The sequence below is a fragment of the Lemur catta genome, chromosome 4 (genome assembly GCF_020740605.2).
Source record: "Lemur catta isolate mLemCat1 chromosome 4, mLemCat1.pri, whole genome shotgun sequence".
NCBI classification, from domain to species: domain Eukaryota; kingdom Metazoa; phylum Chordata; class Mammalia; order Primates; family Lemuridae; genus Lemur; species Lemur catta.
Genome location: NC_059131.1, coordinates 55,679,332 through 56,832,764, shown reverse-complemented (window position 1 = coordinate 56,832,764; position 1,153,433 = coordinate 55,679,332). Strand labels below are relative to the sequence as shown.

At 41.9% G+C, this 1,153,433-nt stretch overlaps 12 protein-coding genes, 2 long non-coding RNA genes, 3 other non-coding genes and 1 pseudogene across 23 annotated transcripts; 11 read left to right on the top strand and 7 right to left on the bottom strand.

The window, feature by feature from the left end:
- The first annotated feature begins 60,268 nt into the window (after positions 1-60,268).
- On the top strand, positions 60,269-63,036 carry EGR4 (early growth response 4). Of its 2 annotated transcripts, none has more exons than XM_045549865.1 (2): positions 60,269-60,786; positions 61,185-63,036. In XM_045549865.1, the coding sequence occupies exons 1-2, from the start codon at positions 60,342-60,344 to the stop codon at positions 62,504-62,506; spliced, it is 1,767 nt and encodes a 588-aa protein (XP_045405821.1). In that variant the 5' UTR covers positions 60,269-60,341; the 3' UTR covers positions 62,507-63,036. The 2 variants fall into 2 exon arrangements, with proteins under 2 accessions (XP_045405821.1, XP_045405822.1); XM_045549866.1 differs by having other exon boundaries at positions 60,573-60,786; positions 61,188-63,036.
- Positions 63,037-69,249: 6,213 nt separating this feature from the next.
- FBXO41 (F-box protein 41) lies at positions 69,250-96,329 on the top strand. The gene is made up of 13 exons (XM_045549864.1): positions 69,250-69,585; positions 82,497-83,538; positions 84,865-85,090; positions 85,608-85,681; positions 85,943-86,301; positions 87,359-87,600; positions 87,822-87,937; positions 88,060-88,212; positions 88,378-88,473; positions 89,988-90,106; positions 90,281-90,439; positions 91,736-91,851; positions 91,988-96,329. Exons 2-13 carry the CDS (start codon positions 82,634-82,636, stop codon positions 92,048-92,050), a joined length of 2,628 nt encoding a protein of 875 aa, XP_045405820.1. The 5' UTR covers positions 69,250-69,585; positions 82,497-82,633; the 3' UTR covers positions 92,051-96,329.
- A 1,426-nt stretch (positions 96,330-97,755) lies between these two features.
- CCT7 (chaperonin containing TCP1 subunit 7) lies at positions 97,756-114,509 on the bottom strand. Its single transcript, XM_045549861.1, has 12 exons — positions 114,354-114,509; positions 109,560-109,713; positions 108,816-108,922; positions 107,160-107,285; positions 106,260-106,312; positions 105,728-105,899; positions 101,973-102,137; positions 100,986-101,174; positions 100,209-100,306; positions 99,690-99,822; positions 99,017-99,223; positions 97,756-98,123 (listed from the first exon to the last, which is right to left on the bottom strand). The coding sequence occupies exons 1-12, from the start codon at positions 114,357-114,359 to the stop codon at positions 97,902-97,904; spliced, it is 1,632 nt and encodes a 543-aa protein (XP_045405817.1). The 5' UTR covers positions 114,360-114,509; the 3' UTR covers positions 97,756-97,901.
- A 925-nt stretch (positions 114,510-115,434) lies between these two features.
- Positions 115,435-119,488, top strand: PRADC1 (protease associated domain containing 1). The gene is made up of 5 exons (XM_045549863.1): positions 115,435-115,610; positions 117,545-117,645; positions 118,167-118,276; positions 118,531-118,698; positions 118,922-119,488. The coding sequence occupies exons 1-5, from the start codon at positions 115,544-115,546 to the stop codon at positions 119,040-119,042; spliced, it is 567 nt and encodes a 188-aa protein (XP_045405819.1). The 5' UTR covers positions 115,435-115,543; the 3' UTR covers positions 119,043-119,488.
- A 474-nt stretch (positions 119,489-119,962) lies between these two features.
- On the bottom strand, positions 119,963-132,774 carry SMYD5 (SMYD family member 5). Its single transcript, XM_045549862.1, is given in 14 exon segments — positions 119,963-121,433; positions 121,530-121,564; positions 121,566-121,601; positions 122,765-122,859; positions 123,744-123,800; positions 124,220-124,326; positions 124,672-124,742; positions 124,965-125,027; positions 125,813-125,917; positions 126,494-126,563; positions 126,951-127,072; positions 127,563-127,702; positions 128,499-128,607; positions 132,640-132,774. Coding segments are annotated over 14 exon segments (1,254 nt in total). The 5' UTR covers positions 132,736-132,774; the 3' UTR covers positions 119,963-121,285.
- Positions 132,775-135,878: 3,104 nt separating this feature from the next.
- Positions 135,879-143,109, bottom strand: NOTO (notochord homeobox). Its single transcript, XM_045549859.1, has 3 exons — positions 142,698-143,109; positions 138,290-138,504; positions 135,879-136,120 (listed from the first exon to the last, which is right to left on the bottom strand). Exons 1-3 carry the CDS (start codon positions 143,107-143,109, stop codon positions 135,977-135,979), a joined length of 771 nt encoding a protein of 256 aa, XP_045405815.1. The 3' UTR covers positions 135,879-135,976.
- Positions 143,110-182,872: 39,763 nt separating this feature from the next.
- LOC123637570 lies at positions 182,873-182,979 on the top strand. The gene has a single exon (XR_006734938.1). It is a non-coding gene; the product is annotated as a U6 spliceosomal RNA (small nuclear RNA).
- An 11,885-nt stretch (positions 182,980-194,864) lies between these two features.
- On the top strand, positions 194,865-194,968 carry LOC123637571. The gene has a single exon (XR_006734939.1). It is a non-coding gene; the product is annotated as a U6 spliceosomal RNA (small nuclear RNA).
- A 15,875-nt stretch (positions 194,969-210,843) lies between these two features.
- RAB11FIP5 (RAB11 family interacting protein 5) lies at positions 210,844-247,748 on the top strand. Of its 2 annotated transcripts, none has more exons than XM_045549857.1 (6): positions 210,844-211,476; positions 232,358-232,794; positions 232,900-233,599; positions 239,722-241,722; positions 244,929-245,118; positions 245,376-247,748. In XM_045549857.1, exons 1-6 carry the CDS (start codon positions 211,046-211,048, stop codon positions 245,577-245,579), a joined length of 3,963 nt encoding a protein of 1,320 aa, XP_045405813.1. In that variant the 5' UTR covers positions 210,844-211,045; the 3' UTR covers positions 245,580-247,748. The 2 variants fall into 2 exon arrangements, with proteins under 2 accessions (XP_045405813.1, XP_045405814.1); XM_045549858.1 differs by having other exon boundaries at positions 210,867-211,476; positions 240,034-241,722; positions 245,376-247,304.
- A 1,615-nt stretch (positions 247,749-249,363) lies between these two features.
- Positions 249,364-375,892, top strand: SFXN5 (sideroflexin 5). Of its 3 annotated transcripts, XM_045549853.1 has the most exons (15): positions 249,364-249,560; positions 259,715-259,783; positions 271,184-271,261; positions 286,828-286,854; positions 287,416-287,470; positions 289,499-289,524; positions 307,114-307,167; positions 308,175-308,231; positions 309,553-309,618; positions 320,911-321,001; positions 336,669-336,784; positions 338,703-338,788; positions 345,494-345,611; positions 360,593-360,666; positions 375,845-375,892. In XM_045549853.1, the coding sequence occupies exons 1-15, from the start codon at positions 249,456-249,458 to the stop codon at positions 375,849-375,851; spliced, it is 1,029 nt and encodes a 342-aa protein (XP_045405809.1). In that variant the 5' UTR covers positions 249,364-249,455; the 3' UTR covers positions 375,852-375,892. The 3 variants fall into 3 exon arrangements, with proteins under 3 accessions (XP_045405809.1, XP_045405810.1, XP_045405811.1); XM_045549854.1 differs by lacking the exons at positions 336,669-336,784; positions 345,494-345,611; positions 375,845-375,892 and having other exon boundaries at positions 360,593-362,081; XM_045549855.1 differs by lacking the exons at positions 249,364-249,560; positions 259,715-259,783; positions 271,184-271,261; ... (3 more) ...; positions 307,114-307,167; positions 375,845-375,892 and having other exon boundaries at positions 308,172-308,231; positions 320,911-320,982; positions 336,673-336,784; positions 360,593-362,081.
- EMX1 (empty spiracles homeobox 1) lies at positions 371,712-389,460 on the bottom strand. Its single transcript, XM_045549856.1, has 3 exons — positions 387,494-389,460; positions 381,455-381,639; positions 371,712-372,275 (listed from the first exon to the last, which is right to left on the bottom strand). The coding sequence occupies exons 1-3, from the start codon at positions 388,005-388,007 to the stop codon at positions 372,108-372,110; spliced, it is 867 nt and encodes a 288-aa protein (XP_045405812.1). The 5' UTR covers positions 388,008-389,460; the 3' UTR covers positions 371,712-372,107.
- A 358-nt stretch (positions 389,461-389,818) lies between these two features.
- Positions 389,819-395,397, top strand: LOC123636455. The gene is made up of 3 exons (XR_006734540.1): positions 389,819-390,474; positions 390,677-390,794; positions 394,987-395,397. It is a non-coding gene; the product is annotated as an uncharacterized LOC123636455 (long non-coding RNA).
- Positions 395,398-414,219: 18,822 nt separating this feature from the next.
- Positions 414,220-418,402, bottom strand: SPR (sepiapterin reductase). Its single transcript, XM_045549851.1, has 3 exons — positions 418,065-418,402; positions 417,213-417,503; positions 414,220-414,999 (listed from the first exon to the last, which is right to left on the bottom strand). The coding sequence occupies exons 1-3, from the start codon at positions 418,366-418,368 to the stop codon at positions 414,809-414,811; spliced, it is 786 nt and encodes a 261-aa protein (XP_045405807.1). The 5' UTR covers positions 418,369-418,402; the 3' UTR covers positions 414,220-414,808.
- An 89-nt stretch (positions 418,403-418,491) lies between these two features.
- Positions 418,492-439,048, top strand: LOC123637040. Of its 2 annotated transcripts, none has more exons than XR_006734739.1 (3): positions 418,492-418,558; positions 420,392-420,479; positions 438,674-439,048. It is a non-coding gene; the product is annotated as an uncharacterized LOC123637040 (long non-coding RNA). The 2 variants fall into 2 exon arrangements; XR_006734738.1 differs by lacking the exon at positions 438,674-439,048 and adding an exon at positions 428,289-428,321.
- A 34,432-nt stretch (positions 439,049-473,480) lies between these two features.
- Positions 473,481-1,017,897, top strand: EXOC6B (exocyst complex component 6B). Its single transcript, XM_045549850.1, has 22 exons — positions 473,481-473,724; positions 556,981-557,146; positions 563,726-563,773; positions 565,434-565,524; positions 565,634-565,679; positions 579,015-579,219; positions 710,654-710,830; positions 726,371-726,439; positions 766,135-766,218; positions 767,112-767,158; positions 768,482-768,602; positions 776,163-776,234; positions 776,931-777,028; positions 778,613-778,718; positions 779,578-779,687; positions 783,940-784,051; positions 793,490-793,624; positions 803,287-803,466; positions 849,497-849,638; positions 888,956-889,029; positions 1,010,135-1,010,247; positions 1,014,491-1,017,897. Exons 1-22 carry the CDS (start codon positions 473,612-473,614, stop codon positions 1,014,615-1,014,617), a joined length of 2,436 nt encoding a protein of 811 aa, XP_045405806.1. The 5' UTR covers positions 473,481-473,611; the 3' UTR covers positions 1,014,618-1,017,897.
- On the bottom strand, positions 524,434-525,309 carry LOC123637038 (annotated as a pseudogene). Its single transcript, XR_006734737.1, has one exon. The product of XR_006734737.1 is annotated as a 60S ribosomal protein L5-like (transcript).
- LOC123637507 lies at positions 575,444-575,633 on the bottom strand. The gene has a single exon (XR_006734889.1). It is a non-coding gene; the product is annotated as a U2 spliceosomal RNA (small nuclear RNA).
- A 34,877-nt stretch (positions 1,017,898-1,052,774) lies between the features above and the next one.
- On the top strand, positions 1,052,775-1,071,158 carry LOC123637036 (cytochrome P450 26B1). The gene is made up of 6 exons (XM_045549849.1): positions 1,052,775-1,053,028; positions 1,056,452-1,056,676; positions 1,065,035-1,065,310; positions 1,065,441-1,065,596; positions 1,066,974-1,067,258; positions 1,067,682-1,071,158. Exons 1-6 carry the CDS (start codon positions 1,052,825-1,052,827, stop codon positions 1,068,072-1,068,074), a joined length of 1,539 nt encoding a protein of 512 aa, XP_045405805.1. The 5' UTR covers positions 1,052,775-1,052,824; the 3' UTR covers positions 1,068,075-1,071,158.
- The last annotated feature ends 82,275 nt before the right edge of the window (positions 1,071,159-1,153,433 follow it).

The window sequence follows — 1,153,433 nt, the reverse complement described above, 5'->3', positions numbered from 1 at the left end:
ATCGGATGGCACCCGCCCACATTGAGGGTAAATCTTCCCCACCCAGTCCACTCGGACTCACACCCTATTCTCCTCTGGAAACACCCTCATGGACACACCCCAAAATAATGCCTTACCTGGTTTCTATACATTCCTCAATCTAGTCAAGTTGACACCCAGGTGGGAATAGAATCTTGATTAGAGAGGTGAGTCAGATGTCACATTCTCCCTACACTATACAGATAAGTAACAAAGAAGGCCAAATGGTGATCGAAGGGACAGGAGGGAAGAGAAGACCAAGGTGTTTTGACTGCTAAACACAATGATGGGTATTTTAAAATCATTGCCTCCTCTAATCTTCGTAATTCTGCAACACATTTTATAGATGAGGAAACCAGTGCTCAGATAAATTAAATAATTTGCCCAATATAATCCAGCTAGTAAGAGTGGGTGCAATGGGGATTCAAGCCCAGTCTGACTGCAAAGTCTATGCTCCTTCCCATTGAACCATACCATGTAGAAGCTTCCAGTGGGGAAATGGGAGCAGACATAGCCCAAGTCCTGGTCTTGTTGTATTGTTCTAGTAAGTAGAGCACAGGAACCTGTCGATGCCCCCTGCAGAGGCTGTGAGGACAGCCATGTCCTCACGAATACGACAGGTGTCAGTTAAGGATGGGATGAGGTGAGAGACTATAGAGGCATGGAAGTTTGTTTACAACTGGAGAAGAAGTTTGTTTACAACTGGAGAAGAAGGAGGTCAGCAGTGGAAGATGAGACAAAGAGGAAGATTTGCAGAAATAGGGAGATGAAAGCCCTGCAGCGACAGGAAATGGGAGGCGCTCTCATTTTTGAATTGTGGCTGAGGATGAAGAACCTTGGATGCATGGAACTGGTTTTCATCATAGACCATTCTCTACAGGGGAGCAAGAGTGATCAAGTTAAATGATTAATCAGAGCATTTCATGTTTCTATTTAAGACCCTGCAAAACCCTTTCAACCACAATCAGAATAAAATCCGAGGTCCTAACCAGGGACTACAAGAGCCTACATGATCTAGCTTCCACTTGGATGCTTCCAGATCTAAACTCCTGTGCATGTCCCTTGGTAGCCCATTCCAACCATGCTGGCCTCCTTACTGTTCCTCAACCTGTAAAGCACACTCCCACCTCATGGCCTTTGCACCTGCTGTTCTTGCTACCTGGAACATACTTCTGCTCTATCAGAGAGGCCTTCTTTAATAATCCAATATACCCACACCCTAACTCATGCTTTATTTTTCTTCTCAGCACTTATCACCAACCAAAATTTATTTATTTGGTTATTGTCTGTCTCCCTCACCATCGTAAGAATGCAAGCTCCAGGAAAGAAAGATTTTGTCTGTTTTACATACTACTGCATGTCTTGTCCCTAAAACAGTCTTTGGCCTATAAGGTGGTACTCAGTTACCATTGTCAAATGAAATGGAGATTGAATTGAATTAGCTGGTCAAAAGATTCTGAATAGAGCAGTAGAATAAATTTGGTTTCACTGGAGCTGATATAGACATCTGTCTACTGGAAAACTTTTAATTTCCTCTTCCAGCTGGCTCCTGGGGGCATTAGGTGGGCAGAAAGTGAAGTGCATCTCCAGGTGCTACAGTGGGTGGAGTGGAAGCTGATTATAACCTGCAGCTGACTCCTGGTGGCAAATTCTCCCTTAAGATGAGTCATTTCTACTGATGGCTAAGTTGATCTATTAATAGCTTTATTTTATAATGCTATTATAATCAGAAAAAATTATAAAAGTTAAAATATGACATGTAGGGAGAGATTTTGTTTTATATATGTATATGTATGTGTATATTTGTTTGTGTATAGATAGGTAGGCAGATAGACAGATATAATAAATATAGTATATACTAAACTAGTGATTCCACAGCATGGTATATACAATAAGTACCTGTTCCTGTGAGTTCAAAATTACTGTCTCACTCATGTTGTAAGGGGATCCCATGTTCTCAACTCACTGATCCCCTTGAGGGTTGCCACCACAGCACTTGTTCACAGCTGGATGCTGTTGTCAGCAACTGAGTACATAACAGAGGTGGTAGCCAGATCAAATTCAGTGAAAGAAAGTCCATATTTTTTAGTTCATATATAATATCCATTCCTGCCACCAGGACCACTTTGTTAAGGTGCCCATTTGAGCATGTTCTGGAGTGTATCCTAGGCACCTATTCCTCCGTTCTCTACAACTTTGCTGTTTTTCCGCTGGGCTTCATGAGCTATTAGTTTCCTCTCTCCAGTTATAAATTGGATACTCACTGCCTCTTGCTTTATCTTGGCCTGATGATCAGTTCCAAATACCCCATATGTCTTTGAGGGTCTTTCACTTGGAGTACACTTTCAGGTACCAGTTTCTGTTCCAATTAGTGTTCTTTGGTTATAAGCAATGACTCCTCTGGTCAACTTAATTAAAAAAAGAAATTTATTGGAAAGACGTAGTCTAGCTCACATACTACATAAATCAGAACTATCTAGTCAACAGAAAGCTAATAAATTATTGTTTTAGGACATTAAATTTTGAGGTGGCTTGTTACACAGCATCAGATAACCAAAACATCTCCCTTATATAAAACAGTAGAAGAAAGATACAAGGATAATTACAATGTATAACTCAAAATAGATATTTAATTACATATATGTAGCTATATATGCATATGAAAAATGTGAGGAACAATAAGATGAACCCTAGAGTCCTCATTTCTGCAATTGGGCACAAGTTATAGAACATTACTGTAATACTGTAATGTCTACTTCATGTTCCCTTTCTCTCAGCGTACACCATAAGGCTTCTGTAGTCTTCCATTAGATTTTATTACTGTATATGCCATTCTTTAAAAAGCACTCCAAAGGATCATCTGTGTTCCAGAAATATTCTTCCCTCACTCAATGTTGTAGCAGTATTCCTATTTCCATTTGATAATCAGGATCTATTACCCCAGCCAAATAGTAACCTCCCTTTTGGCCTGTTAATCCTCGTGCATGAGGAATTCAAAATGATCAGGTGACAGTTTCAGCTTCCAGTTCAGTGGACCCTTTGTTTTGTCCAATGGTAGAAACATTAATTCTTTGGGTACAGAGACCTCTAACTCAACAGACCCAAAAGTTAAAGGTACAGGAAGCTAACATTTTGCAAGTGGGTTGTTTCAGTACATTTTCTGCTTCTATAACAGAATACAACAGACTGGGTAATTTATAAAGAGGAGAAGGTTATTTGGCTCATGGTTTTGGAAGCTGGGAAGTCCAAGATCATGGCACTGGCATCTGAAAAAGGTCATCCCATGGCAGAAGGTATCACATGGTGAGAAGGTAAGCATGCAAGAGACACAGAGGGTTGGAGGCTGAACTTCATCCTTTTATCAGGGGCCCACTCCCATGATAATTAACCCATTCCATCAATAATGGCATTAATCTATTCACGAGTGTGGTTCTGTCATGGCCTAATCACCTCTTAAAGGCCCTACCTCTCAATACTGTTACGATAACAATTACATTTAGAACTCATGAACTTTTGGGAGACACATTCAAACCATAGCCTGGGTCATTAGATGTAATATTGAAAAGTAACACTACCATTTCTACCTCTTTGGTTGCCAGATTCATGAATTCTGACGTTGGAGAAACACCATCATATATTAGTTACTAGTTCAGAGCTTGTACAACACCCACCCCCCATCCCTGACTTCCCCAGTTGTCTCTCAGCTGGCTCAGTAACTCAGTCTGAACAAGCCATTTAGCCATTCTGTACACTCAGCTATTTCTGAGTGATGAGGCACATGAGACCAGCAATTTTTGTGTGTACCGGCCAACTGTCTTGCTTCTTGCTTAGCCAGAAGCAATGTTGCACAGACTATCGTGACCAGGAATAAGATATCTAGTAATTTTAAGAATGATGTTTTTAACAGAAGCATGACAGGTAAGCAAAACAAATCCATATTTAGAACAAATGTCTATTCTAGTATGGGCAATACACTGGCAGGGATTCAATAAAATCAGTCTTCCCCCAGGTGGATGGCTGGTCTGCTTAGATTATGGTGCTATATTAGGTGCTCACCGTCGGTTTGTGCTGCTGGAAGATGAGGCACTCTGTAGTGGTGGAAGCTAGGGTGGCCCTCATGATCAGAGTCCACAGAATCACGCCCATGCATAGCCTCCATTTCTGCAGTCATGGCCACTTAGCTCATGAGCCCATTGTGCAAGCTGGGCAAAGATGCTGACTGAAATCCAGAGTAGATTATCTTGTTTGCTCAGTTATTGAGTCTCATCCCCTGTGGAGGTTTTCTGGTGAGTGTTCTTATGGTACATGAATATCCTCACATTCTGAGACTACACCTGTTTCCCAGACCTAATTGTCCCCATCCCTCTAGTCCTGTATCTCTCAAGTCTTTTGTCTGTCTGGCCAGACAATTAACCACTGCTTATTAATTTATGTACATTCATACCTCTCTTTTTAGGCAAAAAGGAAATAGAATGTATATAAGAATATAAGTTCTGGCCGGGCGCAGTGGCTCATGCCTGTAATCCTAGCACTCTGGGAGGCCGAGCCGGGAGGATCGCTTGAGGTCAGGAGTTCAAGACCAGCCTGAGCAAGAGCAAGACCCTATCTCTACTAAAAATAGAAGGAAATTATCTGGCCAACTAAAAAAATACATTTAGAAAAAATTAGCTGGGCATGGTGGTGCGTACCTGTAGTCCCAGCTACTCGGGAGGCTGAGGCAGTAGGATCGCTCAAGCCCACGAGTTTGAGGTTGCTGTGAGCTAGGTTGATGCCACGGCACTCTAGCCAGGGTGACAGAGTGAGACTCTGTCTCAAAAAAAAAAAAAAAGAAAGAAAGAAAAAGAATATAAGATCTGGCCGGGTACAGGGGACCACGCCTGTAATCCTAGCAATTTGGGAGGCTGAGGCATGAGGATGGCCAGGAGTTTGAGACCAGTCTGGGCAATAGCAAGACCCTGTCTCCACAAAAAATAAGAACAATTAGCCAGCAGTCGTGGTGGTGTGCACCTGTAGGCCCAACTGCTTGGGAGGCTGAGGCAAGAGGATCGCGTGAGCCTCGGAGTTCAAGGTTGCAGAAGACAGAGACCCTGTCACACAGGCACAAAAAACACTGTAAGTTCTGCTCACTGGGAAGATTTCTCTTGACCACTATCTTTAAGGGCCACCCTGAGCAGGGCTATAATGCTGCTGACTTCATTCCTAGATGCTGACAGTATATTGGCTGGTGCCAGCTGTAACCTAGGCTAAGGGTTTTCCTTTTTAGTCAGCTGGCTGCAAGGAACAACCCAAGAGCCCAAAGGTTTTGGGTTGAGGGATAGTTGGACGCGCAATGGAAGTAAAGAACTAGGTGAATTACTTTGAAATGCATCCAAAAAGCAAGATGAATCTGTGGATACATAGAGGAATGGACAGATAATGTGCAACAAGGCAAATATAGCAAAATGTTAATGTTAGAATCGAGGTATATGGATGCTCACTGTACAAGTCTTTTGATTTTTCTGTATGTTTAAAATCTTTTGTAAAATGTCAAACAAAATGGCTGCACTAGAAATATTGAATGACCCCTGTTCCTTCAACTAAACTGTGAACTATGCCTTTTAGAGCCATTCAAGCCCAATTTTGTACATACGTCTTCTGCTGGATGAGGAAGTGCTGCTAGGTGTACCCTACTTCAGGGCATGGTAGATCAGCTAATACCAAGTTTATGATGATAATTCAGTTCTCATTGTCATTTGGTGTACTATATTCAGATGCTTAGTCTCTGTCAGCTTCTAGCAAACCAGTCTCAGAAGCGGGATGGTGATTTGCCCAAAAGGATTTTGTTTTTCTCCAAAATCCTACAGTGCTATGCTGTGATTCTTCCACAAGCTCTATGCAGCATCCCAATCTGCCACAGATACTTTGGGAACCATTGCATACTTTAGTTCATAAGAGCTGGATGCCTAGTAGCTTTGACAAGCCAAGTTTCTCTTATTCTGGACTTCATTCAAATCTGTCCCTCTTACAGATTACTTAGTCAATGGGTTGGAGTACAGTTTGCTCCATAAATACATTATGTGTTGCCTCAAAAATCCAGAATGATCTGCCATGTATTATACCTTTTTCTTAAAGGTACTGATGCGGGGTGTTTTTCATTTTGCAACTTATTTTTCATTTTGAAGGTGAATCCCAGGTCACCAGATTCTCAAACGTTTCCTTCAGCCCATAGGAAACTTTGATAGTGGGCAACATAGTGGAATTTTTGTGGTATTTCCCAACCACTTTCTAGTATGCATGTATCTTATCAGGGAATTGAGGATACCTGCTAATTCCTGCTCTCTAGTTCTATCAGAATGAGTGTCATCAATATATTGGATCAAAGCAATATCCAGTAGAATGTGAGATACTCATATCCATAAAGACCAAATTATAACCTAATGCTGAACTGAAATAGTGCCAAGCCAAGAGAAGAGATTTCTACAACTGATCCTTCAAGGTGAAAGCAATTGCCTCTAGTATTATCTGCATATTAGGAGATAGAAAAAAAAAGGCAATTTCAAGATCAATAGCGACCTTCCAGGTACCACTGGCCAGGTTGATTTTTCTCCAGTAAAGAGTATCAGCAACTATAATTGAAGTTATCACCTGATTAATCTTATGGTAAACCAATACAATTCTCCAAGACACACACAAAATAGGTGAGTGAAATGGGGATGTGATAAGAATCACTAATAAATATTTCAAGTCTTTGATGGTGCCTAATGACCACAGTTCCACCACAGGACATGATATTCTCTTTAGTTTATAATTTTGGTGGGGAGGGGAATCCCCAAGTATTTCCATTTGACCCTTTGTACCATAACAGACATGATTCCATGGGTCAGAGAACAATGTATATTTTTCTGTGTGTAGCTGAATATCTCTACTTCAACTATAAACTCAAGATCTGGGTAAATAAACACAGGATAGATTTGAAAACCCATTGGGCCACTGTGAGAAGAATTCTAGCCAAAACTTCATTAACTAGCTCTCATAAGTAGGGGCACCCTGACTGGGGGGCTGCAGTGGAATTCAGGTTCCTCAGGGATTACCTTTGATCGAGAGCCAAATAATAATTCCTGAGAGGTTTGGGTATTTCTCGTTCCTGGGGCTCAGTTACCATGGTAAATTGGCATGAGTCCCTTTAGGAATAACTAGGAATATGAGTTAATATATGTATCTAAGTTATCACAGCATCCTTCCTCAGAGTTCCTGGCCTCTCCTTCATTCAAGGAGTCCTGGAACATTGAACTGACTCAGAAATGGAATGGGAAAAGCATGAGAGGACATGCCTCTTCATTGTGATAGCTTAAGTTAAGATGTTTTTCATATGCCCAAAGTGTTTTTTTTTTCTAGTTTTAGAGTTTAAGTAGAGCCTTAATGGGCTGTCTATCTATTTTGGCCCCGTGTACCTCATGTTAGCTACTACCAAAGTTTCCTATGGGTCAAACTATTCTGAGTATCACTCTATCCCTGATGCTTATTAAGTAGCCATGCCCACCTTTGCTCCAGTGGTTAAGTGCCACCCTATGGCCTCTGCCGCTGTGGGATATGATCATCTCCATTGAATTCAAGGAATGCATTTCTTTTTTTTTTCCTTTTTAATTTTTTTTTAAGGCTAGTCACATGAAGCAGTGGGAGTGGAGAAGGAACAAAGGAAATCTATGACTGATTGTGATCAATTAGTTGTAAGCACCACTACACTCAGACCAGCCAAGGAATGCATTTCAATAGCAGAAGCCCTCATCCATTTTTCTGTTTTCCATGTCTGTTTTTCTCAATTTGTACTTTTCCAAGCCATAATGGAAGAAATATTATCTGAGCCTTCTTGGGTAATTTAATTAAGAAGGGAGTGAGGGTGCCATAAATCCACATTTGATAAATTTACTCCAAAATTCCAAAATACTTAAGTCTTTGGATTTCTCTGTATCATACTTTGGTATGTTTCATGTAAGTTTCTGGTATTGCAACTTCATGTCAAGTGGCCCCATCAAGTTTCAATCAAACCAACCAAGCAGTTAGACTCTCTAAAATTAAATAAATTCAGGCCAATGTAAAAGTATGTCCCTAATCTCTTGGCTTCCGTGTCCATATATATTATCTGTGTCTTGTTGAAATAAATTAGCAAAATCTTGCAATTCTTTTGCTAAGGTTTTACTTTTTAATTGGTCCCCTGGGGTATGGAACAATATGACTCTACTTATATGTTTCAATGTAGTGAAAGGAGATAGGTGGGGTGTGAGGAGAATTGGCATTCCCTTGCAAGGTAACAGTCTCAGGTGAGGTGATCAGCAGGGCTTGCAAGCAGGACAGGAACAGGCAAATCGGGTTGGTAGGGTAGGGGCGAGAGGGTTTCTGCTAACAATTAGAGAGCCTCAATGGGGTTTGAGGTACTTGGTATCCATCAGATCCTCCCAAATTTCCCCATTCCAATTCTCAAGGGACCACCCTCTCCTAACTGATGCCCTAACTTTTACCTGAAAGATCAGGCAATGGGTTCGACCTTTTAATCCAGCAACACAGTTAACCTCAGCCATGTGCGACTACATGAAGAGATTCTTTTGGGACAGTCGCAGGAACTCCCTGATTCTCTAACCACACCTTGCAGAGAGAATTTAAAACCCTAAGACTTTCATTTGTTTCTTTCAGGACAATTAAAATGCACCAGCCTGTGCCACAACCTTTATGCTGCTTATGTTCCTCACATGGTCTGTCACACAGCAGCCACTTTGATCACCAAGGCATGATATTCAATATGTGCTTCACACCAGGTAACCACAGATAGCAGTTAACGTTATTGTTCACCACTGTGTACTGTACACTGCCAGCAGCCCTTCCTCTGATGTTAAACAGATTGTCACAGCTTTTAGCTGCAACCAGGGCAGATAACCAATCCCACCTCCCCATTTCAGTGAGGTACTATTGCCTGCAATCACAGTTGGTATTTGTCAAGCATATTAGTTTTAGCCAACAGAATCTACTCTAGCATGTTTTAACGAAGAGACTTATTCTAGAATATTATCTTAAGAATTTCCAGGCGATTTTGGATGATGATGTACATAGGAGAAACACCCAACCCTACCGTGCAGTGTCCCAGTGGAAACCCCATTGCTTCCGCTACCATTTATAGACATGGGTAAGCCTTGGGACAAGACAATAGGAAAAAACTCTCTTCCCCAAAAGAGAGTCAAATGCTTTGCCTAGAGGATATGTACAGCCACTTCTCACGTAGTTCTCTTCTAGCATCTAAGTCCTGCACAGCTGCATTTACTTTGCTGAACTAATCGCACTCTGAGATTTGGCTTTTTTGACTTTCTACCCTTTCTCCTACAAGAAAGCATGCTAGAAGCAGTGTGTGATGGTTGTTAAATTCCTGCAACAATCAGAAACACCGTTTGCCCAGTAAATATACTCCTAAGAGTCTATCCCATAGAAGAAAAAGCACTCATATGTAAGAATCTAGGTAGGGATGCCCATTACAGATGCTTTTGTAGTAGCAAAAATCTGTAAACAAAGTGAAGGCCAACACTAAGAATATGGCTGAATTAATTGCAGACCATACACATCTCTGAACACTATTACTGAAAAGAATAAAATAGAGTTCTATGAGGTGACTTGAAGGGATTTTGTCAGGATGTTGTTTGAGAAAAGCAAGATGGAAGGCCTGAGTGCAGTGGCTTAGGCCTATAATCTCAGCACTTTGGGAGGCAGAGGCAGGAGACTCACTTGAGGCCAGGAGTTCGAGACCAGCCTGAACAAGAACGAGACCCCATCTCTACAAAAAATAGAAAAAAAAAAAATTAGCCGGGTGTAGTGGCACACACCCGTAGTCTCAGCTACTCGGGAGGCTGAGGCAGGAAGATTGCTTGAGCCCAGGAATTGGAGGTTGCAGTGAACTATGTGAAGATGCCAGTGCACTCCAGCCCTGGCAACAGAGTGAGACCCTATCTCAAAAGAAGAAGGAGAAGGAGAGGAAGAAGAGGAAGAAAGAGTACATATGATGTGATCTTCTTTTTGTTAAAAAAAAATGAAAAACCATATATAATGCTTATATGTGTATGTGGTTATATGAATTAAGAAAAACTATAGAAAAATTTACCGTAGGCCAAAAACATGGGTTATCAGGGGAGATACAGGGTGTTATATGTGTAAGGGAAGGGAGGAGTGCACCAAGCAGGGAAAAGAAAGAGGACTATATTTGAAAATTATGTGATGGATTCTGGGAAAGTACTAATGGCAGCAGTAGCATAGTTTTGCAGTTTCTATAAATCTTCACATAAAAATAGCAGAGCAACTAGATAGCAAAACCATAGCACATGAAAAATATTTACAACTAGAATTGCCAGATTTAGTGAATAAAAATTCATTATGCCCGGTTAAATGTGAATTTCAGATAAACAGTAAATAATTATTTTTAGTATAAGTATGTCCCAAATGTTACATGGAAATAGAAAGGCTAGACCTAAATGGGGAGAACAGAGCCAGAAAATCCCAGAAAGCAAACCACCATATTTTTGAACACTACACGAAAGCAACAGAAGAGGGAGCTCTGTGAAATTGGAAGAGCTTTCCTGAACTCCTTATTTTTTTAAAGTCCAGGAACACCAATTTCACACAAAAAATAAGAAACGCAATAGTATGAAGATCAAATCACACACAAAATTATTATGAGAAAAAAGAATGAAGAGCAGAATAACATCCCCAAAGACAACAAAACTGTGCCAAAAAGATCTGCCCATCAAAGAGATAAAAATTGTAACATCCTATTTCAAGATGAGCTAAAAGACATTAAGAAAAAACAACATAATTCATAATTAGTAAAACTCAGAAATGAGGTGACAGAATTTGAGAAAGAATAAGAAAAAGAAAATATCATTTTATAAATGAGAACTAAAACTGGAAAGAATACAAGAGCAAGTAAATGCAACAAATACCTATAAAGAAATTTCTAGTAAGTGAAAAAATAAATGGAGAGAGATAAAAAGGAAGAGAGAAAAGTAAAGGAAATCAAACATGCAGTAATAGGCATCCCTATAAGAGAAAACCAAAGCAAGGGCATAGGACAAACGCTAAACTCTGTAACTTTACAAACAAACAAACATTTTCCCAAAAATAAAAAAGATTCGAAATTGCACATTGAAAGAGAACACCAGGCCGGGCAGGGGGCTCACAGTCCAAGCACCCTTCAGTCCGCTGCAGGACATCTAGAGGAAAGGTCTGAGCCTTACTCTCTGTGGAAGCCTCCATGTGTTAGCTCAATTGTCTTCCTTGGAAGCCACAGGTAGGGCAGGTGAAGGGGAGAAAAAGAGTCTGGAAAAGTTTGAGCCTCTCTCTCAATGTATTCCCCTGTGTGGCGGATGCACCAACAGAGAGGAAAAGCAGCTCCTGCAAGCCCTGGCTCCATCCTCTCTAAATAGCCAAGGGCAGGGAAGGGGAAGGGGAGGAAAAGAGTCTCAGTGGGAGAAAGCTAGCACTCTGGTCGTCTCTGTTCCTCCTCTCCAGAAGGCAGCCCACCCAGAATGTCCAGGCTCTGGGGTCACACAGACACCCAGGGACCCACAGGCCCCTGTGGCTACCGCAGTCTGGGCCAGAGTTGGGAAATGTTTGTGTGGGAATGAGTGAGATGAAAACTGAGGGGCTGAAGCCCCCTGGGGAGGACAAAGGTGCACAGTGGGTGGAGAAGCAACATGGTGCCTGCCATCTCTGCTGGGGTCTGCGGAGACGGGAAGTGAGGAAGTGACGTGCAAGTGCTGGTGGTAGCCTGGTGCTTTGTCCTCAAGAAGCTCCCAGTTCACTGGGTGCTGTTGGGTTTGTGAGGGTAGAAGGCTCTCCAGCAACTTGGGAGCCCACTGACTGCCAGAGATGTGGGGGAGGTAGAAATTCCATTCCACCTGCCCTTCTTGCTGGACTCCAAGGCTCTCACGGATTGATCTCTGCCGATATCCTGCTCCTTCATGATCTGCTCTTCAGTGAAGATCTGGATTCAGTTTGCAGGATACTAGGACCTCAGACAGAAGCAAGCAATAACTCCTAGAACATTTTCTTTACCCCAAAAGAAATCCCACACTCCTTAACCATCAGCCCCCAAATCCTTAACCTTCACAACCCAGACCTAGGCAACCACTCCTCTACTTTCTGTCTCTACAGATTTTGCCTACTGTGGCTATTTATGCAAATGAAATCATGCATTACATGGGGGGTTGTGTGACTGGCTGCTTTCACTTAGCATAATGTTCCCAAGGTTCATCCATATTGTAGCATGTATCAGCATTTTACTTCATTTTCATGGCCGAATAATATTCTGTAATATAGGTATACTATGTTTTGTTTTCCACTGGTGTGCATTTGGGTTTTTTCTACCTTTTGGCTATTGTGAATAATTCTGCTATAAATGTTTGTGTACAAGTTTTTTGTGTAGGCATATGGTTTCATTTCTCTTGAGTAGATACCTAGGAGTGGAATTGTTGGGTTGTATGGTAATTCTATGTTTAACTTTTTGAGAAACTGCCAGACTATTTTTCAAATCAGCTGCACCATTTTATGTTCCCACCACCACTGTATGAAGGTTCAAATTTCTCCACATCTTTTTTATTGTAGCCATTCCAGTAGGTGTGAAGTGGTATCTCATTGTGGTTTTCATTTACATTTCTCTGATGGTTAATGATGTTGAACATTTTTTCATATGCTTATTGTCCTTTGTACATTTTCTTTTGAGAAATGTCTATTCAGATCTTTTACCATTTTTAAATTGGATATTTGTGTTTTTAATGTTGCATTGTAATAGTAATCCATGTTTTCTTGATACAAGTCCACATATGACTTCCAAATATTTTATCCCATTCTGTGAGTTATCTTTTTGCTTTGTTGATGGATGGTATTCTTTGAAGCACAAAAGTTTTACACACCCAGTATATTTATTTTTTTCTTTTGTTGCTTATGCCCTTAATGTCATATCTAAGAATCTGTTGCCTAATCCAAGGTCACAAAGATTTGTGCCTATGTTTTCTTTTAAGAGTTTAATTGTTTTAGCACCTACATTTTCATCTTTGATCCATGCTGAGTTAATTTTTATCTGTGGTGTGAGGTAGGGGTCCAACTTCATTCTTTAGCATGTGGGTATCCAGTTGTCCTGGTAGTACAATTGTTTTTAAATGGTGAGGGAGAACAGAGAAAATATATGCAAATTTTAAAATGTTTTAAAAAATCATGTTTGTTGTAGTATTAGTATTATTATTCTAACACTCGTGTGTGTGTGTGTGTGTGTGTGTGTGTGTGTGTGTATAATGCGGGATAAAACAAATGAGTAACTACGGTGGATTCTGATTCTGTCATCCCCTACAGCCTCAAGAACAAGGATTTTCAAAATAAAAGAAAAAAAGACATATTCATAATAGAGAAAAGGTTAAATAAAAGCTCTAGTCTAAAGTCTTGAATTGGAATTGTAAATGTTAATGTAAACTCATGAATTATTTAGCTCTGTCCACTAAAATAGCCTAACAACAATGACTAACTATGCAGCAGTGAACATCCCTTAGCACCCACATTGGGGTCTTGAAATATCATTTCTCACTAAAATGATACTAAAAGAAACCAAGACTTCTGAAGAAATGATTAATCCCAGGTTTAAGGCAGGAAAGGTACAAGACAAACCTAGAGCATCTTGTAATACCTGATTGATTGTAGGAAGCTATCAAAGACTACTAGGGTTGTATCAAAAGGACTCAAGAGCCAACTTGAGGAGGTTCCCATTGTTCATAGGTCTATTTGAGTTTCAATAATTATAATAATTGTCATTGTTTGAAACTTATCAAATATATCTAAATCTAAGAGTTCATAATGATACTTTTAAAAACAGGAATTAGTCACCTTCAACAGATGATAGGGAACCAATTTATTATCTTGAAAAGTTGTAAATAAAAGAACAAATATAACATTTATCCCATTGGCCTAGTCCATTTGGGCTGCTATAACAAAATACCATAAATTGGGTGGCTAATAAACAACAAATTTATTCCTCACAGTCTGGAGACTGGGAAGTCCAAGATCAGGGTACCATCATGGTCAAGTTCTGGTGAGGGTCCACTTCTGACTTCCTAATTCATGGAACAGTACCTTCTAGGTGTATCCTCACATGGTGGAAGGGATGAGGGACCCTCATGACCTAATCACTTCCCAAAGGCCACACCTAATACCATCACCCTAGGGGTTAGAATATCAACATATGAATTGGAGGGGGACATCAATATTCAGACCCTAGTACCTGCCTTTTCTACATAAACTTTACTGCTGGATAACAAAACAGTAAATGAGGGAAACGGTGTTTTTATGAAAAGTATTTCAACTAATAAATGAAACAAATGATATTATCAGAATATCAATATTTGGCAACCCTGCAATGAAATATATATAGGCACTATGCATTATTAAGATCAGAAAAAATGACAAGTGGACAATGTGTGCCTCCTATAGTCTTGCCATACAATGTAAATAGTTTTTTTGTTTTTTGTGAGACAGAATCTCACTCTGTTGCCCGGGCTAGAGTGCCCGTGGCATCAGCCTAGCTCACAGCAACCTCAAACTCCTGGGCTCAAGCAATGCTAGTGCCTCAGCCTCCCGAGTAGCTGGGACTACAGGCATGTGCCACTATGCCCGGCTAATTGTTTATATATGTATTTTTAGTTGTCCAGCTAATTTCTTTCTAATTTTTTAGTAGAGACAGGGTCTTGCTCTTGCTCAGGCTGGTCTTGAACTCCTGCGTTCAAACAATTTGCCCACCTCGGCCTCCCAAAGTGATAGGATTACAGGTGTGAGCCACCGAGCCAGGCCTAATGTCAATGGTTTTGCCAAGGGACTGAACCTGTGTCTAATTCATCCCCTGGATCAACTGTCTACTTGCAGGATGCACCGAGTCCTGAGAAATGCACTGTACTGCACAAAGAGTGTTCAAGTAACAAAATCCATCTTGTCGGAGACTCTACAGGTCACAAGGCTTGTAAGCAAAAGAAAGGATGGATTTGGAACCTACAGATTAGAAGACACTTAAAAGACACACACATTTTAATGGGCAAGATCAAACTATATTATCTATGGATACACATTTAGATAGTAAAACTATAATAAGAAAAATGCCAGGAAGTGATCACTATACAAGTCAGGATGGTGGTTACATAGGGGAGGTGGGAGATGGGGATCAGGATGGGTCGTGTCAGGGGCTTCCAGAGTGGCTGGCAAAGTTCTATTTTTTTGATCTGAGTGATGTTTACCTTAAAACAATTCATTAAACTATGCATTTGATTTGTGTGATGTTTTGTTATGGTGTTTTACTTTATAATAAAAATATTTTTAAATATTTTAATATTAAAATATTAAATCAAGTTCTATGGAGGTGGGACCCAGAAATAAGTATTCTTTAAATCTCCTTGGTGATTCCAAAGTGTAGCCAAGTTTGAGATCCAGTATGTAAGAGGAATGGCACGTCACTGTGCTCAGTATCAAGGGCCTGCATTCTGGTTGTCACAAAGCCACCAATCCAGCTATGTGTCCTGGAACAAGGATCTTAACCTCTCTGGTCCATAGTGCCCCAGCAGTTACAAGATGAAAACAATGTATCCACCCAAAGTTGGAAGTGGACAGGTTGAGTTTTGAAGTCTCCCTCAGTTTCAGAACCTGGTAATCTAAGTAAAAACAAACAGAATTACATTAGAATAATTTAATTGTATAAAGCTTTCTAACAACTGCATATAATCACGCATATATAACACATCCATATGAAAGGTTGTGTGTGTGCATGTGTGTCATGCAGGGTCCTGGAACGAAGGAGAATTCACCATATATGTTTCAGTGAAGAGATTTAACGAAGGAGCTGTACACAGAGGTGTGGGCATGATTATTATATTCACAGACTTGAACAGTGAGAAGCTGTTACCACCCCTAAGCTTAAAGAGGGAGAGAAAGAAATGTGTCACAGGAGCCCAGCGAGAGCTAATGCTGTGAAGGGACACAGCCTCTCACACTGGGTCCCTTTATTTGTGTGGCTGCATAGAGGACTATACCACAATGCATTAATCTATTCTACTGTTGATGGGCATTTGGGTTATTTTCAGATTTTTGTTTTTAAAAATAGTGTTGTCAAGAATATTCTTGTACATGCCTGTTGGTGTACATATGCACACATTTCTGTTGGGTATATACATAGGAGTAGAATTTCTGGGTCATAGCATATATGAATCTTCACCATGTACTGCCAAACTGTTTTTCAAAGTGTGTGTACCAATTTACATTCTCACTAACAATATATAAGAATTCCTCTTCCTCCTTAGTCTTATCAACACTTGCTGAAGAAGAAAAACAAGGTGGGCGGACATACACATTCAGATGTCAACATTCATTATAAAACTCTAGTAATTGAGACAGTGTGGTCTGGGTGAAAGGACAGATAAATAAGCAAACAGGGAAGAATAGAAAGTCCAGAAACAGCCCACACATATATATGGACACTCAGTGACAAAGGTCACATTGTGGAGCAGTAGAAAACAGACATTCTCTTCAGTAAATGGTATTGGATCAACTGAATACATCTATCCAAAAGTGAAACCTAACCCTACTTCACACATACCCACAAATCAATTCTAGGTGGATTGCAGATCTAAACGTGAAAGGTGAAACAATAGATTTAGAGGAAAACACCAGAAAACATCTTCATAATCTTGAGGTAGGCAAAACTTCCTTAAAGAGGACACAAAAAGTGCTTAGTTAGAAAGGAAAAGATTAATACACTGGATTTCATTAAGATTAGGGATTGTCATTCACCAAAGGACACCATAAAGAGTGCAATAGTATAAGTCACACCCTGGCCAAGTATTTGATAAAAGATATAACTGACAAAGGACTCGTATTTAGATTATAGAAAGAACTCCTAGAATGAAAAAGATAGCAACCCAGTGGAAAAAGGAACAAGAGACCTGAATGGGCACTTCACAAAAGAGAATATCCAAATAGTCAATGCACTTATTAAAATGTGCTCAACCCCATGCAAAATAAAACAATGAGATATTGCTCCACAGCCACCCGCATGGCTAAAATGAAAATGACTGACAATATAGTGTTGGAGAGAATAAGGAGCAATGCTGGTGGGAATTTAAATTGATACAACCCCTTTGGAAGTGAAAATGAAATGAAAGTGGAAAATATACTATGATTCAGCAATTCTACTCCTCCTCCCATACTCCAGCAATATGTACGTATGTGCTCCAAAAGACATGTAGATGAATGTTCATGAACATTAACAGCAAAAACTGGAAACAACTCAAATGTCCATAAACAATAAAATGAATAAATAAATTATGATATACTTGTGCCATGGAATAGTATACAGCAATGAAGATGAACAAACCAATGCTACAGTATCATGGATCAATCTCACACACTTACAATGCTAAGCAAAAGAAACCATATACAAAATAATACATGTTATAGTAATCCATGCATTTAAAGTACAAAAACAGCCAATAATAATCTGCAGTGAGAGAAATCAGAATAGTGATTAAGACTGAGAAAGAGAGAAGGGGTAGTGATTGGGAGGGACACAAAGGGGGGTTCCAAGATGCTGATATTGTTCTGTTTCTTGAGTCTGGAAGTGTTGCCTGAGTATATATTTTTAAGAGATCGAGGTCTCGCTATGTTGCCTAGGCTTTTCTTGAACTCCCAGGCTTAAGCGATCCTCCCACCTCAGCCTCCTGAGTTGTTGGAGTTATAGGCATGAGCCACTGCACCTGCCTCTTATTTTTTTTTGATGGTTTATCAGACTATGTACTTATGATTTATGCATTTTTGTATATGTCTTATATCTCAATTAAAATCTTATTAATGAAAAGTTTGTACCTACAAGAGTGTTCTTCATTGCATTGTACATAATGTCATTGGATTATCAGTTATGGTATTAGTTAAATAAATTGGGGTACACTCATGAAATGAAATATTTTGTTGTCATATAAAGTAACGTCTATGGAAAACTTTCACAATATTTTGCTAAGTGGAAAAATCAGGTTACAAAACAGTATATTTAGTACAAGTCTATTGGTTTTAAAAAAGATGTATGTGGTATGTGTTTCTGGTGTGTGTGTGTGTATGCTCACTCTTAACTGCAAGGATTCACTCCAAAATATTAATAATGTTTGTCTCTCAGTAGTGTGATCACAGGGTTGTTGGAGATTTTTGTGGGTTTTTTTTTCTCTTCTGAATTCCTTAATTTTTTATAGTAAATATATTCTACTTATGTAAAAATATTTTTAAAAAATCTATTCAGAGCTTTGTTGCCACTCCATTAAATACTCTTTTATATATTCTCTGATTCTATCAAGTTAATCTTTTATTCTCCCCATGGTATTCAAATCAGGCAGAATGGCATAATTGATCCACTGTGTAAAGCATTAAGCTAAAAATCTAAATGGCTTCAGTTCCCAGCTCTCTGGTTGCATGATCTTGTTTCTCCCATCTGATCTCCCTGTACCTAAGATTCTCTTCCCAGTGTCTTGCTGGAACTTGGGTTTAAAATTGTTCTGTTTCTCTGCATATTTTTCTCACAATTTGGATTTCTTTTTTTCTTTCTATAAGAGACACAGCCTCAAAATCTCTAGACATAAACTGGGGTAGGTGACTTATAAAAAAAAAAATAATGATCATACTAGCTCCCATGTGTATGAAAAGCCTACTGTTTGTCAGACATGGTGTTAAAGTCTTAACATTAGTTGATCCTCACAAACTTAAGAAATAGATATTTTTGTATCTATTTTACAGATGAAGAAACTAAAGCACAGATTGGTTAAGCAACTTGGCCAAGGTCACCTGGTTAGTAAGTGGCAAAGCCAAGATTCAAGAGCAGAGAAGAACTCTGGAGGAGAGAGTACCTGTAAGATTGCCTGGGAGAGAGATTCATGTAATAAACACCTTGGCTCTAAAAGTCTTTGACACTTCCCTTCCTAAAGAAATGTAATGTCAGGACAATGAAGGTGAAAATGTCAGGAACAAGCCATCAGGAGAATCTGGCAATCTTGAGGTATCTCTGATTGTCTTAGACACTGGAGGTCCCACTCCAAATCAAAGGCCTCTTTTTTGGTAAGTGCTCACCTCTTGGCTGGACAGATGAAACCCTGGGAGCTCCATCTTGAACTACCAACTCCTACTTCCTCAGTTGGTCCAGAGAAAGCGCTTTAGCAGGTAGTGAGGAATGTTTGGAGTATATGACTACTGAAATATCAGTTTTGGTGAATGCATCAGGCTATCATCCAGATGGATCAGGAACATTTAAGATGCTGACCATTAAGTGCCAGGAAATGTCCAAGGTTGAGCCTAAACTATGTAGCACTGTGGCAAGAACAAAATGGCCAAAGTCATCTAGCAAGTCATCTTCCAATCACTGCTTTCCCAGCCACTAGTTGGAAGTACTTCCAGAGATATAACCACATAAATGAAAACATTTTCATTGGGAGTGGAGAGCTAGAAGTTAAAAACCTATGGTAGTGGTTCTCAAATTTGAACTTGCATCAGAAGCATCTGGAAAGCCTGTTAAAACAGTTTGCTGGACCCCATCCTCAGAGTTTCTGATTCAATAGATCTGGAGTGGGGTCCAATAATTTGCATTTTAACAAGTTCCTGCATGATGCTGAGGTAGCTAGTTCAGGACCACACTTTGAGAACCACTGGCCTAAGAAATTGGTACAAGTGACCACAGCTGGGTTTTTTAGATTGTAAAGGTAGCCCTCCTTGTGGCCAGGTTGAGAAAGAAGATTTTAGGGCTGCTAAACTGGTTCAAACAGAGGGGGAGGAAAACCAGAACAGTGCAGTATCACAGAGACCAAGAAATAAGAGAATTTCAAGGAGTAATAAAGTGAGAAGTCACATAAGAGAAGGAAAGACAATGATCCATTGGGTCTGTCATCCTGCAGGTTACTGGTGATCTCAGGGAGAAGAGTTTTGCTGGAGCAGAGGGGACAAAAGCGTGGCTGCAGTGGTTTTAGAGAAATATTAATAACTGGTGACAGGACTTATGTGTGGATGACTTTTTCAAATAGGCTGGCTGTGAACTAACGGAGAATTAGATGGCAGTGATGAGAGAGGATTTGGCTTGAGCGAGTGCTGAAGGAAGTGCACAACGGGTGAAAAGAGACTGAAGACACAGAGGAGAGAGGAGCTGGTAGTGAGCAGTTTCCTGAGAAGGTGAGAGGGATTCCCAGCCTGGTGGAGGGAGAAATCCCTTTCACACAGGCAGGAGGGAAAGATAAGGGGTGGGTCAAGAGAGAGGGTTTGGTTTGTAGGTGGTTGGGAAAGAAGTTGAGAGAGTTCTTGCCTGATGGCTTTAATTTTCCCAGTGGAATTGGCAAGCCCTTAGCTGAGAGAGAGATAGCAGGGGGAGGGGATGTGAGGAAAGAACAAAGAGGTTAGATCAGCTGCTGGAGAGATGGGAAACGGCATGGTTTCTGCCTTACGGAAGGATTAATGAGCAGATATGAGGGCTCAGATAAAGCTGGAGACTATTGGAAATCATTCTTGCATGAATTTCCTCACCGGCTCTCAGCTGAGCAACGGAATGCTAAGATTAACCGAGGCTTGGGGTCCTATAGGTCAAGTGCACTGGAAGGACAAGGAGCACAGGGGTCTACGGAAATGGCTTTGCAGGAGGGAGTGAATTTCAAAGCCAGCAGTTGGGGCATACATTTCATGAGGTCAAATTTACCTTTGGAAATGCCTTAAACTATCCTTAAATGTAGTTTGCACTGACACCCCGATGTACTGTTCTACAGTTAGAACTACGTAGCCAGCATTAGCCTGGAACTCTGTCTTTGCTGAGCAGCACATAAAGTAGTTGGCATGTGTTTAGAGGCCATGTTGACAAAAAGAGGGAGTGCTCTTTAAACCACGGTGAGGGCCGCGAGATGCTCCCACGACAGGAGGTACACAGGAGTTGAGGTCAACCTAGGAAACGGCAGATTCATGGCCCCCACCTCACCCTCAGTCCCGCATATACCCTTGAGAGGAAAGTCAGTGAGACAACTGTGCTATTTAAATTGTTCTTCCTTTCCCGTTCTCATTTTTTCCCCAGACTGTAGAACCGAATTTAAATTAGTTAAAACATGAATGATGTGATTCCACTATTTTAGGAATAAGAGAATGAGTGAGCTTAAATAATCGGAGGCTGTGTTTGGTGTGAATCATGACAGTTTAAGATTTCAAAGGTTCAGATGGCTGATAAGGCCAAAAGACAAGTATCCAAATAGCTGTCATTATTGATCAATGTGCTGCCTCCAAAAATCTCAAGTTCAAGCATCTCTTCCTCTGACCACCAGCTATCCTTCCAGTTTGCTAATTCTAGTACCCCAACTCTAGGCAATTTTTTGACCTATTGAGACCTCCAATCCAGCCACCCTGCCCCCCTCTCCCATTCTCCCCCTTGTCTTGCTCACTAACCTCTATACCCAGACTCCTTCCAATGGTCCTTCACTACACAGACCCATTTGCAAATAACTTTAATTTTTTGACCTTCACTTCTTCCGCTGCACTTGCCTGGTCAAGCTCAACTATCTGCCTGTTTGTGCACCTGAGGAGGTGAAAATTATTGTTTAACCTGTTTCTCCCCAGGGTTTCCTGTCTTATTATTTGGATCAATTTCACTTCCAATGTAGGAGTGCAAATCTAAAGTGGGATTGCAAGTCTGTACTGCCCAACAGTCCTACATCTCTCTATGAGATAGGGGCACTTCTCCTAGAGAAGTCTGTTTTAAAGCTTCTCCTACGTCCTCAAACTTCCAACACCCTTGCCACCCCCTTTTCTCAGCTGATGACCTCATGCCATATGTTACTAATCACTATGACAGTCAGACAGGAACATTCTCACCTTTCCACCACCAGATCCGCTGCCTCCTAACTATATATACACACTGACTTCCTTCCTCTCACAGCGGATGGATGTCTAACCCTATCGAAGTTCAACTCTTCCATTGAGCTTTGAATCCCATCCCCTTTTGCCTTAAGATCTTGCTCCTGCAACTATTCCCTTGTTCTCTTCTATCAATTTCTCCTACTCTACTAAACGTTTTCACCAGCTTGCGAGCATACCCAAGGATCTCCCATCTTTGAAAACACCACCCTTGTCCCTACATTTTCCTCCAGCATCATTCCATTTCTCTGTCTCTGTCTCAGCCCCTCACTTCCTATCCCATCCTCATCCCTCTCACATCTGGCTGTTATTTCATTCCTCCATTCCACTGAAACTGATTTTTTCAAGGTCATGAGTGACTCTTGTGTGGCCAAATGCAAGGGCCATTTCTCTATCCAAATCCTATTGAGTCTCTTGGCCACGTTCCACACAGACAACCATTCCTTCTCTCTTGGCTGTCAGGGCACTTGGTCTGCCTTCAACTTCTCTGGCTACTTTTTCTCTCTTCTTTGATTATTCCTCGTCTGATCAACTGCTAAATGTTGGTGTGCCCTACCACTCAGTCAGGGCCCTCTTCCTTTTCTCTCTCCACTTTCTCTCTAGAGGGCTCATCCAGTTTCATGACTTTAAATGTTATCCTCTGATGACTCCCAAAATTATATTCCAGTTCTGTCTCTCCCTTAAGCTGCAGGGTTACATATCTAATTGCCTGCTTGACATCTCACTCAGATACCTGATAGGAAGCTAAAATTTAACATGGCTAAAACAAAACTTTTGAGTCCATACAATGTCTCCATCCTGTTTCTCCCATGTTTTCTATCTCAAAAGATGGAGATAGAAAATTACATTATTATATATCATAATATTATACCACCATACAGGATATAATAGTTATCTATTGCTACATAACAAATTACCACAAACTTAGTGTCTTACAACAACACACAATTATTACCATGCAGTTTCTGTAGCTCAGATGTCCCGGCATGACTTAGCTGGGTTCTCCGTCTCAGGGCCTCACAGGCTATAATCCAGGTGCTGGCTAAGGCTGCAATTTCATTAGCTGGTAAACCGCCATGCTCCCAAGGATTGTTAGAAGAGTTCATGTCCTTGCAGCTGCAGGACTGAGGGCTTCAGTTCCTTGCTGGAGGCTTCCCTCAGCGCCCGAGAGGCTGCCCAGGGTTCCTCGCCACATGGACTTCCCCACCACAGCCACTTATTTCATGGCAGCTTGCTTCTTCAAAGCCAGGAAGGGTGTGTCTCTCTGGTGCAAGTTGGCTAGCATGATGGAATTTGATATAACATAGTGTAACCACAAATGTGATATCTCATCATCTCTGCATATTCTATTGGTTAGAAACAAGTCACAGGTCCCGTCTACACTCGAGGGAGGGATTAAAAAAGTGTGGACACCAGGATGCAGGAATCATGGGAGCCACCTTGGGGTCTGACTGTCACCATATGGGATGAGCTGTTGCTATTCTTCTCTGTCTTCTGATGTCCAACAGATAACTATGGATCAAACACACACTCATTCACACACAATCACATGTATTTCCAAAGAATGAGTACTAATTTATTGGAGACAGCACAGTCTAAATTAATACCGTATTGCGGAGGAAAGAGTTTTCCTTAGCACCACATAAACGTAATGACAGCCCCTAGCCAACTGGGAGAGAGCACCTGACACTATGTAGAACAGTATGAGTTCTTCTCAGTCATCTTACTCCCTCAACCTGTCTCCACCTCCGTCGAGCCATGAGTGTTCTGGACCCAAAATTCGGGCCCATTATGAAAGCACCTACCTCTTAATCACCACTGCTCAGCTACACAGAGAACTGCCTTTGGCATTGCCTTTCCCTTTACCTTGGCCAAATTAAATGATTAGCCAAGGCCTGCCCTCCCTCCACTCCCTGACATTGAAAGACAGGCTGAGAAAGGGTGTTTCCTCTTCCAATTACATAACCAATTCCCTTTTGATTGACATTTTAAATAATTTTTACTTCCTTTTCTAAATCTGTACTGTTCTAAGTGTTTTGCTATTTCAATCCATCTCAAACTGGTTTTAGAAGTAGGTGAACTGAAAAGAGTCAACTAAAAATAAATAAACATCTAGATTCTCAAATTCCCTGAGTCTTACCCAGCTCGGGCTGCGTAAGAACTGACGTGAGATCATGAAGCAGTTGATCAATAGTGAAAATCAATGGACTGAGATCTCAGGGTGGTTAAAGGATTGCTGGAATGGGCTACTAGAGCAAGCGCACTGGAAGAATAAGAGGTGGTGGTCAAATGGAGGGATGCATGAAATCAAGATACTGAAGGAATGCAGAAATCAGTGCAACAGATGTTTAGAAGCTTGTCCTTGAACCCATCCTTGGTTACTGACTCATCATTCTCGCAGCAAAGGGAGTTCGATTATCTTCGTACTGTTTTAGATAGTCTGGTGATCAAGGCAAACTTTCTCTGGGAGGGATACTTCAAAGGAAAGTGCTTTCACTTTCCTCTGGGGAAAGGTTTATGAGAAAGGTTCTATGGATCTTCCCAGCTAAACTTTCTGAGATTTTAGAATTTGGATGCAAGCCTTAAGGTCATGCAGTTGCTTTTCTCTGATAGCACCATGCAACTTCCCACTTCCCACACATCAGCTCTGTAGTGTGCTGGCAGTGAAAAGGTTTAGAACCATTATCATGGTTGTATACCACCTCTCATTGGGTCCCTTTGACAATTCAGAAAAAAGTTCCTGGAGGAAAATTAGAGCTCTAATTATGGATTGGCCTGCTGAGATAATGTTTGCAGGCATACTTTTCCATGAATAAATCAGAGCACACCATGGAAAGGAGATATTTCTGTTCTTGCCTCTTTGAAAGTGGCTTTTCTGTCAGTAAATTATCTGTCCCAACAGATCCTCTTTGAGTTCAGTAAAACTGCATCATGATTTTATTTATTTGAAAACTACCCAGCTTAGGAGAACATAAAAATGAAGTTATTTTACTAATTGTAATCATGCTAATGAGGTTTGCATTTCTTCAGCAAACATAGGCACAGTGGATAATAGTGACTGGAAACACAAGATTTTTCTTTCCAAAATCTCCTCCTCTTGCCACTGAAAAACTACTCCTCTTCTTTTAAATTCTGAGACCTCCACCATCTGAATTCACTTACCCCATTACTTCTTTGAAAGCAATGACTTATTTTCATAAAAATGAGTTCATATTCCTTATTGTAATATCTAAATGATATATAAAAGCAAAAAATCACCCCACATGACATGCATTTGGTGAACATCATTTTAGATACATTTCTATGCCTATGTGTAATTTTTTAACAACAATTTTATCAAGATATAATTCACAGGCCGTACAATTCATTCAAATGTACTAGGGAGGCTGAGGCAGGAGGATTGCTTGAGCCCAGGAGTTTGAGGTTGCAGTGAGATCTGATGATGACACTGCACTCTAACCAGGCAACAGAGTAAGACCTCGTCGAAAAAAAGAAAGAGAGAGAGGGAGAAAAAAGATAGTCTTTTATTTTTACACAGCTATTTATCATTTCTTTGGCTTTCTATTTCTGAAGAGCCAAATTTCTCTCTCGTAAGATTCCTTTCAACCTAAATAACTTCCATTAGTATTTATTGTAGAGTAGGTGACAAATTTGCTTAGTTTTTCTTCATCTGAAAAAAAAAGTCTTTGTCACACCTTTATTCCTGAAGATTATGTGCTGAATGTAAAATTCTGGGTTGACAATTTCATTATGTTGATGTCTCCATAGCTTTTTATGAAAAAAACTGTAAATATTCAAATCATTGTTCCACTGTGTGTAAAGTGCTGTTTTCTGTAGCTGTTTTCAAATATTTTCCTTAATTTTTGGTTTTGAGGACTTTTATTATGAAGTTTCTAAGTATGATTTTCTCTACGTTTATCTTAGGGTTTGCAAAGCTTCTTGAATTTGTAAATTTGTGTCTTTCACCAAATTTGGGATATTTTGGGCCATTATTTCTTCAAGTAACTTTTACTGCACCAGTCTCTTTTTCTTCTCCTTTTGGGACTTCAATCACACATATATTATACCTTTTGATTTTTTTTTTTAACAGATCACTAAGGCTCTGTTTGTTTCATTTTTCAATCTATGTTTTGCTTACTTCTTCTGATTATATAATTTCTATTGATTTACCTTTAATTTCACTTATTCTCTCCTCTGTCTTCTCCATTCTACTATTGAGTCTATCCAGTGATTTTGTTTGTTTCAATGATTGTATTTCACAGCTCTGAAATTTTCATTTGGTTCTTTTTTATGAGTTTCTATTTCTTTCCTGAGAGTTTCTTGTGCTGTTCCATCTCCGGACACAAGAGGGTGAACTCTCAGCAGGCGTCTCTTGCTTGCACTAGGCCTCATTTGCCCCATCATTAACATGGGAAGAATAGTCCTACTCCTGGTGCCTGACAAAATTACTCTTTTTTGAGATCATATATGGAAGAAATCTGCATAAAGGATTACCACTTATTAGACTATGTATAGATCTAGCCCCAACCAAAGTTCCTGACTTAATTCCCAAAAGTTCCCAGCAAACTTGGAAAACCTATGAAGGATCCTTACCTCCCTGCCTTTGTTCATGCCTTTCCACGTATCTGAAAGGCCTCCTCATCTTCATCTACCATAATCCTACCTATCCAAAAGGCCTAGTTCATAGGCTTCCACCTAGACGGTGTTTTTGGACAGCTGTCCTTGAACTGATCCATTTCTCCTACCTAATCTTTGGTTGTAAGCACTTAAGACAAGCATCACTCCTAGCCTTACCATATAATTACTGATGTATAGGACATCTCCTCTGTGGAGGACATGTGTTGGTTTTTGCTTGGCTAATATCTTCCCCTGCCTTTAGTAACAGCAACTTGATTTTCCTCTGGTGAACAACCTTCCCTCACTTTTAATCCATATGATTTGCATGGGGTCAATTGCACTTCCAAATCCAGAGGTAGGCATGTGATGCAGGCCTATTCAGAGTTACTATAGTGGGTTCAGGGAAGCACAATTGACTCAATTAAAAGCATTGAGAATCACTCCTAGGACTTTTGCCAGGACCATTGACATAAAAAAGCTCCATTTTTGCTACGATTTGTTGTAAACATGGAGCTGTGAGGGGCTTTCACACACACAAAAAAAATCCTGAGGATGAAGCCACCCATGAGCAGGTTATAGAAAGAGACCTAATCTGGAGGATAACATTGTTGGAGACCCTTGGATCTTAGATTCAGCTATTCCTGAAACTATTAATAGAAGTAACCTGCCTAGGACAAATAAATTCTGCCCCTTGCCCACATTCTTTTTTTCCTTTTAAGATAGTTTGTGTTGGGTTTCTGTAATGTAGAATTGAAAGATAGAAACACATCCTCAATTCGTTTATGAACTTTAAGGGTCCAAACGCATGATCTTTTTAGTTTTACATCTCTTAGGATGGTACCTGGTAAGACAGAGGGTCCTCGAGGTGTGATGATTGATTCATTCAATCTCACTTTCCCTGAGCAGCTACAATGAACTGAGCTAAGCACTGGAACCACAAGGAATAATTAGGCATAGTCCTTGCCCTCGAGGAGTTCTGAATTTAGTATAAGGAGGAGGTATGAAAATGAACACTTTATAATATAACTTGGGCTATAATAGAAATCTGAGCAAATTTTTGTGGGATTCCAGAGGTTTGGAGGTTTGGGGAAGTGGGATGTGGGAAGGCTCCTCAGAGGAGGTGATATCTGAGTCAAGTGCTTTTTTTTTTTTTTTTGAGGCAGAGTCTTGTTCTGTTGCCCAGGCTAGAGTGAGTGCCGTGGCGTCAGCCTAGCTCACAGCAACCTCAAACTCCTGGGCTTAAGCGATCCTACTGCCTCAGCCTCCTGAGTAGCTGGGACTATAGGCATGCGTCACCATGCCCGGCTAATTTTTTCTATATATATTTTTAGTTGGCCAGATAATTTCTTTCTACTTTTTTAGTAGAGACGGGGGTCTCACTCTTGCTCAGGCTGGTCTCGAACTCCTGACCTCGAGCGATCCACCCGGCTTGGCCTCCTAGAGGGCTAGGATTACAGGCGTGAGCCACTGCGCCCGGCCCTGAGTCAAGTTCTTAAAGAACGAATAGAAGTTCCTAGGCAGAGAAGTGGGCATGGCGAAAAGGTGTCCCAGGGATGAGGTATTCCAGGTAGGGAGAACAAGATTATATATTAGCAATTATAAAATTAATAATAATATCACCATCTCCTGTTCTTCCTGTGGCCTCTTCACAAGCTCCTTCCTCTTTCTTTTCCTCTGCCTCATCTATCAGTGGAAATATCATAGTGGTTAAGAGCACAGGCTCTGAGCTCTGAAAGATTTTGGTTCTGCCAGATGGAGTGCCTCATGCCTATAGTCCCAGTGACTCAGGAGGCTAAAGCAGGAGGATCACTTGAGCCCAGGAGTTTAAGACCAGCCTGAGCAACATGGTGAGACCCCATCTCTACAAAAATAGAAAACTTAGCTGGGCGTGGTGGTGCACACCTGTTCCCAGATACTCGGGAGGCTGAGGCAGGAGAATCACTCAAGCCCAGGAGTTGGAGGATACAATGAGCTCTGATGACACCACTGCATTCTAGCCTGGGCAACAGAGTGAGATTTTGTCTCAAACAAACAAAACAAAAAAAATATTTGGTTGTGCAACTTACTATACACATGACCTTGAGCAAAATCACTTACATGTTACAAATAAGGACAATAGTGTATTTGCCTTATAAGATTGTCAAGAACATTAAACAAAATTACAAAGAACGTGCCTGGCACAAGGTAATTCTCAAGAAAATGTTGGCTGCTATTATTTTTATTGTCATAATCATGAACCTTTAAACATTAAGGAATAAAAAACCAAACTCGAACTGGCATAAACAGTAAGGAGATTCTTCATTGCACATAATGGGGAGTCTCGAAGTGCAGCAGGCTCCAGGCATGGAACAATCAGGACTCTGACTCCTTTTCTCCGCAGTGCTCCCAACTCTGCCCTCTTCTTTGTATTGGCTGTCTCCAGGCTTCCCTCATTGTCCAGAGATGGCTGTGTCGCCAAGTCCTGTGGAATTGTGACAACATTCTTCCTTGTTCACATCCATTATGTACAGAGGAAAAACCTGCTCCCCCAAAGAGAAATATAAATGTGCTTAGGCCAGCTTAGCTTATGTGCCTACTCCTGGACCAATGACAGTGACCAGGGCAATTCCCTGTATTGATTAGCTTAAACCTGGCTTCCTGAACCGGTCACTGGTGAGTGAAGTTGGGTGGCCCCTATTGGCTTAGACTAATTGGGATCCACCCCTATGGTTAAGGCTGGGTTCCAGCTTTCTCCTGATCACATGGCTGCATTATGGCAAGGGAAGAAGGGTTCTGTTAGAGAGAAGGAAGAAATAACTGGAGGGATGGACAACCAACAGCATAGCATCTTCCACAATGATTACTATTTCTTTTTTTGCATGCTAGTTCACATGGGTCTCTTGAGGCCTTGGCTCAAATGGTTCCTTATCAGTGAGGTTTTCCTTGACTACACAAGTCAGTCAGTAAGTCAGTGAGTCAGTCTGTCTCTCTCCACTTGCGGAGACAGACCTGTTTTGTTTTATAATAAAAAGCTACTCATGTGAAACTGCACTAAAAAAATAAATAAAAAGAAAGAAATGAGTATAAGTAATTGAAAACACTCTAACCGATGTGTAATATCCTGGACTCAAATGCAGAGTTAATCATTCCCATCAGTTCATGGCCATTATCATGCTTGTTTTGGGCAAGGTGCTTTGCTAATTTGTTATTTTTTTATCCTCACTCCTTAAAGCCTATTTACCCACTACCCTACCCATACACACACAGACAATAATTCTAGTGAGTTTAATTTTTTTTAATTTAATTTTTTTTTGAAGGTGTGGGGGTTTGTGAGGAGGGATACTCCGTTGCCTTGTTTGTTCTTGTTGAGACAGAGTCTCACTCGCTGCCCTAGATAGAGTGCAGTAGAGCCACTGTCGCTGCAACGTCTGACTCCTGGGCTCTAAGTGATCCTCCTGCCTCAGCCTTCCCGGTAGCTGGGACTACAGGCACGTGCCGCAGTGCCCCTGGATGGGTTATTTTTTTCTTGTCTTTTTGGTAGAGACGGGGTCTCATCCTTGCTCAGGTTAGTCTCCCATTCCTGAGCTCAAGTGATCCTCCCGCCTCAGCCTCCCAGAATGCTAGGAGTATAGGCATGAGCCACCTCGCCAGGCTGTAATTATAATGAGTTTAAAATGTATCCTTTGATTCATATGTCTCACAAAACATAAGTTTTGTGTATGTTTTTTAAATTATTGCTATTATGCTTTAAATCTCATTCTCTTCCTCGTGTGTTTGACTCCACACTCTGATATTAATATATTATCATATATTCACGTTTCTTGGGCATATCTAGTCTGTTGCTTCTACATGCTACATAGTCTTCTCTGGGCTTTATCCAGCACATATTATTTATCTAATTCCCTAATGATTAACACTCAAATTGCCCCCAAATCCTTGTGAAGAGCATTGAAATCTCCAGATATGCCCCTTTATGGGTCTGCTTGAGAATTTCTTTGTGATATATATGCAGAACGAGATTACTATACTACAAATCATGCTATGCTTATTTTGCTTAAGTTCTGCCAAATTGCTCTCTAGAATGTCTATATTAGTCTGTACCAGAATTTCAGAAAATTACAGTCCATGATTCAAGTCTGTCCAGCCACCTGTTTTCGAAAATGAAGTTACTGGAACACAGCCACACCTATTCATTTATGTATTGTCTATAACTGCTTTTGTGCTACAACTGCAGAGTTTAGTGGTTAAGATAGACACCATCTGGCGTACAAAGCCAAAAATATTTACTATCTGGTCCTTTACAGAAAATAGTCTGTATTGATTCTGTGGAATTAATCAAAGCTTCCTTTGTTGTCTGGTACATGGTAAATTTTTGTAAATATTACATGTGTACTAAAAAAAGAATATATTATCTCTTTAGTGTAGAATTCAATATATATTTGGCATTATTAATGGTATTATTCACATTTTCTATATCTCTGCTTATTTTTATTTGATCTATCAACCTGTAGTTAAAATTTCTGATATAATTTATAATCTATTTCTCTCAGAGTTTCTCAGTTGTTATTTTGTATGTTTTGAAGCTATGTTCTTACTGCATATATGTTCATGATGGCTATATGTACTCGTTCTGTGGTTCCTTTTCTTAGTATATAACAATCCTCTTTGTCCCTTATTATGATTTTTTGCCTAGGAATCTATTTCATAGGTTCAAAGATTGCTATCCAACTTTTTTTGTTGTTCATGTTTTTCTATTCTTTGATTTTCAACCTAACATTTCACTTTGCTTTCAGTATATCTCACATAGACATTGTTGAATCTTGTATTTGTTTTTTGTTACATCTTATTTGAAGATTTCTGGATTTTAATTGATGAATTTTACTCATTTATATTTATTGACATTTCTGGACTTATTTTATATTTTCTATGTGCTGTACTTTATTACTTTTTTCCCTTTCCTGCTTTGCTCTGGATAGATAAAATTGAACACTTTTTCTTTTTGTTGTATGATTGCCCTTAAATTCCATATTTATATTTATTTACCATTATTAATTTATTTGATATTTATTTGATTAATTTATCAACACATTACCCTTCAAACAAAACAATAACTTTAACATACATTTATGTCCATTATAACCATGATCATTTTGATATTGTCTAGAAATCAGTTCCAGATTGTTATAGATATATTTTTTCTCTTTTTTTTCCTTTGGTCATTAAGTTTTTATACAATGATATCATTTGCTAAATCATTTAATCACCCTTACATCTCCCAAATATCTTACAGCATCCTCTTGGTTTCTCTTCTTATTTGAACACTTTCTTTAAAGCATTTGCAAAGTGTGTGTGTATGTGTGTGTGTGTGTGTGTGTGTGTGGTAACCCTGTAAGGCCTTTTGTGCTTGAAAACATCTTTATTATTGTCTCACATTTAGACTATAACTTTGTATGCATAAAAAATTCTGGACTTGAAATTATTTTTCTGTAATACCCTAAAATTATTACTCTATTGACTTCTTGGATCAACTTTTTCTGTGGGAAAACCAATGTGAATGTGGTTCTTATTCCCTTGGTAGGTGATCTGCTCTGTAGGCTCTTTGTCTTTGATGTTTTCTAGAAGATTTTAGAATTCTCTCTTTATCTTTGATGTCCTTAAATTTTACTATAAAATGTCCAAATGCAATTTTGTTCTTACCTGTCCAGCTTGACATGTAATGAGATTTTTCAATTCTAGGAATTTTATCATCATTATTACTTCAAATACTACTTTCCCATAATTTTCTTCTTCTCTTATTCTGGGATTCCTGCTATCTGGATGTTAACATTTCAAATTCTATTCTTCACATCTCTTAGCTTATATTTTATATGTTACATTTTCTGCTACCTTCTGGGAGAATTTCTTAATCTGATCTCTGATTCACTAATCTGTTCTTTGGGAAAATCCATCCTGCTGTTTATCCAATATATCATTTCAACTCTTGTGTTTTCTATACCTAATATATTCATTTTGTTTTTGTTATGACTCTTTTTTCTTTATTCATATTATTAAATAACCTCTCATATTTTTCTCAGTCTGTTTTTCCTCATCTCTTCTCCCTCTGTCTGTGAGAATAGTAACTTTATTGTCATTAAGAATAATGATTTCACAGCAACTTTTTAAATGTTGTAAGACAGTGAAAAAAGAATAACAAAAGCCTCAAGGAAAATAAATATGATCTTTTATTCCAGGTCAAGCTGTCATTCAAGTACAGAGGCAACAGATAACAGCTTTGAACATAAAGAATTCTGAGAATTCCAATGAGTTTGAATGGAGGAATCTATTAGAGGATAGACTTAGGCCTACCAAGAGACGACTGGAAAAACTGCAACAAAAGAACTGACAGAGAGCGTTAGATTTACATCACTAAAGACCAAGACAAAACACATGCAATTAACTATGATGGAAGAACAGATTGTAAATGATCTAAAAATGTTACAACTGACAAAAATTCAGATGGGAAGGGAGAACAAAAGTAAAGCATAAACATGTTGTGAAGCTAGGCATGGTGACTCAGACCTGGAATCCTAGCACTCTGGGAGGCTGAAGTGGGAGGATCGCTTGAAGTCAGGAGTTCAAGACCAGTCCGAGCAACATAGTAAGACCCTGTCTCTACAAAAAAAAATTTTTTTAAATTAACCAGGTGTGGTGGTACGTGCCTATAGTCCCAGCTACTCAGGAGGCTGAGGCAGGAGGATCACTAAGGAGTTTGAGGCTGCAATGAGCTATGATGACACCACTGTACTCTCACCTGGGCAACAGAGAGAGACACTGTCTCAGAAAAGAAAAGAAAAGATGTTGTGGTGTAAATATGTTCCTTCATCTTTAATAGCTTGGGCTACAAAGCTGCCAAGTCAAATGGGAGGACATATATTTAACAATACAATGTTTAACTCTAATAAAATAAGATTTTCAATTAATATTAGGTGAGGGGCAAAGGGGACTAGAGAAAACAAGGAAGTAGAAATATTCTAATTTGACCATTGCTCATAGTGGGGAATTAATTGACTCTATCTAAAGAATTAGAGAACTAAGATAGTTACATAAAATTACAAAACTAAAAACTAGAATAAAAATAGGAATCTTTTAGGCCAGGTGTGGTGGCTCACGCCTGTAATCCTAGCACTCTGGGAGGCCGAGGCAGGAGGATTGCTTGAGGTCAGGAATCTGAGACCAGCCTGAGCAAGAGCGAGACCCCGTCTCTACTAAAAATAGAAAGAAATGATCTGGCCAACTAAAAATGTATATAGAAAAAATTAGCTGGGCATGGTGGTGCATGCCTGTAGTCCCAGCTACTCGGGAGGCTGAGGCAGTAGGATTGCTTAAGCCCAGGAGTTTGAGGTTGCTGTGAGCTAGGCTGACGCCACGGCACTCTAGCCTGGGCAACAGAGTGAGACTCTGTCTCAAAAAAAAAAAAAAAAAAAAAAAATAGGAATCTTTTGTCATCTCATCCTATTTAGAATGGCTGTTATCAAAAAGAAAAAATAACAAATACAGGTGAAGTAACCCTTATGCACTTTTGGTGAGAATGTAAATTAGTACAGTCATCATGGAAAGAGTATGGAGGTTCCTCAAAAAACTCACAATAGAACTACCATATAATCGAGCAATTCCACTTTCAATTCCTTTCCAAAAGAAAGGAAATCAGTATATCAAAGAGATATCTGCACTCCTATATTTACTGCAGCATTATTCATAAAAGCCAAGATATGGAATCACCCTAAATGTACAATAATAGATGCATGAATGAAGAAAACATGGTATATGGGCACAATGGAATACTATTCAGCCATAAAAGGGAATGAAATCCTGTCATTCACAGCACTAAGAATGATCCTGGAGGACATTATGTTAAGTGAAGTAAGTCAGGCACAGAAAGATAAATAGCACATGTTCTCACTCATATGTGAAAGCTAAAAAGTTGTTCTCATAGAAATAGAAAGTAGAATAGTGGTTACTAGAGGCTGGGAAGGATTTAGGAGAGGGGGAATAGGGAAAGGTGAGTTGATGAATGAAAAATTACAGCTAGATAGAAGAAATAAATTCTAGTGTTCTATAACACTATAGTAAACAGCAATTTATTGTATTTTTTTAAAATAGTATTGTATTGTATTGTATATTAAATAGTATTATATTTTTTTAAATACAGTATTGTATTTTTTAAAACAGTAATTTATTGTATTTTTTTAAATAGTATTGTATTGTATTGTATATTAAATAGTATCGTATTTTTTTTAAATAGCTAGAAGAGAGGATTTTGAATGTTATGAACACAAAGAAATGATAAAGGTTTGAGGTGAAGGTTATGCTAATTACCCTGATTTGATCATTACACATGGTATACATGTACTGAAATAGCACACTGTATCCCATAAATATGGACAATTATATGTCATCTAAAAAATAGATATCTTCCAAATTACTAGAAGAAACACACCCTTAAAACAAAGTAAAAACTGGGGAAATCTAAGATTGACAATTGTATTAATGACAATATTCTGACTATAATATGGTATAATAGTTTTGAAAAACATTACCATCAGGGGAAACTGGGTAAAGGGTACACATGATTTCTGTAACATTTCTCACAAGTGCATGTGAATCTATAATTATCTCAATAAAAATGTCAATGAAAAAGAAAAGAAACAGAGCAAAAGATTTTTAAAGCTAAAAGAGAGACAATATAAAACAATCTATTACAGAAACAGTCAAACAAGTCATGTTAATTAACATAAACGAGCAAAATTTAGGTGTTAAGACAAACAGATCTTCAGATTGGCTCACAAACCAAAACCCAAACAACTGTATGCTATATTATAGAAACATACCTAAAATAAATTAGCACTCTTACACTTCTCCCCATCTCCTGACTTTTAGTACCTGTTTTATTTTTCATTGTCAAGGTTTTTAACACATACATTTCATTGTATAACCTTTGTTTCTTAAGTATTTATTTCTAGCTCTATGTTTAAATTGGCATTGCAAGTAATACTCCCAAACATCGTTTCTGGTTTTTATTTTGATTCTCTTCTTTATTCTATTTCTATCATTAGCATATTTTTCCAAGAAAGGGTTATATAACAATAGCAACAACAACAATAATGATAACAGTACAAAACATTTTAACATTAGTTCAGCTCTTGCTATGTGTGAAGAACCATGCCCAGACACTTTAAATTGTCTCATTTTGCTCTCAAAACAATCCTATATCTTGAATTATTATTATCCCTATTTTATAGTTTCTTATTCCTTAAACACAGTCATTTTGCTTTCTTCTAGCTTCTACATCTAAAATTGTATATCCCCTTCCCACCCCAGCATTAAATTCTATCATCAAGAATCTATATAGTTATTAAACTTAAGACAATGACTTTATTTGAACTTAGCAAACAAGACTCCACCACCCTTAGAGGGAAATGGAGGGTTAAAAATAATAGTAGCATTTTGTTCTACTCTACATTTGGAAGTGCCACAGAATGATCCCTGAAAATTTGACTTCAGGAACCTTTATTTACTGAACAGTGAAAAGAGAGGTTGAGGAGGAAGCTTAGGGCTGGGACCAAGGTGTTTTCTTACATGGATATGATGTAAGCATAGCCAAAGGAAGAATCATACCATGAGTTTAAAGTCCTCAAGCCATGTGAGAAATGAACAAGAAGGATTGCTTTATCTGAAATTATAATTCTGAAGGAAAATGCTGAATAAATATTGTTTTTAAGATTATTGGTTGTTGGAATGATCTCCAAATCCTGGAGGTTATGTATTTCCCCAATTGTGGTAGTGGTGAAGAAAAAAGGACAAAATTCATATGTGTGGATTACCATATTCATAATCAATTGCATATTTCTGTACTGATTCTAGAGGATTTGAAGATTGAATAATTACTTTTCCTTTTTTCTTTCCTTTAAAATACTAGTTATGGTAAATTTCTTCCTCTTGTTCCCACCTCTCACTATTGTAAGTGGGTACGTAGGTGGTACTTAAATTTATCATTCACTCCATAGGTTGAAGAGTACTGGAATTATGAAAAACTAGAGGTGGAATGGGCATTAGCTGGATATTGCAGTCTCCAGGATCAACTAATGGCTCTGAAAATGAAAGCAGTAGAGTATGATGATTAAGAACAACTGACTCGTGAGACACATGGCTTGGGTTCAGATCCTGACTCTGACATATTTCCTGGGTGCCCTTGTGAGGCTTAAATGAGGTAATGCATATAAAGTACTTAGAAAATGCCTGACACACAATATGTGCCCAAGAAAAAAATGTAATGATCCCATGCTTTCATCTCAAGATGCTGAACATGACTTGGTATTGGCTCCCAGGAAGCTGTTCATGTTATCCCCCGAATAGAGCAAGTATTTGGAGCAGACATTTAAATGTGCTATGATTTTGCCTCCAATAACCAACAGTGTCCTTGAAACATTAGTTTTCTTAATGACAAGGCACAAGATAAAGCAACTTGCCTTTCATTTTGGATGGAATAGCCCAAAATACTACCGATCTGTGCATACCTTATCCATCCAAGACCTTCCCTCAAGTGGAAAACTCCTGCATTTTCTCAGGATTTATCCCTTTTCTTTGTTCCCTTTACACAGGCTTTAACAAAACACCCAGTGTACTTACGGCTTTGAGTTCCCCAGAACCTTTAGCCTGATGCCATCATTCTTGCAAAGAAGCATGCTGTGCTTTGGGATGAAGATGGAGTCAGGGCTGCTGCAGAGTTCCAGAGCCCCCGGTGGCTGTGAGGTCTCCCAGGCTCTGCTCCTGACTCATCAGTCCCCTGGCTCATCAGCCTCTGGTTTAGATTTTCTGTTTGTGAAATGGAGCAAGGTTGGTATGTGGAAAGGAGGACAAGAAAAAGGATAGGGAAAGTCCTGGAATGCGTAGGGAGTCATAACCAAATGGGATAGCCAGTGGTGGCAAAGAATGACAAACACCTTGGATGTCAGCTGCAGCACAAATAGGGTCTATGCTGTACTTAAAAACTGGCGTTCTCAGCAGATTGAGTCTGTTTTCATTCTGTTTTAAAAAGTGGCAGTGGGGGTGGGGGCGGCAAGGAAGAACCAAATAGATGAAAAAAGAAACCATTTTATTCCCTTTTTTGTGCAGCTTCTGGAACCCACTCAAGTGGCAAGACGTCCTATTTGAAGGAAGAGAAATGCATTTCATTACTTGGTAATAAGCTGGATTGGCTACTTATTAGCATCTATTTCAACATCCCAGGCATCTCCTGTAATGACAGGAGAGGTTGATCAACATTTACGGAGAAACGTTTAAGAACTTCCATAAATTTGTGTTTCCTATGCGGAGCACTGACAAGCCGGAGATGTAATGACGATAATGAAATCTGGGTTTAGGAATTCCTTTGAAATCGGTCCAGGCTTGTCAGTGCCTTTGAAAAGCATATGGCCAAAGGCAGCAGTGATAATAAAAGCCCAAGGAAGCACAGCTCAATCACTCAGTTGCTTTTTCTCCCCTCGCTGCCTTTGTTATCCGGCCATTATATGCTCTCCGGGCCATTGGCAGGAAGTCTGTAAATGCCAACGTGAGGAGTTTCTGGTGCATTATTAGAGCAGGCAACATTATTGGTTTTTTCTCCTTTAAAAAAGATTTTGGCAAGATACCTGAGACTCTGGAATGGGCCGCCAGCTCTCAGTAGGATTCCAGATGGCTGCGATTCCGGCTCCTGATGCCCTGATATCTCCCTCCCTCCTCTCTTAGATATTTTCATTTGTGTTCTCCTCAAAGATAAATATTTTAATGTCAACCAGCCTCAACAGAGGTCATTGTTTAATGCTTCTGGGTTAACCTTGAGGTGAACGAGCTCACTCATATATACCTGTGAACCTCAGCCTGCACGTCACCCCTCTCCACACCCCCCTGCCCCTTTCAGCATCCTCCTCCCCTCCGTCTCCCACTGAGGTGTCCTGTGTAGACCTGACCTACTAATGCTCCCTCTTTCTTCCCCCCATTTAATGGGCTGCTCTCTAATAGGCACTCAAGCATTCACAGAGTGATGTGTGAGCTGGCTGTGATCCCCTGACCTCTGCGATCTGGGTAACTGCCCTTCCCTGAGCTCCTGTGGCATCCCGCCTTGTCCTCTATCATAGGAACACAAGGTAGTGGTTACAAACGGAGACTTCAGATAGAACTCTTGGTGCAACCCCCGGCTCTGCCTCTTGCAAGCTGTGTGACCTAGAATAAGCTACTTAACCTCTCTGAGCCTCAGTTCCCTCATCTGAAAAATCACGTAAAGCCACGTAAAGCCCACGTGGCAGACACTGTCAGTCGGATAACCCCAGTCTGTTTCTGCTTTGCCTTCCGCACCGTGGAGGTGAGAAGCCTGGACTCACTTTCCCAGCCTTCTTTGTAGCCAAAAGTGACTAAATAACTTAATTCTGACCAAAGAGACTTGAGGAAAGTCTCCTGGGGGTGGGTGAAGGTGAGAAAGCTGCTGCTTTTCTGATAAAAAGGTTACGGGTGAAAGAAAGATGTGCTGGTACCACCCTTTCCCCCTTCTTCCTGCCTTGACTGAGGAAGTAATGTCTGGGATTGTGGCAGCCACTTTTTTTTTTCTTTTCTTTCTTTCTTTTTTTTTTTTTTTCTGAGACTGAGTCTCGCTGTGTTTCCCCGGGCTAGAGTGCCGTGGTCTCAGCCTAGCTCACAGCAACCTCAAACTCCTGGGTTCAAGCGATCCTCCTGCCTCAGTCTCCCGAGTAACTGGGACTACAGGAGCACACCACCACGACCAGCTAATTTTTTTTTGTTTTTAGTAGAGACAGGGTCTTGCTCTTGCTCAGACTGGTCTTGAACTCCTGATCTCAAGCAATCCTCCCGCCTCGGCCTCCCAGAGTGCTAGGATTACAGGCATGGGCCACCGCGCCCGGCCTGTGGTGGCCACTTTGTAATAATAAGTATGAGGGAAAACAGCCAACACAATAATGCTGAGGATCTGCAAGGGCTCAGGAAATAGCACCTTATTCCTTGTTCAGGTCTGAAAAAATTGAGAAATAAAACAGCACAGTCAGGAAACAGTATCAAAATATCACCTTTATTACTGATAAAAATAGTGTTTAGGACACAGTTTAACACAGAAGCCTGTTAACTCTCCACCCTAAAATGGCAGTCTGGCCCCTGCTCCCAGCTTCGCATGCTACCCCGACCCTGCAACACTAGCCATGGCTCTTTCGAGAATCCTGCAGGACCATGTTGGAGGCAGTGCAGATTCTGCCACCAGAAATCCCTGCAATGAATCAGAACAGAGTGTTCATTAATTCCACTTCCAGGCCACTGTCTTCAAGGCTGAGAGCTCATTCTCTCTTTTATTGCCTATCCCAAATAATTCCTAGCTGTGTGTAACATAGCTTATCAGAGGTCCTGCAATCAGACTACATGAGAATATTGCGGTTCTCCAGTAATAAAATGCTGACTAGTAGTTGCCCCAAATATAAAACATCAACTGGTCCACCATCAAATTCCCAGGGAAATCAGATCCCTTCTTTGCAGGTTACAGTTCAAAAGAATTTAAAGTACAAAATCAAATTCTCTCGTCCTTGTGTGTTGAAGTTCAAAGGAATTCAAGTTCACACCGCATGGTCCTGATCCTTCATTCAGCTCAGCTGCAGCGCCAGGTTGGCGTTGTCCTTCAGTGAGCGCAGCCTGGGCTGCCTCCCCTGGACTCAGTGGAGGCCGCTCCTCCAGGACCCCAGGGGTGAATTATTTCAAAACGAAGTCTCTGGTGCACCGTACTTTTTGAAGAGCCCCAAGATTTTTAAAGGACACACAAGATTATCACAGCATTGACCCGACAATTACCGATTCCCCTAGAGAGCAGGTCTCTTGGTTCCCTGAACTAAGTCCTGAGTGTTTTCAAACACCCCAGCAGCCACTCAGAAGTAACTGACCAGAAGAGAGAGATGGGGAAAGTTTCCTGGTTTTTGGCCTCACCAGGATGCCAGATTATGCCAGCTGCCCATTAACCCTTAAGTCCATAAACCTTTGGACTTACAATCAGCCAGAAGACATTTAACAAAAGGTAATTTGGGGACTTTATACTTACCATTTCTGTGAGGAGAACCAACCTACATATAACCCTTTCATTTTCACTTCTCTTTTAGCCTTTTTAGCCCTTTCTCAGCACAGACTCCCCAGAGAAAGAAGCAGAGGTGCAGCCTGCACACCGGTCCACTGGGGAGAGGGCCAAGCCCCAGGGCAGTGAGAGGGGGAAGAGAGAGGCAGGGAAGGAGGGCAGCAAACCCAGGCTGGTGTACAACAAGCTGGGCACAGCTTCACACGCAGACAGTGCCTGATACTCAGCCATGCGGGACATCTTCAGGTGGGCCACGGGGACCTGCCTCAGTATAGTCCCTTAGGGGGAAAGAGAAGAAAGAGGGGAGGACCTAGAACTCTGTGTTTTAACCAGACCTTCCTGCGATTCCACTCATGTTCAAGTTTGAAAACCACTGCTTTATATGCTCACTCACCTATGGACAAAACCTCTATAAGCTACAGTCACCTTAAGAGCTAAATACCATGTAGGCAGCTGAAAGTCTGTCACCTGGGTCACAGAATTAAAAGCCAACTGCAGAAAAATTCCTTCTCCTTAACAAACCACCACAACTAGAGTATAAGGCTCGAAGCCACAAAGGCTAGAAGCCACCACGCCTGGCTGGAAATGTAAATTTGGTTCCCAAATCCGAGATACCAAGCAACGGGAGAGTGTGTGTGCAGGAAGGTATAGCTAGAAATATGAGCAAAGAAATTTAAAGAAAAGTAAAAACCAATCCTGTTGCACCCACTAAAAATACAGAATTCCCTTTCTTGTCTATAGAGCAGTAAAATAAATACAAGAAAGATTCAGAGAAATTTAAAGATGATTAGAAACACAACAAATTAATAAAGGATGCTCAAAATCTGGTGAGCTGTATCAGTTAAGATTTTTTTGGTTGCAAATAACAGAAGCCAACGTGCACTAGTTTAAAGAGAAAAGGGAACCTGTTGCAAGGACACTGCATACCTCACTGAATCCGAGCCTCCAAAAGGCCTGGACCCAGGCAGCTGTGAAGACCTCAGCAGGGGAGGACCACACAGTTGCCTCTAGAATGTCACCACTCATGTGACTCCCGCTCTAGGGACTCCCAGCTCCTATGTCTCCTGGTTCCATAGTCCAGATCCTCCCAGAAGATAGGATTTGGTTGGCCCAATCTGAACCAGGTTTCCTCCCCTGAACCAAATACCTGCCTTGGGAAAGATTTAAAGAGCACAGACCTGGGTGCTGGGCCTCACTGCTGTAATTTGGGGGCAGTTCTCACTCCAGGAGCAGTTGTGAGCTGAGAACCACGCAGACAGCTCCCTACCAGGGGACCCACCATAAGCCATGTCCCTTGGCACATCAACCCAGGAGAGCTCTGGCCCGCAGGAGGCCAACCCCTGTGACCTCCCTCATGTTACCTTGTTCCTACGCCTTGCAACGTCATGACCAGAAAAAAAATAATCTTTTCAGTGGTCAGCCATGATGACACCCAGAGCTCAGATAATGATGTAGCACATGTCCTTACTTTTCGGTTAATAGAGCCCTTCAGATCCAGTCGGCCTTGGCTGGGAAACCCCAAGTCCCTTCTTCCCTTGGCTTCCTGCTCTTCTCTTTTCTACTCCTCTCCCCCTCTCTGCCTCACCCCACCCCCTTCAATCCACCCCCTGGCTCCAGATTCTGGGGTCCATTCTGACAGAGCCCCTGTGGACACTGTCTTAGAGACTGAATTGTCTCAGTGGCAGACAGAACCTTCTTATAGTGCTTTAAGTCTAGATAACTTTAGGCCTTGCAGATTCTTCAGAGAAAAACATCTGTAGGATAAACAGGCCTTTATCCTGCTAATTCAAACCACCTCCCCGAATTCATTTTTGTTCTAAGAGACCCTGTCCCCAGGGAGGGTGAAAATGATCTAAGGGGGCCCATAACACGTATCATTATTTTCATTCCCTCTTCAAGGCTGGGTGTGAGTCTTGTGACTCCTATTCACTGTCTGAAATTGCTCTGAAACGCACACGCAAACTCAGTGCTGTGAGGAGTGACTAATGGCAGCATGTGTCACTCCACCCAGCAGCCTCCTAAATTACGGGACTAGAAGGAAAATCTCACTCAGGAGCCATTACGCCCCACGGCAGAGCTGAGGGGAAAACACTAATCAGTAATGGAGAGGAGGTGGGCAGGGCTTTGGGGTGGAGGGATCTCTTAGTCAGCTGCCGTGGGGTCCTATCCTAGAAGAAGGAACTTCTGGAATGCGACAAAGGAAATTCTGCAAAGCAGTGGGTGATGGCTTCAAGATGAATAATATCTCAGCTATATTTGAGCTCCTCTTAAACATAGAAAATCATGCTATAAGAAGCAGTATTTAATCTGAGCTTTATTCTCTGCCAAGTGAGGTCATTTAAGGATTTTTTTTAAAACGTTAAGCCTGTCAAAGCAGATCTGCCCTGTTGGTGACAAGGGGGATAGATGAGAAAGTGATATAACAGGACAGGCCCCTGACGCCAAACCTGACTTGAATATAGCATGGAAAGTCACCTTGGGAGAGGGAAGGTGAAGGGATGGGATGGGGACTGTACAGTTAGATGTGGGTTATTGCCAAGAGCCTAGTTTTAAGTGGTGAGTTTGTGGGTTCTTACTGCATTATTCATATTAACTGAATAAAAGTAAGTTATAAGGGAGGATGGGAGTGAGGCAGGAGAATCAGTAAGTCCTTAACAATTTCATGTACCTATCTTTTAAATAAGATTTGTTTAAATGTTTAGAAAATACTAGATTTATAAAAAAGTAAATATCTGTGTAATCTTATCATATTTTGGATGCGGAACTTAGGAGTTTCTCCCACTACCCCTCCCAATCCCAGAGGCAACCTCAGTAAGTTTGGGGTGGGCCCTTCCTAAATTATGAAATGGCAATATAACAGGGAGCTCTTTAGCTTCTTCAACTCCCCACCTGGATCCACTTTGGTAAAAATATCCCTTTAAATGTCCTCAAAAGAGTTTACACTAATACAGTTGCCATGGTGTGAGGCTAAGTGATAACTGATGCAAGGTGAATGGACCCAGATCCTGGAACTCCCAGAGCTTGCAATTTAGGAATGATTTGGATTGATTGAGAACATGAGTTATTAAATAAATATACAAATGTAAAGAAGGTTGCTTTCACCCCAAATAACCAAAGCAATCTTGAGCAAGAAGAACAAAGCTGAAGGCATGATACTTCTTGATTTCAAAATGTGTTACAAAGCTACAGTAATCAAAACAGTACGATACTGGCATAAAAACAGATATATAAACCAGGGGAACAGAATGGGGAGCCCAAAAATAAATCCATGCATCTACAGTCAAGTGATCTTTGACAAGGGTGCCAAAAACAATACAGGAAAAAGATAGTCTCTTCAGTAAATGGTGCTGGGAAATCTGGATATCCACACACAGAAAATTAAATTGGACATTTGGCATGAGCCAAGTATATCATATTTTGTATACCATATACAAAAATAAACTCAAAATAGATTAAAAACTTAAATGTATTAGTAAGACCTGAAACCATAAACCTACTAGAAGAAAACATAGGAAAAAAGCTTCTTGACTTTAGTCTGAGCCATGATTTTCTGGATATGACTCATAAAGCACAGGCAACAGAAGCAAAAATAGACAATCAGGACTGCATCAAAGTAAAAAGCTTCTGTACAGCAAAGGAAATAATCAACAGAGTGAAAAGGCAACCTCCAGAATGGGAGAAAACATTTGCAGATCACATATTTGAAAAGGGTTAGTATCCAAAATGTATAAGGAACTCATATAACTCAATTGCAAATAAACCTAAATAGCCCAATTTAAAAATGGGCAAAGGACCTGAACAGACATTTTGCATAAGAAGACATGCAAATGACCAACAGTACAGTGCAGGAAAAGATGCTCAACATCACTAGTCATCATGGAAATACAAATCAAAACCACAATGAGATACCATCTCATACCTGATAGGACGGCTATTCTTGAAAAGACAAGAGATAACAAGTATTGGTGAGGTTGTGGAGAAAAGGGAACCCTTGTACACTGCTGGTGGGAATGTAAATTGGTACAGTCATTATGGAAAACAGTATGGAAATTCCTCAAAAAATTAAAAATAGAATGACTTTATGATCCAGCAATCCCACATCTGGGCATATATTCAAAAGAAATGAAATCAATATCTCAAAGAGATATCTGCACTCCCATGTTCATTGCAACGTCATTCTCAATAACCAAGATATGGAAACAACTAAATGTTGACAGATGAATGGGTAAAGAAAATGTGATATATAGATATAAGTCTATCTATAATGTGGGGTGCACACACACACACACACACACACACTCACAAACACACATATAATTCAGCCTTAAAAAAGAAGGAAATCCTGCCATTTGCAACAACATGGATGAACCTGGAGGACAATATGCTAAGTGAAATAAGCCAGGCACAGAAAGACAAATACTGCCTGATCTTACTTATATGCGGAATCTAAAATAATCAAACTCATAGACACAGAGAATAGAATGGCGGTTTCCAGGGGCTGGGGTGGAGGAGAAATTGGGGGACATTGGTCAAAGGGTATGAGAGTTCAGTTATGCAGGATGAATAAGTTCTAGAGATCTAATGTACAACATAGTGTCTATAGTTAATACTATTGTATTGTATACTTGAAATTTGTTAAAAGGAGATCTTAAGTGTTCTCACCATGAAAAAAAAAAGAAAAAAGAAAAGAAAATGTTAACATGTGAAGTGCTGGATATGTTAATTAGATTGATTGTGGTGATTATTTCACAGTGTATATGTATATCAAAACATCAAGTTGTACACCTTAAATATATATAATTTTTATTTGTCAGTTATACGTCAATAAAGCTGAAAAAGGAATTTTGAGCATATTTCCTCAATTTAGTATTTGTTTTATGTACAAATTAGATATCAACATTAGTTTTCTAATATATGTGTTACAAAACATACATAAATTTTTAAAGAATGAGATTTTAAATAATTACTATGTGATGATATCTTAGTAGGAGCAAAGTGATAAAATAAGTTTTATTATTTTTGAAAATTTTAGATACTTACCAGGGGCCAGGTGTGGTGGCTCACACCTGTAATCCTAGCACTCTGGGAGGCTGAGGAGGGAGGATCACTTGAGGTCAGGAGCTCAAGACCCACCTGAGCAAAAGCGAGATTCCTTCTCTACAAAAAATAGAAAAAAAATAGCCAGGTGGGATGGCATGTGCCTACAGTCCCAGCTGCTTGGGAGGCTGAGGCAGGAGGATCCCTTGAGCCTGGGAGTTTGAGGTTGCAGTGAACTGGGATGATTCCACTGCACTCTACCCAGGGCGACAGAGTAACAGCCTGTCTCAAAAAAAACAAAAAAACAAAAAAGTTTTGAAACGCATGCTTGTAAATAATCAAAGAAAATGTTCAATTTGCAGGATTGTAAATAATTAAAATTTTTGTTGTGAAACATATCATATATAAGAGTATATAAAAATAAACAGTTTAACAGAAAAAAAGGTTGCTTTCCTTTGCTTCAAGCAAAAAAAAAAAAAAAAAAAGGTGGAGGGCATTTAATGGGTGGTGAGTAACTGTGGGGCCAGGAATAATCTGAATTCCTCTGGCAAGTCATCCGTACAGATGTGCTTTGCATCTAGCGTGTGCCAAGCCCCCGGCTGGGTGCAGAAAGGGTGCAGAGATGAGTAAGAGCTGGTGCCTGTCCTCAAGAAGTTCAGAGTCTAGTAGGGGAGATAATGTCTATACAAATGCTGTTTTACACAAAAATATAGACTTTAACTAAGGCTTACCAACAATGACAAAAAAGGTGATGAGAGCACAGTGAGAAGGGGAAGAAATTGTCTGTTTGAGAATGTGAGTCACCTTGAGCTGGGATCCAAAAGAAAGGCCAGGAAGAGGCTCGTTGGAGAAGGCAGTGAACAGGGGCTTGGAGAAAAGAGACTTAAAGGTTTAGGAAGGGTGGCTGAGAAGAAGCGAGGACAAGGGGCATGAGGAAGCGTCTAATCCGCATCATGCTCCTGGACTCTCCAGAAGGCCCAAGAGTCCCTAAGGAAGAGGCTGATGTGGCGGAACTGCTGGGAGGGCCAGGCACAGATGCTGGGTCGCGTGCTCTTGAGGGACCTATGGAGGGCTGTGACAGCCCTGGACCCGCCACCTGGGGAGCTCGTCTCTGGAGGCTGGGTCTACTGTGGGCTAGGAGGCTCCCTGCCTGGACAGCCAAAGCAGGGGCTGGGCAGGCAGGCTGATAAGACGGCAGTGAGGAAGGTACAGGCAGTGGAGTGAAGTGGTTAGGGTCATGGGTCTAGACCCAATATCTTGAGTTTACATCCCAGATCTCCCACTTTCTAGCTCCTTAATCCTGGATCAAAACTTAGACTCTCTGTTCCTCAGATTCCTCATCTGTAAAATGTGGACAATAAAATCACCTACCTCGTACAGCTGCGGTGAGCAGGAAACGAGTTGACAAATATAAAGTGCTAGCACAGAGTTATCGCTCATTAACATTAGCTAGGATTATTCTCTAGGCATTTTACCTGGGCACCTCCATCTCTCTATCCCCACAAATTTTTTCAAAAACTGGCTCGATTTTCATCCAGGGCCAATACATTCAGTTGATCAAAACGTGCACTATGGAGGCCCGTGGGTTGGGGCTCAGTCTCTCTATGGATCCATTAATGCATCTTGGTTCTGCATCAGAGACAGAGCGTGGCTCCAGCCCCAACCCCACCCTGGGGCACCAGCCATCGAGAAGCAGCTGCCCTTGGTCAGGAGGGCACCTGTAGGAAAGCAGGGGTGCTCCAGGGACTCCATCCCCCCATCGATCAATCAGTTTGGACCCCACCACTCCCATCATTCTTTAATTTTCTAAAATAAGGAGAGAGACGAAATATTTTCAATCACAGGCACCAATCCCTTTTCTTCCCACCCCCACTTCCCATCTCCTCCAATCCCTCCCACAAAGCTAACATCCCAAAGAAGAGTCTTGTCACTCCTGATGTTCTGGAGAAAGTCTCAGCCTCTGAAAACCAAGAGACAAGGTTCCTGAAGGCAGCAGGATGGCCGGGTAGCCCAGGAGCTCCGAGGCATAGGAGCCATCAGCGGATAGCCTATATATGGAGCTGCCAGGAAAGCGACTGTTTCCAGGGTGAGCCCGCACAGCCTTTCAGGAAACTCGGAACCTAGCAACTCAGAACCTAGCAACATAATTGAAGCCTGCCTCGCTCACCTCTCACCCTCCACCACCCGCCCAGCTCCTGCTCTGCAGCGCAGAGCTGCTTTGGAGGGTTTGCTGCTCGTGCCCAGCAGCTGGTGAACTCTGCTCACACGTGTTTCCCAAAGAGCCCTGGAGGAAATCTGGGTCTTCCACAGTGGTGGGGGTTTTGACCTCAACAACAAGTCCCGGGTGGTGGAAATAATAGCAACCCAGAGAAAAGAGAGGGATAAAAGGGCTAAAGGAGACAGCACAAAAGCACAGTCCAGGAAAGTGAATCAGCCCAGACTCTCCCACTTGGAAACAGACAGCGTGTGCTTGGCGTGATGACTGATTCTCCTCTTACTAGCTGTCATGAAAACAAAGCAACCATAGGGGCCATGGCAGATTGGACAAGAGGAACTAAGGAATCCAAGTACTGGCAGGATGCATCTGTGAAGATACACTGGGTCCTCATGATGACCTGTCCACACCAATTCCCAGACCACCTCCTACCTCCACCTGCAGGGTGGCAAAATGGCCTACACAAGAATTAGCTTAACAGGGCTCTGTTCCCTCCTCGCCAACACCAGGATGAAGATGCAGCTGTGATGGCCACAGGACCAGGAAACACTGTGGACATAGGCAGCAAGGTCCAGGGAGATTTGCTTAGACAGAAATCTGTAGAAGTCTGAAACTAGCATGGAGAAGAAATGGTTAGGGAAAAAGAAAGAGGGAGTGGGGGGCGGGGCGCGCATCCCAGAGACCAAAGCCAAGTGTGGCAGGGTTACCAGCAGCAGCCCTGAAGGCAATCCTGTCACACAGGGCCTTTGAAGAGGGACCCCTCCTGTCTAGGGCCAGAACTGGTTTCTAACTGGCCTCTGGTCACTTTTTTCCTTATTTTAACAAAGATGTATTTGATTTAATAGGCTTCTGTCTTAGTGCTATTTGAATATATTTTATTGTCCTTTTTTTTTTTTTTTTTTTGAGACAGAGTCTTGCTCTGCTGCCTGGGCTAGAGTGCAATGGCATCAGCCTAGCTCACAGCAACCTCAAACTCCTGGACTCAAGTGATCCTCCTGTCTCAGCCTCCCTAGTACCTGGAACTACAGGCATGCGCCACCATGCTCGGCTATTTTTTTCTATATATTTTTAGTTGTCCGGCTAATTTCTTTCTATTTTTCAGTAGAGACGCGGTCTTGCTCTTGATCAGGTTGGTCTCGAACTCCTGACCTTGAGCGATCCTCCCGCCTCGGCCTCCCAGAGTGCTAGGATTACAGGCGTGAGCCACTGCGCCCAGCCTTTATTGTCTTAATAAAGGCAGTGTTGACCATTCTTCCATATCCTTATTTCATTGCTTCTCTTTTTAATTTTCAGGCTTCCAGTTCTACCTTCTTTCTATTACTTTCTCTTACCTTCCGATCCTGTGTATTAAACTTTATTTTTTAAAAAACTATTTGCCTCTATATTTCAGCCTTTTTATTTAAAAAAATTTAACCTTTTAAAATTCTGCCTTTGCTTTTTTTATATATTCATTTAAAATGTTGCTTATTTAGATATTTACAGATCAAATACTTTCTATTGTATTTAGTTTTAGTTCAACTTTTTATTCGTAAATTTTTGGTTCTTAAAAAATCCTTGTTATTAACTACACCAGTCATGATTCAGAGTAGGCATGTGGCAGATTATACTTCCTAAAAATGGCCAGAATATTTCCATCCCACACGCTCTTCCAGAACTTTTCCACTGCCCCATCAAGAGGTGGAGTCCAAGTCCCCCCACCTTGAACAACCTGGATGGGTCTTTACAACAGATTTGACTAATAGAGTATGGCAGAAGTGATGCTATGGGACTTTTGAAGCTAAGTAATAAAGGTGCTTCATTCTCTCTTCTCTTCTCTCTCTCTCTCTCTCTCTCTCTCTCTCTCTCTCTCTCTCTCTCTCTCTCTCTCTCAAAGCTAGCCCTTGGAACCCAGTCACTATGCTATGAGGAATCCAGGCCGCATGGAAAGGCCCACATGGATAGGAACCAGGGAACGCAGCTGACAGCCAGCAGTAGTCGGCCCGCTGCGTGAGTGAGCCCTTTTGTAAGCAGATCCTCTAGTCTTCGGCAGAGCTCCTCCAACTTATGTGGGGTAGAACAAAGTCGAGGCTTCCCTGCCAAGCCCTGCCCAAAATAAATGATAGTTACTGTTTTAAGCCACTAAGTTCTGGGTGGTTTGTTATGGCAGCAATAAGATAACTGAAACTGGGAAATAGAAACTACTTTATGTATTTTAAAGAGGAAAAGGTTCATTAGAGAATAGTAAATACTTACAAAATCTTTGGAAGGGCTGGAATGAATCTCAGAATGTAAAAGTACTGAGTTCAAAAACACACCATAGTAGATGGAATACGGGGATAGGAAGTCTGCTGGCCAACACAGCCACCTTTCAACACCTAAGAAGCCAGGGAGTGGAGCCCTGCTTTGGGAAAACCCTGACATGGCTTGATGGCAGAAAAACCACCAAAGGAGACAGGAAGATGACTGTGCCCCACACTCACTTTCCAAATCTCACACAAGGCGTCTGCTTGATATTACCTAATCTGCATTCAGAAATCTAGCGATAAAGCAGTCTGAGAACGATAGCTTAACGCTGTCCAGCCTCTGCAGTAGCGGGAGGCCCTTAGAAGCAAGGAGAGATGGAGATGAAGCAAATGGGTCAAAAGTATCCACATCTGTCTTCTGCCCAGTTGATGACATCAACTTCCATCTTTTCAAACTGTTTCTGTTTTATTTTCATCTCCTCTTCTTGAGGGAAAAGAAAGAGGCTCCCCACCGGACAAAGTTAACACTTAAGGGTTAATAGAAAAGCAATGGCTTAAAATAAACACAGAAAATACCGAGGAAAACCCTCAAGGCCCAGAGGACAACCTATAAAGTCCTCTAAACAGATTGAGACTGCTTGTAACCACTTCTGCCCTCTTATAATACCCTGTAGCTCATTTTATTATTAACTTTCCCCTGCAGAGAGGAAAGTTATAATATCACTAACAACATGGTCGCATAAAGACACATGGTGGATATATTGCACATACGTAATATGTTTAGCCTGTGTACATACACTGACTTCAGGAAAGACTCTAAATCATTCACCGAAAAGAAATTTAAGGCGCCACAGTAGGCAAGCAGCCCATTTTACTCCCCAGAGAAGTCCTGTGCCACCCAGGAGTGAGCGGCCTGTGTAAGTAACCTCTAATAAACTCATTTGACTCACCAAGCTGGATTTAGTTCAGAGGGAGGTTTTTCTATACCGTCCCGAGATTTTCCCGAAACTCTTCTCCATTTTTATTATTAATACCTTGTTTTTCATGATTTGATTTTGTACTGGCTAGCAGAATTAGTGGATACAATAACTGTAGCACCTAGGAGCCTGCACATTACAAGGAGGGGAGTCTAAAACCTTCTGTTGGCCCAGCACGGGGGCTCACACCTGTAGCCCTAGCACTTTGGGAGGCCCAGGAGGGAGGATTGCTTGAGGCCAGGAGTTTGAGACCAGCCTGAGCAACACAGCGAGACCTCATCTTTACAAAAAATAGAAAACTTAGCTGAGCGGGGTGGTGCGCACCTGTGGTGTAAATAAATGGGTACCCCACTGTCAAAACCAGAACCTGAAAGTCAACTCTGATTCCTTCCTCTTCCTTCTGCCACACGTGTGGCTCTTCACCCACATGCATCCATTGCAGAATAGCTCCTAAATCGCTGTTGACTCTGACAGAGTCTCTCTTCCCAGGGCCACCACGCGGTTCGGGCTTCAGGGCCTCTTTCACCTGAATTGCTGCAGCAGCCTCCTAACTGATCTCCTCTCCAGGCTACCTTCCCTGATGTAGTCAGACTGGTCTTTCTAAGACAAGAATCACCTCTCCTACACGGCTTCAACCTCTTCAATGGCGTCTTATTGCCCTAGGGACAAAGTTCAAATGCCTAAACCTGCTAAAAAGGTCCTCCATGACCCTGAGCTTGCCTGTCTCTCCAGCCTGACTCTACTTCCCCTTTCCAGCCTCTTTCACTGCTTCAGCTCCAGCCCTCACAGACTTTCTGAATCCTTTACTCCTCCCTTGTCCTTTTTCTCTCACCTTCTGGCCTTTGCACATACTGTCCCCTTTGCCTAAAACATTCTCCCCACTCAACCTTTCCCCTTTTCTTGGCTAAATTTTACTCAACCTTCCGGTCTCGGTTTGAATGTCACCTCCTTGGGCAAGCCTTCCCTGAATATCTTGACTAGGTAACTACCTCCTGCCTCATCCTATGATCTCAAACCACCCTGTCCTTCCCCTACTCTCACATGCATCACACCTTTCTGTAAGAAGTTGTAGAACTTGCTGATCCATTAAGTCCTCAATAAATATTTAGACGAATGAATAAATGAGTGAATGAAAGCAAGGATTGGAAGAAAACAGCTAGTCATGAAACTCAGGTCATAGTGACCAATTTCACCCTCGTATGAGGACATGCCCAGAAAGCAAAGGGCACACATTTAGGGTGAGGCGAGTTATTCACTATTTCTTAACTGGATATATTGCTTCTCACCTCACCTTTCCTTGCTGTAGCAAGTACTTGTGCTTCAACCACATACTTTATTAATTCTGACTCTCAATCCTGAGGCTATAGGTAAAGCAGATAATATACCCCCATTTCACAGATGAGAAAATGCAAGCACAGAAAGGATTAGTAATTTGTTCAAGGCCACAGAACAAGCTAATGACAGAGCTGGGTTGGAATCGGTTCCCCTGACTCCCAGGCATGAGGTCTTTACCCCACTGATGGATTCTCTATGTCTCCTACAGGCCATGTGTCCCCAACAAATGTAGGGGTCACTGGTTAGGCCCTTGTTGGAACAAGTGTTTAGAAATTCTGTTGAAGTTCCTTCCGTTCCCTACCTATCTTGTACCAGAAACCCGCTGCACATCAGTAATAAAACCAGTTCTGTTCTGGGCCCCCATTTGCTGCTCCCTGGGGAGGTGACCTCCGGGGCCCTCCCCCTTGTGCTCTGACTGAATAAAGCTCCCTTCTGGAGCCTTCACATGACACACCGCATGAACGTGTGGGACCTACTGGTTGCCAAGCCAAATGTGGCTCCAGATTATTCTAGGAAACAAATAAATTGTTTTGCTCTGGATTGAAGGAATTGCTAATTAGGGATTTTTATTTTGAGCAATGTTCCTTGGAGCTGGCAGACAGACGGAGTAGGCGACTTGCTCCAGGAGCATTGTTAAGCAGAGGGAACTATCCATCTCTGCCCCGAGTTATAAGAACCTGTGAGGGTTCATTGCTGCCTAGGTCCTGTCCTCAGGGACAGAGGCGAGGCTCTGTGGGAGGCTCCCTGGCTCGCAGTGATTTCCTCTTCTCTGGGAATGGTCCTCCAAACACAAGCACAAGCCCCTACTGGGATTGTCAACTGTATAGCACCCTGCCAGATAGCCAGATAATTGTCCTAGGGAGAAAAGCAGAGGCCTTTCCTGGGATTCCCTACCTGGAACTGAGAATAAGAATCCATTTATCACAGCAGCTGATGCATAGAACACAGAATCTGCTAATGGCCAGGTCTTCAGTCACCAGTGGGAGGAAAGAGGAGAAGCTGAGAGCATTCTGAAAACTCTTATTCTGGTTCTACCAGGTCCTCATAGACACTCAGTTGTGTCCCTGACCCCCTGGTAGGTTTGTTGTTTGACACTCCCTTGGGTTCACGGGCTGATAAATTTTTTTGTGGGGGGCCCGCAGCTAATTCAGGTTATGTTTCTGTCACTTGCCACCTGCAACCAGAAGCTCAGCCTGATAGTGATGGACAGGATTCAGGGACACACAGAGGACCCAGGCTATGGCTCAGTGGACCTACCTGTGGATTAATTGCCTGGGTATTTTGGAGTCATGTTGTCAGATCTCAGTACAATGACCAATCTTCTTCAAAGAGGTTTAAAGAAAACTATAGCAAGATAGGGGAGGAAGGAAGGTGAAAAGACAGTGAGATGATCTCAGATGAGAGGAAGCAGGAGGAGCCCAGGGGCAAAGACATGCCAGGTAGGTTTAGCAGGCTTGTTTCTGATTCCAGTTCTGTTCTAGAGCTACAGGCCTCTCAGCCTCCTTTTCATCTTCTCAGCACATGAATTGAAAATCAATGCTCTGAACACCATCATCTAATCAAATCAAGACACTTATCAAGGTCTAAGTCCATTATTGCCCATGAAGGGAGAACCAGGCACAGACCCAAAGGGGTGGTGCGAGGCTGATTCCAAATCACAGAGTGGGAGCAGCATGAAGTCACTCTGTCCCTCCCCCTGCCTCTGATCCTCCTAGGACCCATCCACATCACACCTGTTGTGTGGTCATCTACCTCACAGCTCTGCCCAACGTTGACTCTGCCCAAGGAAGGATGTAGAATGAAAGACAAGAGAAAGAATAACGTCCTGCTCTCCTATGGGAGAAGAGCTTGGATACTACCTTGGAACAATCTAAGAAGCTTTTCCTAGTGCCTGTCTTGTAGCCACTTTGTTCTCCTCTCCTCTACCATCCCCCATGATCTAAAATAGAAAGGACAACAGTAAGGAGGGTACAGAAGCCCCCACACCCAAATCCCCATCTAGCCCTCCTCCCAGGCCATGCCAGAGAGGCCCCACCTTCAGTGCACATGCAGGGGTGTGAGGAGCATGAGGAAGGCTCCCACTCAAATGTCTTCAGGTGAAGCATTAGGCCTCTATCTCATGGAAAAGGAAATACTAAGGCCCTGTGAAAAGATTCTCATCTTTATGGATAATTTTTACCATGCAAATTAAAATATCACTGGGATACCTCTCTGCGTATCATTTGGCTCTCCTATGCTGCTGGTTGGCCCAGAAACTGGAACAAACTTTTTAGAGGAAGGTTTGACTATGTATATATATATATATGTGTGTTTGTATCTTTGACCTAGAAATTTTGGTTTTGGGAATCTAGCCTATGGCTACACTATAGACTCAAATCCTGGCACCATCACTTACTAACCTTGTAAGCTTGGGCAAATTTCTTAATATTCTGTACCTCAGTTTCCCTATCTGTTAAACAAAGACTGTAATAATAGTCACCGGATTGTTGTGAGGACTAAATGATGAGCATATGTAAAGCTCTCAATACCTGGCAAGTAGTGCTCATAGCAAGTGCTACATAAGTATTAGCTAGCAAACAGTAATATTATTATCCCTTTAATAGACACCAAGTATACATAAAAGGCCATATGTATCCAGATTTTTTATCATAGTGAAAAACAGGAAACTGTCAAGTTAAAACACTATAGATCAGCCCATATCATTACAGAGAAAATAAAAACCACTCAAGGTAGAGTGTTAAGTTAGTTACAAGAGTGCGTACAGTATGATACCACTGGTGTAAATAATAATGATGATGACAATGTGACTGTTGAATAAATGAATGTTGAATGAATATACATGAAAAACAATCTGTAGGAATCAACCTGAAAATATTTAAATGTATATATCTGGATATAGCATTTTGAAAGGCATTTTTGTTTTTAATTTTTTTTTAATTTTTGGGGGGAGATGGTGGTCTCATTATGTTGCCCAGGTTGGTCTCTAACTCCTGACCTCAAGTGATCCTCCTGCCTTAGCCTCCCAATTTGCTGGGGCTATAGGCACAAGCTACTATGCCTGGCAGTATTCTCATTTTTTGCATTATTATTTTTAACATTCTTGTCTTTTTCCCAATGAGCCTGTTACTTTTGTGGGCATTCAAAACAATAATCTCGCTGGGTGTGGTGGCTCACACCTGTAATCCTAGCACTCTGGGAGGCCGAAACAGGAGGATCCCTTGAGCTCAGGAGTTCAAGACCAGCCTGAGCAAGAGTGAGGTCCCATCTCCACTAAAAATAGAAAACAAAAAAGTAGCTGGGCATGATGGCATGCTCCTGTAGTCCCAGCTCCTCAGAAGGCTGAGGCAGGAGGATCACTTGAGCCCAGGAAGTTGAGGTTGCAGTGAGCTATGATGACACCACAGCACTCTAGCCAGGGCCACAGAGTGAGACTCTGTCTCAAAACAAAACAAAACAAAAACAGCAACAAGTAATAATCATACTCATAATAACGACCCAAGCCATAAACCAATGACTGGCCATGAGCAGAGAAGAGGGAAGAAACAGAAGGACCCTGACAGTGGGTCTCTTGCCCCGGGGGCAGATGATCAGACTCCTTCTGCCCCACTGGTTATGGAAGCCTGGGGACACTGCAGGGGTCTGCGGAAGGGGGCTGGACACTGCAGAGGCTGCAGCTGGATGCAGACTTCATCTCTGCTGCCTCCTGTTGGCCTTGTTCCTTGTTAGTTTGATGCCCCAACCCTGCCTTTGCCACTGCTTGTGAATATATCATTTAGGAAGAGAGGAAAAAAAAGAGGGAGTGGATGGGGAGGGTAGGAGAGAAGAAAAGAAGAGAGGAAGAGGGGAGAAGGGAGAGGCAGAAAAGAAAGAAAAGGGTGAGAGATGCAGTGTCCCTGCATCTCCATGGCCCCAGGAAGTGGGACATGGAACAGCTCCTCAGCTCTCTCTGTTGAGAGTCGCCATGGAGACCGAGCGCTGGCCTCTTCATGATTAATACTCCCAGGCAGCTGTCTTCTTGGAGTCTTTTAAAATATATACACTATTATTTGAACACAATGATATTTAGAGCAGAAAGATCAAGGTAGGGTGTGGAGGAGGGAGCAGTAGCATTAGCAGAACTATGACAGGGGCTGGGCCCTCCCCAGAAGAGAGAGCAGGGATGTTGCCTTCATCCTCCCTCTCCTCCTGCCCGCACCCCTTTCGGGATCCAGCACTTCAGTCTCATGAGCTGCAGCATCAGCATCTGAAGGGCCGGCCCAGAGCCTGGCACAGGGCTGTGTTCAATGAACATTTGATGAATGAATTCATTCATTCATTAATTCATTCAGCAAATGTTTGTTGAGTGCTTGTCTAGAAAGTAAATTCTCCTTCCCACAGCTTTTCTCATGGAAACAAAAAATGCCCTTTCACTCTCCCCAAGGCCAAACACACACACACACACACACACACACACACACACACCCCAACAATTTCGATAACAGATTCTAAGAACTCTGTATGTGCACCTACTCAGCACAAGTCTGATGTGACCCACTATATTCCTATCCAGGGCCATCACTCCAGGGAATTCTTGCTGAGTTTGCACATCACAACCTATTTGAAAAGCTACAGGATCCTAACTTTGAAAAGCTAGAAGATCCTCCATCTAAAGCCATCTTAGAGTGAATCCTTTTGTAAAATGAATTATCTTTCCCTAAATTATGGAGTAGGCTAGCCTGGGCTCTGCTCTCAGTCCCATCACTGAATAAAAGTGTGGCTTTGGGTGAGTCATTTAAAGTTTTTGAGTCTGTTTCCTCATCTGTGAAATGGGTCTCCAATTCCTTACTCCATAGAACTTTTGTGATAATTAAATTATGTTTGTAAAGTGCTGAATGTATGTGACTTCCCTTTTTCCCTTGTGTAAATTCGTGTCTTTGTATTTGAAGTGTGATTAAAGTAGAGCTCATAGATCTAAGCTCCTTCCTCTTCCATCCTCTCTCGAAGACCTTTATTCTTTCTGGGCCCAGAATCTCTTTATAAGCTGTTAAAATAGGGTGGCAGGGCTAAGCTGGGAAGGGCTACAAAATGTTCAGCTGCCATTTTATTCCCTCCTGGTCCTGGATGCAAATTGCCCTCCAGAGGTAGCTGTCCTTTATTTGTGTATCTGTCCACCGCAGGTGAATGGCACAAAAATGGGGATGTGGGTCAGCCTACACTCCAAGCACAAGCTGTCTTCCCTATCCCCTCTTCCAATCACTCCTGCTGCTCCCTAGCCGTGCCCCCAGACCTAGCCTCTAACAAGAGAAAGTTAAGCATGTTGTCCCTAAAATCTAAAAAATAAAAAATTTTTAAAAAGAAAGTTAGGATAACGTGGACCCTTATCCTAACACAGACCTAGCCCAAAGGCCCTTGGCAGACAGCAGCAATGACCTGGCAACTCACCAGAGGAGTAGGGGAATTATCTGTGACTAAGAAGGAGGAGGAATGCTGTGGCAGAGGGAAGAACAGCAGAAGGGATGGACAACCTGGGGCTGACCAATCTGGCCCGACGGGGCGACCTGGGGAGCCCTGGACACCAGCCCAGCCAAACTGCTCCCCTCCCCCTCCCTCCTAGGCAGCAAGATGCCAGAGTGGATTTGAGACATGTGTGCCCTGTGTGTCTGGTGGGGGCTCACCTGGCCTTGGCGATGCATTTGGATTACAATCAAACCCTGGGTCTGAAATAGAGTATAAGGCAAATAGTGTTCAGTGTGTCTAATCTTTATAGACATGTGCTGTGTTTCTGCATTTCCTACATGCACACATATGTGCTGCCAACATAGAACCATATCTGTGGTCATGCTGCAAGCACATGACCCTGTGAAAACCTTTGTATGATTCATGGATTTGAGGAGAAGATGCATACAAGTGTGTCAGCATGTTTTGCAGGTGATTGTAAGAAGGGACATATTCTGTGAACACAATTGAAAGGTCATCGTGGGGTGACGGGTGGGCAACTAGGGATGGAGATGGGGTTCAGGGTCCCAGCAGAAGAGAAACTAAAATCTACCTTCTGGTCCATAATAGGCACATAGGAATGAACATTGAATGAATGAACATTGAGAAATCAAATGAATGGATGTTTGGATGATGGACTTATGGTGAAAGGACTGAGAATGTGTTGGGGTTTGGGCATTCTTGAGCACTCTCTCTTGAAAAGGAGAGTACGGGATGGAAGGGAGGCTGGGAGATACACTGTTGTAGTCCCCACCCCAAGGGGCTTTATTTCTATTTCAAGGAAAGTGGAGAATGAAGGGGGATCCCAGACCTGTCCTCCTCACCTTCCAGCACCCAGAGACCCAGGAACTGATGCTCTTTATAAAGAAAAATGTGCTTTTATTTTCCATGTATTTATGTAATCCTCCCATGTATTTATTTAATTAGATTCCAGAAAGGAGTTAAGTGAGCTATAACATGAAATAAAATGAACTTTTTAAAAAGAGGATAAGAAAATGAGATGGAGGTAAAAACCACAGCACAAGAGAAATAAAACCCAGAGAGTAGGTCGGCTTCTTTGCTGCACTTGGGTCTGATGCTTCTGTAACCAAGATTCGCAGCCTGCTTCAGGTTAGGGATTTTTTTTTTTTTTTAAATCTCAGAAGAAGCCCAATTATTCCAAGTACTGCTTCCAGGGAAATATTTCCTGTAGATTCTCTGTGCGTTGCTAGGTACAACATCCTTAGAGTAAACGTCACTTATATGAAGGCAGGAAAAAAGGTCTACAGAAGCATCTCATACCCTGTGGGTGAGGAAGGAAGGAGCAGGAATTGGCCCTCTGTCTCTGGAGGAGAATTTGCCAGTTGTCTATCAAAATTTTACATATCCTTTGGCACAGAATTAAACTCATTCGAATTTTCCCCACAGATATGTTCACATTTACATAGTCAGGGATGTTGACTCCAATAACGTTGGTAAAAGCAAAGGGTTGGAAACTACCTATATGATCATGGACAGGGGACAAATTCACTAACTCATGGTTAGTCCTTACAATGGAGTACTATACAGCCTTAGAAAAGAATTACCAGGTCGTTATGCTTGGACATGGCACAATCTCTCAGCTATTTTAAGTGAAAAAAATATATATATTGCAGAACAGTGTGTATGCTTGCATATGCATAACAATTTTTGAAAGAATACCCAAAAAACTTAAATCAGGCTACCTCCAGAGATAGGAATGAAGGTGGGTGGGGAAAAGAGGAACTTTCACTTTTCCACTTAGAATTATTAATAATTAGTACAATTTTATACTAATTAACTCCCCCCCCAGTATTACCAAGTATTACGGTCCTTTTTAATTTAAATATGTTATTTTTCCTAGCACAAACTTAAAAAACAAAAAAACTTAAGAAAATGGAAAAACAGGCGTGAGGAAAAGAAATGAATGAATGGCAATAATCTCTATGGTTTATTGAGTGTGCCTGGACGTTGACATGCTCTAACTCAGTTTCTCTCCATAGCAAATTCACAGGAGAGGAAACTGACCTTAGGGGGCATTAAATGACACGCTAGTTAGTAGCAGAGGGCGGATTCGAACCCCAAACTGTGGAATTCCAAAGCCCACACGGTCCCACGCCGCAGCCTCTCGGCCTCTGCCTCCAGGCGCGAAGCGCACCTACTGGGCGCCCGGCCCCACGCGGCGCGGAGCCCAGACCAGCTCACCCGCGACCCCGGCGCGCACAGGGCTCCACGCTCGGGGAGCGCGCGCGCACGTAGCGGCGCGGGGCCGGCGGCGGCGGCGGCAGCGACGTCACAGTTCGAGCTTTCCTTTTCGGGAGTCCCCGGCACACATCCTGTGTCCATGTTTGGGCATTTACGTCACGGCGGCAGGGCCGGGGCCTCCCGAAATGGCAGTGGCCCGGGGAGTCGGAAGCCCGGAGCCAGCGCCGCCGCAGCTATATAAGTGGGGGGGCTGTGGGTTGGGGGAGCCTGGCTGCGCTTTGGAGAGGCGACGAGCCGCCGCCCGAGGCCGGTGCGGGCGAGCGAGGGTGCCGCGGCCTCCCAACTCCCTTCCCAGTGGTGAGCCCCCGGAGCCAGGAGCCCGAGCGCCTGGGTCTGCGCGCCGTGGGGCGCCCCGACCGCCGGCCTCCCTGCCACCCGCGCGCCCCCAAGCCCAGCGGGCGAGGCCCCGGGCGCCCCACAATCGCCGCCGAGCCATGCTCCACCTTAGCGAGTTTTCCGGCCCCGACGCGCTCTTCGTCAAGTCCACCGAGGGCTGTTGCGCCGAACCTGACGCTGAACTGCCCCGGCTGCCCTCCAGGGACGCTTCCGCGGCTGCTGGCTACCCCGGAGGTAAGGAGCGCGACCAGAGGTGCTCAGACGGCGGCACAGCGCGGGGGCGCAGGATGCCTGAGAACTGGCAGGGACTGGGACGCTGAAGCTATGGGAATAGGGGCGATGGGAGGCGCGGGGTCCTGGGGTGCGCACCTCCATTCCCACCCCCACCGGGCCGCCAGCGCCTCCGCAGGAACCTGTGCGTGTATAGGGGCGTCCTTTTGCCTGTGCACGTGTGTTCTGCGTGTGCATATTTGTGTGTGCTTCTTGGGACGTATGCCGGCCCCTGCTGGATCAGAATGTGCAAAAGGCACTTTGTATGTGTCCGTGCGCACCAAGGGCTTCGTGGGTAGGGGTGCGGACTCAGAAGCACACGCTTTAATGTGCTGAGAGCTGATTCCTGCTTCCCTCCGCAGCAGGCGACTTCTTGAGCTGGGCTTTGAGCAGCTGCGGCGCCGGGGGAGACTTAGCCGACTCCTGCTTCCTGGAGGGTCCTGCACCCACACCCCCTCCCAGCCTCAGCTATAGCGGTAGTTTCTTCATTCAGGCGGTGCCCGAACACCCGCACGACCCGGAGGCACTCTTCAACCTCATGTCGGGCATCTTAGGCTTGGCACCCTTCCCTGGCCCTGAGGCGGCAGCATCCCGGTCCCCACTGGATGCTCCTTTTCCCACGGGCCCCGACGCCTTGCTGCCAGGCCCCCCGGACCTTTACTCCCCGGATCTGGGCGCTGCCGCCTTCCCAGAGGCGTTCTGGGAAGCCTCACCTTCCACAGGCGCCCCCTCCCAGTGCCTGTATGAGCCTCAGCTCTCCCCACCCGACGTCAAGCCGGGTCTCCGGGCGCCTCCGGCCTCTCCAGCGCTGGACGCTGCCTCGGCCTTCAAGGGTCCCTACGCGCCCTGGGAGCTGCTTTCCGTTGGGGCCCCAGGGAACTGTGGGTCACAGGGAGGCTACCAGGCGGCCCCCGAGGCTCGTTTCTCCTCAATAGGGACCAAGATTGAGGACCTACTGTCCATCAGCTGCCCTGCGGAGCTGCCAGCCGCCTCAGCCAACAGACTCTATCCCACCGGAGCCTACGATGCTTTCCCGCTGGCCCCTGGTGACTTAGGGGAGGTGGCCGAGGGCCTCCCAGGGCTCCTGACCCCTCCTAGTGGGGAGGGAGTGAGCAGCGGCGACGGCGGAGAGTTTCTGGCCGGTACGCAGCCTCAGCTTTCCCCGCTGGGCCTTCGCAGTGCCGCCGCGGCGGACTTCCCGAAACCTCTAGTGGCGGACATCCCTGGAAGCAATGGCGTGGCTGCGCCACCCGTGCCCCCGCCGCCCGCCCCGTTCCCCCCAGCCAAGGCGCGGCGCAAGGGGCGCCGGGGTGGCAAGTGTAGCGCGCGCTGCTTCTGCCCGCGGCCGCACGCCAAGGCCTTTGCTTGTCCTGTGGAGAGCTGTGTGCGGAGCTTTGCGCGCTCCGACGAGCTCAACCGCCACCTGCGCATCCACACGGGCCACAAGCCTTTCCAGTGCCGCATTTGCCTCCGCAACTTCAGCCGCAGCGACCACCTCACCACGCACGTGCGCACCCACACCGGCGAGAAGCCGTTTGCCTGCGACGTGTGCGGCCGCCGCTTCGCGCGCAGCGATGAGAAGAAACGGCACAGCAAGGTGCACCTCAAGCAGAAGGCGCGCGCCGAGGAGCGGCTCAAGGGCCTGGGCTTTTACTCGCTGGGCCTCTCCTTCGCCGCTGTGTGAGCAGGAGATGGGTCTGTGGGTTGGGGCGCCGCCGCTCGGCGCGCACAAGAAGATCCGGCCTGTTCCCCTCCTCGCTTTTCTTCCGACTGTCCCTCGCACGCCCGGGGGCCGGCCTCCGTCCCGCTTCCAGTTCCCCTGCAGTGCCCGCCGCACTCGCCCTGTTCAGCACCAGCTCCGCGGACAGCTCCCGCCGTCCGGGCGCTGTCTCCCTAGTTCGCAGCGCTTTGGGGGGGAAGTTCCCTCAGGCCATCCACTGAGTAGGCACTTCCTTGAGACTCCAGACAGTCTGTTGTACCTGGCGCACGCCCCACGCCCTCCTCTACACCCCCCAGAGACAGGCTGGGGCAGCGCCGAGCCGGTCTCGCGCGGGACTTTGTACAGCAGTGTCGTTTCCAGCAGCCATTGGATCTAACGTTTTGCTTTGGGTTCTTTTTGTTTGTTTGTTTGTTGTTAATTTTTGTAAAGCAGACGCTACTCTCAAGTAGTTGACAAAACTGTTTATTTTTGCAATTAAAATTATTGTGCTAAAAGCTTACCGAATCTGCCATGTAAGCTCCTGACCCTTCCCCCAACCGCTCCCCTGCAACCATATTTGCCAGAAAATAAAGGAGATCCCCATGCTCATGGAGTACAGGCCCTGAACACATTACACACCTACTGTCAGGCACACCTGCCGGGCACTGCGGTACATAGTAGGCATTTGATAAATGTCTTGAATTAATGAATGAATTTAATCACAGCTGACCTAAGGACTAGAGTGTTTCTGGAACTTGAAAGTGGTTGAAAGGCATCGGTGTTAAACATTGTGCATGCATATGTTATTTTCCTTAATCCTCACAATCCCAGGTGAAGCAGGCATATACTCTATTTCAAAAGTAAGGAGGTAACTTGCTGGTAACCCAGCTAGGGACAGACAGGGTCAAATAGAGCCGTCTGACTCCAAAGCCAGTGCTCATTTTTCAACGCCAGAATGGAGGCACCTGAGCTTAACAGCACCATTTGGAAAGGCTTCCTAGCAGAAAGTGAGAAACAGGTTTGGCAACTAGAGGGAGCCCCAGGCAGCAGCGACAGCAGCAAAAGGCTTGCAGGATTTCAGTGCTGTTTGTGAATACCCAGAGTATGGGTGTCACAGAGGCTCCAGCCAGTGTCTGTGCACCTGTTAAAGAGTCACATGCTGTCAGGCCCAAAAGGTTCTCGGCATTTAGCTAGACCACACCTGAGTCTAGCAAGGAGCAGGCGTTTGCCAGAGGCTCACAGTCACTGTGGTTGCTCTTCCCACAAAGGATCTTCTCCAGGAGGCAGCAGCCCACTTACACTTCAGCCATGCACCTGCCAAAGCCACTTTCCCCAAACTCTCCTTCCAGGTGAACCCTTCATGGCTTTGGGATTGGGGGGAGGATATGATGGTGGTGAGGAAAGCATGATCCTGTTATGGGGAAGGTGCCTCCTCCCCCTCGTCTTTGGCCCAAAGCTTTTACACTCTTTCTGGCCATCTTGGGCAGACCTTGGAGCATAAAAAGCCTGCCATGCCTTCCACCTCTCCACCCCAGTGACCCCTCTCTACTAAGGAAGGGAGAAGGCCTGTGTCTGGGTGGGGACTGCATTCTTTTCTGTGCTGAGCTGTTCCTGAATTAGGAGAGCCAACAGCCCTATGATGCTAGATAAACCAGCTTCTGACCCTCTGGTTTCTTCACCCCTTCAGTCTCAGATATGCTCACCCTCCACCATGCAGTCCAGCTGACCAGAGACAAAATTATCAAGTCAGAGAATTCCAGCCTTTTCTCTCCACAGGTGTTAAGTGTTTTCACGTGGCTGAGTATATTGTATCTAATAAACTAATTGTGGTAAAGGATTTGACATTACCTCTTCTAGGGGAATTAACATTTTAAAAGAGTAGCCTGCAGGGGGCAATGTTTAACTCTATGGAGAGGCTCAAATGATGGGCTACCAGACACTGTGATTAGGTAAGTGCTAGATTCATGGCCACATAAAATAATGGTGACCCTCATTATCTTACTATTTAAGTGACCACCTGACTTTGCTTTCCATGCAGAGCAGGGTATGGAAGAACGTAAAGGTCCATATCTCAAGCAACTGGTCCAAAACCATCCAACCTGAACAGAGGAGGAAGTGCAAACAGGCTATGGGTGGGTGGCCTTTGACCACCCCACCTTTGCCCCCTCCAGCAGCATTCCATCAAGGCTATCAGCTATACTGTGCCCCAACTTGTCTTCACACCACCTAGGCCTAATACCACTGATGAGAGAAAATGGAATTCCAAAGAAGTGACTTACTAGTAGCCCTGGTGCTAAAGCCCAGCCTGGTTCTACAACTCCCAGCTGAGAAGTCCCTCCTGTGTCCCAAGGGACACTGCCCCCATTTACTGGAGCTTCCCTTAGGGATTTTGAGGGAAGAGAATCTTAGGCCAGAGACGGAAGGAAATAATTATAACCAGTCTGAAAATCTACCCAAACCCAGGACCCAACCAGAATCGGACTGTCAGAGAGCTCATTTTCCTTCCTTGCTCCTCTATTTCATCTGATCCTCAAAATGTGGGCATTTTCCCAGACTCAGTTCTTAGCCTTCTTTCCTACTTCAACACACTTAGCATATTCATTGCCAGGTCTTTAGCCATCACGCCTTCAAACATGGCTTCTAAGTCAGCCAGCCCCATGGTTCTGACTAATGAACGTCTCCATATGGGTGTCCCACCACCATTTCAAATACGATCTGTCTAGAGTCAAACCACTCTTCCATATACCCAATTTCTTCTAAGAGTGACCATTATTTGCTTGTTGTCCTAGACTCACCTAAGTAACTACAGCTCTGTGGGATTCACCTTGGTGTCTTCCCTCCCCCACATATCCAAGCTGTCCCTTAGACCTGTTGGATCTTATTGAAATTCTTCAGAGTCTTATCTTCTCTCATTCATGGTACATTGTTTCCTTTTACATATTGTAATTTTTAGCTTGTGAGCTCATCTTCAGTGAGGACTTACCTGGGCACCAGTACTTTGTGTCCTAGGTTGAGGGTATGTTTCTCCTGAGCAGTTTTGTGTTTGCTTATTCCAGGCACTCCAAGAGTATCACTTGATGGAGACCAATGTTTTGTTAATTTCTTGGGTTGGGGGTTCCTGTCTTATACAGGTGTTGTGAGTTCAAACTCCAACTCAAGTAGTTACAAATTTTCAGAGGCAGCTCCCCTTCCTCTAGCCAGGGCCCAGATCAGGACAGACAAGCAATATGCCTCCCTCCTCATGCCTTCTGGGGCTAGTCACAGCACATCTCAAGCTTGTATTTCTTGATCTCAGTTCCCTCATTTTGGTCCATGTAGATTTTCTTTCCTTTCTTGCAAACTCAGCTAAGCATTCTAGGGGATGTCTTTTATATTTTGTGAAGCAGCCCATGTATTTTGTAACAGGAGAGTCTTTAGGTTATCTAGTAGTCAACAATATTGTTGAAAACTGAAACCAAAAGAAATTGATTCTTCTACTAAAATATTTCCCACATTTATTCTCTCTGTGCCTATTGCCAACACTCTAGCCCATGTCACCCTCTCCACATACCCAAATACCTTGGCTATGACAATCACATAGAATCACATAACATTGTAGTTGGAAGGAGCATATAAGAACATCTTGTCCAATCCCATTCTGTATAGAAGAGAAAACTGAGGCCCAAGAGGTTTGGGCATTTTCTTAAGGGCACATAGATGGTAAGAGACTGAAATGGGCCTTGAACCTGGGCCTCCCAGTTCCAAGACCAGTGCATATCCATATACCACTCATTCCACAAATATTGAGTGCTACCACAAGCTGGACCAGTGGTCCCCAACTTTTTTACTTTCCAGTGCTCCTGAGGAATTCAACACACACATCAGTAACAGAGACTCACTCAAGTCCTGATTCTCACACTGGAGAGATGGGAAAGAGTAATAGGAATCTTGATGAGGTGGGATATGGGGGAGGGTTTGACAAAGAAACCCAGAATGCCTGCTGTCTCCTACCCTTTCCTCCCACCCCTGTACCCTGTTTGAGACAAGCCTGCATTGTACCAAACTGCTTCCTGTGCCTCCATTATCCCTCCTTTCACTCCACATTGCCCAGCACTAGTGAGGAAAAATTCCCTAAAAAACCATTCACGACATATTAGTGCTTTATCCCAAACTGACCAAGGCTTCCACCCTCCTACAAAAAAATATGTATTTTTCATCCTTGCAGTCAAAGCCCTCCGCCTCTGATCCAAATTTACCTTCCAGCCTTCTCCTTTGCTCTTTGCTCTGCCTTCTCCCCTTCCCTGACCTAATATCCAAATGCTCCCACCCTTGAGCTCCTTCAAGGGCAGAAGATCCACATTTGTGGCCCCCATATCGCTAAGCCTACCACCCAGCACACTGAAGTACTTAATTACTGTGTTGATTAGTTGACCAAAAAAGCCCAAAAAGGAGAAGGAGGGAAAGAGAAAGGGGAAGAAAGAGGGAAGGGAGGCGGCTGGAAAGGATGAAGCTGGGAAAGAGAAGAGGGAAGAGGAAGGATCAGGAGGGAGAGGTGGCAAGAAGCAGGACTGAGGCCCTGACACCAGCCATGGGGTCCTCTGAGTGTGACCACACCTCTGGCTAGTCTGAGGCCTGTCCAGTTCTTGCTAGCCCACAATGTTCTGCCTCAGCTCTGGGACTATAGATGTGTCTCTGTCATTGAGCTCTCTCTCTCTCTCTTTTGGTTTCTCTGGTTTACATGGAGTAGGATTCAATTTAACATTTTTAGAACTGTGGTTCCCATAACAACCAAGCAGGAACTGTTGTTTGTGAAATGTACATGGGCACACATGCGCACATGCACACATGCAACACTCGTACACACGGGCACACACATGGTGTCTGCAAATACACATGCATGCACTCACATACATATCCACATACAACATACATGCACATCCACATGCACGGATGTACTCACAAACACATGCATCTATGTACACTTGCATTTGCACAGGTATACACCTGCATACACATGCACATGCACACATACACACACATACACAAAAGCACACCATACATACACCAGCATGCCGGAAATTGTCTTCACACATTCACAGAAAGCACAGAGTAAGGAGAAAAAAACAATCATAACAACAAAGGTGGAGCCAAGACAATATATGAATATTTTTGGCTATTTACAAAAGCAGATAGATTTAGGGAGTCTGCATTTTGACAGGTGAAGGTTAAGAGGACTGTATTATAGCTAAGAGATGGTAGGAGGGCACTGTGATTGAGCATAGACTTTGGAGTTTGGCAACTTGAGTTCAAATCCTGGCTCTGCCATATGTTAGATCTGAGCTTGAGCTTCTCTTGCAAAGTGGGGATAATAATAATACCTACTTGACAGGCTTACTAAGAAGATTAATGATATACATAAAAATGATTAGCATGATGCTTGGCACTTGGACAATAGGATCTGTTGTCATTTAGGTGTTAGGAGAAGTGATTTTTCATTTGCTTAATCTAAGAAGACTTCCTGGAGGAGGAAAGAAATTCAGAACTACAAGAAGGAAGAGAAGATAGGGAGAGAGGGAGTTTGCCCTGAATGGCCACTGTACAGCCTCAGTCCTTATTAAATTTGCCTTTTCCCCAAAAGCCATCTGACAACAGTTCTACAAATTATCCTTCCTGATACTGAATGTCCCAATGCCTCTGCCTTCGCAGGAGTGCAAGTGGGGTCAAGGAAAGTCCCCACTGGTCTCGGATTTTCTGGAGAATCCTGGGGCTAAGTTGGATTTCTGTTCTGCTGCAGCCAGACTGCCTCTCAAGACCCTGTCGCAGCCTTGCCCAAGCACTACCCTCAGCCTGAAATGCCATCTCCCCCTTTCGTCATCCAAGGTTCAGCTCAGCCCTGGTCTCGGTAGCCCCCAAGGCCTGATTTCTCAGGCCCCACTGCAGCCCAGCGGTCCTCCTCCACGCCTAGGACGCCCGGATTGTTCCTGCCTCACCAGCAGGATAGGCCTTCCGCCAAGGGCGGGGCCCTCTAGGTGCTCCAGCCCCAAGAAGCCTGGCTGCTATGCTAGCCAAGTGGTGGGTGCGGGCAGGAGGAAACCAGGGCCCTGGAGGCCGCTGGCCCTTTCCTCCTCCTCTAGGTCCAGGACGGGATTTGTGACGGGGACACGTGCTCCTAGGTGGCACTTGAAGGGCAGGACTGGGTCCCCGGACAGGGCCTGGCTGCAGCCACCCCCAGCTTTGCTGGTTCCCTAGGAACGTCCGGAGGAGATCGTCCTAGGCAGTCTTCGCGGAGACCAAGCGTCCGACCCGAGGTCACCGAGTGCACGACCCAGGCGCGCAGCCCACGAGGCCACTTAGGGACCGTGGCGCATATTATAGGAATAGCGCCGCGCCCGCCCCCTTCCGGATTCACGGAACCGCCCACCCCAGGATTTAGCCCCGAGTGGGAGCAGGCCCAGGCCAGAGTGTAGGGTTAGGGCGGAGAGGCCCTGATTAAAGGTGGGCAGCAGAGGCCACAGCTGGAGGTGCCCGGGGCGGGGAGCGCACCGTGTGGTGCCGAGGGCTAGGAAGACTGAGACCCGGGAGGAGCGTGGCGCCGTCCCAGCACCCCCAGGGCGGCGCCGAGGACCCCTCCCCCATAGAAGCCACCTTGAGCGGAAAACGTGGGGTCCCGGCGCAGCCGCTTCTGGCCGCATCTGCCGCTCCCCAGCTCGCCGGAGAGCCCGCCCCGGAGGAGGGGCCGGCTCCGCCCCACCTCTTCGCTGCCTCCCTCCCCCTTCCCGTGCTGTTCTCGGGCCGCGCGCCCCCGCCTCCCCCTCCTCCCCTCCTCCCCTCCTCCTCCTCCGTCTCCTCCATCCTTACCCCCACCCGGTTTGTGCGCCCCTCCTGCTGCGACTAGCTGGGAGGCTCGGCCGCCCCCGCCCCGAGAGGGAGGCGGGGGCGCTAGCCGCGGCGGCCACCCGAGGCTGCGGAGGGGACCGAGATCCGAGGCCCCGAGGCGGCCCTGCGTCTGGACCAGGCACGCGGGGGCTGCTTCTGCACCCCTAGCCCTGGGCCGCCGGGCCTGGCCTCGCCGCGGGGCGGAGGAGGTAAGGGCGGGTCGCGGGCACGCTGCGGGACTGCTCCTGAAGAGGGAAGGAGGGAGGACCCCAGCCGCTGTCTCCTCTTCCCCTTCCTTCTCCCCCACAGCCCTCCGGAGGCCCGCGAGGCCGCCCAACCGGGAGGGATTCTGGGCAGGCCAGGCCAGAGGCAGGGAAGGGGTTAATTTAAGGAATTAAAATCAGAACGATTTGAGACCAGGCTTCCCCTCCCCCCTCTCGTCTGTGGCTCCCCTAGCCAGGTTGGGGGGCGGGAGCGGACTCCAGAACCCCTGTGGGACTTCGGACCTTGGAGAGCAGGGGCCAGCGGGGGGGAGGAGGGGGAGCGCCCTCAAACCCCAGCCCACCCCACCTGCTTCTGAGGGGAATGGGGGAGGGGCTTGGTGCTGAGGCCGGGCTGGGAACCTGTGCGGTGTCTGTGCGTGCCGGTGTGCACGTGTGATAGTCTGGGGGTGTGCATGTGTGTGCACGCATGTTTCCGTCTCCTCACATCCCAGTGCCTGCGCTGGTGACAGTGCTCACGGTGTCTCTGGATGTGTGTGCCCCACTGCATTGCTTTGCATGTGAGTGTGTGTGACACGGTGCCTGTGTGTGCTGCCCACAGTCTGCCTGTGAGTACAGAGTGCGGCCTGCTCGCTCCTTAGGTCGAGTCAGCCAGGGGCCCAGATGGTTTTCTGGGTGTGGGATCCAGGTGCTGGAGCCTGTGTGTGTGACCTTGGGAGGCGTGTGCCTGTTTGCAGAAGCAGGAGAGAACAGAACAGAAAAGGCAGTGTCAGGGCTGCCAGGGAGCAGAGGACTGGATGCATTGACCCCTGTGGGTCTTCACCAGGCTGGAGTGACTATTCTGGGAGGTGCACATGTTGGGGCCACAGCCACAGGTGTGGGGAGCCAGAGCCCCAGTCTTCTTGGGGAAGTCAGAGGGATTTAGGGAGGTGGAGGACATTCCTTTATTCCCTACCCTCAGGGGTCTAATGGGGGGATAATGGGGACACCTCCAGTAGCCTCTCCCATTCTTAGATTACCACCACCTGCTGGCAGATGCCTCCTGAAGGCGCCAAGCTTAGAGCTTCATTGCTTTGGCTTGTAAACCCATCTGTTAACATTCAAACCTTCCACCCCCATTTCTGTAATTTCCACCTTCTCTGCTCCTTTCCTGCACGTGGATTTTACGTGGAAAGAGGGGGAAAGAGCTGTTAGGCCCTGAAGGCCAAGTGGAAGAAAGAAGAGATGCCATGGGTTTGATGGGAGTTGGGGGCAGGGAAGGGGAGACCATCAAAAAACAAACTCTGCTAACTTCTCAAATTTTGCCTGATCTGAATTGAAGCCAGAGAAAGAGAGAGAGACAGAGAGGGAGTTTGGTGATATCCCCACAATTGTTTCTAGATTTAAAGATGCCTAGCTTGTTTTGTTTTTGTATTGGAATATTTGTAATGAGAAGGGGGTGACGGTTATTGAAAGGTAATTGCCATCCTGCCTTTAAATTCCTTAGTGTTCCTACCTCTGTAGTAACCATTGTACCCTTTATTCATTCATTCAACAAATATTTATTGTTATTGTGGGCCAACGTGTGAATGTTACTGTGTCGGTGTGACATGCCACTGCCAACCAGAAAGAACATAGTGTCGAGACTAAAAACTTGGGTATTGAAGGTGGTCAGGTAGTACTGGATTCAAATCCTAGTTTGTCACAGTTTTAGTTATTCATTGGTATATAACAAACCACCCCAGGATTTCAGGATTTAAAACAACAGTGATTTGTTATTTCTCATGATCCGTGGGTTGGCCGTGACTGTGGAATCTCTCGCTCAGCTGCATTCAGTTGAGGGACTGGCAGGAGAGGAACATCAAAATGGCCTCTCATCCTCCAGAGTCTCTGTGCGCACGGCATCTAATCATTCGGTCACCTAGCCCAAGTTTCTCACATGGCAGCTGGAGCCCAAGAGGTGATATTCCAGGAGGAAAAGTCCTAAAGTACAACTGCATATCAAGCCTCTGCATCGGGCTTGCTCATGTCCCATTGGCCAAAGCGAGTCACACAGCCAAGCCCTGAGTCAATGTGAGGGGAGATCACACAAAGGCAGGAATACCAGGAGGCATGTCTCACTGGAGGTCTCCAAAGCAACAGTCTTTACTGGCCTTGGGCAAGTGATTAGGCCACTGGGAGGCATCAGTTTCTTCATCCTAATATGGAGACAATGCCAACCACTTGTCAGCATTGTGTGAGGACTAAATGAGTAGCACAGTATCTGACCAGAATAATTAGTGACAAGTGTTCACTGTTTTGATGATTGGACTACAAGTACCCTAAGGGCACAGCTGTCATTTACTTTTACATACCCAGTGCCTGGCATGGGCTTTGTGCTTGACCTCTCTTGCTGGGTACATAAAATGGAATGAAGCAGACAAGCCCCAAGCCTTGGAGCTCAACTAGAGTGAGCAAACCGTGTAGGGAAGACTCAGCGAGTAGTTCTTACCTCCCAGTAGGTGACTGGCAGAGCCAGGAAAACACCTGTTACTCGTTCGAGGTGATGCTTGGATTAATTTAATTATAACCAATTCACTCAGTTCTAGAATGATAAGTTTGAAAATTGCTTTGGTTACATGAAATCAATCAATTCATCCATTATTCAGTGTGATTCCTCTAACAACGTACTGATGTCTACTATGTGTGAGGAAAGTGTGAGGATGAATCAGTTGTGTTGTCCCTGCCTCCAGTGTATGTGTAGGAGGGATCTGATGTGCATACGGGTCCATGACCTGGATGTGACGCCTGTTACCATCCTTGAAGAGCTAAGGTAAGTAATGATTTGTGCTGTGATGTGATTTGAGCTGAGGGGGGCGCTTGAGGTCAGGGAAGGCTTCATGGAAAAGGAGGCATTTGAGCTGGGCCTGCAGAATTCACCAGTTGGAGAAGGTGGTCCCAGGAAGACGGACCAGCATAATTCTAGACTTGGAGCTATGACAGCACATGGCTGTCCCAGTGGAGCAAAGCCCCATAGGATGCCTGTGGAGGGAAGCAGAGACAAAGTTAGAGCTGGCAATGCTCAGGATGGTCAGATTCTAGCCAGTCTTAAGGACAGGAAGGCAGGGTGGAGTTTACCTCTCAGAAGACGGCTGGCCTTCAGACATGTTTTTAGAATAAAAGTGACATGAATGGATCAATATTTGTAGAAAACTTTGGAAGCCATAAGAATCCAAAGCGGGAGGAGTTGGAGACTCTGGTTAGACAGTATCAGTAGTCCATATATTAATAGAGGAGGATATAGGTCTGAACTGGGACAGTGGCTGTAGGGAAAGTAAGAAGTAGACAGTCAAATATTTAGAAGACAATGGTGACAAGAATCGGTGATTGATGAAATCTGAGGGGGACTTTGAGAAGTCAGAGATGGCTTCGGGGGTTGCTATCCAGGGTGCTGAGTCAATAATGAGGCTATGGGTCCAGATGGGAAACATGAGAAAGAAGCCATTTGAAGGTGGGTATCGTGGCATTGTGAGTTCAGGAAAGTTCAGCCACATTAAGCCTTGAGCCGTCAACATTGAAAGAGGGTCCTTTTCCTTCTTTCCTTCTCGACTGGCTGCTTATAGGAGGCATTTGAAAAAAAAAAAAGAATTGCTATAAATTTCAGGTCTAAGGCATTGAGTTATTCATGCCTTAGGCCAGCAGAAGTGATGCTACAGAGTAGAATTGGCTCATCTCTAAGAAGCATTTAAATACGTTCGGGTCTCTCTCATCTTAAAAGCTTCTTCTGAATTCTCCCATGCTGCCTCCACCTCTTTGCAGCTGAGCTTCTTGTGTCCACTCACTGTCTCACCTCACTCCTCTGCCCCCATCATCCAGGCTCATCAAAGCAACTCTCTTGAAAGTTCCCCATGTACCCTTTCCACTTCTACTCTTACTTGAATTGCCAATATTATTTGCACTGTTGCCCACTCCTTTCCTCCTTGACATCCTCTCTTCCCAAAGAAATCCCATTTCTGCTGCTGGTTCTTAGAAACTTCTTGGTTCTTCTCCCTCCCCTGCCTCTCTGAAGGTCCCACTTTCCCCCTTGCTCTATTTTCTCTACACGCTCTCCCTGGGCATGCTTATCCACTTGCATTTTGATGCTTAAGTTGCCAAAGCTGTATTTTTGGATCTTTATTGCAAATCATGTACCAAATATCTCTGCTTCCAAAGCCCACTGGAACCTCAAACTCATGAAATCGACAACCAAACTCATCATCTCTCCCCAACACCTGCCTTCCTCCATTTTCCCTCCTTACTGAGTTGCATCCTCTACCCAGTTGCTCAAAACCCAAACTTGAGCCTCGTTTCTTTCTCCCTTTATTACCTGCCACAGTCATCCTGTCACCAGGCCTTCTCAACTCTCCTTCCCTGATTGTTTCTGTATCCATCCTTCTCCCCATTTGTACTTCTGCTACCTTGGTTAATAATTTCCACTTCCAGTGTCCCAACAGCCTTCTTCCTGACCTTGTCCCTCTGTGTTCATTCTCTAAACTATAAATCCATTCAAGTCCTTGCCATTCATTTATTCCATAAACACTTACTGAGCACCTAAGCCATGCCAGGCACCATTAGAAGTGTTGGGGAAATAGCAATAATTGAGACATACACTGTCTCTACCCGCATGGAACTTACATTTTAGTTCCCTAAAGAAGGCGTGCTTTTTCTCACTTCCTTGCCCTTGTACATGCTGTTCCATCTGATTGGAATGCTTTTCTTCTCTGCTGACCTCATAATGGCTCTTCTTTACCTGGCAATTCTACTTTGTTCTTCAAGAGTCAACTTAGATGCTGTCACCTCTGGGAGTTTCCCAGTCCCCCAATTCCTCAAGCAAGGTTAAGTGTAGATCCTGTGCCATCTCTTGCATAACATTTATCTAATGACCATATCATCTAATACCTCAGTCTGCCCCAGAAGATCACAAGCTGCTTGAAGGCCAGGACTGGATCTTGTTTGTCTTTGTGTCCTCAACGTACATAGCATAGTACCTGGTATATTTCATGGCACAGAGTAGGTACTAAGTAAATGCACATAGAATGAATTCATGTTTGAATAGAGCTTATAGATAGCTCTATAGATCAATAGAGAAATATAGGTTTGGGAGTGTATTAATTTGGACTCTTGATTGCAAGTGACAGAAATCCAACTCAAACTACTTTAAGCAAAAAAGGATATACTATATTTACTAATTCACATAGCTGGAAAGAAGGGAGATGAGTGGGTCTTGGGCACCCAGGTTCTCAAAAATGCAGTGAGGACTTTCTCTCTAGCCCTTGGCTCAGCTTCACTCTGAATGTTGCCACATTTTTCTCCACCATGCATGGGCTTTCTTCATGGAGGTTGACAGCTTCATCATCCTAACATGTGATTCCAGAGGGACAAGAGGACTCCTCTATCATATAAACTCCAGTAAAGGACTGCGTTGGCTCAGCTTGAGGAAAGTGCTCATTCCTGTGTCAGTCATTGTGGCCAAGGAGATAGAGATACTGTGATTGGCCACGCCTGGTTCATGGGTCTATTTACTAGGATTGGCAGCCCTGCCAGAACCACATGGAGTAGGGAGGGCAACTCCCCAAAGAAAGGATGAGATTTTGCTATTAACAGAAGGTGAAGAAGACTTGCTGAGCAGATGAAAACAATAATATCTACTGCAGGAATTATCACCGACCACATAATACTGGAAGCCATAGAAATACAAGATCATTTGCATTTCTGCAGAGTCAACATGTGAGAATGTGACAGTAGACAGGACCTAGAGAAGACAAACATCTTGAGATGGTTAGTCTTGTTTGAAGAGATGAGACTGAAATCCTTAAAAATAAAGGCTAGTTCAGCCTGTAGAATCCTTCCATCCAAAGAAAGCCTCAAGGGGGACTTGAAAGAAAGTAGACTTAAGATAGGCATATCAGATGGGAAAAGGAGCATGATAGGTCTGGGGATGGCAAGGAGGCAGATCCTAGGGCTGCAGACATTGCCAGTTGGGAAAATCTCCAACTATTCTATCATGGTGCTCACAGTGCAGGACTGTGATGAAAGTTGAACCAACAACCCTTCTATTTTTCTTTTTTCTCCTCTCCTTCATCCCCCTGCCTCCTTTACCTTCTTAGCTACATTTGGGCAAAGCTTCATGCCTATGCTAAGTAGATGTGTAAATCTAGGTAAAAACATTCCTAAGAAGATTCATAGTCATTCCTCAGCTCTAGCAGATGGAAGGAAACTGTGGGGTGGGCTGGCCTGGGGTAAAGAGGCACCTGGACCCCGGAATCCCCTCCCCTCCTCTCCCTTGCACACCCAGACTTTCCCCTTCCCCTGCTTTCTCAGAGCCTGGCTAGCAGGATGCTGCTTTGGAGGTGCTCTGTGGGAGGGGCAGGGAGGGAGAAGACTGGCTGCAACTGAGGCCCTGAAAGGTGACCCCCACAGAGAGTCCACCACTTAGTTGGGAAGGGCAGGCACACACAGATTCCCTGACACCAGGCTGACCATGTGTTACAGAATAACCTTGTTCTTGTTCTTGTGTATGTATGTGAATTAAACTCTATAATATCTCTGGTCACTTTGCCAACTTCTTCAGTTTTGTTTATTAGTCTGTTCAGGTTTTCTATTTCTTCCTGAGTCAATTTTGATAATTTATATTTTCCTAGAAAAACATTCAGTTCATCCAGATTTTCAAAACTTTGGGCCAAAAGTTATACCTGGTAGCATTTTAGTAACTTAAGAAAATTCTTCTCTGTACCAGTGGTTATATCTCTTTTTTCATTCATAGTGTTATGTATATGTATTCTTTCTTTTTCTCTCTTTGAATAGATTTGCCAGAAGGCTATCTATTTTGTTGGTCTTTTGAGAGATTTTTTTTTTTTACTTTTTTAATATACCTAAAGAATGGTGATGTTGGAACAATTACTAAATACTTATTTTTTAAAAAAGAAAGTTAAGTCCTGTCTCATGCATAATAAGGTACTTAGGGATGAGATAATATGATATTTAGGATTTGCTCACAATTATCCAATGGTGGGGGCAGGGCAAGTGTGAAGCCTGGGAGCAGTGTGCAGATGAAACAAAACTGGCTATGAGTTGAGAACTGTTGAAGCTGGATGGTGAGTTACATAGGAGTTCGTCATAATATTCTCTCTGTTTTTTAATATGTATAAAAGTATCCATAATGGAAAGTTGGTGTTTTAATCCGTGCCTTACCATGCCCACCAAAAATTTCTAGATGGATTAAAAATCCAAATGTAGGCTGGGCATGGTGGCTCATGCCTATATTCCCAGCACTTTTAGAGGCCAAGCTGGAAGGATCACTTGAGGCCAGGAGTTCAAGACCAGCCTGGGCAACATAGTGAGACCCCCATCTCTGAAAAAAAAAAACAAAAAAAGCCAGCATGGTGGTGTGCGCCTTGGGAGGCTGAGGTGGGAGAATTGGTTGAGTCCAGGAGTTTGAGGTTACAGTGAGCTATGATCGTGCCATTGCACTCCAACCTGGGCAACAGAGTGAGACCCTATGTCTCTTATTTTTTATTTTATTTATTTTTTTAGAGACAGAGTCTCACTCTGTTGCATGGGCTACAGTGCTGTGGCATCAGCCTAGCTCACAGCAACCTCAAACTCCTGGGCTCAAGCGATCCTCCTGCCTCAGCCTCCCGAGTAGCTGGGACTACAGGCATGCACCACCATGCCCGGCTAATTTTTTATATATATTTTTAGTTGTCCAGATAATTTGTTTCGATTTTTTAGTAGAGATGGGGTCTCGCTCTTGCTCAGGCTGGTCTCGAACTCCTGAGCACAAGCAATCTTCCAGTCTTGGCCTCCCAGAGTGCTAAGATTACAGGCGTGAGCCACCACGCCTGGCCGAGACCCTATGTCTCTTAAAAAACAAATGTATACGAGAAAATCATATACCAAGTAATTGTCAGTTTATAACATGGTTGTTTAAAGCCCTTAATTTTAAAAAAAATTCTGGAATTTTTAAAAAAGGAAACCACAAGTGCTAAAAGAAAACATATGTAACTCAGCCGGGCATGGTGGCTCATGCCTGTAATCCTAGCACTCCCGGAGGCTGAGGTGGGAGGATTGCTTGAGCTCAGGAGTTGGAGACCAGCCTGAGCAAGAGTGAGACCCCATCTCTACCAAAAAGAAAAAAAAAAAACAAATCAGCCGGGCATTGTGGCGTGTGCCTGTATTCCCAGTTACTGGGGAGGCTGAGGCAGGAGGATCACTTGAGCCCAGGAGTTGGAGGTTGCAGTGAGCTACAATGCCAATGCAGTCTACTCAGGGCAACAGAGTGAGACTGTCTCAACAACAAAAAAAAAAAATAAGGAAGCTGAAAACATATGTAACTGTTTATATAATCTTTGAGTAGGGACAGACTTCCTAAGCATGACAGCAAAATCAGATTTTACTGAAGCATACTTTAAAACTTTCGTATATCAATAAAGACCATAAATAAAAGTAAAAGCCAATCAACATACTTGAGAAAAATATTTGCAGTACATAAATGACAAAGGATCAATATTTCAAAAAGCCCTTGCAAATCGATATGAAAATATGAATGTTCAGTATAAACATGAGCAAAGTAGTACATAGGCAAGTTACCAGAGATAGAAATGACTGGTAAATGTGTGAAAAAACGTCCAACCATCATAAAGAAATGCAAGTGAAGCAGCTGGGCCATTTTCCACTTTCAAGTTGGCAAGAGTTCAGCGAGGCCAGATCGGGAAGCCGAGGAGTTTGGCTGCAGTTGGTAGACGATGGCGAGCCCTTGAAGGAGTCTGAGCTGGAGTCATCTAGAGAAGGGGGAATCTGGTGCCTTCTGCATGGTGGCATAGAGCTGTGGGACTGAAGGCGGGGCCAGAAGTCTAGGTGTGAGGAGGCTGTGGCCCAGAAGGGCACAAAGCACGAGAAGAGCAGAAGAACAGTGGGGTTGCAAGCATTCCGAAGGAGTAATCAGCAGGTCTTGACGGTTAGCAGAGAGAGAAAAATGGAGATAGCCGGTGGCATGGCTGGGGGGACAATGGCACGGAGGAAGGAAACAGGGATGCTGGGGACTGAGTGAGGGGAAGTCCAGGATTTGTTTTTGACACTTTGGGTCATTGTGTTAGTCTGGAATCTCATGGTTAGAGACTGGCAACCGACTCAAATGATTAAAGCTACAAAAACATTTGCTGCCCCACTCAGTTGAGACATCCTGGGTTAAAGCTTCAGTCACCACTGGATGTGGATGTTCAAGTCATATCATTAGGAGTCTTTTTCTTTTTTTCTCCCAAAGAGAGGACAGAAACGGCTACAAGCAGCTCCAGGCTCACATCCTACCGGCTGAACACAGGTCCTGGGGTGCCCATGTTGGCCTGGATTGAGAAACGTGTCCATCACTGACCCAATAACTGTGACTCTAATGGAACAGCCTGAGGTCATATGTGTTCCCCTGGAGCCTGGGGTTGGGGGGTGGTCAACCCTACCCAAACCCATTCAAAACGGGGTGGGGTGGGGTGGGGAAATGGTTCACTAAGGGAAAATTGGCAGTCAGTCCACAACAAAGGGTTTCTAGAGCTAAGCAGCAAAAACAATAAATGGCCACCTCAATCCACTTCTTGGCATCCAAGATCTATGTAGACCCCCCTCCTTTCCTGTATAATTTAAAAAATAGTTCCCTGTTTACCGTAATGCAACTGTCCCCCATAAAACTTAAAGCATAGTCATCCCATTTCTGGAAGGAGATATTCCAAGTTCTTACCCTGTTTTCACATCCAGCTCCAGTTCAACATCTTGGCAATGGGCTGTTTGGTCAGGTGCTACGCTCATGGTCTTTCAGTTTATGGTCAGACCACCACAATGGGGGAGAAATTGGATAACTGCAGAACAAAAACCCTCTGAGTCCAAGAGAGGAGGTCAGGAACAAAAGCTGGTCTGTGGTCCACACGATTGACTGAATGGCTAGGAAAAGGTTCCCTGGCCGCCAATCTGCTGCTCTGATTTTGTTGTCTCCGTGAGAGTGGCCCTGAGAGGTGCAGGTTTGGGGATCGGGGGTAACCTTACAGGCTGAGTAATCCTGGTCTTTGTTTTCCAGGTTTGGGGGGAGGGGTTGGGTTCTGGCAATATAATTTCCCTTACCCATTAGGAGGCTTTTCAGTCAATTTGCATTTGGTCATCCCCAGAGCTATTAACCAAAGCTAGAGACCTCATTGAAAGTTATAATTCTTGGATGAAGTCCCTGGTGGTAGTGTTGAGGAGGGGAGGAGTTGTCTCCTAGCAACAGGCCCCAGGGCTCCGCTCATCCCAGGAGCCCTTGGTTCTGTGGCCTCTAGCTGGGCCTCTGCCACAGGGCAATGCAACCCCCCAGTTTGGGAGGCAGAGCTCATTTACCCTTTCCTACTGAAGCTGTGTCCTAACGGAAGGCTGCTTCTAATGGAAGCTTCTGTGAAGCTGGGAGGGCACAGCAGGAGAGGTTCAGCAGGGCCTGAGGAGTCAAGAGCCTGTCAGGCCCTAGGCTTATCTCCCTCCGAGTTTCCAGCCTCCTTCTCTTTGCTTGAGCTGACTTTAGCTTGAAGCAGAGAACTGGCTCTTAATTACCTGACTCTCAGCCATATTGGATTACTGGCCTTAGGCGGAAAGGGCCTCTCTGAGCCAGCTGCATTTTCATCCTTTCTGCTTTCAGATGGATCCCTTTCAGCCAGAGTGTATCTCTTTCTTGCTAGACCTGAGGCCATGGGAAAGACACACCCAACATCCTGACATTTTGCTACAAGTCCCCTAACAAAGTTCTAGCCTTGGTAGGTGTACATGGTCTCAGCCTCAGATGCAGTGGGAGACAGTTTAAATCAGCCATTTTGCTGCTCTGTGACAGGCTCACCAACTTTCGAGCAGGGAACAGGGGAAGCAGTGCTACCTTATACTCCTCCCCTTAGTTCAGCTAATTCCTTCTTAGAGTCTATTAAAAATTTCCATCTCTGATTCTAATTTCCTGGCTAGGACATTTTCCTGGTGCAAATAACATAGACCCAACTGTAACTAGCTTAGGCAAAAAAGGTAATTGATTGGCTTATGTAACTGAACAGACCAGCATCTCAAACAGTGTCTGTGAGAAATCTCTTTCTCCATCTCAGGTCTGCTTTTTTGGGTTGGCTTCATTCCCAGGTGTTTCCTCCCAAAAGGAGACAAAGATGGCCCTAGAAGCTCTGGCCCTCTCCACCAACTTAGAAACCTGAGCCCAAAAAGGATGCTTTCCCTCAATAGTTCCAGAATAGCCCCGGGGCTCGTTGGCTCAACTTGGGTGCTCTGTGCCCGTCCCAGGACGCTGGCCAGGCCTATATCCCATTCCCCAGACCATGTGGACTGAGAAAGTGGAAACGGAACAATGGTTTTCCAAAGTCAAATCAGGGTGCTGCTACCAGGAGGAGGACTGGGTGCTGGGCTGGCACAGGGAACAGGCAGCCACCCATACATCCATGTGAAAATGGCAGGTGGCACACAGAACTCGGGAGCAGGTCAGGATGGAGAGGTCAATCTGAGAGTCTTGAAGATGAGAATGACTCTGTGGGAGGGAACCAGGCTGCCTGTGGGGAGGATAGAGGCAGAGGTGAGTGCAAAGGCAGACCTCAGAGAAAGGCCATCAGAGTTTCTCTGAGACATGAAGTTTAGGAAGGCAGCAGGATCAGGAATTCACAGAACTGAGAGGAAAATCCAAACAAGGCAGCATCATGGCAGTCTCTGAAGATGCAGGGGTCAACAATATCAGCCAAGGTCCCAAGTGGTCGAAGATCCTTGATGACAACTGGATTGTCTGATTAGCAGGTGGTCTATGACCCCGAGGAGCACAGTGACAGCAGAGGGTGGTGGGAGCACGATTGCAGGCAGTTAGTGAGGGGATGGCAGTGAGGAGTGGGATGGAGACCCATAGGCAGGGGAGAGGTGACAGGAAGCCAGAGATGGGGGGTTGGCAGCAGGAGTTGAGGTGGGGAAGGAGTGAGATGCCAGAATGGGGCGGGGGAGGGCTTGTGCCAGAAAGGTGTGGGAAAGACAGATATAGGACCCTTGGCGTGAAGGGTGGGGCAGGAACACTTACTGGAGGTCTCCCTATCCTTTTCTAGGTCTGAGAAAAGGACCCAGGTGTCTGGAGTAGCAGGGATGGGAGGGTGTGGTGCAGAACAAACAGTGACACTCACAGGTATCATTCAGTGGAGTGATGTCTTGGTCCTGCAACAGGGTACCAATAGTCCAGCCTGCGTGATGGGTGTGGTTTGCATGAGATGGAAATAAGCATCTTCTTTTTAAGGATTTTTAAAGATGTAAATACATAAAGTAATATAATGCACCAATCTTAAGTGTGCAGCTTGATGGTTGTTTACATATGTATGCACCTGTATACATCCCCTCAAAGCAAGATACAGAACATTTTCGGCATCACATAAGGTTCCCTCTTGCCCCTTCCCAGTCCATGCAGCTCCCAGGGGTAACCTCTATTCTGGACTTTTTCATCAATGGTCTCTGTTCTTGAACTCCATCTCTGGAATCCTACAGTACACACTCTCTGGTTTGGCTTCTTTTGTGCAACACAATGTTGAATGGATTCACCCATGTCATTGTGTGGTACCAATAGTCCTCTTCTTATTACTGGGTAGTATTCCATTATGAATATGACACAATTTATCCATTCTACTGTTGATGGGCACTTGGGTTGTTTCCAAGTTGGAATCATTATAAATAAAACGAAGTCCTTTGACAAAAAAGAAAAATCTCATTCTAAAACCTCATTCCCTCTCACTCTCGCATATGTGCAGGCCGTCGCACAGGTACCAGACCAGGGCAGGCCCTCTAACCTCTTCCCGGGTGGGTGATACGGGCGCGGGGGCCGGGAGGGGCGGGTGGGAGCAGCGATGCCATCCTCCTAAGACTAACTCCCTCTCTTCTAGCCTCCTCGCCCCTGGCCGCGGGCGCCCTGAGCCTTCCTGACCCCGCAGGGGGGCTCGCCCGCGGCCCCCCATGAGCGCGCCTGGCTGACCGTGGGGTGGCCGCGGTGGAGCCAGCGCGCTGCGGGGGCGGCGGGGCCATGGCCTCGCTGGACCTGCCCTACCGCTGCCCCCGCTGCGGGGAGCACAAGCGCTTCCGGAGCCTGTCGTCGCTGCGCGCGCACCTGGAGTACAGCCACACGTACGAGACGCTCTACATCCTCTCCAAGACCAACAGCATCTGCGACGGCGCCGCCGCGGCCGCCGCCGCCGCTGCCGCCGCCTCTGGCTTCCCGCTAGCGCCGGAGCCCGCCGCCCTGCTGGCCGTGCCCGGCGCCCGGCGCGAGGTCTTCGAGAGCACGTCCTTCCAGGGCAAGGAGCAGGCGACAGGGCCGTCGCCCGCGGCGCCACACCTGCTGCACCACCACCACCACCACGCGCCCCTCGCCCACTTCCCCAGCGACCTGGTGCCCGCCGGCCTGCCCTGCGAGGAGCTGGCTGAGCCGGGCCTCGTGCCCGCCGCCGCCGCGCGCTATGCGCTGCGCGAGATCGAGATCCCGCTGGGGGAGCTCTTTGCCCGCAAGTCAGTGGCTTCCTCGGCTTGTTCGACGCCGCCGCCCGGGCCCGGCCCCGGCCCTTGCTCTGGGCCCGCCTCCGCCTCGCCCGCGTCCCCCTCGCCCGCCGATGTGGCCTACGAGGAGGGCCTGGCGCGCCTCAAGATCCGCGCGCTGGAGAAGCTGGAGGTGGACCGGCGGCTGGAGCGGCTAAGCGAGGAGGTGGAGCAGAAGATCGCAGGCCAGGTGGGGCGGCTGCAGGCCGAGCTGGAGCGCAAGGCGGCGGAGCTGGAGACGGCGCGGCAGGAGAGCGCGCGGCTCGGGCGCGAGAAGGAGGAATTGGAGGAGCGAGCATCGGAGCTGTCGCGCCAGGTGGACGTGAGCGTGGAGCTGCTGGCCTCGCTCAAGCAGGATCTGGTGCACAAGGAACAGGAGCTGAGCCGCAAGCAACAGTGAGTAGACCCTTGGGCCCCTGTGGGTGGGTGTGCCCCTGTGAGTCACTGTGCTGCCACCACTACCACCACCACCACCGTGAGCGAGCCTGAGTATGTGGCCATGGCTTTGTAATATGGAATATGTGGCTATGAGCATGCAATGGGGATTGGGGCCGGGGCCAGATGGGGGTGGGAGCAAGAATGTCATGATGATGTGTGTTTGGCACCGTGAGTACATGGCAGTATGACCATGTGACTGTTTTTGAAGACTCTATCTTTCTACTCCTCCTCTGTCCTAGCCAAGGCCAACTCCTGCATTTTGGCACCAGATCCTCCTCCCTTTCACCTACTCAGAGACATGGCCGGATTCTCCCTTCTCCCTTTTATACCATTAGATTTACTCTATCTGCATATCATTTCTAAAAGCATGTGGACGTGATGTCATTTCTCCCATCTGCCACAACCCCACCTCTCCGTAAGCTACTGCCCCTTTTCTGTCCTCCTTACAGAAGAACAACTCCTTGTCTCCAATTTCTTTCCTCACTTTATGTCGTGGACCTGATCTGATCAGGTTTCCAGCAGTGACTCCAACCCATGTCAGCGGGGACCTTCACGTGGCTAAGGCCAAGCCATCGTCATACTTGATCCATCAGCACATTTGACATAGCTGGTCCTTGAAACACTTTCTTGGCGTCCAGTACACTCTTCTCTCAGGATTTCCTTCTATCTTTTTGTCTACCCCTTTTGAATCTTTACTGGCTTCTTCTCATTTCTCTGGTCTTTAAATGTAAGATTATGAACTACAGAGGGTCCCCAACTTACAAAGGCTCAACTTACTGATTTTTGGATCTTATAGTGGTGGGAAAGCTATACACAATCCATAGGAACTGTACTTCGAGTACCCATACAACCATTCTGTTTTTCTTTTTCCGTACAGTGTTCAGTAAATTACGTGAAATATTCGAGTTATTGGGCTATGTGTGGGGATATGTGACGTGGCTGTGTGCTCTAAGTGTGTCCCCGGGAGTGCGTGGGGAGGCTGTGTATTGAGGCCACGTGTAACAGAGCATGTCTGTGTGAGGCGGATGTGACTGGTTATGGTGTATGGATTGTGCGTTTGGGGCTGGGTGGGTGTGGTGTGTGTGACTCAGTGCGTGTCTACGCTTCTGTGTGTGCCACTGTGTGGGGCGTGTGCTGGGCCTGTGCCGCATGTGCCCATGTGACCATGGGCAGACACTGCAGGCAGCTGTGCCCTGTGTCTCCCTGCACCGGCCAGGCTCTCCTCCAGAGGGTGGGTGAGCAGCCAGGCCGAGGCCCTGGGGTAAGAGACTGCTCCCGGCCCAGGGAGGTGGTGCAAATCGACCAGTTCCTGAAGGAGACGGCGGCACGGGAGGCCAGCGCCAAGCTGCGGCTGCAGCAGTTCATCGAGGAGCTCCTTGAGCGGGCTGACCGTGCCGAACGGCAGCTGCAGGTCATCAGCAGCAGCTGCGGCAGCACTCCCAGCGCCAGCCTGGGTCGTGGGGGTGGGGGCAGCGGCGCGGGCCCCAATGCCCGGGGCCCAGGCAGAATGGTGAGTGCCCACCTGTCTTGCCTCTTCCACCTGCACACCTGGGCCCCCCACGACCTCCCCATACACAAGGCCTGACATCCCCTATAAGACCCCATGCTTTCCTTCTCTGGCTCTTCTCCCAGGAGCAGACTCTAGGCCTGGAGTAGGGGTCCAGGAACAGGAAGCCCCTCTGATGGGGCAGGAGTGCCAGCCCCTGAGGCTGTAGTGAGGTGTGACTCAGTGGCCCTGGCCCTTACAGGCCTATCTCTACCCATCCCTGTAAATGAGAGCCCAGGAGTCACAAGCTGGGGTCTGGGGTGGTGGGTGAGTGGGGGGGGGGGGTGAGTGGGGGGAGGGGCTGGTGAGCCTGCCTCTCTGGGCTATCTGTCTGTCCATTTGTCCATCTTTCCCAACCTTTTTCTGTCTCTTTCTTCTCCCTCCTCTTCTCTCTATCTTGTGCCCTGTTTCTCCCGCTGTTGCCTCTCATCCTCTTGCCTCCCCTGCCCATTTCCTTCCCTTCCTGCTCTGGGGCCCACAGCGAGACCACCACGCGGGCCCGGCTGTGCCTAGCACATATGCGGTGTCCCGGCATGGCTCCTCTCCAAGCACAGGGTAAGCCTTGGGCCCGGCCCGCCCCACGCAGCCCACCCTCACCCTGCAAAGATCCACTGGCCTGTCAGGAGCTTGTCTCCTCCTCCTTCCCCTGTCCTCCTTGGGCCATCTGTGGCTCCTTGTCCATACCCAGAGGGAGCTTTTGGAAAGCAGGGCGGGTGCGTTGCCCTTGGCCGGTGGTAGGGGTGGGTAGGGAGTTCGGGCAGGCCTGGTGCTCCCTGGTGCTCCTCACCCCTTACTGTCTGGTCCACCCCGCCCCAGGGCCTCCAGCCGTGTGCCAGCTGCATCTCAGAGCTCAGGCTGCTATGACAGTGACAGTCTGGAGCTGCCTCGGCCAGAGGAGGGGGCCCCTGAGGACAGTGGCCCTGGGGGCTTGGGCCTGCGGGCACAGGGTGCCAACGGGGGCTCAGAGAGGTCCCAGCCCCCTCGCAGCTCAGGCCTGCGGCGCCAGGCCATCCAGAACTGGCAGCGCCGACCCCGCCGACACAGCACTGAAGGAGAGGAGGGGGACGTCTCAGACGTGGGCTCCCGAACAACCGAGTCAGAGGCTGAGGGGCCATCAGATACCTCCCGTGCTGGGCCTGTTATAGCTGGGCCATTGAGCAGCTGCCGGCTCTCAGGTAAGTCCCGGGAGGCTGGGCAGAGAGGCCAGCCTTTCCCATGGTGCTAGGCCCTCTCAGGGGACGCAGGGCTGAGGCAGTGAATCTCCTGGACTCCTGCACCTCCCTTCCCCTCTCCCCGGACTTGGTGCCCTTTAAGCCTGGGGCAGGAACTTGAGTGACAGGGCAGGGCTGCTGGCACAAGGCTCGTTAACTTTTATAGGGAGTCGTTGAGTGTCGACTGCGGGCTCTCTGAAGCCCCAGCACAGTGGGGGAGAGGCACGTGCCACATTCACAGGAGGCCATGCACACGTGCGGGTGGGTTAGGAGGTTAGAGGGTTAGTTTCAGGAGTGCAGCTGCACCCCCTTTGACTGTTCTAGGCAGCCCCTCACCTGCCTTCGGGTTCCACACACCCAGTTTATGCTCTGGCTCCCCCAACCTCTTTCCTTCTCCAAATCTGACACAGCCACCTCACGTAGGGGTTGAGTCTGGACTGTTGGGTGATATACAGCCTTAAAAAGAAAGTTTAGGTCGGGCACGGTGGCTCACACCTGTAATCCTAGCACTCTGGGAGGCCAAGGCAGGAGGGAGGATTGCTTGAGTTCAGGAGTTTGAGACCAGCCTGAGCAAGAGGGAGACCCTGTCTCTACCAAAAAGAAAGAAAGAAAGAAAAAAAACCTAGCTGGGCATTGCGGCACGCACTTGTAGTCCCAGCTACTTGGAAGGCTGAGGCAGGATTGCTTAGAGCCCAGGAGTTGGAGGTGGCACTGAGCTACAGTGACGCCACTGCACTCTACCCAGGGCGACAGAGCTCTGAGACTCTGTCTCAACAGCAACAAAAAAGAAAGTTTACATGAGGAAGGGACACCTTTTTCTAATTTGTAAGATTAGGGCTGGGGTACTGCAGAGGAGGGGGAAGCAGAGGCCCTCCTCCTTCCTCCCAAGGCGCCGGGCCCCCAGCACGGTCTTGTGTGCCCATTCCTCCTGCAGTGTCGACCCCACCCCAGCTCCCCACTCACATCCCCATGCTGGCCCTTGACCCTCCATGCTCACTTTTGACTCCCTGGTGTTCTGCAGCCCGCCAGGAGGGAGGCAGTGGACGGAGTCGGCGAGTGGAGAGGGGCAGCCCCTCGCGCTCCAACGAGGTCATCAGCCCGGAGATCCTCAAGATGAGAGCCGCCCTCTTCTGCATCTTCACCTACCTGGACACGCGCACGCTGCTGCACGCCGCCGAGGTCTGCCGGGACTGGCGCTTCGTGGCCCGCCACCCCGCAGTCTGGACGAGGGTGCTGCTCGAGAATGCACGCGTCTGCTCCAAGGTACCTGCCCCTGCCTGCCACCCTCACCCTGCTGTGAGCTTGCCTTTCCCCCTCGTAGAATCTGGCCCCTCGCGATCTGGTCCTTGCGACCCTTACAGCACTGCAGCTCCAGCCTGGCTCCCTGAAATGCTCCCATGGGGGCTCCCATCCTGGGGCTGGCCCACCTCCAGCCAGCCAAGCTCAGACTTCCTCATCTCCAAATACCTTTCTCCTCCCCACAGTTCCTGGCAATGCTGGCTCAGTGGTGCACCCAGGCCCACTCGCTGACACTGCAAAACTTGAAGCCCCGGCAGCGGGGAAAGAAGGAGAGCAAGGAGGAGTATGCCCGGAGCACCCGGTGAGGCGTACAGTGGGTGGGTGGGTGGGTGCTTCTGGACCACAGACCTGGAATTGAGTGAGGATGCTGCCCAGAGGAGGAGGTGGCCATAAGCAGCTCTCTGACCTCCTGGTCATCCCCAGGGGCTGCCTGGAAGCGGGGCTGGAGTCCCTGCTGAAGGCAGCCGGGGGGAACCTGCTGATCCTGCGCATCTCCCACTGTCCCAACATCCTCACCGACCGTTCGCTCTGGCTGGCCAGCTGCTACTGCCGTGCCCTGCAGGCTGTCACCTACAGGTGGGTGCACCCTGCCCAGGTCCCAAGGGACCCCTAGGCGCTGCATAGCTTTCCCCCAGGGTTCTCAGGCAAAGAGTCCCAAGAGCTCTGTGGCTCAAGGGACAGAAGCCTTGGCAAGAGCAGAGGCCACCAGGGTGGAGAACTCCAGCCTTGTCTTTCCAACAGGAGTGCCACAGACCCCGTGGGCCATGAAGTCATTTGGGCCCTGGGCGCAGGCTGCAGAGAGATTGTCTCCCTCCAGGTGGCACCACTTCACCCCTGGTGAGCCCTGGCAGGGGGAAGGGGGCGGGGACAGGGTTGGGCCTGGTCTGGGGCTGGGGACTGAGCAGATCTGAGCCCATTCCATAAGCTGTTGGGGAGACAGATTCACACACATTGATTCACACATATTAATTCACACATAATGCATTGAGGTGTTAGGAGCAGAGCTTTAGAATCAGACCTGGGATCCTGGCCCAGCTCACTGGCAGTGTCACTTTGGGCAACCCAGTTGCGTCTTAGTTTCTCAAACTGCAAAGTGAAGGTGATGTTAGGATTCTGCTGACCTTATCAGGGCTATTGCTGGCCCCAGTGAGATCATGTACACAAAACCTGCAGGGTCCACAGTAAGTGCTTGGTAAACACTAGATAAAATGAGCCAGGTTTGTTTTGCATATGAAAGGCAGTTCAGGGAGGTCAGTGTATAAAGTTCAAAAGAGCTGGTTGTTGGAGAACCCAGGGTGTGAAATCACTCCTCTTCTACTCAAGCACCCCAGGCTCCCTCTCTCCCTGGCCAGCTGCTATTGCTGTTCCCTGCAGGCCGTCACAAGTGGGTCCACCTTACCAGAAACAGGGCCTATGCTGATCCCTGCCCCCTTCCTAAGTCCTCTCTTCACCGGACAGCTCCAGCCAGGTCTTCCAGTGTGCCTTCACCAACGGCCTGGCTACAGTGTCACTGCTCCCCTGCTTCAATTCCCACTGCACCGTGTCCTGAGCCCTGCCGACATCCATCCTGCAATAATGTCTCTATGTTTTGATCTCCTCTAGACTGGTGGTTCTCAGGGCAGAGTGTGGGAATGTCCATGTCCGTATCCCTGGTACCAAGTGCATAGCAGATGCCAGGGAGATGTCTGTTGCCTGGGCAAATGCTGAGGGATGAAATGTTCAGGGAAACAGCAAGTTTGGTGGAGTGGAGTGGACAGGGCCAAGCAACAAGTATGGAAAGGAAGGTCGGAGCAAGGTCAAGAAGGGCCTTGCTAAGGAGCTTAGGTTTTTGCTCCTAGTACTTTTATCTAGAAAGTACTAGGAAGCTACTGGAGGGTTTTAAAGAAAAGGATTAAGATCAGACTGGTAATATTCTGTGTCCTTGCCCCCACAATGGATTTCCACTCCTTGAGGGCAGGGACCATGTCTGTATTGTCACCACTGTATCCCCAGGGCCTGGCTCAGTTGTTCTTTTCTGTCTAGACACATGGTAACTATTGGCTGAAAGGCGGAGTGAATGGATGTAGGAACGGCTTACAGCACGGAGGGTGAATTGGAGGGAGGCTAGTTATAATACAGAACGTTGATGCTCTGAACTGTGGGTTCAAGAGCTACTTAGGCATCAGACTCTGCAGGGCTTGGCAGGAGATGAGGGGAGATGAGTCAGGGGTGATCCCAGTTTTCTGACTTGACCATTTGGGTTCTTGGTGGGACACTTGCCTGAGACAGGGAAAGGTCCCAAAGGAGGAGCACACTCAGGGGGTCGGGCATCCAGGGGCTTCCCTGACAGCTCCCCACTCCCTGTTCTCCAGCCAGCAGCCCACGCGCTTCAGTAACCGCTGCCTGCAGATGATTGGTCGCTGTTGGCCCCACCTCCGGGCCCTGGGGGTTGGGGGCGCCGGCTGTGGGGTGCAGGGCCTGGCATCACTCGGTAAGTCTTTCCTTGGGACTGGGGTGGGGACGGGTGAGAAGCACGTGTGGGTACAGTGCTACCCTGAGAAATCCCACAGGGGCTCGGGCTGCAGCCTGGGTGGTGGCAGGGGCCTCAGTGCTGGCATGACCTGTGGAGTTTATCAACAGGGCCTTCCCTTGTTGCTCTTCTTAGCAAGAAACTGCATGCGGCTGCAGGTCCTGGAGCTTGACCATGTGTCGGAAATCACCCAGGAGGTGGCGGCCGAGGTCTGCCGGGAAGGCCTGAAGGGACTGGAGATGCTGGTGCTCACGGCCACCCCCGTCACCCCTAAGGCCCTGCTGCACTTCAACAGTGAGCAATGGGGGAATGCGGGGCAGGGGATGACCACCACCTGTCACCGTGCCCTGTCAGCAGGTAGCATAACCAATTCCCTGTTGCTCCTCATCAGCACCCGGGCAGACTGACCAGGGTTCTAGCCCTGGCTTTGCCACCAGTGCCTTCTGAGGATAGTGTGAGTGTGACATTCAAGGCCCTCCAGCATCTGGTCCACATGGTTCAGTTCAACAGATATTTGTTGCCATACAGAGACAACGTGCTCTACCCATGTTGGAGGCATAAGCTGTCGGCCCCCATGTGAGCCTCTAGCCCAGGGCAGAGGTGGGGGAGGACAGGTTAGGAGCACAGGTTCTGGGCTGGACTGACCTCGGTCCCCGTTCTGGCTCTGCTGCTCATTAGCTGTGTGACTTCGCGCAAGTTTCCATACTTCCGTGAGTTCTGTATCTCTGTCTGCTAAGCTGACTTTCCAGAAGGGGTAGGAGGATTCAGTGAGGTGATGTGTATAAGCACCTCCAGGATAAGTCTCAGGGTGAAGACTCCCCTGTCCCTGGATTCCCAATCATGCCTCCTGTGGGTGACCCCCTTTCTCAGACCACCCACTCCGCTCGCAGTCACTCCTCTACCTTCACTGAGTAGGAAGGTGCCCAGCTTGGGCTGCTCCTGCCCAAATGAGACCACCATCTGGGACCCTTTGGCCCCTGGGAGGACCCCATGTCCTGACTGCTTAAACGTCCCTTGACCTTCTTGCCAGGACCCTCTTCTTCCCTCCCCTTCGGACACATGGTCACTTCCTGGACCTCACCATCAGAACTAACTATTCAGCCTCCAAAATCATGACCTCCAGGCCCTCCTCAGCCTCCCTGACTTCATGTGCTATCTGGTCCCTTAAGCCCTCTGCTCCCAACTGTTTCCCCTGGCTCTGCTGCTTCAACTTCCAGCCTAGACCCGTCAGCCTCACCTCAGCCATTCTGTTCCTTGCAGTTCATTTCCAAATGCCCAGGCCATAGTACAACTGTCCCCTCTACCAGGGAAGTTCCTAGAGTCCTTGAACAATTGGCTCTTTCCCACTCACCCTCCCAGAGTCCACTGCAGCCTCTCCCCTTCCCCAACCCCATCGCCACCTTCTCCCCATGTCCAGCTGTGAGCCCCTGGATGGCGTGGGCCGGCTCCCCTCGTTTATGCTCCCAGTGCCTGGCACACGGTTGCCTCTCAGTGGGTGTCTGGTTTCATTAGTGAGAGGGCAAAGGAGACATCACTCATGGCCCATTGCCCAGGCCAAACATGGGTCCCCCCTTACCCCCCTCTTCTCAGGCATTTGCCGGAACCTCAAGTCCATTGTGGTCCAGATTGGGATTGCTGATTATTTCAAAGAGCCCAGCAGCCCTGAGGCCCAGAAGCTGTTTGATGACATGGTGACAAAACTCCAGGTGAGGGGTGGGCTCTGAGGCCACCTAAGACCCCAAGTGGCATCCTTCGACTAGGGCTGGCAGCCTGGGTGACTGTGCTGGGGGGCCCCCACCTGCCTGGCTCTGAGAGAGAACTAACCCAGGGTTTGGTCCGCAGGCCCTGCGACGGAGGCCCGGTTTCTCTAAGATTCTGCACATCAAGGTGGAAGGTGGCTGCTAACCCGGGTAGGGGGCGGCAGGGCCCCTGCCAGCCCCACACCAGGGCACTCTCTTTGGACCTCCAGAGGGACCCTGGTTTGGACTAGACCTTCGGAGGCCTACTGTTATCCCTGGCTTCCAGGGAGGGGCGACAGTTTCCTGTCCTTCTCCTGGAACTGCAGAGCAACAGGCCTGACCCAGGGTACTGCCTCTCTAGGACAGGGGCTCGGACAAAAGCTGCCCTCCGACCCCCACCCTACCCCCAGCTGGAGCAGCCTTCTGGCACAGCCAGCGAGGAGCTGTCCCCACCAGCACCTGGTGTCATCACCTGGAGGATCTGCAATAACCACCCAGTGGCTCCTCAGCTGCTCAGGCGGGCCTTTCCTCCCTGCACCCAGCCTCCCCATCAGGGGCCTCTGCCAGGCTCCCGGCCAGAGGAGGTCCCAGAGGCAGCTCCGATTTGGCAAGGAGGGCTCTTCTGCCCCTACCCTGTCCCAGCCTTCTGTGGGGCATCCCCTTTAGACAGCCTAGGTTCTGAGTCCACATTCTCCAGGGCTAACACAGGCAGGCCTAGGGGCCTGGGCACATGGTCAGCCAAAAGCTGGGGCATGGCAGTGGGGATGGGTTTGGAAAGGAAAACACTCACCACGAACTTCTCCCCAGGATGAGACCACCCCTCCAAGGTGGGGAATTGCCAGGTGGAGAAAACTTATTTGCTGCTGTAAGAAGACAAGACCTCTCCTCCCGACCCAACCACCACACACCCCACCACATTCCAGAGCTAAATTCAGAGCTGAAGGTGCATGTTTCTATACCTACTATTCATTCCTGAGGGACCTTCTGGAGGGTCAAGGTCCCAGCCCTGGGAAGCCCTGTCAGCAGTGAGAAGTAGTTACCATCTTCAAGGAATTTCCCTCTAATCAGGTGCTTGGGCAGGAATCGGATGGCCTTTGGGTTCCCAGGGCCATCTGGGAGGGAGGCACTGGGCTGCCCTCTGTGCTGGGGCCTGGAGCAAGTTCAGAGGAGGGCGGTTTGCTCTGCTTCCTTGTCCAGTGAACTTGCTTAAGGATATAGCCGTGGCAGGGAGCCAGACCCGTGGGGCCAAGGAAAAGGAAGAACATTCTCAACAGACTTGCGCCCCCTTCCTCAGTCTTCACTGGCCCCATGGCTAGGGGCTGTGTTGGGGGTCTTCTGCCTAGGGGCAGTGCTGGGGCCTGGGCTGGAGCCACTTGGCTCAGAAGCCACAGAACGCCAGTGGAGGTTTTCACTGGCCCTTGCACAATCCCCAAAGGACCAAGGCTCCAAAGAGTGAAGTCTCCCCAGTTCTTCCTCTTAGAACTCCCACGGGTTCAGAGGCTGCGGGTCCTTCCAACCTTCATTTGGAAAGTTCTTTTAAACATCTAAACTAGATCCATCTTAGGGTTTCCTTCTCTCCTGTATAGGATTGGCTCCCAGCCCTAGCCATTAGGCTGCTGGTCCTGGCTGGCGCTGGGGTCATCTCGTTTCCCAGTCCTTCCCAGGGACCCAATTTTCAGCCACAACCTAGGACATCGAGACCCAGCCCCAGGTTACCTTGTAACGAGTCCTCCAGAGCTGAGACCCCACGGGCACAGCAGCCTACCCCAGGTCCCTTGGCTTCACTCCCTAGCACTGTCCCAGGTCTTTATTATTATTGCTGACTTTTTCTCCTGTGGCTTGTTCTGTCCCTACTCTTTGAAGACCTGAAACACCAAGGGTGTCATGTTGGCAATTTCCTATCCAGTCCTGCATGAAGCCTTGGCGTGTGTGACACCCCTGCGCCCCTACCCCAGTGCAGGTGGCTCCATCGGCTCCCACCTCCCCAGCCTTGTCCTCAGGAGTCACAGGAAGGAGCAGCACAGCTTTCCTCTCCTCCAGAGGCCTGGAAGGGAGGTGGAGGCCCACTCAGGGCCTGGCTGCCCTGGGTTTGCCTGGCCTGCCTTGCCAGCCACACCCCTGTAGCTCCTGTTCCCATGACCCCAGGACCAGAGGTGCTGTCCTCCCTGTCTCCTGGGCAAAGCACAAAAGGATGCCCTGCTTGGCCTGAGCCTGCCTGACTGAGGAACCTTCTCTGCCCCAGGGAACCCTGTATTCCTGAACATAAGGCTTTGGGCAATTTTGCCCTGGATGGTACCCTCTGGAATGCCTGGCACCAGCCCTAGGACAGGAGGTTGGGGAGCACGGGCAGTGAGCTAGGGTGGGAGAAAAGTGGTGCTGAAAGGACGGATGCTAGTCGTATGTTCATTCACTCATTCATTCATTCGTGCAACAGCACTGAGCACCACCAGCGCTAGAGGCAGAAGGATGAACAAGACCCCCTTTTGCCTGGCGGGAAGTCCACCCCAGGGGGTTGGCTCTTTCCAGGAAACCCCTTAAGTTCTCCATCCTGTGTTTTCTGGCTGTGTGTGTAAAGGATGTGTCATGTTGCACGGGTCTGAGCCCTTGCCAACAGGAATGACAAGTCACAGTGTGTCCTATTGCACTTGCACCCCTCTGGCTGACTTGTGCACCCTAGCCTTCACGCATGCCTTGAGCCTGGCAGCTTTGCGACCCCCTGCCCCCACCAGCAACTTGATGCTCTTCTTTTGTTCTCTGCTCAGGGGGATGAGCCCTGCTGCTGAGTGGGGAGCTTTTGCTTGCTGGGATGCGCCACATTTACTCACTTCTTTGGCAACCATGCAACCAGGGCTGAGGATGGGGAACAGGGACAGAGGGCCTGGCCATCCCTAGAGGCACCTCATCCCATCTGTACCCACCCAAAGGGGAGCCGTCATTCCCATCATACCTAGTAAGATGCAAAAAAGGAATATCAGAGAGCAAACCAAGGCAGGCCCTGCTCCAGGGGTCCCAGTTATGTGTACAGGTCCTATGGGTGGTGGCCACTTGGTGTCCCTACCACACAGCCCGGCCCTGGCACCTGGGAGGCTGGCATGCTTGGCTTGAGTACTTCATGCTTTTTTCAGGCTGCTTCCACACAGCACTGGCAAGAAATGAAGATGCATATATATGCATCCCTGCAGGGAAAAAGTGGGCTGCCCAGAACCACAGCTTTTCACTGGCCAGGAGAGACCACCTAAGGAGCAAGGCAACTCGTGTTTCCTCAGTCTTGTGATAGTGGAGTCTGAGCCAGCCCCTCAGGAATTGCTTCAAAAAGAAACAAAACAAAAAAAACAGCCTCTTCCCAAGGCCTGCTCCTCCAAGGTTTGGCTCTGTTCTTTGCCTTTGGGTCCTGCCTGACCCCTGGTCCTGGTCCCTAGTCCTCTGGGCCACAGGTGGGGAGCTCCCCGGGCCCCAATGCAAGGTGTTAAGTCAAAGGAGACCTTCCCAGAGTGACTATTGGTGCCAAAGTCCCAGTTCCTGGTGGACTTGGGGTGAACACAGGAGACGGTGAGTGGGTGTATGGCCCAAGTGCCCAGAGATGTTAACTTGAACCTATGAGATCTTTCCCAGCTTCAGTCCCTGATGAGTGTGACTTCCCTCCCCTGGGGGTCTGCTTCTCTTTTTACCCCTAGTGGACATGCTTTCTCACCCAGCCTTGTTCCAGGCCTGCATTTCTGTATATATTGCTATGTATCGTGTGTATGTATTTATTCCCGGACAAGTGTGTTCATCTGCAGCCCTTGCCTGAGGATAAGGTTTAGGATTGGGTGAAGATCAGACTACCAGGGTCAACTACACAACTACTCCCTCCCCAACCCCTTGGGACCTCAGCCGGTCCCCAAGCAGCCCTGACAATCAGGCAGGCTCCCCAGCATGAGGCCAAGCCTCCTCTGCCACTGCCGGCGTGGCCCTGGGGGAGGCTTGGCCTCAGGCTCCCCAGTCTTCGCTCTGCCCCGGCAGGGGTCTTGTATCCAGGGGCAGAGGCCTGAGGTGACCCAGGCTTGCCTTGTGGCTGATGCCAGCAGACTTGGTTCTAGTGGGCACCTCTAGTGGGGACCTCCACAACTGGCCCCTAGGCCCTGCCTTCCCACACAGCCAGGCTGCCATGGGCCTGAGCCGTGAGAGGGCAGCTGCCCCACCTCAAGCACATCAGGCAGAGGGGTGGAGAGCAATTTTTGGTTTTACTTTTGTTTCTAAAGTGGTGCCTGTACCTCCAGCCCCCAGGGGGCCTTCCCTGGCCCCACTTGTCTGCCCCACCCAGGCATCGCCATCCCAGCACTTTGCTCCACGTCACCTGTAGATGCCCTTTGCTGAATGTACCTGAGTGTATGTATTTAAAAGGACTCTCATGGGCATCAGAGAATTTATGGCTCTGTATCCAATAAAAGATGGTGAAACCGGTCTATCTGCCCCAGGCAAATGGTATGTGGCCATATTTGTCAGTCTGTGTCACCACAGCCTTTCTGCAGCTCAAGCACAGAGGCAGGAAGGACGCAGCCTGCCCAGTCGGCATCAGTGGGGTGAATGGAGTATTAGGAAGACTTGCCTCAGGACTGCAGAGATCACTGGAGGTGACTGCCACCAAGGTTACTGCCCCTGCCATAGCTCAACCCTGCTTTTGGTGTCTGCATCCTGACACAAAGCTGTGGCACATGTCATTTCTGGCTCTCAGCTGGGAGAGGCCACCTTCGAGGGCAAACCCAGCACAAGTACAGCAGGAGCAGGCACTGCCCAGCCCCTCCCCGGCTTGGCCACGTCCTCAAGAAGCTCTGACTAGCCAACTAGGATTTGCCCAGGGAAGACCAAGTTGCCAACATGGCCTGGCCTTGACGTCCTCATTTTACAAAATGGCCTTGACCCACTGGTTTGATTATTAGTATACTGAAATATTTAAATTCAGAAAAGGAACAGGTGTTTAGGCTTAAAATATGGCAAGCAGAATGAGCACTTAAGCCTCACAACTCTTTGAACCGGCTATTCTTATCACACAGGTGGAATAGTTGAGGCTCAGAAAATTTAGTCTATCTAAAGACTATCAAGTTCAGACTCCAAAGCCTGAACTTGGCCATAGCCCCATCTGCTTTGGAGTCCATCTAGCCAGCAGTGGCTGGGCTCAGAGATTTTTATTATTATTTTCACCACTTCCAAGGTTCAGGCAGTGAAAACTTCAGTGGCTCAAGGTGACATAATCATTAACCTCCAGCTTCAAGAATTACTAATGACAGCTAGCTGCAGGCCAGCCATCAGGACCAGTATAAATGTGCAGGCTGCTGGACCCTGCTGGAATTCCAGGTTACCCACCGGCCATTCCAAACTTCCATTGGTCACAAGAAAGCAGAAGGGAGCCCTAAGATCACTGGTGGCTGGACTGAAGCAACCAGATGGGGGCCCTTTCAGTCATCTTACTAGACTTCCAAGAGGTCACCAGAGTTTAGAGAGAATGAGGCCTCTCCAAAACTTCCACCTCAGAGTCCTCAACTCCGATATCAGCAGTAACAGGGAATGAGAGAATGAGCCAAAAGAACATGGAGGCAGAAGGGGCAGACAGGGTAGACAAGGTAATGCAATCTATTCACTCAAACCAGAAAAACCCTGGGAGTGGTGCCTAGCTAGGCCAGGGCTAAATAAGATCATGTCAGAATAAAAGGAAGCAACTCCCTATCTCTTAGCCATTTCTGGGACAAAGAATGCAACCACAGTGACACCCCCAGACAAGGGCCACTCCAGTGGAGCCCACCTACTGGGCAAGTGCACACAAAACTAAAGTTCTGAGCTGCAGTCAAACATTTGTAAGTAAAACTACCAGGCCAAAATAATTGACAAAGTTAATTCTAAGTGTTAAGTTTTATTTAAATAACCTCCAGTGAGAATAGAATGGGCCAATTACTACCCTTTCCTTGTAACATCAATTAACCAAGCCAGGGAGACTAAGTGCACCCTGCAGCCAGTCAGTCCTGTGATGGGTGGGATGCCTCTCAAAGTGGACGGCCACGGCCCCGGCCCCGGCCCGCTGCTGGGGGGGCATCCACAGTCGAGCGGGGGTTCTTGATGGTTTCATCTACAGACACGATAAGGCACGCCGCCTCTGAGGCTGCCGTCAGGGCATTGATCCGCACCATAGCTGGCTCCCACACGAAGGCCTCAAAGTTGTCAGCAATGTCCTCGTTGTTGATGTCCACCCCATACCATGTGCCCCCCTAAAAGAGCAGGAAAAGAAGGGAGATAATATGGAACTGCTCTCAAATTTCTTCTTGTATACTGGTACTCCAGAACACTTGGACTGTTAGAAATCTTTGGGCTCTCTGAACTTGACAGCATTTCCTCCAGGAAGACAGCATCTTCCTATGGCATCCTTTCAGGAACCTGGAAGCACCCCTACTCCTGCCAACCACTCCCTTCCAAGCCTGGACAAACTGATCACCCAAGAGCTCCAGGCCCTCCATCAGGCAAGCCCCATCCTCAGGTTTTCTGAGGATTATGTGTATCAAACTATGAGTTCTCAAGAGAAACAAGAATGGATTCTTTCCCACTCCCTCATCTCATTGCTTAAATTAAGCCCCATTTTATAGATGAGGAAACTGAGACAAAGAGAGGTAAAGTGACTTGCTTAACGTCCTAACACAAGCCAGAAGCAAGGTCATTCACTAAGTGTTGCTATCACAGTGCTGACCAGTTAAACATATCTGCTTAACAAATGGGGAAATTAAATTCTTAGAGGCTGAAGTAACTAGCCCAGGATCACACCTGGAGGTGGTAAAGCCACAGCAGGGCCACAGCGCAGCAGGGCTCTGGAGTGCTTCACCACCACGCTAAGAAACGCTCTGCACGAGTCCTCTAGGCAGGAGGCTGCTGGGCTCCTCTCAAAGCACTGTAAGGAGCGATCATACTCTTGGTAGAAGCACTGAAGAAACCCTGGACCTCCAGTCCTGGCACCATGGCTTCCCCTCTGACTTCAGAGACAACAGTTAGTTGGTACTGGATGGAGCTGCAGCCTATCACCTGGGCACAGCTTGTGTAAGCACAGCATGCACTCAGAATCTAGCCCCAGGCACCCACCAATCCCTGAACCCAGAGGAAACAAAGGACCCACCTGGGCATGCCGAGCCCGCAGTTTGTTGAGGATGTTTGTGGCATCAAAGCCAGCATTATCACACAGCTGGCGTGGGATAATCTCCAGGGCCTTGGCATATGCCCCAATCAACAGCTGCTGCTTTCCAGGAATAGTCCTTGAGTAATCCCGCAGGTACTTGGACAGCTCCATCTCAATGGCTCCGCCACCAGCCACCACTGAATCGTTCTGCAGAAATGAGACCATCTCTCAATTTAAGCGATCCCTGGTCCAAGCTCCAAGCTGGGCCACTCACCAGGTCCTCCAGCCCAGAGAGTGGTTCCTCATTCCTTCCCTCACCCAAAGCCCCAGAAGCTCAGACATGGCCCCTATCTAGCACATGTCAACTTCAACCCAGTGAGCCTTATGGTTTCTGACTCTTCAAGGTCATCTGTAGCTCGAGGTACTGGCACAATCACTGGGATGGCTGACTACAGCAGCTCCACAGTTTGCTAACAACAAATCTTAGCAGCATAACCTATTTTTGAGAGACTGAGGCTCAGTTTCTCTTAGATGTGTGGGGTAAAGCAGGGCCCGCCACACCGCCCCAGGAAGGCAGGTTACATAGGGAAGGAGTCACCACACACACATACAGGTCTGATCGGCTAAGGCACAGCAGGCTGTGCAGGAGGAGGCCATCAGCCCAGTACCTTACCTTGATGGCCCTCCTGACGATCATGATGGCATCATGCAGGGACCGTTCTGTTTCCTCCATAAACTGCTCAGCACCGCCGCGGAGGATGAAGGTGCATGTCTTGGCCTTGGGGCAGCCAGTGAAAAAATTGTACCTATGCCGAGAATCAAATCATACACACGTGAACTCCTTTCTGCCACCATCTTGCTGTCCTATCCTCACTGCCAAGCTCTCCTAGGACTCAGTAGCTACTCTTATGTTCTTCATTCAGGCTGCCCAATCCCAACTTAAAGACATTTTCTTGGAAAGCTCTGGGGCTGCACCACTAGGGCATAAAAAGTTGTGGAGTCAGACTTTAGACCCAAGTAGGCCTTTTTCTCTCCTGTAACACTGAATATATCTGAGCTCTTCATGCCCAAAAGGTGAAACCCTGAAGAAAGAGCAGTACAAACTGTATACTACACCCAAAACAAGGCAAAGGGCTAGGCCCAGGTAGATATTGTGACCTCAGCCTATAGACAGCCGAGGCCTATGGCTCACCTTTCGCCGCCAATCTGGGTCTCTTCAAACACCTGGCAGCAACCCAGCACATCTTCTGACAGAGCATTCACACTGGTCTGGATTGAGCCTCCACAGGCCTAAGGCACAGGGAAGAGTTCACAGGGAAGAGATCTAGCAGTGAAGGTTCACAATGAGCCCAGTTTCCTGCCACTTAGTCTGAAAGCCAGTTCCCAGGCTGGATTCTGCCACGGTGCTCCAGCACCCTCTGCACCGATAAACTCCCCTTTCCCCTGAGCTCCAAGAGACCCTTCCCCCTCTCTGAGAGTAGAAAACAAAATAGAACTAAAACACATTAAGAGCAAGTTAAAGGCCTAGTTAAAAGGAGATGGGGGTCCCTTCAATTTGGCTTACACTTTCTTCCCCAAACTAGGGTGCTTTGGACCCAGCATTTGAACTCAGGAACCGTACTTTAAACCTAAAAGTGTCTTTTGTGAGATGCTCAAGAAAGGGAAGAAATCTAGCTGGGCCCATCAATACCTGAGTCTGTTCAGCTAATCACAGCATTACTGCTAGGTTCTCTCACAAACTAGATTTATTTCCTGACTTTTCTGGTTAGAGTAACTTTAAAGCAGTTTCTGTCACTGAGTGCACACACACACTGGGAATGAATGCAGTGCTTCCTAGCAAAAAGAAAGAGTTATAAGACAGGGCTGGATTCCCATGCCAACCTGACAGTGCACTCTATTACAACAGTGGTGAATGAAAACCCCTTCAGGGCCATGAAGGCCAAGCAGCAGACTGTGAAAATTTACATACCATCATTGTCCTCTTCAGATCCTCCTCAGGTACTCGGCCAGCACAGAACATGTCCCTGTCAGCAAAATATTGGGTGGCCACATCTCCAATGGGGAGTTTGGACAAGACGACTTTGGCTCCAGAATGATGGATCCTCTCTAACTTGTCGTAGAGAATGTTCCACTCAGCATCAACAATTGCCTGGTAATCCTGTAGAGGCCCAGAAAAGGATGACAATGCTTTGGGGTGGAGGTTGTCATATATGGTAGGGTAACATATACTCCCCAAAATAAAACATACTAATTTATCTGGTAATTAACAGGGGTAAACAAAATAGCTGCTCCTCAGTCCAAGTAAAAAAAGGACCCTATAAGATAACTTAGAACTTCCAAACACAAAAGCAGAAGATAACCCCAGGGCTGGGAGCTATGCCAAAGCTGGCACTGACATGATATGAGAAGTAGTTTAGTCTGGCTGAGTTCTACTCTCTTCTGAAGTGCTGCACCCATGGAGTTCCCAATAAGATCCCTCCTCCAAAGGCCATTCTGTGCTAGGAACATATTTCCCAAGAGCTGCTCACAGCTGGGTGACACTGATACCTTCAGAGGCAGCCTTGGCAATATCAGTGAAAGGAGCACACGTCCCTGCAGCATGAGCCCCAGTCTAGCAGGGGAGGAGCCCATACCAGCACAAACAAGGGGAATCAAAATACTGGGTAGGCTGGGTACCTGGAGAGCCCCTGCCAACCTCTTCCTCAAGGCCAGAGCATAACATCTCAATAGGTCTTCCCTATTCCAATTTCCTTAGGTCAAGGTCACTCAGGGAGAGTACAGAGTGAGAAAAGAAGTGGGCCTGGTATTTAGACATCAATATTCGGGGAAGCAGGAGGAGAAAGGGGCCCACAAAGAGCCTGAGAAGCAGAGATGGGCTCAAGACAGCCATGAAGACCCAAGGCTCTGGCCCAGAAAGCTGCCCATTTCCACACCACTGCCAGCTAGTGAGGCCTACCTCAACTGTGTGAACTCTTATCTCAGCATTGTCTTTCTCAGCTTTCAACTCGAGCTCAACATTTAAAAGGGCAATCATGGGATTATCGTACTTTTTGGGTTGCATTTCAAACCCAGCATAAGAGAAAGTCTTCTTGAATGCAACACCAGCTACCAGCTGAGAATCCTGTTAAAAAAAACAAAACAGTCCAGCAGTTTAGTACGTGCACGAAATACAATCAAGCTAGTGCTTTGGTGGGATCATGCTTGTCCACTCCTGTGAATCTGAAAGGGTTAATCAGGTCTTTTTTTCACTGCTATAACAAAGCCTTTCCATTATCGTAAAATCTGGGACAAATCAACTTTTCAAAAAAAAGTAACACAAAACATATTTTAGTTATCCGTTTAATATAAGGAAAATCATTCAGTTCAGTGACAAAGCATGGTAAAGGCCTGTCTAGGCTGTCCCCTAAGACTGACCTCTGAAGCACTTGTCAGTGGATACATGCGGTGCACTAGAAAAGGAGCCAGGTGTTTATGAATAAGGCAGAAGCTATGCAAAGCTCCCCACTTCTATGCCCTTACTCCCAAACCTCAAGTCATCTACACATACACCTTCACACACCCCCACCTGCAGTGCACAAACACACAACCACCATGGGATGTGCTGTAGCCTAGATGCTTCTTCTCTCCAGAAGATGAAGCCAAAAGATCATAAGAATTAGAAATCTCCTGAGTTCCTAACCTATCATCATGGCTCCTTCCAACTCAATCCCTCAAAACATAAGATTCTACCGCTTGTTCCGTAAGAGTTTCCTGTGGGCTGGATTTAACAGCAGAGCATGATAGAAAGCACACTGCACTCAGGACTCAGCACTACCATGAGACTTAGGTTCACATCTCAAGACATTTTTCTAATTTATTTTATTTTATTTTTTTTAAAGAAGAGACAGGGTCTCACTATTGCTCAGGCTGGTCTTGTACTCCTGTGCTCAAGCAACCCTCCCACCTCCACCTCCCAAAGTGCTAGGATTATAGGCATGAGCCACCACGTCCAGCCCCAGATCTTTTTTTCTTACTAAATGACCAAGGCATTTCTCACACCATAAAAAAGGATATTCAGTTCAATGACCTTTAGGTTCTCTGTCAGTGCTTATCCACAATTCTAATCTGTACTACTGTAGCCTGTTAGCGAACAGTATCTGTTCCCAATCCCTGCATTCATTCAAATCCACAGCCTCCTGAAGACAGCGATGCCTGAGGTGAATCATGATGGATCAGCAGAAATGAGTTGTCAAACAGAACAAAGGGATGTTCCCAACAGATGGGAGGCAGTGCTGTAGAATCAAAGAATGAAAAGCCATTTGAAGTTGCTAGAATGTAAAAGACTGGGACCAGCCAATGAGGAAGAGGGGAGTGGGCAGAGGCCAATTTACAAGGCTAGTATAGGCTATGCTAAGGCCTGGCTTTTATCTTGGAGGCAATGTAGACCCCAGAAGGCTTCACGCAGAGGAGTAAAGTGAGGAACTCCACCTTGCAACAGTAGTAAATAGAATGGATTTAGGGGATGGAAGACTGGAGGAAGGACAACCATGGTCCCAGGAAAAAGAGACAGATTCAAAAAAAAATTAGTGAATTAGCAGGTAAAAATGAGACAATGGCGATTGACAGGTTGTGAGGAGTCAGAAAGGTTTTCGAGGATGACACTAGATGGCTGGTTTGAGTGATTGAATACATGGTGGTGATACCAACTACGACAAGAAAGAAAATGCTACAGGTTTGGAGGACAAGAGTTCAGCAGCAGTTGGATACAGAAGCAGGAGGCCCAGGGGAGAGGCTGAGGACTAAAGATAAAGATCAGGAAGTTCTCAGTTAATCCCAATAATAAATAAATAATCACTACCACCATTTATTGAATTCTGCGTCAGATTTTATGCTAATAGTTTTACATGAAATGTGGGACATTCTGGAGAAAACACAAGTGTGGCTTAGAGAGCCTTGGCTTTCTTGCCAGATAAGATTATTGGTTCTGATCACTAGTTTAGTGGATGTCAACCTAATTTCAAGGGTTTATGGAGTAGGAAGGCACAGGAGATGAAAAATTGCTACTAAAGCAGTGGATATGCTGGGCATGGTTCCTCACACCTGTAATCCCAGTGCTTTGAGAGGCTGAGGTGGGAGGATCACTTGATGCCAGCAGTTCGAGACCAGCCTGGGCAACCGCAACCGAGGGAGACTCTCTCCATCTATGCATACATATGTAAATAAAGAGAACCTCAGCCCACTGGTCTGACATATGCCACAACAGAAGGGAGAATGACAAATTGTGAATACAATCTGGGAGGGTAAAAGTCAAAGAAAAGAGATAGGCTATATTTCAAGTAGGTCTTCCCCTGTCCAAATCACTTCAGTTGAGATCACTGAGGAATAGAGTAAGAAGTATTAGCCAGAGACTGAAAAGGTCAAAAGTAGCACGGAGATATCAAAGAACATTTCAGGATACTTGCTATGTAAATTTAAATAAATTAAATCTAAAATTCAGTTCCTTAGTTGCATTAGATGCATTTTAGTTCTACATTATTAGTTCTCATTCCTAGCTTAGTGGATGCCAATCTAATCTCACTAAGGGTTTATGGAAGTAGGAAGGCCCAGGAGATAAAAATAATTGCTCAGTAGCCACATGTAAATAGGGCTACCACATGTAAACAGGACGGTGTAGATATGTTAACAGTTCCACCACCACAGAAAGTTCTATTGGACAGCACTGAGTGAAGAGCCACACAAACTGATACAAATCAATTTCTAAAGTAGGTTGTTAAAGGGACATAAGCAAGTCATAGAACACTATATATTGAAAGCAGTCTTTTGTGTTTAAAAAAACTATTTACATACATACTCATATATGCACAAAGTAATTCTGGAAGGATACACATATACAAACCGATAATAGTGGCTGCATATGGACCAGGGTGATATATGGAACACTTACTGTTTACTTTAGGCCCTTTTATACAGTTTGAACTATGTATCATCTATTCAAGATAGATGAATATGCTGGGCATGGTGGCTCACACCTGTAATCCTAGCACTCTGGGAGGCTGAGGCAGAAGGATCGCCTGAGGTCAGGAGTTCAAGATCAGCCTGAGCAAGAGTGAGACCCCAACTCTACTAAAACTAGAAAGAAATTAGCCAGACAACCAAAAATAGAAAAAATGAGCCAGGTGTGGTGGTGTGTGCCCATAGTCCCAGCTACTTGGGAGGCTGAGGCAGGAAGATTGCTTGAGCCCAGGAATTTGAGGTTGCTAGGCTTGATGCCACAGCACTCTAGCCCAGGCAACAGAGCGAGACTCTGTCTCAAAAAAAAAAAAAAAAAAAAAAAAAGATGAATAAAAGGGAGAGCTTAACAATATCACTTGCGATTAAAGAGTGTACTAGAAAGTACCTCTCAGATTTATTAATTGGGAGGGTCATATATAATTTATCTCAGCTAGCCCTACTACCCACCCACCCCGACATTCATACAGAGAATCTGAGATTCTGAAAATCAACCAGTCCAATTTTCTATTCTGTTGACAAGCAAATAAAGATCCATAGAGTATCTTTATCCAAAAGTATCTACAGTTACAGCCTGTAGTGGCAATGTGGGAAGTACCATCCCAGTCTGACTTCCTGTCCAACATGCATTTTCTGTACACCTGTCGTGTGTGCCCTTCTCCCATATGAGGCTGTCTGAAGGGTCAATGTGAAAGCAGGAGCTGTCTAGGGAAGCAAGCTTACCTCTAGGGCGCCACCCTGTACCTTCTTAATTCCAATCATTTTAAGCTGCAGCAAATCATCGAGCATCATCACCGCATCAACCACCATCTTAGCAAAGAAGGCTTTCTGCTGGGAGATAAGCTTGGAACTCAAAGCAGTCATGGCACACTTTTCCAGCAGCTTCCTCTGCTCCCTGGGACACAAGAGCAGAACCTGCATCAAGTCTTGAAAAGCAAACCCCTCTTATCTGATTCCATTGCAATGTGGAGGCGGTTCCCTTCTAGCCTCTAAAGTCGGCCCTCTCCAACTTCGCCTTCTGTATCTTTAGGGCAGATTATCAGTCAGTGACAGATGGTGACTGCAGTCAAACATCTCATATGTGACAGCTTTTAAACTATAGTCTATAGCCTCTTCTGTGCTGTGTGGGCTGGGGCACAGCCAAAGGTCTCACAAGAGCCAAACAATCCCAGGCCCATATAGAGACTGCAACATGCTTCTACATCCCCTTTGGCCACAGAAGTCAAGGTTCTGACAAAGTCCAAAGGAAACTTACACTTTATCTGCCTTCTTCACAGTCACAGCAATCTCTCTGATCTTGTTAACTGCCTGCCAAGAACAGAAATTGAATGAGTCTCTTATGCTAAAGACATACTGCTAAAGTGGATCCCAATCTCTCATTAGTTCCTAGTCTATTTACTTCCAAATCTTAAACATTTCTACTCTACAGTTGAAACAACGTTCTGGGTCTTTTAACTGCTCAGAAAAATGTAAATCTCTACAGTTTAGAAAACTCCAAAAGTTAGAAATGTAGAGTAGGTATATAGTTCTGAAGAATCAACAGGGGGCTTCCAAGATTTAGCTCTGGATCTGTAGGTAACACACTGAAACAAATAAGCAGAAAGAAGTTATGACACCAAATTAGGCCAAACCTTCTGGCTTACTGAAAGCACCTATGACAACTTCTACTACTTTATATATTCGTTACATATACAATATACAAATATATATAGTAAACTTTTAATCTTTTTCAAAATGCTCCTCATCTATGATCTCATTTTAATGTCCCCACTCGAAACAGAGACGGCAACGGGAGAAAGGCCTAGAGAGATTAAGTACCTCGCCTAAATCACAAAATGAAGACTAAAGAGTGAATAATAACTAGGTCTCAAGATATGACATGAGGAACTTGATAAAAACAAAAATAGCCCTTACTTACTAAGAGCCTATAGCTACAGCATAGTCTACTAGGCTGTTTAACCTGAAGCTTAAAAAGATTAATATATCACATCAAATAGCTACTGAAAAATACAACTGAGAATCTTAGGAAGAAGTCAGAAAATGCCCAAAGAACCTTATTCGCCAATCCTACCGCACACCAGGAAAAGTATTCCCCTTACTAAGAAGAACATGAAGGTGCCCGGGCACAAGGTCAAGTTAACCAGTACTCTCATACCAACTGGGTGGCTGTGCGGAAAGCTCGAATGATGATCTGGGGATGTAAACCTTCCTCCACGTATGGTTTCACCTGCTTCAGAAACTCCGCAGCCAGCAAGGTCACTGAGGTGGTGCCATCACCGACCTGGAAGAAGAAGATAGGAAATAAACATTTTCTGATACTTAGGAAATTAAGCCCTGAAACTCCATTTTTAGGCACTCTACCCATTTAAACTAGACAACTGTTTAAATAGGTGTCAAGTTTTTTTCTGGAAGCATAGGTTTTTGCAACAAGTAGAAAGAAGGTGACAGTATGCATCCATCTTGTCAAATAGTCCCGAATTAATTCCCCAGAGCCATTCTCCAAAAAGGACTGACTTAGGCAATCAAATTTTCTCAGGATATGAAATCACAAAATCACACATGTGAATTAACTGAGAACTTATTTATTATGTACAAGGCATCGTGATAATAAGACAGCTCTTGTCATGCTTATAATACAATGCTTACATGTCACAATAACCATGGTACCAAGAAGCATGAGAAAAATAATCTTTAAGGAGCAAAAAGTATTGTAGGAGTTTACAAAAACATAATTTTCAGCCAAATCCTACTAAAACAAACCTCCCAGGACCTGCTGCAGTTTTTGTATTTCAAAAACTATTAGGAATAGGCCGGGCGCGGTGACTCACGCCTGTAATCCTAGCACTCTGGGAGGCCGAGGCGGGTGGATCGCTCGAGGTCAGGAGTTCGAGACCAGCCTGAGCAAGAGTGAGACCCCGTCTTTACTAAAAATAGGAAGAAATTATCTGGCCAACTAAAAATATATATAGAAAAAATTAGCCAGGCATGGTGGTGCATGCCTATAGTCCCAGCTACTTGGGAGGCTGAGGCAGTAGGATCACTTAAGCCCAGGAGTTTGAGGTTGCTGTGAGCTAGGCTGACGCCACGGCACTCACTCCAACCCGGGCAACAGAGTGAGACTCTGTCTCAAAAAAAAAAAAAAAAAACCCATTAGGAATAAACAGATTACTAGTTTGCTAATCTTTCTTAGATGGTGCTTTTCTGTAATGGGATCTCTATCCAATTTTTGATGAGGGAGAAAAAGAACAAGACAGCTTTTTAAGAAAACTGAGAAAGAGGCTGAGGCAGGAGGAGGACACCTTGAGCCCAGGAGTTTGAGGTTGCTGTGAGCTAGGATGACGCCATGGCGCTCTAGCCCAGGTGACAAAGCAAGATTCTGTCTCAAAAAAAAAAAAAAAAAGAAAAGAAAAGAAAAAGAAAACTGAGAAATGTCCAGGCATGGTGCCTCACGCCTGTAATCTCAGCACTTTGGAAGGCCAAGCCAGGAGGATCCCTTGAGGCCAGGAGTTTGAGACCAGTCTGAGCATCACAGCAAAATCCCATCTCTACAAAAAAATACAAAAATGAGCTGAGTGTGGTGTAGTAATCCTAGCTACTTGGGAAGCTGAGGCAGAAGGATCACTTGAGCCCAGGAGTTTGAGGCTGCAGTGAGCTTATGATGACATCACCGCACTCCAGCCCAGACAACAGAGCGAGACCCCGTCTCAAACAAAACAAAACAAACAACAAAAAAACTTTTAAGAGAGGAGAGTGAAGGAGCAAGCAAGCATGTTTTTCAAGCTCCATTTAAACATATAATTGATTTTCCTACCTCAGCATCTTGGGATTTGGCAATGTCCACTAAAGTCTTTGCTGCAGGATGGACAACATCAAGGAGTTTCAGAATTGTGGCCCCGTCATTAGAAATTGTTGCTTTGCCTTAAAAGAAACAAATAAAAGTTTAAAGCCTCTTTTTTTAAATTCTGTCTTCTAGTTGGACCTGGAGTCCAAATACACTTTATTGGGATGGGGCAGAGGGGATCATGGCAAGATTGAAGGGGACAGATACTGATCTGATTTTATATAGTTAGCTCCGTGCACAAAGGGCCCCCTAAAATCACAAGCTTTCAAAGACCACAGGCTTCTGATATTCTTTGAACAGCAATTAGTACAGCTTGATTGGATGTAGAAAATATTAAAATAAGAGCAACCACTTAGATATTCTAAACAAGCGGACACCCTCACCCATCAATTAATACACTAAAATGTAAGGGGGAATTTTCTCCTTGTCTTGACAATGATACAATGGGAGTGACCACAGGCAACTCCAGATGATGTGATTTCACATTTCTAGGCCCTATCTTCAGGCAATGGGGTCCTGAGCCCAGGTTCTCAAATATAATACCACAAGGGCTCAGCATTCAGGACAAGGTATGAAATGGAACTGCTTCAGAGTGAGCAATCCCTTAGAGATCTTAAAAGCAGTGGGATTTCCAATGCCAACCTGTGCTAGTCCAAAACACTCCCTAGGAGCATCCTCTCATGCATACAGGCCTGAGAAACCCTGTAGACTTACCTCGGCCATCCACAATAAGCTTATCCATGCCACGGGGACCCAGGGTAGTTCTTACAGCCTCAGCAATCACCTGGCAGGCACTGATGTTACTCACGAGCTGGGGAATGCCTTGGGAGCTATCAGTCCCCTCTTTTAACAGAATAACTGGTGTGGGCTAGAGAAGAAAGAACAATATACTGCTTTTAATAATCATCTATTACGATGAGATTCAAAGGGGGAGGGGAGAGGAAAAATGCTCCCACCTCCCCTGGAACAGAATTACCTGGAAGCCTTCTTAAACTATATTCCCCCACTGTCCACCACATCCATTCCCCATTAGCCTCTACCACTGGAGTACTGCTAAGATTATAGCATACCCTGCAGGTGTGCTACACAGGAAAATGGTTTGAGAAGCACTGATGTGACAGAATAAATCATGTGTTCACCAGTGCCCAGCTGAATGAGCATAAACTTTTCAACTTCTGCCCTTATTCCCTGTGCTGAGGAATTAGGTCACAACACAGGAGGAAGCAGGCCCTGCTCAGTGTTCAGCCCCCAGCAAAACATCCACTTGTCTATTATTACAGCTCAATCTTACAGAAGCAGATGGGGCACTGATGCAAAATGCAAGAAGCCAACAGCTCGAGGTGTTGTCCTGGAGATGCGTAGGCAGGAAGCTTTGTCAGGGATGTTCAGCTGGAGTGGAAGAAAACAGGCAGAGAAACAAAGAACACCTTTGTCCTGCCTCGCAAAATGACAAGTCTAATTCATACAGTAGTGTGTCTCTCTCTCATGCTGGCTCAATAAAGCTTCTGTGTGACTATTTCCAATCAGCTACCCCAAAGAAGTTTTTCTCTATTTTGTACTGGCTTCCAGAATAGTCACTATCCCTATAAGGGCCTTATTTGCAGACTTGCTTTAGAAACTTTGGGAAGGCAGGGATACTTGCTTGCTTGTTACATTTATTTATTTTTTAAATACCCAGAGTCACTAATGCACACTTGCTTGTTTTAAAGGGCCTGCTCAGGTATCTTTGCTCTAATGACCATTAGCACAGACAGTAATTTCTCAACTTAGCAAACCAGGGTTCTTTCTCTCTGCATCTAAGCCTTAGCCTTCAGAAATGAGCTCATGAACCAGATCCAGTCTTCCCAAGTGTTTCTGACTAATTTTTTGTGTGAAACAATATATAGTGAAGGTAAATACTATTTCAAAACTTTTATTGTGTTACTTAAATGTGTATTACTAGGCTATGGCTTAAAATTTATTTCTTTAGTATGGAATGCAATAAAAAGTTTAAAAGCCACTGCACTAGTCTACCCCTGGGGTATTTGAGGGATCCAAGCAGGAAAGGTACAGGAAAACACGGGGCTGTCCTGGGCTAACAGTAAGGAGTGAGGAATTCACGTACCAAAAACAGAGTCTAGCAACCCATGAGACTGACTCTGTACTAACTAAGCAATTCCTTAAAAAGTCCAACTCCTCTGGCCAGGGTAGCTATAGAGTAAAGAACAAGAGGAAGACTGGAATAAAGTTAAAGAGGCAGGCAGGAACTAGATCACATATCCACTTGTAGACAATGTATGGTAAAGAGTTTATATTTCATTCCTGCAAAGAAAGACGGCCCTGGAAAAACTTTCAGCAGAGGAATGGCACACTGTAATTTACATTAAAACAAAAATCACTGTAGAAAATGGGTAAGAGGTAAGTCATAATATGTGGATATATAAAAATGGGCTGGAAAGATGCCCAGCAAACTCTAAGGAATAAGAGAGTAGAGGTAATTTAATATATTACTCAGTAAATTTTTTAAATGATGTCAAATAATCACTTATTACTCATTAATTTTTTTTTTTTTTTTAAAGAATGCTTGTCATATAACCCCCTACATCTGGGGTCAGGCATGGGCTAGAGAGGAAATTCCTTCCTGTTTCTGGAGTGTCCCAGGTCTGGTGATAAGAAATGACTTCTCTATCCTTCCAGCATTCTTTCAGGCCCTTCAGTTGGCCCAGTCCCTGGTGCCTTCTGTAAGGGAAAGCTGTGTCTCCTGAAAGGTTTCACCATCACCCAGTCCTGTGAAACCATTCCTTATGGCAGTCTCAAGTCTTCTCTGGTCCACCCTGCCCTCAATGGAGTCTTATAATTTAAATAAAAAACCAACTTGAGTCTCAATCCCTTCCTATCACCTTTAACAGGTTCTTCCATCTCTTCAACAGGCTAACTTATCCAATGCTTCTGTATACTTTTTCTTACCTCCACCTGCAAATTATAACCCCATCTACAAGAGCCACCACACCATTTCTACCAAAACCACTTTTTTACCACCAGGCCAGCAATTCCTCAGAATCCCAATTCTTCCGAGAAGTTTTCTCTACTGCAGTAAACAGGGGTATCCTGAACAGGGGATCCCATGACTTTCTCTTTGCTGTCCCTTGCTCACAACCTTTGTATCACCATCATCTTTAAGTATGAGTTTCCCAAAGGCAAGGACCACAGTAACCTTGATTTGTAGAGTGCCAAGCTTTGGGCACACATGAAGCCATGTTCAGCAGCTTTTGGTGCTGAAAAATTCAACTGTTACTTCAAAGTGCTTGATATAAACCATGAAAAAAGATAGCACTGGCTTCTTGACTGTTTTGGAAAAGCACTGGCAGTAGAGTGACACTAAATTTACTGAGAATTCTTAAGTACGAAGCAAGAAGGGCTTGGAAGCAGCTGACCCCATAGTCCCCATGCCTATGCTTTGTAGCTCTGTAGAAATGGCAGGCTGGGCCCTCCTCTAACAGTTCCTCAGCAGCAGACGCTGATATAGAAAGCCCAGCTTCTGTCCCTCAGTTACTGTCAATCTCACTCATTTTTATTCCTCAAGTAAAGAACATAGCAGAATCCAATAATCTGCCAGGGGTATCATGGAAGGCTTTGGAATTTCAGCTTCATGATCTTCCTCTTCATCCTAATTTAAAACGTTTACCCAGCATTATTAAGCTTGATGTTCTACAAAACAAGATCAGATGTGTATATACCAAGGCACATAATGTTCAACAAAGGCAAGGATACACACTCTGTACGAGCTGTAACAAAGTCACAGGATTGAAGTTTTGGGGGACCTTTTAACCTCTCTTTCAAGCACAGAAGGCTTCTAGAATATCAGAGACCAATCTGATGACAGGAGGACTCTTGGTGATAGTAGTTTCACACTGCAAAATGGGGAAGAGATACAAAGAGCTGATACAATAGAGAAACAGTCAATCTGACAGAGCAGGGGTCAGTTTAGGGAAAATCCAAGTGTTGTGGTCTGGAGCCCCTTGGTGAAGGGTTTTATCACCACACAGAAGAATCTTGGTTATGATTCAGTTCCTTGGAATGCCAACCAAAGCTCTTATGGAAGCCTTGGGAGCAGGCTGGACTGTAGGTGTGAAAGGAAGCAAGCAACCACTTAGCAGAATAAGAGCTAACATTTGCTGAGAGCTTACTACATGCTAGGCACATTCCATGTTACAAATCTAGGCACTCAGTGTGGCTTCACAGCCCTTACTCTCAATTGCTATACCATGCTGTTTCTGCACAGAAGATGAGGAAGACTTCAACTGAATACGTAATGCTGAATATGGACTGAAAAAGGGCAGTGCTGGAGGAATAAAGGGGAGAGGGAGTACAGATAAATGCCAAGTTCATTCTACTTTGGGTACAAATAGAATTCACAGGACATTTGGTAGGAGGGGGAACACCTCACAGATGTCAGTCTGACATCTATCAAGACAAGGAGAAGCTGCAAGACACGGGAAAAGAACAGAGGACTGAGTTGTTTTGATAAGGCAACATGGATAAAGTGAACTGCCAAGTACGCAATATATCGGTCAGGGTTTTGCCATCAAACAACTCTTTAGAGTTGGTCCTACTCAATAGCATCCCAGGAGATACCACTGAGGCTTGGGACCCACGGAAGGTATCTGCAGCTCTGAGAGGGAGAAGACGGGCTGGGGGGGGGGAGTGGAGAGCAGAGCTTACAGAAGCCCTTTAGTCGCCTCCAAGATTCACAGCAACCCCCCACCCCCACCCCATCAGCCCCAATTTTAAGAAAACGACACCCAGAGTTAAGTAGTCCACTAGGAAACCTTGTCTAATGTCAAGGGAGTCAGAGCCCGGGTCTTTCCACCTCTGTTCAAGTGTCCCCCATCTGTCCTGCCCATTCTCCTGGCTGAGACTGCACCCCCAGCAACCAGTAGGGCCTAGTACGTTCAACAGGCACTCACTATGCGTTTATTTAACGACTGAGCCAGTCAGTGAATACTAGCGGAAGTGTCTGTTTCCCCGCATGCATCGGCAGGCGGGCTTGGGGACAGCGAGCAACTAGAGTCCCCGGACACAGCACATGCCGCCTCCGCCCATTCTCAGAAGCACATGTTTTCAGAGTCCGCATTTCCCAGGACAGCCTGGGCTTCCAAGTCTGGCCGCCGACCTCGTAAGCACGCTCGACCCGCACTGGTTTCACCCAGGTCCCGACTGGAGGGGGAGTGCTCGAAAAAGAGGTCCCCGACATGGGTTCTCGGCCCTGAAGAACCCTGGGACTTATAGTACCCAACCGGCCCGACCACAGCTCCCCCTCAAGCCCCAAACAGCCCTCGCCAACGGCTCCTGCCCGATGCTCGGGCCGAGCCGGGCCGCGGCGAGCCGGGGTCGCCCACAGGCTGGGGGTCGGGGCGAGAACGGAGGCGATAGACGGAAAAAGGTCCCACGGGGCGGACGCCAGCCGGGCGGCGCCGGCCACCAGCCAAATGGCTGCGGATGGCGGCGGATGCGCGAGACGCCACTCACCATCATTTTGGAAGCTATTCAGGGCCCCGCAACTCTTCCTCTACTCTCTCTGTCTGGGCCGCCCAGGAACCCACAATGCCCCGCGCTACAGAAATCCCCAGAAGCTTCGCCGAGCCGTTGGACCGAGAGAGGAAGGGGACGGGCCACTTCCGCCACTCTATGGTTCGCTACCACAGAGTCCGTGGGGCTAGAAGAGCCAGAGGCTGGGCTTTAGAGGACGCTCTAGCGAGAGGCGCTAGTTATCGCGGGGTAGTTGCGTGTCGATCGCGCTTTTGTCTTTGAGCCTGTTGGGGGTCCTTGCTCCCTCGGTCCTGTCACCTGTGAACCTTGACTCCGTTTCCTCTACGCACGGACGTCAGACCAAGGAATGCAATAAAGCCAAACGTTTATTAAATGCCAACTGTGAGACAGACTTATGCTAAGTAGGCACTTTTCGTGAGTCATCTCATTTAATCCTCACAAGCCTATTCTGTTGGTACTATCATCATGCCCATTTTACTGATGAGGGAACCGAGACGGAGAGGTTAGGAAAGGCGTCCAAGTCCAAGTTACACAGTAAGTGCTAGCGAAGCGGGCGTGGGAAGCTGGCCTCAATGCCGGTTTTCTGGCTCTGTACTGGCCAGAGCCTGCCCGCGGATGGCGTGCATCAGACCGCGGCCAGCGCCGCTGGAACTGGGCGGAGGACCGCCGGACTAGGCGGATGCTTTCCAGAGGAGGGGGTGGGAGGAGGCAAATCGTCAGGCGAAACGGCCTCGGGGGGATCCGGCGAGTCCACAAGAGCTGACGGCCAGGACTTTCGATGGCCGAAGCCAGTCCTCCGGGGCGCCTACGGCCACCTCCTCCTCCTCCCCGGCCCGCCCACAGCCGGCGAGGTCCCGGAAAGTCAAACCCAAACTGAGAAATGCTGGGGCGGGGCTGAGGTGAGGGCCAGCGGTAGCCAGAGTTTGGGCCAATCAGCCCTCGGCCCCACTTGTCTCGACCAATAGGAAGTGGGCTAAGGCGCAGAGGCGGAAAGTGTGGGTACATGAGCAGGCGTCAGAGCCAATCAGCCGTGGGCCTCGTTCCCGTTGTCCAACCAGCGGCGAGAGCGGGTATGTGGGCGGGAGGCCGGAGCAGCTGTCAGGCTAAAGTCCGGCGAGCGACGCGCGGGGACGGCGGGAGGAGACGCGGCGCCGGGCCGGGCCCTGGAGATGGTCCCCGGCGCCGCGGGCTGGTGTTGTCTCGTGTTCTGGCTCCCCGTGTGCGTCGCAGCCCACGGTGAGCGGCAACGGGCGGGGCTGCGCTGCGGGGCGGGGCTGGCCTCCAGCTTGCGCGTGTCTCGGGCTGGGGGCCATGGGTCACCTTGGGGATCCCGCAAGTTCAGAGCAGGACAGGTTTGGGGACGGGCGGCTGGAGTGAGTGGGTGCTGGTCCCCAGGGACATGAGCTGGGCGCAGCCTGAGGCTCAGCTCTGAATCCTCAGCTTCCCACGTCCAAGCAGATCTCGGAACCTCCCCCGCCTCCCCACCCACTAGCACCTACCCAGGTAGGTGACTTAGGGTAAGACCAGGAGGAGGCACAAGGGACAACTAAAGATGCTACAAGCTGGAGATATGTATGTGAGCATTCGCATATATATACAGGAGCACACATTCCTACACGTGGGCTCACACGCACAAAACGTAAGTACCCACAACCGGTTGCACCTACACGGGCAGATATACCCACAATTTATACAGATAAGCACATGCAAAGGCAAGCAAGGATGTGTGGGGGGAGAAGGGGAAGTTTACCACTAATCCAGGAAGGCTTCCCGGGGGTGTATCTGATGGGGAGCCCCACTTCCAGGGCAAAAGTCTATATAGCTAAGTAGTACTAAGTCAGTGGAGCTCTACTTGGTGGCTGTGATTTGGGCAGTAAGCAAGGACAGCTAAAGCCACAACCATTCCCAACCCTAGCACATAGTAGTGGCTCAGTAGTTTGTTGATTGACTAATGGACCTATGACAGCAGCTTTTATCCTTCAACATTCCTCAATCTCTCTGGGTTAAGGAAACCAGAACTCAAGTCCAGGTAAAACATTAAACTCTGGTCCTGAAGAGAAGTTTCCATACCCCCAGAGAAATCTAGTTCTTCTGGCAACTCTCTTCCTCAGTGCAGTGAAGCTGGACACAGTTGCTATTTATTCATTCAACCTTTATTGAGCACCCACTCTATTGTAGCCACTATGCTAGGCTCTGGGGATTCAGTATTGAATGAAGCTACAAACTTAAGATCCTTGCCCTAGTGGAAGAGACAGACATTAAACAATTATGAAACCTGTATAATTATTACGTTGAAATATCAATTGAAATAAATAGTACATTTGAATGGGTTTAGGGGAGGGCAATCATGAGGCAGAAGCTTTCTCTGAGAAAGTGACATTTAAGCTATGATCCGAAGGATGACTAGGAGTGAGCCAGGTAAAGTGGTGGCAGGAGAGTGGGAGTAGGGAGCCATCCAGGTAGAAGGAACAGCTTGCAGGAAGACCCTGAGAAATGAAGGAACTGAAAGGTGGCCAGTGCAGCTTGAACATAGGAAGGAGATGAGACTGTAGTAGTGGCCAGGGGCCAGATCAAGCAGGGCCTTGTAGGCCACCGTTAAAAGTTTAGATTTTAAGTGCAAAGGGAAGTCGTTGAAGGGTATTGATGTCCTGAGCATGGTGATATAATTGCTAGGATGTTTTAAGATCTCAAGTTGTTGTTTGGGGAATAGACCTTAGGGAGCAAAAATGGAGGCAGGTAGACCAGTTAAGAAGCTGAACAGTCAGGAAGAGATGGTAGTGACTGGACTAGAGGTATGGCAGTGGGACTAGAAAGTCAGCTTTTAAGTTTTTGGGAGAACTGTTTTGTACTCAGGCCACTACATCTCTAACCTGAAACTCCCAGGTCTTCAGAGCAAAAATGGGTTAACCCTAGAGCTCTGTCTTCCTGGCTCGCCTGTGTATGCAGCAGCAGATGCTCTAAACCTCTGGGGTTACTAACTCTGTCTGCATCAATTCTATCCTCCCCAGGGCAAAGACCATCGATCCCACCTACCTGGGGGATCCAACCAGCTGAAGTTGGGACCCTGGACCCAGATTATAGCCAACCCAGTTGAAAACACAGGTCTGTGACCTGAACATGAACCAGCTTGTTCCCAGGAGGCTTCTCACCTGTACTCTTTTATCTTTCAGGCTTCCGCATCCATGATTATTTATACTTTCAAGTGCTGAGTCCTGGGGACATTCGATACATCTTCACAGCCACACCTGCCAAGGACTTCGGTGGTATCTTTGTAAGTTCAGAGAGGCCCCTGATCTCTCTGATCCTCAGCCTCCCCTTTCCACTCTCATCCCACCTGGGTGCCGAGAAAGGCAAGGGAGCAGAATCCAGCTGTCCTCCAGGAGCTGCACTGCAGAAAGGAAGCACTTCCAGCTACTCCCCTGGGTATAATATATACCTGGGCACAGTGGAGGGACAAGCTGTCTCCTTGGGGGACACAAAAAAATGAAATACCAAGAGCAACAGTTTCCTCTGCCAGCTTTAGCTCTGAACTATGTGACTTAAGGCAAGTCACTTCCCCTTTCTGGGTCTATAACCAATTCCCCTATCTCATGGAAAGGCAGAGTAGGGTAAAACAACCAGATAGGCCTTTGTGAGAATTAAGTAAAAATGCTCAAGTGCTTAGCAACACAGAAACCACTCCACATTTCCTTCACACTTTATGAAGTGCCAATAAGATGGGATTGTCAGCCCAGTCTTAAAGCCGATGTGTCTCCTTACACTCTCACCTCCAAATGTCTAAACGTTTTTCAGCACACAAGGTATGAGCAGATTCACCTTGTCCCCGCTGAACCTCCAGAGGCCTGCGGGGAACTCAGCAACGGCTTCTTCATCCAGGACCAGATCGCTCTGGTGGAGAGGGGGTAAAGAGTGGGCAGGCATGGGCAGATTCTGAGATTATTGGTGGTGGTGGTGCTTTGAAATTGCTGTTTTTAAATGATTCATATTTTTAAGGGTCTTTAAGAAATGTCTTAAGATTATCCATACTTTTGGCTATTTACTTACAAGCCTTTATAACAAGTTCTTCATAGTCCTCCTTCCATACTCCCAGGGTGATGGTCTGGGGGAGAGTAGCTGGGACCTGCCTTTCCTTTGGTCTCATCACCACCTCTTCCAGGGGCTGTTCCTTCCTCTCCAAGACCCGGGTGGTACAGGAGCACGGTGCGCGGGCAGTGATCATCTCAGACAACGCAGTTGACAATGACAGCTTCTACGTGGAGATGATCCAGGACAGTACCCAGCGCACAGCTGACATCCCTGCCCTCTTCCTGCTCGGCCGAGATGGGTGAGGGCTCCTTGTCTCTGGCTGTGTCAGCTCCAGGCTGGGTACCATGACTTGGGGGGGGTCAAGGTCAAGGGTAATCACCAGTCCCTTCCAATGGGCTTGGAGTGCCGCAGATGAAGGGCAAAAGTTCCTGGGCTTTGGAATTCCCAGAGTGGTGGGGACAGTGGGGCATGATGGGATGCTGAGAAAGTGACCATCGCCACCTCTCTTCATGCCCTCCCAGCTATATGATCCGCCGCTCACTGGAACAGCATGGGCTGCCATGGGCCATCATTTCCATCCCAGTCAATGTCACCAGCATCCCCACCTTTGAGCTGCTGCAACCACCCTGGACCTTCTGGTAGAAGAGTTGGTCCCATATTCCAGCCATAAGTGACTCTGGGCTGAGAAGGAGGAACCCAGGAATTTTGCTATTTGAAATTTGGGGATAGCATTTAGGGACAAGTGAAGCCAGGTAGAATAAAAGGGTTTGGGGCTTGGCTAGGCTGAGGGAAGCCACACCACTGGCCTTCCCTTCCCCAGGGCCCCCAAGGGCACCTCATGCTACAATAAGAGGCAAGAGCCAGGTCCCAGAGCTTCTGGCTAGAATCTGGAACAAAAGGAGCTAAAGGCAGACAGCCTGAGAGCCATCTGTGACCTGCCACGTCCCACCTGGTTCCAGCATCCCCTACCCAGGGTCTCTTCACAGTGACCTTCACAGCAGTTGTTGGAGTGGTTTAAGGAACTGGTGTTTGGGGACTCAATAAATCCTCACTGACTTTAGCTATAAAACTTCTCATCAGGGTTGCAACTGTGTCCTAGAATAAGAGCACACTGGTGGGAAGGGCCTTCAAACTCACTTATCTGGTCCTATACCGTCGTTTTGAGGGAAGGAAATTGAGGCCCAGAGAAGATAATGACTTGCCCAAGGTCCTTTAGGACCCATGTTCAGAACGTTAGTCTTGGATCCCAACACAGCTTCCCACTCAAGAGCTGAGGAAGACACAGGAAGCCCCAGTTCAGCCCCCTGGGGACAAGACATCTTGTAGCCTAGAATTGGGGCTCCAAACTGGAGCTCAGAGGACACTTGCTCTTGGGCTTTAGAACACCTACACAGCACAGTGCAGATAAGAGCAGAGATGAGCCCAAGCTGGGGAGCCTGGAGCTTCCATTTCCTGCCATTGCCTGGTCTAACCTGTGCCCCTTTGCACCTTCCTACCTGACTGCTGTGTGCCCTGGGCAGCCTGTCCAGCCACTTTCCACAAAGTATTCCTGCAGAGGCCTGTCACCACTCACATTTTATTGAGAAAAGTGGGCAGGCGGTGGTGGGAAGGGGTACTGGCTGCCGTGGAGTAAAAACCGAGGGGGCCAGATAGGCAGGTTCCACCTGGCTCTATTGTCCAGACAAGGGCCTGTGGGTTGGGCACCTGCCCTGCCCGGGATCCCTCAGCAAGACGTGGTAGGCCCCTCCAGGAAAGGAAGGCACCAAGAGTGATGGGTTGTAGTTCCCACAACATCCAAACTAAGAGTGAGGCGGGTGGTGGTGCTAATCCAGGGGAAGGAGGGGACACAGTCAGGGCTAATCTCTAGCCCAGCTCCTCTAGGTATCTGGAAGACTTCAATGTTCCTCTGTGGAGACCATAGAGATGGAAACCGAGGCCAGGACAGCCCCTTACTGACCCATTTTAACTAGCCCCAGCGAAGACTAGAGCATCCTCAATTAAGGAGCACAGGCCTGTCAACCCCCAAGTCTCAGCCATGCTGCTAGAGTGCTCAGTGGGAAGAAGGTGTGAGAAAGGGTGATGAGCCCCCACATTCCCCTCCTGAGCAAGGCAGAGGCTTCTTCCTACCCCACAGGGCCAGCCACTGTGCCAGGGCCTGAGGGGCAAGGCACAGGCAACAGAGATTCTGGAGTCTGGGGAAGGGGTTAATCTCCACGTCCCCAGATGTCCAAATGGTGGGAGTGGAGGGGGAAAGGGGGAAGTAATCCCCCTGATCCAGTGTTCCCCACTAGACAGCCTTAGGGAAGGGGCTCAGGAGGCCAGATCCTTCTGCCTGCCTCTCCTTGCCGGGCTTGTGGTCAAGCAGTAGCCTTATAAGCTACAACTGTGGCAGGTGGGAGGTACGGAAGTAGGTGAGGACACCTTACTACCGCCCCTTTCTGCTTCAATAAAATTGTTCTGTCTTCGATTTGCCATATTGTTACCCCCCTCAAAATGAATCAATAGCAAGTTGAGAGGGGAGAAGCCTCACATGGATGGGTGAACGTGGGCCGTAGGGCCAAGGGGAGGAAACACTGTTAGGCCCTGACCCGGGTTCCAACCCCTCCAACCCTAGAGTGGAGTGAGCTCAGGAGGAGGCTGGTTCTGAAAGGCTCAGTGACAGTGCAGAGCATAAGCCACCTCAGCAGCAGTGTATAGGGCATGAGGTCTCATGGGGGTTGGGGGCCTGGGGTCCAGCCTCTATCCTACCCTCTGGCAGGGAGAGCTGGAACAGGGGAAAGCAGGCAATGGGAGTGAGGAGTTCCTTCCTTCCTTCCTCTTCTCTGGGGGAAGGGCCCCCTTTTCCAGCAGCGTCTGGGGCAGAGCTCCTTCTGGGTAGGGCAACATCACACATCAGTCATCTCATCCCCTAGCTCTGCATCTTCTGGCTCTCCTTCCTCCTCCTCTTCTTCCTCTTCCTCCTCTGAGGTCACATTGGGTTCATCAGCCTCTGCCAGGCATTTGGGACAGGAACAGATAAACAGATAGTTCTCCCTGCAGAAGTGGGACGAGGGGGAGGGTGAAAAGTCAGGCATGCATTGGGATGGAGGACCCAGAACCCAGCTGCCCAACCATGTTCCCAACTGGCACCTGAGGATCTTGTGGCGGCTGTGGCGGCTGCGCTCACCGCTGACAGCAGTCTAAGTAGCTGATACAAATTTCCTGTAGGGCAGAGAAGTGGGGTCTGATGGTCTGTGCTCTGTATTAGATGGGATAAAGGCCTCCCCCAACACCTGGCCTCTCTCCAACCACTGCCCCGTCTTCAGGAGTCAGGCCTGAGCTGCCCTTCAGCGAAGGGGTGGGCTGCCCTGATCCAGTCCCCTGTGCCTTCAGCAGGCAGGCCACTATAAGGCTCCTGTGTCCTAATCTATGTCTGAGACAGAGAGGAGACTGTGGTTAGCCTCAGGACATGGTGAAAGCCGCCAATGGCCAATGTCTGTGGCTAGGATCAGAGGTTATCTTGGTGTAATGCTACTTGCTCTGGAAGGAGATTCAGCCAGGCTTCGTGCACTGTACCAACAGCCAAGATCTCAAACCAACACCAGCCTGCCAAGGCCCAAGTCACAAAGAGCTATCTCCTGCTTTCTTAGAAACTGCAGAATTGTTGACCAAAATGTAGCTGGGGTCAAGAACCTAGACACACAGCTGTCCTTCAAACACTGCTCTGAGGCATTCTGGAGTTGTATTTTGAAGAAGGAGAGTAGGGTTATAATGTAGCCATGGGCTAAAACAGTGGTCCCCAACATTTTTGGCACCAGGGACTGATTTCATAGAAGACAATTTTTCCACAGATGTGAGGGGACAGTCAGGATGATTCAAGCGCGTTACATTTCTTGTGCAGTCAAACCTCTCTGCTAATGATAATCTGTATTTGCTGCCACTCCCCAGTGCTAGCATCACCACCTCAGATCATCAGGCATTAGATTCTCATAAGGAGCACACAACCTAGATCCCTCACATACACAGTTTATGATAGGGTTCCTGCTCCTATGAGAATCTAATGCTACCACTGATCTGACAGGAGGTGGAGCTTATTCACTGATTCAAGTGATGGGGAGTGGTTGTAAATACAGATGAAGCTTCACTCTATCGCCCCTCCTCCTGTGCAGCCCGATTCCTAACAGGCCACGAACCTAATGGGTACCAGTCCACAGCCTGGGGGCTAGGGACTGCAGGGCTAAAAGACTTAGGCCCTGGGCCATGTGGGAATCCAACCCAACAGCCTGAACTTTAAGAGGCTCTAGCCAGTGCTGCCCCTAATCCCTGGGGATAACTTCCAAGGCCCACTGCCCACCCAACCCCTCATAGCTCCTGGCCCCCCTCACCTCTCCTGGCTTAATATCCTCCAGGGCGGTGACATGCAAAAGGAAGTTGTTTTCTGGGAAGGAGGTCTCTGCATTGGGAACACAGCTGTGGTTGCCTGGGTCACAAGAGGCAGATAATGAGGATTATTGACTAAAAAAAATAATGGCCTCAACTTTGCAGAGCTATGGGTTCCATCCTTTCTTGGTCTCTTATCCCTGCCAGAGCTGAACAGATACTAGAACCCAAGTTTCCTGACTCCCCATCCAGTGCTCTTTCTTGAAGGCCACAGAGCCCAGGCACAAATGCACTCCCACATCACTCCCCATTCCAGCCTCTCACGACTGGCCAACTTCATTCTCAGTTGTGTTCCCATTGTCTCTGGAGGGATGCCTACACCAGACACTGAACTCAGTTCTGTCTGCTACTGGACATCTGGTAATGGCTGACTCAGGCCCCCTGAGAACCCAGTTTGGTAGGGGTACAGTGGCATTGGGGCCTGGGAGGAGTTTGCAGGGAAGAAACCAGAAGGTGGGAGGCTGAGATCTGGAAAAGATAGTTGTCTGAGTGACTCTGCCCCTCTCCATCAGGTGCTTCGTGAGACCCGCCTTCTGGTCTGAACTCCCTCTTCCCAAGATCCTGAGGGCCTCTCAGGCTCTCCCAATACTCCCTATCAAATCTCACAGGGCAGTGATGGTGCAAAGGCCATGCTTCCCTTTACAGAATCAGAGCTCTGTGCCTGCCTTCACACAGGGCCTGGCCCACAGTCAGGTTTTATATATAAGCATATATTAAAGCACAAGCAGTTGGATGAATGAATGAAACAATAATGGAACAAAAAGGCCCAAGGGAATTCCCTAGGAAACTCAGACCTAACCCTGTTCCCAGACTCAACCCTACTAGCCTACAAAGGGCCAACTGAGAAAGATGAACTGTGGCTGTGAGGCCACCTGGCAAAGGCAGAAACACCTGGGACCATCCCTCCTCAATGCCGTAACTCACAGCAGCTCTGAAGCACAAAGAGGCCAGATCCTTCACAGTTAAGAAACTCGCCGGTTGCTGTAAGACAGTAATATGCAGACATTATTCTACCCATTTTACAGGTGAGAAAAGGAAACTAGGCTCAGAAGGACAGGCACTGGCTCTACTGTCCTGCCACCCCACCACACTAATGCACCCAGTCCCTACCACTTTATCTAAACTTGCTTCTCTGAGACACAAACCTTGCTTTTCTGTCTATGACATCACCCTATGTTCCAGCACTCCCCCTCCTCCCAGCATCAAGCTTCTGGATGGATCATGGGGCCATTTCTCACTGTGCGTCCTATGGACAGATCTGAAGCTCCACACAGGCACATAGGGATTACCTTCCCCCCAGCCCCCCATTAACTCAAAATACCCTGGGGACAGACTGGGTGTCCCCCATCTGCCTGGGGGTTCTCTAAGGTTGCGTGAGGCCAAGGCCCCATCTCACCAACCTGCCTCGATGTCCTTATACAGTTGGTCAATGAAAGCATCCAGCTGCTCGCGGTCCTGAGGCTTCAGCTCCAGAGCGTCACAGGCATGGACCCATTGGCTCAGGGAGCTGAGGGTCCCAGGCAGCCCATGGTTGGAGAGGAGGAACCCCAGGTCACAGGGCTCTCCACCTCCAGGCAGGTTAAGCCCAGGAAGAAGGGTCTCCCACCCCTGCCCGATTTTTTCTCCAGGGTAGGGGCCCCATCTTCCCTAAAAGTCCAAGGCTCCCAAGTGCAGACTCCACGGCCTCATTCTTTCTGACTCCCCACCACTGTATCCAGTTCAGCCCTCTAGCCACAGAGTCACACTCTACCCCACCCCAGTCTTGAGCAGCACTGTGGCTACCTTCCTCAATCAATCTCCCACCCAATCCCTGAGAGATAAGTCCAATAGCTCTGGAATATTCTCTCCTAACCTAGTCCCAATTCCTTGGCCATTGGTCCCAACGAGAGCAAAGAGAGATCGGAATCCATCTGGAGTGAACCACTGTGGGGGAGAAAGAGAGGAGATGAGTGCTCAGGTTACAGCCACTTGCTTTTCTTCCTAACATGACTCTGTTCAGGAAGTCTTCTGTGAGTCAGGCCCATCCCAACTCTAGAAGACCAAGCTGATTTTGGCTTAGCTGCCCCAGGAGGAGACGCTGACTCAGCTGCTCCTGGAGAACTAGAGTGACAAGGCTGCCATTTTTCCTGCCCTCCCCACACTCACCTGGCTGAGTGCTTCCTCATAAAGGGCCTCTGTGAAGAGTCTCCGCAGAAGGTCCAGTTGGCCCTGGTTTAGGGGAAGCAGGGAGAGACTTGCATCCCTGGGATTTCCCATAGCACCCAGGCAGGGCCCAGAAGACCAGGAGAGGGAAGAAAAAAGGGCCAGCTCTACAGACTGAGCTTCCCCTGGGGGCAAAGGAAGACCACAGAGTCCTATTGCCAAAGAGTTTTGGCAGTCCACTGGCCTGCTCCCAGCCAAAATTTCTCCTCATTTTCCAGCACTTGTACCAGCAAGTCTGAGGCAGCCTGGCTTAGAACGTTTGTCCTCATCACCATCCTCAAAGCTCTCCTGCCCCAACTCCAGACTAGTAGGCTCTCCCCTTCCTTTCCACTGAATTCAACACAGGAGGGCCTACCCTAGATGCATCCTGCCTCCACCCTCAGGCAGCTCCTGTGTGGAAGTCTGCTGTCCTCAGTGAGAATCAGTACGCTGACTGGGAATGGGCGCTCAGTACATTGGCAGTTTCACACTACTCTCTGACTCTGTGGACCCCTCTATCCTGTGACGGGAGTTCTGCCTTCCTACAACAGGTACAGAGTGCTTTCAGGGCAGAGGGTTCTTCCTCTGTCACCACTCTACTTTCCCACTTTCCAACTGTAGGGCCACATTAGGTCATGAAGTTAAATAGTGGCCAGAATGTCTCTGAATCAATTTTTGAGCCCAGGTTCTAAGCCATTCCTATAGCTGGGAAGGGATCAAATGTGGAACTCTCTACAGGTAGCCACATACATCCTAGGCTATTTGGGGAAGGCAGGGCGGCGGGGGGAGATGGGTCATCAGAAAAGACTAACCTTGAATTTGTCCCCCAGGAGTTTGTGGACAATTTCCTCCTCCTCATTGGCAGTTTTGTTACAGAATTGAGAGAAGAGCCTGATCCAACGGTCCTTATCCTTAGCCTGCAGTGAACAAATATACTTAAGGGTCATGGACACCCACCTTAGCACTGGCACTCCGACCCATGTGGGAGGGGCAGCTGTTTCAAAAGCCCCTGCCATCAGGGAGATCCTACCACACCTGAGCTTCCAGGAGCCCTTCTTCTGCCCGAGGCTTACTCCCCAAGCTGTCTACCCCCCACCAATTCCCCAGATGGAGGGGAGCTAACCAGTTCAACAACACTTGGAAAAACAGGAGAATGACGCTGATTAACAATATTAACAGAAGGTGGTTGGAGTGCCTTCTCTCACTTTAGGTAAGATACAATCCTGAAAAAGTGCTTATAAATTGAATGCATACGTTGCTGCACCCAAGACATCTTCTTGTACATCAAAGACCAAATAAGCCCCGGCTCCCTGACTCCCCATGCCTGATTTATGTCGAGCATATTCCTAAGGTTTTACATAGCAAGCAACTCTCTTTTGTGAAGGCCAGGAAGAATTCTGCATCTAAGCTAGGGCCTTGAGATGAGAAACAGACCAAGACTAAGGGTTGAACAGGGCCAAAGTCAGCTCCCCAGGAGGGTCAGGTGGGCTCACCTGCTTCACTGTGGCCACCATCCGGGCCATCAGCATGATGCTTGCTGTCTCAGGGGGATAATGAACACTCCTGGGAAGGAGAAAAAAAGTTTTGCCTAGAAATTCCTTCCCCAGTAGTTGAGCCCAGGGAAACCCAGTCTGACTGGTAGAGAGAAACCTTCCCACCAATTTCATCTATTACAAAGAGAGAAAGTCACAGGCAGGGACTCAGGCAGGACTTGGCATGCCCCTGGGCTTAATGGGGCTCTTTCGGGGAGTGTGTAAAATGCTGAGGATAGCAGGACTGGCAGCCCAGAATAAAGGCAGGAGGTTGGGAGATGTGACCTCTATTTAACCCTAAGAATGGAGAGAAAATCTGGGGGATGGTAACTTAAGAAAGATGGCAACATCTGCTGAGTCCATGGAAGGCAAGCAGGGAGGGGAGAATAAAGGAAAGAAGAGAGGAAAAAAGACCTACCTCCATGCCTCCTGTAGCTTATTGAGAGGATGCAGGGGGTCATCCTGGGAGGGGCCGGGGCACAGGACCTGGTGGTATTGCTCAGCAGCCGCCAGCCGACACTCTGCACTGCAGTACATCACCTGTTAGGTGGGGTGAGGTCAGCACCCCAGGATCTGGCCATGGGGTAGCAGGGGGCAAGGCAGAGACTTCCCATATAGTACTCACCTCTTCTAACTGCATTTCTTCCACAAAGAACCCCTGAGCCATAGCTCAGAGGTATTATGAGATGAGAAAACATTAGGGTGCCCTGGGACCATGTGCAAAGTGCACCTAACCTAGGCTTGTAAAACCACAGAAAGGCAAGAGAACTTTTCAGGTAGAGGGGAGAGCCCTGGCCAGGCCCTCAGGAAGAAGGCAAGCTCCCCAGCAAGCCCGTTTTCTAGACAATGGAACTGGGACAGGAAAGATGAAACTGTAACAATATCCAAGCCTTTTCAATATCTTGCCCCTACATTGTAGCTTTCAAGGGCCATGACCAGGTCTGTCTTTGCTCCTGTCTCTCCAATGAGGACTTCAGCTAAGGCCTCCCTCGCCCACTCCCTTACAGGTAAATTCCCCGGACATGCTCACCTGGCAGTGGGGACAGTTCTGGTGGAGGTCCTTGCGCACAGTGCACAGCTCTGGGTGAGGCAGAACCTGGCCTGGTTTCCCAGTCAGCCTCTGGGCGTTCTCCTCAGCCTTCTCCAGTGCCCGAAGGCAGTGGTCACAGGCTGAGGGTGAGAGCCAGACATGACAATGTAAGTGTCACGACAGCAGGGGACACATCTGTCCTTTTCACAGACACATTCAAGTATCTCCGGGCTAGAATGGTGCCCAGCACACAGCGAGTGCTCCATAAAAGTTTGGGAAGTGAATGAATGACTACATTAATGAATAGAATGAATGAATGAATTTTTACATGCATCCAAAGGTGGATGATCCTCCTCCCTCTCAAAGACCCCCCCTAGTCCCTACTGTCTGACTCTCCCTCCTTCCCAATCAGACCCACTCTGTGGGGCTGCCCCCAACTACCCCCACACTGGGCTTTCCTCATCCTCTGGAGCCAACTGACCCTCTTTTCATGGTGTGTCTCCAAGCTTAAGAAAAGTGTGAAAAAAGCATGTGGCCAGCAAAGCTAAGGGCATCCTACTTGCTTTGGACTCCTCACTCAGCCTTCTCTGAACAAGGGCCATGTGGCCTCCTCTTGCTGAAGGGCTCCACTTTGGCACAGAGCCCTTCACCATGACGTCCAGTCCCTCGTACTATGGGGCCAGACTCTGAGTCCTGCCTGAGTGACATCCTCCCACAGGAAGCATGTCAGAAGAGCTTCCTACTGCAGGCTCACAGCCCCAAACAATTGAAGTCAGACAGAGGCATGGTTTTCAGGCAGAGTTCTCCAAAGGGAGACAGCATTTCCTCCCAACACCTGGAGTCTCGGAGACATCAACCAGTAGGGACATATACTCTCTTCTGTGCACAAAGGCAACTGGGCCCAGCAGCCATGAGGAGTAGGCAAGATGTGCTCACCTCGGTATTGATAAAGTGCATTCCAGAGAAATTGCGCAGCCACCAGGGGCTGTTCTACGAAGATGGTCTCCCCCTTCCGGATCAGCTGTGTGGCAAACAGCCCCTTTCCCTTAAAGGGTAGAGAGGGAAGAGGATGGCCATAAGAAGGGACAGAGGACATAGCTCCAGGAGCTCCGAAGAGGCTGTCCTGCCTCACCCTGACATGCCTCCCTCTTAGCAGAGGCCTCCACCTCTGAGGGCTCATGGAGAGTGGTCAACACCCTCCATAACTGCCTCCTCTAGAAATGCAGCTCTGACTTACTTCCGGTTGCACCTCTCTCAGCATATTCAGAGCAGAAGGCCTGGGACAGGGCGGGAACCACCATGGCAGCCAACTCAGACTACTCACAGGAGGAGAATTTTTAGGATGGCCAGAGCAGGGCCAAGGCTCATAGCATGCTGGAGCCTCCTGTACCAGAGGCTGGTAATAGCAGAGCAGCCTTCCCTGAGTCACCCATGTGCCCTTCCAGGATCCTGGCAGTACTGCTGCTCCTCAGGGTTGCAGAGAAATCCTACACCATGGAAGAGGGAGGCCGAGTTTGGGGAAAAATGTGCCCTCTTCCTTGGTCAGCTGGGTACCCACGGCACCTAGCACAGTGCCTAGCACTGCTCAGGGGTTACACTGAAAGAAATGAGCTAATCCTAGCACGAGTTCTATTGTTAACTTGCTGTGAACATTTGAGCCAGTTGCTTCACTTCTTTGCATCTGTTTCCCATATGAAAAGTGAGTATTATAACAACACTTACCAGGTAGTTTCCAGGATGCAATAATATAGCACAGATGAATGAACCTCATGAGCTAGCTCTACTTCCTTACTACTCAGTGTGAGGTGCATGGACTGGCAGCATAGACATCACCTGGGACACTGTTAGAAACACAGAATCTTGGGCCCCACCCAAGAGCTGCTGAATCAGAATCCGCATTTTAACAAGATTCCCACGTGATTCATATGCATGTTGAAGTTTGAGAAGCACTGGTCTAAAATAGCATACACATCATGTAAATGATGAAGGATGAGAAAACAACCTCTGAATTGCCATCTCTCAAATGTGCAAAGGAACTCAGGAGATGGCTTCAGAACCCAGGCAGCTATTGGTCTTGCTGAACACTTACTCCCCCTACTCACATAGAGAATTAGAGAAGAGGATTGGTGCTCTGCCTACACTGAGCTGCCACAACCAAGGGAAAGGAAAAAAATGCTTGACACAGCAGTGAAATGTCCTGTCACTGTAGCCTCCCAGGTAGCTCCCTGCTTCCTTCTAGCACTGCTGCTCTGGCCTGACAGGGGTGCCTCCAAAACTCAAAGCGGCAGGGATGTGCGGACCAGGACAGGCCCTGAACAGCCCATGCGCCACAAATCTCAACCCTATGAACAACTGTGGGAGCTCTTCTTAACAGTAGAATGGAACAGGTGAAACAAAACCATGGGGCAAAGCCTCAGACACACCCTTGACTGTCTTCCTGGAAGCCCCTCTCCTATGCCTTGTAGCCCTGGGACCCAATCTAGCAAAATGAAAACTTGGCCTTCCTCTATGGGATAAAATGATATGAACAGGGACCCACTTAATCTCTGACAATCTCAAACTTCAATCTCCCTCTCCCTCTTTCTGGAGGACCAAATACAGAAAATATTTAGTAATCAAATATTGTTGTTCCTTTATAAAGCCACTCATTTCCAAAACAAATGGAAGTGTTTGAAGAAAAACAGCTCTCACTCATAACATCAAGAAGCACTGAAACTTAATGGAAAGGGGACAAACCATACAAACATTATTTCCAATCTGAAAAAGAAAGTTTAAGAAAAGATCATGAAAAATTCTAAGACTATGCAGTAATTTTTTTTTTTTTTTTTTTGAGACAGGGTCTCTCTGTCACCTGAGCTAGAGTGCAACGGTGTGCTTATAGCTCACTGCAATCTCAAACTCCTGGGCTCATGTGATCCTCCTGCCCCAGCCTCCAGAGTAGCTAGGACTACAGGCGCACACCACCATGTATGGCTAATTTTTTCTATTTTCAGTATAGACGGGTCTCACTCTTGCTCAGGCTGGTTTCCAACTCCTGACCTCAAGCAATCCTCCCCAGCGTCCCAAAGTGCCAATATTACAGGCATGAGCCATCTCACCCTGCCTTGCTGTAAATTTTAAAATCTTGATTAAATGGTTTATTTTCTAGAAAAATACAAATGACCAAAACTGAATTCAAAAGGAAGAAAGCCCACAATAAACCATGTTGATATCTGGCTAGTGTGCACCAGTATAGCAGTCCAGCCGGCATCCACTGGACCTGGTCTGGTTTCTGTTCTGATTGGTCATGTCCCTGGCATAATAGTTGGTAAATTTTTAAAAAGTCATTCCTGCCAATATCCACAGAAGCATTAAAAAGTGGTCAAAAAGTACTACCACATGAGGCCCCAGTTTATATGAATTGGTTTCATGAGCCAATTCTCTCCTTCAAAGAATAAAAAATTCTCATGCTATTTAAACTATTTAATGACAGAAAAAAAAAATGGACAGCTTCTCCATTTTACCAAAAAATAAGCATACACACAAAGAAAAAAAAATCGCAAACCAATCTAACTTGATGAATACAGATACAAAAGACCCAGGATAATCCATCTTGTGACCAAGTCCAGGTAGGTATGTGATTTTCTCCAGCAGCAGGCAGGGAGAGGACTCTCAGCTGGAACCTTAACAGAAGACTGGGACAGGGCATATGTGCAAGGAGAGTGGTTGAGGTGATAAAGAGGGAAGGAGTGAAGAAAGGAGAAGACTGAGAGATTGGGGGCTAATGAAGATAAAGATGAATATCACTGCAAACTAGGAGTGATAGAACTGAGAACCCTTCAAACTGCGGGCCACCCAGGAGCACTAGAGGTTCTGGGTAGAAACGGAGGTAAGAGCAGCTAAGGAGAACAAGGATGTAGGGGAGCTGATTTACTGGGAAAGACAGGAGTGCTCCAGATGCCTCTGGAACAGAAAGAAGGCAAGGGAAGGTTGGGTTGAGAAACTGGATCAATATGATAATGCTGACAGCAAGAGACAGATGACTAGAGGGCTAACATCTTGGGCAAGGACCAAGGATACACACAGCCACTACAAATAATAAATTATTCATTCTCACTAGTAACCAAAGAAGCGTAAATGAGAACAAAGCAATACCATTTTGCACACATCAATTTGCAAAGATAACTAGGAAAGAAAACAATGCAGGAGAGAACAAAAGGATGTCTGCACAGAAAATGAACTCCAAGACCTTTGACTCCAGTGATGAAAAATAAGTAACAACAATAAAGGGCCCATTAATAAGGGATTAGTTGAGTGAACTGTGGTCCTCCACGGAAGAGACTATTCTATTCAGTTCTTAAAAATTAACACGTAGAAATAGGTTTATTACCATTGATTCACTGCTGCATCAAAATGCAGATCCTAAAAATGTAATTTTTATATATACATATTTGCATAAGTATAGAATTATGAGTGATTTTTATCTTTTTTTTCCTTACATGCATTTTCTATTTTTTTCCACAGTGAACTTTTAAGACACGGTAATAAAATGACAAAATCATTTCACTTTCCTACTAAAAACCCTTCAAATGCTCTCATGGCCTTGGGGTTCTGGTCCAAATTCCTTAGCACTCCAAGGTCCTTCGTGAAGGGTCCTGGCCTCTCTCCTCAGCCCCACACCCAAATCTCACTCAGAAAGTTCCCAGAGGACCCACGCTTTTTGATACCTCAGTTCTCTCTCCCTAGCACGTCTCTATCCACGGTTCCAGGGGCCCAACAGCAAAGCCCCCACCCTTGGCCAGGAGGCCTCGGACCCCCTAGCCCCGCCCCAAGCAGGCACAGCAAGGCCACTGCTTGGCGGGTCGGGTTGCGTCGGGAGGGGAAGCGCAAGGAGACTGTGGAAGCCCAAGTCCACCGCGTGACCGCGCCAGGAGCCTGAGCGTGGGGACAGACACGGAGCCCCCAGGCCGCGAGCAGGGGCCGAGCCGCAGCGTCCAAGCGGCACAGGAGCCACTAGGCTCCAGCCTTGGGGTCCCGCGGGGCTATCTCCAAGGCCGAACGGGGTTGGGGCTCCCGGCCAGATCCGCCTCGGCCTCACCTTGGCGCTGCTCACGAAACGGACTTCCACTGAGACCCGGGCCCTGCCCGCCACGCCCACGCAGAAGGAGAACACGTCGCACATGGAGGCCGCCATCTTGGGCGCGCCTCCGCCTTCTGACCCTTGACCCCGCCTCGACCTGGGAGGTCCCGCCCCTTTTCAGCCCCGCCCCCGGCGTGAGTGTCTGTGAGGCTGCGAGGGTTTGCGCTCTAGTGAGTCTGAATTTAGGTCCCTTGGTTCATTGACTGGGTGTAGCTGGGCCTTTCTTTGTGCTTTTACATCTGTGTATTTTTTGTCTGTGTCTTTGTGACCACTATGTACCTCTGTATCAGAGTCCATGTATGCGTATGTACTTCTGATGTGTGTCTGTGTCCAAGTGCATGTTTGTATGTCTGTTGTCTGTGTCCACACAGTGGCCTGTCTTAATTGAGTAAAGCACTCTTTGGACCTAGCCCTGGACCAAGGGTTGGGAAAGCAGAAGGCACTTACTCCTATTCTGACCCTCAACCTTAAGGGAAGGACTAGATTTGTTTATACCCTCGGATTCACCCCACCTACAAAGTCCACCACAAGATTTCGTTTCTCCATAAACCCTCTGACAGCGGGGCAGACAATCCTACGGAAAGGGCAAGGTGGACATGTGCCTCTCCGATTCTTCAGGGGCTTGGGGACCTTGCAGCCTGTGGGTAGTGAAGGGGTCCATGGTAAACCTCAGATCTGAGGACCCCTGAAATCGAATGCAGAAGTGAGTGTGCATATGCACATTATCTGAGAAGAGAGAGGAGTCTGTTCTCCCATTCAGGACCCCAAAAAGCTGCAAACCACTGACCCACAGCTAGGCTCGACCATCATGCCTTATTTTGTTTCCTTATCCCCAGTTGATTCTGTGTTCCTTGAAAAGAGATCTGTGTCTGCATCTGCTATAGTCTTATGGTGACATTTGGGGACTGAGTAGAGCCCAGTAACTGCTGTATAGGTAACTGACATGATTTAAAAAAAAAAATACGCTTTGGGGGCCTTGCCACTCTCAGAAAACTCCACCTTGAGGGCAGCTGGGGACCATGCCCTCACTCCCTACCAGCTGGCAGGACGGACCTCCCTCTACCCCTCACCTGAGCCCCCAGGAGTTAGTCTGGAATCTGAATGGTCTGTACTACAGAAATGGCCTCTGAAAATGCTGGTGGCAGGCTTTCCAGGAGGGTAGGCTGTCAGGCTTAGTCAGGGTCAAGAAGGGAAATAATAACTGTTTTGTGAAAACCCAGCAGAGTTTGACAAAGTGCCAGCCTTGGCATAGACAGAATAAACTGTTCTATAAAAAGATGGGAGGGGGTTGTGGTGGGTAGCTGGAGGGGAAGAGACGGTGGTCAAGGTAGCATACTGCTCCAAGAAGGCAGCTGGGCCTGAGTTCCTGAGAATGGCAACAATTCAGACAAAACAAGAAAACTTTCAGAATCTCTTGTGAGGTGAAGTGGGCTAAACAGTCTACCTTCCCCTCGTCTTTGCTCTCAACTCCACCATCTCTGGTGGGGAAGTCTTCTATGCCCAGACACTGATTCAAGGAGTCCCCTTCTCCCACCCTTCCCTACCCCCTGCCCAGCCAGGCCAGGAAAAGATTAATCCCTGGGAAGCTAAAGCTGCTACAGGTACCACTCCCCCAGGTGAGGGGGGCTGTGATATTGTGAAATATATATTTGGTCTTGGAATCTCCTAAGTGATATCTTATTGTATGCTAATTGAGTTGATGGCTGATAGCCCTAGCTAGCTTCATGATGGGGGCTGCTCACCAGAAAGACCAAGGATTAGAGGGTTAGGATTTTCAGCCTACCTCCCAACCTCCCAGGAGGGGAGAGGGACTGAAAAAAAATTTTTTTTTTTTTACAGCCAGGGTCTCTCTCTTTTGCAGGAGCTAGAATACAGTGGCATGCTCAAAGCTCACAGCAACCTCAAACTCCTGGCCTCAAGCAATCCTACCGCCTCAGCCTCCCAAAGTGCTAGGATTACAGGCATGAGCCACATTGCTCAGCCTGAAGGTTAAATCGATCAACAGTGGTCAATGATTTAATCAATTGTGCCTATATAAGTAAAGCTCCACAAAAACAGATAGGGTTTGGAGAGCTTATAGAAAGCTGAACATGTGACAGTTCCTGGAGAGTGGCACACCCAGGGAGGGCATGGAAGCTCCATACCCCTCCCCCATACCTCATCCTATGTATCTCTTCATCTGTATCCTTTGTAATATCTTTTATAATAAACTGGTAAGCATAAGTGTTTCCTTAAGTTCTATGAGCCACTCTAGCAAATTTATAAAACCCAAGGAAGGATTCATGGGAACCCCAATTTATAAATGGTCCATCAGGCTAGGCGCGGTGGCTCATGCCTATAATCCTAGCGCTCTGGGAGGCCGAGGTGGGAGGATCACTCGAGGTCAGGAGTTTGAGACCAGCCTGAGCAAGAGCGAGACCCCATCTCTACTAAAAACAATAGAAAGAAATTAGCTGGACAACTAAAAATATATAGAAAAAATTAGCCGGGCATTGTGGCACATGCCTGTAGTTCCAGCTATTCTGGAGGCTGAGGCAGAAGGATTGCTTAAGCCCAGGAGTTTGAGGTTGCTGTGAGCTAGGCTGATGCCATGCCACTCTAGCCCAGGCAACAGAGTGAGACTCTGTCTCCAAATAAATAAATAAATAAATAATGGTCCATCAGAAGCACAGGTAAAACCTGGGGCTTCTAATTGGCGTGGAAAGTAGGGGGCAGTCTTGTAGGATTGAGCCCTCAAGCTGTGGGATCTGAGGCTACCTGCAGGTAGACAGTGTCAGAATTGAACTGAATTAGAGGACACCCAGCTGGTGTTGGCTGTTTGGTGTGTGGGGAAAAAACCCATATGTTTGGTCACAGAAATCTTCTGGTGTTGACTCTATGGGTGAGAGCAGAGGAAAAACAGTTTGTTTTTTCTAAGGGGGCCTAACCTTAACAGTTTCTGCATGCTTCGCACTGGGCCTGGCACACTGTAAGTGCTCTACACATATTATCTCACCCATGAACGGTCTAAGTTATCAAGACACCCATTATACAGATGAAGAAAAAAGCGTCAGAAGTTCAGGAACTTGACCAAAGGCATAGCTGAAGGCCAAAGTTTGTGCCTCTGACCATTACATTATTCCAGTTACCAGGGCTCAGTATATAAAAGAAGTTCCCTGCTTTGACAGTTCAGATTCCTCTGGTTAAAAACGCTCTGTTGAGATGTGGGGCAGAGAGGTCCAGTGGGTACCCAGAACAGGAGCTAACCCAGGCCACCTGGGTAAGGCCCCTGTCCCAGTCCTCAGCCGTCCACTCCCTACTCAGAGTTTTCATTCTGGATGCTGGCGTTCGAGCTGCTGGAGGGCTCATCCAGGGAGGCAGCCTTGGCAGACTCAGGCGGCAGTCTCAGCTTTTGCTCTTTCTGATACTTGACCCTGCGATTTTGGAACCAGATCCTCACCTATAATTGGGGAGAGTGGGCAGAGATCAGAATGTGACCAGCAGGTTCCAGTGCTCCCCCGTTCTTGGAGTGACCACCCCTCCTCTGTCCAGCCAAAATTTGCTCTTCCTTCTAAAGGAAGCACCTCCTCTGAAACATCCTTTTCTATAATTCCAGACGCCATCCATTCATCCAATGAGTCTTTATTGAGCTCTTAGTATGTGTTAGACACCATCCTAGGTGATGATGATACAGCGGTTAGCAATAGAGGCATGGTCCCTGCCCTCCTGCAGTTCACGGTCTATTAGAGGGACATTGGTAACAAACATGTAAACAAAGAAATATATAAAAACAAATGGGGTACAAACAGGGGTTTGGGTAGGGGGAGTGTCCATGAGGAACCAGCACTAAAGCTGAGGCTTAAAAGAAGAGAGGCCAGCCCAGCGGGGACTGAGAAGAACAGGCCAGTGGGGCAGGGGACAGCCTGTAGGAAGGCTCTGAGGTAGAACCAAGCTTGGAGTGTTTGAGGACCAGAAGAGAAAACGTGGCTGAGAGTGAGAGGGGAAGCCAAAGGAGGGAAATGAGAGAGGTCAGCAGGAGCCAGATCACCCAGGACCTGGAAGGCCACAGGCAAGGAGTGTCACCTGTGAGATTTTTAAGTGGGATGTGACATAGTTCTATTTACATTTTTTTTTTTTTAAGGACAAGGTCTTGCTCAGTTGCCTGGTCTAGAGTGCAGTGGCATTGTAGTTCACTGCAACTGTAAACTCCTAGGCTCAAGTGATCCTCCTGCCTCAGCCTCCCAAGTAGTTGGGACTACATACAGGTATGTACCACCATGTCTGGCTAATTTAAAATAAATTTTTGTTGTAGGAATGGGGTCTTGGTATGTTTCCCAAGCTGCTCTCAAACTCCTGGCCCCAAATGATCCTCCTGCCTCAGCCTCCCAAAGTGCTGGGATTACAGGCATAAGCCACCATACCCAGCCTATTTATGTCTTAAGAGCACTGAACACTTGGCTGCTGTATGAAGGAGGGATAACAGAAGCATGGAGATGGGGGTTGGGGAGTACTGCAGTGGTCCAGCAAGAGCTGGGGGCATATGCTAGGGACAATGGGGGGAGATGAAGCCATTCCAGCCGCATTTTGGAGGTAGAGGTGACAAAGCTTGCTGATGGTTGGAAGTCAGAAAGAAGGAGGAATCTAGGATAGCTAGGTTTTTTTAACAATTGGGTGGATGGTGCATGGTATGAGAAAGAAACAGATTTGGGGAGGAAAGCAGTCAGGAATTGAGATTTAGACTTGTTAGGTGTGAAATGCCTGAGACATCTAAGTGGAGACATCAATAAGGTAGTGAGATGTATTACATAAATCATAAGAGAGAAGGTTGGGCTGAGGATACAAATTTGGGAGTCATCAGCTTATGGATGGTACTTTAAGCAACAGGAACAGATAAGACCAGCTGGGGAGAGACTTTGAGGTTCTAAATGGAAGAGTAACCTGCCAAGGAGATGGAAGTGGCCAGAGAGCTAGGAGTAAAACCAAGAGAGCGTGGTGTGTGGAAGCCCAGAGAAAAGTGTGTTTCAGTATGGGAAGGAGTGGCTGACCCAAGAGCTGCTGAGAGGTGGAGTAAGTTGAGGAAAGGAAAGCATCTGTTGGCTTTGGCCACATGGAGGCTATTGGAGACCTTGCTGAGAAGTTTGGATGGAATGGTAGGGAAAAAAGTCTTGTTGGAATGAGTTAGGGAGTGAATGGGAGGTGAGGACACAGAAAGAATGAACATAGCAAGTCCTTGAGAAGTCTGTCTGCGAAAGGGACAGAAAAATAGTACAATAGCTGGAGGGGAATATGGGAGTCAAGGGAATATTGATTATTTTTTAAAACATTGAGTCTCTTGAATATCTACTTAATTTCACTAATAGCTCCTTATTTAGCATGGAAGTACTTTATTATAAGTTTCTAGACTAATAATCTAAATTAACATCATATGTTGATCCTATAGTGTGACTTCAAATGGAACTCTTTTTCTCATTATATAGGGGATGTGCAAAAAAGTTAGGGCCTGACTCCCCAACAGCCTGGTACAGAGAGAGAGGGCCCCTGTCTTCCTCCCACCCCCAACTTGGGGCCTTCCAGAGGTAGTGTCTGTCCCCAGGTGCAGCCCAGCCCCCACAGGAGTCCCTGCTCTCACCTGGTTCTCTGTAAGGTTGAGCTGGGCTGCCAGCTGGGCTCTCTTCTTCCCCACCAGATTGTGCTGTTTTGCAAACACTTTCTCCAGCTCTTTCAGCTGCTCCAGTTTAAACATGGTTCGGACCCTCTTTTGGTGTCTGTCGGTGTCCTGAAGGTCCTTGGTTGGGACCCAGTCTTGGGGGCTCCAGAGGTCTGGGCAGGGAGCCAGCTCCAAACCTGAAGAGCAACAAGCAGCAGGGGGGGTTAGTCAGCAGCCGCCTGCCCACCCGTATTGGAGGGGAGAGAACACACCCACAAGTCCACTACCCTGCCTTCCCCTTGGCCAGGTAACATGGCAGGAAGGCAGAATGCAAAAAGACTGTACAGAAATAACAGGAAACAAATGAGAAAGAAAGGGCAATGCTATGAGACTCCTTGCCTTCACTACTCTCTGGCCAATGGCTTAACTTCTGGGCCTTGATAGGAGTTGCCAAACCTCCTCTTCTCCTTGCTCTCCTCTCCTCGCCTTGACTGCTTTGGGGAACCCCATGGGATGGGCAGAGGAGGCATCCCCAGGGATTCACCCTCTTCATTCATTCAACAAATACTTTTTGAATGTCTACTATGTGTCAAGTATGGTTTCAAGATAAAACAGAAAATCTCTATCTTCATGGAGCTTACAGCTTAGAAGTGGGGGAAACAGTAAACAAGGTAAAAATATATTTAGTATGTCAGATAGCAATAAGTGCTCAGGAGGGGGGGAAAAGCAGGGAGAGGGGACAGGGTGAGTGTGTATGTGTGTTGGTAGGGGGTAGTTTACATCTTCAGAAAGGGTGTTGGTGACATTTAAACAGGTCCACTATGTCTAGCCACTCTGTACATATGTGCCCTGCACATAGATATCCAGCTGGTAGGGTGAGTGGGGTCTAAAATTCTGCCTACTCTCTGTAGGCCCATTTTTGCCCCCTGACAAGGTGCTATGTCTGCCTGGAAGAAAGGATACCTTTTAAAGGGTCACAAAAGCACTATTCAGCTCGCCAAGTTGTGGACCAGTGGAGATGCATCAATCAGGGGGAAGTACCTGAGTCAGGGCTCAGTGGGGATGAGGGAGTGGGCCACTGGGCTATCTAGGAGGAAAGTGTTCTGGGCAGAGGAAGGGCAAGTGTGATGTTAAGTCCACTCAGCCACCACCAGCCTTGGGGAGGCCTCAGGGCTGGCAGACAGACTGCTCCAATGAAGGGAACAGGGCTGGGGTCCTGGCTGCCTGGGACTCCAATCACTGGGCCCACCAGGCTTACCATGTGCCTGACCAAGGTAGGACTAAAAGACCAGGAAAATCCTAGCAGGCATACAACCTGGTATAGTCTGTAGTACCTAGTCTCTCCTGCCTTGTTTCAGAATCATAAGTAATTATGACCCTGGGAGAAGAAATTAGGCTGTATTGTATGTTCCTTAAGAGCTCTGGTTGGAATCCTAGCTCTGCCACCAGTTACCAGCCACAAGACCTTGGGCAAGTCAATATACTTCAGTGAGCCTTGATTTCCTCTTACTTTCAGAGATGTCACAAGGATTGATTTTAAAATATGGTACTTGTGAAGTGCTTATTACTGTGCCAGCTACAGAGCAAGAAGAAAGTCAATGGTTGTTATAAAAAGTATAACACAAGAGATAATGCAACAGGGAAGAGATTGATTATTTTCAAATGGATTAGTTCCAGAGCTGGGAAAAATTAAGCTGGATCCATACCTAATACCATGCACCAAGAAAAATTCCAAATGGAGCAAATATTTAAGTGTAAAAAGGCAACCCCACAAAAATCTAGAAGAAACCAGGGGAGAATTATTTTATTACCTCGGAGTGGGGAAGGTCTTTCCAAATATGATACAAGACATAGAACTCATTTATAAAAAGATATATTCAAACACAAAAATATTTTAAAATTTTGATTTGTAGGTAGGGGGAGAAAAAAATAAAATATTTTTCTACATGACCAAAAAAATACCATAATCAAAGTCAAAAGGCCAGTAAACTGGAAGGGGGGGTACTTGTAATTCATTACAGTCAAAGAGCTAATTTCCCAATATAAAAGAGCTTCTACAAATGGATTGATTTAAATGACCAACCAGAAAAATGGGCAAAGTACATGAACAGATAGTTTACAGAAAGGGAAATACAAATGGCTCTTAACATGAAAAGATGCTTAATCTCATTTATATTAGAGAAATGCACATTGAACCAACACAGAGATAACATTTTCTTTTTATCAGATTGGCTTAATTTCTAAAGTTGGATAACACACTGTGTTGGCAAAATTGTGGGGAAGGGGAACACTCTTAGACACAGCTGGTGAAGGGTAACGGGGGTACCAGCTGTGTGGAGGGCAATCTGGCAAAACTGCATGAGCATATACCTTTTAACCCAGCAATCCCAGCTACACTAGAGAATCCTATGTGCAGGGTTACTCATTGCAGCACTATGTATAATGCATGATGAGAAACAATCAGTGGGGCCTGATTAAATAAATTGTGATATATTCTTACAATGGTCTACTCTGTAGTTGTAAAAGCTCTTTATAGATTGGAAAAATCTCCAAAATATATGGTCCAATGAAAAGAGTAAGGTGCAGAGTAGTGTGTATGGTATGTAACAGGGAAATGAAGGAAAGAATATATATGTATGTGTGTGTATCTATATCCAGGTATTAAATATGCATAAAATATCTCAGGAAGTAGGTGGCTAGGGGTCAGGAGCTGGAGAAGACACTCTTCTTCATACATCTTAGTACACATTTTGACATTTGGACTGTGTGGCTATAACACCCATGCAAAAACTAACTTGAAAATAAGACAACTGTAATATAAAGTAGTAAACTGGTGAGGTGTGGTGACTCATGCCTGTAATCCCAGCACTATGGGGTGCCAAGGTGGGAGGACTGCTTGAGACCAGGAGTTCAAGACCAGCCAGGGCAATGGCAAGACCCTGTCTCTAGAGAAAAATCCAAAAATTAGCCAGTCATGGTGGTGCACATCTATAGTCCCAGCTACTTGGGAGGCTGAGGCAGGAGGATGGCTTGAGCCCAGGAGTTTGAAGTTGCAGTGATCTGTGATGACACCACTGCACTCTAGCCTGGGCAACAGAGTGAGACCCTGTCTCAAAAACAAACAAACAAAAGTAGTAAACTGCAATTCAGACTTCATGTGTGTAGAGAGCTCAGACAAAGCTGACTTAGAGGCCAGGCGTGGTGGCTCATGCCTGTAATCCTAGCACTCTGGGAGGCTGAGGTGGGAGGATCACTTGATGTCAGGCATTCAAGACCAGCCTGAGCAAGAGCGAGATCCCATCTCTACTAATAAATAGAAAAAAAAATTAGCCAGGCAACTAAAAATAGAAAAAAATTAGCCAAGCCTGGTGGCAGGTGCCTGTAGTCCCACCTACTCAGGAGGCTGAGGCAGAAGAATAGCTTGAACCTAGGAGTTTGAGGTTGCTGTGAGCTAGGCTGACACCATGGCACTCTAGTCGGGGCAACAGAGTGAGACTGTCTCAAAAAAAAAATGGGGGCTGACTTTGCACAGCTCCCCGTTACAGTGGTGTGAATCTGGATGGGGTTGCGAGTCCAGGGGAAATGGAGGATTGCGGGGTACCCTGGGAGTAGGAACCAGGGAAGACTGTGTTACAAAGATCCTGGTATGGGTTGATAAGACTCGAAATAACTTTGCTCCCGTTTTCCTCATGGGGATATGGGGAAGCACAAACCAGTCAACGAAAAATGGCAAAAGCCCGTATAGATGGATGTTAATACTAGAGGGAAAAGTTACCTCAACAGTTAAAGTCTCACGGGATTTAAGTGCCCAGTGCTCAAGTACCATCCTAAGAGCTCTGTAAGCACACAGGCTCAGAGCAGTTAAGTGTGGAACCCAAGTTCTCATAGACGTGGGCAGTGGAGGCGGTAATGGGGTCTCCTCCTAACAGTTCCTTCCTAAACAGCCCCACCTGTAGCGTCCACTTCTTCCAGAAAAGGCAGGACCATGGGTTCGGGGAAGCCGCTTTGGGGAAGTGTGTGCACCACCAAACGTCACCCCAAGCGGGTGTGGGAGGGAGCCTAGGGACGCGGATCCCGGGAGCCCGGCTGGGTCCCCTAGCGGCCCCAGCGCTGGCCTTGGCAGCCTCCCGAGCGCGTCCCTGGCCCGCCCGCACACGCGCTGTCTCCGCCCTCAGCGGCGTGCTGGGAAGCCTCGCGCTGGGGTCTTTCTCAGCGAGGCTCTATCTCGGTCCTCGCTTTCGACTGCAAAGTCAACCGTCGTAGACCTCCTTCCGCCTCCAACCGTGTGTGGTTCTCAAACAGCGACTTTTCCACTCGGGTGCCAACTCCCACAGCCTCCACTCTCCAACCCCCGCCCACTACCCCGCACGCGGGCGCCGGGCTGCCTTACCTGTGACGCTGAGGCCCTGGAGGCCGAAGTGAGCCACGCGCAGCCCCTGCATAGGCTGCTGAAGGCATAGCGGGTAGAGACTCACGCTCAGGTAAGCGGGCAGCCACGTCGCCGGGCACACCCAGGGCAGAACCGGGACAGGATACTGGGAGGGAGCGGTCCAGAGAGCCGGGAAGACGCACGCGGAGCCTGACAGCTGGGAGACAGCCGGCACGCGGGGGTCCGGCTTCGCCAGGATGGCCTCGACCGAGAAGGACTCGAGGCGTCCTGGAGCGCGGGGCGCGCGGGGGCCCGCGGGGCCGTGCAGGAGCTCGGGGGACCGGGGCGCCGGAGAGCTGCCCGAGCGCGGGGGCTGGGCCCCGGCTCCCGAGGGAAGGGGCGGCCGGTTGCCTCGCGGCCCCGGGCTGTGCATGGCGTGGCCTTCGTCAGGGCCGGCGCAGGGAGAGGAACCGGGGGCCTCTGGGGCTGTGTGGGGAGCTGGAGAGGCGAGTGAGAAGACCCTGCAAAAGGCAGCAAGTAAGACTTGTTGCTCAGGACCCGCCCGGCGCTCAGTGAGGGCTCTTAAATTTGGCGGGGCGGGGCGTGGGCCGACCTTTTCTTCCCGCGGCCCAGGCGGGGCCTCCGAAGCCGTGCACGCCCGGCAGCCCCGGCCCACGCCCAGCCCGGGCTGAGGCCAGGTGGGCACATCGCCAAGGACTGTGCTCCCTCCCTTCCTCTGCTTTTAAAATGCCCACCCTGGGGCGGTCGGGGGAAGGACTCTGAGCTAGCGGGTGATCCTGGGCTAACCACCCAGGGAGCCGCTGGGAGCCGTCTTTGCCTCTCTGGTCACCGAGCAGCGATGCCCCCCTCCTCCCCGCCCTGCTGGGGCGGAGCTGCCATCTGAAGAGAGGTAGCGCCTCTGTCCAGGCCTGAGCTGATCCGCGCCGCCTTTGAAGCTGAAGCCCCAGCCAGATTCACCCAAGACCAAGCAGACGTTTTTGTTTTTGTTTAATTTAAATATCTATAAGCACAGTGAAAAGTAATTTTCCTCTCCTGTCTCCCGCTGTCCACTTTCCCCTGCCTGGAGACACCAGTGTGTCTTTTGAATCTTTCCAGGAACTTTTTGTTCCCACATCGCCTAGGGCACCACTGGAAAGACCTTTTCTATACCCCCAAAGGTGGAAAGGGAAAAAACTAACATGAAGGGTTAATATACAGAGTTGTTAAGTATTGTAACGGTTCCATATTAAGAAATACTAATTCATTGCCAATGCCTAGGAGTTGACGGCCTATAAAAATCCTTGCGTTGCGCGGGTGCAGGGCAGGCATTTGTGTCCAGTTTTACAGATGGATAATCAGCCCTGTACTTACCAGCTGTTGTCCTTGGGCAAGTTACAAGTTACTGTTTGTCTTTCCTCACCTATAAAATGGACAATAATAGTTGCCACCTCATGGGGTAGTGAGGATAAAAGGAGTCAATGCATGAGGTGCCCTTAGAACTGGCCTGGCACACGGTGATAACCATGCAGTGATTGTGGCTCCCATCGCGTTCTGCCTTCCCAAATTGATGCCTAACTCCAAAAGTATTCAGGATGAGGGTGATTCCGTGTCATTTTCGATAGGCGTCCGCTGTTTGGGAACAAGCACACCTCCTTTTGATCCGACAGCTAGGAGTGGGTGGACGCTGCAGGCTCTGCCTCCTCCCTCTTCAGCAAATACAGGCTCTGCCCTCTGGGCAGCTTTTCAAGCTGCCTGAAACGTGAGATTGTCTCAGGGGCGACAAGAGGGTCTCAGGCCTATGCTTATTGTGTTCCCGCCAAGGCGTGCTGGGTCAAAGATGAAAGAAGACAAATCTGGGAAGGGGCGTGGCTGGGATGCCAACTCGGAAGAGGGAGCAAGGTCAAATTCACTGAGAGTTGGGGGGTCCGGTGAAAGTCTCAAATCCTACACACAGCAGTCCGCCTCTCAACGGGTTCCTTTTTGAGGTGCTGTTCCTCGAGAGGGGGAGGCAGTGCGACCCTCAGGATCAACTGAGACCCAGAGGGCAGTGCCAAGATGCCAACAGCATGCCTTGTGAGGAGGGACTCTTGGGGACCCACATTTTCAGGCCCACAAAGATGACATCTGCTGTTGGGGGACAGTGAGGAATGTGACTGAAAATGTGGGTTCTGGAATTGGACAAACTTAGCTTCAGCCCAGCCTCATCGAACATTTCTGTGACCTGGGACAAGTGGCTTATTCACTCGTAAGCCTCAATTTCCTGTAAAATGCAAATGATCTCTTAGGTGAAAAAGCAGTACTTACTTGGTGGGATTGTTACAAGAATTAAGTGAGATTATGTTTTTAGCTAAGTGTTTTAAGCTCAGTGATACTTATTATGGGAAGAGAGGCTGTTGGCAATGGCAGATGAGCTGGACTAAGCTTCAAAAAGGGTGCAGTGAAAGATAATATGAGGCCAGATATTTAGGAGCAAATTAAAGTGTCTGATCTATGTCCCTCTGTGAACTGAGACTCTCAATGGGTTAATTTGGCTGCAGCATACACCCTGGAAAGGGGGAAGGTGACAAGGAACAAGACAAAACTTGTAACATGGAAAATTTGCGAATATTTTGGTACATCTATTTATGCTGCTTTGGGGGTAAAAAAAATATGGTCACTGGATTTTCATTATGTAATTCACTGCTTGAGTACATAATTATCTGTTTTTTTTTTTGTTGTTTCACTTATTCCATCTCAGACTAAATTCTTGAGCATAAGCATTAATATCCCCAATTTATATGTAAGTAAATAGAGCAAGAGACACTAACAAAATTGCCATGATTCAAATCCCCTAGGTATATGGTTTTAATTTGCATTTATTTCCCTGAAGGCTGTTCACTATGACCATCTTTTTATATGCTTATCAGCCACTTGAATATCTTCTTTTGTATGAAGTGCCTGTTCAACTGGTCTGCTTATTTTTGTGTTGGGCCAATATCTTTTTATTTTATGAATTTTATTTATAGAGAAGTATAGATAATTTGGAATGAAGTCCTTTGTTGCAATATATATATAAGGAAATACCTTCTTCCACTCTGTGATCTGCCTTTTCATCCTTTTTTTTCTGATGCACCAAGAAATCCTGATTTTAATAAAGTTTAATGATCTACTTTGATGTCCTTTAAATGAAATCTTTGCCTAACCCAAGTCATGAAGATAATCTCCTGTTGTTATTTTTTTGATTGTTTGTTATTTTACCGTTTACATTTAGGTCTGGAATTGATTTTGTGTAGGTGTTAGGGAAGGGACTTTTTAAGGATAAGTCAAAATCTGAAGCTAGAAAGGAAAATGTTGATTGAGTCTAAGACACAAAAATTTAAAAATTAAGTGTGCCCAAAATAAAACAAATCTGATAACAGACTTAAAAAAGACTGATAGGACTGTACGTGAACTTGGCACTTTATAAAAGGGAATATCCAAATAGCTTAAAAGCATATGAAAGGCACTCAGGGAAATGCAAATTCAAATTGCAACGTGATCCACTACACACCCACCAGAAGATGGACAATACCAAGTGTTGATGAGAATATGAAGTATCTAGAGCTCTTATCCACTGAATGCAGGAATGTAAATTGGTACTAACATTCTAGAAAATGGATTTGGGATTATTTACTAAAGCTAAACATAGGAATACCCTATGACCCAGCAATTCCACTCCTAGGTACAATATATACCCAACAAAAATATGCATATATGTTTAACAAGAGAATTGTTCAAGATTGTTCATAGCAGCATTATTTGTAGTAGCCCCAAATTAGAAACTACCGAAATGTCTGCCAACAGTAGAATAATGTGTGATATATTCATAATGGATTATCACATAGCAATGAGAATGACTGAACTACAACTATAAGCAATAACATGGATGAATCTCATGAACATAATGTAGAAAGAAAGGAGCCAGACACAAAAAGAATACGTATTGTGTGATTCCATTTATACAAAGTTTATAAACAGGCTGTTAAAAAAAAACTTTAGGTAAATTAAACTTAACAGAGTTTAACTGAGCAAAGAACAATTCACGAATTGAGTAGAACCAGAACAGGTTCATAGAAACTGGGGCTGCTGCATGATTGGATAACATTTATGGACAGAAAAAAGAGAGTAACATAGAGAAAATGGAAGTGAGGTACAGAAACAGCTAGATTGGTTACAGCTCAGCCTTTGCTTTATTTGAACATGGTTTGAACAGTTGGCCGTGTGTGATTTACTGAAGCATGGCTGCTGTGAGTGGCTGAGACTCAGGTTTTCGGTTTATTTACTTAGTTAGTTAGGTTGCAGTTTGTAAGGTAGGGACTCAAGTATGTGAGTACAGAGGTCTTCTCAGGCCAAATTTAGTTTTATTTAACAAGGCAAAACTAATCTATTTTGTTGGAAGTCCGGATAATGGTTGGGGTGGTTATTGAGTGGCAGGGGGCATGAAGAGAACTTCTGGGGTGCTAGTGATGTTCTATTTGTTAATCTGGGTGCTGGCTACACAGATCTATACACTTTGCGAAAATTCAGTGAGCACTTTTCTGCATGTATGCCACTTTAATAGAAATTTTAATAGAAAGTTTTCTTAAAAAGATGTCAGAGAGTAAAACCGTTTGGTACACTTTCCCACTCCCTTTAAATTACAGAGCAATACTAGATGAAATATTACAAGAGAAATCCAAAATGACAAGGTCAGGCTCAGAAGCAAGCTAAACATTTCTGTGACCCAAAAGTGGAACAGCAGCTGAAGGCAGCCTGGGAACTGCTGGGCTCTGGGTCTGGAATCAGACAGAATCAGCTGTGAGTCTGGTTGACCCTGGGGTTGATGGACTAAAAAGTTACCTTGGAAGCCTGGCTGGTATTCATCACGTGAAGCTAGGATACAACTTTACCTTCGTTCCTGGTCTGGGCCATTAGCTGGCCTTCCTAATGGTATTTAGTTGTAGTAGTTTTGCTATTGATTTTATTCAAACGACATGGAAGTACCAAGATGTTCCCCATTCTCCTCTTGATAGTCAGGATCAATCACACCAGGCTATCCAATAATCTTCTACATTGCTTGTTGGTTCACTGGCAAGAGAAGCCCAGAATAGCTAGGGGCAGTCTAAACTTCCAGATCAATGGAACCACTGCTATCTCCCCTGTGGAAATAGTTCTCTTTGGGGGACTAATACCTCTAGATCAGCAGAGCCCAAAGTTAGTTACAGAGATATGAAGCCAAAATTTCGCTAGAGAAATACTATGTACTATACTGAGGGATCTGTTCTCATTTCTACCCTGTGCTTCCTACCCACAAATCCTGGTTTCAGAATCCTCTTTGCACTGTACGTCAGTATAACTAAGGCTTCAAAAGGCCATTTTACTGTTCTTTTAAGCCGGCTGCTTCAGGATAGTGGGGAACCTGGGAAGACCAGTGAATTCCACGAGCCTGAGCCCATTGCTGCACTTCATTTGCTGTGAAATTAATTCTTTGGCCAGAAGCATTGATGTATGGATCACCATGATAATAAATAAAGCATTTTATAAGTTCACAGACGGTGATTTGGGGAGAAGCATTGTGGGCAGAGAAAGCAAATCTGCTAGCACTCTGGGAGGCTGAGATGGGAGTATCGCTCAAGGTCAGGAGTTGGAGACCAGCCTGAGCAAGAGTGAGACCCTGTCTCTACTAAAAATAGAAAGAAATTATCCAGCAACTAAAAATATATAGAAAAAAATTAGCCGGGCATGGTGGCACATGCCTGTAGTCCCAGCTACTCGGGAGGCTGAGGCAGTAGGATCACTTGAGCCCAGAAGTTTGAGGTTGCTGTGAGCTAGGCTGATGCCATGGCACTCTAGCCCCAGCAACAGAGTGAGACTCTGTCTCAAAAAAAAAAAGAAGAAGAAGAAGAAAGAAAGAACAAAAGAAAGAAAGCAAATCAGTGTCACAGTAAATGGATATTCCAGTGAGAACAAAGCAATCACCTTTCTACATGACCAACCTGACACCAGATGGCTGGTTGATTTCCATATTGAAGGCTCAGTGTTGGTCTCTGCTGTTGGCAGGTTGGGCACTCAGCAGTAGCTATAGCCAATTGCCCTTGGTGAACGGGAATCCATGTACTAAGCCCATGCCTGATCCCTATCCCTCCCTCCATGGCCACATTTTTCATGAGCCCATTATGGTAACCATACCTACTTTGTCTTTGGTGATCAATTATCATTACTTGCCATGGTAACTGGGAATCCCATCATCCCAGTTGAATTTTGGAGCCAGCCCAATGGTGTAAGTTCCCTCTACCATTTCTGGCCTTCAGAGAATAGCCATCATAGAGTTCTTCAAGGATATCAGGGCTTTCCTCATGAATGTGTTTCTCATAGGCTTGGTGAGGGAATTGTCCTCTGGACCTTCCTGGGCACATATTAAGGGGAAGGTAAACAGGTCTCATATGATAGGTCTACCCTAGCATTCCAATCTTCCTTAGCCATTGGATACCTTCTTCTACAGTATACCAAAGAAGTTTTGGCATGTCTTTTTTTGTTTGTTTGTTTTTTTGGAGACAGAGTCTTACACTGTTGCTTGGGCTAGTGTGCCGTGGTGTCAGCCTAGCTCACAGAAACCTCAAACTCTCGGGCTCAAGCAATCTTTCAGCCTCAGCCTCCCAAGTAGCTGGGACTACATGCATGCACCACCATGCCCGGCTAATTTTTTCTATATATTTTTAGTTGTCCAGCTAATTTCTTTCTATTTTTAGTAGAGACGAGGTCTCGCTCTTGCTCAGGCTGGTCTCAAACTCCTGAGCTGAAACAGTCCTTCTGCCTCGGCCTCCCAGAGTGCTAGTATTACAGGCGTGAGCCACCACGCCCGACCAGTTTTGGCATTTCAAATTCTAGATTTCAATCAACCAACTGAACAATCTGTTAGAGTCGCTCCAGGTAACACATTGATTTAGCACTCTCCACTTAGTAAGCCCTTATAAATAAATTCAGCCTAATATGACTTTATATTGCTTCTACTAGGATCTCACACCTTTGGGATCCATGTCCATACATTTCCCCTGGTTTCTGTCTACATAAATTGACAACATCCTGCAGTTGTTTTGGTGTATGTAGTTGTTTTGGTGTGTATCATATCTTCTCATGGGTCATGCTTTGTACTTCACTCTCTGGAGCCTGTTTGGACTTGAGTCTACAAGTAATGAGAGGTGGTGGAGGTAGACCCTGAGGGCCATCACTTCAGGGAAGGCCATTACAGGTCCTTCAAGGAAGGAGAGACTAACTTCTTCAGACAGGAGTGGAAAGCTGCTTCTACTGGGAAAGGCAGTTCAGCAGAATTTAGTGTCTCAAGGTCCCCAGACTCGGAACCTCCATCGCTATTTTCAGGGTCTCACTTCTTCCCAGTCAATGACTTAATTTTTAACAGAAGAGATCTGCAAGGTTGGGAACATAATTTGCACCATAGGATAGCCATGAAACTTTCAGATCCTTTCAATGGACCTTGAGATGGGAATTTAAAGATTGACTCATTATATTTTTTCCCCAAGTTATTCAGGGCACTTAGAAACAACCCATTATAATTGTTATAGCCAAGAAAATACTTGGTCAATCAAAGCTTTGACTTCTATAGGCACCTGATTACAGTTGTCTACAGGTGATCATTTAAATAATGATTTTTTTCCTCCATTACACACCATGGAGTACCAATGATCTCCTTACCCCTGGGAACCTCTGATAAGGGTCATTTGTGCCCTTAAATTTACTTAGACCACAGAATCAATCCTAGATGACTCAGACTGAATTTAGAAAACCCATTACTCACTCAGGTTCTGTTCCTCTTGGAACCATGTCCACTAGCAGATTCTGTATTAGTCATGATCCAATCAGAGAAGCAGAGCCACTAGAAATGAACTAGAATAAAAAATTTGTTGGGGAAATTTGACCTTACACGGTTGTGGGAGCTGGTTAGATAGTCTATGTGAGGGTGCTACTCTGGGACTATGATCTGCCGTCAGGTAGTTGGGAGGGAAACTTGGGTGTGAAGTGGGGGAGCCAGGACAAACCAGGACCCAGGGCAGAAGCAAGGATGAGCTGCAGCCCCCCTTGGTCTCATGCCACCTGCAAACCTCTCACTTAGTTAATGCAGGTGACCTGCAAGAAAGTCTGGTGTCCTTTCTGGAACTAGGCATATCTTTACCCCAGGAGCTGGGAGAACTGAAGAGGGTCTGGTGGGAGCTGAAGGAGCTATGTGCCCAGCTGCTTCACTTCTGCCTCCCAGGCACCATGCAGATTTCGCCTGTGGCCAGCCCTAGCCCAGAACCATGCAGGGAAGGAAACCCTGAAAAATGTAGTTCCAGCTTAGCTAAGTTGACACAATACAAAGCCACCACCATGCATAATATAAATATGTAGTAAAAGTCTCAAGGTATTCTTGGGCATGATAAATATGACAATCAAAACAGAGATGAGCTCTTTTCATCTCTCTTTCCTTCTTTCTATCTTTCTGAAAGGAGGCTTTTTCATGCAGAAGAAAGGAGAAGGGAATAGGATTAGCGAAGGGCGTGTGGGTTATCAACTTTCTGTATTGTTTTATTTCTTAACAGAAAACAACTGTAGTAAAAATGTTTGATAAAACTGAGTGGTTTACCTGGTTGACCCTGCCAATAGCAAAACAAAACAATACAAAAAACTAGGTGGTGGTGGGTATATGGAAATTTTTTAAATTTTTATTTTAAGAGATGGGGTCTCACTGTGTTGCCCATGCTGGAGTACAGAGGCTATTCACAGTTGTGATCATAGCTTACTGCAACCTCAAACTCCTGGCCTCAAGTGATCCACCCACCCACCTCAGCCTCCCAAGTAGGTAGGAATACAGGCGTGCACCACTGCACCCTGGAGATTCTTTTTATTATTCTCTGTACTTGTCTATGGGATTGAAATGTTTCTTATTTTTTCTTAAAAAGACAAAATACAATTTGAGAAAATGTTACAAAACAAAAGCCAGTTGATAGATAAATTTCCCTAATATAAAAATGTTCTTACATATCAGTAAGGAAAAAGCAGATAGCCCAAAAGAAAAATGGGCAACACAATTCATAGAAGAAGAAATACAAATAGATCATAAGACTATTAAAAGATGCTCAATTATAGTAATGGATATAAATATGATAAATGATAGTTTTGACTATTCCATTCCCAAGATTAAAAAGATGATAATATCCAGTGTTGGTGAAAATGTAGGGAAATAGTCGTTCTCATATATTACAGGTCTCATGTAAATTAGTTCCATTTTGGGGGAGAATAATTTTTAATAACTACTAAAATGTTAAAATATTCCTTTTCAAGGTTTCCTGCCTAAAGATATACATTGTAGCATCTTCTATAGTATCTTAAGTGTTCCCTAGATCCCCAAATCCCCAATGCCTAGAAGCAACCCAGACTTTTCTGATGAAATTAATTTTTGGCACACACCTTGGAGAAGTTTTCTTTTTCTCACTTAATTGTGGAAATCTCTCCAAGCCACGTGGCTTGGATCTAACTCATTTTTTTAATGTCTGCACAATGTTCCACAGCGTGGGTAGACCACAATGTATTCAACTGTTCTGTTGCAGGGTATGCAGGTTGCTTTCAGCTTCTGCCCCTGCAAACAGAACTGATAATAAACATTATTTTAAATATATATTGTACACTGGTGCTTTATTTCTATACAAAAAGATCCATGAATAAGATTCATGGACAAAAACTTATATAAGTTTATATTTTAAAATTGTAATAGATATTACCATATTGATTTCCAAATAACTCTGTAATAATTCATATGGCCCTTGTTATCTGCTATATCCTGAGGACCCAGCACAATGCCAGGGACTCAGTTGGCCAAACTAACATATATATATGTGTGTGTGTGTGTGTGTGTGTGTGTACATATATATATATATATATATATTTTTTTTTTTTAAGAATGGATAAACTCGTCCAGGAGCTCTCCAGCTGTCCTCCACCCAAATTCTTTCTCCCTTCCCAACCCTGTCTCCCCACTAAGGAACTCTCTTTCCTTCTTTGTCTGAACCCTTTAATATGCAGGTGAACTGGATAGAAAGGAGAAGGAGGGAAAAACAGTAACAATAATCATCAGTAATATTTACAGATCACTTAAGCTTTGCACTTGGGTCATCTCAATGAGTTTCCTTCTCTGGACTGAGGGAAGAGGCATACTGTAGACACCAACGTTTTGAGCCTTAGTTGAGATCTCAGAGCCACTGGGGAAAAGGGGTTGGGAGGCTCCTTTGTGCCCATTCTCCTAACATTGTGAACCCTTGTCCCTTTTCTCCTTTTTCACTCTCCCTTTTGCAGGATAGCTTTTCATCTCTCTCTCTCTCTCTCTTTCTGTCCTTCTTTCTCATCTTTCTGAGAGGAGGCTTTTTCATCCAGAAGAAAGGTGCTAAGTGGTGGCCATACAGTTTTTTGGAGCTAGTTGGAGTACCCAGATGAATCAGGCTCAAGTCAAGCCCAGCCTGCAGGGTGAGAGGGCAGAGAGCTGCCTTGGGGAAGCCCCACACCTCCTCCTCCTGCCTGGGCTGTCTCAGCTCCAGCCAACACCTGCTCCTCTCCTCCTCTTCCCCTCCTGTGTTTCCTGCACCTGACAGGCCAAGAGCAAACAAGGTTGTTTGTTTGTTCCTCCCTCCCCGGAATGCACAGTGACACCAAGGAGGTGCTATATATGCTAACACACATTGCACTTTGCGGTTACCTAGTGTTTCCTAATTTTTTCATATGTATGCTGCTTTTAAGACTTTTTCTGAAATCCTGTGCTCTTCAATTAGACTGAAGTCAACAAACATTTACTTGTTTGAGGCCTATTCTATGTGTTGGGTTTTATTAGGGATACAAAGAGCAATGAAAAATACAGTTTCTGCCCAATAGGAACTCAAAGCCTCATGGTGGGAGTGGGGGGAAGGGACAGAGACTCATCTAGGAGTGCAACTGCCAAACTAAAGGGACAGATTCTATACGAGTATGAAGGATAGAGAGATTAGTGATAACTTCATAGGTCCAGGAGGGCTCCTTGGAGGTGACTTTCCTCTGCAGATATTTTACCTCCAAAGAGAGGGAAGCCTACCAAGGCACAGGACTGGGTGAGCTCACGCAGAGAGAAAATGCTGTAGTAGAAGAGAGAAGAGCTAGTATGGACCCCTTAGGGACTGCCACCTTTAAGGATGGGCAAAGACAGAGGAAGAAGGATTGGTCAGAGAGGAAGGATGAGGAACAGGCAAACGACCCTCATGCAGTGAGACAAGTATGTTTTCTGTCCATTTGGAGCACTTTAGAGCTGGTTGGAACTTTAGCAGCAAACTAGTCAAAGCCCTTTCTTGTAAATGAAAAGACATTGAGGATCCACTGGGTGTGGAATGATTTGCCCAAAAGGCAAAACTTGGTCCAGGACTCTGAACTTCCAGCTCATTCTACCCTAGATCGCTGTGACAACCCAAGATTCATGTCAGTACCTTATTCATCTCTTTATCCCAGGTGCTTAGCACATAGTAGGTACACACAGGTGTGTTCGTTGCATTCTCTTTCTCTCCTATTGCTCCAGTTTCTGAAGAAAGGGACAAGAAAGAAGGTTGGCCCTCCACTGACCCCCTGTCATCTCACAGGCACTGTGCAAGGTGTACACTTATGCTATCTTGTTGATCCCCAATCATATTGTTATTCCCATTTTACAGATGAGGAAACTGGATCTGGGACAGCAATGTGACTTGTTTTACAGGTAGTAAACTTCCAGAATTCAAACCCAGGGCTGTCTGATTCTAAATCCCACAAGTAAAGTGTCCATTTAATGGCTGACATTGAATCAAAATGAATTGAATTGATTTTTCCTCTGTGTCCACAGCCCTTAGAGGGGAAAGAGGTATTTTTTCCTTTGGGGCTGAGTGGAAGATGGAGTTGTAGTAGAAGAGTGTGTGTGACAGTAAATCCTTTTAAGGGCTAATTATTTTTTTTTAATTTCAAAACATTACAGAGGTGCAAACGTTGAGGTTGCATATATTGCCTTTGCACTGCCTGAGTCAGAGGTACAAGCATGCCCATCCCCAGACAGTGCACACCACACCCAGGACTAACTATTTTTAACTACTCATAACTGACTGAACTTCCAACTTCTGGTATAAGAGGTGAACAAAGATATGAGCTCTTTTTAAAAAAAATCATAACCTATCTTAGGCCTTAGCTCCTCTCTCAGCATCCTCACCATGCCAACCTGGTCTGAGGGGCCTTGTCGAGATGGGCAGACACAGAGAGAACTGGGTGATGATGTGTGTGTCTGCAAGTGCCTTGTAAGCAGATGGAGTCAGAGAGAGGAGAAGATGAGAGAACCACCTAGAAAGGAGTTTCTGGGCTCAGAAAAGATAGAGATGCTGGTGGTGTGTGTGTATTTATATGTGTGTGTGTGTGTGTATTTGTGTGTGTGTGTGTGTGTGTGTGTCTTGCAGGTAATTGTCAGGTAGTGTTTGGCAGGGGGAAGAGGACAGTCTTGTCACAGGCCCTGCATACCAGCCCAGACCTCCTTCCTCCCTTGGTAACCTTTGCCACCTGGTCCTAAGGTGATGGAGGTTGAGTCCAAGAGGAGGGCAGGTTGGGCGAGGACTGGTGGGGGAAGGGCACTGAAAGTCCTGGGAAAAGCCATTATTAGTCCAGGTACAGAGGCTGGGCCTTGCCACCCACCAGAGGTCTAAGACTGCGATGGGGACTCTGACTGCCTGTTTGTTCAGCACTGAACTAAGGTTCCTGTTAGGAAGTTGGTATCCAGACTGATTTGTTTGCTGTTCACACTTGTATGGGGGGCTCCCCCTCGGAGTCCTGGCTTTAAACACAGGGGTGGCAGTGGGAAGGGGGAGTATGGGCTGAACTCTCAGTCCCCAGAATCCAGAGAGTAATCTGGGAAAGTCAACATCTGCGGGCTCCTGGAAAGGAGAGGGGAGGGTTGGACCCCACCAGAAGCTGCTCAGCCCTGACTCCCCCCTATCCTGAGATGAGCCACATGGGGGCTGGTCCAATGAGGAGTCCTGGTCAGAAAGGGTTTATAGTTTGGCTTCCTCATTCATCAGGGAAATTCCCTAGTGATGAACAAATTATGCTAATGCTGGCATCTGCCTCTGATATTCTGACTTAGTTGGTCCGAGGTATGGCTGGGGTGTCAGGAGCAGAAAAGGCTTCCTAGGTGATTCCACTGTGCAGCCAAGGCCAAGAACCACTGCTCTAGAGGCTACCAACTCCTCAAACCTTAATGTCTACACAAAGCATCAGGGGATCTAGTTCAATCACAGCTCCCAACTCAGTAGATCTGGGTTGGGGCTGTAGATTCTGCATTCTAACATGCTCCCAGAGGATGCTGCTGGTCCAGGGACCATATGTTGAGTAGCAAAGCTCTGCATTGGACTTCTCATTCCAGTTATCCTCACTGCTCAGAGGCAAGGGGACAGAACCAAGTCTCCAAGCTTCCTGCACCTGTTTACCTAGCCCACCCTCTTCCTGCTACCTTACTTCATAATGTGATCAACTGACCTCACAGGCTCTCTGGCCAAGGCCAGTCCTTTAGGACTTCTCAGGGTCTAAGTGGACAAACAGATCCTTTACCCTACCTAAAACAAACCACTTCAACTAGCTCAGGTTGTGGAGTATAGCAGAGTAGGGGAACAGGGCAGGAGCAAAAGTAACAGGCACTAGGCTAGACATGGTAGCCCTGGTCTGTAGTCCCAATGCTTTGGGAGGCCAAGGCAGGAGGATCGTTTGTGGCCAGGAGGCTCAAGGCCATACAGCACTATGATCACACCTGTGAATAGCCACTGCACTCCAGCCTGGGCAACATAGTGAGAACTTGTCTCAAAAAAATAAATAAAAGTAAACAAAGTAGCAGGTACATCCTTTTCTTGTCCTTTTGGGAACTTAGGCCTCTTGGACAGATAGAACATAAACATTGTGTGGCCGAGTGTGTTTCCAAAGATGGCTGCAATAATACTTTCCTTCCCGTGTGCTCTGTTGCAAAGCAGCCTTGCCATTTCCCCATTCCCTCTTCTTGGATCTGGGCTAGCCCTGTGACTTGTTTTGGTCAATAGAATGTGAAGAAAGTGATGTTGCATAACTTCTGAGGCTGGCCGTCATGAGCTGAGCTTTCCTTCACTGTTGAGATATTCGCTCTTGGGCTCTAGCTGCCATGAGAAGAAGCCCAGGCTAGTCATGTGGAGAGAGAGAGAGGACCCAGCCTCCCAGCCAGCTCTACCAAGGCCCTAGATTTATGAATGAAGCTATCCTGGATATTCTAGCCCCGGCCACCCTCTGATTGCAACCAAGACAAGTTACATAATTTGTGGAGCTCATTGCAAAATGAAAATGTGTTCTGGTCTGAAGAGAGGAGCCAAAAAGAAAAAAAAATGAAAATGCGGAAGCCATTGTTCAAAAATTATTTAGAATTTTGAGATGGCAACAGCACATCATTAAACTAACTGCAGGGTTCCTTTGGTGTAGGGCTCTGTGCAACTGCACAGGTTGCATGCCCATGAAGCTGGCCCTGACTGCAACCTTATAAGATATCCTAGCTGATACCACATGAAGCAGTAGAACGTGCCAGAAGAGTTCTGCCCAAATTACTGACCCCTAGAACTGTGAACAAATAAAATAGCTGTTGTTTTAAGCCACAAAGTTTTGGAGAGGTTTGTTACAGAACAGTAGATAGCCAAAACATATCGCATGGTCTGACTCTTTCATAGAATGAGAGATCCCTGAGAGGAGGCCCTGCAGGTCAAGGACTTGGAAATCTTGTGTTGTAAGACTGATGCCAGGCTCTTAGTAAATGACAATGTTTGTTCACTGAATCTCTAGATCTGTGAAGCTGAAGACAGTTCATGCAACAGAGTCAAGAACTAACTAACTACAATTCAGTGCTTGAACATGTAAATTCCCCAGAATATGCTGGCCTGGTTGAAGGCAGGAATGCAGGGGTCCATCATCACTCTTGCTTTGCCTCTTCCCCAGGGTAGAAAGCCTGGAGAAGCCAAGGAATAAAGGTCTTTGGAGTTAGGCAGACCCAGGATTATATCAGGCTGGTGCACATTCACATCCTGGGAGCGACATCCTCTTCATCCGTCCCCATCCTGCTCCCTGGACAGCCTTTCCCACCCCAGCAAATGGCATCTTCACCCTGCCAGCTGCTCAGGCCAAAAAACTCAGCATCATCTTTGGATCCACTCTTCCTTTCACTCTCACATCCAATTCATCAGTGTCATCCTCTAACTTCAAGATGCATCCAGAATTTGACCTCATCCAACCACCTCCACTGATACCACCATGGGCCCAGCCTCCTATCTCTCGCTGGCATCACTGCAGTAGCTGCCTATCTGCTCCCTTGCTTCCTCCTTGCCCCTCAGCATCCTTCAATGCAGCAGCCAGAATGGTTCCAGAAAAAAGGGTCAGATCATGTCATTTCTCTGCTCACTACCCTCCAGTGACTCCCCAAGTCACCCCAGGTAAGGGCTGACAAGGCCCTACACTCCTCTTTCTAACCTCACCCACTGTTATCCCCCTCTGACTCTGCTCCAGCCACACTGGCCTTCTGGCATTCCCTTGACCAAGCACACTCCTACCTCAGGACCTTTGCACTTGCTGTTCCTGCTGCCTGGAATGCTTGTCTTTCAGATATCTTCATGACTCATTCCCTCACCTTCTCTGGGTCCTTGCTGAAATGTCACTTTTTTTTTTAAATGGTTGTCAGTGTGTAGATGTCACCTTTTTAATGAGGCCTTCCCTGACTTGACCTTCTCTATCTTAGCCTACATTCCTTATTTCCCCGTACTGCTTAGTTTTTCTCCTATCACCATCCAACAAACATCTATCTTATTTATTCTTATTATCTCTCTCAATAAGAATGTAAGCTCCCTAAGGGCAGACATTTTTTCCCCTTCCCACCAATCCCCAGAATTTTTTTCTTTAAATAGAGACAGGGTATCCCCTATGTTGCCTAGGCTGGACTAAACTTCTGGGGCTTGAGGGATCCTCCTGCCTCAGCCTTCTGAGTAGCTGGGACTACAGGTGCACTACACCATGCCTGGCTTGGGCACCTCGTGAATATTTGTTAAATGAATAAACCAGTGAATGAATGTAACTGATATTAGCTTCATGGACACAGCCCACTTGACTGGATTTAGTGCAGTCGGAAGGAGGTTATAAAGATACAGCTCCTGGCAAAGAACTGCACACACATGTGGGTATGGGGGGGGCAGCAGGAAGCAGCTCATTAGTTCAGTGTCTGCCCCTTTGGTCAGGTGTTTCTCTCAAAGATCCAGGTAAGCTGCCACCAGCCTAGGTGTCTGGTCCAGGGTTAACAGGGCTTGAGCCTTCATCTAGGGGATTCTGGGTTGGGACTGATTTGGGCCAAATACATCACTGTATTGCTTGAAACTTGTAGCTTTTCTAAGCAAAAATAAATATCTGAACTCCTGCAAGCTCCCCTACCCACCTCCTTCCAAATCTTATAGTTTATCATTTAATTCAGTTACTCTCAATCTTTTTTCTGCATTTAGGAAGACTTTTATTTTTTATTTTCTTTTCTTCTTTTGGATCTCTGGAGCAGAGGACTGAGGTAATGTCTCCAGCTCGTTCATGGCTGTTGCCATCAGAGGCCCATACCAAACCCCGCAATTCTTTTTATTTTCCCTCTTTATCCCCATTCCCTTGAAATTTCCTCCTCCTCTACTAAGCCCCTCTCTTGTGTATTAGCTATTGATTATTTATGGATCTATGTAAAATATGTAGGGCTGTTCTATATATGTTTTTAATTTACCTAAATGGTATTGTGTATAAATCTCCACTTTCTTTTTCTTTCTTTTTTCCTTCCTTCCTTCCTTCCTTCCTTCCTTCCTTCCTTCCTTCCTTCCTTCCTTCCTTCTTTCCTTCCTTCCTTCCTTTCTTTTCTTCTTTCTTTCTTTCTTTCTTTCTCAAAACTATTTTAAAAGTCTTTCTTTGGTGCTGTATAGATAGAAGTTTCGTTGCTTCTCATAGCTGTTTTCTAGTATTTCATGTTGCGGATGAAAAGTCTGCCGTCAGGTTGATTTTTTATTTCTAGAAACCTATTCTGTCGTTAAAAAGCTTGGAAGGTTTATTTCTTTATCATCAGCATTCAAAAGTTTCAGGAAGATGCTTGGCTCTGTATCTTCTCTCAACATGCCTTTCCAGCTGTGGGCAAGAGGCAGCTGGAGGGGGCAGACATCAGTCGCGTTTGGGATGTACTGAGTATGAGGTGTCTGAGAAACATCCCAGTGGAGATATCTGACAAGAAATTGGATAAGAGAAAATGTCTGGACTGGATATAGATTCGGGAGTTGTCTTCATGTGGGTTCTAGTTTGGAAAGAAAAACACGAGTGGGTAAGATCAAAGAAAGAGGAGAAATAGTCAAGCAGGGAGATGTGTGAGTGGAGCTGCAGGAAGCAGACGGCCATCAGAGGGTCTATTAGGTGAGCAATGGTTTTCCTCCCCTTCCTTCTTTTTTCGAAACTATAATAAAATATTTTAAACACTAAGAAAGTTACAGGTGAAAAATGATACTCAAAACCCACCATCCAACTTTCTTGACATAGCCTTTGCCATTTTTATCTCATTTTTTTTTTAAGTAAAAGCACATCACAGACATATATGGGGCCCCTTTGTACCTCTCCTCCTCCTAATTACTGAACTCCAAGTTTAATTTGGTGTTATCATTCCACACATGCAGTCATACAATTATTCCATATTTGTTGATCCATAAGTAGCTTATAGAAGTATTTTGAATGCTTTTAAACTTTATGTATATAGTATCATGCCATACTTATTCTTCTGTTTGCCTCTTGGTCTCAGCACTATGTTTGCAAATTTTATACATATAGCCCTAGCTTATTAATTTTCATTGCTGTAGAGTATTCCAAAGATGGATATACTACAATTTATTTATCCTATAATACTGTTAATGGACATTTGGGTTGTGTCCAGTTTTGGGTTATTTGAACAGTGTTGCAAAGGACAGCACCTGCTACTCTTGGCTAATGGCCACACTCAGGCCATTCTGGGACCGGAGATCCTTAGAGGATCTAAGGACTTCAGGGACCACCATTTATGAAGCATCTGCTATGTGCTGGATATGGCAAAATCATAGCAGTGACTCCAAACCACAATCTATGAAAAATCGACAGTCTTTTCAAATAAGGCACACAAGGTTCAGAAAAGGGAGGTAACACAACTTGTTGTCCAGGTCACATGGCTAGTAAGTGGCAGGAGGGAAGGGGTACCCTCTCCCCTCTTCAGGCTCCTCTGGCCCTGGCCTTTGCATTGTCCCTCCTTCAGGGAGCTCACAGCTGCAGCCCTGGGGGAAGAGGTGCTTCTGGAGCTTCCCTGGGCTGGTGCTCATCTGTCGGCCAGGGACACTCCTGGACTTGGTGCTGGGAAGGACCTTGTCATGCTCACTGCCTGGGTATGCTCCACCCGGGGACAGAACAGGCGGACTCACAGCGCTGTCCAGCGCAGAATCAGGCCTGTGCCTGCTTGGTGATCCAGGTCCCTGGGAGACAGTATCTTGTTTTCTCAGTCTCCACAGAGCTCCTCCCATAGTGGCCTGGAGAATTTAAGCTCTACCTTAGTGGTTTGTAGAAGTCTGGACTTGCTGTCAGGAAACCCGGGCTCTAGTCCTGCTGCGTGATGCAGGAATGTCAGGCCCCCTGAGAAGTGGGATGATAGCGTCAGATGGTGCTGAGCCCATTAATGGACATATCATTTTGTGTTTTAAGTGCGCTGTCTCGGCGACGATGCGAGGATGCAGGGATGCACGGGGAGAGGCGGGGCGGGGGTGCGGGCGCCTGGAACCCACGGACTGAAGAGCCAGGCCGAGCGAGGGTGTCATTTTTCGAAGCGGGCAGCAGGGGGCGCGCGCAGACCGTACGATGCCGGCGCCCGCCCTCCGCGACCGCTGGCGGGGACCCGACCCTGCGAGCTCGCGGGAAAGGGTTGTGCCGGGAGGGAGAGGCCTCTTTCCCAGGAGCCTAGGAGTTTCACCTTGGCCTACAGACCCCTTCCAAGCTACGGGAAATGAAGCTGGCGTGGGGAGGAGAGAAGGGCGCTGCAGGGGAAGCGGGGACGCCTTGTCGAGCGATGACGACCGCTGCTCTGGCGCTGGGGGAGTCCCTGCTTCCTGAGTGTGGGGGAAATAAGCATTCCCCGCCCCCATCCCAGCAGAAAGACCCGGTCACTTCAGGAAGTGTCCCAGCAGCTCACTAAGCATTTTAGGGGAGGGCGAGGAGGAGAGGGCAAGGGGACGTGAGGGAGGGAAGGGCTCGGCCGGTTCAGAAGTACCCACAGCGGGAGAAAGGGCTGCACAGCCGCCCCAAGAAGAGGGCTGATTACAGAGTGGCTTTGTCTCCCCGCGGGCGGGAGAGGGGGTCTTCGGAGCCAGTCATAGCGAGGCAGGAGCGGGGAGTCCCTGCAACACTCCAGAGAGAGAGGGGCGCGCCTGGGCACGGGTGCCCCAGGGACCAGCCTGCTGCCCTTTCAAGCCCCAGCATCCGACTGGGGGTGAGGAGGATCGGACTCCCAGCCAAACCTCCCAGCCGACACAGAACATACAGCCTGTCTTTCGAGGAAATGGGAGGAGGCTAAGGACCCCACAGAGGGACCTTGAGATGGAATCAGCTGCTAAATTTGTTCACGAACCTTTTGAGCTGGAGAAGAACTGGAGGGCTTCCTAGAGGAAGAGGCTGGGAGCTAGCCTTGATAGGGGGCAGGATTTGGAGAAGCCTGAGTAAAGGCAGGCTTGTAGGGATGATCAGTTTGCCTGGGGGTCCGGAAGGAGCACGGATGGGGGGGCAGCGCAGGACGAGCTCTAGCTGGGATGTGGCAGAGGGCGGTGTGGGGGTAAATCCTACAGCGCCGGGAGAGGAGTTTGTCTGGAGTCCTAGACTGTCCTTCCGACCTGGGGGGCTCTGAGAGGTCTGGCCTAACTCTCGGACGCGTGCCCTGGGGCTGCTGGAAGCCTGTGCGAGGCTCACTTCCCCGCGCGGCGAGAACTCAGACCTGGGCCGGCGATCGGCGAGGTTCCCTGGACACCTGGGGTGACGTCCCCAGCCGCCCGCCCCGGGGCCGCCGGCACTGAGCCCCTGCTGCTGGCCCGCGAGTGCCCGCCCAGGCGAGGGCCCGCCACTCTCCAGCTCCACAACTACACCTTTGGACCGTTTTCCTTCCCCATCCCCAACCGGTTACTCCTTCCCAGGTCCCGCCTGGCAGCTGGGGAACGGGGGGTGCGGGGAGAGGGGAGGGTGAGAGCCAGGCCTGGGGGACTGGGAGTCACGGAGTGTCTGAGGATGGGACGAAAGGGGACGGGGCCCCGGTGGCCTCCTCTGGAAGGAAAACCCCCATCGCTCCCCCTCCCGGTGCCTGCCTCGTCCGAGCCTTCCGGGCCAGCGTGCGGGGGGCCTCCCCTGGGACCGGCGCGCAGAGCCCCCGGGCGCGGTAAAGGCCGGGGCCTCCCCTCCCCCCAACCGAGCCGAGTCGCGGCTGGGCCGGCGTGGCCGCGGGCGGAATCGAGGACAGGGGATTGAGGCGGCCACCGCGTGTTTGCCCAGCGCTCGCCCCAGCCGCCGCGGGCCCTAATCTCCGATACACTTGCGAGTTGGCTTCCTGCCCCGAGGCCCTGGCTCCGCGAACAAACAGGCCGAGCGCGGCGCTGCATCCGAAATGTGGCATTTGAGCAGCGCGGCGGAGGAAAGCCGGGGCGCTGCCAATCGGCGGTAATTGCCCTTCTCCGCCCCTAATCCCCCCGCCGAGCCCCTCCCGCCGGCTGCGGCTCATTGATTAGCGTGGGAGCTGCAGGCTCAGCCCAGCTCCCCAGGGGCCGCCCCAACCCTCACCCCCAGCCTGGGGCTGGTCAGGGCCCCCGAGAGGTCCTTCTGGACTCGGAGCGGGAGAATGTCCCAGAAAAGGGCATTGAGATTGCCAGGGGAAAGATGGGGTGGGGGAGGAGCGGAACATCTGCAAACTTGCAAAGGGAACCCAGGCCGGGCACACCTGCGGCTGAGGGAGGCTGGACCCCAGACCACACGATTCTTAGCGTGGTGAGGGAGAGAGGACTGGTGGGTGCTGCTGGGCTTTGCACTCTGAGAGCTCACTGCGAAGCCCGGGGTTGGGAGATCCCCAACCACTCAAACCCAAACCACCCCAAGGCCCCAGTGCTTCTGCAGTGGAGGGCCTGCTGCTGCTTGTCTGCCCAGAGGGTCGTTCGTGGGCCTCACAGCGCGTTCATTCAGCCCAAATTCAGCCTTTCATTCACTAAACCCGGTGGGAGGTGTAGGTTGATGCACTTTCCAAGCCTGGAAATAGACATGGCCTATTCCACAAGTAATGACAGAGATCAGCGCAGGGAAGGTGAAATAGGGTTACAAAGGAGACTTCAGTGGTGGGAGGGGGAAAAGCCACTGATAACTGTGTGATACTTTCATAGGGACAAGACCCCTTTGCCATCTGGGTGAGTTTTGTTTCTTCCCTTCCACCTTTCAGCTTCCCGTCCAGGCCCAAGCCTACACCCTTTCCTCCTCCCAAAATAGCCACCCCAGGCCAGGAAAATGGAGCCTTTTCCTTCTGAATTGACTTACCTGAGTCTAGGCCCACAGGTCAAAGCATGGCTTCTCTGTGCCGGGGCAAGGCTTGGTGCTGTGACCTTCAGGGGTCCAGGGAGCAGGGGCTCAGACACCTTGAGATGGGGAAAGAAAAGCTGGGGCTGGGGACAGAGGCTGGGCCAGGATGAGAACACAACAGCAGAGATGTAGGAGGGAAACCAGTCTTCTGGCTGGGAGGACTCCACACTAGAGCCTCATGCCTTGGGGCCTCCCCTTAATACCCTTGAGCAGGGCTGGACTAGGGGAGGCAAGTGAAGCTGCACTGAGGCACACGTTTTAAGGAGGCACTCCCTCTCAAGGTCACGTAAGTGCAGGGTTAGCTGAGAGGGGGTGCCTCCTTGCCTCACCCTAGTCTCAGACCTGCCCCCATTTCGCCTAGGAGAGCTCTCCCCTGGCCAAAGGTAGCTCCAGTCATTGCCCATAACCTGTTGACTTGCCTCAGGCCTCACACCACCTCAACATCATCCTCATCATCCTCTGATTACTTGGTTGGTGCTGACTGTCTCCCAGGTGGGACAGCAGCAGGCAGGGACCTTAATAAGTACCCTGATCTCCCACCCTCCTTTCCTCTGAGTTCTTCCCTCTAGACATGAGTGGCTGCAGCGGCCACCCCAGGCTGGCTGGCTTCACCTCAAGCCCCTTTTAATCCCCAGGCCCTGTGCCTGAGCATGACTTTGCATACTCAGTGTGTGTTTGCTCTCACAGCCTCTGATGCTAAGCCCTGCTTCTCTCTCCAGCCAGATGCTGACCTCCCTGAGGGCAGGGACCAAGCCTATCCCTAGAACTTCTTAACCTGCTCTGCAGCACCCAGCCCGAGTGGGCCTCAATATATGCTGTACGATGAACCCGATTGCCCTCGCCCCCATCTGAAGACCTTAGTTGGACACGTCCTCCTAACTCCTTATTTCTGGTTGAGGAGAGGGTGATCCTGGGCTGAAGCCAGGGTCCTGGTCCCAGAAGCCTCTGTTGGTACATGGGCTGTGAGGTCACCTCCTCATACTCAGTAACTGTATCAGGCGATTATAAAGATCCCAATATTCTCTGCTTCATGTATGCAGATGTGGGCTAGCAGAGGTTTCTCAGCTCTTCTCATGGCCACCAATTCCAATGAATGTGACAGTATACATGTGAGCAGGCAGGAATGTGTATGATACCTATTAGGGTGTGTGCATGTGCATGTGTGTGTGGTATCAGCTGTGTATGAATGTGTGTGTACCTGGGGAGCGATGTGTGTACGTGTGGTGTCAGCTGAGGGTGTGTGTATGGACGCTGTTGGATATGAGGGTAGGTATGGGGGGGGAGCCAACACTGAGTATATATTAATACATCTGCTGAGCGTGGGTATGTGTGTAGTATCTCCTGACTTGTGTCTGTGTTTCATAGTGTTTGCTAAGGGTGAGGGTAAACGGTGTCTGTGGGGTGTGTCTGGAGTGTGTGTGGTGCTGAGTGGGATGTACGTGTGCAATGTCTGCTTTGTGTGCATGTGAGGGGCTGGGGTGCCTGCAGGCTGCGCAGTAATGCTGCAAATGCCTGGTGACACCCCCCACTAGGCCAGAGACTGCTGCCCCTCTGAGGCAAGCAGGGGGGTCTGGGAAGTCCACTGGCTCAGGATATCAGAAAACTGAAGGACCACAGTAACTGCTATGCCCAGGGGCTTGGAGACCCAGGCAGGGACAGGTGCTGGCTACAATAGGTAGACAAAGGCCAGTGCCTGGAGGCCTTAAATCCTATTGAATACAAATGGCAAGGCTTCATGCACCACACAGATCCCAGGCAGGGGAGGAGGATGGACATGACATTCAAGTCTGATTTCAATCCAGACAACATATTTGGGCTCAGGACAATTCAGAAGGAGACCGGGAAAAGAATGAGCTCAGATGGTTGGGGCAGGGGAGGGAGAGAAGTGAGCCAGCTCTGGAGGGCCACACTAATCCATACGGCACATTTGTTGGCAGAGGCAGCTCCGTGCCAGGGTATAGGAGTCAGTGAAGGGAGTTGGAGCTGGATCTCAGTCCCACTGCCCCCATAGCTGGGTGCCATTTTGCAGTATACAACCTGCCCAACTGTACACAGTGACCCTGGATATTGGCCTGGGAACCTGTGATCTTCTACTTCCTCTGGGGCTGGCAGAGGACTGGGGGCCTGAGTAGAAGAGGACATCTTCTCATGCTTTGCAGGAGAGAGACAGCCTGGCCAGAATGGACTAGCTGTGCAACAGGATAGCTGGAGGCCTGCTGGCTGGGTCCTGGAGTGGTCTTGACAGTGAAGGCTGGTCAGAGGGCACCAGTAACCCAGAACCTTCCTGCTCCACAGAGTGTCGGAATGGCCACTCATCAGATACGGGAGATGACAACTGAGAAGAGAAGACAAAACAGCAGAGGAAGGGTTGACCAGAAAGGAGTTCAGAAAAACCTCCCGAACAATTAACAGCAATCACCAGGATAAACCACTAACTAGATTTGTAATCTTCAATTATTAGCTTCTTTCAGGTGTGCCATCTGATTAAGAGGGTTGGAATAAAATGAATTTAAAGCTCTTTTCCCTTTGACTCCAGCCACAGATAGAACTAGCCAGGCCTCGGACTGACCCAGGTTGGCCTTTCACTGGCTTCTGGCCTCATTCCCCAAGGAAGCTGGGTGGGGAGTGGAGAGTGTGGATGGTTCAGTGCTGCTCAGCCCCAGACTGAAAGCCCAGCTCAGGGTCCACACCTTGCTGTCTGGAACACCACACTCAGTGAACAAAGACGTGTGGCTCCTGTGAACTTACAGTTCCAAGGAGGGCTGTGTGTCTTCTTAATGCAAGAATCAAATTTGGAGCCTACATCTCCAGACTTCCGGGGCTGAGATTGCGGGAAACTCCAGCTGAACGCCAGAGCTGATTTAAGTAGCCTGAGACCATTTTCTTTGGTCAGTGGGGCTTGGAGGACAGAGAAGGGCAAGAGGCAGAGAACTCCAGGCCTTTGGAGGTCACTGAGAAAGTGGAGGAGAAGGAGGGAGCGGCTGCCTCTGCACAGAGGAGGGAGGGGGAAGTGTGAGCAAGGTTTCTCACCCCTTCAGTAAAACAAAACAAAAAAAAAATCATTTCTTCTATTTTCTTCTCTGAGATTAATGATAAACTGTCTATCCCCTAAAAGAAAATGATAAAGACTCTAATTTTACTTGGAGGCTTAGAAATGCCATTTCTACGCAAAACAGGGAGCCCATAATCAGACTTGAGCTGGGCAGAGCTTTGATAGAAAATGTTTTCCTCTCTCCCTCTATTTCTTCCCCTCCTTTCCCTTGCAAACCAAGATGCCCGACAGCTAAGAACAATGCTCAATAAAGTGAAATAATATTTTAGTCAAAATAGGCCGAGACTGCTCCCAGCCAACTGTAAATTAGCATTTTGAGGGCAAATATGCAGACAATTTGAGATAATGAAGCCTGATTATTCAATCCAATGAATGTTAACTAGGGAGCAGAGGCTCCACTGCCTTATCTCACTCCCTTCGATTTATTTTTTTAATCGTTTCACATTTGAACTCTTTATTTGTTTCTGTTTTATGCGCCCCCTCCCTCCCTCTGTCACACGCACACATACAGAGTCTCCCTCCCTCCCTTCTCCCGTCCATTCCTGCCCAGGCTGCAGGAGAGGACCATTAGGGGCTGTCAATCTTTCTGCTGGCCTGGCCTTCAGGCTAGGGGTCAGTAAGCCCCTCAGAGCCCTTACTGTGTGCATGGTCCTTTGTGGGGTTGGGGGTCGATATGCACTAAACAGATAGACAACACAGGCCCTGCTTCTCAGGGCTGAGTCCCCAGGAGTCATAGAAAACTTTCTTAAATTACCCTTTGTTCCAGGCAGGACTGACTGCATCATTTGTGGGGCCCAGTTCAAAATGAAAGTGCAGGTCAAGTTGTTCAAAAATTATGGAGAATTTCAAGACAGTCATGGCAGAATATTATGACACCAAGCAAGGGGACCTTCTGAGCCCAGGGCCAAGGCAACTGCACAGGCCATGCACCCATGCAGCTGGCCCTGGCTCCAGCAGCTAAGGGCAGCATCAAAGCCCAGTGGAGGTAATCTAAGAAGGCTCTCTGAAGGAGAAATGAAGCCATTCTCAAGTGAGTAGTGCTGTTTCTGAGACCCTGAAGAAGGTCCCAGCTGACCAAGGCTAGCCCTGGGGTTGGAAGGTAATAGGCAGGAACCCCAGCTCCTGAACAGCTGTTAGCATGGCGGTTTCCCCTGGGAGGTGCCCATCCTCCAGCCCAGAAGTGATGCTTACTTGGTGGTAGAGAGAACAGCTCCCGCCTGGGCAAGGCCCCCCCCCCCCATGCTGCAATGCTCACCTGGCCTCAGCCTCCTCCTTAGGTCCTGGCTTGTGCCTTCCCTCACTGATGCCAGCCTCCCAGTTCCCACCCTGCCCCCAAGGCCAGCCCCACAGCTACTCCTTCGTCATTGCTTCTTGCTGCCTTCATGGTGTGTGCCACAGGAAGTCTTCTCCTGAGCATGGCCTTCTCTGCCCTTCTCAGCATGTCCACTGCCCACCAGACCTCCTGCCCACTGAGCGCCCTCATCCTCCCAGCACCTCTGCTCATGCAGGGCCCTCACCTGAGGGTCTTCCCTCACCCCACTGCTGCCTCCCATTGCCTCTCTTTCAACCCATCCCTTCACACCAGCCACAGAGCACAGCTCTGCCCTTTACTGGGGTGTGCTCTTAGAAAGGTCATTTCACCTGTCTGAGCTTTGGTGAGAGTCAATGGAGTTGTAGTGGGACTTGTCTCTTGAGGTGAGAAGACGGAATGAGCTGATGCCAGTAAAACCCGACATGGGGGCTGGTCTGCATGAATGTTAGCATGCCACTCTGGGAAGCCTCCTCATGCCTCGGCCCTTGGGGCCAGCTGCCCTCTCAGAACTTCCGTAGCCTTTGGAGTTCCTGTCGCACAGTGTAGCCTGCAGTCTTACACTGTTTCCTCCACCTGATGTGTTTACCGAGAATGGTATGAGCACTGAGGCTGGGCTCCCTCAAACTCCCAGGCCACTCCTCCTTTTGTCTGGAGAGGTTGGAAAATTAAGAACTGCATTTCCCAGACAGACTCCCTTGCAGCTAGGGCTCTAGAAGTGAATTGGGTTGTACTGACCAGTTAGACTCATGAAACTCGGAAGGGGGATGTGAGGCTGAGGCTGTTTCCTGCCCGGGGTTTCTAATGGGTGGCAAGATTGTAGAAACAGAATTTATTTTTTCTGTAGCAGATTCTCATTATCCAGTCTGTAGCTTCTGGGTGTCAAGAGGTGAAGGTAAAGGTGACAGTGTTAGCAATGGCTTGATTCTGGCTTCTTTATATTGCAGCTATAGTGGTTTCAAACCTGTAGTTCAAGGGGTGCTCTCAGAGGTTGTAGAACCACTGGGGGTCAATGCAGAATTCTCCTGGAAGTCACTCCTGGATCTTCAGGTTAGAACCAACTATTCTGGCCCTTCCAACAATTTTTGAAAGTATCTAATTCTCTATTAAATCTCTCCTTGGTTAAAATGGCCTGAGGGGTTTTCTACACTGAATTCTGACAGCACAGGTGCAAACCAGGCTATCTCTTTCTCCTGCACACCCACAGCACAGCACCTAGCATAGGTCTCCCTCTCCCTAAGCCTCGTCCTTCACACCGGCTGACGCAACACTATGCCCGACCTCTGAGCTGCCTGTGCCTGTGCTGGTCATTTGCCTGTTTGCATTTCCTGCCCTCCCCCTGCTCTGTCTTGTATGCAGAGAGCTGACCCCTGCAAATTTCATTTCCCTTGTCCACTGTGCACAGTGTCTTATCCACTGTTTTTTTTTTTGTTGTTGTTGGTTTCAACTAATGCAAGGCACTGGTGGGAGATTAGAGGGTGGGAGGAGGAGAAAGACCAGAGTATGTCTTGTCCTCTTTCTCTCTCTCTCTGCTTCCAATGGCATCTATTATGTGGAGCCAGCTTCTGCCAGGCAGCCCCCCCCCCAATGGCTGCAGTTCCCAGCTGTTGGCCCCTCTGCAGTTACAGCTCTGACCTGGCACCCCCAGCTCCTGAGCTCTGGTGAACACTATCTCTTCCCCCTGACTCTCTAAGGGTAGTAGCAGCTTCCTGCAATTGTTAATCTTTGAGTTGCCTCACCTTCCCCTGTTTTCAGCTCTTCCAATAGTCCTGCAACTGGGTACTCAAATTAAGTCACCTCTACAGTGAGCTACTTGGTGTGAGTGGGTTTTCCTGAGAAAGGTGAGGCTGAGGCCCTTGAACCACATCTTCCCTCCTCGTGGACACAGTCTGTCTCCTCTGTGGCCTGCCTGGCCAGCCTGTCCTGACCTAGCCTGTAGGCACATCTGGGCAAAATCCTTCAGGGTCCCCTTCCCCAGCTGGGGAGTGGGGGGCGGGGGAGGAGCCAGGGTGAATGGCAGCTTTCACCCACACCTCACTCTTCTCTTCTCAGACATGTTTACTCACAGGCTGTCTGGGAAGTGAGAATCCTTCCTAATGGATGTTTCCCCGAGTTAAATAATTAACTCAGAGTGTTGCTAAGCATCCTCGGCTAATATCTTCTAGTCCTGGAGGCTCCCTCATGCCAGGCCATGGCTGCTGCCAGCCAGGGCCTGGCCAATGCTGAGACAAGAGAGGCTGGTGGGAAGAGCCGGGAGGGCAGGAGGGTGCCTGATGATTCTGCAGCAGGATGAGGGAGATGAATGAATGCATTGGAGGGGGCAGGTAAGATAGAGTTGTTTAGAGGAGGGAGGCTGAGAGGAGGCTCATGGGAGGGGGTAGCACAACCTTCTGGAGTCTTTCTATTTAGTCCTTCAAGATTTACCTCTCCCCCATTCTTCCTGTACTCCACTGCAGAGTCCTGATTCCCTCAGGGTAGAGGAAAGGAAGAGAAGGAGGCATCTTCTTAATGTGTGGTCTCAAGTTATGGGGAGGGAGCTGAGCTGCTCTCCTAACCTGATGATCAAGTAAGGAAACTACAGGGGAGAGGCTAGTTATGGTTCTTTCACACTGTGGAATATCACTCAGCCCTCAAAAAGAATGAGACACATTTACCTGCATAGACAGGAAAAGATCTCTAAGATATTATAAAGTAAAAAAAAAAAAAATGCAGACACCAATACATATGGTTCAATTTAATATAAGTAAAGATAACGTGCACATGGACGCATACACTTGTCCATCTATGTATGGAGGGAGGCCTGGAACTAGGCTCACCGAACTATTCCTAGGGGCAGCCTCTGTGCCTGAGAATAGAGTGGGGAGAAGGCTAGTATTCTCATTTTATTCTTCACACCCCTAAAATGCCTGATTCTTACAACCAGAATGTGTTCTTATATCACTGCTGTAATTAAAACAACAATACAGTGAGGAACACTGAAGGGGAAAAGAGAAACAACTATGTTAAAAAGGCACAGAGAAGGATATGGGAGTTAAGATAAATTGAGGAAAATAGATTCTTAACCCTAGGAAGTTTAGATTCTTAAATCAGTACTTTTCAAACATTTGGGCCTCAACCCACAGTGAGAAATAGATTTTCATCAGATCCCAGTATACACATGTATACTGTATTCAAGTATTTGAAACAGACTTTCCACAAAACATTGTTTGCTTTTAGCACATAACATGCATCCTGGTATTTTCTATTCTTTTCTAATTTTACCTTTAAAAATACTGGCTGTGACCCTCCAGATAGATTTCATGAGCATTAATGAGTTCCAGGCAGCAGTTTGGAAAACTCTGCCTACACTGATGGGGCGCCAGGCCTTCTTGGGAAAGGTCTGGCCATTAAGCTCCCAGGAACCCAGGTCTTGGCAGTTTCAAGTTCCCGAAGGAACAAGGCGAGATGTTCTTCAGGACACGACCACTGGGTGGCAGCGCTGGCTGTATTTGACACCAGTTCAGGCAGTCAGCCCGAGGTTTTTCTTTTAAACGACTTAGAAACCAAAATTGAACCATTGCCTACCTCCCAGCCTCACCTCCAGGGGGCTCCTGAGCCGAAAGACGTTACAGGTGACCCCCAAATAGTAAGCAAAGAACCCCAAGCACTCCAGATGAGGGGCCCAGACTTCCCCCCGCTAGAATAGCCCAGTCTTAAAAATGGAAGCGTGAGCAGAGGATTTGAGGCTGCAGTGAGCTCCGATCACCCCACTGTACTCCAGCCTGTGGGACAGAGCGAGACCCTGTCTCAAAAAAGAAAAGAAAACAAAAAAGAAAAGAGAAGAACGGAAGCAAATCCCATTCAGGTTCAAAACCCATTCCTCACTCCTAGCTGTGTGGCCTTGGGCAAGTTCCTTAACCTCTCTGTACACGTTTCCTCATCTGTAAAATGGGCATAGATAATAATAAGTCCTCAAGGGGTTGTAAGGTAAAACGAGTTAATACATACCGAGCCCCAAGAACAGTGCCGGCAGTCAGTAATAATAAGCTATTATTGTACTGCTTTCCCTCCTGACTTCTCCCACTTTGGAGGTGGGGCGGGAGGTGGGAAGTGCAATGGGGAGGTCAATTAACTGCAATAAAACCCCAGAGAGCTCATTTCCACCCTCTTCCCCTAGGCGGGGCAGTGGGCCGAAGCGGTGGGGGCGAGGGGAGGTGCAGTGTGGCCCTCGCGATAGGGCTGATAAGCCACGACTCCAGACTCGGCTTCCGGTGACTGGTGACCGAGCTCCGAGCCCCGCGGCCTGGCCGCTGCCCCCTGACTTGTCCCCCAATCCCCGCTCGCCCCGCCAGAGCCAGGCCTATCTCTGCCATCAGCGGCCCTGGAGCCAGATCTACCCTCCCTCTGACCCCGTGGGGCGGGGCGGGAGACTCACTTCACCCCGTAGACCCCAGGACGGCTCCTTCCACCCTTTCTGAGCCAACCTAATAACCTCTCCCAGGGGAGCGGGCGCCGCTCCGCCACTTCCCTCCCCTGCACCTCCACCAGGCGCGTGGCTCCTGGCCAAGGCCACCCCCTCCTCAGGACTCTGCATCCTGGCTCAGCCTGTCTCCTCTCTGGTCCGGTTGAAAAGCATCCTCAACGCCCCCATTCCCTAAAGCCATTCCCCTAACTCAGGTCCCTCTTTACACACACCCACAGCCAGGCCTCTGTTTGCCATCACTGGGCCCCAGGCCAGTGCCTCAACTTCCTCGTCTTCTAAATATTAGGGACTGATGTTATCGATTTAGAAATATGTAAATAGCTTCCAAATATATTAAAAATACACCTTCAAAAGGGCCACATTTCTTCTTTTGGAATTGCCTAAACTGACACAAACAAGGCAAGGGTGGGAAACAAGGATGAGAGAAGTAGCCCCAGCATTTAAGCTGAATAGAGTAAAACTCACTCTTTTTGGCATACAGTTTTATGAGTTTTGACAAATGCAGAGAGCCCTGTAACCACCACTGAAATCAAGATATAAAACAGTTTCCCCAAATTTCCTTCTCATTTCAGTCAACCTGTCCTCCACCCCTTATCCCTGGCAACCACTCATCTGTTCTCCTTCTCTGTGGTTTTACCTCTTCCAAAAATGTCATCTCGGCTGGGCACAGTGGCTCAAGCCTATAATCCTAGCACTCTGGGAGGCTGAGGCAGGTGGATCGCTAGAGGTCAGGAGTTCGATGCCAGCCTGAGCAAGAGCGAGACCCCGTCTCTACTAAAAATAGAAAGAAATTAGTGGGACAACTAAAAATATGTAGAAAAAATTGGCTGGGCATGGTGGCGCATGCATGTAGTCCCAGCTACTCAGGAGGCTGAGGCAGAAGGATCACTTGAGCCCAGGAGTTTGAGGTTGCTGTGAGCTAGGCTGATGCCACTGCACTCTAGCCCAGGTAACAGAGTGAGCCTCTGTTTCAAAAAAAAAAGAATGTAGCGTATATGGTGGTGGGGTGGTGGGCAGAGACCAGTGCATCAAAGGCACTGCAATTTCCTCCTTGCTTTGCTCTCGTGTGGATCACTGGTTCTGGGGAATCTAGTTGCCATCTCACAAGGATGTTCGAGAAACCTGCACAGCAAGAAACTGAGGCCTCCTGCCAACAGCTCTGTGAGTGACCCATCTTGGAGAATAATGATCTATGCATAGCAAAGGCTCTGAAAGCAAGAATATCAGTACAGCTGACTTTGGGTGGATGGAATTATGGTTGTTTTTTAAGTGCTTTTGATGGTATTTTCTGATTTTTACTGAAATGAGTATGTATTTGTGACAGGAAAAAATAAGAAAATATCAAAAAAGAAAATATTTAAAATTATATTGTTAGACATCGTGTTTGTTCCAGTTAGTTATCTGTTGTTGGATAATTATTTTGCAATAAATCTCATATTGTTAGATATTTATTTGACCTAACCAATCCCTAGTGGACATTTAAGTAATTCCATCCCATCTTAAACCAGATTACTTTCGGCCAGATTGTTTTGGGCCACATGTTATATTACCTACTCAATCACCCTTCTCTTGTCCTTTATCTTCAACCTGCTCTCACTGGTTCTTTCCCATCAGCAGTTAAAGTCCCTCAGGTCTCTCCCATTAAAACAACACCACCTCTCTTTCCCCAATAATGCCCCCTCCTTACTCCTAAACTCTCAGTCCACATTTCCTAAACACTGAAGTCCACCTTTTGCTTACATCCATTTGGCAAAGGTGTTCTCCCCAATCTTCTTGTGGCTAAGTCTAATAGACACTTCTCAGGTCCCTGTTACTCAAGGACTTCACGCTGTTGCCCTTTCCTCCTTCCTGAAGGTCTCCTTCTGTGCTTCCAGGTCCCCACACTTTCTGCCTACCTCTGGGATGGGTCCAACACTCTAATGGAGTGTGTGTGGTGTGGCCACGTATTCCAGCGGCAGCAGTCAGTACAGAGAATAGATCCGGAAGAGGGCAAGCCCGAGTGGGGAGGCCAGTGAGGTAGACACCTGTCTGACTGCGCCCCTGTGGACTCCTTTGCAGGCTCTTCTTCCCCCATGCGTGCTTCATAGTGGGGGATCTCCTCAGTCCCCTTCTCTCCTCACTCTGCACCCCCTCTCTGTCCAGCTGACTTGTCCCCATGGCTTCAGTTACTGCCTGTCTGTCAGTTGAGGGCTCCCAACAGGTCCCATCAGCGCCCTGCTGTCCCTCCTGATCCGTAACCTGTGGCCCCAGGCGCAGCACACTGGGCTGGCCCCAGGCAGGAACCATCCTCTCCCGTCCCGGCCTTCTCAGTCTGCTCTCCCCCTTTCCCGTGTCAGTTCCTCATCCTAGAAACTTGGAAGAAACTACTCCGTCTTCTTCGGACTCCACAGAATGCCTGACACTCAGGAGCACTCAATAAATATTTATTTAACGCCTTTAACCAACCACCAAGTCCAGTTGATTTTATCTTCTGACAGACACTAAAACCTGTTGACCTCCCTCCACCACCTTCAGGCCCGTTGTCTTTTCCATTAGACTGTGGGTCCCATCTCCGAGGTGGCAGAGCGGTGAACTTGGGAAGCCTTAATGAGATGTGACGGGAGAATGAGATCCAGCCTGCTTCCTGGGCGTCAAGCTGCGGGACCTGGCGCAGGGCTGTCCCCCACCGTTCTCCCTTCCGTCCAGGAGGAAGGGCGCCTTTTAAGCTGCAGGTCCTCGGGGCTGCATCAGAAAGGGCACGTCTTTCTAAACACGCAGAGGCGAGGTGAGAGCTGTCCACGCCCAGAGTCGAGTCAGGCAGGCTGCCCGCACCCTCGCGCTGGCTCCGCAGGCTGAGCCCGGGAAGCGGTTCTGCCTCCGCAGGTCCCACCCCGCTGTGAGCTGGGACGAGGGACGAGCCACGAGGGGAGGGACGTGCGCCTCGAGGAGCGTGGGGCAGTGAAGATGACAGGGGCTGGGAAAGGAGGGATGACCGATTTCCTCACTGCTCGGAGCTTCCTTGTTGGGGCAAAGTGACCTTATTCCGTGGAGACCCGAGTCCAGGCGCTGTTCTGGATGGCAACTCCGGGAGCGGAACGGCTCCAGGAAATTGTAGTTCTGTAAACCAGCAGCAGAGGGCGCCCTCAGTTCATCGCTGCTCCCTGCGGATGGGTGTGTGGAGTGTGTGGTTTTAGGGGGTGGGGGGTGGCGCGGCACGTGTTGCAGTGGAACAGTACAGAGGGTAGAGCCAGAAGAGGGCAAGCCCAAGCTGGGAGGCCAGTCAGGAGGCTGGAGCAAGAGACCTGGTAAGAGGCTGTGTTGCACAAAGGCAGTGACAGTGGGGAGGGACTCAAGAGATAAGATGTGATAGCAAGGTTCTGATAAGAGATTGAATGTGGGGAGCAAGTGTGAGGGCCAGGTGAGCCAACTTCCAACCTGTCGCCTGGATGACATCCAAACCTCAGATAGGAACACAGAAGAGGGACAGTGTGGTGGTAGTCAGGGAAAGTGAGTAGGGTTTTGAACCTGTGGAATGTGAGATGCTGAGGGACATCCTGTGGGAGATGCTACTGGGCAGTTTATATACAGTTCTGGAGCTCTGGGGAAAAGTTAGGGTTAAACATGCAGATTTGGGATCATCATCGTGTATGCAACGGTGCAAGACTTCAAGTGGCTGAGATTGCCCAGGTTTGGTGTGAGAAAGGCAGGCCAGACACAGGGGCCTGGAGAGCATCAGTAGTTGAAACTGGGTGTGTACATACCAGAGCCACGGTGGAATGACCAAGGCAGGGTGTGGTGGATGCAAGGGATGAGAGGGTTTACAGGTGGATGGGGGTGCCCATTGCCAGCCCTCTAGAGAAACTTTGCCAGCCCGGTCTCAAGGATCTTTTATGATGTATGGTCCCAAGAATGGAAAAAGAGAAACAAAACCAAGAGGCTGGAGGGAAGGTGGGGCCTCAGCTGGGGAAACTAAGTTCATCTATATAGTACAAACAGTCAAGGGTGGGGTAGGGGAGTATATTAGAGAGAAAAAATTCTTGAGAGGGAGTCACTGTGCTGGGCCTTAAGAAGGGCTTTGAAGTTTATAAGAGTTACTCAGAATAACTCCAGGGTGAAAGAGACCTGGGAGAAGGAGAGAAAAAGAAGGTCTTCGGAAGTCTATCCTTCTAGGAGAGTATAAGTTGAAATTTCTTGATTTCTCTTTGGAGGCCAGATTATACATCTTTGAACGGGACTCCACATAGGATCTCATTAAACTTTATTTAGCAAGCTAGGATTAGGAAAAAGTCTTCCTTAAAATGACAAATGGAAAGTACCAGACATCAATAGTATACTTAACAGCAAAATATTGAAAGCATTCCCATAAAATTTAAGACCAATACATAAATGTCCACTATTGCTGCTATTATTCAACATTATGTTGAGACTACTAAGACAAGAAGACAAAGACAAAGTATGAGTTTTAAAAGGGAAGCAACCAGAATATCATTATTTGCAGCTGTTGTTACTGTATTGTGTACCTAGAAAACAGAGTTAACTAAAAAATTATTATAACTAACAAGAGAATTAAGTGGCTACATACAAGATCAATATATAAAAAATAGTTCTATATATCAGTAATAAGTGGTTAAAAACATGATCAAAAGATTTCATAATTACTTAATATAAGCAACATTTGTTTATCTTCATGTTTACCAATTTCTTCACGATCCCTTCTTGAATCTCTGACTTTCCTTCTAGGATCATTTTCCTTCTTCCTGAAGAACATTCTTTAGCAGTTCTTTAGTACAGGTTCATTGGTGCTGAACTAACTCAATTTCTGTTTATCTAGATATGTCCTTAATTCACCTTATTCTTCAAAGATGGTTTTGCTGAATGTATGGTACTAGCATGACAGTTATTTTCTCTTAGTCCTTAGATTGTATTTTCTGTTATCTATTCTGTTGAAAAATCTTTCAGTAGTTGTTTCTTTGTAGGTGATTTCTCTTTTTTTTCTGATTGCCTTTTTTAAAAAAAAACTTTTTACTATGGGCAAATTCAAATTACCTCAAAGTAGAGGGAAGAGTATAATGAACTTCTACATTTCAAACACTCAGCTTCAAGTTAACAGTATTTTGCCAGTAGTGTTTCTCTATCCTGCCTCCCCTCCCCACGGGCATTTTTTGTTTTGCTGGAGCATTTAAAGAAAATTCCAGATATGTACACGGATCAGATCGTATCTCGGATAGATAAGGATCCTTTTTCTAACTTTTATGTTAATTTCTTATTTAATCTAATTTCTCATGCATGTTCAAATTCCTCTGATTGTTGTAAAAAGGCCTTTTTATTTTTGGTTTGTCTGACTCGGCATCCAAAGTCCACGTTGTGCATTTGGTCTTTTTTTTTTTTTTTCAAGACACAGAGTTTCACTCTCAGCTCACTCCAAGCTGGAGTACAGTGGTGCCACCATAGCCCACTGTAAGCCTCGAACTCCTGGACTCACGTGATCTTCCCACCTCAGCCTCCTGAGTAACTAGGACTACAGGTATGCACCGCCACACTGGGCTAATTTTTAAATTGTCTGTGGAGATGGGTTCTCTCTATGTTGCCCAGGTTGGTCTCCTGGCCTCAGGTGATCCTCCAGCCTTGGCCTCCCAAAGTACTGGGATTGCAGGCATGAGCCACTGCGCCCAGCCTGTCCTTTTAAATAGTCTCTTCTTTCTTGCTTATTTTTGTGATTCCATCTCTTATGTCCTTAAACATTTCAGACATAGGAGTTTTATGACATAGCTGATAATTCCACTCTTGGAAATCTACATCTGTTGTGTAGTGTCTCTGCTGACTCTTACTCATCATGATTTGGTTCTCTTTGACTGAGAGCATGTATTTAGGTGAACAAGGATACTTTCTAGGAAGAACCTACTTTTGCTCCCATCCACAGGGGAAACCGTGGATATTAAGGGCCTGGAACCATCTTTGTTCCTTTTCAGTGTCCTTTTAACATGACTCTAGTAGTTGTTGACATTTTCCTTACTTTATGGCTCAGTGAGATTTTCCAGGTTCTTCTTGTACATTTCCTGCCTAGAAGTGGCATCAACCATTTCTCTAGGAAGCCCTAGTTCCTTTTAGTGAAAAATGGTATTTAGAGAGCAAAATTGGTCACTGAGGGTGCTTATTCCTACTGGGTTGTCATTTCTTCAGAGGACAGAGCTGGAAAATACACATTATTAAAAAATTAGGGCCTGGTGTGGTGGCTCACGCCTGTAATCCTAGCACTCTGGGAGGCCAAGACAGGAGAATTGCTTGAGTTCAGGAGTTCAGGACCAGCCTGAGCAAGAGCAAGACCCCTTCTCTAGTAAAAATAGAAAAATTAGCTGGACATCATGGCCTGTAGTCCCAGCTACGCAGGAGGCTAAGGCAGGAGGATCGCTTGAGCCCAGGAGTTTGAGGTTGCTGTGAGCTACGATGATGCCACTGCACTCTGGCCCTGGGCACCAGAGTGATACTCTGTCTCAAAAAAAAAAAAAAAAAAAAAGAAGAAGAAGAAGCATGAGTCCATATTGATATTTCCAATTCAGTTTTAAGATTACAAAGCTTTTTTTTTTAGACAAGGTCTCACTCTGTTGCCCAACCTGGAGTAGGATCACACATTATAGCTCACTGCAATTTCAAATTCCTGGGCTCAAGCAATCCTCCTGGCTCAGTTTCCTGAGTAGCTGGGACTACAGGCACGTGCCACCATGCCTGGCTAATTTTTTTTTTTGGTAGAGACAGGATCTTGCTATTGCCCAGGCTGATCCTTCCTCCCGCCTCTCAAAGTACTAGGATTACAGTTCTGAGCCACCACGCTGAGACAAGATTACAAAGTCTTTAACTGAACTTCTTTTATTTTTAATCTCTAGCTGCTTTTACAACTCTCTCTTTGTTTTTAAAATTCTTCAGTTTCCTTACAAGAATCTATGGGTGGATTCCTTTTTATTTATCATGTTTGATATTATACTGTATATTCTGTATACATGGATTCATATATTTCATCAGTTGTGGAATACTATTCCTCAATCTCTTCATATATTATTGCTTTTCCTACATTCTTTCCATAATACCCTTTTGAGATTTCAATGAGACAAATGATAGCCCTTTTCATTCTATATACCATAGCTTTTAAATCCTCTTTCATATTTTCTATCTCCTAATCTCTCTTTGCTGCATTTTAAGTAATTTATTCTGCTCTTTCTCCACTATTTCTCTTTTCAGCTGTGTCTAATCCAAATAAAATGCTTTTTTTCATGGTGTTATTGTTTATTGATGAAAAACTGGAAGAAAATTAAATTCCATCATTAGGTGAATGCTTAAGTAAATTATTATCTGTACATAAAATGAAAATATTATGATATAACTTACATGGCATTTTACAAAGTTTTTAAAATACTGTCAAAATTATCTTAAATAATTTTAAGTGTAAAAGTCAAGATATCAATTACATATGTTTTAATCTCAATTATATATAAAGTATGCACAGAAATAAAACTATGATGCACTGAAAATAGAATAGATAAGAAAAGTAAGACTGTGGTTCATGTGACATGATAGAGCAGTGAAGAATAAATACAATATAGTCACACACATCGACATAAATGAATCTTATGACTATGCAAAAGCAAACAGCAGGAAAAATATATGCAGCATGACTTATACGAAAGTCAAAATTAAACAAAACAATATATTGTTTAGGAATGGGTACCAGCTTGAACCATATGAAATTGCCTACTATTATGTGGTAGAACTATGAAGAAAAGTAACGATGTGAAAACACAAAATTCAAAATACGTTAATGTCATTGGGGATGAAGGGGGCTGAAATAGGTGGGGTGGCAGGAATTTCAAAAGTTCTAGTTTACTAACTAGGTGAATCCACTCATGTTTGCTTTGTTTTTGTTTAAGACCATATGTTTAAAGGGTGGAAGAAAATATATTACTGATATTTATTGATGCATTTGGGCATTTTGATTAAGAATGATTTTTCTCCTCTTCTATATTTTTATGTCATAAAAATTTTGTACAGTGAGTATGTACTATTTTTATAGTCAGAAAAAATCTACCTAAGTTGGAAAGTTGGCAGCAAAAAGATTAATGTTTTCAGAGATGAGCCTTGTATTGGAACGTTGAAACAACAAGGAAACTTAGGTGAAATGTTTTAATAGTCTTCATGTATAAGACAGCAACAACATGCATTTTGTTTTTGCAAGATGGCAGTAATATCTACTTCACAAGGTTATTGCAAGGATCTCAAAGTAATTACACTTTGAGAATCTTACATAGTATTCTACAAGTATTAATTGTTACTATGAGAAATAGGAAAGACTAAGAATAAAATTGTTCAGAAAAGATTTATAAAGCATTCTCTAAAGGCAAGGCTGGGGAGATTTTGAAAATGTTAACAAGATATAGTATAATATCTTTCTATAGAAATTTAAAAATAATTTATTATGGACAATTTCAAATATACCCTAAAAGTATGGAGCACAGTTTAATGAATTCCCATACCTATTACTTAGACTCACCAAGTATCCAAATTTTGTCAAGCTGGCTTCATCTATTCCTCATGTGTGCATGTGTATGTGTGTGTGTGTGTGTGTGTGTATGAGTGTGTGTGTGTGTGTGTATTGTATTTGCTGTTGCTAAAGTATTTTGAAACAAATTCTAGATATTTTACATTCTAAAATATGTGAACAGCCAGGCACCATGGCTCACAACTGTAATCTTAGCACTTTGGTAGACTGAGGCAGGAGGCTGAGGCGGGAGGATCACTTGAGCCCAGGAGTTCGAGGTTGCAGTGAGCTATGATGCTGCTGCTGTACTTTAGCCTAGGTGACAGAGCAAGACTCTGTCTCCAAAACAAACAAACAAACAAAAAATGAACATTTTATTATGTAGATATAATGCCATAATCACATTTAACAACATTAACAATTCCTTTATATTCTTTAATACTAGGCCATATTCAAATTTCCTCAATTGTCTCAAAGATATCTTTTTATAATTGGTCTGTTTCCCTTAGACCTAGATATTACATTGAGTAATTATGTCTCTTAAATTTCTCTTAATCTAGAGCAATCTGTCCCTTTTTTTGCTTGTGACAGTGACATGTTAAAGAAACTGGATCAGTTGTCCTGTGGAATGTCCCAATTTCTGGTTATGTCTCCTATCTTCCTCATGTTTTTCTCTTCCCTGTGTTGCTGTAAACCAGAACTCAAGGCTTGATTAGACAAGCATTCTTGTTTGGCAACCCCACTGTGTACACTGGGCTGTGTAGTTTATATGGAGTCCCATCGAGACACATATAGTGTCCAATTATTCCATGTCCTCTAAGTTTTCTTACTTTAACAATTCCATTTTTCTTTGATAGAAGCTCTATTTTTCTCCAATTTTATTTTGTCCTTTTAGATAGTCTCTTCTCACTTTTGTGATTCCATCTCTTATTTCCGTAGACATTTCAGACATAGGAGTTTATAGTATGTAGCTGATAATCCCACTCCTGGGAATCTACCTCTGTTGCTCAGTGTCTCTGCTGCCCCTCACCCACCGTAGTTTGTTTGGTTCTCTTTGGCTGAGGGCATGTGTTTAGGTGAATCGGGATACCTTCCAGAGAGAACCTGCCTTTCCTCCCAGGGGAAACCATAGACACTAAGGGATTGGAATCATCTTTGTTCCCTTCTAGAGTTCCCACCTGTGCTCTCTTTGGCAGCATGTGTACTAAAATTGAAACGATGCAGAAAAGATTAGCCTGGCCCCTGCACAAGGATGATACGCAAATTCGGGAAGCATTCCATATTAACTAAAATTTTTAAAAAATAGAGCTCCCACCTTGACACAGGAGACCCACCTGGTGTGTGAGTCTCACAGATTGATTGAAGGACTCTTGTTGACATTTGCTTCAGGGCAACCCTGAGTAGTAAGTTCCTGTCATTTACCATTCTATTTTCAGCTCAATGTTTTTTGCTTATTTGTATTTGTTTTTCTTTTCTCTTTCAAGATTTTTCTTGTTTCCAGTGAGCCCAGCAAGAAGGCCATGCCTTATGTAGGCTCTAGTTAATTTGTAGTAGGAGGGCCCTTTGTGTACAAGGTACAAGAGTATGTTGTAGGCCGTGTTCTTGGAAATAGGAGCCTGCAGCAAAATTTGTAGAATTAAAATGCAGAAACCACTTGAATGTTCATCACTAGGGTGAGAGTTTAATGAATTACGGAGCATCAGTACAATGGAACACTATGGAATAGTTTAAGTCAAGAAGAGATGAATCTATGTGTGATGACGCGGAAAAGCTCTAATACATGTTGTTAAATGAAAAAGCAAGCAGGACTCTATGTGGCATGATCTAACTTAAGTATTAGACAAAGTCCAAGTTGACATATATGAAAATAAATAAATAGAAAAAAGCTTTGAGGAGTGCACAGCAATCTGTTAATGATAGCTATCTTTGGAGCAGGAAGACACTGAAGTGTGTGCTGGGGGGCTAAGGCTGAGTTTTACTCTTTACTTACATATAATGGTATGGTTTGATTTCTTCTTTCTTTTAGTATCACAAGAATACACTTACATATTACTTGTGTAAATTTCCTTTTAAAAAGGAAGTTGTCTACAATATCAATTGCTTCAGAGAGGCCAAGAAAGGACTGCAAGAATCCACTGCATTTGGCAACTTGTAGGATACTGATGCCTTCAGGAAGAGCTGCTGGTGAGGTGGACACCAGACTGCAGGGGTCAGGAGAGAGCCGGAGGGGGTGTGAAGGCGGAAAGGTCACCTGTGAAAGGAGGGAGAAGGGTGGGAAGACACCGGATAGGAGCATAAATCAGGGTAAATAAGGGTTCCAGTACGAGGGAGACTGGGGGTGGCACAGATGGCAGCTGGGGCCAGGTTTGAGGGACAAGCTGTGGTTCTAGACAGGGAAACAAGACACCAGAAGTGGGAAGTCTAAGGATCAGGAACAGGTTGGGAAGCATAGATGAGTTAGGATGATTTATTTTAGGAAGAAGGCTGTGAATATTATTTAAAGACATTAGTGGCTTATTTCTCTGAGTGTGTTTGCTTGTGTGTGATGTCTGGGGTAGGGCCTGGGGTGTTGGTGCCAGATTAAAGGAGTCTTGCAGAACAGGATCATTGAAGTTGGGTAGTGGACCCTTGTTTGGGGCAGGTGCAGGAGAAAGTTGAGGGCCAGGGTAAGAGTGCTGTGACAGGTGGCCAAAGGGATGCCCCAGGAGTCCAGTTGGATAAGGAAGAGAGTGAGGAAGGAAAGTACCCAGTACGTTATCTGGCACATGGTAGGTGCTTAATACATGCTTGTTGACTATTGTTAAGGCAAGTGTTATGAGACTAAGAGTGTAAAAGTTGGAGAGTTAAGAGGGTGGTGTCAGAAAGCAGAATATTGAGAGGTTAAGGTTTCAACAGTGGGATGATTTTGGTTCAGCCATGGGTTGATGGAGTAGGGCGGAGGATAGAAGAGTGAGGATTTTAGAGTGCTGGAGATTTTAAGAATTAGGGTACCCAACTCCAGATAGTCTCAGCCTTTCTAGTCTTTGGTTTCTGGCCTCCCTACTCATTGGTCTTTGATTACACATACTCTTCTGCCTGTGCCTTCACTAGCCCTTTTGTTAACTTTCTGGATGAGCCGAAGCCTGCCTGAGCTCCTGGGTGTGCCTTGGACAATTACAGCACCCTGGTGGAGCTCCCCCATCCGCGTCAGGATTTGTTTTCATGTGACTCATAGATGTTCAGCCTACGCAGGGGTTTGTCCTCAAGGCCTTGTCCAGCCTGTGATGACATATCTATTTACCTATTCAGAGAGAAAGGGACCATTACAATTAGAAGGATTAGTATTTTACAGTTGTTCAGAGTCTGCCAACTTTTTGAAACTTTTCCATAATCACCATTTTATCTCTTCACAGTATCCCAGGGATTTAAAATGACATAGGACGTATGAGCAGATGGAGTCTGGGGGTAGGGGCAGGGGATGGCGCATGATTATGGAGACCAGGGTCTGTGCCTTAGATTTGCTGAACCAGACACTTGAATTTTGGGGAGTCCCCAAAGTAAGCAGTCTCACCAGGACCAATTCACATTAGCCAGCTTAATAAGAGAGTAATGTGCAGACCAGATCTAATTTTTTTTTTGTAGTAAAGAGTATATTGTTCAAAAGGTGCCTCCTATATCCACAATTCTTACTCAAGAGATCTCCTCCAGGTTCATGGCTTTAAAAACCCCTGCCCCTTTGACTCCTGGTGTATCTCCAGCCCCAGTCTCTCTCTTATTTATTTGTCTCACTGCCTAGTCTGCTTCTCCTTTAGGTTGACTAATAGGCATCTCTTCACTGCCCCAGCTCCTGCCAAGATGGGAGTTTGCTTTGGCTGTTGGCTCCCTCCCCACGTTAACCACAGGAGGCACTATAGAGGGAAACATGAAATCCAGGAGATAACAACAGAGAAGAAACTACTGAGGGGGCTGATGGGCCTTTAGAACAGGAGTGTGTGTTTGGGCGTGTGTGCATGTGTGGGAGGTGCGGGGTGGTTGCAGCCTGGGGCACAAGTGACTATAATCTTAAGGGTAAAGGAAGAGAAAAGTGATTGCCTTTCTACTCTTGCCACCGTGCATCTTTGCATTGGGCAGCCATTGCTTGCAGAATTGTAGATGCAGCGGCTCAGGCTACTGTCAGGATGGCCATGGGGATGAACTCAGGGCAGTGTAAGAGCTCTGCTGGGGTGAGGAGTTGAATTGGAGAACAACTGTTTTTGAGCAAGCCCTCACTCCTCCACTCTTTCCCCTTGAAATCTCCAGGCTGGCCCATCCCATCAGTGGAGACAGCTTCCTTCTAGCCACAGGGTGGGAAGTGAAACCAAGACTCCTAAAGAGTTTTTGGACCAGATGAAAACAAACAGGAGGGGGAGGCTGGGATGCTCCACCCAAGATCTGAGTCCTCGTCCTCTTCTTGAACTTAAAGTCTGGTAGACACTAAGGGGTGGCCTTCTGCCCTTCCCCAAAGGGGACTACAGGGCACTAATGAAACACTCAAAGGGTAAAACAAAACCAAAGAAAAATAAAATGCATCACATATAACACCAGAAGCAGCATGACAGAAGCCGGAAAGTTAGTACACATGGACCAAGAATAGCAAATTAGCTCTATAAATATACAAGAGATATGAGCAATAGGATATTAACAGTGTAAAACAAGAACAAGAAAAAATTTAAAAGAACCAAATGAAAATACTAATTATGAAAAATGTAATAGTTGAAATACTGAACACAATAAATGAGATAAGTAGCAGATGAAAAATAAGACTATCATATTGAGAAACACGGCAAGGATATAATGAATAATTGAGAGATGAAAAACAAAAGTTAAGAAATAAAGAGAATAGAAACAGAATGCTCACATCCATAGAATGGGAATTCAGAAGGAAAAAGATAAAAATGAATAGAAGACTATATTTGGAGAAACAACAGGTATACATTTTTCAGATTTAAAAAGGATGAATGACTTCAAATTGAAAGGGCCCATAGGGTGAAAAATAAAAGAGAGAAGGAAAACCCACACGTGATACAGGATGATGAAATTTAAAAATACCAAAGAAAAAATTCTAAAAGAATTAGATTGACATCAGACCTCTCAATAGCAACACTCAATGTAAGAAGATAATGAAGTAATATTTCTTAAGTATAAAAGGAAAATAACTTTGAACTTACAATTTTACATCTAGCTAAGTTGTCATTTGGATTTGAAAAGCTGAAAATGAAATGTTTTATTGCCAAAAAAACCCCAAATTTGAAAAGATAAAAATCAAAATATTATCAGGCAGCAAGGCTTTAAAATACTTCCCATAGAAAGAACCGCATTGAAAACCATCTCTGGAGTGTCAGAAAGCAAGGACACATTCAAAGATTAAGGGAGTAGTTTCAAATGGTTTAACCTAGTATATAAAGCAAATTGTTTTTAAAATGTTAACAATTGTTATATCTAGGTGGAGGGATATATTGCTGTTTTAGTGTACTATCTTTTCTACTTTTATAAAACTTTGAAAATTTTACAATAAAAAAGTACTCAAGAAGAGAAACAAACCCAGGAGACTTTGCAAGAAATACTTAAAGCAAGGGTATTAAATATCTTGGTAACATATTCTGTTGTCTAAACAACAACAGACTTAAGACCAAAGAAAAAGAGAAAGTATATCATAACAATCCCAAATTAAAATTCTAGACAACATTAAATTGATAGTGGGTTGAGAGTAGGCAGAATTTAGAAAACCCACACATATTTGGAAATTAAACAATACATTTCTACATAATCCATAGATCAAAAAAGAGATCGCAAGGAGAATTATTAAATCTTTTGAACTAAATGAAAAAGAAAATACAACATGTCAAAATTTATGGGCTGTAGCAAAAGCAGTCTTTACAGGGAAATGTATATACCTGTTTAAAGGCCTATATTAGAAAAAGGAGAATGGCCAGATGCAGTGGCTCATGCCTGTAATCCTAGCACTCTGGGAGGCCAAGATAGGAGGACTGCTTGAGCTCAGGAGGTTGAGACCAGCCTGAGCAAGTGACCCCATCTCTATCAAAAATAGGAAAAATTAACTGGGTGTGGTCACACTAACCTGTAGTCCTAGCTGCTTGGGAAGGCTGAGGCAGGAATATCACTTGAGCCCAGGAGTTTGAGGTTGTGGTGGACTACAATGATGCCACCACACTCTAGCCAGTGACAGAGTGAGACCCTGTCTCAAAAAAAAAAAAAAAGAAAAAAAAGAAAGAAAGAAGAAGAAGAATGATCTCATATCATATCAGTAATCTAAGCTTCTACTTTAAGAAACTGGAAAAAGAAGAGCCAGTTAAATCTAAAGCAAGCAGAAGAAAGGAAACAATGAAGATTACAGTGAAAATAAATGAAATAGAAACCAGAAAACAATAGAGAAAAATCAATAAAACAAAAAGTCAGTTTTTTAAAAGGTTAAGAAAATTGACAAATTTTTACCTAGACTGACCAAGAAAAAAATGAGAAACATAAATTATAATATCACTATTTACTCTATGGAAAGAAAAAGAATTATAAGGATATATTACAAATTCAACAACTTGGATGAAATGGACAAATTCCCAGAAAGATACAGATTACCGAAGCTGACTCAAGAAGAAATAGAAAATCTGAATAGACTTATAGCAGGTAAGGAAATGGAATTAGTACTTAAAATCTTCTTAGGAAGAAAAGTCTAGTCCCAGAGTACTTTATTAGTGAATTCTATCAAATATTCAAAGAAGACATAATACCAATCTTTCACAAGTTCTTTCAGAAAAGAGAAGAGGAGGGCATACTTTCCAACTCATTCTATGAAGCCAGTATTACCCCGATTCAAGCCAAAGATATTGCATGAAAAGAAAACTATAGACCGATATCCTTTTTGAACATAGATGCAAAAATCTTTGGCACAATATTAGCAAATAAAATCCACCAATATATAAATAGAATTATACACCATGACCAAGTGGGTTTTATCCCAGGAATGTAAGGTTGGTTTGACATCTGAAAACCAAGCAAGGTAAATCACCATAGTAATAAGATAAAGGACAAAACCATATGTCATCTCAGTAGGTGCAGAAAAAACATTTGACAAAACCCAACACCCATTGATCATAAAAACTCTTAAACTAGGAATAAAAAGGAACTTTCTCAGTTTGATAAAGTGTATCTACCTGAAACCTAAGTCAACATTACATATGATGATGAAAGACTGAATGTTTTCCCTTAGGATCAAGAATAAGAAAAAAAAAAATCCACATTGGAAAAGAAGTAAAACTGTCTTTTTTCACAGATGACATGATCCTATATACAGACAAATTCTAAGAAATTCACAAAAAACTACTATTGTTAAGATAGTAACATTGCCCACATTGATCTACAAATTTAATGCCATCTTATGGCATAATAATAAATCTATATTTGGTCTCTGACCCTGTTTCCTAGCACAGAGCTCCTAAAACTCTTGTAATTTTCCTGAGTGATGGGGGTGGGGGGAGAAACATCTTTTGTTATTCATAATAAGTCCCTTTCAACTATATCTGAGTTTATGCTAATGAAGTGACTCTTGGAGGATAGGGGCTGGTTGCCAGAGGAATCAACCAGGTGATTAGAGAGTTGGAACTTTCAGCCCCACTTCTCCAGCCTCTGTTGGGGAGAGGTGGAAAGGGGCTGGAGACTGAGTTCAGGCATAATCAATCATGCCTGTGTTATGGAAGCTCCATTTTACCCTAAATGATGGGTTTTGGAGAGCCCCTCCGGGTTGTTGAACACATCAAGGAGCTGGGAGGTGGCACCTCTGGAGAGGGCATGGGAGCTCCCTGCTCCTCCCTCCTCATACCTTGTCTTATGCGTCCCTTCCATTTGGCTCTTCCTGAGTTGTATCCTTTGTAATGAACTGGTAAACAGAAGTGTTTCCCTGAGTTCTGTGAGCAAAGTATCAAAGCCGACGAAGGGTTGTGGGAACCCCTAATTTGTAGCCAAAAGTTACACAGAAGTGTGGGTAACCTAGGGACCCACTGCATTTGAAGTGGGGGGCAGTCTTGTGGGACTGAGCCCTTAACCTGCCAGGTCTGTCGTTAACTTCAGATAGCTACTGTCAGAATCGAATTGAATCATGAGACACTCAGTTGGTGTTTGCCGAGATTTGGAAAATTGCTTGATGTGAGGAAAAAAAACCCAGACATTTGGTGTCAGAAGTGTTTTTGAGGATAGAAAGCCAGTTTGTTATTCCCTTTAAATCCCTATCAAAATCTTGGCTGCCTTTTTTTGCAGAAATTGACAAGCTTATTCTAAAATTAATACGGAAATGCAAAGGATCCAGAATAGCCAAAACTATCTTGGAAAAGAACAAAACTGGAGGACTCACTCTTTCTTTTTTTTTTTTTCTTGTGTCAATATTTTATTTTGGTGTAAAAAATGGGAAGCTGGAAAATACACTGTATTTAAAATTTTCTTGGTTCCCCCTCACATGTGGAAACCTCCTCCCCCCAAGACTCACATTGTCTGATTTCCAAACTTAGTGCAAAGCTACAATAATCAAAACAATGTGGTAGTGGCACAAGGATAGACATACAGACCAATGGCATAGGATTGTGAGTTCAGAAATAACCCTCCACATGTAAGGTCAATTTATTTTTGTCAGGGCCCAAGGTGCCAAGGTAATTCAATGGGAAAAAGATATTTAATACAGTGTTGGGAAGGATGTGGAGAAAGCAGATCCCTCATACATTTCTGATGAGAATGTAAAATGGTATTTACACTTTGGAGAACAGTTTGGCAGTTTCTCAAAAAGTTCAAAATAAGCTTACCAGTTACCAATTCCATTCCTAAGTATCTACCCAAGAGAAATGAAAACATACGTCTACACAAAGACTTGTACATGAATATTCACAGCAACATTATTCATAATAGCCCCAAAGAAGAAACAATCCAATGTCCATAATCAGGTTAATGGATAAACAAAATGTGGTATATTCACACAATGGAACACTACTCAGCAAAAAAAAAAAAAAAAAATAGGAGCAACTACTAATATACACTATGATACAGATAAACCTCAGAAACATTATGCTAAGTGAAAGCCAGACACAAAAGACTATGTATTGTATGATCCCATTTATATTAGGTGTGCAGAAAAGGCAAATCTATACAGAGAAAGTCGATTGGTGGCTGTTGGCTGGATCTGGCAGTGGAGATCAATTGCAAATGAGCACAAGGGAACTTTTTGGGGTGATGCAAATGTTCTAAATCCGGATTGTTGTAATAGTTACATATCTCTATAAATTTACTAAAAATAATTTAATTGTGTACTTACAATGGCTAAATTTTATGATATAGATAGTTAACGTCAATAAAGCTGTTGGGAAAAATAAAAAGTATCATAGGGTCATGGCCTAGAGTATTGGGATATTTTGGGGCTATTTTATTATTCCAGCTGGGGGAAAATCTGTCGTGCTGTTCCTGCCCCTAACAGGGTCTCAATAGCAGAGATGGTATTTTCTGTCTTTGACATGTTCTGACTGTCCCTGCTTCTGTCGGGAGGGCATACAGGCCCCTGTCATCACATCATTGCCCAGGTTCATGACATAGGTTCAAACCTGAGGGCTATGTCCAACTGTATGCTTGTGGTAGGCTGAACAATAGCCCCCAAAGGTATTCAGACCCTAATCCCTGGAACCTGTGTATATATTCTTATATGGCAAAAGGGAGTTTGCAGGAGTGACTAAATTAAAGATTTTGAGTTGGGGAGATTGGGATATCCAGGTGGGTAGGCCCTAAATATAATCATAAGTGCCTTTATAAGAGGGAGGCAGAGAGATGTTTGACTATAAGAGATGTGGCACATGAAGGAATTGAGCAAAGGAAATAAAACTGAAAACACCAAAAGAGAAAAAAAAAACAAAAACAAAAGAAAAATAAAGAACGAAAAAAAAAAAACCCGAAGAAAATAAAAGTAAGAGATGTGAAGATGGAATCAAGAGGCAGGAGGCAGGGCCACAAGCCGAGGAATGCAGGTGGCCTCCAGAAGCCGGGAAAGGCAGGGAAGCGGATTCTCCCCAGAGCCTCCAGTGGGAGCAGAGCCCTGTGGACACCTTGACTTTAGTCCAGGGAAACTGATTTCGGACTTCTGGGCTTTCAGACTGGTAAGAGAATACATCTGTGCTGTTTTAAGCCAACAAGTTTGTGGTAATTTGTTATAGTGGCAACAGGAAGCTAATATAATGTCCAACCTCAAACATATTTGATTTATGTTTTATAATTTTTGAATTAGTTGCAAATATAAAAATTCTAAAAATTCTTCTTTTGAGAGGTTCAAAGTGGGGACAGAGGGGTTACTTCTGAAGCTGTCTCATTATTTCATCCTGTGTCACCTACACATCTTCTGGCTGAAAAGCCCCTGTTTATGTTATCGCGGGGACTTGTTCTCTCTGTCAAGCTTCTGGCCTTTCTAGAATATTTGGGAGGGGGGTGAGGGAGTCTGTCATGTCCATGTCTTGCTTGTGTTTTCCACCTCCATGTACTGATGCTTTACCTCCTGGAGTTCTGGGACCACCACCCTCTCTGGAAAGATGTTGTTAGCATCTCGGTGGCCTCAGCAGTGCAGGAGAGGGGACACTGGGAAAGCTGCTCTGTGTCTGGGACAGGAACACAGACCTGTTTAATCATTTGCGTCAGCACAGGTGAAAGAGTAACAGACTTATCTTAAGTCTTGGGGTGATTTACAACGTACAGGAAGAAATCTTAGAAGTATCAGAATGCTCCAGCACTCAAAGGCCAAACCCCTCCACGTAAGTCCCCTGGGCACTCCTCTCCTGTCCTTCCAGAAATGATATCTACAGCAACACCTCCTGGTCTCCTGCAGGCCTTATCTCAGGTCAGGATTCTAAGGTTGGTCTTTTCACACTTTGACCTGTCCCCTTCCAGAAAGACTGACAAGTTTACAAAAACTTGCCCACTGGCTGCACCCCGGTCCCCACCCAAGAACACCACGATCCTCATAGGTGCACCTTCCAACGTCTGGACTCATCAGCCTGGATTGGCAGCCTATGCTTTGGCACTGCCAGCGGGGGCCCCTCAGAGGCCTCCATTCCAAAGAGGAGATTCGCCTTGAGTCCCTGCTGCCTTCCTGGCCCTCTTCCCAATTTCCTCTGGGTAACTCTTTACCCCAGGATATACCCACACCCTTGCCCAAAACACAGCTGCAGAGACTGCCTGGTCTGAATCATATTTTGGAAAAAGAAACATTTTTCTAATCTTTACATGTTTTTTTTTGTTTTGTTTTGTTTGTTCATTTGCCCTTAGTAGAAAATCCCAAATCCTTGAAGCGGCCCACAAGGCCCTGAAGGGGTGGCTCTTGCCTTTCCTCCTGCCATCCCCCTCTCTGCTCAGGCCACACCGGCCTTTCCTAAATGTCATAAATGTTCCCAGCTCTTCCCTCTCCTGCCTTTGAACAAGACATTGCCTCTGTGCAGACTGTTTCAGGATTGATTGCTTTCAGCTTCTCATCTTTCTCTGGTCTTGCCTAATGTAATTTCCTCAGGGAAAACTTCCCAGACCTCCCAACCGAAATAAAGTCCCTTAGAACACAGGCTCCCATAGCCCTGTGATCTCCCTTCACTGAAGCCTGCAGTTCCCTCCTCCGTGGCCATGTATGTAATATCTGTCTCCCCAGGAGAGTTCCCTCAAGGGGGAGCTGCCTGAGTGGCTATGTCTGTAAATGAATGAAAGGGAACCATTTACAAAGACGCTTCTCTCCCTCAACAATTTAAACTATGTAGAGCTGCTTCTTGTTGGATGTATCTTCACCATTCGCCTAACCACAAGGCTCAAGGCTTACGTGTTTTTCTCAAAATAAATGAGAAGTCAATTCCCAAAGATGAAGTCTGGCAACATAAAGAAATCCTGCTGTTTGGAGGCCATAGCTTGTCCTGATGGGACTGTAGGTCAGAGTGACCTGGCCCCAATGGGCCAGCAGTCTGCACGGAGGAGTTTTCCTGAGCACAGGACCCAGGGTGGGGAGCCCAGCTGTGACACTGGAAAGCTGAAGCTACAGCTGGCTCCCTGTTCCTAAGACACCTTCAGGGCTTATGGCCTTTTCTCTGATGTGCCATTTCTTCTTTACCTCTCTTCATGGATCTTTAGGCTTTACTCCAAGTGTTTTGTTGTTTTAAGTCTTGAAGAGGCCACGCGAGGTGGCTCACATCTGTAATCCTAGCACTCTGGGAAGCCAACGCGGCATGATCCCTTGAGGTCAGGAGTTTGAGACCAGCTCCAGCAAGAGAGAGACCTGTCTCTACTAAGATAGAAAAATTAGCTGGGTGTGGTGGCAAGTGTCTGTATTCCCAGCTACCCAGGAGCCTGAGGCAGGGGGATAGCTTGAGGCCAGGAGTTTGAGGTTGCTGTGAGCTAGGCTGACACCATGGCACTCTAGCCAGGGCGACGGAGCGAGACTGTCTCGAAAAAAAAAAATGTTGAAGAAATCCATATCCTTATATTAATACAAAGTCCTTTGAACATTTATGTGAGGACTTCCACAGGGTAAATTCCTAGAAACGGAATTGCCAGATTGAAGAGACCACTCATTTAAAATTGTTGGTAGATATTGCTGAACTGATTTCCAAAAAAGTTATGCCAGTTTGTGCTCACACCAAGGGTATCCTCCCTACCCATCGCTGCTGTGTTAATTTGCAATTTTAAACTAGTAGTCAAGTTAAGCACTTTTTCATATGTTTAATTTCCCTTTGTATTTCACCTGTGAAATGTTTATTCAAATTCTTTGAGAAGTTAAGGTAGAATCCCAAATATAAAAAATAAACTCCTGTATTTTATTCTATCACTTTAGAGGGTTTTTAATGTTTAGATTTTTATTCTATCAACATCATGAGTTGGGACTTAACTTTATATTTAATATTCATTACTATTAGTTTTTTTAAACCATATCTGAAAGTACTTTCTTTTAATTGGTTAGTCCTTTCCATTCAATTATTGCTATATGGATAGATTTAGTTTTGTCATCTTTTGTAATTTCACATTGGTTTTTAATGCTCCCTTATTGTTTTCCTTGTTTTTTATCATTTGCTTTCTGACCTATGTTTTCTTTGTCATTTGTCCCCCCTTCTAATAATTTGAAAAATTTATAATCAAACATTTAATCTTCAGTATTCGCTTCGGCAGCACATATACTAAAATTGGAACGATACAGAGATTAGCATGGTCACTGCGCAAGGATGACACACGAATTCGTGAAGTGTTCCATATTTAAAAAAAAATAAAAAGAAGAAAAATAAATAACAACAAAATAAAAAAATTACTTCATATTCTTACTTTTAAATAAATATGCTTAAGCCTATGTAACTCCAAGGTCACTCCTCTTAGAAACCAAGAAAGCAGGCCGGGCACGGTGGCTCACTCCTGTAATCCTAGCACTCTGGGAGGCCGAGGTGGGTGGATCGTTTGAGCCCAGGAGTTCAAGACCAGCCTGAGCAAGAGTGAGACCCCGTCTCTACTAAAAAAATAGAAAGAAATTACATGGACAACTAAAAATATATATAGAAAAAATTAGCCGGGCATGGTGGCACATGCCTGTAGATCCAGCTACTCGGGAGGCTGAGGCAGGAGGATCGCTTGAGCCCAGGAGTTTGAGGTTGCTGTGAGATAGGCTGACGCCACGGCACTCTAGCCTGGGCAACAGAGTGAAACTCTGTCTCAAAAAAAAAAAAAGAAAAAAGAAAAGAAACCAAGAAAGCAAAACTACACACACACACACACACACACACACAAATAGGAATACTAAAGATCTAAACAATACAATTAATAAATTTGATCTATTAGATATAATAAAACTCTGCACCCAACAGAGAATTCACATTCTTTTTAAGCACCAGAGGAACATTTAAATTGGCCTTAAAGCAGCTATAATAAATTTCACAGAATCAATAGCATGTAGACCTGCCAGGCACAGTGACTCACACCTGTAATCCTAGCTGAGGCGGGAGGATCGCTCGAGGTCAGGGGTTCGAGACCAGCCTAAGCAAGAGCGAGACTCTGTCTCTACTAAAAATAGAAAGAAATTATATGGACAGCTAAAAATATATGTATAGAAAAATTAGTCGGGCCTGGTGGTGCATGCCTGTAGTCCCAGCTACTTGGGAGGCTGAGGCAGGAGGATCACTTGAGCCCAGGAGTTTGAAGTTGCTGTGAGCTAGGCTGACGCCACAGCACTCTAGCCCTGGCAACAGAGCGAGACTCTGTGTCAAAAAAAAAAAAAGAAAAAAAATAGCATATAGACCACGTCATCTGACCATAATGCACTAAAATTAGAAATTAATAATAAAAGTAAGGCTGAAAAGCACATGCCTCTTATAATTTTGCTGGCTCTGCTGTTCCCTCTGATCTCTCCTCCCTGCCTCTCCCTCCTGAATTGCTGGATGGCTCTAGGAAACTTGAAATTCTCACTCCACACAACAGTTAAGGTTCTCTAGCCTGTTCTCTCAAACTCAGCTCCCAGACCAACTCTTCTCGTTCAGAAGCCACCCAGGTGCCCAGCAGAGACAAAAGAGTCATCTTATGAATTACCAGGATCCACCTCCTAAGAAGATTTTAATGGCAACTCACACATGAGCAGTATCTATTGACCTTCCACCTCCACCTTTATGAAAAGTGAATAAATAAGCTAAAAACACTATGGTAATTCCTCCTCTCTCCCTTCCCTCTCTACCTTTTAGGCATGCTTTATGGTTTTTGTTCCATTCTTTTTTTTTTCCTTTGGAAAAAATTATATTACATTCCTTTTTAAAATGGGGAAAAACTGTACAAGTAAGCATGATGAAACCCGTGTTAGAGCTGGTTAATACTGATCTTTTATTATTGCCTTGCAGTCTCTCTAGCAGTGTTCAAGAAATTATGTTTAAGATCCATGTGAAGGAAAATGTCACTGGAGATGCAAGAAGGAGCTGCGGTAAAAGCTTTATAGGGTTTGTAGGGAGATGGAACTTGCTGTTTAAAAAATTATGTTGAGCTCTGCAGCATCTGCATGTCTTAACATACCATCCAATCCCATCACTGGGATAGTTTTACCCATGTTTTAAAGGCTTATATTAGATGTAGTTTTGGGGCTGTTATCAATTCAGAAAGTAAAGGAATATCAAGAGTAGACAGTATTGAAAGCTTAGAGTAGGGCTACTAGAGACTCAATACACTAAATAAGTCCCCAAACAAAAATATCCAGCCCCAAATCAACAAATAGTTGTTGACCGCCTGCTGTGTGCTTGGTACCATAGCAGAAGCTGAAGATACAGAGGTTAAACGGACAGGGTTTCTGCTCTCATGGAGCTTATGGTATAACATAGAGAGAGACGTAACCCAAATAAGTGTAACATTGCCCCTGTGGGCAACAGTGACAACATGTGGTGAGGAGCTTCTAGTGTTAAAGAAAAAATTATTCAATGACACTTATGAAGGCATGATAAGGAACACTTTATTTAGGACCACTGCAATAGGTATAGGGACTACTGCAATGGCATTGTGCAGAGGGGGAAGGGATTGGGCTCAATTCTGAATACAGCATGGACAAGTGGGAATTTATAGCCAAGGAGTAGGGGGAGGGGGTCAGTGGATGGAAAATTACTGAGGAGAAGCTTCAGGGGTAAGGGGAGATTCTGGCTAAACCGACCTCACTGGATTCTTGCTGAAGACAGGCTAGGGTGACCAGACATCACCTGGGGGATGGTGGAGGATCAGAAACCTGATAAGGTATCAAGGGTGATGAGATATTGAAGGGGTGTGGTTCTTGCTGAACTAACTTAGCAGAGTTCTTTGCTAAAACTGGATTTTACAAGGAAGTGAAAACAGATGGGTCTAGGAGAAGGTTCAGGAGCCTGACTAAAGTTTGGTCAAGTAAAGAATCTTTGTCATTACCCAGCCAGGGAGTCCAGGGAAGGCTGGACTGTTAGATGCTGGAATGACATTAGTTGAGGAGTAGGAGTTACCATGGCAAAGAGGAGGGAAGAGTGCACTAGGCAGAGGTAACAGCAGGTGCAAAGGCCCTGTGGCAGGAGGGAGTGAGATAAATATGACAGACTGAAAGGAAGCAAGCTTAACTAGGTCATTGTGAGGCAGGGAGAGGCTGCATAAGTAGGCCAGCACCAGGGCCTCACTGGCCACGCTGACAGCAGTGGCCCTTATTCTAAGAGCAATGAGAAGCCATTACAATTATTTTGTTTATGTTTTTATTTGTTATTGTTAACTATAACACACATTTAGAAAATCATATAAAGCAAATGTACCATTTAATGAATTACTATAAAGTAAACATCACAGATGGGAGGAAATAAGGAGGCATGATGACTAAATGCAATGTGGGATCCTGGATTGGATCTTGGAACAGAAAAAAAAATTAATGGAAAAACTGGTGAAATCTGAATAAAGTCTGTCGTCTAGTTAATTGTATTGTACCAAATGTTGGTTTCTTAGTTTGGACCAAAAAAAAAAAGTAGTGAAAAAGTATTATGTACCAGTAAAATGTTAACACGAAGGGAAGCTGAGTGAAGAATATACAGGAACTTTCTGTACTATCTTTGTAACTTTCTGTAAATCTAAAATTATTCCAAAATTAAAAAGAGTTTAAGCTAACAAATACCAAACATATCCTCAAATCCAGAAAATAAAGTAATTAAAAAAATTAACTGCCTCACATATTTCTATAATACTTTTCCCCTATTTTTTTGGGTTTCATTCAATCATGTCTTCATATAACAATGATTTTATAATATTTTGTAAAGACAGAATAAAAAGTAATTCAGTTTTTCTTAAAACAACTGACTGGATGTGGTGGCTCACACCTATGGTCCTAGCACTTTGAGAGACTGAGAAGTAGGAGGACTGCTTGAGGCCAGGAGTTTGAGATCAGCCTGAGCAACAGAGTGAGACCTCATCTCTACAAAAAATAGAAAAATTCTCTGGGTGTGGTGGTGTGCACCTGTAGTCTCAGTTATTGGGGAGGCTGAGGCAGGAGGATCGCTTGAGCCCAGGAGTTTGAGGTTGCAGTGAGCTGTGATGATGCCACTGTTTTCCAGCCCAGGCAACAGAGTGTCAAAAACAAAAGCAAAAGCAAAAAAACAACAGGTAAAACTAAAAGAGAGCATTTAAGGGAGCTCAGGTCCTCTCAAGGACGAACATATTTCCTTAGTTTCCTCCTGTCTGTGATGGTTTCTCAGTCTTTCCTTGTGTATCATGACCTTGACTTTTTTTTTTTTTTTTGAGACTGAGTCTCACTTTGTTGCCTGAGCTAGAGTGCCGTGGCATCAGCCTAGCTCACGGCAACCTCAGACTCCTGGGCTAAAGCAATCCTATTTCAGCCTCCCGAGTAGCTGGGACTACAGGTATGCACCACCATGCCTGGCTAAGTTTTATTTTCTACATATTTTTAGTTGTCCAGCTAATTTCTTTCTATTTTTAGTAGAGACGGGGTCTCGCTCTTGCTCATGCTGGTCTTGAACTCCTGACCTCGAGCAATCCTCCCTCTTCGGCCTCCCAGAGTGCTAGGATTACAGGCGTGAGCCACTGTGCCTGGCCCATGACCTTGACACTTTTGAAGGATACTGGTTGAATATCTTGAAGGATGGCCCTCATTTTGAATTTGTCTTACATTTCTCTCTTGATTAGAAAGCAGTTATGGGCCAGGTGTGGTGCGGCACACCTGTAGTCCCAGCTACTTGGGAGGCTGAGGCAGGAGGATCCCTTGAGCCCAGGAGTTTGAGGTTGCTGTGAGCTAGGCTGATACCAGGGCACTTTAGCCTGGGCAACAGAGCGAGACTCTGTTTCAAAAAAAAGAAAGCAGTTATAGGTTTCCGGAAAGGCACAGAGGTGAAGTGCTCTTCTCATTGCGTTGTGTTAGGGGCACTTGCTATCAATATGACTTATCACTGCCGATGGTAATCTGGGCCACTTAATCAAGGTGGTGTCAGCTAGGTTTTGCCATTATAAAATTACCATTTTTCATCCTCTGTCCTTTGAAGGTGAGCTTATGAATCCAGCCCACACTCAAAGAGTGAGGGATTAAATTCCACCTCTTGGAGGGGGCAGTATCTACATATATTTAGAATTCTGTAAGGCAGATTTTTCTCTTCTCCTTCATTTATCTTATTTATTTATTTATTCAATCATTTATGGATATCACTTAGACTCACAGTTATTTTATTTTATGGTTATAATCCCGTACTATTGTGATTTATTTTGTGGCTCATATTGTTCCAGCTCTGGCCACTGGGAGCTTGTTTCCAGTTGGCTCCTGTGTTCTTTGGACACACTGCACTCCCTGCTCCACCCTTCTTTTTTTTCCTAAGGACTTCCTTGCTTTTTGGCATTACAAAATGATCCAGGCTGGTCTTGTGTTTTCCCTGCCTCAGTCCTAGAATCAGCTCCAGAACCAAGGAGCTAGGTTCTTCTTATTGGAGAATCATATTTAGAAACCATGATCTTGGTGCTGGATGTGTTCATTGCTACTGCTAGCTTTTTTTCTCTTGTAATTTATTTGTTGAAAAACTGGATTGTTTGTCCTACAGTCTCCCATAGTCTGGATTTTGCTGGTTGCATCCCCAAGTTGTTGATTTAACATTTTTTCTCTGTTCCATATATTTCCTGTGTATTTATAGTTGGACCTATTTAAAAAAATTTTTGGCCGGGCACGGTGGCTCACGCCTGTAATCCTAGCCCTCTGGGAGGCCAAGGCGAGTGGATCGTTCGAGGTCAGAAGTTCCAGACCAGCCTGAGCGAGACCCCGTCTCTACTAAAAATAGAAATAAAAATTATCTGGACAACTAAAAAATATATATATATAGAAAAAATTAGCCGGGCATGGTGGTGCATGCCTGTAGTCCCAGCTACTCGGGAGGCTGAGACAGTAGGATCGCTTAAGCCCAGGAGTTTGAGGTTGCTGTGAGCTAGGCTGACACCACGGCACTCTAGCCTGGGCAACTAAGTGAGACTCTGTCTAAAAAAAAAAAAAATTTTTTTTAGTTCATATATTTTTAAAATTTCTTTCGATGGATTTAGGGGATACAAGTGGTTTTGTTACATGGATGAATCGTATAGTGGTAAGGGCTTTCAGTATACCTGTCACCCGAATAGTGTACCTTGTATCTGAAGGTAACTTTTGATTCCTCCTACCTCTCCTACCCTTCCCCCTTCTTAGTTTCCAATGTCCATTATACCACTTTTTGCTTTTTTTTTTTCTTTTTAGAGACAGGGTCTCTTTCTGTCACCCAGTTTGGAGTACAGTGTCGTGATCATAGCTCACTGCAGTCTACAACTCCTGGGCTCAGGTGATCCTCCTGCCTCAGCCTCCTGGGTGGCTAGGACTACAGGCATGCACCACCATGCCTGGCTAACTTTTTAAAAAATTGTTTGTAGAGATGCAGTCTCACTGTGTTGGCCAGGTTGGTCTCGAACTCCTGGCCTCAAGTGATCCTCCCACTTCGGCCTCCTAAAGCACTAGGATTACAGGTGTGAGCCACCATTATACCATTTTGAAGTTTTTTTTTTTTTTTTTGAGACAGAGTCTCACTCTGTTGCCGGGGCTAGAGTGCCGTGGCGTCAGCCTAGCTCACAGCGACCTCAAACTCCTAGGCTCAAGCGATCCTCCTGCCTCAGCCTCCCGAGTAGCTGGGACTACAGGCATGCATGCACCACCATGCCTGGCTAATTTTTTCTATATATATTTTTAGTTGTCCAGCTAATTTCTTTCTATTTTTAGTAGAGACGGGGTCTCGCTCTTGATCAGGCTGGCCATTATAGCATTTTGTATGACCATATATACCCACGGCTTAGTGCCCACTTATAAGTGAGAACATGAATTATTTGTTGGATCTAAAAGCTTGATCAGATTCTGGTTAGATTTTTTGGGTGCAAGACTACGTCATAGATAATGGTGTATTCTACCAGAAGGCACACAATTCCTGGTTATCTCTTTTTGTGCGATGTCAACAGCCATTGACAATCACTGCTCAGATCCATTAATTCATTATGGGCTGTGAAATGATGGTATTCCAATTCAGTCATTCCTTCTTCATTCATTTGCTGGAACACTTCTATAAAGAGCATCTTCTCCTTATCTACTATTTTGTTACCTAGTGTTATGGTTCATATAGAAAGGGCAGGATTCTTTCCATTTATTTAGCAGTTTTCAAAATAAAGTGTTGGTTCCTTAGCATCTTCTAACGATGACATTTTTTTTTTTTTTTTGAGACACAGTCTTGCTCTGTTGCCCAGGCTAAAGTGCCATGGTGTCACCTTAGCTCACAGTAACCTCAAACTCCTGGGCTTAAGCAATCCTCCTGCCTCAGCCTCCCAGAGTGCTGGGATTACAGGCCTGAGCCACCACCCCCAGCCATGATGACAGATTTTTAAAGATCACTATGAAATCACGGATTTAATAATATTCAATGTGTTTCAATCCATTGATTTGTTATTCTTATCGATAGTCAATTTGTTGTGCCTTTGGCCTGTGGGAGCATCTCGAGTTGGCTCCTAAGTCCTTTTGACACAATCCTAGTGGTCTTTAATGGCTTTCTTCCACTATGGCATCTGGGAATCAGGCAAGAGGCAAAGTCCTCTGCAGAGTAGGGGTAAGCACTTCTGCCCAATACCACCCTTGAAGAGGGCAACACTGCACCTTCTAAGTTTCTGTTTAGGGCCTTCAAGTTTTCACCAAGAAAGGGAATAAAGGAGAGGGAGCTGGTTGGGGTGGGGAAGATGATGAGTTCAACTTATAACTTTGTTATGGGGTGAATTGTGTACCTTCAAAATTCATATGTTGAAGTACTAACCCTAGTACCTCAGCATGTTACTGTATTTAGAGATTAGGGCTTTTAAAGAGGTGATTAGAGTAAAATGAGGTCAAATGAATGGGGCTTAATCCAATATGACGGTGTCCTTATAACAAGAGGAGATTAGGACACGGACAATACCTGGACTGAGGGACAACTGTGTGAGGACACAGTAAGAAGCTGCCCATCTGCCAGCCAAGAAAAGAGGCCTCAGAAGAAACCAAATCTGCCAACACCTTGATTTTGAACTTCTAGTCTACAGAACTGTGAGAAAATACATTTCTGTTGTTTAAGCCACCCAGTCTGTGGTTTTATGTTATGGCAGCCTTAGCAAACTGGTAAAACTTGTTGAGTTTGAAAGTATGTGTGGGTATACATGATAAATGCATACAATTTTATACGTCCAATATAAATAAATAAACAAATAAGTTTTTTAAAGGCATATGTGGGATGTTTCATGGCATTTTAAACATGGATCTGGGATTCAGGAAAGAGGACTGGGCTGAAAGCAGGATATGGGAGCTGGGGACATATACAGCATGGATAAAGCCCATGTGTGTACTGTTAAAGTAAAGCTCCAGGGAAAGTCTAAGGAATAGAAAGAGAAGAGGGCTAAGAAATAAACCAAAGCTAAGAAATTGGGGAAGGAAAAGAGGCCCCTGAAGGAGACCCAGAAGGTCTGAGGGAGAGGCAGGAGCAAAAGCATGAGACCGTGGAGTCCCAGAGGCAGAGATGAGGTTTGAAGGAGTTTGAGGAAGGTAGTGGTTAACTACCGAATGAGAAGAGGTTAAGTAAGATAAGGACTGAAGGAGGCCCTGGGATTTTGTAACTATGACTGGAAGATGACTAGGGTGGGAGGTTGGAGAGACAGGCTGCTGTGGTATGAGGGTAAATCATCTTCAGGAAATCTGACAGAAAGAAGGACATGGTATAGGCTGATATCAAAAGGGTGGCTTTTTGTTTTTTATTTTTTTTTTGGAAACAGGGTCTCACTCTGTTGTCCAGGATAGACAGCAATGGAATCATCATAGCTCACTGAAACCTCAGCTCCTGGGCTCAAGCAATCCTCCTGCCTCAGCCTCCCCAGTAGCTGGGACTACAGGCAAGCTAGTTTTCTGTTTTTATTGGGAATGACTTGAGCATATTTATCTGACGAGAGGAAGGAGACAGTGGATGAGAGATACAGAAATAGCTCTGACTTGGGGGGATGGGCGGTACATGGGCAATATATATAACCTGAGCTTTTGTACCCCCATAATAAGCTGAAATAAAAAAAAAAAAAGAAATGAAGGAGGGGATGGAACCCTGGACTGCCTCAAGGCAGAGGAAGGAAAATTAAGCATGCAGGAACAACTCTTCCTCTGAGATGACAGAAATGTAGGTGGTGATTGGTTTGTAGGTTTGGGGTAGGAATCTGGGGATGAATTTTCATGCCCAACTTTTTGTGTGGTCACACGTTTTCATTTCACGTGGGTCTATATCTAGGAGTGTGAAATTGCTGGGTCATATGGTAATTCCATGTTTAACAATTTGAGGACCCGTGAAACTATTTTGCGAAGTGGCTGCACTGTTTTACATTCCTACCAGCAGTGTAGGAAGTTTCCAGTGTCTCCATACTCTGACAACACTTGTTATTATTTGTCACTTAATATATCCATTATAGTTGGTGTGAAGTGGTAACTGTGATTTTGATTTACATTTCCCTAATGGCTAGTGTTTTTGGTGTGTTTTCATGTGCATGTTGGCCATTTGTATGTCTTCTTTAGAGAAATATGTATTCAAATCATGTATCCATTTTTAATTGGGTGATTTATTTTTTATTATTGAATTATGAGAGTTATTTATATATTCTAGATGCTAGTTCCTTATCAGATATATGATATGCAAATATTTCCGTCCTGTGTGGTGTCTTTTTACTTTTTTTGATGTTCCTTGAAGCATAAAAGTTTTAAATTTTGAAGTATGGTGTATCTATTTTTTTTTCAGTTGCTTGTACTTTTGTTATATCTAAGTAGGTTTTGCCTGATCCAAGGTCAGGGAGATGGAAACTTTTCTAGGAGTTTCATAGTTTTAGCTCTTATATGTAGATCTGTAATGCATTTTGAGTTAATTTTTGTGTGTGGTCTAAGATAGGGGTCCAACTTAACTCTTCTGCATGTGTATATCCGGCTATCCCAGACCATTCATTGAAAAGACTATACTTTCCCCATTGAATGGTCTAGGCATCTTTGTTGAAAATCAATTAGCCATAAATATAAGGGTTTATTTTACTCTCAATTTTATTCCACTGATCTATACATCTATCCTTATGCCAATATCACACTATCTTGATTCATAGTAAGTTTTGAAATTGGGAAGTGTGAGTACCCCAACTTTGTTCTTCTTTTGCAAGATTAATTTGGTTCTTCTGGGTCCCTTCCATTTCCATATCCTTTTGAAGGATCAGTTTGTCAATTTTTTTGCAAAAACAGCAGTTGGAATTTTGATAGGAAATGTGTTGAATCTGTAGACCAACTTGGGGAATATTGCCATCTTAACAATAGTAAGTCTTCCCCATCCAAGAACCTGGGATGTCTTTCCATTTATTTGGGTTACTGATTTCTTTTAACAATATTTAATAGTTTTTAGGGTATGAATCTTATACTTCTTTTATTAAATTCATTTCTAAGTATTTTATTTTTTGATGCTACTATAAATGGAATGGTTTTCTTAATTTTATTTTCAATTGTTCATTACTAGTGTGTAGAAATACAATTGATTTTAGTGAATTGGTCTTGTACTCTGTAATATTGCTGAATTTATTTGTTTATTTATTTTAAAGGCTGGTCAAGTGAAGCAGTGGGAGTGGAGTGAACTAATTTATTAGTTCTAATAGTTTTCAGTGACTTCCTTAGGAATTTCTATTTATAAGATCATATAATCTACAAATAGTTTTGTAGTCTACAAATTAGTTTTATAATCTACAAATTAGTTTTACTTTTCCAATCTAGATGGCTTTTATTTCTTTTTCTTGCTTAATTTCTCTAGCTAGAAGCTCAAGCACGTGTTGTTGAATAGAAGTGGGGATAGGACATCCTTGTCTTATTCCCTTACCTTAGGGAGTATACCATGATTTTTAATGGCATGACTATTGTTTGTACGTCAATTTTTGTCACAACAATTTGTCTTACAATTCTAAATAGAATTGGAGCTCATGTGTATAAACACACAGATGAGAGTAGCTATAAAATCTTTGAGGAGGCCGGGCGCGGTGGCTCATGCCTGTAATCCTAGCACTCTGGGAGGCCGAGGTGGGCAGATCGCTCGAGGTCAGGAGTTCGAGACCAGCCTGAGCAAGAGCGAGACCCCGTCTCTACTAAAAATAGAAACAAATTATCTGGCCAACTAAAAATATATATAGAAAAAAAATTAGCCGGGCCTGGTGGCACATGCCTGTAGTCCCAGCTACTCAGGAGGTTGAGGCAGGAGGATCACTTAAGCCCAGGAGTTTGAGGTTGCTGTGAGCTAGGCTGATGCCACGGCACTCACTCTAGTCCGGGCAACAGAGGGAAACTCTCTCTCAAAAAAAAAAAAAAATCTTTGAGGAAAAAAATTAGCTCTGTCAGTGATGAGCCAGGTTGAAAAAAAAAAGATTGAAGATTTGCTCTTACATTGTAACAAAATGTTTAAAAGGCAACAATAATTTTAAAGGAATGATATTAATATAAATCTCAGTGGAATAGAGTACAGAGTTCAGACTGTCTACAGTGTATATAAGAATTTATGTGGCTGGGCGTGGTGGCTCACGCCTGTAATCTTAATACTCTGGGAGGCTGAGGTGGGAGGATTGCTTGAGCTCAGGAGTTTGAGACCAGCCTGAGCAACAGAATGAGACCTCTATAAAAAATTTTAAAAATCAGCTCAGTGCGGTGGTACATATCTGTAGTCTCAGCTACTGGGGAGGCTGAGGCAGGAGGATCACTTGAACCCAGGAGTTTAAGGTTGCAGTGAGCTATGATCATGCCACTGCACTCTAGCCCTGGCAACAGAGTGATACCCTGTCTCAAAACAAAAACAAAAACATATTTGCAATAAATATGAAAGACAAAGTGTTACTATTAACACAGAAAGGGTTAATATAAATTAATAAGAAATTAAGGCTTCAAAGACAAATGGGCACAGAAAAAAGACAATTTAGAAAATAGACAATTCATTAAAGGAGGAAATACAAATGACTAACTGAAAAGAATGTTCAATCTCACTGGCAATCAAATAAATGCAAATGAAACAAGGAGGTAAAAGCTTTTGCTTTGAGCAAAGATTTCTAAGATAATTAATACTTGTTACTGCTTAGGGTTTGTTGAGATAGCTCTCATATTAACCCTATGAGGTAATTTCCTATTATTAGGTCCATTTTATGGATGTGGAAACTGAGACTCAGCAGGGTTCAACCCAAGATTACACAATTAGTAAGTAGTGGCACCAGGATTTGGACCTAGGCTGTGTGACTCTATTATAGAGGGGGCGTAGGAAACAGTTGTAGGAAGGAGAGATGAAGAACAGGGGGAAATGTAGCTTGAAGGGCCGGATAAATGTATTTGAAGTGCCTATGTGGCAGAGCGAATGGGTTAAGTGGTATTGCAGAGGGGAGCAAACCAGTGGAAATTACATAAGGGACAACGCTATTCAAGTAAGAATTGTTTGTAAGGGACTAGAGAGGCTCAGGAAGGCAGTGAGGAAACCCAGCCCTGGGGAGGTAGAGGAAGCTGACCCTTTGGGGTCTTCTCATCTAACCCTCACACAGACAGCAGGGGGTGGGGGTGGTCCCATCGTCTAGCGGAAGAAACACCGCTAGGTGGCTAAGACCTCAGTGTCTTTGGGGTTTCTCTTAGTTTCTCAACCATAGATGATTAGCAGACCTGCCCTTTCCTTCTGGGGCCAAGTGACCCGCGGGGGAGCCCTGACTGGCTTCACTGCCCTCCTACAGCCAGCCTCAGTCCTGAGCCAGCAGGAAGTTTGAGCTTGCCAGACTGCCAGGGCCTGGGCAGGAGGAAGGAGAGCAGGAGCCAAGCAGAGTGGCCCCCTGGGTTCTCTATGCGCTGTCCCAGAGCTTTGCTATCCTGTAGGGGAGGGGGAATGAGGGATGTGGGAGCAGTCCTGTTGGGGAGCAGGCAACTAGATGAAGCAGAACCATTAAAGGCGTGACAAATTTATGTTAGTTGAAGATTGGTAAATATATCTTCGTTTGTAAAGCCCTTGGGAAATCCAAAGTGGGGACTTCATTCTGACTCTTATAACCGTGGGTAAGTCTGTTAACATTTTGGTGCCTCAATTTCCTCATCTGTAAAATGGGTATTAGAATACTTCCTGCTTTATTGACTTTAAATAGATGTAGTGCTTAGATGATCAACAAGCCGGTGTGAGAGCAAAGTACCACAGGCAGTAGAGTCACTGAGACCTGAGTTCAAGTCCAGTTTGCAATTTTCCAGCTGGAGACTTGGGGAAAATTACCCAAGCTCTTTCTGCTTCAGTTTCTTCATCAGTGAAACCAAGGGTAGGAATAGCAAGCACTTGCCTTAAATGGTTGTTTTCAGGGGTAAATGAAATAATGTATATAAAGTATTAATACATGGTAAACCAGGACCCCAAAGCCCACAGGTTCAATCATTAGACTCTAGTTGCTTTAAAAACATAATGTACATAAAACAACATATAGTGTAGAATCAAGACTGGAAAGAAATACAACAAATTATTGCTTGAGCCCAGGAGTTTGAGGTTGCTGTGAGCTAGGCTGATGCCACGGCACTCTAGCCTGGCAACAGAGTGAGAGCCTGTCTCCAAAAAAAAAGAAAGAAAGAAAAGAAAGTTGTTTTGATATGGAAATTTACAATAGACAAAAAAAAAAAAGAAATACAACAAATTGTTAACAGCGTTTATTTCTGGGTAGTCAGATTATGATTTATTTTCTTTATTTTTTTCTTTTCTTTTCTTTTTTTTTTTTTTTGAGACAGAGTCTCACTTTGTCACCCGGGCTACTGCAGGTATCATAGCTCACTGCAACCTCAAAACTCCTGGGCTCAAGAATCCTCCTGCCCCAGTCTCCTGAGTAGCTGGGACTACAGGCACTTACCACACACCCGACTAATTTTTCTATTTTTTTTGAGACAGAGTCTTGCTCTGTTGTTTGGGCTAGAGTGTAGTGGCACCATCATAGCTCACTACAATCTCAAACTCCTGGGCTCAAGCAATCGTCTTCCTCAGCCTCCTGAGTAGCTGGGACTACAGGTGTGCACCACCACACCAGGCTAATTTTTGTATTTTTTGTAAAGATGGAGTCTCGCTCTTGCTTAGGGTGGTCTTGAACTCCTGATCTCAAGCGATCCTCCTGCCTCGGCCTCCCAGAGTGCTAGGATTACAGGTGTGAGCCACCGTGGTCGGCCTATTTTCTTTATATTTTTCTGTATTTTCCAAGTTACTTTTGTAGTCAGAAAAAAGCAGTATATGATGATCAGGTGCCTTGGGATCATTTGTGATGATCTCTACTTCATTAAAACCTTTGACAGTATTTTCTCCTGTAATCTTGTCAGCAACTGTTTGAGGTTAAGAATCATTATCCCCATTTTCCAGATGAAGCAATGAGGTTGAGAGAGGTGGGAGAGCTACATTAAATTTCAGGTCTTATAGCTACTAAGTGGCAGAGAGCCAAGATCCACAGGCAGATCTGGCTGTCTCCAAAGCTGGGGGCTATCTGTAGGATGCTGGGTGGTGCAGTTCAGTGCCTAGAGCTCTCCCACCCTAGTCTTCTTATAGAACTGGGCTTGTGGTGGGTGTGCTCCAGTGGGTTTTCTCTGCCTGGTGTACTGGTTTCCTACATCTGTATTCCTGGTGGAGGACGTGGCCTGGAGAGTGAAAGTCAAAGGGTGCTGTGGACAGTCTCCCTAAGAAGAAATAAAGGTTTTCACCATAAAGGTATCCAATATAGGAACTAAAAATAGCAGCATAGCTGCACAAGATTGAGGGAAGGAAGTGGGTGTGAGTGAGCTCAATCATTATCTATTATAACAGGAAGGCAATAGATAATGGCCAGTCCTGATAAATCCAGATATCGCTATGTAAGCTTTGTGCATACTGACGTGGAGGTAACCACCAGGCCTGAAAACACAGATGGCTTTAAGTGGTATAGGGATTGAGGGGTGGCAAGGGAGTTTTTTGTTTTCATCATAAGCCCTTCTGTCCTATTTGATGTTTTAGCTATGTGTATCACACTTTTATCTAAAAATTATTATTTTAAAAGTACAGGCTCTGAAAGTTAAACAAACAAAAAGTACAAGCGTTGTACTTCTGGGCATTTGTGTGGATTCAAATCCCACCTCTGCGAGTTACGGATCTTGGGCAGATTCACCAAAGCTGCAATTTTATCTTCTGGAAACAGGGCTCAAAACCACACTCACAGAGTTGCTCTGAGGATAACATGAGGTAAGGCATATAAAGCACATGGGCCAGTGTTGGCCTAAAGCATCTGTAATTATTAACCATTGTTATTAGTAATAAGCCAAGCATACAGGTAATAGGCAGGGCTGGGCACATAGTAGGCACTTACAATGGGTGGAAGTAATTATTTAAAACCCCACCAGAGCCTGTAATTTCCTCCAACCCGCGACGCAGGAGCCCCAGTGCTGAGTGAACACTTAAATATTGATGTGGTTGCTCATTTATTCATCACTCGGCTCTCCGCTGCAGTGTCCGCAGAGGGTGAGCCCCGCTCTCTGGCCCCCCGCGCCGGGAGGTTGGAGGCGGCGCGGGATCACTCGCCTCCAGGTCGCTGATGCGGGGCCGTCACGCGGCGGGGCGAGAATCGCTCTGGTTTCCCGCGGGCATTTTCCGGGGCAGGGGCGGGCGGCAGAACGGGGCGCGCTGCCTGAGACGAGGGGGCAGCCCGGGTCCGCTTCCCTCCCCCAAGTCGGCGCCGAGGGGCATGGCCATCCCGGGAGGGGCGGGCGGCGCCGTTTTAGGGCGAGGGCTTTCCGGAGCAGGGACATCTTGAAGGAAGATTTGGGATTGGCCGGGAGGCGCAGAGCGGGCATTTCATACCCGGCCAAGGGTGTCGCGCTCCTCGAGAGAGGCAGGGTCGCGCCCGGCGCCCCCAGCCCGGGGCGGGGCCACCGCGCGAGCCCCGCCCACCCCTCTGCAGAGGCCGCGCGCCGCGCCCCGCCCCCGCCCGCCCCCTCCCGCTCGGGGCGGGGCTGCGGCGGCCAGGCGGGAGCGGCGCCCGCCGCACTGCCGCACCGCCACGCGGGACGGGGCCGCGGGGCGGGGCGGGCGCTGACGTCGCGGCGCGGCCGGCGGCCGGGCAGGCGGGGAGGCGGCGGCCGGCGCGGCCCGGCCCAGCCCGCAGCTCCTGCGGCCGGGTGTGCCGGCGGCGGCGGCGGCGCTCTGAGCCGGCTCCCGACCGCCCTCCGCCGCTGCCAACTTTGTCGCTTGCTCTCGGTGTCTGTGCCCGGTCCGGCCAGCCCTCGCCCGCCGCCGCTTCCCCCGCCATGGCCCTGGTGCGGGACGCCGAGCCGGCGGCGGGGCCCTCCCGCTGGCTGCCCACGCACGTCCAGGTGACGGTGCTGCGGGCCCGCGGGCTGCGGGGCAAGAGCTCGGGCGCGGGCAGTACCAGCGATGCGTACACGGTGATCCAGGTGGGCCGCGAGAAGTACAGCACCTCGGTGGTGGAGAAGACGCCGGGCTGCCCGGAGTGGCGCGAGGAGTGCTCCTTCGAGCTGCCGCCCGGCGCCCTGGACGGCCTGCTGCGGGCGCAGGAGGCAGATGCGGGCCCGGCGCCCTGGGCCGCGGGCTCCGCCGCCGCCTGCGAGCTGGTGCTCACCACCATGCACCGCTCGCTCATCGGCGTGGATAAGTTCCTGGGCCAGGCCACCGTGGCGCTGGACGAGGTCTTCCGCGCAGGCCGCGCCCAGCACACGCAGTGAGTAGGGGGCGCGGGGGCGCAGAAACGGTTAAAGGCCTAACTGGGCGGGGCTGCTGGGGGATCAGGACTCGGCTGGGGCGGCAAGCCCCTTGCCTCGCGCTCAAGGGAGTAAACTGACAGCAAGTTGGTTCTTCTTATTTCGGGGTCCCCTCTGGCCTCCAAACGTGCCCTGTGTTGGGCTTGGCGGCTGATGAGTCCCTGAGGCTTGGGGGAGGTGTAGGGGGCAGCCAAGCGTTAGGAGTAGATTGTCAAGTAGAGTTAGGAATGAGATCCAGAGGCTTTGGGGTTTTGGAAACCACGAGAAGGAAAATCTTGGGGCCATTCTCAGGGCCTCCAGGCCTGCCTCTCTTTCCCCAAAGGGGAGGTGAACTTCAGGCAACTGCCCCAGGCCAGGCCTGCAGGAAAGTGGAGAGGCAGCCTTACCCTGTGGTGGAAGAAAGGCCAGGTGTCGTCCTCTAGGAGAGCCTCCACCAAACCTGGAAGTTGGCTGCAGGCCCATCTACCTCTCTCTGGTTCTTGGATGCCCTCCACCATCTAGAGATGCCCCCCCACCCATGTCCTGTGTCCCTGGTCTGAGTACAGGAGGACCTCTTAAATAAAGGAAGGAAACACTTGAGTCAGCTTTCAAGCAGCCTGCCTGTCCTGCCCGAGGTAGAGGCAGTGGCATGGTTAATGCATGGCAGGAGATCGTCTCCTAGTCACTTCCACCTAGATGGGCCAGTGGGTTTTTTAATCATTTATCTTGGCAGCATTTAACCTTGCCTGTGTTAAGATCAAGGCTTCAGACTTGAAGCCCCGTTTCCTGTTTTGGGCTTGGGCAGGATCTGGAAACCATTCCCCCAGGGCTAACAACCTGCTGTGGATTACTCAAGTGGTTAACTTGGAAATGACCAGGTAGCCAGGGTAAGGGGGGGTGCCGTAGGTGGGGAGAGGTGCAGGAAAGGTTTGCCTGGGTGGAATGGCATCCACCCTGAGTAAATCTAAGGAGGCTTGCTGGAGGAGAGGGATGAGCTTTGAGCAGGGTGCAAAGCCAAATGAAAGCAGGATTTGGGTGGAAAATTATCTGACCTTGAACATTTTCCAAAACGTGGATAGGGAATGGCCTTCCTGGCTGTGGCCTGGGGTGGAAAGGCGGTTAGCTCAGGGCAGATTCCAGGCAGGGCTGTGACCTGACTCCATCTCCCCCTCCCCGGGCCTGTTCCCTTCCTTCCTTCATGACTTGCTGTTTGGTTGCTGGATGTGGGATCATGTGGTATAGCTTGGCCCTTGTTTTGTTTTTTTCCTCCCTCTTTCTGTCCTCTCCCTCCTTCCTGGCTCAGGGAGCCCAAGGGGTGGGGGTGGGGCAGAAAGCTTTCCCCTGGATCTCTTAGCCCAGTCTTTTTCAGAAGAGGTGCTTGTCCCCAAATCAAGGGGACAAAATCACTCCACCTCTTGCCCCAGTGCTTCACCCTCTAGCGCTCAGCTTCTCAGACCAGACTGATAGTTGACACATGTGGGTGGAGGGTAGGAGTGGACAGACAAAAAAAAAAAAAAAAAAGACTCTAGGCTTACAGGGAGGGGCTTCTTTGATTTTTTTTTTTTTTTTTCCAGTTCCCAGCCTTGCTTTCCTCTTGGCCTCTGGATCTTACTTAGCTGAGCTAACCAAGCCTGTAGGTCCAGGTGGACCTATTTTCAGCTAAGGACAGTATGTTTTGGAGAATTTGACTTGCCACCCCTTAATCTGAATGGGAGCCTTAATTTACTTTATAGAAGTCATCTTTTCCACCAGGATCTTTCCACGCCCACCTGGCTGTCTTTCCTCTGATACATTGAGACCTGGGTTATTTATAGAACCTGGAGGGGGCTGGAATGGGGAGGGACACATAGAGTGGGCAGAGGAAAAGTCTGTGGAATTGGCCTGATCCTCCAGTTCGCTGGACCTAGCGCCATGCCCACTGACAGAGAGTGAGGGCTGCCACCCCTGCTTCTGTCCCTCCCTTCCACCTCTGGCTTTAATGGCCACTCCTGGTGACATTTCCTGGAGCACCCTGGCATGGGCTGCTGAGACAGTGAGTCTGAACATTGCTTGATAGGGAGAGGGCAAGGCAGAAAAGAATAGGGTGTACCCTCCTAAGCTTTGAATAATGGTGGAAAAAAACAGTATCCATTCTTTAACTCCAGGAGTTGGCTATCGTGGTTTCAGCGGGGCAGATGATGGCCCTATGCCAAGGGAGAACCTGAGTGGGGAAGGGTACCCTCATTGTTAAGAGAAGGGGCTGTGGAGTTGCATTGAACGGCTCCCAGTCCCAAACCTGCCACCTATGGCAAGTCATGTAAACTTTTGGTGCCTCAGTTTTCTCATCTGTAAAATGGAGCTCATTTACGCTTTTACAGGGTTGATGTGAAAGATGAAATGAGAATACAACTGAAGCACCAAGTGCAGTCCCTGGGCATGGTAGGTGGTCAGTGCACAGCAGTGATGGTGGAGGGAGGTTTTGGTAACAACATCTGGTAGCCCTAGTCTGCAAGAGTTCCCCTGCCCTGAACGAGCTGCTCATGTGATGGGGGAGACAGTCCAGAACTTAGAACCTGGGAAAGCCTCAGTGCCGTGGGTGGCAGGGTACACACAGGAGTATGAGAGTTGCCAATGAAAGGAGCTGGCCCTTTGCAGCCCTGTGCATTCTCCTGCTGCTGGAGGTTGAGAACTAGGGCTGGGCTTGAGAGGCTTCTGCAGCCCCAAAGCCAGGCCCAGATCAGCCTGCAGCTCTGCAGCTTTCCTCCCTGGCAGCCTTGCCTGAGCTGCCTCTGCCTTGGGGAAGGCAGGACAGCACAGGGTTTAAACACCTGAAGACTGGGCTTTCACTCCCAGCTGTGTGAATGAACTACCACTAGGTAGTTACTACCAGGCAGATTATTTAATGCATTCCCTCCTTTCTAAAAAGGTCATGATGATTATAATCATAGGGTTGTACAGCTTAAATGAGACACCATCTGTAAAAGCCTTAGTGTAGTTCTGGACACATAGAAGCCTTCAGAATATTCGTATTGGGGTTATTCTGGGGCCCTGCTTTGTGTGATGGTGGCACTGGGGTTCTAGGTGTCTCCGTAGCCTCTAAAGGCCCTTTGTCAGTGGGGCACTCTTTGAGGTGTGGAATTTTACTGGAGGCTTTTAAATAATTAAAGAGGAAATTCTCAAAACAAAATTTAGCATAGTATACAAGGAAACTGATTATCACCCTCTCCCCTCAGTAAAACTGTCATAGTTCCTATGGGTCTGAGAATCCTAGGAGATGCTTCTCTGCTACTTCATTTCTGGTTTTTCCCTCCAGCATCCTTCCCACTACTCGCAGTGGGTGCCCTGTGTTTGCCTCCCTGACTCTTGAGACAGAGATGTGGTGGTGGTGGTCAGTTAGTTCTCTTCGTTCCCCGTGGGGTCAGATGGGTCATTTGGGCCTTTCTGGCCTTTATGCCATTGGTGTGGGTTATACCCCCAGGGAATGTCCCTGAATGTGTCAGAAGATGGAGGGAAGGAAGCAGCAGCAAAGGTTTTGGAGTGAGAAGATAGGGGATCTGCCATGAGGCCATTTTGGTTGTGGAGACCTGATCTTTGCCCTCTGGAATGCTGATCTGTGTGCATTTGGGGGAGGAGAGGGCACAACCCTGCTGTGTGGAGCCCTCATCCACCTTCTCCCTGGTCTTGATATGCAGCGAAATGGTACCCACTGTAAGACCTGGAGTGTGGAGGACAGAACCATCGTCCTGGGCCTCTTGGATCAGTGGTTGGAGATTGGCCTCTTGGGAAAGCCAAAGCTGTGGGTTCCATTTGGTTTAGGACCAGTTTATCTTTTTTTTGTCACAAAGACTAAAACTGTTGTGACTGCTAGTTGTGGCTGCCCAGAGGCTCTGTCAGCCCCTGCTCAGACTGCGCTGTTGGTTTTGGCAGGGGAGCTCAGGGGGCCTGTGGCTATGGAGGACATAGATCTGAGACCAGAGCCTTCTGCCTGGCTGGTCGTGGTGTTCTGAGACTTCCTTGAGGAGGGTGGGTTTGGGAGCACTTGGAGGCACTTGGGAGGAAGTGCAGCCTGTCGGCCTAAGGTTGGGATGGTCTCCGAGGGTTTCCATCTAGCCCTGAGCCCCCAGACAGCCTGCCTGTAACTGCTTTGGGCAGACGGTGCATGCCTCCCGGCCTTCTCTGCCCTGGTTTCTGGGTGTCACCCTGCTCTTCGGGAAGCAGCCAAGGCAACTCGGGTCCCTGGCTTTGGCTCCTGTTCCAACCCCAGAGCTGGAGTTGGAGGCCTGCGGAGCTGCCTGGGAAGTGTGCTGTGGCTGCTGGGGAAGGGTGTGGCTGTCCTCAGAAGCCAGTTAGCAGGACGCAGAGGCTCCTTCTTCCTTAGTTATGGGGCAGTTTTTATTTGGGGTTGCTGGAGCAGCAGCGTCTGGGGGAGCAGAGCTGGGCGGGTAGGAAATGTGACTGCTCCGTCAGACTGGGCGGCTCCTCTTCTCGCCACAGCAGCTTTCCCTTCCCTCCCTATCTGCCCCTGGCCCTGGGCAGGACTGGGAGGGTAGAGTGGGCCTGCGGTCAGCCCCATCTCGGCCCTGCCTGCCCCTCCGTGCAGGCGGCTGGCGATGAGGCACGCCTCAGCAGAGCCACAATCCCGGGCGACCTTGAGGACTGTCCTTTTCCTCTGATGGGAGCTGCCCGCCCCACTTGTCATTGCTGACAGCCTGATGCTGTTCTTGTTGCTGCTAAGCCACTGGTCTGGCTTTGTCCAGATGTTTCCCCTGCCCTTCCCACCCTGCGCAGGGACAGGTGATTAACACAATGACAAGAGCTGTCATTGCTCTGTGGGAATCAGTCCTCCTCTTTTTTTTTTTCCTCTGAGAAATGGTATAGCCATGAAGCAGCTTTGCCCTTCCCCACGGCCAAGTAATAAAAATGAGTCCACAGTGTAGGTGCTCTGTGCACCTGGCAGTCCTGTCGGGGGAGAGTCTGATCACTTTGCTGTTAGTGAGCCGTAGGTCATTTCTTCCCTCAGGAGTGACCGCGTAGCAGGTCACATGAGGCCTCTGTGTGGGGCTAGGCCCGGGCCTCTCATCAGTGAGTGGTAAGCAGGGGCTCCCAAGGTGGGGGCTCCCAGGGGCAGCGCTTGAGAGAAGCTACAAGGGGTGGGGTGGGCTTTGTCACCTTGACCTTCAGTTCACCCTGGCAGTGGGGAAGGGAAGTACAGCTCTTAATCATGGAACTCCAGTTGGAGCGAGAAGAGAGCTTAGACATGTGGAAACTGAGGCTCGGGGATTGAGAACAGCCTCCTCTCAGCTACTCAGCAGTTAGTGGGGGGTGTGGCTCCGTGTGGTTCCTATTAAACCCTGGCAGCCCTCAGAGCTAGAGGATTTGGGGTGAAAAAGAGATGGCATTTGGGCCCTGTGTGCCCCCCAAGGTTTCTGTAGAAGTGCCAGTGGGGTTTTAGTGAGATGGGGATGTCGGGGCTTCTCTGCAGACCTGGAAGGGCAGTCCAGTCCAAATGAGGGGAGGATGTGGACATCCCCCTAGGTTTAGAGGGAGCCTATAGCTAAGTGCTGTATTTTGGGGCCTAGGCAGGGAGCCCTGGAAATGTTCAGAGCAGACAGAGCCACTGGGGTTGGCTGTGGTCAAGGCAGGCCTCCTTGGGGAGGAGACATACACGAGAGATCTGCTGGCTGGATCTGAGAGCCTGTTTACCGTCCCAGTCTTCTCTGAATCCCCGTACCCGTAGCACATAGCACTGTTTTGGTGGGTTATTATCATTGCCTTGTTGGTCTAGTGTTTGGTCTACGTATGTTTCTAGGTGCTGGTACCGTCCTAAGGACTTGACTTCTGTTTGTTCACAGCGAGCCCTTGAGGTGTAGGTGCTGTCACTGTGTTTAACAGCTGAGGAAACCTTGGCACAGAGAGTTGAAGTAACTTTTCTCTTTTTTTTCTTTTTAGAGACAGGGGCTTTTTTTCCCCCTTAATTCTTTTTAGTGATAGGGTTTCACTCTGTCACCCGGCTCTGGAGTGCAGTGGCACAATCATAGCTCACGAATTGCATCTTCAAACTCCTGGGCTCAAACTGTCCTCCCGCCTCGGCCTCCCAAAGTGCTAGGATTATAGGTGTGCACCATCACGCCTGGCTAATTTTTTAATTTTTTTGTAGAGACTGGGTTTCGCTATGTTGCCCAGGCTGGTTTCTAACTCCTAGGCTCAAGTAATCCTTTGCCTGAGCCTCCCCAAATGCTGGGATTACAGGCGTGAGCCACCTCACCCACGTGAAGTGACTTTTGTACAGGCACTAAGTGCATGGCAGAGTCAGGATGTGAACCTAGGCAGTCTGGCTTCAGAGTCTGTGCTCTTGCCCACTACACCATACTGACCATCTCAGTCTCCCCATGTCTGCCACGATCTGCCCTGCACAGGGCCTGGCGCTCAGCAGCTGCCCTGCCAAGGCTTTCTTGCTCCTCCTCCACCTAGATCTTGGGGGTTAGGCTTGGGGCTCTGCAAGTGTGGCCTGCTTCTCTCTGGGAGCCCTTGGTTTATTGGGGTAAGCATGTCTGGTCTGTGGCTCCAGCCTGGTCTTGTCTGGGGAAGGAGGTATTGTCTGGTACTTTGGGAAGGAGAGCATCACTGCCACCAGGTGTCTCTCAGGAATGGGGTGAGGCTTGGGAAGCTCTGCCTGGGCACTCCCCACCCCTGGGGAGATTTGCCCGCTTCGGGCTTGTGTAGTTGAGTGGGGCGTGGGGGGTCGGGGGGACGGTGTTAGCACATACAAGATTCCCTGACCATTCCCAAGACATCACATGCTTGTTTTACTATGACAGAACACTCCAAACCATCCTGTTCCTTCTCCTGCAGTGATACAATCATTGCCTATTTTTTTTCCTTTTTTTCAACATCTAGGAAGCAACAATTACTGGGCAACCATTATAACTACTGTGTCTAGGTCAGTGGAGGAAACAAGAGAAATAAAATGGATAGACCTTTCTCTATGAAGGCAAAAAGATGTTTGAGAGCAGACTTGCACAGGAAGAACCATTACTCTACAAAGCCGCATGTCAAAGGTGTGAGAGAAGCAGGGGGTCAGGAGAAGGAGAGTTCACCAGGCTGGAACAATCAGGGTGGGCTTCCTGGGGGAGGTAGGGCCTTGAATGACAGGTGAGGCCCGTTGGGGATAAGGTGAGTTGGAGGCAGGAAAACTGCCCCTCCAGAAGGGGAGGTGCATATGGTGGGGCTGGGCCCGGAAAGGGAGTGAGCCAAGTTTAATTTCCTACATGCCTCTCAGCAAAACAGCCCGACTTTCTTTACTTCTTTTTTTTTTTTGAGTAGTTCATCTGGCTCAAAATTCTAAAAGTACAGAAAGGTACGCAATGAAAAAAAATCTCCCTTGCCCTGACCTTGAGTCATCCAGCCCCTCTCTTCAGAGACAACTAACATTACCAGTTCTCCTATAACCTTCCAAAGTTATTTCATGTGTTTACAAACAAATACATTGTATGTTTTCTCACCCGTCCCTTTTTGTTTGCCCAAAGGCAACATTCTCAACATACATTTCTGGACCTGTGATGAGCCTGACTTTCCTACACAGGGGTACTTATTGTCTCCACCTGTTTTGGAGTCTGAACTGAGACCCTGGCAGAGGGGACCGTCACCACTTAGTTTTGTCCTCCATGACCCAAGTTTGGGGCAAATGGGTTAGGAGCACACTGGGGGAGGGATGGGTTAAGTAGAATGTGTTCCTTATTCCCCCATCTGCTGAAGGTCCCCTGACAGAGGTTGTCTTGCTCTCCTACCTCTTGGGCAGGATCAGTGCTTTTTGGTCCTGGGCCACCTCATTCCTTTGGGGCTAATGACAACCTGTAAAAGGCCTTTGATAGACAATAAACCCAAATCTTAATGTGTGCTTTGGCCTACTTTTCAGAATGTGTTCCCAGCGTCACCTCATTTCGTTCTTCCCTGAGGGCAGGCAGGATGACCCCCATTTATATGAATGTGGGGACAGGGGTCTCAGGGGGTGGAGCAGCCTGTCCAAGGTGACACGGCTCATTAGTGGCAGCCAGATTTCTGATGTCTAAGCCAGTGCTTTTTCTCCCACCTCGTGCTCTCAGCCCTACATACTTTCTGTTGCTGCCTTTGGTGATTAGACTTGTCTCCAGGTATTTTTATAGCTTTTCCTCGTGCCTGGCTCGTCCGAGGTGAGCTGAGTGAGTCGTGCCCACGGAGGTGGGGGTGACTAGTGAATGACCGTCTAGGCTCCCTTTGAGGGTTGCTGGTGCCAGGCACGGGGCCAGAGGTGATAACAATCATCTTGTAGCCTGATAAGAGGCCATGTCCTGTCCTGCGATTGTGTTTGGCTGGGAGTTTCATTGTAGTTACCAAATCAAAGGATGGGTTAGGTGGTAGGTGCTGGGAGACAGAAGGGTTGGCCTGAGGCCCACACTCCTCCCGTCTGCCAGCGTGTGAGACAGACTGCTCGGGTGGGGCACCTGGAGAGGAGAGAGGCTTCAGGGTGGAGGCGGCGCTGGGGAAAAGGGTTTTCCAGTTGTCGCTTGAAACTCTGAGTATAACAGTTCTAGTTGGCACCTCGCCCTGTCTGGCTTATTTTGTCACCCCCGTTTTATGGAGGTGGAATGGCTGTTTAAAGCCACTTCGTAAGTCAGAGTCAGGACTGGAACCCAGGTCTCCTGTCTTCCAGTCCACTGGAGTTTGCCCACAATGCCCTTACAATAATTTTTTAAAACTTATATCTGAGACTAAAGCCGAGCCCTGCCAATTCTGTGTCATTTGTCCAGCAGGTGTTAGAAGGTGTTCTATAGCTCAGGCCTTGTCCCTGGTTATGAGGAATAGAAGGTGAGTGACAGTCTCTGCTGTCAATAGTAGTGAGGGTCCAGTGTGGGTGGCTCTGCCACGTGCTCCTGCAAGGCCGGAAAGGGGCACTCCCAGGGGCCCTCCTGGCCCTCCCACCTTCCCCATTGCTCCTGTCCTAGTTTAGGCATTTTTTTTTTTTTCCACTTCTGCTCTGTACTGTTACCTTAGCTGCTGCTGCCTTTTTATAAGCTAGGGTGCCAATTTGTTAATTTGTGTTGGGAAATCACTGCTAAGACATAAGGAGTTGCTCTGGTCAGCCCGGCCATGGGACCTGCCTGGGCTGTGTTGGCTTCGTGCTGGTCCCCCTGCCTAGCCTCCGCCATCCCTTTCCCTGCTGTCCCTCCCTCTTCCCACAGCACAGTTAGGTCCTGTCCTGTGTTGTACCCTGCAGGGCATATCAGGGCCCAGAACCCAGAATGAAGTTATAGCTCCTTAGCGAGATGTTGGAGGCCATCTCCTACCTGCCTGTCTTCACTTGTCCAGCCCTGGCCTCTGTGCATTGTGTCCCTTGCACCTGGGGGTTCCCCACCCTCTCCTTGCCTCTTTCCCACTCATTATTCCAGGCCCAGCATAAATGCCATGTTCCGCACACCCCCCCACAGTCATTTTACACTCCCTTTTAGCCTTCCTGTGTACTTCAGTTATGTATTTTTATGGTATTTGTCACCCTCTTCCTCTGTATACATGGCTGTCTTAGTTCCCTACCAAGGTATAAGCTCCTCATGGACACCCCCATTGTTGTTCCTGGCAAACACTTGGGGAACATTTGAGTGGAGGCCCGGCCTCTGGTCCAGTGAGATTTCTCTGGCACGTTCCCTGTTCCTCTCAGAGGGACGGTGCTGGTACTGTGGGGGCCTGGCCCTGTGCCATGTTGATGCATTCACAGTTTAGCACAAGGCTCAGGGACTGAGGGACGGGATCAGGAGTTGGGGCTCAGTCATAGGACAAGGAGAAAAAGCCTGTTTCCTGGCCCCAGGCTGACCCCTGACCTCCGCAGGGGTCTAATGGGACCGAGTGGGACCAGGAGGAGAGTGTGAGTGAGTCAGTGTACGCTAAATGCTTCAGTATTCCTCTCCAGCCATCTCCAGCAGATTGGGGCACCTTTAAAAAAACAACCATAATGCCATTTCTAACACAAAATTAACAGTTCCTTCATAATCATCTAAGGTCCAGTCCATATTCAAACTTCCCTGATACCAAAAATATCTCTTCATAGGTGGTTTGTTGAGTCAGGATCCAAATGAGTCCCTGGCTGCCATGTCCTCTGATGATACATCCCCAGTTTAACATGCCCCCCACTTGTTTCACACCATTACCTGGTGGAGGGAACGGGCCGCTTGTCCTTGAGAATATGACACACTGGCCCTGGCTGATTAGTTCCTCATGATGCCCTTCACCCTAGTTCTCCACCCCTTGGACACCAGAGTTCCTGGCAGGAGTCCTTCCTGGGCGGGCTGGCCGACTCGCTGCACCACCCCGGGAGGCCCACCCTGTCTGCAGCTTCCCTTCAGTGAGGCCCAGGTTAAGCAGGGGGTCTGGGCTGTCAGCCCAAGGCCGCCATTGGGAAGTTCCCCATCAACTTTTCTCCCAGGGACTTTAGTGACCATTAACGTTTGTCATCTGGATCTCCAGTGCTGTCTTTTGTTCTCCATCTGTCTTCCCTGTGCAGAAATCCTGGCATATGAAGAGCTTTCCCTCTCAACTGTGTGGTTACTTTACGGTGGCAGCAGTGGCAGGCTGGCTCAGCTCACCCAGGACTGGCAGGAATGACAATTATTTGCCATTATTTTTCAGTTTGGTGATGACTTTCCAATTAAAAACCCACCCTGCTCCACGGTACTGTCTGTGACACCAGTCATTGAAGGCTGAAGGCCTTTTGAGGGCAGACGATTTCATCTATGCAGTGTTGCTTGAAATAGCCCATCACTGACTCGGAGTAGAAATCTGGGGCAGGTGATGTTATGGGCAGGTATTTTGATGTTTTCCCCAACATCTGCTTTTTGAGTCACATGTCTTCTCCACCGTGGAACCCTGCAGTCTCCTGTTTATACTAACTCTGCAGGGAAGCTAGGTGGGGAAAGGGGAACTGGATCAGTATTTCTTCCTCCCCTTTATGTTGGTGCCTTACTTTCCCTTCTAGAAGATTCTCCTAGCCAGTATTTTTCGGCCAGCAATTGTCTTTCTTTCTTTTTTTTTTTTCCCTTTTTCTTTTTTTTTTATTTCAGCTCTTCATGGGGGTACAAAACCTCAGGTTATATACATTGTCCATGTCCCGCCCATCCCCCTGAGTCAGAGCCTCAAGCGTGTCCATTCTCCAGACAGTGCGCCTGGCACTCACCATGTAGTCATACCTCCATCCCCTCCCCCCACCCCCCACCTCCCCGAGTTCTTTACTAAGTGCACCTTGACTTCGTTTGCCACAGGGGATGGGATTTGATTCCTACAAACTATCAGCTTTGCAGGCCCCTCATCCCCAGCATGCTAGCAGCTGTTCACTGGCTGAGTTAAGGCTTATTTTTGAAGAGGTCCAGGCAGTGGCTCTAGCCAGGAAAAGGAAGCTGCAGACCTGGTGGGTTGCAGCCGCAGCAGGTGAGGCTCAGGTGAGGACCAACCTGGGGAAGTTGGAGACGGGTGTTGGAGGCATGATCAAAACAAGCTCCAGGAGCAGCCTGCTCCCAGTTAGCAGGTACACTCGGCTGTTTTTGTTTCTCTGGAGTCACCTTCATCGGCATACAAGTGTTTGGGGGTCAGCTTGAGCACTGTGGCATGACTCTGAGGAGTTGGAGGGCCTTTGGCCAACTTCTTGCCCTTCACCAGGCCATCTGTGGCCCTGGGTTTGGAAATGGTAGCAACACCCATCTTCTGCTTTGAGCTCCCAGCCCGGTGCCGTGGGTGGGCAGGGAGGGCAGGACCCAGCCTTCTGCTGGGTTTACTCCCTCCCCACACTAGAGCAGGTGTTCTCAGCCCTTTTTGTGCTATGGAGCCCTTCTCAGAATGAGGTGTTTAAACATGCAGCATTACAAAGTACACCAATGATACTGAAGTATGTTTATCAGTGCATCAAAACATTTGCTGAAGAAATATGCCTATTATTGTATTAGATCATGTGATCTAGTGGTGGTCTAATGACTTAACAGTTCAAAGTAGTGATAAGTATAAATGTTTTGTGACAAACCTAACAGCTACAATGCAATATGAAAATGTCTGGTTTCTCTTGGTGACAAACTTACAGGTATTGCTACTATACGTCTACTATTGCAAGGATTCATAGTTGGAAGACATGCTAAATTTCAGTTACAGATTAGGGGAAATAAAGATGTGATTTTTCTCCCATCTGCCACCACCTGCTGTAGAGAAATAGGGGGTGACTTTGGATTCCTGGACTGGGCAGGGACATGGGGGTGTCTGGGCCTGGAGGTGGGTGTGTGTTGTCCTTGAGAGGGAGGCAGTGGAGTGCGGTGATCAAGGCCCAAGGCTCTGGAGGCAGGAGCCTGAGTTCAGATTCTGGCCCTCCTACTCCCTGAATAAGCATATGACTTAACCCAGGGAACTTCTCTGCACCTCAGTGGCCACAGCTGTTAGATATAAGAGCTGAAAGAGTGGCATTTTCCACATGCCAGGCCCTGTTCTGAGTGCCCACGCTGAATCCCTCGAATCCTCACACAGGTTGAGTATCGCTTTATCCAAAGTACTTGGGACTAGAAGTGTTTCTGATTTTGAATTTTTTCAAATTTTGGAATATTTGAATTATACTCACTGGTTGAGCATCCTGAATCTGAGAATCTGAAATCTGAAACACTCAAGTGAGCACTTGCTTTGAGCATCATGTCAGCGCTCAGAGTGTTTTGGATTTTGGAGCATTTCAGATATTCAGACTCAGGACATTCAACTTGTGATCCTATGAGGAGAGTAGACGGCTGCTACCCCCATTTTATAGGTAGGTGAGGAAGCTGAGGCACAGGGATCAGGGAACCTGCCCAAGGTCACACAGCCTGGCTGCACAGCCCCTGCGTTTAGCCACTCTCAGGGGCTGCCCCCCATGCCGACCTCCCAGGGTTGTTAGAGGATTAATTTAAGTAAGATGGTATGTTGAGTGCTGGTAAAGTGCCCAGCACACAATGAGTGCAAAGTGAGTGGCTATAGTTGGTAACAGAGATAAGATTATTGGCCTTTGGGGGCCAGGAGATGGGCTGGAGAGGGGTCAACACTGACTCCTCCATTCCCAAGGCTGGCGCTTCCCACCTCTGGCTGGGCTTCTCTCCAGGGAGTTAGTGAAATTCTTGGCTCAGAGGTAGGGGCTGAGGAGGACTCTCCCAGTTAAAGAAGGTTCCATTTTGGAACTCCCCCCTGTAAACCTGGCACATCTGACTCCTGCCTTCTGGAGGCTCCTGTTTTGGGGGGTTGGTGGGCAAAGGAGGACCCTCTGCTTTTTGGGAGCACTAGCTCTCCTGGGTAAAACCCATGGGTTTATAATGATAGAGAAACCATGGAGCAATTGTGAACAGGGACAAACAAGTACCTAACTTAGAATCATAGATTAGTTTGTTGGCTCATTGAACAAATATTTGAGTGTCCACTGTTAAGTGCTATTAACGGGATGCAGAGCTGAGCTGAATAAAGCTCTTGGCTGCAGAGCAAGGGAAGAGACACTCAAGCCTTGTACCTGTGCAGCATTTCACTGTGTGGAGGTACGTAGGGGACAGCCGGTTCGTATGATTCATGTACACATGTACGTACAGTGCTGGGTTCTGGTAAATACAGTGAAGGAACGAAACAGGCGAAGGGTGGTTGCAGCTGGGGTGCCCAGGGAAGACGGCGGAGGCTCGGATGAACAGAGCCCTGGCTAGAGTGAGTGAGTCAACCGTGGCAGGAACGTCTGGCTGTGTCTCAGGCAGAGGGAACAGCACATGCAGTGGGCCTTGAGATAGGTACACACCCAGCGGGTTCAGGGACAGCAGGAAGGCCCATGTGGCCCTCGTGTAATGAGAGATGCAGAGAGTCATAGGAGCCAAGACCCAAAAGATGCTGAGAAGGCGGGTGTGACATGCTCCGTTTTCACATGTTTGCTGGGCGGAATGTGGATGGCAGGGAGGCAGGTAGGCAGGGAGTGAGAATGGCTAGCAGAGAGGTGGTGGTGGACTGGATCATAGGTTGACAGTGGTGAGAGGGGGTGCATTCTGGAAATAATTTGCAGATAGAACTCAGAGTTCAAAGTTTAGATGTGGGGCATGAGGGGGCAAAAAGAGACAAAGGTGGTTCCTGGGTTTGGGGTCTGGAATAAATCATGGGTGTGGGGCGGAAAGGGGCACAGTTATTCGGGTCTGAATTTGGGGCTGATAAGAATTTGGAGGGGAATCAGGTGTGCCTGGGGCCTGTGGCTGCAGCTCCCCCCAGCCCCCACCACTCCAACGTTTGACAGGCACTTGCATGGGTATGTTTGACAACTGCCCAGGTTGGCTGTCCCCGAGTATTGGGACTCCCCAGGTATGTTGCATGGCATCAGCCCAGCTGCGTTTCCTGAGAATTGGGTGGGGAGCTGGGTGTGAGGGCCAGAGAACCCACCAGCAGGAATAACTAGGGCTGTAAGCTTGGTGACAGGTGAGCACCCTTCTTCCCCTCCACCCCTCACATTCCACTTTTGTTGTCTGCTCCTGGAGTGGGTAGAAGGAGCCTGAAGGCCGAGTCCCAAGTCCACTCCGGGTCTGCTGAACTTTGTCACATAGACAGAGCTTGGGGGAGGAATTCTCAGGTGAACAGGGCCCCTTTAAGAGCTTTCCCCTGGTCCTGCTCTCCCAGGAATTCTGGACCCTGATGGCTGCTGGGGGAGGCTGTGCTGCTCTCAGACAAGGCTTTGAGGGGCTGGGAACAGGACAAAACCCTGAGGTTCCTTCACTTGCCTCTCAGGGTTCTGTGCTCCTGGGATTGTGCCAGCCTTTTGAAGGGAAGTCTGGTCTTCATACGCCACCTCCGTGCCTCTTCAGCGCCTGCAATGTGTATCCAGGCCTGTTCCAGGTTCTGCCCTCTCAGGGTGCTCAGGGCAGGACTGTTTGCATTCAGCTCTCTGAGAGATGCTAACCCTCAAGGTTAAGGGCTTGGGGTCAGGCCTCTTGATGTTCAATTTCCAGCTCCATCACTTACTAGCCGTGTGACCCTGGGTAAGTTATAAACCTTCTCCACAACTTGGTTTGCTCATCTGCAAAATGGGAATCCCATCTCCTGGGCTGTGTGGGTAGTAAGAGAGGGACAGAGCCGGGCACCCAGTAAGGTTAGCTCTCGCTGGTCTTCAGCCCCATCATGTATATCCCTCCGCTCAGGTGTGGGCCCTGGGCCAGTTGCAGCCTCGGCATCCCCTGGGAGCTGGGCAGAAATGGAGCCTCTCAGGCCCGTCTGCACTTGGGCATCAGAATCTGCATTTTAACAAGACCCAGTGATTTTTCTCACTTTGTGGTTCGAGAAGCACTGATGTGTGTCAGCGTCTGTATCTGCGCATGCCTCATCTGGTGCAGGAGTTTTCTCTTACTCCTCCTTTCCTGTTGGTGCCCATCATGTCTTGGCTGCTGAGGCACCTGGGACAAGTCCCAGATAATCATCTTTGTCAAAACCCTTGTATTTTGAACACGTGCTGCCTGGGCCTTGGGGAGTTTGGGTGCCCCAGATGGCACACCTGATGGAGAGACGGGGTGGCAAGGGAAGTGCGATGCAGGTGGAACAGTTTAGTACCTGCAGTGGAGGAAGTGCAGGTTGGTAATTTGCATGCTGTAGGGGTGAGGGAGCTCAGCTCTGAGAATCAGGTGGGTGTCAGGGGATTGCACTAGGGCAGAATCACTGTCCTTCCTCCTGTTTTGGTGAGAGTGTCATTTTAGCAGTGGTTTCATGGAAAGAAGGCCTAGTTAATTTATGGAAAGTGCTTAATGATCCTCCCCATCCCTGCCCCTGTGTGGGTGAACATGTCTAGGGTCAGTCCTCTCAGAATTACATTCTTGGGATTTGGGAAGGCAAGACTTAGCTGGGCAGGGGAGATTCATAGATTTCTCCTGGGTACCACTTGAGTGTCTTTGAGGATGAGCCCAAGGGGAAGGAAAGTTGGCTTCTGACTCAGAAGTGCTATAGAGCGGGCAGGGACCAGCCCACTGTGGTTCCCACAGGGGGTTGAGGGTTGGGTGAATTGAGCCACCTACAGAGCCCCCCACCACACTTAAAAATATAGATTCCCATGCCTGGACCTTGTAGTTCAGTAAGTTTGGGTTGTGTCTTGGCATCAGTGTATATATACAAAATACCCCACACTGACTCGGGGCAGGTTTGGGTGCCATGGCTATAGTGCTCTGAAGACGAGAGCTGTCTTGTGAGCCACTGTGTGGATGCACGTTGGGGCCTTGGTCAAGTCCTGATTTTGGATGGGAGCGAAGGGGTCAGGACTCAGCTTGGGCCTCAGTGTTCCTAGTGCTGCAGCAGCCCACTGGGCAGGCTGGGCAAAGGGCAATGAGAGGGAGAGAAGGCCTGGGTGAGGGTAGCGGGGGGGAGCAGAAACTCCAAAAGTGGAGGCCAGGGCTTGCGTCCCCACAGCCAGTCCTGGGGGGCTGAGGTTGGATATTTGTTAGAGGAGCCGTATGTTCCTTTGAAGGCCAGGCAGTGCTCAGTGTTAGGGATTCAAGAGCAGGAATCCTGGGAGCTCCTGGTCGTGGGAGGGAATGACAGGACTAAAGGGGACGCGGTGGCTGCTTGCTGACCAGGCTTGGTGTGTCTCATCCTCTCAGCAGCCCTGAGAGGGTGGCTGTCCCCACCTGACGGCCAAGGAAACAAGCTGGGGGAGGTAACCTGGTCAGTGGGGGAGCTCAGCACTTAACCACTGTGCCCGGCTGCCACACGCATCCAGGTGAGCACACAAGAGGGGTTGCAACTTGCAACAGTTCCAGACTTCATGATATGCATGATTTCTTTACTTTGGAGCTGTGTGCCCAGGGGGTCACCAGTAAACATCCTCAGGGAACACGGTATAGCTGGGGAGACCCCAGGTGCCTGGGAAATGACAACACCAGGTGGTCCTGGAGCAAAATGCTGCCAGATCTGGTTGTAGGATGAGTTTGGTTCAGAGTGCATATGCCTGGTCTGAAGGAGGAAGGAATGGACCAGGCCAGGAGGGTGGCAGCTGAGAGAGCTTCCTAGGAGACATGGGATCGTACTAGGTCACAGGACCCTGCTGTCACATTCCCCATGGGAGCCTCAGTCTGTAGGGACGAGGTGCCCAGAGCGTGCTTGCTCTGCTGCATATGGGGCTGTGTAAGAGAAAGTCTCCATCTGTTTTCGTTGAGGGCTCATCAGCCCACGTCAGTGATGTTCATAGCTTCCTAGCCACCATGGGCTGTAGTGCCTGGCAGGTCTGGGGGACTGTTTGGGGGCTGTCTGGTCCAGGCAGGAGGAAGCAGGAGCTTTGGGAAGCGGGGAAGGGATGTGGCATGTGGCCTTGCCATCCCAGCCTGGGTGGGTTACACCTCCGGGAGAGGGCCTGCTCTGGTTGAGTCCTCAGGGCATCCGAGTTTCTTGGCAGTGTTCTGTTCAGTCCTGCCCTGGACTGGGGGGCAGAGGGAGGTGGGGCAAATTGGACCTGGGGTGAAGGGTGGAGGAAGAGGGAGGGGGGGTCTGGTAGGGAGATGATGGTTGACGGCAGCTGGGGGTCCTGAGGCAGATCGCAGCCGTTCTCAGCCTCACTCTGCTCTGGGTGGGAGAGTCTCAGAAGTATTGAGGGAAGCCTTTTCTTTTCCTTCCTGGCCTCCTTGAAAAGCAGGTCCAAAGAGAAACCCAAATTCCTTGGGGAAGAGGAACAGGGGATGTGACCTTATAGGGGAGGGGGGAACAAAAGATCCTTGGGCAGAGACCTGAGCCCCCCACCTGGGCTAGTGATGCCTCCTCCCTTCATCTGCGGGGTGGGAGGGAGAGGAGAGCGAGTATTCTGTGGCTCAAAAAGCTGAGGAGGTAAAATAAGAGCGAGTGTTTTCTTTTGTTTCTTTTTCCTACTATGACAGTAATGTATGCTCCTTATAAAAAATTCAAATAGGACAAAAATAGACCAAGTAGGAAGTGATAGTTCCTGCAGCCTCACACCCCAGAGATAAGCCCTGTTACCGCTGTGGGGTGGGGAATGTGACCAGCTGGGCCCAGGGGCCCTGGCCTTTCTGCCCCAGCAAGGGATGTCTGCGCTTGTGGGTTCTGGCTACTCAGCTAGGGCTTCGTTGTTTGGGGCTGGAGTCCACACACTTCTCTTTTGCTCTACCTCCCAGGATCTTCCTGTGCCAAACAGGACCTAGTCTAGGTTTAGGGAAAGTGACTAGGGCCTGGCTGTTAAAGGGGCAGGCCCAGGTGGGCATTGAGCTGAGAAAGTAGGGGCATGAGGATGTTGGGGCTGGCTGGTCTTTCTGCCAGACTTCCCTCCTGCCCCATAGCTAGCCGTACGCACATCCCTTCAGCCTGCCTCTCTCACTCGGCTCTCCCCTCCCTTCCCTGCCCTCCCTGACCCTGTCTTATGAGAGAGGCGCACACACCCTCTGAGCATGGCCCTCCACCCTCCTGCTTGTGCCACCATCTGCCCTGACCCGACATTCCTAGGGGTTGATCTCTCAGGTTTGGGGAGGGAAAACCAACAGCCCAGGCTCATTCTGCTCAGGCTGTCGAGTGGGTCTCTGAGGAGGGGACAGACAGTAGCCCATGATGAGCACATGGTGGACTCTCCTAAAGGGGTGCAATTGGAGGGGCCCCTGGGAAAGCCCCCCCTTTTAAACTTCAACATTAAAAGATGAAAAAACACCACCACGACCAAGCCTTTTGCAGTGACTTAATTCTGGATATTTGGATGTAGGGGGACTTCCTCTAAAAGGGTTTCCCGACTCCCGACCCCGCTCCCACCAGAGGCTCAGGGAGCTGCGCTGTGGGGTAGGCACATCTCGGGTAGGGGATGACCACCGTACCGCTGACTGAGGCATGTGTGGGTGAAGTGTGTGTCTGTGTGCATGACGTGTCGGTGTATGGCGTGGTGTGTATGCGTCGAGGGACTCTGAGCCCTTTGGGACCAATCTAACCACTGATCATGCTTGACTGGCTGAGTCTGGAATTCTAGGCTGGTGGAAGGCTTTTCCTTCAGGAATTTGAAGGCATTTCTCCGTATGGTATCCAGTGTTGCTAATGAGGACTCCGATGCTGGGAGGGTAGGAACCTGTTTCCCCTCTGTGGAAGCCTTTGGGATCTCCTTGTATGCCGGGTGCGCTGGGCCCCACAGCGACACCTGCTGGCGTGGGTCCGTCTGTATTCACTGCCGCGTACCTGTGGGCCTTCCATGCCAGCGCTGTGTCCTTCGTTTCAGGAAAAATTTCTTGTGTTATTTCTTTCATAGTTTCTTCTTTTTGTGTTCTCTGCTCTCTTTTTTTTTCCTTTTTTTTTTAATTAATAGAGTTTATTTCTTAGAGCAGTTTTAGGTTTATAGAAAAATGAATGGAAGGTACAGAGAGTTCTCATGTACCCTCTCACCCCACTCTCCGGTTTCCTGTGTTATCAACACCTTGCATCAGTGTGACATGTTTGTCACAATTGAGAGCCAATGTCAAACAGTATTATTAACTAGAGTCTGTAGTTGCCATTAGGGTTCCTCTTTATGTTGTACCGTCTGTGGATTCTGACAAATGTATAATGACATGTATCCACTGTCACAGGAGCTTACAGGATAGTTTCACGGCCCTGAAGAGATCCCCTATGTTCTACCTGTTCATCTCTCTCTCCTCCCTTCACTCCCCCGGCAACCACTGCTCTTCTTCATGCTCCATAGTTTTGCCTTTTCCAGGATGTCATGTAGTGGGGGTCACACCAAGTATGCAGCCGTTTTAGATTATCTTCTTTCACTTATGCATTCAGATCCTTTCCTGTGTTTTCATAGCTTGATAGCTGATTTCTTTTTATCACTGCAGAGTATTCCATTGTCTGGATGTTTATCCATTCACCTACTGAATGGCATCTTGACAGCTTCCAAGTTTTGGCAATTATGAATAGAGCTGCTGTAAACCTTTGTGTGTAGGTTTTTCTTTGAATCTGAGTTTTCGTCTCAATAGGGTAAATACCAAGACGTACAATTGCTCCTTGTATGGTAAGAGTTTGTTTGGTTTTCCAAGCAACTGCGAACTCATGTACAAGTACATCCCTCCCCAGTAGGACCCCCCCAGTGCAGTGGTCGCGTGTGTTGCGGGTCCTCCTTTGTGTCTCTCTGGGAAGTGTGCAGTGGGAACACCATGAACTTTGGAGCGATGAAACCCGGCTCTGGGTCTCCCCTCTTGTTTACTGATGGCCAGTTCTTAGATGAGTTACTTTACCTGTGAACCTCAACCCCCTGATCTGTAGAACGGGGGTAGTGTCTCTGGCCTCAGCAGTGTCCTGTGAGGTGTAAATGGGAGCACCGATCATAACACACAGTAGATGCTCAACAGATGCGAGTGTTCTTTCCCTTCCCAGGTCTCTTGCTTTAAGGTCTGTTTCTGCCTTATCTGTTCCTCCATCTTGCAGAGGTATTCCTGGCACAACCCCGGGGTGAGTCAGTAGGGGGTGTGTGTGCCCTAGTGTTCCTGGCCCTGCGCCTGTGGGTGAGCTGTGCTTTTCTGGCCTTCCTGGTGGCTCAGAGTAGAGCGTCAGCTGGGACTGGCCAGAGGAGATGATCTAAATGGAAAATGTGGGTAGGCCTGTCTGTCCCAGGGGCCTGGAGGTGTGGGGGTCCCTCCCAGGCCCAGCCTCACCCCTCTGGGCCTTAGGGTTTCAGATGTCGGGGGGATAGGCAAAGGGCAAGTCTCTGAGCTCCAGGGGAAGGTGTGGGGTGGGAGGGGGACACGGAGTGGTAGCTGCTGCCCTGCCCAGTGGCACTCGAGGCCCTTCCTCCACTCAGGATGTGATTTTCTCCCCATGGAAACGTTTTGGGTAGTTTCTCAGCTAGGTCTGGGTGTGTCAGAGCAGGAGCCCGTGACCAAGCTCTGCCTCTCCCCTCTCGCACAGGTGGTATAAGCTGCACTCCAAGGCAGGCAGGAAGGAGAAGGAACGCGGAGAGATCCAGGTCACCATCCAGTTCACGCGCAACAACTTGAGTGCCAGCATGTTCGACCTGTCCATGAAGGACAAGCCACGGTCGCCCTTCAGCAAGATCAAGGACAAGATGAAAGGCAAGAAGAAGTTTGAGCTGGAATCCGCCTCTGCCATCCTCCCGAGCAGCGCCCTAGAGGATCCTGAGCTGGGCAGCCTGGGCAAGATGGGCAAAGCCAAAGGCTTCTTCCTCCGAAACAAGCTACGCAAGTCGTCCCTGACGCAGTCCAACACCTCGCTGGGCTCCGACAGCACCCTGTCCTCGGCCAGCGGGAGCCTGGCCTACCAGGGGCCCGGCGCCGAGCTCCTCACGCGCTCGCCGAGCCGCAGCAGCTGGCTGTCCACCGAAGGGGGTGAGCGGGCACGGGGCTGCACTGCCTGGGGAGGGGAGGGCAGGGCTGGGGCCAGGGAATGAGGCGCCTCTTCCTGCGACTAAATCCACTGTGCTTCCTCTTCAGGCAGGGATTCTGCCCAGTCCCCCAAGTTGCTCTCCCACAAGAGGACCTACAGCGACGAGGCCAGCCAGGTGCGAGCGGCTCCTCCCCGGGCCCTCCTCGACCTTCAGGGCCACCTCGATGCTGCCTCCCGCTCTTCACTCTGTGTCAACGGGAGCCACATTTACAATGAGGAGCCCCAGGGCCTGGTGCGGCACCGCAGCTCCATCTCGGGTCCATTTCCACCCTCTAGCTCCCTGCACAGCGGCTCTTCCCGGCCCTCCGAGGAGGGGCCTCGCTCCACAGATGACTCCTGGGGCAGAAGCAGCCACAGCAACAGCAGCTCAGAGGTGGGGCTTGGACAGGAGGAGCTGGGTGCTCAGGGCAAAGTGCTGGCCATTGGGGCCAGCCGCCCTGGAGAGGCGGAGGGGGCCCAGCTTCTGGAGGGCAAGCCAGTCCAGGTCGCCACACCCATGGTGGCCTCCTCTGAGGCAGTGTCGGAGAAGGAGGGAGCCCGGAAGGAGGAGCGGAAGCCCCGGATAGGCCTCTTCCACCATCACACCCAGGGGCTGAGTCGGAGTGAATTGGGGCGCCGAAGCTCTCTGGGGGAGAAGGGAGCACCCACCCTGGGGGCCTCCCCCCACCACTCGTCCAGCGGGGAGGAAAAGGCCAAGAGTAGCTGGTTTGGCTTGAGAGAATCCAAAGAGCCAACTCAGAAACCCAGGTATGTCCTTGGCAAGACCAGCTTTGCTCCTTGGGGAAGGTGCTGGGGTGTTTGCAGCCTGGACCCTGGGGCAGGGAGGACAGCACCAGATGTGGCCCTTGGGCAGGCTGCTGGGCCTCTGGCTTTGCATGGTTAAGTGGGGGTACCCCGTCTCCCTAAGCCAAGGCTCGTTCTGTGCACACGGACACAGGTGAGTGGCAAGGGCACTGCTCTGAGGGTCCTGTGGATTGAGGCGTCAGCTCCCCAGTCCTGGGCTTTGCTGCATGAGTTGGCAGGCCCACCCTAAGGGAGGGGAAGAATAGAAAGGGAGCTGGGAGAGGCCATTTGTATGAATTCTTTGCTTCCTGGCCTCCACTTCCTGCCCCCTGGTCTCAAGGTAAGGAAGCCTTGGCAGGTAGAGAGATGGGGGCTGGGAGCCGTACCCTCAAACTTCCCTCACCATCTCTGGAGCTAGAGGGCTTCCCCCAGCTAGCTCTGTGATCTCTTGCCTCTGAGAGGGGGAGTCAAATAATTGATGCCTCTGCCCCTCCGCTCATACATGCACCCCAGGTTGCTTCCCAGCTGGCAAGAAGCTATGGACAGCTGCCCTGAAATCTGTAACCTGCCGCCTATCCTTGGAGACCCTGGGGGCTCTGGCCCTCTCTGGCGTCTCTCGGCCTGGGGGAGTGGCACTGTGAGAGTACAGATGGCAGCTGCTCTGTTTTGAATGTGCTGAGTCCCCAGCTCAGGCCCTGGGCAGAGCCCCTGACCCCCAGCCTGGCCCCTGTGCTTCCCTCTGGCTATAAGCCAGGGGAGGCTGCAGCACGGTGTGGCAGGGGCCAGGAAGGGGCCCCAGGCACATGTCACAGAAGCGTGTGTCTCCCCTTCCCTGGTCGGGTGGCATCTGTGGCAGCCCCAGCCAGCATGGACAGGGTGCTGATTCTGTGCTGTGAGCAAGCCTGCCCTCCTCGCTTGAGGGCTGTGTGGACAGGAGTGGGAGGAGAGGCCAGGCACAGTGGGGAAGGGCCCAGAGATAGAGCAGAGGGAGGACCCTAAACCTGCTCCCTAGCAGAGGGGAGAGGAGTCCTGTAGTCTGGTTTTTCACCGTCCCTGCGACATTCTCAGTCTGCTGAGAGGAGAGGGGAGAGAAACGCAGGACTTTCTGGGTTCGGGCCCTGGCCAGCTGCCAGCCCTTGTTACAGCCTCATAGACAGGAGGTGTGTGGGGTGGATCAGTTTCCCCTGCTTGGTGCAGCAGCTCCTGTCCCTGCTGCCCAGCCACCACTCATCGGAGCCCAGGGACGCTGCTGGCCATATGCAGCCTCAGGGAAGACTGGGGAGAAGGGATGGGTCTGGTGGCCCCATGATGGCCAGAGGTGTTCGGAGGTGGTGGGATGGAGGGGGGCAGCAGGAGACCTGGGCAGGGCACTTGCTGGGAGGAGCTGGTGCCTGGGTCGGAAGGGGCACAGACTGGGCTCAGTGTGCTTGTCTGTAGAGTTTCTCTGGGCCTTTTTCTGGGCAGGGCGGATGCTGGGGACATCTCTCTGTGAGGCCGTTTGTGGGTAGGTGCCCAGGCTTTGGGCTTGGACTCTTGTGGGCTATGGGTGCTGTGGTCTGTCACTGCCCTGGGGTACTTAGAGTCCCCAGCTTCCTTCTCCTGCTTCTCCATGTCTCCTAATAACCTCTCGGGGTCCAGAGAATTTGGGCCATAAGAAGCTGAGGTTTCTGTCCTGCTTCCACTTGAATTCTTAGCTTGTCCTCAGCAGGTTGGCGAGCACTCAGGCATCCCTGTCCTCCCTGGGCTTATTTGCAGGTGGTGGTTGCAGGGCAGGCTCTGTACTGTGCCTCCAGGTAGCGCAGGAGGGGCTGTTCTCGGGTGACGTGGCCTGGCCTGGGGGGATGTGAAACCTAGACTCTGAGCTCTGCCAGTAGAACGCTGGCCCCGTGTGCCTTGCAGGGAGGGGAAGGCTGGCCTGGAAGAAAGGACTGTTGGTGCTTACCTGGAGGGCTTGCTTAGGCCTTTTGAGGAGAGAATGAGAGGCAGGCTAGCTCAGGCAGGAAGCTGTAGGTTAGACCCAGAACTAGAAGGACTGAATGTAGCTGCAGGATCTCCAGCTGGGGCCTGGGGAGCCTGTCCACCACAGGTCCAGAGATTTGGGGGGCCTCTGCCCTGGGGCTCCCACTGCAGATTGCTGGATGTGCCGCACTAGCAAGCGCAGCAGCGCCCTCTGGTGCTCCCACGTGGCACTGATGCCCCACGGAGAGGCCTGAGGCAGAGCGTATTGAGCGCAGTATCCAAAAAAAGGCTGGGCTGCTGCTGTCGCACAGTGCAGTGGCTGGAAGGAAGGGACGAGGGTGTAAAGGGCTGAGAAGATGGTCCTCCTGCTCTCTGACGTTGCACTCATCTGCTGGGTCCCCAGGCAGTTACACTAGGCCCTGACCAGTGTGTGGCGGAGTAGGGAGTGGGTAGTTGAGACGAAGCCCCGTCTGGGCCACGGGACTCATCCTGCTGCCCTGCCCTGCTGTGAGCCTTCCACACTGAGCTGCAGCACGGCTTTGCAGTGTGTTGGAGGACAGGCAAGACTGCGTGTGTCAAACCTGCCAGGGCCAAAGCGCATTGTCTTTGTGTCTAACCTGGGTCATCCTTGCACTCCCCTGTCCCTCCTCCTCACTGTCCATGGACTTTGTGTGCAGAAGGAGATCAAATGTTGAATACAAAAATGTTTTAAATTGAGGATAAGTGGTGCAACATAGTGGCAGGTATATTATTATGGTGGCCTTTAGCCACCTCTGCATCCCCCCGGCCCCTCACCAGGTATGGTGAACAAGGTCTCAGTGAGGCCGGAATGTGCCGTGGCAGCTGAGGGAGCTCAGAGTCTCAGGCTGCATTCTTGGTGGTGTAAATGAGTAACTATAATGCGCGCCTTGTGACTTAGTGTGGCCTTATTTCCTGTTGTGCCTGTTTTCTTGGTATAGTTACTATGTTAACAGTGTTCTGGTTTGGAAAATAGTTATATGGTCTCCCTGCTTGTAACTTACAGGGCCCCTCTCTGTCACTTCATCACGCCCAGATGATGGCAGAGGATGTGTCCACCTCCTGGATACGTTTCCTGGGCATTAGGCACATGTCAGGAGGTTATGCCTCAGGAGGGATGGCCGCAGATGTTGCCGGGGGTGGGCATGCCCTCGTCTTTCGGGGAACTGCCTGGTGGAGGGCCCGTGCAGATCCACTTGCCATCTCTGGGACCAGTGCGTGGAAATAACAGGGATACAGAGCTCATCGCAGCCTAAGGAAGAGCTGTCTACTAGTGACACCTGGCCTCCAGCTGCAGAGGTGGCCCCGTGGTGTGGTGTTTAAGAAGTTGGGGGGTGGAGGGGTCTGTCGGGGTGAACAGGTGATTCCTGCATTCAGTGCCAGGTTCAGACACCTGTTCCAAGGTTCCTGCAGGCCTTATAGTTTTACTCCCTCAGGTTGAAGGGGCAGAGATATTTGGACTTCTGATTTCTTTCCCCAATATTTGGTTGTAAAAGAAGACAAATCAGACTATGTCACTGCCCCCACTACTTGCGAGTGGGGAGACTGTGCCAGGCTGGCACCGTGGGTTTTAGGACACAGGGGTGTTTCTGTTCTCAGAGCACAACCTGCAAAGATAACCATGCAAAGGGAATGTGTCTCTGACCTGGGCCAGGTGGAGTGGCAGGGAGGGGACATTTTGAAATGAGACCCTTCAGAATGTGCACTTGGTGTGGAGCAAGGGAGAGGAAGGCATGAAGGAGGGGCGTGTTGCTGGGTAGGCGGGTAGAGCGACTGCTCTCAGAGGTACCACCGGCTCTGGGAACCTGCCATCCTGGCGCCTGGAGTCCCTTCCTCCAGGGAGAGCTTGTTGCCGATTCCATACCAACGGGTTCGTGTGTGCCCCTGGGGAGCCCGTGGGGAGAGGGAGCTTGCTGAGCCTAGCCTGGCATGCCCAGTCGACTCCCCTGCTGCTCTGTTCCTGCAGTCTGACTGCCAGTCAGGTTGCTGCAATGGTGAGTGCGGGCCCAGGCTGGGACTGAGGCGAGTAGAGCTAAGCTGAGCTCTTTAGTGGAGATGGGGCTGTCTTCCCTCAGACCACCGTGGCTCTGCCATAAAGGGGCCTGTGGGGAGAGGTAGCTCAAAGTACCCCAGCCCTCTTCCTAGGCCCTGCGTCTTACTGGCAGCGTTGGGCTGTGATGGGCTGCTGTGAGCCTTCTACATGGAGCTGCAGCACTGGCTACGCAGTGTGTTTGAGGACAGGCAAGGCTGCGCATGTTAAACCTGCCAGTGCCAAAGCGCAGAGCTCTGATGGCATGTGGGCTGAGGTCAGGGCCTTGACCCTCGCGGTGGTGGTACACCCTTCGTCACTCTCCTTGGCACGGGGCCTGCCTGGGATGAAGGGAGAAGGGATATCTGCTGGGGTTGGGACTCTGAGCCCCGGATTCTCCCTCTTTCAGTATGTTCACAATGTCCTTAGAAGCAGGGTGGTGCTGGGAAGCCAGGTGGGGTACAGGTGGATGGGATTTTTTACCTCTCCCCCCAATCTCTGGGTGGTGGGGACGAGACTGAGAACCCACTCTTGGATGGGGAGTTATTGTGGGGGAAAGTAGGGTCAGGAAAATCTCTGGAGGCTGGATTCTTATGAGAAATCCATGGGTTGGGGAACTAGCTGTGTCCTACCTATGAGGCTGACCTCCCTGTCCCCCCAGCCGTTTTGGGGGGGCCACCTTTGCTTCTGGTTGAACCCGACTCCTTCCTGTCATCTGTCCCTGGTGTTTGCTGACGAGCTGACCCTGCTTTGGCCCAGCTCTGTGTGTGGACCTGCCCTGTGGGGGCCCTGGGCTTCCAGAAGAATCCCGGGAAGCTCCAGACAACTCGGCTTCTTTCCACAGGGCCCCTCCTAGCCCAGTGTGCACTCCTCTGGGCGGGGGACTGGTGGCATTTCCTGTGGAAGAAGCTGGTTGGATAGAGAAGATGTATATGTAGGGGTTTCTCCAGAATGTTTCCACCTGGGTGGGCAGGGCTCAAGGAATGGGAGTCTTGGGAGCTTAGAGCAGGGGCTTGGAGGCTGGCAGTGAGGAGAGAGAGAGCAGAGGTCTGGCTCTGACGGGGCTCAGCTGCAAGGCAGGCGCAGAGCACTGTTTTTCCCGGCCTTCTGTCTGTGTCCTGGGGAAATGGAAAGCTGTGGTTTCAGAGCGTGCCCCTGCCCACCTCTCTGAAGTTGGCTGTGCTCTGTGGACATGCTGCCAGTGCAGGGGGTGCTCCTCCTGGAAAGGACCCTGGAGAGGACCCTTGAAGGTCAGCAGGCATTCTCTGGTGTCTTTGGGAGTGTAGGTTTATTGTCGTGGGATGGGTTTTCCCAGAGTTGCTGCTGCTGTTACCACATTTCCAGCATTTGCCAGGCGAGGCTGGCCTGTGAGGGAGGTGAGGTGAGGGGTCTCCATCTGCGGGTGCTGGGCTGTGTGCACACGTGGCAGTAGACACCCTCAGCAAGTGTCTTGTTGTCCTCCTTGGCCAGTTAGGCTGCCCCTGAAAGAAACGAGACACCTTGCCAGGCCTGATGACAGCCCACCATTACCTCCTGCTTCTGCATGGGATCAGCAGGACCTCGTCTGTCCCAGAAGCCAGAATTCCAGGTACCCTGCAGGGTCCTGTCAGTGCTGGCTTTGCCAGTCGGGTGCCTAGGCCTGGCCTTTCTCTGGTCTTTTGTTCCCCTCATGCCAGCCGGTGTTTTCTTGCTCTCCCTCAGCCCTCAAAGGGGTGTGAGGTGCTTTTGGATCGGTGTTTCAGGTGTTTAGTCTGTTGCTGAGTAGAATCTTCAGTGTGGGACAGTAGAAAGAAACACTTGGTTGAGGTTTGGATCCTGCCTGTAAAATGGGACTGTTGCTCTCTGGGGTTGGTGTGAGGATGAAAATAGCTCTGCCCAGCATCTTTCTCCTTGGGTGGCACCTGATAATGTTACGCTTTGGCGTCTTCCCTCTGTCCCTGGCCCAAGTGGCCGAGCCCAGTCTGTGTGCGTGTTGCGGCCCCTCATCCGAGGCGGGTTGGGGTGGGGGCGTGGTATTCAGCAGGGGCCTTTCCAGTCTTGGCATTAACCAGGAGGCTCACGGTTTTGTCTCCCTCCACAGCCTGGACGTGTCTCCTCAGGTAGAATCTGACCCAGCTGCTCTTCCTCACCACCTCCCCTGCTCCCCCTGGGCTCCGGCCCCCCCCACTCCTGCTCCCACCGCTGCTCCCATGCTAAGCACTAACCTTTTTGCAGCCGCCTCCCCCGCTGCTGCCACTGCTGCCACCGCCACCGCCGCCCCTGAAGCCACCCCATCTGGATTCTTGGGTCTCACCAACCCATTCCTCACCTCCTTGCAGAGCAACCCCTTCTTCGAGGAGCTCGTAGCCGACATAGCACTAAACTCTCCTTCACCTGCTCCCTCTCTCCCCAGTGCCTCGAGGGCCAGCCCCACCCCCCTGGCCTCCCCTGGGAAAGCCCTGCCTGAGTGGGACAACACCTTCAACGTCTTTGCTGCCAGCAGGCTGTGTCCACAGGCCAGGAGCGAGATCCTGGCCCCTGCAGGAGTGGGGCTGGAGGCGGCTGGGCTGCAAGACCCAGGAGCCGGGGCCATGACAGTGAAGGCAACTGAGCCCGAGGAAGCCCCTGGGGGAGGAGGAGGAAGAGGTGGGAGCAGCATGTGGCTGGAGCCCAGGGTTCCTCTGGACTTGGGACTGGACCACCAGAGCACAAGCATGGCTGACCTGGGACCACTCGGGTCGGTAGGGGCTGGCCTGCCCTCCACATCAGCCCAACTGCACCCGAGAGCCTCGGCCTCAGAACCAGACAGGGAGCCGCCAGCCGCAGAAGGGGAAGCAGGGCAGAGTCCAGCAGATGATGGGACGTCTCTGTTTAGCTCCCCAGAAGTGATCAGTGTGTGGGAGAGGCTGCCTGGCCCAGATGGCATCCCTGAAGGCCAGGACGAGGAGGCCTCCCGAGGTGAAAGGCAGCTCTTCCATGAGCTCAATACGGTCGACGATTCCTGGCCCTGGGATGTGGTCACCATTTCTCCAGCAGCTGAGATGGCCTCACCAGTCCTGCGGGGAGAGTCTGATGAGCTGCCCCCTCCCAAGGTGCAGCCAGAATCACCGGAAACTGTGAGCCCCAGGGGCAGTGAGGGGCCTGTCCCACTGGAGCCAGAGCCAGAGCCTAAGCCCGAGTGGGCATCTGACAAAGGGCTGCAGCCCAGCACACCACCTCCCAAGCCACCACGTCTCTTCACACCCTCAAGTTCCCAGGAAGAGGAGGAAGAGAAAGATGAGAAGGCCGCAGGGGGGCTGAGTAACAGGGGAGAGGGGACAGGAGAAGATGCCTCCCCAAGTGCACTGGTGGTTGGTCCCCAGGAGACAAAGGAGGAGGGAGAGAAGCCCGATTCGGAGGAGTCTGACAGCCGTTCTTCTGTGACCCTGCTGGGTGAGCCAGGCCTGGACGATCTAGTGGAGGATGCCAGCCTCCCTGAGCCTGGGCCTGCCCTGTCTGTGCCCACCAGCTGCCCTGAGGGTCCTGCTCCCACACCCGGTTACTCAGAGAGCTTGGCTCTTCAGAGTCAGCAGATGTGGGGGGCTCCAGAGAAAGGAGAAGGCCCTGAGGCTCCTGAGGCCCAGAGCCAGGGACCAGTAGGAGAGAGGCTTGGGCCCCTGTCAGCCACCTCCCAGCAGGCTGACGTGTGGGCTTCCAGGGAGGATGCCTCGAGCCCCTTCTTGTCTCAGGAGAGCCGAGATCCCCCTAGCCTCCCATCCACATCCCCACCAGGCTCCAGGGAATCTTCCATCCACTCTGAGCTAGAAGAGCTGCCCACACCTCCAGAGCCTGCCTTTCCACCACCCCCTCTCCCACCCTGGGCCAGCCACCACCATGGGGGGCCTAGCCCTCCGTGCTCTCCCCTGCCTAGAGCCTGGCCCCTGACCTCTTCCTCCCTACCTCTGGGGGAGCCAGCCTTGCCCCCTGGGCCCTTTGAGCCCTCCCCACCTGGGGGCTCCCCTGCCCCACTGAGGGAGGACCGTGCCGCAGCCACCCCAGCCTCCCCGCTTGTGCTTCTGCCCTTGGAGACACGACCAGCTGAGGAGCCACAGCCCAGTGCCAGGTGAGAGACAACCCCCAGAACACTTCCCAGGAGGAAGAGGGTGGAGGAACCCCCAGAACACTTCCCAGGTGGAAGAGGGTGGAGGGGAGAGAACAGCCCAAGGGGCTGAGGTGTTCACATTCCTGGCTTATCCTTTCCTAGGGCAGGTGAGGGTCTCCTTCACCCCAGGGGAAGGATGGCGCAGGCTCTGAAGACATGAGCCTTGTGTGGTACCAGCTCTGAAGCTGCCTCCTTGGGACTTTGGACCCTCAGGGTGCCCCCACAAGCTAGGGGTTTGGGAAACGACACTGATGAGGTGCAGGGGGTAAGGGATGAGGTCGGGGAGAACAGATGTGGGCTGACAGGGGAAAGGGGATGAGAGCCATGCCTTGGGCCCTTCCAGAGCTCATGCATTCAGCTGCAGGGGGGCTGTGGGCTGGGGACAGTGGAGCTTGTCAGTTGGGTCAGTTCAGGGGCAGGCCTGGGAGAACAGGCTGGCAGTGGGGCCTTGAGCACTTTCCTGTCCAGATGGGGTGAAGGGAGTAGGCTGGGGAAGGCCTGGAGCCGGAGGAGGGATCAGGACTTAAGTCAGAAAGAAAGCTGGAGATACCTTCAGAGGGAAAAAAGAAAATCTAAAATGTTTTCCACATGTGACCATTAGAAGACAGGCTCTCCAGCCTTAGCAGGTGTTTCATTGGTTTGCATTTTGTGCCTTTCCGGGGGTGGTGGTGGGGTTCCAATGCATTTAGGACTGCTGAGTGGACAGCAGATGCCATGTGACTGTGGTCACTGTGGCATTGGTTTGTTTAGAAGAAATATGAGGTTGCGACCTCACCAGATGGCTGGTGAGGGATGATGAGAGCGGAGGTCTGGGGACCTGGGAGGTGATGGGTGTGACTTGGCTGGGCATTAGCACTCTAGGAGGCCTGCCTGAAGGAGGGGCCCTCGGGGCAGGGTGTGGGCTTGGGGAGCAGGGCCGGCTGCAGCAGTGGCCTCCGCGAGGCCTCCTGCCTGCTCGGGACTCTGGCTCACACATCTGGTCATCTACATTCACTGGGCAGGGATGAAGGACACTGTCCCCACTCCATTCCCAAGGAATTCCCAGCCCAGTGGGGCAGACAGGGGACCCAAGAAAGGAAGCCCTGGGGGCCAGCGCTGATCCATGAGCAGGTGGGAGGGCATCCAGGCCGCCCCCAGCTTTCTTCCCCAGCGGTAGGTGGTGCTGCTGCTCCCCTGAGGGGAGCGGGGTGCTCTGGTGGCTACAGTGTCCTCAGCTGGCCCTGCTGTCTTCCAGAATGGCCTCTAACTATACGCGCCACGTTTTGTAAGTTTATTCTTCTCAGGGTTGGCTTAATGGCTATACCACCACAGAGCGGATGGGCCAGTAGAGCTGCCCCCATTCCTCAGATGAGGAAATGGAATCCATGAGCGCTGCAGGGTCCAGGGTCCCTCAGATGTAGGGGGCAAACAGACGGAGAGCCTGGGCCTCCTGGCCCGTCGTTCAGGGTGCCTTTGTGCTGCACTGGTCATCCTCCCCTTCCCCAGCACAGCCTGTAGGTGGCATCAGAGCTGCTTTTACACCCCATCGTAGTGCAGACTCCTAGGTGGCAAGAAAGGACTCTGACGGGTTCTTTTTCTCTATGCCTGGGTGCTCTGCCCCTCTTCTGGAGTTGTGAGCCTGAGTGTCTCTGGGTCTGAGTTTAGCAAGCACTGGCTTGGAGAGAAGGGGATGGTTTGAGAGAAGCTAGGAAGGGGGCAGGGCTGGATTGTTAAGGCTGAGGCTGAAGGGGATGAGTCAGAGGGACTCCCTGGTTCCTGCCTTTCTGACCTGAGTCATGGCAGGCCAACAGTGCTGCTCACTGCTGGGGCAGCACAGAGGAAGGGGCAGGTGTGGAAGGAGAGTGTGACACACCTGAAAGGGACCCTGCAGGCAGCAAGCCATCCTGCAACTGTCTCGTGGGTTTAGAGCCCAGTGGGGGCATCTGGGCTGGAGAATGGACATTAGCAGGTGGTGGGAGCCAAGGACGAGGAGAGGTGGGAACCCAAGGGCAGACTAACAGTTAAAACTGAGAAAGGAGGCCTGGCACGGTGGCTCACACCTATAATCCTAGCACTCTGGGAGGCCAAGGCGGGAGGATTGCTTGAGCTTAGGAGTTTGAGACCAGCCTGAGCAAGAGCAAGACCCCATCTCTACCAAAAATAGAAAAAATTAGCCAGGTGTGGTGGTGCACGCCTGTAGTCCCAGCTACTTGGGAGGCTGAGGCAGGAGGATCACTTGAGTCCAGGAGTTTGAGGTTGCTGTGAGCTAGGATGATGCCACAGCACTCTAGCCCAGGTGACAGAGCAAGACTCTGTCTTAAAAAAAAAGACTTGAGAAGGGGCTATCAGAGGCCAGAAAACTAGATGGAGGTCTCGAGGGAAAAATGGGAAAGGAGAGCATCCCCAAGGAAGGAGCAGTGCAAGTGTCCGCCGTACAGAGAGATCGGTGTGGTGAGAACCAGCAGGGCTTGGCGACCTCATCAGGTACACTCGTGGTGGGCCGTGGGGGCTGATGTGCTACTGTAATGGGTTGAAGAGTCAATGAAAGGTAAGAAATTAGAGACAACTGTAGTCTATGTACTCTGGAGAGGTTCGGGGTGACTAAGGGTGACAGCTAGAGCAAATCAAGGTCAAGGGAGAGTTTTGCAGGCCTGTCTAAATGTAGATGTGAAGCAACCAATAGGGAGAGGTGTGTGGCCAAACATCCCAGTTTGCCCAGGTCTTTCCTGGTTTTAGCACTAAAAGTCTCACATCCTAGGAATCCTCACAGCCCTGAGAAAGTTTGGAAACTGAAAAGGTTGGTCACCCTCCCAGAGCAATGCTACAATATAGAAGAGGAAGGAAGGAAGATGTATTGAGGGGGCAGCCCTGGCAAAGACTGGGTGCAGGTGCAGAGAAGTTTGTAGGATGGCCTCTGTCATCCCTGTGAAGGGGCAGGTCATCAAGTCAACCAGGGAGGGAAATGGGGAGGAAGCGGGTGGTGGGGCGAGGACTGAGGAGAGCTGGGAGGATTGCCGAGGAGTGCTGGGTGCAGCTGTCCTAGGAGACCTTGCGTGTGGAGGAGCAGCTACCACCAAGTGGTGGGCTTTCTGTCCAGCACACCTGGGGGCTGTACAGAGAAGGCGGCCCCACCTTTGACCTGCGCTACCCTTGGCTCCCCATAACCCATCTCCTGTCTGTCTTCACAGTCCCCACCCCGTGAAGCCCCTCAGTGCAGCCCCTGTGGAGTACAGTGCTGACAGGAAGCAGACCCGCTCCAGCCTGAGCACAGCCCTGAGCAGTGGGCTGGAGAAGCTCAAAACAGTCACATCCGGCAGCGTTCAGCCTGTGGCTCTGGCCCCCCAGGTTGGCCAGACCGTGGACACCAAGAGGCTGAAGGTGAGGCGCAGCAGGGAACATCTGGCAGAGCCTGTGGTGCTGTCTCCTTGAGAGAGGCCAGGAGTCTTGAGGCAGGGTGCTGGGGAGGGTGGAGCAGGCAGCAGGCTGGGACCCCTCACCAGAGTCTTGAAGCCAGCTGGGCCATCTCTGGCATTGGAGACAGAGGCAGCCCCAGGCCCGGTGGAGGTGAAACCAGGGTGTCGGTGGGCAGGGAAGCTTGGGGCTGCCCTGCTCACTCGCCTTCTGTTTGGCCTCAGAACTCGGCTGTGCTGGACCAGTCGGCCAAGTACTACCACTTGACCCACGACGAGCTCATCGGCCTGCTCCTGCAGCGCGAGCGGGAGCTGAGCCAGCGGGACGAGCATGTGCAGGAGCTGGAAAGCTACATCGACCGGCTGCTGGTGCGGATCATGGAGACCTCGCCCACACTGCTGCAGATCCCCCCCACCTCCCCCAAATAGCCCTCCTCACCCCCACCCCCAGGAGGGTTGGCATGGACCTGCCACCTGCCCGCCTGCCCTCCCGCTGAACTCACTGTCACCTGGGCAGGGTGCAGTCTGCCCTCCTTGTCACTCCCTGTTCCTCTCTCCCTCTTGCCTCTACTGGGGCTGCTGGAAGGGGGCCCTTTGGATTCCCTTTGGAGGCGTCAGGTTCCATGTGCAACTTGTATCTTTGGGAGCCCTGGGTCTTTCCCACCTGCCTGTTTTCATACCCCTTAGCTTTGGGGAGGGGGCTGTGCAGGGAAATGAAACAAGGCATCTAGCCCTCCAGATGGAGCCAGGGGTGAGATGCAGTTTGATGTGGCATCTGGGTAAGACTGGTTGCTAGCACATACTTTATAATCCCCCAAGGATGGTCAGCCATTTCTTCCCACGGCCCAACCCTCATCCTGTTCATTTCCCTCCAGCCCCTGGAGGGGCTTCTAGTATTACTGGGACAGGGACCAAGCTGCCCGTTTGTCTGTGAGTTATGGGCAGCCAGGGCGCCTACTCTTCAGCCTCATGTGCATTCCCCTGAGAGAAAGTCTCCTGTGTGATCTGGTCTCAGCCATGTCCCAAGTCTGTTTCCGTCTCAAGCTGTTTGTGGAGCGGGACCAGTGTGGACAGAGGTGGACGATGTGTGTTCTCCAGGCTGCTCCCTGCCCCCCTGTTTGACCTTTCCCTTGAGTGTCACGTGTGAATGTGTGGAGGGTGGGGGCGGGTGGGGGGATGGCTCCTCCATGCTCTTCACCTCCGACGTGTAGGCCCCTCTAGGTCGGGGCTTTGGGCTGCATATGTGTTTGGGGTCAAGCCTCCATGTCTGCTCTTGTTGCCTGTCCAGATGCCAAAACTCTGTTGCCACAGGGTTTGAACTTTGGAAACCAATTAAAATGTGCCTTTTGTGGGTGGGGTCAAGAGCCTCTGGTTGTTGACCTCTCCCCCTGTGTGGCGACCCCCTCCCATCTGTTGAGCACATAGGGGTGGCTCTGTCAGGGCCCTGGGAATGGGGGGTATGGGGGCAGCCCTGCTGTGTGCTCTTCCCCTCCCCTAGAGTCCATCTTAGTTAAGGGTCTGGCCAAGCTGCTGCTGTTCCTTCAACCTTCCTGCTATCTTCCCCTCCTCCCTTAACCCCAATAGGAGGATCCTAGGATAAAACCTACTGTTGGGCAGGTGGGCAGGGAGGCCTGGGGCTGCCCTGCTCACTCTCATTCCGTCTAGCCTTAGGACTCAGCTGTGTAGGCCAGTCAGCTGGTCTGGAAGTGAAAGGTCCCACTATGCCTTTGGGAGACACCTGTACTTAGGAAAAAGCCTTTGTTGCCTTCCCATCCATCCACTAAGCTGCTGTCCCAGCCTGTCCCTTCCGCCCCATAGCCTTGCCTGGCTTGGCTGCAGTGCACTTTGAAATGAAGTTGTCTGTCCTTTGGCCCAGCTCCTAGTTTGCTTGTCGAAAACACAGCAGGCTTCCCCAAGGCATCTGCAGGGAACCTTTGGTGGTGTGGATTCGCAAAAGTTGGGGGAGTGAGGAGGTGCTGAAGGAGAATACTTTTGGCTTAGTGAGGAGGCAGGAGCTCCTCTGGGACCAACTCTTCCTTGTAAGAGGGCCTGTGGGCTCACTTGGAAGGCCTCAGGAGATGTGCTCTATGGGTGATGTCTGTCTTCTGCCAGGAGGGAACAGAGGAGCCCCACACATGGAGTAAAGCCTCTATAAAGTTACCTACCTTCAGGTCCACTCACCAAGGTGGAGAAAAGTATCCACAAAGACCCAGGACTTCAGTCATGGTTTTTAGGGGTCACTGGATGTTTCTCTTCTGCAGTATCTCTTCTGAGAGGGAATCACTTCCCTACTAGTTATTCCTCTGGGCCTTATTCAGTCCCAGCCCTGGCCCTGATCAGGTTCATCTTTGATTATGGGTGCCCCAAGTACCCAGGGCAGGGATGTCTTCGGGAGAGTTTTTGAATTGAAGCCCAACATTCTTGTTTGATGTTTCCACTCCTGGCCACAACTTGGAGGAAGGCTGCAGGTGGGGTGAGGCAGGGAGCAGGCACAGTTCTGCTTTGCTGTTTGTCCTCCTAGTTGTAACTCCTGTTTATAAAGAGCTTATTCTTCATGTTCTGAGCACTTTATGAAGAATAAAAAGTCCACGTGCTGCAGGTGGCTCTGTTGTGTTCCTGTTTTGAAATGAGCGGGTGAAGGCGGTTGGGTTGTGGGAGAAGGCAGCCTTGAATCAAGGTGATGGGGTTCTTGGATGATACTGCCGCTGCCCTGACATCAGGGGGCAGCAGCACAGTGCTGCCCTGTGGCCTGGACTCAGTCTTTTCTCACTCCCAGAATACTCACATTTATTGGGTACTGTGGGGGAATATAGAGGGTAAAAAACTGATTCTTATTCTCAAGCTGCTCAGTTTAGCAGGGAAGATAAGATACAAACCCAGGATACAAATTGTTCTTTATGGTTAGGCTAGAATCTCCAGCTTTAGGAAAAGTCTGTTTCTTTTGGTTCAACTATTAGTGGATGGGGAACTCTGACTGCTACTGCTCATGCAGTGTCTAGAAAGACACAGGCAGATATGAGCCAACCCTGCACCTCACCATGACATGAATGAGGCCCAAAGTGTGTTCCCTAGAGTCAAGACCAAGTATTTCTACTGTTCCCTTGGGTGAAACAGGCAGCTTTCTGCCCCACCCCACACCCCCAGTCTGGCTCACTGATCCGGTACTTCAGCTGGGAATCTTCAGCTACTCCACGCTGCGGCAGTGTGCATGATCCATGCTGGAGCTTGCTCTACACTGCAGTACTCCACCTTGCCTAAAGTACTTGTGGCTGCTGCTTGATAAATGCTACTGAACCCCATTCCCCACCTCACCTTCCAGTTCTGCTCAGTAATGAGGCATCAGGAGGGATCTTTCTTGGTTGGTTAAAGGAGGAAGAGGCTGCCAGGGCTCTTAAGCCCCTACTGGTTAACTCAGAACCAACACATACTTGAGTCCCTACTGTGAGCCCTGAAGACTCAGCCTGGTACTGAAGACTTAGCAGTGAATCAAAAAGTCACAGCCTCTGTCAGAATCTGTTTGAAGGGAGGAAAAAAATGTCATAGCCTCTGCCCTGTGGACCTTACCGTAGGAAAGACAGATATCCAAAACCATAAAAAATTAAGGGCTGCAAAAGAGAAGCGCTGGGTGCTATAGGAGCATGTCTGGGATTCTGTGGAAGCAGGGTGATAGACGGGAAAATGCAATATTTAGCTGAGGCCAGAAAGAGAGCCAGCATCAGGCGAAGTTAAAGTTTGTCTTCTGGGTACACAATGTTCAAGGGTGCATGGTCCAGGATCTGAGTGTCAGGGCGGCTGGAGAGCACCGGGCGAATGGGCAGGGTGGCGACGGAAAAAACTGCATGAAGTTTCCGCAGTGCAACTCCTTGCAGAAAGCTTTCCGAGATTAACCCTACTCTGCCTGGAGTCCTTGCCCATCTGCTCCTGGGTTAGGCCCGCTTGAGTGGGGCCCTTCTCCTGGACTGCCATTCCGGGAACGACGCCTATCGCAGCAACTCAGACTTCTGGAGGCAGGTAAGCAGCGAGGGCTCTCGTGGCCCCCGTCGGAACCTCAGGGTTTTGCATACACACCCTTCCCCGACTGCGGACCCCTGCGAGGCTGGCTGCGGGACCGAGACCCGGTCTGTGTTGGTGCAACTCTCTGCAGTCTGGGGTTGTCAAGCGCCGCGACGAGAAAAACTACACTCCCCACAACCCCTTGCGCCTCCCGCTCGCTGCGGTTGCTTAGAGCCAATCGGGAGAGGCAGCTGTGGCGGGGGCCGAGGAGGGACATTTTAAAAGGGCCGGAGATTGCGGGCGTCAGTGGCCATGGCGGATACGGCGACTACAGCATCGGCGGCGGCGGCGGCCAGTGCCGCTAGCGCCTCGACCGATGCACCTCCTTTCCAGCTGGGCAAACCCCGCTTCCAGCAGGTGAGGACCGGGCTGTGGCCTGCGGGTCGGCGTCTGGCACAGGGAGGGCCAGCAAACTCCCCTCCAAAGTCCCCTTCAGCCCGGGGGTCCCCGACCCGCGGCCACCGAAGCCTGCAGCTAGTGCCTTGGGGACCTCGGCCACAGTCACCCCTTTCCCATTGGTCAGTGGAGCGGGCGAGGACTCCCACTTTGGCTCCCTATTGGCCGCTGGCGCCGTCACTCCCCTGCTGCCCGCGCCCTCCAGCCTTGCCCGCCCGAGGCGCTCTCTGATTGGCCGCCGCCGGCCGCGGCCGGGGATCCCGGGCGCCCGGGTCCGAGCGGCTCCCGCAGGGTCGCTCCCGGCTGCGCAGCTGTCGGCTCCCGGCGCAAAGTTCGAGTCCGGCCCCGGATGAGAAGTTGGCATGGCCGGGATGGCTTCTAACTTTTTCCCCGGGTGGGGGCTGACATTCCTTTCGAGCTGCTGGCGTAGCTGCCGGGCAGCGTCCGCGCCGCGGTCACGTTCCCAGCCCTCGACCCCGAGCCGAGTCCACGAAGCGCGCCAGGGTAGGGCCACGTGCCGAGGGGTGCGGCGGCCCGGCGACCCCCGTGCCCCCCACCCCCGACCCCGCTGAGGATTCGCCGACGCAGCGAGTCGGCCAGCTGGTGCCCTGAGGGGAAGGAGCTAGGACGTGTGGGTACAGCCGGGGGTGCGGGGGAAACGCTGTGTCATCCCCTGGGGCCGTCGCCCCTCGGAGGGGCCGCGTCCCCGAGAGCCCGCGCCAGCCCCTCCCTCGCTGCGTCCTCCGCAGAGGGTCTCCCGCACCCGGGCCCCGGCACCACAGAACGCTGGACTGTGCAGACCCGCTCGGGCTCTTAGGGGCACGGTGGCAGTTGTCCTTTTCCTCCGGGACCCCCGCCCAGGGCATCGCTAACTCGGCCCTCGGCCACAGAGACGGGAATAGAACCGGCAGCCCAGACGTGCTGGCTGGGCCCGGGAGCCAGGACGCTGGGAGGGGCTGTGCCCACGCCGCAGATCTGCGGGCCCCTGCCTCCTGCGCTGAGGAAATGGACTTTATTTGTTAGGAAGAGGACAGAGATGCGGCTGAAGTGAACCCGGGCTCACCGGGGGGTGGGTAGCAGCGGAGGCGATCAGAAAGAACTTTGCAGGAAGAAAGGAAATAGTACAAAGGTCGGTGCGGTGTTTTGTTTTTGTTTTGTTTTTTTAAATGGTGGTGGAGGGAGAGGAACTGGTTCCAGCAAAGGAGTGCCCGAGCTTCGCTGATCATTAAGGAGCTGTGCTCCTGAGCCTTCTGAAAAAAATGTCCCCAATGTTTTTAAGCAGGACTTTAATTCCTTTAAAAAATAGACCGTCTCAGCATGTAGGTATCTGGCGTGAGACTGGTGTCTTCCTGCTAGTGTAGGATGCCGCCTAGAGTGAGATTGTCAGGGGTGTCCCTGCCTGGACTTGAGTGACCCTTGGTTGCCTGTCCTCTCCTCACCTCCTCCCCCCCCCCACACACACACTGCTCGTCTTTTAAGGTTCAGTGAGAGAAACTCTTGCTCTCTTCTTTTCTGGTACCATCAAACGGCGAACTTCCTCCTGCAGGCCTCTTTGGCTACCCGATGTGGGATCCTCTTACCTCAACCTTTCCTTACAGTCTGCCCTGTGGTCCTCTAAATGATTGCTTTGTGGTTGCTTGCTTTCCTCAGACCTTCCTAGGCCTTTGGAGAGAAGGGGCTGAGCTTGTCCTTCCCTGTCTGTATCTTGCCCTGAGGCGGGTTAGGCGTATAGTAATGTGCTGAGTAAAGATGTAAAGGTGTGTGTGTGTGTGCACCTGTGTGTGTGTTTCCCCTGGTGCCTGTTATCTGTGTGTGACACTCAGGACATTCAGTTAAGCAATAAACATTTATCAAGTACCTCTTAGTAGCTTAAATGACTATAATGCTGTAATCACCGCTGGAGCCATATACACTTGCGGCTACTCCATTCTTGTAGCCATTGCTGGTACCTGTTTGGGGCACTGCTCTTGAAGGCAGCATAAGTGTTTGTTGTATTTGCTGTTGAAGCTTCCCTCTTCCAGCACAGTGACCTGCATAAAGTACACTGCATGTGATTCATCCATGTTAAGGAACTTTTCTTTCCTCCAAACCTGCTCCTTCTGCGAGGCTTCCTGGCTCTTCAAGTGGCCCAACTTGCTATCCAATCTCTGGAGTCAGAAATCTGGGAATCACTTGTATACCTCTCTTCTCCCTCACTCGCTAAATACAACCATAGGCCCAGTGATCTCACCTCTTAAATAGTGCTCAAGTTTGCCCATCTCCACTGCCAGAATTCTAGATCAAGGCCCGGTCATCTATTTCCTAGGTCACAGCAGAAGCCTCCCAATAGGTCTCCCTGCTTCCACTTTGGCCCTCCTTCTGCACTGCAGAGTCCCAACAATGTAGGTCTGATCAGGTGACTTCCCCCCTCCCTTCATGTTTAAATGCCCTCCAGTGGCTTCCCCTGCTTCTGAGATAAAGACCTCATTTCTGAAGGGGCCCCAAAGGCCTGCATGGCCCACCCCTGCTGACTTCTTCCTTGAATCGCACCACCCACCCACCCACTCCTCTTACTCTTTTTCCCACCGTACTGCCTGCTTTTTGGCCTTTAAACCCACTGTGTTCCCTCCCACCACTGGGCCATCTGCTAGAACATCACCTCTTCCTCTGCCCCCAACTCTTGTTCACTCTTCTTCATCCCTGATGTGTCCATGAAGCATCACTTCCTTGGGGAAGCCTCCTCCCACCCCCAGTGAGTTTTTGACTGCGCTCGCCTACTGTAGAGTACCTGTATCACTGTATACATTCATCTGGGGTGGTTATTTTATTGCTGTCTCTCTTTTTTGACTATAGGCTCTGTGGAAGCAGGGAGTGTACCTGCCTTCACTCCCCATCGTTGACTCTCCAGGGCTCAGCACAGTGCCTGGCACTTAAGAGGTGCTTAATAAAGATTTGTTGAATAAATGAATATGCTACAGTGCTACAGACACTTCAGCAGGTCTTTGTAGACTTGAATTAAGTTGATTTTACAAGGTTGTAATTGGCGAGGTGAGCCACATTTTCTCCAAGTCATCTTTTAGGGATCTTGTAAAATTGCAATCAAGTGGGGGCATGTTTGACATTGTAAGATTCATCAGCCCTGAGACACCCCAGAGTGGGGGTCTCTAAGGAGGTCAATCTAAAGACACAAAGGTCAGCCATGTATATACTGAGTTGATGAGTTCCTTCAGGGTCCAGCCCACATCTCTATCTGGGTCCTGTCCTCACTGTTTGGCATGTAGTAGGTGTCTAATATATACCCATAGTGCCCTGTGCTGGCCTGACAGAAGCCTGGTTCAGGGTGGTTCATAATCCAAGGTCCATTCCTAGCACCCAGGGCAGGGACACCACTCTTATTTCCCAGCTGATCTCACCCAGTTTCTACAGGACTTGGCGCCAAGATCTTTCCTTACTCCCTGGAGTCACTCCAGAACTCCTCTTCCTTTCCTCCCTCAAGGGTCTCACTGTACAGCAGAGCAGGGAGGAAGGGCAGTGAGTCAGAGGGTGGAGAAAGGGTGATGGGCATTGGTCTGTGACCATTTTCTCCCCATAAGATGATGGCAGCGGCCAAGCATTGTTCCACCCTTTTTGTGTATTGACATTTCATTTTCATAACAACCCTGTGAGACAGGTACAATGATCTTCAATTTATGAGTGAGAAAACTGCAGCACACAAACAGATTAAGTAACTTCCAAGGCAGTCTGGCTCCAAAGCCCATGTTTGTTTATTTGTTTATTGCCAACTTTTTTATTATGGAGGTTGACAAACATAGCTTCAACAATTACCAACTTAAGGCCAGCCTTGTTTCATCTATATACTGCCCACCCCCAACCAGTGAATTGCTTTGAAGTAAAGCCCAAACATCTCATCATTTCATTGAACCTACTAGTAGATATCTGTAGAAAACAATAAGGTTTCTTTGGTTAGTTTTTTTCTAATAAACGTTTAAAAATTTTGGAATAATTTTAGATTTACAGAAGTTAAAAGACAGAATTCCTGCATAACCCTCACTCAGTGTTCCCTAATATTATTATCTCACAGTATCCCAGTACATTTGTCAAAACTAAGAAACCAACATTGGGACATTACTATTAACTACATTGCAGACTTAATTGGATTTCACTATTTTTTACACTAGTGTCCCTTTTCTTTTCCAGGATCCCTTCAGGGAACACACCTCATTTAGTCATCATGTCTTCTTAGTCTTCTCTGGTCTGTGACAGTCACAGTACCTGTAACGGTTTCTCAGACTTTCTTTCTTTTTGATGACCTTGACAGTTTTGGAAGTACTGGTACGATATTTTGTGGAATGCCCCTCAGTCTGGGTTTGCCTAATGTCTTTCTCGTGGATAGACTGGGGTTATGGGTTTGGGAGAATAATATCACAGGGATGAAGTGCCTCTCTTCATTATGTCATATATCAGAGGATTTTTGATTACTTTTAACATAACTACAATCCTTTAACACACTATTTTGTAATATAGTCATTATTTTGTAATATCACCAAATAACTAGTCACTCAATATTCACATTTCCCTGATTGTCAAATAATTTTTTTTTATAGTTGGTTATTTTGAATCAGGATCCTATAAGTCCCACACATTACATTTGGCTGTCTCTCTTTTGTATCTTCTAACTTAACTGGTTCTCTCCCCATCCCTTTTTGTCCCCTCATATTTGCTAAAGAAACTAGATTGTTTGTCTTATAGAATTCCTTCCCTGAATGTGGCTGATGGCATCTCTGTGGTGGTGTTTAATATGTTCCTCCATCCCCTATTTCTCCTGTAAACTTGAAGTCCATGCCGTTTTTTTTTTTTTTTTTTTTTTTTGAGACAGGATCTCACTCTGTCTTGCAGGCTGGAGTGCAGGGCTCTCATCATAGCTCACTGCCACCTCAAACTCCAGGGCTCAAGCAGTTCTCCTGCTTCAGCTTCCCAAGTAGCTGAGACTACAGACATGTGCTACCATGACCCAATAATTTTTCTATTTTTTTGTAGAGATGGGGTCTCACTCTTGCTCAGGCTGGTCTTAAACTTCTGGCCTCAAGTAATTCCCCCACATTGGCCTCCCAAAGTGCTAGGATTACAGGTGTGAGCCACTACACCTGGCCAAGTCCATGCTTTTAACTGCCCCCACCCCCCTCCTTGCCTAGTAAAGGGGAGCAGAGGACAGCATAGCACCCAGGGAACCTCTGAGAGTTGACTTTGCTGGAGAGGGGTCAATACCTCCTAGAGTTACTTGGTCAGGTTTTTAAACAGATACTGAACCCACCCCAGACCAACAGAATCAGAATTCCTGGGTATGTGGCCTGGTTCCTGAAGCACCCACAAGATTCAATGTGCAGCCTGAGGATGACTGCACTAGTCCAGGCTTTTTGCCTTTGGGCTATAGGTTCAGTGAGTGTTTTATTCCTAATCCCCAAGAGCAGTAATTTAGCGGTCTGGAGGGGAGGGGATGCCTGTCAGTTTCTTCTTGGACCTCCATCCTCAGCCGCTGCTCCCAAGGCCTGCTCTCCCCCAGGGGCCTGCAGGTGGGAGAGAAGTAGAGGTGGGAAGGCAGCCTGCTGCTGCAGGCCCAGGGCTCCTGCTGAGAAATAGCTGACTCACCTTTCTTGTGCAGGGAAAGGGAAGGAATCACTTGGCTGACTCATTTTTCTGGTACAGAAAAAGGGAAGGAAAAACATCCACTGACTATGTGATTGGGTAAAGATGGGGGCTGAATTTTAGAAGGGGAGAGAAGGCTATACATTTTAAACTATTGAGAAAATAAAAATGAACTCAGACTGAGAAAGTAAACACCTTCCCTGCCATTCAAGGGGCAGGGAGGACAGACACACATAAAGCCAGCTGCAAAGAAACGATGTTTCTCACAAGGACCCACTGGAGCTACAAAGTTTCAGAACAACTCTGTTCATTGAAATGTCTCATACTCATTGAGAAATCCCACCCTTTAAGGTCATAGATTGCTAGAAACTTTGCTGTTTAAATTGTATCAGTAGGAATGAACCAGCCACCTCTTGACTGGCAGATCTAAGCCACTTTGCCTCAGAGAATCAACCCGTGCGCTTAGCTTCAAATAAGGGGTTTTTGGTCCCAGCATTCCACATGAATCAAATCCATTACAGTTTCCAAAGAAACAAGACCCATAGTCCACTTGTCAGTCCAGACCTATGTTGACTCCTTCCTACCCTCTCTTGGTTTGCTCTGAGCATATTGAATCTCTGCTTCATTTACATTTTACTCCACCTTTACCCAAAATTCTATACTAACTCAATCTTTCCCTTTGTTTGGTGAGGACCCCGGAGTTCCTCTGCTGAGTGCCTTCTTCCTTGCCATGAGTCAGTAAACCTGGCTTTGTCAGACTATAGGTTTGTCCCTGGGGGTCTTAGGTTGATTGGGCTAGGACATTATTATCTGCATTTCCAACTCAGGACCCCTTTCTTCAGTCTCAGGCCTATGAATCCAGGTGTTTACTGAAGAGTTACATCTGGAAGGCCCTTTAAGCATCTCAGACTTACGTGACCAATACAGAATTTTTACCTTCTTCCCCATTCAATCAGTATGCTTCTTGCTGTCCTTATCCTGGTTAACAAGCATTCGTGTCTAACTAGAAATCTAGGTATCATCTGTGAGTCTTCTTCCTTCCTTGTTCCCCCACAGTCATTCAGCCTTGCAATACCCCCAGGACCTAGCACAGTGCTGGGCACACGTGGGTCCTCACTAGGTAGCTGAGTGGTAGAGTCAGGTGCAGCTTCTGATCCCAGGCTTCATGCCTTCATACTCTTGCTTACACCTTCTCTGCTTGGTAAATTCATTCACCTCCCAGTCCGCTCTGCCGGGCCGCCTCCTTGACTCACACTAGAAAGAAATCTGTGTGTCCCCAATGTTCTCTGTGATGCCTCATTTAAGCACTGATCACAGTGTTATTTGTTTATTTGTTTGTAGTTATTTGTCTCTTGCTGAGCTCTCGGCTCCTTGAGGGCTTGTTCATTTTGGCGTCCCCTGAGCCTAGCTCAATAGGAGTTTATAGATGTCTGTGGGGCAAATTGCTCTATCTGGGACTCTCCCCCAGTAACTATGGTGGAAAGTGACACGAGAGGGCTGGCAGGGCTGGGACAGGATCAAGACAGTGCAGTGCTGGACCATCTTCAAGAAATTGCTTCACTTGGGCCATTCTTCTGGTGATCCTCTTCCTGCCTTGGGCCACTAGCTGCCATGCTGTTACCCTTTTCTAATCCTGCCCTCCCTTCAAAGCCCAGCCCGGCTCCGCCCCCTCCAGGAAGCCTTGAGGCCATTGGCTGCTCTTCAGCCCACACATCCATTCCCCAGGAGGGTTCCTGGAGGCCTTTCTAGATGTGTAAGGAGACTCCAGGCCAAGGAGGATAAGGAAAGAGCATCTGACAGCCCGCGTCCTTCAGGAGCTTATAATCAAGTATAATACTTAAAATACCAGCTTGTATTTTACTTTATATTTTTAAAAAATAGAATATTCTATGTGCTATGCATAATATTGATTTATTTTTCATTTTAAAAGCAATTTAAAAGATGTAGAAATATAAATCACCCATAATCCTATTACCCAGAGGCAATCTTTGTTAACATTTTAATGTATTTTCATCTGGCTTTTTGAAAAATATAATTTTTACTTTTTATTTTGAAATACTTTCAGTCTTACAGAAAAGTTGCAAGAGTAAGGAAAATTTTCATGTACGCTTTGCCTAGACCCACCAGTTTTTAACATCTTGTCACATTTCGTTTATTATTCTCTTTGTCTACAGGTGATCCATAAAGTCTAGAACCACAGCAAATATACATGATAGCACCAGGACATCTTCAATCTGTAAATACATAATAGCTATAGCACCTATGTGGCCAGATTTCATGGCTGCCCTGTATATTATATTTACATGTTAGTTTTCTTCAACCATTTGAAAGTAGGTTATATTCATTCATCCCTTAATACTTCAGTATCTGTCTTTTAAGAATGAGGACATTTTCTTACATAACCACAGTGCAGTTATTATATTCAGGAAATGTAACATGGATACAACACTTTTATTAATCTGTGGTCCATATTCCAATTTTGTCACTTGTCTCAGTAATGCCCTTGAGAGCATTTTCCCCCTCTAGTCCAGGGTCCAATCCCAAATCATGTGATGCACTTAGTTGTCTCTTTAGTTTCCTTTAATGTGGAACAGTTTTTGTCTTTGTCTTTATGACACTGGTGCATTTGATAAACAAGATCCGTTAATTTATGGAATCCTCCTCAATCTGGGTTTGTCTGATATTTCCTCATGATGTAGATTCAGTCCCTCCAGAATACAGTGGAAGTGATGCTGGGGACTTCTCAGGGTGTCATGGCCAGAGGGACACAATGTCCACCTGCCCTTCATCGTTCCTTTTAATATGTCCCCATCATTTTTGGGGGTGGCACTTCATTACTTTCTGGCACAACAAAACGTACCAGTTTCATCTTGTATCTTCCCTGTCTCAGCCCTGGAATGAGCCACTTCCCTGAGGAACTCTGATTCCTTTTAGTGGGCCAGGATCTGGATGTCATTTGGTCTTTTTGCTCCTCATTTAGTATCCATCTAGTTCTATTTATCTCCTTGTTTATTGAGTTGGAATTACACTGCTTATATGCATTTTATAAAATCATAAGCACTTTTCCATGTCATAGATGTTGTCTGAGAATATGATTGTAAAGGCTGCATCGTTGTATTCAATCATATGAATGGGCCATCATTTATTTAACCACCTACCTGTGTAAATAATGCAGCAGTGAACATCCTTGGCGTGCTCCCCAATCACATCTCTGAATATCTTGGATTGTTTCCTTAGGCTAAATTCTTAGAGGTGAAATTTTGCCAGGACAACAGTGTGAGCCTTGAGCATGTATGTTTTAAGTGGGAAAATGGTTTAGGCCATTTGAGTTTCAAGAGGTTGGAGAGCAACTGTTTTATTAGGAGTGGTGCTAAAGCTAGATCTGGTCTGTGAGAGGCAGCACCCGGGTGGTGGGTGACAATGGGGATGAGACAATTCTCTGTGCAGGGCATGCCACGGTGGGCAGAGAAATGGAGGAGGTATGAGGCCTGTTGTGCATGGGGCTTTTGAGGTGACCTGGGGCCTATTGCAGGGTCTTATTGGGAAGGGAAAGGAGCAAGGGTTGACTGCAGGGTCTGGTGTTCTAGTAAGCAAGGGGAGGGAATGTGGAGGCTTCTGTTTCCTCCCCTGTGCAGAGGATGGTGCATGGAGAGCTGTGGGGCTTCAGGGAGAAATTTGGGGCAGAGCCTGGAGTGAAGTAAGGCATGAACCCCAGTGTTTCCCCTTCATCCTGACCTTAGCACCCTCTCTCCTCTCCGCGAGCTCAGCTTTCCCCAGCTGGCTTAGTCCCCAGGGCAGAAGGCCCAGCAGCTGTGTTGCTTGGTTTCCTTTCATTGTGTTCTATCGCCTGTGGCCTGCTTAGCACAACGCCCTTCTTTTCCAGGGTCCCTGCTCTGGGGCAAAGGGCTGGGGGAGTGGGACCCTCACCCTGTGCCTCACAGCAGTTCCAGGGTTATGGGTGAAAGAGGGCCCAAGGGCTGTGAGCTTGGCACTGTCATGCTTGAGCTGTGCCTGTGGGGATCTTCCCCCACCCAGGGTCAGAGCTGGACCTTGGGAAGGGACCCTGTGAGGGGCAGGGAGGGTCCTCTCTCACTCAAGCTGTCCTAAGTAAGGCAGGGAGGCCAGAAGAGGGCTGCAGACCAGGCCTCACCTCCAGCCCACATGCCTAGTGATGCTTGGGAGCTTCTGAAAGGCTCAGAACAGATCTCAGGGCATTGGAAGAGAGGGAGAAAAATGGGAGGCATCTGGAAGGGAAGTTGGGATTGTCACTCAGAATCTTAATGGTCTCTGAGTTGACTTTAGGAAACTCTCAGCCCCAAGAAAGCTGTCCTCAGGTCCCTGAGCAGTGAGGCTTCTCTGGTAGTCACACACATGGGGAGTCCTGGGGCCTAGGGAACCCTGATCCTAAGGGCAAGCTGTGGGGTGGGGCTTCCCAGTGTCTGGAGGATGGTGTGTGGAACTCACCTACTCTTCTCTCCTATCCTCTTCTCCAGACGTCCTTCTATGGCCGCTTCAGGCACTTCTTGGATATCATTGACCCTCGCACGCTCTTTGTCACCGAGGTAAGTCATGGCTGTCACTCAGTGGCCCCAGGCCTTAGTGCCTTGCCACTTCAAAATGTGTGCAATCTTCTGAAGGGCCAGGGAGGGTGGGGATGGGGCACTGAAGACACCAGGGGAGGCAGGAGGTGAGAGGAAGGTAACAGATATTCTGCCTCTATCTCTATATCTACCTGTATCTATCGTCCATCCATCTGTCTGTCTATCTGTCTCATACACTGTGCTGTGCTTTTCACATTATTACATCTGGATCTCTCACAACACCCTTCAAGGCAGATATCATCATCATTATTATTATTTAAAACTTTATTGAAATTATTATTCAAGTACATAAAATATATGCTCATTAGAAAAGTTCAAACAGTATATTTGTTAAAAGATACAAAAGAGTATCCTTTAACCATCCTTCCTACCCAGTTCCCTCCTTTCATAGATAACTACTGTTAATGGCTTTTAATGTCAGGTTTATTAAGGTATAATTTACCTTTCTTAGGTGTACAGTTCTATGGGTTTGGAAAAACGTATTCAGTCATGTTTCCACCACCACAGTCAAGATATAAAACATTTTCATCATCCTAACATGTTCCCTCATGCCTCTTTATAATCAATTCCCCTCTTCCCCAACCCCTGGCAACCAGTCATCTCTTTCTAATGTTTTGCAGTTTTCAGAATGTTATATAAATGGAATCCTAGAGTATGTAGCCTTTCGTGTCTGGCTTGTTTCACTTAACATAATGCTTTTGTGATCGCTTTGTGTTGTTGCCTGTATCAGTACTTCATCACCTCTTATTGCTGAGCAATGTTCTATTGAAAGGATGTTTCAGAATTTGTTTATCCATTTACTTGTTGTTGAACACCTGGGTGGGTTCTTTCCAGTTTTTTTCTGTTATGAATAAAAGTGCTGTGAACATTCTTTGTGTGGACATATGCTTTCATTTCTGTTGAGTAAATAACTAGGAATGAGATTGCTGGCTCATATGGTAAGTGTGATAAATATATGTTTAACTTTATTAGAAACTGTCAAACTATTGTTCAAAGGGGCTGTACATTTTACATTCCCATGAGCAATGCATGAGAGTTCCAGTTGCTCCACTTCCTCACCAACACTTGCTATTGTCAAATTTTTTTAAATTTTATTTTAGCCATTTTAAGAAGTATGTATTTATGGGCTTTTTATATGTATTTATAAATGTGTATAGTAACGTGTATGTATGTAAAATATCAAACATTTATTAAACACTTACTGTGTGCAAGGCAATTTGTAAGCATTTTACATGCATTAGCTCATCATATTAACTCAAAGCAACCCTAAGAGAATGTTATTATAAGTTCAGTTTACAGAGGAAGAAATAGACAGAGGTTAAGTCCCATACACATGGTGCTGGCTGATGGAGCCAGGGTGTGAACTGAGGTATAATTATTCTCAGCCAGTTTTCATCCCTGTTCAGGTAACTTGAGTTTAGGGAATGAACTTTCTCAAGATTACTCAGCTGGCAGAAGACCTCAGCTCTGGCCCTGGGACCCCGCATACCCTGAGGCAAGTCATTGAGCCTCTGAGTCAGCTTTCCAAGAGGACAGCACTTCACTGCATGTTTTTTATATGTTGAGCATTGATTGGCACACTCAGGTTCTGGAGTTGACTAGCTCAAGGAAAGAAAAGCCATGATGGAAGGAAACACAAGGGCTGCTGGGCTCTTGGGCCTGGAACTATCCCCACTGTGCTGGGAACAGCCTGGTAATATGAAATGTGGGCATTACGCTCATATATGGTCTCCTACTGCAGCTCAGCAAGGACAAAAGGCTCAGGTATCACAGGCTGTCCTAGGCTCTCCTAAGGAGTAATCAATACGAGTACATAAAAATTTGGAAGACCACCAAAGCAAAGAGACTACTTGCCCAGCATAGGTAATGTGTCATTCTAGAAAGTTCCAGAACTGTGCAAAACTAGATACAACTGCAGTCCTAAAATCCCAATATAAATGCCATCTGCTTGATGGAGGAATCAGTAGAGGCCAGTGCTTAACTCAAAGGATGGAGGTGCTAATGGTGGACTTCGGAGTATGTTGAGAAATGGAGGAAGTCTTGGGAGGTAGGGAGGTATTTCAGTTCTCCTGAGATTACCATGAGCAGGCAGGGGTTTTGGGGGTGGATGAGCAGCTGCTGGGTGGCACGCTCCCTGTGCCAGGGGCTCAGACTGCCCTCCTCCCCCTCTTCCCATACTCAGACTGTTTCATTTTACTACTCCTTTCCTTGTACCACATCTTTCTTTTTCAATCCTTGCATTTTGAAAGACCCCAACACTCTTGTACATTGCTAAACCATTTTTGGCCTGTTTCTCTAACCAGTAAATCAGAAAATCTCATATTTATATATTTTTTACTATTAATCAAAATGTCAAAGCAACTTAAATATTTACCAACTAGAAAATAACCAAGGCAACAGCAATTTCAGAATTTTTTCAAATTTCATTTGTTCCTTCCCCTCATCAGACATTCTGATAGGCTTCCCAGAAAGATCTATACCTCTCCTCCCCACCGAACCCCAGTTGGGGATTGTTTCCAGGGCTACCTGCTGGCCTTTTGGAAAGCTTCTGCCCACAGAAGATCTTCTAGGCCCTAAAAACTCTGGAATGGCCGTCAGTGGGACCTCCAGGCCAGCAAGGTAATGGCCTTAACCCTCACTAGTTCCAGCCTAGGCAGGTTGGTTAGCAAGGTCATCTCCATCAATGCCATGAGAATTTAGAGGCACCTGAGGGTGGCCAGGTGGGGAACGCTGGGGTTCATGCCTCACTACACTCTGGGCTTTGCCCTCTCCTCCCTGGAGCCCCACAGCTCTCCAAGCACCATCTCTGCACAGTGGAGAAACAGAAGCCTCCACCTTCCCTTCCCTTGCTTACTAGGACACCAGACCCTGCAGACAACTCTTGTTCCTTTCCCGTCCTAATAAGACCCTGCAATAGACTCTGAGTCACCTCAAAGTCCCTATAGCTCCCCAGTGAGCTGTGGGGCGCCAGGAGGGCCAGGCTCCCCTGCACTGCTGGGCTCAGTCCACAGACCATGGCTCCTGTCTACAAAACATTGTTTCCCTCCCGGCCTTTGGCTGGTGACCTGGCAGGGAGCATGGGGTGCTGGCTGCGCAGTTGGAGGAAATGTGGACGGGCCGTTTGTCTATGAGGGTGGGAGGATAGTGGAAGACATGAAGAGGTGGCTCTGGGAGATGGAAGATCCAGAAGTAAAAGATCCTGGGCAGCTTGAGCCACCTGGTGACCCGGTTCTGAGGCACATTAGCTGAGTCCATGGAGAAACTCCTCTTGAGAGAGTTTCGCAGCTACTTGTTTGCAGTTTGTAACTGACCAAGCTTTAAAAACATGCCAGCCCTTGTGTGTGTAATGAGGTGGAGGAAATTTTATTCACTGTAATTTCTCTTAGGAGAAGGCTGTCTTTGTTCTAAGAATGCCTCAGACAAAGCTTCAGGGGAGCAGGAGGTTGCTCTGCTTGACAGAGGGGGAAGAATTGTGCTTTCTGATCCTAAAAGGAGGAAGGAGAGAGAAGGAAGAGGAGGACAGAACAGCGGGAAAGAGAGCGAGAAATCAGGAGGAGCTGAAAGACCAGTAAAAGAGATGTCACAGTGGGGACATGGCTGGGGGCTCTTTTGAGATTAGTGACACCTACTGTGCCTGTGAAAGTTGTTGTGAATTTGCACCATTATGTCCTTCACCGTCATTCCTGGGAAGTTGCCAGCAAATTCTGCCTCATTCATGAAATCTCTGCAAGAGATTATTTTGGGGGGTCTTGAGTCTCCTGTCTAGGGACACTGTGTGGAATCATACCATATGAAGGAGCTTGCAGAAGTCCAAGGGGGAAAGCTTTGGCCTTCCATGTAGACCAGGGAATTAGATCTAGATTTCTAGGGCCATTATTCCTAATTATGGACTAAAGATAAAAGAAATTTACTATTCTAAATTCAGTAATTACTTAAGGGAATGGATGGTTGACAGATTATCATCCTGGAGAGCATAGAAAACTAACCGAAATAGTATTCATAATACCAACTCCATACTAATATTGGTGTAGTAATCTGAAATTATTTTGGATGTATTGTAGGGTAGAATAAATAAGTAATTATACTGATGTTGAGTACCAGAGTTCTCACTGTGGGAGTTGAGAGATACAAATATGGAATAGGGGGAAAGACAAAAAGAACTACTCATATATCATATTGTGTTTGGATTGGTGGTATCAATGTGAACTCATGATACACACATGCACACGTCTTCATTACATCTCCTAATTTCCTGGCTCTGCTCACTGACTGCACTTTGCACACTGATCTTGGTTTCTAAAAACCACTGCCCACAACAAGGAACCAGGGCTCCTTGGAGCGATGGCGGAAGGCAGGTCTGAGGCAGTGAGAGTTGCTACAGAAAGTGAGGAAGTGCTCAAAGAATGATAAAGACACAGGAACAGGCTTGAAAGGAAACCCACTGGCCCTGTTTGGGACGATTTGAGCATTAAAAAGAAAAACAGCAATGGATTCTAACACCTTGAATAAACAAAAATAATCTGTGATTCCATATGCTGTGGTGTGAATGTGTCCGCTTCAAAATCCAGGTGTTGAAACTTAATGGCGAATATGATAGTACTGAGAGGTGATTAGGCCATGAGGGCTCCTCCCTGGTGAATGGAATTAGGACCCTATACAAGAAGAAGCTTTTCCTGCCTTCTTCAGCCCTCTTGCCTTCCACCCTGTGAGGACGGGGTGCTCCTCCCCTCTGAAGGATGCAGACCCCACCAGACATCAAATGCTGGTGCCTTGATCTTGGACTTCCGGCTTCCAAAATTGTGAGAAATAAATTTCTGTTCTTTATAAATTACCCAATCTGTGATATTCTGTTACAGTAGCACAAATGGTCTAAGGCACTATAATAATGCTAAAATGTGGATGGGGGAAGCTCTTCTTACCTCGTGTAACTCTCAGTGAAGTAACTGATTCAACCGGGATCATTAATGGATAACTATTTCCATAGATTAAAGTGTTGTTGGGAAACAGAATTTTCATTTCCTCTCAAAGTACCACCCTGCAGATTATTTATTTAACAGTTACAAATGGGAAAAGGTGCCTTTATGATGGAGAGCCTTAAAAAGTCTTTCATTCAGAAATCTCACTTCTAGAAACTTATCCAAAGAAATTAAGAGAAGTACAGTGAGATTTATGTATAAAGATATTTATTGCAATATTATTTATAGTGGCAGACATCCTTTAACAGGTGACCAAACTTAGCATCACTAACAATGAAAAAAACTGACATTGTGTGCCTGCTGATGTGATGTGATTCTGGGAGTAATCCCCAATGCTGGAAGATTCATAAAAGTCTAAAGAAGAAGATAAAAAGTGCTCACAATCTCACCTGCTAGAAAGAATCAACATTAACATTTTGGTGTATGTGTATGCACAAAATTGGGATGATTTATGTAATATGTATATATATTAATATATCTCTATGGAGAGAATCATATATGATAGGCATGTATGTATGATATGCATGTATATATGATGCATCGACATCATATGATTCTATATATATTTACATAGCAGTAGATATCCATGTCTACTTTGTTCCATATCATGAGCATTTCGTGAGCATTTTTCTTATTAAATGTTTTGAAATGCATTTAATAACTGCATAGTAATTCATCACAGGGTTATTTTATAACTTATTTAATCATTTTCTTTGTTATTGACTATTTAGGTAGTTTCAAGTATTTTGCCTTTACAAATAATATTGCAATAAACTTCCTAATACATAAATCTCACTGTACTTTTCTTAATTCCTTTGAATACATTTCTAGAAGTGGAATTTCTGGATGAAAAGCTTTTTAAGGGTTTTGACAAATATTGCCAAATTGCCCTGCAAATTGTACCAACCTGTACCAAGATTTTATCAGTTTACACTCCCAATAGCAGCGAGTGAGGGTGTCCATTTAAATGCATTCTAGACAGCACCAGATGTTCTAACTTTGAAGTCTTTAATGGAGTTTTTAATTTAAAAAATCACCAATTGTCAGTACCCTTATATACTTCAAGTTCTTGTCCATCTGTGTACATTTTTGTTATGCTTACAACATTGAACATATACTTTTTACTTGCCTTTTCATTCATTTCCAAGTCTTTATAATTTCTTAAAATCAAGTTTTGTGGCATAAATAACCATCCCCTTTTAGACTTTTAGGTCTAACAGATAGGTTGTTTCCTCTCTTTTGCTTTCCTGCAAAAAAATAGTCTCAGGCATTATCACTTTTCATTTCTGCTAAATTTAGTATAAGTTCCCAGGAGCAGGGTAGCCAGGCTGGAGGCCATGACAGTTTTTAAAGTTCTTGGGGTATCTGGATAGATTTATTTCCTGAAGGGATGCACCATTGTCATGCGGCAAAAACCCCACTTGGCCTCCAAAGGTGACCAGAGGTCAGCACAGGGAAGGCTACATGTACCTGATTCCCCCTTCCCTTGGGCCTCTCAAGGTGTGGCTCATGGCTTTGGGAGCCAAGGACTCATCCCAGCGCAGGCAGGTATCACCCTGCAGGTTCCCAGACTGCTGGGAGGGAACAAGGAGTTTGGGGTGGTTGAGGGAAGACAAGAGAAGGGCTTGGGACTTTGCCTGCACATAGCAGGCAAAGCTTTGGTCCCCAGTTCCACCGCCTGGAGGCCACGCTAGTAGCAGTCAAGCGTGGTGAGGATGCACAGCCCTGCCCTCAGCAAATGCGAGACTGGCCTCGTGAGAACGACTAGCCACCAAGGCATGATGTAACCTAGCCCACTGGCCTCCCTGCCTTCCTGCGCACCCCACTGCCAATTCATCCTCCCCACCCCCGACATTATCTGCTTTTTCTTTTTTGGTTTTTAAGCTTTGGGACTCCCAAAATCTCCACTTTGTCTGAACTGGTCCACAGTTCAATTGTACCTGTTTCCTCTAAACATGCTTTCCATTTTTTTCCGTGTTAGGCTGTGCCCAGCTTTGAATAAGAGTACAAAAGGCCTTTGTTTTTCCTACCCGGGGTGCTCCCAGCTTTGGGGGGATTCAGGCATTTCTGCGGTTTCTTTGGGAGACAGTTGCTGTCATGAGTACAGGAGGTTCTTCCGTGCTGAGGTCTGGTGGAAATGGCTCAGAACTGGGGTTGAGGGTTCTTGGGGTTTCTAAGTGACACCCCCCACTCTGTGACCTTGGGCAAGAAGTACTCCTCCCTCTTGGCCCCGGTTTTCTCAGAGAGAAGGTGGTCTAGCTGGTTCTAAGAAGTTACCTGCGGAGGACTGTTCTTATCTACATCCTGTGGGAACAGGGCAATCTCCCCAAGAAAAGATTAGTTTTGCTTCTGATGCCTCTTTCCTCAGCCTTCCTTTTTGTGCCTTTTTCTTCCTGTCCCTCCACCCTCATTCCCCTCCATCACAGTATGCTGCCCTCTCTGGCCACCACCCCAACCTCCGAGCCTGCCCCTTTTCTTCCTAGGCTTTTCCCTCAGGGCTTTGGAGCAGGACCGAGGGGACAGGATTCTCCTCTGTTGGAATCCTCTGCTGCTGGAGCTCCCAGGTGCATGCCTTTCCAGAGGGACCTTCTGCAGACCATGCCCCGTCAAATGCAAGAAGAGACTCTCACGGTGACACTTTCTGGCAAGCTGGCTGGTGAGGGAGATGGAGGTTGGGAAGCGGCAGCTTGGGCCGTCCTTCCCCCCAGCCCGGGGCTCCCAGCTGGGCCCTTCACAGACTTTGCATTCAGGGGCTGGCTCCCTGTTTGTTCCTGGCTGAAAACAGTTCCTGCAGGGTTTGCCCTGCCACCGACCTCCCGGCTTTCCCCACCCCTTGAGTGCTCAAGCCCTCTGCCAAGCCTCACAATCCCGCAGCAGCGTGAGAGGAGGGCTTAAAGCAGGGGGACCCTCCTCCTATTCCCTGAGTCTCCACCAAATGGCCCCGTTCTCTGCAGTGGGGACACCAGCCCCCAGAACATCCAGGCCTTGGGGACCTTTCAAGACAGGTGACCTGAGGCCTTGCCTGTCCCACAGGGCCAAGAGAGGCTTAGTGAGGCCGAGGCCAGCCTGTAGCACCCAGAGGCAGAAAAGCACATTCCAGCTTCCTTCAGTCCTGGGTCCTTAGACTTGTCTCTGGGAACTTTGGATTTAGTTTCCCCTCAACCCATGCCCTCTGCCAAAATCAGGGCTCTTTGGAACTTATTCTTTCGGCAAGAGGGCTCCCTTTGATGCCCGTGTCAAATGAGATGGAATCTGGCCAGGTTGTTATAGGAACTCAGGAGAATCCCTGGAGTGGGAAAAATAATGAGAACACGGGGCCATTCACCATTCAGCGCTGGAAAGTGGAGCAAGCATTGTCCCGGCTGTAGCGGCCGGGGCAGCGGGAGGAAGCAGGCGGAAGGAGGGGCTTGCTCAGCACCAGGAGGCTCTGGTGGCATTGGGGGGTGTGCGGTGTGGTGTGCAGAGCAAGAGGCTGAATAAACTCTGGGTTCAAATACTAAATCGACCACTTACTATTTGTGTGACCTTCAGTTAAAACAATCAACATGATTCAATTTTGTTGAAAAACAACTGTATTAAGTCTAGAAGAAAAATCATCCTTTCTTTGGCAGTGGTTATCTCAGTAGTATGTTTACAGGTGATTTAAAATTGCTTTTTGTGCTTTTCTATTTTTTTCTGACATTTTCTTTAAACAGTATGGATTACTTGTATAATTGGGGAAAAAACAAACAAAAAACAACCACAAAGCCACGTCTTCACTTTGGAAATGAACAGATTCCAGGAATGGGCTGTTGGGAATCTAGGAATTGATACTCAGACACTTGAAAGGGAAAGGACAGTGCCTTTCAGCCTTCAGGCCAGTCCAAGCAAGAAGAGTTTCCTTGGTCCCTGTCTACGAGTTCCACTGTGGGCCGGGAGCCAGGCCGGGCAAGCCCAGCACTGGAGACGGGTACTTCGCACAGGCCTGGGGGCGAGGGCGGTCTGGCTGGTCTGTCTGGGTGGGCAGTTATTCCTGCTGCTGATCTTCTGTGTGGCGGTGGCTGATCATAGCCCACCCTGTCAGCCAGCTCTGCAGACTCTCAGTCTGCCCCGCCGGGTGCCCTTCGTGGGCTCATGTTGAGGTCTCTCCCTAGCCAGCCTTATCCCTTAGTCCCCACCCTGGGGAACAGGGTGGCTTAATGGGGTTTCCTCCCCCACACTGGGCATACCTCATGTCCCGGTCCCTCATCTGGACCTTGACGTGAGCTGCCTTCTATCACTGTTGTCTGTTTATTGTTAATTTTTTGAGGTATAACATATAGTAAAATGCACAACTCCTAACTATATGGCTTAGTGAATTTTTACGTATGTTTATGCCCATACAACTGCTGCTCAGATTGAGACATTGAACATGCCCGTTACCCTAGAGGGTTCCCTCGTGTTTTTTCCCCTGTCAGTACCCACCTTCAGGTGGGACACGATAAGGCCCTCTACTGCCATATGTCAGTTTTGCCTGTTTTAAACTTTATTATATGTATTCTTTGTGTCTTCTTTTGCTTATCGTTGTGTGTATTAGCCTGCTATTTCTATGTAACAAAGCACCCCAAAATTTAGTGGCTTAAAACAACAGTCAGCTATTTTGCTTACTGGTTTTCAATTTGGGGTAGGGCTTACAGGGAATGGTTCCTCTCTGCTCCATGTGGCATTGCCCAGGGTGGCTTGATGGGGGCCTGGAAGATTCCATTGCAAGATGGTTCACTTGCATGGGGAGTAAGCTGGTGACAAGGCCTCAGCTCCTACACACATGGGTCTTTCCTAAGCCACTTGGGCTTCCCTACAGAGTGGTGACTGGGTTCCAAAAGAGTGACCATCCTGAGGGCAAAGTGGAAGTGCGAGACATTTTTATGATCTAGCTCTAAGATGAGGTTACATCACCTTACCTCTGTCATTCTCTATTTGTTGAGGCAGTCACAAAGTCCTGACCAGAATCAAGGGGAGGGGACATAGACTTTACCTCTAGATGAGGATGTAGGAATGTTCTAGAAGAACATGGGAGACAGGAATATTGGGGTGGCCATCTTTGGAAAATACATTCTGCCATATTATGTCTGTGAGATTCATCTACTTTGTAACATGTATTTGTAGTTTACTTTTTTTTTTGAGACAGAGTCTCACTCTTTTGCCCTGGCTAGAGTGCCACGGCGTCAGCCTAGCTCACAGCAACCTCAGACTCCTGGGCTTAAGCAATCCTTCTGCCTCTGCCTCCCGAGTAGCTGGGACTACAGGCATGCGCCACCATGCCTGGCTAATTTTTTTTCTATATATATTTTTAGCTGTCCAAATCATTTCTTTCTATTCTTAGTAGAAACGGGGTCTTGCTCTTGCTCAGGCTGGTCTCGACCTGCTGACCTCGAGCGATCCTCCCACCTCGGCCTCCCAGAGTGCTAGGATTACAGGCGTGAGCCACCGTGCCCGGCCTGTAGTTTACTTTTTAATTGCTGTATAATATTTCATTGTGGGCACATACTATAATTTACCTATCCATTCTACTGTTGAATTATTTGCAGTTTGGGGCTATATGAATAGTGCTGCTGTAAACATTCTTTTTTCTTTTTTTTTTAATTAATTTTTTTTTCTGTCCTCTATAGGCCAGGATGAACTTTCTTATATAAGTCTTTTGGTAGACAAAGTCTACCTCCTATCACTTGGTATCTCTTTAGATTCTAAAAATCATACAGTTCTATCCTTTTCTCTCTCTCTCCTCATCAGTTACTGTAGCCCTATGTACTTTTAGTAGGTAAATCTTTGCCAGTGTTTTTAAAATGTCAAAAATAAATTATTTAAGTATTATATAAATATGTTCTTTAAAAAGCTTTCAATATTACAATTAAGATTAAAGTTCCTTCTGACACCCTTTGCCAAGTGTGGGCCCTTTCCTTCTACCCCAAGGTAATCCCTGTAACCAGTTTGTTAGGTCTCCTTCTAGGATTTTTTGATGCATTTAGACACATAAATATTCTCATGGAAAATATCGTTTTATGTGTGTGTGTTATTTGGTACAACAAACAGCATCAAACTACTTGGCAATTTGTTTTCTTACTCAAGAAAATATCTTGGCGATATGGCCATGGAGTCACATGTAGCTCTACTTCACTTTTTAAACTGCTGAATACTGTTCCATAGTATTATTATACCACCATCGTTGAGCCATTTCCCAATGGAAGGACATTTAGGTGGTATCCTTCTTTACTATTTTTTGTGTGTCCTATGAACTGAGGATAGGCCCGAGGCCTTGCACATTACAAACACTTTCAGTACTTGATTGACATTGATGTAATCCTAAAAGGGAAAAATTCCCAGGAGCCATGGATCTGTGCCCCTCAATATCTCTTTCTTTCCTCTGCAGAGACGTCTCAGAGAGGCTGTGCAGCTACTGGAGGACTATAAGAATGGCACCCTGCGCCCGGGGGTCACCAATGAGCAGGTAACTCTGTTGGAGCTGGGAGTATGGCAGGTGGAGGGGGGAAGGAAGGTGGTTAATTCACAACCCCTTCCCTGCAGCCAGAACCACTATACTTTTCCTTGGGCATCTACTTCTACTGTTGCTATGTACCTCTGGGGACTTCCTGCTCTTTTGGGGAGATACTCAGATCTCCCCCATATCCTAGGTCTGTTGGGAAGCATAGAGGTTGATAAGGCTAGAGAGACCCAAAGACAGTGGTTTGGTGAAGCCGGCTTGCACTGGCTTGCAAGAGCTGATTGGAAGCATTTCTTCCCAATTTCACATTCAGTGACATCACAGTGGTAGCCTAAATTAGCCGTGAATGGAAGTATTTACACCATGGAAATTGGCAAATGCCACAAATCAGACTTTTTCTCCAGAGAACCAGTTATTAAACATTTACCATCATACCACTGCCAAAAATTCAGGTTGAGGTGGGAAGGATGGGGAGAATGGTGAGGATTAGGCTAGGATACTATAATTTCATTTTTTTAAATATATAGGGACTTTAATTAGAGCTAACTGAAATGTTGAGGGTTATATTTGGTTTTGGGGAGAAGGTAGAATGTAATGTAGAACAACTTTAATGATTATTAAGACTTATGGTTAATGTCTCAAAGTCTTTCTTTTTGTTTGTTAACTTAATTTCAAAAACTTTTTCAAAATTCATATTTTTTCAAAGTAATATGTATGTATAATTGAAAAAGTCAAATGTTACTAAAGCACTTGTAAGGAAAAATAGTATGCTACCCATCCCTCCCAAATTCCCATTCCTGGGGAGCAACTACTTTTAGCTGTTCTTCAGACAGAAATCTGTATTTCAAACTAATGTGCTTATCTACACTGCTATTTCTCAATTAGTTCTTTCGCACTATCTATTTTGGTAGTTGAGGATTCAGCTCTCTTATTATCCATCCCTATAAACAAACATCTTTGCCCTCAAAATAGTTATTATGATTTTGGAGTTATTCAGTATTCATGTTATCACAATTATATAAATAACATTTACTGAACAGTCAAATTAGTTGTATCATGATTATGTTTCTTTTTTTTCCAACTTTATGTTTTATCTGGAGTTGATAATGGCCTCATTTTTTTCATTGGCATAGTTTCCTTTGTACCATCTTTAACTCTTACTGTACCCTCCAGCAGCATTTCAGTGTGGTCATGCACTGCGTAACGTTTTGGTCAATGACCGACTCCATATATGAAGGTGGTCCCATGAGATGATAATGGAGCTGAAAAATTCCTCTCCCCTAGTAACATCTTGATGATCTGGACCCTGTGTAGGCCTAGGCTAATGTCTGTGTTTGTGTCTTAGTTTCTAGCTAGTACTAAAAGAGTTTAAAAAGTAAAACAGAAAACAAAAACCAAAAAAAACTTTTAAAGTAGAAAAAAGCTTATAGGATAAGGATATAAAGACAGAAAATATTTTTGTACACCTGTGCAAAGTGTTTGTGTTTTAAGCTAAGTATTGTTACAAAAGAGTCAAAAAGTTAAAAAAAATTTAAAAGTTCATAAAGTAAAAAATTTACAATAAGCTAAGTTTAATTTATTATTGAAGAAAGAAAACTACTGTTTTAGTAAATTTAGTGTAGCCTAAGTGTACAGTGTTTATAAAGTCTGTGGTAGCGTCCAGTAATGTCCTAGGCCTTCACGTTCACCCAACACTCACCACTTACCCAGAGCAACTTCCAGTCCTACGAGCTCTATTCATGGTAAGTGCCACATACAGTTGTACCCTTTTAAAAATCTTTTACACTGTATTTTTATGTACATTTTCTATGTTTAAATATGTCTAGATCCACAAATACTTACCACTGTGTTCCAATTGCCTACAATATTGAGTGCAGTAACATGCTGTACAGGTTTGTAGCCTAGGAGCGCTAGGCTAGACCAAATAGCCCATGTGCACAGTAGGCTGTACCTTCTAGGTTTGTGTAAGTACACTCTGTGATGTTTATGCAAGAAAGTTGCCTAATGATGCATTTCTCAGAATGTATCCCTGTCGTTAAGTGACACATGACTATATTTTCAGTGCCTTCTTTTAATTTGAAGACTCCTATTTTTCAGTTTCATCTTCCTTTCTTTCTTTCTTTCTTTTTTTTTTTTTTGAGAGACAGGGTCTTGCTCTATAGCCCGGGCTGGAATGCAGTGACTCACTGTAACCTTGAACTCCTGGGCCCAAGTGATCCTCTCACCTCAGCCTCCTGAGCAGTTCGGACTCTAGGTACAACCACTGTGCCCAGCTAGTTTTTTTTTTTTTTTAATTTTTTGTAGATCTGGGGTTTCAATATGTTGCCTAGGAGGTCTCAAACTCCTGACCTCAAGCAATCCTCTCACCTCAGTCTCCTAAAGTGCTGGGATTATAGCCAGGAACCACCATGTCCAGCCTCAGTTCCATTTTTTTTTCCATGAAATTTTCCTTTCTGGGGTCCACCTCCTGCCAGCTCCAAGTCTTCCTTTTCCTTGGTATATGCTGTAGCTTTGGTGGAACACCTCTTCTAGCAGCTTCTTGAGAAAGGGTAAACGGGAAGAAAGTTTTGAGTCTTTTTGTGTCTAAAAAAAATTGTAATCCTGCACTCAGCCTTAATTGACAGTTTGGCTGAGGAGAAAATTCTAGGTTGACAATCATTTTTCTTCAGATTTTTGAAGACCATTGTGCTATTTTCTTCTGGGTTCCAATATAGCTGTTGAAAAACCTGATGCCATTTTATTCCTGATTCTTTGCAAGTGGTCTGTTTTCTTTCTTTGGAAATATTTAGGATCATCTCTTTATCTGTGAAATTTCACAACACTATCTCTTTTAAAATTCATTATTTTGGATTCTTGGTGACCTCTTTCAGTCTGAAAGAGAACTGAAGACACCTTTCAATTCTAGCAAATTTTTAAACAATGTTTTTTTGATAATTTCTTCTCATTCTGGAACCTTATTTGTCAAGTATTTGGACCTCTTATGCTGACACTCAGATTTTCTTACCTTTTTTCTTTTCTATGCCATCACTATATACATGGGGCTAGGGCCTGGGGGGATAGAACGAGGAAGAAGCTGGGCCAGGTTCTTGCCTCTTGGACCCCCTCACCCCTGAACGCAGGCAGTGACGGTGAGAACACCGGATACCGTGGGAGAGCCGCAGAAGGAGTAACCCACCCGGACTCCCCTGGATTTGAGGGGTGGGAAGAGGGCCTGTGCGGAGGGGGCTGCGGGTAGGAGTGGTCCAGAAGCAGGTTGTGCTGGAGGTGGGGAGGGCACCTGCGGTGGGAGTGACCGAAGTGAAGGTGCTAGACCGCCACAGGGTGACGTGAAGGGAGGGCAAACGCGTGAGTGGATGCAGTGCCTTGGCCGGCTGCCCTCGTGCGGGGCCCTAGGGGAGTGAAGAGACCCGGCGCAGTGCCTGCTGATGCAGGGCCCATCTGAAGGCCTCTGTACTGTGTGCTGAGTCACTGACAGCCGCCAGCAGGGAGGGCAGGCTGTGACCTTTCATTCCCAAGCAGCGGTACTTCCCTCTGGCCATGGGCACTAGAGAGCCTGGATGGCATGCCCTGATACTCCACCCTTCGCTAGGCAAAGTAGTCCTCCGACCCTCACGTGTTCTTCTCAGACCTGTCAAGGTGGGTCCAGCCTCCAAGCCCTTCCCGACCCTGTGTCTACTCCTGGCCCAAGCTCCCCTCTGCTCCGTTCTTGCTCAAGTTGTCTTCCTGGGACCCCGTCCAGCTCTCAGAGTCTGGGGAATGAGGCCCATTTCCTCCTCTTTGCTCCCTTCAGTAGCTTAAAGCTGCCTGCCCTGTTTCCTGGGCCTCCTTTGTGTTCTGCCCGAAAGCCCCCCTGTGCCTCCAGAGAGCTGGGGAGGTGGCCTGGCACTAGCGGTGCTTCCCAATTCTGGCTCATGTTGGTGGTGCCTGCAGTGTCCATCTGGTGGCTGGGTAGCACAGTGCTCTAGGTGTGAGCCTGCCGCCATGGCCCCCTAGAGGCAAAGCCTCTCTGTTCCTCCCTTCCCCCATCCTCCTGGCTCCCCAGCGAACGGGGGAGGTTGGACTTTGCATCAGCTCTTGCAGTGCTTCCCTCCCTGGGCCTCAGTTTGCAAAGCCAGACCTTCCTCTGGCCTCCACAGACACTGGAGGAGAGGGCACAGGTAATGACATGCCAGCTCAGGGCTTGGGAAGCCTCAAGGACAGGCCCTGGCCCTGGCCCAGGCTGGCCCTGCTCAAGGGTCATGCATGTGCCATCTGAAGAGGCCCAGGTGGTTCTTGGTCTCAGTCTGGAGACCTTGCCTGCATCCAGGCTCTGTGCCCTGCTCTGATGTCCTTTTGCAGGTGTGGGGTCAGAAGCCTGTGGCTGGGTCTGTGGTGTCATGGGCAGTGCTGGGTCACTTGTGATGCTCTGTTTTTCTACCCAGTTTGTCATCTAATCTGCCCTCCAGCTACAGCACCTCACCAGAGTATGTGCAAATGTATTGGTCTTTTTTTCACCCTGGATACCATGTTTTTGTCTTCTGTTAACGGGGGACTGATGGCTCTTCCACAGACTGTTCTTATTAAAAGGTTGCTATGCCAATTAGTCCTGAGGATAAAACAAAAATAAATATAATTTACCTTTTAGGCTTAGGAGGTAGGAATTTGATGTGCTATGGACCCCAATAAGGACGGCAGCTTACAGTTAAACAACAAAGCCGTAGTTGACCAAAAATATAAGCATAGGCACAACCAATTAAGTTTCTGAATGTTGGGTCTGATTTGTGCACTTGTGTCTGCTAGGGCTTTGCCAGAATGGCTTGGTGTGGATGGAAATGGGTGGGATTAGATGTGAAAGACCCCTCCCCATGGTGAACTACCACTCACTGCTTGCTTACCAAGGGCCAGGCGCTGTACTAAGTACTAGCACTGTGCCTGTATTATCTCAATTAATCTTCAGAGACCTGTCAGTTGGTACCTGTGTCAACTCCATTTTATAAGCCTGAAAACTGAGGCTCAGAGAAGTTGTACTTCTTGCCTAAAGTCCCATAGCTAGTCTGTGGTGGGACAGGCATCTGACACTGGGTCCCCTTAGACCGGTGGGAGGGATGTGTTCTGTAAGTCACAGGCAAAAGCTGAGAAGTAGAATGGAGAGGAGAAACATATATGTAGGCGGACGGGGAGAGGGAATAGGGGAGAGGAACAGACAGAGAAAGAGGCAGAGAAATGAGATGAGGTAGAGAAAGTTGGAAAGGAAGTTGGGGAGTTAAAGGCCAGATTATGAAAGTCTTTGAAAACTAGGCAGAGATGCTGGAGGTGTCATGTTGGGTAAGGGGAAGCTACTGAAAGCTCTTGAGCAAGGGAGTAGCATGACAGTGGCACTGTGGCGGGATCAGTTGGCGGCAGTGCCAGGTGGACTGGGGATGAGTAAGTGCTGTTATAAAAACCAGGTTGGAAGCTACTGGAGTCATTGGGAGTGTGGTGAGCAGATCACTGGGAACCACTGCAGGGTCCTGAGCGGTTGTTCTTGTCCATCATCCCCATTCCCCAGAGGCTGGGAGCCAGCCAACCTCTATTATGTGCCTGCTCTGCACCTGGCGCAACATACCGGCTGCTCAGAGCCCCCATGCAGTTCATATTTCTGCCCTCGACCTGCCAAGGAGAAACGGCTGCTGGGATGCAAGAGATACTGCAGGTCTCCTCTGGCAGGGAGGAAATGGGGTCAGCCGTGTTCGGGCTTTGCTGAAAATAGCAGAGTAAACACCAGAGGCTTAAAATACTTGTACCCCAAATCTTCTGTGAGTGTCAGCAGGTTTGTCAGGAGCTGGCTGAAGGGAAGGGGCTGACCCACCAGCCTTACCCCGACTCATAGCCTCAGGCTCCGGGAATCCGGATGGGCACCCTGCCCCTCTGGGCCAGCCCCAGCTTGGCCCTTGTCATGAGCACAGAACAGGCAAGTAAGTGACCAGTATGAGCTGAGGCATTTGTGTGAGGGCAAAGTGTCATACTGGGTGCTGGGTCACTGCAGTGCCCTCCCGATGGTCTCCCCATTGCACCTGGGCCCTCCATCCATTCCCGGCACAGCAGTCAAAGTGGTCTCTGGAAACATACCTGACATTGTTTGTTCCTCTGCTACAGGCTTTCTTAGACTCAGCGCTGTTGGCATTTGGGGCCAGATGATTCTGCTGTGGGGGCCGTCCTGTGCACTGAGAATGTTTAGCAGTGCCCTTGGCTTTGACCCAACAGATGTACCTAGGTCCCCCTCCCCAGTCATGACAACCACAAATGTCTCCAGATGATCCCAAATGTCCTCTGGCTACAAAAGTCCACTGCACACCCCCGTTGAGAACTATGGCTCCAGCAGAAACGCTATAATTTTTCAGTTAGAATAAGAACCATAGTCCTTAACTTGGCCTGCAAAGCCCTCATTCCTCTCTGACCTTGTCTCCTATGACTCTCCCCCTATTCAGTCCACTCCAGTCACACTGGCCTCCTTGCTGTCCCTCAAACATGCCAGATAGGTCCACTTCTGCCTCAGGGCCTTTGCATTGCCTTTTCTGTCTGCCAGAACACTCGCCTACTAGATATCTGTGTGGCTCACTCGCCTCTTCAAGTGTTCCTCTGGTGTCACCTCAATGAGACCCGCTCCAGCTATCTGACTTACTGCTATAACTTCCATCTCCACTGCCAGCACACACTCCTTGTCCCCTACCCTGTTCCACTTTCCCTTGTATCCTTCTAACATGTCAGAGAGTTTGCTTATTTATTGTTTTCATTGCTTATCGTCTATCTGGCCACACTAGCCTGCCTGTAGGCTCCACAGAAGCAGAGATTTTTGTCTGGTTTTTTTCACTCATGTATCTACCCTTAGTGCCTAGAGCAGTGTTCAACACTTAGTAGATGCTCAGTAAGTATTTGTTAAATAAATGAATTTGTTAAATAAACAAATTATTAATTTTCACAACCTTGAAAGTATTCATATCCTCATATTACAAATGAGGAAATAGAGGCTCAGACAGATTAAGTAAGTGGCCCTAAATCTCATGGGAGATCTGGAATTCAAACCCGGGTCTTGATGGAGCCAAGCCACACGTGTAGGGGAATCGCGATGCTGCCATGTGCTGTGCTGCAGAACGAGGCGGAGAGTCTCTCTCTCTTGCATCTGTAGAATTGGGGGTACCTTTGCCCTACATAGATTTGCAACAGGTACCTATTACCTGGGAGTAACCATGGCAACAAAATTAATGGTGAGGTATAATGCGACTGGCCCAACTGATAAATTAGGAAGTTTTTTTTTGTTTGTTTTATGGAGGCATTCTTTGCCTTACAGAAGGATCCCCTTCAGGCTCTGTTTAATTACCTTCTGGAGGTTGTTTTAAATAGGCTCTGTCTTTGCTGCCTTGGGAAGTTTGGAGAAGCAGCTTGGAAGGAGGCAGAGGGGAAGAGGAGCGCGCCAGGCTGGGGGTGGGGCTGGGCAGTTACTCCTCCCTGCGGGTGTCGGGGGTATGTCCTGCTCTGCCTGCGAAGGCAGGGCTCGTGAGTAGGCCATGCCCTCGAAGTATGTTTGAGATGCACCCTCTGCCCCTCCCTTGGTTTCTACACTGACTTTCAGATTGGTCCAGACGGCAGCTCAGCTGAGGTGCTGGCTGTTTTTGAAATCAGCAAACTTCTGCAATGCTCCAGCCACCTCTCAGCCACGCTGCTTCCCCACACCTCCTCTGTGTCCTCATTCACCAAGTTGAGAAATCAAGCAGGGTTCAAAGTCTCATCTCGACCCTGGTTTATCACTGGAGCCAGTAAGTCCTAGGGGATCAGGGCCACATATTTTTATGTTTAGCCAGAGGCACAGAGGAGATGGGCTGAACCCAAACGAGGTCAGGTCACAAGTAGGAGTTGTAGTTTAAAGTGGAGATGCTTCCTCCATGGGCTGATGAGAAGATGCTCGGGGCTCCCTTCTCTAGATTCCCAGTGTGGACGGCACACCCACTGCCTTTCATCTGGCCCCCTGTCCAATGCTTCACATCCCAGGATGACCCTTCCCTGTAACCTGTTTGCAGGACTGGCTGGTGAAACTTGGAACTGGCAGCCAGCGCTTGGCTTGTGGGCGGTACCTGCTGCTGTTTCTGCATCTACCATTTAACCCCATGGGCCCAGGGAAAAGCCTAGATCCAAGGAGTCAGACCTGAGTCCTTGTCCTGGCCTCCACGCAAGCTGGGCCTGGCATCATAGGCTGTTGGACAGCAAGGGGCCCTAGAGAGGCTTGCTTCCACCTGCTGCCCCTTCCTCTACCTGATTAATTTTAAAAACAGTGCAAGTCTAAGGTGTGAGGTGACTTGCACAGGAAGACCATGCAAGTTAGTGACCAAGCCAAGGCCAATATCCATGAAAGTGACTGTTGTCACTACAGCCTGGAGATAGGAGGAGCCCAAACAAGTTCAAACCATGACTAGAAATTTTCATTGAAAATGAAGATGTCCCTCCTATCTCACCCCAAAACCTCTGAGGCTGGTGCATTGCCAGATGCCACCACAAGAGCCTTAAGCACCATCTTAGCTTCTATTCCTTCCTTTCTTCCCTGGAAAGCCTTCTCTGATGTCACGGGAGGTGGTTTCCTATAACCCCAAATAGGTGATATTAGAGTGACACTAGCTGCTGTAACAAAAGATCCCCAGGTGCACTAGCTTAAATAAGACAATTTGTTTCTCTGCCGTGCAACAGTGCACGTTCCAGGTGGGCAAGTGGCTCTGCTCCACAAGATCATTCAGGGACCTAGGATGTTTCTCCACCACCTCCTTGGGTGTCATCCTGCCTGCATGGCCAGGGCTGGGCTGCAGCCACATCCTTGCTCTGGCTCACAGGAAGGGGACAGAAGGTAGGGAGAGGGAGACACTGGCCTGGAGAAGGCACATTACTTCCCCTCAGATGCCACTGGGGGGCTCAGGCACATGGAGAAACCCCACTGCAAAGGAGCGTGGGAAATGTAGTGCAGCCAGCCAGCCATCTGCCAGCTACTGTTCTGTGACGGGATGAAGGGGACATAGATTTTGTTGGACAGTTCATGGTCTGTGCCATATGGGTTGACAAAGGGCTTGGAAGTTGTGTACCTTTTTTCTATATTTTTAGTGGTTACCTTTAATTTTTTTAATAATTATTTTTGAGTAGGTAATACATGAGCAAAATACAAAATTCTAATGGTATAAAAAAAGTAGAGAATAAAAAAATAGTCTCTTTTGCTCTGTCCCCCAATTGCCCACTTCCCCTCCCTACAGCAATCATCGATTTCTTCCGTATCATGCCAGAGATATCTGCACAAATACTCATGATATAATAACATCTCCAGTGAAATTCACTGGAGCATCGTTTGTAATGGCAAAAAGATAAGACAGTCACAAAAGAACAAATGTTGTATGATTCTACTCATATGAGATACCTAGTGCAGTCAAATTCATAGAGACAGAAAGTAGAACGGTGGTTTCCAGGAGCTGGGGGAGGAATGGGGAGTTTAATGAGTACAGAGTTTCAGTCGGGGAAGATGAACAAGTTCTGGAGGTGGATGGTGGTGATGGCTGCACACAATGTGAATGCACTTTAACTGCACACTTAAAAATACTTAAGATGGTCAATTGTATGTTATGCACATTTTACTATAATAAAATAAAAGCTGGGAAATAGCCTGAAAGTCCACCAACAGGGGACAGTTTATAGTATATTCATTCAAGGTTTCTATTAGGAAGCATAAGGCTGCTTTCTGTGTATGGCTATGGAAAGATCTCCGAAATATACTACTGCGTGCCTGAGGGGCAGAACAGTGTGCAGAGTGTGCTCGCATCTGACGATGGGTGCATGTGGTGGTTAAGAGTAGAGTCTCTCAAGCCACTGCTTGGATTCAAATCCCAGCAATGCTGTGGGACTTTGGGCAAGTCACTTAAGCTCTTGGAACCTCAGTTTCTACATCTATAAAATGGAGATATACTGGTGCCTACCTCCTAGGGCTGTTGAGGGGATTAAATAAGCTAATAGATACGAAGCCCCTAGAAAACACATAACCCTTAGTCTGACATGTAGTATGTGTGCACTAAGTGGGAATGAATGCATGAGTGAATGAATGAATCTGAGTCAGATGTCATGAGCTGTAGTTCTGGCTCCATCTCTAAGAACTTGGGCATGGCTCTAAGCTTTGATCTTTTCATCTATTCTATGGGAGCAGGTTTCTGAGTATGAGAATCAGATAGTTAATGGGAGGAAAAGTGCTCGGCAAAACATAAAAGCATGGAATTATCATGCGAGACTTTACCATTGGCTTTTATCTGTGGCACTAGCCTGCTGGGCCACGTGTGTGGTGGTGTCGTTTGTCGGGGGGGCATATTTCTGTAGATTCTGCGCTCTTGGCCTTCCAGAGTACCCTCCCTGCAGCATCTACCTGACTCTCCATCGCTGCTCCTAGGTGGGGGTGGAGGAGTCAGTCCTTGAATCTGAGGGACGCAGATGCAGTCATTGCTTACAAGTGTGGTGCTGTTTACTGGGACTTTGGCAGGAGGGGAGAGTCTGCTGCCAACCGCAAGGGGGAGGCACTGGGACTTCAGGATGGTGTTAGCCACACTCTTTCTCTCGTGCCTCAGGCCGGGCTGTCACCCTGGCCAAGAGCAGGGAAGACCCAGGCCTGGAGGACAGGAGGCCCGAGTGGCTGTCTGCATCCTGCCACCAGGCCCCTGGGACCCTGGCTTAGTCACTGAGTCTCTCTGAGATGAGCATCTACCTACCTCACAGGCATGATGGAGGAATGACACAATAGAGATGAAGTCACTTTGAAAGATGAGTAAATCGTTTAAAAAAGTATTGCTCACTGGAATTGCGTCCCCTCTATTTTAGGCAACTATATTGAGCACGTTCTATGAGTCACATATTTTATATATGCATGTCTCATTCAAGATTCTGTATTAGTCAGATTAAACCCCCAGATTTCAGGGGCTTACCACAGTAATATCTACTTCTCAGTCATGTCCGAATCCAGTGCAACCCCGGGACTTGGCAGATGCCCACTTAAGGGACTGGCTTTATCATCTGCTAGGTCCTCACTGTCTTCCACTGGGTCCTCCGTGGGAGGCTGTGGGGCCAGGCCCAGAAGTAGAGAATGTCATTTCCGTCCACAGTCCACTAGCCAGCACCCAGTCCCAGGAGGCCACATGACTGCAGGGGGCCTGGTAAGTATAAGCTTAGCCGTGTGCCAGAAGGGAAACAGAGTCTGCCAAGGGGCACCAAGAACTCTCTGCCCTACCCTTACAACAACCCATTTTACTGGTGGAGAAACTGAGGCACAGAGGCAAAATCATTTGCCCAGGGCCACCCATTCAGTATGTGGTAGAACCAGGATTTGTCCCCTGCCCCTTTTTTCATTGCATCCTTTTCTTCCTTCATGTCTTACTGCTTTGAAGATACTATAGCATTTTAAAAGGTTTCTTTAGTTCCTGCATTGTCTCGTTTCCTCAGAATTCCTTTTTCCTTTCACCTCCAGAATTCCTTTTCTATCTGTGCATGTGTAGCTCACTGAGCAGTGATCCTTTTCACTGGGGTACTCTAAATAACAGTATTTATAGGCAGAGCTGACTACATCATTGGTGAGGCTCAATGCAAAATGAAAATGCAAGACCTTTGTCAAAAATCAGAAAAAAGCTTTTCCCTCTTTTCTGTGTTCTCTCTCTCTACTTTCCCCTGGCCCCAAACATGGCAGGGTGGGTTTTTTTTGTTTGCTATTATTTAACGTCTTTCTCCCTCAGCCATGGGGGCACTCACGGTGCCAGTGCAGACCCTCACAGGCTCCCAGAGCCCTGCTCCACAACTTGGTGTGTGGGACCTGCATGGCCTACCTGGCCCTCCCTGCCCCTAGCCCTCCGCCAGGAGTGGAGGGTGACAGCAGTCACCGAGTGGGTGCCGAGAACCCATCCCAGGGAGGTGGCTGGGGGCAGTGTGAGGCAGGACCGCATGTGAGCCGAGGCTCCAGGCCACCAGCACATGCTCCATTGTCCCATCCGTCTTCACTTACAAACCACACATTTGAAGATAAAGACATAGTCACGCATTGCTTAATGACCGGGACACATTTTGAAAAATGCATCATTAGGTGTTTCATCATTGTGCGAACGGCAGGCAGTGCACTTACACAAACCTAGATGGCACAGCCTCCTCAGCCTAGGCTGTGTGGGGCGGCCCGTTGCTCCTGGGCCACAAACCTGTGCAGCATGTGACTGCCCGGAATGCTGCAGGCAGCTGCATGCCTCACAGTGGCATTTGTGTATCTGAGCATAGAAGAGGTACAATAAAAATACAGTATAAGAGATTTTAAAAAAGCGTACACCTGTATGAGGCACTTACCATGAATGGAGCTTGCAGGACTGGGAGTTGCTGTGGTAAGCGGTGAGTGAGAGGTGAGTGAATGTGAAGGCCTAGGACATTGCCGTACACTACTGTAGACTCCATACACACCGTACACCTAGGCTACACTCAATTTATAAAAAATTAGTTTCCTTTCTTCAATAATAATTTAAACTTAGCTTACTGTAGCTTTTTTACTTTATAAACCAATTTTTTTAACTTTTTGACTCTATTGTAATAATACTTAGCTTAAGACACAAACTCACTATACAATGGTACAAAAATATTTTCTTTCTTTATATCCTTATTCTATAAGGCTTTTTGTATTTTAAATTTTTTAATCAAATTTTAAACATTTTTGTTAAAAACTAAGACAAACATGCACATTAGCCTAGGGCCTACACAGGGTCAGGATCGTCAATATCACTGTCTTCCACCTCCACATCTTGTCCCACTGGAAGGTCTTCAGGGACAATAACATGCATGGAGCTGTCATCTCCTATGATAACAATGCCTCCTATGATAACGGGCCTGCCTGAGGCTGTTTTACAGTTAACTTTATATATATATATGGCGCGCACTCTAGATAATGATAAAAAGTATAGTGTCATAAAAACATACACCAGTAAGTCATTAATTATCATTAGCAAGTATTATGTACTGTACATAATTGTATGTGTGAGGCTTTTTTACAACTGTGGCGGCACAGTAGGTTTGTTTATAGCATCAACACAAACATGTGGGTAATACGTTGCTCTATGATCTTACAATGGCTACAAGGTCACCAGGCAATAGAAATTTTTCAGCTTCATTATAATCTTTCGGGACCACTGTCTTATATGTGGCTTTCATTGACCGTAATATTGTTGTGTGGCCCATGACTGTATTAAGAAAGCCAAGACAGCAACCACACAGCATCAGACCCCTAGCACGAGGCCTGCTCAGCACTCCAGCGATGGCGTGTCCTCCAAGCTGGCCTCTCAGTGGGCTGTTTCTCTGAGAGCCTTTCTGTTTCCCTAGAGGAGGTGTCTCCATCCTCCCGCAGGCTGTGTTCTGGGAGCTGGACGCAGACGGGCTCCTGGGGAGACCCGTGTTCAGTACCCAGACCTTTCCCTCATCCCCTCTATGCCTGTGACCCTGTCTGGGCTGCTCTGATATGGCTTCTCTGGAGAATAAGCCTCCATCACCTGGGCAGGAGCTTTGGGCCTCTGTCCCCCACACGGGGACATTTTCAACCTCTCTCCCTGCTCTCTGGCCCTGCCACCCCGCACCTCCATTGAGCGGCCCACGGGGTGCACTGCCACCCTCTGCAGCTGTGCTGGCCACTCATCCCTTCATCAGCCCTCCACCCGTCAGAGATGTGTGGCCTCTTCCGCGTGCTGTTGTGCACCTACTATGTGCTGGCAGTGCTCCAAGAACTTTCCATATACCTCTTCTCCCCTTCCTCCCTGATGGGGTTTTCAGCTGGTTTATCCTTTTGCTCTTCGTTTATTGAGGATTTGGGAAGAAAAGAGATAAATCTGTGCATTTGCTTCACCATGCTTAGCCATAGATCAGTTACACCTTGGGCATACCAAGCATATATTGAACACCTATTGTTTGCCAGGCCCTGTGGGGGGTGCCAGGCGACAGTGCTGAAAAGCAGCTTCCTGTCTCTGAGAGGCTGGGCTGTGCCTCTGGAGGTGAGAGGCCCAGGAGGTCATTATCACAGTGGAGCGCCTGGGATGGCAGGAGTCTGTGCACAGGGCCTGGGGGTGCACCTGGGATGGAGCCTGGACTTGGGGGTGTACTTCAGGAAGGCGCTTTCTGAGCAGAGAGGAGAGAACCAACCTTCTGCCATGTTTTAAAACCTCTTTGCTATTAGGCTCTCACTTACCTTTGTGCTAGCCATGATTCTGCATTTAGTTTTTCTCATCAGTCCCCTCTGTTCTCCAATTATTATTTTTTAAAAATCTACTGCTTCTAATCTGCCTGGGTCTGGAATGGCAGACAATCAAGTGTGTTGGAAATGTATCTAAAATAAGAGTTAATTAGGCTGTGAATTAAGGTTTGAGGGACTCAGCTGTGACTAAAATGCATAAACTTTAATGTATCAATTTTATAACTTCTATTTTTACTACCCAGTAGCCTTCTTAACTTCTGTAGCTTAATTTATATTCCAGATGACCAGCATTGCTATATGAGGCATAGCAACTATTCTCTTATAAAACTTCAAACATCAGCTGTTGCCTGCGTCTTCCTTCTAGCCCTGTATCCTTCTTGCTTCATGAAAAATGCACTGGCCTTTGGCTTCCCCAGCATGTACATTTTTATTGACTATGATTCCTTGATTTGAAGAGGCCTACTCTATCACACTGTAGCATCTCTACAGTGGGATGCGTTTTTTAATTGGGGTCTTGGCATTACATCAGAGTGTTCTTTCTTTTGTTGTCCATACTAATGTATCTTAGGATCAATGATATCTTAGATTCAATGAAATACAGTAGTTAGGTCATTTGAAGGGATTGACAATTGTTCTGTCTCTCCAGCCTGTCCCCCATGCTGTGCTGGAAAGAAACAACCGCATCACTCATTTGAGAAGCAAGTTTTTTCTCCCTGCAACCTTCTTATAACAACAACAGCAACAATAGGGGTAATAATATCAACAACAGTAAGCACGTATAAAACACCTACTATGTGCTGACTCTGCCCTAAGAACTGTCTATACACCTCTTCAACAATTCTACCTTAGAAGCATGGCTATTATCCCCACTTCGCAGATGAGGGAGCTGCGGCTCAGGGGTTGAAGTGGCAAAGCCAAGAATCCAGGCAGTCTGTCTCTGAAAAAAATCACGCTGTGCTGCCCCTAGTCATTCTAGGAGACAACTGAAGTGTCTTCATTTAAATCAGGATTCTTATGTGGTCGTGACTTAGAATCAAATAGGGGGCTTTGGAAAAATGCTGAAAGAATTCTCCAAGGAATCGTAAAGCACAGCCAGAGTCAAGAGCTCCTGGTTTAAATGATCTGTGTGCGATGGCCTAGCTCTGCCTTTCTGGGATCTGTAGCCTTTTTACCCTCTGTTGCCGCGCCCCAGGGTGGGGTGAGGACGACAGCCTGAGCCTCCTGTGCTTTTGGAGCTGGATCCCTCGGTTAGAAAATATGGCTTTAAGAGCTTAAACTGATACGTGCATTTAATTTTTGTCCTTTATTTCCTTTTCCTTTCTCTTTCTCTCTTTCTTTCTTCCAGCTCTGGAGTGCACAGAAAATCAAACAGGTAACCCAATTTTGGCTTCTTTTTCTTTCCTTCTCCGTACCCTCCTGGGCCCCACCCTCCCCTGTCCTGGGATCTAGTGGAAGCCCCTCGTCCCATGGCTGTTTTGGGACTTCAGTTTGCCCCTGGACCCTCACCCTTCCTTCTGCCCCTGCACCTGAGGGCCAGTGTTCCTGAAGGCTGGCCTTGCCCTGGGCTCTCTGAGCTCCAGCAAGGGACTGGGCTATAATGATTTGGTATCATTACATGCCTACTGTGTGCCGGGCATGGGGGTAGGAGGCCTGCAAAGAAGACACCGTCCTGGTCCCCAGAGCTTTTGGTCTCCCCTACACTTGCCTTTGAGGATCAGTCAGGAGAGGGGGTGCTGTTTATGGCCATGTTTTCTTGCCCTAAAGGGTGGAAAGACCTATCAGGCCAGAAGGCAACACACAGCCACTGGCGTCTGAGTCTTCCTGGGGGAGCTGTCCTTTTCCCCTTCTGCCCCGAGCACCTCTGCTTGTCCCCTTCTCCCTCCCTCTCGCCTTCCTCACTATCACCCTGTGCTCTGTTCCCGGCTCTTGCCAGGCTATTCTACACCCGGACACCAATGAGAAGATCTTCATGCCCTTTAGAATGTCAGGTAAGCTCCTGGGACCCTGCTGCTTCTGCCCAGCCCAGCGCACTTACTATGGTCCCAGCTCCAGGAGCGTCCAGATGTGCAGACTGAGGAGGGAATGGAGCGTGTCACACAGGCAGCCACACTTGCACCCACATGTTCTCCTTGGCTTGACCGTGTAAGACGCTGGCCAGGCCTCTGAATCCCCCATGGAGCTTGGCTGCCTTTTCCTCCTGAGCAGTTGGGGTGGAGCCGTGACCTCCCCGGGGTGAATGTGGTGCTCTCACCCCCAGGCTGTGCACCACTCTAGGGGCAGCCTCAGTGACGCCGCCACAGGCAAGCCCTGGCTTCTACAAGCCACCCCTCCTCTCATGTCTGCGCGCCACCCGCTCTTTCCTTCCACGTCCTGCTCCCCGGTCCCCTCTCAGGCAGTCGGTCTCCAGATTGACGCCCTGCTCTCCAATCCCGCTGTCAGCCCTCCCTTCAGGATGCGTGTGTTGTATTTGCACTGCCATGCACATGGAGAAGGCGATTCCTGTCCTGTAGAGACCAGTGGGCAGAGGGGGATACGAGATGGCTGCCCCTGGGAAGTCCCAGTGGTCACTAGAGGGACAGCTCGGTAGGTCTGGGTCCAGGGCTTAGAAAGCACATGCATATGCACTAGCTGGGGCTGGCATGCTTATCCTGCCGACGGTTCTGCGAGCTTTCAGGCCTTGCCCAGGGGCACACTGCAGAGAGTCACACCCACACCAGTGTGTGGACGCCTCCTTCTTGCCATTTCTCCATGCAACGCGTGTACCCACCCTGAGTCATGAGGGTGGGATGGGAGGGCTTCTGCTGCTGCCTGGGGAAGGCCTCGGAGCCCTCTCAGTCGGGTGGGTCAGTCAGGACCCCCCCCACCGCCGGCAGAACCTGACCTCATGGGGGCAAGGAAATAAACAACCAGGGAGGGGATGGACACGGGAAGCCATTGTGTAAACTGAGGCAGCTAGTGCCCTGTGCCCCCTCACTTTGCCATGGCAGACTCCAAGGCAGCAGAGGCTCTGAGCATCTTATGGTTGTGGCTTCAGACGCGCTGCAGTCCCCACGCTGGGCAGACCAGGCTCTCACCCCCCGGAGCCTAGCTTCTCTTGTCATTTCTGACCTTTTTTCTTTTTTTGAGACAGAGTCTTGCTTTGTCACCCTGCATAGAGTATAGTGGTGTCATCATAGCTTACTGCAACCTCAAACTCCTGGGCCCAAGTGATCCTCCTTCCTGAGCCACCCAAGTAGCTGGGACTACAGGTGCATGCCACCACACCTGGCTAATTTTTTCTGTTTTTGGTACAGACAGGGTCTTAATTCTTGCTCAGTCTGGTCTCAAACTCCTGAGCCCAAGCAATCCTCCCACCTTGGCCTCCCAGAGTGCTGGGATTACAGGCATGAGTCACCGCGCCTGGCCAATTTCTGACCTTTTTGAGTCATGAATTCCTCTGAGGGGATGATCAAACTCTGGACCTCTCCCCAGAGGGAAGTGGGGAGGAGAGAGAGGGCTAGTGTGCATGCACAATTTTGCGTGCTCAGGATGCTAACCTGTGCTTTAGATGCAGCTCAGATAAGCATGCTCCCTGTTGTCTGGCTGCCAGCTGACTGGCTGCCACAATTAGAGGTTGGGGACAGCAGGCTGCCCACTGACAGCGTTTGGGGCTGTAGAGGGAGCCTCCCTGGAGACCACGAGCAGTGAGGAGCCAGCCCCAGGGCCTGGTTGTGCTTCACCCAGGCTCTCTACTGCCCCACTGAGGACGTCTAGCCAGGATGCCAGAGAGTTAAGAAGCTCTGGCGCTTAAAGGTACACAGCTGAGGTGGGTAGGGAATTCCCTGTCCTGAAATGATCACCATGCCAGGGAAGTCAGAACCTATGCTAGAAAGACACGCCGAGGGAAGAAGGAAGACATTCTGGGGTCCTTGGAGGATGTCTGGTCTTGTGTAGTGAGTGTGGGAAGGGGGTGTCTCACCTCACAGGGGAAATCATGTGGATCATAAGAGCTGACTCTTCTTTCTTCCTGCTCATAGGTTACATTCCTTTTGGGACGCCAATTGTAAGTGTTACTGTCAATGGATTTTCTTTGCTAAATTTTTGTTTTAATGTATAACTTTACATTATTGTTCATAAATATTTGACTGAGTTGTTGATTTAGGGTAAATAAATTCCTGGAGGGGAATTACCAGATAAAATGATTTACATTTCTTATTATTTCTCTTGATGCTGATTGTCAAACTTCTTTTCATAAGAAGTGTGCTGACTTACACCCAACATGGAGCCAGGCAGTGCCTTCATCTCTGCAGACTTCCATCCCCAGTATCGTCATTAGGACCTGTTGGTTACAGGGAAGTTTTCCCAAAGAGCTTGGGAAGGAGGAATATAAGCCCGCCTTCTGAAAATTAAAGTGTGAAATTGATTCAGAAAGGGTTTTCAGTATTCTTTTTGCTCAGTGTTGGAATCAGGGTTAGGTTTACTCTTCATTTTATCTTCATTGGAATAAAACAAACATACAGAAAGGTGCATTTATCATAAATGTGCAATTTGATAAATTTTCACAAAGTGAGCATAACCAAGTAAATGTCATTTAGATAAAGATTCGGAGCATCATCAGCATCTCAGAAACCTCTCGTGTGTCCCTCCCAGGCACCACCCCGACAGGGAGCCACTTTTCTGACTTCCTTCCCTCTACCCTAGTTTTGCCTGTTATTGAACTTTTTATCAACAGAATCATTCATATGTCCTTTTTTGTGTGTCTGGCTTCTTTTGCTTCACATTGTTTGTGAGATTTGTTTATAATTTTTTAATATCTATACCACAGAGTACTCTGTTTATATTGTTATAGGTAGTATTTGTTCTTTTTGTTGTATAATATTTCATTGCTATAAATATATCATTTCTTTGTGCATCCTACTGTTAGTGAACATTTGAGTTGTTGCCAGTTTGGGATTTACAACAAATAGTGCTGTTTTGAACATGCTTCTACAAGTCTTTTAGCAGATACATGCCCTCATTTCTCTTGGGTATATACCTAGGAGGACAAATAGATAACAGCTAAATGCAGTGTGTGATCCTAGAATGGGTCCTAGATTGGAGCAAGAGGTGTGTAAAATGTATTGCAGTTTTTTATAAAGTTAAACATACACTTATGATATGACCAAGCAACCCTACTTTTAGGTATTTAACCAAGAGAAATGAATTTCTCATGTCTATACAGAGATCTGTACTTGAATGTTTATGGTAGCTTTTTTCACATTAGCCTAGAACTAGAAACAGACAAGAATGACCAACAGATGTTAAAACCATTTGGTGAAAAACTGATTGAGAACAGAATATTTACCTAGTCTCAGAGTTTCCTATAAATACCATAGATATCATTCCTTCTATGTTTATTAGTTGGCACTTTCTTGTAAATAAATGTTTTCCCTTCTACCTCATACTTTAATATTTTTTTAAAACCATCAGTATGGTCTTTGTATTTTTTAATTCAGTAGGTACAAACTTACTCCTGCCATTATTTATTTTGATATGCAAATTATGCCACTTTTGACCAATAGGAGCCCCTTGAAGTCAGCTCTTTATTTGATATGGTCCCCTTATTCTTTGAGAGCTTCAGTACTCTCTGGCACAACAGGATATTCTAGATTCACTGCGTACAGTCCTTTCTCTGCCTCAGTCCTAGGATGATCTGTTTCTCCACAGAGCCCTAGTCCCTTTCAGAGGGAAATGGTATTTAGAAACCAAGATCTGGAAGCTAGGTGTGCTCCTTGTTCTTGGGATGTCATTGCTTCAGGCACTTGTAGAGGACAAAGCTAGGACATACAACTTTTTAAATTTATGACTTTATACTGATACTTCTAATCCAACATCTCAGTGTTCTTTCATTTCTTCTCCTGTTGTGTATTTGTATCTCCCTTCTCCCTGAATGAGGATCCAACAATAATATATTTACTCCGTATTATACATACAAATAAGAGTTCCAGAACTGCTACATCAATACCACTCTAAAAAAATGTATTAAGTAAAGCCCAAGATTTCTTTGACGTTCTTTTTGTCCTTAGAATATATCCTACTGAGAGTATACTGTCAGAGAAGCATGTTCAAAAGTTACTTGAATTAATTTTTTTCTTCTGTGTTTATGTTATCTATTTAATATACAGTTAGGCTTACTAGTTTGCATTGGCATTCAATTTCAGTTGTTTCCCCATTCTTTTTGATTTTTTTTGATATTTAGAAGATTAGAATAGTTAAAAGTCAAAGCCATTTAAAAAGATATCCTCATAACAGTTCCATTTCCCTCCTTATCTCTTCTACCTCCTTCTCACCCCTCTTCTGTAGGTAAACAAATTTATCCTTCCTATTTCTTTTCTTAAGAATAAGCAAATACAAATATATTTCCCCTTTTATTCTTATATAAAAGGTAACATACTATACACAGATGGTCCCTGACTTATGATGGTTCAACTTACAATTTTTCAACTTTATGATGGTGCAAAAGCAATATGTATTCAATGAAAACTATACTTCCAATTTTGAATTTTGATCTTTTCCCAAGCTAGCGATAGGCAGTATGATACTCTCTCGTGATGCTGGGTGGTGGCAGTGAGCCCAGCTCCCAGGCAGCCCCACGATCACCAGGGTAAACAGCTGATACTCTACAGTGTGCTGGGTTACCAGCGTCTTTTAGGATATTGTGTTTTGTGTTTTTCCATCCCATCATATTTACAAAATGCACATTTTCAACTTACAATATTTTCGACTTAGATGGGTTTATTGGGAGTAACCCCATCATAAGTCAAGGCGCATCTGTGTATGATTTTACATAATGTTTTTTTCACTTAATGATATATCCTAGAAATTACTGTATATAGTTTATAGAGATCTCTCTTATGGTTTTTATAGCTGCATAGTATTCTACTAGTGGAAGTACCATAATTTATTTAACTACTTTCCTACATTAGGTTATTTCTAATATTTTACCATTATGAATAATGCCATAATGGTAATACTGTACATATGTTTTTTGATATTGTTGGAATATATCTTGAGGGTAAATTCCTAGGTTTTATGGAAGGACTAGTTAAATAGACATTTCTGGCAACAGTGATTAAGATAAAAGAGAGAAGATGCAAATAAACAGTATTAGGAATAAAAAGTACAATATCTATAGGTACAGTAGATGTTTAACACATTAACTGCCATGTAAGTTGTATTTAACTCACGCTAGTTTTGAGCCTGGGGCCTCGTGACCTGTGTATGACTCATATATCTCTTCACCTTGGGAGCTGTGTGAACTATTTTTCAAGTTGCATATAACTCATGCACAGAAAACAATAAAAAAACCAAAATTTTCATTAAATTAGAAAGGATCATTTTGTTTTTGAAGTTTTTACTCTGTTTTCATGATAACACACTGTGGCCCCAAGGAAAAATCTTTTTTTCTAGTGTGGCAGTCAATGTGTTAAAAGATCAGAATGCATTGAACAACTCAGGGCAATAAATATGAAGACTTAGAAGAAATGGAAACATTTCTGGGAAAGTATAGCTTACCAAAACTGCCTAGCAAGGTGAAATATAGAATCTGAATAGACCAATAACTAGAAAGAAATTAAATCAGTAGTTCAAAATATTTGTACCAAAGAACAAACAAACCAAAAGTTACCACTGGGCTCTGATGATTTTGCAGGTGACTACACTCAAAGGACTAGCCAAACTTGATCTTTGTAAAACTCCTAAAAGAGAAAAAAAGGAAATATTCCCAATTCATTTATGAGACACCTTGAGACTAATACCAAAGAAGTAAGTATAAGAAAGAAAAATTATAGGTCAATATCACTTATGAAATTACATGTAAAAATTATAAATAAAATAAGAACAAACTAAATCCAGCAAGGTATCAAGATACATCATAACCAAATACTTTTCAGTAAGAATGATAATATTAGAGAATGTATTAATGTAGTTCATCACACTAAGAAATTGAAGGAAAAACATGATTTTCCCAATAGAAAAAGCATTTGATAAAATAAAACATAACTGCATTTACAATAATAACTATAATAAAATAGAACAGATTAGGTCTAGAAGGAACTTCTTTAACTTAATAGAGTATCCACAAAAAACAATTTAAAGACAACCAACCCTATAGCAAGCACCATTCTTAAAGATAAAACATACAAGAGTAAATTCTTTATGTCTGGGACAGGGTAAAAATGCCTGATAATCCTACTTCTACCCAACATTTTCCTGGAAGATTAGCAAGTACAGTAAGACATGAAAAAATAAACAACTAGTATTAGAGTTGGAAAGGAAGAAACAAAAAACATTCATGAGAATAAACAAACTATTGGAACTATTATTTTTAAAGATTTCTAGATGCAAGACAAGCATACCAAAAATTGTTTTATGCCTATAAGCCTAAACTAAAGATCTATAATATGAATTTTTTTAAAAAAAGATATCATTTACAATAGCAGTTAAAAATATAAGGCACCTAAAGATAAATTTAAGAAATGATGTGCAAGACCTTTATAGAGAAACTTATAGGACTCTACTGAAGGACATTGGAAATCTAAATAAATGGAGAGATATATCATCTTCTTTTCTTTTCTTTACATTAAAATTTGTATTCAATGTAATTCCAATCAAAATCTCAGCAGGATTTTTCATGGAGCTTGACAAGTTGATACTAAAAATTATGTGAACAAGCTAAGGAACAAGAAGAGCCAAGACAATTTTCTTTCTTTTTTTTCTTTCTTTCTTTTTTAACAGCACCATATATTGGAAGCCAAGGCAATTTTTAAGAATAAGGTGGTGGAAGAGGACTCACTCTACCAAATAATATAAGACAGTTTGGTTTTGGTACAGGGATAAGCAGACAGATCAATGGAACAGAATAGAAAACCTGGAAATGTGCCCATGCCCATATGGAAACTTGATATTTGACAAAGATGGCATTAAAACTCAGTGGGGAAAAGGATGGACCATCTATTATATAGTGCTGAGACAGCTGACTACCTATATGGAAAAGAAACAAAGTTTAGATCTTGACCTGACCTGGTACACAGAACCACATTTAAATATGAAAAGAAAGTATTTGCAACACTGTTTATGATAGCAAAAAATTGGAAACTACTGAAATTCCCTTAACAAGAAAATGGCTAAGTCCTGGTTTAGTCATGCAGTGGAATACTTAACACAGGAAAGAAAATAATGAACAAGGGCTACATTTATGAATATGGATAAATCTCAAAAAGAATGTTGAATGAAAAAATAGTAGCAGAGTAGTAATGCTCTCTGATGTCATTTATATAATGTTCAAAAATATGCAAAGCGATATTATATATAGTTATGGGTACATTTTTCATGTATCTATAAAAACACTCATGGGAACAATAAGTAACAGATTCATGATACTGATTACCTCTGTGGAAAGAGAAAGCAAGGAAATCTAGCACATCAAGGGGTTCTTCATTTGTATTTATAGAGTTTCATCTTTTTAAAAAGCTAAAATTTTTACAAAAATTTGACAAAATGATAAGATTTGACATATATAGATACTCGTTATGTTATCCTCTGGACTTTTCTGTATCCTTGAAATATTCCATTTTATACATATATTTTTAAATATATATAAATATATAGAGAGGTATTATTCACATCTCTATTTTTATGTTGTTGCCTCGAAACTACTGTATTGTTCTGAAATATTCTGAGAAAGGATTATAAACTTTCCACTGTAATTACGTGTGTCTATGTTTAATTTCTTTGCATTTCTTCAGTTGTTGTATTAATATATATTTCAGTGCAGTGGTGTTTGGTGTGTTCATGATAGTTTTGTCTTCTTGATGTTATCATCTCTCTTTTTCTTACACACACACACACACACACGCACACACACTCTATCTCTGTTTTATTGAATATCTTGCCTTGAATTCTATTTATCTCATATTAATATTTCTATTCCTGTTTTGTTTAATTTATTTGCCTTCTATATCACTTGCCTATACTTTTATATCAGAGTCATTTAATTTTTGTGTCATTTTGTATTACATGTCTCTTTAAGACAAAAATCTAGCTGAATTTTACTTTTTTAACTCAGTTTGAGAAATACTGTCTTTAACTTTAATAATAAATGGAACCCATTCATATCATTTTGCCACTGATTATTGTACCCACTTATCCCAACCATCAAGTGGGTTTTGTTTTTTTTTTCTGGCTTGTTTATTAAGCTTTGTTATTGTTTGTACTTCTTTTCCTGATCTGTATGGAGTGATAGTTTTCATCGGTCCTTTTGGTTTCTTAAGTAGTTTGGAAGAGGAAAATCCTAATTCTCTCTAATTACCATTCATCTGTAATATTTTATAGTATACAAAGGTTATATTATAGGTGTTTTATAAATATCAAGAATCAAATAATAAGTATGACTTTCCCAAACCTACCCACACAGGAAGAGCCTTTAAGCATACCATTTTACTCTAATCTCTACTTGAACATTTTACCTCTATACATCTGCTAAATTTTAAGAAATAATTTGGAATTTCATCAGATATAAATCATCAGATAAAGCCTTTCTTAACACCTGTATCAAACTTCACAATTATTTAAGCTTTGTGTGTGTGTGTGTGTGTGTGTGTGTGTGCGCACTTTATATTTGGCTAGAATATTTTTTGAATAATTTTCAGACTTATGTGGGCAGTACACTTTCTGAATCCTTGCATATCTGGAAATGTCTTTTTTTTTCCCCTTTCATACATGAACAATAGTTGGCCTGATTCTCTTTTCTTTTCTAGGTAAACTTCCCCCCTTCCCCTGGAATCATTTGGTATTTTTTCTCTTTATCTTTGGAGTTTGGAAATATCTCCAGGATTTAGGGAAAAAAAAGCTTCTCTGTATATTTTATAAAATTATACAAGTAATACATGAATATGTTCTTTGGGATTCAAAAATACCACCACCAAGAATTTTTTATAAAGAATATTTTTAAAGTTATACAAGTAATACATGAATGTTCTCTCAGCTCAGAATTTAAACAACACAAGCAAAAGTAACAGTCCTTATGGATGACCCCCCACCCCAAATGTGTGCCCAGAAGTAACCTCTGTGAGAGGTTTGGTGTGAGCTTCTAGGCGTTTTGTAAGCATTCGCATACATATAAATCATCATTAAAATTTTTTTTGTTTTGTGGGTTTTTGCATTAAAAATGTAACAATATACTTATCTATGGTTACCTTATTGCACTTAGCAGTTTGCCTACATAAAGATCAGCTTCATTTATTTTTTCATTTGTTCATTTTTTCTGCTGAGTAGTAGTCTCTCTCCCCCAGTGATGGGCGAGGTTGTTTCTGATTATTTGCTATTAGAAACGACACTGCTATGGAAAGCCCTCGTAAAGCTCTTTTAGTACAAGTATGAAGATTTCCCCAGGGCATATTCCAGAAAGTGAATTTACTGCATAAAAGGCTATGTACATTTATATTTTTAATCAATACTACTAAATTTCCTATTGAAAAGGCTGTATTTCCCCACACATTTGTAACACTGGTATTCATTGTTTAACGTTTTTGCCCATCTAAGGGGGGAAGAGGTGGCTTCTCATTATGGTTTTCAATTTTATTTCCCTGAACGCTAGAAACATTGCCCTTCTTTTCATCTGTTTATTGACCATTTGTATCTCCTCCTCCATGAAGTACCTGTTCACACCCTTTCCATTCTTCCATGGGCCGTATTTTTCTAATTGACTTATAAGAGTTCCTTATATATTTTGGATATTAATCCTTTGAATTGAGAATCTTTTCTTTGGCTATTTTTTTTCTTAGTCTCTGGTGTCTTCATGATAGAAAAGTTTTAAATGTGGGTTTTTAAAAAATATAATGATCTTTCCTTTGACTGATTTTGGGTCTTGTCTCACTCCTCACCTTTATTCCCTTTATTAAAAGAACTGAATTTGTGAGAGTTGTGTCTAGGAATTAGCTCTTGGATGAATTTATCAGTTCTTCTGTTTTATCTTCTAATTATTCCTTTCTGCTTTTGTTTTTATAATATCCTTTTTTCTCTCTTTGGTTTGTTTGTGGTTGGTTTTCTTACTTTTTGCCTTGAATGCTTAGTTTATTTATTCTCTTTCTTTCCTTCTAATAAAAGTGTTTGGGGCTGAGAATTTGCCTCTGAATATATCTAAAAATGGCTATATCTAATATGCTTTTATATATAGTGATCCTATGTTATTGTTTTCTAAATAAGTTTGAAATTACGGTTTCAAATCCTCTTCAGTCTATTAGTCAGAAGAAAGCAGTTTTAAATTATAAGTGACTGGGTTTTAAAAAACGTGTTATTTTGTTATCTTCCAGCTTATCTTTATTGTAGAGTGACCTCTACAATTCTGCCATTTGGGATTTGTTGTGGTTTCTTTGTAGTATAGTACCTGATTATATAAGTTAGGATTAGAATCATCTACATATAATAGAAAGTCCAAAATAACAGTGGCTTAAACAAAATAGTTTACTTCTATCTCATGTCAAAGGAGTTTAGAGGTAGGCAGAACTTCATAATGTCATCAGGAACCCAGACTTCCATTATGCTGTACTATCACTTTCGGTACTGGCTTCTATTGTTAAAGCTACCTCATAGCCCAAGATGGCTGCTAGAGTTCCAGCCATCACATTCACATTCTGGGGAGGAGGAAGAAAAGAGGGGTAAAAGGATGTATCTCCCAGCTGAGATAGCTCTCTTTGAGGAGTGTCTTGGAAGTTCCACATAACAGTTCTGCTTACATTTCATGTAGAATTTAACTGGGTATATATTGTTATCTCCAATTATATAGGGATTCTGTTAGTAAGAAAGAAGAGAAAAATGGTTAATAGGCAGGCAAACAAGAATGCCATAATAATTTTTACAAATGTTTGATCTACACTTTAAAAAATAGATAGATCATTTGGCAGTATCACCTCTTTGCCAAACCAGAGAACTGGGTGTTTGAAATGGCAAAAGTCAAATATGGGGCTCATTTTTCCCTAAGAGGCCAAGTGGACCCTTACACAGTGACTGGTTGCTGTTAACTGGGACGAGCTGGCTAACCAAGAGAGGCTGGCACTGTCTACAGCTCGCAAGGTGTTACTGAGGCTCACTCTGTACTTTTTCATTCTCTCCTTGTCCTACCCAAGACCAGCAGGTTATAGCAGGGTCACTATGGCCTGTAGGCAGCCTGGGGACTTGGATGCTGATCTGCTCCCCTGCTGTTTAGGGATCACTGCTGAAGCAGATGCTGTCAGTATCCTATCAGGACCACTCCCCTCCCAGCCTGAGCAAACAGCCCTTTGTGAGTAGATGCATGTGGTGTGAGCACAGCGTGCCCTGGCCCCTGGCGTCCTGTATGAACACTTACATGATGGAGACGAAACGGGCAGCATGACCTGGGCCACCTCCAGGCAGGCCTCCATGGCAGCCAGGGCCAAAATGACAGTGTTCACCTAGCCCTAAATACCCATATCCCAAGGTTCAGAACAGCTGGTCCAGAGGCCAGGTCCCCAGCGGAGCCTTTGCGTTTGGAGAACCTGTGGCCTTCCGTGTTGGCACCTTGATGTGGACAAGCAGCATGAGGACTCATTGGTCCCTGCCCCTCCCCACTCGGGCCTCGCCTTGCGTGGAAGGGGCGTGGTGGCCACTCCAGCACTTCCACCCAAGGCCCGGCTCCCGCCAGCTCCATCAGCTCCTCCAGGGCCCTGCTGTCGTCACCTGGTAGCACTGAACATTTCAGCAAACGCCTGGTCTGAAGGGGAGTGAAGGTTCCAGTCCACACCTTAGGAAAGCCCCTGGTCTGATGGAGTGGGTAAGAAATACACGCATGCAGAAGCCACTAGAAATGCTTACCAAAATAGAAACGAGGGTGCCAGCGAATGTGCTAGGAACTGGGTCCCTGAGTGATGAAGGGAAGGGGCGAGTAAGGCTGGCAGGTGCCTCGACTAGAAGCTTCTGGAAACCGCAGTCGAGCTGCCTTCTGCCCAGGTGAACATCCCCATCTTGACCCCCGACGTTGTTCCCACTCTGCCTGCGAGTCCCCCCGCCCCCACCCCGCTCACCCCTCAGAGCTCAGGAGAAACGAGCTGGTTTTCTCCCAGAGGCTGGTGCCAGTTTAGTCAGCAGATTTCACAGATCCACTGGCACCCATGTAGTGTCTTATTTTAAGCTTAACATTTGAAGATGGGAACTTTTCCCCCTTCGGTGTGCGGCAAAGAGATCCCAATTTATACATAAGCACAGCGGCTGAGCCGGTGCACTGAGGCTGTTTCTGAGGCTACCGTGGTTCATTGCTCCCTTTCTTCGGGTATCTTCTCAGAAGAGCCCTGCCAATGCGGTCACCTCTTATAAATGGCTTCTCCATCCCCAGGTTTCCTCTGAGAGGTGTGTAGCACTGTCCTTTCCACAAAGGTGGCTGGGGAGAAGCAGGCCAGGCTTGGCCCCAGTGGTCTGGCCTGGTCCTGCCCTCCCCGTCCCCCCAGCCGTGCCCTGCACCCTTGGCCGCTGGAGCGCCTCAGATGCCAGCAGCTGGGTTTCCCTCCTGGGCCTGAGGCTGTCCCAGGGAGCATCTGTGCCTCCCTCCTCAGCCCTGAGCTCCCCACAGCACTGCTGCCCTCCTCAACCCTCCCCTCTTCTTTCTGGAACTCTCAAAACTCAGGGGCCAAATGCGTCAGATCCAGCCGGGGGCTGAGGAAGGCAGGGAACGCCTAGTCAGTGAGCCTGGTGGCTTTGGTTAAGGATCAGTCATAGTTCTGTCTTGGGACACTAAGAGCTTGGACTCTGAACCCTCTCATTTTAATACTGCAGATAATCACGTGGACTTAGAAACCCCAAGTATCAGAAGGTGCTCGTGTAGGAGACTTCATCTCCAGGGGTGCGGGGCAGTGGGGGTGGACCACAAAGGGCTCACTTTTGGCAGGACTTGGCCTTGCCCCAGGGCCTTTCTGACATCTCCCAACCCCCCTCATCCCCGACTCTGCCTTTTCACGTATTTAAATCCCACTCCCAAATTTCCCCGGGCTGCCTCCAGTATTACCGGACACCGCCACGTTGGCCTGGCTCATCCCACACCGGAGCTGTCGCTCGAGGTAGGCTGGAGCTGACCAGTCAGGGGCGAGCCTTCATCTGACAGGCACGGTGTCTCTAACGGGCTGGCATCCTTTAAATAGCAGCACCCTAATGCACTGAAGTGTTACTTTTCAGATCATTAGCCACATAAATCAGAAGATGGAGACAAAGTAGAAGGAAAAAACAGGCAAACTGTTGAGTACTGGGGCCCACGGCGGGTCCATCAAATATGAAGAGGAACGTTTTGGAGTTGAGTGAGTCAGGGTGGAGGGAAAGACACGATGTCGAAGGCTGTCGCTTTACCAGTGAGGACTCCCAGGTGCGTGAGGAGTGAGCGTCGTGTGGTCTCACTCTCTGAAGCTTGAGGAAGCTCCCGAGAAAGACAGACTTTAAACAGATGCTTACTACTGAGGTGATTTCTGCAAAGAAGGCCTGCAGGGTGCTGAGGGGCATGTGACAGGGACCTCACCTCATCTTGAAGGTCAGGGGAGGCTTCCTGGAGGAAGTGACAACTAAGCTGAAACCTGAAGAAGGCAGAATGAGGAGGGAGGATTAGCTAAGTCGAGACGGGGCGGGGTGGTGGTGAGCGGGACTGTTATTTCTGCCATTCACTGGGCAAGCAAGGTCGTTCTGCACCCCATAGTCTTCCCGGGCTTAAGTTTTACCACCCAGTTGTTTGAACACATGCCCTGTTTCCTCTCCAGATTTCCCACACTTTAAAAATCTTTCTCCTATCACGTGAGTTGGTCTTGTATGGGAGGTGGCCAGGGGGGCAGGCGCTCTCAGTTCCCTCTCTGAGTCCAGACATCATGGCAGACAGGACTGTGCCCAGTGGCCTTGCTCCCCTGTCTTTGTCTTCACTTGTTCCTGTCCCACCCCTGGCCAAGCAGACTGGAATATCTGGGGATGCCTCTCTCCCGGACTGAGACCTCACCTCTGCGCTGTGGTTAGAATATGCTGAAGGAGGAGGCCTGAAGTGCAGATGTGTTTTTTCTTGCAGCTGGTTGCTGTGTAGGTGCCATTGGCCCCTTCCTTACTCTGTCCTGAGACTAAGCTCAAACACAAACTGCTCCTCTTCCCGGACCTGCCAGGGTAACCCCCAAGTTGGGCTGGTGGCCCTGGGTGGGGTGAGGTGATAAGCAAAGCCCCAGGGACCAGCATCCCTGCTGAAGACCTAGTTCAAGGTGTATTCGTGGCGGTATAGATTGGACCGGGAGGGACAGCACAGGCAGCATTCGCACGTGGTAATCCCTGTACCAGTTAGCTGTTGCCACCATGTGCTGTGTGGCAAACGTCCACAGCACTGCGGTGGCGTTCATAGCATTTGTTCTCAGCGTTGTGCAGTAGGATCTGCGGTTGACCGGGGTTTACCTGGTCCAGAGCGGGCTTGAATGAGGCAGTTGTGCATCTCATGCGGGTCTGCGGATCACCTGAGGGTCAGCTGACCTGGGCCGGACTCTGCTCCTCTGGTCTGTCACCCTCCTCAGCCAGAAGACTAGTCAGGGATGTCACCTCTGGTGATGTTAGACCCACAGGAGGGCAAGCAGGAACACGAGGCCTCTGAGGCTTGGCTCAGAACGGGCACACTGCCACTTCCTCCCACATGCCATTGGCCAAAGCCAGTCCTACGGCCAAGCAGAGCCAAGGAGCAGGGGAGATACACTCCTAGGGTGAGGTCAGGAGAGGGTATGGATGCAGGGACGTGGGAAGAATCGGGACCAAAAATTCATTCCACGCCCGCCCCGAAGGCCAACATACCCTCATGCAATTAATTAGGACGTTAATAAAAGGAGTCAGGAGGGGATGGGCGATGGTGGTCATTGTCACAGTCCAGCAGGGATCTTTCTCTGGCCAAGGGTTGTTTAACGTTCTTAACCATGAATTTGCAATGTTGCTCCAGCCTGGAGTGTGGGCTTGGTTTGGGCTGAATGCTTCGGGGGTCATCAGGAAGAAGAGAGAAGAGCCTTGGTTACCTTTGGGAGCTCTGTTCTTTGAGGGGTAAGACTTGTGTTCAGAAACGAGATGCAAGTGAGCTGATGCCCAGGGGTGTGATGTGGACTGTGGGGTTCAGAGCAAGGCGAGACCAGCACAGGCTACAGAAGGACTTGACGGGAGGGGAGGAGTGACTCAACCTCCCGTGCGCACATGCTGCGTGCCAGACGCTGAGCCAGATTCTCCCCCTGCCTTGTGTCCTCTTGTGACCGTCCTGAGGGGCAGCAGGATTAGCCTCCACTTAGCAGATGAGGAGAGGGAGGTGCAAAGGGTCAAGTAACTGGCCTGTGGTCACCCAGCTGGTACACACTGGCACCAGCATCTGGCAGCCAGGGCCTGGGCATTAATCACTGGGTCTGTGACTGGACGCCCGAGGGGAAGGGAACAGCAAAGGTGCAGACAGATGTGTGGGGAGGACAGCTGCCAGGCTGCCAGAGCTGCAGAGGGGACTTCAGCCATGTTATGAACTATAAATGGGAGCAAAGATAGGATGTGCGATTTGGCCAAGGTCCTGCAGCAAAATAGGGTGGAGGCTGGGCTAGAAATCCGAGCTGCTGGCTCCTGTTTCCCTCTCCTTCCACTTTCCTTGGTACCAGCCACATTCTGGGCTCTCTCCACCCATCTGCGTGGCCACGCCTGAATCTCTTCCCTCTTGGAAGAGGTGCAATCCACTGGCATTGAAGCTGGGTGGACTGGCTCCCTCTCTCTATCCATCTCTTTCTTCCTTTCCCCTGCCATGTTCTGGAAAGGGCAGCGGGAGGGAATGTGGGCAGGTTGCACCAGAGATATACATCTGAGAGCTGAAGGGAACATTTATTTTTAATTTAGACTTAAAAAGAAAAAAGGAAGTTATAAAATATCTGCTCTTGCTCCTGGGATTGTGCAGATGGTGCTGCGTTTTGCCTAATAGGGAATGGGGCTGGCATCCGCGAGCTGCTGGCCCCCGCCTGACTGTAAGGACCTGGAGGGCAGGATACCTGTCCCCCCGCCTCAGCTGCGCATGACTCCCGAGGGCCCCGTTTGGCCAGCGCAGCTCGGTGTTCCCTGTCTTCTAACCTCAGCCTCCCCACACTGGCTCTGCCAGTCTCTCGGCCGTCCCGGCTGTCTCTGCTCCCGTGTATGCGCGCGCGCGCGCGCGCGCACGCGCGCACACACACACACACACACACACACACACACACACACACCCCTGAGATCAGTCCTACCCCCTCTTCCGGCAGATAGCCAGGGCACACTGATCTTTCCCTTCCTGAACTCCTGCTTGGCTGATAGAATTTATCGACCTTACACACACCCAAATGCCTCATTAAACTATCTTATCATTTTCATGCCTGGGTGTCGTAAATGATGTTCTCATGCATCTCATTTGGTCTTTGTGTTTATTGTGGTTAAGGAATAATCTCTGGTGTTCTCCACTGGGAGTAGGGTGGAACTTGGTACATAGGAGGTGCTCCATAAATAGCATGGAGTGTTGACCGAATTCCTCTTCCTTTGTGCTCAGGGGGATGAGCTGGAGAAGGAGCATCCTAGAACTGTGGTCCCCAACTCCTAGGCCATGGACCAGTACCAGTCCGTGGCGTGTTAGGAACCGGGATGCAGAGCAGGGGCTGAGCGTGGGTTAGTGAGGAAAGCTGCATCTGTATTTACAGCCACTCCCCATCACTCTCACTATCGCATAAGCTCTGCCTCCTGTCAGACGGTGGTGGCATTAGATTCTCATAGGAGCGTAAACTGCACATGGAGGGATCTAGGTTGTGCTTCTTATGAGGATCTAATGCCTGATGATCTGTGGTGGAGCTGAGGCGGTGATGCTAGCACTGCGGAGCGGCTGCAAATACAGATTATCTTTAGCAGAGAGGTTTGACTGCACAATAAATGTAATGCCCCTGAATCATCCCAAAGCCATCCCCGCCCCCACCCCCGGCTCCTGTCCATGGAAGAATTATCTTCCATGAAACCAGTCCCTGCTGCCAAAAAGGCTGGGGACCACTGCCCTAGAATCAGAGAGTCAGGGCCCCAGAACCAGGAATCAGGAGACTGAATCATTCTCTAGCTTGCTGCGAAGCCATGGGCAGATCACTGAATTTCTCTAAGCCTCAGCTTCCCTATTTGGAAAATATGGAAAGTAATCTCTATTTCCTCTGATCCCCAGAGTTATTGTGAGGATTATGGTAAGTGACATATGGGGAAATGCTTGGCAAAATCAATCAATCAATCAATCAATCTCTTTAAGAAAGCATGAGCAGACTTGTGCTAAACAGTCAGAGGTGCCGGCGTGGATACCAGGCCCGTGTTAGGGCAGGAGGTCTGGACAGGAGGTGGGGGTTGTCCAGCCATGGGCAGTGTGTGTGTACATAGGCTGGGTACTAGTTTAGTTTAGGGCTCTGGTTTGTTCTAGAAAAGACTTGAAATCTCTTTAAAAATGCATGGTGCTGAAGATAAAACAAATGAAGATGAAAATGAGACAAAGGATGGTTAGGGAAGGAGAGAGAAGATGAAGCCAGGAGTGAGGTTTGGGCGCAGAATACGCGCAGTGTGGGTCTGTGCACTTGCCAGTGTGGCCAGGGAGAGGTGGCCTGAGCTTCCTGATGGTCAGGCCAGAGAGACACAGTTCAGTGGCCCAGTGTCTGTAAGGCACACGCAAACCGTTTGCTCAGAAGTGCAGTTTCTGACCCTGAGACCAGAAAAGATTTGCCCCAAGAGGATTTATAAAGAGGATCCTGTAATGTCCTGAGCACTGTGCTGGACAGCAGCTGTCCGGCACATACGCTAAGTGCCCTGCGGCTGTATCTTATGATGTGCCCGTGGCCCCGGCACAGCTCTGGGCACGGCGGGGATTCAGGGAAAAGACAGTGTAGTCCAGAGGACGCCATGTTAAGTAAACTACAGATTAGGGGGTGATAAACTGAGCTCCAAACAGCGAACAGCTTTAATTTCCTCAGGCTGTGGGAGGCAGTCAGACATGTACACGTGTACACATACATGTGCATGCCCTCTCCCCATGCCCGCCCCCTCTAGGCTCAGCTTCGTCTCTGTTGTCTGGCTCCTGACTGGGGGCCCCAACTAGGAGGAGGTCCTGCGTCCCCCGGGATGCTCCTTAGCATGTGGGACCCCATCACAGACAATGGGCTCTCTCTGTTGAATCCACACCTACTGCCTAGAACCTGAGACTAGAATTTTAAACTGAGATAGAACCTCTTAGGCCAACCCCTTCCCTTTATAGGTAAGAAAGTTAGAGCCCAGAGGGGGTCATCCTCTTCCAGAGATCATGCAGGGACGGAGCAGAGGCTGAGGCTTGGGGTCTCCTGGTTCTCAGTCCAGTTCCCTAAGCTGCCACTGCGAAGAAAAATCAAATTGGGATCTCGTTCTGGAAGGAAAATCTCGTAAGATAATTCCTCATTGGAGCTATGGAATAGCTTTAGATTATATAATTTTATTCAAACTGAGATGGGCCAATAAATATAAATGTGTGTGCGTGTTCGCTGTTTTAAAACATTTTAATGTTTAAAACATGATTTACTAATGCTGCTGAGGATGTCTAGAATTTGATTTACTGCATAGTATTGAATGTTTATACTTGTTCCTTACAGAAATTCTTGCCAAAGAGCCATTTTATCTACAAGAATAATAAATAAGTCAATATGCGGCTGATTGTGCACATTTTTCCCATATGCAATGGTGCTTGGTAGATGTATTTTGCATGCAAACACCACAAAGGTAAATGGGAGACACACGTGGATCCCTGAAGTCCAGGTCTTGGCCAGTGTCAAAATCAGACAGTGAATCTTGACCTAAACCAAAAAAACAGTGAGTCTAAGCCTTAGGTGAGTGATATTTGGGCTTTGGGAATAAGGGATCCACACTTATGTAACCGTACTTAGCCATATGTGTGTATTTATTCATTCCTTCATTCCTTCATTCATTCAGCAAATATTTATCAGACATCTATGTTTCATTCAGTAGCTTAAATGTAGGATAGGTTTTTGCTTCATGGAAATTCAAAGATAACAGATACAAATTCCCCCAGCTTTGTATTTGCAAAGCACTAGAAGGCCTTTTTATGGAATCCTCGCAAGAATCCTATGGATGACGAGGGCCAGAAGGAGTCAGGTTACCTGAGTGGCAGTGACGGTATTCCTTTTGTTTGCTAGTTTATTTTTATCACCCTCCCCCCCATTATGGAAATAATGCATGTCCATTGTTAGGAAGAATACAGAAATATTTAAAAAGAATGTGAGAAAGCAGCCTGTACCCCCACCTCAACCACAGTTAACAGCACATGCCGTGCTACAGAGTTTTCATGCTTAGAGACATGTGTGTATACATGTGTGTCTATATGGTTATAGATAAGATTATTTTTTTCTTTACATACATGGGATTATACTGCAATATAATTCTGTAACTTGATTTTTCTCTGCTGCACACCCTGTCCCCGTGGGCCTCCGTTTGGATGAACGTGTCGTGTGACATCCATTTGTGCAGATCCAGTTTGCTCTTGTTTGTGGCAGTGTTGTTTTTCTTTGTGAGAGTGTAGGATGTTTCTTTTGCCTTTTTCAGCCTTCTCTCTCGCCCATAGGTAGTCGGTCTTCTCTTGCCCAACCAGACACTGGCGTCCACCGTCTTCTGGCAGGTAACAGTCTCCTGGGACACACAGGTGCCCTTAAGAACTCCCTGCCCTGATGCCCTGCCCCGTCCAGGCCCCGGGGTAGAGTTAGTCCCCCAACCCCTCCGCCAGCCCGGAAGCCACTGGAGGAAAACCAGCACGTTGGCCCCACTGAGCAGGTCCCCAGCTGCTGGCGTGTCTCAGGCCATTACGTATCACTGTAACCTTTAGACAGAGGTCATGGGATCTGGGTGCCCTCACCTGGATCATGATGGCTTGCTGGTGGCCACTTGTCTTATAGTTGGTGACCTCGAGGCCCACAGCCTCATTTTGATGTCAGCCCCACCCAAATCTGTAGGGGAAGGTAAACCCACCGCTACCCCCGAGGTAGTGAAGTGCATCACAGACCCTGCTCTCTGTTCTTGGAGACAGTCCAGGTCGTGGCTCTGTGAAAACAGTTGAGGATGTCCCTGTGTATGTCTGTGCAGGGAATGAGGGGCAGGAAGAAAAACCCGTCTTCTGGGAGAAAATGCCAGAGGGTCTTCCCCAAATACAACTCCTGACAGCATATGTGTCTGGTGCTAGAGGTGGTGGAGCGTGCTGGGCTGGGAGATTCTTGAAAGAAGTGCAGGGTTGTCAGTCATTCCAGGGGCCTTGCTGGCCCCCTTCTGCCCAGCGAGTGATATACTAGGGATGACGTGGCGAAGGCAGTGGGCCTGCTGGGGCAGTGAATGCCATAATTCCAGGAGGGGTGACGGCTTCTGGATCGGGGGATGGGGGACTGTTGGGGTGGGCAGCACCACATCCTGGTTTGCCAGGAACTGTGAGGTTTCCCGAGACTTTCAGTGCCAGCACCAGCATAGTCCCGGGCAAACCGGGACAGTTGATCATGCTTCCTAGTGGGAGAACCATCTGTGAGCTGCAGACAGCGTGCCATGTCTTTCTGGGGGTGTGTGGTGCCCCCCAGGGCCCAACGCCTGGCTTCTGGGGAGGTGACCATTCCTTCCCTGACGTCTCTCTCTGTTGCCTTTCAGTGGCTGAACCAGAGCCACAATGCCTGTGTCAACTATGCAAACCGCAATGCTACCAAGGTGAGTGTCAGGCCTTCTCTGGGCTGGGGTTCAGGTGGGGTGACCTAGTTGTCCTCCCTACAGTGTGACATGCCACCATTGGTGGCTGCCTCGTATCAGTTAAGCATTACCCTCCTCTAGGTGCCTTATTTAAGCTGCCAACTCTTCAGGTGGGGCGGCAGACTCACACCTCACCTGGCTGAGCTCAGCAGGAGCGTCCAGGCTGGCTTGGCCTGGGAGGGGCTGTTTACGCAAAGTGGAGCAGATCCGTTAAGTGGGGTGCAGGGGGCAGTGTAAGGGGTGGATTCCGCTGGCTTCAGAATTCTCCTTGAGCAGCTCCCACACCCAGATCTTGGATCAGGACAGTGTCAGCCACGGGGGGGCCAGTTCCCCTAAAGCTTCCTCCAAACTTGCTGGAAGCTGCCTTAGTGCCCCCAGCTCCCAACTGCTGGCCACAAAGCTGCAGGGCTCCTGAGGGCTGAGAGTCGGAGAGGACTGGCTCCTCCTCCCCTGAGTTCCCTGCGTGCCTGGGACAGCTCATGGTGGAGGCCCAGTCACCGGCTGTTGTCCAGGAAGGCTGCTGGGCCCCTGCTTTGCTGGCAAGACCACCTGTCCCTCTATTCGATTCTCCCTTACTTTAGTCCAAGGACAAAGGGAGGGGAGGAGGCATCACGGTCCCCTTCAGGAGGCTGTCAGTTTGGGGAAGGGGAGAGTCTTGGCATTTTCTAACCTGGGGGGAGGGAGGGGGACTCAAGAGCTGGCCTGAGCCGTAGGAACTTGAAGAGCCTGATGTTCTGAGGATCCCCCGACCTAAACCTCCACCCAGGTCTCCCCGGGGCTTCACACACGTGCAGCTCTGCGTGGATGGGTCCTGTTCACCTTACCCAGACATCTCCAACCTGCAGTTGCAGTGGACAAGTTCCTCAGCTGTTTCTTCATGTTCTGTGTTGGAAGTTGGGCTATATTCCTCTGCAGAACTATCATCTTTGACACAGAAACCTAGCTGCTACGAGGGCTGCCAGGCCTGTGAGAGCCAGCCTGGACACAGGCGCGCCCACCTGGAAGCACTGCACGGGCCGCACAGCCTGCTTGCAATATGCAGCCTTCCTAAACCGGACACCGCCGGCCCTTGCTGTTCTCCACCCCCAGCCCGCACTGCCTGCCAGTGACCTTTCTAGAGCAGGGCAGAAGTCGAGCGTGTTTCCACGTTTGGCCTCTTCCTTCTCACCCAGCCGTCCAGGCTGGTGGGCGGGAGGCTTCTTGCTGGCTGGGGCAGTTTGCAAGGGTGGAGTGCGGGAGCCTCGGGCACCCAGCAGGCCTGAAATTCTGCCCTGTCTTCCAGCCTTCACCTGCATCCAAGTTCATCCAGGGCTACCTGGGCGCTGTCATCAGTGCTGTCTCCATTGCTGTGAGTACCTCCTCCCCACCTCCTTCCTCTTGGCCCCGCTGCTGTCCCGCCCCATCAGCTTTGCAGGGGGACCTTGTCTGAGGGCCGGGGCCGGCAGCGGTGCGGTGGGCAGCTTCCATGGGTGGGCCGCCAGGGCAGGCTTTCTAGCCAGAGAGGAGACTCTGACAGGGAGAGAGCACAAACTGGCACTCCATGCCTTGGAGGGCAGGCGGGGCGGTGGGGCGGTGCCCGTGGGGGCCGTGGGCAGCACGTCTGACCGAGAGGGGCCGTGGTTACCTAGCATCTTCTCAGAGGAGCTGATCTTCATGCTCAGGGACGCAGCTGAGGGGAAGGGCACGGGATTGACCCTGGAAGGTTGGCCCCTGTGCCGGCTCCCCTTCGCTCAGCTGCCGGGTTATTCCCTCTCTGTGACCTTGGTCACACAGTCACATGTCCAGTCCTTCCCGAGGACCTGTAAGACAGGTCCCCTGTAAGACAGGGACATTAGGCTCCTTTTGAGTCTCCACAGGACTTTGAGACAAGAGCAGCCACTCAGTAGGGGAGACTTGTAGACTGTGAGTGTAGGATGGATGGTGGGTCCTTGTTTCCCAGATGAGGGCAGAGGGCAGGTGACATAGTGAAGGCCTGGGCCAGAGCCACAGTGATGCTCAAGCCACCAGGACCTTGTCCCACCCTTGAACCCACTTCGTGCCTCTGTCTGGCACTCTCTAGATCCCCACTGGGAAGGCCTCCTACGGCTGACTCCAGAGGGCGAAGGGTCCCTTCATAGCTTCGTCATTTCATTCATTACATAATTAACACATGCAATTGGTAAGAAAAAAATAATTTGAAAATGCAAATCAAAAAACATTCACATAGCTGGGCATGGTAGCCCGTGTCCATAGTCCCAGCTGCTCGGGAGGCTGAGGCAGGAGGATCACTGGAACCCAGGAGTTCGAGGCTGTAGTGAGCTATGATTGTGCCTGTGAATAGCTACTGCGCTCCAGCCTGGGCAACATTGCAAGACCCTGTCTACAGAAAAAAAAAAAAAAAAAAGAATTCACATATAATGAAAGAATTCACATATAATAATCTTTTGGTAAAACCTACTTTCTGCATCTTTCCAGTGTCATTAAATGAATACTGTATGATAATTGTTCACAACTGTGTAATAACCCATGATGCCATGCATCATAGTTTATTTTGCTATTCTTCTAATGTAGGGATTTGGGGTTGTCCTGAAATGGCCTCATTTATTTTACTCCCACGTAGACCAAGTCATCTCCAAATAGCTGTGAAGTGGGACATCCCATCTCATGCCCAAGATCTCTTTCCTTTCCTAAATCCTCATGTCTTAACGGAAGCGAGAAGCCAGACCTTGCGAATCTACTTCGACGGCTCGCCGGGAGACAGCTCACCCCACCCTGGTGGTCCTGCAGCCAGCATGAGGCTGCATTTGGGAGTCGTACAGACTGGGGGTCCCTGATTCTGGGGACTTGCTGGGCTATGGCCAGGCACCCTCCTGAGCGGGGAAAGGGCTCACTCACCTCCTCCGTGTTCCTTATGACGAAAGGAGTTGGTGGTCGGCCTGGTGAGAAGCGTGAAAACCCCCTTTCCTCCTCTGAGAACTAAGGGTGACGTGGGGAGGAGCTGGGAGGAAGAGGCCACGTAGCGAAGGATGTTGAGTGGCCCTGAATGGAAAGGGCTTGGGAGAAGGGGATCGTCGTCCTGGTGGGACTCGCTTCTCCTGCAGGCCTGGGGCTCCAGGAACAGGAACTCAGCTTCTTTCCAGAGCTCAGGGCTCCGTGTCCCCAGTCCTCACTGTCCCACCCAGGGGCCCATCAGCCATCCCATCCCAACCACTTCCCTGGGCAAGCCTAGCCCAGACTTGCGGGGTAGGGGTTCCAAAGACAGGCCCAGCAGAGTTACTGGGGGACTTGGGGCCCTCCAGGGTTCCCAGAGTTGGGGGCTTGCCCGGCAGGGATGAAGCCTCATGCTGGAATGTGCTGGGGACGCCCTCCTCCCTCCTCCCTGCCTAGCTCCAGCACCCCCCTGAGGAGCCCTCCCTGACCACTCCAGCCCATACTGCTTCCCCCACCCAGGTCCTAGAAACTTCCATCCTCCCCACTCGCACTTGCACCGGGTCCCGTCCTCCCCACGTCCCGAGTTCTGAGCCCCTTCCCAGCTGGATTACAAGTTAGCCAGGGACAGGCACTGTGTCTTCTCCCCCGCAGAGGGGAGCACGGAGCGCTGCTCCACAAATACTTATTAATTAGGTTGCTGAGTGATTGCTGGCCTCAGGAGGCCCCTCTCCTCTCCCAACCACGAGCGTAGCGGTGGCGGCGTCCCTCCGCCTGACGTCTTCACACAGTGAGGGTCTAACTCCGGCAGATGGAGTGGAGTTTCTGACTTGGAAAATCTGCAGCTTGCTTGCTTTTCTTTTGTGTGTGTAAATCACAAAACCTCCGGAGAAAGGGCCTTTATTTTATTTCCCTTTCCCTTGTTCTCTGGAACCCCAGGTCCCACAGCCTCATTAACTGATCTCTGCTTCAATTAGTGACAAATCCCCTCCCAGGGCGAGCCTGTTAGGAGGAGATGACCTGCAAACAAGTGTCACGGCCCCAGTGGTTGGCCCAGCTCTGGCATTAATTAAAACGAGTCCCTACAAGCAGGTGGCGGGGATGGGGGCTGACAGGCCAAGAGCAGGTCCCAGGGACTGAGGGTGAGCTGAGTGGAGGCCAGTCTCCTCTGTGGTCCCTGGAGAGCCCTCTCCCCCTCTCCAGAGAGCCCTGACCCTGGCCAGCAACTTCCAGAACCAGGGACCCCTGTTTGCATGTCCCCAAATGCAGTCTTATGCTGGTTGCAGGACCACCAGGGTGGGATCAGCAGCCTCTTGGTGAACCTTCTAAATAGATTTGGCAATGTCTGGCTTCTTGCTTGAGAATAAAAAAGAAATTCCGTCTTAAGTTATTTTTGAAATCTAACAGTTTGCTGTCTTTTAACAAAGGAAGCCTCTCTCAATCCTCACTGTTCTTTCGTTCCGGAGTTGGTGCGGAGCACTTCTGTGGGCAGCCCTCATGGGCCGTGGCCGCACGAGGGTGACAGGAGGCAAGACCCATCGCTCCCGTCGGGTCTGTGGCGTGCCAGGCACTTTACAGGAACTGGGAGCCACAGAGACTGGCGTGTCCTCCGAGATGCTGAGGAGGGAAGCTGAGAACACTCTGGTATAGTCAGAATTATGACGCAGGTGACCCTAGCATGTCATGGGACTGGGGAAAGGGCCCCTAATACACACAGGGCTGACTCACCAGACAGACCAGCGAGAGCCAGGGGAAGGCAGGGCAGAGTGTTCCAGAGAGAGGGCCCAGCACACGCAGGCACGCAGGAGGACAGCATGACAAATTTGGGACACTCAGAAAATGAGTGTGGTGCCAGGTGGGGCGTGCTGGAGACGAGGCGATGATGATGAGTGAGGAGCAGGACTGGCCGTGAAGTGCCACGAGTGCCTTGCTCAGGAGGCCGAGCCCGGAATCCGACATGTGTTCAGAGACCTGGGAACGCAGAGGGTGTGGGCAGAAGTGGGCTGGAGGAGGAGTGGGGGGGCTTGGCAGGCCCAGCACACCGACCACCGTCACTGGGGCAGGATCCTGGCTGAGAGGGAGCCTGGGCTGGAGAGGAAGACTCACGGCTGAAGTCCTGCATGACTGGGCAGGAGCTGGTTGGTGGAGCCAGGTGATGAGAGACGTTTTGTGCCCATGCCTCAAACTCTTGCCCTTCAGCTGGGTCTTGGCTGGCTGAGGCCTTTCCCCGTTGGGACAATGCTGACCTCCTTTCCCAGAGGCTCTGGGCCCTAGGGGGTCCTTTCTGTATGAGATGAAGTGGTCGTCTGTTAACCTTCACTCCCAGACCCTGGAGTACAAGAAGCGGTCCCAGGGGATCCCTGGGCTGAAGCCTCCCGCTGGTTCCCCTTGCCTGCTGGCAACTGCACGTTCCCTTGATAGTCAGACTGGCAAACAATCATAATAATAGTCACAACGGCTAACACTAGCAGAGCGCCCACAGCGCTCCAGGCACTGCTTAGGCGCTCATCCCCATTTCATAGATGCCACCGAGGTGAAGTCAGTGACAGCTTACCCGGCTTAATCACACACTGTTCTGCTCCCCCTGTGGCATGAGGAGGCATAAGTCATGTTCCCCGTTTTCCAGGTTGCAGGAACTATTACCATGCTGCTTGGTGTCAAGGCCCTCCCTAGGTACCGCTAGAGCAGTGGGCACTGGGAGAAATTTTTTGAGAGCTGCTTTAGGTGTAACAAAGTTAGACCCTCTGCTCACCTTCATACTTGGGCCCTAGACCTGTGTTTTCTGGCCAAAGCAGCACATATTTGTCCCTGGTCCAGAGTATGCCCTGTGTCCTGCAGGACAGGGCCTGGCTGGCTCTATGGTGGAGGGTGTACTTCTTGGGGCCTGATGGAGGTAGGGTGGCGGTACCTGAGAGTCCTGGACCACACTGTTGTCTTCCTGCTTTCAGTGAGCGGCTTCTGGGTTGGAGGGCCCATTGCACGGACCCTGTAGCAGCATCTGAAGTGTTCGGAAGCCTGCAGATGGTGATGCTGGCAGTGGCGAGTCAGACACGAAAAGCAGCCCAGCATCTATTCTGGGGAGGACAAGTTGTTGTCCCCTCCTATGTGGAAGGAGTCTGGTGTAATTGGTTTCCCAGCAGCCGACCCCCTGGTCCCTGAGGGGCATGGTTCAGGGGCATGGTTGGTCACTGTTGCCAGCTAATAAGCCACTCAGCTGCAGCTGGAGCTAACTGACACTTTAGGCCATCAATAACTCTGTTACAGCCACTTGGCCACTGTGACAGAGTTACAGGCTGCCCCTACTGCCAAGCAACAGGCTGACTGGGGTCAGAGGACAGTTGACCTCTATGGAGGGTCATGGGCCCATTTGGTTACCAAGTTTGTTCTACGAGGCACGCCCTCTGGTGGACATTTTTGGTACTTCGGCGATTCCTTGACCTTCCCCAGCCCACCCCTAGCACCCCTATCCCGCACCCATGCAAACCCTTGACCATTGGTTACATTATTATCCACCACCCAAGAGTGCATCTAACTTTTGATCACATGCCATCCCTCCTTGTAGGCAGGCCCCCTTCTCCATTGTTCTCCAGGCCCCTTGATCCCCAGAGGGCAGGTGCCAGTAGAGTCTGCAGAGCCAGCTGTAGACTGTCCTCTGAGTGCCCTGCAGACTACCTGCTATTTTATGCCTCTGAACCTCTGCCAGGCCCTTCCCACTCCCTACCTGGCTGCCTATTGCTCACCTTTCAGGGCTCAGTCAGGTATCCCCTTCTTCAGAAGCCTTCGTGCCCTTGGGGCCCACCCCCTCTAGGCCCCTTGTCCTAACAGAGTGGATGACGTGATCTACCCAGGTGTACTCTTGGGCCCGTGCATGCAGGATCTAGCACACAGTAGCGCTCAGTGTTTGCTAAGGTGGACAGCAGCGGCTGACAGGGCAAGTCTCTTTTGTGGCTCCTTTTTTTTTCCTTCCGGCTTCAGAAATCATTCACTTCATTTATTCTAGGAATGTTTACTAAGCACATACTCGTTTCACCAGGCACCAGGAATTCAGTGAGGAGTTAGAGAGAAACAGGCCGTGTGTCCTAGCACTTAGAGTCTACTGGGGGAGGTGGATACTTAGTAGAGTCCACCGGTAAAAATATTTCTGTGCTGTTCAGTATTTTAATCAGATACATGTATTACTTTGATTTGTGCATTTTTAAGAAGGTAAATAAATATATGCTTAGAGACTGTGATAGTTGCATGGAAGAAAGTTCCAGGTTCTTTGAGATACTGTAAAAGAGGAGCCCTGAGTGAAGAGGGAGCTTCACGCTGAGGCTGAAAAGCAAGGAGAACTGGGGGCCAGTGCTTGAAGGCCCTGGGGAGGATTGGCTCCTGGGAGGAACGGGAAGGTGGCTAGGTGGCCGGAGCCTTCCAAGCAGGCGAGGCTAAGAGGTCTTGCAGGGCTGTGCGGCTCTTTGGGTGCTGTGAGCAGCCACTGAACACCTTTAAGCAGGTCGCTATGCTCTTTTTTTTTTTTTTTTTTTTTTGGAGAGTGTTGCTCTGTTACCCAGGCTGGAGCACAGTGGCATCATCATAGCTCACTGTAACCTCGAACTCCTGGGCTCAAGAGATCCTCCTGCCTCAACCTTGTAAGTAGGTGGGACTACAGGCATGCACCACCACATCTGGCTAATTTTTTTAATTTTTTGGTAGAAATGCGGGTCAGGGGAATCTCATTATATTTCCCAGGCTGATCTTAAACTCCTGGCCTCAAGCAGTCCTTCCATCTCAGCCTCCCAAAGTGGCCATGCATTTTCAGAAGTTCACTTTGGCTGCTGTAGAGAGTAGGTCAGTGGGTGTAAGAGTGGAAGCAGGGGCCCAGTTAGGAGTGGGCTGTCACCCAGAGAGAGGTGACATGTGCTAAGTGGTGGGAGCAGAGGGTGAGAAGAGCCGCATTCAAAATATCCAGGAGCTAGAACCAGGAGCGATGGTTAGATGTGGGCTGGGAGAGGCCCCTGTCCAGGAAGGCTCTGAGGTCTCTGGCATGAGGAGCTGAGCTGGGAATGGGTGAGGAGGAAGGGTGTGGGTGAGGAGGAGTGCAACAACCTTCATTTTGGATGTGTGAAGGTGGAGTGCCAGGAGCCCGTGGAAACAGAGGCATCCGCTGGGTGGGACATGCAGGCTGGAGTGAGCAGGGGCAGTCCAGGTGGGAGAGGGATGCAGGCATTGCTCCAGCCCCAGCCAGTGGCTCCTTGCTGGCCTTGGAGAAATTAGGCTGCTTGTGGCCTGGAGAGCCCTTGGTATTTAAGGATGCAGCCACCAGTCACATAGCTCATGACACTAAAGGTTTTGTGTCATGGAGCTCCCACTGCAGGCACAGTTCTTGGTGCTGGTCAGCCCTTTTCCTGTCTCGGGGGACTGTCAGGAAGCTGGCCTTCCCTCCTCTTCCTGTGGCCTCCTGTCAGCTGCCCACGGTAAATTCACTAGCCTGGTAGCCAGAGCCTGGGGAGGAGTGGTCAGAGAAGGCCCGTGGCCTCCCTCAGGCCGATGCTGATGCCCACAGGGCCCGGGGTCATGCCTCTCCCGGGACCCCCGCGGCTGGCCATGCAAGAAATTCTTGTGCAAAATCCACACCCTGTTTATTTTCCCCCTCTGCCAAAATGGAGCTCCTGTTTGGTTAATTTCTATTTTGTAGCTTATTTGGAGGCTGTTAAAACAGACCCTGGGGGACCCTCAGCAGCAATTGTTCCATATCTCATTATCTTTCCCAAACCCGATTATTAGCTCCGAGTTTTCTGATCGCTAGCTGCTGTTCGTGATGAGTTGTGTGCCATTAATGCCAGCTGGTTCCCTTAAACAGGACCCACCATGCCAGGGAAAACGAGCTGGCATTCAGAGCCACCAGCCACTTGGCTTTTTAATTTTAATGGGCTCCACCAAATGTTCCAGGCCAAAGGGCCCCTGAGGAACTAGAACAGACGGGCTCCCAACCCCCGGTCTGCAGCCCACCCTGGGTTCCTTCCAGGCTGTGGCTGTCCTAGGCACTGGGGCAATAAGGCCTGGGCTGGGGGCTCAACGAGGGGCGAGGGTAGGTGGCCACTTGCCTGCTCTGTGTTCGTGCCCTCTCTGCCATGGGCCCATGGCTGGTGTGTGTGCAGGGTGACCTCACACTCCTCATGAGCTCACAGCTACACACGCGCCCAGGTTTTCTCCCCACTTCGCTGGTTCCTGGCCCCTTCCCTGGGCTCACGTATATTGGCCATGCTCTCAGAAGCATACGTTTTTCTCGTTAAATGTTATCCCATCCAGACTGGGGAGACCCTAGTAGGCTTCAGGGAAGAGGAAGCCAGAGAGACCTGGGACCAGAACACTGTTTTTTCTCTTCTTTCTTCCTCCCTACCCTGGGCTCCTGCCTGCAGTTGGGGAGATGGGATGGGTGACTCACTCTGGACTGTGCCAGTCCTAGCCCGTGGGAAGAATGGCTGGCCAGGCAGGAGAGGGCCTTGCAGGGGCTGGGGAACAAGCCTGAATGTTTGCTACAACTGATGGCCACCACTTATCCTTGCCCTGCCACTGTACTCCAGCCCTGCCCACCCCCAAGAGGCTGCCACAGGGAGGGGTCCCAGCCTCCCTGCTCTCTTCCTCGAATGGCCCCTGCTCCGCCTCCTCCAGCACTTCCTGCATCTTCCCAAATGAGCATGTGGGGTTTTGAACCCAGAGCTCCTGACTTCCAGCTGCGGGGGTCAGAGATGGCTCAAGGGTCAGGAGCCGCCTTCTCTGTTCCACTCCTCTGGAAGCCCCCAAGCTGGCCTTTGCCAGGGAGGCTCTTGCTATGCAGACGTGCTGTTGAATGGCATGCAGACGTGAAAGCATCGCTCCTTGAGATGGAAGACATTGGAAAGTGAGTAGCACAGCGGTTAAGGGCAAAGCTTTGGAACTGTCAGGCCCTGAGTTCAAATCCCAGCTTTACCTGCCTCAAAGCAGCTGTCTGGTCTTGGGCAAAGTTACTTAGCCTCTCTGAACCTGTCTCTTATCTGTAAAAAGGGCCACTCCAAAACCCTTGTAGTAGGGATTTCATTAAGATTGTCATGTGAGCATGTGCTGAGTGGCCGGCTCGGAGGAGGTGCTCACTGGCTTCTCCTGAGCCCCCTCCTCTTCATAACTAAAGCCGTCTGCCTCCTCCCATGCTTTCCCTCACCGCACTTCTTTTGGGGTTGGGGTGGGGGCCATTTCTGAGTCATCACTGCTGAGAGCTGGGGAGACCTGGGCTTGACGAGTTCTACCCGTGTAGCAGGGGCATTAGGGCCCAGTGTGGGCTGGCAGCTCCCCCTCCCTGCCCCACTGTACCACTGTGGCGAGTCCAAGCTGCTGCTAGTCTCCCTGCCTCCCAGCCTTCCCTCGAGCGAGCAGGGAGGACAAGGATTGGACTCTGAGTATCAGCCTGGGACTTGAAGTGGAGGCCGGGCACCGAGGGCCCAGGCTGCGTTTACCAGGCAGCACTCTGGCTCTGCAGGGCGCTGGGCTGCCCGAGGGCTGGCGGGCTGGCACTGCCTGTCTTCCTGGGTCTCACAGTTGCAGCCTGGGCCGGGCCCTTCCTGCCGTGCAGCGACTGCTGTATCCGCTGCAGACACCCAGCAGCCCTGGAGGCCATCCCAAGGCTCTGCATCTTCCCCAGCCACCCGGAAGGCTGAGGCCAGAACCAGGCCTGAGGATGCAGAGTGGCCTGCTAAGCCACTGGGTGTGCCAGAACTGAGAGCAGGCTACCCCTGGCCACCTCTGCTTCCCAGGAAAGATCCACAGGGCAGGGACCGGCTCTGGCCTCAGTCTGGGAGTGCAGAGGCCTCTGCACCCCCGACCCCTGGTCCGGCCGCATGCATCTTGTCTTTACTCTCTCCATGCCTGTGCCCATGCTGTTTCCCCACCAGAAACCGTTGCCTCTGCCTCGCCTAACCTCCCAGAACGCCATCTCCCCACCTTCGCTGATCTCGCCACGCAGGCGTTTGTTGGTTCCTGTGTTTCTGCCTCAGTCACCAGGTTATTGAGCATGTGCTATGTGCCGGTGTGTACAGCCCTAGTAGTGGACATACAACGATGAAAAAGGCACGATTCCTCCATCCCAGCCAGTGACATCGTATTATATTGCTTCATTCACTGAGGCCTTTTATGTGCCAAGCTCATGCCCAACACTTCGCATACAGTTCTTATAATAGCTCTGGGATATTATAGATACTACTCTCCCTTTTTACAGACAAGGAAACTGAGGCCGAGAAAGGTTAAATGACTTGCCTGCCCAAGTCCCACTGCTAGTCGTTGACGCTGGAGGCAGAACTGGAAGAACAGGTGTGGGCCAAGGGGAGGAGGGAGGCACCCCAGGCCTGGGGACCAGTGCTGCAAAGGCCCCACGGCTGGCAGCCTCGTGTAGCATCTGATGACCAGCAAACTGGACTCGTGGGGTCAAATGTGGGGTATCAGGGGAGTGGGGAGGTGAGGTTGTGATGGCCGGACAGCTGCGGGAGGGAGATGGCATCTTCTCACGCAGCTCGTGAGAGGAGCCGCTGGTAGTGGGCATGGGCAGACCTGCGCTCTAGAAAGACGGAGGACAGCATGGGCGGTGGATGGATGGAGTGAGGAGGCCCAGGCAGGGGCTGGGGTGGGGCGCCTGGTGTCCTGGGCTGGGCGAGAGCGAAGGCAGGCACAGTGAATCTGGGGTGTCCATGGCACCCGCTGTCCTGCTCTGAGCTACTCTGCTTGTCCCGGCAGCCTGGGGGCAGGTGTGCGGGTCTCCTTCTCCTGAGCCCTCATGGTCTCAGAAAGGCCATGTGCTGAGAGGCCGGGGTGGGAATGAGGGGTTCCTACACTTATTTATGTGCAGAGTATGTGTCCTAGCCCCACCCCTGCACCGTTCCATTCCTTCCCCCTTCTGCTGAGTGAGTGTGTGCATGTGTGCATGTGTGAGTGTGTATGTATATGTGTGTGAATGTGTGTGTATATGTGTGTATGTGTGAGTATATGTGTATATGTGTATGAGTCTGCATGTGTGTGAATGTGTGTGTATATGTGTGTGAATGTGAGTGTGTGCATATGTGTGTGAATGTGTAATAGCGTATGTGTGAGTGTATATGTGTGTATGTGTATGAGTGTGTATATATGTGTGTGTGTATATGTGTATGAGTTTATTATGTGAATGTGTGTGTATGTATGAGTGTATATGTGTGTGAGCATGAATCAGTGTGTATGTGTGTGTATAATATATATGTGGGAGTGTGAATGTGTGTGAGCGTGAATGTATATATGTGTGAGCGTGAATATGTGAGTGTGTGTGGATGTGTGGATGTGTGAGCGTGAATGTGTGTCTATGGATGTGTACATGTGTCAGTGTGAATGTGTGAGTGTGGACGTGTGTGTGAGCATGAACGTGTGTCTGTGGATGTGTATATGTGTGAGCGTGAACGTGTCTGTGGATGTGTACATGTGTGAGTGTGAACGTGTATGAGTGTGTGTGTGTCCGATGCTTTACCTCCCTCCCTCTTTCTTGTGGGCTGGTGACCTGGGAGGACGGGGCAGTGGCACTGTAGCCACACAGGACCCTGCGCTATTGAGTGTTGCTGGGGACTAGGGCTCTGAGGTGCCACGGCAGGGGAAAGGCGATGCCCGTCTCTCTCTGCCCTCCCTCCAGTTCTGCCCCCTTCCTCCCACAAGTCACTACAGCACCGTGCACATTTTCTGTTTTTGTTTTTTTCTTTTTCTTTCCAAGGTGGGCCTTAATGTCCTGGTTCAGAAAGCCAACAAGTTCACTCCAGCCACTCGCCTTCTCGTCCAGAGATTTGTGCCATTCCCTGCTGTAGGTAAGACCTGCACAGTGCATAGACACGCATGTGCTGTGCACGGGTGTGGGGGACTGCAGGGCTCCCAGGAGGCTGGGTGGCCCTTCCACATCTCTCGTGATGCCCAGGGGACGCCCGGCCAGGGGAACTGGAGCAAAATGCGTAGCTAGAGGACAGGATCATGGGGCCTCACTGACAGTTCCGTGCCTGAGATTCTGTTTCAGCACAGGGATTCTTAACCTGGGGTCCCAGGCCCCCAAGGGTCAGTAAACAGAATGCAGTGGACTCCGTGAACTTGGTCATGGAAAATGTTTACACTAACCTCTAACTGCAGTTTAACATTTCTTTCCATTATGAATATAGGCAACAAACCACAGTAAGAAGCAAGACCTGTGACTTTGTCACCAATAGAAATCAAAGATATTTTTGTGTCACATTACAGTTGTTACAAAGATCTTAAAATATCCTTTACATTCAACACTAAGTCATATTTAATATGTCAACTAGATCTTGCTTTTTGATTTATTAGTTTAAAAGCTAGTGTATTACTATATTAGAATTTTAAAAATATTTTGATAACTTATATCAATATAATTCCTTTGTGATCCTAAGTATTTTGTTTTATATATTTAGAAACATTATTGTGAGAGGGGTGCATAGGCCTTACCACACTGCCAGAGGGGTTCCTGGCACAAAAGAAGGCTGGAAGCTTCTGCTAGTTTAGGTTTCAAGCCTCTGGGTCTTGTGGCCCTCTGGATTTTAGAGGCCTCTCTTGTAAGCAGGTGATTGTGGGTACACAAGTGTATGTAGAAAGGATGTCTCCTGCCTTCAGCTGAGCCTTTGCTGGACTTACGGCTCACAACAGATGCCCTGGGCCTGGGTTATGGGGATGCCAGAAAGCCCAGTTTGGCTCTTATTTTATTTTATTTTATTTTATTTTTTGAGACAGGGTCTCACCCTGTTGTGCAAGCTAGAGAACAGTGGCATCATCATAGCTCACTGCAACCTCAAACCCCTGGGCTCAAGCGATCCTCCTGCCTCAGCCTCCTGAATAGCTGGAACTACCAGTGTGCACCATGCCCAGCATAATTTTTAAAAAATTAAAAAGAGAAAGCAACATTGAGAGCAGCACAAGGCAGTGGATAGTTAGTTGTCAAAAGAGAAGGATAAGCAAGTACTTAAACCATAACACCAGTTTTCCCTCTGTGCCAGAGGACAAAGATGGGGGCGGTCCCAGCACAGGGCACGAGGTTCTGTGACTGCCTTGGTGCCAAGGTTCAGTCTGAAGAGCTAGAGTCAGACCCAGGCTCCTGGTCCTGGTCCTGTTCTTCTCCTCCAGGCTCAGCTTCCCTGTCTGTAAAATGCAGGTGCCAGTACCCACCTCCCTACAGCCCAGGCCTCTGGGAGGACTAACGAGGCCGCAGACCAGATTCCATTGATAGGAAAGGCCCCCATGAGAAGGCAGGAGATCTTTACTGGGCACCCCACCTCCTGGATGGCCCAGAGGCTAATGAACTCCCAGAACCAGCTACCCTGCCAAGCTGCAGCCGACCCAGATAATTGCTATAGCAACTCCACACTTTTAATGAACTCTCAGCTATTTCTGTCCTGGGCCATTAATGGAATAACTCTTTAGATCTGACTTTGTTAAGGGGCCTAATTGAGCAAACAGGCCGCCCAACTGGTATTCCTCACCTTTGGCCTGCAGGGTCAGAAGCAGCCCGACAAGGGGGCAGCGCCCAGCTGCCCTGGACTGGATCTAGCTGGGATGTAATCTGCCCTCGGCCAAGCTTCAGATAAGAGCCTCACAGCCCTGCTCTGCCAGCTGTGTGACCTTGGAGTGGTCTTAATCTCCCTGGGACTCCTTCAGGAGGAGGGCCCCTGCCCTCGGTCTGAGATTTTCTGGCTTGTCCCTCTTTAGGCTCCAGCCTGATTCCCCTCCCACCTTCTCCTTGCCCCCACACACAGGTCCAGCCACTGCCAGGGGTCCTGAGATCCCGTGTATCCCTAGCCCATTGCACAGGTTGCACACAGCATGGTCCGCAGCCCTGGCAGTCCTACCTCGCCAGGATCCTGAGAGAAGCAGGCCTTTCCTGGCTTCTTCCTCAGGCCCAGCTGCCCAAGTCCTGGCTGTGTGGAGTCCTGCCTGCCTTCCACCGCCAGCCCCAATCTCTGCTCCCCACGGGCCGGTTCTGTCTCTCTGGCTCTGGTGTCCATCCCAGTCCCACCTGCAAATGGGCACTTGCCGGGTCCCCTAGTCAGTACTGACACAGTCGTGAGATGAGTAGGTAATGCCTCACCCACCAGGGGCTCAAAAACCCCGTGGTCCTCCCAGGCCACCACGCAGTCCCTGCACTTGGCCTTCCTCCATCTTATCCCCAGGAACCCCTGGCCAGGAAAGAGCATCTCTGAGCCCCCTGGGTTCCGACAGGGCCTAAGTCCTGCCAGTGCTCACTCCTGCTTTCCAAGGCAGGCTAGGCCGGACCAGGCTGGGCCACCCTTAAAGGCTGAGAAGCTGGCTCAGGCCACACTTTACCTGGTAGAGGCTCCTTTGCCCCTCTGGGCTGCTGGCATGATGGGGAGACAGGACTCACTAAGCTGCGAGTGCACGTGGGAAGTGGTTGAGGCAAGTGGAGTGATCATATTAAACCCTGCTTGTTGGGATGTGTCTGCAGAGTGGAGCAGAAGGGGCTCTTCAGGGTGAGGAGGGTCCCGAAGAGGCCTGTGTGCCCAGTGGTTGGGGCCACATCTTCACTCCCACCCTCCTAGGCAGGCCGGGAACTCAAGCTCAGGGGAACAAGGAGGCTCCCAGGAGTCAGTCGCTTCTTCCTACTGCTCTGCCCTGCTCCTCCTGGGCCTCCAGCCTGAAGTCTGGGAGGCTGGGGGAGACTTCTCCTCTCTGGGCCCCACACGCTGCCTGAGAGAAGCCTGAGACACACACGTGTAGGACACTTGGGCTGGCACCTAAGTCCCCTGCTGCCACCCTGCACTGCCCTCTGTCTCCGCATCGGAAAATGAGGCCTCTGACCAGACCCCCTTCAGCCCCTTCCTGCTGGGACCTCCTTGACATGACCGTACGCCTCCCCCAGTTAGCAGAGCCCAGCACTCCCAGGGGTCTGCACAGCTGTGCTCGTGCCCCCAGCAGGCCTCTCTTCTCCCCGCATTCTCATTCTGTGCTAGGAGGTCTGAAGGCGGAGTGTGCCGTTCCCATTTTATAGACTCACTTAAAGTTACACTGAGCTGGCCAAAGCCCAGGCCTTCCGGGCCCAGCCTGGGGCTATTTCCAGCCTGATTGGAGGACCCCTTGCCAGCTGTAGCTGAGAAACTGAGGCCCGGAGGTGGCGGGGGCTACTCAGGGCCTCCACGTTCTCGCCTGGGTTTTCAGCCAGGGTTGTGTGTGTGTGTGCACTGATGCGTGTGCGCATGTGTGTGTACGTGGGAAGCCCCGAGATGCTTACTGCAGCCAAGGTGGTTTCAGGGCCGTGCTGTGCCCCTGGTCTAGAACAGCAGTCATGTGGGAAATCTGTTTCTATTTATACAAGGAGATATTGGGAAAGACGGTGAGCTCAGGAGCATGTGTGCTGGCATCGGAATCGATTGGGGACTGGTAATTAATTTGCTTAGACCTTAATTAATTCTCTAGTTCTTTCTTATTTGTGGACTGTCACGCCTAATTGTGCTCAGGAGCTCGAGCTCAGAGCAGGCCCTCTGTTAATTGACGCATGGTCGCTGTGAGGTGGAAGTTAATGGTTTGGGAAGCTGGGCAAACAGTGTAATTAAAGGTCAATAGAGGAGGCATCGGGAAATACACACCCCCAGGTCCAGCCACCACACTCCCTGCGTGGAGTCGGTTCCACGGGCTGCAGGCCCCACGGACTTCTTGAGAGGCCTTGGGAGAGGGGGCGCTGGGAGGAGTTACCAACAGGAGGGAGGGCCGGGGCCAGGTCCCAGAGCGGACACCGGCCAGAGGAATAGGCACACCTTGTCACAGCGATGGGTGGGGCAGGGGCTTTAGTGAGGTGGAGACCCCAGGTGTCACCTCTGCAAGCACATCTATGTGGCTGGCACCACAGACACTGTGTAGGTGTGTGTAGGTGGAGGGATGGAAGCCCTGAAGGTCACCCCCGGCGGCCTGACTGCATCCACATGGAGCAGGGGACAGCCATGAGTGTCGTGTGTCATGTGCTAGTGAAGACCCCCATCTGGGCCCTAAGCATCCGCCAGCTGACGCCTTCCATGGAGAATAGCCTTCCTGCCTGCAGCGGAAATGCGGCCCCAGCAGCCCTTTGCTAGGAAGTGACTTCTTCCTGTGCTGTCCCCGCAGTCCCTTATGGTAAATGTCACCATGTATTTCATTGCCATGGAAAGATCCCTGAGCTCACCAGTGAGTGCATTGCTCAGGGTGTCTGGGCAGTCTTTGGGAGGCCTTGTGCCCACTCGCACCCAACATGCCGTACACCTGCTCCCCCACGCCCAGGCCCCCTCACCCCCAGGACACACTGTCTTCATGTCATCCATCCCTCCCGTGCTGCGCTGCTCCCTCGTGCTCAGTCCACCCTGCTTCCCTCGTCCAGGAGTGGGCCGTGGCAGTGCTGCCTGAGTGCTGAGAGCCTGCCCCCAGGTCAGAGCCTCGTGCCCTGTGAGTGGGAGGCAGCAGGGTGTGCCTGCAGCAGCTGGGCCCTGGGCCCTGGCACATGTGCTCCCTCTATCTGGGGCAGTGGTGCTCCACACGGCATTCATGGCCCCTCAGACGCCTCTGGATGCCATGAGTCCCTGCCTGCACCTGCTCCTGCTCGTGCCCTGCTGTACCCTACTGCAGCTGTAGTGAACCTTGCGACCATCCTCTCCTGCCTCTAGCTGGGCCCAGGCCTTTGCACGGGGCCCTGCTGCCTGGATGCCTGCTCCTCCCACCACCTCGGCCTCTTTCCTGGCCGCTAGGGCTTTGTGATTTGGCTTAGAAACCATCTCCTTTTGGAAGCCCTCGCTGGAGTCCCAGTCAGGGTTAGATTGCAGCTACCTCTACAGCTCTCTGCGTGTGGCCGTGTCTATTTGGGGACTGCCCATTTTGTTTCCAAGTGCGCCTCTCCCATCAGACTGGGAGTGCCCCAAGACCGGACTGGTCTCATTCATCACCAGCCCCAGGACCCCACTGTGCCGGGCACACGGTCGGTGCTCAGTGTGGGTTTGTTCAGTGATCAAATAAGTGCTTTTTTACAAAAGGTTTGAGATCAGGCTCTTGCAGTGGAGCCTCACACTAATGACAAAGGTGACCAGATTCTGTGGCTACCTGGACATTTATTCAGATATTTTTCATTTTTAAAAATCATTTTTGGGTGTTCTGTTTTCTTGTATAAGTTTTTACCCTCACTGGGTCCACTCTTCCAGCCAGCAGGCCTAGGGTAGAGGGGCCCACCCCTTTCCGGGCCTTCCTGGCACGTTCTCCCACCTTCCCTGGCCATGGTGCCCCATCTGTAAAATGGGGATACTGGTGTCACTAATCGGAGTTTTCATGGAGATTAAACATGACAATCTCCCAGCATATCATAAGCACCTAGTGAATGTTAGTCCTCTTCTAGCTCCACTACTCTCCACCTGCCCCAATCAGGGATGGGAAGAACCAGAGAAGACACGTTCCTGCCATTAGAGAACTTACTATTTGGGGCTAATAGGCATTCAAATGCCCAAAATAGCACAAAAAGCAAAAGTTCCACTGACAAGTGCAATAAAGTTTTATAGAGGATGAAATTCGTTAGAATTTCGTTATCTCTAAATCACCTTCTAACACCTCTAAGATTTTAGGAATCTAATATGAACTACATTATTTAGGGAGAGGGCATTTGTTTTTAAAAAGAGAGATCATGAGACCATGTTATCAAAGGAACATGTGAGCACCGTGGTGTGGATTTCGAGGAGCCGTGGAAGGAAGGCTGGGCTGGGCGGAGTGCCAGCGCTGGCGGCAGCCTCAGAACTGGCATGGGCCCCTGGTGTGCGTCAGGCCCCAAGAGGACGTGGGCAGTGGGTCCGCGTCAGCCAGAGGGAAGCATGTAGTGGTGTGTCCCAGGGCTCTGTCTTCAGTCTCATCCCCTCCAGTTATTCCATGACTGCCTGGGACGGAGGAGGCCTGTGGCTCACGTTCAAGAAGCAGGGACACTGGCCTGGCAGGGATTGTGAATTCATGGGCAAGAGTACCAGGATCTAAAAAGATCCGTCGAGGTGGGCCGATGAGGTCTCACGAGGTTTGAGGTAAGCGTTGCTGTTCAGAATGCAGCTGTGCAAGCGTAAAGGTGCCAGGACCTGGCTCGGCCGAGGTACTCAGGACAGAGACCTGGGGATTTTGTGGGCTGTGTGCTCAGAATGGGTCCACAGCGTGGCGTGTGCCTCTGATGACGTTCACTCATATTTCAACTGCATTACTAAAGATAGCATACCCAGAACAAAGGAGTCTGTTTAATTCTGGCTCCACACGTCAAGAGGAGCTCTGATAAGCGGGAGCCCAACAAGAGTGGCAGGATCTTCTGAAAGACAGGAAAAAAAAAAAAAAATGAGTCTGTTATTGGAACGAGCTGCCTGACTCTTGTGTTTCCGGGAAGTGTCTGATTAGTGGATGGGCCCAAAAAGCTATAGGGTCACTCACGCGTGACCAAGTCACCTGTTTCTGAGCAGCTTGCTCAGGACCTGGCAATAGTAGGTGCTCAGTAAATGCTGTTGAGGTTTTATAATTCCTAAAATCTAGAAGGCAGAGAAAGTGGGGAAGTGTAAGGCAGTGGGGAGGGGGTTATGAGAGCAGGAAGGAGCAGGGGCCTGCTTGGGGAGGGCATGCTGGGGCATTGAGGATTCGCTTACCGTTTGAGCTTTATCTTATGGCTAATGGGGAACCACTGAAGAAGCTCAAACTAGGGAGCAGCTGTGATAAAAGGGAGCTTTTTCGAAGACGGATGTGTTAGCAGGAATCTTATATTAACAGATTCCAAACTTCAGAGTCAACCTACACCTAGATTTTCAAGCTGATTTTTCAATCCAGAAATTCCCAGTCCTGAGTTGGTAACACTTCAGTATGGGTTGTGAAACTCTCCCCAAGTTCTCAAGCTATTTAAAAGAAAATCTGTGCCATTTAGCACCGCCCCTCAGGTGGAATAATGGTGATTATTGTGAAATCAAGCAAATGTTAGGGTATGCATCCTTCTTTGATAATCATCACTCCTTTAAAGGCAGAGGGGTTGTATTCTGCTGTGATTTGAGTGTGTGAGTGTGTATGTGTGTGTGTGAGAGAGAGAGTGTGTGTGTATGTGTGTAACGGTGGTGAGGTACATACATGTACACTTTTAATGCATGGACCATCTCTGGCAGGGACCTGAGAACATGGCTACAGAGGTTGCCTCTGGAATTTATTTTTGTGTGTGGTATGAAATAGGGATCTCTTTGTTCTCTGTACTATTTGGAAACCCAGATGCCCAATGTAGTTAAGAAAAAGTTCTCAACCATACTGGGCATTGGAAAAATGCAAAGTAAAATGAGAAATGAACCATGTCAGATGAAGAAAAATTTTAAAAGATTGTTAATACCAAATATTGAAGAGGTGTTGAAGAGGAAACAAAAATTCCTACCCTGCAGGTAGGGTAAAAGCCTGTGTGCCCACTTGGCAATATCTAGTCAAGCTACAAATGTGCATACAGATGGGGAGGGGGTGAAACTAAGGATCAGAATCAGGAAGGAGACTTAATTTTTATGATTTACCCTTTTACATCATTTGAATCATTTACCATGTTGCCAACAAAATAGTGGCAGGAAGGGAGGCAGGAGAGAAGAGAGAAGGGGAGGGGAGGCCGGCCTTACCTTCCCCTCCTTGCAGTTGAGAAAGTGGAGTCTGGAAGTGCTTTGTCCATCACCAATCTGGAGCCAGATTGGCAACTAGAGTCTTATTGTGCTCTGTTTGTTTGTTTGTTTGTTTGTTTTAATGAAAATGGCTCTATTTTTTTCTGATAATACATAACTTTTGTATAAAGCTAACTATCCTACTTCTCTCTCCAGAGACAAGTTTAGTATATATCCCTCCAAATTCAAGTTAACATGTAAAAGTGTGTGAATCTCTGCCTATTTATTATATTGATATATAGTGTCAATATGCCTCTATAAATACAAGTTAATACAAATGGGTTCATGTAGTATACTAATCTGTAAACTGCTTTTTAACCTCACAATAAATTTTGGATGTCTTTTCATGGTGGTCATAAGATTCTAACTTATCCTTTTTAATAGCCACAACAGTTGGTTTGGCGGCTTTTTTCTAAATTATGAAATTTAATTTTTCAATTAATACAGACAATTGAAATAGAGCAATAAAATATTAGATACATTCAAAGCCCTTCATGCCTTCTACCTTTTTTATTCTGGTTTCTTTCTCTCCCCAGGGCAGGCTGCTGATCTACAGTCTATATGGTTTATGTACCATAAACCATCAATTGTATTATTTATATATTTTTTAAATTTGTATTAACTGTATCATATTGTAATTTGCTTTTGAAACTTGCTTTTCATTGTGGTTTTGAGATTTATCCGTGTTAATATATATACATTCATTTCAGCTATTATAGGCATTCTACTATATGACTACCCATAGTTGATTAATTGGGGACATTTAAGTTGTTTCCAGTTTCTCATTATTAAACCACAGTCTGGCTCTAAACAACCTTGTGCACATGTCCACGTGCACATGAGTAAGAGTTTCATCTGGGCAGGGTTTCCAAACGTTGATCTGTATTACAGTCACCTGGGGAGCTTAAAACAAAACCAGATTTGGTGGGAAGATGAATATCTAGTACTTAAAAAAAATTAGATCTGGGCCCTCAGATCTGATTTCAGTTGTGCAGCCGGTGTTGAGAATTACCAATCTAGGACATGTACCTAGGAACCGGATGGGCATGTTAGAGGGTATGCACATTTGCAGCTTTTCCAGATATTGCCAAGTGGGCACACAGGCTTTTACCCTACGCAGGGTTTGAATTTTTGTTTCCCTATGTCCTCTTCAACACCTCTTCAATATTTGGTGTTAATCTTTTTAAATTTTTGTTCACCTGAAAGGGTTCATTTCTCATTTTACTTTGCATTTTTCCAATGCCCAGTGTGGCTGAGAACCTTTTCTTAACCATATTGGGGATTTGGGTTTCCAAATAGTAAAGAGAAGAAGGAGGTCCCTATCTCATACCATGCACATAATAAATTCCAGGTAGATTAAAGACCTAAATGTGAAAAGTAACAGTTTCAAACTTTTAGAAGAAAATGTAGATGAACATTGGAGTAGGGGTAGAGTTTCTTAATGACATGAGAAGTATATACCAGAAAGGAAAGTATTGTTTATTTGACTACATCTTAAACTATATGATAGAAGACACCAGCAACGAAGTGAGGAAAAATGAGCCACAGACTGGGAATAGCTATTTGGAAACCATTTAACCAATTAGGATTAGTCTCCAAGACATATAAAGAACAGCTGCAAATTGATTTTTTTCTGAGACTCAGAAATCTGACATTGACTGTTAGTAAGATTGAATTCATGTTTATTAGGATTTTATATTTTATGAATTGCCTGCTCATATATCTTCCTATGATTTTGATCATTGTATCTTTTTCTTAATAATTTTTTAAAATTTTTATATATTTTACACATGTTTTTGGCTGAACTTAGCAGAAACTCTCAACTCAAACTGGCTTAAATAATAAAGGAATTTATTACTTTGCAAAGGGATAAGTCTTAGGGGAGGCATCCAGGGCCCTCCTCCCAACTCTCTGCTCTGTCGGCTTCCCGGTAGGCTTCATCTTCAGGCTAGCTCCTGTCATGTTCAAGAGAGGGCAGCAGCAATTTCAAGCATCACATCAAGACCCGACAATGTCCAGAGGACAAGAAGCTGTCTGCCTCCCACCCCTTAGATGGGAGGAGACCTTACCCAGAAGTCCCCAGTAGATATCCCTCATTGGCTAGAATTGTGTCACATGTCCCTTCCTAGACCAATCACTGACCAGGGAGGATTATTACTATTAGTTTGGACTAATCTTTTGGGGGTAGAATAGCTACTAAGAGTCAGTCACCATGACCCTCCATTGATGAATATTAGTAGCCCTTTGTTTATCATATATGATAAATATATTTTCCCAGTTTCCCATTTCCTTTTTTTTTTTTTTTTGGAGACAGGATGTTGCTCTGCTGCCTAGACTAGACTGCAGTACCATCATCATAGCTCACTGCAACCTCAAACTCCTGGGCTCAAGCAATCCTCCTGCCTCAGCCTCCCAAGTAGCTGGGACTAAAGGCATGTACCACCATACCTGGCTAATTTTTCTATTTTTTTGTAGAGATGGGGTCTTGCTATGTCACCCAGGTTGGTGTCCAACTCCTGGCCTCAAGCAATCCTCCCACCCCAGCCTCCCAAAGTGCTGGGATTACAAACATGAGCCACCATGCCTGGCCTCCCATTTCTTATAATATGGTTTCTAACTAGACATTGAATGCCATGTTTCTAAGATGCCTCAGTTATAAGAGGTATTAATATAATAGCCTTTCAGAAAAGGAGAGAACTATAATTAACATTCATTGGAAGGAATAAGCAAGCATTCATTTCCACATTCAATACAAGTCACTTTCTTCAGGGCCAGAGTTGGAGTCTGAGCTTTCTTCACATTTTCTAATTATCTTTTGGACATTTGTTACTAAACACGGGGTCATGGCCACCATTGCATTTTGTAATCTCTGTCTCTAATCTCAACTCCTTTAGCCCCTTTGAGATTGACAGTAATAATTTCAAAGCATACAAAAGAATATTGGGAATTTTTTGTCAGCATTTCTGATTTGATTGCTCTTGCAGTTTCATTTTTTTTTTCTTTACTTGAAGGAAAAAATATTTCTAAAGTTACTCAGCTTCTTTAGGAAGTTTCTGACATATAAATCCCTAAGTGTGGGATCCGTGAATAGGTCACACCAATCCCTGCTGGCTTTAAAATTTCCATGATCTCCTTCAAGAAGTTTGGCAATTTCCTTCAATTTTTAAATTAGGGAAGCACGATTATATTCTCATTGTAAAAATTCAAATAATATAGAAAAAATTGGCATAAAAGAAAGTGGAAGTCTTTCAACAACCCCTAATTCTCCAATTGAGTTCTCTTCTCCAAGGGGACCACTCTGTGAGGTATGAACCTTCCAGAATGTAACCTGTGGATTTATGCACACATATGTGTGTATACCAATTACAGGGTTTTACATATAGTAAATCATCATGTACATACTTAGTGGCTTTTTTCACATAACAGTTTGTTTTGGAGATCTTCCCATGTGAGTTCCCTAATGGTGGACATTTAGGTTGTTTCTAATTATTTGCTCTTACAAACAGTGCTATAATTAACATCCTTGTAAATGTCTCTTTGTACATATGGGCAAGCATTTCTTTAGGGTAGCTATCTATGGTTTGGCAATTTCTACTGTCTTTAATTGCATTGCCTGGTATCTGGCAGACGATCTTCTGCATGTACAATAACTTTTCATGTCCGTGCTCCATTATAGCGTAAGTTTTAGAAAGATGTTTTAGGCAACAATTAGGAATCTAAGTTTAAGTTCAAATTCTGTATGGATTGCTGTGGTCAGCTGAGGTGACACTTGAATGAACAGATACCTCTACGCATGGCTAAGTTCACATACATACAGGCAGTTGTTTGGGGTAACAGATAAGGTTCCCCCCTCCCCACTGACATTCATTGTAAGGCACATCATGATTTTTAAAATATAGGAAAATGTATCTTAGAATTGAGGAGTTATAATATTTTGTTCTCCCCAAATCAATAGCCCATTGCTCCACCTCCATGTTCAAATGGTCCTTTCCGTGGTAGTTGACACAACTGCTTTACCACCAGTTCATGTCCCCGACAGGTGGGTGTGTTGCCGGGCAAGGATGCTGCATGATCTGCTGTCTATTCCTGCATTAGTTCAGGAGGAAGGCTCCCCTGTGGTCTTCTTTTGGAGAACTTCCTGGTACATTTGTCTTTCTGTCTACTGCTCTTTCTTCTTCCCCACACTATCCCTTCTACACTGGCTGCTTCCTTAGCTGTTCGCAATCTGCATGATTTTGCATTGCAGTGGGGCGGATGTGAGAACATCTGCAGCAGTCAAGAGCGTATTTTCCTCAGGACTTGACACTGAGCTTGCCATCAGCAAGAAGCAAAATCTCTCTCTCTCTCTCTACCCCTCCCCCATCTCATTCCATGATATCTCCCAGGATTGCTGCTCCAACATCAGTTATGCCTGAGTCTTGAATGGTGACAATCTGAGTTGAAAATATGCCAGCTTTCTTAACATTATCACTAACAGACTGCTTAATTAACCTGCTGATACCATCAATAATAGATTTTGCCCATGTGTTAGAGAGAAGACCCATGGCCTATGGTTGCGCTTTCTTTATCTCTCTTCCCCCCACCATTTGCTTAGGCTCTAAGTGTCCCTGTCACGGGAGGTAGACTTGTCAGGAGTGGGATGGGAGGGACCAGGGAAGGTTTGAAAGTGACCTGACGGAATCAAAAGTTGTGGATGAGATCATGGAAATGAAATCAGTGTAACAGACTGACATTCTCAATGCTCAAAGGAGGGGATGGCTAGTAGCCTGTGCATACAGCAGGGGCTCAATAAATGGACAACTAGTGTACATAGTCAATAGAAGAGATTATAAGGCATGTGCCATCTGACTAGGCAGTAAGAACTGGCTGTTCAAGGGAGAAAGCCGGGGGTTGCCATCGTTCTGAGGTGACTTTTAGGATTTTCTCTTTTTTCCATCCAGGCAGTTTAGATGAAAGGGGGCATTGTCACCCCCAAAAATGTCCCGAAGGGGCTGTCTGAGGGGAAGAAGGCTGGGCCTTCACTTCCTTTCATGCTGCATCTTTTGTCTCCAGTGGGTTTGTGTTTGAACCAAAGTCCCGTTCTGTCCTGCTAGCCCTGCACTTCACATTTGGGGATTGCAGAGAGTAAGCAAGATGCCACCATGAGCCTGGGGCTGGCCTGCCACCCCCTCCAGATCCACGCTGTCTCCTCTTTGTCTCCCTGCCACACACAGACACACACACACACACACAAATGGGGCCTAGAGATGTTTCAGGTGATCCCAGCGTCCCCTCATCTGGCGTGGGCACAGGTGTGGGGGTTGACATTCTGTGTGAGCTCAGCCAGCACCCAGGAATCCCAGGGAGACCCTACAGGCTGCTCCTTTCACACTCAGGGAAGCTGAGCAGGCGTTGAGGTGGCAGTGGCTCAAGTTCTTGGCGTAAGCTGGCAGCCCCCTGACCTTGAGGATGCTCATCCCCTGGACCATGTTCCTGTAACCTTGCCTTTCCTGGAATGGCGGCGGTGGTGGTGTGGAGGAGGGGTACTCCGAGGGCAGGGATTGATGCCTTTCAGGGCAGAACATCCCACTATCCAGTGGTTTCCTTGGGTCTCCTGGGAACTGAGGCCCTGGCAGCCCCAGGGGTGTGGGGGATGCAGAGCATCCCTACCACCACTAGAGGGCATGTCCCCAGCACAAAGAGGCTGGGTGCCAGCTTCTTGAGGCCACCCTGGGGGGCCCTTCTGGACCCTGAGCCCTGGGGGGCCCTGGGACTGGCACAAGCTCACCTCTAGGGGTGAGTAGGGAGAGTTACAGAGCCAGGATTGAAACCCAAGCCCAGATGTCCCCAAACCCAGGCTCCCAATTCTTCCTCCACCTGTTTCCTGCTGATCAAATCTCCCTTACCTCAGATTCACCCTCCTAATTCTGTCGTCTCTGGCTGGGCTTAAAACAAAGGTTTCTCGGTGTCAGTGCTGTTGACATTTGGGGCCCAGTAATTCTTTGCTGTAGGAGCTGTCTTGTGTGTTGTGGGGTGTTTAGCGGTATCCCTGGGCTCTGCCCGCTAGATGCCGGCAGCAGCCCGCATCCCCACCCCCAGATTGTGGTCATCAAGAATGTCTCCAGCCGTGGTCAAATGTATCAAAAAATCACCCCTGGTCAAGACCACGTTGAAGACAGGTGAGCATGCCCACCGTGGGGCAGGAGGGGTGCAGGGCAACTCCCAGCCACAGAGGGTCTGTCTGTGGGTTCCATTGCGCTGAGCGCCACGCGGACACAGTAGAGAGGCTCAAAGATGGCGTCTGTGCTCTAAATACATTTCAGAACTGTATTTGGCCTTCTGCTTCTCTTCTCCAAAGACTGCAGAGCCTCTCGGTCTTCCCCTCTGTTTTTTCCACCTCCCCACTTACTGAAACAGGAGACTGAGGCCCAGAGACCCCCGGGTCTCAAGCCACGCCTCACCTGCAGAACCCCGTCCCCCAGCTGTGGGCACCCTGGACGGCTCGGCTCCCAGCCCTTGGCTTGGGCACTGGGAGCATCTGTGGTCTCCCTCCCAGTCCGCCTGCCCACTAGGCCCCGCCACCCTCCAGCTCCCCAAACCCTGGTGCCCCCCCACTGGCGGGAGGGGGGAAGCAGCAGGTGTTGATGCTAATCAGCGTTCACAGCCCAGAACTGCAGTCGCTCCCAGGCTCACACACTCCCCAAAATTAAACACTCATTATACAAAATTAATTGACATTAATTAGCAAAAATTAAAACTTTAAACACAGCAAGGCGCTTTGGGGGGAGGAGTGAGGCAGGCGGGCTCTGCATTTGTCACCCCCCACTCCCCACCTGCCCACCACTCCCAAGTCCCCCCACTTCCATCCTGAAGCAGGGCTGGAGGAGTTCAGGCGAGGGCGGCCCCGCACTGGGCCACGGGCCCGGGCCCAGCCACGCGAGTCCCAGGCGAGGGGAGCAGAAATAGGCTTCCCGCACTAGTCACCAGCTCACGGGTGGCCCCCCGATGTCAGCATCCAGTGCTTCAGTAAGGAGCAAGGAACCCACCCCTCAGCCCAGGCCCCCAAGATCTCAGCTGAGGCCAGGGGAGGGGACACACCTAAGGAAGGGGCTCAACCTCGGGAATCAAGAATATAGAAGGTCTGCCTTGAACTCTGTGTCCCCCAACCTCGCATCCCCAGGTGTCCAAAGGCTTAGGCACTGTAGCCTTTCTGCTCTGTCCCAATTTGCTGTGTGACCTCAGATAAGTCAGTCCCCCTTTCTGAGCCTCAGTTTTCCATCCATATGATGAGGGGGTGGTGCTGGGTGAGTGCTGAGGTTCCTGCCTGTTCTGGCACCTGCTGTCAGGGAAGCAAATCTCTGGGAACTCGATTCACTCTGAGGCTGCAGGATGGATGTGGAGACTGGCATTTAAAAAGAAAGGGGCAGCCCAGGGGCCTGAGTTGCTGATGGTGAAACATCAGGCCCCAGGGGGGATGTGTCTTCAGGCCGGAGAGCCCTCCCAGATGGGCACCACTTTGCCTGTCTGCAGGGCCCGGCCCAGAGGAGAGGAGGGCGGGACTTTGATAGGTGGCCGCTCTCTGAGCCCTGAACAGCCCTCCTCCCTAACACTGGCTCTTTCCAGCTGTGCTCGCCAGACCCCTCCAAGGCCCCCACATCCTTTGCCAGGCTGATAGGCAGGTGGACAACAGAACCTCGCCTTCCCCAACCTCTGCCCACTGCCCACTGCGGCTCAGGGTAGGGAGGATTGGGAGATGGAGGAGCCCAGTGGCGTTCCCCCCACCCCGGGGAACGACATCCTCCCCTCAACCCTGCTCCCTGCACCCCTCTCTCTCCAGCCAGCGCCAATATCTGCAACGTGGTCCTGATGCGGTACGGGGAGCTGGAGGAAGGGATTGATGTCCTGGATGGTGATGGCAACCTCGTGGGCTCCTCCAAGATCGCAGCCAGACACGTGGGTCAAGGGGCCGGTGGGGAGGCCAGCAACAGGGAGGGGATTGGTTTTCCCCTGCCGTGTTCATTCCTGGGGGCTTCTCTCCAGGGTACCTTGGCTTTGTCCTTTTGATGTCTCCGCCTCACTCCACCCCTGCCTTCCATCTGCATGAGCCCCAGGCCTCAAGGTCTGGCCCCAGCCAAGCCTGCCCCACCCCCAGTCCCTCACAGCTGTGAAACATCCCATCTCTGGTCAGCCCCTCACCCAGCTTCTCAGATCACCTCACCCAGACAAGGTGTTAATTGGTGAGGGCAGAGGGGACTCCCCCAGAACTTTCTTACCCTCCCCAGGGCCTCCCCTAGAACTTTCTTCCCCTCCCCAGGCCCCAGGGGCCCTGCCTCCCTGGGCCTTCAAGTCCTCTTGGGTAAGAAGGGGAGGCCTGGGAGTGCATGGTTTGTGGTTCTGGGTTGGCAGGCACTGCTGCAGGGAGTGAGTGCACTGAGGTTGAGGGATTTCAGGCTTGCCAATGTTTGGAGAGGAATATTTTGTCACAAGAAGACGCTCTTTCATCTCTAGTTTCACTGGTCTCGCCCTCTCTAGCAATCCTAATTTAAAAAAACTCAGTCCATGTGCACATTTCCTTGTGCTTTTCCAGCTTCGTCCTGACAGTAGTTAGCAGCTTCGTCCCTCTGCCCTGAGCTCTGGCCTCTGAGTGCTGGGAATGGGGCCGGGGTAGAGGGGGTGGGGCTGCCAGCTGTGAGGTGGCCGAGCACCCACCCCTGTCATGAGGCCCTGGATCTGGGAAGAGCCCTATCCAAGTCAGTGCCCCTCCAAGGCCTGTGAGGGGTGAGGGCCTGGGGGTGCCATGCCCACGTTGCTTCTCTGCTCCCTGCACTGGCACTAGACCCTCCCGTCCTCCCCACTCCTGTTCGGGACACTGGAGGGACCCTCTCCCAGGCCTGCCTGAGGCTGACTGTAAAGGCCCAGGTTCCTGAGGGAAATTTTCAGCCCTGAGCCCATCATCAGAGGGGGTTTATCCTTAATTTCCTCCCCGACGCTAGTCTCCTACCCCAACCCTACTCTTTCCCCAGCCCCTGTGAGGGAGGCAACATGACAACTCCTCCTTGTGGTGCCAAACTGCAAGGAAACCCTAGGCCTCTTTCGCCCAGCTCCTGGCTGTCTGGGGAAAGACTTCGGGCATCTGTGGGCTGTGAGCAGCTCCTGGAGCCTCCTCTGAGGTCGGGGAGCCTGGCGGTTTAAAGGAACTCACTGGAATAGCTGTCACAGCGCAGAACTGGCCCTGAGCTATGCCAGTCCTGGACTGTGACACCCCCTCCCCGCCCAGGAATCCCATGGGAGCCCCCAGAGCAAGGGCCCAGGCAGACCCCTGATGGAAACCCTGCAGGTGCTCAGCAGGGGCACGTGCCCCTTACCAGGCCAGCCTCTTGTCACCGAGAAAGACTGATCCCGAGCCAGGAGATGCAAGATTAGATCCTCTGAATCTTTGTCTTTAAGGGATGTCAACTAAATAAGCCCCAGAAACTGTATCCTCCGTCAGCACCATGAGCACCATGGCTCACTATCGTGCTGGTCCTTCCGGCCTGCTTGTTTTCAGAGCTCCCCAGCCCTGCATGTCGGGGTGGGCGGCTGCACCCGCCATCTCCCTGGCACGGCCCCTTCCTGGGGCGGCTTCTGTGTTGCCACCCCTCCCCCACATGTGGCAGGTGAGGGGAATCTGCTCTTTCAAATGTGTGTGGCAAGAAGACGGGGGTGGCTTTTTCTATTGTTGGGGATACAGCTTCGTGAGCAATTCCATGAATAATGCCATTCAGCCAGATGTGCTCCGCAGTGGCACACACAGCCAGGGGCTCGGGGCGGGGCTTGCCATCCTGCCGCCGGCCACCCCCGCCCGCTCACCACAGCCTCTGCCCGCCCCCAGGCCCTGCTGGAGACGGCGCTGACCCGGGTGGTCCTGCCCATGCCCATCCTGGTGCTACCCCCGATCGTCATGTCCATGCTGGAGAAGTGAGTTGGGGCAGCCAGAACCGAGGGGCCGCCGTCGGGAGGAGGGCCGGAGGGAAGGGGACCAGGCTGGCCCAGGGCAAGGGCCTGGGGAGCAGCCGGCAGCCCCCTTGTTGTCAGAGGGTGGCAAGTGTCCTTCTCCGTGCTCAGACCCTCCCAGGTAGGTGCTACTGGAATCGTTCTGTGAGATTTCGTGGGCTTTCACCACGCAGGGCCCTGGGCTGAGTGCCGTGAGGGCCGTCGGGGTGGACCAGGCTGGCCCTGCCCTGAGGAGCTGGTGGTTCCGGGGCGTGTGCGTGTTTGCGTGTGCGTGTGTGTGCTCTCACGCGCTCAGGGAACAGGGCAGGGCCGTGTGTGACAGCAGAGTCCAAGGATTCTGGCAGGAAGACCCCAGGCCTGGGGCCAGCAGCACCCTTCGCAGGCACCTACTGTGAGGCAAATCACCACCTCAGATCTCTGCTTATAAAATACAAACAGTGGTAACCCCCCCCCTCCCTCAGAGGGACATTCTAAGAACTCATATTTGTCATGACTGTAAAGAAATAAGGGGACATGGTAACAACAGTAGAGTGATTCTATTAATGAATGGGTGTGAAGTTGAATCGGGAAGCCGGAAGGCTGCTGGGAGGAGCGGCTGAGCGGTGGGGGCAGGCCCTGGGGGTTAGGGCAGACCTGGGAGGGGTCCTGGGTGGAGGGTGCCTGCAGGTGCAGACCCCTGGCTTGTGCAGGTGACAGTGGGAACTCCCTCCCTCCCATCCTCCTGGGGGCTCTGCCCAGTGGGGACACCTCAAGGCCTCAGTTGAAACTGGGGGCGTGTAGGATAAGGACAGGGTTGGGGCACTCCATCTGGGGTTCTGGGGCAAGAGATTCTCCCCAGTTTGGGGACCTTCTCATTCCCCAGTACTAATTATAATAGAAACTGACATTTATTAAGCACTACATCCCAGTCCTCTCTTAGTCTGGTCTCTGCCCGAATGCCACCTCCTCAAAAAGGCCGTCCCTGGCCACCCCATCAGGGCAGCCACCATTACTCACTACCTCCTCTCGCCTCACACCCCCTTATTTTTCTTCACAGCACTTATCAATATCTGCGATTATTTATCTAGTTATATATTATCCATCTGCTCCACTAGAATGTAATTTCCATGGAGGCAAGTGAATCCTTTTGTTTACTGCTCCGCACAGCATCTAGCACAGTTCCTGGCACATAGTAGATGCTCAATAACTGTTTGTGGAATGAATGAATGAGTGAGTGACTCAATGCTCCCATTTAACCCTCACAACAGTGCAGTGAGGTAAGTATATGATATCCCTGTTTTACAGATGAGGAGAGGAAGGTAAAGAGAGGTTATATCATCTGCGTAGGGTCACACACTAGGAAATAGCAGTTCCAGGGGTGGCTCAGGACTCTGGCTGCAAAGCCTGGGCTCTTCATACTGCTGCCTCTTGGGTCTTCACGTCACATCATGTAATCAGCATGTGTCTGGGCCCTGCCCTGTGTGGAGGCAGGGGAGGGGCGGACTTGGGGCCTGACCCCAGGAAGCCTGTATTTTTATAAGGGAGATGGGCAGGACCCACACACAGGTCAGCTGCGGGTGAGAGCGGGCAGTTTGTGAATGAGGCCAAGGTGTCCTTGAGAGGAAGACTATTCCCCAGAGAGCGGCTGCAGCTGACCCTGAGGGCAGGAAGGGAAGGCTTTCTGGGCAGAGTGTAGGCCTGTTGTGTGGACATGGAAGAGTCCAGCCTGGCTGAAGCAAATGTGCTTGGGGCCAGACGATGAGAGGCCCTGTGTGCCCCGCCAAAGGAATGGTCCCTCTCGTCCTAGAAGAGGGCGGAGCCTCTGGGGTTACCTGAGCAATGGCACAGTGCATTGAGTACTGGGATTTAAGAAAATTAGGTGGGGCATGGTGGCTCACGCCTGTAATCCTAGCACTTTGGAAGGCCAAGGCGGGAGGATCACTCGAGCCCAGGAGTTCAAGACCAGCCTGAACAACATAACGAGACCCCATCTCTAGTAAAAATACAAAAATTAGCTGGGTACAGTAGCATGTGCCTGTAGTCCCAGCCACTTGGGAGGCTGAGGCAGAAGGATCACTTGGGCCCAGGAGTTTGAGGTTGCAGTGAGCTATGATGATGCCACTGCACTCTAGCCTAGCAACAGAGACCCTCCCTGTCTCCAAAAAGAAAAAAGAAAAAAAATGGATCTGATATGGAAATTTGCAACAGACAAAAATAAACAGATCCTGGGAGAACAATCACTTCTGTGCCCCTGACCTTTATATATGTACCCCCCCCACACACCCCGGTGAACTGAGGTTGTCCCCAAATACCAGTGACTACGAGTACATGCAAGGAGACAAGGGGGCAAATGAGGAAGGCAGGGCTTCTCTCTTTGAGACTGCTGAATCCTGAACCCTGGGATTGGGAAGCAGGTTCAGCGGGCACCGCTTACTCTGTCACCTGCACCAGGAATCCGGTGAGACAGGACACTCACACAGCAAGTCAAGCAAAGCACAGATAGGCTTCGAGGGGCAAGAGAAGCCTAGGATTCACGACCAGCTGGTCCACCAAGGCTCAGGAAAGCTGCCAAGAGAGGATGGAGTCTCATCCGCCCATCACACTACAACTGAGGGACCCCAAAAGCACTGCACCCTGGGTCACATACCCTGGGGGAAATGGGATTTCTGGGCTAAAGTGTTGCAGGACATCCTGTTCTAGAAGGAGTGGGAACAGAGCCCAGGCTGTTCCAGATAGTCCCTTTTTGTCTCAGGATGTTGCATTCCCAGCACATTCTACAGTTATCCTAAGAACTACAAGAAGGCATGGGGATCTGGTTCAGCCAAGGTCATCCAGGGACCTGTCTTTCTGCAGGAATTTGCTGGGGAAAAACATGGTCTGTGACACCTTCCCAGTTGGCCTCTGGGTTGAGTTTGCAGAAAGTGGAGTGATGGTTAGTGTAGCATTGGCTTGGGGGCTTAAACTTGGCGTTGGGAGTTATGGGAAGTGGGGTGATTCTAGTTCTGAACCTCCCCCGTCCGGGATCTGCCTAGTGTCTGGGGTGCCACATAGTCTGACTCAGCTCAGGGTCCAAAGAAGCCCCTCTGGTAGGGTAGTGAGACGTAGGGAGTCTGTCCTCTGGGAGCCTTGTATTTCATTGGTCCTCCCCTGGAGCTCTTCGGAGGGTCTCTGGGGAGAAGAAAAGTGTCCAGCCCAGGTTCTCCCAGGAACAGCAAGATAAATAAGACCAAAATTTTGCCCTCAAAGACTGGCTGGTGTCACATAAACCCTGGAATTGCAGGACTGAGGGGTAGTCCAGGCAGGACTATGTAACAGAGCGGGCTGGGACTTCTGGTGGGAACACGAAATCCAGTTCTGGCTCCTCCTCTTCCTCCCAGGCTGGTGTGGTTATGGAGACCCCCTCAGTCTCAGTCTCCCATGGGAACATGAGGACATTGCCCCTGCATCACCTCGTTCATTGGGGCTTTGCATTTTCACATCCAGCAGCTCTTTGGCTCTTTGCAGGGGCTGGGCCCACACCCCACAGCCTCGTGGTGCAGGGACACTAGAACAGGGCCTCTGCTGAGGACGCTGGTGGGGGAGGCAGCTCCACACTTGGGGAGCCCTGGTTGAGCAAGGGAGTCAGGACAGCCAGGGAAAAAAACAAAAGAACACTTACGAAGCAGCCTACTTGCAAATTAATGGAGTGCAAACTAAAGCTGAACTCCAAGTGCTGAAGGAATGCGCAGCAATGGGGGAGACAAGCTGTTGTGTGGCTGTGGCTGGGACCCACCGAGCTTCATTCGCTTCTGGCCTCCCCATCATCCTGTCTGGGAGGAGCAGGCAGGGCCCCGGTCCCTGGTTTCCTGCTGGGATAACAGAGGTGGGAGCTCAGCGTGCTCAGGTGTCCTAGACTCTGAGACTGAGAGGAAGAGACTGAAGTCGGAAGCAGAGGAGCCTCCCCCCACCAGCCCAGAGCACTGGGTCACCTCCGAGGGTGGCATCCCCTCACTCTCACTCTCCACTGCACCCTCCCTGCAGGCTGCAGGGTTCACACTCCGCACCCTGCCTGCAGCTCCAACCGTGCTGAGGAGGAAGCCAGTTTCAGACCCAGGGCTGGGATCAGCCCCCAGCTGAGAGGCAGCTGCCAGCGCTGGATCAGGAGGGCTGGAGCTTGCTCACCCCCAGCCAAGCTTCCCTGGCCCTGGGATGGAGGGGGCCGGGCAGAGGCACCAGGCTGGGTCTAAGCTGGGTTGGGGTCCAGGCCACACCCCCCATGGTGGGTCCCCGAGTCCACTCCCCCAGCTTCCTTCCCTCCGTGGGCTCCGGGTCTTTTCTTTCTCCCAGGCATTCGCACATCTCTCCATCTGCATATTTTAACTCCCCCAGCTGCCTTTCCCATCCCTCCCTGCCATTTCCCTCTCCTCCCCTCCCCCTGTCCTGCTGTGTTCACTCTCTGGCTTGCTCTGGGCTGGAGCCTGCTCTGGGCTGGGACTCCGGAGGCTCCTGTTTGGCTGCAGCCTTGGGCCTGCCTCCTTCTTGAGTTGGGAGCACAGGGCTGGGGCTTCCTGGACCCCTTTGCCAGTGGGAACTTCAGCCAGCCACCACTGAGAGACCAGCTGAGGTTATAGCCCCGTGTAGAAGGGGGTCTGTCCAGTGTCCCCACCAGGAGGTCCCCAGGACTGAGCCCATGGCCTGCTCCTCACCTGCCAGGGAGGGAGCTTCACTCTTTCTCCTGATCACCCTTCCCTGCCTTCCGTGGCCCTCGGGGCTGTGCCTCCAGACACTTCACACCCTCTTGTCACTGCCCCTGGAACAGAAGGGCAGGCCCCAGTGAGCAGGGCTCCAGGCCTCCTGCACAAGTTTGAGGGGGGCTGGCGAGCCTTGTGTCCAACACTCCTTGTCCTGCTTAAGACGTTGATCTCAGACCCCATCTCGGCCTTACTCCCGGCCCCTCCACGACTCCCAAGGAAGCCCAGGAGGCCTTGGAGTCCAGGGAAGGGTGTGGGGCTGGCACGGAGGAGAGGGAGAGGATGGGGGTGCCGATGGGGGTGGGACTGAGGGATCGGAGGGGTTTGAGCTTGATTTTAGCACCTTTGTCCTGCTTTTAATCCTGTGGAAACCTCCCTCTCCAAAAGCTCAATTTAGGCTAAATTCAATAGCTCGACAGATATTGGGGTCTGGGCCAGTAGAAGGGCTGGAGGACAGCACAGCCACCAGGACCCTACCTCCTTCCCCCAGGTGAAATGGGTACTAATCACACAATACTGATGCACAATTACTGAGCACTTACTGTGTGCCAGGCTGAGGCTCTTTTAATTGCTTAGAATTTACAGGTAACTAGATCTTTGTTAAAACCTGAGCAGGAACACCCTGGGGCAGGGGTTCTCATGAGTGTGGCCTGGGATCCCACTGTAGACTCAGGGAGGGGTGTTTAAAATGGAAATCCCCAGGTTTAATACCTGGGAGTTACCCTGAACCAGGACTTCACGGTTGTAAGGGGCTCTTGGGAGTCTGCACTTTTGACCAGCTGCCCACACTGTTCCCATGTACTTTGAAGTTTGAGAACTGCCGCTCCCAATTTTGCTGTCTGCTGAGGGCCAAGTGCTCTTGGGATTCTTGTCCCAGGAGGTGAGGGTGGCATGGGGTTTGCTTGCACCCTACACTTGGCCCTGCCCCCGAGGGCTGCCTGTGGCCATGGCCAGCCCTGCTGCAGGGAGGGAGGGGCAAGAGCCCGATTGTATCCCCTTCACGCCAGGAGCAGGTCTCGTGGAGGCTGACACGGTTACTGAGGTCAGATTTATTTGCCAGGGGATACTGGCAAATGTTCTAGTCATCCATCCTGCTGGCACCCCAAGGCCTCCCCAGTGGAGTGCCATGGTCCCCGCTACATTATGCAAAATGGAAAGCTCTGATGAGCATGGCAAAGGCATATCTGCCAGCTGGTATGGCCCTCACGCTGTCTGGGAGCTGGAGGACCCAGGGCCCTGGAGGGAGGTTTATCTTACCCCTCCCCTGCCCTCTGAAGCTGGCCATGGGGAGTGGGTGCCAGCTGGTGATGACACTGCAAAGGCGCCTGTAGGTAGGAGCTGGGAGCAGCTGGGGTGACAGCACTCTGCCTGTCTCCGGCATACGTAGCCTTGGACAAGTCACTGCCCCCCTGTGGTTCTTGGATTGAAGTTGGTGAGGTGGCCAGTGGGGTGTCTTCTGTTCTCAGGCACAGAAGAGGATCACCTCCTCCCGGCTGTGTGTGTGTGTGTGTGTGTACACGCATGCATGTGTGTGTGCTTTGTCTTCTCCCCTGAACTCCGCGCCTAGTCTGGTTTGTTTGCTGTTTAATTATGTGCTGCCTTTGAGAGCAGTCTTACTTTCCTGTGTGTCTCCTGGGAGCAGGGGCTGACATCTTCTTCCAGTGTCTCCCACGTACGGCCTTCTTGGCGCAGGGCTGGACACACGGTGGGTGGGTGCCCCACAAGTGCTCAGTTATGGTTTGAGTCGCTGAGAGTTCTACCAGCAATGTCCTTCAAGGCGGGGCCTGGGGAGAGGAGTGCCGGTTGGGAAAGGCCCCGAAGACAGAATCTGCTGCATCTCTTTAGCTGCAGGCTGGCACTGACCCCAAGAACCATGCCACCTGGGCCCTGAGACTCTGAGTGAGACCCAGCGCGGTGGCTAGTGGCCAGCCCACCTCATCTTCGGGTCTCTCCCCCACAGGACGGCTCTCCTGCAGGCGCGCCCCCGGCTGCTCCTCCCTGTGCAAAGCCTCGTGTGCCTGGCAGCCTTCGGCCTGGCCCTGCCGCTGGCGATCAGCCTTTTCCCGCAGATGTCAGAGGTCAGTGGGGAGTGGGGGCGGGGGTCATGGGCAAGGCGGGGCGGGGTGGGGGGGTGCGGGCAGAGAGCCAGCCGTTGCTCATTTATTAACAAATATGCAGCACTGACTCCTTAGCACTGTGCTAGGCAGTGGGGCTAGAACCCTGAACAAGACTGGCCCAGGTCTGACTTCTCAGAGTTGGGGGTTGAGTAGCCAACACAGCAATTAAACAGAGAAGGGTAAATGTAGTTCAAGGAGTGTTTGGGTGGGAGAAGGTCAGCTGGACGTGGGAGGAGACCAAACCGAGCCTGGAGGGAAGTGGCATTTCACTGGGGCCTGGAGCGTGGGCTGGAGCGGGTCAGGTGAAGAAGGGCTGGGGCGACCCGAGGGTTGGGGATCAGCCGGCATGATGGTGCTGTGGTGAGGTGGTACCCGGCGTTGCCAACAGCTGACCGAAGTCTGCAGCGGAACAGAGTGGAGGGAGACGAGGGGCCAGGTGAGGGGCTGGGGCTGGGGGTGTTGGGAACTCGGAAGCTGAAGCACAGAGGGTACGTGTCGTCCTAGGGGCTGTGCAGGGCAGGACACAGATTTCTGCTTTTGGACGGTCCCTGTGGCTGCATCGCAAAGCTGGGTTGGAGCTCGGGAGGAGAAGGAACCAGCAGGAGGCTGTGGCGGGCGTCCAGTGAGAGATGGTGGCGGCTTGGACCAGGCTGCTGGCAGTGGGCATGGAGAGAAGTGGGTCCTTAAGAAGAGAGTCAGGAGGCAGCTTCTTCGGGATCTGATGAAGAGCTGCGCGTGGTGGGAGGACGTGCACCCAGCTTTCTGGTCTTGAACGGCCAGGCAGGTGTAGGTACCACCTCACAAGATGGCGCCACGAGTAGGCACGGTGTGAGGAGAGCAGCGAGTGAGGTGGATGGGCACACGAGGGCACATGGAGGACAGAGGCCCTGGCGGGGGGCCAAGGACAAGTGGCCAGGGAGGACAGGGCAGAGCCAGGCCCAGAGGGGTGAGGGTATGGACGGGCCGTCCACAGGGTCAGCCCTTCTGAGAGGTGGAACTCCGTGTGTTTAAAGAGCATCCAGTGAAGTCTCAGGTGATAAAGGCAAACCCTGTCGCTGAGGGGCAGGGCCCCGGTGACAAGTGAGGCTTGGTGTTGAGGGGAAAAAGAGAAACAGGCCCACAGCTGGAACAAGATGCGGGATTGAGAGAGGCTTTTATTTATTTATCTTTCCTTTTTTTAAACAGGAGAGAATGCAGCTTGTATAAACATACAAGGGAAGGCACCAGGAGGGGAGTTGCACACGCTCAGAGGAGGGTGTTGGGGGACTAAAGCCCAGGGAGAGGGGTGGACCAGAGCTCGGCAGGGGGAGCGCCCCTCCCTGCAGTAGTAGGCAGAAGGGGGGCAGATGTGGCTGGGGTGGGGTTCAGGGCTGGGGAGGTTGAGGGAGTTGTTCTGATGGCTTCTCTGTTCTTGTGACAGAGCAGAGAGGAAAGTGGGCGTGGGTCAGGGGTCTGAGGACTACAGAGGAGCTTTGAGACACCCAGAGGGGAGGGTGAGAGACAGCTGACCCAGGAAGTCAGGGGAGCCTGGCGGGTGGTGTGAGGGGCCACCCAGGAGTGCGTGGCAGGGAGGGCCACGGGGTCCTCTCTGCTGGGGTTTCACGGGGAGGGGGGCATTCGGGACATGGGTGGCTGAGCGAGGGTGTTTGGGGTATCTGAGCTCATGAGGAGGTGGGGGCTGGGCCAGAGGCACTTCTGAGTCTGTGGCCTCAGCACTCACCCTGCTGCGGGTAGGGCCCCGAGGGAGGCAGTGCGAGGGGTGAGCGCTCCTGGAGGGGACCTAGGGGAGGTGAAAATAAGGGCTTGGTGTGTTGGGGCCGTGAGGGCTGGAGTCCCGGGGTCTTAGAGTAGGAGGGGGTGACCTGCCTCAGGCCTCAGGGTCCCTGGAGGGTGAGAACTGGGGTCGCTTCCCTCCAGAGCTCCAGAGTTCAAGGAGGAGACTCCGGCAGGGCTGGGGCTCCTGTCTTGGGGGACACCACCCGAGGCACACCAGGACAGGAGCCCGGTGTGTGCTATGTGTCAGCAGGACCCTCATCCCCTGGCCCCAGGGCTCAGCCGTGTCATGGAGACTAGGGTGCTCCCCCTGCTCCGCCCCCCGGGAAAGCTGCAGCCTGGGAACTCCACATGGAGCCGAGGGCTGCAGGTTGCCCACAAGTCCTGATGATGGGCGGGAGGGTATTTCTCAGTGGTCTCTGGCACCCTCATCCCCAGAGAGCGGGGCCTGGCACTCCCTGAAGCCGTGGATTGCATCTCTGTGCAGTCAGCCTGAGCCTGAGGTTCTAGGCCAGCATCACAGCCACTGTGTGATTGTAGACTCCACTGTGCTCAGAGCTTCAGGGAGGGACCCAGGGCAGAGAAAATCCTTGACCATCCAGGTTGGAAAGACTTTCAAGGTCATCTAGTTTCCCATGCTCCGGCTCTGTGGGGGAAACGGATACCCAGAGCAGCCATGGGACCAGCCCAAGGTCACAGAAACCGGTGCTGATGGGAAAGGAAACCCCAGAGGTCCCACACTCCAAGTCCAGAGCCCCTGGGAAATGCTGCATCTGATTGTGTTCTATGCCTGATTTTCTCTCCTCACTCAGCCAGCTTGCCTACCGTGGGCAGCCATGGGGCAGCCAGGAGAGGAAGGAGATGAGGGCTGCGATGTGGGGGAGGGAGGGTCTAGGAGTGCTGTGGGTCTTCGGCAGGTGTTGCTCTGGGGCAAAAACACAGCCATAGCTGTTCACCCACCCTGCCTCCAGCCCTGGCTGCGGAGAGGTGGTCGAAAGTGAGCTGCCTTGCTTGGCCTCGCAGAGGCTGCATGTCAAAGTCCAGGCTCGGCTCTGCCCCGATGCCTGCCTCAAATAGGCATGAAGTTAGCTCTCCTGAGTACCTAACCAAAGCCCCTCTTATCGCAACCCAAGCATCTGTCTCCAGATTGGGTGGAGTATAATCATTACATAATAGGTCTTTGTCCTCCAGGAAGGGAGGGTGGAAGCACGATTTTCAGAGCTCCTGCCCCAGCTGCATGGACCCCAACAGGATGCAGGCTGGCCCGGGCATTTTGGGGTGTTTTAGGCCTATCTGTGACCCCTGGCACCAAGGCTGTCGGCCAATTGGTTGAGAGGACCTCCTTCTCCCCATTCACCCTCCCAATTAATTCTCTCTAATGAGGAGCTTCCTTTGCCATAGGGGGATCATGTCTCATCCCAGAAGCCAGTGGGATTTGCCACAATAAGTCTGGACTTGCTTGGGCTGACCCACTTGCCAAAAGCCACCGAGGTTGTCAACAGAAGTAATTGCTAGAACGCTAATTAATTAATTAGGGGACTTGGAGATAGAGTTTAGGAACTAGTTTCTAGAATGGCTGGCCTGCAGTGATTGGTATGAGGTTTCCAATTCACTAACCACAGAGGGTGAGGAAAGGACTTCAGTCCCGCCTTCAACTCCTTGGAGAGAGTTTTGTCTGCTCTTCTCAGATTAGTAGTTCTGCCTATTAAAATGGTACTGAGGATCAAATAGTAATAATGGCTACCATTTACTGAGCATCTACTAGACGGGGCAGCACTCTGGGGGCCTTATTGTGTTAGGTCCTGCTAATGCCCTTCAAGTCCAAAGTGTTCTTGAATATTAAGGGACATATCCTAGACAGTCAGATGTATGATTCTAGGCTCTGGGAAGAGATTCTGGCTGGAGCTATGGAACCAGTGGTACATATGCGGGAATTAAAGCTGAGAAAGTGGGTGAGGTCATAGTGAGGGTGAGAAAAACCATCACGAAAGGGACAGATCAGTCAAGGGCAGGGAGAACAAGGATGGAGAGGCTTCATGGAAGCCGAGGATGAGGGTATTGCAAGGAGGAGGGGGCTCTCTGCCCCGTGAGCTACTGCAGAGGGGATGAGAAGTTGTCGATGAGACTTGGCAACTGGGTGATGTAGCAGATATGGCAGTGTAGGGGCAAAGCGTAGCTAATTTTCTCTCTTTGTCCCGAGAAGTGAGCTCAGGGATAAGAAACAGTGGGAGAACAGCAAAGAGCCTGTGAGATGGAGTCGGGAGTTTGGAGAGAGGGCGGTGATGGGGAAGGAATGCCCACAGCCCAAGGCGGGAAGCCATGGCCTCTGTGGAGTCCCTGGGTCCAGTGCGTAGAGGAGCCTGGTTGGCTGTGGTGGGGAAATGGGGGCTCAGAACACAACAATCCTCCAAGGTAGGTACCAATATGCCTTGTTTACAAATGAGGAAACCAAGGCACATTAAGGTTAAGTACCTTGCCCAAAGTCCAAAGTGGTAATGATGGAGCCGGCTTTGGACCCAGGCAGAAGGACTCTGTTACCCTCCCTGGCCCCCCTCACTATCAAAAGAGCAGGCCCAAGTCTGAGCCCCAGACTGCTTGAGGCTCATTCATCGGGAGAACACTCCAGTGCCCTCCTGCCCTTCACAGGGAATCGTGTGCATGTTCACAGGGACCTTTTGGAGTAAGTGCATCTGTGTTTTCTAACCAAGAGCTGAGAAAGGGGCAGAGGGAGCCTAGAAGGCCAAGAGGTAGGACCAGGAAGCTCCTTATGGGTGTGAGAACTGGGGAACAGGATCTGGGCTCCCTTCTGGGCCCTGTCCTTTTGCCCATGCAAGGAGGTGGTGGACCCTGTGACCTGGAGGTTAGTGCCACAGTGGGTATCGGCCAAGGCCCACTCAGCCAGCCTGTGCCCAGGCACAGATGGGCCCATGAATCTGCACCCAGAATCTGCCCCTTACCCCATAGAGCTTAAGAGGTTTCCCCCTCCGCTTGTAACCAGCATGGCCATGTCATAGCCCCGTGGTCTCAGGGAGCCTCCATTCTGATGGTGGAGGTAAAAAGTCATTGAACAGCCATGCCAGGCTGCAGTGTGGGCTGTGCTCCATACAGCTCGCCATGGGGTCGGTGGTAGAGGCCTCCCTGTGGCACCATGGGGCCGGATTTGTGGTGGCCTTTCTGGCCCTGCCCTCTCTGGAGACTGGGGCTCTGGGTTCCAGGTAAATGTGGTCACCTCTGTCCTTCCTGCCACACACACACATACACTGGTGCCCCAGGTCCCTCAAGGGAGATGTCCAGGGTCCAGTCTCTGGGCACTCCAGCTTGGCTGCCACAGGAGGCTGGACCGGGTGATGGCGAATGTCCCTCTGACTCTGGCAGCCGGTGTTCCCCACCTGGGAGGCTTTCCATCCATTTAATGAACCTCACGTCTCCCCGGAGCAGGAAGCAGTACCTTGGCCGAGGCTCCCTTCCCACATCCCTGCCTCTGTTCCTGTCTCTTCCTCCTTTGTGCCTCTTCCTCCCTTCCTTGACTCCTCTCGGGCTCTCCCCCACCCCGTCCCCTCGCTTCTCCCCACTATTCCCCCGGGAGCTCGGGGGCTGGGGAGCGGGGCTGCACATACAAGCCGGAGCCATTGTTCAACAATCTGTTTTTGGCTTCATCTTGTTGGCAGGCGGCAGGAGAGGAGCAAAAGGTTAATGAGGCACTGTGCAGCGGGCTTACTGCGTGAACGGGCGGGCGGCGGGCGGGCGAGCCAGCCGTGGTGACAGGGAACTAATTAGGAGCAGTTTAACAGGAGGAAAAAGTGAAATCTCCTCTTCACCAACTGTCAATAATTAGCTGATTTGGTGAGGTTGAAATGTGTCCACAGAAGAAGGCAGGGCTTGTCTGTGGAAGGGGAAGGCGTGGGGAGTGGCGGCGGCCGGGGGCTCGGCCCTGTCCCTAGGTGGTGCTGGGGCTGGGGGGCCATCCTCTGTCCCCCAGGCCTGCCTCTGCCCCTCTGGCTGGCATCCCTCAGCCTCAACTCTCTGTACAACCTTGAGTCTTAACCTCAAAGACCTCAGTTTCCCCAGCCGTAAAATGAGATGTTGGAACTAAGTGTCTTCCTGGCTCTGCCCGGTGAGATTCTGGAAGTGAAAACTGGAGCCGGGGCCTGGGTACTGGAGTCGGGAGAGCTGACACTGGGCTGAGTGACTTTGAGCCAGGTGCTGACCCTCAGCACCTCCTCTCTGCAGCATGACTGTGCCCGCTGTGGCCACTCTCTGGGGACAGGCGTGGCTTGTGAATGGTGTCAAGTGGTGAGTGGGCAGGGCCTTGGCCTTCCTTGGAACACATCTCACAGCCCCTGGGCCCTCCCCAGCTCCTCCTCCGTCCTCCCAGCAGCTGTGGGGCCGAGGGGGAGAGGAAAGATGGGCGGTGCCTCTGGGCTGGGCTGCAGGCTGGGAGAGGGCCTGGCTGCTGCTGTAGGGGCTGGAGGCCCAGAGTGTGTGTCTCTCTTCCCTGCCCCAGCTGGTGCAGGGGTCCCTGGGGGCAACGAGGGGTGTTTCCTGTTTGCTCTGTTGCTTGTGTATTGGTTTGCTGGCCCCTGCCCTCTGGCCTTTCCTGACACCTCAGCAGAGGATCCTCTCCCCACTGCTCCTGGCCCCTCCAGCTTTCGCCAAACATCTTGACTGGAAGAAAAGACATCATCATGGCGGTCAGCCCTGCCAGCTCCCTACCCTCCCTTTCAGCCGAGCCCCTCCTCACCTCAGCTCTAGAGGGTGCTGGGGATTAGAAGGCATGTCATGTCCTGAGGAGGGCTAAAGCCCTGCCCATGTCTGTGTCCACCCTAGCTCAGAAGGGGGCTCTCAGAGGCCACACCCATGCTGCAGCTGAGGTGCGGGGCTCAGCTCAGCCACCCCCTTCTCACTCCCCACCTACTCCTTCCTGCTTCTCCCCTTAGGGCTCTCACAGTCGAGAGGCGAGCCCTCCCTGCATGGGCAAAAATGTGCATACCCCCAGCAGGTGCCAGAACCTCTACTCTCTCCCCAAACTCTCACCAGCCCTGGGGAAAATGGTGGTTTTGAACCAGCTTGGCTAGACAGCTGAGACCCACCAAAAGCAAGTGTCTCCCCCAGCTTATCTCCCTTTCTCTGAGAAAGCATTTGAACTCCCAACCAAGAATAAGAAGGGGCTGGGAATAAGCTCAGGTCCACATTCAAGCTGTTTTAGAAATGACCCATCCTCCAGGAAGCCCTCCCTGATACGCCCTGCTAGGGTCTGTCTCACCTCACCCATATATACTCTGCTGGTGTGTTTCCAATGTCCCATCTCCCTCCTTGGGACAACAGCCCTTTCTCCCTCCCTCAACACATAGGGTATTCCTGAGGCTGAGAACTGGCACTCTTTATCGATGCCTAATAAAGAGCACGGCCTGTCTGAGTTCACCCTGACTTTGTTGGTTCCTGCTTCGCCCACTCTTCCAGGGCTGATGTGAGGCCAGAGACATGTCTAGGGGGCATCATGTCCCTCCTGAGTCCACAGCAGCGTTCACCGTCTCCCATAGCAGGGGCCTCCTCCTCTCCAGTCTCAAATCCATCTCCTACTTCGCTTAGAGATGTTTGTTTGGGGTTTTTCTCGTTTACTGGTTTAATCAGTCCCTACTGAACTCCAAAGTGGGCTATTTTTGCCGTCAGAAATCTGCTGCCTCCCCGCCCGCTGCTTTCTTGGAGTTTGCCCACAGGACCCCCCAGGAGGGACGGATGGGAATGGCAAAGCCGCTCAGAGCCCAGGAACGCCAACGCCACCTGTCATGTTGCCTGTTCCCCACACCCCCACCCCAAACCTGCGCGTGCACACGGGCCCACACACACACACGTGCACGTATGAACATGCACACATGCCCAGAAGACAGGCCTCAGCGGGGCTGCCTGCAGCCTGTCCCTCCTGGGTCTCCTTTTCAGGACCTTCTGGAACACCTAGCTGAATTCAGGGCAAGGAGGGAGGAGGCTTGGTTGTGCAGAGCGTCCACTGAGAAGATTAAAGGCATCAATATGTGCAAAGTCTTTGGAACGTGCCTGGCCCACAGCAAGAGCTCAGCCCCGGGTGCTGGCGTAACCGTGGGCCCTGCCCTCTTTATGCAGTGCCGTGGGGGGTTCCCAAGGCTCCAGAGTGCTCTCCCATCCCTTTCCTGATTTATCCTCATGCGAGCCACAGGAGGTAGAAAATCTTCCCACTGCACATGTATGTGGGGAAACTGAGGCCTCAAAGCTGAGGAGATAGAGGACAGAGAATGATGCTGACGTCGGTCCACCAGAGGGCACCCAGGAATAGTGCAAAGCTCCAAAATGGACAGGGGGCCTGCGCATTCGCTGGGTACGCACAGCGCAGCGGAGCTGGAAAAGTATTAAGGCAGGATTCTTGCACTGGCCGCAGACCGTTCACTTTAATTCAACAGTTCCTGAGGCATGGGGACACTGAGCTGCCTTGAGTGGCTCACAGTGGGGTGGGGCGGGGGCCTCTGTATTCACACTCTGCTAGAGGACAAGTCAGCCTGTGGCTGGGGATGTGAGGGAGGTGAGAACAACTGCAGGGGGTGCCCAGAGGCAGCAGCAATGGGTCTGGTCTGAGAAGATTAAGGGAGGCTTCCTGGAGGAGGCAGCCTTAGAGGATTAAAATATAGCCTGGACTGTGGCCTCAAAGCCTGTACCTACATTGTACAGAAAACAGAGGGCAGCTGGTGGGTGAGAGAGCTGGAGTATGTTCCAGAAGGCCTTGAGTGTCCAGCTGAGGAGTCCAACCTTCTCCAGCGCCAAGGCCTGACCCGGGGTCCAGGCTTAGGCTTCGGCTGCTCCCCAGGCCAACCTGACACCCCTGCCATCCAAGGGCGCTCAGGACAGCTCCTCGAAAGCTGGCCCGGATGTGTGTGTGTGTCTGGGCAGGACGTGAGGCCTGCCCCGCCCTGGTGAGGAAGGGTGGACTGTGGCTGCCCGGTGGGCAAGGTGGTCCCACACCTGGCCGAGACCTCAGGCAGACGGGGTCAGCCAGGTGCCAGCCTGGGCTTGGGACCCTGTGTCAATGTCGCCACCACCTGTGGACCCTCAGAGGCTCAGACCCCTGGCCAGGAGCAGGGGGTGGCTTTGAGCTATGTCACAGGGTCACGCTGAACACCCCACCCCCAGCCGTGTGCCTTTGAAAAGGAGGCAGCAAAGCCACCAGAAGAAAGGCAAGGAGGAGGAAGTTCTTTGTAGTAGGTAAAAGCCCCTGAGAATGGGGCACAGGCCGGGGATCCAGTTTCCTGTTTATGTCTCAGCACCTTAGCTCCGGGTTCAAATATGTAAACTATCCACTGGCGCTGGCTGGCTGCAGGTGTGTGTGTGCTCCCAGGCTGTAGAGGCAGAGGTGGCCCCAAATGCATTCTTGACTCTACGCCCCCACCCGCAATGAGCCAGGACCCAGGTAAATAGCTAAAGGTTAACCCTTCCCACACCATAAAAGAAGGGCGCCGGGCTGTTCTAGGGGCTCTGGAGCCAGCTGTGCCTCGGGGTGCTCAGGGGAGGCTGGGGACATGCTGGACATGTTGCTCTGAATCTGGGGACATCTCCTGGGAGGGGCAGCAGGGTCTGAGTGGGGTCTGGAGAGGGGGTTGGCGCTCTGATATGGGGAGGGGGCATCCCTGTGAGGCTGTCTGGGAGCCAGGGTGCAGATTCTGCCCAGGAGCCGAGGGTGCTAACAGGGTGACATTGCTTATTTCTGGGCAGGGTGGGCATGTTCCCAAGACCTTGCTTCTGGGACTGAAGGAGACCACCAGCCAGCGCTCCCCATCCCAGACACCCTCTCTCCAGCTGGCTGGCTCTCAGGGTCCTGCCTGCCCTGAGCTGGCAGCCCGGGGCTGGGTTGCCCCGTCCCCTGTGGCTGTTCCTTTCTCCCCATCCCCTTCTCCCCAGAGAAGGCTCCTCAGAGCCAGTTTGTGGTCCCAACCAAGTCCCTGCCCTCTCCACCCACTACCCTGGGGCTCCAGCCTTCAGCACTCCTCTCACTGAGCCTTGGCACCTCCCACCCTCTCTCTACAACCCCACTGGGGAGCCACCGTGGCCACCACGCCATTTGTGTGGCTGCCGGCAAGGCACAGAAAGTCAACTTGGAGGTCAGCCCCTCCAAGCATCAGGGGGACCCTTTGTTCCTACCGTGGGGCCTAGAGCTGGGTAGGGCGGCAAGAGGTGGCAGCAGGCACTCTTGCTCATAACCAGTACCTGAGTCACATTCATTTACCAGCAGGTCCAATGGCACTGCCAGGCCTGCATGTGATTCCCTTGAAGGAGACTTGGCTCACACACGCCTCAGAGAGGTGGTCTTCAAGGGAGACACTTGATTCTTGGTGGAGAGGGGAGGAAACAGCCAGCTGCGGCCAGAGAGCTGGAGGCGTCCTGACAAATGGCCGGTTGTGTTGGCCCAGGATCGGCACTGAGGGGGAGCTGGCAACACGGACCCCAGGAGGTCACCAAAGTCTAGTTGCCCATAGCAAAGCTGCTCAGCCCTCATCAGAACCATTCTCAGAAAACCGGTTTCTTGGTGTCCATGGCTGCGTGGTGTCTGTGGCACCCTCTGTCACTGCTTGCGCTCCTTGGGCTGGTCCTCCAAGGCCGCCATCATGGACTTGTTCCCTTCACCCACCCTCAGATGGGCCTGTTCCCCAGGCCTTGGCACCCTCCCCTCCATCTGCTCTCCTGGGCAAGCTCCTCCACTCTGGAGGCTCTGGCTGTGTTCACACATCCCAGGCTCTCTCTCCTGCCCAGAGCTCCAGAACCCTGGACCCATCTGCCTCCCAGGCCTCTCCACCGGGGAACCCACAGGCACCCCAGACTCGACATGGCCACCCTGAGCCTGCCACCCCGCACCCTGACCCATCCCCATCCCGTATTCCCTGCCTCTGAGAGTGGCGTCACCAGCCACCCCAGCTCCTAAGCTAGAATTAGGAGTCATCCAATGCACAGTCATCCTCAACACCTCCCTCTCACCCCCACATGGAATTGGTCATCAACTCCTGTGGGTCGCATCTTCAGAAAGGATCCTCCTGTCTGCCCGCACGGGTAGCATCAGAGGGCAGGACCTGGCACCTCTCTCGTTCGCATAGCTGCTCCCCAAGAGGCTTCCCTGCCCCCCTCACTTACCCCAGTCCATCCTCTACAGCCTCCATCACCAGAGACCTTTCTAATATAGCCTGGCATTTGGCCCACTCGTGCCCTGCTCAAAGTCCTTCTGTGGCTCTCACTGCCCTCAGATAAAATACTGGCACCTTCATGTAGCTTCCAAGGTCCTGCCTGTCCCAGCCCCACCTCCATTTCCTGCCACATTTCCAACATGTCCAGCAACACCTCCACCCCAGAACAGGCCATGCTGGCCAGCTAATGCTTTTCCCTTCTCCCAGCAAGCTTTGCCTGCCCTCGCCTATCAAAATCCTCTATTTTCTTCCTGGCCCATCTCCTCTGAGAGGTCTTCCTTCCTTGTTCCTTCAATAAATTGGAACCCCCAGCCCCTCCCGAGTTGCCATGGCACTTTGCTTGTCTCTCTGGAATCCATCTGCTTTCACTGACTCCTCCCTAGACTTCGAGCTTCTCAAGGGCATGGGCTGGTCTAGGCTTTCTCTGTGTTCCCCGCCCGGGTATATGGAGTTGGTGGCCGTAAACATCTGCTCACTTGAGGGCAGACTGAATTGAAATGAGAGAGAAAGCCTGGAATGCCAGCTCTGTCCCCAAGCCCCTGCTCCCGCTCCCTCAGCCGCCTCCCCCAGGAGCCCTCCCACTGCCTGCGTCTCCCCCTGCTCCTACCTGCTGCCCCCAGCACGGCAGGAAGCCCAGGGGAGCCTGGGGGTGCCAGGAGGGGAGGCCTCAGTCTCCCTGGGGCCAGCACGCACTAGGGAGTGGGCACAGTGGCCCGTGGCCCTGGGCCGTGGTCCTCCGCGGTGGTGGTGAGCAGCCTCTCTGGTTTTAATGTGGGCCTCAGTGCTTCAGTGAAAGCCGGCATGGGAAGTTGCTAATAATGGCACTAAAATAAAATATGCTACATCTGTTATGGGTAGCAGAACAAAATTAGCTGCTCACACCTCTGACATCCAAGATGTCTTAACTTAAAATACTCCTTGGCTTACTTTACATCATTTACTGATTATATTTAAAAGAAATACAATTTTGCAATTACTGTTCTTTCCAGCGTGATATCTATGCATCATTTTCCTTTTATGTTTATATATTTCTCCTTCATTAGTGCAGTCTGAAGGGTGATTAGGATTCTTCAAACATTTTACAGAGGTTAAACGTTGATTAAGATTTAATTATTACTGTAAATAGCTTGGAATGACATATGGTGCAAAAGCCTGACATATGTGCATTTGAATAAATGAAGTGCTATTTCCCAGGATGCCTCAGTAGCTGTTTAACAGCTTTCCCGAAGGGTTATGTTACACCTCATGGTAAGATTGCTGGGATGTTATATTTTGTTGGTTTTTGCAGCTGAAAGCTAAGAACAGTTTTCCAGTTTTTTAAAAACATTGAATATTTTAAATACCTAAATTGTTTTGCACAAATTTTTGCTAATTTGTCTAACTAGGTTAAACATTTTCAAAAGCATTTAGATTTTTAAGCGTGGGCGCTGTGCATTGTGTCAGTGGCAGCGTGGGGACGAGGGGAGCCGGCAGGGTGGAGGGGACTCGGGGGTGGTAGGGGTGCGGAGGGAGAAGGTGGTTTGAGGAGAGGGGGTGGGGAGGAGGCCTGGGCTCTGAGCCTAGCTCTCCTCTGCTCGGCCCTCTCAAGTGGCCAAAACCTGGGTACTGGAGTCCCAGGGACTACAGGGGAAGGGTCCCCTCTTCTTGAGGAGCCCCACCATGCCCACCAGCTCCAGCCCTCACCAAACTGCCTCTTGTCTGGCCCCTGCTGTACACAGCCTGGGCCTCGCTGAGCTCTCTGAAGGCCAGGCCAGTCTGTGCCGCCTTCTGCCTGCATCCCGGGGTTGTCGTGTCTGGACAGACAGCAGGTGCCTATGACCAAGTTCAGCCAAGCTAAGTTACAAAGGCCTGGTGCCTGGTGACTCTGTCAGGCTGGGGCCTCCTCCGTGAGGGAGCGCCTCCCCCTCCGGCCCCCTCAGGGTGGGGGCTCAGGCAGGCCCCTGGGCTCAGTCCCTGGAGAGGAAGCCCAGCATCTGGGCTGCTGTGGGGTCTCCAGGGGACCCTGTCCTCCCAGTGCCTCTTTGCTTTCCACCCAAGTGCTTATTCAACACTTAGGAAGCACCTACTGTGTACCAGCACTGTGCTGGGCTTTGAGGAATCAGGGTAACAAGATGGCACGTTCGCTGCCTCAGGGAGCTTGGGACCCCGTGGAGGGGTTGGGGGCGTAACTGGGATAAAGTACAGGGAGCCACGCCCAACCTGGGCCAGGGCCTAAAGCTGAGACAGGAAAGACAGCTGCAGACAGGGAGGAGCACGGGGTGGAGGGAGGAGCCTAGGGGAGGGGGCAGGACCGGAATCGGGAAAGTGCATCCCTGGCAGAGGGGACAGCTCAGGCAAAGACTTGGGGAGAGACCAGTGTGTCTGAGGAACCAAAATCAGTGTGTGTGCCTGAGTTTCCAGTACTAGAGCAAGGTGGCTCAGGAGTCTGACTTGGTCCGGGGAGTGGTGGGGCATGGAGCCATTTGATGTGAGGAGAGGCGTGACCAGACTTGTGGTTTAGAGGCCGGCCCTGGCCATGGGGGATTAACTGAGTGGACGAGACCTTGGGGGAGGGAAGGGGAGATAGAGTGGCTCCAGGGTCTCTGGCCAGAGCGCCATGGGGTGGTGGTGTCCTTCCCAAGATGGGGAGCTGGGTTGGGGCCAGGGAAGATGGTGGATTCAGTTCCATTTCAGGCGGGTTGAGGGCAAGGCCGATGAGACATTGTAGGAAGGTTCCAGTAGGCAGGCAGGTGGCTGTGGGCCTGAAGATCAGGGGAGAAAGTGGTGTGGGAGTTGCCCAGGGGCACGTGCAGAGAAGGGGGCCTCACCAGGCCGAACCCCAGGGATCCTGAGAAGCATCCACTCGATGTCGGGAAACAGGGGGTGGCAGTGACCTTGGAGAGAAAGATTTTTGTGGAGTGTGTTGAGAACAGAAGCCAGATTTGCTGTGGGTTGAAAAGTCAGTAGGAGGTGAGGAGGTGGACACAGCCAGTGTAGACAGTTCTTTAAAGAAATGTGGTTGTTGGGGAAGATAGAGACCAGGCAGTAGCTGGAGTGTGACTCGGGGTGAAGGGGAGGTGTCATCAGAGGGGAGACTCTGCAAAGTGGAGAGAGAGGGAGGACAAAGCAGGAGGGCTCCGGGGTGGGCAGGGGAGGTGGAGCCACGCGGATATCTGCTTTGGGAGGGGAGGGGAGGGCCGGCTGCCGTGGGGTAGCAGGAGGGCAGGTGTAGGGCCACTTGTGGACACAGGTAGGCGGTGGGTCTGATGACAGGAAGCTGAGGACCCCCTCTGTGGTGCCTGCAGTGTCTTCCCCTGAGGAAGAAGGCTCATCTGCTCAGGATGAGCGGGGACCGAGCGGGGTGGCTGAGGACGGCAGAGACGGGTGAAGGTGGCCTCTACGGAGCATGGGCAATAGAGTTGACCAGGTAGTGAGGCAGGGGCAGAGGGGCTGCAGCTGCTGTGAGGGTCCAGCCAAAGTCAGGGATGGTGAATTTTGAGTGGTCCCCATTAGGTGGTCAGGTTCAAGTGTAGAGAGGGTGGATGCATGGTTGGGCTTCTGCCAGTCAGGGACTGGGCTAGGGAGTAGCTGGAGTGATGGTCCCAGGTGTCGGGTTGGGGGAAGATGTGATGACTGACAGGTAGGAGTCTGGGGCCTGAGGTCTCAGTGGTCTAAAAATAGGAGGAAGAGTGGGGTGCTGGGAAGACAGGGGACTGACGGGTCCAATAGGGTCCGGTTTGGACTTAAGGCATCTGGTGGAGCAGCCCTGGGCGGTGTCAGGTCCAGGGTGTGGCTGGAAGGGATGCTGTGAGCCTGTGGTGGGAGGGTGGTAGAGAAGGAAGATGTGCCACCAGGCAGGCATGGGGCCCTGGCTGGGGCAGGGTGGGGGTGCGGAGGGGCAGAACTGCGGGCACCAGGGGTCCCAGCTGCTGCTCCCTGCCTCCCCGCTGGCCCCTTCCCATTGCCCCACCTTCTCTCCCTGTTCTCTCTCCCCAGATTGAAACGTCCCAGCTGGAGCCTGAGATTGCCCGGGCCACAAGCAGCCGGACTGTGGTGTACAACAAGGGGCTGTGAGTGGTGGCCGGCCGGCCTGGGGACAGATCACTGTTCAGGCCGGGGAGTTAGGGGCAGGGAAGGAGACTCGTGGGCTGCATCTGCAGGGAGGGGTGAGCTGACCCCAGCAGTCCTGGGACACCTGGGGAGCACTGAGCCTGCAGTGGTAGGGAGACTAATCCATTTACATGTTAACATAGGGACAAGGAATTCTAACACATTTCCTACAGAAAATAATCAAGTGCATTTCTGGGCCTTACATGGGGTTGTCAAAACTCCACTCAGCACAATTAAGTGTGAAGCTGAAAAGTTGTAGAGTGCCCATGGGGTAGAAATAGGATCCTTTTATACTTTGGTTTCTTTTTTATTTTTATTTTTTATCTGAATCAAGTCTGATCCTTGGTCACAGCTAACCAGAAGTGGCAGTAGACAGGTGGTGGGGGCCAGAGTAGGCCTGCGAGCTGGGAAGGTTTGGTAGCCAGGCTGGTAGATTTAGGATATTACAGTGGCCAGGCCAGATGGCTCCCAGGGCTGGAGAGGGCAGGGACGGGGAGGTGGTTTGCACACCACAGGATGAAATAGCCATGACGAAGTTCCTCAGGAAGTGGCCCAGGGAATCCGGAAGCACTGGAGACCTCTGGAAGATTCTACGGGCAGCTGGCTCTGAGTGTGGCCAGCCATCATCCATGCCATAGCTGCAAAACCAGTCCCTCTGAGTGAAGCACAGTGATACTGGGGCTGGGGTCACCCTTTGCAGAGTTCTGACTGATTCAAGGCCCCTGCAATGACCCCAGCTCCAGGCAGGAGTCCCCAGAAGAAATGATGCTTGGCAGGAACCACGGGCCTGCACTTGATCTCTGAGAGACACTCCTCCTTTCAGGACCCAGGCTGGAGGCTGAGCACTAGGGCTGAGGGTGGGGCTGGAGCTGGGCCAACTGCTGTCTGGGGAGCCTCTCCAGCCACCAAGGCTGCCTGCCCCATCCCCTCCTCCTTGAGTAGGGGGCATCTCATGCCAGAGAGCGCCAATGCCAGGTCAAACAGGCAGCATCAACCCAGGAATGGCAGGCCCTAGCTCTGGGACTCATGGGCTGTGTGACCTTGGACAAGTTAATTCCCTTCTCTGAGCCTCCAGAACCAGAGGATTGGATCGAGGGTTTCCACTGACTCTTCTGGCTAGACCTCGCCTTTGCCTGCCCTGCTCAGATGCTGGTCATCCCACTCACATCCCCAGCGTGGACGCTGGACTGGGAAAGGGGCAGATCCCCTTGGGAATGGCCAGTGGTTGGCCTCTGAACCTGGACCTTGCCCTTCTATGCGCCCATATCCTAGGAGCACTTGACCTTTGCCTTTACAGACCTTTACAGTTCTGGAAAAGGAGGTGGTGTGGATGTCTGGGCCTGAGTGTGGGGCCACACCGCATGCCACCTGTCCCCCCTGCTGTCTGGGGAGCCTCTCCAGCCACCAAGGCTGCCTGCCCCATCCCCTCCTCCTTGAGTAGGGGGCATCTCATGCCAGAGAGCGCCAATGCCAGGTCAAACAGGCAGCATCAACCCAGGAATGGCAGGCCCTAGCTCTGGGACTCATGGGCTGTGTGACCTTGGACAAGTTAATTCCCTTCTCTGAGCCTCCAGAACCAGAGGACTGGCTCCCATCGCTCTCCCATTTGTGTGCCAGGAAGGAGAGAGCCCTTAAGAGGGCAGCAGGGTCTAAGGTTGGGGTGAGTGGAGTGACCCCCTTCTGAGAGGCCCAAACAAAGGGGAATCACTGGCTTCACTGTGCCCCTCGCCTCACCCCAACTGGAATGGCAGCCCTTGGCACGCAGCCCCTGGACCCACTCCCCAGTGACTCCACCTTGGGAGAGATCCAGGTGATCACATGTAAGAAAAGGCCAGTTCAGGGCAGCAGGGACATGGCTACAGGTGGCCTCCCAGCATCTTAGGGCAGGGGTAGTGTGTGAGGTGGGCTTCCATGGGCACTGACACCCTGTGCCCACCCGAAGCCCTGGTGCCACCTGCTGGCTCTGCAAGACACCACCCCGAGGGGACTACCACACCCCCAAGGAGCAGCCCAGCCGAGCCCTGTCAGGAGCGGGAGAGGGCATAGGTGGCACGGAGGACAAAGCAGCAGGGGAGAGGGGCACTACCCGCGTTGGAGGGGCAGGTATTTCTGAGCCAATCCCCCCATAATGTGAATGTGCCAGTGACCGCTGGGCTGTGCTGGTCCCTAAGCCTGGGCATGTCTCGGTCCTCTTGAAAAGCTCACTTCAAACTCCCCCTGCCCCCACCTGTCATAGGGTCTTATTCTAGTGCACTTTATCTTGGGACCAAAACTGCCCACCCCACCCCACGCCCTCCAGAAGCCAGGCAGAGACAGGCCTTTCCAGCCCTGCCCAGCCCCGACCCACCCCACCCCTGTGGCCTCAGCATTTCATAACCTATTTGCTTTGTCTCCGGATGATTTCCATCATGCTCCCAAATGCAAGTTCAGGTGAGCCGAGGAGGCTGCTCCTGTCGGTGTGCAGTGCAAAGGATCCTTATAGCTCAGAGTGATGGTGACAGAGGGACAGCGGGCCATGCTGCTAAGGCCTGGTCTGGCTTTGGAAAGCCCCTCGGAGGAAATGTTTGGCCAACACCCATGTCCCACTCTGCCGAGGCCAGAGGACAGGAGGTCTGATGGGCAGACTGCTTCATGACTGGGGCAGAGCCGAGCCTGGACCCGCAGTCAGGGTGGGGCTGGCCCAGCTGTGCCGGATACAGGGCACACCTGCAGTGCTTCTCCAGCCTGGTGTCCCTGCCCGACCCTCCTCTGGGCACTTCAAACATTCCCTCAGGCTCGGGATGCCCCTCTCCCATTTCCGGACAGCAGTCTGGGGGTACAGGGACCAGAAACCCGAGATATCCAGCTGGCTACCGAGTCAAGCTGGCCGCCAGAGCCCTGTCCACGTCCTGACTGTGAGCCGGTTGTGTCCCCTCTGGGCCTCTGCGGGTCCTGAGGAGGAGAAAGGCCAGTGGTCAGATCTGAAGTGGTCTTCCAGCCCTGGGCCGGCCTAAGGCCCCAGCACACATGCCTCGGCCACTCGGCCACTCGCAGGGGACTTTGCAGTATCTTTTTAACCTTCTCAGAAAATTTCTCAATCTATGTGATTTACATAATACTAATGAGCTGCCGACAATAAATGATGGATTTAAAGCATCGGGCGTGGCTTTGCGAGTTGTTGGGGGAGCGGTGGGCACAGAAACACAGCGGGGGAGGGAAGGGCTGCCTGAGGATTTTGTGGGACACTCTGAGGAAGGTACAGACCCAGGTCCCAGGCCAGGCCAGGCGAGCTGGGAGGCCCAGGGGTGGGGAGAGGAAGGGATGATGACATGTGAGGGCAGAGGGGGTGAAACTCTGCAGAAAGACCCCCGTGCAGAGCCCTTACTGAATGCTCACTCAGGTACCCACCCGGAGGAACTTGAGAAAGAGGGAATTTGGGTAGATTCCCATAGCGTTTATGTCCATGGGGCTGGGATGAGGGAGGGGACATTCTTGGACTGCCTGGGGCCAGGAGAAGCTTCCTAGGAAGGGAAGCTTTGAGCTGAGTGGAAAGGTGTCTGCTGTCTGCAGCATGCATGGTACCAGCCCTGGGACCTCTGCCCCTTCCTAACCCCTCCGCTGTCCCTTGGGGCCAGGACTGCAGAGAGGAGTGGGGGCAGAGGGTGGGAAGCCACCATGGTTGGGGTCCAGCAGACCCTGGTTCCAGCCCGAGCTCGGCCCAGCACAACTGTGTGACTCCTAGCCAGTCACTTCCTTCCTTCCTCCATTCATTCAGCCGGTCAGATGTTCGCTGAGCACCTTCTCTGCGTGCACTTCTCTAACTGAGCCTCGCTGTCCTTATCTGTAAAATGCCAAGAACAGCATCCCTCACTGGACTGCTGTAAGGATGGAGAGACCAGGTGAGGAATGCACCCAGACTCCCCTCTCACTCCGCCCAGGTCAGGGGGGCTGCCTCCCCTCCTGGACATTGGGCCTCCCTAGGAAGGTGGGAGAAGAGAAAGGGAGGGGGGAGGGGAGGGTCTGCTCTCAAAGTGATAGCTCTGGGTCAGGGGGCTTCTGGTCTCTGGGGAATTTCTTTGCTAAGAGCCCCACAGGCCACAGCCCCCATCCGGGCGGAAATCCTTGACTCTCAGGACAGACACAGATCCCTCCTGGGAGCTGTTTGTTGTTTTTAGCTGGTTTGGGGGCTCAGCTTCTGTCCAGCCCAGAGATCATTAACACTCCAGGAATGTGGCCTCCCCTGCCCCCATCCCCACCTGCCTGGCCCATAGGGCCTCCCTCCTCCCACTCAGGCAATGGTTAGAAGGAGAGGCAGAATGCTGGGGGATGAGGACAGTGATGAGTGAGTGACTCTTTCCCCATGCCCTGGGGACCTGGCCTCATTTTCCGAATGGAGCCTCCCTTAGTCCTCTAGAGCTGCCGCTGCTCCTGCCATCTCACCCACCCCCTGCCTCTGATTACCTCCCAAAACAAGGATGCCTCAGCCACTTCCCCCAAGACCTAATCCCCACATGCCCACCCTCCCTGCAGTACCAGGTGGCTCTCAGGGCAGTGGCCGAAGAGTGTTCATTCTCCATCCCGCCCAGTCAAGGCTGCTGCTGGCAGCTCGTCTAAGGCCAGAGCCTGTCCCCTTCCCAACAGGGACACCTCTGCCACAGCGAGAATCTGAGGCCCCACCCCACTCCAGTTCCCTGGGCCTTATGGAAGGTAGAAAGAGGGAAAGAGGAGAATAAAAAAGGGCAAGAGAAGGTGGACAAACAGACAGGTAGACAGGCACCAGACCCCCTCCTTGAAGACCCCATGCAAATCCTGAGGAAGAGAGGGAAGGAGGCTGCCCCAGGCCACCTGTTGTTGAGTCTTCACTTCATACGTAAGCATGGCAGACGGAGGACAGTGCGGTGAGGGCCCTGACTCACTCTAGGGGTGAACGACAAGAAGCTCAGTGTTGTCGGAGAGTAGACAGCAAGACAGAGGAGAGGCAGTGTGGCTCACTGCCACAGGGCCAAGGCCAGCTGGGAGCCACTGGAGGCTATAGGTAGGGGAGTGGGTTCCTCTGGCTATATCTGGAGGGCAGAGTAGGCCCCGGCGAGACTGTGGGGAGACCAGGTAAGGGGCCGGTGCAACAGTCAGGGAAGACGGGTCCTGGGACGGCGTGGAGAGGATGGGGACAGAGAAGTGAAGAGATTCTAGACCGCTCAGCTCTGAGATTCAATCTGGGAAGGGTGGAAGAGAGGAGTCCAAGATGACCCCAGATTCCGGGCTTGGGCAGCTGAGGAGATGGTGGTGCCATTTTTCTGGGCTGAGGAGCAGAGAAGGAAGAGCCAACCGGCAGGGAGAGCCGAGGCGCGCTGCTGTACAAGTCGTTAGAGGTTCCTGCGAGATGTGAGGAGACAATTAGGTGCATTCCTCTGGAGCTCAGGAGGCAGGAAGGGATTGGAAATATAGATTTGATGCTATCCATTTATAGAGAGCACCTGCAGCTGAAGAAACAGGATGTCGCCAGGCGGAGTAGGTGGGGTGAAAAGAGGAAGACCTAGGACGGAGCCCTGAGGAGCCCCCGCCTCTGAGGCCTGGGCGGAGACAGGAGGCTCCAAGGAAGCTCAGCCACAGAGGGAGGTGTTAGGGGCTGAACGTGTCCTCCCAAAATTCGTATGTTGCAGTCCCAATGCTCGGGACTGCCGAACGTGTCTGTACATGGAGATAGGTCTTCAAAGAAGCAATTAAGTTAAAATGAGGTCGTTAGGGTAGGTTCCAATCCGATATGACTGGTGTCCTTATAAGAAGAGGAGATTTGGACACAGACATGCTAGAGGGAGAAGGCCACCAGAACGTGAAGTCGCTGTCCCCAAGCCAAGGAGAGAGGCCTCAGAAGAAACCCCTGACCTCAGACTAGTAGCCTCCAGAAGTGTGAGAAGATAAACACTCTGGGTGTCGAAGCCACCCAGTCGGGGTGCTTTGCTACGGCAGCCCTAGCACACTGATCCGAGAGGTGAGAGGAAGATGAGCAGAGCGTAGTATCCCCGAGGACAAGAGATGAGAGTGCTTCATGTAGAAGGAGTTGCCCGTTACTTAGCTGGTGCTGAGAGTTGAAGAAAGACAAAGACCAAGGCGGGTCCCTTGAGGGACGTGGAGAGAATGGCCTCAGTGGAGTGTGATCAGGGCAACAGCCAGATGTCCACGGGCTGAGGAGACAGTAGGACGCCCACTGGCTGCCGGCAGAGGTAATTCCTCAATGAAGTTTGGCTGCGAGTTGGTCAGGGAAACACAGCAACGGCACGACATGACTTGGAGCTGAGGGAGGGCTGAGAAGGGAGCCTCTTGAGCAAGGGTCAGAAGAGACCCTGACGGAAGGAAAGGGAAAGAACAACCCAGAACTGAGCCCCTGGTAGGATCTGGAGCCCAGTTTGGTGTGGGAGGGGGTCCTCCTGGGCAAGAAGGAGAGAAAGGGGCAGGTGGTGGCAGGAGGCAGGAGGAGGGGAAGGGCTAGAGGCAGGCAGTGTGGGATTGAGGGTGGAAGTCAAGGCTGATGCTAGCTCCCTTCCCGCCAGCCCCCATCCGCTCCGCACCCTTCTCCACCTGCTCTCTGTCCCTGGAGGCTGACTCACGTGCACTTGCTCTCAGGCTTCCACCGCTGGGAGTCACGTGCAGGACAATGGAGGACTGGAGGAGAGGATTTATCCATCCCGGTCCCTCCTGCCTTCGGTGGGCCTCTCTCTACTGAAGGCCGCAGCTCCTGTCGGGGCCCTCTCTGGCCAGCTGTCTTCTCCAGGCTCTGGTGCCTGCTCCTGACTCTTGCCTCTTCAGGCCTCAGGGCCATACAGGCTCCCTCCCCATTGTTTGTTTTTTTTTTTTTTTTTTTGAGACAGAGTCTCACTCTGTTGCCCAGGCTAGAGTGCCATGGCGTCAGCCTAGCTTACAGCAACCTCAAACTCCTGGGGTCAAGTAATATTACTGCCTCAGCCTCCCGAGTAGATGGGACTACAGGCATGTGCCACCGTGTCTGCTAATTTTTTTCTATATATTTTCAGCTGTTCAGCTAATTTCTTTCTATTTTTTAGTAGAGACGGGGTCTCGCTCTTGCTCAGGCTGGTCTCGAACTCCTGAGCTCAAACAATCTGCCCGCCTCAGCCTCCCAGAGTGCTAGGATTACAGGCGTGAGCCACCGCGCCAGGCCTCTCCCCATTGTTACTGGCCCTGGAGTACTGCAGCACCCCTTGTGGGTTTCCCAAAACGTGTTCATTGTTCCTGTGTTGAACTCTTCTCAAAGTGCCCTGTCTGAAGGTTCCATCTGACTGTTGCAAAGGTGTCCACTGGGGCGAGGTCTCAGCCGAGGCCGGGACCCCACATGTTGAGGAGCGCCATCCCGAACGCTCGCCTGATGCCCTCATGGACTCAGCTGCAAGGGCAGGTGGCGCAGTGGGCCAAGCAGGCTTGTGATTTTGCCCGGCAGCTGAAACCAAGGACGAGCGGAACAGGGCATGTTGGAGAGAGAGCAGAGGGGCCGTGGTCAGAAGGGCCCCAGAAGGTCCCGCGCTGATGTAGAGGGAAAGGTGAGCAAGCGAGTGGGAAGAACTTGGGGTCTGAGAGCCAAGGACATCTGATGTGCGACTGGGAGAAGGCCCACTTCTGGGCTCTGATAAGCCTGAGAGATGGTAGTGAGGAGAGGAGGGGAAGAGAGACTGGGGTGCTGGGTGAGTTGTCCATTAGACCCCAAGGTCTAGGGGGGGCAGGAAGATCGCAAGCTGGTAGTCACAGTCTGACAAATGAGGGGGTGTGTCTGGGACGTGCAGTCCCCCGCCGTACACACGCACAACCACACACATGCACAGCCGTACGCCCACACGCACCCACACAGTCACACTCGCGCGCACGCCCACAGCCCTCCCAGACACTCCAAACACCCTCACATGCACTCACCCTCACACCCCCCAGACAGCAGATGGGGCGCTCGGGTAATTGGTTAAACCTGTTCCGATGTCTGGCTCCGCCTTGGCAGCGCCCGTCTGACAGGAAAGCTGGCTGGGCCTGCACCGCTCAGCCTGCTGGCCACCCCTCCCCTCCCCTCCCCCTGCACGGCTGCCCTGGAGCAGGGGCTTCGGGAGAGCCCCGTGGGCCCTGCCGGCTCCCTCCCGGGCACAGCCCAGTCCACCTGGTGACAGCTCCCCGAGGCCCCATGGGAAGCAATCGCCGCACCTGTGAGCTGTGTTGGCGCAAGCCAAGTGCGGAGATGCTACGAGCTCAGGCCATGCCGCTGAGAAGGCCACAGGGACTGGCCCTGGAAAGTTCCATGGACAAGACGTGTGTAAAGATGGGTCCCTGAAGGTGAGGCATGCGGATTAGGCCGTGACAGTTAAGAACTCCCCTGCGTTCCCTCTACTTGGGCAGCGAGCGAGTTGGCGTCCCACAGGTGTTCAGAATACCTCTGCCCAGGCGATGCTGCAGGCCCAGGAGGCCAGCCCAGCGCGGGGAATGGCAGGCAGGAGCTCTCAGGGAAGGCCTGGCCGAGCAGCCCCCACGTGCTGAGGACACTGGCAGGCCAGTGCCCACCGTCTTCACCCCAGCAGGGCCCTGCTCTCCAGGTGGGAGGAGCACAGGGGGAGGGAAGGGAGCAGCAGTCCTTGTCTTCTTCCCTTCTCGGCTGCATCTGTGTCTCTTCGAGAGAGACTTTGGTTTGTTCCCTGGAGAGGGCCCAAAAACTCCCAAATTAGCAAACCTGGCAAGCCCACAGCTCAGAAAATAGTTCATCCTGATTCCATGTTTTTCAGGCTCACAGAAGCCTTTATTAATGAAGTCACAACACCAATATTTACCGTCTGCGGGGAGAGGCACAACATGGGGGATGGATGGGACTGCGGCAGGGACTCCCCGCCCCCCCCTCGCAGGCCTGGCCTAGGAAGATTGGCAGGTTTCCTTGGGTCCTTTCCAGCCCTTTATTTGGATGACAGGGGGTGCTCGGCTGTGATCTTCCTGGATCCCCACCCCCCACCAAATGAGACAGGATCTTGAGAGGAAAAGCTCTCAGCCCTCTGCCCCCCACTGGGGCCTACAGGATGACTCTTCCTCTCACCCTCACCCCACCTGCAGTTTAACCTGGACTTAAGCAGGTCGGGGCTTTCAAGATGGGAGAGATGCATTCCCAGTTGGCGGAGGAGGAAGGGGCACTGGGATGGGAAAAAGCCCTTTGGTTTCTAGCATTGACTGGATACAAGTGAGGTGGGCAGAGAGTAGGGAGAGATGCGGAGAGTCCCCACAGGACCTGGGTCTATGTTCCCAGCAGAAGGACCTTGTGTGCTTGGATCCCTGCATGTGGCCCAGGCAATAAGGCTGGACCTTTGACATCTTTCCGATGAGTTCAGCACGCTCAGCCACCTGCGGCGTGCTCCCCGGCATTCTATGTGGGAAGAACAGCATCAGCAAAGGCACAGCACAGGGAAAACCGGTGGCTCACTCAGGGACAGAGATGGGTGGGACAGAAGCAGAGGGCACCAGGAGCAAGGTGGGAGAGGACAAGGGCGGGAAAGAAGAGGGTACAGAGTGAGGGGCTCGGGAAGGGGTAACTCCGTCCTATTTATGGAGGGCCTCATCCTTGACATTTGCAGAAGCCTCCTTATGTCCCCACTCCCCACAAAGGAGCAGACCCGGGCTGAGCTGGTGGCAGGGAGAGCCAGGGTGCTGCACTGGGGAGGTGTGTTGGGAAGCTGGTCTAGACTCAACAGACTAGATGGGAATGGATGGGACTGGGGAGGAGGAAGGAAGCTTGAGGAAGCTTCCCGGGTTTCCTCTACCTTGGGAAAGAGTATACGTGGCTAATGCTGTGTGCCAACGTGGGCAGTCCTGGAGAAGAACAGGTGGGGGGCTGAGTCCAGCTGTGCACCTGTTGGGTGTGAGGTGCTGAGGGGCCTGGGTGCAGCAGGCGCTGGCTTGGTGGGTCTGCAGTGCAGGGAAGGTTGGCTAAAGACATAGACCAAAGGGAGCCAAAGAGTGGATGTGAACCCCCGGGACAGAGGGCACGATGAGGATGAAGGAGGAGCAAGGACTGACCCTGGAGTGGACAGAGGTGATTAGGCATAGATAAAACTGAGACGAACTCAGAGGGGCCAGGAGAGACACATCAGAGGTACCAAAGTGAAGGCCGAGCGGGCAGGGGAGTCAGGGAGGGCGTGGCCGCAGGTCAGGGAGCAGGTGAACGCAGATGCAGACAGGAGAAGGCTGAGTTCAACCACAAGCGGGTGGCCAGTGACTGGTTGGTGACTGTCATTAGCATCAGCAGAGTGGTGAAGAGGCCAAAGAGCAGAGGGTTGGGGAGCACGTGGGAGGGAAGAAGCTGAGACAGGTCCAGAACGTCATAAGGGAAAGACTGTTAGGAAGGCAGGAGGCAGGAAACCTTAATACATGACAAGAAAGACAAATGGACAAACTGAAGGGCAGGTGAGCTAAAGAGCTCAGTGGGCCCTGTTTTGTAGCTCTTTCTCTGGCTGGGGAGGCCCTGAGTCCCCGGGGACTGGTTGCAGGCTCAGCCTCAAGCCCTGTCTCTGAAACTTCAAGCTGCCCAGGGGTTCTCCGAGGACAGATAAGCATTCTGGGGGGGCCAGAACTTAGGGCTGGATTGCCAGCCTTTGTGAATGTCCCCTCGACCCAGCCCCAGTACTCCCCTTTCCTCTGGTTTCTCCACAACTGGGGGAGACCCAGAGTCCCTAAGCATAGGGAAGCTCTCCCCTGCATCTCCCATTGAACTACCTGGGCCTGATTCCCACCCCTCAATACGTTTGGAAAGACCTGGGCTTAGCCTCCCTCAAGACACAGGCCGTCCTTCCCTAAGTCTGACCTTAGTTTCTCCTGCCGTGGAGCTGGAGCTAGAGACCAGGGACCCCCAACAAGGAAGAGGAGTAAATAAATTGCCCTTGCCCTACCCGGTGCCCCACCCCAGGCTCCCAGGCTCTGAACACGCTTGCTGTCCCAGCCCCGACTGGCTGCTAGAGCAGGAATCCACTACCCCAGGCTCTGGGGCTGGAGCTGGCTGCCCATGTCATTAAGAGAGAGATTTTTATTATTCCCATAGGGAAGGGAGACACAAGGGGTCACTAAGAGCTACAGTGGGTGCCTGGAAAATAAATTAAAACAGGAACGCATCAAAACAAAAAGGAGATAAGAGAAATGGAGAGTGGCTGGGAGGCTGCAGTGACGGGCGGCCCCACCCAGGCAGGCAGGCTCTCCAAGGAGAAGGCCGAGTGGTCCCAGGCCTCAGCCAGCCCATTTCTTGTCCTTCTGTCAGTGGCGGCCCCAGGCTCCAAGCCCTGTGGGGCGGTGACTCCAGGCCTCCCCGAAGCCTGGCCAGGGAGTGGCCAGAGTCCAGCTTGGGCCCACACAGGGGCCTGGCCAGCAGCAAGCAGCACTCTGCCCTCATGGGTTGTGGTTGCCCACCCTAGTCATTGGAGGTGACATCGATGTCCTCCCCGTTGGCCTGCTTCGTGGCAATGCGCCACCGGTTGATGTGGTGGGAGCCCTTCTTCTTCTGCTCGGACTCGGGCCCTTCCTCCTCCAACTTCTGCCGTTTGTACTTTGTCCTCCGGTTCTGGAACCACACCTTCACCTGGGCCAGGGAGGGAGGGGCACAGATGAGAAACACTCAGGAGGCCCCCAAGCAGCCACTGGGGACTCAGTATTCAGGCTGAGTTGGAGCCAGATGGGGAAACTGAGGCTACACAGGGTCAGGGCTCCCAGGCCAGGGTCCTCTCCTCTGGCCAGCTGCCACCTGATGGGTCTGGAGGACTGCTGTTCCACATGCAAATGAGGTGGGGCAGGAAGAGGACACGGGGCCAGAGAGAAGGGTGCCTCTCCTGTCCCTCTCAAACAAAGGGTCCTAGAGCTGCTGGACATCCTGGTTCCCGGGGACATAGCACAGCAAAGGTGAGATGCTCAAGCTCTGGAGCCAGCAGACCCGGGTCTCCACTGCTTTCTAGAGAAGAGATAAGAATCACTCCTTCACAGGGCTGACGTGAGCAGTCAATGAGAGAACATGTGACCCATTGCATAAGTTCTGATGAGCTCCCAGAGGACCTAAAGGGGACACCAACTCCTGAACTGCCCCCATGCTCTTTGCCATACAAAGAGTCAGGGTGGACATGGCTTCATAACCAGGAGGTGGTGTCTGCCCGAGAGCAGGGCCTGGGACGGCCAGGCCACGCCCAGGTTCATGGAACCCACTGCTGGAGGCTCTGACCTCACACGCTATGTGCCAGTGTCCTTTATCAGGGGACCCTTTCTTAGCAACCTCATGTGAAATTCCCCTCTCCCGCCTCAGCGGTGGAGCTGTGCAGGCTGGAGCTGGGCAGGTGGGGAGCTCCGTCCCTCGTCCCTCGGGTGCCAGCTCCGCAGGATAGTCTGAAATCCACCAAGAGGCCTCATTCTCCTTGGACAGTCAAGGACGGGGAGGAGCAGGTCTGAGGCCCCACCCCAGGACAGTGTTCTGACCTTCAGGGACAGTTCTGGACCTTCTGTTCTCACAGCACTGGCTCCATTCAGATGTGGGAACGGGTCATACAAGGAACAGTCTGGAGAAATCCCAGGGGACAGAGCAAGCTCCTCTTTGAACACAGTTGAACACAGTGACACCCCCCCCACATACACACAAACACACACGTCTGCGTCTGGCAGTGAGAGCCCTGACAAGATGAGGGGTGGCGTTCAAACAGAGACAGGACAATCGTCTTCGGGGAGGAAGGAGGAGGAGGGGCAGGTCCACAATTCTAAGCCTGTCTCCTCCAGGAAGCCTCCCCAGACTTAGTCCCTTTTCTAAGCATCCCTCTCTTCTCCTGCCACCTCCAGCATTTGCTCAGTATCCAAGACACAGCTCTTAACATCCTCCCATCCATGATCTGGGAGGCTCATCCTGGCTCCCTAACAGGCCTTAGTGCTTCTGAACTGTCCGTCACCTCCACCTGACTACGTGGCTCTTTACTTGGCCTTGCAGAGTCGGGCCAGACCCAAACCACCTTCAGAGCTGGCAGGAGGAGCCTGGGTACCGATCCTGGGCTAAGTCTCTCATTCATAGGATAAATGTTTCTTGGGACCCTTGCAGTTTCTTGGGCTCTTGCTCCAGAGGGCCCCTGGAGGAGGTGAGGCAGACAGAGCAGGGTTACAAGGCATGGGTGGTTTCCTGGAAATGACAGCACATTTAAAAGCAAGTAGGCGCTGCCAACTGCAGCTGTGCGATGGCGCGTGGCAAGGCTGCGGCTGTGGACTAGTAGGGAGCACCTCGGTCTTGGCAGTGGCAGTGGCGATGAGAGGAGATCCTTGACCCCGGGCAGGGCTGACAGCAGTCCTCGGAGACCACCCAGTCCAGCCCCTACTCCCGGAGATGAGGGAAAGCACAGGGCTTTGCCACAAAGCCAGGCGGTGGCAGCCAGAAGCAGGCCTGGCATCTGGACCCTATGGGTGGTTTTATGCCAGGATGTGCCACCCTCACACGCCCTTTCCAGATACTCCTCTCTGTCCCCTCCATGGGGCCCACCCACCCCAGGGCTCCTCTTCATGGTCCTCCCTTCCTGGGGCTTTTGCTTTGCCATCTGCCCTGCCCCTTGATTTTAGAGCACTAGGGTGGGGAGGTGGGCAGCCCGTGCTCAGTGCTCACAGAGCAGCCAGCAGGGCACAGGAAAACTGGCCCAGAAAGAGAGGGGGTCCCAGGACTCGATGGGCAGAGTAAGAGTGAGGAGCTTCTCCCCTCATTTCCCGGGCAGGGTTCAAGCCCGTAGCCTGAGTCTCACCTCAGGCGGCAAATGCTCTGGACACGGGGCTCTGGATTCCATCCCCACCTATCTTTTGGCACAGGGCTGCCTGGGCCCTGGGTGGTTCTCAGCACAACCATTTGGCAGCCAGCCTAGCCCCTGCCCCCAACCCTGGAGCGTGCTGTGACTATGCCAGCCAGTGGGTGGGTGAGCTCACCCTGCCTCCTGTGCATGACTCAGGGCTGGGGCGTTATTCCTGAGGAGCCCAAGCGGGCTGGCCGAGGACGATCACCAAGTGATGGTGGCAGCACTAGAGACAGAGCTCCCCTTCCTACTCCTTTCTCCCTCCCACATATACTCCCAAATCTCCGAAAGAGACTGACAGTCTCCTTGGCCTCTAGTAGGATGGACCTAGCATGCTGCCCCCGTCCAACAACACTGGCCCAAAGAAGGAAAGTTGTGATGGTGGACTTCAAGGATGGGATATGTTTTAAGGCCAGGGGCAGCTTCCTGGCACACCCAAGTGAAAGGTGATTCTGAATATTTTCTCCGTGAAAAACACTGAGGTCAAGGAGGCAGCTCTCTAGAAACAGGGACATAAACCCTCTCCCTAGGCAGCCTGGCTATCTTCCGGAGAACAGCCTTGGGCTGAGTGTCCAGATGCTGTTTACAAAGACTGTAATAACGGGGATGCTTATGACTTCATAATATTAGTGAAAAAGCCAGGACGCACAGTGTTGGCACAGTGTGATCACAACCACAGAAAAACAAAATCCATGCATGGGGGAAAAAAGACTAGAAGGAAATGTACCCAAAGTATCGATAACTTTTCTTTAATATATTACTGATAATGATAGTTTTTTTTTAACTTGGAAAGAGAAAAGGAACTGGACTCTGAGTGTAGGAGGAGGTAAGAGTGACACTCCATGACCTCCCTAACCCAGCCAGGCAACTCTGGGGGCATCCCAGAGCCCCTTCCCTAGACGGCAGAGGACCTAGAAAGGAACCCGGTCACGTGGTGTGACTTGGGAGCCAGCTGTAGGAGGCTGTACCGATTCTGCACATGCCTCCCCACCCCTAACACACTACTCACCACTCCCTAAGCCCCAAAGGCACAGTTGAGATGATGGCTGGAGGACCCCCTCACCCAACTCTGACCCTCTGGGTGTGGGGAGAGGTCCCTTATGTTCTCCCAAGTCCTCACATCACTGAATGTCTCTCCGTTTCCCAGAGAAGCCAGATCCTTCCAAGGCTCTCCACTCTCCCGAGTCACCCAACCTGGAATAATCTTCTTAGCTTTCAAGACCCTGCTCCGATGGCCCTAGATGGGGCCTGCCCCATTGCCTATCCGTACTTTCTTAGTACTTTCCCCTGGTCTCAGTACAGTGACCCCAGATGTGCACTGACTTATTGTTCACATCTGCCTCCTCACCAGACTGTGATACTCTGGAGAACCAAAGTGGTGTGTTAGTCGGCTTTGGAGTCCCAGCGCACAGCCCAGAGGACATGTTCCACGTATGGTCATCCAGCCGGGCAGAGGTGGTACACTTGTGAATAAAGGCATGCATGTATTAATGAAAGAATGAATGTATAAATGAACTAACAAACAAGCAAATTACAGCTCCAGCCAATATTTCAGAGCTAATCATACTGTGCTTTTGAATAATCTCTTATTTTGAATGAATAAGGTCTGGATTCCTTCTTTTTCACCAGTCCCCAGCTGCAGTCCAGTGCAAACAGAAAGGTCTGGCTCCAGTGCCCTGCATACTTTCAAATACCTCAAAGAGTTCAAATATCCCTATCAAAATCTGGTAACTCTGACATAGGAAGTTCCTCCTTATGTCATACTGTTATCTCTTCTGCTTTAAGTGTATCCTCCTATTCTGTCATTCCCCTGACATAGAGAAATTCCTTAGAATAGATAGCAGCTTGGAGACATCAGTCAAGTCACCCCTCAGCCTACTGTCCACCCTGCCCTCACCCCTGGGGATCCATTCCTATCATTTCATCATGTGAGCTGTTCCCACTCCCAGGGTCAAGACCAATGCCATGCTCAGCTCAACCCTCACCCCAGCAAGCTAAGGTCACCTCCAGCTCCCCACCAACCATGGCCCTAACTCTTCCTAAGCCTTCTTGTCTCCTCTTTCAGCCCATCCTGGACCCTCACCCTCACTCTCAGGCAGATATCACAAAATTCACCTGCCCCCCACCCCAGGACCACATCCCTGACCCAGCTCCTCACAGAACCACTCCAATCCCCCTCATCTCCTCCTCAACCTGCCAGACAGGACTCCTGGAACATCAGAGATGCAGAAGTTCTTGGAGCAAAACTAAAAGTTAGAGAAGGGATGTGTGCATCCCAGAACACACCGTGAGTGAGTAACAAAGATCCCTTGATTTTGCCCTAAAATTCAAGTCACTTGGATCTCCTCTCATCCATCCCTCTAAGGGCAGAACATTCCAGAGCAAGAAGAGACCCCAGAAGCCTCCTTTCCGTGCCTCTGGGGGTGACCATACACTCTTGCCTCTCAAGACCTCCCTCCCTGCTCTGAGGCTGCAAACTGGTGGCTGGACTTGACAGTTGCTGCTCTGTCTTAATCTGCCTACTGCAAACCCTCCCCTCCTTCCCTCCAACCTAGAATCCTAGGCATCCCTCCAAGCCTTCCAGGTCTGAGGTCTCCTGGGAGCCTTCTGCCCAAGCAGATCTCCCTTCACCCACTTCAGCCCACAGCAGTGACCTCAAGGGGACTCCAGACACTTATTCTGTGCATGTCCTGCAAGTGTGCAAGCTTTGCATTTAGCCTTCACCATTAAATGAGGAATCTTCAAAGCCAAGGACCACATTTCTGCGCCCTTTTCCCTTACAGCTCAGCTAACCTCAAAGCCAGGCAAGGTCAAGAAACACCTGCTGATCTGTTCTGAGCAGGAGGGGCAGCTGGAAACACTGACCAACTGATCAGCCTGAATCAAACATATGATTTCTCTCAGCCCCCCAAACTAATGTTCCCCCCCACACACACATGAGCACACACTCAAAGAAGCATGCAAGCTGCACTCTGTCCATGTCATGTGACTGCCTAATGGCATCTAATATGTACCTATAACACCTGACCTTTGGGCATCAATCATACTAAGCCCATATGTGTCCCACATTGTGGGCACACACATGTTACACATACCCATTATACATATTCATTGCACTTGGGGCTAGGATCTGAGCCAGGCCCAGGTCTGCCCAACCAGCCACCTGGTTGGACTGAGGCTTAGACAGATGTCTTCCTGGTCATACTGGAAGGCTGCACCATAGCAGTGAGGAACAAGCAATTAGAACCAGAAGGGAGAACCCAGGTCCCCTCTCTCTACCTTCTAGAGTGACCCACTGGCCATCCCAACACAAATATCCCATTCCCTACTAAACACAGTGCCCTAGGCCAACACAGTAACTCAGGTTGCCCATCTCCCAGCACCTCATGCTGAAGCTTAGGGAGTACAGAGACCCCTGTGTTCTGGATTAAGAGCTCATGCATGCACTGATCTGCTTGACCTTTCCCAAAGTTTTATCCATAAATTGGTATTTGTATCATCTGAATCAATAATCAGCTATGAAAGTGCAAGGGAAAGATAGAAGGAGAGGGACAAGGAGAGAGCGGTGAAAGCAGAGAGCAAGGGGGATAACTGATAACATTAACATTTGTATGGGTGGAATCAAGAGAAATTTGCCCATTCATTCAATACATGTTTACTGAGCATCTACTTCATGCTGGGCACTGAGGTGGGCCCTGGGAGAAATAGACAGGCATGGCCTCTGCCTCCCAGAGCTGAGATGCTCAGGCCTGTTATTCATCAGAATCACCCAGAGAGCTGTTCTTCAAAACTTTTTCCTGGGACCCATCTTGCACCTCCTAAGAGAATCTCCTGGGGAAGCCCAGGAATCTGTATTTGAAGATCTCCCTGAGAAGTGGATGCAGCTGGTCTATAGACTGATGTTTGGACATGGCAGATGATTAAACAAGTAATAACAGCAAAGTTCGATGCATCTTGTGATAGGCAGGGGATATACTGTGAGCTCAGAGAGCATGAAGATGGATTATACAGAAACACAGAGAAGTAGAATATAGATGAGCCACAGAAACTCAGGGCTAGAAAGAACCCTGGAATTCATGTCATTCGATCTCACAGATACAACAACTGAGCCCCAGAGAGAAAACAAAGCCATAGCCAATAAGATAACAGATAACCATTAGCAGACATATGAATATGCTATCTGTCACTTGCTAAATAGCTCTATAGAGGTGGAAGTTTGTGATGAATGATGGACACACTGAAGATAAAACAAATAGATAATAAAGAGATAATCAACAGATGGGTAAATAGGAGTTATTGTTAAGAAGAAGAACATATAATTAATAGAAAACAGGAACTACAAATTAACCAGTTTGGGGGAGATAGTTTAATGAGAGCAGACAGAAGTAGAGCTAGATATAAAACAGCTATCTGTGAGGGACAGATTAGAGAGCTCTGAGAGATAAATGTAGATACTGACAGTAGAAATATTAATACATGCTATGGGGCTGATGGGAGGAACTGATGCTTGACAAATAGCTGACAGCTGGAAATGACAGGTAAGCTTGCCTGGCAAATACCGAGAGGTGGATACTTAGTTAATTATATGGGTCCAAGCAATAAGTTATGAGGGCAACAGAAAGACAAATGTGATGATGGAAACTGGGTGTGGCAGGACGAACCTTGGACTAAGAGGACACCCAGGTTGGGATCTTATTATACCACTAACTTAATGTATTGCTTTCAACAAAGGGAACAAAGGGACTGGGGATGGGAATTAATATTATTTGAGTTCATATTAGGCACCTTCTAATTCATAAACAACCTATTTTCTGGATGAGGAAACCAGAGCTCAGAAAGGTTGAGTAACTTGCCCCGGGGCACACAGTCAGCAGAGAGGCAGGTATTTGCAATCACATTTGCCTGACTGAGAAGCTCTGAGTCCATCTCTCTCCCCGCCTGGAAAGACAGTCGCCACAGGAGGTTCCTCAGGCTCAAACCTCCCTTAGTTCTTTTTGCCGCTGTTGTTCCATATGCAAAAAGCAGCTCATTTATAGATGGAACAAGATTAGCTCTGAGTTTTCATAGTTAATGAAACTGGATACATTACATTATTCTATGTGGTTTTGTTTTAAATATATGTTTGAAACATCTCGTAATAAAAATGAAGGAAACAATCAGTCCGTTTACCAACTGGCGTTGTTAGGAGCAAATATTGATAGGCAGCTACATTCAGTTAGAAAGAAAGTTAATTAAAAATGCTCTCACTGAGCTAAAAAAATGAAAGTTTAAAAACAATGACATTATTTCAACAAGTGTTAATCTGTGGGTGGTGGGATTATAAACCATTTTTGTTTTCTTACACTTCTGAAACTGAAATTTAATAAATACTACTTTTTAAATGAAGTTAATTATAAACACCATTCTTAAATTGACACCTTGTTTTAAACAATAATTTTAAAACAGTTTGCCAGGAGGGAAAAGGGGTGTTATTTTACTAATTTATTTTTTAACGTATCTTTCTTTAAAACGTTTTTAAAATTAACTCCGTTGTTTTGTAAGCTTTTTCTCTGCAGTTAGAACAGCCCAGCTAGCAAATCTGAAGACGCAGGGGTCCTGCCGCACAGCCAGGAGCATTGCGTTGATTGTTAAGTGGAGCATCTGACAGATATGACTGCAACAGATGACAAAATAAGACAGGAGGAGAGAGCGAGGTGGGCCACAGGGAGCTGGGGATGCAGTTGGGGTCTGGCCCCCACCTGGCCCCCTTCCTACCCTCGCTGGTAGGGGGAGGCCCAGGCCGCCCCCCAAGCTGGGCGCCTTCTCACTGTCTGGGACTGGTGAGGGGATGGTGGTATAGCAGGGGCGAGACTAGGAGGGAAGGGGAGCGGAAGGTGAAATGTCAGCCGGCGGGAGCTGCTGGGCGGCGGGGGCCAATCTCTTGCATTGGTAAATCCGGGAGCTGGCGGGACGCAAGGCCCATCCTGACGTTGAAATCCGCCTCCAGGGCAGCAGCTGGGCGGAGGGTCGCTCAGCCACTCCAACACCGGGGCTGGCCCGGGTGGACCAAGAGCTTAGGCAGCGCTTCCGGGCAGCATTTATTTAAGGCAAAGTCTCTACTTACAATGAACCCATATCTGCCTCCCCATAACTTTCATCTAAATCCTTAAAATTTGTTTTTCTTAAATTAATTATCAATTACAAAAATACTACATGGTAATTATAATTTCACCCAGTTCAAACCCCGACACCATTGTAATGTATTGCATCCCCACTCGACAGCCCTTCCAGTGACTGAGAGCAGCCCCTGGTGCCCAGAGCCCCCTTTCCCACCATGCCCAGGCCCCTCAGGTGCTCCGGGCACACATGCCATGGTTCCCCGAGCCCTCACCGTCGGCAGGCGCCAGGATGGGCGCCACCCTCAGACCCCAAGCAGGGGCTGGCCCTTGGGCTTTCTCCCCGCATGACACAGGCTGGCACAGGCTGGAGGGCAGCCGAGGCCTCTGCCCGCTTTGCCCAGGAACAGCTGCGATGACAGTGCGGGGAAGGCCAGGTCACCCGACGAACTGGGAGCGCCCCAGCACAGCGGCGGGAGGAGGGCTGCGGGAATCCAGGGCTGAGACCCGCTCCAGCGGACACGGTGCTGCCCCGCACTGTCCGCTGTCCGCTGCCGAGGAGGCCAGCTGCCTCCAGGTAAGCTGGTTCCCTCCTGAGGGTATTTGGGAGCCAGATTCGGGATAGAGTTTGTATTTACTCTGCCTCCCGCTGGGTCCTTAGTGGCTGGACAAAAGTCCTGCGGCCTCAGCAGGCTAAACACCACGGGAGGGAAGGAGCTCTGACGACGGGCTTTGCGGAGCCGGCGGGGAGTTGGGAACTTCTGGAACCTGGCGGGAGACAACTCGGGGCTGGGCTGGGGGCAGGCTCAGGGCCGCTCCTGCACCCGCCCGCCCTCTCCTCCAAGCGGACTCGAGGCGATTGTTACCTGCGTCTCGGAGAGGCTGAGGCTGCCAGCCAGCTGCTTCCGCTCGGCGCCCACCACGTAGTGGTTCTTCTCGAAGGCGCGCTCCAGCCGCAGCAGCTGCGAGGGCGAGAAGGCCGTGCGGATCCGCTTGGGCTTGCGCGCGAAGGGGCCGTGCAGAAGCAGCCCGTCCTGGGGCACGTCGCTCGCTGCGGCCCCGCAGCCGATGGCAACACACGCAGGTACAGACAGAGAGAAGGGGCGCCGTGAGCTGCAGCCCGGCCGAGGCCGACCGCCTGCCCCACTCCTGCACGCCCTGCACTCCGCCACCCTCTCCATTCCTTGACACCCCCCCCACTTCTCCCCTTTCCCTTTGGCCACCCCTTCCCTAAGTCCACCATCCTCCCCAGCACCTCCCCACACTCTGAGAGCTACCCCTGCCGCGAATCACAGCGCCAGCGCCTTAGATCACTCTGTCGGACCCAGAGGTGGGCCCAGGCCTGGCGAGGAGCCAACCCGCCGGAAATCAACACTGCCAGAAGTCTCTGAAGAGGCCAAGGGGTGGCAAAAGTCCCTGGGCTCCCTTAATCCCCCTAACCCAGCGGCAATGCCCCCACCACAGGCCCCAGTGATTTGCTTTTAAGTAACAGGTTGGAAGCATCTCCCTCAAGGAGGACCAAAAGTAGAGGCAGAGCTGGGTGTCAGAAAGGTGATAAGGGGAGCAGCGAGGCTGCAAGGCACAGCCTTACCAAACACAGGTTCAGGAACTGGAAGGTTCCCCAGGAGCAATCCCTTCACACCTGCTTAAACAAGTCTTGCATCTAAATGCTTAGGGTAATAATTCATTGAAAACTCCTGTCAACAGGCCCAGCTCTACCTTGCAAGAGGTAAAAATAGACCAGTAGCTAGGTCAATAGTCCAGGTAGTAGCTGGAGATCTAAAGTCAGGCTACATCTTTCCCCTTCCCCACCTCTTTCTCCCCAGGCCTTGGCTATCTGGAGGCTCACCTGCTAGGGTACCACCACCACCACCTGCAGGTGACTCCTACTGCTCTCTCTAGTGGGAAAGGCCCTGCTTCATCCCTGAATAGTCCCGTGCTAAAGAAATATGTGTATAAATATCCAGACGTCATCTTTCTCTCTAATATATATAGATATACCGGTTTCTGCATGGACATGTGTAAATATATGTTCCAGCCTCCCTACTGTCTTTTCTTCCCATCTACTGTACAGGATTTTCAGAGTGTGACTGTCCCTTAGTAAATGATAGCCATGATGGGGACTCAGCTACCATATGCAGGAGGAAGTGCTAACAGTAGACTGAATGAGGCTGGGGTTGGAGGGGGGCAGGTAAGGAACTACAAAATCCAAAACAAGCTTCTACCCACAACCCTAGTCTCAACGAACCTCCCACTAGGCCCTCACACAATGTCTGGCTTAGTTGCACATGCTAAAACTCGAAACAGGCCCTGACAACATCACCCATGGATTCTGATGCACATAACAGTCCCCCTGACCCACCAACAACACAGAGCCCTAGATGAAATGTTTTGACAGAATTAACTGTTGAGATTGACTGATCCAATTAATTCTTTCAGAGATGGCCACTGGTTTGACTCAATTTATGACCTGTTGTTTTGCTCTTAAGACAATCATCTGGATAAAGCAGTTGAGATCTCCCATCTCTGAAAACATTTATTAAATGGAGCAAAAGCACACAGTTGAAATGCTGTTGCTTAAGCTCTAAGATATTTAAGCTCTGTTCTTGTCCCTCTACTTGTGGAAACTGCTTGCGTGTACTTTCTCCAAGTCTCTGGGCTTTGAATATCTACACGGGCCAACTTTATTGCTGGAGTTTTCTGAGGAACAGGGTTGCCTAGGATTGAGAGGCTAATGCCTGGGTTGAGACGAAGTCACTAACCTCCAGTCACCTATTCCATTTCAAGTGGCTGGATCTGTGCTGCCAAAAAAGGGATCACATCACAGGGAGTTGGAGGAGGGACAGCCAGCCCACTTGGTCATTCAAGGTGGAGGAAGGCCCAGGTCCCTCAGGCTTGACTGAAGGAAAAGAAGTTTAACTTGGGATGGTGGAAGGGATAGATGTTCAGGAGAGGTGGTCTGGCACGGAGGGGTAAATGGCAGAGAAATGAGGAGCCTGCTCCAAGGGGGAACAGGAGGAATGAAGTCTCTGGGGTGGGGGCCAGTGTGGTAGGCCAGGAAAAGGTGGGTGGGAAGCAAATGCTTCTTGTTGGCATTAAAATAAATTGCTTCAAAAACAACATCATCATTTGTAGCCTGGGTGAAGTCCCAACAGTGGTTTCCTCTGGACAAATGAACTGGAGGGAGAGAGAAAGCTAGTCCATCCTAGCATTCCCAGGGTTTGGCCTCAGCTGCCCACTCATCTGGCCCAGCCTGGTCAAAACTTTGGCTGCAGTGTGAAAAGGCCCCATAGGTGTCTGTGAATGGGATGCAGAGAGGTGAAGGCAGTGTGTAGCTGAGAAAGTAGAATTGCAGTCTGCCCCAGTGTGTGAGACTTAGTGGTTGTTTTGTGATTCTATGGTATGTGTCAGTCACCTGTGTGGTGGAATGCAGTTTGTCTTTATAAACCCAGAGTAGAGGATGAAAGCAACAAGCTTCTCTCCCGACATACGTACTTCTTTGCCTCAAGTCTGGCTATTTCAGGAGAATGCTAGGTTGCTTGGGGTCTACCCCACTGAGAAATTGGCTCCAGTTCATTTATAATGTCCTGTTATGGTGGACAGCACATATCCCACATTTTGTGTTCACACGCATGTGCAAAAACATAGGGGTCTTCTAACCCCAAGCTCAAAGAAATGAGGGTGGAAAATTATTCAAGATGCTGATAAGTTACTTGATTCCAAAAGAATCAGGACTTTTCCCTGTAAGAAAGAGGATGTTTAGTACAAAACCAACCATCCCGAGAAATAGAACAATTGCTACTTGTCTCTGTAGGGACAAGAGTGGTGCCTTAGGTGCCTATGTACCTGGACCCCTCTCACCGGTGGGGAGGGGGCCTGAACCACCCCTGCTAGGGCTTCAGTTTCCCTTGACTGGACCACACGGGCAGAACAAACTTGGGGCTGGGGTGCCGCCTGTTTGGACACAGTAATTCCGGGCTGCGAGAACAGGCTGTCACTTTCTGACTAGGACAGGTGGAAACGTGGAAAGGGACTGGCATAGCCTTCTCTGGAGCTAGGAACTGAACATTCCCCCCTCCCCTTGGCCTTCCCACCCCTACAATGTTTCTACAGCCTCTCTCAGCAGGCCCCTTCAAAGCAGTGTCTGGGAAATAGCATTAGAGACTACCAGGAATGAGGCGGCTGGAGGTGGGGGCTGGGGATCCGAAGCACCCTGGGATCGAGCTGCAGTCCCCGCTGGAGAGGCCGAGACCGGCCAGGGGATTGGCAGGATGGCGGGGCAGAGGGGCCCGGGGCTAGGACGGGGAGAAGTGGGCCAGGCTGCAGAGATAACCTCAATCCCGCTTCTCCTGCCAGGAACAAAGGCGCCCTTTGAAGCACCTGCCCGTTATCATCGCGAGTCCGGGAGGGCTAGGTCTCCACAGCCCGCTCCAGGCACTGCTCTCAGGCCCAGAAAGTTCCGGATCTCCAGAGAATAGCACCGAATGGGGTCGACTCTCGGTCTTCGCCGGCTCCTCCTCTTCGGGCCTCCAGAGCGTCGGGAGCTTCGAGGTCCCGACCATTCCGCGTTCGCTTTTCCTCTGCTGCAGCCTCGCTTGAGCGGAGAAGCTGCTTCCCCGCGCGCCGGAACCGCGCCGCCCAAGAGCGATGCGCACAGAGCGCAGACATGTTTCTTTTCGTTCGTGTAGGGTTTCGTTTCTTGCATTAAAACGGGGCTGAAATGAGCATCGCAGAGACCGGGTTCTCTAGAAAACGCGGCGCCGGAGGGCCCGGGACGGCTCGGCTCCTAGCCCCGAGCCTCGGCTGGGAGCGGAGGGTTCAGAGCCGCTTGGGCGCGCATCGGTCTTCCGCGGCGATGATGGGCCCCAAAGCCACAGCGTCTCAGGGTTCAGAAAAGTCCTTCAGTACCCAGTGGATTTCCGGGATCGAAAATGCGGCCACACTTGGCTCCATCTGTGGGTCCAGACTCGGTTCTTGAGAGAAAAATCCAACCGTTTGTGCAACTCGACAACGTACACGCGGGGACTGATGGCTCGGAGAGCGGCGGCAATTTCTGAGAGGGTTTTGCGGAGGATTTATCCGGCCTCGCCTGGTTGGGGACGCTCAGAGTCGGAGCTGGATGACTCTAGAGGCTCCTGCGGCCCTCAGCGCCCAAAGGCGTGAACCACGGCGCGGAGGGCTTGGGGTATTGGATCCCAACCCTAGGGCACGGCTCGGGAGGCCAACTTCGGACCATCTGAGCAACTAGAGGCTAAAGGACTTAGAATCCTTCTCCTCTGAGGCCTGTCCTCCACCAGCCTCCAACCCGCCGGCCCCTCCGCAGCCCGGGCCCACGGGCTCACAAACCACCACAACTCCAACTTGGCCCGTGGGCGCCAGGTTGTGAGAGCCAGCCTGAGGATTGAGCCCACAGACGACCGGGGTAGTTTGCTCAATTTAAAAGAAAACCTCATTTTATCAGTAAACATTGATTTTAAATGAGTGGAACTCTTGCCAAAGCGACTGACATCGTAGGCATTTTTTTTCCCCGGAATTGGATTTGGGCAAATCTTTGAAATCCCTAGAGAAGACAAGTCTACCTACACAAATTCTTGTTCAAGTAATTACATTCTCTGGTTTTGTGGGATCTGCCAGGTCAGTATCCATATTGGCCAGGTGGGACTGAGAAAATGGTATGACAAATCGGGATCCGGGAAAGTGGCATTTTGTGACAGCCAAGCAACTCTAGCCAAAGCCTCAAGAGATCATTTTTTAAGTTATGTAAATAATTGTACCAAACAGCTAATTGACTGTGCGGACGTAGCTTACTGTCACATTACTTCCAGGAGCTGAAGCTCCAGCCGTGTCCTTTTCATTTTTCTCTAAAAGCCGGGTTACCTAGCACTGAGCCGTGGAAGCTCACAAGGTTGAGGGCCGGTCTACACCAACAAAATAAAACTATAAACTAAAGCAATTACAGTACAAATCAAGGCCACTCTTCAAAATGAATAGAAGAAAGACAAACTCCAACAAATTTCAAGGAAGAAAACGAACTCCAACAAATGTAACTCTCTTTTCTTCGGGGAAAGTCAGATAATTGATATGGTGTGTGTGTGTGTGTGCGTGTGTGTGGCCAGTGGGGGAATCTTCATTAGCAAACTGGTTGCAAACTGGGGAGCTAGGACTGGCTACCTACGACCTTAAAAGCCCTCTGCCCCCGCCCCCGCCCGAGAAGACTGTGTCGTCGGTCCCCCCAGTAGCCGGCTGGGCTCCGGGCGGCGAGCAACGGAGGAAGCCAGTTTGCTTATTGCAAACCTTCCCCATCTTGGGTCGGAGAGACACGTGTGACTCGGAGAAGTCGGGCCAAGGCTGCAGAGAAACATCCCAAGACAGCGGAGCACTCCACACTGAACATTAATTCTGTTCACCCTCCCTGCTGCCCCTGCTTCTCACAGAGCCAAGGCACGCGGATGGACTTTCCCCTGCCCGGATGCGCCAGTGAGGGCTGATCCCTGGGAGACGGTGGTGGACGTGCGAGCGAAGTATGGTGTCGGGTCAAGCCGAGGCGAAGGGAGAGCGGCGGGAGCTGCACTCTCTGAGCGGAGACGAGCTCAGCCGGGAGAGAGAATAAGGCAGGCCGTGGGGAGGGCTAAGGAGAGGCTCCAAGGATGCGCCTGGGCTTGGCGTCCGGACAGGCATCGTTTCTACGAAAGCCTGCAGGTCCCAACCTGGCTGCCCGGAAGGGAGACCTACGCGGCGGCCACACGGGTGGACCCCGCACGGCTCTTCCCGGCTTAGGAATCGACCCAAAGCCTTCTCAGCAACAACTTCTGAACAGCCCTGCGCGCCCCCGAGCCTCCCCGACATCGCCACAGCGCGGGCGCCGGCCGGCCGCCCGCCTCGGCGGGCACAACGTGGGCACTCACCCTGGAAGCGGTGGCCGAAGAAGCGGTTCCGCAGGACCCAGGGGTAGAAGTGGAGAGGGTCTCGGTGCTGGGCGCCGAAGAAGGAGTGCGGGGGCTGCAGCGGTGAGGCGCCCAGCTGGTGCGCCGGGTGCATGGTCAGCGCGGGGTGGTTCATGGCCTCAGGGAACACGAGCTCTGGCCCACCGTACAACGAGCGGCCGGCGCCCGCGGCGGCTGCGGCAGGGAAGCCACTCACGAAGGCCGCCTCTGCCGCGCTGGGGTGAGGGTAGTTGAGCGCTGTGGGCCGGAGCGGTTCCTCGGAGGCGGCCGCCGCCAGGGGATGGGAGCCCGCGCCCCCGCCGCCAGTGCCCCCGCCGGTGCCACCGTCCTTGGCTACCAAGGACTCTATGGTAAAGCCGCGCTTGGCCGCGGGCTGGAACATGGTCGCAGGAGCTGTCTGAGGCAGCCGCGCTCTGGGGAGCGCTCCGCGTCCTGGCGCCGCCGCCGTGCGGGGTGTGCACCCAGCCAGGCACATGCACACACACCCGCACCCCTCACCTCCCCCGCCCGCCCGCTCGCTCTCGGCCCCCGCGGGCGAGCTAGTCGCCGAGCGGCGAGGGGTGTGTGAGCGAGCGAGCGCGGAGTCGGGCCACCGCGCACAGCCAGGCGCGTTGGCTGCTGCGGCGGAGCAGGCAGCTCCCGGCGCCGGCACAGGCGAGGGCTCCGTGCGATGCTGTGTGCTGCCTCTACGGCCGGAGGGCTGAGCCCAGCTTCCTCCTTTCCGAGTCCCGCCGGGACCGACCCCAGCCCCGGGTATTCCCAGCACTGCCCTGCAGGGCCTCGGCAGCCGAGCGCTGAGAGGCGCGAGTTAGCGGGCACCTGCCCCGCGCTCGCCCATTGGCCGCCGCTCACCTGCCCCAAGGTGGGGGGCGGGGCGGGGCGGGGCGAGGGACGGCGGGTGGGGATGGAGCCCACAGTCGGAGGCAAAAGCAGGACTGGAACCTTTTCGGGGCGATCTAGGCCTCTTTCCCCTCCGCCACTGGCTTCTCCTCGCAACTCTGCCCTTTAGCTGAGTCTGGTGGCCGCCGCAGCCGTCTTAATCCACGCGGGAGCTGAAGAAGACGTCCGAAGGGCCTGGGGCTTGGGGAGAAACTCCAACCTCCTCCCCGGTGTGTAACTCAGTTGAACTCTCTCCCATTTGTCCCAGGATATCGTTTCCGTTCTTAGAGAACTTGGATCCGAGCAGAGGGTGGGTATTTGGGGTCCAATAAATAGGTTCTACCGAAAACCAACTCCCTACTCGCCTGGCCTCTGGGACCCTCCCACTCACCCACCATCGATCGGTCTCCCGAGCCGCGGTCTGATGCTGCGGCCCTGTTGCTGAGCTTTCGCGTTTTCTGGATGTCATGGGGACAGCTCCAGAAAGGGGACACTTTTTTTTCACAAGGGAACAGGCGGGACGCAGCGCGGGAGAAGCCTCCGGAGCGGCCACCCCGAACCTCTCAAGCCGCAGTTCTTGGGGCTCGAAAGCAGCTCCTTTGCCCAGCCACAGAGCGGCGACCGGCTCGGATTAGAACGGCGGGCCTCCGCGCAGAGCTGTCTACCTTCCTCGCCTTCTCTGGTCTTAGGGCTCAAGTGTCCGCAGGCCGGGTCTGGCCAGGGCCTCGAAGACACTGTGTCTTAAATTGCAGCTGGCCGAGCAGCCCAAGCTCGTCCCCGAGCGGACACTCCGCCAGCCGTCCTGGAAACGCAGCGGCAGCCTGACCTCCCTCGACCTTCGCCTGCCACCCGCGAAGCAGCGGCCGACTTGGCTCCAGCCAGTTTCCATTTCGAGCACCAGTCCCCGGGGGTGAGAGGGCGGGTGGCAATGAGAACCAGCACTCTGCAAACTTTCCACACGGACCTTCCAGGCCGCAGGGAACACCTCGCGGAGGCTCAGGAGGGCGCTGGGCGGCGGTGGGGAGGCCGCGACCTGGCCCTTGCCAGCGCACCGTGGGGAGGAGACCGCAGAGAGTTCCGCTTCCTCGCCGCTGCCGGGGTCAATCCTAGTGGCTGGAGCACGACCCAGGCGCGCAGATCCGGCTGGGCCTCCGGAGCCCCGAGCTCAAGAGGTCTGCGCGCCGCGCAACTCTGCGGGGACTCCAGGCCAGGTCTTGGCGGTGGCACGCCTGAGCGCCGGGGGCCGTGGTCCGGGAGAGCGCTCCGGGAGCCCTTGCCGCCACAAAGCGGGTTAAAGTCTATTTTCCACTCCACTGCTCTGAAAAGCCCCCTCGCGCCGAAGCCGTTCCGGCCCCCTTGGGCGAGGTGGGGTGGGGGTGGCGAGAGGAGGGGAGGGGAGGCGACCGCACCCAGCAGCCCTTCGCGTCCTGGGAAACCCAGGGCCTGGCACTGCGGAGGCGTCCCAGAAACACCCTCGGAAGAAATTGTTATGGAATCCGTGACGAGCTCCCGTGTCTCTTGCGCTGGCTCTCCGGATCTTTCCCGCTGTCCGTGATGATCTCGTCCTCTCTCCGGTTTCTGTCTCAGGCTCTCTGTTTTCCCCCTCTCCTGCCTCCCTGCTCTCCTCCCGACTTTTCCTCCCCTTCTTCCTTCCCTCTCCTTTTCCCCACCCTGTCTTGGAAAGGGGAAGCGCTGCCGAGTTGGGGACAAGGACCCGACCAGGCCACATCACTAAGGGGGCGGGGGGTGCGAAGCTGGGCAGAGGCACCGAACGAGGAGATTTTCGTTCCTTATTGAAGGAAATAACAGGGGATTTTGTTGGAGAAAGTTCCCCGCAAGGACGCGGGTTCACTTGGATAAACATTGCCTGGGCCTGCGCTCTGCGGCGACAGAGCAAACGCTGGAGGCTACGAAGAAGATGGGAACCAAGAGCAAATTGAACTCAGTCCCAGGGCCTTGTACCCATAGCCGGGAAATGAATCGCACCCGTCCAGCCGCAGACCTCCTCCTCCTACACCCACCGCGAAGCTGGGCAGTGAACGCGAACTGGTTCCGCTGGGCAGGTAGAGGAGCCTGGAATCTACCCTACCATTCCTAGACTTGCCTCTGCACCGGCCCCATCCCCTTTCATGCCTGTGGCTGTGGGTATACATGCTCATATCTAAATCAATAGACCTTTATATTTATTAATAGTAACACCTACCTTCCCTTGTGCTTTTGAAATACTCTGATACCCAGCCCTCTGTCATTAACTTCATTTTACAGATGAAGAAACAGACTACAGAGGATCAATAACTTGAGTTTGGTGACTGTCTGGGTTGCGCTGGGACAGCCCAGTAGTCCTGGCCTGGCCCTGGTTCCACTTTCATCTCGCCTCCACCAGGTATGCAGCAGCCGGCTTCCCTGTGGGGGGAAGTCTACAGGGATGGGGATGGGGCGCTCGACTCCAGTGGGGAACCTGAGGCCCCACATGTGGTTCTGGATCCTGAGTGTGGCCCCTCCACTGAATCCAAATTTTACAGAACAAATCCTTTTAATAAAGGGATTTGTTCTGTGAAGTTTGGATGCAGCCCCTAAAGGGATTTGTTCTGTGAAGTTTGGATTAGGTTGAGGGGCCGCACTTGGGGATCTGGAGGGCTACGTGTAGCCTTGAGGCTGCAGGTCCCCACCCCTGCTAGGTGATAGGAGTTCTGCTTTCATCCTCCCCCCCGTCTTTCCCTCTCCCAACACCCCTGTCTCTCGATTTCCTCTCCTGTAATTTCCTAATTTTCTTCCTTCCCTCCCCTGCTCTGCATTTATTTATGCCTTGCCTGGTTTCCTCTTATTTCCGCTCCCCTCAGGGCCTCTTTTCTCTTGTCACTTCCCCTGCTGCAGGCTAAGAGAATTTGTCACCCTCATGGGGTCTCTAAGCATGTCACTGTGTTCTGTATTCAGCATCAGTGCCTCCACCTACACCCCAGTCTCTTCCTGTGCCATCTCCCCTGCCCTCCCAAACTCTCATTTGTCTCCGTCTATCACCATCCCCTATAGCTGATCTTATACACAAATACCTCCTCTCTTCACCATCAGCTGCCCACTGTAACCCAAGCCCGTTGGCCCCCCCACCTATGTTCCCTACCCTTTCTCTCCTCCTACCCAAACTGCTGAGCCCTTCCAGAGACAGGAGACTGATCATGCCTCCCTCACACTGGAGTACCCTACATTCCACACATCTGTGGGCTGCTTACCTTTCACTCCACACCTGTTTAACTCCCTCCTTCCCACTCCTCTGCCAGGTTCTCAGAGTTCCCATCTCCTGCAATCAGAATCTTCCCTCCTGCAGAAGAGCTGCATATCTACTAGGCTGATACCTTCTGGCCCATCCAATCTGGCTGTGACCCCACATCAATGTTTTCTCTCTCCCCCGCCATCTCTGAAATAACCTGGGCTCAAATCCTAACTCTTGCATTTATTAGTGGTGAGACCTGGGGCCAATTATCCCGCCTCAGCTTGCACATCTGTGCAATGGCAAGCATTATATGGAACCTCTGTGAGGATTAAATGAGGTAACATATGCGGTGCACAGGACCAATGCCTGACTCCAAAGAAGTACTTGGCAAAAGTCTCTGCCTTTGCTTATCTGGGAAACTTGGGAATCATCCTCAGATCCTTACTCTCTCCCATCCTCTGCATCCAAGCACTCACTCAGTCTTGTAGTTAAGTACTTCTCTTCTTTTGACTTCCCTGCTGGCTAGCTTCATTCCTTACAACTCAGTTCATTTTCCTGGGAAGCCCTGCTATCACCACTCTGTCATAGCATTCACCTGCATGATGGGTTGCATGTGTCCCCATCAGTCTCTCTCACTGGGCCCCTCCCTTCAGCTGGGAAGGTGTGGTGTGTCTCACACCCCTGGCACAGGCCAGCAGTGTTCTGCAGCATAGCCCCCACTCCTGCGGAGAGCTTGGGCCAGCAACTCCCCAGCCACCTCTCTTTCATCTCTCATCTCCCTCTTTCCTCTTTAGCCTGCCTTCATCTTCATGGCTCCCTCTCTACAAAAAGTCTTCTGTCCTCATGTTTCCCTTGGTCTGTTAATTTTTCTTCTTCAACACCAAACTTCTTGAATGATTTTTAGTCTCTCTCTGACACTCTCACTTCCCCTCCACCCAAGCCTTTGCAACCAAACTTCAACCAACACCCATCACATTAGGAAAATGGCTTGCAAAAGCTCCAAAACTTTAATTATGGTGTTATAACAAGAACAACATGTGCTATGGATATAACAGAAAGTGCAACCTCATGGAGTTGTTGTGTGATTGAATGAGTTATGAGCCCCATCCGATGAACTTAGAGCAGTGCCTGATGCATGAGAAGCCTTAGCTATTATATCATAGAGCTGTGGTGTCCAGTTTGGAAGCCAGGAGCCACATGTGATGTGGGCACTTGAAATGTGGATGGCCCGAACTGAGATGTTTTTAAAATGTAAATACACACCACATTTAGTGTTAGGCTTAGTGTTTTTTAAAAATGTAAAAAAATCATTAATATTGATTACACAAAGTAATGGATATATTGGGTTCAATAAAATGTATTATTAAAATTATTTTTACCTGTTTATTTTTACTTTTTAAATGTAGCTACTAGAACATTTAAAATTACATATTGTCTCACATTATATTTCTATTGGACAGTGTTGTCATAGAAAATACAGATAATCCAAAAGGTGTGGGGGAAAGGAAAACAGAGATGTTATAACTATCAAATCCTACCCAGAAATAACTATCATGAAATTCTTGCAGTATATCCTTCCAATCCTTTCTGTATGTGCCTCCCTTTTAAAACAATGAAATCATATAGTGCATAGTTTTGTAACCTTTTTCTTTACAACCAAAGCATCTTTGCCTCTCATTAAATATTTTTTATTTATGTTAAATATTTTTTATATGCTTTTATAAATTTTCACTGTTTTGAATAAAATTTTGACAAGCAGCCCCATAACAGTATCTTACTGCATGTTCCTATTTTTCTATATAAATTTCCAGAAGTGTAATTTCCAAATATGCAATATTTTAATTCTTTTGAATTATGTCACCTGTTTGGCCTCTAGAAATGGATCCATTCATTCTCCCACAGGCAGAGTTTTAGAATTTCTCTTCATCCTCTGAAATGTTCATCAGGACTCCTTGTTTCCAAATTTAAGTCTTTTTTAGTCATAATTTTCCACGGGCTCTTCAGCATTGGAATACCTTCAACTCCCTTTTCTTTTGGAAACTCTCATCTCTTCATTTTCTGAACAAGAACCTTGCCTGGATCTGCCCCCTGTGGGAGTTACTCTTTCATGGCCTCTGCTATCTACTCCTAACTGTGGGCATCCACTAAAGCGCCCTTGTCCTTAGCCCTCCCCTCCTTCCAGTTATGTCATCTATCCATCTATCTATCCTCTATCTATCATCTCCTCCCATAGCTTCAACAAGTACTTTCATGCACACCCATTACAGATTTGTAATGCCAGATTTGTAATGTTCCCCCAGATGGAGTCACTAATTTTTGAGAAGTCAAGGGAGGGAGAAAAAAAATTTTTCAAAGTCACTAATTTTCAAATGCTTGTGAAATGCCTTCTTGGAGGTCCTATAGGCCCTGTAGACATTCACCACACCCGCAAACTGAGCTCAACATCTTCTCCATCAGATCTGTGCCTCTCCCTGGCTTCTCTCTTCTAATGATGGCTGTACCTTTCTGCAGGACACCCAGGCTGTGCAGCTAAGAGGCATCTATGATATCACCTTTCCTCAGTCACCGCCCTGCACATCCAGTCAGTCTTTACATCCTTTCTTTTCTTTCCATTCTCCTGCCACTAATTTGGGCTCCTGCTACCTTTCCCTGGTAATCCTCTTATGGTAACCACTTGTGGTCTCTCCTGTGTACAATTGATCTTACACACTGCTGCCAGATGTCTACAATACAACTCTACCCTGTTAAAATTTTTTCACACAACTCTGGAACCCAGGGCAGTTTCTTTACCTTTCTGTAACTCAATTTTTCACCAGCATTCTGGAGATAATAGTAATACCTACTCTGGAGAGTGGGTAAGAGAATTAGAATGAGATAATTCATATGTAGCTCTTAGCACATAGTAAGCACTCAGTAAGCATTAACTATTGTGTTGCTGATTCCAATAAAGTTCAAACTCCTTAGCTCACCATTCCAGGCCCTCTGTGAGCAAGTGGTACCTTTCTAGCCTCATATTCTCTGTTCACCTATGGGTAGCTTGTACTGTGGCAATACTGCCACCAGCCAGGGCACTCACCAGGAACTCCTTACTGTCTGTCCCTCTCTGTGCATGTCCTATAAATTTCCTCTCCAAGCTTTGCTCCAGAGTATGTAGCTGTCCAACTTCTGAGAGGTGGAAAATTGTCAACCATGCATGCAGTCAATTATTTGGAATGCCAGCTTCACAAGAACATTTATTTTGTTCACTGCTATGCTTCCAACACTTAGCACAGTTGCTGGGCATATAATAAATGCTCATTAAAGATTTGTTGACTGAAACATATAAATTTAAGAAACATAATTCAAGGTTCTGTTTGTTTTGAGACAGTGTAAAAATGCAAGTTTTCATCACAATAGAACATGGAGAAGAGTCAGCTCATGCCCCATGAGGTTTGAAAAAAAGGTTTGAAAAAACTCTCTCACAGGAGAATTAGAATTCTTGCCTCTCAGGGTGGGCTTCCCATGCTGGGCCTTATCTTGGAAGAAGATTCCTCCTGCAGAGACACTGACTGCCAGGAAAGGAAACCCAGATGCTTTGAACTTGGAGCCTGCCCCATAATGGGCTAAACTCTTGGGTGGGAAGGACTATAAATTGAAAGTTTCCAGTGTGACTCTGTATTACAATATGTGTAAACTTGGAGCAAATATCTCTTTCTTCTGGGAAGACCACTTCAATGGGTGTCTTATAAATGCAAAGATAAACCACTTCAGTGGATGCTTCATTTTTTTGCAAAGATAAACCGACAACTTAATTCTTAAATGGAATCGATTAGAGATCCCACAGCTTGAGTATTCTGCATAACATATAAATGTCTTGTCTATAACAGGATGTTATCTTTGCAGATTAATTTAACTTAGGGAAATGTTTCTTTTCAGCATATGGGTCTAGTTTGCCCTGTCCCTGAAAATTAGGGTTCCTTTTTGGGAGTATGTATGCATTCTGATTCAAATAGTTCTCAAAAAAAAAAAAAAACTGGAAAATAAAGGGCAGGGGGACCTATATTTTCATCTCCCTCACTGGTAGAGGGCATCTTGACCTGAATTGCTGAAGCCCACCCTGTGCTATTCTGCTGAATGCCCACTCATACTTTCAGTTCAGAAGGAATTCCTAGACTTTGGGAATGTACTCACATCAGATGATTATGTAGTGGTAGATCGGCCCAGTGGGGTTCCAGGCAAGACCAGTCCCTGAGAGTTCCGGAATGGACACACATGCCATGAGGCAGCAGAAGGGGCTGGAATGGGAGGACTCAGAGAGCAGGTGAGATAAGGGCTGAAGCTGGGTGACAATCTCCCCTCCTTAAAAGTAGAGGGCTGGACCTATAAGAGGGTAAGTAAGATCTTGCAATTACACAAATGGGCCTATCAACCAGCAGACATCTGAGTGATACAATGAAAACATGGTTCTTTGGCGTAGGTCAATGTCAAGACACTTCAGTAGGACCATTCCTACCTAACTTGGTGCTCTGCTGACCTGCTGATCTTCCCTCCTCCCCAACTGCCCACTCACACTAATTGGTTCATATCTGGATCCGAACAGCTTTGCATTACTCTGGACACACATTTCTTATCTTTTCATCAGTTGCTGAAATAATTTGGCCAGGGTCATTTATACATTCTTTCTTTATGAATGTCATCATCTGAATATGATGTCAAATTTCTTTCTAATAATGTGGTCTACTAGATGTCCAGAGAGCCTCCTCAGTACAGAACATCTAAGAATGCATTTTATTTTGACTTTTTATTATAAAAATTTCCAAACACACATAAAAGTAGACAAATAGTATAATGAACACCCACATATGCCTAGATTTTTCAATTATTAACATGTTTCCATTTTACTTCATCCTTTTTCCTTTGACTATTTTAAAGTAAATTACAGCCATCATGATGCTTTGCCCCTAAATATCTCAGTATGAATCTCTGTCTGGAATTCCTTTTTTAAAAAAGCAAACATTTATTATGTGAAATTTTGAACATACTTTGTAGACAGAAAGGTAAACAAACCTCTATATATTTACCACTCAACTTTAGTTATCAACCTTTTGCCAGTCTTAGAAACATCTTTTAGAATAATGATTGAGTTGGCATAAAAGTAAGGAAAAATTCCCAGTTGCCCAGAGATTATAGAAAGCTTGAATTGAGACAAGAAAGTAAGTTTTGAAGCTGGAGTTTGTGTTGGAACAAATCCTGATTCCCTGGTGGCCCAGGGCTTGGGGTTTTAAGGGCCACAAATAAGAGGAATGGGGACAAAACTTGGGATTCATCCAAGGCAGGAAATCAGATCAGAGATCCCTGAAAGGTGACATCTTTACTGAGTGAAAAAGAAAAAATTCCACCCAACAAAGGGAGGTGGTAGGTCTGCCGGCGCCTGGCGCAGCTTTGGCTCCATGTAGGAGGGGGGAAAAAGAAAACATGTTTTCCTAAGAGGTCCTAACTACAGTCCCACTCTCGTTTGAATTTGGGACCAAACATTTCAGGAGGCCCTAAAAGACTCCAGGCTAAAAGTTTGGCATCCCCTGGCAGAAGAAAACAGAAAACAAATGTATTTATTCCTTCTCTGTAGAAGAAAACATTTGAAAGCCAAACTTCAAGTCATTCCCCGAGATAAAGTTCCAAGAAAGATAAACTCACAATAAAAAAATCACAGAATACACAGGAAAACCAACTACCACGAGAATTAACAGAAACCACAAACTGCAGAATCAGACCAGCAAAAAGACCACATATTAATATGAATTATCATATTAATATAGACTATATTGTAATATACTATTATGTTATATATTAGAATATAAAATAATTGTGCTTAATTTGTTAAAAATAAAAGAGGTATTAAAAAGATACTTAAAAATACCTAGCATATGAATGTAAAATGGTACACCTCTGGAAAATTATTTTGCAGTTTTAAATAATGTTAAACATATACCAAGTCAGCCATTCTATTCCTAGGCTGACTATTCTCTACACAAGAGAAAAGAGTACGTATGTCCACAGAAAGACTTTATTCTTAATCACCAAAAACTTGAAACAATATGTATGCCCATAAATAGTGGGATGAATAAATTGTTAGATTCATACAACAAAATGCAGTAAAAAAAAATCAGCTATTGACACACACAACAACATGGATAAACCTCAGATGCATTATTGGGTAAAAGAAGCCAGATGGGAAAAAGTACATGCTGTAAGGTTCCATTTATATGGTACTACAGAATAGGCAAAAGGAATTTATGTTAATAGGAGTCAGAATAGTTGTTGAGGGATTATTGATGGGAAAAGTGGCACAGTGGAACTTTCTGAAGTCCTGGAAATATTTTATGTTTTTTTTTTATTTCAGCATATTACATATATTGCCTTTGCCCTGCCTAAGTCAGAGCTTCAAGCATGTCCATCCCCCAGACAGTGGGCACCACATCCATTAGGTGTAAATATACCCATCCCCTCCTCCCCACTCCCACCTGCCTGACACCCGATGAATGTTATTACTATATGTGCACATAGGTGTTGATCAGTTAATACCAATTTGATGGTGAGTATATGTGGTGCTGGTTTTCCATTCTTGTGATACTTCACTTAGCATAATGGGCTCCAGAGGTATCCAGGACAATACAAGAGGTGCTAGATCACCATTGTTTTTTGTGGCTGAGTAGTACTTCATGGTGTGTATATATATACATATATATATATATACACATACCACATTTTATTAATCCACTCATGTATTGATGGGCACTTGGGTTGTTTCAACATCTTTGCAATTGTTTTAACCTTGTGTTTACGGGGATGTACACATAGGGGAAAATGCATCAAGATATACACTTAAGAGTTATGCATTTTACAGCATATAAATCATATCTCAGTGTAAACAAAAAGGACCTAGCTGATTTGGAAAAGTAAACACTATAATCACTGAAATTAGAAATTCAATTAATAAGAAATTAGAAGATTAGACATAGCAGAAAAGAGAGTTCATGAACTAGAAATTGGAAGAACTGAAGAAATGCAGCACAGAGAGAGGCAAAGCTGTAAGGTAGATCAAGAGGTTATGAGAGGCCAGATGCAGTGGCTCATGCCTGTAATCCTAGCACTCTGGGAGGCCGAGGCAGGAGGATCGCTTGAGGTCAGGAATTTGAGACCAGCTTGAGCAAGAGCAGCACCCTGTCTCTATGAAAAATAGAAAAATTAGCCGGGCATCCAAGGCGCAGGCTTGTAGTCCCAGCTACTCAGGAGGCTGAGGCAGGAGGATCCCTTGAGCCCAGGAGTTTGAGGTTGCTGTGAGCTATGGTGACGCCACTGCACCCTACCCTGGGTGACAGAGCAAGATTCTGTCTCAAAAAAAAAAAAAAAAAAAAAAAAAGAGGTTATGAGAGAGGGAGGGTTGTATGTGAAGGGTTATCCTGTATCTAACCCAGGCTCTGGAAGTAGAGAATAAAGGGAATAAGGGGAATGGGGAAGAGTCTTCATTCAAAGAGATAATGGCTAAAAATTTTTCAAAATTGATAAACCAATCGCTATGGTTTGAATGTTTGTTCTTCCAAAATTCATGCTGAAACTTAATTTCCAATGTGGCAGTATTGAGAGGTGAGGCCTTTAAGAAGTGAGTAGGTTGTGAGGGCTCTGCTCTCATGAATGGATTAATGGGTTGATGGGCTATCAAGGGAGTGGGACTCATGGCTTTATAAAAAGAGGAAGAGAGACCTGAGCTAGTGTCTCAGTCCCCTTGCCACGTGATGCCCTCCGCTACCACAAGACTCTGCAGAGAGTCCTCACCAGAAAGAAGGCTCTAATCAGATGTGGTCCATTGACCTTGGACTTCTCAGACTCCATAACCATAAGAAATACATTTCTTTATAAATTACCCAGTTTCAGGTATTCTGTTACAAGCAACAGAAAACAGACTAAGATACCAATTCTTGGAATGAGAAAGCCCACTGAATTCCCACAAGATAAATAAATCTACATATAGGCATGTAATTGCAAAACACATAAGGAAATGAGATCTTAAAAGTAGCCAGAGGCCGGATGCAGTGGCTCACGCCTGTAATCCTAGCACTCTGGGAGGCAGAGGCGGGAGGATCGCTCGAGGTCATGAGTTCGAGACTAGCCTGAGAAAGAGAGAGACCCTGTCTCTACTAAAAATAGAAAGAAATGATTTGGACAACTAAAAAAATATATATAAAAAATTAGCTGGGCATGGTGGTGCATGCCTGTAGTCCCAGCGACTCGGGAGGCTGAGGCAGAAGGATTGCTTAAGCTCAGGAGTTTGAGGTTGCTGTGAGGTAGGCTGAAGCCATGGCACTCTAGCCCGGGCAACAGAGCAAGACTCTGTCTCAAAAAAAAAAAAAAAGTAGCCAGAGAGAAAAGATGGATTGTTAGAAAGTGATGACAAGTGGATTGACAACTAACTCTCAACAGTGGGTGCCGGGAGACAGTGGGATAGATCTTCAAAGCTCTGAGAGAGCATAACTTACAACCTAGAGCAGTATTTCTAGCAAAAACTGTCTTTCAAGAATAAAAGTGAAATAAAGATGTTTTAAGACAAATAAAAAATGCAGATTTCTACCAACTGACCCTCACTAAAGGAAGAAAAATTATTGTAGAAGAAAAGTCTGAGATCAAAGGATGAATGGCCAGTAAAGTTAAGACAATATAAATAAATATTGACTATATAAAACTGTAATGTCCTTGTATAATTTGTAGGACTAAAAAACTAGAACTAAATATTGAATAACAATAGCACATAAGCTGGGTTAGGGTGGTGATCAAAGTTAAAGCACATTGGGATCATATATTTTTCTGAAGGAGAGTAAAGATATGATTGACTTTAGATTTTGGGAAGTTAAATGTGCCTGATAGAACATCCAGAGCAACCATCAAAGAAACAGAAATGCAGTATTACTTCCAAACTAATAAAAAAATAGAACTTAAAAAAGTAGGATGAAAGATAATTAAATAACAAAAAAGCTTTCTTAATAAAAATGATAGTATTTAGAAAAACCTTAAATCCATGGTTTCCAGGCTGTAGTAGGAGTATGCCACTAGGCTGAAAGAGCCCTGCTTTGGGACATTAATCTGGTTAGAAAATAACTGAGAAAACATGGAAAGTGTCTTAACAAGAAGTGTTAGAGAATCTGTCATTGGCATTCTCTTCTTGTAGATGGAACACAATCACTGAGCAATTCTAAATAAATACTTAAATCACAGGGATCTAAAAAATGATGTCAAAACAAAAGTTTGAGTCTCTATTTTTCACAAAAATTTCCAAGAGTTTATCATCAAATTATGATGCCAACAGCAGTAGGGAGGAGTAATCAAATATTTTATTATCAAGAATAAATCAGGGTTGACATGAGAGTGGGTATAGGGAGTAACACATTTCAAGCCAAAATTCTGCACATCATCTGAAATTTGGAAGTAAGTAACAGGACTTACCACCCCAAAACTACCTTTAAAGTACAAAAAATTCAAGGCAAATGAAAGCATCTAAAAAATATCTTAGTAATTAGATTTTTAATATATGGAACAAAGCATTATAAAGGATGTACAATTCTGTTACTCAGTCTAGTTGTTCTGCTAAAACAATTCAGAAATGAAAGAGCAATTGAAACTTAGAATAAGTCCTAGAAATTTTCAGAACACTGGAAAAAATATGAAATGCATTTATAATTGGTGTAGTTTTGTAGTAAAAAATATAATTTTTCGTGACATTGTCTTTTTTTAAACTATTATCTGATTAATGGAAACCTAATGAGGAAAGTAGGATGTACTTGAAGTTGAAAATATTTTATTTCTGGGAAAACTTTGTCTGTCATGGCCGTACGGGATCTAATTTGTGAACAAAGGCAAGTGTTTTGAATTCCAAATAAAAAAGAAATATAAAGAGAACTTATAACTAATTTAAGGTAGTTTCTACAAATTATGCAAACTTGTTATGAAACTTGGACAATTACTTAACCTCTTAGTGCTAGTTTCCTTATCTGAAAAATGGAAATAAATTATAGAACCTACCTTACAGTTTTTTGGGAGGATTCAATGAATGTATACATGTAAAGCACTAAAAATAGTACCTGGTACATAGTGAGCATTTAGACTTATTCATGAAATAATAAAGATGGACATTTTTTCCATAAATTACTCATAAGATACAATGAGATAACTGAAGGTGTAAGGCTGCCCAGCTCTCAACCTGTGCAAGGTCCCTGCAGAAAATGTCCAAGGTCATCTAAATTAAGCAGCCATTCATGGGTGCTATGGATGTAGATAAAATCACTGGGAGGCTCTTACACCCGATTATTATGGAAGCTGATTTTAATAAAATGCAGGGCTCTGTCTACACTGGAGCTGCTGACACAAGTGGAAGATGTAATGTGTTGCTACAACGTTTATGGAGGATGAGCCAAGAGCTTTGTACACACATTGTCATATACGTCTTGGGGATTTAATGGTGTTGAGGTTTGTCGGGATATGAAAGAACTCTGAAGGGATCTCAGTACTGTCAATTCTTTGTATGACACTATTCATACATCTCTGAAAAGCTGGCAAATTTTCAAAACATTTGTAAGCTGAGTGAAGGCATAACACACAGGAAGCTCTGGGGTTGTTGAAAACATGTTGGATTAGTGGTTGTGGTGGAGGGACTTCTGCAGATTACTCAAATGCGGCGAGTTGTATCAAGCTATTCTTGAAATGCACAGGTGGCTGGTGCAGTGAGGTCTTGGCTGACTTTGGTTTCCAAATTCATATTCACCTTTTGTTTACAAATTTTAACAAAATTTAACAATGGGCATTGCAGGCATTTTTTTTTTCTAAAGAGCTTCTAGTTGAAACTGTAGACATTTTTCTCTTTTCTATCAAAGGTTGAAGCTCCATTTCATGGTTTGTCACCTGAGAGAAGCAATAAATATTTCAAACCCATTTGAGACAGAACAGAGAAATTATGCCAATAAGTAATCCCCAAAGGTTTCAAGATGGAAAAAAAAATTTTAAGGAAAAAAATGTTCATGGTGATTCAGATAGTATGTTTTCCGGTAGTACTACACCAGAAAAACAATTTAATATAGATGTTTATTTCCAATAAATAGTGGCCATATTACTAACTTATGTTTTTCAAAAACCAATAACAGCAAAATGGAAGAAATTTCTGAAACACTTTTTCATGGGACAGTATGTTAAAGGAAGAAATAGCTAGACACATGCAAAAATTTTCAATGTGCCTGTCTGCTATGCCCACACCCCACTCACCCCCTGCTAGTCCTGGGTCTCCCTGGCCCTTGTTCTTGTCACAGCCAATTGCATCAGGGTGGTTCCCTTGGACTTATAGGGTGAACTTGATTTTGGGCCAGGCTCAAACGATGAGGTTCTCTCTCAGGCATTTGAACTAAGTGACCCAGAGGGAAGTGGCATTTGGTAAAGGGCAGAGGGGCAGGGAGTGAGTGTGCAACCTGGGAGGAGGGACAGCACCCCAGTAGAGAGGCCAACCTGGCTTTAGTCCTCGTCCCTCAGTCCTTGTCCCTCACCCTAAAGGCCTGAGGTACCCAAGGCCAGAAGCACACGCTTCATCATGGAACTGCTCTACACTGTCTGTCTCCCTGAGCAGCTCTTAAGAATTCTAGAGTAGTCTTTAGCAGCTCTTAAGACTTCTAGAGTAGTCTTTAGTCTTGTCATCTCACTTCCCCTACGGTAGATGTCCTCCAGGCACACTAGTACAGGGACTAACTGGGATAAGAGGACATTAGGAAATCCACCTGGTGAAGGGTGTGATGAGTGTGGGAGGCACCACAGGAGAGCACTCCTGACCCTTGACTGGATCCCCCCCCAGATGGTGGCCACCAGTGGCAGGGGAGAGGCCTGGAGGAAGATGGTGAGAAGAATCAGGAGCCTGGTGTGGAGGACAGGGGCCTGACAACGTACAGTGGCTCCATGTAAATGCTCATGCTTCAAAGACTTCTGTCCCCTGGCCTCACCCACTTCTCTCTCACAGACTGTGGGCCCCAGGCTCGTGGTCTGCCTGTCCCACGCCATGCCCACTCTCCACTCAGTGCTTCTGCTCACGAGGTTTTTGCCAGCTAGCGTGGCTTCTTCCTCCCCTCCAGCGCCAACCCTGCTCAGCCCCCAGCACCTGTTCAAGTCACACTTCTTCCAGGCAGCCCTCCCTCCCCTAAGCAATACCCTTGGCTGTCATCAGACCACCACGTACACTTGTATAGCTTAGGAAAGGCATGTGGAAGGACACCCAGCAATGCAGCATGAAAAGAACAATGCAGATACTGCCCTTGGTTCCCACACCAAAAATCAAGGCTCTCCTCACTCCCTTTTTGCCTCACTCCATGGCCCACCCCACAAAATGAAGGAGAAGCATTAGAAGTTCCTTTCTCCCACATCTGTGTCTGTGTTTCCGGTACCTCCTTCTCCAAGCCCAATGAGTCTCTGGTTTCAGCTATTCTTTCTCCTTCTGCCTCCACAAAGGCACAGGGATGCTCCTCCCAGGCTGCAGCCCACCACACACCCCTACCCACTCCTGGGGACAGCCCCGTCTCTGCCCATCCTGCAACATCAGCCAGGCCCCCACCCTGTAGTGAGTGCATTGGTGCTCAGGAGTCGCAGCACCGGGGAAGTGAGCCCCTTGTTATCCTAATGAGCCAGCTGGTAACTCTCCTGGAGACCCTCCTCCTTTTCCAGGGATTGATCACAGATTTTTGTCCCCTCATCTGCACCTCTGGGTTTGCCCTTCCTTTCCCACCCTGCTGCCACCTGCAGCTCAGGCCTCAATCTTGCTGTCCCTCCTGCTGTTGTCTGGGAGCCTGACTCTCTGCCCTGACGTGCCATGGTATCCTCAGTCCTGACGCTGGGGTTGGCGTAATTTCCGGCTACTCAGACAGACAGGAACCACAGAAAAGGCCAGGAGGTGTCAAGCCATACTTACTCTTGCTGCAATGGAAGCCTCATCTCTCTTCCTTCAGATCATTTGCTCTTCCTTCAGGAAGTCTTCCCTGACTGCTCTACATCTAATTCACATGGATTATCCAGTTCTCACCAGAGAAGTCTGAAGCTCACCACTGACTCCATAATATGTGTTCCCCTTTTGCATCTCTGTAAGACCCTTACAAATAAATAGAATAGTGTGATTATGTGATGCACGTTTCCAACATTTAACAGATGTATACCAAGCACCCACTATGGGCTGAGCATTGTGTGTTGTGCTGAGGACAGAACAGTGAGGATGACAGAACATGGTCACCCCTTTCATGGAGCTTAGCATGTAATGTGTTGTCTGGAATAGAACAAGCACCTGGGCATTGATGATACAGTGTGAGTGGTGTTGAGTGGGTGGCAGGAGGTATCTTGGGAGCACATGGCAGAAGCACAATATCAAGATGCCAACCATTTCTTGTCCCAGCCAGACCCCCATCTGAGGAAACTCTGGCCCAAACAGTCATGTTCTGTCCCATGTGAAGGTGACATCTACCACACTGTCTCACCACAGTTGAGCAGACCAAGGATGGACACATGATCCATGGGAGCCAACCCATGGCCTGGCCAGTGAGTATAAAGGAGCCCAAAAAGAGGCCCTGGGCCAATTAGAGTCTCACTTTCAGAAATCTAAACTAAGAGACATGAAGAGACGTTGAAGCTAAATGTGGGCTGGGCCTCGTGAACAGGGCTACACGCACACTGGCGTCACGGGGAGCAGAGGTGAAGTGGCGCAGAGGCAGTGTGCTGGGACAGGGAGAAGGGAGCCGACCGGCAGAGCACCACGGTGGGCCCCCAGGGAGAGGCCTGGGCTCCACTCGCTGCTCACCAGGCATCCAGACAGTAAACTGCACCCCAGAAGGAAAGAAGCCCCCAAGAACAGGCCCGCAGGCAGGCGTGAGCAGGGAGGGAGTAGGCCAAGTAAGGTGCTGAGGATGTGAAGGATGGGGGAAGATTTAGCCAACCAGGAGAGGAGAGGGAAGGGGCGTCCTGGAGGTTCGAATGTTCCTTGCGGTATGAGTAAGACCTCCAGGGACACAGGCCACCTGATTGTAATAGCCACGACTATCACAACCATGAGTAAAATGGTGGAAATTTAATAGAAGTTTAAAACAGCAGAACTACATTTGCTTTCAGCAGAATAAATACATCTGCCTTCCTTCCTTCTTTCCTTCCTTCCTTTGTTTCTTCTTCCTTCCTCCCTCACTCCTTCCTTTTCTCTCTCTCCCAAATTACACTTTTTATTACCAAGGTAATGCATGTTCACTATGGAAAAATTTCAAGATACAGAAAAGCAAAAAGAGCTAGATAAAAATTCCTCAGAATCCTACCACGCAGATACCACTATTTTAAAATCTTACTGTTATTAGTATTAATAGTAGATAACAATTGTTGGGCTCTTTCTAGATATAAGACACTGTTCTAGGACTTTCTGTGCATTATTTTATTTAATCTTCATAACGCTATGAGATGCACATCCTTTCTAACTCAACCTAGCAGATGAGGACACTGTTTAAGTAGGTGGCAGAACTGTGACTTGAATCCAGTCAGGCTGACTCAAGTGATAACCAGTGTTAAAATTTTGATGTATGTATTTGTGGTCTTTTAAAAAAGATCATAAACTAACATGGGCTCCTTTTCTGTTTCTTTTTACAAAATATATTTTGAAATAAATTCAAATGATACTTTATATTGTTCAAGTAATATATTTGTGCTAGAAAAAGTAAAAAATACAGATGATTTCAGAGAGGAAAACAAAAATCATTTGGAACCTTACCACCCAAAAGGTCACACTGCTCGCATTTGGGCATCTATCCTCCTTTCCTGGAATGAGGGTAGGATTAGGAGCACAGGTGCAGCTCCTGAACCCAGCAACGTCTCCCAGGGAGTCTCAACGAGCTGGGATCACATGAGCATTCAGCAGTTAGCTGCACACTGAAGGATGCGAACGTTTGAAACCAGACTGTTAATGCTGAGTGTTGCACAAAGTCTTTATGAGCCACCCCGGTTGCAGCAGAAAGAGACACGGGCCGGGAGGTCAGCAAAGCTAGACAGTCCTCCTGAGAGGCTCCAGCTGGGGAAAGTCAATTCCTGCATGGGCCTCAGTTTCCTCATCTGTGCAATGAGCTGCTGCAATTCTAGGAGGGAGTGATTGACAGCAGAGCTTCATTTCTGGGTAATCTGCTGCATTTTGGGTGATTCCTGACACAGTTCCCACCCAGCTCTGGCACAAGAAACAAGAGGGACGGTATTATGAAAGGGCTGGGGTCAGGGAACACCAAAGGCTTAAGGACTCCCAAACGAGGGTGTGAGCTCTATTTTCCTGGAGGGCTGGGCCAGCCAAGCCGATTAGGGGCCCAGAGCAGCTGCGGGCCGAGGGAGGCCGCTGGGAGTGAGGGGATTCAAACGGCTCTTTCCCACCCTCTCCCCCACCAGCCTGCTCTGTGTAAAAATTCCAAACTCCCAATCAAACCCCCTTCTCTTTTCTCCTTTCATTCACCTGCCCATCTTCCTCTCCTCTTCTCTCCTTTTCTATCCAAACTCATAATTAATCGCTCAAGGCAAAAGTAATGAATGTTAATTGGCCATCTGTAGGAAGACTAATTAAAATCTACCACGCTGGGGTTTCAAACATACCTATAGCAACGGAGTGAATCGGGAATGAGGCGAGGAGGGACTGAGGTAGCAGCTGAAAGCCTGCAAAACACCATTGGGCTTAGGTGTGAGGGAACGACGCCAGAGAGGGGCCGAGATGCCGGGGAGAGGGAGAGATGAGAGAGAGAAAAAAACTTCCTCGACTTGCTGCTGCCACTGCAGGGCCTGGCATTTTGTTGCTGTTCTATTTTGTGTTCAACAAAAACATTTACACAGTTCCTTCTCACTGGACATGGCTTAAGGGGTGGCTGAAGTTTGTCAACACACAATTGTCCCCTAGTCACAGGCCTGAACACACCCATTTATCCAGGGACACCTGCCCCATGTCAAAATCACACACACACACACACACACACACACACACACACACACATGCTGGTTAAATCTCATGCACAGCTTTGCATGGGTTCCTGCTTGCAAGGTAACACCCTCTCACATGTGCACACATGCACACCCAATTATGAACTGAAAGTAACCCCGGGATACAACATGTGGTTATTCACAATCACTCATAATCACATACATGCACATTGTGGATGCATGTGTGGTTTAAACACACAAACTCACTGCTATTCAAATACAAATGCTGATGTGCACTCACAGCAGTTTTCAAAGTTATATTCACATTCACACAATAGGCTGATAGGTCTGTGCATATAGTTACATACCCAAACCCACCTTTGCACGAACAAACTGTTATCTGGAAAGTTTTACATCAAAACACTTATACACAGGCACCCACACAAATACACCCCTTCATATGCAAGCAAAGCTAAATAGTCAAGCACCCATATACTAAGCACCTTAATACCAAGGTGGCAGTTACACACACACACACACACACACACACATACACACACCTGCATGCACACGTGGCTGGGGCCCAGGGCAGGCCCATGTGTGGTTCATATTCACCCATAATGTGTGCACACAGAGACCCCTGGTGATAGCCTCTGCCTTCCTGAAAGGACAGGACTGGAGCACATACAAAGCCTTTGGCCACATCTCCTGTCTCAGAACACCCTGCTGTGAGTGCCGAGTCCAGAACCTGCTTAGAATGTTCCATCCGAACTTTGGGCAGAAAGAATGGTGGTTCTGAGGAGAGCAGGAGCGATGGCCTGGGGGTTACAATGAGCTCTGATGGGGTGAGGGTGCCAGCCTGTGGGGTGGCTGGCAGGGCCTTTGTACCCATGTCCTGAAAGGGTCAGTTCTGTGAGTCAGGGGAGGCTTAAACTGGGTGGGCACGACATTGTGGGAAGAACACCGACACAGGGGCCGGGGCCCTTTGCCCAGGGCCTGTCTTTCCTCTTAAAGTGTAAAGGCTGCCCTCCTTACTGAATAGTTTCTGGGGCCTCTTCCTTATTGCTGTAAGATCTCTCTAACATAAGCTTAGATTAAAGCAGGAGGGAGTACAAACACAAAAAAGAAATTCCTGCCATTTGGTGGCAGGGAGGGCATTGAAAGCCTGGAAATGGGTCACCAGAGAGAAGGGTATAGGGTTCTACCCAAGGATCCTCACAAGAAAAGGCTAAGCATTCTCATGGCCCCAGGCCTTTCTGCCAACCCTCTCTGGTCCTGGGGGCTTGAGGGTTTGAGGTTCTCAGACCCTCTGCAGCCCGAGTCAGTCCCCAAGGCCCATCCTCAGGTCTAGCAAGGAAAGCAGCTAGGAGAAGAGAGGCCAGAGGAGGGCAGTCTCCTCGGTGCCCCAGAGGGACCTGGATGCTGGGTGTGTGCCCAGAAGTGGGAGTCAGACACAGGAAGGACTTCCCAGCTATAAGCTGGATGAGAAAAATCCCTGATGTACCAGGAGCGGCCGACACACATCAGGCCAGGTGCTCGCCACCACCCTCTGGCTCCCCGACATCCCCACCTGACAGGTGAGGAGACCCAGCTGCTCTGCCAGAAGTGACTGCCCAGGGCCACATGGCTGTAAGTGGCCAAGCCAGACCACAGAAGCTGGGTCCAGAGGGCTATCTCCTAAAGCCGGGCCGGCCCTTGGCCTCTCCCCATGCAGGAAGGGCAGGCACGAGCCAGCTTCCCAGGCTTGGACTTGGGGGAGAGCCTCTGGGCCCTCGGGGATCTCCCTCTGCCGACTAAGGCCTCAGAATTCTCTGGGAAGAACAGGCACGCACACACACACACTCTCACGCTCGCGCGCATACACACCCCTATGACAGCTTCTACATTTGGAGCTGACAGATGTGCAAGGTAACAGCTCGGCACCGCCTGTGCAGCTGAGGCCCCGGTGTTGCGAACGGGATTATTTCCAGCAAGGCTCGGGGCGGCTGCGTGAGCGCACACCCGGGTGTGTGTGAGCGTGTGTGTATGTGAGAGGGAGAGAGAATGAGTGTGTGCGAGTGTGTGAGGGTGTGTGGCTTCTCCTGCAATCTCTCTCCCTCCATCTAAATCTGCCTTACTAGATTTTCGAATCTTTCCCTGTTCCTGTCCCTTTCTCCATCTTCCCCCTCACTGTCCTGCTCACCCTGTCTCAGTCTTTGACTCTCGCTGTGCGTCCTCTGCCTGTGGCTGCAGAGCAGAGGGGGGACTTGCCTCCGCTCAACTCCCCCATTTTGCCTTGGTCCCTTTCCTGTCTCACCTAGGCAGGCCACAAGGCTGGACTCTTAGTGAAAGCCCTTTTTGTTCCAGAAAATGACACAGCTGTCCTTGCCCTTTGCGCAGGGCTCCTGCCCAGGGGGGCGGGGTGGGGAGATCTGGCGCTATCCTGGGGCCATGAGAGCAGCCCTCAGCCTTGGTCACTGTCTTCAGGCCTCGCCTTCTTCTCCCAGTGGGCCAGCTTGCCCTGGCATCCATCACTATGGGCAAATGAGCATTTTAAAAGCAGGCCTCTGTGCCCCCAAGTTTTCTGTCTCCATCTCGACATTCCCAGGCCTACAACAGACTGAGCCTAACCATGGCCCTGTGCTGATCCCAAATCTGGCCTCACAGTGACCTTGGCCCTGCCCATACATTGATTGTTAATTCTGACCTTAGACTGACCCCAATCCCTAACCGTGACTCTGTCCCCCTAACCCTAACTCCCCCTTCTCAGAGGGGCTGCATCCTTTGATTTCTGCCAATACCGCTTGGGTGCCCAGGGCTCACAGCTCACTTCTCAATGCTCTGCTGCAGGTGGGAAGGCACCTAGATCCACTGAATTAGAATCTGGGGTGAAGGAGGAGCAATGGGAGAGTGATTTTTTTAAAAAACTCACCCGGTGATTCTGACACATCCAGCCCTGCCTGCTTCCAGGATAAACACAGCAGGCTTCCTTGCAGGGATTCCCCACTTGGGGACGCCCAGGCTGGGTGGGGGCCCACACCGTGGGGCTGCCTGCAGAGACCTGGCTCCCAGGCACCAGTCACCACCAGCCATGTCAAATGCTTCACTGTGCACGTGCAGTGGGCCACAGCAGCGTTCACTCTCGCACTTGCCCACTCCCTCATTCGTTACTCATCACCCAACAGTGCCGCCGATGCGCTGGGTCCGGTACAGGCTGTGGGGTACACCCAGCCACTTGAGACTGAAGCCTTGGAGCCCTGGAATCAAGTTTGGGCTTGGAAAAGGTAGGATCCATCCACCATTGCAGGGCTGGGCGGGAAAGGCCTCAGCAGCCGCTGAACCAAGACCTGAACCGGAGCATGGGCCAGACTCCCACGGCTCCTAGAGGAGGTGCCAGGTCTGGGAGGGAGTGGGAGCCGGGTCCCTCTCTTCCCTTGCCCTGGGGTCAGAGAGCAGGAATTGGGCCTGCAGACTGGGAGACCACTAGACAGCACTCAGATTACTCAGCTGAGGAATCGCTCAGAGCTGCTGGGGTCAGCTGGAGGAGGGGCTGAGAGGTGGACCCCCCAAAGCAACAAAGGAATTTTCTCCCTTCCTTCCTCTTTTCCCCCAACTCCTCACTAAAACTAGAAGTCCAGGGCTCTCCCAGCTTCCACAAAAGGTTGTTAGGGCTGAGGGTGCCATTTTCTATGGTGAAATGAGAGACACAGGGTGTGGTAGGGGAGTCTTGCTGGGGAGTGACAGTAATTCCCGCTGGGAGTGGGAGGTGGGCTTTCCTTGAAAAGCTGGAGAACATCCAGCGCTGCTCCTGCCTTCCAGCACTGCCACTGGGAGGCCTCCTGCAAGTTAGTGTGAGGCCTCAGCTAATTTCCCAGTGAGCGTCTAGTGGCTCCTAGTCCACTGCCCTCCTGCCCTGCACCCTAGATCACTGAGAGGTGCCAGGGGCTGGGGAAGTGGCACCCCATAAGGTTTCCACTCAGGCAACCGGAAGTGCTCATCACCCACCTCCCTGTCACCACACAGGAGCGCACGGGGAGAAGCACAGCTGGGGCTCTGGGGTGCGTTCACACAGGGGTGTGCCCGTTTGCTAAGTGAGTCAGAATGACGGCAGGCACCTGAGCACAGGAGGCTATGAGGAAGGATGTGGGTGAAGGAGGCCAGAAGGCAGCATCCCAGAGCCCAGCTCCCCGGGGTGAGACACAGGGGGTGCTAGGGGCATGTCCTGAGGGTGTGGTCCTGAGCGGGGAGGTAGGAGCAGCTGGCGCCTCCAGGCTTCGCTGACAATGGACACAGCATGCGCCTGGGCAAGGGGCCTGTATGTGTATTCATGGGACAGAGGACAGGAACTGGGGCGGGGGAAGGTCCCCATCAGCCTAGTCCCAGCTGGTCACGCTCATGTTCCCTGGGGTGGGCCTGGAATATTCCCCTCACTCCCATGCTCCTCACAGGACAGCTGCTGGCCCCCAGCGCAGGGGCATTAAACACTAAACCAAAAAACTGCCCAGCTCTCTCATACCAAGACAAAGAAAAACCTTATTTGTCTTTTGGCTAATCTGTGGCCCTGCTCGCTCCTGCAGCTGGGCTCTGGGCATGTGCAGGCATGTGTTTGTGTGCGCTTGCATGTGCTCATGTGTGTGGTAGCCAAGGCCCGGCCATGCGCTCTGGGAACACAGATGGTCAGCCCCTGGAGGGTGGTTGCCCATGGCCGAAGGCTGCATGAAAGCTTCCCTGCCCCAGCCCGGAGGCTGAGTCCAGGGCTGGGAGCAAGGCCTGGGAAATTGCTGTGGGCAGAGGCCATGGGTCACTGATGAGGTCTCAGGACCTGCCAGGGAGAGTGATCCTGTCCCTTTCTCGCCTCCCAGCTCTCTGGGGGCCCCTGAGATTCCCGGACTACAGGGAGAGACAGGCCTAGGGAGCACTTCCAAGGCTCTAAATCCTCTGGGTTCAGAGAAGACAAATGTCAGGCGTGGGAAGGCCTCGCCACCTCGTGGGGACATGTGGTACTCCTCACTAAGCCCCTGTCAACCAGCCTAGAGGGGATAACCCTGATCCACAGCTCCACAGGGGTTGAGCTGGCGCTGACTACTCTCACACTCCCACGGGAGCCAGGGTGAGGAAATCCACCCACCGCGGCATGAGGGGCAGCCCAAGCTAGCCCATTCCCTCCTGCAGAGGCTGAACCTGATGCCACATGATGTAGCCCGATCATGTTTGAAATACCTTAGATGAAGGTTTACAGGAAGGAATCTTGGCGTTCATCTGCTCTAAGGAACTGCAGCCCAGAGAGGGACTGGGCTCTGCCCAACACCCCACAGCATCTCCGTCACAGAGAGGGAGGTGGGACTGAGGGTTCCTAACTCCAAAGCTCATGTGAGTCCAAGCCAAGTTGTCCAGACTGAACCCCAGACTCCACTGTCCCTGCCTGGAATAGGGACAGTGCAGTGAGAGTTCTTGCCACAGGCCAGCAAGGGGAGGGGGTCTGGGCAGCTACGAGACGAAGCTGCAAGGGGTGGGGGGCTACAGGATGATCTGGATCTTGATATTAAAAAGAAATAAACAATATTAGCATCTATGGAGCACTTAGCGCAACTCTAGCACTGTGCTGATCATTTACAAACATTTACAAACATCACTTAATACTCATAATGACCCTTTGGGGTAGGTGCCTTTATAATCCACATTTTTCAGATTAGGAAACCTAAGCACAGAGAAAAGCAACTTGCCCCGGGTTACCAGCTGGTAAGTGGCAGACCAGGAATCTGAGCCCAGTGGTTTTGACGCCAGTGAGGGCGTGAGGGCAAAGGCTCTGGTGAACAAAGTAAAAGCACATTCCTAGGGGACCCTGCCGTCCCAGGCACTGCCAGCTCCAGCCCAGTGCCTGCCCTCCAGCCAGAGCTGCAGCAATTCTCCAGGAGGCACGGCCTCAGTGCGCCCTCTGCTGACCACAAGGAGTACCAAAGCGTTCTCTTTCATGAGTTCAGAGGCAGGGCTGAGCCCTGGAGTCAAGTGGCAGGAGACCACACTCCCTCCTCCCAATTATGGACCAGGAGCCAGGGGGCTGGCTGCAGACCACCACCACTGTGGCGCTCCCCAGCTCAGCCAAAGTCTACCAACCTACAGAAGGACTGGCTTGGCTGCAGCCCTGATTCCTCAGGGCTTCCCTCTCTTGGAATCTTGCCCATGTCTCCCAAAAGCATGAGGTTCTAAGCCCACCTCATGGAAGACCAGGACCACAGGCCTGATGGACAATGCCAAGAGGGCCAACAAGAGGTGGGATTCATTCAGAGTATTGCCACATGGACAAGGGTAGAGTTGGGACTCCAAAGGAGAGTCAGGGAAAGGACTCATCCCTGAGGGCCATGGGGAGGGCAGGCTGTGAGTTGGGTCCTGAAGGATGGATACTCTTTAAACAGCCCAAGGGTGAGGAAAGAGCAGTAAAGACTGGGGTCAGTGTGGGCAAAAGCATGAAGAAGGAACAAGCATCTGGCCATGCCCATCTTGGACAACTTTGTTCAGGGCTTGCCACTGAGTGGGGCTTGGTGAGAGGAAGACAGCCCCGGGACAGGGAACAAAGGAAAACTTCGGGGGCTGCCCTGGCCTAGTGAACCAGGGAGTTAGTTATGGGCCCTGTATCAGAGGAGAAAGCAGGCATTAATCAAGGATGATAATCCACATTTTATTTGCTGTGTACAGACTCTCAGGTGCCCACTCCCCCAGCCTGGGGAAGAAGAGGTGGGCTCTGGAGGAAGGTGGCATCAGAGTGAGGACACGTAGTTCAACAGAAGGTCCTGCTACCCTGAGCAAGGGGCATCGTGTGGGCTGGAACTTGTCCTGTCTGCATTCCCTCCCCTCTACATGGGTCCTCCTATTTGACACCAGCTCACTCCTTCTTCTGGACTGGCCATGGGCAGGAGACCCAACCTCCTCTCTTCAGTGTTTCAGCTTCTCTTCCTGCTCTATTCCTGGAGAGAGAGAACGCTAACACCCACAACTTCCCTCCAAAACTTCCTACAGAAGCCTCCTCACAACCCGGGGTGCACAACAGAGACTCCTGACAATTGCTAACACCAGCAATCCCAAGGCCCCCACAGCTGCTGCATCTGCCGGCGGGACAGTAGGCACAAGTGTTTATCTGTGTAAGGCAGGGTTGGCGGTGCCACTGTGGCAGGATGTGGGGAAACATAGGACTCTGGGGTGTGCCTGAAAGTGGAGGCAGAAAGGCCCAGGAAGCCAAGGACATGGGCTTATTTATCATAGAAGTCCACGTGGGCTCCAGACTTGAACATGTCCTTCTGCAGCAAGCTCAGCAGTTTCTGAGCTGACACCCCGCAATCCACCAGTTCCCCCTTTGTCTTCAGCTCCTGAAGTCTTTTTCGCAAGTCTGGGTCTACAGAGGTCTCCCGGGCCAACTGCTGCATGTCTGTGTCCAGAGGACCTAGGGGATAAAAAGCAGAAGATGAGGGGATATGGCCAAGGTAGGGACAAAAGGTCACAGTCCTCCCTGTATGTGGAGGGTGGGGCTGAGTCAGGTCTGGCCAGAGACAACACTTCATCTTGGCTGAAATGTGTGGTTAGAGTCACCAAAGGCTTCATTTTGTCACTATTGAGTTCCAGACTCAAATTCCAAAGCTCACTGAACATGAACCATCCAGACCACTGTCTAAAACCAAGCTTCTCATCTCCTGTCCTACCAGCACCTCCTTCTGACTTTCCCGTTTCTATCAATGAAGTACTCTTCTCCCAGATTCAAACCCTCCAGCACCTTCTCTTTCCCTCCCCCTCTGCTCCTACAGTCAACTGGGCACCAGGTAGGACCCTTCCGCATCTACATATCCCGACAATCTGGCCCTTTTTACAACCTTGGTTCTCACCCTGCTTCAACTCCTTCCGTAGCTCTCTGCTCAATTCATCTTGCTAAAACATCACTAAGATCACATCATTTCTCCACTCAAAACTCCTCAATGGCTTCCCAATAGCCTGGCTTAGTACTTAAGGCCCCTTTAACTGCTGCCATCTGGTACTCCTAGCCCGCAGGCAAATGAGAAGACCTGTTACTCAAATAATGAGCTTTCCCACCTTTCCTACATTTATCTGGAGTACTTCCACCTGCTCACATCCAAACAGCTCTCAAGGTCAATGGCCAGTTCAGCCGCGTCCAATAATGCCACCCCTAGTCACCCCACCCAAAGGGAATCGTTTCCTTCTAAATTCTAAGCACTCTCTATTCTTTATACAGGAATTACAGCACCCCAGAAGTTTGAATTAATTGTTCTCAGAGGCAGAAAATCACAGAATCCCAGGGGTGGAAGGAGAATCACCCTCCTGATCCTGGACCATCTTCCAACCACTTGTGCATTCCTGATAAGGACTTACTACCTTTCCAAACAACACATTCTACCTTCGGACACTTGTTAGAACACTGTTTCAGAGACTGAAATGAAAACCAGGCTGGCCTCTGCCTTTGTTCAGGCCCTGGAGACCTCCCCCAAATCTTGGCTTCCTCATAACGCCCAGGGCAGCTCCTGAGATCTAACCTAGACACGTGGCATTCTGGAGTGTGCTTTGCTCCTGGCTGTCTTTTACATTTGGTCACTATAGCGTGAGCAAGAGCTAGGCTGAGTTCAGAGTAGGTGATGAACAGAATGTTGGCTGCAAGAATGATTGTGTGCGTTGGGGTGGGGCTGAGTCCTGGAGAACATAAGGAAGACTTGGAAGCAAGGTGGGATCCTGGACCTGCCTCGTCTGGGCTTTGGGCAGGCCATTCTAACTCTCTGCCCCAGGGTCCTGATCCTATTCCCCAGGGGGACAGGTTACTGGAGCTCTACCTAAGTTGCTCATACACTCTACTGAAGTTCTTTCACCACCTTTTAATTGCAGCATCCTCAAGCCTAGAATAGAAGCCTCACTATTAAGAAAGGGGCATTGTGGCATGGTAGGATGGTCAGAAACCAGACCAAGTGTCACAAGACTTCCTTTGACTTTCATGGGGACAAGGGCTCTAATCTTATTTATCCCAGCATGCCCCCCTCCCCATGATCCAGCACAGGTCGGCCTGGGATGGTCAGCACTCAGCAAGGTCTGTCTGCTCCTCATTCAACTAAGATGTACTGCAGACTGCCTTAGTGCAGTGCTTTGCTAGGTGCTGAGAACGTAAGATGAACAGTGCACAGTCCCTGCCTTCAAGGCTTTCCTGTCAAGGGAGGGAAGGAGACAAGAAAATATGTGAAGACAACACAGTGTGATAAGTCCTATTTAACAATTAGATAGCACTTCACAGGTAGGGAATCATGTTCACACACATTATCTCATTTAGTCCTCCAAAGTACCCTGTAGACAGGTGGCATTTCACATGAGGAAATGGAGTACAGGCCAGGAATTCCAACCCTAGTTTTCTCTCAAACTCCATCTAATACCTCAGACTTTCCTGTCTCACCCTCCAGCCCAGGAAACTTCCCGCTTCCTGCCCTATCCCTGGCCCCTGCCAGTTCTAACTTCCTTGGAGTCTGTATTTCCCCTGAGGGCTAATCACGATTCAGGGACAATATACTCTGTGGGTCCTTTCCTAGAGGCAGATTAGGCACTTTGCCCAGCTCCCAGGGGAGAAACAACCGGTTCTGGCAGACAGAGGTGGCAGTACTTCCCACCTACCTGGGGCATAGCTCAGCACCCGCACACCAGGTTGCTCTGCAGCCAGGACTTGGAACATCATGTTACGAGCAGCCTTTCCTGCACAGTACAGTGCCCAGCCCTTGAAGGGCTGCAGGGCACAGAGGGATGAGATGTTAACCACAGTCCTAATGAAGCCAGGACGTTCTGGGAAGGCCTTCAGGATGCTGGAGGTCAGGCAGAGCGTTGACGTCAAGTTCAGAGCCCAGTACTTGTTCACTTCAGTTGGGTCACCCAGGTCCACGAAGCCTTTGGACACATCCCCAAGAGTGCCTGAAAACCAGACCTTAGGAATAAACCAGTGCAGGTGGGGCTTTCTCCTTCCCCAGCCCTTCCCAAATATCTCCAGATATCCCTTCCCATCCAGACCTAGAGGAGGAATCTGCCCAGCACTTCTGAAGACGCCTCCCTCTTCCCCAGTTCTGCGGACAGACACCCCTGGGGAACCCCCTCTCTCCCACGCTGCAGGCTGAGAAGGCACCTGCCTTTCCCTGGGAGTGCTTTGGGGGTCTTTGGAGAAACAGGGGAATTTGTTTGGAGACCCCATTCTGTGACTCAGGACTCCGCCAGAGGGCGCAGAGCAAGGAGATCGGGAAATTTCTACAGGCGCTTTAGAAAACCTGGCCAGCCAAACCGTGGCGGAGCAAGGTGGACAAAGGTTGCGCCGACGGTTCCAGGTCCTCCTGTTCGCCCCGCCTACGCTAGCTACGCAAGCAGGAAAACGAGGCCTTTGGACTTTCCGGGGTCTTATCCTACTCCCTAGGTAAATTACCCAACGGTGGGGGAAGTGAACGCTCAAATGGGGAGTCCGCTCCCAGCCCCCGGGGTTCTTACCCGCGTTGTTGATGAGCAGCAGTCGCTGCAGCCCCTCGGGCTTGGGGAGCTCGCGGAGGGCGCCCAGCAGCTGCTGCAAGCCGGCCTCGGCGCCTAGGTCGGCCGGCACCCGCACCACGCGCAGACCAGGCCGCCCCGCGCTCAGCTCGGTCTCCAGCTGTCGCAGCGCCTCGTCGCTGCGGGCGCTTACGACCAGCACGGAGCCAGGGGACAGCAGCGCGGCCAGGAGCGGGGCCAGCGCCCGGCCGAAGCCGCGGGAGGCCCCGGTCAGCACGCACACGGCGCGCCCCAGGCCGCCCTCCATGCCGCCCTCCTCCGCCAGGGGCCGCCGCGGGGGGCGGAGCCGCGAACGTGTGGGCGGAGCCTAGGGCGTGTGGGCGGAGACCCCGCCTGGCGGGGGCGGGGCGGGAACTTGCGGCTTCGGGCTGGGAGCGCCCGGACCTGGTTTCCTTGGCCTGGTGGCGGAAGTGAAGACGTTGGCACAACCCGACAGGGTGAGAATGGGCTAAACAGAAAGGGCCGCGGGGCGCAGCCCACGGGAGAAATCCTAGCCAGCTCCCAGCGCTGCCTTAGCTCGTCTCTCCCGCACGGTCAACCCCCAGCTGGGACGCATCCCATGCTGGAATTTCCTCCATGGAATTTCCTCCCAGTACCAGACCCAACTTCTTGCACAAGTGACCTCCTCCAGGGCAGGCCACCTGCTCGGTGCTTGCATCCCTGGACCTTGCCAATGAAAGCCCTGAATGAAGTCCATGCTGTTTAGGGCTTGTGGTCCCTGCTGTACTTGGGAGCTCCCCCTGGGAGAACGACAGTTGCTCCTTCAACTGATGTTAAAACTCTTCTCCCTTTTACTAGGCCCAAGCAACTTAGTGCTCCCGCCGGTTCCCCCTGCCTCTCTGAGATTTCTGACTCCTACTGTCCCTAAAGTCTGTGTTCCCCTGATTCTGCACCCTCTCACTCTACAGTCTCTCTGGCAGGCAATCCCATCCACTCACCAATTCCATCCAGATCACCTAAGTGTGTACCCCCGGACCTGTGCTTCAGAAAATCCACATTTCCGATTTTTTTCAAGGAGATTGGGAAGGTGAAACAAGTTGGCATGCATCTACAAATCTTAAAAAAGGAGTCTCTTCATGATTTCATTTTTTTATGGCCAAGTAGTAAATAGTATTCTATTGTGTGTATAAATATGAGGGTTGTCCAGAAAGTATCCAGCCATGTAGGAATCTCTTCTGAGTTTAGCACAGGCAGTAAGTGACCTCCAGTAACTCAGCCCAACTCCCCCCAGGGCTGTTCCTTCCTCTGCAGCTAGACAGGAAGAAACAATTTTGGGGGGGGTAGCTTTTCCACACAGGTGTCTCTATCACTTAGCACACACTTTTTGTAAAATGTACAGTTCCAACTGTACATACACTGTGGGACATGGTGTAAGAACAAGTGAAACTGCAGAAAAACTTAAACTTCATTTAGTAGACTTATTGTTAATATGGGTATTATTTTGAAACTATTTTATGTAAAGTAGGACAAAGAAAATAAGTAATCGTGCTAATGTTAGGAGCCAAGATTTTCAGTATTAGAGGAAAGAGATCAAGTATAAATTCAAGTAAGTTAAAGGGAAAGTCTGTAAAGTTAAATTTGAATTGGAAGCCAGAACGTTTTACAATTTTCTGGGCATGGTGGCTCATGCCTGTAGTCCTAGTACTTTGGGAGGCCAAGGTGGGAGAATCACTTGAGGTCAGGAGTTCGAGAACAGGCTGAGCAACATAGCCAGACCCCATCTCTACAAAATATAGAAAAATTAACCAGGCATGGTGGCACATGCCTGTAGTCCCAGCTACTTGGGAGGCTGAGGCAGGAGGATCATTTGAGCCCAGGAGTTTGAGGTTGCAGTGAGCTATGCTGACACCACTGCACTATAATCTGGGTGACAGAGTGAGACTGTCTTAAAAAAAAAACAAAAAAACTCCTCCTGCCTCATCCTCCCAAGCAGCTGGGACTATGGCTGCATGCCACCATGCCTGGCTAATTTTTCTATTTTTGTAGAGACAGGGTCTCACTATGTTACTCAGGCTGGTCTCAAACTCCTGGCCTCAAGCAATTACCTCTGCTTTGGCCTCCCAACTGTGCTAGGATTACAGGCATGAGCCACTGTGCCTGGCTTACTAGGCCAGGAGTTTGAGGTTGTAGGGAGCTATGATGATGCCACTGCACTCTAACCCCTAAAGTGAGACCCTGTTGGAAGAAAAGAAGGAAAAATTGTACGATTTATTGCAATTAGTTTTACTTTTATACAATAATGCCAAAAGCATGCACTTTTTCTCTTTCAGGTGTATTGGTTCTCCAGTACCCATGACTAGCCTTTGTTTTTAAGGATTCTCCCTACAACAATAACAAAGTGATGAATGTGGTGCCCAGGTAAAGTCTACAGTTGTGTTTTGTTTGACTTGAGTAGGACTTTTTTTCTTTTTAAATTTGAAGTAACATTTCCAGATTGTGATATTTTTTACATAGCAGAATCTCCAACTTCTTTGGAATAATGGCAAGGTCAGTAAGAACTGGCTGAGGTGAGCAGCAGTGCCACTTTGGGAGGGGACCGAGTGCTCCAGTTGCTAGGACCCTCACTACTCACAGCCGTAGGCATTTGAGTTCCCTTCTCTGGATGCATAGTGGAATTCTTAGCCAGTGGTGATGATCAAAGCATTTAACAGCCAGGGTGATGCCAAACACAGGTCTCACTGCCTGCCACCCCCCAACCAAACAGGAGAGGCAAGTGTTGGTGAAGGAAAGGTGGTTTATTCAAGTGCCTGCAGCCTGAGGAGATGGCAGACTATAGTCTTAAAGACCATCTCATCTCCTCTGCTTACTGTGCAACTTATAAAGGGAAGGACTAAAGGGAGTTGGTAGCAGAAAGCAAGCTTTGTGCAAGTCATCATGACTTGCTCTAGGGTATCGGTGGATCCTGTTAGGCGCAGTCTGCGGTTGGCCTACTCTGGACTCAATCTGTTTTTCCTCAAGGTCATATTCTAATCATGTGCCCAGCAGCTGTGTAAGCAAGCAGCAAGTTAATTCTAAACTTTAAAGACAGAACAAGCTGAAAGCATACTGGAAGCAAAATGCCTTCCCGTTACCCAGCCTATCGTTATAGTCTGAGTGGCCCTTGGGTGCGCTTACAAAGGCACCAACCAATCAGAACAGACCCAGGCCACTGTGTTGGATTGTGGAGAGGTGGGCCTGGGAAGCGTGAGGCTTTGATATTTTAACCCGGATAGGATTCTGTATATGTGTATACCATTTTTAATTTATACTGGAAACTTTAAAAGTCTCCCTGATGTGTCTATGTGCAGGTCTCATTTTTATCATTTATTAATTTATCATACAAAGATTTATTGAGCATCTACCGTGTTTTCTTGGTGATTTAATGGGCCCATTTGTTAAGAAGACTCAAGTCTTTGGTCAGTTAGGAGACATCTTTCTGTGATTTGTCTCATTTTAGTCTCTCCCAGGGGAATTGCCCCAGTTAGTTCATTGGCTCTCCTGGATATATTTCTAAGTCTTCTATATTTTCACTTACCATCATATTAATTTCTTTATCATATGAATTCTGTAATATTTCTTGAGCCAATCTTTTAAATCACTGTAGTATCAATGTGTAAGTCATTTCCTGTATAGATTTGTCTTATTCAATATAGGGCTCCAAATGGCTGTAAGTGTGGGGATGGAGCTCTGTGTACCAGTCGAGTTCAGTGGTTTGCAGCTGCCCCATGTATGCGCAGGTTCTGAATTATCTAAGAATTAGATGAGGAGTGTGTGTGTGTGTGTGTGTGTGTGTGTGTGTGTGTCTAGGAGGTAGGCTCTAAGTGTCTCTTTTCATTGGCCATGGAGGAAGGATATTGATTGCTTGCAAAGGCGTCTGGTCCAAACACGCCAGAAACCTTTGGCTTAATGGCAAACACAAAACACACATACAAAGAAGCAGTCTAGACCTTTAAACAAAGATAGTGGATTAAACACACACATTTAATTTTGTTCCCTTTTGAAACACCATTAAACTATAGTAAAAGGTTTGTTGTTTTATTTTGTTTTTAGAGCTACAAACACACTTAGATGGGAGATGGGAGAGGGGACAAAAAACTTTAGAGGCTAGAAATAACATGGATGACATAGGAGATCCAAGGAATCCAAATCCTTTGAAGCAATGGGGAGAGCTGAGAGCCACTTAACCTATTGGCAGAATCTAAAAAGGATCAGGAATAGGCAATGCCAGCTCCCTCTGGAATGGAGCCAATGAGGCAGGCTGCAGTAAGAAGTGGGCAAAGCTATTTAAAAACCAGTGAAATCCTGAATCTCCTCTCTCACACCTAGCCTATGGCTAACTCTCCCTCCCTTGCCCCAGATGAAAACTAAAGGTTTATTTTCTGGAAATGGAGAAACATGAGATCTCTGGGCTAGGGAATACTAGGTACAGCTGAGGGCATGAATACTCTACTAAACAGAGGTGGGCAGAGAAGAGGAGGCAGGCTTAAGTGAACAGGTGACACCGAATGCTGGAGCCACCAGCCTTTTTTCCCCACTGAGCTCTGAGAATGATGGCAGCCAGGCGTTTACCTTTCAGAGTGGAGACTGGGGAGTCTGACCACCCCAAGAGGAAAGTTCTAAATATACTGGTATCAGGAGTTCACCAATTTTGCCCAGCCAGGTCCCTTTACATTGAAGTTCAAAGTCAACAAGCTGTTCAGTCCTCTTACCTCAAATAATATATTCTATGAATGGAACAAGGACAGGATTATGAAAAATGAATATCCATAGAACAAAAAAGACTTGTTGAAAATTAAAAATATGACAGCAGAATTGTTTAAAAATTAACAGATGGGTTGGAGGATAAATTTGAGAACATTTTTCAGATAGAAGATCAAAACTATAAAATAAGACAAAAGGAGAACAAAAATGTTAGTGAGCCAGTCCCCAAAATGCAAAATCTGAATAATAAGAGTGAGGGAGATCACAAGAGAAGGCAGAGGAAGGAGGAGGAGGAGGAAGGAAGAGAGAAGAGGAGGAGGGGCAGGAAGAGGGAGGGAGGAAAAGAAAAGAAAAAGAGGGAAGGAAATCATCAGATAAATAATTTAAGAAAAATGTCCAGAATTGCAGGGCAAGATTTTCAGATAGAAAAGGACCACTGAGTACCCAGCACAAGGGATGAAAATGGACCCACAGCAAAGCTTATCTTTGTAAAATTTCAGAACAATAGAGATAAAGGAAAGATCCTCCAAGCTTTCAGAAAGAGAGGTAAAAACAAAAACAAACATGTCTTATGTAAACAAAGGATTATAGTCAGAATGTCTTTGGACTTCTGGATAGCCACATCAGAAATTCTGAAAGAAAATGACTTGTAACCTTGAATGCTATACCCACACAGACCATTAATCACGTACAAGGGTGGACTAAGTATCTTGCCAGATATACAGGTCTCAAAATGTTTCTCTCGTATGTACTCTTTGCTGGAAAGTTCCTTGAGGATGTGCTCCATGAAAATTAGATCAACCAAAAAAGAGAAAGACACGGGCTATAGAAAAGAAGAGATAAACCACAGCAGAGAGGAAAGTGCACTCCGCACAGTAATGGTTGAATTTCTTGAGGGCAAATTAAACTCCTATAACATAAAGACCTTAACATATAGTGGCTCATAAAGTGGATGTGTATTTCTTCCTGTCAGAGTAGGTGGCTCTCTTTCTTGAGATTGTCCAGAGGCCCAGATCCTTCTATCCTGTTGCTCAGTCATCTCCTAGGAAGTCCTCATTGTGTGGTCCCCTCTGGCTCACCAGCACCCCATCTACATTCCATCCCTCAGGGGGAAGAAGGCAAGCAGCCCCCACTCATGTCCTGTTAGCCAGAGTTGATCCCATGTCCATCCTTCACCACAAGGGAGGCCAGGAAGTATAGTCTCTGCCCTGGCAGCCATATGCCTGCTAAACTGGGGGGAGGGAGTTGCTTCTAAAAGGGAGAAAGAAGAGAAGTATGGATCCTAGAAGACAGTGCACCCCAGCAGATCCCGGGGAGGCAGCTGTGCACAGGCAGAGCAAGTGAACAGGCCATGTTGGAGTAATCATGAGCTTTCTTCTGAGAGGGACTTCCTGAAGAGGGTGACATTGAAAGACTACTTGATTAAATGAAATTCATTTAAACGAATATGTACTGAATGTACAGTATATGCCAGATGCTATTTAAAATGTGTGTCATACATTAGTGATGTGCATAACTTATTGAGAAGAGGTTTAGAAAAATTTGGTGGAGTTTGGGGTTGAATTAGTGATAAATACACAGGAAACTGAACATCCAACGAAACCTACAAACAGGACAACTCTTAACTCCAGGGAAAACAAGTTATGCAGAAACATAGTTAATATATGGCTTCATTCTGAATAGTATCTAAAAAGTCATAATAATATAAATGCTACATGTTGATCCAACCAAAACTAAAACTTAACTGTATTGTATTGGAAAGAAAAGGGGATAGGAAGTGTATATTGTGTGTGGCAGGAGAAAGGGAAGGAAAGATATCTGATTCCTCACCTTCCATAGTGGATATCAATAGATAATACTAAAAGTAAAAGATGTAGACAAAGCAACAGAAGCATGTAATCTAGAGATATAGTGACAAATACCAAAAAAAAAAAAATCAGTGAGAGGAGTTGAAAGTGGTTGCTTCTGAGAAAGAAAAAATGGGAGGAAAGAGGATTGAAGACAGCTGTTTGCTTTTAACAAATCTTTTAAAGCCAATGGACTCTTTAGTTGTGTGCATGTAAATTGCTGATTTAAAAATCATGATAGGCCGGGCGCTGTGGCTCACGCCTGTAATCCTAGCACTCTGGGAGGCTGAGGCGGGTGGATTGCTCGAGGTCAGGAGTTCGAGACCAGCAAGAGCGAGACCCCGTCTCTACTAAAAATAGAAAAAAAATATCTGGCCAACTAAAAAAATATATATATAGAAAAAATTAGCCGGGCATGGTGGCGCATGTCTGTAATCCCAGCTACTCGGGAGGCTGAGGCAGTAGGATCACTTAAGCTCAGGAGTTTGAGGTTACTGTGAGCTAGGCTGATGCCACGGCACTCACTCTAGTCTGGGCAACAAAGCGAGACTCTGTCTCAAAAAAAAAAAAAAAAATCATGATAAAGGACTAATGTCTTCTGCTGTAGCTTGTGAGGAGCTCGGAAGCCATCTCTCCCATCCACACAATAACAACAAAAAAAGCTGAATAAACTGAAAATCAACAACGCAACTGAGATCATAGGCAAACTGTTGCCCCCCACATTGAAGAGACAGGTGGAAAGAGAGAATCACAACTTATTACAGCAGAAGCCCAGAAGAAGAAAACCTCAGGAATCAGTACTGGGGGAGGAAAGCCTAATCTGTAGTTGTTGGATTAATGGAGGCCAAGTGTGGACAAGTTTGAGAGTTCAAAATTCCAAGGGGTTGCCAGGCATGGAGACTCATGCTCGTAATCCAAGTACTTTGGGAGGCCAAGGTGGGAGAATTGCTTGAGGCCAGGAGTTCAAGACCAGCCTGAGCAACATGGTGAGACCACATCTGTACAAAATTTTTTTAAAAAACTTAGCCAGCATGATGGTGTGCACCTGTAGCCCCAGCTGCTTGAGGAGCTGAGGCAGGAGGATCACTTGAGCCCCGGAGTTTGAGGTTGCAGTGAGCTACGATGATGCCACTGCACTCTAGCCTGGGCAACAGAGAGAGACTCTGTCCAAATAAATAAATAAACTTGAGGGGGCCCAGTCTTAGAGGGGCTCCGACACTTTCACATGTTTTACCTTCAGGAACCCTGAGGTTCCTGTAGTGAAGATAGGAGAAAAAGTTCCTCGTGTTTCTGCCAGGTGAAAGGGGAAAGTAGCCTTTTTTTTTTTTTTTTTTTTTTTTTTTTTTTTTTTTTTTTGGAGACAGAGTCTTGCTCTGTTGCCGGGCTAGGGTGCCGTGGTGTCAGTCTAGCTCACAGCAACCTCAAACTCCTGGGCTCAGGTAATCCTTCTGCCTCAGCCTCCCGAGTAGCTGGGACTACAGGCATGCGCCACCATGCCTGGCTAATTTTTTTCTATACATATTTTTAGCTGTCCAGATAATTTCTTTCTATTTTCAGTAGAGACGGGGTGTCACTCTTGCTCAGGCTGTTCTCCAACTTCTGACCTCGAGCGATCCTGCTGCCTTGGCCTCCCAGAATGCTAGGATCACAGGCATGAGCCACCATGCCTGGCCAAAAGTAGCCATTTTGAAAAACTCCCAGAATAATCTGTTCTTCTTAGCATGGCCTGCTCTCAAGAGAAAGTATTTCACCAGAGCCTAACCTATTTGGGTTTTACTAGAACATAACCAACCCAAAGAAAAGTAAATACCCAGCTCCAGCCTGCTCTAGCCTTCCACATGGGAGAAGGGAAATGCCCAACTCCAGTACTCTCTAGCCTTCATGTCTTTCCTAAGGGGAAAGAATAAAACACGATAAAGGAAAGATTTCAGGCACCCCACTGGTGATGTGCTGTGGGCTCTGAGGGATGGCTCCAAAAGTGTAGACGAGCTACCTGAAGACAGGCTCATGTTCTCGCTAAGTTCCCACCTGAGCAATGGTAGAAGGTGGTGGCCTGTACGCAGGTTAGAAGGACAGCATGTGCACTAGTGTCCTAAGGCTGTGGTAACAAATGACTACAAATTTTGTTGCTTAAAACAACACAAATTCATTCTCAGTTCTGGAGGCCAGAAGTTGGAAATCAAGGTATCAGCAGGGCTATCCTCCCTCTAGAGTCGCCAGGGGAGAATTATTCCTTGCCTCTTCCAGCTTCTGGTGGCTCTAGGCATTGCTGCCAGCAATCCTTGATGTTCCTTGGTTTGTAGCTGTATAACTCCAAATTCTGCCTCTGTCTCCACATGGCTTTCTTCTCTATGTCTCTTTGTCTTTCTGTCCTCCCCTCTTCTTATAAGGACACCTGTGCTTTGAATTTGGGACCTGTCCTGAATCCAGGATGATTTCAAGAACCTCAACTTAACTGTAGCTGCAAATAAGATCATTTTTTGCTAAATAAGATCATATTCCAGGTAGACATGTCTTGCGGGGGAGGGGATTACAACTCAGCCCACTACGGTGTGTGATAGAGAAAGAGGGTTTTCTCTTTGAGAAGTTTACTAGACTATTGAGCTCCAAATCTTGGCTCTTCGTTGAATTTAAAAAGCTTAGATTTCTGAGAGATACACACAAAGGAAGCACCAAACACATTCCAATGGATAATTTATGAATATACATTTCTGTCATCTTAATCATCACTTTCATGACATGGGAGTTACTGGAGTAAGTAAAGCTTACGAATGCGACAAGTAAGGTTTCATGCAGCTAATGGGTTTTCTGGGCACCTTTGAGTAAAGGGAAAAGGATCAGGAAGGAAAAGCACACAAAGAACAAAGGCATATTTGGTAGGAAGGTGATCAAATGCTCCTAGGCTGGATATGGAAAGAGGGCTTTCCTCCCTGCCACAGCACTCCAACTTCAGGAGGTTGTTGCTGGACAGCTCCCACCCTTCATTATTGGCTTAAGAGAAAGAGAAAGAAATCAGCCACCGTTCCTTTGCCCTTCTCTCAGCCGACACCAGGCTTTTCATTACTCCTCAAAACTCATCTTTCTTTATTGCCCTGTTTGATCTGGGATTCCTTAATAGTTTGTCACCTGGTGACAGCTGCTTTATGTATATTTTTTGTTTCATCTGTTAATTTATTTATGCACTCATTTAATAACTATTTATTGAGTACCTACCAAGTACCAGGTTTTGAAGACACCACATTCACACCACATATAGGTGCTGAAGATACATCAGTTTACAAAATAGGCAAAAATTCCTGTCATCCTGAAGCTTGCATTTTTGGAGGGAGAAACAATCAATCAATCAATAAAAAACTTATAGTATGTTGGACGTTGGATGGTGCTATGACTTGAATGTGGCTCCCAAAGTTCATGCATTAGAAACTAATCCCCAATGCCACAGTGTTGAGAGGTGGGGGCTAATAAGAGGTGATTAGGCCATCAGGGCTGTGATCTCATGAATGGATTAATGTCTTTATTGTGGGAGTGGGTTCATTATCATAGGATTGGATTCATTATTGCTTGTCATAAAAGCAAGTTTGACCCACTCTTGCTCTACTGCTCTCTCATGGGCTCTCTTGCCCTTCATCTTCTGCCCTAGAATGATAGAGCATGAAGACCCTCACCAGATTCCAGTGCCATGTTCTTGGACTTCTCAGCCTCCAGAACTGTGCGTCAAATAAACTATGGTTTATAAAGTACCCAGTCCCAGGTATTCTATTATAGCAGCACAAAAGGACTAAGATAGATAGTGATAAGCTTCAAAGGAAAATAAAACAAGGGTGGTAAATATGGAGTGCTGGGGTGGAGGGTGCTTGCAATTTAATATAGGGTGATCAGAGAATGCCACATTGAAAGCATAATATTTGAGAAGAGAACTGTAGGAGGTGAGAATGTGACCCATGCAGTTATCCAGGGGAAGACTATTTTAGGCACAGAAAACTGCAAGCGCAAAGGCTCCTAAGTGGGAGGGTGCCTGGCTTGTCTGAAGAACAGGAAAAGGGCAGGGCTGTTTTAGTAGTGTTAGTAAGACAGAAAAAAAATTAAGAGAGATCAGAGAAGTCATGGAAGGCCAGATTTGCATAGGGCCTTATAGGCTGCTATAAGACTTTTCCTTGTATTATGAGAGATGGGAAAGCACTGGAGGGACCTGAGCATAAAGGACATGCTTGGACTCAGAATCATTATTGTTCCAGCTTTGAGAATAAATTGTAGACTTTTGGGAAAAGCAGGGAGATTATTTAGGAGGTTATTTCTATAATACAGATGAGAGGTTCTTGAGGTTTGAAGGGATAGCAGAAAAAGTGATGAGATGTGATTCATTTGGGGATACATTTGAAGAGAAGGGCAAAAGAGTTTGCTGAGGATGTGGATATGGAGTATACAAAAAAGGGAATAATCAATGGTGACTCCAAGGTTTTGGGCCTTAGTAACCGGGAGGATAAAAATGGCCACTTTCTGAGATGAGGAAGACTGTAGAAGGAGCAGGATTCTTTGGAGGAGATCAAAGCTCAGTTTTGGATATGTTAAGTTGAGATGCCTAGTAGAAACCAAAGAGGAGATGTTAAGTAGACAGATATATAAGTTGAGAGTAAAGAGGAAAGGTTTGGATTATTGGTACAAATTTGAGTATCTTCAGCAGATAGTTTTTAAAGCTTCAAGATAGTATGAGACCATTTAGGGAGTGAGTATAGACGAAGAAGAGAAGAAGTTGGGGAGAGAAGGAGGAACCCACAAAAGGAGATAGATATAGGGTTCCCAAATAAAAGATACCCAGTTAAATTTTAATTTCAGATAAAGAATGAATAATTTTTAATATAAAATTACCTCATGCAATATTTTGCACATTCTTATACAAAAAGTTACTTGTTTACCTGAAATTCAGGTTTAACTGTATTTTTGTTTGCTAAGTCTGACATACCTAGCCTGCGAAGCTGTGGCCATGGAGGTAGGAGAGAAATCAGGAAAATGTGATGTCTTGGAAGTATATCTTAAAAAGTGTTTCAGGAAGAAACATGTTCTCCCATCCAGGTCCCGAAAGGGCCCGACCCTGCTTAGCTTCCCAGATCAGACGAGATCGGGCACCTTCAGGACGGTGCGGCCTCAGACAGAAACATGTTCTCAACATGTCACAAGCTCCCAATCAAGTGGGGAGAGAATTGATTTAATAACATGCAAGTCATTGGTGGCCTTCATATGAGAAGTTTCAGTGGAATGGTGGGTGCAAAAGTTTGACTGAAGTAGATTCAAGAGAGAACGAAGGAGGCCAGGCACAGTATCTCATGCCTATAATCCCAGCATTTTGGGAGACTGAGGTGGGAGGATGGCTTGAGGCCAGGAGTTTAAGCCCAGCCTAGGCAACATAGTGAGACCCCATCTCTACACACAAAAAGAGAGAAAGAAAATGTAGGAGAAGAATAGAAAAATGCCAAGGATAGGATGTATAGTATACATTATCTAAGACCTACTTACTATCCACTTCTGTTATTGTTGAATCTTCATTGCAGATCTACAGGTGAAATGCAGAATCATATCTGTATCTTCCAGGATCATTCCATGTTCCGTGTTTGTAACAGGCTTTTTCCTGCATGGATCTGCTTGTCTGTAGAGTTCATTGTCCTCCTCCCACTGCCTGATTCTCTGAATCTATATAGTCTCCTGTCTCTACTTACAATACTCTCTGCTGGGGCCCCACTCTCCAGAGGAGAAGATGCCAGTGTTAGCCTCCCTCAAAATTACACATTACCACCAATATAATGTGTTTAACAATGCCAATATTACAAATGAGGCATGTCATTACAAATTATTGCTGACATCTGAATATTCAAGTACAAATAATCATGCTACATTTACCGTAAAGTGAAAATACCATTCATTATGCACTTTATATGTTCACATTTTTTTCCCTTTAAGTATTATTACAAGGGTAAAATTCTGACATAATTAATGATGCCCATAAAAGCTGTTTATTTTAAATATTTAAAAATTGTTGAGAGATTGCAAGTAAATAGGAGGAATAGGCTACATTAATACAAACATTATGAAAGCGTGGGAGATAGATAATTTAGGAATAAATTTTTACCCTTTTTGATCCTGTGTTTATGAAAAATGTAAATAATAATACAGGCAAAATAAAATTACAACTGAAAACTTCTACAAACAATAAGAAAGTTTTGTAAGGCCATTAGTATAAAATAAATATTCAGAAATCAGTAGTTTCATACTTAAATGACAACCAGTTAGAAGACGTAATGCAAGACCATATATAATAGGGGTAAAAAAGAGAGAATAAGTAGGTATACATTTGAACAAGAAATGTGTAAACCTACATAAGGAAAACTAGGCCGGGCGTGGTGGCTCACGCCTGTAATCCCAGCACTTTGGGAGGCCGAGGCAGGAGGATTGCTTGAGGCCAGGAGTTTGAAACCAGCGTGGGCAACATAGTGAGACTCCTGTCTCTACAAAAAATTTTAAAAGAATGAGCAGGCATGGTGGCATGTGCCCGCAGTCCCAGCTAATTGGGAGGCTGAGGTTGGGAGAATTGCTTGAGCTCAGGAGTTCAAGGTTGCAGTGAACTATTATTGTGCAACTGCACTCCAGCCCAGGTGACAGAATGACACTCTGTCTCACAATAAAATAAAATGAAATAAAATAAAATAAGATAAAGGAAAACTAAAACTTTGTCAAAGAACAAAAAAGTAGACCAGAATAGAAAGATAAAATGTTCTTGAACAGGAAGACTCAGTATTACATTACAAAGATATTAGTTCTTCCTAAATTAATTCAATAAATAGAACCTCAATGAAAATATCAACAAGTTCTTTTTTTTTCCTAGAATGAAACAAGCAAGAATAGTTAGGAATTAAATGTAATGCCTGGCACTAGATTGGATCCTGTGCTGGAAGTGGGAGAAATGCTATAAAGGGTATTATTGGGTCAAATGGCAAAACTGAAATATGAATGGTAGATTAGATACAAGTATTGTATTGATGTAAATTTATGAAGTTGATAATTGTACTGTGGTTATGTAATAGAATATCCCTATTTTTAAGGAAATGCATATTTGTAGTACTTAGGAGTAAAGGGCCATGATGTATGAAATTTACCCTCAAATGGTTTGGCAAAAAAGTTATGTGTGAGGAAGAAAGACAAGATGAAATAACAAAAGAAATATTAGCAATTGTGAACCTGGGTAAAGGATCTATGGCTGTTCTATGTACTACTTTTATGTCTGCAATTATATTTGTAAATTTGAAGTTATTTCCAAATAGAGTAAAAATAAAAAGAATAGATAGGAAAAGTCTGAAAAGAAGAGCAATTGAAGGAGACTAGTCCTACCATAAATATACTATTGAAATGGTAGAGTTTTGGCACACAAGTAGACACACAAAGAAACAGAAAGAAAAATCTAGAAAGAGATGAAGAACACAGGGAAATTTAGCTTATGATAAACGAGGCATCTCAATGCAAATAAACCATGTTACAACTGAATATCTATCTGGAAAAGATAAAGTTGGATCCATACCCACCCTATACATCAAGATAAACTCCAAATAGAGCAAAGATTTTATAGAAAAAAATAAAACCATAAAAATAGTAGAAGAAAATATGGACAAATTTCTTTGTAACATTGGAGTGAGGAAGGCCTTTCTATGATTCAAAATCCAGATGCCAAATAAGAAGAGATTGATAAACTGTGAGTTCTGGAAGGAAAAAACAGAAAAGAATAGTAAAAAGAAAAAAGAAGAGATTGATACATTTTACTACAATAAAAAAGATTCTTAAGGCAAAAAAAGGAGACAAAGTTATAAGATAGAGAAAAATAAAAAAATCTTGCAATCCATAAGACTGACAAAGTGCTAACCTCTTCAATATATAAAGAGTTCATTGAAATCAAGACAAAAAGGACAACCCAATATAAAAATAGGCAAAGGACATGAACAGATAGTTCTCAGAAAAGAAAATGCAAATGACTTTAAACCTATAAAAGATGCTCCATTTCACTCAAACTATGAGAACTGCAAATTAAAACAAAATTGACGCGCCATTTCTCAACCATGAGCTTGTCAAAAAAAATCTAAACATTTGATGACACAATTTTAGCAAGGAACTCTTATGCATTGCTAATTGAGGCCCAAAAGATTACAATCCCATGGAAGGCAATTTGGAAATATCTTTCAAAATTACAAGTGCTTCTACCCTCTGACCAGTAATCCCACTTCTGGAAATTTACCTCAAATATATTTCACATATTTGAAATAACTTATGTTCAAGTTTATGCATGGCAGCATTGCTTATAACAACACAATATTGGAAAAGATCTAAATGTTATAAACAGGGACCTGGTTAAATATACCGTGGTATATCCTAAATAATGGAATAATATGCATCTGTGAAAATAAACAAAAACTTCTCTTTATAGTGAAATGAAAGAATCTCTAGTCTGTATTGAATGAAGAAGGCAAAGTGAAGAAGAGAAAAAAGTATATATTATGCTACCTTTTGTGCAATAAAGGAGGAATAACATATTTAGATTTTCTAACATCCACGTATTAAATACTGGACAGATCCCCAATATATTATAAAACTAGTTAATTATAGAGGAGGGAGAGGGGAATTGGAGTGAAAGTGAGAATACTCAGAGTATACCCTTATATGTTATTTTGGTTTTGTAAACCATGTAGATGTATTCCTTATTAAAACAATAAACAGCTTCTTAAACAAAAACATAAATGTACTAGAAAAAAAGAATAAACACAAATTATATCAGAATTTTAATCTTTGTAGACTTGCTTTGCATTTTAGCATTCATAACATTAAACAAAATAATCTTTAAGAACTATGCTTAATTTTTAGTTATTTTTTAATTAATTTAGCTTTGAATCTTTTAAGAAGAAATCCTATCTGGGAATTTTTTACATCTTGTGAGGATGACTTATAAGGAGAATATCAACACTGCCACCCCAGTAGTTTCTGAGGAGGAAATCTCTAAAATCATGTAGAACAATATCCATGCGGAAACAACTCTGACTCAGATATAACAAGAAATACAGATTATGAATAAAAGAAGAAACTTTCAGAGAAAAATGAGGTATCTCAAGCCCATTATGTTCTTACTGATCAAACTTCAAAACAAGACTTAATAAAGATGTTTCAAGAAGATATTTTTTTTTACTTTTGAGTCTATGCAAAAATTTAAACAGAAAGCTTGACAAAAATATTGCTATAGACTGCCAGCTATTTATAGTGGTAGAAGATGAAGGATTTTTGACATTTGATGAAGATATAAAGTTCCTTCTATAAAATGTGTTACTAAAAACAGTTTCCCTAGAATTAAAGCCTGCTGTGTATAAAAAGGTTAATGATATTATTAAATGTGCTACTTCTGTACCCTCTACATCAGGCACTCAGACATGCAGAAACAACCAGAAGCCTTTTTAAAAAATAAGATAGCACCATGGATTACTGGCAATAAACAGAATGAGAGTAGACCTTTTCCACATTCTTCTTCGGCCAAAACAAACTATGTGATATACGAGATACTTTGGAACTGCCTTGTCATGTTCTTACTCACAATGTTCAAACAATATAAAATAGCAGTTATTGTACATTAAAAAGGCTGCTTGACTAAAAAAAAGCCTTGATATTTTACCTTGCAGAAGCAATAGCGACATAGCAGGACTTTCTAACAACCCATTGTGGTTTGTAGAGAAAGGAGTTTACTTGCTGGAACCTGCTGTAAAAGTAACCAACTCAGTTGTTTTGCGAGGGCAATATTCCTTTCACTGAAACCTGCTGGAAAGATTCTCCTATCAGTCTACTCTAGTGACAGTTTCAAAACTGATGTGCATGTATGTAATCAAACCTGAGAAGCAGATGTAAATTCAGAATTTAAATCATACTGTTCCATTGTGTCCTATTTCAAGATTCAAGGCTTAAAGACAAGTGTTTTTTCAACTGATTGTGTGATGCAGCAAAGTGCATGAAAAAATTATTATAAATAAAAGTTATACATGAGCGTGATCATCTTAAATCTGATTTTGAAAGTATTCAGGGAGCATTTTCTTTCAGCAGTGCACAAAGCTTGTTTGTAAAACTGCCATAATGAAAATGTTCGGTCACCATCAACTGAATCTTTAATCAAACATCTGAAAGAATATGTCTTTACCTTGGTAAGGTACCATTAAAGAGAAAGAAACGTTCAATAACATGGTGGTAACATCACCATCAGCAGGTCAGAATGGCAGAGCAAGACAAAAACTATTTTGCCTTTTTCCCCACCTCGGTAGAAAACGAGCATCTATTTAGTATTACAAATATTCAGTATAGTGACCACAAGAGCAAACAGACAGTGTCGAGGAATTATTTCTTTACTGCAATGGCAAATTGTTAAAATATGACCATTAACATTGTAATAACAAAATTCAAACAATGTAATATTTATATTCAAATGTGATGTATATGCAAATGTTCATGGCAGCATTATTCACATAGCCCCAAACTGGAAACTATGAATTTCCATCAGCTGGTAAGTGGATAAATAAAATGTGGTATATCCATACAATAAACAATAAAAAGGAATAAAGTCCTGATACATGCTACAACATAGGTGAATCTCATGAAAGAAGTCAGACACATATAACTATATATTGTATGATTCTACTTATATGAAATTTCTAGAAAGGGAAAACTATAGAGACAGCAAGCAAATCAATGGTTATTTCAGACTTAGAGTAGAAGCAAGAATTAGCTGCAAACAAGCCTGAGGGAACTTTTTGGAGTGGTAGAAGGGTTCCACACTGGATTACAACTGTAAGACACACGGTTTTAGCTCTTAAATTTAGGTTTTTGATCCATTCTGAGTTAAATTTTTGTTTTATCTAAACTAGCATTCATTTTCTCACAGTTCTGGAGACTAGAAGTCCAAGATCAAAGTGCCATTGGGGTTGGTGTCTCGTGAGGGTTCTCTTCCCGGCAGGCAGATGGCCACCTTCTTGTGGTGTCCTCACATGGCCTTGCCTCTGTGTGCACGCACGGGGAGAGAGTGCTCTCTGGTGTCTCCTCCTTTTCTTTATAACACACCAGTCCTATTGGATTAGGGCCCCATTCCTTTTCTTCCTATTTTCTTTATTATGTTAAAATACACATAAAATTGACCACCTTGAACATTTGTAAGTTCAGTTGTATTGAATACATTCATGATGTGAAAGCATCACCATCATCCATCTTCACAACTTCTTCACCTTGTTAAACTAACACTCTATACCTATTAAACAGTAACTCCCTGTTCTCCTCCCCTCAGCTCCTGACAAACACCATTCTACTTTCTATCTCTATGATTTTGACTACTCTCTGCCAAAAATAAGTGGAGTCATACAGTATTTGTCTTTTTGTGACTGGCTTATTTCACTTAGCATAATGTCCTCCTTCATCCATGTTGTAGCACATGTCAGAATTTCCTTCCTTTTTAAGGCTGAACGATATTCCATTGTGTATATATCCCACAATTTGTTTATGTATTCATCTTTCAGTGGACATGTGGGTTGCTTCCATGCTTTAGCTATTGTGAATGATGCTGCTGTGAACAAGGCTGTGCAAATATCTCTTTAAGACCTTGCTTTCAATTATTTGGGGTATATATCCAGAAGTGGGATTGCTGGATCATATGGTAATTCTATTTTTAATACTTTGAGGAACTGCAATACGGTTTTCCACAGTGGCTGTGCCATTTTACATTTCCACTAACAGTGCACAAGAGATCCAATTTCTTCACATCCTCACAACACTTGTTTTCTGTTTTTTCCTTTTTTTAAACCTAATGGATGTGAGGGGATATCTCATTGTAGTTTCAATTTGGATTTCCCTAATGATTATGATATTGAGCATCTTTTCATGTGCCTATTGGGCATTTGTGTTTCTTCTTTGGAGAAATGTCTATTCAAGTCCATTGCCCATTTTTCAATCAAGTTATTTTTGTTGTTGTTTTAGGAGATCTCTATATGTTCTAGATATTTACCCCTTATCTGATATATGATTTTCAAATATTTTCTCTCATTCTATGGGTTGCTTTTTTACTCTGTTGATAGTGCCTTTTGATGCCCTCAATTTTTTTCATTAAGTCTAATTTGTCTATTTTTTAATCTAGAAATGTTTAGTGCATCTTAATTGATAGTCTCACCAATCATTCTCCAATGGGGAAATGTTAGTTCCCCAAGAAAAATTAGGATAGTGTTATCAGCAGAAGGGGCAATGGATGTGGGGCAGCAAAGGCAACAAATTGTCCTTAGAACAGCAGCCCCCAGCCTTTTTGGCACCAGGGACCAGTTTCATGGAAGACAATTTTTCCATGGATTCGGGGTGGGGATGGTTTCGGGATGATTCAAGCACATTACATTTATTGTGCAGTCAAACCTCTATGCTAATGATAATCTGTATTTGCAGCTGCTCCCCAGTGCTAGCATCACCGCCTCAGCTCCACCTCAGATCATCAGGCATTAGATTTTCATAAGGAGCACCCAACCTAGATCCCTCACATGTGCAGTTTATAGTAGGGTTTGAGCTCCTATGAGAATCTAATGCCACCGCTGATCTGACAGGAGGCGGAGCTTATGTGGTGATGTGAGTGATGGGGAACTACTGTAAATACAGGTGAAGCTTGGCTTGCTCACCTGCAGCTCACCTCTTGCTGTGGGGCCAGGCTCCTAACAGGCCACAGACCATTACCGGTGGGGTTGAGGACCACAGTTTTAGAAGCTAGATTTTTGCAAGGATGTTCATTACTTCATTTATTTATAGTACCAAAAAGTTATGAGTGTTCAATATTAACTAAATGGTTAAATAAAATTTAGCACATTTAAGATGGTCTATAATGCACCCATTAGAATCATATTTTGAATTAATATTTAAGGATGAAAAAACTCATTATGGAAAAATAGAATAAAACCTGAATAGAGTCTATGAATCAAATTTAGTTTAAAAGTTATTGCCTGGCACCATGGCGCATGCCTGTAATCCTGGCACTTTGGGAGGCCAAGGCAGGACGATCACTTGAGGCCAGGAGTTAAAGACCAGACTGAGCAAAAGCGTGAGACCTCATTTCTATGAAAAATAGAAAAATTAGCTGGGCATGGTGGTGTGCACCCATAGTCCCAGCTGTCGGGGAGGCTGAGGCAGGAAGATCGCTTGAGCCCAGGAGTTTGAGGTTACCATAAGCTATGATGATGCCACTGCACTCTATCCCAGGTTATAGAGTGAGACCTTGTCTCAAAAAAACAAAAATTATTTAGTTTGAATTTTTATTTTTACATATGACCAACACCTGAAAGAAATGCACCAAAATGTGAATAGTAGAATAATAAAATGTGTGCAAATATATATATATACATACACACATATACTGCAGTGAGTTGAAAGATGGCCCCTAAAAAAATATATCCATGTTCTAATACCTGAGTTCCTGAATTTGATCTTATCTGGGACAAGTATTTTTGTATATGTAGTTAAGTTAATGATCTCAAGATCATCCTAGATTATCAGGATGGGTCCTAAATTTAATGATCCTTATAGGAGACAGAAGAGAAGACATGCACACAGAGAAGGCCATGGCTAAAGTAGGGATAAGGTAAAAAGGGAAGGTGGAGAGAGACTAAGTGCAGCCATTTTGATGGATTCCAGACCCTAACCTCCCTGAACAAGGATGCGCCAGCAAGTCTCTGGCCAGGGACCAGCAGAGGATGGATGAATTACTAAGCCAGATGCCTTACAAACTGTTTGCACTTGCCTTTCTGTGACAACAGTTTATGAATAACTTTTATGGCCTTACCGCAAGACAACACTGGTCACCAATGGGTGTTGCCTAATGTGGATTTTTGGACACATCAAAACATTACCATTGTCCCTAAGGTGTCCCCCTCCTGCTTGGGAAAGGACCCCTAGTCTATGGAGTAGGATCTGTTATGTGTCTCTCAATAAACTTTCTGTCACTAGTTGGCTCGCTCTCGAATTCATTGCCGAACGAAGCCACGAACCCACTTGGCAGTTCAAGGGGCCTTCCTCCCTTCACTGGGACAGTCCCGGCGTCAGGGGCATGTGAAGATGGAGGCAGAGATGGGAGTGATGCAGCCACAAGCCAAGGAACCCCTGGAGTCACCAGAAGCTGGAAGAAGTGAGAAACAATTCTCCGGTGGAGCAAGAACAGCCCCTGCTGACACTTTTGCCCTCCCTTGCTGCCAGAGGATAAATTTGCATTAAGTCACCCAGTTTGTGGTAATTTTGTTATAGCATCCCTAGGAAACTAATGTGAACACAAACAGTCTTTCTGTGTAGTTTATCCAATATGCATTTCCCCAAATTTTCCATATTTTTTCCGCAATAAAGATATTGTTTTAAAAGTTGGGTATAAAGAAGGCTAGCAAATTTAATATCAGACAAAAGCAAAGTTCAGCAAAAAATTTAAGCGGCCTGACTTCCCATAGGGCCACGCCCCGGGAGAAGCCAGCCGCTGTGACTGCTGCCTTGGGCTCGTCGTCCCTCACTTTGCGACTGCGTTCCCGTTGCTCTCTTCTTGCCGGCTCCCGGCTTCGCCCGGCTTGGCGCGGGGTCGGCGGGGAGCTGGGTGGCGGTTCGGGCTCGCTGCTTCTGCGGCCGCCGTGGCTCCCGCCCTGCCGACCCCAGCAGCCCGCACCCCGATTCCCACGTGTCTGGGACGGGGAATCGCGCATTTACAGAGGGGCGATGGCCGCCTTTTCCAGAGCCGAGAGCCCATTCGGAAGGAGAAGGAGGGAAACCCGACGGTAACGCGCCTGACCCCCTCGTGGATCCCCGTCTAGCGGAAGGCGGTGACTGTCCTCTATCTCCAAGGGCTAAGGATTAAAGCGACTACTTTTTGTTGGTGGGGTGGGGGTGGTGGAAAGGCCCAGCAGGGAAAACAGAGGCCACCTTATTTGTGGAAACTTGGAAATGGAAAGTGGACCCCCGTGTCCTCGGTATTCTCGTTGCCCAGTCTCCCAGGTCCGCCAACAAAGCAGGCGCCGTCCAACCCGGCGGGCGCTGGACAGGCCGTGGCTCCCCAGGGAGACCCCGCCAGGCAGAGGCCCCCTCCCAACTCTCCTTCCGCGTCGCCAGCGGCTTTGCGCCAGAGCCGCCAGGCCACCACCAGGTGGCGCCGAAGCGCAGCCGAGACCCGGTGGATTCGGAGGACGCAGCCTCGGACTAGAGATGTTGGTAGGACGCGAGAGTCAGATGCGAAGGGGGCTGGCCCTTTGTCCACCCCACCCCTTCCTGGGGGTTGAAACTGCTCTGAAGGGGGTATAAATACTTCAAGTCAGGGACTTGAGGTTCAAAAGTGGACATTTCCCGGGGAGAACAGGGAAACAGGAAACCTTGCAGAAGTCAGCCCACAGCAGCCTGGTGGGGATTAAGGTTGTACAAGGACGAGAAGCGCTGGGACAGCCCTGCGTTTCGTCAGATCCCAGAATTGCTCACAGAGTATGCAAAGGTTTCCCTTTGCCCAAAAGGGGCACAAAGGTGGCTGGGAGAAGTGGAGGTGGCCTTGAGGTCCAGTCCGGAAGTGTATTTGTGCAAAACTAGGAAACCTGGGAAACAGGCCACTAAGTTAATGTCTGCAAAGTCTGTGACAGGTGACAAAGGCCTGGAAGGGAAAGATGACACATCTCAGTGGATGTCAAAGTGAAAAGGTGATGACGTCAGAACATTCGGATGACCTTCCCTTAATGTTACAAAAGTGCCCCATGACTAGATGCGACCTCCAGAGAGAAGGTGGGAAGGGGGAAACACTAATTGGGAAAATCCTGGAAAAAAAAGTGACCGAATTTACCTGGAAGGGACCAATATTATTAAATCTGTGTGTGTGGTTGGTGTTTGTTTTGTTTTGTTAAATGGGTTAAAATAGATGAAAAGTATGTAATAGAAAATAAATTATATTTTCTCACCAAACCTGAATCTATGGCCTGTGAAATGAATATCATATGCAAATATTCATAAAAATTTATTGCATATAAATATAAGAAACCTCACCCAATAAATTCCAAAAAGCAGGCCGGGCACGGTGGCTCACACCTGTAATCCTAGCACTCTGGGAGGCTGAGGCGGGAAGATCACTCGAGGTCAGGAGTTCGAGACCAGCCTGAGCAAGAGCGAGACCCTGTCTCTACTAAAAATAGAAAGAAATTAGCTGGACAACTAAAAATATATAGAAAAAATTAGCCGGGCATGGTGGCGCATGCCTGTAGTCCCACCTACTCAGGAGGCTGAGGCAGGAGGATTGCTTGAGCCCAGGAGTTTGAGGTTGCTGTGAGTGAGGCTGACTCCACAGCACTCTAACCTGGGCAACAGAGTGAGACTCTGTCTGAAAAAAATAAAATAAAATAAAAATAAATAAATTCCAAAAAGCAGAAATCATATAGAGCAGCAGTCTTCAACTTTTTTGGCACCAGGGACCAGTTTCATGGAAGACAATTTTTCCATGGGGATGCGGGGGTGGTGGTGGGAGGTGGAGCTCTGCAGCCCTGTTCCTAACAGGCTGAAAAGGGTATTGGTCCATGGCCCCAGGGGTTGGGGACTGCAGATATAGACCACATTCTCTAGCCACATTGTAACCAGTGAATATGTCAAAACAAAATAAGAAAACCTAGCCACTTGAAAATAAAAAAGAGAGAAAATTATCTAATAGCACTAGCACCATAGAGAAATTAAGATTATCATATCAGATTCTTTAGAGAAAGAGTGAATAAAAACATAACATATCAGGTCTGAGATACATGGACAAAACTATGTTTTCAGATATAATCTCACAGCTTTAAATGTTTTTGTAAGGTGAGAAAGAGAAGCAACAAACTGAATATTCCACTTAGAATTTTAGAAAAACAATAAAGTCATAAGAAAGGAGTAAAGACATAACTATGGAAATAAATAGAAAAAAGGGCCGGGCACTGTGGCTCACACCTGTAATCCTAGCACTCTGGGAGGCCAAGGCGGGAAGATCACTTGAGTTCAGGGAACCAGCCTGAACAAGAGCCGGGGTGTGGTGGCGAGAGGCTGAGGCAGGAGGGTGGCTTGAGCCCAGGAGTTTGAGGTTGCTGTGAGCCATGATGACGCCACTGCACTCTACCTGGGACAACCGAGTGAGACTGTGTCTCAATAAACAAATAAAGAAACAAACAACCAAACCAAAACAACAGCAAAAAGTTGTTTTTTAAAAACTAAAAGACGAATTTCAGGCCAGGTGCAGTGGCTCACACCTGTAATCCTAGCACCTTGGGTGGCTGAGGTGGGAGGATGCTTGAGGGCATGAATTCGAGGCCAGTCTGAGCAAGAGCAAGACCCCGTCTCCACTAAAACTAGAAAAATTAGCTGGGTGTCAGGGTGTGCCTGTAGTCTCAGATGCTCAGGAGGCTAAGGCAGGAGAATTGCTTGAGCCCAGGAGTTTGAGGTTGTAGTCAGCTATAATGATGCCACTGCACTCTAGCCCTGGGCAACAGTGTGAGAGACTTTGTCTCAAACATAGACACATACATAAATAACAAATTTCACTAGGAGAAAATGCAAAATACAAACCTCTTACTTACCTTGTCCTCCAGAAAGCACTTAGCCATCTGTCTCAGCATAGGGCCTTTCCTCCCTCCACTTTGCCCAGTGTACCCCTTTATGGAGAGTCACAGTACACTCTTCCTCATAGGGTAGAGCTTGCTCCCACTAGACTTAAAGGTAGCCATTAAAATCCTGCAGATTCCACACCCGCATAACCTAGATAAGATAGGGAACAGTCCTCCTTGAAGATGACAGCATGACAAACTTGGCACAAGGATAAAGTGAGTTCCTATAACCAGGTGAAAGGTGCTTACATCTTTTGTGTGAGTGCATGTGTGTGTATATGTATGTGTGTGCACAAGTGGGTGTGTTGTGTTCTTTCAATCTTGGAATGACACTAAATTGTTGAATTCAGAGTCATCCAACCCCAATACAGAAGCACATTTTTATGTGTTTAACAACCAGTGATGAACGTGCATTATAAACCAAGGATTTTTATTAATTCCAACTGTGTACCTGACATTAAAAAAAAGAAAAGAAAGGAACTAACCTAATTTCCTTGTGTACTTGTATGAATCATTTGTAATTAACTGAGCACCATATGCCAGGAACTCAGTGCCAAACAATCATTCTCCCATTTGACCTCTTATCATGAGGGAGGTACTAGTATTATTGCCACTTAATACATAGGGCTTATTGAGGGGTTAAAGTGACTTTCCCAGCATCACACAGGTAGCCCAATGCTGAGTCAGGAGTATAAATGAAGTTTGCATAGCTCCAAAGATGCTGGTATTCTCATTATGCTATAACTTCCAATGCTTTAAAAATTATTTTTTCTCTATTCTTGTATGCATACTAAAAATGATACTAAAAATAATATGCATGCCTCCCTTGGTCTTTTTTCGGCCCTAGGTATGACCTGAATAAAGCAGGAGGCCCAGCATAGCCCCAGAGCATGGGACACCATTTTGTGGTATGACTGCCACAAGGTGGCAGCAGACTCTGAAAGTTTTTCGTTGGCAGTCTTCCCACCCTTTCTTGCCTTTCCTGAATCTGCACAGGCAGGGGAGGTCTCCTTGTTCTCCAAGTCCTTTGGCCTCTGGTCTGCTTTCCATCATTCCGCTCCACTGCCTCCCACAAAACGAGCAACATAACACTGACTTGCATTAAAACACCGCTGCTGCTAATGCACAGTGAATCTCCTGTACTTGAGTCCTACTCAAAATATAAACTATAGAAAGCCACTGCTCTGGATAATGAATGTATAGAAATTTAGTTATTTTGTTTCTCCAAGTGTTTATTTTGATTTATGAATAATATAAAGGTTTCCTGAGTTGCCACTTCATCACTTTACCCCAAATTTTGGCATCTAGTTTTAAGCAAAATCTAGCAAAACCCCCAGACCCCTTAGAACTAACTAAATCTGAGGCCTGGGAAGCCATCCCAAAGATGAGAAGACTAAAATTCCTAAAACTGTCTTGCCATTGCTGAGTAGACCTGGCTCTATCTGCCTACAATTATCATCAGTTCCTCTGAGATTTGGCATGAATTTGCCATGGTTTGTGCCTTTTGTTTTTATGTTTTCCTGGTACTTTATAGGGAAGTTAAAAGAGGCTGCATTAAGGACTGTAGGCAGAACACTCTTTCAAAACACAGCTGGGCTGAACGTTTGGCAGTCCTGTGAAACAGCCGGATATTGAATTTGAAGGTTCCTGGAGTTGGCACCAGGGCAGTGGCATCTTCCCCTCTCCTCCCCTCTCCTCCCCATCATGCTGACTTCTCACTGTCTTCAGGAAGGCCAGGGAGGTCTGCCTAGATGTACGTGTCTGTGGTGCTGGAAGAGACTCTCAGGCCTATAGCCCCAGAAGGGAAAAAGAAGGGTTACCCAGACTAGTTCAAAAACAATTCTGCCGGGTGCCTGTTGTCCCAGCAACTCCAGAGGCTCAGGTGGGAGGATCACTTGAGCCCAGGAGTTCAAGGCTGCAGTGAGCTATGATAGCACCACTATACTCAAACAAGATTGAGACTCCGTCTAAAAAAAAAATTCTACCTTCTTTCTGAATGTTCAGTCACAACGGAGGGTAAACCCACCTGCATGATTCTCCTGCGGCCCTTTCTCTTCCATGAGGCTCTTACTGACCAGAGCCCCTTCAGGTCAAGGCTCGTGACCACGACGCTCTTCTGCAGTGGGCGAGGCCCTCACCCTGAGGGGTCCCGGTTGTCACTGCAGCCTCCCTCTTATGAGGTCTCAGACAAACATCTGGGAACTTCTGTTCTTGCAGTGTGGGCTGGGCAGTGAAGGAGTGATCTGCCTTAGCACCTGGAGACCCAGCTCTGAAGGCTGGGGACTACCATTGTGGCCGCTTCTCTCACCTCCATCCTCTCCCCAGAGCCAGTTGTTCTAGCTCCTGACAGGCCTCCAGGGTTTTTCCCCCTCCTCTGTACTTGGCAGTTGACCTCAAAATGTTACATTTATTTAATAGCCCACAGGAGCTCGGAGTATCTCAGCCCACTCAGGATCCCTTGCAGGAGGGAGCCGAGCTCAGTTACACGCCCCCTCAGGGATAACAGTCACCCCCTTGGGCAAGAAAGCTAGCCATGAGCATGCAGAAGTATGAGCAAAGTCAGGAGTGAGCAGAAAACCCCAGGGAGGAGAGGGGACAGCCGTGGAAAAATCTAGATATTGCAATTGGATATTCAATAGTTCAAAACGTTTTTAATTTGGATTTTCAAGGGTGGATTAATTAATAAGGAGAAGAGAAAAGTACGGCTGGGTAGGTGAAATCCACTCTGGGGGTGGGGCCAGCAATCTTGGTTTTAACATGCCCTCCTGGTGCTTCTGATGCACGTGCAAGCTTGAGAACCACTGGTTTGGGGCCCACCTGTCACCTGAGTTTAACCACTGCATGCATTTCTTCTGGGGGGTTTTGTCACCTGTAGAGAAAAATGGAAATACCTTGGGAAAACATTTTTCTTCATTCTTCTCATAGTTGTTTAAAGGTGGGGGGCTGCTATGTGTTCTAGGCTGGTCTAGAACTCCTGCCCTCAAGTGATCCTCCCACCTCAGCCTCCCGAGTAGCTGGGACCATGGGCACGAGTCACAGTGCCTAGCTTCTTTGTGTTTTGATGGAGCATGTTCTCAGTAGATTCCTCAAAAAATATGCCTGGGAAGTACATTTATGAGATCTGAATGTATCTTTATTTTATATTTATCCTTGATTTCTTCAGAGTTTTAAAGGAAAACCTTCCTTTCTTGCCTTGTACTCACAACTGAGAAATCTGATGCCATTCTAATTCCTGGACTTTTATAGGTGACTTGTATGTTCTTCTCTGGAACTTTTAGAATCTTTTCTTTATCTCCGGTATTTTGAAACTTTGCTAGGGTAGATCTTGGTGTGGGTTTTTTTTTTTCTATTAATTGTGCTGGGTACTTGATGGGCTCCTTAAATCCAGGGACGAGTGTGTGATGGTTATTTTTAGGTGTCAGCTTGACTGGATTGCGGGATACCTAGACAGGTGGTAAAGCGTTATTCCTGGGTATGTCTGTGAGAATGTTTCTGGAAGAGATTGGCACAAGTCAGAGAACTGAATAAGGAAGATCCCGCCTCACCTAATGTGGGTGGGCACCATCCACTCGGCTAAGGACCCAGGTAGAACAATATGGCAGAGCAAAGGCAAATTTGCTCTCTCTCTGCTAGAGCTGTGACATCCCTCTTCTTCCACTCTTGGATGTAAGAACTCCAGGTTGTTTGGCTTTTAGACTCCGGGACTTGCACCAGTGGTCCCCCCACCTCCAGGCTCTCAGCCCTTGGCTTCAAACTGAGAGTTACCCTGTTTCTGAGGCCTTCAGGCTTGGACTGAGCCAGGATACTGGTTTTCCTGGTTCTCCAGCTTGCAGATGGCCTATTGTTGGACTTCTCAGCCTCCATAATTACATGATCCAATTCCCCTAATAAATCTCTCATTTATCTATCTATGTATAATACCTATGTATCTACCTGTCTCCTACTGGTTCTGTCTCTCTGAAGAACGCTGATCTAATAATATACCATGTCTTTTAGTTTTGTTAAGTTTTCTTTTCTTCTGTTCTTTAACAAACAATTTCCTCCTCCTCATTTTCTCTATTCTCTTCCTGGCATTCTTATTATTTGGATATTGGACTTTCTGAACTAATATTCTGAGTCTCTTTTATTTTCTCTTATTTTCTGTCTTCTTGGTCTGCTTTCTGGAACATTTCCTCAATTTTGTCACTCAATTCTTATATGAAATTTTACGATTACTTATCATATTTTAAACCAGAAGTCCTTTTTTTGTTGTTGTTGTTACAAACATTTATTTTCCTCCAAATTTATCATATTGATGTGAAAAGTCTTCACTTTCCTTTTCCCAAGTGTTGAGGTTCAAAAAGTCAGGTCTTAACCATAGACTAATCTTCATCTCTTCAATGTCTTGTATGTTGATTTAGTTTCCTATGTAAGTATTTATATTAGTTTTCCTTAGGGATTTAAACATATATATATATATATATATATATATATATATATATATATATATATATATATATATATTTCTACACACACACACACACACACATATGTATATATATATATATACAAGCTTTTTATCCTCATCTTACCACTCCACAATACAACTTTAAGTGTGTTTTACACAGCTGTTCCTTGGTCAGGGTCATGTGCAAGAGCAAGTCGGTTTCCGAAGAAATCTTGTTTGGCGGGTGAAGGATCCACTGAGCGATTCTCATTAGTCTTTTCCCTGTATTCTGACCCACTGGACCTGGAAATGGAAAAGCTTTGACGTCACCACCAGCCCCAAGTTACCACAGAAATCTTCAGCAGTTGCGTTCCCATTTTTCTTTTTAAAGAGCTCGTGGAAGGAGCTGTGAAAGCCCGTTTCTGGTCTTGCCTGGGATTTTGATCGCTGAAAGACGTTTGTTCACTTTCTCTTTCTTCCTTTGGACAGAATCTGGTGGTGTCTTCTAAATGCATCTCCTCCAAATAGGTCTGTTTTCGCTTTGGGACCTGTTGGGGGAAGAAGGTCGGGCCCAGCGCGGAGGCTGGCGGGGGCGGGGCGTTGGGGGGCGTGGCGGCTGGTGGCGGAGCTGTGCGGCAGCCCAGGAGATTTCTCATGCCCAGGCTTTTCCATTTAAAACCAAATGGCTCACGCCTGTAATCCTAGCACTTTGGGAGTCCGGACGCAGGAGGATCTCTTGGGGCTAGGAATTCAAGGCCAGCCTGAGCAAGAGCAAGACCCCGTCTTCATAAAAAAATTCAAAAATTAGCCAGGTGTGGTGGCGCACACCTGTAGTCCCAACTACTTGGGAGGCTGAGTCAGGAGGGTCTCTTGAATCCAGGAGTTTGAGATTGCAGTGAGCTATGATGACGCCACGGCACTCTAGCCCAAGTAATAGAGTGAGACTCTGCCTCAAACAAACAACAAAAACCCAAATTCTCATAGAAATTGACAAGCAGGTCCTAAAATTCATATAGAAACTTAAGAGACCTAGAATAGCCCAAACAACCTTGAAAACAGAAATAAAGTTGAAGATTTGCCTTTTCCAGTTTCAAAACTTACTACAAAGCAACAATAATCAAGATAGTGTGGTACTAGAATAAGATAGGCATATAGATCAATGGAATAGAATTCGGAGTCCAGAAAAAACCCACGCTTCAGTGGTCATTTGATCTCAACAAGGATGTTAATGGGGGAAAGAACAGTCTTTTCAACAGATGGTGCTGGGACAACTGGATAGTCATGTGCAAAAGAATGAATTTGGACCCTTACTTTACATGATACACACAAAATGAATCGAAGAGCTAAATGTAAGAGCCCAAACTATAAAACTCTTAAAGAAAACATAGTGGTAAATCTTTGTGGCCTTGGATTTACCAATGGATTCTTAGATATGACACCAAAACCACAAGCAACAAAAGAAAAAAAATAGATAAATTGGACTTTATCAAATTAAAAAACTTGTGCTTTGAAGGACACTATCAAGAAAGTGAAAAGAAAAAGAATAAAAAAGAAAGTGAAAAGACAACTCACAGAATGGGAGAAAATATTTGCAAGTCATATATCTGATAAAAGACTTGTATCTAGAATATGTCAATAACTCCTATAACTCAATAATAAAAAGACAACCCAATGTAAAAATGGGCAAAAGATCTGAATGGACATTTCTCCAAAGAAAATTTAAAATGGCCAATAAGCACATGAAAATATGCTCAATATCATTAGTCATCAGGGAAATACAAATCAAAACTATAATGAGATGCCACTTCACCCCACTAGGATGAAATGTAAGTCAGGTAATAACAAGTGTTGGTGACAATGTGAAAAAATTGGAATCCTCATACATTGCTGGAGGGAATGTAAATGGGAAACAGCCTGGAAATTCCTCAAAATGTTAAACATAAAATTACCATTTGACCCAACAATTCTACTCCTAGGTATATATCCAAGATAAATGAAAACATATGTCAATGCAAAAACTTATACATAAATGTTCATAGCAATGTTATTCATAATACCAAAAGGTGGAAACAACCCAAATGCCTATCAATGAATGAATGAATGAATAAAGTGTGGTATAGCCATACAAAGGATTATTATTCAGCCATAAAAAGGAGTGAAGTACTGATACATTTTACAACATGGTGAAGCTTACAAACATTGTTATGTGGCAAAAAAAAGACACAAAATATCACATATTATATGATCCTATTTATCTGAAATATCCAGAATAGGGAAATCTATAGAGATAGAAAGTAGATTAGTAGTTGCTTAGAGCTGGAGAGGGATGGGGAGATTGGAGAGTAATAGCTAAAGGGTACGGGTTTCTTTTTGAGGTGATGAAAATGTTCTAAAATTAATTGTACTGATGGTTATACAGCTTTACAAATATGCTAAAAAATCATTGAATTGTACACTTTAAATGTGTGAATTGTATGGCATGTGAATTTTATCTCAATAAAGCTGTTATAGAAATAAAAATGAATTCTCATCTTGTAGCATGAATATGTTCTCCTTTACTTATCTCCATGAGTATGTTATTATTAGTAGTGCTTTTTTTTTGGTGTTTTTTTGTTTGTTTCAGTTTTCTTCTACTCCTTGTATCTGTTTCCATCGAGTTGCCTTTTTTCCTGTTTATTTTGGTCTTTGTTTTTCATGTTGGAAGCTTTCCTCAAATGTCTGGAGATGCTTGGCTGACCACATTTAAGAAGGAGCATTAAAGAGCTGATTGGAAGTCTCTTGTGTGTGTGTGCATGCGCACACGTGTGTGTGAGATGGCCACATACTGACCAGTAGACCAGTAAGAGTGAGGGTACCCTACAGTCCTCCAGTGGTAGAGTGAATGGGGATCAGGGGAGGGGCACAGCTGTTTCACCAGGAAACTCAAATGTCAGCACCTGAGTCTTCTCTCTTGGGCTGGCCAGATTCTCCTGAGAAGATCCTCCAGTCTTCAGCACAAATACAGGAGGCTGGCCCAGCACTCCTGAGAATGAGCAGAGGATCACATATTAAGTGCTTATCCAGAGGTATGAACGTTAGGTTTTGGAGCACAGAGGACTAAGGGGCTCATCCTGCCATGGGCTCAGAGAGGAATCAGTCACTTCTTTCTGTAATTTGGGATAAAAAGTTCTGCCTTATATACCTCACAGAGTTGTCGAAAAGGTAAAACCAGATAAAGTATGTGAATATGTTCTGAAAATGGTAAAACACTATTTGGGCACATGACTGAACACTGGGAAAATATCCCAGTAGATGAATGAGGCAGGACTCTTGTTCTCAAGGTTTCAAAATAGAGGAGACAGACCAGTAGGCCATTTCAACTCGCTGCATTCCATGCTGTGATAAAGGCTGGCACAGAGTCTAGGGGGAACATGTGAGATGGGGATCTTATTCCATGTTTTTGTGGGGAGAGATCAGGGAAGCCTTCCCAGAAGTGATCTTCAAGGATGAGGAGTGGTTAATTAAGTGTAGAAGGGAGAGTGATCTGCAAAGAATAGGAGTATGAAAGAGAATGACATGTTAGAGAAACTATGTGTGGTTTCCTACCCTGGGTATAGGCTATGAATGGAGGCCTATGAAGTTGGGTGTTGTGGTTTACATGTGGTTTGTCCCTGCTAAAACTCATGTGGAAATTTGATCATGTGGCAATTTGGGGAGGTAGGGGCTAGTGGAAGGTGCTTGGGTCATGGGGGCAGATCCCTCATGAATAGATTAATGTCCTCTCTCAGAGAGAGTAAGTTCTCTTGCTCTCTTGGAAATGGATTAGTTCCTGAGAGAGCAGGTTGTTAAAGAGAGTCTGGCTTCCTTGGTTTCTCTCTCTCACTTCCTCTCTCACCATGTGACCTCTTTGTACCTACCGGCCCCCTTCCACTTTCTACCATGGTTGAAGCAGCACGAGGCTCTCATCAGTCGCAGCTGCCCAATCTTGAACCTTCCAGTCCCCAGAATTGAGAGCCAAATAAACCCCTTTTCTTTATAAATTGTCTCGTCTTAGGTATTCTGTTATAGAGATACTAAATGGACTAAGACACTGGGGTGGGGGCAGGGTCAGTAACAGATCTGGTATATTCTCCTCAGGGTCTGTATTTGAATTTTACCATGAAGGAAGCCTTATGACTTGATCAGGTTTGCATTTTAGACAGCACTTCCTTCTTCAGTGTGGAGAATGACACAGAGGGGATGATGCTAGAGGTAAGGAGGCCAGTTAGGGCATTGTTGCAATAAGTCAGAAACTTGAATGATGAGTAGAGAGGAAGGATGGATTTGAGGGATATTTAGGAGGATAAATCCATAGCACTTGGTGAATAACCAAGTGAGGGGAGAAAGGCATCAGGGCTGGCTCCCTGGTTTCTGGTCTGAGCAAAGGATGGATGGTGATATCATTCTCTGAGAATGAAACACAGGAGAAGAAGTGGATTTCATCCTTCATTCCATAAATATGCACTGAGCCCCTACTTAGTACATGCCAGTCACTGTGCCAAACACGGGGGATACAGCAGTTAGTAAAATAAATATTATGTTTGCCTCCAGGGAATTTAGAATATAGTGAGGTAAACAGACATGAAATAATCAGGAAACTATGAATTGTGGAGTGTGTATAGGGCTTTTGAGATAATATACCTCATGGTCTAATTTAGGTTTGATGAGGAAGGCAGGCTTCCCTGAGGAAGTGATGTTTGCAGTGAGGTCTGAAGGAGGAAGGAGCATAGAAGTGAAGGGGTGGGGGGCAGTGGAGGGAGGTGTACCCCAGGGTATGGCGCCAGCATGACGGAGAGCTGAGGTGGCTTGACATTGGCTAGTGAGGAGGGAGTGGTGCAAAGTATGGGACAGGGGAAGAAAAAGTTGGGTTTTTATTATGATGGCAATGGATGGTCATTCAAGAGTTTGAAGTAGATTAATGATATAATCTGATTTGTGTTTTAAAAAGTATTTGTAAAATGATTTTGAGTGGGATAAGCATGTTAGGAGGATAAAGCTATGGTCTAAGTGAGAGATGATGGTGGCATGAGATGGAGAGAAGGCCTTCTTAGAATCTGGGTGTGGGGGGAAAAGATGCGTTTACAACACAGGATGAGGCAATTTTCCTGTGACCATGCTCAGCCTTCCACACACACTAACACCTTCGTTTACACTTTTGCTCCTGATTCCCTGTGGACTTGGTGCTTTGCCACTTGCACAAATGCATGGATGGCCATATCTCTGTTCTTCTTCCTCTGTCAATCCTTGGAGGGAAAGTTCTCTCTATCATCCCAGAAGAGGAATTCAGGGTGGCTTTGTGTAAGGAGATAAACATGCAATATGTGAGATGAGAAAAGTGAGGACCCAAGGTGTGGGTCACTCTAGCTCAACAAATCTGACTTCAGCTCCCCCAGAACCCTCGAGAAAAGATAGCCAGCTGTTCCTCTGCAGACCCAGCTCCCTGGGTCCTGGTCCTTGGGGATGTTGCACCAGAGTGCCATGGCAACAGAGGTCATGTGACAGACGGAAGTCCCATCCCTGCATGCCCCGAGGATCTGGTGCACCACAGGTGGAAGGAGGTTTGGGAGCTGGAGCCTTGGGCTTTCCTGCAGGGCCGCTTAGTTGTCTTAGTGACAGACACAGCTGAGCTGTGGTGTTTTCTGACTTCAGCCCTCCACAAAGGGCTAGTCCAACTCAGCCTGAGAGGAGGGGTGGAGGGGCTAGGTGAGGAAATGCCAGAGACCACTGAGGAAGGAGCCAGGCAGAGGGAGACAGACAGACACAGAGACCAAGACAGCTGGTTGCTGGCCTCCCAGGAACAGAATCAAAAGTAAGGAAGTGCTCAAAAAACAACAGGATGGGGGCATGTCAAAAGAACACAGGAACTTTCATAAAGGAGCTCCCAATGGCCAAAGCTGAAACAATTTGAGCAATAAAGATAAAAAACATACTATTGGATTATTACCCAAATATAAAATAAATATACATGTGTCCATAGTGATAAAAATACATGTTTGAATAATAAGTAAATGGAGCGGGGTGAGATATCTTCCTTTCCCAAGAATTTCCTTTAACATATGTAAATATTCCCTTCTCTAAGACATGGAGCTGAGTTCCTCTTCCACCCATGAGGTGGACTTGACTTAATGACTAGATTCCAAAGAAAGTTTGGAAAGGCAAAATAGTAACATTATGGTGGAGAAACCTGACAAACATTGCCTTCACCATGAAATGTCGTGTGAATATTGTTATGTATTTATATACCCACTACTACGATGCAGGGAGAAGGCACCTCGCCTCTGTGGCATTCTTTCCAAAAACTCATAACCCAAGTCTAGTCATGGGAAAAACATCAGCCAAACCCAAATTGAGGGATATCCTACAAAATAACTGACCAGTACTGCCCAGAACCATCAAGGTCATGAAAAACAAGGAAAATCTGAAAAACTGTTACAGATTGAGAAGACTAAGAGACATGATGACTAAATGCAACGTGGGATCCTGGATTGGATCCTGAGGCACAAGAGGACATTAATGGAAAAAACCCAGCAAAATCTGAATGGAATCTGGAGTTTAGTTAACAGAAATGTCCCAATATTGGTTTCTTAGTTTTTGCAATGTACCATGTAATAGAAGATGATAATAGTAGGGGAAACTGAAACTGGGTGAGAGGTATAAGGAACTCAGTACTATTTTCACACATTTTCTCTAAATCTAAAATTATTCCAAAATAAAAAGTTTGTTAATAATATTTATCTAGGAAGTTACTGATTCAGTACATAGAGGGTTCTCTCTCTCTCTCTCTCTCTCTCTCTTTTTTTTTTTACGGCTGCACAGTACTCCACTGTAATTTATTTAAGTCTTCTCCTAGTGGGTTTTTAGGTTGTTTCTTTTTGCTATTACAAACAGTGGTACTTGAATGATATGTCATTTACACATGTGTGGGAATATCTGGAGAATAAATTCCTAGAAGTGCAATTGTTGAATTAGAAAATATTGGCAGTTGCCATTTTGATCAACACTGCCAACTCACCTTCACTAGATGTTGAACCAATTTATACTTCCATCAGCAATGCAGGAAATACCTCTTTCTCCACACTCTCCCAACACGGATTATGACCAAACTTAAAAAAAAATTATTATTTTTCCCAACATGATAGGTAAAAATTGATCTTTTTGTATCGGTTTTAATTTTAATTCTTCATATTATATACAGGGCAAGCATCTTTTCATTTGTTTCCAAGGGTTTTTTTTTTTTTTTCCTTTTCTGGGAACTGTCTTAAGAAGATATTTTTGTAAAAAATAAATAAATAAATCCCTCCAAAGCTTCTAAATGTTAAAAGTTCCCAGCACTTCAACAAAGTAGAAAGTAGAAGATGGTAATGAACTTAGCCAGGTGCTAGGTGGTGATTCTCAGCTGCTGAGGCAGGGGGCACTCACTTCTGGGTTTCTCAGCCTCCTTGGGGGGCTGCCATCATCCTCCTGGCCAAGGTTCTCTCCCTCACCTTCCACATGGTGGTCTGCTCACCAGTGCCTGGGCCGTAAAACCAGAACAGGATGCTGAATGGGGCTCTTTCTGTTGCCTAAATATGGCAGCTAAGGCTCAAAGCTGGGGATGAAACCCCCTCAAAACAAACAAACCAAAATGCCAAGTACCGCATATCCCTAAAGAAAGTTGTTCATAATTTAAATCAGATCTCTCTTCCAGGGATTTTGAAGAGGTGGTGAAAATGGCCCCACCACCCACAACAATGAACACCCTCCACCCATGTGAGAAGAGGGGAGGTAGGAGGCGAGGTCAGTTTTGTGGGAGAACATATTTGTTGTGAGGGGTGATTTTCCTGGCTTGTCTTCCCATAAGCCAAGAGAAGAGGAGACTCCAAGAGGACTATTCACAGAACATGGGGAGAGAGTGGTATTCTATTTCCTGAGTGTTGTCAGCTAGACAGTGGAGTCCCTAACCTTGCCCTGGCTTATCTAAGCAGCAAAGAAGAGCTAGCAGTGGGGAGCTGCCTGAGTGTCCTGACAGGCAGTACACTCCCTACCCCAGACTTCAATGGAAGGGGCCCCTGGGGCCCTGTGTTAGGGGATCAGGTACTGATTCTCTGCCAGCCTGGATCTCCCCAGTATCTGAGATGTCCATGGGGCCAAGGAAACATGCCCACCTAAAACTTGTGCCTCATCTTCTAGGGCATCATCTGGGACCCAGGACTCCAGAATTCCTGCCTAGTTGGCTCTGACCTCACTTCTGGCACCCGTATGGTCTCTTTCTTCTCATCCTGAGGGAAGGCCATGCTGTCACCAATATATTCATCTCCTACACCTAAGGAATGGCCTGCCACGCAGCCATTGGATGGAGTTTAGATGTTCAAAGTGTCCACACATGTGTGAGTCCTAATGGTCAGAGCCCAGGCTGTGGTTGTCCCTCCACCTCCGTGTTCTGACACAGAAAGCTGAGGAGTCCGACCATTTTAAATTCAAATCTGGCCTTCTAGGTCATCATAAGGGAATATCTGTGAGGGTATGAGAATAGAACATACCTGATTTAGATTGATTTATAACTTAAATCATTAGACATTTGGTATGTGGGCCTGCAAGTCTGCCCTCTCTCCAGACCTGGCAAAGTCAGGTGTAGGCTTGCAGGCAGGACCCCATCCAAGAGGACTGTCTACTGACAAGGGACCCTTGCATTGGGAATACATGGGTTGTCCTCCTGCAGGTGGGAACTGAGGGGAGTGGCACGTGTTGAACTGCATCTCTCCCATATGGTGGGGAGTAGGGTGGGAAAGGCCCCCCAAGTCTTTGGAAGAACTCTGGGTATCCCAACTCTATATAAGGTGGGGGTGACGGGCTGTACTTTAATTAGAAAGGAAAACATTTCCCAGAAGCTCCCAGAAGACATTCCTTTTGCCTGTTGATCTTATTGCAAGAACTGGGTTACGTGACTGCTCTAGGGATGCTGGTATCTTATACTGTGTCCTATAAAGAGGAGAAGAATTGTCACTATTATCTCATGGTTCTCAAATCAGGCTATACATTATTATCACCTGGGCAGCTTTAACAATATACCAATGGCCAGGCCCCACTCCAGACCAATTAAATTAGAATTTCTGGGGATGTGACCAGGGTTGTCATTAAAATAAAAATCTCCACAGGTGATTTTCTTGTTCTTTTTTTTTAAACATATTTTTGGGTTCTTACTCTGTCACCCAGGCTAGAGTACAGTGGCAAAATCCTAGCTCACTGTAAAGTTCAACTCCTGGGCTTAAGCAATGCTCCCACCTTGGCCTCCCAAAGTGTTAGGATTACAGGTGTGAGCCACCATGCCAAGCCCACAGGTGATATTTTTTTTTTAGAAATTACTGTGGTGAAATACACATGACAAAATTTATCATTTGAATCTCTGCAGGTGATTCTAATGCACTTGAGGACTGAGAATCACTAGGTAATCAGGACTGATTACTTAGGGCCCAATACTCTGCCTTGTACTACATCCAAGTTCTTTTTAGCAACAAAGAAGAGAAAAGGCTAATAATGCCCATGTTACCTGTCCCAGTGCGTGACGCCCAGTCAGTTCTGTGGCCTCTGTCCCCAGAACAGAGCTACATAATGAAGTGCCCTCCTCAAGTGCCCCTTTCCTCCTTTTTGAACACAATTTTGAAAGATAGTGTTGGAGCTGGAGAGAGAGATTCCAGGCTGAAGGGATAGCAAAGAGAAGGGGAAGACATTTTCGGTTTGAAAATTCTCTACATATTGAGATACCCGAAATTCAGTCCTTGGATTTCTTCTATCTGTGCTCACTCCCTCAGGAATCCCATCCGGTTTCATGGATTTAATACTACTTACATTTTTATGACTCCCAAATTTGCATCTCCAACCCTAATCTCACATGAACTCTAGACTCGTATATTTAACAGCCTATTTGACACCACAACTAGAATGTAAAATAGACGTGTCAAACCTAACATGTTCAAAATCAATTCCCGATTTCACCACCCACTTCCCCAACTTGATCTTTCCCAAGTCTTCTGTATCTTAGAAAACAGAAACTCCATTCCTCCAGTTGCTTTGGCCCAAAACCTTAGAATTATCCTTGACTCCTCTCTTCTTCTCGCACCATATGTCTAATCCATCAGCAAAATTTGCCAGCTCTACTTTTCAAATACATCTCAAAGCCAAACTCTTCTCACCACCTCTGCGGTGAGACTGCCACTGTGGTCCAAGCCCTCATCATCTCTCGCCTAAACAGTCACGATGGCCTCCTTCTAATTTACGTGCCTGCTTCCTTCCTTCTGGTCTTACAATCTGTTCTCCACATTAAGGCCAGAGTAACCTTTAACACTTAAGTCAGATCCTATCATTCCTCTGCTTAAAACTCCAAGGCTCCTGTAGGACCCCCGCTTACTTCTCTGTGGCTCCTACTGCTCTCGGTCTCACTCATTCCACTTGCTTTGATGTTCTTTGACCAGTTGACAGGCATTCGGTTCAAGGTCTTTGCAATTGCTGGTCCCCAAGTCTCTTGTATGTTTCCCCCAGAAATTCACATGGCTGTCTGCCTCACTTCCTCTTTAAGAAAGGTCTCCCAAAACCACCTACATAAACTAGCACTGCCTTCCCCCTTCTCTCCATCTTCCTCACCTTGCTTCATTTTCTGTATAACACGTGTTACACCTGACATCTTCTATAATCATTTGTTTATTTATTATCATCTCCCCACTTCATACACCTAGTACCTAACAGTGCCTGGCACATAGATGGTGTTCAGTACATTTTTATGAAGTGAATGAGTAGAGCTGGATGAGGAATGTAATGATGGAGGAGATTAGAAAGGTCAGGATGGGGCTGCAGTTTGGTGCTGTGCTAAAGGTCTGAGTTCTATTTCGCTGGCAATAATCATTAAGGGTTTATAAGAATGTATGGCAGGCAGAATAGTGGCCCCAAGCGATGGCCACATCCTAATCCCTAGAATCTCTGCATATGTTACTTTGCATGGCAAAAGGGATTTTGCAGATGTGATTAAGGATCTTGAGATGAGAGATTATCCAGGGTGATCCGGGTGGGCCAATGTAAGCATAAGGGTCCATGTAAGTGAAGAGGGATGCAGAAAAATCAGAGTCAGAGAAGGAGATGTAATGAGAAAGCAGAGGTCGGAGTGATGGGACTGCTGGCTTTGAGGATTAAAGGAGACCACCAGCTGAGGAACGCAGTCAGCCTATACAAGCTGCAAAGACTGAGGAAGTGGCTTCTCCTCCAGAGCCTCCAGAAAGAATGAAGCCTTGCTGAGATCTTGATTTTAGTCTAGTGAAAATCATTTCAGACTTCTGAACTACAGAACTGTAAGATAATACATTTGTGTTGTTTTAAGCCATTAAGTTTGTGGTGATTTGATACTGCAGCCATAGGAAACTAATACATAGTAGTCATGGTATAATTTTTATATTTTAGGAAGATGACTCCATCCTATCTCCACAACCTAAACCTCAAAACACTTATTTTCTCCTCCCCATTACAATGGATGAATATTGCTGCCCCCATCAAAAGCTAATGTTAACTGTCAACTCCTCAAAATACCATCAGAAAAATCTGTTTGTCAAGTTCAACTTAGCTAGTTAGACTCACGGCAACAAGGGAGAACACCACCTTGCTGGAATCTTACTAGTCTCTCAAAATGGGGACATTAGGATAGGGTATTTACAGGGTTTTAGGGCCTGGCCTGGGTAATTTTAAGGTGGGTTTTGCAAGGTGGAGAACTGGTTAGGATTGGACAGAGTTTAAAAGCAGCTTTGGGTTGGTGAGCACTGTTAGGTGAGAGTTTTGAAGCAAGTCTTGATGAACAAGTCATTTTAGTTAGTTCACAATCTTATCTTCCAGGAGCAGGTATTTTCTGGAGCAATCAGTTATTTTCCTTTAATTGCAGTGTTGTTTAATACAAGGACAGGAAAGTATGCCCAGTCCCAGTATTGTTAAATATAGGAACAGGGAATTATGTGGGTATCAACTCTTACCAAAAACTCTAATAGTTGTCTGGGTTCCATTCCTTCTCTTTACTCAAGGACTTTCATCCTCCAACTTGCCTCTTTCTTGAGCATTGTCAATTATCTCACGTTCCTGAATCATTCTCATCTTTTGTAAATTAAAATAAAATATAATATAATAAAATAAATCCTCCCACTGGCCCCTTTTACATCTGCCCTTTCTTTTTCCCTTTATAGAAAAACTCCTTGAAAGAGCTGTCCATGGCGATTGCATTCACCTTGTCACCTTCCCTTCCGGCTGGCTCTCCCTCCTTTGCCCTCTAGGCTCCCGCCACACCAGCCTTCTTTGGGCCCCTGGTTACTCCAAACGTGTTTCTGCCTTAGGGCTCCGCACTATCCATACCCTTTCCTGCTACTGCTCCCCCTCTCCCACTATCTTCACATGGCTACCTGCTTCTTGTCATTCAGAGATCAGGTTAAATTTCCTTTCCTCAGAGACACCTTCTGTAACCATCAATCTAGAAACTACCTGTGCAGGCTCTATTGTGTCACTCCATTAAAAAATATTTACTCATTTCTATTGTGGCAAAATATATATGCCATATAATTTATCATTTTAACTGTTTTTACATGTACAATTCAGTGACATTTTAAGTGCATACACATTGTTGTGTAACCATCACCACCATTCATCTCCAGAACTTTTGCATCTTCCCAGACTGGAACTCTGTACCCATTAAAGAACAACACCCCATTTCTCCCTCCCCTCACCCTTTGGAATCACTGTTCTATTTTCTGTCTCTATGAATTTCACTATTCTAGGTACCTTATCATGGTGGAATCATACAATATTTGTCCTTTTGTGTCTGGCTTATTTCACTTAGCATGTCTTCTTCAAGTTTCATCCATGTTGTAGCATGTGTCAGAATTCCATACCTTTTTAAGAATGAATAATATTCCATTGTATGCATATACTACTTTTTATCTGTTTATCTGTCAATGGACATTTGGGTTGTTTCCATATTTTGACTATTGTGAATAATACTGCTATGAACATTGGTGTGAAAATATCTGCTTGAGTCCCTGCTTTCAATTCTTTTGGGTATAGACCAAGAAGTGGAATTGCTGGATCATATGGTAGTTCTATGTTTAATTTTTGAAGAACCGCCACAGTGTTTTCCACAGAAGCTGTATCATTTTTACATTCCTACCAGCAGTGCACAAGGGTTCCAATTTTTCTGCACCCACACCAAGACTTGTTGTTTTTTGTTTGTTTATCATAGCCACTCAAAAGGGTGTGGGTGGCGTGTCACTCCATGTTAATTCTCTAAATAGTCCATGAAACTACCTGAGTTTTACACACACACACACACACACACACACAAGTTTTCTCCCCCAACTGTATTGTAAGCTCAATAAGGACAGGAATCTTGTCTCTCTTGTTTACCACTGTATCTCCAGCTTCTAAGAGTGCCTGGCAAATAGTGTCAACAATAACAGTAAAAATAGCTACAGCAAATACAATAGCCAACATTTATCTAGCATTTACTATGTGCCAGGCACAATCTTATAACAATATAACAATCCTATTGGAGAGGTATTATTATTATTATCCTGATTTTACAGATAGGAAAATTGAGGTACAGGGAATGTAAGCAATTTGCCCAAGGTCACACAGTTAGTGTCACTGTTGTACCTGAAAAAATACATTTTGAATAGAAGAGCAAACAAATGAATCGTGAGGAAGGAGGATTTTAGGAAAATGAATTGGTCAACTATTATAAAACTCCTGGCACAAGATGTTACATCTTGATCTGTGGTAGCAGCAGTGGTGTAAGACAAGAAAAGGGGGGTCCAACCACTGTGGAAGTAGAATTATTGACAAGATTTCATGATGTACATGTGTGTTCAGGAATGTTTCTCTAGGGTGTGGGAAAATTAGATTGCCCAGGATGGGCACACAGGTTATTAGAGGGGCCTTGGAGACAGACTTGAGGAGCACCTGCATTTGGAAGGTGAGGAAAAAACTAACACCAAACATGCCTGATTATACCATACATTTTGGTACTCAGTTATTTTCAACTTAACACATTACTATATCTGTCTTTGTGAAGTTTCCTATTTGGTGAAGAGCAGGATAATGTCTCGAGTTTTTATTCTGACTTTCCTTCTCCTGATTTTCTTCTCCCATTCCAAGGAGGCAGTTGGGTTTTGGATACCACTGGCAAATCCATTAACATGGCAAGGCAAGTAGTCAGAAGGAAGTCTAAATTCCTCGGTGAGTTGATGCTAGGCTTGGGAAGAGGAAGCAAGCTAATATCTGAAGTAATTAGGCTGAAGTGGAGAGGGCAGAGGGGAAGGAAGAACCCTCCAAGATTTGGGGGGTTTCCAAGCAGGAGAGAACCCTAGTCTTCCCTCATGGGACACTCAGAGGTGGTGAGACAGTAGAAAGGAATGGCCACCCAGTGCTCTCTAGACACAGGGGACCTAACCCCACAATGCTTCTAAGGGGAAGAGCGGTCTAGGAGTTGTGAAGCTATTAATACTTCACAGGACCACCCGGGCTGGGACAACAAGCATCTCAGTTAGTGGCTCCCCTGAATGTTCTGCTCCAGCAAAGCCCCCTGGATTGAGGCTTTTCCCAAGCCTGGATCGAGACTGAATTTCCCACTAACCCAGCAGAATGGGATTTGGAGGCAGATTTAATTTAATGGAAGGGAATTGAAGTAATGTACCATGTCTTGCATACCCAATTTATAAAGTAAAATTTATGCCTGCTTTGTGTGTGCTATTCCTGCTTCCCCAAGTAGACGATGACATGCTCTCTGATGTAGAGATCATTTTTTAGCATTCATTTGATCAACAAATACTTATTAAGCATCTACAATGTACCATGCACTGATTTAGGTACCAAGTATATATTAAACAACTCACATGTGGTCCCTGCCTCCCTTGGATTTACAGCCTGGTGAGGGAGAAAGAAAACAAACCAACAAACAAATGTTATTTAATTACAAATTGGGATGAGTGATACAGAGGAAAAGAATGGAGTCTTTATCTTAGCATTAGAGTGTCTAACTCAGGAGCTGGCCCCTAAGCCAGCGCAGCCACAGTGAAAGGAACTAGGTGCACTAAGGTAGCTCATGCCTCTGCTCCTCTGTTGAAACAGCATCTCAACCTTGGTCCTGGGCCCAGTGCTGCTTTCTGGAATGCTCAGATCTTCCCCATCTTTGCAATTTTGACTTTTAGTCCTTCAACTGCCCTGCTCAAGTTGTCAGCCATAATCTGTTTGTTATGGTCTCTCAGGAGATAACTAGCCTAACACCTACTAACTCTGACTCGCCCTGCAGGTCTCAACATAGATATAAATTGCAAAAGCCCAGAGTGGTTCAGATCTGGTGTTTTTGATGGCCTGAAAGGTGGCTGATGTGGCTGGAGGGGTGTGGACACAGGAAGAGTGGTGCAAGGTGAAGCCAAGGGTGGTTGGGGGAAGGTGCCCAGGGCCATGGTATAAAGTTTGGATTTTGTTCAGGTGCAACAGGAGCCATGTAAAAAGTTTAAGCAGAGGAGTGCCTGTCTAATTTTTGTTTTAAAACATATCCCATTATGCCAAGTATTAGGATAAATGACTGTCTATTTGGTTGTTTGACAACTACTTGCTGAATTGAATCAAACTAGGAGTTGGTGGGTGGAGGGAGAGGATCCCTCTACGGAGTGCCATTCTTATGGCTAACAGAGACTGGCAAGTTAAAAGCCAAAAGGTTCAGATCAGAGTCCCTTTCAAGTGTCTAACTAAAAAAGTGGAGCAGCCCTGTGATAGTCAGATGCTGGAAACATTGACAAGTTGCCCTAATTTCCTCCTGCTCAGTTTTTCCCTTTTCCAGTCTGACAAAATCACTGGGGAGTATTATTTTTTGTAATCCCCTGTGTTTCCCAATTTAGGTTGGTGTGTCAGAGATTCCAGGCAGTTTACGAGTAGAGTGAAGTCCTGAGTGAAGCTTATGATTTTAGGGGACAGATACGTTAGCGTGAAGAACAGGGAAGAAAGCTTCTCAAACATGGAAGGAGATCTCTGGGGAAAGGAATGGACCCCAAAATCATGATCACAGAAGTTGTCTCAGACAGGGACGTGTGGACAAGGTCTGAGTTCCCTCCTAAGCCCTATGGAAACATGGATGATGTCAGTGTGATGGTGGACCCAGGGGCCCAGCAGAACAGGAGGCTGGCATCACCACCCCCGGGACCCAGTGAGCTCAGACTCCAGGGAGGCCTCTTCACAGCCTCCAAGGATGCTGGAGCAGCAAACATGACCAAGAGGGCCCTGGGGGCTGAGCTGCTTTCATCTCTGTTTAGTTATCATTTTTTTTTCTTTACCCTCCTGCCAGCATTGAATCCTACCTTGACACTGTGGAAACAGACAGAGGAAGGAGTATTGGTGCTCTACACCCAGGAAACTTTAGGCCTTATGGGGAGACATATTTCTTCCCCTAAGAGAGCCATCTACTGGGACAGACCCACACCCCAAGGAGCTCATGGTATAGGTGGAGAGACAGACTTGCGAACTAATAAAAGCAATTTTAAAAAGTGTATGAGCTTTGAAGTTAGGCCTGGCTACCAATCTCCATCTGTCACTTAATCATTAGCCATCTGACCTTGGGCAAGTTATTTAACCACACTAGGCCTCAGTTTTTTGATCAGTAAAATGGAGACAACAGTTCTTGTTTCACAGTGGGATGACTGTGAAGATTAAATGAAGGAAATCATATTATGTTCTTAGCACCCAGAAGGTGCTTAATAAATGTTACTACTCCTCAAAGTCACACAGTGTGACAGGGGTAACATTGACTGATCATCTGCCTGTGGTAGGAAGGGAAGGCTAAGCATGAATTCACCAAGTAAGCAATAGGGAAGAGGGGGAAGAGTATTTCATACAGAAAAAAACAGAATAGGACGGGCAGGTGGCTCACTCTTGTGATCTCAGTACTTTGGGAGGTGAAGGAAGGAAGGTCAATCGAGCCCAGGAGTTCAAGATCAGCCTGAGGAACATAGCAAGATCCTATATCCACCAAAATAATTTAAAAATTAGCCAGGCATGGTAGCACATGCCTGTAGTCCTAGCTCCTTGGGAGACTGCAGTGGGAGGATCACTTAAGCCTGAGAGTTCAAAGTTGCAGTGAGCTCTGATTGCGCCACCGCACTCCAGCCTGGGTGACAGAGTGAGCACCCATCTCAAAAAAAAAAAAAAAAAAAATCAAAACCAAAACCAAAAATAGCACATGCAAAGACAAAAATAAAAAGAATGAGAAGTAGTTATTCATTTCAGCTCAAGAGTCGTGCTACATGAGCCAAGTGCCTTCTCTTCTAGGCCCTTTGCTACAATGCTGGAGCCACAGAGGTGAATATAATATTAACATTAACACTTATTTTAAGTACTTTGTATCTATTAATTCCATTTAACCCTATGAGGTAGGTACTATGATTATCCGCATATGATGGATGAGAAAAATGAGGCATAGAGAGATTAACAACTTGCCCAACCACACAACTAAAAACTGATAGAATTAGGATTTTAATCTATACTGCCTGACTCCAGAGTCTGTTATCCTCACTACTCTGCCAGAAGTACTGTCCTGAGGGTAAGAAAGTGGTAAAATCATGTGGCAACTCCTGGGACAGAGGTATACACAGGAGGCTGAGAACCCAGAAGGGAGAATGAGATCATATAGGGAAGACTCCAGAGGAGAAAATCGGTATGTTGTTCCAGGTGGAATGAAGAACATTAGCAAAACAATGTCAAGAATGGAGGCAAGTAGACTATAATAGGACTGATGTAAGGTGCAAGGACCTGAACTAGGTAGACCAGGATAGATGAGATAAAGAGAAGTGAACAGTTGAGAAAAATAAGCAGGACTTGGTTGTCTATTGGATGTAGGAGATGAGGAAAAAGGAGGAATCTGGAATGACTGCCAAGTTTCTGGTGAGAGCACCTAGGTGTCATTAATTAGATGAGTTTGAGAAGTGAGAAAGCATAAAATCAATTTTTAACACATTGAGTTTGAAGCACCTAGGAGATATTTAAGAGGCAATATCCATTTAACAAAATGGTTGGAGACTTTGTTATCCCACTTTCAATAATGGATAGAACAACTAGGAACAAGAGAATAGAAGGCTTTGAACAACAGCCAAACCCACATTCTTCTTAAGTGCACATGAAACACTCTGTCACAGACCAAATCAATAAATGTTAAAAGATTGAAATAATAAAAAATATGTTTTCTGCACCATAATGGAATTAAATTAGAAATCATAACAGAAGGAAATTTGGGAATTCACAAATATGGGCAATTAAACACCACATTCCTAATAATTAGTGGGTTGTGAACAAAATTACAAGGGAAATTAAAAAATATTTCGAGATGAATGGAAATGAAAACACAATATGTGAAAACTTATGGGATGCAGATGAAACAGTACCAAGACGGGGCTGGGTGTGGTGTCTCATGCCTGTAATACTAGCACTCTAGGAGGCTGAGGCAGGAGGATTGCTTGAGCCCAGGAGTTTGAGATTGCTGTGAGCTAGACTGATGCCACGGCACTCTAGCTCCAGTGACAGTGGGAAACTGTCTCAGAAACAGACAATCAATCAAACAAACAAACAAAAAACAGTATAAAAGGGAAATTTATAGCTATAAATGCCTATATTAAAAAGCAGAAAGAGCTCAAATCAATAACCTAGGCTTCCACCTTTAGAAACTAGAAAAGTAAGGGCAAACTAAACCTAAAGCAAGCAGAAGGGAGGAAATAACAAAGTTTAGAGAACAAATAAATGAAGTAGAATAGAAAAACAATAGAGAAAAATCAATAAACCAAAACCTAGTTCGTTGAAAAGATCGACAAAATGAAAAAACCTTTAGCTAGACTGATCCAGAAAAACAGAGAGAAGACCCAAATAAAAGAGAATGAAATATTTATAAATTTAATGAAGAAGTGGAAGACTTGGCACTGAAAACTGCAAATGTTGTTGAAAGAAATTTTCAAAAAACTAAATAAATGGAAAGATATTCCATGTTCATTGATCAGAAAAGTTATATTCTTAAGATAGCAGTATTCTATAAAGTGAACTATATATTCACAAATTTACTATTAAAACTTCCTAACTGACTTTTTGTTGTTGTTGTTGCAGAAATTGACAAGCTTATCCCAAAATTCATTTGGAAACCTAAGGGCCTAGAATAGCCAAACAACCTTGCAAAAGAAGAATATAGTTGGAGGACTCACCCTCCTTAATTTCAAAGACAGTCTTGAACTGACATAAAACTAGATATATGAATCAATGGAATATAATTGAGAGTTCATAAATAAACATTTGTGGTGAACTGATTTTCAATAAGAGTGACAAGCTAATTCAACAGAGAAAGAATGTTCTTTTCAATAAATGGTGTGACAACTGGACATTCACATGCAAAGGAATGAAGTTGGAGCCCCACTTCAAATCATTTACAAAAATTAACTCAAAATGGATACAGACCTGAGTCAATGTTATAAAACTGTTAGATGAAAACATAGGATAAATATTCATTACCTTGGGTTAGGTAATGGCATTGTTGGATATAATACCAAAAGCATAGATGACAAAAGAAATAGATAAATTGGATTTAATTGACATTAAAAACTTTTATCCTTCAGAGAACACTATCATGAGAGTGAAAAGACAACCCACAGAATGGGAGAAAATATCTGCAAATCATATATCTGATAAGGAATTTATATCCAGAATAAATAAAAAGCTCTTACAACTCAACAATTAAAAAAACCATATAAACCAATTGAAATATGGGGAAAAGATCTGAATAGACATTTCTACAAAGAAGATATACAAGTGGCTAATAAGGACATGCAAAGATGCTTAACATAATTAGCCATTAGGGAAATGAAATTGAAACAGCAATGAAATGCCACTTCACACCCACTTGAATAGCTAAAATGAAGAAGACATACAAAAACAAGTATTGGCAAAGATATGAAGAAATTGAAACTCTTATATATTGCTGGTGGGAATGTAACATGGTGCAGACACTTTGGAAAACAGTCTGGCAGTTCCTCAAAATGTTAAACATAGAGTTACTATATGACCCAACAATTCCACTCCTAGGTATCTATAAAACGTATGTCCATATAAAAACTTGTATATGAATATTCATAGCAGTATTTTTCATAATAGTTAAAAAGTGGAAACAACTCAAATGTCTATCAACTGATGAATGGATAAACATAATGTAACATAGCTATACAATGGAATGTTATTTGAGCATAAAAAGGAATGAAGTGCTAATACATGCTACAATATAGATGAACCTTGAAAACATTATGCTAAATGAAAAAGTCAGACACACAGGGTCACATATTATTCTACTTATATGAAATGTCCAGAATAGGCAAATCTGTGGAGCTGGAGTAGTTTAGTTGTTGTTTAGGGCTGGGGAGGTTGGTGTGAAATGGGGACTGATTGTTAATGGGTATGGGGTTTCCCTTTGGGGTGATGAATGTGTTCTAAAACACATTGTGGTGACTGTTGTACAATTCTTTGAATATACAAAAAACACTAAATTATAGAATCTGTGAGAATAGGAAAGTAGTTGTTTTTTTATGCTGCCAAGTTTGGTGTGACTTGTAACATAATAATAGTACTGGAATAAGGGAGTTCTCATCTAATGATGTCTTTTTTAAATGAAAAAGAGTAATGAGGCAAACTACTGTGTGTGTGTGTGTGTGTGCAGCGGAGTTCTAAGGGTTAAGCAGATTAGTGAGGTGTCACACAGCTGCTGAGGAATATGTGAGCTAGAATTTACTATGGGCCCGTGCAAGGCAATGGGGGCAGGTGGAGGGACATACAGACCTTTGCAGAAATTGGTACCTTGGGTGAGCGGCAGCACCAGTTTGAATGTTTGTGCTCTCTTCTCTAGTTGCCCTTGGCAGTTCAGGTGCATAGGATTAGAGAAAGATGATTGATTCACAGTTGGGATTTGGAAGGTAATGAAGTGGGAGGACCGGGGCCAGGTATTGAGGATGATGATGGAAGAGTAGAATCATCAACTTTGTCTCAGGAAGGCTGTAAGAGACGTAGTGTCCTCAGTGGGAGGCCAAAACTCATTTAAGGCAGGAATATTCTGGGGAAAGGTTAAAAGAACCTGGCTTAAAATAGAGGTCAGTAGTAGGAGAAATTATCGAGCAGTAAGGGAGAGAGATAATCTGAGGGGTTTACATTTGGATAGTAGTCAAGGGCGATTAGGATTAGAGGCAAAGATGAAATTTTCTGGCTCTGTTTTATGAATGGAGCTATGCGGGCAAATTTCCGAAGACTGATCTCTGCCCCAACCGTATTGGTATAAGACAACCAATCTATGGGTCTGCTCAGGTGCAGCTATTTATTCCAGGGGTTCTTGTCTTTGTGTAGGACTGGAATGGAACTATCCAAACTTATGACTATTGAATAAATAATAATAGGTGGTGGTTTATCTGTCAGAGAGAAGATGGGAAGAAGTAAGAGATGATTTTGTCACGAAATTTAGAAATTTGTTTAAAATATTGAGTTTGAAGTGGTAGCAGGATATTAGGCAGCAATGTCCAGAAGGCAGCCAGAAATCTGGGACTGAAGTTTGAAGGAGAGCTTTAGGAGTCTAGATTATTTTTGACCCTCTGGGATTAAATGAGATCGATCGCTCAGGGAGAGAGTGCAAGTAGTTAGAAAAGAAAGTTGAGAAGAGAGCCAAGCCAGTAGACAGACTAAAAAATGTGGTGAAGAAGATTAAGAAGATGTAAGCACAGTGGGAACAGAGTCAGAAGCATTAGGTGCTCAAGAAGCTGAGGGAGGAGAAACATTTTTGAAGGAAGGAAAAGGGTATCAGAAAGCTATTGTCACAATAAAGCTGTGTAACCAACTAACCAACCCAAAAGTACTTATGAGTCTGCGGTCAGCTAGGGTGGCTCTGCTTTGGGATGCAGTTTGTAGGCTGGCTGGGAAGCTCTGCTCAACATGTCTTTCATTCATCCTGGACTGGTGGGCTATGCTAGGCATGTTCTTCTCATGGCGATACCAGAAAGGCAAGAGAGCAAGCCCAACCACGTAAGTGCATTTCAGGCCTCCGCTTAACACTTTGATCCCGAAATCAAGAGTCAGGGACTACGCTCTTCCTGTAGTGGGAGAAGTGCAAAATCACACCAAAGCGTGAAAAACTGGGAATAATAATGCAAAGAACTACACAGATAGTCACCTAGGTCTGCACCCTAACATTCTGTGAAGACCTGGGTTAAGGGTATGAAAGGGAGCCCACTCCCCTTTTCTTCCTATTCCTTGGTTCCATATAGCATCTGGGGTCAACAATGTCAAATCGTAAGTACAGCTCAGGTAGGATGCAGACCAGAAAAATGCCCTTGGAATTGGCAATTAGAAAGTTTAGGATCACCTTAGCAAAGTTGTTTCACTGGAGTGTTTTGAGTTAAGACATTAAGAAGAAAGTGGGAGGTGAAGAGGAGGAGTGTAAAATTCATTTCCAAGTAGTGAAGGGAATGGAGGAACTGGAATAGCTTAGGGAAGCAAGGTTAAGGGGATGGATTTTTAGCTGGAAAGACTCCAGCTTGTGTTTATTGACCACAGTAAAGCAAAGGGGGAAGCTGTAAGAGGGAACTGTCACAGAGAGATGGGAAGCAACTTCTTCCAGAAGAGAAGTTGACTTTGGAAAGTGATAGAAATCCCCATTCTTCTTACATAGGCAATGAGGAGGAGTTGGATGAAAAGATAGTGAAGGGGTGGAAGGATGAAGACTTAATACTGGCTGGTGGTCCTGTCAATGAAGTGGGAGGCAAAGGTATCTTCTAAGAATGAGAAGGATGGGGAGCAGAGTTAGGGTCTTAAGTAGGGAAGAAAGGATTATAAATAGATGCTGTGAGCAGGAATAGAAGTCAAAGGAGGGGTGAGCAGCCCTGTGGGCCCAAATGATATTGAGTAACATAAACATGTCCTGATGCTAGTTGACATGATTACAGTTTTATTTTTTCTCCACTATAGTAGAAGAGGCAGAGATTGGCAATGTCGACCTGAATGAATGAATGGGTGAATACAAATAAAATAAAACGTAGAGTATCCGAGAACAGATGCACGACAATGAACGATGCTGTACAAAATCCCCCAGTGAATCCACCAGACTTGAGCTTATTTTTGAACTTTGTGGTGGTAGGAAGTGCTCCTTAAAATTTTTGCTTTGCGAACATTTTGCTCTTTGATTCAATCCACCACCAACTATGACCACCTTCACTCACTAATTCACCAAAAACTGGGTAATTGTCTTACTTGTTTTTATTAATCTTTCCTAAATGTATGTAGAGCTCACATTTATTTCAATGTTAAATATTAGAAGTGTTTTAGGTCTTTATTTAGAAGTATATGTGATGTTTTTGTGATAAGAAATATGTTGTAGGAACTGAACTCTTGTTTATCTCAATTAACATATGGTAAAACTGGTTTCATTTTAGTTTCACTTTAAATTGCAGTTTCCAAGAACCTATTGACAACATTAAGTGAGGACTTACTGTACTAAAGTAAAAGGTGAGGCTGTGAATGTATTGCCAATGTGGCACGAGGAACCTGCCTGAGATAGTTGGGATCCATGAGGTCAGAGTGTTGGGTGGGTTATCCATGTTGATATTGAAGTATCTCAGGATGATGGCAGAGAATGAGGTAGAGAGGAAAACTATGAGCTAAGTGGTAAATTTCTGAGGAGTATGGACATGAATAGATGATCATGGCACAACCTGGTGCGCTAGACTTCAAAAAAGAGTTGAGGAATCAAGGTGCTGGAACAACAGTCTAGAACTGGCAGTGGGGAGCAGTGAGAATGCTGATACTGTAAATCTACCAATGCAGAAGAGAAAACTAGTTTAGGTAAGTGGCAGGATGTGGCTTTGTGAAGAGTTCTGCAAGGTGATTTGGAAGGAGTCTGGGAAATGATACAATCTGTTACACTAAGGTGGAAGCAGATGCAGAGAGGCAGAATGATTGTCTTAAGCTCCCACAATAAGCTCCTGGTAGTGGAGGGAGTGGGTGGAGACTGTACGGGCTACTGGTTGAGGAAATAAGCTCTTGAATCAGATGGACCTGGTTTGAATACCAGCTTTAATTTTTACTGGCTGTGAGATGTGGGGTCCTACCTAATATCTCAGCTTTTTCATCTGTAAAGTGGGACGCCTAATGCTACTGCAAAGGATTGTTGTAAGGATTTAATGAAGTTGATATATGTGAAGTGCTTACTTTGTGTATCTTACCCGGCACAGAGAAAGTGCTCAATACATTTTAACTACTAATGCTGGAACTGAATCAAAAGGACCCTGACTCTTAGTTCTGAGCTTTTCTGGTCATTCCACACCGACCTGACATTCTCTCTATTTGGGGGTTATTAACATTAGGCAGCCCATCTTCACTGGAGCTTTTCTATACTATTCACTCCAGACTCCTTGTCAGTAGAATATTGGGCCTCTGGCCTCTGTGGAGGCTCCAAAAAACTGCTGACATTGGTAGAAGCTAGTTTAACCACTACTATATATATCTGGTCTACATACCAGTTTGCTTCCTGTGATGGCTGAAAAACTTTTTGCTGAGTGAGATGCTAAAATGGGTGCCTGATGGGACCCTCTGTCATATATTTCAAGAGATCTTTAGAAATACGAAATCCTCCATACTCTCCGTCCTCCTCCTACATCTGTCTGGAATTGTTTAAGCATGAGTAATGAAATAAAATGAGGACGGCCAGAGATTATCTAGAAACAGACAGGTTTAGCAACTTGCTTGGTTCTTGGCAAACTAGGACTTGTAATCCATTCTTCTCCACTATTAGTTTGTTTATTTTTAAAATGTATTTTCATGTAATAACTACTATTTTTATTGAAAAAGCAATACATTCACAAGGGAAATAATTCCAAAGTGCCAATGATATATAATTAAAAATTACCTTGTTCCTACTTCAGGTCCCTTCCTTCCAATCCTACTCCTGGCTGCCACTACTGTTAAAAGATTTTTGGTATCTTTTCAGAAATTTTTTATCTATGTAATATTTTATGTATATGCAAGCACATATATGAATACTTATTGTTTAAAAAACTCACAGTGACATAATCTATAAATTGTTTCATGCCCTGCTTTTCTCCACTCAACACTACAACTTGGAGACAATTTTATATCTGAATATAGTCTTTTGTCTTTCTTTTTAATGATTGTGTAATAATCAAAGTATGGCTGTCTGTAGCATAAATTATTTAGCCTTAACTTTCAGTTTGGTTCTTCTGACATGTCTTTTTTTGTTGGTTGGCAATACTATTTTTCCAGTCCTATGACTCTAACCCTTGGAGTCATACCCACCCTCCTCCTTCCTGGTTCCTAGTAAATCCTGCCAATTCCTCCTTTATAACGTTTTTCCTGTGTGTTCATTATTTTTCATTCTCATTGGTGCCTCCCTGGTTTAGGCCTTATCATCTCCTATAGCATCTTCCTAGCTCCGACTTCTCTATCTCTGCACATCTTGCACATCTGCTCTTGACTCAATTTCCTAATGCTAAGGTTCTGCTTGTGTCACGGCTCTTCTTAAAAACCTCCTGTAGCTTCCCATTCATTGTGTTACATAAAAACTCAAGCATTGATCAATAAATCTGATATTTAAGTTGTAATCCAGATAGTTTATGAAATGCAGATGCCTGGATCAGAATCTCCATATATAGGACCTCTAGCCTGTATTAAAAGAAAATGTTTCCTTGGCTGGGGGCAGTGGCTCATGCCTGTAATCCCACAGTTTGGGAGGCTGAGGTGGAAGGATCACTTGAGGCCAGGTGTTGGAGACCAACCTGGGCAACATAGCAAGACCATATCTCTACAAAAAATTTAAAAAACTAGCCCAGCATGGTGGTGCAGTATGGTGGTGCATGCCCGTAGCCCCAACTACTCGGGAAGCTGAAGCAGAAGGATCACTTTAGCCCAGGAGTTTGAGGCTGCACTGAGCTATGATCATGTCACTGCACTCCAGCCTGGGCAACAGGGCGAAACTCTGTCTCAAAAAAGAAAAAAAAAAAAAAAAAGTTTCCGGGCCCTTGTGATGCAGTTTGTTGTCGGACAAGTGAAACTATTACAATAAACTACACACTTCTCAGCCCAATATTTAAGGCTTCTCACAATTTCTCTCTAAGGTACCTTTCCAGCCCCATCTCATACTACTATACTTTTTTACACGTCAGTGCAAATAAAATTCTTGTCGGCTGTCTGGATGCTTCTCACACCTTTTAGCCAGACTTTTTAACCTTCCAAAGCCAGTCTCTTTACGAAGCCGTCGCAGCCAAAAGAGATCCCTGAACTCGATTCTCTGAAATGGCTTTCAGCCACATTCTGCTCTGTATCGTAGTTTTGTATTCTCCAGGTCTCCGCGCGTCCCCCGCTAGAGTGTAAGATCTCTGTCACCAGAACCTAGTTACTCCTTCTTATTCGCGCCTGCAGAGTCTTTTGCACTTAGTGGCAAAGGTGTTAAACAAGAATTTGTGGGATTAGGGCCATTGCCTGACTTGATCATCACTGTATATGCAGTGTCGTTAGCTCTTCTTGGCTTATAGCTGGCTTTCAACACCTATTTGTGGATTCAAAGAGTAAAAGAACAGAACTCAGCCGAACATTGTCCAGAAAACTACAAATCCCAGCGGACATTGCGCGGGACGTCGGAGGGCGCGGTGACGCAAGGGGGCGTGCCGAGCCTGAGGGAGGGGTCGTCCTGCGGGTAGCCGGAGGCTTGGGTGGCTGTGGAACCTGGGGTGAGAGAGGGAGGGTTGGGGAGCGAAAGGTGAGCCGAGCTGAAGTGGGGGACGCGCTGCTCGGCGCCCCCATTCTATGGAGCGGGGTAAGATGGCGGAGGCGGAGAGCCTGGAGACAGCAGCAGAGCACGAGCGGATCTTGCGAGAGATCGAGAGCACCGACACGGCCTGCATCGGGCCCACGCTCAGGTACCCCGGGTACCGGGGCCACCAGCGGGCTGGCGCGGCCGGGACGGGGGGCGGGCTCCTTTGGGTCTGTGCCCGGCCGGCCGCCCCGAGGGCCGGCGCCGGCCCCTCCCTTTGGAGAGACCCACTGGCGATCTGCAGCCTGGGTTAGGCGGGTCTCCCTCCCTGTGCAGCCCCGACGCGGGGTCCCTTCTCGACCGCCGGCGCCCCACAGCCCGGTTACTCAGGAGGCTCCGCCTGCCTCCCTCGGGGCCAAAGCTGCCTTCGTTCTCCCTCCGAGGCTAGCCCAACTCCGGGGAGCGGGAGTGCACCCCACAGATGGTGGCTCCTAGCAGATCTTCCCCCTGGGGACATCACCCTTCTCCCTCCGACTCAAACCCCGTCCAGCCCTAGATGTAAGTCCTGCTCTTAAGGCAAAACAGAATCCCACCCCACGGTCCGTTGTTCGACATTGAACTTTCTCCTGAAAAATCACAACCACTTCTGAGAAACGAGTCCCTGAAAATCCTAGGCCCTGGATGGAAGTTTCCCTCCACCCGCGCCCCTCTTCTGAGAGCCACTGCTCCTTGAACCCGGTTAAGAAGATGACCCTCCCTAAGGTGCAACCTAGGTATTCTCACAGCTGAGGAAAATTTACCCCACTCCCCCCCCCCCCGCAAGTTACCATTACTTTGCACGCATATCTCCATTTTTTTTTGTAGATGTCAAAACAAACCCCCACCTACCTCAAGTTATTTGACAAAATTTAAGTGGTACATGTTATATACAGTGGCGACATTGTATTAAGTGATTTACAAATATAACTTATTTAAACCACAAAACAATCTTAGGTAGGTACTCTTATTACTCTTATTTTACAGAGGAGGCACAGAGAGGTTAAGTGACTTGCCCAAGGTCGCAAGGAAAAAAAAAAAGTAGGGAACTCAGATTCCTACTCAACCAGTCATGATCCAGACTCTTAACCACTGTTATTCTGTCTCAATTGGGGGTTACCATCTACCCGCACTTCCTGTCGAGAATTGCTCAGCAAGCCCAATTTTGAACTACTTTTCCCTTTTCCCTCAGGTTACTGGTGTCCTAGAACTAATTCATCCTCATCCCTTCCTGTTGTTCATTCTAGTCTCCACACAGCCAATAGATAGATAATGATCTTACCCTCCTTGTACGATCTTGGATCACTGCTCCTCCCTTCAAAAAAGTTATTACTCACTGCCTGCTTTGTCATGGGGAGAGTTGGCTCATGAAAGGCTGATTGAAGGAAGGACAGGCTAGGGACTGCTCCTCATCTCCACCTGCACAGCTTCCTTCTCCAGGGCACATTGTTAGCACAGTTCTCCCAGTGCCATCCTTCTTCCTAACTATCCTTAGTAGTTTGCCTTTTGTCCTTTAAAGTGACTTTTAGCTCCATTTTTGGACCAGTTCTTCCACACAATTGCTCCCTCAATCCATTACATTAGGATTGCGACCATCATGTTATTCTCATATCCTGTTTTCTTCAGCTCTTAAGGGTCAGTGATCCTCATTTCATAGTCTTTACTTTTATAAAAACTAAGATCTACTTGTATTCTACTAAGTGCATTATTAATAGTTATTAATATTTGGTTTTCATAAAATAAAATGTTACTAGAGGTACCTAGGATGCTGTTTCAAAACTGTATTAAGAAATTTGGCTGCTGAGCTGTATTTGTGAGCCCAGCAAAGCTCCCACTGAAGCAGTTGGGGTTACCAGAGTTTTTTGGAAAAATTCTTCAGCAGAGCACCATGGATATTGTCTTACGTTGCTTGTGGTTTTCAATTGCTGTCGTTCTTGTTTTATGTGATAAATGGCTTTAGTGTTGTCAATTTAGTTTGTTGTGATTTATTTATTCATTAACTGTCCATTGAATAATAACAATACGTATTTATATAACTTAATTTTGGCCTATAATTTTCTGGTATCTTGACTTTAAGAATTTAGTTTTCTCTTGGAATCTGTGGGGGATTGGTTCCAGGACACCCTGCAGACACCAAAATCCATGGATGCTCATGTCCCTTATATAAAACGGTGTAATATTTGCATGTAACCTATGCACATCCTCCTGTATACTTTAAATTATCTCTGTATTACTTATAATACCTAATACAATGTAAATGATATGTAAATAGTTGTTATACTGTATTGTTTAGGGAATAATGATAAGAAAAAAGTCTGTGCATGTTTAGTACAGAAGCAACCATCCTTTTTTTTTTTTTGGAATAATTTTGATCCAAGGTTGTACCCCTGGATACATAAGGCCAACTGTATATGCATTATGGTTCAAATATAAGTTAACCATTCTCCCTAAAATTTGTTTTATTATTACTGAGTTTTTTCCCACTGGAAAGTGGGGTTTTGTGGAGGTAGATGGATTGAGGAATATTTTTCCCTAAGGGGACACTGTAAAAAAGAGTTTGAGACTCATTGGACTGTCCTACCAGTTTTAGTTGCTTTTCCTGACTTCCTTAACGTTATTAGGGGCTTTTCATTTTTAGTCTTGTCTTTTCTTTGGCAGATAACCCGAAATCTTACTATCAGACCCAAAGTTCAATCACTTGAACATATTTTAATACAAGTAGTACTCGATGTCTTTCTCTTTCGTCTAGCTTTTCCCTGCTTGTATTCATTCATAGGAGATGATCTCACCTTTTTTTCTATCCTATTCAGAGGCAGCGGCATGCACAGACTTGATGTTTCAGATCTCATGCTTTACCTTGTGTGTTTCCTCTGTTGTCATTATCTCCTGCTTTTCCATCACAATCATTAAACAGATTCGATTAAGGCAGTAGGCTCTCTTCCCTTAACTACCCTCAACTGTAAATCTCAAACTTCTCTCCCCCTCTTCATGGTATATCTTTCCTATTTCTCCCATCTTCTGAGGTGGCATTTTTAAGGCAGCAAATTATTAGCTGTTCCTGAGATAGGTTTTCTAACTGAAAAGTAACTAAAGAACAGAGAATAATAGTAAATTGATAGCAGATATAAGATTAGTATGCCCATCCCTAAAATTCCTGCTCTTTGAAAAAGCCCACTTTGGCTGCATTGTCTAACCAGACTCTTTTGCCAGCTATTATTTGTGTATCATTATTTGCTTTCTTTCCCTGCTGTGATGCCAAATTATTTTTCTAGTATTACAACTTTTTGTTTGAGAAGTTACAGTGGCTTGACTTTTTCATTATATGACTATTCTTATTTTAGTCTTAAACTGTACATGCAATGTTGGTAGATTCCTACCTTTCCTTTTTCATTGTAATTCTGAAAGGCCCAAGCATATCTACACCTACAGAGGCTGTTGCCTAGAAAATTCTTTTGGGAAAGCAGCCATCTCTTTCTTCTCTGTCTTCATCTTAAAAATTATCTTGTTAGCTGCAAGTCCTAATTTTGGAAAGAGGCCCATAAGATGTTAGGACCTGTCCTGTTTTTAAAATAGTATTGATTCTTTCTTTGTATCACAAGTACTAAAATTTTGATTACAAATCACTCTTGACTAATAGCTCCATGTTTTCATTTTTCAAATCCCATCATTATATCTGTACTCTTCTTTCATATCACTTACACAATAGCAGTCATTTCCTGACTTTGCTCTCTGAGTAATAGCAGTTAACATTCAGTCTAATTGTTTTTAAGATTTTGTTTTCAAACTTGAAAATTTTACAGTGAAATACATTGCCATTTAACAAATAACTTTATTGAGGTATAATTCATATACAATTCACCCACTTTAAGTGTACAATTAAATGTTTTTTAGTATGTATATTCACAGAATTGTGCAGAAATCACCACAATCTAATTTCAGAACATTTTCATCACCCCCAAAGGAAGCCCTATACCCCTTAGAAGTCACTCTTGATTCTGTTCCTCCATTCTTCCCAGACAATCCCTACTTTCTTTCTTTATTGGTTTGCCTGTTCTAGGCATCTGGACATTTTTATAAATAGAATCATACAGTAAGTGTTTTTTTTTTGTAACTTAGCATAATGTTTTCAAGGTTCCTCTATGTGGTAGCGTGTATCAGTACTTCATTTCTTTTTATTGCTGAATAATATTCCATTGTGTAGATATACTACATTTTGTTTCTCATCAGTTGATGGACATTTGGATTGTTCCCATTTGGGGCTGTGGAACAATGCTGCTATAACCATTTGTGTACTAGTTTTTGTGTGGACATGTTTTCATTTTTCTTGGATATATAGCTAGGATTGGAATTTGTAGGCCATATGGTAACTCTGTTTAACATTGTGAGAAACTGCCAGACTGTTTTTCCAAAGTGTCTGCACCATTTTACTTTGCCACAGCAATGTATGAGGGTTCCAATTTCTCCACATCCTTGTTAACACTTGTTATTATCTTTTTTATTTTAGCCACCCTTGTGGGTGTGAAGTTGCACTTCATTGTAGTTTTGATTTGCATTTCCCTAATAGCTATTCTTTTCATGCGCTTTTTGGTCATTGTTTATCTTCTTTGGATCCTTCGACCATTTTTAAATTGGGTTATTTGTCTTTTTATCGTTGAGTTGTAGGAGTTCTTGATATATTCTGAATATAAGTCTCTTATCAGACATATGATTTGCAAATACTTTATCCCATGTTGTAGGTTGTCTTCTTACTTTTTTGATGTCTTTCAGTTCTTAACTTTTGCTACACGTAAGTTTTTAATTTTGATGACATCCAGTTTATCTATTTTTTTTCTTTTTTTGCTTATGTTTTTGGTGTTGTATTTAGGAAGCTTTTGTTTAACCCAAGATAATGAAGATTTGCTCCTGTATTTTTTCTAAATGTTTTATAATTTTTGTCTTTTACATTTAGGTCTGTGATCCATTTTGAGTTAATTTCTGTATATGATATAAGGAAGGGTGTCCAGTTTCATCCTTTGGCATGTGGATATCCAGTTATTCCAGCACTATTTGTTGAGTACCATCTTTTTAAAGGCAGATTCCTGATTGATTTATTTTGATCTTACCATGAAATTTATGTTCCTTATTTGTGGCAGCAGTATGACATTCAAGACCCCGTCATTGAGTTTATTTGACTTTTCTGGTTATTTGACTTTGCTAATCCCCCTCATTTAATATTCTTCCCCATAGAGAACATTGCCGTAAGGTTTTCAGCGAATGGTTTTTCTCTTTTTAGCTCAATCCCTGCCTCACATTTTTGAGGTTCTTCTATTACAAAAATGATGTGATTGCCATATTTGATCTTGGTAAAGAACTTTATTTTAGGGACTGATTCTTGTCTTATGTTATGGAATTATTATTTTGTATCTTACTACCCAGGCTTATGAGTAACAAAATGTATATTAATGATAAAATCTTACCTGTTTAATCTTTTTCACTGTTAAGACATGTCAACATTATAAGAAATTTGAAAACTAGATTAAAAATTACTTAAAATCCTATAACACAACTGTTGTTTTGGTGCTTTCCCTTCTAGACCTTTGCTATACATTAGGTTGTTATAAAGCTGTACTTTTGGTGCAGGAATAATTTTCTATTTTGCTTTTTTAAGTTTGTTTATCAATCTGGCTCTTAGAGGAAACAAATTGGGGAGGATGTTTTCAAAAGCTGTTTTACTAAATGTTGTTTGATGATTAAATATGGGGATCTGGCATCCCCACTTACTTCTTCTGTGCAGTTGGCTACATGGCTCTTTTTTTCCATCCTTTGCCCCCTCATTAACTCAATTGTACAGAAATCAGTTAATCATAATCCTTGGTACATGACACTTTCTCATTATTGGTCCATGACCCTCTTTAATCAATTAATTAATCAATTTATTTTTATAAGTAACCTACCACCTAAGTGGCAAATTTTTCTCATCTATAAAATGGGGTACCATCTACGTTGGAGAAAGAATATTGAAAGTGGAAGAAAATTATATAAAACATCCTTCATGGTACCTGCTAGTCAGTAGTCAGTCAGACGTGAGTCATCTTCTACCTTTACCCTTGGGTTTGTTATGTGGATATAAGTATTTCTATTTCTGTATTAATAGTTTTGTTAATTTGGTGGCTAACCTATTTTTTTCTTTTCTTGCTCCCACATATCTGAAGGATATAATACTTATCAATAATCAGACCCTGGGAGAGCTTATTTTGGGATGGAGTAGAGAATGGAGGATGAGATAGGAAACAAGTTTATAAAAGCCCTTCAGGTGATTCTGATATACTCCATCCTTGACAAGCACTGCAGGGAAAGACATTATCTTCCATTGCTGATTGCTTATTTTTTAATAGTAAGCTCCCTTCTAAAAATAACATTTTTATGTTTTAATTATAAATGTAATATAATGGCTTATAAAAAGATAGAAGAAACAGACAACAAAAACTTAATCTTACTACCCTCCCACCACTTTTATATTTGTATGTTTCCTTTTAACTTCTTCCAAATGCAGTTTGTTACATTCAACAGTAGATGAGTATTATGTGTGTCTTGCTTTCTCAGTTAACATGTTACATGCAATTTCATACATTGTTATATAGCTATAATACTTGAGTGGCTTTATTAATGACTTAATGTGTTCATATATTCATTCAACAAATATTTCCTGAGCAACGTCTGTATGCCAGATTGCCAGATACTCTTCCAGGCTCTGGGATACAGCAGGGAACAAAATAGACAAGTTCCTACCCTTAGGGAGCTTATATTCGAGTGGGCACTCAGAGAATAAACAAATAAATAGATACATATTTAATGCTATTTAATAATTAATGTTACATAGTGACAGGGATATTGCTTTCAGTTAGGTGGCTAGGAAAGGTAGTTCTGGCAAAGGTTTGACTAGAGTGAAACAGCAAACCATATGGCTATCTGGGGGAAATACCTTCCATACAAAGGGGACAGTGAGTTCCAAGGCCCTCAGGAGAAGGATAATGGTGGGAAAGTAGTCCGGGTCCAGATCATCTAGACTAAAGAAGAGTCTTTGATTTTATTCTAAGTATTATGGGAAAATAGAGGAGAGTTTTTATTCTAAGTGTTATGGGAAAGGACAGGAGAATTGTTTTGTTTTTTGAGACAAGGTCTCCGTCTGTTGCCTGGGCTAGAGTGCAGGGGCATCTTCATAGCTCACTGCAACCTCAAACTCCTGGGCTCAATCAGTCCTCCTGCCTTAGCCTCCCAGGTAGCTGGGACTACAGTGGTACACCACCACGCCTGGCTAAATTTCTATTTTTCGTAGATATGGAGTCTCACTATGTTGCTCAGGCTAGTCTCGAACTCCTGGCCTGAATCAGTCCTCCTGCCTCAGCCTCCCAGAGTGCTAGGATTACAGATGTGAGCCATGGTGGCTGGCTGACAGGAGAGTTTTGAGCAGGAAAGTGATATGCTGTCACTTAGGTTAAACAAAGAATATTCTGACTTCTGTATGGAGGCAGAATAAGAGAGAAAACAGGGTAACCACTCAAAGGATGTTTGTAGTTATAAGAAGCAAGAGATGGTTGTGATATGCAATAGTATATTAGGGTGGAGGTGATGAAAAGTTGTTGGGTTTAGAATATGTTTTGAAGGTAGAGCCAAAATGATGGGTTAGTTATGGGAGTTAAAGAAAGAAAATAATCAAGGATGATTCCAATGCTCTTGACCCAAGTAACTAAATGAATGGCAGTGCCAATTATTGGGATAGGGAACAATGGGGGGAGAAACTTTTTTTTCTTCATAGAATTTGTTACTGCCTGACAAATTTATTTTTTGGTTGTCTACCCTATTAGAATGTCTATTCCAGGAGGGGAAAGGGTTTTGTTTCTTTGTTTGGTGCTGTATCCTGGGAAGCTGAAGCATGTCTGGCATATAGTTGGTGCTCAATAAATACTTGTTGAATGGATAGAAAAGAATTGTATCACCAACTGTTAATTATCTAGGGGTTGATGAACTGATTTGCAGATTAACTGTTAAGAAAACATATGACTAGCTTTTGAGAAAAAAAAAACTGATAAAAATCTTGAAAGCCTCAACATATCAGAAACATTTACTTTTTGTAATTACATATAACTTTATAGTCCTTCCTCTTCATCAGTCAAAAGTGTAATCTAAAATAATTGGCCCCTAAAGCTGTCATTCTTCATTGTTCTGTGCAGTGTTGTCAAAAGTTTACAAGTTTAGGCATGGTAACTCTTATGATTAAAACGTTATAATGTAGTGCATGTTCCATAAATAAAGCTTAACATTTAGCAAAAAGTTGAAATTGTACATTTGGGAAAAAGGAGGTGGATGGTGTTAAATAAGTTTCATTACAATATAGAATAGGAGAATAAATTTTTTGGTGGTTTGATAATGAGAAATTAGTTTTAAAAAATGCCCCCATTGAGTTGTCAAGAAAACTGTAAAAATGAAAAAATTGTGAAAACTCTTGTAGCTGGTAAGACAATGCTGGCTTGGTTCAAATAGCAATGGGTTCCCTGTCTGATTGATTTCATTTCCATTAAATAAACAAAAATTTTCATTGAAGCTCTTCCAATGGAAGGTTATTTTGATGTGTTATCTATTTGATTAGATTCAAACCACGGAAAAATTAGTAGACACAGGGAGAAATTAAATGAGAGTGTAGCATTTGAATTTCAAGAGTTTATTAGTTATCATTAGTTATCATCAGGTCAAATAATATAATGCTTATGAAACTGATCTCCTGGAAGTCTTACCTACTATAACTTTGCAAATAAATGATGTAGGTAAATTATCTTATTTTTCTGGGTTTGAAATATTTTATTCAAAAAATAGAAAGGAAAGGATGTGAACCACAAATATAATAAGTATTTTTTGTCCCATTCCCTCTATTTCCCCATTTTATTAGTTTGCTTATTCTTTCATTGCTTTCTCATGCAAATAACATGTATGTTTTTTCCCTCCTTGTACAAAATAAGTAGTGTACTATATACATATTTCTGTGGCTTAGTTTTTTACTTAACAATGTATTTTGGAGATCTGTTATCAGTGTGTAGGGATTTTCCTTATTATTTTTCACAGATATATAGTATTTCATTCATTTGACTATACCATGGTGTATTCATCCAGTCCCCAATATCTGGATACCTGGGTTATTTCCAGTCATTTGCTGCACAGAGTAATGCAGCAAAGAATAGCCTCAAATATTTGCCATTTCTTATTGTACATTTCATACTGTATTTATAGGATATATTCCCAAAAGTATGATTGCTGAGTAAAATTATGAATATGTCTGTGATTTGGTAGATATTACCTTCTATAGAGGTTGCACCATTTTGCTCCCCCTCCAGCATTCTATGAGATTGCTCATTTCTTCATAGCTTTTTCAACAGAGTTCTCCATAACTTTCTCAACAACCCAAAGACTTGAGTTTTTGGCAATAGAAGTGATAAGTGGTACTTCAATGTAGTTTTTATTTGTGTTTTTTTGTATTATGAGTGAAGTTGAAAATATTTTCATATGTTTGAGGGCTTTTATATAACTTTGTGTGTGTGTATGTGTGTACTGTCTGTTCATGTCCTTTGCTTATTTTGCTATAAGGCTGATATTTTTCTTTTTGATATTTGGGAGCACAGGTAAAGAACCTTTGATAGTTATGTGTTGCTTAAATGCATCAGGTGTATACAAACTAAAATTAGTTGCCAAATAAACCATTGTTTTTTAAGGAATGAAAGCTTCAAACCTGCCTTTTCATTCATTTAGTCATAAAGGAACATGAATAAACAGAGACATTTTAAAAGAATTTAAAAATCTTAGGGCTGGGCACAGTAGCTAATGCCTATAATCCCAGCACTTTGGGAGGCTGATGTGGGAGGGTTGCTTGAGGCCAGGAGTTCAAGACTAGCCTGGGCAACATAGTGAGACCCTGTCTATACAAAAAATGAAAAAAATTAGCTGGACATGGTGGTATGCACCTGTAGTCCCAGCTACTCAGGAGGCCAAGGCAGGAGAATCGCTTGAACACAGGGATTTGAGATTACAGTAAGCAATGATCAGGCCATTGCACTCCAGTTTGGGTGACAGAATGAGACCTTGTCTCTTAAGGAAAAAAAAACAAACGTCTTATACTAAGATCATGTTATTATTTGAAATCAGGTTTTATTGTTGAATGCAGCAATGTTATTAGGTAATGCTGCTTCATATACAAATAAAATTCTTAGCAAATCAGGGGATATCAGCAGTTTTATAAATTCTTTACCTTTAAATTTTATGGCATGTATCCATATGTTTATGTCATTTTCAAGATGAACACAATTAGTGTATGAATTAGTTGCAAAAATATATTGATAAGGACAGTTGTTTGGTATGGTTTTGGAAATAGTTTAGGATTTTAGATGTTACTATATAACTTTAGTTGGAATATGATATATACAAATATTAATTAAGGTATTGAGGAAAATAAAAATATTTTGATTCTTTTCTTCATTGAAGTTGATTATTGTATCTGCTAATGATGTAATGATTGATGTAATCATATACCAAAATCAAGCTACTATTTACCAGCAACTTGAAGAAATAAGATTAGTGAGTCACTTGTCTGTCAAATATGTCAAAGTTGAGATCCTGAGTAATGATGACATTTTAAGTTTGCTTGGGGGGAAATAGCAAAAATAGTGAGTGGGAGGAGTTAGTAAAAACTGAGTTACATAACTGAACTTACACACTTGAGTCCTGAGGTGAGTAATAGGTTATTTCGTAGAGATGTCTGCTGTGGCTGTGGAAAAGAAGAGTAAAGCCATTTCTGTGATGTAGTAGTGTCTACTGGACTAGCTAGAAGGCAAGGAACACAATTTGCTCAAAGACAAACTGATATTGCATGGACTTTGTTCCAATATTTGAATTAAGGGGAGTTCAGCTAAGAAATAGACAATAATAATGGAGTATTTTAATGTTTTGGCTATGTTTTAAAAGCAATTTGTGATGTGTATTATAAATTATATTTTACATTTCTTGCTGTGTACTGATAATGTTTTCCTTAAATTGCATGTAACCTCACATTAATATTTTATACCATATTTTGACTATTTTTTGGAGGGACTAATTTTGTCTAAAGTTTGTTTTGGAGTTAGTCTCCTTTCCCTCTTATTCTGGTTAATTTACAATTGATGGTTCTTTTTCTCTCTTTGTCTCTGATTTTTTTCTTGCCTTGTTCTAGAAAGGAATTAGATAATTTCCAAAAATCTACACATAATAATACATCAAATGTGGTGAGGAAATTGGGGCAAAGGGAAAATACAGGTAGGAAGGAGACTATGATGAAGTCAAGTCAAGAGTAAGAGCAGTTAGAAGATTCATGTCTGAGGGCCTGTACACTTTGTAAAGGGAGACCATCAGTTTGGCTCTAGGTTTTCCAGCAGCTAGTGCAAAAAGAGACATACTCAGTTATTTGATTTGTGGTGTTGTAAAATTAAAAAGTAGTTACTTAAGAGAAGCACAGTTATTCTTGGTTCCAAGTTTAAGACCAGAGAACTGTTTTTCCTGTGTGTCTTGACAAAGAAGTGCCTGTATGATGTGACTTTAATATCCATATAGTAAATGCAGCAATATGTGACAGGCTGTTATATTGCTCTTTAGTGAAAGCATATGGCATATCCAAAGTACAATTTAATAAAAGCATTTCTGCAGGGAGCCAAAATAAAGTAGTCCAGGGATGCATTTATTTGCTGGTCTTGTCTTAATTAAGGCATAGAGTTTATAATACCTAGAGTAGAAGTTGGAAGTGCATTACCCTTCTCCCCTTTTCTTTTGGGATCATTGATCACTTTGAGACTCTTGTGAAAGTGGTAGACCATTTGCTTGGTAAAATGCATATGTGTCCAGTCTCCGTGATTTCTAATCTGGAAGAATGTATGCACTGCATATATGTTACTTAATTCTTTGTAAGTACAACTTTTAGTAGTGTAGCTCTTTGATGAGTATTGCCTATCAGTGAGTTCAAGTTTATGTTTTTCTGCCTTTTTCTCTGAATATGTCAATTACATGTGTTCTTGGTTAAGTACAGAGCAATATATGCTTTAAAAGTAAAGCAGTCTGGGCACAGTGGCTCATGCCTGCAATCCTAGCACTTTGGGAGGCCATGGAAGGATTGCTGGAGGCCAGGAGTTCAAGACCAGCCTGGGTAACATAGTGAGACCCCATCTCTACAAAAAAAATTAAAATTTTAGCTGAGTGTGGTGGTGCATGCCTGTAGCCCTAGCTACTCCGAAGGCTGAGGCGAGAGGATCACTTGAGTCCAAGGGTTTGAGATTTTAGTGAGGTATGATTGTGCCACTGCACTCTAGCCTGGGTGACAGAGCAAGTGAGACCCTGCCTCTGGAAAAAAAAAAAAGTAAACTGGCTCTGGGTAGGTTTAATATCTTTATGTAAGTTGAAGAACCTGAATAAACCACCTTATACTTCTAAAAGAAGTAGAGTGAGGGAGAGTACCCGAGGATAGGGCTAAGATTCTTCCATGGAAGTAATTTGGAGTATGTTCTAGCAGAGAAATAAATGCCATTAATACCACAATAGTTTTGCTTGGAACAATCCTAAATGTGATGTTTTAAAAAAACAACCCACTTTGGCCATTTGAAACATTGCCAACAAACAAGGTAACCATAGATGTTTTGCCTTATGCTATGTAATTTAGAGAGTGTACTAACTAGAAAATGTATACCTTATTAAGTAGGTTATTTCCTTACTGGAATGTCCAGAACCTACCCTGTTCTAGAGTTATACTTTTTAAAAAATTGAGGTATATTAACCCCCAAGAGCACAATGATTGATGAAAGAAATTTAAGCATGTAATATGTACTAAATATTTGCATAACTATAATTTGGAGCTTTAAAATACACATTACCCAGTGAAATATTTAAGGGAGCAAAAACCATTACAATGCAAAAAACTAGACTACCTTAATGTGATTTGTGACGTTACATATGGACTGGGACTCTGTTAAAACACCCTCCTGTCATTCACACTCTTGAAGATCATCCCGTTAACATGCACCTTGAAATTTCATGAATTTATCTTCAGTTACTACTATGGTTTGATAATCAGATTGATCATTAGGTAAAAGCAAAAGCAAAAACAGTGACAACAATAACAAACTTCTTTTAGAACAGTTCTACCATTTGAGTATTTATATGCTTCCAGTGTTTAGAACTCTAGACAAACTTTCTACTATATGTTAATTAAGTGATGAGGGACATTTGCCAAAAGTGATGATGTGGATTAAAATATAGGTTCTCTTGCTTTACATAGCTTTTGATTAAAAAGCTGTGGAGGAAAACAGGCTTTCAATTTTGGCCTTGTTTTTATAGACCTGGAACATGACAAGCTCTGTGACTCATGCATATCTTTTGGCACTACGATATTTTGTGGTAGAGCACTGACATCTTCTTGCATATTCCAGCCAAGTCTCTTTCTTCCTATTGTTCTCAATGTCTTTATTTTTTAAACTTGCTTCTTTATGTTTTTCTCCTTGTGAATTATGCCTGTCTTTCCTCATATTTGTGCTTGCTTTTGTATTTCCCTTCTACTTCCTGTAATTTAGAACCTTAAAACACATATTGTCCATTGAAACATCTAAGCAAGCAAGAATCATCACAATGCAACCAATTTCCACTTCCTGTGGAAACTCTGGTGCTAATAAACAATAAAATTCTAAAGGTATTGATATGAAGTGTGATCTTATCAAGTAATACGAATGGATAAGAACAGCAGATATTGGGCTGTACTAAATTTATGCTATGCAACATTTTTGGTATGGAGTTTGATGTAAGGAAAGGAGTGTTTATGGAACATATTAAAGTAAAGGAAAAAAAACAATGGAGCTAGCCAAGTATTTTGTTTTTGATGAGGTAAAGGAGTTCCTTGACATTTGTAAGGAAGAGGTAGGTGTACAATGAAGATCTTTTGGCATTGGAGTAGTACAAGTAACAGGAAAGTAAAACAAGAAGGGCTCTTGAAATCTAAAAGAAAAATAGGTTATTAGAAGCATACTAAGTATGGATCTGAATGCCTACTTTATTACTTGATTTTTAAAAATTAACCTTTTTATCTTGAGATAATTGTAGATTCACATGCACTTGTAAGAAATAATACAGAGATCCTTTGTACCCTTTACCTAGTTTCTCCCAATGGTAACATCTTGCAAAACTATAGCTATAGCACAAGATTAGGACTAAGATATTGACATTGTATCTTGACAGTCAAGATATAGAACATTTTTGTCACTACAAGGAGCACTCATGATGCTCTTCTCCAGCTCTAACAACTTCTCTCTGCCCACTTCCCCTCTGTAAACCCTGGCGGTCACCAATCTGTTCTCCATTTCTATAATTTGTCATTCTAAGAATTCATGTTAATAGAATCATACAGTATGTAACTTCTTGGCTTGGCTTTCTTGACTCAGCATACTTTCCTAAAGATTCATCCAGATTGTTATATGTGTTAATAGTTTGTTCCTTTTTATTGCTGAGTAGTATTCCCTGGTATAACCAACTATACCACAGATTATTTAATCATTCACCCTTTGAAGGACTTCTGGGTTATTTTCTAGTTTTTGGCTATTACAAATAAAGCTTCTATAAACATTTGTGTACAGGTTTTTGTGTGAATATGTGTTTTCAGTTCTCTTGGTCTATACCTATGAGTAGAATTGCCAGGCCATATGATAACTCTATATTTAATTTTTTGAGGAACTGCCCACCTTCTTTTCCAAAGTGGTTGTATCATTTTACATTCCCACTGGCAATGTATAAGGATTCCAATTTCTTCATATCATTGCCGGCATTTGGTGTTATCACTTTTTTAACTATTCTGATAGTTATGTAGTAATATCTTATTGTAGTTTCTCATTGCATTTCCCTAACTGCTAATGATGTTGAACATCTTTTCATGTGCTCATTTGCCATATGTATATCCTTTTGATGAAGTATTTCTTTATGTCTTTTGCCCATTTACTAATTGGATTTTTTTTTTTTTACTGTTGAGTTTTGAGAATTCTTTATTCTAGATACTAGTCTGTTGTTGGATATATGGTTTGCAAATATTTTCTCTAACTCTGTAGCTTGACTTTTTACCCTCTTAAAAAGGTCTTTTGCAGATCAAAAGTTTTTAAAATTTGGGCCAGGAGTGGTGGCTCACACCTGTAATTTTAGCACACTGGGAGGCCAAGGAGGGAGGATCACTTGAGGCCAGGAGTTCTAGACCAGCCTGAGCAAGAGCGAGATCTCTTCTCTACAAAAAACCAGAAAAATTAGCATGGTGTGGTGGTGTATGCCTGTAGACCCAGGTACTAGGGAGGCTGAGGGAGGAGGATTGCTTGAGCCCAGGAGTTTGAGGTTGCAGTGAGCTATGTTGATGCCACTGTACTCTAGCCTTGGCAGCAGAGCCAGACCCTGTCTCAAAAAAAAAAAAAAAAAATTGTTGAAGTCCAGTTTATCAGTTTTTCCTTATATGGAGCATGCCTTTGGTGTCAATCTCAGAACTCTTTGCCTAGTCTTAGATCCAGAAGAATTCCTGTGTACTTTTTTTCATTTTTTAAATTTCAAAATATTAAAGGGGTACAGATGTTTTTGATACATGGCTTGAGTCAGGGCTATATATGTGCCCATCACCCGAATAGTGTTCATCGTACCCTTAGGTGGGTTTTTGCCTCTCTCTTCATCTCTCTTCCCGTCATCCCCCTCACCCCTGCTTGTTTTCTGATGACTTTTTTGTAGAGACAAATCTCAATATATTGCCCAGGTTGGTCTCGAACTCCTGGGCTCAAGTGATCCTCCAGCTTCAGCCTCCCAAGGTGCTAGCGTTACAGGCATGAGCCACCGCACCCAGCTTGATTTCCAATGACTTTTACTACCCTCTATGCACTTATGTGTCCATTGGTTAGTTCGAGTTTATTAGAGAGTACATGTGGTGTTTGTTTTTCCATTCTTGAGATACTTCGCTTAGGATAATGGTTTCCAGTTCCTTCCAAATGGCCGCAAAAGGCATTAATTCATCCTTGTTTATGGCTGAGTTGTACTCCATGGTATACATATACCACATTTTGTTAATCCTCTCATGAAATGATGGGCACTTGGGTTGATTCCACATCTTTACAAGTATGAATTGTGCTGCAATAAACATTTGAGTGCAGGTGTCTTTTTAATAAAATGACCTCTTTTCCTTTAGGTAGATACCCAGTAGTGGGATTGCTGGGTTGAAAGGTAGGTCTACTTTTAGTTCTTTGAGAAATCTCCATAATGTTTTCCATAGAGGTTGTACTAATTTGCCATCCCACCAAAGTGTATAAGTGTTCCTTTCTGTCTGCCTCCACATAAGCATCTATTGATTGTTTTTTTGTTTCTTAAAAGTTTTATAGTTTTACTAAAATGTAAGGCCTGTGATCCATTTTGAGTTAATTTTTATAATTTTGTAATTTTTGTATAAGATCTGAGACTTAAATTTAAGATTTCTTTTCTTTCTTTCTTTTTTTTTGCACCTATGAATGTTCAAATGTTCTAGTACCATTTGTTGAAAACGCTATCTTTCCTCCACTGAATTACTGTTATATCTTTGTCAAAAATTACTTGGCTATATTTGTGTATTTCTGGGTTCTCTCTTTCCGGTTGATTTATGTGTCTGTCCTTCTGCTAATAGAACAGTCTTGATTACTGTGGTAAACAACATATATAATGTTTTGATTTTGGGTAGATTGATTCCTCTGTCTTCTTTAATATTTAAAACTTCTTTATCAAAATACTTTAATTTTCTTTATCAAAGTAGTTTTAGCTAACTTAGTTCCTTTGCCTTTCCATTACATTTTGGAATAATCTTGTCTATATTAATAACAAAGTCTTGCTGAGATTTTGAAAGGAATTGCATTATATCTGTATATCAATTTGGGGAGAATTGATATCTTTACCACAGTGAGTCTTCCAGTCCACAAACATGATATATCCTTCTATTTATTAGGGTCTCTTTTAATTTATTTCATCAACATTATGTAGTTTTTAGCATATAAGTTTGGTACATGTTTTGTTAGATTTACACTTAAGTATTTTATTTCATTTTCTTTTTTTAAGTGATCGTAAATGCTATTGTATTTTACATTTTAGTGTATATGTGTTTATTGCTAGTATATAGAAATACAATTAATTTCTGTAGGTTTATCTTTTATTTTTGTGACCTTGTTGAACTCATTTATTAGTCTAAGAGTTTTTTTTTTTTTATAGATTCCTTGGAGTTTTCTATGTAGACAGTAGTATCTGCAAATGGGGACAGTTTTAGTTCTTTTCCAATCTGTGTGCCTTTTCTTTCCTAATTTCACTGGCTTAGAACTTCCAGGGCTATGTTGAATCAGACTGCCTTTTTCCTGATCTTAGAGGGAAAGTATTCAGTTCTTCCTCATTAAGTGTAATGTTGGTTATAGGTTTTATTTGTAGATACTCTTTATCAAGTTGAAGAAGTTCTCCTCTATTCCTGTTTTCTGAGAGTTTTATCATAAAAGAGTGAATTTTGTCAAATGCTTTTATGCATCAATTGATAGGATCTGCTGAGTGTGGTGGCTCCTGCCTGTAATCCCAGCTACTGGGGAGGCTGAGGCAGGATGATAGCTTGAGGCCAGGAGTTTGAGACCAGCCTGGGCAACATAGCAAGACCCTGACTGTTAAAAAATAAAAAATTGTTTGGGCATGGTGGCATGCACCTGTAGTCCTAGTTACTTGAGAGGTTGAGATGGGAGGATTGCTTAAGTCCAGGAGTTCAAGGCTACAGTGAGCTATGATCATGCCATTGAGTTCCAGTCTGGGTGACAAAGTGAGACCTCATCTCTAAAAAAAAAAAATTTTGATATGATCATGTGATTTCAAAAATTTAATGTGGTAAATTACATTGATTGATTTTGGAATATTGAACAAACCTTGCGTCTCTGGAATAAACCTCACCTGGTTATTGTGCATATTTCTTTTCATTTCTCTCTGAATTCTATTTGCCAATATTTTGTTAAGGATTTTTGGTCTATATTTATGAGGGATTTTGGTCTGTAATTTTATCTATTTTTAACTATCTTTTGTCTGGTTTTGATAATAGAATAATACTAGCTTCATAAAATGAATTGAGAGATGTCCCTTTGCTCCTCTTCTATTTTTGGGAGAGATTTTAGAATTTGTGCTAATCCTGCTTTAAACATTTTGTAGACTTCTCCATTGAAACCATCTAGGGTTAGAGATTTGTTTCTTGGGAGATTTTAAATTACAAACTCAATTTTCTTTATAGTTACAGGACTATACAAATAACTATTTTGTATTGGTGAGTTGTGGTAGTTTGTGTTTTTTGAGGAATTGGTTTATTTCATTTAAGTTGTCAAATTTATGCATGTAGAGTTTACTGTTTTGATGACTACACAGTGTGTAGTGATGTCACCTGTTTCATTCTTTATATTAGTAATTTGTCTCTTCTCTTTTTTATTTGCGAAATATTTGTCAATTTTATTGATCTTTTCAAAGAACTAGACTTTGATTTTCTCTGTTGTTTCTCTTTTCAGGTTTATTGATGTCTGCCCTAATCTTTATTTTCTTCTTCCTGCTTGCTTTGGTTTCTTTTGCTCTCTTTCTCCTAGGTTATTGAGGTATAGGAGTTTAGGTTGATTTGAGATTTTTTCTTCTTTTCTAATGTATACATTTAGTGCAATAAAATTGTTCTCCTAGTGCTGCTTTACCTGTTCCCATAGTTTTGATATGGTGTATTTTCATTTTCATTCAGTTCAGTGTATTTTTTGATTTCATGTTGGACTTCCCATTTGACCCATGAATTATTTAGAAGTATGTTGTTTAGTTTCTAAGTATTTGAACATTTTCTATCTTTCCATTATTGATTTCTAGTTAGATTTCATTGTGGTTGGAGATGATACTATGTATGATTTTAGTTCCTTTAAATTTGTTAAAGTTTGTGTTATTGCCCAGGATATAGTCTTTCTTGGTATACGTTCTGTGGGTGCTTGAAAAGAATGAGTATTCCGCTGCTGTTGGGTGGAGTGTTTTATAAATGTTGATTAAATCCCACTGGTTGATGGTGGTATGTATTCTTCTATATTCTTGCTGATTTTCTGTCTAGTTCTATCAATTGTTGAGAGAGGGGTAATGAAGTCTCTGTGCAATTGTCTGTTTCTTCTTTCAGATCTATCAGTTTTTGCTTCATATGTTTAACAGCTTTTTTGTTTGGTACATACACATTTAGGATTGCTGTGTCTTCTTGGTGGATTGATTATTTCATTATAGAATGACATTCTCTGTCTTTGGTAATTTCTTCTGAAGTCTACTTTATCCCATGAAAATATAGGCATTCCTGCTGTCCTGTGATTAACATTTGCCTGAGATGTCATTTTCCATCCTTTTATTTTTAAAACCTGCCTATTGGTCATTATATTTGAAGTGAATTTCTTGTTAAAAGCATATAGTTGTGTTGTTTTTTTTAAATCCACTCATCAATCTCTGTCTTTTGATTGGCATATTTAGACCATTTAGGTTTAATATACCTATTGATATCCCTAGACTTATGCCTAAAGTTTTATTTTTTGTTTTGTGTTTATTCTTTCCTTTTTTGTCTATAATAAAAAGTATTAAATTTCATCTTATTTGAAGAGAGGAGGAAACTAAAATGAAACTTATGTAATTTCTACTGAATTCTACTGAATTTCAGATAAATATTTCTTCAGCACAATTGATGTTGGTTTTTCAAAGAACTACTAAACTTAAGATAGTAAAGTTGGCTTCTATATTTGTAAATTAAAAAAAATTCACGTGCAATTTTAGATGCTATTAACTGATTTCCCACTATACAGGCACACCTTGAAGATATTGTGGGTTCAGTCCCATGCCATCGCAATAAAGCAAATATTGCAATAAAACAAGCACACAAACTTTTTGGTTTCCCAGTGCATGTAAAAGTTATGTTGACACTATACTGCAGTCTGTTAAGTATGTAATAGCAATATATCTAAAACAATGATCATACCTTGCTTAAAAATATAACTGCAAAATGCTGACACAGAGACATGAAGTGAGCACATGCTGTTGGAAAAATGGCACTGACAGACGTGCTAAATACAGGGTTGCCACAAACCTTCAATTTGTAAAAAATGCAGTGTCTGTGAAGTGCAGTAAAACAAGGTATGCCTTTCGAAGAAAAGGCAAGTTAGTGCTTTTTATTGTCTTTTAAAAAAATATTTAGCTTAAACAGCCTTCTGTCCCCCTGAGATCTTCCTGGTTCTTGGTGTAATGAATGTGAGATGAATGAGTTTCTTCAGATAGAACTCCTGATACACAGACAAGTTTTCTGAAATGTTCAAGTCCCTTCTTGAACAGAAGAGGCTGGCTCATGCTATCAGGGGAGATTCAGGAAGAGCATCCTTGTCTAGTCTCAGCTTCTGGACAGGTGTGGGGGCTGGGGGGCCACGGACAACAGCTTTATTGAACTATATCACATACCATACAATTTACACATTTAAAGTGTACTATTCAGTGGTTTTTAGCGTATTCTCAGGCTGCATGTTTCTCCAGAGAAAAATTCCCTAATACCTTGGCCCAAGGTTAGGAGTTTAGCTGCTGGACTTTCCATGTATGGGGTGAGTGTATAGGGGTTTTTGACTGTTCTGTATTCAGTCTTTCAGTTAATCCTTTTGTTTTCAGTGCTGCCATTATTCCTGGCATTTTGAACCCTGACCCTCTCCATAGTTGTGGCCGGCAGTTAGACAGACTCTTTTTTGGATTTTATTCCCTTGGCAAATATTAATCCTCTAGGTTCTTTTTTTGTTTAACTCTGCTTCATCTTTACTGCCCTTCATCAACTTTTGTCTTCCAGAAGTTTGTTGCTGTTTCTCATTAGGGTGGGTCCTTTTCATGTTTTTCTTAGAGTAATTGGTTTATACCTTTTGTGTTAATGGACTCTCAGGAGGGAGAAAGATAAATGCATGTGGTTGGCTCATCACATTGAACTGGAAGTCTGGAGGCCAGAGTTCTGGCTCAAGTTTTTAACCACTAGGGTAAGGCCAGGCTATGTTAAATAGTAGATATTCACTATAAAAATCTAAGAATAGATTTTTAAAAATGAAGGAAAACTATAAGTTGATTTTCCATAGCCACTGTCTTGTCCCATACCCCATTTTTCAGCACCATTTTCATACAATGTGATGACCCTTTCCTATGTATGTAACTCTTTTCTTTTTGCCTTCCTTTCCTCGCACATATTTTTTTCTGTCTTTCTCTCCCTTTCCTTTGTTTTATACAGCCAGTCATTTCGTACCCAGTGTGCCTTAGTTCTGTTTATCTATGACTATCCTGTAGAAGTCTTACATACATGTTCAGATATGTCCCAATATTTGCATTTCTTCTTTTTCTTTCATATTTTGTAAATAGTGTATTAGCTTACATGAATTTCCTTTGAATTTTAATGTATTGTATATTTTATGTGAAATTATTTTATGTCTTATCTATGAGTGTGTGACAATCCCTAGCCCATTCATTTAAGATTTCTTTTTGATAATTGAGTATCCTTTATGTACTAGGTACTTTATTTTTAAATTGTAATGGATTTTAAACATTTTAAAGTTGTATAAATTTATTATAAAAAACGAAACAATCTAGAAATATATAACTAAAACTCCCTTATTTCCCCACTCTAAACTGAAAACATTATTAGTGATTTGATGTGTAGACTTTTTTCTATGCTTATATAAGCATGGTGTGTATATACACGCTCATGTTCACATATATGTACATGCTCTTATAGTTATTTTTATGTGGGAATCACCCTATACATTCGATATGTACCTATTTTTTTCTACTTAACAATGTATAAATATTTTATATATCTATAAGTCAAATCTAGCTCTGATTCATTCTGCAGATTAGTATTCTGTTGTTTGGAATTACATGACCACTTCTCTGCTGATGGACATTTAGATGGTCTCCTTTTCCCTTTCCATATTGTTCTTATAAACAATTATGTATTCTTATATATTTCTCTTTACATATTGATACTGGTATTTCTGTAGAAAATTTTTAAATGTGGGATTGCTGAGTATGAGCTTTGTAAATTTGAAACTTTGATAGATATAACCAATTCCCACTCCATCATTTGTTTTCAAATTTGTTTATTGTAGAAAATTCCAAACATATAAAAGTAGAGAAAATAGTATAAGAAATCCCTATGTACCCATCTTGGGATTTTTAAGTTATCAACACACAACAAATCTTGTTTTATCAAATTTTCTCACTAATCCCCCATCCCCATCCCTGACTAATTTCAAGGTAAGTCCTAGACGTCATATCATTTTTTAATAAATACTTCAATGTAACCTGTATTGCTTCTGGGAAATTTTGCTTCGATTTGCAAATATTTGCTTCATGGGCTCCCAGGAACTTACTTTTTGAGTGAATCAAGGATTGCCTGTAGTTGGTCTAAAGTTATTCCTTTTGGCAATAATTAGGCAGCAAGGCCACTTTTCTAAGGTCACACCTAAAACCATATAACGAGTATATAAGAAATAGCTTTTCTTTCCATTCTTTGCATGGGGGTGGGGTGGGGAAGAAAGGTATACATTCAGTCATCTGAAAGAGTTATTAAATCCTTGAGGTATAAGACAAAACAATAATAACAAAAAAATCCTTGTTTTGTCTCACTGAAAGTTATCTATCTGATCTTTCAGAAGACCTTGCCTATAAGAGTTCCCAACTCTTGGGCTAAAATTATGGAACAGACTCTTAGTTTCAGGAAGGGATGTTTTTTTTTTTTGCTCATAAAATTTTTACCCAGAATTTTAAACTGAGTAAGGATCAATAAAGGCCTCAGACAATCAATATTGTTTTTAATTATTTCTATTTCTTATGGTCAGTATTAGAATAGCTGTGCCTCAAGTTTGCTAGCTTCTTGGATAATGCTGACTGGAAAAGCCCGGGATTGCATTTATTGAGGATGCTGGCATATAATTGTAATGGATTATTTAATAAGGAACTGTATTTTTTTTATTGAGGATGAGCAAAATGTCCTTTGAAATAATGGCTCAGGCTCTATTCTCCAATCAGAAAAGAGTATTCATATGGAGTAGGTAAATTGGCAAAGTGGTTCTTGAAAAATGCTGGAGGAAGAAAATTTTCCTAAGGGCTTAATTTAGCTTGAACTTTAAATCAGTTTTACAGTCTGGGCTCCTGTGTGTCTAGTACTTAGTCAGAAGATGGCCTGTTTGCAACAGGTATGTGAAAAAATGTTCAACATTGCTAATCATCAGGGAAATGCAAATCAAAGCCACAGTGAGATTTCACTTCACACCTGTTAGAATGACTGTTATTGAAAAGACGAAAGATAACAAATGTTGGCTAGAATGTGGAGAAAGGAAAACTCTTGTACACTGTTGGTGGGAATGTAAACTGGTATAGCCATTATGGAAAACAATATGGAGGTTCCTCAAAAAGTAAAAATAGAACTACCATATGATTCAGTAATCCCACTTCTGGGTATATATCTAAAGGAAATGAAGTCATTATGTTGAAGAGATATCTGCACACCCATCTTTTTTGCAGGAGTATTCACAATAGCCAAGATATGGACTAAGTGTCTATTGATGAGTGAACGGATAAAGAAAATATGGTGTATATATGTGTACACACACACACAGTGGAATACCATTCAGCCTTAAATAAGAAGGAAATCCTGTCATTTGTGACAACATGGGTGAACCTGGAAGGTATTACGCTAAATGAAATAAGCCAGGCACAGAAAAACAAGTACTGCGTGATCTCACTTATATGTGGAATCTAGAAAAGTTGAACTCATAGAAGCAGAGGGTATAATGGTGGTTGCCAGAGGCTGGTGGAGGAGGAGATGGGGAGAAGTTGGGCAAAGGGCACAGAGTTTCAGTTAGACAGGAGTAATAAGTTTTAGAGATCTCTTGTATAGCATGATGAGTATGGTTAATAATAATAATAATAAATGTATGCGTATGTGTATATATACTTGAACATTGCTAAAAGAGTAGATCTTAAATGTTCTCACCACAAAAAAAGATGAGTATTTGAGGTGATGAATATGTTAAATCAGCTTGGTTTAATCATTTCACAATATGTATATATGTCAAAATATCACATTGTATGTCATAAATTTATATAATTTTTGTCAATTTTACCTTAATAAAGCTGAGGAAAAACACAAATAAATACATAAAATTATATATTATTACCATTTAAAAAAAGTGGCTTCTTTTCAGTATGCAAAGTTTTGACAGTTTATAAAACTGGGAAAACTAAGCCTCCAAAGATCCACCAGATTTAATCTGTCATTGCCTCAATTATCAAATTCATATTTTGAACAACATGACCTAGAATTTGTCCTTGTTACCAGACTTATTAAAATAAGTCAGAAGTTTATTATAAGTTGATTCTAAAGAAGAAAAAAGTCCCAGGTGTCATCTTTGCATTTTTATTTCCCATTTCAGTATACAAACTTGGTCAGGAGATTTATTTTCGCACCCAACAGTCTCTAACAAACTAGGCACTGGGATGACAAGTCCTATATTGCTTAGAATCAGTTTTAGGTTACAACAGCTCATTGATACGAGGAGAAGAGAGAAATTTCTCAAGATATTTGAGGCAGAGTTCTAGAAAGCTTTCATTGCATTGTAACTAATTACTAGAAAAATTTTGAAATTCCCTTGATTCTCTGTGTATTTCTCAGCTTGCTAGTCTAAGGCCAATTGTGTATGGAGATGGCGTCCAAGAGAGCTCTTTTAAGAGTTTAAATGAAGGAGAAATTATCATTCTGTCTGGACCAGAAGTGAAAGGAGGCTGCAAAATTCAGATTGCTGTATACCTGAGTGTTTTCTGCAAATTTATTTCTGGTGCTACTGTTTTGCACTATTACGTTCTGTTTATCAGATAAAATTTTTAGAGAATATTTCATTCAAATCAGTATGTTGTCACTAAAATAACAATTTATTAACACTTATAAGCAGACCACTCCTTTCCCATGGGCTCTAGGAAAAGCTACATTAGACCCTTTTCTATTATGTTGTTGTCCTCAGAGACATGAGATATAACAGACAAAATAGGCACCCAGAACAATTAAATAAATAAGTAAATAAAAACTAAATTCACTTAGAAGCATATGAAGAGAATGAGTCTGCAGGAAAATTCTCCAACTAGTTTTGCTTTTCTATATACTAGAATCAATAGCCAAAGCAATATCATGCTGTTTGATGGAAAGCCAAGGGTCAGAGAACAGCTTACTGTTCTTTATTTGCTTGAAGCTGGAACCCCAGAGCTGTATTGCTTTATTACTAGTTACTTGCAAAGATGAGGTTATAGGTTATGTATATAGCTGGGAGGCTCCTGTCAGCCTAACCTCTGTGAACTATGTAGTTAAATGTCTTGAAGATTTCTAATTCACTATGGAGGTTCAAGTATGGCCTAAATTAGGTTACTTCTTAAGTGTGGTTGCTTTATACAGTTGTGCAGTTGTATAGTACACAGCTGCACCATATCTAAGGTGGTGCCATAGATTGCTATATTTATTAGGACAATTATCCAGCAGATGGCAGGCAGTCGAGTATGTTGAGGAGGGGAGGTACCAGTGGGCACGTGTAGACCCTGTTTTTAAGTATTTAAAAATTTCTTACAAAACTATAAATGAGAACTCTTTTTAAAGTTGCATTTATATGGGAGGCAAGGCAGGAGGATCCCTTGAGACTGGCCTAGGCAACATAGCGAGAATTAAAAAATTAGCAGAGCATGGTGGCAACTTGGGAGTCTGAGGCAGGAGGATTGCTTGAGCCCCAGATTTGGAGGTTGTGGTAAGCTATCATTGTGCCATTACACTCCAGCCTGGGTGACAGAGTGAGACCCTGTCTCTTAAAAAAAAAAATGTTGCCTTTATAGATGCAGTAATTTTAAGTGTACTTTCTATATATTTATCCTCTTTATCCTGTGTTTATTATTTCTCACACGTTTTCCTTATTTTGATACTAACAGTGTTTTGCTCTTCCCCTGGAGAAATGAGCTCTTAAGTGAATTTGCTCTGAAAGTGTTTTGAACTTTTATTTTTGTTGTGTTTAGTTTGTTCACAGTTTTGCAACTCTGAAGCCTTAATGTGGATGTTCTTGCCATGTTGAGATGACAGTGCTTGGATCCAGTTAATAGCTCCATTGTATGTTGAATAAACCTCACATCTTTGCCAGAGATTAATGGTTATTACTCAGTTGTGATTCTGTCATTGTGTGGTCAGCTGGGATTCCAAGTTCATTTGTTATTGCTCAGAGCTCAGAGTTTCCAGAAAGTTGCCCTGGATAGCACTAGGCTTTTTACATTATTCACTGTCTGGAGATGTTTCTATAGTTGGGTTTGGAAATTTTATTTGTTCTTTTTACATCAAGATCAGTCACAGTACAAGTGGGGTTACTGTTTTATTTCTGATATTTTGAATATTCTTAATTCCTTTTTTTTTGTTGTTGAGACAGAGTCTCACTCTGTCACCCTGGGTAGAGTGCAATGGCGTCATCATAGCTCACTGCAACCCCAAACTCCTGGGCTCAGGTGATCTTCCTGCTTCAGACTCCTGAGTAGCTGGTACTACAGTCATGTGCCACCATGCCTTGCTAAATTTTTTTTTTTTTTTTTTTTGAGACAGAGTCTCACTCTGTTGCCTGGGCTAGAGTGCCATGGTGTCAGCCTAGCTCACGGCAACCTCAAACTCCTGGGCTCAAGCGATCCTCCTGCCTCAGCCTCCCAAGTAGCTGGGACTACAGGCATGTGCCACCATGCCCGGCTAATTTTTTCTACATATTTTTAATTGTCCAGCTAATTTCTTTCTATTTTTAGTAGAGATGGGGTCTCGCTCTTGCTCAGGCTGGTCTCGAACTCCTGAGCTCAAATGATCCGCCCGCCTTGGCCTCCCAGAGTGCTAGGATTACAGGGGTGAGCCACTGCGCCCGGCCTGCCCTGCTAATTTTTTAATTTTTTGTAGAGATAGGGTCTTGCTATGTTGCCTAGGCTGGTCTCAAACTCCTAGGCTCAAGTGATCCTCCTGCCTTGCTTCCCAGAGTGCTAGGATTACAGGCGTGAACCACTGCACCTGGCCTGATATTTTGAATATTATTTAGGTCTTATCCTCCAAAGGTTATCACCAAGCAGGATCTCTGGTGGAGATATTACCAGCGTTTGTCTGAATTTGATTTATGTACCTCTAACAATACCAAGAGGTTTTTATTTTATTTATTTATTTTTTTTTGGAGACAGAGTCTCACTTTGTTGCCCGGGCTAGAGTGAGTGCCGTGGCGTCAGCCTAGCTCACAGCAACCTCAAACTCCTGGGCTTAAGCGATCCTCCTGCCTCAGCCTCCCAAGTAGCTGGGACTACAGGCATGAGCCACCATGCCCGGCTAATTTTTTCTATATATATTTTTAGTTGGCCAGATAATTTCTTTCTATTTTTAGTAGAGACGGGGTCTCGCTCAGGCTGGTCTTGAACTCCTGACCTCGAGCGATCCACCCGCCTCGGCCTCCCAGAGTGCTAGGATTACAGGCGTGAGCCACCGCGCCCAGGCCCAATAGGTTTTTAAAAAAACTTTTTTTTTCTATATATTTTTAGCTGTCCAGATCATTTCTTTTCTATTTTTAGTAGAGATGGGATCTCGTTCTTGCTCAGGCTGGTCTCGAACTCCTGACCTCGAGTGATCCTCCCGCCTCGGCCTCCCAGACTGCTAGTGAAGAGTTTTTTTAAATTGGCCTTTCAGGTCACTAGGTTTTGAGTTCATCTTAAAAAGTGGTTTTCAAACTTGAGTATATCAGAATCACCTGGAGGTCTTGTTAATGCAGATTGCTGGGCTCCACTTCCAGAGCTTCTAATTCAGTAGGTCTGGGATGGGGCTTGAGAATTTGCATTTTTTTCTAGTTTCAGGTGGTGCTGATGCTGCTGTTTAGGGTACCACACTTTGAAAACTACTGCCCTAAGATAAAACTATCTTATTCTTCTCTAAATCTATGCTGCATGGTATCTAGCATGAAAGAAAGTAGGTTTAGATCTTTGAGAAAACTGTCAGAATCTTAGAAAAATTTTTTCCAAGATGAAAAGGGCTTTTTTACTTTCCAATTTTGAATATATGTGTATAGTAAAAAGATTCAAACCATACAGAAAAGCTTACAGATAAAAGTAAAAATTACTTAAATTCCCATTATCAGTACAGAAAACATTTTGGTAAATATCATTCCAGATGTTTTTGTGTGCTTTTATATAAATTTATAATCTCATTTAAAACGATTTCATTAATGCTTGATATTTGGTAACCTACATCTGAAATTCAACAATATTCAATAGACATAGATATATATAAAATATAATATGGATTACACAGTACATTTTTAAACAATGATAGTGGTAAGCAGTTAGATTGCTTCCAGTTTTTTATCATTTACAAGTTCTTGTACTACATTTTTGTACATAAGTCTAATCATCTTATTATGAGTTCCAAGAAATGATATTGCTGGGTCAAAAAGATGTGCATTTAAAATTTTGATGTATATTGCCAAATTGCCCTCCAGAAAAGTAGTATGAATTAACACTTCCACCAACCGTGCCTAAACTTTGCCTGTAAAATGAAATGGTTTTCAAGATACCGTAGTAACTTCATTTTCTCCAGTCTTCTTATGGTAGAAAAGGTTTTCTCTGAGACAATGATTCTTGGAGCAAATAGAAATTCTGATGGGTACAGGATGAGTAGAGGGTCCTTAGCTCTACAGTGCTTCATCAAATTTCCATCATAGTTCTGATAAGATTATTTAATCTTGATGAGTCTCAAAACACTGTTCCAGACATTTCTTTGTATTCATGTTACAGAAAGCATCTTCTCAGATGACATATGCATTATTTGTCATCCACAAGTTTTGTTGTAAGTTTCTGAAAAGGGCATTTATTACAGGGCAGAGACAGTCAACATAGGTGCTTTAGGAATCATCTAGTGACCAATTAAACAACTAAAAATATCGTGAAACTTCAGGGTATAAAAGAAAATCTTTAAAAGTCAAACCATTTTTTCAGTGATGGCCTTTTTTTTTGTGAGATGTCTCTGCATTTTTTGCCCATGTATTCCTGTTGGTAAACAGCCCACTCAGCTTCTTTACGTGTGTTTATTTATAAATTATATTCAGGTATTAAAATATTTATTTACATTATCAAACATACATGGAAATTTAAAAGGATGAGATTAAGATATAATAGAGTAGCAATGCTAATTTTTTTTCTGTACTTCAGTAGAAATTGCTGTTCTATGCAGGGTTTATTTCTTAAGCACCATTTTCTTACAGAGAACAAGGAGCTTCCTGATTTGAGGCATATATCTGAAATGAACTTTTATACCTATTTTAGTTCCACCAAGTCCAAATACCTATTTTGATTGAGCCCTGTATGCATGTTATATTTATTTAGCAAATTCTTAAAACCTAAAATTATTTGTAATCACTACAGGGGAGAATGAGAGGAAAGACAGTATTATTTGTTCCTTTAGGTAGGTAGAACCTCTATTATTTAACATGTTTGATAGTGTCCATTATCTTGATTTTAGATCCAATTCTATTCAGAACTATAGAGTTTATAAAAGGTATCATAAAAATCATCTTGTCTCATTTCTCTTTATTACCTAATTTTTTTTTTTTTTGAGACAGAGTGTCACTTTGTTGCCCTGGCTAGAGTGAGTGCCGTGGCATCAGCCTAGCTCACGCTCACAGCAACCTCAAACTCCTGGGCTTAAGTGATCCTACTGCCTCAGCCTCCCGAGTAGCTGGGACTACAGGCATGCGCCACCATGCCCGGCTAATTTTTTTTTTTTTCTATATACATTTTAGTTGGCCAGATAATTTCTTTCTATTTTTAGTAGAGACGGGGTCTCACTCTTTCTCAGGCTGGTCACGAACTCCTGACCTCGAGCGATCCACCCGCCTCGGCCTCCCAGAGTGCTAGGATTACAGGCGTGAGCCACCACGCCCGGCCTTTTTTTTTTTTTTGAGATGGCCCAGTGCAGTGGCATGATCGTAGCTCACTGTAGTCTGGAACTCCTGGGCTCAATTGATCCTCCCACCGCAGTTTCCCGTGTAGCTAGGACTACAGGTGCACACCTCCATGCCTGGCAAATTTTTTTATTTTTATTTTTTTTGTAGAGATGGGGTCTCACTATGTTGCTCAGGTTGGTCTTGAACTTCTGGCCTTAAGTGATCCTTCCATCTTGGCCTCCCGGAGTGCTGGGATTACAGGCATGAGCTACTGCGCCCAGCCCTGAATTTTAATATAGTGTAGTAGTTAAGAGCCCAAGTCAGACTCTGCAGTTAGATTACTTGGATTCAGTTTCTGGCTCTATTACTTATTCACTGTGTGACCTGTGCTTCTAATTACTCATTATTTAAATGGGTGATAATAGTGCTTATCTTATAAAATTATTTTAAAAATTAAATGAATTATTACATGTATAGAGCTTAGAAGAATGCCTAGGCATAATAAGTGATCAATAAAAACTATATATTTTATTCTTTACAGACATTTGAAAATATACATTTATAAATTTTAATTTTTAAAATAAATTATTTCATAAATTCTTTTTGTGTTCTTATTATGTTCTTAATGTCTGTACAATTTTTAAATTTTGAGTTACTTTGAATTCTAAACAATGATTATGTCACTTTTGTATTAGAACTAAGGTGTTTTGTTTTGGTTTTCCTGTTTCTTCAAAAAAAGTTTACTCTTTTAATAAAGATTTTAAAAATACAGTTTCTTTTGCATACATTTTGACATTAAAATGTATTTTACACTTTAATTTATATGGTTTAAATGATATTGAACTTTAGGCTAAATGACTACGTATGATAATACCTGGGAATAAATTTGTTGTTATCTTGTATTACTGTCAACTTCTTTTTGTTACCTAATTGCACAGGCTTTTATGTTACTGAGATATTAGTGAACTTTATAACTATATGTGTATGATATATACCATCGTCTGTATGTTTTCATGAGTAATTACGGTGTTGCTTTGGCCTGTATTCCCTATCTTTTGTGACTCAGTCTTTAAAACTTAAATGTATGATATGAAATACTTTAGTTACTATTTGCTAAAATAATGGAATTTGTTATGATTTATGGGAACCCATGGGACCAAATATTTGAAAATGGCAAAGTGAGAAATAGCTATGTTGATCACTGTATATATATTCGCACTTCTTTTCTCCTGGAGTCTTAGAACCTACTTTGGTGTCTCACGAATATGTGGTATTTAGCACTTTTAGTCTCCAAATACTGTATTTTGATTAGTGATTAAAATGTCTAGCATGTTGCTATTTTAAGCCAACCAAATACAGATCAGACTTTAACTTTCTAAAAAATGTATTGAAATGTTATATACTTCTCTATTTTCAGTTTGAATTTGGGTAAGGTGACTATGAGTTTGTGATAAATGAAGATTAAGCATTGTAAAAATTAGATAGAATTATTTTTCTTTGCTCTATAGAGTTGCACAGAATCTCATGTTTTATGTTTATCTTTTCCAACAGGTAAATCTTTAGGATGGAAAATGGCCAAATTTACTTTTACAGTCTTTATAGGTTTTCTTTTTTTATTTGTTTGGTTTATAAGCATTTCTTAAATATCTACTTTGTCAAAGTTACTGTGTTAATCCCAAGGGATATAAAGACAAAATTAGGAGAGTGTAGTATATTGGGAATATCTTTTGTAGTACCCCAGATTCTTAAATTGAAAAATCATGTTTAAGTAATTTTTCCATAATGTCAGATGTTTTTCTTGTCAAGAAAAACAGCTGTTCCCCAAATACTAGAAATATAGGAAGTGAAATTAGATGCATCATCCTTTTTTTGAGTGGCTGCTCTTTTCCAATGGAAGTGGAGAGAGGGAAGAAACAAAGTTCTTCACATGCTGATAATTTTTGAAGCTGGATGTTGGGTACATGTTGGGAGATTCAGTTAATCTAGAACTTGAATCAAATGAAATATTATTTTGGCAAATATTTTGATCCAGGTTAGTATTTCTAGAAAATATATAGGTTTAACTTGTGGTAAATTTATTCTTTGAGATCTAACATTTGATTCAGTTTGTGGTTCAGTAAAAGTATTATTTAGTTCTAGAGTAACTGAATATTGAGATTGGAAAATAGATTATTATAAACCAATATAGAAATAACATATTACTTTTAATAAATCATGTTTTTTTTTCTTTTCAATACACAGAGTATATTAAAATTTATTCTGATGGTTTCTAGGTAATAAACTTTCCATTATGCAAATTTTCAAACAAGTGCAAGAGTAGCAAGAGTAGGGAGTATTATGAATCTCCTACCATTTACTTATGTATTTAGCTAATAAAGGAAGGATGATTAATTTTTCTAGACTGTACAAATGTTCAGGGAGGCAATGCAGGCTATTTACTTGATGGTCTTATTCATAGACAATAAAAAGTAAGAGGATAGTTTTAAGAGCACTGTGCAGAAAGTGGGTGGTAAAAGCAAGGATGAACTGTAGTATCTTTGAAGCTCATTTCAAACTCTGCATTTCATACAAGAGTAAACTGAGGCCCAGAGAGGCAAAGTGAATTGCTTGAGATCACAAAGTTTAGTTAATTGGGGAGTTTGGGATTAAGCTAGATCCTCTAACCCAAATCTGGTGCCTTTTCTCCTTAACTTTGGCTGTCATAAAGTATATTGTTTTGGCTATGTTTTGTATGGCTTTGAGTTGATGATACTTTTTCCTAGTGTTGCTATATGGAATGATTTCTTGAGGGAGCCCTTAAATTTATATTTTTTATTGAGTGTTTTCCTTCCAATCCATTTCCAACTTTGTCCCTTCTCTTCTTAAAAAAGATCCAAATTCTAGACCATTTCATCTTTTGTATTCTTCTATATAGAGATCTTCTCTTATTATCTCTTTTCTCACACTGAACTGAAAAATAGTAGTTCTCTTTTATATCTAGCTAGAGTACTTTCCTTTTCTGAGGGGATCAGAGAAAAAGGGATGTGCTAGAGGTTTAGCAAGAAACTGAGGAATATTTTATAAACAGCTCTTCACTTTTCCCTTCAGAAGACCAAGCTTGCTGAGGGAGAGGACCAAACTATGCTCTTTGGTTAGTATGGGAAAGGGTGAACCAAAGAAAATGATGGAGTGGTCAGTGGTGCCCATTGGCCCTAGGCATGATGATCCCAACATTGGGGGGTTTCCAGGGGAAGCTATTCCCATTTCTTTTATCTAAAGTCTCTTTCCTCAATTAGAAGTCCTCTCAGAAGCTTAATTTACTCTGTGCCTCCTGAGAAGTACTTTAACCTGAGGTGTATTTGTATAGCATTAACTCTGCCCCTTTGGGAAGTTTACTTTGTAATATAACCTTATTCCCACTTGATAAATTATCTCCTCTTCTTTTATGAATGCTCTCCTGAGGACGAGGTGAAATTGCCTCTGGCTGCAAATTGAGCTAGCTCTCTCCTCTGGCAGTGGAGACCAGTGGGGATGTCTGGGAGCTCTTTTCCTCCAAATCTTGACTATGGTGAAAGGCATATGATATGGGTTGTGCCAGGTAAAAGGGCTATGTGGCCTGGCAATATGCCAAGATTTATGAGCTGGGAAGATAGTTTTCTTTTCTTTTTTTAAGTCAGGATTCTGAGCAAGTGCAGGGGGAACAGGGAGGGGAGGACAGAGACATGAAAGTAGAAATGAAGAGAGAAATTCATTTGTTTAAAAAAATGAATTATTTAGTGCCTAATATGTGTTCACGACAGAAGGATGAATAAAATATGGTCCCTGTTCTTGAAGAGCACACTGTCTAGTGGGGTAGAGGATTATGTAAACATCTAGTTATTATATATGATAAGTGTGTGTATTTATAAAGGAAAGCAGATAAAATAGCAGTTAATTCTTTGATGTAGAGGTACTTTTTGAGCTGGGCCTGAGTTAGTGAAATTGAAATTATATTTTTAAGTAAGGAAGCTATTAATTTTCCTTGGCTACTTTAACAAATTACCACAAACTTGATGGCTTTTAAAACACCACAAATTTGTTATCTTACGGCTCTGTATTTCAGAAATTCGATGTGGGTCTCACAGGGCTAAAATCAAGGTGTCAGTAGGGCTACCTTCCTTTCTGGAAGGAATCCATATCCCTGCCTTTTCTAGCTTTTGGAGATGTCAACTGAAACAGAGTCACAGAGCCTATACATTTAGAAAGGAGGCTTTATTTCTTATAAAGGGTTAAGAAAGGCTGGCTTACTGCAGGCTGGCTATCCTGACAGTCTGGGAAGCCTAGAGACAGGCACTTCAAGGGAGTGAGGGGTAAGACAGGAATTTATGCTGAATGTATTGACCAAGTGTGCATATTCAACAGGTTACAGGAGAAGCTGTGAATATTCATGAAGGAGACCCACATGCATGTATATTAGGTTTACATTTATGTAACATACATCCCATGATCACTTTGGGGTGAAGATTTAACATTCAAATGCATTATAATTAGGTCCTACATGTATAATGGTGAAATGTGGGGCATGAATTCATGAACTGCGCATCCTCAGGAGACTGGCCAGAACCAGTCTAAGGCCAGCAGTCCTTTGTTAAGAAGAAACTCTTTGTGGTCCAAAATAGCCCTCATGTCAGAACCATAAAAACAGGAGGAGAGCACCGGGTCAGATGAAGTTAAGTGGAAGGGTCTTCTAACCTTTTGTTCTCTCAAGCTGGCCTTTGATAAAATCCAGTAATGACTAGTAAGGTGAGAGGATGAAAGCACATGGTGATTGTCCTTCCATCTTGCCATGGCTTTGAACTCTAAAATTTGGTAGTTTTAGCCACAGTAGGGTCCATTAGTGTTTTGGAGGGGTTTAGGACTTTTATTTCAGTCCTCATTGGCCATAAACCTTACCTGGCTTATGTCCCCCTTTCTCCACATTTAAAGTTAACAACAAAGCATCTCTCTGACCCTGCTTCTGTTGTTACATCTCTTTCTCTCAGTCTCTTCTTTTGTCTTCCTCTTCCACTTTTAAAAACCCTTGTGATTACATTGGGTCCACCTGATTAATCCAGGATAATTGCTCTATCTCAAAGATGATTAGCAACTTTAATTTCACCTGCAACCTTAATTCCCCTTTGCCATGAAACCTAATATATTCATAGGTTCTGTTGATTAGGACATGGGCATCTTTGGGGGACCATTATTCTTACTGCCACAGAAAGGGACAGTTTTTTGTTATTCACCTCCTTAAAAACTTGGTTGATTTATTGTTTCCAAAGGACATTTTTAATCTTTTTTGGGGAACCAGAATCCAAATGTGATGAAATATATGGTTCCTTTCACCAAAATAATGTTTACACAGAGAGAGTTTTGGGAGGGCCTGTTAGGGGCCTACCCTAGCTGTTAGGGCCTGTTCAGTCTGGCCCTACCCTAATCTCTGGGTCTCCTTTTCCCTAATCTCATCTCCCAACCCCAGTAATGTGTGTTTCTAGCCCAGTGTTTCTCAAACTTGGCTGTGCCTCAGAAACATCTGTGAAATGATATAAAATTATGTACCCAGACCCCTCCCCAGTCAGGGTTGAGAACCATTGATGTAGCCACACTGGACTAATTATTGTTCCCAGAAAAATTAATGTGTTGTTATACTTTTATGGTTTTGTCTTTGCTGTACCCTTATACTTTGAATTTCACCTCTTTCTTTTCCTCCCCTCCCCGCTACTGGAAAAGTTTCTAGTATTTTTTCAAGGTCTAGGTGAGATGACATCTCTTCTTTGGTGTTTTCTTGACTCACTTCCTTTTAGAACTTCTCTGTTACTTTCTTTTCTACTTACATTTTACACTTTTTATATTTGTTATAGCAATTTGCTCATCATGTGTACTTATTCACATTTGTTTCCTGAGCAGGTTATGAATTCTTTGTTTATAGCACTTTCTGCATATAGTAAATGAGTCATGGTAGACACTCAGTGTTTATTGGGTCATTTGTCAAATAACAGTCACTGAAGTTATTCATCTGCTTCTGGTTAAGTCAAAATCTGTCAACACCTTCTCCAGGAAATGGACAAAGGTCATTTTTGTGAAGTGGTAGGAACTGATTAAAAGTGTTTTTGATTATTAGTGGATTTTATATGAATAAATTTCTTTTTTTCTGTTTGTTCCATATCTTGCCAAAATATCTGGGTAATATTCACCACATTTCAAGATTGCATTTAGGATTGTTTGAGTTAATATAAAGATTACACGATATTTACTTTCGCAAGCTCTGGAGGGAGGGTCACCTCAAAGTTAGGCCCTTATCATTCCAGAGCAGCTGATACTGAGCTAAGTGGTCCATGTGACTGCCAGTTGAGTGTTATGCCATACATATTTAAGATGCCATAGACAGAGAAACAGTGGTTGCAAACAGGAGCTCCAAATCAAAAGTCAGTTGGCAAATTACCAGTGTTTGATCAAAATTGAGCTGTTTCTAACAAGGACAACTCTATGTGGCATGTAACAGGATTATTCTACATAATGGTTAATATGAGTGTACTGAAGCAACATGGCAGTGATTATCAGGAGGGCAATTAGTTGTTTATAAATTTGTATTTGTCTCTCAGTGCCCAATATGAAGGAGCAATCTTTTACCAACAGAGACCTTCCTCCTGGAATGAAATTTAGAGCAGTGGAAGCCGGTGCACTGTGGCTCCAGTGGAAAGATTGGGACTGAATTTAGTTTCTTCAATATTCCCTTCTCTTCTATTTTATTAATATGTCCTTATCTGCTGTCTACCCCGTTTTTGCCCATGTCATACTTGCTACTCTACGTAAAAATTATTCTGGCATCTTCTTTTCTTATATACCCTCTTTTTCAAGTCTGTACCTTACCAGAGGCAAAGGGAGCTCATCTCCTAGTCGAGTTGTTCTCCTTTAATAATTTTTCCTGAAGCTCTACCCAATGACTTCCTCTTACATCTGTGTATCTCATTGACATGTTTTCAAGGAGTGTGCCTGACAGCCATACTCACTCTTCAAAGCCTACTTCAAAAGTCATCTCTTTTTTCCCCCAATTCCTCCAGGTAGTTCAGTAGTTTTTTTTCTTTGTTTCTAAAGAACATACCTGTTTATACCTCTATTTTATAATTTATCATATTATTCTCAGTTGGCAATTCTTCTTTCTGCTTAAGGATAAGCATTTTACCTTTCTGTGAGTTTTATATTCAGAACCAATGCATGATAGTAAGATTTTGGATAGGGGAGGGGTAAGCCTTTATTTTGTAAAGTTATTCTGTATTAAATGCATCCTGTTCTTAGGCATATCCGTTTTAGGAAAGAGTATATATGGAAGTTGTGGGTCTGGAATTGGGTTATTTTTATTTTTTATTTTATTTTTATTTGTTTTGGAGGCAGAGTCTAACTCTGTCACCCAGGCTGGAGAACATCACCCAGGCTGGAGAACAGTGGCATGATCTTAGCTCACCACAGCCTCAAACTCCTGGGCTGAGAAGCAGTTCTCCTGCCTCAGCCTCCTGAGGAGGTAGGACTACAGGTGCACCCCACATGCCACCATTGCCTGGCTATTTTTTAATTTAATTTAATTTTTTGTAGAGATGGGGTTTTGCTATGTTGCCTAGGCTGGTCTTGAACTCTTGGCCTCAAGCAATCTTCTCGCCTCAGCTTCCCAATGTGCTGCGATTTCAGGTGTGAGCCACTGCACCTGGTCTGGAATTGGATTCTTGAAAAACAATATGCCCACTTAACATTTGGAAAGTCTTTGTGTATTTTTTATGTACCCTTTGTATATACTTTGTGTAAGTCTGTGTCTGTTTGAAGACCACTGTCCTAAAGAAATTCTTGTGCATTTACATCAGGTTACATGTAAAGGAAATGTTTATAGCACCAACAATGTACATAATAGCTAAAACACAGAGTTCAGATGTCCAAAAATAATAGGATCGATAAATTATGGTATGTTCATGCAGAAGGATGTTCTACAACAAGGAAAATGGATGAACCATAGGTAAGTTAGAACAACATGGATTGAGCTCCTTATTTATGTAATATTGAAAGAAAAAGGATACAAAAGAATATAGTCCTATGTGTAATAGTCAAGATTAGGCAAAACTAACCAATATTGTTTATGGATATATACATACTTGGTAAAATATGAAGATGAGCAAGGGAATGATTAGCAGAAATCTTAGGGTAATGGTTACCTATGGGGAAGGAACAAAGTAGTGATTGGAGAGAGATACTTTGTAGGGCAAAAGCAAAAATGATTGTGGTACAAGCAACTTTGGGCAAATTATCTAACCTCTTATGTTCAGAGTTTTTTTAATTGTAATTTGGAATAAAATAGCCACCTTATAAAAGTTATAACGATTGAGATAAACTATGTAAAGCACTTAGTTCAGTGAGTGACTCATAGTAAACACTAAATGTAATATTTTCCTTATTATATTATATCTCTCACCATGACTTGGAACTATAGGCTTTTGGTAGGGAGGATAAAGTTCAATAAAATAGATGAATTTGAAATAAGAAGAAAAGCAAGAAATAATGATAAGGACAAGGAAAGCTTTGGATACTACTGCTACTTTGTGTCATATGCCATGCTAATTGGGTATATTTTATTTAATCTTCAAAATAACCCTTAGGCCAGATTCAGTTATAATAGCCAGAGTTAATTTATATGTTTGGCTTAGGTGTTATCACCAGTTTACATCAAGATTAGTTAGGTAGGTCCTACAGCTGGGTACAGGATTCATGGTTCTACACCTAATAAGTGGTTGAGCTGGGATTTGAGCATAGGTTTTTTTCACTGTGCTGTTATTAATGATTAATTTTGATTTGAAAGTTGCTAGAAAATATTTGTTAGTCTCTATTCAGTATTCATGCAAATGCACTCAGAAATGTTTAACTGAGATATACCCTGAGAAAGTTCTATTGAAGAACATTAGATTATATCCATGTCCAGGAAGGGGCTCCATCTTCCATGGCTATGCAACAGAATCTGGTTAAACTAATCCAGTTTATTCCAGGCCTCTAGGATTAATTCTAATTTAACAGAGTCTAGGCTGAGATGCTGAAGGTTGGATTTTTGGAAATTATTTGGAATCTAAATTTCATTGAATTTAAGATTACAGGCAAAACCTTACAGAGTTGGCTGCTGAATTTCATTGTGTTGATTTATTGTACATTGACTACTTTTGATGTTTATTGTGGTGAAGCCAAATTTAATAGTTTGCAATGAGATTTACAGTATCCTCGAAGGATTAAACAGATGACTTCATCAAAGATTGCTTATCCAGTAGGTATTGTAGATATATCTCCTTTGAGTATGGACTCCTTCCCAGATGTATTTGTTCTCATATCATTATTTGTTAATAAGCGTTTATGTAGCCCTTGATTTTAAATTTATTTATTTTTCCCTTTATTTTTAGTTGACACATAATAATTGTACATAAAATTTATGGGATAAAGAATGGTATTTTGATATATAATACTTATACAATGTGAAATGATTGAATCAGAATAATTAGTGTATTCATTACCTTAAACACTTATCATTTCTTTGTGTTGAGAACATTCACAATCCTTTCTAACTTATTGAAAATATACAATAAATTATTGTTAACCATATTGCTATCCTACAGTGCTATAGAACATTAGGACTTATTCCTCTAGTTGTAATTTTATTTTAGTTTATTATTATTATTTTTTGAGACAGAGTTTTGTTCTGTTGCCCTGGCTACAGTACAGTGGTGATATCATAGCTCACTGCAACGTCAAACTCCTGGACTCAAGCAAGGATTCTCCTGCCTCGGCCTCCTGCGTAGCTGGGACTGCAGACATGCGTACCACCATGCCCGGATAATTTTTTTTTTTTTTTTTTGAGACAGAGTCTCGCTCTGTTGCCCGGGCTAGAGTGAGTGCCGTGGCGTCAGCCTAGCTCACAGCAACCTCAAACTCCTGGGCTCAAGCGATCCTACTGCCTCAGCCTCCCAAGTAGCTGGGACTACAGGCATGCGCCACCATGCCCGGCTAATTTTTTCTATATATATTTTTAGTTGTCCAGATAATTTATTTCTATTTTTAGTAGAGACGGGGTCTCGCTCTTGCTCAGGCTGGTCTCGAACTCCTGACTTCAAGTGATCCTCCCGCCTTGGCCTCCTAGAGTACTAGGATTACAGGTGTGAGCCACCATGCTGGGCCCTACCTGTAATTTTATATCCATTAACAAACCTCTCCCTATCATCCCCTCCTCCCTCCCTCTTCCGTCCTCCCTCCTTCCCACTTCTCAGCCTCTAATAACCACAATTCTACTCTGTACTTTTATGAGCTCAGTTTTTTTTTTTTAGCTTCCACATATGAGTGAGAACATACAGTATTAAATTTATTCTTAATAGGCCTATTTTCAGTTCAGACAATATGGGTAGTATTGTTTTCTATTTTAACATATAGATATAGTTAGATAGCTTGCTAAGAAGCACTTAGAGGTCTAGACATGGTGGCTCACACCTGTAATCCCAACACTTAGGGAGGATGAGGCAGGAGGATTGCCTGAGGCCAGGAGTTTGAGACTAGCCTAGGCCACAGAGTGAGACTCTTGTCTCTACAAAAATTAAAGTTAGCCAGGCATGGTTTGATAGTGCACACCTGCAGTAGTCCTAGCTACTGGAGAGGCTAAGGTGAGAGGATCACTTGATGGCAGGAGTTTGAGGCTGCAGTGAGCTATGATTGTGCCACTGCAGTCTGGGTAACAGAGCAAGATCCTGTCTCTGAAAAATAAAAACTATCTAGAGAGGTTGTAGTGATATTTGTTAGTGTTAATAGTAATCTCGTAGTCTAATTTTCTAAACTCTTATTTTGTTTTATACTGAGAAATTTTGGATTAAAATGGACTGCTTTTGTCTTGCTTTCCATATTACTTAAAGAAAGTAGATAGGAATAGTGTGTTTACTATACTTAACTTTAAAAGTTTAGGAGTCCAGAGTAAGCTGAAAGTATAGCTTTTGTGGGACTGCTTTAGATTCCAGAAACTGGTTGAGAGACCTTTTGGTAAGTTAAATTTTGAGTTTTTAACAACGTCTCCCTCTTTACATTATTTTAAGTTTGTTCCCTATTAAAGAGCATACTGTGGATTAGGTTCCCCTGTGGTTGAAGTATTATTGATGGGAATCTAAATAAAGAATTTCTTTCTCATTTTTATTGAGGTGAAAGGACCCTCTTTGGCCACTTAGGTTACAGAAACTCACAACTTACTGCTTCTGCTTACTGCTTTATTTTTCTTAGGTTTGTGTGATTGTATTCTGTATTTTCCTTCTTAGATTTAAAAATTTTAAAAATTATCTCACTAAACATTTTTTTCTGTTACCTTGGAGTGGAAATGTTTTTCATGGTGAAGGCTGGAAATACTCTCATCAGAGCAATCCATTGCAACTGACTTAGAGAGCGGAGGGATTTTTGGCTGCCAGATGGGAACTCCTTTTCCTAATCAGCCCTATGCCATTCCTCTGAGCGTTGCTGCCTTATAGGATGGAGGCTCTATGAGCATCTAGGTAGATTGGTAGAAGACTTGGTAAAATTTATGAAGAAAGGAAAAAAATCAGAGAGGTTTTGTTTTCTATTAATTAGATACTGTAAACAGTAAATTGTTTATTTTTCTGAACTCTGATAGTGTTAGCATGTGAATGTGCCAAGTTCTGTCCCCCCACCCCCCACCCTCTGCTGCCCAAACTTTTTATGAAGAAAAATTGAAAGAATAACCCAATAATCGATTATTAACATTTTGCTCTATTTACTGTATCTATACACATTTTCCCTTTTGTATGTCAATTTTTTTTTATTATTTAGTTGGGAGAAAATTTAAGTTTGGTGTCATCAGTCAGTAGTTCTCTTAATTTATACATTCTGCCTGAAGGGTACATATTGCTTTCTCAGTCATAAAATGAACTAGTTTTGTTTCTAATATTAATATTAATCATGATATAAATATACTAATGTAATCAGACCCACCTTTTAGAAACTTAGCTATATTTAGAAATATAGCTAAAAATGATGAAGTAGGAGACTGATATGAATTCACATTCAACTCAGAGTTGTTGTCCAGAACTCCATTGTCTCCAAACTGTGCCCCCCAAAACCAATCACACATAGTCTCTCTCCCAAATCTTTTTCATCATATATTGCCTGGGGGTGGAGAAGTAGGCAGAGGAAGGGTAAAAAGAAACATTTGCTTATTTAATCATAATGATTGCATAATAATAATAATAATGCTGTTATAGGTATTAGTATCCCCATTTCATAGCTGAGGAGAGTGAGGTTCAGTTAAGTTAAATATTAATAATTTGTCCAAAGTCACATAATGGTAGAGGAGGTGTGAAGCAGGTATGAAGCTGAGTGTGTGTCTCTGTATATTTGAATTAAAAAAAAAACTGTTATTTTTTGGGTCACTGTGGTAACAGTACATTTGAGTTAGGAATCTCAGGTGAAAAACAATGATTTTACCATTTTGTAGTTGGATAAATTATTTAAACATCACATGATTGGCAGTCTAGGTGGGACTTGTCAGTATTAATTTTTAGAACATAGTTGACAAAGGTCTTAGTTTGGGATTTTAGGCAGCTTAACAGTATTAAGTGCAGAACTTGTGGTTATGTTTTGTGCTTTTGCTCATTCCTTTAAAGAAACAGTGGAAAATTACAGGGTAAATCAGCCAGAATGCAGCTGAGTTCCACCACATCAGCGTCCTCAGAAGAGATGGTGCCAAACATGGCACCACACCCAAAATCAGCCAGGCACAGCCCATGAAAGAACCTAAATCAGGAATTCAATGGGGGAGGTTGTGACTCATTCTAGGATCCTAGAGAAAAAGCTGACATGAGGATCTAAGGAGAAAACTGAAGCAAAGAATGGGGTCATAACTTGCTCAGGGTTCTGCTAGTGGTAGAAGTAGGAATATGGGAGATTGTTGATATTCCTGAACGATATATGTTGTTAAGAACATTCCAGAACATTGCTAATTGAAATGTTGATGCTATGTAGTTTGCTAGGCTTATGCACAGGCTAAATGACTATCCTTCACATTCAATTTCACACCTGTATTTGTACTAGGTATTTTTAATAATAACAACAATTAACATTTATTTAGTTCTTACTTTTTGCTAGTCCTTATTCTAAGCAGTTTTACACATTAACTCTTAAATACAACAACCTTACGAGATAGATGAAGAAACAGGATGAGAGGGGTTGAATAATGCAGAGATCATAGGTAGGCAAAGGAACTGGGATTTGAACCTAGGGAATCTTTGCTCTTAACTACTATGCTGTATCAAAATCATTAAGCTATATCAGATAAGAACACTATGAGGTAGGTATTAATCTCATCCTTTTTATAAATTATTTCTTTAAGATCATGCTTGTATTAATAAAAATGTGAATACCAAGTATTAAAAAAATCTTTTACTCAACGTCTTTCTTATCTAGCTCAGATGTCTGGATACATCTTCCTGTTCGTCCATTGAATTTGGAGTACCATGTCTCAGAAATTGGACCAGTAATCTTTTTCTGGATCTTAATCAGAACCTTCTTGGAGTTTGTGTTATATTTAAAAGTAAATGATAAACTTTCCTTCAAGCTGTCTCTTATGGAAAATAAGAAAAAAAAATAAAAGAAAGATATAGAAAACCCTGGTGACTGAGGTAGCTTTTAAAAGATTTTCTGAGTTGAATTCATAGTAATAGTTGAGGGACCAATTCTAGAAGGGTGGTATAGAGGCAAGCTGTTTTCTCAGAGCTCAAATAGGATGAGACAGTTCCCGGCACTACAGAAAAGTAGAAAAACTCTGAGCAGATGGTAGGAGAATCAGACTTCCGCATCCACTATGCCTCTCCCCCCATTTTGCCAGGCACCAAGGGTGTGAAACATATCCCCCCAACTCAGTTTCTACACTGGAAAAAGTGAAATTGAGGTGGTCATTCAGCATCCCCACCTTCTTGGGTTCCCTGGCAGGAGACCTGTTCTTGTTTAACCCATGGGTAGCATCATGACTGCCTGAAGGGAGAAACATCCCTGAGGACAGGCAGAGACAAATGAGCGAGGCATCTACCATCCCCAGCCCCTGAAACTCTGCTCTGTAACTTGGTTAAAGGAGATGCCAAATCAGAATGGCTGTTGGAGGAGCGTTCCTCAGGTCCTTTGGGTATTTACCCCTACCCAGATTCCCCACACTGCTGGGATAATCCCTTTGGGACCTCTCCCCCTTGGGACAGGCAGTGCTGTGACCATTTACTAGAGCTGAGGCAAACCTGGGCTTGAGGTGCCACCTAGAGTTGAAAAAGAGGCAGCGACCAAGCAGTGAAGAGTCCCTAAACAAATATATTCTATAAAAATGAAACCAAGTTGGACAGAGAAAGGAATAAATAACTAATCCTTCAATACGAAGACATAGATGTATACGCACAAGAAACAACAGCAATCAGGGAACCATGACCTCCCCAAAAGGACAAAGTAGATATCCAGTGACTGACCCTAACTAGATGGCAATTTGTGAGCTCTCTGACCAAGAATTCATAATAGCAGTTTTAAGGAAACTCGGTGATCTCCAATATAACAGAGAAGCAATTCAGGAATTTACCAGAGAAATTTAAGATAGAGATTTAAATAATAAAAAAATAGAAATCTTGGAACTGAGAAATACATTTTGCTGAACTGAAGAACTTTTTAGAGCCTCTCAGCAGTAGAAGGAATAAAGCAGAGGAAAGAGTCAGTGAGCTTGAATACCAGATATTTGAAAATACACAGTCAGAGGAGAAAAAAGAACAACAACAACAAAAAGATATAGAAAACTACCTCAAAAGACCAAATTTGATTGGGTGCTGTGGTGCATGTCTGTAGTCCCAGCTACTCAGGAGGCTGAGTTGGGAGGAACCCTAGAGCCCAGGAGTTTGAGACCAGCTGGAACAACATAGCAGGACCCCATCTAAAAAAACCCAACACAACAAATCTGAGAATTATTGGTGTTCAAGAGAGAACTGAGCAGAAGCAGGGGATAGAAAGTTTATTCAAAGTAATAATAATAAAACTTGCCAAGACTTGAGAAGATGTAAATATTCAGGTACAGGAAGATCTTAGAACATCAAACAAATTCAACCCAAGTAAGACTACCCCAAGGCATATAGTAATCAAACTCTCAGAGGTCAAGGACAAAGAGAGGTTCCTAAAATAAGCAAGAGATAAAAAGTAAATGACTTGTAAAGGAGCTCCAATTTGCCTGGCTATGGACTTCTCAATGGAAACCATACCAGGCCAGGAGGGAGTAGAATAACACTTTCAAAAATGCTCAAAGAAAAAGGCTGCCACCCAAGAATATGGTATCCAGCAAAATTGTCGTTCAAATTTAAAGAAGAGATAAAGTCTTCCTCAGACAAAAGCTGAGAGAATTCACCACCACCAGACCCTTCTTGCAAGAAATGCTAAAGGGAGTTCTTTAATCTGAAAGAAAAAAACCCCACTAATGTGCAAAAGAAAACTTTTAAAGGTCTAAAACCCACTGGTAAAATTAGTACACAGACGAACCCAATATACTCTTAACTGTATTTGTGTTGTGCAATCCACTTATAATTCTAATATGCAGCCCAAAACAATAACAGCTATAGCAACCTGTAAAGAGATAGGTAATACAAAAATAAGTGCTAGTTAAAGGAATCACTTTCCAATAATATGTAATATATTTAAGGTTGTTAGGTGGTTGTTTTGGTTTACAGTTCATTGTGAGATTTCTTTGTGACCAAATTGCTTCTGTAGTTGCTATAGCTCTTTTCTCTAAGTTCCCATAGTTTATAAGCCATACAATTTAGCATTTATATTAAGACAACTCAGTGCTGATGTCATCTTTAGTTCCCCCTTGTCATTGCCCTACTTCAAGCCCTTATTTTTCACTTGGAAAACAGCCTCCTCACTGATACTTCTGTTTCATTCTTTATAATTTTTTCAACAAATATTTACCCAAGAGTGTCTACAATGTGTGAGATGTTGTGTCCAGCACTGAGTGTATATTGGCAAGTAAGACAGGGTGCTTCCCTTGGAATATATAGACCACTCGTCAGTCTGTTTTCCATACTATTACCATAAACTTAAAAAAACAAAACAAAACAACTCAGATCAGATCTTTGCTGGTTGTCCTTTTACTACTCTATAGGCTCTTCATAGTCGGGTTTTACATACCTTAACAGTTCAAATGACTTCTCCAGTGAAGTCGTCATTGATCTCTCCTTGGAAGCAAAAACAATTCTTTTTTTTTTTTTATACACAAAGCCCCTCAGTAAACAATTATTTACTTAATCCTGGTTCTCACAGCATTTTATAAAAATCTTTACTATAATATTAATTACATTGTCTTATAGTTGTTTGCATCAGTCACCTCTGATATCAGTTTGTGAGTTTCTTGAAAGCAGGGATCCTATTTTATTTATTATTGTTTTATCCTCATTATAGAGTATGATATCTGGAATATAAATGCTCAATAAGTGTTTGAGTTATGGTATAGTCTTAATTCTTGCTATCATTTCATGGCTATGTGTCTTATTTCTCCAAGTATTAGGTCACGGACTCATAATTTCTTTGTATTCCTTCTGGCATCCACATTGGTGTACAGGATATAATATAACCTTAAATAAATATTTACTGATTGTTATTCTTTCAATATCTTCTGCATATTAGCTTCATTGTTTGGGAAAGCATTTCTTGGTCCCTTATTTTGTAGAAAGTCTTACTTTATTAAAAAAACCCATTATTTTATTTAAAGGTGCCTTACTTAATTTCATGCCTATCCTAAACAACTGTTTACCTTATTGATTCTGTGATTGCTAAGACAGATCTTGCTCCTTTTTCTGTTTGGAGAATACTTAGAGCTAAATTGTGGCTCACCTTCAAAATATGTAACTTATTGGCCGGGTGCGGTGGCTCACGCCTGTAATCCTAGCCCTCTGAGAGGCCGAGGCGGGTGGATCGCTCAAAGTCAGGAGTTCAAGACCAGCCTGAGCGAGATCCCATCTCTACTAAAAAATAGAAATAGAAAAATTATCTGGCCAACTAAAATATATATATAGAAAAAATTAGCCGGGCATGGTGACACATGCCCGTAGTCCCAGCTACTCAGGAGGCTGAGGCAGTAGGATCGCTTGAGCCCAGGAGTTTGAGGTTGCTGTGAGCTAGGCTGACGCCACGGCACTCACTCTAGCCCGGGCAACAAAGTGAGACTCTGTCTCAAAAAAAAAAAAAAAATATGTGACTTATTGATATGTATCTTGTGTATCATCTTCAAAGTCAGACTTTGTTTTAGGTTGCTGCCCTTTTTACTGTTCTCCTATTTTTGATTTTGTTTAATGTTATATTGTTTGTATCTTTATTTAATGTTATAGTGTATCTTCAAACCCTTAAGCTATCAAAACAGAGAAACCATCCAACAAGTATCCTAAGGTATAGTCCTAAGATCTGTGGAATATACAAAGATAAACAACACATGGTATCTATCCAGTTGAACTTAATGTAGAAAACACTTGACATAAGAAAGGGTAGGCAAGTGTGCTTTGACAGCTGATGAGGGGCAAAGGTTTCGGAGATGGTGATATTTGAACTGAGTCTTGAGGAATTGCTAGCATTTGGACTTGTAGAGAAAGGAGAATAGGTATTCTAGGAGGAGGAAATAAAAAGTGGACAAGAAAATATACTTTGTCATATTTATTAGGATTATCTACTCAATATTTCTTTTCTCCTCCTAGATACATGTTATAATTGTGTCTTTTCCCCTTGGAAGTTAGGTGTGGCCATGTGAGTTGCCTTGGCCAATTGTATGTGAGTTGAAGTGACATGAACTACTTCCAATTAAAAGTTTAAGACTCAATGCCTTCACCATGGTTTCTTTTCCTCTGCCATAGTGACCTGCAGTGCTCTGGCAAACTATGACATGAGGGACAAATATGGACTGCTGCCTGTTTTGTAAATAAAGTTTTATTGGAACATAGCCATACTCATTTGTTTATGTATTATCTATGGCTGCTTTTGTACTACCACAGCAAAGTTGAATAATAGTGACAGACACCATATGTCCTACAAAGCTGAACATATTTACTATCTGGCCATTTACAGAAGTTTGCTGACTCCCGCTCTAGATAACTGGCTGCTGCTTAGAGTGAGGACATTGTAGAACAGAGCCTCCTACTGACCCACAGTGCACACAAACCATCAGCAAGAAGTAAATCTTTGTTGTTTTAAGCCACTGAAATTTTGGGGTTGTTTATCATAGTAGCATAATCTAGCCCATCCTGACAATCAGGCTGTTTCTAGGATTAAAAAAATTCAGATTGCGTAGAGAAGAGGAAACCTTATGGAGAGGAATAGTATGAAGAAAATATAGATAGAAATATTAGGGTAATAGTGTGAAAGTACTAGATTATTAAGCTCGGGAGTTTAGATTTTATTTAGATTCCTCAATATGGATTCAGGATTTGGGATTTTTTTTTTTCAAGAGACAGAAGAATAGCATGGCCAGAGCTTTATGATAAAAGATTAATTTGTCAATAGTTATTTGAAAGTTTGGGAGTTATAATTGAGTTAGGAATTTGATCACCTATAAATAAAACAAAATAAAAATGCCTGAAAACTCAACTAACAGTGATTTAAATGGAGTTTGTTGGTATTGTTGTTTTTGTTTTGTTTTGTTTTATATCTAACAAGTTGCAATGCCTTATTTCCTTGTCCTGTTTAATACTTAAAAGCAACCTCAGATTTTCTGTAATTTGAGCTGTTACACAGGGGAGGAAATGTCATTGTAAGAGAGTAGTTATAACTGGGGCCAATTCTTTGCTTTCTTTGACTTTCTCTTTTTTAGGTAAGGCAGAGAAATCAAACATTGCCCTCGACTCAATGAAATTTGGTGTCAGATAGCCTACAGACGTATTTTGAAGTGAAAAATAGTCACTTTAGAATTAGGTTTTACTCCCTTTCCTGTTATTTACTCTGCTATGTACAGTATCTATTGAAGGAAGCCTTTGTCAGCTTGCCAAGTTACATGAATGCAACTCAGAGTGTATAGCAGCTCTTCAAGGTTTCGATATAACATTTTGGGGGACTGAATCCTTCAGGTTTATCTAAAGCAGTTTCATCCTACATATATTGTTGTGAAGATACATAGAAGGAAAAAATAGAACAGTAACAGCAAGAAATGCTGTAAGAAATTCCCGCATAATCAGGTTATTTTGTAAAGTGATAGAAGTACTTGTTCTAATCCTATTTTGCTCTAGTGAAAGAAATTATTTCTTTGCTTGTTTTGATTTTATTGGCCTAAGGACATTTGGAAATTTAGAAAGTCCATTGTATTGCAGACATGTTTTAATTTTTATTTATTTATTTATTTTATTATTTATTATTATTATTATTTTTGAGACAGAGTCTTGCTCTGTTGCCTGGGCTAGAGTGCCATGGCGTCAGCCTAGCTCACAGCAACCTCGAACTCCTGGGCTTAAGCAATCCTACTGCCTCAGCCTCCCCAGTAGCTGGGACTACAGGCATGCACCACCATGCCCAGCTAATTTTTTCTATATATATTTTTAGTTGGCCAGATAATTTCTTTCTATTTTTGTAGAGATGGGGTCTCACTCTTGCTGAGGCTGGTCTCGAACTCCTGACCTCGAGCGATCCACCCACCTCGGCCTCCCAGAGTGCTAGGATTACAGGTGTGAGCCACTGCGCCTGGTCTGACATGTTTTAATTTTTATTAAGCTATTAATTATTCCTTTTCTCTTAGAGGTGATATTTTAATGATACAACTTTAATGTTACCTACAAATCATTTTAAAAAACGTAACAGTATAGAAATGTGTTTTGCCTGCTTTTCTGATTATGAAAGTAATACATGTTTGTAGTGGTTAGGACTTCTTGGTTGTAAGTGACAGAAACTCAGTGTGAATTAACTTAAACAAAAAAGTTTAATTTATCAGCTTATACCAAGCATCTCAAAGCATAGAGTGAAGCTGGTGTTAGGTAAGACTGTAAAAAGGAACTCTCTCTCTTTTCCTTTCAACTCCCACCTCTTGTTTATTCTGCCCTGGATTGCCTTTATCATGTCCTAAAATAGACAGCCTTTATCCATGCAGCAAGGGATATAACACTGGCAACCCTAGGATTCCATTATAATGTCTCTGAGACCAAAGAGGAAAAGGGCTTTTTTTTCCGGTTTTAGTTATTAAAATCTTGGGAAAAGAATCTGATTTCCCACCCCTTAGACAATAGTCTAATTCTTATGTCCTTAGGGACATGGTATATTATACTTGGCCCAAATTTGGTCCCATATTTACTTTTGTGGCTGAAAGCGATGTGGTCTTTTGCCAGAAGAGTTGGCATGAGGGGGTGGGGTCTGGCCAAAATAGTTGTCACTGTAATGCTTATTGATGTAAATGTGGAAATATTTAGAAAAACCTAAAATGGAACAAATCTCTATTCGTAAGTTCATTATACTACTTATATTTTAGCGTATTTGCTTAGCAATGTTTTTTTACATTTTTAACATGTTTTCTTTGTAGTTGAAAACCATACACATACACACATATGCATATGTGTATATAAATTTGTGTATATGTAACAAAATATATTTATAAGTTACATAATATGTATATTTTGAATGCGGGCAGCAAGTTATACACATGTATAAAATATGTATAATATATTTACTTTTTTTTCTTTTAGCTGCTTATTCAATAAGTTTATTATCTGTATTTGAAAATTTGTCATAAAAAACTGCTGTTTGGTTTAGCTTTCAGCAGCCTGTTCCTGAGCTCTAAGGAAGCTTGCCTTCTTTTGAGATACCTGATCTTTCTTCTGGGCAAGGGACATTTTGGGACGGTTCCATCTCTTCTTCTTAACTTCTTTCTTAGGCTTCTTCTCATAGACTGGATTATCTCGTATAGCAGCATGGGCTTTCTTATACATCTCCGCCATGTCTGGAGTAACGTTGTTCTTTATGTATTGAGAGAACTGTTTCTTGTAAGCGTCTTCACCTTCTTCCATTAGATAACGCATATAATCTGCAACATTCTGACCTATGATGTGCTTCCGATGTACTTCAGCATTAAATTCCTTGCTTTCAGAATCATAACCAGGGAATCGTTTGGTACTGTGAGGGATGGACAAGCCTCCATCCACAGCTCCCTTCAGGGCCCCAAAAACTTCACATACAAGCACCAGGCTGGCCGTCAATGCTTTCCACATTGTATTTGTCTCCTGTTACTTCCACTTGGCCTTCATAGATCTTGTCCATGCCAAACCTATTGAGAAGCCTGCGGGCCAGCATAATTTGTCAGGCCATAAATATGCTGCAGCATAATTTGTCAGGCCAACCTTCACACCATATTTTGGTAGTTCATGTGCATAAGCTGCGCAGACTATCATATCCCCTTCTATATAGCCATAAGCAATCTGACAAATGATATCTCTGTTAGTTATACGAACTATCATTCTGTATTTGGGTGTGTTGTACTTATTTTTATCCTGTATCACCAAGCGTTTCCGAGCATAGTAATCAGTTTTACCCTCTCGTCGTCTTCTGAACTTCACTTGGTATCTCTTAAAGTAGGCCTTATTTTTAACAACTTTAACAAACTCCATCCTGTCGAATAGAGGCCCACATTCGCGGCTCCACACGGACTTGCAGGCCCAGCAGCGCTAGGGGGGAGAAAAGCTATATTTACTTTTTTAATACAATGGCGGATAGAGAAATGGATGAGTATGGGATTCTTAGTCTGTATACGTACACCTTAATCATGGCTCTATCACTAGCTTTGTAACTTGAGCAAATAATTTATTTTATCTGTGACTCAGTTTCTTTGTAAAATCAAGATAACATTATTACCCTATACCATGGAGGTGATTTTGAGGTTAAGCAAGATAATACATGAAAAGTGTTTAGAATAGTCCTTTATAAGTAGTAAGCATGGAGTAGATATTAGTTATTGTTATTTAAATATTATAACATTTATATTATACTATATATTCATTGTATATGTTAATATTATGTTAGCATTTAGACACATTTTATATATTGCTTTTTTTTTACTATTCAATTTGTTTACTGTATTATATTTTTGAACTATAACACTATTTAGAAAACTAACAACTTCAAGAAAATAAATTTTGGAGCTCCTTGGTGTTTTTAACTTTCCTCTGAAACATGACATTTTGGGAAAAATTTTACTTGAGTATGACAGCCTTTAACTCAAAGAAGTAATGAGTTCAGAAGCCTTGGGAGATGACTAATAGCAAATCTTAGTCATGGTTTGTAGTTCTTACCTTGAATGTGGTGTTTAATCTATTCCCTCTCTGAATTGAAAGGATGACTTTGGCATAAATAGGCTACAGATCAACCGGGGCCTTCTCACCAAGATATAAAATGACACTTTGTTGGTAATTAGTATAAAACACACTATTTGCTACCTATGAAGGCACCAAAGAGTTGATTCTGTTTCTATTGTAGATAGTACATTATTCTAGAAGGAGCACTATGCAGACTAGGGTTTGAGTACTAGTTTTTTTGGCCTCTAAAGTAGAGATGATGAAGATACTATTATGCTGTTTATCTTTCATAACTGTCATATCTTCTTAATGGATTGGTCATTTTATCATATGATGTCCTTTTTCTCTGGCAACTGTTTTTGTCTTAAAACTTCTTTTGTCTAGTTTTAGCTTTCTTTTGGTTTGTCTAGTTAATTTTTTGGTTATAGTTTACATAAAATATCTTCTTCCATCCTTTCACTTTCAATCTATTTGTGTCTTTGGATTTAAAGTGAATCTCTTATAGACAGTATGTAGTTGGATCATGTTGTTATTATTTTTAAAAAATCTGTTCTGTCATTCTCTGCATTTTAATTGGAGAATTTAGTCCATTTTTGTTTACTGTAATTGCTGATAAGGAAAGACTTATTCTTGCCATTTTCCTATTTGTTTTATATGTCTTATGTATTTTTTGTTACTTGGTTTTCTCCATCACCATCTTCTTTTATGGTAGATAGGTATTTTCTAGTGTACCATTGTGATTCCCTCCTCTTTTCATTTACTGTATATTTTTAACTTATTTTTTAGTGGTTTTCCTGGGGGTTACAATTAACATCTTAATTTATGATAATCTAGTTTGGTACCAACTTAGTTTCAATAGTATATACAATCTTTGCTCCTACATACCTCCATTCAGCCTTTCTGTTGTTGTCATAAATTATATCTTTATACATTGTATGCCTTCCATCATGCATGCATATTGTTTTATATAGTTGTTTTTTAAATCATACAGGAGAAAAGATGAGTTACAAGTCAGAAATACATTAATACTGAACTTTATATTTACCTGTGTAGTTAACCTTTACCATTGGTCTTTATTTCTTTGTGTGGATTTGAGTTATTGTTTAGTGTTTCTTCATTCTAGCCTGAGGGACTCCCATTAGTGTTTCTTGTAGGGCAGGTTTACTAGTGATGAATTGTCTGTTTTTGTTTATTAAGGGATGTCTTACTTTCTCCTTCATTTTGAAGGATAATTTTGATAGATAATGAATTCATGCTTAACATTTTTTTAATTTCAGCATTTTGAATATATTATTTCACTGCCTTTTGGCTCCATGATTTCTGACAAGAAATTGGCTATTAATCTTATTGAGGATCCTTAGTATGCAGTAGGTTGCTTTACCCTTGTTGCTTTCAAGAATATGTCTTTGCATTTGTCTTTTGACAGTTTGATTACAATGTACCTTGATGTGGATGTCTTTGAGTTTATTTTACTTGGAGTTTGTTGAACTTTTTGGAAATGTATATTCATGTCTTTCATCAAATTTGGGGAATTTTTGGCCTTTATTTCTTCAGATATTCTTTCTGCTCCTTTCTTTCTCTCTCTTTTTCTTCTGGAGCTATTATTATGCGTTTGTTGATATGCTTGATGGTGTTCCATAGGTTTCTTAGGCTCTTTCATTTTTCTTCATTTTTTTTTTCTTTCTGCTCCTCAGACTTGACAGTCTCTTTTGACTTATTGGCAAGCTAGTTGGTTCTTTCTTCTGTCTAATGAAATTTGCTGTTGAACCCCTCTAGTGAATTTTTCATTTCAATTTATTGTAGTTTTCAACTACAGAACTTCTATTTGGTTCTATTTTATAATTTATTTTATCACTTTGTTGATATTCTCTATTTTGTGGGACATTGTTCTCGGGATTCCCATTAGGACTTTGTTTGTGGTTTCCTTTAGCTCTTTGAGCATATTTAAAATGGTTGATTAAAGTCTTTGTCTAGTAAGCCCACTGTCTTTTGGTTTCCTCCGGGACAGTTTCTATTAATTTTTTTTTTAAATGTTAACAGAAATTTCTGTGTATGGTCCATACTTTCTTGTTTCTTTGCATACTTATAATTTTTTATTGAAAACCAGACATTTTGAATATAATCATATGGTAACTTTGGAAATTACAGGCATACCTCATTTTATTGTACTTCACTTTATTGCATTTCACAGATGTGGCATTTTTCAGAAATTGAAGGTTTGTGGCAACCCTGTGTCAAGCAAATCTGTTGGCACCATTTTTCTAACAGCATGTGATCACTTCATGTTTCTGCATCACATTTTGATAATTCTCACAATCTTTCAATATTTTTCATTATTATTATATCTGTTATGATGATTTGTGATCAGTGATCTTTGATATTACTATCATAGTTGTTTTGGGGGTGCCACAAACTGTGCCCACATAAGATGGCAAACTTAATCCATAAATGTTGTATGTGTTCTCACTGCTCCACCCACTGGCTGTTTCCCCATCTCTCTCCCTCTCCTCAAGCCTTCCTATTCCCTGTGACACAATGTTGAAATGTGCCCCATTAATAACCCTACAATGGCCTCTTTTAAGTGTCTAAGTGAAATGAGGAGTTGCATGTCTCTCACTTGATATCAAAAGCTAGAAATGATTATGCTTTGTGAGGAAGGCACACCAAAAGCAGAGGGAAGCCAAAAACTAGGCCTCTTGTGCTAAACAGTTAGCCAAGTTCTAAATGCAAAGAAGTTCTTGAAAGAAATTAAAAGTGCTACTTCAGTGAACACAGGAATGATAAGAAAGTGAAATAGCTTTATTGGTGATATGGTGGTCTGGATAGAAGATCAAACCTACCACAAAATTCCCTTTGTCCAAAGCTTAGTCCAGAGCAAGCCTATAACTCTTCAATTCCATGAAGGCTGAGAGAGATGAGGAAGCTGCAGAGGAAAAGTTTGAAATTAGCAGAAGTTGGTTCATGAGGTTTAAGGAAAGAAGCTGTCTCTATAACATAAAAGTACAAAGGAAGCAGCAGGTGCTCACGTAAAAGGTACAGCAAGTTATCCAGAACATCTAGCTAAGATCATTGATAAATGTGGCTACTGAACAACAGATTTTCAATGTAGACAAAAGATGCCATCTAGGAATTTCATAGCTAGAGAGGAGAAGTCAATGCCTGGCTTCAAAGGACAGGCTGACTCTCTTGTTAGGGGCTAATGCAGCTAACTGATGACTTTAAGTTTAAGGCAGTGCTCATTTGCCTTTCCAAAAATTCTAGGATCCTTAGGAATTATGCTAAATATACTGTGCTTGTGTTCTATAAGTGGAACAACAAAGCCTAGATGACAGCACATTTCTTTATAGCCTGGGTTACTGAATGTTTTAAGCCCACTGTTGAGAACTACTGCCCAGAAAAAATGATTCCTTTCAAACTATAATATTATTGTTCTATGACAATGCACCTAGTCACACAAGACCTCTGATGGAGATGTGTTAATACAAGGAGATTTGTGTTGTTTTCATACCTGCTAACACAACATCCATTCTGTAGCCCATGCATCCAGGAATAATGTTGACTTTCAGGTCTTATTATTTAAGAAATTCATTTCATAAGGCTATAAAGCTGCCATAGATAGTGATTCCTCTGATATATCTGGGCACAGTAAGTTGAAAATCTTCTCAAAATAATTCATCATTCTAAATACTGTTAAGAACATTTGTGATTCATGGGAGGAGGTAAAAATATCAACATTAACAGGAGTTTGGAAGAAGTTGATTCCAACCCTCATGGATGATTTTAATGGGTTCAAGACTTCAGTGGAGGAAGTACTGCAGATGTGGTGGAACTAACAAAAGAACTAGAATTAGAAGTGGAACCTGAAAATGTGACAAAATTGCTGCAATCTTATAATAAAACTTGAAAGGATGGGGATTTACTTCTTATGGATGAACAAGGAAAGTGGTTTCTTGAGATGGAATATAGTGCTGGTGAAGATGCTGTGAATACTGTGGAAATGACTAAAAAGGATTTAGAAAATTACATAAACTTATTTGATAAAGCAGTGGCTGGGTTTGAAATGATTGACTCCAGTTGTGAAAGAAGTTCTATTGTGGGTAAAATGGTGTTAAACAGCATTGCATGCTACAGAGAAATCTTTTGTGAAAGGAAGAATCAATCTATGTGGGAAACTTCTTTGTTGTCTTATGTTAAGAAATTGCCATAGCCACCCCAACCTGCAGCAACCACCACCCTGATCAGTGAGCAGCCATCAACATTGAGGCAAGATCCTCCACCAGCAAAAAGATTATGATCTGCTGAAGGCTCAGATGGTCATTAGCATTTTTTAGCAATAAAGTATTTGTAATTAAAGTATGTACTTTTTAAAAAGAGATAATGCTGTTGCACACTTAATAGACTATAGTATAGACATAGCTTTTACATGCACTGGAAAACCAAAATATTTGTATAACTTGCGTTTTGTAATATTTGTATTATTAAGGTGGTATAGAACTGAACCTGCAATATCTTCAAGGTATGCCTGTAGATTCTTCTTTTTCCCCAGTGTTTGTTGTTGCTGCTTGTTGTAGTTGTTTGTTTAGTGATGTTTCTGAACTGATTTTGTAAAGTCTGTATTCTTATGTGTGGCCACTGAAGCCTCTGTTCCATGAGTTTAGTGGTCAACTGATCATTTGGCAGAGATTACCTTACACTTAGCTGTTTTTTCTTGGACACTGGAAGCTTTTGATTAGTATCAAGAATTTTGAGAGTTGATTCTGACCATTTGGCCTGTTTATTTGTTGCTTTTGTGGAGGGATGGACTTTTGGAGTCTTCTACCCAGATTTTTTTTGCTCCTGACTTTTAAGAAACCACATTTGTTCATTCATCCAACAAATATTTATTGAGTCCCTACTATGTTCTAGGCACTGCTGGGGCTTATACACATGTAGCATCCAAAATACTGAGTTTTCTGGCAAAGCCTGAAGGCAAGGGGGAGAGAAAGCTAACATTTATTGGTGCCTGTGAGTACATGTATAGTGCCTGATTATTATTTTCATTTGCAGTTTCCCTAATGATCAGAGCAGTTGAACATCTTTTCTTATGTATAGTGACCAATTTTATTTCCTCTGCTGTCAATTGGGAACTGATAAACTTTTCCATTTTTTCCCCATTGGGTTGTTTCGTTTTACTTACTGATTTGTAGGAATTCTTATATATCATGGATATTAATTTTTTATTTTTACAAATACATTTTCCCCTTTTGTCTTTTGTTTTTTCACCTAATTCATGTTGCACATGTTTATACAGAAATGTAACATTTTATTGCAGTAAAATCTATTAGCCTTTTGCTTTGTGGCTTCTGAATTTTATGAATTTCATGGCTCTTAGAAGAGCCTTCCTTACCTCAAAAGTATAAAAGTATTATCCTGAATTTTCTTTAGATATATAATATTGATTTGTTAATTGAAATTTTTGTTTAGATAATTGTAGATTCATAAACAGTTGTAAGAAATGATAAGGAGGTTCATGTACCCTTTACCTAATTTCCCTCAAAGGCAACATCCTGTAAAACCATAGTACAGTATCACAACCAGGATATTAACATTGATATACTAACCAATATTATTTAAATTTATATAGTTTTAATATAGTCATTTGTACGTACTATACTGAACAGTTTCATCACCATAATTATCACTTGTATTGCCCTTTTATAATTATATTCCCCTCTCTGCTTTCCTACGTCCACTGCTGGCAACCACTAATCTGTCTCCATTTTTTAAATTTTATCATTTCAAAACTTTTGTATAAATGATATCCTATGATGTAACCTTTTGGTTTTGGAATCTTTTTGCTCAGCTTAATTCTCTAGAAATTTATCCAGTTGTATCAATTGTTTATTCCTTTTTATTGCTGAGTCGTACTCCATGATATTGATGTACCAAAGTTTTTTAACCATTAACCTGTTGAAGAATATCTGGGATGTTTCTAATTTTTGGCTATGGCATAATAATATGTTGCATTTGGTCTTTGTCCCTGGTTCCTGGCACAGATCTCTTAAAATGCTTGGAATTTCGTTAAGTGGTGGGGGAAAGCCAGAATCTATTGTTATTCATAACAAACCTCTTTCAACCATATCTGAGTTTATGCTAATGAGATGATTCTTGGTGTGCCCCTAGATAGCTTCAAGATGGAGGCTGGTTGCCAGAAAGACCTCACCTTGATTAGAGGGTTGTAACTTTGAACCCCTCCCCTTAAACTCTGGAGAGTAGAGAGGGGCTAGAGGTTGAGTCCAGTCACCAGTGGCTCATGATTTAATCTATTATGCCTGTATAACGAAACCTCCATAAAAACCCTAAAGGGGTAGGGTTCAGAGAGCTTCCAGGTTGGTGAGCACACTGAGGTGCTGGGAGGGTGGCATGGAAGCTCCACACATCCTCTTCCTCCCTATACTTTGTCCTATACATCTATTCCATTTGGTTGTTCCTGAGTTGTATACTTAAAATAATAAGTCAGTAACAATACAGTGTGCCTTTCCTGAGTTCTGTGAGCCATTCTAGTGAATTATTAAACTGGGAGGGGGGTGTCAGAAAATTGGTATTGGAAAAGACACCACATAATTGGTTGGTGTCAGAAGGAGAAAGAACTCTTCATTGGCTATTAATGAATAAAGCTGCTATGAACATTTGCAGATTTTTTTTTTTTTTTGAGACAGGGTCTCGCTTTGTCACCCAGACTAGAGTGCAGTGGCATCATCATAGCTCACTGCAACCTCAAACTCTTAGGCTCAAGTGAGCCTCCTGCCTCAGCCTCTTGAGTAGCTGGAACTACAGGTGTGTGTCACCATGCCTGGCTAAGTTTTCTATTTTTTAATAGGGATAGGATCTGACTATATTGCTCAAGCTGGTCTCAAACTGCTGGCCTGAAGCGATCCTTCTGCCTCAACCTCACAAAGTAATGGGATTATAGACTGGCTTCTGCAGGGCAAGTTCATCACCAGTCATCCTATTCAGAGATTCTGAGCAGGCTGGCTTGTGGGGTACAAAGGTGGGCTTGTTTCTGGAGTCCTTAGAGGTGGTTCCTCGGTCAGTAGGTGGGCATTCCTAATACCTGGGTTCACAAGACCAGTCCTGTTGCCTGGATGTGGGTGTGGGCCTGGATTCTGGGATCACAGGGGTTAACTTGGTGCTTGGATCCATTGGGTTGGGCTTTGCAACTGGTTCTACTGGGGTGGGCCTGAAGTCTGGATCCAAAGTGGCTAACTGGTGCTAGGGCAATCCTGGTGTCTGGGTCCATGGGGTGGGGTTGGTGCCTGGGACCATGCAGGTGGGCCTGGAGGCTGGTTCTGTGGGGGCTGGCCTGGCACCAGAGTCTGTTGGGGCAGGCGTGGAACCTGGGCCTTGCAGGGGCATGCCTGGAGCATCACATCACAATGGCTGGTCTGGCAATGACCTGGGCCTGGAGCCTGTGTACATGGTGGCTGACCCGACACCAAATTCACTGGACTAGGCCTGGTGGTGGGGGTCTTGGGTGAAGTTGGGTGCTTACTTCAGTCTCATTTGTATGTGGAAGGTATCTCTCTCAAGCTGTATTTATATGGTTGGGGGAGGGAAATCATGGGTAATGTGAAACTGAATTTCATACTTTTTTCAATGAGTATTTTCTTATTTTTGGGCTCCATCCGGGTACTATAATCTGTCACTTGGATTCCTTATTTCTTGTAAAGGTATTTTTGTAAATGGATGGTTGTTAAAATTGATGTTTCTGTGAAGGGATGAATGTTGGAAACTCATGTTCTGCTATCTTGTTGATGTCACTCATTTTTAATATCTAAAATAGTACTTTTTTTTTTGGAGAAAGGATCTTGCTCTGTCACTCAGATTGGAGGACAGTGGTGTGAACACAGCTTACTGCAACCGCCAACTTCTGGGCTCAAGTGATCCTCTCGGCTCAGCTTCTTGAATAGCTTGGACTACAGGTGTATGCCACCATACCCAGCTAATTTTTTTTCTAATTTTTAAATTTTTTTCAGAGATGGGGTCTCACTATGTTGCCCAGGCTGTTCTCAAACTACTGGCCTCAAGTGATCCTCCTGTCTTGGCCTCCAAAGTGCTGGGATTACAGATGTGAGCCGCTGTGCCTGGCTCTGGCCCATAAAATAGTACATATTGATATATATAATTCATAAAAGCAAAAGTTCTTTAGGGTCTTCAGTAATTTTTAATAGTATAAAGTGGTCTTGTGTTCACAAATTTTGAGAACTGCTAGTTTTGATGAAAGGAAACTGAAGAGACATGATAATAAAATGTAATACATGATCCTGGACTGGATACTTTATAGGAGGAAATGAATATGTTCTAAAGAACATTATTGGGACAATTGACAAAATTGAAATTTGGACTGGATTATATTATAATCATATCAGTGGAAATTTCTTGAATTTGAAAATTAGAGTGTAATTTTATGTAGGAGAGAGGAAATACACATTACAATTTTACAGACACACTATATGAAACCTATTTACAAATAGTTTAGAAAAATAAACATACATATACATATATATGTAGAAAGAATGATAAAGGAAATAATGGCAAAAATGTTATGAATTGGTGAATTCTGCTTAAAGATTGTACAGGAGTTCTCTTTGCAAAGTGAAATTATTTCAAAATAAAAATTAAAATAATTATAAAGTAATATAATGAGTGTCTTAGAAGCAAATTTTGCAGATTAATTGATGAACGTCTGAAATGTTTTTAGCATTTGAAGACAGTAGCTATGCAAGTACTTTGTACTTTTAACCACTTTTCAGAAGACACTCTTTGGGCTCTGCTGCCCCCTAGTGACACTTATGCTCATCAGCATTCATTTTGCAAGTGTAGTTAACTTGGGAATTTAGAGCACTATGGTCTTCATTTAAAAATAATTTAGTATGGCTGGGAACAGTGGCCCACACTTGTAATCCCAGCATTTTGGGAGGCTGAGGCAGGAGGCTCACTTGAGGACCGGAGTTTGAGACCAGCGTGGGCAATATAGTGAAGCCTCCTTTTTTTCTTTTAATTAAAAAAGTGTAATTTTTGTTATTTGGTTTCTTTGTATTATATTCTCAGTCCCTGCTTTTTTTCCCCTCTTTTTTAAAAAGTAATATTTATTGGTTCCTCACCCAAGAACAACGATAAAACTTACTTTGTACCTTCCCCCTGTCTTTTCCCTTGCCACTAAATATTAGTCAATAGTATTATCTCAGTGTTTGATTTTGTAGTCATGTATACTATACTTCATTTGGCCCATAATCTCTCATCTGCAATTCCCAAATCCCAAAGGATCTAAAAACCATTTGTTGTCAAAACGTGCCTGAATTCATTTGGCAATAAAACCTGACGTGAGTTGATATGAGATATTGATAGTTATTATATTAATATTTGCCACTCGTGAATGTTCCTACATTTTGCTGCTGAAACACTAATGTGTTTGATTATGGAATACTTAAGATCTCATTAATAAATAACGTATGACAGATGCACTATATTTGCTTTTTAAAATCTGTAGAATTTGGTATGAAACATTTCTGCCACAAGAATTTTAGATTGGGGATTATTTATAGACCTGTACTTGATCTGCTTAGCTTTGACTCCCAGTTATTAGTATGAGGCAATTGACCAACCAGTTGACCAACTTATTCTACTATCTTCTCTCCTTTTTTGTTAGGTATATAATTTTTATATATTCTTTTTATATACCATATTTTATCACTCTTAATCTGACCTTGTTTTTGTCTTGGAATTGCAGTGAAATATGTTCACTTTTTGCTGCTAGTCTTTTTTGCTTAAGTTTCCCGTCATCTAGTTTGGCTTGAATTCTTCCTCTAGTGTTTGCCCTAGGAAGGATGTACATGAACAGTAATTTTTGGGTTATTGTGCATTCAAAATGATTGCTCTGTAGACATTATACTTTAAAATTCTTGGTTCATATTTTATTTCCTTGAGTATTCTTGTCTTCTGGTGTTCAGTGTTGCTGTGGAGAAGTCTGATACTTGCTGAGTTTTTCTTTTTTTCTGATAAGTTCTTATTCTTTTTTTTTGGCTATCTATTGATTCTTTTTTTAATCATTGGGAATTACTCTAAGGAGTGTAGCACATCCTTGACTCATTAGCATCTAATATGAATTAATACTTCTGTCACATCTTTGACACTGCTAGTAACATATAACACTTTTTCGTTTACCATCTCCCACCTCTTGAACTATTTTAATTTTACATGTAATTTAGTCCCTATAAGACATTATCCTTATTATTTTGTAGATTCAGCATTCATTTATTTTTACCCTTTAAAAAATTTTTTTGATTTCCTTCTACATCTCTGTGCTTCACTCTGACATCACTTTCCTTATGTATGAACAACTCTCTTTAGCATTTCTTTTAGCGCAGGCCTACTGCAGACAGATTCTCTGATTTAACTTGTTTGTATGAAAAATATCTGCATTTTACCTTAGTTATTTGTAAACTGTGGTAAAATATACTATATAAACTGTACCATTTTAACCATTTTTAAGTGTACAGTTCAGGGGCATTAAGTATATCCATATTTTTGTGTAACCATCACTGCCATCCATCTCCAGAATTTTTCTAACCTTCTCAAACTGAAACTCTTTACCCATTCAACAGTAAATCCTCATTCTCCCCTTCCCCTGTCCCCTAACAAACAACATTCTACTTTGTCTCTATAAATTTGGGTACTCTAGGAAATTCATAAAAGTGGGATCATATAGTATTTGTCCTTTTGTGACTGGCTTATTTTACTTAGCATAATGTCTTCAAGGTACATGTGGTAGCATGTCAGAATTCCCTCCCTTTTTTAAGGCTGAATAATACTCCATTGTATTATGTACCACATTTTGTTTATCCATTTGTCTTTTGGTGGACACTAGGGTTGCTTCCTGCTTTTAATTCTTGTGTGTAATGCAGCTGTGAGTATGGGTGTATAAATATCTCTCCGAGTCTCTGCTTTCAGTTATGTTGGTTATAGACCCAAAATTGGAATTGCTAGATTATATAGTAATTCTATTTTTAATTTTTTGAGAACTATTGTACTGTTTTCAATAGCAGCTACACCACATTTTGTATTTCTTGACTTAATTTTTAAAGGGCATTTTTTATTAGTGGTAGAATTTTAGGCTGACAGTTTATTTTTTTCAGCACCTTGAAGTATATCATTCAATTGTTCTTTGACATATCTTCTGTGTTAAAAAGTCAACTCTTAGTCTTTTTATTGTTTCCTTGAAGGTAATGTAATTTTTCTTACGGCATCTTATATTAATAATATTTTTTCCTTCATTTTTGTTTTTTAGCAGTTTTATTATGATATGCTTAGGTATAGTTTTCTTTACATTCATCCAGCTTGGAAGTTTATAGGGCTTGAAACTGTGGATTGATACCTTCCAATAGTTTTTGGAAATACTTGAATATAATGTCTTTAAATATTGCTTATGCACCATTACACAAAAATAAAACTCCTTTCAGGGTTGTTACAAATTTAAAAGTATTTTTGTAACATCACTAAGATGTTACTTGCTTTTTTTACTTGAATTCTCACAGGGGAATACAGTTGAGTTTCTCAGAGGCTACATGACATGTGGAGACATCATTTTTTTAATGGCAAATGTAATTTATGCTTGTGTTTTCTTTTTTCTTTTTTTTTTTTTTTGGAGACAGGGTCTTACTCTGTCACCAGTGCTAGAGTGCAGTGGCATCATCATAGCTCACTGCAACCTCAAACTCCTGGGCTCAAGTGACCCTCCAGCCTCAGCTTCCTGAGTAGCTGAAACTACAGGCCTGTGCTACCACACCTGGCTAATTTTTCTATTTTTTGTAGAGATGGCAGCTTGCTCTTGCTCAGGCTGGCCTCAAACTCCTGGACTCAAGCTATCCTCCCGCCTCTGTCTCCTAAAGTGCTGGGATTACAGGCATGAAACTATGATATAGTAAGAAAGATATCTGGTCTTTGTTCATAGTTCCTGGCATAGAGTTCCTAAAACCCTTGGAATTTCCTGAATGAAATCTTTTGTTCTACTGAGGTGGCTCTTAGTGAGTGGATCCCGAGATAGCTTTAGGTTGGAGGCTGGTTACCAGAAAGACCAAGCCTTGATTAAAAGCTTGAAACTTTCAACCTCACCCCCAACCTCAGGGGAGGGAAAGAGTTGAGACTGAATCAATCACCAGTAGCCAATGATTTAATCAATTGTATGCACATAATGAAACCTCCATAAAACCCCTAAATGATGGGCCTTGGGAGCTTCTGAGTTGGTGAACACATCTTCTGGCTGGGAGGGTGGCATACTCCAACTCCATGGGGATAGAAGCTCGTATGCTTGGGACCCTTCCAAACCTCACCCTGTGTACCTCTTCCTCCTTCAGCGCTTTAAAGATATCTTTCCATTGTCTTCCTGCCTACATAATTTGGGTGAGAAGTCTGCAGTCATTCTTTGTTTCTTTGTGTTTTGTGTGTCCTTTCTTTCTGCTTTTATGTGTATTTTTCTTTGTTAGTTTTTTTAAGCAACTCCAAAAAGACTTTTTGACTAATCTCTTCTCACACTGAACATTCCTTTATTTTACATTGTTTTATCACCTAAGTGCAAAATTTAAACATCATATTAATTTCTGTACAGGTTTATAATTACATTTCATTGTGATTTCTTGTGTATTTCTTTACCAATTACAGTGTGGACTCCCTCAAAGGGAAACATTCTTGTCTTTTTGTTTTTAGTAAATTCTCAGTAAATACTTCCTGAGTCAGCCTATGGTAGGAAAAATGTACAAACCACCAAGTATGGCCAATATTGTTAAATTTCTGAGAAAACAGTTTCTATTTATTCTGAGGCTACTTATTTTATTTTATTACTTAATAGTTAAATTTGTCCTGCCTTTTAAAAGTTTATTTCTGCTACTTTGGTGCATCTTGCACATTAAAAAAAAGATGCCCCTACTTCTCTTCATTAAATAAATAATTAAGTTACTGCATAAATTGGAGAACTAGAATGTGGCAATGCTATTTCATCACTTTGAGGAAGTTCCCTAAATATAACCCTTTGGAAAAGTGATTTACTGGTAAGTAATCTTTGTTTCTTCAGTGATGATTTGGGCCATATTACATCATCACTTCATTGAGTTTAGAGTTTACCCCATAAGGTATCATATTCTTGAAAGAAGTTATATGATACAGACCAGATTGATCTATTGATAATAGATGACTAATGAAAATTTGCACTGATCCTCAGGTAGATATCTAATGAATTTTAATCATAGGTTATTTCTAAAAGGAATGTAATTTACTTTCCCCACAATTACCCATTGTAATTTCTTAATTCATTGTATGGAATCAATCATGCAGTTTTAGTGACCTCTCATTTCAGAAAGATATCTCTTAGGATGTTAAGCTTTATCATAAAATATTTACATTATTAAAATGATTTTTCCTCAACCTTTATTTTACTGTTTGAGTTTTGTTATCACTCATTGTGATAAATTTTATTTTGATTGCTTTAGAGCCATTTTACCAAATAAATCCATGTAGATCAAGATTGTTTCAGGTTATTCAGAAAGTTAAAAATAAAACCAACTTAGTATCACTTATGTAGTTAAACATATATTTGATTTCTTGGTCCAGGTAGAAAGAAATATTCTTGAATAGAGTGGACACTAAGATGACTCCATGCAGAGGCAGTTAATGACAAAAATGAGTTCTTAATCTAAGACATGACTGTCACTAAACTGGCCCTATCTTGGAAACTAAAACAGCAAGGCTGGTGCTATGATATGCTAGGACAGTCTGTTGGGTGTGTGATCCAGATCATCGGTTCTGTGTACTAACATTTGAAAATGATTTCTTGATGGAGCATCTGTGACCTTCGAATTATGAATGGTCTTAAAATTTCTTTTCAAGGGAAGGAGCATATGAAAGGGAGGGTAAACAAAATATTTTGTTTATAATTTTCTATAAAGATGATTTAATACAGTTTAATATTAAACAGCTCTGGAGGCCTAAAATTTATCTCACTTGGTTCTAACTGGTGTTTCTCTCTGACACATGGTGTGAATCAACTGTCCTTCCAACTTGAAAGAGCAGAGAGTTCACTGACGCAACTCTTTTGTTCTGGGAATTGTTTCCATTGTGCCTTCAAAAGGGAGGGACATTAAAAGCTTTGGCCCATGGCAAGTTGTCTCCAAGTTGGACACAGTTGGGGGGCTGAATGTTGACTTAAGGAAGTGAAGTTGGTGATTTTTTGTATTTCCTGGACTTTTTCTAAAGGCTGAATGTTAACTCCACCCCCTCTTGACTTTATGTGATTAGTGGTCCCTCCTTCTCCCTTAAAAATGGAAGTCAGAAAAATCTCAGTTTTATATGTTGTCGCTTTCCAGGGTTCTCCTTTCTTAGATTCTAGAGTAGTTTGGGTTTCAGCCCTTTCTCACAGTGAGTATTCTTCTGTGAAAATCTTTCTGTACATATTTCACAAAGGGAAACATAGAAATGGAAAGTTGAATGACAAAATCATTATCCCCAATGGTCTCAAAATACTGGAAAAATGGAGTATAATTGTGATAGGCAGTAAACTGTATATTCAGAACATTAACTGAATGAAAAAGCAATATATACGAACAAATTAAAAGATTTTCTGTGACTCTAGGCTCAATGATATGACTGTCAAAACTGCATAAACATTATTGTTAGGCTGTTTTAATAGAAGCTGAGTAACAAGGTTAAAGGAGATAAGCCTTATTTTCTTGGTTTGCCCATGCTTGGTTTTAAAATTGCTAGTATTTATAGAACATTTTCTGTGTGCCAGGCACTGTTCTGAAAGCTTTACTTATATTATCCCATTTAATCTTCACACAACAACTGTATGAAGTGGTTGCTATCATTATCTGCATTTTGCTGATGTAGAAACTCAAGTATAGAGAAGTTTAATAACTTGCCTAAGGTCACACAACTATTAAGTAGCAGAACTAAGACTTGAATCCCAAAAATCTGGCTTTAAAGTTTGTATTCTTGACCACTGTGCTGTACTGCCTGCGTTGTTACACTTTCAGAAGAAGAGTGACTACTGAACAAGTCCAGAAGGTAAAGACTAGAATTGAAAGGCTGTTTATATGTGGAATAGTTGAATAATTTAAGATTGTTTAGTCTGGAGAAGGGAAGGGAAGGATCAAGCACTTGTCTCTGTGGTCCTTTGATGGCAAAAATAAAATAAATGGTGAAAATTATAGGAAGGCAAATTTGGGTTTTGTGTAAGAACTTTGCAACAGTTGTTGAAATGGGATTGGTTGCCTTGTAGTGAACTTCCTTTTACTAGAGATGTTTCAGCAGAACCTGGACTAGCATTTGATGGAAATATCTGGGAAAAATTGTCATCTGTGAAGCTGAACTGGATCATCTCTGAGGTTACTTTTTTTCTCTGTCCATTTCTACACTAAAGAGAGATCATTAAAATGGACTGCTCTATACAATTCTCAAACAACTGCTTCTATGAAAAAATGGCACAGTATTGGCTCTAACCCCTGAGCTGTGGAGCCACAGTATCAATTTCTAATGGTAACATGACATAGTATGAGAGGAGGGGGACCAGATTTATTGTTGTCTAAAACATGAAGTTTATTTTTTGTAGATAGCTCTGTGATGTTGGTAGTGCGTTCTTTGTATATCATATTAGTGGACTAGGAAGCAAAAGAAAGTGTCCTACTTTTCCAGTTCACAAATCAAGTTACTTAGTAATAGGCCACAGGTTCGATCATAATTACCATTGAGACTACTCTCTTTCGCCTCACATTTGAGGGACAATGAAAGAACATTAATTGATGGACTTTATAGTTGCAATGGAAAGGATCTAGGAAACTGCTACATCAGTTTTAAAATCAAGAATTTCAGGATATCAAACATAATTTACATTTTAAAATCATTTTGAGATCATGATCAATAACAAGAGGTTTGAATATGGAAAAGATACTGAATTTGTAAAGTTCTGACCAGTGCTGATTGCTTCTTGAGTTTGTGAGGGTTAGATCATAAGAAGAAATTCTCATTCTATTTGTCAACCTCAAAAAGAAACTAGGAGAGATAGGCTTTCTAAAACAAAATAATTTATTTGGGTATAGTAAAGGGCTGCAACCTAGGATGTTCATGCTATGACAATCATATGCTCACATGAAGATAATTGGGGCAAAGTGGAGATTTTAAAGGCAAAGAGATGTCCACGTAAACTGCTTTGAAACAGATCTCATTGGTCTCAGGAACTCACTGTAGGAGTTGGCATTTATTCACCGGGGGAGATAGCTCTTGTTAGACAACTGTCCTGGTCCAAGTGTCTTATCTGAAATACTGCAAGCCAGAGGGAATTCCTATGATAAGTTCTGTTTGTTCTGTTTATAAGGTATTAGCAAGAAGGGCAGGTATTTTAGAAAGGCAAGCATGAGAGCTGCTGCTTTATAGCCTTCCCTGACTCCATTTTGGTTAGGGGTTTGACATAAGTGATTCCATTTTGTTATCGTTAACTTCTACATTGTTTTTTTACATTTATTTTATTTTGGATAATTATTAAAAATTAGACCTCTAGTTACCCTGGAGTGTTTGTTCTTGTTTGGTTTTTATTTCAATTAATATTTTATTGAGCATCTGCTCAATGAACCAGATACTATTACATTCTTGACTTTTAAGAATGTATTTTCATTTTTCAATTATAAAAGCAATACATATTCATTTAAATAAAATGTAAAATGATAAAAAAGTAGAAAGAAAAAAGTCACAATTGTACCATTTAAACATTGCCATTTTTATTATTTTGCTGTTTTTCTCTCTGTCCTTTATTATTTTTTTCTAGAGATGTGAATTAAAATATTTGAACATATTTACCTTCATATTGAGTGTGTATATGGTTTTATATCCTGGTTTTTTTTACCATGCCTTTCCTCTTGTTCTCCTCTTCCTCTTTACCATCTTTCTTTTCCTCTCCGTCATCCTTTTTCTTTCATTTTATTATCCTTGATATAATTGTGGCATCCTGGGAAAGGTAAATGTTTCTGTGTATTTGCAATGTGAGAAAGGTTGCTTCATGTGCAAAATGTTGATGATAATAACTAATGATGATAATAACTTCAGTAGGATTATTTTTTAGGAGTCGGTTAGTATATATAAAATGTTTAGTAGAGGGCCTGGCACATATTTTTAAAATGCTTACTTTTACTATTATTTTGTAATTTTGAGCTGGATTTGTCCTTTAATGGTCTGGGTGATATTGGTATAGTAAGATTGCCTAGATTAAATTGCTGGGTCAAATGATTGATCTCTGTTTTTCTGTGCTTTTTGAATGAGTTGGTACTGTAAGCAACTTTTTTCTGCTAATATTCTTGAGCTGTTACTACAATTCAGACATATACATTGGAACTTTTTTCAGAATCATAATCAGTTATAAATAGACTTGGTCTCCCGCAAGTTGTGTGGCAGGATTTCCCTACATATTGCTATGATAACCTGTGAATAGAATGCTTAATCCAGGCCAAAATAAAAAAATGAAAAATTGCTAAATAGTAGGACAGTTAGCATTGTCTTCTGTTTAGTTCTTTGACTGTACATATAGTGGGAAGGTTTGGCATGGGACTGATGTTTATCATTATGATACTGAGTTCTTGGCTACTTTTGTGTTTTACCAAATATAAATCTTTAACAGACTCCACCCCACCCTCTCCTTTAAAAGAAAAAAAGACTTTGCCAATGAATTTTTTCTCTCCTTTTAGAGTTAACTCGGTAATTTGGAGCATGTAACCATAATGTTTGGGAGCTATCTAACTGTTTCCATTGTTGCAGCCTGATTGTCCGTGGTTTAATCATCAGTAGTTAAGAAGGAAAGCAAAAAATGGCTCCAGGCTGCACAGTACCATAAAAAATTTCCACCTGGAAGTAATTTTTTCTAAAAGCCCTTAGGGACTGCTATCACCCTCCCCCTTCTATTGGCAACTGGGGCCAGAAACACCAGCTCTCTTCAGAGCCAGGTCTTGTTGCAGTTTAATCATCTTCCTTCTCCTAGCTTCCAGGGAAGGTTAGAGGAGGGCTAGGGCAATAACAAATTATTCCCAGACACTACTCTCCTCCTATAATTGATTTCCTTGAACCTTCTAAGTTCCTTCTTTTCTTCCTCTGTTTCTTTCTTTTTCTATTTAAAAAATAGCATTTAGCATTTTAGCTGAAGTGCAAATTATTTGCACTGCTAGAACTTGAATTTACTTTTGTTAAGAACAATTATTATTTAAACCTAGTGCTTGTCTTTTTGGAAAGTTTAAATGTTGAAACATTTTTGGGTACTAGTTTAGGCCCTTTGTCACTTTATAATGCCTTCTCTGTGAGATATAGTCATTGTTCCAGGTGTAAACTCTCAAGGAACTCATGGTCCGGTAGGGGAGATAGACATGTAAATAAATCATTGCCGTGTAGAATGTTCATTGTAGTACCCTTTCAAAAATATGAACAAATAAACATTTCAAAGCAAAAGGATATTAACTCTGCCTTCCACCAGTGAATGTCATTAGTGGTGCCCATTCACTTCTAGGCCCATTATCCTAATGTAACTTTAGGATAATACTAGGCATTTGTTCAAGAACTTTAAGGCAAAACAAAATGATAGTGCTTCTGGTAAAATTTAACTCAAACCACACACGTGGTTTCATAGGTTCAAGGCCAGTTCAGATTTGTACAGTGTCAAAGTGAGGGCCAGATGATAAATGATTATACCATGGCTGTTAAGGAATAACTCTTATCTTATGTCCATATCCTACACTCCTTATCAAGGGTAGGGATAGATACTTCAACAGATTTTGTTTTATCATTTTTAAAAATATATTCCTTAAAACTAGACTATTACATGCTGCAGCAAATTTTTATTGTAGATGAAATTGGCCTCTTTTTAGGAAAAGATGCCTAATAACAGTATATTGGTAAGTAGGAGAAAAATAGTCTTCAATTTGAATCTTTGAAGAATAGACTCACAATCTTGTTTGATGTAAATACCTCCCGAGAGTGTAAGCTTAAACTCCTTGTAGTCTCTTTGGTTTTATGAGCAGTTTCTTAGGTTTGATCTTGTTGGTAAGAAGGGGAACTTCTATACTATGTTATAGTAGTTGTATTAAGTAGGGAAGTTTTATAGAATAGTTGAATTTTGAGCTCAATCTTGAAGGATGAGTAGGAATTCACCAGATAAAGTGATGGTAAGGAGATTCCAGGCAAAAGGAATACATACTATACTCAAGGAAGTTCAAGTAGAGTTGTAGAGTGAATGTAGGGAGTATTCAGAGATAAAGCTAGACTTGGAGGGGTCTTACATATGATGATAGGGACTTTGGACTGGATCCTGAGGCAGGATGCTAAAATTTTTTTGGTTTGTGTGTGTGTGTGTGTGTGTGTATGTGTGTGCGCGCGCGTGTGTTTGTGTTTCAAGAAATATTGAAGATGGATTGTTAGAGAAATAAGGGGAGGGGTGAAAACAGTTGTTCAGAAGAGAAATAATGAGGACATGAGCCAAGGCAGTAGCAGGGGAGGATAGGGAGGGAGAAAAGCATGGAAGAGACAATATGGAATTAACATTGGTAGATCTTGGTGATTGATTTTGTAGGGAGGTGTGAGGTCGAGTGAGGAGTCAAGGTTAACTTACATATTTCTAGGTTAGGTAACTGAGTGGCTGGTGATGTGTTCAATTGAGATGGGGGAAATGTGGGTTTGGGTAGAAAGTCAATGAATTCATTTTTAAAACTCTTTTGTTATTATTTTATTTTATTTTAGAGATGAAATCTTGCTATGTTGTCCAGGCTGGAGTGCAGTGGCTGTTCACAGGCGCAGTCATTGCACACTACAGCCTCTATCTCCGGGGCTCAAGGGATCCTCCCACATCAACTTCCTGAATAGCTGGTTCGACAGGTGTGCACATTGAGCACAGCTAAATTCAATTTTTGACATGCACAGCTTGAGATGTCTTTGAGGATGAGTGGTGGTTGGGTATTTGGGTTTATAGGACTTGACAGAGGTAAGTCCTGGTGTGATTGATTTGGGAACCAGAGATGTTTAATAGTGAAAACTGAGGTATTGATGAGATCTCTCAGGGTGTATAGATGAAGAGTGAGAGGAAATGAAGGCCAAGCAGGTATTGAGGGCCAGAGGGAAGAAGAAGAGTTATTGAAGGAGAATGTGAAGGAGGAAAACCAAGAAGGAGTGTAATAAAAGCCTGGGAGTAGAGATTTTAAGAAGAGGGAATGATTAATAGTGGCACATACAAAAAAGGAGTCAAGTAAATGAACTTAAAAGTGAATATTTGCTTGACAGTTAGTAGGCTTTTATTGACTTTAGCAAGAATAGGTTCATTGGGGTGATATAGGTAAAAAACAGGTCACATTGGGTTGAAGAGCAAGTCCAATTTGAGGAAATTGAGGCGGTGAATATAGAGTGCTCTTTTAAGATCTTAACTGAGAAAGGAGAGGGTTAGAGGAAAAAGAAAAGATACCAGAAAGGAATGTATCAGAAGGGAGATTTTAATTTAGTACCTTTTTTTTCCTTTAAAATAATGGGCAGTGTTTTGTTAAAATGGAAACATGTTATGTTGAAAGAAGTTGGTAGAGGTGAACATTTGAAAATACAGAACAATACCTCTCTCCCTCCCCCCAAAAATATTGATGGAATAACATTCCTGAAGTGGAAGAGAAATGAGATTTTTAGAGCACAGGATTAATTTTACATTGAAGTGAGATACTTATTCCTTTGAGATAGCAAGGAACAAATGTAAGGGTAGATGGAGATATCAATAGACTTGTGTATTGGAATGCAGGAAGTTAAGGACATTCATGCCTAACAAGTCTGAATTTTGTTTATGAAGTAAAAATATTAAAGTTGTTTCTTGTAAAATAAAGTTGTAGGATTGAGGTTGAGATCTTAAAGAGAATAACAACAGTTTGTAATAGATGCTGTATATAATAGAAGAATGAGCTAATAAAGACACACCATAAGTTCAAATGGTGCTAAGGGTCTGTATATTTGTATAATTAGCTCCATCGCAGTAAGGTTCTACATGCTACTGAAGCTGAGTTGTGAAGAGAAGGAATAAATAGGCAGCCAGTTCTACAAGTTTGATAGATGCAACTGAACAGAGAAGGGCACCATTTTTCTTTTGGCAGACTGCTTTTGGTAAGGCTTACAGGGGTCTGTCTTTTTATTTTGAGGATCACAACTTCCTTATATCTTTTATCAATTCTGAGAACTTCACAGCTATTTTTTGAATATTACCTGTCTGTTATTTCTTACTGAAGATCCCAGTAAACCCATTCTGTTCTCCATGTCTCTTCTTTAATGTTTTCCATCTTTTGTCTCTCTGTGCTGCATTTTGTATTTTTTATGTATATCTCCCATTAAATATTGCCCCTTTCATTTAAGTTTCAGATAATCAGTTATTACAGTTTTTATTCTAAAGGTTCTATATTTCATTTCTAGTTTATTCATTTTTGATAGTTTGGTCCTTTTTTGTATAATTCCTTCTTAAGTTTCTTTAAGTATATTACACATTTATTTTTATTTTATACATATTAATTTTTAAGCCTTTGCGAGTCTGGTTCTGCTATTTGTGTTTTTTCTGATTCTTGTTTATATGCTTTGTTTCCTTGCATTTTATGATTTTTGATACTTAAGTTCCAGCTCAAAAGAATATTATTTGTGAGAATTCTTAGAAGTATGGATTAGGGTGTATTTCTCCAGAGAAGATTTGCCTTTGTTCAGTCAGTTATCTGGGGGTACTAACAACCAGACTGGGACTACTTTTAAAATAAATTCTCAGTTTGAGATTTCTTAGATCACATAGATAATATTAATAGTATGAATATGGGCCTCCATTTGTTGAGAAGGCTGATTTGTGATTAGATTATGGTAGTTTCTCCCCTCCCCCACCTGGAGCCAATACCAGACAGGCAAGTTTCCCTGCAGTCCCCCTTTATAGGTAAGTGTTTTTGTCCATTATCTTTCACGAAGGGTGTATACCTTGAGTATCATGGCTTTATTCATTTGGAGGCCTCTGATTTGACACCTATCCTATGTGGGCTATAGGCTATGTTGTTTGTTTTCTATATGGCTATAAAATAGAAACATTAAGTTATAGGTGATTGACAGAATCTGGATTCCTCTTCCTATGTTTTTTTAATCCTCTGGAGATTTTTCTTATTTTATTTTCTGCTTGACATTAATTCACCGGGGGAGATAGCTCTTGCTAGGCAACTCTCCTGGTCCAAATGTCTTATCTGAAATACTGCAGGGCAGAGGAAATGCACTTCTTAAAGTGCATTTAAGAAGAAGATTTAGAAACTTGATCCTGAATTTTTAGCAGTTTGATAGTAGAAAGGTTTTTCATGGTATGTCCAGTTTTCCATTTTGTTCATAAAACTTCATCCTATTTTGCTTACTTTGTTCTCTGTCACTTTTTAGGTTGGAAACTGTTCTGGTACCTTTCATCCAACCTCTTTCAGGGACTCATTGCTTATAGACTTAAACAGTTTTAAATTGTGGTCATTTCTGGCCATGGAGTATCAGTACACAACCACTTAAGGATGAAATTGGACCAAGAGTTGAACGTCATGTTGTTAGGTCTGATTCTTTCTCAGAAAATCAGAAAAATGGTGTGTGTGAGATATGTACTTGTGTATCACACACATATATGGCATACATACTATATATAATATACATTTATATGTATCTGTGTATGTGTATGTGTATGTATACATACATATATAGTATACAGTACATACACATCTACAAATGAGGCTACTTACATTTATTAGAGTTTGATTCATTGATTTTAGGAAACTTGGTTGGTTTATTTTGTTAAGCCCACATTAAATCTACATGCATAAGTAGACCGGGACTATTCATGGCAGTGTTTCTACCATACCGGTTTTACCATTGGTTTGTTTATCTCTCTTATTAATAATAGCATTATTACCTCTGTCATTGGAACCATAATAATAATTTTAAGACTGGAGTATTTGAGACTCTGAAGTGTTTTAAAAATTAATATATAGGCTCTTAATATTTACATCTCTTCAGAGTAATTATTTAATTACTTAATATCTTTTGGAAAAAATCTTGAAGAGTTTTATCAACATATCCTAGATTCAGACTCATTATGGTGGTGGTAGATATTATGTGAACTAGTAGTTTTATTTAACCCCAACATTGCATGTTTAAGTGTTAAACTTGACACATTGAATTCTATGCAGTGAAACCAGAGTTAATCTACCAAGTGTATTATAACCCTGTATATACCAACTATATTACTACTCTGCATTCAGCAATTTCCCAGGTTTGATTTGATGGGCATCACCACCCTTAGAAGTACTCTTTTATATCTATCTTATAATTGGCAGCAATATCCATGATCCAATTTTTACCTGCCAGATTTCATGACCATCACTGAAAGATGCAAAGGAATAAATCTTTTTGCACTTAACGCAAATTGATACAAAGGACAAAATGAAGCCACTAATATATCCTTTTGTGCCTTTGTATTTTCAGTTACTGCTGTTGATTAATTGTTCTAACAGTGTGACATTATCATAGTAGTAGTTATGGCAGTCTCTGTATCCTTAATTTGGAGTTTCCTTGTTTTCATTAGTTTATTTCCTAATAGTCTGTAGTTAATTTGACTGATGTTTTGTGACAAGTTTCCCCTCTCCACTTTCCTGTGGTATTTAACCCAAACCAGGTTTTTAGTAGGCCCTTTGGCTAGGTGCCAGTTGAAACTACTTCACCCTGTTTTTATTCCTCTGAAAATAGTCATCATTGGGGTTGTCTTCCTGCTTTGAGGGAGATCGCCATCACAACATTTATTTGGTTGCATGGACTATCTTGATGAAACCAGTTGGATACCTTGGTATCTTCAAGGGTAGGAAAAGGATTTGAATGTATTTTATCTCCTGTGGCAATACAAAAGCATTCGGATATAGTGTTCATCTTAGAATTCATTAACTATCATATGCTTCCCCTGTCATTGATGATGATACACATTGATTTACTTCATTGTTAATGCACCCAGAACATCCAAATTATAATACTAAGGTCTGAATTAAATTGATAGACAAACTGAAGTAAGGCAAAGGGACTTTAACTCCCTTTGACCTCCTGCAGTTTCTCTTTCAACATCATGCTCAGATCTGTTTTTCCACTTTATTTTTAACTTTTGGAATAAACAGAAATACTAATGATGCTTTTATGGAGCTTAATGAAAAGAAAATGTTTGAGGACTAAAACCATGACAGAACTTAAAAAACATATATATGAAAACGAAAAGACCAGAATAAACTCTGGAATTTTTTCTTGGATTAATAAAAAACAGAAAACAAAATGTTCAGTCCTTTGTGTTTTGAAGTTTTCTGTGGTTCTGAAAACATGTCAACAGATAATGCTTTGTAGGATACGACACTCTTTCACATCTACCTTTGAAACAACTGGAAATCTACATCAGTTAGTCTCTTACCTGTCCTTCTCTTTTCTCCATACTCAGCATACATGGAGGAGCTCCTCTGTGCCAGGGTCTCTGCTAGGAGGTGGAGATAAAATGGGTTAGACACAGTCTTTGCCCACAAGGAGATTAATGATTTAGTACGGGGAGACTGACAAGTGAACGGACAATCAGAATATAGTTCAAAAGATTCTATGATGGTGATAATCACAAAGGAGGAGCACATAACAGAGTCTGTGTGATTAGGGAGGGTTTCCCAGAAGAAGTAAGGTGCAAGTTGAGATTTGAGGGGCAGATGGAAATTACTCTTAACTAAACTGGAAACAAAGGGGGGGAAGAACAGTCCAGGGAACAAGATTCCTTAGCAATGTGTAGACTCTGACTTGCTGTTGATTGTTTCTATGATTTGCCTGCTACCTTTGAAGACTTAAATAATGTTGTACATTTAGGATAATGTACAATAACAATTTTAGGATACTTTCTTCTGCAAATAAGAGTGCATTAAGGGAAAGTGACTTAAACAATAGGAAATTTAAGTCATATAACATGATGTCTGGAGATAGGACCCAAGGACGCAAGTGTTTTTCATCTTTCCCCTTTGCCACCCACATATTATTGGCAGTATCTCCTCACATCACAGGATGGTTGCTGTATCCCAGGCATTATGCTTTCATAGGGCTATGTCCAAAGTAGGAAAATCAGTTTTCTTGCATCCTTTAGGAAAGAAAACCTTTTCTTGGACTCTCCCTGCCAGATTTCCCTTTACTTCTCATTGGTGTGTCCTTATGTTAACTGATCACTGACAAGGGGACTGGAATTACTATGATTGATTTACAGACTAATTAGTGTTTAACCCTTGTGGTAGGATGGAAGGTAAAATACCAGAACAAATTGAGACTCTTCCAGTAGGAAGAAGAAGAGAATAACAGTTGTATAATTACAACTAACAGGCAACTGACTCATCTTGAAGTAGAAGTTTGTCTCTTTTTAAAACCACTTAGCTTTGTGTTGGGCTTCGTATTGCATTAGCATTTTTTTTTTTTTTTTTTTTTTTTTTAGAGACAGGCTGGTTTCGAACTCCTGGCTTCAAGTGATCCTCCTACCTCGGTCTCCCAAAGTGCTAGGATTACAGGCATGAGACACTATGCCTGGCCTGCATTAGCCTTTTTTAATTGTGTTTTCTTTGGGAGTCAGTCTTAGCTGTATCAATAACAAGCAATGTAATTTTAATTAAGGCATTTAACTTTTCTTGGCCTCAGTTTCCTTGAGTGTACAATGAGAGCTTTGTATTTTAAGACCTCTTTCAACTAATGTGTTGGGGGCCCATGTGATTTGTTTGCTTTCTTTGCACTAACAGGATACAGACCGATGTACTAGAGAGGACACTTTTTAACTGTGTGAACTTGGCAAGTTACTTTATCTTCTTGGGTTTTAGGTTTCTCATTTATAAAATGGGAATAATTTCTAATTTATAAGGTACATGGGATTTAAGTGAAATAACAATGCTTGTAACATTATTTTCCCCCCTTTTTTGACAAGCAGATTTGAGCTGATACAGGCTCTACGCAAGTGATACAATCCTGTAGTGGTTTGGCACAGAGGAATAGTAAATATTAATATTTGTTGAATATAATTCCTCAAGTGCCATTTTACAAGTTAAAATCTGTCTCTTAATATGCTCATGAAATCTAGGTTGGGAGAGGGATATAGTACCCGTATGATGTTTAGAAGTGTACATCAGATATTTACACTAGGAGGATAATTTACTTTTGTAAAAACCTGTGGTTTATTTGGGGGGTTTTTGGAAATAAGCCTCCATAGGTCAGCATTTATTTAGTTGAGTCAAAATTTAGGCTATAAAAAGTTATTGTTAATTTCTAAGCATTTCTTCTTGTTTACCTTTTGTTAAGTACTAGAATATTCTTGAGATTATCACAAATAATTAAACCAGTGGTGCAGTTTATTCTGTAGATACTCTTGTTTCACTGTGACATACCTGGACGTATCAAAAGCCTATGATTTTGTTCTCAAATTCTTGCTTTCTAACAGCAGTGAAAATTTAAACATTAGAGTACTTTACATATCATTAATAATTAGCTATAAGTCTTTGGCCAACAAGTATTATAGAATTTAGTTTTTAGATTTTTTTGTTTTGTTTTTAGATTTTTAAGGAGTCGTTTACTTGGCTACATTGTTTTAAGAAATTTTAGAAATGGGCCATCACTAGGTGGCAGTCTTTCTCTACTTTAAGTCATTTGTTAAAAGGGAGAAAAAAAGCCACACTGTTCAACTACAAGGTTGACTACCAATATTAGGTTAGCATCAGTAGATCTCTGACCTTTCCACAGTTTAAACCTTGTTTATTTTTGTTTTTAGTCTTTTATATCTGATGTATTGGATAGCAAGGAGTTGAGATATGCTTGAAATGGTGATCAAGGTGAACCTCTAGGTAGTGATTATTTCATAATTGTCTTTTCTTGTGCTAGACAATTTGAGACAAAACCTTTAAGTCAGTGGTTTTTAACCTCTTATTTATAACCAGATGGAAACTATGGGAAAATTTTCTTTTAAAAATGCATGTATGTGTATACATATATACAAAATCCACACAGAATCTGGGAATCATGGATTTTCTGAGGCTTACCTATGGAACACAAGTATATTAAGTATAGCCCACATTCCTTGTTTTAAATATGTGCATTTTACATTTTATTCTAACTTTTTAAATTCTCAAAATACTCTAGGGATCAACTGTAAACCTTTCATGTTATTCAATATTATAATTAAAGAGAACAATAGAATGATAAAGTTCTTAAGGTAGGAGAAATAGATGGGGGGTAGTGATAAGGAGGTGGAAACTTCATTAACTTGTTTGGAATTACTACCTCTACACTGTTCTGAAAATGTATGATCTTTACACTACTAACTGAATTTGTAAGTAGAGGTGAATTGTAGAAACTTAAAAGGTAAGCTAGTACTTCAGAGACTTGTAATTGATTCTTTCTACTTTCTAAATGGGAAAGAGGATCAGAGAGATTAATTGAATTGGCCAGACTCATAGCTAGTTAATTACAGTGCTAAGACCACAGTCAGGCAGCTAAAATCCATGTTTCTTTTTTTTATTTTTGATTTCTGTTGTTTGTTTGTTTGTTTTTAAATAGGAAGTTCAGAGAGCTTAGGAGGGCATTATTAATATAAGTTCTGAATTTCTTAGCTTTGGGATTTTCTTCTCCACAAGTTGTCTTTTGTGATGTTAATGTAGATCTTTGGAGGGAAAAAAATGAAGTTTTCCCTAACTTCTACCTAGTTAGGTAGACTTGCTACCTAACTTAGAAATGTTACTGAGTCAGGGTATACTGACTTTGAAATCAAGAGCTTGTCTAATATGGAATAATATTGTCAGCTTATGCCATTTAGGGTGAGGAGTTATTAGTGATCCTTACCATTCTCCAAATGTCAAGGAATATGAATATCTTTACATGGAAACTTTCCTTTTCCATTCATTGAAAGGGGAAAAATTAAGCTTATTTGAGATTAGTTGAAACGTCAGTGGTAGATTCTGTCTTGTGTATTCAAAATAGCTCCTTCAGGCAAATGGTTATTCTACAATTTTCTTACTCATCAAAGTAGGGATTATTTGTAATTTATTTGACAAGCTCCCTTTACTTCAAAGGAAGGAGAATGAATCTAGATTGCTCTGCCTTTTCTGAAGTAAGTGTTTAGAATCTTCACCGGAAGCCAAACATGTGTCATCATGCCTGAGGATATGTTCTGAGAAAAGTGTCATTAGGCACTTTTTTTGTTGTGTGAACATCATAGAGTGTACTTACAAACCTAGATGGTATATAGCCTACTGCACACCTAGGCTATATGGTATAGCTTATTGCTCCTAGGCTATAAACTGTACAGCATGTTACTATACTGCATACTGTAGGCAATTGTAACACAATGGTAAGTATTTGTGTACTAAACATAAAAAAGGTAATGTGTTGTCCTATGATGTTATAACAGATATAACTTCACTAGGCAGTAGTTAATTTTTCAGCATTATTACAGTCTTCTGGGACCACTTTTGTACCTGTGGTCCATCACTGACTGAAATATTGTTATGTGGTGCCTGATTATATATGTTTTGTCTATGGTTACTACTGAGTTTTTGGCAGTGGAAATGACCTGAGGAGGAGAGTGTGCTTTCTGATGCACAGGATCAGGGTATGATCTGGTACCTACAAGTGATTATAAAACCAGAAAATGTTGGCATTGAGCAAATGTGTATTTGTTGAGCAGATATCAGAGATCAAAGAGGTCTTAGAGATCCTGCCAGTCATTTGTTAGCCAGTGGATGTTTACTTACTGCCTACTGCCTGTCTGGCACTGTTGTAGAGGTACAGTGATGAATATGGCAGACAAAGTTCTTACTTTTGAGCTTATGATCTAGTTGGGGTGGGTTGTGGGAAGAGATATACAACAAGCTATGGACAATGATGAGGAGGAGATTGTTCAAAGATAGAGGGGATAAGCATTAATAGCATAAAAACAGCAAAACAAAATCCTGAGGCAAGAAGAGGCTTAAAAAAAAAAAAAGAGCCAATGTAACTGGAGCATAGAGGATAGGGGGTGGGAACTAGAGAGAGGAGAAAGATGGGGTTAGAGAGATAATCAGAGGATAGATTATATAGGGCCTTATAGACCATAGTAAAGATTTAAGATTTTTATTCTTTTTGTAAAGGGAAGCTATTGGAGAGATTGAGATAGGGGGATACATCTGAGTTATTGCTTTAAAAGATCATTTTAATTGCTGTGTGGAGTGTTTGTATTGGGGCAGGGGTGACGGAGAGGGGGAGTACAGAATACAGACTGTTAGGAGGCCATTGCATTAGTCTAGTGTGGTGATAATATGGCTTTGGACTAGGGTTTTAGTGGAAGTGGTGGGATATGTTCAATTGTAGGACATGTTTTGGAGGTTGAGTTGTCAGGACTTATTAATGGATTGGATGGGGTATATGATGGAAAGAGATAGATTAGGAATAATTCCTGGATTTTTGGCTGGGGCAAGTGGATGGTGCCATTATCTGTGATGGGGTGGGTTGGTGATTGGGAAATTTGGGAGTGGAGATAGTTTGATAATTAAGATTTTTTTTTCCTGTGTTAAATTTGAGATGGCTTTTAAAACTCCAACTGGAGTTGTTAAATAGTAGCTGGATATATGAATCTAGTACTCAGGGAAGTGCTCTGATTTGTAGGTATAGATTGGGAAGTCAGCACTATATAGGTGGTATTTTAAAGCCATGGGATTAGATGGTGTCACCTGATGAGAGAGCATAGATAGGGAAGAGAAGGGGTTTTAGGAATATTTAAGAATGTGATAGAGGAGAAGAGCTGAGAAAGGAGATTAAGAAACAATGTTAGTGAAGTAGCATTGAAGTCTACAGAAGAGAGTATTTAAGGAAGGAAAGACTATCAAACCATAGCAAATGCTGCTGTTAGGTGGAGTAAGAGGAATACTTACTCCAGTAAGGTAAGGAAGTGAGGAGGCGAGGAAGTGGAAAGGAGTTTTGTGGGGAAGGAGAACAGAGAAATGAGATGGTAGCTGGAGGGGGATGTGTGGTTAAGGGCAGGTTTTTAAAAATCATGCTTATGTACCTATGAGAATGATCTATTAGAGAGGGAGAAATATATGATGCCAAGGAGGGATAAAAGGGAATAATGGTAGGGTAAAGTTCTTGAGAGAACAAGAAGGATTGACTGCAGATAAGAGCTTGGGATACTTCTTCCATTGTTATACGAGGGTGGACAGAGTAGGAGTTAAAGATATAAGTAGGTTGGTTGATTTTAGTGGGGAAAGGGGAGATACTTCTCTGTGTCTATTTTTTCTACAAGTTATGTAGTCAGGGCAGTAGCTGAGAGTGAGGGGATGCACATTTGAGGAGAGGAGAAAGTAAAGTTCCCATACTCCAATATTTTGGAGAATACAAAGTGATTTTTTGTGGGGAAGTAAGGGATAGTTGTAGTAGGATTATATAGTGGTATTGAGTGCCTAATTTACATTTGTAGTTATACAGCTATACTGAGTCTAGCCAGCACAACTATGTGATTTTTCTCCAGCAGTGTTCAGCTTCTTGAGTATGTAGTCATGGAGTAATTGGATACCTGGGTTTAACGAAAATTGAGGTTTTTTTATACTAGTTTACTTGAAAAAGAAAAGTACAAGGGAGTTGTAATTTAGTCTTTCATATTATGATGAGAATTCTGTGATGAATACTGTCAATCATTCAAATATTTTTGAATGAATGAGAAAGAAAAATTTTGGATTTTTCTAAAAAATACTCATTTTACATTGAGGCAATGTTAGTGTACAATTGGATTACTTTGTGGTTTACGTATCCACAATATCTAATTTCCAAAGATACTTGATTTGCCTTTGGTTTGTAATTCTGGTTCTCCTTCTTAGACGTAACTGTGGTGTAATCTTCATGCCATTTTTTTTAAAGGTCTGTCTATGATGGTGAGGAACATGGGCGATTCATGGAGAAGCTTGAAACTCGTATCCGCAATCATGACCGAGAAATTGAGAAAATGTGCAACTTTCATTACCAGGGCTTTGTGGACTCTATAACTGAACTGCTGAAAGTAAGAGGAGAAGCCCAGAAACTCAAAGTAAGGAAATTCTAAGAGACAATTGTTGGTGGGGTTTTGATTAGCATTAAAGGAATAGGGACTACAATGCAGATCACATACTTACAGTAAAGATTTTTGTATAGTATGAAAGGAATTTATACTGAAACCTAGATAATTGAGATCAGGGCTCTTTAGCTAAAAACTTAGAGTTTAATTGGAATATAACTACATGTGAATAAGAACCAGTGATTAGTAACTGCTTCTTTTGAACAAAAACTCAGTTTGACTCTTGATATCATCTGCTTCCTTGCTGGATAAAAACTATCTCTGTAGGATGACAGAATTTCAGGGTACTGCTGTAGAATTGTTTGTAGCATGGTTCTAAGCCAAAGGAAGAAACATCAGTGGTTGTTGTGGAGGGCCTCCTACCAAAGCATGAAGCTTCTTTCTTGATGTGACAGATTAAGATTCAGGAAGGAAGCTAGTCACATTTGTCTGGTCCCTGGCATAGCAAATTCACTTATCTTAGATAACTCACTTTGCTTATTGATCTTAAATCCAACTACTTCACTAAACTCTTCTGTTATTTCTAATAATTTATGCAGGGTTTTTTTGAGTTTTCTATGTAAACACTCATGTGATCTATAAGTAGTAACAGTTTTATTTTCTTCTTTCCAGCCCTTATGCTTTTGATTTTTTAAAAACTGATATTTGAATTAAAATCCTAAAAGAATTTTCCTGGGCATAGGGTTAATTTGACAATGAGTGTAAAATTCATCTAAAAGAATACATTGGTAAGAAAAGCAAAGAAACATTTTTACTGAGGGCAAAGTGGGCTATCAGATATTATGTTCTAAAGCTACAATAATTTCAAAACTCATTTGACTACAAAACATGACCTAACCAGACATGAAATTTCTTTTTTTAATTTCTCTTTTATTTTAATTAGTTAATTAACTAATTTTTTTTAAATCAAAAATTTTTTTCTTAGAGACTGGATGTTGAGTACAGTGGTGCAATTACAGCTTACTGCAACCTTGAAGTCCTGGGCTGAAGCGATCCTCCTGTCTCAGCTTGCCGGGTAGCTAAGTAGCTGGGACTACAGGTGTATGCATGTGCCACCATGCCCAGCTAATTTTTAAATTTTTTCTAGAATGGGATCTTGCTTATGTTGCCCAGGCTGATCTCAAATTCCTGGCCTCAAGCGATCCACCTGCCTCAACCTCCCAAAGTTCTGGGATTAGAGGCGTGAGCCACCACTCCTGGCTGAAACCATCAAATTTCTTAATGTATTTTATTTAGCATAAATTTTTATGTTTTGCTACAGAAATATTAATGTTTGATTATTTGGCACTACCCTAGTACCCATTGGGGGATATTATTACATAATAAACGATGTATACCTTATTATCTTTATAACATCTTACAACATTCTTAAGTCCAAAACACCTTGGGTCCCAAGGTTTTAAATAAGAACTTATGGGCCTGTACAACAGTATCCAGCCATCTTAAGAAATATTATCTTTCTAACACAATTAAATCTCTCTTTTGTACCCCTCTCAGTTGCTTTCTCTACCCCAGAGGTAAGTCTTTTGATTTGTAATGTTCTTTAATGCTTATCTATTTTAATTTAAACTAAGTTAGATCTCTTCCTCATTCAACATACCAAATTAATTTCAAAGGAACTAAAGAGTTAAGTGTAAAAACAAAACAAAACAAAACCCATAAAAGAAATAGTAGAAAATGTAGGTGAATATTTATATGATTTTGGGAATGCAGAATACATTTCTAAATAAAATTCCTGTATCAGAAAGAAAAAAATGATAGATTTGACAACATTAAAATGAAAAAACCTATTCTACATACAAATTAAAAATGAAAAGCCAGGTAATCAAAAATATTTACACATACATATGGCAAATAGTTGATAATCTTAATATATAAAGATTTTTTACAAATTAATAGGAAATATATATACATTCTAATAGAAAACTGAGAAGTACACATTAACATTCAATTTATATAAGAAAAAATATAAGGGAACTGTATAATTTAGAAATAAAGGAATGCAAATTTAAACAATAGGTGCTAATACTTAAAACCCCACCTAGCTTTATGATTTATTCTAAGGCTGTAGATGTATGTACAAGGATGTTCATGTGGTGATTTTTATAATAGGCAAAACTTAAATGTGTTCTTAAAAATTATTTAATAGAGGAATGCTGAAAGAAATTATGGTATATCCACTTGAAAGAATAATAAATTATAATATACTGTAGAGGATATTAGACATGGGAAAGTATTAGTAATGTTTGCTTAATGTGTAAAGCAGATTAAAAAGTATGAACAATGTGATCCTATTTTTATAAACTAAATATTTACATGCTTTATATGTAAATAAATCAGCATTAAAAAAGATTGAAAGACTGTACACCAAAATGTTATCAGTAATTCCTGGATAATAGATAATTTTAATGTTTTTATTAGTATCTTTGTATTTTAAGTTTCTTGCAGTTTCAAGTGAAAATTTTGAATGTCACTTAGAAAATTCAGTGTTATAGGATACACACTAAAACATTCAACATGTGGAAATAGTAAGTTTAAATCCAGATTAAAAAATGTTGAGGACCTAAAACTGAGGAGATAGCCAGGAAGGGATAGATTGCAGAGATGCTTATGAGCCCATGAGATATAGCCCATGAATCTCAGGTTTCTGGTTCGGGTGACTCAGTAGTTGGTAGTACTAGTCACTCAGATGTGGAATAAAATGAGGAGGGCCTGAATCTCGTGAAAACCTTGGATCTTCTCTCTAAAAAATGTATACATACGTGAGAATATAAATTGAGAACAATTTTCGATGACCTTGTAGAGAAGCCCATAAAGCAATTTCTGTAGGGTATTCTTTCCAACCTTTGTCTTGTCACAGCACACAAAGAAAGTGATAATTGAATGGCAGGCAAATAGGGATAAACCAGGAAGGACTTGGAGGAATATGGAGCTTGATGAAAAACATCTGTACATTTTACAGATTATATTAAGAAAAATAGTAGTAGGATATATTAAGAATATGTATACATTTTCTAAAAGTTTTTTCACAATTTTAAAATGAGAAACTTAAACTTGCTACTATGAAATAACTTTTTTAATATTCAGTTTTATGCTTAAAATGACTACATGCAGATATCATCCAGACTTATAAAATGATGACCTTTTTGAATTCTTCCTAGGCATTATTCAAGAGGACCTTTTCTCAGATGTGGGTGATAAAAAATTGACCTATTTTTGTATCTATTCAAAAATGGATACCACTTGAAATTATATTAAAGAATTTTAATAGTGCTTTCTTTTATTCATTGGTCCATACATTTGTGATCCTGAAATTTTGAGGGCTGATCAGCCTCAAATGGACAAAATTATCTGAAATGTGTGAAAACAAAGATATGGGGGTTCTTGCCAGGAGCTGTATATGTTATTTGTCCTCACCCAGCTATCCCAGCTTCCTGTGTTCATTTGAGGCTGTTCTTTTCTATGCTCTTTGGACCCCTGTATCCCACACTTCTCCCACAGCTCCTTGGGTCCCTAGTCCATGACGAGCAGCAGGGTGGTCTGTCTCTAGTTATTGAAATGGTCATGTGGTGGAATACCTCCTTGGCAGGGTGCTGCCGAACATTGCCCATAATGCTCACCAATTGCTGACATCACTTGCTGGTTGGTACTCATCTTCTATTCCACTTACTTCCCTCCCATTCCTTCAAATTGCTTTGAGTTGCAAATTCTTTCAACTTTCTCAGGATGCCCCTGAAGAAATGTCTCAACTGGAGGCTACTAGTTTAGGGTTTTTGGCTTGATGGCTTCACCCAGTTGCTCTGAGGGCTGGGAGGGTTAATGTCTAGCAGCACACCTGACAGGCTCTTCTCTAGGGGCATCCATTTGACCTAGGTCAAGAAACTATGAAATGTAGAGTTTTCTGACTCTAGAAAAGAGTTTAGAAAATGGGAAAGGTTAGGTATCGACTACTGTCAATACTATTTTGACATAACAATGAAAAGAAACTACTCTAGGATACCCATTATTTTTTTTGAATCACAGCATGTGTATGATGCGCATGCACGTGCATACACACACATACATACACACATATGTTTATGGATGTATACACACCCCCCCATTTATGTTCTTTGAATCAAAAGAAGTAGCATCCTAGGTATTTGGTTTAGTTTCTTTTTATTGTTATGCATTGAAATAGTTATTGAATACTATTTAAGTAGTTATTATCTTTCTTCCCAGAAGTATTGGTTAGGTACCTGTGGATATGTTTTAGAACCATGGTTTGCATGAAATCAATTTTAGTGGGCCTTGATAAATAGTCTTAGCTAAAAATTAAATAGAACAGAATGGAATAGAAAATAAAAATATGTTATATATGGTAAGGATAAACATTGTTTCTTGAAAATTGTTTCTGTATGTATATTCCCTATACTTGTGTACTGAGTTGCAGTGGAAAATGTATTTTTTACAATGAGTTTGAGGTTAAAAAAAGGTGAGAAATGGTGCCTTTATAAGGTGAAAAGGCTACTCTAGTAGAGACAATGATTTTGAGTTTAGGATTATCTGTGGAGGGTTGAATTCGAGATCTCCAGTTTAGGATTAAAAACAATCTAATTTATTGAATAACTACTATGAGGGGGATAAGCACTATCACTCAAGGCAGCCCATACTATTTTTATTTACATTGCTTGAAACCTTTTTCTTACATTGAGCTGAATCCTGTTTTCTAGTAACATCTGTTTGTTGGTTTGAGTAATAAGTAATTTTTAGGGAGCTCCCTTTCTTCTGATAGCTCTTCAGATATTTGAAGGGCAGCCATTGTTCAGGTGTGGTGTATTACGTGTAGGGTCCAGGTATAGTGTACAGTGTCTCCAAATGATTATTTTTCCTTTCTCTGGGCTAAAAATTCCTTCATCTATTTTTCATGTGGTATGGCTTTGACTCCCTCTCCAAACCTACTCACATCTAATTGTGCTTCAGCTTGTCAATACCCTTCTTAAAACATGACATCTAAATGTAATTCTGGTAGTGTGATCTTATAACCTTACATCTCACTTATTCTAGACCAGGGCTCAGCATACTGTTATCCTGTAGGCCAAATCCAGCTTGCCTCCTGTTTTTGTAAATAAAGTTTTATTGGAACACAGCCACCATGCTCATTCATTTATGTTTTATTTATGGCTGCATTCTTATTACAATAGTAGTGTTGAGTAGTTACAATGGAGACTGTATGGCTTGCAAAGTCTAAAGTATTTCCTATCCGGCCCCTTATAGAAACAGATTGTCCACCCCTGTTTTAGACAATGCTTCTACTAATATTGTCTTAGATCTGCATTTTGGGCAGCTGTATCACACTCTTAATTCATATTGAGCTCAGTCCAATAAATCCACAAAATATTTGACATATGGAGCTATTAAGTAAATAAAGAGGGAATTTGAGGGTTTCTTGCTGCTTTTTCTGGTATTTTACAAGGCTTTTTGGAGGAGGTTGGATTTCATTTTGTCTTTGAAAGGAGGTGTATATGGTAATCTGCTCTGAAGATGATAGTCCAGGTGCAGTGTATAGTTTAGGGAAGTGATTTCGAAAGTGTGTTTTTTGAAATACTGATTCCTTGAGAAGATCTTCAATAAAAGAGGTTAAATAAGTTTGGAAAATGTTCTGTATGATATCCCTTTCTTGGACATTTACAGTGCATGTCATACCATGTCTGTGCATGCACACATAATGGGAAATGTTGGGTTAGGGGAGTGCATTAAAAGTTTAAAGCACAGTGGCAGTTATTGGTGGAACGCTAGAAAGCCTCTATGAAAACAGTTTTGAAGTTAATAGTATTCATGTTTTGATAATGTCTGAGATGATAAGGAAATTACTATTCTATATATTTACTTTTTTTTTTTACATCAATTGAGATGTCAAAAGTGGATGCCAAAAAAAGGTGGATGCCAGTTTCTTTACAATGAACTAGGTCATTTATAGCTTAGTCACGTATTTTTGACTATCTCTATGTGAGAGATAGAGAGATTATGCTGTAAAAATGGGAGTATGGAAGGGTTAGGAGCTGTTAAGAATTATGATCCAAAAGGAATTAAGTTAAAACATTTTCTAAAATTAAGATAATAAATAGGGAAATTTTGACTTGAGTTAAAAAGTTCGATTCATACCTGACTTTTCTAGCACTTTTGGTGAAATGAGGACTACCTATAATAAAATTTGTTTTTTCTAGATTTTGTAGAGATGGTAAGACTCTTTGTAGGTTTTTCTATTTTATTTTTCTCTCTTTTCTTTCCAAAGGTAAAGTGTAATCTTTAGTCATTATAATCTCTTAGTTTGGAATGTTCTAAATTCAACATATCCATTAGTAAATTTTTCTTTTCATTGTTCAGAAGGTCATATAAATGTCCAGTAGAAAAGCTGATATAATTTAAACCCAAGAGAATGCCACTGGACCAGTATGTGGTGGAATACTGAAAGTAAACTATCTATCCCCAGTCTTTCCATGTAAAAGTTTGATCTTCAACTATTGTCTAAATGTTTGTTTTTTATGAGTTTAAATTGTCTTCTCTCCACAGAATCAAGTGACGGATACTAATAGAAAACTACAACATGAGGGAAAAGAAGTAAGGCCAGTTTACCTTTTGAAAAACATCCTTTCTGTTTCATGCCATTTTCTTTTGATGACTATGTTATTCATTTAGTGTTTTGTAAGAACTATAAGTAATATGTTGGAAGTATGTGGACATTATTGTTGCTTCCTCTAATGTTTACCTGAATTAAATGAATATAACCTCTAGAAAGCCTAGTGAGAGAAGATACAGCCTTCCTTAGCTGTGTTTTTAAACCATTGAGTGGTCATATTATGGCAAGTGCTGATCCCTCTGCCTGAAATGTTCTTTCCCAAATATTTGCCTACTTCAAATCTTTGCTCAAATTTTACTTTCTTAATGAGGCCTTTCCTAACCACATTATTTGAAGTTTCAGACTCACCCTGAACTCCTGGCATTCTTTTTACCCTTTCCCACGTTTTTTTTCTCCCTTGCTCATATCATGCTCTGATATTATATTTTATTACTTATATATGTATATATGTATTTTATCTGTTTCCCTTCATTGGAAATTAAGCTCCACGGGGTCAGAAAATTTTGTTTGTTTTATTTATTGATATATCCCTTCTACCTACCTAAATAGTGACTGGCTCAAAGTTGGTGCTCAATAAATATTTGCTAAAAAATCATTGATTCTATTAATTAATATACTCACTCTTTAAACTTTCATAGTTTACAATATTATTTTATATCCATTTACTCACTACCATCCTCATGGTAGACAAAGTGAGGACAGATATTATCACTATTTTATTGATGAGGAAACTAAAACAAATGATTTGCTGAAGTTTATACAGTAATTGGCAAGGCTAGGATTAAAACCCAGGTTTTCTGACTCAGCCCATTACTGTTCTCTGTATCATGCACCTTCTTTATCACCTAATATTTAATTTAATGCTTAATTTTAATAAGTTTTAGGATTAGCTTTTGATTGTCAGTGGCTTAATCAGGGCTATTTTCTTTTGCTATTTTTTGCGTGATATCTAAGCAGATAACATTTTTAGGTCTTATGGGATGAATGCTACAAGTGGATATTTAGATTATTGCTTAATTTAAAAGTTTGTCTCACATATTCTAAATTCTGTGGAGTGCAGTTTCTTCTAGTTGTAGGATGAGTTCAGGTAAAAGTTTTTAAAATAGGAACTATGGGAATAAAAGTAAGTTACTCTTCACTAAACTGTAACTCTTAGAAAAGTCACATCTTCTAAGTGTGTGGTTTGTTTGTTGAAATACGGATTTAGTTGAAGATCATTTTCAAGACTCATTTGAAGCTGTGTGGGAAGAACTATTCTCCTCTAGGAGTCCAATGCTGATGAAAGAAATATAGGATCTTCTCAGAAGATTGATAAAACTATAAATCATGAAGAGTCTAAACAGGGTTTGGAGAAAATATGCAAAAATGTTTTCCCTGAATAGCCCTTGTATTTTAGGATTTCATTTTATTGAGACTTTCAAATTGTATAATAGAGTATAGTATGTATCTTGGGAAGAAAGTGGGAAACTGTGCAGCAATGTTTTACTGGTTGGGAAAGGCAGTTCCTTAGTTCACTTGGCAGGTCTTACTATGAAACTGTCTGGGATTTTCTGATGAATTGAACACAGTGTGGAAAAATGTGACTGAAAGCTTTTTATTTACAGCTATTGGCATAATTCAGTCTTTTTCCCTCTTGCCAAGCTGGTAATAGCAATGGAAGAGCTGAAGCAGTGTCGACTACAACAGAGAAATATTTCTGCCACTGTTGATAAATTAATGCTGTGTCTTCCAGGTGAGGAACTAGAAGTGGAGTAGAATTCTTGCTGTAATTTTTTTTTTTAGCTTTAATTATCTTTCACTCTCTCTAAATACTGTTTGTGTGCTCTTTTCTCTCTTTTAAGTCCTGGAGATGTACAGCAAACTGAGGGACCAGATGAAAACTAAAAGGTAAGATTTTTTATTGAAGAGTTTTTATTATCTAAAATTTTCTGTTATTTAGAATATGTTTAAGGCCCATATTTAGCATAAGTTTTCAAAACATAATTCAAGTCCATAACATCTTCTATAGCCTTTTGTATATCTATTGATTCATCCTAGATTTATTTACATATATTAGTGGTATACTGATGTGTTTTGTCATGATTTTGTTTAATAAATAAGACTTATTGTTTGATTTTTAGAAGACCCAGTCTTTTAGGGAAAAGCATGTAACCCTTTTTAGTGATAGTTGGTTTGAGAGACATGTTTTGGTTTATTTAGTATTGTTGTAGAAAAAAATAGCAATGGTTCTGGTGCAGGAGTGTATTAGCCAGGGTTCTCCAGAAAAACAAAACCAGTAGAGTGTGTGTGTGTGTGTGTGTGTGTGTGTGTGTGTCTATCTATTTATTTAGAGAGAGAAGTATTTATTTTAAGGAATTGGCTCACACAATTGTAGAAGGTACCAAGTAAGTCCAAAATCTGCAGAGTAGGTCCATATGATAGAATCCCAGGGAAGAGTTAATGTTATAGCTTGAGTCCAAAGGAAGTCTGCTGGCAGAATTCCCTCTTCCTTAGGCAACGTTAGTCTTTTCTTCGTTTTTCTTTTTTTTCTTTTTTCTTTTCTCTTTCTTTTCTTTTTTCCCCTCTTCTCTTCTCTTCTCTTCTCTTCTCTTCTCTTCTCTTCTCTTCTCTTCTCTTCTCTTCTCTTCTCTTTCTCTTCTCTTCTTTCTCTTTTCTTCTTTTCTTTTCTTTTTTTTTTTGAAGCAATGTCTTGCTCTGTTGCCCAGGCTAGAGTATGGTGGCATCATCATAGCTCACTGCAGCAGTCTTCAACTCCTGGGCTCAAGTGATTCTCCTGCCTCAGCCTTCTGAGTAGCTGGGACTACAGGCGCATATCACCACAGCCCACTAATTTTTTCTATTTTTTTTTTTTTTTTTGTAGAGATGGGGTCTCGCTATGTCGTCCAGGCTGGTCTTGAGCTCCTGGCCTCAAGCGATCCTCCCACCTCAGACTCCCAAAGTGCTAGGATTATAGGTGTGAGCCACCACATCTGGCCAAATTAGCTTTTTCTCTGTTGAGGTCTTTGATTGCAATTGGATGAGGCCCACACACACATTATGGAAGGTAATCTTCTTTACCTCCAGTCTACTGATTTAAATGTCAATCTTATTTAAAAAATACCTTCAAAGAAACACCTAGAATAATGTTTGGCCAAATATCTGGGTACTGTGGCCTAGCCAAGTTGACACATAAAATTAATCATTACAAAGGGCAAGGGCAAGGTTACATTCAGAGGATTCCTCTTCTATGTATTGTCATCTTCTAGTTTTATTCCAGAGGAAACTACGGTGACTCTTTTGTTCTTCATCCTAAACTAGAGTAAGCATCCCCACCCTGTCTGCCTTGGAGTATCCTGCAGTATGATGAGGATATGTGAAACTGTAGGATAAACAGGGCATAATTTCCTAGAATGTTAATTTTATCTAGGTTTTGAAGAAAAAGTATACCATTAAAGTGTACTTAATATTGAAATAAGAATAGAAATATTATGGATAAAAATTTTAAATTCTCAAGAATTTTGAAGCATTAGGCATCAACATTTTTCAAGTTTCTTAGGATTGTTTTCTAGACTCCCTTCTCTCCAGGAGGACATGCTATCATAAGAAAACATGGGTAGGACACTGTGAGAAGTTCTGGTCAATGAGATATGAAAGTAGTATTATTTCTCTAATAACCTTGTAGTAAAGTTCTAAAATGATAGAGAATAAAAAAAAATACTTGTATACCAACTTCTCTGAATTAACAGATGTCAACAGTTTTCCAGTTTTGATTCGTATTTATATATGTGAGTACATATGGCATATATAAAAAAGTATATATAGACAGAGATATGCAGTATATATTTTTTAAAACCACAGATAAAATTTTTCCCCTTTCTTGGTCCTATTCCTTTTCCTACTCCCCTGAGGCAATCAGTATCAGAAATTTGGTGAGGGCTGGGTCTGGTGGCTCATCTCCTATAGTCCTAGCACTTTGGGGAGGCCAAGGTGGGAAGATTACTTGAGGCTAGGAGTTCAAGACCAGCCTGAGCAAGAGCGAGACCTCATCTCTACAAAAAATAGAAAAATTAGTGGGGCGTGGTGGTGCGCATCTGTAGTCCCAGCTATGTGGAAGGCTGAGGCAGGAGGATCGCTTGAGTCCAGGAATTTGAGGTTGCAGTCAGCTATAATGATGCTACTGCACTCCATTCTAGGGGACAGAACAAGACCTTGTCTCAAAAAAAAAAAAAAAAAAAAAAAGAAATTTGGTGAATGTCCTTCTAGTCTTAATATCTATAAATCTCATTTTTAAATTTTGTGTTTAAAAAATGTTTATTTAGATGGTTCTCAGTCCTTCTTTTAAGATGCATCTGCTTACTCAACAAAGATGAATTGAGTACCTACTATGTGCTAGGCATTGCTCTTGGTGCTAGGGAAACAGCTGTGAACAAAAATGTCTCCCTTCATGGGGCTTATGTGCTAGTAGACAGCTTGTTTTCTTTGTTTATAGTTGTAGTTTGCTCATTTTAATCTCCATAGGAGTCCATTATATGAGTAATCTACATTTCCTCTTCCAATTCCAGTTGTCATAAGTGCTGTTCACAAATATTTCTAGCTCACCCTTCTTTTGGCACGAGGCAGGGTTATATTTCCGGGGCTCCCTGTGTGTGGGTTGAGCCATGTGACTGTTCCTGGCTAAGATGTGAGCACAAATGATATTTGCCACTTTGGGGATTAGCATTTAATTTCCCGTGCAGCTCTCTGCAGGGTTCTCTTATTTTCTCTTGGTCATGACAAATGGTAACGTCCAAGGTGGTGGTTGAATCCCTGAGTGACTTCTATAAGCAGAGCTTCCCTGCCAACCTACTGAGAATGTATAACATGAGTAAGTTTTAAATCTTTGCTTTAAGCCACTGAGATTGGGGGTACAGTTACTACAGGGTAACAACATATGGATATCCTGACCCATACTATAAGGGACATGTGATATGTTTTCAATTGTTTGTTATGGCACACAATTGTGCAGTAAATATCCTTGTTCATGTATCCTTGTACTCACATTGAAAGTTTCTTGAGAGCGATGTTCTTCAGATGTTGTTATGCAATATGAATCATGGGGACTTCTTAAATGTAGATTCTGATGAGTAGGTGTGGGGTAATTCCTGAGATTCTGCATTTTCTACTAAGCTCCCAGGTGATGCCAATTCTGCTAATGTAGTGAAATGTAGATTCTGATTAAGTAGATCTGGGGTCATTCCTGAGATTCTGCATTTTCCACCTAGCTCCCAGGTGATACCAATTCTGCTAATCTAGTGAAATGTAGATTCTGAGATTTAGTAAGTCTGGGGTCATTCCTGAGATTCTGCATTTTGTACTAAACTCCCAGGTGATGCTAATTTTGCTAATCTAGTTAGATATAGATACTGATTATGTAGGTCTGGGGTCATTTCTGAGATTCTGCATTTTCTACTAGGCTCCCAGCTGATACTAATTCTGCTAATCTAGTTAAATGTAGATTCTGATTGAATAGGTCTGGGCTAATTCCTGAGATTCTGCATTTTGTACTAAGATCCCGGCTGATACCAATTTTGCTAATCTCGTGAAATGTAGATTCTGATTGAGTAGGTCTCTGGTAATTCCTGAGATTATGCATTTTCTACTAAGCTCCCAGGTGATGCCCATTCTGCTAATCTAGTTAAATGCAGGTTCTGATTGAGTAGGTCTGGGGTCATTCCTGAGAGTCTGCATTTTCTGCCTAGCTCCCAGGTGATGCCAATTCTGCTTATCTAGGGTTTATACCCATAAGGGATCAGTTGGATCAAAGAAGGGTATATGTGTCTTTGATTCTACTATTGTTCTTCAAAATGATTTACCTTTTTACACTATCACTGACATTTTATGGTAAGTCTTGTTACTCTTCCTCTTGGTAGCATCTATATTGTTTAACTTTTTGGTTTTTGCTAGTCTGTTGATTGTGAAATGAAGATTATCATGATTTTTCATCTTTTTATTAGATTACTAATGAGATTAATTATGGGGTATTTGGGTTTTCTCTTTACTTTTCTCTTAGATTGTCTGTTGTTTTCTTTTTCATTCATAGGAATTCATTATATACTTTGGATGCCTTTTCCTGTTATATGCTGCAAACACTGTCTTCTAAGATGTGGCTTATCTGTTAACTTTGCACAGTTAGTACTTTTTGTTGTATGGTAGTTTTAAGTTTTGACATAGTCAAATTTATTTTGTGGGTTTAAAAAATTTTATTTTTAAACATTATTAAGTTTAGTATTTGTTACTGTGTCTTTTCCCTGAAACAATTGAAAATAAGTTGCTAAAATGATACACCATCATCCCCAAATTTCCTACTGATAAAGACGTTCTCCTATGCAACCACAGTGTAATAGAGAATGGAAATTAACGTTGATATATTACTAGCATCTAATCCTCATACCCAATTCAAGTTTTGCAAATTGTCTCAATCATGTCCTTTATAGCAAACGAATTCAGCTCAAATCATGTGTTGCATTTAGCTGTTACATCTCTTTAGTCTTCTTTAGTCTGGAACTGTTCTCAGTCTTTCCTTGACTTTTATGAGCTTGTCATTTAGAAGATTATAGGCCAGTTATTTTGTAAAATGAGCTTGCTTTTTAAAAAAACTCTTGTCTGACAGTCTCTGTCTTTAAATTAGACTGTTGAGATCTTTTACATTTAATTCAATTATCAATGTATGGGTTTAAATATACTGTCCTCTAATTTATTTTTCATTTATCTTATCTGTTCTTTATTCCTTCTCTCTATTCCTGCCTGCTTTTCAATCATTTGACTATATTTTAGGATTGCATTTTATATTCACTAATGCCTTGTAAACTATACCTCTTTGTTTTACAAAGTTATCCCTCGGTATCCTCAGGGTATTTGTTACAGGCCCCCACCTCTGTGGATACCAAAATCTGTAGATGCTCAAGTCTCTCATAGAAAATACTGTGGTTTGTGTATAAACTATGCATATCCTCTTATATACTTTAAATCATCTCTAGATTACTTATAATACCTAATACAATGTAAATGCCATGTAAATACAACTATACTGTATTGTTTTTTTAATTTCTATTATTTTTAATTGTTTTATTGTTATTTTTTTGTTGTATTTTTCTGAATATTTTCAATCTGCAGTTGGTTGAATCCATGTATGAGGAACCTGTGGATACGGAGGGTTGACTGTATTTTCTTAGTGGTTGATTCAAGCTTTACAATGTATATATTTAACTTACAGTGGATCTTTAAATAATATTTACCAAATTGCACACAATGCAAGATTTTATAATGATATGCTTTCATTTTATCCTCCTTTATGTTATTATACTATATGGTATACAGTGCTCATAATACATGTTCATTTTTGTTATAAACTATCTTTTACTTTTTAAAGAAATTAAAAATAAGAGAAAAAGTGTTTTCTGTTTACCTACATGTTTACCACTTCTGGCACTTTTTATTTCATCTGATGTTATTTTTCCCTTTTGCTTGAAGAACATCCTTTAATATTTCTTGTTAGATCAGTTGCTGATTATGAATTCTCTCAGAAATACAATATTTCTTTTTTTTAAACATCTAACTAGTAAACAAAGAAATACAATATTTTTCAAGAAGTCTTTATTTCACCTTCATTTTAAAAATTGAGTTATAATTCACATTTCATAACATCATTTTTATGTGTGCAATTCAGTGGTTTGTAGTACATTGACAGGATTGTGCCGTCATCACTACCGCCTGATTCTAGTGATTCATTTTCATTACCCCCCCAAAAAAATTTTATGCTCATTCCTCTTTCCCCTCAGCCCTGGCAACCACTAATCTACTTTCTGTCTCCGTAGATTTGCCTATTGTGAACATCTCATATAAACGGAATCATATAGTATGTGGCCTTTTGTGTCTGACTTTTTCCACTTAGCATAGCGTTTTCAAGATTCATCCATGTTGTCGCATGTATGATTACTTTATTCCTTTTTATGACTGAGTACTCTTTCTTGTATGGATTTACCACATTTTGTCTTTTTATCAGTTGATGAAAATTTGAGTTGTTTTCACTTTTTAGCTATTATGAATAATACTGCTACAAATAATCATTTACAAGGTTTTGTGTGGGCATATGCTTCCAGTTTTCTTGGGAATATACTTAGGAGTGGGACTTCTGGGTCATAGGGTAACTGTGTGTTTTCTCCTTTTGAGGAACTGCTGGACTGTTTTCCAAGGCTGCTGCACCTTTTTGTCTTCCCAGCAGCAGCATATGAACATTCCAATTTCTGCACATCCTAGTCAATACTTACTATTGTCTGTCTTTTTGATTATAGCCATCCTGGTGGATGTTCACTTTCATTTTTGAAAAATATTTTTGATAGATATAGAATTGTAGATTTATAGTTTCATTACTTCATAAGATACCATTTCATTGCCTTCTGGCTTGTGTAGTTTCTGAGGAGAGGTATATAAACAGTCTTACCCTTGTTTCTCTGTACATAATGTCTTTTTGCCAGGTGCTTAAAAGCTTTTATCTTTATCATTTGTATTTAGCAATTTGATTTAGTGTAAATATATGTGTGTGTGTGCACACATGTGTGTATTTATCTGCTTGTGGTTTGTTTGGCTTCTTGGATTTGTAGGTTTACAGCTTTCATAAAATCTGGAAATGTTCAGACATTATTTTTCCAAATATTCTTTCTGTCTTTTTCCCATTGTGAGCCTTCAGTTACATCTGTGTTGGACTGCTTGATATAATCTCACAGGTGACTTGAGGATCTATTCTTTTATTCACCCCAGTCTTTCTTTTCTCTGTGCTTTATTTGTGTAAGATTTTATTACTGTGTTCAAATGTACTGATCTCGCTCTCTCTCATTTACATTGTGTAATGTTTTAATTCCATCCAGTGAAATTTTCATTTCAGATAATATATTTTTCATGTTCAGAAGTTTAGTTTTTTATGTTTTATTTCTCTCGTTATTTTTGTGTATTTCTTTAAGTACATGTATATAGTTCTAATAGCTGTTTTCATGTGCTTCTTTGCTAATTCTACCACTTCTGGCATTTTGGGATTTCTTTCTGCAGATTGATTTTGTTTTTCCTGGTTACAGGTCAATTTTTTGCTTCTTATCATGTCTAGTAATTTTGATTGGATAACCAATATTATGATATGTTGATGAGTGTCTGCATTTTGGGGTCTTTTTTCTCATATAGAGTGTTGTGCTTTCTCTTGGCAAATAGTTCAGTTGGTTGCAGATCAGTTTGATATTTTCAAACCACATACTTAAGCTCTTTTAGGTCCGCCTTCATTCCAGGGGCAGTTCAGCTTTACTAAATAAGACTTGATCCCTCTGTAATCTACTCTGAATAATTCAGGAGTCCCTGAGGACTCTTCACTTTGGCTCTTCAGAGTTCCAGTGTTTCTCTTCTTTGTCTGAGCTCTTTGAACTCTTCATCTTACATAACCTTCATTGGTCTCTCCTTCCCTTCTCTCACTTCCATCTTCCCTCCCTACTTCCTCCCTTTTTTGCGTATCCATGTGGAATTTCACTTTTCCCATGCCTGTCTTAGTACTCAGCAGACTCAAGGAGACCTCTGTGTGGATTTCTGCAGTTCTTTTTCTGTATTGCTTTGTTTTTTCGGGGAACTTTGGCACAAAACTTCAAACTTCCTCAACTTTCCTGAACTACTATCTTTGACTCATAAAGTCAGCAAGGCTGCTGAGCTGTTTGGGTTTTTCTCTGGCTGTGTCCATGATCTAGAAATCACCTTTAGGTAGATAAGCCAAGTAATTATTAAATTCACCTTATTTGTTTCCCTTTTTTCAGAGATCGTAGTTCTGTGTTGCCTAATGTCCAATGTCTGAAAACAGTTGTTTTATGTATTTTACCTAGTATTCTAGTTGTTTATAAATGGGAGGTCATGTCTGTTCCTTGTTAGGCTTTCATGGCTGGAAGTATAGTTATTTGTTTTAATGTTATAAATACTGATTATACTGCTGGGTTTTATGCTCCCTAAGGAAAGATAACTGACTATCTTTCTATCTCTAGCACATAGAAGGGATTGAATATTTGTTAATGATGATCTTTGGTTAGGAAAGGCACTAATATTTTCGTATGGTGAAAGCTTTTATTTCATATTTTATATTTTAAATTTTAAAAAGTTTCTTATAGTTAGATAGATAGTTGTGATTTCCTTTCAAAGATCACTTACTAGAATTTTAAAAGCCATCATTTTGAAAGAATTCATGCTATGGCAAGAAAGTACCAAAATTTAATTTGCCTGAAATTAACATTCCTCTTCTCACTATAGCACTCAACTATGTCTAAGTTATTCTGACCTTAGTTATTCTGTTTATAGAATTATTTGGTCCTCTTTTCCTGCCTTCTTCCCTTTTATTCTTTGCTTTTATTTTCTTTACTTTATTTCTGCTTACATCTCTGTTAGGAAGGGAGCCTGCGTGGGGGAAGGGAAAGAGTGAGCATACATGCAAATGAAACTTAGGAATTTGGCTTTTGATTCAGTTTTAATAATGTTTGGAGGTTGTCAAAAGTAACATCATAATCTAGTTCTGGATTTCTGTAGCCATTAGAAATAGTTTTTTTCTTTTGGTGCTTGGCTAGACAGGTATTTAATTGGCTGTCATTCTTTAACTTGATACTGACATTAAAAAAGACTAGAAATTTAAATAATCTTATTGATCTATTATAGTAGGAACATGTGTATACTAGGGGAGGGACAATGGGAAAATAAGGTAACATTCTTTGTTGCCAGGAATCACTGGGTTTTGTACTAATTAGCCTTGAAAAATGTGGAGCTATTTGACAGACCAGATGTTTTCAGCATAAGCCATGTGTCTCATCAGTGAATGTGCCTTGTGTCTGCAGGCAACATTGTTGGATTTTTCTCATTTTATAAACAATGTTCCAAAATATAACTAAACCCCAAAGTGTGTTTATCTTTTGGGCTTAATTTCTGGCTTTCTATCCATTCTAAAGTTTCTCTCTAGAGGAACTGCATTTTATTGCACATAGCTCTTCGTACCTAATTGTAGTATAAACACCATTCTGTTTACACTATCCATGTGAATTGTATTGTTTTTGAGCCTGTAAAATTTTAATAAAAGCAGCTATTTCAGATTTAACTGTATTTGTACTTTTATTTCTAAATTTAGGAGGAATAGACTTTTCTTCCCTCCATTTATTTGGACTAAGATTTTGATTTTTGGAACACATGAGGGAAAACAAGAAATACAGCAAGTAAAACCAGTTTCTAGTCTTTAGTGTTTGTAGTACTAAGTTCACTGGAGCAAGAAGAGCTTAAGTATCTGCTGTGAAAATAATTCTTAAAGTCCAAAATACAGCTATGATTCTTTCTTATTTATAGGGATGAAACTGAATTTTTCCTATACTAAATATGTCATGGGAAATGTGGAAATTAGGGAATTAAAAGTATGAAGAAGAAAGTTATCACTCATAATGTTCCTGTCCAAAGGAAGAAAATCATGGTTAACATTTTTACATATATTTTTCTCATTATTTCTCTCTGCACTTTTGTATGTGTGTATGTGTATTCAGTGATATATATTGTATACCAACATATTCATAATTTATACATGTGTATATATTTATACTTTTAAAAGTCATGATTATACTTGTAAGATCTATTTTTTTTTCAATTGGTACACTGTTCCTGGAGGTACTGTAATGCCAGGTTGATGTGTGGAGTGGATGAAGCAGGCTCCCATTTTATCTCCCTGCTCCAAAAATCTACTTCATGTGTTGTCCTCTGATAGGGATGCATCACACATTAAACTGATAAAAATAGATACTATACTTAATCTTAGCCAAAAGGCTGAAAAGTGATAAGATCTATTTCTTCAAATGATTTTCATTCAATAATATTGTAGACGTTTTCTATTGTATTAGTATTTTACTACATGGACATATAATGTATTTAACCAATTCCTTGTTATTAGACATCTAGGTTAGTCTTTTTTTTCATAATATGAATAGCTCTACAATTCAAGAGGCTCATACATATTTTTGTACATCTTATTTTTGTTATTGCAATGCAATTGTTTCGAATAGTTGTTTTGCTAAAATTCTTCATTGTAAACTTCTGTCATTAATAAAAATTTTTTGCCAGCAGGCTGTGAATTCCCATTCATTGAAACCCCGGACATAATACACATTATCTTTTAAGAAATCTTTGGCAGTTTGAGTGGCAAATTATGTTTTTGATTTGCATTTCTTCACGTATAAGTTCAGCTTCTTTTTCCATATGTTGGCCCTTTTTTTTGTTCTTTTGTGAATTTTCTTTGTTCATTGCTTTTTTAAAAAAAGAACTCAAGTTTATTAATCTTTTATATATTAATACATTACAAGCAATCTTTACCAGTTTTTTGTTTCCTCTTAGTAATATTCTTGTAATATTCTTTTTATGCATAACTTATTTTGTTTTTACCTAGTCACCTTTATCAATCTTAGTTTTATTTGTCCTCTTATGCTTATAGACGCTTTACCACTTATCAGATTAATAATGTCCCTTTTATTATTATGAAATGTTCCTCTGTGTTATTAGCAATATTTGTTATCTTAAAGTCTTTTGTATCTCATATTAATATAGCTATTTCAATTCTTTTATGGTTACTTTTTGTATAGCATATCTTCTTCCATCTTTTACTTTTAACTTCTTTGTATCTTTGAATCTAATTTGTGTTTCTTGTAGATAGTATGTAGTTGGATTATCCTTTTAAAATCCTGTCTTGATGATGTATGCTTTCTGATTTGTGTGTTTAATTCCTTCACATTTAATGCAATTATTATTATTTTTTTTTGAGACAGAGTCTCGCTGTTGCCCGGTCTAGAGTGAGTGCCATGGCGTCAGCCTAGCTCACAGCAACCTCAAACTCCTGGGCTTAAGCGATCCTACTGCCTCAGCCTCCTCAGTAGCTGGGACTACAGGCATGCGCCACCATGCCTGGCTAATTTTTTTTTTCTACATATATATTTTTAGTTTGCCAGATAATTTCTTTCTATTTTTAGTAGAGACAGGGTCTCGCTCTTGCTCAGGCTGGTCTTGAACTCCTGACCTCAAGCGATCCACCCGCCTCGGCCTCCCAGAGTGCTAGGATTACAGGCGTGAGCCACCGCGCCTGGCTTAATGTAATTATTGATACGGTTGGATTTTGCTCTTTGTTTTCTATATTTTTCATGTTGTTTTTGTTTCTGTTCCTCCTTTGCTGGTTTCTTTTCTGTTAATTTTGTAGCATACTATTTTAATTCTTTTGATTTTTAAATGATAATATGTTTTTGATATTTTTTAGAGGTTGCTTGATGGATTATAATATGCCTCTTCGCTTATTACAGTCTACTGTAGGTCACTGCTGATACAAATTTGTTGTAATATTTACCAGTAGTTTTGATTCAACGTAGCTCCGTTTATTTTCTCCTCTTTTGTGCTACTATTGTTATATATATTACTTTTATGTATTTTATAAACCTAACAGTATGGTGTTATAATGATTGCTTTTAAATATCTTTTAAAGGAGTTAAGAAAAGAGAAAAAATATGTTCATTCAGTCTTTTATATTTAGCATATGTTTACTATTTCCCATGTTCTTCATTTCTTTCTGTGAATCAAGTTACCATCTGCTGTCATTTCCTTTCAGGCATCCTTTAGTATTTTTTGTAAGGCAGGTCTTCTAGCAAGGAATTCTTTCAGTCTTTGTTTATCTGGGAAGGTATTGTATTGATATTTCACTTTCATTTTTGAATAGACATCAGCTAATGATTGATCAAAGTTGTGCTCAAACTGGAGCCAGTAAGGTTTTCATTCTTTGCCAATGGGTTTGTATGTGAGTAAGGAAGTGCATTAAAGGTTCAGGACCTTTCCAAGTGTGCCTGTGCTTTTACTTTATGCTAGGCACATAGGTGCCTGCCTACAGCCTCCTAGTAAACTAGGGATATTTGGAGTGCTCAGGTTCGGTGTCCCTTGCATGTGTGCATAGCCTCTCAGGCAGCTAGAGACTTGCAGAGAGCTTATCAAGCCGTTCTATAGGTCTCTTATTTCAGTGACCTCCCTATTAAATTTCTGGTTAGTTCTCCAGTCTGTTGTTTACCCCAACACAGATTGCAACTTCAGGCCAGTAGAACTGGAGGTTTTATTTATTTATTTATTTTTACTGAGTTTGTTACTTTTACTAATGTGCCACTTAATATGGGTTTTTCACCCTTTGCTCCAAATTATGTTAGCTCCTAATGTAAGGGAAGCTGCTGGTTTTCATGACTAGCCGTGGCCAATGACCCAGGGCGGAGGGATTGAAGGGGCAGGGTGATGGAAGTAGCCCCAGGCAGGAATACTATAGAGTCCCATTGTTGGGCAGTTTTCATGAATTAACAGTTCTCCATTTGTTGTTCTTCTCTGGTCAATTTCCAGAGTACTGAAAATGGTTGTTTTGGATAGTTTTGTCTATTTTATATTTGTTTTTGTTTTTGGGATAGAAGATTTGCCAAGCTCTTCCCTCTGCCATAGTTAGAAGTTTAGCCTTGGCTACTCCTTTTTTTGGGGGGGGGGCGGGGTACTTCATTTTATAGGATTTTTTTTTTTTGGCATTGAAATGATCATTTTTTGTTTCATTCTTTATGTAATTATTTCATTGGTAGTTATTCTAAGTTTTAGGCATATTTTGGATAAAATCTCTTTTGAGCTGATCATGAGGGCTCGTACCTGTAATCCTAGCACTTTGGGAGGCCGAGGTGGGAGGATCATTTGAGGCCAGGATTTCGAGAACAGCCTGAGCATGAGCCCAGCCTGAGCATGAGCAAAACCCCATTTCTATCAAAAAAAAAAAAAAAGGAAAGAAAGAAAGAAAAATTAGCCAAGTGTGGTAATGTGCACCGGTAGTCCCAGCTACTTGGGAGGCTGAGGCATGATTGCTTGAGCCCAGGAGTTTGAGGTTGCAGTAAACTATGATGATGCCACTGCATTCTAGCCTTTGGTGACAGAATGAGAGCCTGCCTCAGAAAAAAAAAATCTTTTTTTATTATAATTTCCCAGTCCTTTAAAACATATTAAGTTTTAATAATTTGAGGTTTTTTCATTGATATTTTTATTAAAAATTAATACTGGAATTGTATTAATGTACAGTGAATACCAAATTAGGCTAGACATTTTGTCTGAGGAGTATATCTGTGACCCTAAAGAAGACTGAGTTGAGCTAAAGGTGATCAATTCCTTTTGTAGGCATTATCCTGCACTGAAAACTCTGGAACATCTAGAGCATACCTATCTGCCTCAAGTAAGCCACTATCGATTCTGCAAGGTGATGGTGGACAACATCCCTAAGCTTCGAGAGGAAATAAAGGATGTTTCTATGTCTGATCTCAAAGACTTTCTGGAGAGCATCCGCAAACATTCAGACAAAATTGGAGAGACTGCCATGAAGCAAGTAGGTCTTCGATTTATGATAGGTTGTCCAATGGCTTTGCAAGTATTCAGTTAAACACAGGTTTCTCTTTGCCAAGTGTCTTAATTGTTTCTTATTATTTTAGGGAAATCCTTCATCTTTGTGGAAACACAGGATTAAAATTGTTTTTTATTTATTTTTTTTAACAGAGCAGTTGACAGTTGTTTTGCTCTGTGGGTGTTCAGTAAATACTGACTGATTATATGTTGGGGATTTGAAGAAGTATTTCTGTTATTTGAATACTTTCCATGACTTTGGATATAATTTGAAGCTCAAAATGTTTTAAAGTTCTCCTTCTAGTTAATGACTTAAATTGTGTTGCAAATGCGTTTGGCTAATTGTTTACTATGTAAGCAAGATGTCATGTTATATATGAATATTTATGATTTTAACAGGTATCAATGAAAAAAGGCCTGTTGGGAAATGTGGTGAATTATGATCACAGAAAGGCATTTATTTACAGCTTATAAATTAACAAATGTGTTAGAAATACTTAGATTTCTAAAAATACCTTCATCTCTAAGTCATCAATGCCATGAGGAACATCTGAATTTCTTTTGTCTTTGTGAATGAAAGAGCAATAATAATTTGCAATAATACTTGCTCTTTTGAAATTTATCACAATGATTTTATTAAAATTTCTCAGTATACCTGATGATGTAGCCTACATCAATAAATAGAAAAAATTCAGTTATATGGAAAGAGTTTTTTGGTTCTATAAACAACAGTGTTCTTGAATAGGTCATTTGTAGTTTTTATCATTCTATCGGAAATGAGGGAACAGATTAGATTTTGAATTGTATTTTAGGTCTCAACTACCCTTGATAATCTATTCAGATGTCTTTTTGATCTATAATGTCTATTTGATCTAGCAAAAGAAGTTTACCAATTACCCTTTCCTGGGGGAATACAGATATTCCTCCCCCACTTTCTTCTTTTGAATTTGGTCAGTGTTATACTTTACAAAGTGCAGAGTTTAAAACTAGTTGAGATCTCTTTAGTGCCTCCGCTGCCACCTGAGTAGCACTGCAGCAGCTACCACAGTAGGACATGGGCAGAGGGAGAGCTCCAGCCACTATGACTCTCCAGCAGGGCGCTGATATCACCCCCACCTCCCCAGCTGTGGGTGGCCCAGCTGCTGTGGCCTAAGGAGACAACCTGCCGCTGGCTGCAGTCTCACAACCCACCCAGGCACTGGCCAAGGCCCCTGCCCTGTGCAGGCACCTGCCAAGGTCCCCTGCCCCACACAGGCACCTGCTAAGTTCCCACAACCCACCCCACTGCCTGGTGCGGTCCTGTGATACAGTACAGGCACCTGCCAAGGTCCTTCAATCCTCCTAGGTGCTGGCCAAGATCCCATGATTTGCCCAGCCTCCTGCCAAGGTCCCATAACTTGCCTAGGCACCTGCCAAAATCTCACGACCCACCCAGGCACTGGCCAAGATCCTGTGATGTGTCTAGGCACCCACTGAGGTCCTGTAACCTAGCCCATGACCTGCCCAGGTGCCAGCCAAGGTCACGCCACCCACCTTGTGGAGAGGGACTTTCCCAGCCCCCTGCCAAAACTTTCAACCGCAGCCTGGGGAGCAACCCACCAATCCAAATTAATATTCCCCAGCACTAGCTTTAACTGTGACAACTACAGGGGAACAGGACTATGCAGGAGAACAGCGTGTTACAGGCTATCAGTGCATCCGCCCCTCTCCTGCTGGGTCAGTTCTCTGGGGGTAGAACACAAAAGTGCTACCTGGAGATTTCTCCTCCTCCTCACTAAATAGGAGAGTTCCTAGCAAAGGAGAACAGGTGTTCTGCAAAGCGATCAGTCTTAAGCTGAGAGAAGAGGTTTCAGAGAAGAAGAATCCAGGAAAAGAATTCTGGCAACATTAAAAAACAAGCTAGTTTGATATACCCCCAAAGGATCACAGTAGATCCATAACAATGGACTCCAACCAAAAGGAAATTGTAGAAATGTGAGAAATGGAATTCAGAATATGGATGGCAAAGAAGATGAATGGAATTGAAGAGAAAGTTGAAAACCAAAACAATGAAACCAAAATATATCTCAGAATGTGAATGAAAAATATAAAAAAGTCACTAAAGAGATAGACAACATAAGAATATATATAACAGGACTTAGAGAAATGAAAGAGTCATTTAGGGAATTATAAAATACAGCAGAAAGCTTCAACAACAGTCTGGACCAAGCAGAAGGAGAGGCTGAAGATAAGGCTTTTCAACTAACCCAGTAAGTCAAAGACAGAGGAAAAAGAATAAAGAAGAATGAATGGTCACACAGAGAAATATGGAACTATATGAAACAAGCCAATATATGAATTATAGGTATCCCAGAGGGAGAAGAAGAAAAATAAAAAAGCATGGAAAACCTATTTAAGGGAATTATTGAGAATAACTTACCTAGTATCACCAGAAATTCAGATATCCAGATACAAAATTGTCATTGAACACCAGGAAGAGTCATAGAAAATAGGACATCTCCAAGACACGTAATCATCAACCTGGCTAAAGTCAAAATGAAGAAGAAAATTGTACAAGCTGCAAGACAAAAGCAACAACTAACCTACAAAGGAAAATCCATCAGGCTGACAGCAGACTTCTCAGCAGAGATCTTACAAGCCAGAAGGGATTGGGGCTCCATTTTTAGTCTTCTTAGACAGAAGAACTTACAGCCAAGAATTTTGTGTACTGGAGAATTAGGTTTCATAAATTATAGAGAAATGAAGACTTTTCCAGACAAGCAAACACTAAAGGAATTTGTTACTAGCCCTGCCCTACAGGAAATGCTCAAAAGTGTATTATACATGGAACAACACAACAGATGCCAAGCACTGTGAAAGCACCCAAAAGTTAAAGCTCACAGCTCTTACAAAACAATAGCACAAGAAAGAGCAAAACAATTAAGCTGTCACCCAACATGATGAACAGAACAACATCTCACATATCAATGCTAACAATTAACATGAACGATCTGAATGCCCCACTTAAAAGACATAAACTAGCTGAATGGATGAAAAAAACTCAACCCAAGTATCTGCTGTCTTCAGGAAACACATCTAACCCACAAGGGTGCAGAGACTCAAGGGAAAGGGATGGAAAAAATATTTCATGCAAATGGAAACTAAAAGCAAGCAGATGTAGCCATTCTCATATTAGATAAAATAGACTTTAAATCAACAATGGCTAAAAAAAAGATAAAGATAATCATTATATAATAGTAAAGTGAGTAATTCCACAAGAAGACATAACAGTCCTAAACATATATGCAACTAACACAGGAGCTCTCAGATTCATGAAGCAAATTCTGCAAGATCTAAGCATAGAAATAAACAGTAGCATCTTAATATCTGGGGACTTCAACATCTCACTGACAGAACTAGACAGATGATCAAAGTAGAAAGTGAGTAAAGAAACTATGGACTTAAATGAGACTCTAGAACACATGGACGTAACAGACGTTTATTGAACATTCTACCCCCAAACTACTGAATATATAATCTTCTCATCAGCACATGAGACTTTTTCCAAGATTGATCATAACTTAGGCCACAAAAGAAGTCTCAGCAAATTAAAAAAATTTGAAATAATATCATATATCTTCTTAGACCATAGTGGAGTAAAACTAAAAATCAATTCCAAGAGAAACATTCAATTCTACACAAAGTCATTAAATTAAACAGCCTGCTGCTGAATGACCCCTGGATCAATGATGAAATTAAGATGGAAATAAAAATATTCCTTGAACTAAATGACAAAAGGACATAAGCTTTCAAAATCTATGGGAAACAGAAAAAGCAGTCCTAAGGGGAAAATTCATAGCCTTAAAATGCCTTCATCAAAAAGACAGAAAGATCACAAATTAACAACCTAATCAAACATCTCAAGGAACTAGAAAAAGAACAAACCAAACCCAAAGCCAGCAGGAGAAAAGAAATAACAGCTCAGAGCAGAACTAAAATGGAAACCAAAAAAGCAATGAAACAAAAAGTTGGTTCTTTGAAAAGATAAACAAAATTGATAGACTACTAGCCAGATTAACCAGAAATAGAAGAGAATGGACTCAAATAAGCTCAATCAGAAATGAAAAAAGAGAGGCATTACAACTGATACCATGGAAATACAAAATATTATCCATGAATACTACAAAAATCTCTATGGAAACAAACAAGAAAACCAAGAGGAAATGGATAAATTCCTGGAAACACACAACCCCACAGGCTTGAATCAGGAAGAAATACAAATCCTGAACAGACCAATAATGAGCAGTGAGATTGAAGCACTAATAAAAAATCTCCCAACAAAAAAAAGCCCTGGACCATATGGATTCACAGCCAGATTCTATCAGACCTACAAAGAAGAACTGGTACCTATCCTATAGAAATTATTCCACAACATCAATAAGGAGGGCTAACTAATTCTATGAAGCCAGTGTCATCTTGACACCAAAACCAGGAAAGGAAACAACAAAAAAAGAGAACTACAGGCAAATATTCCATATGAACATACATGCAGAAATCCTCAACAAAATACTAGCAAACGAAATTCAAAAACACATCAAAAGGGTAATTCACCATGATCAAGTGGGTTTTATTCCAGGGATGCAAGGATGATTCAACATATGCAAATCAACAAACTCCATTCACCACATAAACAGAAACAAAAACAAAGAACATGTGATTGTCTCAATAGATGTGGAAAAAGCATTCGATAAAATCCAGTACTTTTTCATTATAAAAACCCTCAACAAACTATGCATAGAAGGAATATACCTCAAAATTATAAAAGACATATATGATAAACCCACAGCCAACATCATATGGAGTAGGGAAAAGTTGAAAGCATTCCCCCAAAGAACTAGAACAAGACAAGGGTGTCCACTGTCACCACCTCTATTCAACATAGTATTGGAAGTCCTAGCCAGAAGAATGAGGTAAGACAAAGGAATAAAGGGCATCCAGATCAGGAAAGAGGTGGCCAAACTATTCCTGTTTGCTGACAGTATGATCCTGTATCTAGAAAACCCTAAAGACTCGACCAAAAGACTCCTAGTATTGATAAATAAATTCAGCAAAGTCTTAGGTTACAAAATCGATGTACACAAATCAGTAGCATTTCTATATATTCCAATAATAGTCAAGCTGAGAGCCAAATCAAAGACTTAATACCATTCACAATAGCTACAAAGGAAGTAAAATACCTAGGAATATACTTAACCAAGGAGGTGAAAGATCTCTACAAGGAGAACTGTAAAACACTGATGAAAGAAATCACAGATGATACAAACAAATGGAAAAACATCCCATTCTCATGGATTGGCTGAATTAACCTAATTAAACTGTCCATACTGCCCAAAGTGATTTACAGATTCAGTGCATTTCCCATCAAAATACCAACATCTTATTTCATCAACCTAGAAAAAATCCTAAGCTTCATCTAGAACCTAAAAGGGCCCCAAATAGCTGAAGCAATTCTAAACAACAAGAATAAATCTGGAGTCATTACATCACCTGACTTCAAATTATGCTGCAAGGCTATGGTAACCAAAACAGCATGGTATTGGTATAATAGTAGAGACATAGACCAGTGGAACAGAATAAAGATCCCAGAAATAAAACTACATAGCTGTAACCAACTGATCTCTGACAAATCAGAGAGCAACATACATTGAGGAAAGGAATCCCTATTCAATAAATACTCCTAGGAAAATTGGATAGCCACATGCAGAAGAATGAAACAGGACTCCTGTCTCTCACCATATAAAAAATTAATTTAGGATGGATAAAAGACTTAAATGTAAGGCATGAAACCATAAAAATTCTAGGAAAAAAGATAAGGAAAACTCTTTTAGACATTGGCTATGCAAAGAATTTATGACTAAGATCCCAAAGGCAAATACAGCAACAACAAAAATTAATAAATGGGACTTAATTAAATTAAAAAGCTTCTGCACAGCAAAGGAAATAATTAACAGAGTAAATAGACAACCTATAAAATGGGAGAAAATATTCACAAACTATACATCTAACAAATGACTAATATCCAGAATCTACAAAGAACTCAGCCAAATCAGCCAGAAGAAATAAACAATCCCATCAAAAAGTAGGCAAAAGACATGAATGGAAGTTTTTCAAAAGATGAAAACATGAAAAAATGCTCAACATCACTAATCATAAGGGAAATTAAAACTACAATGAGGTATCACCTTACCCCTATCAGAATGGCCATTATTAAAAGTCAGCAAATAATAGATGCTGGCGTTGGATGCAGAGAGATAGGAATGCTTATGCACTCTTGTTGGGACTGCAAATTAGTACAGCCTCCATGGAAAACAGTATGGAAGTTCCTCAAAGAACTAAATGTAGACCTATCATTTGATCCAGCAATCCAGCAATCCCACTGCTGGGTATCTACCCAAAGGACACCTGCACTCAAATGTTTATTGCAGCACAATTCACAGTTGCAAAGATGTGGAACCAACCTAAGTGCCCATCAGTTCACAAGTAGATAAAGAAAATATGGTTTATATGTACCATGGAGTACTACTCAGCTATAAAAAGGAATGAAATAATGTCTTTTGCAGCAACTTGGATGGAACTGGAGACAATTATCCTAAGTGAATTATCTCAGGAATGGAATACCAAACACTCTAAGTTCTCTCTAATAAGTGGGAACTAAACGATGGGTATACATAGGCACAAAGAGATACAAAGGACATTGGAAACCAAGGTGGGGGAAGGGTAGGAGAGAAGGTGTGGGATAAAAATTTACCTGTTGGGTACAGTGAACACTATTCTGGTGACAGACCCACCAAAGCCCTGACTTAAGCATTATATAAGGTTATCTACATAAAAAAAATTTGTACTCCCTTAATATTTTGAAATTAAAAGTAAGACTAGTTATTGATAAACCTGATAGAAATAATCATATTATGTATTTTTTATATTGGTAAATAAATAAAATTAATCATTGAGAATATACCCTTGCATTGCTGGGTATATATTTGGAATGCAAGAGCGAATGTATCCTTTAAGATAAGTCTTTATTGTGGTTGACTAAGTTTTTGCTAAGCTTTCAAAATATAGGAGAGTATAGTACAAAGCCTCTATGGAAGCCGGCTTTTTAAAAGTTGCTTCTGGTTGAGAAATTACATTTACTTCCCTTTTGATGAAAAAGGAATCCATTTATTTAATGTGAGGCTTAACTGGTCTCATTCTTTATTTGTCTGAGGAAATTAAGGCCCAGTGGAGGGAAGTGACCTGCTCAAGTTTAATAACTTGTAAAGGTCAGATCCTGTAGTAGAATTTAGGTCAGGTTGAAATGAACTTGTTTGCTGTGGTACTCAATTTGTGTAAGCTATTAGCTGTTTGCTGTACTTTTGTCATGTAAAGATATGATGGATAAATCTTTTGTGTGAATTCAGGACTTTTAATTAACTGATAAGTCTTCCTTATATAAAATTTTTCATCTCAGGAGTAGCTCTTATTGCATATATTATTATCCTAATCTATGGTATATATAAAATCCTTGAGTAAAGATATCTTAACACATTTTAAAATCTTCTGTAGTACCTAGACAGTAAGGAAAATAGAGAAACTACCACGTACTTTGCACATAGTGGGTGAGTTTGTGGATGTTACAAAAGAGGGGATAGACACAGTGCTTCATGTCTGTAATCCTAGTACTTTGGGAGGCCAAGGCAGGCGGATCACTTGAGGCCAGGAGTTTGAGATCAGCCTACGCAAGAGGGAGACCCCGTCTTTAGAAAAAATTGAAAAATTATCCAGGTGTGCTCGTGTGTGCCTGTAGTCCCAACTACTCGGAATGCTTAAGCAGGAAGATTGCTTGAGCCCAGAAGTTGGAGGCTGAAGTGAGCTATGTTGATGCCACCACACTCTAGCCCAGGCAGTAGTGTGAGACCGTGTCTGGGGGGTGAGAGAGTGGGAAGAAAGAAAGAAAAGAAGGAGAGGAAGTGGTTTATTTCTTACTTATGTCAATCTCAAATTAGTGTTTCTGATTTTTTTCTGATGGTTTTCTTTGCAATGATTTTCTTTCCAACTGTGCCTCTATCACTTTAACATGTGGCTTTCAAGGTACAGCAGAAGGGAAAAGAGAATAAGTAATGCTTGGAGGTTTTATGGATCAAGGTTGTTGAGTGACACTTAGCACTTTAGCCAATATTGCATTGGTCAGACATCAAACACTGCAAACACTGCAAGGGTAGCTTGGAAATACACTTTGGCTGTGTGATTAGGGGGAAGAAAAAATAGATTTGGTGAATCGCTAGCTAGTTACTGCCATAACCTGCTATCATATAGCGTAGAAAGGTAAATATCTTCCGTGTTCCCTACTTTGTCCTTCATAATTTCATCCTTTTGTCATTTTCCCCCATGTTGCCTTCTAATTTACTAATTCCATTTTTAGCATTGTCAATGCTACCATTTAGAACTTTATCATTATTACTTTTAGTTCAACAATCTTGGTTTTGGCTTTAAAGAATCTGTTCTTGTTCTTATATTGCTCCTGTAACTTCCTTTTAAAAATATTTCTAAATAGCCTTCTGTAGAATATTACTGAGAAAAAAGATTTGAAAGTCTTACTTAATATAATAGTTGGTCTGGGCTCTTCTAGAAATTATGTAGGTAACTGCTTTTTCTTGGTGAATATCCCTGTTTTCATTTTTTTGCCCATTGTATTCTGAGTTGCTGCAGTGATCCATGGGTGGATTTTGTCCTCAATACAGTGGAGTCAGGTTGGTAGTTTGGCCTCTCTTTGGAATTTACCAGCCAAAACAAATCATTAGAAGAGTTTTATCCTAATTAATCTCTAATGAGCAAATTATGCTCTAAATATTTATCTGATATTATAATCTCAAACTGTTTGTTATCCAATTTTATCAAAAGATAAAATGCCAAAAGTAGTGTTTGAGGATGATCTGAATTTTATATGTAGCTTATCCATTCTTCTGTATGCAAGGTTGTATGTTGTCTTTAGATAAAAGTTATCACCAGGAAGCTCTTTGCTTTGATTAAATGTGATAGACAGAATTCTAAGATAGCCTCCACGATTCTTGCATCCTGTGTGTACATCCTATGAAATATCCCCCTCTTGAGTACATGGGCTTGATCTAATCAGAGGAGCTCCTTTAAAAGAGGATCAAGCGGTCAGAGATTAAAGAAGTTAGATTCAAAGCTGCAGCAGATACTCTATTGTTGGTCTTGAAGAAACAAACTGCTGTGTTTTAGAGAGGGCCACATGGCAGGAAACTGTAGGCAGCTTTGAGTTGCTGAGAATAATCCTGATAGCCAGCAAGAAAATGGGGACCTCAGTCCTATAACCACAAGGAACTGAATTTTGCCAACAATCCGAATGAGCTTAGACGAGGACGCTGAGTTCCATATTAGAACACAGCCTTGACTAACACCTTGATTTCAGTCTGGTGAGACTCTGAGCAAAGGATCCAGCAGAAATATTCTGAACTCCTGATCCATGGAAACTCTGAGATAATAATTGTGTGTGATTTTAAGTTGTTAAATTTGTAGTAATTTGTTACACAGTACAGAAAACTAATAAACTCTTATTTTGGCCTCAAATTTACTTTTTATTAAATTGTTCATTTGTATATTGCCTTTGGATCTAGGAAACAATAGTATAGTCTGGTTTAAAATGGTATCTGTCGAGCCAGGCATGATGGTGTACACCTGTAATCCCAGCTACTTGGGAGGCTGAGGTAGGAGGATCCCTTGAAGCTAGGAGTGCTAGACAGCATGGGTGACATGGCAAGAACTTGTCTCAAAAAAAAAAAATTGTATCTATCTAGAATTCTCTCAGTCTTCTGTATTTCTTCCATATCCCTGGGAAGCTACAGAAAAGTAAGAAAATGTCCAAGTGTGAAAACTAGTAGAGAAGTTCAATTCTTTAGCAGAGTCTGGGGAGGAATTTTAAAATTGTCCATTTTATAGTTATGACCGTACAGTAGTTCACCCTTATTTTTAGTTTCACTCTCCATGGTTTCAGTCACCCATAGTCAACTGTGGTCAAAAAATATTAAATGGAAAATTACAGAAATAAACAATTCTTAAACTTTAAATTATGTACTATTCTGAGTAGTGTGATAAAATCGGCTGTCCTGCTCTGTCCTGCCTGGGATGTGAATAATTTCTTTGTCTAGTGTATCCACTCTGTATATATTATCCGCTTTACCTGCCTGTGAGTCACTTAGTTGCCCTCTTGATTATCAGATCTACCATTGCAGTTTCTCAGTGCTTGTGTTCAAGTAACCCTTATTTTACTTAATAGTGGCCCCAAAGCACAAGAGTCGTGATGCTGGCATATTGTTACAATTGTTCGATTTTATTATTAGTTATTATTGTTAATCTCTTACTGTGCCTAATTTATAAATTAAACTTTATCATAAGTATGTATATGTAGGAAAAACATACTTTATATGGGATTTGGTATTGTACATGGTTTCAGGCATCGCCTGGGGGTCTTGGAACGTATCCCCTGTGGGTAAGGGGGACTGCTGTATTGAATTTTAAGTTAAGAAGTTGTGTTTTTGTTTTCAAAAAAAACCTTTCATGTTTTCATATTGCATTTCTTGTTGTTTTTAACATGATATTTGATTGGAAGCACACATGTGGGTTCTGCCATGGGAAATAAAGCCATCTTTAAAGCAGGTAGAAAAATCCTTTGTTTTGTCGTATCCCATTTTCTATGTTGATCTTGTTTCTATGTGTTTCCAAATACTATGCATATCTTATTTTGGAATTATCATTTGAGCTTGAAGTGATTTTTCTAAAAAAGGTCTTTGTTAATTGTCTACTGTTTTCTAGTTTTTCTTTTAAAATGATTTCTGGAATTCACTTATTCACTTGTTATGGAATTGATTTGTGCAGGAGAGAAGTTCTGTATTTCTTATTTTGATTGGTTTGCCTTAGGCTTTGTGAGACTAAATATCATTTGTAATGTAAACATTCTTGGCTAGGTTGATTTCTCTGTGAGGCCCTTTAACAAAGGGAAAGATTTATTTACTTTTAAAATTCTAACTTGCGTTTGCCAAATTATATGAGTTGTATAACTGATGTTAAGGAAAGGAACTGATTGCCTGTAAAAGATATGGAAGGCTCCTAGGCATTCTTCCTTTAGTAACTGGTTTTAAAGAAACTGAGCCTTGGATAAGATTAGTTGTCACTATGGTTTTTTCAACCCTTGACTTTCTTTGGTTAAGTTTTCACTAGGACAAAATGTGTTCTTTTATTTATTGTGTCGAACATCTTTTGACTTAGATATGCCACAGTACTACTGAGTGAGTTGACACAGGACATGCATATAATGACTGCCACGTAAAAGCAGTTTTGTTGTTGAAACCTCTTGTATGCTGGATGCTATGCAAAACGTCCACAGAATGTGGTCTTTGGAGTCAAAGAAGTTGGTATAGTGTTCCTGGATTTACTTTTTATTCTCTTTTCTTCTTGATTTTGGTATATGTATATTTGTAGCAATACTATTTTTTTGCTCATGACACTTTTGCCTATGTGGATGGAGTTAGGGGTAAGGTGATATCTCAGTTTTAAACAAATTTTTTCTACTTGTCTTAAAAAATATTTATATTACATATAACTTCCTAAATATTTTGAACCTGATTTCAGTTAAAAAGTGCATGTATATTAGATGACCATTAAATTTAAAAGATCAGTGCCTTTACTAGAATTGAGTTGGGGTGAGAGAAGAGAAATCATTTATTTTTTAAATCTTATTTTAAGGACAGTATGGCAGTTTGGTTTTGAGTTTTCAAAAAAGGAAATATATGGTGTGTGTATATGTGTGTATATATGACCCATATAGTATCTATTTGTTTCGACTAAGTGAAGTATACCAGCTTTTTAGGAGCACTTTTCCTTTTATTAAACTTTAAGAGAAAATTGTCATGTAGATTCTCAATGTACTTTGTGAACATGGCTTTGTGGTATGCTTATCTTAAAATAGACCATTGCTGAGAAAGTTTAGAGGAAGGGCACTTATTGCAATACTTATACCATCAGTGATTAGAATACTTACACCATACATTTATATTTTTCAGAGCCTATGTCTTTTATTGGGCCTTGGCTTGTACTAAAGAACAATGATACTTAAAACAATATGGTATCATAAGAATAAACTAGATGGCAAGTGGACTAGAATAAAATAACAGAAATTGACCTAAATATATATAAGGATTTAATAAGTGATAAAAGTGGTGTCATACATATACATAAATTAGTATCAGACCATATAGGTACAAAGTGAGTTTCCCCTTAGTAAACCTTAGTGGTAGAAAGGTCAGCACAGTGCATGGGAATGCCATTTTTCTGTCATCCTATGGAGGGATCTGATAGGTTTAGCTTTGCTTTACAAAAACTGGGACATGCTTCAGGAGAGGGATACTTGCTCTTGTATCATTTACAGGAAATTTGGGAGGAGGGCAGAGACCATCTAGTCAACTATGTACTAAGTCGCTCTTTGTTGGTCAGAGAAATGACTTGCCTAGGAGAATTCTCATATTAGTGATGCTTTTATCAACAAAAAAGACCTAGTGTTCTTCAGATGGAGTTAACTCAGACTTACTGAGACAGCTCGTTGCTAAGCTATGAGAATGGGGAAGGGAGAAAGCCACTACGGCCCTCGCAGGTGACATCTCACATCAGTTGGGAGCTCTGTTAATGTGATTGTTACTTTACTTGTCTGTCTTCCCAACCAGATTGTGGTCTCTCTAAGCGTACAGGTATGGTTTTTATCTTTCCTTATCTTCCATAGTAGAAAGTCAATAGGTAATGCTTAAAACTAAAAAATAGCCACAATAGCCAAAATGTAGACAACTCAAATGTCTCTTGACAGAGGAATGGATAAACAAAATATGGTATATAGACACTCTGGAATATTACTCAGCTTTAAAAAGGAGGGAAATTTTGACAGAAATTCAAATGCTACAGAGTGGATGAACCTTGGAGACATTATGCTAAGTGAAATAAGTCAGGCACAAAAGGACAAATATTGTATGATTCTATGTACATGAGGTTCCTGGAATAGTCAAATTCATAGAGACAGAAAGTAGGATGGTGTTTTTCTGGGGGCTTCTGGGGCGGGGATGGTGACTTAGTGTTCGATGGGTACAGAATTTCAGTTGGGGAAGATGAAAAAGTTCTGAAGATGGGTGGTAATGATTGTTGTAAAACAATTTGAATGTACTTAATGCCACAGAAGAGTACATTTAAAAATGTTGAAAATGGTACATTTTATGTGTATTTTACCACAATTAAAAAAAAATAACAGACCCAAACAGTATCACACATAAGCATCTTCTATAAAAAAGTAAACATCAAAAGAGTGGATTGCCTCTGGGAGCAGGATTTGGGGAGAAAAAAAGAGAGCAGGAAACTAAACTGTTGTTTCTCACAAGAAACCCATTAGAACTGTTTGTATATAACTTAGCTATACTTAGCTTTGCATGTGTAATTTTGGTAAGATATTGAACAAAAAAAGAAAAGAAGCATAAGTGGTTATATTTGGAATATATGTATAACAAACAAACAGGATTTGTTGGTGGACTGGATATAATGTAGGAAAAATTCCAACCCTCATGATACAAAGGAAGAGTTCCCCATATTTAAGGGATGATTTACACTTATCTATGGCATTATTGATTTTCTCTTCTGCTCTATGTGGCGTAATCGAGGAGTCTCTGGTCCTCAGATTCATTGCTGTAGCAAGATAGAATTAGAATTATGTGTTAGATGTAAATTAAATTAAGGCCCAGTCAATTTTCTAGAGTATCGTGTGCCTTATTGAAGAAGAGAACAGATAAATTTAATACAATGGGTAACAAAGTAAATGTAATTTTTTGTAATATAAAAATCTTGAGAGTAAAAATAAAGGTTGAAAATTTATGATAATCAGAATGATCTCTCCCTGGCCTTGAAATCTTAAGACAAATATTTACCCATGTTCAGAAGTGGATATATGTTCTTCAGCATCCTCTTTTTTTTGCAAAATAAATGTCACACTGCCCTACCCTTGCCACCACTGCAGGCCCACACACTCATTTCATACTTGGGCACATGTTCTAGTGAGTGAGTGGTTCCTGTGCTGCTGCACAAGAAGATGGAGGGAAGAGGATTGGAACAGTGCAGGGAAATAGTGCTGACAATAGTCAGAGTCTCATGGGAGAGAGCCAGAGAGGCCTCATTATTATTTCACTGGGAAACTTAACTTTCTCTTAAATTTAAGATAAAGGAACATGAGGCACACTATGAAGTTTTTCTTGGGTGGTTTGTACAATAACAACTTCATTCATCTACAATATTCCTGTGATTTACTGCTGCCTCATGTATCATGAATAAATGCACCACACTGATGTGGAACCGAGGTTCACATGAACTCACATTTGACTTTGACCTTGAGACCAATACTTTAGATCTAAGTTATTAGGTTAAAATGAATTAACCTTAACATAAATAAGATGCTATCTAGTTGTGTTTTTATTATATAGTTTAGCCTCTGACATATGCAAGAATATGAAAAAGATTATTCAAAATGATGCCTTAAACATAATATGTAAATATACAGCCTAAGTGCTGTTAAACAGTACTATGTAGGGGGCCAAGAACAACCTTATGTCATCAGGTAAAGTTTAGATCTGGTCAGGCACAGCTAGTCTGCCTTTCTAAAAGATGGAAGCAAGATGTATTTTTTCATATTACCACTGGAATTAGCTATCAAAGCTTATGTTTACTAGGTAGTGATCTCTCATCACAAGTTTGGGAGTGTTAGCATTCTTGTGTTACATGTATTTGTAAAGTTACTGTCTTACTTTGCTTGGATATGGATGGTGTTTTCTCAAGTCAGGTATAACAACTGTGTGATTGAAATATAGGACAAATATTTTAAAACAAAGACTTGCTTCCTTTTTACTTTCCACCTCTTTACATGGTTAGTTTTTTTGTTTCTGTTTTTCTTTTGCTTCTCTTCTTTTCCCCCTCTTTACTTCTTTCTCTTTTCTTCTTCTCTCTCTCTCTTCCTCCCGCTCCCTCTCTCTTACGTCTAGAAATCTTACTTACAAGATGTGAGGAGTCAGCTTCTTTCATGAGCAGGCTTACATGTTGGCCACCTCAACTGAGAATCTTTATTTTTAAAAATCAACCATGATATAAGGTGTAAAATCATAATAAAGTTTAAATCAAGTTTGAGAGCCATGGAATTTGTCTTCTACTATATATATGTTTACCTGTCTGGATAATGGTTCTTTGTTCTAAAGAACAATTCCAAGTATGACATTTACAGGGTTTAAATTCAAGGATATGGAGTAATCAGGTCTGGTTCCTCCTAGATCCCAGATTTTTTTTTTTATATCCTGATTTATCTTCACTATTAATTCTAATCCTTATACTAATATATTGTAAAATGTACCAAGCAAACATGGATACCAAGGACATGTTTTAAAATGGTTGTAAATCTTGTCTATTTTTTACTTAAATATGATTAATCCTTGGACCCTGCCTATAGATAGTAATTCCTTCTACTATTTGAATTCCATCTTAAATTTGGTGAGTGCTTTCTCACATTCAGTTATTTAATACAATTCTATAAAGTAGATCTCATGGAGCATGACTGATAGTTTGGTCATTTTAATTCTTTTATTTTTTAATGCTTCCTTTGGGCCAGCAGGTATCATTAATACCCAAGGAAATAGATGTCTTATGAAATTAACTGTAAAAGTTATTATAACATTTTATAAATGGAAGAATTCTGAGCTGTCAAATATTATAGTCAAAGAAGAATTAACATCAACCAAAGTTACTTTTACTTTAAAAAAATTGAGTCTGATTATATTGGTTCTGAGAACATTTTGAAGTAGTGTCCTAAGAATGTAGACCCTTTAATAGACCTAGGATTAGGAGAAGACTGATTCCATTGCTGAAACCCTTAAGGACCATTGAGGCATTTACTTAATCTGTGCTTAATTTGCAAATTGAGAGAAGTGATGCTGTATCATATTATTGTCATACAGTTATAGTGATAATACAGAATACAGAGCAGCAATCTACCCTCCAGTAATTTTTAGAGAGGGTAAGCTTATATCTCCTTTCTTAGTCATGTATTTGTTGTAGAAAAACTTTTATAGTATCTTCAGTAGTAATGAATATAGGTTTTGGAGTCAAGAAAGCTGGATTAAAACCTGAGTCTCACTTATAAATTGACTGGACAAATGACTTATCTAAGCATTAGTGTCCTTTATAAATGAGGGCCGATAAGATAATGTATATGAAATACTTAGCACTGTAGTCAACACACAGCAGCCACTTAATAAATATGGCATCATGGGCTGTTTTTGCTTTGAGATCTAGGTGATTTTATCAGGCAACTGAAGTCTTCACTTGGGGTAGCATGGGTACTGATAGCTTAATACCAACTGTTCACCTCTACATCTTCTTATTAAACAATTGCAACTGGGTTTTCCATGAGTACTTTTAAACAAACTGATTTAGGAAAGTATGAGCTTTTGGTAGGGCAGTTTTGTTTTTTTTTTAAGTCTTAAAAAAGATTTTCCTTATTATTCTCAGGCTTCAATGTTAAGAAATATAGGGCTTTGTGTTTTGTTTTTTTTTTGTAAACTATATTTGCTGTGATGGCTTCAATGTCAGTGAGAAACCAAACCATAGATCTGTTTTTTTGTTTTGTTTTTTTTTTTCTAAAGAGAAGGGGTTTTGCTATGTTACCCAGCTGGGTTTGAATTCCTGGGCTGTAGTGGTCCTCTTTCCTCAGCCTCCAGAGAGGTGGGATTACAGGCTCACGCCAGTACACTCTGCTACACAATCTGTTTTATTAAGCAATTCAGACCATAGAAATTAGTGAGACTTAAATGCACCTCTTTCTTTTATTCTTAGAAATTTGATGTTGGGCTCTTTCTACAGTCTCCTCAAGTAACTTTATTATCAATCTGGTGATTGTGTTTCTCAGTTACTAGATTGAGCTGTACACTGTGCTTAGCATTTTCTCATCTCTTTCTGTGCTAATACTTCTTGATATCAACAGTTCAGTTTACTGGTGGGCTGTAGGTTTTTTTCAGTGACCCTAGACCCCTGCCATGTGTGTAGAATGTAGTGAAGCCAAATGTGAGGTTTGGCTCTAGAGCCTTCCTCCTGATGGTGTGCCCTCTTACCTGGGGCATAGCTCTTACTAGCCTTCAAGAAATGGAGTTGAGAATTACTAGGATTGTTGTGTTCTCAGCAAGTGTTTTAATCTTGTCCTTTGCCAGATGTTTTCTTTACTGAATATGTAAAGTCCATCAAAATAATGCTAAGGGAACTAATATGTGAGGAAATAAGAATGAAGGAAGAAAAAGAAATACTCCACAAGTTCAGAAGAGTGAGAGCAATGGGCTTGAGGATGGTCTAGAAGAGAGAGACATCTAGCTCAGTGATATTTTTACACATCCTTTTAGATCTCCTTGAGAAAAAATTTTAGTAAGTAACCCTAAAGTAGTTAAATTTTTTTTTACAATTACATACAGTAAAATTCACTGGTTTTTGGTGTACATGAATTTTAAAACATTCATGTAACCACTATTGCAGACAAGCAGGATACAGAATAATTCCATCACCTCCCAATATTCGCTCATACTACAGCTTACAGCTCTTTTACTAACAGATCATGCTAGAATATATGAAGATTTGTGAATATTTTAGTGATATTTTGAACTGTGCAGGACTGAAGTTCCACTATTCTGACATGTCATACATAACATTAAGATGACTACAGACTGGGATGTATGCGAAGTGGTCAGATCATTACAGTTGAATTTTTCACTCATAGACTCCTTTGTTCTTTGTGAGAGGCTACTGAACAAAGCAACATCAAGAGTTTATATTGTAAATTGAAAGTTTTCAAATGACTACTTTTTATTTGTTTTGAAAACTTGCACAAAAATCATTCTGTTGACAAGTTTTGCCTACTTTACTTTCCTGACACACTTTTCTACTTGCACATCTATAGCAAATTTAGAACAGCTTTCAATTATTATGTGTGTTGTACATGCAGAGGAAGAAATTCTCTGCAGGTTAGAGCATATGTTTTGGGGGGACAGGAAAGGCTTTGTCATGTTGTAGTGCCCATTTGCATGTGTGTGTGTGTTTGCTTAAATTCATAAGTCAGCCAACCACTGACACCTCCAAGTGTGGTTAGCCATTAAAACAAAACAATGATCATGGATCTTTATGTTAATTTTACAGTATTTGAAGATTTTTGAAAATTGAGAAAGTATTGTTTTGGAAATCAGAGTGGCCTGTCATGGTGGATGATTACCCTCTATAGTAGTGAGAGGTTAATGAGATGAAAAGGGAAGTAGGGAATTTGAGTGTCCATGTTTTTAAACACAGTATTGTAATGCTAATAATTAAGATGTGTTCTGTCCTGTGCGACACCATCATGAAGAAAATGGACTTTAAATTACAGGGGACCCACTTGCAGAATACTTGGTGACAAAGGAGATCTGGGGCAGGTTGGAGGAGGGAATCCTGTAACTAGGATGGACTTCAGGAAGTGGAACTAAAGATGATAATCATTTATTGGCAGTTTCTCAAGGATGTGTGTCTGAATTGGTTTCATCTTTTTGTCCCCGCAGAACCTAGCATACTGCCTTGTACAAACCAGGCATTAAGAAAATCTTGTTATTTTTTTCTGACAGAGCACTTATGCAGTTAAGAACAGGGAATCTCAATGGATATTATAAGAATTTTAATATTTTCCTGCTTTTCTTAGGTGATTAATTTGCTGATGCAACCTATTACTGTTATGTTCAACTTTGATATCTTAAGATACAATTTATTTGTGAAATCCCCGGTGAAATTTTTTCTCTTAGGTATAGTTTTATCTTGATGCTCCTCCAGTGAACCTTGCTCTATACTAGTCGACTTTTTTGTGGTAAAATATACATAACATAAAATGTGACATTTTAATCATTTTAAAATGTATAGTTCTGTGGCATTGAGTACATTCATATTGTTGTGCAACCATCACCCTTATCTGTCTCCTGAAAGTTTTCATTTTCTCAAACTGAAACTCTGTAACCAGTGAATGTTAAATTTATAATTTGTGCCCTATTATTGATTGAACAAATGAAATACTTTATATATGCGTTGAGGCACTCATTGTGATCTCTTTGCAGAGAAGAAAAGGAGGCAAAGAACACAAGTGGAATTTACATGACCACTTTTTAATTTAATAAGAAGTAGATTGTCTCTAATTTTATAGATAGGTTTTTCTGCTCTTCAGTTTCCTTAACAAACGTGTTCATTTCAGAGGACTGAAGAACATTTAAAAAAAAAAAAAGAAATTTGGTCAGAATAAAAAACTGGAGTAGCTCTCGCTCTCTCAAAGTCTTTCCAGTCTGGTGGTTGATACAGATAACTCTGTGTGTTTGTGTGTGTGTGTGTGTGTGTGTGTGTGTGTGTGTGTGTATTTTTGTGATCTTTATATCTAACAAGATACAGCTGTCTCTCTGTATCTGCAGATTCAATGAACCATAGATGAATATATTTGAGAAAAATGAAAACAATACAAAAATAAAAATAATACAAATAAAAAAATACAGTATAACAACTATTTACATAGCTTTTATGTTATATTAGGTTTTGTAAGTAATCTAGAGATGATTTAAAGTAGACAGGAAGATGTGTGTAGGTTATATGTAAATATGGCACCATTTTATTGGCTGCATCACTGTATTCCCTCTCCCCATCACCAAATCATCAAATGCTTTTCTTTTCATATTGCCCATCTTATTGAATGATATCACCATTGATCTAATATAGAACTCTGCCATGCTAAGAAATTTAGATTTTAATCTATATATAGGTCCCTGAGGGTTTTACGTTAGGGCTGGAAAGGGGGATGATTAGATTTATTCTGGGGCACTTTTTTGCCCTTTCTATCAGTTGAGATCAGTATCTTAGTTATAGTTATATAACTGTAGTAAGTAAAATATTGTGGGATGGTGGAGGAATATACACAATATTATAAAGTACAAATGCATTGTATTAGTAAAAGTATAATATTAGAACTATGGAGACTCTTATTTTTTGACATAGCTAGGAACTTGTACTGTCTGGAAATAGAGATGGACTAAATACCCTGATGAGACTCTTTTTTCAACTTTACTACACGCAGCTCACTATAAATCTTTAAAAATTTTAGCAGCTTTTCTTTAAAAATTTTCAATTTTTTTCTTTAAAAGAAATGGAACATTTATGCCCAATATCTGTACATTTGTATTTATAAAGTATATATGTGTACTACTTTCATTATCTCAATGGTTACAGATTTTTTTATCATAGATTGCCATTCATAAAACATTTTTGTGTATCCCCGTATATGTATATAATCATACACATATGAACTACTCTCATTAGCTAGTATCTGAGGGCAGGATATACATTTTGGAAAGGCCGATTGTTAATAATGTATTTAAATCCCTTTTGCAGGTGGTCTTCTAGATAATTTCAATTTTGGGGTATTCTTTTCTGTTCGATCGGATCATTATATTTACCCTGGTGTGTTTGACCAGGGGTTCTTACTAGGGGTATCAGTTATCCATTGCTGTGTAACAAACCATCCCAAAACTTAATGGCTTAAAACAGTACTGATTTATTATTTCCTAGGTTTCCATAGATAGCACTTCAGGCTGGACACAGCTAGAGAATTTGTCTGCTGACCTTACCTGGAATCACTCATGTGGCTCGTTGGCAGTTGGTGCTAGCCATTGGATAGGCTATGTCAGTTCTCCACATGGTCTCTCCTCCCCCAGTATGCTAAACTGCTTCATCATAGCATGGTGATCTTATGGTTCAGAGAGGGAGAGAACTCAAATGGTAGGCCTCTTCAGACCAACGCTCCAGAAGTTGAAAATGTCTACCACATTCTGTTAGCCAAAGCAAGTCACAAAGCCAGTTTAGATTCAAGAGGATGGAGAAATGATCTCTACTTCTTGATGAAAGAAGCAGCAGTGTCACATTGCAAGGGAGCATGGGCATAGGAAGGCATGATGCACTGGGGACGATTATTATAATGGTCTTACCACACCAGGATGAGGACAAGTATTAACTCTGTTATTTTCTTGTCATTTGATGTGCTAGCATTATTAGTATTATTTTCAAACCGCAGGAACATTTTAAAGCTATTTGTTCATTTTGTATATGTTTAACTAAAACTGGGTAATCTAATCTAATTTTATTTAACTGAGCACCTGTAATCTACACTATATTACAATAAACTGAAAGAAAATCATCAAGTGAGGGGTGAGGGTGTTACTGTCAACCATTCTGCACTGTCTTTTCTCAGTACAGTATATCTCAAATTCTGTATGTGGTATATGACTTTCTGACGTATAGAGGGTAAAGGTATAAGTGTCATTTCTTTCTTTCTTATGTATTTACTTATTTTTGAGACAGAGTCTCACTTTGTTGCCCGGGCTAGAGTGCCATGGCGTCAGCCTAGCTCACAGCAACCTCAAACTCCTGGGCTCAAGAGATCCTCCTGCCTCAGCCTCCCGAGTAGCTGGGACTACAGGCATGCGCCACCATGCCTGGCTAAATTTTTCTATATATATTTTTAGATGTCCATATAATTTCTTTCTATTTTTAGTAGAGATGGGGTCTTGCTCTTGCTCAGGTTGGTCTCAAACTCCTGAGCTCAAACGATCCACCTGCCTCAGCCTCCCAGAGTGCTGGGATTACAGGTGTGAGCCACCGCGCCCGGCCTTTTGTTTCTTAAATGTCAGTAAAAGTTAGTTTCTTTCTTTGTTTTTTAAGATGAAAATAGATATAAATATAAGTACCAGTGGGTTGTTTCTGTATAACCTCAGGGGTAGATACATCTTACTTTGGAGCCATTGGTCTAATGGATGTGGAACAGTTAAGTGCCACAAGTCTGTGGTACTGGGATACCCATTAGTGTCCATCCCGATAGATGTCATTTAGCATGACACTCTTCCCACTGTACTGGACTAAGCATTATAGCCCTTCTCAATGTAGTGATCTGGGCCACTCTTCACACATAGATCATAAAGAGCACATGAGATAAAGTGTGTTTTTTATTCTGGTTATAAGAGATTAATTTTACTTGCAGAAGAGGTAGAGTGTTCATATATTTTAGAGTAGGCATTTAAGGAAAGATTTTAGCAGTATGTGTCAGTATGTGTATATGTGTGTGTGTATTTGGGGGTTTGTATGCAGGAGCTGAGGAGTTTCTGACTTTCATCTCTGCTTTAATAATTTTTCTTTTCATAAAACAATTATCAGTGTCAATTTTCCTTTGGTTTACATGTTCAGAGAAAAACTTTAAGAATATTTTCATGTGTTTTTAACTTGTATTTATGATGAGAAAGGAAAGCAAGTGTTTATTCCCAATGTATGAAGTTTTAGTCTTCTTTATAAAACCTATTTCACAGTTACAGTTTCCTCATGTGTGTGTATTTGCTGAGCTCACTTCTTTAGCTTTCCATACATAGTTATCCCATTGTACTGCAGGAGCTTTTTGCTTTTACAAAGGAGTTTACTACTTGAAAAACCTTGTGAAAATTCTAGTGTACTCATGTCTATTTCTCGTAGAGCTGTGCTTTTCTGTGTCCTGAAAGAGAAAGCTTCTTCCATGCAGCCAGCAGGATTAACAGATGGCTGCGCTGAACCTCAAAGCATCCAGCCTTCTTTCCTGCTTTGACCTCATAACCTCTCCCCTGGTTGGCAGGGTGCTGGTGTTGACAGTTCTCCTGGTTCAGCCAAAGGTGAAAGATAATTGCTTGTGGAGTAGTGGCTGGAATGGTATGTGTTTTTGCAGCAAGCATCCCCAACCCCGTCCCCAGGCAAAGCTTTGGATCTGGTGCATATTTCAAAGCATGTGTTAAACTTTATGTGATACTGATTAAAATGGAGGGCTCCAGGGTGAATTGGCAGAGCCTCACAACTGCATCTGCCAAATGACATACAGAGAAATGTCTTGCTACAAATGGAAGGGCTGAAATTTGTCTATCTTAGCAATATGCAAGCCTGCAAAAGGAAAGATGTCTCTGGCTATGTGTATATACACAGCCGGTGAAACATCCAGGATTCTTTAACAACTCCTTTGTTCCTATGGCATTTTAACTGGAAAGAAAGTCTTTTAATTTCCATTTCTTTTAAACAAAAACAACAACAAATCCCACATTGAAATAATAGTTTGCATTACCATGTCCTTTGGGTCTCCATTCCCATTGAACATTTGTTTAAAAACCTATCTTGGGCCAGAGACGGGGAGGTGGAAGAATTATCTACCTTCAGAAACTAGATTTGTGAATCATTTAGAATAAGATCTGTGAAGTTCACTCTTGAAAAAAGCAAGCTCTTTACAAAGCAGATAAGTTTATATCCAGAGCTTTTAGGTTCAAGGTCTCTTCAGGATGTTCTTTTAGAAAGAAATATGTATTTATATCATAAGCATAGATCAAAACTTCCTAAGGCCACATAGAAAACATTAGTATGTCATGTCACATTTCCTTGGACATCCTGCCCTGCTTTTATGACAGGGTTAGGATAGACCATCAGTTCTTTAAAGGGACTTAGGTTTTTTTTTTTTAGAAGGCAGACAGGGTAAGAAATTTAGAGGAGTAAGAAGGATGAGAGGCACCAAACCAAACCAAAAAACCCTACAAACCAACACCAAACAAACTAACCAAAAAAAAAAAAAAAAAAAAAAAGGAAGAAAATTGAAGAAATTGATGCAAAGAGGCAAACCAGAGGAAACAGATATCAGATTAGGGATTACAACATATAGAGTGGATACTAAATATCAATACAAGGCAGCCACAATTATATTGATTTATGGATTTAAATAATCTCACCAAACACTGATGCATTCATCAAATTCACTCTTTGCTCCAGAAAATGAAGAATTGTTTGATCCTGTTCATTGGCCTTTTATTTTTCAGCATGGCTCAAAGGATGGCTTTGGGTACTCACTGTAGGATTTTGTTTTTGTTATGATCTAGGTTACACTTAAGGTGGGGAGGCATAACCTGAGCAGCTTTATAGACAAAGAAAGCACCATATACAGCAGATCCTGAATTGGGAAAACAAATATATTTTACTGTTCAGAACTTGCTTTTATAAACTCTCTTTAAAAAATCACAAGCCTTATACATATGGATATATTCCAGCTTTCCAGGTGAGACCTTTGGAGTCTGTTTTGCTTTTAAGTGTTTTCTGTGATATATCATGTTTCTTTGTTAACTCAAATTGCTTCTTCTTCTCCTTTTTTTCTTCTTCCTCCTCTTCTTCCTCCTTTTTTCCTCCTCTCCTCCTCCTTCTCTTTTTCCTCTTTCTTCTTTATTCTTTTGAAATGGGGGCAGAGAATATACAGGGAACTGAAAGAGAAAATGCTGGCTGTTTGCCCACCTTTTTTGAGCTTTTATTGAATTTCATATAATTTCTTCTTCATTTTCCTCTGATACTTAAAGCTTGGTGCTTCGGTCACAGAGATCCTTATTTCTAAAGCATGTTTTTGACTTCAACTTCTTTTAAGGGTAATTTGGTGCTGGGAGAGTTGATAATCTGTTTTTCTCTCTTCTAGAATTTTAGTTGGGTCTAATAGTACTTGCCCTGAGGATATTAGTATTGACTTCATGTAAAAGAATTTTGAAATCTAAGATTCCTCATAGTTTTCTCTCCTGGGCTTTTGTATAATATTTTGCACACGGAGAAAATGCAACTGGAATGTAGTCAGTCACTAAATTCTAGTGAATGCTACTTCTTTCTAAGGATCGTCTTAGAGTTTCACATGGATCAGTTACTAAATGGAAGCTTCATCTTATGTGAAGCAATCTTAATTGATAAAGAATACTATGAAAAAGGAAGAGGAAAATTCTACATACTTCTTTTATAGTGAAAATTGAAAAGAGAAGTAGGAATAATAGAAAAGGAATTTGGAACTTGTCAGTAATCACATAATATTCTTATTTAACACTTTGACCTCACTAATTTATATGTGAAAGATTATCCTTATTTAGTAATATCTCTGAATTTGAATCCAGTTTTTAAGAAATGTCAAGATTAATATTTTGATTTACACTTCATTTATTCTTTCAATCAACACATAGCTATTGAGTGTATTTTAAAAACAAGTTACTATGTCACATAGTGATATTTGCTATGGAAAAAATAAAGCAGGGGAACAGGGAAGTTTTAGCTGTTTATTTTGCGTTGGGTAAATTATTCAGTCCTTTACTGTTCTTTAGACATTTAAACATTAAAATGCTAATATTTTTTAGATTCATCGTCCTTTAACATTAGCTAAAAGTCATTATTTTATTAGGTTTAGGCTATCTTTGGTTGGCAGCACTTAATGCTGCCTCTTGGATAGAACAGATTCTATTTATTGGAATGCATTAGTATTTATTAATTTATTTTAATATGTAACTATTAAGCAAATCAGCATAAAATTTTGTATTTGTCCTTGATGTTTTTCATAGTATCTTTGGCTGGTACAAAGCCAAATACAACAGCAGGCCACCAAATAGTAGTATCCTTTTTTGTAAAAAATTTTTGTTTTTTTGAATAAATTCCTACATAAGTATCCTTTTTTAAAAGAAGTATTTGAAACTTGACAATCAAAGTAAAAGTTTATATGTATTATAAATTTATATATTAAGTCAAAAATAGATTTGGATGCTTTTTCTATTTTTGTTGCAGTTGACGTCGTCAATAAACTAACTCAGTTTTAGACAGATTGGTAGACACATTTGTGTTCTATTTTGTTTCAGAACTGGCAAGTTTCAAATCATTTAGGCTTTCAGTTAATACTTGCAAATTTGACTTATTTTATTGTATATTAGGGTTTTTGAGATGGATTTGGTGAACCCCCTGGAAGTGTTTTCAGATTTTGTCTTTACATATGTATTATCTTGGTTTATAACTTTGATGGATACTTAAAGCAGTATGTGCATCAGTTAAGGTTTAGTCAGAGGAGTGGAATCACTACGAGTGTGCTTACTCAGTTCCCACAATTGCATAAGATCAAATCTCTAAGCAGGTTTGTTATCTTTGTGTCTCATGCTGGATAACACAAAGTTTGAAGTCCACAGGGAAATGAACAGTAATGGCAAGTGGATATAAAATAGGGAAGAACAAGGACAAGCTAGAATGTATAAGCACGAGCTGAAACCCAGGAGGATGGACTGCAACCATAGCAGTTCTTGCTGTCTCTTACCTTGAGGATGTGGGTGTCCTGCAGAAGAAGCTGTTACCCTTCGTTATGAGCTGAACACACACCTGACCCAGGAGAAGCTGTAGGAGGATCCAGGGGAAGGTAAAATAATTGCAGGTCTGGCTGCTGCCCCATGCCAACAAGCTTACCTAGCAGATAAGTGCAACATGTGTGACCTACAAAATGACTGTTGCTTCATTTCCAATCTCTAAATCTTGTGCAGAAAAGTCTTTTGTGTCCCACCCTAATTAGAAACATATAGGGCAGGGAATCATGGGAAAAGTAGTTAGGTATAGCCACATTGACACATTACAACTGTGTGTCTATGATACCAAGACGCTGTAATAGGGATTGGAGCTACAGTCTGTGGGTGGATCACCAGGTTTTGTTGTTGTTGTTTTTGTTTTTTAAGTAAAATTTAGTTGGAACATAGCCATGCTCATTTATTTACACGTCTACTTTTACGCTACTGAGGCAGAGGGCAGAGTTGAGTAGTTGCAATAGCAACCGAATGGCCTGCAAAGCCTAAAATATTAATATTTACTGTCTGACTCCTTAAGAGAACGTTTACTTACCATTGTTCTATAGGAACTGAGAGATTCTTTAGATCCCAGAGGACTCAGATCTAGAAACACTTCTCAGAAGCTGTGAAGCATTGTACTGATTCAGAAGAAGACTTGCTAGTTTATATTTTCTTTTTGCGAGCATTCCTGTTAAAATTTTACCCATGTAGTTTTGTTTTCTGAGATATTAACCAGAAATAGAATAATAGTTATTTATAAAATATTATTGATTAACCTATTCAACTGCATATTTATAATGGTTTTTCCTATAAGCTTTACAGCTAAACTATGTTGTGTGTCATTTAAATGTTATTCCTCAATTTATAGTTATATTTCTTAAGGTAGATGTATTAATTTCCTGGGGCTGCTATAACAAAGTACTACAAACAAGGTGGCTTAAAAAAACAACAGAAATTTATTCTCTCACAGGTCTGGAGTCTAGAAGTCTGAAATCACGGTGTAGGCAGGGTTGTTCTTTCTTGGCTCACAGAGGGTCTGTTCCATACATCCCTTCTAGCTTCTGGTTGTTGCTGGCAATCCTTTGTGTTCCTTGCCTTGTGGAGCCGTTACTCCAATCTCTGCCTCCTTCTTCACATGGCATTTTCCCTATGTGTCTGCGTCTCTTCTCACTTTCTTACAAGGGTACCTACCAGTCATATTGGATTACAGCCCATTGTGATGACCTCACCTTAACTTGATTGCGTCTGCAAAGACCCTAATTCCAAATAAGGTCACATTCACAGGTATTGGGAATTAGGATTGCTACATATCTTTTTTTGTGGAAACAATTTAACTCACAACAGAATTTAAGTTGACTGAGTGCCTGAGTTTCTTAGCAGCTTTCTTTGCCATGTGAAAATGTGGAATTGAGCTCTAAATAACCCAGAAATCTTTAGTGTAAGAAAGTCCGTACTTCACAAAAAACTAATTAAACAGGTATAGCAGGCCCTATATTCAGAGACTGAGACTAATACTGTATACACAAAGTTGTCGAAGTGCTTAGAAAGACTGATGTATGATTTGTTACTAGTGTTTTACAATAAGTTGTCTTTACCTGCAGTTGATAAGTCAGTAGTAATTAGTCAGTGACATTACTGGCATAGCCGTTAATTCTAAGAACTTGTGTTAAATGCTGTCAAGCGATTCAAAAGAAAGAATTTCTTGACAACATTTTCAGGAAAGGTGAATTGACATATGATCAACTGATATTTTAAATATTGAGGGAACTTGAGAATAAAGAAATAATTAAGCTAGTTTAATTTAGAAAATAAGGTAATCTGCTTAATGTAGAATATAAGATATTCCTCTTTATTTTTTGTCCCATGGAAATAAAATGATTGGAATATGCATGGGGTTTGGGAATATGATGAAGGCCATCAGTCGTTTTTCATGATCTCTAGGGAGAGATATTTGTTAATTATAACATTGCTGTCCTTAGGTATCATGTACCTGAGATGGTGCTCAAATGATAAAAAGATTATTGATGATATGAAACACCTGTTTAGAGATTTTGAAGTTATTATTGACATTTTTGTGAAGGAGGTCAGTGTTTTTTCCTATTGCCTGATTAGGCTAGAAAAATTAAGTGTTCTGAGAAAAAGCAACTGTTTTGGGCAGGCCATCTACAGAAACTTAGTGATAAACTAGTTTGAACTGATGGTTTAATTCCTGGGCTTTAATAAACCATCTCTGCCCTCCTTTTGTGAAGAATTCAAACTTGTATGACAGGTTGTCTTGGCTGAGTCAGAGCTGGAATGAGAAGCTAAGTAATACTCTACTGGAGCAACACACATTGTACTCACCAAGCAACCTCCCCTCATCCACCCTCTCGCCACTCCTCAGCCTTCCAAGTCTCCATCGTCCATTATTCCACACTCTGCTTCCATGTATATACATTATTTAGCTCCCATTTATAAGTAAGAGAATGTGGTATTTGTTGTTCTGTGTCTGTTTTGCTTAAGATAATGGCCTCCAGTTCCATTCATATTGCTGTAAAAGACATAATTGCATTCTTTTTTATGGTTGAATAGTATTTCTTTGTGTATATATACCACATTTTCTTCATCCAGTCCTCCATTGATGGACACTTAGGTTGATTGCATATCTTTGCTATTGTAAATAGTGCTTTGATTAACATACGAGTGCAGGTATCTTTTTAATATATTGACTCCTTTTCCTTTGGGTAGATACCCAGTAGTGGGATTGCTGGATCATACAGTAGTTCTATTTTTAGTTCTTTGAGAAATCTTCATACTGTTTTCCATAGAGTTTGCACTAATTTACATTCCCACTAACAGTGTATAAGAGTTCCCTTTTCTAGTCCTAACCAACATCTGTTATTTTTTGCCATTTTAGTAATAGCCATTCTGATTAGTGTAAGATGATATCTCATTATGGTTTTAATTTACATTTCTCTAATGATTAGATGATTAATGATGTTGAACAATGTTTCATATACTTTTTGGCTATTTGTTTGTCTTCTTTTGAGAAATGTCTATTCATGTCCTTAGCCCACTTTTTATTTTATTTTATTTTATTTATTTATTTATTTATTTATTTATTTATTTATTTATTTATTTATTTATTTATATTTCAGCATATTATGGGAGTATAAATGTTTAGGTTACGTATATTGCCCTTGCCCCCCCTTCCCCTCGAATCAGAGCTTCAAGTGTGTCCATCCCCTAGACGGTACACATCGCACTCATTATGTGCGTGTATACCCATCCCCTCCCCCCCCATCTGCCCAACACCCAATTAATGTTATTTCTAAATGTGCTCTTAGGTGATGATCAGTGAAACCAATCTGATGGTGAGTACATGTGGTGCTTATTTTTCCATTCTTGGGATACTTCACTTAGTAGAATGGGTTCCAGCTCTATCCAGGAAAATATAAGAGATGCTATATCACCATTGTTTCTTATAGCTGAGTAGTACTCCATGGTATATATATATACCACATTTTATTAAAGGACTCATGTATTGATGGGCACTTGGGTTGTTTCCACATCTTTGTAATTGTGAATTGTGCTGCTGTAAACATTTGAGTGCAAATGTCTTTTTTATAGAATGTCTTTTGTTCTTTTGGGTAGATGCCCAATAATGGGATTGCTGGATCAAATGGTAGGTCTACTTGTATCTGTTTAAGGTATCTCCATATTGCTTTCCACAGAGGTTGCACTAATTTGCAGCCCCACCAGCAGTGTATGAGTGTTCCTATCTCTCTGCAGAGGAGCCTCTTTTGTCAGTATCTTCTGGTGATTTCATTTTTGGTTGGTCAAATTACCCCAAGAATGAGCTTCTAGAATTTTTCTTACCTGCCAGCATTTTAAGGAATCTAAGTGGGAGTAAAAGATGGGGATCTCAGCATGCAGTATGTAAATTTCTATACTTAATCACCCTGTTTTCAGAGTGGTATCTCTCTCCTCAGTTGTGACAGCTGTCCCACTGTCCGGAGACCCTCTATTTCACCTTCTATAAAGAATAAAGCTCCAGCTCTTTGCTGTAGTGAGAGAGGGGTAATTGTTTTGCTACATGAAGTTAGAAAGTGATCTCAGGGTCTAACTTCTTACTAAGCAGACTTTTCACTAAGCCCCTTCAAGCTTCATTTACTGTCTTCCCTTCTGGAGATACCTAGTGCTGCCAAAGTGATACAAGTCGGACTACCTCTTTCCTGTCTCCACAATTTGCTTTATCTAGTTACAACTGGGCTAACTTCCAGAATTTTGTGCTGTTGGTTTGTCTTCTGTGCTTTTTCATTTTGTGCATTTTTGCCTTTTTAAGAAAGCTATTTAGGTTTTTTTAGTGAAGTTTTGAGGAAAGAGTTCAGCTCAGTGCATATGTTTAATCTCCCATCCTTACTTGAAATCATATAAGTTATTGTTCACCAAAGAAAGCATAATAAGACTGTACAGCCAACACTATTGAAGAAAATGATAGGTTGCTTAGAGTAGTTGCCCCAGAAGTTAACAATTTATATATTTCTTATCATCTGAGGAAAAAATATTTTAAGCAATTATTTCCTTCTAGACTATCTATAAAATACTATCAAGTTAGAAAAACACAGAAGTGAAAGTTCGTGAAGAAACTAAAATTTTTTGATTTTAGTGTCTATGGGATATGTATTCTCCATTTGTTTAGGATATTTTGAATATCATCATTTGTAATGTAAATGTTATATGTATTATGCAGTGTTTATTCTTTTATAATAAGAAGGAATAAGATTATAGCAACAATACTTACTATTGCATAGATGAGAAGTTCAAATCTTTGAATGTAAATAATTTAGAATATCTGATTAATTTTATTGATGGGGTAAATAGAGAATTTAGTATCTTTCTTATAATTATATAGAAATCTCAAAACAGAACAGTAATCCTTTATCTCTGAAACTTGGGCTTTTCCAGATATTACCTGTTGGCAAAAAATTTGTGCCTTATTCATAAGATGTTTTGCTTCAGTAGGAGTCTCAAAGCATAATTGTACATTCTAAGATATCTATTGAAAATATTAAAAGACACTAATGTCTCCACCCTGTGATATTGCCTGTTTTGTTCATTCCTAAACTTTATTAACTCAGTAAATTTTGTAAATGGCATGTTTGTTAAGTTACAGAATTCCATGGATGGTTTTTCTATCATGCTTCTTTTGTCCCTTAGTCTTAAAAGACTGAGCCTTCCTAAGGAAATCCACTTTACCAAACTCCAGACTTCATGTACGATGGAACTTAAAAAAAAAAAGAAAAACTCTTGGCTGAGCCTGAATGCTGAGAACCAGTTAAGTGGTTTTCTCTGTCTGGAGAAAATTGGAAAAGAGGAATTATTAAGCCCAGCAAATGTAGTTGTTGATGGAAATGCTGACAGACTGGTCCTCCTTGGTGCCACTGTCGTGAGAAGTCAATCAATATTAGATGTATTGTAAGAGCTGCTGCTTATGTACAAGTTGTGTCTTGTAGGCTTTGTCACATATAAATAAACCCCTTCAAAAAATGTTAAGTGATTTCTATAAAAAATATTTATTCTGTTCTCCTTCTTAAGCCAAATTCTTGTTGTTTATGGCTTCCTGTACCCAACAGTTCCTGATTGTCTCAAAAAGCAAAACATGTCCTGCGTGGATTAAGCTGCTGAAATGCCTTTCAGGCATTGTTTATGAGTCTGCACTCTTTATTTGCAGAGAGAAAGCGAATACTTTAATGTCTTCCATATTCCATAAATCTGTCCCATGCTACAATTCAAAGCTGTGTGCGTTTTTGTTAGAAGGTACTTCTGGTTGTACTTAGAGCAGAAAAGCTGCCTAAGAATGTTAGTGAATATTTGGGTGGTGGTGGCAGACTCCCCTCAAAGGGGATTTAGTACTGGTTAAAAGTGCTGTTGGTTTTTGGCTAAAGAAAGCAGTTACCAAAGGTGCTGTTACAGTCAGTAGTAGTGTAGTTGCTCTTTGATTGCTTTGCACCAATGAGTTTCCTTTTTGACTCCTCCTCTGGGACCAGACTTCTTTCCTAGCAAGTTTGCTCAGAAGGAAGTTTGCCACTTCTGACTCCAACTGCCAAGTAGTGCACAGAGTGTGCCTGCCAGTGGTCTGAGTAAAGGAAAATTGACTTTGCTTGCTACAAAATGAGACTATTTCTGGAGACAGCAAAATATAATTTGAGTTGGAGATCAAAGTTTACTAATTTCTTCTTAACATTTTATTTTGAAAAATAAATTGAACATACAGAAAAGTTAGAAGAATTATATAGTCAACACTTATTTACTTACCACCCAGATCTATAATTAACATCTTGTAATACTTTATTATATATGTGTACATCTATTAGCCTTTTCTTATGCATTTCAAGTTTGAGACATCACTACACTTCACTGTAAACACTTAAGCATGCTAACATTAGAGCTCAATATTTGTTTGATTATGTTTTCTTTTGAAGCAAATTTTAAATACCATGGTATGTACAAATCTGAAATGAGTTTTTGACAAATGTATATACCCACTTAACCTAAATCTCTATTAAGATATAGAACATTACCATTATTCAGAAAGTTCTCTCATGCCACTTTCCACTCAGTCCTTTCCCCTGTCCTCCTCAGAGGCAATCATTGTTTTTTGATTTTTTTCCACTATAGATTAGTTTTGCCTATTGTAGAACTTCATATAAATGGAATCTTATGGTATATTCTCTTTTATGTAAGGCTTCTTTCACTCAGCATAATGATTTTGAGATTCTATGTTGTTACATATTTTAGTAGTTCATTTCTTTTTATCAATGGAATAGTATTTTCTAGTATGAATTTTAACTGTTTATTCCTTCTTATATTGATGGACACCTGAGATGTTCAATTTTTGGCTATTATACATAAAGCTACTATGAACATCCTTACTCAAGCCTTTTTGTAGACATGTTTCATTTCTGGGTCAGAATTTTATGAGACCCAGAATTGAACCTTTTGCTAAGTAGTTGTACCATTTTATGTTTCTTCAATTGCTCTGCCTCCTTGGCAACATTATTTGTCATCAGTCTTTTTAATTTTAGTTATTCTGGTGGGTATGTAGTGTTACCTCATTGTAGTCAACATTTATTTTGGTTTAGTGTGGGAAATGAGGAATAAAAGGTGGAAGGTACATAAAAACAAATGACACTGGCCCAGATAGTGAATTTTCTGCCCTACTATGGGACATGGGTGAAGCAGTGAGTGAGGAAAACACAAAGAAAAGCAGGACAAAAAGGTGGAATGATAAAGTAAGTGACAAAGGAGCAAGGACCTAAGGGATAGCAGGGCTGAAGTCATGTCAGAGATTTGGGAAAAAGAATAGTAGTTGGTATAGAAAGTTAAATTTAGTTGACTTTCCTTTCCTCCAGTTGGACAATCTCTTTATTGTTTTGATATCTGTGGGAGAGATTAATATTCATTATTTAAAAATTTCATATACTATGTAAGGTGTATGTAAACAGGAGTGTAAGAATCACTCAAAATCCCACTGCCCAAAGATAACCACTGTTAACAGTTTGATGAAAAGGTTTTAGATTTTTATTTTTGTATAAATGAAAATCATTTATTTATCTATACCTGCATGTCAATATATATGTATTTGCAAAAATGAGCTTGAGCTGTACATACGAATTATAGGTTTTTCATTCATATCTTAGACATATTTAATGTCCATAAATATAAATCTACCAATTATTTTTAAAAGTTTATTATATAAAATGCCATAATTTAACTATTCCTCTATTACTGGATATTGGATGATTTCTAATTTTTTTAAAGCAGCCATTTTTTTTTTTTTAGCATCTGCTGCATGTAAAGCTGTGAGTGGACAGGGTTGAGGAAGGTAGAGAATCCAACATGAAAAAGACATAGTTATGCCTTCTAGGAACTCATAATCCAGTGAAACTGAATCAGATGCTAAAAGCTTTCAAAGTAAGTATTTTTCTTAGTAGAGTATGTTGGGAGTGTGTGATGGTTTGTGCAAAAACTCTTTAAGTGAGGCTAAATATGACTTTATTGCTGGTCAGTCCTTTGTTGGTATACCTGGGAAGCAAGATTGCCAAATTTTGATAGAGTTTAGTATTCTAAGAAGTACAGTAAATTAGTTGCAGTTGGGAATGACAACTATTCCTATGGTTTTTTTTTTTTTGAGACAGAGTCTCACTCTGTTGCCCGGGCTAGAGTGAGTGCCGTGGCGTCAGCCTAGCTCACAGCAACCTCAAACTCCTGGGCTTAAGCAATCCTACTGCCTCAGCCTCCCGAGTAGCTGGGACTACAGGCATGCGCCACCATGCCCAGCTAATTTTTCTATATATATTTTTAGCTGTCCGTATAATTTCTTTCTATTTTTAGTAGAGACGGAGTCTCACTCTTGCTCAGGCTGGTCTCGAACTCCTGACCTCGAGCGATCCACCCGCCTCGGCCTCCCACACGGCTAGGATTACAGGCGTGAGCCACCGCGCCCGGCCCTCCTATGGTTTTTAAATGTTGTTTCCCAGAACCCTAGAATTGCATGAGAGCTTTATAGGGGTTCATTGAAAGAATAATTATAGAGGATATCTCTCTCCCAGTGTTTATGTGCAGTTCAGGATTTGAAGGTTTAGTATATAAAATAATACCATGGACTAGCTTCATAACCTTTCTATTTTATGTGTGGAATCAAGAGGATTTCTGCCTTACGGTTTTCTTTTTAGTTACATTTATAAAGTCAGAGGCAAATCAGTTTAAATATTAATACTCTAACTTTGTCAACAGACAACTTAAATCTTTTAAAATTATTGATGGAATAAATAGTTCTTTTTCTCCTGTGCTTTCTTCTTATCTCTTATGGTCACCCTGATAGTTTATATAAGCCTATCATCATTCCTTTCAAAATTTATTTAAAACATATTTCCTTTCAAGAAGCTTCTTGGTGAGTTTTCTTACAGAAAGGATAGCAATTAAAAAAGGTAAAAAGAGGAAAAAGAGGTAGAAAATATGATATAAAAAGGAAACCAACAAAATATGTCTAGGAGTTTGTACACCTTTTGTTACTTTCTGTCTGAATTTATCTGGTTTAAATTGTGATCATCAACTCCTAGGATTTTGTTTCTTGAATGGAATAAATAATGTTAGTCTGCCTATTTATGTAAAAGGAATCTTAGGAAGAAAGAGCAGATGGTTGGAGCCATTGTGTTTCTTACCCAGCTGGGAAGGATACTATTTTCAAATGTTATTTCCATTGTGTTTAATATGGCTCAAGGGCCTTTTTCTAGCACCTTTTTTATTTGGCCATGTGTTTTTGCCCAGTTCATGGTGGGAAAGGGAACTCTAGTCAAGACTTTGATTCTAGGAACTAACCAGCTATTGTGACTAGCAAGATTAAAAGTCTTTTCAGACAGATTGTATAGGTTCTTTTTTTTAAGATACTCTGGTTAGAAATAATTTTATGAACCGAAATTAGGCTTTCCTTCTAATTCATGACTAGTTGTGAGAAGAGACTTAGAAGAGTTGTCAGTTTATATGATGTAGGTCTCGGGCAACAAAAGCATTTTTAATTATTTATATTGTTTTTAACAAGTTAAGGCTACACTATTGTGACTGGTGTCTTTTAAGAAATCATGAACCTGTGTTCAGGGGAATCCCCTTTCTTACAACTATACTACCATCTACTTTTTCTGAACTCTTGAAGCATAGAGTTAATTTTCTTTTTATGATTTAAATGCATATGGCTAACATTTTATATACTCGCTTAAAAGTATAGAGTTGGCATAAGTATTATCCCTCTGCATTTGACAAATGCTTTGTTACCCAATAGATTACCCTATGTGTACACACACATTGAATTTTAGGAATACGTCGGGGTATGGATAAGAGCTGGTACATGTTACTGCTTTCTTGTCAAGAGATTCATTTACTCAACACTAGTTGCAAGCCTGTATTATATCATATTTTGTTTTGGGATTCAAAGACTTAAAAGGCATGTAAGACTCTTGCCTTTAAGACTTAGAAGCTAATAAGCATGACAGACTAATCAGTGATTATAGTTTGATACTGAATTGAAGGCAACATTTTGGTGTGCTCTCAGAGGCAATTCATCAAACTAGATTTTGAGGGTGAGTATGAGTTGGCTAGATAAATAAGGGTTATAGGCAGACAGAATATTCAGGGCTTGGAGGTTTGTGTTCAGAGAACTATGAGTTCTTTGAGGCCTGAGTGAAGGGTATGTTTGCGGAAGTGTGTTGAGAGATGAGAAGAAGGAGATACGCTGCCACCAGATCTTGACAGGCTTTATCTACTTAATTAAAGAAATTGGAATTTTAACCTTAAAGCTAACATTGAAGGTTTTAATGAAGGCATCCGTTTATCAGAGTTGTATGTATAAAGAATTATATGTATGAAGATCGAAGATTCCCCTGACAGCAATTGGAGAATAGGTTAAAAGAGGAACATCCCAGAGGCAGGGAGCCCACACTGAGGGTCAGCAACCCTGTAGCTAAAGGTGAAGAAACATGACTTTTTCTGCTGTTTGCTTGCTTCTGTCTTTTTTTCCTAGAATTGGCCTGATCTAAGACAGAGAATGATGGGGTGAAATGGGGATGGAATAAGGCTTATATTTAGAAAGGAATAACAACAATGATAATGAAGATTGGAGTGTTACTTATTTGTCAGGCACTGTTCTAAACGCTTTACATGAATTTTCTGATTATCATTTTATTCTTTACAACAATTTGAGCTACTACTATTATTGTCTCCTTTTACAAATGAGAAAACAGGCAAAGAGAGGTTGAAAAATGTACTTGCCTGTGGTTACATAGCTAATTAAGTGGCAGAACCAGGATTTGAACCAAGGCAGCCATGCATGCTCCAGAACCTATGAGTTTTTTAGAACCCTTTTCTTGAAATATAGAAAAGTTGCTGAAATAGCACAAACAAGTCTATATACATTTCATTAATAGATTCCCCAGATGTTAACTTTTTACCATATTTGCTTTATCTTTCTTGTATTATATTATACATATTATTTTTTCCATAGTTTTAGAGTTAGTTGTAGACACGACTTCCTAAAAAAAAGTATTCTTACATAATCACATTATCAAAATGATGAAATTAATATTGATATAATACTCTAGTCTATAAACTTTATCTAAATTTTATAAAAGAAAGATTGTTTTGGTCTAGGATTCAATTCAGGATCACTTGTTCTGAGCCTGTGCTCTTAATCTCTGTACTGCACAGCCTTCCTATGACTGATCACTGTAGCTAGTACTACCAGAATCATTGTCTCCAGCTAAGCATTGATTATATTCCATTTCTCTTTTGAAATCTTCTGTTGCCATTTCTATCAGCTTCAAAGATGTAATAATTTTTAGTTCCTCTTTTCTCTCTTCTTCAGCATATCTTCTCCAATTATGAATGCACATTTTACTTTTTCTGTCACCTCTTCTCAACTCATTTTACAACTTTTGTGCCATCAGTGAAGTCCCATGGAATTACCAGTTTTTAAATTGGATATGTTATTAGATTTCCAGTTCTAAAAGAATATATTTTAAAGATAAACAAAAGAAAATGTGGGTCTCTTAGTTATAATCTGTCAAGATTATGTTTTTTAAAAGTTTATTTTCAATGAGAGAAGAAAGGAAATTTGGCAGAAAGAATAACTATAACTAGGTCCAGGAGGTACACTAACCATCTGAAATTATATGCAATGTTATTTCTATTTGCATGTATTTCTGGGGAGAGGGTCCATCAATTTTATTAGGGTTTCAAAGAGCTTGATAACCCAGAATAATTTTAAGAGTTACCCTGTTAGTGTGTTTGCTTTTATAGGAGAGAGATTGCATCTTGAACTAGTATTTTTTGTATCTTATGAAATCCTATGAGGTAACAAAACAGTAGTAGGTCCTTGCAAATTTTAACGAAGTACACTTATTAAGAATTCATATTACATGCCAATTTGATGTGTGCATGCATACATGTTAGTGTATCTATGTTCCTAATTTAAACAAACTGCTATTGTGTGTGTTTTAGCTATCAGCCTGCCCCCATTCCTTAATAAGCAGCCCTATCTCCTTCCTGTTGTGACCTAAAGTGCCAATCCAGCAACGCTGTTTCACTACTGGGCAGTGAAATCAGATTGCATACTAGTGGCAGCAGTATTTTAGGGATTGAAACAAAAATTGGTAATTGTGCTACAAATGTTTAGCAAGCCACATTTCAGGACCAGCTTTGCAAGAAAAAATTGAAAGTGTGAACAGCTGTTGATACATTGCATTTACATTTCTGAAGTTTCAAGTGAAGCTAAAACCTTAGCAGCTGTGATAGATAGATTCCTGCATTTAACCTAGTGCCTCAGGGTGTGCAATACATTGATGTTGTCAGGCTGTCAGGGTCTTGGTGAGAACTATGGGGAGAGAGAGAATCTGAGAGATGAAAACACATTTATTATTCTTTTAAGTTTTTGCTTTTTTTTTAAATCTAGATAGTTCTGCTGGAATCTAGCAATCCCCATTGTCACTAAAAGAACCTTTGATTTGGGAGTTCTAGCAGTTGATTGTCCTTAGACCATGTATGCCTTAAAAATACTAAAATAGTTGACTCTCTCATGGATTGTCTATCTTTTTATTTTGTCTTTTTTGAGTTGTATGTCTTTAAGAGACTTTAATTCTGCCTCTGAATGTGTTTACATTTCCTACTCTGTCTTCATGTTAGGCACTGTTGAGTACTCTTTTATAAGATCAAAATACTTGAGGGCAAAATTAAACTTTATTGATGAAATTGCTTTAAGCCCACCTATAATATTTGTTAATAAATTATATTTTTTCTTTCCTCTAGGAATTATGAAGTAAACTATCAAAGAATATAGCACAGTTTGACTTTCAGGCCCACTGAAGTTCAATGTATTTTAGAGAGGATCCAAATGAAAGTATAAACAGGACTAAAAGTGTGAAGGGTGTAGATTTGAAGGTGTTGGGTATATGAAGCTGTAGAGGAAATAATTGGGGAAGGGGAGGAAAGAAGTCGGTCTTCACTACTTTGAGCAGCTATTTCTTATAAATTTGATGATATTTAGTTATTCTTTACTGTCCTGCACTCATTCACCCCATCCGTGTCCCAACTATAGGAATGAAGTTCTTTGTTATGCCAGCTGAGACTCAGGTTAGAGATTAGGGCTGTGTAGATTCTGAAACATTGAAATATATTCTAAGAGTTAGCAGATTTGGTACATTGATCTTAATAATAAAGGTATATTAATGTTTTATCTGGAATAGGTTTATTTTGGAAGACCCTTGAAGACCTCTTAGTCCAGAATTCTATGTATTTTGACATTCTGATATTAATATTTAGTAGAATTTATTTATGATAAGAATGATAGTTATTTGAGTTTTCTTCTTTCTGGCTCATTTGGGTACAGAGTATCACTCTGGTATGTCATAAGGTGGGTTAACCCAGAATTTTTTTGTTTTGGGTGTTTGTTAGAAATTCCTTCCTTTTTTGAGACCCCAAACAGTTATATAGTCAGTATAGTATCTTTGTTGCTTATGAGGTAGAAAGATCTGGTGATCTGAGTCACTTCACGAGAATATAGTTGACATCTTATTAGTAAGGATAATTTTTCTTGCCTTCTTTAGTTAGGGTTATTGCCGCTGTATAAGAAATGGTGTTTGGTGGTTCCCCCTCCACTTTCAACCACTAGACCCGTTAATCTTATTGAAGACTTCAAATTTTATATGCAGTCTGTGCAGGTAGCCAGATGCCATATGCTGTTAATTTCTGATTCCATGAGGGCCAGATCATACAGCTGGAAATGATTGAAAAGAAAAGCATGTTCTTTTGTTTAACAAGACAAAGCCTATTGTGTATTCTGCTTCTGATGCTTAAAAGATGTATTTTTTTTTTCTTACTGCATAGTATGTAGGGCTAAAAGTTTTGAACTCTTCACTTCAGAAATTACTTTTCCAGACAAAAGAGCAAAACAATGTTTGTTTAAATTGTTCTCTGGAACATGACTGATAGTGTTTACAACATTTCTATGACATTTTGATCCAGTGGGGAGTACTTGGAGAGGTATTTAAAGTGCTTTTCACTAAATCAGATGCTTTGTAGTGTTTGAACCTTTTAAAAAAAATTATTTGAAAGGTTGAAGTTCTGAGTTGAGAGACAGAAAATGGCCAGGGCATTCTCTAAAGACTAAGAATGACTTATAAGTAAAACTTATTTTTTTTGTTTCAAAAATTGAAAACCTACTTCTCTTTTTAACGAGAATAAAGTGCATACACACTGGTTCAGAGTTTTGTCAGTTCATGCCATATCCCTTTATAACGGCTGTTTTCTGGAGCCTACCTATTATTCAATGAGAACTTCTTTGGTAAAAGCCATCGAGACGGTGTGTATATGTGTGGGGTTTTTTTTTGTTGTTGTTTAAAAAATTTCTGCTACAGAGGAAGCTATACCTTGTTTCAAGTACCAGAGATGTGTTATATTAGTAGAACATAGAGGAAAGCACCACATTAAGTCTATTGAGTCAAAGATAGAGTATATGTAGAAAAATTTGTGTTTTGTACATTGTTTTTCTAATCCTAATGTTTGACATGCCAGTTCAAGGCATTTAGCTACTTGAAACTGCCGCAGGGGATCTTATGAGCCATAAAGATTCCACAAGTAATTGATCCAGTTTGCACAGTTACTTATAGAGAATCCCAGCTTCTAATGGTGAATTTTTCAGAAGATTCTGTTTAATGACATCAGACTAATAGAATGTTGAAATGTTATCTTTAAACTGGGAAAGACCTTGTTCAGCTTTTTATGTTTTTTTTTAAATCAGCTGTGGCAATTTTGCATTACAAAGTTCCAAATATGGAAAGTCAGTACAAAGTTCAAAGAACCCATTAGTGATATGCCTTGATCATATATTAATAGTATTTATCAATAACCCTCCTCTGGATTGTACTATGTTGGGTATATACCTGTGCAAATCATGGTGAAGCAAGATATTTTGGTGGTGCTTGTTTTGAGTGGTATATAAAGGAACATCAACCTGATTTTCTAGAGAAGATATGCATCTGAATTTGATATTAGCCTAAACATATGAAAAAATATATTTAGGAAACATTTAAGCATCATTATTACCCACATTTATTATTGCGCATTGGGCAATTTACTTAAATGGACATTTGTCTACTCTCCAGGACTTTATGAGTTAAAACAGGTAAACATTTAATATTGCTTTTCAGTCAATTGCACAATCTTTTAAAGGGTATATGAACCATTACCATTGGATAGACATAAATGATTGAAGTAAATGGGCATTTGTATAAATGCATCTTAATGTGTATGGACAAGAGTATGAAAAGTGAAAAATACTGAATGTTCAGATAGCATTGGTTCCAAAGGCCATTAATTAACAAAATAATATGTATAAGAGATGGGACTCTAGATTAGAGACACTATTGAAGATGGAGAATGTGATCATCTGTAGAAGGTAGAAAGAACCTTCTTAATCATAGAGCAAGACCTGAAAGAAATCTCAGAAGGATGTTACTGTTGAAGGGAGATTGGGAGTATGCTTGATTGGTGGGGGTTGAAAGGACCAAACTGGGGAGATAACTGGAACTTCCCAGGGAAACTCGCTGACGTAAAGAAATTATAGATTCTCATAAAATCAAAGTGGTCACAGAAACCTTTAAAGTCATAGAATCTATCTGTTCAGCCAAAGCAAAATTCCTTCTTAAGTAATACTTCTAAATGAAGGTAAGTTTTGTATGTTAAAAAAACCTTGTTTGGTCAGTCAATAAATATTTCAGTATCTGCTATACATCAGACATTGTACTATTAATGTGATAGGTACAAGTATGAAGAAAGTAGATAAATTCTCTGTGCTTGTGTGTCTTATTGTCTAATCAAGGGTCGATGGTGATAAAAAACTAATCTTAAAGGATTTAAAAACTAAATACATGCTTATAGTTATAATAAAAGTTGTATTTTTCCAGTGATAGAAACCTGACTCAAATTACCTTAGTCGAAACAAAAACTGAAACAATAAAAAAAAAAAAGGAGAAGGAATTTACAGTACACATAATTCAAAGTTTCAGGAATGGATTTGTCTTTAAGCATATAGGGGTCTAGTGTGCTAATAATATCTGCTATTTTTTGCAATGACTTTATTGTTAAGGAGACTTTTTGACACAGTGGCAAAGATGGCCTTCAACAGCTCTAAGCTTATATAGTCTTCAACATTAACCATATACTTTTCCATATAATTTCAACAAAAGTACAGAAAATGACTTGGCTTCAATCATAATCTCAATTCTAAGCTAAGACCAGAAGACTGTGGCATTCTGGCTAGTCAGGGTTGTATGGGCACCCTTGTGGTCAAAAAGGCAGGGCATATTATTGAAAATCACATTCATTAATTCAGTAAATGTCAATACCCTACACTCTAGACCATTGAATCTGAATCACTGAAGATGGAACCTGAGCATTGGTATATTTTAAAAGCACCCCAGCTGATTTTAGTATGTATCCAGGGTTGATAAATACTGATGTAGGCCTTGAGAGTCAGTGTAAAGACTTACCTTTGAGTAGCAGTGAAGCCATTGGAGTGTTTTTTAAAAAATATTATTTTTTATTGTTGTATTGTTATTTTTATTATTTTTTCAAATATTTTCTTTTTTTAAATTGGTACATATTAGGTGCACATATTTTTGGGGTACATGTGATAATGTGATGCATTCATACAGTAAAGTAAGGATAATTGGGATATCCATCACCTTAAGTATTCTATATTTTTTTGTAGCTATTGTAAATGAGATTGCTTTCTTGATTTCTGTTTCAGATTGTTCACTGTTGGCATATATAAATGCTACTGATTTTTGTATGTTGATTTTGTATTCTAAAACTTTACTGAATTTGTTTATCAATAGTAACAGTTTTTTGGTGGAGTATTTAGTCTAAATATAAGATCATGCAGTCTACATATAAGGCTAATTTGACTTCTTCCTTTACAATTTGGATACCCTTTATTTCTTGATCTTGCCTAATTGCTTGGGCCAGGACTTCCAGTGTTGTGTTGAATAAAAGTGGGGCTCCTTGTCTTGTTCCAGATCTTAGAGGAAAGGCTTTTAATTTTCCTCGTTCAATATGTTGTTGACTGTGGGTTTGTTACATATGGCCTTTATTATTTTGAGGTATGATCCTTTTATACCTTCCAGTTTGTTGAGGGTTTTTATCATAAAGGAATGTTGAATTTTATTGAATACTTTTTCAATACCTACTAAAATGATCATATAATTTTTGTTCTTGGCTCTGTTAATGTGATATATCATGTTTATTGATTTGAAAATGTTGAACCATCCCTGCATCCCTGGGATGGATCCCACTTGATCATAGTGAATAATCTGTCCAATGCATTGTTGAATTTGGTTGGCTGGTATTTTGTTAAGGATTTTTGCATTTATGTTGATCAGTGACACTGGCCTGTAGTTTTCTTTTTTTTGGTTGTATCCTTGTCTGGTTTTGGTATCAGGGTAATGCTGGCCTTGTAGAACAAATTTGGAAGCATACCCTCTTCTTCAATTTGTTTGAAGAGTTTAAATAGAATTGGCGTTAGTTGTTCTTTAAATGTTTGGTAGTATTCAGCAAGGAAGCCATCAGGTCCGGGGCTTTTCTGTGATGGGAGACTTTTTATTATGATTTTGATCTCATTACTTGTTACTGGTTTGTTGAGGTTTCTATTTCTAAATGGTTCAATCTTGGTAGATTTTATGTCCAGGAATTTATCCATTTCTTCTACATTTTCCAATTTGTTGGCATTATTGTTCATAATAGTCTCTCATGATTCTTTGTATTTTTGTAGTCTCAGTTGTTATATCCCCTCTTTTGTTTCTGATTTTATTTATTTGGATCTTCTCCCTTTTTTTCTTAGTTATTTTAGTTAATGGTTTGTCGATTTTATTCGTCTTTTCAAAAAACCAACTTTTCATTTCTTTGGTCTTTTGTATTGTTTTTTTTAGTCCATTAAGGATGTGACCATGAAAGAATAGATCACTTTTTTTGACCCTTTGAATGCATCACTCTCAGTGCTATATAGAATATAGGGTGGGTGGAATAAGGAAAACAGATAGGAGGCAATTTTAATAATATAAGCCAAAGAGGACTATAGCTAGAGGACCAGGCTATACTGGTGGAGGTGTTAAGAAGGGTTGCACTCTGGATTTAGTATATTTTTGTGTGTAGAACCAATACATGGATTAAGTGAGTTGCAGGAGAAAGAGAGATCAAGAATGACTGAAACTCTTGGTTTGAATAACTGAAGAAATGGAATTTGAATTTCTCTGATCAAAGATGGAGAAGAATGTGGAGTAGGTTTTGGTCTGTGGGGGTTGCTGGGAAGAGTCAAGAGTTTGATTTTGTACATGTTAAGTTTGAGATAGCTCTAAGACATCTAAGTAAAAATATTGAGTAGGGTGATTGGATTTCTGAGCCTGGGGTTTAGGGGAGAGGCTTAAGCTGGCGATATAATTGTGAGACTTATCATAGCACTGGATGGAATCAACGAGAGAGTAAGTATAGATAGAGAAAAAAGAGGTCCAAGGACTGAGCACAGGAACTCTAACTTTGAAAGGATGAGGAAAAGAGTAGCCAGCAGAAGAGATTAAGAAGAGTATTCAGTAAAGAAGTAGAAGAGCCAGAAGGTAGAAGTGTTCCAGATTCTTGCACAATGAAGAAAGTTTTCACTGTGAGGGGCAGAGAAAGTTATAGAAAAGATTATTGGGCAAATAATAGGATCATATCACACAGGGTTTTGAATGCCATTTTGAGGATTTGGGCTTTTACCTGTCAGCCCTGTCAAATGTTTAGTGAACAGCAATGGGTTATGATCAAGTTTGTCTTTTAGGAAGGCTTTCTGGTAAGCAGTGTATAAGCCTGCTTAAACAAAGAGGGACCTAACTGAGAAACTGTTGCAGAATTTCATGGGAGAAATGATATAGTCTAATGTATTGGTTCAGCCCTGTCAAACCTAATGCTGTTTTTTATAAGGAATATTTTAGAATGCCCCTTTTACAGTCCTGAAATAATAACATTCATAAATAATATAATCAAAAGATAATATGATGCCTTAATTGTAAGGAGAAATACAATGAAAGTAATTTATAACAAAATATTGTATATTTCCATCTAAATGCTTGAATGCATAGTGAAATATTGACCACATAACGAATTAGATACTTATTAACAGTCATAGCTAAAGTGCAAACATATACCAGTATGGTGTCTTTGCAGCTTGAATACCATAAACAGCATTTCCATTGGTACTTAATTTTCTGAGTTCAGTGAACAACTTTTTGTAAAGTTCTGAACAAACTACAGAACACAGTTTTCCCTTAATTTATGTGATGGTTGCATTTCTGAAAGCTTAGTGTATATTAAAGCTGTGCCAAAAATATGTTTATATCAATACTAGTGTTAAGTTATGGGTTCACATAACTAATTACAGACATTTTTTTTTTGGCTTATGTGAATGTCCACTGGGATATGCAGACAGTTGAGAGGAATGTGGGACATTTCTTCCTTTTATAGGACAATCCCACACATTTCAGGTTGTCTAGCACCCCTAGCTCTGCCTGCTGGCAGTAGTGCCTGGCTACCTACTAATTATTGTGATCACAAAACCTCCCCACATTTCTCAACACATGCCTCCCCCCAACACACAGACTGTATAGAGATCCCTAGTTTAAGACATGATAGCATGTTTGACCTCTGTTTTTGTTGCTCCTTTTTAAAGAGAACTTTGAGAAGAAACCTATGGTGGATTATGGTGTCATGTTTTAACATTTTTTGAATCATCAGGAAATGGTAGTGTTTGGTTTGGTGTTTCTATAATTGTATAGATATACATTTAAGTAGTCTGTGATTCCAGTGGTTATGACATATTTATTTTAGTGTTATTCATAATTCCTCCTATGTTTTTGAGCTCTGAAATATATATACATACATGCACAAATCTATGAAAATGATGTCACCCCCTCTCTCCCCTTTATAAATCAGAATCATTTCTTTGACTTTGTTTTTCTCTCCTTTTTCTTCTTTTTTCTTTTCTTCCTTTTCTTTCCTTTTCTTTTTAAAAGTGAATGACCTTTATTAGTTTAGATTTCTTTTTTTTTAATTTCAGGATATTACAGGGATACAAATGTTTTGGTTACATAAGCTTTTTGTACCATTTGAATCAATGTTAGAAGTGTGCCCATCCCCCAGATAGTGTGCATTGTACCCATTAGGTGTGAATTTACCCATCCCTTCGTCCCCCCACAACTTGTTTGATTTCCGATGAATGTTATTTCCATATGTGCACATAAGTGTCGATCGATTAGTAGCAATTTAATGGTGAGTACATGTGGTGTTTGTTTTTCCATTCTTGTGATACTTCACTTAGAAGAGTCGTCTCCATTTCTATCCAGTTTAATACAAGAGATATTAGTTATTATTAGTTTGGATTTCTATGACCAGTTATAATACATTTTGGGTAAGGAAAGCTTGGCAATGAACCTCCCATTTGTTGCTTGTGCATTGTGAGAATTTCTTGGTCACTTACAGTGATTAGAACTTTTGGCTGTTATATTCTTGAGATGCTGGTGACCAAAGTTCCCAGGATTTATAATTATTTTTCACTATTTGAGTAATAAGTAGCTTTCTGTTTCTTTTTAAAAAATTAATAGACTTTATATTTTAGAGCAGTTTTGGGTTAAAGTTGAGAGGAAAGTTATGGAGTTCCCCAGTACCTCTTCACCCTCACCCTCAGGCAGTTTTCCCTATTATTAATAATGCAAGAGCTTTAGTGATACGTTTTTTACAATTGATGAACCAATGTATAATAATAATGTATATCAATAATATATATAATAATACATTATTAACAACTAAAGTTATAGCTTACATTATGGTTTACATTTTTGTGTTGTATATTCTATGGATTTTAACAGATATGTTATGACATATATCACAGTATCACGCAGAATAGTTTTAGTGTCCTAGAAACCCTGTGTCCTCCACCTATTCATTCCTCCCTCTCCCAATCCCTGGCAACTACTGATCTCCATATTTTTGCCTTTTCCAAAATATCATACAGTTGGAATCATACAGCTTTAAATTTCCCTGTAAGCACAGCTTTTGCTGCATCCCACAAATTTTTATAAGTTGTATTTTCATTTTCATTTAGTTCAGCCTATTTTTAATTTCTCTTGAGACTTCCTCTTTGACCCATGTGTTATTTAGAAGTCTTTTATAATCTCCAAGTTTTGAGGTTTTCAGTTATCTTTTTCTTATTGATTTCTAAAACTCCTTTTTGTGCTAGTCCTTTATAGTCATGTGCTTTCCCCATCACTAACCCCTGACAACCACTGATCTGTTCTCCATCACTATGGTTTTGTGTGTTTGAGAATGTCATATAAACAGTATCATACAAATGTGGATTTCTGAGACTGGCTTCTTTTGTTCAGAATAATGCTTTTGATAGTCATCCAGATTATTGCATGTATTTCATTCTCTTTTATTGTTAAGTATTATTCCATCATATGGGTGTATTACAAGTTATTTATCTGATCAGCTGTTGGAGGGCATTTGGGTTGTCTTCATTTAATGGAGTTGCTATAAACAATTGTGTATAGGTTTTTATGTGAACATAAGTTTTCATTTACCTAGGTTTAGTACCATAGAGCAGGATTGCTGGGTCATAGGGTAGGTGTCTGTTTCACTTTTTAAAAAATGGCCAAAGTGTTTTTCAGAATGGCTGTGCTGTTTTGTGTTCCTGTCAGCAATGTCTGAGTGTTCCAGTTGCTCTACATCAGCACTTGGTAGTGTCAGCTTTTTTTCATAAATTTTAGATATAGGTGGTGATATGTTATTGTGGTTTTAATTTGTATTTCCATAATGATTAATGAATGATCTTGAGTATCTTTTCATGTGTTTATTTTCCATCTAGTTGTTCTTTCTGGTGAAGTGTCTATTCAAATATTTGGCCCATTTTTTAACTGGACTGTTTATTTTCTTACTTTTGAATTTTGAGAATATGTCCAGTTCCTATATTCTGGATATAAGTCCTTTGTCAGATATGTTATTTGCAGATATTTCCTTCTGTCTTTGGCAATCAGCTTGTTTATATCTACAAAAAAAATACTGCTGGGATTTTAATTACAACTGCATTGACTCTGTGGCTTGATCAGGGCAGAACTGACATCTTTATTATGTTGGGTCTTCCAGTCCATGAACACAATATATTAATATCTCTCCATATATTTAGGTCTCCTTTGATTTCTTTAACTAGCATTTTGTAGCTGTTAATATCTAAATCCTACATATGTTTTACAGATTTATACGAATTATTTCATATTTCTTTTGAGCTATTATAAGTGATGTTAAAATTTTTTGATTTCAGTTGTTCATTGGCAGTTTATAGTAATATGATTGATATTTGTATGTTAACCCTATATTGTATAAGCTTGCATAACTCACTTATTTGTTACAGGAGGTGTTTTAGAGATTCCTTGGTATTTTCTATGTGGATAGTCATGTCATCTGTGAATAGGGACAGTTTACTTTTTTCCCTTTCTAATCTGTATACACCTTTTATTTCTCATTCTTGCCTTATTGCATTAAGCAGGTACTTTTCTTTTTCCTGGGTTTTTTCTCTTTTTTTTGTCCTCTGGCTAGAAAGGTGGGGATTTTGTTACTCCACTTTGATGTGGACTTTCTCAACTGTCCCTTCTTCCTGAGCCAAGCCCTGAGAGGACAGAGGGAAAGAAAAAAGAACTGGAGTTTGGGCCTGCCCTGTTGGAACCACAGTTCTACCAAATGGAGAGAAAGGTCCCCCTCCCTTAGAGTTTGAGCTTCTGTGGGATCCCATTAGTGGCCAGTGCCACAGTTGCTTTGAGAATGCTTATACACTGTGATGGGATGGACAAAAGAAAGAGGAAAAAGAGCATTTCCACATTTTCTCTGAGTGTTAGGTAGTCCTGTTCCTTCTCCTTGAGCCAGAACTACAGGGCTGGTCTTGCAGCTTCATTGCCTACCTCCAGGTTTCTGTTACATTGAGTTCAGGTTGGGAGAGATAAGAAGCGGGGAAAAAATAGGTAAACTTACTGCCAGTTTCATGGTACTTGAAATTCTGATCTTTTTCTTTAATCTGCCTGCTACTATTTACCTTTTCAGAGTCTTCAAATAGCTGCTCCGTGCCTTCTGTCAAGATTTGATAACTGGGTTCAGTGGGAGAGAGAAGTTTGAATATGCTTACTTCATTTTACCTGGAAATGGACTGCCTTAAAGAAATTTCACAGGGATGGAGTCAAACCACTCAATCTTATATATAGACTAAGTAATCACAGAGTGAATGAGTTCATGATATTGCCATAGTTATAATTGAAAATGTTGCATGATAGGACAATTAATAGGTAAATGTGTTGGTGAAGACAAAGTTTTTGTTATGAAGCACTAAATTAGTATAGAATTTGTACTCTGCTCCTGAATGGAATTCCAAGGATGTGACAGATAATTCTTCTTTACCTGTGTGCCCTTAGAATGAGCATTTCTGTACTGTTTTTTATTAAAGAGAATAGAAAATGGCCAATTTTCCTAAGGCTGAGAAAGGAGAGTGCTCTCTTAATACCAATCTACAAATGTCACTGGAAATACATGGAGTAAGTATTTATTGTTCACTGTATTCAAGATAATTTAATTACTATCAGCTTTATTTCTTTCAGCTTTTTGATCAGGTAAATCATGTTTTTTAAACATTAGGACAGTACCACCTATTTGTAGACTGTGTTTTAATGGCCAATCCTTTACACTCACTCTAAAAAAGATTGATAAATGGAGAGAGTGGGGTGGGTTAGTAAAACAGATTACCATGCTGGTTTATGCTATGGTTTCTTATTTTGGGTTTTATCCAGACTAGTCTACATGGGACAGACCTTTTGCTGTTTTCAGATTGCCCAACCCTTTTGTAATTTAAAGATTTTAAGAGTTTAAAATTACAAATACTTTAGGTTCATTGGCATATGCAGAGCAAATGTGAATCAAACACAAACATGATTCTTTCAAGAATTTTATTTATTGATGTGGTAGCGAAATACTACACTGTTTACAATAGAGAGCTAAGTGGGATTTTGAGTATGCTGAGAAGTTGACAGCTTGTGGGTCCTGAACAAAATTCTGTCTTTTGTAGGGTAAAAGAAGAAAAGATGTGTTCTTGAAGTGATTATTTATAGATTATTTGAAATCTTGTTCTGCTTTGAGCTTAGGATCCATTTGCTAGAACTGTGGTCACTGCAATAGTGAAATTTTGGATGCAAAAAAATCTCCCCCAAAACAAACACCTCTTAAAAGCCTGTTTGCATTAAATAACAAGATAAAGAATCCTCATATAGGCTTGGGGAAATAAAATGTAGCAGTTAACATACTTCTTCAATTTTCTTATGATAAAATAATTAGGAATTAGAATAAAAAATTATAGGAATTCATTATAAAATGAATCATGGATAGGTAGAAAAGATGTCGCCTGTTGTTATACAGTGGGTAAGAGATCAGTAGTTACTTCATTGAAGGCTGGAGAATCCATGTGTGATATTTGCTTCTTATGTGACTTTATCTTCTTCAAATGGGAGTATAATATCTTATTTTAGGTTGTTTTTTGGAACTTAGGCTATAGTCAAAAGACTGCTTGTTTTCCTATTGTGTATATTCCAGTTTGTTTATTAATTTATTGTATGTTTCTGACTACTTTCAAAATAATTTGATGTACCTTCTGGGAAAAGACAGACCTACAAATACTGGAGTTAAATGAACTAAATATAGTAATGAAAATGATGGTGGATAGAAGGGATAACTAAAAGGTTGAGAAAATAAATACCAGGAAAATGATCTAAGAATCTAAGAAAGTTCATTTTAGTACATAAAACTTTACTCTGAATTTTCTGTCAGCCAATATATACTTTTTATCATTATCTAATAAAAAGAAATGAGACTTTTTCCCCTGGCAGTTCCTAAGAGAATACACAGGTGTTTTGTTTTGTTTTGTTTTGTTTTGTTTTGTTTTGTTTTGTTGTTGTGTTGTTGTTTTAAACTAAAGGGAACTCTTGATTATGGAGCAAAGCTAACTAACTAACCTTTTTAAACTAAAGGTAACTCTTGATTATTTTACCATGATAACTAAGGTAAAACATAATAAAACTATGCTTGTGAACAAGTGAAAATTACTAACAATAAAAATATATACACTTATTAGAAAATCTTTTTATATCTCTTAATATTTCTTTTTCTCAGTGTCTCACCAATTAAAATTATAACAGTCAAAAGCCAATCATGTAGGAAAGGCAAGCAGACACTCTATATTGACTCCAGTAGTATGGTGTAAGGGTGATTAATTGTGCATAATTAATACTTAGAGATGAGCACTGACAGAGGAATTAGGTGATGAAGAAAGGCAATTGGAGGGAGGGAACATTGCAGGTGTAACTGAGTCTTTGCTTCTCCCTGGATTGATTACAATATTTGAAAAACAAAAGAGCTCCGTCATGAAATTAACAATTACAAATTATTTCAACAGACAGTAATGTTTGATGCACTTATCATTAAGAAATTTCTTTTGGTCCTTCTAAATTATTGAGCTTTTGTGATTTTTACATTGTTAGATTTTTGTCCTTTTTTCTTTTTAACTAGTTTTATTTTTACTGTGATATGTAATTATCTTTGATTCCTTCTCTCTACTCCAATTAATTCAGAATAGATTGATCCTTTAAAGATCAAAGGCATACCTATATTAGTTCTTTGAAAATGTTTTTCTGTTACCTTCAGTGTGTTTCATGGAGAAAGAGCTGTGCCTGTTCTTTGGACTTTATTTTCCAATATATATTGCTTTATTTTGCTTATACATCTATTTCTTCAAATTACAAGAATAATACTTAATGTAGAACATCTGGGAAATAACTGGAAAATAAATAAAAATTGTATGTAATTAATACTCAGAGGTGACTACTGATATTATTTTGGTGAGTGTTCTTGTGATTCTCTGCATGACTAGCTTTTATAATCTAGTAGTATATTGTGAACATTTTTGTGAAAGTAAATACTCTTCAAAAATAATAATAGCTAATATTTATTGAGTGCTTTTGAGTACTTTATTTTTCTTTCATGTGAAATTGTTATGGTAGATTGTCCAAGCCTAGTCCAATGACTGTATTCCACAAAATTGTCAAAGACTCAGTCTTTTTGTAACTTGTTGCTCTTCTGTCAGTGCTACCTGCAGTTCCAAGGTGACTGAGTTCCAGTTCTCCTAGTCATATTTATATATATAGGTTTATATATATGTATGTATATATGCAAATATGTATACACACACACATGTCTAAAAATATCTGGAAGGATATATACCAGAATATTAGTAGTAGTTATCTCTGGGTAGCAGTTTTATGGATTTTTAAATTATTTCTTAAACAACTCTTATGGTGAACATTCTTGAATGAAGAATTTTGGCTTTCACCATTAGTGAATGAGAGTGGCTTTTTATCCACACTGATGAAAGTCTTTTTTTTGTATACAACTTTTCTCTTTTCTCCTCCCTTCCCCTCCCCTCCCCTTTCCTCTCCTCTTCTCTTCTCCCCTCCTTTCTCTCCCCTCCCCTCCTCTCCCTTCTCCTCTCTTCTTTCTTTTCTTTTCTTAGATAAGGTCTTACTTTGTTGCCCAGCTATGAGGGTAGTGGTGTGATCATAGCTCACTGCAACCTCAAATTCCGGGTGCATGCCACCACACCCAGCTAAATTTTCTATTTTTCATAGAGATGAGAGCTTGCTATGTTGCTCAGGCTGGTCTTGAACTCCTGACCTCAAGAGATCTTCCCACCTTGGGCTCCCAAAGTGCTAGGATTATAGGTGTGAGCCACCACACCTGGCCTGATATACTTTTTCTAAAATAAAAAGGGAAAATTGATATCTTATGGTTTCAATTTGCAATTTTTTTGTCTATTTTATTTCTTCTTTTGTGAATGCCTTTTTTTGTCCCTTGCATCTATGTGGAGTTTTAGTTTTATATAATCATATCTTTTGAGCTTTTCCTTTGTTTTCTGTTTTAAAATCTGTCTCCATTTCAAGATTAAATAGTTGTTCTCTTTTATTTCCTTATAGTATGGTTTTTACTATGAGATAGAGATCAGACATTGTATATTTTCACCAAAAATTATCCAGTTGTCTTGTTTATTGGATAATTAAACTTTTCCCCACTGATTTGAAATGCTACTTTTGTAAACATTGGCTATTTTTGACTTTTTATTCTCTTCATTTTTTTCTCCTGTTTATTGCACACTGTGTTAACCATTATCACTTTATAATATACTATAACATCTGATATATTAGTTTCCCTCTCACTGTTCTTAAGTTCAAAATGTTTCTGGGCATTTTAATCTATTTATTCCTTCATTTCCAACATTTCCTTAGAATCATATTTCAAAGGAACATTATATAAATTTTGAAAGGAATTACATTATATTTCTAATTTATAGATTAATCAACCTTTTTACAATAGAGGCATCTCATATAGGAACATGGGTGTATGTATCTTCATTTATTCTGATCTTCTCTAGGACTATTGAGTTTTATAGACCAAGATATGCTCAGAAAATATAGAAGTTTAAATGCAAGGCTTTTGTAAAATATCATATCTCAGGGATGATTAACTAGCACAATATTTCTAAATTTGAAAAGTGTTTTCTACATAAAAGTACAATTTGTAATTTTGGCCATGTTTTTAATAATTATTTTGAATATATTTTTTATTAAATATTTCAGTGCTCATTGCCAGGCCTTGGATACTGGAGTTCCTCTGTTTTAGGGTTCCTATTTTGATTTGTTTTATGTTTGACTGGAGTACATCTTTGAATACAGGTACTTTTTCAGTAAGTTTACATGAGTGGAATTTACATGAATGGAATTCTTTTGGAACTACTGTATATCTAAAGATTTTTTTTTCCTGCTTCCCTTGTCTCTAACATAACAACTTTCTTGAATATAGAATTCTTCTTGCCACATGATTTTTCTCTTTAGAATATACATATTTTCCTCCATTGTCATCTTACATTTATGGTAGAAGTCTGATTTTGTGCCTTATTTTTCTTTTTAGCTTTTCCTTTACAAAAACTCTGTAAATTTAAAGCATTAAAAAAAAAAAAAACCTCACGATAGTTGTGTATAAGTTAGCATACAGTTATTAATAATATATGTTTGCAATTTTAATATTGACTTCCATATTCTCTAGCTATTGAGCTAAGTAATGATTTTTACATAAACTCCACTGCTTCTAGCATTTGTATATAGTGGTTACTAAAATCTATTTACTTGTTTTAAAAATCATTGACGCAGTATTTCTGGATGCTGAGTATGTGTTTCGTATCAGTAAGAAAACTGTATTTGTTCTTCTAATGAAAAGTGTTAGCAGAAGTATGGTTAATTTGTGAAAGACTTGTACAGGTAGGATTTAGATGTGGTTCAAAAGATAAACATATTTGTAAGTAAAAAGAATGAGTTAATTCTTTATTACTATTTATGTATAGTGTTACTTGTTTTCAATCAGTATTCCTGTCTCTTTCTTGGAAAATATTTAAGATAGTTCACAAAGAGTAAAACCCATGAAAACATATTCTGCCTATTTTCTGCTTAATTAACTTATAAAATCATACAACTTGCTAATTTGCTGGGAGATTTTTGTGGCTGGAGCATTTGTGGCAATCTTGATGTGTGGATGATAACAGCTGTTTGGCATTATATTTTTGGACTTTGAAATTAAAATAGCCCTGGCATAAAGTTGCATAGTCAAGAAAGGCAAAAAAAAAAAAAAAAAAAAAGAAAAGATTCCTCACAGTCTTCTCTGTGCTCAGCATCTAAATATTTCATATACTAATCAGAAAGGAAGAAAAGACACTTAGTTGTTTAATTTATGTCTCTGGAGGAGCCAAAAATAACAGGACAAAACCAGACTTAAACTTTATACATCAATCTTGAAATCCAGTTGTCCCCCACCCAAAGTTATTATTGTTAATTTCCTCTAGGTTTTCTTGGTTAACCCAGCTAATCATAAATGTGAGAGACCTGTAGGTAGATTAAAAGCTGGGAAAAAAATTTGATCTCTGAAAGTGTTTTTTAAATGAAATTCACAATGTATTACTATGGTATGTTATCAAAGGTTATTCCAAACTAATGTACTGGCATAAAAACAGGCACATAGACCAGTGAAACAGAATAGAGAGCCCAGAAATGAATCCATGTATTTATGGTCAATTGATTTTTGACAGACATGACAAGAATACCCAATAGGGAAAGGGCAGTCTTTTCAATAAATGGTGTTGGAAGAACTGTGTATCCTCATGTAAAATAATGAAATCGGATGCTTATCAATATATAAATATCAACTCAAAATTTTCTCTTTTGTCTCTATAAAATAACTTAATTATAATCCCTATTTTTTTTTTTTTTTTTGACATCTCCCTACACTCCCCACCACCACCCCTGGCCCCTGGTAATCACCATGCTACTCTCTGCTTCTATGAGTTCAACATCGTTTTTTTTTTTTTTAATATTTTTTTCCAAGGGGAAGTCTGCAACTGATAGAACAGCCATGACAATCCCTCTATGTCAACTTTTTTAGATTTCATGTATAAGGGAGATCATGCAGTATTTGTCTTTCTGTGCTTGGTTTATTTCCATTAACATAATGTCCTCTAGGTTTATCCATGTTGTAAATGGCAGAATTTCCTTCTTTTTTAAGTCTGAATAGTACTCTACTGTGTATATATACCAGGAAGACTTAAACATATGTTTAAGTTCTTAGACTTAAACATAAGAACTGAAATTATAAAACTGCTAGAGGCAACCATAAGGAAAAAGCTCCATGACATTGGTCTGGGCAATGATTTTTTGGATATGACCTCAAAAGCATAGACAATAAAAGCAAAAATAGACAAATGGGATTACATTAAACTAAAAAGCCTGTGCACAGCAAAGGAAATAATTAACAGAATAAAGAGACAACCTATAGAATGGGAGAAAATATTAGCAAACCGTACATTTGATGAGGTTGATATCCAAAATATAAGGAACACAAACAACCCAATATAAAGAAAACAAATAACCCAATTTAAAAATGGGCAAAGGACCTGAGTAGACATTTCTCATAAGAAGACATACAAATGGCCAACAGGTATATGAAAAAATGTTCAACATCACTGATCATCAGGGAAATGCAAATTCCCATAATGAGATATCACTCACACCTGTGAGAATGGCTATTACTAAAAAGATAAAAGATAACAAGTGTTGGTGAGGATGTGGAGAAAAGGGACCCTTGTACACTGTTAGTGGGATTGTAAATTAGTCCAGCTAATATGGAAAATAGTTAGGAGGCTCCTCAAAAAATTAAAAATAAAACTATCATATGATCCAACAATTCAGCTTCTGTGTATATACACAAAGGAAAAGAACTCAGTATGTCAAAGAGATATCTGCATGCTTGTGTTTTATTGCAGCATTATTCACAAAAGCCAAGATATGGAATCAACATCAGTGTCCATTAATGGATAAATGGACCAAGAAATTATGGTATATATACACAGTAGAGTACTATTCAGACTTAAAAAAGAAGGAAATTCTGCCATTTACAACACGGATAAACCTAGAGGACATTATGTTAATGGAAATAAGCCAAGCACAGAAAGACAAATACTGCATGATCTCCCTTATATGTGAAATCTAAAAAAGTTGATGTAGAAGTATTGTCATGGCTGTTCTATCAGTTGCAGACTTCCCCTTGGAAAAAAATATTAAAAAAAAAAAAAAAAGATGTTGAACTCATAGAAGCAGAGAGTAGCATGGTAGTTACCAGGGGCTAGGGGTGGTGGTGGGGAGTGTAGGGAAGATGTCAAAAAAAAAAAAATAGGGATTATAATTAGGTTGTTTTATAGCAACAAAAGAGAAAATTTCTATCACTAGTTTATTGCTGATGATTGCAATATTGTACTTGATTTGTCAGGAAAAATGCTAGGAAGTGTACTTTTTTCTTTAGAGACTGTTACTTTGTGTTATTGGCACAAAGAAACATTATTTTAGTGAGTGGTTTGAGTTATTGTTGAAACCATCATGAGAGATTTTTGATATTGGTTGCATGATGGCAATAAAATTTGTTGAAAAGTTAGGATTTGAGTATCTTCCTAGCACAAAAGTTAATCAGTTTTTCCTTTCCATAAAGTGGTTATCATATTCAATTTCCTTTAGTTTTTTTACTTTAATAGTTTAAGGTGTAAGTTAGGCAGAAGAAGGTGTACTGAGGAGTTGGTAATGGTCCTGCGATTGTTGGGTAGTTTATTTATTGCACTTGAAGAGGTTGGGAGATTCATCACTGGATCATTGGATTTGGATTTAAGATAAAGTCAGAGCAAATTTGAGAGACAGCCAGATGGAAACTTAGGAAGATTAGAGAGAAAATAATGTGTGTAGGCTAAGTATAAACTATAAGGTGGGCACAAATTCAATGGTTTATTAAAATATTTCATTACGACTAAGTAAGGTTTATTATGGAATACAAATCAGTAATAGTTTGAAATAAGACAGTCTACTCTCCATCATTATCTCTGTTCAGCAATTAATAGAAATTCAATTCAGTGCAATAAAAGAAGAATATGGGCCAGGAGTGATGAATCACGCCTGTAATCCTAGCATTCGGTGAGACTGAGGCTGGAGGATGGCTTGACGTTAGGAGTTTGAGACCAACCTGAGCAAGAGCAAGACTCTGTCTCTACAAAAAATAGAAAACTTAGATGGTTGTGGTGGTGCATGCCTGGAGTCCCAGCTACCCAGAAGGCAGAGGCAGGAGTATCTCTTGAGCCCAGGAGTTTGAGGTTGCAGTGAGCTATGATGATGCCACTGCACTCTACCGGGGGCAACAGAGCAAGACTGTCTCAAAAGAAAAAAAAAAAAAAGAAAGAAAAGAAACAACTTAAAAAACAAAAAGATAAGGTGGAAGAAGACACTTTTTTTAAGGCCCAGCATGAGAACTTAAGATACCAAGCCATACATGATTGATTCACTTCTCCTCTGTCATCTTCTACATGTAATCAATTGTAAAGATCTGTCAATTTTACTTTCCGAATATTTCTTTAATCTTTCTTTTGCGTGCCATTCCTTCTGCCATTATTTCAGTTTAGTCTGTTATAATCTCATCATTGGATTTCTGGAATAGACTCTTAATCTTACTTCCAGTCTTACTGTTTTCTAATCTATTCTTTACATAGCAGCCAGAATAATCTTTATAAAATTCCAGTTTAAAGCACTGAAAGGCTGGATGTGATGGCTCATGCCTGTAATCCCAGCATTTTGGGAGGATGAGGCTAGGAGTTCAAGACCAGCCTGAGCAAGAGTGAGACCCTGTCTCTACAAAAATAGAAAAATTAGCCAGGCATGATGGTGTGTGCCTATAGTCCCAGCTATTGGGGAGGCTGAAGAAGAAGGATTGCTTGAGCTCAGGAGCTTAAGGTTGTAGTGAGGTATGAAGACGCCACTACATTGTAGCCCAGGAGAGAAAGCAAGACCGTGTCTCAAAAAAAAAAAAAAAAAATTAAAGCATTGAAAGAAATGCTTACAGTCACTTAATGTGTCCTTAGCCCTCATAATAAAATCCAGGGTCATACCTCTCTTGCTTGTCTTCATATTTCTCCACCTGTCTTCTCCTTTCCAGACATTCTGAGCTCCTTTTAACTTAAGTTGTGTTAGATCTATTTTAGCTCCTCAGCCATATCTGAACACTTTCGTTTTACTCTTTTTTTTTAAAATTTCAGAATATTGTGGGGTTATAAATGTTTTGGTTACATGAATTGCCTTTGTACAGTTTGAGTCAAAGTTATAAGTTTGTTCATCACCCAGATAGTGTGCATTGTACTGTTAGGTATGAATATACCTATCCCCTCCTCCACCCTCCCACCTGCTTGATTTCCATTGAATTTTACTATTATATGTGCACATCAATGTTGATCTATTAGCTTCAATTTAGTAATGAGTACACGTGGTGTTTGGTTTTCCATTCTTAGGATACTTTACTTAAAAGGATGGCCTCCAGCTCCATCCAGGTTATTATAAAAGGTATTAGTTCACCATTTTTTTATGGCTCAATAATGCTCCATGGTATACGTATGCCACATTTTATTAATCCACTCATATATTGATGGGCACTTGGGTTGTTTCTACATATTTGCAGTTGTGAATTGTGCTGCTATAAACATTCTATTGCAGATGTCCTTATTAAAGAATGCCTTTTTTTCCTTTGGGTAAATACCCGGTAGTGGGATTGCTGGATCAAATGTTAGGTCTACTTTTAGTTCTTTGAAGTATCTCCATACTACTTTCCATAGAGATTGTACTAGTTTGCTGTCCCACCAACAGAGTGTAAGTGTTCCTTTCTGCATCCACACCAGCATCTGTTGTTTTGGGACTTTTTGATAAAAGCCCTTATCTGGAGTTAGGTGATATCTCATTTTGGTTTTGATTTGCCTTTTCCTGATGATTAGAGATGCTGAGCATTTTTTCATATGTTTATTGGCCATTAGTCTATCTTTTGAAAAGCTTCTGTTCATGTCTTTGCCCACTTTTTAATGGGGTTGTTTGATATTTTCTTGCTGATTTGCTTGAGTTGTTTGTAGATTGTTTATTAGCCCTTTATGGGATGTACAGCATGGAAATATTTTCTCCTAATCTGTAGGTTGTTTGTTTGCTTTATTGATTGCTGTGCAGAAGATTTTTAAATTTAATCAGGTCCCATTTATTTATTTTTGTTGTTGCTGTGATTGCTTTTGGGGTCTTCTTCATAAATTCATTGCAGATGCTGATACCTATAAGAGTTTTCCCAGCCTCTTCTAGAATTCTTACAGTTTCATGCCTTAGGTTTAAGTCTGTTATCCACTGTGAATTAATTATTGTGAGTGGTAAGAGGTGTGGATCCTGTTTCAGTCTTCTACATGTGGCTATCCAATTTTCCCAGCACCATTTATTGAATAGGGAATCTTTCCCTCGGTATATGTTTTTATCTGCTTTGTCAAAGATCAGATGGCAATATGACGATGGTTTTATATCTGGGTTCTCAGATCTGATCTATTGGTCTATGTCTCTGTTCTTTTGCTAGAACCATGCTGTTTTAGTTATTATAGCCTTGTGGTATAGCTTCAAGTCTGGTAAAGTCATGCTTCCCACTTTGTTCTTTTTGCTTAGTGTTGCTTTGGCTATTCAGGGTCTTTTCTGGTTCCATATGAAGCATATAATTATTTTTTTTAGATCTGCAAAAGTGATATTGATATTTTAATGGGGATTGCATTGAATATGTAAATCACTTTGGGTAGTATAGACATTTTAATAGTGTTGATTCTGCCAATCCATGAACATGATATGTTTTTCCATTTGTTTACATCCTCTACTATTTCCTTCCTCAGTATTTCATAGTTCTTCCTGTAGAATTCTTTCACTTCCTTGGTTAAATATATTCCTAGGTATTTTATTTTTTTTGTTGCTATTGTGGAAGGTATTGAGTCTTTGATTTGATTCTCAGCTTTAATGTTCTTAATGTATAGGAATGCTACTGATTTGTGTACATTGATTTTGTAACCTGAGGCTTTGCTGAATTTGTTTATCAATTCCAGTAGTCTCTTGGCAGAATCTTTTGGGTTTTCTAGATATAAGATCATATCATCAACAAAGAGCAATAGTTTGACTTCTTCTTTCCCCATTTGGATAGCCTTGATTTTCTTCTCTTGCCGGATTGTTCTGGCTAGAACTTCCAGCACTATGTTGAACAGAAGTGGTGATAGTGGGTAACCTTGTTTGGATTCAATTCTAAGCAGGAATGCTTTCAATTTTTCCCATTCAGTATGATGTTGGCTGTGGGTTTGTCATATGTAGCTTTTATAATATTGAGGTATGTTCTATCTGTGCTTATTTTGTTAAGAATTCTTATCATAAAAGGTGCTGAAACTTGTTTAATGCTTTTTCTGCATCTATTGAGAGGATCATAGGGTCTTTGTTTTTACTTCTATTTATGTGGTGAACCACATTTATATAGATTTGTGTATGTTGAACCATCCTTGCATCTCTGGGATGAAGCCCACTTGATTGTGGTGGATTATTTTTTTGATGTGCAGCTGAATTTGGTTTGCTAGGATTTTATTGAGAATTTTTGCTTCTACATTCATAAGGGATATTGGTCTGTAGTTTTCTCTTCTTGTTGTGTCCTTTCCTGGCTTTGGTATCAACGTGATACTGGCTTTGTAGAACAAGCTGGAGAGGATTCCTTCCTTCTTGATGTTATGAAATAATTTCTGCAGTATAGGTACCAGTTCTTTGTAGGTCTGGTAAAATTCAGCTATGAAACCATCTGGTCTGGGACTTTTTAGGTTGGAAGATTTTTTTATTGGTGCTTTAATTTGTTACTTAATACTGGTCTGTTCAGGAGTTCTATTTCTTCCTGATTGAGCAGAGGGAGAGTGTGTGTTTCTAAGAATTTTGCCCATTTCATCAATGTTTTCAAGTTTATGTACATATTGTTCAGAAATTTTTATAGTATTCAGAAATGATGTTTTGTATCTCTGTGTTATCAGTTGTAAATTCTCCTTTTTCATTTCTAATTAATCTTATTAGGGTCCTTTCTTGTCTGTTTCTGGTTAATCTAACAAGAGGCCCATCAAGTTTGTTTATCTTTTCAAAGGACCAACTTTTTGTCTTGTTAATCTTCTGTATAATTCTTTTGTTATTGATTTCATTTAGTTCTGCTCTGTCCTTAGTTATTTCTTTTCTTCTGCTGGTTTTGGCATTGGTTTGCTCTTCCTTTTCCAGTTCCTTAAGATGATTCATTAGATTGTTGATATGTGATCTTTCTGTCTTTTTTATGTGAGCATTTGTGGGTATGAATTTTCCTCTTATGACTGCTTTTGCTGATTCCCACAGATTTTGATAGATTGTGTCCCCTTTGTTATTTGGTTTGAAGAATCTTTTGGTTTCCATATTAATTTTCTCCTTGAACCAGTAATCATTCAGCACTAGTTTAATTACTATGACTGTACGCAGAGTTGAGTGTTTCTGTGTGAATTGATTTCTAATTTTATTCCACTATGGCCTGAGAAGATATATGGTATAATTTCTATTTTTTAAAATTTGTTGAGACATGTTTTTTGGCCTAGGATTTGATCAATCTTAGGGAATGTTCTATGAGCTGATGAAAAGAATGTATATTCAGTGGTTTTGGGGTAGAATGCTCTGTAAATGTCTGTTAGACCCTTTTCTTTCAGAGTTCTATGTAAGTCCCCCGTTTCTTTGCTTATTTTCTGCTTGAGAGATCTGTCCTGTTCTGTCAATGGGGTTTTGAAGTCCCTGGCTATTATGATGCCGCATTTATTCATTTTGTTAGATCAAGTAGGTTTGCTTTATGAATCTGGACATATCTGTGTTATTTAGGTGCATACATATTTAGGGTTATTCTGTGTTCTTGTTGAATTGTTCCCTTCACCATTATATATGACCATCTTTGTCTTTCTTCACTCTAGCTGATTTGCTATGTGATATGAGAATGGATATGCCAGCTTTCTTTTGGTTTTCATTTGTCTGAATATTGTTTTCCATCCCTTCACCTTGAGTCTGAATGAATCCTTATTGGTTAGATGTGTTTCCTAACAGCAGATACTTGGCTTGTATTTGTTAATCTATTGAGCCAGCCTATGCCTCTTAAGTGGGGAGTTCAAGCCATTCACATTTATTGAAAGAATTCATAAGTGGGGTGGATATTCATTCATCCTGTTGAGTAGGACTTTATTGGTTTGTTTTACCACTTGAGCCATTATGGTATCCAGGCTCTTACCTTCAGCTTTTGGTTGATTTTATGTCAATGGGTGATCATTGTGCTGATCTGTATATAATGCAATTCTGAGTACTTCCTGCAGGGCAGGTCTGGTCTTGACAAATTCCCTCAGTGTTTGCTTGTCTGAGAACATTTCTATTTCTCCTTTATCTGAGAAACTTAGTTTTGCAGGGTATAAAATTCTAGGCTGGCCATTCTGTTTGAGAAGACTGAAACCATTCTGGCTTGTAAGGTATCAGTTGAGAAGTCTGCAGTTCGTCTAATTGGTTTTCCTTTGTAAGTTACCTGTTGCTTTCACCCCATGGCTCATAGGAGTGCCTCTTTGATGTTTACTTTGGCCCTCTGATGACTGTGTGTTGTGGTGATTGCCTCTTCATGATGAATCTCCCAGGGGTTCTTTGAGCTTCTTTTACATGGATATCTAGATTTCTAGCAAGGCTAGGGAAATTTTCATCAATTATTCCCGCAAATAGGTTTTCCAACCCTTGTGTATTTTCTTCTTTGCCCTCAGGGATACCTGTGATTCTTATGTTAGGCCTTTTTACATGATCCCATATTTCGTGTAGGTTTTGTTTATTTCTCTTATTTCTCAGTTCTTTCTCTGTGGCTGACTTGTTTAACTCATAGATGTTATCTTTAAGCTCTGAGATTCTTTCTTCTGCTTGATATAGCCTATTCTTAAGGCTTTCCACAGTGTTTTATATTTCCTTGAATGGATTTTTCATTTCAGGAAGTTCTGTTTGATTTCTTTTTAATAATTCAATTTCCTTAGTGTATTTTTCATTAATTTCCTGCATTGCTTTTGTGGTTTCTTTGTGTTTGGTTTCTATTTTTTCATATTGAAAATTCTTCATCTGTCATTTCAGTTTTTTCATTTTGGTTGGTATCCATTGGTAAGCAGTTGTTGTTTTCTTTTGGGGGTGTCCTTTTGCTCTGATATTTCATGTTTCTGGAGTTCTTTCTCTGATTTCTTCTCATCTGGCCTCTCTGTCAAGACCTGGGGGTTCTAGGACTGGCTTAAGGGCCTGTCTCTGGGTCCCTGAAGATTAATCCCTGAGCATGGCAGGGAAAGGAGTGCTGATCCTGAGTTGCCTATGGGGTGTTCTAGCAGGTTTGGTATACCTCTTGGGTTACCTCTGACGTGCTGTCTTCACCTCTTCCCAACCCTGTGTAGTGAGTTAGGTCCCCCAGCTTAATATCTGTGATGGTGGGTGGCACTTGGGAGTACAAATTAGCCACTCCCTGTTTGCTTGAGTTGGAAGCTGCTATACTTAGCTATGGGGTTGTTCCCCCTGTCATTGATTGATGTTTGCATGGAAGAGCCAGCTTCTAAGATGGTCTTTTGTACCCATTGTAAGCTTTGGTCTCCCAGGTGGGGCACACAAATGTCCAAAGCTTTAGGAAAGGCCTGTAGCTCCCAGGGGTTTGCTTGACATGCCGGGAGGAGCAAGACAAATTGTGGCTGGATTATAGGAGCCTGAAAGGTTTTGCAAAGCCTCGGCAGGGCTCAGAACACTAGAGGGGAGCCACTGGTAGGAGGATCAGAACAAGCACTGGTAGGAGGGTCAGAACAAGCTCTCCAAACTGGGAGGGGTGTTCATGGGGGAGGGGCCTAAATGCCTGTATGCTAAGGCCCCAACCTGGTATCTTTCCACCCTTATCCAATGGAGCAGTTTTTCTGTGGGTAGGGGTAGGCACTCTCCCAAATGGTTACTCCTTGGACACCCTCACACCCTGTGAAATTGACTCAGTAAATGCTGTAAAGGGCATGCAAATTGACCTCCCTGTCAGTAGGTGGCACTTGCCAGAAGGAACAAGCTGCAGTGTTGTTTTTGGGTCCTGTGACTGGCTCTAGTTCCTCAGGAGAAGCACTTGAATGCTCCTGGTGCTTGGTGGGGTCCTGGAACTTCCAGGTGAGTCCTTATTCTCTCCCACAGCAGAGGTGGGTAGGAGAGTGTGGCTGGGTGGGGCTGGGTTGGGTGAGCTTTCCCTCAGGCTCTACAAAAGCTGGCAAGGTAACTGGTTTGGCAGGGGTCAAAGGTCTGCTCCCAACTTCTTGTCAGAGCTGCCAGGGAGAGGCTGAGGTGGCCCCACCCCACCAGAAAGTCTGCTTTTGGAGGAGGGGGTGCCTGAGATTCACAGTCTTGCAGTCTGCAGTGGGCCTCACTCCTCTCCCCACTCCTCTGTTCCATGGTGTTTTTTTGGCAGCTGCCGGCAGGCACGAGCTCAGGCCCCCTGAGCTCCCCCTTGACTGTGCTGCAAGCTAGGAGGTTTCCTGCCCAGGATCTGGGCCTGAGCTGTGAATGCAGCCTTCCCACGGGGGAAGGGGTGCCCTGTGAGCATGCCACAGCTAGGACCCACACTGCAGTCTCCCCAGAGATCTGCCCATGCATGCTCCCTTGCCTCCTGAGACCAAGAAGATCAATCCCTGACCATGCCAGGGAGAAGCGTGCTGGTCCTGAGTCACCCACAGGGTGCCTGAGTTGAATCGATGTTTCTCTACCTTGGGGTGTGCCCAGCTCTGATGGAGCCGCTGGGCAAGTACACTAGGGAGGGCCAGAGAGCAGGGAGCTCACAGACCGAGCACTCCTGAGTCTGCGGCAGGACTCCACGAGGCAAGGCCTGAGCTCCACTCTCTGTGGAAGCCTCGGTTTGGTGGCTCAGTTGTTTCTCTTGGGAGCTGTGAGTTGGGGAGAAAAAGAAGAAGAAAAGAGTCTGGATGGAGGAATGCTAGCACTCTGGTTGCTTCTAACCCTCTCTGCAGGAGGTGGTCCACCCAGAATGTGCAGACTCTGGAGTCAGGCAGATAACCCGGAACCCAGTGGCCCCCTGTGGCTCCTGCAGTCTGGGCCAGAGTTGGGAAATATCTGTGTGGGAACGACCAAGATGAAACCTGAGGAGTTGAAGCTGCCCGGGAAGGACAAAGGCACCTGGTGGGTAGAGAAGCAATATGGCGCCTGCTATTCTAGCTCAAGTCTGTCGGCCCAGAAACGCCCTGGGGGTGGCTGGGAGCCTGGTGCCCTGTCCATAAGAAGCTACCAGCTCACTGGCAATAGCAATGTCTGGGCTCTTGTGGGCAGAAAGTCTCTCCAGCAGTTTGGAAATGCACTGACTGTCAGAGATGCGGGGGAGGGAGAAACAAAATGCTCCACCTACCCGGAGGACTCCAAGCCTCTTGGGTGTTAATCTTTGCTGATACCTTGTTCTTTCTTGTTCTTCTCTAGAGCTTCTTCCTGTGGAGTCTTTTGAAGTTTCAGACCCACATCTGATCTATGTTGTCTATTTGTTCATTTTTTCTCTTTCATCTAAAACGTCTCGTTACTGAGATGCTCTGGCAGCTGGTGTCTCAGGTCAGCCATCTTGCTGCTCCTCTCTCTCTATCTCTCTTTTTATTCTTTGTGTAGCTTATCTTCTTTCTTCAAGCCTGACATAGATAGCTCCTGATGACCTCAACATAAGTGTCATTACTTTGGAGATGCTTTTTCTAAGGTATTTCTTCCCCATATCACTTCCTAATTTTAGGTTAAGTACCCTTTCTGTGTACTCACATGGCATTCTGTATGTCTCATCGTAGGACTTTCCACATTGCATATTACTTCCCTCTTGTCTGTCTTATCCGTTGGACTGTAAAGCCTCAAACAGTAGGGGTCAGTGCCTGGCACAGAGTGAGAACTTCAGAAATAATTGTTGAATGAGTGAGTGAATGAATGAATAGATGAAGAATGAAACATGAGGTGAAATGTAGGTATCTATTGATGTGTGGCCTTAGTATAGCTCATGTAACCTCCCCTGGTTAGACTGGAATTCCCTTTGCTTCTTATTTCTTTGTTTTACCAAGTTAAAGTTAGAAAGAATTTGGAACAGATTTGGAAAGAGTTACTCTGATGATTAATAGCTAGAAAGTAGAACCAATGAGGCAAAGTCAAAGGAATTGAGAGGATTGTGAGTAGCCTGAAAGTTAGCAGGATGATTTAATAATTATGCAAAGTTTATTTTCAAGGAATATTCATCAGCTATTCTCTGGTATTTCATGAATAATAAGAATTTGGTTGATTCTATGCAAAATTTAAGTTCAGTATGTATGGGAATAATTTCATGACTACCAACAAATCCTGGAATTATTTACTAAGTGAGGCAATGGGAAGTGCCAATTTTTGTATATTTTTAATATGGGAGGATGGTTTCAACCTTGTAAGCCAAGAAATATAATATTATAGAGAAAATAGGAGAATAAAGGTGATTTCTGATGTTTACTTTGTCAGTCACTAAAATGTAGATAATTATAGTGCCTCAGATACTTTTGGGGATTTAAACTAAAATTTTTCCTGTAAGAGAACTGCTCAGAATTGAATATTAATGGTGAATAATTTTCTGACTAATCTCTAGGTAGCCTCACCAATTTCCTCTCAAGATTTAAGAAATGTTATTCTTAATCTATGGAGAAAATACTAATGTCAAAATCTGAAATGTTAATAATCAATATACAAAGAGCTATTTTTAGGGTAACATGAGCCTAGCAATGTTGACTTGAATGAGTGATGTGTATCCTATATAATCAGCAGAATGTAAGGTTTAGCTTTTTGTGCAGCTACAGGAGACATATTTAATTAATACTGAAGCAATTATCTTGACAAGTAAATCAAACTCTATTAGGTCTCAATTAGAAAACTAACATTTTCTAAAATATTGTATGGTTGCCAGATGGTTATACTTTTTTTTCCATCTCCCCCTCTTTTAAAGGTTGACTTTCCTGCTACTGTGTTTATTAGGTATAATCACTCAGGTTTTCTTTTTTCCTTATTTTTTGGCTGGGAAATTTGAAATTTAATATATTATGTATCATAATATTTCTTTTACCTGGTAGTGTATGGTTTTATTTTATAGAAACTTGGGAAAATAAAAGTATTGATTTGTTTATAAAATTAATAATAAATTCCAAACTAGAGATGGTGAATCATTTAAGAAGAGACTTTTAGAAGGCATTTAATTCCTACCCCTAGCAGAGGCAGGCCAAATTATTATACTGGATTTATATATCCTTGTGTGATATTTATATTTTGTTTTCAAGTATAATGGACACGTAGGTGTTTTTAGGCTTAACAGGTGTAGGCATTCCAATCACAAATTGTTATTTAATGTTCACTAAATAAAAAGTTATTGTTGCATCTTATTAAACAATTATTTATACTTAGAGCAATTTCGTCTTTAGAGGTTTTATTTTCAAGTGCTGTTTCAAAGGTCAATTACATTAATATCAATTCAGTTTTAGCCACCTCACCTCAGTGTTAAATTTAATTTCTTGCATTTTATTTGACTGTTCCCTCACAGATAAAGATGGAGAATAGTTTAATGGAGGTGGTATTACATCATGGATTAGAATTGTAGGCTTTGTGGTCAGATTGCCTGAATTTTGAGTTCTGGCTCTATAATTTCCTAACGATAAGGCTTTGAGCACAGAATTTAACTTAATCCACAGTTTAAGGTAATAAACTTAACTCAAAGGTAGTTGAAGGATTAAAACAGATAAATCATAGAGAGTACTTGATATAATTCCTGGCATGTAGTAACACTTATAATTGGCTGTTGTTGTTATTATTCATTTACTCAATCATTAGTTGATTCATTCACTTTTTCAGTGAATAACCCTGGGTGGGTAAACTTAATTTTGAAACTTAAGGATTCAGGATTTTATTGCCTAGCATACATACAAGATTTTTAGGAGAGACGAAATCGTCTCCTAAATTATTTCCTTGCTTTTAATTTGTTTCCCTTGCTTCTAATTTTGTCATCCTCCTATCCCTTCTCCAAATGCTCTACATAAAGAGTTGTCAATTTTTTTGTGTAAGGCCCAGAGAATAAATACAGATGTAAATATTTTAGGCTTTGGGGGCTATATACAGTGTCTGTCACATATTCCTTTTTTTTTTTAAAGTTTTTATTTTGAAGTAATGATAGATTTCACAGAAAGTTGCAAAGATAATACAGAAAAGTCCTATATAGCCTTTACACAGTTTTCCCAATGGTTACATCTTACATAATTACAGAACAATATTAAAATCAGGAAATTGATATTGGTATAATGTATGTATTTAGTTCTGTGACATTTTATCGCATGTGAATTCCTGTAACCACCACTTCAATCTGCAATCAAGTTATAGACCTATTCCATCAACCACAAAGAATTTCCTCATGCTACCCCTTTATAGTCACACCCACCTCCTTGCCCCACCTCTCCCTGACCCCTGGACACCACTGATCTGTTTCTATCTCTATAATTTTGTCTTGAGAATGTTATATGAATAGATACACACAGTATGTGACTTTTGAGTATTATCTTTTTTCACTTGCACTTGAGATATCCAAGTTGTTGCCTGAGTCAGTAATTCATTCCTTTTTATTGCTGAGTAGTATTTCATATTATAGATGTACCAAGTTTAACTATTCATCTATTAAGGCATTGGTCCCCCACCTTTTTGTCACCAGGGACTGGTTTCATGGAAGGCAATTTTTCCACGGGTGGATTGAGGGGGGAGGTGGAGTTCAGGCGGTGATGTAAGCGATGAGGAGTGGCTGTACAGATGAAGCTTTCCTTGTGTGCCCTCCCCTGCCCAACGTTTTCTAAATTTTATGGAAGACAATTTTTCCATGGATGGGATGGGGACCTGGGGGGCGGGGTTGCAGTGGAGCTCTGCAGCCCAGTCCCTAAAAGACCATGGACTGGTACTGGTCTAGGGCCCGGGAGTTGGGGACTGCAGTATTAGGGACATTTTGGTTGTTTCTAGTTTTTAACTCTTTTTTCTATAAGTGTATACAGGTTTTTGTGTGGGCATAAGTCTTCATTTCCCTGCAATAAATGCCCTGGAATGAAAAGCTAGCTGTATGTTAAGTACATGATCAGTACTTTAAGAAACTGCCAAACTATTTTCCAGAGTAGATATACCATTTTATATTTCTATCAGCAAGGTATGAGAGATCTGGTTTCTCCACATTCCATGAAGCATTTGATTTTGCCATTATTTTTTACTATAGCCAGTCTAATAGGTGTTGTAGTGATGTTAAGCATTTTTTCATATGCTTATTTACCAAACGTATATCCTATGCAGTAAATGTCTTTCCATGTTTTTTGCCTATTTTCTAATTGGATTATTTGTGTTTTTTTACTATTGAGTTTTGAAAGTTATTTATATATTCTAAATATGAGTGCTTTGTCAGATGTAAGACTTGCAAATATTTTTTGCAGTCTGTAGCTTCTCTTTTTATCCTTCTAACAGGGTCTTTTGAAGACCAAAGCTTTTAAATTTTGATGAAGTTTGATTTATTGATATTTTTCCTTTAAGGATTGTGCTTTTGGTGTCATGTCTAAGAACTTTCCACCAATCCCTAGGTCCCAATTATTTTCTCCTATGTTATTTTTAAAAAGATATGTAGGTTTATGGTTTACATTTATATCTATGATTCATTTTTATTTATTTTTGTATATGGTATGAAATTTAGGTTGAGGTTCATTTTTTTGCTTCTGTTTATGAGATTGCTCCAGTACTGTTTGTTGTAAAGTTGATCCTCCATTGAAATGCTTTTATACCTTTGGGTAAAATCGTTTGGCTGTACTGTGGGGCTGTTTCTGGGATTCTTCTGTTTTGTTGATCTATGTGTCTATCCTTCCCCATAGTCTTGATTACTGTAACTGTGTCAAGTCGTGCAATCAGGTAGATTGCTTCCTTCAACTTTCTTCTTCTTTAAAAAAAAAAATTTTTTTTTTTAGCTATTCTAGTTCCTTTACCTTTTCTTATAAGTATTAGAATGATCTTTTTATATCTATAGAATATCTGGCTGGGGTTTTGATAGCAATTCCATTAAATATGTATATCTATTAGGGCACAATTACATTTTTATTACTATATTGAACAGTGTTTCATTTATTTTGGTTTTTGACTTCTTACATCAGTGTTTTACAGTGTTCAGCATATACATTCTGTACATATCTTGTTAGAGTTATATCTATGTGTATCTTTTTGTTTTAGCAATTTTTTTATAAGTGGTATTATATTTCCATGTGTTCATTGGTAGTATGTAGAAATAAAATTGAACTTTTGTTGTTAATCTTATATCCTGTGACCTTGCTTTACTCATTTGTTACTTCTAGTAGTGTTTTTGTAAATTCCTTGGAATCATCTATATAGATCATCAGGTCATCTATAAATAGAGACAGTTTTATTTCTTGCTTTCTGGTATGCATGCTATTTATTAATTAATTAATTAATTAATTTATTGATTGATTGATTTATGCCTTATTGCATTGGCTAGAAGTTTTAGCACTATGTTTAATAGTGGTGTTAAGAGCACACATCTTTCTCTTTTTCCCTGTCTTAAGGAGGGTAGTATTCAGCCTTTCATCATTTAGTATGATGTCAGTTATGGATTTTTTATATATGTTCTTTATGAGGTTGAGGAAGTTTTTCTCTATTACTAGTATCCTGAGAATTTTTGTCATAAATGGATATTGGATTGTGTCAAATGTTTTCTGCATCAGTGAATACAATCATGTGATTTTTCTTCTTTAGATCTTTTCTTCTATTAGATCTTTAGCCTGTTAATATGATGGGTTACATTAATTGATTTTCTAATATTGAGCCAGCTTTCCATCCCTAGAATAAACCGTACTTGGTTATGTGTATAATTCTTTTTGTATATTGCTGAATTCTACTTGCTAGTATTTTGCTAAGATATTTGTATCTATATTCATGGGGGATATTGGTTGTTAGTTTTGTTTTTTAGTACTGACTTTGCCTGGCTTTGATATCAGAGCTTCATTAAGTGAATTCAGAGCTGTTTGTTCTTTCCTCTTCTATTTTCTGAAAAGATTCTGTAGAAATGGTGTTAAGGCTTCTTAAAATGTTTGGTAGATTCCCTATTGAAACCATATGGGCTTGGATATTTCTTTTTGGAGAGATTTTTAGTAACACTCAATTTTCTTCATAGTTATAGGACTATTTGAATTATCTATTTAATATTGAGTGAGTTGTGGTAGTTTGTAGTTTTTGAGGAATTGGTTCACTTCATCTAAGTTGTCAAATTTATGTGTGTGAAGTTGTTTGTACTGCAGTATTCCCACATTACTCTTTTTGTGTCTGCACAGTCTGTGGCGATATCCCTTGTTTCATTCCAGATTTGTGTTTTTTCTCTTTTTTTCATTGTCAATCTTGTTAGAAGTTTGTCAGTTCTGTTGATATTTTCAAAGAACTACCTTTTTGTTTCATTGATTTTTCTCTATTATTTTCCTGTTCTCAATTTAATTGATTTGTGCTTTTGTCCTTATTTCTTTCCTTCTGCTTGTTTTAAAATTATTTTGCTCTTTTCTTTCTAGTTTTTTGAGATGGAAGCTTAGATTATTGACTTTTCTAGTTTATATATTTAGTGCTAGAAGTTTCCTCCCTGCATTAACTGTGTCCCCAGATTTTAATGTGCTTTATTTTCACTTTCATTCAGTTCAATGTATTTTTAAGTTTCCCTTGAGAATTTTCGTGACCCATATATTATTTAGAAGTGTTTTTCTTAGTTTTCAAGTGTGTGGGAGATTCATTATTTTTAAAGATCATACCTTAATTGGTTTAAATTTGTTGAGATGTGTTTTATGGCCCAGAATATGGCCGGTCTTAGTACACGTTCTGTGGGTGCTTGAAAAGAATGAAAGAATGGGTATTCTGCTATTGTTGTAAGTAGTGTTCTATGAATGTCAACTAGATCTTGTTGCTTGATGGTATTGTTGAGTTCTGTATGCTTGTTGATTTCCTGCCTAATTGTTTTATCCGCTCTTGAGATAGGGATATTGAAGTCTCCAACTATAAATGTGGATTTAATCTATATCTCCTTTCCATTCTATAACATCATCTGGTCTCCACTGACACCATGCCAAAGGTTCCTTGTTACTTACTGGTGGTGGTTAAATTCCTATCTCCCTGTTCTGCCTTTTCTATACCATCTCTAAGGTGGGGAGGGGTTGGAACACCTCATTATAGCCTGGAGGGGTTGGAAGTCTTGGTTCCTTACTTGGACTTTGGTGGGTAGTGATAGGGCTGTAATTTTTTAGCTGTACTTAGCAGGAAGAAGAGGAAAAGTACATCTATTCTATCTTTCCAGAAGTAGAAGTGTGTTTTGTTTTTTATTAGTGTTTTACAACCCTTAAAAATATAAAAAACATGTTTACCTCTATAACTGTACAAATACAGGCCATGGATTGGCTTTGGATTACAGGCTGTAGTTTGTCAACATGGTAGCTATCTATATCTTGTTAGTCTCATCTTGAGTCTTTTTCCTGGTTGCTTAGTATATGGCAGCCACTGGCTTCTCTCTCTCTCTCTTTTTTTTTTTTTATACCTGCCAACTTTTTTCTTTCTTTGGATCTTTACACATGTTCTTTTTTTCCATCTGGATCATTTTTATCTCCATCGTCCTCCTAGATATCTCCTATTTATCCTTTAGATTTCATCTTAAATACCATGTTTTCAAAGGGACCTTTCTTCACCCTCAGCAATCTTAAGTTAGATTCCCTACTCTACTTCTTAACATTGTTAACTTTTCATTCCTAGTACTCAGACAATATCTTAATCTAAACTTATTAATGTGATTATTCGCTTAAAGTTGAATTTTATGCTCACAAAACTTTAGTGGAACAGACCCTGTTAATTTTATTCATCAGCTTATACCGTCCTAAAACAGTATTTCAGTGCTTAGCACAATAGTAGACACTTCATCAGTTTGATTAAGGGGAAGTGAACCTTCATTTGAGTCAGTTCCATAATACTTTTCTAGGTGTTTTACCTATATTTACCTGTGTACCTATGTTTGCTAATTTAATATTTATATAAACCTGTAAGGCAAATATTGTTATTACCTTTTACAGGTAAGGATGCGGAAGCTCTAGGAGCTAAAGTAATTTGGTTAAGGTTGGGGAGTTAGAAAGGACCAGAGTCTGATGATAGCCTGAATCCAAACTCATTTTTTTTTTAATTACACCAAGAGTTCTCACTGAGGCTTCAGAATCTTGATGGGGATACGGCATTGGGAAGTGGTATTAGAACAGCAGCAACAACAAAAACACACTGTACGATACTGTCTAGTTTCTCCTCCAATTCCTGGGGTAGGGGTGGGAGGTTGGAGGGTGGCCAGGAATGTGCTCCTCTGTTTAGAATCCCTGCACCTCCACCTGCTGGCAGACATAGTACTTTTTGTTAAAGTGCTTAATATTTGGTCAGAGAAGCAAATTTTGTGTTTGACAATGGCCTATAAAATGAAGAAGAATTGATTAGTGCTATAATGTAAAGTCAAAACAAAAGTAAAAATATCAACAGATATATCAAAAAGACTACAATTCATTCTAGCTTAAGTTCTAGCAGTTTAAAGAAGTTTATTGGCCAGGTGTGGTGGCTCAGGCCTGTAATCCCAGCTTGCTGGGAGGCCAAAGCAGGAGGATCACTTGACGCCAGGAGTTTGAGACCAGCCTGGGCAACATAACGAGACCTGATGTTCGCAAAAAGTAAAAAAAAAAAAAAATTAGCCAGGTATAGTGGTGTGCCCCTGTACTGTAGTCCTAGCTACTTGGGAGGCTGAGACAGGAAGATTGCTTGAGCCCAGGAGTTTGAGGCTGCAGTGAGCTATGATTGCACCACTGTGTTCCAGCCTGGGCAACACAGTGAGACCCCATCTCTAAAAAAAAAAGTTTATTCATATTCCCATTCCTTTCATGGGGAAGCCAGGATATAGATTGAGAAGCTGATGTCTAGGACTTACTTTCTGGGGACCAGTTATTGTAATCTTCTCCCAGATGTAACATTGGGTACTAAGAAGTAGAGGGAAAGTGAAGTAGAATGTAAGAGACTACTATTATTAAAGTTTTTGCTTATTTTCCTATAGAGTTTTTGTCACCGTGGCTGTGCTTTTCAAAACGTATTCTTAATCATATTGTATGTGCAGTTGTATATCTTATTTTACACATTTATTCATAAGTATTTTTCATGTTTTTATATATTCCACGCAGACATCACTTTTAATGAATGTTTTTTATTCACATAGGGAGTCATTATGCTGTATGTTAGTTATTCTTACTAAATGATGGACATTTAGATTATTTCTAGCTTTTTAAAAATATTAAAACACCAACTATATGACCCTAACCCTTTTTATATTTAAGATAATTTCTTTAGGATAGATGCTGAGAATTAGAATTATGAGTTAAAGAATATAAACATTTTTAAGTCTCTTCCTACACATTAAAAATTGTTCTCTAAATTGATTTTTTTATAATTATATTTTACTATTTCAGAGAGTTTTTTTTTATTCTTGCCAGCATGTATTATTATTTTCTCCAATCTTTGAAAAGCTTCATAGGTATTGTTTTACTTTGCATTTCTCTAATCACTAGTAAGGCTAAACATTTTAACATGTGTTTATCCACTAGACTAGATATATTTCTCATTCGTGAATTGTGTATTCATTTCCCTTCTATTCTATTGGGAGGTTGTGCTTAGTTTTTTTTTTTTTTTTTAAATCATCAATTGTATCCACTCCCATGTAGCATCATCTATTCATCTTTGAAATATTTTTGTTTTTGTGTTGGATATTGGATATGTTAAATATAAATTTGATACTTTAAGAAATGGTTTGAGTATTTTTTTCCTTTATATTTAACTCTTTAATTCATTTGGAATTTATTATATTTTGGTGTATGATGTAAAAATCTAAATTCCTTTCCATGTTGACTTCACCATGTATTGATTAGTCCTTGTATTCTGTTATAAACATGTAACTCCTGCAATGTACACATGTTTGTGCATTTTCTTTTACAGGTTTGATGTCGGAGTTAAACATTATGATTGTATAGGGTAGTAGAGTGGAGCAGTAGGGGTCCTGTATAATAACAGTGATATGGGATTATGGGTAATTTATCTTTGACTCATTTAAATGTTACTTGTTTTATATACACACATACATATATATTTGTATGTACACGTACATTTACAAATACTCTCTCTCTCTATCCCTCCCTCTGTCCCCTCTATACTTCAGAACTATCAAGGAGCACTGACTATGCCTTATTGCTCAGTAACACATAGTCATCTATTCTCCTTTATAAATATGTTGGGTTTTTGTAGAATGTTCTGATTAGTGGTGGTAGTGCAAAGTCATGATGAACGCAGTATTGTGTACAATAATTTGCTATGTTAGGATATCACTTTGGGATTATTTAGTTTAGTTTAGTAATTTGATATGGTGCCAGTGTTTCTCCTTTAGGATTGACTACTGTGTCATTACATGAGTACTCATATTGCTACTTCCTCCTGAGATTTGTACTTGGGCATTAGAAATTTTTTTCCAGGGCAAAAATACAGTTAATATGCTTTAGGGTTGCAATTTCTCCTATTGTAATTGTTTAATTAGCTAGCTTGGGAGTTTTCTTCTCTCTTACTTAGCTTGAGAATTAATCCTTATTTCCTAACTTACGGCAGAATTATTGCTTTAAAAAATGTAAGAAGTTTTATTTTGTGTTCTCTTTGAAAAAAAATATTTATTGTGTAATATGAAGGGTATATAGAAGTTTGATGATCTCAGAATGAGATTCCAGAAGTCATAGTAGAAGAGGTGGAGGAAGAGATCATGGATATGGATAGGAATAGGTTATATTAGGACAGGTGTTATATATTACATCAACTCCAGGAATTAAACAGGTAGGTAAATGAGTGTAGAGAGGACTGTGCAGGTCTAAAGGTGTGAGTTACTGTTTAGCGATAGCTGATTATTTCCATGGGGCGAGATAGGCCTAAAGTTATCAGACTATAGTGGTTTTTTTTTTTTTTTTTTGAGATATTGGAACCTTGGGTTTTTGTGTGAATTCTCCTAATTTCTAAATATTTACAGATCACACATTTGTGACCTCACACTTAGGAGGTCGAGAGAGCATGTAGGGATGACAGTCTGGAGGATTATGGATGATTAGAGGGCTAGAGTGCAGTCACTGAGGTAAATAGATGTGAGGTATGATGGAATTAGTCCTCAGGGCCCATGAAATGGTGGTAGGTAACCAGATCTCTTTCTCTGGTCCTGAATGTTTCCTTCTGGATTTATTGACTCCTTGAGGCTTGGCCTGATATAATGCTACTCATGGCTAATGGTACTTCCCAAGACTTGCAATTTAGTGAGTACTAAAGAGAAGAATTATAGGAGAGAAAGGAATTTGAGAAAGGTCAGTGTGCTGCTGATGGAATGTTGTGGGTAGAAGACAGAGTTAACAAAGCCAAAAGGCAAGAGAGGATGGTGTGTTTAGGAATTGGAAAGTAATTCATTTCTTGTGACTGTCCTTCAATTTTAACATTATTTTATTTATCTCATCGCCATCCTAGTCAGTGTTTGTACAAAGTGAAGAAATAGGAACTGAATAAAAAGACCAATAAGTAGACAGCTGGTTGAATATAAAGCACAGTGATAGATGGATCTGTGAGAATAGAAGATTGCTGCTGTTGTTTAGTAGGGTCCTTTGTGCTGAATATTGGCTTTCCCATCAGAATAAAGATGTTAAGAGTATGCTTACTATATTTCTGTTCATGGCAAATGAATATGACGAATATCAGAATCAAGATTCTGGAGGATTTTTACAGAGTTTTGAATCTAGCTTTATCTAATAAGATTAAATTTTATCCTGAGTTAATGTGAAATTTCTACTCTTAAATCTCAAATAACTAATTGTAAATAGAGGATGGGAAAAGTTTATGAGGAATATACAGGGGCAAAAGGCAGTGCAATGAGGTCATTTAAGAAAGCCAAGGCTGTATGAATAGTTTAGTACTATTTTGGTATCTGGATGATGAAGATGTTAGTCTCATTTTGTTCTTTTTGGAGTACAACTGAAATGTTATATTCAGCATTGGGTGCCACAGTTTAATAGGATATAACTGAAGCAGACTATCTTCAGGGGAAAGAAAATAGAGTAGCTATCTAACAAGACACCATTGCATATGAAGGACTAAAGCTATTTTTAACCTGTAAAATAGAGAACTTTTGGGGCTATCAGTATAGTTTCATATTTAAAAGGGTTAAACATGGAAAATTGATTAGAACTGTAATGCTTTGGCACCAGGAGGGTAGCATTATATTAGATGGATGGAAGCTTTGTGGTTGGGGAAAGATTCAGGTACAGGAAGAAATGATGTGATGGAACTAAGATTTTTGAGCACATACTGTGTATGTATACTTTATGTATATTTCTGCCTTAGTTATTTCAGGCTATTATAACAAAGTACCATAGACTTGGTGATTATAAACACAGAAATGTATTTCTCAGAATTTTGGAAGCTGAAGGTCCAAGATCAGGGTGCCAGCATGGTTGGATTCTGGTGAAGGCCTTCTTCTGTGTTGCAGACTTTGTCTTCTTATATCCTCACATTGCTGCAAGAGAGAGAGAAAGGTCTCTGGGGTTTCTTTTATAAGGGCACTAATTCTATTCACGAGGGCTCCACCCTCATGAACCTACTGCCAAAGCCCTACTTCCTAATACTATCACATTGGGGTTTAGGATTTCAACATTTGAATTTTGGGGGGACATAAACAGTCCATAATAATTACATTATATAATCTTTATAACACCCAATACATTAAAAATTATTTCAAAAATAATTCAACTTTCTAAAAAATTAACTTTTTATAAAAATATTATTTAAAATTTACTAATTCCATATTTGCTTAAAACTTCATATAAAAAGCCAGTTCTCCACTTCAAATGGCTTCTATATCCCACTATTAAAACTAGCTAAAAACAATAAATGCATCTACAAGAATTCATAGATCACAAAAATAACAGCAAAAAATGACAAATAGAGGAACCTCAACTTTCTATACACTACATCTTTGTGTTTCTGGTGAGTGAATTTTCTAACCTTGGCATTTTCCCAATGCAAGGACCTCATGCACCAGGGACAAACTATATCATCTTCTCTCCAAAAAGAGAGATTGCATTGAAAAGATAGGCTTCTGCCAGGCTTCCACAGAGCACACTCTTCCAAGGTCATGCATGACAACTGATTAACACTTTTGATTAACAATTTATGTAGTTAACTTTATTGATTTTTTTTCCTTGAATGTAAAAATATAGTACTTTTTACTTGAACCTAAGTGCATCCAAAAAGCTTTTTTATCACAGGAATGATTTCTGTCGGTGAAACATTGGTTGCATAAGAGGCTATACAACATAGTTTGTTAAATTACAAAGGTTCCGCTCTGTGAGTGGCAAGTTATTATACAATCGAGCAACGTTCTCTGATATGGCACCAGTAAAGGAAGTACTGCTGAAATGCGGAGTGTTTTTAATATGTACATTTGCAGGGTCTTAGACTCAAATAGAGAAGGAATTTAGTTTGCAGTTTGTCCTGACTTTCAGTAACCTGAGAAGCAGAGATGAAGTGAGGATACAGAATAGCAGTCAGAACAGCTAAAGAAAAACAATAAGACACTGATTTTCTATTTTGCTTACTAAAAGTCCGTGCATGAATTCTGCCCCATCTTCTATCCTCATAACAGTTCAGAAAGCAGTCTTTCCTTCCTTAACCACAAAACATACAATAACTCATCTAATACTGCTTTCTTCCATAAATCTTCAACCAGTCCACTCTCTACAATAGAATACTTAATCAGCCTCATTAAATGGAAATTAAAGTTGCTTCTGAATACTAGCATCTATCTAATAAGGCATAGACAAGAGTCATCTTAATTAAGATCATTGCCCAGCAGGGATCAATCTTTATGTAGCCCGTAGCATAAGATTGAGAACATATTAGATGGCTAATAAACATACTTAAAAATAATATCAAAACACAAAGGAATTTTCTTCCATTTAAGTAGATTATAGTAGTAGGGGAGAGAAAAAGCTGTTCCTTCTTATACTTGGCAGTATGTGTAGAGTATGTCAATTAGATGCCAAAAATATTAACAGGTCATGATTTTGTCTTTGTCCTACTCCTTGGGAGGACAAAATTATTACACATAGAAAGAAACTAACATAGTGATATGTAAATAGCAAAGAAACATCATAGGCAATACATAATGAAGCTAATAGGAATAGGTAAAGATCACTGTTGGTGGAGTGGTCAAGGAAAGCTAAATAAGGGAATTTACAGCATCTCACAGTGTGAAGTGATTCCAAAATTGTCTTGTCTGACAACCCATTTAAGGATTGACTAATCTACGGAAGATACCTCTAAAAATTAGAATCTTATATCTTTTGGATGAGGCTAAATCATAAAATATTCCTCAATTTAGATTTGGGAGCTATTTCAACTGTTTATCCTCAGATGAACTCTAAATACCATTAGGAGTCCTTGGAGTTCTCTTCAGACGGTATTTATTCTTTTCTTGATAAAACTAGCCTGATGAGTGCTGAAAGAGCCATTCACTTCTATTGTTGAATGTGAGTTCATCTACCAGAATGAATTTAAGATGGTTTTATATTTCATTTTTTCTTATTCTTTTATGTGAAAAAATATATTTTGAAATTTTTTATTATTTTTTTCTTGGTTTGGTGAAGTTTTCTGGGAGATAGGGAAAAACATAGCTTTAAATTACTTGATTTATATCGTAGTCCTGATATGGGAAAGGAAGGGCTACTGTTAAATTCTGAGTGAGGGTGAAATTCAGAAGGGAGGGATAGATTGGTAGAAACTTTGAAGGATAGCCAGAACATACAAGTTTGGTCTCTTTGAAACCATGAAAAAGTTATAGTTTTGTATAAACTACAGTAAATTCAATTGAAAACCATTGTTTAGTGTAAATGATGACCAAATGTGAATTGGAGATGCGAATAGTCCTGAAGATAGGTTTGTAATGGCTCTAATGTGGTAGTCTTGTAGCAATGAAAGGAGAATAGGAATATCCTCTGATATTTATATTAATACCATTCAGTAAAAGACCAACAATCTCAAGAGAATGTATGCCATTTGGGATCTTGAACAAGAGTATAGGAATTTGGAGATAATTGGTATGGCCTGGAGCCTTTCTTGGCAGATGCTAGCAAATTTTGGGGGGAAACAGTTCTCTTTCCCAGATGTGTTACATGGGAGAGTTTCTCATGAGCTGCTGGAATGAGGACAATGGGGGAAATAAGAAACCGATGTTTCCTTGCTCTCCTCAGGGACAGGAGGGGGGCCAGTCCCTCTCCAGAGTCTGGCAATAAATTTTGTGTGAGAGATAACTGAGCAGTGAACCTGCAGAGCTGTCTTTAAGGGTTCTGGACATATATTTGACTATGTAATTATAGACAAATATGAAAAGACTGTTTCAGTCTCATTTGGAATTTCATTAAGTGAACAAATGTTAAACAGTATTGAAAATCTTTTTTACATGTGCCCTTTTATATAAAAGAAAAACTACTGTATGTTCTTACACGTAGAAAAAGGTATGGAAAGATAGACCCCCAGGCTGTTATCTTTGATTAGGAGATAGAAGAGTGTAAAATACTGTGTGGATTCTATAGGCAGACAGTCCTATTTATATCCCAACTCTGTCACTTATAATTTGTGTGACCTCGTAACACAAGACACCTGACCTGTTGGTATCTGTTTCTTCTTTCATAGGATTGATATCAAAGTCAAACAAGGTAACATATGTACAGTACTTAGAATGGTGTCTGGCAAATGGTAGGTGCTATATAAATGCTTTTAAAATAAAATATAATAAGATTCTCTGATTTTGATCTGAGAGTAGAAAGTATAGAGTTGTTATTCATATCTACATTCTTTGTTCTTCATATCTACATTCTTTATTTCAGTTTCATTTCTGAGAACTAAAAACAGTAAATAGATTAAAATTCTCTTTTAGCATATAGTTTTTGGAGGTAGCCCATTACGTATGCTTCTACACACTGTAAGGACAGTATCAAAATTGACTTCTAGGTGTCTGGCTGCAATTGGCTAGGAGGATTGTGCACTTATCAAGAAGGAGATTATAGGAAGACTATAGCAAGAATAGGAATAGCAGTATTTACTTTCAAAGTTGTATTGCTTTTTGGAGGTATGAGGAGGTGGAGGCTTTAAGAATAAAAAGTTTTGAAATCTTTTGAATGGAGATATTTAGTATGAGATTAGCTAACAGATGAATAATTCAGTATTTGAGATTGACTGAGGTGCTGGTCAGGTGCTGAACCATTATGGGAGCAGATATACTTAGAGAAACCTTTGGAGTGCTGACATTTATAAAAGGCATGTTCCAATAACAGAGGACTTTGGAACTTTTCTCTAAGGAATTTAGCATTAGTTAATTGAAGGGCATTGTTTCACTGTTTTTTCAAATTTGGGGCCTAAATAGAGGGGTAATAGGGAAGATGCTAAACTCTATCATTGTGGTCCTTTTCTATACTTCCCATATAGCACTTACCCTGGTGTCTAAATAAATGGTGAGCAAATACTTAAAGAATATCTGTTTGAAAAGGTGCCAATAACTGATTTTGCCAATGTCTCTCAGGTCCTCTAAAGGAGTTGTAGGTTAGAGGTATGGATATGTGAATCTGTCACATACTTTTGTGGTAGTTGAAGACATGGACTTGGGTGGGAACACCCTGCTATACACTGAGAAGAGAAGAATGCTCAGGAAGACTTTTTTAGAAAAATGAATTTTGTTTTCATTTTTAAAAAAACTTAGGAAAAGTATTATATACATAAAAGCTATATGTAAGTGTACAGCTTAATGAATATTTAGAAACTGAACATACCCATGTGACCAGCATCCAGATCAAGATCCAGAACATTATTAGTGTCCTAGTAGCTTTTCTTTTGCTCCTTTCCAGTCCAGTCCTTGTCCACAAAGGGTAACACTTATCCTGATTGGGTCCCAGGGAATGCAGATGTTCAGCTTTAGTAGGTACTGCCAGTATTCCAAAGAAGTTGTACTAATCTGCAATTGTCCCAACAGAGTATGAGAATTCCAGGTGCTTCACATTCTAACTATACTTGGTATTTCCTATCTTATTAATTTTAGCCTTTCTTGTGAGTATGTAATAGTATCACATTATAGTTTTTATAATATTTGTATTTTCCTGATAACTAATCATGTTTTCATGTTTTTTGGCCATTTGGACATACCTTTTACAGAATGTTCACTTCCTTTTGCTTAGTATTAACAAGTTAGAGTTGTCTTTTTCTTAATAATTTCTGAGTCCTCTATATAGTCTAGATTTCGAGGAGCTTTTTAAACTTAGAAATTTGTGGGTCCTAACGTGTTTAGATTCTGATTCACTTGGTCTGGGGCAGGGTTGGGGAGTGTATTTTTTTCCTACTTCATTAATTTTTTTTTTTTTTTTTTAAGAGATGAGGTCTTGCTAAGTTGATCAGGCTGGACCTGAACTCCTGGGCTCAAGTGATTCTCCTGCCTCAGCCTCCCGAGTAGCTGGGGCTATATGTGCATACCACTGTGCCTGGCAACTGCATTAATTTTTAAAATGTTATTTATAAAATATAATCTTATAAACATTTCCAGTATATAAATTAAAATGAACCTGGTCTCCCCTTTCAATCCTATAATATTAGGGATAATCATTGTTAATTGTTTAGTATATACTTTAATAAACTTTTTTCTATACCTATGTAATCTTTTCCTCCCTCATTTTAAAAATGAAAGCTCTTTCTCCTCCCTCACTTAATGTGGCATGGATATCTTTCTAAGTTAGTTTACAAAGATCTTCAGCTTTTTTAAAAAAATATTTTTAAGGACAAATAATACCTCATTCTTTTTAGAAACACTTTTCTGGTATATCATAAGTTATTTACATGTTATCCTGTCTATGGATATCTAGAATTGTTTCTCCTTCCTCACTTTCGTTTTTGATGGATGGACTATTACAAACAATGTTGCAGTGAACATATTTATTTTTATTAGATATGATGCTTTTGCCAGCAAAACAAGTAAAAGAAAACACAACTCAAACTCTTTTATTCAAAAAAGGCATCTTTTGGATCACAGAGGAGGATGTCTAGAGTTATCTAGGTTGGTTTAATCCAGTGGATCCAACTTAATTTCTCTTTCTCTCTCTCTCTGGCTGTGTATTTCTCTAGCTTTGTTTTTAGGCTGTCTTTCCATGTGGTAGGAGAATGACATAGCATTTCCAGGTCTCATAAGTGCATAGCACAACCTTAAGAGGAAAAGAATGCAGCTCTTCTATTGGCTTTCCCTTGAGGGTAAGAAGATTCTCTTTCAGTAGCCCATCAGCAACACGCTCTTTTATTCCGTTGGCCTATATTAAGTCACATGCTAATTCTTGAACCAGTTCCTGTTATCAAGGTGATTTTAATTGCTAATTGGCTTAGACTTGGGTTCCTGATCCAATGATTGTGGTAAGGAGTTGGGATTACCTTTGCACTCAGTAGAGTGCTGGCAGTAGGGTTAGTGTCCAGAATCACCTTGACTAAATATAAAAGGGTGAAATCTTGAATGAGAAATCAAGGTTGAGAAGGGGAAGACAGTGGAGGAATGGATTTAGGTTAGGCAAGCAGCAATGTGCAGTGCATACATTTCTTTTCAATTCATGTTAATATTTCCTTGTTAGACATGAAACTTCTGGTTCAAAAAATATGCTTTAATAGACACTAATGAAATTGCTGTAAGAGACAAAATACCCCAGACAATTAGGGAGATGGTTTTCTTCAGGCTATTGCAATTGGGAGAGTGTTCAGGAATGAGGAATATTCCAAAAGGGAAAATCTTGTGGTGTTATATAAAACAAAAGAGTCAATGAACAAGGGTGGACGTGAGTCTTGGAATATGTGAAGACAGTATGGTCCTTTGTGGTTAGCCTTTTCTCAGAACACAATAGTGTTAACAGATTTCTTAATCTTCCTGTTATCCGGGAGCATAGGGCTTGGGTAAAGTTCAACTTGTCAGTCCCCATTTTTGTTCAAGATGAATATCATTTCTCATTGAACAGCTAAGGGGCAATCATAAACCTCCTGAGTGGGGTTAAACAGTGTCTGAAAAATAAAAGTAGTCTCTTGAGAATTCTTTTTGGTATTATTCCTGTAAAACCAGTTGAACTATCTGTTGAGAGTCTGTAGCAAAGATCAGGACCCTATAGGCTTGTGAAGATTAGGTTTCTTAAAAAGAAGAATGTCTAAAACAAAAAATATTAATATGAAAGATTGTATTAAAGAGCCAAATGTTGAATCAGTCCAGTGGATTTCTAGAGGTAGATGGAGGAAAATCTTTCGGTTTTACAGTACCACCGTGTTTCCTGAAGCTTTTGAGCTAGAATGTTGATGTTCTTGGTGATGTTGTCTATAGTCGTGGTTAACTCTTATATAAGGGCATGCATGACCTAAGGATTTTATGGGATTTTCTTAATAGTCCCAACATTGGCTTTTCCATGGAGAATCTCAGCTGAAGCATGTTCTGAAGTGATAATTCCTTCAAGGTTGTTATCAAATCACAGTTTCAGCTCAAGGAGATTCTTCAGGTCTTAGGAAAAAGAGTCAGCTGGGAGACAGCCTAGAGTCCTGATAGGGATCTGGGAAGTCAGCTTTTAGTTCTCAGTGATACAAAGGGATAAAAACTGGAAGAGTTAGTATGCAGGGTTATAGTATTAACAATTTGGACAAAGTAAGAGGATCTAGTCCAATTTATACTTGGGTACCAAAACTGGTTTATACACATAGTGGTGATGGTGTAGGGGAGGAAGAAGTCAACCAAATCTCTGACAGCCAAGACATAATTTGTATATCAATCAGTGAGTTATCTGCAAGATACTGCTGCAGTAACACCCCTAACATATCCTGCCAAATTTTGTGCTTTCAAATTCTTTGAATTTGGCCAAAGGATATATACTTTGTTGTTGTAGCCTCTGTACTTTGGACACTTGGCAAGCAAAACCCCTGGGGCAGAGGGGGCGGGTAGGGTACAAACCCTACACATTTGTTATACAGCTGTAATCTACTGGTAATTAAAGTACTTGCATTGACTGTTCAATCCCTATCATGTCTTTATGACTTAGATAGATTAAAAAAATGAGGATTAGCCTTGTATCCATCAAATTTGTCAGTAAGAAGAAAAAAAATATGCTTAGCTTTGCATTCTTTGTGTACTCTGCCTTCTTTGAGTGACATTTTCTAAGAGTGGATTTTTTCCAAATTAGTTTTATGTTTTATTTACTGTCATTTTCATTTGTATTCATAAGAGAATACATTGACATGTGTGAGTGAATATAAAATAGAGACTAAGGGCAGTTCCTAAGCAGCTTGTTCCAGCACTGGCATGTGAAGAAGAATGTTGTGGGTGTATTACATTCTAGTTTTGCCCCAGACTTGTCTTGTGACTTCAGTTAAGTCATTTTAACTGCTTGGATGTATTTTCCCAATCATCATCTGAGGTGGTTACATCCTAGCATAGATCGAAATTATGAGAACTGCCAGCAGAATCAGCAATTCTGGGAATGCTTGTTAAATACTTTGCAAGTGTGAGGAATTAACTGACCTTTTAGAGCTTTTAACAGTAGATTCTTGTATAAACTTTTAAGCTCAGTCTTCAGCCACAATTGACTTTGTATCACAATTGCATTTTTGCCTTCTTATTCTTCACAGTGTACCTGCTTTTTCTCAGCCTCATTGTTCTTAAAATAACATATCCCAAAAAGCTTGCTTCTGTGATTTCATCCCCTTCCATAATTGTGAGAGTATATATAAAATTCCTCAGGGGATAAAGAGATGGAAGACAGGATATCAATCTTTGTTTCAAGTCACCTACTTTTTGTTTGTTGACCTTTGCTGGTCTTGGGTGGAAATGTTTAGTGCTAGGTAACGTTTATAGACAGTTAATTATCTGTTCACACAATATGATTTTATGATTTTTTGGTCATATGTTTTTGGTTTATCAACAGAAGTAAAAGTTGAAAACATATTTTTCTCCATCCAGTTTTACTTGTGGATATTTGGAATAGTTTGTTACCCACATCTTTTGGTTTTTGACGGGGTTCTTGGCCTGAAAACGCTATGACCATTTCAGTATTCCACTATTTTTCTAATGTGCCCCCAAAGCTTCATTGTTGGGACTTTCCTTATGTAAAACATAAAAGTATTGTTGTTATTTTAAAAATTGCAGCCATTTTTAAAAAATTAAAATCAGTTGCAAACGATAAGGTCAGAAGTTTTTCCAAACTTTTGCCTTGAGCTGTTGTTTTTATTTTTAATTTTACGGAAACTAACTTTTTTCCTCATTATGAAAGTAATTGATAGTCATACGTCACTTAAGGACAGGGATAGTTCTGAGAAAAGCATCGTTAAACAATTTCGTTGTTATCCAAACATCATAGAGTCTACTTATACAAACCAGATGGTATAGCCTACTGTACACCTTGCTATATAGTCTAGCCTATGTTTCCTAGGCTACAAAACTATACAGCATGTTACTGCACTGAATACTGTAAGCAATTGTAACACAACTGTAAATATTAATATTTCTGTGTCTAAACATATGTAAACACAGAAAAGGTATAGTAAAAATACAAAGATAAAAAATGGTACACCTGCACTTACGAAGTTTGTAGGGCTGAAGGTTACCCTAGATGACTCAGTGAGTGAGTAGTGAGTGAATGTGAAAGCCTAAGACATTACTGTATACTACTGTAGATTTTATAATCACTGTATACTTATGCTGTATTAAATTTATGAAATATTTTTCTTTAATAATTAAACTTAGCTTACTGTAACTTTTTTACTATAAACTTAATTTTAAAAAACTTTTTGATTATTTTTTAATAACACAGCTTAAAACACAAACACATTATATAGCTGTTCAAAATATTTTCTTTTGTTATATCTTTAGTCCATAAGCTTTTTTCTATTTTTAAAATTATTTTTATTCTTTTTTACTTTTTAAACTTTTTTTTTTAAAAGCTAAGACACAGACACATTAGCTTAGGCCTACACAGGGTTAGGATCATCAATATCACTGTCTTCCATCTCTATATCTTGTCCCACTGGAAGATCTTCAGGGGCAATAACATGCATGGAGCTGTCATCTCCTATGATAACAATGCCTCCTGAAGGACTTGCCTGAGGCTGTTTTACAGTTAACTTTTTCTTATATAAGTGGTAGTACAATCTAAAATAATGGTAACAAGTATAGTATAGTAAATACATAAGCTAGTAATACAGTTGTTTATTATCATTGTCAAGTATTATGTACTGTAAATAATTTTAAGTGCTATACTTTTATACAACTGGCAGCGCAGTAGGTTTGTTTATAGCAGCATCACCACAAACAAGTGAATCATGCATTGTGCTTTGACTGATGTTATGATGGCCACAATGTCACTTGGCAATTTTTCAGCTCCATCATAATCTTAAGGGACCACCATCCTATATGTGGTCTATCGTTAACCTAATTGTCCTTATGTGGTGCATGACTGTATGTTCATTTCAGAAAAGTTGGAAAATGCTAAAAAGGTACGGTGAAGAAAATATGCATCATTAATCATGTATCATTCAGAAAGAGATTATTAGTACTTTAATAGATTTTATTCTTTTTAAAAAGATATATAAGCACAAATATTTATTAAAAATGTTTATAAATATAAATGAACTATTGGATATAGTTTAGTATTTATATTTTTCATTTGTTATGAAAGTTACACACACTTTGAAAGTTACCCACACTTTATATTCCTTTAGGGGTTACCCTAGAAATTAAAATGTACACCCTTGTGAAAGTCTAATATTAATCAAAAATTTCACCACTTTCCTAGATAATGGCTGTAGAACACCTAAATTCCATTTACCCTTTACTTGGTTTATGTGTTAATAGTGTTTTATATTTTAAACTTCGTTTTAATCCTACTGGACATTATTATTGTTTTATATAATGTTCATTTATATTTGCCTGATTTTTAGCTGTTTATTTCTTTCTCTCCATCTTAGACCTTTCATTTGAGATTACTTACCTCCTGCTTGAAGTTCATACTTTAGAATTTCTATTTGTGGAAGTCTGTCTTTAACTAATATTTTTAGGTTATTATTATTTGGTTTGGCCTGAAATTTCTTTATTTTATTCATATTTCTGAAAGCATATATGTAATTCAGGCAGTTATTTTCCTTGAGTACATTATGTAATTCATTCCACTGTCTTTTAGCTTCTATTTTTGAAAGTTTTTAGTCAGTTGTCAGTCTAACTACCACTACTAGTTTGAATGTAGTTAATCTTTTTTTTTCCTCTGTCTGCTTTTAAAATTTCTCCATGTTTTTGATTTTCAGCATGTATGGGAGTAGATTCCTTTTCACTTGTACTGTTTGGGCTTTATTGGGCTTCTTGAATCTATGGACTGGTGTCTTTCATCAGTTCTGGAAAATTCTCAGCCGTTATTTCTTTAAATATTGTCCTTGCCACAATTTCTCTGCATTCTCTTTCTGGAGCTTTAATTAAATGCTTATTAGATTAATTTTCTCTAAGCTATGTGTCTGTTATTTCTTACTCTATATTTTTCATCATTTCTCTCTAATTTATTGTACATAATTTCTTCTGATTTATTTTCCAGTTAACTTCCTTCTTTTGCTGTGTACTATCTATAAATGATATAAATTGAATTTTAAATTTCAGTTGTGTATTTCATTTCTAGAATTTCTTTTGTTTCCTTAAATCTGGGATATCTTGTCACTCCCCCACACCCATGCCAAATAGTTTCTTATTTCTAGGAGATATTGTCAACAAGTTTTTTTTTTTTTTTAAACAGAATAAAACTAGTTATAGTATCTGTGCCTATTAATTCTAAAACCTGAAGTCTTTATGGATGTTATTCTACTTGTTCATACTCAAAGATTTTGATATTCTTTTTTTTTTTTTTTTTTTTTTTGAGACAGAGTCTCACTCTGTTGCCCAGGCTAGAATGAGTGCCGTGGCCTCAGCATAGCTCACAGCAACCTCAAACTCCTGGGCTCAAGTGATCCTTCTGCCTCAGCCTCCTGAGTAGCTGGGACTACAGGCAGGCGCCACCATGCCTGGCTAATTTTTTTCTATATGTATTTTTAGCTGTCCATATAATTTCTTTCTATTTTTTTTTTTTTTTTTTTTAGTAGAGATGGGGTCTCGCTCTTGCTCAGGCTGGTCTCGAACTCCTGAGCTCCAACGATCCACCCGCCTCAGCCTTCCAAAGAGCTAGGATTACTTGACTCTGTTTACTCTTGAAAAGTAATGTGTGTGTGTGTGCGCGTATGTATGTGTGTGTGTGTATTCCCTGAATCCTAGGATGAAAGTTCCTTCTTCCAGAAATGAATTTGTTTGCTTCTGTCAAGTGTCTAGGAGCACTTCCAGTAAGGAATTTTCTTAAAGCAAACTCACATGGTCCATCCAAGCCTGGGCTCCCAACCTTTTGAGGGCTTGGCTATGAGCACAGCTTTTTCAGCATCTTTTTTATTTTTCTTTCCTTTATTTTCCTTTCCCACTGCCACCCCCCTACCTGACTCTTTTCTTAAAAGTTCTGTTCTGTGCTGCACAAAGGCAGTCTTCCCTGGATTCCTCTCTGGTTGAGATGGGAAAGATTTAGTTATGATGTATCCTTACCTCTAGGGTGTAGTCCATTGGAGCTTTGTGTGGGAGACAATTTTCTATAAGACTCCTCATCTTGGATGGACTTGAGACTTAACTTCTGCCCTCCTTCTCCTTTCAGGCCTCCAGACTGAACCACAAGTGTCTAGTTTGTAATTGATAAATGCCTTCAGTTCATTGGCTTTAGGGCTCTAGTATTCTCCTTAGTTCTTTGCGTATAAGTGTCTTCCTGGAATTTTTCCTTGTGGTTCCACAGTAGTTTATTAGCGTTTCAGTGCTTTTGACTTGATGTTTTAAATATTTTAGCTAACATTTTTACTTATTTTAAGTTCTTCATTACTGAAAAAGAATTTCTGTTGTGATTTGTTGTTGTTAGTGTTAATTCAGTTTCTTAGAAACTGTATTTGTTGATACTGTGGTCCTTCTGAGAAAATTTATGTTAGCTTCCATCCAGTGTTTGGGGGATGAGGGACACTGATTGCTTGAATCTGATTTAAATTAAATTCTCAACTTCGTGTTTCTTGAGCCCCAGACCCATATGCAGGCTGTTCAGTGGCAACAAATACTTTTTTATTCCCTGATCCTCTGCCCTGCTTCTGCTTCATGAAGAGTCAGTGTGGAAGCAGACGTGTGTCTGTGTGATATGGTTTTGTGGTATATATATATATTTCTCTAGTTCATTTTTTATTAACTGTCTAGCCCTTTGTTCTTAGCACCTTTTTACCAGCATCTCCAATTCAGTTTCTTGTCCTGCATGAGCCCAAGGCTTTATTTCCTGTCCACTTTGTGTATTCATTAAAAATGAAGCTCTAGGCCAAGAGCTGACAAACTGTTTTTTTGTAAAGGGCCAGATAGAAAATATTTTAGACTTTGCAGGTCATATAGTCTCTGTTACAACTATGCTTTTGTGGTTTGTGGAAAGCAGCTGAGGATAATACTTAAATGAATGAGCATGGCTGCGTTGCAGAAACCTTTATTTATGGACACTGAAATTTGAATTTTGTAGAATTTTCATTTGTCAAGAGAACTTCTTTGTTATTTTCAACCATTTAAAGAATTTAAAAACTATTCTTAGCTTATAGGATATAGGCCAGATTTGGCTGTGGGCCATAGTTGTCTGACCCCAGCTGTAGAGCACTAACATATTTTTCCTTCCTGCTGCTCTAACTTTTGGGCCTTTAAGAATTTTTGTTCACTTCCATACAAGGTCAGGCATGAAATTAAAGAGCGTTTTTCTATTTACCCAGTATTTTAGGTGTTTTGCATTGGGAAGATTTCAGGATATATGTTGCCAGTTTCGTATATATTTCATCAGTTGATATTAAGTAATATATAATGAAACATGAAGAAAAAAATGACTAACCATTTCTTATTTTAGATTTTATGACCCTGTCTGATATCTATTTTACACTTTGTTTTTGTATAACTATAAAAGTATATGCACCTTGATTTTGTTGTGTGTTTACTTAATTTTTTTTGACTTTTTAATACATATTTGCTATCTCCATATTATTTTACTGAATATATAATATTGTTTGTTTACTCAATTAACTTACTTATTTGGGCATTGGAGTTTTTTTCCCAGCAGTTTTTTGTTTTGTTGTTGGTGGTTATAACTGAGTATAGCCATTAAAATAAATGAAAATAGTTTTTGTCTCCCTTCTTGTTTCATTTTGCTAAGATAGTTTATAAGCATTTTCTCCTCTTTTTTTTAAAGTCTGTCAAATTTAGCATTGGGGTGTTGTATACCAACTTTAGTGACACTAATGTTAATAAGTTCTGATAACTCAGTACTATCGGACCAGCCAGTTTATAAACATTTAAAGGGAGGATTATGATCATCCTGAAGACAGGATCTTGTTTTATTGCTTTTTTCACTCCAAATGACTTCTACCCAGCAAATGCCTGCTTAATAAAATGTTTTGTTATATGGACACTGATCGTTACTACAGAAAAGACATTGAGATGTTTAACTCTGATTTTATTATCATTAAAATCTCTTGAGTTGTTTGTCCTTAGACCTTTTTTTCGATAGAATTGTTCCTCTCCCACCCATCCCAGGGAATTGAAGCTGACATTTGTTGTAGCTTGAAAAATACCAAATATTATTTAGCTGCATGACTTTCTTAAAAATATATTTTGTTATTTTTTAAGACATCCAAGAAGAAAACTTTTGAGTATAGACATCATTTCTGCAATGTTTGGAGTATATACATGTTCTTAGAAGAGAAAACTCGAAACAGTGGGGCTTAAGCAAATACAGAGTTTTATTTTTCTCTTGTAAGGGAAGTATTGAGGTAGGCAGTTGCCCAGGGCTGATGAAGCAGCAGTATGATGCTAATTGAGGCCCAGGTTTCTTTCATCTTTCTGCTTAGAAATCCAAATCCAGTTGTAGTTTTTACCCTCATGCTTTATCTTCTCATAATTTGCAATTCTATCTCCAGCAAGAAGAAAAGGAGAAGGCAAGCAGGAAAGGAGATTATAAGCTGAGTTGAATCTTTCCCCTTTTGAAAAGTATTCCTAGAAGCATCACCTAATGACTTTTACATGCATCTCAAAATGTAGTTTTTTACCTGTGCACACTGCCACCCCTAACAAGTTTGAATTCTGTTATTATGGAAGAAGGAGGATAGGCAAATACCAGCATCTGCCTCATTTAGGATATTATTTTTATAGAAACATCAAAAGAGGTCATACTATTGAAATTTTTGCTTCTGAGGCACAGTAATGCTCATCATCCTTGGTGTAGCAAGATGAGAATTTTAAGAAAAGCCAACGTGTGAAACATTTAAGTTTAATTTACATTTCTCTTTCTCTGCATTATTGCCAGTATAATTGTGCATGTGCATTTTACAAGATTTAGCTCATTCTATTTATACAGTTTTGATCCTAGTTTTTATACTTAAAATGTTATATAATAAGCTTTTATCATATCATTAAAATTCCTTTTAATTATTTTTGAAAGCTTCACATAGCATCTCATGATATAGGTGTACCATAGTTTGTTTACCAACTCTCCTGGCATTAAACATTTAATTAGTTAGTTTGATCATCTATTTATTTATGTAATTATAAATTCGGGAAAGCAATTTTAGATTTATAGAAAAGTTTCAAAGATAATATGAAGAGTTCTTCTACACCCCTCACCCAGTTTCCTTATTGTTAACATCTTATATTTGTCAAAACTAAAAAATCAGTTGTGGATGGGACATCACTATTAACTAAACTCCAGACTTTATTTGTATTTCACTGGTTTTTCTATTAATGTCCTCTTTCTATTCCAGAATCCAATACATGGAGCAAATTGTTTAGTTATCATTTCTCCTCAGTCTCCTCTGTTCTGTGACAATTTCTAACTCTTTCCTTGTTTTTCATGACCTGGATAGTCTTGAGAGGTGCTGGTGTATGTCTTCCATTTTGGGTTTGTCTGATGCTTTTCTCATGATGAGACTGGAATATGGATTTTTGGAAAGGATACCACAGAAATGAAGTGCCCCCCCCCCCCCCCTTTAAAATCACATCATTTCAAGGCGTTCGTGATATCCACACGACATCATTGTTGCTATGAACCTTCATCACTTCAGTAATGAAGGTGGTGTTTACCAGGTTTTTTTCACTGCAGAGTTTTTTTCTCTTTTCCTCCTCTCTTCTTTGGAAGTGGGTCACTAAGTGCAGCCCACACTTAAAGTGGTGGGCTGGGGCAGGGTCAGGGAGGTATTAAACTTTACCACTTGAGTATATTAATAGTATCTATGTAAATTATTAGGCATTCTTTTGTAAGAAGCATTCATCTCTTCTCTACCCACCCTTTCCCACCTCCCATTAATTTATATCAATATGGACTCATGTATATTGTATACTTTGGGTTTTAATCTAATACTGTGCTATTTATTTTGTTGCTAGGCTACTGAGAGTTCTTTCAGGGTGCTTTCTGTGTCCCTATAGTATAGCCCCATCTTTTATTTTTTGAGCAATTCCTTAATCCCTGGCCCACTCCAAGAATCATCCATTTCTCCACATAGTACTTGGAACTACATTATTAGAGTTTGATATTTAGAAAACAAAATCTGGTTGGGAGTGCTCATTGCTACTGAGGTGCCATTGCTTCTAGTCCATCTCAGTGGACAGAGCTAGGTAATATATGTTATATTAACCCTTGTATACATTTAGTTTTTTTATGTCTTTATAATGGTTTGACTATTTTATTATTATGAAATGTACCACTTTATCTCTGGTAATATGCCTTGTTTTAAAGTTCATTTGCCTGATATTAGTATAGCCATACCAGCTTTTTAAAAAAAATGATTACTATTTGCATGGTGTATATTTTTCTACCTTTTTACTTTAGCTTTCCTGTGTTCTTCTATCTAAAGTCTGTTTTTGGTAAACAGCATAGATTTGGTCATTGCCTTTTGTATTTTTAAATCCATTTTGGTAATGTCTTTTAAAAGGTAATTTTAGTTCATTTACATTTGTCATAAATTTCTATATGGTTGCATTTAGATCTTTCATCTTGTTTTTTTATTTGTCATATTTCTTCTTATATTCATTTTTTCCTCCTTTCCTGCCTTCTTTTGGATTCATTGAGCATTTTCTAGAATTCCATTTCATCTTCTCATTTGACTTTTTACCTATATCTAAATTTTTAGCTATAATTCTAGAAATTTAAATATTTGTTCTTCACTTATCACAGCCTGCCCTTAATTCATATACTAGTTAAGAAGCACTTTACATACTTCACAACAGTACAATCCCATTTAACTCCACTCCCATTCCTTGTGGTATTGGTGTATTACATTTTACTCCTATGTATTTTACAAACTCCATAATATATTATTACTATATGTTTTTTTTTAACAGTAATCTTTTAATAAAATTTAAAGAATGTTTTTTATATTTAGCCATCTATTTATATTGTTTGGTACTCCCCCCCACTCCCTTGCTTTGTACTGGCCTCCCATCTGGGATCGTTTTCCTTCAGCCTGAAGGAAATTACTAGTTTATTATAGTACAGGTCTGCTGGAACAATTTATCTTGGCTTTCACTTATCTAAGCATGTGTTTAGTCCACCTTCATTTTTAAAGGATATCTTTACTAGACATAAAATTCTGTGTTTATTTTTTCTTCTGCACTTTAGACATGTCATTCCATTGTCTTCTGCTTCCATTATTTCTGATAAGTCAGTTGTATTCTGATTTTTTTCCTGAATATAATGTGTTTAATTTTTGTATCTTCTCTTAATGTTTTTCCTTTATTGTTTGCACAGAGTTGACTAGGTGTGGTTTTTGTTGTTGTTTTGTTTATATGTTTTGGTTTTTATATGTCTTGGTGTTTACTGAGCTTCTTGGAATTCTGGCTTGAAATCTTTTTATCAATTTGGAGAAATTTTTGGCCATTGTCTCCTCAAATATTTCTTCTATCTTTTGTCTTTTTTTTCCTTCTGGGAATCCAATGATACTTCTATTATACTGCTAAATATTGACTCATTGATCCCTGGTCCTTTTTTCTGCACTTTAATAGTTTGCGTTTATTAATGCTTTATTCTAGTTTGTTCAGTCTGCTTTTAGGAAGATCCAATACATTCCTCATTTCAGATATTGTACTTTTTAATACTAGATTTTCTATTGGGTTGATTTTGGAGTTTTCGTTTCTCTGCTGAAATTGTCTGCTTTTTTCTCGTTTCATCTAAATCAGCATTTCCTCTAAATTCTTTACATAATTACTGTAATTATTTGAAAGTTTTTGTCTGCTAATTTGAACATCTATTAATAGGTCACCTGGGGGTCTATTTCTGTTGCTGTTTGTTCACTTGATTATTATGAGTCCCATTTTTGTGCTTTATTTCGTGTCTCATAAGTTTTGATTATTTGCTTTTCCAACAGGGATTTGCAATAAGCACTGTGAAGCTCTAGATCTTTCTGCTTTTTGATACCACCCCTATCTTTTCATATCTCACCTGTGGATGGAGGTGGGAAGTAAGTAGGTAATTGGAAAGTGGGAATAACTAGCTTTGTGTTTGAGACTTCTCTAGATTCTAATCCCCCACACCAGCTTAAGTGTCATTATTAAAAATTTGATTTCTCCTTTCTCCAACAATGTTCCTTCATCCGTGGTAGACTTACTCCCCTTTCTGCCTGTCACCTAGACTTGATATCTGTCCCTAGTGATAACAATGGATGCCAATCTCTGCTAAGACAGGACGAGCTTGTCTCTTTCTGGTACTTTATTGTCGAGTTACCCTGCCCCCTCATATCCACATCTCTTTTAGCTTTTTAGAGAATTAACTTTTTTGCACTTTTTTATTATTCATTGCTGTTATTGGTATGGTGAGTGCAATGGTCTTTGTAGTCTTCTACAGCATAACTAGAATTGAAACTCCTTTTTATTTTTTGAATTTAGTTTTTAAAAATTTCTGTCAACTTTGACATTCATTGCTGAAATGTTAATGTGAAGGGAAAGTACCCCTAAATCTATTTGCTACTGTTTGTGTGTAAACAATGAAAGAAATTATAAAGAATCTTTGGTGCTTGAAGCTCTGACTTGGGTGGGGCAAAGGCAATATATGTAACCTAAACATTTGTACCCCTGTAATATGCTGAAATAAAAAAATATTGATAGAAAATAAAAATAAATTAGGTTTGAGTATGAAAAAAAGGAATCTTTGGTTCAGTAAAGCTTGTATATATAGTTGACTATTTTGGGGAGGAGATTGATTTTAACAGGATGAATTAGGTTACCGATGAACATTAAAATTAAGGAATACAATGGTCTTTTAGTTCATAAACTACTCTTAATGATTTCTAGGATCAATGACTTTGCATCCCTTTACAAAAAGGCTATTCTGAAATTTAACTATCTTTAGTATCTAGAAATCTTGCTAAACTTTATTGTTTATCCCTTATTCCCTGCTTTTTAAACTTGCCTCCCTTTAATATCTTCTTTGTGATGGTACAGAGTAACTTATTAACGTCTTTCAGCTTTTCCAGGTTCCGTAAAGGTTCAGGCTTTTGTGTACCAAATATTAATGCTCCATTCTGACATTCATAAAGCTCAAGAGTTCATGGATGGAATTGTTAGAATCTTGTTTGTTGTAGTTTTTTTTTCATTTATTAGCATCATGCATTCAGTTCTAAACAGCATTGTTTAGTTCATTAAAACTTATTTTTTTTAGATTATTTATTTTCCTTTAATTTTTTATTTTTAATTATTATGAATACATAATAGTTGTATATCTTTATAGGGTACATGTGATGCTTTGATACAGGCATACAATGTGAATTAATCAAATCCGGGAAATTGGAGTATCCATCACCTCAGGCATTTTTCATTTTTTTTGTGTTAGGAACATTCCAATTCCACTCTTTTAGTTATTTTAAAGTATAGCCTAACTTATTGTTGATTATAGTCATTTTTTTGTGGTATCAAATATTGTTCATTCTATCTAACTATATTTATCTTTATTCCCCCTTCTCCATTACCTTTCCTAGCCTCTAGTAACCATCATTCTATTCTCTGTCTCCATGTGATTGATTGTTTTAATATTTAGCTCCCACATGTGAGTGAGAACATGTGAGATTTGTCTTTCTGCACTTGGCTTATTTCACTTAATATATTGTTTTTTAGTTCCAACCATGTTGTTGCAAATGGCAGGATTTCATGCTTTTTGGGGCTATATAATATTCCATTGCATATATATATACTACCATTTCTTTATCCATTCATTCATTGATGAACACTTAGGCTGATTCCCAATCTTGGCTATTGTGAATAGTGTGGCAATAAACATGGGAGTGCTGGTATCTTTTTGATATACTGAATTCCCTTTTTTTGGAGATATACCTAGTAGTGGCATTGCTGGGTCAAGTGGTAGTTCTATTTTTAGTTTTTTGTTCTGTTACTGTTCTCCATAGTGGTTGCATTAATTTACGTTCCCCTTTCTCTACATCCTTGCCAGCATTCGTTATTGCCTGTTTTTTTGATAAAAGCCATTTTAGCTGGGGTAAGATGATACCTCATTGTAGTTTTGTTTTGCATTTTTCTGGTTAACTAATGATGTTGAGCATTTTTCATATACCTGTTGGCCATTTTTATGTCTTCTTTTGAGAATTGTCTATTCAGATCCTTTGCCCATTTTTAAACTGTATTATTTGATTTATTTTCCTATTGAGTAGGTGGAGCTCCTTATATATTCTAGTTGTTAATCCATTGTGAGATAGTTTGTAAATATTTTCTCCCATTCTGTTGGTTGTTTCTTCACTTAGTTAATTGTTTCCTTTGCTTTGCAGAAGCTTTTTAGCTTGATGTGATCCCATTTGCTCAACTTGGCTTTGGTTGCCTGTGCTTTGGGGCTACTACTTAAGAAATCCTTGCCTAGACCAACATCCTGAAGCATTTTCTCAGTGTTTTCTTTTAGTAGTTGCAGGTCTTAAATTTAAGTTAGTAATTTATTTTGATTTGATTTATGTAGATGGCAAGAGATAAAGGTCTAGTTTCATTCTTCTGCATATGGATATACAGTGTTCCCATTACTATTTATTGAAGCGACTGTCTTTTCCCCACTGTTGTCAAAGATAAGTTCACTATAGATGTGTGGATTTATTAATATTTCTGGGTTCTCTATTCTGTTGCATTGGTTTGTATGTCTGTTTTTATGCCAGTACTATGCTATTTTGGTTACTACAGCTCTGTAGTATAATTTGAAGTCAGGTAATGTGATTCTTCCAGTTTTATTCTTTTTGGTTAGGATGAATGTCATTGGTATGTTGATGGAGATTGCATTGAATCTGTAGATTGCTTTGGGTAGTATGGATATTTTGACAGTCTTTCTTCTTCTAATCTATGAGCATGGAATATATTTCCATTTTTTTGTGTCTTCTTCAATTTCTTTCATCAGTGTTTTATAGTTTTCATTATGGGAATCTTTTATAAACTTGTTGTTTTTGATGATTGCTTACTATATATTTGCTGAATTTATATAAAATGATCCTGCCTTCAGATAATATTGCATTTGTTTTGTCTTATTTGTGATAATTTCCTCCATGTTTTTTGTTCGCTGTGAATTGGAATTTTTTTCTCTCAATGTAATATCACTTTTATACTTACTCCTTTCATTCTATCATTTAAGTGATTATGGAAATTTTAGGTCTAGGCCTCTGACCACCCACTAGAAAACCATACTAAAGTCCTATCTGGTGTCTGTGAAATTTGGAGAAGTCTTGTGTGTGAATTTTCAGTTAATAGGCCAGCTGTCTAATAGTATTTACTTCTTAGGTTGTCACATTGAATAAAATCAAATAGGTTCAGGTTATTATGGGCTGCCTCCCTTTTTTTAAACCTATATCTTTCTTCTTCATGCAGGGGCATTTAATTGACCCAATATGTTTTATGGAATCTTTGAAAATTTCTTTATGCATTAATACAATGTTTTCTGAATTTAGAAGAATTATCATGTTATGAATTGTCCAATTACCATGTAAATCCCATTAAAAAGCAGACTTATTTTTTTCTGTGTATGCATCAGGGAATGACTTACTCTACCCTAGACTATGCCTTGGACTCTAGGAAATACAAAATATGGTTTTTACGCATTCACCCTCATACTTGGATTAAGCATTATGCAACATTTCTAAAAAATGTATTTCTTGAGAGACAGTTTCCAAAACTTAGATGATTTTTAAAAATTGGGTAAGTGTCTGTATAATTTATACACAGACTGTGTAATTTATACAGAAAAGAAGTTTATTTGGCTCACAGTTATGGAGGCGGGGAAGCCCAAAGAGTATAACTCTGGGAGGTGGTGAAGGGCTGAAGATAGAAAGAGTGTATGAGACAGAGAGGAAATCAGGTTGAACTCATTCCCTTTTTTTTTTTTCTAAGGATATTAATGCTTCCATAACTAACCCACTAACTCCCTCAATAACTAACCCACACTGTGATAACATCATTAATCCATTTGTAGGGCAGAGACCTCATCACCTAATTACCACTTAAAGGTCCTGCCTCTCAACACTGTTAAAATGGTGATTAAATTTCTACATGAGTTTTGGAGGGGACCTTCAAACCATAGCAATAGGTATGGTTATATCTTCAATAAGTTATCAGAGAAAGACTATCCTGATAACCCGGGGAAATAACTTGAGATCTAGCATTAGATTTAGTTGAAATCTAATCCTATTTGGAAAATAAGTTTGTTATATTGTATTAATAATTTTTTTTTACTTTCTTTTCTTTTCTCCCTCTTTTTTTTTTTTTGAGACAGAATTTTACTCTGTTGCCCAGGCTATAGCACCATGGCATCAGCCTAGCTCACAGCAACCTCAGACTCCTGGGCTCAAGCAATCCTCCTGCCTCAGCCTCCCTAGTAGCTAGGACTATAGGTGCGCACCATGCCTGGCTAATTTTTTCTGTTTTTAGTAGAGATGGGGTCTTGCTTTTGTTCAGACTGGTTTGAACTCCTGACCTCAAGCAAGCCTCCTGCCTTGGCCTCCCAGAGTGTTAGGATTATAGGCATAAGCCATCGTGCCCAGCCTCTCTTTTCTCTCTTCATTGATTGCTCCACCTATCTATTCCTTAATCTTTATTAATGCTGTTCTGAGAATGGCAATATGTTAAAAATGTCATGAGTTTAATAATGAGAAAATGATTTCACTAAAATAAATTTCTTGTTTTGTTGTGTTGTATTGCCTTAGCCATGAGGGTGATTTTTGGAATATTTGTTTGATTATATCTGGATAACATTAGGTTAAAGAATGCGAAGGTACTGTATTTTGGATTCCTTTGGAATAGGATAGGTGGAAGTTTGTACTAATATGGAGTAGACTTCTTGTGTTTACTTCATAAGCCTGTCCAATATTGTATGTGTGTGTGTTTATTTACTTATGTAAGATACAGATACAATCATCTAGTGGTAAATGACCTAATTGGACCCATGAAAGAGTTCGTTTAGACAGTTGAAAGAATATAGAATACTTTGTTTGAAAGCTACATTGGTTAAAAATGGGACTACTTACTATTGGCTGATCTAGAAAATAAATTGTATTAATGCATAATAACTACATCTGAGTAATCTTTGTTTAGTTCTCTCTCTCTCATTCATTCCACTGATGGCCTGTAGAGGGCATTACATGCATAGTAAATATAGCTTTGTATTTTCAATTTTCATCTGAAGCCATTTAGTCATTTTATCTAAAGTCAAATAAGGTGAAATATGTTCCGAGTTATTATTCACATATTCTATGATATGTCATAAATATCAAGATTGTTATCTTTATGATATTGGGTCAAGGTAAAAGATAGTTATGAAACTAAAATTAAATTACAATGAATTTTTTGTTGCAGCAACATTTTCTTTAATTGTCATTTCCTCTTCTCTGAGGACTAAATGAAGAAAGTAGGGTTAAAGGGATTTTGAGTAGATATAAATAAACCTTCGTGAGAGTTTGTTATCCTCGAATGGTTTGATTGATGATGTAGTCTTCAATATACGTGTGCTAGTCTTATCTTTCCTGAGTTGCCACAGCAGTGATTCTTGCCACTGAGCAAACAAAAAAAGAGTAAAGGTTTCTTCTTATTGTAGATATTCTGTGAACTTAAAATGCAAAGAAAATAGTTTAGTTCCTTTATCTTTGATATGAGTTAATATGATATAGTGAGAACTAGTACAAACTTATAAAATGCTTTTCCTCTGGGTTAAGAGAGTGATTATATCATGAAGATAAGAAGGGGAAGAGATTATTAGATGGGACTGGAAGTTGTGAAGCCCTCCCCAGTTTCTCTTTACAATGTAAACTGATTAAGCAACATGCCTTTTAATCCTGGGACTAGTGATCCTCTGTAAGTTGGAGATTCTTAGTTGTAACCTTTAATGGTTGTGTTTTGCTTTCAAATTTTATGAGATTCTTAAGTGTATAGGAGATGCTTATATTTTGTACACATATAATTGAATAATTAGATATTAATATGGCTATCATTTTTAATGGTGTTTAATTGTCAGTAATGGGGAAACTGAGTAAATGAATAAGTTATTCTGAAGAAATAATATGTGTATAAGCTAGTCTTTACAGAAAACTTTAACTAGGAAGCCTTTTTCTCTTCAGCCCAAGAATGTTTTCATGATTTTTCTAACTCTGTGGTATAATGTAGGCCAGATTCAGAATCAAATAATTTTAATATAAGGTGGTCTGGATATGATCAGTAAAAGAAGTACAATTATTATGCACATGAGAGTATAATTGTAATGATTAAGGGAACAGCCAGTTTGCCTTCAAATTTTGGTTCTACCACTCTCTGGGATTTGTAACCTGTAATCAAATAAAGCACTGCTCTAAACTTTAGTTTCCTCTTCTTTAAAGTGAGAGTAACAAAAGTATCTACTTCACAGAGTTGTTTGAGATTTAAATAAAGTAATCCAGATTATGTGCTTAGTATATAGTACCTGGTGCATAAAGAACATTCACAAACATTATCATTATTGGATTCTTTTTTATAATGTTTTTAAGGCTCAAAAGGATGGCAGAATTTTGCTCATTTAAAGGGTAACATGAAAATTTCAAAGTATCTTTGAGGAATCTGAAACTAGAATTTATTCACAGTTTTTTTTTTTTTTTGTGGGTTTAAGGCTATGAATAACGCTAACTCTCAGGGGGAAATCTGCAGATTTATTTCAATAACACTAACTTTGAATTTTGTATTATACTTCTTCCTAAAGTGGTTAGAGTCATTAAATCATTTGGGGAACCCAGAAGATCAGTGTGACAAAAATTTCCATCAGCATCAAGTGACCAGGGACTAATGAATCTGAGATGATTTTTTTTTCTGGCACAGTTAATAATTGTTCAGAAATGATCCTGATGGAACATATACATGAAAAAACATTGTAACAGATCAAGATTCCAGTCTTGATATTAAGGTGGTGGGGAGAAAGGACTATAAGGGAAAAATGTAGTGGGTGGGGGAAGTCCTTGAAAAGATGTTAACTTGGGTAAGGGAAATACCAGTATCTCTGTGGTCTTTCAGGAACAAAAAACATCTTTTGTAGAGGGCCTAGTGTTTGAGCCAAGATACAAAGTGACCTTCATGGCTGGCTGGCTCAACCTCCAGTTTTCCTAGGGAGAGTCAGTCAGCATTGCTTCAGTGCTTATCAGTGGGAAGCAAGGAAATGATGGTTGAAGCAAGGAATGACTGTTATTTCTCACCAGCAGATAGGTACACACCACTGACTGAAATGATTCAGCAGTTTAAAGTTGAGAGCTGTGAGACTTTGTGAGTTACACATGGGGAACACGGGACCCAGGAGGGTCAGCTCTGTGGGAATACTTCTGGGATTGCTCTATTCCCTCTTGCTCTGAATCACAAGCTGATGTACAACTGTAGGCTTTTTCTTCTTTTTCCCCTCACTCCTAACCCTATCCCCAAGGTTCCTTGACTATTTGTAATAGAGTATTCTAGATAGCAGCAGGTAAAAATTTTTTGGTGCTGGGGGGCCAGGGGTGGGGACTGGAGAATAAGGAAGGTGTTTCATCTATCCCATCAGTGTTTAAAGTACTTCCAGTTTAAAACTGACATTATTCTATTCCACCCTCATTCCCTGGAAAAAAACAGGCCTCTTGTCTGGATCTTTTCGTTTTAATGATTTCCATGAAAAGGCTTTTACCCAGGCTCTGACATGACTGTCAGAACACACATTTAAATGCGAGAATACTTAAAAGGCTATTGATATTCCCTGGTGGAAAAGAAAGTGCTTTAAAAAAATCCATCTGTTCATACACAAGTTAACCCTGACTATTTTCTTTCCCTCCTCCTCCTATTATTTCTCCTCCTCCTCCTTTTATTTTTTATTTTTTTGTATTGGTCAAAGACTCAGGTTAATGCCGGACCCTCAATTCAACAAAATTTATGTGTCACCATCTTCTAGAAGCTGTCATTTTTATACATTGATGGCTGTGATTAATTTAATCCAGATCCAAGTATGTGAGTGGGGAGAAAGAATGCTTAATTTGGATCTAAGGCTGCTGTTTGGTCTCAACAGACCACTGCTTTTTAATCTGGGGCTCATCTCTCTTTGTGTGTCTTGGGTATGTTAGCAGAAGTCAGTAATCTGTGTGATAAAATAATGCTATATACAACAGGGATTATGTGTAGTATTCATAGTCAAAGGTATATTTTGGCATGAATTTATTAATTGTTAGGTAGAATTAATGTTTATATCAGATTGCTGTACTATTTAAGCAATCTGTTAGGGCAAATATGTTCTGAAGTAATAATCAGGTATTTGATTAGATTTTAACTAATTGATAGGCATATGAATATGGAACTGTCAATGTGGATGGTCTGTCTGTTGGTGAGAGAATGTTAACGTCTATTAACCATTAACCACTATGTTCATTACTGCTGTCTCTTTCTCACGTGAAATACAGTTTTATTGAGCAAGCAAGAGACTGAAGCAGTAAAATCCATTATGAGAAAAATAATTGCTGCTACTGAGAATTATATTCATTCTTAGAAAATGTGATATAATCATCCTGATTTTATCCACTATGATCATGCTACCTGAATATGGCTACTTACAAATACTTTATGATCACCTTTTAAGTCTTGCTTACTTTATCTGGGGTGACTATTTAAAACCTTTCTCATGTTACTCAATGCCCAAAACTTACCTCTGTCCCTCATTTCAGCAGACGATCTTTTACCTAGAAAAGGGAAATCATTAGGTAGAGGTTTATAAGAAATCTAGGCTGTTTAGAATAACTTTCTCAAATGTCTTTTTTTTTTTTTTAATTTCAAATTTCCTCTAGAAAGATCATCACCCTCCCTTTTCTATTTCAGAGAAAGAAGTGCCTGGCTTCCTTAATGAGGCTAATAGCTACAAAGTTTTTTTGATCCTGCTTGTTCCAGATTTTTCTAAAACTTTGACTCAGTAATCTCTCTACCTTTCATTTTCAGTCTCTTGATTGGCCCTTTTCTTCCTTCTCACAAATTTGATCTTATACTTTAAAATGATAATAAAAGTATAGAAAGCTTTATAGTTCTTTTTAATGCTTTAGCAGTCGTGCTCTTGAAGTTTTTCAGGTCAATGCAGTATTTATTGAGGCATACTGTGTACTCAGCATACAGGTAAACCAGTTATGGCCTCTGTGTTCTAAGAGTTTATGTATGTTTCAGTCTAGTGAAGAAGATTAGGTCAAGTTATAATATCAAGTGATACATACTGTTTTGGTTTGAATATTTGTGTCCCCTCAAAATTCTTATGTTGAAACCCTAACTCCTAAGGTGATATATTAGTGGGGCTTTTGGGAGGTGATTAGGTTATGGGGGTGGAGCCCTCACGAATGGGATGATACCCTTATAAAAGAGGCCCAAGAGAAACCCTTCACCCCTAATACCTTGTGAGGAGACAAAAAGCAGGCAACCTCTATGAACCAGAAAGCAGGCCCTAATCGGACACTGAATCTGCCAGGGCCTTGATCTTGGACTTCTCAGCCTCCAGCCTTCATAAACTATTTCTCATAGTTTATGAGAAATAAATAACTGTTGCTTAAAGCTACCCATTTTATTGTATTTTGTTATAACACCCAGGACTAATACTGATGCTTTAATCGAGTTTACTGTGGCATTCACAGTGTGCCCTGAACTTGTCTTTTCACTCTTGCTTCTTATGATGAATGTTTGCTGACTCTTCCAATGAAGGATAAAAGAATTAATTCTCTTATATTATACTAAATCCTTTTTTTTTCTCATCTTTTTCATTTTTATCTTTTGTAGGGAGGGGAGGCTAAATTCTGGTTAGAATTATAATTGTTCTTTTTATATAATAAAAAGTTTTTTTTATATATTATAGTTTTTAGGTAATATGAAGCATTTAGTAATTATAGTGATTTCATGTTTGTCTCATCAATGTGTGGTAAGTTATTTAGCGCTAACTCAACTTTAAAAGAATTAGTGTTTCCTGCTGATCCTTTCATAGCCAAGTTCCCCAGTCATAAGTACTCTTTTGAATCAAGATTAGTTGCATTTTTAACTTCAAGTAGATTTTCAAGAAGGATTCATTAAATATATAATTCTTCCCCAAGAATTTTTAAAAATATAGATTATTTTAAAAAATATTTATTTAAAATTAGTTTTTATTTTAAAATACCTTCTTGACATTTAAAAAAAATTAATAGACTTTATTTTTTAGGAAAGTTTTAGGTTTATAGAAAAACTGAGCAGACAGTTTGTGTATATCACCTCTCTCCCCCAGTCACAATTTCCCCTATTGTTAATATCTTGCCTTGGTGGGGCATATTTGTTACAATTAATGAACCAGTATTGATATAGGATTATTAACTAAAGTTAACAGCTTATATTAGGGTTTATTCTTTGTTTTGTACAGTTCTATAGGTTTTGAAATATGCATAATGCCATGTGCCCACCATTGCAGTATCATACAAAACAGTTTCACTGTGCTAAAAATCTCCCATGCTTCACCTATTCATCCACACTCCCATCCCACCAACTCCTGGTGACTAATGATCTTTTTATTATTGCTATAGTTTTACTTGTTCCAGAATGCATAAAGTTGGATTCATACAGCGTGTAGCCTTTCAAACTGGCTTCTTTCACTTAGCAGTATGCATTTAAAGTTTCTCTGTGTCTTTTCATGGTATATTTCTTTTTATTTCTGTATAATGTTTCATTGTACGAATGTACCACAGTTTGTTTATCTATTCACCTATTGAGGGACATCTTGGTTGCTTCTAAGTTTTGGCAATTATGAATACAGCTGCTATAAACATTCGTGTGCAGGTTTTTGTGGAGACATACATTTTTAACTCATTTGGATAAATAACTGGGAACATGATTACTGGATCATATGGTAAGGCCATATTTAGTTTTGTAGGAAACTGCCAAACTGTCTTTGAAAGTGGCTATACCATTTTGCATTCCCACCAGCAATGAATGAGAGTTCCTGTCATTCCACATCCTCACCAGCATTTGTTATTGTCAGTTTTTTTTGCATTTTAGCCATACAGGTCTGTAATGATGTCTCATTGTTATTTTAATTAGCAATTCTCTAATAACAAATTATGTTAAGGATATTTTCATGTGCTTATTTACCATTTGTGTATCTTCTTTAGTGAGGTGTCCATTGGAGTCCTTCCCCATTTTTTAAATGGGGTTATTCTAATTGTGTTCTACAACCCAGTTTGTGGGTTGTCTTTCATTTTCTTAACCATGTCTTTCCAGAGAAGATGATTTCATTTTTAATGAATTCCAACTTACTGCTTTTTTCTTTCATGGATTATGCTTTTACTGATGTATCTAAAAAGTCATCACTGAACCCAAGATTACATAGATTTCCTCTAATGTAATTGTCTAGAAGTTTTATGTTTTTATGTTTAACATTTTAGGTCTGGAATCCACTTTAAGTTAATTTTTTGTGTGTGAATGTTGTTCAGATCCATATCTAGATTCCTTTTATCACATGCGGCTGTCCAGTTATTATAGCACTATTTGTTGAAATGACTGTCCTTTCTCCACTGAATTGTCTTCAATACAATTTCTTGTCAAAGATCACTTGACTGTATTTGTGTGGGTCTATTTCTGAACTCTATTCTGTTCTTTTGATCTGTTTGTCTATTCTTTTGCCAATACCACACTATCTTGATTATTGTAGCTTTATAGTAAGTTTTGAAGTTGAACAGTGTCAGTCCTCTGACTTCCTCCTCCTCTTTTTCTTTCTTCTCCTTCTCTTCCTCCTCTTTCTTCTGCATTATGTTGACTATTCTATGTCTTTTGCCTTTCCATATAAACTTTAGAATCAGTTTGCCAATATTCATGAAATAACTAGCTGGGGTTTTTCATTGGGATTGTTTTGAATCTTGAGATCAAGTTGGTATGTTAACAATATTGACTCTTTCTATCAATAAACATGAAATATCTCTTTACTTATTTAGATTTTCTTTGATTTCTTTCATCAGAATTTTGTAGTTTTCCTCCTATAGGTTTTATACATATTTTTTGGAGTATACCTAATTATTTCTTTTGAGTACTAATGTAAATGGTATTGGATTTTAAATTTCAACTTCTAGTTGTTCATTGCTGGTATTTAGTAAAGGAATTGACTTTCTTATATTTGCCTCTATCCTACAACTTTCCCATAAAAATTCATTCTAGAAGAGACTTTTTTTGGTGATTCTTTGTAATTTTGTAAAATAGACAATTGTGTGATTGGTAAAGATGGATATATTCCCAATTTGTATAGTTTTTATTTCCTTTTCTTGCCTTATTGCATCAGCTAGGACTTCCAATGCAGTGTTGAATAGGAGTGGTGAGAGGTGGCATCCTTGCCTTGTTCCTGCTCTTAGGAGTAAAGGATCTAGTTTTTCACCATTAAATATCATATGCTATAGGTTTTTTATGGATGTTCTTCATCAAGTTTTGGAAGTTCACCTCTATTCCTAGTTTGCTGAGAGTTTTTATGATGAATGGGTGTTGGACTTTGTCAAATGCTTATTTGACATCTATTGATAGGATCATGTGGTTTTTTTCTCTTTAACCTATTGTTGTGATGGATTATATTAATTGATTTTTGAATATCAAACTAGACTTGCATACCTATAATAAATCTTACTTATTGTGGTATAGTATACACTGTTGGATTTGCATTACTAACATTTAGTTGAGGATTTTTCCATCTATGTTCATTAGAAATATTGGTCTATAGTTTTCCTTTCTTATAAGGTTTTTATCTGGCTTTGATGTTAGAATAATCCTGACTTCATAAAAATGAGTTAGGAAGTGTTCTCTCTTCTATTTCTTAGAAGAGATTGTAGAGAATTTTATCATTTCTTCCTTCAATGTTTGGTAGAATTCACTAGTGAACCCAACTGGACTTGCTACTTTCTGCTTTGGAAGGTTATCTAATTATTGATTCAATTTGTTTAATAGATATGGACATATTCAAATTATCTATGTCTTCATAAGTGAATTTTGGTAATTTTATCTGTCAAGGAATTGCTCTGTTTCATCTGAGTTATTAAATTTATGGGTATAGATTTGTTCGTAATATTCTTCTGTTATCCTTTTTGTACCCATGGGATCTATAGTGATAATCTCCCTTACATTTCTGTTATTTGTAATTTATGTCACCTCTCTCTCTCTCTTTTTGCAATTAGCCTGGCTAGAGATTTATTAATTTTACTGATCTTTTAAAAGAACCAGCTTTTCATTTCATTGTCTCTATTGCTTTCTTGTTTTCACTTCTATTGATTTCTGCTCTAATTTTAATTATTTCTTTTCCTTTGCTTCCTTAAATTTATATTGCTACCCTTTCTCTAGTTTCCTTCCATGGAAGCTTAGATGATTTATTTTAGATCTTTCTTCTTTTCTAATATATGTATTCAATGTTATAAATTCCCCTCTAAGCACTGCTTTTACTGGATACCACAAATGAATTTTCCTTAGTTGTATTTTCAGTTTTATTTGGTTCAAATTATCTTTTAGTTTCTATCGAGACTTCTTCTTTGACTCATGTATTATTTAAAGTGTATAGTTTAATCTCTAAATATTTAGTTTTTCTGTTACTTACTTTTTGTTCCATTGCATTGTGGACTGAGAGGGTACTTTTTATGATATTTATTGTTTAAATTTGTTGACTATTTTTTATGGCCATGACTGTGGTCTATCTTGGTGAATTTTCCATGTGAGCTTGAGAAAAGTGTGCTTTCTGTTATTGTTGAATGGACTATCCTTACTGCTTTTCTGCCTGCTAGGTCTGTCAGTTACTGATAGAGGTATGTTGAAATCTCCAACTATAATAATGGATTTGTCCTTTTCTCCCTGTAGTTCTATCAGTTTTTGTCTTATATATATTGATGCTATCTTTTTGGGCACATACCTTTTAAGGATTGTTATGTAAACAGGAGAATTGATCCCTTTATCATTATGTAATGCTCCTCTTTTTCCCTGGCAATTTTTCTTGTTTTGGAGTCTACTTTGTCTGAATATAATATAGTGACTCCATCTTTCTTTTGATTAGTGTTAGTGTGTTATATTGTTCTCCCATCTAGTTACTTTTAATCTATCTGTGCCTTTATATTTAAAATGAATTTTTTATAGGCAACATATAACTGGATCTTTCTTTTTATCCACTCTTTCAGTCTGTCTTTTAATTGATATATTTAGAGAATTTACATTTAAAGTGATTACTGTTATAGCTGATCCATATCCACTGTATTTTTAACTTTTATATCCATTGCATTTGTTCTTTGTTTCTTTTTAAAAGAATCTTCTCTTTTTTTGCCTTTTTGTGGTTTTAACTGAGTATTTTATCTGATTCAGTTTTCTCTCAGCATATAATTATAACTATCTTTAAATGTTTTACTGGTTGCTCTAGTGTTTGCAATATGGATTTATAATTCATCTGAGCTCATCGCTGTTGAATGTCTGTTGGATTTGTAGTGATGTTTTGCCTCTGAATTCTTAAAGTCCATATCTAATAATTACAATTTTTTTTTTAATTTCAGCTCTTCATGGGGGTACAAAAGCTCAGTTTATATACATTGTCCGTGTCCCGCTCATCCTCCTGAGTCAGAGCCTCAGACGTGTCCATTCTCCAGACAGTGCGCCTGGCATTCACCATGTAGTCATACCTCCATCCCCTGCCCCCCCACCTCCCCGAGTCAGCACCTTCAAGCATGACCATTTCCCAGATGGTGCACAACGCACTCATCATGTAGGCCTACATCCATCCCCTCCCCCCACCCCCCGTCTCAGTCTGATATCCAATTGGTATCCTTCCCCGATGTGCATTTAGGTGATGATCAGGGAAACCAATTTTCTGGTGAGTACATGTGATGCTTGTTTTTCCATTCGTTGGATACTTCACTTAATATAATGGGTTCCAACTCTCTCCAGGAGAACCAAAGAGATGTCATATCATCGTTATTTCTTGTAGCTGAGTAATACTCCATAGTATACATATACCACAGTTTACTAATCCATTCATGGATTGATGGGCACTTGGGTTGTTTCCACATCTTTGCGATTGTGAATTGTGCTGCTATAAACATTCGGGTACAGGTGTCTTTGTTATAGAATGACTTTTGTTCTTCTGGGTATATGCCCAATAATGAGATTGCTGGATCGAATGGTAGGTCTACTTGAATCTGTTTAAGGTATCTCCATAATGCTTTCCACAGGGGTTGCACTAGTTTGCATTCCCACCAGCAGTGTATGAGTGTTCCTGTCTCTTCGCATCCACGCCAACATGTATTGTTTTGGGATTTTTTGATAAAGGCCATTCTCACTGGAGTTAAGTGGTATCTCATTGTGGTTTTGATTTGCATTTCCCTAATGATTAGGGATGTTGAGCATTTTTTCATATGTTTGTTAGCCATTCTTATATCTTCTTTTGAAAAATTTCTATTCATGTCATTTGCCCACTTTTTGATAGGATTGTTTGATTTTTTCTTGCTGATTTTCCTGAGTTCTAAATAGATTCTTGTTATCAGTCTTTTATCTGATGTGTAGTATGTGAAAATTTTTTCCCATTCTGTAGGCTGTCTGTTTATTTTCGTGACTGTTTCTTTGGCTGTGCAGAAGCTTTTTAATTTAATCAGGTCCCATTCGTTTATTTTTGTTTTTGCTGTGATTGCCTTAGGGGTTTTCTTCATAAATTCTTTGCCTAGACCAATGTCTGCAAGAGTTTTTCCTACATTTTTTTCTAGAATTCTAATCGTTTCCCATTTAAGGTTTAAATCTGTTATCCACCGTGATTTGATTTTTGTGAGAGGTGAAATCTGTGGGTCCTGTTTCAGTCTTCTACATGTGGCTATCCAGTTTTCCCAGCACCATTTATTGAATAGGGATTCTTGTCCCCAGAGTAAGTTTTTGTCTATTTTGTCAAAGATTAGATGGCTATATGAGGATGGTTTTATATTTGGATTTTCTGTTCTGTTCCACTGGTCTGTGTCCCTGCCCTTGTGCCAATACCAGGCAGTTTTAAGAACCACAGCCTTGTAGTATAGTTTGAAGTCTGGCAAATCAATACCTCCCATTTTGTTTTTATTGCTTAAAATTGCTTTTGCTATACGGGATCTTCTCTGATTCCATACAAAGTGTATAATTATATTTTCTAAATCTGTGAAAAATGATGTTGGTAATTTAATAGGAATTACATTGAATAATTACAAATTTGAGGGCACTGGTATATCTCCTTCCTATGTTTATTTTTAACCCCTATTTGTTTATTTCATTTTGACTTACCTTCTTTTGTGCTTAGTTATTTTTGATTGTATTCTGGACATTTGAAGGAAAAAACTGTTTTTCTATTCTTATAATACTTTGGACACTAAATGTGTGGGTTTTCCACACCAAGAAGTTCTTCAGTTCTCCAGTTCTCTGTGAACACCAACTGGATGTTCTACAATTTAACTCAATTCTGACACTAACTACTTGGGGCAGAACCCACAGGTTAAGGACTCAGTCCCCCGGAAACTTCCCCGTACTATAGATGCCAATCCCAAGGAGTAGGTCCCACAGCATATACATTAATTCTTCATAAGTACAGCTTTTAGTAGTACAACTTTTTGATAAATACTGAGTATCATTGAGTTCAAATTTATGTTTATTTGACTTTTTTTTTTTCTGAATGTCAGTTGCCTGTGTTCTTGGTTAAGTACAGAGTAATATTTGCTTTAAAAAGTAAACCAGTCCAGGCTCAGTGACTCAGGCCTGTAATCCCACCACTTTGGGAGGTTGAGGGGGAACGATTGCTTGAGGGCAGGAGTTTGAGACTAGCCTGAGCAATGTAGTGAGACCCTGTCTCTATAAAAAATAAAAAAAGTAGCCAGGCATGGTGGCACATGCCTGTAGTCCTAGCTGCTTAGGAGGTTGAGGCAGGAGGATCACTTGAGCCCAGGAGTTTGAGGCTGCAGTGAGCTATGATCACACCATTTCACTCTAGGCTGGGCAACAAAGTGAGACCCTGTCTCTTAAATAAAAAGGCATACAACTTAGGAACAGCCAAATGGAAGATATGCATAGGGCAAGGTATGGGGGAAGGGCATGGAGCTTCCATGCTCTCTTCAGACACGCCGCCCTCTCAGCACCTTGATATGTTCTCCAACCTGGAAGCTCTCCAAACCTCTCTTGTTCAGGGTATTTATGGAGGTTTCATTATGTAGGCATAATTGATTAAATCCTTGGCCTTTGGTGATTGAACTCAGTGTCCAGCCCTTCTTTTCTCCTTGGATATTAGAGGATGGGGCTGAAAGTTTGAACCCTTTAATCACATGGTTGATTCCTGGGGCAACCAGCCGCCATCCTCCAAGAGTCCCTCATTAGCACAAATTCTGGTATGATTGAAAGGGGCTTATTATGAATAACAAAGGATACTTCCCTTTCCCCTATCACTCAAAAATTCTAAAGGTTTTAAGGTGATCTGTGCCAGGAACAAGGGACAAACACTAAATATTATAACAAAAGATGCTTCTGTCACCCTTATCACTCAGGAAGTTACAAGGGTTTTAGAAGCTCTGTGCCTACACTAAGGATGAAGGCCAAATATGTATTTCTTATTATATAACAACATCACAGCACTGTCACTTCAAAACTGATTTTGTAGAAACTATATAAAATCTAGGATGATGGTATCTTTTCTTGACGAGGAGTTGTTTGCTTTTATCAGTTACCAGTGAACAATATTATTCTAGGATTGTGGGGGACACTAGTACTTCACAATCATCTTAATCCAGTTTCATGCTTAATATGAGTCCCTACAATGGCCAGTCAACCTAATGCTGGTATACCCTGTCATAGAGTTCAAGTGTTCAGGGTTCCAACCCAAAGTGAGGTGAATACCAAAGCCATACCTCCCTGCTGGAACTTGACCTTTATTCCTGTTTTCTAATCCCTTTGGTGTTGTCAAAAAGAGCCATTTAGTCACTCTGTCATCCCTTCTGGTATTGGCCAATGTCCTTAAAGGAAGAATGGTTACAACTGTTGGTCTCTCTTCCCTTTCCTAGATTCTGGCCTGACAAGTTTTCACCATTTTGTTAGCTCTCCGATGCTTTTAAGCAGATGGCTTTTATATTTTGTTCTTTTTTTTCTTATCTAAATTATCTAGTTCCCCATTGCCAGATGTGGATATTCCTTTACAATCATTTTACTCACATCTGTTTTAGAAAATTTTGATAATATTGTATATATAAATGTCTTGCTTTTTAAAACTTAAATACTAATATTTCTCCATGTAATTATTCTTTCAAGACATGTTTTTTTAATTGATTGAATAATGTTCAGTATTTCTTCATATTTATGTTATACAATTTCCTATTCTTTTTCCTGGTCCTATTCCCTATTAGTTGACAATTAGATTTCCTCTTTTTATTTGCTATATAATGATATTTCTAGATTCAAAATTATTTAGAGACACTCTGCTTCACATGTTTATGACTGTAATCTTGGTCATTTTTACTGAACTAGATATCTGCTGTGATAACAAAATTAAATTTTATTAGGAAGATGTATAGAAGCCTTTGCTATCTTGAAAAACACCTGGCTTTTAAGTTAAAACTGGAAACAGAAGCTTGTGTGAGTGTATAGTTTTACACCTAGCAATAAGAGAACACATGTCCATCTGATCTTAGGAAGATTTTATAACTTTCAAATGGGTCTCTGGCCCTGAGCCATTCTTGTTGTCATTTTTTATTAACTTTGTTCTCTTTTTCTTCTTATAGAATGGCTGCTTTTTGTAATATTGCTTCTTAAGAATATGATGCCATTCAAAAGGATATTGTAAACAGTGTCTTAAAATTGTGTCTCAGTCCCTTAAAAGGACTCATAAAACATAACACAAAATATGCAGTAATAGAACCATAGAGTTAACATTAGCTATCTCTTAACTCTGTTTAATAATCAGCTTCCAATGACCATCACAAAACAGCAAATTAATTTGTTTAACAGATTAGCAGACATCAACAGTTTCATTGGTAGATAAAGGTAAGGCATTTAAAGATAACTTTTATAAACATATAGTCCAAATTGGAAATTTTAATAACTTAATTTTGATTAAATCTTATAGCCTGCTCCTCAGTTTTTATGACACATTTGTTTCAGCTTTTTTATTATCATAAACTAGATCTTATTTGTAATATTTGTTCTTTCATAGAGTGACTACATTGAAATTTTTGCTATTCTTTTTTCTATGGCACTTTTTAAGGAGGAAGTAATTGACATATGTTCCCTCTGGTCCCCAATATTCTTCCATCTCTTTACTATTGTTTGTCAGAACACATTTTTAAAAAAATTTATTTGAGTTTTTTTTTTTCTTTCTTTTAGAGAGAGAGTCTCCCTGTGTTGCCCAGGTTGGATACATTGGCTTGATCGTAACTTGCTGCAGCCTCAAACTCCTGGGCTCAAACGATCCTCCTGCCTCAGCCTCCCAAGTAGCTGGGACTACAGGCACATGGCACCATGCCCAGCTAATTTTTCTTATTTTTTTTTGTAGAGATGGGATTTCACTATGTTGCTCAGGCTGGTCTTGAAATCCTGGCCTCAAGAGATCCTCCCCCTTGGCCTTCCAAAGTTCTGGGATTATAGGCGTGAGCCACTGTGCCCGTCAAAACACAATTTTTGTAGGAAATTGGGATCAGCTTTTTTATTCATTTTTATAAGCTAGGTCATGGTTCTTCTGTTTGTTCTTTCATAGATTGACTGAATTACAATTGTGTTATTCCATTTCCTATGGCATTTCTTAAAGGAGTGGGTAGTAGACATATGATCTCCCTATTCTGATATTCTTTGTACCTGTACAGTGTGCCCCATGAAAAATATACTTTCTGTGTTAGCAGGAAGCTACTGATAAAGTAAGGAAACGTAAGATTGTGGAAGAAAGAAAGGAGCTCATTTTTCAAATGCTTGCTCTGTGCCAGTTACAGTGCTAGGTACTCTCACATAAAATGAAGTGAATGATATTTCTTTTTTTTTTTAAATTTCGAATCTTTTACTCTCAATGTAGACAAAGTTAGGCTTTGGAATCCTTAATTTATGTAATTTTTTCCTTTGTTATTTGTGCTATTTCCAGAGGATGTGAATCAAGCACAGCATAGTAACTTATGTTATTTTTTTCTTAATATTTCTATTCGTAGAAACTAGGTCTCTTGATAACTTTTCTTTATACACTCTTTGTGTTAGAATGTGGATGTTAAGTTTTGCATTTTTGTAACTTTCCCACTTATATTTATAAACTACAATGTTATTCATATTATTTTTCAAAATTTACAGTGTTATCATTAGATTATACAATGTATAAAAGGGCCATAACCAGTTTTCTTTATAAGGAGTTTTTTTCTCTATGAAAAGTTGTCTTTTATGCATTTGAATCCCCCATCCTTGGTGTCATTAGCAACCTACATTGGCAATGACTTATATCCAGCAACTTTACTGGAATCCTAAGATTATTCCCCATAGTCAAGGTAATTTACAGGATAGGAGAAGTATGCCCTGGCTTTCCTAGTAAACCACACTAAAGGTACATGTTTCCTCTGCTAAAAATTGGCTTTCTTTATCATTCTCCCCTCTTCAGAGGGCAGCTTGGAGTATTGCCCTTCACTTTGATGTGGTCTTTGAATTTCTTCTGTTCATTGGACTTCTTACAGAAGGCTTTATTTGAAACAGAATGTTTAAATCCAAATGTGGCTTTCTAACACATCGTTTTTTTTTTCATTCAATGCCATGACAAGTTAAGTTATGTCAGATCTGTTATATCATTTTTTTGATGTAAACACATGAGGAGAAAAAAAGAGAGTAAGTAGACATGGGAAGGTAGTTCTAGGGACTCAATGTGCACACTCACTACTTGTTTTCAAAATCCTCTTAATTTTGCTAGGGGAAAACTAATTTTCAGGTAGACATTTGGATCCAAAGGAATTATTGGATAGACCTGCATATCTGCTTCCTTGCCAAAATTTAAAACATTATTCTTTTAACAAAAGAATAGTTGGCTTTTTCTGGAATATATACTTAAATGTTTTGAATACTCAGTATAGAGTACTGAATGTTTTGCATTTTGATAACGTTTAAGAAATTCAGAGCACTTTGTAACACTTTGTTGAAGATGGTAGAAGGAAGTAAAGAAATTTGCTTTTCACTTTAAACTACAGTTATTTCAACTCAAATAATTTGATACTAATTATTAAGGAGTTGTTAAGTTTGTATCAAGTATCTTAGAAATTCTAAGTTATGGTACTTTATAAAATCTCTCTTTTTTACTTTTGAAGTCTGATAAATGTTATATTTAACTTTTTTATTGAATTTATATTATTTCAAGTATCAGAATAAAAAATATATAGTAGAATTTAAGGCTAAAACTATTTTAAGAAGGCCCAAATCCTCATTTTTGCAGTGAGTAAACTAAAATTACACAAAGTTACACAGCTAGTTAGTTGCATTTAAAACTACAAGTTAGTAATCCATTCGTGGATTGATGGGCATTTGGGTTGTTTCCACATCTTTGCAATTGTGAATTGTGCTGCTATAAACATTCAGGTACAGGTGTCTTTGTTATAGAATGACTTTTGTTCTTCTGGGTATATGCCCAATAATGGGATTGCTGGATTGAATGGTAGGTCTACTTGAATCTGTTTAAGGTATCTCCATAATGCTTTCCACAGGGGTTGCACTAGTTTGCAGTTCCACCAGCAGTGTATGAGTGTTCCCGTCTCTCCGCATCCATGCCAACATGTGTTGTTTTGGGACTTTTTGATAAAGGCCATTCTCACTGGAGTTAAGTGATATCTCATTGTGGTTTTGATTCGCATTTCCCTGATGATTACATGTATACCATGGAGTATTACTCAGCTATAAGAAATAACGGTGATACGACATCTCTTTGGTTCTCCTGGAGAGAATTGGAACCCATTATATTAAGTGATGTATCCAAAGAATGGGAAAACAAGCATCACATGTACTCACCAGAAAATTGGTTTCCCTGATCATCACCTAAATGCACATCGGGGAAGGGTACCAATTAGATATCAGATTGAGATGGGGGGTGGGGGGAGGGGTTGGGTGTATGCCTACATGATGAGTGCGTTGCGCACCATCTGGGGAATGGTCATGCTTGAGGGTGCAGACTCGGGGAGGTGGGGGGTGGGGGGAGGGGATGGAGGTATGACTACATGGTGAGTGCCAGGCGTACTGTCTGGTGAATGGACACGCTTGAGGCTCTGACTCGGGGGGATGGGCAGGACATGGACATTGTATATAACTTGAACTTATGTACCCCCATGATGAGCTGAAATAAAAAAAAAAAAGAAATCATTTTGCATTTCTACAAAATCATTTTAGGTTATTACCTAAATTTACTATTTTAAATTCGCCATTAAAAACAAAAATTTCTGATACATGATGAGTAAATACAGTGTACTCTGAAGGAAAAAAAAAATAAAACTACAAGTTAGGCCTCACAAACCTTTTCCACTGTTTTTTCTTCTCGGCCTCACTGCCTTGTTGTTTTGTCCTAGCAATTCTTTTAATTTTTAACTTTTCTGTGAGGAAATCTATCAGGAAAAAAAAAAAAACACTTTTGACAGAAAATTCTAAACTGGAGCCTGATTGGATTTATTTTGTTTTGATAAGTTATTCCAGAGAGAATTATACAAGATGAGGATCAATATAATGTTAGAATTGGAAGCAGTTGCCTTTTGGGGACTATTAGCAGTGATATTTGGTTTGTTTTTCTTTCAGATTTATCTAATATAATATTTTTCTTCCTCCTCCTCTCCATCTTTCTCAGTTTCCCTACCCCCTTACCCTGACTCAACTCAAATAGAATCCTCAGAGTTTGGAATGGTTGAGGAAGTATAGTAACAACACTTGGCTTGGGTAAAATGACTTGTTCCTGAATCACTTTGGAAAGATAGGTATTTCTTCTTCTGAAAGTTCTTGAAACTCTGGCATTTATTAAGAATGCATTCTAGAATTTAAAGGTGTGGGTGAAAGGCAGGACTCAGCTGGTTTACTAGAAGGAAGATAGTGGCTAAATGAAGTTTAATTTATTAAAATTTTTATTTTTCAAAAACAGTGAATCAATAGAATGATAATTATGGAATAATTCTTGCTCTTTCAAGAATAGATCCCAAGATGTTAGTGATTTTACTTTCTGTCATTACAGTTCTTCATTGTGTTCTTGTGGGGTTCTCCCTCCTCCAACTTGGCTTTTGATTGTAAATCTTGTAAATGGAGAATAAGAAAGAAGACAATTCTCCATAGGTTGTTTTATAAAGCACAAATGGAAGGGTTGGAAGAAAGCTTATTATGTAGTTTGGTGCTATACTGTGACCATGGTACCTAATAGCACATTCATTGGGTGTTGAGATTTGATTTAGATTGATGTTACTGAGGAAAGAAAAGTGACCCCAAACTTCTGTGAATTGTAAAACCATCCTACTGAATATGTATATTGGTGGATATATACTTACTCTCTTTTTTCTAATATTAGCAGTTGTCTTCTGGAAAAAAAAAGATTATAGGAAACAGTCATGTTTTTTGAATAATTTTATCCTTTGTTACCATGGAAACCTAGAAATAGGATTAATATTTTTATTGATACCATAGTTATAGTTGAAATTATTGGTTCAGTCGAGATATTGACTAAGGATGTATATTTCTTACTAGGGTTTTTCTTTTTTCCAGTCCTATTCTGAAGGGGATGGGGAGTTGGTCTTTGGAGAAAGGCCTGTTTTCTAGGGAACTAGGTAAAACATAAAACATTAAGCAACTAGGGTATTACTGCTTTGAGGGTAGCACCTACCCTTGATTATTTTTCCTACCAGTTTTACCTGTACTTTGGATATTTTGGGGTCATTTTCATTACCACCTGAATGTTGACAATGACAAAGGATACAAAACTCAAACTGATTTGTAGTAACAATTTGCAGAGAAGAGTTAATCCTATTGTCAAAAATAATGTTAGAGATTACCTTGAAATTTAGTTTGTTCATGAGCTGGCTTATTTGAGAATTATGCAGGAATAATTTTGAGCACCCCTGTCAATGTGCTAAATATTAAGCAAAAATGCACTATAATGCTCCTATTAGTATCTTCAGGTAGATGGCATTGTTAAAAAATGTATTTAAAAATGACTAAGAAATTTGTGAAGTATGATTAACATGGGCATTATATTTTTAGATATTAGAGTATATTACAACAGAATAGTTTCAAATCTGTGTAAGGACTTGGGTTTAAACGTGGTAGACTGACTACATGTGTTTATCTCTTTCTCCTAAGCCCCTCAAAACATTAAGTAAACAGCTTTTAAAGATCTGAAACACAAATGCTACTTTATGATAGAGGCTTTCCTTGAACACTCTGTATTTTAAAAGCAACCTCTCTTTTCTTTTTTTACATTTGTCCAACTTACAACCTTCTTTTATATTTGCCCATTTCTGATGCTCTTCCTTCATTGATTCCAGAGGATCTGAGTTTCCATTGGGTATCATTTTCCATCAGCCTAAAGAACTTCCTGTAGTATTTAAAAAAATTTTATTGGTTGATTGATTGATTGATTGAGACAGGGTCTCTCTCTCTTGTCCAGGCTGACATGCAGTGGCTCAAACATAGTTCACTGTAACCTCAAATTCCTGGACTCAAGTGATCCTCCTGCCTTAGCCTCCCTAGTAGCTAGGCCCACAGGCATGTACCACCACACTTGGCTAATTTTTAATCTTTTTTGTGGAGATGGGGTCTCACTATGTTGCCAAGACTGGTTTTGAACTCCTGGCCTCAAGCAGTCCTTCCACCTCAGCCTCCCAAAGTTCTGGGATTATAGGCATGAGACGGGGTCTTACTTTGTTGTCCAGGCTAGAGTGCAGTAGCATCATCATAGCTCATTGCGACTTCAAACTCCTGGACTCAAGTGATTCTCTTGCCCCAACTTTCTGATAAGCTGGGACCACAGGCACGTGCCACCATGCCCAGCTAATTTTTCTGTTTTTTTATAGAGATGGGGTCTTGCTGTGTGCTCAGGCTGGTGTCAAACTCCTGGACTCATGCAGTCCTCTAACCTTAACCTCCCAAAAGTGCTAGGATTACAGGCAGGAGCCACCATGCCCAGCCCCCTTTAGCATTCGTTTTTGGTTTTTTTTTTAAATTTTTAAATTATAGGTTCATAATAGTTGCATGTATATATAGGGTACATGTGATATTTTGTTACAGGCATACAATGTGTATTAATCAAATCAAGGTAATTGGAGTGAGTGTCCATCATCTCAGGCATTTATCATTTCTTTGTGTTAGGAACACCCCAATTCTACTCTTTTTAGTTATTTAAAAGTATACCCTAACTTATTGTTGATTATAGTGACTTTGTTGTGCTATCGAATATTGTTCATTCTGTCTATCTAACTATATTTATCTTTTGTTCTCCCTCCCTACCTGGCCTCTAGTAGCCATCATTCTACTCTTTCTCTCTCTCCATGAGATCAATTATTTTTAATATTTAGCTCCCACATAAGAGTGAGAACATGTGAGATTTGTCTTTCTGTGCTTGGCTTATTTCACTTAACGTAATGTTCTCCATTTCCATCCATGTTGTTGCAAATAGCAGGGTTTCATTCTTTTTTATGACTATATAATATTCCATTGTGCATATTTACCACAATTTCTTTATTCATTCATTCATTGATGGACACTTAGGTTGATTCCCAGTCTTGGCTATTCTATTGTAAATAGTGCTGCAATAAACATGGGAGTGCAGATATCTTTTTGATATGCTGATTTTCCCTTTTTTGGATACATACCCAGCAGTGGGATTCCTTGATCATATGGTAGTTCTATTTTTAGTGTTTTCAGGAACTTCCACACTGTTCTCCATAGTGATTGAACTAATTTACATTCCCACCAATAATGTATGCGGGTTTCCATTTCTCCTCATCTTTGCTAGCATTCATTATTGCCTGTCTTTTTGATAAAAGCCATTTTAACTAGTCTCATGTAGTTTTGATTTGCATTTCTCTGATAACTAATGATGTTGAACATTTTTCATATACCTGTTATCCATTTCTTCTTTTGAGAAATGTCTATTCAGATCCTTTGCCTATTTTTAAATCTGATTATTTGATTTTTTTCCCATTGAGTAGTTGGAGCTCCTTATATGTTCTAGTTGTTAATTCCTTATCAGATAGGTAGTTTGCAAATATTTTTTCCCATTCTGTGGGTTGTCTCTTCACTTTGTTAATTGTTTCCTTTGCTTTGCAGAAACTTTTTAGATTGATGTGACCTCATTTGTTCAATTTTATTTTGGGTGCCTATACTTGCCCAGACCAATGTCCTGAAGTATTTGCCCAATATTTTCTTTCAGTAGTTTCGTAGTTTCAGGTCTTAAATTTAAGTCATTAGATTTTATTTTTGTATATGAGAAGATATAAGGGTCTAGTTTCATTCTTCTGGATATGGATATCCAGTTTTCCCATCACTATTTATTGAAGAGACTGTCCTTTCCCCACTTTGTTGAATATAATAAGTTCACTATAGATGTGTGGATTTATTTCTGGGTTCTCTATTCTGTTCCACTAGTCTTTGTGTCTGTTTTTATGCCAGGACCATGCTGTTTTGGTTTCTACAACTCTGTAGTATAATTTGAAGTCAGATAATGTGATTCTTCCAGTTTTATTGTTTTTGCTCAGAATGGCTTTAGCTATTCTGGGCCTTTTGTGGTTCCAAATAAATTTTAGGATTATTTTTTCTATTTCTGTGGAGAATGTCATTGGTATTTTGATGGAGATTGTATTGAATCAGTACATTGCTTTGGGTAGTATGGACATTTCTACAATATTGATTCTTCCAATCCATGAGCGTGGAATATCTTTCCATTTTTTTGTGTCCTCTTCAATTTCTTTCATCAGTGTTTTATAGTTTTCATTGTAGAGATCTTTCACTTGGTTAAGTTTATTTCTAGATATTTTATTTGTAGCTATTGTAAATGTAATTACTTTCTGATTTTCTTTTTCAGATTGTTTACTGTTGGCATATAGAAATGCTACTGATTTTTGTATATTGGTTTTGTATCCTGCAACTTTACTGAATTTTTTTTATTAGTTCCTATAGTTTTTTGGTGGAGTCTTTAGGTTTCTTTAGATATAAGATCATATCATCTGCAAATGAGGATAATTTGACTTCTAACTTTGCAATTTGGGTGCCCTTTATTTCTTTCTGTTGTCTGATTTCTCTAGCTAGAACTTCTAGTAGCATGTTGAATAACAGTGGTAAAAGTAGGCATTGTTGTCTTGTTCCAGATCTTAGAAGAAAGCTTTTCAGTTTTTCCCCATTCACTATGATTCTAGCTATAGTCTCTCATATATGGCTTTTATAGTGTTGAGGTAAATTCCTTCTATACCCAGTTTTTTGAGAGTTTTTTCATGAAGGGATATTGAATTTTATCCTATGTTTTTTCAGTTTCAATTGAAATGATCATATGGCTTTTGTCCTTTGCTCTGTTGATACGATGTATCACATTGATTGATTTGTGTATGTTGAAGTACCCTTGCATCCCTGGGATGAATTGCACTTGATCAAGCTGAACAATCTGTTAATGTAGTGTTGAATTCGGTTTGCTAGTCTTTTGTTGAGGATTTTTGCGTCTATATTCATCAGAGATATTGACTGATGGGTTTCTTTTTTTGTTGTGTCTTTGTCTGGTTTTGGTATTAGGGTGATACAAACCTCATAGAATGAGTTTGGGAGTATTCCCTCCTCCTTGATTTTTTGGAATCATTTAAGTAGGGTTGGTATTAGTTCCTTGAGTGCTTGGTAGAATTTAGCAGTGAAGCCATCAGATCTTAGAGTTTTCTTTGATAGGAGACTTTTTATTACTGCTCTCTTATTACTCATTATTGGTTTATTCAGGTTTTAGATTTTTTCCAGGTTGTGTGTATCCAGGATTTTATCCGTTTCTTCTAGGTTTTCCAATTTATTGGCATATAGTTGCATATAGCAGATGCTAATGTTTCTTGGGATTACTGCAGTATCAGTTATAATGTCTCCTTTTTCATCTCTGATTTTATTTGTTAATATTTGTGTCTTCTCTCTCTTTTTCTTATCTGGCTAAAGGTGTGTCAATTTCATTTATATTTTCGATAGCATTTCTTACAGTATGGGTTTGCTGGTCTTAAATCCCTATCAATTTAAAGAACTTCCTTTAGCGCTTTTTTTAGTATAGGTTTGCTCGTTTTAAATTTCCTTAGTTTTCCTTCATCTGAAAATGTTTTTAGTTTACCTTTATTCCTGTATTAGTTTTAAGCTTAGGGCTGCTGTAACAAAGTACCACAAACTGGGTGGCTTGAAACAATAGAAATTTCTTGTCTCATTGGTCTGGAGGCTAGAAGTCCAAAATCAAGGCATCATCAGGGCTGTATTCTCTCTGAAACCTGTAGGGGGTGAATCCTTCCTTGTCCATTCCTAGCTTCTGTTGGTTTGCCACCGTACTTTAGTATGACTTTGTCTTAACTTTAGTACATCTGCATTGATCCTGTTTCCAAATAAGTTCACATTCTGAGGTGTTAGTATTCTGGACTTCAACTTGTCTTTTTAATCCATAACACTTGGAAAGATATTTGCTGGGTATAGAATTCTGTGTGGATAAGCTTTTTGTTTCTAATCAATTTAAAGATGTTCTGCTGCTTTCTGGCCTCTGTAGTTTCTGATGAGAATTCAGCATTCACTTGTATTGTTTTTTCATTGAATACAATATGTTATTTTTCTCTGTGACTTTCAAAATTTTCTCTTTATCTTTACTTTTGAACAGTTTGACTATCACGTGCCTAGCTGTAGTTTTCTTCCTGGTTTGGAGTTTACTGAGCTTCTTGAATCTGTAACTTTATGTCTTTTATCAGACTTGGTAAATTTTCATCTATTATTTCTTCAGAATTTTTTTGCCTTATTTTATTTCTCTTCTTTTTCTGTGACTCCAGTTCAACTTCTGTTTGACCTTTTGACATTGTCTTACATGTTTCTCAGGCTCTGTTCATAGCTTTTATTGTTTTTTCTTTAAGTCTTTTGTTTGTCTCTTTTTTTTCAGATTGTATAATTTTCATTGACCTGTCTTCCTATCTTCAAGATCACTAAGTCTTATCCTTTGTTATTTCTATTTGGCCATTAAGTTTATCAAATTATCAAATGATGAATTCCTTATTTCAAATATTGTATTTTTTAGTTCTAGAACTGAAAAATATAATCAAATATATGTATTTGATGCCTATATACTTGGCACTGTACTGAGATAGTATGCCTACATGGATATAACAATGTAATATTGATTATTGTTTTAATTTAACATACTGTGTTGGGAAGATAATTGAAAAAGCAGTAGTGTAAGGGACCCAGACTCTTAAGTGAGATGTTTTTATCACAAAGGAATGGTATTATTTAGAAATGTAGATGTAAAATAGTAACTCTGAAGAGATGGATTGGGGGTAGGAAAAAGCAAGGAAGAGTATAATGGTTTTCATTAAAATAATTTTAATATTATTATATATTTTAAAATTAATAAAGTTTATTATTTAGAGCAATTTTACATTCATAACAAAATTAAGCATAAAGTAACAGAGAGTACCCACATACCCACTTGTCCCCATTATTGATATTCTGTACCACTGGGGTACATTTGTTAAAGTCAGTGGACATTGACTTATCATTATGACCTAAAGTTCACCATTTACATAAGGATTCACTCTTGGTGTTGTACATTCTATAGATTTTGTCAAATGTATAATTATGTGTATCTACCATTGTATTATAGTACTATTTAAAATAATTTCAGTGCCCTGAAACTCCTCTGTATTCTGTCTGTTCATCCCTCCCTCACTCCTAACCCCTGGCAACAACTTCCTTTTTTCTTAAATGTCAATCCAAGTTTCTGATCTATATAGTTTTCCTTCTCTCTGAAGAACTTTTTAATATTTCTTGCATGGCAGGTCTACTGGCAACAGATTCTCTCAACTTTTGTTTGCCAGATAGTCTTTATTTCTCCCTTACTTTTGAATGATAATTTCTCAGGGTACAGAATTCTAGGTTGGTTGTTTAAGGTGGCTGTTTTGTCCTTTCAATACTTTCAATATTTCACTCTAGTATCTTCTTGATTGCACAGTTTCTGAGGAGAAATCAGATATAATTTGTATGATTGCTTCTGTATAGGTGTCCACCCCCCGCCCCCCAAGGAACCTGGGGGATTGATATGTGAGTGGTTTGTTCAATCATATGATCTTGGGAATAAGGGTTAGTAGGAGAGAAAAGAGAAGGTGGGTGAGTCAGTATATTGGTACAGTGCTAGGGCAGTCTGGTTTCTCAATCCATGGGACTTTCTGAGAAGACTTGTGGACCTTAACCATGGGAGGAACAAAGAGGAGAAGCATTTATCGGTTAGCTCCTTTTCAAGGGTTGCTTCACTTCTGGATTGTGCTTCATGAGTGCTGAGTGTTTTTTGTGGGATTCCACACTGTGGTATTGGAAAAGCCCCAGGGCAGGAAGCCAGAGGTATACTGTGAGTGCCTGAGCTGTTGTCAGGTTAAATTTTTTTTTTTTTTTTTGTTTTTTTTTTTTTTTTTTTTTTTTTGGAGACAGTGTCTCACTTTTTTGCCTGGGCTAGAGTGAGTGCCGTGGCATCAGCCTAGCTCACAGCAACCTCAAACTCCTGGGCTTAAGCGATCCTACTGCCTCAGCCTCCCGAGTAGCTGGGACTACAGGCATGCACCACCATGCCCGGCTAATTTTTGCTATATATATTTTAGTTGGCCAGATAATTTCTTTCTATTTTTTTAGTAGAGACGGGGTCTCACTCTTGCTCAGGCTGGTCTTGAACTCCTGACCTTGAGCGATCCACCCGCCTCGGCCTCCCAGAGTGCTAGGATTACAGGCGTGAGCCACCGCGCCCGGCCTGTCAGGTTAAATTTTATCTTGCTTTCAAGCTGGTTTAGAACTGTTTGCTGGTGGTAGCTGGAATAAAAGGTGAAGCTGAGAGGATTTGAATGGAATTCTAGTGTTATACAGTACAGATACATAATACTTGAGATGTATACAACTGCCAAATTGAATGATAATGTATAGCAATATTAGATGCCATTAATGATTATGTACTGAAATGTTGCTATAGGTCTTAGATGTTTCTATAGTAGACAGTGAAACAAGATTCCTGTCTCATTTTCAGAGGGAAGACAGGTAGAATATATGGTTTTTAGTGTTTTTTTTTTAAATTCAAGATACTTCATATGTATCATACTCATTTAATCCTTGGGGGCAGCTCTGAAGTAGATTTGATTGTGTTTTTTTAACAGATGGGGATATAATGTAAGAGAGAGAAGTAACCTGCCCAAGGTTATAGAATTATTAAATTGCAGGGCTTAGACTTAAAGACTTATATTACTCCAGAAAGCTCATCCCTCTCCCTACTCCCTCGTTATAGCACCTTATTATTGAAGTCTTTTAGTTATATTAGGCTTTCAACCTATAAATCTAAACTCAACTAGTTTCTGATTGTAAAGGTTATTTGTATGTACTCCTCTAGTCCACTAGAGGTCAGTATTGGGTTGAGAAAGACTAGAGACTTTGGCTTTTGATTCTCATTATTTTAACTCTCTAAGTCTTATTTCTAGGTACTCCTCAAATTTGTATTTCACAGTAAACCTCTATTTAATGACATATATAGGGTGTCTAATAGAACTACTTTGACAGTTGTAAAAGTGTTAATAGTGACTTTTAAAGGTTAATAGTCCTGATTAGGTAATGCTTATGGGTTCTCCCCTCCCTGATAACAGGTAGGAGAGCACCCATGTCATACCTTTTGCAGGTGTCTCTTTATTTTATTGAGCCACATCTTATTCTCATATGGATCCTTTTGTTATCTATTGCCCTTATACAGTAAGCATATATCCAAATTTACTATGTGTACCTCACTATGTCTGGACTTGGAGCATTCTAAGAATTGTAAAGTGTTTCTTCTCTTCAGAGAGAGAAGAGGTGCATACTGAAGGGCTTTACTGTCATTTTCACCTGGATATATTAATACAACCAGTTTACTGAACTCATCTTGATCATCCGGTACTTAGCTTACTATTTTTATGGTTCCTATTGCTTGGAATGGCCCTACCATCTAGTCATCAAGGCCAGAATACTTGGAATTATTCTTATTTCCTTCCTCTCTTCCCATGTACTACATTTAAATCAGTAAATTGTGCTACTTCTGCTTCTTATATATCTGCTGCTACCTTTATTCAAGTTCTTATTTGGACTGATTATTGATATATATTGATTTTCCTGTTTCTAGTCTTTACCCTTTCCCAGTTGACTACTCCTCTGTTCTTAGAGGACTTGTCCGAATTCTAAAGCTAATCCTGGTACCCTGCTTATGTTCTTTCATTGTTTCTCCCATTTCTTACTAGCTAACATTGCAACTACTTTATGTGATATCTTTATCTCTTATTAATCCTATGCTCTAATTATATAAAATTACATATTATTCCTTGGGTGGATAATGTTTTTTCACCCATGGTCCTGTCTCATGCTATTTGCTTACTGTGGAATGGTTATCCTTTTCCATCTATCTCTGTTTGGAAAAATCATATTTGTCTTTCAAAAGCACCTTTAGTGCCTGTTTCTCTGTGAAGCCTTCCTTGAAACTTTTCCAAGCAGATCTGATTACTTTCTCCTTTGTACAATTATTGCCCTCTGTATTTGTTTCTATCATTATATTTGTTGCACTGAATTCCAGCTATTTATTTGCCTATGTGCTTCCCATAATGGTAGGATGTGAGATTCGTGAGTTAGGGACTCCATCTTATTTCTTTGTATAACCAGTGTGCAGCACAATGCCTGGTACCAAGTAGACATTCAACATGTGTTTGAAAGTAGGAATACAGAGAGAAAGCTCCATAAGTTAGGGCAGTGAGAGGAGGCTTTCTAAAGGAAGAAGAATTTTAATTGGGTTTCATAGGAAAGATTGGATTCAGGCAGGAAGAGGTTAAAGGGTAGAGAAATGGCATAAGTGAGGATACAGAAGTGGAAATTGACTTAGTGTATTATGAAGTCGAGTCTCATCCAAGTGGAAGAGTCATGTTGGAGAGTACTGGATAAGTACATTGGAAAATTAGGTTCAGCTTCCATTATGGTGGAATCTATGTGATGGATTATAAAGTTTGGGCTTGCACTTGTTTAATTTTTTCCCCCAATTTCCCTCATGTCTAATTGGCATGATAAACAATGTGGCTTAAGAAGAGCCTGGCTGCAGTAGGTACAGGGATTGTAATGGGAAGGCGATGAGTTCCATTTTAGGTATGTTGGAAATGAGGTGATGGTAGATCACACAGTAGCAATAGGAAACTAGAGATGTGCTGTGCATTTCAGGAGGGTGGTAAGAGTGGTAAGAGAGAAAAGGGGTTGAGGGCTAAACTTTGCTCAATTTCTATATAATAGGAAATTGGAGGAGAATATATTATATGTAAGGGAATCTTGCGGAAGAGGTGGTTAAGAGTGTAAAAATCATTCATAAAGAGAATGAAGAACTAAGAAAATGAGAACACCTAAATGCTTTCTAAGGTCTAGCTACTACGTGTGTGCTTTGTGCCCCTCTCCCCCTGCTCCAGCCCAGTCAGCAGAGATCAGTCAGCTGCTTCTTTATAAGGATTGTCTTTGGAGGGATAGGATAAATGATCCTGATTTTTAAAAAAAGCTTAGCATGTTAGAAAAGAACACTGAAGAGCTTTTTATTAGATTTTTTTTGTGGACTTCAATGTCATATTTTCATTTTAATATATATGTATTTATATATTTATATCTATATTTAGTCTTTACCACTTCCTGCCAATCTCGTAACATACATTGTGAATAGATGGTAATTTTCATTTGCATCCATAATGGTAATATCTGAATATTTATTTCATTACTCTATTTGAAATTTGGTGTTTCCAACTTGGCCAGTTCCTGCTTGGCAGGTCTGCCCTGATTGCTCCTTTTTACAGTCTGCAGAAGCTTTAATAATTCTGACAGAGAACGCAGGTTCTGACAGAGCTTTAGAATACAACTTGAAGCATTTTGATTTCCAGCATAGATTGATGGTCATGGAATCCTGTTAATTAGTTCAAATTGCTTTCTAAAGATAATTCATTCTCCTGATTACATTTTATTGGTCTCTTATAGCCACGTAATTGTTTTTAATAGTTCCCTGAGTTTAAATGTATTAAAATTAATCCCAGGCTCCCACCTGTACTCCCTCAACCATTATGATTTCAGTATGGCATTTTCTTGTAAGAGATAAATATTAGGCATTTGCACTAATCTCTTGGCTACTTAAGCAAAAATTGGTAGATTTCATTTTGTGATGATTTATTGGATATATTTGAAACGTCTTATGATAATATTGACTGATTAACTTTATTCTGTGTTAACTTGGAAACAGTTAAGATAGGGTAACTTCAGGATTAAAAATGTACACATTAATATGTTTGGTTTTATTTCTGAGACTAAAACTTTATGTACTAAGGCCTTTTGTTTTGATATTTTTTTAAGATACCAATTTGTTCAAAATTAGAAATTCATTAAAAGCTTAATTTTGTTTTTTTTTCTTTCTTTTCTTTTTTTTTTTTTTTGCTGTGTTTGTGTGTGTTTTTCTCTATCTAGGCCCAACAGCAAAGAAACCTGGATAACATCGTCTTGCAACAGCCCAGAATAGGTAGCAAGAGAAAATCTAAGAAAGATGCATATATAATCTTTGATACAGAGATAGAAAGCACTAGCCCCAAGTCTGAACAGGATTCAGGAATTCTGGATGTTGAAGATGAGGAAGATGATGAAGAGGTAACTAACATTTGAATTGGGGAAGTGAGACTATTTTTAAGCTTAAATGTAGTATATGGTTGAGATGTGATGAAAAGTTTTTACATATAATACAGTTTATGTGATCTGGATATTAAATGCCATTTTGAATAGAAATAGGCCCCAATTTAAGGAAACTGAAGATACATTAAGATAATTTAGGTTGTGATTCTTTTTAAAGAATTTAAATTTTAAATGCATTCTTCCAATTTTGAAAAGATTCAGAGTTTCTTGATTCTGTACTGACTGAGAGCTACATTAAGGGAAGAGTAGAGGTAACCTGACCTAGAGACAAGAGGTCTAGGTGACCTCTACTGAAACTAGAACAGAGTTACCTGAGATAACTATAAGATGTTACTTCAAAAGGTTAGGAGTGAACAAATATATTTACCTTGAGAAATGATTCAAGTTGAAAATATTGAAAGGTTCCAGAAAGTTGAGAATCATTTCTGGAGGAAATACATGTATGAGTGATTATGGGATATCTAGGAATTTTATGAGATATCCATAACCTCTTAGATGAATTATGTGTCACTGTCAGGCAAGAATAAGATTAAGTGGCTTAACTAGTACATATTTTTATATTTTTCTTTGTTGTTGGAAGTATATTTAATGTGGTTTTTAAAACTGTTGTGGCATTTGAGAGTTCCTGTTCAAATGTTTTTTTGTACATACTTACCATTTGCATTAACTGGATAAGTGTCTTTGTGAGTGTAGTGTTTAGGAGCATGAGCTTTACAATCAGACTATATTCCAGTCCTAGCTTTGCCATTTTATTTTTTTAAATTATTAATAATCATATCATTTACTTTTAAAATGGCTACTGATATATGTGAGAAATCACTTACTCCTATATTCAGCAAACTTTTTTGCCTTTAAGCACTTGTCTCCTTTTAATTGTTTCATTTCTTCAGATAAAACTGAGTTCACCGTTTCTTCCTCATCCTTGTCTCCTGTTATACCCTTACTACCCTTCTTACTCTTCTCTATCTTCAAAAACTATGCTCAAAAACTTGTCACTGTCTAACTTTGAATGTTAAGTAACGTGCTTAATCACTTGGAACCTTAGTCTTCATCTGTCAAGTAAAGTCTCCCCCATATAGCAGCAATCCCCCAACCTTTTTGGCACCAGGGACTGGTTTCACAGAAGACGATTTTTCCAAGGACCTGGGTAGGGGATGGTTTTGTGATGTTTCAAGCACATTTCATTTATTGTGCAGTCAAATCTCTCCGCTAATGATAATCTGTATTTTCAGCCACTCACCAGTGCTAGCATCACCACCTCAACTCCACCTCAGATCATCAGGCATTAGTTCTCATAAGGAGCGTGCAAACTAGATCCCTGGTGTGTGCAGTTTACAATAGGGTTCATGCTCCTGTGAGACTCTAATGCTGTTTCTGATCTGACAGGAAGTGGAGCATATGCTGTGATGCAAGCAATGGGGGTGGCTGTAAATACAGATGAAGCTTTGCTCTCTCAGCCACCGCTCACCTCCTATTGCGCAGCCTGGTTCCTAAAAGGCCGTAGACCAGTACCGGTCTGCGGCCCAGGGGTTGGGGACTGCAGCCATATAGGATTGCACAAGTGTCTGCTCCATAAAAGGTGGTCAACAAACATAAGTTTCATTATTCTTCCTTACTGACTTCTATTATGTGTCACCACTGTCAGTATGCCTGTACCTATTATTATTCCTTTTTGACTTCAAAAATGGAATTGGTACTGTTTAAACTGTTTGGGCTGAAAAGCAAGTAAATAATCAAATAGTTATGTGTCTAAAACATTAGCATTTAAGTTTGATTGAATGTCTGAGGGACTATCATATGTGTAAAGTACTACCTTCTTTTATATAGTTTTCATTATTGAGGGAACACATTTCTGCCATTTAAGTGAATAATTATATTTATCATTTTTAGTTAAAATTTATACTTGATTAGGATATGTAAATGAGGTACATTAATAGTTATCAGTGCTTGAAAGTTTCATCCTAATTTCTATTGTACTTAGATTGCAAAAACTCCTAATAGCTCTTAATAGAGCTAAAAAAAATCTTTTGAGTGTTACCTAATGGGCCACTTCAGACAAAAGAACCAACTATTTGCATGATAACCTATGGAGACAGAAAGAAGAGAGGACTGTTTCCTCTTGAATATTTTCTAACATTCTCTCTTCTAGCCTGGAATGACGGGTGTGTTAGGGTATGGATCCATCATGGAGATCAGACTGTCAGGGATTAGGCTCATCACAGATGACTAGTCGCAGCAGTAGTGTAATAAAGTCTTTCTCAAGAAAGACTAGCTAATTCCTTTAATGTACATTTTGGGTACTCATCAAGAAAATGCAATTCTATGAGGCACTATGGCTTATGGAAACAGAAGTTACACATAGTCTCTGCCCTTGGATAACCTGAAGAGATGATAAGATAAAAAATAAAATATAGGCCGGGTGCGGTGGCTCACGCCTGTAATCCTAGCACTCTGGGAGGCCGAGGCGGGCGGATTGTTTGAGCTCAGGAGTTCGAGACCAGCCTGAGAAAGAGCGAGACCCCGTCTCTATTAAAAATAGAAAAGAAGTTATACAGACAGCTAAAAACATATATATATATGTATATATATATATGTATAGAAAAAATTAGCCGGGCATGGTGGTACATGCCTGTAGTCCCAGCTACTCGGGAGGCTGAGGCAGGAGGATTGCTCGAGCTCAGGAGTTTGAGGTTGCTGTGAGCTAGGCTGATGCCACGGCACTCTAGCCCGGGCAACAGAGTGAGACTCTGTCTCAAAAAATAAATAAATAAATAAATAAATAAATAAAATAAATAATAAAATGTATACTTAGTTCTTATATATCATTGAGAACCTACTGGATAGAAATCATTCTTTATCGTTAGCTCACTGAAGATCCTGGATAAGTTCCTTTTAATTTTTATGTCATGTTTCTTCTTGCTTTGTTCTATGAGGTCCATAGAAGATGGAGAAAGTGAGACTAGTAAAATATGCTGGGGGAGTGGTTCCTCATAAAGATAGTACAATAAGAATTTACTTGAAAGTTAATATTTTAAAATGGTTTCATATCCTAACTCAAACAGAATTCATATTAAATATTTGCTGATTGAGCTCTTACAACAAGAATTCAGCACTTCACTGTCATCTAATGGCATCCTATCTTAAAAAAAATCCTACCTTATATTTATTTACTTCTCAGTTTGAATCTTCTTCAAGTGCACATTCTTAATCTCAAACCTCATGTAGAGAATTATTTATTTAGATGTTTCCAAACGGGTTTCTTGGCATAGTTCTTGCATGGTGTGAATAAATTCTTCAGATAAGGTCTTTCATGACCCACTGTGACGTTCTGACCTTCATTCTTGTCATTCTTCAATAGACCTCATTGAGAACAGCATAGTTTTTGGAATATTGTGACTTTTCATCTGTGAGCATGGTAATTGTGGCATAGAATCCTATAGGGCAGTGGTTCTTAATCTATTTGGGGTGATATATTACTTTGAGAGTTTGGTAAAAATATATGGAGTGATTTCCCAGTAAAATGTACATATATTCATTCAAAAACAGTTCTACATGAAATTTCAAGAGGTTCACGAAATTCATTTTACTCCTAGGACCCAACTTAAGTACCATGTTGTAAAGCAATGCTTCTTGAACTTTATTGTGCGTAGAAATCACCTGGGAATCATATTAAAATGCAGATTGTGATTCTGCAGGTTGGGGATGAGTCTGAGAGTCTGCATTTTTAATAACGTCCCGGGTGAGGATGGTGCTTCTGGTCCCTGGAGCACATTTTGAGCTACAAGACTATAGAGGACCATGAGGAAGCTTTTTTAGTATGTAAATAAAACAAACCCATGATTAGTTGAGTCTCCTATTGATTTTCCATTAATATGGTTTAAAACTTTTCAGGCAATAAATCAGTACTTGAAGAGAAAGTTATATTTTGCTTTCTAAAATTTGTTCTTTATGATTCATTACCAGCATTTTGACATGAAATTTTGTAATTCTAATTTAACAAGTTTAGGTACTTATTCTTTGAAGTAAAAACTTTTTACCCTTTCTTGTGCTTTTAATGAAAATATATTTAATATATTCTTTGAGATGAATGACACTTTTAGGCTATTTACTGTATTTACTATATCTTTAGCTTAATGACACTTAAGAGGAGATCATGGGATGAGGTGGGTAGCAAAACCCAAACACCTAGCACAGAGCTTTTCACATAGTAAGCAGATTGTTAATATATTATTAAACCAAAATAAAGTTTGTACTAGAGATGGGAAAAACTTAAGAGCCTGGGGAACTGAAGATGAAGTCTCAGTAAATTGTCATCTTGGATAAAAAACTACCTCACCATATTGAATGAACTGAAGGAGTCAGTCTCTTTCTCTTTTTTTTATTCTATCCCTCAACCCCCAAATCCCCCAAAGCTTTTGAGGATTGTTGCAAAGAAAAGTATTTCCTAGTAAAATTCTCTCTTTATTTTTATGTTATTTTTGGCTAAGCTAATAAAAGGGTCATAATTAAAATAAGTTTTTTTTAACTAATCATACATGAAAGTTGAACTATATAAAACTACCAGTATTTTGCCATTTTTGATCAACTTAATTCAATTGATTTTCCGTCAAAACATGTAAGGCAATTTGCGTTTAATCTCTCTATCACCCTGTGATATATACAGATGTTAATGTTCTTCTCTAAATGTCTAGATAGGACTTAAAATATTTTTTTTAGAAATAGCAAACATTTTATTGAAAATAAATTTATAGGTCTAGATTCATCAGGAATATCAGTTTTGAAATATTTGAAGATAAAATACAAAGAAGCCCTCAATATGATATATTATTTGTGAGAAGGGGGACAACCATGTCATCCATACCACCCGTCACAGAGTATGGATCAAATTAATATTTGTTGACCAGGTTTAGCTCTCCAGATTTTGGTGCCTCTTTTAAAATATGGAATTAAAACAAGAGGGAATTGCTAATTTAAATACAAATACTATCTAATAGAAAGCCTTCTGGGATATCTTGATGATTATGGTACTGTACTAATTTTGAAGTAACAGGATGTATTAATATTAATTTGCTAGGACAGCCATAACAAAATACTACAGATTGGGTGGCTTAAACAACAAAAATTTATTTGCTCACAACTTTGGAGGCTGGAAGTCCAAGATCAATGTTCTGGCAGGGTTGGCTTTTTCTAAGGCTTCTTTCCTTTGTTTGCCAGATATCTTCCTTCTAGTTGTGTCTTCACATGGCCTTTTCTCTTTGCTCACACATGCCTGTTGTCCTTTCTTCTTTTTATGAAGTGTCTCTTCCTCTTTTTTATAAAGACACCAATCCTATTGGATTAAGAACCTACCCTAGGACCTCATTTAACCTTAATTACCTCTTTAAAGGCCCTATCTCCAAGTACAGCCACAATTGGACTTAGGGATTCACTGTATTAATTTTGGAGGGGACACAATTCACAGGGTGATTGGAAAGTGTACAAATAAGATTTGTATTTTGAAGGCACAAGTTCTATTAGTCTTGTGCTATTAGGGCAAACCATATAATTCTCTAATCATCCCTTTTCTCACCTATAAAATAGAGACAATAATTTGTGTGAAATTGCTTATAAAAATTGTGGTTCTTATGATATTTGACCCAAATTTCAAAATGTTTCTTGTAAAACTTTCTATTGACAGGAAAGTAATAGAAAGTAAGGGTCATTCCTCAGTAAGTTAATGTGAAATAAAAGATGCCATTAGAGGTTTGCAGTTAAAACCAGAGGTTGTAGAGTGGCAGCTCATGAACCAGAAACAGCTTGCAAACTGGTTGTTAGCCTGAACAGTACTTAAGATTTTTTAAATTAGTTGTCAACTCTTAAAAGTCAATTGAATTCACATAAAAATCTGGATTTCCAACTTTGTTTCTTTCTAAGCATGGTATTAATAAATAGGCCCCGAGTAGTAAGGGTGTCATCAGGGATATGGTTTTTTCTGTCAGCCACAATTCCTGATGTATCTGCACATTGGCCATTGTTATTTATCATTACATGTATGCTGTTGTTGAGAGAAATATAATATTACTTATATTAGGTGTATATCAAGAAATACTAAATGAAAGACAGACTGCCAGGGCCATAAATATTTGAAAAAAATGATGAGTACATAGTCCTTTGTAAAAGTGAATAGTCATTGATATTTCATATACAAAGTATGTCTAATAAGGAAATACAATTTAAAATGCCAGCCTACTTTACTTATTCCCAATACCCTTTGGCCCTGTAGGCTTCTAGTTTTTCACTTCTGTTCTTAATGAAAGCTGGTCTAATAAGGACAAATACAGTCAAAAGAAAAGTAGGTATCTATACGAAGTTGAATGAAAACATCATGGCATGTGTTAGACATGCTGTTTTGGTTTTCTTACTCCCATTCTTGATCTTTTAGGTCTATCCATTGGTAAAGATATATTATGGCTCACATTGATTTAAGGTCTTTTTAAGTTTTTTCATTGTGCTCATAGTATAAATGCCCTGTTGTTTTGAAATTGTTTGCCTCTATTATAAACTTCTATCTTTTCAGGTCTTCTGGAATTTCTCCTTTATATTCTCTTTGATTATTCAATCCTCTTTACCCCTGTACTAAGTTGCTAATAACCCCAACAATGGAAGGTACTCCTCCCCCTCCCTTGTCTAAAATACTCTATTATACTTTTCTCTGAAGGACCAACTCAATTCCACCTCTTCTGCAACACCATCTTTTTTAAAAACTTCTTTTACTTTTAAAGAATTTTAAATCTTCAGAAAAGTTACACATATGGTATCTATATGCTCTTCACTTAAATATTCCACTCATTAAAACTTTAAAACTTGACACTTCTTCTCTGTCTCTATCAAAAATTTAATTTTGAAAGAATCAGGTGTATGTGTGTATTTTTTCTTTTCCTCTCAAAATTGAGCCATTTGAAAGAAAGTGACATACTTCATTATTTTTGAGCTGTAAATATCACAATGTATGTTTCCTGAGAATGACACTCTTCTACATAACCATAGTACGATGATCACACTCAGGAACCTTAACATTGCTATAATACTATCACTTAATATACATCCCATATACAAATTTACGCAGTGGTCCCCAAAATGTTCTTTATAGCAGATTTTTTCTTTCATTTTTTTCCTGTAGACATATTCAGACAAGTATCACACATTACGTTTAATTTTAATGTCTGTTTAGTCTCCCTTAATATCCTTCTATTTAGGTACATCTGGTTATATCCTCATGACTAGATTCAGGGTAATCGTTTTTTGGGACGAATATTACGAACATAATATTATGCTTCTTTCATTGCATCACATCAGGAGGTACACAGTTGGTTAAGGAGGTATCCACTAGATTTCTTCACCATAAAGGTACCTTTCCCCTTTTGTAATTACTAAGTGATCCATGGAGTGATACTTTAAGACCATGTGAGTATCTTATTTCCTGATATTATTAATAGTAGTTTGTCACCCAGTGGTTTTAGAATTCATTGATGATTCTTTCCTCGATCATGTGTTACCATGGTGGTTGTAAATGGTGATTTTCTATTTTTATCATTTCTTTCACATTTATTAGTTGGCATTCTTTTATAAAGAACTTTTCTTTTCTCCCCTTTCTTGTTTTAAGTGTAAGCAAGGGCACATGGTTTCTTGTTTTATATACGGTGGGTTATATTCCATTCTTTCATTTAGATCTTCAGTTGTTCCAAATTTTGCCAGTGAAGGACTTTTCCATATCCATCCAGTTTTTAAGCATTTTCTTTCTGGCACAGGAAATCCCAGGTTCTGCCCCAGCCCCTACATCAGGCATTTCTTCAAAGAACTCTCATTCCTTTTACTGAAAAATGATACTTAGAAAAGGAGATGTGAGCATTAGTTATGCTCCTTTCATGGGCAGAGCTAAGAAATGCACCTGCTACACTAATGTGTAGACTTTTTTATAAATCATGAGTTAAAGCTAATATTTATAATTCCAATCTAATGTAACAGATCTTTCTCTTCTCTCATTCTATGTTTGTATCTCTGAGGATTCTGGTTTCCAGAGTACCAATATATTTACTCATTTGTCTATATAATACACACAAAGTACTTTTAGAATTACTATGCAAATGTAACTAAAAGCAGTAAACTTATTAAGTTCAATATTTTATTTGCAATTCTTTTAATCCTACAATGCATCCCACTAGGTCTACATAGTTTAGAGTACTGTGTTAAAACATTTCTTGGCTAATTTTTTTCTTCTGTGTGATTGTTACCAAATTGATATACAATTAGTTCATTTGTTCATTTTTGTATTATTTTTCAGAGTTCTGCTATCTTATTAATTTTTTGACTATGTAAACTATGAACATGGTTCAAAAGGTAAAATTATATAAGAAGATGTAGTCAGTGAAATCCCACTCTCATCCTTATTCTTTCCATACTTCTCCTACCTGGCTTTTGTAAGTAAAAAGTATTGTTAGTTTGTATACCCTTCATTATACCTTAAACAATATGCTTATTAATAGCATAATATGTATATATTTCTGTGCTTTCTTTTTTTACTGGAAAATATATACTGCAAATTACTCCATATCAGTTCATAAAAATCTTTCTCATTCTGTTTTTACTGATAAATAGTATTTCATTGTTTGGCTATATCATAGTTTATTCAGCTAATCTATATATGGGCACTTAATAATTTCCAATATTTTTCTATTAAAAAGCAGTGTTTCACTTGTATAGCCATTAGAATAGCTAAAATTAAAAAAAAATACTGACAATACCAAGTACTGGCAAGGATGTAGAGCAAGTGAAACTCACATATTGGTGTAAAAATGTGAAATGGTACAGTCATTTTGGAAAAAAGATTGAAGGTTTATTATAAAGTTGAATGTACACCTACCATATATGACCTAGCAATCCCACTCCTAGGTATTTAGCCAGTATGTTCACTCAGAAACCTGCACCTGAATATTTATAGCAGCTTTGTTCATACATTGCCAAAATTAGAAATACCCTACCTAAATGTCCTTCAATGGATGAAGGGATAAGTGAACTATGGTATCTCCATAATCGGAGTATCACTCTGAAATAAAAAGGAATGAACTATAGATACATGAACAAAAACACAGACGAATCTGAAATGCATTATTCTAAATGAAAGAAGCCAGATTCAAAAGGCTGCATACTATATGAGTCTGTTTATACAACACTCCTAAAAAGGGAAAACTCTAGGGACAGAAAATAGATCAGTGTTTGCCAAGGGCTAGACTTCAGGTAACAATTTGACTACAGAGGGGCATGAGGGAATTTTTTTGGGTGGTAGAACTGTTTCTTTTTATCATGGTTATGATAGTACAGGACTATATGCATTTGTCAGAACTTACAGAATCATTCACTAGAAAGGGTTAGTTTTACCATATGTAAAATACCTCAAAACTTAAAAAAAAATCAAAAACTAAGAATTGTTTTTTCATATAATCAGAGCTGTGTTCTCAGGGTAGGTTCCTAGAAGCAGGATTGTTAGTCAAGGAGTAAATAGCTTTATAGTTTTGTTAGATAATGTCAAATTCTCCTCCACAGAGGTTGCACTATTTTCTATATACCCCACAGCCCACCTCAGCAACGTATGAGGTGCCAATTTCCTTACAGCTTCTTTAAGAGAGTATTTTTTTGTAAGCTTTTGAATTTTTGCCAGTCTCATAGATGAGAAGTGATATCTCTGTGTAGTTTTAACTTGCATTTGCATTCCTATTACTATGGGTAAAGTTGAGTATCTTAAAAGTTTGAGGGCCATTTGTATATCTTTTTTTTTCCTTTTTGGTAAACTGCTTATATCTTGTGCCCTTTTTTCTAATGATTTGGGTTTTTTCCTTCAGTTTTTCCAAGTTCTTTATCTATTAGGGATGTTAGTTCTTTACCTATAATATTGTAACTTTTGTTTAACCTACTTTTGTTCACCTTAATTTTTCCTTTTCTTAAACCTTTTGTATTTTTTTTTTTTACCAAATTTAGTGCTAAATTACCTTTTTTGCCTAATAGTTTAGCATATAGTGGACCCTTGATAAATAAAGACCAGTTGAATTTTTAATTTCAACAGCATTCAGCTTTAAACAGAGAATTCTTGAGAGACTATCCTCTGATTTTGGCCACAGGTTTTTTATAGTGCCTCAGTAAGGAGAAATGGTGGTTTTTCCTGATTTTCTTCAGCTTAGGGTAAACACTTGAATAATTAAGTGGTAATCTCTTTAGAAATTTCTCAGAAAGGATCCTAATTATTTGTGAGAAGCTCCACAGCAATATTCCTTATTTTTTAAGACAGAGCTCTTGCCAGGGTATTCTTATATGCTCAGGGGCTTAAAAAATTCTTTATATTTTTGCTAATTCTAGTCATGTAGAATCGTAGGCCTTCCAGTTTGTTGGTGTGTCTGTGGTGTTTAGTCTAGCTCCATAAAAGCTTATGTCCAAATAAATTCTACCCTTCTTTTCTCTGAATATTTGGAAACAAAGTAGTTCAAAAAGCACATTAGTGAAAATTGTATTTCCTGGCTTCTAGACGTAAGATGGGTAGTTGCAATTGAACTTCTGAATGCAAAGGCAGTGCCCCTTCAGCTAATCATTTGTTGTTTGCTCCTTGCAGAAAAATACCTCATATATTTTAATGACTTGAGAGCCAAGTAATGCTCAGAAATGGGTACCAAGTCCCCTCATTCATTTACCAATACCAAGAAATGACCTTGTGTAAAGTGGGAATCAAAAATAGTTTCAAGGTGGAGAATGGCTCAGATGATTAGTGAGAAACATATCTAAATTCTTTGCAAACTCCTTTCATACTCTTTTTGGATAATGCATGTACTTTGAAAGACTTAAGAGAAAAATAAATGGTGTGTGCATGTGGGCATGTGTGTATGAGAGACAGTGTGTGTGTGTATGTCTGTATCTTCTGGTACAGATGTGTGAACAATAGGGCTAGAACACACTAATCCACTTGTTTTCACGTACTATCTTTATCAGCAGCATAAGTAACTCTCATAGTACATTTGCTACTCTTCTTGAATGGAGGGAGGCAAGCAAACTTTTATTTTACTCTAGTCCTCTTTTCTAATGATGTGTTTACCCAGCAGTAAAATGGGTAAATTTATCATTCCTAAGGATAATTTTTTTTCCCTGCCTTCCTTCACTAATGAGTCTTTTAAGACAGACTACTCTGACTACTTCTTTTGGGGGAGGGTTTAGAAAAATAGTAAATGAATGTATCTGTTCAAACTTTAATCGCATTATTTTTTAAAAATCAAAATCTCCTTTTTTCTTTAATATGTAAAAAACATTTTCCTTATGCTTTTTTGAGAAAAACTTAACCATCTACCTTTCCATTTGTTGATACTTCCTTTTACTTGAACTAAAATGTATTAGAGAAGAAGAAAAAGATATCATGAAAGTCAGATCCTGATGTGTTATAGGAATATTTGTAATTAGAAATGTTCATATTTCTTTTCCTCCTGACCATCTAATATTCCCATGTCTATTCTGACTCTTTGTATCTTCTCTAGCAAATACTGTCTGTAGAGACTCATAAGCCTATTTTTCAGAGGACATTTCATTTATCCTATTTATAGGTTTACATTTCTTAGTTGGTAAGTCCTCTCTCTCCAGACTCTTTTTGGTCATCTATATAGTGGCTTTACGTGATAGCTGGTATATTTTATAGGGCATAAATGCTATTTAACAACAAATATTTCACAAAAAAAATTAGGAAGTATTGGTTTGAGTGAAGCTGTTAATATTTATCTTACAAATATAAGAATCATTAAATTGAAATAAACAAAGTAGCCATATGTATTGGTATCTAGTGGATACATGATCTCTAATGGGTACATGAATGGAAGAATGTAGCAGTTGCCTCTGTGCTATTGAAGTTCAGTCATCACCCCCAAATTCTTTTAATAGCTTTTTAATTATCTGTTATTTAAAAATAAATCATAGTTTCCCTAATTTATATAATATTATAACATGCTCTGAGACACAGATATCTTAGTTAATAGAATCTAAATCTTACTTACTATTTGATCCTCCTGAAAATAAAGAGGTTTGAGCTGGCAAAACGCACTAATGTGTTCCATTAAGAAACTATACAGGGAATTAGGTAGCTGCTGTCCTTGGTGATGAAATTATTTCCCTTGAATTTTTAAGGAAAATAACTAGTTAAAAAAGCAGGATAATCTTGAATATACTGTTTGTGGCTACTGATAGTATTTTCATAGATCTATGTGAACTTCTAGAAAAATACAGACTCTGGTATTATATCTTAAGGTCTTAAGTTCCTGACTGTCAGGCAGAGGAAATGTTTAACTGTTCTAATCATGTTTCTGTATCTCAGAAAGAAAGCCCTTATGAGAGGAAATGACAGCGTCCTACCACAAAGTTATCTCTTATCAGTTACAGTCCCAGTCGATAATGATTTGTCAAATTTAGACATGTGTAAAATGCAAGGGCTGTGTTATTTACTTTGGAAAGGAAAAATTAGATGAAGCTGATAAAGAAGGAGTCATGGCTTTTGTTAGGAGACAGAAACCATTAGAGACAGTCATTGTTAGCTTAGGAAAGTGTCCTTGGACCCCTCCCTCTGCCCCAGCTGAAACCTAAACCTGCTTGAATCATTCTTTACAACTTGAGGGGAGGGAGGAGCAAAGGAGGGGAAGAAGTATGAAGGCCACTTTGACAGAGTGTTAGCATTTTAAATGGAAAGCAAAATGTGAACCTTAAACCAGACCTATTTCTGTGAGTCAGGAAAATCTACCTTTTGTTCTGGTACTCTTCTTCACCTCCATTTATTTAGAGTTTTGAAAGTTCATTTCTTATTCTTCTAAACATGTAGCATTCTTTCACGTCCAGTGTATGTTGCTCTTCTCCTTTTGCCTTTCCGTAGTTGTAAGTGATTCTTTTTCATTAGTGGAAGCAGAGAAAACACATCTAGCTCAAAGCAACATGAGTCAGTGCATACTTTACATACCTTTATCCTCACAGCACTCTTCTTGGTTCCTCACAGTGTTCATTCCTAGTGTTCCTCACAGAGGGGAGCATAGAGGAAAAATGATTTCTAAACATTGGGCTATTTTAGGGGTAGAGGTAAAGATTGTGAACTGAAGCCCTGTTTTGCTCCCTTATTTTTTTCACTAAATTTCTGTGTGCTGCTTTCAAAGCAGGCAGTCTTGTGCTTAGGAAGACTTAACTGGATGATGGTTCCAGAGCAAAGAAATAGTAGAGCCAATACTTACAGGTCGGGGCACTTTGAACAGGTCAGGGCACTTGCAACAGTTTGAAGCTGAGTTAATGATGTCATGTCACGACAGCCTCATGGAGAATAGGTTTGGTTGTACATATTTGTTGGAGATGACAGAAAAAGGCCTTTATCTCCTCTCTAAATATATCTATTTTTCATAGTCTGTCCAGATAAACCTGTCTTAGCCCATTAGTAACCAAATATCTTTGTTAGGGGGTCCTGTTAGCTTATTCATCACAGATTTCTAGGGAAACCGCCCCTTAATGTGGATGTTCATTCTATAAGGATGGGTCTGATATGTAGAAGAGCCAAGGGTCTGCTTGAGGAATGGCCACAGGCAGTTTCCTTTTCAGTGAAGCCATGCCTCTGAGACAAAGTAAAACAAAATAAATACACTGTATGAAGAATCACACATAAACAAAGTTACGATTGAATTTGCTATTCAATGTTAGATAAGAACATTTTTTTAAACTTTTTGTAAATATATATTTATAATAAATAACTATAATTATTTATTCTAAATAAAAGAAAAAAATTTCATTTCTCATACAGATCAAACTTTTCTTCTTGTTTTTTCTTGTCTTTTTTTCAAATGCATGTGTAGTTTTTATGTACTTTAATTTGAATCCTATGGTGAATATAATTTTTTGATGTTTTTCTATTTTCTTCTTTTGAGATTATATTTTGCTTAGTTGTAGGCTCTGGTTTCCTGGTGTTTGGCAAGATGAAATTGGTTCTGTTTTTCTATCCAGATAAAATAAATTTCCTTCAAATCTCTACTTTGCAATCAAAAAAGGGAGACTATAAAGATGTTTTAATGTTGTCATTTCAAATAAGAATTCCTAAAGTGATTATTTGTTGACTCTTTTTGTGTTAAGATGAAAATGAATGTCTACTTGTACTGTTACAGTTATAATTTTTATGTGATTTTTAATCCTACTTTTTTTTTTTAACTGCTTAGTGCCCATCTGTCCATAAAATGCTTTTCTCAGTAATTTGCAATGCTCATTAACTCTTTTAAAGGCTTTTTTGTTTTTCAAGTGAAATTGTCCTTGGGCCATGGTGTGGGATCTTGAGCACCTTACCATCAGTCTTTAGATTCACTTAAAAGTTTGTTGTGCATGCTTACACAGTATGTAACACTATGAGGTATTTAAATATATTTAATTTTTGCCCTTACGAATGTGGAGCAGATAAACAGAACAGTCAATAAATTTGAAACAATAAATATAGAGGTATCATGGTTTCAGAGGGAAAAGAAAGTGGGTCTTGTGCTTTTGAATTGCAGAATAAGTAGATTTCATTAAAGAAAAGCATCTTGGTAAAGATGCTATGCCCCCAAAGAAGAAATGAGGTTTAATTCTTTATGTATTTTTTTCCTTTTTCCTTTTGTTTAATTTTGTTTGTTCAACATTTACCTTCATTATCTCCTTTTATTCTTGTTAAGTCCTATAAGTCAATTGATAGTTTCCTTTTTTAATTGAGGAAATTGAGGCCAAAGTAAATTGTGACTTACTCATTGTCAGGTCACATAGAAAATCAGTTTTAGCGCTGAGACTAGACTTTAATTCTTACCTGATATTTTTTCTTTTACTTTCTCTTTTGATGTCTAGGTTTAATTGACATGCATTATTCATGTTATAATCTGTTGTGATTACTTGTGGGTTTGGCTTTTCCATTCATTATCTTATTTTTCACATAATCTCTCCTCTCTTCCCAGCATATTTCTGTATTCTGATTGTGTGCTAATTCTTGTGCCCTTCAGAAGTTGGATGGCAAGCCATTTAATTCATCTTGTGTGCCAAGTTTTGAGTTTGACTATTGAAACTTAGTTTTTTATGTAAACTAACGTGTATCTTAGAAGGCAAAGTCAAGTCATCAAAGTCACATTCCCACATTCTTACTTTCCCTTTGGAGTCCCATGGCCCAAGATGTACCTGTAAAGGCAGATACAGGATTAGTGCCACCTGTTTCTCTTCTTGCCTATCCATGCTTCTGGGCTTTGTCCCAGCCTTGGTGGTGTATCTTTGTAGTTTATTAATCCCATGGCTAAAATACCAGAACTAGATCTTTTGGAGCACATGTTATTTTGTTTGTTTGTTTTGTAACTCTAACTTTGAAGCTAGAACTTTTAAAAAACCAAAATGCTTGAGTAGTAAAAGTGAATGCAGTTGCTCTTAATAGCTTTCTTTGAATTTTTTGTGATAATCTTGTATTTGCAGGTACCTGGGGCCCAAGATTTGGTGGATTTCTCTCCTGTTTATCGATGTCTACACATATATTCTGTCCTGGTGAGTCTTTATTTGGTTCTGACTAATAAAGATGTATATTAAATTCAAAACTCTGCTTTCTCATTTTTAGTAGTTTTTATGTATTTTTAAGAGTGGGGAATGAGAAACTATTGTTTAAGCAGCATTATTTATAAAAAGTAGTATATTTTTCTTGCTTCTTGAATCTTTTGTTTATGTCTATTATGTAATATGCTATAGCTAGTGACATTTCTATCAGTTGTCAACAAATTAGTACCTTATAACTAGAAATACTCATGTTCAGATTTCTGTTTTTAATTTAATAATGTACTTATTAAATAATAATGGCCCATATTTACACATTAAAATAGTATTTGTGAAAATGTTCTAATTTTCAATTTCTGATGACTATTATTCCTTTTGTCATATAAAGCATATGGAAAAAGGAACCTCTCTGGGGGGCGGGGAATATTGTGGGTATTAATTATATTCTAAAAAAATGCCTCCTTTCTCCATCTTGGCAGTATACCCACATGAAGACACACAGATACACACAAAGTTACTATTTTCTAATTAGTTATTAAGGAACATTATAGATTTTCATAAGATGAATCTTACATCTGTCAACCTTGCTCAACTATTTTATTAGTTATAATAGTGGTTTTTGTGTTCATATTAGGTCTTCTGTGTAGTCAGTCATATTGTCTGCAGATATTGACTTTTGTTCGTTTTCTTCTTATCCATATATCTCATTGTTCTTCTTATTGTCTTATTGTATTGGCTAGAATCATCATTACTTTGTTGTTCAGTAAAGTGATAGTGGGCATCCTTGTCCAATTTCTAATCTTACAGAGAATGTATCCAAAGTTTTTTCATTAACTGATATTTACAGTAGGGTTTTTGATAAATATTCTTTAGTTATTCCTAGATTCTTGATAACTGTTTTTGAAAAAACATGAATGAGTGTTGAATTTTATTGAATTTTTTCTACATATATTAATATAATTCTATGGTTTTTGTCCTGTAGTTCATGAATATGGTGAATTTCATTGATAGGTTTTTTTTCAGATGTTAAATCATACTTGCATTCTTTAGATAAACTGAATTTGATGGACCTGTATTACTACTTTTATAACATCCTGTGGAATTTAGCTCTTCTTTATTGTTGCTTTTAAAAAAAATTGTTCGTATTTGTATGTGTGGTCATAACTAACACAGGCCTATAATTTTCTTTTTTTGTATGTGTTGTCCTTATGTGGCTTGTAAGTCAGTGTTATTTTGGCCTTATCAAAATGAGTTGAACATCTCCCTTTTTTTTTTGATTATTCTTCTCATTTTAATTTAAAAAATTTTTTTTATTTCTACATATTATGGGAGTACAAATGTTTAGGTTACATATATTGCTCTTGGCCTCCCCCTGCCCCCCAGTCAGAGCTTCAAGTGTTTCCATCCCCCAGACGTTGCTTGTCGCACTCATTATGTATATATACACCCTATCCCCCTCCCCCTCCCATCTGCCCGACGCCCGATAAATGTTATTCCTATATGTGCACTTAGCAATCAAATTAAAAAGCTTCTGCACAGCGAAAGAAACTATCACGAGAGCAAACAGACAACCTACAGAATGGGAGAAAATATTTGCATGCTACACATCCGATAAAGGGCTAATAACTAGAATCTATTTAGAACTCAGGAAAATCAGCAAGAAAAAATCAAACAACCCTATTGAAAAGTGGGCAGAGGACATGAACAGAAACTTTTCAAAAGAAGACATCTCTTCATTTTTTTGCCTATTTTATGAAATGACATGTAAGATAGGAGTTATCTGTCCCTTGAAAGTTGTGTAGAACTCACTTTGTATTAGTATGCATTTCTCCTTTGCCACACACTTCCTCCTTTCTCCCTTATCATCTGGCTTCCATGCTTCATGATTTTGTTTAGTCTTTTCAATAGTATCTATGGATATGGGAGTTCACAGTTACTGTATTTAAACCAATTGTCTATAGAAAAAGAATCATATTTACTTACATCCAGTTCCAAAGTTTATAGTAAGCCTCATAATTGAAAAATCGAATGCATTTTTTCCTTCAGATAATGTAAGGCTTATGCAAATGGGTAGTTTGTTTTGTTTAATGGTACATCCTCAGTACCAGTAACAGTACTTGGCATATAATAGGTACTCAGTAAATATTAGTTGAATGAACAAATAAATAAGTGGTAACTAAACAGCCCAGTACGTTTGTTTGAACACGTGCTGACTCAAATCTTATTATTTGTTTACTTGTTCAATAAATATTTATTGAACTTATTTTCTTCATGAAATGGATTTGAAGAAGCAAGGATGTATAAAAAAAAGTTAAGGATTTATACTTTAAAATAATTACAATATACCAGGGGAGAAGTTACATTCTTTGAATGACTATAATATGACAGCACTATATCTCATCACTATGTGTATGCTAGTTTTTATAATCTTTATTAAGATTTTATGATATGAAAATATAACAGATTTTTCTCATGTGAAAATTCTAATAGTGAGTGCTGAATATTCTTTATAAGAATATTGAAATAATTTAGTTGCACATTGTAGGGCAGTGGTGCCCAAACTTTTTGGCACCAGGGACTGATTTCATGGAAGATAATTTTTCCACAGATGAGGGAGCAGGAGCAGGTGCAAATACAGATGAAGCTCACTCACTTGCCTGCCGCTCACCTCCTGCTATGCATGCTATGGGTGGGTGGGGGTCGGTTCCTAAGTTTCATGGAAGGCAATTTTCCTGTATGGTGTTACGCTAGCATATATAAATGGGATAATAATTACCTGTTTAATGCAGTTATAGATATTGAATAAATAGTGCTGAACTTAGTCTCTGCCATTTAATTGGCATTTAATAAATGGCAGTTATCTGGTGAACATTCTGTATCTCTGATGCTGATGGTTAGACAAAGTATTGGTATTTCTAAAAGTATATGGCATAAAGTATAGACGTAGATAGGAGTTCTAGTCTCTTTCATCAACATACAGATTTTACTGTTTTTAAAAATGTATACATTCTTAATTGTGCAATGACTATATAGTCCTAAACTGTGTAGAAGCTAGGGCATACTGGTAATTATTTTGAAATGATAAGCTCTAGAAAGGCAGGAGGACTTTAAACTGCCCATTTAAAAATAAATTCTACACAGTAGTGTTGTGAAATGTTAAAATATTTGATATTTATAAATTTTCTATAACAATTTGTAAGACATTGTTAATATGGCAGAAAGAGGTCTCTTCCCCCATTCACAGTGTTTCCTAGTTTTAAAAGGTATAATTATGAGTAGAAACTCAGTTCTATTTTGGGGGGAATATATGTTTATTTTTTAGACATTGGTCTTCCAGACCTATAGGGACTTTAAATAAACACTGAAATAACTCCTTTGCTAAAGAAAGGGCCAGAGCATGTATAACTTCTAATGCTATCTCTTTTCATAGCTTTTTGGGGGCTGTAATTTGTCACTTCTCTTTGTTTCCCCGTTCACAAGTCACTAATTTGTATTACTGTATGGTAAAGGATAGGTCCTCATAATGTTAATTATAAAGATATTTAAAACTAGATTACTTAATATAAATGTTTGTAATATAATTTTCTTATTTTCTAATATAATGTTAAGCCTTAAGAAAAGAGGATTTAGGAATAGAGAAATGGGGACTGTGGAGAAAATAAACTATAGCTCTCTCATTCCTTTCCATTCTAATACTCGTTATCTACTTCTTCACTCTTCATTCTCTCATCTTCTGTTTATATGACTACTCTGAATCTGTGTCTTTTTTTTTTTTTAAAGATTCTATTTCCAAACAATAACTCTGTATCTTACTGGACCTTTTGACTTTGATTTTGTTGATCATTTTTGCTTTATAACTCTTGACCTCTTTATGTTCTTTTACAGTATGTTTTCCTTCTTCTCTACCAGCCTTTTTGATAGTTATTGCCTATTTTGATCTTTGTAGGGTTTGCTTCTTCTTAGTGTCCCTCATTGTTCCCAGGGTTCTACCCTTGTCCCACTTCTCTTGTCTCCTACCTTTCTTGAATGATATAATCTACTGTCATGATTTGAAATTCTAATGATTTTCAAAGTTATGTCTTCACTCGTCTGCTTTCCTCTGAGCTTCAAACTTGTGTATATAATTGTCTACTGAACCTAACCTTTCAGATATTGTACAGGCAGTACAAATGCTGTATGTCTGTATGTTTCAAAATGAACTCATTATCTCTTGCCACCTCCCATCTGAAGTTCCAGTGATCTCAGGTAATAACAATATCACTTATCTAGTCATCAGCCAGAAATCTAAACTCTTGCTTTTTTTCTCAATACCACATCCAGATCTGCAAATCTTGCAAATGTTATCTCTTAATTATAGTTTTACTCTATCTCTTCTTCCTTATCCTAAAATTATTGCCCCAGTTCAGAATCTCATTAGAATTATTGAAAACATTCTCCTTCGTTGTTCTCCCTACCATATATCTTAAAGTCTTAACTCAATTCTCACTATGGTCACAGTAATCTATCTAACATACAAATCTGACATATGTTATCTGCTTAAAATTCTCTAATTTATCACCTGTAAAATACAGAAATATAAGAGAAAATATAATACATAGAAGTATGAAAAGTTTTACATCATCTGCCATCCATATTACCTGCCGCTTACTACCTTGCTTTGATGACACTAAAATACTTCCAATTCTTTGAATGTACCATGCCTCTCATTCTTTCCTTCTGCCTGAATTACTACTTCCATTTCTTTTTATTTTACTGATTCTAACTTATCTTGTACTTGTGTCCTCCAGCATATTTTCCTTATGTTCCACGTTGAGCTCAGTGGACCCACTTCTTCACAGTATTATAGGATCCAGTGCATATTTATATTAGTGCTTACTGTATTATATCATCATATGCTAAATGTGTTCTTTTTCCTCAATAGATTGTAAGCTCTTTTAGGGCAGGTTTCATATATGTTCATCTTTTTTTTTTTTTTTTAGCCCCAACACTTAGCACTTAGTATTAATATATAATACTCAATAAATGTTTTTGATTTTGACCTTTAGACCTGCAAATGAATCCAGTATTCTAGTCTCAGGCAGTGTTATACAATATCAGGGCTAGGACTTATACGAGGGAAAACAGTTCTATTGGTATCCAACGGAAGGATCATAACATAAGTAACAAAAGTTCTAATATTTTGTCATTTACAATAGTGTTTATCTGAACTTTTGGCCTGGAGGATAACAAGGCACACTTTGAATAAACATGGCAATATTTATTATTTTTAGTGAAACCGACCTTCCATTCACCCCCCTTTTATGGCTGTGCTGCTTATAAATTCCCAAAGGATTATTTGAAAAATCCTACTTATATCTGCCAGCCTTATCAGCAGGGCAGGAGTTCACGTATTGTAACAGGAGGTCAGATTTCGGTCATGGTCTTATAGATGGGGCCAAGCACCTGTAAATTCTTCCTTTGGTGACTAAAGTGAAGTACAATATCAAACAGGCAGTGAGACTTTTCTAGGAAGTGCTGAACTTTGGCAGGAAGGGCAAACTTTAGCAGGGGGAGGGGAGGGAAGAAAGTGAACAAGGGTCAGATAGTGGTTAATTGAGACTTGGTCCTTGATATAATAATGGAATGGAAATGTGCAGGGCAAAGGTAGGTGTATTTTATGGAATTATTTTAAACAATTTATAAGGTTAAATTTTCACATACAGTTTAGGTATGGGTACGGAAGAGGCAGGACATAAGACATCATTTTATAGTCATTAAAGAAAAAATATTTTTAAAAGGGGAAAAACAATATAAACTAAAAATGTTACTGTTGAGGAAAGGATCAATAATAATAATCTGAGGTTCTTGTACATAGTGTAGTGGTAGTTAAAATGATGGATGGACTATGTGTCCAATGGAGACAGAAACTAATCTGTCTTATAGGTATTTAAAAACTTTATTGACTCAGTGTTGTCTGCCATGTTTATGGGCCCCAATCCTCAAACCCAAATCAATTTGGACAAAGGTTTGCATGTACTTTAAGCTCTCTACATTAGAATATCTGAGTCTTCTCCAAGTTTACTCTTTAACCTTCTGTCACTGGAAGGCTGTATTTACACCCCTTAATAAGCTGCTTGGGTGTCATTAAAAGATACTGGAGGGGCAAACCTGTAAATACATCCATGCCCCTAGTTTGTGAGTTTCATTTATGATCTTACTTTCTTGTGATACCTTGTTCTTCAGCTATCTATATCACTTCTCATTAACAGTTTAAATTCATAGATTTAAATAGAATTGACAAAATGTACACCTTTGATTTATGTACTTTTGTGCATGTTTGTTATAATAAAAAATCTATTTTAAAGATTTCTGACATCTTGGGTTCAGGGATAGCAATTATAGCAACATATGGATTTTTTAGTAAGCGCCCCCCCCCCCCGTAATACATGAATCATAAAAACCTTACTTTTATCTAATAATCCTCCAATCACTAAAGGAGACTGTACAATAACCTGGGAGATAAGGGAATGCAGAATATCATTGTACAGTGAATTCATTATTATAAAAGCTCCAGCAAGTGCAGTATTTCTCTTAAATTTTCTTAGGCAAGGGGCCTCTGAGAATTTGATGAAAGCTGTGAACCCTTTCACCAGACAAAATGCACATATGTACATGTGCGTGATATTTGACTTAGAATTTCAGAGGCTTCCCTAACTCCCACACTCTTATCCATAGACCCAGAGAGAATCCCTCATCTGCAGGGAAGGGAAGTACAGGCTGAGTCAGGTTTCAAGTATCTATTGACTATAGACCAATGCCCCAGAATAGCTTACTCTCATTCCATTGAGTATCTCCTTTTATAAGCCTCCTGCAAACTCCCTACCACCTTGTCTTTTTCTTAGATTTGGAAGTCTTGGCAAAATCTAAATTTAAAAGCATATTTCAAAATGACCTTATTTCTGTGTCATAAATCTTTATTCCCTAAGCAGCCCTTATATATGGCAAGCCGATGACCTGTTTTTCTGTTAGGAATAAGTTAGCCTCAGCAGCTAAACTAATAGTTTTGTCCCTTGAATTCTTCTACTTAAAAGGATTCAGAGCAGAGATTTAGAAATAATAATGAGAACTGTTAGTAATTGATGTCCCAGATCATAATTAATTGTGTTACATTTCAGAATATTTTTCTTATTTGCTTTTAGTAATGTCTCTTTTTAAGGACCTGGCTATAATTAGGAAAAGTGAATCAGCAGCAGAGCTAGAATTTACCTACAATCTCTTTACAGTCCTTCATGGCTATCATAGGGGCTGAGGGTTGAATGACGTAGGGTGGGCGGGAATCTTCCTGGAACATGTTTCTCCCACTCTAATCTGAAGATTTCTACTGGCATGGTCTGCACTGGAGGCTGAAAGAAGCTACAAAAACCATGATCATGTAACTACAGATAACAACAAGGATTTGGAGAGTGGAAAAGGAGCAGACATAAGTAGCTCGAAGTGACATGTTTCTCAGATGTTAAGGGAAAGGGAATTTCTTAATGAAATTATTAATACTTAAAGAAGTTTGGTAGCAATTGACTATTAAAGCACTTGGGAAATAAATAATTGGAGAATCAAAAACACTACTGGAGTTTTCAATTAAAGAAAAATGATTAGTTTTAACATTCTCAATGTTAGACTTCAAGATCCCTTTGAATAGTAGTAGTTGAAGGGTTCTTGTTTATATACATTTATAACAATATCATCTTGGATTTTATATAACACTTTGCTCTGCAGTCTCGTAGTATTTTACAAATTTGACTACATTAAATAAGTGACTTTAGATATGGGGAAACTGCCTCATTAGGTAGAGATTACCTCAGTCTGAATCATGTCATGAAATAGTTCCTTTGTTGACACCAAAGTGAAGATTTTAGGGTTTTCATTCTTACATTTTTATCAGAAGGCACTGTTGCTATTTAATAACCAAATAAATTTAGCAATAAGAATTGGAACAGAGATTTAAAGCAAATCTGAAGGATTGGGTGTATTTTTGATAGTTGATTTGATTTGTTTAAAATAATGAGATACTTTTTTAAAAAAATAGAGAAACATTTCTGTTTTATCTTGATATTAAAATTATTGATTGGCAGATGAAAAAAAGATACACATCAGTCTCACAGCATTTTTGACAGTGCTTCTCACCAACCATTGATATGGCAGAGAAAGCTAATAAGCAAATGGAGCTGTAACTGGCTTTTAAAGTTTTTCTTAAAATTGACATACTTCTTATAGCCTGGGTTTTTGTTTTAGAACTATCTGGATTCTATTTTAAATATTAGAATGGTTGACTTGAATTTATTTTACATAACCATAGTAAAAATCTATTATTTGAACTCTTTTAATTTTTCAGAGACCCTTGGAGTTAACATTTAAATTGGTTTGGGTACAAGCACAAGTAGGGTCCTTTACTGTTCCTATGCAGAAATTAAGATAAATGAGAAGTACCCATATGCAAAATTCTAGGTGATTAGAGTTGGTGAATAAGTTTGCTTGTATTTGATATTTCCAAAGATGGTATTACAGAGAGAAGGAAATAATACTTTATTTTACCAGTGATGAGAAATTGGAAATTGTGAATATAAAATTCCAGCATTGCCAAAGACATATCATTGGATGATCCAGATCTCCTGAAAGTTGTTTCTGGAGCTGTATTTCTAGGGAACACTGGTCTCATCAACTGATGTGTTAAAAAAATGAAAGGGGGGAGACCTGCTGTTTCAAATGTGGAAACTCTTTTTAAAGTTCATATTATTAATAGTATATTCAAGTACATTATGAGCAAATCTACAAAAAAAATAAACATGTTAAACTTTAAGCCAGCATGTCCTAATACACTGAAAGATACAAAGATGATTAGGATACTTTATTCTCTTAATAAATTTATAATTTAGTGGATCTAAAGAAAAGCTACTTTGTAAAAGATGTGAGGAGAACTTTTTTTTTAATCTGTCATGTTTATTTGAAATATATAAATTTTCATTGGAAAATAAGAAAAGAACATTGAGCTTTTAATGGAAAAACTTTCCTGAGAACAGTAATTTGAAATGTGTAGGTGCCATTTTTAAATATTTTGGGATATCATTGGTTTTAGAGAAGAATTCTGATGCTTATATACTTGAAATTTTTAAGAACTTTAAGTGATTTTAATATTTCAGGAGCTGGTATTTAGACCCTCATCTTTTGATCCTTTTTATAATTATTGTTTTGTTTTCATCTTAAATGGACTTTATTTACCCTCTCAAAATATTCACATGGTATTCCACACTATCTAAGACAAATGCAAATTGCACCTTGAAGGAGCCAACTTACACTGTTAGAAAAGAGCTGGAAGCTTTCTGGTTTGTTTCCATGGTGATCTTGAGTACTTCTGAGCAATAAGAATATATTTTAAGTATTTTCTTCAGAGATATTTTTTTAATGTGGAAAGTTTTACTCTGAAAATATTTGGTAACTTCTAGTCCATCTCTGACGCTTAACAGGTTGTCTCATCACTCTCCTGCCATATCTCACTGCCTCCTAGTTTCACTGACCCACTGGTGCCTGGTGAGGTTAGATAGGCATAAACACTACATAGATCATAGTGAAAAAACTGAGGGTGAGATACTTTGTGCACAGCTTAGATAAGGACTCAGGAAAAGCCATTTATAGTGATAACTTTCCTGCATTATGGGCTAATGGGCCCGGGGTTTGTAGTAGCTGTAATCTAACTTTTTATAATTGTCATATTGCTCTTTTAACCCGGTGACCTTATTACCCATGGGCATACGTATCATTTGGCCTTGAATGAAACAAGAGGAAAAAAAATGGAGTGAGTTTTTTTAAAATTTCTAGACATGCTTGCATTTGTTTTTCAAGATGATTACTTTGGGAAGATTGAACTTCTCAAGTGTGCTTAATTGTTTTTTAATAATAATACCTCACATAAACAACTTTAATAATACACTACAATAATATGATGACTTCTTTTCAAGCTCTGAAAATGTAAACAAGAAACAATTCATTTTCCGTATAATACCCAGTAATCCTTCTAAATACAATTTTAATCGTATCAAGACTGTGCTTAAACACTTTAGTTTCTCATTGCTCTCAGTATAAAGTAAATTTCTTTGTATGGTGTTGTATTGTCTTCCATATTCTATCCTTGGCTTAACTCTCTCACTGCATTTCTAGTTGCTCTTTTCCTCCTGCCTGCTCATATTCTATGCTCCAGATATACCCTGTGCTTTCACAGTGATGCCTTTGCACAGGCAGTTCTCTTTCCTGAAACATACTCCTCTCTTTCTCTTGATGACCAGTCTTCTAAATTATGCCAGATTTCTCCCATTACTGAGATCTCTGGATTTGGCATTTATAACTTACTTTCTCAAATCTCAGATGTCCAGTCAGATCTCTTATACATTTGTCTTCCTTTTCCTATTTCCACATTTTTTTCCCTACAACCTATTTTGGTTATAACTGCCATGTTTATTTATTTTTAAATTTTTTAATTTTCAGGGTTTTTTTGCTTGCCTAAGATGAGTTCTATCCTGGATACCTAGTTTAATAATTGTCCCAATAGTTATCAATACTATGAAAGGGGCAATAAATAACTGCAGCCAGTGGCCTGTGATCTAAACAACAAAAGATCATATAGGGGAGAAAAGTGGTTTTCTTTTGTTTTATAGGGGAATTTGGTCATTCAGACAGTTATGTAAATTGCATATAGCAAAATGATTTCTTACCAGAAACAAATGCCATATCTGGAGCTCATATTTATTTATGGTTGGTTACAGCGGGTATAATGAAGAGTTTATTTTTTTAACCTATGAATATAACTGATTTATTTTAAATTGTGGGAGTTTGAAAAAGCTGAGTTTGGGACTGTGGTGGATTCTCTACTTTCTCAGATTAGAGGAGAAATAATTTGGGGCCTTAAGACTGAAGTAGAAGCTCAGTCTCTTTGCCTGCCCAAACCCAAAATTTTCTCAGGGAATGTAGGCAGTATCTATCTTATTTTTTTTATTTCAGTCTTTAACTAGATCTTCTTGAAATCTCAGAATTCTGTGTAATTCTTACCACATAGAGGAGCTGAATAAATAATTGTACAATGGATGAATGAATACTTAAAATACCTCAAGAAAGTACTATATGAAAAATTAATAGAGACCTATTTCGGTTGAGATTAATATTGTTCATTGGCCTGGAGTGTTATTAATTAAGGTTAGGGATTTCTCACTGCCCTGAAGTAAAGTATAAGAAGGGTTGACATATTTTTTTGGATATGAAAATGAAATCATTTATGATGTTTAGTGCTGACCTTTGTAGCAGTTCAGATTGCATTTAACTGTATGTAAATAAAACCCAGTATAATGATTTAAACAAATATAGAGTTTGTTTTTTTAAATAACATGATATGTCCAGATATAGACAATTCAGTGTTGGTATGGTGGCTCCACACTGTCATCAAAGACCTAGGTTCTAAATTTAGTTGTTCCTTTCCTGCGTCTTTAGCATGTGGCTTTTGTCCTTATGCTTGTAAGATGGCTATTACATCTTTAGGCATCATTCTATATTTCAGAAAGAAAAGGAGTGGAGAAGCCAAAGTGTAAAAGCTGCATTCCTTCTGAGCTTATTTCTGTTGATTGAGAAAACAGTAGCTTCAAAGAATAAAAAGTTTTACAAACATGCTAAATCTTTTATAATTTTAAAACAATTAAAATTAGAAATCAAATGACTTCTAGTCAACATGGTGTTTTTTAAAAATCAAGGACAAATAAGATATACTTGAATCTTGATTTATATATATTGCTTTACTTTTAATGGCCTCAATTTTTGTATTTTAAAAATGCAAATAATAGTATTCGTCTCACAGTGTTTCTATGAGAATGAAATGAAAGAATATATGTAAAAGCACCTGACGTAGTACCTGGAGTGTAGTAAATATTTAACATTTTTTTCTCTCAACTCGAATATACTCCTCTCAGCCCCCAGTCACCAAATATTCATTTTTATAAAAAGAACTTTTTAAAAATTCAATGAGGAAGGAATAAGAGACCAGGAACCAGACTAGTGAATATGTTGACATAGATACACAGATATAAGAAATTACGCAAGAAAGCCAGTATGCTTTCTCCCACAACTCACCTACATTTAATGTTACCTTTAAAAAATTCTAATCTAGAGATTAAAAATCATAAAATGTTAGAAAGGGTTTTTGTGTACCCTTTCTTTTAGCCGTCTCTTTTTACAGAATATCCCTTAAGTTACTCACCTAAAGTCATATAAGCAGTAAATAGTGGAATTAACTCTAAAAACTAGATATAAATTCTTTCTTGTGTTCTTTTGTCCATCAGTTGTCATTATTATCAAAGCAGCTAAGTTTATTATGCTATGTGTGAAGACCTATTGTAAGCACTTTATAAGCGTTATTTACTCAGTATTTTATATTGTCCCCTAATATGATATATAATAAATACATAAACTTTATAAACCTAATCAACCATGGTTTTTCTCCTTCCACTCCCAATCAGGGGCTAGACCTGGTTTCCTGTCAGTAATGATTGGGAATAGGAGTGGGGGTGGGAAGGCCTTCTACATTTTTTTAGGCTACCTTTTCAAAAAGTCTTTTTTTCTTCAGAGTTGCCTTTGGTGCACACTTTAACAATTCTTTACTCCTAGTTTTTATATGACAGTGTCAGAATTTTTGCTCTACAACTATCTTATGGGGAAGCCTGATGACCATAGTTACTGTATGGAAAAGGAAAGTTTTTTCCTTTTCTAAGCAGTAAGATCAATTTCTTTCCTTGCCTGAAAATGAGTCCATTTGCCTACTATTTCTTCCACTTCTAACATAAAATTATGCCATTGAAACCAGTATTATGTATAAGACAGTGAATGGCCCAAACCAGACCAAACTTGGTTGTAATAAGTATTCTATAGCTGCTAATTGTGAGGTTTTTTTACACCATTATTTAGGTTTTTGGGAGGGCTTTGAGGACTCTTCCCTTAAACTTCAGTTGCATATGGCATATTGTCTTTCTAGATTTCTCTGCATTGTTCATAAATTCAGAATTATAATTTCTTCCATTAAATAACACAATAAAGTAGCTGGGCTTTAAAAATCATAATGTAAAATACAAAAGTAGGAGAGCTCTTGAGCATAGGTGTTTTCATTTGGAAAAAAATAGAAAACCATGAGTGCATACTAATGATAAACAGATATAGGAATGAATGAATGAGTACATATATATGTAGGAGAGAATGATGTGGTCTTACTTACAGGAGACTGCTGAGTACTGACTATTGGGGGACAGTTCTCCATGGGTCTCTTGCATCTGTGTACATCTTGCAAGCAGAAGCACTGACTGTGTTTGTTCCAGACCATGTTTTCATAGGTGTTTATACAGGTAACGGCTTTGAAAAGTAGGGATAATGTCTCCCATCAGAGAATAAGCAGGTGTGCTTCCAGCCTTGGAAGATAGGGATAGTGTTTTCTATGAAACGAAGGGATTTGGGTTTCCTATGCTTAGGGTTGCTCACCTTTAGTGCAACTCACTGTGTGTGCAGGTGTCATCTGGACCTCTTCACGTTGCCCTTTGGAAATTGGGACTCTGGGAACTGATGCAAACAAATGCTGATACTCTGGCTTTTTCTGTTGATGTGATTAATAAAGTCCTTTGTCTCTGATCCAGAAATCTTATTCCTTCTGGTAGAATCCATGAAACTGTGGCACACTCATTTGTTGGCTTGCAAATGGTCAGACCCTTCATGGTCCATTTTGCAATCATTACAATAAAGATTTATTCAGGCAGGAATCATTAATAGATACTAAATCTAAGGAGGGCATCTTGGTAAGGAATAGGATATTTGTGTGGTCTTAAAGTGTTTCCCCAAGATTGCTTATTAACAAAAAGAGAAAAATAGAAATTGGTGGGGGATATTCACAATGGGGGAGGCTATACTTTTCTCTCGTATTTACTGTGAACCTAAAAGTGCTCTAAAAAAACCCATCTTTACAAAAAGGTAATTGGACACCACCTTCACCAGGTGATCAAAATTAATATCACAATTAAAGATCAGATAGCTATTATATGGCTCTGAATAAGAGCCCTTAAAAGAGATACAGCATTACTTATGTAGTTAGTATTCTGATCTGGAAGTGCATCACTTGAATCTAATGTATGAGGAAATAACACAGAAATCCCAAATGAGGAACATTCTATTTAAAGACAAAGAGAAAGAAAGAGAGAGAAAAAGAGAAAAAAAAGATGTTTTTAAAAAATGTCAGTCATAAAAGATAAAGAAAAGCTGAGGAATTTTTTTCAGATTAAAGGAAGCTAAACAGACATGACAACTAAGTTCAGTCCATTGTCCTAGACCAGGGATTCACAAACATTTTTATTAAAGTCCTGATAGTAAATGTTTTAGGCTTTTTGGGCCATCAGATCTCTCTCTGTCAACCACTCAACTATACTGTTATAGCTCAAAAACATCCAGATACAATAAATAAATGAATTAGTGTCGTTGTATTCCAATAAAACTTTATTTACATAACAGGTAATGAGACAAGTTTGAACCCTGGGCCATGGTTTGCTGATCTGTGTTCTAGATTGAATCCTCTACTTGAGGAAAAATATTCTATAAGGGAAATTTTGGGGTCCATTGACAAAATTGGAATATGGACAGTTGATTAAGAAAATACTAAATTTTCTGAAATTTTAAGCATTCTGTGGTTATGTAAGCAGTTATTCTTATTCTCAGAAAAAGCACAATGAAGTATTTAGAAGTAAAGAGATATGATGTATATAACATACTTTCAAATGGTTAAGAAAGAAATGTATGTAGAAAATGATTTGTACTGAGCAAATGAGAAAGCACATGGAGCAAAATATTAACAGTAGGTGAATTTGGGTAAAGGGTACATGGATTTTTTTTTGTACTATTCCTATACGTTTTCCATAAGTTGAAATTATATCCAAAGAAAAAATTAAAAGGGTATGTGTTATAGATGCAAATTTATAGGTATATATATACCCCATAGGAAACGAAAAAATATAAAAAATTTTATAGCTCTTTTATGCTCTCTTGATAGATACATACAACAAAACGAGAAATTAACCGAAATATGAGTTGAAAATGAAAATCTGTGATTGCTGTAACAAGGGAAGCCAGCAGACATCATCCTTGGCCTAATCCGAATGCACTTAGTTACCAAGAGGCTGTAGTCTAGGGGCCAGAGGTTTTAGTGTGGTTTAAAAATGATGTTGGGAGCCACATTTTCCAGACTGCAAAACACAGGGTACCTTGTTTAGTCAGCACAGTTTAGGTCAAATGTGGTTATGAAAAACAGATGAATTCTGGTGATCAAGTTGTACTTTGACAAATATCCCATTGTTTGAACATGCAGTAATTTCTGAAAAATGTGAAGCAGCCTGGACTGCAGAGATTGAGTTCTGTCTTCTCAACTCCCTTGCCTGCTCACAAAGGTCTTGTCATCGTGGGGAGTAGAAACAACAGGGCAGAAGAAGTATGTTAGATGCTCCCCTCCCCCTTCTTTTTTTCCTTTTCTTTGCTCTATGGGCAAATCAAGCAGTCCTGGGCAGGCTGTTTTGTCAGCTGGAGGTCTTGCACTTCCCTGGGCTTTTGGGGCAGCTTTTATGCTTCAGTTTAGTGGATAGTGGTGTGTTGTAGTGATTTAGGTACTTGAATTTATCCCATTGATAAAAAAACTGATACTTGAGCTTAGCAAGACACTGTTGTATGTATTTCACCGGCTACTCTGGTTGTGACCCTAGTGTCATTATTTCAGCCAGTGCCTATTCCCACCTCAAGAGGCTCATCCATGGAGTTCTGTTCCTATAACTTAAGAACTATGGTAATTACATAGCAGGCTAGAGATGGTTGGTGCAGAGAACTAACTATATATAGAGCCAAATCCTATTTGTTTGATGTATGATGTTTCCATTTATACGCTTGTGTTATACTATTTTTGTTGCTTTAGGATTTTGTCTCACTTCATTTACTTTATTCATTCATCTGAGTAAATATTTATTGCACACTTAGGTGTGCAGAGCACATAGTCCCATCCTTTTGACTTAGGGCAAAGTTTCTGTTCTGTATGGTTTAGACTTGTGCTGTCCAGTGAGGTAGCCACTAGCCACATGTGGCTTTTGATCATTTGAAACATGAATAGTCTGAATTGAAATATGCTGTAATTGTAAGATACAAACCAGATTTCAAAGACTCACTACCAAAAAAGGAATATAAAATATTTCATTAATAATTTTTATATTGATTGCCTATTGAAAACATATTTTTGATATACTGAGTTAAACAAAATATATTATTAAGTTTAATATAACCTGTTTTTTACTTTTTGTACTGTGATTACTAGAAAATCTTAAATTGCATATGTGGCTCATATTTGTGGTTTGCATTATATTTCTGTTGAATATTGCTGCTCATCAGATATCAATCAATATGTATGAACCCTGAATATTTTTTCCCCTTCTCTCTTATGGGGAAGAAATTTCCTGATCACTTCCAGTGTTAGTATGTTTAACATTTCCATAAAAGAATATCAGCTATGATTATTAAGCCCTCTTTTAATTTTCTTTCAATTTTGTTGATAGTCAGTACATCTCAAAAATACTGTCAGTTCTTGTCAACTTAGTATACCATTTCTGAATAAATTTAGAACCTTTATGGATGTCTCTGGGCAACCAGATTTATTTATAAAAGGCTGACATTTATAAAAGTGATGAATATTACCCAGAAATCTTAATGATGGTATCCACATCAATTCTGCTAGAATTTTTATATAAGCTACTAAAACCTTAAGAAAAATTTCCATTTTTTTTGTTTTGTTTTTTTAACCATTCTAGCTATAGGGAAGTGGTAGTTTCATGATATAATGGGCTGTGAAATATGAAAAAAATAAGAATTTATCCCTAATCTTAAACATTTGGTCATTTACGAAACTTTAGATAAGTACAAAATTATGCAGTGCATATTTAATACTAATTTGTAAAGAATACCTTTTGTTCTTTAAACATACAGTACATTCTTCTCTGAGGAGAATGGGCTGGGAAAAAATTTGGGGGGCTGCTGGGGCTGTGTCTTTTGAAAATGATGGTTCAAGGCTGCCAAGATATTTATTGCAGTGCCCTGAAGATGGCTACATTTTCTAGAAGCTTGAAGCTAAATCTTCATTGTATACATTACAATGTATATATGCTAGTGTTGAACCTCTACAAACAGTTGTAACAATTTAAACATCTTCTGTCATCATAATCCCATGGTTTAGATTTAGTTTATCTTTCTTCAGGTATGTCATTTATGATATTAGTGGCATGTGTGAATCTGGGAAAATTTTAAAATCTCTCTAAAGTCTCATCCATGGAATAGACACTTTTAGGGCCGTAGGGTGTCAGTAACTTGAGGCCCCAGCAGGCAGCAGTCTTAATGAAGATGCAGTTTGTTGGCAACTTTAAAGGAGGGAAGAAACATCTATTGCTATAGACATGCTTAAGCAAGAGGTAGAAGCATGATTTTTGCTAAGAATCATATACATCTGGACAAGGCCAGGTTCATAATGGAAAGCCAGAACGAGTACAAAAAAACAGCATTTTGTTTTCCTTTTTATTCTTTTTTGTTACCTAGCTCTGACACGTTTTTGCAAGGGGCTTGTTGGGAAAAAGAACAGTCAGTCTAAGAATATTGAGTTTTTACTATGCCTTCTTGAGCACTGAGGGGAGACAAAGAAATGTGAGATATATTCTTACATTCAAGAAAAATTGATATAGATAAGGGCATCTGTGAAAAATCCACAGCAAAGATCAGACTTAGTGACTAAATTTTAGAAGTATTCCCAATAAAGTCAAGAAGACAAAGACAAATGCTAGGACAAAGATGCCCACTATCACTCATCATGTTCATTATTCCCAATGTCTTATGCAGAGAAAAATAAAAAAAAAAAAAAAGGAAAGAAAATAGGTAGACTAAAAAAATGGTACAACATACACATTAGCATTTCTCTTAATTATATCCATCAAGAAAGTACAATTGAAAATAAATAAACCTTTTAATAGGTTATATAGACATTAACATAAAAAATGTACAAGGCCTTTGTGATGAAAATTTTAAAATTCTGTTAAAGGATTTAAACAAAGTGCTGAATAAATGGAGAGAGATAACTTAATAAATAGGTTGTCAAATTGTTCATTGTAAAGTTGTCAATTTCTCCTCAATTTAATTTGTAAAATCAATGAATTCAAATAAAAATTCCAATAGGAACTTTTTGTAACTTGACAGACCTTTTCCTGATTTATCCAAAGTTGCTGTGCTGTGTAGGCTAGTGGCTTGCTGTGGAGACCGGAGGCCACATTGTGATGGTCTGTACCTCAGAGAAGCTCTCCTGTATTTCCACAAGGAAAAATTTATGAGGGTATTTATTTTGGCATTGTTTTTGGTAGCAAAGAGCGGAGGCAACCTAGGTATTCGTCACTGGGGAAATGGATTAGTAAAATTGGTATTTACACTCCCTAAAATATGTATATATAATATGTATCAAAAAATAAAAATATATTTTTAATAAGCAAGGTAAAAACTTAAAAATTTGTATTTATATATGATTAAATGCAATATGCAACATATACCAAGCATTTATAAGTGAAGAAGAATATTTAAATATAGTAATATATATAGATTTCATAAATATGCTGGAGCATCAAAGTGAGAAACAATACAATTAACAATACAATGGCATTTATATAAATGAAAAAGTCATAAGATAATACTATTATACATATTTCAAAACCACATTTTTTATATAAATAAATAAAATGTTCATTTAAACGACTCATCTAATATACACTAAAGTGAGTGCTTGTGTTGGGTGAGGGGAGTGTGATTGGAAATGGGGCATGAAAGAGGAAAAATTTAAAAATACAATACTAAATGTTTCAACAGTGTGTCTTGAACTGAGGGAATATTATAAAATCAATTCTTTGTATGTGATGCTCCAATAAAAAGGTAATAAAATGCTCTAAACCGTTTCTACGTAACTGTCACATTATCAGAGAAATCCCATTAGCATTTGTCAAAATGCTGCTACTGGGATTTTCCTATAATACTACCTTTACCCTGAAAATCTTGACAGAATTTCCATAAAACACTTTGGAAGATTTTATATATTTCTTATCTTTCTTCTGTGCAACTTAAATACCAGTCATTCTTTTTAAGGTCATTAATGTACCTGTCAGGTCAAACAAAGTGGTTTTCCTTATCCATTTTAGAGAACCAAAGTGGAAAAAGACTTTGGTGCTTACAGCAAAGAGTATGTACACCTCTACTATCCCTAATGTGAATTTTCAGTCACCATACATTCTTTGTAGGTCATTCTTTCTGAGGAAAACAACAACTACACCAAAAAAACTAAGCAACTACTGCTTCAATACAACTATACTTTATTCAGTTAGCAAATATTTATTGAAGATATATTTTATTCTATACCTGTGAGGTTCAAACCAAGTAGCACTCTAGACTCTGAAGAGGTGCATCAGAAGTTCCTTGCTTGAAAAGAAGAGTTCCTTGCTAAAAATTTCAACATCTTTATAAACATGAATAACGTTGAAGAAGTAGCTATTAAAGAGTTTGTATTAAAATAGGGAAAGATCAAACAAATCAGCAAGAAGAGAACAAACAACCGCATTAAAAAGTGCGCAAAACACATGAACAGAAGTTTTTCAAAAGAAGATAGAGAAATGGCCAACAAACATATGAAGAAATGCTTGAGATCACTAATCATCAGGGAAATGCAAATTAAAAGCACAATGAGATACTATCTTACCCCTGTCAGAATGGCCATTAATTAAAAAGTTAAAAAACAATAAATGCTGGTGTGGGTGCAGAGAGAAAGGAACACTTATACACTGTTGGTGGGATTGCAAATTAATACAACCTCTGTGGAAAACAGTATAGAGATTCCTCAAAGAAATAAATGTAGACTTGCTATTCAACCCACCAATCCCACTACTGGGTATTTGCCTAAAGGAAAAGAAGTCATTTTATCAAAAAGACACCTGCACTTGAATGTTCGTTGCAGTATAATTCACAGTCGCAGAGATGTGAAATCAGCCTAAGTGCCCATCAATTCATGAGTAGATTAAGAAAATGTGGTGTGTGTGTGTGTATACACACACATGCATATACACATATGCACCATGGAGTACTTCTCAGCCATAAAAAGGAATGAGATAATGTCTTTTGCAGCAATTTGGATAGAACTGGAGACCAATTATCCTAAGTGAAGTATCTCAGGAATGAAAAAACAAGCACACATATACTCTCTAATAATTGGGAGCTAATCAATGGGCACACACGGGCACAAAGAGATGTAAAGGTCATTGGAAATCAGGAAGGGGGAGTGGTGAGGGGTAAAAACTTATCTATTGGGTACAATGAACACTATTTAGGTAATGGGCACACTAAAGCCCTGACTTAAGCATTATAAAACATCTGTGTAACAAAAACATCTGTACCTCTTTAATATTTTGAAATAAAAATTTAAAAAGGGAAAATATAAATAAAATATGGAAAGAGATGTATGTGATACGATTACAGATTTGGTGTTTGTATTTTAAGCTTTTCATCTGTGATTAATGGGTGAAACACATTCCTTCACTAAAACAATTTTGATGTAAGTTTCCTGAAACTACTTTAGGCCTGTTCATCTCCCCTGCAGTTTAGTGTGACTTGTCTTAAAAGTGTGATTTGAGGGAGAGAGAGTTTCAGAAGGAAAACTTCATCCATTCCTGGAGGAAAGAAACCAAAGGCTACCTGTGTGAGGTTGCTGGAAGTGCAGTCTATGGAATTATACCAAAAAAACCTGCATAGAAAAGGGCGGTATATAACAAAAACATTTGTACTCCCGTAATATTTTGAATAATAAAACTCAAAAAAAAAAAAAAAAAGAAAGAAAAGGGCAGGATAGTAGAAACAACATGAGATAGTATCAGAAAAATTCACATTGCTATCAACGATCTTTGTAACTTTGGCTTTCAGTTTCCTTACAGGGACAGGAAAATGCACTGTAAAGAGTTGTAGAGGAGAATGAATGAGATAATGAGATTGTTTTTATGAACTTCTAGCTACCAGTATGCCTACCTAGTACACAGTAGGTATAATGATTCCTCAATATATATTAATGGTTTGTAATAAGAATTTCTTCTTAAACATGTGTAAAGTTGCCTCTTCTACTTCCTCAAACCTTAAATCCAGCCCCTGCCTCTTCAAGAATCTTAGGTAAAGTTTATTTTTATGAAGTATATAGTTAAAATATAACATCTTTAAGAGAAATTTTTAGTACATGCTTTTAAATCTGAAGCATAGATTGTTTCAGTTTTTCGTTCCCTTTTTTCAATATAATTAAAAATACTTCTTTCCTGTGGCCTCTGTGAAATATCCTTTATGAGCAGGAACCAGTTTCATTTTTAGTACTGTATCTGCTCCTCAAACAGTTCTTGAAAGTAGAAAAGACTCAAATCTATGATCCTCATTAAAAGGAAGGATAATTTTTGTACTTTTTCTCCATTTGACAGTGTTAGTTATAGCCCTAAGGTATTTCATAGTCAACATCCCAAACTGCTGAATCCTTTCAATTTTAGGAGCTTTGAATTTTTCCACAGCAGTTTCACACACACGTTATCTCATTTGAACCTCACTATACCAGTCGGACATAGACAAGTTTTATAGTGAGTGTCTTATATTGACTTGATGCTTAAGTGAATTGAGGCTCAGTGAGATTAATTGATCTGCTCAATGGATCACAAAACTAGAAATTGACAAAATTTGGATCAAAGCCTGATCTTGTGAGTCATATTTGAAACCTCCTTTTATTTTAACTGTGACATCGGTGTTTCTTTTGCAGGAGCAAATGCTGTGCAGTTAGTAAAAAGACTTTTTCCATAATGATATGTTCTGAAAGTATTACTAAAAAATAAACACAGTTACATTGTTTTGCATTAATTCTGGTCTTTTAAGTTTGAGGAGAAAGAGCTGTTTATAAAAATTTTAAGTAATGTTCTTGGTAGTTTCTGGAAAAACTACATTGAAAATAATAGTCATGCCCTACCTTCGAATATTGGCAAAGACTTGGAAATTAGATATAAGGACCTGGAGAAAGTCACATAAACCACGGTGGTTTTGGCCTAGAAAAATGACTAGGTAGAGAGAGAGACGATGGGCAAAATATATTTAACAGTTTACTCCAAAGATTGGGCATGTTGCCTTATGAGAGACTCTAATAATGTGTTAGTGTCGTCAGACAAGGTCTCTTTGGGCCTGTCAGCATTCTGCAACTGCCATGTAAAACTTCATCCTTGCTGGGAGAGTTCTCTAAAGTTCATCCTTAGAATTTACTTTTAATTATAAATTACCTTGTACTTTCTGCTCTTCACTCTAGACCTGGCTTGGGAAAATGAAGAGGGGTGGGGCAGGTGCTAATACTGCTGTTTTAAAAGGATCACTGCCAGCCCTGAGTTAGGCAGAGCCAAACTCATTCTGGACTAGTCTTAGGGTAGATCATCCTTCCTTGAGTTGCCAAATAGCCCTTTATAATGCCAGGTTATTGTGCAGTTTGTTCCAGGATCAGGCTTCATTTGGGCCCTCCCATTCACAAAAGAGCAAAAATTTCCCCTCTTTCCAGGCATAGCTTTATTACTTTCTTAAGGGAGACCATATATTTGGCTATTTCAAAGCCCTTTTGTTGAAAACTTTCTGCTGTGCAGGATGTTTTCTGATGCCTGAAATTATCCCATGTAGTTATCCTAGAGTTGCAAACTTGTTATTTATCAGATAGCCAGCTACTGTGTCTGTAGTCACAAGTGGTAGATGACCGTCAAAAGCATCAGTTATGGTCATCTTATTCCTACCAGAACAGTGAGTTCCTTTCCAGGTGCCAGTACTGTTAACTCTAATCCTGCCTAACTCTAGGCATAGCACAGGAATCTCTTTCATTCTCACCCATCAGCTTCTAGGAAAACATTTTTTTCCCCTCTCTTCAGGGGTGGGGAACCTGTGGCCTTGGGGCCACATCTGGAATTCTGCATCCTTGAGTGCAGTCTTTTGACTGAATCCAAGTTTTACAGAACAAATCCCTTTATTTTTTGTTTCAGCATATTATGGGGGTAAAAATGTTTAGGCTACATATATTGCACTTGCCCCACCCAAGTCAGAGCTTTAAGCGTGTCCATCCCCCAGACAGTGCGCACTGCACCCATTAGGTGTGTATATACCCATCCCCTCCTCCCCTCTCCCATCTGCCCGACACCCAATGAATGTTATTTCTATGTGTGTACTTAAGTGTTAATCAGTTAAAACTAATTTGATGGTGAGTACACGTGGTGCTTGTTTTTCCATTCTTGGAATACTTCTCTTAGTAGAATGGGTTCCAACTCTATCCAGGATAATATAAGAGGTGCTAGATCACCATTGTTTTTTGTGGCTAAGTTGAACTCCATGGTATACATATACCACATTTTATTAATACACTCATGTATTGATGGGCACTTGGGTTGTTTCCACATCTTTGCAACTGTGAATTGTGCTGCTATAAACATTCTAGTGCAGATGTCTTTTTTATAGAATGTCTTTTGTTCTTTTGGGTAGATGCTCAGTAATGGGGTTGCTGGATCAAATGGTTGCTCTACTTGTATCTCTTTGAGGTATCTCCATATATGCTTTGGATTTGATTAGGGGGCCGCACTTGGGGATCTAGAAGGCCACCGGTGACCTTGAGGCTGCAGGTTCCCCATCCCTGCTAGACACTGTGATGCCTTCAATATGGATGCTTAAGTTATTTTTATTTCTTTCAGAAAAGGGAACTAAGGAAATATCTTTATGTATTTTCTAAATGTCATTGTTCATTTTAAAAGAAAACAGAAAAGTTACAATTTCACCACAATTTTGTTCTGTTTCCTTCCAGACATTATTCTTTGGACACATTTAATATACTTTTTATAAAAATTTAATTATACTAACTGTGTGCATTTCTTTATAATTTGCTTTCCCCCCTTTAACATATACCATATCATAAATATTCATGTCAATAAATATAGACCCAACATTATTGTTTTTGTTTCTACTATATGGGTTTACATAATCATGAAATGTTTTTGTAGATAATGATGATGATGATGATGTCTACCATTTATTGAGTAATTACTACATGCTAGATACCATATTATGTGATTTGCATACATTGTTGTATTTAATCCTTATAACAACCCTAACAAGTATATATTATCTCCATTTTGAAGGTAAGGCAATTGAGGCAATTTAGAGAGATTAAATAAACTGCATAAGATCACATAGTTAAAGGTAAACCAGGGCTGTAATCCATACTGTTAGAATCTAAACCCAAGTTCTTTCACCTGTTCACATTTTAAATATTTTTTCTCTCTGATCTGATTATCACTTTAGGTAAAATTATTAAAGTGAATAGACTCTACAGATATCAAAAGGACAATAAAGGAATACTGTGAGCACCTCTACACACACAAATTTGACAACTTATTAGATATTGAACAATTCTTTGAAAAGCACAAACTACCACAAATCACCCAATATGAAATGGATTTTTTTTAATTTTTTTTTTTTTTTTTGTAGAGACAGGGTCTCACTATGTTGCCCAGGCTGGTCTTGACCTCCTGGCCTCAAGCAATCCTCCTGCCTCAGCCTCCCAAAGTGCTGGGACTACAGGCATTAGCTCACATGCCCAGATGAAATGGATAATTTGAATGGCATGGTGACTATGAAGGAATGTATAAACTTCCCCCTAAAATCTTCAGGCTCAGATGGTTTCACTAGAGAATTCACCACACATTTATAGAAGAATTAACACCAATTCTACACAATCTCATACAGAAAATAGAAGTGGAGGGAATACTTTCCAATTCATTCTATGAAGCTAGTAGTATCCTGACAGCAAAACCAGATAAAGATAGTACAAAAAAGAAAACTACAGATTAATGCCCCTCATGAATATAGTTGCAATTTTTTTAAACAACATATTAAGTAAACTTCAGTAATATATAAAGAGAATATATGACCAAGTGAGGTTTATTTCAGTGATGTATAAAGGAGAAAAATCACATAATCCTATCAATTGATGCAGAAAAAGCATTTGACAAAATCCAAAACCCATTCACGATTTTAGAAAAACAGTTAACAACTTCTTCAACTGGATAGAGAACATACACAAAAAACCTACAGCTAACTTTATATTTAAGGGTGAAAGACAAGATAGTTTGTCTCTAAAATCACAAACAAAGCAAAAATATCTGCTCTCACCACTCTAATTCAACAGAGTGCTGAAAGTTCTAACCAGTGCAGATGGTCAAGGAAAGGAAATAAAGGACATACAGATTGGAAAGGAAGAAATACAAGTATCTTGTTTGCAAATAACATGATTATCTACATTGAAAATGACAAAGAATCCAGGTAAAACTGCCTAATGCTAGTAAATGGATACAACAAAGTGGCAGGATATAAGATAAACCTACAAAAATCAATTGTATTCTTATATACTAGCAATGAACATATAGATAGCAAAATTAAAAATAGAATACTACTTATGATTGCTTAAAAATAGGCATAAATCTAAAAAAATTCTATAGGTTTTGTATGCTGAAAACTACAACATGATGATGGATGAAAAGGCATATTATTTAGAATATATAAAGACTTTTCAAAACTCGACAGTAAAAACCAAACAATTAGGAAATGAGCAAAAGACATGAAGAAACAATTCTCCAAGGCAGATATAGTGATGGCAAAAAAGCACATGAAAAGATATTCAACATTGTTAGTCATTAGGCCAGGCGTGGTGGCTCACGCCTGTAATCCTAGCACTCTGGGAGGCTGAGGCGGGTGGATTGTTTGAGCTCAGCAGTTCGAGACCAGCCTGAGCAAGAGCGAGACCCTGTCTCTACCAGAAATAGAAAGAAATTATATGGACAGCTAAAAATATATATATAAAAAATTAGCCGGGCATGGTGGCGCATGCCTGTAGTCCCAGCTACTCGGGAGGCTGAGGCAGGGGAATTGCTTGAGCCCAGGAGTTGGAGGTTGCTGTGAGCTAGGCTGACACCATGGCACTCTAGCCAGGGTGACAGAGTGAGACTCTGCCTCAAAAAAAAAAAAAAAAAGAAAAAAAAGAAAGAAAAAAAAACGTTGTTAGTCATTAGAGGAATTCAAATTAAAGTCACAATGAATTATCACTACACTCCTATCATAATATTAACAACATCAAATGCTAGTGAGGATGCTAGAGGGAATGTAAAATTACAAAACAATATATAGTCACTTTGGAAAACAGTTTGACAGTTGCTTAAAAAAACCAAACATGCAACTTCCATATGAACTAGCAGTTGCACTATTGCACTACATTTATTGCAGAGTGATGAAACTTAGTTCAGGCAGAAATCTATACATAAATGTTTATAGCAGCTTTATTTATAATAGCCCCAAACTAGAAACAACACAGATGTCCTTTAACAGGTGAGTGGTTAAACTGTGGTACATTTGTACCATAGGATACTATTCAGCAATATAAAGGAAAGAGCTATCGATACATGCAACAATCTAAATGACTCTCCAGAGATTTATGCTGAGTGAAATAAACCAATGTCAAAAGATTACATGCTATATAATTCCATTTACGTTTCATTCTTACAATAACAATCATACACATAGAGAACAGATTAGTGGTTACTAGGAGTTAAGTAGAGAGTAGGGTTGGAGGTCAGTGAGTATGGCTATGAAAAGGCAACTTGAGGGATCCTTGTAGTTTTGGAAATTTGCATCTTAACTCTCAATGAATGTCAGTGTCCTGGTTGTAACATTGTACACCTGCAGTCCCCAACCCCTGGGCCATGGACTGGTACTGGTCTAAGGCCTGTTAGGAACTGGGCTGCACAGCAGGACGTGACTGGCTGGTGGGTGAGTGAGGGCATAAGCTCCACTCCTGTTAGATCAGCAGGGCATTAGATTCTCGTAAGAGCAGGAACCCTACTATAAACTGTGCATGCCAGGGATCTAGGTTGCATGTTCCTTATGAGAATCTAATGCCTGATGATCTGAGGTGGAGCTGAGGCTATAATGCTAGCAGCTGCAAATACAGATTATCATTAGCAGAGAGGTTTGATTGCACAATAAATGCAATGCATTTGAATCATCCCGAAACCAGCCCCCATCCCGAAACCAGCCCCTCCATCAGTGGAAAAATTGTCTTCCATGGAACCAGTCTCTGGTGCCAAAAAGGTTGGGGACTGTTGTCCCCAATATAGTATCCTAAGATGTTTATCATTAGGGAACTGGGTAAAGGGCACATGGGTTCCGTCTATATTATTTCTTATAACTGCATGTGTATGCATAATTCTATCATAATAAAAATTTAAATAATAATTGGTGATGAAGAAAATTTTATTCGATTTTTAGTTTCCTTTTTTTCTCCTAACCTGTATTCATACATTATTTACCAAGTGTAGACCTAATTAATAGTTGTCCACTTTGTCTGTTTTTAGATATTCTGCCTATTTTTCTGAACATCTGAAGTTTCATATGACAGATTTATTTATTCTTAGCTCCCAAATTTGTCAGTTTCTGAACAGCATCTGTTAATGAGGAAAAATGGCATAGATTTATTTATATGAAATTCCCCCAATCCTCACTTAACTATACAAAGGCTATTTTGTGTGTGTATGTGTGGCAAATATGATTTTGAAATGCAGGGAGCAACCATATGTCTTTAATAAAACATCCATTACATACATTTATATATCATAAAAATAATGCGTATAGCTCTTTTAGTTTATAAAGTACTTTGAGCCTTAGATTTTTTGCTTTTCTTGGCATTGACTTCCTTATATGCATGGGAAGTCACTTAGAAGGTAGCTATATGCCTAGTTCTTTTTGTATAGAATCTTATACCTTTTGTTTAAGCTATACTTTGCATTGTGAGGACTGTTTACAATCTCTCATCTCTTTCATCTGTAAAGTGATGGTATTATTTTTATTTACATTTTTAAATGCCACATTTTCCTATTAGCTCTTTAATAATTGTTCAGGGGCTCTATTCATTTTTGGCAACATGAAACAGATTAAGTTATTTGTCTGGGAAATTGTAAATTTCCAAATTGTGAACAACCTTAGCAATTTGGAAGATTGACGAGTGTGAGTTAGGTTAGAAGAGATTTTCCTTAAATATTGGCAAGTGTGGAATCGGGCATTTTAATAGTAACTTTGGAAAACTACTGACTTTGAAATAGTTATTTGGAGAAAATGGAAAGAAGCCCCATTTTGTTCATTCTAATTAAAGGAATTACTCTCCTTGCTTATCATGTGCAGACACTCAATTCTCTTAAGAATTTTTGGTGTTCCATTTTTGGCAAGTAATTTGGTTTATTTCCTTGCTCTCATACTCTTAGTAGTCTCTGGTATGTTAGGGACCACTGAATAAAATGATGGGACTTGGGGTAGGGTGGGAAAATAATTTAAATCATAGTACTTTTTAAAAATGACTTGCATTTTGTTTTCTATTAAAAGCTATGCCATGTATTAAAATTATTTACAAATTAAGTAAATTGTATTATTTAATTAATTAGCACAGTAAGGTGCACAGTTATATGCAGATTATTCATGTTAGTGTGTTTCCCTAACAAAAGGGATGCTTATCTTAAAAGTGAAATCCAGATCTTTTCCTGATCGATTACCTTAATCACAGAGGAAGTCTGCAGTTTTGTGGATTTTTTTTTTTTTTTTGTCTAGCCAGGTAGGTAAGTTGTAATTTTAAGCAGTTTGGTTTGCTAAGCATGATTAAGACACCATTCTCTTTGAGGTTTACCCTTTTGCTTCTAAGGTACAACTGTTTATCATCTTGGGTCAAAGGTTATAAAAAGTAGTCATCAATTAAGGCTTTATTGGTTGTAATTGGTAGTGCTATGAAAGGAGCCAGCCAAACTGAATCTGATAATAAAAGACTCTTTGTTAAAATATTTAATAAATTAACACTCTGCCTTGGAAGGGGGAAGCTAATTACAAAGGCCAAGATTGTTAATCATAATGTTTGCTTTCTTCAAAAGCACAGACTCAACTACTCCGTAATCATTAGACATCAGATTTCTTTCTTTTTCTTTTTAAAAATCCTACAGACTCTGTCGGTCCCCGGAGGGGATGCTCTTCTATGGCTCATGCTTGGAATATAGCAGAAGGAGGAAATGCCAAGACAAACACAGGTTATAAGGGCCATCTTAAAAATAAACAGAACTCTGTTAGAACATCAGACGGCCTCTGTTTTCTTCAAAAAGGGTCAGAAGTTTATGTAGATTAATTTTGTAGGCAAATTAAGTGATATCAAGAACTGGCACATTTGGAAGTAATGATATTTTTCATGATAAATTATCTACCAGCAATTATTCTTTCTCCATACATAGTTTTTTTTTTAAGTGTTTTGACAATGTTGTGGCTCTTGAATTTTAGACATTTTTCAAAGCCCTACTATACGTATGTGGAGCTATGACACATGCTTCTATGACTCTTGAATGACCTTGCCATGGGAACTCTGTGAATGGGCTTTTACATCTGGGAATCGAATGTTTCTATATTTAAGCAATAGGGGGCATCTTGGGTTTTTTCCTTACACATGTTTCTGTAGTCTGAAGTTTAGGGCAGTTCTAATGAAAGCAAATCTTGCCTTGGGCCTGCTGTGCAAATTAGCCATATGGTGAAGTGTAATATCCCGCTGAACATCATTATGGGACTCTATGAAAAGTACTCCCCTTTTCACATGGAAGCAAATTAAAATGGCCCTTTCGTTTTTTTTTTTTTTAAACTCTGAATAAACCTGTCTTCACTTGGATGCTGTGACAGTTAAAAGGGAGTTCCAGCTGCAGTCAGGGTGGTGAAATTACAGGCTTTGCCCAAGACCTAATGGAATATTGCTTCCTGTAGGCAAAGCCGGAAGAACAATGATGTGTGCTTCCCTTCTTCCATTCCCCTCCCTTGTTCTTCTGTAGTTGTCCTTAGCTGCTTCTCAATCTAAGGATTAATTTTCTGTTACTGTGATGGATGAGAAGGACTCAGTCCACTCTCCAATAGACCCCGTACCAATATCTGCCAGAAAAGACCCACTAGATAAACAGCTGTTTAGCCAAATAAGGGCACAGTGATTATTTAATAAAGAAAATATAAGGTGTGTCCCTCTTTGCCTGCTGTGTAGACATATTGCCCAAATGAAGAAGTAGTGTCCCAATGTAAATATTTTTCTCTGCAATGCTAGAATTGTAGATGCCACTATGTTTAGTAGCGTGGGGCTCATTAATAGTTTGAAATGTTCCAGGTGTCTTTGTATATGGTGTACAGACAAGTGTCTGGATACATGGAGTATTCCAGGTTATCCCTTGTGTTTTTATTTTTATTTTTAAACCTTTATTCAAAGCCGTGTTAGTTCCAGCATTTGTATGGTGACAATTTATAGCATGTGTTTGGAGAAAAGGAGTGGGAACAGTGTTATGGAGTAAAAGTAGATCATACTAAATTATGATGTTGGAGAAAATATTTTTGCATGCAAAGTTCAATGCAAAGATTATATACAATATGATCCTATTTTATGCATATATATGTATTAATACATATATGTATATGTGAAATATCTATCCATTTAGAATAGGGAAAAGTCTGTAAGGGAGTATACCAAAAAGTAAGCAGTAGTTATCTCTGAATTATGGGATTATGAATGGTTTTTGTCTGTTTTCCCAATTTGTGTCGTCTGATTTTCTACAAGTCACATATTTTATTTTTATAATTAATAATAACTTAAAAAGAGATAAGCAATGTAGAAAACACAGCTATAAGCAAAAGGTTAAGAAAAAAGAACTATTTCTAGCATCGTCTGAGGAGAAGTGTGTTATTTCCTGGTAACTGGATTAATCTAGTGCTAGAATTAGTGATTAGACTTTGGAATAGCAATGGCTTTTAGGGAATATGAGTATTAGTGCCCTTCCCCAAGTATAACATAAAGTGTGATATAATATTAAATATCTAAATTAAATATAAATTTAGTAAATAAATTACCCAGTGAATTTAATAAGAGGTTAACAGAGCGTGGAGAGTATTTCTTTTTCTTGCTTTAGCATTAAGTAAAAATAGAATATTTGCTGTAATCATTTAGCTGTTCTTATATGGTTTCTCTATGATCAAATGATAAAAAATTTGTTGTGGGGATTTCTTTATAATAATACAGAATTTAGTATTTGGATTAAATTTCAGAGGGCATGTACATAATTAACATAGGAAATGTTAAGGATTCTGTCTTCCTTTCTTAACTTAAAAAATTAGTTTAAGTATGAGATGTTCGATTGCCTTAAGTACTAAATTTTTTTTTTTTATTTTTTTTACATCTTATATGCTCTCATGTCCTTTTTCTTTATTCATTTGTATATGATTATTTCCCTCTTATTTTTGTTTGTTTGTTTGTTTTATTTCAGCATATTATGGGAGTACAAAAGTTTACATTATGTATATTGCCCTTGCCCCCCCCGCCCCCCAATCAGAGCTTCAAGTGTGTCCATCCCCTAGACAGTGCGCATCGCACTCGTTATGTATGTATACACCCATTCCCTCCCCCCACATCTGTCTGACACCCGATTAATGTTATTCCTAAATGTGCTTTTAGGTGATGATCAGTGAAACCAATTTGATGGTGAGTACATGTGGTGCTTGCTTGTTTTTCCATTCTTGGGATACTTCACTTAGTAGAATGGGTTCCAGCTCTATCCAGGATAATACAAGAGATGCTAGCACTTCTTCTTTTATTTTTATTGTGAAGATACATCCTCAGTCTTTCAAACACACGTTTTAGCTTGTGATTATCCTTTAATTTTTTTAAGAGCAATTTTTGTGAAACTATAGGTAAGTCAAAAATTCCTGTTATTTTCGATTATGAGTTCCGCTGTGGAACCAATGCAGCACAGACAGCTTGAAATATCAATGAAGTGTTTGGGACAGATGTGGCTAATCACTGCACAATACGTTGATGGTTTCAGAAGTTCCATTCTGGTGATTTTGATCTTGAAAATGAGTCACATGGGCGACCTAAAACCAAGGAATATAATGATGAGCCGAAAGCTGTAGTGGAAGTGAATCCATCTCAACCTATGGGTGAATTTAGCAGCAAGATTTGATGTTAGTATTCCAACGATATTGGACCATTTGAAACAAATTGACAAGATAAAGGAGCTGGATAGATGGGTTCCACATGAATTTAGCATCAGAAGAGAAATCATCTTGAAGCTTGCCTTTCTTTGCTTTCATGACATAAAGGTGAACCATTTCTATACCATATTGTTACATGATGAAAAATGGATTCTTTTTGACAGCTGCAAGTGCTCTGCACAATGGCTGGATAAAGAGGAAGTGCCAAAACGCAGTCCAAAACTGAATATTCATCAAAAAAAGCTAATGGTGTCTTTTTGGTGTTCCAGTGCTGGTACCATCCACTACAGCTTCATGAAACTTGGTCAATCAATTACAGCAGATGTTTACTGCAACCAACTGGATGAAATGATGAGGATGCTTGTGATTAAGCACCCGATATTGGTCAATAAAGACAAGCCAATCCTTTTGCAAGACAATGTTCAATCACATGTCGCACAAACAATGCTGCTCTAGCTACAGAAGCTGGACTTGGAAACTCTCTGTCATCCACTGTATTCACCAGACCTTGATCCAACTGACTACCACTTCTTCCAGGTTTTGGACCTCTTCCTGCAAGGAAAAATATTCAATTCTCAACAAGCTGTGGAGAACACCTTTCATCACCACTTGCTCTCTGGGCATCTTCACTGCTGGCATATGTTACCATTAAGATGGCAAAACTGTGTTGATAGTTTAGGGACATACTTTGATTAATTGTACTGCTTCTTGTTTGAGATATAATCTACAGTTTTGATTAGAAATTGTACATTTCATATTTAATGACCTAACACTTAAGATGCATAAAAATCTGAAAACTTACACCATTAACAAATAAGGCTGATAATTAACATTTTTTTCTGAATTTGAGTAAAATTTTCTGTAACTGTTGGGCTGACTGAATGGATTGAGAGATTTAGTTGTTGAGTTCTGTTTTGCTGCTATAAACAAAGCAAACCTTAAAAGTCAGAAGACACTTGATCTCCTTCCCATTGTATGCATTCTGGCTTGAAAATACAATCCTGAATTCATGAATACATTAGTGAGTGTCTTAGTCCATTTGTGCTGCTATAATAAAATATCACAGACTAGGTAATTTATAAGTAATAGAAATTTATTTCTCATGATTTTGGAGGCTGGGAAGTCCAAGATCAAGGTGATAATAGGTTTGGTTGTCTGGTGAAGGCTGCTCTCTGCTTCTAAGGCAGCACCTTGTTGCTGCGTCTTCCGGAGGGGAGGAATGGAAGGGAAAAACGCTGTGCTCTCACATTGAAGAATAGACGGGAGGAGGCGAACCCACTCCCTTAAGTTATTTTATAAAGGCCCTAATCCCATCTATGAGTGCCCCCCCATCACTTAATCACCTCTTAAAAGCCCCACCTCATTGCTGTATTGGTGATTAGGTTTCAACATATAAATTTTGGGGGACACATCCAGATCATAGCAGTCAGCAGCTGCTGTGGTGCATGGATTTTTCTATTTTAAGGCTGCCAGAGTGTGAGGTAAGGGATATAGGGGGATAGGGGGATTGTTGGTGACAGCACAGTTCATCCTTTGCTAGAGAATACTCAAAATAATAGTGCCATGCAAGAACACAGATAGGAAGACCCTATATTACTCTGGTTTTCATTCACTTTAAGAAGTTCACTTTTTTAAACTCTGGGAAATGTTTGGTAGGAAAATGTTTGCCTATATTTCATATGAATTTAGTGGGCCAGTTGCTTGTTAGACACTGGAGTCAGTTTGTAGATTGCTTTTGGCACAGCCTTGGACTTGGGCACATCAACCTGCTATGAGTTGTTTCCATAAGGATATTAGATCTATAGCTAGATCAATGGTGAATGGGCAAAAGGCAAACCACAAAACAAGCCTGAAAGAAAGTACTAAAGTACGGGTCCAGAAAGAGCTCTTCTCAATCAAAATAGGAAACTGGGAAAACAAAACAATATATAACAACATGAGATTTGAGAAAACTTACCAAATAGAAAAGGTCAAGGAACAGCATCTTAAAAATCCAGAGGAAACATGATCCTAAAAATGATTTTCTACAGGAACCCAAAGGAAATTCTGGAAAATGATTTGGTATAAAGAAGCCATTACCCCTATGAAATAGGGACAAAATACTTTAAGAGAATAAATGGAGATAGAAAAACACCAGGATGAGACGAATACGAATAATTACAAGAAAATGGTCAATGCAATAGGAGATAAAGTGTAAATATAAAAATGAAGCTGTACAAGAAATTATGGATTGATATTTTATTCATACTTTTAATTATTTATTCAAAATTGAATGCCTTTTAAGTGCCAGTCACCTTTTTAGGGGCTGGGAACACAACAATGCATGCGATAAACTAGAAACATGTTCTCATGGAGCTTGCATCCTAATGAGAGAAGACAGACAACAAACAAACTACATAATATCCAATGGAGATATGTACTATGCAAAAAATTAAAAGAGGATTATGTCTTAGGCAAGACTTTTCCTTTAAGTTGAGTAATAGAAAAGACTTTTCTAAGTAAATGACATTAAGAATTATATTTGAATTATAAGAAAGACCCATACATTTCCTAATTGCTGGTGTCCCTTGGTGTTTTTGTGCTAGGTTCTTTTGTACTTTCATTCTACAGGCATTTCTTAGATTATCTCCTTTTATGCTAGGGCTTTGATTATGATCTCTCTGCTATTGATTCTGAAATCCATTATCTCTAGCCTAGCTGTTTGTCTTGAGCCTACATCCAGCTATGCCAGCTCCCAAACACTTGGCACTTGTAAGTTGACAATTAAATGTATCCAATTCAAAAGTCATCATCATCAATCTTCTCAAAGATAGTCAACTCTCATTATTCATGGTATTAAAAGTTCTATAAAGTCACAGCAAACACTGAATTAGTGATTACTGAACCATTGCTCCTAGGGGAAATTCAAGGTTAGTTCCTGTGAGCTTCTGGTCACATTTTCGTCAACCAATCAGTGCATAACTTTGATTTATGAGTGTTTCTGTTTAAATATACTTCATTTAATATATATTATTGATTCATTAATGTTGAGTTCACACTATACTCATGCCTGAAAGAAGCTTATCTAATATATGTGTTTTCTCTGTCAGGCACATCACAGGCTTGTTGAGTATAGGAACACTAGATAGCACTTCAGTACTGTGATTGGAGGCCATTTATTTTAAGCAGCAAAAACACCAACAAAAAGCACAAAAATGCAAAAAACGTGGCACTGAATAGACTGTGAAAATGATACTTGTTTACAGTATGGAAACTAACAAAAGGCAGAGAATTGCCTTATTTAACCTTAGCTGGGAATATGTGCATTGGGCAACTCAAATCTTTTGCTATGCACATGTCTGTGGATGACCATGAGAGAACTTTGAGTATTGATCTTAGGGTTATAAATAAAGTTTAGCATGTAGGCAAATTTGTAAATAAGAGTCTGTGAATAATGAAGATTGACTGTGTATTCATTCTACATATGTTTTCTCTCTCATTAAATGACACCGCTGTCAAACTAGTTATCCAGGTTAGAAACCTTGTATCAGTGTTTTTTTCTTCCTATTTTTTTATCATCCATATCTAATTTATTACCAGCTTGCACCTCCTAAATATATCTCAGATTCTGACTGATCTTTTTGAATAGAAGTTTTTCTTTCTTTCTTTTACTCTGTACAATACAACTTCCAAAATGTCTAAAACTCTTATGGTCATTAGAGTCTAAATATCTTAACATAATTTATGAAACACTCCAGCCTCACCTCTTAGCAGCCCTAGTCTTATACCTGAAGTTTTGGCTATGGACAACTTCTTTCAAATTCTTGGGATATGTGATGCCTTTTTAAAATTTGAATGTCTTTGTTTCTACTAGGAACATTTTTTCACTTTTTCTTTACCTGGCTTACTCCTCTCATTCTTCAATTGGGAGTGTACATGTCATTTTTTTCTGAGAAGCTTTCTCTGACACTTCCCCCACCCACTACACACATGCTCAAACACACATATCACTCCTAACCATAGGATTCTGTATTTCATTTGAATATAATTGCTTGTTTAATTGCCAGTATTCCACCCTTGGCTATAAATTCAGTGAAGACAGGGTCCATTCTCAGTGCCAGTCACATGATAAGCACTTAGTGTATATTAAGTGACTTGTTTTTCTATGAGATTGTGTGCATTAATTATCATAAAACTTTTGGAGCGTAGTAATACTAATGACATAAAGTAGGAAAAAACCTTTTCACTTCCCTGCTTATTGTTTTATATCTATTTGCTTATGTTGCTATATGCTCGTTTTATATCTAATAGCTTTTTTTTAATGTTAGTGATTGAAAGAGCTTGAAGTGAAACTTCTGTAGTTCATCTAGTGGCCTATTTGTGAATAGACAGGTACTTCACCAATTACTCAATTGGATTGGTCAAACATCTACTTCTCAAATTCCGCCTTTAAGCATTGAGTTGACAAAATTGGCAGAGGGAATAGAAGAACCAAAGGTGAATTTATTTAATAGGCGCTAAGGAAAATTCAACTTGTTTTTGTAAATGGAAAGCCAGACCTATTAGATAAATTCATCTTTTCTTTTGTTTTGATTCCACTGAAGGAATATTTGAAAGGCAAAACTGTATCCAGTTTAGAATTAAGTAGAGGTTCATGATTTGATTTTTATATAGAATGTCATCTTATATATTTTCTATCATTTACAACAAAAAATTAAATTAGTGTGTCATGGTCTAATTAGAGAGAAGGCTTTCCCTAAATTCTCAAGTAAGTGTTTCTTGGCTCCAAAGCACTTTGAATATGTAATGTCACACTAGAATAATAAGGGTCCTTTAGGGCTGCTAACCTTAAAACGAAAAGCCCTTCAGTGTGTACAGAATGCAGTTAACATTTAATAATACCACTGTGCTCTGAAATGCTGACAAGTTGGGAATAACTTTAACAAACTAGCAGTTTCCACTTCTTATTTCTTAAATGGAATCATTTGCTTCCTCATTAACTTATGAACTATTAAAGCCTTGAAATAGCTGTCCTAATGTTTGATTTCATTTTATAGGCAGAAAAATTCAGGTGTGTACAGTCATAATCACTTTAGAATTTTAAAACCTTTGTTTTCAAGCTACACTGGGGTTTAACAAACCATGACCCATGGGCCAAATCTAGCCTGCTGCCTGTTTTTGTATGGCCTATGAACTAAAAATTTTTAAAAACAAAAGAAGTAGAATATTTCATGACAGGTGAGAATTATATGAAATTCTGATTTCAGTTTCCACAAATAAGATTTTACAGGAACATAGTCACACTCATTAATTTATGTCTTGTCTATGAATGCTTTTGCACGACCACAACAGAATTGAATAGTTGCCCACCAAGCCTAATATATTTATTATTCTGCCCTTTACAGAAAATGTTTGCTAACTCCTGAGCTATACTACTGTGTTTAGATGATTTAGTACTTTAAGTCAACTTGCCCACTTTAGGGTCAGTTTAGGAATCTAACAAAGAATTTATGGTGAATAACGTTGTTCAAATTTTCTGGATGGCAAAGGAAACTGAACTAGGTATTGCTTGAAGTTCATAGTTTTTCAGATGGCTGGGGCTTTCACTTTAATCATTGATTTTATCTTATTTATTTTTTTATTTGTTTATTTATTTGTTTTTAGCTTAAAACAACAGAAATTTACTATCTCTCACAGTTCTGGAGGCCAGAAGTCGAGAATCAAGGTGCTGACAGGGCCCTGCTCTCTCTTCTAGCTTCTGGTGGTTTCTCCATAATCCTTGGTTTGTAGCTGTATAATTTGAATCTCTGTCTCCTTTGTGTGTGGCTGTCTTCCTTCTGCATGTCTGTTTCTTCACCTGGTATTCTATATGTGTGTGTGTGTCTATTTTTTTCTTTGTTGTTCTTTTTGTTTTTAGAGATAGGGTTTTGCTCTATTGCCCAGGCTGGAGTGCAGTGGCCTGATCATAGCTCAGTGCAACCTCAAACTCCTGGCTCAAGCAATTTTCCCACCTCAGCCTTTTGAGTAGCTGGGACTATAGGCACATGCCACCACACCTGGCTAATTTTTAAATTTTTTTTATTTGTAGAGATAGGATCTTGCTATGTTGCCCAGGCTGGTCTCAAATTCCTGGGCTCAAGCAATCCTCCTGCCTCAGCCACCAAAAGTGCTGGGATTACAGGCATGAGCCACTGTGCCCAGCCTCTTATTTATTTTTTAAATAAGCACTTGCGTAAGTGCTTATTTATTTATCAGATTCTGTTCTAAGAGCTTTATAACTCTTCTAAATCCTTATTACAGCCATATGAGATTGGCATTTCTACAAATGAGAAAACCACAGCACACCTATTAGTGAAAGTTAAGTAGTTAAACAGTAGAACTTAAATTAGTGGAAGGGAATTTATATAGTTATTTATAGCAGTTAGTACATCTAGTAAGGGGCAGAGTCATGATTTGAATGTAATCATCTGGTTCTAAAATCAGTGCTTTTTTACTACTGTGTTGTGTTGTCTTTTCCTTTCTACTCTTGGTTATTTAGAAAATGCCTTGGATTAAGAGTAGAATTTAGTAATAGAAGGGGCATGATATTTTAAAAATTTTGAGCTTATATTAGTTTCCTAGAGCTGCTATAGCATAGCACTACAAACCGGGTAGTTTAAAACTAATATGTATCCGATCCCGGTTTGGGAGACTAGAATTCCAAAATCAAGGCATCAGAAGGGCCATACTCCCTCTGAGACTTTGGGTAGAATCCTTTCTTGTGTCTTTATAGCTGCTGCTGGTGACCAGCAATTCTTGATGTTCCTTGTCTTCCAGCTGCATCACTCCAATCTCTGCCCCTGTTGTCACATGGTATTCTCCCTGTGTGTCTCTATCTCTGTGTCTTTTCTCTTTGCCTTTAAGGACACCAATCATATTGTATTAAGGACCCACCCTACGCAAGTATGACTACATCTGAATTTAACCAATTACATCTACAATGACCCTCTTTCCAAATAAGTTCATACTCTGATGTTCTGGGAAGAACATGAATTTTAGGAGGACACTATTCAACCCAGTACAGAGCTTATGAGCCAGATCTTATTCTCTAGAACACTTCTCCTTTTGAGCTCAGGAACCCTAAATGAAAAGTGGAAACTGTGCACCAAGAATTTCCAGGGCTTTGTTTCTTCTTTTTTGGGTTTAATCCTATGTTAGATTATAAAGACTCATTTACTTTTCACAGTTCCTGCCTTTTTCATGCTTCCCATTGGTCCTTTGCTTATGATTCATTTGAAGGCTGGTTTTTTTTTTTTTTTCCTGGACATTTTTCTTCTGGAGTGTTCTGTGAGTTCATTAAGGAACATTTCCTCACAAGTCCAGACCTGGGACCTTCCATTGTCCTTTGAAATGCAAAAGTTATTGGTCTAATTTTGTCAACCCATTTCCTTTTGTTTATTTTCCAGGGTGCCCGGGAAACATTTGAGAATTACTACCGAAAACAGAGGCGAAAACAGGCTCGTTTGGTACTCCAGCCTCCATCAAACATGGTAGGACTACCACCTTACCTTCACTTTTCTCACATTTTCACATTCCTTCTTTGGTATCTTTTGATTAGAGAGAAAAAGAGAGAGAGAGAGGCAGAGAGAGAGAGAGAGAGAGAGAGAGAGAAAGAGTGTGTGTGTGTTTACTGTCATTCTGAGACCACTTTTGGTGGATGTGATTTGCAGTAAGAAAACATCTATGGATTGCTATGTGTTGTTCTAAGTACTAGATATGTATTATATCATTTCATCTTCATTGTAATCCTATTAGGTAGGTACTATTCTATTTACGTTATAGTCTAGGCAGCAGTTCCCAACCTTTTTGGCACCGGGGACCAGTTTCCATGGAAGACAATTTTTGCATGGACTGGAGCAGTAGGGTGTGGGGGGTGATGGGTTTGGAATGATTCAGGTGCATTACATTTATTATACAGTCAAACCTCTCTGCTAATGGTAATCTGTATTTGTAGCTGCTCCCCAGCTCTAGCATTACCACCTCAGCTCCACCTCAGATCATCAGGCATTAGATTCTCATAAGGAATGTGCAACCTAGATCGCTCACATGCACGATTGACAGTAGGGTTCCTGCTCCTATCAGAATCTAATGCTCCCACTGATCTAATAGGAGGCAGAGCTTATGTGGCCATGTGAGCAGCGGGGAGCGGCTGTAAGTACAGATGAAGCTTTGCTCGCTTGCCCACTGCTCACCTCCTGCTGTATGGCCTGGTTCCTAACAGGCCATGGACAGGTATCCACGGACAGGTACTGGTGCATGGTCCGGTGGCTGGGGACCGCAGGTCTAGGGAACAGAATCTAAGGGATTAAGTAAAACTGATTTTAACTTTATCTTAATGTAACAAAACAGAAACAATAACTTTTTCTTCTTTGCTTTGTTGTAGCATGAAACTTTAGATGGCTACAGGAAGTATTTTAATCAAATTGTAGGGTAGGTATATATATTTATTTAAATGTGTACACTTTCAATACATAGAATTATGAGACTTGAAAAAATAAATCAGGTTTTTCTTGGGAAATTCTTTTTGTTTTCTTTTTCTAAATCCTTAAGATAGGATTTAATTTTGATTTTCTATTGATTTAAAAGAAACATCCTATTTGTTTTAACATTATATTAGTGGAGGGTACTTTTTGTGAATAAAGGGAGAAAAACATTGAGTCGTAATCTTATTATACATGATGTTTTGTTTCTCTGTTCTTGGTAAGATGGAATGAAATAATCAACGAAAGTTGGCAATTTTTTTTTAAAAGGGCCAGCTAGTAAAGTATTTTAGGCTTAGCAGGCCATACGGTCTCTGTCACAACTATTTACCTCTGTTATTGTTGTGTGAAAGCAGCTAGAGACAATACGTAAATAAGTGAGCATGGCTGTGTTCCAGTAAAACAGTCTTAATAATAACAGGCAGTGGGCCAGATTTAACCCATGAGCTAGAGTTTGCCCCCCTCATCTAGAGTGTACATAGTGCTATGGAATTGCAGTTCCCAAATAAACACCCCAAATACAGGCAGCTTGTTCTAATTGCAAAACAATGACTTTTGCTGTTAAAAGAAAAGGAAATAAATTAGATTCTTCCATCAAGTTTTTCTTGTTTGTTTCCTGATTTAGATTGTTTCAATGTAATTAATAGTTGGGATTAAAATCTATCATAAAAATTCCCTAATAAAATATTGTTTTCATTAATATGAACATTTAAGTAAGATAGCTGACTGTACATTTTAAATGCATAGTAATAAAAAGCCACAACAAGAATGTTCAAAAATATGTTTGCTTTTATTTTTTTTTAAAACCTTTATAAGATAACTTTCAACATTTTGATAAGAGTCCACATAAGGGGAATTAGTTTGATATTTTGTGGGTTGGGTTCTTATAAATATATCTGTATTTCAGCACTCATTGTATCCTTCAAATCCATTAGTTTTTTGAAAATTTGTTGCCTGGTGTTTTTTAATATGGTGAGATTAGCATCTATTATCTTTATACATTTTCCCCCTTTTAGCTGGATAACATGGTTACCATTTAATAGAAATTTAACTCCAATCTCTGTAAAAGTGGTTAAGGAGATATCATGATCATGGATATAATTCTTAGTCCAAGAAGTCTGATTTCATTTATGATACTAAACAGCTTTCTCAAAAGAAAAAAATGACTATTAACTTTGAATTTGATGGCAGCTCTTAATGTTTGTCAAACCCTGGAGATAGTAATCAAACTGTAATTTCTGACAGCTGTGCTTTCTTTTTTCCTCAATCTTAGCTTTTTTGTGGTTGAAGATCATATTTTACATACAACCCAGGGCTTAGTAAATAGAGCCTACATTGATGAACTATGGGAAATGGCACTTTCAAAAACCATCGCAGCACTCCGTACCCACTCGGTATGTAAAAAGCTCAAGAGAAGTTATTCCTTAGAGCTGATTATCTGTACACTATTCAGTGTTTTACTTTATTATAAAATGTCTTTATTATAATTTAGAAATTTTGATGATTAATAACAAATTTTAGCCATAATCCCTGGCATGGTTATTCTTAGCTTTCTTATATGTAAATTTAAAGTTCCCTTTTTCAGTATATAAATACAGAATATACAATATATAATATGTATTTCAAATAGGAACATGCTATGTTTTTCATTTAATGTCTAATGAATTTGTTTTAATTTTAATATACGTAATATTCTATTGTAGGAATGTGCCATTGTTTTTTAACTGATCTACTTGATATTTAGGAATTTTAAAAAAGGTTTTTCGTTTTGTTTTTCTAGCTATTAAAAACATTGCAGTGAATATTTTTATACATATATCTTTGCACAATTAATTATACTCAGGACAAATTCTTAGAAATGAAATTAGTGAGTTAATGTATCTACATTTCTTAGGCTCTAGATATTGCTAATTTGTTCTACAACATAGTGAATGATTTAGAACTCTGAGTAACATCTATTAGAATGCCCATTTCCCTATTTGCCTTTACTCCACAGAAGGTTATATTTAAAAACAGAAAATCATTCCTAATCTGTCAGAAATTATCTTATTTTAATATGCTCTTTTTTCATTAATACTAATAATGAAAATCTTTTCACATTTTGAGTATTTGTTTATCTTTGAATTTCCTGTTCATTTACATTGCCTTTATTTTATATTTTAATAGGTTTTTATATTTTATTGCCTATTAATAAAACATGGATGTCAGCCTTTAACCTGAATGTTAACTTCTAGTCTGATATATATGTTGTAAATCTTTTTCCTTAGTTTTATGTCTCTTACCTTTGCTTTTCTTTTCTGCAGCTTTGTAAAAGTTTTAAAATGTTTGTATAGTTAATTTTATTGATCTTTTACTTTATGATTTATGTCTTCTGTATTCCAAAGGATATGTAATTATCTGTATTTGATTTTAGTATTTCTATGTCCCTTTTTTTACATATAAATCACAACCATAAAAAATTTATTTTAACTTAAGGTATGAGATTGGACTCTATCTTTAATTATTTTGAAGTGGCTTATCATGTCCAGTAACACTATTGTAATAATCTGTTGTCTTAGTCAATTTGGGCTGCTATAACAAGATATCATAGACTGGGTGCCTTAAACAACACAAATTTATTTTCTCACTAGAGAAAATAGAGACTAGCAGTCAGGTATTAGGGTGCCAACATGGTTGGTTTCTGGTGAGGGCTCTCTTCCTGACTTACAGAAGCCTGCCTTCTCACTGTGTCCTTACTTGGTCTTTCCTCTGTGTGCACCTAAAGGGTACAAGGTTTCTTTTTGAAGTGAAGAACGTTTTCTAAGATAGACTATGATAATGGTTGCACATACATGTGAATATACAAAAAACTAAAAACTATTGAATTATATACTTTAAATGGATGAATTGTATGGTATGAAAATTATATCTCAACAGAGTTATTAAAAAACAACTCAGCATTACACACAGATTTACTCACTGAACCATTTTATCCACGAAAAGAGAGTGGGTTGATACCACAGATGCTAATTGTATTTCATGACACTATTTATTGTGTTAGTATTACCCAGCAAGAAAAACAAAGTAAGAATAACCCAAACATCAAAACAAATCTCAAAAGCAAACACTATATCTGAATGGTTATGTTGTTTATCAGAAATATTTTTCTAGCTTTGTATGTAGCTATTTAAAATTACTCTTTACTTTTTCTCATTAAATTATTAGTATAAATTGAAACATTTTGAAGGATATATTTCATGCATCAATATGTGCAATATTCTCAATGCTGATTTCAAGACAAGATAAAGATCTTACGTAATCCAACCTACTTAGAAATCAAGTTTGGCAATATGTTAAAAGGTTAATATACCTAGTAAAAAGGAGAGTTCATTTCAGAAATAGTTCAATATTAAAAGATCTCCTAATATGATTGTTAATGACATGATCAACAAATTATACGATTCTACTGAAAGTATTTTTTTATGATTCATATTATGGAGCAATATAATCCTATGCAACCAATAAAACTTATGTTTTATATATGTTAAATATTGAAAATTTTTCTTAGTATGTAATAGGTAGACAATAGGTGTGTGCTGATAGTGGTTTTATACCCACACACACACATGCATTCACACCCACACTTATAACTTTTTTTTAATCAAAAGGATGTACTTAACATATGTATCTTCCAGATTGCCTAACTATATTCTCATTGAAATAAAATGGCGGGGGATAAAATTATTACAGTTAATAGATGAGTTTAGCAAGTTTGCTGGTTACAAATTTATTATATGAAATTAATTGTGTTTTTATAAACTGAGGATAAAATTTGAAAAATTAAAAATTTTTAAAGGTAAAGTTTATATAGTAGCATAAACAAAAGGTAGTTAGAAATATATCTAACAAAAGGTATTAAAGACCTCTGTGGAGAAAATTCTAAAATGTTATTGAGAGACTAAAATGAATTAAAGAAGACCTAATGAAAATCAAGAGATATACAATGTTCATTGATTAGAAGAGATATTGTAAAGACATGTTTTCTCAAAATTGATCTATAGATTTAATTTAGTGTCAATCAAAATTTCAATAGTTCTATTATTGAGAGGATAGGTACCTTCTGACCTAATTACAACATTTTTAAGCCAGTACAAAAGCCAAGAGCAAGTAAGAGACTCAAGACTGAGAACAAGGTATTTGGGTTTCCTCCGCTAGATATCAAGACAATTTAAATCATATTAATTTAAGACAATCTGATATTGTCATTGGATAGATAATGGGCCTCCAAACAGTCTCATACATATATGGATTCTTGATATATTGAGATATGTATATATGAATGAGGTGGCATGGAAGGTCAGTGAGTAGATGACAGACTTTTCAGTGAATAGTAGTGGGACAATTGGCTATCACGATGCAGGAAAATATACATCAAAAATTGAGTTTCAGTTGTATAAATATGAAAATGTGAAAGCCAAAACCATAAATAATACAAAAGAATATTTTAATGATTTAGTATATGAAAAGAGTTCTTAACTAAGGTACAAAAAGCACTATCCATAAAGGAAAAGATTCCTACTTTAAACATTAAACTACATTAAAACCATAAGAATAAACTTTACAAAAGTTAGTGGAAAAATAAGCCACATAGTGAAAAATGATGTTTGTAAGGTATAACCAGCCAACAACTGATAGAAATTACATGAAGAATTTCTACAAATCATTACAATAAAGACACACCCCCCAAATGTGTTAAAACCCATAGAATATATAACACAAAAAGTAAACCCTAATGTGAACTATGGACTCAAGTTTGTAATAATAGGTTGATATTGGCTAAAGACTTAAAAAAGTACTTCACAGAAGGAATCAACCTGTCTGAGAAAACATGTGAAAGGTTTTTAGCCTTATTATAATATCAGTGAAATGCAAATTATAACCAAATGAGGTAACCTTATGCAAGAATTAACAATACTAATATTGATAAAGGTATGGAGCAATAGGAACTCTCATACACTACTAAGGGAATGAGTTTAAATTAGTAAAACACTTTGAAAAAGTGTGGCATTGTCTTGGAAAATTGAAGATCCTCATGAATCAACATTTCTATTGCTAACTATATTCTCTTGAGAAATTTGCTGTAAAATGCCATAATAAACATGCAAGAATATCATTCCAGCATTATTGAATTTTTCAAAATTAGAAATGACTTAAATGTCTATTGGTAGTAAAATGGACAATCTGGGTTAAATTCAAACATGGAATACTATACAGCATGAAAATGACCGAAGTATAGCTATATATAATAGCATTGGTGAATTTCACAAATGTAATATTGAATGAAAGAAGCAAGATAGAAAGTTATACATATGGCTTATTTCCATTTATCCAATGTTGAGAAAAAAATATTAAGGCTGAGTATTTAGGTGGATATAAACTAAAGAAAATAAGAGAGTAAAAAGACAAGCCACAGACTGAGAGAAATCTTTGCAAATCACATATCTAATAAAGGCCTGGTATCCAAAATATACAAAGAACTTTTTTTTTTTTTTTTTTAAGGCAGGGTCTCACCTTGTTGCCCAGGCTGGAATGCAATGGTATGATCATAGCTCACTGCAACCTCAAACTCCTGGGCTCAAGCAATCTGCCCACCTTGGCCTCCAAGAGTCCTGGGATAACAAGCTTGAGCCACCATGCCCAGCCCAAAGAACTTAAAACTCCATAAGAAAACAAACAACTCAATTAAAAAATGGACAAATGATCTGAACATATACCTCACCAAAGAGGCAAATATGCATATAAAAATATTGTCATTATTATATGTCATCAAGGAATTGCAAATGTAAACAATAATGAGATACTACTACACACCTGTTGAAATGGCTAAAATCCAAAACACTGGCAACACCAAACGTTAGAGAGAATGTGGAGCAACACAAACTCCCATTCATTGCCCGTGGGAATGGAAAATGGTTTAGCTAGCTTGGAAGACAGTTTAGCAGTTTCTTACAAAACTAAACATAGTCTTGTCATGTAACCTAGCATGTGTATGCCTAGGTTTTTGTCCAAATGAGTTGAAAACTTATGTTCACACAAAAATCTTCATATAGATGTATATAGCAACTTATTCATAGTTGCCAAAATTTGGAAGCAACCAAATGTTCTTTGGTGGGTGAATGGATAAACAAACTGTAGTGTATATTCATATAATGGAATATTATTCAACGATAAAAAGAAATGAGCTATCAATCTATGAAAAGACATAGAGGAACCTTAAATGCACATTGCTAAATGAAAGAAGCCAATCCGAAAAGGGTATGTAACGTATGATCCCAATTACATGACATTCTGGAAATGACAAAACTATGGAGACAATGAAACTATCCGTGGTTGCCAGGGGCTGAGTGAGAGGAGAGAGAGATGAATAGGCAGAGCACAGGCGATTTTGGAGGCAGCAAAACAGTTCTCCATGATACTGTAATGGTGGAACATGTCAATATGCATATATTAAAACCCATAGAATATACAACACAAAAAGTAAAGCCTAATATAAACTTCAGTTAATGGTAGTATGTTGATATTGGCTCATCAATTATAACCATTGTACGATAGTAAGGCAAGATGTGAACCTAGGGGAACTGTGTGGATGTGTGTCTGAAGGGATATATGGGAACTCTCTGTATTTTCTGCAAACCCAAAACTGCTCTAAAAATAAAGTCTATTGATTAAAAAAATACAAACAAACAAAAAACTAAGGAAAGACATGGAAATGATTATCATAAAGATCAGAATATTGTTTCCCTGAGTAGGGAGGAATGGAGTTGTGATTAGAGTATCTGTGAGCTTCTGGCACATTGGTACTGTTCAGTTTTGCTGGACTGGTAAAATTTACATAAAGGTTTTCATTTTTCTTTGTGTATACTATATTCATAATGCTAAGAAATGTAATAAGGAGGGAAAGTATGGAAGCAAGCCAAAGGAGAGTGTAAATCGAAGACAAAAATTGGTTTCTTGGAAATTTATGATTATCAGAATAGAGAAATTCAATTTGAAGATTAAATGGATAAGACTGCATATCATTCTGTGATCAAGAAGATAAAGTCAAATGCATACCCCACAATATAGAGCAGAGACATAAAGGCATGGAAAACATGAAAAGAAAGTTAAGAAACATGGATAATTGATGTAGACATTTGAATGTATCTAATAGAGATTTAGAAAGAAGGGACAGTGACAAGAGAGGGGACTGTAATAATAAAATACAAGAAAGATTTCCCTGCAGTGAAACAGGCCAGCTTCTTAAAGTGGAAAGAATGCATTCAGTGTCAAGCAGGGCAGATGAAAGAAGACAATTTTTTCATACCTGAAATTTTATATTTTAGCTTGAGGGCAAAATGAAAGGCATTTTCATACATGTAAAGATTCAAATTTTACTCTTTACCAATCCTATCTTTAAAAGATTCTTACTAGTCTTGTCCAAAAAGTGAAAAAGAAATCCAAAATATGTGATGGGATAGAATTAAATATATGCAAAAAATGATAAAATTTATAGATAAATTTAAATAACTGATTATTTGTAAGGTTTAATGCTATTAATAATTCCTACAAAAGGTGAGACATCATGTTCAAGAGACTTTTTAATAAAGACTATAGATTATTTCAAGTAAACAATGGGTAAAAAGAATATAATTTATTAATCACTGTGAGGTAATCAAAAAGAAATGAATCAATGAAAAACACTAAAGGAAATAAAAAAGAAATGATGATAAATAGTGAACTTAAAATAAAATGGATTGAATACATCCACATATGTCGGTAATCCCAGGAAATGTCAAAGTCTTAGAAAATTTTATAGTATGGTTACTAGGAGATATTAATAAATTAAGATTACTTAGACAGATTGAAAATAAAGAAAGAAAAGCAGAAATGACAGTATTCTACAAGGCAAATAGAGTTGAAGTTGAAAAACTTCAAATGGGAAAAAAGAAGGATATTTTGTATCAATATTAGTTTTAACCCACTGGAAAGACAATAGCCCTTTTACAAGGGACAAGGAAGCATCAATGTGTATAAAACAAAAACTGTTAGTACAAGTGACATCTGTATGGGAGAATTCAACTTTCAGAAATTGAGAGATCAAGTAAAGAGCAAGTAACAAAAATTATAATTGAAAAAATTTAAATATCAAAATCAGTGAACTTTTACAGTAGTGACATATACATCAAAATAAATGAACTTTTAAAATGATGACATAGACTTTTGTATCTTGCCCACAGAAACTATCTTCCATGTCAATTGTTTTCATATTTATTGATATGAGGTTATACATGGATTTTATTGGTAATTTTTATTTTCCTTTTTGGATTTCTTATATTGTTTCACATTATTTTCTCTTTATTGTTTAATCATATTTGCCTAAGATTTGTCTATTTTACTGATTTTATTTTTAACTTGGGCTTTTGGTTTAATTAATCAAATCTTTCATATCTTTTTTATGTCATTAATTTCTGCTTTTAATTTTCATTGGTTTTATTCTTACACTTACTTATGGTTTATTTGGCTTTTTCCCCTAGTTTCATTAGTTCAGTGCTTAGTTTATTTTCAATCTTTTGTGTTTTCTAATGTTTGCATAAAATAAATCAATTTATTTTGAAAGTGGCTTTAGCTTCTTACCATAGGTTTTGTCATGTAGTATTTTATTGTTCATTTAAAAATAGTCTGTAGTATCAGTTGTTTTCTTTTTTAACCAAACAGTTATTTAGAAGTATGTTTTTAAATTCGAAGTGTTAAAAATACATAATATGGCTACTAAACTCTCTCAATTCAGCTCTTCCCTGGCCAAATCTGATGCTACCTTATTCCAGAAAAGTGTTGGATTTTTCGTAGGGAGACTTTAGCAGGTTAAGCATTAAACAATTAAATTATATTTTTAATAATTAGGATGTTTTACTCACTTTGTCTTTTATTTTTTTTAGTCTTACTGCTCTGATCCAAACCTTGTGTTAGATTTGAAGAACCTCATTGTACTTTTTGCTGACACACTTCAGGTATGTTACTTCTGTTTAAATATACTCATCTAGATCAGTATTTCATTAGCTCTAAATTGTTTTATTGTCTACTTAAACTTGGATAAGTATCTTTCAGTTTTTAGTTGTGTTTATTCTTTTCCTACATCTAGATTTTTTTTTATCTCTTTATAGCATTTCCTGGGCTTCCCCTGACCCTTTATGTTTTCATAAATAGTTCTTACTCCCTTTTTTCTTTCAAGTCAAATCAATTGAACCACTTACTGCACTTACTAATTTTTAAAATGTTCTTAATTCAGATATGGTGCCTGGGTGATTTTGTAGTTTCTTTACCTACTATCTCAAATAATGATGGTTGATTTGAACCACATATTATATCTAGTAAAATAACATTAGAAGTGGGTGAGATTGGTAGCATTTTCACTTTTTCTCTCTTCTTTGAAGGCTGCTATAAGTAGTAAGAATTATCGGAGAATTTGTAGGGAGGGCTTACCTGATGATACACCCAGTGTACTGACTGGCTTAGGTATTTTGCTATGTATCTTTTAATCCTTGAGAGATAAACACCAGGTATGAGGTGTGAATGAAAGATTCTACCATGTTGGTTTCATTTAAATTACTATCCAAAGAACAAAATGTCTGTCAGTGCCTAATCTCTCTTATGTTGCTTAAAAAAATCACCTTAGAAAATGAAGCTATTTTCTTATTTTGTTCCAGGTGTATGGTTTTCCTGTAAACCAGCTTTTTGACATGCTACTAGAAATCAGAGACCAGTATAGTGAAACTCTGCTAAAGAAGTGGGCAGGTATTTTCAGGTGAGAAATTATCTGTAGTCATATGTATGTTCATGTGCATTGCTGTACACACATTTATTTATGAACAAGGTTTTTCAGATGTAGTAGACAACAAGTATATGTGGCTTGTATTTTCAAGCTACTCCATGTTATGATCCAGAATTCAAGAGAATTGTGATAAGGTCCAAAATGATGCTCCTGAAATATCCAATCCTTGTGTATTAGTGTTTACTATGTTGGGGAGTCCCTAAACCCTATTTTGGCATTTTTGTTTCCTTGGTTATATGTCAAGATTCCTTGGTTCATACCATCCAGATCATCTTGCATCTTCTTATTTGCTTTTTTGATTTTCTCTTGGAGGTTCATGCCTAGTTTACAACTCATTAATAGTAAGTGGCATTTGAGCCCTTACAAATAATTTGGGCTTTTGGGAAGCCTTTTTTGAGGACTCACTCATGTTATTCCTCATTATCTTCCTTCTCTACACACAGAGAAGGGGCCTATTACAGTCCAGTGTTTGAAGCCCATTATTTAAGTAGTTCTTGCAATATACATGCAATAAGAGAGTTATTCTGTTACATCTCCGTTCAAAAATGTCTCCTTGAACTGTTTTCTTGGTACATACTCCATGTCAACTCATTTTAAATTCTTCTCTTTTTTAAACCTTTATTCCTTTACTTTAAGTGATTTTCCTGCCGATTGCAAGACCCATTCCACCATCAGCTTATCCTGTTTTCAAGTTCTTGTAGATTTACGATATTACGTTCTTTTAACTTTACTCTTCACAGTTTATGAACATACCCTCCATTATCAATTCATCTGTATATTAATATAAATATTAATGTTCCTAAAACCCAGATTTATCTAATGTTATAATGATCTTTAGGGAAGGGTTATCTCTACAGGAAGTTTGAAAATTAATAACATGGTATATCCATAGATGTAGATGCTTTGGATCTGACGCCTTCAGTGAGTCTCTGTTTTAATTTTGGTTGTGTAGTCCCCGCTTTTAGAGAATACCCAATCTAGTTAAGGAGGGAGAACTACAGATGAAAAAAATCATGATTAACATAGAGCAGCAGATGATATAAATGAATATAGTTTAGATTTATTATTGAAGTTATTTTTCCTATTTGCCCATTTTTTAAAAATTTATTTTACTGAGGTAAAATAAATAATTTACCATCTTTATCATTTTTAAGTGTATGGTTCAGTGGTAATAAATACAACTTATATTATTTTTGTTTCCCTTCATCCTGCCTCCCCTCCCCATCATTTGCCAATTTTGAAAGTTAGATGGAAGGTCTAGTACAGGGTTACTGTTACTTCTCACTTGCTTTAACATTTTTTTGTCTCATTTGTAAATTTCAAATATTAGGAGTTCATATTTATAATTATATTCCATTTGTTTCAGAGTGTAGGTTTCTTCCTGTCTTTTTTAAAAGACAGCCTTACCCAAAACCAAATAGCTGTGTTGTGGATTTAAGGTCTGGGAAACATTCATTTTGGGTTGCGGTATATATACAATTATTGGAGTTCATCAGAAAATTATTTTAATTAACCACCACTCACTGCCTTCCTTCCTTTCTTCCATTTTATTTATAGAAACATACTTGATTCTGACAACTACAGTCCCATACCAGTAACAAGTGAAGAGATGTATAAAAAGGTGGTAGGACAATTCCCATTCCAAGATACAGAGCTGGAAAAGGTAAGGAGTGCTTTAAAATAAACTTCTTTGGTTTTGGTATCCTCTAAAAGCTTTCATTGGATCAATTTCATTGAAAGCATTACCTTCAATTCAGTGGGTTAGCACTCTAAAACACCTTCAGAGGACTCTTTCTGGGGCTTAGAGGAACAGAATTTCCTGATTAGGAAATCAGTAGATGGCTTTAGGTCCCCATTACCTCTGAAATGTTTAGAGGATTACTGGGGATATTCCAATTTGGTTTACACTTTGAAATACTTGCTTTTATTACACTCTTAAGACATTTTCTCCCAAAACATACCGTAAAATTTACTCTTTGTGGTATATAATTCTGCTGGTTTTGACAATGTATTGAGTCATGTATCTACTACCACAGTAATGATACAGAACAGTTCTGTCATACCCTCATGCTGCCCCTTTTTAATCAACCCCTCTCCTAACCCCAGCCCCTAGAGACCACCAATCTGTTCTCTATCTACTTTAACCTTTTTCAGAATGACATATAAATGGAACCATACAGTATGTAACCTTGAGACTGACTTCTTTGACTCAGCAAAATGCTTTTGAGATTCATCTAAGTTGGTGCATGTGTCAATAGTTCATTCCTTTTTATAGCTGAGTGTATACTACAATTTTTTTATCCTTTTACATGATGAAGGACATTTGGGTTATTGTTTTATTTAAATGTATATCTTACTCTTTTTAGTATTAGAAAACTTTTAGGGACATTTTCTTAAATTTGAGGTTGTTAAGTAGATAGTTCACAGTGTGGAGAATGTTCTTTTTGCAATTTAAATAATTTATAAATATTTTCAGTATTTGTTGTTTTGTGACTTGATTTCATTAATTCTTGCATTTACAGCAACCATTTCCCAAAAAGTTTCCTTTCTCTGAATTTGTGCCAAAAGTTTACAACCAAATTAAAGAATTTATCTACGCCTGTCTGAAGTTTTCAGAAGATCTTCATCTAAGGTATAATATGAAATAGTGGAAATGCAACCAATGCTAAGATTGTGACTCTATATACATAAATATTCTGAAAAACTTTTGATATTCCCTTCAGCTTTGATTTTGACAGTCTTAATATTAGCTCTTCCCTGGATGGCACTGCTATATTTATGTAGTCATAATATAAGGGAAAGTTGGTAACTTTTGAATAATCTTAAAAATTCATATTGTCCATCCTATTCTCTGCTATTTTCTTTACAGTAAGATTTGCACTTTAATCCTTTCTATTAAAGAGAATTCACTAGGAAATTGTAGTTTGACATACTAATTTTAATATTCTACTTGATGAAATTTTAAGGCCAGAAGAGGAGTAGCAGATACAATTGTTTGGAAACATTATTGCTCTACATGTGTGTATATGCTTCTGTATGACTAGACTGTAGGCTGCTTTGTTTCTTTATTCATTTATTGGTTTATTCATTATATACTATAGCTAATCTATTATTTGTCAGATGCTGCTTGGTACTGAAGACATTAAGACATTTAGATGCTGACAATATGATCCCTGTCTTCTAGGAGTACCTAGTCTAATTGAGGAACTACACAATTAGTGATAAGTACTGATGTATACAGCAGCAACATAGGAGCCAAGCCAAACACAAATTGAGGATGTTAGAAAAGGCTTTTAGTAGGATAGGACATTTTGTCTTTTGTTCAACACAATATCCCCTGTACCCAGCTCAGTAAATTTTTTAAAAAAATGAGTGAATGTGTGAATGAATGGAAAATGTGGTATGCCAGGCTACCTTGAAAATAAACATAATTAGAAAATAGTTTGAGTCACTTCTTTGATAGCTATTATTACTAAGGAAAAAAATGAAACATACAGTTTGTATAATTAATCTGTCCTTTTCTCTAAAAATGAGATTGGTTTCATAGAAATGTTCTCTTGAAAATGAGATTATCTTTGGAAGTTACAAACCAAAACTCCCCCCATGCAGGGTTTCCATCTCCCTCCCTTTTTGTCCCCATCCCACTGATCAAATGACCACATATCAGAGAATGGTCTCTGAGCATTCTTAGGTATGTTACTGTAGATAAATTATTATAAGTTCATTACAAAATGACTTTTTCTATCTTCTTTTGGAGGAAAGGTAACATAGAAAAGGAATAATGTTAGATGCCCTTTTCTTGCCTGGATATATTAAGTTTTTGCCTGAAAACTCCCTTTGACATGTTTCATGTTAACAAATTAAATATTCAACTCAAGGAGGTTTTACAGCTGCATTTTACTCATTGGTTGCCATTTATCTTATATCCTGGAGTACATTTACATTATAACCTGGAGTGACAGAGATCACTTTGTCAATCATAGCTGTCTTACGGTGGGGGTTAATATTGGATATGAAACAATACATATAAAAACAATTAGTTCTCTTAAACACAAGGCTCTCAAAAGAGAAATTACTGGACTGAGATTTTTATGTAGCTTTAAGGATAATTACGTTCTTAAATCAAACTTTCATTTCTTTCCTATAAGAATTTTCTCTTTATAAATATTGAAAAAATATGTAATGACATGAATTCTGAAGACACAAAACTCTTTCCTTTTGAAACAAATATTTTTAAAAATAACAAATAAATGGCATTCATATGGTAAAATAATGCTCTATCATTTGTACTGGACCTTAAAAAACCAGAATATATATATATATATATATATATACACACACACATATATATGTATATACACAGAGAGAGAGAGTTTTTTTTACATTATAAAATTAGGTCTTTGTAAAGAATTTAGACTATATAGAATAGCACAAAGAAGAAAGATTTAAAAGACCCAAAACTCTACCACACAGTAATAACACTTTATATATGGAGATTTTTTTTCTTCTAATCTTTCTTCCATGTGAATACATGCATACACATGGCACTTTTTTTTAAACAAATTACTGTGAGATACTTCTGTTTCTGTCTATAGCATAGAGTGTTGCTTCCTCTCTAATAACGAGGAAAAGAAAACAGATAAGCTACAAAATTAAATCTTTTCTGGAACCCATCAGAGAGCCAAAATTACAAGGCAACTATGTAGGCTGACACCCAGGATGGGACTGGTTCCTCCAAGGAGAGGCAGGATGCACAGACTCCCCCACTCGTGGCAGAAGAAGGGAGAAACACCATAGAATTAAGAAAGGGAGAATCAACTAAAGTCTTAATGAATTGCTAACAGCTTTGTGTGAACGAGCATGACTATATAGAATTCCCTAGTTGGGAGTCCCAGACCCAGGGGAAAATTACACTCACTCATATGAGCTTTTCCATTGACCTTCACTGGGTGTGCAAGAGAAAGTTTGAATGCTGGGTGGGAGATCAGAGAGATCCACAGATGATGTCACAGGCATTGGAGAAAGGGATCAGCCACTGCCATGGGAAAGGCATGAAGTTCTACTTCACCCCTGTTTGAACCCTTCACTCATACAGAACAAAAACTTTGTGGCACTGGGGAAATGGCAGAAAACTCTGCCTCTATGCAGAGCAGAGAAAAAGAACCATTTTACTGCAGGAAGGATTGAAGAAAAAGAAACTTTCTACCCTGGGAGAAGAAGGGCAGGAAATAATCGTGTATCTGGGATCTTATACCAAAACTATTAGAGGTCTTCTACCACTGGGAGAAGGGCAGAAAACTCCTGTACTAGACCCACTATGGATACAAAGCAGAGTTTGGCCATCACTGGAAGGAGGAGCAGGGATGTTGCTCAAGCTCCAACCCTGAGCACCAGGCACACAGGGATACCTAAGACTGAGGATGGCCAGGACCAAAGAGAAAAAACCTTGATTCCCACTAACAGCTTAGCAAAAACTGAGTGACAAGTGGCAGCATTCTACCGCTGGATGATGGCCAAGAATGGAGAAAGAGAGATCCCTTCTGTGTTGGAGGCATACAGGTATAACTGAGAGCTGTGGATGGTACAGAAACATTCTGAAAAACCCTCTGGGATTCTAGTACCATATTAGACTCATTCTATCATTAGAGGAATTTGAAATCTATGAGGCATTGAGGGTAACCATAGCAAAAACAAAACCCAAACCCAGCTCAACTCCTGCTTATATTGATTCATCTCCCACATGAATGGCCCAGTACAAGGAGAGGTTTGGTGATTTCCAAGCACAAATATTGTTTACCTCAGCCTCTATTGTTTTATATAAGATGTCCAACCTTTAGTCAAAAATATGAGACATGCAAAAAAGCGATTAAAAATAACTCATTGTCAGGCAACAATGATATTAACAGAACCAGACTCAGAGATGACCAGATGGTTAGAACTATCACTTAGGGACTTTGAAATACCACGTGCTTGAAAATATAGGAAGTTTTAGCAGACAGATGGAAATTATAGGAAAGAGTCAAATAGAAATGCTTGAAATAAGAAACAGTTTTAGAAATGAACAGTTCCTTTGAGGGGCTCACTAGTAGAATTGATGTAGCTGAGGGAAAGAATTAGTGAACTTGAAGATAGGTCAATAGAAGTTACCCAAACTGACACAGAAAGAGAAAAAAAGGTAAAAGAAATAGAGCAAAGTGCCCAAGATCTGTGGCTGCAGTTGTGAACAGTAGATTTAAGAAGGAGAAGACCAAGAAAACAAGGAAGAACGAATATTTTAAGAGATAATGTCTGAGAGTATTCCTAAAATAATGAAAGATATCAAATAAGAAATTCAAGATTTTTAGAACCCAATTCAGATAAACAATAGTAGCAACAACAAACAAATGAAAAATTTTTTTTTTTTAATTTTTCTTTTCTCAAGTATCACGGTGAATTACACAAACAAAAGTACTTAAAGACATCATATTCAAATTGGTGAAAATGAAAGATAAAGAGAATGTTTAGAAGGCATTCATAAAAACAAACATTACATGCAGACATAATGATAAGATTTACAGTAGACTTCTTCTCTGAATTTATATAAACCAGAGATAATGGAGTAAAATCCTTGAAGTACTCAAAGAAAAAAGAAATCAAGCCAGAATTTTATAGACAGCAAAATAATTTTCAAAAATGAAGGCAACATAGTTTTTTTCCAGCAAACAAAAACTGAGAGAATTTGTTACTTTTTGTGGCACACAATAAATACTATTTTCTGCTGCTGCTGCTGCTGCTGCTGCTATTATTATTTTGTTGTTATTCCTATAAGTACCATTGGCACCCTGATGGTTTACCAGAATAATTCTGCTACCTATGATGAGTGATTCTTAACACTTCTTTTTTAGCTCGACTGAAGTTGATGACATGATTCGTAAGTCAACAAACCTGTTGTTAACCAGGACTCTGAGCAACTCTCTACAGAATGTCATTAAAAGGAAGAATATTGGACTTACTGAGGTAAAGCTCCTCTTAATGAAGGCAGCCAAGCCAATATGTGAACAGATATATCCTAAGTTGTAGGCCTTATGTGTGAATTAATTATAACTTTCTACATGTTCTATCATGCTTTTCTTGATAGGCTCCTAATGGTAAAAGTACAAAATGAAATCTGTTCTTTTCTTTGGTCACCTTGGAAAAAATCTATTATTTTTTTTAAAAAGTCACTTTCCTCCCACTTCTTTCATTGTTTTCACCAGCTTAAGTGGTTTTCCTTTCTGAAGTTGTTGGAATTTGTATTACTTACCACTGATTGTATAAAAAACATTTTCATTGGAGAATATAGTCAAAGCAGGTTCCTATCCAAATAAATGGATATATCCAAATAAATGTTTATATACAACATAGAATATGAAACCACATTTTGCCTGCATTAATTATTGATGCCAGGGATACTGGCACTCATAGTTCTTGATTGGTGTCAGACTCAGCTTTTGTTTTTGAGATATCTTATGTGTATGGATGCTAAATTACTCTTTATCAGCATCTAATCAGTTTGACAAAAGGACTAGGGATTTGGGATTGAGGAAACGTGAGAAAGGCAATCTTCATATTTCTGAGGAAGTTTATGCACGCTCATAAAGAGAGGAAGGACATTGTACATATGTTGAGAATAGTATCTTAGCAAACTGAAGATTTGACCCATTGATGTGTATTCTTAAAATTTAGAAAGAAGTAAAGTTTTTTTTTGTCTTGGAAATCCAGGGCTGCCTAATAGCAATCAACCTGTCATTCACTGGAAGTTATAGTGCCAAAAGAGCAAACTTAGAAGAATTTTTTTTCACAGGGAAAGGGAAAGGCTGTTGGCCATTTGTTTTACCTATAGAGGTGGCATAGTTTGAAAGTCAGTTGCTCTAGGAAAAATTAACGTTTTCAAATGTACACTGTCAAAGATTATGGTGACCTATATTTTGAAAGGATCACATTGACCATGGTATTGAGAATAAACTGTAGGGTGGAAACAGGGAGACCAGTTAGGGGGTTATGACAATAATCCAGTGAGATTTGATAGAAGCCTGAGTGGTAGCCATGGACAATGATAAGATTTTAAGTGTAGAGCCAGTATGTTTTCCTGATGATTGATTGTAGAAGAAGAAAGAAAGTGAGAAGTTGAAGATAATTCCAAGATTTTTTGACTTAAGCAACTAAAAGGCTGTATATACCATGAACTATGATGGAAAATACTTTAGAGCTAAATTTGGGGTGGGGGACGATTAGGAATTCAATATTAGACATATTCAATTTATAGTATTTATTAGGCATACAAGCAGAGATATTGAATAAACAGTTGTACATAGGAATTTAGAGTTTGGGAGAGAGGTTTGGCCTGGAGATAAAAATATGGAAGCACATAAATAATACTTATAACCACACAATTGGGTAATATCACTAAGGGTGTAAAAAAGATTCATTTATTATAAGAGGAGAGGAGAGGGGAGGAGAGGGAAGAAGAGGAGAGAAGAAGATGAAGGACTAAACTCTTGGGCACTCTAATATTAAGAAGTCAGGAGAGAAGAGGAACTAGCAAAGGAAATACGGAAAGAACCACCAGGGAAGTAGGAAAAAAAACAAAAACAGGAGAGGATAGTGTCCTGGAAGCCAAATAGAGAAAATATATGAAGAAGGAGGGAGTGATCAACTATGACAAATACTGCGGATAGGTAAGATGAAGATTAAGAATTACCATTGGATTTAGCAACTTGGAGTAAGTTGTGACCTTGATGAGAGTACTTTTAATATTTATGTAATTTAAATATGAAATGTCCAATTTCAAATCAAAAATGTAGTTTATTCTATCTCAAACAAGATGCAGTACAATTAATCAAAGTATGTGTCTAAATTATTGACATAGTTTTGCCATCTTAATGGTAGCCTGTTTATGCTAGCAACGAAGAAGCCTGGAGAGCGAGTAGCAATGAAATTGTGAAAGGTCTTTTCCGCAACTTGTTGAGAATTGAATATTTTTCCTTGCAAGAAGTGGTCCAAAGCCTGGAAGAAGTGGTAGTCAGTTGGGTCAAGGCCTGGTGAATACAGTAGATGATGACAGAAAGTTTCCAAGTGCAGCTTCTGTAGTTGGAGTAGTGTTGTTTGTGTGACATGTGGTCCAGTGTTATCTCACAAGAGGGTTGGCCAGCCTCTCTTGACCAATCTTGGCTGCTTAATCACAAGCATCCTCATCATTTTGTCCAAGTGGTTGCAGTGGACATCTGCTGTAATCAATTGACCAGGTTTCATGAAGCTGTAGTGGATAATATTAGCGCTGAACCACCAAGCAGATACCATTAGCTTTTTTTGATGGATATTTGGTTTTGGACTGCATTTCGGCACTTCATCTTTATCCAGCCATTGTACCAAAAACGTGCAATTATCGAAAATAGTCTATTTTGCATCACACGTAACAATACAGTGTAGAAATGATTTGCCTTTATGTTGTGACAGCAAAGAAAGGCAAGCTTCAAGACAATTTCTCTTTGACACTCGTTTAATTCATGTGGAACCCATCTATCCAGCTTCTTTACCTTGCTGATTTGTTTCAAATGGTCCAATGTTATTGGAATAGTAACATCAAACCTTGCTGCTAATTCATGCATAGGTTGAGATGGATTCGCTTCCACTACCGCTTTCGGCTTATCATCATCCACCTTAGTCTCAGGTCAGTCACATGGCTCATTTTCAAGATTAAAATCACAAGAATGGAACTTCTCAAACCATCAACATACTGTGCATTCATTAGCCACATCCTTTCCAAACACTTTGTTTATATTTCGAGTTGTCTACACTGCACTGGTTCCACGGTGGAACTCATATTCGAAAATAACATGAATTTTTGACTTAAACATGGTTTCACAAAAATTGCTGTTAAAAAAAAAAAGAAAGGTAATCACAAGCCAAAAAGTGCATTTGAAAGACTGAGGATGTATCTTCACAATAAAAATAAAACAAGAAATGTCAAAGTGAAATCTCAGAGATATTAACTGTCAAACTTAGTACTTAAGGAAATCAGACATTTCATACTTAACAAAATGGTGGTGGGAAACTTCTGATGGAGTAGGTTTGAAAGAGAATGGGTCCTGTAGAGAAGAATTTCAAATAATTTATATAGATAGATACTACCTTCTCTGAAGATGAGTGTAAGCTTAGTGACTTGGTTCCAAAAAGTAGAGTGTGGAAGGAGGGAAAAAGTAACTTTGCAGTGAGGAAACCTGACAAATGCTAGTTCCGTCAAATGATCAATGTTAAACATTATCAGTGACAAATTATGTTGGTAGCGTATACCTTTGATGTGATTTGATGAGAGAGCAATTTGCCTCTGTGGTCTCCCTCCCAAAACTCACAACTTCAGTCTAACCATGAGAAAAACATTAACCAAACACAAATTGAAAGACATTCTATAACATACCTGACCAGTACTCCTTAACACTGTTAGTGTCATCAAAAAGGAGAGTCTGAGAAACTGTCACAGACCAGAGGAGGCTGAGGAGATATGATGAGTAAATGTAATATGGTATCTTGGATGGGGTCCTGAAGTAGATAAAGAACATTAGGGGAAAACTAGTGAAATATAAATAAAGTGTGACGTTCAGTTAGTAATGTGCCATTGTTGGTTCCTTAGTTGTGGCAAGTTATGGTACCATGTACCATATGTATATACTGTATACCATAGTAACATGAGATGTTAACAGTAGGAGAAGCTGGATGAGTATATGGGAACTCTTAGCAACTTTTTATCAATATAAATATAAAAATATCCTAAAATCAAGAGTTTATATAAATAAAAAAAATTAAAGAATGGGAAGAGAGGAATTGGAGATAGAAAATATAAGACAGCTTTTCTGGAGAATTTTGTTACAAAGAAAAGGAAGGAAATGGGGTGGTAACTGGCAGGGGAAGTGGGTTAAGACAAGGTTTTTAGTTTTATTTTTTAATGGGAGAAATAACAGCATGTTATTTAGGATGGAAATGATACAGTGGAGAGCAAAAAAACTGATGCACTTTCTCCTAGAAAGTGCAAAATCTCTGGAGTACTGTTATTGCATAGAGAGTTTGGGATCTAATACACAATTAAAGCCACTGGTGTTGGGTAGCGTCAAGTTTGCCTCTGGTAAGAGATAAGAATCAGAGTATATGGATGCAAATGTAGTGGTTGGAATATGTTATGGTGGCAGGCTCCAAAGGCTCAATTTTCCCAGTGAAAGCAAGGTCTTTAGCTGAAAGCGGGGATGGGACAGCAAGTGTGGGAGTTGAAGGAGAAAGATGTGATGTAGTCCTCTGAGGGCATGGGAAAGAAAATTGATTTGTGCTAGATAATGTGATTATTTGGTAGCATTTAATGCCCATTCTTTACTAGTTGATTTGAATTAAAGTGAGACTAGCCAGCATGATTGCGTATTTCCTTAAACCATATTTAGCTGGAAGCTATAATAAATTAGTTCATACCAAAACTAGTTCTCAGGCATTGAGTATATACTTTATTATTTGTATTAGTATTTATATTTAGCTATTTGTAATATATTTATGATTTCTTTGGTATAACATTAGTATTATTATCCCAATTTTCAGATGAAAGATAGTGAATAATTTTGCTTAAGGCCAATCAGTAAGTAGTTTGAAATAAAATTTGAGATAAGTTTGGAAATGTTTTCTTTTAAAATAAGATTTCAAATAAGCTTTAAAATTAGATTTTTGAAAAATTCTTGGGCCAGGTGAAGTGGCTTATGCCAGTAATCCTAGCACTTTTGGGAGGCCAAGGCAGGAGAATCACTTGAGGCCAGGAGTTCAAGACCATCCTAAGCAAGAGTGAGACCCCATCTCTACAAAATGGAAAAATCAGCCAGGCATGGTGGCACATGCCTGTAGCCCAGCTACTTGGGAGGCTGAGGCAAGAGGGTCGCTTAAGCCCAGGAGTTTGAGGTTGAGCTATGATGACACTACTGTATTTGCCTGGCTGACAGAGCAAGACCCTGTCTCGAAAAAATTCAAATTCTAATCTTTGCTGTTTTCATACTATGTTAATTTTAAAATATCAGTGTACAGAGAGAAAGGAAATAAACCAGTTTATTAGTCTCAGAATACAAGAGAGTTAGCTACTTTGAATGAAAGTTTTAACATGAATCAAAGGAAATTCTACTTCTTTGTGAACAGTGTGTTGAAAGAAAGCCTTAAGATATAAATAGGATTAAAAAGAATTTGTATAATATAGATAGAGCACAATTATATCTTTACTTTAAATTCCTTCTAAAATGTCATTTCCTTAAAGAAGCCTTTTTGGACCATCTTATCTCAAAATAGCTGAGACCTGTCATCACCATGTAGCTCCTCAGCCTCGCTTCTGTTCACAGTGCTTATTATAGTATAAATATTATACTATATGTTTATATGTATGTGTTTACCATAATCTTTTTGAGGCCAGAGACTTTGTCTCTCCTGGGTACAATTGTGGATTGCTATATCCCAATCCCTTGGCACGTAGGAGGTTCTTAATTGATGAAAGAAAGAAGAAAGAAAGAAACAAAGTAGGCAGGTTAGTTCTTGGGGTAAAATTTAAAGTAGTTCAGAATTCCTGTTAGTTATACTATATTGGGTATATATGTTTTTATGATCATAATGGTGCCCCAGGAGACCTGAAGAAATGACCAAGGCTTTGCATTCATTCTTTGTTTTTGTATAATTTAAATTGATGACTATATTATTATTTATTAATATCTCCCACATACTACTTACCTCCACTCCCTGTTATTATCAGTTATGATATTGTTCACAGTGTTAAAATGTTTTATACTTAAGTCTTGTCAAATATAAGTTTCGTACTAGACCTTGGAATTTAGAACTAGTAGTTCCATGTATTTTGGTATTTTAGGTATTTATTCATAGAGATGTTATAAAATGAATAGTTTACACAGTTTTTTCTACCCTGACTGGGGCAAAATGGAGATCAAATCCCTTAATGTCTTGGGGATAGCTCATTTATGTGACTGAGAACCAATGCTAATATTTAGTTCTTTGTCATCTTGCAAATATAACAGTTGAGAGGCACTGATGGTGTGGATAGGAGTGTGACTTCTCGTTTTCTTGCTTTGAATTAGTCCTTTTGAAGCTTAATTGTATTGAATTTTCTTCTTTTGGAAAAATGCTAATAGCAGTTCCGGTAATAATATAAGCAGATGTGTACACCTCAAAAGTAATTTATAGTTGAGAATGGAAATCTCTTCTTGGAATTTAGGTCTTAGTTTTGACCTTTGGAAGATGATGACATTTTCTTTTCTGGAGTTTGTCAAGAATAGAACATCTGTCATTATGGTTCAGGTTTCACAGGGGTGTTTGGAGCAGGTTTGAAGGAGAAATGACCTCCACAGTGTATTCTGTGCCTTTCTCAATAGATTCTGTCTGATGTGGGGAAGGAGAGACAGAAAAATTTTCTAATTCTTAATGGTTTTTAACTTAAGTGATTTCTTTTGTTTAGTTGTGAGAGGTGGTTGTTTGCTTTATAGTATTTTTTTTTTTTTGGACGGTTCTCATAGAACTTTATATAAGAGATAAAAAATATCTGATCTGTTGTAGTTTAATGTCCTTGAAACTATGTTCAGGACAGTTTGGATTGCTCCAGTGGTATAATTTATAAGAAGATTGGGAAGTAAGGGTTAAAAATATCATCAAAGGAGTTCAAATTCTGATGGAAGGTGATATCTGAAATTGTTTTATTTCATCCTTAAGTTCAAAATTACTCCCCCAATTCTGGTTTTACATTTGTAAATGCCCTTGTAAGGATTTTGGTAGCTGTCATTCAAGAGTAGAGATCACTTAGACCTCCTTAATAGACAATATTCCCTCTGAAAATGACATGGTATCTACTGTAATCCTAGAGTGTTTTAATAGTCTATTCTATGCTCAGCAATGAAACATTTCAAAAGTGACTGACAGCCAATTGATGTAATTCATGTTGATCTTTTGTGTTGACAGATCTCTAAAAAGTCATGGGAAATTACTACTGTACCCAGTGAAGCCGCCTCCTTTTTTTTTCTTTAACTGCCAATATCCTGCAAAACAGGACAATTTTCTCTTTGACTGCCACTGTTTTTTATTTCAATAACATGACACGATTCCTCCTTATTATTAGGATTTCTTTTGATAGACTGAATGTGTTCCCTATAGGTAATGCTAATTTTAAAATAGAAATTTTTCAGTTCTCCAAATTAACCCTCTTAATTTTCTGACTTCCACATCAAGACAACCTTGCCAGTAGCCACATTCCCACTCACGAAGAAGAATGATTTTATTTAGACAATTTAAATGATTTTAGTTCTCATTTGAAGGAGAAAATGATAAAAGGAAGAAGGTGATGAATTGCTTATTTTGTTGAATATTTTTCCCTAGAGCACTCTAAAGTTAAAATGTTGATGTTTTGGATAATTTTATAGGAGACAGTAATCTTGTATCCAAAACTCAAAGTCTCCAAATTTGAACTGTTACTAAAGCATTATCATTATGAGTTGACATATATTGTTTGAGAATGAACTGTGTGCTTTAACCCTATGTTGCGGAGTTGGTTAAGAATATGGTTTCTGATTATAGTCTTATTTGTATTTTTTATTAATATTCCACAGCATGATACAATGATTCTTCTGAAGTATAATCCCAACCTTTAAATTTGTTTTTAAATATCATTGTTTGTAAACACGTGTAGTACCTTCTTTCATCTTTAGTTCCAATTTCTCCTTTGTGTCATCTACCCACCGTCTTCCTGCTCACTGTCTCACTAGAGTAAAAGAAGACCTACGTTTGTCCATAACCTTATACACCACAAGTCTGCCTACCTGCCACAACCCTGCCACCAGACATATTCTTGTGTAAATGAAAAGTTAAAGATGTAGAAAAGAGAGACAAAAAACAATTCCATTCTGTTTCCTTTACATATTTCTTTTATACTCTGGGGAATATGAGTAGTTTCATAGTTAAGAAATAAGTAGTAGGTACCATTTTTTTTTCTCTTTTGCTTTTCTATAGTGTGTAGAATCAAATATGGAAAGGTCTAGTTGATGGCAGAGCCAGAATTTGATATTTCAGCCTAATGTACACAAACTTGCAGCACTACAGGGCTGCCATCTTATGCTCATGCTAGAAAGCACTGGAAGAAGTCATTTAGATGAGTCCAAAATTTGAAGTTAGATGACTTTGATTTGAGTATTAGTTTCATTTGGGTTATATGATCTAGAGAAAATCACTTCATTTTCATTTCTGTAATGATAAAATGGAAGTTATAATTATGTCCGTTTAACCCCTTCTCCAGGTTTATGGGAAGACAGTGTAAGAAAATGAATTGTGAAGTTCTTTACAAACGTTTATTATATACAGACAATAATAGTTATTCTTCCTTATCCTCCTCCTCAACTAATTTATAGAAGATAACTTTTTATCTTACCAGTAACGTCTTTTTTTAAGGATCTCTTCTGTATGAGAAAAGGAAAATAGTGTTAACAACAGAATATTTATTTATTTAAACATACTTAGGGGGTACAAATGGTTTTTTGTTCCACAGATGGATTGTATAGTGGAGAAGTCTAGGCTTTTAGTGTAGCCGTCACCTTAATAGTGTACATTGTACCCAATAGGTAATTTTTCATCCCGCACCACCCTTCCTCTTCTGAGTCTCCGCTGTTCATTATGTTGCTCTGTATGAGTGCATATCCATTGCTTATAAGTGAGAACATGCAGTGTTTGGTTTTTTGTTCCTAGGTTACTTCACTTGGGATAATGGCCTCCAGTTCCATCCAAGAACAACAAATATTTAATCCTCACAGTAACTCTGTGGGTTAGAAATTATTATTAACATTTTACAGATACAGAAACAGGCTTAGAAAAGTTAAGAAACTTTCCCAAGACCAGTAATTTATAATTGGTTAAGTTCCTGGTTTCTGTGACTTCCATGCCTATGTTCTTTCTTCCTTAAACTAACGTAGTTTGTTAATAAGCTGAAATCTATTCTATTAATAACATCTCTCTGTTCATCATGTCTAATTTTGAAACTTCTTGTTGCCATTTAAGTTGTTCTTTTCATGGGAGTTCATTTATTTAATTCATTTGGCAATTATTTATTGGGAGGCATTGTGTGAAACACTAGCAATTTTTGTTCTTAGTCTAGTCTTTTTTAAATAGAAGAAAACATGTTTAAAATAGAGTGAGAAATGTTCCCATAATAGGGGAAAATACAAAATGTTTTGAGATGCCAGGAAAGTTTCAGGTAAGGGAGTAACAGCTAAACCCATGCTTTACCATACCTGTTGCAGAATATGGATGGCCTTTGCCATCATGCCTTTCATTTGCCTTTTACCAGCAGATTCATATTGAGCCATTCATCCTGGATTGAACAGTCAAATGACTTTTACATGTGCTTGTTATTTCCAGCTGGTCCAGATTATTATCAATACGACACACTTGGAGAAATCCTGTAAGTACTTGGAGGAATTCATCACCAATATCACTAATGTGCTTCCAGAGACAGTTCACACCACCAAGCTCTATGGAACCACAACTTTTAAGGTGAGAGCCCCTAGAGTACTGCAGAACTGCTTCTGGTGTGCATACTATGAGGCACTCTATTGAACATGGCTTTGTTTCCGCAGGATGATTTATAACATGCTCTTGAGAATAAGTACTTACCATGGTTTTTGTTTCCCTTCTCTATTTTCTTAGAAAAACAAATATCAGTACTAGTTTTGGGGTGTTTAAACTAAAAAACAAAATAAAACAAAAAATACACTACAACTGTGTCCTCTAAACTGTTCTCTATATTTTGTACATGAAAATCACCATTTCCTAAGTTGACCCTCATCACAGTCAAGAGTTCTTAAGTATGATCTAGATAATTGTGGTTATGGCTGACATCAATATTAGTTAACACTTCCTACTTAGCTATCCCCTCCTCTCTGTATCCTGTGACCAATTTTTTAGTCTTACTTTTTAGTGAGGACTTTCTGTCCCTTGCTATTAGAGGTAGCAATTTTATGATAATCCCACAAGGATGCAGCATTAATTTTGGTCTGGTATTGGATCAAATGGGGAAAAATGACATTCTTGTAGAGCGAAAGGATAGATAGTAGATGAGTTTCTGAAGGGTAAATGCCTTAACTTAGAAGAGCCTTAATAAACTTAAACTTTATATTGCCATGTGAATTTTAAATGGGTATTAAGCAGAAAAAGCAACAGGGCAACATTTCAAATATTAAAAAGATAGATCTAACTTATATGGTTTGAGTTTTTGTTTATGTTGTTGTTTTGAATGTTTTAGTTCTGAAACATACTCTGTGTCACCCTTTTGAAAACTGGAAGTTGATGTTAATTAAATATACAGTTGGAGGGTTGAAACCATGATTTATGTCCCTCAGTGTCTACTTTTGCCAATCCTTTTGTCCCCTTTCTCTATATTTTGGTACTTTCTTTTGAGAGTAGGCATAAGAGAGGAAATCCAATTTGATTCATACTCCTGTTGTACTTGAGAGGTAAAAATTGTTGGTATGACTTAACTATTTTTCTGTTGTGAGAAAAAAATACAATATTGGACCACAAAATATTCTTTTTGTACCTATGTGATTAGGCCATCTGCTAGACTGAGTTACACATTTATTAAGTGACCATAGATTATTTGTTTTAAATTATCAATAAAATTGCTTAAAACATAATTTATTATATATCATGCTATGTTTATAACTTCCAAATTTCTCAATAATGTATAATTATATTAATAATGAGACTCTTTCAGTGGGGTAAAGAATTATTTAATAAAGAGGCACTGAGAATGAGTGCAAAAATATAATAAGAGCTTTAGGAGCTTCAGAATAACTAGGCACTTAATAGGGATTATAGTTACTCTTAAATACTAGAATTATGGAGCATGGGCAATGACTTTATCAAAAACTTTTTCTGATTTTCTAATTGCTTTTCTATAAAATCCAAAATTTCTCCAGAAAAGAAAATGTGGAAGGGACTATATTTCAGTGTTAAGTAGATAATAGGGAGTTAGGGAATTAGAATGTGAAGTTCATTTATTCTTTTCTATCATATGGTAACTATCTACTGATATTCTTTTCCTGAACCCTTCTCAGTTTTTTTTCTTTCAATGGCTTTTCAATTCACATTCAGAAATCCTCCCAAAGGATGGCTTGTGTATTTTGTTGTTGCTCCAGTGTGAAAAATGCTGAGGGAAAATTAAAGGCAGACAGGAAGCCATAGGGTTGAACAGCCAGTTAAATACTTAGTAAAGGAGAAGTTCTGGAGACCACTAAAGGTCATGTTGACAGTGCTTATTGGAAACACTGATTGCCTAAAACACATTGAAAGTTTATTTTTACCAGGACTGTTTCAGACTAGCTAACTCAGAACTCAATATAAACATGGCAATTATAACAGCTACATGTTGTATATTTTCCTAAGCTACTGTTTTCAGAAAACTTTCCTTGGCAGATGGAAACCTTTATGCTGGAAAGGGGGCAAAATGAATCAAAAGGTCTTCAAGGTATTTTCTTGCAGAGTTCCCTCTTGTTTCTGCCATATGTGACATAATCAAGCTGGCATTCTTAGATTTCCTTATTCATAAGATTTTCCTTATTCTCTTACAAAAGAGAATAAAGGTGTTTATTAATTTACTCCATCACAAATATTGCTTACGTATCTACTATGTGACGTATCTAAGATTTTGGCAGATTCTCGAGGGGAGAGAGAGAGAGAGAGAGAGAGAGAGAGAGAGAGAGAGAGAGAGAGAGAGAGTACTTAGTCCCTGGACTTAGAGTTTATGATCTGCAGGAAAAACAGACACTATACTAGAATAATACATCAAATATATTCAATCTCTCACTGTTTAACAAGTTTTTATGAAGCATATTAGGCATTGCTATAGGCCTGAAAAAAATAGATGAGTCTCCTGACTTTACTGAGCTTATATTCTAATGAACTGATAGATGATAAACTAACAAAAAAATCTAACATAATGTCAGGTAATGGTGGGAACTAGGAAAAAAATAAATGACCAAAATGAAATGTGAAAATGAATCATTTGGATTTCTATAGATAAACATTCCTATCAAAGGGAACAGTATGGTGGTAGGTACTTGTATGTTCAAGGAATAGCATGGGGGTTCAGTCTGGCAGTGATGTATCTATCACTGGTGGTGGGGGTGGTAAGAGATGAACTAGTCAGGGGTCAGATGATTTCTGGCCTTGTAGACCATAACAAATACTTTAGATTTTTTTGAAAGGGGATGTGAAGTCATCGGAAGATTGAGGGTCCCGGTGATAATCGGATTTATCCTTTAATGGGTAATAGTGGTTGTCATGTGGAAAATAAATACACTGTAAATCAGTAAAAGTATAAAAGAAAAGAGTCCAATTGGGAGGCTATTATAGTAGTCCAGGTCAGAGCTAATGGTCACTTGGACCAGAGTGCTAAGAAATATTTTTGAAGGTCAAGATGGCAGGTCTTACTGTTGGATTGAGTATGGGGTTTTATGAGAAAGAGAGGAGTTAAGGACAAGTCCAAGACTTTTGAACTGAGAAAACTGGATGAATATGGTACTATTTACTGAGATGGGAAACACTGGGAGAATAATACATTTAGGGAGCAGGAGTAGAATCAAGACTTCTGTTTTTGACATACAAAGCTTGAGATATTTAGTTATCATCTTCATAGAGATATTAAGTTGGCAGGGCAAAATTGTAGGAGACAAAAATTTAGAATTCATCAGTGTAAAGATGATATTTAATGCCATAGGACTTGCTTTCTTCTGGGAATTGAGTATAAATAGAAAAATGGTGTGAGGCTAGAGCTTCCTGGGACTTCAGCCTTGACAGATTCAAAAGAGAAAATTCCATAGAGGATGAGGTTCCAGTTTTGGTACCTCCAAGGATGACTTCCCAAATAAGGGACAAGTTGGAATGGGTCTTGGGACTAGCAGAGGTTTCCAGGCAGAGAAAGGATGGGGAGGGAGGGAGGGACATTTTAACTGCATGTACAAAGATGAAATGATAAAAGAAAGCCAGACATGTTCAGGGTAGATAGAGTAAGGATGGCAGTGAGATATAGAAGTAGGTAAATGCCAACCTCTGAAGCACTTTGTTTTGTATTGATAGACAATTTGGATTTTATTCTAAAGTCTTTGAAAGACTTTAAGCAAGGGATATTGCATTTTAAAGAAGAAACATTCTGCTTTGCCTAATTAAAAGGAAGGAAGGAATGAAAGGAAGGAAATAAGGAAAGGAAGGAAGAACTGAAAGAAGGAAGATTGAAAAGAAGGAAGGAAAGGAGAAGAAAAAAGGAAGGAGTAAATCACAATTACTCAAAATTCAGAATGAGAAGAAGTTAAATACCTAGAAGACTTTGTGTAACTCTGTGCTAATACATTTGAAGATCTCTAGGGAAATATATTACTAAAAGTGACTCAAAAAGATTGTAAAACCCAAATTGATTAATAACCATGAAAGAAATGAAAGCATTGTCAAAGACTTTAAAATAGGGCAAGGTCCAGAAGATTTCTTTTAGGCCTTTAAGAAGTAGATAATTGCTGTATAACTTAAATTATTTCAGATTATAGAGAAAAGTAAAGTATCTCATTTATTTTTTTCAAAATTAGCATAAAATGATTTAAAACACAGAGAAACCACACTAAATTATCTGAACAACTAAAGGTAAATATTGATGTAAAAATCATACACATAAAATAAACAAAATCTAGAAGTACATACAAAAAAATGAGGGATTAAAATAAAGTTAGGAATGCAAGGATGATTAGTATTAGAAAATTATATAAAATTATTCACTACAAGATCCAAGGAGAAAAAATGTATGAGTATTTTGAAAATTACTAAAGAGTTATTTTATATGTTAACATCTAATCCAGCTAATATTTCTTAGAAAACCCTTCTATCAGTAAGTGACAAACCCAGGAGTCAGAAAATCAGAATGGATAGGATTGAACTGAATGACACTATCAATCAACTGGATCTTATTGACAGTTATAGAAGATTTCATCCAACAACAGCAGAGTACACATTCTTCTCAAGCTCATACAGAACATTCATGAAGACATACCATGTTCTGGACAATTAAACACCCCTTAACAAATTTTAAAGAAATAGAAATCATATAAAAATTGCTCTTAGACCATATGGAATTAAACTAGAAATCATAACAGAAAGTTAGCTAGAAAATCCCACATTATTTGGAGATTAAACAACCTATTTCAAAATAAACATGAACCAAGAAAAAAGTCTCAAGAGAAATTAAAAACTATTTTGAACTAAATGAAAATGAAAACACAACTTAATAGTTGTGGGATATAGTGAAAACATTGCTTAGAAGGAAATTTGTAGCATTAATACCATATATTAGAAAAGAAGAAAGATATAAATTTAATAATCTGTGATTCCACCTCAGGAAACTAGATAGAAAGCAAATTAAATTCAAAGTAAGCAGAACAAAAGAAATAATACAAATTAGAGCAGAAATGAATAAAATGAAAACAGAAAATCAGCAAAATCAAAAGGTAGTTCTTTGAAAAGATCAATAAAATTGATAAGCCTTGAGCTAGACTAACCAAGAAAAAAGAAGAAGACACAATGGCTAAGACTAATACCTTAAATGAAAGATGGGCATCACTACTGATTCCATCCATGGACATATTAAAGAACAAGAAAGGAATAGTATGAACAACTCTTGACCTACAGTTTGAAAACCCACATGAAATAGATAATTCCTTAAAAGACACAACATACCAAAATTCTTACTGTGAGAAATAGATAATCCAGATAGTCTTATATATATTAAAGAAATTGAATCAGTAATTAATAACGTTACAAAACAGAAAGCGAAAGCAGCAAGCCTAGATGGGTTCTGTGGTGAATTCTACCAAGAATTTAAGGAAGAAATTATGCTAATTCTCTACATTTTTTTTCCAGAAAATAGTAGTAGAGGGGATACTTCTTGACTCATTTTATGAGGCCATCATTCTCCTAATATCCAAACCAGACATTACAAGAAAAGAAAGCTATAGAACAGTATCACACATGAACATGACTGCAAAAATCCTTGTAAAATATTAGCAAATCAAATCCAACAATGTATAAAAAGAATTATACACCACGACCAAATGAGATTTATTCTAGGTCTGCAAGGCTGGTTCAGCATTCACAGATCAATTATTATAATCCATGACATCAACTGACTAAAAAAGAAAAATTATATGATTTTATTAATAGATGCAGAAAAATACCCATTCATGATAAAAACTCTGAGCAAACTAGAATACAGGGGAATTTTCTCAAATTGATATGGAACATCTACCAAAAAACCCCTGCAGCTAACATCATATTTGATGATAAGAAACTAGGTGTTTTCCCACTAAGATCAGGAACAAGGGAGGGATGTCCCCTTACATCACTCCTAGTCAATATCCAATAAGACAAGAAAAGGGAATAAAAGGTATACATATTGGGAAGGAAGAAATAAAACCCTCTCTGTTTGCAGAAAATGTGATTGACTATGTAGAAAATCCCAAAGAAATAACAAACTGCCGAAACTAATATGTGATTACAGCAAGGTTCAGGATACAAGGTTAACATACAAAGGTCAATTGCTTTCTTTTACACTAGCAATGAACAACTGGAATTTGAAATTAAAAACACAATTAAATTTACATTAGCACCAAAAAATAAAAATAAAATACTTAGTTATGAATCTTTCAAAATATATATATAAGATCTATGTGAGGAAAACTATAAAACTCTGATGAAGTAATCAAAGAAGATCGAAATAAGTGGATATATATTTCATATTCATTTATAGGAGGACTCAATATTATCAAGATCCCAGTTCTTAACTTGTTGTATAGATTCAATGCAATTCCAGCCAAAATCCTAGCAAGTTGTTTTTTGGATATTGACAAATCTATCCTATAACTTAAATGGAAAATGAAAACACCCAGAGTAGCCAACACATTATTGAAAGAGAAGAACAAGTTGGTGGATGGATAGTGTGTTCAAGACTTACTACAAAGCTACAGTAATGAAGACAGAGTGGTGTTGGTAAAAGAGTAGACAAATAGATTAGTGGAACAGAATATAGAGCCCAGAAATGGCCCACACAAATATAGTTAACTGATTCTTGATAAGAAGCAATGGCAATTCAATGGAGAATGGAGATTCTTTTCAACAAATGGTACAGGAACAACTGAATATCACATGTAAAAAAAAAAAAGATCTAGACGCAGACTATCCCTTTCACAAAAATTCACTCAAAATGTGAAATCTAAGTGTAAGACGCAAAACTATAATACACCTAGAAGATAATATATGAGAACATGTAGATGAGAAAACCTTTGGTTTGGCGATGACTTTTTAGATATAACACTAAAAGCATGATCCATGAAAGAAAAAAATGATAATTTGGACTTCATTAAAATTAAAAACTTGCTGTAGGAAAGATACTGTGTATGAAAAAGATACTGAGTATGAAAAAAGCTATAAACTGGGAAAAATTATTTGCAAGATACATATCTGATAAAGGACTTATACAAAGTACTCATAAAACTCAACAATAAGAAAACAAATCAATTAAAAAATGGGCAAGAGTTCTGAACAGATCCCTCATCAAATATATCAGATATACACTGTATATACAGATGGCAAATATAGATATGAAAAAATGTTTCACATCATTTGTCATTAGGGAATTGCAAACTAAAACAATAATGAAATACCACTACACACCTATTAGAATGGCTGAAATATGAAACACTGGCAATACTAATTGCTGCCCCAACAATAACTATTATCCATTGCTGGTGCTAATGCAAAATGCAACAACCATTTTGGAAGACAGTTTGTCAATTTTTTACAAAGCTGAACATAGTCTTACCATGCGATCCAGCAATTGTACTCCTTGGTGTTACCCAAGTGAGTTGAAAACTTATGTCCATACAAAACCTGCACATAGATGTTATAGCAGTTTTATTTATGATTGCTAAAACTTGGATGCAACCAAGATGTCTTTTAGTAGGTGAATGTATCAACAAATTGTGACACATACGTAAATAAAGTATTATTCAATGATAAAAAGAAATGAGCTATCAAGCCATGAAAAGACATGCAGGAACCTTAAGTGTACATTGCTGAGGGAAAGAAGCCAATCTGAAAAGCCTACAGACTGTGTGTTTCCAACTATATGATATTCTGGAAAAGGCAAAACAATGGAGACAATAAAAAGATCAGTGGTCACCAGGATTTGGGGAAGGCATGAATGGATGAATAGGTGTAGTGCAGCAGAGTTTTAGGGGAGTGAAACTATTCTGTATGATATTGTAATGGTGAATATATGACATTATACACTTTTCAATACCCACAGAATTGTGTAGCACAAAGAGTAAGCCCTAATGTAAACTATGGACTTTAGTTAATAATAAAATACCGTTATTGGCTTATCAGTTTTAAAAAATGTATCATACTAATGCTGGATGTTTTAATAGGGGTAATACCAAGAGAGTGTGGGTAGGGAAGTGGTATATGCAAATGCTGTATACTTTCTGCTTAATTTTTCTTTAAACCTAAAATACTAAAAAATAAAGTCTTTAATGAAAAAAACTAGCAACATAGGAATTCAAGGACACTCCAAGCTTATTATACAAGTAAAGTAAAGATATAAGTATAGAAGTGCTCATTGAAACACTATTGAGTAGGAGGAAAACCTGTTGAAAATTATAAAGCATTGATGAAAGAAACTGAAGACACAGATGAAAAGATATTATCAGTTTATAGATTGGAAGAATTACTATTGTTAAAACATTCATACTACTCAAAGTGATCTACAGATTAAATGCAATTCCTATCAAAATCCCAATGATAGTTTTCACTGAAATAGAATCAATAGTCCTAAAATCCATATGGAACCACTAAAAACCCCAAATACCCAAAGCAATCTTGAGCAAAAAGAGCAAAGATGGAGGCATCACTACCTGACTTAAAAATCTACTACAAAGCTATAGTAATCAAAACAGCTTGGTACTGACATAAAAATAGTCACATAGACCAATGGAACAAAATAGAGAGCCCAGAAATAAATCCATGAATTTACTGTCAATGAATTTTTGACAAAGATGTCAGGGACACCCAAAGGGGAAATGATAGTCTCTTTAATAAATGGTGCTGGGAAAGCTGGATATCCCCAGGCACGAGTATGAAATTAGTCCTTCATCCCACACATATACAAAACTCAACTCAAAATGAATTAAAGACAAACACATGACCTGAAACTGTAAAACAATGAGAAAAAAATATTGGGGAAAAAACTCCATGACACTGGCCAGGGGCAATAATTTTTTGGATATGACCCCAAAAGCTCAAGCCACAGAAGCAAATATAGACAAATGGGTTTGATTATATCACACTGAAAAGTTTTTGTACAGCGAAGGAAACAATCAACAGAGTGAAGGGATAACCTACAAAATGGGCGAATATATTTGCAAACCATGCATCTGATAAGGGGTTTATATTCAAAATATATAAGGAACACAAACAACTCAATATCAAGGAAACAATTAAAAATGGGCAAAGGAACTGAATAGACATTTGCTAAAAGAAGATATGTAAATGGCCAACAGGTATATGAAAAAAATGCTTAAGGTAAGACACCTACATTTTACATGATCTTATGCGATCTAGTAACTCTTTGGTTTTTTTTTTGTATCATTTAGGACTATTGTTACTTAGAACTCATATTAGGAAACATCGTGGTGTACCAATCTGTACTTCAGGATACATATAAACATTGTGAGGGAACCAGAGGATATGTAGAGGTTGGTGTTATAAGAAGGAAGCTTCTTAGTGTTCCAGAAGAGATGGAAACGATTAGACTTCTGAGAGCAAGTTTAGTTTTGAACAGAGATAAGAAAGTAAAGAAGGATGCAGAGTTGAGGGCAGTGAAGGCAGTTTCCCTATTTAGTGAAGCAAAATATTAAATAATAGCTTTTCTTATAGACAAAAATATAGAAAAGACTAGGGTACTTTTGAAAAAAGAATAATTAAGGGAGACTGTGATATGACTCTATATTCTCAATTATGTTACTTAATGGGTATGAGATAGCTCCAAGCTCATACAAATTTCTGCCTTGTGAATACTGGAAATCTAATGATTTTTCCCATTTTTTTGTATTATTTCATAGGATGCTAGACATGCAGCTGAAGAAGAGATTTATACTAACCTAAACCAGAAGATTGACCAGTTTCTACAGCTGGCAGACTATGACTGGATGACAGGAGATTTGGGAAACAAAGCCAGTGATTACCTAGTAGACCTCATTGCCTTTCTGCGTAGCACCTTTGCTGTATTCACACACCTGCCTGTAAGTGACAGTTGCTCTTACTTTGCCCTTCATATGTAATAGAAAAAAGTTCCCAGGCTGGCTGCGGTGGCTCATGCCTGTAATCCTAGCACTGTGGGAGGCCAAGGCTGGTGGATTGCTCGAGGTCAGGAGTTCGAGACCAGCCTGAGCAAGAGTGAGACCCCGTCTCTACTAAAAATAGAAAGAAATTATCTGGCCAACTAAACATATATATAGAAAAAATTAGCCGGGCATGGTGGCGCATGCCTGTAGTCCCAGTTACTCGGGAGGCTGAGGCAGTGGGATCGCTTAAGCCCAGGAGTTTGAGGTTGCTGTGAGCTAGGCTAATGCCACGGCACTCACTCTAGCCCAGGCAACAGAGCGAGACTCTGTCTCAAAGAAAAAGAAAAAAAAAAAAAGTTCCCCTAAAATCTAGTTTGGTGAAAGATGTTAGTTTCTATTGTAACTGGCCAAGAAGCTTTTCAGTATGTAAAAACTCATGCTATATTTATTGACCCTTAATGATGTTTAAAGGCCTCTTCCATCATTTTTCTTTGACTTTTGCATTTTGTTTGACAGTGGCCCACAGTATCATGTCTGCTTATCTTTTTATTATCTTCAAGGTAATTAGCAGAAAGACATTATGAAAGCCTTGGTAGAAATAAAAAAAGAAATTTATGAGTTAGAGTTTCAAATATATTTCATTTAGTTCTAGGATATCTTTTAATTTTTTTATATAAACTGATAGTCTATGATGAAACTCCCCATCTTTTTATTTAATTTGTCTACCTTTTCTCTATTTTCTTGACCTTATTGGTCATACTCATTTAAAGTCATTCTACACTACTTCTCATGTATATTTTACCTAGCTTTGTTTCTGATTTTTTTCTTGGTTTTCAGTCGTATGGTCCTGTCTCTTCCTAGTATTTTTTGGTTGATGTTAGACATTATGTCTGAACTATGTAGAGATTCCAAGTGATATTATCTTCCACCAGAAAAAGTTTATCCTTTCCTTTGCCAAGTAGGCAGAATGGACAAGTGGTTGTGGTTTGAAGCTGATCATCTTAGTCCAGTCATGGACTGATCTGGGTCAAGATTGGTTTGTAGTTGTAGTGTACCTCTGGTTTGCCCCTGTTGCTAGGATGTGGTTCTGCAGGACTTTTGATAACAGTCTGGCATGTCATTGTCTCTTCAACACCAAAGAGGACTATAGAAATTTCTGCTTGTCAGAGAAACCTTATCTATTCTGCCTCCTTTGTTCTTCAGTTTTAGAATTTAGCAAATGTTTTGAGAAGGAATCTTAACAGTATCCAGATCAGCAATTGCCAATAGGAAAAACATGATTGGTGATTGTCACTGTTAATTCACCACTCCTTCAAGAGCTTTTAGCTCCTCCCATGCTTTGAATGTTTGTGTACCTCCAAAAATTCCTCTGTTGGACCTAATAACCAGTGCGATGACATTAGGAGGTAAGGCCTTGGAAGATGATAGATCATGAGGGTGGAGCCCTCACAAATGGGATTAGTGTCCTTATAAAAGTGACTTCAGAGCACTGCCTTGTTCCTTTCACCATGTGTGGATGCAGCAAGAAGTCTCCTTTTATGAACCAGGAAGTGGTCTCTCACTAGGCACCAAATCTGTTGGCACATTGATCTTGAAATTCTTGGCTTCCAGAACTGTGAAAAATAGATTTCTATTGTTTATAAGCTACCCAGTCCATGGTATTTTGTTACATCAGCCCAAATGAAATAAGACATGTCCCACCATTTTTATGCATCTTTCCACTAGTGAGTCTTTTTCTCTAAAACACTATGAAACTATTGGAAATCTCACTTTGTTTTTCAAGGGTTTTGGCTTAAACCCTTATTTTCCTCAGCTGTGTAGCTTCAGAATTCAGAAAATATCTTCAGGGGAAAACTGGTCCTCCAATCTCTGATTTTGGCACTCTAGCCCCTTGGAAACAGCAAAAATTCCATGTTTTTTTTTCCCCCCTAGTAGTTGTTATCTGCCTGGTCTTAAGATTCTTAGTCTGTTGTCCATGCCTAAGTTTGGCAAATGGCCCCAGGGACAGCTGCAGACCCTCAGCTCACCTTTTAAAGGTTTCGTCATGCAATTTTATTCCTTGTAGTGCTCATTGCTTCACACCACTCTGGTATTTTTAAATATATGTTTTCTTTACATTTTTTACTTCCCCTCTTAGTTCTTAATAGGAGCATTCACCTCCAGAAAATTATGTCATTTCATCTAGCTTTATCTTGATACCAAAATCTGACAAAACTAATACCCAAAAATAATAATAATGATGTCACAATTATAGATAAAAAATAAAATAAATAAAGTATTAACCTGTCAATTCTGAGTGTTTTAAGAGAGTAATTTCACACTAGAATGTGGGATTTATTCCAGAAATACAAGGATGGTTTGATATTTTAAAAAGTCTGTTAGCATAATTTATCCCATAACTAGGTTAAGGAGATGAAGTATCTTGATGTATTCTAGAAAGGCATTTTATAACCTACAGCCTGCCTTCTTGATTTAAAAACAAAACTTACTATATTATAAGTAGTATAATATTTTGATAACATGATAAGGGGCATCTTGGGAAATTCAGCAGCCTCCCTAGATTTAATTAGTGGACCACTAAAAACATTTATTTATAGGAACATCAGGAGTTGGGTGAAGATGCTTCTAACCAATGCTTTAGAAGTTCTATTGAATAAATGTTAAAAAAGAATAAATTATAAATATAGTAATGAGTCATATATGTGAGTCTGCTGCTATAACAAAATACGTTAGATTGGGTAACCTATAAACAACAGAAATTTGCTTCTCACAGTTTTGGAGGCTGGGAAGCCTAAGATCAAGACTTAGGCAGATTCATTGTCTGGTGAAAGCCTGTTTCTCATAGGTGGCACCTTCTGTTTCATCCCATGGCATAGAGGGCAAAAAGAACAAACTTACTCCTCCGAGCCCTTTTATAAGGGCACTATTCCCAATTGTGAATGACTTGATCATTTTCCAAAATGTTCCACTTCTTAGTACAATTGCATAGGGGATTTAGTTTCAACATGAATTTTAGAGAAACTCTATCATTCAAACCATAGCACATGCATATTACTAATATTATTCATAGATTATTATTGGCTAGTTGAATAACTCAGTAAAATCAACTGAAAAGTCATTATGACCAATAAGAATTTATGTTAGCTGGTTCACTTAGAAAACAAATCAACTTCTCTTATATTAGCTATACTCACATAGAAAATATACTGCCAAAGATGTCCTATTTACTATTGGGGCATAAGATATAATTTCTCCATGCATTTACTTAGCAAGTGTAATAATATGTAGAACTAATGTGAAGACATCACAAAGTAATAGAAAAGAGGCTTCATTATGTACAAATATATAGTGTTCCAGGATGGGAGCATTTCATTTTGTAGAGAGTTTTTCTGAGTTTAATCTAATTGCAGCAAGTACAAAGTGAATTGAGTAAGGGAGATATCTTAACAAAATAATTCTAAAATTCATTTGTAAACAAAAATGGAAAATATTTGATAAAAATATGAAAAAGAAAATTAATGTGTATTGTTGGAGAAATGGTATTATAGAGAAATAGAGAAATGCTATTATAAAGCAAAATAATTTAATATCTTTCTCAAAATATAATAGACTCACAGATTAAAGGATTAGAATATAAAATCTATCAATATCATAAATGTAATGTAAAAATTTAGTATATGATAAAGATGGCCCTCAGTCATTACTATTGCTACTACTATGTGCAAATTTGTATAAAAAGAACATTAAGCTCATACCTCATATATCGAAATGAATTCTAGATTGAGTAAATGTTTAAATCTTTAAAAAGTAAGAAATTATGAGGAAAACCAAGAAAATATTGGCAAATTTTTATATAATTTGAAAGTGAGTCACCTTCCTAAGGATAACACCAAAGATTTAAGTCATTAAGAAAAAGGTTGATAATTTTACTACATAAAATGTTTTTTAAAGTACTTAATAAAATAGATTACAAACTTATCATGAAAAATAATTGCAATAAATATTCCCAAAGATTAATATTTGTAATGTATAACACATATTGAATTGTTGCCAATTTGATAAGAAAAAGACAGACAACTTGATAGAAAAGTTTGCAAAAGTGATATTTATGCAGTCAGAAAAGATGAAAAGTAAATGACTGCTGACAACATGAACAAAATGTGTAACTCTAGTAATGACATGCATATTAAAGTTGTGGGATATTTTGGCTATAAATTTATCTGAAGTAAATAAGAAAATGGTAACATTCAGTATTTATGAGAAATATTTCTGGATATAGGTATTCTGATACATTGCTGGTAGGGGTCTAAATTGGTATATCCTTTTTGGAAGTCAGTTTTTCTTTCTTTTTTTTTTATTTCAGCATATTATGGGGGTACAAATGTTTAGGTTATGTATATTACCTTTACCCTACCTGAGTCAGAGCTTCAAGCACGTCCATCCCCAAGATGGTGCGCACTGCACCCATTAGGTGTGAATATACCCATCCCTTCCTCCCCCTCGCACCTGCCCTATATCTGATGAATGTTACTGCAATTTGTGCACGTAAGTGTTGATCAGATAATACCAATTTGATGGTGAGTCCATGTGGTGATGGTTTTCCATTCTTGTGATACTTCACTTAGTAGAATGGGCTCCAGCTCTGTCCAGGATAATACAGGAGGTCCTAGATCACCATTGTTTTTTGTGGTTGAGTAGAACTCCATGGTATATATATATATACACCACATTTTATTAATCCACTCGTGTACTGATGGGCACTTGGGTTGTTTCCACATCTTTGCAATTGTGAATTGTGCTGCTATAAACGTTCTAGTACAGATGTCTTTTTAATAGAATGTCTTTTTTTCCTTGGGTGAATGCCCCATAATGGGATTGCTGGATCAAATGGTAGTTCTACTTATAACTCTTTGAGGTATCTCCACATTACTTTCCACAGAGGTTGTACTAGTTTGCAGTCCCACTAGCAGTGTATGAATGTTCCTATCTCTCTGCATTCATGCCAACATTTATTGTTTTGGGACTTTTTGATAAAGGCCATTCTCACTGGAGTTAAGTGATATCTTATTGTGGTTTTGATTTGCATTTCCCTGATTAGAGATGTTGAGCATTTTTTTATATATGTGTTCCCCATTAGTTTATCTTCTTTTGAAAAGTTTCTGTTTATGTCCTTTGCCCACTTTTTAATGGGGTTGTTTGATTTTTTGCTTGCTGATTTTCTTGAGTTCTATATAGATTCTAGTTATCAGCCCTTTATCGATGTGTAGCATGCGAATATTTTCTCCCATTCTGTAGGTTGTCTGTTTGCTGCCGTGATAGTTTCCTAGGCTGTGCACAAGCTTTTTAATTTGATCAGGTCCCATTTATTTATTTTTGTTGTTGCTGTGATTGCCTTTGGGGTCTTCTTCATAAATTCTTTGCCTAGGCCAATGTCTATAAGAATTTTTCCAACATTTTCCTCTAGAATTCTTATAGTTTCATGCCTTAGGTTTAAGTCTATTGTCCACCATGAGTTGATTTTTGTGAGAGATGAGAGGTGTGGATTCTGTTTCAGTCTTCTACATGTGGCTATCCAATTTTCCCAGCACCATTTATTGAATAAGGATTCTTTTCCCCAGTGTATGTTTTTGTCTGCTTTTTCAAAGATGAGATGGCTATATGAGGATGGTTTTATATCTGAGTTCTCAGTTCTGTTCTATTGGTCTATGCCTCTGTTCTTGTGCCAGTACCATGCTGTTTTAGTTACTATAGCTCTGCAGTATAGCTTGAAGTCGGGTAAATTGATGCCTCCAAATTTGTTGTTTTTGCTTAAGATTGCTTTTGCTCTGCGGGGTCTTTTCTGGTTCCATACAAAGTGTAGAATTATTTTTTCTAGATCTGGAAAAAATAATGTTGGTGTTTTAATAGGGATTGCATTGAATCTGTAGATCACTTTGGGTAGTATAGACATTTTAACAATGTTGATTCTGCCGACCCATGAACATCGTATGGTTTTCCACCTGTTTACATCCTCTGCTATTTCCTTCCTTAGTGTTTTGTGGTTCTCCCTATAGAGGTCTTTCACCTCCCTAGTTAAATATGTTCCTAGGTATCTTATTTTCTTTGTTGCTATTGTGTAGGGTATTGAGTGTTTGATTTGGTTCTCAGTATGGCCGTTGTTGACTTATAGAAATGCTACTGATTTCTGTACATTGATTTTGTAATCTGAGACTTTGCTGAATTTGTTTGTCCATTCCAGTAGTCTCATGGCAGAATCTTTGGGGTTTTCTAGATATGAGATAATGTAGTCAGCAAAGAGTGATAGTTTGACCTCTTCTGCCCCCATTTGGATGCTCTTGATTTCCTTCTCTTGTCTGATTGCTCTGGCTAGGACTTCTAGTACTATATTGAATAGAAGTGGTGATAGAGGGAAAACTTGTCTGGTTCTGATTCTAAGCAGGAATTCTTTCCCCCTTCAGTATGAGAAATTCCTTAAAATTTTCTTATCTTTTTATCATGCAGTTTCACTTTTGGAATTCTAACTTAATGAAATAATCAGAAAATTCAGATATAAGTATGTGCAACATAATATTGTGTTTTTTATAGTGAAGAGTTGGTATATATTAAAAATCTAATAAATATTAGAGATGTGTTCACTAAATTATACATTCACATAATGTGATATCACTTATTCATCAAATTAATGTAAATATATTTATTCATTTAAAAATGTTTATTATTTCTTAATTGGAAGAGCAGATTGCAAAGCAGTATGCATTATAATCTCATTTTTATTAATATACATATATACATTAATCATCTATTAATATATTATGTATAGTAAAAGTCTAGAATTATGTACTCCCTGGTTTAACTATGCTTATCTCTATGTAGCTTTTAGTTTTTCCTTTTTGTTTACTTGTGCTTTTTAAAATTTTTTCTGTCTTGAAACATTTGGTGCTTTTATAATCCTGGGTAGAGGAAGAGGTGATCTTTAGAATCATTGTTTTTCATCTCAAGAATTAGTATCTTTGATAACCAATTTATATTTTTAAAAAGCCCTTTTATTGAAGGAAGATTTTTTTCAAATGTGTGTCAAATTTCAGAGGGAAAATGGCCAGTATTATTTTTGCCATTATGTCTTCCCTAGCATTGTACAGTTATTTCAGTAAGATCTTGTAGTATCATAAGAAAAATATGCAGTAGTTGAAAGGCAAAGCTATCCTAGATTGGTGTTACTATATTCATCTTCCTTTTTTTTTTTTTTGCTTTTCTATGCTTAAAAATTAAAAATGAAACCCTAATAAGTGTTACTATTTATATATGCCATATTATACAGTGGCTCCTATATATACAATAGTTATCATATGTCAACACCATACTTTGTACTCCTTACTTTAACCTCCAGGTCATTTAGAAGCAGTAATGTGAATTAAACTGGTGTTTGTCTAACTTAAAATGCATGCTTGTCCCTTCTGTAGAGTTGTGAACTTTCTTGCAGGGATATACTGTAAGAGATATTTTTACTATCTCTATTTACTTGAGATTTTTTTTTCTATTTTGTTTATTCTAAGTTGTAATTGTTGCCTAAATGTTATAAAACTTCTCAGTGTGGATTGAGTTGATCTTACTATTCAGACTATAGAACCACTTTACCATGTACCATTCAAAAATCAATGTAGGAGGTAATTAACAGCCCTAAATCCTCAATGTTGGTTCGCTAAATACTGTGTTTCTGTCTTGTCTAAAATAAAGCTCTCTTTTTGAAGCTATGCTTTAAAAAATTAATTGGATTCACCAACCATTATATTCCCTAGAATCAGATTAAGTATGACTTCTAAAACTACCTTATCTGGTTTTCCACAAATAGCAAAATAGATTTCCCAGCATTTGTGTTTATGCTCCCCAGAATGCTTGATAATTTCTTCATGGAACCCCATATTAGTGACAAAACAGACTGTGTCTAAGATTTGCCCTTGTGCATTGTTAGAGAAAGAATTGGGGGGAAAGGAAGGAACTTTTTCTGAGAAAGGACCTAAATCATTTGTCTGTTACTTAATATGAATATTTTCTTTTCATAGTTGAAATTCTCTGGCAGGAGTAGCTCTCTTTCAAAGAGGAATTGAATAATAGAAAGTATGTATATGTAGAGAACTGGAAAGGAAAAGGCAAAGACTGTCTTGTTCTCTTACATGTTGATATCCCCAGTTTTTCTTTGTTTCTTTTGTTTTCTTTGTTCTCATATCACAACAGCAGTATGGCCAACAGAATAGGTCAGATCAGTATCTAGGGGTGTGTGTGTGTGTGTGTGTGTGTGTGTGTGTGTGTGTGTGTGTGTGTGAGATAGAGATAGAGAGACATAGACAGAGAGAGAGTGAGAGAGAGAATGAATGTTTGTTTAGGTGTGGGAGGGTGTCCTAGAGCATACTCATTGTTAGAAAGGGAATGGTCAGAGAGGAAAATTATTTAATTTTGCAACTATTTTTTCCCTTGAACTTTGGTGTTCAAGGCAGCCTACCTATTTCATGATGCACCCAGAAATGACTGTAATAATAAGATTTTCCACAGTTTTAAAATGTTACCATGTCTCTTGAGTTAATAGATGAGGTAAGTACACAAGCATGTTTTTCAGGCTTCAGTTGTATAATTTATAATCACATGCACAATTACCCATTTTGCATGCTCAGCATAAGAGCATATGTTTGTGAATTTATCCTTATCATCCTGATAAATATCTTTCAGAAATGTTTAAAAGAGAGGAAATACTGTCTCAAGTAACAGACCCAGAGAAGGGAATCCTGAATTTGTTTTCTCAGTCTGCTGTTAATGTTAATTTGTATGACCTGGGGCAAGATCTCTCATAACCCACCTTGGTTTGTGAGGTTAACTGTGGAAATTCTCTTAGTTCCCTTGTCTAACAATATAATCATACCTGTCCCTGGCCTTACTTCCTGGGTAGCCAATGGGCCATCTTCAAGGGAAAGTTATTTTCTATATAGAAGTTCCTGAAATTCTTCCCATCCAAAACCCTTTTAGAACTGACATTTCTCTTAGCACTCCATTTAATTCTATGAACTGCTGCCATCTTAGAACTAACCAAATGATTCTGCTACTGAGAAACCGTTAGTACAAACTGTCAGTGCTCTCATTAAGTACAAAATCTCTGTGACCACAAGACTTTTCATAATGGAACTTCAAACTACCTTTTTGTCTTTATCTTTTTCTCTCTCTTTTCTATCTACCAAAGATTCAGTATACTGAAGTAATGCTCTTTGTTAAGCACATCCAACAGTTTTCTACCCTGGGTCTTCTTTTTTTTTTTTCATCTCTTTTTGTCTACCTTTATTGCTTCTGCCCTTTAATTGTCTGTATTGAAATCTTACATCCCTCAAGGCTCATTTCAAATACCACACCTTCTATGAAGCCTTCTTCAGTTCTCCTAACCAGATGCAACATCTTCCTTCCTTGTGGCACTTCTTTTATGGCACTAGCCCAATTCTACCTTGGGTAGGATGTGTCATTCATTTGTGTACTTGATTTGGGAAAAAAGATATTGGTAATTAAGAAGTATCTACTGTGTCCCAGATGCTTTACATGTGTTATATGTCATCCCAGTTAATGAAGATTCAAAATACCCCAATCAGATAAGTGTTATTATTACATTTTATGGATGAGAACATGAACTCAAGGAGGATATGTACTTTTTAAGGGATACAGCAAATAGTGTCAGGGTCAGGATTTAAATAGATTTGCTTGTAAAGTTGTTCCATTATATCATCCCACTTACTAGAGACATTGATTGCCATTAGGGACTGTGAACCCTGTGGATAGAGATCTTGTTTTGTTCATCTATATTTCCGTGTGCACTTCAGCACCTTGCATGAAATGGTGCACCGTAAGTTTTTGTGGAGTTTATTTGTTTTGAATAATGAAGTAAGTGAATTCTTGCCTGGGGTTTGAAAACCATTTTTGTATCGATCTTACATGTCATTAAAAATAATCGTTTAATTATTAAAAGGAGAAGCCATAAGCTATTATTTGGAGATAAATTTGTTTGGGTTAAAATTCTAAATTCCTCTTTCTCCTTCCGTATTCTCTCAGGTTTCCTCAAATTAAAAAGATTATTATTTTTCAAGTGACAGAATTTTATTTATAAAAGTGCCGTGCATCCATGTATTACTTTGTAACACTCAAACTTTTTTATATATCATTACCTCATTTTGTTTTTTTGAAAAAACCACCTCTGTGATATGTGGACAGTCATTATTTCCCTACTTGACAAATGTCAAAACTAAGGTCTGAAATGATTTTTCCCAAGGTCAGAAAATTAATCAATAATGGGGCTAGATCCTGAGGCTGTGTGGTCATTATAAAGATGAGCACCAATGGAAGACCTTAGGCAGTTTCTCTTTATGTCAATTTATTTCCAGATGTGCCTTACAAGAACACTGGTTCGTTCGTGACTCCCTCTGTTCTGAAAATTTTAATCATTCCCACTCTTTCAAATGTAACTCCTATCCATATTAAATACATTTCTCCAAATTCCCCTACATAAAGCTGTGACTTCAGGCAAGTATTAATATATCTATTCATTGTTCCCAAACATACTATGCTTATTCCTAGCTGTCGACTCTCGTTCATGGCTCACTTTGAAATCTTTTCCTCCTTTAAAATACAGTTCAGAGGCTGTTTTTCCTGTGAAGCCTTTCAGGACTGGTTGTGCTCTTCCCCACAATCCATACCCCAAGAGTTTGACTTTCTTGTGAACTACTATAGATCTTATTATCTCCATTCTCTACTTGAAACTTAAGATATATTATCTTAATTTTTTTTCTATATTTTCCCTTTATCAATTAACATTAGAAGTTCTTTGAAAGAAAGTGTCTTAGACTTTTTAATATGTCCAACACTGAGTAGGCATTCAGTCAATGTCATGATGAGATTGGAATGTCTAACAGGGATATCATGCATGGAATAGTGACGCACAACTCAGATGACTATTTGCCATTATGGGACATCTTCTATTTTGATTACAGCTCTTTATTACAAATTTATTTTGCTTTATAATTCCATTTCATTGAGAATGAGGTTGGGAAAGCACTGGAAAGGTATTTATCCATGTTTCCAAGAAATACTGCTGATTGGGAATATTGTAGTTAGGATATTCTAAACTATATTTTGGCTTCTTTGACAAGAGAGAAAATTTGAGCATGCAAATTGGTGCCAGGATACCATAGAATATCTATTGTACATGTTGTAGGGTGAGGAGGTCACAGTTAAATGAACAGGGATCTGGTATATGCCACTGTTCTGCAATAGTCTCATAGTGGTTTATAGCCACTGTTTTTATATGGTTTAGTAAGTGCTTGAACTTCTTCAAACAAATAACACACATTATTGGAAAGACACAGAACATACTTGCCCTTGGGGACTCCTTCTTTGAATTAGCAATTTCAGTTTTCTTGCTTTTTAGCTCCTTGGCTACAAGCTGAAGTTCACTCTCTTCTTAAGAAAAAACTACCTTCTTAAAAAATAATTAGGTACACACACACACACATAGAGAGAGACACAAACAAAAATAAAAACAAAAACAAAACAAACAAAAAGCCAAATTTTCTACCCTGCAGTATATCCCTGAATGCATTATATTTTTAAAAATGGTTTCTGCTAAGGACGTATACTTGTTATTTTTATTTCATGTAGGATAATTTGATTGCATTTATAGATTCCTACAAATAGAATGATTTACTGTCTTTAACTATTCCAAGATGGTAATAAAACAAAGAAGTTTTATACTGTGTGTTTGCATATGTGTGTTTCGTTTTAGTGGATTACTATTTTTTGTTTTTATTTTAAGTTTCCTTTAATCATTATCTTGGTAACTCCTTTGGAAGATAATCTTAAAATCAAGCGATGACAGGGACCTAAAAATGGGAAGCCGTCTTTCAACAGACAAATAGTCCCTAGCTCTATAGTCTCAAGAAGTTTAACATGAACCCCTTTAAAGGCAGTTTTCTTTCATGTCTATTTTTTGTAGATGTGAGCATATATTCCAGCTGAAACTGTGTAAAATATAAGGATTCTTTTCTAGAACTATATTCTTGGTTCCATATTGACAATATAACATCTATATTTCTGCTGTTGTACAGTGGCTCCTGTAGCTCATTGTTTTAGTTAAGAGATCCCTAAAGAAATGCATTTTTTAAGTAGTCCATCTTTTGGAAAAGGAAATAACTTCATTTTCCCTTTTTAAATTGAAGAATAATGAACATAGAAAAGTGAACAAATCAAAAGTGTATAGTCTGATGAATTTTCACAAAGTAGGCGTACCTGTATGACTAGCACCAAGATCAAGTAACACAGAACATTATTTGTTTCTTGAAAGACATTTCTAGGCCTCCCACCACCACCCTGCCCAACCAAATCTTTACCTTTCTTCCTGAAAGTAATCATTATCTATACTTCTAATACTATAGATTAGTTTTGCCCATTTGTGAAACATTACAATATGTGCTCTTATATGTTATTTCTTAGGCTCAACATTTTATCTATGAGGTTCATCCACTGCATGCAAGAAGTAGTTTGTTTGTTCTCATTGCTATACAATATTCCATTATATGAATATATCTGTATGAATATAGAATTTATTATTCTAGAGTTGTTAGACATTTGAGTTTCCAATTTTTTATTACAATAAATAGTGCTGCTTTGAAACTTACTGTATATGTGTTTTGGTGAACATATTTGTTTTGAGTACATACTTTGGAATGGAATTGCTATGTCATAGGGTATGAAAATGTCCAGCACCCTACCAATTTTGTAAAGGATTATATCAATCTGTATTCTGACCAGTAGCATATGAGTATTCCAATTATTCTACATCCTTGCCAACATGTATTTTTCATTTCAACCCCTGTATTAGATATATCTTGGTATTACACTGGCATTTCAATTCCCATTTTTCTGAGGACTAATGAAATTGTGCAACGTTTCATATGCTTATTGGCCATTTTTATGTGCTTCTTTGTAAAGTACCTTGTACTCTATTGCTGATTTTTCTATTGGGTTATTTGCCCTTTTTTGGTCATTTTAAAGAATTCAAATATATTTAGTTTAGTAGTGGCAGTAGACAGAATAATGATCTCCCAAAGATATCCGTACCCTAATCCCCAGAACCTATAAATATGTTACCTGGCAAAAGAGACTTTGGAGATATGATTAAGTTACAGGTCTTGAGAAAGGAAGATTATCCTGTATTACATGGATGGATCCAATATAATCTCAAGGGTCCCTATAAGAGGGAGATAGGAATGTCAGAAAAGATGTAATGACAGAAGTAGAAGTCTGAGTGATGCAGCCAGGAGCCAAGGAATGTGGGCAGCATCTAGAAGGTGAAAAAAGCAAAGAATGGACTTTCCCCTCGAGCCTCTAGAAGGAATGCTGCCTTTAATTTTAGTCCCATATGACCCACTTTGGACCTCTGACCCCCAGAACTGTAACATAATATATCTGTGGTATTTTTAAGTCACTAAGTTTGTGGTAATTTGTGCAGCAGCAGTAGGAAGCTAATATAGCTGTAACTTTTTGGTCTTCAGACTCCATTAAGCTATTAAATGTTATTGAGGATTCCAAAGAGCTTTTATTTATTTTGGTTATATCTATCAATATTTATCATATTAGAAATTAATAGTGAGATTTTAAAAAATACTTATGTATCTATTTTTAAATAATAAAATACTCATTGTTTATTAACATGAATAACTGGTTTTCAAGAAAATAGCTATATTTTTCAAAACAAAAGAAATTTAGTGAGAAGAGTGGCATTATTTTATGTTTTTGTATGCAGCTTTAATGTCTGGCTTAATAGAAGGTGGATGTCTCAAATTTGTTTCTGCTTTAGTCTCTTGAAATATACTGTTCTGCTTGAAGTATATGAGAAAATCTGACCTTGCAGATATGTAATTGGATAAAGTAAGAGTAATTTAATAGCCTTTTTAGATAATTGTTGATATTCTCATTTGATACTAAGGGAAAACTTGACACATGGTAGTTTCATAAAGGTAAGTTGCAATATGGAATCTGAGACCCTATCAATGAATTTTTCATACTCCATTATCTTAAAAGCTAATTCATCTATTTTATAGTTTGAATAGAGTTTTTACCCTCCGTGATTTTGTAGCACCATGTATCATATTGATCATTCAGAAAATGTTATGCAGATCTTCCAAATGTTGACATGTCTTATTATATCCTATAAAAAATCACATTCTTTAATATCACTGTCAGACTCATAAGAGGTCTTTAAATATTGGGAAGTTATGGTAACAGATACTAGTTTTCCAAAATTCTGAATTTTGCGTGTAAGCTTGAATTTTGTCCTTGCAACTAATACTGTCAGTTTTCCTTGAAGTGGCAGGCTTCTGTCTTTCTTTTCAAGAAAATGCCTACCAAATACCCAAGTCTGAATAACCATAGTTTGTCTCTGAGCTATTCTCCAAGTAAAAGTGGTGTTCCATGGGAAAAAGGAAGTAATTCAGCTTGTAACTCAGTCATGCAAATGCTTTTCTTTGAGACAATCATACTTAGGGTATGCAGTGTAAGTGTTTTCTGCATGTTGCCCAGTTTGTCACATAGAATATTAAAAAGACATATACTAAAGGGTTGGGATTCAATAAAATTAATAGTTTTGCTGCTTTATCAAGGAGATTTTTACCTGAAACTGGCTTTTTTTTTTTTCTGTGAGTGCCTGGCAATGGAGAATTTGGTGACATGACCTTAATTCATGGTAAGACACCAGTAGTTTTACCCACCATTGCTTTTGTACCATCAGTACAAATTTCAACATAGTGAAAAAGGCAAATAATACATTAGTGTTATTACAAAACTTGTTTTAACCTTGTGGACCTCTTGAAGGGATCAAAGGACCCCCAGGCATCTATAGACCATACTTTGAGAACTACTATTTTAGTTATAGGATATATATATATCTCAAATATTTTTTCCTAGTTTGTGGCTTACCTTTTCACTCTTATAATGGTATCATTGATGATAGTATTACTCTTTAAGAAGTTTAAACTTATTTTCTAGCATAATTTTCAAAATTAAACTTTTTTTCCTTCTTAAGGAATTGTAGTATCAGTCACAACAAGTTGGTCATGCTGTCATTTCCCTATTCTACTTCTCTGTGCCACACCTCTGTTTCCCAATCCCTCTGTTTTCTTCCTTAGCATGATGGAGATGTCTATTCTACAGTGTTGGTGTGTGTGGTCTCTGCTTCTTATAGCTCTGCATTCTTTAATTATATGTATTCAGTATTCTTTGCTTTATGTTTCAAACATTACAGTTAACTTGAAGCATTCATGATATTAACTGGTAGGTTGGAAAGAGGAAAAAAGAAAAATTATAAAACTAAATCTCAAATATTTACATGAAATTAGGTTTCTCTGAATCACAGATGTGTTCTTATTAACAGTTATAGGCCTGTAAGAATTTAATTTCAGGAAATGAGTATTCCACTAAAACCAACTAAATGATAACACTGCCTAATAAGTAGTAAGCATTTAATGTTATATGTAATATTTATAATAGATTATATTGAAACTTATATAATAGATATTATCATTAAAACTTAAAGATCCTTCTATAATGTATGTGAGACATCAGTTATTTTGAGATTATTAAAGCAATAGTGTTGGCATGCTACAATGCAGGTGGTAAAGGAAGTATGAGGTATCAGTTCCTGAGGGGACATTTAATTGTGATCTTTCTTTACGGTTTCCCTTTCCTTTAGCAGTTGTCCATGGGGATCCTTCCAGTGTTTTTTGTTTACCTTCCTAGTGGAACCTGTCTCCCAAGTGTAGGGCAGGGAGTGAGCCTAATGAGCATAAGCTTTATATCTTCAAAAATAATGCCTAAAACGCCAGTTCTAGTCCAGCTCTTAGGCCATGTTAGTTTCTGGCTCCAGTCTACTGCTAATGACATGACTGTGACTTGCCCTAATCATACCTATTCTATGCTATTTAGGGAAGTTTGCTGGACCTGGCACGATTGTATTACTACTGATGCTAACTGTAGAAAGTCAAGGGAAACTTCTAGTGACCTTCTGTCTGATTTAATGAATTCCTCTATTTATGGTATATAGCACTTGATCTGCTTTTGATTTAAAAACACTGCTACCCAAGGCTACCTAACTATGATATCTTTATAAATAACTCACGAATATCTACTTGTCTTGTGATTCACCTTGACTCTGTTTTACTTTGAGTTAACAACCTCTCTCACTATTTAATTTCTTTAACTTTTTTTCAATAATGTGAAAGTCATGTACTTAACTTTTAATGGGTCTGTACCTTCTATGGTATATGACCTCTGTCTTTTAGGCTCTTCTGGTAAACTTGTAAGACTATCTCTGATTTCAAGGAGCCTGAGCACATATTTGACTTAAATGCTTTCAGTCAAAAAGCCTGGGAAGCACTCTGAGAAAGTGATTTTGTTTAAATACCAGAGTTTAGCTTTTTCTCCCTGTATTTTTCAGACCTCTTTGCAGGGCATTTTACCTTCTCTACATTAATAGGGTATAGGAATTCTGGGGAGCCAGCCACAGTTTTTGTCTATAGCCTTACATTTAAGTGTTTTATCCATCTTGAATTAATTTTTGCATATGGCGAGAGATAGGGGTCCTAGTTCATTCTTCTGCGTGCAGTTATCCAGTTTTCCTCTTTATTCAATAGGGCTTTCTTTCCCCAATGTATGTCATTGTGTGCTTTGTTGAAGACCAGACGGTTGTAGGTAGATGGTTTTGTATCTGGGTTCTCTATTCTGTTCTATTGATCTCTACCAGTACCATGTTGTTTTGGTTACTGTAGCCTTGTAGTATAGTTTGAAGTTTTGTAATGTGATGTCTCCAGATTTGTTGTTTCTGCTTAAGATTGCTTTGGATATTTGGGCTCTTTTTTGGTTTCAAATGAAGCATAGAATTATTTTTTCTAGATCTGTGAAATATGACATTGGTATTTTGATGGCCTAGGCAAAGAATTTATGACTAAGACCCCAACGGCAAATTCAGCAACAACAAAAATAAATAAATAGGACTTAACTAAATTAAAAAGCTTCTGTACAGCTAGGGAAATAAGCAGTATAGTAAATAGACAACCTATAGAATGAAGGAAAATATTCACAAACTATATATCCAGGAAACGGATAATATCAATAATCTAGATAATATCAAGAATCTACAAAGAACTCAAATAAATCAGCACGAAGAGAACAAACAACCCCATTAAAAAGAGGACAAAGGACATGAATGGAAGTTTTTCAAAAGAAGATAGACAAATGATCAAGAAACATATGAAGAAATGCTCAACATCACTAATCATCAGGGAAATGCAAATTAAAACCACAGTGAGATGCCACCTTACCCCCGTCAGACTGGCCATTTTTAAAAAGTCAGAAAACAATAGGTACTGGTGTGGATGCAGAGAGAAAGGTACACTTATACACTGTTGGTGGACTGCAAATTAGTACAACCTCTGTGGAAAACAGTATGGAGATTCCTCGAAGACATAAATGTAGACTTAGCATTCAAGCCAGCAATCCCACTACTGGGAATTGACCCAAAGGAAAAGAAGTCATTTTACCAAAAGGACACCTGCACTCAAATGTTCATTGCAGCACAATTCACAGTCGCAAAGATGTGGAATCAACCTAAGTGTCCATCAATTCATGAGTGGATTAAAAAATAACTTCTCAGCCATAAAAAGGAATGAAATAATGTCTTTTGCAGCAGCATGGATGGAACTGGAGACCATTATCCTAAATGAAGTTTTTCAAGAATGGAAAAACACACCACATGTACTCTCTAATAATTGGGAGCTAATCAATGGGCACACATGAGCACGTAGAGAAGTAAAGGTCATTGGAAATTAAGAAGAGGGGAGAGGACAGGTGGGGAGGGGTAAAAACTTACCTGTTGGGTACAATGAACATTATTTGGGTGATGGGCACACTAAAAGCCCTGACTTAAGCATTATACAAGGTGTCCATGTAGCAAAAACATTTATACCCCCTTACTATTTTTAAATAAAAAAAACTTTTCTTTTTCAATCTTTATTGAATCTCATTCAATAAATGAGATTTCCCTATTCTAAAAAAAAAAAAAAATCCAGTTAAGCCTCGTATTTTATCACAGACTCCAAGTGACAGTGTAATAAAGTCTATAGAATACTAAAGAAAAATAGATGAAAATTTAAAATTTAAGAAATAGCCTAGGACTGGTAGCTCACACCTGTATTCCCAGCACTTTGGGAGACCTAGATGGGAGGATCACTTGAAGCCAGGAGTTTAAGAGCAGCCTGAGCAACATAGGGAGACCTCCTCTCTAGGAACTTGTCTTTAAAAAAAGAAAGAAAAGAAATTAAAATCTTTCTGAACTTTTCCTAAAAATTTACATGGAAGATGAATCAAAAAAAGGAATTCATGAATGGCAAAATTACCATCTAGAAGGATTGGTGATGAACTTGTTAAACAAAAAATCAAGCAGACTAGGAAAAAGGGATGTAACATTTGAATTCTTAAATAGATATGTAATCTAGAAATAATAAATTTGATGATAGTTAACTGGAACAAAAAATTCAGAAAGAACCAGCAAAATAGAAATTTGGGGGGGATGTGAGTGGGAAGAAAGGTTATACGAGCATTCTGATTGCTTCATCTTTCTTAGGAGAGTTTGTTTTTGGAGTACTCAAACGGAAAAATGTGGCTTAAGCATACTAGTGTATTTCATCAATTCTAAGAAACATCCCTGAAACTGGAATATGTTTTCCAATCAGTGGTAACATATAGTTTTGATTGGCACCCTATTTTATTTCAGGATCCTTTAAAAATGATGTACCTTATAGTTCAGGACATTTTAGAGTCCATTAAATATAGACTTTAAACATATAAAATCATCACTAATAGATATACAACCTGATAATTTACGTATTTTACAAATTAATAATTGAGGGAGAGGAGGGAAATTAAAAATTAATAAAATACAGGCCATAAAAACAAAAGATCAAAAACAAAATAAGCAGCAAGACAGGAGGCAATAGAAAATAATAATTAAGAGCTCAAATAATGGAGTCAGACTGACTTGGGTTCAAGTTGTAATGCCAGCAAATATGGAGATACAATCAGTCAAATTATCTGTGCAACAGTAATCCTCACAGATTATTTTCTATTAAATAATTCTTTGATCATAGAGTTAGTCAAATCAACATGGAGAAGTTAAATAGAGCCACAGTTAGAATCATATTTCAAGGAAAATTCATAGCCTCAGTGTTTTCAGTTTTTAATCTAGTAAGAATGAAAAACAAATAAGATTTTTAAAAATCAGCATGAAAAGGAAAGCAGCAGGAATTAACAATGAAAACTCAATGAATAAAATATCAACTGAATATTTAATCTGAATTGATAGATTTAAGAGAATTTTCATTGATAATATATAAGTCATTAGTCTAAAGAGGAAGATAAGGACAAAGCCAAAAATATACAAAGTTAATGATAAGAATTGGGAGATGATTTAAAATACAGAGAAAATTGAAAGAATGCTACAACTTTGCATAATCATTGAAAATTTGGATGAAATGGATGATTTTCTAGGAAATTTAAGACACGTTTAAAAGGAGGTAGAAAATCTAAATAGGGAAAACATCATGGGATGAATAAAACTGTCAAGAGCTTATCTACCACTACCTCTTAATTAACACATCTTCTAGGTGGCTTACCAGGTGAATTGTTTAAATTATCAAGGATCAGGTAATATTAATTTATTGCACATTAAAATGCCACTAAAACTGTTCCTGATAAGATCAGAAGGCATAATAAGAGGTAGAAGGCATAATTAACAATTACCTTTATTAGGCAATGTAATATGGAGACGTAATGGGAAAACAGTGAAAATATCCAGTTTTGGCAAAGTTGTGACAAGAAAAAGCACTGATACACTGTTAGAATATGAACTTTTAATGGGCAATTGACCTCATCTTTTAAAATTTTAAGAGTCCCTACCCTTTTACTTAGCAATTTCATTCATATATATTATTTTATAGACACCTTCATGAATAGGCAGTAATTGTTTTTTGAATAGCATTGTTCTTAATAATGATATGTTGGAAACAAGCAGAAGAGACTTAAATTTTGACACATTCGTGTAGCAGGAAGATATAAATCAACATATAAACACGTTAATATTGGTACCAGATACACCCTAAATTTTTTAAAAAGCCATGTTACAAAGAAGTATGTCTAGTGTGAGCTCATTTTTCCATAATGTGTATATGTGTGTGTGTGTTGCAGGTATATATTTGTTAGAAATCACACTTCTAGAACTAAAAAAGGGTTTGAAATCTGTAATCTCTGCAATGTCAAATTACTAGGCACCGTTACTTTCTTTCTTATACATTTCTATAATGTTTGTTTATTTGTTTTAACCACAATTATGTGTTGCTTTTGTTATTAGGGAACAACAATAACAAGTGACTTGTAAATTCTTCAGGACTCCGCATTCCTATTTGAAGAAAATAATAGCTTTGTGATTTTTAAGAGATGAATATTGTTTTTATGAAAGGATCTTCTCTTGTTTTCATTTACTTTTCACTCTCTTGAATTTTCATCATTAGTAACGATATCTAATATTTACACAACATGTACTCTGGGCCAAGGATTTATTTTAATACTACCAATCCTTAGATCATTAATATTATTATTATTTGTCCTGTAGAGCAGAAGTTCTCAAATGTTCTGGTTTCGGGAGCCATTCATGTGCCTAAAAATTATTGATAGCCCAAAGAACTCTTGTTCATTTGTGTTACATCTATCCATATATACCCTAATAAAAATTAAATCTTAAAAATCATTAAAATATTTATTATTTTATTTTATAAAAGCAATAATAAATTCAATATACATTAATATAAGTAACACGTTTATTTTCTAAAACAAAGTTTAGGGAGAAGAGTATTTTCAAGAGTAAATTTTGAAAATCTCTTTAATATCTAACTTCGTAGAAGACAGCTGAATTCTTATGCATGCTTCTGCTATTCAATCTGTTTTGATAAATTGTTTTAGTGTATTTCATTATTCTCAGTTATTTAGTGATGACCTTCACTGTGTCAGGCTGGGCCATCTGACCTGCTTTTGCTAGTGAAATGGGAAAGTATAAGTTTCATCTGTTACTTCTTAGAAAATGCTTTAAGAGCCAGTCTGTGGTTCTTCCATTACTCTTTTACCTTGTCCATGTGAATGGAATGTCCCAGAAAGGAGCTGCCCCATTTCTAATTTGGTTCTGTAATTAAAATGATATGAAGCAGAGTAGCTGATTCCCTGCTAACAGTAATTAGAGTAGGGATTAGACTTGCTTTGTAAGCCACTGAGATTTAGGAGTTGTTTATTGTTTTATCATAAGTGAGTATAAGCTCACTGATGCAGAAATTGATACCAGAATGGGATATTATTGTAATAAGCATGCACAACACCTAAGATATATGACATTGACTTTGGTGCTGGGCAGAAGATGGTTCTCATATTTAAAAGTTTTGATGATGCTGTCACCTGAGCAACTAGAAATCAGATAATGTACCAAATGAGTATGTGGTATTAGGCAAAAACTTTTGGAAATAAAATGTTATCAATGTTCTTTGGTTACTGTTGGCTTCGTTTGATTAAGTATTACAGAGGAGAAATGAGCTTTGAAAAGAATTGGCCAGTGGGTAAGCAGAGTATGAAGGAAATGGGGAGAATCCAGAAATTCCAGGACTTGAAAGGTTAAAATATATAACTGTTTCTCAGTTTCAATTGATAAAATATATAATCAAAAACTTATTTGAATGTACAGAAGCTTATTATATTTCAGCACTGTCAAAGACCACATCAGGCTATATCCAGCGCATTTTTGTTAAGAACTCAGAATGTGTTAAAGTAGGTGTCCCACAAACCCTTTTATTTGAATAAAATGGCTCAGGAAGGAAGAAAACAAAATAAAACTAAGAGTGTAGCTCTCCCACAGAAACTTGCTCATCTCAAGGAACTTAAAATTAAATCTGGAGTAAGTTGCATATCTTAAAAACATTTGTGGGTATGGCTATTGGTATAACAAAATGACTATAATCAAATAAATTAAAAGCCAACCAAGCTTTTTAGAGAGCTGTACTGCCAAAAGAACTACTAAGTTTAAGTAAAAGAGACTATAATTGTTAATAACTTGTGTGTCTCCAACCTTCTGTGAATAGGAAGCAGCCGGAGAAAGCTGCTCAGCCACCAAGGTGGTGATATAGTACGTGGGTGCAAGTGGCGGTCGGGGCGGGTAATGTTCTATAATCCCTTGTTTATAGATCCAAGGACAGCCAAGAAAAAGGAGTGGTCTCCTATGGGGCAGAGCCAGCAGCCTCAGAACACAATAAACTGGGAAGCCTCTCCTGGACAGCAAAACTGGTACCCAGTTAAGAAATGTTCCCCACTCTCAGAGCAAAGCAGCAGCCCTTGCAACTTCTGCCTAGAAAAATTTCAGAATTCACAGGATAACTGACTATTGTGTGCTTCCCATTTGTCCCCTTTCACATTTACAGATGTATTCCAGTTATATTATTCCCATTCTGCAATCATATGTCAGATGTTTGAGGGACAGCTAACTTGTCGTTTTAGTTTATAAGTCTCCAGAGTAAAAATACTTCATCTGGATTTTAAATAAAGGGAATCATAAGATCCTGGACTTTGTGAGTCTATTGCCTTAAATAGAAGTTAGGATTATCTCGCTTGGGGTGCAGGGTGTGTGTATTTCTTATGCAGAAAGAAAAGTACATATTTGTTACCAGTTGACAGATCGTGGTATTATTATTTTCCCCAATTATTTGCTGGCTTTCCCTGTGGGAGAATTTCAATTCCTCACCCAATGACATCAGGCTTGGCCACGTGACTTCTTTTGTCCACTGAAATGTGAATGGAAGAGATGGATGTCACTTCCGAGCAAAATTCTTATGAAACATTACATTGTTCTGCCATGGCTGGCTTCCCTCTGCCATGAAGGCAGCATGTCCCTGCAGGGGGCTGCTTCTTCAGCTTGGCTGACAGCTAACATGTAACATAAGCAAGAAATAAATCTTTGTAGTTGTAAGTCACAAAGATATAGGGATGTTTATTACTGCAACATAACCTAATTTAAGCTGTCTGATAAATCAGTACAATATTGGTCAAAATTTTTTTTGTTCACCTCTAGAATCCTGAAGATTAGCCTGCAAAGTCTCTTAGAAATCACTTTTTCTCTGCACTTTACTAATGAAGATATAAAGTAAAACCATTGTTGCTATTTGGCACTATTCCATATATACCACATGTACTATGTATACCAAGATTCTAATTAGTTTGTTATAAGGTCAAGGCCAATAATCAGAAATTTCACTTTGTGCTACTTATTCTTCCTTATTAATGGAGCAAGGCAGTGTTCTGCAACAGTTTTATTCAGTTGGCTCAATTGGCTTTTACACTAGCATGGTTAAATATAGTAGTAAGTTGGGTCTAAATCTGTTTATGACACTTTGGGCCCTTAGAGATAATGAGTTGTAGCACACACACACACACACACACACACACACACACACACACACTGACTTCCATACATTTTAAATTGTCAGTGCATTTCAATGATTTTCAGGGTACTTTTTGACCATAGGTTTTTTTGTTGTTGTTGTTTGTTTTTTTTGTTTTAACCTAAGAAAACCTTGCTTTTTTCATCAACCACTTTTTGCCACAGAGACAATGGTTCAGCCTTTGAATTGTGTATTTCTTGGAGGACTCCTGCCTCACCATCTTTTCTTTATGAAAATCTCTCCTTTGATTTGTAAGATTTCATGAATCCATAGCTAAGTTTGAGGGACTGGGTTGAAAACTCCATTTGGGAGATTTGGCCTGAGTTAGGTGAATGTAGAACCTTAAAGCTCATTATCTTTCCTGACTTAAAAATGTGCATGAGTACCTGAGTCTTAAGGATTTCTCAGAGTTGCTATAGCAATTGATTATATTCCTTAAAAGAATGATATTTAAAAACACAACATGTTCATATGGTTTAGCATAAATATTTTTACCTAATCAGTGACAGAAGAGTACTTATTATCAACTTAACACAGCCAAGGCAGTAGGCATCGTGTCTTAAATTAGGTAAAGAAAAAAAGAAATGTCATATAAGTTATATTGTAATCCATTAATTATCTGACCATTCATCCTCAGCTAACCAAAGCGTCTTGAATTGGGGTATGAGCAGAGCTTGACCCTTTCAGTGAGCTGGTAAATTTATGTAGAGTTGAAAATTGTATTCTTGGGCTGTATCTTAATTCTGTCAAACTGACTTGAATTGAACTGTGGTACTCAAGAAGTTGGGACCAAAAAATAACTAAGCAAAGCTAGTGAAGGTCATTAATTTCTAAAGTTTAGCTGATTGACACTGAGTGCATCTGTTCCTTAAAAGGCTGTTCTCTTAGCATATTAATATCCTTGCACAGAGGGCCTCTGTCCATGTTATGTGAAAATGGCAGGGTTCTTTGTCTTCTTGTCACATTAGCTAACTGGAGTCAAGCACTCAAACTTGAAACTAATTTTTTTTTAGTCATGGATAAGTATTTATAAAACTGGTTTTTGAACATCCAGTAATTGGACAATTAGATAAACTATTCATATCGTTGAAAAGGAGCCAATGGTTAGATTTCCAGGGTTTTTGGAAAGCGTTATGTAGTTGATTTATTGTTTTTTGTCATTCTTAGCAATTGTGCTATTGTTATGGGATTTTAGAAAAATAATTTATAGAATATTCAGTACATAGCCTTGGAATTCTCTCAGTGTCAGGGAAAGGACACGAAGAGATCTCAAAAACTGGCTCATTTGTAAATTAGAGATGACATAAGTCTAGAACTCCTTTAGCTCGTGAATTAAAGCTAGAAAGTAGGGACTAATATGCTCTCTTTGATATATGAATATGTAATTAATGTTCTATCATCTGTAACATGCTTTTTGTCAATTTTCTCGATGTGTTAGGAAAAAAGAAATGGGAAAATTAGGTATGTTATTAAAATCAATTGTGCCTGTAAAAAAAACTTGGAAATTTGAAATGACTACAAGTTCAGGTTTAGTCAACAAAATTGTAGGTCTTCCAAAAAGCTAAATTGATCTTAGATTGTGCTATAAAAGAATGTTATCTAACAGTTTTCAAAGTATGGTCCCTGGGACATCAATGTAATTATTACTGGATAACTTGTTAGAAATGCAAAATATCAGGCCCTATATCAGACCTTCTGATTCAGAAACTCAGGTTTTTTTGACCCAACAATCTGTGTTTTGATAAGTTCTCCAGGTAGTTCTGATGTATGCTAAAGTTTAAAAACTGATCTAGAACAAAATTGTCATCTATGCTGGTTAGAATAAGTCCAGATCAGTTATTTTGCTATTATTTTATACTCTAAAAAAGAAGCTGACAAGCTAAAGTTCTTCTAAAAGAAAATGCTGTGTTATAGAAATGACCAGAAACTAAATCATATACGTATATTTCAAAAAACATTGATTTTTTTTTTTTTAGGCTAAAATAAAAATGGGCACAGTGACTCATGCCTGTAATCACAGCACTTTGGGAGGCTGAAATGGGAGGATTGAGCTTGAGCCTAGGAAGACTGAGCTTGAGCCCAGGAGTTTGAAACCAGTCTAGGCAGCATAGTGAGACTCCCATCTCTACAAAACATAATAATAATAAAAAAAAAAATTAGCCAGGCATGGTGGCACGAGCCTGTAGTTCCAGCTTCTTGAGGGGCTGAGGCAGGAGGATCGCTTGAGCCCAGGAGTTCAAGGCGGCAGTGAGCTATGATCATGCCACTGTACTCCAGCCTGAGTAATAGAGTGATAAATAAATAAACAAATAAATAAATAACTTAGAGGATTATGGTTAAAGCGATATTTTAGCTCCAAAAAATAGAATTAAGCAAAAGAACTTTCTGGCAAAAGTGTTATATTGCTGTCTCCATGATTTAATGAGCTTCACCTCTCTGGAGGCATTTGTGTTAAGTTCTAGACATTTTCTTAATGTCAATGTTGCAGTAATCATTCATGCAGTAGGTTGAATCAGATGACCACTACGTCAGGTCTTTTTTAGCACTTAGAAATATCTATGACTTGGAATGAGTAAGTATGCTCTCAGGGAGCTTCTGGTTGTCCCTCAGAACAGTGTTCTCAGATTTTGGTAATGAATCCCTCTTAACTGAAAATGTCTTTATGTCATCTCTGTCCACCCCTAGCCAGTGTTAGAATTCTGAACTAAACTGTATTTTCCTAGCTCATTAAAGATACTGTTTCATTGTCTTGTAGCCTCTTGTTGTTGGTGTCAGTCTTGCTTAGTATTCCTTTGTAGGCAATCTTTTCTTTCTTTTTACTCTTAAGATTTTTATCTCTTTATATCTTTTGACTTACATTTTAGGTAATGTCTCAGATTTCTCTTCTAGTCCAACCCATCATTTATACCATCCACTGATTTTAAATTTCAATGACAGTATATTTCCAGAAGTTTTTTTATATCTGTTTACTTCATAGTGTTTATTATTTTGTAATGACTTAAATTCCTTTTGTCTTGTTTATCATCTGAAACAAACACATTTTATTGTAACTTTCAAAAAGTTCCTTCATCTCAAGTCTTTGTCTATGCTTCTTATCCTATTTGTTGATCTTTAGACTCTCCCTCATGAGGAATCACTTTTTTAAACAGTTTTTAATTTTTGATTGCGAGTTCACCTTTAACAGGAATTGTTTTTGCCTGGAAACTCATTTTTCTTAGATTATAAAAATGTTGCATTTGTTTTTCCTGATTGTCTTAGGAGTTTTACTAATTCAGGACCATTTTTTGCTCATATTATAGTTTAGGGATTCCTGTACTACATGAGCATTATAAATTTTGACAGCAGACCCACGCTTGGAATTTGATTTCTACTGGGAGACTATTATCTCCCCTACAGGGGAAACAAAGCTTCCATGTCACTTTAATCTGATCCCTTTTCAATGAAAGTATAGCCTTTTGAGGTCCCAGCTATATTTAGGATTCTAGTTTATATCTTTCTGCAGAACACAAGGCCTATCCCTGTATCAGTATTGAAAGCCAGTATGTGGCTGTTAGGTAATTCTGGCCTTAACTCATATCCTCCTGAGATCTGAGCAAAAACAGCTGGGGGTTTACTCCTCTAGCTTTTAGTTTCCTATTTGTTTCTAGCATCTAGGCATTTCCCTTTCTTTTAGGCTCAGATGTGTAACTAAAAGTATTATTATATTTAATTTATAATTTCTGGGGTTATCAGCCCAGTCTGCCATATTTGCCAGGACTAAAATTCCTTGATCACTTAAATTCCTCTCCCTTTTTTTTTCAGCTGGTGTGTTTATACCTATTTGTGTGTAAACATAAAGTAGGTGTAAATACCTTATACATTTAGTTCTTACACAACTTTAAATCTAAAACAAATTTATAACTTAAATATAAAAATTTACAACTATTAAAATTAATATTAGGCCAGGCATGGTGGCTCATGCCTGTAATCCTAGCACTGTGGGAGGCTGAGGCAGGAGGATCACTTGAGGCCAGGAGTTTGAGGTTACAGTGAGCTGTGATGATGCCAGTGCATTCTAACCAGGGTGACAGAACGAGATTCTGTCTCAAACAAACAAACAAGCAAAAAAGTTAATATTAGCTTAATGAGATTAATGCTGTTTTGCTAAAGCTAAATTGTTATACCCAATATGAATATAGTACTAACTTTTAGTATGTGTGATTGTCCAGTATTTCTATCACTTTCTTTTATTTAACCTATTTGGTAAACTAATTTGATCTTTACCTGATACAGTTGCATAAAGGTCCATGCTTCCAGCAAAAATGTCCCTTACTTGATACCAACCTTATTGTAAACACAAATGCAAGTTGAATTACTGAAATTACATAGTAGTTTTCAGTTATAAATATAAGCATTCAAATGAAAGAAACCACACTTATTTTATGTTTTTATACAGTCACAAGAAAGGAAAACAATTTTTTAGGAATCTACTCAAGAACTATGGAACCTGTCCCTGGAATGAGATTGGTAATCCCTGATCTGTAATACATATTTGTGACCTGGCTGCTTGAATTAAGAAGAGCAGCCTCTGGGAGTGATGTTAGCACATGGCAAAGTAGACAGCTTCAAACTCTTGTCCTTCTACAGAAACATTGAAAAATAAGCAGAAACTGTCAGAACCAATTTTGTCAGAACTCTGGAAAATAGTCAAAGGTTTACAGCAACCAAATCAATGTTAAATCAAGGTAAAGACAACATGGAAGCGGTTGGATAGCTGTATGGAATTTTTACTTGCTCTCGCCCCACACCTTTCCCAGTGTGGTGGAAATCTTGAAGCAGTGGTAGCCCACATTCTCACTGTAGAACCCTGTGTATTAGTTCCAGAGGAAGCAGAGCATGTCTTACATGCAGATTATTGTGTATGTCTATTGTAACCTATTTGGAGCTATTTCATGCAAGACATTTGTCCTTATGGAACTTGGAACTCAAACTAGGAATATGATAAGCAGTGTTCAAAAATGATATAAGGTGAACTAAAAACCTACAAGTTCCTGGAGCAAAAAAATTAAAATGCAGACCTACAATATATTGCCCATCCCCCAAGAGGAAAAGCTAGGGGAGATCCTTTGGGAAATTAGGACATTCAAAAGCATCTTTAGTTTAATGCAGTGGCTCACGCTTGTAATCCCAACTATTCAGGAGGCTGAGGTGGGAGGATCACTTGAGCTAGGAGTTCCAGATCAGCCTGGGCTACATAGCGAGACCTTGTCTCTAAAAATATTTCTAAAATCACCCAGGCACAGTGCTGTGTGCCTGTAGCCCCAGCTACAAAGGAGGCTGAGGTAGGAAAATCTCTTGAATCCAGAAGTTTGTGAGCAGCCTGGGCAATATAGCAAAAACCTACCTCAAACAACAACAACAACAACAAAACAAAAAAAACAAAAAAAGCAAAAAACATACCTTTATACGGGCAAGTTTAGAAAGCCATGTGTATTCCTGGTGCAATAACCTCAGAAAAGATTTAAGAAGACCTTAAGCTTTCATCTGAGGCCAGTCTCTGAGCTCAGGGTGAGCCTGGATAAATGTTGAAACGCCCCACAAAGAACCAATTTGCAAAGATTGGGACAGGTGTTTGGTTGTTTGTTTTGTTTTTCTTGGATTTGTTGTTTTGTTTTGCTCCTGGCATTCCAAACTTTAGCTTTAAGTTGACAGAAATTTTTAGTGTTTTTAGTTTAGTTACTATGTTTTTTATTTGTCAGTTTTATCAGTTAGCTTTTAGTCTTGTCTGTCTTTTATTAGGATGATTTAAACCGTATACAGTTATTGTGCTAACTATTTGATTGTACCTGTGTTATTTTGTTTCATGATTTCTCTTTTTAAAGTTTTTTTTTGTTTCCTTTATTTTGGTGTATATGCCGTATTTTCTTAGCTTTTGCACACGCTTAGGGCTTTGAACATATAAATACTTTCATTTTTTTAAAAAACATTCTTCAGTCTATGATACTGTAAATATTGAAATTAAGTGTGAAAATTTTTGAGATAAATTTTTAATATAAATGGTTTATCACATATTTTTATTCTCTCCCTTTCTCATATATTAGTATATTTCAGTGTTTTAGATCAAGAGTACTGTTATTGCAACATTATTTTCTATGTTATATGTTTCTTTCCCGTAATAATTACTGAAATTTACATTTAGTTTAAGACAATTATTACACTTATCTTGCTTTTACTTAGCTTCCATGCTTTTAGATAGTAGTTTTCACAATGTATATCTTTAAATAAAGATATTTATTTCATATTTTATGATCCTTTTCTTATTTACATCAAAATGTTTTTTCTCACCTTTTAGCTTAATTTAAAAATTCTTACATAACATTTTTTTCTCAATATTCTATACATGCTGTTTCACTGTCAGCTAGCTTTTAGTGTTGCAGCAAAGAAATCTGATTTTTTCCATTGGTTATCAGCCTCATTTTTCTGCTTGAATGTGTATACTTTTTAAAAAAATTCTTCCATTTAGTCGTTTTATTCATAAGTTTTCCATGATTTACATGTGTGTTTGAGTTCATTTTCACTGATTTTGTTTTGACTCCCATTGAGTGTTTCTTTATGTGCTTTCCTCAACTTTGCCAAGTTTCTTTTCTGATACATCAGTTATACTTTGTTTTTCATTTTTTTTTTGTTGGCTCCCTTTACAAACATCAGTTGAATTAATGTTAACTTTATTTTTTGTCTTCCAATCAATTATCTTCTCTTATAATTTTCAGCTTCATACTATTGGTCTAAGTTCTGGGAAAATGTTTCATGTTTGTTTTCTACATGACTTGGGTAATTTTCTATAGCATAAATCCTGTACTTATTCTCTCTCATATGGATTTTAATTTAGTTAGTATGCTTTTGTTTTTCTTATAACACTTTATCTTAGTTATCTTCCCTTTCATTTCCTGTTGACTTTTTGATTAATAATGTGAGCATTTTACCTCACAGCATTTACTATTTTCTCCTTATTGCTTTATGTTTCTCTGTCATTGACAATAGCTTATTGTATACTCTAGATCAGGAGTCCCCAGCCTATGGTGAGTTGTATCATTATCATTATATATTACAATGTAATAATAATAGAAATAAAGTGCACAATAAATGTTATGTGCTTGAATCATCCCGAAACCATCCCCCCTATCCCCAGTCTGTGGAAAAATTAACTTCCATGAAAACAGTCCCTGATGCCAAAAGGTTGGGGACCGCTACTCAAGATAATGATACCAAAATTTCTTGAACTTTTCCTTTCACTCCTCTAATATATAATTTTCTGAGTCTTGCTTATTCTTTGAGTCTTTGAATGCTATATTAGTCAGGGTTCTCCACAGAAACAAAACCAGCAGAGTTGTATGTGTGTGTGTGGAGATAGAGAGAGATTGATGATACATGAGATTTATTGGCTTATATGGATATGGAGGCTGAGAAGTCCCAAGATTTGAAATTGGCAAGCTTGAGACCCAGGAGAGCCAATGCATTGTTCCAGTTTGAGTCCGAAGGCCTGAAAACCAGAAAGAGCTATGGTGTGACTTCCAGTCTGAAAGCTGGCAGGCTGGAGATCCAAGAAGTGTCAATGTTTTAGTTCGAGCCCAAGTCAAGGCAGTTAAGAAGAGTTCCCGCTTACTTGCAAGATGTTCTGCCTTTTTGTTCTATTCAGGCCTTCAGCTAATTGGATGAAGCTCATATTAGGGAGGGTAATCTGCTTTATTCAGGTCTACTGACACAGATATTAATTTCATCCAAAAACACCCTTACAGACACACCCAGAATAATGTTTGAACAAATATCCGAGCACCCCATGTCCCAGTCAAGTTGACACATAAAATTAACCATCACAAATGCTGTACTCTTTCCTTTGTTTTGCAGTATTTTTTTCTTGTGTCCTGTGCTAGTATATTAATTCCTTCCTTACTTGACCTCAGACATGGCAATATCTTTACAGACTGTGTACTTGTCAACAAACAAGTTGAGTAGTCAGCCCTTGATCTCTTTTTCTGCCTCGTTTAATGACTGTCTCATCCCTTATATCCAGATCATTTATGTGCATTATTATGTACACATCTCTCAACTTATTTCTGATTCTATTGGCTTTCATGTAGTCATCAGTTATCAATAAGAACAGATATCCAAATTCAATGGCTTGAATACATAAGAGTACATAGTCTCACATAAGAACAACTCCAAATATGATTTTAGCTCAGAGACTGAAAAATATCAGGGCTGAGGTCTTTTTCAGATCTTTTCCTCAAGGTTCGAAGATAGCTGCTAGAATTCTAGCCATCATGTCTATACTCAAGACAGGAGGAGAAAGGAAGGAAGGAAGGGAGGTGGAAGAGAAAGAAATGAAAGGGATTCTGTAGGCATTACTTTCAAATCGTTTGCCTCTCAGATATGACAAGAGGATGAGAATTATAATTTTTCTAACTGTTCATATTGCCATGGATTATTGTTGTTCAAGTAAAAGGGAGCATGAATAATGAGTAAGCAGCCAACATATTCTGAAAATATATTCTTTCTTCAGTAGAGGTGGCATCTTCTTCCTATCACGGATATCTGGTACTCTGAAAATGTTCTGAACCTGTTGGGTACAATGTAAATAAGAAATTTCTAGCACATTCTATTACAAAGATCCTTCAGTTCTTGTTCCTACTTTGCGTAAGTGACTATATCTCTGCAGTAATGCACAATTTTGCTGGTTTTTTACCTTTCATTTCTACATGTTTAAATAAGAAAAAAGCTGGGTGACAAGCAGTAGATGGAGTCACTAAGAATAGGAAGAACCATATTCTAACCTAATGGCTAGGAATAGGGAAGTATAGAGCCTAGTTCTCTATTACACATTATCCAGGGTCTCTGAGAACAGGATAAATGTTAAAGGACTTTTCAAGGTTGTTTGATGTCCTATATTCTAAGTTCTAGGTAGGTTTTTCTCAATTCAGCTTTTGCCTTCTACTTAGGATCACTTCATCTCTAGATTTGTCAATCTTTGTTTTAGCATTACTATGGCTTTTCATCTTTTTCTAGGTCTTTATTATTGCAAGTATTTAGAAGAAGCTATATTGGGGAGCTATTAGCAAGACAAAATTTTTTCAGTGGTTATTTATTTTAATAGCCATTTAGTTTCATTACCTTTTAATGAGTTCTTTGATAGTGAGTTCCTTAATTAACAAGGCAGTCCTTTAGGTTTCCTCTTCTCTAATTGTTAACATATTTTGGTCCTTTCACACAGATACACTGTGATGAAAAGTTTCCTCTTTAATAGCTCCTTTTGAGGGCTGTTCGGAAAGGATGAAGAGGAGGATAGGGAAAATATGCAGGCTGTTTCCTTAAGATATAAATGATTTAAGAGTATTTCTCCTCCCAAACTGAGTTAAATGTTCACATTTCATGTTCTGTATCCTCCAACAGGATTGAGTCAGAGTGGTTTTCTAGGTTTATGAAAGTTGATAATGAGTCTAGCTCATATTAGAATTTTATGTTGAATTTTTCCTATAACCACTTTTTAAGAAATATGAGATATTTAATTTTGCCTGACAAACCCTTATATTTAAAATTTTATTTTATAAAATGAATTATATATTTCTGTAATGCTAACTAGTATTGTAAAAGTTGTTTTGTTTTGTTAATAACTAAAATGACTTAGGAAATGACTGATTTTCCTGGAAAAAAATTTCACTTAAGCTATGTTCAGTACTTTTCAAAAAGACAGGAACATTTTATAATAAATCAGTGACCATTTATTCAGCCCCATCTGTGTGTCACACACTGCACAGAGCTTCATATTATATTATCTCATTTATTGCATACAGACTCTATAAGTTCAGTGTCATTATCTACATTTCACAATTGAGGAAGATGAGTTAACCAAGATTAAGTAACTGTCCTAAAGGTCACATAAGTGAAAGGGCCAAGATTTAAACCTACGGTAATATGAACCAAAGTTCTTGCTCTTTCTCTAGGTATCACTTTCTCTAGTCCTATCTTGTTTTACTACCACTTCACATAAAATGTACATGATGGATCATGTACTGTTCTCCTATATTGAGGTTAATTAAAGAGCTGATGAAATTCATATAAAGAAGATCTTAAATGATTTCCTTCAGAGAAACCTAAAGTTTTAAATATTTGAAATGAAGTATTTGTTATTAGCAGAAAATAATGAACCAGAGCACCTACAGGATACATTAGCTCAAAAAAGCAAAAAAGAAACTCAGGGTAATGAGGTGTTTGGGAGGAGAAATGCTCTTATTTAGGGTATTGACCAGTTAGGAACTGAGTAATAAGTTGTATGTGGAAGTTAAAAGGGACTGGCTGGCAGACAGGCAGGCGTCTGTACCATTGTGTTTTGTAAACTTTCTCCTATGGCTGTGGTGTGTTTTTTCCAAGCCCACTTAATTTTTTATGAGGTTTGTAAAGGTCTTCAATAAACAATTGAGATTATAGAGGTTTTCCTGGAAGCTTTGGTTAATATTTTAATACTCTTCACTTTGTCACATTATTAAATAGCTTATTGGAAAGTTTGAAAGAGAGGGTTTCTTTTTTATTTTTCCTTTTTTCCTTTTCTTTTATTTCTTTTTCTTTATTGTTCTAGTTAAATATCAAAATTGGATTTATTTTTTAGTCGATTCCCTTTCTTCCTTTTTATCTTAACTTTATATCTCTATAGATCACCCTTGGATTGGGGATCTGGCATCTGGGAGGCCTCCACTTAAAATGCACTTTAAGTGAAATTACAGTTTAGAGGGTGTGTCTTGAAACTAAGCCAGTGACTGTAAATGTATGTAGTAAGAGAGGACTGGAAAAAGGGCACTGTGAATTGGATAGGGTCAGAAAGCAGGAACTAATAGAGCTTTGGAGATTACCTCATTGTGACCTTTTGCTCATTAATATTTGAATCTGATTCTTTGGCATGTTGGTTGTAGTCTGGTGAAATGTCAAGCATGGCAAAGACTGAATACCTTCAAAGACATGTCTGTGTTAATGAGATGACTTGATGAAGTTGACCTTTAACCTGAACAGGAGTTGAAGAAAGAGAAACAGTTTTTATTTCTCATTATGAGGACTTCTCATTCTGTGAAGGTTTATATAGTAGTAGTGGTAGTTGTTATTTGTAGAATACTTTATATTATTTCCATTTTGAATTCTAAGCCTCTTTAAACAATTTACATGTTGTTGTTGGGGTGTAATGAGGGTCACCCAGCAAGCCCCACCACTTTTGTGAAGGCTTCCCTGACTGTTTTGGCCTCATAAATTTTTCTTCTAAAATTAAATAGGGCTTAGAGTTTATTCTGCTCAGTTTGGCACTTAATTGCATGTTCTCCTTGATTTGCTTCAGAATAAGAAGTACACTTTCTACTTTTTTGCTCAGACAGAATTATTTGGTTTAAAAGAAGAAAATCCATGACTCTATAAAAGATATAAATAGTAAAATATTATGCACTCATAAAATACTTACATTTTAAGCAAATATACCTAATGTTATTTTTAATGATTTTCCATATTCAGGATCATTGGAATAAAAATTATAATAATCACAAGTCATTTACTGAGTACTTAATATAAGCCAGGTACTGCGCAAAATGCTCCATAGGATTTATTTTTATTTAACACTTACAATTCTATTTTGCAGATGATGAAACTGAGACAAAAGTTAAAGTTAGTATTCCAGGGCATAATATTTACAGTGAATGTTGGTTTAAATTAAACAATATATCTATAATTTGTCTATTTACCTTTATATATTTTTTCTTTGGTTTTGCTTTGAAAAAAGTCTTTAGCAGTGGAACACATAAGCTAACGTGTTTGCTGGTGGTGTTATTGGGTATGAACTGATTAATGTCCATACCCTTGATCCTGTATTGTAAATTTGAGTTCAAAATACAAATACATGTATGCATTTTTTTTATAAAGCAAAAATGTTTGCCAAGAAAAGAATGGAAATCAAGATTAAGGCATATAAAATTATTGACCAGGGAGAAATTCTTTAAATAGCTATTATAGTTTTTTTTTCTTGTTTGATATAAATTAGTAAAGTAAAAAGAACTTTTGGGGTTCTAGTTATGACGTTATACCTAATATCAGCCTTATTCCCTGGCCATAAACAACTGTACCAACTTAACATAATGGTTGTTGCAAAAGTTCTGTGACATACTTCTTGGAAATATCCAGTTACCTGGGCCTAAACACAGATTAGTCTAGAGAACCATTTTCGATTCCCAGCTGATGAATCAAATGATTCTTAAAATATTGTCAGGCTTATTTCACTTAGCATAAAGTTTGCCAGCATCATCCATGTTGTGGTAAATGGCAATATCTTCTTTTTATGGGTGAATAATATTTCATATGTATGTACCAGTTTCTTTATCCATTTTGTCGGTTGTCAGACATTTAGGTTATTTCCTTATCTTGCCTATTGTGAAAAATGCCACAATAAACATAGGAGTGCAGATTTTTATACAAGGTGGTGATTTCATTTCTTTGTGGTATATTCCCAGAGGGAGAAGTTCTGGATCTGTAGGATTTTCTTTATATGAATTCTAGAACAGGCAAAATTAATCTATGGGTGTCTAAGTCAGAGAAGTTGTTATCTCAGGGTATAGGTAGGTATATAGATTTTTAAGGGGCATGAGGAACTTTCAGGTTTATGGAAATGCTCCATATCTTTAGCTGGATGGCAGTTTCATTGGTTTTTACATATATAAAAGTCATCAAGATGCATACGAGATTGTACTGTATGTAATTATACCTCAGTGAAAACGTACATAGCAAGAGTTTTTTAAAAAGGATTTCGCGTGTCTTTTGAAATATGGCTGAGAATAAGAAAGGGAAAGACGTGGTAAAGTCTTAGAACCAAGTATAAAGGACTGTTGTATCTATCCTCTGAATCCTCCATCCATATCCGGAATATATATGTCCAGCTACTTTTTGACTACGAATTTTCCTCTGAACTTTTTAATTTTTTCATGACAAATAGGTAGGTATTGTTTTTCTTTATTTCATTTTTGTTTTGTTTTTCTTATTTTTTTATTTACCAGAGGACCACTCTCTCACTGTAGGCTCTACTCAAGTCATCAAATATTAATAAAACCCCATATCTTTCCCACGGTATTTCCATCATCCTTGAGCCTCGTTTTCTTTAGCTGTTTGGAAACATTTGTTTGTCTCGAATGGGGATTTCTGCATCTTTCAATGAGTATACTTTTACATACAGATAATCTAACAGAATTTAAGATGGTTTTTAAACAGGACCTAATTCTTCCTAAGACATGGATTCAGTTGTAGGAGAATCTATTGGGGAAGGATGTATGATTTTAAAGTGGTTTAGGTATAAAGGTGGAGCAAGACCTTGCCATGAGATTTCTTCAGCACATGGGAACCAAACTTCCAGGCATGGGTTGCAGATAATACAAGTATATGGGAATTTCCAGAATTTGATCCTTAGAATGTAACTCATTGAGTAACTCCTGTCCTAAATTAACAGGAGACTCAGTGCTCTGGGAATGAAGTAGCCTTATTCATAGCTATTGGATATTGAGGAAAAGAGAACAAGATAGCTTTCTTGTTCCGTGAAGAAAGGAAACTTAAAGGGGCAATCCAAAAACTCAAGTTCCATGGGGCAAGGATCCATAATAAAGGAAGTATTTACACTAAAAGGCTGGAGGGTTAAGGAGACATAGCCTCAACCAGAAAGGTTATTTCAGGGGTATTGGTACACAGAAGGAGGGAGCATTTTGTTAGGGTAGCCTTTGTATTCTCTCTGAGTAGTTCTCACTTGCCTTGCTAGATCAGTTTCTGTGTCTGAACTTTTCTTCATTTCACAGTGACATAACTCATTGAGTAACTAAAGAAAGAGAAAATTTGACACACCAAAATGTAAGCAAGGATGTTTTAGGCAGGAAACAAAAAAAGAGTTGGTATGAAAGGATGGCTCTCTTCACACAATACTTCCTGGTTCTCACTCTGTATTTCTTACTTTGAAATTGGCTAAGATTATCCACAGGAAGAGAAAATTTGGCTTTGGCCACTTGAGGTAATTTAGATAAGATCTTGGATGATCTAGGACTCAGGATCTGTTCCCAATCAGTTGACAGAGAGTTGTGGTTGTAGTCCATTCTAAATGTCTGCTGTGGGTCGGATGTGGTAGCTCATGTCTATAATCATAGCACTTTGGGAGGCTGAAACAGGGGATTGTTTAAGGCTAGGAGTTTGAGACCACCCTGGGTAACAGAGAGAAACCCTGCTGCTACAAAAAATGTAAAAAATAAAATACAATAAATATCTGCTATGAGCTCAGCATTCTTTTGATGCTTTCTTAGATGAGGAAGGGGAAAAGAAAATCAGTACCCTGGCCTTTCAGATTTGTGTGATTTTTATCTTCCTATTCTCTCCATTCCCTTGTCTCAAGTCACAGAGCAGCCAAGAGATGTAGCAAGTATCAAAAGGCCCTTTACTGAGAGAGGCAGGATCAACTGATTGTTAAGAGTCTTTAGAATCTGACAGGGCTGGATTAAAATACTAGCTTCACCACTAGGTGAATACTTTCAAATTGCTTAACCTCTCTCTGTTCTTTTCTGTAAACTGAGGATTAAATACCTCATGGAGTCTTTGTGAGAATTATATGAGGAAATATTTTGAAAACATTTGTCACATAGTCAGTGCTCAATCAATGGAAGCAGCCTTGGTGGTGATGAGGTAGAGATGGTGGTGGTATTGATGATCATGATGCTTTCTCTATGCTCTTCACTTCACTCGCATTTAGTGCTGACACGACACTTAGTGCTCTGTAGTTGAAGTACATACTAATTGAAAGTGATGAATACTGAGTTTTCTAATTTCTTCAAAGGAGTTTGTACCATCTCTGTGCATTTGTCTTAATTGTGTTTAATTGTGTCTTTGGGTAAGAAATAGTGGATATCTCCATTTTCTTAGAAGAGAATCAGATACCCTCAAGACATAAAGTTAGGTATCAGTTGTGTACCAACTTAACTTTGCACAGTTCTGAACTATACTTCATTTAGGTATATCACAAAAGATCCATAGTTTCTTTCCTTGCAAATCATGTACTTCTGTTTTATTAAGTAAACCTTTTAATGATGTATAACATGTGCACAAAAAAAGGGAATAAATCATAAATGTAGAGCTGGATGCATTTTCACAAATGGAACACCCTGTGTAAGCATCGTCTAGAAAATATTAGGCAGAAGTCGCCATGACCCCTTTGAGTAATCACTCTTCCCCAAGGTATAGAAGGGGTTTTAAGCAGGGACATAACAAGTCTTCGGGATAGTTATTTTTGCCTGTTTTCAAACTTTATATAATTGGAACTATACATCCAATTTTACATCTGCCTTCTTTGGCCCAAAATAATGTTTGTGAAAATAATCCATGTTGTTACATGTTGTGAGAGTGTATTCTTTTTTTTAAATTGACAAGTAAAATATTTATATATTTATGGTGTATAATATGTGTGTGTACGTGTATATACATACACATACATATATAGATGGATATATAGAGAGTGGAATGGCTAAGTCAAGCTATTTAACATATGCATTAAGGCACATCCTTATCATTTTTGTGTGTGGTGAGAACACCTAAAACTACTCTCTTAGCAATTTTTAAATATGCAATATAAGGCTGAATAGTATTCCATTGTGTATATATACCATATTTTCTTTATGCATTCATTGATTGATAGAAATGTAGATTAATGCTATATCCTGGATATTGTAAATAATGCTGTAATGAACTATCTTTTTGACGTGTTGATTTTATATTCTTTGGGTGTGTGTATCCAGTGGGATTTCTGGATCAAATAGTAGTTCTGTTTTTAATTATTTTCGTAACCTTCATACTGTTTTCCATAATGGCTATATTAATTTACATTCCTACCAACAGTGTACCAAGGGTTCCCTTTTCTCCTCATTTTTGCCAATACTTGTTATCTTTAATTTTTTGGTAATAGTTATTCTAATAGGTGCAAGGTGATATTTCATTGTGGTTTTAATTTGCATTTCTCTGATGACTAGTGATGTTGCACATTTTTTTGTATTTCTCTTGGCGGTTTGTGTGTCTTCTTTTGAGAAATGTCTATTTTGGCCATTTTTAAATTGGGTTATTTGTTTTCTTGCTATTGACTTGTTTGAGGTCCTTATATATTTTGGATATGAATCCCTTATCAGATGTATGGTTTGCAAACATATTCTCCCATTCCATAGGTTGTCCCTTCACTCTGGTGATTGTTTCCTTTGCTGTGCAGAAGCTTTTTAGCTGGATATAATCCCGCTTATCTAATTTTGCATTTTTTGCCTGTGCTTTTGAGGTCATATCCAAAAAATTATAGCCCAGGCTACTGTCATGGAGATTTTCCCCTATATTTTTTCTAGTAGTTTTATAGTTTCAGGTCTTACATTTAAGTCCTTAATCCATTCTGAGTTGATGATATAGTGTGAGACAAGGGATTAATTTCATTGTTATACATGTGTATATCCAGTTCTCCCAGCACCATTTATGGAAGAGACTTTTCCCCATTGTGTGTTTTTGGCATCTTTGTCAAAAGTCCATTGACCATAAATGCATGGGTATATTTCTGGGCTCTCTATTCTGTTACATTGGTTTATGTATCTGTTTTTATGCCAGTACCATACTGTTTTGATTACTATAGCTTTGTAGTAGATTTTGAAATTAGGTAGTGTCATGCCTCCAGCTTTGGGATTTTATTGCTTAAGATTGCTTTGGCTATTTTCTTTTGTAGTTCCATATGAATTTTAGGATTGTTCATTCTATTTCGTTGAAAACTGTCATTGGAATTTTGATAGGGATTGCATTGAATTTGTAGATTGCTTTGGGTAGTATGGACATTTTAATAATATTAATACATTCAGTCCACGAACATGAGTTATCTTTCCATTTATTTGTGTCTTCTATAATTTCTTTCAGTAATGTTTTGTACTTTTCAGTGTACATGTATTTCAGACATTTCACCTCTTTTGATAAATTTATTCCTAAGGTTTTTTTTTTGTAGTTATATAAGTGGGATTGTTTTGTTGATTTCTTTCACAGATAGTTTGTTGTTAGAATATAGAAAAACAACTGATTTTTGTATGTTTATTTTGCATCTTGCAAGTTTACTGAATTTGTTTATTATTTCTAATAGTTTCTGATGGAGTCCTTTGGGTTTCGAAAACAATGTTGATTAGAAATGGCAAGAATGGGCACCCTCCTCTTGTTCCAGACTTTAAAGGAAAAGCTTTTAGCTTTTCCTTATTGAGTATGATGTTAGCTATGGGTTTGTCATATATGGTCTTTAATGTGTTAAGGTACATTCTTTCCATACTTAATTTGTTGAGAGTTTTTTATCATGAGAGCATGTTGAATTTTGTCAAATGCCTTTTTTGCATCTATTGAGATGATCATATAGGGTTTTTTTATTGTTACTATTTTTTACCTGCCACTTCCCACCCCCGATCATATAGTTTTTTTTTTTTTTTTTTTTTTGAGACAGAGTCTCACTCTCTTGCCTTGGCTAGAGTGCCATGGCATCAGCCTAGCTCATAGCAACCTCAAACTCCTGGGCGTAAGCAATCCTCCTGCCTCAGCCTCCCGAGTAGCTGGGACTACAGGCATGCGCCACCATGCCCAGCTTATTTTTTCTATATATTTTTAGCTGTCCAGATCATTTCTTTCTATGTTTTAGTAGAGACGGGGTCTCGCTTTTGCTCAGGCGGGTCTCGAACTCCTGACCTCGAGCAATCCTCCTTCCTGGGCCTCCCAGGGTGCTAGGATTACAGGTATGAGCCACCACGCCCGGCCCCAATCATATAGTTTTTGTCCTTCATTCTGTTAATATGGTATATCATAATTATTGATTTACATACAATGAACCATTCTTGCATCCCAGGGATAAATCCCATTTGATCATGGTGAATGATCTTTTTAATGTGCTGTTGAATTCACTTTGCCAGTATTTTGTTGCAGGTTTTTGCATCTATGTTTATTAGGTATATGGGCCCATAATTTCCTTTTTTTGTATTGTTCTTGTCTGGCTTTGGTGTCAGTGTAATGCTGGCTTTTCAAAAAAGATTAGTCTCTTCAATTTTTTGGAAGAGTTTGAGAAGAACTGGCATTAGTTCTTCCTTACATGTTTAGTAGATTCACCAGTGAAGCCATCGGGTTTTGGGCTTTTCTTTGATGGGAGGTTTTTGATTACTGATTTAATCTATTTACTCATTTTTCTTCATGATTCAGTGTTGGTAGTTTTTATGTCTAGGAATTTATCCATTTCTTCTAGATTATCCAGTTTATTGTGTGCAACTGCTTACAATAGTCTGTACTGATCCTTTGCATTTCCGTATCATTAATGGTAATGTCTCCTCTTTCATTTCTGATTTTATTTATTTTAGTCATCTCTCTTTTTTCTTAGTCTAGCTAAAAGTTTGTCAATTTTGTTCATCTTTTCAAAAAGCCAACTGTTAGTTTTATTGATCTTTTCTATTGTTTTTCTAGTCTTTGTATTATTTATATATGCTCTGATCTTTATTATTTTCTTCTTTCTACTCAGTTTGGGTTTAGGATATTCTTCTTTTTCTAGTTCCTTGATGTGTACTATTAGGTTGTTTATTTGGGATCTTTCCTCTTTTTTGGTGTAGGCATTTATTACTATAAACTTTCCTCTGAAAGCTACTATTTATATATCCCATAAGTTTTAGCATATTTCCATTTTTGTTTTTCTCAAGAGCAAACCATGTACTTTTTAAGGTGATGTACATGCATAAAGTGACAGTGCATTGTAACATCCAGTGCAAAGTGTTATGGCACAAGTTGAATATGTAGAACAATAAACAGGGAGAAAGTAGAAAGCAAATGGTGTAATTAAAATTAGGGTATATGAATCAGGAGTATATTTTAAGGGAAGTGAGTTGATTTGGTTATGAAAGAGTTACATGGTAAAAATCAAAGAAGAATTTTTATGAATTTTAACTCATGCCTCATTATGGTTCTCACTGTGGTAATAGCCTGGCTTTGAATTAACATCATGAATTTTCTCATCAGTTTACTCCTTTGCCCCTCCCAAAACTTACAGGAGATTTTGTGACTGGATTGAGAAATAGTGTGAACTGTATAAGTTCTTTGGTACTTGACTTTCAGTTCATGTGGTTGATATTTATTGACTATCTTGGAGTATGTAAATATTATAAATGCATTGACAGGTAGCATGGCATTGCCTGTAGAGCTAGTTGTAAGATCTTATGTCCCAAATCTCTCTGCATCACAGGTTCTTCATATGTTCAAAATATGGTGTTGATACTTGTTTTTCCTCTTGTCTGACATTCTGTCTTCATTCTTGTGCAGTCTCTATGCCCTGGTACTTACATAGCTTCATAAGATATAACCTATGTGTGATTATGGCTGATTTGAAACTGTTTCTAGAGGTAGTCAAAGGCAGTTTCATAGGACATTTGGTTAGGTTAGTTTTCTTATGTTCTGAATTCTTTCCTTTACCTATAGATTTTGCCTGTGAGCTCCTAGAGAGGGTCTCCCCCATATTAGATTACTTATTTAAGAAGGTAAAATCACCAATTTTTATTGCTTGGTAGTTGGTTGTTATTGCCTGAGTCTGTGTTTATCCTTTCCTAGAAAGCCTATGGATAGCATGGGAATGGAAACCAGAAATGAGGAAGAGAATGGAGAGTAGACTATGAATTAGCAAAGATCCAAAATTCTGTCCAGAATTAGGAAACTATTTAACACTGAAAACATACATTTCTGCAGTTATAGCTTTGTTTGGAAATAAAGAATTAGCTTGAGAGAAATTAAGGTGGAAAGTAATTGGAGGGCAATTAAATAACCCAGTATATCAAAGTAACATAACATATATATCTTTGACTCTATTGATGTATATTAATGTAGACTTGAAAATTAAGTCTATGTTTCATGTTAATATTAAAGTTAATAAGCTATCTAATATTTGATTTGTGACTTCTGGGAGTTCACATTGGACATAGTCTGACAATTACGTTGAACCCTATTGCTCCTTGGAGGTACCTGTCTTGGGTCTCCAGTGGGTTTAGTTGAAACCAAGCCATTTAATGTGGATTTCTTTTATAATGTCACTTTTCTCTTTAGGATTCTTTATGCCTCCATTGCCTCTTTCCTGCTCGGTCTCTAAACTACTCCTTAACTTAAGCATTCCCATTTGTTGTCTTAAATCATCCAGAGTATAAATTATCAGAAAATACAAACAGATGAAGAATATTTATAATACGTATATTAAAATAGGTCACTGTTGTTATTTTTATACTATAAAATAAAATTTTGTCAAAGAAATACAAATTTATAAAATTTATATACTTGGGAGTCTGGCTTCTACCTGTGTTTCTCTTCATATATAAGCATATGCATTATGAATCTCAGTATTGATACCCCACATCCTGGTAGGTTTGAGAAATAATCCTAAATAAATTATCCAAAGTATATTTAAAAAGATGAAAATTGAAAATTTTATTGTGGTATTATTTACTTATATTTTTTTTCCATTGAAAGCCTACTACTTTTGTGGAAGGTCCTGGCCCAGTGAAACATGAAAAAATACATAAAAGGGACACTGTATTCATAATCTTGCATTTTCATGATCTCTTAATAGACCTATATAACATATATAACTCTATGACTTACTCTGTTTATAATAGTCAAAAACAAAAAAGATAAAGAAACAACCTAAATCTCCAACTACAGAAGAATGGCTGAATAAGGAATACCATAAAACAATTCAAGGAATAAAGTACAACTACATGCATTACATTAAAAAATCTTCACCTTTATAATATTGAACTGAAAAAGGAAGTTGCAGAAGGCCACATTTTATATCATATTATAGAAAGTTTCAAAATATGAACAATAATACAATATATTATTTCTGGTTATATACTGTCATATTAGTGCTTTTAAAATGCAAATGGGATACCTAATACCAATAATGGTCATCTCTGGGGAAAGGCAAGAAAACTATTAAGGAGATCACATAGGGGCTTAAACTATATTTGTAATGTTTAGTGGATCCATAAGTGTTCATAATATGATTCTATGTCTTTTTTTTTATTTCAGCTTATTATGGGGGTATAAAAAGTTCAGGTTATGTATATTGCCCATGCCTCCCCCTTCCCCCAAGTCAGAGCTTCAAGCTTGTCCATTCTCCAGACAGTGTGCATCACACTCATTATGTAGGTATTCACCCATCCCCTCCCCCCACCCCCCACATCTGTCTGACACCCAATTGGTGTTATTCCCAAATGTGCACTTATGTGATGATCAGGGAAACCAATTTGCTGGCGAGTACATGTGACATTCTATTACGAAGACATCTGCACCCGAATGTTTATAGCAGCGCAATTCACAATCGCAAAGATGTGGAAACAACCCAAATGCCCATCAATACATGAGTGGATTAGTAAAATGTGGTATATGTATACCATGGAGTGTTACTCAGCTATAAGAAATAACGGTGATATAGAATCTCTTTTGTTCTCTGGAGAGAGTTGGAACCCATTGTACTAAGTGAAGTATCCCAAGAATGGAAAAATATATGTCTTTTTATATGGCTGAAATATTTCATAATTTCAGAGGAAGGATAATTCACTAATTTGAGTTCAGGCTTTTAAAAACATATATCATTCTTTTAGAATGGATGATAAATAACATGGGAATAAAATTGATATACTGTATACCTGGGAAAAGTAGATATATCTTCTATGATGTGTAACTTTGACTTGGGACTAAGGTATAATTCCCTACATGTAAAATACTTAGAATCCTTTACAGAAGACAGTACAATATTAATTTTAAAATCCATATTTTAAAAATTAGAGTATATATTCATAAATCTCAGTATTTTCTAGGAAAACAAACTCTATGTTTTTAATTTTTTTTCAGGTAACTTTTGTTTTAAATCCTTCTTTTCATTTTATATGTGTTAAATCATAAGCAGTAAATGCTGGTTAATAGATAAGTTAGGGAGTATTGATTACATTTGCTTTTTAAGAATTATCTTTGAAAGGGAATCTGAAATTTATTCTCTATAAAATATTCTTTCTCAGTGCACTTAAGATTTTAAGTATTGTGTATCTACTTTCAATTTAGGAGAAAAAAAGTGCTTATTGACTAAATAGCTGGTCTATGTGAATATCGGCTTAGTGTTATAGCTATCATGACTGATGGTGATGGAGCTAATATTTAATTCCAAGGTTATCTGAATGCAAGGGTATCATGGTGGGGAGATCCTTAGAGAAATTTCTTATTAAAAAAGAAGGTATCTTAATTTTTGTTGGAATTTCATTACATTCATTAACTTTATCATTTATACTCTTGTATTTCAGGGAAAGGTGGCTCAGACAGCATGTATGTCTGCTTGCAAGCATTTAGCCACATCCTTGATGCAACTTTTGCTGGAAGCTGAAGTAAGACAGCTCACCTTGGGAGCATTACAGCAGTTCAACTTGGATGTCAGAGAATGTGAACGTAAGACAGTAAACCATTCCTTTGCTTGTTTGTCTTACCTGCATTCTCACTTCTGTGGGAAAAAAAAGTTTTAGGTCTGTAGAATCCTTGTTCCTGCTATATAGAGTCAATGAACACCTAGATGACAGAGATAACTTACAGGACATCTAGAATTAGAGTCTATCAGGAAGCTAATTCAAGCGCCCAAAAGTCCTTAGACCCATATTTAGAATAGAGAAGATCCCTGGCCACAAGGAAGTTTGCAATCTAAAGAGGAATATAAGGCAGGCATGCATTTTATAGACACCAAAGCAAACCTGATTGGCCCAAAGACTTCAAAAAAATGTGATTCCCAACTACTTTCTTTTAATATTCTATTTTAAAACTAACTACATCTTATCTGCAAACTCTTCTTAGTCTTAAGAACAAATGGTGTGTGCATTAATCAGTTAGAAATGCTTTCTATTATGGGAAACAGAAAACTTTACACAACTTCAAGCAAATAAGTTTTACTTTTCTCAGAGTTAATCATTTGTATTGATTTAGTTGCTAAGTGATGTCGTTATGGACCCAGACTCTTTTGTTTCTTCTCTTTTCCCATAGGCCGGGCGTGGTGGCTCATGCCTGTAATCCTAGCACTCTGGGAGGCCGAGGCGGGTGGATTGCTCGAGGTCAGGAGTTCGAGGCCAGCCTGAGCAAGAGCGAGACCCCGTCTCTACTAAAAATAGAAAGAAATGATTTGGACAGCTAAAATATATATATAGAAAAACTTAGCCGGTCATGGTGATGCATGCCTGTAGTCCCAGCTACTCGGGAGGCTGAGGCAGTAGGATCACTTAAGCCCAGGAGTTTGAGGTTGCTGGGAGCCAGGCTGACACCACAGCACTCTAGCCGAGGCAACAGAGTGAGACTCTGTCTCAGAAAAAAAAGAAAATAAAAACCATTTTAGGAAATCCATAGCAAACTTCCCTGATTGTCTCATTGATCAAAACACAGCCACATGTCACTTCTAGCTATAAGGGAGGCTGACAGATTGAATGTCTGGTAAAGTAAAAGAAGAGCATCAATATTGGCATAGTTGAGTCATTGTGAATTGTCCACTTGGGGTTGAACACAAAATCAGGCTTTGGTTAGGAAGGAATGAAGAGTGTTGTGTGTTCACTGTGCTGTCAGTGAGAAATGAAAATGAACAGAAAATGATGGGACTTCTGGAATTTTTTTTCTGATAAAAAAAATTAAAATAGTGAAAAATTACATGAGATTGTCTGATGACACCCCTGCCCCACCTTTTTACTTTAACTACTTATTGGTTTCCCTTGCTTGACCTTTGATGGCTGGAAATTAACATTTTATTGGCCATGCTATTTTTAATTTAAAAAGATATTAATAGGGATTTCCGTTTCCAACCATCACAGAATAAAAGGTATCAAAATCACCCTTTTACCATAAACAGCTGTAAAATTGGATAAACTGTATGAAGCAAGTCTTTTCATGCACTGGACAGCAGACAGCACAAGGATGGGATCTTTCAGAGAAGGGAAACATAAAAGGTAGACTTCACACTCTCCCTGCCTTTCTGTCTGGGGATATTATCTAAACAGCAGTGCAGCAAAGTAGAGACCAAAAAAAGGCAGTGTTTTCACACAGGAAAACAACAACAACAACAACAGATTAGCGTATATGCCCCATATGTTGGGCAACATACCAGAGAGCAGAAAAGTAGCTATAGAAATTCAGAAAAGTAGCTATAGAAATTGGCATTAGAGAGCTCTTGAGGCCTTGTTCAGATATTTAGTTGCCATATGTAGGGTGAAACTCTGTGAGGATTGGCAGAGAATAGCTGCTGGAGGTCTGTGAGATGGATGAGGATGTCAAAGGTCACCGAGTACTAGTAGATATTGCAATTCTGACCAAGCAGAGTGAAGAGACCAGCTAAACATCTTGTGCATTCAGTAAAACTCTAGAAGGTTAGGTCTTAAGAATGCTACTCAAGCTCTCAAGTAAGAGCTACTCTTTTTTTTTTCTTAATTGTATTTATTTATAATATACAACATGTTCTTTTGAAATATGTATGCGTTGCAAAATAGATAAATTGATCTAATTAATGTATATATTACTTCACATAATTTTGTGGTGAAAAGTGCTTAAAATTTCCTTTCTTAGTAATTTTCAACTATTTAATATATTGTTATTAATTATAGTCATCATGTTATATAATAGATCTCTTGTACTGATTTCTCCTATCTAACTAAAATTTTGTATCTTTTGATCAACATCTCCCCAACCTCACCCCTAGCCCCTGGTAACCACCATTCTACTCTCTACTTCTATGAATTCAACTTTTTTAGATTCCACATACACGTGAGATTTCGCAGTATTTGTCTTCCTGTACCTGGCTTTTTTCACCTACCGTAATGTCCTCCAGGTTCATCTATGTTGTTGCAAATGACAGGATTTCTTTCTTCTTTAAGGCTGAATAATATTCTATATTTCATTGTGTATATATACCACATTTTCTTTATCCATTTATCAACTGATGAATACTTAGGTTGATTCTGTATCTTGGCTATTGTGAATAATGCTGCAATGTACAATCCAGATATCTCTTTGACACACTGATTTCATTTCCTCTGAATATATACTCAGGAGTAGCATTGCTGAATCATATGGTAGTTCTATTTTTAATTTTTTGAGGAATTTCCATACTCTTATATAATGGCTGCACTTATTTACATTCCCACCAACAATGCACAGGGGTTTCATTTTTCCACATCCTTTCCAGCACTTGTTATCTTTTGTCTTTTTGATAATAGCCATCCTAACAGGTGTGAGATGATACCTTGTTGTGGTTTAAATTTGCATTTCCATAATGATTTTGAAAATTTTTTTCATATTCCTGTTGGCCATTTCTATGTCTTCTTTTTAGAAATATCTATTTGGTTCCTTTCCCCATTTCTAAATTGAATTATTTCTTTTCTTACTATTTAATTGTTTGAGTTTTTTACATATTTTGGATAATATCCCTAAGAGCTACTCTTCACCCACCCTAACAAAGCCCAATAACAAGACTTGACAAGATACAGCTACTCTGCCAATATATTATAATACATGCCTTCTAAACGAAACTCAACAGTCTTTGAAGAGGAAGACAAATTCCACACTCTCAACCACAGCATCCATAATTTTATAGCACAAAGCAAAAATCTGACATGAAGAGAAACAGGAAAATGTGATCAATAACAGAAGAAAAAATAGGCAATAGAAAGAGACTCACTGATAACAAGTGTGTTGTAAATTACAGATAGGGGCTTTAGAAAATTTAATATAATATATTCAGTAATTTAAAAGATAAGGTAGACATAATGCATGACTGTAGCTGAAAGTTTTCAAGGTTTGAGAAGCAGTATTAACCCACTGATTCAAAAAGCTCAAAAAAACTTTAGCAGAATTTACACAAAGAAAGCCACGCTGAGGCACATTATAGTTAGATTGCTAAATAACAATTAAGAGAAAAATTTTAAAGTATCCAAAGAAGAAAGGGCATAATACAAAATCAAGACCAAGATGAGCTACTGTCAGTTTCTTATCAGAAACAGTACAAACCAGTAGGCAGTAGAACAATGTCTTTAAAGTGCTAAAGAAAAATAAAACCAAATCTGCCAACCTAAAACTCTGTCCTGTGAAAATATCTTTCAAAAATAAAAGTAAAACAAAGACATTTTTAAATAAACAGAAGTTGAGAGAATTTGTCACCAGAAGATCTGTACCACTACAAATATTAATATAAAATGTAGTTTTTCAAGTTAAAGGAAAATGATACTATATGTCAACCTGGATCTATGGTGTGGATCACATTGTTCAAAGATGCCTACAACAATATCTTCTTTACCACATTTTTTTTAAATTAATAGAACCCTAACACTAACTTATTAAGCAATGACTTCTAATTCTCCTCCCCCTACATCTGGGCAAGCTTGTGAGTTGATTATAACCAATAGAATGTGGCATTAGTAGCCCCTTGTGACTTCTGAGGATAGGTCATAAAGGATGATGCAGACTTCATCTCCTTGGTTAGTTGCTGTGTAAGAAGTCCAGCTACCCTGAGGCTTCCGTGCCATGAGGAAGTCCAAGCAATGCTTATATGGACCAGAGACCACGTGAAGAAGACCTGAAACTATTTCAGTAGAGGTGCCTAGCTAATTTCCAGCTGTCTCGTTGATATCCCATTTTTATCTTTATTATTTTCTTTTTTCTATTTACATTTTATTACATTTTATTTGCTATTCTTTTGTTAGTGTCTGTAGGTGAAAACTTAGATAATTTATTTGAAGTTTTTATCTTTTCTAATATGAGCATTTTAATCTTAGAAATTATCTTCTAAGGCCAGGTACAGTGGGTGGCTCACGCCTGTAATCCTAGCTCTCTGGGAGGCCAGGACAGGAGGATTGCTTGAGCTCAGGAGTTCGATACCAACCTGAGCAAGAACGAGACCCTATCTCCACCAAAAATAGAAAAATTAGCCAGTGTCTTGGTGCACACTTGTAGTCCCAGCTACTCAGGAGACTGAGGCAGGAGGATCGCTTGAGCCCATGAGCCCAGGAGTTTGGGGTTGCAGTGAGCTACGATGATGCCACTGCACTCTATCTGGGGCAACACAGTAAGACTCTGTCCACCCCACCAAAAAGAAAGAACGAAAGAAAAGAAATTATCTCCTAAGTATTCCTGCAGCTTCAGTACACAAATTTTGATATCTTGTTTTTATTTTCATTTAATTCAATATTTTCAAATTATTTTTTTGTTTTCTTCTTTGACCTATGGGTTACTTAGGAGTGTGTTCTTTACTTCTCAAATATTTAGAAAAATTTGTAGATATACTTCTCTTATAGATTTCTAGTTTAGTTCGTTTTTGATCAAAGAGCATACTTTGTATAATTTCAGTTCTCTTAAATTTATTGAGACATATTTTATGACCCAGTATATGGTCTAGTTTGGTAAATGTTCAGTTTGCACTTGGAAAGAATGTATATTCTGCTGTTATTGTGTGGATTAATCTGTAGATATCAAATGTATAAAGTTGATTGATAGTGTTATTCAAAGTATCCTATAGTCTTACTGATTTTCTTTGTACTTGTTTTATCAATTACTGAGAAGAGTGTTGAAATCTCCAATTTTATTCATGGATTTCAATTCTATCAGTTTCAGTTCTATTGTGACATTCAGTTTTGTGCTTAGGATTGCTATGTCCCCATGATGGATTGACACTTTCATTAGTGTGAAATGACCTTCTTTATCCCTGATAATATTCCTTGTTTGGAAAATCTACTTTGTGTGATATTAGTGTACTCTCACTCAACTTTCTTATGATTTTCATTTGCATAAGTGTATTATTGTCCATCCTTTTTTTAGCATTTTAAAAACATAAAGTTGTGCACAGCATATAGGCAGGTCTTATTTTTTTATCCAATATGACAATCTTCTATTTTTAATTGGGTTGGTTAGGCCATTTATGTTTAATGTAATTTTTGATATGATTGGGCTTTAATCTACCTTCTTGCTGTTTATTTTCTATTTTCTCTTTCATATTTTGCCCCACTTTTCCTCTTTCACTTATTTTCTTTAGAATAACCAAGTTTATTTTTTCATTTTATGTGAACTGTGATTTATTAGCTGTAACTCTTTATTTTATATTTTGGTTAATGTTACTAGATTTACAATATATATCTTTTACTTAACACAGAGTACCCCAAAATAATATTATACCATTTTGCATTTGTGTAAGAATCTTACAACTGTATTGTTTTCCTATCTTTTGTCTTTTGTGCTATTGCTGACATAAATATTACTTCTACATAGTCTATAAACCAAATAATACATTATTATATTTTTGCTTTAAATAATCATTTACCTTTTAACTATATCTAGCAGTGATTAAAATATTTATTTTATGTTTACCCACATATTTACTATATCCAGCATTCTTCATACCTTTGTGTAGATTTAGATTTCCATCGTATATCATTTTTATTCGGCTGGAGGAGCTTCCCTTAATATATATTATAGTGCAATTCCACATGTGTTAAATTCTCTAAAAATTTTTTCCCAAGAAAATCTTTAGTTTGCCTTCATTTTGGAAGATATTTTCAATGTACAAAGAATTCTAAGTTGACAGTTTTTTTTTCTTTTAATACTTTAAACATTTTTATCCATTCCCTTCTGGCTGACATAGTTTCCAATGAGAAGTCTATTGTTATTCTTATCCTTGTCTTTGTTCCTCTGTACATGCTATGTTTCCCTTTCTCCACTTTTGAGATTTTCATCAGTGGTTCTCAGCAATTTCATCATGCTGTGCCTTTTTGTGGTGTTCTTTAGGTCAATTCTGCTTAGAATTCACTGAGTTTGGATATGCAAGTTTATAATTTTCATTAAATTTGAAAAGTCATTGGCCATTATTTCTTTTAATATCTTTTCTGTCTCTCCCTTCCCTCAAAATTCCCTTTACGTATATTTTAGATCATTTCACGTTGTCCCATAGCTTACTAATGGATGCTGTGTTTATTATTTTTTTAATCTTCTTTTCTTCTCAAGAGCTTATTTGGAGGTTCTAGCATGGGTGAGCAGCTACTCATATAACCTTAACCAAAGAATGGTCCTCCTCTATCTGGGAAGGTCCCCTCTTCTTTGACTGAGTACACAGCTTTGGAAAGGATGCACATGAAGAGAGGAGGAAGGAAGGGCATACTGCCTATCCTGCCAGATCAGCTGAATCAACCCTGGCAATGAGTGGGGTGACAGATGTCACAGCCAGATCACTCTCATATCCACTGTTCTTTTCTTCTTTATATTCATTTTGGATGGTTACTATTGCTATTTCTTCAAGTTCTTTGAACTTTCCTTTTGTTGTATCTAATCTGCTCTTTGTCAATTTCAAAGTATTTTTCATTTCAGGTACTGGTTTTCTACATCTATAAGAACTGCATTTGGTTCATTTTTCCTATCTTCTATTTCTCTCCTCATAATACTCATGTTCCTCTTCCTTCTTTAACATATGGAACATTTTTATAATAGCTACTTAATGGTTCCATTCTACCAGTTCCATCATCTGTATATTTTCCAGGTCTATTTCTGTTACTGATTTTTCTTTTCTCCTGGTTATGGGTCATCCTTTGCTATTTCTTTGCACTCCATTGTTTATTAGATTTTTTTACATATTAAATGTTATGTTCTTGGGCACTGTATTTTGTTGTATTCTTTTAAATAGTGTTAGATTTTGTTTTGACATACATTTAAGTTACTTGGAATTGGATACATTCAAGACTTGCTCTTAAGCATATAATGGGTGCATAGAAGCCTTTTGTCTAGGTCTAATTTAATCTCAATTCTAAAATAGTGCCTTTTAGAGGATTCTACTCAATGCCCTGGATATCTGGAGGTCTTTCAACTCTGGCTGTGTTCTGGTGGGAACAAAAGGTATGCCCAGTCCTATAAGAGCTTCACAAATAATTCTGCCTATTCATGTCTAGTGTTTTTTCCCCTAGTCTTTGGTAATTTCTTCCTATACTTGCACAAATTAGTACTCCACCAAATATCCAGTGGGACTTTTCTGTGATTTTCCTGAGTGTTTTTTTTCATAGCTTCCTCCTCTCTGGTACTCAGCCCTGCAAATACTAGTTACCTTTGTCTCCTTGACTCTAGTCTCTGTCTTTTCAACTTGGTAAGATAACCATGTTCTGTTTGGCTACCCTCCCTTTGCCTGCTTTGTATCACAGCCTGGAAACTGCCTCGAGGCAGGCTCATCTGGTTCATTTTCTTTCTCACAGTATCATATCATCTGTGGAATCATAGTCCTGCATTGCCTCTTGTCTAATATCTAAACCCATTCCTTCAGATGTTTTTGTTCAGTTTTCTGTTTGTTTTTTTTTTTCTACAGTGGAAAGATTAGTGATCTGCCTATTAGTCCATCATAGCTAGTAGCAGAATCAAGAGAATATCTTTTCGAGGTTTTTTAGGTTTTTATTTATGGAAATATCATGGAAAATTTGGGGGAAAAAGAAAAGTACAAAAAAGAAAATAAAAATTGCCATAACCTCACCATGCAGAAATAAGCACACTTCCAGGCCTTTCATCCAGGCATGATAATGTCCAACAGCAACATTAGCCAAAATTTCATCTGAGTAGCCAAAATTGTTTCATTATTCCTCTGTCTTAACTAATTATTTACTAGAAGAATGAAAACATCGTGATTGGCTATACCAGTCAAAACTGATTCTTGAAGCTGAGTATGAAGTCATCCTTTCTTGAGTTTCGAGGAAAAAGTAGAAACTTGATCTCTTATAAAGAAAAGGAAGAATAGGGCTTTGGTGTAGGCAGTCAACCATTGGCTAAGACCATTGGTTAAGTAACAAAGTCTGATGAATGATTGAGAATGACTGACTGTAAGACTGCATTTTCTGATATTGATAACAGATAAACATGAATGAAGGATGATAAAGCTAAAATATATGCACTTTGAGGAGTGATGATGATCTGGGAGAAACACTGAAGAATTAGAAAAATGCCCATCTTATGGCCTGATTTTGAAGTACATTTTGTTTAGAAGAATAAGCAGCTTGTACTTGAGAGAACTCTAGGGGAATCAGCATCCTTACTGCAGAGCCAGTTTTCAGTTAATACTAAGGAAGAGCGATCATTCAATGAAAAAGTGGAAACACAATAGATTTTGTTAACCATGTAAAAGGGGTTCCAGAGAGCCAGTATATTATCTAAAAAGCCATTCAGTATTTGCAATAGCCTTTCAGATTTAGGATCAATTTGAAGCTAAAATTTGAAAGGTATGACAGTACCACTAATAACCATAATATCAGCACTGAAATTTTTTTTTATATATTATGGAGCCACTAAGATTCATTGATTTAGAATTTAATGTTTCATTCCTGATTGGCAGTAATTTGTCTGTCAAGAAACTTTCCATGGACATTTATTTTACTTTAAAAGAAAGAACTCTATTCTATGTCTTTTCCTATACCACCCCCCTCATTTTTTTTCTTTAGATGCTCAGTGGTCTATAAAAAAATCTTAAAGAAATGATACATAAAATTCAAGTAACTATACAGAGGCGTATAAAAGCAGCCCCAAATGACAAGATAATTATCACTTACATCTTTCTACCCAGTGGGGTGTATGCATGAGATATTTTCCCTTTTTGTCTGTTAGTCCTTGGAAGAACTGTGTAAGTCCTAAAAGAAATCAAACTCTGGACAAGATAGAATGTGAATGTAGCTTGGGTGTTTGACTCTGAGGCCTGGGCTGCCATTTTCTTAGATCCCAAATGCCTAGAGGAATTATATGTACTACCAAGAGCCTGAGTTATTCAGGTAGTACAGTTTAATCATTAAGAATGTAGATTATACAGTCACCTCAACAGAATGGATTCACATTGCCACTTACTTATAGTGTGACCGTGTATAAATTACTTAACACCCCTCACAGCCCCATTTATGAAATAGGAATATTATAGAGATAGGGGTTAGAATTAAATGAGATAATACATGAAAGTGTTTATTTCATTGGCTGGTAAAGCTCTAGGAATGCAATAATTAGTAGCTATTCCTGTTGTTATCATTATGGTCATTATCAGTGGCAGCAGTTAGCATATCTGCTATCTCGTATTCAGCATATCCAGCACATCTCAGAAGGCCTTTTGCAGACCATTTGAACCTTTGTCTGTAGTTTGTGAATCAGTTAGGTTTGGAGATTCCCTTTAATTTATATGGACATGGTGGCTCATGCCTGTAATCCCAGCACTTTGGAAGGCTGATGCAGGAGGATCACTTGAGGCCAGGAGTTTGAGATTAAACTGGGGCAACTCACTCTCTATGGAAAAAAAAAAAAAAAAAGCAACAACTTTAAAAATTAGCCGACCATGGTGTTACGTGCCTGTACTCCTAGCTACTCAGGAGGCTGAGGTGAAAGGATTGCTTGAATCCAGGAGTTTGAGGCTACGGTGATCGGTGATCATGCTGTTCCACTCCAGCCTGGGTGATAGAGGGAGACTCTGTTTCTTAAAAAAAAAGAAAAGAAAAGAAAAAGAAATTAACTTTTGCTTCTGGTTAATTGTCTGTAAAACTTCTATGGCTGTCCTGAAAGGTATGATTAGAAGTGATGATTTTCTAATTCTCTGCTTGATACATTACAACAAATCAGTAAGTTAGCTCAGCTGTTTTCTAGCTATGGTAACTGCTTAGGGTACCATTATCTAACAGGAGTGTTATTGTTAAGTAATTCTTACTGACAGACTACCAAACCAAGTAACTTTAAGATAGAAGTCATAAGAAATTTAGGAGGTATGAATAAATTATCCCTTTTCCTTTAAAAATTGACAGTGACCTCTGGGTTTTTCTGTTCTGTATGAAGTTCGTCTTACATCTCTGTATGTTTATATATCTTATATTTGGTTTTGGATATTGAAACACATGGTCTTGTCAGAGAAAACTGGTTTTAAACACTGGCGGGTCTTAATTGCCTAATACCTCCTTGATATATTGTATCTTTAATTCACTAGGATGTTCAGTCTGTGTCTGGGTTTGGAATTTCCTAAGCTATTTCTTTGTATATTCAAAATAAGGAGATATAGATTCATGTTCCAGAGAAACCATTTGTTACCAGCATTAATTCAATAATTTGTTCATTTATTCAACAAATAGTTGTGGGCCCCTACACTGTGTAAAATACCATGCTGGAGGCTGAAGATAAAATGGGAAATCATGGATATTAAATAGCAGAGTGACTTGATTAGATCTGTACTTTCAGAAGGAACTCTGCAATTCTCAGGAGCTTCAGAGACCAGTTAGAAGGCTGTTGCAGTGATCCATAATATAGATGATTTGGGAGCTTTAGCATATATCTGCATGATGATTCAAGCCATGGGAGTGAATGAGTCAACTCATTTAACTTCACTGAGACCATCAATAAACTAGTAATATTAATTCCTGCTATATTTGTTTCACAGTATTGTTATGAAGTCAAATGAGATAATATATGCAAAATCATTAATAAATAGCCATGGAATTTTTATTTATTATAATTTATTACAATTATCATTTTTTTTAGCCATATGCCTTTCATTCCTACTTCCACTGATTTATGGTCTATAATGTTAAATATTTTCAGTTTTTAGTTATCTACTTAGATTCCTAAATTATTCAATATATTTGTACATTAGGAATATAATTAAACCAAATCTAGGGCACATTTGGTTGCAAGGAAATGCAGCAATTGCATATTTTTATTAATAAATTTAGTGAAATCCATTGTTTCACAGGATCCATTAATCTTTTGCACAGAATAAGCTAGATACTTGAACTAGAAGATAATAGAATGCATCTCACCATATACTTTCAATTCTTCGATGGTCGTTAATCTGGGCTTTGGTTTACTGTTTTAAGAGGAATAAAAGCCTCCAAAGCCTTCTATATCACCATTCCACCATAATTCTTACCACTCTACAGGTTGGGAAACCAATGCGGACATTAGGCCTACACTCAGGATTTAGAGAAACAACTTCAGAGTAAATTCATGGTCTCACTGAGCCTACTGTGATATAAAATAGTGGTAGAACACCATTTGTCACATAACCTCCCCACTCTGAAAGATCACATGGCTCTCTCTATCCCTGAAGAATTAGTTGTAGCTCACAATCAGTATCCAGTAGTTCCTGAGAAATTTGAATCTTTTTGTATATGTTCACGAAAATAAATAGTTGCAAGTTTGTAGTATAGCTGACTCCTCTGACTCAGATGTGAAATATTTTAGTGAATATGAATCAGGGAAACCTAAATAGACTGAATAGATTTTGCCACTGGGACTTCTAAACTAAGAATCTTTATAAAGAGATCTCTCTGAACTCTAGGTACCAGGCCCAAACAACTGCCAATTGACATAACTATGCTTGCTTGTTTTTATTTTCTCCACTACTTGAGTCCAGCTATCCTTGCCTTTCCAGTTCCTTATAATTAATTATCAACTTTCAGTCCTCTCCACGAGAGTCTCTCATAGGGCTTCAGGAATTCATTTACCAATCTCTTCCAAATGTGAGGGAGAGGAAAGAGAGCAGAGTCCTCAGAAACCTGACGAGAAACATGGGAAAAGCATATGTGACAGCTCCACACAATCATTCTTCTTTTGCAGCCTTTGAAGTTTGTATTATGCAAAGAGAGTTCTAGGCCTTAAATAATAACTAAGCCAGGGGTAAGCCCAAATCTACCTCAGCAAATCAAGCAAACTGTGAAAGTAACTACTAGCCAATGCGTTAAATAAAGCCTCTCCAATGAGATGCTCTATGATAGTTAAGTTGTCAATCAAAATTACGTTTAGCTGTTCTTGAAGAAGTAGTGCAAAATGCATATCCATAGTTTTCCCTGTTTTTGCTGAGGTTCCCTTGAAAACTCTTATATTTCCTTCTGGATACAATTCCTTTCTTCCCTGCTCATACTTGTTTTTCACCCTTGATCCCATGTTGTATTTAGATCCCACTCACAGGACAAGACTCAATAAGGGATAGAGCAGAGCAGAGCAGAGTGCTACTCTTCTCTGGCAGTGGGATTGCAGTGGAAAGCATTCTGGAGAAGAACAAGGGATCAGAGTTCCATGATTTCTCTCAGTGCCCTTGCATTTATCAAGGAAATATGGTGAGATTATGAAGACAGCTGATACTTGAAATCAATTTAGGTGCTTGATTTTCAGCTCACTCAGCTATACAGCTGCAGGCAGAAGGGGATTACTGCAACAGAGCTTTATTATAGTTGTGTGTTTTCTTGGATTCTTAAGCTGGGCATTCTAGGACAGAGCAGAATTTGCCCTGTTTTTGTTGTAAGTTGCTCTGTGTTGTTAAAAGTGATCATGTGACTCATGTTCCTCAGTCTCTTTAAAATCCATAAATGACAGCAGAACCTAGTTCTCCAAAGCTTCACCTTCAGTAATAACATGTTCCCAGGTTATTTAAGATAATATCTTAATTATGAGCTTGGCTGCCACATTCTATAGACTGTTGGCTTTTCATCTTGGGAAGTGAAGTCTCAATGCCTCTTTCCATACCATCACCTCTAAGCAATTCCAAACATTTTACAGTTCATTCCCTAATACTAATCTATCTTAATTAGAGTATTTTTATTTTCAAACGTCTTAGTCCATTTCTCCTGCTATAACAAAATATTTGGGACTGGGCAATTTATAAACAGTAAAAATTTATATCTTATAATTCTGGGGGCTAGATGTCCAAGTTCAAGGCACTGGCAGGTTCGATGTCTAGTGAGGGCCCAGTCTCTTCTTCTGAGATGGCACCTTGTTGTTGCATCCCTCAGAGAGTTCAAATGTTGTATCCTCATGGTGGAAGGGACAAAAGTGCAAAAAGGGCATAGCTAGTTCCCTTCAGTGCTTTTATAAGGTTACTAATTCCATTCACGAGGGCTGAGCCCTTATCGCCCAGTCATCTCCTAAAGGCTTCACCTCTTAATACTGTTGCATTGAGGATTAAATTTCAGCATAAATTTTGTAAGGGACACAGACATTCAAACCATAGCAAGAAGGAGCAAAAATCTGTTCAATTCAGTTCAAGAGTAAAAGACAGCTTATTTTTAAATATATGAGTTTCATAGGGTCCAAGAAAAACATAAACATTAGGTTAGTTAGGGCAAGGATCCTGCTCAGTCTGCCCTGCTTAGTCCTTTCTTCTTAGGAGTTAGCAGAGTGCCTGACATATGATACCTGCATATTTGTTGAATGAGTAAATATCATACAATTAGCAACTACTTTAGTTTCTGGATCTCTTCTGTAAGCCCTGAGAATTGGAGGCAGTGGAGGTAGGAAGTAGCTCAAGATAGATGTCATGAGATACGGCTAGCAGGGCAAACTGAGATGCAGTTGGAATCTTAAGGACTATTCTCTTAGAAGGGTATACAACTGTAGAGTCAGTGAGTGGCAATTTTAGTATTAACACATACATCCTACCACCAACTTATATGGATTATAAAGCCAATTTTGCCACCAATTGAGTCAATTCTCAATATGCCAGTTATATAATACATGATAATTAAAATCTTAGGTGATGGAAACAGATTGTCCTTTGAAATCTGGATTTCAATCTAGTAGTTTGGGCATATTCAACTCTTCCTCTCAACCTAAATTTCTACATTTGTGAAATGAATTTACAATGATACCTATCTCATAGACTTGTTGTGGTGATTGAGTAATTACTATTGTAAATGCTCAATAACTGTTAGTAGCCATCACCATTATCACCTTCATCATCATTGGAAAGAGTATTGGTGTGGAAGTCATTGTATTAAACCTCAGTTTTGCCACCAAGTAGCTACATGGTCTTGACTATTCATTAAACCTGTTTGGGCTTTGTGCTCTTCATTTATAAAATGAGAAAGATAGACTAGATGATCTCTGAATCTCTATTTAGTTCCAAGATATTGAGATATATTATGAGAAGAGAGATTGTGTGTATTATTTTTGTCTGTAGAGCTGTTATAAGGATTAAATTAGATAATGTATGTGAAATGCTTTATAGATCCTAGTAAGTAAATATTTGTAAGTACTAAATATTAAATATATTTATTATAGTTTTCACTATAATTATATATGATCCCATGATCCTCAGGAGAGTTATACAGTAGTACCCCTTATCCACAGGGCATACGTTCCAAGAGCCTCAGTGGATGCCTGAAATTGCAGATGGTACTGAACCCTATATAGTCAGGCATCGCTTAATGATCGAGATATGTTCTGAGAAGTGCTTTGTTAGGTGATTTCATCATTTTGGGAACATCAAAGAGTGTACTTACACAAACCTAAATGGTACATCCTGCTACACATTTAGGCTACATGGTCTAGCCTATGTCTCCTAGGCTACAAACTTGTACAGCATGTTATGGTACTGAATACTGTAGGCAGCTATAACACAGTGGAAAGTATTTGGGTGTCTAAACATATCCAAACATAGAAAACGTAATGCATCGCACTAAGACATTACTATGGCTACAACATCACTAGGTGATAGGAGTTTTTCAGCTCTATTTTAATTTTATGGGACCATCATTGTATACACACTCTGTAGTTGACCAAAATGTCATTAAGTGGCACATAACTGTATACACTATGTTTTTTCTTACATAAACATACCTAAAATTTAGTCTATAAATTAGGCACAGCAAGAAATTAACAACAATAACAATAAAATAGGACAATTATAATAATATATTATAATAAAAGTTATGTGAATGTGTTTTCTCTCTCAAAATGTCTTATCGTACTGTACTCACCTTTCTTCTTGTGATGATGTGAGATGATAAAATGTCTGTGTGATGAGACAAAGTGAGGTGAATAACATAGGTGTTGTGACATAAATGGAAAATTCCAGAAATAAACAACTCACAGATTTTGAATTTCGTGCCATTCTGAGTAGTGTGATGAAATGTTGCACTGTCCTGCTCAGTCCCAAGATAGGACTTGAATCATCCCGTTGTCCAGGTATCCACGTTGTATACACTACCCACCCATTAGTCACTTAGAAGCCATGTCAGTTATCAGATCCACTGTCTCAGTATTGCAGTGCTTGTGTTCAGGTAACCCTTATTTTACTTAATAATGGACCCAAAGTTCAAGAGTAAGTGATGTAATATTTTCAGACCATGGTTGACTGTCGGTAAGTGCAATCATGGAAAGTAAACCTTGGATAAGGGGGGGACTACTGTATTCAAAGTATATGGAAGCAGAAAGCAAGCTTTGAGTGATTGCTGTCAGGAACTTTAGCAAATTCAATTGCCATTGCAATAAGGTCAATGATTTTTTTCTGAAAGAAACTTTGTATGTAATTCTTTAAGACAGGATTGTCTCAAAGTTTGTTTTATACTGTTTTTTTACTTTTGGATAATGTAGGTTGTTTTTTTGTTTGTTTGTTTGTTTGTTTGTTTGTTTTAAAGATATAGAGTCTCACTATGCTGCCCTGGCTGGAGTGCAGTGGCTATTCACAGGCTTGATCATTGCTCACCCTAGCCTTGAACTCCTGGGTTCAAATGATACACTCACCTTAGCCTCCTGAGTAGCTGAGACTACAGGCATGTGCCACCATTCCCAGCTGGATAATGCTGGCTTAAGAAAGAAAGTCAAACTGTAGTCAATACCTGAAGCACTGTAGTGTTCTGGTAGAGATGTCAGTGTGGTTGTGGGTAAGATCAGAATTTCCATAATGAAACATGTTAGCTAAGCAGTCCTGAACCTCAGAGAAGACTAAAGAGCATGAATACATTTGTTTTGGAAACCTGGGTATCCAGACATGAATACTGATAGAAATGGATTTTTAAAAAGAAAATATGGCTGTCTATGGAATTAAATAAATTTTGAAAATGTTCAATCATTGTAGCAAACAGTACCATTTCATATTAAGGGATTCTTATGAAAAAATTTTAAGTTTCCAATTAAATATGTAATATTAAATATTATAATCATAAATATTAAATATTTTAAGTACTTTATCCAAAGGACATTTTTGAAATTGTATTAATATTGTAGGCATTTGGTACTGCTTCAAGAATGAAAAGGGAGCCATCTTAAGAATGTAAGGTTTAAAGAGAGATGAATGGAGGAGGTTTGAGCCCAGTAAAATTTTAAACTTCATCTACTGAGTTAAATGAAAATAACAAATGCCTCTCTTGTTAGAGAATATAGTGCTTGAAGACGCAAATTTCTTGTGGGTAGACCACTGAAAGATATTTTGTGTGCTTCAGTATCATTAATTTCAGAAGCTTTAGCTGTTGTCCTTAGCCTTATCCTTCTGCATTGTAATTTTAAAACAAGCTTTTTTTTTTCCTGCCCTCTTCCATCTGATAAACATTAAAGTCAGAATATTGGTGATAGACTTTGAGTTTGTATGCAGAAATATAAACTTGTTTCCTATAATTTGCAATGTTCTGCACATGTGAAAATCTAAGGGTAATTAGTTGTTATTGCTTTAATATGATCAAGACAATAACTTGCTCCAAGAGAAAAGCTCCATGGCTAATAAATTTTGTCTTTTGGTGGATGGACTGGTTAATGGAATCAGAAAAATATTTTATGTCTGTTCTTTACAATAATGTTTTCATTCTCTACTGGAGATATTAATATATAGGGATTTGTGTAGCCAGTCTTCGTTACAGCATACTCTTCTTTATTCATTTTATCATTTGGTTTCCCTTTTTTCAGTTTTGCTGTATATTCTTGTTTCCAACAATTCATCTTGTAATCAACAATTCATTCATTCTCTGTATTCCTTATTTTCTCTAAAGGAGCTGGCACACTGTAGATACTTTATGTAAGAAATCATACTTAAAACTCAAGTGCAGTGGGAATTTATAGTGTGAAAGTAGGGACCATAACCTGGTATCTATCATTGGTATTATTTTCTCAGGTGCACAACTCTCAATCAACCTGTGCAAAAGCTTCTTTGGAAACTTAAGGATTGTGTAGCTTTGTCTCTCCTCCACCTCCCAGGCCCTTACTAATTTTTTTAAAGGATTGAGCTTGGATTCTCAGATCTAAAATGGTGTGTGAAGAACACAAACTGCAAATATCTTCTCTAAATCAAAAATAGGCAGTTAAAAAGCTCTGCTTTTTTGCTATTGTCTTACCATGCCTACTAGGCTTGTCATGCTAGGTGCTATGCTTTTACGATATGCCTTTCTTAGCTATGGAGAACCCAAAGAGAAGGCCTCCTTGCCATTAAAATGGCAATGTCACTTCTCTTTGACTATGGATGATGGACTCTATACCTTCTGGGAGGGCTTTTCTCAGACATGGGTCAGTGAGTAGTGCCCACTCAGCAGTTATTTTGGTTTATGGGCTGAAGTTCCTTGAATTCCAGGAGATAAGGCAGTCATTGTTTCTCTAAGCCCAATGCCAGACACCTGGTCATTTGATAGTAGGTGCTGCCAACCTGAGCAGTGGGGGCAGGCAACCTGCGCCTCCTCACCTTGGCCTAAGATGCCATCCTTGTCAAGAAAATGGAGATGGATCATGCTGCTCTAACCTTGTTATACATCACTGTCAAGTCATGCTATTGGCTTCCAGAGATTGGCTAACACAGGCAAAGAACCTTTTCTGGCAGCAGATGTTGCCTTGGATTGTTTGTAGGGGATTTTAGTGATGAGGGAGTACAAAGGACCTGCTACATGAAGGATCATAATTTGCAAATGAGCCTCTTTTCTGTGGCAGACTCTCCCAATACCCTGAAATTCTGTGTGGGTGTTTGGTAAATGTGGTACTTACCCCATGTCTAACTAAGGACAGTGGCTAGTTCCTCTTTGAAATTGTTCAGCTTTTATTCCCTGGTTTTATTTCAGGGGATATTGAGGAGAGCAGGGATGGGGGAATGGGAGTGGTGGTAAGAGATCTAACTTATTCAGCTAAAAGTTTCCAAAAGGCCATTTTCCTGCTGCATGGTTTCGAAAAGGAGAGGACCAGATTTTTTTTTAATTGTTAGTCCAAAGTTGGTGCTCCTTCCATCTTTCTCTACATCTTCCATTTTAGCTCTTTCATGTTTCATTCCTTATTTTTTGACAACTTTGAGACTTTATACACTTTGGAAATTTGGGGGACCAGAAAGATTAAGAAATGCCATTTTTTTTGAGATAGTATCTCACTCTATCACCTGGCCTAGAGTGCAATGGCATCATCATAGCTCACTACAACCTCAAATTCTTGAGCTCAAGTGATCCTCCTGCCTCAGCCTCCCTAGCAACTGGGACTACAAGGTATATGCCACCACACCCAGCTAATTTTTCAATGTTTTTATAGATGAGGTCTTTCTCTTGCTCAGGCTGGTCTTGAACTCCTGGCCTCAAGTGATCCTCCCACCTTAGCCTCCCAAAGTGCTAGGATTACAGGTATGAGCCACCTGCCTGGCAGAAATGCCATTTCTTAAAGAAGAAAAAGTATATTTCTTTAAGAAAAAGATGATTATTGCTACATTCATGTCACTTGACCTTGGTTTCAGACTTGGTAAAACAAGTTTTCTTACAGTTAAAGTAGCATATCATAATAATTTCTTAATCTCCAAAGCCTTTTTTACTGCTTTTTATTAGAAACTGTATAAAACAATTATTCAGAAGTTTCATTAATCCCTGTAATTTGCTTGAAAACACTCAGAAGCATTTTGAGGGATAAACGAGCCAGTAGAAACAACAGCTCATCTTAATCATTCCAAACCAGAAACCTCACCATTAGCCCAAGAGCAATGTATGGTCATCTCTTTTTGCTATATTAACTAACTCCAAACATCATCTCAGTTGAAAATTATTTGACTTCTTTTGCACTGCTGCTTCCTTCCATCAGGCCATCTGTACTTTCCTTTTACTTACATAGGGCATAGTATGCCAGAATCTCCTAAGAATTTCTAATGCATTCACTGCACCTGCTTGTCGCCAAGTGTTTACACTGGTACATTTTCTACATTTCATATTTTCTTTGGCCCTTGATTCATGTCTTTAGGGCGGATGCCAGTAAACTATTTATTTTAATTGGGCCATTTTATAGGGTGTAAACCAGGAAACCGTATTAAATACCATGTCTATTTTAAAATTATTTTAATTATTGCAAGTTTTCAGGTTTATACTGAGGTCTACAAGAAGTTCCCATAACATTCTAATCCATCTACTGCCTTTAGGTGGAACAACACCTTATACCTCTCAAAAAAATTGATGAAAGTCCTAACTTCTGTAAGATATTTTAAAAGAAAAAAATTCATGCCTTTCCATCATTACCCACTCTAGCATTTCAGCATTTAACAGATTCTGATTTAGATTCTGCTGTTTTAAGCAAACCATCTATTAAGTGTACTTTTAGTATTGCAAGTTGTAAAAATTTGTCTTCTTTCTTTCTCTTTAACTTATTTGTTTTTATGTGTACATGTGCATGGGAGAGCGAGAGAGAAAAAAAAAAACAAGCCCAAATATCACCTTAGCATTCCCAATTTCGTATTTCTAAGATTGGAATTTAGAAAATGTGAGGAAAATATCATTTTCAACACTTCCATGTAGAAAAGCTGAAATTCTAAACACTTGCATCAATGTATAGGATTTTAAAGTCCTGCCTAGAATGTTCCATAATGGTGGTTGATCTCTATTTTACTTCTATTTTTCCCTCGTTTTATGGGAGGAGAAGGTGGTATGGTAGAGTCACTGCTAGGATAATATACATTTAGATGAGTGAGTTGAGGCCTTTGTTTTCATCTTTTTTGAATCACCAAGCAGCTGTGAATTTGTCCAACTAACCTAATCTTCTTAGTCATTTGTTATATGTGAATAGGTTAGATTAGAATATCCAATTGGACCAGACGAATGGCTAGGAGTTAGCCATTCAAGTGGGATGAAGTAGTTTGGGAGGTGTGTTCTGACAAAGGCAGTAATATGTACAAATTCTGAGGAAATAAAGAACATAGCATATTAGGGAACTAAAATTAGTTCATTGTGACTAGAGAATAGGGTGAAATGAAGTGGAGTAGCTGAAAGGAAAGGATGGAAAGATAAGTAAGTCATTGTTAGATCTCTCAGTACTTACTAAGGAGTATATACTTTATTCTGAGGACACTGAGAGGTGTTTATGTTTTATATTTGAGAGTAACATGATCATTTTCTGCTTTAGAAAAATCACTATGGCAAAAGTGAAAAATCCATAGGAGGAGGGGTAAGACTAGATATGGAAACCAGTTAGGAGTAGGGTTGCCAGATGAAAAACTGGATACCCAGTTAAATTTGAATTGCAGTGGAAAAAAATAAATTTCAGATAAACAACAAACAATTTTATAATTTAAGCATATCCCAGATATTATAGGGTACATGCAGATGTCCCAAGGACTGAAAAAGTATTGCTTTATTAAGAAGGAAGCCAAAGAAAATTTGAGAAGGTGTACTTTTAGTGGAAGTAGAATGGTAGAAACCAGACTGCAGAGAGTTGAGAAATGAATGGAATATAAAGAAGTTAAATCAGTGCAAACAAATCTTTCAGAAGTTGATTTGAAAGAAAGGAAAGAAGGGATTTATTTCACTGCCTCTGAGAATTTCAGTGATTATTTTTCTTATGTTGCCATTGTTAAGCCTAATGACACCAGACTGTTTAATTGTAAATAACTCCAAACATCTTATATAATATAATCAAGAATAAAAGAGAAATTATTTATTTTCTTTGTAGGCATTAGTAAAAATTTGCCTAATAATCTTTCTCTTCTTTCTGGCCTTCTCACCCCTTTCTTTCTGAATGATGTGCCTTTCTGGAGAAATTCAGGTCTCCGCAGTTTTTTACCAAATTTCAACAGTCAGACTGCTTGAGGCCTGCCCTTCCCCTCTGACTCACTGGAATCTCTTTGTCAGCTGTCTGCTTGTCAGTGGATGGAAACAAGGTGTAGCATAATCCCCTGCCCAGGCAATTAACCAGTGAAATGGGTGAGGTTCTCTACTCTCCCCTACAAAAGCATTTTTGAGAGCTTTTTCAACAAGGAACATATTCAAGACAGGAGTGCTTTTAATATTTGAAATGCTCATTTATCTCCTATAGCTCCTAGCACTTAAGATATTCCTTAAAAAGCACTAGTCTATCATGGAAAGAAGTTGCATATGTACCTTAAGAAAAAGCTCATTTTCTTTTCCTCAGACTAACCTAAATTCTCTTTAAACACCAATCTCCCCGCCTCAGCACTGCCTAAGAGTTCAAATGCCTAATGCTTCCTCTAGAGCTCCTGTTGTGTCTGAAGTCTATTCCTTGACGCCTTACCTAATAACTACCAGCTTAAGGTCTCAGGTTTCTTTGGCAGAGATTCTCTTCTTTTCCTTTTTGTTTTGTTTTGTTTGGTTTATTTGTTTTAGGAAAAAAAGAAAAGGCAAAACTCCACCCCAAACTGAGCACTTAGTGGCAAGTTTATATGCTCTAGTAAGATGGATCCTAAATCTAGCTCTTAACCTCTGAAAATAAATTCATTAGCCTGTATAAGTAGAATGACAGACTATTATTTATGTTAATATTGATCTAATGTAAGCATTTAAAATGAATGTTGGATCATTGTTTTAATAGTTTACATTAAAATTCCATCTTTTGGGGGAAAAATTCCCAACTAATTCTAGAACTATTTCATGAAGCAAAGAAAGGAAAACTAGAAAATATAAAAAATATTAACTTCCTCCAGGCAAGATATGCAGAACTTTTTAGATGATGAAGACTAATAATGAAGACCGTTTTAATTTAATATCTTTAAATTGTTTATTCATTGAATAGGTGGCAATGTAGGGAAGAACACATTGTTCTTTTATTGTATCCAAGTCCAATAATTTTCACATTAGTTTTGCTGGAACATATATGGCTATAATCTGGATAAATTGTACTGTATTTAATCTGGATTGGACCTCGTGTTCTGACCACAATTCTCTGACACTAACTGGGTGTCCTGCAATTCAATCTGATTCTAACACTAACTACCCAGAGTTAGCACAGACTCCACAAATTGAGGGGTTGGTCCCACAAGACTGCCCCATTTCAGAGTCCAGTTGCAAGTCAGGTATCCCCATGCTACCTGCACTACCTTACCACAAATTCAGAGCTCCCTAAAGCCCCCTCAGTTTCAGTAATTTGCTGGAATAACTCACAGAACTCACTGAAAACCCTATAATTATTGTAGTTTTATCATAAAGGATATAACTCAGGAACAACCAAATGGAAGAGACACACAGAGCATGATCAGGGTGGGGGTGCACAGATCTTCCATGTCTTCTCTGCACAGAATCCAGGTATGTCACCCTCCCAGCGTATCAATGTTTTCACCAATCAGGAAACTGCACTGAGTTTCTGTGTGCAGAGTTTTTATATGGAGTTTTATTACATAGGCATGATTCACTAAATAATTAGCCACATGATTAAACTCAGTCTCCAGTCCTTCTCCCCTCGCTAGAGGTCAGGGATGAGGCTGAAAGTTCTAGTTGTCCAATCGTGTGATCAGTCTTTCTGGCATGGCCAGCCCCTCCCTTCAAACTTCTAAGGGCCCACCATGAGTCAGCTCATTAACATAAACTCAAGCATTATCAAAAGGAGCTTATTATAAATAACAAAAGGTATTCCTATCTCTCAGGAAATTCCAAGAGTTTTTGAAGGGCTATGCCAAGAGCTTGGGACAAAGACCAGATATATTCTTTTATTATATCAAAGACCTCAAGAGTATATTTGATTCAGTCCCATAGCTTTAAACAAGTGAAATAATATTATTACCTTCATGTAACACCTGAGACATCTGGCACTAAGAACTTATATGTTTGGCCCAAGGTCACACAACTAGTAAGTTCTAGAAAAGGCTGGAATCCTATTACCTTAACCAATGATACGTTCATTTTCTGTGGATATTAACTTAGAGTATGAGACTAAGTTTTCCAGCGAAGTGCTAGGTCATCCATAAAATTTATACCAAAGACACATTATCTACTTTCAGCTTGGAAAGGGTTGTGCTGACTTTTTATATTTTTTAATCTAGCACTTTCACTATGAAAAACATCCTGTGTGGAACCTACCTTAATCATTTCTCTGACATTCAGCTTTTTTCATAGTGTTGTATGCCATGCCTCCAACCTGCTTAAGAGTCCTGATTGTGAGTCTTGATTCTTTTCCTTTCAATGGTTAGCATTTATTTTGTATTGTATGCTCTTAAAACATTTTTGAGTTGTAGTTCCAGATTGTTACTGTCATTGTCAGGTTTTAGTCTGAAAATGTCGGTTCTTAGTGTCCTCATGGCTAAAGAATGACCAGATGCGCCAAAGTTAGGCAAGCATGAAAATGAGGTTTATTGAGGACAGAAAGATGGGATTATAGGACAAGAGGAAGATATAGGTTTACAGTGCATGGTACATATGCCACAGATGTTGATCAGGCCCATTATTGCAGCAAACAGAGAGCAGAAGGAAGGGTGGAAAAAGGGGTTGGTTATGGTCTGCATCTTGTTTTATAGTGCCCAGATAGGGCCCTCCCTCTTGGTTCAGAGTTCACCATGGAACCACTTTGATTGGACAGTCGGGAGTCACATGACCTGAGTCTTAACTACACATGCAGGTTGTTCTAGCTCAATTTCTGGACTCTATGGTACCTATGCTGCTTGGCTTGTAGGCTAGAGAGTCCTCTGCATTCTTTTGCAGCTGGGGCTCCAAGTTCTGATTGGCAGATTCAAAGAGTATTCCCTTCTCCTCCAGGTATGGAGAATTAGGGTGGGGCAGGACCAAGATGGGGGCAACAGCACCCACTTTCATCCCTAGGAGACCCGGAATCTCTCACTATCTATCTAACATCATCATTGGCTGGAGAAACTGAAGCAAAGAGCTTTGTCCAGAAACTTACATGCCAATCAGCTATCACCATTAAAAAAAAATTATACCCTGATGCTTTCCAAAAATGATTTGAGACCACTTTCAACAAATTTGAGAAATAAATAAATTAGATATAATAAAGCAACAATGGGATGAAGAGAAGAAAGGCAAGAATACAAGTGAAGAATTAGTACAGAGGTAGCAAAAACTTACTGACAAGCATGTTGAAGCATATATAAAGTACATAGCTCTCTCATTATCTAAGAGGGCAACATTTTTTAAATTCCAAATTCTGAGAGAAATTTCTCATATTGGGAACTGAATAGAAGTCCTATGGTCTGAATATTTGTCTCCCCAAAATTCGTATGTCGAAATCCTGAATCCCAAGGTGACAATATTAAGAGGTAAGGCCTCTGAGAAGTGATTAGGTCATAAGGACAGAGACCTCATAAATAGGATTAATACCTTTATAAAAGTGATCCCAGAGAGACCCTCATCCCATCCACATGTGAACAAACAGTGAGTAAGCACTATCTATGAACCAGAAAATAGGCACTAGATACCAAATCTGCCGGTGCCCTGATCTTGGACTTCCTGTCCTCTGGAACTGTGAGAAATAAATTTGTATTTTTTGTAAGCTCCCCACTTTATGGTATTTTGTTATAGCAACCTGAATAGGCTAAGACAAGAAGACCTAGTGTAGTATCATGGGCATTTGCTTCATTTCCAATTTCATAGCCAACGTAAAAATAGAATTCATATTGCTATGAATTTTGATAGTGCTCTTTCCTTGTCATTTCAAAATCATCAATCGTTCTTCGCACATTTAATTTTAATGTTGTTCATTCATTATAATCAACATCATCCAGAGCTGTGATGTTCAGTACTATAATAGCTGCCAGCCACAAAAGGCTACTGAACACTTGAAATGTGGCTAGTCAGAAATGAATGAGCTGTAAGTGTAAAATACATACCAGATTTTGGAAAAAATATAAAATATCTTAATATTTTTGAAAATATTGATTTCATGTTGAAATTATATTTTAAATATATTAATTTAAATAAAATATATTATTAATTTTAAAAATTAATTTCTCTTATTTCTTTTTTTAATGTGTCTACTAGAAATTCTAAAATTACCCTTGTGGCTTGTATTTCTATTTAGACAGTGCTTTTCTGGAGAATTGGTTTTCACCATTGTGTTAAATGTCCTACAGAATCCTTTCTCTATGTAAAATTTCAGATAGCCCTGTCTTTGGATATATATTCACACAGCAGAATATTCATTGTTAAACAAACATATGGATGAAATTAAGTCCTTAAAAGCATAGTAAAAATATCAAGAATATGAAGTTACTGCTTTGGAACACGAGTCTTTCTCATCTCTCAGGAAACCCACCCCTTTCATGGCAGATCTTCAACTTTCCTAGAGATAATACACAGAAGCACTTCCAGTTGCCAATTGGGAGAGGCCTAGTTTTAACAGAGCTATTGTGAAATTGGCCCTTACTATACAAAATTGTGAAGCATTCAGGAACTTTAGAGGACAATTTTGACTTTACATGGATCTGTGTGTTTTTGTGATTTTATTTCTCCCTAACTAAATGGAAAAGAATATTTAATATGTATATAAAGGGATATGTAAAGTGAATATTTGTTTTTAGACATTTAGGGTGGGAGATGCATATAGAAATAACAGGCAAACTTAGAAGGATTACATTTTAACTGGTTCACTGACTTAACCTTTTTGGCCTTATTTTTTCATCTGTAAAAGTCCTCAGTGATTACAAATGCTCCTTTCATCTTTAGGATTCTAGGGCTGTAGGTTCAAGACATAGGACATCTTTGGTATCCTTGACTATTATTTGTCTGCGGAATGTTAAGGGAAAATCCAATGACATGTGGCATGACATTGTTCTGCCATTATTTTCATTAGTTCTTCGTCTTCTACATTAAAATATTATTTCCCTAAACAACGAGCAGCACTTCATTTCTGTAAAGGCACCCAGTGCCCCTGGACTCCATAAATTGATAGAAATTTATGTCGTCTTCTTTCTTTAAATCTTAGAATGAAATTGTTTTCTAGGTTGATTTCTGAGATTCAACCCACCAATTTCTTTAAATTGTTTGCTTGTTTACTGATTTTTCTTTTCTTTTCTTTTCTTTTCCTTTCCTTTCCTTTCCTTTTTTTTTTTTTTTTACTCTGTCACTCAGGCTGGAGTGCAGTGACATAATGATAGCTCACTGTAACCTCAAACTCTTGGGCTCAAGCAGATTGTCCTACCTCAACCTCCTGAGTAGCTAGGACACCACGCCTGGCTCATTTTAAAATTTTTTATAGAGATGAGGGTCTCACTTGGTCTTGAAATTCTGGCCCCAAGTAGTCCTCTACCTTGGCCTGCCAAAGTGCTGGGATTATAGGAATAAGCCATCGTGCCCAGCCTGATTATTCTCATGTTAGGCAAGACATAGAAATCAACTTCTCCAATTTTCTAGGTTTATTTCTTTTAACACAGTGTTTCTCTCCAGGTGAATATGTACTGTCGTAGATATCAGTATCTGTAAGTGCTTGGACCCTCATTTCCTTTGAACATACAGTATATGGTACAGCCATATTGAGATTCATCTGCTTATTTACTTAGCAGCAGTGTGAAATGTGCTTCATGCTTGTGGCTATTTCCTAGGTTATAGGGGATTAATTCCTTAGTAATTAAAAAGCTATGTCTATCTGTCTTAGTTCTCAATTATATGAAGCTGGGAGAATTGAACTTTAGCATCTATTTAAAAATACATTTGGAGACTGGTTTGCATTTGCTATCAGACTTAATTATTATCAGTTTTAATCACGTTTCCTATAAAGAAACTTTGAGAATAAGTTAGAGTTAGCCTTTACTTTCTTCTGCCTTTTTAATAGTAAGTGTTTTTTAGTAGACTTTATTTTTTAGGGCAATTTTAAATTCATAGAAAAATTGTGTATAAAGTACAAAAAGTCCCGATATACTTCTTGCCCTACCACACACACAAATCTCCTCTACTATTGACATCCCACACCAAAGTGATACATTTGTTATAATCAATGAACGTACAAGGACACATCCTTATAACCCAAAGTCCATACTTTCCATTAGGATTCACTCAGTATTATACATTCTATGGTTTTAGACACATGTATAGTAACATGTGTCTACCCTTGTAATTTCACAGAGAATAGTTTCACTGCCTTAGAAATCCTCTCTTCTCTACCTATTCATCCCTCCCACCCCTCTGTCCCCTAGCAATCACTGATCCTTTATTATCTCCATAGTGTTCCCTTATCCAGAATGTCAAATAGTTGCAATCATACAATATGTAGCCTTTTCAGATTGGCTTCTTTCATTTAGTAATATGCATTTAATGTTTCTACATGTTTTTTCATAGCTTGATAACCAATTTTTTTATCTTTAGATAATAGCCCATTGTCTAGATGTAACACAGTTCATTTATCCATTCACCTACTAAAGGACATCTCGATTGTGTCCAAGGTTTAGAAATTATGAATAAAACTGCTCTAAGCATCCATGTTCAGATTTTATGTGGACATAAGTTTTCAACTCATTTGTGTAAATACCAAACAATTCAGTTGCTGAATTGAATGATAAGAGTAAAGCACCAGGACTCTGTCTCCCCACCTACGCAACAATTGCACTGGCAGAATTTGATGTAACTATTTCGGAACTCTGGAGTATATGAAAGACTTGCAAAATCCAGGGGAAGGCTTGGACCTCAAAGTTTGGTTAATTTTGATCAATTTTATTTCTTAGCACAATACCAACTACCCATCCACAGACCCCAGCTTTATGGCAGGCAAGTGTGTACGTGTTCCCAAAGCAACTTGCACACACCTTGTGGGAGCCAGGGTGGGCAAAAATTACCTTGTTCTGTTATTCGTGTTGTGATCATTGAATGCTGCTTCTAATCACAGAGGTTTAGACAAAGAGGCAGATAGCCATTGTTGTTGGTCCTCATCAGATTGTTGAAAGCCCCACCCCTTCTGGCTGAAGTGATGTCCAGGAGATTTAAAAGACTGGTACTTTTTTTTCTTCTCTTCATTTTTGCTTTTTCTCCTTTTGAGAGCCAAACATTAAAGACTAGGGCATTCAAAAGCAACTGCATATTGAGAAAAATTAGAAACTCACTGCACAAGTCCAGGAAAAGATGCAGGCTCAGAAAAGATGTAACAAGACATAAAGTTTTACATATCAGACTGAATACTGACACAAACACAGCCTGCGACAATCAACAAAGCAAAAATTTTTAATATTTTTTCTTTAACTTTTATAATAGAATTAAAAATAATTTGCTCACTATTACAGTATTCTTTTTTTTTTAATTTTAGAATATTATGGGGGTACAAACATTTTGGTCACATATGCCTTTGCCTCACCCAAGCCAGAGCTGCAAGCATGCCCTTCCCCCATACAGTGCACTCCGCACCCATTAGTTGTGAGTTTACCCTCCTCTGCCACCCTACCCCACCTAACTGACACCCAATAAATATTATTTCCATGTAAGCACCTTAGTGTTGATCAGTTAGTACCAATTTGATGGCAAGTACATGTGGTGCTTGTTTTTCCATTCTTGTTATACTTCACTTCAAAGGATGGGCTCCACCTCTATCCAGGATAATATAAGGGTGTTAGTTCATCATTGTTTTTTGTAGTTGAGTAGTATTCATGGTATACATACACCACATTTTATTAATCCACTCATGTATTGATGAGCACTTGGTTTGTTTCCACATCTTTGCAATTGTGAATTGTGCTGCTATAAACATTTGAGTGCAGATGTCTTTATTACAGAATGTCTTTTTTTCCTTTGGGTAGATGCCTAGTAGTGGGATTGCTGGATCAAATGGTACTTCTATTTTTAGTTCTTTGAGATATCTCCAAATTATTTTCCACAGTGATTGTACTAATTTACAATCCCACTAGCAGTGTAAGAGTGTTCCTACCTCTCCACATCCACACCAGCATTTGTTGTTTTGGGACTTTTTGATAAAGGCCATTCTTACTGGAGTTAAATGATATCTCATTGTAGTTTTGATTTGCATTTTCCTAATGATTAGAGATGTTGAGCACTTTTTTATATGTTTGCTGGCCATTGTTCTGTCTTCTTTTGAAAAGTTTCTGTTCATGTCCTTTGCCCAATTTTTGATGGGGTTGTTTGACTTTTTCTTACTAATTTTCTTAAATTCTATATAGATTCTTGTTATCAGCCCTTTATCAGATATGTAGCATGCAAATATTTTCTCCCATTCTGTAGGTTGTCTGTTCGCTTTAATGATAGTGTCCTTGGCTATGCAGAAGCTTTTTAATTTGATCAGGTCCCATTTATTTTTGTTGCTACTATGATTGCTTTGGGGGTCTTCTTCATAAATTCGTTGCCTAGACCAATGTCTATAAGAGTTTTCCCAACATTTTCTTCTGGAATTCTTAAGGTTTCACCCCTTAGTTTTAAGTCTGTTATCCATCATGAGTTGATTTTTGTGAGAGGTGAGAGGTGGGGGTCCAGTTTCAATCTTCTACATGTGGTTATCCAGTTTTCTCAGCACCATTTGTTGAATAAAGATTCTTTTCCCCATTGTATATTTTTGTCTCCTTTGTCAAAGATTAGATGAGAATATGAGGATTGTTCTATATCTGGGTTCTCAGTCCTGTTCCAAAGGTCTATATCTCTGTTCTTGTGCCAGTAACATGCTGTTTTGGTTACTATAGCTTTATAGTAAAGCTTCAAGTCTGGTAGACTGATGCCTCCCAATTTGTTCTTTTTGCTCAAGATTGCTTTGGCTATACGAGGTCTTCTCTGGTTCCATACAAAGCGTCGAATTATTCTTTCTAGATCGGTAAAGAATGATGGTGGTATTTTAATTGGGATTGCATTAATTCTGTAGATCACTTTAGGTAGTATGGACATTTTAACAATATTGATTCTGCCAATCTGTGAGCATGGTAGTGTTTTCCATCCGTTTACATCTTTTGCAATTTCTTTTCTCAGTGTTTCATAGTTCTCCCTATATGGGTTTCTCACCTGCTTCATTATTATTCTGAATTAGTTTGTGTATTTACATTTATCAGTGAGTTTCATACTTTCGTGTTGTTAGTTACTGTCCTTTTTTTCAACTTGAAAAGCTTCCTTTAGCATTTTTTATAAGGCAAATCTTGTGGTAATAAATTGCTTCAGGTTTGCTTGTCTGGGAATATCTTTATCTCTCCTTCAATTTTGAAGGACAACTTTGCTGTGTCTAGTATTCTTGGTTAGCAGGGATTTTTTTGTTTGTTTTTCTTTCCTTTCACTAGTTTGAATTTATCATCCCATTCCATCCTGGCTTGCAAGATTTCTGATAAAAATTCCATTGATAGCTTTATAGGAGTTCCGTTTTATTTGGCAAGGCTCTTTTCTCTTTCTGCTTTCAAGATTCTCTCTTTGTTTTTGACTTTCGACAATTTGATTGTAATGTGTCTCTAACAGTCTTCTTTGAGTTCGTATTGTATGGGATCTTATGAACTTCATGATTGTGAATGTTAACATTGCTCCCAAGATTTGAGTTTTCAGACAGTATTTCTTTATTTAAATAAGCTTTTTGTTCCTCCATTTTCTTGGACTCTTATAATTCGTATATTCATATGTTTGACTGTGTCCCACAAATACCTTATATTTTCTTCACCATTTTTCATTCTTTTTTCTTTGTATTTCTCTAATTGGCTAATTTTAAATGACCTGTCTCTGAGTTTACTAATTCTTTCTTCTGCATGATCAAGTCTACAATTAGAGCTCCCTATTGAGTTTTCAGTTCTATCATTATATTCTTCAGCTCCATTATTTCTGTTTGGATCTCTTTTATAGTTTCAGTTTATTAAATTCTTATTTTGTTCATGCATTGTTTTCCTAATTTCACTTAGTTGTCCTTCTAACAAATTGTCTGCTTTCTTGCATCTCATTGGGCTTCTTTAAGATGATTATTTTAAATTATTTTCCAGGTCATTAAATGATCTTCATTTGTTTGGAGTTAGTTACTGAAGGTTTATTAGTTTCCTTTGATGGTATCATTTTGCTTATTTTGTTTGTTTGGGTGTGTTTATTATCTGTTTAGCCTTGCATTGGTGTCTGGGTATTTGAAGGAGCAAACACCTCTTCCAGCTTTTATAGACTTGTTTAGGCAGATAGAGGCCTTCTCTTTTTGGGTCCTGTCTTAATATGATTGTGCTGCTATAACAAAATACCTGAGACTGGGTAATTTATAAACAACAGAAATTTATTTCTCACAGTTCTGGAGACTGGGAAGTCCAAGATCAAGGCACGAGCAGGTTCAGTTGTTTGGTAAATGCTGCTCTTTGCTTTAAAAATGCACCTTGATGTTGGATCCACTAGAGGATGGGAACACCATGTCTTCACCTGGTAAAAGGTGGAAGGATAAGAAAAGATGAACTCCCTCTGTGAAACTGTTTTATAAGTGTAACCACTCCCATTCATGAGGCAGATCCCTCATCATTGAATCACCTCCCCAAGGCCACACCTCCCAATACGATTGCATTGGAGATTAAATTTCAACGTGAATTTAGGAGGGATAAAAAACATCCAACGATAACAGGTTCATTTGCCAGTGAGATTGCCTTCGGGGTAGTGGTTGAGTGGGGTTGGAGCTGGTTACTTGGTTGCTCCTGGTTTCACAGTGGGGTCCACAGTAGACAAGACTACATCTATGAATTCTAGCAGGTATGGATCCTTCCTGATCCATAGGTGGCCTGGACTGCCTCCAGGACCTTGGTTTATAGTGTTGGAAGGGAATGGGAGTTTGTTTAAGGGTCCACAGATGGCGTACTTATTAATAGGTGCACTGATGAGTGTGGTTTCCTCTAGTTCACTGGGAGGGCTATTGCTAGGTCACTGAATTGGTCCCTAGGAAGTCAGCACTTGCCCCTGACTGTGACTGAGAGAGACTGGAATTGAGTCACAGAACTTTCAGTGTTCACTGCCAAGACCAAGATCTGCAGACCTGCTTCTGGAGGGCACAGAGAGTACGTCTCCCCCTGAGTCTATTTGTAGTAAAGACTACTCTCAGATGGCAGTTGAGAGGGCCTAGAGTCAAGTTTCAAGGCCTTCTCAGGATCTACTGTAGACTTGAGGTCAGCAGTCTTGCCCCAGAACCTGAGTGAGTGCATGTCTTTCCTGGAATCTCTCTGTGGACAGGGCTGCTCTCAGACCACAGCTGAGACTGGCTGGAGTTGTTTTTTCAGGGTCCAGAGCTGAAAACAAAGTCAGCAGTCATGTCACCCAAGGCACAAGTGGGCATGACTCCTACTGGTTCCTTTCTGAATAGTTTTGGTAGCAGGATTAGCCAAGGACAAATGGGGCTAGGGCCATGTCCTCAGGATGTTGGCTTGTTTCTAGGTCTGGAAACAGTTGACAAATCTGCCATCTAAGCACAATTAGGGCCTGTCAAAAGTTCTGTCTTTATTCTTGGGCTCCCCCAGGATTTCACACTGCTTTAACAAAAAGCATTTTTATCTATGGATGACTGCAAAATTATTGTTGCTGTGTGGAGATAAATGTGGAGGACCTCCTATTCCACCATCTTACTGCCATTACTCCAATATGGAATACTTTTTACATGCTTATTGGCCATTTATATATTTTCCATTGTGAAGTGTGTGCTCTATCTTCTCCTATTTTCAATTGTTTTTTAATTATTATTATTGAGTTGTAATAATTAATTATACATTCTGGATATTAGTCCTCTGTCAGACATGTTTTGTAGATATTTTCTATAAGTCTGTGACTTACTCATTTTTCCTTTTGTTTATTTTTTATTGTGGTAAGAACACATACATGAAATCAACCCTTCTATCAAATTTTTAAGTGTGCAGTGCAGTATTGTTAACTATGCACACAATTTTCTCAGCCATCTACCCTTTTTGAAGTGGGAGATCTAGTGAGTTACATATTTAACATAAAAAGCAAATAGTTTACATCATAGAGTCATGCCCTAGATAATTAATGGTAGCTAATTTTTATGACCACATATTCATACAAGCATGCCTACACAAGCATAGTCAGTTGAATCTCCAAGGAGCTTTCCCCTTCCACCTCCTCCCCATCCTTTTCTTTCTCCTTGACATAGTTCTCCTTCATTTTTACTTCCTTATGTTCTGGCCAACCTTTCTCTGACCAGTGGGGCCTGGAGTGGATTCCCTATGGAGTCTATCAACTCCTCTCTGTAATTAGCTTAGTGGAGCCACTGTGAAGTGATGCAAGAAGGCTTTGGCTTCCCCAGAGCCACACTTGGTAGTCTAGCACAGCCCTTATCTGTTGCTCCAGGGAGCTAGATACCAGGAAACCATTATGTTAATACAGCAACAACAGCTCTTATTTTTTTCAGTTCCACAGAAAACACATGTGACCTGACATGATCTTAAGATATAAACAAATATCCAGTATTACTGTAGTCTTCGGAGTACTGAGTTTTCTTATCTGACATTTTGGCCTAAACTTAATCCCTAGTACATTCAGTAAGAGTAGGTAATACTGGCTTGTCCATTGTCTGAACTGGAAGTTCGCTAGGAGCAATAGTATACCGATGTTATCTGAGGATATCTCAGTAACATTTTGCAGATTGTCTTTTCACCTTCCTCTTATTTGAACAAATTATGTTTTCCTTTCAAAATTGCTATTTTACCTACTTGCCAGACAGTATTAGTTTCGCTTTTCTGAAATGTATTTTACCTTGTTGCTCGGCTTCCTTTGAAAACTGTTTTTGTTCTGTGGACATTTTGCAAAGATTCAGAAAATTAGTTTTACATTGTTTCTTACAGCCTGCTTTTGATTAAACTCCCAAGCGTTCTATCTATCTATCTATCTATATATATATATAAAAATTACAGACTAATGCAGTCATTTTGACTTCTCAAAGCCCCTTCCAACTCTGACTCTTCCATTTTATTCTAATTTAGTATTCTGTGCTCTTTTATGTATTTTGTTTTCTTCAGCCACATGTGAATGTACCGGAAAATTAAAGTTAAAAAAATTTTTTTCTTTCCCCTTCTAAATGACAGAGTTTCTTAATTTCAAGATTAGCCTTCAAGAAGTCTAGAAAGTATTTTTGAAATTAGTGGAATTCTTCCTTTGGTAACTTCATTTCATTATAATGTGAAGATTATGAAAAATGTACATTTAAAGCATATTTTTGAAAAATTAATATGGTTTTCAAAATGATTACCACATCTCATAGATTTATGTGTGTATGAAAATGTAAAGGGTTGTTGGATATTTGGCAGGTTAAATAAGTTTATTAGTGATTTTCTTTCTCCTGTCATGCCCTTACTGACCATATGCTTTCTTTCCTGTAACTTTGTACATCCCCTTTTAATTTTTTTTTTTCTTTAAGACAGGGTCTCACTCTGTTACCCAGGCTAGAGTACAGTGGCATGATCATAGCTCACTGTAACCTCGAACTCCTGGCTCAAGCAATCTTCCTGCCTCAGCCTCCCAAGTAGATAGGGACTACAGGCCTTTTAATTTTTTTTAATGAAAATATTTCCTTCATAAACTTCAATGAGTTGGCAATTTCCTCACTGAAAGATTTTGCACATTTGCCAATTGGATCTTGGAGTCAGACCCTGATACCAGCTTAGACTCTGCGAGTCCCTACTATGCATGATTGGACAAGGGCAGGGTAGGGCTGCAGGGGAAAGCCAGGCTTTCTGGAGAGTGAGTTGGTACTGGTCAGAGGCTCTACTAAGCTGAACAAGTTTTCCAAGAGAAAGCCACCTTGCCAGCTTCTCTGGAACTTTGATTCAGTCCCCAAGTAACAGGAGTTAGTCAAAGGTAAGATGTAGTTCTGTTAGTGGAGCAAACACCTTGATTTCCTTACTGATTCTTTGGAAACTTTGGTGCCGTAATAGTTTGAATCACTTAGAGAACAAAAACCTATTATGGATCCTGGAATCCAAAGACAAGTCCCTTTGTGGACTAGTCCCCACAAAGGGACTTGTCCATTATGGCCCATGTATCCATTGGTTCTACTTAGCCACAATTGCACATTTTTACCCCTTTTTATGATATCAAAAGAAGGAAGGTTTTTATTGTTGATTCTGAAGGGAGGCTTCTTGTATGTACATATAATCAATTTGTGGATGTATCAGCATATTACACGAAGCTGGGAGCCTCTCGCCCCTCTTTCATGTATGGTTTTCCTCCTCTCTATCAAGCAGCATCTGAGAATTTGGGTGTACAGACCTATCCCAGTTGCCTACAATGCTAAATCTTGAACAAAATATATCTCTTGTCACTAGAGAAAATACTGTTACATCAGCACACCACTAATATGTGTGTGTGTGTGTGTGTGTGTGTGTGTGTGTGTGTGTGTGTGTTCTTCAGTTTCCTTTTCTCAGGTTATAAAAGTGGTTTGTGTTCATTTTTAAAGTTTATAATATATAAAGAAGAAAAAAACACTCTTACAACCTTCCTCTGTAGTAGCCTTGGTTAACATTGTGAAGTGAGTGCTTGCTGTCATATCTGTGCATACTATATTTTATATAGTCGAAATGAGAGTATATGTAAATTCCTGTTTTATTTTTTGAAGTATTCACACTTTCTCATGCTACTACCATTTTTCATATATTAAAAATGTTGACTCTAAGAGGACAATCACGTTTGTAAGGGTTCATTGAGTCACAAAGTTATAGGCGACCTGTTTTGTGCATTTATTAAATGTTTTAGTAATACTATTGAAAATTACTGTTCTGTGGCTAACACACTAGTAACTTCCTTTAAATGAAGCAATTAAATATTTGCCTATAAATAAATTTGCATTGCCAATTTACTGACTCATCACTGAATGATAGCTGACTTTATTCTAATGTTTTGTCCTTGATAAAGAACAGTGGTTTTAACCTTTTTTGGGTCATCGACCCTCTGAGAATTCAGTGAAAGCCATGAGCCATCTTTGCAAAGAAATGCATATTTACACAAAAAACTAATTATAATGATAATCAATTATGATACGCTGGGCACTCTGCCAACTGCTTTGCATGTGTTATTTCATTTAATCCTCATAGCAGCACTATAAGGAATGCTCTCTTATTCTCATTTTTGAGATAAAGATTCTGAACTTAAAAAGATCAAGTAATTTGTGTAAGCACCTGAGCTCATAAGTGGAGACCTGGGGCTCATACTCTGATTTTTATGACCCCAAAGCCCATGCCCTTAACATTGTGCATGTAATTTATAATTTTAGGGAGCTCATAAATTCCTAAAGTCTGCTTATTGATACTCAGATTAAGGGCTCCTTACTTATCGCAATCCAGAGATTTCCACTGGCAGTGAAGAGTGTATGTGGCTAATGAATCTTGCTATTTGTGCAACTTATTAAATTAAAACACTATATTTGTTGAGCATCTGCTATTTTGAATACTTGTTAGGTTTTGTGTGATAGTCCTATAATAATCCATAAGGAGTTTAATGTCTACATGGGAAAAGAAGAATTGTATACATAAAGCAATGAGAAAAATGCAAATATGAAGTTGAATATATATTATTTAGACATTTTCATAAGCTGTACATAAAATTAATTGCTTTACTTTGTCATACCTGATGCAATTGTCATTCTTTGATTCCCTGATATATAAAAGGGGAAATCAAATCTAAAAGGGCATCATATCCTTTGGGAACCTGGAAGACTCAGTGTGTCATAAAAATGAGGTTTATAAAGTGACTCTGACAACTAAATATGTATCACATCCAGATTCCTAAATGGTTTCATCAGCTTCATCTATTAGCCCCAAGGATCACGCACAATAAGGAGATTCAAGAATGTGTAGCCAGCTCCCCAGCATTCCAACTGTGTATCTGAGGATAATTATGTTGAGTTGGACATATATAGGACAGCAGAACATGTTGATAGTTGCTGCATTTTGACTCAATTAGTGTTCCTACTGACAAAGAGGACTTCAAATGCTTCAAATGCTTCAGCATAGACTTGAGCCATGCAATATTGATAGTGATAATTTATCAACCATGGTAGAAACCATCAAGCACGGAAAGCGTAATTAAGCTGACCACCTAACAATCAGGGCTGTCAAAGAGTGGCTGCAGCTATAATTCAAAGAACTGCTATTAACAGGAACATAGTATGGCCCAATTGTGCATTTGACTCAAATAGCTCCTGTATATGAGGTTATCACAGATAATGGCTATTGTAGATATGAAAGATGGAGTATATCAAGCTTTCTATTAACATGGCCTTCATCAAGTATTTGTACAGTTTTAGAATTTTACTCTTTTAAAACTTTTATCACTTGGGCTACATATGAAAGAATTTATAAATGACATTTGAATGTTCTTCTCAAATCAAATAGAAACTTTAGTACTGCTAATAATGCTATATAGTTTATCTCTTTCCATTTATGAATCATTTTTATTTGAAGTGTCTACAATAATAATTTCATATATAATTGTTTAATACATTTGCGCTATATTTTAATTAGTTTAAGAAATCGCTTTAAATTTCATTTCATATACTGTTCCCATAATCTTTGCAATCTAAGTTGTTGGCATTATTTTTAAAAGTGGGGCAAGGATTTTATGAAACGCTGTTATGTCTAAGAAGCCCTCAGATGAAAAATATTTTTAAAGAACAGAAATTCCTATCATTGTTCACAAATTTTCATTTGAGTCTATCCAGCTACTAACTATTGCAAGTAATTGTCCAGACATATATGTAAATATCTTCATAGATTTTATTTAATTTCAAAAGAAGAATATGATGCCAAAACTCTGTAGTTTCCTAAATTGAAATGAAAACATTTCTTTTCATATTTGCTTTGAACAGACACTTGAGTTGTTTTTGATGTAAATAGTAGATAGGATATTGGCTACACAGAGAGAATTGAAGACATAGTAACTATCTAGCTTTTGAATTTGTTCTGTATGTGTGTGTATAGGGAACTTAAGACCTTTTGATTTCATAATAAGCAAGGCTCAGGGACAATAAAACTTGACATTCTTAACTGTTACTAGTTTTTGTCCCTGTAGCCCTGTGCAGTTATCTTCTTGTTAACAATGTAGAAGCCAGAGTCATAAACTGAGCGTGGACCCAAGGCACCGCTGTAAATCGCAAATAGCATTCATGTAGTATCCTCAACCTAACACTAAATTGGGGTAGAGGGAGGAGAAGAAAGAATTTTTCAGAGTAGAATGGAAGTAGAAGTCAAGGATAAAGAATACACTAGAAGGACAGACATGCGCAAATATTCTCTAAGTTTTGTAGTGAGATCTATTCAGATGGGCCTTTTCGTATCTGCAAATACTCCTTTGCTCAAAAGCCAAGTACTAGATCGGTGCAGCCTTTGCTGCTACGGTGTGTGTGTGTGTGTGTGTGTGTGTGTGTGTGTGTGTGTGTATGTGTGTTGGCAATAATGCACTCATGAGATAATACAAATAATCAGTGAAGGAATAATTAATGATGTGGCAGGGAATATTTTTTGATAAATGCTTGGGGAATGAGGTGACAAGCGTGAAATTAGAAAATTCCTTCAGCGATCTAAAATATAAATAGCTTTTGGAACTGAAAAGAGTTTCACAGCTGAAGATTTTATTGTGTTGAGAGGAAAAACTTTTTTCTCTCCCCCACTCCCTCCTCCTTTGCAAGTTGTTTGTCCATTCACAAAACAAATACTCTGAAGCCCAGCGCGGCTCATGGGAATAAATTTCAGGTCGAATTAGTACAGTTTCCTTGCTGTCAGGATGCTGGAATTAATGGTGTTTTGATGACACGAATTTTGAAGGGCAAACAAAGAAGCTGAAGGGAGAGAGACATGACTCCTTAGAAGCTCGGTCCTCCTCTCCCCCAGCCTCTCTTGTCTTCCCTGTCATCCGTCTGCCAATCTCCCTGTCCATGGTTAGTTAAAGGCGCTTTTTATCCTCTTTTCTTTCCCACAGAGTTTGCCAGATCCGGCCCGGTGCCTGGGTTCCAGGAGGACACGCTGCAGTTGGCCTTCATCGACTTGAGACAAGTAAGTCTTTGTGTTTTTGTTTTTTGTTTTTCTTTTAAGATGTGTGACTGAAGACCATCAGGTCTTAAGGAAAAGGGGAGGGGAGGGGGATTGGCATTGGCGATTCACACTGGAGACCTAAGGGTTTTTCCCTGTGTTTGAGGCCACCTCTTTTATTTAGCTATCTGGGATCCTTAGCTATGGTGGAGTTAAAGGTTTTGTGGGGAGAAGGAAAGGCAGGGGGTGGGAGGAGGGACACAGAGAGTAGAGGGACTCAAGTGACCCTCAAGTGATGTGACCCATTGTGCTGTAGTTGGCTTCTGTAGACACAGCAAAAAGATAACTCAGCAAACCAATGCAAAGCAGGTGCACTGATGCAGAGACTGCTTGCTAGGAGAACTTTTATTTGCAGATAATGTGGCCAGCAGCTTTTAAGAAAAATGAAACATTTTACATTCTGGACTGTTGGTTTGGTTTGTTGACTTTTTCCTGCTGCCTTAAGTCTTCCCATCTCTTCCTTTGTAGAATGTGGTCAGCCATGAGTGACCAAGTGGTCATTTTTGAAGATGTTTAGCAAAGGCCCCACCAGTCATGCTAAGCCTATTAAAGTAATGTGATGAAAGCTGGTACTTAGGCATACCTGAGCTTTGGCAAGTCCGTTAGATAGAAAGAGTCATTCTATAGGGCTGTTTCTTGCAGATTGAAATGGGTGGCTTGGTAGGCCTTGGTGGTTTGGGTATACTGGAGCAGGATGGGTGGGGGCTCAATGAGGGAGAGAGTTAACCGGCCTCTGTCATCTCTTCACTCTGAAGATGGATGGGGTTGGATAGAAAGTGTGAATGAAGTAAGAATCAATGACTGATGCTTCTCTCCTATTAAAACAATCTTTTTTTTGTCTGTTTTTAAAAGGGGGCTGGCTTTGTTTCTCCTGCCATAATGATGCAGTGCCTCTTGTTTTCAGAGCTGACATAGTTTGCATTCTGAAAACTTTTAGATGCCCAGGGTATTTCTTAAAGCTGTAGGACCCCTTGTATCAGTAGTCCTTACCACTGTGACTTGATTCATGCTGGAACAGCTTTTAACCCATAATGGATGGCCTGAGCTACCCCTGAATCCTTGTGGATGGGTGGTGTAATCTGTCATCTGATGACAATTCTGGAAAGCCCCGTTAAGCAGAAAACAGAAAATTGTGTGTCTATAGACCTGCCAAAGTTTGAGGATTCAGGCTGTGTCCCAGAAACGTGTGTCAACTTAATATTTGGGGGCCAGGGTGGGGGTTCTCTTACACATAAAGGCTTTCCCAGCATGATCACAAATGGAATTGAGTATCTCTTCCCACACATAAGACCTTCTACCTGTAGATTTAGCAACTCAGCTGAGACATTCAGGTTTTAACCCCTAGACTGATATAACATTGAAAGTTTGGGATTTTTCTTTAGGGTTTTGTGGGGTGATATCTGTTGGATTTCCCCCTCCCTTCTTCTCAGAGACTTCTAAGCCAATTGGCTTTTCTTGGAAAGCAGAAATCGAATTTCATTGGAGAAACACATCCAAGGAAAAATTTTTCCGTTCTCACTATTCATGAAAAGGAAGTGTGGTCACTTCTCTCTAGTTTGTGGTTTTGGTCCCTATGGAAAGCAACTAGTGTTCACAGAAAATGTTAACTAAGGGAGTAAGTTAGAAAGCACAGCCAAAATAAGGTGGATCTGAGCCGGGGATGAATGCTCAAATACTTGTGAGCTCTCAGCACTGTTGTTTATGCTTTAAGTTCCTATTTTCTATTACATTTCTGTTCCCAGGGTTACTTTTATAATGTTTTAATGGTAGAACCAAAACTCCAAAATTTTACTGATAATAGAAAAGTATGCCTCTTCCTATTGAGTCTACCACCTAATTTCTACTTATATCTGTCTCTAATAAAGCAGCTTAAAGGATACTTCTTCTAACATAGACCATTTGGAAAACTTCCTTAGCTTTTGGTCTGTAGCACATTATTATCAAGCCTTACGTAGGTTGAATCATTGTGAATAATGATCTTTCCACATGCAATGCTGACAATATTTATTTCCTTGCAGTTCATCTTAGTCATTCCCAGAGCATATTTAGAGTAGGCACCTTTTGAAAAGGAGACTTCTGAACTACAGAGTTGCTCAAACTATAAATAGAAAGCCTGGGAGTGTATTTTTGGTGATAATATCTTTACATTGAATGAGGCATGATTAAGTGTCCTTTTGCATATATTCTTTAGAATCCTAAAACAGAATGTTTGAATTTTGGAGTTGAGGCTAATCTTAAAAATCATGTAGTATGATACTTAAATCCTTGTACATCATCCCAGACTATACTTGAATACCCTTCTTTAGGAGAACTAATTGTCCCAAAGCAGCAAGTTCCACCTTAGGACAATATGATTATTAGAAAGATATTTGTTAAGTTGGCTAAAATCTGTCTCACTTAACATTGACCCTTTGAATCTTTTAATTTTTTTATTAATGTACCCCTCATTGGAGATGGGCTTTCTATTCTTCATTTATTTGGCTTCCTATTTGCTTGTAATTGAGTGTTTTTCACATGTAACATTGTTACCTATTCCTCATCTAGTCTTTATATGGTTGATTTAATGGACTGAAACTGGAGACTACTCTCATTGGTCCATGTTTTTCTTTCAGATATGTTATTAACAACACAGATTTTTAAATTCTAAATGGCCAGTCTAAACATTTTTAGGTCTTTATTCAGTTATCTAGCTTATTAACTGCTTTAATCGTTATGCCTGTTATAAATTGAAGATAAAAACATTAAACAGGAATGGCTGGAGTTAGGGTAAGTTAAAGCTGAGGCAAATTATAGGGTATCCACCCGTGAAAGAAGGTGTAGCAGAGCAAGGATGTTCTTTTACTGTCATTGGGTATATTTGCCTCACCAGTTTATATTTATTCAGATCATGCTTTCATGTTCTCTTGTTTTAGAGAATTTCAGACAGTATCAATTGAATGATAATTTTAAAAATACTCAAAACATGGAATATTTGATGAAGTCATCTTTGTATAGACTATAATGACAGAGTGTCATTTAAAAGCTGTAGAATTTCATTAGGAGGCAAATTATATGTGGATAGCAAAACTATTCATCCTTTCTCACCTGTCCTGTCTATGCTCACTTTCCTACTTCTTAAGGAAAAGAGAGAAATGACATTTTGAATATACAAGCTTTCGTGATATTTTACATTTGTATAGCACTTCAGAGTTAAAGTACAAATGAGTTAAATCTCATTTGTCAGATTTCTGGGTTTAGAAAACCTGCTATTAATAATGATGTGAATTAGACAATACAAATCAAAATCTCCATTAACATTTTATATTTTCTATATTTATAAGCTCATAAAAGTAGGATTGCAGTACAACTTCACATGCAAATATCAAATATATGTGTATCTGTCTATCAAAATTCAAATTTGGGTTGATGCCAAATCTTGAGAAGGATAGCTTTATGGACTCATTTAATTGACTGTCTTGAAGAGGGATGTACATTCCAAGTACTAATAATTGTGGACCTTTAATGGTTCATAATTGGGAACCATTTGTGAACAGGACCAATAGTAGATTCTCAGTACCCTTGACCATTTAACAATACAATGGCTTGTGATTTTCTTCCATGGGTAAACATTAAGTAGATAATGCTGATGAAAACTAGAATTTGATTTTGACTTCAGTTTATTTTATCAAACTCTGAGTACCTATTATGTACAAAGCACAACCAAAGTGCTATATGAATACACAAATGAATATAATATAATCTCTGCCTTCCAATAGCAAAGGGGTGATGAACAAATACTTGATTCTAATATATAAGGCACACTGTAATAATTATTACAGTAGAGGGGTGAAACCATTGTGTATGTTTCAATTATTTCAGCAGTTTTTGCCACATAATAAATCATCCTACAACATATTGGCTTAAAACAGGAACCATTTGTTAAGCTCAAAGTTCTATAGATTAGTAATTTAAGGTAGGTTCAGCTGATCTTACTAATACTTTGAGTTTAGCTGAGAGATTGGCTAGGGACTGGTTGGTCTAGGCATGCTCTTCTGTAATCCATGTAATTGTTCATCCATCAGCAGCCTAAACCAGGCTTATTCACATGGCTTCTTGACAGGATTCCAAGAGAACAAGAGCAAATGTGCAAACTCCTTGAGGCCTACACTTGGAACTAGCAAATCATCACCGCCACCACATTCTTTTGGTTAGAGCTAGTCACAAGGACAACTCAAATTCAAGAAATGAGGAAGTAAACTCCAATTTGTACTCTAATTGAGATATAAGATGTATATAAACAGCACAAATCAAGAGCAAGATTGTATCTATAAGTACAAAAAGAGGCCATGAAGTGGAGAGGCCTTTGTGATCCTGAATAATTATAAAATATTTCATGGAAAAGGTACAGAATTAAACTGAAAGAAAGTTAGACATTGGTAAAGGAAGAAAGTAACTCTTACATAGAAAGTGGCAGACTTAAGTTTTGTTTAAAAACATGGCAGGGGAGGTGTTGACTTAACTAGGATCTGGACTGTCTTTTTAAAGTATCAGGCTAATCTCTTTAAGTCCTCATTTCTTAATTTCTCTTATTTATTCATGATGTTTTGCTGTTAAGCTTATTCATGTACCTCTTTTTTTCATGTTTTGTCTATCCTTCTACTCATTAATTGAGTCTACCCTGAAATATTTCAAATTTTTGTTATTTACATTCATTTTGAAGACATCTTAACTTCCCCAGATAATTATTTGCATTATTTATTTAATTTATGGCACTTCACCTTATATGTTTGACCTAAGGTTTAAGGATGTTCTTTTCTTTTCCTTGGTAAAATCACAATATTTTCTGTTTCTTTGCCCCAACTGTTATTTACTTCTGATATATACTTAAGTTTTTGTAAAGCTGAATGAACTAGGTTGTGGCATTGCATCAGATCTCCTGAATGGAGCTTGTTGGCAACAACTCTTATACAGCAAGCCAACCCAAGATGTCTAGGGCTTTTTTTAGATTGAGCTGTTGCTATTCCCTCTAGGCCAGTTATTCCCCAATTTCTAACCTACAGTCTAAAGTAAACATAGTGCATTTCCATTGCAGATGCTTAACCTGCCTTAAAAACAGCTATAGGACCTAAGAGAAATAGTTGTATATTTCTTTGGGGATGTTGAACAAATCCTGCTGCTATTGCTATTAGCAGTATAGAGGTAAAAACCAGTACCTTCAGTTAGTCAACACTAGTTAGGGAAACCTGAAAACAACTCAAGAACCTAACTATATAGAACTGCCTCTCCTATTTCTCATCCTGTTATGATCCTATTCAATAAAATTTTGGTTTTCAAATCAAATTGCCCAAGTCATTGAACATTATCTTGTTCCTAAGGGGAACATTCTCCCTTTACTTGACTGCTGTGGCTCATATGGAGAAATCTTAACTTTGCTTAATATTTATTTGCATTTTATTCTCAGTAGAAGACCCATTTGTATCAAAAGCTGATTTTTTTCTGATACAACACATACCAAAATGATATATAGTCCATAGGGTTTATTTTTTAATGTTTCACCTTAACCAGTCTAAACTATCCACTAACTACGAGACTTCATAGGAGGCTGGGGTAGGGATAGAGCAGGCCCACAGCTCAGAAGCCTGGAGATTGCACTCTTCTGTTTTTCATCACGACCATTAAGCTGTTAACAGGAAGGCATCTCTCATATGTACTCAATATCGGTCCTGAACCTGCTAGAATATAACTTGAGGTTTTGGGGGCGTGACCTGTGGTTTCCCCAAGTGTTTACTGAGCAGTTTCCAGGAGTCTTGATGGAGAAGAGAAGTGTAAGGGTAGGTAGTAGGAGAAAGTTTTTATGAAAGAGATATTCGTCATAGAGGAAAATAGAAAGAGTTGTTTGAGAACCCTCTAACAGTGAAGTGTATGGACCAGTAATGTTCTCAGTAGAAATACTCTCCAAGTGCTCAGTAGAAATATTCTGTTGACATAAGGTTATGGATGATCTTGTATAATGGCCTATAAAACTGGGATTTATCTACATCGGAGTCAGAAATCAAATAGCTTGATAACTCATGGAATTGGAAGATGTCATTATTATGACTGATGTGGATGGTAGTAGAAGAAATGGTTTCAGCCATTAAGCACATTATCTTGGAAAAGATTATCTGTACCACCGATACAGTAGCATATATATGTGGGGAGGGCAGATCAGAAATGAAATTCAGAATCATTATATCCCAAAGTCATTGGGCATTAGAAGAGGACATAGTAATATGTCAGACCACCTGCACAGATCTCTCTGCTGATGCAGAGCCAGTAAATGTCTGCAGACCGTATTCCATATCTTGACATAGGCACAGCAAGCACTTGGTTATAGATATAGACCTCCCTAATCAGGAAGTATGCATTCGTTCATTCAGTGCTATTCCTAGCACTGTTATAGGCAGTGGGTATAATGCAGTGAATAAAACATGATTCTTCATGGAGCTTACATGCTTGTAAAGCAGGCCTTTCCAACATTCTATTCTTCCCATGGTGTCCAGGTAGCCCTGGTTCTTCAAGGGAATGCCACTTTATCTAGATTTTGCGTTTTTACATTGATGCCATATTGTTTGGTTTGGGGGACAGCTGCAGAATTCAGTGGCAAGATATCCAAGGCAAGGTCAAGTCTACTGTACACTGATACACAGGCTTTCAGAAAAGAACTTTAGCTGTAGTTTGGCAGCTTGGCATAAATAAGATGGTCAATTTCAAAAGGTGGTCCTTTGGTTCTTGGAAGCAGAGACTTTGGTTATTTTGATAAGATTGTTTTACCAAGTTATTTTGACATACACCTGTAGCCTTCAGGGTGATACCTCCAACATCAAAGGAGGCTCTGACAGGAAGTAATTCCTATTCCTAAGCAACATCTTAGCTAATATCTTCTGGGCTTAGTTCTGTGAAAATTATAAAAAGAAATATTCTGAGACTAGACTCCACTGAACTACACCTTTGACTTTATATAAGCCAAGACTGGATCATCATATACAAGGATAGGGCACAGGTAATTAAGATCTTCAGCTACTGGGATGCTGCAGCAGCCTCTGCCAATCAGGGAAATCTCTTTACTTTGCTTAGAGTAACTGGAGCCGTCAAGGTAAATTAATGGAAGGAATTGCCAGTAATATGTAACAAATTCTGGGATTTGCTAAATGCCCTCAGTTGAATGGAGGAGTCTACTCTAGAACTGCTGAGGTTTTAATCTCACTACATACTAGCTTCTTAACTGGGGAGGAGGTGAGCTCATAAATTCTACCTCAGGGCCTTTTTTAATTTAACAGAGTTAATTTTTTGCAGACTAGGTTCTCATGAAATAATATCCAAACAGAACATAACTCTTTGGTATAGAAAAACATGTAAGATGTTATTTAAATGCCAGGAAAAGACTGACATTTAATAGATCAAATGCCATTATAGCAGGATTGAAAGGCCATTTTCTAGTCATTATCCTCTCACTACGGAAATCATTTTAGCACCTCAGAGGTCTAATTTCCTAAAGTCTTCATGGAATTGTTTTAAGAGGTTGGAAGCCAGAGAAAGGGAATATTATTAGTAGTAGATGATAACCACATTGAGACCATGGTAGTCTTATTAGAGGTAGACTCCTTTTTAATTTATTTTTTAATAGAAAAGGGGTTGTAGAGAAGGTGGAAGGCCTGACGAACTGTATTTTACAGGGGCTTTGGTTTTCTTCAGGGAGCAAGCATACCCACTTAGCAGCAAAGTAAGCCCCAAACACTTGTTCTTTGCACAGCTGTGCCTGGTAGAGAGGTAGCTTCTGGACCTCTTTGACAGCTCTTCCCTCTAGACAATTTGTGTGTTAGAAATGCTGGCTCATGAGTGACATGTGCTGTAGGCCCTGTCTGGATCCTTAAACCATATAAATGGCAGATATGTGAAGACAAACAGTGGGTGAAGCTCCTTCAGTTAGAAGTAGTTACTGATGAACTTTCGGATAAAGACAAAACATCAGGCTTTTGACATATTTTCCCATGAAAAATTCACTGGGTTTGGCCTTCTGACCCATGGGCCTCCCATTCTAAGAGTATCCATTGTTAATTGTCAACCCATATTGCCACAGTCTTGGGATAGATGGGGAGTCTAACCTAAAGCTTGGTTGTCCAGCACTTTCTACTTCAACCTGGAGTCAGGGCTCTACCACTTAAAGGTTCCACCAGAAGATAGAATATGCTTTCCAGTAGGTGTTAGAAGTACCTTTTACAGAAGCATGAGTCTATTCTGAAGCAACCCTTCTACTCCTTTTTTCCAGTAGAACAACAACTGTAACTTTTGATGTGGGCATGATGCCAGCATCACTCTAGATAGCCTCATACAAAGTCTGTCAGTTCAGAGACCAGGGTTCCATTCCTTTTCAGCTCTTGGGTGAAGAGCTAACAAGCATAGCATAGCAAGCCACCTAGCAATTGCTACCTTATTCAATAGACAGCATCACTGATCCTCTCATGCTATATCATAAGAAACCTAGGTAAGGTGAGACAGTCTGTGAGATACTTTACTGCCTGAGTTAGCCTGAGGCCCCGCACTACTCTCTGCTTCTCACAATAAGCCAAGTAAGGGAGAAACTCAGGAGGGTTACTCCAGCACACGGCGTGAGTATGTACATCCACAAACCTGGAACTTGTGAGTGTCTGTGACTCACATCTCTAGAAGAAAGGATAGGAGAGTCATTACTAATGAATTTCTCTGGGAGTAGCAGTGGTATCAAGGCTTTTGTGGGTAGTTCTGACTGAATGAAAGCCTGATAGGTTCTGACCACTAATGTCACTCCTCTCCATTAACTGCACTTCTTAGTGTCCTACTAGAGGACACTTATAGGTCAAGAAAAAGCCTTGGAACTAATTTCTAACTACTACATTCTACTGATAGCCGCTGGAGGGCAGCAGAGAGTGACAACGAAGGTCCAGGTTTAGGGAACTGGGGCATTTTTCAGTTTGCCAAGAGAGAAGCCCCCTTAGCTCTAAGAGAATTAGCTACCTGGGAGTCACAGTTACAAGCACAGACCTCTGGAGAACAAAGACCAAAAAGAGAATTCAGAACCCCAATCTGAAGGTTAAAACACTTCCTTCTAGGCAAGAAACAGAAATGGGTAAAGAAATGAGGTTGGACTGACCAGTAAAGGGGAGCCAGACAGCATCAGTGAAGTTAGAGAACCAAAAGAACAGTCTAAAGTGTCAGGTCCCAAGGGAGCAAGTGAAGATGGAATAGGAATAAAATTGTGAATGAAAGAAATAACTACAGTGAGAGGCAAGCCAGAGTGCATGAGCTGAGGAAGCAAAGGTACAGTCCAGAAAGATCGATTCTCTGAGGCGGTGGTATCCAGGAAGGAGCCTTCTGTAGGGTGCGTATCAGGAAGCAAGGATCTACAAAGGGAGCGACTTCAGATACAACCAAACAGCCTTATCTATGGGATTCTCATCTCTTAAAGTAGCTCCTCCTTGATTAGCCAGGATCATTTCTACCCTGTTGATTTCAAGGGTAATATAACTTGCTGAGAATGTGAAGAGAGAGGGAAAAATGATATTACATTCTAAAATGTGATTAAGGGATTCTTATACATGAAATGAAATTGAACCCAGAAGGTGTGAAACCCTTCTGGGTAACATTTGTGTAAAAGGACAGCTCATTTTCCTAGAATAGCTTCTGATTTTCCCTTTTCACGTTCTATACCATAACACTTGCTAAGAATATACAGTAGAAAAGAAAAATGGGCTCTGGTGACTAGTTATATAGGCAAGATCCCAATTAATCCAGGAACTTAGGATCTGTTCCCAGTAGGTTAGCAGAGAGCTGTGTTTGGAATCTCTTCTAAATGCTGAGTGCTCAGCAGTTTTCCAAACCCCTTAGGTATGGAGAAAGAAAGCTCTTGCTTGCTTGGTGTGTTAAACTTCCAGCACATAATAAATAAGAGTAACTATCATTATTACTTCTATTATTGATATTACTATACTGTGGAGGCCTACTTGAGGAGTCTGCCCGCATGGGGACAATATCCAAATGAAAGTCAGGAGACCTGGAGTGATCTTTTAGCTCTTGCTGATTCATTACATGACTTGGGGTACTTGTGCCTTTGGCTGCTGGCTTGTGCTATTTATCAGGGAGTAGAGAATTGAGAATGATAATTATTAAATGTCCTGAGCTCTTCTGAGCATGGAGGTGACTGAGAAGAAAATAAACCCGAGTTAATTTTTCATGTTTAACCAAATTAGAAGTTGTTTGCTTTAGTTTTTTCTATTAAAAAGTATTTATTTATTAAAATATTACTATAGTATGTGAAAAATAGTTTTATTAATACAACCAAGAGCATTTCTAGCATGACAAGAAGCTTCTTTGTGCTTTTTTGTAGTTGCCCTTGCCCCCAAGTAACCACTGCTCTGCTCGCCACCACTTTAGATTAGTTTGCATTTTCTAGAATTTTATGTAAATTCTATAATTTATATTGTTTTGTGTACCCTTTGTGCCTCACTTCTTTCATTCAGCATAGTATTTCGAGATTACTCCATGGTGTTGGGTGGATCAATAGTTCATTATTTTTTATTGATGAGCTATATTTCTTTATATGGATATGTCATAATTTATATATGTCTTCACCTGTTGATATTTATGAAAATTTTATTGTTTCTAGTTGGGGGCTATCATGAATAAAGCTGCTATGAACATTCATGTATAAGTGTTTGTGTGGGCCTGTGTTTTTATTTCTCTTGATAGGAGTGGAATTGTTGACTCTGTGGTAAATGTATGTTTAACTTTATTTTTTAAAATGCCAAACCATTTTCCACAGTGGTTGTACTATTTTCCATTCCTGCCACCAGTGAATGACAGAACCAGTTGTTCCACATTTTCTTCATCACTTGGGGTTGACAGTATTTTGTTTGTTGGTTTACTGAGGTATAATTTACATGCAGCAGAATTCATTGTTCTTAAATATACAGCTCTGTAAATTTTTACAAACATATGTAGTTGTGTAACCACCACCAAAATCACATAATATTTCCATTACTGAAAAAGTTCCTTTATACCTCTTTTCAATGACTTTTCTTCCCCCACTCCATTCCATTACGACCACTCTGATCTCTGGCACTATAGTGTTGTCTTTTCCAGAATGCCATATAAATGGAATAATGCATATAATTGGAATCAAATTTTTTTTTAGCAACAGGGTCTTGCTCTATCACCCAGGCTGGTGTGCAGTAGTGCTATCATGGCTCATTGCAGCTCAAACTCCTGGGCTCAAGTGATCCTCCTGATTCAGCCTCCCAAATAGCTGGGACTACAGGCATGTGCTACCACACCCAGCTATTTTTTTTTTTTTTTTTAGAGATGGGGTCTCACTATATTGCCCAGGCTGTTCTCAAACTCCTGGCCTCAAGCGATCTTCCAGCTTCAGCCTCCCAAAGTGCTGGAATTATAGGTTTGAGCCACCACGCCCAGCCAAATCATACTTTTAGTTGTGTCTTCTTTCATCTAGCATGGTGCTTTTGAGATTCATCCATATTGTTGCATAAATTAGTACTCCATTCATTTTTTATTACAGAATAATATTCCATACTGTGGATTATTTGTTTGCTAATTCACTAGTTGATGCATTTTGGGATTGTTTCCAGTTTGGTGATATAATGGATAAAGCCACAATACACATTTGTATATAGGCTTTTGTGTGAACATATGTTTTCATTTCTCAGGAGTAAATGTTTGGAAGTGGGATTATTGGATCTTATAGTAAGTATATGTTTAACTTTATAAGAAACTGCCAAACTACTTTCCAAAGTGGCCTTGCCATTTTGCAGTCCCTTCAGCAATATATAAAAATTGCAGTTGCTCTGCACCATTGATAATATTTCATATTGTCAGTATCTTTTAAAAATTTGGGCTATTCTAATACATGTGGAGTAATATTTCGTGATGGTTTCAATTTGTATTACCCTAATGACTAATGATGCTGAGCATTTTTATTTGCTTATCTGGCATCTGTACCTTTTCTTTTGTGATGTATTTGTTCAAATATTTTGTCAGTTTTAAAAAGAATTCTTATTGAGTTGTGAAAGTTTTTTATGTATTCTGGTTAACAGTCCATTACTAGATATGTGTTTGGCAATCTTTTTTTCCCCGTCTCTGACTTTTCATTTTGCTAACAGTATCTTTCAAAAAGCTTGAGTTTTTGTTTTTGTTTGTTTGTTTGTTTGTTTTTAATTTCAGTGACACTTAGTTATAATGACATCATTCTTTTTCATGTCTCATGATCTGTGTCCTACCTTAAGAAATCATTGCCTGACCTAAGGTCACAAAGATTATCTCCTGTGTTTTCACCTAGAAGTTTTATATTATTAGGTTTTATATTTAGGTCTATGATGATATATTTTGAGTTAATTTTTCAATATAATATGAGGTGTGGTCAAAATTCATATTTTTATATGAAATGTGCATTTGTTCCAGCATCATTTGTTAAAAAAAGACTGTGTATTCTTCATTGATGTGCCTTGATATTTTTTTTTCAGAAATCAGTTGGCCATATATGTGTTGGTCTGTTTCTGGATTCTCTATATTCTGTTCAATTTATCTATGTGTCTTTTTTGCTATACCTGGATTTTAATATTACATTAAGTCATGAAGTCAGATAGTATGAGTCCTCTAACATTCTCTTCTTTTGCAAAGTTGTTTCATTTATTCTAAGTTATATATAATGTTTATATATATGAATCAATTTGTCAATTTCTACAAAAAACTTGCTAGAATTTTGATTAAGATTATGTGGACTTCTTAGATCAATTTGGGGAGAACTGACATTCTGATAATATTTACTCTTCTAATTCTTGAACACAGCCTGTCTCTCCACTTATTTATGTCTTTGAGTTCTATCATCAGTACTTTATAGTTTTCAGCAAATCTTGCACATATTTTGTTAGATTTATTTCAAAGTACTCCATGTTCATTGTAAATGGTATTGTTTTAATTTGAATGTTTAATTATTCATTGCTAATATATAGAAATATATAATTGATTTTTGTGTGATTTTTTTTCTTTTTTTTGAGATAGAGTCTTGCTCTGATCACCCTGGGTAGAGTACAGTGGCATCATCATAGCTCATTGCAACCTCAAACTCCTGTGCTCAAGTGATCCTCTTGTCTGTAGTCTGTAGCTGGGTAGCTGGGACTATAGGCGCACATCATGATGCCTGGCTAATTTTTCTATTTTTAGTAGAGATGGGGTCTCACTCTTGCTCAAGCTGGTCTCAAACTCCTGAGCTCAAGGGATCCTCCCACCTCAGCCTCCCAGAGAGCTAGCATTATATAGTCATGAGCCACTATGCCAAGCCTGTATTTTGATCTTGAATCTCAAATTTGCAAAACTTACTTATTAGATCAAGTAGTTTTTTATGTTTTGGGGGATTTTCTAGGTGGACAATTATGGCATCTGTGAATGAAGACAGTTTTACATTCTTCCTTTCTAATCTAGATACTTTTTGTTTCTTGCCTTATTGCAGTAAGAACTCCAATACAATGTTAAATTAAAGGTTTAAGAGCAGATATCTTTGCCTTGTTTCTGATCTTAGTGGGGAAATATTCAGTCTTTCACCATTACATATGATGATAGGTATAAGTTTTTTATGCCCTTTGTCAATTGAGGAAGTTTCTTTTAATTGTCAATTTCATTGAAGTTTTTATTATGAATGATTTTTCAGTTTTATATACCATCATTTAATTAGTCATTATTATTTTAAAATTATAATGTTTCTAATGTTTTGTTTTTATATTTAAATTATAATTATGTATTCATATCTAAAGCCTTTTTATCTGAATTACTTCTTAATTAAATTATTTATGCAAGAGTTATAAACATTTTTGTGGCTTTTAAATGTATTACTGATTCCTAACAAAGGGTTATACCAATTTAAAGTACTTCTGGAAGTATATTTGCATTAGTTTGACAGGTGCCCACCAACGTAGCATCTTAGGATTTTTAAGATTTTTTATTAATTAATTTATTGTTTAATTACAAAATGTTAAGGGAGTACAAATATTTTTGTTATGTGGATAGCTTTTATGATGCTTATGTCAGGGCTATTAGTGTGCCCATCACCCAAATAGTGTTCATTGTACCTGATAGGTACTTGCTTTGACAAAGCAGACAACAGCATACACTGGGGAAAGGAAGCCCTATTCAATAAATGGTCTGGGAAAACTGGATAGCCACATGCAGAAGAATGAAACAGGACCCCTGTCTCTCATTATATACCAAAATTAATTCAAGATGGATAAAAGACTTAAATGTAAGGCATGAAAGCATAAAAATTCTAGAAGAAAATGTAGGAGATTTTTTTTTGTTAATTTAATTGGTATAAGAGGGTACCAGTTTTTGTTTGTTTGTTTGGTTGGTTTTTTTTGCTACACATAAAAAAGTTTTGAGTGATCTATGGACATCAGTAAGGGTATGAATTTACCAGTGTCCATATCTTCAATTATTAATATCCTATCCTGTGATGGAAGGTATTGTACAATCTGATTTCATGCATCTTTAACCTTAGCTTATTACAATCAAATAAGAAAGGCAGAACTAACAATTCTAAAAAGTTTACTACTAGTAAAAGGCAACATATGATTAGGTGCCAAATGAGTAGCATGCAAGTATTGTATGAATTTGGAGGAGGGAGATATTGCCGTGCTGTTAGAAATGATTACTCTTGCCTTTTTTGTTCTTATTTACATAATGGGTCAGTAGGAGCTGATGTTTTACCTTGGTTTTTAGTTCTTATAAAAGAGTTATATGACCAAAACATTTGAGAATCACTATTCATAGTGTCTCTGAAAACTGATCATTTGGGGAAACTTAATCCCATGCTGATAATGAAATGTGCAAACCATTGCTTGTCCCCAGTGTTACTACAGAAAAGAGCAAATTAGCTTTCTATTGGCCAGCAAAGTTAAGGTATAACTTCTCCATTTTCCAGACTGTGTTAAAAAATATGCTCTAGAGACCTAATCTAAAGATTGAAGTGTTCATCTAAGCCAAACATCAATCAGAGAGAGAGGTCTCCCAAATTCTTCCCAGAGCTCTGTTGCTTTAGGCCTGATGAAGGCAAGTAGCAGGCTTCCTGCAGGAATATTATGACCCTCTCATAAGCTACTGCAGTTACAGCCTGCAGTATTTAGTGCCTGGGCATCACAGGAGACTTGGAGTGACATTGGATAGGAAGTAGTTCTCAGAAGCTACTAGTACACCAAGATTATATGAAGAAGAACTAACTCAGACAATAGTGAATTGGCAACATCATTGAAAGTATGCATTTCGAGGTAAGATAGATGTAAAAAACATTCTTTCTGGTGTTTATACTGCTTATCATTTGTCAATGCAAATAGTGTGTGTGTGTGTGTGTGTGTGTGTCTTCATTCATACATGCTTCCCTATGTTCTAAGTGTGGTTACAGCTCCATATGATGCTCTTAATTTTTCCTTCTCTTATAACCTTTGAGAAAAATAATTCAAAGGAAGAAAGTAGTTTTCTATGTGTTTTTTTTTACTGGAGTACCAGCTTCCTCCATCTATCTTTCTGTGTGGACTAAAGGAGCTCTAGAAATTTCACCCCAAAATATGACTCCTTGGTATAAAGAATATTTTGAATTAAAGGCTCTTTAGAGGTTAACAGGCCCTTGGAAGAGGCTTTCCCTTTATCTACATAAACTGGACTGACCTTATCAAAAGATCAAAGGGGGCAATTGACTTCCCTTCCTCTCCCAGTTATCTCAATATATTGAAGGAAAGATCAGGAATATAATCAGAGGGGCCCAAATCATTTAAAACACACTACCTGTCTCTCAGGTTAACTTAAAAATCAATCCGTTTCCCCACCCATTAACCCTCCCTAACAACCGCTTATCTACCTATATTCCTCTTTTTCCCCCCTCCCCTCTAAAAGGCATATAAAAATATCTGAACTTCATTGGGATATTGGGTAATCACTCTGTGATTTCTCCCCATGCACATGGTAAATAAATTTTTCTCTTATTAACCTGCCTTAATTGTGAGTTGATCTTTCAGCGAACTTTCGAGGGAAAGGGCAAGTTTCCTCTCACCCTGAAAGTTCATTTCTTCTCTCACTGCCTGCTTGATGAAATGATAGTGAAAGGAGACAGTTAATTTAATTGGTGGGGGGTAATGAAAGGTTGTGGAGATGGAGAAGGCATGGCAGAAGGTATGTTCATGGTTCTTTCTGTGAGGTATGAACTCTGTTTTTTTCTTCTTCTCTTCATCTGTTTTATCCACTGCCATTGATGATCTTCTATTTCTTTTCTTCCTTTCTTCCACCTACTATTTTTTAAAAACAGAACTATGATCATGGCATTTGCCTACTTAAAAAGCCTAAGAGCTCACTGTTGCCCAAAGAACAAAGATAAACATCTAGTAAAGCAGGTCTGGTCCCAGCTTGCCATTCTGGGACCTCTTTCTGGACCTGCCATTCTGGTATCCTCTTTCTGTCACTTTTCCCTACGTAACCTCTACCCAGACTACTCTTAACATTTCTGTGATCCCCAAAGTGGGTAAGCTTCAGGCCCCCTCTGCCTATCACATGCTACCTCTCTTGGTAGAATGACATATTCCTTCCCTTCCTTCACAGCTTGGCTCAAATGTCATCTCCTTTATAAATCCTTCCAAACCTCAGGCAGATTTAATTGTTCCCCCTTTGCATCCCTGACATTTTGTATGTCCCTTCATTATAAATGCTCTCGTAATTACCTGTTTAATCATCTGCCTTCACCATTAGATTCTGAGTTCACCAAGAGCAGGAACCCTATTTTACTTATTTCTGAATTTCCCCTCCCTTAGTGGGTAACATAGTTCCTATTAGATATTATGCTTTCGTAATTGCTTGCTGAGTGCATTGACTTAATATTATTTTGTGGCATTTCAGAAGTAAATGGAACTAGATTGAATTTCTGAATAATGTTTGTACTCAAACTCCCATAAATAAATAGATTCATCATTTTTCTCCCACTCCTTGCTCTTAATTCTCACTTTACTTTAATCTTGTTAAGTGAAGTGCAGAGATATAGCCCTGGGAAAGGCAGAACCAAATATGGGGAAAAGGAATTTAGCTGGCAGTACCTGGGACCTAGCACATGTGGACTTTAGTGAGAGCCATGTGGAAGGGCTACCAAGGAGGTGCATGGTCTATGCTGGAAAGGAAATAGGTCCTCACCTGATAAATCACTCTTACTGCTTCAACAGGAGACGACTTCTCAGACTAAACACTTGGTTGTATGAACACTTGGGTTCAAGTGTCAGGTACTGCATTTTTATTTCTATTCTACAATGGTGGGGGGCATTTTTCTCAATGCAAATGCATCCTTGGAGTTCATCCAGAATTTCATCCTTGTTATTTCTCTGAGACATATGTGGCCCACTTAACTGAGCTCCAAAATTATGCCAGAATGTCAATCCATACTCTGTAACCAATTCAAGATGTTGAAATCTTTCTAGGATTGACTTCTAAAATAGTTTACAAATAATCCTTGCTGAAGCACTGAAGAGTTTTGAGTGAGAGTGACTAATGTGTTGAAAATGTAACATATTCTTATTCTCTGTGCTAGAAATATACTTATCTTCATCATATATGATAATAAAACACTCTTCATGTGTTATATTCTATCATAGCTTAAAATCTTCTAAAACTAAGTTCCTGATTTCCCCCATAGCCTCCATAAAAACCTGTTCCTTCTGCAGTTTTTCTCATCTCAGTTAATGGCAATTCTACTCATTCTTCTGGGAATAGAAACTTTGGAGTCATCCTTGAATCCTTTCTTTCTCTCACATCCCACATCCAGTCTGTCAGCAAATTATGTTTTCTCTGTCTTCAAATTATATCCAGAAACCAACCATTTTTAACTATCATCTCTCTTTTCCTGGTTCAAATAATTATTATTTCTCCTTTTATTCTTGTAACGGCTTTTTAACTGGTCTCCGTAATTCTGCCTTTGCTCTTCTACTTTCCCCATATGGCAACAAACATGAAACAGTTAAAACAAAAGTCAGATCATGTCACTCCTCTGCCCAAAATCCCCCAGGGGCTTCCTATTTCATGCTAAGTAAAAACCAAAGTCCTTTTAATGATCTACAGGACCCTACAGAGTCTTCACACACACACACACACACACACACACACACACACACACACACACACACACACACACACACACACCTTTTAGCTCTCTGACCTCATCTCCTACTGCTTTTCTCCTCAATCACTCTGATAGCCTCCTTATTATTTCTCAGGCATGCTAGGTACACTCCCATCTCAGGACCTTTGCACTTGATATGATTATTCCTGGAAGCCTCTTTTCCAGACACCTGTATTGCTTGTTCATTACATCATCACTTAAAGTTCACCATATTGAGACTTTTCCTATTTAAGATTGTAACTTCCCTCTCCCACGACCTCTACCACCTCATCACCAAACCAAAACCGAAGCAAAACTCTCTATTCTCTTCCCTACTTCATTTTTCTGTGAAGAATTCATCATCTTCTAGTATATTATATGTCTTAATATGTGTTGTTTAATTTGTTTTTTCCTCCACTAAAAAATGATTTTCATGAGGATAGGGATTTTGTCCATTTTGTGAACAACTTTATTCTTAGTGCTTAGAACAATTCCTAGCACATGGCAGGCCTTAGCAAGTATTTATTGAAGGAAAGAAGTGCAATGTCTACATGTTGCCTTCGTTTTAAGTATCAATGGTTAATAGCAGTTAGACATGAATTGTTCTACAAAGCAAGCTGATGTACCATTAAAAGGAGGGATTTCAGAAATAATTTTGATCAGTGGTTTTAAAGTATGTTGCACATATTAGATATAAACTCCATACCTTTTAATTAATGAAGTAGAGAAACGATTTTCCTGAATGTGTCCTTGGTTGTGGATTTCTTTGATTCACAATATAGTTTGATACATACCTGCTGATAAATGTCATCCAGGATGATGATATTTAGTAGGGAGAGGAAAACTGTGAGCTGGGTGCCAAAGTCCCTGATCAAAAGTTAGCAGTGAGACTTAAGGAAACTCAGCTTATCAAGAAATGCAGAAGTCACTTGAAAATGGTCAAAGTAACTCGACCAAACATGTTTGGAAGCAGTCTTTTTGGTAAATAGAAAACTGACTTCTGATTGGAAAAGTGTGTTGTGAATTTTAATATTGTATAGGGCTAGGGTAGCCTCTCTTTTCAGCAGGATGCGGTAGAGTATTATGAGACATGGAGAGTTTGGGAAATCAATGGATACCAGGTGATTGTGACAGCCTGGGATAATGAGTGTCAGTACACTAAGGAGAGAGAGGCAGAAGTCCTCCCTGCAGTTGTGAAAGTACAATATTTCGGATCATCATCATAACAAAGATATTTAAACTGCATAGCCTTAAGTTAAGGTCTATGAGTTAGCAGCACATTCTAAGAAGTGGCAGATAAAGCTGAAGTAAGCTATTCAGGGCTAATTAGGCACCTTTTGTTGTTTTCCTCATGTCCTTTTCCTTCACCTCTTTTCGCAGTATGGTTCTCAGTGTCCTGGAGGGTCTAGCCTGCTGAAATCTCCCACTGCTTTTACACAGGGCATCTGGCAACAGCTCACTATTCTCAAGTAACAAATTGCCTGGACAGGGACCATAGGATTTAATTGCTAAATCTATGACTGGCTAATTGCATAGGTGCTAGGGTTGAGAGGCCCTGATAGGCCAACTGACTCCTTGAACTGTTGATTTAAAAAAAAAAAAAAAATTCAGTCTGGAAAAGAATACAAAAGCTGTGGTTTTTATGTTAGTTGTGTCCTATAATGTGCTGGACAGCATAGGTTTCAGAGATTTCTTTATTTTGGCTCCCACTTTTTATGAGGTAATAGAGTTTTAAAAGTCTTGGCAAAAAGTCAGATGTGGCAGAGGTGAAGCCATTAACCTTTTTTCCTACTTTCTCTTTCCTATTTTCCTTCCCCAGAATCCAGCAGTAATTTTATATACACTTAACCTTCTAAAATCTCTTATGCAGAGCTAGTGAATCTTGAGTTCTGTACTGTCTGTGGTCCTCTAGGCACATGGCCCCCGGGAGAGAATCAGAGCTCATTGCTTTTTGTAAGTCATCCCCTATTGCTTTGGAAAAGATCTTTATTCTTTACTGAGTTTTACTAGTAGAGCTGAGGCTAGAGTTTTTTTAGAGTGGTAATGATTAGCATGGTTTCACCTACATTTTTGTCCCCATCATTGAGGCTCCAGAATAAAGTGTCTGAGAGATTAGAATCAATTTGGCAATAATAATAGAGTCACCTCCTATGGATCACCCCAGGATGTGGAACATCAGAGGGCAAGTCAGAATACTTGTGATGTTGCTAGGAACTAGATGGTCTTGGGAAGGTCTCTTCCTTATATTTTGATTTCCCCAATATAAAATGAAAAAATTAAGTTAGATAATCTCATGTTCCTTTCGATCTCTTATGTTCTTTGACTTTTAATCATCCTTACTTATGTTAGACTTGTCCTCTTTAAAAATAGCTTTTCCCTTAACTTTTCATATGTGCTTGCTAAGAATTCCTATATTTTAGAAGACAACATTTATTTAGTAGGAAGCCTTTCAGGTTTCCTATTACTAATGATCCTCAGCTTGTAACACATGATCCACCCAACTCTTAATTAAATTAATACTTCTCAATCCACATATCTATATCTCATAGAATTTACTTGACTCAATTGGGGGAAAAAAGAGTATTAACAACAGGAGATGGCCTGCTTGATTTCTCCTTTTGGAAACCTAAGGTAAGAAGCTTGCCTTCCAGTAATACTGGAACCTGCCATCTAAGTGTTGCAAGCTTTCCCCAGCTACCTTGCTTTAGGGAGTTCTGCAATAATCTATTAGTCCATTGCCTGGAGCAAGTTATTCCTGGAAAAAAGGTCTCTGAAAGTTCAGCCTATTAAGCAATTCATTGGCTGAGTATTCTGAGATATTTCAGGATATTATATGCAAAATTGAAATTTGTGTGGTCACTGCCTAAGAATTAGCACCATTAAAGATGACTAGACCAGAAGGTAAAAGACTGGGAGAAAGAGCTTTAAGAAAGTTATTTCTAAGTTAAAAGAGGAAATAGATAAGTCATGAATGAGCAAAACACAAGAATCTTCAAGATCAATGTCCCTTTAGATTTAGTCCAAGCTTACTCTTCTGTTCTTTACTTACTCTCTATATTCTACCTAGCTCAAAGTGTGTATGTGTGTGTGTGTGTGTGTGTGTGTGTGTGTGTGTGTGTGTGTGTGTGTGAGAGAGAGAGAGACAGAATAAAGTCTGTGTTGTTAAAGACCTTGAGATGGAAAGATTACCCTGGATTTTCTAGGTGAGCCCAGTCTAATCCCATGAGTCCTTAAAAGCAGAAGAAGAAGGCAGAAAAAGTGGGTCAAAGAGATGAGATGGAAGAAAGGGGAGAGCTTTGAAGTGTGAGAGGGACTCCACCCACCATTGCTGATTTTGAAGATGGAAGGAGGCCATGAGCCAGAGAGTACAGGTGGCCTCCAAAGGCTGGGGTTGCCTCTTGCCTGACAACCTGCAAGGAAATGGGGATCTCAGTTCTACAATGTAGGGAACTGAATTCTGCCCGAAACCCAGATGACCAAGGACACAGATCTTACTCTAGAGCCTCCAGAAAGAAATGCAACCCTGTCAACACCTTGATTTTAGCTCATTAATGTCCATGTTGGACTATAGAACTATAGAACCGTAAGGTAATAAACTTGTGTTGCTTAAGCCACTAAATTTTGTGGTATTGTTATGGAATTAAACAGAATTACCATATGGCCCAACAATTCTGTTCCTGGGTATATATTCAAAATTATTCAAAGTAAGTGTTTAAACAAAAACTTGTACATGAATGTTCATAGCAGCACTATTCACCATAGCCAAAATGTTGAAACAAGCCAAATGTCCATCAAATGATGAATGGGTAAACAATATTTAGTATATCCCTACAATGGAATATTATTCAACCATCAAAAGAAATGAAGTACTAATACATGGTACAACATGGATAAACTTTGAAAAAATTATGCTAAATGAAGGAAGTCAAACACCAAAGGCCATATATTATATGATTCCATTTATATGAAATATCCAGAATAGGCAAAATAGAGACAGAAAGTAGATTAGTGGGTATTAGGGACAGAGGAGGAAGTAGTAACTACTTAATAGGTTTGGGGTGATGAAAATGTTCTGGAACTATGTAGTAATGTTGGTTGTACAATATTGTGAATGTCCTTAATGCCACTAAATTTGTACACTTTAAAATAGTTAAAATTGTAAATTAAGTTTCATTTTGATAACCAAGAAATGTTAAAGAGTAGTCAACTCTTGTGTGTGTACATGTGTGGATGTGTGTGCATGCGCACATGTGTTTGTATGTGTATGTACAGAACCAGGATCCACAAGTAAAAGAATTTGGGAAATCTTAGAATGAGGGAGATTGCTAAAGAGATTGGCATAAAGGTGGGTAATGACTTTATTAGCATATAGGGAAATAATCCAGGCATGGGGTTTTTAACTTGGATACTGTCATGATATAGTCTCTTGTTTTTATTTAAAGAGTCTGTTTAGAGTGATTAGGAAGTAAACTAGGCAGGAATAAAAAATGTAAGGATGCATGTACAGCTTAATTTTCAATAATTCCTCACCTTAATGAAGGGCATATAAGCAAAGATTCACTGGAAGGCAGTTTCAGAAGAGATTAGAAGTGTTTATCACCTTCCACCAAATGATGAGAGCCAGACACGTCCTCTATGGTAGCCAAATCATTTCCTTCTTCCAAGTTCTTTTTCTCATCTACCTGTTTCTCCTCTCTTTCCTCCTATAAAAAACCATTAGGTTGTCATTTGGAATCAATCAAGAAATAAAGAAAAAAAGCAGGAAAACTTCAGGGCAATTTTGTGTTGATGTAGAAAGCAATGTCAACCCTTTGGTCATAAGATTATCCTTTCACCTCTTATAATTCTGCTTAAGATGACTTATTTCCTAAAGTTTTAAATTAGTCTCATCTTATTTAGCAGAAAATATTTTTTTCTTATTATAATAAAGGCAGTTTGGTTTAAGTGCTTCCCCTACACAGGAAGTCATCCATCTTCATTTAAATTATAGAAAATGTCTTTCTTTACCTATAAATATAAAATAGAAGAAAGTACATAAAAATTTTAAACTATAATGGTTTTATATATTATAAAGAGCTGCCTGCCTATTAGGATAGGAAAAGTAATAATGTTGGTATATCAGGAACTTCCCTAGAATTATGCATATATGGAGATTTTCATCAGCCTGAATAAACTAGGAGGTGTCTTCTTGGCCCAGAATGTAGGTCCATTGTTTTTATTTACTTAAAGCCTTAAATTCCACCTGCCTAATAGGTACTAAGAAAATGATAATAATGCCAGACGCTGTTCTAAGCCCTTTATATATGTTAACTCAAATGTCACAACACTTCTGAGAGGTAGATACTACAGTTATTCTCATTTTACAGGTGTCTCCTCAGTAGCCAAAGTGAATCAGCTAGAGAAGTTGTTTTACTTTAGGTCAATGTTTTCCTTCTCACTTATCTGTTCCATAGCCATTTCATTACTTATTTATTTCATAGCTGTCCCTCTTCCACCTTTCTTAGGTCTCTTAGTTTAGGCATTAGCTATATCTATAGTGCACAGTCTTGATTTGGAAGGTTAATAATGCCATAAAATGTAAGAATCTAGAGCTGAGGTGTTTTAAGATACGATCTACTGCCATGGAAAGGAGGTAGTGTTTGGGGTTGATTATTCTGGTTGGGCATATGCAGTGAACACATGGGCATTTCCTAGAGACTTTAGGATTATTTGGACCTGATGAGGTAAATGGAAACAGAAAATACTGAGGTGTGGTAGTGTTTGCTGAGTATTCCTTCTTTGAGGTCTTTGCAAATAGATTTCTTCATTTTATTATGATATTAAAAGATCTTTACCCATTTCATTATGTAAGGCTTTCAAATGAGTCAAATGTTTTAACTTAGCAATTCTGACAAATTTTCAACACTGGATTCTGAAAGTTAGTATAGCTACGTCATTAAGTTTAATCTCTGTATTACTTCTTTGTTGATATAAATCTACTGAACCTTTACTGAGTGCAAGGCACTGTACTAAACTTAGAGTGGGAGAGAGGTGTAAAAACTGGACCTTAACCTTGGTTTATAGTCTAGTAGGAAGACAGTACATATAGTATCAAGTTCTTAAACTCCTGGGGCAAAGAATGCCTGTTTATCCATGGCCTAAAAGAAAGGGTCTTTGCTGTAGAAATTTGAATTTTCTATAGTTTACTAAAGAGATCAGACATTGAATAAGTAATTTTGAATAAGGTGAACTGGATAGTGAGAAAGCTTTAACATAGTGGCAGATGTTAGTGACGTTCAGGAGTGGCTCAGTAAAATTTAGCTGGGAGAGGGAGTGGAAGTCCTATGGTGAGTGCATTTGAAGACCCCAAAGTAGGAGAGGGTGAAGCATGTGTGGCCAGATGATCTGGAACCATATAGAACAAGTTAGGATTTTGGACTATATCATAAAGATAATGGGAAGCCACTGTGTATTTTAAGAAAGGGATGTGATGAGATTTGAGTATTTAAAAGGTTATTCTGATTGTGATATGGAGGAGAGATTGGAGGAGGGCTTTTACAGATTTGAAAAGACAAAGTAGAATGTTCCTTAGTTTATCATATGAGATATAATAAATTAAATATGGTCTTTATCCCAAAATATATAATAAAATGAGCACCTCAAAAAGCAACATGACAGTAATCTCACAAATACAGATGTCAATATCTTAAATGAGATAGATTTATCTAGAAATGCATGGCTAGCAATTAGGAACTATTATCATATTTTCCCAGAATTCTGGAGATTGAGAGCATATGGAAACTTACTGCCAATTTTAAGAGACAAGGATTTTTGGAAGTATAGACTTAGACATAATTGAGTAAATTGCCACAGTCTTTTTGGAGAAGAATTTAGCTGTGTACAGTGAAGATTATAAAACTGACCACTATTTTTGACCTAAAAATTATCTTTATAAAATTACCCAAAGAAAGTAAAGAGAAATACTACATACAATGTTTGTAGCTGCATCATCACTATTTTTAATGAAGAAAATGAGAAACTTCACACTAACAGTTAAGAAGAGTTAAACTATTGTGTGTTAATTATAATTGAATATTGCCATTAAAATGACAAATTTGTGGACCAGGTTAATGCACGTAATGGGCACAATACATATAAAATATACAGCAAGGTAATGTTAAAAAAGATCAAAAAATAGTATGTTCATAATGACACAATTATATAAAAATTTTTTTAATGTTAAAGATAGAAACCACTTATAGAGTTTGAGGAATTATTTAAGGTAAAGTCACCTATGTGTCTTGGATTCAGTTTTATCAACTGTGAAATGAGAATATTGTATTATAAAGGGATACATTTTTGTTTTAATTCTGATCTATGAATTATTTACATTTACCTTTTTTTTTCTGTAAATAAGCTTAAATGGGTAATTATATATGAATATATCTTGAGAGATGATGCCTTAATATCAGTCAGCTTATTCAGGGTAAGAAATGTTCCTTCTTTCCATCAACTGGACTTGCTCTCCCCAACAGGGAAAATGTGTTCAGGATTCTCAGTACTCTGGGACCATGCTGTTTGCTCCCCCTTTTGGAATAGGAGAACAAGACAGGAAGCCCTAGTCATCTACTATACAAATAAGAACAGAACTTCTGAGCCCTAGAATTATAACCCTTGTTCCACTGACTTCTTGGATAACTTGAATCTAATTAGCTAGTGTTCACAGTTTTAACAAATATAAAATTAACCTGAAGAATCAGTAGGAAAAACATCATTTCTGTGGCCTGACCCTAGGAACATGGAACTCATTTTATTATACAGTGAAATTTTAAAAGTTGAAATCAAAATCGGAGCTAAACACAGTGAATTGGCAATTATGGAATTATCTAATAAATTTAGGGAAACAATAAAAATAAAGTAACCAAAGATATTAAGCAACTTGTTTAACATAATTTAGCTGATAATTGCAAAGCCTCAATTATTAACTGGCTATGTGACATTCTCAAGTGACTCACTTCATTGTATTTCGGTATCCTCATTTGTAAAAAGGGCATTATTATACCTTACCTCAAATAGTTCTTGTGAGGATTGAATGTGCCAATGTATGTCAAAGCTTCTAGTACACTGTCTGGCAAATAGTAAAAGCTCATTAACTGTCCATTTCTCCCCTTTCCCTCTTTGTGGTTTCCCAGGCACACCTTGTCCCTTCCTGACTTTATGTCTCTGCTCACTCTGCTCTCTTTGCCACTAATCGCAATCTATTGAAAAGGCACCCATGTAATTTAAACGAAAGAAAAATTGTTAATGCACAACTGCACAAGGTGTATATTCACAGAAGTCTGTTACAGAATTGTTTATAATGACAAAAATTTGGAGCAATTTGGCTAAAATTTTAATGTAATCCAATGAAAATTTGGTAATCATTATGGCACTTACTTCATAGAAATGTAATGAGCATAAAGTGAGTTGATATTTATAAAGGACTTAAAATAGTACCTCATACATAGGAATCACTGTGCTTTTTAAAAAATGTATATTCATACCTCACAAGATAATATACTTGTTAAAAATGAGTATACAAATCTACATATATTTACATTTAAATTGGTCAAATATATTAAGACAGTAAAGAGATTATAAAAGATTACCTATATCATTAAAAAAAGGTCTAGAAGGATATTTTTAAAACTTTTTCCAAATTAAAATTTTTTTAAAAGTACAGAACCACAAGCCTGGTTTTTCTAATATTTGATTACTTGATTTCTCTTGTAGTAAGTCAGAATTAGATTATATACAACCTTAAGAAATTAATTTAATGGTGAGGATTTTGAGAATTTGCCCTCAGCTTCTCTTGGTTCATGTGACTGTCAAAGTCAAAGTAGATTCTTATGAACCTTTCCATTCTCAGTGAGTAACAGTGAAATACTAAAGCTCAAGCTAATTAGGCCTACGTACTTGGAAACCAAGAAGCTTTGGGCATAAAGAGCAACTTGTTTAACTTACTTTGGGTGGGGAGGTGTTTAAATATAACTAACAGATTACAAAATTCCTTAAAGGGAAAACCATCAGAATCACTTTTATATGAAAATTCTAGTTTTCCTACATGGGACTTTTAAGGATTAAATAAGTCAATATGTATAAATCATTTAGAAGAGTACCTAGTATATAATACATACTATATATGTTTCATATTGTTATTTTTGTGTTTTTATGTAGGCCATGTAGTACTTAAGCAGAGCAGAAGTTCTAGTGAGGTGTCTATCACCCTATGACTACTGTCATTCAACCAAAAGATGGGAAGAAATAGCATTTTTTCCCAGTATTTTTTTACTAAATATCAAAAAATGTTGGAAAGAAGACAAAGTTGTTATTATTAACAAGTTATATAATTATCAGCCTAAACATTTCAAGTGAAATGACTGAAAACAATATATAAATAAAAAGTAGTCAGCAAGATGGTCAAACATAAGAGTATACAAAACTCCTGTACTGTATACAAAAACAAATAGCTTTTATATATACCAATAAATACAAGTGAGAGAAAATAATCTAATTTATATAAGATCAGAATCAATAAAACCACGCTGGAATAAACCTAACTAGATGTATATAGCACCTATAGGAAGAAAATTATAAATCTTTGCTGAAAGACATGAAAAAAGAATAGGACAGGATCAAGATGACTGACTAAACACAGGTAGTATGTGCTTCCTCCATGGAAAGGAACCAGAATTTTAAGTAGATACATTTCAAATAGGTCATCTGGGAGAGAATGCTAGGATTCATGAGAAAAGTGATGGGAAGCACCAAAAGTAAGTAAGGAGAGGGTTGGCTTGCCCAGCTGGAGACTGGCTGAGAGCCAGGAGAAGCTCCTGGATGTGGGGAAACAGTAAGAGAGAAATCCCCAGGACTCCACATTCCAGAAGTAATTTTACAATCTTGGCTATGGGAGAGCCCCTTGACCACTGTGGGCCTCAGGACTAACACAGATTGCTCCATAATGGGAAACCACACAGAATCCCAAGGCATCTGAACCTAGAACAGCTTCATTCTGAGAATCTAGCTGTCAGGGATCTACAGATGGGGTTGCTCAAGCCCATCTTCACATACCTAGGCCAATACCCACCATCCTACAATGGGCTGCTGTGAGACTGAGACAAGTGGACTGCACTCCACATAGCTTCTTGCCCACGTTGCTTGCCTGGGAAGAGCCCCACCATCTCTGCTCACAGGCCCAAGGTGCTATTTTGAGAGTTTAATGCTGGGCTGTGCCTGCCTTTGGGCCAAATTTGGACTTACATGCTACGGCTACTGCCCGGGGACAGGAAAATCAGGCTTTCCATACATACCTAAGATAATGCCCACCACCCTGCTACAGGCAGCTAGGGGACTGGGAAATAGCCCAGCCATCTCATTGCAACTACCAGCAACACCAACATGGACCACTTGGAACTTAGTGGGTAGTTCCACCACTGCAATTGCCACCAACTGCCATCACACCAACTACCAAGAGCCTGAGGACCCACCCCCACACCTGGCCTACTGCTCCTATTACTAGTCTCTGAGAAAGTCACCTAGAGGCCCAAGAATCGGCTCTCCAGAACAGGCTAAAACCAGTGCCAGCATAAGCTGCACTGAGCCCTAAAAACAGGCACACTGAGCCCACTAATACCAACACTGGGGCCTGAAGACTGGCTCAGCTGGCATCCAAGTCCCTAGCAAAACTTCACCACAGCCTCAACTAATAACCATACCCTAAGCCATCAAGGAAATCACAGATGCCACTGATCCTGTGTTCTGCCAAAGAAATCATACAAAGATCACACTATTTACCACAGGCAGCCAAAATCAAAATCAAAGTGTCCTACTTAGCCATCAGCATATACACACCTTCAGGAAAAAATTCTCCCCTGTGAAAGCAATTTAAAAGAAATTGGACCAACCAACTGCTATACCAGATGCACAGTTATCAATAGAAGGATACAGGAAACACGAAAAATCAAGGAAATATGACACCACCAAAGGACCACAACATGTGGTCCTAGCAACAGACCTGAATCAAAAAGAACTCTTGAAATGCCAGATAAATAATTGAAAATATTGATTTTTAAGGAAGCTCAAGGAGATGCAAGAGAAATCTGAAAACCAATACAAGGAAGTCAGAAAATCAATTGAGGATATGAATGAGAAATTTATGAAGGAGATAGATATCTTAAAAAAACAAATAAATTCTGGAACTAAAAAATTCATCGAAGGAAATATAAAATGCATTCAAAAGCTTCAATAATAGACTAAATCAAACAGAAGAAAGAATCTCAGACCTTGAAGGCAAGTTTTTTGAAATAATCCAGTCAGACAAAAAAGAAAGAAAAAAAGTAAAAAAGAATATATGAAGCCTTTGAGACATGTGGGACTACATAAAATGACCAAACTAATGAATTATCAGTATTCTCAAGGGGGAAGAGAGATTAAAAAGTTTAGGAAAACTATTTAAGGAAATAAAGCATGAAAACTTCCCAAGTCTAGCAAGAGGATTAGACATCCAGATACAGGAGACCCAGTGATCCTCAGGAAAATACATTGCAAAAAGGACTTCACCATGGTGTATTATAATCAAAATGTCTAAAGTCAAAGTGAAAGAAAGAATTTTTAAATTACCAAGAAAAAAGCATGTAGTCACCTATAAAAGAAACTCCATCAGATTAACAGAAGACTTTTCATCAGAAACCTTACAAGCCAGAAGAGAATAGGTTGGCATTTTATAAGTACTGAAAGAAAAAAATTGTCAGCCCAGAATGTTACATCCTGCCAGAATAAGCTTCATAAATGAAGGAAAAATAAAGTCTTTCCCAGATAAGCAAACACTGAGAGAATTCATCACCACTAGACCAGCCCTACAGGAAATGCTCAAAGAGCTCTTAATCATGGAAATAAAAGGCTGATAGTGACCATCATGTAAACAAATTAAAATATAAAACTCACATGTCTTATAAAGCAATCACACAAAGGACAAAGAGAAAAGAAATCAAATGGTGACATTACAGAATTCCATCAAGCCACAAAGACAAAATAGCAGAGAAAAAGAAACAGATTTTACTAAATAGAAAATAATTAATGATATGACAAGAACAAAGTCTCACATATCAATATTAACTTGAATGTAAATTGATTAAATGCTGCACTTAAAAGATATAGATTGACAGAATAGATAAAAAAATACATGATCCAACCATATGCTGCTTATAAGAAATTCACGTTACCTATAAAGACACACATAGACTGAAAGTAAAAAGGTAGAAGACATTCCATGAAAATGAGAACCAAAAGTGAGCATGAGTGGCTGTAATTATATCAGATAAAACAGATTTTAAATTTAAAAAAAAATAGTAAAAAATAAAAATAAAAAAGACCAATAAGGTCATTATATAATGATAAAGGGATCAATTCAGCAAGAGGATATAACAATCCTAAATATATATGCATCCAACATCAGAGCAGCCATATTCACAAAACAAATATTAGTAGACCTAAAGAAAGAGATAGACAACACTACAATAATAGTGGGAGACTTCAACATCCTAATCACAGCACTAGAGAGATCATCAAGACAGAAAATCAACAAAGATACATTGAACTTAAATTGGACTTTGGACCAAATGGACTTAACAGACATTTGTAGGACATTCTACCCAACAACTACAGAATATACATTGTTTTCATCAGTACATGGAACATTCTCTAAGATAGACCACAAAGTAGGCCACAAAACAAGTCATAACAAATTTTAAAAATCCAAAATCATATCATGTATCTTCTCGGATCACTGTGGAATAAAGCTAGAAATCAATACAAAGAGAAACTTTAGAAACTATGCAAACACATGGAAATTAAACAACATGCTCCTGAAATATCACTGGGTCAATGAAGGATTTAAAATGAAAATTAAAAATGTTTTAGAAATGAATGAAAATGAAAATACAGTATACCAAAACCTGTAGGATACAGTAAAAGCAGTGCTAAGAGGGAAGTTTATGGCATCAAATACCTACATTAAAAGTAGAAAGATCACAAATTAACAACCTAACATCACATCTCAAGGAACTAGATAAATAAGAACAAACCAAACCCAAAGTTAGCAGAACAGAAATAACAAAGATCAGAGCAGAACTAAATGAAGCAGAGACCAAACCAAACCAAACCAAAGGATCAATGATCAATGAAACTGATAAACTAGTTCTTCAAAAAGATAAAATTGATAAACCACTAGCTTGACTAACCAAGAAGAGAGAAATCCAAATAAAGAAAATCAGAAATGAAAAAGGATGCATTACAACTGATACCACAAAAATACAAAAGATCATTAGAAACTATTATGAATTACTATGTGCTCACAAACTATTAATAGCAAACCTAGGAGAAATAGATAAATTCCTAGAAACATACAACCTCCTGAGATTGAACCAGGAAGAAATAGAACTCCTGAACAGACCAATAATGAGTAACAAAATTAAATCAGGAATAAAAAATCTCCCAAGAAAAAAATCTCCCAGGACCAGAAGGATTCACAGCCAAATTCTACCAAACATGCAAAGGGGAACTAACATCAGTTCTTCTGAAACTGTTCCAAAAAATTGAGGAGGAGGAAATCCTAACTCATTCTATGAAGCCAAAGTATCAGCCTGATACCAAAACCAGACAAGGGCACACACAAAAAAGTAAATTACAGACTGATATCCCTGATGAACATACATGCAAAAATCCTAAATAAAATACTGGCAAATCAAATCCAACAGCACATCAAGTGAGTTTTATACCAGAGATGCAAGGATGCTTCAACATATGCAAATCAATAAATGTGATATATCACATAAACAGAATTAAGGACAAAAACCATACGATCATGTCAATAGACATAGAAAAAGCATTTGATAAAATTCAGCATCCCTCATGATAAAAATCCTTAATGAACTAGGCATAGAAGGAACGTACCTCAAAATAATGAAGGCCATATATGACAAACCCACAGCCAATATCACACTTAATGGGGAAGGGTTCAAAGTATTCTCCCTAAGAACTGGAACAAGACAAGGATGCTCACTTTCACTACTCTTATTCAATATAGTACTGGAAGTCCTCACCAGAGCAATCAGGAAAGAGAAAAGAAAAGGCATCCGAATTGGAAAAGAGGAAGTCAAATTGTCCCTGTTCACTGATGATATGATTTTATGTCTAGAAAATGCTAAAGACTCCACCAAAAAACTCTTACATTCAATAAATGAATCCAGTAAAGTTACAGTATACAAAATGAACATATAGTAATGAGTAGCATTTCTATAAACCAATAATGATCAAGCTGAGAACAAATCAAGAAGGCAATCTCATTTATAATAGCTACAATAAAATAAAATAAAATAAAATAAAATAAAATAAAATAAAATAAAATAAAATAAAATAAAAAAGTACCTAGGAATATATTTAACCAAGGAGGTGAAAGATCTCTACATGGAAAACTACAAAACACTGCTTAAGGAAATTGTAGAGACACAAACAAATAGAAAAATATCCCATGCTCATGTATTGGAAGAATTAATTCATTAAAATGACCATACTGCCCAAAACAATCTACAGGTTCAGTGTAATCCCTACCAAAACACCAACATCATGTTTTTCAGAATTAGAAGAAATAATTCTAAAGTTCTTATGGAACCAAAAAAGAGCCAGAATAGCCAAAGCAATGTCAACGGGCGGAGTAGGGGGGTGGTGGTGAGGGACTGGATGCATCACATTGTCCGGCTTCAAATTATCCTGCAAGACCATAGTAACCAAAACAGCAAGATACTGGTATAAAAATAGACACATAGAATAATGGAATAGAATAAAGGACCCAGAAAGGAAGTCACACATGGCCAGCTGATCTTCGACAAAGTCAACAAGAAAATACACTGGAGAAAGGACACCCTTTTCAACAAATGGTGCTGGGAAAATTGGATTGCCATATGCAGAAGAATGAAACTAAACCTCTATCTATCACTATAGACAAATATCAACTCAAGATGGATTAAAGACTTGAATGTAAGACCTGAGACTATAAAAATACTGGAAGAAAACCTAGAGAAAACTCTTCTGGACATTGGTCTAGGGAAGGAATTCATGACTAAGACCCCAAAAGTGCAGGCACCAAAATCAAAATTAGACAAATGGGACTTAATTAAACTACAAAGCTTCTGCACAGCAAAAGAAATAATCAACAGAGTGAATAGACAACCTGTAGATTGGGAGAAAATATTTGCAAACTGTACATCCAACAGGGGACTAATACCCAGATTTTATAAGGCACTCAAACAACTCAACAACAACAGTAACAAAATAACCCCATTAAAAAGTGGGCTAAGGATATGAATAGACATTTTTCAGTAGAAGACAAACAAATGGTCAACAAGCATATGAAAAAATGTTCACATCACTAATCATCAGAGAAATGCAAATTAAAACCACAGTAAGATAACATCTTACACTAATCAGAATGGCTACCATTAAAAAGACAAAAAATAACAGGTACTAGTTAGGATGTAGAGAAAAGGAATCTTTTACACACTGTTGGTGGGAATATAAATTAGTGCAACCTCTGTGGAAAACAGTATGGCTATTTCTCAAAGAACTAAAAATAGAACTACCATACAATCCAGCAATCCCATTACTGGGTATATATCCAAAGGAAAAGAAACCAATATATTAAAAAGATATTGCAGAACTATTCACAATAGCAAAGATATGGAATCAACCCAAGTGTCCATTGACAGAGGACTGGGTAAAGAAAATGTGGTATATGTACACAATGGAATACTGTTCAGCCATCAAAAAGATTAAAATCATGTCTTTTGCAGCCACATGGATGGGACAGGAGGCCATTATCTTAAATGAAACAACTCAGGCACAGAAAGACAAATACCATATGTTCTCACTTATAAGTGGAAGTTAAATAATGTGTACACATAGAAGCAGAATAGGAATGATGGACAATGAAGATTTGGAGGGATAGAAGGTGGGTGAGAGAGTGAGGGCAGGTTACTTGGCAGGTATAGTGTGTGTTGCTCCAATGATAGATGCACTGAATGTTCTGACTTCACCACAATGCGATATATCAATGTGGCAAAATTTCACTGTACCCCATAAATATATACAAGTAAAAAATAAATTAAAAATAATAAATAGAAGAAGAATAAATTAAAAAGTGCATGTTTCTGGGTCTGAAGACACAATTTTGTTAATATTTTATCTTTAAAACTGATCGATGAATTTGGAGAAGTATCAAAGATGCTTTGCATTTTTAAATGACACTTGACAGCCTGATTCTCAACCTTTTCTGAAAGATACAATGTATGAGAATAATGAAGAGAATTTTGAATCATAGCTATCATATTTGAATTCCTACTAAGTGTCAGGTACTAATTTAAGTACTTTGCATGTATTTACTCATTTAATCCTTCTAGTAATAAAATGTAGGGACTGTTAGTATCACCCATTTTTCATGTCTACTATTAATAGAAAAGTACAAAGACATTAAGCAACTTGCCCAAGGACACCCAACTAGTAAATGACAGAGCTGGGATTCAGTCTTATTCCAGAGGTCCTGTTCTTAACCACTACACTGCTACCTATATTCTGTGGGAATATTTTCACTACTTGATATCAAAACATTGTACAAGAGCAAAGCAGCACATGGAAAGTAATAGACTCATGGTAATCAGCTTATTTATGATAAAGGGCCAATTTCAAATCAGTTAGGAAAATTTTTGTAAATGATACTGAAACAATTCACCATCTCTTTGGAAAAAAATCATTAACTAGATTCCTGCCTTATACCATACCTATAAACAAATTCCAGATGTATCAAAAACCTAAACATAAAAGGTATTAAAAGGAAGACAGGAGACTATTTTAATACTCTCAGGATGGGGAAAAGATTTTCTAAGATATAAAATTCAAAGCTATAAAACAAAGATTGGCAAAATTTAAGGCTTTAATATGATAAAAGATATAAACATAGTTAAAAGAAATCACAATCTGAGAGAATAATGGCAAGATCTTTAATGGAACGATGATTAATATCCAAAATATATTTAAAAACTTTTAAGGACTCAATAAGGAAAAAGGCTAACAACCCAGTAGAAAAATAATTAAAGGATATCAATAGACAGTTCTTAAAATAAGAACAAAAATTATCCCCCCAAACTGGAAAGATGCTTACTGTTACTAATAATGGGAATTAAAATAATAATGAAATATCATTTTCAAATGTCAGAGTAGTAAAAAAATGTTAAATTTTTAATATCTAGCATTGGGCAAAGGAATTAAAAAGCTAAAACTATTTGAAGCTGTAAATTAGGGTGTAAATTGGTGCAGCATGTTTGATGACATTTTGGGTAATAACTATCAATATTTTAAATTACACCTTCCATGTGACCTCAAGTAGTCTGATCTGGTCTGGTCTATTCTATTCTAAAGAAACACTCTCACATGTGTGCTGACTATAAGTATAAAACGTTCACCATAGTATTGTGTGTAAGCGTGAGAAAGTAAAACAAATTTTAAAATCCATTAGTAGAGGCCAGGTGCAGTGGCTCACCCCCGTAATCCTAGCACTCTGGGAGGCTGAGGCGGGTGGATCATTTGAGCTCAGGAGTTCAAGACCAGCCTGAGCAAGAGTGAGACCCTGTCTCTACTAAAAATAGAAAGAAATTATATGGACAACTAAAAATATATATAGAAAAAATTAGCCAGGCATGGTGGCGCATGCCTGTAGTCCCAGCTACTTGGGAGGCTGAGGGGTGGGGGTCACTTGAGCCCAGGAGTTGGAGGTTGCTGTGAGCTAGGCTGATGCCATGGCACTCTAGCCTGGGCAACAGAGTGAGACTTTGTCTCAAAAAAAAAAAAAATCCATTAGTAGAAGAATGGCTAAATTATAAATCAGTTATACTGTATAATACTACATATCCCTTAAGAAGGCTGAGACAATCATATGTACTAACATAAAAAGATTTGTAAGACATACTATGTTTAAAAACGTAAGTCACCAGTGTAAAATCCCATCAACACCTTAAAAAAAATCTACATTTTACATATCTATATATGTTAACAGTAAAATATTGTTTCATCTTGAAGAAGAAATGGTGTTTGAGGAGGGAAGAATGGGAAAATTTCAACTTTTACTTGATTGCATTTTTTTAACTTCTAAGTCTATGTTCACATATTACTTGCTTACTTTTTCAAATTATAGAAGACAAATTTAGAGGTGGAAAATCCCTTTTAGATAATTTTGTTAATTCCTTGTCTTCCTTCCTTCTGCAGATTGAGCCTCTATAGAATAGAGTACAAGAATAGTCTTCTTTTCACATGACTATAACCAATCTTCCTCAGGGAATATAGTTCACAAGCACAAACTAAGGAAAAAAACAGAAAAGCATTCTGTTTATCCTGCATTTTCCTTTGCTTAATTTCATCCCATTACACCTAGTTAGTTTTAGTCTCTTGAGATATATTGTGCTCGCTCTCCTTGATAGACACATTCTTTAAATACGTAGAGAATAGTCATGGTCATGTCTTTTCTACTTCCATTTTAAAATCATTATGTATACATATCTTTTATTGTGAAATACCTACATCACTTTTTAGGAGAAGACAAGATAGAAAAATATAATAAATTATGACATCTTCATCTATCTGCTCTATTCTCTACTTATCATTTAAATGTATTCTATGCATATAAGAGGCCTTCAACAAATACTGAATGAATTATCTTTATCTAAATATTTAGGGAGTTCTTTAGAACTCCCCTCTTCCCAAGCCATGTGTGCTATGAAGAGAACAGTGGCATTGTCATGAGAAATGACAGGGAAATTTGAACTTCTGGTTTTTGGTAACTTGGAAAACCTTTCCTCTGAAAGAGTCTTAAAGACCCTTGTTTTTTCTACCCCAAGCACATCAAAGTACTATTTCATCTAATTCACATTATATTACATTAGAAACTGCCAGAATGATAAACATATTCAGCATTTCAGGATTATATATTAATTCATTCAGAAGCAAATCTATTTTTAATATATCATTATTTAATATCTTTTAAAATTGAGATGTGTTCTAGATTCTGTTTTAACTCTCTTACTATGTACCCTTGGATAAATCTATAACTATTCTAGTTCTTAAGTTCTTCATCTTTAAGGGGATGTCTTTGTATTTATTTTACAGAGAAATTATGAAGCATGTTCTTATTGGCAAATCTCTTCAAAAGGATTTAACTTCTAATTCCTCTTTTATATAATCTTTTTCTATATTTTGCAAAAATGCTGTGCCTGCTTTTCTCTTCTTAATTTATTTTATGTACAATCATATAATCTGTTGTAAAATAAATGTATTAGAAGGGATTTTATAATGTCATCTGGTCTAATGATCCGTCTTTAGGCAGGCAGATGTTTCAAGAACTCAGGACAGAGTCAACTTTTCTATAGTTGAAAACCTAGGAAGATGTAAACCTCATATCTTCCTTTTTAAGTTATTCAGCATGATATTCAAGAGGTAGTTCCTTAAGTCCTGTTCCACTTCTTACTCTTTCAGTAAACACTAACTATGGTGTCCTTAACCATAGAGAACAGTTCAGCACCTACTCATATGAACACTCCTTTGACTTAAGGGACAATTTTAATTTAACCATTAATCAATCATTTTTATTAGTTATCTACTGCTGCATAACAAATTATTCCAAACTTGATGGCATAACACATAGTTACTATCTTGCAGCTTCTGTGAGTCAAGAATGAGCATGTCTTAGCTGGATTCTCTGGCTCACAGTCTCTCACAGGGCTGCAGTCATTCCAGAGCTCTCTTGGGAGGGATGCCCTTCCTAGTTTACTCACATGGTTTTGGAGGATCCAGTTTCTTACAAGTTGATTGCATCGTCAGTTCCTCAAGAACTACTGGCCACAGATCTCCTTCAGTTCCTTGCCACATGGGCCTCTCTGTACAGCATCTCACAACACAGCACTTGCTTCTTCAGAGTGAGCAAGTAAGTAGGTAAAAGAGTATGACTGTGATGAAAGTCAGTCTTTTAGAACCTAATCATAAAAGTGATTTTATTCTTTCCTTCTAGTCTGGGTTTAAGGCAGTGCTAATGCCATACCTCCTGACTTATCCAGACATGTGATAGCAAATATCCAATTGTTTTTTATTAAAATAAGCAATTTCACCTACAGATAGCCTTTTAGAGATTTAAGATCCACTCCAATCTGTAGTCAACTGAATTCATACCTAGGACAAGGAATCAAAATAGGTACTAGTTCAGCAAGTTACGTGACAGGATCTTGAAACCAAATATCCCCCAGGTCTTCGTCTTTTCTCTAGATGCTTTAAAAAGTTGAAAGAAAAGATAACTTGAAGCATGCCTGTCTGAGTACTTCTGGATGACAGAACATCTTTACTGCAGACTAGATCGCTTCATGTTTAAAACTAGGCTTATTTCCCTCCTATAGAAGTTAACACCTGTAGTGATTAACAGGCAGTGACCAGACAACCACTGGAACACTGTTATCATTAGAAGATGTTCGTATGAAACAAGGCAGCAAATCAGATCATGTTTTGGTAAGGAAAGGACTTCTTGACATAACAAAGTAAGGGCATCCCTTTCCCTCTAGGTTATACTAAAGCTTATTGTCTTAGTACATTTGTGTTACTATAAAGAGATACCTAAATCTGGGCAATTTATAAAGAAAAAGTTTATTTGGCTCACAATTCTGATGTCTGGAATGTTCAAGATTGGGCATCTGCATCTGGCAAGGGCCACAGGCTGCTTCCACTCATGGCAAAAGGTGAAAGGGAGCAAGCATGTGCAGAGATCACATGATGGGAGAGAAAGCAAGATGGGGGTGTGTGTCAAGCTCTTTTTAACAATCAGCTCTTGTGGGAACTAACAGAGCAAGAACTCATTCAATCCTACCCCAAGGAAGACATTAATCTACTCATGAGGGATCCACACCCATGACCCAGATACCTCCCATTAGGCCCCATCTCCAACATTGGGGATCAGATTTCAACATGAGTTTTGAAGCCAAACTATAGCACTTACCTATTTTAGGAGATTAGGGTGGCAATTTGTTAGGTAGGAAAAAGGTCTTCACTGTCTTTGAGAAAAGAAGTTCTGCAGTCTTCTGGCAGCTTCCTTCCAGTGTTTTCAGCCCTTCAGCTGAAGCCTGTTTCTTATTATTCTGGTCTTGGTGGAGCTCACAAATCATTCAAAACCATTGTTACATTAGACTTTTTGATCATGATTGGACATGGGCACACACCACTGTATATACCCAGACAAGTACATACCCTAAGGTAATTTTCTTTTCAGCATTTTCTTCTCAAGGCTCAAATTCTCCCTGGCTTTATTAGCTTCTTCTAGAGCTGTGTGCCATCTCTTGAACCATGTGGTTTAAGCCATTCTTTGAATTTTTGGTGAATTATTTTCTATCTCCATGCTTTTGATAATGTAGTTTAATAGATATTTCATATAAAAGTGAGTTTTGGCCTGGGCATGGTGGCTCATACCTGTAATCCTAGCACTTTGGGAGGCAGCAAGAGAAGGATCAATTGAGGCCAGGAGTTTGAGACCAGCCTGAGCAACATAGCAAGACCCTATCTCTACTGAAAACAGAAAAATTAGCTAGGCATGGTGGTGTGTGCTTGTAGTCCCAGCTACTTGAGAGGCTAAATCTGAGACAGGAGGATTGACTGAGCCCAGGAGCTTGAGACTGCAGTGAGCTATCATGATGCCACTGTATTCTAGCCCAAGCAACAGAGTGAGACCCTGTCCCCACCCACCCTCCAAAAGTGAGTTTTGGTATTTGCATACCTTCTCATCCAACCCCTAACTCTAATCTTAGTCTTTTCTTGGCAAATAGAGTATAAGATTACATTTTTATGATGGAGGTCTTAGATATATCCTCAAATATGTAAATAGATATATTTAAGAACATTTATTACCTCAAGGAACCTAACTACCTTTCTAGCAAATATATTTTTTAAGTTCTTATAACTAAAATAGAAAGAAAAATGTTATTAATACCTAACAAGGATGTTTATTCTGGGAAACCTATAGTAAATTTAGGAGAAACAGAAAGAGGCAAACCAAGGATATCTTCTCTGAAAATCAAGAGAGTTTTCTTATTTCTATTTTAAATGGTAGATTGAAGTTCAAAAATTTATTGATTTGTCCTGACTGTGCCTGTAGATTCAGTGAACACTGGTCCCACCGGATTGTGCTGCATCTTTGTCTGGATTTATTAGGAGTCCCATAGTTCTACTTCCCTGATAACTGACTTTATCTCTCACCCTTTCTCCTCCTACAACCTGGAGACACACATCTACCGGTACTTCTCTTAGAATTCCAATTTGGTGTAAATGAGAGTCCTGCCCATTAGAATCATTGAAGACTTTGTCCATATCGTTATACTGTAAGATACCCACAGATCTTTCTGTATTCCTTCTTCAATCAAGTCCAGGAAGCAGAAAAGATTAAAGTTCCTCATCTTATACTCCAGTCTCGGTTTGTCATACTCATAAAGAGTTACAGAACCTTTGGGATTCACCCTAAAGTAAGGCTCTATGGTTGCTATATTCACCAGAGCCCCATGAGACTTAGGCTCTTAGGCTTACTTTTACATTACAGAAAAACCAAGTTTTCTACTTGATATAATGAGCATGTTGGGGGAAAAAAAAAAGAATGAACATGTCCAGAGTAATTAAATAGAGATTAAAGAGAGTATATTTGGGTTATTCTGGTTTTAAAATATTCATTGACACTCTAGTTTTACTTTTTCTTCTTTTAATCATACATAATAAATAATGACTGAGTATCTATTGGATATACAGCCCAGTCTATCATAAGAAGAAATACAAGAGTTGAGAACATGAAGTTGTGACTCTCATTTCATAGAGTATCATCTAATATTAGAGAAGGCTGACCCCAGACCTTTTTTTTCCTCTATAGCAAGGGTCAGCAAACTATGGCCAAGTGCCTGTTTTAATAAATAAAGTTTTATGAGAACATAGCCATGCCCACTGGCTATGGGTATTTGCCTATTGTCTATGGCCACTTTCACACTACAATGGTAAAGTTGAGTATTTGCAGTAGAGAATGAATGTATGCCCTTCAAAGCCTAAAATATTTACCTGCCTGATCCTTTACAAAAAATGTTTGCCATTCTCTGCTCTACAGCATTAAATGCCAGAAAATGAAAACATTTGCAAATTTTTAATGGGAAAAAACTATCTATAATATAATCAGATTATATTATTATTTTAGGTAATAGAAATGTATATACATATATTTTAAAATAAAAGAATGTGGTTGTATAAAAAGACTGATAGCATTAAAATTTTTTAAACATGTTGAGGTCTGAGTAATTTTTGAGAAATATATTTTAATATTTAAAAATATTTAAGATATTTATATAAATATTTAAAAATACTTAAAGAACTAGGTCTGAAATTCCTAATTATATTGAGCAAATTAGGAGATGAGAAGTGTGAGTAAATAGATCCTTTTTTATTGTAGATGCTGATAACTGTTCATATTTTAAAATTGAATTGCCATTTATATACATTCTAAATCATTAGCAAAAACAAAATCAAAGAAAAAATCTTTATATCAAATGAGAGAAAGCAAACAACAAAGAACACAAAGCAGAAAGCATAAAACCAGATAATGTAAGACCAAATATACTCATTATGATAATAAATGTAAATAGATTAAACATCCCTACTAAAAGGCTTAGATTGATTTTTAAAAAAAGAGAAAGAAAGAATCTATAACCAAAAAGTAACTGTGAAATGTTAAAAATAGAAGACAAAAATATTAAAGGGAGGATGAAGCTATAGTATTACAATTGGTGAGTATGTTAGGAGTTAGCATTTTGATTTTTAGTTGAGATTGAAATTAATTTCATTGAACATTATGTTACTGAGTTACTGATAAAGCAAGATCATTCAGGCCTGTTGTTACAGAAAACACGTAAATACCCTCTGAAGGTTATAGTCCTTATCATTTGGATTTGTGCATATATTTGTAAAAGGATTAGAAAATATGGTTAAGAGCAGCAGAATATACTCCAGTTTCTGAAGAAAGAAAGACAGATGGAGGTGATTGTTGCCTGTCCTCACATGTGCCTTCCTAATTCTGAATGCCTTGAAATTAGAGCCACATTGGCCAAAATTTTAGAACTAAGCAATTATATCTGTCATGAAGACTTAAGTTGAGGACAGGAGTGTAGAATATAGTAGGCTATAATAAATGTTAACTTTGGATAAACAATAAATAATTGTTTATTCAATTCTTAAGTCTTGTCTCCCCATACAAACTATCTTTTCATTTCTTTCTATTTATCTCTGTTTTTTTCATCTCAGAACTTTTATGAAAGTTATTCAGGCATATACATTATAGCTATTGTTTAAGTTGCTGAAGTTATGATCGTTACTAACTTTAATATTTATTGAAATTTTACTACTGCTTTTTTTTTTTTGTTCATCATTTCCGCTATCTCCCTTATCATGACTACTTTTATTGTGGACTTCTGCTTCCTTGCATCCTATTGAAAATGCAGTGAGTTTTTATTTTTTAATTTCCTTCTAGTTCTATATTAAGTCTTTTTCTGAAATATATTCTCCCTCTGGAACTTGAAGGATGATGGTCTCTTTCTTTAATCCAACAGTATTTTTCCATAGTTTTAATCCCTAATCATAAAAGGAATATTCAAATGCATTATATATTTCAACAGACATGATGTGTGGTCGACTATGGTCTTGTTTACTTAGGTTTGTTTGCCATATAGTGTCCTCAGAAATAGCAGAAAAGAAAGTTCACGCTTTTGTATCCAAGTAAGGAGTTAGCACATTATTGTATATTACAGACCTAGAGCATGAGCAAGAATGTTGGCCCCTAAGTCACATCATAGCATGTATTTATTTCTAGGCCAAAAGAACCAATATTAGACTTTCAGTTTAAAAACCAGATTCCTGTCAACCCTGTTTTTGAGTATAGATGGCCCATCTCAGATCCATAGTTGAAGAGCATGTTGATGTGCACAATTCCTGCCCAGTCATTTTTAGCAATTGTTCATCTAATGCAACGTTAATGGTTTACTGTTTATCATAAGCCTATTCCCATTGTCTCTTTCTCTGATATTAACTAGTAGGATAAATGGAAAAGCTATTGCCCCATCATATCTTCTTCCTGGGATCTTCTAATCTATGCCCATATTGTGTCTCCGTAATGCTTTGTGTCACCTCAAGTCCTCTTGATTTCTACCATATTTTAAAAGAATAAATACTAGGTAGGGCTGAAAAAAAGGATATTCAGCTTTGTGTACCTCAAAGAACAGCAACTAATAAACCAACTGCTGATAAGGATGCAGAGCAAGTAAATCTCATATTAATATATACAATTTCTGTTGGGAATTTAAAATGGTACTGTTGCTCTAGAAAACAGTTTGGCAGTTTCTTATAAAATTAAATATATTGCTGGGCATGGTGGTGCATGCCTATAATCCCAGCTACTGAGGAGGCTGCAGTAGGAGAATCATTTGAGCCCAGGAGTTTGAGACTGCAGTAAGCTATGATCGCAACTATGCGTAGCCACTACACTCTAGCCTGGACAACATAGTAAGACTCTGTCTCACAAAAATATATATATATATTTACAAATCATGCAAACCAGCAGTCATACTTCTGAGCATTTATCCTAACGAAAACATGTTTACAGAAAAACCTGTACATGAATGGTCATAGCAACTTTATTCTTAATAGCCAAATACTGGAAACAATCCAAATGTACTTCAAAGGATGAATGGATAAACAAAGTGGTGCATCCATATAATAGAATACTACTCAGCAATAAAAAGTGTTAAGGTATTGGTATACATAAAAGCTTGAATGACTCTAAAGAGCATTATGCTGAGTGAAAAAAAGCCAATCTCAAAGGGTTATACACTGTATGATTCCATGTATGTAATATTCTCCATGTGACAAAACTGTACTAATGGAGAATGGATCAGTTGTTGAAAAAGGTTAGGGTCGGGAAGGGGAAACTGTGACTAGTAGCAAGGAAAACAGGAGTTTCTTTATGGTCATAGAACAGTTCTGCATTCTGACTGTGGTGATGGTTACATGAATCAACCCATAATAAAATTTTATAGAACCATATTCAATGCACACACAAAGGGTACATGTAAATACTAGTGAAACCCAAATAATGTCTGTACCTGAATTCATAGTATTGTACCAAAGCCAGTCAACTGGTTTTGACAATGACCTATGATTGTATAAGGTATTATCATTGGGAGAAGCTGGTTGAAAGATATACAGAAACTCTTTGTACTAGTTTTGTAACTTCTTGTGAGGCTATTTCAAAATAAAAAAATTCTATATTTTTTAAAAAGCAGCAGCTATACAACAGAGGGACAGCTACCCAGTTTTTCAGATTGGTATAAACCAGTAGTTCCCAAACCTGGCAGATCATCAGACTCACTTAAAGAACTTAACAAACTATATACATGCTTGTGTATCCTTCCACCACGACAGATAAAAGGAACTCTATTTTCAGAAAATTTCCCAAGATCGGAAACAGGTATAGAGCCTGGTTTCTCAGCCAGGGATAGGAGTGGAGAAAACTAGTGTGTCTGTTCTGTATTAATGCTTGGTTGTGATTCACAGTTCTGCTCTGTGGTGTTAGTGTGAAAATCCTTCTGCTTTCTGGCAATAGGTTAACCATGCATTTTAGATTTTAATTTTGTTAAGAGTTTTTACCTTTTCCCTAAGCTAGTATAGATATTTCAGTATGAAGTTTCCTGAGGCCGTGTCATTAACTACTAATCAGTTGCCAATTTAAACCAGAAGCAGGGCAGTAGTCCTCTTATAGATGGATCTTGTCTTTACCTCATTCACATGTGAATGGTGACTTGATTCCAGCTTTTCCCAGTGAGACTGCAGAGTTCTACGTTACTTGATCAGTTTTTCATAATAATGTGGCATCGAGATAAATCACGTTTCTCCCAAGATTGGCTAGTGAGTGGAAGACAGCCAAGGTACACCACAGTGAAGACATCAGTTAGGAAAATTACATCCAAAACCCAAAAACGGCTGCCTCTGAAGTTTTTATTTGTGAAAATTGGAAAAGCTCTCCCTTCTCAGCCTCTGACATTCCTGATTTATTGTTTCTCTGCTGAAAATTATCCAAAGATGTTTTTAGACATTAGCTGGTGAAAACCACATTTATTGAAGGTGGAGGAAAATGTAAAGAGCCCTTACATTTGTGAATTTCTCAGTCAGACTGGCAACATTTTAATAGCTATAGTTGACCAGGTTCTTTCTGTGCATATGAAAAATTAGTTGTAGAGCTAACAATATGATCCACAATGCTAGAAGGGACAAATATCTTATGCTGTGGTGCAAAGAACACTAGACCAATAATCAGGAAACTTGAATATTTGCCTGTACTCTGCCACTAACTAAAATTGTATTCTTGGTCAAATGGCCTAACTACTCTAGGCCTCAGTTTCCTTGTCTATAAAAGCTGGGAGTAAAGATTATACAAAACTAGCATTTCAGATATTTACAAGTTGTGGAATTTACAGTAAACATAATCTCATAATCACCCCTCTCTGAAACTTAAAAATACTGTCATTTCTTTAAGGCATATGATAAAGAAGCAAATTAACGAAAAATTCAGATTTTGCATATTATAAAATTAAATTATAAATTTATTTTCAATGTAATTCATAAATATAGGTTACATACATTTCATCTTTTCCTATATAAAATTATGCATAGTATGTAATTTATTTTAAGCTAATTAAGAAAGCATAATTGATCAGGCACAGTGGCTCACACCCATAATCCCAACACTTTGGGAGGCTGAGGTGGAAGGATCATTTGAATTCAGGAGTTTGACACAGCCTGGGCAATACAGCAAGACCTCATCCCTACAAAAATAAAAAAAATAAAAAAAAATTCGCCAGGGGTGATAGCAAGCTCCTGTAGTCCTAGCTATTTGGGAAGCTGGGGCCAGAGGATTGCTTGACCCCAGGAGTTCAAGGCTGCAGTAAGCTATGATCATGCCACAGCACCCTAGCCTGGGTGATAGAGTGAGACCCTGTCTCTAAAAAAGTTGATCTACCAAGAAGATACAAGAATCCTAAATTTATATGCACCTAGTAATACAGCTTCAACATATGTAAAGAAAAAATGGGACTAACAGGAGAAATAAGCAAATCCACAAGCATAATTTGAGAATGACACACCTCTGTCAATAACTGACAGAACAATTAGAACAACTAAAAAAATCTTCAGAGATATAGAAAATTTACCCATTATGATTAACAAACATGATTTGATTGATATCTATAGAACACTACATCGTACGACTGCAGAAAACATCTTTTAAAGGGCACATATGACATTTACCACAATTGTGCATATTTGTTGTCTCAACAAATTTTAAAGGACTAGAAATCATTCTATCATATTCTCTGACCACAGTGGAATCAAGCTAGAAATCAATAACAAAAAGATAGCTAGAAGAACTTCAGTTTCCAGTTCTGCATGTAAGGAACTTAGAAGTTACCACTCCATCCTAGCAATATGTAAAAGCTGAACAAACTGAAAAATCAACAATTCTTAGATCTGTAAGAGAAGTGAGATCACAGGGTAAACTGCTGTCCCCCAAACTGGAGAGACAGATAGGTAGAGAGAAAGAATCATAACATACTAGAGCAGAAACCTCCATGAGAACCAGTACTGGGGTCAAAAAACATGAACTGTAATTGAGAAATTACTAGAGACTAATATTGAACAAGTCTAAGAATTGAATGCCCCAGGTTGACAACCCGGCCATGGTGGGAAGAGGGGGAATGGTTTTGTGAGTTTTAACCCTAAAAGCTCAACCAGATTCTTACCATAAATATCAAAGAAAAATTATTTTGAGCTTCCGGAAGGGGGAGGGGTAAAGGAACCACTTTGAAATACATCAGAGCCCTCTGTACTTCTTCACAAGGTCTGCCCTCAGTAGAAACTAGTCAACCAGACTCTAACTTAATCCCTATCCTATTGGGATTTTATCAGAGCCTAACTGAGCTAGGGTAAGGTAAATACCCAATTCCAGCCAGCTCTAACATTTCATGTGGAAGTAGTATTATGAACAACTCTATGCCCACAAATTTGATAACCTCAATAAAATGAATCAATTCCTTGAAAGACACAATCTGCCAAAACTCATACAAGAAGAAATGGTCAATCTGGAAAAGTCCATATGTATTATAGAAATTGAATCAATAACTAATAACCTTCCAAAACAGAAAGCCCCAGGCCCAGGTGGGTTCACTGGTGAATTCTACCAAACATTTAAGGATGAAATTATACCAAAGTCTCTACAATGTCTTTCAGAACATAGAAGTAGAGGGACTACTTCCCAATTCATTCTGTGAGGCCAGCACCACCATAATACCAAAAGTGGACAAGGACATTATAAGAAAACTACAGACCAGTATCTCTCATGAACATAGATGCAAACATTATCTACAAAATATTAGCAAATCAAATCCAACAATGTATAAAAAGAATTATATACCACAACCAAGTGGTATTTATCCCAGGTATGCGAAGCTGGTTTATCATTTGAAAATAAATTAATGTAAGCCATTGTATCAACAGGTTAAGAAAGAAAAATTCATTAACATATCAATAAATGTGGAAAAAGCATTAGACAAAATCCAATACCCATTCATAATTAAAAACTCTCAGCAAACTAGGAAAAGTTTATCAACTTGATAAAGAACAGTAAAGAACATCTACAAAAAACCTGTGGCTAATATCATATTATACTTAATTGTGAGAAACTAGAAGTTTTCCCATTAACATCGAGATGGATGTGGAGTTATAAAGTCACACTTCGGTTTTTCCTTAGGGATAATCTAATCCTTAAGATTAGAATTAAAAACCTGTTTATTGATTTAAAATAGAAATTCTAACTGATGCCATCACCACCTTTAACACTTTGAAGCCTCAGGAGTTTCCAACCATGTCTAAACTAAATGATCTCTGAAGTTATGTTTAATTTTTAATATCCATGACTCTTTTAGGTTAACATTACAGATTTTTTTTAGAAACAGTGTCTCACCCCGTCACCCAGGCAGGAGTGGAGTGGTGCGATCATAGCTCACTGTAGCCTCGAAGTCCTGGGCCCAAACTATCCTCATGCCTCAGCCTTCCAAGTAGCTGGGACTATAGGCATGTACCACTGCACCCAGCTACCATCATAGACTTTTATACCCATATTGGTGCATTTTTCTTAATTCTAACATCTGCTTTCTGTCTCTCTCTCTCTCTCTGTTTTTTTTTTTTTTTTTTTTTTTTTTTTTAGAAACAAGGGTTATGACCACAAGGCATGTGAAAACAGGGAGAAAATAGTGAATTTGCATGTTTGAAATCTATCTGAATTAATATGTGAAGCAGGCATAGACAATGCAGGGCAATAGAAAGACTTTCAAAACAATATGAGAACAAAACAGGGAAATAAAAGTAAAAAAAAGAACTAGAATGATAAAAAGAGATTGATGAAGACCAGAGGTTGTAATGATTAAGATCCTATACAGATTAAATACTTGATACATGCTTGCTATGAGACAAATGTATTTTTAGGAAGCATTTCTTGGTTTCAGTAAAGCAGGTTTTTGTTGTTGTTGTCATTGTCATCATCTGACTGTTTCTAAATGACTCAGTACCTTTAGAAAAATTATCTAAACTTATTCTATTTCACTAATGTTGATCCAAAAGGGAAAGGTAAATTTAGAAGAAGTTCTTTTGCCATGATTATTTTGAGAGGAATATGGCCTCTAGCTTCGAATCATATTTTATCACATACAAAAAGCAATTCTTTAGCATTTGGACTTTTATGTATAATAATTTTTGTGTGGACCAAGGTCCAAATTTTCAAATTCATCTGGTCCCTTACCCTAGCCATTTTAATTCTAATCTTAAGGACTGGGTCAGGTTATCCCTAAGAGAAAACTGAAGTGTGACTTTATAACTCCACAAAGCCTGGCAGAGGAATAATGCACTGGGAAATGGGTCTATGACGCTTCACTTCTGAGAATATCCAGTCTCTGTTCTAGTTCCAGTTCAGCCCTGATTCAAGTACAAAAGAGGAGAGAAAAAGAGTGAGGGGGAAAAGATAGTAAAGGGAAGGATATGGTGATTAGAATGAAAGTCCTTTTGGTATCATGAGCAACTATTAGTATACCTTCACTACAAATTTAATGTGGCTCTGTGTTTGCCTTTAATCTTACTAGTATCTTGAATCTAGTTTAATTTTATGTATTATGAGAATTACTCTGAAACAAACCTAGAGCCCTGGGTTCCTTCCATATACATCCCATTACCCTAATCCCCTGGAGCTGAGCTTGTGGATATTAAATACAAAGTGCCTCAGATTCATACTATGGCATTTGATTTGCAAAGTCATCAATACATTTCTTTAGTATCTCTCCTTTGATCCTTTACATACCTAGGGTCTCACTCAGGTCCCTGAATCAAATATACACCAGGAGCAGTATTAGATATTTTCATAAATCTTATTTTTGAAAAATAATCTTGGGAAGTAACAATTATTATCCCACCTATAGAGATGACAAAACAGATACTCAAAGTGCTCTCGAGCAATGTCATACAGCCATGAAGTAGCAAATTCTAAATTTGAGCCCAAGTGTTCTGACTTCGAGTTCGGTTCTCTTTTTAGGACCCTAGAGGATGTCAATAAATACTTGGTTGATTGTTGACTGAAAAGGAACAATTCCCCTAAACTGAAAGGCAGACTTTAAATGACTTCCTTGCCTTGGTCTGACACTCACCACCTCCTTTGAAATGCCAGACAAGGGAAAAGATCAGTTTAATTGTTGCCATTTATAAGTGAGAAAGTTGAGACCAAATAAGCTTTATTGAAGGCCTCAGCTTTCAATTGTCATTCTACATTTCTCATTAAGGAAAGTGGAGATGCATGGAGGTTGTCACCTTGTTGAAGGTCAGATGGAGTGTCTCTGATGAATAGCGTCTGACGTTGTGACTTGTCTCATATGATCCCTGTGATGACTAGGGATTTCTGGGCGAATGTGGAATGAGGATGAGAAGGAGATTTCATTCTTGCCCCCTTTAAAATGAAAAATTCTGCACTGAAAGTAATTTTTTCCAATCTGAGGCAGGTAGTGTATTTGTTGAGTTTAATGTAAGAAACATTTATTCAACACTTAGGATGAGCTGGGTATTGTGGGGAGAATAATTTAAATAAGCCTAAGCTCCTGCCTTCAAGAGATGATAATTTAATGGAAAAAATGTTCTGCTATGATCATTTATATAGTTCTGAGTTAATTAAGTTTGGAAAAATGATTTGCCATTTGCAAATACCAACTTTCTAATTACTACCAATATGCATGTCTTACTAGCTTTGAAGCTGTGTTGCGTGGAAGTTAGTGGTTTTATTGAGCTCCCTTGGGTGTGATTCTGTGCTGTGGTGGTAGAAGTTGGGGGAATGGGGGAAGGTAGAAGGGCTGAGCTGAAAGGCCTCTGGGAATTTTATCCTAAATTTGCCTAAGTAGCTTTGATACTGTATATTTCATATATTGGGCTTCTTCATAAAATTCATTTGGGGGAAGAAAACAGGTCCTGCAACTTAAAAAATGTAAATTACTGGATTATGCAACAATAACAAAACATCAGGCTTTATGTTGGGCACTCAATTAAATGGTTTGTGGTCTTGCAACAACCAGAAATTACCTCCCTGATTTGAAAAGCAGTATTGAGATAATCTGTGGTTAAGATTTAAGAGTGAAAAGGGTTGTTATACCACCCACTTGTTTGCCAAGAAAAAGATTCTCTGAAGAAGAAATGAGTGAACATTATAGAAATTATCATTTTGTCAGCGAGGATTGACAAGACAGATCCAGCTGTAAGAAAGCAGATGCGGACCAACCAGGTGGTGATTTAAGTGCCAGGGAAATCTTCTAAGCAGCTTGAGGAAAGGTCCCATGCTACTGCCGATTGTTTCAAGGGGAATAGATGGCCAAGAAGGACATGCTTTTGGGTTCTATACTTAATTTTAGTCTCTTCAAGTCAACTTACCAAATGAACAATTTAATACTCTCAGCAGCTGAGTCATTTATATTGCTGGGAAAAAAATACAAAAATCAAAACAAAACAAAAATCAGCTAAGCTCTGTGAAATGGAAAATGAGATTTCCATATAGGAGGAGTGATGAATTAAGCAGAAAGCATTCCTGAGAAAAAGCTTTCAGACCAATTGTTTTTGTTTGGGATTTTAAGTAGGAAAATGGGTCAGTTGGTCCTAGAGAACATTTCTACAAAACTTGTCATTCTGGCACATGATACAGTTTAGGCAACAGGGGATGAGAAAAATCACATCTGAAATTACTCCTCTCGTTGATGTTAACTGGGCTCTTTCAGCCTCCATTGATAAGAGAAAGAACCCTTGTCTGCAGAAAACACCTACCCCTCTGAGAACTTCCTTTTCTATTCCTACTCATTGAGAAAGCAGAAGGAAGTCAGCTTTTGTCTCAGTTGCCTTCGATGCAGAATCAAGCTTCCACTATTGTGATCACTTCAGAATGGAACACAATGCTCCTTTTGAGCCAGTTTTGTTTCTGGCAGCGATGTAGTGATCAAGTATCTAGAAACTACTATACAGCTCCACCCCAAAAGTGCAGGCCCTTCCCCCATGAGCCAGAATCAGCTCACTAAGATAGCCATTGGCACCGAAAACCTTCGAAACTCCAGAAGTCAGGAGTTGTATCTCTTCTTACCTTTTCCACCCTCCTCTTTCCATCCCTCTTCCTTCTCTCTCCCCCACTCCCTACTTCCTTTGTAGTCACTAAGTGCTCTCTCTGGAATGTTTGAAGGTGAGGATTTAGGTCTGGGCAACCTGTTAAAAATGTGAATTGTTACCATGAACTCTGAGTGGCCTTTCAGCTTTGCTGACAGAAATTTACTCCATGTAGGACCCCCCCCCAAAAAAAAATTAAGCAGGTAAGGTCATTTGGAGTTGAAACAAGCATGCAGTCGGTGTGTTTGAAAATGAAATTATAATTAACCTGCTGATGGCTGTGAGGTGTTACCTTGAACTCTGTGTGGCCTCTTGGCACAGTGGCTGAACTTGCTTTATTGAATACCCAGAGACCTGAACAGGTGAAATCAGGATATGTCCAGGGCCAATTGTACTTTTAGAAAGATTATATCTCTTTCAGTGCCAATTGTAAGAGAGTTGAGGATTAATTGAGCAGCACTAATCGGAAAATAAAAATGAGTTTTGACCATCCATTTCTTTGTGAAGCATAACATTTGTTAAAACTGCTAAGGAAAATATAATAACTTTACTTGCTCACTTTGTGAATTGATTCCTGAAGTGATGAGAGGTTACAAGGCCTGATAGTGGCCTAGGAAGATTATTGCAATTTGGAAATCGTATAGCATCTACATGTTTAGGAAAACATTATAATTACCAGCTAAGAACTATGAGGTGTTACTTGAACTCCAAGTGGTCTGTTGACATATGGGTTGGACAGCTTTATGAAACTATTCAAAATAAAGTAGGTAAAACATACAGCAGTAACTTAGCATTGTTGTTGACAAGTAGAGGTGCTGAGGTCATTTATGGTGTAGAATGGATGGATTTCAGATAAACTTTAACTCTGTCCATGGAAGTCAGCTTACTGACTTACATAATCATCAAAATCAAATAATGGTGCTACAGTTATCATGTGGGTAAAGGACTACCATAAACAATTGATTTATTGACAGAGTCACTCATGACAGCTTGTTACTGCTTTAGACTTGCAAAAGAATCCATCTCATCTTTTGTGACACTAAATAAAAAAAAGAACCCTGCATCATTCTATTGCCTCTATCTTCACGTCTCTTCCCTTTAATTATGTAATATCATTCCATAGTAAAGTCACATTTTATAAAAGCAAAAATTTTGGGTCCCTCATTGTTTGGGCTGAGAATATCTATCGTTAGACAAAACAAACTGTTTAGTTTCACTCTGTGCTTTTGACAGGCTGGCTGGAATGAATGCTCCTGTTGGTTTAATAAACAAAGAATAATAATCCAAAATGGGCTTTATTACTGGGTATAATTACTCTATTCATAGGATTGGAATGTTCTAATTGTTTATATCTCTGCCTACTTTAAGTATTATATGTATAAGTAACACTGAAGTTTTCCTTATTTCAAAAGAAGTTTCAGTTAGGATACACATACAAATACTACTTGCCCTCCCAACTCCTTCTTTAGTAGCATCTTGTGTTATATACTCTTTTATTTCTTGTAGAACACTTAATGAAGAAGAAGCTTCACAAGGTGCTAACTGGTAACTCAGGCTCTTATCTCAAATTAATGTCATTTCACTTCATTGGTAATTAAGGTTCAACATGGCAAAAGGCCTTGTCTTACAATCTCAATCAAATGCACAAGCTTAGAAATAGACTAGATCCTCTATGGCAGTTATAGGTATGATCATGTCAGCTCAGGGGTCCCATTTAGATTTTGGTAGACTACTGTGTTATATTTCTCTGTAACTTGGAATACCTGCCTAAATGTGTAGGACCTCAAGTAATTTTGTTTCACTTGCTTATTCCAATATCTGGTAGATATTCTCCAACTTACAGACACATCCACCCAGTTAGAAGCATCATACTACATTTGTGCTATTTCTACACTCTGGGGTGCTTCATTTGTTTCTCAATTCCTGCCTGCCTTCTCTAGAAAGTCTTCTATCATTTCGTTCCAAACTCTGAACCCTTATTATTTTGTTTATGGCACTCATAATGGTGGCAGATATATGACAAAACTTACATAGATATCCACATTAACATCAGCACTTATCATAAACTTTATTATAGTTATTTTGCATATTTGTTTCGATGTTCCTGCTGCAAAAGCATAATAGAACCTCCCTCCCACTGCTGCTAAAGCAACCTTTCTAAAATACAAATTTTATTGATCATTTTTCTGCTGAAAACTCTTCAGAATCTGCCCATCACCCCCAAGGAAGCTTCTATTAATAAGTCCTTGCAAACAAGTACCTTGACAGGCCAGCCCCTGCCTGCCTTTCCAGCTAGCCTCATTTCCTACCATTCCCTTGGTGTGCTCACCAAATTTGTTGCTGTTCCCCAAACATGACCTAGCAAAGTTTCTTCCTTTTAGCTAGGCACTTATTCCCCTGGCAAACATTTACTCAACTTTTAAGACTCAGGTCAGATGTTTCCCCTCCCCCGGAAAACTTTCCCTGACTCTCCCAGGCAGGGCCTGGCCCGCCCTCTGCATCTCTTTAACACCTTACACAGTGCTTGAAGTTGCGGCATATCATACTGTACTGTATTTATTTTCCTGTGTGTCTCCTCAACTAGGCTGTGGACTATTTAAGATAGAGATTGTTGTCTCACTCATTTTTATATCCTTATCTCAGTTTCTGGCATACAGCAGCTGTTCAAAAAATATTTGTCAAATGAATGAATGAGTGAACAAACATCTTTTTAAAAATGGAATTAAAAGGAAGTCAAATAATTTCCAATGAGAGAGATGCTTAGAAATTAAAGTATTTCATGTTGATATATGCCCTGCTTTTTGAGCTAATTGCTCAGGGGCCTGGGTGCACACACTCCTGAGTATTTCAGTAGAGAATCTAGTATCTTGAAATGTGTCTTGACCGTGGGTACCTTGATTTGAGAAAGTCTTCTAGTTTGAGTGGAAGTGATTATGGCCATTGTAGTTGATCAGACCTAGGTTCCAAAGTAGGTCAGACAGATGTGAAGGCAATTTGACTATAAACTAGGAGAGTATTCAGTCTCATCTTTTACTTTCTTCTCACTGCAATCTGAGTCTCAGAAAGTGAACACTTTTCCTTAGTGTTCTGCAATATTTTTGGCCACGACCTTAATAGGAGGGAATTATTCAGTATTCCCACCTGCTTTGTACTTTTAATCATTCTCTAGTAGGACCCAAGCAATGGCCACTCCTATCAAATATTAGCATAAAAAATGATGCCACTAACATTGTATGCAAGTGCAGCTATAGGGTTCCACCTATCTGCCAGCCCTCAGCCCCAAAATCCAGAAGCACAACTCTTAAAATTTGATCTCAGGTTTCTTTTCCTGTCACTGAGATTTAGTTGTTCTACTCTCCAGGGCTCTCTAAACAGGTAACAGAAGCAACTTACGAATAGTGATGAATTTCATTTTATAGGAGAGGGAAACAAGGCATGCCAAAGTTAAGTAGCTTGTGAGATGATTTTGGGTCGGTTCAGGTACAGGTCAATGCAGTGGTGAGGAAAGCATCCAGGTATCCTTGACAGATAGTACCCTTTGCTAAACACCCAACTCCTCCACCCTGTGCAGTTTAACTTGTGCCAGTGATCACAAGGATTTTCTGAATGAATTACCATAATTGGATTTAATTCAGGAAGGGGATGTTTTCTGTACACACCAAACAGGCTGCATACTGGATTCTTTTGCCCAGATGACAGGGAAGAAGAAACTCAACAGGAAATACATCTTTGCAAATTAGAAAAGTTGATGAGCTAAGTCCTACAAACGTTGGGCCCTTATCCAAGGTGAACTCCTAGTGACCCCCGGCACCTTGGCTCACCTCACTGCACTTCACAGCCAGAAGCATATCTGGTGGATTCACTTTCTTACCTCCCCGATAAGGCAACAGGACCTTGCCACACCCAGACTCACATCCAGTCTCCTTTCCTGCTTCACCTGACCCCAGGTCTGATAAAAATCCAGGCTGATAATGCTATTGAGGTACAGGCCATAAACCATATCAGTATGTATGTAAGTGGAGGGAGGAGCAAGGGAAGGAAAAAGAAAAAGGCCAAATGGAGAGTTCAGCTTCACCTCTAGGTGACCTTGGCAGCATGTGGAGTAGAAGGGAAATTGCCAGGAACTTTCAGCCTTTTTTTGAGCATTGTTTTGACTTGGCTTTGCTACAGAGCAACTTTGGGGGACTGGGGCAAAATATAGGTCATTGTGAATTGCAGGTGCAGTTTTGATTTTAAACTATAACGTGTTGTGGTATATGTACAAACCCAGAAGTACTTACCAAGATGAAAACATAGCTTTTGTCTATAGGTAGATGGGCTACTTTATATTAGCACCAACATTATGTCATGGGTTTTTTTTTTTTTTTCTAAAAGCAGAAGCATACAATGGACTGTCTCTTCCTTTCTTTCTGTTTCTCCTTCTCCTCTCCCTCCCTTTCTTCTGCCTCCCTACCTGCCTTCCTCCTTCAATCCCTCTCTCCTTCTTTCATTCCCTTCTTTCCTTACTCCCTCCTTGGATAGACCGTCCTTCTCTGTTTGAAACACCTCACTTGACAAACCAATTTTGACTCTCAAGGCATGCTCCTCAGAAGAATCTGCTTAATGTAGGCAGACTCCCTTAAGGATTCAGAATAGACAGGATATTCAAGAGGCTAGGAATTTAAATGTTACTCCCAAGTAGTCAGAACATTCACTGTGATCTTTGCTTTCTTAATTTAAATTCTTGAGAGAATGCAGACCAGCATACAAAAAGAACATATCCCAACAAATGAAAGGGGAAGAATTTTAAAACCCCTTATTCTTGGCCTCAATCATATCACTTAATCCCTTCCACCATCTGTTCCCTCATTTTCTCAACATAATAGGAAACATGTCAAACCACCTGGCTGCTAAAATCATAGGCACTGTCTCTGGACTGAGAGAAAAATCTAGACGGAGCATTGCTCAAGCAATTTTGTATTTGGGAACTTCTAACAAACATAGCTTGAGGTGCTGATTTTTTCCTTCTAAACTATTCTGTATGCACAAAGAAGATTAAGAGAACAGAGGTTTAAATTTCAGCAAGAAATATTTAGATTAGTTTAGAAGTGCTCCAACACATATTTATCTAGGGAAGGAACCGTTTAGGTGAGGCTTAATACAAAGGAAAGTCCATTTTATTCATTTCTTGATCATTGTGACTTTTGAAGATTAATAACTAGAGGAAATAGATATTGGTTACTAATATTTTTGGGATAAAGTTGGAGTAGTTGACAGAAAATGCTGATGAGAAACAAACGTCTAAGTAAAGCAGTTTTATTATATCTTTAAGACAGACATATGATGTGCTCTGGATGGTGTGGGTAGGAAGGGGTGGGCAAGAGTGTTGGGTGGGCAGATGGACTCCACTGGAAGTTTCTTCAAAGTTGGTGGTTAGTATGTCTGAAGAGTTCAAAATTTTAAGCCTTTTTTTATGAACCCTTATTGATATTTGGAGGAAAATGACATAGAGCATTGTCTCTACTGGGGAGAGAAATGAGACTTGGAATGGACACACGTTTTAGGACAACATGTTGGTCTTCATTTGGGACACCTATTTTCTGACACCTGCTCAGGATCCCCTGACACTACTCATATTGTTGCCAGGCTCCTTAAAATGAGGACCAGCCACCACCACCTTCCAATACCTCAGAATTTTGGCCACCTGGGGGTTTTAGCTGCTGCCAACAGGAAGTCTCACATTACTCTGCCCTCTGGAACCTAGGCTTCTGGAGAGAGCAGTGGTCCAGAGTTGCAACCAGCTACACCTCTGTAGTTCTGTAAGCCTACAATACCCATGCCTTGCTTCTGCTAGACTAGACCAGTGACGATGGGAAGCCATGGGGGGTTGATTCACATCTAGGAGGCTTCCTGTCCCTGTTCGCCACCTCGCAATCTGTACCTGTGTACTCCCTTCTCATTCCCCATATTATGATGGGAATATGCCATATTCCTCATTTATGTTGAATTAACAAAAGAATGGTTAGTGTCAAAAACTCTTGATCAATGCTTCTTCATCCCTTTCGTTTTCCTCTATCATTCTTTGAAGATTTCCGTATGTGCTAGGCAAAAACTAAGTTGTGTATTCATACATTATCGCAGGTAATTCTCCAAAGACCATGTGAGACAAAAATTGTCATTTTATTGATGAGGGAACTGAAGCTCAAAGAGGTTAAGCAGGTTAGCTAAAGTCACACTAAGTGGCTGAACCAGGAGTTGAACCCAGATCTTCTAATGCCAAAGGTATTTAATTATTATGATGTTCCACCTCTTATCTCCAGTGACCTTGCCTAGAACCAGTATAGCTGAATGGCCGACTCGTGTCTGAAATAGCAAATGTTCATTCAGATAGCCACGAACACTCTGCCTTTAAGTTTCAAAGGAAACGTTAAATGGTGCTAAATCTTTACCTTATATTTAGAATTCTTTACACCCAATGATGCGTTTTTCCATACCTTAATGTAAATACAGTCAAGTAGTAACTGGCCCCTTTGAAACCTATTTTTTTTTTTTGGAGAAATTTAAATAAAACAACAAATACTATATTCCCACTATCCAGACTTGAAAATTAACAGTTTGTTTCATCATTTTTTTAAAAAAAAATTTATACAATTAATAAGAAAAATTATTTAAAAAAAAAAGAAAAATACTTAAAGGAAGAGAAATAAAAGAAGCAATGCGTCATAGCGTATATAATGCTACAGTGCTATTTGATCTCCAGGCCTAGGCAAGCCCATTCCTGCTGTGAATTGGTATTTCCCCTTTCAGTTTATTTTTTTATGCTTTCAAGCCATATGTATCTATGAACAATATATAATGTTGCTTTGTGTGTTTTCCAAATTTACCTGATATATCATTCTGCAACATTTTTCATTCAGTATTATTTTCATTCTTTCTCCATGCCACTAATGAGATCTCATTGCTCCTTTTATCTGTTGTATGGCCTTCCATTATATTAATATGTTATATTTTATTATCCTTTCTCCTACTGATGATCATTTAAGTTGTTTCCCTTTTTTCTTGTTGTTGTTACAAATAGCACTTAATGGAAAATACTTATACTTGTTTACTTGTGCACACATAGGAGCCTGTCTTAGGGGTTTTTACCTAGAAGTGTACTTAGAAGTAGAATGACTGACTCATTAAATCATTTTGCCTTGATCCACATGAGATTTTTATTTGGTGAGATGACCTCAAGTGAAACTGTAGGTATATGTTCACAGTAAGAACAGAAGAGTGGGGATACTGTCAATGTAGAGTATAGAAGAAATAAGAGACTCTGGGTCCTAAGACTGTCTGTAACATTGTTCCCTTTCCACAGACAGAATGGCAGTCTTTAACTCTATAGGCAGGAAAGATCGATCGATGTGGTTAGTTTAATGTACAGTATATGGCGTCTGTTTTTTATTGGTACAGTATCCTTTTTTTTTTTACACTCAGGGACAGGCCCATTCCTTAATTCAGAAAAAGGAAATAAATTGTATTATGCCCAGAATTTAAACATCAGCCAACTCTGTGGTTTTCTAAGCACACTCCTTACAGGATCTTCATAGCATTCTGTCTGTCTGTCTGTCTGGATGCTTTACTGTGATGCTTGTAGCAGAACCTAAAAGAAAATTTCCCTTTGGAGGAGTGGCTGAGAATAGGGAGGCTGTGCATTGTCTGGGCTTTCTGCTGTATGTATAAAGTATTTATTTACTTTATTTAGTGGCTGTGGCTGTGACTTTATCTTCTTCTAGCTCATTTTACAGCATAACAGGATAAGACTTCTCCTGCCATTATGATTTACCATGCAGTAAACAATGAGGGCTTTTGGATTGCATTTTATGGAATTGCTTTATTCAACTTCTCCTTCCAATCCCTTTGGGAAAGAATTGACAATTGATATTTCTCTTTTGGATTTCTCAGTGAACTCAGCATTCCTAGATTTGGTTTCTATTTGTTATTTGGCTTGTAAAATCCATTGCTTTGGGGATAAGACTGGCATATGTCCAGCATAATAGTTTTCTGCTTACTAGTCTACCAACTGGCAGGAGAGGAAGGACAACGTGGATTCCCCTGACCCTATCTCAGTTGTTCTTTTCATATTCTTCTCCAAACACAGCAGTGCCCCCCTCCCAAACAAACAAGGATTCGGTATCACTTTTGGCCATGGAGCATAATTCTCTTCCCAGCAACCATCTTCAATTATGGAAAGTTCAGGTACATCAGAGTCAAAGTACTGCACAGCTGACCTTACTGGGACGTGAAGGTCAGATCTGGCACTGGCTGTTATCCTGTTGTTAACCAGACCTGCTCACTCTAGAAGCTAGTTAATTTCATCCGGCAAGTTTAGTCCATTGACAGAAGAGGAATTCCTGGATCTTTTGTGTTTTGGCTCTCATGGAATTTTCAATCCGATATCAAATGTAAATTAGTCCAATTATAAACTGTCCCCAACTTTGGGTCTTGCTTTCACAGGAAAAGTCTCAGTCTAGGTATGTTTATATCCTGTGCATCCATTTTCTCTAATATCAGTGTGTGGCTTATTGTCTGCATGTTTGTCTCATTAACATTAGTTGCTGAGTTTCTTTAAGGTAGGCCTTTTTTTGTGAATTTTAATCCTCAGTGCCTTTTGTCTTGTTGATTTGCAGTAAGTTTACATTGAATTAATTCCATATGTATGGAAGGATGAATTCAGAACTTGTAGGAAGTAGGAAAGATATAAATGGAAACACCTAAGCCAATTCTCAACCCATATGCAACCAAAATGCTATTTTGCCCAGTGCTCTCAAATTTAATTTTAACTACTGCTCTTGAGGTAATATATGCTCCTTCATTCTACACTGTTGCTGTATACATTTTATATTCAAAATTCTGATTAAAGCGTGAGTATAGCTTAGAATCCAGGGCTTCCTTCTTCCCAAACCACCCAGACCAAAATTTAGTCATTTTGTATTTCTTTATTATTTGTAAGCTGTCTTTAACATGAGGGGATACTGTTGCCTGCCTAAGTAAGTGTTGGGATTTCAGTTGAGAAGTGCAGGGAACCTGTCTGGACTGTCCTGGACATCTTAAACAAAGACCAGAGGCTACTCATATGCTTTGATTCTCTGCTGCTAGATCCTTTGAGATCTTAACCCAGAGAGGTTACCTGAGAGTAATATCTTGTTTTCCTTTGCGGGCAGGAGTGGAGACCCAAGTAAGGGAATGAAGCTGGCCTAGTAGAAGGAAGTTCTTGATCCTAAGACTCATTATTTTCCATTCATTCTTTTTGTCATCACAAAAACTCTGTTATCGTGTGGAAAAAACATATTCTGATTTTTTTCTATACAACAGGTTATTTTCAGTGTGATATAGGGAAAGAATACTAAGCTGAGAGTCAGGAGATCTATGTTCGATTTCTATCTCTGCTACTACCTGCCTTTGTAAATGTGAGCAAGTAATCTAACCTTTCTGGGCATCTCTTTCATCAGCTGTAATTGGAGGCAGTTAGCTATGATAATAAGCCCATACCTAAGGCATTGCATTTCATTTAGAGCACCACATTTTAAGGAGGACACTGATAAAATACAGTAGGAAAAAAAAAGTTAACCTGTCTAGCAAGAGGTCTGGAAAGCATGTTAAAAGAACTGGGGATATTTCAGCCTAGGAAAGAGAAGACTCAGGAGATTCATGTATCCAGCTTCAAATATATGAGATCTAACTTGCAGAGAACTATGAGTATACTTACTTTTGTGTTGCTAACTAGGACCTGTGATTGGAAGTTAAAGGAAAACAGATAGCCCCAGTGTAAGAGAGCTCTCAAAAATTGGAGCAGACTACATTTTCTATAACTAGAGTCATGCATGCAGAAAACAGATTCACATTTACAAGGGGTGTTTTATATCGGGTAGCAAATTATACTAAATGATTCCGAAGGTCCCTTCCAAAGCTAAAAGTCTATGATTCTGTGAGCAGACAAACTCAAACTCCTTCCAGCCTTCAGTTCTCTGATCATAAGAGATCTATAAGTTTTAACAAACTTTTCTTCAAAATTGTCAGTATGAGAAGAATAGATAAGGCATGTTGTTTTATTACTTTCCAATCTGGCAGGACTTCTCAGTCTCTGATATGATCACAAGTTCCCTGGAGGGGGTGCTCCAAGCATGTTCTTCTTCTGCTTGTTCTCCCTCCTTCCAAGCACATCTGCCACTCTTTTTTTTTTTTTTCTTCTTAGTGATATTTGTATTTCTTTGAATCTTTACAGGTGGTAGCAATTTTGGTTCATCTGACTTGATGGTATGAAATTCTAAATAGTTGGGGGTCATTTGGAGTGATTACTTTTTTCTTTGTATTCTGGGAGCCTTGGGGAGTCTGTTTGGAGCTGCTTAGTTTATAGTCCTTGTCAACGTAAACTCTTTATTCATCTTCCCATCTCTCTGAAGAACAGACAGAGGAGGTTCATGATATCACAGATGTCATGCAACAGACACACACAGAGTCATGCAGAATTATAGTCTCTGGGTAAATTTAGTAACCTTTGTATTTCTAAGTCAATGGTTTAGGGAACAGAAATTCTATATATTATCAACAGATAGAAAATAAAACTTTAGTTTTGGTGGATAGTTTCTCTAATAAGAAATCTATTGGAATATGCTCTTGCATGTGGGAATATCTTCCCCTTACCATCCCCCCAAGGATTAAGTTACCGAGAATTACAGCTATTACAAGGAAATTGCCAAGATCTTCTCTGTTCTCTTATCAAATGATCTGGATGGCTCTTTTTTTACTTCCCCGACTCCCTTTGCTGAAATCTGCTGGAGCCTGTGTTTTATATGAGATTCTTTTCCATTACACTTTCAGGGTGTTTGAAATCCTGTCTAGATTATTGGTCGTGGGGTAGGGAAAGGGAATCTTTGAACTTGATCTGTGTGGTGACATATTTTAAAGCAATCGCTTACAACTTCACAGAGGTTGTGCTAGTGACCTCTGCTTATAATTGTTGCTGCACACAATCAAAACGGTATATGACTTTTGTTATCCTACAGGCTAGCTCCAAAGCATGGATCTTTAAAAGTAGGTTGCTGTTTTTTTCTCGATGTCCTAATCAGCCTCACCCTAGACAATAATATCGATGAAAGTCCAACAGTCTCCATGGACCATAGTATTCCTCTTAGATATGGACGCAGTTCATTTTCCTTTCATATAGCTACATTTCTATAATGTATAATTAAAGTGACTGCTTTATTATTATATATAAACTTGAAGGAGGAGGAGCTCAATCACTGCCATACGTACAAAACAAAGAAATCTGAAATGGCATACTAGGGTGACATTTACTGGAGCTAAATTGTTCAGTCAAAAAACAGCTGATTAGAGCAACCAGAGTTCTCATACATTGTTAATGGGAGCATAAAGTGGTACTACCACTATGGAAAATGGCTTGACAGGTTCTTATAAAAGTAAACATATACCTTATAACCCACCAATTTCAATCCTAGCTGTTTATCCAAGATGAAAACATATGTCTACAAAAAGACTTGTAAAAGAATGTTCATTGCAACTATATTCATAATTTTAAAACATGGAAATATCCCAAGAGTCTAACAATTGGAGAATGGAAAAACAAACTGTAGTATATCCATAGAATGCAATACTGTTCTTCAAAAAGAAATAACTGCTGATACACACAATAACACTGATGCGTCTCTAAAACATACTGAATGAAAGAAAACTTATACAGAAGAGAACATATTGTTTGCTCTTATTTATGTGAAATTTTAGAATAGATGACTACTTTACAATATTCATGGATCAAGCATAACTAATCTAGGTAGGAAAAAAATCAAAACAATGGTTGCCGCAGAGGAGTGGAGACTGGGTGATGGAAATATTATATTTTAGTAGAGGTTTGGATTATACCAGTACATGCATTTGTCAGAAGTCAAGTAAATTGTACACTTAAAATTTGTGCATTTTTATTGTATGTAAATTTTACCTCAAAATAAAAAATAGAACTGTAAACAAGTATTGAACTCTAGTTAAAGATATGCATGATGAAATTGTGTACAACTTAACTTTGAAATGCATCAAAAAAGAATTGATGAACATATGTATGATAAAACAAATATAGTAAAATGTAGATTGTAGAAATTAGGTGTTAAGTGTATGGGTGTTCACAGTTAAATAGTTTCAATTTTCTGTATGCTTAAATTTTCATAATAAATCTTAGTGGGAGGTGGTTAGGAAATAGTAACAGCCATGATAACAAGAAAAGCCAAGCTTAAAATTCTTAGTGGAATAATAACTGTCTCAGTCTGTATGTATTAGAGCTTTCTAATACTTGTTATTATTATTATTATTCACTCATTCATTTGTTCTAAAAGCATTCTTAGAGCACCTACTCTGTGTGAAGCCCTGGTCTAAGTGTTGGGAACATTAGGATAAAAGAAACATAAACCCTGTCCTTAAGGAGCTCACAGTCTAATAGGGGGGATAAGAAATACTCCCATGCTGTTTGTACTTGACTTTAAATAAAGACAGCACTGTTTCCTTGCTGTCTCTATCTTAGTAGTCTGAGAGTTTACAAAGAAATAATGGAGAACATGGTGGGCCATTTAAGTTTAAAGACTACATAAGAATCTAATCATACGTAGGCTTTTAGCTTTAAATTACTTAAAGACTGTGAAATTTAGCACGAGTAAGCAAACATCCTCCTAAAAATCTTAGGATGGAAGTTCCCAGAGAGTGGCCTTTTTGCAGGACTTAGATTCGTGGGAAGAGTCCCAGCTGCCTGATTCAGATATTTCTATGCCCATTTAACTCCAACTCTTCAAAGAGACTGGAGTTGTAGGAACCAGAAAACTATCTGGGATCATGTGACCCCTCCCCATCAGCCTCATACTATCCTGTGGCTGTGTAGGCTGTGGTGACTAGCCCAGCCCTGGGAAATTGGGTGGTTTGGAGTGAACAGAAGAAATAACTCCGGCTTTGATCTTCCACAAAATAGGAAGGCATCAGTGTTTCATTGATCTTTCCAAGTCATACTAATTTTGCAGAATTCACAAATCCTGTCTCCATAAGGATCTTCTGGTAGCTGACAGACATGTAATCCAAGCTTTATGTGTTAACAGGCCTTGTTAACACGCTGCATTCAGCTAATGGTAAACATCAGAATAATACGTTGCCTTCTGTATTGATTTAATGACCAGAGATTGATAGTGGTTTTTCATTCTTCTAAGATTGGGTTCACTCAGACTCAACTAATAGGTTCTAAAACAAATGTAATTTATCCAATCCTAATATTGTCAGTTTGAGATTAAATTCAGGGAGGAAAGAGGTTAGTGTGGGAGCCAAGAAGATAACCCAAGCCTAGGTTTCAAAAACAAAACAAAACAAAACAAAACTTATTTAGTCAAACTGGCCTTTTCTAAGAAAGATGATGTGTTTTATTTATTTATTTTTAAAGCTGTGTAACTTCTCCTGAAAGATGGAAAAGATTTTGTGAATATTATTATCAGATGTGGCAAATCCATGTTGGCAGGACTAGCTTATATGCAGACACTTTAAACAATACCTGTTTCACCTGGCCTGTGTCGTGTCACATATGTGCTTTCCCTCTGTGGAGAGAAAACACTTTGCACAGTCATTTTGTTCCCAGAACATGATGAGATGGGGCAGGAGTGAGTCAGCCTAGGGACAGGGATTGCTTATGCAGAACAAAGGATATTAAGGGTTATGTTAGGCCCAGATTCCATGGCCCTGGAACCTGGAATAAATGGGTTCCAGATACTTGCTTTTGCATTCAGCCTCTTCATGTTCGTACATATACACAGTTCAGACCATGCAAATACTAGGTGCAGAAAACTATAAGAATAGGTCTCTAATCCCAAATATAAAATTTAGCACTAGAAGGGATTTGATAATCATCTAGCCCTATGATTCCCAAACTTAACTAATCTTGAATTACCTTGGAGCTTTTAAAAAATAGATTTCAGGACCACAAATATTCTAATTTCGCAGGTTGGGCTGAAGGCAGTGTGGTGGGGCTGGGAATCTATAATTTTAAGTAAGCCTCTCACATGATTCAGATGATCAGCCAGTTTTAAACTAATTCACCTATATTTACCACCCTTACTGTCAGTTTTACAGATGTGGCAACTAATGCCCGGAGAACTTGTGATCTGCCCAGTCACATAACTAAAGCTAAAGCTAGAACTCCAATCTCCTAATTTGCATTCCAGTGCTTTTTAATTCTACGCCAAAGGAATAGTTGCAAAGACCAACCAGTTTATGCTTTTTCTCTGAGCTGAAATCACCTAAGTTCTCTAAACTTTAGTTACCTTATCTGCAGAGTGGTTTGATAATATCTTAGTTGCTGTATTTGTTTCCTGTGGCTGCCATAAACTTGGTGACTTAAAACAACAGAAATTTATTTTCTAACAGTTCTGGAGGCCAGAATTCTAAAACCAAGAAGGGCTTTGGTCTCTCCAAAGCCTCTAGGCAAGAATCCTTCTTTGCTTCTTTCAGCTGCTAGTGGCTCCAGGGGTTCCTTGGCTTGTGGCTTGTATAAGTCCAATCTCTGCCTCTGTCTTTACATGACCTTCACTTTTCCCTATGTCTTCTCCTCTTCTCTTCTGTCACTCGTCATTGGATTTAGGGCCTACCTGGTTGATCCAGAATGATCTCATCTTGAGATCCTTAACTAAATTACATCTACAAAGATCATTTTTCCAAATAAGGTAATATTTACAAATACCAAAGGTTAGGACTTAGACAAACCTTTTTCGGGATCACCATCCAACCACTGTGGTTCATTCTCTGGCCCTCAAAAATTTACATTTATCCTACATGAAAAACACATTCACCCTCTCCCAACATCCCCCAAAGTCTCTATCCAATATAGCATTAACTCTAAGTTTAAAGTCTCATCTAAATATCATCAGCTCAGAAGTCCCACATTACCGTATAAATCACCTATATCAGATATGGGATAAGACTCTAGATATGATCCATTCAGGGGCAAAATTCTTCTCTACCTATGGAACTATGAACCTAGAAAACAAATTATCTGCTTCCAAAATAGAATGGTGGGATGGGGGTGTGATAGACATTAGCATTCCAAAAGGGAGAAAGTGATAGAATGAAGGGGTCCCCAGTTCTAAACAAGTTTGAATCCAGGAAGGCAAATTCCATTAGGTTTAAAGATATGGGACTAATCCTCTGTGGCTTTTGGCTGTTCCCTCTGGACTCACAGCTCTGCCCTCCAGTCCTGTGATGGCTTTAACAGCCTCTGCTTCTGTACCCATGGCTCTGTCCTAGAAGTCATTCTTTACTTTTCTTAAAAGATAGTACATAGTTGCAGCTAAGTAGCTCTATCAGCCTATTTCCTACTTACACAGAATTTTGGAAGTCCAACAGCAAGCACTCCTTCACCTTGTCCTTTCTCTGTCCCTTTCAGTTCAAGCTGGCAGTATTTCTGCTGATACAACATTCTTTAAAACCTTATAGGTATCCTACATATATGTCACAGGGATCCATACCATTAGACAAAAGGATCCTCCATAAATCTTTCCTGGATAACCCCATCTCAGTTCCTGGCTTCTACTGAGATGGTTAAGTGGATCAATGAGTCACATACTGAATCTCTTCAGCAAAAGGTTGTCCAGCCACACCCTTGGCTTTATATCCAGAGCATACTTTCCTAAGAGTAAATTTCCTGATTTTGGCATCCTTTGCAATCTGGATAGGCCAGGAACCTTCCAAATCATCAAGTGCTGGTTCCTTTCTGCCTATGAATTCCTTCCTCAATTTATCTCTTTTCTCTCACATTTTACCATAGGTAGTGAAGAGAAATCGGGCTGTATCATCAACATTTTGCATGGAAACCTCCTCAGCTAAATATAGAAATTTATTGCTTACATATTCTATTTTCCATCCAACTGTGGATCACAATTCAGCCAAGTTTCCTGCCACTATATAACAAGGATCACCTTTCCTCTAGTTTCTAATAACATGGCTCATTTCCTTCTAAGACCTCACCAGAAGTACCTTCATGTTTATATTTCTACCAGCTATTCTGTTCATGATGAAATATGCATTTCTAATCATAGAGGCTTTCTCTAACATACTCCTCTCTTATTTCTGAGCCCTCACCTTTAACATTCACGTTTCTACCAACAGTCTCTTCAAGGCAATCTAGGCTTCTTCTATCATTCACCTCAAAAATTTTCCAGTCTCTGCTTATTAGCGATTCCACAGCCACTTTTACACTTTTAGGTTACAACAGCACTCATCTTCTAGTTACCAAAATCTGTATTTGTTTCCTAGGACTATTATAACAAAATTACTGTAAACTTGGTGGCTTAAAGCAACATAAATGTATTCTCTCTCAGCTCTGGAGGCCAGAAATTTGAAATCTCTGCCTGAAAGTTGGCAGAGCCGTACTTCCTCTGAAGGCTCTAAGGGAGAGTCCTTCCTTGTCTCTTCCAGCTTCTAGTGGCTCTAGGAATTCCTTGGCTTGTGGCTTGGAAAACTCCAGTCTCTGCCCCCATCTTTTCCCCATGTCTTGTACTCTTCTGGCTCTTGCAAGGATACTTGTCGTTGGATTTAGGGTCTACCCAGTTGATATAGGATGATCTCAAGAACCGTAATTCCAAATAAAGTCACATTTATAAGTATAGGGGATTAAGAATTGAACATATCTTTTTGAGGGTCACCATTCAACCCACTGCAGTTCTCAAATATAAGGGAAGCAAATTATTAGTAAAGCTCTTTTCCAGCACTGTGATCTGTGATTTTTTTTGGTCTTTTCATTAATAAAACTATTAGTAGTAACATTAATTCTAAGTGTCAGTGTGCTTAATGTATATTATTCATTCCTCATAACTTATAAAGTACATATTATTATTGCCATTGTACAGTTGAGAAACTGAAGCTCAGAACTGTGAAGTGACTTGTTCAGTATCTCAAAGTATATGGCAGAACCTCGATTTGAGCCCAAATCTGCCCGATGACAAAACTAAAGTTTTTGCCCTTTACGTTATGTTTTTACCTCTCAATGTTTTTTTTCAGAATACAGAAAAATATGTGGAACAGTATATTACTCCTATGATAATAGCAAACAGTAGGGATGTATATTCCATCAGCTCCCTAAAACACATACACATACATACATGATCAAATAAGAAAGAATGTCTACATAGGCAATAGTAGCAGACATGTCACCCCTGTTTCTATAAATGCAATTAAGTCAAATTGAATAATTTCTAAAAATAGCTATAACCACTTCTATTGTTCCAGTGCTCATCTTCTCTTTCCTATGCCCTAATGTTACTCAGTAGTTATCAAACTGAGAGATCATACAATGTTTATGTGGTGATGGAATGATCCAGTAAAGAGGGAAAAGTTGATGATTCTAGTGAGAAAGAGGGGATAATTGCAGGAATAAAGCCCTTGAGTAGATAAAAAGCAGTGTGGTTAAGTACACAAGTGAAGGGAGAAGGATAGTTCATTCAGTATAAGAGGGAGAAAATATCTTTGATGGTGATAAATTGATGGAAACAAAAATAGTTCTCTAATATTGGTGTTGATCAGGCATGTCTTTATTTAAGCTTTATACTTGCTAAATGTTAAATTAAAAGTCTCTTAAATTTTATTTCAGTTATAATTATGCTATTCATGTTATGCATAATGTGTAAAGCTACAAAAGGCTAGAACCAAGGAAATGCTAAATCAAGTGTCATTATACCCAATAATAAATATATTTATGTATTTCTCTGTAGGAAGAATGACAATATAGGCAAATGTACATTTGTCTGAGACCCGGTTGTCTCAAATGCTATTGAAGTTACCATTTCACACTTCATCCATGTCATTTGTCCTACTTAGAAAAATAAAAATTAAAATACTGCCCTCAAACTCATACATGTATCCCACTAACTAACTTCTTAGTACTTATAACCATTTGCAAGTGAATGCCTTTAGTATCACATGAATAGCAGTGGGAATGGATTTGGTTCATATCTATTCTTACTACTAGAGAATTAACACAGCTGAGATGCATATGACAGCAGGTATGTCATTGTCATACCCATTCCTTCTAGATAAGGCATTTCAATTAAATACTCCTTTAGATTATTAAAATTCAATAGAAAAAATTGTGTTACCTAAATATGAATTCCTGTGTACACTTTGAACACATGGCACCTAGAAAACTTATTCTAAGAGACTGGTTTATGATGAAAAGCTTGGAAGCCAAGTAGGAAAAGTTTATCACAAAACAAGATCAGGAACAAGCATGCCAAGGAATAAAGTAGACAAGAAAAAAAGGCAACTTTGGAGACATTGCCAATATCAAATACAAAGTAAGCAAATGAAATAATATAAGACCTATGTTTCCTTCATCTTCAGGAAACAAATTGAAATTGAGTTTTCAATTAGTGATGAGAAAAAAAGGAAGTGTAAATTTTCAAAAAATCATAGTAGATTTCAAACCAAATAAATTTATTAGCTTGCAGAAATCTGACTTTTGCCAGATATGCTCATGTCTAGACAGTATTGTCAAGATCAGAAAGGTACTGATCAGTTTGGTCCAATATAATAGAGGCTTTTACTGGGCAATACATTATGACTTTGGCACCATGCTTATACAAGAGCTTGGAGACTATTTTCATCTCCCAAATTATAAAAATGATTGAAACTTGATCATGGATTCTTCTACTATGTCATTCAAGCTTTGTGTTACCTTCTGCATGAAAGATTTCCTTGAAATAACTCAAGGAGTAAAACATTCATATATTCAACAAATCACTATCAAGCATATTACTATGTGCCAGACACTAAGGATTCATTAATAAACAAGATAAGCCAACTTACTACTTTCAGGAAGCTTACATTCTAATGGGTAGTTCTAAATAATATAAATCAAGATTGAGCTTACCCACCCTTTTTAAGTGTCTCTATTAAGTGCTATTTACAATAAAATGATGTTTTCTCAAACCTAGATAGATACTACTTTCAAAGACCTTCAATCTAGTTGGTATATAAGAACACAAATCTTAGATTAAAGAAACTGAGGTATACTACAGGTAGATATACCTATCATGGGACACAGAATTATAATAATGAAAAAATTCTAACACTTTTTTTAGTTCTTGTCATTGTCATTTTTATATTTAAGCAGTTCAGGTTCTGGCAAAGGAAGTCATGGAATATGGAAGCTATTTCCAAGAGACTAGGGAACAGACCAGTATCCCAGAGTCACTGGCCAGCATAACCTCGACAGAACCACTGTGTGATTTTGTTGTATATTATTATAGAATCTTTGGTGAAAGGCTCTTCAGGAACAGCTATTCCATCTCCCATTCTCCAGGCATCCAACACCTACACCATAAAGAGATAGTTGACAGCCTGTGTAACTCTCCAGGATTCTTAAGAAAGCGATCCAAGTTCAAGTTCAGAGCATCTCAATATGCCTTCCAAACCTACTTATAAGATGAATCAAAACAAATCATTAAAGGACCAAAAGTATTCACTTTGAAAAAACTACCAACTGCCCTCACTCCACCCCCAGCCAAAAGAACCTCATCTATGGGCCAATCATTATATTCTAATAAATTTGCAAATTTCCCGTGTTTGCTTTCCAAAGCAGCTGTAGAAAAGGAGCTGGGAGTTTGCATGAGTAGTTACAGTTACAAGCTTCACCCTGCCAAAAAGTGTCTTAATTTCATAGCAGATCTAAAAGGGAGAACTTTTGACATCTGGATGAAGCTGGAAAGGCCAAGAGCACACCATCAGTTCATCACAGTATATTATCCTTAGGAAACCCTGGAAAAAGAACCAGAGGAATATTAGAAACTTTTTAAAAGGCACTAAGCAAACAATGCATCTGTATAAGAATGACAGCAACCCCAGTGTCCTTTTTCTCTCAGGCTGTAGTCTGTGCTGAATTCTTTCCTCTACTACTTTAGGTATCCTATTGCTGTACCCCCAAAGACCTCTGAATCCTCACAGTAGGAATCATAATTCCATATCTTGGACATCAGATTCTATCAGCAGTACAAATCCAGTGTCTTCTCATGTCTTGCCTTTCCACTTTTTCATTCCTGAGATGGGAATAAGATTGACCAAATAACTACCCCACAGAACAGAATCTTGTGTTCACTAAATAAATTTTTAAAGTTTATCAAAAAATTCTTTTCATATTTTTGATGCCAAAAGATGTTTGTGTTTCAGCACAAAGTCCTACCTTCTGCATTTCTAGGTAGCAGATTTTATTATATCGTTTTCTAGCAATGTGTGTTTGGTACCATGTTGACCACTTTCCTCTATAGGCAAATATCTGTAAGTATTCCAGATATGTTTAGCTCTGTCTCCACGGATAGGGTAACAGCCCCTTCCTAAATTAATCTGTTCCAGAATGTCAATCAGTAAGTCAGTCTGTCCGCTAGGGGTGGGGAACCTGTGGCCTTGGGGCCATATGTGGCCTTCTGGATCCTTTAATAAAAGGAGTTGTTCTGTGAAGTTTGGATTCTGTCGAGGGGCCGCATTTGGGGATCTGGAGGGCCACATGTGGCCTTGAGGCTGTAGGAGTTAACATTCTAGAGAATATAACAGGTAGTATAATATGATGAGTATGGTGAATTCTATGAAAGGGGAAGTATAAAGTGTTATGGAAGCATAATTTATAGGGACCTAGCCTAATCTGGAGGAGTTGAGGACAGCTTTCGTAAAAAAGTGACATCTAAACTGAAACTTGAAGATAAAGAGCGACAAAGATTGGTGCATTTGAGAACTGAAAGAACCCAGCTCTTCAGAAAGTTGGATAAATGATGGGTTTCTGATAGTGGGAAGATCATGGCTCTGTAGGCCATATATGGTTTTTAATTTTCAAAAGTTATTATCCAAAAACAATTAGCCATCAGTGAAATTTAGGCGATAACCTGATCTAATCAGGTTTAAAAAAAAAAGAAAGAAATCACCCTCACTGCAGATTGGAAGTAAAGAATCAGCATAAAGGACCAATCTGGAGGTTTTTTGCAGTAGTTCAGATATTTTAAAAAGAAATAGTACCTTGAATGTGAACTACTATACTAGCAATAGGGATAATGAAAAGTAGGTGGATTAGAAAAAAATTAGAATTCCCAGTATTTGGTGAAAGATTGAGAAACACAAAAAAAGAATCAAGGGTGATATATTGTAAGTCATGAGTTCTGAGAAGGCTCTGTTTTGTGAATGTATGTTTTGTTTTTGTCATAACCTTAGTATCTAGCATATATGAGGTATTTAAATAATTTTAAATGAATGAATGAACAAATGAACACATAAACACATGAACATATACCTAGATTTCTATCTTCGGCAACTGGATTGTTGGTGGTGCTATTTAATTAGATGTGGAACAGAAAAGGAGGAAAGGATTTAAGGAGAATATGAGTATAGTTCCTTGATTTTTCCATTCTATTTATTTAAAAGAGGTATGGTAAAAATAAAGCAGAAATATTTTACATTTTTAAAAATGTAGTAGTTTATTTATTAGAGCAGTTTTGGGTTTACAGAAAAATTGATCAGAAAATAGATTTCCCACATATCTGCTCCTCTCCTCCCCTTGCCACAGTTTCCTATATTATTTACATCTTGTATTAGTATGCTACCTTGGTTGAAGTTGATGAAGAATGTTGATAAATTATTTTTAACTAAATTCCATAATTTACATTAGAATTTTCTCTTTGTATTGCACTTTCTATGGGTTTTGAAAAATGTGTAATAACATGTATTCACCATTATGTATCATATAGAATAGTTTCACTACCTCATGCTCCACATATTCTTCCCTTCCTCATGCCCCCAAACCCCTGATCTTTTTACTGTCTTCATAGTTTTGCTCTTTCTGGAATGTCATATATTGGAAATCATACAGCATATAGCCATTTCAGATTGGCATTTTTCACTTAACAATATGCTTTCAGGGTTGCTCCATATCTTTCTGTGGCTTGGTAGCTCATTTCTTTTTATTATTGGATAAAATTCCATTGTATGGGTGTATCACATTTTGTTTATCCATTCATGTGGATGTCCAGTTGTTCCAGCACTGTTCTTCATTAAATTGCCTTTGCTTATTTGTCAAAGATGAGTTGACTATATTTGTGTGAGTTTATTTCTGGACGCTCTATTCTGTTCCATTGATCTCTTTGTCCGTTCTTTTCCTGATACCACATTTTTTTGATTACTGTAGCTTTACAGTAAGTTTTGAAGACAGGTAGTGTCAATTTTCTGATGTTGTTCTTCTTCATTACTGTGTTGGCTATTCTGGGTCTTTTGCCTATCTACATAAACTTGAGAATCAGTTTGTAGATCTCTACAAAATAACTTACTTGGATTTTGATTGGGATTGTATTGAATCTATAGATCAAGTTGGGAAGAACTGACATCTTGACAATATTGAGTCTTCCTGTCCATGAACATGGAATGTATCTCCATTTATTTAGATCTTCTTTGATTTCTTTCATCATATTTTTGTAGTTTTTCTATATAAATCTTATACATGTTTTGTTAGAATCATACCTAAATAATTTATTTTATTTATGCAAGCGGTATTGAATGTTTGATTTCAAATTCTAGTTCTTCATATCTGGTTTATAAGACAAAAATTGGCTTTTGTATCCTGCACCCTCACTATAGTTGCTTATTAGTTCCTGTAATATTCCTTTATTTTTCTTTTAATATCAATGATATCAGTAGTGATAGCCCTTCTTTCACTTCTGATATTAGTAATTTGTGTCTTCAATCTTTTTTTCTTAGGTAGCCTGGCTAGTTTATCATTTTTATTGTTCTTCTAAAAAAAATGGTTTTTGTTGATTTTCTCTATTGTCTGTTTTCAATTTTATTGTTTTGGGCTCTAATTTTTACTGGTTTTTTTTTTTCTGCTGCTTACTTTGGATTTAATTTTGCTCTTCTTTCTTCCAGTTTTCTTTGGTGAAAGCTTAGGTTATGGATTTTAGATCTTCCTTCTTTGAAAGTATATATATTCAATGCTATAATATAAATTTTCCTTTGAAAACTACTTTTGCTACATCCCACAAATTTTGATAAGTTGTATTTTCATTTTAAATCAAAACATTATTTAATTTCCATTGAAATGACTTCTTTGACTCGTTTTGTGTAGAAATGTGTTGTTTAATCTGCATATATTTTGACATTGCATCCTTTCCTGGTTTTGGTATTAAAATTATGTTGGCTTGGCAAAATGTGTTGGGGAGAATTCCATTCTTCTCAATATTGGAGAATAGTTTATGTAGAATGGGCACCAGTTCTTCTTTGTAGGTATGGTAAAATTCAGGTGTGAACCCATCTGGTACAGGGCTTTTCTTTTTGGGAAGGTTTTTTATTGCTGTTTCGATTTCAGATCTAGATATTGGTCTATTCAGGAATTCTATTTCTTCCTGGTTGAGCCTGGGAAGGCTGTGTGTTTCTAAAAATTTGTCCATTTCCTCCCCATTTTCCAATTTGTGTGCATAAAAAGATAACACAATTTAAAAATTCAAAGGATTTAAGTAGACATTTCTGCAAATAAAATATACAAATGGCCAATAAGCACATAAAAATGCTTAACATCATTAGTTATTAGGGAAATTAAAATATTAATAAAAACTACTAGACCCACCATTACACAGCCACTAGGATGGCTAAAATAAAAAAGACAGGCATCAAGAAGTTAGGCAGGATGTGAAGAAATTGAAGCTTTCATATATCGCTGGGAGGAAAAATGATGAAGCCACTTTGGAAAACAGTCTGGCAGTTCCTCAAAAAGTTAAACAGGGAATTATGATATGACCCAGCAATTCCACTCCCAGGTATACATTTAAGAGTAATGAAAACATTTGTCCACACAAAAACTTGTACACAAATGTTCATAGCAACATTATTCATAGTAACCAAAAAACAAAATAACCCAAATGTTCATGAACTGATGAATGGATAAATAAAATATCCATACAAGGAAATATTATTCAGCAATGGAAAAATGACGTAATGATACATGCTACAACATGGGTGAACCTTGAAAACAGCACAGTAAGCGAAAGAAGCCAGCAACAAGAGACCATATATTGTATTATCTCACGGCCAAATCTATAGAGACAGGAAGTAGAGTAGTGGTTGCCAGAGCCTGGTGAAATGAGGGGTGACTGAAAACGGGTGCAAGATTTCTTTTTGGAATGATAAAAATATTCTAAAGTGATTGTGGTGGCTGCCCAATTCTGTGAACATCCTGAAGACCATTGAGATGTACAATTTAAATGGGTGAATTATATCTTAACTGAGCTGTTTTTTTTTTTTTTTAAGCAAAGCTTCACCAAATCCAAAAGTGAGAGAAATTTTTGTTTCCTTCTTTCTTTCCGAGTCTTGGCTCTCTCCTGCCTCTTCTCCACCCACACTTCAAGTCAGCAGCCTCCAAGGAGCACTCAGTTTACAGTCCCTGCTGCCATAATGTCAAACTCTGTAGAAATATATTATACAGAGCAGAAATCAAAAAGTCATAGTATGTGAAGTCCGACACAAACTGGCAATTACACAGAGATTCAGAGGTCAGGTGGAGGGCAAGGGGTAAGAAGGACAGAGTTGACTCTGTAACGTGTTTAAATTCCCTTTGCCAGGTAGCTTGCTTTAGATTGTCAGCCAGAGGCTTTACTTCATTTATAGTCCATTTTCCAGTTTTCTTTGTGTTTTATTTATAATCTATGTGTTGGTTTCTTTGCATACTTTTTCTTATGTAAATTTGCTGAATCTTTGTTCCCTTGAGGTATTTGCCCTCTTCTTCTATTAAACATCTGTGATTAGAAATTTGCATATGTACATATTCAACCTCCTGATTATATTCTCAGAGAGAACAGTATATTTGGCCAATGATAAAAATCAATGATCAGAAGGAAAGGAAGTGGCATCCCAGTTATCAGATACCTGTCACACAGCACACATATCTTCCTAGCTTGGACAAATTCCCATTTTAGTGATATATTGAACTGTAGGAGTTTAACATTTTGCATTCCCACTGCCTAATGTAATGACTGTCACTGCATGTGTGCTCCATAAATATTTATGAATGATTCAATCAATGAATGAATTCCCTAGCTAGTCCTACCTACCACTGGAACTTCCACTTCCTTCCATTTTTCATGGGCCACTATGCCTTTTTCTTTTCTGAGCCTACCTGTCCACCTTGAAGTCTCAGGAAATATTGACTACGTATAGAGTTTAGAGCCAGGTCATCTCTCTACCCAGCAAGTAGAAAATCATTCCAGAAGAGAGAAAAACATGACTACTACTCTGCTGTATTTAAATACGGGACTCTTGATCTGCTGTTGATAGTGAGCAGAGATAACACAGATTTTGCCAAAGAGCAATAGAATCACCCAAGATTGTGTAGGAGACTGCCCAGAGTCCCCTGAATTTTGATGTCCTTCTTTGCTTGTCCCACTATTTATCTATTTGTACTAGATCTGGCTAGATGACAGTTAAGTCAAAAGTTGTAGGAAAATAACCGTGTCTTTCAAGACCCTTCTGCTGAGTCACAGAAATCCCAGCCACTTTGCCTGTGGAATAGCATTGCTAATTGATTGAGTCATCATGGGCCAAACATGTCAAAACAATTTAAAGACAGGGACAGTGTTGCCTTGAAGTTTCCAGGGGAGTCTATGGAACCTAAAATTACTTATATTTATTGGGTAGCTGTCTTGTGAAAAAAGTGTGTTGAAAATTACATCGTTATTTTAAAAACAAATATTTAATGATTTTGGAAATTTAAATTCAAGATAGGCCTGACAAACCAATGCCAGGATGTGATTTTACTTCTCTTTGCCCTCAGGGTAGTATATCCAGGAGGTCATTTTCCAAGCTGAGAGAAACCCAGAATTCAGAATATTTCAAACCATTTAATCTCCTCCTGTGTATGAGTGGCCTAATATTATAGCCCTGTTCTCCAGCTGCCATGAGCCTGCAAGCATAAATCAATACCAATTATGCTGGTAAGCAACCAGTGTTACTGAAGGGATTATGTACTTTGATTTGCCAAGAGGCTGCCTGATCTATTCAGGAGAGGAGCATTCTCAGTCCATTTTGGTTCAGCTCAAGAATCCAAAGGAAGTAAATTAACTCTTCTAGATGTCAGTTTTCATTTCCATAAAATGTGAGTAGGAATCCTTTCTTCTCGAGAATGGTAAGAATGATTAATACAGCATTCGTTAGATGCTTTAAGCTCTGTCGGCAGCTGACATCTGTTAAGCACCTTTGTATGGTTATGTTAGCCTTGAAGGGTTTATAGTCCCCTTGAAAGGGAGGCAAAATATACCTTTGAAAAGATAAGCCACAATGCAAAGTGGTGTATGATAAATGCCAAATAAGTGGTACAAGCAGTGGGAAGAAGAGGTGATAGCAAAGGCTGCAATGGTGTGGAAAGTCTGCCTGGAGAGACCAAGGGCCTTAACCGCACAGCAAAGGGGAAAACAAGGACTGCACCGCATGAAAGGAGGACAGCGTATCCGAAGGGAACCATGGCTGGGAAAGAGGGCTAGAGTGCAGGAAGTTATAAACTGGAAAGCCCATACCCCTGTGAAGTGGGATTATTCTTATGTTTCACTCAGTTTCTAGACAGCACCATTTAGAAGCTAGATTTGTCAATTCTGTTTGAATTTCCTAGTCTTCTCTATTTAATAAAAAAAATATATGGTTCCACACTTATGTGATCTTTTGAGATTCTTGGTCTCCATGGTAGCTTTTTAAAGGGTATCATATTTAGTGGGCTTTCTTTCCCTGTTTATAAATGTAGTACATGTTTATTATAGAAATTCTAAAATATATGGAAATTATAAATTTGAAATAATATTTAAGATATTATTTACATAGATTTGTATCTTGCATTTTTCACGTAATATTATCTCATTAGCATATCCTCATATTATTAAAAACTACATAAACATCATTTTTTTTTAAGAGACAGGGTCTCTCTCTGTCACCCAGGCTGGAGTACAGTGACATGACCATAGCTCACTGCAGCCTTGAACTCCTGAGCTCAAGCGATCCTCCTACCTCAGCCTCCTGAGTAGCTGGAACTACAGGCATGCATCACCATGCCCAGATAATTTTTAATATTTTTTTTAGAGATAGGGTCTTTCTGTGTTACCCAGTCTGATCTTGAACTCCTGGCCTCAAGCAATCCTCCCACCTTGGCCTCCCAGAGTTCTGGGATTATAGGCATGAGCCACTGTGTCCAGCCAATATCATTTTTTATACTGTACCTTATGGAATATTATTTTTAACTATTTTTCTGTGGTTGGACATTTCAGCTGTTTCTAGTTTGGCCTTACTGTAAATAACACTATGATGAACATCCTGTATGTATATCTTTATCTAGATTTTCTCATTAGTTCCTTAGGATAAATTCCCAGAAGTAGAATTACTAGGTTAAACTGTGTAAATATTTTATGGCACTTGATGTGCATTACAAATCGCTTCTAGAAAAGTTTTACCAATTTACTCCCATGTATAGTACATGAGAGGGCCCATTTTAATCTCACTGTAACCAGTATTAAATATTCTCGGTTTTAAAAATCTTTGCCAATTTGATAGACAGAAAGTATCTCATTGTTTTAATTTGCATTTCTTTGATTTCCCTTGAGACTGAGCATTCATTAATGTTTATTATCCATTTATGTTTCTTTATCTGTGAAGTATTTCATAGTGTCCATTGTCTTTTGCCTATGTTTCATAGGCATATTAAATTCTTACCAGTTGTAGCTCTTCATATAGTAATTACTCTTGTCATATTTACTGAAGACATTTTCCCCAGTTTATTTGCCTTTTTTGTTGTTGTTGTTGTTGTTGTTGTTGAAGGCAATATTTAATTCATGCTACTTACCAAATTGCATAATATCAGCTAATTATGGAACAATCTACATAATTGAATGCGGAGTAATTTAAAAAGAACAAACATAAACAAACATACATTTTCTTTTTTGGGAGGGGTTCCTAAATCTTTGTGGGTTTTTTTTTGTATATATTATTTATGGGGGTACAAAAGTTCAGGTTGTATGTATTGCCCATGTCCTGCCCATCCCCCCAAGTCAGAGCTTCAAGTGTGCCTTTTATTTTTGTTTTTTGATATAGTTAAGCTTTAAATTTGTTTGTAGTCGATTTATAACTTTCGTTTGTGATTTCTCTTACTGCTTTTATTCTTTAAAAGTTCTTCCACAATCAGAAATAAGATTAATAGCTCCATTTTCTTCTTTATTTTTCCATTTTAACATATTTAGATTACAAATGCATCTTATTTTGGAGAAAGGTCTGAAATGAGGATTTCATTTGTTTTTGTCTCATATAGTTAATTTTCCCTGCACTGTTGTTGACTAGTTCATTTCCCCAGATTTGACAATCAGGTCTTTTAAATTTACAGTGTTGTTATTATTTAGAGAGAGAGAGAGAATGAGATCAGAGAAAGAGAGTGAGGGAAACGGTGTGTGTATATGTGTATCGTGGGTAATAGAAAGTTGGGAAAGTTGAGAAAATCTTTCACCATGTTAAACCATAACTATTGTCAGTGGGTACTTTAAGTCAAACATTCTCAATGAGTTTGATTTTATCAAATCAATGATAACTGCTTTATTCTTCATCCCTAGCTATTCTCATTGATAGGAAAAACATTTTAACTGTTTCTTTATTGATTCTTCTTTTTTCTTAACCACTATTCACCACACACCTATAAAGTTTCTTCACTTTTAGGAATAATGTCATTTTTATTCCTGCTTTCACTCGTACTGTTCCTTGCCTAAAATGTCCTCTATCTGACCATCCCCCAGCAGTATTCAATACCCAGATCAAACCCTACTTCCTCCAGCTCGCTTTAATATTTCTGTCCTTTGAATTCTGGTAGCATTGATAGTCTACACATAATAATTGAGCACTTAAATTCATTTTATCTTATATGCAAATCTTATTTTATCAGATATTATAAGCTTCTTAGAGAAACTATATCTTCTCTTCCTTAGTACCTAGCACTAAGAATTTTTTTAAAACTTCATTTAAATATATGGATCTAATATTAGTTAAAATATTAGAATGCAAGGGATCTATCATTATGTATTTATGATCCTCACTGCCAGCATCTCATGCAACTAGTATAAGGGACTCTGTAGAACAAAGGTGAAATAAATTATTATCCCCATTTGACACAAGAAGGAATTGCAATACAAAAAGATAAAGTGATATGCGTTTAATTACTTAAAGACATCACTAAGAAGTCAGACCTCCCAAATTCAGTCTTCTTGTCTTTCCATTATTCTTCCCTTTCCAAAGCTACTTTGTTCGCAAATAAAATTTAAAAAAATTTAGCTCATATTTCTCAAAGTATGTCTAACAGAACCATAGTTCCATAGCATGCTAATAATTGTCCTGCAATGAAAGAGTCCCATAGTAAATAAATTTGGGACATGCTTAGTTAAATTTCAATGGGTTTCTTTATAACAAGACTTCTCAGAACCCTCAATATGGTACTGATCATAGTTAATCAAACTTATTGCCTGCAGAACTCTTTTTTTTCTATAGAGAATCTGTGAACATACTTTAGGAAATAGTGCTGATCTATTCCTTTCCCTCCATACTGTACTCACCCCTTTCTTTCTTGCTTCCTCTATTACTTCTTTGGTTTTCTATCCTAGGTTATACAGTAAAGTGATTCTGCTTTTTTTTTTTTTTTTTTTGAGACAAGGTTTCACTCTGTTGGTAGGGCTAGAGTGCAATGGTGTCATCACAGCTCACTGCAACCTCAAACTCCTGGCTCAAGCTATCCTCCTGCCTCAAGCTATCCTCCTGCCTCAGCGCCCCCAAGTAGCTGGGACTACAGATGCGCGCTACCACGCCTGGTTAATTTTTCTGTTTTTGTAGAGGTGGGGTCTCCCTCTTGCTCAGGCTGGTCTCAAACTCCTGGTCTCAAGCAATCCTCCCACTTCAGCCTCCCAAAGTGCCTGGATTACAGGCATGAACCACCGCACCCGGTCGATCTGCCATTTTAAGATGCTTTGAGATGGGGCTACCTGTCAGAAAGAATCTTGTTTTGATATAATTACATCCAGTACCACAAGTATAGCCAAAGCTTCACCGATAGTGTGAATTTTAAGGAAAATTATTAAGGTGCCATATGGTATCTAGTTCTCTGAACACAGGCATTTTTTTAAAAGAAATATTTTTAGTTAATATGCTATAATTTACTGATTTGAATCTTTGTTGGGAGTTTAGATTGTTTCTTATTTTTGCTTTTGCAAGTGACTCTATAATACACATTTTCATGTGGTCTTAAATAATGAAAATTGAACAAGTATTTGCATTTGTGGATTGTCTCTCTCTTCTTCCTTTTATGGGATGCTCTACAGCCTTCAATGGGGAACTCCCTGCCTTGTCTCCCTCTGATAATAACTGACTTCTTTCCAGGTCTAAAAAGAGATGTCTTGTTTGTTGTTATAACCATCAGTTGTTGCACTAAACTTGTCCTGTTGTCACAAAGATTGTAGCTTTAAAGAAAATGGTAATCCTGCTTTGCTCAGTTTCAGACAATATGAAACTTTCTAACTCCTAATCTCCACCTGCTTCCTTCACCTTGCTTCTTAATGCTTCCTCTAAACTCTCCCATCATTGTCAGAGTTAGATCTTCTTAAGGATGCCCCCACCAATACTTCAAATACAGTTATGTCCTGAACTCCATATATTACTGCTTCTCCTCTCCTACCTTCTTTTCTTTTTTTTTCTATTTTTCCTCCCCATTAAAGACCCCACCACCCAATCAGTCACCCAGACTAAGAAACCTTAAATTTATCCTTGATTCCTCTTTTTCTCCCACTTAACTCATTCCACGGGACATAGGGTAAATTATCAAGTGACATCAACTCCATGCCCTTACCATCTCTCATCCACACCACGGCACTTTTGATCACTTCCCTTTGCCTAAATGATCCAAACTTCCTGACTCCAATCCACCTTAACAATCTCTTTTCTATTTTTTTCCTCTCTTCCTATGCCTCCATATCATACCTTCCCCCAACTGCCTTGCTCTTTCATATATTTTTATCTTTACAAACACAATTCCTCCACCAGCAATACTCTGCTTGGCCTAATGAATAACATTAGGGAACATTACTTGTGTAATACTGAAATGAAGTTATCACCTCCTTAGCTTTTTTGCCCCACAGATTGTTTTGCTAACTTGAATAAAATTATAAGCATGCTAGAGAAAGACTCTCATTTTTTTTAAAACAAGACATATTTAAGTTATTTATAATTTTATTGTGGTAATTCAAAGAATGTGGTATTTGTTGAGGTTTTCTTTATAGCATCTTTGTGGCCAACTTTTGTAAATGCCCCAGGGGAGCTTGAAAGCATGTGTATTCTCTAGTAAATGAATGCAAGGTTGTATATCCAGTGGATCAAACATACTAATTGTGCTACTCAAATCTTCTGCATCTTTACTAATATTTTAAAAAAATCTGATTTAGCAATTACTGAAAGTTAAAATCTCCCTGTATGATTGTGGTGTTTCAATTTACCCTTATAATAGTTTCAGTTTTTACTTTATATAGCTATATATTTTGAGACGATGTTATTGGGTATATGAAAGTTTAGAAATTTTATGTCTTCTTGGTAAATTGTTCTTTTATGAGTATGTAGTGACCCTCTTTATTCCTATTAATACTTTTTGGCCTTATAGTTCTTACTGCACCAACTTTCTTTTTTTTAGTTTTTGCTTAATATAGTCTTTTTCCATTGCTTGACTTTTAACTTTCTGTGTCCTCATACTTATATTTTGTATTTCTCTCTTATAGGCAGCATACAGTTGGTTTTGCTTATTAATACAATCTGAGAACCTCTATCTTTAAACTTATGAATTCAGACTATTGCTATCATATTTTTAACATCTTATTGTGCTATTTACCAGGCCTTTTATTTGCTTCTCTTTTTTTTGTTTTTATCTTTTCCTGTCTCTTATTTTTTATATTTTGGTTTTAAAATGTTAACATTATGAATACGAACATATAGAATGCAAATATATGTTTAAGGTATTTTATACCTGAAATTACTTTTGGTCTTTGACATACTTTTCAAGGATTATACTATCTCTCTTTTAATTCCTTTGGTCTTATATACTGGTTGTCAATTCCATTGCTTCCTGCTTATCTGACAAATTTACAGACAATTTGCTTCTGGTTAAGAGGGCAGAAAATATATAGTTCCTAATCTCAATGCACTTGTTTTTGCTTTTAACACTGTTTAATTGACTGACAGAAATGTCAAACTTGAAAGACCAAGCCTCAGACACCTCCCTACTCCCTAAGACAACCAAAGGAATTTTTCATGTTACTATCTGGTTCTGATAATGATTTTTTAAACCAATGTAAAATGTTTCAACAATTTTACCACCTAGAAATAAAATAAAGAAAATTAAATAAAGAACAATGTCTGCAAAGAACTTAGCCCAACACCTGACAAATAAACTGCTCAATAAACATTAAGTGTTGTTGAGTTGTTTTGTTTTAATTTTCTGTCTGTTGGTAGACTTGCTACTGATAGATTGCTATTTCTTAAACTTTCTTTACTCATATCTCTTTTTAATGAACATAAAAATATCATATCCTATTTGGTATAATTTAAAATTATAAAATAAAGCAATTTTATATCTAAAAGAAAATAAAAGCATTGATAATTCTCAATATTCTTTTTCAAACTACACATATATTTGTTCCTTCCCGTTTTAGCTCCAAGGTGATTCTGATATACTTACCCCCCATAAAATATACCCTACTTGAGATCCACTTATTGTTTCCAATTTTGTTTTGTTTTTTTCTTTTCCTGAGAATTCCATAACATACATTTTTGTGCACATAACATTTTTTGTCTAGTAAATCATTCCCTTCATGTAAATTTCTAGGAGCAGATACCTTAAACAGATTCAAGTAGACCTACCATTCGATCCAGCAATCCCATTATTGGGCATCTACCCAGAAGAACAAAAGTCATTCTATAAAAAAGACACCTGCACCCGAATGTTTATAGCGGCACAATTCACAATTGCAAAGATGTGGAAACAACCCAAATGCCCATCAATTCATGAATGGATTAGCAAAATGTGGTGTATGTATACCATGGAATATTACTCAGCTATAAGAAATAACGGTGATATGGCATCTCTTTGGTTCTCCTGGAGAGAGTTGGAACCCATTCTATTAAGTGAAGTATCCCAAAAATGGAAAAATAAGCACCACATGTACTCACCAGCAAACTGGTTTCCCTGATCATCACCTAAGTGCACATTTGGGAATAACACCAATTGGGTATCGGACAGAGGTGGAGGCTGGGGGTAAGGGATGGGTGTATGCCTACTTGATGAGTGCGATGTGCACTGTCTGGGGAATGGACATGCTTGAAGTTCTGACTGGGGGGATGGGGGGAGGGGATGGGTGCATACCCACATGATGAGTGCGATGAGCACTGTCTAGGGAATGGACACATTTGAAGCTCAGATTCAGGGGGATGGGGGGGCATGGGCAATATATATAACCTGAACTTTTGTACCCCCATAATGAGCTGAAATTAAAAAAAAAAAAATTCTAGGAGGAGAATCATTGAGGCAAGGGAGTAGAATATTTTTGTGATTCTCAAGACATAAGATAATATTTCTTTCTAAATGATTTGTCATACTATAGTGCTATTTGCAATGGAGGAGTATACTGATTTTATGGAAAACCTTGCAGACACAGAGTTAATATTTTTAATTTATTTGCTAATTCTTAGCCATAAAATAGCAATGTCTCATTGCTTTGATGTCCATTTCCTTGATTCCTAGTCAACGTAAACTAGATGTTTATACAACATACATTTCTGGTATCTTTTATTATTTTAATTCATATTGCCAGGCATCAATCTCAAAAATGCTTATTTAGGCTCTTTAGCTCTAAAAAAATTTGGAGTTTAAATAAACCAAAAAAGGAGAGAAATTAAACTAGAAAGTGACTGTGTTTATAAACAAGCAGCCTTGAAACACAAGACCATTGTGGTAATTGGAATGGTCTGTGTTCCAGAATGTCCTGCTTCGTAGATGCCAAGCTCACTAACTAGCTGGGAAAAGACAGAGCAGTGTGTTTACCCCTAAGGTGGTCAGACAAGGCAAATCTGAATTCCTAAGTTTCACAATTACTTTCTACCCAAAAACTTATCATGCCCCAGTCCATCTGAGTGTTTGCAGTAAGGATTCTATTCTCCTGAAGTGTTATAGAATTCTTGCTTTAAAAAAACAAACAAACAAAAAACAGGCTGCCACTAGATCTGAGAACCTTTTCTCTCTTTATAAATGTATTTAATAATAAAATAGAAACACATGTTCTTTTTCCAAATACCACGTTAATTCAAAAAAGGCCTTTTCATTAGATGATATATACACAAGAGCTACAGATTACAAAGGCAAAAAATTAAACTGTAAACTATACAAGGATGCTTAGGATAAAAACCTTAACAGGGGTAGTAATCAGAGATGCTAACCCTTCTGGCTTGCTCTGTTTGCAATCTAACATTCGTAGGGAATACTGTCTAGGGAGAGCCTGAAATGGTTTCATAATCTGTAACCACAAAGGGATGACTCAGATCTTTATCTTTTATAAACTGCACTCATAACTTGGTGCTTTACTCACTTTCTCAAAGCCTAAATATGTATGGTCCAGTGATTTAAAACAAGCCAAAGAGGTCTTTGTGTTTTGGGGTTTTTTTCCACTGCATTTTCTGAATAGTAGTCTCTCAGTGGATATTAGCTATTGCAATCAGTTAACCCTGATAACTTCATCTGCCTTTGGGGCTCTTTCTACCTTCTCACCAAATTAGAGTGGAGACTGGTGACCAAGGAACAAACAGCTGTGTTCTTTGAGTGGGATGGGGGAGGGGTATCGGGCAGAACGATGGATCTCAGAGCCACACTGAGCACAGATGCTGTTGCTGCCACACAGCTTCCATGCTGGTGACTCACATATAAAGTTGCTAGTCTCTGAAGAGAGAGTGAGTATATTGCAAGCCCTCACATGCAAATAAATGCCTCCTCTCCTCCTCTTAGCATCTTAGCTACCAGCCTCACCTTATTGCTTCGGTCACTAAAAATAATAAATATTTTGAGGAGACCCCTCGCACGAGAGTTCCCTCTGCCCCGTTAGGGTTCAGAGTAAGCTGGCCATCAGTTATTTAAAGTGCTGGGGATATGTTAAGTGATAGACACAGCTCATTGCGCAATAATAGTATTTTCCAGGAAAATTACCCATGTAGCCCAGACAGTCACATGACCTGTCTCCAACACAGGTCAGTATCAGATATTTCCTGAGAAAGGTACCAGTGCCCCCATAAGGACCCAATTATAAAACACTATCTGTATCACACGAAAAAAGGCTATGTGCTCTCTCCAGCTAATAATCAGCTTAGCTTCTAGCCCAGGGCTTTTTATTTGTTTTTGAGACTATTCATAACTAGGTACAATGACACTCAAATATACAATAAGATTTTTATATTAAAAACTGATTAAGAAGCATCTAGAATGAATTGTCCCTTGCCTTCAGCTCTGCCTATAAAAACATAATTATTGTATACTTGTTCTTATGTCTACACAAAAATATTTTCTACCATACTTTAAGGCCCACCTTTCCTGTGGAAAGCCTTCTCTGATCAATTCTAGACACATAGACAGCCCTGTGAACTTTTCCACACATTGCATTTACCTAAAGCATAAGTGTTAATCTGCTCTGTAGACTGATTTTGTTTCTCAATGGCAGTCGTAGTATCCCTATATCTTACAGGACTCAGTGTTCAAGTGCCTACAATACACCAGGTAGTGGGATCCAGCCAACAAAAGAACAATTGTACATGTTTAAAAGCGTCTCCATCTTCTCTGGCTGTTCTGTTAGTGAATTCTCCGTGAAGCTCTTACTGACTTGTCTTGTCTTTGTGAGTACACGGACTGTTTCTCAGTTCTTCTGGGTATTTTACCTTTTCCTTCTTATTCCTTGCCTTTACCCAGTTTCACCACCCCATCTTGATCCTCTCAACTGGATGGCTAATTCACAAGGGTTTTCCCCAAACCAAAGAGAAGACAGATAAAAGAATTTAGTCCCAAAATATTTATGATTTTCAGATACACATGTCAATCAAATAGAACATGTTTTTAAATACCTTCTGGGCCCAAACTCTGAGCTCAGTATAGTGACTATTCAAAAGAATTTAGCCTCTGCCCTCAGGTAATCTAAAAGTTAATTATTCTTGGAGGATAATTCATTCATTTATTCAATAAATATTTGCTGAGCTTCTGCTATGTGCCAGGCACTTGAGATACACCAATGAACAAAATAGGCCGAAATTCCTGACCTCATGGAGCTTACAATTTAGAGTAGAGAAGTAAGGAAATAGATGAACCATAAGCATAATTAATAAATTCTTTAGTTGTAGGCAGATGATAAATACTGTGGAAGGAAAAAGAAAGTAGGACAGGGGAAAGGGATTTGAGAGTATGAAGATTTGGAAGTATTACTTGGAAGTATTAAATAAGATAGTCAGAGTAGGCCTCATTAAGGTAAAATATGAGCAGTACCTGGAGGGAAGTGACATAATCATTCAAGCAGATATCTGAGAGAAGAGTAGCATTCCAGGTGATGACAGAGCCATGATTTATCATTTAAAATTTATGGGCATTTTAAAATTTAGTAATTTAATGTAGATTGTTTTATTCTTATTTTCCAAATGTAGAAACCGGATGTACCAGCTGAATATCAGCCCTGGCTTAAAGTGACTTTCATTTGAAGCATATTTTAGACTGAAGCCATTGTCATTGTTTTACAGATTGGAAAAGTAAGACACAGAAAGGAACGAAGAAAAAGGGTAGGGAGAGGAAAGAACAAAGAGAAGTTGATTAATGGGTACAAATATATGGTTTGGTAGAAGAAATAAGGGCTGGTGTTCAATAGATTAGTAGGGTGACTATAGTTTACAATAATCCATTGTAAATTTAAAAATAGCTAGAAGAGAATATTTGAATTTTCTAATATAAAGACAAATATTTAAGGTGATGAATATCCCAAGTACAGTGATTTGATCTTTACAGATTATGTGAGTGTATTAAATTATCTCATGTACCCTGAAACTATGTACATCTATTATGCATCAATAAAAAATTATTTAATAATTAAAAAAGAAAACTTCCTTAGAGTCACAAAACTGAACAACATTACCCAAGGCACAATGTCTTAGATTATTACTGTGATAGTATATCATGCACAGTTTTCTTCCTTGTACCATAGAGAGTTCTTTTCATATAAAGTAAATTGATTTCAGACATTTCTTTGATATAATGTTAAATTGTCACCATCACCTATGCAAGATAATATATCTAAACTTGTTATAAAGCAAGTTAAATGAACTTCAATGGAAAGACAGAAAATAATAGTATGGAGATCTTAGATGTAAGTGTAGGTCATTTTTTAGTGGTCAGTACCACACTGTACATGCTTTGAATGCCCTGGAAATTATTAGGGATGTTTTCTTGGAGGTCAGAGTGCCCCTCTGGAAGGTCTGTAGGGCTAACAGTAGGAGCCTGCTTGTGATCATCTCTGCTGCCCCCAAGGGGCATGAGAAGCCAGCTCTCCTTCCTGTACTCTCTAGTTGCCTTGGCCGGACAGAGAGCAACCCATCTGCTTGGGTTTAAGTGGGGGAGGGCCAGCAGCAGAGATAGGACTTGCAAGTAGCAGGGCCAGCACCTAGGAGCAGCTGAGAAAGAGCTGGGTATATTCCTTAAACCAGCTCAATCCAGTTTATGTATTCTCCAGGCCCTGAAAAATACAAATGCTAACAGATAAATTCACCTAATTTCCTAATGGAGGAAAGGTACCTTTCCTAAGGTACCTAATGGAGCCTTAACATTAAAAGCTTATTAAAACATTTATGTAACATTTGGAATTTCCCAATCCCTTTACAATTGTTTATTGGCTAGTTAATCTCTGGGAAGCAAGTTGGTACTTTTATCCCCATTTTAGAGATTAGACACAAATAGGTTAAGTGACTTACCTGAGGCTGTACCGTGAGTCAGGTCTCCAGTAACTCCACAGTCCGTGAATCAGTGTTTGCCCATGACTCCACCAGCACAAATCACTTAGCCTATCTGAGCCTTAGTTTTCTTATATGTGTTTGGGATACTAATGATCTTTGTCCTACCTATTCCAAAGAATGTGAAAATTAAATGAGGCAAACTGAAAGTGCTATGATGATAGTTATAATTAGTTTATGGATTAAGGCAGAAGAACACAGCAATTTCATCATTTCGTATTTAGGGAGTGTTACTTGTTTGGGGCCAAAGCTAAAAAAAATAAAAAGAGAAACAACCTGTGGCTGACCTTCTGACACTAAGTCCTTCCTCTCCCCTTTGACTCAGCTTAGTTAGAGTAAGGAGAGAAGGAAAACAAAGAATAGTAAACTAAATATTTAAAGAGTAAGGAATGCTAGACGGAGAAAAATGAAAGAGTTAAAATGTGTGTCTTTCAGTACTAGTACAACAACATTATAAACTGCTACTCTTGACGTAGGAATCATTGCATGAACTCAAACAGTATTGTGGCATGGAGAGAGAAGCTTAAAATTCGAGAGCAGAGGATGCTTTAGTAGCTGGATTCTGCTGTCCAAACCATTGGTCTGTGTCCCAGATCTGGTAATGATCATTCAAGATCCTGCCCTCTTCCCCCCATTACCCCCTTTTTCCCTCCTGCCACTGTCTGAGCCAAGCTTTAGAAAATGAGACCAGTCACTTGGTTGTCAGTGTCTACACACTGGCTGGCCCCTTTATAATTGCAGTTGGTGTTCCCTTCAGCCTTCTCTGGCCTTAGGAATTCCAGACCAACCCTTTCTTTCAGTATTATGACTGCTGAATACCAGTGCCTCTGGTCTAATAGAAAGCAAGGCCCCCTGATACAATCAAGTTACTGAAACATTGTTTCTTATTTTATTTTCATTCTCTCCAGGGTTTTTTTTCCCTCATTCCTCTTTTTTAAAAAATGTGAGAATATACGAGTAGAACTGAAGGATTAAGGAAATGTAAAAACTGGAACAAGCAATGAGGGATAAATGCAAAAGAAGTCCTGGAAACAAACAAACACTTAGCAAGGTGAGGACCAGTGTCAGAAGACACTAATCAGGTTAAGTTGGTTAATTAAAGTCATCAGTAATTGTTACGAACACATACATAAATATGTACATATACATGTGCACACATGTGTACACACACTATGTTCTGGGATCCTTATTGGTTAGACTCCCCATTCTAGATTGAGTCCCTAGAAATTAAGGCAGGAACAAAGAATTCATGAACATGCATAAATGCTAAACGGTAAAATGACTTTATGCTTAGGATTAAAGCTCTCTAGCTATTACAGCAGTAAGCAACCTGAAAAATTCACCTTGCTGATGAGTTGAACACTAAGTGGCCACTTTACATGCCTTACTATGCACATCCACAGATATATTTATGAGGTGTAGAGTTGACAAAAGGCAAGTACATAATTTTTTCCTTTGAGTACATTGACTTACAAATTAGCAAAACCTTTCATCTCCCCTGATATCATATATTCTCCTTTTTCCAAAGAGTTCTTTAGTGATTTGGAAGAAATTAACTTCTCTAGCCTCATTCTCTTCATCTGTAAAGTGGGCTTGTTAATAAACCCTGCCTCATAGAGTTGTTTTGAAGATAATTAAAATGCTCATAAAAATTCTTAGCATGGTGTCTGGCACATTGTAACCAGATCAGTGCTGTTACTTATTGAATACTTGTGTCCTGGGTCCTGTTGAAGATGAGACACACAAAAAATAAAGCGTAATCAAGAAGCCTTCAAGATGCTCATCATCTTTTCCATTCCTGGAAGTTCCTAAGTAAAAGTGCCAGATATCTATCCCTTGAAGCAGACCCCGATCAGCAAAGCACTCAGGGATCCATATTCACACTGTGATCGTTTTATGTCTTTTTCCCTGACTTCCATTCTTATGTCTGTCCCTTGGAAGGCAAATTCCCCCTCTCTTGCCTTCAACAAGGAGTTAGGAAAGCTTGTGTCTCAGCCAATCGGGGGAATTTTTCTTCCTCTGTCAGTAGGCACTTGCTACATAGTGAGTCTTGCACACAGTGAGTGCTCTGAATGTACCCACCCCTTTTACACCAGCTCCTTTTTGTAGCTGAGGAACTGCACGTAGCAGAGGTAGTCAGTACCCTCACTCTGTGCCACTGAGTTTGTTAGTCCAACTTGGGTATCTATGCGACGCCAACTCAAAAATCCTGTTTCTTGACTCCCCTCTGTTTGCTTCTTATCCTAATTTGAGCAAAAGGGAGAGAAACTAGATAAGACAGTGGGATTGTGAGGATTAGGTACTAGAATTGCATAATGATTTTTAATCTCCATCTTCTCCTGACCTGCAAATATTGGTATTATCCAGGGAGGGCCTGCAATGGGAAAATAAGGCATAATAGTAGGATTCTATGGGAAGTACACATGTAAACTTTTAATCCACAAAGTTATACCTGCAAGAGAAGAGAGAAATACCTTGGTTCAGGCAACCTTCTTCTCTTACCTCGACTACTACAACTTTTCTTAATGGTCTTCCTGCAGCCAGTCTTTGCTGAATCATTCTCTGTGTTGCCATCAGATAGAAGTCATCTCTCCCCTCTCAAAGATCCTACAACCATAACTCTCTTTTATGATAGTTATTGTTTTCTATCTTGTATATAGAACTGTGTATGCATATCCTGTCTTTGCTAGATTAGAGGGATGTGAGGTCACTATACTGCAATCTTTCACCTCTTTGATTATCTTGGTTCATTTTCTTATAAACTGCCTAGTCAATATGAGTCTATGGAATCAGTTGCCTGTATTCAAATCCTTGCTTTGCACGTGCTGGTTGTCTGATCACAGGTAAGGTAACCGTTCAGTGCCTCAGTTTCCTCATTTGTAAAAGGAAGATAATAATAGAATCCTGTAGAGCTAATGTGAGGATTAAATAAGGAGCTATATGAACAATACTGGGCCTATAGTTAATATTCAATAAATGTTAGCTGCTGCTGTTGCTGCTGTTAATACTGATGCTACTATAAATCAGAATGACAGTGTTCTTCCTCAGGGCTCCTGAGGTTCTATGCTTGCTTCTAAGATTATAATTTTCCCATAAAAAGATTCATTCTTTGGTCATGGGGATGAGTAGCTCTTGTAGTATTAGCTCATTAAAAGCAGGAGCTATCCTTACCTACCTTTGTATTTCTTACAGTGCTATGAAAATGGATGCTAATTAATGTCTTAAAATTGATTTTTCCTGTTTAAAAACTAATACATGCTCATTAAATAAATTTAAGAAATATATAATTCAGAAGGAAAAATAGTACCCATTGTCATACCACCCAGAGATAATAACTGTAAATATTTTGGTATATTTCACTTAATATATGTATTTGTACATAGTTAGCTCATACTACTATTGTGTATTCAATTTTATGTGCTGATTTTTATATACTGGCTATTTTAAGAACATTTTCTCCAGTATTTTTACAAACAAAATTATCATGAATGCACTATAAATTGCATTAACATTCCCCTATTGTTGGATGTTACCAATTTTTAGTCATAAATAAATCTGTAGTGATCACATTGGTATATAAAGCTTTTTTAGCATGTCAGACAATTTAATAGAAACTATCAGGAATAAAATTACTGTGTCAAAGAATATCAATGACAGTATATGAGATGTCTATTTTATTTTAGTTTTCACCATCCATTTTCTTTCCTTTTTTGAAAATGGAATCAACATTTGGTCAACACTAACCTTCCCTAATTCTTATTTTCCAGTAGTCCTTAGCATTTATATATTCAAAAAATAAAATTAAGGCTGAGGAGGTGTCTCCACAGAGGAAAGGCCCGCCATGGGATGTCAGAATCTGAGCAGGGTGAGGAGGATATTTGTGCAGGGAGGGTGCCTTTACCGAGACACAATTTATATATATCAAAATTCACTCTTTGTAGTATAAAGTTCTGACAAGCGCATACTTTCATAAATGCTAATTAATCATCATAACGAAGATATAGAACAGTTCTATTACCCTAAGAAATTCTTTTATCCCCTTTGTAATCAAACCCTTCCTCCACCAGTGGCCTCTGGAAATCACTGATCTACTTTCTGTCCCTATATTTGTGCCTTTTCCAGAATGTTATATAAATAGAATCATATGATATGGAGCTTTTTGAGTCTGGCTTCTTTCACTGTGCATAATGCACTTGAGAGTCAGACATAATTGTAGCCTGTATCTGGAGTCATTCCTTTTAATTGCTGAATAGTATTCCATTATATGGATATACTACTGTTTGTTTATCCATTCACCAGTTAAAGGACATCTTGGTTGTTTTCAGTTTTTTGTAATAAGTGAATATAGCCATTTTAAGCATTCACATATAGTTTTTTCCTGTGAACATAAGTTTTTATTTAGCTTTCACAAATACCTAGGAGTGGGATAATGTTAAGCCTTAATGAAAAACTGCCAAACTGTTTTCAAAAATGGATATACTATTTTTTTTTAATTGGAGAAATTCGAATAGATGTGTACTGGTATCTTATTGTGGCTTTAATTTGCATTTCCCAAATGACCAATGATGCTGAGTATCTTTTTATTTGCTTAATTGTCATCTGTATCTTCTTAGGTAAAGTATCTATTCAAATCTTTTTAACAGTTTTAAAGTTGGGTGGTGGTTCTTGTTACTGAGTTTTAAAAGTTCTTTTTATATCTTGGATACAAATCTTTATCATATTTGTGATTTGCAAATATTTTCTCCCAGTCTGTGTCTGTCTTTTCATTCTCTTTTAAAGAGCAAAGTTTCTTAAATTTGATGAAGCCTAATTTTATCATTTTTTTATATTCTGGATTGTGCATTTTTTGTTATACCTAAGAAATCTTTACCTAAACCAAGCTCACAAAGATTTTCTTCTATGTTTGCTTCTAGAAGTTTTATAGATGCAGATTTTACACTTAGCCATATGATGCATTTTTAATTAATTTTTGTATGTGGTACAATATATACATTGGAGTTAGGGTTTTTGTTTTGCTTTTCAGTATGTAGCTGTAATGGTCTGAGTGATGGCCCCCAAAAAGATATGTTTATGTCCTAATCCTTAGAACCTGTGAATATTATTACTTAATATAGCAAAAGATATGATTAAGTATCTTGAGAAGGGGAGTTTATCCTGTATTATCTAGGTGGGCCCTGAATGCAATCATATGTATCCTCATATAAGAGAGGCACAAGGATTTTTGAAACACACTGCAGAGGAGGAGGCAATGTGACCATAGCAGCAGAGATTTGAGTGATGTGCCTAAAAGCCAGTGAATGCCTGGAGCCACCAGAAGCTGAAGAGTCAAGAAATAGATTCTCTCCAAGAACTTTCAGAGAGAATATGGCTCTGCCAACATCTTGATTTTGGACTCTGGTCTCCAGAACTGGGAGGGAATAAATTTCTGTTGTGTTATGACACCCAGATAATTTGCTACAGGAGTGACAGGAAACTAATACAATGGCTATCCACTTCTTCCAGCATCATTAGTTGAGAAAGCTCCCATTTCTCCATTGAATTTCCTTTGTACCAAAACCAACGACCACATATATGTGTTGCGTCTCCTTCTGGACTCTCTACCTTGGTACATTGGTCTTTATGTCTGTCATTTCACTAACACTACTTTGTTGTAGTTACTGTAGCTTTATAGTAAGTTTTGAAAATAGGTAGTGTGAATCCTCCAACTTTGTTTTTCTTTTTTGAAATTATGTCAGCTTTTCTAATTTCTTTACTTTTCTATATAAATTTTAGAATTAGCTTGTCAATTTCTACCAAAAAAAAACCCATTCTGCTGGAACTTTAATTGGAATTGTGTTGAATCTGTAGAGCTGTTTGGGAAATCTGACATTTTAGTAATCTGAAATCCTCCAATCCATGAACATAGTGTATCTCTCCATTTGTTTAGGTCTTCTTTGATTTCTTTCATTATTTTGTAGTTTTCCGCATACAGATCTGGCACATAAGCATTTTGTTTTTTAATGCTGTTGTAGATGGTGCTTTTAAAAAAATATATTACTTTAATTTTCAGTTGTTTATTGTTAACATGCAGCATTAGGATGGATTTTTTTTTTTTTGGTATAATGACCCTATATTCTGTGATTCTTAATAAACTTACTTGTTAGTACTAGAAGCTTTTGTGTAGATTTTAGAGGGATTTTTTTACATAGGTGATCTTATCATATGTGAATAATGCTGTTTTTTCCTTTCTTATCTGTGAGCCTTTTACTTCTTTTTCTTGCTTTATTGCATTGCCTCCACAACAACTTTGAAGAGAACTGATAAAAGTGGACATTCTTGTTTTAGGTCTTCCGTTTGTGTTTCATCTCACAGTATCTCTCCCCCAGCAGTTTAGTGCTGACATTGATTATTCATTGCTTTGCTTGGTTTTGAGGAGTGGTGTTCATATTTTTTATTTTCAGTGATCCTGTTCCTTCCCTCAGCAGTAAGGGATCTCTGATGATCTAGACCCAATTCCTTTTTCTTTTTCTCCCCCATGGGTGCAAATTTTGTTGGGTTTTTTTTCTACTTCCTTCTCCCCAGCTGCACTGGGTCTTCCCCTGTGCCCTGAAGGCAATAGGGTTTGCTGCTCTTTCTTTTCCTCATCAGCTTACAGCATTTGTTTTGTAGTGCAGAAAGGGTAGGAGCACCAAGGGCTGGGCCTTGTTACTTTCCTGCAGTGGCTACTATGCATCTCCTCCAGGTCTCCACCAACAAGGAGGCCTTCTCTGGTCTGCTGCCTTGCTCCCAATCTCTTGTGAACTGTGAAGTCTGTGAGGAAGTCTCCTAATGGGTGCAAATTTCTCGTGTATATTGATCTCAAAGGTTCTGTACTCTCACACTAATCCATGCTCAGCCTTTAGCAATTTCTTAATGATTTTAGCTGACTTCTTATTAGCTTTCCTGTCACTCAGCATCTGTCCCAGGTAAGCAAGAGCTCATGTTCCATGTCTGCTTGAAGGTGCCTGTCTTTCTTTAGATTTCAGGCTAGTTGGTTCTGCAACCAGTTTTCTATTAAGTTTTTGCTCAGCTTTGATTTCCTTGGTCATTGTGGGGAAAGGGGAGCAGGTGGTGGTGGTAATGATTTCTTCCTTGAAAAGCAAGTTTGGGTAATAACCATTTTGTGAGGTAGGGGAGTGAGACAGTTTGGGGAGGTAATGTGAAACAGAAGATGCGTGTGCTTCGGCCCTTTTGGTTACTGGGTGATGGTAGAGTGGTAAACTGAAGGTATGTGATGGAACTTGTGCCTAGCCCAGGGCAATTCCAGAATGAAACAGGATTTTTCCTACCTCAGAGGAGAGCCATGAAACAATAAGACTCACTAATTTGAATATCCACCCCTTCTTCCTATGTTCAGCCTGCCAAGAGAGGTGTTCCTTGAGTAGGCGAGTGGAAAGAAGATGAGATTATTTGGCCTTCTCTCACTATTCAGCAAGAAGAGAGATGTGCCCTCATGAGTAGATCTTATTGCCCATTTCCAGTATAAGCCAGACTCTTATGATTAATGAGAGAGGGCATTCACTTGTGCTGTCGAAAGATGGATCATCGTAAAACAGCCCAACCCTGTTTGCTGCATTTCCTCCCTAAAAGCAGTCAATCTTGACAGAAGCAATGCAAGTCATCCTGTCTCCCATTAACAATGACATCAACTGTTTGTTTTAAAGAGTTCACAACCCCAAAGCAAAAATTTCACATACAAAAACAGCATCAACCAAACCTTTTGGGAGAGCGTTCCCTGAGTTCCCAACCTGTGCTTTTGTTCATAAAATCAAATTAATCCCTTTATGGTAGGTGAGAATCTCCCATCAATGGCATTGATATGATCTTAAAGGAAGAAGCCTGCAAGTGACCACCTCTCCACATATCTGATACATTATAACTGCAGATCAGCTGATGAGTGGAAAGTGTGGATGTCCGGAAGGAAATAGAAGAGATGATTCCATGGAAGCACAGTGGATTGGCTGAGGAATCCTAGCCTGAAGAGACACTGAAAAGGGGCTTGGATTAACACAGTAGTGTGTGGTAACAAATAGTTGTAAAAGAGGATACTTAAGAGCACCTCCTGTGCCCCAGACACCAGTAACAATTATCAATAATGTTGAATGATAGTATGAACAGAAATGACTCATTCTTGACTTTAGCTTATCACAGCAGGAAGGAACTTTACAGGTTAATGGGCAGAAGAGCATCATTGGGGCTCCTTCTTGAACAAGAACAGAGTTTCTGTTCCAAGAGCTACAGAGAAAAACCAATTTTCCCTTCTTAGTCTATTTGGGATATAGCTATAACAAAATACCATAAACTGGGTATTTATAAACAACAGAAATTTATTTGTCACAGTTGTGGAGGCTGAGAATTCCAAGGTCAAGGCAGATTTAGTGTCTGATGAGGATAGGTTTTATAGCAACTTCTTGGTGTTTCCTCACATGAGGGAAGGGGTGTTGGGTCTCTCTCAGGTCTCTTTTAAAAGGGCATTGGTCTTTTCATGAGGGCTCCACCCCTATGACCTGCTCACCTCCCAGAGGTAATACCATCACCTTAGGGGCTAGGATTTCAATATGTGAACTTTGGGGGAGCCACAAGTATTTTAGACCATAGCACCCCTATCAGGAAGTCCCATCCAGAAGTCCTAACAAGACATACTATAGAGATTGTAAGGTAAGTCTTTCTTCCACTTTCTCTATGTTCAGTGGATTATTAAATCAAAAAAGGTGAAGGTAAGACTTCAAATTGTCTCTCCCTAAGTTTCTAAAACAGATGGCTGTCTAACCTGTTCCTAGAATTTATTGAGGAGGAAGATTTCTATTAATACCTGTTTGATTATCTTTTGCTACATTAACAATATACCCCAAAACTTAGTAACTTTAATTAACAATCATTTTATTTGTTCATATTTCCATGGGTCAGGAATTCAGCCGCTGCTCAGCTGGGCAGTTTTAAATAGTGTTAGCTGGCATCTCTCGTGAGGTTGTAATCACTGGGGTTGGAATACCAGACGGCTTCTCCCAGCACCTTGACAGCGTTAGCTGGGAGGCTAGGACCTCTCTTACTTCTCCACATAGCCAGCTTAGCCTTCTTTACTTGGCAACCGGATTTCAAGAATGAGTATTCCAAGTGGTAAAGCAGAAGCTTTTCTCTCTCTCACTCTCTCTCTCTCTCTCTCTCTCTCTCGTTTTTTTAAAGAGATGAAGAGATGACGTCTTGCTCACTATATCACCCAGGCTGTTCTCAAACTCCTGTCCTCACGCAGTCCTCCCATCTCAGCCTCCCAAATAGCTGGGACTATAGGTTTGAGCCATCCGTGCCTAGTAATTTTTTTTTATATTTTTAGAGATTGGGTCTTGCTATGTTGCCCAACTTCTGACCTCAAGCAGTCGTCCGCCCTAAGCCTCATGAGTAGTTGGGACTACAGGCCTGAGTCACCATGCCTGGCTACAAGCTGCTATCTCTTAAGACTCAGCCTCTGAGAGTATACAGCATCACTCTCACCATATTCTCTTGATGAAACCAAGCCCTAGGGCTAGCCCAGATTCAAAGGGGCAGTCAATAGGCTCTATCTCTTGATAAGGGGATGGCAGTGTTATTTTGCAAAAGAGTACATGAGATGGAAGATATTATTGCAGCCATATTTGGAAATATAATCTATCACACTACCTAAGGCTCTCCCTACAGTGCCTCTTATACTGCTGTGGTAAGAACTGTTTTGCATTTAACTCAAGCATTATGTACTACAATTGGCATTCCTGCCTTCTTGTTCACTTTATAGTGGAATGTGGAGGACATGGGAGTCATCACTCTCCATACATCCCTAAAAGGCTGATTATCCAATTGGCTTGAGCTCTGCTTCTCTTAAGTAAGATTAGAAGTTGTGAGGAAAAACCTTCAAGGAGAAAAGATGCAAATTCTTGGTCCATTTCCCCTATTGTTATCTAAGTCAAATGCATTTTTATTATATTAAGTTGAGGGTGTTTTATTATCCACATAGGATTTTTAGTTCAGTTAATATGCTTGATACTGACATTTAATTTTTTTTTTTATTGCTCTGTTCTTTTATCTCTTCTCAGTTCCAGCAACTCCAAGTCTTCTTTTATAGGGCTATCATTTTCTAGGGCTATTCTGTTCCTGTGTGTGTTGGAAACTCAGGTGTATCTCTATGATATGTTAGTAATTAAAGCAAATTTTTGCAAGTCGTAAAACAGCCTTCCTTGCCCCAAGAAACTTGAATTGTGGAGAGGACTAAGAGCTGAATCAGGCAAAGATAAAAAACTGTGTTGGTAGCTGATAGATGCCATTATATCTTTTGAGAACACTGTTTTTGTTCTTTGCATCCAGACATGCTTCAGGCCCCCCAGGGGCAAAGATGCCACCTTCCTACAGAGAGAGGCACCAGCTAGGCCTGGGGCAGAACCTGTCAATCACCTTTAAAACAGCACTCATTTTGAAACACCATTCTTGGGCCAAAGGGAGAAATGCTCCCAGCATATTCCAAAGCAGTGGAACCTCTTTAATTTTGTTCCACCTCAACATACCTGAGGGATTCCACACACTCCTATCTGTGTGAGAGGCTCATGGTTCATTAGGGCAGTGAGTCTTGGGGAGAGATATGTGGTTGGAGAAAGTCTACCATTGAGAATCCCTGGGATAAAACTTTAAGCAGCATAAGATAACACTGGGTGACAGAGAAAGCCAAACCAAAGCAACAGGTAAACCACATTGATATGCAGCCTCCTAAATCCTTCACACAGCTTATAAGACTGACAAAACAAAGCATACTTTAATCTAAAATCACATTGGTTTCATGGTAATCCAAGATTATACTACCTGACCACATACCAGATTTATACTGGGAAGTGGGAAGATGGATATTAAAAGTCATTTATAATTCTTCACATCACCTTCTAGTAACTTCAGCAAGCATGACGCTTCATGTAAAATCTCCGTAAAACCCAGCCTATGGTAGATATAGTATAATGTTCCATCTTAAGCAGGGACAAAGGTTTTGATTTGTTATGGCTTCCCATTGTTTTGGGCATATGGTAGGCATTTATTGTAGGCATTCCTTAAATGGTGAGTGAGTAAATGAACGCATGTGCAGAAATAACAGGGCCCAACTTTAGTCCTGAGCTTGTACCAGACTTCTCTAAAGGCTTTCCTTTCCCTGTCAGTATAGCTCTAGCAGAAGGGGAGGGCCCATCTTCCCACCTCAGTCTCTCATTGGAGAATACGGTACATTTAGAAATTAAGTTTCAGAGCTGGAAAAGGGCCCTTGGAAATCAATTAGCCCCAAAACTTCATTTTATTGGAGAAATTGAGTCCAGAAATATTATGACATTTTCCAGGATCCCCTGTCAGTACATCTGTGACTGAGTCTCTCCAAACGGTCGTGTAAACTGGTCCACTGAGGAATGAGTCTTAGAGGTTTCGGGTGCCCAAACAATTGATGCAGACAAGATGCATTTCAGGTGAAGAGGGAGGAGAATAAAACTGTTAATACTTTCCTAAGTCAGCTCTGGCCAGAGGAAGCTGTGGCCACCTGGAGAGAGCAGGAGGTGGTATTTTTACCTTCTTCAGATACCATTGAGCTCAGACAAATCAGCACCTCAAATAAGTGCTAAGCAAAAACATTTTGAGGAAATGCTTTTATAAACAAGTGTTGCTCTCTTGTAATCCAGCCATAATATTCAAGACCCTACAGCTGAATGCCCTTTTGGGATGGACCCATGCTTTGCTGAGGAAATAAGAACATGTATTCCAAAGTTTCTGCCTCATCACTGAAGACCTATATTACCAACTTGCTGCTTCCCACCACCCAGAAAAAAAAAAAAAAAAACTTATTAGAAGTGCAAACCAGGATCCCATGGGCACTATCCCCAGAGAAGCAGCACATGCTGACTTGTAAGATGAGGTATAGCCCCCTCTGGGATGGCTGCCAGAAAACTGCACAACCTTATGGAAATTGTAATGACTCAGGGGCCCTTTGGGGAAGTTAGGTGTCCTGGAAAACACCTGGTCCCTTAGCTTTGAAGTAGATGGCAGGTCAGAAGAGACGGAAATTCATTCTATAAATATTTGTTGGGTGTCTATTTTATCAGGCACGATGCTAGGAAATGGGTATCCAGTATGAAAAAAATATTATCATTGTCCACTGCTCTTCCTTCTAAACCTTCTGCAGTGACCCCTACCTCAATTCACACTGACATGTTCATTTTATTTAGCATTAATGGAAAGTTAATAGTATGCCATTCATAAAAATAGCATTTTGATTTACTTAAATATTTGGATCTGGCTCCTTAACTAAATTGTAGACTCCTGGAGGGCAAAAGTTGTATTTTCTTCTTTCTTAGTAGTTCTCATACCATTTCACATGATGGGAAATACAGGGAAAAGACTCAATAGAAGTTGATTGATTAGATGCCTAAAAAATAATATTTGGAGACAAATCAGGAAGGACTAGGAAGGAGGCTGATGGCAAGGTTTAGGACCCAAAAGAGCAGCACATCTTGCAGATGGCAGCTACAAATACCCACTAAAAAAAGTTTTAGTAGTTACAGTCGCTTTTAAAAATTTATACCTTCATAATCCATGCATAGCAGCATCATTAGGTGCATCATATTTGAATATGAAGTACAGCAACATAAAAATGTTATCACTGAAGACAAAATTTAAATATTAAATACCATTTATTTTTAGAAAGAGAAACTACCTTGACTATAGCCCTTGGTAAGTAAAAGTGTATTCAAAATGTCCACGGTTGTATTTGCATGTCCTAACCTTGATGTTAACACTCAGGGCATGGTTTACAACACTAATTCTCTGATGCAAGAATAAGCCTTTACTTCAGCAAATGCTGTAATGATCAGAAATATAACTAGAGCCCAGTTCTCTGATATGAGTATAGGTCTGCACTAGGTCTTTGGCTGAAACACATCTAGTTTCTAATAGAATGGGATACTCACATTTCCTATTAACTGGAGAGGGTACTAAAATAGAGAACTTTAGGGAAGTCTGCAGACACCAGACTGAGTTTTGCTTCTTTAGAAACCTGAAAATTTAAGAAAGAAGGTATTATTGGGGCAGAGATAGCAGGATAGAAATAGCTAAGGAACTTTTACTTGTTCAATTCTTGTAAGCGCTCACAGTTGATGAAGGGAGAGACAACTAAGTAAGATAAGGTATTTCAAGCTACTTCAGGTAACAAGATAGTATCTGTAACTCCTTGCCTATGTGTTCATTTGATATAAGCGTTTCTATAGAGAGAAACAGCTGTTACTGAAAGGTTAAAATCCAAAGAAAAGAAGCTTCTTAATGCTTGGATAGTGACGATGGAAGATTATTAGTAAGAAAATCCTAGAGAGCTTCTGATCTGGTGGTGGTAAGGTGAAGAGTGCAGGCACCCTGTGCCATTCCAAAGCACAGGGCTGGATCTTAGGATCTAGAAAAGGGTAAAGGTGAGAGACCTAACATCCCTTTGATTATTTTGCAACCTAATCATCACTCACCTGTCCCAGTTGGAGAGTACGAGTTTGCAAAGCCAATAAGTTAGGTGTTGTTTGTACCCAAAAAATGAGAATATATTTTGCAAACTGTAAAGTATTTTCTAAATGCAAATTAGGACTATCTTTCAAAAGTGTTCCAGGATTTTCAGCTTGTTCTCATGGTTTTCATTACATTTATATGATTTAGGAATAGGGCAAGGAAGCATGAGATTTTATGGTAGAAAGGAATCATTGAGATCATAAACCTAAAGCTTTTTGTTTAATGAGGTAGTACCTCTAGTATTTCTGACAGATGTTCATCTATTCATGTATTTCCATTCAAAAACACTCTGATACTTGCTAATGGGAATGTAAACTGATACACTATTCTGGAGGACAATTTATCAATGGATATCAAAAGATCTGACCTAGAATTCTGCTTTCAGGAATTTATCATCATCATCATCATTGCCAACATTTGTTCAGCATTTACTGCATGAAAGGCACTATTCTAAGTGCTTTGTGTGAATTAAGTCATTCAATATGCACAGCAATCTAATGATATATGTACCATCAGCCTCATTATATAGCTGATGAGCCTAGATTATAGAGAAGTTAGATAACTTTTCCAGGGTCACAAAGTTGATAAGTAGAAGAGCTTGAAATCTAGCATAGGCTGTCTAGATCCAGAATTGACACTTTTAACCACTGTGTTATATTGTAACTTGCATTATTTCCTAAGGAAACACTTGAAGAAATGTATAAAGATGTATATTCAAGTATTTTCCTCAAGGCATTGGGTAATACAGGAAAAGATTGGGAAAAAGCAAAATATTCATCAATAAGGGATTTGTTCAACTTAGGATGGTATATAGCCATTAAAGATAGATATTATGGAGTCTTTAAAAATGATTACGTTTATCCATGTGTATTTACCTGTAAAAGATGTCTATGCTGTATTAACGGGGAAAAATTAGCTTTTGACAGCATGTACAATTTACTTTGATTTTGGTAAAAAAGGTCTTAAAGTCTAGATACCAAATTGTTGACACTTATCCACAGGAAATGGTATTATGGTTTACCATTGTGCTTTTTTGAGTTAAAGAAGTTTTTCCTGAATTTTTCTTTGTTTGAAAAGAGCATATATTGTTTTTATAAAGAAATATACAAAAAAACTACATCATTTTGGGAAAAAAAATACACAAAAAGAAGTGGAACTCATTGTGTTCTCACATATATATCCCTTTCTGTTCCAGCACATTCCACTAGTGAACAACTCTATTTTAAAATTTTTCCTTATTTTGCACATCAAGAGCTTTTTGTTAGTTTCTGGGGAGCTTAGTTGCAATATATCGAGAGCCCACTGTTTGTCCCTTGCTGTACTAGGCATTGTGGGTCTCAGACCTCAAAGAGTTCATGTTCTATTCTGGGAGATACAAGCATAAAACACTTAGGTTTCTTTCTATTTCAACATCTGGTTTACTGGCATAATCAACTATTCAGCTATGAGGGACAAACAGTTGGAAGAATAGGAAAATATGTGATACAGTGTTTCCTGTGCACCATAAACAATAAGTACAAATGGAATTCAGAGAAAGGATAAATCTAAGAAACAGTAGTATTCAAGAAGTTTTCCTAGAGGAGACGGGGACTTAGAATCTTAAAGGATGGTAGAAAAAGAGGAGGACATTTTATTCAGTCTGAGTGGTATGAACTTTTGTAGAATTCCTAATTCTATGTTTCGACGATTCTACTCTCATAAAAATATATTGAATCAAACAGACCTGGTTTCAGGTTCTGACTTCCTTGCTTACTAGCAGCATGATTTTAAGCAGTTGCTTAAATTGTTCTGTGCCTCAATTACCTTATCTGTGAAATAGGCGTGACAATAGTATCTTCCTCTTAGAAGTACATTAAATGAGCCTGTACCAACAAAGCATTTGATATAGTACCTATAAATGTTATTAGGTTCCCCTCATCCCCCATGTTTCCACTCAACAGGATCATCTTATTTTGTAGCTCTTGGTACTGACTTGCCTATTCTCCTCTTGTGTATGCCTTCCTGGTTCCTAGCTGCCCTCCTGGGTCTATCTTGTTGCCTCTGGCTGGCACGTATGTATTACGAGATTATTTGCATGATTTCAGATTGTCAACTTCAGTAGAGCCTCCTGCTTGCTCTTTCAGCCTTTCCAAAATTCTCATATCTCAGCTTCCATATGTTCAGACCCTGGACTCACCACCAAACACAGAACTCTACGTTGAGAGGCAAGGAACCCAGTTTCTTTCTTCTCCAAATCCAGACCAGAGTTTTGAACACAAGTTGCCCCTGGAACCAGAGATTGACTTCAGAACTCCCATGCCAAATTTAAATATTCCCAATACCTCCCTGACACTGTGGCCATTTCATATCCTGGCCCAGTGCTGTGTGTCAGAGGCAACTCATTTCCAAAGGCCTGTTTTTTTGACTCCTGGCTAATTCTTACAAACAGCAAGAGATCTTGCCGAGAGTCAGAGCTAAGCTAAACCATCAGCTGCCTTCCTCGTGTGGATGGGCCCTGGGCTTTGCTACTTTTATGGACAAAGCCTTGCCAACTATAGAAACAATGAGCCTCTTTAGCACCCCTGTCACTGCCATAGGGTAACCGGAGACAGAACAACTCCTTTCCAAAGGTGGCTTTGCTGGCCAGCACCTAGCACCTCAGTCTGGGCTTCCTGACCGCTTTTTACAATTCTTTTGGATCAAACAGAGCACTCCCTGGCCTTTTCTGGTTATAGAGGTCTCATTGTTTCATGGTCAGCATAGGCCTTTTGCAGGCATATCTTGGCTTTGAAATCCTAGAGGCTTTAGCAAACTTTACTTCAGTGGAATATCCATTTTTTTTCTACTTTAAGCATAAAACAGTGAATCATAGAAATAAATGTTCTTAGGTCATCTGGTCAGTCTCCTGGGTACAGCTACAGGGTGTTTCCTTTAGAACACGGTCTAGTCTTTGTCCAGTCTCTGTTTAAATGTCCCAGATGTTGGGGCTTCCTCATCTCTCATAGCAGCTCAAAGAACAAAATGAACTGTGTTTTCCTTGCAGCCTTCTCTCCCCTGCCTGCTACTCTGTCAGCAGTTGCCCCATACCATGTAGCAAGCCCAAGGGAAAGCGTCTCCCTCTCTCTCTCTCCCTCTCTGTCTCTCTCTCTTTCTCTCTCTAGCGATACTTGAGTGATACCTTTCAAGACAAGCCAGGAACAAGGGCAGAACAGGTTTGTCTTTCACCTGTGAACTTTCAGATGATCTGGAAATGGGACCAGATTGAGTTAGGGGCTTTTACAGTCTTCTGGAGCTTTAATTTCTCTCATATGGCCAAATTTCTCTCTCCTTCTTTCTGGGACACCTATGCAATGTTTTCTCTTTTGTTCAGAGCTGTGAAAAGGAACTGTTTGTTTGACTGTGGGTTTCCCTTTTTTTAACTCCCCCCACCCCAAACCCATTGCTCTCTTCCTCTCCCAAAGAAGAAAGAGGAAAGCAAGCCACAATAATACTTCTGTAAATTTATGGCCACTCAGTAATGTTTAATCACAGCTACGTGACTGGGGGCTTCAGAGCAGGCGTACAAGTTCAGCGCAAGGTGAATCTTGTCTGAGATAATCTGAAAGTTCATTCAGAGGTGAGGGCAGCAGCCTCTTGCAGACGGGTGAGGTTAACAGGAGGTCACCTGCTTTTTTTTTTTCCTTCTGGTCTTCTCCCCTTTAATGTGTAAACAAAGGGAAAATGTAACTTCCAATGAACTTGGCATATGTTGTGCTCACGCTAATCTTGGCCTGGCCAACTGTAAACAGTCCAATATCCTGTGTCTCAGCCTTTCCACCCATTCTCCACCTTTTGGAGAGCATGAAGAAATACCAACAGAAAGCAAAGACCTTGTGGAGCTAGACCCTCATACCCCAGAGAACCCCAAGGAGCTGGGGGAAGGCGGTAGGGGAGACCTCAGAAAGAGGTGTTTGCCAGGGCCTTGCCAGGACAATGGCCTCCTCCAATGCTTTCTCACAATCATCAGTCAGCACACACTTTTTGAGCTCCTTTTCTGCCCCACCACACAGTAACAAACACTAAGAAGACAAAGATGGACAAGCCCTTAAGGTGTTTATAGGCCCAAAGGTGAGAGTATCTGTGATCTGGCCTTAGACATAGAAGGATGAAGGACAGGGACTTTGCTGGTATCCAGAGAAAGCCGAAGATCATGCTGGGATAGAACCCTGTTAGAATTCTAGTTCCCCTCCATTGTAGGGTTATGCCATAGCTTCCAGCCAATTTGCTGACAAGCTCCTGGGTAGAATGACTTGAATTTGCCTCAGCACTACTCCTCATTATAACCCTGAAGATTTCCTAAACCCCCCACTCTCTGTCCTTAGCTCAGTGTTGTAAAATGTTTGTGAGATCCATAAAGGAGACAGGAGGTGGGAAAGTATTGGGAAAATTTAGCTGCTAAAGGCAATGTCTTCAAGTCAGGAATGTTGCTGGTCACCAGATGGAAAAGACCAGTCAAGGAAACTGGCTAAAACAAGATGATGATTATTTTCCAGTGTCATCTTGGTATCTACTTTTGAGTGATTTTCTTGTACAAGGATAGATTTTTTTTTTTCTCCCACAGCTTGTTCATGGTATTTAAACTGTGGATGGTCCCCTCTAAAAAAAATCACTGCTTATGATCCGGCCCTTAGAAGGTCCTTGGAGGAACTCTGCTCCCAGGGAACAAGCCCCATGGACAAATGCTAATCTGGAGAATATCCATCTGGCCCTGGCTCACAGAGAATATGGACATGATAGCTCTGGGGTCAGGCAAAAGGAGTTGTAACTTGAATGTGAGCCAGGGGCTCCCATCTATATTACATTGAAGCAACTTTGGAACTCCTGTTGCTTTAAAGTTTGCAAAGGGCAGTGTTTAGTTAGTTGCCTTTTAAAAATCTCTTTGAGTAATAATGCTACCCTGTGGTAATAGTGTTATTAATTATTACAATGTGAAGTGCTTTCACTTACTGTATCTCCTTTCATATCCTTATTCAATAAATCGGAGCAGGTTTTAACAAATCTACGTGATTGAGAAACTGAATCAGAAACCTATGATCTGTTTGAGACCTCACAACAGACCATACTGTAGCCTAGCCACAAAGACCTGATGTTGGATAAAGGTTTCCATACCAACAGAGACTGAAGACCTTATTTCTCTGGCCATATAAAAAATGAGAAGATTAAGCTTGTCTATGCAGACTTTCCATCCTAGGATCTTAGAGAATGATACCAAGCTCTTCCACAACAAGGTTTCTTTCTTCTAATTTCTTCTTCCCACCCAACTTAAACACTAGCTAATGGTCAAGGACCATTTAAGTGCTTCTTGGAGAATTTCAGAACAATCTATTCAAGTTCAAGGAAAATGTAAACTTGATATTGAGGGTAATAGCTAATACCTTTGGAAATCCTATGGAGACTTACTGATCCATTCCCAAAGGCTCAGAAATGGGGATGTAACTTCCTAACATTACAATTCAGGGAAGAAATTTTTTTTTGTTTATTTTAATTCTGGTCAGGATAGGCTTAGTGACCATAGCTTTACTGTGCTTCTTTCTTTATTCCCCTATATATTCTCTTCCAAGGAGAGATGAATTCCTTGCAGTTACCTCGTTAAGAGTCTTAGCCTGGACTAGTCATCTGAGTTTTCTTTGTGCCACTTGGTGTGGGATCAAATTCAGGGAGTATTTAGTTGGCCCACTAAGTGGCCACATACACATTTCATACATATGGTGATAAAGACTGATAATCCCTCCTTACCATACTCATTTAGCATGCTACCTGCTCCCTGGGTATGGGCAAGCACCCCTGTCCCCTAACAGCCCTAAATACAATTGTACAAATTCCCATCATGAATGAGTTGATAAATACCTTATGATATAGATTAATATAAGTATACTTACACAGTAGAAAGCACTATTTGGCAATTAAAATGAATGAACTAGATTTAGATGGATCAATATGGGTAGATCTTGAAAACATAAGATTGAATGAAAAAATCAAGTTGCAAATGTTATGTACAATGTTATATTATATATATATATACATATATATATATGTAAGCTAACACACAAAACATTACCATATATTACTTATCAATTATAAGCATAAAACATGTATGTATCAGGTATATAACAAAATCATGATAGCAGTCTTCTTCAGGAAAGTGAAGAGACAGAGGAAGGGAGGGGATTTTACCTTTATTTGTAACATTTTCTTTCTTTAAACAAAAGGAAGATCCAAAGTAAATTAGACAAATCATAAACATTTGTACAAAAGGGGTAAGGTAGATGTTATATTCTTTCAACTTTTTAATTTAAAAACAAAACAAAAATCCCTTTAGTCCTCCTTCACCTCTCGAGGTATCTGACCTATATACTGTTTTCAAAGATTTTGGTTCTCCACCAGCTGATTAAATTGCATCATGTAGTAGAAAGAAAAGTGGACTATAAGTCAAGGGCTTGTGTTCTAATGGCAGGCCTAGTCATGGTAGCTTTACCATAATGAATCCTTCTGGACCTCACTTTCTTCCTCTGCAATGTGAAGGTATAGTGCTGTTCTCTGCAATTCCTCACAGTCTACCATTTTAGCAGCCTCATTCCTGCTAAGTGATGAGAACTGCTCTCTGTCCCATAGCTGTTCACTTCCTAGTAAGGAGTTCATTAGATTTAGAGTCTTAGAACTGGAAGGGACATTAGATGTCTGGTCATCAGTAAAAGCAAGTTTTATCTAAAGCTGGCAAAGGAAAGCAGAATGACTAAAAGTATGTTTACTAACCAAGAGACAGATAATGTGGAACAAACTGAAAAGGTTTGGGTCTCAGGATGTCCTGAAAATGGCAGACAGAATTCAAGCAAAAATCATTCCATTTAGGATTATTAATCCCTCATATTACTGAGAAGTAATATTGTGACAGTTTCTGGCATGAGGACAGTTTTGAAAAGGAGATTGTGATAGAAAAGGAAGGATGCTCATGGTGATGGGAAGTGGGATAGAGAAGAGGCTATTTGTCCTAGGGTTTCGATAATTTCTAAGACTTTATTGTTTCTTAGAGCCGTAACTGCCTCTGACATTGGAACCTGCCATAGGGCTCTGGCCAGCATTACCCTCTGCATATTAAAATTCACAGTGAGCAAAGAAAAAGGAAAAAAAATAAGACACATCTCTTCACCTCCCCTAGCCTCCCAAACACACATACATTTCTGTATTAACAGCCAGCAAAGCTTCATCTGTATTTACAGCTCTTCCTATCACTTGCATCACTGCATAAGCTCCACCTCCCGGCAGATCAGCAGCGGGAATTAGATTCCCATAGAAGCACAAGCCCTACTGTAAACTGCACATGCCAGGGGTCTAGGTTGCATGCTCCTTAGAGAATTTAATGCCTGGTGATCTGAGGTAGAGCTGTGGTGGTGATGCTAGTGCTGGGGAGCAGCTGCAAATGCAGATTATCATTAGTAGAAAGATTTGACTGCACAATACAGGTAAGGTGCTTGAATCATCCCGAAACCATCCCTTTCCACCATCCCCTTCCAGTCCATGGATAAAATTATCTTCCATGAAACCAGTCCCTGGTACCAAAAAAGTTGGGGACTACTGGTATAGAGAGGATCAAATAAGATTATCTATGTAAAGCATATACCACTGAGCCAACACTTGGTTCTCAATAAATAGTCATAACTTTCCTGAGCCTGAGCTCAGGCTTAGATGCTCTTCCTTTGAACTTTCTTTGTACACTGTTAGAGTACCTCTTAGAGTGTTCACGTTGTTCTGAACCTGTTTATTTACTAGACTGAGATCCTCAAGACTGGAGATATTGTCTTATCATCTTTTCATGTGCAGTGCCCAGAAGAGTGCCTGGTATGTTTTTGGTACTCAATTTATATTAGTTAAAATAAATCCTGCTTCACAGAAAAAGCTTTCAACAAAATCCAGCACCTTTTCATGATAAGAATGCTTAACACAATAGGCATAGATGGGACTTACCTAAAAATGATAAAAGCCATATATGACAAACCCACAGCCAACATCATACTGAACAGGGAAAAATTGAAAGCATTCCTGCTTAGAACTGGAACCAGACAAGGCTGCCGTCTATCACCACTTCTATTTAGTGTAGTGCTGGAAATCCTAGCCAGAGCAATCAGACAAGAGAAGGAAATCAAGGGCATCCAAATGGGGACAGAAGAAGTCAAACTATCTCTCTTTGCTGATTAAATGATTGTATATTGAGAAAACCCCAAAGATTCTGCCATGAGACTACTGGAATTGATAAACAAATTCAGCAAAGTCTCAGGTTACAAAATCAATGTACAGAAATCAGTAGCATTCCTATATACTAACAACAGTCAAACTGAGAATGAAATCAAAGACTCAATACACTTCACAATAGCAACAAAGAAAATAAAATAACTAGGAATATATTTAACTAAGGAGGTGAAAGACATCTACAGGTAGAACTCTGAAACACTGAGAATGGAAATAGCAGAGGATGTAAGCAGGTGGAAAACCATACCATGCTCATGGACTGGCAGAATCAACATTGTTAAAATGTCTATACCACCCAAAGTGATCTACAGATTCAATGCAATCCCTATTAAAATGCGAACATCATTTTTCACAGATATAGAAAAAATAATTCTACACTTCATATGGAACCAGAGAAGACCCTGTATAGCAAAAGCAATCTTAAGCAAAAAGTACAAATTTGGAGGCATCAATTTACCAGACTTCAAGCTATACTGCAGGGCTATAGTAACCAAAACAGCATGGTACTGGCACAAGAACAGAGATATAGACCAACAGAACAGAACTGAGAACTCAGATATAAAACCATCCTCATATAGCCATCTCGTCGTTGAAAAAGCAGACAAAAACATATACTGGGGAAAAGAATCCTTATTCAATAAATGGTGCTGGGAAAATTGGATAGCCACATGTAGAAGGCTGAAACAGGATCAACACCTCTCAGCTCTCACAAAAATCAACTCATGGTGGATAACAGACTTAAACCTAAGTTATGAAACTATAAGAATTCTAGAAGAAAATGTTGGAAATACTCTTGTGAACATTGGCCTAGGGAAAGAATTTATGAAGAAGCCCCCAAAGGCAATCACAACAACAACAAAAATAAATAAATGAGACCTGATCAAATTAAGAAGCTTCTTCACAGCCAAGGAAACTATTATGAGAGCAAACAGATAACCTACAGAATGGGAGAAAATATTCACATGTTACACATCCAGTGCACACCAGTGTCTTGTGATACTAAGTGAAGTATCACAAAAATGGAAAAACAAGCACCACATATACTCACCATCAAATTGGTATTAATTGTTCAATACTTATGTGCACATATAGTAGTAACATTCATCAGGTGCTTGGCAGGTGGGAGGGAGGAGGGGGATGGGTATATTCATACCTAATGGGTACAGTGCACACTGTCTGGGAGATGGACATGCTTGAAGCTCTGACTCAGGCAGGGCAAAGGCAATATATGTAACCTAAACATTTGTTCCCCCATAATATGCTGAAATTAACAATAATAATACTAAAAGAGGTAAAAAAAAATAATAAATCCTATTTTCTGTTTCCAACATTTGCCCAAACTTCTGTGTCAGGAAGTACTCCTAAGGATATGCAGGAGGCAGGCAGATGTTCTTCTTTGAATCAGAGTGGCCTAGCACCAGACACAAGGAGGTGGGGCAAATCCTGGGCAATAAACACAAATGGGTCATGAGTTAATTCCATGCTTTTTAGTAGACTTTTCACAATCATTCTCCTGGTCTGCCCTAAGCAGCTAATAGGAGCTGTTATGATTCCATATCTGAACCAGAAAAATAGATTTGGTGGCATGCCTAGGGTCACACTGTCAGTCAGGTAACTCTCAGTCTGGGGCTCTTTTTTCTGTGCTCTGCTGCCTCCTAAAAGGCACCTGTGGATCAGTGATTACGATAAATACTTTATAATGATGTGATTAGTTTCATCCTGTCAAAGGCAGGGAATGGGCAAGAGAAACTTCCCCTAGCTTAGTGTTCTGTATGTTACTGTTCTCTTGAGTAAGTAGACTGCACTTTATACAGTAGCCATGTCTTAAAGAGGTAGCATATTTAGAATTTTTGTTGATTTATATGTTAAGTGTCTCAGAGAAGCATATTATTTGACATCATTTTGTAGTCTATCCTGTTTAGCATGAAGAATTCTTCTGGAATGTATATAAAGTACAAATTCAGGTTTTCCTATGTGAAGTTTACTACAAGGACACACCTGCTTTGGGAGCACAGTTCTCTGCAGGACTCAGTGTGCCTGTTCAAGAGAAAACATGTAAAGAAATTCACATCTAGGGGAAGAGGGATGTGGCTGTTGCCAGTGTGTCTTTATATCTGTCTGTCTGTGGCCTATCTTACTTCCTACAATTCTTTGCTCCCCTTGGAATCTTTGCAGGTATTTTGGGAAGAGGAAGCTTTCCCTAACATGAGGTAGGCCCCATGCTGCCTACTAGGACTCAGCCCGGATGTCACCAAATATCTGCTCTTCCCACTCACTGGTCATAGATATCTTCCCTTGGAACTTTGAAATCAAATATCCAGGGTTGGGTTCCCACTCACCTGTCACAGATATCACCTCTTCTGTTTGATGCCTCCTTCCTCCTTTCCCAACTTTCCTCCTAGTGCTGGTTAGGAGGACCTTAGGTTTGGTCCATTTGGAATGTTTGTTGTGAAAAACACAAAGTATGTCTCTCCTACCATCTAGCCAATATCGTTGCTACAAAATGTTAGTTCACCTATTTTCACCTAGTTTGATTCCATTTAACATGTCTTTGCTGACTACCTGCTGAGAAACTAGCCATATGCTAGTCTGTGCTATTGAGAAGTCAGAAGGAAAAAACACAGTCCCCATCCTTCAGGAGCTTGCAGTCTACATGGGAAATGAGGCCCATATTCCAAGAATTAGCAATGAAAGCAGGATATATCCAACAATTCTCTTCACCTGTGAATAGGAATTTTATGAACTGGTTTGGTAATAAACAGTAGTCTAGTAGTAGGAACAAGCAGGCCATTGTCCACTAGCCTCTTCATTTTCACTTTCCAAGTTCCAAGGTAATTTTTTCTGCCTAAGATAACACAAGGGCACCTTCAGGATAGTTTTCTTGAATATTAGCCTGTAATTTTTACCTGAAGGTTTCCTTCTACTCCTTTAGCCATGAGGCAACTCATCCATCTGAATTATTTCTATATTTGCTGCTGGAGACATGTCTATTGGTATGCACTAACAAGGAGCAACAGAATTCTACTTTATCTAATAATATCTCACTCTTAAGGTCCTTCCTGGAACTTTGCATTTGTTCTGCTATTGTGATGCTATCTGTTCTCTGCCCAGCTAACAACTCACTGTGTGACCTGGACTAGTTTTCACTTTGACTCGTTTTGATTTTTCTTGTCTTTCTCAGCTACTATTCCAAAAAAGAAAGTCTGTTCAGAAGTTTGGCCTCGCCTCTGACAAGTACCTAACTGAGAGACAGAATCAATGAGAATTTTTAAAAACAAACAGCTATGGCGTCTTGAGGACTGTGAGCCAACAAGCAGTCTCTATCACGTGTCTACCTTGTGATTTTCAGCAAGTTGCTTATCCTTTCTGTCTTGGTCCTCCCCACTCCACTCCCCCTCACAATGAAATCAGAATTATATAATAATTTTAGTCCTATTAAACCATAGGAATATTCCAAAGTAACAAAGAAGTATAGCAGAGGCAGCTTTAGAACTTTGCCAAAGCCCTAGTGAAGTCACATAGATAAATGTCATCCAGGAGGCAAAAAAAGTATTCTGTCATAGTAGCCTATTTAGTATAACCTGATTCAAAATACCTTCCCTTGTAATATCCTTTCCCACTTGTACACATTTTTGTATAATAACCAGTAATCACATTCACAAGGATGGAAAAACATGCATCACATATACTCACCATGAAATTGGTACTAAGTGACCAAAACCAAGGTGTTCACATGGTACTAATACTCATTGGGTGCCAGTAGAGGGGTGTGGGGGGTAAACTCACAACTAATGGAAGAGGAACGCACTGTATGGGGGAGGGACACGCTTGTAGCCCTGGCTTGCGTGGGACAAATGCATTGCATACATTACATGTAACCAAAATGTTTGTACCTCCATAATATCCTTAATAAACAACAAAAATAAATAAATAAAAAACAATTTTGGTTAATCTATATAGTTTATAAGGTATTACATCAACCATTACACTAGTTTAGTTCCCCTATTCTGATAAATACCGTAAAGAAATAACTCTATGTTTGAGATCAAAGCATCATTAATGATGAATTGAGTTTGCTTTTGATCTAATTGCCATAATATTTATCAGTATGTTCTGTTCTGCAAATAGCTAACACTTTCCTGTTCCACCAGTTTAACAATGAAATGCTCCAAAATGTAACATCTGGTCTGTCCCTTGAAAATGACTTCTCATATCTATTTTACAAAAATAGCATTTGAATGAATAAATCAAGAATGTGATCATTAATGAGGAATGAGCTTCTAGGGAGTAAGTTATAGGATGAATTGTTATGTAAAAAAAAAGTACAAAAGAGTAGCTATAGTATACTACTCTTCAAGTGAGAAAAAGGAAGATACAAGAAAATACATATGTATCTGCTCATTTGTGCAAAAGGAATAAAAGAACGATAAACTAGAAACTAGACTGGTTACTTACAAGGCATGGGTGGGAAAGATGTAGAAAGAAGTCAGGAGAAGGGGAACAGGTTACTTGGGATGAGGAGGGAATGATACTTCTCTGAGTATACTTTTTTGTGTAGCTTTGACTCTCAAAGCTATAGTATTGTTTCACATACCCCAAAATTAATAATTAAAATCAGCCAGAATGAGGGGGAATCCAAAATGGAACACAAGCAGTGAAAAAATGAACCTAATTGAATTACAAAATAATATAACCATACTGAAAGGGGTGAAGAAGAGAAGAACTAACCTAAGTAACTTGAGAAACAAAAAGAACTATATACAAATAATATACTCTAGTAAGTAAATTTGTTTATTACCAGCATATGGGTTAGAAATTCTGAGACCACTTTGTATTAGGGTTAAACAAATAAGTTAAATACATCATAGATAATGACAACCAGGTTTCTCACTGCCAGACAAAGAAGTGATAAATAAGGAAAGAGGGAACAGGTTAAAATGAACCCTGTAGTGCTGAATTGGAATTGAAGACATCGGTATGAACTCATGATTTTAACATATATACACAGATACAGAAACAAATATAGATATATGTGTGAGTTAGTGTACGTACATATTTTCCTTAGTTCTGTCTACTGAGAGGGCCTGGATACAATAATACCCCGGTAGAAATGAGCATGTTAAGTGCTCAGATCTTGGTTTCTAAATGTCATTCTCCAATAAAAGGAACCAGGGCACCTTAGAGAAATGATTGATTCCAGGACTGGGGCAAAGAAAGGTACAAAATGAGCTTGGAACATCTTATAGGGCCAGAAAGTAAGGCAATGTTCAACAAAGGATAGGGGCAAATCGAAAATACACAGGAGAGCCCATGTAAATGAGTTTCTTGCCAAATCTGGGAAAATTTGAACAGCAAAACAACAGGCATAGTATGAATGTAAGCCATTGAACAAATGAGAACCCATAAGCCCATACCAGTAATAAATAGGTAAATATATTAATAGGGGAGAAGGGAGAGCACTTGCTTACAATAGAATGAATAACAATTGATAAATGTGGAGGGAAGGATGGTTTTGGAATGTCATCGGTTTGCAGTCATCGTAGTAAAGACTGGATTAGGCAAGAATCCTCAGTGGATACTAAATATAAGAGGAAATTTTAATCAGAAGGAATATACTTGCATGGTCTTAAATTATCTCCCAAATTGCTTACTAGTTGCAAAGGAAAACATAATAACAAGACAGTGGGGAAATCAAATAATATCTTGACCAAGTGATCAAAATTAATATCACCAGTGAGAAACAAATGAACATTGTTGCCTGAGATGATATCCTTCGGACACAGCGTCACTTATGTATAATAGTATTCTGGTCAGGAATATATGTCTTGAATCTTATAAGAAAGCATCAGACAAAACCAAACTCAGGGGAAAAAGTCAGGGGAACTATATTCTTTAAAAATGTCACTATCATATGGGAAAAAGAAAGGCTGTGGAAATATTAAAGATTAAAGGAGGCTAAAGAGACATGACAACAAAATGTAATACCTGATCTGAAACCATATCATATAGTGGAAAAAAAAAGGCTATAGAGGACATTATTGGGTCAATTTACAAAATTAGAATATGAATAGTATCAATATTAACTAAAGTTGAAAATTACTGTGATTATATAAGATGTCCCTAATTCTTAGGAACACCAGAGAATTTGGGGATAAAGGGCAATGATAGATGCAGTTTACTCTCAAGAGACTCAGAAAAGAAGTATATGTGTGTGCATGTGTATGTAAAGAGAAAGAGAGAAGGCAAATGATGGACCATGTCGGGTAAAGTACTCATATTCATAATGGACGGAACTAGGTGGAAGGTATGTGGTATTCTTTACACTATGTTTATTCTTTCAACTTTCTGATAAGTTTGAAATTATTTGCAAATGAAAGGTTAAAAACAATCATTAGGAATCATTAACAATGATTGAGTGTTCTACTCCCTGGGAGAGAATTTATTGTGATCTAATAAGGTTGTTGTATATGGAGAACCAGGCTAGGAGGGCCTGATTGATCTTTGACAGCCATAGTCTGGAAATCAAAGTACTGTATGGATAAATAGCCCTGCTGGTTTTCTTGGCCTCTTATTCTAACACTGTTCTGTGGAATCTAGTAGAACTGTGCCTGTAGGCAGCTAACTTAGCTAAGTACCCTCAGATTCTACTGTGTTCATGTCTCTCAGAAGAGGTCCTAGACCTACTTTTAGGCTGCTCTAAAAGACTAGAAAGTGACATGAACCCAGAGTGTAATCTGTAGGCTCATAGTGGTTGAACTTAAGAGAGTTATGCAGTTTCTATGCTTAGAATGGAATAAATTAGGTAGCTTGTCATTCCAGAGCTTTTAGCCTCAGCACTGGCATTGAGAGACTTTGGCAAGAAGATAAAAAAGGAAACCCTTAGACCTAAGCCATGAACTTCCTTCTACTGTTTATTAGTGATTTACCTAGGTGTCATTAACCAGAAAGACATGGCATTCTTAGCAATAAATCGGAAAATCCTGATACTATTAATTCCATCACAGAATTTAGGAATTTTATAAAAAAATAAGGTAGTTTTATTACATGTATGTATATGTCCATATCTGAAAAGTAGTATCTAAAATAGCTTTAAGAAATCCAGGTTTTCCAGTTTTTCCAGTTAGACTTTTTGGTATTCATTCACTTTTCCTTTATTAGCTCCCCAGTAGGCAAACAGTAAAAGGCTTTTTACTGTGTTTTTTTTTTTTTTTTAATTTGTGAAAAAAAAAATTTAACTGAGAAAATGCTATCCTTTTCCATAGTTTTTTTCCCAGGGATTCAAGGAAAAAGCATAATCAAACCTGTAAAGCACAGTACTGGAAGAATTCTAGAAACAATGGGCACTCCAAGTGATGGTCCCTAGGAGCAAGTAAAGAGGAGCTATCCTGAGCGATCTTTGGACACGATAGGGCAGAAATATCAAAGTTAGAGTAGAAAGTCAGGGAAAATTCTCTTCTAAAGGAGAACTCTGTGATGTCTTGGGTCAGCAGAAGCAAGTGGTGGAAGCTTTTTTACTTGCCAACGAAAATAGGCATGACCTAAAAGAAGACTGAGAGGGCCCTTTGGGACCATGCTGGCCCAGACCAACCAGCATGTCTGTCTCTCTCCCTCGCTCCATCTCTCATCTTTAGCATCCCTTTCTTGGCTGAGGGTGTAGGGGCTTTTCTCAGTTTTAGGTTTGGGACTTCAGCCAATTCCCATCCTGCTTAAGGAAGTTCATAACAGCTATTCTAAGAGAATGGATGGAAGTGGAGACTTGGCCAAGCAGGACAAGGCTCACGCTGCCTATTTGCCCAGCTGCACAGTGAAGACAGACGTGGGAGAAAGGTGTGCCTGGAGCCCAGGCTCTGGCATTGGATGTGACTGCCACTCTTAGCCTGTCAGCCTTTGTTCTTCACAGAGAAACAGCCATCTGCTTGTCTTCACTAGCAGTTATCTCTTGGAAAGGGAGAAATAGGAAATGTCTTAAGTAAAAAAGTACTTAAATGAGAGCCCCCCTTCTATGCAGTGATGTGAGTCTGGGACTGTGTTCCCTTTAGAAGCTTATAGAGGGGAGCTAATCACCTCACCTTTGAAATGCAGTGATCTCGTTTGTTTATTTATTTGTTTTACTTTACAATTTATGAATATTTGTTAGAGTGGTGTCTGAGGCTAAAACTAGAAGGGAAGGAAAGCCTTTGACAAAAAATGATTTAGTTTCTCCAAGAAAAAATCTCCCCCCCGTGTCAGAACTCAGCTTACACTCAGAAAACTGTCTTTCTTTTCTCACACATCCAGTTCTTGGCATGTCTCTTTAACATTCATACCCCCAATTCCAGACTCTGTATCCTCGATCATGGACTAAACCTATTTTTCATCCCTGATCTACCGTCGCCCTGGTTTCTATCTGTTCAGCCTGTGTCCGCATAGGTGTAACTCAAACTACTTCTTATGAATGCTTCATGATGTTATGCCTTGGTTCAATGTTTCTGTGTGCCCTATTTGTATATAGGCACGTATGTGTGTACGTCTGTGTTAACTGAGTCACCTGGGCAAAGTCAGTGCAGCAACTCACAAAACTGGTACTTGAACCTGGATCTTTTCACCTCAAAGTTCAAACAATTACGTATGTGGCACCGGACTGCATCAACCATCATTTATTCATGGTTGAATACTAGCTCCTAGAATGGTGCTTGCCATGTGGGGGGCATTTAATAAATGTATTTATTAAATGAATAAGTGAGTTATTATTTTGATAATCTTGTGTTTTGATTCAGTCTAGTGTTAGTTTCTTTACAGAGCTGCTTCTGAGAGCTAATTGCCGGCATACAGTCTTAGCAACATTACTGTGCTGCTTGTGGCAGAGATGACTCTGCCTCCTAATGTTTACTCATTTATTTTCTTAGTTGAATTACAGTCTGTAGCCATTCTTTCTCTTATTACATTTTTATTTTTATTTATCAAATATATTAGCTGGTAGTGAAGGATGGTGAGGTTTCTATAATCTTGGTTTGTCTTATCTTTCTGATTAATCCCTGTGGTGGTGCTTTGAATATTTTACAGCTTTTGGATCTTTTCATCCAGTGGGATTGGTCAACCTACCTTGCTGACTATGGTCAGCCCAACTGCAAGTACCTCCGGGTAAACCCAAAGACAGCTCTGACTCTGCTGGAGAAGTGAGTACCCAGCCAGTGGTCTGTGTTGGAAGGTGGGGAGATGGAGACTGGGGGTTGGTATAGAAGGTAATGTTGCCACTGCCAATACCTTGAAAGACAGCCTTGTTCTTGAAATTGCCTTAGGTGCTATCAGCTGTCTCAATGATTGGACTTGGCAGGTCAATCTTCCTCTTACAGCCTCTTAATTCCTGAGCCCCTAACAAGCTAGGCCAAGTACAGGTCAGAAGTGGACTCTGACATTATCTTGTAGCTTAATGGGTCAAAGTGTCTTTAGAGATGGCCAGAGAAGAAATGAAGATGGCTTAGTTTGGGGGTAGGCCGGCCTGGTGAGCAGAGTGGGGCTGGCCCCAGTTATCTGGGGTATGATGATGGATAGAATAGCCTCCCAGAACAGGCAGCTTCTCTGGTTCCTAGCAGGGAACACGTGGGAATTAGTGAAACCTTCACTTGCTCCCAACTCCCGTCCCTGCCAGATTGAGCTTTACTGTGCTGACCACCCCAATAAAGCTCTATTGGAGAAGGCATCTAATTCTTGCCTTACGCAGTCACTAGCCAGCAAAGGTTGCCATGCCATAGAGCTGTAGCCTCTCTAAAGCAGAGGTGCTACCACTGAAATTGTATTAGCCAGCCCTAGAACATCTCAGGGCTAACCAACATGTCACCTAGAAGCTGGGAACTGCCATGCATTGCAGCCTGGCTCAGACTTTTGCTAATCTAGTGGAGAGCTGGCAAAGAATAAGACCGATGTAAAAGGGTAGCTTTCTTTTCCAATCAGAAAAACTAATTAACCCCCAGCTGCTTAGAAGAGTGCCTTACATCTGGGCAGTACATGTATGGCCAGTCAAGCTTGTCCTAACTCCAATGAAGGCAAGGCCCAGAGTCTAGGAGGTCGAAGTGGAGCCTTAAGCAAAAAGAGGCCAGGGTATATCCCTCTTACTGTGTAATATGATAGTGGGAGAGGAGGTGAAGAGATGGAGGGTAGGCAAGAAGGATACAGGGGTATGTGTTTGGAGTCAAGAGACTGTACAAAGTGCAGTTTTCTCCTGACCATTTCAGGGATTGATGTTTCCATTTTAACTTTGTTTCCCATGGTTCTCTCCCACTGACCTTCCTCCCTAGGATATCTAGAGAGTAAGTATGTTATTCACTTGGGCCTTTTCCATCACTGTGAGGCAAGTCCTTCTGCTTTCCTCATTGACACTAATGACTACACTAAAATCCCTAGCCTGTGAGTTGTCTCTACCCTGACATACTAATCTACTAAACCAGCCTGGTGCCAGCTGGCTGGCTGCTTTCTCTATCCTTGGTCCTCAGAGTGACCCTTGGCTTACCAATTCCTTTGGGGCTGGGAGTGGTGGCAGGGATTTTCCCCCATCAGTACCAGGTAAAGGACTGTTCCCACTCAACTTCTGGCACACTCTTGCTAGTACAGGGCCTGAAATTCAGCCCTGGCAAAAGGGAGCTATTCAGCAGTCTCTCTTATCTCCTGGTGGTGAGGCCCATGGCTTTAAGATCTGGAACCCACATCTCCCATAGAAGACTCTTTATTATAGGCAAGGCCTAATCCCAGAGTTCTCAGAGCCCAGCTGAAAGGGGGGAACATTTTGACCTTTGAGTGGGTACTTAAATGGTCATGTGTATTACGTGTCCAAATGAGCTCTGGGATTCCCTTCAGTCAGTTATTTCTCCCAGCAGTCCTTTACTCCTCTGTGCCTGAGAATCTCTGGATCCAGGAAGTACTGGTTCATCCACTTCCTGTAGATTAACAATAGGCTAAAATAATTAGCCTCTCTCTACCATTTTGGAGGCCTAGCCAGTAACAAAGCTATGTGCATACCCCTAGCAATCAGAAGGGTTTAAAAGTCTCTTCCAAACACAGTAGGGCAAAGGCCACCTGGGTAACTAAAATGCACATCTCCCGGCCTCATAGGAATCAATCCCTTTACCTGTCCCATTCCTGCTTTCCCCACAGCCAGCTGTACCGTCAGAGCTTAACAGGCCCTCCCTTTTCAACCTGGCCTTTCTTAGCAGGGTGAGACATAGAAACCTGCTGGAGACATTCAGGAATAAGAAGAGGCCCCTGTGTCATTGCAGGGTGGCCATAGCTGAAGTAGAACAGGATCTTGGGCTTACAGAATGGGATGAGAGGTGGGAGGACTCTCTTGGCTTTGGAGCACTCCTAAGTACAAACCAGCTAGCCACCGTCAGCCCTCACAGGACTTGAGTTTATCTTTATAGTGCCGAATTCCAACTCCAGGCCTTAATGGCCAAGAAATCCTAGCCTCTGGGGCCCAGAGACTACCCTCTTTTTCCCTTTCTCCTAGGTATTACAGAAGCCCCCTGTGGGAGCTGAAAGCCAGCTGGCTGCCTTCCCTCAGCTGCTTTGAGGAGTCATGAAATTAATGATCACATAGGACATTAAACTGAGTGTCCCATGAATATAGACAGTGATCTTCTTCATTTCTTCTTTCATTCCTTTTTGTTTGTTTGTTTTGTATTATTGTTGTTTAAACCTATAGTATACCCAGCAGAAGAAAGGGAATCCTTCTCTGAGATACCTGAAACCAGGCCAGTTCCACAAACATAATTGTGCAACTACTATGTAAGGGACCAAATACAGTAATTATCAGAGCATTGAGGACCCTTGTGCTTTCTTTTCAGCAAGCCCAGTCACCTCTCCGCCTTCCTTCCCTCCAAGCACAGGCCTCCACATGTGGATGGTTGTACCTTATAGTCAGTGTTATGAGTTTGCTGGATGAGTAATCCAGCCTGAAGGCCGTTGAGCTTAGATCAGGGAGAGAAGCCCTAATTAGTTGTGGCTGCCACTGTCGGCCAGAGCCATACAGCTGTGGTGCTCATCAGAACCTCCTTGCCACATATAATGCCCTTATAGAATAGGCATATATATACACACACATATATACCCAAAATATTTATATCATATGTACAGATGTAAATGCCCTTGTGGGATCTCTAGCCTTTTAACTCACTGGCCTCTAATCTGTTCCTCTGCAAAAGGCCACCCACAGAAAAAAAAAAAAAGGTCTAGGTTTGGCCGAAGGCCCCTGGGAAGTATACCTGGGGGTGATTTATGCCCCAGTGCCTGGTTCCTTCCCCTCCACTCCTCTAGGCTGTCTCCATGCAGCCCACAGAGCAGTGAAGTCTGAGCACTGGCGCAGCTCCTGGGCCGTGGTGGTGAAGACTGGCCCACCCCTATTCCAGGGAGATATTGGTCCGGGCACTGTTCTCAATTCTCTAACATTAGAACTAGCCGTGGGCTGTGGATCTGCTGTACAGAGGCCAAGGCCAGAGTTAATGGTCACCAACAGATGTCAGGGGTTGTGGGCCTTCTGCAGGGAGTAGCAGATTCCTGGATTCTGTCACAATGGCTTAGTCAGACTTGGAGGTTCTGTGACAATCTCAGCCTAGTCTTGACTTTTTTTGTCTGTGCTTCCCAGTTAGGGCTTTCCATCTGACAGAACCTCTGGCCGGAACTGCCCATGGTTTGTGCTCTAGGAATATGCCATCTGTGCATGACCCGAAGGTCAAAGGTCTGAGGATACAGACAGACATTGAGTACTCAGGGGCTTCTCTTGCATAAAGAAAGCCCTGGTTTGTCAAGTGAGAGGATGGCCCAGCCTTTTGGCACCTGCTTTCCGCGGCACCATACCCGCTTCGCCACCTCACTGCCTATCAGCCCTTAACCTGAGACAAGACATCAGTCAAGCCCTTAGTTTGTTAGGGATGGGATAGAGTAAGCAGACAGAGTGTGGATACACAGTGGCTTTCAGCCATTCATGTTTTCTTGGAATTGCTAGTTAAGAGCACTTTTCCTGCTTTACCTTTCAAATACCATCTCTAAAGTCCCAGCAGGATTTAGTAGGCTCATGAGGTAATGAGTGGATCCTAGAATTCTGTAAGAGCCTATTGACCAGCAGGGCTGTAGCATGCGCCAGGCACCTGTAACAGGTACATACCTGCGGAGAGAAGGGAATGAATTAGCTAGGGTGGGTATAAGGGCTAAGGAGGTTTGCCCCTCCAGAGCCGGCTCTTGACTATTTTCCAAGAGTAACTGAAGTTGGGAGGGCAGTAGGTGAGTCTGTGCCTGACAGTGGAAATACCCTGGGCTCTCATCTCTCTGGGTCGTGGTTAATACGCATTGTGCCATCCTACCTCCTGCAAATTCTCCTTCCACCATTGTGTCCTCAAACACTTTGCCCTCTTTCTTTCCTTCTCTGTTTAGGATGAAGGATACTAGCCGCAAGAACAACATGTTTGCACAGTTTCGGAAAAATGAGCGAGACAAGCAGAAACTGATCGACGCTGTGGCCAAGCAGCTCCGAGGACTCACCAGCAGCCACCACTCATGAAGGCTGTCCCCAGGCCCATAGAAGCTGCCTGCTGCAGCCCCCTAGTCTGGGATCCAGCCCTGGTTGACGCTGCATTTGTGTATTCTTCTTCAAAAGAGCATATGTATTTTTTTATTAACCCCTGTACAGTATTCACATAATATTTCCCTATAGTGAAAGAGGCACAGGAATAAGCAAGCACATGAGAAGTTGCTAGGCTGGGACTTGGGAAGTTATTACCACATTATCCGTATTATCCTAGAGATGGTGGCATCGTCAGTCCCACTGCGATGAACCACCTTTTATCCATGGCTCCAAAGCTTAGGTCTAGGGCTTAGGAACAAACAGAGTGGTGCTTGGCACTAGGAGGAAAGGTGAGCAAGTAAAAGGACAGTAAAGCATGTCCTGTTCACTCTTGGGTGCCCCATTCACCACATAGATGAGGCTCATTCTTCTTGATGCAAGGGAAGGGCCTGGAAAACATTACTTTTTAGTACACTAAAGACCGGCACACAGTTCTGGAGGTTCATCCATGGAGTCTCATTGGCTGTTGAACAAGCATGGGATATGGCAAGATGGCAGCTTCCCTCCAGTCCCTCAAGAATGGCCGTTTCTTTAGCCTAGATCTGACCCAAGGCTTTTACTGCTAATTTTTCTAAGGCAGGATAGAGCAGTAGGCAGCAGTAATAATTGGACCCCGTGTTTCACGCAGGTTGCCCCCATGCTAGGAATGTTGAGTCTTAGCCCAAGGAATTTTTTCTGGATCTTGAAAGCCAGTTTGAGTGGAATCAGGGGCCCAGTCCCTTCCCCATTCATCTCACTTCCTTCTTTCCCAGTTAGAGCACCTGGCTCAGGGCATAGCTCAGCAATTATTTCCGTGGGTCCTCACAGAGAGTCTCAGCCTTGGCCGCCTCGTGCAATGTCATTGAGACAAGTCAGATCTCAGAAGCCTTACTTTACCCTTAGGTAAAACCTTAGGATTACTTGGGATTGTTCCTTCGTGTTTTAAAACCAGCTTTCTGGCCACCATCTTTAAAGGAAACATCATCACCTATGCACTGTGGGGGCAGCCACAGCTGGACTGAATGCCTCTAGGGATGGAGCCACTGTCACCATGAAGTAGACAAGGCCGACCATGGCTTGTGTCTTGTTGCCTCTGGCCCAGCTGTCTTTCCCTAAGTCATATCCTAGATACGAAGCTCTTCTTGCTCAAGCCCAAGGCTTCCATCCTCTTTTGAGATCCCCAAAGTCATCTTTTGGCCTCGTCTGAGAAAGATTGCCTACAATCCTATCCCTCAAACTCTGGAGCCTGGACCAGCTTAGCTTGGAGGCTGCCTCCATTATCCCAGAGGGGCTCCAGACCCAAGCAAGGAATTTTCTATGAGGTCAGTCAGAGGAAACTGCACTTTAAGACACTTCAGGAAGATGCTATTTTGGCTACTGGCAAGAGTATAATTGTGCATCACCAAACAATGACAAATAAGCCACACAGGCATTTCCAGCTTGGATTAGTGAGAGGAGAGACTCATCAGACAGAATTCTTCACTACCTTTGTCAGCTACTGAGTTGCTTCTGGGAAGGGCAGTACTTCCTTTTTTGTTCCCCACCCCTACCCTTACCATATCTAACACATCTTGAAAACCATGGGGAAGAGAAAGAGCATACAGACATACAGCCCTCCTCAAAGCTGGAGAGACCAGGCTCCATGTGAGCTGTGCAGAAGCCTGCTGGGCCTCAACCTAAGGGCTATAGGCAGTTGGGCAGAGTTTTAGGATGAAGGTCAGAGTGAGCACTGCTTCCCAGAATTTGATAAGCCAAGGAAAGGCATGGGCCAAGGTGACATTTTCACGCCCTGGTCTTTGTTGAAGAGTGAGTAATGGTTACACTGATCTGAAGTCCTATTGCTTGAGAAGGACTCCAAACACCCTCCTTCACTAGTACCCAGTTTGCAGCAAGATCTCTTTAGCTTTGAGTGCTGGAGAGAAGTGTAAGCATGCCGCAGTGTTTGTCGTCTTAGAGGGTCGTGATTGCCGATCTGGTCTCAGACCTCTACCCTGGAAGAACTACATCTGCTATGGAGGAGAAGGTAAACAGGGCAGAGGAATAGGGGTTACTCTGCACCTTCAACGTGGAAGTCCCATGAAAGAAAAAGCTTATTCAAGCTCAAGACTCATAGGATGGACCCTCTGGTGTATCTCCTCTTCCCTAACAAAAATGACACGCAGCTACTGAGCTGTATGTAGAGATATACTCTTGGTGGGCTGCAAAAGGTAAAAATAGGGACCAGCAATGTCAAAGCTTTTTGAATTGGAGAAGCGTCTGTAGGCCTATAGCTGGGTCTTTGGGAGGACTCATGCCAAACATATGTGCCCATGCCCCTCGGACTCCTCAGGTCTGGTCCCAAACGCCAGGGATGTAGAAGTAAGGACCCTGCAGGGCCTCAATAAGAGGGCAAGAACATGGGCGGCTGGAAGCCTACCTGCCTCCGGTCAGTATGAACCTTTGGCCAAGTTCTTGGGGAAACTAGGTCTGTGTTCCTGAAGGAGCAGTCTGGTTTGGGACCCTAGTGAGTTTCAATAGTAATATAAACAGTTATGTTGTGGTAACATTCATAGGAAAATCTCTTGGAGCAGACTATAAATGAAGCTGCTGGGGGTGAGGAAGAACAGGACCTGGAAATTGGAACCAGCAGAGAGCTCCTGTTGGCAAAGGGCATGTACAACCTCCAGGGCATGGTGCCCAGTGTTCTCATTGCATACCAGGCCTCCTAGACCTCAAAGTCAGTCTGCCTTTACTGTGTATTTGACAAGTGCTTGCTTAGCGAGTCCCAGGCCCAGGGCCTTTTATCCCCCAGGATTGGCATCAGCCGTGACCTTCCTCACCAGGCTTCTGAGCACACCCCCTGGGGCCTGCTGCAACAACCTCCACACACACCTTAGCCTCCCTTCACCCGGGACTCTTCTACTGACTACTTCAATTGCCTCTCTTTTTGTTTTTTTGTTTGTTTGTTTGTTTGTTTTTTTTGCCTGCATTCACAATTACTTTTCACTAATGTGTTGAAAATGGCCTTTTTATTTTGCACAGATAGTTACACATTTATAGGGAAAATTTAGTAAAATCCATTTTTAACTCTAAAGGGAACTTTTTTTCTCTGAAACTTACTAGTAAAGCTACTGATGCAGACGGGCCGCATGGTTAGGGGAAAGCTCCTCTGTGGAAAAAGCATGTTTATTCCTCTTGTACATTTTCCTCTTTTAACTGCTATTAAACAAGAGAGCCTACATACCTGTTTTAAAAGCCACGGTGTTGTCTCATGGGTTTTTTGTTCTGTCCCTTTTGCACAGAGCAGCTGTAGTGGGTGGACTGGATGTCAGACTCAGCTGCACTGAGGACGAGAGCAGGCCAGAGCCTGGTGGGAAGGAGAAAGCCCACCTGCCACACAAGGCAAGGAGCTGTACTGTGGCCTTGGAAATGTCCCTAACCACTGGGTTATGTTCTCCTATCTGTATAGCCAACACTGGCATCATCATCATCATCCTCGGCATCAGCAAGAGGAATAACTTGAAATGCCTGATTTATACAGAGTACTGGAGCAGGCAACGTGGGGCCCAATGTGTTTTGAACACCAGCCCTAACATGGAAAGACTCCCAGTCAAGATGCATGCGGTGATGTGGGATTATCCAGAACGAAGCCAGGCTAGGGGAGAGGAAGAGATGACCCTATCTTAGACTCTGTGCGGGAGAGGAACAGTCATCTTGGTCTGGTGTAGGAAAGGGCCTGGTCAGGGATGACAGCAAAGAGAGAGCAGGATGTTAATTAGCTGGGCCTTGAAGAAATTAAATTCCAACTTTGTTAAGCCGTGGGAATATTTTAGGTGCAGACCACCTTAGAGTGCAAAGTTGGCGTGAACCTGGTATATGCAGGGAGGATAATGAAGAACCTTCTGAGCACATCTGGAACCATGGTGGATAAGACCAGAAATGTCAGTGTGGCGACACCCAGCCCGCTTGTCCCTTAGGGTGGCACAGAAGCTGTAGGAATAGGCTAGAAAGAATTTCTTCAGTAATAGGTCTGACTACCGCAATGGGGCTTTGATGGCCCAGAGACATAGGCTTTGATCCCTGCAGTGCTACTTACTAGCTGGATGACCTTGAACAGTTACTTCACTAACTCCCTAAATCTCATAATCCTCATCCATGAAAGCAGAATGGTAGTCCCTAACTTACAGGGTGGTTGTGAAGCATGAACGAGCCGTGGAAGGTCAGAATGCTTAGCTGGTGCTGAGCCACAGCACGTGCACTGTTCAAGACCCTTTCCTCTCTTCCTTCCGGTTCCACAACATACCTCATGGCTGAGCACTGGACAAAAGTGTCCAGAGCTTCTCTGCCCCTTGGCATCCTGTCCCCAAGCCCAATACGGTGTTGGTGGTAGAGATGCCCCTCAAGCACCAGTGCATGAAACAGGGACAAGCCTTTCAGATCAGCCAGCTGCTTGGCTCAGAGTACAGCCAGTCCTTCAGGTGGAATCTTCCTCAGCACAACCTGGAACTTTCTCTGCTCTCACTTTGGTGCTAAAACTTATACCTTCTTCTAGGACTCAGGAGTTCGTAACCAGGGGTCCAAGAACACTTGAAGTGTGTGTGGATGTGCACACATACGCGCATACACAGCCTTCATCCACTTATGTTGTCCGGAAAGGAGGTTTGTGGCTTTCATCGATGTCTAAGATTCATGTCTAAAATAAGAATAATAGCCAAATCCTTTTGGAAATGTAGATCTCCCCATGAGGGAAAGCAAGAAGCTCTGAGCACTTACCTCCTCTGCCTGCCTCATATAGCTCTGGCAGATCTTTCAAGACCTGCTGCTCTGCTACCCGCCTTTTCCAGAATGCCCCACCTGGTCCCCAGGTCACACCTAGACAGTGAAGCTACTGCTCCTAGCTTTCTCTCCCCACATGGGGTCCTGAGGGGGCAGGAGGACTCTGCACTCCGGAGACTAGAGAGGCTTCCAGCCGGTTGGGGAGATGACAGACAAGAGGGTCCTGTACAGAGACTTGGGCTTTCATAGTCCAGCTGAAGCTGGCTCGCCCCAGAGCACTTCCCACAGCCTGTGAGCACTGTTACAGCTTCTGGCCAGAGCGGGACCAGCAACCCTTGTGGGGTGCTCTGAGGCTGGAAAACAAAGAAAAACAAAACAAAAACCCGGGGAAGGATGTGAAGCAGTCACCACTTGCCCCTTTTCTCACAGCTGGGCTCTTTAGCTGCTCGCCAGGCAGATTGGGGAGTAGCTGCTGGAGATAAGAGGAGGCTGAGAGAGGAGTGCCAAGCCCTTTCCCCAGAGGCCTCATTTTGAGTTTAATGGGCAGCCTTTGCCGGGAATGAGAGAGGCTTCGGGCCCAAGGGACCAGAAGACAAAGGCTCTTGAGGAAGTGCAAGGAGGAGGAGGAGAGAGCAGTGAGGGCCGGTGCATTGTGCGGGAGAGCTACCCCTCTATCTGTTTCATCGCTGATGGGGTTAGGGTTACCCTGCATTTGGGGCCCCAGCTGCTTTGTGGGGTCTGTGACATCAGCCGTTGTGATGGTAATGGATGGGCCTCTCTCACGGGGGGCAGCCCTTCCTCAGCCCACAGCAGCTCCCAGAGAGGAGGAAGCTCCTATTCCCTCAGGGTGGGGGCGGGCTCTGGGCCAAGAATCAAACCCAAGACAGCAGCCCTCTCCTCCCGGTCTGAACCCACTGCTAAGTGCACCTTCCAAGCCCAAGCTATGACCTTCCTCTCTCCAAAGCTCCAGAAAAGGAATGGAATCTGAACATCGAGACGCTTTTCTGGCCCTAAACAATCCTCCCATTCTCTAGGCTCAATGATGGGTCTATTTCCTCCTGTAAATGGGTCTCGTAATCTTCAACTTTTACCTTTGCTTCTAAGGGTAATTAATTGGATCTCCCTCTTGTTCTCCGCACACACTCCCCTCTCTGTTACAAGGCTCAGGTTATGCTGGCTGGGTAGATGGCTTTTCTTTTTTTCTTTCGATTGCATGGTGTGCTTATTTTTAAACTGATAGAGAAAGGCCCTGCCCTCTCCAGTGAGCCCCTTCTCTGGAGACACCTGCTGGGGAAACCCCACTTCTGTGGGCACTGTGAAGGGGCCTCGGGCCGCACCAGCCGAAGGCTGTTCAGACAGCCAGGTCTGAGCAACCTCTTCACTTTTGCCCCCAGATGTGTTTCCAAGGTTTTAGGGAAGGAGTTTTCAGGTAACACTCTCAGGAGCACAGTGGGGGTTAAGTGGTGATCTGGACACTGGAGACAGAGGCAAAGATGGGTATGGGAGAAAGTAAGATCAGAAGATCAAAAATTTTTCCTGGGGTGAGGAAAACAGTAAGGCCTCGGGTGCAGGGCAGAATGAGGGCAACAAGGTAAGAGGGGTGAGGGTGGGGCCCATGTGGGGGCAGCTGGAGGGGAGGCTGAATTGGGGAGGAGGTGGTGTCTGCAGGCAGGAAGTTGAGTCCCCAGAGAGGCGTGATTTCTAGTTGACCGTGGACTTGTCTGCTGTGACTGCTGCTTCTCATTTGAAGGCAGGAACAAGGTCCGAATCCCATGCAGCACCTAGCCCAACACACGGCACAGGGGCGCTCACCACCGAATGAATCCCACTTAGAGTAGGGACAGTCACGCACCGGGAGAGCAGTACTCCTGCTGGGAGGAATATTTTGTCCGGACATTGTTTAGAATTGCCAACATATGGTGGATAATAAAAAAGCGAGCCAACTTGTAGTCTGTTTTATTGTGGTTTTAAAATTCTCTACAAGCATGTACCATCCTACTCTTGTCATGCAACAGAGTAGGGCACGGTTTGAAATCAAGTTAAGAGTCAGAGAAACCACACTAGCATTAAATTCCTGATGGACAGGACGTGGTCCTGTGGTGGTGATAAACGTGTGTGCGTGTGCGTGTGTATGTGTGTGTTGGTATCTGACAGAATTGGGGCTTCCCCACTGAGCCCTAATGCCATTTCCCACATGTAATCACTGTTAACGGCACGATTATATTCTTTAGACTTTAACCTGCGTACACTGACTCTCACAAAAAAGCATAGTCATTGTATGTTTATTATATTACAGCTTTACTTTTCACTTGATGTATCTTAAATGTCTTTCATTGACAACATACAGAATTTCTTCATCCTTTCCAAAGCCGACAAAGTATTTCCACAAAGTATTTCCATTGCGTGGATGTACCATGAGTTTATTTAACCAATTCTGAATTGATGGATATTTGGAATGTTTCCAGTATTCCTCTATTATAAACAATATTGCAAGATGGTTTTATATATATATATATATATATATATATATATATACATCTTTGCATACTTTCTTAGGTATTTCTATAGTATAAAATTTCAGGAGTGGAATTGATTGGTTAAAAGCTATAAATATTATAAATGTTAATGGAAATCGTGTAATTACTCTTTTGAAAATGACCGATTGACACTCTCCAATAGGATATGAAAGAGTTTGTTTCCCTGTATATCCCCAGTACTAAGTAATATTACTATTTTTTCATTCTTGCCAATTTTATAAGCAAAAGATGATTTCTTTTTGTTCTAATTTACATTCCTTTTAAGCTTAAGCATCTATTTATATTGTTTGTTGGTCATTTGTATTTCCTCTGTAAAGAACTGGCTATCCAGATATTCACCTTTTTTAAAAAAAAAATGAGGTTTTCTTTTTCATATTGTAGCTCTTTGTATTAGTGATTTTAACTAGCTGTCATTTGCATTGCAAATATTTTTCCAAGTTTCTCTTTTGAGTTTGTTCATTGGTTCATGTCAGTTAGAACTCTATTTTTCAGGAAATAAAAAACCCAACTCAGTAAAGGAGATTTATTGACTGAAAATCTAAAGGTAGTTCAGGGTTAATATGACTCAATGACTAAAAAATGTCAAGGTCCTGTTTTCCTTCCTTCCCGCTACTCTGCCTTTTATGGTGAAAAGGCCAGCCTAAATCTCAGTTCCCTCATGGTGAGTAAATGGCTGCTTTTTCTAGATTTCACATCCTCACCTTACGCTGTGCAGGAACTAATTTCCAGTGGCCCTCTTAGAAGAGCAAGGAACTTTTTATCCCATAAGCCTACAATATTTAGAACCCTAAATGGGATTATTTATCATTCTTGTAGATCAGTAGCATGCCATGGGTTTACTGCTTTGACCAGGGTTTACCCTACAGGATAAAATGATCAAGCCTCAGCCTTGGAATTTAGAGTAAGAAGCTGTGAATACCAATCCCCAAACAAACTGCATAGTAGCTACACAATGGGGAAGATGACGGAGAGAATATTGAGGTGACAGCCACAATATTCACCATACGGTGTTCTTTGCCAGCCTGGCAGTTTTTCATCTTGGAAATGTCATTTGTCAGACTTTTCCTTTATGATGTTTAGATTTCCCCACTTCAAAATTACAAAAATATCGGACCATGTTTTCTTCAGCTACATCATATTTAACATATGAATCATTTTTCAATTTGAAATTTACTTTGAGATGAAGAATGTGACAAGTATGCTGCTTTTTTTTTTCTGCTTTTTTTTCCCCACATGGCTAATCAGTCCTCTCACAACATCACTGATTCATTTTTAAATGTCATCTTTATCATATATTTAATTCCCATTTATCCTTGGGTCTATTTCTGGACTTTATTGTTCTATAATCATTCTGATTCTAAGCCATTACCACATTGTTTTAATTACCATATCTTTGTAATCTGTTTTATTATCTAGTAGCCCATTCCTCCATCATAGTTTTCTCTTTCAGAATGTTCCTGGATATTTGGATATTTATTCTTCCAGGATGATTTTATAATTTTTTTCAAGTTTCCAAAGTTCTAGTGTGCTTTTGGTTGGAGTTGCATTGAATTTATATAATAATTTACAGGTAAAGGACATCACTGTAACACAAAGCCTGCCTAGGCAGTGATGAAAAATCTCTGTCCATTTATTCATCACATTTGTATTCCTTAGACAGTTTAACATTTTCTGCATTTGGATTCTTCACATTTCTTAGTTATTACACTCATGAGTGTTTTGTTTTCACTACTGTTAAAAATGGCATCTCTCATGTTCTATGACTTTTTTGCTTTAATTACAGGAGTAAGACGTACACACCCATCTGATTGGCATAAATCTTAAATTCTGATACTACCAATCATTGGTGAGAATATGAAGAAACAGGATTTCATAATGGTGGGAAGATAAATTCATACAAGTACTGTAGACAGCAATTTGGTGGTGCGGGTCCAAATCCCTATCAGCAATTCAGAAATCCAAAAAGCTCTGAAAACTGAAAGTTTTTTCTTCACTCATTTGATAGCAAAATCTAACCTGATGGGAAATTATTTATTGTCTTCTTTTATCCCACTTATTGTGGATATTTATACTTTTAGCACAGTAAAAGTAATATATTCGATTATGGGCTACTTCTCAAACCCTAGTGAGAGTGTTATATATGGGCCATATACAATATTGCCATTCTAAAATCCAGAAAAAATCTTATTCTGAAACACATCTGGCCCCAAGGGTTTTGAACAACATATCATGGACCTGTACCTAGTAAAGTTAAACATGTACATACTCTTTAACACCCAGCAATTCCACTTCTAAGGATATTACCTAGAGAAATCTGTCCACACATGCACAAGGAGACAAGTACATGAATGTTCATTATAGCACTGTTTATGGTGATGAATAATTAGAAATAACCTAAGTATCGTTGGAACAATAGATAAATTGTGAATGTATTTATCTAATAGAATGCCATGTAGTAGTTAAAATGAACTATAGCTACGTGTCAACATGAATAAATCATTTAAAAAGTTGTTGAATTAAAAAAAAAACAAGTGGAAGAATGATAGAAAACACTACAATTCAAACCTTGAAAACATGCATGAGAATGACAAACATCAGACTCAATATAATAGCTATCTCTGCAGAGGGAGGGAAGAACATTAGGCCCCTGGGGATACAAAGTAGGGTTTGTTTTCTTTTTAACTTTACCTATAAAGTCATTTATTTTTTTAAAAATATGAATGTAGCAAAATGTTGAAATGTTTTTACAAATAGATTTGTATTCTACATAAAGTTCTCAATCTTTTTAGTGGCTTCATAATATTTTACAGGAGGACTATACCTTATTCCTCATTATTTAACTTGCTTCCACTTGCTAATTATTACAAAACCTACTGAAGCAAACATTTTTGATATCTTTTTACATATGTACAAATATTTCTGTAGATAGATAATGTCAATTGCTTTTCAAAAAGGCTGTGCCAGTTTATACACTTACCAACAACATAGGAGAGTGCCATTTTCCCACACCCTCAGTAAGACTGTCAGACTGGAGTGGGAAAAAATGGCATATTACTTTGCAGTTACCAGTTTCTGTTAGGCTGAATCATCTTTTCCTATCTCATTAGCCACTTTTAGTTATTCTCAATAGATTGACTGTTGATATCTTCATCAGTTAGAAGTATGTTCAGTTACAAGTAATTCAAAATGGACTGTGAGTGCTATAAAGGATAGGGTAGGCCGGGCACGGTGGCTCACGCCTGTAATCCTAGCACTCTGGGAGGCCGAGGCGGGTGGATCGTTTGAGCTCAGGAGTTCGAGACCAGCCTGAGCAAGAGCGAGACCCTGTCTCTACTAAACATAGAAAGAAATTATATGGACAGCTAAAAAATATATATAGAAAAATTAGCCGGGCATGGTGGTGCATGCCTGTAGTCCCAGCTACTCGGGAGGCTGAGGCAGGGGGATTGCCTGAGCCCAGGAGTCTGAGGTTGCTGTGAGCAAGGCTGACGCCACGGCACTCTAGCCTGGGCAACAGAGTGAGACTCTGTCTCAAAAAAAAAAAAGGATAGGGTAGAGTTTTGCTGGTTTGGGGGGTTGGGGATTTTTTTTTTTTTTTTTGCCTTTGTTTTGTATTTGTTGACATAAGAATAATCCTGGAAGTTTAAGCTTAAGCAATATAGTACAGGAACAGCTGAGCAACAAAGACCTAGGCACTTTCTGTCTTTCTGTCTGTCATCCTTACCAATTCATAGGCACAGCAAAGCTGCTTCAACCCCAAACATCACATTCACTTTCCAGGCAGGAAGAAGAAGGAAAAGCAAAGCAATAAAGGGCTGTGAAAGCTGAATCTATCCCTTCCTTAGAAGCCCATGATTTTTTATTTTTCTTTAGGTTAACAGATTTATTTCTCTAAAATTACATAAAGTATCCTAAAAATCATTTAAATGTAAATTACTGTTTAAAGTTATCTCTCCATATTACTTTCTCTTCCATCTTTTTGGCCAGAACTGGATCATATGGCCACTCCAAACCAATCATGACCAAAGGGAGTAAGGTCATCATGTCTAGTTAATACTAATCATGGTTCATATACGTAAGTCCCTGTAGCTGTAAACAGAGCGCTTTTTTCACAGCTTTATTCTCAGGGCCTAGAAGAGTTTCTGCCACATAGAATATGCTCAATAAATTTTTTTGAATGAACTGACTGTATGCATGAATGAAAAGATAAATGGGCTGGGACGGAGCAGGAGATCAAGGTATCTGCGTTGCTATTTGAGCCAATCTGAGTGCTGAAATCACAATGTCCTTGACCCGTTGATCTTATTGATGTGAATTAGATATTTGCTCGTTATAATATGAGCAAATATTTTCTCCCAGTCTTTCACTTACTTTTAAGTAAATAGTTTTAGTTTGGAATACTTTGGGGTCTATAGAAAAGTTGCCAAATGGTACAGAATTCCCACATACCTCTTGCTCAGTATTACCTGTTATTAACATCTTACGTTACCATGTATATTTGTGAAAATTTTAAAAATCAACATTGGCACATTAGTATTAACTAAGACTTCATAAGGATTTCACTAGTTTTTCCATTAATGTTCTCTTTCTGTTCCAGGATCCAACCTAAGATACCATGTTGCATTTAGTCATATCTCCTTAGTCTCCTCTCATCTGTGAAAGTTTCTCAGTATTTCTTTGTTTCTCATGACCTTAACTATTTTAAGGAGTAACAGGCATTTTGTAGAATGTCCCCCAATTTGTGTTTATCTGAAGTTTTTCTCTTGATTAGATTGGGCTTATGGGTGTTTTGAAAGAATAACCCAAAATTCCTTCCTCGTCATATGTCACAGGTTATATGATATCCATGTGACAACACTAGTGACGTTAACCTTCATCACATGGTTAAGGCAGTGTTTGTCAGGTTTCTCTACTGGAAAGTACTACTTTTGCCTTTTCATACTCTATTTATTAGAAACAAGTCACAAATTGCAGCCCACACCAAAGATGGTGGCAGGGAAGGCTAGGAAGGCTAAACTTTACCTCCTACAAAGACTATCTCCATTAAATTATTTGGAATTCTTCAGTAAGAAAGACTTGTTTCTTCACCTCCATTTATTTATTTATTTATTTATTTATTTATTTATTTATTTATTTATTTATTAAACCAATTATGTAAATCATTTATTCATTTCAATATGAACTTATGTGTTTATTTTTGCACTTAGGATTTCTTCTTTTTACAATTTTTAAATTGAGATTTAACTCACATAACATAAAATTCACCATTTCAAAGTGTACAATCCAGCAGTTTTTAGTATATTCACAATGTTGTATAACCACCACCATCTAACTTCAGAACATGTCCATCATCCCGAAAAGAAACTCTATACCTATTAGCAATCACTCCCAATTCCCCTCTTCCTTATCCCCCTAATCTACTTTCTCCAGGAATTTTCCTATTCTAGACATTTGATACAAATGTGACCTTTTTGCTGGGCTTCTGTCACTTATAATGTTTTCAAGATTCAACCATGTTGCATGCATCAATACTTCACATCTTTTGTGGCTGAATAATGTTACATTCCATTGTGTGGATATACGACCATTTAGTTTATCCATTTATCCATTGGTGGACCTGTGAGTTGTTTCCACTTTTTGGCTATTATGAATAATGCTGCTATGAACATTGGTGTACAAGTTTTTGTCTGAAAATGTGTTTTCAGTTCTCTTAGGTATATACCTAGAAATGGAATTGCTGGGTTGTATGGTAACTATGTTTAACTTTTTGAGAAACTGCCAGACTGTTTTCTAAAGTGGTTGCATTCCTTTATGTTCCCACTAGCAATGTATGAGAGTTCTAATTTCTCCACGTCCTTGCCAACACTTATTGTTTTCTATCCTTTCTTAAATGTTTTTAAAATAATAGTCATCCTAATGGGTAGCTATCTCACTGAAGTTTTAACTTGCATTTTCCTAATGACTAATGATGTTGAGAATCTTTCCATGTGGATATTGGCTATCTGTGTATCATCTTTGGTGAAATGTCTATTCAAATTCTTTGCTTCTTTTAAATTGGGTTGTCTTTTTATTGTTGAGTTGTAAGAGTTCTTTACATATTCTAAATACTAGACCCTTTTTAGATATATGATTTGCAAATATTTTCTCTCATTCTGTGCATCTTTTCACTTTTTAGCAGTGTCCTTGATGCAGAGGGTTTTAAATTTTAATGAGGTCTATATTTGTCCATTTTTTCTTTTGTTGCTTGTGCTTTGGGTATGATATCTAAGTTCTAAGAAACTATTGCTTAATTCAAGGTCATGAAAATTTATACTTTTTTTCCTTCTAAGAGTTATATACTTTTAGTTCTTAGTTTAGATCTTAGATTCATTTTGAATTGTTTTTTCTATATGGTATACAGTAGGTATAAGGCAGGCATCCAAATTCATTTTTTTTATGGTTGAATATTGAGTTATCCCAGCACATTTGTTGAAAAGACTATTCTTTCACTGTTGAAGGGCCTTGGCATCCATATTGAAACTCAATTATTTATAGTTGTATGGCCTTTTTCTGGACTCTCAGTTATCTTCTGTTGCTCTATATATCTATCCTTTGGACTTATGTATTTATTTTATACTTTGGATTATAATCCAATTCTATGTTACCTATCTATTTTGTTGCTTAAATTATTCTGAGTTTGGCCACTGGAAGCTCTTTCAGATTGGCTCCCGTGTGTCTACGACATACCCCACATCCTTTTGTATTTTGAACATATCCTTGCTTTATGGAACTATAAGATGCTGTAAGTTTACTTGTACTTTCCCTGTCCCAGCCCTAGCATTAACTAATTCTTCATGGAGCACTGGTTCCTTTTACTGAAGAATAGTATCTAAAAGTCAAGATCTGGGTGGGGAGTATGCTCGTTGCTACTGAGGTGCCATTGCTTTTAGGCTCTCAGCAGGCAGAGCTAAATGCAATATGATGTGTGATAACCCATGTACACACAGACAGCTCTAATTGTTTCTGTATCTGTACATCTGTGTGTGTGTTTGTATTATGGGCATATCAAATATATGTATAAAACGTGAGTTCATACTGATGTCTCCAACTATAATCTAGTACCACAGAGATCATTCTAATCTCTTCCTTATTGCTTATTTCTCTCCAACACTGAGATCTCATCTCCCACTGTCTACTGGCCATTGCCTTATTTATTCAGCCATAGTATACAATTTCAGAATTATTAACCCATAATTTCCACTTCCACTTATTTTTAATATTTGTTTATGGTAGTTTTCATCATACAGAATCTTGATATTTAATGTAATTTAATTTTATTTAACCTCTTGAGTTTTACATCTTGCCTAGAAAGGCTTTCCCACCCACCACCACCCCCAGAGTATAAAAATATTTTAGTTTTATTTTATATTTAGATATTCAATCTGTCTGGTTTTTATTTGAGTTATATATTAATAAAGTGCAGATATGATGTTTTTTCCCCTCAAGTGGCTATTTGAAGATCCTAAACACCTATTATTATTAGTCAGCCCTTTCCTCACTCATTTGAAATGCCTAGGTCAGTTTCTAGACTCTATATTTTACTGGCCTATTTGTCTATTTCTGTGCCCATATGAGACCATTTTAATTTATATAACCTTAAAATATGTTCTGGTATCTAGTAGGGGAAGTCTCCCACCATTGATCTTTTTCAAAAATGTCTCAGCTCTCCTTGTGTGTTTAGTCTCACAGATAAGCTTTATAATTAATTTGTGAATTTTCATTTTAGAAATCCCTTGGGAATTTTGATTGGGATTACATTGAATTTATTCAGTTTGGGAGAAATTGCCATCCCAACATGGTAAGTCTCTATTTAGGTGTTTTTAAAATGTCTTTCACAAAGTTTTATGTTTTCTTCCCATAAGTCTTGCGTTACTCATGAATTCACATTACTCACATGAATTCATATGAATATTCACATTGTTTGTTATATATTTTAAGTTACATTTTCAGATTTATTATTTCTAGCATATAAAAAAACTATTGATTATGTTTGTCATGTATCTGAGTAAGTTACTGCATGCTTTTACTAAATCTAATAGGTTTTTTAGTTGATTCCCTGGAAAATTCTGTTATAGACATTCCTAATATCAATATAAATAATGTTGAGGATACTTTAAATAATTTTGTGGAAATAAATCCATAAACCTAAAGAAAGATGAATGATGCTTCCAGCAACTATATATATTACCAAAATTAAACTAAAGAAGATAGAGAAATCCCCCAAAGACCAATAATCATGAAAGAAGTTGGGAAAGTTGTCCAAGAGCTATCTCTAACATTTATATATTTATTCTTTAGATTTTTTTCTTTGCATTTCGGATTTCTGATTTAATTGGCTAAGACCACCGGACAATGTTGTTTAATATTGGTAGTGTTAAGAATTTGTGTCTTTCCTTGCTTTAATCAAAGTGTTTCTAATGTTAGTTGTCAATTATGAGGTTTGCTTTAGGTTTATCAAGTTAAGGGAGTTTTCTTCTATTTCTAGGTTATTGTAAGTTTTTATAAGAAATTAGTGTTGAATTTTATCAAATGCTTTTTAGCATCAAGTAGAATAATGAATTTTTTCCTTTATGTATTAATATATTGATAGTAAAGTACTAATGTTGAGACATCTTTTGGTTCATTTATGATTTCAACCCCACTTGGTCAAGGTGTCTTATTTTGGTGACAGTCTCAATTTTACTTAGTAATGTCTGATTTAGGATTTTTAAGTAAATATTCAGAAATAAGATTTGCCTGTACCGAACTATTTCTATGCTGCCTTTAAAAGATTTTGTTTTGGTGTGTAGGAAGAATCCTTTGAGAAATCTTATCCTTTTTTTCTTTGCTTAGGTATATCAAGGGTTACCTGTTTCTTGACATAACTTGTAAAACTAACTTCATGAGGGCAGGGGCAGGTAACTAGATTGCTGGTCATTGATGGTTTATGGTTCTTGTAAAGTAACAGATGAGTGTAGCTGGGGAAGATGCAGTTAGGATGGGATATAACCTAAGAAAATAGGTTACCAGAAGTCTTAATTTGTATATATTGTCTCCAAGCAAACTCATACCCAATCTGAAGGCTCCTCTACTCTGAGGACAGTGGAAATGAGGATGAAGATGAGGAGGATATTTAACTATCAACATGAAAAGTGAATTAATGGACTTTTGATTAACTAAACAGCAAGGGAGGTGGGAAAATGGCAGGACTGCTAGAAGAAAAATGTTCTAGAAGAGAATTGGGTTGAAAGAAGGTGAAGAATTCAATTTTGGACATGTATTGGATATCTATACCAATACTCCATGGTACACATATACCACCTTTTATTAATCCACTCATGTATTACTGGGCACTTTAGTTGTTTCCACATCTCTGCAATTGTGAATTGTGCTGCTATAAACATTCAAGTGCTGATGTCCTTTTTATCGAATGTCTTTTTTTCCTTTGGGTAAATACCCAGTAGTGGGATTGCTGGATCAAATAGTAGTTCTACTTTAATTTCTTTGAGCTATCTCCATACTACTTTCCATAGAGGTTGTACTAGTTTGCAGTCCCACCAGCAGTGAATGAGTGTTTCTTTCTCCCTGCATCCATGCCAACTTTTGTTTTTTGGGGACTTTTTGATAACAGCCATTCTTTTAGAAGCTTGATGAAGGAAAGAGAATGAACACAAATGCTGTCACATGGTTAATGTACTCTTCACAACTAACCTATCTCCATTGTACAGATCAGTAAACCCAGAGGCCTAGAAAGGTTAACTGAGATCCCCAGGGTCTTTTAATTCTAATTATCATGCTCTTTTCATTGCATTGCATCCTTTGTGATGGTCCAGATATCAGCCCGGAGTTCGTTGGCATTAAGGGAAAATCTTTTTAGGCTTGATTATAGGCAGAAGGGAAGAAACATTTAGAAAAAGCTAGGGTAAATTTGCTTAAGATAGAAGTGAGTGAGGTCCTGAAGTATGTAAGAGAGAATTTACTCAGAAAAACACTTCTTGAAAGCATAGATACTCGAACCATGAAGAAGAAGAATGCAGTCTCTGTTCTTGAAATCCTTTTAATCCATCAAGAGAAAGGGGCATGTAATTAATTGCCTGACTTCCTGGCCCCACCTGTATAACCCACCCACTCCTCCCTCACCTTCTTCCTCCCACTGCTCATTGGTTCCCTGAGGCAGGAACCATTTCTGTCCTAATTTCCAAGGTGGGGATGGTATATAAATGAGAAAGAGAAAGGATTGCAATGATACAAGTGCTAGGATGGTCTGTTCAGAATGTTCTAGAGCACCAAGGAAGAGGTGACAAACTGGAAAACTTCACAAAGAATATGACAATAGAATTGGGTTTTGAAAGATAAGTAGTTCACCAGGCAGTGAAAGGAGGGCTTTTAAAGCAGAAGAATATTAAAGGAAATATTAAAATTAAGGATATTAAAAGCAGTCGTAACTGATATGTATAAAGGCTTAGGCTGCTTTACACCTATCAAACTGGCAAAATGAGAGAGAGGAATAATGCAAGTTGAGGATGAGGGGAACTGGCACCTTTGTGCACTGCTGAGTTGGACTAGTGCAATCTCTCTGGAGAGTCATCCGGCAGAACTTCCTTTAAGTATGCACATCCCCTAAGACCCAGTAAGATCATTCCTGGTTAAATACCCAGGGAAAATGAATTCACTACACACTTCAGTAACATGGAGTTGGAGGGAATCTAAGTGTCCATTACTAGGGTAAAATGTGGTAGATACATATTTTGGAATATTTTGCAGCAGTCAGAAGTAACAAACTAGAAATACATAAAACAATGTGAATAAATCTCAAAAACAGTGTTAAGATTAAAAAAAATCCAAAATGAATGAGCTCTATAGTGCAAGATCATTTATATAAGTTAAAAAACATACATATGTCAGACAACACTATTTTTTTTCTTTCATTTCAAAATACTAAGTGGGTACAAATGTTTTTGGTTACATGGATTGCTTTTGTAATACTTGAATCATGGTTATAGGTATGTCAATCACCCAAAATACTGTTCATTGTATCCATTAGGTAGGTAGGTTTTTTTTCCCCTCCCTTCCTCCTCTCTCCCCCCTGCTTGATTTCCACTGAGTTTTACTTCCCTCTGTGCACATGTGTGCTCATCAGTTAGCTCCAATTTAATAATGAGTACACATAGGTGTTTGTTTTTTCATTTTTGAGATACTTCACTTAGAAGAATGGTCTCCAGTTGCATCCAGATTGTTGCAAAAGGCATTAATTAATTCATTATTTTTATGGCTAAACAATACGCCATGGGGTACATATACCACATTTTATTATTCCACTCATGAATTGATGAGCACTTGGTTGATTCCACATCTTTGCAATTGTGAATTATGCTACAATAAACATCCTAGTGTAGGTCTCTTATTGATAGAAATACTTCTTTTTCTTTGGGTAGATACCCAGTAGTGGGATTGCTGAATCAAATGGTAGGTCTATTTTTAGTTCTTTGAGTAATCTTTATACTGTTTTCATAGAGATTGTACTAATTTTCAGTCCCACCAACAGTGTATAAGCATTCCTTGCTCTCTGCATCCATGCCAGCATCTGTTGTTTTTGGACTTTTTAATATAAGCCATTCTAACAGGAGTAAGGTGATATCTCATTTTGGTTTTAATTTGCATTTCCCTGATGATTAGTTATGTTGAGCATTTTTTCATATGTTTATTGGCCATTTGTCTATATTCTTTTGAAAAGCCTTTGTTCATGTCTTTTGCCCACTTTTTAATGGGATTGTTTGGTTTATTCTTACTGATTTGCTTGAGTTCTTTGTAAACAAAGGGTTACTACCCCTCTATCGGATGTATAGCTTGTGTATATTTTCTCCCACTCTGTAGGTTATCTATTTGCTCTATTGATTGTTTCCTTAGCTGTGCAGAAGCTTTTTAGTTTAATGAAATTTCATTTATTTATTTTTGTGTTATTGCAATTGCCATTGGGGTCTTATTTTTAAATTCTTTTCCTAGGCTGGTATCTAGAAGAGTTTTTTCTGCATTTGTCCCTAGAATTCTTATGGTTTTGTGCCTTACATTTAAGTCTTTTATCCATCTTGAATTAATTTTTGTGAGTGGTGAGAGAGAGGGGTCCTGTTTCATTCTTCTGCATGTAGCTATCCAATTTTCCCAGCATCATTTATTGAATAGGTCTTCTTTTCCTGAGTGTACGTTGTTTGCTTGGTCAAAGATCAGTTGACTGTAGGTAGGTGGTTTTGTATCTGAGTTCCCTATTTTTTGTTCCATTGGTCTTATGTCTCTATTTTTGTACCAATACCATGCTGTTTTGGTTACTATAGCCTTGCAGCATTATTTGGAGTCTGGTAATGTGATGCCTCCAGATTTGTTCTTTTTGCTTAAGATTGCTTTGGGTACTCGGGCTCTTTTCTGGTTCCAAACAAAGCATGGAATTATTTTTTCTAGGTCTGTGAAGTATGACATTGGTATTTTGATGGGGATTGCATTGAATCTATAAATCACTTTGGGTAGTATGAACATTTTAACAATGTTGATTTTGCCAATCCATGAGTATGATATGTTTTTCCATTTGTTTATGTCCTCTGCGATTTCTTTCCTCAGTGTTTCATAGTTCTCCTTGTAGAGATCTTTCACCTCCTTGGTTAAGTACATTCCTAGGTATTTTATTTTCTTTGTAGCTATTGTGAATGGTATTGAGTCTTTGATTTGACTATCAGCTTGACTATTATTGGTATATAGAAATGCTACTGATTATGTACTTTGATTTTGTATCCTGAGACTTTGCTGAATTTATTTATCAATTCCAGGTGTCTCTTGGTGGAGTTTTTGCAGTTTTCTAGGTACAAGATCATGTCATCAGCAAAGAGCAATAGGTTGACCTCCTCTTTCCTGATTTGTATACCCTTTATTTCTTTCTATTGCCTGATTGCTCTGGCTAGGACTTCCAGCACTATATTGAATAGAGGTGGTAACAGTGGGCACACTTATCTTGTTCCAGTTCTTAGGGAGAATGTTTTCAACTTTTCCCCATTTGGCATGATGTTGGCTGTGGGTTTGTCATATGTGGCTTTTATAATTTTCAGATATTTTCCTCCTATGCCTAGTTTGTTGAGGGTTTTTTATCACGAAAGAGTGCTGGATTTTGTCAAATGCTTTTTCTGCATCTATTGAGATGATCATATAGTCTTTATTTTTGCTTCTGTTTATGTGGTGAATCACATTTTATTGATTTGTATATGTTGAACCATCTGGCATCCCTAGGATGAAGTCCACTTGGTCATGGTGAATTACTTTTTTCATGTGCTGCTAAATTCAGTTTGTGGGTATTTTACTGAGGATTTTTTCATTTATATTCATAAGGGATATTGGTCTGTAGTTTTCTTTTTTGCTGTGTTCTTTCCTGGCTTTGGTATCAAGGTGATACTGGCTTAATAGAATGAGTTGGGAAGAATTCCCTCCTTCTCTATGTTATGGAATAATTTTTGTAGTATGGATACCAGCTCTTTTTTGTAGGTCTGGTAGAATTCAGCTCTGGATCATTTGGTCCAGGGCTTTTTTTGTTGGAAGACTTTTTATTGTTGCTTGGATTTCATTGTTCATTACTGGTTGTTATTTCTTCCTGGTTGAGTCTTGAGAGGTTGTGTGTTCCTAGGAGTTTATCCATTTTCTCTATGTGTTCTAGTTTATGTGCGTAGAGATTTTCATAGTGTTCACAAATGATATTTTCTATTTCTGTGGTATTGATTGTAAGTCTCCTTTTCATTTCTGATCAAGGTTATTTGAGTCCTTTCTCTTCTATTCCTGGTTAAGATAGCAAATGGTCTGTTGATTTTGCTTATCTTTTCAAAGAACCAACTTTTTTCTTTTATTGATCTTCTGTATTAATTTTTTGCTTTCCATTTCATTTAGTTCTGCTCTGACATTTGTTATTTCTTTTCTTCTTCTGGCTTTGGGTTTGGTTTGCTCTTCCTTTTCTAGCTTCTTGAGATGTGACATTAGTTTGTTAATTTGTGATCTTTCTGTCCTTTTGATGTAGGCATTTAAGGCTATGAATTTTGCCCTGAGAAATGTTTTTGCTGAGTCCCATAGATTTTGATAGCCTGTGTGTCTTTTGTCATTCACTTCAAAGAATCTTTTGATTTCCATCTTAATTTCATTCTTGACCCAATAATTGTTCAACATCAGGTTGTTTAATTTCCATGAGTTTGTGTAGGTTCAAGTGTTTCTCTTGTGATTGATTTATAGTTTTATTCCACTGTGGTATAAGAAGATACATGGTGTGATTTTGATTTGTTTTGGATTTGTTGAGGCCCGTTTTGTGTCCTAAGATATGATCAATCTTGGAGATGGTCCCATGTGCTAATGAGAAGAATGTATATTCAGTAGTTTAGAGGTAGAATGTTCTGTAAATATCTGTTAAGTACATTTGAGTTAGAGTCTGGTTTAGATCCAGTGTTTCTTTATTTATTTCCTGTTTTGGTAATTTGTCTCACCCTGAAAGTGGAACTTCAACAACCCACTTTCAGGTTGTTGAAGTTCCTGGTAAATATGATGCTGCTATTTATTTCTTTGCTTAGCTCTAGTAAAATTTGCTTTATGTATCTGGGAGCTGCTATGTTAGGTGCATATATGTTAATATTTAGGATTGTTATGTTTCCTTGTTAAATTGCTCCCTTTACCATTATATAATGACCCTCTTTGTCTTCCTTTACCTTTGTTGATTTAAAGTCAATTTATCTATGCCTGCTCTCTTTTGGTTTCCATTTGCATGGAATATTTTTTCCACCCTTTCACGTTGAGTCTGTGTGTGTCCTTGTGGTTTAGATATGTTTCCTGGAGACAGCATATATTTGGATTGTGCTTTTTCATCCATTCAGCCAGCCTATGTCTTTTGAGTGGTGCATTTAAACTGTTAACATTAAGAGAGAGAATTGATATGTAGGATGCTGTTCTATTCATCATGTTGGGTAGTACCTTGTTGTTTTGTTTCCACTCTTGGGCTATTGTTTTATAAGCATTGTAGGATTTAGCTTTTGTGGGTTATTTTACACTGGTGGGTATCTATTTTGCTGATTCATGTGTAATGTTGTTCAGAGTATTTCCTGCAGGGCAGGTCTGGTCATGACAAATTCCCTCAGTGTTTGTTTGTCTGGAAAAGACTTAATTTCTCCATGATATGTGAAACTTAGTTTTGTAGGATACAAGATCTTAGTGTCTGCCTGCCTAGGCTGGCAGTTGTTCTGTTTAAGAAGATTGAAGATGGGGACCGGGTGCGGTGGCTCACGCCTGTAATCCTAGCACTCTGGGAGGCCGAGGCGGGTGGATCGCTCGAGGTCAGGAGTTCGAGGCCAGCCTGAGCAAGAGCGAGACCCTGTCTCTACTAAAAATAGAAAGAAATTATCTGGACAACTAAAAATATATATAGAAAAAATTAGCTGGGCATGGTGGCGCATGCCTGTAGTCCCAGCTACTTGGGAGGCTGAGGCAGTAGGATTGCTTGAGCTCAGGAGTTTGAGGTTGCTGTGAGCTAGGCTGATGCCACAGCACTCACTCTAGCCCGGGCAACAGAGTGACACTCTGTCTCAAAAAAAAAAAAAAGAAGAAGATTGAAGATGGGGACCCACTCCCTTCTGGCTTGTAAGGTTTCTGCTAAGAAGTCTGCTGTTAGCCTGATGGGTTTTCCTTTGTAGGTCAGTCGTTGCTTACATCTGGCTGCTTATAGAATTTTCTCCTTCATTTTGACTTTGGCCAGGTTGATTACTATGTGTCTTGGAGATGTCCTATTTGCTGTAAATCTTCCCAGTGTTTGATGTCCATCTTGTATCCGAATGTCTGAATCTCTGCTGATACCAGGGAAGTTTTCCACAATAATTCCCTCAGATAGGTTTTCCATGCTTTTAGCTTTCTTCTTCTCCCTCAGGGATACCTATAATTCAAATGTTAGCTTGCTTCACATACCTCTTTCAGTGGTTGCCTAGACGTTTTTATACTCTTCTCTGCCTCTTTGCATGACTAGGTTAGCTTGAGAGCCTTGTCTTCAAGCTCTGAGATTCTTTTTCCTTAGTTTAGTCTATTGCTGATGCTTTCTGCTGTGTTTTGAAGTTCCTTAAGTGACTCCTTTATTTCTTTAAGTTCTATCATGTCCTTTCTTATTTTGTGTTCTTTAGTGACTTTTTCATTAATTCCCTGAAATATTTTTTGAACTTCTTTTTGTTGTTTTTCAACTTTCTCTTCAATTCTGTTCACCTTATTTGCCATCCATATTCTGAATTCCATATCTGTCATTTCAGTGATTTCCTTGTGGATGGAGTCCACTTCTGTAGCTCCATTGTGATCCCTTGGGCATGTTGAGCTATCTTGTTTTTTCATATTGGCAGGGTTCTTTTGCTGGTTTCTTCTCATCTGGCTCCTCTTCTCTTAGCTCTGGGTTAATAGGATTGCAGGGCACTTGTTCTCCTTTGCAGAGAGCTCTCCTGTTTAGTTAGGGGAAGGGGAGGACCCTAGATGGGGCTTTGGTGACCTACTCTGGATTGTTGACCTGTTAGGGAAGGGGCAGGTGCAGTGAGAACCTGTAGAACAGCTGTTCTGTGTTAACCTGTTCCCCTGTGATTGCCTCAGATTGAGCCAGTACTGGGTGGTTTTTGTGTGGGTGGTGGTTGTCCCCCAGCTTGTTTTTGGAAGTTTGCATTGGGAGCTAGATGTGACCCCCTCTACCACAGCTGTTCTGGGGAATTGCTGTAGCCAGGGTCACCCAGTGGAGGTGACAGTGGCAGCTGGATGAGTCTTTTCAGGCAGTAGTCATGGATGACCAGGCTGTGGGCTTTTGCACAACCCAGTTCTGGGAGTAATGTCTGCTCAGGGGTTGGGGATCCTGGGTGAGCGTTGGACCTTGGGGAGGTTCTGCTGGCCTAGTGGCAGTGGTGGAGACTCAGGGGTAGTGTCTTGGGACCTAAGCTCAACTCTGGAATCTCATGGGTGGTATCACAGGCCTGGTGGGGGCCCTGGAGCTAAGGGGCAGAGCCTCGGGCACAGCAAGAGATTCAGAGCTGGCCCTGAGGATTATAGGGGCAGAGCCACACATATGGAGGGCTGTTCTGCCAGCATGGAGACTACTCGTGCCCAATCATGCAGGCAGGGATTTGTCTCAGTGGCCCAGGGTCCACGTAGGTGGGCAGGAGCTGCTGGTCAGCCAAGGTTCTCCCCCCATACCTAGGACCCACTGAGGCTATCACCTAAGACTTCCCAGGTGATGCCTGTGGCATCTGTGGCTCCTCCTATGCTCAGGTCCCATGCAGCAGGGGGAGGAATGCTCAGCCCCCAGTCACAGGGCACAACACGGGGGAACTTCTGTTCTGTCTGCTCCCTCCCCGGCCCGTTGGTGGGGGTGATGCAAAGGCTACTGCTGGAAGGCTGAGTCCCAAGTGGATCTGTCTCTGTGCACCAGAGTGATCAGGATGGTGTCGGTTGCAGAAACCCAAGATTGGCAGCCACTAGATCTCTGCTGCACCTGCTGTTGGTGCAATGTCTCTGCACAGATTCTGAGCAGCTTCCCAATCAGCTCAGAGGTTTGCAGAGCATGAGGGAGACCCCTCGCAGCTCAAGCGGCCTGCAACTTTTATTCCTCTCGTAAAAACCAGTGCTCCTTCAGGTTGTTTCTATTCTGCTAAGACAGCACTATTCTCAAAGACACGGTTCCATCACCAGGGGCATATACCAATACGATGGAGTGTGTGTCTGGGGCCCGAAGTTGGGGGCGGTGGGGAGTGGGGCTGCTGATTGAAAGGGAAAAGGAAATAAGAGTAAAGCCTGTATTTACTGCAATATCCAGGAACTGAGGAATATGATGATCAGTTTCCTGCCCCTGAAGTCCAAATAAAGAACCTAATAGCACAAAGTGTAGGTAAACTTTCACTACAGGAGAAGCTCGGTAAATTGAAGGCAGCCCAAAGCTGGGACTTGGAGAGAGGCTGGAGTCAGAGTGCCAGCCTGGGCATTGCCTCCTCTCCTGAGGGCAACAGGGAGCCACCGACAGCTGAAAGAATATTTTGTTTTAAAAGATACCCTCTGGTGACCTGGGATAAGGAAAGACTGGGACAGTGTAGTTTTTAGGAGTCTACTTTCAAATTACAAGAGGAAGATACAGAGATCAGAACTAGTGCGGGTAGGGGAGGTAGCAAAGCTGTGGGGGGTCTGGAGTGGTGCTATCTGAGGTCAATGTAGGAACACACAGTGGACCTTTTGCAATAGAAGCAGTCAGTGGCTTCACTCATCTCAGTAGGTCTCTTGAGGGGTGTGAAGGCTTCCAGCAATACTGACTAATACTGAGGCCATAGTGAAGTTGTCTCTCCCCTCCTAATCCCATTCCTTCGTTCATCCCTGGCTACCCTGGCACAGAAAGCACGAGACTCAAGGTCTAATTCCAGCTCTTCCTTCTGGTTCCAGAAGTGACCTTGGACAGGTCATACCTTCTTTCTTGGCCTCACTTCCTCTGTTTTCCCTTTCCAGTTTGCACTTTCTTGGGCTCCCCATTATTTCCCTAGTAATAACCCCCAACAGGGAAATCTTGCCCTCTCCCCAAATCCCCCCCAGGTGTCTCCAAAGTCCTGACATCCTCCTTAATCTTCTAGCTCCACTGCCCCACCCTGGTGAGGAGGAGCAACAAATTGGTATCGTAATGGCCCTGCTGATTGCATTATGGGTGTCTAATGCAATATGCCCTCATGAGGACCATCCATCAGAGCAGAGCCCCTCCCCAAGTCCCTGCCACCCCAGTCACATTAGTCAGGCAGCCCATTCATCACTACCCTATACCTCCATGGAGACTGGCCTAGACAGATGAGGGGCCAAATCAGATTTATGGGGAGGAATCGTGGAAAAAATCAGCCCCATCCATCTCTCAGACACTGAGGAGGGAGCCCTATGTCCCCACTCCCTCCAAGGCTCCTTAGGGAAACAGGTGCTAATTGAGAAGCCAGCCAAGTTGCCTTTGTTTTACTGAAGGCCCATTCCTGAGCCCCTGTGTTGCCTAGCACAACCCTAGAACAGGCTCTTCTTGGAGTTAATAATTTTTTGGAGCAAAGCCCCTGCCGGGACTGTGACACAGTGCCCAGACTCAGCCACAACGTCTGAGAATCCCAGGGCATGCATTGAGCTGGGTTCCTGGGTTGGGTTAAACACTGCAAGCAGAGGGTGGGGAGGAGTAGGCCCCAAGCTTAGTACAGGAATGAGATCAGTTCTAGGGCAACCTTCACATAGAAATTGATTTCACCCAGGTCTTCCATCTGGGTGAGGCCTTGCTGAGGGCTCATTTTAGCTCTCCTTGGCCACACTGGGCAATTCTCCCTCTGTGCATGAAGAAGACTTTCAGGGGATTATGAATGGGACAGGACAAGAAGGGAAACAGTTACCTTTCAGGTGCCAGGATTCATGCAACCTGAAGCTTGTATGACTTAAGAGACCCTCTTTAAGAAAATAATGCAAAACTGAATTGCTAGGGCCCCTTTAGGAACCTAGTGAGGTTCCTAAAGCTTCAGCTTCCTCAGCTTCACCGTGAATCTGTCCCTGCTGTGTGCCTGACACCGTGCCAAGTGCTTTATGTACATTAGGTTTTTAAAAAAGTCCTCACAACTGCCAATTTCCCAGGAAGGCAAGACTTAGTCTCTCTATTTTTATAAGAAAATTGGGCCTCAGAAAGATGAAGTGACTTGGCTAAGACTATCTAGCTGGTAAGTGACAGAACCAGGTCCATTCAACGCCCTGTCTTGAGCTCATTCCACCATCCCTTGGCCTGAGTTGAGTTGCCTCGTTATATGTTGGGCTGGGAGGGGCCTCTGGCCCAAACACCCTCTTTCTCCATAGTTGCTCTATAACCAGTGCTGCAGCTGCCGTGGGGCCTGAGAGGGACCAGGCAGAGGCAGAAACAGGGATAGGAAGGTGGGAGAAATCCTTATAACTCAGAGCTATGGGGATCAGTGATGGGTGCTCTAAGTTCGGGGCTGCCTTTGCCCACAGTACTTAATCTTGCCTCCCCCACGCTGACCATGGCCCGTGTCAGCTGGGTGTTAGTGCAGGGAGCTCAGGGTCTGAGCAGGGCTGGAAGCCCATGTCTGGGGTCTAGGTAGAGGGCCACGCAGGGTCTATTTTTATTAGTGTGGTCCTCTCTGAGAAGCCTGCCCCACCCTCGTCCCCATCTCCACCCCCAGCAGGCCTCCCCTCTCCATCTGTGCCCTGTGAGGTGTCCCTTAAGCCCATCACTGCTCATCTGAGTATTGAGGTGCTGAGAATGGAGGCGGCCCTCCTCCTGCCAGGCAAGAGTCTCAGGGCCATGAAACTCAGCCCCTGAACCAGCTCTTGGAGAATGGGGAGGGGGGCTGGGCATGTGTGGCAGAGACCATGTGAATCTGTGAGCAGGTGTAGGAGCATCAGCGAGAGTAAGAATGTGCACATCCACCCGGTAGAGGAAACATCATGAGCTTTCCCCTACTCATTTGGTCCCCATTTGATAGCTTTGCCAGGTATCTTCCCCATAGCGGCCAGTTGCCCCTGAGGGCAATGCCTGTCTTCCCTTCGAGGCTATATCTAGCCCAGGGCTGTCTGAGCTGGGGCTTTAATAACCAGCGTTACCACGTAGAGACCTCCATCCTCCTGCCTCACCCTCACCTATCTCCTGCCCTTCCCTCCCCTCCAGCCTCTATCTGCAAACAGCTCCTCTGCACCCCTGCCTCCTCCTCCAACACACGGGCTCCCACACCGTGGCTGCGATGGGAAGGGATTCCGTTTTCTCCACCCATTGCCTGGTTTTCTTCCCACACTTTCTCGTTCTCCATTTCCACATTGGGTTTGTGTGTGACCACTCCTTCCGTTAGGTTTGGGCCCTTCTTTTGACCTTACTAGATCCTCACGCTCCCTGCTGCCACAGAGCTGCCCTTCCTGTCTCAGCCCTGAGCGTACAGCAGAAGGCTGCAGAGTTAGGTTGTCAGGTTGTGTTCTCCGGGGTCCTCCTCATAGCCTGATGGAGGACGCACTGGAATCGGGGAGCTCTGCCCTGGTGAGAGAGAGGCAGCCTGGACTGCATCTGGGGGTGGACAAGACCCCCAGGTCTTGCAGGATGTTGTGAAAGCCTCAGTGAAATAGATGGCTTTGTGTACAAATATAGGAGACCAGTATTAGCCCCTACAAAGGCAGCAGAATAAAGAATTCTACTAATGGGAGTCCTTAGGTTAGGAAGTTCTCTCTCTCTCTCTCTCTCTCTCTCTCTCTCTCTCTCTCTCTCTCTCTCTCTCTCTCTGTGTGTGTGTGTGTGTGTGTGTGTGTGTGTGTGTAGAGGTCCCTAGGTCAGGTAGGAGCTGAAATTGCTGACCTCCAGGTTCCTTGATAACCCCGAGATGCTAAGTGCTAAGGGGATACAAACAAAATGGATAATCAATTTCAAGTGAGGTTGACTAGGATGTGTGTTTTGGGCAAAGAAAAGAGGTCATATCCCTTTTCCTCTACTTGTAGCTTAAATGTTGGTGCTGCTTGGGGCTCTATCCTGGGTCGACTTGGCTTTCTGTGCAGGCTTCTCTACTTCTGTGTCTCCCATTAGCATCTGAATGCAGATGTGCCCAAATCTCTCTCCCCAGTGCGGACCTGTCTTCTGCACTGCAGACCTCTCTATCCAGCAGCCAACAGGCAGCTTCACTGGAATACCCCTTAACCACCTGGAACCTCCCACGGGCCAGCCAAATGCATCATCTTGTCTCCCGAGACTCATCTTTCTCCAGAGTTCCCTCTCTGACCATCTATCATCACCACACAGCCAGTTCCCCAGCCTGGAACCCTGGTCCCCTCCCTCACCCCCCAACACCTAATCAGTCGCCAGTCTGCCCACATTTTTATTGTAACTGAATACTTCTAAAATCTGTACACTTCTCTCCATCATCACTGCTACTAGCTTGGTGTGGTCTTTAGTGTGCTGGTTAACAGCTCCGATTCTAATCCAGATTCCCTGGGTTTGCATTCTAGAGGAGATTAAATTTAACCCTAAAAGTGCAGCTGGATTCACTTGGGCAAGTTGTTGAACCACTTGGTGCCTCCGATTCTTCCTCTGTAAAGTGAGGATGATAGTATCTACCCCCTGGGGTTGCTGCGAGAGTTACTTGAAATAATACATGTGAAGTGCTTTATAAAGTGCCTGGAACATGGGACGGTGCTAAATAAGTGTTAGCTATTATTACATTGTTGTTATCATTATTGTTACCACTTGTATTATTATTACATGAGTTTTCACCGTAGTCTCCTAAGAGGTCTCCCTGCCTCAACTCTCACTCTGTCCCAATCCGTTCTCCACACTGGAGAAGCACCTGCGGCTGAACTAGCAAGCGGCAGAGCAGACTGAGCCTCGGGCTGACTGACTGCAGAGACTGTTCTTATCTGTTAAGCCACTCTGCCTATTTGCAAGCATGAAGAATTGATGGGTTTGGAACAGCAGGACAATGAGAAAGGAATGAAACCAGTGGAGGGAAAATTAGAAGAGAGAGTCAGAGGTGTTCCAGATTCTCCATATAGAAGGGATATTTGGGTGGCAATCTGGCCCCAGGGAGCGGGGGCCCAGGGAACCGCACTGAAGCTGGGTTTGAAGAGGAAGCACAGTGTTTCGGTAGGGATGCTGACAGAGAGAATGTGTTAGGGAGGCAGATTCTCCCAAGACCCTCTTGGGGCTTCCAGGGTGGTCAAGCCCAGGCAGTGGGGACCACTGGAGAGATCCTGGAAGGATCACAGGCATATGCCAGAATAGCCCCAGCCATCAGGACAGTCGGGACATGGGGTAGGGGGTCTTACTGGGAATCATTCCTCTTATCCTCGGCCATCACATCAGCATCTGGGGAGGAAACTAGCTAAAGCTGCAGCAACAGGGACCCAGGTGAGCTCTGAGCTGGGGTTGCAGGTGTGAGAAGAAAGGTGGGGTGTGTTCAGGGGGGCCAACTGCACAGCCTCTGCCTCTGCCTCTGCCTCTGCCTCTCAGTCTCCGTCTAAGAGGGAATGGTCAGAATCGCAGAAGTCATGGCCTCAGGCGAGAGGAAGTGATTTGGTAGCATTTTGGACTCCGGGGTGGGGAGCTGTCAACTGGATTCTCAGCTTGGCTGTCTCTCTCTGAGGTCTCTAGGCAAGGCTGCCGGTTGCTCGGCTGGCCTGCCTGCTGTGGGGGGCTTCTGAACAAAAGCCAGCTGGGAACGGGAAGGCAGGGGGACTTGTTTCAGGCATTGTCTCCAAGCTCTGGATAAGAGGATATTTTTCCTCCCAGACTTGTTCTTCTGCATCTAAGGCTGGTGACTTAGGTTGCTGCCCTCTCTTCTGTCCCCAAAGAATCAGAACCTTTGAGACAAGCAGTCCAGAACCCCCATGCACTCTGCTTCCAGCCCAAACCTGCCCTGTCAGTCCCTCCTTCTCCATCTAGCTATCCTTGGAGTTCAGGGGCAGGACAGAACTTTGATGGGCAGGGAAAAGCCCACCCCATTCCTGTGCCAACTGTACCCCTAAGGAGAAGCTGGCTGGAGAGGCCAAGGTGGAGGGTATAGAGGGCACTTTACCTCTGTGAGTGACCTCTTTGAGGAGGCTTCTCTGGCATGGGGGGCTGGGAAGGGACCCTGGGAGCCCCGGGAACCCTGCAGGGAGGAGGCTGTGCTTCAGCTTGTCTGATTCAGCCCATAGAAAAATGAACAGTGTTCCTTTTAAAAATCAGTGCTTTTGCAATTTCTGGGATCCGTGGGATTTTTGCAGCTTGGGTTGAGGGTGGGGGAAGCAGTTTTTAACACCAAGCAACATGAGGGCAAATTCACTCAGAGCCACCCAACCACATCCCCCGCCTTTCATATCGGTGTTTTACCTTCGACAAAAGCTCTGGGTTCTCTGTCATGCCTCTTTTTTCTCCCTGGATCCCAATTGTCAAGCCTTCAAGAAAATGCACTTCAGTCCTTTGTCACTGAGTGTAATTTGATAAACTGAGCAGAAACACACTGCTCTCCCCATCCTTTCAAAAACTGTTACTGCCAGAGAAAGAGGATGAGGGAAAGAGATCTGAGGTCTTTGAATGGACGTTTAAGCACGAGCGCATGCACACACACACACGCACACACACACACACGCACACGCTGTCTCATACACATACCAGGACATAGAGTTGCCTTGGTGGGAGGAGGTTGAATCCCAGACTCCTGTGAGTGGGGGCCCGGCCCTGGGGTCCTGGGATGGATGCCCTCCCAGCTCCTAGCGACTCCCCTAGTTGCAGGCCCTTGTTGCAACCGCCCAGTGGGCGGTGCCAGGGCAGGTTTCGGCTATAAAGGGCTCTTGGCTCCCCGGGCCTGAGAGAACGCCATCGCTGCGGCAGTGTCCCTGCCAGCCACAGCCAGCTTGGGGCACTGCCGGTGTCCCATCGCCACCAGGCAGCCTACTCTTTTCCAGGCGGTGCCGACTTGGACACAGCTGTCAGCTGCGTTCCTCATACCTACAGTCCTCTCCATCGGCAAGTCCCTTTTTGGATTGCTTTCTTCGGGTTGGGTGTGGGGTGGGAGGAGAAGGGCTGGGTGTGGGGGCTTTGACAGGGGAGGATGGGGGTATTTCTACCTTATTAAAAAATTCCTTCTGGGGCATGTCTCTGAAGCTGCGATTTCTGAGATGAGGTATGGGGTGAAGCTTGTTTCACATTCAGGGAAAGGAGAAAGCAGCAAAGTTCTTTCCCAAAGGCCACCCCGTTCCCAGAGGGCTGCAGGGGAGTGGGTGAGGGGCTCCCTCCTAGCCGGTCCTCTCTGAGGGGCTGGGAGTGAGGGGCCAGGTTGTGCCTGCATCTGGCTCTGCCAGGTAGAGATGCCTGGACAAGGGTTGCTGTCTATAAAGCAGAAATTTAAAAAATTTGAAGATACCTGGGGGAGGGGTGGCGGTGGTAGAAAGTCACACTAGGGAACAAAGAAGGAAAAGAAAGAAGCGTTTTAAGACATGAACACATAGGATCCAGAATCCAGCTCCGCTCCAGCGGCATCGCAAACAGCAGGATGGCGTCTCCAAAGAGGCGGCGAGCTGGGTGGGTTCTGCAGGTGGTGGTTTAGAGGGGGTCAGTGAATTCTCTAAACAGCCTCAGAGCCCCTAAAGCTGCGAGGGATAGGGGGAGGAGGAGAATTTAGCCCCCATGGGCTCTAGAAAGGCAAAATCCCTGGCTCTGTGGAGATTTCTAAGCCCAGTTAAGTGAGCCACTGTACGCCCCCATCCGCAACCAGCCTGGACAGCAGGGTCCCAGCTTCTGTTGGAGTAGCCAGGGCACAGTCAGGGAGTGTCCTCTAAACTGTCCTTGAGGATTGGGCGCTGGAGGGAGGCTGCCAGCCTTGTGGCGCCTGTTCTGGAGGGAGAGGTCAGAGTGGGAGAAGGGTAGGCAAGCAGGCCGCCTGGACTGAGTACCTGGGGCCATAGCTGGGTTCCAGGGCCAAAGGGCACCCTGGATCTGCTGGAGCAGCCATTCCTGCTCCCGCCCTGGAGAAGGGTCTCAGCAGGACCTACTGTCCCAGGTCTCTCTCCTCCTCAGCTCCTCAGCAGGTCACTTGGACTTGGAATTTTGCAGGCAAAGGGACCGCCACTGTCAGGTAGTGTACCAAGAGGACTTAGAATGGAATGGGACCAGCCTGGGGCCCTGGGGAGGATAAGGAGGAACTGAAGCTGAGTTTTCCAAGGGCTCCTTCATTCCAGCAAGTCAGGACAGGGCTAAGAGCAGAAAGAACTCCCTCAGGTGGAATCCCGAGCTTTGTCCCTCAGGCTAGACTGCCCATGGTGTAGACCACAGTGTAGATAAGAGGCCAGGGAGACCTTGTGCAAACTCTGTTGGTCCTGAATACACAGCCCTGCTTCCTGCCCACCAGCCCCTGGTCTCTTTGCTTTCCGGACACTCTGGCCAGTAGGCTCAAGAGGCCACCCCCACCTTTATCTTGGGCTTCCCCATCTCCCATTTCTGTTTGGCTCTGGTTGGAGGAATCAGAGGTGGTTTTAGGGAAAAGCAAGTAAATAAGCATCAGTTGAAAAAATTTGGGGCCAAAACTGTGCAAAATTGAGTGTAAAATTGATAGTTTCCTCTGTTGTCACCTTTAGTTTTCAGAAGCATGGACCATTAAACAAAGGGGGAGCTGCCGTGTGGGACAGGATCTCATGGCTCATGGGGACAGGTGCTGGTTTGGTGGGAGAAGGAACAGGACAATACAATGGGGAGGCGGATGGGAAGATTCTGGGCCTTAGTTTTCTTATCAATACAAAAAGTAATATGTAAATCTAATATCTAAAAATAGTGCTGTCTCACAGGGCTGGTGTGGAGATGAAATATAATAGTAGCTGTGGAAGAGATTTGTTGGCAATACAGGACTGCACACACGTAAGGCACTTGGAAGGCACACTGTCTTCGTTCCTTTGGGTGTAGCAAGCACAGGGCAGGCAGCACTCCTGGGCAGCTTTGTGCCTTGGCAAGAAGCAGGACTTTAGGCACCTGCCCCTGTGCATGAGTGTTTTCTGAGCCCAGGAAGAGGGTGCAGAAGCTGTGCCTTGCCCACTGTCTGCATATTCCAAGAGTGCCTGAGGCCTGTCCCGGCCCTTTCTGCCAAAGACTGCAAATGCCATCCAGGCAGAACTGCACTTGAACCAGCATCCCCTGACTGGTCTCCCAGGCTGCTCTGACTGGTTTCAAAGTGCCCGAGAGCTACAGGGACATGCTTGGCAAGCCCTGAACTGAGGCTTCTCAGCACTACAGGCAATAGCTGAAGCCCAAGGGTGTGCCCTGCACCCACGGGAAAGGGTTGTGCATGTGTGGGGGGTGTCCAGGAGTTCCTGTGATATTAGCTACCGCCAGCCTAGAGGGAGAGAGATGCTCACTGGGGAACAGGCAGATCATTCTAAAGCCAGAATGAGAAAAATGTTCCTGGCTTAGAGCACACTCTTGCTCCCAGAGCTTCATGGGTTAAGCTGTGCCCCAGCTCTGGTGCAGTCCACAAAGCGCCAGTCACACTCTTGTGGCCAAAGGTGGGATTGGGTGATGATTGGTAGTTCTGGGATTCAGTCTGGGGTCAGGGTCAGGGTGGATCTGTAACCAGGATTAACGATCAGTCTGGGATTGGACCAAGGCATGTGTTTTAGGTCAGACTGAGGTCTGGGTCAGGGCCCAGTCTGAGGCCCGAGTCAGAAGTCCATCTGAGGCTGATAAAGGAATGTCCTCTGGTGGAATCTGACTAGCAAAGCTGGCTGCTGACCTTCCTCTGTCCTAGCCACCCTCTTAGCAAGCCTTTGCCATGGCCCCAGCACTCTTCCTCTCCATAGCACCTCCAGGAAATCTTACAGAATTATAATACCACGGCTTTCCTTTCTTTTTTTCCTAAGTACTCTCTGGAACTTGAGCAGAGAGATAATCCAGCAACTATTGCTGTGGGACCGTGCTGTCCCTGTGGACATTCCTGGGGACCCCACTTGGCAGCTGGGCAATAAGAAGGACTCAGAATTTCTCTCGAGTTTCCCCTCCCCACTCCCACTCCACACCTGAACGGGAAGAGCAGCAATGGACAACAAAGGGGCACAAAAACCAGGGGAGTAAGAGGGTTGGGAAAGGCAACTGGAGTGCGGGGGGACTTCTGTGATCCCTGGAAAGCAGACACTTTCTGTGAACTCTTGGGTTGGTGGCTGGGAGGCAGGTGTTTTGTGACTCTGACAACGGTCCTCCCATTCTGTGCACTTTGCTTTGTGCGTGCTCAGTGTCAGCCTGCGCGTCTGTTTGCATCTCCATAAAGCCGCCTGCGTGTCCACCCTTTCCGAGATGGATTGCTCCATGGAGGGGTGCCCCCGGGGTCACCTTGCCCATTCACCACCTTGTGGCCAGTGCTGTGTCCCGGGGTCAGGCTAGATTCTTAGGGCTCTTCAAGACAGCAGGGCCTCAACAATCTCCCCCAGGCCCATTTTACTCCAGTTTCATCCTCAGATAGGGAGTAGGGTGGTGCTAGCCTCACCACCCTGGGTGCCTGGTCCGGATTTGACTGTCCTGTGAAACCTCCCTGCTTGACAGGGTGGTCCCCATCTCTCTATTTCTGGGGCCAAAGTGGTCCTGACAGGGACTTCGTGAGTGTTCAGGCCCCAAGCGACCTGGGGTGGAAGTCTGAGGGCACTGAGGCGGGAGTGGAGTCCTTTGGGAGCCTACAAGTAGGCTCTTAGGAGCTGATCTCCCAGTAGGAAAGGTGAACGCGGAAAGGGGGAGAGGGAATTACTTCCCCCGAATCTGTAGTACCAAAACGGTCCACCAGGTGGGGTTCCAGGGCAGAGAGTGAGAGCCGCGAGGACCCAGCGCTGGGAGCTAGAGACCAGCCTTTAGATCTCCGGCCACATCAGCCTCGGAAGCGCTCACGTACGGAGGGACACCACATTCGCGCGCGCCTTAGACGCTCACACTCATTCTCTTCTAGTAAACTCTAAAGCAGAACTCGTACTGGGTGCAGGGGAGGTGTTAAAAGGGGAATCTCATTTCGTTTACACACTTACCGCCCTCAACTAAAGGAGGGATATCTTCCGCTCTGGGAGTGCGAGGGTGCACGGCAGAGCCAAGGCAGCCGGGGAAACAGGATGCACGCGAGGGGATCCAGGCGTCAGCTAGACAGACGTCGGGCTGGTATGCACAGCTCCGTGTTAACAAGGGTTCGCAGGAGGAGAGGCCAGAGGACAGACATCTGCCTGGATACACAGACACACAGCTCTAGAGAGAACACACAAACCCTCAGACACATCGCTTCACTCCCCAGACGTTGGGCCGACGCAAGGACACACACGCGCGCACACACAGATGCGGCCCCGGGCCACACGCACACCTCACACAGGCACGCGCGCTGGGCCCTCTGCGACCAGCGCTGAGAAGGTGGCCGTGCTCACTCGGCATGTTTATTTACTCATTTGTATCAATGAACCTTTGTACACTTCTCTTCCCACCTCTGGGTACCCGGGCCTCCGCATTTGTCCTGGCGTGGGACACTCGCCGGGACCAGCATCGGGGTTCCTCAGTCGCTGCGGGCCGTGGACAGGGACTGCACAGGGGAGGAGATCTCGAGGTGTTGGAGAGGAGGGGCTGCAGAGGTAGCAGCCAGGACGCGGACGGGGACCGGGCAACCTCAGGGTCCTGCAGGGAGCAGACATATGTGGGGGGAGTACCTTGGCATCTGAGGTTTGGGGATGTGGGACTCGGGATGGCGGACCCGGGGTAGGAAGGGATTGGGAACGGCAAATGAGGGGTCCCGGGAGATAAGAGCCAGCAGGTTGGGAGTTCGGGACCCTAGGCACAGGTTCAGGGGCTTTGGGCGTCCCCCCCGTCAAGGGGGTAGGGGTAGTCCGGCCAGGACCTCTGCTGCCGGGGCTACGGCCCACGCGGGACTGCCCGGAGCGGGAGGAGGGGGCTAGTGACCTGCGAGGGAGGGAAGTAGTCTAGCAGCCAAGCGGGCACTAGACGAGTGCGCACTGTGCGTGTGTGTGTGTTCGCGCGCGCGCGTGTGTCTCATCTCGTCCGTCTGTAGGTGCTGGGCTCAGCGAGACGCCGGCGAGAAAGAAGAGGAGGCGAGAGGTGAACTGAGTTTGATCCTGCGGCGGCTACAAGTGGGTCCCGGGCGGGCGGCGGGCGGCGGGCGGCCGGGGCGGGGCGGGAGGCCGGCCTGCGCTCACACGCTCCGGCCGCGGGCCGGCCTCTCACCACGCCTCCAGCTTTTGTGAGCGCCGAGGGTGGGGGGATGCTGGCAGCCTCCCGCCTCTATATAAACACACGCATTGGCTCGCTTAGGACGCAAATTCACATTGAGAGAAGCTTTTAAAACCACCAGCCCTGAAATCCTGCCTCCTGCCTTTCCCCTCTTTCATTCCTTTGCCTTCCTTTCTTCCCCCCTTTCTTCCCCCAGCAGCAACTCCAGAGCCGAGAGACCGCGTCCCGGGACGGACTGCTTTTTCTTAATTGATACAATAGCCCAGCTCGGGTTTTCCACCTCCTCCTCCAACCCCACCCCGCCTCACCCCTCCCGCCTGCCGCCGCCGCTGCCGCCGCCGCCCCATCGCCCGCCCGGGGCTCTGTCGCCGGCTGCGTCCCGTCCCGGCCGCGGCCCGCCGGCTCCGCACCCGCGCTCCGGCCGCCGCGCCTGCCTCGCCGCCTCGCCCGCCGCGCCCGCCTCGCCCGCCTCGGGGGTGCCGCGGCGGCTCTGAGGCTCGGGCGCGCCGCCTGGGGCTGCCCAGAACGCTGGGCTCGGGCCTCTCCACTCGCCTCGCCCCCAAAGTTTCTGGGTTCGTTGGAATTTTTGCATTCAGGATTTTGCCCCCTTTTTTTCACCTAGGAATTTTGGGGAAATACTTTTGACAAATCGCACTTTCTCTCCGCTAGCTCTCCGCGCCCCCTTCTTCTTTTTTTTTTTTCCAAGCAGGGGAAGGGGCTTACGAGAAAGAGGCTCCTGCTGGACAAAGTTTTCCAAAGTTTTCCGAGTGTGATGGTTGCGGGGAGAGCAAATCCACCAGCTTGATTCACGGCTTCATCTCACCAACCCTTGAGCAGCCCCTAAGCCCGCTATAAAGGAACAAACAAACAAACAAACAAAGTTACACCCCAGTTGCCTCGTGTCTCCTTTCTCTCTCCTTTTAGGCATTTTTTTCTACCTCTCTCCGCTCCCCTTGCAGCCTCCACTCCCCTTTCCTCGGCCCCTTCCTCCTCCTCTGTTTCGCCTGGAGGTGCCAGGACCCCCGTCCGCAGCCTCCCTTCCCCCGCCGCTCCGGTCCCCTCCCGTCCAGCCCTCCCCTCCCCCGCCGGGGCCAGCACAGCCAATCCCCCGAGCGGCCGCCAACATGCTCTTTGAGGGCTTGGAGCTGGTGTCGGCGCTGGCCACCCTCGCCGCGTGCCTGGTGTCCGTGACGCTGCTACTGGCCGTGTCGCAGCAGCTGTGGCAGCTGCGCTGGGCTGCCACCCGCGACAAGAGCTGCAAGCTGCCCATCCCCAAGGGTTCCATGGGCTTCCCGCTCATCGGAGAGACCGGCCACTGGCTGCTACAGGTAAGGGCGCGCTCTCTCCGCTGCTCTCTGGGGTCCGCTAGCTGCTTGCTCCGGGCCGACGGAACCGCGGGCCGGCCAGGGGGCGCCGGGAGCGTGAAGACACTGGTCCCCGCCCCGCCCCTTCCCTCCTCCCAGACTCAACCGCCCGGGCTTCCTCTGCCCGCCCGCAGCGTGGTTCGGAGACCACTGGCGCCAGGTGAGCAGGTTCAGGGGGCTGGTGAGAGGGGTTTCCGGACCAGAGGGAGCTCTCGAGAATGACTTGCCCTGGTCGCGGGCGGCCTAGCAGGGGTGCGTGGAGCCCCCTGGGGGCTCCCGGCGCGCGAGTCCGAGGGGACGTCGGGTCCTGAGCTGCTTTTGCCTCCCCTTCGCGCCCCACGCCCCCGTCGCCGTCGGCTTCCTGGGCTTTGGCTGTGTCGCTGGGAGCCGAAAACTGACTCGGGAGAGTAAGACGGGGTGGGTGGCAGCTTGAATTGCCCCTTTAAAACTACTCCTGCTGCGTAGTCTGCTGCTCCAGGTACTACTGCCCTGGTCCGCGGTCCGCTCCAGTGTGTGTGTTTTGTGGTGGAAGAGGAAGAAGGTAACCCGAGGAAAATGGGAAGCCAGAGACCTGTGAGCTCTCGGCTTTCGGGGAAAAGGGTCTGTTTACTTATTGGGTGGGGACAGTTTAGCAGGAGAGAAACTTGGGAGAGGTGTGTGTTTGTTAGACGCTGCACAACCTCACTCTGCTGGTGAAAATGGGGGTGGGGCGCGTTAGGGACCAGACCCAGGTAGGTAATGGGGAGGTTAACCTGGAGTTAACCTCATCAAGTGCTAGACAATCGCTTTTGCAATGTGATACACACCAGGTTTTTTCTTGGGGGTGGGGGCCCCTCTGGGGTTACCGCGTTCGTGTGTACGTGTGTACGCGTGTTTGTCCGATGGGTGCTGATGAGGGTGAGGGGGAGCATGGATGTCCAGAAACAGACAATTCCGGCACTGGAGAGGTGAAGCGAAAGGTGAGCGCCGGGACCTGCGGGTTTAGAGGTGCGAAAGCTTGGCTTGAAATTAACAGACGCGTGCAATCCGCGCGCGCGCACGCACACACACACCCCGCCCCGCCCCCGGCTTAATGACAGCGAAGCGGGGGCGGGGAGGGGGACGCGAGGTTCCTCTGCCCTGTGGTCTTTCCATGTCCCTGAGTCGGCCCATATCTTTTTGGGGTTGTTCGTGCAATGGGGTGGGGTTCGCTTCAACCAATCCGACTACCCCTCCCCGCAAAGAAATCCCCAGAGCCTCTCCCTTGCCACCACACTTAAAGGGTTAACTGTGGCGGTGGTTTAGGCTTTTGGCCGCCAATTTAGGAAATAAAATAACTCTTGGGCAAGGGTTCCCGCCTTGTTACAGCCAGTCTGCGGAATCCACGGTCTGTCACCGCCCCCCACCCCGTTTCCTGACCTTTCTCTGCCCCCCTTAATGTCCCCCTGACCTTTTCTTCTAATCTCACAAAGGCCCCTGGGGGTCCGCGTCCAAGCAACACAGAAGTTAGGGAGGGGAAACTTGCTCCTCTCATCCGTACAACCCGGGGCCCTAGGTCCCGTAGGTGGAGGAAAATAGGGGGATGCGTGCAGGGGAGCGCCGAAGGGGTTAATGAGAGCCCTCTGAATCCTAGCGTTATTTCTTCGGAGTCATTTATCAGATTTTACGGGGGGACCTCCAAGGGCTCTCCGTTTCCACCGAGCGCCATCTAAACAGAGCCCAGGGCTAAAAATACAACATTTTTGTATAAATTGGACTCGCGGCCCGAGCGGCCGCCCCATGAAAGTCCTCTTTGTGAAGACCATGGAAACAGCGGACAAATAACTCTTTATTAATGCCACAAAAAACGCACTTTAATTACAGTTAGGCAGATCAGAGGCAGGGGGTGGGGGCGAGGCGGCGGCGACCTCGGAAAATTCACAGCCCAACTTTTGTGCTGAAAGAAAAGAATAACAGAGGAAAAGAAGGAGAGGAGAGACGGAGGGTCAGACGGAGCGCGGAGACGGGTAGAGCAGACGAAGGGAGGGAACCCCGCTTCTCACCCCCTCCCTGTCGCACCCCACCTCCGCCTTGATTTTTCTTAAAGGGGTAGATGCCGTCTCGAACGGCTGCACAGTGGGGGTAGCTCTCCCCGACCCTCCAGCCTGGGAGCGGGGCAGCGTCCCCCGCGGCTCGGCCCCCCTCCTGGCGGCGCGGTCGTTCCCAGCTCGTTCCCTGTCGCGCGCCGGGCCTCAGGCGCATGTGGAAAAGTGATTAGGGAATCCGGGTTCTGCAGAGTCACTTTTCGGCTGTGCTGGGGTGTGCACACTTCTAGCTGGAGAATAGTTTTCCGTGAAAGAAAGGAAAGTGAGGAGGAGGACCAATCCAGGAGAGGGGGAACTGAGCTGTCCCCTCGGGGGTGCGTGACTGGATAGTTCTGGAGCCGGAGTCCGTAGTTCTGTTGGCGGGCAGGCGGGGCCACTGGACAGGTGGCAGTCCTCCCCTGCTCACTCAGTGCCGCCCCGGCAGAAGAAGGGTTAACACGGGGTGGGGTAGCGAGCGCAACGTCAAAGGTGAGCGGGGCGCCCCTGCCCCCGCCCCTCTGAGGTCCCCTCGGCTTCCGGTACTCGCGCCGGGCGGGCTGCGCCTGCTGTTTGGAGCGTTAGAGCCGGCCAGGGCCCCGCCATTCTCTACTTGCGCCGCCGCCTCCGCCGCCGGGATCCGGTTACCTGCGCGGGTCGCCCCGCCGGGTCCTGCCCCGCCCCGCGGGAAGCGCCGTCCGCCGCGCTCCCATACCAAACTCCCGGGAGGCCACGAAAGCCGCCTCAGTTATTTCCAGGGCAAAATGCATTGGGGAACCCGCGGCTTTAGGTCCGTGACCCCACCTCGCAGAGCTCTCGGAGAGCTGCCGGATCCCTGCACAGGCCACACTGGAGAACGGAGGAAACTCCAACGCGCCCCCCCAATCTGTAGTGACTGCCTCTGGGCACCGACCTCACCGCTATAAATAATCTTTGGCCTGCGGCCACCCCGCGGGGTCTCGCCAGCCCGTGGCCCGCAGCCTGGAAATATTTATTCCGAGAGGCTCCAAGCGCTGGGTGGGGGTGGGAGGGTGGGGGTTGGAGACTAGCTTTAGGTCCAGCTGTCCGGGGATACCTTTTCCCTCTCGAAAGTCATTACTGAAAAACAGCCTCCTGGGGGTGCCCCTGGGCCTCCCGCCTCCTTGCGTTATTTATTATCCTCTCTAGGCCCTACTTCCCAGTTCTTGTGCACGCCGTGAAAAATAAAACCTGCGTGCGTGCGTGTCTGTGTGTATTTGCTGGGGGAGGGGCAGGTGTCTGGTGCCCCGAGTTGGAGGCTGCCAATCCTCCCCCGCGGGTCCTCTAGAGACGTGCACCCTGAGAGAGGTCCCTTGTGTGGCTTCCGCAGGGTTCTGGCTTCCAGTCGTCGCGGAGGGAGAAGTACGGCAACGTGTTCAAGACGCATTTACTGGGGCGCCCGCTGATACGCGTGACGGGCGCGGAAAACGTGCGCAAGATCCTTATGGGCGAGCACCACCTCGTGAGCACCGAGTGGCCTCGAAGCACGCGAATGCTTCTGGGGCCCAACACGGTGGCCAATTCTATCGGCGACATCCACCGCAACAAGCGCAAGGTAAGAACTCTACATTCCTCCCTCGGTGTAAGGAGTTCATGGACAGCCTCAGAATGTCCCCACTCGAATCAACGCCCCCCTTTGCGCACCATGCTTGAGGACCCCGCAGTTCCCCGTCTAGACGACTTTGAGCCTGGATCCAGGGCCTGCACAGGCCTCCTCCAGGTCCAACCTCCCGCTGGCCTACTGCGCTGTGGACACCGCCAGCCAGGTTGCTTTGGACAGAGCTTGGAAGTGCGGGATCTGGGGTGTCCAACGCCTGTCCTTGCTGTGCTCCACAGAACTGGAAAAAGGAGGGGGCGGGACAGCTGGGCGGCGCGCTTTCCTTTTCACCACTTTCCCCCAGGAATTCATTTTAAAATCAAACTTGGCCCTCCCGCCACAGGTTGCTTAAAGAGAGACGCGGACAGGCGCAGGGATGAGGGGTAAGGGCATCTCGTGGGCAGTGATTTCGGGGCCTCATCAGGGAGAGATGCGGGAAGCTTTGGACCGCCGTGCGCACCGGCCTGGACAGTGGGGGAAGGCGAGGGGTGGGGGAGCAGCCGAGGCGCGGGCGGAGATCAAAGCGCACCCCCCCACACAAAGAGGAAGAGAAAGTGGGTGTTTATCCTGTGGATTTCCCGAGCGACTGGAAGAGGCGCGGAGGCGGCGAGCCAGCGCGCACGGAGCAAGCCTCCCCGCCCCCTCTGGGCTGCGCCGCCGCCGCGGCTCGGAGCGCGGCCGGCACGTGCTGTTTGAACTGCAGTAACCCGAAAGCTGAGCCGGCGGGCGGGCGGGGCGCCGGCCTGCGGGCTTGAAGCCGCCAGGAGGGAGGCTGCACGACCTCCTCCACTCCATTTTTTTCCATTGGGTCAGAGGACTCACCCCGGGTTGAAACCTAAAGGAAGGGGAGAGGCAGCCTCTCATCTCCCGGAACAGTGGATGGGCTCCAGTCCGGGAGGGGGAGGAGGAGGGGGCAACTCCCTGGGCCAGAAGTCCGCGTGTGAGGTGGCCGTGGGGGATTGTGCTGCTCGCTGACGCATCCTGTAGCGTTTGATATTCTCTGAACAGCCTGCGAAGGGTAATTCTCCATGGCAGACAAAAGAAGGAAAATCAAACAGGAGACTGGTCTTCGTGCCTCCCCCACCCACCCCAGTTCCCTAATAAAGCGCGTATTTCAGGAACTGGAAAAGGGCTCCCAAAGTCATCTCTTCCATCTGCCTCACTCAGAGCTGGAAGCAGTTAACACAGCCTGGGGACCGACGGGGTTTGGGGGGCAGGTGTTCTGGGGAGTGGCTGGGAGGGGGCTGTGGGCTTAGGAATCAGGCTTTTCAGCTGTGTTGGATAGTTATTTCTCCCTTAGTCTTGGTGGCACCACCAAAGGCCCATTCCAGAGCGTGGGGAGAATGCTGAGACTCAGGGACCCAGCTCCAGAGCAGATGGCTGCTTGCTTCCTCATTTCATCTTTGTAGAGCCTTTGACAAGAAGGGAATTATCCTCTCCTCTCACAGAAGCCTGGGAGAGGTTGATTGAGACTTGAACCCAGTCAGGACGCAAAGAAAAGGCAGGGCAGAACCGGCAACAGAGGCCTTCCGCTTCCGCTTCCATGGGAATAGTTTCTGGGCCACCACGCATGTAGAGTCCTACTCAGTCCTGCTGGCTCAGGGGTGCCAGCAACTGGGATGGGTAGGGGGTGCTGGGAGGAAGGAGGCTTGGCCAGGACCAGAGTGAGAGACCCTGGGGCCTTGGGGTTCCACCCACCCTCTGCCTGACTTAGCTTTGGGCCTCCAGGTGCCCATTGGGGAGGGCCTGTCTGGAAAGCCCCAAGGTTTTGGCCTAAAATGTCCATTTGCAGGGGAGGGAAGGAGGAAAGGGAGAGCACAGACTAATAGTCCCAGAGGAGTATGTGGGGAAGGAGGAGGGTGGGACAGGGATAAGGCTGGGACTGGAGCAGAAACTGAGGACCCTGGGCGAGCTGTAGATGGTCTCCCTATTCACAGCATCTGGCCCTCTAGCGCCTTGGGGGTAGGGGAGTTGCCAGAAGCCAGTTCATCCTGGCAGAGGGGCTTGAGAACCAAATCCAGGGGCCCTCTCTTTGTGCATAGTAGTTGTGTGCTTGCTATGTGGTTGTGTGCATAGTAGTTGTGTGTGTCATGTGGTAAATGGGTAGTCAGCTAAACAAAAGGATCCCTCTCTACTGGATGACCTATAAACCTAAGTTTACTGGACAACATGGAAGGCGTGGGGTTAGGTACAAAGGAGTGGGAAACTTGATCCTTGCTCTCAAGAAGTAGCGTAGCTGGAGGGATGAGACTACTCAGGGGCACCGTTTCTAAGTATATGTCTATGTGGGTCCTGGAGAGAATGGCCGGTCTGCTGGATCCAGTGCCTGGTGGACTCTGTGGCCAAGGTGGGGGCAGCTGTGTGCCACTCCCACTGCCCCATCCAGCGCATGCCGCAGTCGGGGACCTGGCTGGAGCGTGGGCTGCTGGGCCAGGCCCAGCCTGGTTAGGAGGTACGTGCAGGAAGTGGGGCCCAGGTGTGCTGGGGCCTGGCTGGTGGGGAACTAGAAGCGTCACTGTTTCCATTGGGGCTGGTGGCCCACCCCTTCTCCGGGAGGTCTGGCCAGATGTGCTGGGAAGGGGCTCCTCACTGCCATCACTGCATGCCAGGTGTTTTGCCCTGGCTGCCCTGGTGGTCTAGGGCCAGCAGGGTGGGGTTGCCAGGGAAAAAGTCCAGAAAGTCTTGCCCAGTCTCACAGAATCATCTGTGGAAGCCAGGCCAGTGTCCCCACAGCCAGGGACTCATACTCCCTCCTCCCTGGTTACTCCTCCCCCACCCAGGGCCTGGGGTGTCTCTGGTGGATGGGGGAGGGACCCCATCTCTCTTTGTGTGTAGAGAGGCTGGTATTGTCCTTAAAGGGTGGATGAAATCCAGTTAGGAAGGTGGGGGAGAAAGGGTTGTCAGAGACATGGAGGAGTTGGGGGATAGTTCTAGAAGCTTCCAACACCCAGCCCCACACACCAGGATTAGGCATTTCCTCTTTCCCTTTAGAGATAGGGCCAGGCCTCTTTGTGCCAAGAGGCCATCTCCTTCAGGGCATCCTAGACAGTGCCTGTGAGACCCTCCGGGAACTTGGAGAGTATCTCAGGGGCAGCACAGTCATCTCGCCCTTTCTACCCAGACCCCTGCCTGCAGGGCCTGTGTGCCTGAGTCGGAGGTGGGGGAACAGGCTTTGGAGGTGGGGATCAGAAGCCCTGACTGCCCACCCACTGTCCCTCACTGACCTGGCCTTTGGGCCCCGTCCTGGAGTGAGGGTGGAGGTCAGGCTCAGGGTCATCACACTCTTCTCAGAAACCCTGTGCGTCCTGGGATGGAGAGGACAGGAGGCGCCTCAGCAGGAGGGCAGGGCCAGGTGCCCATGGCTGTAGGGTCCTGGGGGTAGGCTAGCCCATGCCTGGCTCTAGGAGTTCTCAGAAGCTCCATCCTGCACTGGATGGGAAGGCTGGTGGCATGGCCGGGCAGCCCTGCTGCCGGGAGCTCTGCCCTAGCCCCTGGCATAGGCACAGGGCCTTTGTTCTGCCAACCCAAGTCCTTCACACAAAAGTTACTGTAGCACCAGTAGTGGACACAGGGGCTGCTGAGGGGGCAGTGGCAGGAGCAGATTTCTCTGAAGGTCAGCGGGGGAGGAAGCCCACGTCAGCTGCCAGTTTGCCTGGGAGTGAGTGCCTCCCTCTGCTCGCCCTTGTGCCAGGCAGCAGGCTGGTGGGCGGGCTGGGCGTGGGGGCTACCGCCTCTCTTTGTCCCTCTTTTCTGTGTCCTTCTCCCAGGCCAGAGAGGGGTCCAAGGCTGTGATGCTGATGTGTCTGTTTACTCTCCCAGCCTTTGAAGACAAATGTGGCCTTGGTGGGGAGTGTGGAGGCTTGGCTGGGGTCTGCTCTGGCCCTAGCCTCTGTGCCAGCCGCTGTGTCCATCCTGGGTTTCCCAGACCTAAAGGGAAGGGACTCCAGGGGCCTGGGAAATGCTGAGAACAAACCAGAGTAGCCAGAATAGCCAGCCTCATCCTTAGAATAAACTTAGGCCATAGAGGAGGATCCTTTCAGGACCTTTAGATAAATTCAGAGCCCACCAGGGCTGGCAGCCCCACCAGGGCTGGCTCGATGGAGTCTGCAGTGGTGGGAGGCTGGGGCTTTAGGGACTCTGCTGGGTATGGCCAGTCATGCCCTGCACTGTGACCTTGGAGGGCCCTTCCCCCTCTGGGCCTCAGCTTTCCAAGGAAGAGGGAGGGATGAGAGCGTCTGGGCAAACCCTTCCAGATTCCGCCAGTGCTGCCTCCCCGCCCCGCCTGGTGTTTGCTGCGTGTGCGGAGGAGCTAGGGCAGTGTAGGGCAGTGGGAAGCAGGTCTTGAGGTGAGATGATTATAGCTAGAGCCAGATGGGGGACAGGACACCAGACTTGGGCATTTCCAACTCTGGGTGAAGCTGCCTGGCATTTCCACTGGGCCAGGGTGAAGCTGAGGGCCAGTGGAAATGCCAGACAGCTGGGAAGATGACGTCCTCTCTTGTTCCCCCCTTGCTTGGGTGTAAAGTACACACCTTGGCGTCACCCCTGTGCGGATGGCTGCCGCGGCGGCTGCCCGCCCTGTGTTATTCTTTCCACTCTGCAGGCCGCGGCTCCGGTGGCTTGGCCGGGTGGCCTGCCCGGGCCCCCACCCCTCTTGGGCAGCTGCTTCCATTCCTCCCAGTCTGAGTCACTGGCCCAGGCAGTGGGTTCCCTCTCTGGCTCTTCCTGCTCCCGTGGTTGCCTATCCATTTGTCCATCCATCCATAGCCACCAGCAGAGAAGGGGGAGGTTACCTGGCCAAGCAGGCACAGCACGCAGGGCCATGGGGGTTCAGAGTGACCCTCCTCCCAGGGGCACTGGATGAGAGGTGGGAGGGATGAGGGGGGCCTAACTGGGAGAGAGAAAGCATTTTTAGAAACAACTGTAGGGAATTTGAGCCTTGACAAGCCCTGGTGGTATCCCCAGACCCTAGTTCAGAGATTGGCCCACATTCTGGAGGGAGGAAGAGAACTAGGGATGGGGCTCTTGAGCTTATTGTGTTGAGGGGAAACTGGTGACATCCCTCAAGATGGGAGCCATCCTCCCTCCTGCCCTTGTCCTGAGGCTCCCTCTGCAGGGAGTGGCCTGGGCCTGGGCTGGTTCCCAGTGACCTTTGTCCGGCATTCTTGGCTCACTTTTGGGAATTCCCAGGGAAGCCCCGGAGGGAAACAAAGCAGCCCTGGCTTCTGTGATGACTGTGGTCAGGGAAGTCGGCTCTGGGGGCCGGGAACCCTTCCTCTCTTCACACTGAGCCGCTCCTGGGCACCTTCCCAGTGTGCCCAAGTCCCAACCCCGGCAGGCAGCTCCTCAGACCCAGCCCGCCCAGGCACAGCCCAGGCTCCTGTGCCCTAGCCGGAACCTCCGCCTCTGCCTCTGCCTGTCCTTTGTGGCGGGTGGTGGTTTCTGAGCCTCCTGGGCTTTGGGAAGTGCCTGGGCTGTTAACCCTGGGCACAAACTGAGGGATGAGGCCCCGCAGTCTTCCCAGCACCTGGGAGGCCCCAATGCCCGTGGAACAGCTGGGCCAGAGGCAGGGGCCTGGACTCAGTGGCCTCTGAGCAAAGCCCCTGGGGCCAGAGTGCCCACCACCTGCCTTTGCTTGGCTTCTCATTTGGGCAGTTTCTCCTGGGGGTTGGGGGGTGCTCTGAGGAGAATCATGGGGCAGCCAGGTGGAAAGGGACCTCAGAACATCCAGTTGGACTCCTCATGAACCACTCCTCATGAACCCATAGGGAAACTGAGCTCCAGACGGGGCAGCGACCTGCTGGCCATCACTGGGCAAATCAGAGGCTGGTCAAGACAAGAGCCCTGGTCCGGCTTCAGTTCTCTTTCCAGAGGCCCCAGCCCCCGGCGCCTGCAGGGTGCAGGGTGGCAGTGGGTTTCTTGGGACATTCCAGCTCCTGGCCTTGCTCAGCACCTCTTCCCACCCCGGTGCCCGGTGTGGGCCCCCTGCCCTTGGAGTCCTTCCTCTCATTCCCAGGTTCCGCGTCCTTGTCCTGTATTCCCCGGTTGTCCCTGCCCTGCTTGGCCCCCAAGGCCTGAATAGGAGCGATTCAGCCTGCCGTCGCTAGAGGGCGCAGGGAATGCAACCTACGGGCAGGGCAGAGCTCGGCAGCGGCCGGCGGGCGCCTTCCGCGCTCCCCGTGGGAAACCCTGGAATGGCCGCTCTCGGGCCGCCGTGCCCGTGTGGGCTGTGTGGTGGGGCCTGGTAGGCCCTCTCTAGGCGACTGGAGCATTGCCAGGTTCTGGGCTACCTCGAGGGGTAGCGTCTACTTAGGGTCAAGTGGACAGTGGTGCTCATGTGCTTGGTGGAATGACAGCAACCCCGGCGATAACCTGGTTCAACGTCAGCATTTTACAGATGAGAAAACTGAGGATTGGGGGAGGGGATCACTTGGTTGTGATCACACAAGAAGTTGGTGGATGATTCGGGGCTAAAACAGGTCTCTGGGCGCCCAGCGTCTATTCCCATCCCCCCACTGCATCTCAGAGCCCAGCTGGCTTTGACTTTGGCTGGGCCTGGTGGGCGTGGCCTCTGCCCCCCTGGCCCTCTCCACAGACCCATCTTTGGGACCAGGTCTCCCATGTGCTGGGGGCCCTGGCCAGCCCCTAACCTGGCCCCTCCTTGACAGAACCTCTACTCTGTCCTGGGCTGGCCAGCTCAGGGCCAGGCGTGGCCTTCCTGGCTCCTCCTGCCACACCTCCAGCTCCCCACAGAGACCTGGTAGCTGCAGAGTAATTTTTCTGCCTCCTGTGTTTCCTGATGAGCCTGCTCAGCTCCCGGGTACCACTTTCTGTTCACCCCATGTGTGGCCTCTTCGCTGTTTTTTAAGGGCCCTTAGTTGGCCAGTGCTGGGCTTTGGGGGCCCACTCCCATCCCGAAGACCAAACCTGGAATCCTAAGGACACCAGGGTGGGGGGCTGAGGTAGACAAGCTTTGCTTTTATCCATAACCCTCTGAAGGGAGGGGGCCACTGGAGTCCCCCCTGGAAGTTCCCTGGGACCCCCAAAACTAGGCAAGGTGTGAGTGAGCCGTCCAGGCCTGCGTTGACCTAGGTGACCTCCTATCGTCCCCTACCTTTTGGCTGTCCCTTTGTAGCAGGAGCAGCCCCAAACAGTGCGGGCCTCTCTGCCCCTCACCGGCCTCCTGCCCTCCCTCCTTCTCTCCGCCGGGAATTTCGGAATGAAAGTGCTATTGTGAATGCCTGGCTGGGCCACTGAAGGGCCAGCACTGTTATTTCTGCAAACCAGCCCTCCCATTAGCCATGCAGGGCCCAGGCCAGGAAAATGTTACCTTTCCTCCTCGAGCTGACTGCAGGGGAAATTCTCACATTTACAGTTTGTGCGGTGGTTGTGTTTGGGGGGCAGAGGGGAGGGCGGGCGCGTGTGTGTGGTTTGCACGGGGCAGGGTGGGGGGCTCCTTCTGCACTGCCCCTCCCCTCTCGGCCTTTCCGGTGACCTTTCCCCTGGTGCTGCTGGGGGGCACCCCCTTCTGCTCCATACTCTGGGGGAGATGGAAGTGTTGGTTATGAGTGAGACCCACAGGCTGTCAGTAAATAAACTAACATCCTCCCCTCTCCTGCAGATGAAAACCAGGTGCTGGGGCATCTCAGTGAGGAGGGGCCGCAAGGGGGTTGCCGAGCCAGTCAGGAGGACAGAGAAGCAGGGATTGACTGGCCACTTAAAATGGTCCTGGAAGCTGCAGGGAATTAAAAGGGCTTCTGTTTGTCTTTATGATCTTGTGGGGTGGAAAGCCATTGCCCCCATCCCCCTACCTCTAGACCTGGCCACACTGAAGACATCTTAATGGCATTACTGTTAATAAACTCCCAGTAGGTGTTTCTCAGGGCATGAGAATAATTTTGGTTCCCAGGAAGTCCTGCTTATGGTACAGCCTCAGATGCTCTTGCTTGCCCATCGGTAGAGTAGAAGAGCCACCTACTGCTTTCCCACCTCTTTCTGGTCCATTCCACTCACCTGTTTTTCACTTCTCCTGGGCACTTTGCCCCTTGTCCTGAGATTCGGGAATGGGCCCTTGCGTGGAAGGGCAGCCTCCATGCTCCAGCCCTCCTCAACCCCGTCTGTGCCCCTCACAGGCACATCCCCCACAGACTAGTTGGCAGCTGGGCTGGCCAGTCCCCAAGGCTTTGCCATTGTGTGGGACCTGGACTTTTCCCTAGTTGTAGTCACGGGACAGGTGCCTCAGCCAGGCCAGCTTCAGGGGGTACGCCAGGGTACGCCATGCTGGCCAGCTCACCCACCTGCCTCCCTGCCCTTCAGGTCTTCTCCAAGATCTTCAGCCATGAGGCCCTGGAAAGCTACCTGCCCAAGATCCAGCTGGTGATCCAGGACACGCTGCGTGCCTGGAGCAGCCACCCCGAGGCCATCAACGTGTACCAGGAGGCGCAGAAGCTCACCTTCCGCATGGCCATCCGGGTGCTGCTGGGTTTCAGCATTCCTGAGGAGGACCTCGGGCACCTCTTCGACGTCTACCAGCAATTTGTAGAGAATGTCTTCTCCCTGCCTGTCGACTTGCCCTTCAGTGGCTACCGGCGGGTGAGGACCCCGGGCCTGGGAGGAGGGGAGGCCGGGCATCCAGGCTAAGACAGGCAGGGGCACACGGACAGAGGGGAGAGGTGTCACTGGGAGGGTGGGCTGTGTGGGTGACAGCTGCTTCTCCCCTCAGGGCATTCAGGCTCGGCAGACCCTGCAGAAGGGGCTGGAGAAGGCCATCCGGGAGAAGCTGCAGTGCCCCCAGGGCAAGGACTACTCGGACGCGCTGGACATCCTCATCGAGAGCAGCAAGGAGCACGGGAAGGAGATGACCATGCAGGAGCTGAAGGTGGGGGCCGCGGCTCCCCCAGTGGGCAGCAGGCGCCCGTGCTCCGTGGTGGGGCTTCCCTCACGGGAAAGGCTCCTGCCCTTTCTCCATGCTCTGCTCCCACTTTGCACTGCTTTCTGAGTGGCAGCTGGAGAGCGCAAAACTGGAAGCAGAGACCGTGTCCCTGCCCCTGTGCAGGACGCCACAGGCTGCCCTCCTCTCTCCACAGCAGCCAGCAGCAGACACAAAAGGCAGCTTAGAGCTGGGAAGGCTCTCAGTTCATTTCATGGTTCCAAAACCTCTGGAGGCTACCTAAGGAAGCGGAGGCCCAGAAGGGGAAGCCACTTGCTTGAGGCCAGCCTGCACCCTTGGGGAATAGCAGGGGAGATTTGGGTGCACCTCCTCCACCCCCAGCCTTTCCCCCATCCCACCTGGCACGGGCTAGCTGCGCTCCATGCTGGGCTTCCCGCCCGCCTTGTGGGTGGATGTTCCACCTGAGGGGGCTCCGTTAGCCCCTCCCCCAACCAGGTACCCACAGACACTCACTGCAGACTCCCCATCCCCCCACTGTCTTTGCCTCCATGTATTCTAGCTCCAATTTTTTTCCTGGGGAGCCAGGAAGAGGCTGGAATGACTCCCATTTTACGAGTTTTGTGACTGGTGGTGCCATGGCAAGTAAGGGACCTAGGGCCCTTCACTCCCCTCTCTGGGCCCACAAATGTGGGGCTTGGAATGAAATGACCTGCTGGGGCCTTGCCCTGGGGTACCCACACCCAGTGTCCGCTCCCCAGAGAGGGTCTTTAAGTTCTCTGGAGGGGGTCACCTTCCCTCAGCCTCCTCACTGCAGCCTCATCTCAGGTCCTCAGGGCTGTGGCCCCAGGCTGCCTGCCAGACTCCATCAGCTCCCCTGATTCCTGCTAGATGTCCTCCTCCTGGGGATGGAGGAGGAGCTGGGGCGGGGAGTGGGAAGGCTGGGTTTAAACCCCATGTCCCCTGCACACACACATGCACGCATACACTCAGGCCCAGTACCTGAGATTTGTTCCTTTTCTTCTGTGAGCTCACTGCATTGATCAGGCCTCTAGGGCTGGCAGGATTCTAGCAGGGAGTGAGGAGTAGCCCTGCCCCCAAAGGACTAACAGGCTAGTGCCTCTGCCTGGCCACAGCAGTTGTGTCTCCTGCCCAGCCAGCGGCTGGCTGTGACTCCCATGCCATTGTGGCCCCAATGCCCAGACACGTGAGGCTCAGAGGAAGCAGAAATCACAGCAGGAAGCGAGCAGGGCCCAGCACAGATGACTCTGGGCACAGGGGACGCTGGCAGAATGGGCCTGTCCCCAGGCTGAGTCCACCTGGCTGAACTCAGTTGGCCAATGGTGCCTCTCCTCTCTGCGGCTGCAGGACGGCACGCTGGAGCTGATCTTTGCGGCCTATGCCACCACAGCCAGCGCCAGCACCTCGCTGATCATGCAGCTGCTGAAGCACCCGGCCGTGCTGGAGAAGCTGCGGGAGGAGCTGCGGGCCCAGGGCATCCTGCACAGTGGCGGCTGCCCCTGCGAGGGCACCCTGCGCCTCGACACGCTCAGCGGGCTGCGCTACCTGGACTGCGTCATCAAGGAGGTCATGCGCCTCTTCACACCCATCTCTGGTGGCTACCGCACCGTGCTGCAGACGTTTGAGCTCGACGTGAGGCTGGGCCCCATGGGGCCGGGGGCTGGGGGGCCCTGGGGGGCCCACTTTGGGGGCTGGGGCTGACGGATGGGGATGACCAGACCCCCGCTTGGGTACCTCAGTCTGATGGGGGCACAGTGCTTGCTTTCAGGGAGCTTGCAGTCTCACGGGAGCCATGTGGCCCCAAATGCAGAGTCAGAGGAAGCCAACCTGGGTGTCACATGTGAAGGTGCATGTGGACAGCTGTAAACAAGCCTGGACTAACATGCTGAGCAGGGAGGCTGGCCGGGCCTGGGGGGCCACAGTGGGGTGTCTCTAGGAAGGGGCAGGTCTTGAACATCTGGGGCTGGGGATGGACAGAGGCAGGCAGTCCTGGGCCCTCCCCTGGGCGCCCCTGGCTCTCACCATCCGCCCCCCCCGCCCCCATCTCGCCTCCAGGGTTTCCAGATCCCCAAAGGCTGGAGCGTCATGTACAGCATCCGGGATACCCACGACACAGCACCTGTGTTCAAAGACGTGAACGTGTTCGACCCCGACCGCTTCAGTCAGGCACGGAGCGAGGACAAGGACGGCCGCTTCCATTACCTCCCGTTCGGCGGCGGTGTCCGGACCTGCCTGGGCAAGCACCTGGCCAAGCTCTTCCTGAAGGTGCTGGCGGTGGAGCTGGCCAGCACGAGCCGCTTTGAGCTGGCCACCCGGACCTTCCCCCGCATCACCCTGGTCCCCGTCCTGCACCCCGTGGACGGCCTCAGCGTCAAGTTCTTTGGCCTGGACTCCAATCAGAACAAGATCCTGCCGGAGACGGAGGCCATGCTGAGCGCCACCGTCTAGCGTGCTCTGGCCACACCGGCCTCAGCCCAGCCCAGGCGTGGGGTGGGGGTGGGGGTGGGGGGAGGTAGAAACCTGTGTGTGGGAGGGGCTGAACCCGGGGAGGGCGAGCGCCCCCGTACTTGCCCAGCCCGGCCCCCCTCCCTGGCAAACCCTGCCCAGTGCCAAAAGGGCCCCATCCTTCCTGGGGACGGGCTCCCCTCCTGGCTCCTGCTTCCCCCCAGGCGCTGCCCAGTTCCCACCAGCTCAGCTCCTGGGACAGGGCGAGGCCGGGCTCTGCATGCCCGTTACAGTGTTAGGTGTTGCTCGTGCTGCAGTGTTCGCTCGTGATGTTCTGAACCGCCCCCTTCCCTTGTTCCTTCGGGACCCTTTCAGTTGGAGGTCAGGCCATTGAGCTGGGGAGGCAGGACAGAGGTGCCCCCTTTGGCGCACTCGTCAGCGCCCTCCCCCGGCCCCTCCCACTGCGGCTGCCAGAAGAACAGCATCCTGGGTAATAAATAGAACAGGAGTCAGCCTTAGCAGGGGCAGGGCTGCCACCAACCTGGAAGGCCTCCTCACCGTCACCCCCCCAGCCCCCAGCCACACCGGTTTGGACATTTGAAATTAACTATTGCTGCTACTTGTTCTGTTCTCTGACCTTGGGGCAAAGGAGCCCCAGGTCTGTCCCCCAGCATCCTCCTGGTGGCCCTGGGCAGGCGCACTGACAACCCACCTTCCCACCCCCAGCTTAGCCAAGTTGCTCCCTGCTACAAGCACACCCAACTGAGGCCCCAGGTCATGGGCTCCCCACCCCTCTATTTATTCCCTGATAGAGAATCTTGGCAACGCAGGGGTCTGGAACAAACATCTCCTCCATCCCCAGCCCCCGTTCCAGTTGTTCCAGGCAAGATGTCTGTTGAGTGGAGAGGAAGGGGTCTCGGTCAAACCCAGTCCCCTGGCCCACGGTGGAGCAGCTCTCCCAGGCTCCAGACTTTATTTGAGTTCAACCTCAGAGTCTCAGTCTTAGGCTGAGAGCCAGCCCCTCTGTCTTGTCCCCTGGAAGGGGATGGGGCCATGGCCAATTGCCACCTACCCCATCCTGTCAAAACCCTGATCATGTGGATTTGGAGGCTGCTGTGGCTCCCTGCTTAGCCACTGTGCACCCAGTGCCTCCTGCTCCGGCTAGTGAGTACGGGGCAGGATACGGTTTCTTTCTGCTGGCGGGGAGCATGGGCCTCTGTCTGCCCTTCCTTGCCGCTTACCTTGTGCCCTTAGCCCTTGGAAAGGTGCCCTTGAAGTCCCTTCCACTCTATGCCACTGTCTGCTTAGCCCAGCTCAGGGGACTGGGGACGAGATGAAGGCAAGGGGGAGGTGAGTGCAGAGGCAGCCCTGCCTCTGGCGACTGGAGGCCCATGTGGCCTTGAGAAGCTGCAGGGCGGGCTACAGCCAGAGCCCTGAGAGAGCTGAGGATGAGGGTATGTGCCATTTGTCAGAAGGGATTGGGTTGAAACTGGCCAGTCTGGATGACTGGGTGAGAGAGGAGTAGCTCCCGCCACTGGCATTCTGAGTGTTGGCAGTTTGGGATGCCTCCCAAGATGGTCTGGGGGTCTTTGGTGAGTCTCTCAGCAATTTTGTCAGTGTTTAAATTTTTCTTTGCTTCCCATGTTTCCCTATTGGGTTTTGATGTTATAAAAGCAACGAATCCTCTTTTCCAAGAAAATGAAAGCACAGAAGAAGAAAGCTGGACATGATGATCCCCCAACTGCTGCTGTGAGCAGCTCAGTGCCCCGACAATGTCCAGTGGGCAGCCCCACGGCGCACCCCAGCCGGCCCCGTCGGCCTCGACAGCAGACTCTATAGGAATGGGGGCATGCCTTGCAGACCACTCTGTAACCCCTGAGTCTAAAATGTTCCATTTGCTTCCTACTTTTCACTACTAAAAAACAGTGTGGAACAGACATTCTTGGCAAAAATAGTTTGAAATTTTTAAAAAATTGGTAAAATCCCTCCAACCCCCCCAATTCTGTAAAACAGGCTAAAATATGTAAAGACTCATCAAAGCTTGCAAGATAGCTGTATGGTGTACCAGTGTACCAGAACCTGTTACCCACCAAAAAGCCCAGTGTCTGGAAGGTTCGTTTTCCTTTAAGGTGATCCACCTTGCCCTGAACCAGGTGTTTTTGACTGAATATGTAGGAGTGCAGCAACTGCAACTCCACACAGGGAGCACACCGGGTGTGGCCCTGGGGACGGGCAGGGGGCTGGAGGGCTCTGGGAGGCCTCAGGGGTCTTCCTTGGGGTGGCCAGCCTGGGAGGGGGTGGAGAGGGAAAAGCCGAGGGGACCCCTGTAAGGGAGGAAAGAAGGATCATTTGCCCCGCTGGGCCTCAAAGGCAGTAGGAAGAGAGCTACAGAGAGCTCTGGCTGGCCGACGGCATCCTGCCCTTGCACTTCCTCCGTCTCTCCTCTGTAGATCTGTATTGAGGTATCTGTGTCCCTGTGTTTGCCTGTGTGTTTCATAGAGCTAGTGTTAGATGGGTGATGTTTTCTCACCATTCCCAACTATTGTAACTTGATATTAAAAAGACAAAACCCCCACAAAACTCCTGCCCTGGGCTTGCAGATTGAAGCACTTTTGATGTTGGGCGCTGGTGTTTGTGTTCAGGGCACCACCCTGCCCCTGCCCAGATCGCTATAATATTATTTTATACACAAGACTTTTTTTTTCCATAAATGTTATAATTTTGTGTCTGTCTTTATAAACTATTATAAGTACTATTTTTGTTATAATTCAAAATAGATATTTAGTATAAAGTTTTTGCTGTTAAATATTTGTTTTATTTAGTAAAATATGAATTTTTTCTCTATTGTAAACGTGGTTCAAAATATTAATATGTTTTTATCACAGTTGTTTTAATATTGAAAAAGCACTTGTGTGTTTTGTTTTGATATGAATCTGGTGCCGTATGAGTGTTTTTTGCTGTTCATGTGGTTTTAATCTGTATATAATATTCCATGTTGCATATTAAAAAATGAATGTTGTGCATTTTGTGATTTTGGAAATACTCAATATGGCTCTTTTATAGGCTTCCATAATAAACCGTGGGGACTCACACTCGTCTCCTTTGCCTCTCTGGTCTCTGCCTCTCAGCCTTACTGAAAGGGTCCTCCCAGCATTCACGTCGGTGGCACCTGGTCCAGCTTGTCCATTAGGAAGCTCTTCCCTAAAACGTCTGTCTCGTGAGGCCAGAGAAGTCTGTGTGGGGTCCGGGGAGGAGTGGGTTCCCCTGAGGAGGGAGAGGTGTAACTGCTCAGCCTGTTGGGGGATGGGACAGCTGGGAGGCCACTCACCTGGCTGAGTGTGGCTGTGACTGGCTGTGCCAGGTGTCTCAGGATTTGACATGGTGACACAGAACTCTGAGGGCCTGTCTTCAGAGCCCACCCTGTCAAATTGAATGAGGACACTGATGTCTGCTGCCACATGACAAACTGGAGAGCAGGATTCAGCTCCCGAGACTTCCTGCCTCACGCCCCATGCCAGCACTTCTCAAAGCCTGTGTCATGGTTGTTGCAGGATCAAATAGATTCCACGATCAAATAAGTTTGCAGGCCTTGTCAGAACCTCGAGCCCCAGGATGTGTATTGGAAGGGGCAGCACAATGAAGGGTCGATACAGGCTGCAGCACTCCAGGCCTATCTGAGGACTGAAACCTTGTCCTCTTTTGCTGATCATCACATTTTTACAGAAAGCTCCACAGCCTGACTGTCACTGAGGCCTGAGGTGACCCCAGCAAGACCTCCAGTGGTGCTGAGACAGGCAAGGCCCAAGTGGTTCCAAGGCCCGAGGGGGGTGGGGAGGAGGGCAGTGAGAGACAGAGCTGCAGGCTGGGAGCAGAAAGACCACAGAGTGTCCAGGCTGCTCCCAGCCTCTGCCATGCACGCCCTGGTCCTCTCCCCACAGTCCTGGAGGGAAAGTCCACTACTGAGCTGGCGAAAGGAGAAAAGACTCTTCGTGGCTGTAGTATTTCTTTTCGATATAGTCAGTCAGTTGGACTCAACCTCGGCGCAGAGCACCCGGGCCCCGGTACACCCCGGGGTGCAGGGCCTCTCCCTGCCTGGGTCGCACAACCCGGCCACCCAGAAGAGAATTGCCCAGCATCTGAGCAATGCCACCAGGGCAGGACGCTCAGCCACTCGGGTCGCCAGCTCATCTGCCTGTCTACTTCACCTCCCCCTCCCGCGGTGCCCGGGCCGCACGGCCACCCTGACCCCAACCCTAGCCCTCGCTTTCCCCAGGGCAGGGCAGGGCAAGGGCCATGTCCCTATTTTCCACAAGATAAAGCAGAGTCTCAGAGTGGCAGCAGCTTTCCCAAGGCCACACCAGCAGCCTGCCCTGCCCCTCACGTCCCCGCTCCTGTGCCTCGAACAGGAGCCCCTGGCAAGGCAAGGAGCGGCGAAAAGCCTCCGCGTGCAGGGGGAGCGCGCCAGGGAATGGCAGTAGTTTTTCAGTGTAAATTCCATCTGTCGTGGTGGAATGTCTGTGTGGCAGCAGAGGAGAAGGAGACACGGTCCCTGGGCTGCCCTTGGCCTGACCACCCTGCCGCGGGGCGGGTGGGCGGCTGGCCCGGCACACAGCCTGTCCTTGCCCCTCCACCGTGGGCCCCCTGCGTCAATGACGTCCGCCTGCCTGCCGGTTCTCCACACGGCTGGCTGCCCCCGGGATCTCCTGGCCTGGAAGGAGAACACAGGCCGCTGTGGACAGACAAACACGGATCTGTTTGTCCAGGGATTGGGGCGCCAGTTTGGAGGGAACGCGCAGACCGCACATTTTGCCACCTCCCTGCACTTTTCCAAAACAGCCCGGCCTTGGCTGGGCCCGGCTGCCCAGGGTGGCCAGAGGCTGGGAGCCAGGAACAGGGCAGGCCAGAGCAGAGCTTTGGGGCCAACAGGGTGAGGTGACCAGGTGAGGACAGAGTCGCTGATCTGCCAGCTCTGCTTAGCTTTGACGTGCCTTGGAGGAGATAAGGAAAAGGGGGAAAGAAAGGGAGAGAGGGAAGGAGAGAGAGGCAGGGAGGGGGAGAGACACGGAGGGGAGAGGGAGAGAGAGAGAATGGCTATTTGTGTCTGGCCTCCCAGGAGGCCCTTCCTTACAGCTCCTCCAGCCTTGGCCTCCTCCCTGGAAAGAGAACCCTCTTGCCACCCTCAGGCCCTGGTGCTCTAAGACTCTGGCCTCCTCCAACTGCTCCTGCATCCTGCACAGCAGGTGAGACACAGGGGAGCCCAGAAAGGCTTCGGTGAGAGTGGGGTGCTGTGACTTCCCCACCCCCTGCCCCAAGGAGCCGGTTCTGCCCTGGGGACTGTTTGAGGCACAGCAGGGGTTCCTTGGCTGGCAGCAGCCATGTGGCCAGGGTCCCAGCCCACCTGAGGGTACCAGGCTCCCTGGGAGGGAATGTGGGTGGCCTGGGAGGCAGGTGTGCCTGGGCAGTGCTCACCTGCTTGGCTATGTCCCCTCCTTCCTGGCTGGTCTGCAGAATTCCTTCTTGCTTTGCCTGTTGTAGCCTTCATATTTGGCATGTCCATCCTCTGGGACTACGGCTTAGGTTCCCTCTAAGCCGAGTGTTGTGTAGTGAGTGTGTGGTGGGGTCAGAGGCCTGAGGTACGACCGGCGACCCAAGGCAGAGAAGGGAAGGAAGTGTGGGAGGGGACAGGTGGAACTGAAAGTCACTGCAGAGCACAGCTGAGGTGGGAGGGAAAGGAGCCAGCAAGGGACTGGGTGGGGAAGACCAGGGCTGCTGAATTTGTGTGTTAGGAGTGCAGGAAGGACGGTGGCCAATGAGTGACATTTGAAAAGTGGAGATGCTGTAAAGGGAAGCCCCGCTGCTGCATGCGAGGTTGTTTGCACCACTGTGATATCAGGTCCTTCTCCATCAAAACAGAGCCTGCCGAGCTCCCCGGGGCTTTGGGTGACTGTGTGTGTGTGTGTGTGTGTGTGTGTGTGTGTGTGTGTGTGTGCGCGCGTGCACTTTTTATTTATAGAATTATAGACCCACAGAAAGTTGCAAAGATAGTACAAGAGAGGTCCCATGTACCCTTCCCCCAGTTTCCCCTGGTGGCTTCTTACATAACTATAGCACATGTTTCGGCCAACAGTGGACCACGTATATGTCAGTGGGCCCATAAGATTATAATGGAGCTGAAAATTCCTATTGCCTAGTGATGTCACGGCTGTCATAATGGTGCAGGTGCATAACACATTGCCTTTCTAGGTTTAGATGTGCTTAGATATGCAAATGCTTACCATGTTCCAAACGCCTACAGTATTCAGTATGGTGACCTGCTGTGCAGGTTTGTAGCCTAGGAGCAATAGGCTATGCCACATTACCTGGGTGTGCAGGGCTAGACCATCTAGGCTTGTGCAAGTGTACTCTGTGATGTTCCACCACCATCAAATCGCCTAATAGAACGTATCCCCATGATTAAGCAACATGTGACTGTACAAGTATAGTTGGATGTCATTTTATCACACCCGTAAATTCGTGGAATCCAAGTGCTGGGTTTACAGGTATGAGCCACTGTGCCCCATGAGTTTTTATTTTAAATCACAAGTGGATGTTGGATTTTGTAAAATGCTTTTTTCTATGTCAAATGATGTCATCAAATAATTTTTCTTCTTTAGCCTGTTGAAATGGTGAATTACATTGACTTATTTTTGAATGTTGAACCAGCCTTTCATACTTGTGATAAATCCCACTTGGCCATGGTGTTTAATTTTTTTTTTATGCATTGTTAGTTTTGGTTCACTAAAATATATATATATTTAAAACTGTGGTTAAATAGAACATAAAATTCACTATCTTAACAGTTCTTAAGTGTACAGTTCAGTGACTTTAAGCACATACACATTGTTGTACGACCATCACCATCCTTCAACTCAACATTTTCATCTTCCAAAACTCAAACTCTGTATTTATTAAACACTAACTCTCCATTTTTCCCTGCTCCCAGCCCTGGCAACCACCACTCTACTTTCTGCCTCTATGAATTTAAGGTACCTCTGGGTACCTTATATAAGTGGAATCATATAGTATTTGCTTTTTTGTGACTTGCTTATTTCATTTAGTATAATGTTTTCAAGGTTCATATGTGTTATTATATGTGTTAGAATTTTCTTCTTTTTTAAGACAGAATAATATTCCATTTATATATATATATATATATATATATATATATATAAACCACATTTTGTTTATCCATTCATCCATTGATAAACACTTGAGTTACTTCCACCTTTTGGCTATTGTGAATAATGTCGCTATGAACATGGGTGTGCAAATATTTGTTTGAGTCTCTGCTTCCTATTCCCTTTCTATTCAGAAGGGGAATTACTGGAGCATATACTAATTATACAGTTAATTTTTTGAGGAACCGCTACACTGTTTTCCACAGCAGTTATATCATTTTACATTCCAGCGTACCAGCAATGTGCAAGGATTCCAATTTCTCTATACTCTTACCAACACTTGTTATTTTCTGTTTTCGGCTTTTTAAAAATATATTAATAATAGCTATCCTAATGGGTGTGAAATGGAATATCATTTTGGTTTTCATTTACATTACCCTAATGATTAGCGATGTTGAATATCTTTTTATTTGATTATTGGCCATTAGCATATCTTCTTTAAAGAAATTTCTATTTAAGTCCTTTGCACATTTTTACTTGGGTGGTTGTTGTTGAGTTGTAGATCTTTATAAATTCTGGATATCAACCACTTATCAGATACATGATTTGAAAATATTTTCCCCTATTCTGTGGGTTGCCTTTTAACTCTGTTGATGGTGTCTTTGGTGCAACAAAATTTTTAATTTTGATATAGTCCAAACTATCTCTATTTTTGTTGCTTGTGCTTTTGGTGTCCTATCCAAGAAATCATCATCAAATCCAGTGTCATGAAACTTTCCCCCTATGTTTTCTTCTAAGAGTTTTATAGTTTCAGTTTTATATGTTTTGAGATAATTTTCATATAGTGTAAAGTATGGGTCCAACTTCATTCTTTTGCATATGGATAGCCAATTTTCCCAAAACCGTTTGTTGAAAAGATTGTCCTTTCCCTATTGAATGGTCTTGGCACCCTTGTCAAAAATAATATGACCATAAATGTGGGGGTTTATTTCTGGGCTCTCTATTCTATTCCATTGGTATGAGTCTGTCTTTATGTCAGTACCACACTGTTTTGATTACTGTAGCTTTATGGTGAGTTTTAAAATCAGAAAATGTGAACTGGGTGTGGTGGCTCATACCTGTAATCTCAGCACTTTGGAGGCTGTGGTGGGAGGATTGCTTAAGGCTCATGAGTTTGAGACCAGCCTGGGCAACATCGTGAGATCCCTCATCTCTCCTTAAAAAAAAAAAAAAAAAAAGGAAGAAAAGAAAATGTGAGACCTCCAACCTTGCTCTTCTTTTTCAAGATTGTTTTGGCTATTCAGGGTTCTTTGAGATTCCATATAAATTTTATGATAGATTTTTCTATTTCTGCAAAAAAAAGTTGAAATTTTTATAGGAATTACATTGAAATTGTAAATAGTTTTGGGTAATATTGACATCTTAACAATATTAAGTCTTCCAATCCATGAACACAGGTTGTCTTTCCATTTATTTGTATCTTCTTTAATTTCTTACAGCAATACTCATAGTTTTCAGTGTACAAGTCTTTTGTCTTCTTGGTGAAGTTTATTCCTAAATATTTTGTACTTTTTGATGCTATTGTAAATGGAACGGTTTTCTTTATTTCCTTTTCAAATTATTTATTATTACTGTATAGAAATGCAAATGATTTTTGTGTGTTGATTTTTGTATCCTGCAACTTTGCTGAATTTGTTTATTAGTTATAATGTTTCTTTAATGTGTGGAATCTTTAGGGTTTTCTACATATAATATCACATTGTGTGTGAAGAGAAATAATTTTACTTCTTCCTTTCCAATTTTGACATTTCTTTTTCTTGACTAATTTCCCTGGATAGGACTTCCAGCACTATGTTGAGTAGAGGTGGCCAAAGCAGGTATTCTTATCTTGTCCCTGATCTTAGAGGAAAAACTTTTAGCCTTTTATGTTATGATGTTAACATATCACATTAGTGGTAGGCTTTTCATAATGGCCTTTACTATGTTGAGGCAATTTTCTTCCATTTCCAGTTGAATGTTTTTATCATAAACAGGTGTTGAATTTTGTCAAATGCTTTTCTGCATCAAGGTGATTATGTTTTTTTCCTTCTTTTTCTTAATGTGGTATATTGAATTGATTAATTAAAAACTTTTTAATTTTTTACAAAATTTTTATACATTGATTTTTGTATGTTAAACTGTCCTTGCATTCCAGGAATAATTTCCACTTGGTTGCGGTGTGCAATCCTTTTAATGTTCTATGGCATTCTATTTGCTAGTATTTTGTTGAGGAATTTTTCATCAAAATTCATCAGAAATATTAACCTACTGTGGTTTTTCTTTTCTTGTAGTGCCTTTTTCTGACTTTGGTTTAAGGGTAATGCTGGCCTCATAGAATAAATTTAGAAGTGTTTCCTCCTTTTCAGTTTTTTCGAAGAGTTTGAGGAGGATTGGTGCTCTTTAAATGTGTGGTAGAATTCACTAATGAAGTCATCTGATCCTGGACTTTTGCTATGTGGGGAGGTGGCTTGCTATTTGTATCTTCTTTAATTGTTGAAGACTTGCATACACATTTATGAAAGATGATACTTGGTAGTTTGTTTTTTTTTTTTTGGTACTGTCTTTGTCTGCTTTTGATATCAGGGTAATACTGGCCTCATAAAATGACTTAAGAGTTTTTCCTTCCTCTTCTATGCTTTGAAAGAACTTGTCTAAAATTGATATATCATCTTTAAATGTTTGGTAGAGTTCTCCAGTGCAATCATCTTGGTCTAGAGATTTCCCTTTTGGGAACTTTTAAGTAATTAGTTCACTTTCTTTTATGTTAATAGGACTACTTTAGTTGATCTATTTCATCTCAGTTGAGTTTTGAATTTCTTCCAAGTTGTTGAATTTTTGAGTGTAAGGTGTATTTCCTTATTATCTTTGTAATGGCTGCAGGATCTGTAGTGATATTCCCTGTTTGGTCTACAATATTGGTGATTTGTGCCTTTTCTCTTTTTATTTCTGTCAGTCTTGTTTTGGTTTTATCAATTTTGCTGATTTTCTCGAAGAAGCAGCTTTTTATTTCATTGATTTTCTCTATTGGTTCCCTGTTTGCAATTTCATTGATTTCCGCTTTTATCTTTAATATTTTCTTCCTTCTGCTTGCTTTAGGTTAAGCTTACTTTTTTTTTTCTAGTTTCTTGAGATAGGAGTTTAGATTATTGATTTGAGACCTTTCTTATTTTCTAATGTAAGCATTCAATGATATGATTTTCACAATGAGCACTGCTTTAGCTGCATCTCATACATTTTGATATATTGCACTTTCATTTTTATTAAGTTCTATATATTTTTTATTTCCTCAAGATTTTCTCTTTGACCCTTGGATTACTTAGAAGTATGTTGTTTAGTTACCAAGTGTTTAGAGATTTTTCTGTGTCTTTCTGTTACCGAGTTCTAGTTTGATACATTATGGCTGGAGAACATATTTGTATTATTTCAATTCTCTTAAATTTGTGGCGGTTTGTTTTACAGCCCAGGATATGATCTATGTTAATGAATGTTCTATAGGTATTTGAAAAGTATGTGTATTCTGCTCTTTTGGTGTGGAGTATTCTTTATATCCTAATTAGAATTTGTTGATTGATTGTGTTGTTCAGACCTTCTATATTTTTGTTGATTTTCTATCGAATGGTTACTCAGAGGGGGTTATTGAATGTGGACTTGTCTATTTCTTCTTTCAGCCCTATCAGTTTTTGCTTCATGAATTTTGAAGCTTTATTGTTTGTTGCATACACATTTAGGATTATTATGCCTTTTCATCTATTGATCCTTTTATCATTAAGTAATGTCTTTTTTTCTAATGATTTTCTTTAAACTATACTTTTTCTGATATTAATATAGCCACTCTTGCTTTTTAAAAAGTTAATGTTTAAATAGTGTCTTTCTTTTTTAATCCTTTTACTTTCAACCTACCCATAATTGAATTTGAAGTGAGTTTCTTATAATAATACATAGTTGTATTATGTTTTTTAAATTCACTCTGCCAAAGCTTTGCCTTTTAATTGGTATATTTAGACTATTTACATTAAAGGTAATTATTGATATGTTAGGGCTTCACTCTGCCATTTTATTGTTTATTTTGTTTGTTTATTTACTGTTTCTCATTTCTTTGTTTCCCTTTTTTTGGTTTCCTTCAAGTTAGTTACTTTAACATTTTAAAAGAATTCCATCTTGATTTATTTATATTTTTAACTGTATCTCTTAGCATAGATTTCATATTGGCTTCTCTGGATATTCCAATATATGTGTCACTTATCACGGTCTGCTGGTATGAACATTTTACTGCTTTCAGAGAAGTGAGAAAACCTTAATTCTATTGAGGTTCTTTTACATTCCCCACTTTTAAATATTATTGTCCTGAGTTTCAAATGTTATTATAATTTTTGTTTCGGTCATCAAATATGATTTATAACACTCATGAGGAACAGTTTAGTTTATTGAATATACCCATATTTCTTTTCTTTCTGTTGTTTTGTCTTCCTTCCTGATGTTTCAAGATTCCTCCTTGTGTCATTTCCTTTCTGTTTAAAGAATTTCCTTTAGCCATTCTTTAAGAATAGATTTGCTAGCCACAAATTCTGTTGTTCTTTATCTGAGAATGTCTATTTCCCCTTCATTCCTGAAGAACAGTTTCATCCCATGTAGAATTCACAGTTGACAGTTCTTTTATTTCAGTATTTGAAAATGTTCTGCCACTACCTTATGGTTTTGACGGTTTCAGATGAGAACATTTTTATTTAAATTGGTCTACCCCTAGAGTTAATGTCATTTCTCTCTAGTGGCTTTCAAGATTTCTCTCTCATCTTTTATTTTTACAAATTTAATTATAACGTGTCTTGGCATGGATTTCTTTGGATTTATCCTATTGGAGTTCATTCAGTTTCTTGTGTCTATGGGTCTGTTTTTTGCCAAATTTGGGATTTCAGCTATTATTTCCTTGAGTACTTTTTCATCCTCTCCACCCCTTCTTTTGGGATGCCAATGATACAAATGTTGGGTCTTTTGCCATTTTCACATAGATCCCTGAAACTCTTCATTTATTTATTTTTTCTGTCTTTTTTCTCTCTGTTATTCTGACTCGGTAAATTCTATTATTCTATCCTCAAGTTTACTGATTCTTTCCTCTGTCATGTCCATTATACTATTGAGCCCATTCAATGAGTATTTTAAAATTTTGGTTATTATATATTTCAGTTCTATCATTTTTATAGCATCTCTTTCTTTGTTGAGATCTTCTATTTTTCATTTGTTTCAAGAGAATTTGTAATTGCTTGTTGAAGCGTTTTTACAATGAATACTTTAAAATTCTTTTCAGATAATTTCAATATCTGATTCATCTTGTTGTTGACAGCAGTTGATTGTCTTTTCTCATTCAAGCTGTGATCTTCCTGATTCTTGGTACGATGGGTGACTTTTTTTTTTTATTGCATCTTGTACATTTTGGCTATTATGTTAGGAGACTCTGGGTCTTATAAGAATTTTTCATTTCAGTAGTCAAGCACCCTAATTGGGTTTAGCACAAAGGTCCTGGCTTATGTTTATGAACTGTCGTTCCAGTGAAATTCTAATTTTCAAAGTCTCTGCAGTGCTATTTTGGTTTGCTTAGTTTATTTAGTGCCAGTGAGGCTCCCACGCTAGTGGGAGGTGCTAGTTGAGAGGGCAGAAGGAGTCTCTCTAGGCTGGGCTGTCTGGTGCTTCTGGGTGGGAGAAGAGAGTCTCTGGTCTGCAAGGTTAATGAATTCTTCCAGGCTGGGCACTTATGGTAGGATAGCTCCTGCCTTGAGCAAGGAGAGTTTTCCAGGCTATGTGCCTATTGTGGTATGAGCACCTTGGTGGTGACAGCTGGATTCCTGGTGTCCCTAGGTGGGCAAGGGATGGGCAAGCCTGAAGGTGGGCAAGCCTGAAGGATGAGTGGGCTTCCCAGGCTGCGTGCTTGTCTTGATTATTGTAGCTATATAATAGTTCTTAAATTGGGTAGAATTGTTCCTTCCATATTATCTTCTTCTTTTTCAATATTGTTTTAGCTGTTCTAATTCCTTTGCTTATCATATGAGTTTTAGAATAATCTTGTCTATATCCACAAAAATTTTGCTGGGATTTTGATAGAAATTGAGTTAAACCTTTATATCAACTTGGGCATAACTGATGTCTTGGCAGCCCAAGCTTGGGATGGGCAGGCAATGAGGGGAGGAGAGATGGAGACCACTGTTACCCCAGAGGAAGGTTGAGGGGGATGGGGGTGTGAAATGACATTTTAAGAGTGGAGAAGCTCCAAGTTGAAGCTGTTGCTGCTCCATGTGAAATTATTTGCATTATTATGTCAACTACTTCTCCAACAGAACAAAGTCTCCTATATTCCCAAGGTCTTCATGTGGCTGTGTGTATTTGTATTTTTTAAAATCAGAGTACCAGCTGTAACAGATGTGCCACTCCACTGGGGAATGTTGGTAATGGGAAAGCTATGCCTGTGTGGGGACAGGGGTATAAAGGAAATCTCTGTGCCTTCCTCTCAGTTTTACCAAATGAACCTAAAACTGCCCTAAAAAAATAAAGTCTTTAAAAAGTAAATATAAACAAATAAGCAAAAATAACTGGTGAACATTCCAGTGATAGATATAACAGGTGAGAAAGTACAAGCCTACTTGTACTGATCTATAAAAATATGTTCCAATTTATGGATTTTGATGTATGGATATTGGTTATTGGGAGAACTCAGAATTAAAATATGTTGGTGGGGGCCCGGCACTATGGCTCATGCCTGTAATCCTAGCACTCTGGGAGGCTGAGGTGGGAGGATCACTTGAGTTCAGGAGTTCGAGACTAGCCTGAACAAGAGTGAGACCCCCATCTCTACTAAAAATAGAAAATTAGCAGGCAACTAAAAAATAGAAAAAAATTAGCCGGGCATGGTGGCACATGCTTATAATCCCAGTCACTCAGGAGGCTGAGGCAGGAGGACTGTTTGAGCCCAGTAGTGTGAGGTTGCTGTGAGCTAGGCTGATGCCATGGTACTCTAGCCCAGGCAACAGAGTGAGACTCTGCTCAAAAAACAAACAAAAAAATGTTGGTGAGGAATGAGAGGCTGGAATGGTTGAAGACTTTGGCTTCATAGGTAATATTGTAAGTCTTAGAATTTCAAAAATAAGGTAAGAACCCTGGAAATGGAAATATCTCTCCTACCTTCTTTGTTAATATTTTTAAGTGCTTTGCATGATGCCTTGATCATAATAGGCACTAAATAAACATTTGTTGAATTAACAAAGAATCAAAGCAAGGCTAAGTTTCACATGTGGGCCCCTGAATGTAGATGTCAAGGTATGCAGATGATCCCAGCTGACATTGTGGCTAGCTCCTATTCTGCTCTAAAAACAAGCAGAATTGGAAATGCCCACATTGGTCCTCTACCAGTTTGAAAAGTGGGTGGAGTAAAAGAAGTCCCACTCCAGATGGCCACCTGCTAGTCCTACCACGTGGTCCTCTGACAACATGGCAGGTTGCCTCTTCAAGGTCCACAGGAGCTGTCTCTGCTGCTCTCTGACCTCTAGGCCTCTGATTAGGTCAGGCCTACCCAGGATCATAGCCTTTTGGTTAACTTAAGTTCAATAGATTGAGTACCTTAATTAAATCTGCAAAGTCCCTTCACCTCTGCCAGATGGCATAATCCAATCACTGGGGGCCCATCATATTCCTAAATCCCTCCCACCTACACTCCATGGGAGAGGATGATACAGGGTTTATGCACCAGGGGCCCAGAATCTTTGGGGCCATTTTAGAATTCTCTAGACAATCATATAAGATCACGTCGTCTGTGAAGAGAAATAATTTTACTTTTTCCTTCCCAATTTTGATATTTCTTTTTCTTGACTAATTGCCCTGGATCGGACTTCCAGTACTACCTCCCACAGGTGAGCCTGCTAGGTGAGCTGGCGTGTCCGCATGGCCCAAGCGTGAGCGAGTGTGGCTTCCTGCCTAGCACCCTGAGCTGCAGGGAGATACTTGTTTATATTAATCTTTCTTAAATGTATGTATAACTCACATTTATTTCCATGTTTAATGTTAGAAGTGTTTTGGTTTTCATTTAGAAGTTTAGTGATGTTTTTGTGACCAGAAATATGCTGTAGGAACGTAACTGTCGTTTATATCAATTAGCCTAAGGTCAAATTGGTTTTGTTGTATGTTGTTTCGCTTAAAGTTGCAGTTTCCCAGAACCTTTCACGGTCTTGCTGTGTACTGCGACATGGTTAGGGACATGTGCACAGGTGTGTGATGAAAAGCAAGGCGTGAGTCCTGCAAGGGGCAGCAGGGGAGAAGTGCTCGCTTCTGGGTCCTGGTGACACCGGGTGGTGGTCACACTAGTGCTTGCTCTATAAATGCTTTGTATAGAATACGTTTATCTTTTTATGGACTTTTCCATAGGTCTGCTGTATTTCACACACACACAGTTTAAAAATAAAAAAGAACGTGGAATTCACCCTCGGCAAGAGATGCAAGGGAGGTGCGGTGCATGGCATCGGCCGAGTCCCACACTGCCCGGCGGCACCTGTGTGGACGCTGCTGGGTGGCGGGCAGCCTGGGGAAGGCCCCAGCCCTCGGAGGGTGGCGAGGGGGAGCGGCACAGCCCACGGGCTTCCCTGGCTCTGCAAGAGAGCTGCTGCCATCTGCACACCCTGGTTAACATCAAGACCAGAGCTGCATGGGGTCCTTTGCCCGTGCACACACCTGAGAGCAGCACTTGTGGATGGGCAAACAGTGGAGCAGAAACATGGCTTTGCTGTAGCCCCAGAGTGATCATGAATGCTGGCCTTAGGCTGAATCCTGAGAGCTGACCTGACCCCAGACTGCACTCGCAGAGCAGAAATTTTCACCTGGGATTCGTGGACAGCTTCAGGAGGCCTTTGTATCCCCAGTATTTTATTTATAATTTTTGGTTTTTGTGCCTTCATGGAGGTGAGAGTTCATAGCTTCCATAGCTTTTAAAAGAGATCCAGAGATCTGTAGAAGAATCAGTGCTGTGTATTTAGGTCAGTAATAGTAAAATAAGAAAAGAGAATTTTAATCCATCATTCTACTATGTCCCGGGCCCAATTATTCCTTCTTACAGTTGAGGAAACTGAGGCTCCAAGTGCTAAATAACTTGCCCAAGATGTCACAGCTAGCAAGTCAGATTCCTCCATCAGAGGCTGTCACTTGGGATTTTCTCCCAGCATGTTGAGGAGCTGTCGAGGGGCCCAGCCCGCAGCTTGTAGGAAGGCCTGGGCCCCTCCTGGCTCAGTGTGAAGACAGCAGAGGCTGAGGGTGGAGTGGCTGCCCAATGGGGCGCTGGTGCAGAAGCTCCAGGTTGGGGCAGAAGCTGTCAGGTGTGGCCTCCTCTTTTCCTGCCTGTAGGGCTGGCAGACAAAGGGCTGAATGGGGGAAAAGTGGGCCCCTCCTAGGGCTCTGAGATAGCTGGAAGGACACCTCCTTGCAGCCCCTGCTGTGGCTTGTAGGAGGCCCTGGGGCCGGGGATGATCCTGGGGGGCTCCTTGGCAGTGGCAATCAGGGAGTTATGCCTGGGAGGCTGGGAGGAGTGACTTGAGCAGAGAAGAGTCAGGGCATGTGTGGGCTCAAACTGGAGAAATGAGCATAAAGTGTGTCCTGAGGGGCCATACTGGAAGCACTAATACAGGGTGGGGGAAGCTGATGAGGCACACATGCTTAAGAAAACGACCTGGGGGTCAGGGTTGGCCCCTAGCCGGCAGTGAGCAGCACTTAGAGAGAACTGGTTGTGGGGTGGGGCCCATGACAGGGTGTGGATGGGTGGAAGGCCAGGAAGTGATCTTTCCTCAGCCCTCAGCATCAACCCCACCCTCACTGGAGGGCCTTGTCCTTTGAAGGGCAGGGTGATGTTGTCCTGGGGTAGGGGGGCTGCTGGGCCTCTCACCTGCCTGTAACTGGCAAGTGCCCTTCTCTGTCCCTCAGGCTCCACTCATAGGCTTGGGCTCTCAGACTGAGGGCTGTGAGGAAGAGGAGGAAAGAGGAGGCCGGAGGTCCCATGTGGAGGCGCCCCAGGGCTGGGCCTCAGAGGGCACCTAATACAGGATCCCTGGGGAAGCTGGAGCCCTGTCTGCCCTGCGTGCCACCCTTTCCCAGCACTTTCACTGCTCCTGTCTGTGAGTCAGAGATGCCCTGGGGCTGGGGGCCGCCTTCCAAAGGCCTGACTCACAGAGTGGCTGACTGGCTTCCCCAGCCTCTGCCCCTCCCTGTCACAGCACGCCCAGGGGCCGAGGGCTGGGGAAGCACAAGGACATCTCTCTCCTGGGCGGCTCCTCCCACAGCAAGGGGCACCCCCTGCACCTGGGCCTCACCCCCCTCCCCTGCCCCCAGGACCTCTGCTGTGGGTTCTCCCCATCCTGAGACCCACATGACCCCTGCACGTGCTCAGCACCTGTGGGACCTCGCAGGTGCCTGGCGTCCTCGATTCCACAAGAAGGTTGGAAATGCTACGCTAATTTTCGTGCCGTGGCTCACAGAGGCATTTTCCTCACTCCCCACTGAGGCCCATCCTTAGCTCTGATTTGACCTTTCATTGGAGAGAGAAATAACTCACAAAACCTTTGGGCTAAGGACACGCCATGCTGAGGAAGGGCGCTGGGGTTTCACCCAGTGAGGGGGTCGGGTGGGAGGGAGGCCCGTGAGTCTGCGCTGCCCAGCAGGGCGGCTCCTCAGAGAGATCCGCACTCCGAGGCAGGGCCTGGGGGCGCCAGTGCAAGATCGGGAGAGCACCCATCCCTCCACTCTGGGTGGGGCCAGGCTGTTGCAGCTCTCAGCGTGGAAGTCCTGCCCCATCCCCGCCACCCTTCAGCAGGACTGGTTGCCCTGGGCACTGGCTGAGGCTAGTTTTTGGGGAGCCCTGCAGGAGGCCAGCTCTCTCTCTGGGAGACCAGGCCACAAGGGATCCGTCTGGGGCAAGGTAGCCCATACCTCCTACTTCCCTCTCTTGGCCTAGCTACAAACCACCCAATCCTGCACCAACCATCTCACAAACACCCCACCAGTCACAAGGGTGGAGTGTCGCAGATGGCACAGGGCAGCGGGTATTCCCTGCCCTGGGCTCCATCCGCCCACCCGCTGTCGTCAAACCTAGCACAGTTGCTGCAGGGGTGAAGGCCTGATGTGGGAACATTTTGAGCTTCACCCACAGAGTGGACTTTCAGCCACTGGGGAGTGTCTGATGGTGACACTTAACTCCTACATCCAGCAAGAGGGCCTCATTCTGGGGAGAGGACATAGCACCTGCTCCAGAAAGCTGGTATGCTTGACAAACTCCTCCACCCACGTTCCACAGCTGCCCCCATTCCCTGCTGGGTTGATTCTAAACTCAGCCTGCCTGTGGTCTTCGCTGCCTGAACTCTTGAGTTTCATTTGTCCCCTAATCCACCCTTGGTTCCAGCTGGGCCTTCCAGGTCCCTGCCAGAAACAGGCCCAGAGAGCTTTCTGTGATCTCACAGGATCACAGGGCTCCAGGGGACACCTCCTGCTCCGCCCACAGTCCATACGTTCTCCCAAGCCCAGCCTCGGTGGGTGGCTTTCCTTGGTGCCTGTGCTTGGTGCATCTGTGCTTGGGGAATTTGGTCCTCGAGTCAACTCCGTCACCTTGCTCTCTGACTACGTGCTGTGCGGCCCTGTCTTCCCAGTAGCCTCTTTATACTCCTCAGTGACCCTCACGCTCCGTGAGCGTATACTAACAAGGGACAGTGACATTAACATGGATGTAAACTTCATTTGGTTCAAATTTCCCTCTTCACTGATGAAGCAACGGGGGCACAGTGGGTAAGGGTGTCTTCCTCCTGGCCAGCGGGCTGTTAAGGCCAGAATTAGTTGCAGAACCTGGTTCTCTTGGCTCCCGTGTCTGCCCACTCACCCAGGTACCCTGAGTACTGAATCAGTGGATAAGTTTCCTGCTCTGAAACCAGCCACTCGCAGGACGTAGATACAATTCTCAGACCTCACACATGTCAGGATGGGGCCTGTACCTTCGGAGAAATGCGCAGCAAACAAACCCTCAAGTGTGGTTCAGGACTGTCAGTTGCAAGTGACAGAATCCCCACGCAAACTAGCTTATGCACAAAAAGGAATTTCTGCTTCGTGGTCAAGGTGGTCCAGGGAGGAGCTAACCTCAGGCCCGAGAGATGCTGATCTGGTGCCAATATGCTGGACACAGGGGCTTCTTGAGACTGAGGACCCTGGAAGACCAATTAACACAGCTCCTCCAGGGGAAGGGTGGGGTTTTCTGGCACGGGGAGGGGCTGCCACCCAGAGACTCAAAGAGGGGAGAAGGGGGAGAGCCAAGGACTCATTGTAAAGACCTGAGTCATGAAGCTGGTTAGGATCTTCTTTCAATTTGTTACATTGTGAAATGTTTCTTAGTATTGAAGAGTCTTTACAAAGTATGTGCACAGGTCAAAGAACACCAACAAAGCAAATACCACGGAACCAACTCTCAGGATGAGAAAATGAACTCTGCTGGGGCTTGGGCTGCCCCTAGGGAGACACACCTCAGTCGCATCCTCCTCCCTCCCCACCCCCTCAATTTTGAATTGAGTGTTGCACTTCCCACTCTGGGATATATCACTAAGCACATTAATATTCCGTTTTGCTGCTGTTTTGTAAATGGAGTCACTTCTCTTTCACTTGCTTCTTTTGCTCCACATGATGTAGTTTGAGATTCCTCCACTGTTGGTGTGTGGAGTTGTGCTTCATTTTTCCACTACTGATAATAGTCCATTATATGTAATAAACACGTTTTGGTTTATCTGTCCATTCTACGGTGGATGAACATTTGGTTGTTTCCAGTTTCTTCCTACTGTAAACACTGTTGCTATGAACATTCTTGTTTTTTGATGAACAAATCCCAAAGTTTCTTTAGAAGTAGGTTGTAGGTTTGTGAGTGTGAGTGTTCAACGATACCAAATTATGGCAAATTGTTTCCCAAAGTTTATTATTCCTGTGTGGCTATTGCTTCTGGTATTGCCTCTAATACTTCAGTCAAGAATATAATCTAAACTCTGTGGTCTGGAGAGTTCATTGGATGAGACTGATGGGTTTCAGTGAAGGAAAGGGGGATGTTCAGTTCTGTTTTTTTTTTTTTTTTGAGACAGAGTCTCACTCTGTCACCTGGGCTAGAGTGCCGTGGTGTCAGCCTAGCTCACAGCAACCTCAAACTCCTGGGCTCAAGCAATCCTACTGTCTTGATCTCCTGAGTAGCTGGGACCACAGGCGTGCACCACCATATCAGGCTAATTTTTTATTATTTTTAGTAGAGATGGGGTCTCACTCTTGCTCAGGCTGGTCTCAAACTCCTGAGCTCAAGCAATTCCCCCTCCTCGGCCTCCCAGAGTGCTAGGATTACAGGCATGAACCACCACACCCGGCCAGATGTTTGGTTCTTGAATGCCCTACAACATGACATTTCTGGAGCCTGTGGCAGCCCCTGGAAAATGCAACGTAGGAGATCTGTGCAAGCAAGAAAGATCAGCACTGTAGCTTCAGGGCTGGCAGAGGAAGAGAGAGGTGGAGCGGTAGAGCCTGCTGGTCTAATGATCACTAACTTGTAGTTGGATAGCCCTCCGCTACTGCTGGCCTTGAAATGTACCCATACAGAAAACCCTGCAGTGACGAGACCCTGGCATCAGGCTTGCTAAGCTATGGAAGCCTCTGTGCACCATGAACAGGTAGACCTCAGGACGGGTATTGGAAAACTACAGTATAGCACAACCTCTCTCTTCTTCCTCCCCTGGGAATGCAAGATTTGCACAGAAACTTGCATGAGCTCTGACAGAACCTATATCAAATCCAAATTCTGGTAAACAGGGGAAAAAGAACATCTGTTGAAATGGCCAATGAGTTTGAAAGCAGGAAATTGTATTAGTTATCTATTTGCTGCCTAACGAATCATCTCAAAACTCAATGGCCAAAAACAATAATAAACACTATGATCTCTCACAGTTTGGGTGGGTCAGGGGTTTGGGAGAGGTGTGGTGGGGTGGTTCTGGCGCAGGGACTCCCATTAGGGTGCTGTCCTCCAACATGTCGGCTGAGGCTGCAGTGATCCGATGGCTTGCTGGGCCCGGCGGGTCACTCACACAGCTGGACAGCTGGAGCTGGCTGTTGGCCAGATCCCCAGGTTGATCCCTCCGCAGGGTGGCTGGAGTGTCCTCATGACATGACGGTGGGCTTCCCTGGGAGTAAGAGATCCAAGAGCACAAAGAGGAAGCTGCAATGTCTTCTATGACCTCCCAGCCTTCCAGGTCATACACTATTATTTCTACAAAATCATGAGATTCCATTGACCTCACAGGTCAGCCCTGGTTCATTGTGGGAGGGCAACACGGGACAGGAATAGCAGGAGGTGGGGATTTGGGGGATACCTTAGAGTCTGGCTACCACAGGGACCGATCCAAGGAAACCAAACAGATGTGTTCCTCTGTGGAAAGGGTTACTGCAAGAAACAAGAGAAAACAAAACAAAAGAAAGTATTATATTTCTCTCTAAGGTTTCTACAAGATTCATTGCACTTACAAGAAAGAACAATCTCAGTGACAAAAAATCCTTTTTTTTCGGTAAAGAAAAAAGTTGAAATATGAAAACTAACTGCTTTAAAATTTAAAAAGTGTAAACCACAAATAGCTTAAAACCAAATGAAATTAGAAAACTAGCTTGAAAACCAGGCATGGTGGCTCACTCTTGTAATCCTAGTACTCTTGGAGGCCTAGGCAGGAAGATCGCTTGAGATCAGGAGTTCCAGACCAGCCTGAGCCAGAGTGAGTGAGACCACCCCCCCACACCTCAACAAACAAAGAAAAAAGAAAAAAAAAACTAGCTTGAAAATTTCTGTTGGAAAATAGAAGAGGCTGAAGAGATGAAGGAAGACATAAAAGGCACAAGAGAACCCAGGTGCTACAACATTTATATAACAGGAAGATGAAGAGAGAAGAAAAAAGGAGAAAAATTGCTCATTCATCCATTCATTTTATATTTATAGAGCCTATTATGAGCCAACCATTAATGGAGCTTTTAGATACTCGTTTAAAGTCTCTACTTGACATTTTTATTTAATTATTTTTCATAATCTACTATTTCTAGAATCAAATAATAGAAGAAAATTCTCTGATGTGAAGGAAGGTGTGAGCCACCAGATTTACCAGGCAAAGTTAATATAAAGGGACACATGCATGATTATATCTTTATAAAATCTCCAGTTTCAAGGATAAAGGGAAAACATTTTCAGTATGTAGGCAAGAAAGAAACAGGTTATCCACAAAGAGAGAAAAACTAAGCTTGTCCCAGACTTCACTTATGCAACTCTAAATTTCAGAAGACAATGAAGCAATGTCTGCCGAATTTTAAGGGACAACAATTATGAAGAATTCTGTGCATAGCTATGATGTTATTCATATATAGGTCAAGACAGAAACATTCTCAGACATGTAAGAACTCATGTAATCTGCGTAAAAAACAATGCCCCGAAAGGTCTATCAGTCAACTGAGAAATGAGTCAAAACCAAGAACCCAAGAATGGAAGAAGTGGTAATTCAGCCAGTAAAGAATGGTTAATTTCTAAATCATTGTTTGGAACATGGTTATGAAACCAGAGGCAAACATCAAAAATAATTCTCAAGGGAAAAGAAATGTAAATCCCAAATATATGATTATTCTGACAAGAGTTTAAGATGAGGGAGAGGCAAAGAAAAATATAAAAGTGTCCTCAATTTCTCATCTTCAGTACACTTATAGATATTATTTAACTCTTGAAATTGGTAGAATTTTTTGGCTCTAAATATTTTGTTTTACTCTACATGTCCATAACTTTCAAATCATTACAGAAAAATGAGCCAAGAAAAATTGACCAATTAATAAAATTAAGAAAAAGAAACAGCAAGGAACATTAAAAACAATGCATAAAATAGTATTACAGAAACAATGCCAAACACACAAGTTTCACAGCAAATATGAACAAATGAAATTCTACTCTGAATAGATGAAAACTTTTAGTCCGTGTAAAAATACCAAAATATATACTGCTTTTCAGATATATACAGTAACATGGAAATATGAGAAATAAAGCAATGGGAAAATACTATATTCAGAAAATGTGAACAAAAAGAAAGTGGAAGTGCAATGTTAGTGGTATACGAGATGGAATTCAAGGGAAAATGCAAATAAAAGAAGAGAGGCTATCTTATGTGGATCAAAATGACAATCCACAATAAAGATACATCATAAACTTTTATGAACCAAATAACATCTCATTAAAAGATAGAAAGCAAAAGCTATTATAAGCAAAAAAAGAAATCCACGAATCCATAGTCTTAGTGGGGGTTTTAAAAATATGGATCCCTGTGTTTGACAGATGAAAGGGACTAAAAGATGAAATAGAGAAATTGAATAACAGTGAAAGGAAAAAGTGGAGACCCTGCGGTCGCACCTGAGCAGGGCCGAACCACCTTCTCAGCCTGCCCAGCTAACTTCAGGCTGCTGGTGGAGAAGGGAGCACGTGCCCTCCACCCTCAGCCCACCGGATATTTTGTTCTGGGATTAAAGTGCACTGGCTTTCCCTCAGCTGGAAGCAACCTGCCCTCGGCCCTCGCCCTGTATGCACCTGACTCACCTGCGCTTCATTTTCCTGCTTGAAAATCATCTCCTCACAGAGGCCATGCCTGCCTCTCATGATGGGATTTTCCCTGCTGCCTCACCCAGCTCCAGGCCACCACCACTCTGCCCTTATCTTGCTTTATTCATTCATTTTTGCACATAATTATCACTACTTTATATTATGATATAAGCATTTGGTTTGCTCACCTTCGTGTCCCCAGTATTAGGACTCTGCTTGGCACACAATAGGTGCTCAATGATATAATTCATAAATGAATGAAATTTTAAATATGAAAAATTTAAAACTTCTGCAAGTTCTTTGTGTTGTGATTAGATCAGTGGTTCCTGACAGGGGGACAGGAGTGATTCTGGCTGCACAGGACATTTGGCAATATCTGGAGACATTTGTGGTTGTCACAGCTTCGGGGAGGGGGGCTTGCCAGCTGCAGCTAGATGGTAGAAACTGGCGATGCTGCTAAACAACCTACAATGTGCAGGGCAGTGCCCAAGACAATAAGTTACCCGGCTCAAAATGTTAATACTAGGGGGAACTCTGTTCTCGAGCCATTATTGCCTACTTTGTTTAAGCAAATAGCTTCTTTATATTTTTAAAATGATAAATAGGCAGTATGTTAAAAATCAAAGTTTTAAGTGGTTGTCAGGGGCTAGGAGGAGGGAAGGATGTGTAGGCAGAGCACAGAGGATTTTTAGGGCAGTGAAGCTACTCAGGATGCTTCTATAAGGGTGGATACCTGTCATCCTGCGTTTGTCAAACCCACAGAATGTGCAACACCGAGAGTGAACCCTAAGGTGAACTACGCACTTTGGAGATAATGATGTTTCGGTGTAGGTTCATCAATTGTAGCCATTAAGTTTGAGGACACTGGTTCTTATTCTCGGCTGCTCATCAGAATCACCTGGAGAGTGTTTTATAAACCCTGTGCAAGTCAAATAAAATATGTAGAGGTGAATCTCTAAACGTAACATTTTACTTGGGAAGAAAGAATTGCAATTTGGGGTATGCATACAAACCAGGTGGTCTTCAGGATGTCTGAAGAACAAAGAGCAGGTTGGAGGTTCTATAAAAAGGAGAAATGTTACGTATTGCTCTTTGAGAGAGTTAATCGGCACTAGTAACGTTTTGGGGAGTGGGCAAGCTCTGATTGGTGCGTGAGGGTGGCGGGTAAAACCAGTCTTAGAGTCGGTTGTTTCAGCAGCCATTAGATCAGACTGGGTTCGGGTTACAGCAGGCAGTTCAGCAGCCAGGCTCGCAGAGAAGTACTTTCTTGAAGCAATGTTATGTGCCCAGAGTGCTCTCCCGCCAGGCTTCTCTGTTTTTGTTGGGTATGACAAGAATGACCCAATTTGTGTGATCAACTTTCATAACCTCAATGCCCAGGCTGCACCCCAGACCAATTAAATGAGAATCTGGGGGTTAGGACCCAGACATCACTATTTTCTAAAACACTGCAGGTAATTTCAATGTACATCCCAAGTTGTGAACCACTGTTTGACACCAGGTGCCAAAGTCAGGAGAGAGTGAGTAAGAAAATAGGTTTCCTGTCTCTTGGGCCATTCACCCACAACAAGGGTATAAACAACTGTGAGAAGGTCCAGTTGCTGGGGTCAGAGGGACTCTCAGAGGGGAAATTTCTTTGCAGAGCCTCACTGTGAGTGGGTCCCGGTCTCCTGCTTGCCCCCGTCTACTGAGCTGGCTGGGGAGAACTTGAGGGACATGGCTGGTGTCTGACACCGCTTGTGGGAAGGCCAGGCCGCAGGGCAGAGGGAAGTGGCCCACGGAGATCTGCTTCCACTGAGGGCTTGCGTGGACGTGTGGACGTGCCTACTTCTCATGGACCAGAGAGAGCTGTGTGGAATGAGAACTCGACTGGCCCAGAGGTGTGGGACCCCACCAGCCACAGACAGGCAGGGTGAAAATGGGAAAGGGCCTGGAAGCAATTGCAGCTCCCTCTTCTTGGCAAGTGCAGTCAGATGTTCCCTGCCAGGACTCTGCAGAGTCCAGGGAAACGCACCACATGAAAGTCATCTTTCGGGGGCAGAGCATAAAACCTCTGCAGCGCAGCCCTGTCAGGTGAGAACACACCTTCTCCTCCCCGGTCCCCTCCCTCAGCACAGCCCCGGAGGGGTCAGATGCCACAGTTAGTGAGCCAGAGGTGGGCAGAGAAGGGCCAGGCAGTGGGAAAGCTGGAGAGAGGGCGGCTGTGATGCCTGCCCCAGGGGCCTGGACACAACGCCCCCACTGTAAGTGGCCGCCCTTAGCCAGCCCTTGCTGAGAGAGGGGACAAAATCAAAATAAGGTTTGAGAATTTTGTTGTCACATAGGCCTGGTTATTTTTAATTACTGAATTGAGTTAGAATCTGGCACTTCAAGCAATTTTTATCATGTAGAGGTGAGATAAAAGTTGCAGTGCTTCAATTGCCAACCCAAGGTTTGGGGACTAACGTCTCTCGATGGATAGAGTTTAAAGGGATGATAGTGGTCCTATGGTTTGGATGTTTATGCCCCTTGAAAATTCATGTTGAAAATCCCCCAAGCAACAGGATTAAGAGGTGGGGCCCCTAGGAGGTGATTAGGGCACGAGGGCTCCGCCTTGTGAATGGGACTGGTGTCCTCAGCGGAGGCTGGAGGGGTCTGTCAGTCCCTTCGCCTTCCGCCTCGTGCGGATGCAGCAACGCGGCGCCATCTGTGAAGTATCAAGTAAAGGAGATTTTCTGTCTTTCTGTTTCAAGAGACAGGAGGGGCTGGGATGAGAGACAGGAGCAGAGAGAATGGGGAGAAGGGACTGGGAGTTCAACCAGAGGGCAGGAGGCTGGTCCCAGAGGGACAGTGGGCTCAGGCTTGCTCAGTGGCCGGAGCCCGTGGTTTGGCACAGGCTGGGACGTCCGCTCCGAGAATTAGCAAGGGAGCGTCGCACTGGCCACACACAAGCATGTCTTGGTTTCTAGACTGTTACTGCACTTCGTCTTTTTCTGAGCAAGACAAAACCATTGAGCGGGCAGTGAGTAGGTTCTCCTTTCTCTGAGACCGTGTCGGCATCAAGTTACTGCTCCCCTCCCCACACCCCCAGTTCTAAGGGCACCTGGAGAGAGAAGGCCTCGGAGCAGCGGGCCTGCTCTGGGCAGAGGGGAGGAGGCGAGGGGCTGTGGCCTATCTGGCTGGCTGCATGACATTCTGAGGCCCCACGGGACCTCTTTGCCTCTTCTTGTTCAATAAGCAGACAAAATTGGGACCCGAGCAGTCAAACAATACTTCTAGAAGGGTCCCTAGCACACCACCGACTGCCTGCCACAGTGTCCCCAAGGGAGAGTTTCAGACCATCCTCAGGGCGTGTCTCCAGACAGGGCAGGAGGACGGCCTGGAGGGGTCTCCCCATTTCCTCCTGTGCCTTTGCTGTCCACAGACCCCCACCGTTAGCCCCTTTCCTTCTCACTTTCCCCTCTCTGGTGCTGAGAGAGCGGGGTGTGCCCGGCCCATGTGAGTGGTTTAAAGACACATCCCGTCCTTCCAGCTTGTTCAGGGGTCATCTGGGAGAACTCTACCAACAGAGTATGCACATGCTTTTCAGTCACTGTTGAGAACATTTTCAAGAATTTTGCTTATGCCAGGTCACAAAGAAGTTACCTATGACCTCTAAAATGTACAAATTGTACACGTCACATCCTCTGACAAGAATTCAAGAAAACCAGAAATTAAAAACCAAAAGGTAAAAGAACAAAAACATCAAACCACTTGAGAACTTAAAAATCACTATTCTAAGTAACTCCTGGGTCTAAGAGAGAATACAAGTGTCAATACCGGCCATGTAGAACATAATGATGATAATGACAACACGAAAAATAAATGAACCAAACATTTATTTCCAGAAGCCAGAAAAAGAGAAAAACAAACAACTGCCATCGCCACCAATACAACCCAAGGAAACAAGGAGACGCTCATAATGAAACTCCCCAGAAATTAATGGATTAGAAAATAGGAAACATAAATTGATAAATAGATCCAGGGTCTGGCTCTTCAAAAAGGCCAAAGCATTAGAGAAGCCATTTGGAAGGCTAATCAAGAAAAAGAGAAAATATGTGAGTGTAGAAATGAGAAATGATACAAAGCAAATGAAAAATATAAATGTAACCTTATGCTAATAAACTTGAAAATCTCAATGAAGTGGATGGTTTTCTAGGAAAATATAAATAACCAAATTTGACAGAAGAAGTAGTAGAAAACCTGAATATGCTAACAATCCTAGAGGAAGCTGAGAAAGTTGTGAGAAAATGTATTAAACCCAGACCGTTTCAGAGGCGATGTCTTTCAAACCTTCAAGGAACAGATCATCTTTGGTCTGTTGAAACAGAGTTAGTGCATGGAAAATGACGGGCAGCTTCCCAAGTCATTTTGCTAAGCCTGGGTTGCCTGGACACGAAAGCCAACCTGCCAGATGGGCTGAAGAGAAACTGCAGCCCAATTTCACAAATACAGACTCAAAATATTAAAAAATTGAATGCAGCCGTATGTTTAAAATAACAATACACTAGGTGTAAGCAGGGATGATTCTAGCAATGTAAATGTTGTTCAGTTTTAGAAAATCTCTTAATATGGTCCATTATGTTACTAGATCAAGGTGAAAAACCACATTATCACTGTCATGGAGTGTTAAGAGCTTGTGTTTTGAAATCAGAAAGCCTGAGTTCCAATCCTGTCTTTTTTCAGTTCTCAACTGTGGGGCCCTTGGTCAGTTTTTCTATCTCAAAATTTGGAAAATAATGTCTAACAGTCAGGGTTGTGTGCAGATTAATGAATAATGAATATAAAACTCTTGGCACAGAGCTAGGCACAGAATCAGAGATTAGTAAATCAGAGTTTTAGAAAAATTTCAAGACATTGCTATCCATTTCTGGTCATGTTTTTGTAAATAAAAAAGGACTTGAAGAACACTCCTTTAACATTACAGACATAATTACTCTCAGACCAAAGCAACATCATCATTAACTGTGAAAACATTAGTGACATCCCAATTAAGTTCAGGAACAAGATAAGGATTCCTGTACCTCCACTATTACTTATTAATGTTCTGGAAGTTCTAGCAATGGAATTAAACAAGAAGATAAAATAAGGGTCATAAATATTCCCAAGGAGGAAATATTATCACCATTATTTTCAGGGGATATGGTTTCGTAATTTGAACATCTCAAAAAAATCAACAGAACATGTCATATAGCTAACAAATGAGTTTAGTAGGGTAGCAGTCACAAAATATAGAAATATAGTTGTAAAAACCAATATCTTTCCTATGATAATGAACAAGCCGTTAGAACACATCATGGAAATATATTACATTTACTACAGCAACAAAATTCATGGGTATTAACTGCACAAGAAATGTGCAAGATTTATGTAAAGAAAATGAAAAGACTTTACAGAGAAACCCAAAATGAACCTTGAACAAAAAGAGAAACAAGCATTTTTTTCCTAGGAAGAAGCAACAATTATAAGATTTCAGTTGTCCCAATTAATCTATAAATGACTAATTCCAATAAAATCTCAGTGAGTTTTTTTTCTTAATGGATAAAAACAAAACTGACAAAATTATTGTAAATTTCTCTGGAAAAATAGAAATATGGAGAAGAAAATGTTGAAGAAGAGCGAGGGGGATGGGCCGTCCCACTAGATATTAAAACATAATTAAAGGCTACAACAATTAAAACATATTTACTGGTGAAGGAAAACAGACAGATGGATTCATGGGACAGACCAGAAAGGCAGGAATGGATCCAAATATGTGTGAGAATTTATTATTGTTACGGAGGTTATTTCATAGAGTTGGAAAGTGACTGGTCAATAAATAAAGGCTAAACTAGATTTTTTCCTCAAAATGCACAAAAAACAAATATTAGCTTTTAATTACATATATGTATTTTTATTTTTAACCCTTTGCTTTGAAAAGAGTTTAAATTTACAATAAAGGTGTAAGAATAGTACAATAGATTCCATCATGTCCTTAACAATGATTCACCAATTGTTAACATTTTACAATTGCTTTATTACACACACACAAACATGTATTTACATGTACGCATATACATATATTTATCTATTTTTTTCCTGTAACATTTGAAAGTAAGTTGCAGGCAACATGTACCCTTTATCCTTAAAGACTTCAGTGAATTTCTCCAAAGAAAAAGGACGTTCTCTTGCATAACCACAATATAATGGTCAAATTAAAAATGTTTAACACTGATGCAATACCATACCATTATCTAATGCTTAGTCCATATTCAAATTTTGCAGTTTCCCAGTAATATCCTTTGTAGGCCTTCCCCTCACCCGTCCATTGTCCCATCTAGGAGTATTCATTGCATTTTGTCATCACGTCTTTAGCTCCCTTTAATCTGGGATCACTCCCCAGCCTTTCTTTGTCTTTTGTGTCACTGATATTTTTTGAAATGTCCAGGCTACTTGTTTTGAAGATTCTCCCTCCATTGGTGTTTATCTGGTATTTCTTCATAATTAGAACCAGGTCATGCGTTTTTGCAGGAATACACCATAAGACACGTTGTGTTCCTCTCAGCGCCTCATTTCAGGACATGCATGATCCAGTCTGTTCCATTACTGGTAACGTTAACTTGGACCACTTGGCTAAGTAGTGTTCGACAGATTTCTCCACTGTGAAATTTCTCTATTTCCTTTGTGATTAATACAAAATCTATGGGGGGATTCTTTGAAGATGTGTGAATATCCCATTACCCGTTTTTGCCTAAATTAATTGTTACCAGAATTGTTGTAAGGTGGTAATTTTCTAAAGCTATCATTCCTTCCGCATTTACAAGTTGGCATTTTATCACAAGGGAGAGCTTTCTCTCCCTCCCCTCTCTCCCTCTCTTTCTTTCCATCCTGTCAGTATGGACTCACAGATTCTTATGTTATTCAGCGGGCCATCACCCCTTGCTGTCTTTATTTATTTTGATGCTCCAATTGTCTCAGATTTGGCTAGTGGGCCCTGTGCCCTTTTGACCTATTCCCATCATTTTCTGAGCACTTCTTTGCTTTCTGGCACAACAAGATGTTCCAGGCTTATTTTGTACTTTCCCTGCCCCAGACTTGGAATCAGCCGTTTCTCTGAGGAACGCTGGTTCCTTTGATTGGGAAATGGTATTGAGAAATGAAGATCTGAACATAATTAAGTACAAAAAATTACGACATAAAAGAACTGTAGATGAAGAGTTATATATTTTTGGGTGAGAAAGAACTTTTAAATATAACATCAAAGGTGAAATCCACAAATTTAACTCTGTACACATTTAGGAACATCTTTAGGAAACCATCATAAACAAAATGCTGAGGGGTCCCAGGGCTCATTCCTTGGATTTCTTCTTTTCTCTGTCCACACTCGCTCCCTTGGTGAGCTCATCAAATATTATGGCTTTAAGAACTATCTATGTTCTGAGGATTCGCAAACTCACATTTCTAGCCTGGAAGTCGCTTTTGGACTCTAGACTTGTGTGTTTAACTGCCTGCTTGACACCTCCACGTGGATGCCCACTATGCGGCCCACACATCTCTCTCTCTTCCCAGCTTACTCTTCCCACGGTCTTCTCCATATCAAAAAATTAATAGCAAATTCAACCCTCCAGATGCTCTAGCCAATAGTTTTGGGGTCATTCTCGAACATGTTCTTTTTTTCATATCCCATCATGACCATGAATCCCTAGCCAATTCTGTCAGCTTTACATTGAAAATATATGCAGAGCTTGATCACTCCCCATTCCCTCCATTGTCAGCACTCTAGGACATCACACTTGGACCACTGTCCAGCCTCTTTTGTGACTCCCTGCTTCTGTCCTCGCCCTTCACAGTCCATTCTCGACAGAGAGCTGGTATGACCAGATCACACCATTCCCTCACCAGAGTCCCCCACGGCTTCCATACCTTTGGGAGAAGAAGCCCAGATCCTTATAATGGCCTCCACAGCCCAATGCCATTCGTTCTTAATTCCGGCTGCATGTTAGAATCATCTGGAAAACCTTAAAAGAAGTAGATGACTAGACCTGGGCCAATCAGATGAGAGTCTGGGGCTGGGGGCTGCACTGGGAGTGTATGGAAGCTCTCCAGGGACCTAATGGACAGGCAGAGTGGAGAACCCTCTCTCACACCATCAACCCAATTATCACTGTGTCCTCATCTCCTGCCATCATCTTGTTTCCCCCTTGCTCCCTTCCAGAAATGCTCCTGCCTCAGGGCCTTTGCACAAGCTGTTCCCTCAGGCCTGGAACTCTTCCCTCAGACATCTAGATGGCTTGGCTTCCTCACTTCCTTCCAGTCTCACTCTGACTGGTCCTTTCCCATTTAAAGTTCCAGTCCCTGTTTCACTACCAGCACTCTTTGCCCTTCTTCCCTGCTTTACTTTTTTCTACAGCACCTCAATAAGCTGACATACTATATATTTAGTTATTTATTGTATGCCTCATTCTTCTAGAGCAGGGGTTGGCAAACTACAGCATGCAGGCCAGCTCCAGCCTGCAGTCTGTTTCTGTGAGCCGAAGGGCTCTGCTCAAGTGGCTAGTGCTGGGAGCTACCAGTTAGAGCCTCCTCCTGTGATCCTGTTCCCCTCAGCTTCCAGTGCCTACCTCCCCTATCGTATCTCCCAGCCTCCTGGCACCCTCTGTTGCCACCTGCATGCTGTTGGCAACTGCCAGGCACTGAACAGAGGACTCCCAATCTAGGAGCAAATAACTCAGTTGCCCCTTCTAACCAGCTTCCCAGGTTGAGACACCCATGGTCTCCTGAAGAAGAAAGCGTGTAGGGTTTTGGTTGTCACTGGGGCAGAGAGTGAAACTGACCATTGCAGCTGCCCCAACTCCTGCCTGCCATTTTCTCCTCCTCAGGGTGGTTTCTCCTCTTGCTAAGATTGTCTGCAGTGGACAGCCACCAGCACAAACTGTGCCACCACCCAGGGCCCTGGGATGGGGTCAGGAGGGGCAGAACTTTTCACTCTTGTTACGTAAGTACCACCTCCAATTTTCTTATTGGCCTAAAGTATTTATTATCTGGTTCTTTTACAGAAAAGCGTCAGGACCCCTGCTTCAGAGTGTAAGCTTCATGAAGACATGGTTTTTTAAATCTTATTTTGTTCACCAGTGAATAGAGTGCCTGATAGTAGGTGCTCAACAATTATTTAATAGATGAGTACAAAGAAAATGATAAACTAGAAAAATATTTATGTTGCATTTAATAAAAATCTTTAATATATAAAAAGCTAATATACCTTGTAAAGAAAAATATTAACATACTAAGAGAAAATCAGGTGAAGACATGAAGATAAAGATTGACAAAAGTAGAAATATAGTGACCAGTAACCATAGGAAAACTTTATAAATCCAAACTAAAAAGAAGATAAGTTTCACTTATCAAGTTGGTGGTAAACACTAAAACAATGAGAATACCTGGTTTTAGGGACTGTCTGAAAGGCAACCTCAGAAACCCCTGATGAGTGTATTAAATTCCAGGTAGTGAGATTGTGAGTGATTCTTTTTTCCTTTTGGTCATGTATAAATATTTGAATTTTCTACACTGACTACATATTACTTAAGTAATGATTTAGAAAATTATTTAAGAGAAAATTGAGGTGCTGGAACAACTGGATATCTGTACAGAAAGAAAAATCCTGATCCATAACTCTCATCATACACAAAAATGAACTCTGAACAGGACACACAAACTTGAGCCATAAAAAAAAGAAAATTGATCAAATGAGCTTTATCAATCCAGTTAATCAAGAGATTAGTCTAAACAAAGAACTCTGGAATGGAGAAACCATTATACTAAATTTACGTATAGAACTGTTATGTTTATACTGTAAATATAATATTGACAATGTAAAAACTATTGTAAGCTATGGAGATTTGGGGATTGCTCGTCACTGCCTTTTTCTCTTTAAAAGACATTGTTAAGAAAATGAAAAAGGAAGCTGCAGAATGTGAGAATATTTTTTCGAAACATATATTTGACCAGAGACTTGTAGCCAAAATATTTAAAGAACTCTTACAACTCAATAATAAGAGAAATAACCCAATTTTTAAAAAAGCGAGCAAAATTTTGAAGGGACAAAGACGTGAATGGCCAATAAACGTGTGAAAATGTGCTTGACCTCACTATTCCTCAATGAAGTGCAAATTCAAACCACAGTGAGATACCACTATATACCCAACAGCATTAAATTTAAAAGATTGACAATACCAAGCATTGTTGAGGAAAATCAGCTAAAAAGCTGATAGATTACTTGGGAGTGTAAGACACTGACTTTGGAAAACAGTTTGGTACACATTTATTACACAACCCAGCAATCCCATTCCTAGTATTTACCTGAGAGAAAAAGACTTGACCACTCATACTTGTAGGTGAAGGTTCATAGCAGGTTTGTTCATAAGTGGCTCAAACTGGAAACAGCCCAGTTGTCCATCAACTGGCAAATGGGTAAACAAATTGTAGAATTCTTGTGTAATTTTAATTCACAATGAAAAAGAAACAAAATATCGATGCACACAAAAATATGCATGAATCTCAAAAGCCTTATGCTAAGTGAAAGAAGTAAATCATAAAAGACTACAGACTATATGATTCCGCTCATGAAATTCTAGAAAAGGCAATAGTGACAGGAAGTAGATCAGTGGTTCCCCAGGGCTGGGCACGGCCAGGGTAAGGGACTGATACAAAGGGACACAGAGAAATTTTTTAGGGTGACAGAAATGTTTTATATCTTGATTGTGATAATGGTTTCATGACTGTTATACAATTGTCAGACTCTTCAAACTGTATACTTAAAATGGGTGAATTTTAATGCATGTAAATAATATCCCCAATAAAGCTGATTTTTAAAAATGAAGGGAAAAAGGTATAAAAATAATAAGAAAGACATTTGAAGAAGAGGAAACTGCAAAAACATGTTCTGCTCATCCTCCTGATTCAAGATGGGTGGAGGTCACCAGAACTGTCGGGGACACTGTGCCCCTAGGCAGAGAACACGATGCTTTTGGTGAGAAAGTGGCCTTAGCGTGCTGCCTCAATGGAAGCTGGCAGCTGCCCTGGCCCCCTTCCCTGTACCTCCCCAATGTAATTCCGAAGGAAAATACTGGCCTGGATGGAACTTTCCCCATTCAATGATGAGTAATAAATAGAAATCATTAAGAAAACTGTTTCAACAGAGAAAGAAGAAAATATGCATCATAAGTAAAATTATCTGAAAAAAAATTGCTTCAGAAAATGAAGGAACATTTCTGAAAAATACCCTGTCCCTCATCTCAAAGGAATTGATGAAAACATAAACTCTTAAGGGGGAAAAGGAAGACCTCAGAGAAGAAATGAAAGAGATCAAAGAAGCAAGATTAAGGGAGAGAAAAAGAGAGCTGACAAATCTCAAACAATAGAGATGTAACATAATAGTAAATGTGTTAGAAAGACAAAAACCTTATCGGCAATCACAAGAACGAAACAGTTTTTGAAATCAGAATGAGATGCATAGTAGACAAGCCTGAGAAAAACCTCATAAAATGAAATGGAGAAGAACAAAGATAGAAAAAAATAGGTGCAAGTTCAAGACAAACAAAAGAAATCCAGCATAAATGCAACTGTTGCTCCAGTAGCAGTAGACAGAATAAGTGAGGTAGAAAAAATTCAAATATAAAAGAAAACTGTCCTGTAAAGGAGTGTACAATTTGATAGGGTGTAATGTGTTCCAAAAAGAACATGTCCTAGCGAAGTAATAAAGCATTAAAGCTAAAAAAGAATCATATGGTCAGCCAGGCAGAAAAAGCAAGTCACTCGAAGGGAAAAAACTATGTCAACTGGTCTGACACATCCCCAGTAACAGCAAAAAGTAGTGCAATGTTGTCTGCAGAGTTCCGAGAGCAGTATGACCCAACCTATTTTCACTCAGCCAAACTATCATTCAAGTCTAAAGGCAATAGTCGTTCACAAACAGGAAAATATGTTGGGACTGTTGGACCTGTAAGGATTTCTTGAAAAACTACCTGGTGATGGAATCCAGTTAATCAAGAGATGAATCTAAATAAAGAACTCTGGAATGGAGATACCATTATACTAAATTTACTTCCAGAACCATTATGTTTATACTATAAATATAATACTGACAAGGTAAAAAGCCTTTGCAAGCCCCTGAGATTTAAGGATTGCTTGTTGCTGCAGCCTAAAGTAGTACGAGCCGATTGATGCACCAATATTGGTTTAAAAAACCCGAGTCTTAGTGAAGCAATGGAGGGCCTTCTGGGAAAGACTTTGTTCTAAGATTAAAACTATCTGTGTGAGGCCTGGTTGGCCCTGGGGAGGCTGAGGGAGTCTAACATGGGGTGGTGACTATTGCTTAATTGTGTCCTTGGTCATGTCCCACAAACTCACATGTTGTCATTGGGAGAAACAAGGCTGCAATGCAAGTAAAACAAAAATGTCTGTTTCACTAAAACTCTGGATAATATTGTAGCTGGAGCAATGAGCTTTGATATCCTCTCCCTGGGGTGTAACTCGAAGGAAAGAGAAGTATTCTATTTCACTATGCCTCGGACCCTCTGGCTTTGCATCCTAAGGTTCCAAGACATTGGTGGCAGTGCCCATGGGAAGTGCTGCATACAAGTGCCACAGTCAGGGTGGCGATCAGAGCATGGTGGGACGTGACAGGAGTAACCAGCAGTTGTGTAGAGTTCTGTGTCAGATTGTGGCTCTGGCCCAAAGAGAGGATGTAGCAATGATGGTTTCGGTTGCAAGTGACAGAAGTATAATGATGCAAACAACAAAGAGAATTTATAGGCTCATAATATATTAATAGAAATACCGAGCAATGCAGTAAGCTTAAGGCAGTTCGACCTTGAGGTCCAAGGATATCACGCGGGACTTGATTTCTCTCCATGCCACTCCTCTGTTTCTGTTGTGTCAGTTTCGTCCTACAGCTGGCTCTCCTTGTGTTTGCAAAATGGCTGCTTGCAATTCTCACGACACATGGAGCAGGTGAGAAGACAGAACCACTGAACACTGAACACAGTTCTTGAACTTTATTCTAATTCACCCAATTTAGGTCATATACTCAAGCCTACCCAAGAACTGTGGAAGGAAATGACATTATAGAACTAGCTTAGAGCAGTGCATCTCAACCAGGGGCAGTTTTGCCCCCCAGGGGACATTTGGCAATATCCGAAGACATCTTGTCACAAGGGGTGTGTGCACATGACTGGCATCTAGACCGGCAATGCTGCTGAACATCCTACAACCTGCAGGACCGTCCGACTCCCACCTCTAACTGGCCCCAAATGTCAGTAGTGCTGAAATTGAGAAACCCTGGGTTCGGCCAGTCCGGATTCCCTCAGGCTTGAGCTGAGATGGAGTCAGGCTGTTGACACCGTTTGGCAGCTACAGGGGGAGGGTGTGTGTGAAATAGATGCTGGGAAGGCAACATTGCGTCCTCAACAAGCGCCCAGGAGGCCATTAGGCAGCAACTGGACTTGTGTGTGGACATTGGTGACACACTCTTGGGGACTTCTAGAAATACTTGGAGTGGAGATTGTAAGATGCCAAACTCTTGCACAACATGGACCAGAGAAATCTAGGTTATTACCAAGAGAGCGTCGTTTGTTCTCAGAGGCTGGCGAGGCGTTAGCCAACCTGGGTTTCGCAGCAGTAGGATTTTGGATTAAGACCTGGAAGCTTGGGGTACCACCACCTGCTGGAGGAGTTGAAGGCGGGGAGGGCGGATTGATGGGGGTGAGGTCTGCTGCAGGGCGGGAGCTGCAGAGGTGGGCAGCTTCAGAAGGAGGGCCGCAGGGACGAGGCTGTGCTCCAAAGGTGACAAGTATCCCTTGAACAATTTTAAAAAGGGGAATGGTCTCATCAGATTTGCATTTTATAGAAATGACTCCTTGTGTGGAGGATGGAGAGGAGGGAGGGGGTCTGAGAGTTCCGAAGGAGGAGCAGGTATAGGATTTGAAGATGAGTTGAATAAGGAGATTAGGGAAAGGGAGGAGCCAAGAACAATCCCTGACTCCTGGCCCACCCCCACCCCAGGCCCCCTGCGATTCATATCACTTGGGAGCCTCTGGGCTGGACCAGGCAGGAGGAGCAGGAGACCAGGGACTGGCTTGAGGCTGTGGGTTTGAGGTGCTATGGGACTTGGATACGGAGCTTAGGAGGGGCATTGTCTAATCAGCGGAATTGAATCCATGGGAGGGAGCTGCATGGAGAGGGAACAGAAAGGGTGCTCAGGAGAGAACGCTGGGGAATGCCAGACTCTAAGGACAGGCTAAGGACAAGAGGCCCAGAGGAGAGGGAGTGGTTGGAAATCAGGAGCAAGGACGTACCGGAATTAAAGGGAGAGAAGCTCGGTGGCCCTCCTTGACAGGGGTTGCCAAGTGTCAAACTCTACCCAGAAATCTCTACCATGAGGCCTGAAAAGTGCCTACCAAATTCAGCCCCTGAGGCTGCTGGTGACCTTGAGGAGCAGTTTTCCTGGAGCTGTAGAGGCTGAGATCAGACTGCAAGTCGCTGGGGAGAGCTGAAGAAGTTTGCTTGGGATGGGGACAGAGAGACACGGTGACAGCAAGAAGGGAAAGCTGCACTGGCCAGAGAGGCAGCAAACCTGCAAGCTGCTCCTACTACATTTAAAAGCCAAATGATCTGAAAAATTAACAGTAAGCTACATTAATAAAGGACTTCCTCCGAATTAAAAAAAAAGGAGTGTTAATATAAACTTTTAAAAACTCAATGCTTTTAAACCAAAATTTTGGGCTTTTGTTTAGTAATGCTGATATTTTGTTATAAAAGCAGTACATATGACTTAAAATTCCAATTTTAACAGTGGATGAAATTATGCCATTTTATATGAAATGAAATTTATTAATATATTAAATATAAATTAAATATATATTAAATCATTTTATAATTTATTTAGTCTTTTCCCTATTGGTGAAGTTGTTTTTATTTTGTTTATGATGATGGTTGGAACTTCCATGCTGAGGGAAAAGTCAGGAGAGAAGGAGACGGTTCCACGTTCATGGTCTCCCTAGGACCTATACGTCTCCTGCTTCCAGCCTAGGGACGTCTCTAACTTCCAGCACATTTGGAGGGAAGAGATGACTAAGATCAGCAGTGACCAAGCCCTTCCCACCTGACCTCACCAGCCTTCTCCTACGCCCAAGGCCTCTTTCTCTCACCTTTCCAGTGAAATAATTTCCCGGTATCTTATCACTGCTGTTTTATGTTCATGTTTCAAAATGCGCAGGAGCCATACATTGAAAACCGCTTCCCAAGGTAGAGTCATTTCCTCATATGACTGAGGCTGAGGAGTTTGGACTTGATCTTACAAAATGAGCGAGAAATTGGCTCAGGTGCTAACTACCCCCCAGGAGCCCCTCCCCTTGGTGTAAACAAGGGCTCCTCCTGTTGCTGCTGGGCTGAATGTTCCCGGCCTTAGATGAATGATCCAGAACTAACGCAGATGTTCAAATCCATCCCTGCCCTTGTAACCCGATTACTCAGACAATACCCAACCATTGCCCTGGGGTGATCAATTGATGTTCTGATATCTTGTGGGGAAGTTTCGGGCAGGTCTGGGAGGACTGTGCAATTGTACAATGCCAAGTCATCCCGGAGACGGGGAGAGGGTCAGGAAACCGGGGCCAATGGCATTCTGAATTTAACAACTGGAGAGGAGCTGGATTATGGCAGAAGGTATCCAGCCCGAGGAGGTTCTCTGACTGGGTGGATACAAACACTGCTTGTGAATCTGTAGAAAAGGAAGTGGTCATCACCAGGAACTGGCTAGGCTCTGCTTGACAGAGTTCTGAAATTCCTTCGTGTTCATTTTTAAGGGGTTACAAATTAGGAGGTGGGAGTGGCGGCCGGGGTGGAGGGCAAATGTGCCTGTTTCATCCCAGATCTCTCAGGTCAGCCCTGCGGGAGTGAATGGAGACCCACGGGCTGGGACGACCTGGCCCTTCTCTGACCTGTCTCGTCCTCCCCCTACGCCTGAGGCCAGGTGGGTATCCAGCTCTACGGAAGGTGGATTTGGGAATAAATCCCAACCAGGGCGTGGGAAATGTAAGGAGCCAGATCTTTAATTGGATGAGGCAGTGATGTTATCTCCTGTTTGTAGCCCTGCTGTGACCTCATGCCCCAGATCCAGAGACTAGGGCTTGCCCCAGACCAATCTAATGTGAGGTCCCACCGTGTTCCCAGGCCTGCATTGTGCCCTGGGCCCTTGCAGCAACTCCAGTCCACGGCACCCCTCTTGCCAGTGAACCCTGCGCTGCTGCTGGCCTGCTGGGTGCCCACAGACATGCATTGCTGGATTCCTCTCTTTGGCTCCCTCTTGCCCGGCCTCTCCAAGGCTGGCCCTGCCTGGGCAGTATCTGCTACCAATCTGCTCTCTTTCAACTGGTCCAATTGCACTTTCTGCCCCTGATAACAGCTGGTTGTGCCGCCCAGCAAAGAGCTGCTCCTGTCATGTGACAGCTCCCTCACTCGTGGTCTATAAGCCTCGAGCTCCCGTTCTCACAGGCTGGGTGCCAGGAGCACTCGTCTGTGCGACTCCAAGTGCCCGCCATCCTCACCGCCCCCTTCTGAAGAAAGCAGCCTCGGGAAGCTCCTTGCAAGTAACTGCTGGGCATTGTGGTTGGGACTCTGCTCCTCTGGCCAAGGCCGGTTGGCTTGGGAATCGGAACTTAAGCCCATGTGAGCCGTCTATTGGCCGGAGATGAGATGCCCCTGACAGCCTGGTTTGCCCGACAGGTGTTTTCCATCCTGCATGGTGACTAGCTGGCCACATGTTTCTCCTGGGAATTCTGGAAGTGAGATAACTCATAGGAGTTGGGCAGGAAAAAGGAGACACAGAAGCAGAGGAAGGAGCAGGAGGAAAGCACCTGAGATGGAGAAGATACAGCTCCCGAACCACGCAGAGGCTTCCTGGGTGTCTGGCTCTCCCCTTCCTCTCCCACAGGCCCGGCTGGGCCCCTGCTGGGCAGATTCTTCACTTCTCCATCTCCTGAACCCAGAGCCAGGCTTTGCTCCTACCCTGCTCTCCAGGGTGGAATGACCACACCCAAAGGGTGCTGATGGAGGAAAAGATTGAGGTCAGACGGAGGGAGGTTTCAGCAGGGTGTTCAGGCCTGTTTACTGATGCCAGTAGCCACGGGATGAAGGCATAGATGTTACGCTTATCAAATGAGGGCCCGACCCAGGGCTGACAGGGATAGTGATTGGGTGTCAGAGTCAAAAGCCACAGAGACCTTGTCAGGCTGGAGAGCTGGGCTGAATTAAATCTGATGACATTCAAAAAGGACAAATGGGAAATGCTTCCTGCACCCAGATTGCAGCAGCCTGCAGCACTATGGCTGTTTTGAAAAATAGCCCATAGAGTGAGGGAGTTGCCCCAAAGGGAAAAAGCCAAAAAACTCGAATCCTATAATAAGGAGAGTACAGTCTCCAGTTCAGCTTGTACCTGCGGCCTGGGACAAAATGTCATGCCCAGGCTACTCTCGTAGTGAGTGGAGCTTTCCATGGGAGGAGTAAAGAGGCCAGGGGTGCCCAGAGCATCATCCTAATCCTCTCCTTTTCCTCCGTAACCCTCCCTCCTTCCTTCCTCCTTCCTTCCCTTCTTTTCTCCTTCCCTCCCTTCCTTCCTCCCTTCCTCCCTCCCTCTCTCCTTTCCTCCCTTCCTTTATCAGGCACCGAACACCTCTGACGTAGCACCATGGCTTAACAGGGGGAAAGGAAGCCAAAGAAGTTTGACCGAGAAGCTTGTGTCTCGAGGAGTAAGTAGGAGTTCAGTTTTGTCGGGCCGATTTAGGAGAGGGCGGGGTGGGGAAGGGCACCCCTGTTTGAGGGAACAGTGAGAAGTTCCAACTGGCCGGAGGTTGGGGACGGCAGGGAGAGAGGCTGTGGTCACACAGTGGAAGGCGTCGTGTGTCAAGGACTGGGCCTCTCTCTTGAAGTCGCTTATTAAAGGTTTTTAAACAGGGACCAACGCAGGTGAATTCGAGATTAGACAGAGCTCTCTGGTATGAGCATGGAGGAGGGACTGAGGGAAAAGGCCAAGGGCAGGTGATGCAGGTCCCCAGAGTGGCATCCTCCCTTCTCGCTGGCGAAGCTACTTTGAGGAAGGGGCTGAAGACGCCCGGCCGCGCCTGCCCCTCTGCAGCCAGGCCCTGGGCACAGGGCCTGAACCTGTGGGAGTCCCGCTGTCCGGGGGCTTCCAGGAAAAAATTTCCCCTCTGATAAAAAGAGATAGTTGAGGAGGAAAATGTCTTCTTTTCCGCTTTTATTTTTTTTTTTTTTTATTTTTTTTTTTTAATATATTTTTTTTTATTTCAGCTCATCATGGGGGTACATAAGTTCAGATCATATACATTGTCCCTGTCCCGCCCATCCCCCCGAGTCAGAGTCCCAAGCGCGTCCGCTCCCACTCTCCAGACAGTGCGCCTGGCACTCGCCATGTATTCATACCTCGATCCCCTCCCCCCCCACCTCCCCGGGTCTGCACCCTCAGGCATGACCATTCCCCAGAGGGTGCGCAATGCACTCGTCATGTAGGCATACACCCATCCCCTCCCCCCACCCCCCCATCCCAGTCTGATATCCAATTGGTATCCTTCCCTGATGTACATTTAGGTGATGATCAGGGAAACCAGTTTTCTGGTGAGTACATGTGATGCTTGTTTTTCCATTCTTTGGATACTTCACTTAGTATAATGGGTTCCAGCTCTCTCCAGGAGAACCAAAGAGATGTCGTATCATCGTTATTTCTTATAGCTGAGTAGTACTCCATGGTATACATATACCACAGTTTACTAATCCATTCGTGGATCAATGGGCACTTGGGTTGTTTCCACATCTTTGCGATTGTGAATTGTGCTGCTATAAACATTCGGGTACAGGTGTCTTTGTTAAAAAATGACTTTTGTTCTTCTGGGTATATGCCCAATAATGGAATTGCTGGATCAAATGGTAGGTCTACTTGAATCTGTTTAAGGTATCTCCATATTGCTTTCCATAGGGGTTGCACTAGTTTGCATTCCCACCAGCAGTGTATGAGTGTTCCTGTCTCTCCGCATCCACGCCAACACGTGTTGTTTTGGGATTTTTTGATAAAGGCCATTCTCACCGGAGTTAAGTGGTATCTCATTGTGGTTTTGATTTGCATTTCCCTGATGATTAGGGATGTTGAGCATTTTTTGATACGTTTTTTGGCCATTCTTATGTCTTCTTTTGAAAAATTTCTATTCATGTCCTTTGCCCATTTTTTGATAGGATTGTTTGATTTTTTCTTGCTGATTTTCCTGAGTTCTAAATAGATTCTTGTTATCAGTCTTTTATCTGATGTGTAGTATGCAAAAATTTTTTCCCATTCTGTAGGCTGTCTGTTTATTTTCGTGACTGTTTCTTTGGCTGTGCAGAAGCTTTTTAATTTAATCAGGTCCCATTCGTTTATTTTTGTTGTTGCTGCAATTGCCTTAGGGGTTTTCTTCATAAATTCTTTGCCTAGACCAACGTCTGTGAGAGTCTTTCCTACATTTTCTTCTAGAATTCTAATCGTTTCCCATTTAAGGTTTAAATCTGTTATCCACCGTGATTTGATTTTTGTGAGAGGTGAAATCTGTGGGTCCTGTTTCAGTCTTCTACATGTGGCTATCCAGTTTTCCCAGCACCATTTATTGAATAGGGACTCTTGTCCCCAGAGTATTTTTTTGTCTATTTTGTCAAAGATTAGATGATTATATGAGGATGGTTTTATATTTGGGTTTTCTGTTCTGTTCCACTGGTCTGTGTCCCTGCCCTTGTGCCAGTACCAAGCAGTTTTAAGCACCACAGCTTTGTAGTATAGTTTGAAGTCTGGCAAATCAATACCTCCCATTTTGTTTTTATTGCTTAAGATTGCTTTTGCTATACGGGGTCTTCTCTGTTTCCATACAAAGTGTATAATTATTTTTTCTAAGTCTGTGAAAAATGATGTTGGTAATTTAATAGGAATTGCATTGAATCTATAGATTACTTTGGGTAGTATAGACATTTTAACGATGTTAATTCTTCCAATCCATGAGCATGGTATGGATTTCCACTTATTTACGTGTTCTGCAATTTCCTTCCTTAGCGTTTCATAGTTCTCTTTATAGAGGTCCTTTACCTCTTTAGTTAAATATATTCCTAGATATTTTATTTTCTTTGTTGCTATTTTGAAAGGTATTGAGTCCTTAATTTGGTTCTCCAATTGAATGGTATTGGCATATATGAATGCCTCTGATTTGTGTGTATTGACTTTGTAACCTGAGACATTACTGAATTCGTTAATTAATTCCAGGAGTCTCTTGGTTGAGTCCTTGGGGTTTTCCAGATACAACATCATATCATCAGCGAAGAGTGAGAGTTTGATCTCTTCTGTCCCTATTTGGACACCTTTGATTCTGCTCTCTTGTCTGATAGCTCTCGCAAGGACTTCCAATACAATGTTGAAAAGTAATGGGGACAGTGGGCAGCCTTGTCTGGTTCCAGTTCTGAGTGGGAATGCTTTCAATTTTTCCCCATTCAGTATGATGTTGGCTGTGGGTTTGTCATATATGGCTTGTATTATTTTTAGGTAGGTCCCATTTATGCCTATGTTGTTAAGTGTTTTTATCATAAAAGGGTGTTGAATTTTGTCAAATGCTTTTTCTGCATCTATTGAGAGGATCATATGGTCTTTATTTTTGCTTCTATTTATGTGGTTAATTACATTTATAGATTTTCGTATGTTGAACCACCCCTGCATCTCTGGGATGAAGCCTACTTGGTCGTGATGAATTATTTTTTTAATCAGCACTTGGATACGATTTGCTAGGATTTTATTGAGAATTTTTGCATCTACGTTCATGAGAGAAATTGGTCTGTAGTTTTCTTTTTTTGTTGCATCCTTTCCTGGTTTTGGTATCAATGTTATATTGGCTTGGTAGAATGTGTTGGGGAGAATTCCATCCTTCTCAATATTGAAGAATAGTTTATGTAGGATGGGCACCAGTTCATCTTTGTATGTATGGTAAAATTCAGGTGTGAACCCATCTGGACCAGGGCTTTTCTTTTTGGGAAGGTTTTTTATTGCTGTTTCAATTTCAGTTCTTGATATTGGTCTATTCAGGAATTCTATTTCTTCCTGATTGAGCTTGGGAAGGCTGTGTGTTTCTAAAAATTTGTCCATTTCCTCCTCATTTTCCAATTTGTGTGCATAAAGATTTTTGTAATATTCATAGATAATGTCATGTATCTCTGTGGCTTCGGTTGTGATTTCTCCTTTCATGTTCCTGATGGAAGTTATTAAAGATTTTTCTTTTCTGCTCTTGGTTAGTCTAGCCAGTGGTGTGTCTATTTTATTTATCTTTTCAAAGAACCAACTTTTTGTTTTATTAATTTCCCTTATAGTATTTTTGTTGTCTTTTTCATTTAATTCTGATTTGATCTTAACAATTTCTCGCCTTCTGCTGGGTTTGGGGTCAGTCTGTTCTTCTTTCTCCAGCTCTTTGAGTCTATTCATTAAGTTGTCTATTTGTAAGTTGTCTGTCTTTTTGAAATAAGCATTTATGGAAATGAATTTTCCTCTCAGGACTGCTTTAGCTGCATCCCATAGATTTTGATAAGTTGTGTCACCTTTGTCGTTTAATTCAAAGAATGTTTTGATTTCTGACTTAATTTCTTCTTTTACAAAATTGTTATTCAGAAGAAGGTTATTTAGCTTCCATGACCTTGAGTAGGAATGAGAGTTCCTGTTAGGGTTCATTATTACTTTTATTCCATTGTGGTCTGAGAAGATGCAGGGTATGATTTCTATTTTTTTAATTTTTTTAAGACTTGCTTTATGGCCTAGGATATGGTCAATCTTAGAGAATGTTCCGTGAGCCGATGAGAAGAATGTATATTCAGTGGATTTAGGGTAGAATGTCCTGTAGATGTCAGTCAGGCCCATTTGTTCTAGCCTTCTGTTTAAGTCTACTATGTCTTTGCTTATTTTCTGCTTGGAGGATCTGTCCTGTGCTGTCAGTGGGGTGTTAAAGTCTCCAACTATTAAAGTGTTGTTGTCTATCATTTGGTTTAGATCGAGTAGGATTTGCTTTATGAATCTGGGTGCACCTAGATTGGGTGTATATATATTAAGTATGGTTATGTCTTCTTGTTGAATTGTGCCTTTCACCAGTATGTAGTAACCGTCTTTGTCTTTTATTACTTTTGTTGGTTTAAAGACTAAGTTATTGGAAATTAAAACTGCCACACCAGCTTTCTTTTGGCTACCATTTGCTTGAAATATCAAGTTCCATCCTTTTATTTTCAGTCTAAATGCATCTTTGCCGGTTAAGTGTGTTTCCTGAAGGCAGCAGATACTTGGTTTGTGTTTTTTTATCCATTGGCCCAGTCTATGTCTCTTGAGTGGGGAATTCAGGCCATTGACATTTAGTGAGAGAACTGATAATTGGGACAGATTTCTGTTTATCTTATTGGGTAGAACTTCTTTTCTATGTTTTCTCTCTTGAGCCATTGTGGTGGCTAGAATTTGATCTTTAGTTCTTGGGTGGCTTTACATTCGTGGGCCTTTGTTGTGATGATCCGTGTGTAACTCTCTTTTGAGTACTTCTTGGAGGGGTGGTCTTGTCTTGGTGAATTCCCTCAGTCCTTGTTTATCTGAGAATGTCTTAATTTCTCCTTCATATAGAAAGCTTAGCTTAGCTGGGTACAAGATTCTAGGCTGGGCATTATTCTGTTTCAGAAGAGTGAGAATGGGGCCCAAACTTCTTCTTGCTTGTAAAGTTTCATTTGAGAAATCTGGCGTAATTCTAATGGGTCTCCCTTTGTATGTTACTTGTTTCTTTCTCCTTACAGCTCGAAGAAGTGTCTCTTTAGTGGATATTTTGGTCAGTCTGACGACTACGTGGCGTGGTGTTTTCCTATTTGCTATGAATCTACCAGGGGTTCTTTGAGCTTCTTGAACCTGTATATCTAAAGTTTTAGCAAGGCCTGGGAAATTTTCTTCTATTATGTCTTCAAATAGTTTATCCAGCCCTTGCTTATTATCTTCTTCACCTTCAGGGATGCCTATAACTCTCACATTAGGTTTCTTCACATAATCCCACATTTCTTGAAGACTCTGATCTTTTTTCTTATTTCTTTGCTCTATCTCTGTGACTGTCTTATTTAATTGGAAAGAGTTATCTTCGATTTCTGAGATTCTGTCTTCTATTTGATCTACCCTGTTCTTGAGACTTTCCACTGTGTTTTGTAGCTCCCTGAATAAATCCCTCATTTCTAGGAGTTCAGTTTGGTTTTTTTTCAATACGTCTATTTCTTTAGTGAATTTTTCTTCCAAATCCTGGAATTTTTTTGCGGTTTCTTTGCGGTGGATATCAATTTTTTCTTGTATATCATTCAGCTTATTTATAACCCAAGACTGAAATTCTTCTGGTAACATGTTGGTATTCTGAAACTGGCTTGTGCCAATTGGAGGAGAGTTGGTATTTCTCTTTGGGGGCGAGGTTTCCGTTTGGTTTTTTGTGCTCCCCATATTTTTCCGCTGAGCCCTTCCCATCTGGCTCTATCGTTAGATCTTTTCTCACAGCTTTAGTCTAGTTAACAGCACGTCTTGTACTCTGTTCTTAGGCTGTGGAACAGTCTAGGAATGTTGCTTCCTTTATCTATAGGGGGAGACTGTTGTGTGCTGTTTAGAGTTTCTTTTTTCTATCTCAGTTGGGGGACTGCTTCTGATGGGTCCACCCCCAGAGGGTTGGCTTGACCTAAGACCAGTTTGGCAAGTTAAATCACTGTGTTGTCGACTTTCAGTTAGTAGGCAGGATTCACACTATTTGCAAGCAGAAAGCCTCTTCTCTCTCTCTTTTTCTTTCCCTTCCTTCTTCTTTTTCTTTTTTTTTTTCTTCTCCCTCCTTCCTCTTTCTTCCCTTCCTCTCTCTTCCTCTTCCTTCTTCTTCCCCCCTTGACTTTTGGTTCTTCCTCTGGATGTGTGGTTTCTGTCTCTTTCTGCAGGAAAGACACTGGCTAGGCAGAGGAGGCAGTGCCCTCACTCCCTCAGTGCCCCAGCTGCTGCAGCTCCCACGGGCAAGGGTCTACACTGTCCCAGTGTTCCCAAGGTCCAGGCTCCACACTCTTGCGTCTGGGGAAGCACTCAGTGTTCACACCTGGGAAGGGGACCTGGAGAGGGTCTATGGATCAGGGGATGGAGCCTCCTGGGGAGCCGCCTGGCACCCTATGGCTCTGCAGCAGTTAGACCTTGGCCCTCACAATTGCTGCTGCCCACCCGCAGATCACTGGTACTGGGGGGCAATATTCAGGGACCAATAGGAATCAGACCTGGGGGTCTGGAGCACTCAGGAGTATACAGTAGCTCTTGGGCTGGAGGGCCACCGGAAAGGAAAAAAGAAAAAAAAGAAAAAAAAAAAAAAAAAAAAAAAAGAGAGAGAGAGAGAGAGAAACAATATGAATAACAAGGAGAATAAAGAGAAAACAAGAATGAAAAGAGAAAGAAAGAAAGAGAGAAATAAAATAAAAAAAAAAGAGAGAGAGAGAAACAGTATGAATAACAAGGAGAATAAAGAGAAAACAAGAAAGAAAAGAGAAAGAAAGAAAGAAAGAGGGAAATAAAATAAAAAAAAAAAAAAAAAAAAGAAAGAAAAAATCTCGCTTTAATATTTCACACTCGCGGCCCCTCGCCTCGGCGCAGGCCTGCGTCTGTCCCTTTAAGAGATAGGGCGCCGGAGCGCCGCCAGAGGCTTAGCTGTGGGAACCAAGATGGCGACCGCGCATCCGCCGGTTGCAGGCGCCCGGGGAGAGCGTTCAGAGCTCGGCAGGCGCCAGGGCCCACAGTAGCTCCCCAGCCGGAGAGCTGCCGTGGGGGCAGAAAAAAGCAAAAAAAGTCCCGCTTTAATATTTCACGCTCACGGCCCCTGGCTTCGGCGCAGGCCCGCGTCTGTCCCTTTAAGAGGTAGGGCTCCAGAGACGCGTCAGAGGCTTAGCTGTGGGAACCAAGATGGCGACCGCGCATCCGCCGGTTGCAGGCGCCCGGGGAGAGCGTTCAGAGCTCGGCAGGCGCCAGGGCCCACAGTAGCTCCCCAGCCGGAGAGCTGCCGTGGGGGCAGGAAAAAGCAAAAAAAGTCCCGCTTTAATATTTCACGCTCAGGGCCCCTCGCTTCGGCGCAGGCCCGCGTCTGTCCCTTTAAGAGGTAGGGCTCCAGAGACGCGTCAGAGGCTTAGCTGTGGGAACCAAGATGGCGACCGCGCATCCGCCGGTTGCAGGCGCCCGGGGAGAGCGTTCAGAGCTCGGCAGGCGCCAGGGCCCACAGTAGCTCCCCAGCCGGAGAGCTGCCGTGGGGGCAGAAAAAAGCAAAAAAAGTCCCGCTTTAATATTTCACGCTCGCGGCCCCTCGCTTCAGCTCAGGCCCGCGTCTGTCCCTTTAAGAGATAGGGCTCCAGAGACCCGTCAGAGGCTTAGCTGTGGGAACCAAGATGGCGACCGCGCATCCGCCGGTTGCAGGCGCCCGGGGAGAGCGTTCAGAGCTCGGCAGGCGCCAGGGCCCACGGCAGCTCCCCAGCCGGAGAGCTGCCGTAGGGGTAAAAAAAAAAAAGCAAAAAAGTCCCGCTTTAATATTTCACGCTCGCGGCCCCTGGCCTCGGCTCAGGCCCGCGTCTGTCCCTTTAAGAGATAGGGCGCCGGAGAGCCGCCAGAGTCCAAGCTCTCGCCCGCCTATGTCACCTGTCCTCGGAGCTCCAGGTCTCCCGCGGTGATTCTGCACCGATTTCAGTCAGATCCTTGACCGAGTGGATGTGGGGGGTCAGTGGGGAGATCAAGCCGCTTTGCTGTGGGGCTGAACCCGCCCCACTGTCCGGTGAGGCAGGTACGGCCGTCCCGCACTCCGCTGTCTGTTTTCCGTCCCGCACTCTCCAAATTATCTCGGTCTGATTTCCCACTCGCCTCTGTTTTTTACTGTTCCCTGTGTCCGACGGTGATTCTCCGTGGGTTCACCTCACCCTTCCTGTGGAGGAGCAATCCTCCAGTGTTGTGGCAGGTGGAGATCCACGCCTTCCTCTCCGGGAGCACAAATCCAGGAGGTCACCTCCACTCCGCCATCTTCTCTCTTCTTACAACTTTTATATAACATTACACTGGATGTTCTGGAAAGGGAAGTGGCTAGACTGACTCCTCCTGCAATTCCACAAGATCAAAGACTCTGATTCTACCTTGTCTTACTTTGCCACAGCAATTGGCACTGTCAGAAGAGACCTGAGCTGCGCGGGCGCGGGCGCGGGCTCGAGTGCCTCTTTTCCGCTTTTAGACTTTGTCTTGTGAGAATGTGATCTTGGGACCCATGACAACTGTCTTGCACACATCAGGGGAAAGCCCAGAGAATGAAGCCGGGCCGGCGCGGTGTGGCTGGGTGGCCGAGCCAAGCGTGGCTCACGTTCACCGGGTGCTGCTCCAGCCTCATGAGATTGTTGTGAGAAATGACAGCATCAGTACAGGTACCGTCACTGATACACATAACCCCCACGTTAGATTATCCACGCAACAGGTCCTGGGCGCCCTGTGACTGACAGCTGGGAGCATCCTGACGGATGGAAGGGGCTGCCCCGTGGGCGGGGAGAGCTGGTCTGGCCCTGAAGTTGGGCACGGGCCATGCAAGGGGAAGAGGAGAGAAGTTACAGACATTTCGGAGGAAGACTCGGTTAGCCTTGGTGCCACTTCTGAGGAAGAGGAAGGAGTGCAGGGCGGTTTCTGAGCATGTGGTGAAGGTGTGGGGGTGACAGGGAAGATGTAGGTCTTGGGGGAAGATGAGCTTGGTGTGGGATGTGTCCCGTGGAATTGTCTGGAGGTGTCAGGTGGCACTGGGGGTCCAGCAGGCCCTTGGAAACTCTTGTGGGGGACAGAGGCCAGGGCCCTGGGGACTGCTGACATAGACAGGGAGCTAATGCTGGGAAATTAGACAAGGGGACCCCAGGCCTGGTAAGGAGGAGGAGCAGTGAGGACTGACATGGGCCCTGGGAGGCAGCCGGCACTGGAGAGGTGCCCAGGGAGTGGACCCAGAGCAGGGCACTGAGGGGTGGCCGAGAATCAGGGTAGCAGGGCCAAGGGGAGGTCCAGGGAGGAGGGGGCTCTGATGGGGAGAGGTCAGGGCAGTTGGGCACAGGTGACTCTCGGGTGAGGGGCAGGGCAGGGTCTGATGGCTGAGGCTCTGAGTGTGGAGCATCCTTACAAGAGGATTGAAAGGATGTCGAGGGATTTAAGGTAGCAGGAGGGGGCCTGGGGAGGAGGGAAAGTTTTTCAGAAGAAGGACTCCCTTGAATATGTTTGCAGGCTGTGGGGAAGCGGCGGGAAGCGGAGGCAAGGTGGAAGGAGCGGGGAAGAGAGGGGGTGACCAGCAGGCCAGGCTGTGAGAGGCCTGCAGCCCAGCGAGGGGGCTGTCCCCACCGCCCTACCCAAAGGAGGTTGGGAGCTGGAGTGTCTGGCCCTGGGCCCTGTTTCTATTTGCATAAGGAATGGTCACCTGCTGGGTAAAGAGCAGGGTGACAGTGAGGTCGTGGTCAGGGAGGGGGCTGCAGAATGAAGGTTTGCAGGTGGCACAGTTCCTGGGGGTGACCAGGGCCTCTCACCTCCTCTCAGCTGAGCACCTTCTTCCTTCTCCTTTTCTTCACTCCCTGACGGCCTGGGCCTCAGGGGCTCCTGGGAGCCAGTCAGCCTCGGTGTTGGGAGCTAGAGGCCTCTGCAAACAGAGCCTGGAGCTCTTGGGAACATCCAGCAGCCCCCAAAAGGCTGCTTGCTTCCTCCAGGCATCCTTCCCAGGTTCCCCTCCCACCCTTCCCGCCTCTCTTTCCACATCCTCTTTTCAGGGGAGACAAGGCTCTTGTGGGCAGCAGTGCCTAGTGCAGGAAGAATATTACTTGCTGGTCCAAGCTGGGCCCTGGAGCCAGACTGCTTGGGTTCCTGGGTTCAAGTCCTAGCTCTGCATGTGCCCGCAGAAAAGCCGTTGTTTAATCTCTCTGATTCCGTTTGTACAAAGGGGCTAATCATTGCACCAACTGCATGGGGTTGTTACAGGATTTAAATGAGATGATCCATGAGCCGCGCACGTTGAAAGTCTCCACGAGGGTCAGCTGCAGTGTTTCAGCCCTGGCTCCTCCTGGTGGGGCAGCCCCTGCCTCCAGTCTGCACAGGGCACCCTCCGTCCCGGGCTGTCTGGGGCGCAGACAGACAGGAGACAGCACACGCCTGGACTCTCCCAGGCTGCGGGCGGCATGTGCGTGTGTTCAGGTTGAGCTGATCCGTGAAGCAGACTCTGGAATTCACCGCGCTCATCCACTGAATCCCAGATGGAAACATACACAAACACTCTCTATAAACAGAGACAGCATCTTACAAAGGCAACAAACCAATGAGCCAGTCTGAACTGGAACTGAAGCTCTGGGTTTTCTGATGATTTTCTTTCAATCTAAACAGAGCCCTCCCACTCCCTCGGAGAACTGACTTTCCCCCAGGCCTGGATGCCAGTGGCTGCTGCGCCTCCCTTTCCCGCAGCCCAGCCACGTGCCGGGCACTCTCCAGCTTGGGAAATTCTCCCAGCTGCCAGCGGCTTCTCTTCCAGCGCCAGCAGGCTGTGAGGGGAGACAACGTGTCCCTGGCCCTCTGGGGGCACTGAGTTTAGCAGACATGCTCCTCTCAGGTCCGGGACATGTGAGCCTGTGGGTGGCTGTTGGGCAGAGCAGGGTGAGATCCCTGAGGACTCCAGTGAAGGGACAGTGCGCACACACGTGTGCAACTTCACAGCGGGTTCCCACGCCCGCCCTCCCCCTGCTCACACGATCTTGGAGACAGAGGTCATCTTGGAGAAGCGATGTTGTCACTTTCTTCTGACTCAACTCAGGCCCTGAATCCTCCATGTCTGGTCCTGGTTCTGCTGTTCTCCCACCATCCCTGGCCAGCACGTGGGTCACCACTGCCCTCCCCACCCCAAGGCTCCCCAGCCTCGTCTCCCACCTTCACTCCCTGTGCCACCACGCATCCCTGCCTCCCTCTTCTCTGGCCTGTCTTGGCCCAGGCCTGTCCCCTCGTCATGTGCAGCGGCGATTCACTGGGCCCACAAGCATTCATCCGATGCGACTGCGAACCAGGCCTGCATCCCTAAGTGTGGTCTTCTGCCACCAGCTGTAGAGAGGCAGATTGTGGGGCTACCTGGGTCCCCTAGTCTCAGCCCCTCGGCATGGGGAGTTGGCTCTAGCAGTTGCTTGAATGGTGGTTTTGGCATTGCTGACTTTTAAGGAAACCTGGGGTACACTGGGGGCCACTGAAAGGTTGGGGGGACTGTCTCTCTTGTCTCCACCCCTCCCACAAAGCCCAGTACAAACAGGAAAGCCGTGCCTCCCCCTCCAGGGGCTCCCCACCGTGTGCTGGGTCTGCTTGCAGACAGGGCGCTCACCTCCATGGTGACGGTGGAGGAGCCCACGCAGGAGGGAAGCTCCAAACATAGGTTTCTTATTTAAAGGAAGTCTGTGGGGTGGGGAGAGACAGACGAGAGGTCTCTGGGGTAAGATTCAGACTCCATGCTGGGGACCCCCCACCCTCATGAAGCCCTCAACCTGCTAGAAAGGGGATACAGTCCCCTTCCTGGGGGTGCAGACTGGAGACACACCTATGAATCATTTTTCTCTGAGAAGGTGACAAGTGTGGCCTCCGGGGAGGGATCAGCTGCGCAGTGGTTTCTGGGCGATCCTGACCATGGCCCAGGCATTCTCTGTGCACAGGTTTCCTTGCTGTGCACAGTGCACTTCGCGCAAAAGTGCCATCCAGGCTGGGCCCGTGGCCCCATGGCAGGCAGGGAGAAGGCAAGGACAGCGGCTGGCCGGCCCAGGTCTCCAGCTGCAGACACATTAGGACTGACCCCAGGGCAACGCTGGCCTTCTGTCATCCCATCACTTTCTGACGTCTGGGAGCCAGGCCCACTGGGCCGCCACTCCCGCGGCCCCTCTCCCCCAGGCCTGGCTTGCTCCTGCCCCGTTGTCAGCACTCATCGGGGACAGAACCAGCTGAAAAGGAACAATGCATGACTCAGAGTTCCATGCCTCTGCTGTGGGTTCTAATTTTAGGCCATTGTCCCATTCCTCCCATTGCCTTTACCAGAATTCCACCGGGAGGGGGTGGAGGCTGGCCCAGTGGGGACCACGGGGCAGGGTAGAGGCAGGACCCAGGCACCATCTGGGGGTGGATTGGATGTGGTGGTGTGGTCAGGCCTTGGGGCTCTGCGGGAAGATGGCCCTTATGACCAGGGTCTCCGCTGTCCTCCAGAGAGTGGCCTGAGGGTCGGGAAACCGGTGCTCTGACCCTTGCAACCCCTCTAATTACTCAGCTATGTCATTTGAGCTCCAAGGAGGAAGATCTGGAAACTCCATAGCTCTGAGTCACTGGGGTTTGCAGGCAAGTGAAAAGCCCCACACGTCTCAGAGAGGCAGAGGCTTGGAGCGGTGTGTGAGTGCTATGTGCACGTGCCCGCTGCCTGCGGGGCTGTGCTCAGGGCCAGAGCAAGTGCAGAGCTGCTTCATAGCCCAGGCCCTCACCCCATTCATAGAGCCACCTGCAACCACCTGAATCCATGAGCTACCAAGCATGAAGGTGGGTGCTGGGGGCAGGGGGGGGTCATTGTGGCCAGAAATCTATCCAGGCACTTCCTTCTTGGGCACTTGGGCATCATCATTGATTGCAAAGGGTGGGCAGAGGGCTGGGTCTTGGTGTTCACATGTTTCTAGAAGGTTCTTCAGAACCCACATTTCCCCAGAGCAGAGCATGGTGTGTGATTCATAGCTCCTTTCAGTCTGACACCTCTGTGTGTGTGTGTGTGTGCGCGCGCGCGCGCGCTTGCACAAGGTGCTAAGTGGATTAAGTTCCTTCCCTGAACTGTAACAGTTACACAGCCATGGCCCTGCCTGAAAACCCACTTTGAGCTGGGATATGAACCCAGCTCTCCCCTCCCCTCCCTTGCCTCCTCTCCCCTCCCACTGCCTTTCCTCCCTTGGCCTCCTCTGAGGTGGTTACTCAGGTGCAGCTTGGTATTATAGAAAGCACAGGAGTGGAAATCTGAGTGCCCTGACATCCCAGCCCCACCCTCGGGTGGGCTGTGTGGCTTTCCTGGAAGCCTGCTCTTCCTTTCCTCTGCGGAGTCCTCAGAGGGCAGAGGGCCCCCTGCACATGGCTCTCGGCCCTCGGAGGGTCTCCCTGGCAGTTGTAGACAGCCCCTTTCCTCCCTTGCCTGATTCAGGCAGAGGAGCACAGCAGGCTGGGTGCTCCAGAGTCCCATGAGGTGTCCCTTCTGCCTTCTTCCTGCTCTCCTTCCCTGAGCCCCCTGCCCCTTCACTCCTCTTCTCAGGGATGCTCTGCTCTCTGCTGCTTCTCTCTGAGGACCCCTGAGCAAGTGTTCTGAGAGGCCTGGATGGAACTGCCAGGTGGGCTCTCCAGCATGGCGGTCTAAAGGGTCAGCCCAGCTGAGCCAGCCTGCATTCAAGAGGAGGGAATTAGACTCCACTCTCAATGGGAGGACTAGCAATGACTTTCATGCCATTTTTCGTCTGCCACACTGTCGTGCAAGGTCTTGAGCCGAGGCCTCTCACTTTGCTCTTGTAGATGTGCTATTACCTTGTAACTCTTCCTAGGTCTTCATAGCTTTGACTTTCCCAGGCAGGCTGTGCACTCTGCCAGGGAGAGAGGGGAAGGAAGGCCTTGGCCAGGTGCTGCAGGCTGTAGGTTATAGTCAGCAGATGCTTAGCCAAGACAGCAGGAGAGGCCCCCAAGAGCTGGAACAGGGGTTGCACCGGTCAAGTGTCATGCTGATGTCATGTGTTACCCATGAACTGTTCTCTAGGCACCAGGTACGACCATGGGACTGAAATCTCAGCTTAGGGGCCTTGCCAGGGAACAGGGATATGGGGCCCGGGCAGGTGAGGTAACAACTCCCTGGCCAAAGTGGGCAGGGCCTGTGCTGTGTTGATGATGGCTGTTCTCACTCATGGTTCTTGGATGCTGCAGGTTTGTAGTTAGCAGACTGAAGTCAGACTGAAGCTTCTAATTTCCCACCTGCTTCAGTAACAAGAAGCTTTATGGCATGAAGTGTCAGTGAGCAAGCTCTGGGGTCACAGTGCCTGTGTTCAACCCCTGATCCACCCTTGCTGTTATGCAGCCTGGGCAAAGTCACAGAATCTTTCTGAAACTCAGGTTGCTTTCCTTAAGATAGAACAAGAAGTAGCACCAACCCCATCATGCTTTTGCAAGGATTAAATAAGACAGTGAAGGCTAGCAGCTGTCATTGCTGTCCGTATTGTTCTCAATCATTAGGCTCCATTAGGAGGAGAGGGAAAAAAGAGAAAAAAGAAAAAATTCATCATCAATTAAAACATACACAAAGAAAAGAATTCATGACAGTTTATGTGGCTGTAATACAGGTCAATTCAGCAAACATCTTCATGAACTTCAGTACCTTGTTTAACCATGTGTTTTGACACTTGACATTTTGACACTCATACACATGTACATGGTTAAAAAGAAAATCTAATAATTCTTCCCTTCACCTCCCCTGAGACCCACTTCCAAGAGGCAGTCACTTTCAACTTTTTTTGTGACATTAGTCTCCATATTTTAAATATCATGCTTATACAGCCTTTTTTTATGGGTACATTTAGACATTACTATTAGTTTCTTACTATAGAAAATGAGGTTTTTGCTACCACCCCTTCCCCAACATACAGATGTACTTGCACTCCTTCTTGCCTTCCAATAGAATTAGATCATCTTTTTGGTTGGACCAGTATTTAGTGTTGATATTATGTCCATATAATCCATTCTTTGCAGCTGAGCCATATAATGTACTGTGATCACATTTCCTTTCTTGTGCAAATTTTTGTTTTCCCTGGGGTTAATACTTGTCCATTTTTTTGGTTGTATACTTTCTATACCTCTCAACTAATCTCTTAATTCTCCAAAGGAAGTGAGAACTCCTCTCAACATGTTCAGACATACTGTAAATAACATTGATAATCAGTCAACTCCACTTTATTCTTATCAACATCCTTCATTATAGGTTGGCAATCTTTGGCTGTTGTTCATATTTAAGAGTGAAGCACTAAAAAATCTGTTTAGAAACTATGTGCACGGGTGAAGTTTTTTGACTATGAGTGACATTCTAGGGCAATGTGGCTGGGCTGATTCTTTGGGGTACCACTGAATGTCAGTACCTGTAGGTCTATTCTCTTGGGATAGTTGGTGTAATCAGAGCAGGATCCACAATGTCCTGCCAGGGGTGGGGGTGGTACATAATTCCTGCTGCAGGGGTGTGGAAGCCAAAATGGGGAAGGGGCTGCATCCTTCCTTCAATTAGTTCCCCTATTTACAGTCTGGAACCTCCCATCTCTCCATCCTTGGCTGTTCCTAGTGCTGCTGAATTGAGAGCTTCTGTGTTTCCATCTCTTTAGAGAGAGAAAGTCTAGTCTTCTGCCAGGGTAGAAGAGGGCACTGGGAGTCTAATTACCCCTCATAAAGACTTCTAGGCAAACCTTTTATTTTCAGCCCCACCTGCATCCTCTCTTTCAGGGGGGTGCCTGGTACTTTGCTCTTTTCATACTGTGGAAGTAGGAAGAAGGTAGGAGGTGGGAAAGAATTGATTTTGACTCACTGAGTATTCCATTGTGTTATATTAGTTAGGGTAAAATGATAAACTGCTGAGAAAAAAAAAGACTTCAAAATCATGTGACCCAAAACAATATATTTGTCTCACATAGAGGGCTTTAGTTGGGGGGTGGGATATATCTGCTCCAGCCAGTCATTCAGGAAACCAGGCTAATGGTGGCTCTGCCAACTTGAGCACCGGCCTCCAAGGATCTTCCAGTCCTTGGCGTCTCAGTCAGCTGAAGGAATGTGGAGAGGTGGAGCCGTGGGGACATGGGTGAGGCCTGGCAGTACACATCACTACTGCACACATTCTACGCTGAGACCAGTCACGTGGCCTTTCCTTGGGGCAAGGGGGACCGGGAAGTGTGATATCAGGCTGTTATCCACTTTCCAGATAGAACACCATGGTGGAGGAAAGAGAGACAGCATTTTGGTAGATAGCTAAGACATTATTAACCAAAATGAAAATTATCTTCCTAAATGGAATGCTGCCCTCTGGTAAGCAAGGTGGCTCAAATCATAGTTGTATTTTTGAAATACAATTTGTTTCTTTATGGGATTTCTATACATCTATCTATCCACCCACCCAGCCTTTATATATCTGCACTAGCTTTTAAAACATGGAAAGGAATCTACTGGTCAATGAGGAGCTTACTGGGTAGAGTTAGATGCCATTGTTTCTCAACACCTCTGCCCCTGTAGGGTTTTCTCATCTTATCTTCTGTATATCTCCAGTCAAGAAGATTTTTGTTGAGTTTTACTTTCAGTTTGATATGAATTCAAGAATATTGAAAATATTTCTTTTTCCATTGTATGTGCCTCATTCCCAACTCCTTTCCTCCTCTTCCCACCTGTGTTCCCCTCAGTCCTTACAATAGGAGAACACTTGTGTTCTCATAGGCCCCCTTAGGAGGTAGGCCTCTTGGGGTTTGAGAATCATTAGGGTTGTGGGATGTGTAGCAAGCTTGTACCTTGCATGTGAAGTAGACAGATTACCAGGGAGATCCATGAAAAACCCAAGTTTGGAGGAGAGAGGTAGAGTTAAGGGCTAGTTATAAAACGACTGGGATGATGCTGTGGAGTAGGATGAAGGGAGATGGAGAACAGGCAGGCATTTCAACCCCACGAATGATTTTGGAAGCTGAGGCAGGTGCCAGTGTGCCGAGAGACTGGCCAAAGCCAGGGGCTGCAGTTGGCACTTGATGGTAATATCTTTGCTGTCCTTGTTTCAGGGGGCAGGGGTTCAATGACTCAGTCAACCTTAGGGTGCCTTAGGGTGCCACAACAGCCATGGGAACAGAAGTCTCTCTGCGTGGATCCCTTGTCCCTCACCCAACCCATCCTCCTGGCAAATGGAAGCCACTCTCCACTCAAATCTAGTAGAAGAAAACACAAAAAATGTCTGTTTTATCTGGGACTAAACAATTCTAATAGGAGCCAATATATAAACAATTGTTGACAGACTCTGTTAGAAATCTTAGTCCTGGACAAATACGTACACCCTCTGTATGGGCAAGCAAAAGGCATCAGACACATCTATTACTCCAGCAGCTCTGAACAAGGGTTCCACTCAGAGAAATAAGAAAATACGTGCCCCCTATGAGACAGATTTACTCCATTAAACCCAATAACCCAATTAATAAAAGAAATAATTCTCAGTGAGATGAAGGAAGGATAATCTGAAATCAGGATCCCTCAGAAATCGAATCTACCTTTGGGACATTTAGTTGGAATAAATAAGTTTACTTTTCTGGTAGAATCCAGGTGCTCCAGATTCTGCCTGCTGTCATTTCCCAGCTCTGTGTTACTTTGGGTTGGCTTCTTTCGCAGGTAGTGGCCTGGGAAAGACCACATGGTGACCTAGTTGGCCATTAGCAGCTTCAGGACTTCTCTAATAGTTCAGCATAAATCACTCTCATGGTCTGGCATTGGTCAATGCCCATCACTGAATCAGTCACATGGCAGGACATTGGCAGGCTTTCATTGTCACATATCTGTCCACCTTGGGTTCTGAGAATGGCGTCATCTCCTGCCAGTCCACATGAATGGAGAACGAGGGAGGGCTGTTCCTGAAAGGAAGAGATGGGTGCTGGGCCAGCAAACAAAACAAAACAAAACAAAACAAACAACTGTTCACTTACCCAACCTAATTATTATTCATGTAGAAGGCAAACAGAGACATTCTTAGATATACTAGGATTCAGAAAGTAAACCATTCATTCTGAAAAATTGATTGAGGACATAAAACTGAGAAATGAATTGAAATAAGAACTCCAATATGGAAGATGTGCTATAAAAGAAATGGTGGCAAAAATAAAACCATAAAACTTAATGTATAAATTATTGCTAGTGACATAGTTAGAAATTAAAAAAAAAAAAAAAACACTAGAAAGCTACCCAAGGCAAAAAGAAATGTGTAGTAATAACCTAGACCAAAACCTTTGGTTATTCCAATGAAAATGCCTAGATGAGGTTAAGTCAGGAAGGGAGAGGGATGTGAAGTAGAACAGAATATGGGAAAACTGCAACCCACCAGGACAAATGGGAACTCGTGTCTGTCTCTCATGACCTCTCACAAGCTGGCACCCACGGCATGTGCAACAGAACCAGAATTCTGAGAAGCAGGAGATCAGGTAGGAGCTGAGGGTCTGGCTGCTGCCCATACCACAAAGGTCAGCCAGCAGGTACCTGTGAACTCCAATACCTAGCACCTGGCCCTGTGCTGACCTTTGAGTTAAAAGAAATGACTGCTCTCTTTCACTTCTGCCTTCCAAATCCCATGTAAATTTCCCTTGGGGCCAACTCCAACCAGTAACCATATAAGGAAGGGGATTCTGTGAAATGTAGTTCTTCAAGCTTAGCTACGTGGCTGTAGTACACTATCACAATAATTAAATAAGAGAACAAAAGCAAAATGCATTTGATAGTTCACTCAAAAATTTAGAAGAGAGTAACAAAATAAACCTAATGAAAGTAAAAGGAAAAAGTTAATAAATACAAAAGCAAAACTTAACGAATTAGAAAATGAAGATTTAATAGACTTATTAAACAAACCAGTGTTTATTTGTGTAAAAGCTAATAAAATAAGAGGATATCTAGTAGTGCTAATAAAACAAAATAGAGAGCTCACAAAATATTATGAATGAAAAATAGCACAAAACCCTAGAAAGAGAAAATTCTAAAGAAAAAGATGGCAATAAACAATTGAAAATTGAAATTAAAAACACCAGCTGTAAAAGCATTACAATCTTAATCAAGAATAAATATAAAAATTATGTGCAAGACATGTACACTGAAAATTATAAAATATTGCTTGAAATGAATTAAATACAATTGAAATAAATAGAAAGATATGCCATGTTCATTAATTAGATGACTCAATATTAAGATTTCAATTGTCCCCTAAGTGATCTATAGATTTTAAATAATCCAAGTCAAAATCCCAGCAGGTTTCTTCCTGTGGTTGGCGAAGAGGGAATAGAAATTGACAAGCAGATTCTAGAATTTATGTGAAAATGCAAAAGACCTAGAATGCCCAAAACAACTTTATAAAAAAGGATAAAGTTAGAGGACTTAAACTATTTGATTTTATAACTATAAAGTATAGCAATTAATTTTCCACAAAGGTACCAAGGTAGTTCAATGGGAATACTCTCTTTGATACATGGAACTGGAACAACCGGACATCCACATGCAAAAAAGTGAACCATGATCCTTAACTCACACTACAAAAAAATTAACATGAAATAGATCAGAGCTAAATGTAAGAGCTAAAACAGTAAACCTTCTAAAAAAAGCATAAGAGAAAATCCTTCTGACCTTGGGTTAGGCAGATTTCTTAGGACATCTAAGAAATCTTTTAAGCACAAGGCGTAAAAGATAAGAATATTATATTGAAATTCATCAACATTCAAAATTTTGCTATTTGAAAGACATTGTTAAGAAACTGAAAAGACATGCAATAGACTGGGAGATATTTGCAAACATATCTGTTATACAAAGAATTCTTACACCTAATAATAAGAAGGCAAACAACTGAGTAAAAAGGGATAAAAGACTTGAATAAACACTTCCCTGAAGAAAATAATATGAATGACAAAAAAGCAAGTGAAAATATGCTCAACACCATTAGGCAACAGGTATATGTGAAGTAAAACCACAGTAAGATATCGCTAAGCAAATATTAATATTAGGCACATAAAGGCTGAAATCAAAAAGACTAATCATACCAAGTACTGTGGTTTGAATGTTTGTGTTCCCTCCAAAATTCAAGTTGAAACTTAATTCCCAATACAATGGTATTAAGAGGTATGGCTACTGGGGAGTGATTAGGTCATGAGGGCTCTGTCTTCATGAATAGATTAGTGCCCTTATTAAAGGGCTGCATGGAAATACCTAGGTCCGTTTTGCCTTTCTGCCATATGAGCACATAGCAGTTAAGGTGTGACTTGGAAGCAGAAACTGGGCCCTTCCTAGACACCAAATCTGCTGACGCCTTGATCTAGGACTTCTCAGCTCCAGGATTGTGAGAAATAAATTTCTATTATTTATAGATTATCCGGCTTCAAGTATTTTGTTACAGCAACACAAACAAATCAAGGCACCAAGTATCAGTAAGAATGTTGAACGATGGCAATGCTCATATATTGGTTTGGAAAACAATCAATTTCTTATATAAATTTAAACATCGGTCCCAGCAATTCCATTCCTATTTGTCCAAGAGAAATGAGCAGTGTGTCCACACACAGACTTGTACACAAAGGTTTATAGCAACTGTATTTGTAACAGCTTCCGAATTAGTTTTCTGAGGCAGCTGTAACAACTTCCCGCAGACTTGGTGGTTTCAAACAAATTAAATTTATTCTCTCACAGTTGTGGAGGCCAGAATTCCAAAAGAAGATTCACTGGGCAGAAATCGAGATGTTGGGTGGCTGTGTTTCTTCTGGAGGCTCTGGGGTAGAGCCCACTCCTTGCTTCTTCCGGCGCCCAGTGGCTGATGGTCTTCCTTGACTTGTGGCTGCGTCATTCCTGCATCTTCAAATTTCTCACAGAGCCTTCTCCTCTGTGTGTGTGTGAAATATCCCTCCGCCTTCCTCTTATAAGGACACAGGTGATAGCATGTAGGGCCCACCCTGATATTCTAGCATGAACTCCCTGTCCTAAGACCCTTCATTTAATCACATCTGCAAAGGTGCTTTTTCCATGTAATGTAGCGAACATTTATAGGTTCCAGGGATTAGTACCTGAATATCTTCTGGGGGGCCATTTTTCAGCCCACCATAGCCTCAGATTGCAAATAATCCAAATGTTCATCGATAGATGCATGAATAAATAAATGTGGATATCCATACAATAGACTACTTACTCAGTAGTAGTGACACTATTGATACACGCATGGATGAATCTCAGAAACATACTGTGCAAAAGAAGCCAGGCACAAAAGATGAATTGTGATTCCATTCCTGTGACATTTTAGAAAAGCCACAGCTAGAGAAATAGAAAGCAAAGCAGGAGTTGTCGGGGGCAGAGGTTGGGGGAGGGTTTTCTGACTGCAAAGGGGCCTGAGGAAACTTTTTGGCCTGACTGTAAATATTAAAAAAAATACTCTATATGTTCGGTGGCAGTTATAGGAATGCATTGATTTGTTAAAATCCATTGAATGGTACACTAAAAATGGGTAAATTTTATACTTCAATAGAGTTATCTATAAAAAGCAAAAGACTATAAGACTAAGAAATTTGAAAATAGGTGAATTGGTTGCTTTTGAAGAAGAGGATAGCTAAAATGAACTCAAAAAGAAATAGGAAGCCTGAACACAGCGTAAATAAGGAATACATTGAGAAGTTTGCGAAGTTTGTTACCTTTCCCTGTCTTCTTCAAACTATACCCGAGGGACAGAAAGTAGATCTGTTCACGTGTGATTTATTTCAAACCTGAGAGAATTTCTATGCAACCTAAATTGTTGTAGTACATAAAGAAAGAAAAACTTTCAATTTATTTAATAAAACTTATTTAACCCGAATACAAAAACTTGATAAAACAGCACACAATGAAAAGCTACTGAATACTAAGATTATGAGTAAACCATCAATAAAACATTAGCAAATCAACAGCATTCATATGTGAAAAGAATAACACACTCTACTAAAATAAGGCTTATTCCAGAAATGGAAGGTTAGGTTGAGGAACTAAGGAAAACAGGGAGAGATAATTAACTTTGGACATTTTCTTCTGCACTCCTCCCTCTCCAAGTCCTAGGGACAGTTGAGTAACACTGGGTGGGGAGACTTCTCATAGCGCTGCTTCTTTCTGGGATCCAAAGGGTGAATGAAGCTCAGTCCCAAAGAGTCATTTTGTCAGGTGACTAACGATTGAGATGAGTTTCTGGTCCTGGCCTCTCCACCCTAGGACTCTTCCGCCCTCCCTCAGCTCCCTGGGACTCACACAGATGGTGGGGCCGGGGGTGGGGGTGGGGGTCTGACCTTCGCCAAGTTCTGTTAACTGACAGAGAAGACAAGATCCCACCGAAAAATGAGTTCAGGTGAAAATAAGACAGATTAGAGTCATAGCTACTTCAAACAAAAAATAACACACAACCGGAGTACAGATTTCTTCAGATGAAGAAATATTAGGATAGACTACCAATATCAAATTAGAATAATAAGATAAACATGACAAGAAAAAAATGTTAGTAATGTTTAATATCTTAGAACAAGAATGAGAAAACACAAACAAAGAACAAGTAGAAATATCAGGTATGAAAAACACAGTAGTTAAAATAAAGAATAGCATCTTTGGGATAATAGCAGACTAGATCTGCCTAGGGGGATAAATTAGTGATTTGGAAAAGCAGATTGAGATCATATCCTTTAAGGAAGAAGAAAGGACAAAGACATAGAAAATATGAACAGGAAAGCCAAAACACGTGGAAGATAAAAATAGAAGTGCTAACATCCTGAGAATAGGAGTACCAGCAGCAGGAAAGAAATGTGAAGAATGGAGAGGAGGACATATTTGAAAAAATAATGGTGACAAATTTCCCAAAGTGAAGTAGAGGGGAGGGAGAGGTAGGAAGAATGGGAGAGAGAAGAAGAAGGAGAAAGTGAAAGAGAAGACTTTACATTGAAAGAAGCTGCAGAGAATAAATAGGGAAAGTGAAATGGGAATATGAAATTTAAGAGCAGCACAGTATAACAGAAAGTTCTAAAAGTTTCTGGAGAGAAAGAGTAGTTTAACAAAAAGGAACAAGAGGCAGATTGACCCTCAGAGATTTTTCAAACAAGCACTGGATATAGGAAGTCATACAGTATTATTTTTAAAATACTAGAAGTAAAGAATTTAGCTTCTAGAACTTCATATCTAGCAAAAACATCATTTACATATAAGGGCATAAGAAAAATGTTCTTAATCTCAGAAAGCTTCAGAAGATTGGTCACAAAAACAGCCTCATTGAAAGCCGTTTTGGATGAAGTATTCACAGAGGAAATGCAAACCCAGGATTTGTGTGGCACAAATCTAGATCCTTGCTATTCAAAATGCGGAGGTTGAGCCAGCGTCAGCACCACCATCACCTGGGGACTTGTTATAAATGCAAGATCTCAGGCCCCACCCCAAACATGCAGAATCAGTAGCTGCCTTTTAGCAAGGGAAGTAGGTCCTTTGAGAATTTGAAAGCCATGGTGTGGATAATTATCAACATGATTGAGGTTGGAATGGAGCAACACTGGGGGAACGGGAAAGTGTGCTAAAATTCTTGTCAAATTAGAGAGGAAAGGATTGAAAAGCAACATAAAAAAGTAGGACAACTGAAAAATTTAGATCATAGAAACTAGTCCAAAGATATATATACATATATAAAATAATTATAATTCATGCGAATGAACTTCACTGGCAAGGTAAAGGTAAGGATTGGCAGATTGGATTTACACATCTAAATATATGTTATTTACAAGACACACTGAAAGCCAAGTACAAGTGCAGATTAAAAGTCAAGGGAAGGAAAAAGATATATCAGCAAATACTAACCTAAATACAAATGGTGTAGCTACATTAATGTCAAATAAAATTGACATTAAGGCAAAGGGAATTATTAGGGATGGCCACAGCACTTCATAATATAATGATAAAATGTTCATTTTACCAAGCAGATATAGCAACTTTAAATATGTATGCATCTAATTAAAAAGGTGCAAAATATATAAAGCAAAAATTGATAACACAGAAGAGATAAATGCACCATTATAGTGGAGCTTCTCATCTTTTTCAATTATATCAGCAAGGACATAGAAGATCTGAATAATATAAATTAAAAGCTTGACCTAGTGGACATTTATAAAGTTCTGCATCCTAAAATTAGAGAATACACATTTTTTTCTCAAGCACACCAGAAATATTTATAGTTTCAAGTGATAGATACGACACACACTATCATCTCTGACCATAACACATTTAAGAAGTCTATAACAAAAAGATAAATAAAAAATCTCACATATTGGAAACTTGAAAAAATACACTGCTAATTATCTCATGGATCAAGAAGAAATCATAATAGAAATTTAGAAATACCTAGATCTGAATAATCATGGTATCTAATTATCACACCTTCTGGAACTTAAAAAAAGCATAGCTTTAAATATGTATACGAGAAAAAAGGCATCCTCAAAGTGAATGAGCTATGTGTGTAGCTGTAGAAGATGGGAAAAGTCCAAGATCAAAGCAGATTCTAAAAAGGAAAAAAATAAATAAATTAAAAAAATAAGAAGATGGGACAAGAACAATAAAATAAAACAAGAGAAAGAAGAAACAGGTAAAACTAAGAATGAAAATTATGAAATAGGAGAAAAAGATACAATTAAAAAATATCAACATAACCAAAAGTTGATTAATGGAATAAACTGAGAAGATAAACCTGTGGCAAGACTAATGGAAGGAAGAAAAGACACATACAAACGCATATTATAAATATAAAAGGGGAAGTAACCTCACATGGAGATTTAAAGAAAAGAGGCTACTATCAGCAACTATATGCCGACAATTTTGAAAATGTAGATGAAATAGGCAAAGTCCTAGAAAACTGCAGTTGCAAGCACTGTCTGAAAAAGAATTAAAACAGTGGGTCAAATCTCCCCACAAAGAGAGCATCAGTCCCAGTTTTACAGATGAGTTCTACAAGACTTTCAAAGAACTCATCATTCCATTTTATACAACTCTTTCAACAGCAGAAAAAGAGGAAATGTAACTTACTCTGTATTACCCTGATACCAACTCCAGACAAAGACATATTGAGAAAGAAAGGAAGGAAGGAAAGAAGAAAAGAAAGAAAGAAGGAAAACAGGAAGGAAGAAGAAAGGAAGGCAAGAAACGCAAGAAAGGCTTTAAGTCTATTTCACTTAAGGGTATAGATGCAAACATTTTAAACAAAATATTATTGAATGGTGTCCAAAAAAATCCAACAGTATTTTAAGATTTACACACCACAACTAAGTAGGGTTAATCCTAGGTGAGTGAGGATGGCTTAATACTGGAAAAATCCATAAACATTAACAGACTAAAAGAAAAAAACACATAGTCATTCCAAAAGACACAAAAGAAGCCACTTGATAAAACTTATTCATGATAAAACTTTTAATAAATTAGGATTAGAATGGAAATTTTTAAGCCTCATAAAGATGTATACAAAAAGCCTAGACATTCCTAGAAAATTCCCCATTTTGGATGAGTAAACATCAACCAAAATGGGGAAATGAATGAGTCAGAGGATACAAAGTAGCAGATAAGTAGGACAAACAAGTCGAGGGATCTAATGTAAAAAATGAGGACTGTAGGTAATAAAATTGTATTGTAGTTGCGACTTTTGTTAAATAAACAGATTTTAGCTGCTCATGTCGCAAAACAAAGTGACCATGTGAGATGATGGATATGTGAATTTGCTTCACTATGGTAACCATTTTAGTATCTATATGTATCCTATAAATCATGTTGTGAACCTCAAATATACACAACAAAATGTGTATAAAAAAACGCAAGAAACAAAATGCGGGAATGATTTTATTTATTATAATCAGGAACAAATGCAAGGATGCCAACAATACCACCACTATCCCTCATTTTATTGGATGTCCCAGACAAAGAACAGAAAGTAGAGGCATAAGGACTGGAGAAGAGAAATTAAAACCATCACTATTTGTGGATGTTGTTACCCAAAAATACCAAAAAATCTGCACAGATATTATTAGAAATGATAGATTTTAGCAAGATGAGTGAATATAAAAGAATGATCACAAGTCAGTTGCATTTTACATAGCAGCAGCAAACTAGAAACTGCAGTTAAAGACACTGTTTACAATATTATCAGAGAATGACACATATCTAGGTTAAATCCAGCAAATGTGTAATACTTCTACAGGGAAAATTATAACACTTTATTAAGAGAATTTAAGAAGATATAAATGTGTGTGTGTATATATATATACATACATAGAGAGAGAGAGAGAGGTACATTGTTCAGGGATAAGAAAACAATAGAGTTAAGCTGTCAATTCTCCCCCCAAAATTCACAGAGCCAATGTAATTCCAATAAAAATTCCAACAGCATTGTTTCTTTTTTTTTAAAATTGGAACTTAATAAAATAATGCTAAGCTTTATGTGTTGGAGTAAAGGGTCAAGAATAGCCAGGACACTTCTGAAAAGAAAGAGCAGAGAGGGGGACAATTGCTCTGCCCAATATGAAAACATATTTTGCAGCTGTAGCAGTTAGTGCAATACTGGTGCAGGGACAGCCTAATTAACTCATAAAATAGATTAGGGAGCCAGCCCTGTCCTCGACAAGTGTGGAATTTGGGTACAAGAAGGAGATGGCATGTTGGATCAGTAAGGAAGTGAACATAGCTAGAAAATAATGGTTACCCATATGGAAGAACATGAAATTGGGATCCTACTTTTTATCACATATAAAAATCAGCTCAAGATGGATTGAGGACTTAAGCATTAACAAAATTTCAAACTCCTAGTAGAAAAATGTTTCTGAAACAAGACATAAAAAGTGTTTATTATAAAGGGAAAGATTGATAGAATTGTCTGTATTAAGATTAAGAACCACAGTTGTCTAAAACTCTGGTCCCCAAACCCTGGGATCTGGACCAGTACTGGTCAGTGGCCTGTTAGGAACTGAGCTGCATAGCAGGAGGTGAATGGAGGGCAAGTGAAAAAAGCTTCATCTGTATTTACAGCTGCTCCCCATTGCTTGCCATCCCCCCACCGCCAGTCCATGGAAAAATTGTCTTCTATGAAAGGTTGGGGACCACTGGTCTAAAAGACATATAAAAGAAAGTAGAAAGACATGATAGAAACCAAAAGAAGATATTTGCAATATCTACAGATGATAATGGATTTGCTTTAAGAATATATAAAGAACTCCTACAGATTAAGAAGAAAAGCAGATATAACTCAATAGAAAATTGTCTATTTATGTAAACAGACATTTCACGAGACGAAATACGTATCACCCATAAACAGATGAAGAGACTCTCAGCATCATTAGTGATCAGAAAATGCAAATTAAGACCACAATGAGATATTATTTAATACACATCCAATTGGCAAAAATAAGAAAGTCTGACCACACCAAAAGTTGAAGAGGATATAGATCCAAAGCATCTTTTTCTTGTACCTTGCTGGTAAGAATCCAAATGGATACAAAAAAACATGGAGAACTGTTTGCCATGACCTCCTACAGTATATCTTACCTTCTGAGCTAGCAATTCTAGTCATATATATATATATGAGAAACTTGCACATGCACAACTGAAAGCATGTAGGAGGATGTGTGTAGCAGTATTGTTTACAATATCAAAAATATGGCAGTTTAAATGCCCATCAATGGAAGAGTGGAAAGTGTGATATATTCACATGATACAATATTACATAGCAGACAAAAACAAATGAACTAAAATGACACACAACCATAAGGATGAATCATAGTAATAAAATATTAAGGGAAACATGTAAATCCCCAAAGATTGCATTAAGCATGATACCATTTTTATGACATTAAAATAAAAATATGTATAATTTTAATTAATGTATAGATGCAATAAAACTATATACAATGAAAAACTTAAAGATGATGAATGCAGGATTGTGAATGCTGATGATTAACTGGAGTTGGGACAGGCTGAGCAATGGGATGATGGGAGATCATATGTTTAGATGCATGTTGTCGTCAAGGTCCAAGCTGTTATTTTGGGTGGTGGTTTCATAGATACTTATGTAATTATTAAAACCAACTAAAACTACTTGCTTCAATTATTGATTGCTGCATTACAAGCTACCACAAACTTAATGGCTTAAAATAATCTTTGTCTTAAAATTGGGAAGGAGTGTGTCCTACATGAATAATTGGAGAGCTTTGAGTTAAGCAGGTGGATGGAATACACGGATTTCTTTCTGCCCGTGCCTAAAACCCCACTAGATTGACTAAAGTTAAAAGAGAAATGTAAAATAATAAGGAAATGACAATGGAATAGAATTGCTGACACAGCTTTGGATGTTGAAAAATGGATGCATGAGCAGAGAATGGCAAATTGAGCACATCCGTATAATTTTGCTCTTTTCTGAAATCCCAATAAAGCGACAGTAAAGGGGTTGTTTAAAAAGGCTTGAACCCACAAATACGGAGAGTATGGGAGAAGAGAAAGAAGCCACACAATTCTGTAAGCCGGAAAGCCAATAGGTGAGTGCTGATTTACTTGACAAATCTGAGAACCCTGGGAACTCACAGGGATTGTGCCGCAGAATCTTCAAAAGACCCAAGAATTAAAGGCCTTAGGTACCACTGGAGGGAGGGGAGGGAAGGAATGTGTATGGCTAGCTAGGAAGGGTTGTTTGAAAGCTGTTTAAGAGGCAATTAGATCTCTCTAGGTCCCTTCTCCAAATCTGTGCCACTGAGTGCCTGCCTCTCCCCTACCCCAGCAGATGACTGAAGAGGGCTCCAGGCATCCTTGACTTGTGACCATATCATGCAAAACCTCTGCCTCTGTGGCCACATTGCATAAAATCTCCCTCTGCTTTCTCTTATAAGGGCACTTGTGATGGCATTTAGGGCCTGCCCACATAATCCAGAATAATCTTCTCCTCTCAGAATCTTTAATTTAATCTCATCCGCAAAACTGTTTTCCCAAATTAATGTAAATTTACAGGTTCTGGGGATTAAGATGTGGATTTTTTTTGGGGGGGGGGCATTCTTCAGCCCACCATATATGCTAAATTAAATTTATTGATTTTAGAAAGTTAAACCAACCTCACATTTCTGGAATAAACCCATTTGGTTATGCTGTTATCACACCTTTTAGAGATACATTGCTGGATTCAATTCACTAAAAATCTTAAAGGATTTTTTTAGGTTTGATATGAATAGCATGAAAGACATTAGTCAAACTTTTTGTAGTTTTTGTTATGTTTAGGTATCATGTCAGTTCTCACTTCATGTATTATATTTTGAAGAACTAGATTTTGGTTTTATTGATTTTTTTCTCTATTGTTTTTCTGTTTCCTTTTTAAACATTCATTTCTACTCTTTATTATTTTCTTCTCTTTTCTTATTTTGGGTTTAAATTGAAATTTTTGGGTTTTTTTAGTTTTGTAGAGTGGAAGCTTCAACAACTATTTTACAATCTTTTTCTCCTAATACATAAGCATTTAATTCCCTCAAAGCACTGCTCTATCGGTAATCCACCCATTTTGGTTGATTGTGCTTTCATTTTCCTTCAATTCAAAATGTGTTTTAACTTCAGTTGTGAATTCTTTGAAGTACAGATTATTTAAAAATGTGTTGTTTAGTTTCCAAATGTTTGGAGATTTCCCAGATATCTTTCTGTTATTGATTTCTAGTTTAATTCTGTTGTGATATGAGAAGTTTGTATGATTTTAATGCTCCTGAATTTAGTCAGATTTGTTTTACAGCCCAGAATATAGTCTATCTTGGTCAATGTTCCACATGCACTTGAAAAGAATTTGTCTTTTGCTGTAGTTGAGTGGTGTGATCTATAAATGTCAATTAAGTCAAGTCAGTTGATAATATTCAAGTCTTTGGTACTCTTACTGATATTCTGTCTACCTGTTCTATCAATTACTGAAAGAGGAGTATTGAAATCTCCAGCTATAATCATAAATTTATATCTGTGCTTAGTCCTATGTTTTTACTTCACATATTTTGAATCTCTGCTATTAGGTGCATACACATTTAGAATTGTTATGTCCTCTTGATGAATTTACCTCTTTATTATGTCTTTATTCCTGGTACTATTCCTTATTCTGTAGTCTACTATATATGAAATTGATATAGCCTCTCCAAACCCAGAAATAAAACCATCTACTTATAACCAACTGATCTTTGACAAAGCAGACAACAATATACGCTGGGAAAAGGAAGCCCTATTCAACAAATCGTGCTGGGAAAATTGGATAGCCACATGCAGAAGAATGAAACAGGACCCCTATCTCTTGTCATATACAAAAATTAATTTAAGATGGATTAAAGACTTAAATGTAAGGCATGAAAGTAAAGAATTATTTAAGACTAAGACCCCAAAGGAAAATATAGCAACAAGAAAAATACTTGGGACTTAATAAAGTTAAAAAGCTGCTGCTCAGCAAAGGATATAATCAACAGAGTGAATAGAAAACCTATAGAATGGGAGAAAATATTTGCAAACTATACATCTGACAAAGGACTGATATCCAGAATCTACAAAGAACTAAAACAAATCAGCAAGAAAAAAAGCAAACAATCCCATCAAAAAGTGGCCAAAAGACATGAACAGAAGTTTTTCAAAAGAAAATAGAAAAATGGCCAACAAACATATGGAAAAATGCTCAACATCACTAATCATCAGGAAAATGAAAATTAAAACCACAATGAGATACCACCTTACCCCTATCAGAATGGCCAATATTAAAAAGTCAAAACACAATAGATGTTGGTATGGATGCAGAGAGAAAGAAACACTTATACACTGTTGGCAGGACTGCAAATTAGTACAACCTCTATGGAAAACAGTATGGAGATTCCTCAAAGAAATAAATGTATACCTACTATTCAATCCAGCAATCCAAGTACTGGGTATCTACCCAAAGGAAATGAAGTCATTTTATCAAAAAGATACCTGTACTCGAATGTTTATCGCAGCACAATTCATAATTGCAAAGATGTGGTATCAACCTAAGTGCCATATGATTTATGAATGGATAAGGAAAATGTGTTGTATATATGTATAATGGAGTAATATCAGCCATAAAAACGAATAAAATAATGTCATTTGCAGCAACGTGGGGGGAATTGGAGACCATCATCTTACATGAAGTATCTCAGGAATGGGTAAACAAACACATGTACACACTAATACGTGGGAGCTAATAGATGGTTACACATAGTAACAAAGCAAAATAAAGGACATGAGAAACCAAGAAGGGGGGATGGTGGGAGGGTGAGTGTGGGATAAAAATTTGCCTATTGGTACAATGAACACTATTCTGGTGATAGGCACACCAAAAGCCCCGACTTAAGCATTATATGAGATATCCTTGCAACAAAAGCACTTGTGCCTCCTTAATTAATATTTTGAAATAAAAAAAGAGACATGAACAAAAAATAAAGCTACCAATAGAGAGAAGAAAAAAAAATAGCCCTCTAGCTTTTCTTAATAGTGTTTGCGTGATGTATCTTTTTCATTTTATTACTTTTAAACCACCTGTTTCTTTACATCTAAAGTGGGTTCCTTCTACTAAATATATACTTGGTCTTGCTTTTTTAAAAAAAATCTACTACAACAGTCTTTGCCTTTTAATTTGTGTGGTTAGACCATTTATATTTAATGAACATTTCAATATTTTTCAGCTTAAATCTACCATCTTACTACTTGTTTTCTTCTTGCTTCATCTGTTATTTGTTCCATTTTTCCTCTTCCCTTCCTTATTTTGGACTAATTTTTTAAAGAAACAATTCTATTCTATCTCCACTATTGGCTTATTAGCTATATGTCTTTATTTTATTTTTTATCTATGGTTTAGTATAAAAATCTTTAAGTTATCACAGTCTAATTTAAAATATCAAACCACATAGAGTTTTCAAACCTTAAAATAGTATGCTTCCATTTCTTCCTCCATCCTTTGTGCTATTTTTCATACATTTCCTTCCATGTGTGCATAAACTGCATAACATGCTATTATTTTTTACTTTAAACAATATATTATCTTTGCAAGAGATTAAAATGTGATTTTTACCCTTTATAGTGCTCTGTATTCTTTTTGTGGATCTGTTTTCCTGATATTATTTTCCTTCTGCCTTATGATTGTCCATTAACTTTTCTCATAATGCAAGTCTACTGGCAATAAATTCTCTTAGCTTTTGTCTGAAAAAGTTCTTTATTTTCTTTTCAATTTTGGAAAAAAATACTTATCTGGCTAAAAATTCTAGGTTGAGAGATTTTTTTTGCATTTAATGATATCTCTCCCCTTTGTGTCTTGGATAGCTTCTGACAAGAAGCCAGTCAGCTGGTAAAATAACAGGGCTAATTTTTTTTTTTTTTTGGTTCTCTGTCTCTCAATTATTAAAGTCCTGTGCTGTTTGTTGTCCAATGTCTGAAAAACATTGTTTTATCTATTTGTCTGGTTTTTGGACTGTGTAAAGTAAAACAGTAAATCTTATCATATTTACTACATGTTGGCTAAAAGCTAAACTCTATTGTTTTGAGTATTTTTAAGTTTCTATTATGATTTCTTTTTTGAACCATTATTTAGAAATGTGTTTCTACAATAATCATATTTTTGTTATTGAATTTTAATTTAACTGCATTGTAATCAGCGATTGTAGTTTGAAATAATAGCAGTTCTTTGGATCGTGTTAAATCTTACTTTATGCTCTGTTGTGTAGTCATTTTTTGTAAATCATTCATGTGTGCTTAAGAAGTATATGTATTTTTCTGATTGTGGAGTACTGAGTTCTAGAAATAGCCATTAAATCAAGCTTCTTCAGTGTGTTGTTCAAATCCTATACATCTTTATTGATTTTTATTCTCGTTCAGCCATAAGTAATTGAGTGAGCTGAAATTGCTTATTATGCTAGTGAATTTGTTCATTTCTCCCTAGATTTATCACCTATTCTAACAGGTGTAAAGAAGTTTTTACTTATATCTTCCCAGCACATTAAATATTTTCTCATCATGTAATGACTCTTTTTATTCTTAATCACACTTTTTGTCTTAAGGTTTATTTTGTCTTTTACTGATATTGCTCCCTAGCTATCTTTTCTTTGTGAGCATTTGCTGGCAACATCTTCTTTTATCCTTTAACTTTCAGCCTTTCTCTGTCTTCATGTCTTGTGTGTGTTATTTTACAATAGCACATAGATAAATTTTTACAAAGTCTAATCTGACCATATTCATCATTTAACAGATGAATTTAACCTATGTAAACCTATGGTGATTATTGATATCTTAAATCTTGTGTTTTCTGTTTCCATGTGCTTCTTTTTTTCCTCTTTTTTTTTTTTAATTGAGTTTTGTGGTTGATTTCTCCGTAGTGCTAATACTAACATTTTCCTTGAGGATCACTTTTTCATTTATATTTGTTTATATTTCACCTGCTCTAGTTTCCTATTCTTTTTAAGGTTTCTTTTTTTTCCTGATTGTTTCTGTTTGCTGTTAGAGTATTTTAACCTGGAGGTAGTGTAGGTTGTAAAATAAACAACTCCAGTTAGAAGCCATTGATTTGGAGGAATTGTGTATTTTTCATTGATAAATAATAGAAGAAAACGAAATTATAACCCCCATTTATTAGCTTATGAAGTATAATAAAGATGTTTTGTGGTTTTCAGTTGAATGACTTGATAGAAAAGGTAAATTCAAAGACAAGTTAAAGAACATTGGATCTTTGCTTCATCCAATCTTTTATTGTGAGTGAAAAAAAGAATCTATGCCTAGATTGGAAGACTTAATATTGTACAGATGTCAAAACTATCCAAAGCAATACAAAGATTCAATGCAATCCTTATCAAATCCTAATGACAAATTTTTTTGCAGAAAGAAAAATATCCATCCTAAAATTTATACAGAATCTCAAAGGACACTGAGCAGTCAAAACAATCTTGAAAAAGAAGAACAAGTTGAAGGTCTTACACTTGCTGATTTCAAAACTTCCCACAAAGCTACAGTAATAAAAAGTGTGGTATTGGCATAAAGACAGACATATGCACCAATGGAATAGAGTAGAATGCCCAGAAAAAAACTCCTTGCATATATGATCATATGGTTTTCAACAAGGGTGCCAGTGGGCGAAAGGACAGTGTTTTTAAGAAATGGTGCTGGGAAAACTGGATTTCTCACATAAAAGGATGTTTACCTTACCCTGTATACACAACTTAATTAAAAATTGATCAAAACCCAAACATAAGAGCTAAAATCATAAAACTCTTAGAAGAAAACATAGGGTAAAAACTACATGATATTCAAATTGGCCATGCTTTTTTACCTCTAACATCAAAAGCATAGGCAACAAAGTTAAAAAATAGATAAATTGGACTTCATCAAAATTAAGAACTTTTATGCATCAAAGGACACTATCAACAGAGCAAAAAGGCAACCCATGGAATGGGAGAAAATACCTGCAAATTGTATATCTAATAAAGGCTTAATATCCAGAATACATAAAGACCTCTTACAACTCAACAACAAAAACAAATAACCTGATTAAAAAACAGGCAAAGGACTTGAATAAACATTTCTCTAAAGAAGATATACAAACTGTCAATAAGCACATGAAAAGATGTTCGACATCACTAATCTTTAGGGAAATGCAAATTAAAACCACAATGAGTTACCACTCCACATCCATTAGAATGACAATTTATAAAAGATAAACAAACAAATAAAACAACAAACAAACAAAACCCAACAAAGAAAACAGAAAATTGCAAGTATTATCGAGGGTGTGGAGAAATTGAACACTGTGCATTTCTGGTGGGAATGTAAAATGGTACAGTTGCTATGGAAAACAGTATTGTTCCTCAAAAAAATTTTACACATAGAATTGGCATATGATCTAGCAATTCCACTTCTGTGTACATACCCAGAAGAGTTGAAAGAAGCAGGGACTCAAACAGATATTCATATACCTATGTTCATAGCATCATTACTCACAATAGCCAAAGGGTAGAAGCAACTCAAGTGTCCATCAATGGATGAATGAATAAACTAAATGTGGTATATACATACACAATGGGATATTATTCTGTCTTCAAAAGGAAGGAAATTCTGACACATACTACAGTATAGATGAACCTTGAGAATATTATGCTACATGAAATAAGCTGGTCACGAAAGGACAAATATTGTGTGATTCTACTTACATGAAGTACCTAGAGGAGTCAAATTTATGGAGACAGAAAGTATAATAGAATGGTAGTAGTCAGGGGATAGGGGAAGGGAGAAATGAGCAGTTAGTGTTTAATGGGTACAAAGTTTCCATTTTAGAAGATGAAAAGCTTCTGGAGTTGGATGGTGGTGATGGTTGCACAACAACGTGAATGTACTTAAAGCCACTGAACTGGAAGGATTAAGACGGTGAATTTTACTTTATGTACATTTTGGCATAATAAAAAAATACAGCATTCTATATTTGACCAGGAGAAGTTTCTCACTACAAAAAAAAAAAAAGATCCCCAAAAAAACCAAAGAAAAAAAAAAGGAAGGAAGAAAGAAAGAAAGAAAGAAAGAAAGAAAAAAACCATGCCCATCCCCATTCTAGACCAATTAAATCAGATTTGGGGGTATCAGTATACATGTTTTTCAAGCTCCAAAGCTAATTCTAATGTAAAGTCAGTGTTGGGAACACCTAACCTGAATTATAGATCTCATTGATGGAAGAATAGTTTCCTAACTTTGTTATTTTTATTTTTCCTACTTTTAGTGAATATGGCTACAAAATAGAAATTGTGCTTAAGGTAATTTTTCTAGGACCTGGCTATATTTTAGTGGGAGAGTCCTTTAAAGTATAAATTTAGAATTTTATACCTAGCCAAACCATCAGTCAATCTTGAGGGTAGAATAAAAGCACTTTTGGGAATTTAATTTTTCAAAAATGGTATCTCCCATTTTTTCTGAAGAAACTACTGCATGTTGTGTTCCAACAAGATAAAGAAATAAATGGGATAGCCAACATAAGGTAAAAGCAAAATGAACTCCCAAGATGTTAGCGAAAGAAGACTAGAAGAACAGTGGTCTGGAGTGTCAGAGAGCCAGACCAGATGGGAGCAGAAGCTATGTAGCTATTAACATAGGTACATAAGGAAATCTTTAAGAAAAAAAATGGAAGATGCTTGAGATGTTGACTTCATTTAGAGAGGTTTTATGGTTCTGTCAGAAGGTTTGTGAAGATTTAGCAATAAGCATTAGACAGCTAGGTAGATAAAAATGAGGCAGTTATTGACTCCAGGAAGAAATGAACATTGTATAGGAAAGGAAATGTAATCATATTGTAGTATACTACCTGGCTCAGATTTGGAAGTGTTGTCATCCAAGTCTATTAGAATATCAGGGAGAAGGGAAATGTTTGTGTGTGGCAGTTTGAGAGCACTGCCTTTTCATCTTCCATAGTAGGAAGTCAATAGATGATGTTCAAATGTGATAAATTGAGAAGGCAACATATAAACAAATTATTCTGATGTATTAATGTATTAAAACTAGAAAAATGCTAATGAAATTGTAAGTGTCTCAGGGAAGCAGGGGGAGTAGGGCAGGGCACTGTTAGTTTTCATCATGAGTTTTTTGACATTTTGACTTTTAAAATTACGTTTAGAGCATTCCTCTGGTTGAAAAAATGTTTTTAAAGTATACAAGTGCATAAAGATGTATTGCAAGGATGTTCATCACAGTGTTGTTTATGACAGTGGAAAAATTACTGTCTACTTAGGGAGATAATTTGAGTGTATATTTTTCACATAACCATTCTGCAAAGGACAATAGCAGTCTAAAACAAACAGCAGAAGAAATGTTCATGATTAGTGGCTAAGCGGATTATTAACCCACATCGAGGCAGGAGTTCAGAGGAGGGAGAGAGCCTGCTGCCTGGGATTGGTAAGGGGAAGAAGGTGAAGGCTGTACTTGGCTGGTAAGATTGGGCTCAAGGGGCTCTGAAGCTGGAACGGGTTGGAAAGGGCCTGAGAGTCAGAGAAGAGGGGGCAAACTTGCCTGGCAGACAGGGGGAAGAAATTGTGGCGGAGGAGGGGAGAAGGGATTCAACTGTGGAGGGCATTAGGGCCATGCTAAGGGACAAACAAGGGGTTTTGATGGCTTTGCACCCACTTCCAATGTGCACCCAAACATCATTCTGCCATCTCCTTTGGCTGTGTGCTTTGTAGTGGTGGTGGGGGGGGGTGGGGCTTTCCAGAAACATCTATGTGATCTTTTCTTGTACCTTTTGATTTAGAAACACATGGTTTTGAGATGGCCGGTAGCCAAGATTTGGCTTAGTGTAGCTGGAGTAGTTGGGATTAGGGGTGAGTCTAAGGACAGGCTTGACAGTGAGTCTGTGGCCAGGGTTAAAGTTCAGTCTGCGATCGGGGTTAGGGTTTGTCTGCACATGCTGGTTTCTGATTGGATCCCATTGTTTCTTCTGTGTCAATAAATGTCGCTTAAGTGCACGGATGCATAGCGGAGTTTGGCCAGCTAGTCTTCTCAAAGCCCTTGCCTGCTTTAGTCCCTTCTGTCTTGGTGTCCGCTCTCCCTCTTCCCACACCATACCCAGAAGAATCTTTCCCAGACCTCCCCAGGCCCAGCCTTCCCAAAGTCTCAAGCCGCCTCCTCGTCCATTCTTCACAAGCTGGGCTCCGAGCCCTCAGGCAGCGAAGCCTGGGCTGTGAGGAAGGGGCTGCAGGGCGGGACGAGGTGATGGGGAGGCCGTGGTCCCCCTGCCCACCTCACACCAACCAGTGGCCAGTGCCTCTCCTCTCCTCATCCCTGCTGGGATGGCGGCCTTACTCAGCGCCCAGGAATCCCGGCCCACACAATGCCTGGCCACTTTCGAGGCAGGTTACTGAAACTTTAATCCCAGCTTTCCTTTCGTTCCTGACACCCCCTCCCCCCCAGCTGCCATGTCCTCAGTTGGGCCACTCCCTTTCCCTGTCCCCAGCAGGCACCTGAGTCAAGCCTTGGAGAAGGACTCCTCATCCAGCCCAGCCCTGCCAGCTGGTTGCAGGCACGTCCCGTGGCTGGGTCAGTATGTGTGTGTGCATGTGCTGTGGGGGGGGGGGGCATAAGATGGTGGGGCCATAGGACAGGGCAACATCTCCTCGTCACTGCCACCTTCCTGGGGGCACGCCCACCTGGCAGCTGCTTCTCGGCTGCCTTCCAGTTTGGCTGCCTTCCTCCTGGCCCTCATGCCCTGACATGCGGGAGTTTCAGGAGCGGCTCTGAGGATGCAGAGCCCAGCCTGGCTCTGAGGTAGCTGGGGAGGGAGGGGCCCGCTCTCCCTCTGCCCTCTGCCTCTCAGCTTTTGTCAGCCTCCTCTCCCTCTGTCCTCTTCGTTTGCTGGTCTCTCTGGGTTCCTGTCTGTCCCCCTCTGCGTGTCTCCTCCTCTTCCCCTGGCCTTGTTTCTGTCTGTCCCTGTCACTGCCATATCTCTGCCTCTGTCCCTACCCAATCTCCATCCTGTGTCTGTTGCTTCTCTCTGTTTGCAGCTCTTGGTTATAGGGTTCATGCCATTGTCACAGCCTGGAGGAGCAAATCTGCTCTGCAGTTACTTTGCAACAAAGGCACACTACACATACCCATTGATGATGATAATAGTTTGAGGGGGGACCCTTCCCTCAACCTCCCCCCACCAATGATCTCTGTTTAGGAAATTTCATCACTGAGTCACTCCTTGGAGCTAAGGCAATTCAAAACCACAGAACATTCTCTGCGCTGCTACCAGGCAGGTGCCAGCACCATGCTGGGTGTTGGGAATGTGTGAGTAAGGCAGGTCTCCATTCTGCAAGACTCACAACAGAGTAGAGGTGGGGCGGCAAAAACACAATGCTGAAAAGGTGAAGAACAATATAAGGTGAAAGTAATTGTTCAAGGTAATAACTGAGACCGACGGAATGTGCAGACAAATCTCCCCTACTGTTTAGAGGACCAAGGAGTTTTTGAGGGCTGAGGAGCTGGAAAATCCTTAGAAAGTGCTCGAGAGGAGAACCAGCTGTTGAGAGCTGGGTGGGATTTGTAGATGAAGTGGGTATCTGTGGGGAACGGGATAGCCATTCCGGGCTGGGGAAACAGCATGAGCAATGGTGTGGATGTGGGCACGTCCAGGGCTCTGTGAGTTAACCGGCTGGGACCTCGGTGTTGGTGTTTGTGAACAAACGGGAAAAGGTTGAGAGGCCACTTGAGCCCAGATGGTGGACTTGGACTTAACCTGTTGGGCACTGGGGAGCCATGGTAGCTTCCTGAGCACGGGAATGGTGGGCTGCAAGTGATGTATCAGGAAGCAACTCCAGGCTGCAGCGTGCTTCTTGCTTCCTCTCCTGATGTCCAACCACCAAAGGACTTGGACCAGGGACATTGTCCATGTCCAGGAAGGCAGCTGCAAAGATTCTGGCCCCCAGTGAGGACCAAACTCAAGGCCACAGCATCTGTATGCAGTGGGAGGCCTGCAGGGACAAGGATCACTGGGCATATGCCCAGGGGGTAAGGGAAAGGAGTTGGCTGTGTCACACTGGGCTTAAATCCTCAGATGGCTCCTCGTGTATCTGGGACAAAGCTTAGAATCTGCACTGAGGTCTGCAGGCCCTGCATGGCCTGGGGCCTGCATCAGGCTGTGTCGCCTCCACTGCTGGGTCTTCCCAGCGGGCTTCAACCATCTCCCCCCACACTCTCACTCAGCCTACTCCTTCCCACCCTTGGGGGCTGTGCTGAGGGGCTCCCCCAGGGAGGCCTGCGATGCCCACTGCAGATGAGGTTTGGTCCTGCCCCTGCATCACACTTGGGGAGTCCTGGCTGCTTGGCAGCCGCTCTTGGGTGGGGCACTTGGCTTCTAACTGGTGCCTGCAAAGCACTTGAAAGCATAAAAGATGACACCAGTGAGGAATGCAGCTGCTAATCCCTGTGACTCTTGAGTCAGAGGAGGAGCTGGGGAGGGGACAGTCCCAAGGAACTTTTGGACCTGTCCCCTTCCATTCCCAGGAGAGCTGCCCCTTCAGTGTCTCTGCCCACTGGGAGGGCTCAGAGGCCCAGGAAGCTTCCCGAGCAGTGACTCTGCCTGGCTGCTTCCGTCTCAGAACGAGGGGAGAGGACCCATCTGAGGCAGGAAGACCTGGCCTCCGATTCCCAGAACGGCTGTGAGATCAGGAAAAGTCACTTGTATCAGGACATGCATGGCGACAAGCAACCTAGGGCCCACCTCAAAGCAGCTTGAATGAGACGGGTTATCTTCTCACGTGGCAGAGTCCTGACTCAGGGTGATTTCAGGATGGAAGGATCTAGCAGGTCCCCTCAACCCTCAAGGGCCTGGGAGCCTTCCATCTTTCCTCTGCCTAATGCAGCAGTTGGCAGTGTCTCGCTCAGCTTGGTGAATGATAAAATGACAGTGGGTAAACAAGAGTGGCACTTCCCTCTCCTCTCAATGTGAGAAAACTTGTCCCTAAGCCCCCCCAGGTCCCACTGACCAAGGTTGGCTGACATGCGCAGGCAAGGGGAGGGAGACCCTGTCATCAGCCTGCGCCACTGGCTCTCAGAGCAAAGCTGTGGCACATCGTGATTGCCACTGTGCTGGGGATGCTGTGACATTTGGAGGTGGCTGGGGTGGGGGGAGTTTGCATGTTCTGCAGTGCATGCGATGGTTTGTCTCCTCCACGACCTTTAATATCATACAGTCATTCATGGAGGTGAGAAACCTGCTTTTTATTATCCAAGCCTAGGCCCTAATTTCGTTTTATAGAAGTGTTCTTGCCCGATATTTGCTGGGTAAATTGAGGGAAAGTACTCAGTGGTTTCCTGTGGAACTTGACTGACAACCACCCACCACTTCTGAAGGTCCCAAGGCCCGGGCGGTGCAGCTCCAGGGGGTGTGAGTGACCGCGGCACCTCAGGGAGGTCTGCGCTTGCCGCTGTCACAGCACAGCCTTGGGAGTGGCCCTGCCTGGCCATCTGCACACCAAAGCATGTTTATCTTAGTAGAAATGACTTTTCTTGCATTCGTCCTTCATGTTAGTTAAGGCATTGTGTTGATTTTTTTTCTTTGAAATTATATTATCTATGGATTTCATTTCGATATGGTAAAGAGGATGGCTCCAAATATTTGGTGTCAAAGGGGGATTGGGTTTGAGAGGGTCTCGAGCCACTGGCCTCGGCTGATAAGTTACTTCCTGGGGCTGAGATGGGGCATTCTCCTTGAGCCTCAGGGATGATGAACTTTAGGACAAAATTGAGGGCTCCCAGCAACAGAGAAGGGGGTAGGTGCAGGGTCTGTTGCTGGGAAGCCATCAATACCTCTGCTGCACTTACCCAATGAGGGCCTCAGTTGGCTTATCTGTGAAAAAGGTTGACAGTCTCGGCTCTGGCCACCTTCTGTCTATGAGACTCCAGTGAAGGTAACTGTGCAAGTGCCTGGAACGGGCAAATTGCTGATCCAATGTGATGCCCTGGGGTCCTGCACACTTTAACTGCCTCTATTCATCCCTGCCCCTGCCCTCAGGAATACCTGCCCTGAGAATCCTGTATTTTAGCCTCAGATTTCTTAATGCCAGTAATATCTAACAGACGTGCAGTTACCAAAGCATCCCACAACTCCTTCAAAGTGTGATGCTTCTCAACCTGCCTCCCTGGGAGGCCAGCACATCCTCCTGGGCACCCCTCCCAGGGTGGGCTGCCTGCTCAAAGGCCCCTGTGTCCGAGAGAAAAGGAATAAATGGAGATGGTGGCATCTCATGGATCAGAAAGAATGGAGATGATGCTAGCCTGGAATCCACCCTGCTCCAAAGACCAAACTTGCTACTGCCTGGAACTCCATCCCTAGAGATTTAGGCCCTGGCTTTAAGGTTCTTCTAGGAGCAAGCAGGGTGGTGGTGGTGAGGAGACCTTTGGCAACGCCACAGCTTGCTTGTGTGTGGGGGGATGGGAGGTAGTCTTGTCTTACCCTTAAATCACATCGTGGTTAAGAGTGAGGCCGAGTGTTGTGGTTTAAAACAGTGCCTGGACTTAAGTGCCTGAGCCCCGTATTTAACCACTCTGTGCCTCAGTTTCCTCATCTGTAAAACAGGGACTAAATGGATTAAAAGAAAGAATGTATATGAAGCTTTAGAGCTGTGCCTGGCACACAGGTGAGGCTCTATATGATTTAACCACGAACTGACTCTTCATTGCTGACACATGAGGCTCTGGGGCTGGGAGCAGCGCTCTGGGGTACCCGGATCCTCTGCTGGGCCTAGGGATCGTGACTCACAGGTCCTCTGGGGGAGCTGCCTTGGAACCTCTGCCTCCTCCCCAAGGCCCAGGGTGGCTGGGTGCATGGAATGACCTCAGCCAGGAGGAATGAGGGGCGCGGAGTCTGCAGGGCTGGGTGCAGGCCCCTGCCTACCCCTGGAGCCTTCTCGGCCTCGCCTTGTACCTGCTCCCTGGCAGGTGACCCATGGGCAGCAGGACTCCAGGGGTCACCCTGGTGACTCACTGTGGCCTCTTGATCCAGACTCAAGTGCATGGGGCCTTCCGGCCCCTCCCTTCTGCAGCCCGCTGCATACAGTGATCCCACCCCAGCCTCACACGCACCATCAACCCTGACCTCCAGCCAAGACCTCAAGCTGGCCTCTGACTTATGTGTGACCCTGACCTTTGACTGACCTCTGACCCTGGCCATGGACTGACTCAGACAGTCCCAGTCCAGCCTCTGGCTGTCCTCTGGCACTGGCTGCAGATGGACCCATCCCATAGGCACGTAAGGTGCCCAGGGGTTTTCTGGGCTGATGTCTCTCTCAGAACATCTCCCTCCCTTCTGACCCCTGCCCCAGGCTGGTGTGCTCCGCTGCCCGGCAGTCCAGCTCCTTGAAGACGGGGAGTGCCTGTCTGGTCCCCCTTGCTGGGAGCGGCCCACATGGAGAGGGGGGCTTGGCCTTGGAGAAGAGGAGGCTGGTGGATTCTGCTGGTTGTACCCCTTTAGCCCCGGGGAGCATCCTTCCTCTGCCCTTTCTGGCTGCAGCTTCCAGATGAAAGGGCCTCCCACCCGTGCCATTAGCCGTTAGCCCGGAGGCTTCCCAAGAGCAGCAACAGGGTCCCCCAGTGGGTCCAGGTTTCTTAAGGACAGAATTCTTCCATCAGACTGGGGAGTCTCCAAGAGCAAGAGTTGCGTCTCGGTCTCCCGAGGGGGCTCCCCAAGGACAGTATGAGTGCAGCGTGCGTGGTGAAGATGAACAAACTTGGAGTCAGATCTTGGCTCCACTGTTTACAAGCAGTGTGTCTTTGGGCCAGTCTCTTAATCTCTCTGAGTTCAGTTTCCTCACCTGCAAAACGGGGCCAGTGGCGTTACATACCGCACAGAGTCATGAGGATGAAATGGGATCTGCTCCGGGAAGCACTGAACAGTGTCCGGCACTTGTCGGTGCTCAGCAGATGTCAGTGGTCACACGTAGTGTACCCCTAGCGTATCAGGGGTTCTGCAGGGCAGGGCAACTCAGTGAGGCTGGGAACCAGGATTTTCTCACTGGAGAGGGGTCAGAGGGCAGTGTTGAAGCTGGCATCCCCGTCCCCCCTCCCTAGCTCCTGCAGCTTCTCAGGGACACTGGGCCTTCAGGGCTCCTCTCCAC

Excerpts from the sequence above, each read along its gene's own strand:
- FBXO41 (XM_045549864.1), top strand. The coding sequence starts at position 82,634 with ATGGCCTCGCTGGACCTGCCCTACCGCTGCCCCCGCTGCGGGGAGCAC. Across the intron at positions 83,539-84,864 it reads GAGCTGAGCCGCAAGCAACA|GGAGGTGGTGCAAATCGACC; the intron begins GTGAGTAGACCC and ends CTCCCGGCCCAG. Across the intron at positions 85,091-85,607 it reads CCCGGGGCCCAGGCAGAATG|CGAGACCACCACGCGGGCCC; the intron begins GTGAGTGCCCAC and ends TGGGGCCCACAG.
- SPR (XM_045549851.1), bottom strand. The coding sequence starts at position 418,368 with ATGGAGGGCGGCCTGGGGCGCGCCGTGTGCGTGCTGACCGGGGCCTCC. Across the intron at positions 417,504-418,064 it reads GCTGCTCATCAACAACGCGG|GCACTCTTGGGGATGTGTCC; the intron begins GTAAGAACCCCG and ends TCTGGTTTTCAG. Across the intron at positions 415,000-417,212 it reads GGTGCTGAGCTATGCCCCAG|GTCCTCTGGACACAGACATG; the intron begins GTAGGTGGGAAG and ends TTTATCCCCTAG.
- LOC123637036 (XM_045549849.1), top strand. The coding sequence starts at position 1,052,825 with ATGCTCTTTGAGGGCTTGGAGCTGGTGTCGGCGCTGGCCACCCTCGCC. Across the intron at positions 1,053,029-1,056,451 it reads CCGGCCACTGGCTGCTACAG|GGTTCTGGCTTCCAGTCGTC; the intron begins GTAAGGGCGCGC and ends TGGCTTCCGCAG. Across the intron at positions 1,067,259-1,067,681 it reads TGCAGACGTTTGAGCTCGAC|GGTTTCCAGATCCCCAAAGG; the intron begins GTGAGGCTGGGC and ends TCTCGCCTCCAG.
- PRADC1 (XM_045549863.1), top strand. The coding sequence starts at position 115,544 with ATGGTCCCCGGCGCCGCGGGCTGGTGTTGTCTCGTGTTCTGGCTCCCC. Across the intron at positions 118,277-118,530 it reads ATCGCTCTGGTGGAGAGGGG|GGGCTGTTCCTTCCTCTCCA; the intron begins GTAAAGAGTGGG and ends CACCTCTTCCAG. Across the intron at positions 118,699-118,921 it reads TTCCTGCTCGGCCGAGATGG|CTATATGATCCGCCGCTCAC; the intron begins GTGAGGGCTCCT and ends ATGCCCTCCCAG.
- SFXN5 (XM_045549853.1), top strand. The coding sequence starts at position 249,456 with ATGGCGGATACGGCGACTACAGCATCGGCGGCGGCGGCGGCCAGTGCC. Across the intron at positions 259,784-271,183 it reads GCACGCTCTTTGTCACCGAG|AGACGTCTCAGAGAGGCTGT; the intron begins GTAAGTCATGGC and ends TTTCCTCTGCAG. Across the intron at positions 271,262-286,827 it reads CGGGGGTCACCAATGAGCAG|CTCTGGAGTGCACAGAAAAT; the intron begins GTAACTCTGTTG and ends TCTTTCTTCCAG.
- EMX1 (XM_045549856.1), bottom strand. The coding sequence starts at position 388,007 with ATGTGCCTGGCTGGGTGCACACCCCGCACGGCGGCGGCGCCAGGACGC. Across the intron at positions 381,640-387,493 it reads CTTCGGCCACCGCTTCCAGG|CGAGCGACGTGCCCCAGGAC; the intron begins GTGAGTGCCCAC and ends GCGGGGCCGCAG. Across the intron at positions 372,276-381,454 it reads TCAGCCTCTCCGAGACGCAG|GTGAAGGTGTGGTTCCAGAA; the intron begins GTAACAATCGCC and ends TCCCTGGCCCAG.
- EGR4 (XM_045549865.1), top strand. The coding sequence starts at position 60,342 with ATGGCAGTGGCCCGGGGAGTCGGAAGCCCGGAGCCAGCGCCGCCGCAG. Across the intron at positions 60,787-61,184 it reads GGCTGCTGGCTACCCCGGAG|CAGGCGACTTCTTGAGCTGG; the intron begins GTAAGGAGCGCG and ends TTCCCTCCGCAG.
- EXOC6B (XM_045549850.1), top strand. The coding sequence starts at position 473,612 with ATGGAGCGGGGTAAGATGGCGGAGGCGGAGAGCCTGGAGACAGCAGCA. Across the intron at positions 776,235-776,930 it reads TTTTTGCTGACACACTTCAG|GTGTATGGTTTTCCTGTAAA; the intron begins GTATGTTACTTC and ends ATTTTGTTCCAG. Across the intron at positions 849,639-888,955 it reads GGATGTCAGAGAATGTGAAC|AGTTTGCCAGATCCGGCCCG; the intron begins GTAAGACAGTAA and ends TCTTTCCCACAG.
- RAB11FIP5 (XM_045549857.1), top strand. The coding sequence starts at position 211,046 with ATGGCCCTGGTGCGGGACGCCGAGCCGGCGGCGGGGCCCTCCCGCTGG. Across the intron at positions 232,795-232,899 it reads CTGGCTGTCCACCGAAGGGG|GCAGGGATTCTGCCCAGTCC; the intron begins GTGAGCGGGCAC and ends CTTCCTCTTCAG. Across the intron at positions 241,723-244,928 it reads GAGCCACAGCCCAGTGCCAG|TCCCCACCCCGTGAAGCCCC; the intron begins GTGAGAGACAAC and ends CTGTCTTCACAG.
- NOTO (XM_045549859.1), bottom strand. The coding sequence starts at position 143,109 with ATGCACAGCCCGGGGCCGCGAGGCAACCGGCCGCCCCTTCCCTCGGGA. Across the intron at positions 138,505-142,697 it reads CCAGGGCCTCAGCGTCACAG|GTTTGGAGCTGGCTCCCTGC; the intron begins GTAAGGCAGCCC and ends GTTGCTCTTCAG. Across the intron at positions 136,121-138,289 it reads TCAACCTTACAGAGAACCAG|GTGAGGATCTGGTTCCAAAA; the intron begins GTGAGAGCAGGG and ends CCCCAATTATAG.
- CCT7 (XM_045549861.1), bottom strand. Across the intron at positions 106,313-107,159 it reads TCCGCACAGCCACCCAGTTG|GCAGTTAACAAGATCAGAGA; the intron begins GTATGAGAGTAC and ends TGTTCTTGGCAG. Across the intron at positions 102,138-105,727 it reads TACAGGGTGGCGCCCTAGAG|GATTCTCAGCTGGTAGCTGG; the intron begins GTAAGCTTGCTT and ends TTTTTTTAACAG.